Source organism: Capra hircus, chromosome 6, assembly GCF_001704415.2.
Source record: "Capra hircus breed San Clemente chromosome 6, ASM170441v1, whole genome shotgun sequence".
NCBI lineage: Eukaryota > Metazoa > Chordata > Mammalia > Artiodactyla > Bovidae > Capra > Capra hircus.
In genome coordinates, this window is record NC_030813.1 from 71,792,683 (window position 1) to 72,890,874 (window position 1,098,192).

At 40.5% G+C, this 1,098,192-nt stretch overlaps 14 protein-coding genes, 2 long non-coding RNA genes and 5 pseudogenes across 38 annotated transcripts; 11 read left to right on the plus strand and 10 right to left on the minus strand.

Annotated features, from left to right (window-relative positions):
- On the plus strand, window positions 6,461-22,363 carry LOC102181939 (exocyst complex component 1-like). Its single transcript, XM_005681703.3, has 3 exons — window positions 6,461-6,607; window positions 15,729-15,859; window positions 22,035-22,363. Exons 1-3 carry the CDS (start codon window positions 6,487-6,489, stop codon window positions 22,299-22,301), a joined length of 519 nt encoding a protein of 172 aa, XP_005681760.1. The 5' UTR covers window positions 6,461-6,486; the 3' UTR covers window positions 22,302-22,363.
- On the plus strand, window positions 49,221-103,496 carry EXOC1 (exocyst complex component 1). 7 transcript variants are annotated; one of them, XM_018049472.1, is made up of 21 exons: window positions 49,222-49,374; window positions 54,390-54,523; window positions 57,951-58,081; window positions 62,063-62,222; window positions 65,290-65,310; window positions 66,805-66,992; window positions 69,180-69,407; window positions 69,605-69,737; window positions 70,345-70,454; window positions 71,232-71,285; window positions 75,084-75,233; window positions 81,717-81,822; window positions 85,867-85,911; window positions 87,182-87,345; window positions 87,913-88,020; window positions 89,376-89,452; window positions 89,968-90,196; window positions 93,710-93,893; window positions 97,718-97,917; window positions 100,325-100,519; window positions 102,686-103,496. In XM_018049472.1, exons 2-21 carry the CDS (start codon window positions 54,400-54,402, stop codon window positions 102,836-102,838), a joined length of 2,760 nt encoding a protein of 919 aa, XP_017904961.1. In that variant the 5' UTR covers window positions 49,222-49,374; window positions 54,390-54,399; the 3' UTR covers window positions 102,839-103,496. The 7 variants fall into 7 exon arrangements, with proteins under 7 accessions (XP_017904966.1, XP_017904961.1, XP_017904963.1 ...); XM_018049474.1 differs by lacking the exon at window positions 85,867-85,911; XM_018049475.1 differs by lacking the exon at window positions 71,232-71,285.
- Window positions 103,856-107,134, plus strand: LOC102176027 (annotated as a pseudogene). Its single transcript, XR_001295798.2, has one exon. The product of XR_001295798.2 is annotated as a zinc finger CCCH domain-containing protein 14 pseudogene (transcript).
- CEP135 (centrosomal protein 135) lies at window positions 136,949-211,465 on the plus strand. Of its 2 annotated transcripts, XM_018049480.1 has the most exons (26): window positions 136,949-137,206; window positions 140,481-140,637; window positions 142,138-142,328; window positions 143,555-143,722; window positions 146,084-146,225; window positions 148,253-148,337; window positions 151,611-151,739; window positions 153,865-154,080; window positions 157,099-157,164; window positions 159,565-159,703; window positions 163,528-163,751; window positions 169,103-169,255; window positions 170,128-170,280; window positions 175,260-175,337; window positions 184,754-184,905; window positions 188,173-188,288; window positions 188,362-188,516; window positions 188,988-189,043; window positions 191,314-191,482; window positions 192,325-192,435; window positions 192,718-192,903; window positions 200,087-200,296; window positions 201,147-201,349; window positions 202,600-202,704; window positions 205,624-205,734; window positions 209,756-211,465. In XM_018049480.1, the coding sequence occupies exons 2-25, from the start codon at window positions 140,525-140,527 to the stop codon at window positions 205,721-205,723; spliced, it is 3,420 nt and encodes a 1,139-aa protein (XP_017904969.1). In that variant the 5' UTR covers window positions 136,949-137,206; window positions 140,481-140,524; the 3' UTR covers window positions 205,724-205,734; window positions 209,756-211,465. The 2 variants fall into 2 exon arrangements, with proteins under 2 accessions (XP_017904969.1, XP_013820095.1); XM_013964641.2 differs by lacking the exons at window positions 136,949-137,206; window positions 140,481-140,637; window positions 142,138-142,328; window positions 143,555-143,722 and adding an exon at window positions 144,068-145,319.
- On the plus strand, window positions 232,873-526,162 carry KIAA1211 (KIAA1211 ortholog). Of its 2 annotated transcripts, XM_018049481.1 has the most exons (11): window positions 232,873-233,063; window positions 388,044-388,188; window positions 467,844-468,015; window positions 491,783-491,918; window positions 499,274-499,438; window positions 502,568-502,636; window positions 505,082-505,264; window positions 505,869-508,764; window positions 518,284-518,474; window positions 519,173-519,335; window positions 523,228-526,162. In XM_018049481.1, exons 4-11 carry the CDS (start codon window positions 491,799-491,801, stop codon window positions 523,386-523,388), a joined length of 3,948 nt encoding a protein of 1,315 aa, XP_017904970.1. In that variant the 5' UTR covers window positions 232,873-233,063; window positions 388,044-388,188; window positions 467,844-468,015; window positions 491,783-491,798; the 3' UTR covers window positions 523,389-526,162. The 2 variants fall into 2 exon arrangements, with proteins under 2 accessions (XP_017904970.1, XP_017904971.1); XM_018049482.1 differs by lacking the exons at window positions 232,873-233,063; window positions 388,044-388,188; window positions 467,844-468,015 and adding an exon at window positions 493,917-493,938 and having other exon boundaries at window positions 491,843-491,918.
- AASDH (aminoadipate-semialdehyde dehydrogenase) lies at window positions 536,526-564,802 on the minus strand. 4 transcript variants are annotated; one of them, XM_005681635.3, is made up of 15 exons: window positions 564,385-564,802; window positions 562,146-562,420; window positions 561,934-562,054; window positions 557,792-558,108; window positions 554,746-554,938; window positions 549,652-549,893; window positions 549,225-549,331; window positions 548,517-548,689; window positions 547,896-548,088; window positions 547,168-547,283; window positions 545,188-545,983; window positions 541,216-541,379; window positions 539,896-540,018; window positions 539,235-539,366; window positions 536,583-537,215 (listed from the first exon to the last, which is right to left on the minus strand). In XM_005681635.3, exons 2-15 carry the CDS (start codon window positions 562,373-562,375, stop codon window positions 536,802-536,804), a joined length of 3,321 nt encoding a protein of 1,106 aa, XP_005681692.2. In that variant the 5' UTR covers window positions 562,376-562,420; window positions 564,385-564,802; the 3' UTR covers window positions 536,583-536,801. The 4 variants fall into 4 exon arrangements, with proteins under 4 accessions (XP_017904973.1, XP_013820098.2, XP_005681692.2 ...); XM_018049484.1 differs by lacking the exon at window positions 539,896-540,018 and having other exon boundaries at window positions 536,526-537,215; XM_018049485.1 differs by lacking the exon at window positions 562,146-562,420 and having other exon boundaries at window positions 536,728-537,215.
- LOC102182773 (multifunctional protein ADE2) lies at window positions 566,312-629,853 on the plus strand. 5 transcript variants are annotated; one of them, XM_018049488.1, is made up of 15 exons: window positions 566,312-566,421; window positions 593,446-593,532; window positions 595,025-595,456; window positions 603,729-603,800; window positions 605,233-605,298; window positions 607,788-607,924; window positions 612,416-612,482; window positions 617,000-617,197; window positions 622,296-622,474; window positions 623,592-623,771; window positions 623,870-623,983; window positions 625,388-625,471; window positions 626,329-626,509; window positions 627,962-628,120; window positions 629,532-629,853. In XM_018049488.1, the coding sequence occupies exons 1-15, from the start codon at window positions 566,418-566,420 to the stop codon at window positions 629,696-629,698; spliced, it is 2,127 nt and encodes a 708-aa protein (XP_017904977.1). In that variant the 5' UTR covers window positions 566,312-566,417; the 3' UTR covers window positions 629,699-629,853. The 5 variants fall into 5 exon arrangements, with proteins under 5 accessions (XP_017904977.1, XP_017904975.1, XP_017904976.1 ...); XM_018049486.1 differs by lacking the exon at window positions 566,312-566,421 and adding an exon at window positions 588,770-589,166; XM_018049487.1 differs by lacking the exons at window positions 566,312-566,421; window positions 605,233-605,298 and adding an exon at window positions 588,770-589,166.
- Window positions 574,908-611,779, minus strand: PPAT (phosphoribosyl pyrophosphate amidotransferase). Its single transcript, XM_018049489.1, has 11 exons — window positions 611,465-611,779; window positions 587,115-587,181; window positions 583,379-583,585; window positions 582,064-582,176; window positions 581,815-581,960; window positions 581,085-581,157; window positions 580,185-580,336; window positions 579,378-579,505; window positions 578,318-578,539; window positions 576,892-577,012; window positions 574,908-575,655 (listed from the first exon to the last, which is right to left on the minus strand). Exons 1-11 carry the CDS (start codon window positions 611,590-611,592, stop codon window positions 575,390-575,392), a joined length of 1,623 nt encoding a protein of 540 aa, XP_017904978.1. The 5' UTR covers window positions 611,593-611,779; the 3' UTR covers window positions 574,908-575,389.
- On the plus strand, window positions 635,500-662,355 carry SRP72 (signal recognition particle 72). The gene is made up of 19 exons (XM_005681637.3): window positions 635,500-635,646; window positions 637,477-637,597; window positions 639,542-639,665; window positions 640,943-641,086; window positions 641,166-641,277; window positions 642,771-642,802; window positions 643,318-643,442; window positions 643,533-643,590; window positions 648,590-648,721; window positions 649,573-649,701; window positions 650,600-650,672; window positions 652,495-652,559; window positions 653,809-653,904; window positions 654,769-654,872; window positions 655,011-655,088; window positions 655,878-656,015; window positions 658,249-658,286; window positions 659,630-659,789; window positions 660,494-662,355. The coding sequence occupies exons 1-19, from the start codon at window positions 635,538-635,540 to the stop codon at window positions 660,669-660,671; spliced, it is 2,016 nt and encodes a 671-aa protein (XP_005681694.1). The 5' UTR covers window positions 635,500-635,537; the 3' UTR covers window positions 660,672-662,355.
- ARL9 (ADP ribosylation factor like GTPase 9) lies at window positions 669,267-679,822 on the plus strand. Its single transcript, XM_005681639.3, has 3 exons — window positions 669,267-669,425; window positions 672,476-672,651; window positions 679,481-679,822. Exons 1-3 carry the CDS (start codon window positions 669,410-669,412, stop codon window positions 679,667-679,669), a joined length of 381 nt encoding a protein of 126 aa, XP_005681696.1. The 5' UTR covers window positions 669,267-669,409; the 3' UTR covers window positions 679,670-679,822.
- THEGL (theg spermatid protein-like) lies at window positions 686,118-732,189 on the plus strand. The gene is made up of 9 exons (XM_013964519.1): window positions 686,118-686,589; window positions 699,382-699,403; window positions 700,945-700,998; window positions 703,129-703,257; window positions 704,433-704,570; window positions 720,967-721,081; window positions 728,038-728,169; window positions 730,375-730,550; window positions 732,075-732,189. The coding sequence occupies exons 1-9, from the start codon at window positions 686,118-686,120 to the stop codon at window positions 732,187-732,189; spliced, it is 1,353 nt and encodes a 450-aa protein (XP_013819973.1).
- On the minus strand, window positions 691,712-692,174 carry LOC102178156 (annotated as a pseudogene).
- Window positions 707,060-710,520, minus strand: LOC108636278 (endogenous retrovirus group K member 18 Pol protein-like). The gene is given in 2 exon segments (XM_018049946.1): window positions 707,060-709,656; window positions 709,659-710,520. Coding segments are annotated over 2 exon segments (3,459 nt in total).
- Window positions 759,959-760,432, minus strand: LOC102178436 (annotated as a pseudogene).
- HOPX (HOP homeobox) lies at window positions 772,452-804,119 on the minus strand. Of its 4 annotated transcripts, none has more exons than XM_005681640.3 (3): window positions 803,548-804,119; window positions 780,856-781,015; window positions 772,452-773,264 (listed from the first exon to the last, which is right to left on the minus strand). In XM_005681640.3, exons 2-3 carry the CDS (start codon window positions 780,997-780,999, stop codon window positions 773,187-773,189), a joined length of 222 nt encoding a protein of 73 aa, XP_005681697.1. In that variant the 5' UTR covers window positions 781,000-781,015; window positions 803,548-804,119; the 3' UTR covers window positions 772,452-773,186. The 4 variants fall into 4 exon arrangements, with proteins under 4 accessions (XP_005681697.1, XP_005681698.1, XP_017904980.1 ...); XM_005681641.3 differs by having other exon boundaries at window positions 780,856-781,012; window positions 803,548-803,918; XM_018049491.1 differs by lacking the exon at window positions 803,548-804,119 and adding an exon at window positions 781,468-781,974 and having other exon boundaries at window positions 780,856-781,012.
- On the minus strand, window positions 891,795-899,304 carry LOC102179554 (serine protease inhibitor Kazal-type 2). Its single transcript, XM_005681644.2, has 4 exons — window positions 899,202-899,304; window positions 898,353-898,396; window positions 893,508-893,617; window positions 891,795-892,120 (listed from the first exon to the last, which is right to left on the minus strand). The coding sequence occupies exons 1-4, from the start codon at window positions 899,296-899,298 to the stop codon at window positions 892,075-892,077; spliced, it is 297 nt and encodes a 98-aa protein (XP_005681701.2). The 5' UTR covers window positions 899,299-899,304; the 3' UTR covers window positions 891,795-892,074.
- On the plus strand, window positions 970,531-995,640 carry LOC102180114 (RE1-silencing transcription factor-like). Of its 3 annotated transcripts, XM_018049492.1 has the most exons (5): window positions 970,764-970,874; window positions 971,771-971,886; window positions 977,024-977,927; window positions 983,680-983,763; window positions 990,021-995,640. In XM_018049492.1, exons 3-5 carry the CDS (start codon window positions 977,033-977,035, stop codon window positions 992,036-992,038), a joined length of 2,997 nt encoding a protein of 998 aa, XP_017904981.1. In that variant the 5' UTR covers window positions 970,764-970,874; window positions 971,771-971,886; window positions 977,024-977,032; the 3' UTR covers window positions 992,039-995,640. The 3 variants fall into 3 exon arrangements, with proteins under 3 accessions (XP_017904982.1, XP_017904981.1, XP_013820103.2); XM_018049493.1 differs by lacking the exon at window positions 971,771-971,886 and having other exon boundaries at window positions 970,531-970,874; XM_013964649.2 differs by lacking the exon at window positions 970,764-970,874 and having other exon boundaries at window positions 971,099-971,886.
- LOC102179841 lies at window positions 975,142-975,952 on the minus strand (annotated as a pseudogene).
- LOC102183308 lies at window positions 1,009,615-1,012,260 on the minus strand (annotated as a pseudogene).
- Window positions 1,012,699-1,030,108, plus strand: LOC102180384. 2 transcript variants are annotated; one of them, XR_310081.3, is made up of 3 exons: window positions 1,012,699-1,012,820; window positions 1,025,193-1,025,304; window positions 1,029,076-1,030,108. It is a non-coding gene; the product is annotated as an uncharacterized LOC102180384 (long non-coding RNA). The 2 variants fall into 2 exon arrangements; XR_001918195.1 differs by lacking the exon at window positions 1,029,076-1,030,108 and adding an exon at window positions 1,026,340-1,026,459.
- LOC102183584 lies at window positions 1,051,850-1,076,441 on the minus strand. The gene is made up of 5 exons (XR_001918196.1): window positions 1,076,277-1,076,441; window positions 1,074,851-1,074,894; window positions 1,063,273-1,063,382; window positions 1,056,726-1,056,875; window positions 1,051,850-1,052,152 (listed from the first exon to the last, which is right to left on the minus strand). It is a non-coding gene; the product is annotated as a serine protease inhibitor Kazal-type 2 (long non-coding RNA).

Genomic DNA, 1,098,192 nt, shown 5'->3' on the forward strand with positions numbered 1-1,098,192 from the left:
GCTGGCTTGATTACTTACAGCAGGCGTTGGGGCTAGCAGCTATTCCTGGTGGATCAGATGGTAAAGAATCTGCCTGCAGTGTAGAAGACCTGGGTTTGATCCCTGGGTGAAGAAGATCCCCTGAAGAAGGAAATGGCAACCCATCCCAGTATTCTCACCTGAAGAATTCCATGGACAGAGGAGCCTGGCGGGCTAGTCCATGGGGTCACCGTTGGACACAACTGAGTGACTAACACTGACAGCTATCCCTAGATGTCTGATACATGGCCTCAAACGATTATGCCAGGTGGCCCAGAGTATGAGAACCTGATGAGGAAGGTGATAGGGGTGTGACCCTTCTAGGGTCAGCAAGGCCGCAGATGTCACACCAAAAGAATACAGAAAATAAAGCACATGGTTAATACAGTCTCCTTTAAAATGTGGGAGTTTATTTAGTTTTGTGTCTCTAACATCCACCATGAGCCTTCGTACATAATATGGAGAGATGCGGGGGACTGCCCGTGAAGGGTTAAGTCTTGGGAGCTGCTCGGCGTTATGCAGAGCCCTAGGACATGTTCCTAAGCTCCCTGTCCCGCCCCCCTGAAGAATTTATTACCCTTAAGGCTCCAGGACGTTTGGTTCTTGCAACATTTCATAGAAGATAGATTAGCTTATTGATAGAAGATAGATTATCTATTTGTGATGTACACAACGGTAAGGGTCTTGTGATTGTATTTGGAGATTAAGAACAATCTTGTGAATGTCAGAAGTCACGTACTTTATCCTATATATACTGCAGCACAATAAAGGAAGGCATCAGCCATTTTGGTCTGATCCTCTCAACCCCATCTTTTGTCTCTCTCTTATTTTTCTTAGCGGGGATGCTCCGTTCTCTCCCTGTGCAGGTGCGACTCTTGCTAGTGCTGGCCGCGGCAGAGAGATACTATAAAGGTTTGTTAACACATCCCCTCTTTTGACTCTTAAACTGTTGGAGTTGGACAACTCCAATATATGATGTGTGTCATTTGTGGTGGTCACTGTGGAAGGTTCTCAGACTAAGGTAGGTGTCCCTGAGATGGACACTGCAATGCATGCCCCAGTCCCCCTTCAGTGAAGAAGGGCTCACAGCAGACACCTTCTGAGTCTGCCTTTGCGAGACTGTGAACAAGAGTTAAATGAGTGATCCTTTTAAAAATTAAAGATACTGTTAAAACCAAAAAATGAATGAATGAGTGCTTACTTCCTAAGTGGTAAAACTACTTTCTAACATAATTAGTGTTCTTTCAATTTCAAGAGACATAAATCTAACTCAAACTTGCTTAAGAAAAATAAAGGGAATTTGCTGATAATATGACTGGAAACCTGTCTTCAGGCAAGGCTGGTTCTAAGGAATCGAATGACTTCATCAGAATTCTCTCCATCTTCGTTTGTCTCTCACATATATTTATCTCTATGCATGACCTCATTTTTGTGTTTGTGTGTGTGTGTTTTTCTTAACTCAAAATAGCTTCTCTGTGTTTGGGAACCATGGCCTCAAGCTTATTTTATGCTTGCAGCTCTCAATTCTGTAAGGAGAGAATGACGTTTTTTCTCTAGAATCCCTATGTAAAATTTCAGAGAGGAAACTGATGGACCTTTTCATCAGTCAGCATCCAGTCTGGAGACAGAAACCACACTGGCTATTTGAACAGAGAACAGTTACAAAACAGCAGTTATTAACTTTAGATTAAGGATGGCTGAACAGTAAAAGTCTAAGAATTACGGGAATTCCCTGGCAGTCCAGTGGTTAGGGGGAGAAAGCAATGGCACCCCACTCCAGTGTTCTTGCCTGGAAAATCCCATGGACGGGGAAGCCTGGTAGGCTATAGTCCATGGGGTCTAGAAGACGGACACGGCTGAGCGACTTCACTTTCACTTTTCACTTTCATGCATTAGAGAAGGAAATGGCAACCCACTCCAGTATTCTTGCCTGGAGAATCCCAGGAATAGAGGAGCCTGGTGGGCTGCCATCTCTGGGGGTCACACAGAGTCAGACACGACAGAAGTGACTTAGCAGCAGCAGCAACAGCCAGTGGTTAGGACTGACGCTTTCATTGTCAGGGGTGCAGTTCAATCCCTGATCAGGGAACTAAGATCCCAAAAGTCTACCAGGCTCCTCTGTCCATGGGACTCTCCAGGCAAGAACACTGGCCTGGATTGCCATGCCCTCCTCCAGAGTATCTTCCTGACCCAGGGATCGAACCCAAGTCTCCTGTGGCTCCTGCATTGCAGGCAGGTTCTTTACCACTGAGCCACCAGAGATCCTGCATTCTAATTCATTTAAGAGACATTTATTAAGCACCTACTATGAGAGGAGCTCATCCTTACTAGTACTAACATCTTTGTGGACACAGGCTAAATTAAAAGGTCTAAAAATGAAAAGGCAGCTGGAAAAAAGGCTGAGACAAGAAAATGATACCTTATTTATAGATTTAATGTCCTAAAAGATAGATCTACACCTTTGTAGCAAAGTTTTAATACTACTCATGGTCAAATCAGAACAAGGCAGCATGACCCTATGGTTCAGAGGATGAATCTTGAGCACAATTGTAGCCATTCAAATCTAGTCTCATTAAAATGTGACATGAGGCAGGTAAGCAGTTACTTGTATGAATGCTTTCTTAAATGTAAAATTTGAATAACAGTAATACTTACCTCGTAGGACTGGTGGGAAGATTACATAAACTAACATCTGTAAAGCTCTTAGAATAGATCCTGACACTGAACAAATAATCAATATGCATGTGTGCTAAGTCGCTTCAGTTGTGTCCAACTCTTTGGGACCCTATGGACCGTAGCCCACCAGGCTTCTCTGTCCCTGGAATTCTCCAGCCAAGAATACTGGAGTGAGTTGGCATGTCCTCCTTCAGGGGATCTTCCCAACCCAGGGATCAAAACTGCATCTCTTTTGTCTTCTGCACTGGCAGGCAGGTTCCTTACCACCAGCCCCACCTGGGAAGCCCTAGTAATCCCTATATGTTAGCTCTTACTATGAAGTTGCTATTCCTAGTTGGATATCAAGTAAATGCGACTTTCTCTCTGTTAACTACTTTGAAATTCCTTTATCTCCAAAATTTAAAAAAAAAAAACACTTCTTTGGAAGCATCTAACTGCTATATTTATTTTAGCACTCACAAAAGAGGCCATTCTATAAAAAATAAGTTTATTATATTCATTACCTCTGACATTAAAGTAGTCTTTTTATGAACATAAATCATGTATTCCATGGAACCAAACTTAAGCAAAACAAAAACTGGTTCCTCATGTTATTCTATAGCCTATGGAAGAAAATACAAACCTTCCCTTTTTCTTCTTTCTTTAAACGTTTGTGAAATTATATGAAAATACAAACTCTTTCCTGAAAATGGAACTGTATGCATATTTTATCAAAAGAAAATTTTTTTCACAGAGTACTTTTAGAATTTCTTTTTCACTTCTAAAAGCAAACTGCCTCTGTAAATCCAATGCTTTATAAAATGACACTAGAGTATTCCGAGCAAGAAATGTACTCCCTCTCTGGCTGAGTCAGAGAAGCCCTTTCCTAATGAGCACTCTGGCACTGATTGTGAACTGCCGAAGCCTTCCTATTCTAACACATTCTGCAATATTAGTGATAAACCAAAGTCCAAGGTACGGAGACCCTCAGAGAGTCCTCATCGCAGAATGTTAAGAGGTCAGGGAAGAGCGGGCATGAAAAGAAGGAACTCTATTTCTCTTCCTCTCAGGGACAGGGCTGTGCTCTCTAGTAACTCTTACAATAGTCAGAGTTAGGGGACTATATGGAGCATCTATAACCAGAAAAAAGCAAATAGAAACAAAAGAAAATATCTTACAAAGCACATCCATTTAGAATCTATCCTAAGTCATCAAAGCATGTACACACACACACAGATACACACACACACTCATTCACTCACTTAGCCTGTGCAAGCTGCCATAACAATACCACAGATTGAATGGCTTAAACAACAGAAATTTATTTCTCATAGTTCTGGAGGCTGGGAAGTTTAAGTTCAAGCCAACAGATTCAGTTTCTGGTGAGGAATTGCTTCCCGGTTCTTTTCCTTCATCCTCCTCACAGAAGGGGCAAGGGAGCCCTCTGAGGTCTCTTTTTTAAGGACACTAATCACATTCATGAGAGCTCTACTCTCACGACTGAATCACCTCCCGAAGACCTCACTTCCTAATTCCTAGTACCTCCTAGTACCATCACACGGAGGGTTAGAGTTTCAACATATGAATCTGGGGACATAATAAACATTCAGTCCATTGTACAAACTCATGTACACACACATGCACACACACATACAATATTCCTAAACTAGAATTACCAAGCAATTCCTTGATTAAAGAGCAAATATTTGCTGGATTAAATAAAATATGATATAGTATAGTAATAAAGTTTTGTGTATAAAAAGGTTAAATATTTTAGTACCAACATGGTCCTCATTCCTTCAAATAAAAGTTTAAGAAACATAAAAGATTGGCATTTTCCGATCTGATATATAATCACACACAGGAAGGTATTAAGTTCAGGGTCTATGAATGGATATTTAGTTGCAATAACACTTACTACTAAAGATATTCTTACCAAAGATAGAAGCAATAAATATGAGACAGAGATGCATCATCTTCCTCATCAAGCTTTGAGGAGGGCTACCATGCTTCCACAGAGTACTCTGCTTCCAAAGAGGAAAACATGGGGACAATCACACGTCTCTCTTAGTTTTCTTGAAAGGTTAGATGACATATATTGCAAAAGCCAACACACAGAGTCTGGCATTTGTTCCTGCCAATTAACAGTATCTTGTCTCCTCTCCTGAAGGCTACTCCAAGACCTACTTGTATGAGGATGGACAAAACCATGACATTTTGCTGAAGCGAAAGGGCTTTGGGACGTGAATCTGATGAAGACGCAGAGTTAGGGCCCCGCCTGTATTCACAGTGTTTACCACTACCTCCTCCGGCGCCCACAGAGCAGCCCTGAGAAGAGCAGAACTTTGGTCAGTATTCTCCCAACTAGTTCAGGCCCGTAATTCCAGAAACCAATGAGTTACCTTAGCCCTGAGCTCTGTGGAGACCTACCCTCCTGTAACGTGCCAAAGGGAAAAGTCCTGATATCATTTGAACATTGTGATCCTGCTACTTATGGACAGATAGGCACTGACTCCCTGATTTCTTCAGCAGATAAATAATTCTGTGGTTGCAAGAGAATGTAAAAAATTTAATGACTGTGTTGGGAAGTGATTGAAGCAAGATTCCAAAACTGAAAATTAAAAGGAAAAGACTTCCTTGGTCTATGAAAAAGAATCATAAGAATAAAATAGATCTGGATATTTCATAGACTTAGAAATCAGAGTCTTGTGGGTCTTTTAGAATCCAAGCTACAGTTCCTCAGTTAACACAAAAGTTCATTAATCTATGAGTCTTATAGGCAAGGAAGTCTTTTCTTCCGAGTAATTCGTCTCCCTGTGTACCCGCAGGGTTGTATCTACATGGACACAGCTTCACAACATTCTTTCCACAGAATATGTTCCTCCATTTAAATACTTTCCTCTCCAGATCTTCTACCCACAGCACTCTCTGATATTCTCCAGGTACAAATATCTTCTCTATATTCATTTTCCTCTTGTGCCATTTATCACTTTTACATATTTACAATTATTTGGTGTGCCTGTCTCTTACTAAATTACAAGCTTCTAAAGGATAGGAAATTCAGCCTCCCAAGAAACAGATACCATGTTTTGCCCCAGTAGACACCTAGGGAATTCTTTGGGAGTAATGAAATGAATAACATTACAGGGAGCCCATTTTAAAAATAATTTGGACCCAGGAATTCATGGTGACTCTCCTGAAACAAAGGTCTAGAAGAATTGCAAAAGGGGAAAGAGAGGAGGGAAAAAGACTTGTTGGAAGTGTCAAGAGCAAGCACAGAGGCTTTTTCTCTCACGAATGACAGCAAATTTCTTAATGGAAGATGATCCCAATCAATAGAGCCAGACAGCTGATTTATATAATGGAATCACGCTGAAGGAGTGGTCTTCCCCTGCAGAGCCATCTGAAAGGGGAAAAGGGTTACTAGGCTAGGGAGACCAGGGGACTCCACAAGTGTATCTGCTGGTGTTCATAAATATGTTCCCCATCAACAAACCACAGGAGAGCTCCAGAGAGCAGCCTCCTTGAGCCTGGATGCTGGAGAGTGACGGTGGGGCTGGTGCTGCTGATGTATTTTGGCTGCCGCTGCTGCTGCCGCTGCTGCCACTGGGCAGATACCGCAGTGAGGGGTCTGACCGCGCTGAGTGCTCTCAAGAGCCTGGGTCTGGCCAGGAGCGAGAAGTTGAGAGTGAGGGTTGGGAGGTGGGCAGGACTCACCGAGGAGCTGCAAACCAAAATAAGAAATCTAGGGAACAGAAGGAGGAAAGAGAGTGAGCTGGAGCCAAGACCTCAGGCCAAGTGGAACTGGAGGAAATGTCATCATTGGTAAAGGAGGACTTGGAGAAGAAACTGTTTAAGCCACTCTCGCAGAATCTGTACGAGTTTATTGAAATAGAGTTCTCGGTCCAGGACAGGTATTACCTCTGTGTGTCAGGTAATCTGTTCTTTCTGTTATCATTTCAAAATGTAAATAACCCTGAGAGGCTTAGGTGATAGAGGGGAATTTGAGGGTGTTTACTTTTCTACACAGTAACAGCACATGTATCTTCTTGTGATAGAATTTAACTATGCCAAGATAAAGAATTTGGATTTTACAGCATTTTTGTAAGTGCTAAAATGGAAAGCAAAATGTATTGTATTAGTATTTTGGTTAATTGTTCAGAAATGAAACTGGATATGTGCTTTTTCTGATCTGATTAGTCTCCAATCTTTTATTCAATTCACTTGCATGGCAAACAGTTTTATTTGTGTATGAGCTCATTTTAAAAAATTCAACAGAAAGCTCTCTGCATATTTTTAAACATATTGGATAACTGAGTTATACAGCTCTATTTCCAACCAGTCTGTAAACTAGCGTTCTCTCTTTTCATGCTGGGACAGAAAAAAAAAAGACCTAAGATTTTCTTCTGAGGTTTATTTAGACTTCCTGGTGGCTTATTTTGAAAAGAGAAATGATCTTTTAAAAATTCTTTCTCACAGTATGCTCACAGAAACAGTATTTTAATGGTAGAAATTAGTTCATGAAGATGGAACTTTAAGGCAATATTCTCTAAACTATTCAACTAAAATATTTGTCCTCATGTTTTAAACATTCGTGCAAATTGTTCAAAGGTAGGTATAAGCTTTTTCACTTATATATGATTTACCTAACCTGCAATTATTGTGCTGAACTTAGACAAAAATGTTTGTGCCACTATCGAATTTAATATGCAGCATTTTCTTTTCTAATCCATGATTTTTAATAGTTTTCAGGGGCTTAAGGAAACAGGTTAGAAAATCTAACTTTCATTGTACACTTTGCTTTTTAAGGCACACTGTTCAACATTTTCAGAAAGTCTATTATACTTCCCTTCCTGATACTTTGCTTAAAAGAACTTGCAAAAGTTGTCAAGAGGGAGTACTGTAAGACAAGTAGAACATCTTTAAAGAAAGTGCTAAGAACGCTTTAAAATCCTATCATTTCTAACAGGTATACTAATATTTGCTTAATAATAAGAATAATAAGATTTGTCTTATGCTTTACCTAGTATATTTTGCCAAATAAAATGTGTGAGGCTTGGCATATCAGCTAGGTACAAAACTTCCTCAGTCCAGGAAAAAGTCAAATTATGGAAAAAGATCAAATGAAAACATTTTAGAAACTGCATTATATTCAAACCATCAGATCACTCTATCTTAAAATATTTTGACTTAATGTATTAGAGAAAATGCTTATTCCAGCATTCAAATTTAATAGCTAATTTTATTCCTATTGAAATTCTTTATAAAGCTAATTACTCATCATGTAACATTATAGTATATACACATTGTTTTAAATCCTATGAAAATAAAGCAATCATAATAATGTTTATGTATTTACCAGAAATGATATAAATCTAATTTACTAGATGTATCTTAATGCCCCCCTCCAACAATATAATTAACTAAACTTGTTCTATCTGGCATGAGGAAAAAAACACTCCTAGAATTAAATTTTTGGAAATGGATGTAATTTTTCTCCCCAATATTCTCAAGTTCTGAGAGACACTGTCGGCTGGGGTCACCTGCTGTCTTTTTTTCATAAATAACATGAATCCTTTTAATTAAGATTGGTTAAAAGGTGTTGGCATTGTTAACATGTGCGAAGGAAACCTCTTTAGGGGTCAAAGTTTTCACCTGATAAATGATCAAATAAAGTAAGTGATCACTTTCATTAGTAAAATTCAATGATTCTCTTATGTAAGAAGTAAGGGGAAAACAAGATTGTCTCAGAGGTGAAGAGGAGATGGTACTGTGATATTCCTGGTAAACGTTAACATTAAAATTAATTTTCATTTACCTGTTTCATGACTCTCCTCTGTATCATGTCCATCAATTTGAGAGCACTTTTCCAAATGTAGCATCTCTTTACGACCATCTCAAATGCATTTAGACAGAACAGTAATTTAAAATAAAGTCAGAGCGATGCTTGCTACTTCTAAACCCTTGGCTGTGCTTTACTCAGAAAATAACTCCATTGAGAGAAATCAAACAGGCCATATCTCAATTGTGGAGGCAGATAACTCCAGATTTTGAAAGTTGGCCACCTTCTGGGAGTAGAGAGACACATAGTTATGATTTCCCCTTTATAGCTTCTAATCCAGCAGTTCTAAACTTGTGAGAGCCAAGAGTTAGGGTAGTTAAATCCCATTATACATTTCTCAGATTAAAGAAGGTATATTTAAATAAGTTACACTTTCTGTTTATCTGATCTGAGTCTGTCTTTTGCAGGGGGGGGGGGTCTCCCAACCAGGTGATTTCAATTTACTGTTACCTGGATACTTTACTTCATCAAGGTCAAAAAACAAACATTACAAATTCCTCTCCCTCTCTGTAGTTTGCTAGTACTTTCCTTGGGAATTTCATGGCACCTCAGGGTTTACACGGTCATTTTCCCTTGGAATTGGCTTCACCTAACCCAGAATGTTATTATCCTTGGAGTTAAAAGCAGCATTTTCTTATGAAGGTAGGAGGGGCTCTATCATGTGCGGGAACAAAAAGAGACAGGTTACTTGTGCAATGATGAGAATGCAAATGAGTTAAGGAAATTCTGAAAGACTTGAAACTGCATAGAAAGCATTAGCCATAATTGGACGGGAAGTAGCATTGCATGGAGGGATAGACATTGGAATGCTAGGAGTCAGACCGAGCTGGAGTTAAATGACTGAACTTTGCCCACCTGCCAGCTATGAAATAGGGGGCAACACTATTACTTATTCAATCTAATATTCAGTTAATATTCGATAACACCTACATTTGCACATGGACTTTCCTGGTAGCTCAGTGGTATAGAACCCACCTGCCAATGTAGATGGGTTCGATCCCTGGGTTGGGAAGATCCCCTGAAGAAGGAAATGGCAACTCACTCCAGTATTCTTGGGAAAATCCATGGACAGGCAAGACTGGCAGGCTGCATTTCACAGGGCTGCAAAAGAATTGGACACAACTTAACAATTAAACAACAACATTTGCACACAGTGTTCTCTCTTTTTAAAAAATTTATTTTTAATTGGAGGGTAATTACTTTACAATGTTGTGTTGGTTTCTGCTGTACAACAATGTGAATCAGCCATAAGTATACATGTATCCCCTCCCTGGTGAACCTCCCTCCCACCCCCCTATTCCACCCCTCTAGGTCCTCACAGAGCACAGAGCTGATGCTCTCTTCTTAAATCCTAACTAGGAAAAAAGCAAACTTGATAAATTATATTCCAAATAAATAAAAGCTAGGGTTATATTGTTAAAATATATAGAAAAAAATGTATTGTGAAAACATATGCCGAGATGTAGAAATATAGTATATACTGTAAATAAATATTTACAATAAAAATAAAATATACAGTAAATGCATAGATGTATATTTATGTTATATAGTTTATAAATTATATACGTATTGCAATACAGATTATTTTTTAAGTATTCACATATATTTTGAAAAATATTCTCCATAGATAATTTGAAAATAAACAGTATTTGTTAGAATTATGAAAATAGTATGCATAAATTCTCCATACATATTACATTTTGATGCCAAAAAAGAACTTCTCTGTGCATCAGAGAATTGAATAATTTTGTCAAATCATTTATAGTATTAACAATAAGAGTGTCAAATAAGAATGTTAACAGGAAAAATAAACAAAATGCTAGAGACTAGGTGTTTTATGAAGCACAAACATTAATTTCTCATATTCCTGGAGGCTGGGAAATCCAAGAACATGGTGCTTGCAGATTCAGTGTCTGGTGAGGACCTTTGTCCTCAGAGACCACTGTTTTCTCCCTGTGACCCTGTAGGGCAGGAAGGGCAAGAGAGCTCTCTGGGGTCTTTTTATAAGGGTATTAATCCCAATAATACCTTCCAAAGACCCCACCTCCTAATACCATAGACTTGACTTGAGGGTTAGATTTCAACATAGGAATTAGAGGGAACAAACATTAAATCTGTAGTACCCAGTTATTGCCCCCAAATCAATCTGATTAAAATATTTCTAGATAATTTATTTGAAAGCTACCTTTTGATTAAATCAATAATAACATTCTCAACAATCCCAAGACAAAACTAATACATTAAAACATTTTCAGTGAGGCTTCTTGTCTTTAATATCTCACTGTAATTTCCCCCTATTACTTAATTTCAATGATGAAAGCAGTCATATAACTCTAGGATTATGAAATGATGGTCATTTATGTGTTTAAAATATTTCTGTGCAGCTTACTTACAAGCTGCTTTTTTTTCCTCTTATCTGCCAAATTATATTGGATCATTGGCCAATTTCTTTCCACTTAGCCTCCTGAATGACACTTTTACCATGAGTGACTATTTTACTATGATAATAGAGGCGATTATTAACAACAATGTTTATTACAAAATTAAAAGTGAAAATCAATGGTTGGCATGAAGTTAAGATGGTTATTCTGAAAATGCTAACTAAAATAATAATATTGGAGTAGGTTCATTCTGAAATTACCTGGGTCTATAGATATCACCAAATCATAATTGCGCAGTAATATATCTGATGTCACTAAAACCAACCGTGCAACATTCTAACTACACAAACACATTTCTGTTTTAAGACCATGTGATAAGTTGCCACTTTGCCACTGCATTAATGTGGATATGGCCACTTAATTTTAGCTGGCAGCAGAGCTCAAGCATGGAGATAAGGGGTTGGGTCCACTCCAGCCTGAGCAGACTTCTTCAACTCTTGGCTAAAGACAATTCTTGAAACCTCCTTGACTACAGAGGAGATTGTTTTGCCAAATCAAGGAGGATATACTGTCTCTGTGCTGCATCATTGTATCAAAAAGTTAAATTTTAAAGCATGATTGCTGTTTTCTTAGTTTGTAGTTAGTGGGATAGTGATCACTAATGTAAGAAAACTTGATAACTAGTAGATCCTACCTTCTTATCTCTTTCTTCACTCCCTCCCTTAGACCCATCTTTGCAGCGGTCCCCAACCTTTTTGCCACCAGGAATCATTTTGTGGAAGACAATTTTTCCATGGACCAGAGCAAAAGAGGGATGGTTTAGGGATGATTCAAGCACTTTATATTTATTGTGCATGTTATTTCTTATTATGACATCAGATCCAACCTCACATCATCAGGCATTAGATCCCAGGGGTTGGGGACCCTTGCTTTATAGAACTGCTGAAGAAAATTTTCTAAAATATAAAGTTCAGCTTGGCTGTTTACTTAAAGTCCTTCAGTGAGAACACAACCCTCTGTAAATCTCCCGACATATATAACTTTCAGGATGATATTTGAACTCCTTAGCCTAGCATTCTAGACCATTCAGGAACCAGGTCCTGCCTTCCCCGTTTCCTATCACCTAGTCCCCCTACACGTCATGCCAACAGTGGTAAATGCCTGTGAGGACTAGAAGATTCAAGGATCTTATGCTTTTGCGCACACGCCATTTCAGCACTCCCTGTACCCCTTTATTCATTCTGCTGACTCCCGCGGCCCTTTACAACTCAGAAAACCTGTCAAGAAGCTCTCTCAGACCTCCAGTGGGATGCAGATACCCCTTCCCCATGGCCCTGTAAGACCTGTTCATTCCTCGTTCACAGGACTATAGTCATGCGTTTTCTTTCTGAAGCCCCACACTCTGTAATCTCAGTGGGAACATGAATGGTGCCGCAGAGGAATACATTTTTTCAGTTCCTAGCCCAGGACTTTGTACAAAAGGGGAACTCAGATATCAAATTAATGAAAAAACCCAGTGGGTCTGCACTTAATGAGCTGGTTATCCTAACGGGTCGATGAGACCATGAATTTGCTTCAGATGACATTTTTATACAGTATCCAGTTATTTCTCCCCATCCCCATCCTCTCCCACTTCCTAAGTAGCCAGTGAGACAGCTAGTTAGAACAAGAGTGTCATCATTTGATTCTGAGTAGAGCCTTTGTCTGGACAGACAACTGCCTTCTAGTGGAAGCAACCGCCTCTGAAAGCTTGTCCTTAGCAAGTATGACAGAGGCTACTGTGCTTCCACGTCAACTCACCAACCAAATGGCTTCTTTTCTTCTCTCTTCCTTTCCTCTTCCCAAAGCAAACATCTAGACTGGTGGAAGTAGATCTTTTTAGGGCTGGAAAAGTATACACGAGCAGAAATCCACCAAGTTTTGCATACTATTTCAGGAGACTCGCAGACTCTGAGTCAGTTTTCCTGCTGCTGCTGCTAAGTCGCTTCAGTCGTGTCCGACTCTGTGTGACCCCATAGACGGCAGCCCACCAGGCTCCCCCGTTCCTGGGATTCTCCAGGCAAGAACACTGGAGTGTTCCTTCTCCAATGCATGAAAGTGAAAAGTGAAAGTGAAGAGGCTCAGTCGTGTCCGACCCTCAGTGACCCCATGGACTGCAGCCTTCCAGGCTCCTCCATCCATGGGATTTTCCAGGCAAGAGTACTGGAGTGGGGTGCCATTGCTTCTCTTACCCAGGATTAAAACCTTTCACTTAAAACCTTCCACTCTAGGTCCCCTCAGGACATGCCCCTCAATCATTCCTTTGTCCTCAAAATATGCAGTCCCTCCTCTTCCAAACTCTTGGAATACGTGCTCTAAATCATAGTCTTTATTCTCTTCCTATTTCTTGTTCTAAACCCTACATAACATAGAAACTGGTACACAGTAGGCATTCAGTGTTAGCCAGTCCATGAAGGAGGCTTCTGCAAGCTGTCTTCTACACTCTCTGTTATAGAGGAATTGCCCTCAGGGAGGAAATCAATGATCTTCCCCAAGTCAGACTGAGTGGCAGGACTGAACTCTGCTTTTTACCCAACAAAGTAACTTCATGGGATTGTCTCCAAATCTTTGAAATTCTCTGCCCTTTTCATTTCTGTAACATCACACTGTTGGGATTGTCTCTTTTATGATGGCTCCTTCTTAGACCTCTCTGCTGGCACCGTTTTTTTTTTTTTTTTTTTTCTCTACTCCATCTCACCTTTTCCCTCTGCTTTTTTCCCTATAAACCTAGTCTTGGAAAACTGTCTACACAGAAAAGTCCTAAGTCCATATCTCCATTCCTAACTATCTCTATCTCATTGTCCTTCCAGAAACTTTATGGATCTCACCTGTATGTCAAAAACTAAACTCACTATTGCTGCCCAACCAGTCCACCCTCCATACTCTTGTGTTTTGGTTTCCATCCAGTGTTATTTCCATCAAGTGTTGTCAATGCCTCATTTAAAATCTTATTTAGATTTGCTACTTCTATTTTTACTGCTCACGTCTTCCAACAACCTCATAAAACAAAACAAAGACAAAAACAATTACTATAAACTATTCACTATCCTACTCCATTTACATACTTTAATCTTTACACCCCGTGAGTTTGTATCACTCTGATGTCCACTTTACAGCATGAGACAGCTGAGGTTTAATCTCTCTATGATTAAGTAACATGCTCAGACCACAGTGCAAGAAATGATAACTAATCTCGTCACCAGCCCCAACTCTAGAGCCCCCAGGGTCCAGGCCAGACTCCCATCCTTCCCACCAGAGGGAGGGCTCAACACACAAGTCCACAGTGGTTTCTGTCACTTTTCAAAACTTTTTCACAATCTGGTTAACCTTATCCTGCATCACGTCCTAACACCAATCAGTCTATACAATCCACTGTCTCTAATTCTACCTGGTGAAGTTCAGGGTCAATTGTCCTCTCAGTCTGTCATACTGTCCTTCACCTGGAAATGCCTTCAGCATCATCCCTGCCTTTCTGAAACTGGACTAATTTAAAAGCTCTATCTCCAACTCTATTTCTTCCATGATTCTTTCCTTAACTTTTCCAATCCTCTTTCTTCTAAGAGCTCCTGTTGAGCATATAGTCTGTTCCAAATTGCTGATCTATTACTGTGACTATATTGTAATACATTGTTTTCATCTTAACTAGGAAGCCATGCCAAAGTGATATTTCTAGAACCAAAAGACAGTCTCCCTCAAAGACAAATTCCAGTCTCACTCTGAGGAGGCAGAACCAGCCTGCAACACTCCAAGGGACATCAACCATCTTGAAAGCTTAAGCTATTCAATTCCCACTGCCACTCCTCTATGATATAATTGTGTACCTTCATAATACAGGTTTTATATGACATGTCTGTTAGCCTTTTCTCTTCAACAAAACCAGAAGTTACCAGAGGGCAGGCAATCATTTACCCCCACTGGCAATCATAACAGTTCTATCCAGCAAATTGTGGATATCTAGGAAATACTCCCTTGATAATTCATTAAGAACTTTCAATTCAAGAGTTCTAACATCAAGTGCTGATTCTTCTGGTGTGTTCATATGAGACCAAACTCAATGATTTTAAGGCCAGAAAATTATTTCCCTTATGTTGTCACATAAAATAAGCAATGCTTTTCCCCACACCCTTCAAAGTATAGTAGTAAAGTTTTTGTCTCAATGGCGCATTTCAAACACTAGAAGTTTAGATACACTCTGGAGAAGATTAAAAACCTCAAAAAATACCAAATAGGTTAGTAAAAGCTGTGTTGCAAGCTGTCCTACATCCAAAATCTCAGAGCAACTTTAAAAGAAAGCGTGCATGATATTATTTGCATGCTCTCTCTTCCACAGTTGGTTGCTGGGTGAGCAGAATGATTTACTTTCCTGACCTCATTTTCTTATATTGTCATAAATTAAAATTCCAACTTGTTCTGGTAAACACTTTGGCACTGACTGTATGCTCACGCTAAGCCTCTTATTTCCTGCCCTGAGTTGAACTCCATCCTCCACCACAAAGCTCAGAGCTGAAAGCATAGAGCTCGGTGTTCTATCTGGCAGACATTACCGCAGCTGTATGTGACCACAACTATAGCAAAAATAAAGTTAACACACTGATAGAAGAACAGTGAGCAAATTTGAGGGAACATTCATGAAGCTTAAGATACCTCAGAGTTTACAATTAGGGTGCAGATATAATGTATGTTCAGGTTCATTATATGAAAAGGAGATACATAAATACAGAAAACTATGACTTGGTGAATAATTTATTACCTTGCAAGAGTCTATGTAAACGAAGTCTTTTTCTGTCCTACAGTGACCAAAAATGAAGAAGTAAAAATAATTATGGTGAAACACTACAGAATAGGTTTAGATGAAAAATATGAAGTCACCAAAAAGTGGTCTTTGAATGATCTGCAGATGATCGATGGAAAAGAAGCAGATACAGTAAGTGTTATGTTTTGTAAGGGAGCTATGGAATCAGTATGCTGGAGATCTTAATGGTCAATATCCTACTTCATACATTTTTGACATATACTGAGTGTTAAGATGACATATTGTTCTTTAGTAGTACGGTTTAATCTACTGGGATGATCTACTGGTTTGTTTTTTCTGTTTCTATGAGTTTAAATTTGAATTTTGTCTATTAGATTTAAAAGCGTCTTTCCCAAGTGCTTCCTAATAGGTAAAACAAAATCTTCTGTCTGTTTTGAAACTTTAAATATCTGACACTTTCACACCACTCTCTCCCCATCCCAACTTCCTCCACAAGTTGTGGGAATTCCTTTCCTCACCTTCTTCAGATTTTACTGCCAGTTAGCCAGTTGATCCTCCAGAAGGACTGATAACTCTAGGAAATCCTACAGCCTCGGTGTTGAAAGTAGAGAGTGTGTAATCTCTCATGTGACCACTTGAAAGTGGGTCTCCCAGTCTCTCCTTAAATCCTGCTGATGGAAAACTCATTACCACATGAAGAAGTCCATTCTATTTCTGAATTGCCATCCTTTATCTTTACATGTCCTACTTATGTTTTATTATTTGTTTATATTTATGTGGCTGTGCCAGGTCTTAGTTGCAGCATGTGGGATCTAGCTCCCTAACCAGGGATGGAACCCGGGCCCCCTGTGTTGGGAGGATGGAGTCTTAGCCAGTGGACCACCAGGGAAGAAGCCCCTCCTACTTATATCTAACCCAAATCTGCTTCACTATGACATCTACCCATCAGTTCTAGTTTTTCCATTTGGTACAACCAGAACAAACCAAACCCTGCTTTCACATAGCAGCCTTTTCAATATTTGAAGACAACTATAAGGTTCCCTCAAGTTTTCTCTTTTCTGGGTTAAATGTAACCATTCGTTCTTTAAATGATGTTCATATGAAAATTAAATAAGATAATATGACAGGACCATACAAACACTAAGCGGGAATAGCACTGTTGTTATTTTATGCAATGACATTGCTACACCACCTTCCGCTATGCTATTTTCTCTCCTCTGAAATGCTTGTTTCTCCAGAATTAAATACAATACTTTGGAGTTAGTGTGACCTGTTTATAATTCCTTTGATCTGAATTCTTGTTTCTATTAAACACTCAACTGAGCCCTCAGATCTTTTGGGCATGAATTGCCTTTTAACCTGATCCGTCCATGGGGTCGCTAAGAGTTGGACATGACTGAGCGACTTCACTTTCACTTTTCACTTTCATGCATTGGAGAAGGAAATGGCAACCCACTCCAGTGTTCTTGCCTGGTGAATCCCAGGGACGGGGGAGCCTGGTGGGCTGCCGTCTATGGGGTCGCACGGAGTCAGACACGACTGAAGCGACTTAGCAGCAGCAGCAGCAGCAGCCATACCCTCTATGTACCTAGGATAAAATGTAAATAAAGGCCCTTGATCATCTGGCTTCTTTATCTCTGGTTATTCTCCCTAAAACTTTATACAGTGAAAGTACTTGACTACTGACTCTCGGGGCTTAGAATGCCAGTCAGCTCTATCCCTCACCCCATTCTTAAATTCTCCTTGAAGTAAAGTACTACTCATGTCCCCCAGCCCTACAACCCCATTGCATTATGGATGTAAATAATCCAACAAACTGCAGTTGTTGGCTTACTCTGTCTCCCCTCTGAATAAAAACCTGCAACCCTTACTTTTCATCTTTTATTATAGCCTTCTGTCTAACAGATATTAGGGACTCAAATGCTTCTGTTATCGTTGGATGAATTAGAGTTTAAGCTCACTTATTCTTCATCCTATTCAATGCCATACTCTTAGTTTGGTCTATTATTCCCACCTATCAAATCTCCTAATATTTTGATTCATTAACATTCACTGTAGTATGGTGCAAATTTAATTTGAACAGCATTTAGCACTTCATTCAAGTCAATAATAAAAATGGTGAAGCAGGCAGACCTAAGTATACCTTTGGGTAACTGATAGGTTATCATGACTACTACTATTATTACCATTACTACTAGTACTGCTACATGCTACCCTCTCACACTTAGTAAACAGTTATCAGATGACAAGGACCAAAAGAGCTCTTTCCAGACATAATTTCATATAATTGTCACAACCCATGAATTAGATTCTAGTATTACTCCTAATTTACAGATGAGGAACATGAGACATAAAGAGACTAACTGACTTGCCCAAGGTCAAATACTTTAGTGATGGAGGTAGATTTTACCTCCAAATCTATTAATTCATCTTCTTTGGACTTGTTTACCATTTATACAAATTTTTATATTTGTTCATTCACTGAGAATTTATGGTATATTAGGTCTTGCTAGGCTCTGATGATAAGTGGTAAGTTAGATGGACACAAGCACTTAATTCTGCCTCACTTATCTAGTCTGAACATCTAAATTTTACCCTTAAGATCTTTACTGAAATAAATATGTTATTTACTGTTATCTTCCAGGAATCCTGTTTTTTAAAATTTGGTATATTTGACAGGACTTCTTGGTGAAAGTATGCTGGATTTCATTACTTTCTTTCCTAAGTAATCACATAGCATTTTTTTCTGGCAAGACATTCTACCTAAACATTCAACACTTTAGGAAATATTTTTGGCATGTCAACATGCTGGAACATTACATGGCCATTAAAACTCATGTTTCCAAAAGAATACCTCAGAACACAATTGTTCATCATTTAATACATTTTGTAAAAGTCATCTGATACAAAACTTTTCTGTAGTATTATCTTATTTCACATATTTAATCTATCATAGTATCAAACACTTGAAAGCTGAACCTCAAATTTTAACACAAAAATATATAGATGTATGTATATGCATATATGAAGCTAACCAGTACTTTAGCAATAACTATCTCTGTGTGATAAGATTATTATAATTTTTAAATTATCTTCTTTCTACTTTTATATATGTGCCAAAAGTTCTGTGTTGCATTGAATTTTATCAGAAATTAATGTCAACTTCATTAATATGTAGTTTTAGAAATTAACCATTCCCATTTCTTTTTTTTTTTTTTTTTTGACCATTTTCTTTTGTTGTAAGTTCTCAAATATTTACTGATGTCACAGTTATTTTCTACAAGCTTGGTCAGTGCCCAGGAATGTATTAATCAAGCCTGTCAACTCAGATACACTGGAAGCAGCTAACTCTGCTCTACTTTATCCTCACCTGTCTAGCATTTAATTTCATCTCTATGTTGTTGATTCTTCCCTTTCACATTTGAAGATCATTATCTTTCATAGTGAACTAGATAGATACAAAAGAGGAGTTGAGTATTTCTAATTTTCTCATCTCTTCAGGACCTAAAATATTAAACTGTCAGAAGAAAATCTATAATATCCAAAGTGTAGTTCTTTTAAATATTTCTTCCCTGTGGATGAGGTAAAAATATTTCAATTGTTCTGGGAATTTCCACTTCTCTTCCCTCTTGTAATCGAATCCTCAGGAGTCAGCATTTATTATATTTTTCTCAATAGCAGTGATACAGTTTTAAAGAGAGCTATTTCAAGCCAGAAAGTTGTCAACTTTAATATGGAATGGAATTGAAACTGAAGCCAATTTATATTGCAGAAATCAAAATAATGGGGGACTTGGAGACTGTTGTGGTGCAACAGGAGAGAGGATGATGTAGCAAGAAATGGGGCTGGGCTGATTGAGAGCTTGGTTCTCATCTTGGCTCTGCCAATAACTACGTGTGACCTGGGCTTTAACCCTCTGGAAACTATCATTCACAATTACAGTATATTATATTATAATCTATTATAAACAAGAGATTACAGAATGAACTATGAGATTCCCTTTTAGCTCTATCAAAAGAAAGAAAGAGAGAAAGAAGAAGAGGGAGAGATGAAGGAAGGAAGGAAGCAGGGAAGAAGAGGGAGGGATGGACAGATGTGTATTCTATGTTCATGCCTGCTTAGGCTTCAATTATTAGGCTAATGGAAAAACTTAATCCTCTCCAAGTATTTCAAAAATATAAAGCATATTTTCTACATGACAAGGAGCAAATGGTTCTGTGAGAAAACCACATAAGTGTGATTAGTATCTGGTGATGGAATGGGTGTGATTTCCTTTCATTGAGATTCCCTACACAAGTATCTTTCAACTGGCAATTATGACAGTTAGGAAACATTTTGCATGGTGTGAGTTGGGAAAATGCACTTAAAATCATATCGCTCTTGTACACTTTTTAAATATTGCTTTGTTTCTTAAAAATTGTAATAGTGCAAAGCAAGGTGGTATTACCACCAGTATCGTAATCTCTGGCGGCAGATCTGGGAAATGAAACTATCATTCATTAAGCTCATTAAGCTCCATCCTAGTGTCACAGTTTATATGATTAACCTCATGTAAACTTCATAGCAACCCTATCTAAAAGTGAAGGCCAAATCTGATAAGGATCTTGCCCATGGTTATATCAGTGTCAAAACAGTGGTCTAACTTCAAAACCCTTGCTCTTTTTCCTGCCTGCTGCAAGAATCTTCCTATTTTTTAAAAAAATTGCAGTATATAAGTTGTTTATAAACTTTACACACTATACAGTAACAAATTATTAATACTGTTGTTTGGTTTTGTCTCTCTCTGCCTCCTTACCATTTAGGACAATGTTCACCTCCACTTCTCTTTTTCCCTTGTGGCTCAATTAGTAAAGAATTTGCCTGCAATGCACAAGACCTGGATTCAATCCCCAGGTTGGGAAGATACCCTAGAGAAGGGAATGGCTACCCAATCCCGTATTCTGGCCTGGAGAATTCCATGAAATGTATAGCCCATGGGGTCCCAAAGAGTCGGACATGGCTGAGACAACTTCACTTTCACTTCACTTTCAGCTCAGTTCAACACGTGTTTGTTGAGATGGATAAGCATGGATAAGCACCAGGAACACAAAAGATAAATGATTCAAAACCTCTGCCTTCAAGGAGAGTTAGAAGTTAGGCAGATAACAAATTTGAAAGCATTTTGTAAATTGAAAAAGCTCTTCATAAATGCAAGGCATTGTTGTTACTACTATTAGTGACAGTAGCAGTTATTATTTGGAGAAGGAAATGGCACCCTACTCCAGTACTCTTGCCTGGAAAATCCCATGGATGGAGGAGCCTGGTAGGCTACAGTCCATGGTGTCGGGAGGAGTTGGACACGACTAAGTGACTTCACTTTCACTTTTCACTTTCATGCATTGGAAAAGGAAATGGCAACCCACTCCAGTGTTCTTGCCTGGAGAATCCCAGGGACAGAGGAGCCTGGTGAGCTGCTGTCTATGGGGCCACACAGAGTCAGACACGACTGACGGGACTTAGCAGCAGTAGCAGCGGCAGCAGTTATTATTATTTTACCATGTAGACCTAGATCAGATTTGATGCCTACTTTTTCCCAAAACATCTCCCCTAGAAGTACAGAGCCTAACTCAATCCAATGAGTCAGTGTCAAATTGTCAGTTTTAGTCAAATGATTTAATGATCCTTGTCATTAACTTTAAAAGCAATTCCTTGCTATTAACTTCAAAGCCAGCAAGTTGGTGACCTGCCTACCTGCTGCCTTCCTGCTAAGTCGCTCCAGTTGTTTCCGACTCTGTGCAACCTTATGGACTGTAGCCTGCTAGGCTCCTCTGTCCATGGGATTCTCCAGGCAAGAGTACTGGAGTGGGTTGCCATTTCCTGCTCCAGAGAATCTTCCTGACCCAGGGATCGAATCGCGTCTCTTGCATCTCCTGAATTCACAGGTGGGCTCTTTACCACTAGCACCACCTGGAAAGTTAGAGACTTAGCAAATATGCATGCAGGTATGCCAAATGCTGACTCTGTATTTCCCCCTTCTACCACTGAAATAGCAAAAAGGACCAACATGCTAGTTGAGAAAAGGTTTCTCCTTTTCTCTCCTGTGGAAATCTGCTAAATGGGTTTATTCTCCATCCCCTCCAACCTCTCCAATTCACTACCCTAGAAAGACTTGATAACTACACATTCTAACATATGTTTTATTAAGCAATATGTTTGAACCAGGTAGCTTTGGAAAGCTCATTTCTAGAGTCTTTGAAATATGTTTGAAATCTTACAATCAATACGCATACAAAAGAATATGAGAGAATCCAGGAAATCTAGCTACTTTCTAGCTACAAACAAAACCTTGGCTCTCTTTTTCTTCTAGGACAATCCATTCTTTGATCTGCACTTCAAGAAAGTGTACAGTTTGGAAGCATATAGTTGTGCTTCAAAATACGCCTTTGCCCGGACTGTAAACAAGCTGAATCATGCATACCTCAAGAAGGACTTGCAGATCGTGAACTTTGATTCTACTTACATTAATGATGATTCCATTTGGTCCTCCAACAACAAGGATTGCTTGGTCCTTATGAGAATATGCTTTTATGCCTTCAATTTAGTGTGCTTGTCCCTGTGTCCTTTGCCACTCTGAATACATATACTACGTTCCTTCATCAGCGTTCTATGAAAATGGTTCCCTAAGTAAATATCGATAGTCATGATTTTGTTTCTTCCCTTTATCGGTGACTATTATTTATATGAAAATAAAGTGATGCTTTGTGAATTGCCGTGAAATGTGCTTTAATGCAGTCATTCAATATTTGGGACTCTTGCCTATGTGTTCTTTGGTAACTTTGGGAGGAGTTAGATGGTTTTGCCTAAATTAGTATTCTACGAAGGGGTATCAAGAAGTATCTTGAAAGACCAAAATAAGTAGAAATGCATTCCATGTTCCTGGATAAGAAGATTTAACATTTTCAAGATGTCAATACGACCCAAAGCAACCTGCAGATCAGTATAATCCCTATCAAAATTCCAATGATTTTTTTTTTTTTTTGCAGAAATGGAAAAGTCAATCCTCAAATTCATATGGAGTTACAAGGGGCCCAACATATCCAAACAATCTTGAGAAAGAAGTACAAAGTTAGAGGACTTACCTCTCCCAGTTTCAAAACTTGCTACAAAGGTACAGTGATCAAAGCAATCTCCTTACTGGCATAAGAACAGATATAGACCAATGGAGTAGAACTGAGAGTTCAGAAAAACTCTTACATCCATGGTCAACCGAATTTTGACTAGGGTATCAAGTTCATTCAAAGAGGAAAAAAAAATCTCTTCAACAAATGGTGCTAGGGGAAAAGTGGATATCTACATGCAAAAGAAAGAAACTAAACGCCTATCTTACACTTTAAACATCCCTAAAATGGATTAAAGATTTGACTGTAAAACATGAGAGCATAAAACTTCTAGCAGAAAACATAGGAGTAAAACTTTAGAACCGTGGATCTGGCAATGGATTTTATGACATCAAAATGAACAACAAAAGAAAACAGACAAATTGGACTTCAAAAGAGTTCCTTTTGCATTAAAGAACATTATTAAGAAAGTGAAAAACAAACCTACAGAATGAAAGAAAATATTTACAAGTTATTTATCTGATAAGGATCTAATACAAAGAACTCCTACAACTCAGTAACAAAAAGACAAATAACCTAATTTTAAAATAGACAGGAAACTCGAATAGATATTTCTGCAAAGAGGTTGTACAATAAGCACAAGAAAAAAAACCTCAGCATTATTATTCATTAGAGAAATATAAATAAAAACCAAAATGAGATACCACTTCACCACTACTAGAATGGCTATTTATTTAAAAATACAGAAAACAAGAAGTGTTGGGAAAGGTGTGAAGCTGAAATTCTCTTATATTGCTTGTGGGAATGTTAAATGCTATAGCCGTGGTGGAAAACAATTTACCTATTCCTCAAAAATCAAAACACATAATTACTAAACAACTCAACAATTTTCCTCCTAGGTATATGCCCAGAGGAATTGAAAGCAGGGATTTGAATAGATGTCTCTACACCAATGTTCACTGCAGCATTATTCACAGTAGCCAAAAGATGAAAACAACCCAAGTATCTATGAACAAATGAATGGATAAACAAAATGTGGTATATTCATACAGTGGAATATTATTTTGCCATGCAACATGGATGAATACTGAAAATATATGAAGTGAAATAAGCCAGTCACAAAATGACGTATATTGCGTGATTCTACTTATATGAAATACCTAGAATAGGCAAAATTAGAGAAAGAAATTAGATTAGAGATTGCCAGGGGCTGGGAGAAGAAGGAATGGGATGTTACTGCTGAACAGTTATAGTGTTTCTTTTTTTGATGATGAAAAAGTTTTGGAGATAGATGGTGGTAATGATTACACAATATTGTAAATGTAGTTAATGTTGCTGAATTATACATTTAAAAATGGTTAAAATGGCTAATTCAGTGTTATAAATATACTTTAATTTTTAAAAATAACAATGTAATATGCTAAAAAAATCCAGTTTTTTACTTTAAATGGGTGGGTTGTATGGTGTGTGAATTACACATCAATAAAACTGTTAGAAAAAAAGAGCTACTTTAAGTCTACTAGAAGAAAACATGGGTGAATTTTTTTTATAAACTAACAATAGGGAAAACTCCTAGCTATCAGTCAAATTCAGGAAAAAATAGAAAAAGAAAAAAATGATTAACCACATAAATCAAAACCACAATGAGATGTCACTTCCCACCAGTTAGGATGACTACCAAAAAGACAAGAAATAGCAAGTGTTGAGGAGGATGTGAAGAAAAGGTAACCCTCATGCACTGTTGGTGGGAATGTAAATTGGTGCCAACATTATGGAAGTTTCTCAAACAGCTATAAATATAACCAACATATGATCCAGCAATTCCACTTCTGGACATTTAAATACCCAGAAAGTGAAAACATGATCACAAAAAGATATATATACTCCCATGTTCACTGCAGCACTATTTACAAAAGTCAAGATATGAAAACAACTACCAATAAATGAATGGATAAAGAAACTGTGACATACGTGCACGCAAACACACATGCAAATGGAATATTATTCACGTAAAAAAAGAGATGAAATCTTCCCGTTTGCTACAACATGGATGGTTCTCAAGGGCATTATTCTAACTGAAATAAATCAGACACAGAAAGACAGATACCAGATGATCTCTGTTATATGCAGAATCTTAAAAAAGGAAGAAAGAAGAACAAATAACAGACTTATGGTTGCCAGTGGTATAGAGTGGCTGGTAGTGGGAGAAATGGGTGAAGGGGGTCAAAGGTAAAAAGAAAACATAATTACAATAAAGCAAATAAAAATGAAAAGTTTATAAAATAAGATCAGCTTCCTGAGTTAGGTAAAGGGAAGGAGAACAAAGGGAAAAAATTTAAGGTATGTATGAAAGTGAAAGTGTTAGTTGCTGCTCATTTGTGTCTGACTCTTTTGAGACCCCGTTTGTACAATTTCTTGCCTTAATTGACTTTTTAATTATCTGGAGAGCTGTGAGGAGAGAATCTATTCCAGGCACCTCTCTTTGGCTTGTTGATAGCTGTCTTCTCCTGGTGTCTTCACATGATTGTCCCTCTTTGCAAGTAACTCCATCCAAATTTCCTCTTTTTATGAAGATAACAGTCATATTGGGTTACAGCCCACATTAATGACCTCATTTTAATTTGATTACCTCTATGAAGAGTTTGGGCTTCCCTGGTGGCTCAGATGGTAAAGCATCTGCCAGCAATGCCAGAAACCCGGGTTTGATCCCTGGGTTGGAAGATCCTCTGGAGAAGGGAATGGCAATCCACTCCAGTATTCTTGCCTGGAAAATCCCATGGACAGAGGACCCTGGTAGGCTACAGTCCATGGGGTCGCAAAGAGTCGGACAAGACTGAGCGACTTATGAAGAGTTTATCTTTTAAGTCACTTTCTGAGATACTGGGGGTTAGAACTTCAACACGTGAATTGGAGAAGGTGGGGGGAGTCTGGGTCACGATTTAACCCGTAACACTGAGGAGATGACTGGAATACACCTGAAGGAACATGACAACCAAATGCAGTGTGGGGTCCTGGATTGGAAACTGCAACAGAAAAAGGGTATTGGTGGGAAAACGGAAGAAATCTAAATCAGATCTGTAATTTAGTTAGTGATATTATACTAAAGTACATGTCTTAGTCTGATAATTGGCCATGGTTATGCAAGATATTACCTTTGGGAAAAAGTGGGAAATGAGTATATGTGAGTTCTCTCTACTATCTTTGCCATTGCTCCATAAGAGTAAATTTAAAAAAAAAAAATCAAGACGTATTTGAGTTGCTTTCTGTGAAATAACTAAAAGATAAAGTCATCATACAGAGACAGTACCAAACTGGGGGAAAATGAGTTAGCTGCATCTCACTCCCTGAAACCAACTCACCTGTTTAGTTGTGTTTAAATGGAAAATGACCTATAATTAGGACAACAGGTAAAAATGCCTTTTATCAAAGTAGGCAGTTCAAAAAAAAAAGAAGAAAGAAAAAAAAATTAAAAAATTAAAAAAAAAAAAAAGTAGGCAGTTCAAATGATAATATGCTTGAAAAATCTCCATCCTATGCCAAGTCTTGCTTTGCCCTCTCCAACTAACAAAAAACTATTCATGTAGCTCATGTCTTTGCTTCTCAGGTAAAAAGTTCAGAATGTAGTCAACAAAAGTGATCACTTCCCATATTAGAATGATCTCTTTAAAGAGAGACTAAAATTGGTCTTATATTTGGATTATACACTGGAAGCACTAAAGATTTGTGTATTTATTTTCTTGACATGTTATTCTTACTAAAGAAATCACACTTTTTAGGTTCAGTTCAGTTCAGTTTCAGTTCAGTTGCTCAGTTGTGTCCAACTCTTCATGACTCCATGGACCACACCGCACCAGGTCCTCTTGTCCATCACCAACTCCCAAAGCCTGCTCAAACTCATCTCCATTGAGTCAGTGATGCCATCCAACCATCACATCCTCTGTCATCCCCTTCTCCTCCTGCCCTCAATCTTTCCCAGCAACAGGGTCTTTTCAAATGAGTCAGCTCTTCACATCATGTGGCCAAAGTATTGGAGTTTCAGCTTCAGCATCAGTCCTTCCAATGAACACTCAGGACTGACCTCCTTTAAGATGTACTGGTTGGATCTCCTTGCAGTCCAAGGGACTCTCAAGAGTCTTCTCCAACACCACAGTTCAAAAGCATCACTTATTCGGCGCTCAGCTTTCTTCACAGTCCGACTCTCACATCCATACATGACCACTGGAAAAATCATAGCCTTGATGAGATGGATCTTTGTTGACAAAGCAATGTCTCTGCTTTTGAATATGCTATCTAGGTTGGTCATAACTTTCCTCCCAAGGAGTAAGCGTCTTTTAATTTCATGGCTGCAATCACCATCTGCAGTGAATTTGGAGCCCCCAAAAATAAAGTCCGACACTGTTTCCACTGTTTCCCCATCTATTTGCCAGGAAGTGATGGGACCAGATGCCATGATCTTCGTTTTCTGAATGTTCAGCTTTAAGCCACCTTTTTCTCTCTCCTCTTTCGCTTTCATCAAGAGGCTCTTTAGTTCTTCTTCACTTTCTGCCATAAGGGTGGTATCATCTGCATTTTAGCTTGTGCTTCATCCAGCCCAGCGTTTCTCATGATGTACTCTGCATATAAGTTAAATAAGCAAGATGACAATATACAGCCTTGATATACTCCTCTTCCTATTTGGAACCAGTCTGTTGTTCCATGTCCAGTTCTAACTGTTGCTTCCTGACCTGCATACAGGCTTCTCAAGAGGCAGGTCAGGTGGTCTGGTATTCCCATGTCTTTCAGGATTTTCCACAGTTTATTGTGATCCACACAGTCAAAGGCTTTGGCATAGTCAATAAAGCAGAAATAGAGGTTTTCCTGGAACTCTCTTGCTTCTTCAATGATCCAGTGAATCTTGGCAATTTGATCTCTGGTTCCTCTGCCTTTTCTAAAACCAGCTTGAACATCTGGAAGTTCACAGTTCACATATTGCTGAAGCCTGGCTTCGAGAATTTTGAGCATTGCTTTACTAGCCTGTAAGATGAGTGCAATTGTGTGGTAGTTTGGGTATTCTTTGGCATTGCCTTTCTTTGGGATTGAAATGAAAACTGACCTTTTCCAGTCCTGTGGCCACTGTGGAGTTTTCCAAATTTGCTGGCATATTGAGTGCAGCACGTTCACAGCATCATCTTTCAGGATTTGAAACAGCTCAACTGAAATTCCATCACCTCTACTAGTTTTGTTCATAGTGATGCTTCCTAAGGCCCACTTGACTTCACATTCCAGGATGTTGGGCTCTAGGTGAGTGATCACACCATCGTGATTAACTGGGTTGTGAAGATCTTTCTGTACCATTCTTCTGTGTATTCTTGCCACCTCCTCTTAATATCTTCTGCTTCGGTTAGGTCCATACCATTTCTGTCCTTTCTTGAGCCCATCTTTGCATGAATGTTCCCTTGGTATCTCTAATTTTCTTGAAGAGATCTCTAGTCTTTCCCATTCTATTGTTTTCCTCTATTTCTTTGCACTGATCACTGAGGAAGGCTTTCTTATCTCTCCTTGCTGTTCTTTGGAACTCTGCATTCAAATGGGAATATCTTTCTTTTTCTCCTTTGCTTTTTGCTTCTCTTCTTTTCACAGCTATCTGTAAGGCCTCCCCAGACAGCCATTTTGCTTTTTTGCATTTCTTTTTCTTGGGGATGGTCTTGATCCCTTGTCTCCTGTACAATGTCACAAACCTCTGCCCATAGTTCATCAGGCACTCTGTCTATCAGATCTAGTCCCTTAAACCTATTTCTCATTTCCACTGTATAATCATAAGGGGTTTGATTTAGGTCATACCTGAATGGACTAGTGGTTTTCCCTGCTTTCTTCATTTTAAGTCTGAATTTGGCAGTAAGGAGTTCATGATCTGAGCCACAGTCAGCTCCCAGTCTTGTTTTTGATGACTGTATAGAGCTTCTCCATCTTTGGTTGCAAAGAATATAATCTCTCTGATTTCTGTGTTGGCCATCTGGTGATGTCCATGTGTAGAGTCTTCTCTTGTGTTGTTCAAAGAGGGTGTTTGCTGTGACCAGTGTGTTCTCTTGGTAAAACTCTGTTAGCCTTTGCCCTGCTTCATTCCATACTCCAAGGCCAAATTTGCCTGTTACTCCAGGTGTTTCTTGACTTCCTACTTTTGCATTCCAGTCCCCTGTACTGAAAAGGACATCTTTTTTGGGTGTTAGTTCTCAAAGTTCTTGTAGGTCTTCATAGAACCATTCAATTTCAGCTTCTTTAGCATTACTGGTCGGGACATAGACTTGGATTAGCATGATATTGAATGGTTTGCCTTGGAAACGAACAGAGATCATTCTGTCAACTTAGAGACTGCATCCAAGTACTGCATTTTGGACTCTTTTGTTAACTATGATGGCCACTCCATTTCTTCTAAGGGATTCTTGCCCACAGTAGTAGCTATAATGATCATCTGAATCAAATTCACCCATTCCAGTCCATTTTAGTTCACTGATTCCTAGAATGTTGACTTTCACTCTTGCCATCTCGTTTGACCACTTCCAATTTGCCTTGATTCATGGACCTAACATTCCAGGTTCCTATGCAATGTTGCTCTTTACAGCATCGGACCTTGCTTCTATCATCAGTCACATCCACAACTGGGTATTGTTTTTGCTTTGGCTCCATCTCTTCATTTTTTCTGGATTTATTTCTCTACTGATCTCCAGTAGCATATTGGACACCTACCGACCTGGCGAGTTCATCTCAGTGTCCTATCTTTTTACCTTTTCATACTGTTCATGGGGTTCTCAAGGCAAAAATATTGAAGTGGTTTGCCATTCCCTTTTCCAGTGGACCACATTTTGTCAGAACTCTCCACCAAGACCCATCTATCTTGGGTGGCCCTGCACAGCATGGCTTAGTTTCATTGAGTTAGAGAAGGCTGTGATCCATGTGATTAGATTGGTAAGTTTTCTATGACTGTGGTTTCAGTCTGTCTGCCTTCTGATGCCCTCTCTCAGTGCCTACCATCTTACTGGGGTTTCTCTCACCTTGGACGTGGGGTGTCTCTTCATAGCTGCTATAGCAAAGTGCAGCCGTTGCCCCTTACCTTGGACATGGGGCATTGTCTCGAGGCTGCCACTACTGACCTTGGATATAGGGTATCTCCTCTGGGCTGCTCTCCGCTCCAGTGCAGCACAGCAGCCTTTTTAGGTACTTACTGAAAATTGGATCACATTACCATTATGTTATGTTTCTTCTCTCTTTGCCTTTGCCTTCTATTTTTTTCCCCTATTCTTTTAAAGTTTAATTCATCTTCAAGCCAAAATGTCTTTAATTCTCTAGACTCTGTCTTGTATTTTTTCTTTATTCCTCTTTTACCTAAGCTACTGCAGTTTGACATTCCTAGCACCTAGTTGCCAATACTAGCAGAATCATGCATCCAGGCATTCAGGTTGCATACCACACAAAACGATCGCATCTAAAATATAAACCTTGAAAAACTTAATTGAGATGACAATTTACAGGTGAAATCCATAATCTGAGGCCATTCAGTTGTGGAATGACTGGGGAGAGCTCCCTTCTTCATGATCTCCTGTCTGCACTCATGGAGAGTACCAATGAACTAGCATACACTCTAACAAATGTCCACACTCTCACTTGACTACAGTCTGAGCATTTCTTTGTATCAGCTGCCTATTTTCACAAAATGACATGTAACAAACAACTCTGAGTGGCTTAAAAACAACAAGCTTTTAGCTCTTGCTCATGTATCTTTGGAGAAGGCAATGGCAACCGACTCCAGTACTCTTGCCTAGCAAATCCCAGGGACGGAGGAGCCTGGTAGGCTGCAGTCCATGGGGTCGCTAGGAGTCAGACACGACTGAAGTGACTAAGCAGCAGCAGCAGCAGCAGCAGCATGCATGCATCTTTAGGTTTGCTGGAATATGGTTGATCGAGGCTGAGCTGACCTGGGCTGGACTAGGCTGGGCTAGGCTCCAAGCTTCAGGTTGAATTCAGGTTTGCTCCACATCTCTCTTCCACCTTTAACCAGTTACTACTCAAATTCATCATTCTTATGGCCAAATACGGGAAAACAAAGGGCAAATCCAACCATGCAAGCATATTTCAAACATCTGCCCACATCATGTTCACTAACAACCCACTGGTCAAAGTAAGTCACTGCGTCAAGTCCAAAGGCAAAGTACAGGGAAGTAGATTCCATGCACCATGAGGTCTTATCAAGGAAGTGAATGTGTAATAGGAACACAAGGGAATGATAGAGACCAACAACTCAGTCTGTTAACAACAACTCCTCATGCTGTTTTTCTTGCTCCACTGCCACTCTCAGAAGTCTGAGCCCTCTGACTTTGTCTCCTCCCCTAGATGGAGCTGGGAGTTTGGCTGTCTGCCTGGGCTCTGGAAATCTCCCTTAGGGGGAGTTATTCAGGTTGTGTAATAACATACTACCAACTTTTTTTTAACTTTAAAAAGGCATGCTTCTTTAAAATTCATATCAAGGTATTGCATACACAAGGAATTGACAGCCCCACAGAGGGGATATGTCCAGTCACCAGCTTTCATTCCAATGTCCTCAATTGTATATTTATTAGTCAACCACCATAAAAGAGAATGAAATATTGCCATTTGCAGTAACATTGATGGACCTAGAGAATACTATTGTAAGTAAATTAGAAAAAGAAGGACAAATACTATATCATTTGTATGTGGAATCTAAAAAAATAATACAAATGAATCTATGTATAAAACAGAAACAAACTCAGACATAGAAAAAATTTACGGTTACCAAAGGGAAAAGGGAGAAGGGGAGGAATAAATCAGAAGTATGGGATTAACAGAAACAAACTACTATACATAAAAATAGATTACAACAAGGATTTACTGTATAGCACAGGGGACTATGCTCAAAATCTTGCAATAAACTACAAAGGGAAATAATCTAAAGAGATACACACACACACATATATATATGAAAAAAATTTTCATCTTTCAGTTCCTTGTAGCACATAGTATAGTACCTGCCCTAATAGATATCTTATACATATAAAAATGAGATGTTTAGTAGACCAGATTTTTTTTGTAACAAAGAGAACTTTTAAGCAAGTAACAAATGTGTCTATGATCCATAAGCCCACTGATTCGTTGACCATGAAGTCTGGCTGTGGGAGAAACTTGCAAGCTTTCAACCTGGGGATAAGCAGAGCCCAGTACTGACAAAGGAGAACTGATGGAACACAGACTACTATTTTTCCACAACCTCGGAGAAAAGCTTATTCATGAGCCAAGAGCAACCATTTGTCCCTTCTTGGGGAAATTTGAGCCAAGAAATTATAAATTCATTATTTCACAGATACTATAGGGATGCTTAAAAACAATTTTTAAAAATCTTACGTAATATCTTTTAATCATCTCATTCTCTACCCCTAAAATCCTATTTAAAGAAAACTTCACTGCTGGTAGCGTGGTGATTGTCAGAGACTGGGAGCGGGGAAATGAGGATTTATTGTTGAACGAGTTTCAGTTTTGCAAGTTGTAATATTTTGCCTGAAGATTCTAGGGAAAAACAGGTAACAGGCCTATTGCAGAAGTACCAGAGTTAATGCACAATTCTAGGGGGAAAAACAGTCTTGGGGACTCTCCTAGAAAGCCCTTGACCCTCAAGGGCCTTCATCAGTGGTACAAATTACTTATCTATACTGCTTGTCACTAAGTAACAATAACACCAACAAAACCTTATCTTTGTACAGTCTAAACGCCACTTATCAGAAAGTTACTTACTGACTGGTGTTTAAACATTGATTTTCCATAAAAACAAACACAGCAAGGTATTTAGTATTTATCTTGATTTGCTTACACTTGTAGGGTGCATGTTTAGGCTTGCCAACAGCATTGCTCCTAAATTCCTCAAGTGCAAAGAGGAGGAAAATATTGGGTCCAGGACCCGACCTGACCTGGACTTCGTATTAACGAAGTCACCCTGAGAACCATTAACCTTTATTTCAAGCCAAAACGTGTATTTTTGTCCATCAGTCAGTCAGTCAGTTCAGTCACTCAGTCGTGTCCAGCTCTTTGCGACCCTATGATTTGCAGCACGCCAGGCCTCCCTGTCCATCATCAACTCCTGGAGTTCACTCAGACTCACGTCCATTGAGTCAGTGATCCCATCCAGCCATCTCATCCTCTGTCATCCCCTTCTCCTCCTGCCCCCAATCCCTCCCAGCATCAGAGTCTTTTCCAATGAGACAACTCTTCGCATGAGGTGGCCAAAGTACTGGAGTTTCAGCTTCAGCATCTTTCCTTCCAAAGAAATCCCAGGGCTGATCTCCTTCAGAATGGACTGGTTGGATCTCCTTGCAGTCCAAGGGACTCTCAAGAGTCTTCTCCAACACCACAGTTCAAAAGCATCAATTCTTTGGCGCTCAGTCTTCTTCACAGTCCAACTCTCACATCCATACATGACCACAGGAAAAACCATAGCCTTGACTAGACAGACCTTAGTCAGCAAAGTAATATTTCTGCTTTTGAATATGCTATCTAGGTTGGTCATAACTTTTCTTCCAAGGAGTAAGCGTCTTTTAATTTCATGGCTGCAATAAAAGTGGTCAATTCCCAGAAGAGATTCCAAATTAAGTGAGAGACATCTCTGCACATCTGAGAGAATCTCTGCGAATGTAAATAGGGAGCTTAGCCCTGTGTCTTTTATTATAATATCACCCTGTAATACATACATTGAATAAGGCAACTGCATAAAACAAGCTTGAGGATACAATGTGATTCTGCAAGCCAACTTCTGCCTTCCTTCTGGTATTTGTCTGTCTTTTTTATTATTTTTCTATCTTGTTCAAATGTGCACCTATATCTGGTTAATACCTATTTTTAGTATTTATTTAATGAATAGTAATACAGATACTTACCATCCTCCTTTAGTGTCTACCTGACTTCCTTCTACAAGGCTGTAAAGAAATGGAAAGTATCCTGTGGGGATATTTACATCTGTTTCTAATAAAAAAAAACAAGCACTGACTGCTTCTTGTGTATTACAGCAGAAGCTCTTCTCTCATGCTGTCACTGTTGAGGCCATTTATAAAGAAAGAATCTGGAAAGTGGAGCACTATAATCCTCATTGCCCCAAAATAATTTTCTTGGTGTTCTTTGTGTTAATACCAATGGTCTGACATCTCTGAAAAATTGTTCTTCCTTCATTAGGTAGGTATGTGCATAATGAGCTATAAGAAAACAAAGCTAAGAAATAGAAAAGAGCAATATCAAAGTAACTGACATAATAAAAAGTCCCCAAAATTAGGAATAAGAAAAAAATGAGACTACATAAACCCATATGATTTCTTCAAATGTATAAAGACTCCTTGACCTAATACCCAAAGTCAATAACTCAAATTAAGGGTCAGTTAGGACTGCAAAAGTGGAATATCCCTCAATCTGCTTCTGTGAGATCTATGGAGTTTTCCACCAAAGGCCACAAAACCCACCCATTTGTACTTCACCAGGCAGAGTCCTGGGTTTAGCAGATGTCTTTCCTTCTTCCTTAGGGCTTTCAACCTGAGAAAAAGAGTCTCCCTCTCTCCCACCAAAATGGGTGAAACGAGTGCAGGTTACTCTGAGGGCTCTGAAATCAAGTCTCCACAAGCTTCATACCTCCGCTTTATTGGTGCAGATATTGAGAGTGATTCCTCTGAGGAAAAAATTTTCTGCCAATATTATTAGGTAATTTTGCCTATATTGTTCAAATGTCAATATTCACTTTCCTCAGATACTTCCGTGGTAGTGCAGTAGCCAAGACTCCGTGCTCCTAACGGAGGGGGCCCACGTTCCATCCCTGGTCAGGGAACTAGAACCTGGATGCTACAACAGAGATCGAAGTTCCTGCATGCTATATCTAAGACCAGGTGCCGCCAAATAAATAACTACTTTTTAGAAACAGAAAATGAACTTATAAAAAATAGTTGCTATTCTTGGTCATTTATAACAAACTTTTTCCTTGGAACTCATTAACAATGAAAAGTTTATTTCATGCTATCCAAATACAAGATTGCATCCTACATGAGGATGTTAATATACGTGGCCTTCGGCCTATGAGAGGGAAGCAGGACCTCAGAGCCCGAGGGACTATTTTTCATCTTTTGAGAACATAAATCCACCCAATTTAATTTTCTGAACAACCTGTATGTAAATAATAGCTGCCATTTATTATGTGCTAAGTAAAGTGCAAGAGCTTTACATGAAATATATCTCAGCAAATTGTAGGACAATCCCAAAAGATGGTGATTATTATCTCAAACTTACAGATAGTAAACTAAAGCTCAGAAGAGTTATTTGCCTGTTGTCACTGAGCTAATAAAGACCGATTGGAACCCAGGTCTGCATGACCCCCATGACCATGTACTTTCCACTATCTTATACTGCTTCCCAAGTCTACGTTATGCAGAGGACTATAGTAATACGAAGAGACATTCACTGAAATATTGCTATGCATCCTTGGACTAAATAATTAATCTTTGTCTTCATTTTCTAATCTTTAAAATAAGGATAATGAAGATTTATACCTCATTAGTTATTAGCCATTATTACATGTAAAGGGAGACGAGTGCAATTGTGCTGTAGTTTGAGGATTATTTGGCATTGCCTTTCTTTGGGACTGGAATGAAAACTGACCTTTTCCAGTCCTGTGGCCACTGCTAAGTTTTCCAAATTTGCTGGCATATTGAGTGCAGCACATTCACAGCATCATCTTTTAGGATTTGAAATAGCTCAACTGGAATTCCATCACCTCCACTAGCTTTCTTCGTAGTGATGCTTCCTAAGGACCACTTGACTTCACATTCAAAGATGTCTGGCTCTAGGTGAGTGATCACACCATTGTGATTATCTGGGTCATGAAGATCTTTTTTGTATAGTTCTTTTGTGTATTCTTGCCACCTCCTTTTAACATCTTCTGCTTCAGTTAGGTCCATACCATTTCTGTCCTTTATTGAGCCCAACTTTGCATGAAATATTCCCTTGGTATCTCTAATTTTCTTGAAAGGATCTCTAGTCTTTCCCATTCTATTGTTTTCCTCTATTTCTTTGCACTCATCACTGAGGAAGGCTTTCTTATCTCTCCTTGCTATTCTTTGCAACTCTGCATTCAAATGGGAATATCTTTCCTTTCCTCCTTTGCTTTTCACTTCTCCTCTTTCACAGCTATTTGAAAGGCCTCCTCAGACAGCCATTTTGCTTTTTTGCATTTCTTTTTCTAGGGGATGGTCTTGATCCCTGTCTCTTGTACAATGTCACAAACCTCTGCCCATAGTTCATCATGCACTCTATCAGATCTAGTTCCTTAAATCTATTTCTAACTTCTACTGTATAATCATAAGGGATTTGATTAAGGTCATACTTAAATGGACGAGTGGTTTTCCCTGCTTTCTTCAATTTAAGTCTGAATTTGGCAATAAGGAGTTTCTGATCTGAGCCACAGTCAGCTCCCAGACTTGTTTTTTGCTGACTGTATAGAGCTTCTCCATTTTTGGCTGAAAGAATTTAATCATTCTGATTTCAGTGTTGGCCATCTGGTGATGTCCAGGTAGAGAGTATTCTCCTGTGTTTTTGGAAGAGGGTGTTTGTTATGACCAGTGAGTTCTCTTGCACTTAACTCACATGCTAGTAAAGCAATGCTCAAAATTCTCCAAGCCAGGCTTCAGCAATATGTGAACCGTGAACTTCCAGATGTTCAAGCTGGTTTTAGTAAAGGAGGAGGAACCAGAGACCAAATTGCCAACATCTGCTGAATCATCGAAAAAGCAAGAGAATTCCAGAAAAACATCTGTTTTTGCTTTATTGACTATGCCAAAGCCGTTGACTGTGTGGATCACAATAAACTGTGGAAAATTCTTTGAGAGTTGGGAATACCAGACCACCTGACCTGCCTTTTGAGAAATCTGTGTGCAGGTCAGGAAGCAACAGTTAGAACTGGACATGGAACAACAGACTGGTTCCAAATAGGAAGAGGAGTACATCAAGGCTGTATATTGTCACCCTGCTTATTTAATTTATTTCCAGAGTACATCATGAAAAACACTGGGCTGGAGGTAGCACAAGCTGGAATCAAGATTGCCGGGAGAAATATCAATAGCCTCAGATATGCAGATGACACCACCCTTATGGAAGAAAATAAAGAAGAACTAAAGGGCCTCTTGATGAAAGTGAAAAAGGAGAGTGAAAAAAGTGGCTTAAAGCTTAACATTCAGAAAACTAAGATCATGGCATCCGGTCCCATCACTTCATGGCAGATAGATGGCAAAACAGTGGAAACAGTGGCTGATTTTATTGGGAGGCTCCAAAATCACTGTAGATGGTGATTGCAGCCATGAAATTAAAAGACATTTACTCCTTGGAAGGAAACTTATGACCAACCTAGACAGTATATTAAAAAGCAGAGACATCACTTTATCAACAAAAGTCCATCTAGTCAAGGCTATGGTTTTTCCAGTGGCCATGTATGGATGTGAAAGTTGAACAATAAAGAAAGCTAAGCACCGAAGAATTGATGCTTTTGAACTGTGGTGTTGGAGAAGACTCTTGAGAGTCCCTTGGACTGCAAGGAGATCCAACCAGTCCATCCTAAAGGAGATCAGTCCTGGGGGTTCATGGGAAGGACTGATGCTGAAGCTGAAACTCCAATACTTTGGCCAACTGATGTGAAGAGTTGACTCATTTGAAAAGACCCTGATTTGGGGAAAGATTGAAAGCAGGAGGAGAAGAGGATGACAGAGAATAAGATGGTTGGATGGCATCACTGACTAAATGGACATGAGTTTAATAAACTCCAGAAGTTTGTGATAGAGAAGGAAGCCTGGTGTGCTGCAGTCCATGGAATCACAAAGAGTATGACATGACTGAGTGAGTGAACTGAACCGAATTTAACATGTAAAGTACGTATAATACTACATAGAACATAATAAGTGAGTTGATATGAGTACTAGGAACTGGAAATATATCAGCAAATGAGACATAAGTCCTTGTCTTCATAAAATTTCATTCTGGAGAAAGGGAAAGAAAAAGTAGACAAATTAGCAAATAATGCATATATCAGTTCAGTTCAGTTGCTCAGTCGTGTCCGATTCTTTGCGACCCCATGAACTGCAGCACGCCAGGCCTCCCTGTCCATCACCAACTCCCAGAGTCCACTCAAACTCATGTCCATCGAGTTGATGATGCCATCCAACCATTTCATCTTCTGTTGTCCCCTTCTCCTCCTGCCCTCAATCTTTCCTAGCATCAGGGTCTTTTCCAATGAGTCAGCTCTTCGCATCAGGTGGCCAAGTATTGGAGTTTCAGCCTCAACATCATTCCTTCCAATGAACACCCAGGACTGATCTCCTTTAGGATGGACTGGTTGGATTTCCTTGCAGTCCAAGGGAATCTCAAGAAGTCTTCTCCAACATCGCAATTCAAAAGCATCAATTCTTTGGTGCTCAGCCTTCTTCATAGTCCAACTCTCACATCCATACATGACCACTGGAAAAACCATAGCCTTGACTAGATGGACCTTTGTTGGCATGTAATGTGTCTGCTTTTTAATACGCTGTCTAGGCTGGTCATAACTTTCCTTCCAAGGAGTAAGCGTCTTTTAATTTCATTGCTGCAATCACCATCTGCAGTGATTTTGGAGCCCAGAAAAATAAAGTCAGCCATTGTTTCCACTGTTTCCCCATCTATCTGCCATGAAGTGATGGGACTGGATGCCATGATCTTAGTTTTCTGAATGTTGAGCTTTAAGCCAACTTTAAGCCAACTGTCCTCTTTCACTTTCGTCAAGAGGCTCTTTAGTTCTTCTTCACTCTCTGTCATAAGGGTGGTGTCATCTGCATATCTGAGGTTACTGTTATTTCTCCTGGCAATCTTGATTCCAGCTTGTGCTTCCTCCAGCCCAGCGTTTCTCATGATATACTCTGCATATAAGTTAAATAAGCAGGGTGACAATATACAGCCTTGATGTACTCCTTTTCCTATTTGGAACCAGTCTGTTGTTCCATGTCCAGTTCTAACTGTTGCTTCCTGACATGCATACAGATTTCTCAAGAGGCAGGTCAGGTGGTCTGATATTCCCATCTCTTTCAGAATTTTCCACTGTTTATTGTGATCCACACAGTCAGAGGCTTTGGCATAGTCAATAAAGCAGAAATAGATGCATATACCTGGTGTAATGCTGTAGTATTTCAGGATGTAATAAACACGAAGAAATACAAAGGAAAAATGGGAGCAAAGAATGCTAGATTAGGGTGCTCTTTTAAATAGGGCCTTCATGGAAGGCTTCATTGAGGTAACCTTAAGCAGTGACATGAAATGGATACAGTAGTGAGCCATGCATATATTTAATGGTAAAATTTCCAAGCAAGGGAAAAGCAAGAACAAAGGATCAGTTTGCCTGAAACTTTTTTTAACTTTTTATTTTATTTATTCTTAAAAATTTTTATTTTGTATTGGGGTATTGCTGAATAACAATGTTTTGATAGTTTCAGATGAACAGCAAATGGATTCAGCCATACATATACATGTATCCACTTTCCCAAACTCCCCTCCCATTGCCTGGACTTTTCAAGGAACAACAAGGAGGTCTAAGGAACTAGAGTAGAGTGACCAAGGAGAGTGGTAGAAGATGAAGTCCTGGTGAGCGGGGAAAGGGGGAGATTGTGCAGGATTTCATAGGTCATTGTAAGAAATTTGAGGGTTCTGAGCAAGGGGTAACATTATATGGCTCATGTTTTTAAAAGGATCCCTCTGGCAGCTGTGTTAGGAATCCATGGTAGAGAGAGCAGCAGTAATTCAGGAGAGACAAGATCTTGGCAATAATCAAGGAAAGAGTAGCAATGGAGATGGTAAGCAGTGGTCAAATTCTGGAAATACTCTAAATGTAGAACCCCGAAGATTTCTTGAGAGATCAGATGTAGAATGTGAGTGGAAGACAGGAGTCAAGGACTGGCCTGAGCAGCTGAGATGACAGAGATAACATTAACTCAAACGGAGAAAACTCAGGGAGAAACCATGTTTAGAAATCTGCATATCATTTTAAATACTTTCAGCCTCACCATAGTCCAGGTGCTGCTGCAGTGATCAATTTTGTGCAAGCATCAATCTGAAGATTATCTCTCAAGAGCAATATTCCATCCAGCATCTTCCCTCCCTCCCTTCCTGCCTCTAACGTGGGATACTGCAGAAACTAGCCCTCCATACACATGTGCAGTTAGAAGCATGTGGTGGTTCTGACCAATGGCAGACAGGAGCCAATGGATAAATGCTTCTTCTTTGTTCTTCTTCAGTTTAGTAGAGAATATACGACACATTTCATGAGGATTCTCAGAAAGTTCCACAGTATCAATCAACACATGGCATTTGTTAACTCAATAATGCATCCTTGTATTGCCTTTTGTGACTTTGTTATTTTGTTTCCCCTGAGCCCCTTATTCTATTCCCTGAACTCATATTCTCAAACCAACCACCAGCACATAAGCCTTTGTTGGGCTCTGCTTTCAAGGGAGGGCTTCTCTTGTGGCTCAGCTGGTCAAGAATCCACCTGCAATGCGGGACACCTGGATTTGATCCCTGGATTGGGAAGATCCCCTGGAGAAGGGAAAGGGTACCCACTCCAGTATTCTGGCCTGGAGAATTCTATGGATTGTATAGTCCTTGGGGTTGCAAAGAGTCAGACACGACTGAGAGACTTTCACTTTCACTTTCAGGGGAACTCTGGGCATCAAAAGTGACTCCAAAAAGCAAAGCCTCAGTAAGAGATTTTGGAGGCAGTTCTTACAACACTGATAACAAGACAATAAGGACCCCTGCTGGTGGTTAAGTGGTTGTTGATAAATTGCAAGTGGTGACAACTCCTGCATACAGTAGTAGCAAAGCTAATTGTCAAGACTTCAGTAGATTAGAATGAAGAGCAGACAGAATATGAAGCATTGAATTACATGGTGGTTATGGTACTTGAGCATTGTGGAAGCAATGATACCGTGGGCTAACAATGATAGGGCTGCTGGGGCTACTGCTGCTAAATCGCTTCAGTCGTGTCTGCTAATAATCATCCAATCATGGCCCATTGTGAAAGCCAGAAGCCTCTAGGGCACAGTAACCACGGAACAGACTATGCTAAAAATCAGCTTCAGTATATAATCATAAGGGTGGCAGGGTTGCAAAGCAGTCTAAATGCACAGCCTTGAAATATCACCCTCATCAAAACTACAGCCCTAGTAGGAAAACAATGAAATCTTGAGATCTAGAATGGGGATATTTGTGTGCCCATGTCTTATAATCTTAAATGCTCAGATTTTTTTGTCATCCTCTCTGTCAACAGTCTTTCTTTTGATAAAGGAAAGCAGCCTCTCCTTGTCAGGAAATACTGCAAAGAGTATATCTGAGGCAAGTGCCTTATTTATGACCTTATTTCCCCCAATATCCTCCCAACTGCCACTGCTTCAAGCCTGTAACCAGCGTCAGTTCTCAGCCCAGTCTACATGGGGATTGCAATCCCTGCTCCAGGGAGAATCAGACCAGAATTATTCAATCTCAGTACTAGTGACATTTGGGGCTGGGAAGAAAAGTTATGACCAACCTAGATAGCATATTGAAAAGCAGAGACATTACTTTACCAACAAAGGTCTGTCTAGCCAAGGCTATGGTTTTTCCAGTGGTCATGTATGGATGTGAGAGTTGGACTGTGAAGAAGACTGAGCGCCAAAGAATTGATGCTTTTGAACTGTGGTGTTGGAGAAGACTCCTGAGAGTCCCCTGGACTGCAAGGAGATCCAACCAATCCATTCTAAAGATCAGCCCTGGGATTTCTTTGGAAGGAATGATGCTAAAGCTGAAACTCCAGTACTTTGGCCACTTCATGCGAAGAGTTGACTCATTGGAAAAGACTCTGATGCTGGGAGGGATTGGGGGCAGGAGGAGAAGGGGACGACCGAGGATGAGATGGCTGGATGAGTGAACTCCAGGAGTTGGTGATGGACAGGGAGGCCTGGCGTGCTGCAATTCATGGGGTTGCAAACAGTCGGACACGACTGAGCGACTGAACTGAACTGAACTGAATTCTTTGTTGCGGAGGCTGTCCTGTGTATTGTAGGTGTTTAGCCGCATCCCTGGCCTCTACTCATTACACGTTAGTAGAACTCTCTCAGTAATGACAATCAAAAATGTTCCTGCTGCTGCTGCTGCTAAGTTGCTTCAGTCGTGTCCGACTCTGTGCCACCCCATAGATGGCAGCCCATCAGGCTCCTCTAGACAGTACCAAATGTCTCTTGGGCATCAAAATCACCCATGGAGAATAAGTGACCTATAGATAAAGAGCTGCAAAACTGTATAACATAACCAATAGAAACCAGGGGATTACATGCATGAGTAAATATTTAGAGTGTTAAAACACAGGAATGAAGTTGTAAGGCTAGGCAGGAAAGAAATACAAACCCTTCATGCCTCGTTAAAGCTTGACTATGCTGATGGCCTGTGCTAAATGAGATGTTAGAACAACTCTGAATGAGTATTGAGAAAGGAATCAGAAGACTCAGGGGAGCAGGAGTGTTAGAATGAATTTATTATGTGAGACAAAAGAACCACCAGCATATGTTTCCCAGAAGTAAAGATGTTGAAACAAACTTATTGTAAAACTGAAGTACCTATCAGCTGGCTATGTGGCCCAGAAGGGCCATGATGCACGTTGCCTAATGTTCAGACTATTTGTTCCTGCAGATCTAATGGTACTTGAGGGATCGGTGATGGATAAGAGCCCTGTGTGAAATTTCTGGAGAGCTCCCAGTAAGAGAGTTGCAGCACAGATCCTGAGTATTCTGCAAGGCCATGTCTGAGCCAAAAAACTATTCTCCACTGGGAACACTAGAGATATCTATCATGAGCTGGATGTTATTGGATCCACTAAGTCATAAGTGCATGAGGACAGCAGCAATCACTTGAAGAATATAAACAGTGTAGGGCTGAGCCTGAACAGGTCCAGAAGACACAAGTAAATGACATGAAAGGGTGACTCAGACTTCTGTGGAACTTCCATAGCACTGGCAGCTCTTCCTCAACTCACTCCTTTGTCCTCCTGGGGCTCCCTACAACTACCCATCTCAGAATAAAAAGCTTAAGTGTGGTTCACAGATGTGTTGGTGTGTAGGAAAAACTGAACGGTGGCTGTGCAAAGCCCCACTCAGGGATGGCTTTAAAGAACAAAGGTGAAGGGACATCTTGACAGTTGGCAGAGCTTGGGGCAGTATTCTTCATTGCATGTTTTTAGAGAGAAGTGGCCTAATGTACAAATATCCAGAGACTCCTAGGTTTGTCTTTCTTGCCTGAGGTGACTCTGCCAACATCACCAGAATTATACCATTCCCGACTGTTACCCTGACCGAGGAATATATTTAATAGCCGAAACAAAACGTGACAATACACACATGATCATAGACTCCACTGATATGGTCGTATCCCCCATCACTCAGAATCAGCCAGCTTCTGATGTGGTACATGCTTCCAATCAACAAATAAAGACATAGCTAAAGACATAGCTCTGGAAAGCCCCGAATGGGAGCAGGATTGGCCCATTTTATCATCACTCCCAGTGACTCTCAGAATTTGTGTTTCCTGCCTCTCAAATCCAGGCATTGCTGGATTATAATAATTAGCTCTCCAGGGGTTGGGTGGGGGCTTCCCTGGTGGCTCAGTGGTAAAGAATTCTCCTGCCAATGCAGGAGACGTGCGTTTGATCCCTGGGTCGGTAATATACCCTGGAGAAGGAAATGTCAACTCGCTCTAGTATTCTTGCCAGGGGAATCCCACGAACAGAGGAGCCTGGTGGGCTACAGTTTGCAAAAGAGTCACAAAACAGTTGCACACGACTTAGCAATTGAACACCAACATAAGCACGAGGGCTTGGGTGGAGGAGGCTTCACTGAACTTGAAACTCCCTCACTATAATTTGGTTGCTTTGAGTTTCTCATGATAGTAGTCCAGCCAGCAAAGGGAGGAGTGACTGCACTGGTGGGAGTAATCAACCGCGATTAGCAAGTTCAGTTCAGTCAGTCGCTCAGTCGTGTCCGACTCTTTGTAACCCCATGAATCGCAGCACACCAGGCCTCCCTGTCCATCACCAACTCCCGGAGTTCACTCAGACTCAGACTCACGTCCATCGAGTCAGTGATGCCATCCAGCCATCTCATCCTCTGTCGTCCCCGTCTCCTTCTGCCCCTAGTTCCTCCCAGCATCAGAGTCTTTTCCAATGAGTCAACTCTTCGCATAAGGTGGCCAAAGTACTGGATTTTCAGCTTTGGCATCATTCCTTCCAAAGAAATCCCAAGGCTGATCTCCTTCAGAATGGACTGGTTGGATCTCCTTGCAGTCCAGGGGACTCTCAAGAGTCTTCTCCAACACCACAGTTCAAAAGCATCAATTCTTCGGTGCTCAGCTTTCTTCACAGTCCAACTCTCACATCCATACATGACCACTGGAAAAACCACAGCCTTGACTAGACAGACCTTTGTTGGCAAAGTAATGTCTCCACTTTTCAATACGCTATCTAGGTTGGTCATAACTTTTCTTCCAAGGAGTAAGTGTCTTTTAATTTCATGGCTGCAGTTACCATCTCCAGTGATTTTGGAGCCCCCAAAATAAAGTCTGACTCTGTTTCCACTGTTTCCCCATCTATTTCCCATGAAGTGATGGGACCAGATGCCGTGATCTTCGTTTTCTGAACATTGAGCTTTAAGCCAACTTTTTCACTCTCCACTTTCACTTTAATCAAGAGGCTTTTTAGTTCCTCTTCACTTTCTGCCATATGGGTAGTGTTATGTGCATATCTGAGGTTATTGATATTTCTCCCAGCAATCTTGATTCCAACTTGTGCTTCTTCCAGCCCAGCGTTTCTCATGATGTACTCTGCATATAAGTTAAATAAGCAGGGTGACAACATACAGCCTTGACGTACTCCTTTTCCTATTTAGAACCAGTCTGTTGTTCCATGTCCAGTTCTAACTGTTGCCTCCTGACCTGCATACAAATTTCTCAAGAGGCAGGTCATTAGCAAAGGATGATTAGCAAAGGATCTGGGATTGTTGCTATACAATAGCAATGGAGGGGGGGGGGTTAAATCTAGAATCCAAAGAATTCAACAGAGGCTTATCTTGGGATAAGTTGAACAGGCAGTCACACAATCATGGCCCAATGAGAGGGAGGGAAACAAAAGCTGAAGGTTCCAGTTGCCTCACTGAGCCAACAACCTAGATCAGGTGATGTGCTGGCCAAGGGTGAAGGGAGGTAAGGGTGGGGAGTACAGCGGGGAGCTCATAAGAACAAGCACAGTCTTGGCATCAGTGTAGCAGCAAGGACTGAAGCTGTCCAGTCCTTGAGTTATTGCATCAACTTTCTTATATTAAGTCTTTGCAGAGATTGCAGGTGTCCATCACCTTGAAGGGGACTGTAAAGGACTAGACTTAAATGGCCAAGCAGGTATGAGTGGTACAAAGACTGGACTGATGGACACCATCTGTATATCTTCTGTCACCATTTTAAATCCTTCAGCCACTTATTCCAACCACTGCTGCAGCAACCTGTTCTAAACAGTCCCATGAACTGTGAGCAACTACAATATGGCAGTGCCTTTCCTCTTCCTTCCTGCCTCAGGACTTCTCTGATGCGGGAGTCAGCTTGGCATTCATGACTGTGCATTTGGGAAGTGTGGAGTAGTTAATGGCTTGGGGCCTTAACGTTTGATCAAAGGTAGACTGGAGCTGACAGATAAATGCTTCTCCCACTCTTGGTTTCAGTGGACAGTTTTGACACTCACCTCATGACCTTTCCAGAAGGTACTAAGGGATCAAGAAAACAGACATGGTGGCAACCAACCGAACAACACATCCCTATACTGCCTCTCTCTCTTCCTCCTTTTACTTCCCCCCCCTCATCTCTCACTCTTGCTGCCTGGGATCAAAACCCCAGATAGAATCCTGTGCCTCCACTTTGAGAGGAATCCAGGAGAGGAAGTGAAAAACGGCAATTCACTTCTCAACTCTGAAGAGGGCTGTAAACATACAAGATAAAATAATAGTAATAATATGACAAAATAGCATGTGCAATTGTCATATAAAGAGTGACTACAGTAAGTGTTCTGGGACTGAACAGGAAGGACCCAAGAGGCCTTTTTAAAGATCAGATCAGATCCTGCTCTTAAAAGGGAAGTCATTCAATGAAACTGAAAAGCATTTCAAGTAGTATTGACCAGAGTATATTGATCTCAGTAGCAAACAGGTCCCTACTATTTCTGCAGATTTTTCTACCAAATTATATCTTCAGATACACACTGAAAGATACTTTGCATATCTCATTTTGTCCCTTTCTCAGTGAACCCATCTTGAAAGAGTGAGTTACACACTCTTTTGCATTTCCATGGTGTTTCATCTCTTTTTTTCTACTTTTATTGTTTGATTCACCACACTAGACTGTAATTTATCCATCTATTTAATTCCGTCTCTCCAATGACAGTGGGAGAGACAGACCCCCTTCTCAGTGGGATCCCCGTCTTTGTATCTCAAGTCCCTGGCACTTAGGTGGCTCTGTTTCTCAAATAAACAAATGCTTGCACCAAAGGGTTCCTGCAGAACCCTTGCAAAGGATAGTATTGAGCTGAAGTAAAGAAATCACTCCTTTGAAATACCAACACATTTATCTGGCCTGTAACTCTTCTTGGTCATTTATTTTGTCTTATTTTATATGTATTTATATGTATATCTTATTTGGCCCTACCATACTATGAACTTCTTCAGGGTAAGAGTCATATCAAATCACCTCCACACCTCCATCAAAGTATCTGGCATAAAATAGGTGCTAGGAATATGGACTAAATAAATCACTTGCCTTGCAACCAACAACATTGCCATTATCTATGCTTCCTAAACTTACACCTGCATGGATGTCATCCTGTTAAGACACAGATTACCATTCAGTAGATCTGAAGTAAGCCTGAGAGTTGCATTTTCTAAAGAACTTTCAGATGATCCTCAAGAAGCTGCTCTCAGTTCAGTTCAGTTCAGTTCAGTCACTCAGTCGTGTCCAACTCTTTGCGACCCCATGAATCACAGCATGCCAGGCCTCCCTGTCCATCACCAGCTCCCGGAGTTCACCCAGACTCACGTCCATCGAGTCCGTGATGCCATCCAGCCATCTCATCCTGGGTCGTCCCCTTCTCCTCCTGCCCCCAATCTCTCCCAGCATCAGAGTCTTTTCCAATGAGTCAACTCTTCGCATGAGGTGGCCAAAGTACTGGAGTTTCAGCTTTAGCATCATTCCTTCCAAAGAAATCCCAGGGCTGATCTCCTTCAGAATGGACTGGTTGGATCTCCTTGCAGTCCAAGGGACCGTCAAGAGTCTTCTCCAACACCACAGTTCAAACGCATCAATTCTTCGGCGCTCACCCTTCTTCATAGTCCAACTCTCACATCCGTACATGACCACTGGAAAAACCATAGCCTTGACTAGACGGACCTCAGTCGGCAAAGTAATATCTCTGCTTTTGAATATACTATCTAGGTTGGTCATAACTTTTCTTCCAAGGAGTAAGCGTCTTTTAATTTCATGGCTGCAGTCATCATCTGCAGTGATTTTGGAGCCCAAAAAAATAAAGTCTGACACTGTGTCTAGAAGCTGCTCTACAGAACAATTTTTAAATGTCAATGTCACTACATCAGTGGACCTCTACAGCACATGAGACTCTTCCTGGAAGATATTAAATGTGCTGGTGGGGGCTTCCCTGGTGGTCCAGTGGTTAAGACCCCATGCTTCCACTCCTGGGGGTACAGGTTCCTACCCTGATTAGAGAAGGAAGATCCTGCATACTGTGGGGCCTAAAAAAAATTAAGAAAGAAAGAAGAAGAAAAAAGCGCTGTTATCTTGGCTCCAGCAAGATACCTCCTGCCCCCTCCCCCATTCTGATTTAACTCATTTAAACTCTCCATGCTATAACCTGCAAGTATCTAGATTTAGATTTAAAGCAAGAGAGTTTGAGAAAAACATCTACTTCTGCTTTATTGACTACACCAAAGCCTTTGACTGTGTGGATCACAAAAAACTGTGGAAAATTCTTCGAGAGATGGGAATACCACACCATGTTACCTGACACCTGAGAAATCTGTATACAGGTCAAGAAGCAACAGTTAGAACTGGACACAGAACAGACTGGTTCCAAATTGGGAAAGGAGTATGTCAAGGCTGTATCTCGTCACCCAGCTTATTTAACTTATATGCAGAGTATATCATGTGAAATGCCAGGCTGGATGAAGCACAAGCTGGAATCAAGAGGTCTGGGAGAAATATCAGTAACCTTAGATATGCAGATGACACCATCCTTATGGCAGAAAGCAAAGAGGAACTAAAGAGCCTCTTGATGAAAGTGAAAGAGAATGAAAAAGCTGGCTTAAAGCTCAACATTCAGAAAATGAAGATCATGGCATTCGGTCCCATCATTTCATGGCAAATAGATGGGGAGACAGTGGAAACAGTGGCTGACTTTATTTTGAGGGGTTCCAAAATCACTGCAGATGGTGACTGTAGCCATGAAATTAAAAGATGCTTACTCCTTGGAAGAAAAGTTATGACCAACCTAGACAGCATATTTAAAAGCAGAGACATAACTTTGCCAACAAATGTCCATCTAGTCAAGGCTATGGTTTTTCCAGTGGTCATGTATGGATGTGAGAGTTGGGCTATAAATAAAACTGAGCAGCCAAGAATTGATGCTTTTGAACTGTGGTGTTGGAGAAGACTCTCGAGAGTCACTTGGACTGCAAGGAGATCGCACCAGTCAATCCTAAAGGAAATCAGTGCTGAATGTTCAGTGGAAAGACTGATGTTGAAGCGGAAACTCCAATACTTTGGCACCTGCTACGAAGAACTGACTCACTGGAAAAGACCCTGAGGCTGGGAAAGATTGAAGGCCGGAGGAGAAGGGGATGAGAGAGGATGGGATGGTTGGATGGCATCATCGACTGGAAGGACATGCGTTTGAGCAAGCTCATGGGAGTTGGTGATGGACAGGGAAGCCCGGCAAGCTGTAGTCCATGGGGTCTCAAAGTCCATAGGGACACGACTGAGCGACTGAACTGAACTGAACTGGTCTGATTTAGATTTAACTGAACTTTAGGTGTGCAAAAAAGAAAACATTTGATTAGATCTCTTCTTAAGTGAACTGTTGAAAATAGCTGAATAAATAAGTCTTCTAGAGAAAGGAATACGCACACCAAATCCCCCAGGTCCGGAGTCAGTCTCCAGCGACACGGCCCGCTCCTGCCTGTCCTAGACACGCCCCTCCGGAGAGACCTGACCCCACCCCCTTACCAAGGCCAAAGCCGCGACTGCTTCCTTCTCAACCCAACCGACTTCCGGCAGGGAGGTGTGTCACGTGCCCGGATATAGGAAGTGGTGGCCGGACGGCTGCTTCCAGTTCACTGCTTAATTGGGGGTTCATCCTAGTAACGGTGGCCGCCCCAGTCCTGTCCGGTCTCCGTCTTGGAGGACCCGCCTCGGCACAGCCGGGCTCGGTCCGGCCTTGCGGTAAGCCTTCGGCCGCGGCTGCCGGGCAGTCCTGGCGGCGGCGGACAAATGAACGGAGGGGTGGACGCCAAGGTCTGAGGCGGCTCCTCAGTCCCTGTGCTGGTCTAGCGCCGGGGGCTGGGTACTGCTCCCTCCGCCGTCAAAGCCCCCTTCTCTTTCCCAGCCCTTCTGGGTAAGGCGGAGAGGCCGGTGGGAGGATCCCGTTACCCCCTTGTTATCCTGGGGGCTGGGAGGGCAGCCCAGACGTCCTTTTCCGGTTCCGCCCATGAAAATCAGATTTCATCGTAAAAAACGGTCTTGAACAGTTTGTTCTTTGGCTTGGACCAGGAGGGGAGGGCGTGGCAGTACCTTCCCCTTCTTTGTCCAAATCTTCATTTTCTTCTTCCCTGGTAGCTCAGATGGTAAAGTGTGTGCCTGCAATACGGGAGACCCGGGTTCAATCCCTGGGTCGGGAGGATCCCGGGTTCAATCCCTGCGCCAGGAAGATCTCCTGGAGAAGGAAATGGCAACTCACTCCAGTATTCTTGCCTGGAAAATCCCATGGATGGAGGAACCTGATAGGCTACAGTCCATGGGGTCGCAAAGAGTCGGACACGACTGAGCGACTTCACTTTCTTTCTTTCTTTCATTTTCTTCTAAATCTCATAAGTGCATTTCCCTGTTGCCATGCTGTGGCGTGTTATCTTCACTGCTCCATGTACTAAGGTGTCTGGATAGCAGACAGGGTACTTACCCACACGCACTCACTCTCATGACAGTACTGCTTACAAGTTATCTGCAACATCCTGTAGTGATCCGGCTGGATTTAAGGAAACAAGGACCGACATAGAGTATTGTGGCTGACTGTCTCTGGAACGTGGTCAGACATGGGTTCTTATACCTGGATAATAGTTTTAAAGAACTTTTAATGATTTATTCACTGACTTACCAAAAAAGTATTATAAACACTGGAGAGTTACTCACGCCATCTTTATAAAGTAGATGCCGTTGGAGGCAAGAATCTTCCTGTCTTCGTGGATGAAGAAGTGAAGTGAAGTTGCTCAGTCGTGTCCGACTCTTTGCGACCCCATGGACTGTAGCCTACCAGGCTCCTCTGTCCATGGGATTTTCCAGGCAGTAGTACTGGAGTGGATTGCCATTTCCTTCTCTAGGGGTTCTTCCCAACCCAGGGATTGAACCCGGGTCTCCCGCATTGTAGACAGACGCTCTACCATCTGAACCACCAGGGAAGTCTTCCTGGATATGTCTGTCATATTCACCATGGTACCTAGGATTTTGCCTCACACTTAGTAGGCATCAGTGTTTGCTGAATGTGTAGTGCTTTTCATTCTGCCTAACTCCTTTATCAACTGTGCCGAGTTCCTCTCTTGTTTTTACCACTTAACCATATTGTCAGTCCTTGCTTTTGACCAAAGAGGGATTGGGTGATAGATGCTGACCACTAATAGTCATTTATTCATTTAACCAGTTTTTATAATTCAGCTCAGATTTCCTCAAGAGGTATTTGTTTAGCACTTACAAAGAACATGAAACTGCTAAAACACCTCCTCCCCCAGCCATCCCCCCGTCCCTTGAAGAGAGTTCTTGAGATCCAGGAACTTGTGACTTTATGAACCAGTTGGACAGCAAGTGTTGTATGTTTAACAAATGCAATAAGTGGTATAGCAGTTGAGAGGAGAGATCAATTTGGATTAAGGTCTGTATTGAATCAGTTCAGTTTATTTGCTCAGTCATGTCCGACTCTGTGACCCCCATGGACTGCAGCGTGCCAGGATTCCATGTCCATCACCAACTCCCAGAGCTTGCTCAAACTTATCTCCATCAAGTCAGTGATGCCATCCAACCATCTCATCCTTTGTCATCTGCTTCTTCCTTCAACCTTTCCCAGCATCAGGGTCTTTTTCAAGGAGTCAGTTTGTTGCATCAGATGGCCAAAGTATTGGAGTTTTAGCTTCAGCATCAGCCCTTTCACTGAACATTCAGGACTGATTTCCTTTAGGATTGACTGTGTTGAATCAAGTTCATGTAAATTATGGAATGTTGTTAGGATTTGGGTAGATGATACCCTCTGCATGGAAAATATCCTAAGCAAAGATTTAAAGGCTAGAATGATCAGAGGGCTTGGAGTGAAAGGTTTGTCTTTGGGAGCATTAGAAAAGTGTTGAGCAAGGGCATATTATGATGAAAGGAATGTTTTAATATTATTTGTTGAGAGTTTTGGGGTTATGGAAGCTTGCAGAGAGGTAACCAGATGCTGTGGTGTTAAATAGATGTAGTTGGTGTGAACCTCGGTTGTACTTTGGCAGTACGACCAGAAAGGATAAATTATGTGTAGATGAAGGAAAATTAGGAAAATGCTTTTAGCTGTCAGGTTATTTGCTATGTTCATTTTGTTGAATTTATTTACTGTCTGCTATGTCTTTGCCAAGTTCTGGGAATATAAGGATGAATAAGACACAGGCCTTGCCTGCTAGGAAATACTCTTAATGGGGAAAAGAATACAACTAGCTGGACAATATGGTTTGTAAGTGCTGTGTTAACAGAGTAGAGGGGAAATGTTAGAGAAGTAGGAAAGGATTTTTTTTTTTTTTCCTTTGGCGTGTGTGACTATTTCACAAAAGAGGTCTTATTTTAGCAGGATGAATTGGAATTTTCCAGGGAGAAAAGAATTTGAGAAAAAAGAAATTGCATGAACAAGAGCCTGGAGTTAGAAAAGCAAACTGGCCAGTATCCAGGGTGGCTTCAGCAAAGGACAGAGTTGAGCTTTTAGCATATGTGTAGGATCTAGAACATATGAAGAGATAGTAACATAGACAGTTTATAATGGGTGGAATGGAGGTTAAATTGGAATGTAGCAAGATGAAGAAGTGTTGAGCAAGGGCATATTATGATGAAAGATACGTTTTAATATTATTTGTTGAGAGTTTTGGGGTTATGGAAGCTTGCAAAGAGGTAACCAGATGCTATGGTGTTAAATAGATGGTGAAGGGTAGATGGTGAAGTCATTTGCAGAGAGGGAGTAGACTGACAGAATTAGGGGTTGAAGGAGAGAAGTAAGGATTTGCACCACCGATGGAGTAGGAAGAGGGATCATCAAAGGAAGTGTTAAGGAATTGCTGAGCAACATTGAAAGTTTAGCATCGATTGAATTTAAAAGTTGTAATGAGTACAATGGACAGGGATATGAGGCCTTCTTAAGTGCCATATGGTAGCCCAGGAGAAGGAGAGAAAAAAAGACAGTTGATGGAGATTGATGAGCAGGGTGAACTGGTCTACAAATGGAGCAAGATCATTGAAAGGAATGGTGTGGGTGTATGGAAATAAACACTGCCTCCAGGCTACACTGGGAAAGAAATTAAGCTTGGAGAGGCCAGATGTTCTAAGAGAACAGGATGGAAGGGGAGATCAGAAGACTGGAGGCTGAGATGAGGGGGAATAGGGATGGAAGTGGGAAGATGTGGTTTTTCTGAGAAAAGCAATTTTTTTTTAGTTGGAGCAGAGATAGAAATGTTACAAATTGAGTAAAATAGAGGAGTTTTCAAAAGAGTCATTGTATTATAAAAATACATTCAAAGTCATTTATTTAAAACTCATAATTTCTTCATTTTCCCATAGAAACAGTGTTAGGAGTAGAAGTTAATTTTGTAAGCCAGCTCACATGTATTAAATACTATACACCTGCATTGGAAATAGTAATACATACACACACACACACACACACACACACAAATATGTATTCAGTATATTTAACAAATAAAATTGAAAAGAGATGTTAAAAAATATTTAAGTTGATATTTGAAAAAAGGACGTTGAATTAGATGAGAAAAGGAAGATGAGTAGAAAACTATTCTCTAACAACAGCTTTTTTGAGATATAATTAATATACCATAAAATTCACCCTTTTCGAGTATATAATTCAGTGGTTTTCAGTATATTCACAGGGTTATACACCCATCAATACTGTCTAATTGAAGGACATATTCATCACCCCCAAAAGAAGCCCCATACACATTAGCAGTCATGCCTGCTTGCCCCCTACCCCTAGCAACCAGAAATCAGTTTGTCTGTGTGGATTTGCCTACTCTGGACATTTCGTATACATGGAATCATGAAATATGTGGCCCTTTGCAACTGACTTCTTTCAGTTAACATAATGTCTTTAGGATTCATCTGTGTGTCAGTAGTATGTATCAGTACTTTGCTCCTTTTTATGGCCAAATACTATGCCACTGTATGGATATGTTTCATTTTGTTGTTCCCCAGGACATTTGAGATGTTTCCACTTTTGGCTATTGTGAATAATGCTGCAGTGGACATTTATGGGCATGTTTTTGTGTGGACATACATTTTCAGTTCTCTTAAGTATATACCTAGGAGTGGAATTGCTGGGTCATGTGGTAAATTCACATTTAACTATTTGAGGAACCACCAAATTATTTTCCAGAGCAGCTGCAGTATTTTACAATCATCAGGAGTATATGAGAGTTCCCTTACCAACACTTGTCTTTCTAATTTTAGCCATCCTAGCAGGTGTAAAGTGGTAGGTATCTCATTGTTTTAATTTATGATTCCCTAATGGCTAATGATGTTGAGCATCTTTCCATGTCATTTTTAACCATTCATATGTCTTCTTCCTTGGAGAGATGTCTCCCAAACCCTTTGCTCAATTTTTAATTGGGTTATTTATTTTTTTGTTGTTGAATTGTAAAAGTTATTTATATAGGAAATTTATATTTAAATATTGGGAATGGGCCTTTTAATTTTTCTTAAATCTTTTAAAAAAATATTTAGTATTTGGTGAGCACATCAAAAGATCTTAGAGTTTGATAATACTGGTTCTCTAATTTCTTTTCCAAACACACAGCTTTTTATCTTTATGATGTAGGTGTACAAATGTGTGAAATTATTTCCCCATGCTTATTAACCATAAATAAGGTCTTTTCCTAATCCTAAATGGAACAATATAAGAAGAATGATTTTGACAAATGTAATAATCTATACTCTGAATTTTTCAGCTGAATAAAGATGACAGCAATCAAGCATGCATTACAAAGAGACATTTTTACTCCAAATGACGAACGCCTGCTGAGTATTGTCAATGTCTGCAAGGCAGGAAAAAAGAAAAAGAATTGTTTTTTGTGTGCCACAGGTGAGTGTTTAATAAGGAAGGATTTCTTTTATTCCTTGGAGACATTTCCTGGTTGTTTATAAAATATTCTCATTGTCTCTGTGATTGGAAAAACTGTTGGGCCAGCAAACTCATTTTTTTCAGTTGTCTTTAATTAAATCTTAAAAAGATACAAAAGCGCTTCCGTAACATATAAAGGTAGGAACACTTGTGTAGCCACCACCCAGAATAAAAGGAATATTACCGTTGCCTTTGAAGTCTCTTGTGTGCCCTGCCCTGCTCCCATTCCCTTCCCTCCCTCATTAAGAGGTGACGAGTATCCTGAGTTTTGATTTACTATTTCCTTGCTTTTCTATATCATTTTGCCATATATGTTTGTAATCTCAAATAATACATTGTTAGATTTGCTTTAAACTGAGCATAAATTGCATTTTAACGCACGTATTCATGTGTGACTTCCACTCATCAGTAGGTTCATGTTAGTGAGTGTTACCTGTTTTTCTCCCATGGCTGGTAAGTGTTTTATTTCCACTGCTATGTAGTGTTCTCTTCTGAGAGTACAACTGTTTACTTACCCATCCTACTAGGGATAACCAGGAGATTTGTCTCCAGGTTTTTCTATTTAGGCAACAAAACATGTTTGTCCTTGTCTGCCAGTGTACAGGCAGGAATTTTCTGGGGTAGATAGCTAAGTGTGAGATTGCTGGGTCACAGGCATGTGAATGTTCAACACTATAATCACAAATTATTTTCAAAAGTAGTTGTACTGATTGCACTCGCACAGGCAGTGTGTATTTTGGGTTCTCCACATCTTAGTCTAAACTTGGTTTTGACACTGGGTTTTGACACAGTTGTTTCCAATCTGGCGAGTGTGAAATAGAATCTCATTGTGGTTTTAAACTGTATTTCCCTAAGTAAAAGTGAAATTAAGTCTCTGTTCATGAATTTATTAGCCATTTATTGCCTAAATTTGCCTGTTTAAGCCTTCTGTTCATTTTTCTACTGTGTTGGTTGTCCTTTTTGGTTGATTGATTCTTTGAGGTCTTTATGTAATGTGGGTGCTAATTTGTTGGTTACATGCATCCTGGTTTGTGGCTTGTGGTTTCACTTTTTATGATGCCTTTTGATGACATTTATAATTTTAATGAAATCAGATTAATCAATCTGATCATTTATGTGACCATTTATGGGCTTTTTGTCTCTTGTTTAAGATGTCGTTCCCTACCCTGTCATGTGTCATGTCGTGTATGAGTTGCTCAGTCATGCCTCACTCTTTGTGACCCCATGCATTGTAGCTCACTAGGCTCCTCTGTCCAAGGAATTCTCCAGAATACTGGAGTGGGTTGCCATTCCCTTCTCCAATGGATCTTCCCTACCGAGGGATGAAACCCAGGTCACCTGCATTGCAGGCGGATTCTTTACCGTCTAAGCCACCAGGGAAGCCCTTAAAAGTATTCTGTATTACCATCTACAAGTTTTATAATTTTACCTTTCATATTTCAGTTTTTGATTTACCTGTGTCCACGTTTGTAGTGATGAGTGTTTGTTTTTTTCTGGGCACTTTCTTATACCTGGTTTTTATGTTGTCTTGTGGGTATTTTGTTGTTTTATCTAAATTTTATAATCAACCTGTCATGTTCCAAATTTTGTTAGGATTTTTATTGGAATTGTTTTGAATCTATAGTTCACTTTAGAGAGAACGTGCATTTTTATATAAAATCTTGTTCATGCATATGGTGTGGTTCTCTTGGTCTTCTTTAATACCTTTCAACAAGGATTATAGTTTTAAAGGCTTTCCATAAAGGCTTTTGCACATGTGTTGTATTTACTCCTAGGCATTTATTTATTCCTAGATTTTTTATACCCTCATAAATGATCATTCTTATTAGCATTAATACATTTTAAGACTTTATTATTTTTTTAGAGCAGTTTTAGGTTTATAAGAATATTGAGAGGAAAGTACAGAGAATTCCCATATACACCTTTACCCTTACATGCATAGCCTTTCTCTACCACTCATCACAATGGTACATTTGTTACCAAGAATAAACCTACATTAACAAATTATAATCACCTGAAGTCCATAATTTACCTTAGGGTTCAATCTTGGTGTTGGTTTAGACAAATGGATAATGACATATATCTATCATTATAATGTCATACAGTATTGTCACTGCCCTAAAAATTCTCTGCTCTGCATGTTCATCTCTTCCCCAGTTCCTGGTGACCACCTATCTTTTTACTGTCCTCATAGTTTTGCCTTTTGCAGAAGACCAAATAGTAATTGGAATCAAATAGTATGTAGCCTTCTCAGATTGGTTTCTTTCATTTAGTAATATGCATTTAAGTTACCTCCACTGGTTTTCATGGCTTACAGCTTTCTTGTTTTTAGCACTACATAACATTCCATTGTCCAGATATACCACGATTTATTTATCCGTTCACCTACTGAAGGACATCTTGGTTGCTTCCAAGTTGTCAGTTTTGAATATAGCAGCTATAAACATCTGTGTGCAGGTTTTTGTGTGGGCATGTTTTCAGATTCTTTTAGTAAATACTATGGAACATGATTGCTAGACTGTATGGTATGAGTTATATTTAATTTTGTTAGGAAATTGCCAAACTGTCTTCCAAAGTGACTATACCATTTTTAGTTCCCACCATCAGTGAATGACAGTACATGTTGCTGTACATCCTCACAAGTGTTTGGTATTGTCAATGCTCTGGATTTTGGCCATTCTAAGAAGGAAATGACCACCCACTCCAGTATTCTGGGAAATCCCATGGACAGAGGAGCCTGGCAGGCTACAGGCTATGGAGTCACAAAAGAGTCAGACACAACTTAGTGACTAAGCAACAGTAGGTGTGTAGTGGAATCTCACTATTGTTTTAATTTGCACTTTCCCCATGAGAAATGATGTGGAGCACCTTTTCATATGTTTATGTACCATTTGTATATTTTCTTTGGTTGGATGTCTGTCAAGGTGTTTGGCCCATTTTTTAATCAAAATATTTTATCTTATTGTTGAGTTTCAAGAGTTTTACTAATGAAGGGATCTGCCTCTGACCCTCTAGTCTGATTTCGATTCTTCTTTTAGTAATCTGTGCATTCCTCAGTCACAGCATCTGTTATGAAATGCTATCCTGCTTCAGTATCGTGTGGTGGCAGTAAAGAATCTGCCTGCCAGTACAGGAGACACGGATTCAGTCCTGCATCAGGAAGGTCCCCTGGAGAAAGAAATGGCAGCCCACTCAAGTATTCTTGCCCAGGACGTCCCATGGACAGAGGAGCCTGGCAGGCTACAGTCCAGGAGAGTCAGAAACCGCTAAAAGGGTCAGAGTCCGCTTAGCAACTAAACAACAGTAGGCATCTGACAGCTATTTGCAATGAATGAAGAATGAGGAAATGAATAATGTCTCTATTGAAAGTGTATGTTTTATTCAACAGTGACAACTGAACGCCCTGTACAGGTGAAGGTGGTCAAAGTCAAGAAATCTGATAAAGGAGATTTCTACAAAAGACAGATTGCTTGGGCCCTTCGAGACCTGGCTGTGGTAGATGCCAAGGATGCTATTAAAGTATGTTTTCCTTTTTTTATTTGACGTGTCTTTCATTTTATAACATAGTATGTTGACTTCTAAGATGATCTAAACTTATTTTGTGACCCAGTGGTTCACCACCTAACGTTGAATTAGTCTACAGTGTATTGTCCAGCCTTCCATTCTCCCACTTCTCAGTCTCAGGCTACTAAAAATAAGTAAATATGTAAGCTTGTTTCATTGTTGGTGGGTTTTTTTGAGCTGCAATTATGTTTGTTCACAAGCTACATAATTAGAGCAAAATAACCTTGACTGTTGGACTGCAAGGAGATCCAACCAGTCCATTCTAAAGGAGATCAATCCTGGGTGTTCTTTGGAAGAAATGATGCTAAAGCTGAAACTCCAGTACTTTGGCCACCTCATGCGAAGAGTTGACTCATTGGAAAAGACTCTGATGCTGGTAGGGATTGGGGGCAGGAGGAAAAGGGGATGACAGAGGATGAGATGGCTGGATGGCATCACCGACTTGATGGACATGAGTTTGAGTGAACTCCGGGAGTTGGTGATGGACAGGGAGGCCTGGTGTGCTGCAATTCATGAGGTCGCAAAGAGTCGGACACGGCTGAGCAACTGAACTGAATTGAACCTTGACTGTACATTTCTTTGTTTAAATTAGGTATACTTAGTATAGAATCCATGAATTAGTATGAATTTTAAGGTGGTTTGTAGTGTGAGTTTTTTTTTTTTTAATCATTGTTTTGGTAAATCCTCATTCAAAATCACGTAAAATATAATCAAAGTGAATCTTCCTCAGGTAGCCCTCACAAATTAATGCAGAATCATCAGCTGAGGCAGCTGAGCTGGCCCTGTGAAGCCATGATTTGAATATTGTGGCTCAAGTGATAGCACTGAGTTACACCCCTTATTCTAAGGACTTTAAAGGATATGATTGTTGTTACGTCACTAAGTCGTGCCCAACTCTTCTGCAACCCCACAAGCTGTAGCCCACCAGGCTCCTCTATCCGTGGGATTTTCCAGGCAACAATACTGAACTGGGCTGCCATTTCCTACTCCAGAAAGAATAAAATATATTAAAGAATAAGATATCACACCTTTCACTTAAGTCACTCTCAAATTCCAAGAAGGTTGAATAATATGATAATCATGATAAAGGAGCACCTTTATTCCTGACAGTTCAAGGCTTTTCACAGCAGTATCCCTTAAATTAAAAAAAAGAAATCAAGTATAGCTCTTCAGGTTAAAGCATGTGCTTCGTCCTCCTCAGCCTCTCTAACCCTGCCCTCATCTTCCTCCGCAGCCCAGGGGCCCTTCCAGAGCTCTCAGGGGTGCTTTGCAGCATGTCCTTTGTGCTGTGGATGGGGCTGTAAGCAAGGCTTATAGTATTGCAACTGCAGGTGCCCTTTCAGTGAGTTCTTCAAGTCTTGACATTGATTCAAAAGGCACAGAGAAGTGAAAACTACCTTTGTAGAGCAGTCTGATAAAATAAAAGTCTGGTTTAGGCTGACCCTGATTCAGACCTCTGAGAATCTAAAAGCTGGACAGAATGACAAGCAGTTGAGTCAGGTGCAAACAGAAATTTTTTAAAGAAACAAAAACAAGTCTAGGAGAGTCCTGCATATCTGTAGAGTTGTGATTTCTTTCAAAGTGGAGAGAATGCCTTTTCTTTAAGTTATTTTAGGGAAAACTGGGCCTTTGTTGATTCCTTCAAAGCACCCAATTTTTAGAAAAATGTGGAATGTAGAAAACGGGGTCTGACAGGTGCTTTGAGTGTGGGTGCATGTGTATATGTTTGAAAAGAACACAAAAATGAGATTTTAAAAAACACCTTGCATTATAAAATAATTTGTTATTATGGGAAGGATCAAGAGGAAAGATTTTCTGTTTAAGACAAAATACTTAAAGGGCTTTTTAGAAACTCACCTTTATTAAAAAGCTTTCTTCTCTTCAGTAGTTTTACATTTCATAAGCCCATTGACTTGTATAATTCACTAACATTGCTAAATGCTTATTTGAATGCGTTCCTCAGCTGACACCTCATTGCTGACTTGCTTAATGGATTTTTTTTTTCATTTTATGCAAGCACCTTGGTGTATGTATGCTATATATGGATATAAAACATAAAATTTTTATACATAGCCTAACAGCCATTTAGCATCACACATTGATTTGTGTGAGTGTTGCTGCTGGAGCACTCAGCTTCTTTTATGGCATTATGGGAAATATTCCCAGGAAAGAGATCATTTCCCATCAAGTTTCATGTCGGTTGCCAAGACTATTAGATTTCTTTATAGATACTAATGCAATTACCTTTTTTTTAAAGTGTATTTTACTGAAGTACAGTTGATTTACAGTGTTGTGTTAATTTCTGCTGTACAGCAAAGGGATTCAGTTAGACATATACGTACATTCTTTTTCATATTTTTTCCATTATAGTTTATCACAGGATATTGAATATAGTTCCCTGTGCTATACAGTTGGACCTTGTTTATTCATTCTCTCTCTCTATATATATATAGTTTGCATCTGCTAATCCCAGACTCCCAACGTATCCCTCCCCTACCTTTCCTCCCCCTTGGCAACCCCAAGTTTGTTCTCTGTGTCTGTGAGTCTGTTTCTCTTTTGCAGATAAGTTCATTTGTGTCATGTTTTATATTCCATATATAACTGATATATGGTATTTGTCCTTCTCTGACTTTCTTCACTTAGTATGATAATCTCTAGTTGCATCCATTTGTTGTAAATAGCATTATTTCATTCTATTTTATGGCTGAGTAGTATTTCAATGTATATATATACCATATCATCTTTATCCATTCATTTGTTGGTGGACATCTGGTTGTTTCTATGTCTTGGCTATTGTAAATAGTGCTGCAGTAGACATTGGGGTGCATGTATCTTTTCAGATTATAGTTTTGTCCAACACATGCCCAGGAATGGGATTGCTAAATCGTATAGCAACTCTGTTTTTAAGTCTTTTGAGGAGACTCCATACTGTTTTTCATAGTGACTGCAACAATTTAATGCAATTACTCTTTCATTGTAAATGAAAGTTTTTAATCTCTTGTCATTTTAGTTCTGTTTATTGAGCTATAAACTAATTAATACAACCATCCTACTATAATATGTCAAGTCTTAATCCTTAAATTATCTCAGATCTTCATAATAAATGTCTGGTATCACTTTTCTTCCATGTTTGTGGTCTTTATTTACATTTTATCCCCCTAAACAACACTTTAAACTAATTGAATGTATGATTAGCCTTCTATAGAACATTAAAAACATTTGAGACTGTTTTTTAATTCCATAGATGTAAAGAAAAGTATGCATCTATATGTTTTCATTTTTTATATAGTAATCAAGTAGTTCTGCATTCAAGGGAGAATATCAAGGCATGAAATTATGTCTGTAATTTGACTTAAAAGACATATAGAGAGCATACTGCAGTTCTCTCACATCAGTTGAACTTTTTTTTCATTAAAATAAGGCCACCAGTATTTTTTACTTTTGAAACACTCTTAATTATTCTGTGTTTTCGGAATTGAAAACAGGAGCAGTCCCTGCTTTCCACCTCATGTGTTCTTGGAAACCACACTCGGGTATATATTGTATTTTTTCTCATATGTTGTAAGGAATTAGTGTCAAATCACAGTTATGAATAATAGCACATTATTAAAGAAAAAGTGTAACTCTGAAACCCCCAAAGGCAATTTAAAAAGAAAAATCAAAACTCAAGACCATTGTCATCTTATAAATTAGGAAGCTGAGACACATGCCGTTAAGTAGACATCCTGTACTTTCACATATAGACCTAATGGATATAGAAGGGAAATTGCCAACTATGTTGTTTTTAATCCAGCTTCTTTTGGGAGGCAAATACATTTTTGCTATAAATTGAATTTTCTGAACCATTTTCTACAAGTCACTTAGTTGATTTTTAATGGTGATTTTAGCTTTCTGTTTTATTGAAATATAGATATCTATTATGTATTTTTATTGCAGGAAAATCCTGAATTTGATTTACATTTTGAAAAAATATATAAATGGGTTGCCAGCAGCACTGCTGAAAAGAATGCATTTATTTCATGCATTTGGAAATTGAATCAGCGATATCTTCGGAAGAAAATTGATTTTGTCAATGTCAGTTCACAGCTTTTGGAAGGTAAAGTTAAATAAAAATGTATATGTAAAATAAAGTATATCTAAGTGAATATATAATTTGGCATTCTTCAAGGTAATTAAAACTCTGAAAGATCTTTTTTAAAAAATAATTTTCCTTATTGCAGAAGTGATGCTTATTTGTTATAGAAAATTGATTCAGTCACTTAATAAACTTAATCCTGAAATATAACTACTGTTAACGTTTTGTTAGATGTTCTCATGGTCTTTTTTTCTATGCATATTTAAATACCTGTTTTTAAATAAGTTTATGTTGTTACCTCCCGTTCTTTTTCATATAATGTATCGTGAACATTTTCCTTATTAAATATTTACTCAACAGTATTTTTAATGGCACCATAAAATTCCATTGTATTGGATATTTTTTAACTAGTCACTTTTTTAAAGTTTTCCAATCTTTCCTTATTTTAAACAACTCTGAGATGAATATCTTTATAGCTGTATTTTTGTGTAGCGTATCGGTGTAGTATTTAAGAATATAAGTCTGGAGTCAGACTGCCTGGATTTAAATCTTGCTTTTGTCCCTTACTATAGTTTTGTGACCTTGGTTTACTCTTTGTTTCAATTTCTCTTGTCTCAGAAACAGAGATAATAGTATCAACTCCATAAGATTATTGTAAGGATTAAATTACTTAATATATGAACATGATGAGAACAATGCCAAAGCTGTAGTAAGTACTCAGTTGTATATTAGCGATTATTATTCTTTTATCCAGGGTAAAGTCCTTAGACATGAAGTAAATTAAGGTATTTTAGATCATACATCTTCAGGAATATTACTAGGGATTATTTTGTGTTATAAAACAAAAAATCTGCTGTTATTGAAAATGTGCAATGAGTTTTTTTTTTAAACTTTAAAATTTCTTTTAGAAGGGCACACATGTTGTGAGAAGATGCTTCTTTGTGTCTTGCAGATACAATTTGTTGTATTCCTCATCTCAAAGAAAGTAATTGAAGTAGCAGCAGGTGGACAGAGTTGTAGCCCCTCTTTACTAAGGGGAAAAAATAAGTAGATTTGTCCTAAGTTGTATATTAGTATTTAAAAATAGAAGCTTCTGTTCTGTCAAGTTGAAATATCTGAAATTGCCAATATTCAACCGTTTTGACCTATAAAAATGTCAACTTCAGGTGCTTCAGACTGTTCTTTGGCTTAGCTACTGGCCTCTGTCCTTTCTCCATTTTGTTTTACTTAATTCCTTTGCTGTCCGGCCACCTGTCTTTCTCTCCTTAAATGTAGTATTCTTGTCCATCACTTACTAATTAGTGAGCTCGTTACTGGTTTCAGGCTTGATGCTTGGAACTGGCAGGGGCATCTCTCAGGCCCTGTGCTCCTCCCTACAGTGGGGCTGGCCTTGTGTCTGAGGCCTCAGGGCTGCCATCTCGCCAACATTAGCCTCTGATGATCTTTAAGAAATTTATGGTAATTTTCCGTGCCTTGAATAATAGCTTAATGTGCTCTGAGTGAAAGTGAAAGTCATTTAGTTGTGTCCAACTCTTTGGAACCCCATGGACTATACAGTCCATGGAATTCTGCAGGCCAGAATACTGGAGTGGTTAGCCGTTCCCTTCTCCAGGGGATCTTCCCAACTCAGGGATTGAACCCAGGTCTCCCGCATTGTAGGCAGATTCTTTACTAGCTGAGCCACCAAGAAAGCCCAAGAATACAGAAATGGGTAGCCTATCCCTTCTCCAGCAGATCTTGCTGACCCAGGAATCAAAACAGAGTCTCTGACATTACAGGCAGATTCTTTACCAGCTGAGCTATTTAATTTTTTTTTTTCCCAACATTTCAGGATTGAACATTCTGGTCAGTGAATGATTCATAAGCTTTCTGTTCCGTTTTCAAATATTATATATTTCAAGAAGTTACTTATTGCCTAAAATGTATTTTAAATCAATATATTTTGTTCAGTCAACAATATGGGAAAATACATACCCTACCTGTATTTATCTCATTGAGGAATAGCACCAATATCAATAAGAAGAGTATTGCTGTTTATTGAGAATAAAGTGACTAGCTTTAAAAAAAGAAAAGACATTTAGTTTTTCAGAGCCTTAAGCAAAGGTGTAGACATTTTTATAAACATTAACCTAATTGAGATCAATTTTAAGAATACTAAGATCCTTAAGGATCTCATTTTGAAAATCACTTTCTATAAATTAGTAAACATTGCTTTGATTTAATGGAGTTTATATAGTAGCTTTATTAATGACTATAAAGTAGTTTAATGTCTTACTGGACTTTAAAATCATGGCCACTAATTTTTTTTTTTTAAGTCTCTAAGCTTTGGGTTATGTTAGAAAACAAATGAGAAATTATCACCATTTCCTTTTAAGAGCTAAATAATCATTCAAGTAAGACTGTTCATTGCAGTAACAGCTTTAGTAGTTTTCCTTGGTGACAACTGAATGTTCATGCTAGTAACTGGGGCTTCTTGGTAGAATAATATTTTTAAAACAGGGCTTTGTTAACAGGTTAAGTTGGAAAATTTTGTTTGGCCTTTTCTTTTTCATTCTTACAGCTTGATTTTTTTATTTAATCTTTGACTTGAATTCTTAAAAGCCACCTTGAACTGATATCTTGTGTGTTTTTTAAATTGCTTCCATCTTGTCCTTTCTAACAGTGTTTTATGACTAATCCATTGTGAGGGAGTGTCTGGGTAAAGGTTTTGGGTCTTGAGTGAAAATAACTAGACTAAATGCATGAGTCACAACTGACCTAAAAATAATCCCCAGGAAGTAATCTGTTTTCCAGTTTTCTTCTCCAAGGTCTGAGCAGTACTGTATGTTACTAAGAGAAAATAGAAAGATAAATGTATTTTAGTCACTGTCAGAAAATGAATAAGAAAAATGAACTCTGGAAATTCAGCTTCTTATGAATATTTCCAGTTGGTAGTTGTATTTGACATTGTCTTTTAAGCTTTAATTTAGCATGAAGTTCAAATGAGATGTGGGTAGTATTTTTAATATTTAAACCTGTGTACATTTCTACCCAGCTAATATTCTTTGCTTACTTTCCTCTGCTTTTTTCATACCTTTTTATTCTCCAGAACTGCCTAAAGTTACAGAAGGTGCGTAACACCTTTTCTTCTTATTCTATTCCATATATTTTTATTACTTGCCATTGTTCTTTACTATTGGTTGCATATTTTATGAAATTGTATGCAGGGAAAAATGTATTACAACAAAATCAATATGGTAATAAAAATTAATGATAGTATTCATTATTGACTTCCAAAGAACTTTTATGGAAGAGAAAATACTTCTGAAATAATTATGATCATTTAAAATATTTGTTTATTTTAAATATTTACTTGTGTAAAGAGTGTACAGAATGATTTGGGCATTCCCTGCCCCCTAGTGGCTAAAAAGCTGCACACATGACACTTTACCATTTCCAGAGGGACTGTTTCGAAGGACTAGGAGCTTGGTGATGCTACTCTAAGGAACTTATATTTGTATACTGCAATCTGTAATTGCCTGTACCAAAAGTTTTAGCCCCTCCCTTTTTTCTGGTATGTTATCTAAACCTGCCTAATTAACATTCTTAAGAGTAAATCATTTGTTACTTTGAATTGTGTGTTTTGTTCAAGGACAAGTTAACATATGTCAAGTCATGCTGAATGTAGATTCTCATTTTCATACAAAATAATGAATATTTAAAACACTTGGAATTTGTGTTTTAAATCATGTCCCATGAATTATTGAAAATCAGTAACTTTGTTTCGAGGTTTATTTAAGGGTAAAATTATTTTTTTCATTTTATCTCTCTTAACTTCAAGATTTATATAAAATCCCATATGCTGAGTGTATTCTTTCCAGAAAGTGAACTGAGACATTTATCTAGAAAGCATCTCAGTTCTGACCTCATGGTCTTTTGTTTTGAAGCAGGAAGACAGTTGAAATTTTTGTAGTTTTACACAGCCATGTTGTTGTTCTTACTATACAGATATTGAGGAAGTTTCTATTAGCTGATCCTTAGAAATTTTATAAACGCATGTGAAAATTTTTTAAAGAAAGAAATGGAAAGTTCAGTTAATATTTTCATTGCCCAAAATAAATTATGAATTGTAGATGTGCTTTTAAAATTTCAATTGAAAGTTATTTGGAGGAAAACACAAAACATAACAAAGACAAAAAGAACAAAAATAACAGAAGATGTTACCTAGAAAAAAAAGGAAAGCAAATTGTTTCTCATGAATCTTGAATTAGAGCAACAGTTACCTCAGGTAGGAAAAAAAAAGGCTAGGCTTGTGCATGTGTTTCATTTCTGGTTTTATATTTGTTTTGTAGTTTAATTATGTTTTGGGAAAGTGTGACTAAGGCCTGTTTTAACACAAGTCAATAAATTAGACTGCATGCTTTTGTTATAATAGACATTATGTTAACATAAGCGGTTCTTCATAAAAATAAGGCTTTTTTTCCATATAGTTTGAATCATTTTTTTCCTATTTTTCAGCCACTAAATGTGACCTGTGCTTATAACTGACCTTACCTATAAGTACAGTGCCGTTATCCTTCCTAGTTTTTTACTACTTTGTTTTTAATTTTTACCCTCTTTTAAGAATCTGTTCCAAGTGGAGAAAATCAGAGTGTGACAGGAGGTGACGAAGAGGCAGTGGATGAATACCAAGAGTTAAATGCAAGAGAAGAGCAGGATATTGAGATAATGATGGAAGGCTGTGAATATGCAATTTCCAATGCTGAGGCCTTTGCAGAAAGGTTGTCCAGAGAACTGCAGGTGCTAGATGGGGTAAGCCTTTCTTGTAGTGTGTGACTAGTGATGTGCGGTAAACTGAGGAGACTGGTGATGTTCATATTCTACGGCCTCTGCACTTAAGCCTGGATAGTGTGATTATTGCTGTATTTCCCTAAAAGTGCATTACCAGCTGCCCTCCCTCCGTCTTTCATTGTTCTTGTTCCAAAGACAGAATCATTCCTATTAGGCCAGTGAAGGCAGTTGGCTGAGGTTCTGGATTTGGGGAGGTTCTTGATATGAAGTGATGGAAGTAGAAAGTAGCCAACCTGAAACCACCCTGGGGGTTGATTCTCCCAGCCTCTGAAACACTTCAGAATAGTTCAGGGCAAGAGAATAACGTTTTTGTGGTTTGCGGGAAAAAAATAGGTACAGGTTAGAAAGAGAGAGTGAGCTGAAAGAAGTGAATCCTTTACCCAGAGAGAGCAAAATAGTGTAGTGAAAACAGGAGAACCAGAGCAAGAGGATGTTTGACTCCTCCTCTGAACTGTGGTGTTGGAAAAGACTCTTGAGAGTCCCTTGGACTGCAAGGAGATCCAACCAGTCCATTCTGAAGGAGATCAGCCCTGGGATTTCTTTGGAAGGAATGATGCTAAAGCTGAAACTCCAGTACTTTGGCCACCTCATGAGAAAAGTTGACTCATTGGAAAAGACTCTGATGCTGGGAGGGATTGGGGACAGGAGGAGAAGTGGACGACAGAGGATGAGATGGCTGGATGGCATCACCGACTCGATTGACATGAGTCTGAGTGAACTGCAGGAGTTGGTGATGGACAGGGAGGCCTGGCGTGCTGCGATTCATGGGGTTGCAAAGAGTCAGACACGGCTGAGTGACTGAACTGAACTGAACTGAACTGAACTGACCTGCTTTGGAATAGATCCTGTTTATTTGTGTGCACATATCTGAGCTGGTATCTAAATGTACATCTTTAGGAAGTAAAAAGCTACAAGTAGTACCTCTCTTGTGAGAAAAATCTAAAACGAGAATATTTTGGTAGGGGGTGGGGTGTTGTTTTGTTAGGCAAAGTATGCATTTAAGAAAAACTCTCAGAGAATAAAGAATGTTTTAAAGACTTAAAACAGTGTTGGCATGTTATACATGAAAGGTACAGAAGTTGTAAGGTTGAACTGAGGTTCAGAGATTACACCAATAGTCCAAGCTTACAAATTTGTAAAACTCTCAGGAAGTAAAGCCTAGAAGAGACTTCAAGATGTTGAAGTGAAAATTGTCCTGAATCAGTTCAAGTCCCAGCTCTGCTGCTTAAGATGTCAGTGGGTCTGAGATCTGCTGCCTTTACAGTTGGGCTGCACTTACAAGTGAGTTATTATGAATAGTATATAAAATAACATGTGCAATTTTAGCATCACTCATACAATGATATTATTGTAATTCTTTATCCAGATTTTTTCCTCATATCATGTTATCTGCCTTCTTAATGTGGCTTTGTGGTTTGTGTTTTCTAGTTAATGTTGCATCTGTGTTCTAAGTCATCATGTTACTTTGCAGTTTAATTTTGGATTTGAAAGCTTCCATTTTTCAGGGAATTCAGAATCAATGTCAGAATCTTTAGGAAATACTAATAAGGGGTTGGTGGTTTGTTGCTACTTTGGGGAAAAAAAGTAGTTGCAAATGAAAGAGAAAAGAAAGAATACTGTGGAAGGAGCTATCTTATGGCAATAGGGTCTTCCACATCCTATTAGTACAAATCATGCTACAGTTATAAATTAGTTCTATGTATCCGTTAAAGACTGGCATGCTACTGCTATCCTCTTAACTAAGGTATTAACATAGATGATTATTATGTTTTGTTTAGGGTTTTATGTAAATATTGCAGATTATAGAAAATGTTTATAGTTGATAGAGCTGAAAGAAGTGTCAGAGATGATATAACCTAATGCCAGTTAGTTTACAGAAATGAGAGTACACCATTACTGATGATACATCATGGGGGATACCCTAAATATGCAGTATTGAGGTCTGGTCCCTAACCTCCATATAAGGGAAAGTGTGCTTCCCTGAAATACTGTGTAAAAAAGTGGAATGTAAACACAAAGTAGCAAATTAAAATAGATGTGTATGTCAACCTTTGTTGCTGCTGCTGCTAAGTCACTCTGCTGTGAAAGAGATTTATGGATATTTCATTTAAAGCATATGAAGTATTACTTCTCTTTTTAACTTTGTAGGCCAACATCCAGTCAATCATGGCCTCCGAAAAACAAGTCAACATCTTAATGAAGTTACTGGATGAGGCTCTCAAGGAGGTGGATCAGATTGAATTGAAACTGAGCAGTTACGAGGAAATGCTCCAAAGTGTAAAAGAACAAATGGATCAGATCTCTGAAAGCAACCACCTAATTCATCTTAGTAACACTAACAATGTAAAACTCCTATCTGAGATAGAGTTCCTTGTGGTAAGCGTGATTATAAACTATTAGCAGCAATTTTCAAAAAATCTAATGATCTCTAAAGCCCATTTGTAAATATTGTCTAATTTCCTTAGGAGAGCAAGATTTAAAAACAGTGAAGTTTCAAAGACCCAGTAATAGGATTGAGTAGCATCTTACCTGTACACTTCCTGAGACAAATGGTGTGTTTATTTACATTCCAGAACCACATGGACCTGGCCAAAGGTCATATAAAGGCGCTTCAGGAAGGAGACCTTTCTTCTTCCAGGGGCATTGAGGCCTGCACCAACGCCGCAGATGCCCTGCTGCAGTGCATGAATGTGGCTCTTCGACCAGGTATGACCATGAAATCTGCCCAAGAACCTGGGACTAAGCTTCTGACTTAGGGTAAAGCTTTTGACAAGAAGTCCACCAGGCAAGTGGTTTAGGGTTAGATTATTAGCTATTGAAACAATGTTCACTTACTATCAAACATAATTTATATTGGGACGAAGAAATTTTTTGTTTCAGTACCTTCTGATTGACTGTGGTGACTCTAAGTTAACACCAGGATTTTTCTTCAGTGCTGTTCACAGGACCTAGCACAAAGTAGATGCCATAAGGCTTTGCTAGACCAGGTTCTAAAATTTGAGCTTGTATCAGGATCACCTAGAGGGCTTTTTAAAACACAAATTACCAGGTGCCACCACAGAATCAGTAGGTCTGGTCTGAGGCCTTAGAATCTTATGTCTCTGACTGTTCCCAGGTGATGCTGAGGTAAGACCGCAGTGTGAGGATTGCTGAGTTATACTGTTTGTTCCCCCCTTACCTTTCTTTTATAAACGCACGAATAAACCAGTAAAACTTTGAGTTCTTCAAAACTGAAATACGGCTTCCATTATAAATGTACTCATTAGACATCCAGGAGCTCTTTTACCCATTAAATAAGTTGTTACAATTTCAGGCCATGACATGCTTCTGGCAGTTGAACAGCAGCAGCAGCGTTTCAGTGATTTGCGAGAGAATTTTGCCCGGAGACTAGCTAGTCACCTCAACAATGTTTTTGTTCAACAGGTAATTTTATTTTATTATAATACTGTCATGTTCCTGTAGCTTGAAATGAAATTGTCACAGAAAAAATTTTGATGTATTTAATTGGGAGCACAGTATGTTCCTTTATATATTTATTTGATTTTAATATTTTTAGATATGTGTATATTTGCTCATAGATGTATTTGGAGCCTCAGTGGTCTTCTATGAAGACAGTTCCTTTTACCTAAAATTCCCTAAGTTTTAAATAATTAGGCTTCATATTGCATATACCCCATTTAGACAATCTTGTTTATAAAAATAAGTCCAAACTTGTTACATGTTTAATGTTTGGCCTGTTTTACTTTGCAGTATTTTCAAGTGAGAACTAGGACTTGATTCCATGTTTTAAGTGTTTCATTCACTCCATGTACTTATAAGTATGAGAAAAATGGCTAACTCAAGTGTAAATTCTAGTTGGTTTAATCTTATATGAAACTTTTGTCTCTTTTTCTGTGGAAAGGGTGTTATAATTAAGGTTGTGGCAATGATATAAATGTTACTATTAAGTATACCTTAGAGGGATTTGAATAGAAGGTGTTTTATTTAGTAAATAATAAACAATATTTATCAAATAAATTAGGTATAATAAATTAGATTTTATGTATTTATCATCTCTTTAATAGGGATTTGGGGCAAAAAAAAAAGTTGGGTGATATTTTGTTCATCAAGAAATTCTGTCTGAAATTCTAGGTTCTTATTTTGTTTTCACTTTGTAGTATTCTGAAACAATTGTGTTTACTCTATTTTATTTCTGATTAGTTTACTCAGGCCCTCCTTCAACTCTATAACAGGTCCTACTTTCTTTCGGTGCCTGTGAGTACATCAACTTTGGCTCCAGCTTCTCTGATTTTTTTTTTTTTTTTTCCTGTAAAGTTTACTAAGCTTAATAGCAGCAGAATCTTTATAGTTATAATTTACTGATTTAAGCTACCTGTTAACCATATTTGTAACAGTTTATTTAGATCCAAAAGGCATTTAATCTCATTCTGCTTGCCTTTCTTTGTCATTCTTTCACTCACTCACTTATTCCTTTATTTAGAAGTCATTTGCCAAGTGATTAAAGATGCATTCCAGACATTGCATTGGAATAGATGAGAGGCTGACTGTTTCCTCTAGTTGCTCACAGTCTAGAGAAGGGACGCAAGCAGACTGAGGGAGGGTATATGTTATGGTGGTACCATGGGAGCATAAAGGAAGATCAGCTAGCTAAGCATGCACGGGGGAAACAGTGGAAGACGCTCTTAACATTCCACTTGACTTAAAAAGCATCAGGAAGAAAGTAAACCTAGGAATCACACAGGAAATACTAATGCACATTTTTCTTACACTATTATTTCAATAATACCTATTTCTACACAGTTCCCTAGTTTTTTAAAATAATCCTGTTGGCAGGGTTGTAGTCCACATTTGTAGATGGTACTGAAAATACCAGTCAGTAAGTGATAATCCTTTCTCTACCCGTAATTGTTTGCTATAACATGCTATTATTTGTGATTTTGCTTCTTTGCCTTATAAACTAATGGCTTTGTTTAAAATGAATGCTTCCCAGTTCTGAAAATCTAATATGCGTTGTTACATGTGAATAATGGATGTTAAAAACCAGAATGTTGCAACAACCTGGAATGTGCTGAAGAAGATGAAAGATGATGTCCCAAGTACAGAAAAGAGATTTTCTTTGTGTTAAATTTAATGTTTTGTGTCACCTAGCAAAGAGTTGGGAAACAAGAGTGTTTCTGTTCCTGGTTGTGGGACACACTGTCTGGGAAGATTTGATTACTGCATTGTGTTACATGTCTTTGTCTGTCATCAAATTTTGATTGTGCATCTGACTTGTGTGTCACATTGTGTGACAGTACTCACTGTCCTCCATATGTAAGAATAAGAAATGGCTCCTATCCTCAAGATGCTTGTGAGGATGTGTTAAAAGTAATGTACTTAAAACTCTACAGCAGTGTATACGGGATGCCTTGGAGACACCACGATAAACTGAATGTGTCAGTAAAGCAAGTCACACAAATTTTTTGGTTTCCCAATGCATAGAAGAGTTATGTTTACACAGTATTGTAGCCTACTGTGTACAATATCATTATGTCTAATGAAAGAATGTACACACTTACTTAAAAAATACTTTATTACTAAAAATTGCTAACCACCATCTGAGCCTACCATCCGAGTCACAATCTTTTTGCTGGTGGAGGGTCTTTCCTCAGTGTTGATGGTGCTGGGAGACCAAGGCACTGATTACTGAAGATTGGGGTGGCTATGGCAGTTTTTTAAAATAAGACAACAGTGAAGTTTGCTGCAATGATCAACTTTTCCTTTCTCAGACAATTTCTCCATAGCATGCAATGCTGTTTGATAGCAATTTACCCACAGTAGAACTTTCAGAATTGGAGTCAGTTTTCTCAAATCCTGCCACTTGGTTTATCAACTAAGTTTATATATTAATTACAGTCTAAATCCTTTGTTGTCATTTCAGTAGCCTTCACAGCATCTTCACCAGGAGTAGATTCTATTTCAAGAGACCAGTTTCTTTGTTCATCCGTAAGAAACAGTTTCTCATCCATTAAAAAATCTTTTAAATGAGATTATAACAGTTCAGTCACGTCTTTAGACTCCACTTCTAATTCTGGTTCTCCTGCTTTCTACCACATCTATAGTTACTTCCTGTACTGAAGTCTTAAACCCCTCAAAGTCATTCATGAGGGCTGGAATCAGCTTCTTCCAAAACTTCTGTTAATGTTGATATTTTGACCGCTTCTCATGAATCACAGTGTTCTTAATGGCATCTAGAATGGCCAGTCCTTTTCAAAAGGTTTTCAGTTATCGTTACTAACTTATTTATCTGTAATAAGAAACTTTAAACAATGTCTTAATTTTTAAAGTATATAAAGAGTCAAATTCTTAGCACAATTGAGTTCTAGATATGATAGTTATCTATATTATTGATTGAATGAAGCAATTTAAGTATTTGATTTTCCTCCTTCCTATATATATTTTGGAACCAGTTTCTCTAAAATCTTTCTGTTAACACTAACAATATTTAATATATCTTAACAGTCTGAAGGTAATGATGTTCTTTATATCAGTGAATTTTCAGATGACGGTGATCTGAAACTGCTACTTGCAGTAGAAAGCTTTGAATAATAATAGATGTAAAAGAGCTTTGTAAACTGTGAAATTCTCTATAAATGTTGATTCTTCCATTTTGCAGAAGAGATGAAGGTTTTTAATTGAAGAGCTTTCCTGACATTAAATTAAATAATATAACTTAACATTCAGTGACCTGAGTAAACAGCTATTGAAGAGCATAAACCATGATTTTGAGTCTTGAATCATTGAAAAAATTAATTGGGAAGAGTGAGATAATGGAAATATATCTAATATTATTATTAATAAGGGCAGAATATTTGAAAAACATTTATCAGCAATAATAAGTTTGTCAAATACTCCTTCCTTTTAGTCAGCGTAACTTAGTTAAGACACAATTTGCAGACATTAGCAAACTTAAAACTAATCTCTATCTGTGTACAGTATCTGATATCTGTGGTTCAGTGGAATCTCAGTCATCCTGATGTGGCAAACATTTCTGAAATGTAATGTTTGTATTGACCTTCAGCAATTTTTGAGTCTGGTTAAAATTATTTTGTTTGGCATGTTTTTAAAAGAAAACAGAAGTGAGACTCACGTGACTAAGGTTCAGATTCTAGCCTTCCTCCTGTGTGACCTGTGTAAATCACTTAACCCTTTGAATTGCAGTTTGTTCTACTGGATCAACTGATCTGCTGGATCCATATACTCTAAAACAAAGTCAGGATGCATCGTCTGTCTCAGGCTGTTTGAAAACTTACTAATTTATATAAGTCATGTCAAGGATTAAAAACAAAATTATATAGTTGCTTGTTTAGCAAATTAATGGAAAAATTAAAATTACATTATTATTAGGGATTATTAGGGCTTCCTGGGTGGCTCAGTGGTAAAGAATCCACCTGCAGTGCAGGAGACATAGGTTCAGTTCCTGGGTGGGGAAGATCCCCTGGAGGAGGAAATGGCAACCTACACCAGTATTCTTGCTGGGAAATCCCATGGACAGAGGAGCCTGGCAGGCTTACAGTCTATAGGGTTCACAAAATAGGACATTACCCAGCAACTGAACACCAAGCGCTGTCCTGGAAAGCCCAGGAAATAGTCATCTGTAGTCCTTCCTAGTTCTGAAATTCTGTATCCTGTGTATTTTCATCTGCTTGAATGACTTCCCCTGTTTGGTGGGTGTTTCTTAGCAACAGTTTATATCATGATATTTATTTGCTTAGTAAATTGTAAAATGATAGGGGAGAGGTAAACTTGATTAAAACATTCATTCTCAGCTACTTTAAAAGATAAAATGAGTCGATTTATCAGAGAGTCATTCTTGTGTGTTTATGACTATTTTATGGTGGTGGTGTTCAGTTTGTATACACGCATGACAAAGACAAGTAAGTACTCAGTTCTTATATTTCTATGTTCTGTTGTTTTTGCTTGGCCATGCTTGATCATTATTAAGGATATTTAGTTACAACAATGTTTCTTTATACTGTCAGTGATATTTATGTACTTATTTATTCACTCTAGGGTCATGATCAGAGTTCAACTCTTGCTCAGCACTCTATTGAACTGACTTTACCTAATCATCATCCATTTCATAGAGACTTACTCCGATATGCCAAGCTGATGGAGTGGCTAAAGAGTACTGATTATCGGAAATATGAGGGACTAACAAAGGTATGGATTTGACATCAGTTACTCACTGAGTATAGAGCCTTATCTTTTAGAATCGAGAGGTCATGTGTTCCATTCCGCAAGTGACATTTGAAACACTCTTGTATGTCTTAGAAAAGCAGCAAGTAGTTGAATTTCTGGGAGAACATTTATTTTATTTACTTGGATGGAGGCATAGCTATATTTTGAACTTCAATATAGTATTGGGCTGTACTGCAGCTTGAAGCATCATTCAGTTAAGTTATTATTTTCTGAGTTTCTTTATGTGCCGTATAAAAACTAGAGAGTATGAAGATATTTTCAGTGAGGCATTTGCTTTCTTAGAATCTGTAATCTGCTCTTTTAAGCACATGCAGTATGCCTCTTTATTAAACAAACATTCCACTGTTCCAGGCACATAGAAACATAGATATTTCTGTTCTTGATTGTGGAAAACACTAGCTGGAAAAATTGGATTATCATATTATGGTACATCTGTTTGTCAGTTATCAGATTTTCACTGTGTGCCTCTTTTGTACTCACTGTAATCCATATGTAAGAATAAGAAGTGGCTCCCACATATGCTCCTACTTCCAGAGAGCATCAGGTCTGCCGGGGAAGAGCAATTATACTTAAAACAGCCGGCCATGGTTAAGTGCTAAACTGGAAATGAGTTTAGATGTATAGCAGGTTAGAGAAAGGAAATTCATGACCTGAAGCCACAGGAGAAAACTTCATAGAAAACACTGGATTTGCCCCTTTTCCCGGGATTTTAAGAAGGCCAGGCTGACTGAAGCTGAAATTCCATATTCTAGAAGAGTAAGAAGTTAGGTTAAAAAATCTGAGCTGTGAGTCCTAACAGCATTCTTCACACATAGGAAAAGACTTGATAGGGGGAACTAATTAAGAACCTAATATAATAATGAACTGAAATGAAATCTTGAACGAGGAAGATGATAGTAGGAATAGAGATTATAAATCACAAGAGAGAATTCGAAAACAAGGGACAGGATGGTGCCAGACTTGTGAGACGTAGAGCTTAGAACAGTGATAAATACCACTTGGGCTTCCCAAGTGGTGCAATGATAAAAAAAAATCCACTTTTCAATGTAGGAGATGCAGGTTTGATCCCTGGGTTGGAAAGATCCCCTGGAGAAGGAAATGGCAACCAACTCCAATATTCTTGCCTGGAGAATCCCATGGACAGAGGAGCCTGGTGGCCACAGTCCATTGGATCACAAAGAGTTGGACATGACTGAGTGACTGAGCACACACATACACATAGATGTCCGCAGTTGGACAAGAGAAGAGTCATTCATACATTCACCGAGCAAATGAATTGAGCATCTGTTGTGTGCTAACACTGTTTTATGTGCTAAAGATAACAGCACTGAAGAAAATAGGCGAACACTTGACTATTCAGAGTACATATTCTAGTGGAGAAGGAGCAACACAAAAGTCAATTTCGTAGTCTGCTAGAAGGTACTGCTGAGAGCTCTAGAGAAATAAAGTAGGGAATGCTAGGACATCAGAAAGGTTACAGTTTCAAAAAGGATGGTCAGAGAAGGCAACATTTGAGCACAAATTTTAAAGGTAAGTAGGGGTGAGCAGTGGGAATTTCCGGGGAAAACTCTCCCAGCGCAGCACATTTGCCCCAAGGCAAGAGCAACCTGGAGCACTGGAGGAGCAACCCGGAGGCAGTTGTGGTGGGAGCACAGTGAGCCAGGTTCAGGATGAGAAGGGCAGGTGTGAGAGGTGAGGTGAGGTGGGGCAGGGCAGATCTGGAAGGGGCTGTGCACCATTGTTAAGAATTTGGTTTTTGCTTCCAGAGAGATGAGGGATGGGTGTTGATGGGCTTTGAGTAGCAGAATGACATGATCTCACTCATTTAATAAATGCTGATTGTAGCAGGAGCCCATGGGTTCAGTACTCTATTGTTGTGTTGTATTCTGATTTGTTTTGAGTCAGCAGAATTCTGATTTGGAGATAGCTTCAGTTCAGTTCAGTTCAGTTCAGTTCAGTTCAGTCGCTCAGTCGTGTCTGACTCTATAACTTACAGAATAATATTTGTGTGACTGGAATCTTTGCCTTCTGAAGTTTTAAGAGGATTAAAACTGTATTTTGAATAATTAAATATTGTTACATCTTCAGAGTTTTGTGCCAACAAATGCTTTGTCCCCTAGTGAATATTCAAATGAGTAAAATAATCAATAAGCTTTTTGCCTGATTGTGTTCTCAGTGAGTATTATTGCCCTATCTTCATATATATGTATCATTCATGAATATAATTTAAAGTGAAGAAGCGAGACAGTAGCCAGTCTAGCACTGAATTATGGGCTCATTCTCTGCTCACAGTATATTTTCAATTGACAATATTGATGTGCTTTTTTAAATGAAATTATCTTATTTCCAAGGAATCTTACTTCATCTTGTGTTTGAACTTGTGACAGACCATGCAGTTTTATGCCTGATAATCTAATTTGGTTGCTCAAGTGTTTTCAAAAATAGGAATTTTATTAATATGACAAAGAAAGGAATGAAAGGAAATGGAAAGAAAGGAATGAAAAAAAAAGAACCTGGCAAATCAGTGTTTCTTTGGTAAGAAATAATAATTAAATCCAGATACTATTTATACTTCATACTTCGCAGGTAGTGTGTGGTAAAGAACTCACCTGCCAATGCAGGAGACGTAGGAGATTCAGGTTCAGTCCTTGGTTCGGGAAGGTCCCCTGGAGAAGGAAATGGCAACCCACTCCAATATTCTTGCCTGGAGAATTCCATGGACAGAGGAGCCTGGTGAGCTATATAGTCCGTAGGGTTGCAGAGAGTTGAACCCAATTGAAGTGACTTAGCACTCACTTTTGTACTTGGTTAGTTGTACCCAGCTCACACTTTTTGGCAGGACCAGGAAAAGGTTGTCTTCATTTCTTTAGGGATAAGAATAACTAGGCTCTGCCCCAACTCTACTTATGGCTGAATCTAAGCAAACCCCTGATTTGGGGTATATGTAATTAGAGCCTAAGGAAAATAGAGGTGCGTGGGACATGTAATGAGCTCGGCTGCCCAGAATCCCTTCTCCCTAGCTGGGGCTCTGAATTAGGCATGGAGAGTGGTTGATCAGGAAGATGGTCTGTCCATGTTTAGGTAGGAACCATCTTTCCTCTCCTAATAGTCCCCTGAGGCTGACAGTCTTGAAGACTGCTCAGACATCGTCTCTCAGCCTCAGTCCCATATTTGTAAATATAGAAAATAAAACATGGTGTTATCTGTAAAACTCTACAGTGAGCACAAAATAAAGTTGGAAATACTGCCCGAGATAACAGTAGTTAAACTCAAGATAGTTGGATTTTAAGTTAGGTGCTGTATACAGGGTGCTAAGAAAAATACGTACTGTGAAAAACATCTTTCTGAATTTAGTAAATGAATGAACTGAGAGTCACACCTGACTGTGGCCTTTCCCACCCCTGAGTTTGTTGAGAACCTGGGGGAAGGTATTGAGTCATTTGAATTGTATTGAAAAAGAAGGTGATTTTCGGTAGTCTGCTCAAATCACTGTTTTCAAAATAGCAAAATAGCTGTTTTGAGACTGTTTAAATTGCCTGGGTAATAGTGTGCACTTAATTTGGGTATTGGAATGCAGTTTGTTATATTGAGTGAGTTGAGTAGAAATCTAATGAAGATTTTATGAATTATAAGTTGGTCAGTCATTTACATTGATTTCCAGTGATCAGTGTTTTTGTGAGAATTTAAAATTCAAAGAATGAGATGCTGAAAAAGTGAAATAGCTCAATGAAATAGGAATAATTTTAGGGTCTGTTTAACTTTAGATTTGCTTTTAAAGTTACACACAAAGAACACAGGAAAAAAAATTTCCTATTTAACTTTCCTTACGGAGAATCTGTGGGAAATGTATGTGGCATACAAATTGGAATAAGCAGGCTCTATATTATGTTTCATCCACAAATTTTTTATGAAGACATATCTATTTATAAAATATCTAAATATACCTTATAGCTAATATATACTTTATATATTTATAAAATATCTTTAAAAAATCAATAATGAACTATAAGTCAGTATACAAATAATTTAAATGATATACCTTTGAAAGTTACATCTGATGTTTAAAGCAAAGTAAACTGTTATAAAACTGAATGTGTTTGAAATTGAAGTGTAGATTCCGTGATAAATTTAAAAGAATAACTAGGCATAGGAGTTTTTCTGCTGTGGATTTATTTAAATTTAGTGAAACTCTACATAAGGCATTTAACATAGGATTTGGAAAAATACATGGCCTCCCGCTGTTAAATCTTTCATAAGGGTATAAAATATTTTTGTATGACAGTAAGCATATATGATGAGGGAATGAGTTTGCCTGTTAAATAATAGATGTTTTCACTTGAACTAAAATAAATTTTGTTTTTTAAAACTAAATTATTTGATTATGAAAACTGTAAGATGTAGTAATTAAATTCTTATGAAGTGAAGTCGCTCAGTCGTGTCCAACTCTTTGCAATCCTATGGACTGTAGCCTACCAGGCTTCTCCGTCCATGGGATTCTCCAGGCAAGAATACTGGAGTGGGTTACCATTTCCTTCTCCAGGGGATCTTCCTGACCCAGGGGTTGAACCTGAGTGTCCCGCATTGCAGGCAGATGCTTTAACCTCTGAGCCACCAGGGAAGCCCTAAATTCTTACGAAAGTAACCTATTTTGGGTTAATTTAATGCCCCATGCTGGCAAGGTATGGTAAAACTCAGTGTACTGCTTCAATGTCATTGATACTGTCTATTGGTATAATAATTTTTAAAACAGCATGGCAATATGGAGGAAAAGTTAAAAGATTCCCTTACTCTTTGGCACTGTAATTTTACCCTTAGGAAATTAATCCAAGGAAGCAGTTCATTAGAGATGAAAAGCTTATTGTAACATTGTCTATCACAACAAAACATCAAAACCACTTAAGTAGTCTATGTTAAGAGGATGGTTTACTAAATTGTGAACATCAACAGAGTGTAATACTGTGCAGTCATTAGCGTATGACACTGGAAAAGCCTGATTGTGCTGACCCAAACACCCTATATAGTATGAATGCAGCTATATTTAAAATACATGAAAGTTAATGTGTAAATTACCATTGGATCATTGAAAAAGCAAGAGAGTTCCAGAAAAACATCTACTGCTGCTTTATTGACTACGCCAAAGCCTTTGACTGTGTGGATCACCATAAACTGTGGAAAATTCTTCAAGAGATAGGAATAGCAGACCACCTTATTTGCCTCCTGAGAAATCTGTATGCAGGTCAAGAAGCAACAGTTAGAACTGGACATGGAACAACAGACTGGTTCCAAATCAGGAAAGGAGTATGTCAAGGTTGTATATTGTCACCCTGCTTATTTAACTTATATGCAGAGTACATCATGTGAAATGCTGGGCTGGATGAAGCACAAGCTAAAATCAGGATTGCTGGGAGAAATATCAGTAACCTCAGATACGCAGATGACACCATCCTTATGGCAGAAAGCAAAGAACTAAAGAGCCTCTTGATGAAAGTGAAAGAGGAGAGTGAAAAAGTTGGCTTAAAACTCAACATTCAGAAAACTAAGATATGGCATCCAGTCCCATCACTTTATGGCAAATAGATGGGGAGACAACAGAAACAGTGAGAGACTTTATTTTTGGGAGGCTCCAAAATCACTGCAGATGGTAACTGCAGCCATGAAATTAAAAGAGGCTTGCTCCTTGGGAGAAAAGCTATGACCAACCTAGACAGCATATTAAAAAACTGAGACATTACTTTGCCAACAAAGGTCCATCTAGTCAAAGCTATGGTTTTTCCAGTAGTCATGTACGGATGTGAGAGTTGGACTATAAAGAAAGCTGAGCACCAAAGAATTGATGCTTTTGAGCTGTGGTGTTGGAGAAGACTCTTGAGAGTCCCTTGGACAGCAAGGAGATCCAACCAGTCAATCCTAAAGGAAATCAGTCCTGAATATTCATTGGAAGGACTGATGCTGAAACTGAAACTCCAATATTTTGGCCACCTGATGTAAAGAGGTGACTCATTGGAAAAGACCCTGATGCTGGGAAAGATTGAAGGCAGGAGGAGAAGGGGACGACGGAAGATGAGATGGCTGGATGGCGTCACCAACTCAATGGACATGTTTGAGCAGACTGTGGGAGTTGGTGATGGACAGGGAAGCCTGGCGTGCTACAGTCCATGGGGTTGCAAAGAGTCGGACATGACTGAGCGATTGACCTGAATTGAATGTATAAAAGTGAAAATGTGAGTGTGATGATTCAACTTCATATTTTTATAAATTGTTAATATTATGATGCCAGTTCAGTTTTTTTAAAAGACGGAAAATAGCCTTCTTGTGTCCTATGAAATGCATCAAATATTTTAAGACCACAAAATTCAAAACAAGCACAAAGGATATGGGGGGATTGAGAAATGGAAATTGCTGTATTTGTTTTATTAATGAGTATGTGTTGTTTTTACTTTTAAGAATTACATGGATTATTTGTCACGACTCTATGAGAGAGAAATTAAAGATTTCTTTGAAGTTGCAAAGATCAAGATGACTGGCACAACTAAAGAAAGCAAGAAGTTTGGTAAGCTTAGGCACCTCAGTCCCCTTATTTTCTTTCTATTCTATTAAAAACTGTTTTATTTGTGACAAATAATTTTAAGACTTTTTAGGCAATGTGGAAGGAGATACAATAGAATTAGTAAAAGAATAAATTTAATGCATTGGTTTGATTTATAGGTTTTTCATGGAACAAGTATGTCTCTAAATACTTTCACCAATTAAAATTCTACAGCATGTGAATTTGACAGCAATAAATACATGTCATGTCTAATAAAAGTACAGTGCACCTCATATCCGCAGATGCGGAACCCATAAATATGGAGGACCAACTATGAGACTTGAGCATCCATGGATTTTGATGTCCACGACAGGTGCTGGAACCAACCCTGCACAGATACCGGGGACAACTGTATATAGTCATAGAATAAGCAGTTGGCCAGAAAATGAAGTGCAGCTGGTAGAGAAAGTACTAGATTAAGAGACACATGTTAGAAGTTCAGTTTCTGATTTCCTAAAAGACCTTTTATAACAGTTGGAGGCAAGTCTGTGATCTCTTAAGTCATTGCACTCCACAGGGAGGTAAAAGTGATTCCTAGCTTCTTACTTCTCACTGGCTATTTTGAATCAGAAAGAAAGTTTCTAAGTGTTTTCTCCCCTGTGAAGGGGCTATAAAAATGTCACCAAAATTTCTCCTGTAATTATACTTTATTTTTGTGAAGAGTTATTTTTGAAATAAGAGACTTTTTTGTTGCTTCTAAATATGTTAAATAAACAAAAAACTTGATTTAAAAGGATAACCAGTGAAAGTATCAAGTTGCAAGGAAATGATTTGCCGAGGCCACATTCTGCTCTTGCATGTACCCATCTCTGGACTTCTTTTTGGATGGAGTTCTGTGCCTATTGGAGTCAAAACCTGGCCTTAAATGGCTACAGTGTGTCCTCTGTGTCTGCATAGTTCCCCTTTAGAACCATGAGTTTAGCATTTACTTGTTGAAAGGAGCCTGTGCCCTGATTGAAATTGATAGCTCATCTTTCCATTCTTTTCTTTAGGACAAAGAAGACTATCTTTAGTAGTGGGTAATTATTTTGTGATTCACTGGTTTGTGGTTTTTTGTTTTTTTTTTAATACAACACTAATATATTGGTGATACTAGTTCAGATTTTTTAAATGGTTTGAATCTGTGTATTACACTTCGATAAAGATACTGATAAAAATACTGGGACAATAGGCTTTTGGAAACAGAAATGCTAACTCATCCTAAAGGTTAATTGTTCTTAAACAGTGTGTTTATATCCTTGTTAATGTTTCACCATGGATATGTTAAATCAATTTTTCTTTTTAGTAAACAACATATTAATACAGTTACATGTTTAATGTTTTCATTTGGTATATTTGTCATCACTTGTTACTGCAGTAAAACGGAAGTCTTTCTAAAACGACCTCCTTGGGAGGTTATTAATGCCATTATCATAATATTAATTTATCAAGCCTAAGATTCTCACTGAGATAAATGACATAATTGAAATATAATTTAAATCAAGTATAATAGTATCTTAATGGTATCATTGCATTAACCTAAAACCTTGATTTTTTTTCTTATCCCTTGAAGTTCTTAAATTATCTTGTTAAAAAATTTTTAATTAACCTAAGACAAGTTTAGAAGATACTTTTAAAACAGGGTTAAAATTACATCTTTCATATGTATCTATTATACATAATAAGGAATAGGAGAGTAACCAAAAAATTATAGTTTCTATTACTTTGATGTTATCAGTTACAAGAAAAGAAAACCTAAATAATAAACAGAATTTAGAGGTTAAAAACTATTTTGTTCATCTTTGAAAATGTAACTTGTTGGTCAACTTTTAAAAATAAATTTCAAGTTAAATACAAATGACTTCAGAAGTTCTAAATAGGTAGAATGTAAACTTTTTAAAGATACTTTTTCAAGGATTCAAACTATGTTTAAATCAGTTCTTAATAGTAATTACAATTAAAAGAGAAACCTAAAATTTGGGGAAGATAACTTTTCAATGGATCAAAATTAAGTAATTATGAGTAAAATTTAAATTTGTTTTCCCTTGCTCTGAAAATGCTGCATTGTAGATACTAATAAGAACAAAGTCAGATTGAATGTATTTTACAAAAGGAAATTGTGTAGACAAAATATAGTCGTAGAGATTCAGGGGAATTCTCTCTTTTTGAACCATTCTTTACTCAAGTCTTTAACATCTACTTAGTTCAGATAATTTAAAATAATGTTAAAATGCCAGTAAACTACTTTTTCTTTGTGGTAAGGTTTTTATAAAGTCTTTGCCTTTTTTAGATCAGAAGGTTTACCCTGGCATCTTCAGAGGTGTGGAATTGTCCCCCCAAGATTATTTGTTTTGTTTTTCTTTTGTGTTCCTCAGATGTACTTAATGAAAAGACAGGCAAAAGATATTTAGTAATAATTTTTTAAATCGCTCATTTTTTTCTTTCTACTACTAAGATAAGACACACATGTATTAGTTGAGCCTATTTACATAATAACTCCCTTATCTTTATTAATCCAAAACTTAAAAAATTATATGCCAAAAACATTTTTTTCAGTGTTTCTCCACTAAATTAAGAAACGTTGTTGACTCCCAAGGGAGTCTTGAACACAAGACTAAATTCAGTCCTGACTGGAAGATTCATTCAGTAAATGTTTATTAATTACCTATTATATGATAAGCACTGCCCAGTACTGAGAATGCAGCAATGAGCAAAGACCCTACCCTCTTGATGCTTATACTCTAGCAGAAATTGTTTAAGGATATTTAAAATTTACCGGAATATTGTTACTTCTTGCTGGTAAATAATACAGACTTTTTATGAGCCCAAATAGGGCACTGGTAGTGTATATTAACTGCTTTAAAAAAAGAAAAATATATGCAGCATTAGGCCTTGCTCTGAAACTGGTGAACTTAGTAGAGTGACACCTTAAGGCCACCAGAAGGTACTGTTCAGATCAGCCAGCTAGTGACTCCAGCGCATCCCTCCCTACTGGTCGCTATAATGTCCAGCCTTATCATTTCATATTCCTTTAAACTTCAGGCAGACAAGGCTGGGAAGATTTACATGTTTTTGCTGTGGCAAATTAGTAGTTTATACTCAAGCTTTTGCCTGGCGATAGCAGCTATCACTATCCCTGTTTGGCAGGAGTTGACACATTGTTTTCTATTTCTTAAATATTTCTAGAGTTATATTCATTAATTTTCTCTTTTATTCTGTAATTTCTTTCTTTGCCTTTCAAATTAGCTTCTCATTGGGATTGAGAATGTTTCACAAGACGATCTCTACAATTGATCTAACAAATACTAAAGAGAGGTTTTAGATAAAGGAAATACCAGATGCCCTGAAAGAGCTCCAGTTCCCAATTAGACCTCTTCCCTCAGCTTTACCCTTCTACCTACCCATCTCCCAATAATTAGTATTTTGATACATATGTTTTATTTTCAGTATTCACAGAGCCTATTAAGTTACTAAATAGTTTAGCTGATTATTCTAAAAGGGTTTTAAAACCCCACCCATAATTTTTTATCAGAGGGAGTATAAAATTATTTAGTACAGTGGAGATTCCTTCCAAGAGCTTTCAGTGAATACAGGATTGTTAATGCATTTATGTTTAAATGTGCAACTTCATTCTATTAAATTTTCACTGTATTAAATTATTTACTTGAACTCTGTTTTCTTCAGAAATCAGAACTTGCAAATATAGTCTTTAAATTTAAGTACATCAGCTTAGGAGACTTAAAACATCATTTAAAAGTGTGGGGGAGGTTTACAAATATAGATATTTTTACCTGAATATTTGCATAAAATAGTACATTAAAAGACTAGTAAAGTCTTTTCTCTCATGTAATTTCTCAAGCAGTAGCTGACCAACTAAACATACGTTGCATCTCTCGTTACTTGATGCTCATGGTTCTTTGCATGTGTCTTTTAAACTAGAGCTTTAACTTCCTCTTGTGCATGGTTTGTGCAAATTGCAGTTTATTAACTTGTCTTTGTCTTTGATGCTTGCAACCTAATCCATCACAGCTACACTGCCTCGAAAAGAAAGTGCTGTCAAACAGGAAACAGAGAGTGAGTATGCTTAGTGTATTAGTAGGTATTCTCAATGCATGTTTGTTTAATGTCTAGAAATTAGTTATTTATCTTGAAAAAAGTTACACCAGAAATATTGATTGCTCTGGGTTGCCAGGTATTGATGAAAGAAAACCAACAGAAGGGAAGTGGTATGACTACATCCAAGAAATATGTAATATGGTTAAACATGTATGGTGGGTAGTCAGAAATTTATAAAAAGTCTTAACCATTATACTTTTTTTTTCAGGCTGTGTTTAGAAACTATAAAATTTCTTATATGTGTGGTCAGATTTTGCATAATGAAACCAAAGTTTGTCCCTAGCTAACTATATATCATATTTTTTATTACTCATTTTATTATTTGTCCCTTCTGACCATCAGCGAATAATACAGATTAGCTAAGAAATAGTCAAGAAGAATAAAAATGCTTTACTGTTTAAATTTAATTCTGAATAAAAATATCACATTTTCTTGTAAAAATAGAATCCTTTAATTATTTGATATATGTAGGGTTTGTCCAGACATATTGTTCTCATTTTTTCTCATGGCTATGATAGATACCTGTGTTTATACCTAAACTCAGATGTCCCATATTAATATAGTTAATAATGTATGTGTTATATTTTAGTTGTATTTTAAATACAACAAATATTCAGGGTTTTTTTTTTTCTCTTTTCATTTTGTTTAGTTTTTTAAAGAACTTTAATCAGTTTACTTGCTGAAAAAACAAGAGTGAGTTCAGGAATGTATTGAGTTATGTGTAATTGACATTTTTAGTAGGGCAAGAATAATTGAGTGTTGGTAGTTTCACATGGTTCAGCCTAATGTATTGAGTTAATGTAGAGGCAAATAATATTGAATATGTCAGTTTTTTTCTAGAAATACAACCATCATGTTAGCTAGTATTCTAGGGGGTCAGTGACTTTCATCCATAGTCACGTCTTCTGAGTGGAAAAGAAATCCTCATCTACTTTAGAAAAATCATCAGGCAACTGTGATGAGACTGGGCAGGGCACAATGTGATCTTTAAGATCCCTTTCAATCTTATTCTGTGATTCTCTATGGTTTTACCTATCATTACATATGCTCAGAAGTAGAATACAAATCTTAATGAAAGAGAAAGACTGTACATCCTTTTCATATGGTAGAGTTGTGCCCTAACTAATATGAGCCCCAGAAGACCAGGACAGTAGAAAAGAGCCCTGATTTATGCCATGGATCTTTTATTCATGAAGGTCACAACTTTTAAAGTTTTATCATTTCTTAGGTCTTCATGGAAGTTCCGGGAAATTAACTGGATCTACTTCTAGTCTAAATAAACTCAGTGTTCAGAGTTCAGGGAATCGCAGATCTCAGTCATCTTCCTTGTTGGATATGGGAAACATGTCGGCCTCTGATCTCGATGTCGCAGACAGAACCAAATTTGATAAGGTAAAATAAAATAAAACATGTTTCTTAAACATTACTGTCAGTTTTCTAGCAACAGTTTGTTATTGCTTTCATTGTGTTCAAAGATTTGGGCTCTATTGACTCTTTTAATTAACCATATCTTACTTTCCATTTCTGAATCTAAAAAAACAAAATACCGGTCAAATGGCAACTGAAATGTGATTCATCAATTAAATGACATAACAGCTTTATTAAAATTTGTTATAAATCATAAAGAGCTTGCATTGTCAATCCAGTTATTTGAGTGACTACAAAGAGGAAACAACTTTTATGAAGCTAAATTGTTTAAATAAAAAGTCTTATCGCTATGTTCCTTTTTCCAGATTCCAAGTGAATAATTGTTGTCAGTTTTGTTTTAGGTATGTTCTGACCCTGTTATGCCTCGTTAATACTGCATTGTCCTGTCAATCTTGGAAGTATTTGTTTGGGGGATTCCATTAAGATTATAGATAAAGCTTCCCTGGTTGCTGCAAAAAAGTGATTAAATGTGGAATGTTATTTTTAAGTGTTTTGTTCAGTTCTTTGTAGGATCATTTTGGTTTTCTTCAGATCTTTGAACAGGTACTGAGTGAACTGGAGCCCCTGTGTCTGGCAGAACAAGACTTCATAAGTAAATTTTTCAAACTACAGCAACATCAGAGTATGCCTGGAACTGTGGTATGGGTGACATTTATTTATTAGCTCATATTTAGGATCTATATCATAATTAGCCTAATCAGTATGTTGTCATAATTTCAGTATCAGAACAGAAAAAATTTACATTGTAAGGATTTTTAAAATAATTTTTATCATACAAGATAATAAAGGGATAGGGTTTGGACATCTAATCTAATATTCTAGACTATCTTAGGCCTAAACATTCTCCAAATTGATGAGTGAGGGAAATGTCTGAGTTTACTTGGCAAAAAATATTTTTAAAAAGCAAATGTATTGTTTTAGTCATCAAGAAAAATAGAATTTAAAAAATTTTAAAATTATGTTTTAATGTATATTTGTTGTTATTTAGTCACTAAGTCGTGTCCCACTCTTTGCGACCCCGTGGACTGTAGGCCACCAGGTTTCTCTATCCATGGGATTTCCTAGGCAAGAATACTAGAGTGGATTGCCAGTTCCTTCACCAGGGGATCTTCCCAACCCAGAAATTGAACCCGTGGCTCCTGCATTGGCAGGCAGATTTCTTTACTGCTAAGCCACCAGGGAAGCCCCTGTGGTCTTAAAAAATAAATGAAAGCAAGAAAGAAAAAAATCATGAGGCCTCAAATCAGAATCTTTCTTATGGCTTTCTTACTATGAGACCTTAAACTAATTATTTAATCCCTATTTTTCCTCATCTGTGTAATGGGTATAATAATGCCTATTGAACATGACTCTCTGGTGGCATAAATTTAAGAAAATAAAATGAGACATTTGCTAGAGTATTTTAAAGAACTTAAAAGCACAATGCAAATCAAATGGCTTTTTTAAAATTGAGATGATCTTTAAAAGAACCGACATATACAAACAGTCCTCAAATGACTGAGAAATTAAATCTTTCAAATGGTTAGAGGATTTGTTCCTGTAGATAGTATTGCTAGTAAATTTGTTAGTTTCTATAAGAACTTCGGACAGCATTTTTTATGCTTGAGTTTTATTAGAATGATTTTAATATTCAAAATTCTCCCTTGAACATGTTCCTAGATGTGTTCAGCTTTTTATTAAGTTGCCCTCTCATTCCTACACTCCCCCTGAGTCTCCTCTACCTTTCTCTCTCGCCCCACCCTGCCAAATGTCCTCACACACAAACACAACTTCTCATTCTCGGATAAAATCTAGAAACAAAGCTTTTCGTAAACATTCTGAAACAACATATTAAATTATATAATTGCATTGATAATACTACCTTTAAAAATCGTTATTTCTCATAATATATTCTCTCCTAAGAATTTTAAGACTGAGCAGGGTATTGCTATATAAACTAAACTAGTCAATTTGTTAGTCTTTTATTATGTAAAGTACCTGAATAATTTTTGCAGACGGAAGCAGAGGACACAGATGGAGGAACTTTGTCACGGCAACATAATGCTGGCACACCACTTCCTGTTTCATCTGAGTATGTGTTTGTTACTATCTGTTGTTTATTGTGAAAAAAAATAAACTTTCAATTGAGCAAAAAGGAATACTGCCCAGTGAGGAGTCCAGATTCCTGACCATAACTGACAACACTCAGAGCACCTATCTGTGTGCCCAGTCTTACGGAACATCTCAGTGAAGTAAAATTGGTGCTGTTTATGGCTGTTCGGCTTTTCTTTGCTCTTGTAAACGCACAAGTGCAGTCAATTTTGACGTTTGCTGGTAGGAAGTAGCATTTGAATTGTAGTGTATTTCTCAGAAATCACAAAGCACATTTCAGGACCCAGTTCTACAAAGGACAATGTTATTTTGAGTGATAAAATGCAACCTCAAAAAATATGTTTATATTGGAAACCATTCTAGAATAATTAACTATTTGGACAGTGTTAGTTGAAATATCAAATTTTAGTCATTTGTGTATACTGAGGGGATTAAAGTTAAAGGTGAATACACCTGAAGCTAGTAATAACTTTTCTGTTTTGTATTTCTGAACAGGAAGGATATGATCCGCCAAATGATGATTAAAATATTTCGCTGCATTGAGCCAGAATTGAACAACTTGATTGCATTAGGAGACAAAATTGATAGCTTTAACTCCCTTTACATGCTAGTCAAAATGAGTCATCATGTGTGGACTGCACAAAACGTGGACCCTGCTTCTTTTCTGAGTACTACATTGGGAAATGTTTTGGTGACTATCAAAAGGAACTTTGACAAATGTATTGTAAGTTGGGTTTTTTTTTTTTCCCCAATAACTTAGAACTCTTAACCATTGCAAAATATCTGTGTGTGTGTGTGTGTGTGTGTGTGTGTATTTAAAATATTTCCAGCTTTCCACCAGGGGATCTACTATTCATATCCCCCAAGCCTTGAAGCAAGGTATTGGCTGCAATATACAGGAGCAGGGTTAGCTGGATGGTGCTGTGCCAAGTAGAGTCCCATCTACAGTGAATCATGGCAAGTTCGGAAGTAGCTGACATAGAGGCAACAGTTATTACACTTGAGATCCTCTAAGTAACTGAAGTCCCAGTTGACTGATTAGTGACCAGAGATTTAATGAAACAACTGAAACTTGAATTTATTGTTTCTTTTCTTTTAACATATTATAATAGGATAATTAATATTTGGATTATTTTAATTGATTAAAGTATTTTTTTAGTTTAATAGCTTTAATCATATTACCTTAAGAATAAATTGTTCTTATGAGAACTTTTGGCAGTTATCATTTTTCTCCTTCTAACAGGAAAAAAATCATTAACTTTATTTTTTCTGTTAGGTTTTGGTAAGCTCATAGATATGAACAGGATTGGACCAGGTTCTCAAAAGAGTTTCATTTTATTAATGTATTTAGTATTAATATGTAAAAGTAGATATTTATCATCTGAATTATTCTACTGTGTAACCTCTAAGTTAAATCCAGTGCTTGAATAGCCATAGAATAATGAGTGAGTGAAAGTCGCTCAGTCATGTTTGAGTCTTTGTGACCCCATGGTCAGTAGCTTGCCAGACTCCTCTGGCCATGGAATTATCCAGGTAAGAATACTGGAGTAGGTAGCCATTCCCTCCAGGGGATCTTCCCAACCCAGGGATCGAACCCAGGTCTCTCGCTTTGCAGGCAGATTCTTTACCGGCTGACCCACCAGGAAAGCGCATAGAATAATGAGAGAATAATAAAAATATTAAGGGTAATTAAAATCTACATCATCTTTTATACTTTTTAAAAATAATATTTACTGATTTCTGAAAGTTTAAAAGCCATCCGTAGAAACTTAAATGTCACCTCAACAGACTTGTTAACCCTCCTTCCCCACCAAATGACTGCACTGGCACTTGAAATATTATGAAATTTGGCCACTTATCCTCTTCCCTGCCCAGCTTTCTTCATAAGTGATGATAAACCTGTAAGGTCTGATTGTAAGCTGATAGCCAAAAGGAAAATAAAGAATTACTAAAGTCTAAGATAATGAGTCCCATGTGACATAGAATAAGAATAGCTAGAACACTAATCATGAGAACACTATACATTTTTAGAATATGAAGATTTTGTTGCTCTTATCAGTAAAATAAAACTATTATATAAAACTTTAATATAATACCTCTCAATCCAGTTGAATGTAATTATTAAAAGTATAAGATGTAATAGTATCAGGTAGATGTAGGCATGGGTTCAAATGAAGTGCTTAGCACATTGCCTGGTACAGAATCACTTGTAATGGTGATAATGACAGTAATGAAAGTGAAAGTGAAGTCTCTCAGTCACGTCCAACTCTTTGCGACCCCATGGGCTGTAGCCTACCACGCTCCTCCGTCCATGGGATTTTCCAGGCAAGAGTACTGGAGTGGGTTGCCATTTCCTTCTCCAGAGGATCATCCTGACCTAGGGATTGAACCCGAGTTTCCCGCATTGTAGGCAGATGCTTTACCATCTGAGTCACCAGGGAATAACAGTAGTAATTAATAATAGTTTGCTGAAGAATGTTCATGTTACTCTCAAAACTGGGAAGTGAAGAAATTTAGTAAAATTTACCTAGACAAAGGTATAAAGTCATGTTTTTTCCTAAATTGCATGTATTTCTAAAAGCTTTACCTTTTGTCACTAAAGGGAGAAGGATGGTTCTTTCTGTTGGTTGTCATCAATGTTTCTTATTTTAACTCAAGTCTTTTCACAGTGTCTAGTCAGTTGTGCATGCTCAGTTAAGTGTTACATGTTTTGGTACTTGGGACAAGATCTGGACCTAAGGCATACCTTGAAAAAGTAGTGAATGGTTCTGTGTATATTGAACCAAAGAATGAATGTCAGACGACTGCAGAAAGTGAAATAGATAGCATCTGAGTTTAGTACTTTCATCTGGTGGCCAAGCCCAAAGTGTTCTTCAAGGAACAGGGCTAAAAAGATTAGCCTACCAAGAACTAGAGATAAAATTAGAAACATATCAAGTACTACCAAGCTGGACACTGCACTCCAGTACATTTCTTACCTGAATTTACTTTGCTTTTCAGAATTCCTCACACTATAGTGATGTGGTTTTGTACTCTTTAACCTTTGAAAATGATATGATTTGGGTGCCTCTTCCTCATTGTATATTCTTGCCTTCTTTGTCATAGATTAATTAAACATATAAGGATGGGTTTATTTCTGGGTACTTTGTTCCATTGATCTACATGTCTGTTTTTGTACCAGTACCATATTGTTTGATGACTATAACTTTGTAGTATAGTTTGAAATCAGGGAGCATAATACCTCTGATTTTGTTCTTTCTTGAGCTTACTTTGGCTATTATGATCTTTTGTGTTTCCATACAGGTTTTAGAATTATTTGTCCAATTTGGATTGCTTTTATTTATTTTTCCTGTCTGATTGCTATGTCTAGAACTTCCAATACCATATTGAACAAAAGAACAATTACTTTTCTAATCTCTACATGTCATATGGTTTTCAGGTTATATCCCCAAAATCTCAGCATAATGACGTTTTAGGTAGGAGTTGAAAATGATTCAACACTTGGGTAATGTACTTCTTACTGGGAATAGAACTAGATCCCCTGGAAGTACACAGAATCATAATTGATTATTTTGAACCAAAGTATCTATATTCTGTCTATATGTCTATTTGTACTTTGTATCCATCTTACACAAGTACTTTACTATACAGATTTAGAGTAAATAACTAATAGATACATGGAAAACTATATAATGCAAATCCACAGTAGAAATACCTGATCTCCTTCTCTGTTCTCATACCCCCAAAATATAGAACTTCTCTATCCAAACAAATTTTAGGCTGTTGAGATTTAGAAATGGTTGTGATTCTCAACTTGACTATATAGCCACCAAACAGAAATAATTGTGAGAGATCCTGTGTGTGCTCTGGTATCTGCTCTGCCCCAAAATTGGCAATCACTATATACTTACCTTTTATAAATGATAGAAGTGTTCATTAGTTGTTTTTACTTTAAACAAAGACCTGAGGTTCACAAGCTTTGAGTGCATTTTGTTTTGGATAATTTGGATTTTTTTCCTTGATTTTAGTTTCTTAAATATTATATATGTACTTTTTAATCTCTAGAAATAGTTTTTCTTGGTTATCCATATTGTATTACTCTTTGGTTAGTAAATGTCCAAAATGTTCTAGGTATTAAATTACGTCATGCCTTTGTGGTATATATATTTGCTTTTAATTGTATGTTGTTTCTAAGTTGCTTAGCTATTTTTCTCCCTTGCTTTCTGCCTAACTTTAGAGTAACCAAATAAGGCAAATGGAAGAAGTAAAGATCTCAAAGAAGAGTAAAGTAGGAATTCTCCCATTTGTTGCTGAATTTGAAGAATTTGCTGGACTCGCAGAATCAATCTTTAAAAATGCCGAGCGTCGTGGAGATCTAGATAAAGCATATACTAAACTTATCAGAGGGGTATTTGTTAATGGTAAGCTTTTGTTACATTATGAAGAAGTTTTTGGTGGTGGTTTTCCTTATTTCTGGTATTTTCGGTCAGTTTTCATTATTTCTGATTAAGTTAGAAGTTGGGGTACAGATCTGTTCATTATTTTCCATAGTCTATAGTCTTTTTTAAGTTTTCTGAAAGTAAAGATTTCTTAAATTTGAAAAACAAACAGTACGTAAAACCCATTTGTATTTACCAGGAACTACTTATGTTTTAGGGTTCATATGGGCTATCACTATGTAAAATTGAAATTCATTTTTAAACACAAAAATGACCTTGTGGATTACATTTGCATTTTAGCAAGAGTCTTCTCGAGATGATCAACAGTGATGTCTGTACGTGTGTGTGCTTAGTCACTCAATCATGTCCAACTCTATGCAACACCATGGACTGTAGCTCACCAGGCTCCTCTGTCCATGGGATTCTCGAGGCAAGAATACTGGAATGGGTTGCCATTCAGTCTGCCAGGGGATCTTCCCAACCCCGGGATCAAACCCAGGTCCCCCATATTGTAGTTGGATTCTTTACCATCTGAGCCACCAGGGAAGCTCAAAAATACTGGAATGGGTAGCCTATCTCTTCTCCAGGGGATCTTCCCGAGCCAGTAATTGAATCTGGGTCTCCTGCATTGCAGGCCAATTCTTTACCAGCAGAGCTACCAGGGAAGCCCCAATTAATGCTAAAATAGTATAATTCATCATCTTCCTATGTCACATCACACAGTTAAGTTACAGAAACAGTGTGGATGTGTTTAATTTGAAATAAACGATCTGACTGCATCAATTCAGGAACTTTTAAAGCTAAAAAAATGACAAAAGTAGAATTATCTCAACAGTTACAGATAATACATTTTTGGTGGAAACAGATTTAGGGGAAAGATGATAAATTATATGATTGAATGTTTATATGGTTGATACTTCTTTTAAAATTCAAAGTAGCTTTGCTTTGTCCGATTGTAAAGTAGTATATGCTCATTACATACGCCCCAAAATCAGCAAACTGACTTTAAAAATCAAAGAAGAAAGTAATTTGTAATCTCATCATACAAAAGTAACATTTAATTTTTACCTGTCTAAACTTTTCAATATATCTCTCTCCCTGGTATATAAGCACATATTGTGTGTTCTCTAATTTAAAAATGTTTTATCATACCTTACACACTGTTTTGGAACCTGCTAGACTCTATGATTCTAGTGTCTTTCCTTGTCTACTAATATCAGTTCAGTTCAGTTCAGTCGTGTCCGACTCTTTACAACCCCATCAATCACAGCATGCCAGGCCTCCCTGTCCATCACCAACTCCCGGAGTTTACTCAAACTCATGTCCATCTGAATGCTGAGTTCCAAAGAATAGCAAAGAGAGATAAGAAAGCCCTCCTCAGTGATCAGTGCAGAGAAATAGAGGAAAACAACAGAATGGGAAAGACTAGAGATCTCTTCAAGAAAATTAGAGATACCAAGGGAACATTTCATGCAAAGATGGGCTCAGTAAAGGACAGAAATGGTATGGACCTAACCGAAGCAGAAGATATTAAGAAGAGGTGGCAAGAACACACAGAAGAACTGTACAAAAAAGATCTTCACAACCCAGATAATCACGATGGTGTGATCACTCAGCTAGAGCCAGACATCCTGGAATGTGAAGTCAAGTGAGCCTTAGAAAGCCGAACAAAGCTAGTGGGGGTGATGGAATTCCAGTTGAGCTATTTCAAATCCTGAAAGATGATGCTGTGAAAGTGCTGCACTCAATATGCCAACAAATTTGGAAAACTCAGCAGTGGCCACAGGACTGGAAAAGGTCAGTTTTCATTTCAATCCCAAAGAAAGGCAATGCCAAAGAATGCTCAAACTACTGCACAATTGCACTCATCTCACATGCTAGTAAAGTAACGCTCAAAATTCTCCAAGCCAGGCTTCAGCAATACGTGAACCGTGAACTTCCTGAAGTTCAAGCTGGTTTTAGAAAAGGCAGAGGAACCAGAGATCAAATTGCCAACATCAGCTGGATCATCAAAAAAGCAAGAGAGTTCCAGAAAAACATCTATTTCTGTTTTATTGACTATGCCAAAGCCTTTGACTGTGTGGATCACAATAAACTGGAAAATTCTGAAAGAGATGGGAATACCAGGCCACCTGACTTGCCTCTTGAGAAACCTGTATGCAGGTCAGGAAGCAACAGTTAGAACTGGACATGAAACAACAGACTGGTTCCAAATAGGAAACAGAGTATGTCAAGGCAATATATTGTCACCCTGCTTATTTAACCTATATGCAGAGTACATCATGGGAAATGCTGGGCTGGAAGAAGCACAACCTGGAATCAAGATTGCCAGGAGAAATATCAATAACCTCAGATATACAGATGACACCACCCTTATGTCAGAAAGTGAAGAAGAACTAATGAGCCTTTTGATGAAAGTGAAAGAGGAGAGTGAAAAAGTTGGCTTAAAGCTCAACATTCAGAAAACGAAGATCATGGCATCTGGTCCCATCACTTCATGGCAAATAGATGGGGAAACAGTGGAAACAGTGTCAGACTTTATTTTGGGGGGCCTCCAAAATCACTGCAGATGGTGATTGCAGCCATGAAATTAAAAGACCCTTACTTCTTGGAAGGAAAGTTATGACCAACCTAGACAGTATATTCAAAAGCAGAGACATGATTTTGCCAACAAAGGTCTGTCTAGTCAAGGCCCTGGTTTTTCCAGTGGTCGCATATGGATGTGAGAGTTGGACTGTGAAGAAAGCTGAGTGCCAAAGAATTGATGCTTTTGAACTGTGGTGTTGGAGAAGACTCTTGAGAGTCCCTTGGACTGCAAGGAGATCCAACCAGTCCATTCTAAAGGAGGTCAGTCCTGGGTGTTCATTGGAAGGACTGATGCTAAAGCTGAAACTCCAGTACTTTGGCCACCTCATACGAAGAGTTGACTCATTGGAAAAGACCCTGATGCTGGGAGTGATTGAAGGCAGGAGGAGAAGGGGACAACAGAAGATGAGATGGCTGGATGGCATCACCAACTCGATAACCATAATCACTTTTAATGATTACATAGAGTTCCATCTATCATTATTTACTTAGCAGATCTTCTGTTAACAGGCATTTGGTTCATTTTCTGTTTTCTGTATATTTCTGTATATTGTCTAATAATTTCCCTAGGATCAATTATTGGAAATAATTACTGAGTCAAAAGTTTTGTGTCTGTTGAGTTTCTGCCAAATAACCACACAGAAGGATTATACCTGTTTAGTCCTTTGAGCGTCTGGTGAAAGTTTCTATCACATCTGCCTTGATACCCAGTATTTCTCAGTATTATCAGTCTTGTTATCCTTTGTTAACCTAGAAGGATATAAATCAGTTGTGCTTATGGTATGTTTTACTGTGTAAGAGCTTCCAAATTATATGTCAAGTTTATTCATCTTTCTCTTTATGACTTCTAAGTTTTGGGCCATTCTTAGAAAGTTCATACTCTCACAGAATTATTTCTTTAACTAGGTTTATTTTTCTTAGTATTTATGATTGCATTCATTTATTTGCTTTTAACATTTTAAGCACTTGAACAATTTAGAATTTGGCTAAAAGATGTGAAATAGGAATCCAAATTTATACATATATATATATATATGACTATTTTAGAATGAATTTTTATTTAGGTTTGGATAGATCCTTCAGTACATTATGTTTTATTTGATTAAGTCCAGAAATGTGCTTACTTCTTAAACTTATAAATGAAAAAAAAATTTTTTCCATAGCTAAATGTGGTCATATTCATACAAGGGCATTGTTATATTTCTTCCGTTTTTGTTTAGTGGAGAAAGTAGCAAACGAAAGCCAGAAGACCCCCAGGGATGTAGTCATGATGGAAAACTTCCACCATATTTTTGCAACACTTTCTCGTTTGAAAATCTCATGTCTAGAAGCTGAAAAAAAAGAAGCCAAACAAAAATACACAGATCACCTTCAGTCTTATGTCATATACTCTTTAGGACAACCTCTTGAAAAACTAAATGTAAGCATATTTTCATTCAGTATATTTTTTCTGGTTTTGGACCTGTGTTTACATGTGAGTAACACAACAGACATTTATTTTTAAGGTTGCTCATTCATTGGTGCTGGAGGATAAGGAAGGATGGACTGAGATACTGAAGCTGCTCAGACACTGCTAGATGTTTTATATACATTATTTCTTTTAATTCTTGTAAACCATGATGTGGGGTAAGAGAGCATTATCCTTGTTTTACAAATGAAGAAACTGAAAGTAAATAAAAACTTATAATAATTGACAGGTAGCAAAGCAGGGTGATTAACCATAGATTTAGCCTTTTCCATTATACCAGTCTTCCATTTCTTACCTCATAAATGGCTAACCTTTATCCCTAGCTCAGATGAAGATTTTGAAAACTCTATCAAGATAAAAAGAAAAAAAAATTGTTTTATTCATTGCCTTTTCTTTATCCTTCCTTTCTTGACTTGTCCTTCCCCAGAGCAAATCTGATCTTTAAACATGAGAAATGGTAGTTTTAGAGAACTTCACAACATAGTAGAAGCTTAAATGGACCCTTCTAACAAATTATGTCCACAATGTGGTTAGTCATCTTCTATGTTTTGAAATTAGAGTCAAATAAAAATTGTCTATCTGTTGTCAGCAATTCAAATGCAGAACCAGTGTCTTATAAACTGAAGAACAGACAGATATTCCTTTAGGGTAAAGGGTCTGTCTCAGACCTAAAGCCTGCATGATATGTAACTGAAACATAAAGGAACTTCCTTTGAAATCAAATTTAAAGCAGAAACATTGATAAATCCTTTCACATTGTTATAGAAGCTCTAGCCAATGCAGTAAGACCGAAACATAAAGATATATAAAAAGAATCATACTGGAGTGGACTGCCATTTCCTCCTCCAGGGAATCTTACCAGCCCAGGGATCAAATCCGTGTCTCTTGTGTCTCCCGCGTCGGCAGGCGGAGTCTTTGTGACTGCGCCACCTGGGAAGCCCTCAGGGTTATAATTACCTGTATATAATATGTTGAGGTTATTTTATCTGGTAAAGTAATATAGGTTTTTTAACCTAGTCAAGATATATATATATATATAGATCAAAAAACAATTTGTTTCCTATATGTTATAATAACCAATTAAAAATCTGTGTAGAAAAATAAATAAAAAATAAAAATCTGTGTAGAAAAAAAGTTTTAAATACCCAGAACAGATTTGTCTAAAAAATTATTATTTAAAAATGTAATAATTTAATGAGGAATAAATAAATAATTGCTAAGAAAATTTTAGAGAATAGTAGTGAGGGGATTTGACTTGTCAATATTAAATCGTGTTGTGCTCAAGTAAAGACTTGCCAATCAGTATGCATGTTAAAAAAACAATTACACTTAAAAGGCAAACTGAGAAGAATACTTATAACAGCACAACAGTCAGTATACTTAATATAAAAGATCTTTTTAAAATCAATCAGGAAAGCACTAAGATCCCAATATATAAATGGGTAAGGGTTCTGAATGTACTTACTGAGCATATGAAAAGCAGTTAAATTTCATTTCTAGCTGAAGAATATTGAAATAAAATGACAAATAAACCTTTCTTACTTTCTTTTGGCTATACCACTTGGCGTGTGGGATCTTAGTTCCCCCTTCCCATCCCTCCACCAGGGATCCAACCCATGCCATCTGCATTGGAAGGGCAGAGTCTTAACCACTGGACTGCCAGGAAAGTCCCCCTTTTTCACTTTTCAAAATGACAAAGATTTTTTTTTTTAATTATGATAATGCTGATGATAGTATGATAAGATAAAATAGTCTCGTATGAGAGAAATATAAAGTGATTGAACTTTTCTGGGAAGCAATTTGTGTATATGAAGAATCTTCAGAATACTTAACAATTATATTCCTCAACTGAGGAATTATAGTCCTAGAAATTTATGCTGGACGGTCATCAATAATGTGGGTAAATATCTATGTATAAAAGTTATTTATAACTATATTTATAATAGATTTTGTTTTTGATGAATAGATTTTGTCAACTTCAAGAAAAAAAGTAAAAAATATTAAATACTTAATGCTGGAGAAATGAATAAACATAGTATAGTCATTGGATGGAACATGATGCAGCCATTAAAATTTATACTTTGGGAAAAACATATAAAATATTAAATGAAAAATATAGCATACAAAAGTATAACCTCATTTTCATACTCACATGTCAAAAGACTAGAGGGAAATCTAGTCTTTTGACAGTGCTTATCTCTGAGTAGTGTGATAGCAGCTGATTATTATTTTATCCTTTATATTTTCACACACTGATTTTTACACAGTGGATATATACTATTTTATAATCAGATTTTTTTTTTATTTAAGTGGTAATGAGAGCCGTTCTTAGCCATTGTTTCTTTTCATTTCCTTGAAGCATTTCTTTGAAGGTGTTGAAGCTCGGGTAGCACAGGGTATAAGAGAGGAGGAAGTGAGCTACCAACTTGCGTTTAACAAACAAGAACTCCGAAAAGTTATTAAAGAGTATCCTGGAAAAGAAGTGAAAAAAGGTCTCGATAACCTCTACAAGAAGGTTGATAAACATTTATGTGAAGAGGAGAACTTACTTCAGGTATGCTTTAGTTCTTTTAACCTACCTAAATTGCACATCCTTATATATATCTATTTCCCCCAAAATATTCCTCTAGAAATGCTATACGTTTTCTAATTTTAGTGCAGGAGGAAAGCGCCATATAAAATGCAGACAAGAGTGGTAAATTGTGAGGAAGAAAGGAATATTTATGCAAGTTTATATGGCTATCTCTGTGTATTTTATATTTCTGTTGTATCGTTTTGAGACATTAAGTTGTTTTGCTTTTGTTTGGGGATGGGTTTTTCATTACCTTTTTGTGTTTTGTTTTAGTTTGGAGGGTAGTAAGGGAATGGAATGGTGTATGGTACAGTGGAGTGATTCTGAGAATAGGAGCCTGGATATGGATTCATAATCTGCCTCCAGGTAAAGCTGTCTGGTTTGGAGCAAGTTAGTTAACCTCTCTGAGCCTCAGTTTCCTTATTTGAAAAGCAGAAATAATACGTCTGCTCTGTAGGTGGGCACTAATATTATTGCCATTGCCATTTTATACATGTGAAAATCAGAGCTTAGAGAGGTAGAGTAATGTGACCATGATCCCATACTTAATGTATGATAGAGTCAGATTTAAACCTCAGCTAGAGATGAGAATTACTCTGATTTTAGCATCATGGAAGGCTTCATGAAGGAAAGCATTTATGTCAATCTCTGAAAGTCAGATACTAACTTAACAGATAAAGTAGAAGTGGCTTCCCAGTGGAAGAAATACTGTGAGCTAAAAGAAGAGAAGCAAAAAGTGTAAGTAAAGCTGTTTAGTAAAATAGTCTTATGCTGACTATTAGGAATTTAAGATTTGTGACATTTAGGATTTACAAGGAAAAATCCTAGAAGGCACTCTTTGAACTGGCAGATAGGAATGGTGTTCGTTCATAGTACCCACCCTCACCAGGTTGTCATGAGACTTAAATAGAATAATACATACATAAAGCACTTTGTACTGTGCTGATATGAAATAAGTTGAATAAATATAACCTATTGATATTACTAATATGTCAGTGTGTGTGTGTCAAATTCTGTCTTGATAGTTGTCTAAAATTTATTTATTTATTTTATTATTACTATTTTTAAATTTTTTGTTATTTTTTTATAAAAGTTATTTTTTTATAAAATTCATTTTTTTATGGGACTGTTCATTTGTTTACTTTTTTTTGACTGAAATATAGTTGATTTACAGTGTTGTGTTGATTTCGGCATTTTAGTTTCCACTTCCAGATTATAGAATCCTTTGATTGCTCATGATTAGTCTGACTTATCTTGGTATCCTCCATGTCATGACGAGGTGTTATGCATCGTTAATTTTAGATAAAGAAATTAAACTTTCATCTGATGTGAAATTTCATGTAATCCTCAGTCTTATTTCATACATAGTTGTGCATAGCCACATCTGTGTTGGATACTGGAACAGATATAATAACAGCTAAAATGTAATAAACATTACTGAGTCGAATACTGTTCTGAGCACTTTGCATACATTCACTCATTTAATCTCATTTGAACCTGTGAGGAAGGTATTATTATCACCACCCAGTTTATAGATAAGGGGCTTGAGGCACAGAAGAGTAGTGTAACATACTCAGGGTCACTTGAGGAGTTAGGAATCTCGTTTCAGAATGTACATTCTTAACTGTTGTTGTTCAGTCGCTCAGTCCTGACTCTGTGACCCTATGGACTGCAGCACACCAAGCTTCCCTGTCCTTCGTTCTCTCCCAGTTCAATTCAGTCGCTCAGTTGTGTCCAGCTCTTTGCGACCCCTTGGACTGCCCAGAGTTTGCTCAGATTCATGTCCTTTGAGTCGATGATGTTACCTAACCATCTCTTCTTCTGCCACCATCTTCTCTTCCCACCCTTAATCTTTGCCAGCATCAGGGTCTTCTCCAGTGAGTTGGCTCTTCGCATCAGGTGGCCAAAATATTGGAGCTTCAGTATCAATCCTTCCAATGAATATTCAGGGTTAATTTCCTTTAGGACTGACTGGTTGGATCTCCTTGCAACCAGTGGATCTCCTTGTGGATGGCTGCAGTCACCATCCACAGTGATTAACTATTATGCTATCCTAAATGCTTAGAATATGTCTTGACAATATTTCTACATTCTCGTTTACGTATTATTTCCATTTGTAATTTAGTGACTCATTTTCATTTTTTATAGGTGGTGTGGCACTCCATGCAGGATGAATTTATTCGCCAGTACAAGCATTTTGAAGGTTTGATAGCTCGCTGTTATCCTGGATCTGGTGTTACAATGGAATTCACTATTCAGGACATTCTGGACTATTGCTCCAGCATTGCACAGTCCCACTAAACCTTATAAAAGAAGAAAAGATAAACAATAAGAAACATTCTGAGTACACCAGACACTATTCAGAAATACCGAGCAACCATTTAGAGAACTCAGACTTGAAGTTTTAGGTATCACTTAATGTCAAATAAATGGGTAACGCATGCATGCTCAGTTGTGTCTGACTCTTTGCAACCCCATGGACTGTAGCCCACCAGGTTCCTCTGTTCATGGAATTTTCCAGGCAAGAATACTGGAGTAGGTTGCCATTTTCTTCTCCAAAATGGGTAATACCATACCATGTATATTCAAGAGCAAAACTACCAACCTATGTAGCAGTTTTATTCACCCAGTAGGTTGTATACTAACTTAAAGCATTTATCTCATCATAAATGCCTTTATCATTTTTCTACAACTGAACAGAAAATTTTCCTTTGTTGTCTCACTTCTTGTATTTGGGAGTGGTCATCCTATATGTAATTCATTGAGAGTTTGTCAGCTTTCAGTAATTCAGTATTGGTTACAAATCATGTAACTACTAAAATACTGTATCGAATTTTTCCTTCTGAATAACTAATGTGTATATGGATAAGGCTCTTGTGAAGACCAGTTGTAAACTTGAATTTTGAGGATCATGTGATTCTGTGTAACAGTCTGAAATACATTTTCCAAAAAGTTGAAATGTGGTAATATTATTCTTAAATTTATCATGTGCTTCATTTGTATGAAAGCAAGTCCTTATAAAATCAATATATAAGAATTATTACATGTCATTTACCATAAAACATAGTGGTACTCAGGACTGAGAATCAGTGCCATAAAGAGACTCGTATCCTTAATGTATAAACACAAAGACCCTATCAGTACAGTGGCTTCATTTTTTTTTAACATTTATTTTATTTTTGGTTACATCAGGATCTTCACTGTAGCCTGTGGGCTTCTCTCTAGTTATGGCGCTCAGGCTTAGTTGTCCCGTGGCACATGGGATCCCAATTCCTGGACCAGGGATCAACCCACATTCCCTGCATTGGAAGGGGGATTCTTAACCACTGGGCCACTAGGAAAGTCCCTTAGTACAGTTTTAATAGCAAAAATTTGCAAATAATCCAACTTTCCATTAATAGTAGATGGATAAATTAAGGTATAGTCATTATTTGCCAATACAGTGGTGAAAATTAGTAAATTTTATCTACAAAAAATAGTGCAGATAAATACCAGGAAAATTATGTCAGGTTTAAAAAATAGAAGTCAATCACGGTATATATACCATATGATTCTATTAATATAAAAGTTTAAAATAAACAGTATTTAGAGTTACAAGTGTGGTATAACTGAGAAAAAGCAAGGAAATGATCATAAAATTCTGGAGTGATTAGGGAGCAGGAAGGGAAGATTATGGTATCTAGCCGGGGCAGGATTTTAAAGGTATGTTATTTTACTTAAACTGGGCAGTGGCTACATGGATTTCATTGCACTATGATACTTTATACCTTACACATACCTTATAAATCTTATTTTATATTAGCTCAACATTTAATTTAAAAACAAAATCAAACTCATATATGTGTGTATATATTCTTTATTGACATAGGAAAAAACCTTAACATTCGTAGATGATCTGGAGCCAAATAAGATCCAAGGTGGGTTGGATTGCTCAAGGTTCAAGCCGGGTATTATCAGAGCTGATATTCCACACAACAGTGGCCTCTTTCCCAAGAATGTTACAGATATAAATATATTTAAACATCTAAAGACCAAACACTGTCTAATATTTCTGTTAACAGGCCAAGGTTAATTTTGCTTGAGGTGGTATGGCTCTTATTTAAAGAAAAGGCAGAGGCGCGCGGCAGGGCTCGAGCCTGTGGGGGCGGGTCACGCAGGGCACGTGGCCGGGAGCAGCGGTGGCGGTCTGGCTGCGGGCGAGGAAGCCGGCGCCGGGCCCCTGGTCCGCGGGACGCCGTGCAGTGCCCGCCGCTTCCCGCCGCGGAGCCATGGAGATCGGCATGGAGATCAGCCAGTGCCATTAAGGGGAAATTGCAATAATTAGGAGCGTACGTCGATGAAGAACTTCCTGATTACATTATGGTGATGGTGGCCAAAAGAAAAGTCAGGACCAAATGACAAAGGACCTGTCCCTGTTTGTAGGGAACAACACAATTCGATTCACCATATGGCTTCACGGTGTATTAGATAAACTTCGTTCTGTAACAGCCGACCCCTCTAGTCTAAAGTCTTCTGATACCAACCTCTTTGATGGTAACTACCTTCAAACAAGAGCAGTTTCAGTCGAGGAGATGAGAGAAGGCACGAAGCTGCAGTGCCACCTCTTGCAGTTTCTAGCACTAGACCTGAAAAAAGAGTCCAGAGTTTCTACAAGTTCACAGGAGCAGAAAGCCACTAATGTCAGACAGACTTAACGATGATGGAGCTGCAACCCGACTAATGTCCACACTGAAACCTTTGAGGGAGCTAGCACCCTCTGAAGATGTGATTGATATTAAGCCAGAACCAGATGATCTCATTGATGAAGACCTCAATTTTGTGCAGGAGAATCCCTTATCTCAGAAAAAAACTACAGTGACACTTACATACGGTTCTTCTCACCCTTCTATTGAAATCTATCGACCACCTGCAACTCGAAACACAGACGGTGGTGCTCATCTAAACAGGCTGCAGTTTCAGCAGCAGCGAAACAGTGTTCATGTGCCAAGCAGCTTGATGTTCAGAGCAGCCGGGTATATGAAACAGGACGCTTGTGTGAGCCAGAAGTGCTTAACAGTTTAGAAGAGACGTACGGTCCCTTCTTCAGAAGCAACGCAGAAAAGAGGAGTATTGAGGAAGAAAAGTTTCGGAAGAGAAAGTTGCCTGTGGTAAGTTCAGTTGTTAAAAAGTTCAGTCACGACGGAGAAGAGGAGGAGGGAGATGACGATTGTGGGTCCCGTACAGGAAGCATCTCCAGCAGTGTGTCAGTGCCAGCGAAGCCTGAACAGAGACCTTAACTTCCACCTTCTAAACAAGGTAACAAGAATCTAATTTTGAAAGCTGCTTCTGAAGCTCAAGAATCTGTAACAAAAACAACTAACTATTCCACAGTCTCACAGAAACAGACACTTCCAGTTGCTCCCAGAACTCGAACTTCTCAGAAAGAATTGCTAGCAGAAAATGGTCCAGGGACAAGGCAGAGTCCCCAGGATAAGTTCTCCTATTAAAGAAGAGGCAGCAAAAGGAGATAATATAGACAAAAGTCAAGGAACTCAACAGAGGCAGTTGTTATCCCAATTGCAAATTGATCCCATAATGGCAGAAACTCTGCAGATCAGTCAAGACATGAGATCATTTATTCTGAAGAAGCCAAAGCTGTCTGAGGAGCTAGTAGTGGCAGCAAACCAGGAGTCAAGGATGATGATGGCAGATGCCCTTTGGGCCCTTTCAGGACACCTTGTGCAGACACGAGATCTTGTACAACCAGATAAACCTGCGAGTCCCAAGTTTATAGTGACGCTGGATGGTGTCCCCAGCCTCCCAGGATACATGTCAGATCAAGAGGAGGACATGTGCTCTGAAGGAATGAGACCCGCACAGCACCCTGCAGCCTCACACGGGGGACTTGCAACCCAGCAGTTGCACGTGCTGAGCAGGCAGCTCGAGGACCCAGATGGTAGCTTTGCAAACGCTGAGCTGAGCGAGCTGAGCATGGCACAGAAGCTGGAGAAGCTGCTGGAGCGCTGCAAGTACTGGCCTGCTTGCAAGAACGGGGATGAGTGCGCTTACCATCACCCCGTGTTGCCTTGCAAAGCCTTTCCCAATTGTAAATTTGCTGAGAAGTGTCTGTTTGTTCATCCAAATTGTAAATATGATGCAAAATGTACTAAACCAGACTGTCCCATCACTCACATGAGCCGAGGAACCTCAGGACTGCCTCCAAAACCAGTCACAGCAGCAGCACCGCCTTCCAGTAGTCAGCTGTGCCGCTACTTCCCAGCTTGTAAGAAAATGGAGTGTCCCTTCTATCATCCGAAACACTGTAGATTTAACACTCAGTGTACACGGCCTGACTGCACGTTCTATCATCCCACCATTACTGTGCCACCACGACATGCCTTGAAATGGATTCGACCTCAGACCAGTGAGTGACACCCAGTCCTACCTGACAGAAGACTGTGCCATTTGAGAGTTTCTGTCTACTGATGAAAGACGCTCTGCAGAATCTGTCAGATCTTTGAAACTTGGAATATATTACTTTCCTAATATGAAGTTTATTGCCTACCTGAAGTGTCTAATTTTTCAAGTTTGTAAGTTTATTAAGTGATTTTAACATTGGGTCTTTTTTTGTTGTTTTGTTTTGACTGTGGAAAGACAGTTTAAGGAAAAGCTGAAATCTATTAAAATACTTGAGGCATGTTTGTACAAAAAAAATTAAAAACAAAGAAAGGGCAGACAGCAAAATACTTCTTAGAAAAGAATCCAAAAAAGTAAGCACCTCAAATAACAAAATTATCTAAATAACTAGATAGAAATTTTAAGAAAATAAGATGTACATGATTCCTATTAAAGATATACATTGGTTAATTAATATGTCTCAGTTTATATTTGTGTTAGTATCTGTTTATTCTAAGGAATTAGAAACTAAAAAAGTTTAATGTATACAGCTTTTCAAAATTAAAGAATAAGATATTTTGAATGAAAAAAGAAAAGGCAGTGGATGACTCTCATCAGCTACAATTTTCTAGATCTTAGAGATCTGTAATATTGTATGCTACAGATGGGATAGGAGAAGAGCAACATATGATAACTTAGAGAATATAAAGAAATGAAAAAGTGCTGGGAAAGCAAAAATGGCTATGCCAAGAAGGTTAAATATACAGTGGTGTCTAAGAAGTAAGATTGTTAATTCTCATAACCCTGATGCTGGGAAAGATTGCGGGCAGGAGGAGAAGGGGATGACGGAGGATGAGATGGTTGGATGGCATTACCAACTCGATGGACATGGGTTTGGGTGGACTCCGGGAGTTGGTGATGGACAGGGAGGCCTGGCGTGCTGTGGTTCATGGAGTTGCAAAGAGTTGGATATGTCTGAGTGACTGAACTGGACTGAACTCTATTCTATGTTCTGGGATCCTCTGCATCTGCAAGTCCCCAACTTTAATGTACATATGAAACAACCAAGAATCTTGTTGAAATACAGGTTTTGTGTGATCTAAGACTCTGCATTTTTAGCAAGATACCAGGTAATATCAATGCTACAGGTCTATAACTCACAGCTGAAGTTACAAAGTTTTACAGTGGTGTCAGTTCAATTCAGTCACTCAGTCGTGTCCGACTTTTTGTGACCCCGTGGACTGCAGCACATCAGGCCTCCCTGTCCATCTCCAACTCCTGGAGTTTACTCAAACTCATGTCCATTGAGCCGGTGATGCCATCCAACCATCTCATCCTCTGCATACAGATTTCTCAAGAGGCAGGTCAGGTGGTCTGGTATTCCCATCTCTTGAAGAATTTTCCACAGTTTATTGTTATCCACACAGTCAAAGGCTTTGGCATAGTCAGTTACAATGGTGTAGGCTGCTTCATTCATACCTCTGAACCAATTAGTATGATTTGGGGTGGTTTTTTTTTGTTTGTTTGTTTTGGTCCTTTGGAAGATAGCTCACATGTGTGCTTTTGGTTTTAAGAGTTCTCAGTTTTTAATATTTGGCAGCACCATGATATGGTATGCTGGTATGTGTAGGTGCTTAGTCATGTCCATCTCTTTGCAACCTCATGGGTTGTAGCCTACCAGGCTTCTCTGTCCATGGGCTTTTCCAGGCAAGAATTCTAGAGTGGGTTTCCATTTCCTTCTCCAAGCATGGTATAATGCTAACTTAATTTCTGAGTGAGTATAGTACTAAGTGCATTTAGGAGTAATTCATATTTTGAAAAGAGGAAGACAAAAGACAGTGGGGCAGATGGAAAGGGGGAGAGGAATATATGAAAAAAAGGAAAATCAGGTCATAAGAAACAATGGAGAATAGAGCAAGCAAGACAAGGAAACATCAGTCTATGAGCACATGTCTTGCCCAAAAATCTTGAGAAAGCAGCTTCTCTGAGATAATGTCTCTATCAATTTCACTTGCAAGATGGTAAGTCTTTCAAGAAGTTCCAGCGTAATTAGCTAGAGAAGGTAGTGGAAAAGAAATTAAGAAATTGAAGGAATGTGCTTTAATCTGAATTTCATATTTGTCTCCATCTCACTTTAAACAATTAGCCTTTCTGGATCGCCTTTCATTTCAATTATATTGCCCTGTAACTCTCTCATAAGAGCCTATTCTTTTCCTTCATGGCACTTAGTATAATATGAAATATGTTTGTCTTTCTACTTCTTTAGTATATCTCCCCTATCTCTAAGCCTGCAGTCTTTATGACTAGAATTATTTTGTTTAACAGTATCTGTCTAGAACATGTACGTACTTAACAAATACTGAGTTTAAAAAGTAGATAGTGAACAGGCAGACTTGAATTGTTAAGTTGTGGAAGGAGGAAACCATCACATGTATTTCTTTACAATTCTCTTCAATGTTTAGAGCACAACCGTATTCTTGAAAGTAAGTTGCATTAGGGCAGAGGCTCTTGTTCTCTGCTTGAACCTAGCACCTAATGTAACTAGATGTGGATCTCATTCTAGGTGCTGAGTGAAGGTTGTTACAAGGAAATTGGACTTATAAGATAAAGTGTGCTCTACTCCCAGTTTTTACCTTATACATATACAGGGTCTTCACAGTGGTATACATTCTATAAAGACTGACGAATTAAATTCATGGAGGGCCTAAATGAACAATGTCTTCTGTAGATTTCAGATATGCTGTCTTAGGGAGGTGGGTTTACTTAATCTACTGTCAGTTCCTCTGGCAGACACTGTGAGCTATGGGGTCTGCCTGCTCCTCCTTGCTAACAGAGCTCTGCTTTTTACAGAGTCGGAACAGGCCAGACAAAAGTGAAAAAGCTGGCCATAGACCCTTGGATCCCGACCTGCTGCATATTAGAGTTGTTGGGAAATGTTTAAAAACCCTGATATCTGCACCCTACTCTAGCCAAGTAAACATGAATCTCTGAAGATGGGGCCAGGTTTTTACAAGCCTCCCAAATCATAACGGGCACCGTGCTTGCCCTGGCCTCAGCTGGCCATGACAGTCCAGCTCTCCTTTGCCTATGTTTGACTGAGGAGTACATGTTTGTGTAAACCCAGCTCTAGTCAGTGAGATCTAGGAGGAAGTCTGCTAAGAGATCCCCAAAGAGATTGTCCATCCTGAAAAAAACAGAAGGTTCCTAAGGCATACAAGGTATTTAGCCTCTATATCTTCTTCCTTCTTGGTATGTTGTGATAGGAGATAGTGAAAACCATGGCTGCTGTATCATGAAGTAGGAGGATTACCTAAGCCATCAAAGAAAAAAGTAAAACATGGAATGATATTTGTGTATTAAAACATGCAAACATGTCAAAAAATAATATGTATATAAACAGAGTAGGTGCAATTGTATGAAAATTTAGGGTATTGAATAATTTCTTTAATGATTATCCATATGTTACTATTAATCTTTAGAGGTTTCTATTTAATTTTCATTACACAATCATGATCAGTATAGTTTTGCAGATGATTTAAAAATATGTGCAGAAAGGTCTGAGAGTTGCTTGGCAGAAATTTTATATTGTTTTGTTAGATATAACATATCCTGCTTTTGCTATAGTTTAAAAGAACCCTTTATCTTGGGTTGTTTTTCTGGACCAACAGCTCTTATCTTGCCTCCCAATCTTTGCCAAGCTATAATTAAGCCAACATTGATCCTCTGCAACTACTTTGAGGTCAGGTTGACCAGTCAATACTGTAGCACTTAGGGAAAGAGAACTTTCTAAAAGGATTTCTAAGTAGTGGAATAATACAAAATTTAATCCAAAACACCACCTGCTTTCCTAAGACAGTTCGTAGGCCCTAAATTTAATTTGAAAAAAAAAATCTTGAAGTGGTATGTATTAAAATTCACTCACTATAATTTTACTTAGTTTTTTTAAAGCCAAGTTTATTTAACTATAGCTATAAATGAAATGAACTACATATAACTTGTGTTCATAAAAATTCATTTCCATATTTGTTTATTCAGGAGGAGTAATCTGCTGTAAGATTGTTCAGACCATAAAGTTTATCACAGGGAGCAGTTCTCTAAGTAGAGGAGAGCAGAGGAACAGCTAAGAGAGTGCAAGAGATGAATACTTTAACTTTTGCTGATGGAGGCTGAAATTATGTACCTCTTCCCAGGGCATCATCATTCAAAGAATTGTGATTTCTCTGCTTATTCTCTGGGTCCCTTGTCTTAATAATGTCCTGCCTCTTAGCCTTATCTTGTACCATAGATTGTCTTTTCTGCCTGAAAAATTATAATATTGCATCAGGGGAAATAAAATTAATCACAATAATCTGGACATGGATTGTGTCTCTTCCTGTATCACAGTAGGATCATTTGGCTCCTGTAAAATTATCCATCACAGTCCCCATGCTCTACAAAGATTAGGCAGATGATTGGACGAGCTGGGCTAATCAGACTCTCCATCTCTGCCAGCAGTGTGAATCTGGGGCAGGTGACACAGCTTGAATGAAGATATTTAGAGTTAAATCATTCCTGTTTCACACCAAAAGAGAACACCCATAAATGTCTTCTATAAAGATCTCCGAAGTTACCCTTGTTTTTGATCTTCCCAAGATCAAGTGGTTCTCTTCTAATTCTGTGAATCACCCAATATTCTTCCCACATTGCAGATGGGGAGTAGTAGGGAGCCCTTAAGTTAGTTAAAGTTAGTTTCTATACCTTGCCACCGAAGATCCCCAGTTAATGCAGACAATAAACTGTGGAAAATTCTGAAAGAGATGGGAATACCAGACCACCTGACCTGCCTCTTGAGAAACCTGTATGCAGGTCAGGAAACAACAGTTAGAACTGGACATGAAACAACAGACTGGTTCCAAATAGGAAAAGGAGTACATCAAGGCTGTATATTGTCACTGTGCTTATTTAACTTATATGCAGAGTACATCATGAGAAACGCTGGGCTGGAAGAAGCACAAGCTGAAATCAAGATTGCTGGGAGAAATATCAATAACCTCAGCTATGCAGATGACACCACCCTTATGTCAGAAAGTGAAGAAGAACTAAAAACCTTCTTGATGAAAGTGAAAGAAGAGAGCGAAAAAGTTGGCTTAAGCTCAACATTCAGAAAACGAAGATCATGGCATCCAGTCCTATCACTTCATGGGAAATAGATGGGGAAACAATGGAAACAGTGTCAGACTTTTATTTTGGGGGGCTCCAAAATCACTGCAGATGGTGATTGCAACCATGAAATTACAAGATGCTTACTCCTTGGAAGGAAAGCTATGACCAACCTAGACAGCATATTCAAAAGCAGAGACATTACTTTGCCAACAAAGGTCTGTCTAGTCAAGGCTATGGTTTTTCCAGTGGTCATGTATGGATGTGAGAGTTGGACTATAAACAAAGGTGAGCGCCGAAGAATTGATGCTTTTGAACTGTGGTGTTGGAGAAGACTCTCGAGAGTCCCTTGGACTGCAAGGAGATCCAACCAGTCCATCCTAAAGGGGATAAGTCCTGGGTGTTCATTGGAAGGACTGATGCTGAAGCTGAAACTCCAGTACTTTGGCCATCTCATGCGAAGAGTTGACTCATTGGAAAAGACCTGGATAGTGGGAGGGGTTGGGGGCAGGGGGAGAAGGGGACAAGAGAAGATGAGATGGCTGGATGGCATCACCGACTTGATGGACCTGAGTTTGGGTAAACTCCAGGAGTTGGTGATGGACAGGGTGTACTGGTGTGCTGTGATTCATGGGGTCACAAAGAGGAAGTCTATCAAGGCCTTTGTCTGTGAAGCCATTACCCACAAAGTCCTTAGTAACTTGCTAATGTTGTTTCATTAGCCTTTCAAAATCCTATGAGGCAAAGCAGAGAAGAAGGCTTCTGGCCTCAACCAGCCTTCTAAGAAATGTTAATAAGGTTAATATCTTAGACGTTATCAACAAATTCTGCTAAATGACCTGGGAAAGAACCTCATTCACTGATCCTGGAAACTAGATATAAACTGGGTCCTGTTTCTTACTCATAACACCAGTAATCTATTCGCTAGATTGGTATGTCTCTTCCTTCATTTTAATCAGACTGCCAAAGTTATGTCTTTTCAAATTTAGAATTGTATTACTACTTTTTAAAACATTGACAAATCCAAATGATCAATCACCACAGTTCATTTTATTTAAGCATATTAGATAACAGAGTATGTATTGGCTATGCTTTATAACACATCAAAAATAAAATAAGCCATGAAAGCTCTGGGCATTACTCCTACAAGATCAGATAGTCACATAAAAACATAAAAGCCTTAATGAAATGCCTTGTCATCATCCAAACTTCTCATTCTATTACTTAGTATAAGGTTCCTGAAGCATCATGGAAGCATTTAAAAGAATGTTGTAGACAAAGCATCATAATTAAATCACTGTTGTATTTGATTCACATGTAATCCTATGAAGAAAGTCCAAAAAGTAACTGAAGTAGCATCTTAACAAGTTTACATAACAATACATTTTAAAGATATTTCATTTACTTATATTATTTGATAATTCATTATTCAATCATTTATTCATTCATCAAACACTAACGACCTGTAGGGCTACAAAGACAAGATCAAAAACCCATAGTGTAATGGTAGAGATAGGCAAGTAAAAATATCCAACCAAAATCCTTACAGTCATTGTTTTTAGAGAAAAGTGTAAAATAGCAGAACAGAACAAATGAAATTTTAAAATTTTATTGGGACTTTAGATTTGTAATTTCCTATACATTTTTAATTCCTCTACAAGCATATACTAGTTGATAATTTTGAAATATGGTAAAATGAAACTAAAAAGCCTCTTGATGAAAGTGAAAGAGGAGAGTGAAAAAGTTGGCTTAAAGCTCAACATTCAGAAAACGAAGATCATGGCATCCAGTCCCATCACTTCATGGGAAATAGATGGGGAAACAGTGGAAACAGTGTCAGACTTTATTTTTCTGGGCTCCAAAATCACTGCAGATGGTGACCCCAGCCATGAAATTAAAAGATGCTTACTCCTTGGAAGAAAAGTTATGACCAACCTAGATAGCATATTCAAAAGCAGAGACATTACTTTGCCAACTAAGGTCTGTCTAGTCAAGGCTATGGTTTTTCCTGTGGTCATGTATGGATGTGAGAGTTGGACTGTGAAGAAGACTGAGCGCTGAAGAATTGATGCTTTTGAGCTGTGGTGTTGGTGAAGACTCTTGAGAGCCCCTTGGACTGCAAGGAGATCCAACCAGTCCATTCTGAAGCAGATCAGCCCTGGGATTTCTTTGGAAGGAATGATGCTAAAGCTGAAACTCCAGTACTTTGGCCACCTCATGCGAAGAGTTGACTCATTGGAAAAGACTTTGATGCTGGGAGGGATTGGGGGCAGGAGGAGAAGGGGATGACAGAGGATGAGATGGCTGGATGGCATCACTGACTCAATGGACATGAATCTGAGTGAACTCTGGGAGTTGGTGATGGACAGGGAGGCCTGGCGTGCTGCAATTCATGGGGTCCCAAAGAGTCGGACACGACTGAGCGACTGAACTGAACTGAAAATGAAATGTTAATAAGGTTAATATATTAGACATTATCAACATGATTTTTCTCTTTTGCTTTTCCTAGCACATATTCTTCTACGTGTTAGTCAAAGACATCAACCAGTCTCAGGATACTAAAAGATCTTTTACAAAATGAGACTATTGATTGCTTACCAGGCACCAGGCACTGCTCTAAGCAATCTACATGTAATGCAAAGAGAAAGACATAATTAACACTCAGTTTCTGACCTTAAGGGGAGTCCCACATGGCACTAGTGATAAAGAACCCACCAGCCACTGCAGGAGACATAAGAGATGCATGTTCGATGCCTGCGTCAGGAAGATCCCCTGGAGAAGGATATGGCAACCCACTCCAATATTCTTGCCTGGAGAATCCCACGGACAGAGAAGCACAGGGTTGCAAAGAGTCGGACACAACTGAAGCCACTTAGCATGCATGCACAACCTTCAAAATAAGATTGTACAGCTAAACAATAGTTTAAAAGCCAGGCTATTATATTGGAAAGGGATTTTCTAAATTCTTTTATCTGCCTTCATCCTCCATTCATTTGATAGCCTAGATGACATGGCTCAGTCGTTTCTCTCCTGGAGTGGAACTGAGGTGTGTTACAGAAGAACAGAGAAGGAAGCCATTACTCTTCAGCCCCAGGAGTGTGGGAAGAAAAGAGCAACAGAGGAACAGAGCTGCCAGACACAGCCCAGGCACGTGATATGAAATTGGGGAAGACATCTAAGGTGGAAGGAAGTCCCCATTTGAGACTCTGAGAAGAGGCCTCATTTCAGGCTGCTTCATATCAACCCTGGAGGGTCCAGCATGACCAGATAGAGGGAGGTCATAAGGTTTAACTTTAGAATTGGCTATACTCTTTTCACTGGGTCCTGTGACTGAGACTCGCTGAGAATCTGGTGGGGATCCCCAGTGCCAGTGAGGTAGGTAAGGGCCTGCAGGATGGGCTGGGATGACGTGGGAGTCACAGCCGGAAGTCAGAAGAACAGGTTGTTTTGGGAGAAGCCCTGAGGAGGCAGAGAGAGTCAGAGAAGGCCAACTAGGAACAGAAGGAGACCCAGACATCACACCTGACACAGGCATCAGCTGCAATGCCAGAGACACCAAGAACAACCAGGCAGACCTAGCAGAGGTTCCCATGGACCACAGTCTTCCTCAGCTGCGAGGTCAGGCAGCCTTCCACCCCCACATGCACACAACCTGTTCACATCTTAGAGCCCAGAGGGTGAGAAATCTGACCGACTGTGCTCTTATCTTCCTAGACATTCTAACATCCCTCATGAAATGTATTTCAATTACTCAGTTAGATTTTGTTAATTGTTTTTACTCCTTACCAGCAGGTAGGGATGGGGGAAGAAGGCTGGACTAGTTAACAAAGGACCACACTTGCTCCAAACTTCTGAGAGTTTGTAAGCTGAGAGGTGTAAGTTAAATTCACAGTCCTGCTAAGTAAGTCTAAAAATCAATTATGATTCAGCTCCCTATGGGAGCTCTGTGCACAGAAATAATTAATGTATCAGATCAGACCCACAGAATATCCCCCCAGGATTTGGTCCTCCCAGTGAAATCAATGCACGTGTGCTGAGGGGCTGAGAGAGAGAGCATGGTTGATTTTGAAATGACTGGGCATGTCATCAACTGGAAACTTAAGGGTATTCCTTAAAATATCACTGGTTTGGCCTCCAGTGATTTCTAAAACTCTCCTTGAGCACTTTTTCCCTTGAACATTTTTATACATCAAAAGAAATCTGAGCACTGAAGAACTAATGCTTTCAAACTGTGGCGCTAAAGAAGACTCTTGAGAGTCCCTTGGATGGTAAGGAGATCCAGCCAATCCTAAAGGAAATCAACCCTGAATATTCATTGGAAAGACTGATGCTGAAGCTGAAACTCCAATATTTTGGCCACCTAATGTGAAGAACCAACTCACTGGAAAAGACCTTGATGCTGAGAAAGAATGAGGACAGGAGGAGAAGGGGGCAAAGAGGATGAGATGGTTGGATGGCATCATTAACTCAATGGACATGAACGTGAAAGTGAAAGTCACTCATTTGTGTCTGATTCTTTGCGACCCTGTGGACTATACAGTCCACGGGATTCTCCAGGTCAGAATACTGGAGTGGATAGCCATTCCCCTCTCTAGGGGATCTTCCCAACCCAGGGCTCAAACCCAGACCTCCAGCATTGCAGGTGGATTCTTTTCCATCTGAGCCCCCAGGGAAGCCCAAGGTTACTGGAGTGGGTAGCTTATCCCTCTCCAGAGGATCTTCCCGACCCAAGAATTGAACTACGGTCTCCTGCATTGCAAGCGGATTCTTTATCATCTGAGCTGCCAGGGAGCCCATGAGTTTGAGTAAACTCCAAGAGGTAGTGAAGGACAGGAAAGCCTGGCATGCTGCAGTCCATGGGGCCTCAAAGAGTTAGACAGGACTTAGCAACTGAACAACAACTGTAACACTTCTTTGAGACCCTAAATCTCTGTAGAGGCTATTCCTGAAAATTCTGTTCTCTATCACCCAATTTCGGTGAGTTAGGAAGAGTGAGGTAAGGCAGGTTTCCTGTGTATCAGAAACTTCCTCTTCATGTGATTTTTCCTGACTTTGAGAAAAAAAAAGCCAAAAGAAGTCACCATGCTTATTTATATCAGAGGTTTAGATAAGAAGTATATAGTTTACTTAGAAGGGCTCAAAATATAAGTTTTATTTCCTCACATCCAGTTCTTCTTGGCCCTGGATAATAACTGAGGCAGAACCCATGATTTTTTTTGGTGTCTGTGAAGTGGAATAAGTCTTTGGTCCGTCACTGAAATGCCTATGGCAGTTCCCTGTCATAAGCAGAACTTGAAACATGGCTCAGTAGTCAATATTCTCACCCTTTGCCAGCTTGGGCCCAACCTGGGCAGAGAAAGAAGTGGAAGTGACCCTTGCTTTCTCTTTCCCCAGGCCCACTTCAGTTCCTCCTCTATCCAAACTGCTAAAGGAGGGAGAGGAGGGAAGAGGCTGGGAAGTTCTTACTTGACCAGCATTTCTGGGCACCAGCTTCTGCTCTCAGGTGTTTAAACCTGACTCTTTCTTCATTGTTTCGAATGCTTTAGAGACACTCCTTCCTTCCCTGAGTGTCTGTCACCTGCAGCTCCCCTGCCAGGAGTCAGTGCATCTCATTGGTCTCTTACTCCTTCCTCTGGCCCAGGACTGGCAGCAGCTCCAGCTTCCCTTAGCACAAGACTCCTAGTCTTCCTGCAGACCTTCCTAGACAGGACCTTTTTCTGTTAGGGTTTAGTTGTAGGCCAGGGAAATCCCTCTAGATCCCATTTCAATGGAAATGGACTTAAAACCAGGTTGTAAGACACTTACAAAATTTTATGCAAAGGTTGGAAGAACAGCCTCTAGGAAACGCTTCTAGAAACAGCTCCCACTCCCAAGATCACACCTCCTTTGTGGTCAGGCAGTCCTAAAGGAAATCAATCCTGAATATTCATTGGAAGGGCTGATGCTGAAGCTGAATCTCCAATACTTTGGCCACCTGATGCAAACAGCTGACTCATTGGTAAAGGCCCTGATGCTGGGAAAGATCGAAGACAGGAGGAGAAGGGGATGACATGGTTGGATGGCATCACCAACCAATGGACATGAGTTAGAGCAAACTCCAGGAGATGCTGAAGGGCAGGGAAGCTCGGAGTTCTGCAGTGCATGGGGTCACACAGAGTTGAACATGACTGAGCTACTGAACAACAGGGCTGCCAGCAGTGCCTGAAGCTGCCTGCTGCACCACCCATGCAGCCAAGTGGATGCCTCCATCCCACACTTTCCCTCCTCCATCTGGTTCCTAAGGCGAGTCTCACATAGCTGCAGGTGACGGTGGGACCTCTGCTGAAGGCAGTCTGGGAAACACAACCCTCAGCTTTCTAGCCTCTCAGACATGTCAGAAGCCTGGAGTGGATGCCAAGCAACCCAATCCACAGGATCTGGTACAGGAACCAAGATCTCACATCTTGTGTGGAAAAAGTACCACAAAGTTTGAAAGGGCACCCTTAACTGGCGGTTCTCTCCTTTGTTCAGGGGGGCACAAATTTATGTCTCGGCTCTCTTGATTTGAGATGAGGAAAGAATTTCTCCAAAAATTCATGGATCACTTCAAACACTTGTTAATAGAACCCTAGCTTGGTGTGAGACCACGTCAGAACCGATTCACGTTTCAGTGGCCAATGACCGCTTTAGGGTTGGGCCTGGAACCTGGTTCTGGCCCATAAAGGAAACTCCACCAGTTGCTGCTGGGAGACATTTCTCTTTGATGAGAAAGAGGCCTATGAGGAAAAAACCTTGTCATCAAATCCCTGTTGCCTGCCGTCACTTCTTGTTTTGGGTGCTGATACATGCAGGCCCATTTCTTAGACTTGTGGCAGCTATCTTGTGACCATAGGCAAAAGGTCCGAGGATGAAATTCACCTACTGAGAAGAAAGAGTGGAAGCAGGGCAGCTGTCAGGTCCTTGATGGCTCCACTGAATGCAAACCAAAGCAGGACTGGCTACTGTGTTAAACTGTACTTGCTACTGTACAAAGTACTGTAGGTATTTTGTTGAGTGGGCTTCCCTGGTGGCACAGACTGTAAAGCGTCTGTCTACAATGCAGGAGACCTGGGTTTGATCCCTGGGTCGGGAAGATCCCCTGGAGAAGGAAATGGCAACCCACTCCAGTACTCTTGCCTGGAAAATTCCATGGACAGAGGAGCCTTGTAGGCTACAGTCCATGGGGTCACAAAGAGTTGGACACGACTAAGCGACTTCACTTCACTTCTTCATTTTGTCAAGTGAGACCACAAAATGCTTTTATTACCTAACCACTTCTTAGTCACGCATTCTGATGCTTAGTCAAATGCATGTTGACTGGTGAAAAGTAAAAGTGTTGGTCACTCAGTTGTGTTTGACTCTTTGTGACCCTACAAACTAATAGCCCGCCAGTATTCCCTTTCCATGGAATTTCCCAGGCAAGAATCCTAGAGTGGGTTGCCATTCCATTCTCCAGGAGATCTTCCTAACCCTGGTCCCCTGCATTGAAGGCAGATTCTTTACTGTCTGAGCCACCGGGGAAGCCCGTATTGATTGGTACTCAGGCTGAATCCCTGGAAACCATGAGAAGTGAGAGAATGACAAAGAGACAGAGAGAGAGACAGATTTGGAGCCCAAGTCAGCAAGTGAGTATGTTCATGTTTCTACACAGGACTTTCCAAGCAAGTTTTACCAGAACCTGGCTTAACAAGCATTGGAAGTTAAATTATGACTATGACAGAATAGATAGTGAGACGACTCTGGAAAGATTTACCTCCCTGGAGGTATGTGTTTACATTTGAAATGGGGAAAAAATCTGGAATCAAGACCTGTAAACCAGAGAGGCTTCACTTGTCTTCATTCCCCCAGAAACATCTATTTATAATCCAGAAGGTAAGAGTACCGGACCTTTCCCTTATCTTCCCAAGGAAAATTAGTGTTAATTAGGCAGAAGAGCTTTCCCTCCCTTTCTCTCCCTTTCCTCTCATCCCTGAGATTCTTACTGGGGTAGGGGATTACTCTCCTGCAGTACAGAGTCAAGTACATACAAGGGAGCATCTGACTCCATTCATCTTACCCTGGGCAAAGATAGTAATTGATGTTATAAAAACTGATCTCTGCTCCAGAAACCCCATATTTGCATTCAGGATAATATAAATAAATACAGATATTAAAAACTGATCAGCTATAGAAAGAGGCTCATGCATGGTTCTTCAGTGGAGAATGTGACTCAGTGATACTAGGACACATTGGAATAGGTTGAAAGTACTGTGCAGATATAGCAAAGGAAACAGATATACCTCTGGCCTCAGTCCTAATCTGATTCAATCATTTCTGGGTACATTTCAATGAGAAAACCGAGAAACTAGAGTATTGCTAATCTAAAGGAGATAGCTGGAGAAGTGATGGGCTTGGAAACCATATCATGTGAGCAAAGGTGGAAGAATCTGAGTACTCTGGTAGGTCATCCCACAGATAAGGGGAAAGATTCACTTTCTTTTGATTTCTCACATACAAGAAGAGGCATATTTTAGCATCGTATAAATAAGACTTTTTCTAACAGAGATTTCAGCAACACAATGAGCTGCTTTGAAAAGTAGTGCGTCCTCTCGTCATTGGAAATAGTCAGGTGGCAGCTGCGATGGCCATCTGTTGGCGGATTTGCAGAAGAAATTTGCATTTGATTTAGAAAGTTGGTCTGTTTGAGATTTTAGGACCCTGACAATTCTAAATCTCCACCAAGTTTAACTGATCATCATCTGAATATTCTCTTTCTAGCCATTATCCTGTAGAGTTCTCTTCCTTGATAGTCTGCCAAATTCAGAGTTGTTTTAACTTCTGGAGTTGAAGTCAAGACTTTATCACTTACATTGTGATTTCTAGTAAATTATTTAATCTTGTCTGTAAAAGGTGGATATCAATACTTCCTATTTAATTGGGTTATTATAGTGATTAAATGAAATAATACCTGTAAAGCATGCATAGCACTTAGAACAGAACCTAGCAAGCACTCAGTACCCAATGGCTATCATTAGTTTATTAGCCTCTTCACTTGTCTTACTCCATCTTTCATTTGGCTACCTACTCATCCTTTACATGTCTGTTGTTTAATTTATATCTCTTACTTTCAGTGAGTTTCTCGTCACATGATTAAAGAACCACTTGAGCAATTGAATTTTCATACCTTTCCCATTTAAAAATTGTTTTCCTGATATATTTTATCCTGTTAGTCATTTTACTATCAATTTATAGGAGTTTTTTATATATTAGATCTATGGAAATAGTTGTAACATTTTCCCCAGCTTATCCTTTGTCTTTTGGCCATAGATCTATTGAAGGTTCTTTTGAAAGTTAGAGCATGTAGAATATTTTCAAAATATATAATGTTTATCAATCTTTTTATTCATGCAGAGCCCCCACTCTTATCCTTCCTCTTACTGACTCCAAAAGGGAATTTTAAAAAATATATATATTTTTTTATTGATGTATAGTTGACTTACAATATTTCAGGTGCAGAGCAAGGTGATTCAGTTATACAAATACACATTTATTATTTTTAAAATTATTTTCCATCATAGGTTATTATAAGACATTGACTATAGTTCCCTGTGCTATACAGTAAACCTTTGTTGCTTGATGCATATCTACAAAAGGGGATTAAGAGAAGTAGCTCCCTGCATTAACATTATGAAATGAGCAGTCTGATGTCTTACGAAATAAAGTATTCCATCATCAAGATGCTTTGGCATTGTGCTTTTAAAAGGGGCTCTCCCTTTTTGACAGTAATTTTCCCAGTGTCTCTGCTGCTAAAGAACAGCTTTTCTTAACATTTTGTAGCTAAGTCACTACAGAGGCTCACTGCAAGTCTCCAGACAGACTGGAACTATTGTAACCATTATCCTTCAGTTCAGTTCAGTTGTTCAGTCGTGTCTGACTCTTTATAATCCCATGGACTGCAGAACCCAAGGCCTTCCTGTCCATCACCAACTCCTGGAGTTTACTCAAACTCATATCCATCGAGTTGGTGATGCCATCCAACCATCTCATCCTCTGTTGCACTTCTCCTCCTGGCTTCAGTCTTTCCCAGCTTTAGGGTCTTTTCTAACGAGTCAGTTCTTTGCATCAGGTGGCCAAAATACTGGAGCTTCAGCATCAGTCCTTCCAATGAATATTCAGGACTGATTTCCTTTAGGATTGACTGGTTTAATCTTCTTGGAGTCCAAGGAACTCTCAAGAATCTTCTCCAACACCACAGTTCAAAAACATCAGTTCTTCAGCACTCAGCTTTCTTTATGGTCCATCACTCACATCCATACATGTCTACTGGAAAAACCATAGCTTTGACTGTATGGACCTTTGTCAGCAAAGTAATATCTCTGCTTTTTAATATGCTGTCTAGATTGGTCAAAGCTTTCCTCCCAAGGAGCAAGTGTCTTTTAATTTTATGGCTGCAATCACCATCTGCAGTGATTTTGGAGCCCAGAAAAATAAAGTCTCTCACTGTTTCCATTGTTTCCCCATCTATTTGCCATGAAGTGATGGGACCAGATGCCATGATCTTTACTTTTTGAATGCTGAGTTTTAAGCAGCTTTTTCACTCTCCTCTTTCACCTTCATTAGTTCCTCTTTGCTTTTTGCCGTAAGGGTGGTATCATCTCCATATCTGAGGTTATTGACATTTCTTGTTAAGTACCATTATCCTTAACTGCCAGTAAATAATCAGATTGCCAGCCAGACCTACACTTGTGGCAACAGGAAATTAAGTCCCTGCTGCTTAAACAAAAGGACCTGAATTAGTTGGCAGTAATGCTGATGTTTTTTAGGTCCATCTTCAGGCCAGTCACTGAAAGGAGGCAGCTGTGCTATATGCTGGACTTGTATGGAGGCCAGGTTCACCCAGTTCCATTCAGTTCTGTTCAATTCAATTCATACTTCCTGATCTCTCATTAAGTGCCAGACACTCTGCCTGAGTTATGGACGCAAAGAAGAACCCGTTAGTCTTCTGTATACTGTCAGGAGCTCACAGTCTAAAAGGGGAAACAAAATAATCCGTGACAACATTAGAGTCAGCAACATCCAGATATATAGAATATGTTTCAAAAATAAAGAGCAGAAACCTGAAAGAGAAGCCTCAGTTTACTTCTAGATTTCTCCTTAATGTTACCTGCATACAGCCAACTCTTTCCTGGTGAGTTATCTTTACTCACAACATTTTAAACACCAAATGAGACTTTGTTGTTGTTGTTGTTGTTTTCTCCTCCTAACATTCAAATACATGGTATCTTTTCCAAAACCACATCTCCAACTCTCTGAACACCAGTTGGTCCAAAACTCCATGTCAATTGTGACATTAACTACTTGGAGTTAGTACAGACCCCATAGGTTAAGGGCTCAGTCCCACAGGACAGTCCTACTTCTGATGCCTGTCACAAGTTCTGGGGCCTGCATACCTCTCACTGACCAGCTATAAACTGGGGGTTCCCATTCTGAAGGAGATCAGCCCTGGCATTTCTTTGGAAGGAATGATGCTAAAGCTGAAGCTCCAGTACTTTGGCCACCTCATGTGAAGAGTTGACTCATTGGAAAAGACTTTGATGCTGGGAGGGATTGGGGGCAGGAGGAGAAGGGGATGACCAAGGATGAGATGGCTGGATGGCATCACGGACTTGATGGACGTGAGTCTGAGTGAACTCCGGGAGATGGTGATGGACAGGGAGGCCTGGCGTGCTGCGATTCATGGGGTCGCAAAGAGTCGGACACGACTGAGCAACTGAACTGAACGGAACTGAATAACCCCCTATCAGGTTAGATAATTTATTAGAACAAAACTCAGGAAGACACATTCCTACTATACCAGTTTACTAGCAAGCATACACTTCAGGAACGGCCAAAATGGGAAAGATGAACAGGGCGAGGAAGCAGGGAAGGGGCAGGGAGAGCCCAGGCCCTCTTGAGGAACTCCGCCCTTCCTGTTCCTGATGTGTTCACCAACCTAGAGGCTTTCTGATTCCCGAAGTGTTGGGTTGTTATAGATTTCAGTAGACAGGCATGACTGCTTAAATCATTGGCTCTTGGTGGTTAACTCACTCTCCAGCCCCTCTCTCACTTTTAGAGACTAGGGGTGGGGCTGAAAATTCCAAGCTTCTAATCAAGGCTTGGCCTTTCTGGTGGCCAGCCCCATCCTGCAGCGATGGAGAGTCCTGCTGGAGTCATCTCATTCGAACAAAGTTGCTCCTCTTACCCTGTCACTCAAGAAGTTCTAAGAACTTCAGATGCCTTGTTCCAGGACTGAGGAAAAAGACCGAACATCTTTCTTATTGTGCCATGCCAGGACATTTTTCGCACTACATTGAGCCTCTTACCTCCCAGACCACACTTACCATCCACCTCTTACCCCTTTCCTGCCCCAATACATTTCTTTTTCTTTTTCTAAAAGATTGATTGATATTATTATTATTATTATGGCTGTGGTAGGTCTTTGCTGCATGAGAACTTTCTCTAGTTGAGGCGAGTCAGGGCTACTCTTCATTGCAATTTCTCATTGCAACGCCTTCTCTTGTAGCAGCTCACGGGCTCAGTAGTTCTGGCGCACAGGCCTTGTTTTGTTGCCCCACGGCATTTGGGATCTTCCCAGACCAGGGAATCTAAACTGTGTCCCTTGCATTGCAAGGCAGATTCTTAACCACTAGACCACCAAAGAAGCCCCCCATCACATTTCAAGGTGGCCTCCTGACTCTATACCCAGGGGGCTCCATGACAGCACATTCTTCAGTTTCTGAAACTCAAAACCTTAACATTTGCCTGGATTCCTTCCACTACTTCTCTTCGAGAGGCTGACCCCTCACTGTGCCCTGCCCACTCTTTCTTTGTAGTATTTCTCACTTTTCCCTCAGACCTTAATCTCATCGTTAAAATAACCTCTTGTCCTAGATAATATTGTCCTCTGCACCATTCGCCCTTCCATTCGTCTACTACTCAGATTCACTTTCCCCAGGCTAATTTCATCTCGCAATTTTCAGTTTAAAACATGTTGAATAATTCTCCACTGTATATTGGGTAAAATTCAAGCTCTGAAATCCACCCACAACAGTGAAATGGACAGGAAGGGTAGGGGAAATTCCATATGGATGGAGAGGAAGGGAAGCCTAAGAAAAGTACTGGCAGTCTCTGCTTTTCCACTCAGAATGGATGGAACTGGGCCACTGGTGGCACTAAGACAGGAAAGGGTGTTTAAAATATGTGTAATAGTGAAAAAATGCTTATAATGGACACCTGAATATATATGTCCTCCAGGCTCTGTAGGACATCCTCATGGTTGATCCCTAGGGGAGCAGAGGATGGCCTCACCCAGGTGGGAAGAGATGGGCTCCATCTCAGGTAAAGAGCACTGAGCCCCAGTCCTCAGTGACCTGGTCACAGGTGGCTCACCGCACAGCTCGCCCCTTATTCTCTACAGCATCCTACCACTCATCTGGTTTTACATGAAAATCACCCTTGGAGTGAGCTTCCAGTTTTTGCTTTGCTTTGTTTTAACATTAAGATAGAGAGTATTTGGGGGTGCACTGGAGCAAGAATGGATATTCTGTGCTAAATTCACCGGATTCTCTAATTTTGAAGTGTCCAGGGATTTTGGTTTTAAGCACTGGCAAGCACTCTCTTTGGGCATTTCAGTGTGGCCAAATGACTCCAGCATTACAGCAGCTCTCTGCCAACCTCCCACTCAGAAAGGAGGCAGGGTGAGAGCTTCGCTTTGCCTTGTTTTAATGGAAATATAGTTGATTTACAATATTTTGTTAGCTTCAGGTGTACACCAAAGTTATCTGTTTATATATATATGTGAATCCACATTTTCCTAATTCTTTTGCATTATAGTTTATTACAAGATATTGAATATAGTTCCCTGTGCTACACAATAAACCCTGCTATTTATTTTATATATAGTAGTTAGCATCTACCAATCCTGTGCTCCCAATTTATCCCCCCTCCCCCACCTTTCCTCTTTGGTAACCATAAGTTTCCTTTCTATGTCTGTGAGTCTGTTTCTGTTTTGTAAATAAATTCATTTTTACTATTTTTTAGGTTCTACATGTAAGTGATATTAGGTAGTGTTTGTCTCTGACTTACTTCACTTAGTATAATCTCTAGGTCCATCCATGTTGCTGAAAATGGCATTATTTCATTCTTTTTTATGGCTGAGTCAGGATGAGAGTTTAAATACGCCAGAAAATGTGTTTCAACTTGGTAACATTTTCCATGGGACATTCATACAGAATAGTTTGGCGGGGATGCACCACAGACTGTCTGAATCGAGACTCAAAAGACTCCTAAATCTAAGCTGTGTCAAAAGAGATCCATCTCCAAAACCAGCCCAGAGGAAGGAATTTAAACCCCCGAGTTTGGGGAAGTGACGTGAATGATTATTTGAAAAACCAAGAATGTGTCAGTCATCCTCAGAGTCTTCAGTAAGAAGTGTCTGTGAGAGAGACTGCTTCAAGGAACTCCAATACTAGATGGAGAAGCTGGAACTAGAACTGGAAATGCCCCCAGGGTAGAAGCATTCTGAAGAACCATGACCCAACAGCTTCAAGATCTGATTTTATCTTTTATTAAAAAGTGCGAGGTAAAGGAGGGGGCGTATAATCATGCTCCCTTCAAAATCCAGATAGAAATTACCCTCTTAAGAAACAACGCTTCTTTAAAAAAATATATTTATTTATTTGGCTGTGCCAGGTCTTCATCGCAGCATGTAGCCTGTGAACTCTTAGTTTCAGCAGGAAGCCGCACGTGGAATCTAGTTCTCTGACCAGGAACTGAATGCTGGCCCCTGCACTGGGAGCGCAAAGTCTTAGCCAATGGACCACCAGGGAAGTCCCTTAAATTTTGTGTTTTTCAATTTTTTGGCCTCAATGTGCAGCATATGGGATCTTTAGTTTCCTGACCAGGAATCCAACCCATACCCTCTGCGTTGAAAGGACAGAGTCTTAACCACTGGATCATGAATGCTTCCTTGTAATACTTCATTTATTATCAAAGTATAGTTGAACCACAATGTATTAATTACTGCTGTACAGCAAAGTAACTCACACACACACACACACACACACACACACACACACACACACATATTCTTTTTCATATTTTTTTCCATTATGGTTTATCACAGAATATTGAATATAGTTCCCTGTGCTATACAGTAGGGCTCTATTGTCCATTCATTCTATATTTACCAGTTCTCATCTTCTAATCCCAAACTCCTACTTTTACCCTCTCCCGCCCACTTCCTCCTTGGAAACCACCAATCTATTCTCTATGTCCTTGACTCTGCTTCTGTTTCACAGACAGATTCATTTGGATCATATTTTAGATTGTCTATATAAGTGACATCCTAGGGTATTTGTCTTTCTCTTTCTGACTTACTTCAAAACAATCCTTCTTTAAAACAAACGCTAGCCTCTCCCAGTGGGTAAGTGATTAGGTTTCACAGATGAATAAGTAGCTATGCATATACATGCAGTCCAGAAATGTGCCAGGAAGGGGAAGTTCCAAACCAGACAGAGAAAGGCAGGGGACCTTTTCTCTGAAAGGGAATGCAAACAGCCAAGACTCTTGATACCCAATGAAGCATCAGAGATGGGGAGAATGGAAAAAGATTTTCTTTCTGGGGTTCGCTGCAAACACAGTGAGCCCCTGACACCAGCTGCTTTGATTCAAAGCAGACATTCATTCTGCACTAGCTGAACTATGGACTTTGAGGGGAAGCCCCCAGAGCTAGCAGCCCGTTTTCTAACGGAAATGTTTGAACTGGGACAGTAAATTCTGAGAGTCCCCAAAAGCTGATACCCAAAACAGCAAAAATAGAAAGACTATCTATTCATTTGAAACTGCTTAAAGATGAGTTCCTGACTTGTGGAAGTTACTCTTCTTTCTTCTTTTTTTCAAAAATAAGCTGCTTCAGCAGCAGTGTTTCTTATTCAAGTATTTTCTAAAGCAAGCAAGAATATAGATAAGGCTACTATGGTAGAACAGGCAGAGCATCAATCCAAACAGAAGCATACATCTTTGGGATGTCTGAAATCTCTACAAACTTGGTTGGTCATGGGAACCAGAAATATAGGAGACATACACTAAGAATGTGTTGAAATGACAGGCCTCATCTAAGTTTCTCTTGAGAGTGAAGAACATATTTTCCACAGGAAGCCCAAGGCAAGGAGGACCCACAGAGTTAACCTGAATACTAGATTTAAAGAAGTAATCAAGCACAGACAGTCATTTCTAATTCCCAGATGTTCCCTACTTTTTTGAGAAGTGGTTTCCCAGATGGGAGCACTGGCTCAAGATTGTTTAAGCTAGTGTGGCTGGAGGGACCAAGTACCCAGCATTGATTCTGGTGGGGATCTGAATTCCAGATACTCTCATCTATTTCACCCAGAATCTGAACTGTGAACTCTTCTTCAGCCCAGTAACCTAATATCTAATTCACATTTTCTCCCTTTGCTTAACAATCCTCAGTTCAGTTCAATTCAGTCGCTCAGTCGTGTCCGACTCTTTGCGAACCCATGAATCGCAGCACGCCAGGCCTCCCTGTCCATCACCAACTCCCGGAGTTCACTCAGAGTCATGTCCATCGAGTCAGTGATACCTTCCAGCCATCTCATCCTCTGTTATCCCCTTTTCCTCCTGCCCCCAATCCCTCCCAGCATCAGAGTCTTTTCCAATGAGTCAACTCTTCGCATGAGGTGGCCAAAGTACTGGAGTTTCCACTTTAGCATCATTCCTTCCAAAGAAATCCCAGGGCTGATCTCCTTTAGAATGGACTGGTCGGATCTCCTTGCAGTCCAAGGGACTCTCAAGAGTCTTCACCAACACCACAGCTCAAAAGCATCAATTCTTCGGTGCTCAGCCTTCTTCACAGTCCAACTCTCACATCCATACATGACTACTGGAAAAACCATAGCCTTGACTAGACAGACCTTAGTTGGCAAAGTAATGTCTCTGCTTTTGAATATACTATCTAGGTTGGTCATAACTTTTCTTCCAAGGAGTAAGCGTCTTTTAATTTCATAGCTGCAGTCACCATTTGCAGTGATTTTGGAGCCCCCCAAAATAAAGTCTGACCCTGTTTCCACTGTTTCCCCATCTATTTCCCATGAAGTGATGGGACCGGATGCCATGATCTTCGTTTTCTGAATGTTGAGCTTTAAACCAACTTTTTCACTCTCCTCTTTCACTTTCATCAAGAGGCTTTTTAGCTCCTCTTCACTTTCTGCCATAAGGGTAGTGTTATCTGCATATCTGAGATTATTGCTATTTCTCCTGGCAATCTTGACTCCAGCTTGTGTTTCTTCCAGCCCAGCGTTTCTCCTGATGTACTCTGCATAGAAGTTAAATAAGCAGGGTGACAATATACAGCCTTGACGTACTCCTTTCCCTATTTGGAACCAGTCTGTTGTCCCATGTCCAGTTCTAACTGTTGCTTCCTGACCTGCACACAGATTTCTCAAGAGGCAGATCAGGTGATCTGGTATTCCCAGCTCTTTCAGAATTTTCCACAGTTTATTGTGATCCACACAGTCAAAGGCTTTAGCATAGTCAATAAAGCAGAAATAGATGTTTTTCTGGAACTCTCTTGCTTTTTCCATGATCCAGCTGATGTTGGCAAATTGATCTCTGGTTCCTCTGCCTTTTCTAAAACCAGCTTGAACATCAGGAAGTTCATGGTTCATATATTGCTGAAGCCTGGCTTGGAGAATTTTGAGCATTACTTTACTAGCGTGTGAGATGAGTGCAATTGTGCGGTAGTTTGAGCATTCTTTGGCATTGCCTTTCTTTGGAATTGGAATGAACACTAACCTTATCCAGTCCTGTGGCCACTGTTGAGTTTCCCAATTTGCTGGCATATTGAGTGCAGCACTTTCAAAGCACCATCTTTCAGGACTTGAAATAGCTCAACTGGAATTCCATCACCTCCACTAGCTTTGTTTGTCAATCCTGACTCCAGTTATATCAGCTTTAGTGGTTCAGGTGTGGTGGTGCTGGTGCTCAGTCACTCAGTCATGTCCCGGTCTTTGTAAACCCATTGACTGTAACCCACCAGGCTCCTCTGTCCATGGGATTTCCCAGGCAAGAATGCTGGAGTGGGTTGCCATGCTCTTCTCCAGGGGATCTCCCTGACCCAGGGATTCAGCCCATGCCTCCAGCGTTTCCTGCATTGACAGGTGGATTCTTCACCACTGAACTACCAGGAAAGCCTGCTTCTGTGCCTTCATGTTGTCTTTTCTCTGCATGTGTCTATTTCTCTTCACATAGTGTGTTCTTTTTACCAGTACATCAGGCATACTGGATTAGGGGTGCATTCTATACCAGTGTGACTTCATCTTAATCAGTGACACCTGCAATGACTCTATTTCCAAATAAGATCACACTCTGAGGGGCTAGGACTTCAACATATGAATTTCAGGGAGGACATAATTCAACCCTTAACACTATATAGAGTTCTATCACAAAGCACTCATTTAAATTCATTGAAATGCTCTCAGCCAAGAACTATAAAAATAAGAAGAAAGGAAAAACACAATTGGAATAATCTGGGCAGTTTTGCCCACTACTTTACAATACTTTATGCTATCCGGGGAGACTGAGAGGGAAGATGAGTCTCTGCTGTTCACTCAGTCAGATGCAATTTCCTTTTACCTCTTGGGAACTCAGCATGAAGTCACTCAGAATATGATCTAGTGTTAGAAAATATGTATTTGATAATATGTGATATTTTCCCTAGAGGCTGGCTTTATTATTTCACTTTTGATGAGAGGCTATTTCGTATTTTGCTGGGCTGCTCTAGTTCGCTCTACAGGGATGGTAGGAAAATGCTTTTACACTTCATTGAATTCTTTCACTTTTACCTAGACTGCCTCCTCCATCCCTCTCTCACCTCAGTCATAACTAAACAAATAAGTCAAGGTGGAAAGCTTTCAGCTTTTCAGTGAAACAAAGAGGGAGTGAAGGAGGAAAAAAAAGAAGGAAACAAAAAATGAAAAACCTCTATGCAAGTGTAAGGCTCTATAGGCTATTTGATACAGTCTTTTGTCTTCCTGCTCACCCAGACTAAATAAAAATGTCAAAAACTAGGAGGATATGGTGGTGTGAATGGTAGCCCCCCCAAGAGATAAGTCCATGTCCTAATCCCCAGAACAAGTAAATGTTACCTTATTTGGAAAAAGGATCTTAGTAGATGTAATTAAGTTAAGGACCTTGAGGTGAAGAGATTACCTGCATTATCTGGGTGGGTCCTAGATCCAATGATTAGTGTCTTTATAAACACCACCCTTATGGCAGAAAGCAAAGAAGAACTCAAGAGCCTCTTGATGAAAGTGAAAGGTAAAAAAAAACTGATTTAAAAGTCAACACTCAAAAAATGAAGATCATGGCATCTGGTCCCATCACTTCATGGCAAATAGATGGGGAAACAATGGAAACAGTGAGAGACTTTATTTTTCTGGGCTCCAAAATCACTGCAGATGGTGATTGCAGCCATGAAATTAAAAGACACTTGCCCCTTGGAAGAAAGGCTATGATCAACCTAGACAGCATATTAAAAAGCAGAGACATTACTTTGCCAACAAAGGTCCATCTAGTCAAAGCGATGGTTTCTCCAGTAGTCATGTATGGAAATGAGATTTGGACTGTAGAGAATTGATGCTTTTGAACTGTGGTGTTGGAGAAGACCCTTGAGAGTCCCTTGGACTGCAAGGAGATCCAACCAGTCAATCCTAAAAGAAATCAGTCTTGAATATTCATTGGAAGGACTGATGCTGAAGCTGAAACTCCAAAGCTGAAACTTTGGTCACCTGATGTGAAGAACTGATCCATGGGAAAAGACCCTGATGCTGGGAAAGACTGAAGGCAGGAGAAGGGGATGGCAGAGGATGAGATGGTTGGATGGCATCACTGACTTGATGGACATGAGTTTGAGCAAGCTCATGGGAGTTGGTGATGGACAGGGAAGCCTGTCCTGCTGCAGTCCATGGGGTTGCAAAGAGTTAGACATGACTGAGAGACTAAACTAACTAACAGAGGATTTCTCTGATGGTCCAGTGGTTAAAACTGAGCCTTCCAATGCAGAGAGTGCAGGTTCAAGCCCTGGTTGGGGAACCAAGATCCCACATGCCTCAGGGCCAAAACACCAAAGCAGAAAACAGAAATAATAGTGTAACAAATTCAATAAAGACTTTAAAAATGGTACCCATCAAAAATATTAACATCTTAAAAAAAAAAAGACGTGGGAGATTCAAAGATACAGAGGAGAATAAAAGGTGGAGGCAGAAATGGGAGTGATGTTGTCACAAACTAAGGAAGCCAGAGAATGCCAACAGCCACCATGAGCTGGACAAGGGAGGAAGGACACCCCTCCGGAACTTCTAGAGGGAGCACAGCCATGACAACACTTTGATTTCAGACATCTGGTCTCCAGACCCCTGAGAGGATACATTTCTGTTGTGGTAAGCCACCTAGTTTGTGATCATGTAGAAGGGCAGCCATGGGCTTCCCAGGTGGTGCTGATGCTAAAGAACCCACCTGCCAATGCAGGAGACATAGGAGACGTGGGTTCGCTCCCTGGCTAGGGAAGATCCCCTGGAGGAGAGCATGGCAACTCATCCAGTATTCTTGTCTGGAGAATCCCATGGGCAGAGGAGCCTGGCGGGCTACAATCCACAGAGTTGCAAAAAGTCAGACACGACTGAAGTGACTTAGCATGCTCGCATGCACATAACGGCAGCTGAGGAAGCTAAAACAGGGAGTAAAAGTATGGAAGGGACAAAATGGACTTAATAGAATCAGTGTCAAAGCCCAGAGTCTAGGAAATCCCTATCTTCCACACCCCACACACCAAGCAAGCAAGAGCCATACACACCAAGCGTGTGTACTACCATGTCTAGAAGCTTTCTCAGCCATCTTTCTCCTTACTATTTGGAGAGGCTCACACATTGAGAGCAGTCAGTAAATAACTTGCTGATGCCCAGTATGAATAACGCCTGTTTGTTTTACCCACAGAGTTTGCTTAGCCTGCCACTGATCCATCCTGCTGCGGACCTGTAATGAAGTAACAAAAGTCAGGAGGCCAAGCATCTACTCCTGGAGAAGGCGAAACCACACAAAACCAGCTCCAGACTGTCTACGGAGCAAGACAGCAGGAAGCATTCTACCAAAACCAGCTGTGCTGCTGTTGGCTCCAGCAGGGCTACCTGGTGCCCCCAGTCCCCAGGCCTTTGAGGTCTCTGCAGAATAGTTAGGTGGCTTCTTCACTTTCCCCACTGCTGGTTGGGAGTCAAATTTTTCAAGCCTGAGAAGTCAGTTTCCTGCTGACAACTGCTTGCCAGCCCCGAAATTTTATTGATCTCGTCTCCACTGCTATTCTCTTTGTTCTAAAGCCTTTTAAGACGTATCTTTAAAATTCCTTTATCATCATTCTAGAAGGATGAAGGAGGGAGGGATGGAGAGAAGGAAGCAATGAGGGAGGGAGGAAGGGAGAGAGGCTAAAGTTAACGTATATGTTTAATCTGCCATCTTTAACTAGAATGATGCAAATTTTCCATCTGAAGATTTGTACCTTGATTCAGTTCTGGAAAATTCTTAGCTATTATCTCTTCAAATCTTGCTTCTCTGCTGAGTCGTTTTTTCTTTTCCTACAGTAACAAGTCACCATGAACATAGCAACTTAAGACAACACAAATTTATTATCTCATAGTTCTGTAGGTCAGAAGTCCAAGTGGGCTCTGCTGTCAAAATCAAGGTGTCAGCAGTCTGAGTTTTTACCTGGAAGTAAGAAAATAGAGGAAGAAATCTGCTTCCTTGTCCATTCCAGTTGTTGGCAGGCACTCAGTTCCCTGTTCCTGGGGCTGAGGTTCATGAGTCCCTGCAGGCTGTTAGCCTCCAGCTCTCCTAGGATCCCTGCACTCATCACATGCATCCACCATCTTCAGACCCCCAGCATCTGTCAAGTCCTGCTCACACTTGTTTGCTTTTAAGGGTTTGTGCAAATACATTGGGCCCACCTGAAAAATTCAGGACAATCTGCCTATTTTTAGGCGTTTAACAACCTTAATCACATCTGTAAAGTCCCTCTTGCCAAGTAATATAACATATTCATAGGTTCCAGAAATTTGGGTGTGGATATCTTTGGTGGGGAGGTCTGCTTGCCATAGCTGCTATTCCCTCAAGTGCCTCTTTTGAATCTCTCAAGCTAGTATTTATATTTCTTAATTGTGTTCTAAATATATTTGTCTGCAAAGAAATGGGTTCTTGGTAAATTCTCTGATTCTTTTAACTTAATCTACATTTCATTCCACTTAATAATGTGAAGTTTTTGATGACTATAATTTTAATTTCCAGATTTCTGACTGGTTCCCTCTCATATGCATCTGTTCTTGTTTCATTTAACAATTCTTGCTCTTTCTAATGGCAGTTACTTCTTCCATCTAGCTAGACCAGTAATTCTTAACCAGGAGTGGTTTTGCCTCCCAAGGGACAGTCGGCAATATCTGGAGAGATTTTTGGTTGTCACAACTTGGTGGATGGTACTGGCATCTAGTGGATAGAAGCCAGGAATGCTACTCGACATTCTACAATACACAGGACAGGCCCTGTGAAACAAAGAATTATTCAGCCCAAAATGTCCAAAATGCGTTGAAAAACTTTGATCCAGATCACTTTAAATATATGCATTTTAAAATTTCATCAGCCTGTTTGATCTAGAGAGAATTCATGGGTTTTAACATTTTTATTTATTTATTTACTGTTGGCTGTGCTGGGTCTTTGTTGCTGTGCAGACTTTTCTCTAGTTGTGGCGAGTGAGGGCTGCTCTCTAGTCGCTGTTTGGGCTCTCACTGAGGTGGCTTCTCCTGCTGGGGAGCACGGGCTTGAGGACAGGCGGGCTTCAACAGCTGGGGCACACGGGCTCAGCAGCTGCATCTCCCAGGCTCTAGAAGACAGGCTCAGCAGTTGCCGCGCATGGACTTAGTTGCTCTGAGGTATGAGGAATCTTCCTGGATCAGGGATTAAATCATGTCTCCTGCACTGGCAGGCAGATTCTTGGCCACTGAGCCACCAGGGAAGCCCAAGAATCCATGTTTTGAGGTTTTATTTTGTTGGCTTATGTTAGCATCAGATTTCTTGATTGTTTTTGGTTTGCAAGCTCATTTTCAGAGAAAGGTTCTTTTTGTCTGGGGCTTCCCTCGTAGCTCAGCTGGTAAAGAATCCACCTGCAATGCAGGAAACCCCCTTTGGATTCCTGGGTCAGGAAGTTCCCCCAGAGAAGGGATAGGCTACCTACTCCAGTACTCATGGGCTTCCCTGGTGGCTCAGATGGTAAAGAATCTGCCTGCAATTCGGGAGACCTAGGTCTAATCTGGCTCTACCTCCTTCTGATTATCAATTTTGAGGGTAGGCCTACCAGGATTGACCCCCAATTCAGGACTCCTGTCCCCTGGTGATTTGGGGAGAGCCCAGAGCAAGCTCAGTTTCTACTTCTTTCTGCTTCCCTAGCCCTGATCCTAAAGCCTAGGACCTGGGTGGTGAGGAGCAACAACTTTAGATGTGCACCAGGGACACTGACCCCAGGCCTTGCAGTCCAACAGTGAACTTGCTCTGGTCTCCCATGTTACCTGGAGCAAAACTGGTCTATAACTTCAGTATCCCACTTACCTTTCAAAATTTCTTTGACTTTGGTTCTTACATTTTCTAACTGCTGTGCATTTGGGACAAAGAGTTATCTGGACTGGATGGCCACTGCGTAGTCATGTTGCTGTGATTTTAAAAAAGATATTTGTTGTTCAGGAAAAAAATGTATTTAAATGTACATCTTCAAGACTACAAAAGCCATCTACAGAGCTTAACTCACTTCCTCTTAGAAATTCCACAAAGCAACTTTTTTTAAAGCATGCTGGAAGGCAGACAAGACACAACAGAAACGGTTAAAACAATGGGTACAAAGTATTCACAACCCACAGAGCAATTAGGTAACATGCGAAGAGCTGACTCATTGAAAAAGACTGGTGCTGGGAGGGATTGGGGGCAGGAGGAGAAGGGAACGAACGATAGAGGATGAGATGGCTGGATGGTGTCACCGACTCGATGCACATGAGTTTGGGTGAACTCCGGGAGTAGGTGATGGACAGGGAGGCCTGGCGTGCTGCAGTTCATGGGGTTACAAAGAGTCGGACACGACTGAGCAACTGAACTGAATATGCAAAGACAATACATTTTCAGAATGAAAGTCCTACTTGCCAGAGCAGTAATCAGAAAGGAGGAAATGAGCTGTCTCTGATCATCCAGAAGTTTTCACGCGAGAAACAGAATTCTACAATTTGACCATGTGTTTTCTGTTTATGAACAAGCTCTGTAAAACTAGTTGATTTGAATTTAATTCCATTCACAAATGTTTATTGCGGTTAGTGCTAGAGAAACATAGCTGAGTAAAATAATCTCTTACTCCAGGAATTCACAATTGGGGACGGCAGGAAGAGACATACAAATAATTACGTTTTGAAGGGATGAGTTATAACTGACGCGATCGAAACATCATGATGTTATATCATCATAGCGGGTTGAGTATATTATAAGGGTCTACACATCTGGGCATGGGTGTGGGAGCAACAGTTAATTGTGTTGCGTGGCTGACAGGGAAAGTTGCAATTGTGCCTGTCGTTGGAGTTTAGGTGAAGGCGTCCCCCTAACGGGTGAAGGCTGATCCGCGGTAGGGACCAGGGCCGGGCAGGATTTTAACCCCGCGCCAGGAAGGTCAAGCGAGGCACGCGATCGACTCGGAGGAGTCCTATCGCCGGCACCCGCTGAGGTTAGGGGTTCGCCGGCCGCCAGGGGGCGCCGCGGCCTCGCGCCGTGCGGGCCGTTGCGTTTCCGGGCACCGGGGCCTAGCGCCGCCATCCCGGTCGGGCTCGTCCCCGCTGCGCGCGGCGAAACGTCGGCCGCTCCCGTTACCGAGGCAACCGCGGCACCTCCTCCGCGCCGGCTCCGATCGTCTCTCCGCGCCATTTTCAAACTGTCCTAGCGCTGAAGCCGGTGTCTGGGCGGAAGGAGCCAGCGAGGGAGGCGAGGCGCGAGGGAAGATGCGACCGCAGGCAGAGGGAGCGGCGGCCGGGGCTGCGGGTGAGCGCGGCGCGGGGCGGGAGGGCTGGGCTGGGCCCGGCGGCGCCTCCGCCTCCCGGGCGGTCCCCGCGGGCCTGGCCCGGGCGCTGCCGGGAGGGAGGCCGCGCGGCCTCGGGAGGAAGTGGGCCCCGGGCGGGCGGCCGGGGCGCGGAGTTCGTGTCGCCTCGCTGCGGACACCTCCTTCCCTTCAACACCCGACAGCGGAACTGCGGCCCGGAGGTCGGCCTGGGGTTGCCCGGGCTCCTGCTTCCTCCGGCCGCGATCGCGGCGGGTCTGTGCGGTTCCAGCAGATCCGCCTCCTACAGACTGATGGGTTGATTTAAAAGTTAAAATACCCTTTCGTATAAGAATCATACAGGCTCTTTGTAAAACAAAAGTGCCCCAAAGCCTAGGACGAGTCATTTATTAACCTTTGTCCAGCACCTTAGTTTAAACATCCCCTCTTCCACTCTTTACTGTTTTTAGTTCAGTGAGGGAGGACTCACGAGATAACCTAGTTAATGTTGGTTTGGGGTGTTTTGTTTTTCTAGCCCTTGTGCATATATATTATATACATAGGAGATTACACACACACACACACACGCACACAAGCACAGGATACTTTTGTAAAAATAAGGTGCACTGGCTTTCAGACGTAAACTCCCCGGAGTTAAGCAAGCGGGTAGTTCCAAAAACGTTTGCTTGGAGGACCTCCAAACCTTACCTTTTATGTGGTTCTGCTGGAAACCTTTCGGTATGGCCGCAGTGTTGGGATGATGTAGATGGGCGTATTGTGTTGGTGGTGAAGGACAGCAGCCCATGCATGGGTGGGGAAAGCCTAATACATGTTTTTTTGTCCTTCCTGGGAGGATTTTAATCTTTTTCATCTGTCGTATCTGTTGATTTTTTTTTTTTAATACTTACTCATATTGTCTCTCAGAAGGATGTGAGGGTGTATTTGGGGTAACCAAAGTTGGCACCAGACAAAAAAAGAGACATGTTTGAATTGTGAGGCCCTGCTAGTTCTTCGGAGAAGGCAATGGCACCCCACTCCAGTACTCTTGCCTGGAAAATCCCATGGATGGAGGAGCCTGGAAGGCTGCAGTCCATGGGGTCGCGAAGCGACTTCACTTTCACTTTTCACTTTCAGGCATTGGAGAAGGAAATGGCAACCCACTCCAGTGTTCTTGCCTGGAGAACCCCAGGGACAGGGGAGCCTGGTGGGCTGCCGTCTCTGGCGTCGCACAGAGTCGGACGCGACTGAAGCGACTTAGCAGCAGCAGCAGCAGCAGCTAGTTCTTGGTCGGACAGCTGCCCTTCTGACTTCTTCAGGACTTTTTCTAGAACACCCTGCATCAGTCAGGCCCTTCTTGTGGAAGGAACCTAGAAAGAACCTAGTATGGAATGGGAACGTCATTCAGAGAAAAGGCAAACAAGAATGTGGAGGAGAGATTTGTAGGAAGGAGTTATCAAGGAGTGGTACTAAGTTGAGCTGGCATAATACAGAAACCTGAGTAGTGGGTCAGGACTCGGGAGACCTGACTGCCCACCTTCGTAGTGGCCTTGTGATTTGGAAAAAGTTACTCTCTCTAGGCAGCCTTTCCTCATCTTTGAATGTGGAGGGTGTCCTTGACCCTTTTCCCCTCACAGTAGTTGTGAGGATCAAATTTTGCATATATTCATATCCATGCATGTTTTATATAAATTGTGAAGAGCAATACCGATGTAAAACAAAGTTCTTGTTTGATTTAGAAATATGAGTACTATGACCATATTAACCTGGCAAAGTTAGAAAAGAGCATTTTTTTTAAAGAAGGGATCTTTGGATAACTCCATTTTAGGGTGCATTGATAGATGATATATTCATAGATATTTAAAAAGATGAGGGTAAAAAGATGTCCAGAGACACTTACATGTTGGGGTCTTTCTTTTTTAATGTAAGTAAAATTTACATATGCTATCTGAAAAGCTTTGATAAATGTATACATTGATGTGGTGTCTGTCCCCATTACCACAGCATTTTCATTACCCACGAAAGCTCCCTCATGCCCTTCCAGTCAGGCTCCAACTACCCCCATGGCCCTGGGTGACAGCTGTTCTAATTTCTATGTACATAGTTTAATTTTGCCTGTTCTTGAACTTCATATAATCATGGCTTCTCATGCTCAGATAGTGTTTTTAAAGTCATCCATGCTGTTGACATGTGCCAGTTCTGTTTTATTCTTGAGTGATATTACATTGTTTAAGTATAGTGTACTTATCCTTCTTCTGTATAGGTTTCCAGTTTGGAGCTATTATGAATAAAGATGCTTCAGATATTCTTGTAGAGTCTCTTTGTAGATGTTTATTTTCATTTTCTTGAGTAAATACCTTGGACTAGAATTACACAGTCATAGACTAGAGGTATGTTTAACTTTATAAGAAAGTGCCACACTTTAAAATTTATTTTTAATTGGAGGATAATTGCTTTACAGTGTTGTGTTGGGTTTTGCTGTACAACAACGTGAATCAGTTATGAGTACTTATATATCCTGTCCCTCTTGAGCCTCCCTCCCACAGACTTTTTCCACAGTGATTTCACACTCCTGTAGCAATGTGAAAATTCCTGTTACTCCAAGTCCTTGAAGACATTTAGTATTGTACCTTTAATTTTAGCCATTCTAGTATGGACAAAATTATATTTCATTGTGGTTTAATTTGTATTTCTCTGATGTCTAGTGGTATTAAGCACCTTTTCATATAATTATTCTCATTCAGATATCTTTTGCAAATCTTAGCCTTGCATTTCTTATTGGGTTGTCTTTATTGTTGAATTGTAAGGGTTCTTTCTGTATTTTATATACAAATTCTTTGTTAGATATTATGAATATGTTTCTCCTACTCTTTTAAGTTTTTATTTTGTCAAATAAAAGGATATATTTTGATGAGCAGACATTTTTAATTTGAAGAAATCCAATTTATCAAGTTTCTCTTTTATATTTAAAAGAAAAACTTAAAAGAGGCTTCTCTAAGTATTCTCTGCCTGTCTCAGGCTTGGAAAAATATTCTTCTTTCTTTTTTCTAGAGGTTTTATAAATGTTTTAACTTCTGCATATTAAGTTTATGAGGGGATGTTTATTTTAATGCAGCAACATGGATATCATTAGCATTGGATTTAAATCAATCTAAATATTCTAGAGGGCTGTCTGCCTGAAAAGAAACAAAAAAATAATTGCTTCATATTAAAATAATATTTTTTAAAAACAAATAATAATAATAACTGATAATAGAATGATGTTTCACTCTTTTCTTATAGGATTTTAATTTTTGGAAGTGAATAAACCTAGTTTGGAACACAAGATGACTACAGCTGCAGAAAGAAAGTATCTTAATATTAGGAAAAGATTGGATCAGTTGGGATACCGCCAGACTCTGACAGTGGACTGTATACCTTTGGTAGAAAAACTTTTCAGGTAAAGATGAAAAGACTGTTGCAAACCTGTGTGACCCTGAATCCCATTTATCTAGTTTCTGATTGAGCTTCATGCTTTAGTTACAGAAATGGGTAGACTTTTTAAAAGTCCTTAAATCATCTGAAGCTTCTCTCTTCTCCATGTTGCAAAACCCTAGGGTCACCATTCACACTATACTATTTACAGTAAATGTTTCTGAGAGTTTTGTCTGTGAGTAAAAGTACAATTTTTAATGTAATTTTCTGATCTAGTTAGGAGTTCTGTAGCTGCTTTATTCACTGGTTTTTATTTTATTGAAATGCCGTTGACATGATATTATGTTAGTCACTGGTCTTTAATTGCTACACATTTATAATGCTTCTCTAAGGTGGTTGATCATGACTTTAGCTGTTAACATGTTAATTTAACTGAAAGATTCTATGTCATTTTTATTCTTTTCCACATAAATCCTAGTACTGTGATTTGAGGCTAACTAGAGCAGAGAAATGGTCTAGGAAGTTTTTGCAGTAGGACTATAAGTGATAATGATGAAAAGAAGCGAATGGATGAAAGATACTTTGTGGTCTCTAGTATGGCCTCCAGAAGCCTTCTTTATCTAGTTCTTGGTCAGCAATTCAGAATTATAGGGTGGAAGTATGTTTAACTTTCCTAGAAACTGACAAGCATTTTCCCCAGTGATTTCACACTCCTTCACCTTCCCTGTGCGAACCACCTGAAGCTCCTGAACACGTGTTCACTCTCACCCTTGGTCTCTCCGTATGCTGTTCTATCTGCCTGTAAAGTCTCTTTCTCCTCTCCTTCCTGCTTTGTCTTTATGCTCAGTTAGCTGTATGGCCTGCAGCTCTCTGTCACATATGCTGCACGTTACCTTAGCTGTTATTATTGTTAGAAATTTGTTTTACCTTCCCATTAGAATGCAAACTCCAAGAAACTAGAAACTGACTGTTTCACTGCCATACCTAGGACAAGCTGAACACATGGTCAGCACTAAAATATTTATTGAGTTTATCACATAGTGCTATAACTTCTGACAAATTGTTAGTAGGATATAAGCTCCATGTCAGTGGGTTCTTTACCATGTTCCCTACCCAGTAAATGTTGATGTAGTGAATATTGTGTTCATCTGTGTTCTTAGAGGTAGGGAACTGATCTGTGTTTGTTGCGTCCCTGACACTTAGCATGTAGCAGGCATTCAGTAAATGTTAAATGACCAAATAAGGTTCACAGATTCCACAAGTGACTAATTAAACATGGGGGATGAGTGAGACCAGGTTGAAAGATGATTCTGCCTATGTGTGTATGCTTTATAACTTAATTATGCCGGGAAAGTTTTGAGACCTTCCTAGTACCTTGAAAGACCTCTCATGTTTGTTTTTGTATGTCTGATTTTTGATTTGATCTCACTTAGTATTAATATTTAAGTCCTTTTAGAAATCTGTTTTTAGTTATTAAAAGTTAATAGAATGTTTTCTTGTATTTGCATTTTCCATTTAATATTAGTGATCTAGTTCATACAACAGAAAGTCTTCGGAAATCAAAATTATCTGCTGTGAAAGCAGAAAAAGAGAGTGCCAATTTTGATTTTGTATTGGAACCTTATAAACTTGAAAATGCAAGATTGAATAAGGAAAATAATGAATTATACCTGGAATTAATGAAACTGAGAGAACAATCAGGTCAACATATTAAAGGTAAATTTTTGTGACTTTTGGAATTTTTGCCCTTTTCATTTTATATGTGGGAAATCCTAGTCTACCTTTGAAACTACTGGTTAGAAAATGTGATAGTCTTCCTACTGACAGTTTCTGAAGTATTATAGGGTATGTTGCGGAGAAGGCAATGGCACCCCACTCCAGTACTCTTGCCTGGAAAATCCCATGGACGGAGGAGCCTGGAAGGCTGCAGTCCATGGGGTCGCTGAGGGTTGGATACTACTGAGCGACTTCACTTTCACTTTTCACTTTCATGCATTGGAGAAGGAAATGGCAACCCACTCCAGTGTTCTTGCCTGGAGAATCCCAGGGATCGGGGAGCCTGGTGGGCTGCTGTCTTTAGGGTCGGACAGTCAGACACGACTGAAGTGACTTAGCAGTAGCAGTAGCATAGGGTATGTTGAAGAGTTTCCAAAAGAAAAATAAATTTGCATTCCACAATTTATATTCATCTTCACTGAATGTGGATTAAATTTTTAGAATTAAAATTGCTATAATGGTGGTGGTGTGCGCTCAGTTGTGTTTGGCTCTTTGTGACCCTGTGAACTGCAGCCCACCAGTTTTCTGTGTCCATGGAATTTTCCAGGCAAGAATACTGGAGTGGGTTGCCTTTTACTTCACCAGGGGATCTTCCCAACCCAGGGATTAAACCCATGTCTCTTGTGTCTCCTGTGTTGGCAGGCAGATTCTTTACCAACTGTGGCACCTGGGAAGCCCAAAAGTTGCTGTAGAAAATATTAAATGCTGGTACTGAAGAGAAATGTTCTTGTAACAACTTCTGTGTTTCTGAGAAAAAGCTGTATATCTATTGTTCTGATTCTTTTATACCCTGTTTTTGATCTGGAAGATAGAATGATTTTAGAGGTACTAGGCAAAGGCTAAATTATATGGCTAACTTTAATCTTCTTGTATTTAGTAGAAAGCCCTGGCTAATACTTGGCATGAATTGATAATCCCTTAGTTTTGTATCCAATTTACTGGATCAAAAGCTCATATTAGGCTCACCACAGAAGAAAAATATAATTCCTTTTTGTGCTTAGTGACTTATTTGCAGTTTTGTTAATGATGGTAGAAAAGTTATAACCTTCTAACAAAGCATATAAGAATCAGGTGGAGCCTTTCAAATTATTGTGACTTTTTTCGTTTTATGGAATGGAAGAACTTCTTGATGTATAAAATACTCTTTAAATCTTTTTCATTTTAAGAGTTGAAAACCACATTGAAAAAGTGTGCACGTGAAACAGCTGATCTGAAATTTCTAAATAATCAATATGTTCATAAACTCAAACTTATGGAGAAAGAAAGCAAAGCTAAGAATGAGAAAATTCAGCAGCTTCAAGAAAAGAATTTGCAAGCTGTAGTTCAAACTCCAGGTGAATCTGTTCCCTGTCAAAACAAATCATATACATCTAATGTTTTAAAGATGTTAAAACTGTTGACTAAAATGGGACTTTGGGTACTCATGCTTTAGACTTTATATTTGAAAAGATATATTTGGATAGTCACAAAACCTTTAAAATTTATTTCTGAAGACCCAGCTTATATTCTGTACATGTGCTTAGAAACTTACATAACAGTAAACTTCTTAGGTATAAGTTGTCTAACCTCAGTGCCTAGGGTTTTATTTCCTTTATTATTAGTTTGAATTCTTTTTTCTATTATTATCTTAATAATTTTCTATTATTATCTTATTTCTATCATCATTATTAATTGTAAAAATACTTCATACTCTAAAGACTTTGAAAATGATACACCTGTTATTTCTTAGTTTTACTCTTCTTAGCCTTATGCTCAGTAGCTCTCAAGGAAGAAAACAGAAATGATGGGTCATATGCAGAGTTAGTGGTTCTCCAGGCTCAGAATTGATGGAAGAATCTCCTGATCGCGGAGGTGTCTAAACCGTGAGACTAAGGTTATGGAAGCAAAGGAGGTGAAGGCAGGTGCTGAACTATGAGACTTGGTAGAGACTGAGGGATTAAAGAACATGGTGAGGACCAGTAGTAATTTGGTCAGAATGAAGATTGCCATCAGAAGAGAGTTGAAGATATGGAAGCTGGCTCAGTTCTATCTGGTGACACAGTCCAGGCTTAATCATGTTACTGTGTGCCTGTAGCTGAGTGAAGAGGAGACTCTGAGAATTGAAGAATGGCAAGCTGGGAGGCCAGGATCAGGGAGGAATCTGTGGGACTTGAAATGGCAGAAAATAAGCTGGGAGAGGGAGGAGCGTGAGCCAAAGGCAGAAAAGCTGGGGAAATGAGGGAGAGAATCTCAGAAGTAACTAGAAGATTAAGAAAACCAAAAAAGGAGGATAATTAGATTTTCTGAGAAAAGAATAAGCCTAAATCAAGAGTGATTTAGAAGGTGTAATCTCTAAAATTTAATGATGGATAAATTTAGTAAACTTGGGATGTAGAGGAATTTCCAAATTTGTTTGAAGTGAATGAGTGGATGAATGAGGATATTAATATTATTTCTCTCTTTCTTTTTTTTGGCTGCACCATGGGGCATGTGGGATGTTAGTTCCTTAACCAGGGATCAAACCTGAGCCCCTAGTCTTAACCACGAGACCACCAAGGATGCCCTGGTACTATTTCTTAAGATAGGGAATATAGAAAACAGAAGTCCACTGTTTACAAAGGGTTTGTTGAGTATGTTATATCCACGGGACATTCACATTGAAACTCCTAGTATGCCGTGAAATATGTAGATCTATCCTTAGAAATATGGTCCTAGATGGAGATTCACATTTGGAAATCATTGGAATATCCTGAGAATGGAAGCTTTGAATGTGGTAGGAGTTACTAGTGAGATTATGTAGATTGGAAAGAGAGGAGAACCAAAGACAGACCCTAGGAAACTGTCTTTTAAGGCACAGATGGAAGAAGAGGGTCTTTGAAAGAAACTGAGAAGGAGCAACCAAGGAGGAAAACCAGGAGATAAGGGAAGAAGAAAGTGGTTTACCTTGTTCAGGTGTGTAACTACAAGCAGGTCATTTAAATACTTCTGACCTAGTTTCTTCATCCTCAAAACAAGAGGCGAAGAGTATGAAAAAACTTGTTAGGATTCTAAGGAAGACAGAGTTGTGGGTTGATTGTTCTTTGTGAGGGTCAGTTAGTTTTCAAGTACATGTCTAATCTGGGCCAGGTACTGCAAAAGGTAAATTATCCTTGTGGTTTGGGCCAAGATGGGATATATCTAGTCATCAAAAGAAATTACGCCTGCTGGTTTTAAGGATAATTAAGAAAATTCCCCATTAATTCAGGATACATATTCTGCTACAAACTAATTTTGATTCCTAAAGTTTCAGTTATCTGCTCCTTTGGCCTTACTTAATAAACATGTTTATTTTAGTTATTATTGCCTTCAGCTTCTCATTTGACAGTTTTCTGCTGTTGATGACTTCTTGAGCTCTGTTATGTACCACAAGGCACACTCAGCTTTTAATCTTGCCAGAGTTTGCTCCCCATCTCATGAAGGAAAAGATTAAATCTGGGCATGTATACCAAGCATGCAGAAAATGAAGCTTGCTTTCTAACCATGTCTTGTTGAGGTTTTCAGAAATGAGTCGTTTAGTTAAGATCAGGTGGGTGTTTATATATAAGGGAGAAAGCATTTGACTTGGCTCTTATGTAATAAGAGCTAGAGACATACTTTATAACAAAAAGGCTTCTAAAGTATTTAAGACAGTGTTTTGTTTTCAATTTTTTGAAATACACCTTTGCTTTTTTTTTTAGGTGGCAAGAAAAGAAATATTGCTTTCAGGCGCCAGCGGATGCAGATTGATGAACCAGTCCCTCCCTCTGAAATCAGTTCATATCCGGTTCCTCAGCCAGATGACCCTTACATTGCAGACCTCCTGCATGTGGCTGATAACAGGTACATTAAAGAATTCTCTGTTGGCTTTAGTTAACCGATCACTTGGTTAGCCCTAAGTTTCTTGATAGTAGGGTTTTGTCTTCTTAACTAGCCTATCTCTGGTGTGTAGCACAGAACTTTGCACAAGCATTCAGTAAACGCTTTCTGAATATATTCTGAATATAGAAAGTTTTCACTTGTTTTGAAATTTGATTTCAAGTAAATCATATATCTGAGGTTTCTGTCTATATTTGCTTGAAAACAATTTAGTGCCACCTAGAGCCTATTCCAGTAGAGTTGCTTTGACACTCAGCTTTATCACCCAAGTAAATCTTCTACAGACTGTCTATTACTTCAGATTTTTCTCAAATGCCAGTAGCATGAGTAGACTTGTAACTGGCTTTGAAATTTTTGCTTCATGATTCTCTAGCTTTGTATGTTGGTGTTTCCTTAACTTGGAATCAGATGTAAATTCTATTTTAATTATAACTTCAGTAAACTCTTTGGAAAAGGCTAGGTAAGTGTTCTCGGGATGTAAAGATGCAACTTTTGAGAAGCTTACAACCCGGTAAGAAGATGAGACAAGGGGAAATGCACAGAATGCCACGGAGAACATCTTAAACGGTACAGAGGAGTGAGAGAGACTAGTGACAGCCTCTCTGGTCACGGCTGCAGAAACAGTGTAAAGTACAGAATACGCTCGTGGGAATGGTTAGTGCAGCTAGCTTTTTACTTTGTAGATTATGTAGACAATATGAGAGAGTTTTCTACTTTATTTTTAATCTCTATAGCAGTTAGAAAGACATTGGTTGGGGGACTAATTAGGGTCTTTAGCTCAGTTATTCTCACACAATATTTTGTACCTCTATTTATACACTTACTTGACTTTACCCATGAAATATTTTGTGTCTTGTTTTTCTGGTACTTATAAACTAGGACTTAGACAATATGTTAGTATTATTTACCGAGTTTTAGAGGGCCCTGTATGTATTCGATTCAATGGACATGAACTTGGGCAAATTCTGGGAGATGGTGAGAAACAGTGAGGCCTGGGATGCTGCAATCCATGGGGTCGCAAAGAGCTGCGCACGACAGTGACTGAACAACAACATGTGTGTCATTTTCTGTCTTTTTCTTTGCCTTAATATTCTTCTTTTCTATCAAGCCATCATAGGTAGCATTAGTCTCTTGATTATCTTATTTGTTGAATTTGCACATGCACATTTAACTGTATTTAGAGTCATTCACACATATATGAGTGTGGTTGCACACATACTCCTCTCCTACTCCTAGGTTAGTGGGTAATGTTGGTTCTAGCGATACTAATAGCAGGTACAAGCAGTGTTCAGCCGTACTCTATCTACCCTATGGAAAAGCTCTCTTAAAATTAAACCTGGCTTCAGGCTTTATTTTTCCAGTATGAAAGTGATTGTGACTTGTTTTGTTAATGCTTGGCAAAGTGTGATGTAGTACAGAACATTTAGGATTCATATAATTCAGATGATTTAGACAAATCTTAATTCTCTTGGAATTAACAAGTTCCAGGAAAGAGTAGGGTTTTTTTGTTTGTTTTTTTTTTTTTTGCTGTAGTTACCTGGAAAATTGGTATTTCTCAGTATTTTTCTTCTCTCTAAGGTTGTAAGATAGTTCCTTAGAAAATACAGGGCCATGTGGGGTCAGAAAACATGTAGTCCCTTATTTCACTGAATAGTATTGTGAGTTTGGGACTCGATGCTTAGTTCCCTGAACCTAAGAATTGGCAACAGTACCCAGAAGAATTTGTTCTAAGGATCAGAATGCAGTAGGAGACATAATGTATCAGAGTTTCAGATTATTTACCACTCAGTTTTGTATCTGTTCTTATTGAATTAAATCTCTAAGATGATGCACTCTGTGCTGTGGCCTGGGAACCCTTTGGCACAGCACCTCCTGCCTCACTGAGAAACAAAAAGTTGAGGGTTTTAAAAGAAGGCATCTAATTTCACTTTTGTTATTTTGTATTTCTTATCAAAAATATGTTGACATTACTTACAATTTATATGTTTCAGAATTCAAGAACTTCAACAAGAAGTCTGCCAGTTACAAGAGAAGTTAGCAATGATGGAAAGTGAATTGAGAGATTATAACAAGCAGGTAGGATTTTTTTATTTGCCTAGTTGGGATTGAGGTGAGTGTGCTGTGACTGTAAATAGAATTGGGTAATGTTTAATATTTCTGAGTTTTTAATACAGCTTTTCTTTTTAGTAAATTCATTAATAGAATTTATAGATGGAATTGCTTAGATGACTTCAGAACCTTCAGTCCATTACCTGCATTATGCATTGAGGTGAATAGTAGTTATTTTTTTTTTTAAGGTGAATCATACATCTCCCCAAATATTATAACCATATTAACTGTTTTCCATCTCAAGAGGTATTTTATTTGAAGTGTATTATGCTTTATAATAGTATTTTTAAAAACTTTTTTTACCCTTTCTGTAGATTTTATCGTTTTGAATATGTCTTTGAAAGTTACTCTTCCGAGTTACCATGCTTGTTGAATGTTTTCTCTGTAAGCACTAGTACCCCATACAACAGTTTTCTAAAGAAGCAAGGGAATGAATAGATTCAGGAACAAGCTTTGTTCTTTTATGCTTTCTTTTGGTGTCTTGGCTAAATTCTGATTTGGGTAATTACAGGCTTTCTTTCTTAATATGCTTACTGAAGTTTAAATCAGGTAACATGTTTTCCATATTTTGCACATAACTACGTTTTTTGGAGTAAAGAAATCTGCACATACCAGTATAGGTGTAACCTATGTATTGGTATAAATGCTAAGTTTATGAAGTCCTTTGACGATCACTTGGATAAAATGGAGTTAAAAGGAATTGTAGTAATGTCACCCCAAAAATTTACTTTATGGAGAGATGTTGAACATATCAAATATGCATATGAAATGAACATTAATTTATATTTTTCAGTTTATATTCAGTCATTCTTTCATCACATTTTTTTCTAAGTACTTTATGAACATAAACTGACCAGACTCTATTGTCTCCATGAGGTGGCTGAGGTGTTTGAAGAAAATAGCCTAACCATTCTGATTGAAATCACCAGTTTAAGTGGTTATCAATCTTGATTGAGTCTACTCTATTCTCTATCAGTTGTTTTTTTTTTTTTTTTTGTGGGAGTTTGTTCTGTTCTTCTCAGCATATATTCCAGATTTTACTGTTCTCTTCAAGCTCTTTCCATGGCCTGTAACACCCTCCTTCTCAGGATATCATCTTCTTTTTCAGTTTCCTATCTCTGCCTTTAAAATGAGCAGTATTCACAGGTTCTCCTTAAGACTTAATGGGTAGGATGATATTCTTCCTGTTTAAGGTTTTGTGCACTTGGCCCCATTCCCTCTCTTCTCCTTAGGATATTGCTTTAATCAGTTATTCTTTAACAAACTTATATGGCCATTTTAATGGCTATAAATTTTTTTCAGTCTTCATAACAGTACTGTGAGGAGATGCTTTTATCATCATCGCTAATACCCCTTAAAAAATCTTTGAATTACCTTTCCCCTCTTGCTAACTAAGGCCTTCTTCTCCCTGATGCATACTTCTCTAAAGGGTGTCTTACTCTTCTTTCTCTACTTCTTCACATCGTGTTCACTTCTTAACCTTCTGTTGGCTTCTGTCCCCCACTGTGTAAGTTGGTCTAGTTACTGTTACCGTTGACATTAATTGCTGCATCCAGAAGGATGCTTGTAAGTCTTCATTTTCCTGACTCACTCTGCAGTATTTGACATTATTGATCATTTCTCTTTGAAACTCTACTGTGGCTTCATTTTCTTTTGGTTTTCCTTTTCTTGCCTCTTTTTTTAGCCTCTTATAATATCATCTTTGCTCTTTTGTCTGCCTGCTCCCTAAAATATCACCGATCCCCAAGGTTCTTTGACTTCTCCTCTCCATGTTTTCTCAGATAGTCTCGTCTACTCTCTTAGTTTATTACCTGAATGTTAATGACTCCCCAGTCTCTCAGGCTGACACTTCTCTGCTGAGTTCCATTCTGATATGCCCAGCTTGACACTGGCATTTCCACTTGGATGAATGGTGTCTGTACACATATGCCTAGTGCTGAACTTTCCAGCTTCTGTCTCACATTTGTTTCTCCTCCTGTATCCTCAACTTTGATTGGAAGCTTCAGTATCCACCCAAGCCAGCATTCTGTAGTCTTTATATATCTCATTCTCTGCCTGTCACATACCACTCACCATGTTCTATCAGTTCTTAAACTTACGTATTCTGTTCTGTCCCGTCCCACTGTTTTTTAGGCTCTAATCATCTCTTGTACGTTCCTACAGTAGGTCTCCTTGCTTCTGGTCCTATTCTTATCACATTCACCCTTTAGTCCTGAATAATATTTCTCCCTAGTGAAGTATACAGTGCTTACCCTAGTTAGTTCCTGCCTAATTCTTTGGACTCATCTCCAGCTGTTAATTTCCCTTGCATGTTATAATTCAGTCATACCGAGTCATTTCTGCTCCCTTAAACATACAGTGTTGCCTTGTGCTTCCCTGTCACTGCCTGGAATATCCCTCCTTTCTTCTCTGCCTAGCATATTTTATAACTATGGGCTTCTTTATTCCCTTGACTACTTTGGTACTGTATACCTGTTTCTATTATTGTATCATTGAACAACATATTAAAGCAGTTATTGGCTTACTTTCTTGCTTTTCCTGTAAAGCTGTGTGTTCCTGAAAGTAAGGGATCATGTTTTGTTCATCTTTGTATATTTAGAACTGTGCTCAATAATTGTTTGTTAAATTGAATACTTTGTTTTTGTTTTCATTTTTTTTTTTGAAAAGAAAACCAAAGTTTGAAAGTGTGTGTGTTTTTCTAGATTCTTGCGTGGGAATTCATGGTTGGTAGTGATGTTTTTGGTTGTATATCTTTTTTTCTACATAATAGATAGTAAAGCAAATTCATTCTGGCCTCATATCCTTTTTAATACTGAGTTTCAGTAGCAAATCACTTCCTTTTTGTTTTATATTCATTTGTTTATCTCCCATTTATTTCACCAGGCACTGAAGTAGTTCAGACTCAGTTCCAGGACTTAGTTTCTTTTTGTATAAACATTGCCTAATCTTAGAGGAGAGAAGAAACAAAACATAAAATTGGAAAGAATCGCTTCAATAAAAATACTTATGAAACCTGTGTTGACAATTCTTAGGTTGAGATTTTGTGTATATTTTTGCTCTGTATAAATGGATCTCATAATACCATTTATGTGTCAGTAACATATATGAGTGTTCATCTTTTGTATACATCGTGGGCCATAAGAAAAATGGAAGTATATTCAAATAAACATTTGTCCAGTGTTAATCATTTCAGTTCAAAACCATATCTTTGAAAATGATAGCACAGCTTTATGCTTTCAGATTGAACTTAGAGAACGAGAGATAGAACGACTGTCGATTGCACTGGATGGGGGTCGCTCCTCTGATATCCTTTCTCTGGAGACTAGAAATAAAGCCAACGAAAAGCTTATTGCTCACTTAAATATTCAGGTAATGACTTATAATTATTTCACTGAGCATATAAAGTTGTAAGTGTTTTTAATGGTCTTTGGGTTTATAAAGGTGAAAGGGTGGTTTAGTTGGGTGTTATCTACAGCAGAAAAAATTTCATAGAGTCAGAGTATCCAAAATTGGGTACAGCTGTTGAAAAATCTTGTTTTTATATTTAATGAGGTGTAGGCATTGATATACCACAGTGTTACGTGTTTAAAAGAAGAGAATAAACTATAGGTAAAAAGTAATCCTCAATTTGCTTTAAAAATTGTGTATATGCATTCAGAGAGAGAAAACACTAGAAGAAACTATGCCAAAATACACTAATAAAGGTTTATCTTTGTGTGGTGACATAGTCTTCTCTATGATTTTCTCAAAAATTTTCAGAATTTTTTCAAAATTTGTATTTATAATATAAAAAATATTATTTTAAAAATAAATATAAAAATTAAACCTAGAGTTTCTATTTAACTCTGTAGTAGTTTGCCTTGCCATGCATTTGACCTAAGAATGAAAGAGCAAGGGACTTCTGTGAAACATGACAAATGACCTTTAGAAAATTTTTTTTAAACCGAAGTATAGTTGAGTTACAGTGTGTGTTAGTTTCTGGTACGCAGCAAAGTGATTCAGTTATCCATATTATGTGTGTAATATTTTCCATATTCTTTTTCATTGTGTTTTTTGTTTGTTTTTGACTGCACCGGGTCTTCTGTGCTGCACGTGGGCTTTGGTTTCGATGGTCGGGGCTGCTCTCTAGTGGCAGCGTGCAGGCTTCTTGTTGAGGTGGCTTCTCTTCTTGCCAAGCTTGAGCTCTAGGGCACACAGCCTTTAGTAGTTACAGCAGGTGGGCTCACTAGTTGCATTTTTCAGGCTCAGTTGCCCCATGGCATTGTGGGATCCTAGTTTCTGGATGAGGGGTTGAACTAGTGTCCCCTGCTTTGGCAAGTGGATTCTTAACTACTGGACCACTAGGAAAGTCCTTCCATTGTGTTTTATTACATGTTATTGAATATAGTTCCCTGTGCTATATGGTAGGACCTTGTTTATTTTATACACAATAGTTTGTATCTGCTAATCTCAAACTCCTAATTTATCCCTCCCCAATCCCCTCTCCCCTTTGGTACCCATAAGTTTGTTTTCTGTGTCTTTGAGTCTGTTTCTGTTTTGTAAATAAGCTCATTTGTATTTTTTTTATTCCATATATAAGTGATATCATATGGTGTTTGTCTTCTTTCTGACTTCATTTAGTATGATAATCTCTAGGTCCACCCATGTGTCTATAAATGGCATTATTCCATTCTTTTTATGGCTGAATAATATTCTATTGTACACACACACGCGCGCACGCGCGCGCGCACACACACACACACACACTACATCATCTTTATCCATTCATCTGTCATGGACATTAGGTTGTTTCCATATGATCTTTAGAAATTTAGATATCACTGCTGCCTGGACTGCAGCCAGAGTAGATTAAGTCCCAAATATTAGCAAAGCTCTTGAGCAGTGCTGTTCAGTAGAAATAGGATATGAGCCACATATGTCATTTAAAATTTCCTAGTAGTCTGATTAAAAAAAGTAAAAACAAAACAAGTGAAATTAATTTAATAATGTATCTACTTAAATATATCCAAAATGTTATCGTTTCAACATGTAGTCGATGTTGTCAAATATCATTGGCGTATTGTACTATTTTTTTGTACTAAGTCTTTGGACTCCTCTTTGTACTTACAGCACACCTCTGGACTAGCCATATTTTAAGTGCTTAGTAGCCATATGCAGATGCTAGTGGCTACTGTATGGTACAGCACTCCAGACTAATATTATCATCATAATGGTAATCTTGTCATATATTTGAACTCTATGTTGGCTAAAGGTTAACACAAATTTCTTACTTATCCTTTCCTTCCTTGCTTTAAAACTGAAGACTTATATATATTTTTACTAAACCACACATCAGCAGTTTTGCAAATCAAGACAATATAAATTTGAAAATGTAAAATAGCTGGAGTTTTAACTTTCAGTATTTTAAAAAAACACAGTATTTTGTAATATTTTGAAAGTTCAGTATTTGATAATTTTCCAATTTGTTAATTTATGAATTACAAATTCAATTTAGGTTGACTTTCTTCAGCAAGCTAATAAAGACCTGGAAAAGCATATACAAGAGCTTATGGAAACCAAGGAAACAGTAACATCTGAAGTTGTTAATTTAAGTAACAAAAATGAAAAACTCTGCCAGGAATTAACTGAAATAGACCAGCTAGCGCAGCAGTTGGAAAGACATAAAGAAGAAGTGCTCAAGACTGCTGACAAAGAACTTGAGGAAGCAAAGGTACATCTAGGCTATGGGGGTGCTTGTTAATTCTCCTAGAGAGGAGTGAGCTCGAGTTCTTTTGATATCCTATCCAGGTCTTTTGGTTTGTTTTGTAATTCAGGTTTTTTTAAGTGTTATTTACATGCTCTAAATGTTTGCACTTTGTCCAGTTGTTCGCGTGTCTTTCTGAAGCACATCTATTCTCATGGCAGTTCTCCAGATTCCTTCCTCTTTTCATTCAAGATTTTCATCTGTCCTTTCTCTGCATTATGAGCAGGCTTCTGAAGTTTGTCCTCTAGGTCATTATATGCTCACGAACCCTTTAAAGGTATTTTTTGAAACTATGTATGTCCTTGCACATTTTTAAGTTGGAAGCTAACATTTTTCATCTTTAAATAGATGCAAAGGATATAATTTCTAATCAGTTGTAAAGATTGATTTCTTAAAATAAGATTGTCATATTGTTCGTATAAATATAGCCAGTAGAATCCGTATGACCCTTCTTGAAATCCCCACAAAATTTTATCTAATAAGATAATACATATTTTTTATCTTATTGTAACGTATTTTATGCTTGAATATCTTTTTATGATAACTATCAAATGTCTCTGCAATTAAAAACATACATGAATTGAAATTTTTTTAATTTAAAAATATCCTGTGACTATAAGGTTCAGAATGTTAGCATTTTCCTGTAAAACGTGTTATTATAATTATTAGTAGTCAGTGGATCAAAGTGACAGATGTAGCACAAATGTCGGTAAATACTTATCAAATAAAAAAGTAAAATTGTACTGAAAATACATCTTTTAGAAAGATACAGTGGGAGAAAATAGCATCTTAATTAAAGGCTTTGACCAGCCCCAACATTTCAGGTGTTGTCTGGTACTTCAGGAATTTTTTTATATGTAGAGATAGAGTATGAAATTAGAAGCTTGCCTTTCTTTTGAAAAATGGGCAAAAGGCAATTGTGGAAGGGTAGGTGGGAAAGAAGAATTCACATAATACCTAGACCACAGGTTTTCAGGTAGATAATTTTTAAGAAGGATATTTGCAAATTAAGAATCCAGATATGGATTTCATAAAACTGTATGTATATGATAGTTTTGCATAATATTGAATAATCTTTATATTATCCCAAGCATGAGTATAACCTATTAATAATTTTAAGATCACTACTTTACATCAACTAAATAAAATAAATTAATCTTATACAGTGTCATCTCCATTAATTAGTAGAATAGAAAGAAACTACCTCAACATAATAAAAGCCATATGTGAAAAGCCCACTGCTGCCGCCGCTAAGTCACTTCAGTCGTGTCCGACTCTGTGAGACCCCATAGCCGGCAGCCCGCCAGGCTCCCCCGTCCCTGGGATTCTCCAGGCAAGAATACTGGAGTGGGTTGCCATTTCCTTCTCCAGTGCATGAAAGTGAAAAGTGAAAGTGAAGTCGCTCAGTCGTCCGACAGCTAACATCATACCCAGTGATGAAAGACTGAAACCTTTTCCTTTAAGATTAGAAACAAGACTAGGATGTCCATTCTCCCTACTTCTGTTCAACATAGTACTGGAAGTCTTGGCCAGAGGAATTAGGCAAGAAAAAGAAGTAAAAGGCATTCAAATGGGAAATAAAGAAGTAAAGTTTTGTTTCCAGATGAGGTGATATGTGTAGAAAACCCTAAAGATGCCAGTAAAAAAACAACTAATAAATTCAGCAAACTTGCAGGATACAAAATCATTGCGTAAGAATCTGGGTGCATTGCTATATTAAAATCCAAAAAGAAAATTAAGAAAAGAATCCTGTTTACAATAGTGTCAAAAAGAATAAAGATCTCAGGGATAAACTTAACCAAGGAGGCAGAAGACTTGTATACTGAAAACTATAAAACATTACTGAAAGAATTTAGAGACAGAAATAAATGGAAAGATACCCTGTGTTCATGGATTGGAAGACTTTATTGTTTGAATGTCCCTACTACCCAAAACAATCTACAGATTCAGTGTGATCCCTCTCCAGATCCCAGTGATATTTTTTTTTACAGAAATAGGAAAAAAAAAATCCTAAAATTCATATGAATCTCAAAGGACCCAGAATAGCCAAAACGACCTTGAAAATGAAGAAAACATAATTAGTGCAATTTTCTTAAATTGTTTATTTTACCAGGTCTTAGTTGTGGCATGTGGGATCAAGTTCCCTGACCAGGGATCAAACCTGGGCCCCCTGCATTGGGAGCATGGAGTCTTAGCCATTGGGCCACCAGGGAAGTCTCAGTTAGTGGTTTTAATTTTGCTTTTGTGACTTTAGTTTCTTTGCAGTATTTCTGTATCTCATTGCTTTCCTTTTCTACTTTCTTTTGCATATTCTGTCATGTGTGCACAACATACTGAACACAGTTTCACATGTCACATTGGCAGTAGTCAAGAATGACAACTTGTCTCAGTAAAAGATTCCTGTTAGGTCATAATATTGTAATCCTGGCATTCAGCACTCTTAGTTGCCATTCAGAGGATCCAGGTGGATCGTCTCCTGGATGAGGGCATGGCAACCCTCTCCAATATTCTTGCCTGGAGAATTCCATGGACAGAGGAGCGTGGTGGGCTACAGTCCATGGGGTAGCCAAGAGTTGGACACAACTGAGTGACTAAGCACAGCACAGGTTGATAGTAGTGGGTGGTGAAAGAGCAAATAGGACAGGAAAGTCAGGAAATGGCAGGGCCGTAAGAAGAATCCTAAAAATCAAGGCTCAGGAAAAGTCCTACAAGTATACAGACAGAAGAAGATTTTCAAGGGGCTCTCTTATTGCACATGTCACAGATAGGTCCCTATAAGCATTCAGGATACCAGAAATTGAAGAGAAACCTAAACTTTGCCTCCTCTTCATTGAAGCTGAGGCATAGAGCTGGCTTAAGCTTTAGCTCTCACTGATGACAGGGAACATAAATTACTCAAAAATGACTTGGCCTCATTTTCACTGTCACTTAGTGTTAAGTATTCTTGACTTTTAGGTATGTACCTAATAAGCTTTTTATTCCTAGAAAGAGATTAAAAAAAAACTTTCTGAAATGCGGAATCTTGAAGAAACGATGGGAAAACTTCAACTGGTGAGTAGGTTTTGTATTGAATTGCCAGAATTTTCATTAAGGAAAATTTTATGTTTTATTTTACATTTTTTTACTAATTATAATTTACCTATCATAATATTTACTGTTTTAAGTGTACAGTCCAGCAGTTTTGGTATAGATACAAAGTAGTGCAGCCATCACTACTAATTCCAGAACATTTTAATCACTCCAAAAAGAAACCTCATACCCATTAGCAGTCACTCCTCATTTTCCTCTGCTCAACCTCTGACAACCACTAATCTGCTTTCTGTCTCTGTCATCTACAGTTTGCCTAGTCTAGATATTCTGTGTAAATGAAATTATATAATATGTAACCTTTTATGTGTGACCTCCTCTTAACCCATTGTTTTCAAGGTTCATGGGTATCATAGCATGTGTCATTACTTCTTTTTTATGGCTAGTAATGTCCCATTGTATTACATATATGGTTACATTTATATTTTATAATTCTTTTTTTGTATTTCTAGAAATTAAAAAAAATTTATTGTAATAGAATTGATTTACAATGTTGTGTTAGTTTCAGATGTACAGCAGAGTGAGTTAGTTATAACATACATATATCCACTCTTTTTTATAGATTCTTTTATATATATAGGCCATTACAGAGTACTCAGTAGAGTTCCTTGTACTATACAGTAGGTCCTTATTAATTTTCTATTTTATATATAGTAGTGTATATATGTCACTCCCAATCTCCCAATTTAGCCCTCTCCTTGCCTACCCCCGGCTAACTGTTAGTTTGTTTGCTACAGCTATACCTGTATATCTGTTTCGTAGATAAATTCATTTGTACCCATTTTTTAGATTCCATATATAAGCAATTCCATATGATATTTGTCTTTCTCTCACTTATTTCAGTCAGTATGTATATTTGTATATTTCTTTAATCTTATATAGAATAGGTAGCAAGTTACACTCAAATTTGGAAAGCCTGTTAGGAATTTTATATTATTTAAAATGACTTCATGACTCATCAGTTTACTAATATTAAAACTAAAAACTGATAATTACTTGATAAAATGGTTGACCTTTATTTTTAAAAAACTCAATTTTCTTTTAATTATTTTGCTTGGCAGTACAAACCATTTTACTAGTCATATTGTTCATTCTGGTGGTCTTCAAATGAGAAAACTAGTAAGCATCCCAGCATAAACCTGGATGTAGCCTAACCTAGATATAATCTTATAGTCTAGAACTGGCAGAAAGAATGTCTTGCGTACAAGTAGAAATTCCTAGGTGGTCACCTGATAGATTATTGATAATTTTTTAATAGCTTGTTAAATTGGATGAGTCTCCATTAGTATTGGAAACAAAGACTAGTACTAACTTCCAAGTTTTCTCATTAATTATACTCTTTACAGTGTAGTATTCTGGTGGCAGTCATGAGGCAAATTAAAAAGTGAAGCCTTTTGTGATACACTGGCTCACAGTAGGTGTTCAGATACTTAACTGGTTTTTGTATGTTCACTATGAACAGTGTATCACAATGACTTTCTGTTTTATCCAACTACTTTATCAGATAGTCCATTCAGCTGAACACTGAATAATTAGCTAAACCTGCTAGATACTGTCCACTCTTGAGTTTCATAGATACATAAAATTGTCCCATGAAGTCATGAAATGTAAAGTAGATGTTTTGATGATGTTTTCACTATAGTGTAAGCTCCGTGAGGACAGGAATTTTTGCTGTTTGTTCACTGCTGTTTGTAATGCACACTGTTTGCAGTTGTATGTGATTTATAATATTGTCTCTGAACTGTGACCAAGTTTCAATATTGTTGCCTGACAGCAAGATGTAGTTACTTTCTGACCTTTCTTATTTTTTCCATTGGTATTACATTTTATGTATTTTTAAGATAAATGCTGACAATATTATTAACTAACAGTTATTAAGTACTTGCCATGTGCTAGACACTGTACAGAGTGTTTCACATTCATAGAATCAGCCATAGATGAATCATTCATAGATGAACCCTCAGTGTCCAGGTGCTGGTTTTATCCCCATTGTGCGGGTGAGACTGAGAATAACCCTGTACTTATGTATACCTGTGGTAGTCTTAGAACACCGTCTTTACTTTTGCTTTTCTTTAAACATAAAAACGGTTAAAAATTTTTTATTGAACAAGTCGTATTCACTTTTTTGAAAGACAATGTGCTAAACAAAAGAAAATAAAATCCAATAATTCTACTACTTTAGAAAGGAACACTGTTGAGTTTGGGTTTTATGATGCTTTTAGCCTCAATTGAGAATTAACTTTAATTGAAATGATATATATTTGACTGACTAAAAGTATGTGTATGTGAATTACTCTTAAATAAATGTGTTTTCGTGTTTTGTAAAGTTGCTAGAAATCTTAATTTTAGTATTAAAATTTTCAGGAATTAAGCTTATGTCATAAAGAAAAGGAGAGACTGAGTGATGAACTCCTTATAAAATCAGACCTGGAAACTGTTGTTCATCAGCTTGAACAGGAAAAGCAAAGACTTAACAAAAAAATTGAAAGTTTTGCAGTTACAGGTAAAATATAAAATGTTAATAACTTAAAAAGTATGATTTCCTCTTAATGTTTTATTTTTAGTAGTAGATGATATTTCTTTTTTATTTATTCATTCAATAAATATTTGTTGAGTGTTTGCTGTGTATCAGAAACCAGACCTAGGCACTGAGATATAGTAGAAAATCTCTCTCCCTCAAGGACCTTACCTTTTATATTCTGACTAGTTGGTACAGGGAACCCCGATTGAATATTTTCCAGTGTAAATTTATCTTTCTTTGAGACACATGGTAATAGAATCAAGTCTATGAGGAACACCGTTATGAAATAGTGGGAAATTGAAGTACAGAATCTTTTTAAGTAAATGCAGTTTTATCACCTTCAGGTACACACACACTCTTACACACTTGAAATAGGCTAACTTTCTGCCAGGTACCTTATCCTAAATGAATTGGTTTAAGGAACATGTAAGAATTCATTCATTCATTTGACAAATGTTTATGAGCCTGTAGTGCTGAGATACATAAGGTAAATAAGATACACAGGCCCACTGCTCTTGTGGAGGCTTTAATCTAGTTAGGGAGACAAACTGGTAGCACATAAGTGAACAAATTAATTTCAGTTGGTAAAGGCATTAAATAAAATGGGAGGGTATGCTACAGATCAGCTGATCAAAGGGCTTAGTGATGGAAACCAAGCCATATGACAATCTGGGGCAATTTTCCAGGCAGAGGGGATGGCAAGTGCAGAATCCTGGTGCCATCAAACTCCATGTGTCTGAGGAAGTGAAGGAAAGCCAGTATGCTATTTTAAGAAGATGCTGTATCCTAGGCTCTTTAGCATCTATGGGATTAATCTATCTGACCCCTTCTCTGCTTAACCAGCTGTATGACTTGAGCATGTTACTCAACGTTGCTTCAGTTTCCCTATCTGTGTGGTTAAGATGGCACCTAACCCAAAAAAGATTGTTACGAGGATTAAATGAGTTCATATATTATTAAAGTGCTTAGGGGATGCTGGGAGGGGTTGGGGGCAGGAGGAGAGGGGACGATAGAGGATGAGATGGCTGGATGGCATCACCAACTCAATGGACGTGAGTTTGAGTGAACTCCAGGAGCTGGCGATGGACAGGGAGGCCTGGCGTGCTGCAATTCATGGGGTCACAGAGTCGGACACGACTGAGCGACTGAAATGAACTGAACTGAACTGAGGCCTACATTAGAAGGTTTGCAATTTTACTTCCTTTCATGCTATCTCTATCCTGCCATTTCAGCATAATCTTTCAGATACCTGAAACTCCCTTGTTTCTTTGTTTTGAATGCATCCTCCTACCCACAATCCAGCCATGGATCAACTAAAACATTTACTCGTGAGCAGCTAAGCACTGCTTGCATGTGCCCCAGTTGAGTTCAGTTCAGTCACTCAGTCGTATCCGACTCTTTAAGACCCCATGGACTGCAGCACACCAGGCCTCCTTGTCCATCACCAACTCCTGGAGTTTACTCAAACTCAGTTCCATTGAGTTGGTGATGCCATCCAACCATTTCATCCTCTGTCGTCCCCTTCTTCTCCTGCCTTCAGTCTTTCCCAGTATCAGGGTCTTTTCCAGTTATTCAGCTCTGCACATCAGGTGGCCAAAGTAGGGGTTTCAGCTTCAGCATCAGTCATTCCAGTGAATATTCAGGACTGATTTCCTTTAGGATGGACTGGTTGGATCTCCTTGTAGTCCAAGGGACTCTCAAGAGTCTTCTCCAACACCACAGTTCAAAAGCATCAATTCTTCGGCGCTCAGCCTTCACAGTCCAACTCTCATACCCACACATGACCACTGGAAAAACCATACCTTTGACTAGACGAACCTTTGTTGGCAAAGTAATGTCTCTGCTTTTTAATATGCTATCTGCTAAGTCGCTTCAGTCGTGTCCAACTCTATGCGACCCCATAGACGGCAGCCCACCAGGTTCCTCTGTCCCTGGGATTCTCCAGGCAAGAATACTGGAGTGGGTTGCCATTTCCTTCTCCAATGTGTGAAAGTGAAAAGTGAAAGTAAAGTCACTCAGTTGTGCCCGACGCTTAGCGACCCCATGGACTACAGCCTACCAGGTTCCTCCGTCCATGGGATTTTCCAGGCAAGAGTACTGGAGTCGGGTGCCATTGCCTTCTCCGAATATGCTATCTAGGTTGGTCATAACTTTTCTTCCAAGGAGCAAGCGTGTGCCCCAGACAGTAGCAATAGCATTGGAAGTTACATGGTCCCGAACCACAGTGCCCCTTTCAGTGAGATATGGAGATCTTACTCTATATTCCTTACTGTTTGATCTCCCACTCTGCAGGGAACATATAAACCCATTCTGAGTAGATGATCTTACCTCAGTTTTCCTAAAAGAACAAGCTGTCAGGGAGGCATTCCATGTTTCCTGTCCCCAGATCTTGAACCTGTCCACCCTTATCTTCCCTGTTAGAGCAGAGCCATTTGGCTTTTATGAAAGGCCACTGCCTCCATCTGTTCTCTAGGCAAGAGATTCTCCAGGCAAGAATACTGGAGTGGGTTGCCATTTCCTTCTCCGTTTAACACCTCAGTCCACTCCAGTTCGCTTCTCTCCTCTACTTCACCAATAAAACTGCTCTCGTTAAGGTCACCTGTCACCTCCATTATGCTAAATACAGTGAATACTTCTCATTCATCAGTTTATTTGACTTACTGTTTAAGGCGTTTGCCCATTCCTTCAGCTCTCTTGCTTTCTTAACCTCTCTGGTCACTCCTTAGAATGAATTCTGCTATTCATCCTCTGGATTGTATTGCATGCTGTTCTTTTGTGACTCTTGTCCTGCTACAGTTAGAATAATTGTTTGACCTTGGGCATGTTTTTCATACTTGTATTCTTAGCTCATGCTGGACATACAGTAAATGCTCAGTAATTATCTGTCAAATGAATGAAAGAAGATTGTAAGTGAATCTGAATATGTCTTGAAAATCACTTCATGCTTTTGAATTGTAAGGAACATCAGTTAAATTAGAGTGAGCTGTACAAAATTGCCAATATTAGGCAACTTTTGGCTTCCCAGGTGGTCCTACAGGTGAAGTACCTGCCCGCCAGTGCAGGAGACATGAAAGATGGGGGTTCCATCCCTGGGTTGGTAAGATCCCCTGGAGGAGGGCATGGCTACCCACTCCGATATTCTTGCCTGGAGAATCCCGTGGACAGAGGAGCCTGGTGGGCTACAGTCCATGGGGTTGCCAGGAGTCAGACACGACTGAAGCGACTTAGCATGCGTGCACATGCACAGGCGACTTTTGACTCCTGAAAAGGTAATTTCTATGGTAAACGTGAGTAATTCCGCTTGTTTGAGGAAAGACTAGTTGTTTTGTGTATACTATGTTAAATTTAAGCTTAATGTTAAAGTCACACATATTATAACCAGTTTTAACAGGTAAATTTTCTTATAGTGCATTTTCAGGTCACCAGAGAGTAAGTGCCATGTGATAATTTATTGTTCACTGTGTAGTACTAAATAGTACTCAGACTGTATATGAAAAAGCAGCACTTGACTTACTGGATTTATTTAAACTTTTAATACCATTTTTGGGTTTTTTTTCCCTCTTTCAGCATTTACCTCTTTGATATTTGGCAGTTGTAGGTGATATGCAAAACAGCTAATGATTTTTAGTAGCTTTCATTGTAAAAATTATTGATATAATTTATTTGGCTGATTGATATAATTTATTTGGCTAATCAACAAAAATGTTGATTAGTTTAATCAACTTATTAAGTAGAACTAAGTGGATAAGTGTCTCAATACTTTTATATGCAACATTGTTTTAAGATTTTATTACTTTAATTTGCAGAAAGAGAACTCACTGTGGAAGTTGAGAGGATGAGACTAGAACACGGAATAAAACGACGAGACAAGTCACCTTCTCGTTTAGATACATTTCTGAAAGGTATAGAAGATGAACGAGATTTTTATAAGAAAGAACTAGAAAAACTCCAACATATAATACAGCGAAGATCTTGCTCTAGAAGTCATTCTACATGTGAAAAAATGCCAGTATTTAAAACGCTAGAAAAGGTAATACCTCTTTGTGAGTGTTTGATAAGGCAAGAAAGATCTTTATGAGCAAACTTTTGATTTATTATTGTAATAATGTAATGTTACTCATACTTATTTTTAAGAAGTCTTTCTTAATTTTCAATTTTGTAGTCTTCTGTGACCTTCTGTGACTTAAGGAACACTGCATTAATTAGGAAAACTACTTAAAAACAAAGTATAACGTACTGATTCCTGGAAATTAAGGGAGATTAAGTAGCTAATTATATATATGGGAAGAGTGCAGGGGCATCTGAGCTTCCAGAAACTGGATCCAGGAACTCCTGCTACTGGACACTTCCTCTCTTTCTAATCTTTACTTTTGGTATCAGCTGCATTTTCTCTCTCTGAGTAGAGTGGCTAGGTCTATATGGCAGGCTACGTGGCTTCATGCCATTCCCAGCCTTGAACCCGTCAGAAAGGCAGGCCACATTTTCCAGACCAGGCATCTTCCATGATAACTGTGCAACAGGAAAGGGTAAATGATGGCAGTGAGCACTGGACAGATCATCCCCTTTGTCCACCACAACCACATTTGCAACTTGATGGTCTAAAGATGTATTAAGTTAACGATGATGCGTAAGAGAGTAAAGGAGAAGGCAATGGCACCCCACTCCAGTACTCTTGCCTGGAAAATCCCATGGACAGAGGAGCCTGGTGGGCTGCAGTCCATGGGGTCGCTAGGAGTCGGACACGACTGAGCGACTTCACTTTCACTTTCATGCATTGGAGAAGGAAATGGCAAGCCACTCCAGTGTTCTTGCCTGGAGAATCCCAGGGACAGGGGAGCCTGGTCGGACATGACTGAAGTGACTTAGCAGCATAAGAGAGTAAAAACATGTCCTCATTTTATGTCTTAATTATTTTCAACATTTTATGACTATCATTTGGGTTCTTTAGATTTTTCTTTCTTTTAAACGTTGGAATTAGAGTATTCCTGGAGGCTTCTATGACCCTAACATTATCTATATACTGGATAAAATTAGAGAAGTTGGAAGTACAGTCATTAAAACTCAGGACATTTGATTTTAGACTTGGCTGCATTTCCCAACTCTGTCATATTTTTCCTGAAGATCTTCTGCCTACTGCCAAGTGGTTTTGAGACATTTTCTGATTAGACTGCTTTTTAACCTCATTGGCTCGTTACTGAATTTGATTTAGAGTGTTAGTTTAAACACTGTGCTTTGTTATCTGTTAAGAGCACAATGAATTGGTGGGAACATACAGTGTAAGTTAATTTATATATACTGAGGGTTTTTTTAAGCTCCATGTATACTTAGGAATCAAGAAAAATAAATCACTGAATTGATCACCTTCATTGTGTAGAACAGTCTTCTTCAAAAATGTTGATTAGTTTAATCAACTTATTAAGTAGAGCTAAGTGGATAAGTGTCTCAATACTTTTAAATATTGGATTTGTTTGCTTGGTTGAAAGAGAAGTTGAGATACAGGTTAGGTACAGGTAAAATCAGGAGAGGCCTTACCCCCTTCATCTTATTTAGTTTCTTGAAAGTTCTAATGATACCTGACATAATTCATTTTGTAAAGTTTAGAAAGTTGGGACTTTGGTAGCATTTTAGAGTCCCAGTAGTAAATTTCAGGCGTGGTAGGGAATAATGGGTGATGTACATGAGTGAAATGGGTGGAGTGAATGGGTGTGAGTGCTGTGAACTAAGGAGTAAATTCTGGCCTAAAACTGGATGTTTTAAACATGCTTAGAAACAGTCGTTGGCAGACAGCATAAACCTCTAAAGCTAGATTTGGTACAGGCTGAGTTTTCAACCCCTGCTTTTTATAGCAGATTGTTGGGCAGAGTTTCCTGGGATTGCTGCAACTCAGAAAAAATATTGACATTTTTCATATCAGTGATTTTTGTCAACAAGATACCCAATGGTTCTGTGTTATCTGTGTAGGGACAGCACTGGTCTCTTTGACCTTATACTCACCAGACTTCCAGATGTGAATTTTGAGTATAGTATAATGGGAAATGCTTTGGAGTTGGAAACCTTATAGAAGCTTCAGCTCCACACACTGGCTTTATGACCTTAGACAAGTTACCTAACTCATGGAGCCCTGGCTTCCTCATTTGCAAAGTAAGGAATGTGTCTACAACCTCTAATGAAGATTACATGACATAATTATGTATAAGGGTCCGACATAATTATGTATAAGGGTCCAACATAACACCTAGTTCCTAGTAAGTGTTTTATTTCTTTATTATTTGCTGGTTCAAAGCACGTCTGCTGTTGCTATCGCTTCAGTTGTGTCCGACTCTGCGACCCCATAGACAGCAGCCCACCAGGCTCCTCTGTCCCTGGGATTCTCCAGGCAAGAACACTGGAGTGGGTTGCCATTTCCTTCTCCAAAGCACATCAGGGGTAGGTAGAAAGTTAGGTTTAATTCAGTAGATGTATACTGAGAGCATGCTATGAATGTGGCATCCGGGATACAAGATAAAGAAGACCTATTTCCTATTCTCTTTCTAGCATTGTGGGTATGTGTGCATGAGTTTGGGTGTGTGTGTGTCTGTGTTTAGGAAAAACGGAGTGATAAAAGGGAATTATTAACACAAATACATACATACAAGACATATTTAGAGAAGTGGGGAATTCATTCATTTTACTGAATTACATGCTAAGCTCCGAAGATGTGGTGAGAAGGACCTACTGTGTCTCTGAGAGCATTTGCATTTTAGTGGTGGTGGTGGTGGTTCAGTCCATAAGTCACATCTGACTCTTTGTGACCCCCATGGACTGTAGCACACCAGGCTTCCCTGTCCTTCACCATCTTCTTGAGCTTTCTCAAACTCATGTCCATTGAGTCAGTGATGCCATCCAACCATCTCGTCTTCTGTCATCCCCTTCTCCTCCTGCCTTCTGTCTTTCCTGGCATCAGGGTCTTTTCCAGTGAGTTTGCTCTTCACACCAGGTGGCCAGAGTATTGGAGCTTCAGCTTTAGCATAAGTCCTTCCAGTGAATATTCAGGGTTGATTTCCGTTAGAATTGAGTGGTTGGATCTCCTCGCTGTCCAAGGGATTCTCAAGAGTCTTCTCCAGCATCACAATTCGAAAACATCAATTCCTGAGCTCTCAGCCTTCTTTACGGTTCAACTCTCACATCTGTACGTGACTACTGGAAAACTAGCCTTGACTATACGGACCTTTGTCAGTGAAGTGATATCTCTCTTTTTAATACCCTGTCTAGGTTTGTCATAGCTTCTTCCAAGGAGCAAGCATCTTTTGATTTCATGGCTGCAGTCACCATCCACAGTGATTTTGGAGCCCAAGAAAATAAAATCTGTCACTCTTTCCACTTTCTCTGCACCTATTTGCCATGGAGTGATGGGACCAGATGCCATGATCTTAGTTTATTGAATGTTGAATTTTAAGCTAGCTTTTTCACTTTCTTCTTTCACCGTCCTAAAGAGACTCTTTAGTTCCTCTTCACTCTCTGTCATTAGGTCAGTAACATCTGCATGTTTGAGATTGTTGATATTTCTCCTGGCAGTCTTTTTTTTTTTTCTCCTGGCAGTCTTGACTACAGTTTGCGAGTCATCCATCCTGGCATTTTGCATGATGTACTCTGCATATAAGTTAAATAAGCAGGGTGATAATATACAAACTTGATGTACTCCTTTCCCAATTTTGAACCAATCCGTTGTTCCATGTCCGGTTCTAACTATTACTTCTTTACCTGCATACAGGTTTCTCAGGAGACAGGTAAGGTGCTCTGGAACTCCCATCTCTTTAAGAATTTTCCACAGTTTGTTGTGCTCCATATGATCCATACAGTCAAAGGCTTTAGCATAGTCAGTGAAGCAGGTTTGTTTTTTTTTTAATTCTCTTGCTTTTCCTATGACCCAGTGAATGTTAGCAGTTTGATCTCTGGTTTTAGTGATAAAGACACATTAACACCCAGTTGTGTAAATAACTTTATAATCTCATTTATAGTAAGTGTTAATGAGGAAAGAATACGGGAAATATTCAGAATGCTATGAGGTATATGGAGGGAGATCTAAATTAGATTGGAGAATCTGGAAGGACTCCTTACAGAGTGGCATTTAAGCTGAGACCGAGACAATAATGAAAACAGACTGTCAAATCCTTATTCATTGAGCTCTTCTTTTCTAAAATCTAGGCATACCACCTCCTTTCTGTAAAAATATTTTTATTTAAATATGGTTAAGTTATAGGTTTTCTTTTATCGTTATTTGTTAATTAAGTCCTCACCCTAATTGCTTTTATCCTGTAATACAGATACATTTTGTCCTTCAGGGTGTCCAGATAGCTATTCTCATTCATTTTCCCTTGACTTTTCTTGCTTAACCAAGAGGATAACTTATTTCCAAGTGGCAGGTGAAGGATACTTCACGGATATTTACCATTTACCAAGTGTCTTTGGACATGGCATGTGCATAGTAGATATTAACATAGATCAGGATGCTTTCCAATGTAGCAGAATACCAGATTGTTACTATCTGGGGCTTCTGCATATAGTACTTGAACATTAGTATACCATAGACCCCAAGTATACATTTACCATATTTATTTTCTACAGTAGCTAGGAAGTTAATGGTTTTGTTTTTTTTTTAAAGTTGTAATGGAATAATAGGCATAATCTTGTTTTAGGAATGTTGGAAGTACTTGCTTATTTAGTGAATATCCTAATGTACACCGTCTGGTAGAAATATTTATATTTATCTGATTGCAGAAAAATAGACCTCACATAGGTTTGGTGCTGGGACAGTTGGGGGATGGTATGCCTGAGAAATTGATCTTGGATTTAGTCTCAGAAAACACTGAGGAATGCACTAGTCTGTTAGAGTTGCTTGTACTGGGTGAGTGGAGAGGGTTATAAACTAGTGATTCCCAACTCCAAATGAATCAGAATCACCTGGAGGGCTTGAAAAACCAGTTACTGGGCCCTGTCCCCGAAGTTTCTGATTGGGTAGGTCTGGGATATACCTCAAAATTTGCATGCCTTGCACGTCCCCAGATACTGCATGCTTCCGATCTGGGGATTATACTTTAGTTACAACACCAGTATAAACAACTGGGGGAGAATGACAGCTGAAGCATCTGCTGGGATCCAACCAAGTAGGATCAGTGGCAGCTGGGTCTCTTGCCAGGAACTTGAAGGCCTGCCCCAGTATTGCCAGCATTCTCTCTCCTGCTCTCCTTATAGATTAATAATTGTGTTCCTTAATTACATTAAAGGAAGTTGTTCTTTTTGTCTGTTCGCATCTTTCAGTCAGTCTCGTCATCAGCATCCTTGTGGCAACCATGTGGTGATAATTACAACAAATGATAACTTCTGTCTTGAATTATGTTTCAGGGTGATTACGACTCGGATATCGATCTCATCACAAGAGAAAGAGACGAACTTCAGCGTATGCTAGAAAGATTTGAAAAGCACATGGTGGATATACAGTCCAATGTTAAATTATTGACAGCAGAAAGAGATAAACTAAGTGTCTTATATAATGAAGTAAGATATTGATTGTGTAACACCAGTTAACTATAATGGAACCAGTGTATATCCTTTATATTACTGTGGTGTATGGATCTTAGGGATATTCCTTCATAGTTAGTAGTTTCTACTATCATCCTATTCCCAAAGCAGAGATTTCTATTTTTCTTTTTTTCCTCTTTTCTAGTGTATCTATGGGTCAGGTCACTTTGGGATAATTCCCTATTTCTCAAACTACTGAATGGGTCTCAGCCTGACTCTGAGTCAAGTGTTTCCTTGGGATTCAGTCATGTTGGGTTATATGTATCTTACAGTGGGTAGCACTAACTAATTGGATACATTGGATATTAAGGACTTAGCTTTGAGGGATAGGGAGGGGAAATTCACTATAGGTTGGACCAGTTACAAGCCTCAGTTGTCAGAAGGCAAGGTGAATCTGAGCAAAGCATGGTGTTTATCACCAAAATTTGTTCTCATACCAATCTCCCATGAAATCCTATTGCTATTTTGAGAGGAAGAGAAAGATATATGAGTTAAAAGGCCAAGCTGAAGAAGCTTTTTTTACTTTTGGAGTTTTTTTGGGATTCTGCGGTACAAATTGATTTACTTTCTGGGCTTTTCCTGCAGTTGGCTTAGATTTCAGCTTTCTTGGGTCTGCTTACTTAATTAGTAGTTGTCCATCTGCTATTTGGCTTTCAAAATTTTATGGTTGGCACTTTTCTCCATCTTCTTGTCTTTTTGTTTTAATTATTACTATTAGTACTCGAATCCATTTACTCTCATTTTGGTGGCATTTGGGAAGAGAGCAAAAGTAGCATATGTTTAGTTTTCCTTTTTTTAACTGGGAGCATATCCAGTGTTTTTTAATTTATATCTTTTACTACTTTAAGGCTCAGGAAGAATTATCTGCACTAAGACAAGACTCTACCCAAACTACAGTCTCACATAATACTGTTAGTCTTATAGAAAAGGAAAAAGAACTTGCATTATCTGACTTAAGAAGGATTATGGCAGAAAAGGAAGCTTTAAAAGACAAGTTAAAAGTAAGTAATTAGATTGACTTATTTTTAAAAGGTAATTTATTGAGAAAAAGGGAGGTATTTTTTTATGTTTTCCTGTGATATGACTATTTTGAATCTAGATCAGGAGTTGGCAAACCATGGCCCATCAGCCAAATCCAGAACACTGTTTTTATATGGCCAATGTACTAATGGTTTTTACATTTTGAAATCATTGAAAAAATCTAAAGAAGAACATTTCATGACGCATGAAAATTGTGAAATTCAGATTTCATTGTTGATAATACTTACTAGTGTGAATACTCATTCATTTACGTGTTGCAGTGGCAGAGTTGAGTAATTGCAGTAAAAATTGTATGATCCACAAAGCCTAAAACATTTATTATCTGTTTCTTTATAGAAAATAACCAACTCTGATCTCGATAGGAATTCCCTCATATGGAGGGAGGTTATCTTTTTTTCTTTTTCCTTAAAAAAAGCTTCATTGAGATATTCACATACCATAGAATTTACCCATTTAAAGTGTATAATTCATTAGTTTTTAGTATATCCACAGACTTGTTTTTTTGTTTTTTGTTTTTTTTTTTAAGAATTGCAAACAATTTTATTTTATTTTTGTTTTTGTTTTTTGTGTTTTTTTGGGGGGTATTATTTTTTTTTAATTTTATTTATTTTTTTAATTTTAAAATCTTTAATTCTTATCCACAGACTTGTTCAGCTATCCCCACAGTCACTTTTAGAACATGTTCATTACCTCAAAAAGAAACTCTTGTACTGGTTAGCAGTCACTCTTAACATCTCCCAGCCTCCTCAGGCCTAGACAACCACTACATTCTGTCTCTAGATTTACCCACTCTGGACGTTTCATGTAAATTGAACCATTCAGTATGTGGTTTTTTTTTGTTTTTGTCTGGCTTCTCTAACTTAGCATAATGTTTTCAAGGTCCATGTGTTAGGTCATATGTATCAGTACTTTATTACTTCATATTATGGGGTAATATTCCATTGTATGGATAGACAACATTTTCTTTATCATTGGGGTGGTTTCTGCTCTTCGGCTGTTACGAATAATGGTGCTGTGAACATTTGTATACAACTTTTTGTGTGGGTATGTTTTCCTTTGTCTTAGATGTATACCTAGAGTCATACCGATAACTTTAATCATTTGAACAACTGCCAAGCTGTTTTTCCAAAGTGTTTGTGCTATTTTTAGTCCCACTGGCAGGGGTTAGAGTTCTAATTTCTCTACATCCTTACCAGTATTTGTTACTATCTATCTTTTTTGTTATCATCATGCTGGTGAGTGTGAAGCAGTATCCTTTTTAATTTTGATTGCATTTCCCCGATGACTAAAGTGCTTATTTTTATACGTTTATTTGGCCTCTTGTATATCTTCTTTAGGGAAATGTCTGTTCAGATCCATTGCTCATTTTTTTGGAATTGGATTATCTTACTGAGTTGTAAGAATACTTTATATATTCTCAATACAATCCCCTTATCAGATAAATGATTTGCAGATATTTTCCCTCCCTCATTCTGTGGGTAGTCTTCTCATTTTTTTAGTACCGTTATTTGAAGCACAGATATTTTAAAATTTTGATGAAGTCCAATTTAATTTTTTTCTTTTGTTTGTGCTTTTGGTGTCATATCTAGGGGCAGTATTTTATTTCATAATCTCTCCAAAATGTTAACATACATAAAGCACTTAACAGTACTCAGTACATTAAAAGAACTCAATGTTAACTATTAGTGTTACTATTATGGAGTCCATAGTTTACTTCCAATAAATATTATTGATGTTTAGAAATTAGTACCTAAAGTTAAGAATAAGAACTTTTAAGTATTATAAAGGTCTTTATGTCATAGATTTTCAGTTAAAGTTTTGCCCCAACAGAGTACTTTTCATTTGAATCTTCTGGAAAATTGCCTTCCAGAAAGTGCTTTTTTTATAAAAATAAGTGGTGCAGTTACCAAATGGAAAACTTCTGTGCAGTATGGCAACTTTTAGTACAAGCTACTGACTTATCCTTCATATCTGTTGAAATGACTAAGGAATGTAAAAGTAGGTTAAAAAAGTACAGTACTACCAAAAACTCAGAAAAGGTGACACTCATTACCAGACTCTCTGGAGTACAGGAGGCAGGATTTATGAGTTTACAACAGATTTTTTAATGTAAAAACTCAACTAATCCTCTCAGTCATTAAGTCTCCTCTACTAGTTTCCTGTATTTCACTGCCCAGGCATTATCACCGAGTCCTCTCTCCCTGAAAACTCCTATCTCTCATTTAATCACAGAATCCTACTGAGCTACCTCTAATAATACGTAACATGTGTTATGCCCTTTCCATGTGGGAAACTCCGTTCTCAGTGCGTTTTACAAGGGCTTTGTCAGTAAATCTTCACAGTTGCCTTTTCAGTAGGCAGTGCTTACAGATGCAGTATCTAAGTTCCAGTGAGTTTAAATAATTTGCTGAACCAACAGACACGTGAAAAGATGCTCAACATCGCTGATCATCAGAGAAATGAAACTCAAAACCACAATGAGGTATCACCTTTATAACTTGTCAGAGTGGCTGTTGTCAAAAAGACCACAAAGAGCAAATGTTGACAGGGATGTAGAGAAAAGGGAATGCTTGTATACTGTTGATATTGTAAATTCATGTAGCTACTGTGGAAAACAGTTTGAAGATTCCTCAAAAACCTAAAAATAGATCTATAATAATATATGATCCAGCAATTCTACTCCTGGGTATATGCCTGAAGAAAATAAAAACAGTAATTTGAAAGATATATGTTCATAGCAGCATTATTTATAGTTCCCAAGATATGAAAGCAACTGAAGTGTCCATCAGTGAATGAATAAGGACGCTGTAGTATGTATATTCAATGGAGTACCACTTGGCCATAAAAAAGAACTAAATTTTGCCATTTGCAACAACATGGGTGGACTTGGAAGGCATTATGCTTAGTGAGATAAGTCAGAGGAAAACAAATACTTTATGTTATCACTTACATGTGGAATCTAAAAAAAATGAAACAAGCTAGTCTGAAAGACTCAGACTCACAGATACAGAAAACAAACTAGTGGTTACTGGTGGGGAGGGGGTGGGGGGAGGGGCAAGATGGGGTAGGGAATTAGATTTCCCTGGTTGTCCAGTGGTTAAGACTGCACTTTCAAAACAGTAGATGTGGATTTGATCCCTGGTCTGGGAACTAGGATTCTATATGCTGTGATGTGGGCAAATACAAAATTTTTAAAAAAAAAGTTAAAAAAGGTACTAATGAGTTTGTATAAAATAAACAAGCTACAAGAATATATTGTACAGCACAGCAAATATAGCTGGTATTTTATAATCATAAATGGAGTAAATCTTTAAAAACTGTGAACTATTATGTTGTATACCTAAGACCTATGTAATATTGTGAATTAACTATACCTTAATAAAAAAATAGTAATAATGATTTGCCCAAGATTACCCAGCTAATGAAGTCACAAAGACTCTGGCTCCTGAGCTCACAATGGTTTCTCTTGCATCACTTTGCTTGTTTCTGTTCCCCTGCTACCATCCTGTTCTGGCCATTATTCTCTCAGCTGCACTAGTGTACCAGTGGCCTCTTAAATCCATATTTTACACTGAAGTCAGAGTCATTGTTCAAAGATATAAATCTGCTTACTTCACTTCCTGTTTTAAAATCCATTAACTGTTCTCAGGGACTTTCGTGATTGGCCCTTGCTATATCATGGTCAAGCTCAGCCCTCCCTACTCCTCACCCCTCATTTTCTCAACTCCAGGCTTAATGGACTTTCTCATGCCCCTGTCTTTAACATAGGCTATTGAAAACTCCTTTATCCCTTTCAGTCTCCTCACCTGGCTGATTTCTATTCATCCTTTAGAGCCAGGTTAGTCATTTCCTTGCATAGAAAGTGAACTCTGGATCTCTAATTCCCTTCCAATATGTTGCCTTCAAGTTCCTTTTCCTAGCAAAATATTCATGAATTTTATTTTAATATATAGTTTGAGGTTTATCTTTACTAGACTATAATGTCTATGACATCAGAGACTTTATCTGTTTTACTGTATCCCTCATACGTTACTTGGTGCTTGGTATATAACATGTACTCAGTACTGGCTGAATGATTTAGTAAATAAAAAAAGGCCTACAGCAGAGTGACTTTTTCAATGAAATATATAATCCAAACATCAGATGTCTTAACTTATTTTTAATAAATAGTAGTCAAAGTGTCAGTTGTGTTCAACTCTTTGTGACCCCATGGACTGGAGCCCGCCAGCCTCCTCTGTCCATGTAATTCTCCTGGCAAAGATACTGGAGTGGATTGTCATTTCCTTCCCCAGGGGTCTTCCCGATCCAGGGATCTGGTTCTCTTGCATTGTAGGCAGATAGATTCTTTACCATTTGAGCCACAAGGGAAGCCCATTTTTAATGAATAACACGGATGGAAGTAAGAATTGGCGTGAAAAATTCTCGCAGAGCACCAGCATTATTATTTGTCCTGGACTTAGCATCAACAAGTCAGATAAGTTAATATAACCAAAAATAACAACACTGGTGTTTATATTATTGACCAGCTCACTCTTGAAACTTTGAACTCTTGCGTCACCCTCTAGTATTCTGTTTTTTGTGTCTTCCTGATCCCATCTGTTGTTCCTTTATAGTCTGTTCCTCTTACGTCTCCTCTCACGAGGGCATACCTCTGGGCTTACTTAATCTGCTGGGTTTTTCCCTTTATGGTTGTGCTAATGGATTGATCCGTATAAATCTTTATAAATGAACCCATATCAGTCTGTGTCTTCTGTCATGGTCACACATGGAGGTAGAGTGTAAAAGATGAAGAACTCTTGTTTTTGTTTTCAACCGAAAGCATCATTTTTGTAAAATTTCTAGTGATTTTCTTTCTAAAGCATTTCTGTGTTATAAAAAGACAAAATAGTGCTGTAGAATTGCATTGCTTATGAACATCTTCTATAAAATTCTCTTACAGCATCTCCAAGAAATGAGTATTTTTGGAAAATCAGAATTAGAGAAAACTATTGAGCATTTGACATGTGTTAATCACCAGGTAATTTGTCGAACTGAATTTGGGGTATATTTTATTGTATAAATGACTTTCAATTTTATTTTAATGTACTATATGTTTTTAAAATTACAAGATAATATTTTAGAGAAGCTGTGATTGGTGACTGACTAGGAGTATGTACTCTGAAGATTGACTACATGGGTTCATATTGATACATCTCTGTCATCTGTTTTCTGTAGGCAAATTTCTTAAACTTTTTATCTGTTAATTTCTTTGTAAGATAGAAATGGTACTCAAACTTATTTCTTAGAGTTTTTGTGAAAATTAAATGAATTAATACACATCAAAAACCTAGAATATTCACTGCCATATCATAAGCATTCATTAAGTGTTAGCTCTGATAGTTGTTTGCTCTTTTGTGTTTTTAAACAAAAAAATCATGTAATATAGGCTTAGAGTAAAAGTGAAATTCCTTTTCATTCCTTATTGCTCTCACTAGAGATAGGGTTTTTAACAAATTGTTAAGAGTTTTGATAGTTGTTTTTTTTTATTCTCACTGTGTTTTCTTTTGGCTAGTTTCCTTTTCCATGTCTTCACTGTTTTTATTTATCTACTAATTCTATCATCTGTTTCAATCAATCCTGGGCCAGTTGATTTTTTACCTCTTTCACTTAGGTTGTTATTTTCCTGCTTCTTTGCATTCCCAGTAATTTTAGATTGGATGTCAGACATTGTCTGTTTTATTTTTTTGGTTGCTGGAGAGCTTATATTCCTAGAAACACTCTTGAAGTTTGTTCTATGATACAGTTAGGTCAGATGGAAGTAGCTCGATCCTTTTTGGTTTTGCTTTTAAGCTTAATTAGGTGGGACTAGAGGAGCATTTAGTTTTGGACTAATTTTGTTTTACTATTGAGACCAAATCTTTTTGGGTACACTTGCTACCAGTTGCCCCATGAATTATGAGGTTTTCAAATGACTGATGGGAAAGAAACTATTCCTGACTTGGCACGAGCCCTCAGTGCAATTCCCTCTAGTTCTTTGATGGCTCTTTCCCTGGCCTTGGGTAGCTTTTTGTGGGCTGAGCTTCTGCTCAGCTGAAGATTCAGGGGCACACTTTGTAGATCTCTGGAGCTCTAACCCTGTGCTCTTACTCCTCTAGTATCTGCCCTATAAATTCTAACTGCTCTGGCCTCCCTTGACTCTAAATTCAGTCCTGTAGTCTGAATTTAGGGGAACCACCAAGTCCAGCTGGGTTCCTTTTCCTGTGCCACAGCCTAGAAATTCTTCCATCAATAAGCTGGAACAGTGAGTGATAGGGCTCATCTCATTTATTTCATGTCTCTTCAGTTCAGTTCATTTCAGTTCAGTCGCTCAGTTGTGTCCAACTCTTTGCGACCTCATGAATTGCAGCATGCCAAGCCTCCCTGTCCATTACAAACTCCTGGAGTTCACCCAAACTCATGTGCAGTGAGTCAGTGATGCCATCCAGCCGTCTTCCTCTGTCGTCCCCTTCTCCTGCCCCCAATCTCTCCCAGCATCAGGGTCTTTTCCCAAGAGTCAACTCTTCCCATGAGGTGGCCAAAGTATTGGAGTTTCAGCCTCAGCATCAGTCCTTCCAGTGAACACCCAGGACTGATCTCCTTTAAGATGGACTGGTTGGATCTCCTTGCAGTCCAAGGGACTCTCGAGTCTTCTCCAACACAACAGTTCAAAAGCGTCAATTCTTCGGCGCTCAGCTTTCTTTATAATCCAACTCTCACATCCATACATGACCACTGGAAAAACCATAGCCTTGACTAGACGGACCTTTGTTGGCAAAGTAATGTCTCTGCTTTTTAATATGCTGTCTAGGTTGGTCGTAACTTTCCTTCCAAGGAGTAAGTGTCTTTTAATTTCATGGCTGCAGTCACCATCTGCAGTGATTTTGGGGTCCCCCAAAATAAAAGTCTGACACAGTTTCCCCATCTATTTCTCATGAAGTGAGGGACCAGATGCAGTGATCTTCGTTTTCTGAAAGTTGAGCTTTAAGCCAACTTTTTCACTCTCCACTTTAACTTTCATCAAGAGACTTTTTAGTTCCTCTTCACTTTCTGCCATAAAGGTGGTGTCATCTGCATATCTGAGGTTATTGACATTTCTCCCGGCAATCTTGATTCCAGCTTGTGCTTCTTCCAACCCAGCGTTTCTCATGATATACTCTGCATATAAGTTATAAAGCAGAGTGACAATATACAGCCTTGACGTACTCCTTTTCCTATTTGGAATCAGTCTGTTGTTCCATGTCCAGTTCTAACTGTTGCTTCCTGACCTGCATATAGGTTTCTCAAGAGGCAGGTCAGGCGATCTGGTAATCTCATCTCTTTCAGAATTTTCCACAGTTTATTGTGATCCACACAGTCAAAGGCTTTGGCATAGTGAAGAAAGCAGAAATAGATGTTTTTCTGGAACTCTCTTGCTTTTTCCATGATCCAGCAGATGTTGGCAATTTGATCTCTGGTTCCTCTGCCTTTTCTAAAACCAGCTTGAACGTCTGGAAGTTCACGGTTCACGTATTCATGTCTCTTAAGGGTCACTATACATCATTGCCTGATGCCCAGTGTCTTTTAAAACCATTGTTCCATGTATTTTGCCTAAATTTTTAGTTATTAAGGGTGCCTATCACTCTAGCCTGCCCAGAATCTGAAAGCATGACTTAATAAACTGGAAAATATATCTGAAGTACTAGAAATCATTGAAAAGAGAGTTCAGTTCAGTTGCTCAGTCGTGTCCGACTCTTTGCAACCCCATGAATCGCAGCACACCAGGCCTCCCTGTCCATCACCAACTCCCAGAGTTCACTCAGACTCACGTCCATCGAGTCAGTGATGCCATCCAGCCATCTCATACTCTGTCGTCCCCTTCTCCTCCTGCCCTCAATCCCTCCCAGCATCAGAGTCTTTTCCAATGAGTCAAGTCTTCGCATGAGGTGGCCAAAGTGAAAAGATAGTAGGAGATAGAAAATATAAAATAAGTTTAAAGCCTTAGAGAATAAAGTGAGTGTCCAACATTTATTTAGTCAGAATTCTAGGAGATTATAATAGAATATATTCTATGGGAGAGGCTGTATTTCATGACATAATAACTGATACTTTTCTAGGTATTATGGGAAATACAGAAATCCTCTGATTCAGAATGCACAGTGAATTACAGTGGCATGACAAATCAATATAGATGAAAAGAAAATCCATACCATTTTTATAGCAAGAAATAGTACAAGATACCTGTGTATAATTTTGAAGGATCTTAATAGAAAACATTTTATAACATTATTAAGACATTAAGGAAGATCTAAATAAATGGAGTGCTGTATCAGGTTTAGTAAAAAGGTGACAGTTTATTAAAAAGGTAACAGATACCATGTTTGTAAAAAAATGTAAATCCTCCCCAAATTCATCTGTAGAGTTGATGTAGTTTCATCTGAAATCCCAAGAGCCTGATGTATGTGTGTGTGTGTGTAAAAACTGACAATAGATTTAAAAATTTACATGGAAGCAGAGAGTCAGGAATCACAAAGAAATTTTGAAGAAAAATACACTGTGGAACTTGTCCTGCTAGATATGAAGGCTTTAGAGTCAGTATTTAAGATAGGGTGGTAGCGCTCAGGGATTAAGAGTGATAAGACCAGTAGAAAGCAAACCCACAAATTATGGAAATTTGACATATAAAGGACTCAGATCAACAGGATAAGAGAATCATTCAGTAACAGTGTTTCTGGGATGGGCTTCCTTGGTGGCTCAGCTGGTAAAGAATCCACCTGCAGTGTGGGAGACCTGGGTTCGATCCCTGGGTTCAGAGGATCCCTTGGAGAGGGGATGGCTACCCAGTCCAGTATTCTGGCCTGGAAGATTCCATAGACTTGCAAAGAGTCAAGACACGCTTGAGCCACTTTCACTTCACTTCACTTGTTTTTGGAACAATTGACTTCATATATACGTATGTAAAAAAGGAATTGGATCCTACCTAAAATATATACCAAACTCAAAAATCAGTTCAGGGTTCCTTGCATCCTTGTGTTCAAGAATTAACTCCAAATTTTAAAGGAAAATACAAGAGAAAATCTTTACCTTAGCAGAATAATAATAGCAGTCATTTATATAGCATTTACGGTGTGTCAGGTAGTTTTCTCAACATTTTATATATATTCATACACATATAATTTTAATTCTCGCAACAACTATAAGCAGTAAGTGCTAATATTATCCTTATTTCACAGATAAGGAAAGTGAGGCAGAGGGGAAGCTTGCCCAAGATCATACAGCTAGCAGGTATCTGATTCCAGAGTGTTTGCTCCTAAACAAGACACAAACAAGTTTACTCCTTTAAAGAAAACATGAATAGGACCACATTGACAGGAATGTCTTTATCAGTTCATTTCCTTTCTTTCGCTCAGTTGTGTCCGACTCTTTGCAACCCCATGAATCGCAGCACGCCAGGCCTCCCTGTCTATCACCAACTCCCGGAGTTTGCCCAAACTCATGTCCATGAAGTCGGTGATGCCATCCAGCCATCTCATCCTCTGTCATCCCCTTCTCCTTCTGCCCCCAATCTGTCCCAGAATCAGGGTCTTTTCCAATGAGTTAACTCTTCGCATGAGGTGGCCAAAGTATTGGAGTTTCAGCTTCAGCATCAGTCCTTCCAAAGAACACCCAGGACTGATCTCCTTTAGGATGGACTGGTTGGATCTCCCTGCAGTCCAAGGCACTCTGAAGAGTCTTCTCCAACACCACAGTTCAAAAGCCGTCAATTCTTCGGCTGTCAGCAATATCTTTATCAAACAGCTGTAAATTGAAAAGACAGCCGCTAATTGAGAGAACAACTTGCTGTACATTTAATCTAAAAAAATGCAACAGAAGTTGTGAATTGACACTTCATGGTAGAAGAAATTATAAATGGTTAATATAAAAAGATGTTCTACCTCAAAAATAGAGGAAATGCCAATTAAAATAAAAATAAAATCATTTCACATCTTTCAGGTCATCATAAATTAACAAGGTATAGCTAGTTTTATTAGTGAGTATGTGAAGCTTCTGAGCATGCCAGCTGGTACCGTTTTGAAGAATAATTTGACACTGTTCTAGGTTGGCCAATAGATTACTCTTATTAGTCAACAAATCGATTGAACCCTGAATCAAAGTCAATAATCTATGGCCCCTAGACTAATCTGGCCTCCAGTCTATTTTTGCAGTAAAGCTTTTATTGGAACACAGCCGTGCTCATTTGTTAATACATTGTCTACAGCTGTTTTTGTGTTAGAGTAGAGTAGTGGCAATGGACCATAAGGCTCACGAAACCTAAAATGCTTGCCCACTGACAGAAAATAGAAAACAATCTAGATGTCAGTTGTGAGGAAAATAGATAGAGTGGTAAGTCATACAGTGGAGTGTTACAGAGCAGCAAAAAGGAAAAACAGTAGGCACAACCATCAGCATGCGTGAATCTTACAAATACGTTGAAGAGAGCATGCAGGGGCCTCCTTGGTGGCTCAGTGGTAAAGAATCCACCTGCCATTGCAGGAGATATGGGTTTGATTTCTGATCTGGGAAGATCACACATGCTGCAGAGCAGCTAAACCTGAGTGCCGCAAGTATTTGAGCCTGTGCTCTAGAGCCCAGGAACCACAACTGCTGAGCCCATGTGCTGCAGCTGCTAAACCCTGTGGTGCCCTAGAGCCCGTGGTCTGTAGCAAGAGAAGCCACTGCAATGAGAAGCCCGAGCACCTCAGCTAGAGAGTAGCCCCTGCTCTCCACAACTAGAGGAAAGCCCACACAGCAACAAAGACCCGATACAGCCCAAACAAATTATTTTTCAAAAGAAGAAGAAAGAAAACATGCAGTATGATTCCAAAACATGCTCACATAAACTGTATGTTGTTTGGAGGTTCATACAGATGTGGTGTGCTAAGACAAGCAAGAAATGAGAAACTCAAGACTCAAGATAGTTATTGTGGGCAGGGATTAGGGGATGTGATTGGAGACTGCTCACAGTAGTTTCAAAGGTTCACGTAGTGTTTTTTAAGCCAGGTGATTCATGTTTTTAATCTTTATACCGTGCATGTACTTTTGTTTGTAGTATAAGAATTCTGGAATTTTTAGTGCAATTTTATTTTTTCCTTCTCACTTCCCTATCCCACAGATTACCATCCACAGCTGTTTCACTTCTTTTCCTGGTGTTTACCTCCCTGTTTCTAAATAACTGATTGTGCTATTTACGGATTTAAGATTATTGAGTGAGTCTCCAGGATGGTAGTTGATCGCTTAGCACTCCCCTTTTCTTCCCCCATTACATTAACATAGTTTAATTAGATGTTTTCCTCTCTTTAATAGTTACTGTTTATATTGCTAAGACTTCTCATGGTTTATGACTCAGCCAAGTGGGACAATATTACTCTTGCCTTTTTTCTTGTAGACCACTTTGCTAGAGTTATTCATTGCTTTGTTTTGTTTCATTTTGTGTTTTAATCAAGGACTTTATTTCTGCCACGTGCCTTTCAATATTTTTTGTTTTCAAACCTATCAGTTCTGGTCCTTTCCCCCCTAAAGACCTTCCTTCTTGAGCTTTCTATCTTCTTGCTTCATTATGGACTATGTCTCTCCATAGCTGTCCTCATAAGACTTTCCCTGTCTGCCCCGCCTATGTTGAACCTCATGTTTCCTTCTTTCTTGGTTTGTTCCTTCTTCTGGCATAGTACCTTCTCCAGCAGTTTCCTGAAAAAGAATACATGGGAGGAAATTTTGTTACTAGTCTATTTGTTTGAAAATGTCTTTATTCAACTTTCAAATTTATGATTTGGCTTCGGCATATGGCAGTCTGAATTGGAAAATTATTTTCACTAAAAGTTTTAAATATTGTCCTTCATTTGTCTTTCAGCTTTCTTTGAGATGTCTGATGCTGTTCTGTTACCGAGTCCTTTGTACATGACATGTCTTTCTTTCTGAAAAGTTTTACAGTTTTCTTTCTTTATCTCCTGTTTTCATTTCTTTGGTAATTTACTATATTCTATTTTCTCTCTCTGAAACTATTATTAGTTGGTTTTAGACTTCCTAAAAAGATCTGATGTTCTTATCCCTTCTTCTTTATTTTCTCTTTGACTTTCTCACTCTCTGGGAGATTGACTCAGCTTTATCTTTTAGCCCTTCTTTTGATTTTTTATGTATTTTTGATTTCCAAGAGAACTTTCTAGAAGAGATAACTGATAGAGGAATAAAGAAGATGTGGTACACATATACGGTGGAATATTACTCAGCCGTTTAAAAGAATGAACTAATGCCATTTGCAACAACACGGATGGACCTAGAGAGTGTCATACTGAGTACCTGGAATGCTCATATGCACATCCCAGTTATAGACTTGCAGCCAGTCTCCTTGTTCAGTTTTCCTTGTGACCCTCCCCCACCACTTCATGGCTTCCTGTGTTCAGCTTCAGTGTAAGTCAGCTGACCTCTTACTGGTATTCCTGACCGTAGTCATTGCAGGTCAGTGATTATCAAGTGGGGTTAGTTCTGCCTCCTAAGAGATATGTGGCAATATCTGGAGAATTTTGTCTGTCACAATTAAGGGGGAAAAGTGCTTCTTGAATCTAGTAAGCAGAGGGCAGAGATAACTGTTAAACAACCTGCAATACACAGGACAGCCCCCCCACAACAGAAAATTATTTAGTGTCAACATCATTAGTTGACACTAAATAATCTAACTGCTTTAGATTGTATTTTTTTCCCACTCTGAACCACTATTCTATCTACTCTTTGTCTTTCGCAAGTTTTTTTTTTTCTTCAGACTTTAAATTTTTTATTTTGTATTCAGGTATACCTGATTAACAATGTTGTAGTAGTTTCAGGTGAACAGGGAAAGGACTCAGTCATGTATTTACACGTGTCCATTCTCTCCCAAATCCCCCTCCCATCCAGGCTGGCACATAACATTGAGGAGAGTTCCATGTCTATACAATAGGTCCTTGTTGGTTATCCATTTTGAGTATAGCAATATATACATGACCTTCCCAAACTCCCTAACTGTCCCTTCACCCTGGCAACCCTAAGTTTGTTTTCTAAGTCTAGGAGTCTCTTTCTGTTTTGTAAGTAAATTCATTTGTATCATTTCTTCTTAGGTTCCAGGTATAAGGGATGACATACAGTGTTTCTCCTTCTCTGTCTGACTTACTCAGTATGACACTCTCTAGGTCCATCCGTGTTGTTGCAAATGGCATTAGTTCGTTCTTTTAAACGGCTGAGTAATAATCCACTGTATATGTGTACCACCTCTTCTTTATTCCTCTATCAGTGGGAATGTAGGTTGCTTCCCTGTCTTGGCTATTGTAAAAGTGCTGCAGTGAACATTCCTACAAGTTACTGCAGTCACCAGTTCACCCTTATTTTCTTTCTTGCTCTCTTTGTCCTTAAGAGTATAATATTATTAACCTTGTTTACTGTCATTTTAGCACTGTTTCTAGAGGAAGAGGAGATGAAAACATGTGTGGTCAGTCTGCCATCTTCACTGGAAGACTTAAATTTATCACTAGTATTTCTTGGTTTTGAGTTTTATAGATAGATCCTTATTACATCTAGAATTTATTTTTGTATATGAAATGAAATAGAAATCTATCTTATTTTTTGTCTCCAATGAGTGGCTGTCCCAACTCTAGTTTTTAAAGAGTTTATTCTTTTCCACTTTCTTAAAATGCTACCTTTTTAAAATTTACATCAGGGATATGTTTGCTTGTCCACATGTGAAATTCATATTGTTTTAATTACAGTAGTTTTTTAATTTATTTTGATATCTCATAAAACAAGTCTAGCTGCGTTCTTTTTCTCTTCAGTTCTTACTGTTTTTTTTCTTAACTTTCTTTTCCCCTAAATAAATTTTAGAATGAAATCTTAAGTCACTTATCTAGTTTAAAAAGATATTGTTAAGATTCTTACTGAAATTTCATGGAATTTACAGTTATTTTAGGAAATTTTAATCCATTTCCAATACTGTGTTCCCCTTCCGAAACATGGTGTGTCTACATTGTCAGGTTGTGTTTTGTGCTCTTGAGGAAAATGTTCACTTTATGTAAGTCTTGTCCATTTTGTGTTGAGTTATCGTATTTTCTGTCCTGATTTTTCTTCCATTCAGTACTATCTACTTTTTTTAGAAATTTTTTTCTGCTGGTGTTTTCCCTTCCTGTTTCATTGCTGTTACGGACATATTCTTTTCTTTTCTTGCCTTTCCTTTTTTCTTTGATTTCAGTGATATTGAAGAGGAGAGATAAATTTGTTTACCTGCTCTTACATTTAGAACCTAAAGTATAAATACATTAAAACATGATTTTTAATGTATTTTAAAATCTAATTTATTTCCTTAGTTTTCACCCAGAAATATTATTAAAGAGTGCTTAAGGAAAAGAAACTGAGACATATCCCTATTAATTTTTAAAATTATAGCTTGAAAACGAAAAATGTGAATTAAAGTCTAAAATATTTATAATGAAAGAAACAATGGAGTCTTTAGAGAAAAAAGCAAAATTCCAAGCTCAAAAACTTAGCCATGTGGCTGGTGACTCATCTCATCAGAAAACAGAGATGAACTCTCTTAGGTAAGTTTACTGAAGTTTTATTTCACTTCTGAGAATTAGCTTGTGACTATTTATGGTTCGTAACAGTGGTGTTTTGGGCCAAGTCTTTGAAAAGCAGTAGTTCTCAAAGCTGCCCTTACAACAGAATCACTGGGGGAGCCTTTGTAAAGTATGTATTGAGGGACTGATCTCGGGAGGTTTTTATTTACTGTGTGAATCTGGGTAGGTTTTGAGTACCTGTACTTTTAAAGACTCGTAGATTGATATGGTTATAGGCAAATTTTTGTATCTGCCTCCTTCAGATATCTCCCTAATAGATACAGGCATACTTTGTCTTACTGTGCTTTAATTTGTTGCTCTTTACCGATGTTGTGTTTTTTACAAATTGAAGGTTTTTGGTAGTCCTGTGTCAAGCCAGTTTATTGGTGACATATTTCCAACAGCATTTGGTCACTTTGTGTTTCTGTGTCGCATTTTGGTAATTCTTTCAATATTTCAAACTCATTATATTTGTTATGATGATCTGTCTTCAGTGAGCTTTGACTATTATAGCAATTAACTGAAGGCCCAGACCATGGTTAGTATTTTTTAGAAATAAAGTTTTTTTTAATTAAGGTATGTGCATTGATTTTTCAGATGTAATGCACACTTAACAGACTACAGTATAATCTAAACACAGCTTTTTAAAAATTTACTTATTTTTTAATGGCTTTGAATTTTAATTTTATTTCCTACTGAAGTATAGTTGATTTACAATGCTGTGTTAGTTTCTGGTATACAGCAAAGTGATTCAGTGTACAGTAAATTGATTTAGTATATATATATTTATATATATACACATATATATTTCATATTCCTTTCTGTTATGGTTTATTATAAGATATTGAATATAGTTCTCTGTGCTATAGGACCTTGTTGTTTATCTGTTTTTTACATACTAGTTTGTAGGGCCTTGTTGTTTATCTATTTTAAATATACTAGTTTTTATCTGCTAATCCCAGACTCCTAATTTACCCCTCCCCCTTTTCCTTTGGTAGCTATAGTTTTGTTTTCTATGTTTGTGAGTCTTAAACATAACTTTTATATGCCCTGAGAAACCAAAAATCCACGTGACTCACTTTATTGCCATATTCTCTTTACTTGGGTGGTCTGGAGCCAAATCTATATTGGGTTGGACAAAAAGTTCCTTGGGGTTTTTCTGTGATATCTTATGAAAAACCCTCACCGTTTTGGTCAACCCAGTATTTGTTCTCCATAGTGTAGAACTGCTAAAATTTTGCTAACTGTATCATTGTTATTCTCATTCTTCTTTCAAAGAAATCTAAAATCAGAATATTTATTACAGAGTCTAAAAGGTGATGTATCTAAAAAATGGTAAGGAGGTCAGTATGGCCCAGGTAGACGGTATCTACAGGTTGGACTCAGGTTATAAAGAACATACTATGATAACTAAGAGTGAATGGATTTTACCGTATAAACGTGGAGAATAAACAGAAAATTTTTAACCAAGGGAGTGACATGAGTAACATGCCTGTTAGGAAGTGAACTATGGCAAAAATAGGGAAGGTGGATTTGGAGACTTAAGAGACTGATGGAGAACAGTGGAGACAATGTACCAGGAGTCAAAGAGTGGCAACGAGCTTGGAGAACAGTGGCCAGATTTAGGAAACACTTGTTACACAAAATCAGAACAAAAAGTGTAATAAGACCAAGAACTTGCTATGTTTGTTTAATTAAGAAATACTATTTAGGAAGAACTAAGATGGAAACTTCTTTCTCCCCCTCTTGTTTCCTTGCAAGGCACTATGTACATCCTAAGATGGAAAGCAGCCTAAATGGAATGGCCTCTCTTATTCTGGTTCGTGTCTGTATTCAGAAGTTGTTGTTGCTCAGTTGTGTCCAACTCTTTGCAGCCCCATGGACTGCATCACGCCAGTCTTCCCTGTCCTTCACTATCTCCCAGAGTTTACTCATGTCCATTGATTCGGTGATGCTATCCAACCATCTCATTCTCTGTTGCCCCCTTCTCCTCCTGCCCTCAATCTTTCCTAGCATCAGGGTCTTTTCCCGTGAGTCAGCTCTTCACATCAGGTGGCCGAAATACTGGAGCTTCAGCTTCAACAGCAGTCATTCTAATGAATATTCAAGGTTGTTTTCCTTAAGAATTGACTGGTTGGATCTCCTTGCTGTCCAAAGGACTCTCAAAAGTCTTCTCCAACAGTTCAAAAGCATCAGTTCCTGGGCGCTTAGCCCTCTTTATGGTCCAGTTCTCACATCTGTACATGACTACTGGAAAAACCATAGCTTTGATGCTGCAGGCCTTTGTCAGCAAAGTGAAGTCTCTGCTTTTTAATACACTGTCTAGGTTTGTCATAGCTTTTCTTCCAGGGATCAAGTGTCTTTTAATTTCATGGCTGCAGTCACCATTTACAGTGATTTTTGGAGCCCAAGAAGAGTCTCTCACTGTTTTCCATTGTTGCCTCATCTATTTGCCATGAAGTGATGGGACTGAATGCCATGATCTTCTTTTTTGAATGTCAAGTTTTAAGCCAACTTTTTTACTCTGTTCTTTCACCTTTGTCAAGAGTCTCTTTAGTTCCTCTTCACTTTCTGCCATTAGGATGGTATCATCTGCATATCTGAGGTTGTTGATATTTCTCCTGGCAATCTTGATTCCAGCTTGTGAGTCATCTAGCCCAGCATTTCACATAACGTACTCTTCCTTTAAGTTAAATAAGTAGAGTGACAATATACAGCTTTGATGCACTCCTTTCCCAATTTTGAACCAACCTCTTGTTCCATGTCCGGTTCTAACTGTTGCTTCTTGACCTGCCTACACATTTCTCAGAAGACAGGTAAGATGGTCTGGTATTCAGAATATTCAGAATAGGAAGCAGAATTAAAAGCTCACTGGTCAGGATGGTCAGAATCTTGAAGTATGAGGCCATTCTATAAAAACAGGACTTTGCCTTGACTGTTGGAAATAAGTTTTAAGAGAAAGAGAGTTGATGATAGAAAACTGAGAAAAGCTTTAAAACTACAAGGAAACCTCTAGAAAAAGTACAATTAATTTTATTTTTACACTATATTATTTTTTAGGAAGATGGAATATTTTGAAGACTAATATATATAATGTAATGCCATTGATTATACTGAAAGAGCTTTAAAATGAGAAATTAAAGACGCTTTTAAAATAAGCAAACTATTTTGTAAGATCTTTCATTTTTTTAAATGTTATTCCCACCAGAAATAAAGAATCCCATTTGTTTTTATCCACTGACTCTTTAGGCTACTAAATGAGCAACTACAGCGGTCAGTTGAGGATTATCAGCACCGACTTAACATGAAAAGAAGTGAACTTGAATCAGCCCAAGCACAAGTTAAAATACTGGAGGAAAAAATAGGTAAGTGTTCTTAAATTTTGTTTTTGCTAATCCTAATTTACTTTGTCTAAGAAACATTTCTTTTCATTTATAGGTAAACTACACCTCAGGATGACTTCACAGAATGAAGAGGCTCATGTAATGAAGAAGACCATTGGTGTTATTGATAAAGAAAAAGACATCCTTCAGGAGACTGTGGATGAGAAGACAGAAAAGATTGCAAACTTACATGAAAACCTAGCTAGTAAAGTATGGGACTATTAAGTAATATTATGTGCTCTCTGAACAGAAAATCTTTTTCTGTTTCATATATGCAGTTTTTTTTTTTAATTGAAGGATAATTGCTTTACAAGGTATACGGTTCTTATTTCATAAGAACCATGCCTGAGTTCACAAGACCCAGAGCCATCTCTTCTAATATGTTTAAATTTCATTTTATCCCAATAATTTGAATTTTTAACAGTTCTATTTCTAGAATACAATTTTATCATATATGATTACAGCAAACTCAAGGAACAATTCAGATTCTTAGAGGGGGTAGAAATATGCCAATATGTGAAATATAATTGTTACATGGAAATATCTTTACTTAGAGCCTTCTTTTATAACATGTTATATGATTGAATTTAAACTATATAAATGTGATAAATTTTAGAATTCAACTGGAGATACTTCTACATGAATGGTTTAGAATCTGATATATTTTTATAATTTCTGTAGGAAAAAACTATTACGCAGATGAAGATAACAGTCTCAGAGTATGAATCCTCTCTGAAGTAAGTAATTGATGGAATGGCATCCAGCTTTTTAAGAAATTTTCAGTGAATGCAGCATTATCTATTTGGGTAGCAGTCTGGCAATAGGAAAATTTCTTTTTTTCACTTTTCCTATTTTGCCAGTGGCAATTATCATTTTCTCAATCTCCTACATAGAAATTGTTATCCTCTAACTTTCTCCCTTCCTCTGTCATCGACATCTAAACAGTTATGTCTTATTAATTTTTCCTTTACATACCTACTTACTCCTTATTTCTACGGCAGTTATCCTGTGCAAGCCCTAATCATCAAAACAGATTACCTCAGCAGCTAGTACTGAATTTATTCCACATCTAAACCTTTTTAAGTACGGTTACAAGATTTTACATTTTGTGTCTAGTCTCGCTACTTCAAGAAAAAAAGCACTAATTGCATTTTTTTAATATACTCTTACATATTATTTTGGCCTCCCTCATGGCTCAGCGGTAAAGAATCTGCCTGCAATGCAGGAGACACAGGTTCAATCCACCGGTCGGGAAGATGCCTTAGAGAAGTAAATGGCATCCCACTTCAGTATTCTTGCCTGGAGAATCCCATGGACAGAGGAGCCTGGCAGGCTATAGTCCCTAGGGTCACAAAGAGTCAGACATGACTCAGCAACATATTATATAATAGTAGGGACCTAAAACATTTAAGTAAGTATTTACCGATTGAATCATTTATGTTCTACTAACACTTGAAAATCTTCTGTTTTTACTTTAATTTTATAATAATAAATGTATTTTAAGACTTTTTTCACATAATGATTGGTGGAGATCTAAAATGTCTTCTTCACCTAATTAGTGTCTTAATTCAGTAGTTGTCATTTCTTTTTCTGTTTTATTGAAGTATAGTTGATTTACAGTGTTGTGTTAATTTCTGCTGTACAGGAAAGTGATTCAGTTATATGTATATATTCTTTATCATATTCTTTTCCATTATGGTTTACTATAGGATATTGAATATAGTTCCCTGTGTTACCCGGTAGGATCTTGTTGTTTATCCATTCTCGATACATTCATTTGCAACTGTTAATCCCAAACTCCCAGTCCTTCCCTTCCCAACCTCCTCCCACTTAGCGACTACAAGTGTGTGCTCCATGTCTGTGAGTCTGTTTCTGTTTCACAAATATGTTCATTTGTCTCATACTTTAGATTCCACATGGAGGTGATATCATATGGTATTTGTCTTTTTCTTTCTGACTTATTTCACTTAGCTTCTCATAATCTCCAGGTCCATCCATGTTGCTGCAAATGGCATTATTTCATTTTTTAAATTGCTGAGTAATATTCTATTGTGTGTGTGTGTGTATACCACATGTTTTTTATCTGTTCATCTGTCTGTGGACAGTTAGGTTGCTTCCATGTCTTGGCTATTGTAAATAGTACTGCTTTGAACATAGAGATGCATGTATCTTTTCAAATTATAGTTTTGTCTGGGTATATGCCCAGGAGTAAGATTGCTGGATTATATGATAACTCTTTAGTTTTTTTGAGGAACCTCCATACTGTTTTCAGTAGTGGTTGCACCAGTTTACATTCCCAACAACAGTGTAAGAGAATTCCCTTTTCTCCACACACTCTCCACTTTTATTATTTGTAGACTTTTTAATGATGGCCAATTCTGACTGGTATGAAGTGGTACTTCATTTTAGTTTTGATTTGCATTTCTCTAATAGTTAGTGATGTTGAGCCTCTTTTCATGTGCCTGTTGGTCAGCTGTACTTCTTTGGAAATGTCTGTTTAGGTTTTCTGCCCATTTTTCAATTGGATTGCTTGAGTTTTTTTGTTGTTGTTATTGAGTTGTATGAGCTGTTTGTAGATTTTGGAAATTATGTGCGTATCAGTACTCTTGCCTAGAAAATCCCATGGATGGAGGAGCCTGGTAGGCTGCAGTCCATGGGGTCGCTATGAGTCTGATGCGACTGAGCGACTTCACTTTCACTTTTCACTTTCACACAATGGAGAAGGAGATGGCAAACCACTCCAGTGTTCTTGCCTAGAGAATCCCAGGGATGGCAGAGCCTGGTGGGCTGCCGTCTGTGGGGTCGCACAGAGTTGGACACGACTGAAGTGACTTAGCAGCAGCAGCAGTTGTATTATTTGCAAATATTTTATCCCAATCCATAGGTTGCATAGTTGTAATTTCTTGCATTCTTAGTATATTTAATTCAGAGTAAAATAGTTTCCTTTTAAATGAACTAAATTTTCCAAAAAGCTTTCTTTATTATTGCTACCCCACTCGTGTAACAGCCACCTAAAGGAAACATTGATTAATCGGGACCATGAGATAAGCAGCCTCCGGCGCCAGCTTGATGCAGCTCACAAAGAACTTGATGAAGTAGGAAGATCTAAAGAAATGTCTTTTAAGGAAAACAGAAGATTACAGGATGATCTGGCTACAATGGCAAGAGAAAACCAGGTATGAGCACAGTACATAAACTTTGATAGTTTCATAATACACAGTTTTACAGTATATTCAATGTTTGCTAAATTTTAAAACTCTAAATATTCTGTCTTCTAAATTTTAATTATATAAATATGAGCAACAAAAGAAATAACTCTTTAAGGAGAATACTGTTTATAAAGGTATTTTAAAATGTGGCTTAGAATACTGCTGTATATTATACCAGTAAAAAACCATCAGATACCATTGTAGGCTTTGTTGCAAGGAATCCTGAATCTGGGAGCGTGGTGGTCTCTATGGCAGAAGTCATTGTCAGTCTACTGCATGAGGACCTCAGTATCACTCCCAAGGCAAAGTTGCTGTGTTTTAAAGACCCATGGTAGATTTTAATTATTTGTACTTACTTCCAGTGGCTTAGAGATTACCTACCTATAAGCTAATTAATGAATATTTTAGAATGGCAAATACTGAAAGGTGTTGGCTTTGTTTGTACTAGTTTTTTTAAAGGATCATACCAAGAAAACCAGTGATTTTCTTATTTTAAATATTTTACATTTTTAAAATTACTCATTATATAGAGCACATTGCTGATATATAAATTTTTAAAAATATTAATCCCTGAGCTCTTAGTTTAAGTACCAGATATGTGGTCAGTTATATTGTGGGAGGTACATGGTAATAATTGGTTAAAAAGTCAAGATCAGTCAAAAAAAACATGTGAAAATAATACTTAAGAACAGTTTTCCTTTTTTCTTACTCTCTCTTAGTCCCCAAATTCAGAAAGAGCTGTTTGAACATAGTAGAACTCATTAGGTGCTACATTCATTTTATATTGTCTTCAATTTTCTGATATATAGCAAATTTCATTGGAATTAGAAGCAGCAGTGCAAGAAAAAGAAGAAATGAAGAGTAGAGTTCATAATTACATAACTGAAGTGTCACGATGGGAGAGCTTAATGGCTGCTAAGGTGAAAAAAACATTGTTTAGGTTGACTTTAAGACTGATTTTGTTTTAACTTTTTCATGTTTATTCTGTCTCATATTAATATTAGATATTAACATATGAAAGTGGAGATTTTGCCTGTTGTCCTTGTATATTTCCTTACATGTCTTATTTAGTATAGTATCTGCACAGATGGCTTATGCTTCCTAAATTAAAGCAAAATCCCAATGTGTGCTATGTTTATGACATGGGTTTTCAGTGAGTGACCATTACTAATTTAGAAACAATTTAACTGTGATTAAACCAGGAAAAAGAAAATCAAGATTTGTTAGATAGATTTCAGATGCTTCATAACCGTGCTGAAGACTGGGAAGTCAAAGCTCATCAAGCCGAGGGAGAAAGCAGCTCAGTTCGACTGGAACTTCTTTCTATAGACACAGAGAGGAGACACCTTCGAGAGAGAGTGGAGCTGCTAGAAAAAGAAATTCAGGAGGTAATATATATATAATATTTTTCTTGTACAGACATAATTTAGTAAAACAGAAAACATTCAGAGGCACTTAATCAAAATGAGGTTTAAACATTGTTAAAATCAAATTGAATGGTAATCTTTCGTCATTAATTCTGATAATTTGCTTAAGAGAGCTCCATTACTTTTCTATTGTAGTAAAATACACATAACATCAAATTTACTATTTTAAGTGTACCACCATCCTTCTTCAGAATGCTTTCAAAACAAACAAACAAACAAAAAAAGAATGTTTTCACCTTCTCCACCTAAAACTCTGTACCCATGGAATACTAACTTCCACTCATTTCCCCCAGCCTCTGACAACCACCATTCTACTTTCCTGTGAATTTGGCTATTTCATTTAGCCTTAAGGTTCACCCATGTTGTGGCATGTGTCAGAGTTTCATTTCTTTTTAAGGCTGAATAATATCCTATTTTTTGTATATACCACATTTTGTTTATCCATTTATTTGTCAATGAACGTTTGGTTTATTTCCATCTTTGGCTATTGAGAATAATGCTGCCAAACATGGGCATACAGTGTCTATTCAGGTCTTTGGTTCCTGTTCTGTAAGATATACCTAGACGTTGAATTACTAGATCATATTATGATTTTGTGCTTGATTTTTTGTGTGTAACTGCCATACAGCTTTTCACAGGGTCTATACCATTTTACATTTGTACCTGCAATGTTAGGGTTCTAGTTTCTCCACATCTTTACCAGTGCTTGTTTTTTCTGTTGGTGTGTGTGTGGTTTGTTTGTTTTTAATAATAGCCTTCCCACTGGGAGTGAAGTAGTATTTCAGTTTGGTTTTGACTTGTATTTTCTTAATGATTAGTGATGTTGAGCATATTTTTTGTGTTAATTGGCCATTTGTATGTTTTTTTTGAAGAAATATCTATTTAAATCCTTTGCCTGTTTTTTAAAATCAAGTTGTTTTTTGTTGTTGTTGAGTTTTAGGAGTTGTTTTTATATTCTAAATATTTCTTCTTTATTAGATATGTGACTTGTGAATATTTTCTCCCATCTAGTGGCTTACCTTGTCACTCAATCTTATCCTTAATGCAGAGAAGTTTTAAATTTTGATGAAGTCCAATTTATTTGTTTCTTTTTGCCTGTATTTTTGGTGTCATATCTGAGAAATCATAGCTAAATCCAATATCACAAAGCTTTTCCCTTTTTTTTCCTATGAGTTTTATAGTTTCAGCTCTTATGTTAAGGTCTTTGGTCCATTTTGAGTTAATTTTTATATATGAAATAAGATAAGGTTCCAATTTGATTCTTTAGCATGTGGATTTAAACAAACTTTTCCCATAAAGAGAGTCTAATAAAAATCTCTTAATAAAATTTTGAGTTAAGTTAAAATATAGGAATCGTTAGTAAGTTAGATTGATGTAGAACTGTTGGTTATTGGTTCTCCTTTCAGTTTGTTGGTGGAGTAGTGTAGTTGGTCTTCATTTTTTAGAAGAAACTTGATTACTCGTAGTGTGTAGAATTATGTACCACGCCCCCCCAACCCCGCCCAATGCCAAATATATTTAGGTCCTAGCTCTGAGAACCTGTGAGTGTGACTTCTGTTTGGAAATAGTGTCTGTGCAGATATAATCAAGTTAAAATGAGATCCTGCTGGGTAGGGTGGACCCTAAACTGGTAACTGGTGTCCTTATAAAATAAGGGTGATTCAGACACAAAAGGCCCAGGGGAGAATGCCACATGAAGACAGAGGCAGAGATTGAAATGAAATTTCTACCAACACAAGGAACCCCGCAGATTGCCAGCAATCACCATAGCTGGAGAGAGGCATGGAACAGGGTCTCCCACAGAACCTGTAGAAGGAACCAATCCTGCTGACACCTGGATTTCAGACATGAGGCCCCAGAACTGGGAGGGAACGCGTTTCTGTGTTGTAAGCTAGCTAGTTTGTGGTAATTTGTTATGGCAGCATTAGGAAACAAATACAGACGTTGGTACCAGGAAGTGGGATGCTGCTGTAACAAACTAAAAGGGTCTTTGGAATTGGGTAACAGTTACATTCTGGAAGGGTTTTGAGTGACTGATAGAAAAGACTTGATTACCTTAAAAAGACTGTTGGTAGAAAGGTAGACATTAAAGGTGAGGACTCAGAAAAACAAGAAAGCTATAGAGATAACTTCTATTATTTACAAAATACGTAAATCATTATGAATGGAAGTTGTCCAGACATAAGAATGTTTCTCCCACTGCGGTCTCAGATGCAGTTGAGGAACATGTTTTTGGATGCTGGAGGAAAGGTGATTCTTAGAAAATGGCAGAGTACTTGGCTGAAGTATGGTCTGCTCTTAGGAAAGTAGAACTTAAAAGTGATGAACTTGGATATTTAGTTGAGGAAATTTCCAAGCAAAGTATGAAAGGTGCAGGCTGAGTTTTCCTGCTGTTTATAGTAATATGTGAAGGAAAGAGACAGATTGAGGAAGGAATTGCTAAGCAAGAGAGGAGCCAGGACTCAATGATTTGGAAAAGTTCTAACCTGTACAGATAGGGTGTTTTGGAGGCAGGGCTGAGACTGTGGCTGGACAACCTCTTGATGAAGCAATTAGGTGAGTGACCCATAGATCCAGCCAGTCATCTCAGCAGAAACACTGTCAGCCTGGGCTGAAAGGGACAGAAATAGGATGATTGAAAGGAAGGCTGAACTCCTTGGATCTTACAAGCAGAAAACAGGTCAGTAGACTTCCAAAAAATAGCAAGGAGAGATAAAAAAGCCTTCCTCAGTGATCAGTGCAAAGAAATGGAGGAAAACAATAGAATGGGAAAGACTAGAGATCTCTTCAAGAAAATTAGAGATACCAAGGGAACATTTCATGCAAAGATGGGCTCAATAAAAAACAGAAATGGTATGGACCTAACAGAAGCAGAAGATATTAAGAAGAGGTGGCAAGAACACACAGAAGAACTGTACAAAAAAGATCTTCACGACCCAGATAGTCACATGGTGTGATCACTCACCTAGAGCCAGACATCCTGGAATGTGAAGTCAAGTGAACCTTAGGGAGCATCACTATGAACAAAGCTAGTGGAGGTGATGGAATTCTAGTTGAGCTCTTTCAAATCCTAAAAGATGATGCTGTGAACATGCTGCATTCAATATGGCAGAAAAATTTGGAAAACTCGGCAGTGGCCGCAGGACTGGAAAAGGTCAGTTTTCGTTCCAGTCCCAAAGAAAGGCAATTCCAAAGAATGCTCAAACTACGGCACAATTGCATTCATCTCACGTGCTCCAAGCCAGGCTTCAGCAGTACGTGAACCATGAACTTCAGATGTCCAAGCTGGTTTTAGAAAAGGCAGCGGAACCAGAGATCAAATTGCCAACATCCACTGGATCATCTAAAAAGTAAGAGAGTTCCAGAAAAACATCTATTTCTGCTTTATTGACTATGCCAAAGCCTTTGACTGTGTGGATCACAATAAACTGAAAATTCTTCAAGAGATGGGAATACCAGACCACCTGACTTGCCTCTGAGAAATCTGCATGCTGGTCAAGAAACAACAATTAGAACTGGACATGGAACAACAGACTGGTTCCAAGTAGGAACAGGAGTATGTCAAGGCTGTATATTGTCACCGTGCTTATTTAACTGATATGCAGAGTACATCATGAGAAATGCTGTGCTGGATGAAGCACAGGCTGGAATCAAGATTGCTGGGAGGAATATCAATAACCTCATACAGATGACACCACCCTTATGGCAGAAGTGTAGAAGAACTAAGAGGCTCTTGATGAAAGTGAAAGAGGAGAGTGAAAAAGTTGGCTTAAAGCTGAACATTCAGAAAACTAAGATCATGGCATCTGGTCCCATCACTTCATGGGAAATAGATGCAGAAACAGTGGCAGACTGTTTTTTTGGGCTCTAAAATCACTGCAGATGATGACTGCAGCCACAAAATTAAAAGATGCTTACTCCTTGGAAGGAAAGTTATGACCAACCTAGACAGCATATTGAAAAGCAGAGACATTACTTTGCCAACAGAGGTCCCTCTAGTCAAGGGTATGGTTTTTCTAGTGGTCGTATATGGATGTGAGAGTTGGACTGTGAAGAAAGCTGAGCGCCGAAGAATTGATGCTTTTGAACTGTGGTGTTGGAGACTATTGAGAGTCCCTTGGACTGCAGGGAGATCCAACCAGTACATCCTAAAGGAGATCAGTCCTGGGCGTTCATTGGAAGGACTGATGTTGAAGCTGAAACTCCAATAATTTGGCCACGTGATGCAAAGAGCTAACTCATTTGAAAAGACCCTGATGCTGGGAAAGATTGAAGGCATGAGGAGAAGGGGTCAACAGAGGATGAAATGGTTGGATGGCATCACCAACTCAATGGACATGAGTTTGGGTAAACTCTGGGAGTTGATGATGGACCTGGAGGCCTGGCATGCTGCAGTCCATGGGATCCCAAAGAGCCAGACATGACTGAGCAACTGAACTGAACTGAGAGTTACAAACCTCTGTTCTTCAGGAAAAGGGAAGAATAACTCTGAGAGTGACTGGGAGACCAGCAGGGCTGCTCAAAAGCTTGTGGGGCTGTTGCATTACCACAGGCCCAGACAGCATAGGCCCAGGGGACTGGACTGTTTCCTCCTTGACTCCATAAGGCAGCACCACTGCCCCTGTGGCCAAGAGGTGGCTGCCCTCGCAGGCCCAAAGGACAGAGCATCAGGATAGAGATCATTACTTTTAGACCCTTGAAATCTAATGAAATTTGCCCTGCTTGAGTGCAGACTTACTCTGGACCTACTTACTCCTTCAATTCCTTCTGTGTTCTCCCTTTGAGAATAAGACTATTCTATTTCTTCTCCACCGTTGTATTTTAAAGGGAGGTAGTTTGTTTTCTAGTGTCACAGATCATGGAGGGAGAGGAATTTTGCCCCATGATGGACCATTCCCAGAATCTTATCGTTCTGATTTACATCAGATTTTGGACTTAAGAGTTGATGCTAGAAATGTTGGTGGGATAGAATGAATGTATTTTGCACATGGGAAGGACTTGTGAATTTGGGAGAGCCAGAGACTTGCTAGAGTTATGTCCCCCCCAAATATATTAAAATCCTAACCACCAGTACCTGTGAAGGTGACCTTTTTGGAAATAGGGCCTTTGCAGGTGTAGTCAATTCGAGATGAGGCCATACTGGACTAGGTCAGGCCATAACCCAATGACTGGTGTCCTTACGAGACGAGAGAAGTCTGGACACAGAATACACGAGGGAGAGTGCCAATTGAAGATGAAGGCAGAGATCAGAGTGGTGTGTCTGCAAGGCAAGGAACACTGAGGATTGCCAGCAGTCATAGGAGTTTGGAGAGAGGCTTGGAACAGATTGTTCCTCAGAACCTCCAGAAGAAGCCAATTCTGCCGACATCTGAATTTCAGACTTGTACCCTCCAAAATTGTGTGGGAATAAATTTGTGTTGTTTTAAGCCGTTCAGTAATTTGCAGCAGTTTGTTACAGCAGTCCTAGGAATCTAATACACTATTTCTGTGTTTTTCTGTTATGAGTATGTAACTAAAGGAATGTTTCTCAACCTCCTAATTCTCAGAAGTTATTCTTTAGCTCTTCTGTTCTTTGTCATTGTTATGTCTTATGTGGTATATGAAATTGTCGTATGTATATTTGGGGAAATTTTGACTACTTCATTAATATTTGGAAAATCCAAATATTTTTCTGCAACTGTTGAAATGTATTAAATCTTCACATCACTGCATTAAACTTTTAATGTTGATGATTTCAGTAAATCCTGTGTAATAATTTAATTTTCAAATGTGGAATTCTTCCTAAACTCTAGAAGTAGAGCTTTATATTTATTTTTATTTATTACTCATTTATTGTAATAATTACTAATTTATTTATTTATTATTCCATTTTAAAAAGGATCATTCTAGGAAAAAGGGTCTTACAAGTATTTCAAATTTTGCTCATTATTTCAGTTATTAAACTCATAAAATTGTATACTATTATTAGTTTAAATTTAATTATGACTTTAGGTATATAATTTTAAAGCAAACTCCATTTTTGAGTTAAATTCAAAATTTAACTCAAGGCAGTTGACAAGTGGTAAGTATATATGTTATTGATCTGTTCAGTTCAGTCACTCAGTCGTGTCCGACTCTTTGCGACCCCATGGACTGCAGCACGCCAGGCCTCCCTGTCCATCACCAACTCCCAGAGCCTACTCAAACTCATGTCCATTGAGTCAGTGATGCATTCCAACCATCTCATCCTCTGTCGTCCCCTTTTCCTCCTTCCTTCAATCTTTCCCAGCATCAGGGGCTTTTCAGATGAGTCGTTTTTTTTGCATCAGGTAGCCAAAGTTATGAAGTTTCAGCTTCAGCATCAGTCTTTCCAATGAATATTCAGGATTGATCTCCTTTAGGATGGACTGGTTGGATCTCCTTGCAGTCCAAGGGACTCACAGGAGTCTCCTCCAACACCACAGTTCAAAAGTATGAATTCTTCGGGGCTCAGCTTTCTTTAGAGTCCAACTCTCACATCCATACATGACTCCTGGAAAAACCGTAGCTTTGACTAGAGGGACCTTTGTTGGCAAAGTAATGTCTCTGCTTTTGAATATGCTGTCTAGATTGGTCATAACTTTTCTTCCAAGGAGCAAGCATCTTTTAATTTCATGGCTGCAGTCACCATCTGCAGTGAATTTGGAGCCCAAAAAATAAAGTCTGTCACAGTTTCCATTGTTTCCCCATCTATTTGCCATGAAGTGATGGGACCAGATGCCATGATTTTAGTTTTCTGAATGTTAAGTTTTAAGCCATCTTTTCCACTCTCCTCTTTTACTTTCATCATTGTTTTAACAAAGAGAATTTATAGAGGAAAAATTTCACTTAAGAGATCCCTATGTTCACAATCCTAAAACAATAATTTTCATCTTTGCATCTTCTTCATATATATGAGATAGTTACCATGATTAATAATTATGCATGATTTATTTTGTAAGCTCTATATAGGCTATCTTTAAATAGCAGAGAACTTCTTGAGTGTATCTTAAAATTGTAAAATTTTTTTAAATTGCAAAAATTGGCTCTTATAGTTTTATAAAGTGACATTGTAGCCATACAGATTCAAACCTTTAAAATTATTGGGTTACTTTAATTTTGTACTTACTTCTTTTTCTATTTTCAGCACATGAATGCACATCATGCTTATGAATCTCAGATCTCATCAATGGCAAAAGCTATTTCTAGATTAGAAGAAGAGCTGAGACACCAAGAAGATGAGAAAGCAGCAGTGCTAAATGATTTGTCATCTCTTAGGGAACTTTGCATTAAGCTTGATTCAGGCAAAGATATTATGACCCAACAATTGAATTCCAAAAATCTTGAATTTGAGAGGGTGAGAACTTAAAAAGATTGTCTTGTAGCATACTATTTTATTTAGCCCTACTCTAATTGTTTTACTTTACCATTCACTACCCAATATATTTGTTCCCCTTTAGAGCAGTGACTTCTGACTACAGGATTTTGACAACTAGATTTGACTATTAGATTCATTGCCAAGATTTCTTTGGCAAATATAATAATGAAGTTAGGTGCTATTTTGAAGCAGATGGGTACTTAGAACATGAGTCTTCTAATTATAGAACAGGAACATATCCCACTGTATTTTCTCTGTTTAAGACTTATGTGAAGAATTGAGCAGCTTATTCCTCCCTAAGTGGAATATTTTTCCTGGTAAAAATTTTACTCTGATTTGAAAGTTGAGTAAGCTGGAACTTTGCATTCCTAAACTGAAGCACATTACTTTAAACAACCCAATGAGTATTCTTAAACATGAGTGTTTCTAGTTTTCACTCATTTAGTAGTAACTTTATTTTCAGAGACAGAGAAGCTTCAAAACTGGTTTGGCTGTGTAATGAGAATATATATATTTAATAAACCAGAAGGGCCTCCTGGCTGATAAAGCGGTCACGTTTTAGAGTTTTATGTTAATTACTCTTTCTTGACAAAATAATGCAAAAGAAAATTATATGAGGGTTGGAATAAGTCTTATGGTCAAAATGAATCCTAACTAAAAATAACAAAGATTATTGTGAAAATAAAATGTTGTTATTATACTTAAAAAAGTATTTTAGAATCTTTAGTCAGTACACAGAATAAAGCAACTGGTGTTTGTATAGCTCTCCAGATAATATTTCAGAATAAGTCTAAAATTGTACTGAAGTAATCTTACTTTGTTCTTGTAGGTTACAATGGAATTAGAAAATATAAAATCAGAGTCAGAGCTGTTAAAAAAACAACTGTTGAGTGAGAGACATACAATTAAAAACCTTGAATCATTGTTGGCTACAAATAGAGATAAAGAATTTCATTCCCATTTAACTTCCCATGAGAAGGATACAGAAATTCAGCTACTTAAAGAGAAGTTGACCCTTTCAGAAAGCAAACTGTAAGTGTCATAATTCAACTTATGTGAGGGAAATAGTCTGTCACAAATAATTTTTCAATGTGAATAGTTTTTTATAGACTTGTAACATAAAGAAAATGATAGAAAAATACTGGAGGAACAAAAAAAAATTTTTTTTTTTTTTTTTTCAATTTTTGGGGAGAGGAGGATGGGAGTTGGAACAGTGGTAACAAACCAAAATATTTTGCTTATGTAGCAGCTCCTGTTGGAAATCCAGAAGAGACATCATGTTTGGAGATGTAATTTGTGTATGTTCACTACAGAAATGGTACCCATGAAAGTGAATGAGTGACCTTTCAAAAAATGTCTACAGTTGAGGAACAAAGAGGAAAATCAGAGACAGGGAGAACATTTCAGAATGGGGAGAGTTGGCTGTTTCATGCTATGGATTAGGGAAATAACTTTGAAAAGCATGAAATTTGACCCTCATAAATATATGGATTACTTTTTAGGAGATTGATGATGGTGCCTTTTTAGGATGGAGAAGTTGGGACATATTTTTGGAAGAGGGAGTGAAACCCAGAATAGACAGTATAAGTAGAATAATTAATTTTATTTATTTATTTTTGGCTGTGCTGAGTCTTCAATACTTCTGTGCAGGCTTTCTCTTAATTGTGGCCAGCAGGGGCTGCGGCTCATTGCAGTGGCTGGGCTTACTGCAGTGTTTCTCTTGCAGAGCGCAGGCTCTAGGCGCGCGGGCTTCATTAGCTGTAGCATGTGGGCTCTGGAGCGTCGGCTCAGTAGTTGTGGCACACAGGCTTAGTTGCTCCGTGACATGTGGGATCTTCCTGGGCCAGGGACTGAACCCATGTCTCCTGCATTAGCAGACAGATTCGTAGCCACTGCACCACCAAAGTCCCAATAATTAACTTTTAAAAGGAGTGAGAAATATTATTCTTCCTGAGGTAGGAGTAAAGAAAGAGCCAATAAAAATACTCTACATTTCAGTGTTACAATTCATGTCTTCTCAAATTTGCATCTCCAGCATTGCTGGAGTGCGTAGCACATACTGGAAGCTCAGTAAATGTTTGTTAAATAAATGAGATGAATGAAAAAGAAAACTCTCTGATGGAAATCCAGACGATTATTAAATTATTGTTGAAAAGTCTTCTTTTATCCTTATATGTCACCTCCATTTGTTTTATTAATAACAAAAACAAAATTCCATAGTACTTGACTCTATAAAACAGAGTATATGTTACTTACTTGACTTTTTTTTATTTGTTTTTAAGAAATAGTCAAAGCCGGGAAAACACCATGCTCCGGGCCAAAATGGCACAATTACAAACAGATCTTGATGTTCTGAAAAGGCAGATTTCAACTGAAAGATATGAACGGTAAGAAAATATTTTTAACATTGGACAGTGTTTTTATTTATTCCCTATATTCTACTCCAGAAAGGCTTTTATATGGCTTACAAATAGCAAACTTTTCTTGGCATTAATATGGAAGATAAAGTCCTTTGGTAATTTTTTCTAAAATGGCAATACATGTTGCATAAGATATTATCCCCATAATAAAATAGCAGAGTAGCAAGTATTCCTCAGGGCAAAATCAGGACATTATTTCAAAGGATTTAGTTAGGGAATCAACAAAGTAGTAAGGATTCTACAAGAGGCAAAACTTTATGATCCAACAGGAAATTCCAAATACAAATTATTATGTAAATGATGATCATAGGGCAGTTAAAAAATACATATCATATACTATGCATGTATTCTATTAACTATCTAGTATTGTGCCTATATTATCATTAGAAGCTAATGTCACACAAATAGTAAATAGCAGAGCCAAGACTAAAATCTGTCTAACTATAAACCCTGTGTTCTTAATCTTTACAATATATTCCTTTAGTTCAGTTCAGTTCAGTTCAGTCACTCAGTCGTGTCCGACTCTTTGCGACCCCATGAATCACAGGACAGCAGGCCTCCCTGTCCATCACCAACTCCCGGAGTTCACTCAGACTCATGTCCATTGAGTCAGTGATGCCATCCAGCCATCTCATCCTCTGTTGTCCCCTTCTCCTCCTGCCCCCAATCCCTCCCAGCATCAGAGTCTTTTCCAATGAGTCAACTCTTCACATGAGGTGGCCAAAGTACTGGAGTTTCAGCTTTAGCATCATTCCTTCCAAAGAACATCCAGGGCTGATCTGCTTCAGAATGGACTGGTTGCAGGCTAGTAATTTTCACACTCATATGTCAGTTCATTAGCTTTATTATGTTGAAAAACTTAATCTCCAAGTGTTACAAATAGAAATGAGACCTGGTTTAACAGTTAAAATCCAAATCTAATTTGCGAATCAATTTGTCAAGTTAACTTTTCTTCCATTATTCTTTCCTACCGTATTAATACCATAGACATCAACATATCTAAGATTTCAATCTTAAGTAGTGGTCAGATTGCTTATTTAGATCAACTTTTTGGGTTCTCTAATCTTACTCTTACCCATTTACATCAAAAACTTTTAAATAATATGTAGTTTAGATGATAGATGAAATTTGCTAGGAAATGAATATTTATGATTTCAAAGAGAGATGAAGCCTGAGATTGAATCTTTGTCATGAAAGCAATGTTAATTTCTTGTACTTTAAAAGATCCAGTTTCTGAGCATGCTAAACTGAATGTGTATGATGATTTTCATTTATTAATGACAGTTGAAATTCTCTTCAATTCAAGGGTCCTAAACCAAGCTCTTTATTTCCTTGGGTTAGAGACTCCCCCTTAATTCCTCTCCTTTTTCTTGCCCATGGTCCCCAAAGAAACGTCTACCCATGTAGCTGTGTCTTTCCTTCTCTTTACCATCCAGCTAAACCATGGGTTCTTAAAGAAAAAATATCATTGCCACAGGGGACAGTATGGGTTCTTGGGGGAAGAGAGAATGGCAAAAAAAACCTTAGGTGTTAACCGTGATTTGTGGCCCTCCGAAGGACCACAGTACATTAACAGTGTATCTGTGTATTAAAATTTGATGGAGGGTAAGACATCTAAGGAGACATCTAAAAATAAATTTCAGGGGATTATAAGGAAAAAAAGTTTCAGTTCAGTTCAGTCGCTTAGTTGTGTCCGACTCTTTGCAACTCCATGAATTGCAGCACACCAGACCACCCTGTCTATCACCAACTCCTGGAGTTCACTCAGAGTCACGTCCATCGAGTCCGTGATGCCATCCAGCCATCTCATCCTCTGTCGTCCCCTTCTTCTCCTGCCCCCCAATCCCTCCCAGCATCACAGTCTTTTCCAATGAGTCAACTCTTCGCATGAGGTGGCCCAAGTACTGGAGTTTCAGCTTTAGCATCATTCCTTCCAAAGATATCCCAGGGCTGATCTCCTTCAGAATGGACTGGTTGGATCTCCTTGCAGTCCAAGGGACTCTCAAGAGTCTCCTCCAACACCACAGTTCAAAAGCATCAATTCTTCGGCACTCAGCTTTCTTCACAGTCCAACTCTCTCATCCATACATGACCACTGGAAAAACCATACCCTTGACTAGACAGGCCTTTGTTGGCAAAGTAATGTCTCTGTTTTTCAATATGCTGTCTAGGTTGGTCATAAATTTTCTTCTAAGGAGTAAGCGTCTTTTAATTTCATGGCTGCAGTTACCATCTGCAGTGATTTTGGAGCCCCCAAAAATAAAGTCTGACACTGTTTCCACTGTTTCCCCATCTATTTCCCATGAAGTGATGGGACCAGATGCCATGATCTTTGTTTTCTGAATGTTGAGCTCTAAGCCAGCTTTTTCACTCTCCACTTTCACTTTCATCGAGAGACTTTTTAGTTCCTCTTCACGTAGAAATCCTAGATATTGAAAAGTTCAAGTCAGAAAGTCTAGTCCAGGCACTCTGAACAGCCCACAGTAGAGTTGGCAACATAGTCACTATGCTTTGTGGGACAGACCCAGACATGGGGAAGGAAAGCATAAAAGAAAACAGATGATTTCTAACACTTGGGCATTTTGACACAGGAAGAAGGAAGAGAGCTAGATTTATGTGTAAGAAGTGGGAGAACTAGGAGCAGAGAGGGGAGCCATTCAGCTTTGAAAAATCTGTATTCAGAGGAGCTTTGAACAGTCTCTTAAAGTACATCTTCCTTTATTTGAAATCTTTTATCCACAACTTAAAAATTATATAAAGACATGATTTAAATTTAGTAGAAATACTAATTAATTGAATAGAAATTATGTAACCAATAACAATAACAGAGCCTTTTATTTGTATACCACTTTTTGGTGTAATCTCTTATTTTGTCTTTTCTGACAGAGAACGAGCAATTCAAGAGATGCGTCGGCATGGTCTTCGCACGCCACCCCTTAGTTCTACTATGAGGTCTCCTTTACATTCTCCTGAACATATAAACTGATTATCAGAAAGGTATCTATATAGCACGAAGTACAAGCAAAACTACTAATAATCTCTGGTTAAAAAAATTGCAAGAGTTGTGTTCTGAGTCAGTGGGGAAAAGTAGTCTCGACTAGAAAGGTAGTTGAGAACTTTTGGAAGTAATGGAATGTGCTGTATTGTGGTGGTGATGGTTACATGAGTATATATCAGTGTAAAATCTCATTGAACTGAACATTTATAATCCATGCGTCTTATTGTATGTAAATTATACTTTAATTTAAAAATTAAAGGACAATATGAAATCTCACAGTGTAATATTTGATAGAGTCCCAGACTCAAGGTACAAATAACAGATAGTGAAAGTATAGACAAAGACAGAAAATATTATTTAATATTGAAAGCTAAAGTAAATTATACATACAGAAATACATATAGAAAAGTGCTGTATCATAGTATATATAGCTGAGTGAATTTTTACAGATTGAACACCTATGCAACCTGCACTCAGAACAAGAAACAAAGCATAACCTCTCTTTCGGGCTTCCTTCTGGTCATACTTGGCTCAGACAGTAAACAGTCTGTGCCTGCAGTGCAGGAGACCTGGGTTTGGTCCCTGGGTTGGGAAGATCCCCTGGAGAAGGGAATGGCTGCCCACTCCACTCCAGTATTTGGGCCTGGAGAATTTCATGGACTCTCCATGGGGTCACAAAGAGTCAGACATGACTGAGCAACTTGCACTTCACTTCTGGTTGTAATCCCTGCTCTGAAAGTAGCTGTTTTGGTTATTCGGAGCATAAATGCCTTTTCTGTGTTCCTGGACATTTTATGAATGAAATATATTTCTGACTTTTCTTCCTCAACAGTACCTTTGTGAGATTCATTTATACTGCTGTGTACTTGTAGATGGTTCAGTCTTGTTGTATTATGTTCCATTGTGTGAACTTAACCACAGTCCATTTACTCGTTCTGTTTTTGATGAGCGTTTGATCATTTCCAGTTTGGGCTATTATAGACAAACATGATAAGCATTCTAGCACCTTATAGATACCGTACATTTCTTTGGGGTATACTCTTAGGCATGAAATTGTTAAGTCACACTGGGCACACATATGTTCAGGCTTGAGTAGTTTTGGCAAGTCAGTTTTCCTAAGTGATTGCAAAGAGCTGGAGTATATTTGAAGAAGAGTAAAAGTGACGTGCTCATACATTGGACATGGGAATGAATGGGTCAGACCCAGAGTTTGAAAGGTAGGTGAAAGGTAGGTAGTCAAGTCTTATCGTGAAGAAGTAGTAAAGTCAATCCTCAGTTCTTTTAAAAATTATATTTTTTGGCCTCTTTCAGTAGAAATAGATAGAAAATAATTGTTTCCTTAGTGACTCAGGATCCTCATAAGAACATTAGTTATGTTCTGTTCTTTAATATACTGATGTCCAGGTCTATTAGTATTTGTAAGGCCTTCGTTTAAATGATTTCAGATTGCTGTGCTTTTGCGTTTATTTATTTGATTAAAGCATGTGTTTTCTTCTTTCATTTTGAGGACCACTTCCCAGTGCTGGCTGCAATCACTGTGTCCTTACAACTTCTAAGCTGCTGCATTAATTTGAATGTGATTAGATGGAGCTTCAGCTTTTCATTATAAAGCCTCTTGGCAGTTGTGTCACAAACATTTTTTTGTGCTTGAATCACAGCTGCATTTTAGATCAAGGGTTGGTAAACTAGGGCCTAGGGGCCAAATCCACCCCACTGCCTGTTCTTGTAAATTAAGCTTTATTGGACCATAGCCACACCCAATTGTTTGCATATTGTCTAAGATTGCTATTCTGCAGTGGCAGAATTGAGTAGTTGTGACAGAGACCCTGGGGCCCAGCGATCTGAAATATTTACTAACTCGCCTTTCACATCATGTCACCTCTGGAAAACTTATCTTTACATTCATGAGATTATAAGAGTGAAAAAGCAGGTAATTCCCTAGTTTTAAGAAAAGAGGCTTGACTCCAGGGATCTCCACACTATATTTAGAACCACTGATCTAGAACATAGTGGATACCAGCAATCTCTAAACCTGGGATGAATTAGAAAACTTTTTTTTAACTTATGATAAAATATAAATAACATGAACTTTGCCTTCTTCACTATTTTGTAAAGTGTACAACTCAGTGGCATTAAATTCACAATGTTGTACAATCATCAGCACTATTTACAAAAATTTTTTATCACCCCAAATAGAAACTATTGATTAAGCAGTAACTCTCCAGTCTCATCTTCACTTCCCCTGCCCCTGATAACTTCTAATCTACTTTCTATCTCTAAAAATTAGCCTATTCCAGATTTTCATCCAAGTGAATTTATACAGTATTTATCTTTTGCATCGGTCTTATTTCATTTAGGGTAATGTCTTCAGGGTTCATCTGTGTTGTAGCGTGTATCAGAACTTCATTCCTTTCATCCCTAAATAATACTCATTTGTGTTTATTCTGCATTTTGTTTTTCCATTCATCAGTTGATGGACTCATAGGTTGTTTTTACCTCTTAGCTATTCTGAATAATGCTACTGTGAGCATTTGTGTACAAGAGTCTGTTTTAGTCTGTTTTCATATCTTTGGGAGTACCTGGGTTTGCTGGGTCATAAGGTAGCTCTATGTTTAACTTTTTGAATACCTGCCATACTTTTTCCATTTTCTGTTCTAGTAGATGTAGTTCAGAAAACATCTGCAACCATTAACAAATTCCCAAAGCATCCTAGTGATGTTGTTAATTGCTAACACATTTCCATTCATATTTTCTAATGTTGTCACCAAAGCTAATTTTAAGGGGTTTCCCCATAAATACACATAAATGAATAGAAATATTCATATTAAGCCATATTTATAATTTCTTTAATAAATTATATAATCCAGTTTTGCTTTTGCTGTTTTGATTATTATGTCTAAAAAAAATGCTCACTGAGAAAACATATAAAAGTATAAAGAAGAAAACCAAAATCACTTTCTTTTTACATTTTTTTATTGAAATAAATGTACATAAGATCAAATTTATCATTTTGACCATTTTTAAGTATATATTTCTCTGGCAGTTAGTACATTGACACTCTTGTACAAAAATCAACTCCACCATCAATCTCCAGAACTTTTTTTTATCTTTCCCAAGTGAAACTGTACTCATTAAATGACCCCTCAGTCTTCCCTTCCCCCAGCCTCTGGCAACTACTGTTACAATTTCTGTCTCTGAGTTTGACTACTGTTTGTACCTTATGTCAGCAGAATCATGCTGTATGTTTCTTTTTGTGACTGACTTATTTCACTTACTATATAATGTTTTCAAATTTAATCCAAGTTGGGAGTATGTTTTAGAATTCCCTTCCTTTGAGGCTGAATAGTATTCCACTCTCTCTATATAGCACACTTTACCCGCTCATCACTTGGGTTGCTCCTGCCTTCTGGCTGTTGTGAAAATGCTGCTGTGAACCCAGATGTACATGTTTAATACTATAACTCAGAGAAAATAAGCAATTAGCGTTTTGGTATATACTTCTTTCTTATGTTTGATTTGTAATACATATGCACACATGCATAGTCATACGTATATAATCCTTATAGAAATTATCATCAAAATAAGTTTTTATCAGTTTTTTTGTTTTGTTCTGGGGGGAAATTCTAAGATACTTGTAAAAATATTTGATTCTTCCTAAAACATGCTATTTTAAGACTCGGACAACATAATTTACAATGCTTGTTTGTAATTTTAAACCTAGACATCATATTAGCTCTTGTTTTGAGTGAGTTTTCTCAATTAACATTCTCTATTACCCCATTCTTTTCACTGCATATCATTCTTTTAGTACTCATGCTTTGACATACTTTTGTAATTTAAGAAGAATATCTTTTAAAATAGAGAACAATACTTCTTAACTTTTAAATATAACTTGATTGTGGGCAAGTTTTTATTAGAGACTGTAATTCCAGTTAAAACATTACTGAATTTGTTTTTCATGAATGTACTAATTTTATCATTTTTTTCTTTAACCCATCTTTCCTCTCCCCCCTTTTTCAGAATGTTGGCTTTCCGTGAGTTGGAAAGGACAAACAGTAATGAAATATTTGAATTACTTGTTCCTGAAAATCATGAACATTGACACAGATTCTACCTCTGTCAACTTTTATTTAAATCAGTGAATATTTTTGTAAAAAATTTGGTTTAAAAGAGCTGTACTATGTGTAAATTTTTATACGTATGACAGAACAGAATATATATTCATAGTGCTAACTGATGTTATATCTGTATTTTTATTATTCCTAACTTAAATTACTCCTCAGAGTGTGTTTATACTGTGAATTAATTTATTGTTCACATTATGTTTTAATAATTTTTTTCTTAGCCATAATATGTGTATGTAAATATTCTTACAGTGCTTGTTTTTAAAGTGTATTTGGTTTCTGTGTCTGTGTTTATAACCCATATTTTTAATGCATTCACAAAGGATGATCAACTTTGATGCTAGGCTGTCATGTTTAACTCTTTTCTTCTAAATGTGAAATCAATTATTTGCCAATTTGCTGTCTGCCATTGAGGGGATTATATTCAGGTCTATTCTTATAATAGCAGAGGTCTTGATAAAATAATGGTTATCATATATAATTTGTTATTACCAACTAGAACTATGATGGCAAAAATACATTCATATATTACATACAATATTATACTGTTTTGGCTATCACATGAACTCTTCATATAACACAAATGCTATCAAAATTAAACTAAAAGCTGTATTTAGAATTTTATATAACAATAGAACAGAAATTTGGGATATTTTTCAGTAAATAAAATTCCTCACTGTACTAACCTAAAACTTTGAGTGCAAAAGGATATGGGGTAAATACAGTAAAACATTTTGTTAAGATTCCAATATACATTCAATAGTACTCAGTTTTCTGCTTCTAAATCTGTGTGTTGTAATTTATCAGTCTTCCAGAATAGTATGTAAACACTGACCTATTGTGGCATATTAAATAGAAAGCAGCTTTTTACAATCAATTTCAAAGTTGTAACTTTATATATATATATACAGATATTAACATAAGAACATAAGTAAAAAGATTGTCATACAAAAATGAATCGTGTTTGAACCATACACATTTGAAGAAAATCCTATTCTTAATAGATTTCATTATGATTTAAAAAGAACTTAAAAACTAACATAAAATGGAAGACCAATTATTTATGATACATTTTATTTCTTCCTCTGGTTTAATAAAGTGAAGTTTGTAAATGTTTGTGTGTACCTAGGGGTGAGCAGTGCTCTTTTTCTGAAATTAATATTCTCTATATGTTTGGATTATGCCCTTTGCAATAATTCAGTATGTATTGGAGAGTGATGTGGCTTTTCCACCATCTGTGTAATTTTATGTATTCTATCTCCTGTGTGTGAATTCATGTATTACACCAAACTACCATAGAAATGGGACTACTTACAATGTCATAAGAAAAATCTTTTAATAAATATATGTAAATAATATTTAAATATTTGTCCCGTTTCCCCCAAAACAATAGCAAGGTATATTTTGTTGAATATTTTATTTTTAATATTTTCTATAATTAAAAATGTATAGCTTGCCATAATTGTTATTTTCATAACCATGATATTACAGTTTTTTAAGTAGTTTTATCTTAAAATACTGAATGTATTTTACAGATGTTTTTAATTTGTTTTTAAAAATTTTAAATTATGGAGCTTGACATAGATTTTCCAATAAACTTTCCAGTCAATTTATTTTCTCTTTCTTACAAATAATTTTTTATAATGATAGCAATATTCCTAATTCTAAAGTTAAGTACAATTTATTTATTCAAATCAAATTTTATCATGTTGGGATTTGGAGAAATTTCTGAACTCAGATTGCAGGCCCTTTGTTTTAGCTGACTTACATTTATTTCCACTTAGTTCAAAATATAAGAAATGAAGTCAAAGTTTGTTTGAAATCCACCTGCAAAATGGTTGAACAGGCTTTGTGTGTGTGTGTACAGTTTTCTCTCTTGTAAATACTGTTTGTTGACTACATTAATTATCATTGAATATGCCACCTGCTACCTCACCTTATTACAACTTATCAGACATCTGATCTCATACCCCTCTCTTTTTTCATCTTAGAAAATTTTAGTTCCTGGCTTACGGTCTAAACTCCATTACTTCTACCCTCGGTCTTTATGTCAGTATCTTCTTGGAACAGTGGTTATTAACCAGGCTTGCATATTGGAGTTACCTGACGTTTTCTAATAAAAAACTAATTTCTGAATCCTGCATCAGCCCAAGTAAATCAGAATCTCTGTAACTGAGGTGTTGAGCTCTTTTTTTAAGCTTTAGTTTCTCTAGATGACTCTTATATGGGGCCTGGATTTTAAAGGGCCAATTGAAAACTGACCCACCATATTGACTTCATGACTCATTAATGGGACTCAACCTATAGTTTGAAAACACAGCTCTAGATCTTGTCATTCATTACCTCCAAAACTCTTGTTAACTATTAGCATCCTACTTCTTCCTCTTTCTAGGTAACTCTGTTTATTATGTCTATCCTGACAATTCTTTGACTCTTAACAGGATCTTGTGACAGTTGATTCTGTCAGCTATCCCCCATCTACAAGTCCATCGCTCACTTTCCTCTTTGTATAGCATAGACATTATTTTCCTTGCATATTCTCTCAATTCCCTTGTCCCTGTGAACTGAAAACTCAAATCTTGTGCATATGAAATTACTTTAACTACTCTGCAACTGTACCTAAGTTGCTGAAAATACCTGGAGAAAAAAACAATGATGCTGACTCTTTTCACTTGAAATATGGCCCTGAAAATCAAGGCCCACAACACCCTGTAAGAATAGTTAAAACATTTTCCTGATCAATTCACACTTTTCCCCCAAGTATTTCAGACCTTCTATCCTCCTTCTGTCTCACTCTCAGCTTGTTTCTTTTTTCACTGTGTCCATAAAACTCCCTTCTCTTGTGTTATATCCGTGAACCATCTCAATCCTCACGCTATTCCATCTAGTTGTGACCAGTGTTCATTCCTTCTACTACTCGAAAGACTCCTGCAATTAAGCCCTCATTCCCAGTCATTTTTGCTCTATTGCCTTGTTCGCACTTGTATACATATCTCTCATTTTTAATCTCTCATTTTAAATCCCTTGCAAACCCTACCATTCCATTTTTTGTACTCTGCAGCAGAAATTCCTTGAAAAGAGTCTTCTGTTATAATTTCATCCCACTTTTCCTTCTTGAACTATTCTAATCACTTTATTCCCATTGCTCCAGTCAAACCGTTCTTGTCAAGGTGCCAACAATCCCCATGTTTTCTTTATTTCACTATGACCTTTTTCATACCTAATATTTCCATTAGTGCTTTTTTGTTAGGTTTTGATATCTGATACTACTACTATTTTTCTTTGAGGAAGGATTGGGCATAAATAAAGCTTTAAAATAGTGCACTTGAAGATAAGATTGAGGATTCTTCCAGAAGGTATCAGAAAAAGAGATCAACAATGTAAAAAGACCATTATGGAGGGTATGTACAGGAGTGCCAACATACAGGTAATAAGGAGCCTTAGAAATGAAAAATAGTAGAAAGAAATGTAGAAAACAAATTATTTTACATTATTTTGAACCCCTAAGAAATAATGGAGATAAATGTCCCCAAATTAGGAAAACAGTTTGAGGTCTTCAAAGAGCTCAGAGAAAGCCAAGTAGAGAAGGGAAACGCACATTTAGATACAATACTGAAGACAAAATAATTTTGAAAGTTTCAGAGAAAAACACAAGTCACCTAAAAAGGATTAAGATCAGATTTACATCTGTTATGGACCAAACATATCCCCTGGAATTCCTGTGTGGAAACCCTATTCCTTAATGTGATGATAGTAGGGGAGGGGGGCCTTTGGGAGGTAATTAGGTCATGAGGATAGGGCCTTCATGAATGGGATTAGTGCCCTCTTAAAAGGAATCCCTAAAAGCTCTCTTGCCTCTATGCCACATGAGGACACAACATGTCAGTCAGTTGTCTATAACCAGAAAAGAGCTCTCACCAGAACCTAACCATGCTGGCACCCTTATCTTGGACTTCTGCCTCCAGAACTGTGAGAAATTTCTATTGTTTACCAATGATAAATTACTGGTAAATTATTTTAGCAATTCAAACAGACTGAGATAACATCAAACTTCTCAGTAACTACCCTGGAAACAAGCAACATAGTATTTTTAGAATATATAAAGAAATGAATTGTGAACCTATTATTTTACAGCTAACTGTGCTACCATTCAAATCTGAAGGTGTAATAAAGATGTTCTTAGTCATATAAAGTCTCAGAAGTTTTGTCAAGTGAAGATCAACATTGAAAAACTTTTGGAGGAAGTAATGAATTAGAGAAGTATGTATGGAATATGCTGCGAGAGATGTGAGAATTAAAGATAATCAAATAACTTGGTAAAGTCTTATTATACTAATAAAAGGAAGAGAGACAAAGAAAAGAAAATATATAAAAATTAAGGCTAAAAATTTTAGAATGTATAACACCAATGTTCTGGATAGGAGACAGAAGAAGAGAACATGAGGCAAAATACTTGGTAGGAGAAAATGCAAATCTCGGTATTTCAGAAATCAGCAAGAAAGGATAACACAAATACATTTCTTAAGAGGAACTATCCACAAAAACAGAAATATAGACCAATGGAACAAGATAGAAAGCCCAGAAATAAATACGTGCACCTATGGATATCTTATTTTTTACAAAGAAGTCAAGAATATACAATGGGGAAAGACAGCCTCTTCAACAAATGATGCTGGGGAAACGGGACAGCTACATGGAAAAGAATGAAATTAGAACGCTTCCTAACACCATACACAAAGATAAACTCAAAATGGATTAAAGACCTAAATGTAAGACCAGAAACTATAAAACTCTTAGAGGAAAACATAGGCAGAACACTCAATGACATAAAGCAAGATCCTCTATGACCCACCTCTTAGAGTAATGGAAATAAAAAGTAAACAAGTGGGACCTGATAAAACTTAAAAGCTTTTTCACAGCAAAGGGAACTATATGCCATCCTCAGAATAGGAGAAAATAATAGCAAATGAAACAACTGACAAAGGATTAATTTCCAAAATATACAAGCAGCTCATGCAACTCAATGCCAGAAAAACAACCCAATCAAAAAGTGGGAAAAAGACTTAGACATTTCTCCAAAGAAGACATACAGATGGCTAACACATGAAAAGATACTCAACATTGCTCATTATTAGAGAAACACAAAACCCCAATGAGATGTCACCTTACACTGGTCAGAATGGCCATCATCAAAAAGCCTACAAACAATAAATGCTGGAGAGGGTGTGGAGAAAAGAGAATGCTCTTGCACTGTTGGTGGGAATGTAAATTGATACAGCCACTATGGAAGACGGTGTGGCGAGTCCTTAAAAAACTAGGAATAAAATCATATGAGCCAGCAATCCCACTCCTAGGCATATACCCTGAGGAAATAAAAAATGAAACACATGTATCCCATTGTTCATTGCAACAGTGTTTACAATAGCTAGAACATGGAAGCAAGCTAGATGTCCATGACAGATGAATGGATAAAGAAGTTGTGGTACATATACACAATGGAATATTACTCAGCCATAAAAAGGAACACATTTGAGTCAGTTCTGATGAGGTGGATGAACCTAGAACCTATTATACAGTGAAGTGAGTCAGAAAGAGAAAGATAAATATCATATTCTAATGCATATATTCAAAATCCAGAAACAGGTACTGAAGAAATTATTTTCAGGACAACAATGGAGAAATAGATGTAGAGAATAGACTTAATGGACCTGGGGAGAGGGGAGGAGAGGGTAAGATGTATGGAAAGAGTAACATGGAAACTTACATCACCATATGTAAAATAGATAGCCAATGGGAATTTGCTGTATGGCTCAGGAAACTCAAACAGGGCCTTTGTATCAATCTAAAGGAGTGGGATGGGGCAGGAGATGAGAGGGAGATTCAACAAGGAGGGAATATATGTACACCTATGGCTGACTCATGTTGAGGTTTGACAGAAAACAACAAAATTCTCTAAAGCAATTATCCTTCAATAAATAAATTTTAAAAAGCAACTATCAACATGATTAATACACACTTATATAGAACTTTATTTTTACCACGTAAGAGTTTTACATATATTAAATCATTTAATTCCCACAACCACCATATACTTTTTATTCTCATTTATTCTTTTATTCTCATTATAATTTAAGTATCCATGGGCAAGTCTTGCCTGTGCTATAACAATTTAGACTGATAATCATGTAATAAACCACTAAAAAATGTGGGACACAGCTAAAGTATGAGTAATTAGAGGAAGACCTGTTATTTTAATTGTGTTGATCAGGAAATAAAATTGTTCACAAATAAGCAAGCATTTAACTCAAGGAAATTTTAAATGCTGAAATTTGGGGCAAGAATATAGAACTCAATGAGAACAACGTGTTAAAGATATTGATGAACAGTCAAATACTATGTAAAGGTCGGGATTTTATTTTACCTTAGTTGCAAGTGAATGTGTGTGTGTGTGTGTGTGTGTGTGTGTGTGTGTGTGTGTCGCTCAGTCATGTCCGACTCTTTGTGGCCCAATGGACTGTAGCCCGCCAGACTCTGTTCATGGAGTTTCCAGGCAAGAATACTGGAGTGGGTAGCCATTCCCTTCTCTATGGGATCTTCCCAACCCAGGGAACAAACCCAGGTCTCCTGCATTGCAGGCAGATTTTTTACCATCTGAGCCTTCAGGGAAGCCTCAGTTGCAAGCTAATAAGTTAACCTATTAGTGTTTCCTAGACACAGAAATTGCCAAAGAATGCTCAAACTACCGCACAATTGCACTCATCTCACATGCTAGCAAAGTAATGCTCAAAATTCTCCAAGCCAGGGTTCAGTGATACGTGAACTGTGAACTTGCAGGTGTTCAAGCTGGTTTTAGAAAAGGCAGAGGAACCAGAGATCAAATTACCAACATCTGCTGGATCATCGAAAAAGCAAGAATCCAGAAAAACATCTATTTCTGCTTTATTGACTATACCAAAGTGTTTGACTGTGTGGATTACAATAAACTGTGGAAAATTCTGAAAGAGATGGGAATACCAGACCACCTGACCTACCTCTGAGAAATCTTTATGCTGGTCAAGAAGCAACAGTTAAAACTGGACATGGAATAACAGACTGGTTCCAAATAGGAAAAGGAGTATGTCAAGGCTGTATATTGTCACCATGCTTATTTAACTTCTATGCAGAATACATCATGAGAAATGCTGGGCTGGATGAAGCACAAGCTGGAATCAAGATTGCTGGGAAATATATCAATAACCTCAGATATGCAGATGACACAACCCTTCTGGCAGAAAGTGAAGAAGAACTAAAAGAGCCTCTTGATAAAAGGGAAAGAGAAGAGTGAAAAAGTTGGCTTAAAACTCAACATTCAGAAAACTAAGATCATGGCATCTGGTCCCATCATTTCATGGCAAATAGATGGGGAAACAGTGGAAACAGTGGCAGACTTTATTTTGGGGGGCTCCAAAATCACTGCAGATGGTGACTGCAGCCATGAAGTTAAAAGACGCTTACTCCTTGGGAGGAAAGTTACAACCAACCTAGACAGCATATTAAAAAGCAGAGACAGGTGTGGAGAAAAGGGAACCCTCTTACACTGTTGGTGGGAATGCAAACTAGTACAGCCACTATGGAGAGGAGTGTGGAGATTCCTGAAAAAACTGGAAATAGAACTGCCTTATGACCCAGCAATCCTACTGCTGGGCATACACACCGAGGAAACCAGAATTGAAAGAGACACGTGTACCCCAATGTTCATCGCAGCACTGTTTATAATAGCCAGGACATGGAAGCAACCTAGATGTCCATCAGCAGACAAATGGATAAGAAAGCTGGGGTACATATACACAACGGAGTATTACTCAGCCATTAAAAAGAATACATTTGAGTCAGTTCTAATGAGATGGGTGAAACTGGAGCCTATTATACAGAGTGAAGTAAGTCAGAAAGAAAAACACCAATACAGTATACTAACACATATATATGGAATTTAGAAAGATGGTAATGATAATCCTGTATGCGAGACAGCAAAAGAGACACAGATGTATAGAACAGTCTTTTGGACTCTGTGGGAGAGGGAGAGGGTGGGATGATTTGGGAGAATGGCACTGAAACATGTATAATATCATATATGAAACGAATCGCCAGTCCAGGTTTGGTGCATGATACTGAATGCTTGGGGCTGGTGCACTGGGATGAACCAGAGGGATGGTACGGGGAGGGAGGAGGGAGGGGGATTCAGGATGGGGAACACGTGTATACCTGTGACGGATTTATGTTGATGTATGGGAAAACCAATACAATATTGTAAAGTAATTAACCTCCAATTAAAATAAATTTATATTAAAAAAATAAAAAGCAGAGACATTACTTTGTCAACAAAGGTCCATCTAGTCAAGGCTATGGCATTTCCAATAGTCATGTATGGATATAAGAGTTGGGCTATAAAGAAAGCTGAGCACCAAAGAATTGATGCTTTTGAATTGTGGTGTTGGAGAAGACTCTTGAGAGTCTCTTGGACTGCAGGGAGATCCAACAAGTCCATCCTAAAGGAGATCAGTCCTTGGGTGTTCATTGGAAGGACTGATGTTGAAGCTGAAACTCCAATACTTTGGCCACCTGATGCGAAGAGCTGACTCATTTGAAAAGATCCTGATGCTGGGAAAGATTGAAGGTGAGAGGAGAAGGGGACGACCGAGGATGAGATGGTTGGATGGCATCACTGACTCAATGGACACGAGTTTGAGTAAACTCTGGGAGTTGGTGATGGACAGGGAGGCCTGGCGTGTTGCAGTCCATGGGGTCGCAAAGAGTCGGACACGACTTCGTGACTGAACTGAACTGAACTGAACTGAGACACAGAAATAAAATAGGAGACTCTTGGATCAGAAACAAAGGCCTTTATTACTCTTGCAGCAAGCAGCATAAGCATCGTGTTTTCAGTTTCTCCTTACCACCCCAAGTCTCATGAGGTAAACATGGAGGGGCTCAGATGAGTGCTAAGCATGCAGTTTGGGAACTCTGAACTTAACCTATCTCTTTTATAGGAGTGGGATACCAAGGAACACTTAGGAACGTGCTGAACTTAGTTAACCAGTCTCTTTTATAGCAAGCAATTGGTAAGCCTGTTCTTTGTTCCAGAAAGATACATCACTTCATCCCCCAGGGTTGCTGTAAACACAGTGCTGAGAAATGGCCTGGGTGAAGATCAATCAAAGCCACCCTCAATAAGAATGAAAGGGACACACAGGGGTCCATGGCAAGTTTCCTCTCCCAGGTTATTCTATCCCTTCACCCCATATATTCTTGGCCAAACTTGAGTATGCCAATCCATTGACCACCTGCTTAAACTGCCCAAAAGACCCTGGGACCAAACCTGTTCAATGTGCTTCAGATAGCATTAATTAAGGCTAATATCAATAAGATTCCAAAAGTGGAAGAAAGAGGCTAACCAGCAGTACTGACCTCAATCATACCTCCCAGGATCCCAGACACAACTAACTGTTAACTACTACAGGGAGCAGAGGGTGTTATTTAAGACACGGAGGATGTGGTCTAAAGTCATTCTATTATCCATTATGAATCATGCAGTTTTGACTGGCTTATCTCTAGTGTCATTGCCAATGGGCAATTGAAGAGCAAAAAACCAACCTTCATCCACAATGGAGAATGCATGGCTATCTCTCCCCTACATACAAACAGCCCAAAGATCACAAGTCACTCCCATGTGGGGATTGTTATTAACCTTGATTTGGATCACATTTGCTTGGTTGAGAACCATGGGCTCTGTCACTGGGTTGTGGTAGACTTGAGAGTTGTACATGGCGTAACCCAAGGCCGCTCAGCTGCCAGGAGAAGCATATGAGTTTGTATCGATCTCATTTTTAAAAGATTGTGCTCGTCTGTGTGTTCATACATGTACAAGGCAGAGTCCCTGCCTGGGAGCTGCCATCAACGCATAGCAAAATAAATGGTTCAGGAGTGGGTGAGTTTTTCTGTTTTCATAGCACGTGGACAGGGATGACAGGCACAGCAACAGGTCAGATTGCCAGCCACTGCAGTTTCTTGATGCAGGCAGACCATATGATTTTTGTTGCCAGGCTGCAATGTAGGCTCTTTGTAAGGGACAAAGAGAGCATTCATTGCTATTGGTTTGGGCCTCACTCAAAAAATGCTGATTTGTGGGTTAGCTGATATAAAGGACCAAATAGAATGCCCAAGTGAAGCACATACTATCTCTAGCTCCCCCAAAATCCAAGAAGTGAAATCTCCTTTTTGGCTGCAGGGAGTGGGGAAGTGGAGCAGACACACAGCACTTTTTCCTGGGGTGCCAGAAAAATAGAGGGTTGTGAATCTGCGCATTTAAGTCCAAGAAACTTCACTTAGAAAGCAAGTCTCTGAATTTATCAGCCACCTCCTGGGGTGTATGATAGTCAGTTCAGTTCGGTTCAGTTGCTCAGTCGTGTCCGACTCTTCAAGACCCCATGAATCGCAGCATGCCAGGCCTCCCTGTCCATCACCAACTCCCGGAGTCACTCAAACTCATGTCCATTGAATCAGTGATGCCTTCCAGCCATCTCATCCTCTGTCGTCCCCTTCTCCTCCTGCCGCCAATCCCTCCCAGCATCAGGGTCTTTTCCAATGAGTCAACTCTTCACATGAGGTGGCCCAAGTACTGGAGTTTCAGCTTTAGCATCAGTCCTTCCAAAGAATACCCAGGGCTGATCTCCTTTAGGATGGACTGGTTGGATCTCCTTGCAGTCCATGGGACTCTCAAGAGTCTTCTCCAACACCACAGTTCAAAAGCATTAATTCTTTGGTGCTCAGCTTTCTTCACAGTCCAACTCTCACATCCATACATGACCAGTGGAAAAACCATAGCCTTGACTAGATGGACCTTTGTTGGCAAAGTAACGTCTCTGCTTTTGAATATGCCATCTAGGTTGGTCATAACTTTCCTTCCAAGGAGTAAGTGTCTTTTAATTTCATGGCTGCAATCACCATCTGCAGTGATTTTGGAGCCCCCCAAAATAAAGTCTGACACTGTTTCCACTGTTTCCCCATCTATTTCCCATGAAGTGATGGGACCAGATGCCATGATCTTAGTCAGGGATCTTAAAACAAAGCCTTCTGACTTGCCAACCAACAGGGCTTCACCTGTTGGGTGAAAACTTTGAAATCAGAGGGTAAAGGCACCCATGCTAAATCCTGGCTCACCTACGTGTGACAAATGATAGGGAACTCATATCATAAGCATGTCTTTATTTTCTGCACTTTTGTGACTGGATAATCTCCAAGGACCCTTACAAGTGAAAGTGTTAGTCACTCAATCATGTCCAACTCTTTGCGACCCTGTGGGCTATAGCCCGCCAAGCTCCTCTGTCCATGGAATTCTCCAGGCCAGAATACTGGAGTGGATAGCCATTCCCTTCTCCAGGAGATCTTCCCAACCCAGGGATAGAACCCAAGTCTCCCGCACTGCAGGCGGATTCTTTACCGTCTGAGCCACCAGGGAAGCCCTTGACACTTATAGGTTGGCAGTATAAGCATATAGTGTCTCAATTCTTACTATTCATTCATATGTACAAGCAACAGCAGAACACTGAATTAGTTCCACTCATAAGGTCAAATTAGCTTCTCTTCCCCAAATGAGATCCTGGCTCAAATCCCATCAGTTAAATCTGAGCATCACTGGACCAGATAGGATGGTGACTTGGGTGCCTATATTCAAAGAAGCTAGAGAAATGTGAGTCTCTTCACTCCTTGAAGTTCCTGGGTATATTTACGCAGAGTGTGTAGGGCCTTCAATCCTTCTTGGGGACCATAGACTGTGACTCAATAATTTGGTTTCTTAGAGTATCAGGACTTTCCTGAGGTCAGGAAAAAGGGCAGGGTCAGGGCACGGTGGGATCAGAGGCCGCAGAGGGAGAGAGCAGCTCCTCCCTGTGGACCAGGAATGTCACGTGCCCCATGACAGTAAGCAAAGGATGTTGTGGCCATCAAGCCATCTGCCACTGTAGTCGCCCTGGACTGCGCACCCTGAGGGGATTCAGGATGGACAAAAGCAGGATGCTGGCCCTAGAGAGCTAAGATGTATATCAAAGGAATAATTTCAGTGAGCCCAGTCTCCTGCATCTCCCCATGCACAGAAAAGCACTAAATCCATTCACTTATGTCAGGTTTTCTTAAATTAATAGGAATCTACTGATGTTCCAACTACCTGCTTTTTGTTGCAAAAACTTATATATTGTGGCACTTCTCTTACCTCTGTGGAGCAATCCCTATGAGTTAAGAGGCTGTCTTCTGGGTAAGTCCTCAGCTTTGTCCATTAAATAAAACATAATTCCCAACTTTTAGGTTGTACTTTTTTTTTTCCAGTTGATATCCCCCGTAGGTGAAGCTTTGCACTGACTTCTGACTTCAAGTGGCTGAACCAAAGCTCTGTGTTCTCACCACTAACAGCATTTACTCCAGCAGCTATAACGTACTGCCTTTTGAGTGGGCCACAGGGCTTGCCCACCCGTTGTCACAAAGACATCTCTTTCTTGTCCCAACTGAGGATGAGAATACCGTCCCACATCTTGTTTCAATCCCACCAATCACTGTGCAGCTTCTAAGTATTAATAGGTAAGGGCAAGCCAGGACTCCCATTTCCTCCCCTTTACCCAGCGCTTGGGGCTTCCCTTGTGGCTCAGCTGGTAAAGAAAATTCGCCTGCAATGTGGGAGACCTGGGTTCGATCCCTGGGTTGGAAAGATCCCCTGGAGGAGGGAAAGGCTACTCAGTCCAGTATTGTGGCCTAGAGAAATCCAAGAACTGTATAGTCCATGGGGTTGCAAGGAGTCGGACACGACTGAGCGACTTTCACTCACTCACTCACTCACCCAACACTTGGGTGAGAGCATTCCCTTTGATCAGTTCCTGTGCCATCTCGCCTGTCCGCTAACTTCACCCTTTCTCTTCAGAGAGCCAAGTCTGCCAGCTATCCTTTTTAAAATTTTTTTCTCTTTTGGCTGCACTGCCAGCATGTGGGATCTTTGTTCCCCAACAAACCCGCATCCCCTGCATTGGATAGCGGATTTTTCCAATGGGTCACCAGGGAATCCCAGCTCCCATCCATCTGTTGCCCAAACTGGAGCACTGTGAGCAGTCTGAGACTCTGTCCTGCTCACAGCCTGGTATGTGGCCTACCACAAGTTCTCTGAGTGTCAAAGGGCATGAGACTCCTGGGTCAGGGACAAAGGTCTTTATTACTGCACAGCAGGCAGCGTGAGTTTTATGCCAAACCCTCATGTTCCCCAAACCCCCAGGAAGCATGCAGGCAGACCCAGATGGATATTGCATGTGCAGTGGACAATAAAGCCCAGCTGAGAAATGGGGATTTAGGAAGCCTCTTCTATTAAAGGGCTTCAAGCAAACCTGTAAACCTTTGTCCTGGAAGATGTCACCTTCCTCATGTAGTTGTTTAGTTGCTCAGTCTTTTGCAAACCCATGGACTATTTCCACTAGGCTCCTCTGACCGTAGGATTTCCCAGACAAGAATACTGGAGTGGATTGCCATTCCCTTCTCCAGGGGATCTTCCTGACCTGAGGATCAAACATATGTCTCCAGCATGGGCAGACAGGTTCTTTACCACTGAGTCACCAGGGAAGCCCTGTCTTCCTCATATTGGATGGAAAACAAAGCTGCCCTGTGCTCTGGGGTGACACTGTTTCTACCATTCAGCCTATGCAAGCATCCTTGAAAAGACTGTTCAGAACAAAAATTGTCTGTGCCTCAGTGATAAAAGACATGCAGAAATGACAGCTCTATATAGAATTGTCTCCAACACTTGTAATCCTATTTTTTTTTTAATTCTGGTAAGATATACAGGAAATGTACCATAGTAACAATTTTGAAGTGTATAGTTCAGAGGCATTAAGTACAGTCACAATGTTGTAGACCTATCACCACCATCCATTTCCAGAACTGTAACATTACTTTTAATGCACTGCTGGTCTTAATTTTCTAGTATTAAATTTGGATTTTTTATCTGGCTTTTAGTCATCTTTTGTGTGAAAGCAGCAATGTCTGGCTCTGATGTTATAGTTTTTCTAGCTTCCTAGAAGGGGTAGTGAAATTGCCTTCTTCCCATGCCCTGGAAATTTTTGGATTACACGGCATTGTTGGCTCCCTGAAAATTTGTTAGAACTGACTCATGAAATCACCTGGGTAGGTGTCTTTTTTAGAAGAAAACATTCAGTTCAGTTCAGTTGTTCAGTTGTGTCCAACTCTTTGTGACCCCTTGGACTGCAGTACACCAGGCCTCCCTGTCTATCACCAACTCCTGCAGTTTACCCAAACTCATGTCCGTTGAGTCAGTAATGTCATCCACCCATCTTATCCTCTGTCGTCCCCTGCTCCTCCTGCCTTCAATCTTTCCCAGCATCAGGATCTTTTCAAATGAGTCAGTTCTTTGCATCAGGTGGCCAAAGTATTGGAGTTTCAGCTTCAGCATCAGTCCTTCCAATGAACATTCAGGACTGATTTCCTTTATTTATTTATTTATTTTTATTTTTACTTTATTTTGCCTTACAATACTGTATTTTTTTTTAATTTTTATTTTTACTTTATTTTACTTTACAATACTGTATTGGTTTTGCCATACATTGACATGAATCAGCCACGGGTGTACATGAGTTCCCAATCCTGAACCCCCCTCCCACCTCCCACACCATATCATCTCTCTGGATCTTCCCCGTGCACCAGCCCCAAGCATCCTGTATCCTGCATCGAACATAGACTGGCGATTCATTTCTTACATGATAGTATACATGTTTCAATGCCATTCTCCCAAATCATCCCACCCTCTCCCTCTCCCTCAGAGTCCAAAACTCCGTTCTATACATCTATGTCTCTTTTGCTATCTCGCATACAGGGTTATCATTACCATCTTTCTAAATTCCATATATATGTGTTAGTATACTGCATTGGTGTTTTTCTTTCTGGCTTACTTCACTCTGTATAATAGGCTCCAGTGATTTCCTTTAGGATGGACTGGTTGGATCTCCTTGCAGTCCAAGGGACTCTCAAGAGTCTTCTCCAACACCACAGTTCAAAAGCATCAATTCTTTGGGGCTCAGTTTTTTTTAGAGTCCAACTCTCACATCCATACATGACTAAGGGAAAAACCATAGCTTTGACTAGATGGACCTTTGTTGGCAAAGTAATGTCTCTGCTTTTTAATATGTTATCTAGGTTGGTCATAGCTTTTCTTTCAAGGAATATGCATCTTTTAATTTCATGGCTGCACTCACCACCTGCAGTGATTTTGAAGCCCCCAAAATAAAGTCTGTCACTGTTTCCATTGTTTCCCCATCTATTTCCCATGGAGTGATGGGACCAGATGCCATGATCTTAGTTTTCTGAATGTTGAGCTTTAAGCCAATTTTTTCACTCTCCTGTTTCACTTTCATCAAGAGGCTCTTTAGTTTTCTTTCACTTTCTACCATAAGGGTGGTGTCATCTGCACATCTGAGGTTACTGATATTTCTCCTGGCAATCTTGATTCCAGACTGTGCTTCATCCAGTCCAGAAAACATTGGACCACATTTTAAATTTCTCCTACAAATATTCATCTATTAAAAAAAATTATTCAGCTATCCTGATTTTCTCCCCTTCTCAAATCAGCTTTGGAAATTCAGATTTTTTATGGAAAATCTCATATATGTTTTTAAAAATCCATACTGTAATTATTTCTCTTTTTTTGTGAAATGGCTATTTTTTGTGTATCTCTTCACTGACTGACCTTTTCCTAAGAATCAATTTTTTTTTTTTTTTTTTGCTGATCAAATCTACTGTTTGACTTGTTTTTCATTCATTAACTCTTGCTTTCACACCTTCCATCTTTCTGCTTTCTTTGCTTTTATTTGTTTTTCAGCCTGGAGTTATATACTTCAGTTCAGTTCAGTTCAGTTCAGTTCAGTTCAGTCGCTCAGTCATGTCTGACTCTTTGCGACCCCTTGAATCGCAGCACGCCAGGTCTCCCTGTCCATTACCATCTCCCGGAGTTCACTCAGACTTGTGTCCATCGAGTCAGTGATGCCATCCAGCCATCTCATCCTCTGTCGTCCCCTTCTCCTCCTGCCCCCAATCCCTCCCAGCATCAGAGTCTTTTCCAATGAGTTAACTCTTCTCACGAGGTGGCCAAAGTACTGGAGTTTCAGCTTCAGCATCATTCCCTCCAAAGAAATCCCAGGGCTGATCTCCTTCAGAATGGACTGGTTGGATCTCCTTGCAGTCCAGGGGACTCTCAAGAGTCTTTTCCAACACCATAGTTCAAAAGCATCAATTCTTTGTCACTCAGCTTTGTTCTTTCCAACTTCACATCCATATATGACCACTGGAAAAACCATAGCCTTGACTAGACGGACCTTTGTTGGCAAAGTAATGTCTCTGCTTTTCAATATGCTGTCTAGGTTGGTCATAGTGTACTTTTAATCTTTCTTAAATTTCTTCTAAGAACGCTGGGCTATACCCTCCAAGGTATTTTGTCATTGCTTTTTGTTATTACTTTCTAAATAGACTCCAAATTCAGTTAAGGATTATTCATTAACTGTGATTATTATATAATTCACCATCCAAATTGGGATACTTTTAGAGTGAAATATACATATTATGTCCAGACAGTAAATGTAAACTAGGACTGTTTTGGGTAAACCAGAAAGCATGATCACTCTATTTTTAACATGAATTATTTAAAAGGAAGTTTGAAAATTTTCACGTTGGATTTTGTTACAGATTGCTAATTTATTGAATTTTAATCACAGAATGTGGCCTACGTGGATTTCAGTTTTTGAAATTTATTGAGATTTTGTGAGGCAGTGCTAAAACTGGGTACATTTTTGTGGCTGTGCCAAATGGTTTTGCACAGAAAGCATATTTTCTGTTTGTTGGATACACCTTTCTTGATATATTTTATATCAAGCTTGCTAGGTGGCACTAGTGATAAAGGAGCCACCTGCCCATGCAGCAGACAGAAGAGGTGTAGGTTCGGTCCCTGGGTCAGGAAGATCCCGTGGAGAAGGGTCTGGCAACCCATTCCAGTACTCTTGTCTGGAGAATCCCATGGACAGGGGAGCCTGGCAGGCTACAGTCCATAGGGCCACACAGAGTTGGACATGACTGAAGTGACTTACCACACACACATCTTTGTCTATGTGATATGTCAATTTCTAAGAAAGGTTTAAAGCTCTCCCACTATTGCTGTAGATTATTAACTTTTCCTTTTCTTTTTCAGTTTTTAGATTAAATAATTCAAAATTTCTATTGTTAGATACATAAATTTTCAAGAGTGTTATTTTCTGTTGTTTGCTTGTACCTTATAACATTCGATACTTGTCACCTTATAATCTCTTTTGTCATATATTAATGTTAGTTACTCTTGCTTCTCTTTTTGAACAGCTTTATTGAGATATAATTTATATATCTCCATAAAGTACACCTATTTAAATTGTATGATTTGATGATTTTTGGTATACTCACAGCATTGTACAGTCATTACCACCATTAATTTTAGAAACATCACATCTATTGAGTGACTCTCCATTCTCCCCTCTCATTCCCCACCAACCATGATCTACTACTGTCCCTATAGATTTGTGTCTGGATGGACATTTGATATAAATGGAATCATAGTATGTGGTCTTTTACACCTAGCTTCTTTCATTTAGCATGATTTCAAGGTTTATCTGTGTAGTAGAATGTATTCGTACTTCATTCATTTTTATTGCCAAATATTCCTTTGTATGGCTAATAACACCTTTCGTTTAATCCATTCATTAGTTGACAGACATTTCGATCATTTCCACTTTTGGCTACTGTAAGTAATACTACTATAAACATTCATGTTTTGAGTGGCTATATACTTTCATTTCCTTCGGTGTGTACCTGGGAGTGGAATTTCTGGGTCACAGGCAACCTCCACATTTAACATATTTCAGAACTGCCAACTATTTCCCAAACCATTTTATATTACACCAGTGATGTCTGACGGTTCCAGTGTTTCTACATCCTCACCAGCAATTGTTATTATCTCTCTTTTTTATTATTGCTATCCTGGTGGTATAAAGTGGTATTTTATCGTGGTTTTGATTTGCATTTCCCTGATGGTTAACAGCATTGAACATCTTTTCATGTGCTTATTGGCTGTTTGCTTATATTTTTGTCAGAGAATTGTCTGAGGTCCCTTACCCACTTAAAAATTGAGATATTTATCTTTTAAACTATTGAATTGTACAAGTTCTTTATATATTCTGCATACAGGTCCCTTATGTGATACATATATAATTTGCAAATACATGTATCCCCTGATTTTCAAGTTTGATTTATGCCACTTCATTGTATCAGTACTTGCTTTTGGTGACTGAAAGAAATCCAAAGACGATATTCACCTTTACCAAAAAAAAGGCAAAGATAAAAATAACGTTCAGCGTTTTTGTATAGCTAGCTGTTACGGAAAAGATGTGCATTCCAAGCAGCGCGAATGGCACTGCCAAGATCCTTCCCCAGCAACTACACGCCGTACCTTGGCATCAAGCTGCATTAGTTTGAACTGTGTCTGTGATTATCTGTGCTTTATCTTTTTCATTGAAGTATAGTTGATTTACAATGTGTTAATTACTGCTGTACAGAAAAGTGTTGTTATACATGTTAATATATATACATTCTTTTTTAATATACTCTCCCATTATGGCTTATCATAGGATATTGAATAAAGGTTTCTGTGCTATACAGTAGGACTTTGTTGTTTAACTCCTTTATCTTGATTTATCTTGTGCATCCGTTAGCAAGATGTGTCCTAAGGTATGTGCTGCTTTGCTTTACACCACTGTGGCATATGAAAGTTTTATAGGAATGCTCTGCTTTCAGACGCAGAGGAAGTCTTTTTTTTTTTTTTTTTTTGCTACCTTAAGGGCCATATTTTCACTCTCTTGATATTATTTGCTTCAAAAAAATTTTAAAAAGCTTTACATTTTGATGCAGTCTAGTTTTATTTTTCCTTTTTGCCTGTGCTATTGGTGTTTTATCTAAGAAACCATTCTCTAACCCAGGGAGGTGAAGATTACTCCCTATGCTTTGTTTGAGCAGCTTTATCCTTTTGTTTCTTACTTTTAGATCTATATTTTGAATTAATTTTTGTATATGGTGAGACATAGTGGTCTAGCTTCACTGTTTTGCTGGAACATTGTTTTGCTAGAAGTATTAATATTCAGTTGTCTTCATGTGCTTTCTTTTTATTAGTATTTGCCTATTATACTTTGTCATTAGTTTTTGAGATCATTATAACTTTGTAATTTACTTTTTATTTTATTGAGATATACTTAGTTCCCCAACCAGGGATCAAACCCCTGGACCCTACACTGGCAGTGCAGTCTTAACTGCTGGACCACCAGAGAAGTCTCTGAAATATACCTGATTTACAATGTTGTGTTGATTTTTGTTCTATAGCAAAGCGATTCAGTCATACACATATATATATATATATATATATATATATACACACACACATTCTTTTTCACAGTCTTTTAAAAATATTTATTTATTTGGCTGCTCTGGATCTTAGTTGTGGTATCCAGGATCTTTAGGTGTGGCATGTGAACTCTTAGTTGGGGCATGTGAGATTGAGTTCCCTGATCAGGGATTGAACCGGGGCTCCCTGCATTGGAATTGAAGAGCCTTAGCCATTGGCACTAGGGAAGGCCTCTTTTTCATATTTTTTTCCATTAAGGTTTATCACAGGAATAACTTTGTAATTGATGGAAGATATGTAACATGCAACAATTCTCCTCAGTTTTACAGACTTGTGGTAAAGTCTGAAATTAAGTGAATTACTCACAAACTCATGCACAGAACAGAAAGTCAGTACTATAACAAAGAGTTGGACACGACTTAGCAACTGAAAAACTATTGATAGGATAAGCATTTTCTAAGTCTCATCCCATCCCAAGTCACTGCCTGCCCTTTGAGTCATTTAAATACGCCCCCCTCATTCACCTTGAACTCTGAATAGTCACAATAGCCCTTGACTTGGAGTGGTCAGGAGGGAATTACTAACCTTATGGTTGACTAATGGAAACTTTCAGAACAATGGGTTGTTGGGAAGATGACAAGGTTCTGAAGAAGTTGCCAGGGATGATCAAGACACTGTCTACACCACAATATTTCTACTAGTTTAGCTTCTTCCTACCTTTATTTGTTACCTGTATAAATTTTATTTGCACAATTATTCTCCTATTTATTTCATTGGTCTCCTCTTAGTGAAAGATTTGACTATTGTACTCATTTCCTGAGCATTAAGAAAATTCCATGTTAAAAAAAAAAAAGAAAATTCCATGTAAATACACAGGAATAGGGAGGCTAACACAGAAATGATGGAATATGAAATCTTGAGGCTCTGGAAGCCCATGGTCTACCTCAGGGTTTTCAACCTTGGCGCTACTGACATTTCACCAGAGAACTCTTGGTTGTGGAAGGTTGTTCTGTGCCTTGTAGGATGTTTAGAAGCATCTCTGGCATCTAACCACTAGGTGCCAGTAGTAGCACCTGTGAGCCGGTTGTGACAACCATAAAGTGTCTCCAGAAACTGCCTGATGTTTCCCAGAGGAAAAATTACCCATAACTAAGAACTACAGTGGTGTGGTGTTGGAGAAAACTCTTGAGAGTCCCTTGGACTACAAGAAGAGCCAACCAATCCATCCTAAAGGAAATCAGTCCTGAATATACATTGGAAGGACTGATGCTGAAGCTGAAACTCCAATACTTTGGCCACCTGATGCAAAGAACTGACTCCTTGGAAAACAAGCATCTTTCCTGATGCTGGGAAAGATGGCAGGCAGGAGGTGAAGAGAACAGCAGAGGATGAAATGGTTGGATGGCATCACCGACTCGATGGACATGAGTTTGAGCAAGCTCTGGGAGTTGGTGATGGACAGGGAGGCCTGGTGTGCTGTAGTCCATGTGTTTGCAAAGAGTTGGACACGGCTGAGCAGCTTAACTGAACTGAGAACTATGGGCTTAACTATATAATTTCATTCTCATATTCTTGAATCTATAATCTCTAATATAGCAGTTAAATAAATGGTTAAGTATTTTTAAAATTCTTACTGTTCTGCACCTTTAGTTTGTATTGCAGTATGGTCTCTGAAAATCCACGTGTTACATGTCAAAAGTGGAACAGCAGGCTGATAACCCTGTTTGATGTACCACTCTGTTACTATAGCCCTGAATGTAGTAATTAGGAAGCAGTGTGTTTGAAAAGTGAGGGGAAAAAACAGCACCCATCAAAAGTGGTGCCTGATAGCTTCTGATTTCTGAGGCCCATGAGACACAAAATCCATTAGAGCTAGGAATGCTCTAATATTAGTATAGATTCTCTAGAACTCTTTCAATAATTTATGAATGTATAATCTGGTGTTCCTTGCTCTGCAAAATTAAAATACTTTAGACTGACACTTGATTTATGTAAATTTGAATTTTTATAGCATGTGTATTCATGTCCTTGGCAAGATTATAATATGTCAAGAAAAAGACCTCAGTTATATGTTCTACACAGACTTGGTTTTTGGCTTCTAGTGCTACTAGATCAAATCAAGGAGAACCTGCTCAAGCCTTCACAAAACTCCTCCTTGTGCTTATTTGGAATAAAGCAGACATCATTTGGGAGAAGGAAGCGGCCACTCACTCCAGTATTCTTGCCTGGAGAATCGACATAGGATGGTGGTGGGCTGCCGTCTATGGCGTGCACAGAGTCGGACACGACTGATGTGACTTAGCTGCTGCTGCTAAGTCACTTCAGTCGTGTCCGACTCTGTGCGACCCCACAGACGGCAGTCCACCAGGCTCCACCATCCCTGGGATTCTCCAGGCAAGAACGCAGCAGCAGACATCATTTAGAATATGCAAATACTGAACAATGATCTATATTTACAAAAATATACAACCATATTCTGGTAGTTAATTAAAATGTTCATCTAGAACAATCCATTTGGATGAGGCAGTATGCACTAGATTTTTCCACTGTCAAAGCTGCTCCTTTAAGTCAGGCACCCATATTAAAATTAGCAGTCCTGTTTTTGGCACTGGGACATCTGACTCAAGATTGAGCACCTGTTCGCATTACCCCTCATCTTATGCATCTTTTGTCACAGAGGACTTATTTTTTGCTTTGTTTTCAATTTCTTTATTAATAGTGATACAAAATTGTTTTTAGCATCTGTGCATGCATTGTGAAGGAAAGGATCACCAGAAACGGATTTCCAAGTTCCATCGAAATAGTCATAGCAAAACATACGGGAAAAAAAAAAAAAAGTCTTATTAGTGCTTCCAGTTAAGCCACAAAAGGAAAACACAGTTTTCTTAAAATATCAAAGTCAATGTTTAATTTCTTTCTGGCTGGGAACAATAACGCCCAATGTCAGCGTCCCTCTGTTCAGATGTACAGCCACTCCGCAAAGCAATTTCGAGCCTTTCTACTTTTGTGTGGCATCTTGCAACTTGTTTGACTTTCAGGAGTCCCCATGCCATTCTTATGGTCGGGGCTCTGCAGGGGGAAACTCCCTAGGGAGTCCAGGTCGCTCCCCTAGTCTCTCGCTCATCCCGGTACCGGGGGCCGGATTTGCACCCCGTGGAGGGTGATAACTGATGGTCCCGAGTTCCTATCCCACGTAAGCCTCCCTGTGAGCCCATCACAGTAACCTCAGACCCCACAGGTCAGCCGGGCCATCCCCGGCAGTGGTGGAGAGGACACTGACCAATCCCATGCCCTTGCCTGTGATCAGCTCCGATTTCTGGGCACCACCACCCCCAGGGGAAGGGAGCCGTGCCGCGGCTTCTTTCCTGGAGGGCTCGAAAGGAAACCGGGCTCTCCAGTCCCCGTGGCAGGGCCCGGCGGTTCAGGGGCGAAGCCGGGCGGGGCCGCGGCGGGCGCGGGTCCGAGCGCCCGAGGCGCGGGCGGAGCATGTGACCACGCCGCGCGGGGCCGGGCTCGCAGTGCCGCGCGGCGGCGGCGGCGGGGAGAGCAATGGAGGCCGTGGCCGCCTGAGAGGCGGGTGCGCTGCCGGTGCTGCTGCGGAGGCTGCTGGTGCCGCGGGAGCGCCGCGGACATTGCACTGGCGCCCGCCGCCCGCGCGGGATCGCCACCGCCATCTAGCCACTTTCCCAGCCCCGGCTCCCGGCCGGGACGTCAGGTGAGCGCTCTCCCGGCCCGCGGCCGGAGCCAGACAATGGGTGCAGCGGGCGGGCTTCTCCCTTTCCCTGGCGACCCCCGGCCCAGGCCCCCGCGGCGGCCCGGGATTCCCGACCTTGCCCATGCCCTGGGTTAGTGGGCTCGGCTGGGCGGGTCGTGGACTCCGGGGCGGTGTCCCCGCGCGTGCGGCGCGGACCCTCCCCGAGGCACCAGGCGCGTGGTGTGCGCGGCTCTGGATCCCACGCGAGGAACCTGCGGACGGGCTGCGCCCCCGGTAACTTGCCGAAAGCGTGGGACCTTTAAATTCCTTCTGTCCTTCCCGCGCCGCGGCATCCGGTCCTGGGGTCTCCGGCTCGGGTCCCGGCTGTGGCGGGGGTCAAAGCGAGACCTCGCCGTTTGGGATCTCGGGCGCTGACCGGGGCTCAGCCCTGCCTCCCACCGCCACCACCCCCCGCAACTGCATTGCTTTGTTTAACCTCTGCCGAGCCATTTCGCACAAACTCTTGTTGCTCCAATTCTGATGAGCCACCAGTTTGATGGCTGAGGCAAGACAAAGGTTTCCCCTGTTTACAAGGGCTGCAGCCGGGACACTGCACGCTGCCAGTGATGTAAAAATGTGTTTTCCTTATCTTCTCCCCCGGGTTCTTGCGATGGTTTTCCTGGTTCTATAACCGTTCTTTCTTGCAGAGCTCTGTAGTGGCGAGATTGGACCTCCTAACCCTACCGAGACGGTGGGTGGGGAATGGCTTTTATTCCTGCTTATCAGTAAACAGAAGGGCAGAGGGTTACATTTGAGGTATTCTCAGAATAGAGGCATCGTAATTCTACATTTTAAGAGACAATACAAAAAAAAATGTTTAAAAGACACATGGATTCAGTGGATGGGCGGGGTGGCAGGGGGCAGAAAACCTAATAACTGTGAACATGTGTTGTGAAATTTTAATATGGTTTTAAGAAGAATGGCCCGGAAACTGATCTGGTGTAGGTGAGGGAGTGCGTGTGTGAGGAGGGGTGGTGTTGATGGAGAGGGAGTGGTTAGAATACAAAGAATAAGGCAATTTCAGTAAAAGGTTCTTAGTCAATATCCTGTAGCAAATTTTCAGTTCATCAAGTTGTCATTAAATCATCATTCTTCTGTAAAAATCACCTGTAGTAGTTGTTGAATTATATATAAAATGGCTAACAATTATTTGGTATTGTAATGTGACTCAGGAATCTGAAAACAACAGTCAATTTTGAGTAATTTTAAAAAATCAACAAAGGAAAGATGCTTCCACCACTCCCTCCTTTATTCTCTGAGAAAACTGAATCCTGGTTGAATATATTCAACAAACAATTAACCTGTAAGAAAACAAAATGTCAAAAGCAGGTTTTTTTTAAGAAACATTTTTGAAAAATGCATCTTACATAAGTGATATGGATGGTTTCATTACTTCAACTCAAATATGTGAAGGGAAGAAAATCAAGGCTACTAGATTGCCCTTTTCCAATATTAAAACGTAGTTTCTTCCAAACCCCTATATTTACAGTCACCTCTGAAATGGAGAAACTTTCACTCTAAAGACTTAGCAGTCACTTAGCACTGAATTTGGAGTTGGGAAGATAATACTGACTTGACATACTTAGGCAGTTGGCTTGAGAAACAAAAGCTTCCACTGAGGGAGGGGATGTAAGTATACTTAACGGCAGGTTCACCATCGTTGTACAGCAGAAAACAACATGACTTGTAAAGCAATTATCCTCCAATTAAAAATAAAATTTTAAAAAGTAAAAAAGAAAGCTTTCACATAGTTCTTTGCAAGCTATAAAGCACCGTAATAAATGTAAGTTATTATTATTGCTAGATGAGGAAGTTGTATTTTACAATTTTCCCTTACACAGTTTCAGGAAAATTAATTGAAATTAATATGAAATCCTCCAGGGTAGGGGACTTCCCTGGTGGTCCAGTGGTTAAGACTTGGTGCTTCCACAGCAGGGGCACAAGTTCAGTCCCTTGCTGGGGAACTCGAGATTCTGAAAGCAGTGCGCCATGGCCCAAAAAAGAAAAAATTCTCCATGGTAAGGGATGGTCTGGTACATACTAGGTGTTCAATAAATAGTTGAAGAAAGAATGAATTAATGAAAAATAAAATGCAAATGGATAAAATATGCATACAGATTGAGTTGGTTTACTTCTTTTAGTTTAATGAACATTTACTGAAGGCCTGTTGTGTGCCAAGAACTGTATGGACTGTTTGCACATACAGTTTATAAAAGCCTGGTGACTTTCCTGTTTTGATTATGTGTGATGTATGTTTCTATGAAGACCGGGGCCCCTTGGGTCATGTTAATGATCATCTCATATAACTGAATAGCACAGTAGAACATTTCACTTGTTATACCTACAAATACTTTCTCACAATGGCCTGTGGGGAGGCAGGACAGATACTATCATTCCTGTTTTGTAGGTGAGGAAATCCAGACACAGCGAGATTAAATGACTTGCCAGCTCCTCACCACGGAAGCAATAGTGCCAGGGACAGAAGGGGACCTCATGCCTGGTGCTTTCATCTCTGAATCACATTGTCTTCTCCCCAATATGCTGCACCTCCACAAAATCTCCCTTGAATTAGACCTCATGAAAAAGTCTACCTTTTGAATAACTTTTACATAAGGAAAAGTTATATCTTAACCACCTGCTAAGCGGAATGGTTGATTGGGAAAGTTCTGGAGACAGGTGACTAAATTTGAACTCTGGGTTTACCACTTGTTAGCTCTGCATCTTTGGCAAGTGACTTAATATGTCTAAATCTCAGTTTTCTCATCTGTAAAATAGTGTAACTACCTACTTGCCTTATAGGATTTGAGGCAGGATCAAATTAAATAATGTGCTTAGCATAAAGCTTAGCATAATGCTTAGCACAGTGTCTAGTAGAAACTAAGCATTCAGTGTCAGCTGATTATTTTTATTCTCATTATTGTAATGAAGCAGTGGCTTTTAAACTTTTTTTTTCGCACAATAAAATGTTTTACTTTGCCATCTGATATACAGATACATTACAGATGTGTTTAGGTAAAAAAGTTAGGTTTAGGTAAAAAATGCTTAGGCTTCCTATGTGTGCAATGCATTTGTATATCTTTCATTCTGTTTTATTTAGAAATGCTGGTTGAAATACACTAAATGATTTCACATCCCATTAATGCACCAGGACCTGCAGTTTGAAAAGCACTAGTGTTAAGGATAATCAGGTTAATGAGTGCATTAAAGACAAGTCTTTTTTTGAACCTTTATATTTTTCCTTCTAATTATTTACAACATCTTCTGAAATTTGAATGTTAAATTACACTGAAAACAGATTCTTAAACATTTCTTAGTAATTATAACCGTATATTGAGTATTTATTACTGTCTAGATACTGTGCTAAGCAGACTATTTTTGTACGTTATCTAATTTAGTGCTTGTAACAGCCTTGTAAGAAGGTCTTCTGTTTCCATTTGATAATTGAAATTAAGACTCAAAGAGGTTTTATGAACTTGCCCAAGGTCATAAAGTTAGTGAGAGATGAAGCAAGAGTTCAGGGTTCTTTTTGACCCCAAAGCTCTCTGCTCTTCCAGCCCCAACCCTCTGTTCTCAGGTTCTCCCAGTGATTTCTGAAGATGTAGTATTCCTTCTCTTAGATAAATTTGAATGGCAATATTGAGAACTTACCTGTTGTGGTACATCTTTTGCAGTTTCCTTTGAAATGACTCATTTGAAGAAAATTTTCAAGTTAGTAAGTAAGAAAGCATACTGCATAGACCAGTATTTCATTTTGACTTTGGCTGGTCTTTGATGTAAACATTTTGAAATAGCTTCTCAGGTTTTTATGATAGAGTCAATTAATTGGTCAGTTTTATTGAGCACCCAAAGGTTTAATATATCTTTGGAAGAGACATGAAATAGCCGTGTAACTATAAAAAGACTTCATTACAAATGAATGTCGGCTTTTGTTAAGGCACAAAATGAAGACTTAAGAGCTACAAAGAGTACTTTATAGTATATTGATTTGTTTCAAACTCACCAGGCAGTTGAAGTACTTATTTTGTAAAGTGCTTGTAAGAAACCACCACTAACTGTACTATTAATTTTTTTGTTTTTGTATTTCAGTTCCTTGCAAATGTTTCTTAAAATTTTAGTACTATTTTAATTTTTTTGGTGGTCCTGGAACTTTTCTCCTCTTTTAAAAATATTGTGAGAAAGAATTAAGGAAATATATTTTATAAATAGTACTTAGAAACATGTGACAATGGAAAGGCAGATATCATTGTTTCTTTCCCCTTTATGTCTGACAGATTCCGGCTCTTTTGTTGTCTGATTGGATGCATAGGGTTGTAACTTATAAATAAGATAATTACAGGGGCTTAAAGATATATAAATACACGCTTGCTTTTGCAAAATGGCTTCCACATGCATGGAGCTTTAAACTTTCACTGGTATGTTTAACTAGTTTACTTGTTGAATTAAGGTTGGTGTTTTCAAAACTGACAGGTTTTTAAAATCAGTTTGTATAGATCATGATGATATTTTGGACAAAGAACAGCAGTTTCGTGGTTTTGTGAAACCGCATATTTTCCTCAACCATCATTTTCTATTAAGATTAAAGTGAGTATATTGTTTCAGTTATTGTTGGACATCAGATTTTATCCATAGACGAACCCTCAAAAATTCCTTTTGCTTCTAATGAAATTGTGTATAATTGTCATAAGTGTATATTTTATGCTTATTTTATTAATTTATTCCTTTTGTGTAACTCTTGATTCTTAGTGGATTGGCATAGTTTTTATTCTAGTTATTGAATGGTCACTGATTTTTTTATGTTCAGGCAGGCAAATTGGGTTCTCATTACATTTTGTACTACTTTTATTCTTGATGTGAACATTCTTAGAGATAAAAAGAGGAACATCAATTTAGATGTGAACTTGCGCTAGTGCCTTCGAGGCAGATACATATGCAAATTTGTATCTACATATATGTATGATTTCCAGTTACATGAGAAGTGCATGGTTACAAACTCTTAATCCATAAATTATAAAATAATCTTAAGTAACTTTGTGGAAATGAAAAAACTGAGTAAAAACCTTTGAGATGTTGAATGCTGTGTGTGTGTGTGTGTGTGTGTGTGTGTGTGTGTGTGCGCGCGCGCGCGCGCGCGCGCATGCGTGCGTGTGTGCGTGTGTGCGTGCGTGTGTGTGTGTGTGTGTCTGCTCCATTGGGTCCGACTCTTCGAGACCTCACGGGATGTAGTCCACCAGGCTCCTCTTTCCATGGGATTTTCCAGGGAAGAATACTGTAGTGGGTTGCCATTTCCTTCTCCAGGGGATCGTCCTGATTCAGGGATTGAACCTGCATCTCCTGTGTCTCCTGCATTGACAGGTGGATTCTTTACCACTGAACCATCTGGGAAGCGCGTTGAATGCTTTGGTCACATGTTATCAGAAATATTTAAGAAAGCAAATAGAACATCCATATATAAAGCTTTTATGTTGAGTTTGCATGTGGAAAGGTGATTCTGTATAAACTGTCAAAAATGAAGTGCAGAAATAATTTCAATCCGATTTTAAAATCTTCATCAGCTCTTCCAGATGTTTGTAGAGTTTTTGAAACAGTATACTTTGAAGTTTGTGTGGAAATTTTAATAAAGTTGCTTCCGAAGCTGGTACTATTTTAAAAGTGTGTCTTTGAGGAAAAGATACAGAACCCACATTCCCGAAACACTTTGGGGAATATTTAAATTGGAAGTAAGCACTCAGCTCACTAGGGACAGGTTGTTAGAATTTAGAGTAGATACCAGCTGCTAAGAAGTATTCTCAGTAACAAGAAAGGAGGGAACACTTGCAAAAACAAAAAGGCTTTTTACTAGGGAGGGTAGGAATACCCCACCCAGAGATCCACTGGCCTCGCCCCACTCCCTTGGAGAGGGGTTGGCTGGCACTAACGGGGGAGAAGGGGAGCATGTGGGATCGCGGCGGGCAACAGAGATACTCAGTTATTGTTTAAATCTGAGATAAGCTGGATTCAATAAATAATCTGTGAAAATTCTTATATGTAATTGTTAACCCACAGCTTCCCCCCCCCCCGGGGAGAAATAAAAAGGAAAGCCCATGGCCCCAAGACCACTGTTGTTGGAAGAGGAAGCATGAGGACCCCGTTGTCAAAGCCAGTTGTGGTCTCTGGCCAGGGCCACAGCTGATACTCTTAGGGAAGCTTGTGATGAATTCAGCTGAGCTGATCAGACACTGCTGATGAATTCCAGCTGCCCTCAATGACTGCATTTTGTCTTTTCTTCATTTTGAAAAGTTCTTAATAAATGTAGAGTGACTTTTTCTCTACCACAGTATCATTGTGACAGATGCTGTGGGCTCGCTTGGCACTCATTAAGATGCAGCTGCCCGGGCATGTTTGTGATGGGTTAACTGTTTTCTAGAGTTAATGAGGTCAGGGTCACAGGTTCAATTCCTGGGAAGGCCAGTTAGCTTTGCTTTGTTCTCTGATCTCATATTGTGCTCTTAACCCGGACTAGCCATCTGGCGAAGGCAGATCGTTGATCACAAAGGGACTAATAAGCAGGACGGTGTGGGAGGAGCAGCACGGATCTTCCTCAGTGGATTTTGAGTAATTAAGAGAATCAACTACAAAAGCATGCATACTTTTGTGTTTCCTAGCATTGTCTTAATATGTGTAAGATAACGAGGTGGTCACATCATTTTCTTTGTCACTTCTGTTGAACTCCCATTTTTAACAGTTGTTTTTTCTAGTTCTGGGGCTTTGGAAATCTCATTTCAGTCGGCAGGTTTATGTTGTCTTGAATGTTCTTAGCTTCCTTGTACGTTTGTAGGCCAGTGACTCAGTGAGAAAAGGGTAAGGCTAACAGTGGAACAGACCACCTACTCAGTCGTTTGCAGATCTGACCCCATTTGAGTTAAAAATAAAAGTTAAAAAAGCAAAACACCCTTTTGAATGGGAATGAATAGACTGAGAATATCCAGGAAAATACTTTATAGTTTTTCTAAGCATACTTTATCTATAAATCTCTTATGCCCTTTATTAAAATTACATCTAGTGTCAAGTGAAATATCTGAGATCATCTAGACGAGTGCTGTCTCGTACAGTCCCTGGTCCCATGGGCATTTGAAATGTGGCCTCTCCAAATTGGGAGGAGCCCTAAGTATAAAATACACACCAGATTTCAAACACTTGGTATGAAAAAAAGGGCAATATGTCATTGATATTTTAAAAATAGTTTAACATGTTGAAATAATGTTTTAACTATATCAGATTAACTTAAGCATTATTAAAGTTAATTTTACCTTTTTTTTTTTTTTTACTGTTTTGAAAATGTGTTTACTAGAAAATTTTGTGTTTTGTGTTGACTATAAAAGCTACAGATGTGGCTTGCATTATATTTCTGTTGGGTGGTGGTGTTCTAGACCAGCCCTTCATTTTACAAATGAGAAGCCCAAGTTCAGAGGTTAAGTAACTGAGCTGAGTTCTTTCCATTGCCTGTAACCTCTCCCTGCTAATAGGTTAGGTGTTCAGGAAGATGGGAACTCTTTGAACCATTAGAAGACCATTTAGTGCCTGACAGTTATCAAATGTTGCAAGGTCTATGCCTGAGTCATTGCATATTTAGGTATTATGCCAGGTGTGTGTGTGTGTAGGAGGGGGGCTTTGTTTTGTTTATAATGCTGATATTTAGGCTTTATTTTACCTTCCCATATAGGTCAGAGGCCATATAGCTTTATTTAGTTCTGAGAAAAACACATTAAATTAGACATTAACAGTTGTAACTCTGGGATAAATAAGATATGGTGATCAGTCAAATGGGTACTTTATTGTGAAGATTTAGATAGTTTGAATGACCCTTGAGGACAAAGCAGCAAGCTTTTAGGGCTGTATTCCTTTTGTGTTCCGAAGGACGAACTTACAGGCTGTTAGTTTCCCTCTCTTAATTATGGATGTGCCTGATAACTCCAATCGAAAAAGAAATAGCCAGGATTGGGTGGTGTTAAGGTTGTGGCCTCCTGTTGGGGCTTTCTGTCAGTTTTATGACATAATAGTCTTTAATTGGCAAAGATAGAAAGGAAGAAAACTGGGGGAAAATTGGAAGACTGAGATTGCTATATACACACTATTATATATAAAATATATCACTAATAAGGACCTACTTAACACAGGGAACTCTCCTCAATACTCTGTAATGGCCTATCGGGGAAAAGAATCTTAAAAAAGAGTGGGTATCTGTGTTTGTATAACAGATTCACTTTGCTGTACACCTGAAACTCATGCAGCATTGTAAACCAATATACCCCAATTAAAAAAAAAAAAAAACAACAAAACCTCAGGACCCAATTTGTTACTTCTAGTTGAGATTTGTATTTTCCTAATCAACATAGGCAGCTCAGATTACCATCTTAAAGAAGTTTACATTATGTAGCTTCAGATCTATTCTCCCCCACCCCGCCCCAGCCCGCCCAGAGGTGTAAGTCACTATCAGTTTGTTATCAGTGACAACTTGTGAACAACAACTTTGTCAGGCCACCTCTGACACTTCGATTACTCTGATCATCCATACTAGGTAGTAATGTGCGTGAGCTTACCCTTCTTATAGGGGCATTCTGGAGTTTGAGAGAAGATACACAATTACTTCCAGAAGGGTGGTTTATAAAAGTAATTCCAGATTATCATTTTTCTGTGCTTTTTGTCTGTTACAAACAACCCAGGTAGAGGATAAGTACTAGAATCAAAACAGGATAGCGATCTTTGAATGGTTACCTTGGAGTAGACCAAAAATAAATAACAATGTCCTGCAGTATGAAGTTTAATGAAAAGCCCCATAACCACCAATGTTCTGTGCAGCCTGAGTCACTGTACAAACTCAGTTGATCTCACGTCAGCAGATGTGTGTTGAGTGTTGTGCCCCGTGGGCTGGGCACTGTGGACTAGGCACCGTGGACATAACAGGAAAAGAACAAAGGTTGAGCGAATACAGGTCACGTGAATGAGAACTTTTGTTGTAGTTTCTAGCTTGAGAAAAGAATGTAGCATTTTAACATTGCTGCAGAATGAATGAACACATGATGATGTTCTACAAGTCACTAGTTGATTTCACGTGTCGTGTTTGATGTCATGTCCCGTTTCTAGCAGTAACTGATTTTTTTCTAAAATTTGGGTCATTGGGACAGTCGTTTAGTATGCCAGAAGGCTTGTGGTCATGTTGACAGTCATACTGAACATGGAAGGGTAGTACATGTCCCCTGTGTTCTTTTTTCTTTCCCTGACCCAGCTGTTCATACCAGGTCCTGTGGAGATGCTAGTGAATATAAATGTAAAGAATTTAGTCTAGCAGAGAAGAAAGACAAGAATGTAAAATGTGGTGTGAGAGAACGTCCCAGTGTTATGGGGACTCAGATGAAGGGGTGACTATTCACAGAATGAAGAAAGACAAGGAGGTAGCTTACAGAGGAGGTGATATTGGAGCTGGGTCTTGAAGGAGGGGTAGAATTTTGACAGATGGAGAGGGAGTGGAAGGTTATTCCAGAGGTAGGGAACAGAATGAACAAAGATACAGCAAGCATGAAGCCATGACATGGAGGTGGCAGGAGCATTCAGGCACGGAAGGGAATGGCAGGAGGCCAGACCAGACATGTGGATCAGGCAACATTTGGAGAGATTTGAAAGGCCAGAGAGTACTGACACTTTTTAAGCATCGGGGAGCTATCAAAAGCAGGGAGTGGCATAATTGCATCTACTTTGGAAGAATGACTGGGAGTTAAGCTTGGTTCTAAAGCCAACTTTCCCTCTAGCCTAGTGACCACAGGCGAGTCACTTTACTCCTCTGAGCCTCAAATAATCTCGTGTAATACTTTGGCTACCTGATGCAAAGAGCCGACTCTGGAAAAGACCCTGACGCTGGGAAACATTAAAGGCAGGAGGAGAAGGGAGCAACAGAGAATGAGATGGTTGGATGGCATCACCACCTCAATGGACATGAGTTTGAACAAACTCTGGGAGATGGTGAAGGACAGGGAAGCCTGGCGTGCATGGGGTCTCAAAGAGTCAGATACAACTTAGCAGCTGAACAACAACAAATAAAAGCGTAGAGCAAGAGTTCTCCAGTCAAACAGTAAACAAAGACAATGCTTCCAAGGGTTTGGTCTGTGCCAGGTCCTGTTGTTGGTGCTGGAATATGAGAGCAAACCTACAGGCAGGGCCCCTGAACTGCAGAGACATTCTGGTGGGAGAGAGGGACAAGAAGCAGTATGCAAATATGTATATAACAGTGTCAGGTTGCGATAAGTGCTAAAAGAAAGTCATGCTGAGTGAGTGGAGTGAGAAGTTTCTCGACAGAGAAACCTAGAGAACTTTGAATGAAGTGGAAGAAGCCTTGGAACAACATGGCATTTCTTCCAGAGCTCAAATCATCAGTATAATTAAGTGAAAAGTTAGCTCTTTAACATTGATTAAAGTCAGTTTCCAAATAGATGTTGTTCTTACAGTTTCATTTAGGTCCACCAGTATGGCTCTTGATCGGAAGACTCTTTAGCATTGCATCTTTGAAAAAGCTTGACTAAGCACAGCATAATCTCATTTTAGGAAACCGTTTTCTTCATATTCTGGAAAAAAGCCCGTTGTGTGGGTGGGTAATCCCAAATGTTATCCCTCAGCCCTTTATCCATCTCCAAGCTTGTGGCAAGGGAAGATGCTTGGCATTTAAGCCACTCGATTTAGGATGGCTGTTCAATATATCGAATGACTCTTCTATTTTAATATAAATTAAAATTAAGTGAGAGCCCTGGGAAAGCTCTGTTTTAATTAGAGTTGGAATGCATCTTAGGAGACCATTTCTGCCAGTTATAATCATAACAGTGGCGTTATGATTTTTTTTTTAAAGAAGGCTTACTTAATAAGCTGGGTCTTTCCTGAGGTCTTCAGGTTTATTTTATAGATGATTTTTGTTGAATCACGTGAAAGGCAGAAGAATGCAAACGTTCTTCTTGGACCCTAAACCTTTTTCTTGGAGATGTGAAACAGCTGAGCAATAATCTGCAGACGAGGGTGCTTACGACTGGCTTGTTCTTGAACATGAACCATGAGGTTGGGAAATCTGGATTTACCATTTATGGAGGACCATTCACATAGAGGTTTTTTTTTTTTTAAATTTTACTCGAGTATAGTTGCTTTACAATATTGTGTTAATTTCTACTGTACAGCAAAGTGAATCAGCTATGCAAATATATACATATCCCCTCTTCTTTTGGATTTCCCTCCCATTTAGGATACCACAGAGTATTCATAGAGTTCCCTATGCTATAATGTAGGTATTCATTAGTTATCTATATTATACATGTCATCAATAGTGTATATATGTCAATCACAGTCTCTCAGTTCATCCCATCCCCCTCCCTTTCCCCTGTGGTCACATAGAGTTTTGAACTGATTTCCCACAAATTGTGTCTACAGAGTTGGGAAGCTGGAGTGATAAACTGTGCCTTCAGAGATGGTGTAAGATGTGATCCCGGGCCTTCTGCTGGCATGGAATCCAGGGTGTTGCTTGTCTCCTTGCCTCATGGTTCACAGCCAGTGAGACTGGCCCCACCTGAATTATTTAACTCATCTTATCCTTAAGATAATTGTAAAGAGTTGTTCTAGAACTAAACGACTTACAAATTTGGGGCTTGCACATTTTTGTCTTTTCCTCATTTTCTTTTACTGAAGATAGAAATACCTCCTGGTCTTTGGTTCTGCCTGCTGATTGTTTATAATCCCTGCTCTGGATTACCTCATTCTGCCAGTCCCTTACAATATGATTTATCTTTTTAAAATTAAATTCTCATTATACTTCCCTATGAATCTTTCTTCCTTAGAATGGCTAGTTGTTTGGTATAGCTGAAGAAAGAGGAAGGAAGGAAAGGAGGGAAAGAAGAAAGGAAATTCTATGTGGACACTGTACTAAAAAGTCATGTATATATTTGATTTGCTCATTATATTACATTAATTTTCAATATTCCATTTTTTCCCTCAAATGTTAAAAATATTTTTATTTGGTAAAATATTTACAACACAATTTACCGTTTTTAGATGTACAGTTTATTAGCATTAAGTACATTCAGAATGTTGGCAACCATTACCATTATCCCCATCCAGAACTTTTTCACATTCCAAACAGAAACTGTCTCTGTTAAACAATAACTCCGCATCCCCCCTGTCTCCTGGGAACCTCTATTTTACTTTCTGTCTCTGAACTCTCTGTGAATTCCGGGTACCTCACAGAAGTGGAATCATACAATGTTTGTCCTTTCATGGCTGACTGACTTCACTTAGAATAATATTTTCAAGGTTCATTATGTTGTAGTATATATCAGATCTTCATTCCTTTTTATGGCTAAAGAAGATTCCACTATGTGTGTGTGTGTGTGTGTGTGTATAAAATGTATGCAAAATTTATTCATCTGTTGATGGACGTTTGGGTTGTTTCCACCTTTTGGTTACTGTGAATAATGCTTTTATGAACATGTTACATAAGTATCTGGTTGAGTCCCTGCTCTCTTTTCTTTTGGATATGTAGGTAGGAGTGGAATTGCTGGATTGTATGGTAATTCATTGTTTAAGTTTTTGAGGACCTGCCAAATTGTTTTTCATGGGGACTATAACATTTTATTTTTTATTTTTTGGAATATTGTTGATTGACATTGTTGCATTCCTGGTGGCTCAGATGGTAAACAATCTGCCTGCAGTACAGGAGACCTGGATTTGATCCCTGGATTGGGAAGGTCCACTGGAGAAGGAAATGGCAACCCACTCCAGTATTCTTGCCTGGGAAATCCCATGGAGAGAGGAGCCTGGAGGGCTACAGTCCATGGGGTCACAAAGAGTCGGACGTGACTGAAGCGACTAACACTTCCTTACTTACTAACTATACCATTTTATTTTATTTTTAGTTAATTTTTATTGGCGTGTAGTTGGTCTATAGTGTTGTATTTGTTTCTGCTGTATAGCAAAGTGAATTAGTTATACATATACATATATCCGCTCTTTAGATTCTGTTCCCATATAGGTCATTACAGAGTACTGATTAGAGTTCCCAGTGCTATACAGTAGGTTCTTATTGGTTATCTATTTTATATATAGTAGTGGGAGAAGGCAATGGCACCCCACTCCAGTACTCTTGCTTGGAAAATCCCATGGACGGAGGAACCTGGTAGGCTGCAGTCCATGGGGTCCCTAGGAGTCAGACACGACTGAGCGACTTCACTTTCACTTTCATGCATTGGAGAAGGAAATGGCAACCCACTCCAGTATTCTTGCCTGGAGAATCCCAGAGATGGAGGAGCCTGGTGGGCTACCGTCTCTGGGGTCGCACAGAGTCGGACATGACTGAAGCAACTTAGCAGCAGTAGCAGCAGCAGTGTGTGTATGTCAGCCTGAATTGCTCAGTTTATCCTCCCCCCATTTCTTCTTGGTAATAACCCTGTTTGTTTTCTCCATCTGTGACTCTATCCCTGTTTTGTAAATATATTCATTTGTACTCATTTTTTTAGATTCCACATATAAACGATACTGTATGATATAAACGATACTGCATGATATTTATCTTTCTCTAACTATACCATTTTAATGTTAGAACTATAACATATACAAGTTCCCACCAGCAATGTATGAGGGTTTCAATTTCTCCACGGCTTCGCTGGTGATTGCTTGTTGTAACAATTAATATGCTGTTGTATATGTATGCCACATTTTGTTTATTCATTTGTCAATGAAAACTTGGGTTCGTTCCATGTTTTAGCTATTGTAAATAATCCTGCTGTAAGCATGGGTATATAAATACCTCTTTGAGAACTTACTTTGAATTCTTTCAGGTATATACTCAGAAATGAACTGCTGGATCACATGGTAATTCTATTTTTAAATTTTTTGAGAAATAATTTTATTGTTTTCCACTGTGGCTATGCCATTTTACATCCCTACCTATAGTGAACAAGGGTTCTAATTTCTCTACATCCTCACCAATACCTGTTGTCTTTTATTTTTTTATAATAGCCATTCTGACAGGTATAAAGTGATACCTCATTGTGGATTTGATTTGCATTTCCCTAATGATTAGTTATGTTGAACACTTTCAGTTCAGTTCAGTCGCTCAGTCGTGTCCGACTCTTTGCGACCCCATGAATTGCAGCACGCCAGGCCTCCCTGTCCATCTCCACCTCCCGGAGTTAACTCAAACTCACGTCCATCGAGTCGGTGATGCCATCCAGGCGTCTCATCCTCTGTCGTCCCCTCTTCCTTCTGAAGACTTTATCAAGTGCTTATGGCCATTCCTGTTATCTTCTTTGGAAAAATATTTTTTTCAAGTCTTTTGCCCACTCTTGATGCTTGCTCCTTGGAAGAAAAGCTATGATCAACCTAGACAGCATATTAAAAAGCAGAGACATTACTTTGCCAACAAAGGTTCGTCTAGTCAAAGCTGTAGTTTTTCCAGTAGTCGTGTATGGATGTGAGAGTTGGACTAAAAGAAAGCTGAGCCCTGAAGAATTGATAATTTTGAACTGTGGTGCTGGAGAAGACTCTTAAGTGTCCTTTGGACAGCAAGGAGATCCAGCCAGTCCATCCTAAAGGAAATCAGTCCTGAATATTCATTGGAAGGACTGATACTAAAGCTGAAACTCCAATACTTGGCCATCATTGGAAGGACTGACTCATTTGAAAAGACCCCAATGCTGGGAAAGATTGAAGATGGGAGGAGAAGGGGATGACAGAGGATGAGATGGTTGGATATCACCGACTCAATGGACATGAGTTTGAGTAAACTCCGGGAGTTGGTGATGGACAGGGAGGCCTGGCCTGCTGTAGTCCGTGGGGTCGCAAAGAGTCGGACACGACTGAGTGACTGAACTGAACTGAACTTGCCCACTTTTTGAATCAGATTGTTTGCTTTTTCGTTGTTGAGTTTTGGGAGTTCTCTGTATATTCTGACTATCAGTCCCTTATCAGATACATGATTTGCAAATATTTTCTTCCATTCCATGGTTGCCTGTTACTGAGCAGATAGTGTCTTTTGATGCACAAAATTTAAAACATTTTCGTGCAGTCTAATTTGTCTATTTTTTCTCTTCTTACCTATGTCATTGGTGTCACATCCAAGAAATCCCTGCCAAATCCAATGTTGTGAAGCTCTTCTCTTATGTTTTCTTCTAAGAGTTTTATTGTTTTATGTCTTAACATTTTGTCCCATGATTAACTTTGAGTTAATTTTTGTGTATGGTGTTAGGAAAGGGTCCAACTTCATTTTTCTACATATGGGTATCAAGTTTTCCCAACAGTCTTCTGTTCTTTTCGCATTGAATGTTCTTAGTGCTCTTGTCAAAAATCACTTGCCCCTATATACAAGAGTTTATTTCTGGGCTCTCTATTGTATTCCATTGGTCTGTCTGTCTGTTTTTATGTCAATACTACACTTTTTGGACTACTCTAACTTTGTAGTAAATTTTGAAATCAAGAATTGTGAATCTCCCAGTTTTGTTCTTCTTTTTCAAGATCTTTTTAGCTATTTGGAGCTCCTAGACACATGAATTTTGGTATGAATTTTCTATGTCTGCCAAAAAATGCTGTTGGAATTTTGATAGAAGTTGCATTGAATCTGTAGATGACTTTGAGTAGTATTGACATCTTAACAATATCAAGTCTTCTTATCCATGAACATGGGATGTGTTTCCATTTATTTGTATCTTTACTTTCTTTCAGAAGTGTTTTATAGTTTTCATGGTACAAGTCTACACCTCCTTAGTTAATTTTATCATATTCTTTTTGATGCTATTATAAGTGGAGTTGTTTTTGTATTCATATTGTTCACTATATGTGTATAGAAATACAACTGATTTTTGTGTTCTGACTTTGTATCCTATGACTTTGCTGAATTCACTTATTAGTTCTGGTAGCTTTTAGGGTGGGATTTTAAAGGGTCTTCTACATCTAAGGTCATATCATTTGCAAAAAGAGATAATTAAAAGAATATTTTTATTTATTTATTTGGCTATAGCAGGTCTTAGTTGCAGCACACAGGATCTTGTAGTTGCAGTGTGTGAACTCTTACTTGTGGCTTGTGAGATCTAGTTTCCTAACCAGGGATTGAACCTGGGCCCCATTCATTGGGAGCTTGGAGTCTTAACCACTGGCCTACCAGAGAAGTCCCCCGAAGAGATAGTTTTACATCTTTTTTTCCAATTTGGATGCCTTTTTTTTTTTCTTGCCTCATACTCTGGCTAGAAGTTCTAGTAGAATGAGAGGTGAATAGAAGTGAATCCAGTTGAATAGAAATGCTAAGAGCAGACATCCTTGCCTTGTTGCTAATATTAGGGGGAAAATTTTCAGTCTTCACCTTTGAGTGTGATGTTTGATGTGAGTTTTTAATATAAAACTTTTATTATGTTTAGATGGTTTTCTTCTCTTCTACTTTTATTTTTTTTTTTGTTTTGTTTTTTTTTTTAATCATGAAAGGGTGTTGGATTTAGTCAAGTATTTTTTTTCTCCTTCAACTGAGATGATCTCATAGTGTTTTCCTTTCTTCTTCTATTTTTGATATGGCATGTTACATTGATTAAGCCTCATATGTTGAATCATCCTTGAATTCTAGAAATAGATCCCACTTGGTCATAGTGTACAGTCCTTTTAATATGCTACTGAATTCTGTCTGCTGGTATTTTGTTGAGGATTTTTGCATCAATGTTCCTAAGAGTTACTGGTCTATAGTTTTCTTTTCTTGTAGAGTCTTTTTCTGGCTTTGGTATGGGTTATATTGACCTCACAGAATGAATTAGAGAAGTGATCCCTCCCTTTAAATTTTTTGGAAAAGTTTGAGAAGGATTGGCATTGGTTCTTCTCTATATATTTGATACCTGCTACCCTCTTCTCCCTTTGCCTTCAGTCTTTCCCAGCATTAGGGTCTTTTCCAATGAGGTGGCTGTTCAGGTAGCCAAAGTATTGGAGCTTCAGCATCAGTGAAGCTATCAGATACAGGACATTTTATTTGTTGGGAAATTCTTGATTACTGATTCAGAAAAAACTTTTTGGCTTACCCAATAGAAATCAAACAAAAAGTATAGTTACAAACCACTGTTACAATAATACTAGATTTTATAATTGCCTATGTGGTGACCTTTATTGAGATATTTATTTCTCCATATGGCTTTAAGTTACTGTCTAGTGTCCTTTGATTTCACCTTGTAGGACTCTTTTAAGCATTTCTTGCAGGTTGGGTCTAGTGGTCATGAACTCCCTCAACTTTTATTTATTTAGGAATGTCTTAATTTCTCCCTCACTTCTGAAGGACAGTTTTGGTGGATATTGGATTCCTGGTTGAAGTGTTTTTATTTTAGCGTATTGAATATACCAGTCCACTGCTTCTGGCCTCCAAAAGTTTCCCATGAGAAGTCTGCTGGAAATTTTATTGAGGATCCCATGTATGTGATCCCTTGCTTCTCTCTTGATACTTCAGTGTTTCTCTGTTTGTCTTTTGAAAGTTTGATTATAATACGTCTCTGAGCTCGTCTTCTTGTTGTTCAGTCACTGGGTTGGGTCCAACTCTTTGCAACCCTGTGGACTGCAGTATGTCAGGCTTCCCTGTCCCTCACTATCTCCAGGAGTTTGTCCAAGTTGATATTCTCCAGCCTTCTTATCCTCCGCTACCCTCTTCTCCCTTTGCCTTCAGTCTTTCCTAGCATTAGGGTCTTTTCCAATGAGTTGGCTGTTCAGGTAGCCAAAGTATTGGGGCTTCAGCATCAGTTCTTCCAATAAGTATTCAGGGTTGTTTTCCTTTAGGATTGACTGGTTTGATCTCCTTGCAGTCCAAGGGACTCTCAAGAGTCTTGTCTAGCACCACAATTTGAAAGCATCAATTCTTGAGCACTCAGCTTTCTTTTCAACTCTCATGTCCATACGTGACTACTGGAAAGGCTATAGCTTTGAGTATCAAAACAATGTTTTTGCTTTTTAATACATTGTCTAGGTTTATCAGAGTTCAACTTACTTCAAATTCATTGAACCTTTTAGATTTTTATATTGATGTCTTTTATCATATTCATATTCTTCATCAGATTTGGGTAGTTTCAGCCTTTGTTTCTTCAAATGTTCTTTCTGTCCCTTTGTTTTATCACTCTAGGATTTCCATGATGCATATTTATTGATATTTCCATTTTGTTGATGCATCATTTTCTTGACTTTCTCTACATCTTCCTTTAGTTCCTTGAGCATCTTTAAGTTGGTTTTAAAGTCTTTGTCTGGTATATCTGCCATTAGGTCTTTTTCAGGGACAGTTACTATGCTAGTGATTTATTTTTTCCTCTGGATGGACGTAAGCCATATTTTTTGCTGAGTGTTGGACATTTGAATCCAACTCTGGAAATCAGATTCTCCCCCTTCTCCAGGATTTTCTATTTTCTGTTGTTTTGTTGTTGTTTTGATAATGTTGAGGCTGTCCCTGTGCTGAAAATTAGCCTGAAGTGTAAACTCAGTATCTTCTGAGGTCTTTTCTGAACCTTTCCCAGAGTATATATGGCCACTTTCTTATTTTGCCTGTATATGCAGTTGCTTTTGAATGTTGTAGTAGTCTTCAATATCTGGCTCCCCAGAGGAGAAAATGTGAAAAATGGCAGGGGAGTGAGGGAAAGGGCACTGGCCTTATAAACTCCCATAATTTCACTTTAGCCTCAGGGAGAGGGCCTTACAACAATGGGAAGAGATACAACACTGACTTCCGGCTCCTTTGCACTTCTGTGATCAGGAGCAGCTGTCAGCCGTTATAGCACAACTCGTGTTATAGCACAACTCGTGAGTATTTGGAGGACAGAGTCTTTTTTGCTCACCGTGGCTCTCAGGTTGTGTACAAGCTGCTCCAGAAACCATACACAGCTATCTGCCATGTGGCTGGGGGGAATGATAACTGCCATAGTGCTCAGAGCTGAAATTGACTTAAATTAACCATAATTTACAGTTTAGGTCTTCCCCTGGAAATTGCAAGCCTTCAACAGACTCTAGAATTCCAGATATTTATGTCTCACAGATTCTGGCAGTGCAGTTGTTTTCTAGATGGGGAGACCAATTCTCTGCCATCTTCCCCAGAACCCCTCTTACTTTTGCCCATTAAGTTTTATTTATTTATATAGGCCATGCCATGTGGCTTGCAAGGTCTTAATTCCTCAACCAGAGATCAAACCTGTGCCCTTTACAGGGGAAGTGCTGAATCTTAACTGCTGGACTGGCAGGGAAGTCCCTCATTTGCCCATTTTTGAATTGAGACGTTTGCTTTAATTTATTGTTGAGTTTAGGAATTCTTTATATATTCTGGATATCAATCACTTATCAGATACAACATTTTGTAACTATTTTCTCTTATTCTAAGGGTTGTTTTTTCACTTTCTTGATGGTGTTTGCATGTTTTCTTAATTGTAAAAGTTAATACGTGGATGTGAAAGAGGATTAAAAAGCAAACAGCAGACACAAACTCAGCTATTCAAGTCGATGGTAATATTGATGCTGTTTGATGAAGGCTTCCAGGAGAAAACAAGATGAAGTCTCTGCCTTATAGTGTGTGTTCAGGTTCCCTGAGAGTTTGGGAACCAGTTTTCTGTTCTTCTGGAAAGTCAGTGACCAAAGTCATGAGTGAATACTGAGGAATGTAGGCTTCTTACAGCCAGGGCATTTGACACAGAGTGGAGTTGGCTATTGGTCATTCATATATTTTTCCTCCATGTTTCTTCCCAAACCTTTGCTGGTAACCCCATGTTCCGGTTTTCTTACATATTTTCATCCACTTTGATTCAGCAGTAATATTCTGACCATGGTGTTCACCTGCTTTTCCCTGTAATGTCTCCTTCTGTGCTGTTAGGTTGGTAGAGAAGTAACTGCAGTTTTGAACTGTGATTTTTAAATCATTATAACTAGGCTCAAACACATCTTTATTAATCAAAATAGGAACCCTTACACTCAACACATTTTTGCCAATGAGAAATAAGTTTGTTAATTTGTGTAGCATAAAAATTCTTGCTTTAGGACTCAACAGATTCTTGGAAAGCATTGTCTGCCTCCTGCTAATTGTGCAAGTGTTTTCCCTGCAAAAAGTTGTCGAGATGCTTGAAGAAGTGGTAGTCGGTTGGCAAGAGGTCAGGTGAATATGGTGGATGAGGTGGAACTTTGTAGCTCAATTCGTTCAACTTTTGAAGTATTGGTTGTGCAATGTGAAGTTGGGCATTGTTGCGGAGAATTGGGCCCTTTCTGTTGACCATGCCAGCTGCAGGTGCTGCGGTTGGCAGTGCATCTCATCGATTTGCTGAGCATACTTCTCATATGTAATGGTTTCCCTGAGATTCAGAAAGCTGTGGTGGATCAGACCACAGCAGTGACTGTGACCTTTTTTTGGTGCAAGCTTGGCTTTGGGAAGTGCTGTGGAGCTGCTTCTTTGTGCAACCCCTGAGCAAAGTCATTAGCAAAAAAAGAGAGTGAGAGGTGTGCGTTAAAATGATGTATAACATAATCACATTTATTTAGAATGTATTCCAATATCAAATGGCAAATTTCAGCAATGCAGAAACCATAGTTATTTTTGTACCAAATCTAGTAACTGTATATTTGTCTAGTGTCTCATGTTGGTGAGAGAAAATCTCCTCCCAGTTCAGTGAGTTAACCAGAAATAATCCTGGTTATTTCTTTTGGAGATTGGTTTATCCATTACCTTTCCACTTACAAGATTTTTTAAATTATAAATCTGTTTGCAACTGCTGTCTTCAACTTTCTCAAGCAATCAGCCTTTTTGACTGGAACTGTCATTGTTTGTTTACCACCTGAAGCTTACAGTGGTAACGTTTATGGTTTTCATTGTTAAAATGAAGAAAATTGCCTTTATCACTCTCCCCAAACTCATTCTTAGGACAAGGAGAAGAAAACACAATTGTGTCCTTATTGATTATCTCAGTCTGGCAAAGACTTTGGGGTGTTATGTGAGGCTGAGTAGGTAACAAAAAACTTGCAATACATATTTTCAGGACGTTGTCCTTACAGTGTGATAGATGGAGAAACAGCATGAGGAGACGGCATAAGTTTTCAGTATGTGATCCTGTCTTTAAGTCTCGTAAGTAAAATCAAAATAAAACAAATAGTTTGGTTATTAAGTTTAGAATTAGTGATGTTTCCTTATATGTCTCTGTGGTGAGGCACAGATGCTAACCATTAATAGTTCCATCTTTAATTGATAAGAGGGGTGCACAGAAGAAGCCACTTTTATTCATGAAATCAACTCCAGGTATAGAATTAGCATTGACATATAGGTTAATATCAAAGCAGGAATAGATATATCTGTATATCAAATAATTGTGTCATCTTTCCACTCCCAAGGTGCTGCCTGAGTTCTCAAGAATTTCATATCCCCAGTACTGCACAGATAATTTCACCAGTATGGAATTGGGGGGTGCCACTTTTGTCTTTTTGTAAGATTACAAGAGTTGTTCTTAGATGCATTTGAACCCTTATTTTTTTAAAAAGTTTTATGAAACATCATAAAGCTGCTTTGCTAGAATAATTTGAGGGTTATTGAAATTTTTATATGTATAAATGTGTTTGTACCTTTATATGTATGACTTTGTTTTTATGCAGTCTTATTTATAAATAGTTTCTCCAAGTAGAGTATTTGTTTTTGATTGGTTAGAGAGCCAGTATCATTAAAAAGGTAATAAGGAAACAACTATTTCCTTAGAGGATATTCGGGAGTTTTACTGCGTCGAGTAATGTTTCGATGTAAAAGAAATGAGCCATTTCAGTCCCTAGCCTCAGGTTATAGAATCTTGAAGTATTTTTTGGCCTCCTTCCTTAGGTTGCAGTAATGTATTAGTATCTGTCCCAGAGCTAAGAATAATTTAACAAAAATTCCAAACCACCCACCAACTTGCAACAAGAGAAGAAGTAAATAAGGACTTGCTCATTCTGAGTAGATTGAAACTTTCGGACGCTGGCCTTAGTGGATCTTATTTTGTGTACGTCTACATATCTTTGTGCTATTTAAAGGGCAGAGACACCTGGGACTCAGGATTGAGCATTGAGCTCATCCTCTTGTAGGGTTCTGAGCACTTGTTGCTCCGAACCTCGTGGATGAAACCTCTTCTCTGACCATAATCTTCTCACCTTTCAGTCCCATTATTTCCCCTGAGTGGTAATCTTTCTTTATTGCCGTCATTCTGAGATTTTCCTCTTTTTAACCCTGTTGCAATTGTCCTGTGCATTGGTCTCCTAGTTTTACCCCCTTTCGTGCCCAGCCTGGCCTCCGTGGACAAGCATGTCATTATGCACTGGTACTCCCCTCCTGGGACCTGAAAAGACCCCTAGCACCAGCTGTTGCACTCCTGGAGTACTTCTGTCTGCCTCCAGCCCTCTTCTCTGTTCTGTAACACATTCATATTGTCAGCCTTGACTGACCATCATTGTTTGTCAGAGACATTACTTTGCCAACAAAGATTCATCCAAGTCAAAGCTTTGGTTTTTCCAGTAGTCATGTGTGGATGTGAGAGTTGGACTCTAGAGAAAGCTGAGTGCTGAAGAATTGATGCTTTTGAACTGTGGTGTTGGAGAAGACCTTTGAGAGTCCTTTGGACTGCAAGGAGATCCTACCAATCCATCCGAAAGGATATCAGTCCTAAAGATTCATTGGAAGGACTGATGCTGAAGTTGAAAGTCCAATAATTTGGCCATCTGATGTGAAGAACTGACTCATTTGAAAAGCCCCTGATGCTGGGAAAGATTGAAGGTGGGGGGAGAAGGGGATGACAGAGGATTGAGATGGTTGGATGGCATCACCGACTCGATGGACATGAGTTTGAGTAAACTCTGGGAGTTCATGATGGACAGGGAGGCCTGGTGTGTTGTCAGGTTTCAAAGAATTGGACATGACTGAGCAACTGAACTGAACTGGACTGAACTGAAAAGGTTTCCAATAAAATAATAATTAAAAACTTCAGTCACTTATTTTATTGCCCTTGACTACTTTACGTATTTTTAAAGCAGTTATTGCAAACCTTTTCTGTACATATCAAAGTGAAAGTGAAAGTCCTTCAGTCATTTCCCACTCTGCAACCCCATGGATCGTAGCCCGCTAGACTCCTCTGTCCATGAAATTTTCCAAGCCAGAATACTGGAGTGGGTTGCCATTCCCTTCTCTAGGGGATCTTCCCAACCCAGGAAATGAACCCAGGTCTCTAGCATTGCCGGTGGATTCTTTACCATCTTAGCCACCAGGGAAGCCCAATGCCTTCCATTTTGGATGACTTAACCTCATGCTTTTCTCAGGAAATTCAGCATGAACTTAATTTTCCTCTCTTTTTCTAAACATTTCAAAACCTGTAACTATCTCACTAAGTTTTCCTGTAGATCTGCTATTTTAAAAAAATATTTATTTGGCGTGTTGGGTCTTTCTTAGTTGCATAATTCAGGGTCTCTGTTGAGGGGCACAGATTCTCTGGTTGTGGCGTGTGGGCTCCAGAGAGTGCAGTCTCCAGTAGCTGAGGCACACAGGCTCTCTAGTTGTCTGGATCCCAGGGGCTCAGTAGTTATGGTTCACAGGCTTAGTTGCCCTATGGCATGTGGGATCTTCCCAGACCAGGGATCAAACCCAAGTCCCCTGCATTGCAAGGTGAATTCTTAACCACTAGATCATCAGGGAAGTGCCTAGATCTCAGTTATTTTAACAGACTTTTTGGTGTGTTTTTGTTTGTTTTTTAACAAACATGTTTTGAATGGCTGCTCTGTTGGCATTTGGTGAAAACTATGACCAACCTAGATAGCATATTCAAAAGCAGAGACATTACTTTGCCAACTAAGGTCCGTCTAGTCAAGGCTATGGTTTTCCAGTAGTCATGTATGGATGTGAGAGTTGGACTATGAAGAAGGCTGAGCGCCGAAGAATTGATGCTTTTGAACTGTGGTGTTGGAGAAGACTCTTGAGAGTCCCTTGGACTGCCAGGAGATCCAACCAGTCCATTCTGAAGGAGATTAGCCCTGGGATTTCTTTGGAAGGAATGATGCTAAAGCTGAATGAAACTCCAGTACTTTGGCCACCTCATGCGAAGAGTTGACTCATTGGAAAAGACTCTGATGCTGGGAGGGATTGAGGGCAGGAGGAGAAGGGGACGACAGAGGATGAGATGGCTGGATGGCATCACCGACTCTATGGATGTGAGTCTGAGTGAACTCTGGGAGTTGGTGATGGACAGGGAGGCCTGGCGTGCTGCGATTCATGGGGTCTCAAAGAGTCGGACACGACTAAGCGACTGAACTGAACTGGACACCAGTGGTAAAGAACCCGCCTGACAGTGCAGGAAACGTTAAGAGATGTGGCTTCAGTCCCTCGGTTGGGAATATCCTCTGGAGAAGGACATGGCAACCCACTCCAGTATCTTGCCTGGAGAATCCCGTGGACAAAAGAGCCTGGAGAGATAACAGGGTTTGCTAAGAGCTGGCCACGACTGAAGTGACTGAGCATTCGCATTCTAATAACTAATGTTAAAAGGGTCAGTACACAGCACAAGGTGCCTGCATACATGTCATCTCCCTGAATCATTACCCAGGCTCGTCTTCCTTAGTGTTCTGGAAGAAAAACTTGCCTTTTTCCAAAGGCAAGCTTTGTGTTTGTTCTCTTGACCTTATTACCTCCATCTTCTCAGAAACTTTGGTTTCAGATTATCTCCTTTTCCTCACTGATTCTTTCCCTACTTAATATAATATCCTTAGGTCCGACTTACAATGTGAAACAGTGTTTTAAAACCAGATGCTCGAGACTTACCTCCTCTTTGAGATGCCGTTCTATCTTTATTTCTTCACTCACTCACAGGTTTTCCATAAGTACAGCCTCAAGTCTCCACTTTTACTTTCAGATTTTCCACAAATTCCTTATCTCATGCATTCTGACTTCTTACTCTCATCTTGAATGGAAACTCCATTCTACATATTCACCAAAAGTTTAAATTACAGCCAAAAAATTGCAGTGCCCTTTTTTCTGCCATCTGTGTCTGGTCACAGACGTCGGAAGTGATTCTTCATCCTTGAAGGCAACTGAAGTCATCGAGGGCTGCCATCGAGGCTGGGGGCGACCTGCTGTGGTTGTCGGGCCACGGGTGGAGGACACGAGGTGGACACAGCAGGCTCCCCAGAGCTCCAGGTGACTGCCTCTGGAGCCTCTCGACACGAGCCTTTATGGTCATGCTGGTGACTGGGATCTGTTACTTTCTATGATGCTTAAGATGGAGAGCCTTTGGTTTGGAGATGATGCTTAAGTCATGAGCATGGATGAAATGGGAGCAGGACCTTGTGGTCTTTGCCCCCAGCCTCGTCCTCTGCCTGCCTTGTCTGTGGAAAACTTTAGTCAAAGAATAAGTTTAATGAGAGAAGTGAGAAATGTGGAAATGAGGGAAACCAGTCAAAGGAGACTCAGTGATAGTAATGTAGTCGTTGAGCATAGTTAACGACCTTTAGTTCTTTCTCAAGGACTATAGGTAATATTCTGAGCCGTATCCTCTGAGCTGTCCTAGAGCCATACCCTGTGAAACCCCAGGTGGAAAAATTTAACTGCATGATGACCAGCCTGTGCCCGTGACATAAGCTGCCGCAGTTCTGAGAGCTGGTCTCTAAGAAATGGGAACGAGTGGACCCGGGAGTGAAGATGAACTGTACGTAAAACAAACAAGATAGCGCTGGTCACCCCATCGATGATCATTTAGAAGGTGACTGTCAGAGCTGACTGTGCTGTTTCTGCATGTAGCTCCCTCCATCTGTCTGTAAAACCTCTTGCCCTACTGGTTGCCCGGGGCGGGGCCGGCGGAGGGAGAGTGGGCCTTTGGACAGACGTCCACCACCCTCCCCACACCCAGTTGCTGACATCTGAAATAAACTTTCCTTTCCACCAAGCTGGCCTGTTTATTGGCTTTTGAGCGGGAAGCATCTGGACACCACCACCATTTGGTAACATGGGAGAAATGCCCAGGAAGAATCTGTCAGGAGAAGAGTCCATGGACCAAGTCCCAGGGCTCTCCTATGTGCAGAGCTTGGCTATGAGGGAGATTTAGGATGATCAACTAGTAAGCTCTTTTCTGATTGTGGTCTGGGAAGGAAGCCCTGTATCTTTCTCTGTTTCTGAGTATCAAGGGGAAAAATGGTGCATTGACTTAGAGACCCCCTACGATCAACGTGCTCATTAGCTTTTGTTCTGTTCTGCTGCTGCTGAGTCACTTCAGTTGTGTCCGACTCTGTGTGACCCCCTAGACGGCAGTTCACCAGGCTCCCCCATCCCTGGGATCCTCCAGGCAAGAACACTGGAGTGGGTTGCCATTTCCTTCTCCAATGCACGAAAGTAAAAAGTCAAAGTGAAGTCGCTCAGTCGTGTCCGACCCTCAGCGACCCCATGGACTGCAGCCCAGCAGGCTCCTCCATCCATGGGATTTTCCAGGCAAGAGTACTGGAGTAGGGTACCATTGCCTTCTCTGTTTGTTCTCTTGTAACCTCAGATATCTTCCACCAGGGAACACTTTATGTCAGAGGAGGAATATTGGATGGGGGACCCTTTACCCTGATAACGAATGAGCCTGTGTAGAAAATGGCCAGAATACAACTGGAGCAACAAAGAGGCTGTGTCTTCTGTTTTCTCCTCTCCTACTCCAAAGAGAGAATATACCAGAATATAAAGAGAGAATATACCTCCTAATATCAAAGGAGGAATTAGAATCAATTAGAGAGGCAGACTCTTTCAAAGAGTCACAGCAGGTTGAGACTAGAAGGGGCTTAATTAACGTGATGGTGTGTGTACAAGTGCAGCACACAGCTCTACATATAATGGGTGAGCGACTTATGCTAATTATTATTAGTTAATAGCTGCTTTCTAATCCTAAACTGTCACTTTATAGATAAAGAAATTGAAACTCGGATGTTCAGGAACTAACAGTGATTCCCTTAAGCTACACAAAAAGAGAAATCAGTGAAAAGTCACTAGCTCGGCACCTAAGGCTCTCTGCTTTCTGGCTGCAGCTCCATTTCCATTCCAGGTCCTTCCCCAGTACTTTCACTCTCCTGTTGGGCCCTCCGCTCAGTCTCCAGTCACCCCCTTTGTGCCGCCACTGGTTCCTGTCCGTGCCATGCTTTCTACACGTGTGCTCTGCCTGTAGCCCCTTCCACTTCCTCTCTCCTTGTCCAGGTCCTGGCCCATTTTCACGGTCTAACAACACCTGTGAATTCCTTCCTGACCTGTCTAGTCACATTACTCTCTTCCTCTTTGAAATTCTCTAGCATGATTCCCAAGACAATATCTGGGTGCTGCGGTTATGGTGGTGGTGGTGATGGGGGGGTAGAGTGCTATTAGCTTCCAGTGCCCTGTCCCTCATCTGCACATGTTTATTGCCTCTGTTGCAGAGCAGAACCTGCTGGATAAATACAGAGGAGAGCAGCCTAGGGGCTGTACGGATGTGTGTGTGTGTGTATGTGTGTGTGTGTGCATGAGCACACATGCGTGAGTGCATGTGTGCAAGGCACCCCCGTGGGCAGGTGTCCCTTTGAGCTCCCAGGGAGAGGAGAACCATCTTTTTTGCTTGGCAGTTTCCCTGATGAGTCCCTGTTCACAGAAGTTGTATGCTTTGTCTGATGTGGCCTGTGTGACATTGTGTCAGTCTTTATTACCTTGTAAAAAGACCTCGTAAGGTTTTAACGTTGGATCCCTCTCGTGTTAATGTCTGGATTAAAATAGCTAGCTAAATAACCCTATTTGTACTGACAGTTTCTAAGAATCATGTAACTTCCTTGGTAAGACTTCTATTCCCCAAAAGTTTTTGCACTAGAATAAACTTAGGATAACCCAGGAAAAGTGAAAACTGATTCTTTGTAAGAAAGATATTGATGACAGTGATGTGTGCCCACTCTGACTGGTATCTTTTCAGATAGACAGTTTCTTGCTTCAAGGTCTGAGAAATACTAGAGTTTCCCTGGTAACAGTAATGAAGGGTCAGTCCTCTTGTATTTACCTTAGCTCTTCTGTCTAAAATTGTATTTACCTTGTCAATAGAAGACCTAGGTTGTTTTTCTCTACCTTAATATGTTATGATGGTAACAATTACTATTAGTGGAGGTTGTATTTACGTATTTCTTTAATTCATATAAAAGTTTCAAAATTGGAATATCTGGGTCGACATAAAGTATGAACTCTGGCTAAGGTTCATAGTATGTTGTTTAGTTGCTAAGTCCTGTCCGACTCTTTGCAGCCCTGTGGACTGTAGCCCACCAGGCTGCTCTGTCCATGGGATTTCCCAGGCAAGGATACTGGAGTGGATTGTCATTTCCTTCTCCAGGAGATCTTCCCAACCCAGGGATTGAACCTGCCTCTCCTGCATTGGCAGGCCGATTCTTTACCACAGAGCCACCTGGAAAGCTCAAGAGACATAAATTATGCTTCTGTTTATACTTTCATTTTCATAAATATATACGTTTATATATATATATATGTTTTTCTATTGGGTAAATAATTTATATTATACTTTGTATATAATGAACATTGTGTGCAGGTTTTTGAGTGGATATATGTTTTCAATCTCTTGGATGTATTTCTAGGAGTAGAATTGCCAGATCATGTGGTCATTCACGTGTAATATTTTGAGGAATGGCCAGGCTTTTCCAAGGTGTTGTACCAGTTTACATCCCCGCCAGCAGTGTATGAGGGTTCTAGTTTCTCTGTGTCCTTGCAACATTTATATTGTTTTGAGTGTTCTGGATTATAACTGTCCTAGGGCTATGAAGTAGTATCTCAGTATGATTTGGATTTGCATTTCCCTGATGCCTAATGAGGTAGAGCTTCTTTTTGTATGTTTATGCACCATTTGTATATGTTCTTTGGAACAATGTCTGTTGAGATTCTTCGCCAAGTTTATGTTGGGTTGGTTTTCTAAAAATTATTTTGTAAGAGTTCTTTATATATTCCAGATATATGATTTGCAAATATTTTCTTGTTCTGTTGGTGGTCTTCTCTCTTTTTTTCTTCTCACTTTCTTGATAGTGTCCTTTGAACCACAAAAGTTTTACATTGTGACATAGTTCAGTTTATTTTTTGTTTTCTATTTGTGCTTTTTATATTAAATATAAGAAACTATTGCCTAATAAGTGATCATGAAGATTTGGTCCTGTAGTTTCTTCTAAGAGCTTTGTGGTTTTAGCCCTTATATTTTAAGCCTTGGATCCAGTTTAGTCAATTTTTGTGTAAGGTGGGACTCTAACTTCATTCTTTTGCATGTGGATGTGGAACTGTCCTTTCTTTCTCCCGTTGGGTTGTCTTCACACCCTTGTTGAAAGTTCACTGACCATAAATGTGAGGGTTTACCTCTGGGCTGTCGATTCTGTTCCCTTGTACAGTATGTCTGTCTCTCGTATGTCAGTGTCACCCTGTCTTGATTAATATAGCTTTACTCTTCTCCTTTTAATCCTCACATAGTAAGAGGGGCATTTAAGTTGTATACAGTGGCATCATCTCTTATTGGATAAGGTAATAAAGCCAGTGGGAGAGGCACCGAACAAACACAGGAGCAGTTACCTTAGGAAGGTGCAGCATTGGAGGTCAAATACTATTTTTCATTGGTTCATTGCAGCCGTATTTTTACTCGTTTTTTTTAGTTCAGCACCAGCTAGAATCAGCTTCCATTTAGGGGCTCTGCTATTTGCAAAATACTGACCTTTAAGCATTAGAATTTCAGTGCAAATTCACATTTCCTTGCCCCATGCCTCACAGTACAGATGCTCATTGACTGGGGAGCTGGCAGAATTTTTTACACTGTTCATTCCAAGTGTCCCTCCCTTCTCTGCCACCCTTCCTCTGGCTTCTTCCTCTTTTCTGCCTGGCTCTCCTCTTCCCTCCTTTTTTCCCATCTCCTTCTCTCTTTCTTTCGGTACCCCCATCGCCTCCCAGCATTCCTTGCTGAATTTCTGTATCTTCATGTGGCTGTGATATGACTTACAGCCCTGAAATTAAATGTATAAGAAATGAACCAACCTCTGTCTCTTACAGTTTTTGTGTGTTTTTAATTTTTTGGCCACACTGCACGGCAGGTGGAATCATCGTTTCCTGACCAGGGATTGCCCCCTGCAGTGGAAGTATAGTCTTAACCATTGGATCTCCAGGGAAGTCTCCTCTAACAGTTTTGATTACAGCAAGGTGAAATTAACCTTGTGGCAAGCACTCAGAGGACAGCCTGTCCTAGATACTTCTGAGGGTCTCTGCTGCAGGTGGCCTGGTAGTGAAGGAGACGTTTTAATCCTCTGATGCTGTTAAAGAAATAAACCCTCAGACTTGTATTTGCACAATGAGCTGGAAAGGGGTTGCCCTTCTTCAGTACTGGCCCCATGTCCCCTCGCCTACTTGTTGAGGCCTTCTTTCACAGTTAATGTCCTTGTTCATTTGTCTTGATTTCCCTCGGATGAGGCTCTTTTGAGGGGGTGGGGGCAGGGCGGGAGACCTTTGTCCACACAGCTGTTACAAACAGCTAGAAAGCAGTTGCCATGCTTGAACAGCGTTCTAGAGTTCCGATTTGCTCTGTTGACGTTTATTGTGCCACATAAGATTACTAAGATCTTTGGGAAGATCACTGGCTAGTGGGAGATGAGTGAACAGTTTCATAATAAGGAGAGTTTGCTTGGTTTCCTGATCAAAGAGACTGTGACATAATCGTAAGAAATGTATGAAACTCAGAACTAAGTATTAACAAAAAAAGTAAAAATCATTCATGTAGCCACATTGAGGTCACAAGTTATTTTAGTTCAGAATTACCATCTCGTGCTCTTTAGCTGGACATTGATCTGGTTGTTTTTAAGGAGGAGTATGAATTCTCAATAGGGAGGATATTGCCTTCAAGGGCACAAAAATTGGTTCTTGGAGAGGCTAAAATCTTGGAGATAACAGTGGTGTGTGCCCTTCCAAAGGGCCAGAGTATATAAACATGTATTTACATATCGTGAGTGAGGTGAGTAATTAGGGAAGAAGATGTCTTAAAAGGTTCCTTGGAGGGTGCTGCTCCTTCAAATTGACGTGTTGAAGTTCTAATCCCTTGTACCTCAGAACGTGACTAGTTTGGAGATAGCGCTTTGTAGCGGTAATTAAGGTAAAATGAATTCATTAGGATGGGCTCTAATCCAACATGACTGGTGTCCTTATAAGAAGAAGAGATTAGGACAAAGTCGAGCGTAGAGGAAGGACTGTGAGAAGACAAACGGAGATGATGGCCATCTCCAGGCCAGGGAGGGAAGCCTCAGAAGAATACCCTGCTGACACCTTGATCTGGGACTTCTAGCCTACAGAACTGTGAGAAAATAAATTTCTGTTGTTTAAGTCATTCAGTCTGCGCTTTGTTTTGGCAGCCCTGGCAGGCTAATAAAGGGAGGGAGGTGATAATGACAAAAGGTTTGAGACATACCAGTGTAGAACAACCTACTCTATTTTATGTTCTTTTAAATTTAGATCTATTGTTTCCAATTCTCTATGTTACTGAAAAATTGCAACATCGCAATTTTATAATCTCATTAATAGATACCATTCACAAAGGAATTTATCCTTCCACATCAATATCTAATTTGAACCTCGAAATTGCTCTGTGCAGGGCTTAGGTATTCAGATTCCTGTTTTATAGATGCCTCTGGGCATTTATACATCTCGTTCCTGCTTCCCGGAAAGACACTTCCCTGCCCACTGCGTACCTCCCCGCCTCTTTCCTCTGCTAAATTCTTTCAGGACTTAGCTTCCCTCAGGAGACTTTTCTCTGACCCGCTAACATGCTTCTTAGCACTGTTTCCCCACCATGGTGCCAGTCACCTGAACTGTGTTGCCTGTTTGTCGTCTGTTTCCTTTACCAGACTGGCAGCCCTATGAATGGGAACTCTGTCTCTCATCACTGAATTTCCAGCATCTAGCAGTATTCTTGCCTGGAGAATCCCAGGGACCAGGGAGCCTGGTGGGCTGCTGTCTATGGGCTCACACGGAGTTGGACACGACTGAAGTGACTTAGCAGCAGCAGCAGAGTGCCAGGATATTTTATTTATGGATGTATCAGATCATATTGCTAATAATTTGGACTTAGTTTTCTAGCATCTAAATTCAGCTCTTTCTCAATGATATCATGCTACTTCTTTAAGGATGCATCTGAATTATGTGTTACAATGGGTGTGGTTTTGTCTCTAAGTACAAAAGAATGCAAGTGGGGTCTGCTCTGCATGTGCTGTGGGCCCCTTTCACAGCCTGCCAGTGTGGCATGTATGTGTGCGTCTGTGTGTGTGTATAATGGACTCAGCCTTGGCTTGTTCCCAGAGCATTTCATGCTACCTATCACATCAAAAGAGGCTCTTTTGTCCTTTTATAGTTTCCTGGTAACTTCTTGGGGAAGACCCTGATACCAGGAAAGATTGAGGGCAGGAGGAGAAGGGAGCAACAAAGGATGAGGTTGGATGGCATCACCGACTCAAAGGACATGAGTCTGAGCAAACTCCAGGAAGTAGTGAAAGACCCGGTAGTCCGTGGGGTCACAAAGAGTCAGACACGACTGAGTGACTGAACAACAAAGTAGCTTCTTATTGGAGATTGTGATACAACCAGTTTCCTTCTTCCTTTCAGCTGCTGCTTCTGCTAAGTCGCTTCAGTCATGTCCGACTCTGTGCGACCCCATAGACGGCAGCCCACCAGGCTCCCCCGTCCCTGGGATTCACCAGGAAAGAACACTGGAGTGGGTTGCCATTTCCTTCTCCAATGCATGAAAGTGAAAAGTGAAAGTGAAGTCGCTCAGTTGTGTCCGATTCTTACTGACCCCATGGACTGCAGCCTACTCCTCCATCCATGGGATTTTCCAGGCAAGAGTACTGGAGTGGGTTGCCATTGCCTTCTCCACCAGCTGTTGCTAGAGATGGCTATTGGGTAATATTTATGATACAGCATGAAGCTGACAGAGCTGAATCCAGCTTATATGTACAACATGATTGCAATTGTTTTGTTCCTTCTTTTCACATACAACCTGCAAGTGGCAGGCTAGGTCCTGGGATATGAAGGTGACTAAGGGAAGCCTTAGTCATGAAAACAGTTGGATTCTACAGGGATAGATGAATTCAGCAGGGACAGTGCTTCAGCAGAGATAGGAGGAGGATGCTGTGAGGTCTGACGAGCCCAGAGGATCCTTTGCCTGAAGATATTTTGGGAGGATGTTGTACGTGAGCTAGGTTTGAAGGGGGAAGAGTGGGAATTTGCCAGATGAAAAGTGGGTAGGAAGTACACAAAGGCATCAACCTATGGAAAGGTCTGGTCCAAAAATGAATGTGTATATTGCAAAAAATTGAAAAGGAATAGTTGGTGTTTCATGGTTGTGGAATTATTGGTAGGTTTCTTTTCTCCTTTTTTAGAATTTCCCTTAATATTTTTGCTCTTTTCTTTTCATAACTCAAAATAAAATGGGAGAAAAGCCTGTGATGATTGTATCAGACCATTAGAGTGAATTACTTTGTCATTGTCTGTATTTGTACTTAATTTAACATCCAGATTAAAAACCTAGTATTGCCCATTTGACTAAATTGTTATTGTTTTTTGTTGTTGTTGTTACTGGTTTCTTTAGGAGAGAACACAGACAAGGATACCATTTGGTTCCTTTTTTTGATAACAGACCCTAAGTTTCTTTTTCCCTGAGTGTTCATTGTCTGACTCTCATCTGGGCCACGAGGATTGACCTGGAGGGGGTTATTTGCTGAAGTACATGGGAAAAAGATGTCTTTTAGCTTAGTTGGCAGAGAGAGTTGACCCTGGATGCAATTAATGGAATGCATTCAACCAGGAAGGTGAGACAGCAGGGTGGCTGAAAGGAACCTGGAAGAGACTGGGTAATTTTAGTTACAGGGGAAGAATCCACAGATGGAACTCTCAGAGGCACAGCAGGTCCAGGGAATGGAGCAAAAAACACTAGGCAGGTGAAGTCAGGCTGTACAGGAAACGAAGTCTGCAGACACTTGGCTGGTGGTAGAAGGCTCCTTTTACGTGGAGTCCAGCGTGTCTTGCCAGGGCAGGGGAAGCCATTTAAAGGCACCATGCCGGCCTAGTCACTAGGCGCTGGAGCTTTTCCCAACAACTTCAGAGCGAGGCTGAATAGACTTTTCAGTGCACAGAGTATGCTGAAGGTTACCATCGACTCTGACGGTCTATACGCAGAGACGTCTCCTTTCTGATTTTATTTGTGGAAGGAAGACTTACAAAAAAGATTTTTGATTACTTCATATTTGAACTATCACACTGTCCCCCCCCCCCCACCTTTCAGAGGAAGTAGGAATAGACATGGCTTATTAGGTAGGTGCTTAAGACTTTTTTTTTGGTCTAATAATTGTTGATTGTGTCTGGGTCCAAACCAAACTTATTTCTCAGGTGCTCCTAATAGCTTTTTCTTTCAATTCTCTTTCTCCTCTTTAAAAAATGAAAAAGCCTTCACTTTGTGCAGTAGCAGATTTGTCTTTTCCCCAGTGACATAAGGCAAGACAGAAGTTGGTTTACCATTTGAACAGTTAAATAATTTGAATGATTAGAACCTGAACACTGGAAGAATGAAATGAATGGGGATATACGAGACAGGATAAGGAAAACTACCACTCAGAAGCACTGTTTTCTCATGGCTCTTGTCTTATTAGCTGAGTATTGAATATTTTAAATCACCTTTTGAAACGATGTTGAAAGATATGGTGGTAAAAAAAACTGGAAATTATTTCATAATAGTAGCATTTGCTGGATATATGATCATGGGTTCTCACCCATAAAATACTATATATATATTTTCAGAGGTGGCTTAAACAATTCAAAGTTTGATTTCCACAAATCATCTTACATTATATGTAAGCAACCACGTGTGCTAGATCAGATATTAAATTGCACCAGATTTTCCCTGGTCTTCAGGGCCTGTCATGGCATGCGTCCAGAGATCAGATGTCACCTCTGCCTAAGAAGTCCTATATACATTTTCAATTTTTTACAGTAATATTATAACATGCATGCATGGTACTGCATGGGTGATTACAGAAGTCTTGTTTGTCAGGTAATCCCTGCTTATAAACTAAAGTGTGGCTCCCAGTTTTATGGAACCTCCTTTGAGCTGGAGTATGGCACATGCTGTGGTAGATGGTGGTAGCTTGCCAACTCATTAGTAAGGTCAGTTTTCTAGAAGATATGGTTACAAAATAAAGGCCCCTTTCTCATCAACAGATAGTTTCAGTGGCAAAGTCAAGGTGATAAGACTTAAAATATTTATTACCTTTAAAGGCATCCACCCTTTTATGAGCAGCAACCAGGATACCAGACCTTTATTAACAAAGATAAATGATATGTTCAGAGCAGCAACGCCTTGTCTCTAAAAACAAAATTCCGAAAATGTCTCGTTTCTCAAGCTGTATTAGATCTGTACACTTGTTTTCTCTTGCTCCAGTTATCTTGTTATCATAGATCAAATTAAACACCTGCATGATGTCTTCTGCTCAAATTCTTTCATATCAGCACCACTTAATACTTAGTACTATTTTGCTGAAGACCCATCTGGATGGTGTATGGAGAATGTATCACATATAGTTTTATTTTTAATGATCTGAGCACCTGTACAGCAGGACTGCCAGAAATCCAAAGATCTCCTTGTGGTAGAATGCTCAGGCAAAAGGGCTAATTAATTTTCTGACCAAAGTAATTTTTGTTTCCTGCCTCTATTCATTCAACTAGAGGAGGTACATATTTAATATTTAAGTTAATTAATATTTGTGGTTGATAATGGTGACATCATGAAAAGTTAAATAATGTGTTAGTTGAAGACATAAGAGATGCAGCAAAACACGAAGAGTCAAATGAATGCTCTGAAGTCATAAAGGAAAAATATCATTTTAGGCTAGAGTGGTAAGAGAGGACTTTGGGAGGACTGTGAATTTTTGTTCATTCATTCAGTAAGTGATACTGGGAAAACTGGACAACTACATGTAAAAGAATGAAATTAGAACATTCTCTAACACCATATACAAAAATAAACTCAAAATGGATTAAAGACCTAAATGTAAGATTGGATACTGTATAATTCCTAAGAGGAAAACACGAGCAGAATACTCTGACACAAATGCAGCAAAGTTTTTTTGGAACCGTCTCCCAAAGTAAAGGGAATAAAAGCAAGAATAAACAAATGGGACCTAATTAAACTTAAAAGCTTTTGTACAGCAAAGGAAACCATAAACAAGATGAAAAGGCAGCCTACTGAAGGGGAGAACATATTTGTAAATGATATGACAGATAAGGAGTTAATATCCAATGTATATAAATAACTCATACAACTCAACATCAAAAACCAAACAGCTCAATTAAAAAATGGGCTGAAGACCTGAATAGGCATTTTTTTTGCAGAGAGGAAATGCAGATGGCCAACAGGCACACGAAAGGATACACATCATTGCTAATCGTCAGGGAGTCGAAGGTCAAAACCACGAGATAGCACCTCACAACCTGGGTTGGGCCATCTTCAAAAAGAATGCAAGTAACAAATGTTGGCGAGAATGTGGAGAAAAGGGTACTCTTCTACATTGTTAGTGGGAATGCAAATTGATGCAGCCACTGTAGAAAACAGTAGAGAGGTTTCACACACACACCAAAAACACCAAAATAGATTGCCACGTGATCTAGCAGTTCCACCCTGGGTATATATCTGAAAGAAACAAAGCACTGATTTGAAAAGATGCGTGCACTGGTGTTCGTGAGTGAGTGAGTGAAGGTAAGTCAGCCAGTCATGTCTGACTCTTCGCGACCGCATGGACTATACAGACCAGAATATGGAGTGGCTAGCCTTTCCCTTCTCCAGGGGATCTTCCCAAGCCAGGGATTGAATCTGGGTCTCCCACACTGCAGGCAGATTCTTTACCAACTGAGCTTCATAGCAGCACTGTTTATAGTAACCAAGATACAGAAGCAACCTAAGTGTACACCAACAGATGAATGGATAAAGAGGATGTGACAGGCACACACCTACTCACAAACACAATGAAATACGACTCAGCCACAGAAGAGAACAAAATTTTGCCATTTGTAGCAACATGCATGGACTTGGGCATTATGCCAAGTGAAACAAGTCAGAGGAAAACAAATACTGTATGATAGCACTTATGTGTGGATTCTAAAAAGTATAACAAACTAGTGAATATAGCAGAAAAGAAGTGAACTGACAGATACAGAGAACAAACTACTGGTTTTCGGTTGAGGTTGCAATATAGCGGTTGGGGGTGGGAAACTGTGGGGTGTAAGATAAGATTCAAGAATGTATTGTACAACATGGGGAATATTGCCAATATTTTGTAATAACTAAATGGAAAGTAACCTTTAAAAATTGTATACAAATATAGAAAAGTTGAAAAAAAGAAGGTTTATTGAGATCTTACTAAGTTCCTGGAACCTCTGTAGGTATTAGGCATACAGTGGTGGACAAGATCGGAGAAGGTAATGGCAACCCACTCCAGTACTCTTGCCTGGAAAATCCCATGGACGTAGGAGCCTGGTGGGCTGCAGTCCATGGGGTCGCTAAGAGTCGGGTACGACTGAGAGTCTTTCTTCACTTTCATGCGTTGGAGAAGGAAGTGGCAACCCACTCCAGTGTTCTTGCCTGGAGAATCCCAGGGACGGGGGAGCCTCGTGGGCTGCTGTTTATGGGGTCACACAGAGTCGGACACGATTGAAGCGACTTAGCAGCAGCAGCAGGAGTGGACAAGATTGACCAGTTCTCTGCTCTTAAAATGCTTCAATTCTGGTGGAAGAACAAGGCAAAAAATCTATTTAACAAGAAATATTTGATAATGGTTCTACAGAAATTTAATGTAAGGTGGTATGATAGAACATATTGGCAGATTGTTTTAGATTGTTGGTCTGTAGGCTGCTTGAAGTGGTGGTTTTAGCTGAGACCTGAATGACAAGAAGGAAGCAGCCATGTGACATCTGGGCCCTCTAGTCAGAGGGGCAGCCCGTGCCCAGGCCCTCGGGCAGCAAGGAGCTTGATTTGTTTGAGCAACAAGATGATGAGATAAGAAGAGTTGGTAGGGGTCCTAGATCACATGGACTTGTGGGGTTTTTGATAGTTTTGGATTGAATGCTAATTGCAGTGGTAAACAGGAGGAGGCTTTTGAGCAAAGGAGGGCCACGAGCTTGTTTCTGTTGAAGAATTTCATTGTGGACACTGTGAAGAATGAATTTGTGGAAGGCAGGAGCAAAAGCAGAGACACTAACTAGGAGGCGACTGTAGAAATCCAAGTGAGAGACTGTGGTGTCTACTACCAGAGGGTGGTGAGGGCATGGAGTGAGGTGGATAGATTCGGGGTGTGTTTTAGGTATAGAGGCTGCAGGATCTGCTGATAGATTTAAAATGGGATGTGAGGCACTACTATATAGAAAATGAATACACAACAAGGACCTTCTGTATAGTGCATGGAACTGTATTCTATATTTGATAATAACCTATATGGGAAAAGAATCTGAAAAAGAATATATATATATAATATTAATATATATATATTAACCAAATCACTTTGCTGTATACCTGAAACAAACACCATATTGTAAATCAACTATATATCAACTTAAAAAATGAAATTAAATGTGAGGAAAATAGTAATCAAAGATGTCTTATAGGTTTCTGGCTTAAGCAACTGGATAAATGATGATGAACTTTGAAGAAAGGATGGATGGAATTTGGAGGAAAAGAGTCAAGAGTTTCAAACATAGAGATAGGAATAGATAGAGCTTATGGGGTAGGCTTTTATGATTTGATAAAAACCAGTTTTTCTCAGTGCTTCCGAGAATAGAGACATCATATTCTATTCAGTATATTTGGGAAAAATTATAAATGTATTGTTTTTTTTATGTGATGGCCTGTCAGCAGAAGTGGAACAGGAAGTTTGGGGGAAAAGAAGAGTAGAAAATGGTAACAAGAGGAATAAGCAAGTCGGAGAAAGACACAAGGATGGAAAGATACAGAAAAAAAATTACAGATAAAAGACAGATGCTCAAAATTAGAGACGCAAAGGACACGCAATCCCACACAGATTCTGCATTCTGCACTTAAAGCCAAAGATGGATGCTGGAGGCAGTTATAAGGAGGTCAGAACATTTTTTCTTTCTTGTAATTAACTGTGGAAGTGGTACCGAGTTACCGACCAAAGGCAAATGAGACCAAATCTTTTTCAGAAGTGGAAGAGATTCCTTTCTTCCATTCTTTGTTATGAGAAAGGAACTTATACCCTGAAGTGTTTCCAGGATGAAAATGTTTTTTACAGTTTGTTATGAATATAACCTGAAAAATAAATCAGTTGCAATGCACAATTATTCGTTTTGTAAAGAAAAGAGGCTCTCCAAAGGAGTTCTTTCTCCTTAGTGGACAAAGTGAGAAATTAGCTATCAATTAACAGGCTAAGCTGAGCTGGGGGGATAAACACATAAACAAACAGTAAACTCATGCATGCCATGGCGTACTCTAAACGCACCTGCATTTAATTTAGTAAATAGGCTCCATTTAGAATAGAAAACCAATTTGAGATTTTTCTGTTTCATTATTGTAAGGGGGATCTATAGCCACCCCTAGATTCATTATTGATTTTCTTAAAAATTGGTTATTGATTAAAAATGTGCTTACTAGAATCCATAAGGACCTGTGAATGAATCTAGTCAACAGGGAGATAAGAGAAGAGGGTTTTAGATAGGTATGTAAATAGAAGACCAAGAAACTTGCTATGTGCACTGTAAAAATACATGTTATTGGGACCTTGGGTTTGCTTCATCTGCAAAGACCAGTGAAATTATCACAAATAGTAAAAATACTTCAGAATTTAAAAGCCATGGAACTACATTGGACTGAAAAGTTATGAACTACACTGGGCTGAGGATTTTTCTTTGTATCCCGCCTACTCATTCCTTCTTCCCTCCCTTTGTCTTTCCTTCTTTTTTTTTTTTCAAATTTTTAATATTTTCTTAAGAGGATATGGAAGGAGCACTCAGTTAAGATATTATATAATATTTGGATTCTGTTATTTCTGATTATGACCTAGTATCTTTGTGAAAAAAAAAAAAACTGGACTAGATTTCTAGAATCTACTTTTACACTCGGAAACAATACTCAGTATGAAATTTGCATTTATCCTCTTGTTCTGGCTTCTTGCCTTTTGGGATATTTATGATGATGTTCATAATATCGTTACCATCAGGGTCAGCTCTGCTCAGCTCCAGGACAGAAGGAGGCCACAGGCACTGAGAAATGCCTGATGAGATGACTGGGGATGTGTTTTGATTTAGAAAGACAGATAAATTATCACCATCCTTTCTCAGTGAATGATATTAAATATCTGCCCCCAAGAGGAGTTGTTTATGAATGGCCATTCAGGACAGAGAAGTAGGCCAGAAAATAGTCTGGTTAGTAAGAAAGATTTATTCCGGGGTTGTTACCATGTGAATTTTTCTTGGACGTTTCAAGATGAGTTTTAATCATTACACATAACTTCATCAAAGGTTAGGTAAATGGATTACATAGGAAACCATTTTATATGTTAAAAGAGAGTCATGTTGACCTGAATTAACACTTAAGCCATGCGTAAATCTCTTGGGGCACAGCCTTCACTGAAGGCAATGTGATTGTCACAAAGCTTCACAGTTTGGGTTTATGGGCAAGTGTGGGTGGGTCTGAGTGGAAAGCTGGTGCTTGCCCAAGAGCAAATCCTACTTCCTGGCATAGCTTCTCTACAGACGTTCTTATCCAGGTGACAGAGATTAGATTTCAGGAGGAAAAGGTGAGTGCAGAAGGGGAAAGTCTGAGGGATGTGTGTTGCCCCTCACTAAATAGTTCCCACCACTTTCACATCCCTCAACCCGGAGTTTTTAAAAAATAGTAGTGGAATCTTGATTTTAACATTTATTTATGTGGTTCTCTTGGAAACCTTAATGTCGCCCCTTTTTATTTTCAAGTGGGAATTACTCAAGTCTGTGTTTGGCTGACAGTCGTATCAGCTCTAGTGTGTGGTGGTTGGGAGAGTGCCTGGGACTTGGAGCCAGGGTTTCTTGTGGAAATTCCCCTGCTGAACAGCTGTGTGACTCCAGGAATGTCTGCTCTGCTGGGCACTGGAGTCTACAACTGTACCTGGGGGACAACCTTTTCCTGGAATGGAGCAGAAAGTAAATATTTTAGGTTTCCCAGGCCACATGTGGTCTCTGTTAAATATTCTACTTTGGTTTTGTTTGTTAGAACCGTTAAAAAATATAAAAAAACATTCTTAGCTCCTGGGCCACATGTAAGCAAGCCATGGGCTAAACTTGGCTCCTTTGCTTTAGTTTGCCCACCACCATGTAAATAGAATAGAAAAGGAGCGGGGAGAAGTAAAAGGAGTTTGAACTGGCAGTTTTTAGATATAAGACTGAGTGAGGTACAGTGCTAAAGCATAGATTCTGGAGGCAAGGGTTTTTCTTTTATTTTAAATATTATATATTTATTTCATGATTTAGTTTCCCTTTTGTTTGTACTTTTCTCAGTTTTAAACGTGATTTCATTCCTAAGTCCTAATCTTCATCTTTCCAAGCATATTACTGTTTACCCTTGGTAGCTCTCTGCAAATTTATTATTTGCTCAGAGAAGCAATCTAGTTAGAGGAATGGCTTTCTTTGCAGATGCAGATGTGACCTTTCACTTACAAAAAGGAAGCAGCCATTTTTTTGCCCCTGGAAGCCTAAGAAAAGAAGTATTAAATAGGCCTGACCCTAGCCTATGAACTTTGGGAGGGAGCGGCTGGCAGGGAGCAAAGGATGGGGGAGGGGTGGGGGGGTGGGCAGTGCTGGTGGTGGGGAGGGGTGGGACAGCGTGGATGGTGGTGAGTGTTAAAAAATACCCCAATTCTTCTTTTTCTGATGGAGTTGCATCCTGTTGCTCACACGTAACCGACAGTCCAGAATTCTATGTATAAAGACCCCTTAGCCCATACTGGGATGTACTGGTGTTTCTGTTTCCTGAAGGACAAGACTCAGAAGAGGGCGCTATGGACCACACACTCCAGTACCCCTGTGAACCCCAGTCCAGTACCCCTCTCGTTTCTTTCTCTTCTCAGACTGCCTGGTTCAGTTCAGGAACTGTCCGGCCACAGCACTCGCCTGTCACGGCCCAGTGAGTTCTGACTTTCTCCACTGTTGTTATTGGTGGCACAGTGGGTGAATTGGCCTAGCCTCCTTCATGCCATGGGGCCTGGGTATCTTTGGGGTTTTGATTCCAGAACCACTCTGAGAACGTACCTTCTGTCCTCAGGCAGGCACATTTGAAGGAGCAGCCTACTATACTCTAATCTTTCACCTTCTTGCTAATAGCTCCCCCTGCTCCACAGAAATGCCCTGTCTCATTTTTTTCTTTTGGAAGAATGACTAGCAATTTGGGCATTGATCCTTTTCATGGACTTCAGCTCATATTCGATCCCTGTCATTATTATTATTGAAGTAATTTGTTAGTATCTGTGTCTTACTTATGGACTGTTCACTCTTCTAAGAGAAAAGAATCCTGTTTGTTCCTCAGTGAATCTAAGGGCTTCCTTCTCAACAGTTATGATAACCCTGTGCAGTTGACATTATTGTACCCATTCTAATGGATGAGGAAGCTAAAGCTCCAAAGAAGCTAAATAACTATCTTGCTCAATGTCATAATGCCAGTGTAGCAGGGGAGTTGGGATTTTGTTAGCATTTGTACATGCTGGTTATACATCCCAAATGAAAGAATAGTTTGCAGTTGTAAATTTAAGAAATACTCACTTTACCAAAATTTACCTGTGATTTTTGAGGCAGTAGAAATAGTGGCATGAGGGAAGGGGGAATAGGATGCAGGCAGATAAAAGTACAATCGCCGGTTGTAAGATAATACATACTAGGGATATGCTCTACAGCATGATAAATACATACTAACTAACACTTTGTATATTATATGTGAAAGTTAAGACAGTAAATCCTGAGTTCTCAACATAAAGAAAAAATTATTAAAAAAATTTTTTGTGTGTTGCATCTGTATGAGATGATGAATGTTCACTAAACTTACTGCAGTAAACATTTCATGATATCCGTAAATCAAATCTTTTTTATACTGTGCACCTTAAACTTAGACAGTGCTGTATGTCAATTGTATCTCAATAAAACTGGAAGGAAAAAAAAAAAAGAACAATGGATTTAATATCAAAGGCCTCGGCCGAAGTATTGTTTTAGTGATTTTTAGCCAAACCGATTTACGCCAAGTTATTTTTTCCCTCCAAGCCTTTGCTCAAACCATATATGGCATGTGGAAGTGCTCCATGAGGGTTATGCAAATAAGACTTGTTACTTAGTTTTTCACTGGAGGTTACTTATGTGGATAAATCTCAGAGACCAAATTCTGGAGAGTTATTTTTATTGTTTTGGAGGAGTATACCTCAGCCTCTTTACAAATTAGAGATATTCTCCTTTGGTTTTGAGTAGTACATGAATTAATACTTAGTATCACCGGTAAAGTACATCATTTAGAATGCCCTACCAAGTGTGCGTGTCTTGAAGTGTTCACACCTTCATGCTGAAGTAGGATTTTGTGTGCCAGCTAAATTGGGTCACTTTCTAAGTGAAAGGAGCTTGTATTGCTCCAGACACTGGGCTGCTTATCCTTCGTTTTGTGAAGCTGTAAACACGATGCTTCCCTCTCCCTCACTGTTCTCTTGCTGCTTTTGTTACCTGAGGGTTCACTTTGCAGATTTTTTTCCCTGAGCCCTATCACTTTTCTTGATAGAATATCTACTGTTAAGTTGCTGCCTATGGGCACTACTTCCTGTAGGGAGGCTACCTAGTGTGTGTGCAGGAGTCATTCAGACAAGAGTGGTTTTGGTGAGGGTATTAAAGGCTTTTATGGTCTCCAACACTGGATTCCCAATCGAATTGCTCCAGGTGTCTGTTTATAAGGGAGGAGGATTTATTTCATGGGCTGATTGAGTTCCAGTCTATGATTAATTTGTATGAAAAGTTCCTCATTTGCTACGTGTCTTCACCTTAAAATTTCATTTTAAAATAGTTTAATTTATTTAGCAGAAATATATTGGAGGATATCTATGTGCCAGAAACTACTCTTGGTGAAGAGATAGAGACCAAGAATGTACTCACATATTCCACATTCTTTGGGCTAATAGCATAACCTGAAAGGTAAATGTTAAATCAATAGTTATACTTAGGTATGATGAGTATATGAATGGGGAAATGCAGGATTTAGAGAAGCTGTAATGGACTGCAGTGGGTTTGATGCCTGGCACTCCTTTTCTAGGAGTCACTCTTTATACTCAACCATCCACATGGTTATTAAAGTTGAACCAATGCTGTTGTCACTGTTGATTGTTTCAAAGATGAGCACCTTTCAAATTGGGCCAGGACCTTTTCTTACCCAGGAACTTTGGAAATGGATCAGAGGCAAGAAGACCAAGGAATTTCTGGATGTCTAAGCAGGAATATGAAAGCCTGGTAGCTTTTAGGGTCACCATAGGACCTGAATGTCTCCCTTCCCTGGTGGCTCAGAGGTTAAAGCTTCCGCCTCTAATGAAGGAGACCTGGGTTCGATCCCGGGGTTGGGAAGATCCCCTGGAGAAGGAAATGGCAACCCACTCCAGGATTCTTGCCTGGAGAATCCCATGGACGGAGGAGCCTGGTGGGCTACAGTCCATGGGTTGCAAAGAGTCGGACACGACTGAGCAACTTTTCACTTTCACTTTCACATAAGACCTGAATGAGGGGAGGAAGCCCTAGGAAGAGAATGGGAGGAAATGAATCTGATACTCAGAGGTGTGGGTACCAGAGATGGGGAGAATTATCTTGCAGTGTTTAGGTTTCTGGTTAGAGTTCTCCATGAGAATCTTTATATTAAATGTCCCTTCTTTGCTTAAGGTAGTTTGGGTTGCATTTCTGTTTGATGACACCAGAGCAGTCTTTTCTAATAGAGACATGTATAGCACAAGGACCTTATCCAAACCAAGGGATTGGGAAAGCCACTTACAACGTACTTTTTACACAGTGTTGTAATTGTTGGTTGGACTTCCAGGATAACATACCCATGATGATGTAACCCATAGTGTAGTTGAAAGTGATTTCTGTTTCTCCTTAGAATGGATTCATTCATTCGTATTGAAGGCCCGATGTGTCCCATGGAACTTACTAGGACCTGGGGAAGTAAAGTGCACTAGACGTTGGAGGAGCTCTTGCTTTTCACTAAACCACTTGCTGGCATTGTCATGGGCACTGTTATTTTCTGCTAGGTTTGGGTTACATTATGGGTTAAGTAGACTTTGGTGGGCTAGTCTGGGAAACTGACTTCCATATGACATTGTTTCTCTGGTAAATGTATTACCTAGTTGGTAGAAGGAGAATTTGTACCTTTTGGCTATAGCAATTGAAGAGTGCACCAAAAAGTTTTCGAATATTTCCTATGTGTCGGGCACTGCTCCCAGCTCTGGAAACAGTGATGGACGATGTGGAAAAGGCTCTGCCGTCACGGAGCTTAAATTTTCATGTAGGGAGATGGGCAATAAACAGTGAACAAATACATGAACAGACAGTTTAGTTAGTAATCTGTGCCATGAATGGAAAATAAAGATGATATGGTGAAGGAGGGTGACTGGGGTAGGATGGAGTGTGACTTTGGGGTCAGGAAAGGAATCACTAAAGAGGAAAGTTTTCAGATGAGAGGCACCTGACCCAGGGAAAGAAGGGAACATGGTGTCTGCAGGGACATGGCCCTCCGTACCACCAGCTGTGAGGCAGAGAGCACTTGTCAGTCCTGGGCCCTGAGGAACAGTCCCTCTGTGTATGGGAATCAGTGTGGTGTAGAGCTGGGCTGTCCCAGCACGATGACTGCTAGCCACAGGCAACTCTTGAGCACTAAATGTGGCCAGTCTGAACCAAAATGTTCTATAAGTGTAAAGTACACTGAATTCCAAAGACTTAGTATGAAAAAAAAAAAAAGCAAACATTTCCATTATTTTTTATATTGATTACACAATGAATTGATACTATTTTAACATCCTGGCTTTATAAAATATGTGATTAAAATAAATTTTTACTTTTTTTAATGCAACTGCTAGAAGATTGGAATTCCCTCATGGCTCTGTCAGTAAGGAATCTGTCTGCAGTGCAGGAGACCTGGGTTCAGTTCCTGGGTCAGGAAGATCCCCTGGAGAAGGAAATGGCAACCACTCCAGTGTTCTTGCCTGGGCAATCCTATGTACAGAGGAACCTGGCAGGCTGCAGTCCATGGGGTTGCAAGCGTCAGACACAACTTAGCCACTAAACCACCACTAGAAGATTAAAAATTGTATACAAATGAACTTGTTTACAAAACAGAAAAGAGACTCACAGGCGTAGAAAACAAACTTATGGTTACCAAAGGGGAAAGGGGTTGGGGAGGGATAAATTAGGATTAACATATATTATAGCAGAGAAGGCAATGGCACCCCACTCCAGTACTCTTGCCTAGAAAATCCCATGGACAGAGGAGCGGGGGCTGCAGTCCATGAGGTCACTAAGAGTTGGATACGACTGTGTGACTTCACTTTCACTTTTCACTTTTATGCATTGGAGAAAGAAATGGCAACCCACTCCAGGTTCTTGCCTGGAGCATCCCAGGGATGGCGGAGCCTGGTAGACTGCCGTCTCTGGGGTCGCACAGAGTCGGACACGACTGAAGCGACTTAGCAGCAGCAGCAGCAGCAAGGGAAAAGAATCTGAAAAAGAATATATGTTTATATGTATGTGTGTATGTGAAAGTGTTAGATGCTCAGTTGTGTCCAACTCTTTGTGACCTCATGAACTGTAGCCTGCCAGGCTCCTCTGTCCTTGAAATTCTCTAGGCAACAATACTGGAGTGGATAGCCATTCCCTCCTCCAGGGGAATCTTCCTGACCCAGGGATCAAACCCAGGTCTCCTGCCTTGCAGGCAAATTCTTTACCATCTGAGCCACCTGAATCACTGTGCTCTATGCCTGAAATTAATATGACACTGTAAATCGTCTATACTTCAATAAAAATATATATAAATTAAATATATATATATAATTAAAAATACATTAAAAAAAGAAAGTAGACCCAAATATAAACAATGTGTCTGTTGCTCATATTGTTTCTGGTGGACAGCACTGGTATTGATGAATTAGCTAGTGTTTTGGATTCAGACTGACGGGGTTTGAGTACGTAAGAATTTTGTTATAGTTTCTATTATTTGTTTGTTTTACTATGGACAGTTTATTTGATTTTCTTCGTCCTTTTTCATCTTTCAGATGTGGCTATAATACTACTTTGTAGTGTTAAATCAGCTTTGGTAGAGTGTCTACTGTGTATCAGGCACTGGGAGATAGTTCTAGCCTCTAATTTTATATAAATGTTCATTCCTTCCCTTACTTTATGATGTGACATAAGTTAGTCATACCTGCCTGTGGGTATTTGAGAATATGTTTGGAACTCAGCGAGTGACTATGTTGAGAAAGTGCTGTGCAGGTTCATGACACTATTTTAGTTTACATTTTTGTCTTATTATTTTCACATGAAGTTTCTGAGGTCTTTCTCTTGTAATGAAAATAATTATTCCATTTTACAAATAAAAGAGATTGTTATATCCAGAGTGGTCCTCTAGAGTACCTTAGACATAAAGAACCTGGCCTCGGGTGTCCTGCAGCCAGGCCACCTTCCCTTCCCTTCCCTTAAATGTGGTTTCTTTCTCCATAAGGAAGCTGAGTCCTTCCCCTGGAAGCCCTGAATAGGAATTCTGGCCCCATGTTTCATGCCAAAGTGATGCCTTATCTTTTGAGTGTTTTTGATACTCTTGTTCTACCAAAGTGACCATATCAGAATCCTGAAGACCTTGTTTATGCTTCAGGAGGTTAGGTAACCAGAGGCCCTCTGTCCCAACGCCATTTTAGATAGTGATTGGTTGGAAGAAAATGCCGATGCCCTTTTTTTTTTTTTTCCTGGTGGAAACACTAAGATCTTTCCTTCCCAGGTGGCCTCTATTTCCCTGCCAGTAATGTATGAACTATGGCTGGCAGTTCCTAGGCCTCAAATTGGGACACTGGCTGTCATAATAATTTAATTTGAATAAAGACGGCTTGAAACTATATCATTTGGAAGACTGAATTTGACTCCTTATAAGGTGAAATTGATTGCATAGCATGAAAAGGTTTGCTTAAATTTTAGTTGAATTCAAGTAGTAATTACTGAGTCCAGGTTGGAAAAATAGCTTGCGGTTTTACTAAATATCTGAGGGATTTTGAAATTGTGTTTGAAAGAAAACTGTTTGAAATGCATTGAAAGCTGGATTGGTTTACATACACCTTTTCTTCCAATAACTGCTTGTTTCTTTTGAATCTCTGAGTCTCAAGGAGCTTTCTCTTTCTTCCCTAACAAGTCATAATAATGTGTATGACTTGACTCCATTGGCTATTGCAGTCTTTTAGTTGGAAATGTAAGCATAGGAAAATGTAGAAAGAATTTATATAGTGACTTTATATGTATTCATTTATGTGTATTCCACAACTCCATGTACATTTATCTATATTTAGTTCGCAGAATTATCTACCAGAAACCTTAAAAATTACATTTCTTATAATAAAAGAAAAGAAATATAATTTATTTTGTGTTTGAATATATACATCCACTGGAAAAACAAGAAGAGTTGTGATTTATCTACATCTTTACCACCACTTACTGTTGGCAGATAACTCAGTTTTTACTAATTTCAGGAATATAAAATGGTATTTCATGGAGACTTTCCTTGCAGTCCAGTGGTTAAGACTTTGCTTTCCAATGCAGGGAGTATTATGAGTTCAATCCCTAGTCAAAGAGCTAAGATCCACATGCCTTACAGAAGCAATATTGTGACAAATTCAATAAAGACTTAAAAAAAATGATCCCCATCAAAAAAATTATTAAAAAACAGCATTTCATGGCTGTTTCAGTCTGCATTTTCTGATCAGCAGTTTGGCTGAGCATCTTAGGATTATTGACCTGTCAAGCCTCCTTTCTGTGAATTAGCTCATCATTAGTGTAGTCCATATTTCAGTGTTTTGTTTTTTTTTATTTGCAGCTTTAAGGAAGTCTGTGTATTTTGGATCTTCTTTCCGTCTGTCTCTTAGCTTTATTTATGTTGTCTTTAGTCAGGAAAAAGTAAAGCAGCTTGCCAATTCTCTGCTTTATGATCCATACTGTTTCCTTTTAAAGAAATGGCATAAAATTATATTTGATTTCCAAATAAGACATTAAAATGTATGGATAATAAAGAATATTGATAAATTAGACTATATCAAAATTAAAAACATAATATATAGTTTAAATCAGATAATATGTTCATTCATTCCTTTGCTCACTCAGTAAATACCCTATAATATGCCAGGAGCTCTTCCACACTCTGAGGGTATAACTGTGTACAAGAATCTCTGCTCTTCTGCACTTACATTTTAGTGAAAGAAACAGATAATAAACTAAAAATCAAGAACAGGTACTTTATCAGTACTGTCAGTACTGCAATGGTGAAATGGCCTCCATAGAGAAAAATCAGGGAAAGAGAATAGAGAGTGCTGTAATCATTAAGCAGAATTGTTAGGGAGGTCTCACTCAGAAGGTGACTTTTGAGCTAAAACCTGAAGAAATTGAGGTGGTAGTGTGCGGTTATAAGGGGAAAGAATGAACCAAGCTGAGGACGGGGCGTGTGGTGAGGCTCTGAGGTGGGAGTGTGCCTGCCATGTTCAGGGAACAAGACCCTGTGACTGGAATGGAATAAGTTAGGGGAAGAGTAGTGGGAGAGGAAGTAGCCCATACCCTCATGCCTGCTGCCTTGTGGCTCACTGCAGAGGCTTTTGCTTTGACCTCAGAGGGGTGGAAGGTCATTGATGGGTTCTGGCAGACGGCTAGAACTGACTTCCCAGGTCACTCTGGCATTTGTGCAGTGAGGGGACAGGGAGACCAGGTGAGACTCTCGTTCATCTTGGGGGTATGATGGTGATAGCAATGCAGCAGTGAGAGGTGGGCATGTTTTAAATATATTTTTATATACTTCATACTTTTCAAAGGTAGAGGGAACAGGATAAATGATGTATTGGATGTGGGAGGTGAAAGAGAAGAGTCAAGGGTAACCCCAGGGTTTTCCATGTGAGCCGTTGGAAGGGCAGAGTTGCTGTTTATTGAGATGAGAAAGGCTGTAGAAGGAGCATTTTTGGAGGGGAAGACCAAAGGCTCAGTTTTTGACAAACTAAGAGGAAGACTTGAGACTTGCATTCAGGGGAGAGATCTGGGTGGAAATACACATCTGGGAAGCACCAGTGTATAGCTGGTATTTAAGCTATGAGGCTGGATGAAGTAAGCCAGAAAATGAGTATAAATCACAAAAGAAGAGGTTCAAGGACTGAGCTCTCAAGCACTTTAATATTTTAAGGCTTGGGATATGAGGAGTTCTCAATGGAGACTGAGAAAGTCTCCAGTGAGATAGTGATGCTGGAGTTCTGAAGTCTAGAGGAGACACTGTTTTAAGAAAGGAGGAAACGACCCGCTGTCTCCAATGCTGCTGAGAGGTCAAGGATGATGAGGTTTGCGAATTGACCATTGGGTTTAGTGATCTGAAGCTCTGAAGGCTGTTGGTGACACTGACGAGCAGCTTGGTGGAATGGTGATTGCGACATTGTTTGGAATAGGTTTAAGAGGAAAAAGGAGTTGAACTGAAGACAGCAAATAGAGGCAACTTTTTGCGTTTACTCTCATGTGGAACAGAGAAATGGAACCAAAGCCATAAAGGAAAACAAGAGTCAAGAAAGCTATTTAAGGTGGAAAATACAGTGTGTTTGTTTACATGCTCCCGTATGTGCCAGTGGATGTCCAAGTAAAGTGGAAATTTAATGGTGTAGGAAAACAGGGAGAACTGCCTCCCAGTGGGTGGATGAGAGCAGAGGAGTTCTAGAGCGCAGAGTGGAGGGCTTGGTCTTAGGTAAATGGACATGTTGTCCATAATAATAGGAAGGAAGAGAGAATACAATACGCAGGCTCAGCTCCAGGCAGGTAAGTTGGTGCAGTGGGGAGAGCTTGTGGAAGTTCTCCTCTGATGCCTCAGTTCCGTGAGCTGAGGGTGATGGTGTGGGGAGACCCTGTTGGAGTTGGAGCAGGTGGGGAAGATATGGAATGGTTGCCCCAGACAGTGGAAGAGTGGAAGGTATGGTACGAGGTTTGGATTGTCTGACCACACTGGGAACTCTGCTGCTTGAGGTTCCTGACCGTGAATTGAAAGTTTGACCAGTCTTTCTAGTTGACTGTATTTCTCTACTGCTAAGTCGCTTCAGTCGTGTCTGACTCTGTGTGAGCCTATAGACGGCAGCCTACCAGGCTGCTCCATCCTTGTATTTCTCTAGCCATGTTCAAAAGCACTGGGACAGTTATGGAAGAGGTGAGGATTGGGTTTCGCTGGGTTCGGTGTTTCGACAGATGAATAGGATGAAATGAGAAAAGGGGCTAGAGAGGTGAAGATGTATGCAAGGATGGTTATGCTAGACCACGGATCAAAACTGACCTAGAGGAATCTGAGGACAAGAAAAGAGCGAATGATGGTGAAAAAGGTATTCAATGGGCTGTGAATGCAGAGAGGTCAGAAATTGTTGGAGATGTTTGGAGGTAAAAAATGAAGTGACAGAGAATTGGATGGAGGGGTTGCTGTTATTAATTTTATTTTTTTATTTTTAAATTTTATTTATTTTTTTATTTTTTAAATTTTTAAAATCTTTAATTCTTACATGCATAGTAGAGTTTTCATTTTTGGTCTGATTTTTAGTTGGCAGTTTAAAGAATTATCTGTTTGACCTAATCTCCCCTCATTTGTTAGCATTCTATAAACGAATACTTTTAAATTTCTCCTCAAGAGCCCTAAAATGAAAAAAATCCAAAAGAAGAATTCTAAAATGAAAACATTTTTATGTATGTTCAGTTTTTAAAAAGAAGTTTTTTAAACCGTAAGGGCCTTGCTGGTTTTTGCTGCTTCTTTAAAATATTTTCAAAATGCCCTTTTGCAAATCCAGTGAATTTAGACTTTCTGGTTTAAAGTTCTGGTGCTTAAGCTAGCTTTGCACATTTACTTGACAAACGTTTTACTGCAGCATATGTGGAGTGCATAGTACAGTTTCTTTGAAATTGAAGTAAAATTACCTGGCATCTACAACCTAATGTGAAAAACAGTAAGGGCTCAAGGCTTTTCTCTGGTGGAGCGGTGTGATAGATTTTGCTATGGACAGGTTGTAAAATCTGCCTGATTTTTCATATTTTCATATATGAAACTTTGAAAACTTTTTGAAGGTTTTTATTTTCACATATGATGATGTATTCAGTGGTGTTAACTCTTTATGTATGCATATGCTTATACTGCTTTGGTAACACTGTAAGTAAATATTATTATGGTCTTGTAGAGTTGTACAAAATGTGATCAGCTTTAAAAACAATATTAATTACTGAGGCCTATTCTGACCCACTTTAAGAATAATTTCAGTTGTCACAGGTTTAGAGCACTGTTGCTTCATTTTTAATATCTGGTATAATTAACACTTCTTCCACTTAACAGCAGTGAGAACGTAAGGTGTCAATAGGATAATTCCCAGGGGTCAACAACTTGTTTCCCCGGCGACCTCCACATTTAAACTTGATGCTGCCACCATTAGCTATTCTTTACCAAGGTAAATAGCGTGAACTCTCTGCTGAAATTTCCGCCCTGTTAATTACATTAGAAACAGGATTTGTATAGATCTGGTGACCATTCATTGAGGAACAGGTCTAGCTGTTTAGTTTCACATGACCATATAGGTAGCTGTGGGCCTCTGTCTGAATCATCAAAGTCTGTTTTGAGAACTTGGGCCTTCATCTTTCACGAGTACTATAGGTACCGTTATTGTCACATGGAAGACTTTGGGTCTGTTGGACTTCTATCGTCTACTAGTGACTACCTTATTCAAGTATCATTTTTAGGACCAGAATCTGACATTAATTGATGTTCTCTGTTTCCTCTGGCTCCTTATTTTTCCAAATGAAGTTGGATCTTTCACATATCTGCTCTTGGAGAACATGTTTTGATGATGTACTCACCTGTCTTTGATGTAAGCTATGACTTGGCCAAAACCACAGTTTCCCCAGATGAAAAATAGACATGTCTGTGGCTTAAGGAATAGTGTCCTTCAGCTGCCCACACTGGCCATTTAAGGTTTTGGCATATCAACTGTTGTGAAATGGCCAGTTTCCATGACTCCCATGGTGTCCTTTGATGGTCTCACCCTAATGAGACCTGGCTCTCTTTCCTGTGACTACAGGCTCAAGAAAGGAAGGCTCTATGTGGGTTAGCAGACATTGAGACTTCTGCAGGCCAAGCCAGCAGAGTTCAATTTGTCACTCACTGGGCTAAATTAAGTGAGCAGGGCGCTGGAAGTGGGACAAACTGGCCAACTGCATATCATATAAAGCCGTATGTGGTGCTGTGGCCTAACTATGAAGTGGTCACGTCTCTCCATTAGAAGAGCCTGTTGAAATAATACACTGGAGAAATCATATGTGTATGTCATTTCTGGCACCAGGTGTTAGTTCTTGGAAACCAGTTGGGTGATGTTTTTCCAACCAAATTATTTCTAGAAAATGAATGAGTTTTTCTTAAAAGACATAGTTTTTTTTTCTTCTTCTTCTTTTTGGCCACCATATAGTATATGGGATCTTAGTTCCCTGACCAGGGATCGAACCCTTGCGCTCTGCATTGAAAGTATAGAGTCTTAACCTCTGAACTGCCAGGGAAGTCCCCAAAGATAGAGTTTTTCAATTTTAATGTCAGAACTAACCTTGCCTGCATATCACAAATAGCTAAATCTCATAATTGATTTTCTCAATTATGAGCCAGAGGAGTCCTATGTAAAAATTGTCTCCAGGTTAATTTATGAAAATGTGTGACATTTTAGTAACAAGAAGTAAACAGTTGTAGTTATACCAGTTAATAGTAGCTAGCAAATTTAAATTAGTGGCAAGTTAGTAAATTTTTGCTGCTTCTTTCCACAAATCTATCATTAGGAAGATTTACATCTTTCTTGTTGTTATGGGCTGAGTTATGTCCCTCACTGTATTCATAATGTTGAAGTCCTGACCTCTAGTATCTCAGAATGTGACTGTTTGGAGATAAAGTCTTTAAAGAGATAATTAAGCTGAAATGAGGGTGGGCCCTAATCCAGTATGATTCAGTTCAGTTCAGTTGCTCAGTTGTGTCCGACTTTTTGCGACCCCATGGACTGCAGCACGCCAGCTTTCCCTGCCCTTCACCAACTCCCAGAGCTTGCTCAAACTCATGTCCATCGAGTTGGTGATGCCATCCAGCCATCTCATCCTCTGTCGTCCCCTTCTCCTCCTGCCTTCAATCTTTCTCAGCATCAGGGTCTTTTCAAATGAGTCAGTTCTTCACATCAGGTGGCCAAAGTATTGGAGTTTCAGCTTCAGCATCAGTAATTCCAATGAATATTCAGGACTGATTTCCTTTAGGAGTAACTGATTTGATCTCTGCAGTCCAAGGGACTCTCAAGAGTCTTCTCCAAAACCACAGTTCAAAGGCATCAATTCTTCGGCGCTCAACTTTCTTTGTGGTCCAACTCTCACATCCATACATGACTCCTGGGAAAACCATAGCTTTTACTAGATGGACCTTTGTCAGCAAAGTAATGATTGGTATCCTTCTAGGAAGGATAGACAAAGTCGGACACAGATACACTCAGAAACAATGAAGACACAGGGAAAAGGCAGCCGTCTATAAGCCAAAGGGAGAGAGCTTCAGAAGCAACCAGCCCTGTTTTGATCTTGGGCTTCTAGTCTCCAAAACTATGAGAAAATAAATTTTCGTTTTTCAAGCCACCCAGTCTGTAGTACTCTGTTTCAGCAGCTCTGTCTGACTCATACACATATCAGGTGTGAGCAAGGGAATAAAAATGTATGACTTTATAGATAAATAAGTAAATGCAAGTTTTAAAACCTTAATTTAGAGTACAGATGATCTGAGTGGGGGAAAATCAGGATTGCCAGAGCCCCCGTTGAGATGGGGGAGAAGGAGGGGAGTATGGTAGAAAGCCATGAGATTTTAGATCTAGAAAGGAAGGACCTTAGGCATCATCGGTTGCAGCCTCCTTTTTTCCAGATGAGGCAACTACCACCTGTAGTGCTTCGAGGATGTACCCAGGGGAGCATGGTTAGCTGTGCGCACCTCCATGCCCAAGTCTCTCACTTCCTGGTTCAAAGCTGAGCCCAACTCCTTTTCTTCTCAAGGCTGTGTCTGTATATATGTAATCAGGTTCTGCTGTTTTGACACATTTGATTTAGAAAATAAGTTTTTCTTCCTCCCTTGTTTTTTCCTTATGTTGTTGTTAAACATATTTTCTGTACACAAAAAGGCATAAAGATAACATAATACTGAGTCATGTACATATGAACGAGTTCCGTTCTGAAAGCACGTTTATAAGTCCAAATTGTATGTAACTCCAACAAAGTTAGCGTAGGTACCCAACTAACACAATCGACTATATAGTACTGACTGCACTGTAATAGGTTTATAATACCTTTCACACAAATAATATATTAAGAACAACACAAAAGAGAAAACATTTTTAATCTTACCGTACAGTACCTTGGAAAGTACAGCAGTACAGTACAGCAGCTGGCATACAGGGGCATGTTTGCCTCTTTGAAAGTTCATAACTTGAAGGTTTATATGTAGGCCCACTAGGCTCCTCTGTCCATGGAATTCCCCAGACAAGAATACTGGAGTGGGTAGCCACTCCCTTCTCCGGGGGATCTTCCTGACCCAGGAGTTGAACCCACATTGCAGGTGAATTCTTTACCAGTGAGCCACTAGGGAAGCCTGTATGTAGGGAATTTACTGTAATTATCTTATGTATCCACCACCCACTTGAAGCTGTTAAAATAATACAAAAGGACTTAGAGCTCTTTCCATGATCATATTTCCCTCCCTTCTCCAAAGGTGACTTGTTTTTCCGTGTAATTTTGTACTTTTATCAAAAATGAATATACTACTATATAATTGTAAACAGTATTTAGTATCATTATATATATATTAAGCATTATATAAAGATCTCATGTCATCTGTATCCTTTTCAGTTTGTTTTTATTCCACTCGGTTTTGTTGATGAGATTTATCCTTGTTAGTGTAAATTGAATGTGTTTCTCCACCTCATTCATGTCCACTGCTATAGAGTTTTCCTGTTTGTGAATATACTGCATCTCTCTAGCTGAGATTTAGGCTCTTTCTACTTTTTTAGAGAATGATACTGCTATAACTACTCTTATATATATTTCCTTGTGCATGACTTTCCACGTGTGAAAGTTTATTTAGGGCTGGTGTCTGTGGGTGGAATCGCTGAGGCATGGGCTGTGTACATTTTCAGTCTTTTCCAGATACCGCCGAATTTGTTCCAAGTGGTTGTACCAATTTACACTCCGATTTAATAGTATAAGTTCCTGTTGTTCCACATCCTTGCCAGCAATGATTTTGTGCCAATCGAACACAGTTTAATGTCTCTAATTGTGTATTTGTATTAGCATCCTTTTCACGTTTACTGGCCACTTGAGATTTTTTAAATGTATCTTTTTTTTTCTCCTTTTTCTAATCAGAGTGCCAGACCAGAATGGACTGGTTAGTACAGTGCCCACCTCTTCATTAAAAAAGGCATGAACAAAGGGACATCCTAGAGAAATGTAGTGTCTAGTTCATTGTCCTCAGACAAAACTCCTAGTTGACTGTTCTTTCTATCATACCAAGCAGTCACATCATGTATTTGGATGGATGACCTTTTTGGTGGTGTTGTGAACAGAGTCCAGAGCTGAAGTTTAATTGGTGAGTATGAGTATGTGAGGATTGTATGTGGGATTTTGTTGGATCTGAATTTTCTGCAAACCCGAGTCATCACATCCTGTTGAAAACCCTCTTGGTTTCCCATTGCTTGCTGGAAGGTCCCAGCCATTTAGCTCAGTCTGTTGGGTTGGGCCCCTCCTGCCTTTTCCAGTTCTCCTGGATCCTTCATTGTCTTTCCTCCAGCCACGGGTCTTGCTTTCGGCTTCACACGTGCCCAGCGAGCCCGTTCCTCAGCAGGGCTCTCGGTTCCCTCTGCCTGCAGCCCTCGGCTCCAGCCATCACTTCCTCAGGCAACCCTTCCGGAACATTCCTACTAGAACACATTTCTCCTTTATGCTCTCAAGGCTTGTGCCTCTCATAGCACTCACCACAGTTGCAGATTTACGTCTACGTGGTTGACTGTTGATGAAGGTCTTTTTTCCCTGTCTGTTCTTTAGTGTCATGATGTCAGGCCCTGCGTGTGTTTCTGCTCACTCACCGCCATTCTATCCCTTGCTTTTAGCAGGGAGCGAACTGATGTTTGGAACTCAGTAACTATTTGTGGAATAGGTGGATGATTAAAAGGTCAGAGTCTTAAAGAAGTTCATCTTACCTAACTCCCCGGAGGCAAAACTGTATCTAATTGGACTCCTCCATCTGCTTCTCAGCCTAGCCCTGCATTGCATTGGTGAGGAAGAGAGCAATACCGGATGGACTGTATTAAAGATATACATTCATGGCTTAAAGGATACGGTGATGGAATAAGCAGAAGAGTAGAAAAAGATTAAAAAAAACCAAAAACCCGAATTTGCCATTGAGAGGAGGAACACTAGATCACTGAGTACCTAATCAGGCAGCCCCTAGCATGGGGCACTTGAGGCATGCTTGAGGGTTTCCAGCACAGCTGGCTGGCTGGCTAAACTCAAACCCAAGAGGGTCTGGACCACAATAGGATGGCCCACTTGTTGTCTAGAAGCAGGTGTTAACTAACTTACAGTGGGAGACCTCTGAGTAGATCTTAACTGGGCCTTTCCTTCCCAGATTCTGGTTTGAAGAACTCAAAATGAGGGTACATTATAAGAAGAAGAAGCAGTTTTGTGTTCCTGTCCCCCTAAATGATTGCTTTTACGTGCACAAGACAAATACGGGTTCTGCATGTGACTAATCATTTCATTACATTAATCCTTAAAGAACAACAGAACTGCTGGCAAAGTCTGAGTTGTGAGCTTCCATGTTCAAGTAGAAATCTTGCTTTTAGATTTTTTATTCTTTGTCTTTTTAAACTCAGCATTGCCTAAGCTAGAAGAAAAGAAGAGACATCTCTACCATTTTGTAGCCTTGTCCATAATTCTTATAACAATCTGTAGCTGTAATTCTTCTATGTTATCCTTAATTCACTGTCAGAAGAAAGAAGAAATCCTTTTTGGATTGTTCTCTTAGCAATTGGGATTTTTCACTTTGCTCACAGCCTTGGTAACTTAGGGTTCTCAGTGGAATGCACTCCTTGAGTTCTGTGTTTTCACTAAAAGCAGATAGCAACAATGATGTTGCAAGAATGCAGAGAGTAAGAACATTGAAACTAACTAAATAAAACTACCTGTTCCCAAGTTATGTCTTTTGCTATAAAATAGAAGATATTTGCCTGGAGTATTATTGATCTTTCAAAGGACTCTTTAAGGTAGTTATTATGAGCATCTAGTTATTTTGACTTTTGATAAAGTAAAAATAACTGTAACAGTGAGCCTGAATTGTTTCATGTGCTAGGAGCAAAGTACATAATTAAATCTGTTCTGATATTATTTCAAATATTATTTCTGATATTATTAATAGAACAATTAAATCTGTTCTATTATTTTCTGATAAAATAATAGGACCTACTAAACTGTCATTAAAGGACCTACCTCATATGGTTGTGTGAGTGTTACGTGGGTAATAGAAGTGAGTTTATAGGTTTAGAGCTTGCCTCCAACATAAGAAACTTTATGTGAAGTGTTGGTTATTAATTATTTATTATTATAACTATCATCTGATACCTTTCATACAGCAAACCTAGGCTGTGAAGAGACAGCATCCTTTCTGACCATTAGTTCATTTGTCTTCTATCCAAGTTTATTGAGTCTGAATATTAGCTAGAATCCCATTCTAAATGTGGAGTATCTATGATGTCTGTTGGATGTATATTACATCTGATCCTATTCTCTTCTTTCCACTCCTGACACTCTGCAAATCCATCCCCGGAAAATCTAATTCTTTCTTCCTGAGCTTTGGGCAAGTGCTTCTAAGTAATCCTTCTTGTGACATCTGACTTCCTTCAGAATCTTTTTTCAATCCCCAAGCTCTTGTCCTCATTAAAACCCTGGAAAGTTGCTGGGTGTATGTGGAAGATATTATGGTAGACCTTGGTCTCTCTTGAATGATTTGCAGGCTGGGGTGAAATGGCATTTAGGATGTTTTTCTCAGTAGCGTCCTTTCTGGTCTCCCAGTTGGGAGCCTGGATGCAGCGACTGACTGTTCCTGCAAGTCTGGCTTCTTGTCTTTTTAAAGCTCTATCTCATCTCATTTGTCCCCAGGCCAAACCCTTAGAAATCACACATCTTCAAGCCAAACGCTTTCTGTCCTTTAGACTCCTGCAAGACTTAGGAAAGGCCCATAGGATCCTCAGAATTATAAACCATAAACAGCCAAAAGCACAGTGAGAGGAGATGTGAAGTTCATGCCCCAAGAGTGAATCCTACTGTACAGAATTATAAGACAGAACTCTGGAGACTTCTGGTATTTAAAAGCACCTATTCTCATCGAGGGAGATCTATACTTTCTCGACCTTTCTGACACTGTCAAGCTGAATAGTGTATTTGGAAAGTTCCTAGACTGGCAGGATTGATTGATTTATTCCAATCGGCAAACCTTTTCAGTGTTAGCTGTGTGGGAATTTTCTCATCAGCCATAAGAGAGCTGTTTTATAGTCAGAGCAGGTCAGATAGTTTCCTAAACCAAATAGCAGGCTGGCTTATCAATACAGTAAGAGAAATCATTATTCTTTTTTCCTCCTTCTTGGTTCCTCTATAATAGCTTGGTCTTTAATAATCAGATCTCATTTGGGCTGTGCAAGAACCTGAGAATATTTAATGGACACCACTGAGCTGTGGTGGTTGTCCTTGTGGGAAAGCACAAATACTATATTTGCTGGAAAAGCACAGGGCATATTTAAGACCAAGCTCTGTTTTCTCACTCAGGCTATGCGACTTAAGAGAATAGTGCCTTGGATGGCACCAGAGACAATTGGTGAAACTTGCCAACCATGGAGGCAACAGACATAATATTTAAAGAGCATTGGGCATCCCTGGTGGCTCAGTGGTAAAGAATCCAGCTGCCAGCACAGGAGACATGGGTTCAGTCCCTGATCCAGGAAGATCCCACATACCTCGGGCAGCTAAGCCTGTGCGCCACAACTGCTGAGCTTGTGTAGAGCCTGGGAGCTGCAGCTACTGAGCCTGTGCCTCCTAGAGTCCATGCTCCAGAAAAAGACAAGCCACTACAATGAGAAGCCAGAACACCATAGCTAGAGAGTAGCCCCCACTCTCCACAACTAGAGAAAAGCCTGCACATTCAGCAACGAAGACCCAGAACAGCAAAAAAAAAAAAAAGTGACACCATTAAAACTGCAGTGTATCAGTATCCTTAGTATAGTGCACTTTGAAGGACACAACATCACTTCCTATTTTTGCCCAAAATGCATACCCTTGATCCAATCATAAGAAAATATTAAACTCGAATTGAGAGGTTATGCAAAATACTATTGACTAATACTCACCCCAAGTGTCAAAATCATGAAAGACAAGGAAAGACTGAGGCCCTGTCACAGATGAGAGGAGTCAAGTAGCTATAATGTGGGATCCCGGATTGGATCCTGGAACAGAGAAGATTCATTAGGGGAAAGACTGTGAAACTTGAATGAGGTCAGTGGTTTAGTTGATGCCAATGTTAATTTTCTGATTTTGCTAATTGTACTGTGTAGGTATACATTTGGACATTAGGGAAAGCTGAGTGAAAGGTATGTATGAACTCTAAAATTTTTCAACTCATATAAATTTAAAATTAAGTATTTCAAAATTAAATATGAAAAATACAAAATTAAAATGCTATAGGTAAATTTTTAAATATAATTAAAAGGTTTGAAAGATAAAATTGAAGGAAGCTCCCAGAAAGTAGAGAAAAAAGACAGATAGAAAATAAAGAATATCGGTACTGGAGGCCCAACATCCCAATCACAGGAAATCCACAAAGAGAGAGAAATGGAAGAGAGAGTGTCATCAAAGAAATATTTCAGAACAGTTACCCAGACAGTACTGGAGGCCATGAGTTTTCATACTGGAAGGCCTATTGAGCACTCAGCACTATAGATGCTGGTCAGCCCACCCTGAAGCCTCCTGGGGTGACATTACAAAATACTGGAGATAAAGAGAAAATCTTAAACAGGTGAATAAAAGGAAAGTAACACCCCCAAATGTAAGTTATTTTAAAAGTTTAAAATATTCAGTTTGTCCTAAGAAGTGAATTTTTTATGGTTCTGAACGTCAACCTTAACACAAGAGTGATAAAAAGCAGCTGGAGAATTTATATTTGGAGGAGACACTGACGCTGTGTACCTGACAATTTGCCAATTGTCCTGCTTTCCTAAACCTTCTTCAGAACTTTTTGTTTTCTTCCAGAAAAAAAGACACTCATGAGCTCACAGAACTTGCATCTAAACCATATTGCTTGAAATTTGTGTTTGACACAATTCTTATTCTCTCTACTGGAGAAGGAAATAACAAGCAACTCTGGTATTCTTACCTGAAAAATCCCATGGGCAGAGGAGCCTAGCAGGCTGCTGTCCATGGGATTGGCAAGGAATTGGACATGACTGAGTGACTGAACACAACACCTGCTTTCTCTCACACCCATTTCTTCTGACTGGCTAGGGATTAGGCATAGTGTTTATTTGTATTGAGTTACTGTTTTTTTAGGTTAGTTTCCGTCTCAGTAATTAGACTCAATTACTAATTTTGAAAATGTGTGAGTAAAGGTGTTGGGTCTAAGACCAAAAAAAAAAAAAAAAATCCCAGATAGACTTCAGCAGGTCTATCTGTCTACTAGTTTCGAGTCTGATTGCAATATTGAAACCATGGTATTGAGGTCACTGAGATCTTAATGTGGACTTTGCTCTAATAGCTTGATTTAATTCAGTAAGTCACTGTAGTAATAAAAATCCTCGTTTGTAGTATGTATTGTTTCAAGTTTTTATCTTTATCTTTTTTATTTGACAACATTTATGGTCTCACTGTTCTGGTCAGTCTGCTGTCTATTGTTCTGGTGAGTGATGATGAATAAAAATATCAGTTATCTTTGGTTGTTGACCCTTTCAAAGTGCTGAAATAGAACATTGGACAGCCACAATGGCACCAGTTTAAATGACAAATGCAAAATAAGTGTGATGTGAGATGACAGGCAGCAAGCCTTTTTCCTAGTTTACGAAAAACTATTTGGAGATTTAATTGAAAAAAAAAAAAAATGAAGGTCTTTTCCATGGGACATTTTTAGGGAAGGGTTTCACTGGAGACCATGGGAAGATATTTCTCTGCATTATTCCATCACAAATAATCCTTTTCAATGCATTTTTAGAGAAGGAGGAGAAAAGTTGCTAAGACACTTGAGCAAAATTTGCTGGTTTTTATGTCTGTGACACTTTGAAAGGCACATGAACCCTTTCTGTCTCATCTTGGTGCCCTCCCAGGGCCCTGGTAGCACCTTCACAGCATTTATCTCATAATATTGTACAGACCTGTTATCTCTTTGCTTCTTGCACCACATTGTAAGCTTCTTAGAGTTCTGTTCTTTGTGGTATGTTCAGTAACGGGTACTGTGCCTAGGGATGAAATTAATACACAATCTAAATTTTTACAAAACAAAATTCTTTTCTATGAACTGATCACTGTCAGCATTTTCCATACTGGAGATCTCCAAAGCCTTACTTATATAAATAAAATGTTGGAGGCCCTCCATAAAAAGATACTCTTCTCTTTAAAAAAAAAAAACAACTTACCTCCTATGGAAGGTCATTGAGGCCAGAAAGGTTTATTGAGTATAGGATCATTTTGGAATATGTTGAACTGTAAATAACCAAAATCCTAACAGTGGCTTAAGCAAGTAAGGATGTTATTCATCTCACGTGATAAAATGCTTGCAGTGGACACTCTGTGGTTGATCTGATGGTTTGGTGATATCACAGTGGACTTGGGTTCCATTTCTTCCACTCCTTGTAGTCTTGTTCTTGCGCCTATGGGTAGGTACCCATCACACCTCCATGTGTTATCTTCACATTTGAGACAAGAAAAAGGAGAAGAAGGACTGAGGGGCATGGCAGGAGAATCTGGCGCCTTTTAAAAACGTTCGTAAAGGCACTCCAGTGACCATGTGTACACTTCATTTACCAAAAGTGGGTCATGGCTGTGCATAGCTGCATGGGAGCCTGGGAAGATAAGTATTTAGCTTTTCAGCATCGATAGGAAGGCAAGAAATAAATTGTGAATGGCTTTTGGATATTCATTCACTAAAATGGATCTTCCTTTAAACATTTTTTCTTTTTCAATAACTCTCCTAGAGCACTAATTTTCAAACTGTAGGGTGAGATTCATTAGAGTTTCATAAATAGTTTCATAACATAGTCAGTTGCTACCATTATTAGAAAGAATGAAATAAACTAAAATAGAAAAGAATAGAGAATATCAGAATATATCTTAACTTCATTAGGGCAAGTCTGTGAAACACTTGTTTAATTTATATACAAGAATAGCAGGAGAGATAAGAAAGGCTTCCTCAGCGATCAATGCAAAGAAATAGAGGAAAACAATAGAATGGGAAAGACTAGAGATCTCTTCAAGAAAATTAGGGATACCAAGGGAACGTTTCATGCAAAGATGGGCTCAATAAAGGACAGAAATGGTATGGACGTAACAGAAGCAGAAGATATTAAGAAGAGGTGGCAAGAATACACAGAACTGTACAAAAAAGATCTTCATGTCCAAGATAATCATGATGGTGTGATCACTCACCTAGAGCCAGACATCCTGGAATGTGAAGTCAAGTGGGCCTTAGGAAGCATCACTATGAACAAAGCTAGTGGAGGTGATGAAATTCCAGTTGAGCTATTTCAAATCCTAAAAGATGATGCTGTGAAAGTGCTGCACTCAGTATGCCAGCAAATTTGGAAAACTCAGCAGTGGCCGCAGGACTGGAAAAGGTCAGTTTTCATTCCAATCCCAAAGAAGGGCAATGCCAAAGAATGCTCAAACTACTGCACAATTGTACTCATCTCACACACTAGTAAAGTAATGCACAAAATTCTCCAAGCCAGGCTTCAGCAATACGTGAACCGTGAACTTCCAGATGTTCAAGCTGGTTTTCGAAAAGGCAGAGGAACCAGAGATCAAATTGCCAACATCTGCTGGACCATTGAAAAAGCAAGGGAATTCCAGAAAAACATCTATTTCTGCTCTATTGACTATGCCAAAGCCTCTGACTGTGTGGATCACAATAAACTGTGGAAAATTCTGAAAGAGATGGGAATACCAGACCACCTGACCTGCCTCTTGAGAAATCTGTATGCAGGTCAGGAAGCAACAGTTAGAACTGGACATGGAACAGCAGAGTGGTTCCAAATAGGAAAAGGACTATGTCAAGCCTGTATATTGTCATCCTGCTTATTTAACTTCTATGCAGAGTACATCATGAGAAATGCTGGGCTGGAAGAAGCATAAGCTGGAATCAAGACTGCCAGGAGAAATATCAATAACCTCAGATATGCAGATGACACCACCCTTATGGCAGAAAGTAAAGAAGAACTGAAGAGCCTCTTGATGAAAGTGAAAGAGGAGAGTGAAAAAGTTGGCTTAAAGCTCAACATTCAGAAAAGGAAGATCATGGCATCTGGTCCCGTCACTTCATGGCAAATAGATGGGGAAACAGTGTCAGACTTTATTTTTTGGGGCTCCAAAATCACTGCAGATGGTGATTGCAGCCATGAAATTGAAAGATGCTTACTCCTTGGAAGGAAAGTTATGACCAACCTAGACAGCGTATTAAAAAGCAGAGATACTTCTTTGCCAACAAAGGTCCATTTGGTCAAGGCTATGGTTTTTCCAGTGGTCATATATGGATGTGAGAGTTGGATTATAAAGAAAGCTGAGCACCAAGGAATTGATGCTTTTGAACTGTGGTGCTGGAGAAGACTCTTGAGAGTCCCTTGGATTGCAAGGAGATCCAGCCAGTCCATCCTAAAGGAGATCAGTCCTGGGTGTTCGTTGGGAGGACTGATGCTGAAGCTGAAACTCCAATACTTTGGCCACCTGATGTGAAGAGCTGACTCGTTTGAAAAGACCCTGATGTTGGGGAAGATTGTGGGCAGGAGGAGATGGGAATGACAGAGGATGAGATGGTTGTATGGCATCACTGACTCAATGCACATGAGTTTGGTTAAACTCTGGGAGTTGGCGATGGACAGGGAAGCTTGGAGTGCTGCGGTTCATGGGCTCGCAAAGAGTTGGATACGACTGAGCGACTGAACTGAGCTGAACTGGGTCACAATGTGAAATATTTCTGTACATTCTATTAATAGTTAAAAAAACATCGAGAGCCATTTTTCTGGAGAATCATTGATTTTACAAGTGTTTATTATTAAAGGCAATATGATGAACTTAAAGGAGACAAAACGAGCATTTGTAATCCAGGAAGAAAGCTGTATGTGCTATAAAAGTTACTGATAAAAAGTGCTGTGGAAGGTCAGTGGAGTTTGATCTACAGTTATTCTAATGGGGAAGGGTGGGATGAGCAGAGGTCCTGAAAGGTCTTTGAAGGGAGAGTGGCATTTGAATTGAGGCTTGATGCATCAGAGGGTTCTATTCTTTGCCTGCCTTGTAATACACTGGACATTGTTCACATCTATGTCAGAGGTGATAGGGCCCATTTCATAACCAAATGTTTTAGAGTTACAAGACATTTAAGAATACCTCTATTTCACTGTTTAACCCTGGACCTACTCGTTTTGCCTTTTAAAAAATGACTGCATTTCTAAATCCCAGAATAATTAGGGCGGCTTTTGGACAAGTCATCTTAACTCTAGGTCTTAGTTAATAATTGCTGTTCTCATCTTATTGGAAAAAATAGGGTCATATATGTGCTCCTGTATTTTTTCAGTGAGATAATGGTAAAGCTAGAAATATAAGATTAAATTAAAATATAATTGAATATAGTTTAAATTAAAAATAAATTCTAGAAATATAAGATTGATGTTGCCAATAAAATAAAACTAAAGTTTGTGTACAAATTGAAGCCCTCCTAAACTTGGCATTTTAGTGTTGGAGGATCCTTCAGAGGTAGGTGGCCCAACCTCATCTAACTAATATTGAGGAAATAAAGATTCAAAGAAGTTAAAGTAATGAGCCATAAACCAGGAATCCAACCCAGGTCACTGACTTCCTAGCCTGTTGCTGTATGTTACTATCACCAGTTAGTAATTTTAAGAGGGATGAGGAAGTGAGAACTCAGGAGAATACTCTTTCGGGACCTTCCATACTTGCTAGACACAAAATGATTTCACACTTTGTAAATTATGTGATACTAATGTAGACAGAACCACCAAAGTCCATTGTTCTCCTCCCCACTGCTCTGTTCTCTGCTCAGCATTCTCTGTGTCACCGACTGAGTTCTGCAGTCATTAGAATTCCGAGGTTACTGCTGGGGATACAGTGACCCATTTTCAGAATCAAAAACAGCTAATCTGTCTCCTTGCCAGCCAGTGTTAGGTGTTGGCTGCTCCTTGTTTCTGCCGCCTGCACTCCTGAATAATTGCTTTAACCAACAAGCTTAGTCATCTTCTCTGGTGCAGAAGGTGATAAGTTGTACCCTTTCTGTCCTATCAGAAATTTTCATAAATTTTCTTTCTCCTGTGGTATATAGATCTCATCCAGTTACATGAATGACATGACTTCTGCTCTTTGACTCAGAAAGACTGGCACTGATGTTCTGGTTTCATAATAGTATATGGAAAAAGGGACTTTTGTAAGAAGAAAATAAATGGAAGCAATTTTATCTAGAGCCTAGACGTGACAGGATAGACCCTGTAGACAACCAGTGTGAGCGTCATTGTCTTCATATCTATGGGGCAGACATTCTTGTCATCATTTTACAAGGTCAGAATAAGTAATGGAGCTGTAATTCAATCCCAGGTCCTTTGAATTCCACTCTGTGCTGCCCAGTGGTGATATAGGACATAGGAAGGATTCTTTGCTTTAGAGTAGATTTCTTAAAAGGCCAGGATATTTGCAGGCTCTGCTGCAGCAATTTTAGTCTTCATCACCAAGTTTGTCAAAGCTCTGCCCTGTCTTTTTTTAGCCTCCTTATTGTAAGGAAATGTAAGCAATTAATGTACCATAACACTGTTTTTTTAGGCTTTCTGCAAGTGACTGGGTTTTTTATTTTTAAATTTGTTTTTTCATAAAAACAGCAACAACTAGAACAAAGCCTGTCTTCTGTATCATTTGTTTCTATTCAACTGACAGATTTTCATCATCAATGACAGTGGACATATGAAATGCCATTATTAAAAAGACCCTTCAACCATAGGCTTATCATCAGCTGGACCAGAAGGGACTGCAGAGACCATCTGGCCCTGCCTCCTTATTTGTACAGTCCAGGTTATCCTTTCTGCCATCCTGCATGCTCCTGATTTCTTTTGTTTGTTCATTCGTGTATTCATTCATTCAGAACACTACTGCATGCTAAATATTGATTTGGGTCCTAAGATACAGTAATGAAAACAACACGTTTTGACTTCAAGGTGCCTACAAATCTATGGGGAAGAAACATACTCACATATGACTAACTGTGGTACAGTTTAGAGTAATGGAGCCATAAACTGTGGAAGTTTTAAAGATACCTTGTTTATTTCTGCCCTAACATTTTCATCCTTTATTGTAGTGGATGATTAGGAAGCTTAGGGTTTTGTTTTATTTTTGTTCATGGATTCTTGAGATGTTTAAAGTTGGAAAGGATCAGAGACAGCAGGTTCTTATTAATACTAACAGGGAAAGATATAAGAATGCAGTTTCTTTAAATGCAGTAACTTCTCAAATAAGTTCTTTAAATAATTGTATGCATATAATTATACAGTCTCTCTCTCTATACATTTTAATTGAAATATAGTCGGTTTGCAATGTGCTAATTTCTGGTGTACAGCAAAGTGATTCAGATACATATATATGTATATATATATATATTCTTTTTCTTATTCTTTTCCGTTATGGTTTATTACAGAATACTGAATATAGTTCCCTATGGTCACTCAGTCTATATTTTTATTATATAGTGAATTATGCTTTACTCAAATCAACAAAATACTCTTTATATGAGCGATTCATTGAGAAATTAAAATAGATGTTAAAAACATAGAACAGTACAGCCAGTATTTATTAAGTTCCTGTCATATGGCCAGAGTTGTTGTAAGTTCTGTGGAGGATTCATCATGGCCACTATTATAGTAGCTAACATATATTGAGTACTTCCTCCGTGCCAGACCCTAAGCGAAACACTTTACATGCGTGATCTCGTCTGATTCTCACAAAAGCCATGATGGTGGTTACAATGATATCCCTATTATACAGATAAGGAAACTGAGGCCCAGGGAGATTATGAAACTTGCCCATGATCTCTGAGCTCCTAGTGGCAGAGTTAGGCCTGTCTGTCTGAGAACTTATGCTCTTTTTTTTTTAAATCTAATTTTATTCATTTTTGAAAATTGAAGGATAATTGGTTTATAGAATTTTGTTGTTTTCTGCTCTTAACAACTACTCTGGATAAACGGAGTAAAAGATAGCGACCTGTAGTTTAGGAAAGTTTACGCTTTTTCATGACTAAGTAAAATTGTAAGGAATAATGTGAAACCATATATAATCAAGTTCCATGATTAGTCTTTTCCATGTATACATACTCCCTGTAGCCAGTCTCATCCAGCCTGGTGATTGTAATTCCCATCTCCCAACTGATGACTTCTGAACCTGTATCAGCAAGCCCCGCCTCTCATATGACTCCAGACCTGCTTTTACAACTTCTGCTGGACTTTTGCGTTTTGTTGTCCCATGGGCATCTCAAACTCATTATGTCTGAAAATAAACTTGTGAGCTGCTCATCCATATCTGCTCATTCTGTTCCAGAATTTGTTACTGGCATTGCTGTCTGTGCCCTTCTCCAAAGCACAGGCATCCAGACAATGCCCTGTTTTTGTTATCCTATAGCTGACTCCACTTTAATCTGCCGTTTTCATTGTGCCCATTTGTCTAAAACATTCTGATTTCAGAATGTTGTGATGAATTAATTAAGTAGACGTTGCTTATTAAATGGGATTCATGAAGATGAAACTATTCAGCATTTTCACACTGCTTGAATGTGAAGAAAAAGTCCATGCAAAATCAATTTTCACAGTTATATATCTACATATCAGAATTCTGTCTTGATATCAATATTTCAAAGTAGTTGAGCTTTAGAACTTACTATGAGCTAATTCTTTTTGCCCCTGTAGCACTTTGTATGTATCTCTATACTGTCTGAAGGCAATGGCACCCCATTCCAGTACTCTTGCCTGGAAAATCCCATGGATGGAGGAGCCTGGTAGGCTGCAGTCCATGGGGTCGCTGAGGGTCGGACATGACTGAGCGACTTCACTTTCACTTTTCACTTTCATGCATTGGAGAAGGAAATGGCAACCCACTCCAGTGTTCTTGCCTGGAGAATCCCAGGTATGGCGGAGCCTGGTGGGCTGCCGTCTATGGGGTCGCACAGAGTCAGACATGACTGAAGTGACTTAGCAGCTTAGCAGCTACTGTCTCACTGGTCACATTGTCATAATCAGTTGTTTATATTTACCATTCTGTTGGATAGCAGAGACTCTGGTTCTATATGTTTTTGAAACGTAACCACCACCAGCAAGCACAGTGCCAGACACAGAACAAATGTTTAAATAATATTTGCTGTTTGAAGGACTGATTGGCAATAATTTTAAGACCAAAAAATTAACCACAAGTAAGGTAGGAAAGCATAATTTAATCATCTAAGAAGTTATCAAATTGTTCTATAAGCAGTCAATCAAATAGAAAATCTTAGCCTTCTTCACATTAATTCATATGGTACAACGGGTTAAATCTCATAATATACAATGTCACTGCTTAAAAATCTTGAGTAGCTGCTCATTATCTACTAATCTAGTATCCTTTAAACTCTGATTATAAAGCTTCAGCCTCTCATTTCTTCCCTGAAGGATCTTAAAATCTGATGTGAAAATAAGGTAGATAGTATGCCACAGTAACCAGAATGGTTATAAATATTCATGTGTGAGTCATGATTCAGTCATTAATGCCAGCAATTAGTAGTTTGGGTCTTATTTCATATTTCTTTTATGAAAGACAGTTATTTATCTGATTTGAGTTGTCCTGCCCTTTTAAAAAACATTTATAGGGCTTCCCTGGTGGCTTGGTGGCAAAGAACCTGCCTGCCAAAGCAGGAGATATGAGTTCAATCCCTGATCTGGGAGGATCCCACGCAGCTAAGCCCATGCACCACAACTGTTGAACCTGTGTGCTACAACTGCTGAGCCCACATGTCATAACTGCTGAAGCCCGAGTGCCCAGAGTCTGTGCTCCACAAGAGATGCCACCACAAGGAGAAGCCCGTGCACAGCAACTGCAGAATAACCCCTGCTCGCCGCAGATAGAGAAAATTCTATGCAGCAGTGAAGACCCAGTGCAGCCAAAATTAACTAGATAAATAATTTAAAAAAAATTATATGTGAGAATGTCACAAAATAATAGAGATTTGTCTGTTTTTTTGCATTGACAGCTAGAACATGACCTGTCAGCACTGCTAGTTCTGATACTTATCCTCAAGGTCTTGGGTTTTTTAATACTTCTGAGTGATTAATCATAGAAAAGACTATCAAAGACAGTAGTATGCTGACTTTATTTAACCTAGGACACATCAATTTTTAATTTAATCCATATGGCATAATTATTTTTGTTAACCAGTTAATATCAGAGATAGTCATTATATTCTATAAAATAATTGTTGTGATATCAGTAAATAATCATTTCATTAAACACATGTATACCTATGGCCGATTCTTATTGATATATGGCAGAAACCATGACAGTATTGTAAAGTAATTATCCTCCTGATTAAAATAAATAAATGAATTTTTAAAAGAATTACTGTATTCTTTAATTTTATAAAATGGATTAAAGATCTAAATGTAAGATCAGAAACTATAAAACTCCTAGAGGAGAACATAGGCAAAACACTCTCCGACATAAATCACAGCAGGATCCTCTATGATCCACCTCCCAGAATACTGGAAATAAAAGTAAAAATAAACAAATGGGATCTAATTAAAATTAAAAGCTTCTGCACAACAAAGGAAACTATAAGCAAGGTGAAAAGACAGCCTTCTGAATGGGGGAAAATAATAGCAAATGAAGTAACTGACAAACAACTTATCTCAAAAATATACAAGCAACTTATGCAGCTCAAGTCCAGAAAAATAAATGACCCAATCAAAAAATGGGCCAAAGAACTAAATAGACATTTCTCCAAAGAAGATATACGGATGGCTAACAAACACATGAAAAGATGCTCAACATCACTCATTATCAGAGAAATGCAAATCAAAACCGCAATGAAGTACCATGTCACACCAGTCGGAATGACAGTGATCCAGAAGTCTATAAGCAATAAATGCTGGAGAGGGTGTGGAGTAAAGGGAACCCTCTTACACTGTTGGTGGGAATGCAAACTAGTACAGCCACTATGGAGAACAGTGTGGAGATTCCTTAAAAAATTGAAAATAGAACTGCCTTATGACCCAGCAATCCCACTGCTGGGCATACACACTGAGGAAACCAGAATTGAAAGAGACGCGTGTACCCTAATGTTCATCGCAGCACTGTTTATAATAGCCAGGACATGGAAGCAACCTAGATGTCCATCAGCAGATGAATGGATAAGAAAGCTGTGGTACATATACACAATGGAGTATTACTCAGCCATTAAAAAGAATACATTTGAATCAGTTCTAATGAGGTGGATGAAACTGGAGCCTATTATACAGAGTGAAGTAAGTCAGAAAGAAAAACACCAATACAGTATACTAACACATTATATGGAATTTAGAAAGATGGTAATGATGACTCTGTATGCGAGACAGCAAAAGAGACACAGATGTATAGAACAGTCTTTTGGACTCTGTGGGAGAGGGAAAGGGTGGGATGATTTGGGAGAATGGCATTGAAACATGTATACTATCATGTAAGAAACGAATCGCCAGTCTATGTTCAATACAGGATACAGGATGCTTGGGGCTGGTGCACAATGAGGATCCAGAGAGATGATATGGGGTGGGAGGTGGGAGGGGGGTTCAGGATTGGGAACTCATGTACACCCGTGGCTGATTCATGTCAGTGTATGGCAAAACCAATACAGTATTGTAAAGCAAAATAAAGTAAAAATTAAAATTAAAAAAAATAAATATTAAAATGTAGATCCTGAATTTTTTAAAAAAGTAAAAATAAAAATTAAAAAAATTAAAATAAAATTGATGTATTAACTTGGCACCCTTTCAGGCATGCAATAAATGACCCACAAAATGCTAAAAAAAAAAAACAAACCATTTTTAAACTGTAATAAATTCCAATTATAAAGATATTATTTATATTCATTAAAATGTTTTCTATATAAAATAAACTTTGTATGCTTAGTCACTCAGTCCTGTCTGACTCTGCAGCCTCCTGCACTGTAGCCCGCCAGGCTCCTCTGTCCATGGAATTTTCCAGGCAAGAATACTGGAGTGTGTTTCCATTTCCTACTGCAGGGTATCTTACTGACCTAGGGATCGAACGTCCATCTCCTACATTGGCAGGCGGATTCTTTACCACTGTGCCACCTGGGAAGCCCAACCTTTATGCATACCAAACAGAAATTTTGCATTTTTCAAGTCTCACTGTTTTAAATGCAAACTAAAAATGTCAAATGGCCACCTAAATGACATATGAAGAAAATAAAATTCTGTTTCTTCGTATGACAGTCACTGGACTATTGTTTTTTTGAATCTGCCATTTCAGTGCAGAAATATGTGACATGACAGGGGTTATTACATAAACTGTGAAGCCAGACTGAACAATTCTGAACCATTGCAAATTATTCCAAAAATGAAACTTTGTAGCTGAATCTGTTTCCTCGGGTATATATAAATGGGCATTCGCCTACCATGGAGAATAAATGTTTAAGTTACAAAATTAGAAATGTGCTAATTTGAAGCCTACAGATGTATTATTAAAACTTGACAGTGACTGCAGTAGTAATTTAGAATTTAGACTAACAAAGAATTTTGGCAGAGGACTTCCCTGATAGTCTAGTGGTTAAGAATCCACCTGCCAATGCAGGAAATGCAGGTTCCATCCCTGGTCTGGGAGGATCTCATATGCTATGGGACAAGTAAGCCCATGTGCCACAACTACTGAGCTCCCTTGTCCTAGAGCCCACGCTCTGCAACAAGAGAAGCCACCACAAGGAGAAGCCCAAGCACCCCAACTAGAGAGTAGTCCCTGCTCGCTGCAACTGGAGAAAGCCCGAGCGCAGTGGTGAAGCCCAGCACAGCCAAAATAAATAAATAACGTTTTAAAAGTATATCCTTAAAAAAAAACAGATTTTGGCGGGGAGGACTGTTTTGTCACTAACACTGTTTAAATCTCCAGCGCATGATGATAATAAAACTCACACTGAGTTTAGTCAGTTTATCCATGTTTTTAAATTCTCTACGGACATCATATACCCTTACTATCTGTACTGGAGCAGACCACTCCTAGTGCCCTGAGCTTTGGATACCCGTTAATCAGAGTCTTAGGTTGTTTTGATTTCTCTTGTGTGTTTCCATTTATCGTGACCCACACTAATGGCTCAGATGGTAAAGAATTTGTCTGCAATGCAGGGGACCTGGGTTCAATCCCTGGGCTGGGAAGATCCCCTGGAGAAGAGAATGGCTACCCACCCCAGTATTCTTACCCAGAGAATCCCATGGACAGAGGAGCCTGGTGGGCTACAGTCTGGGGTCGCAAAGTCGGACATGACTGAGTGATTAACACTTTCACTTTCACATTGATGAACGTGAATTACATATTCGCTTCAGGTGGAGCCTGACCTCTGTCCTAAATTCACTTGTATCCCACTGCCTGCAGTATCTCCCGCCATCTGCCCTCCCCATCTTCGTCCCTCATTTCCAGTAACATCAGCAGTTTCACCAAACGCTCCCTGTCAGGCAAGAGGCAGGAGGTCGTCCCTTTTTATTAAGCTTTAGCTTTATTATATTTCAGAATTTCAGCAGTAGGAAATGTTATTGGTGAATCAACTCGACTTGCATTTTCCAACCCTGCTTATGTTGTTCTGACCTCGTATCCGCAGAGGAATATCAGTGATGTATTGCCTGAGGACAAAATGTGTTTCCAAATAAATTGGTTCACAGAAGGGTAGCTGGAGTGACTTCTCGCTATTCTGCATCTTGATTTTTTGTTGTTGTTAATTAATATGAAGGAACATAATGCTCCCTCAAACTGTTATAAGCATAGATGTATTACCACCAAATGCCAAATCCACTAAATATTAGGAAATCTGAAGTGGTATGAAAGTTCTTAATAGCTATCAAAGTAAGACTGGTTTTTTTTTTTAATATACATATATATTTTATTTTTATTTTTTACTCTACAATATTGTATTGGTTTTGCCATACATAAATATGAATCCGCCACAGGTGTACACGTGTTCCCAATCCTGAATCCCCTTCCCACCTCCCTCCCCAAGACAGTGTTTTATATGAGATTTTCAATGGTGGTAGAGTTAGAAGTTATAGATTTGCTTTTTAAAATATGATTTTAAAAAATTAGGTATTTATTTATTTATGGATTTTTGCCTGCATTGGGTCTTTGTCGCTGCACGTGGGCTTTCTCTAGTTGCAGTGAGTGGGGCTACTCTCTAGTTGAGGTGGTTTTGTTATTTCAGAGCACAGGCTCTAGGCTGTAGGGCTTAGATGCCCCATGGCATGTGAGATCCTCTTGGACCAGGAATGGAACCTGTGTCCCCTACATTGGTAGGCAGATTCTTAACCACTGGACCACAGGAAAGTCCTAGATTTACTTTTAATATGATCAGCTGATGAATGTTAATAATAGTTACTATTTGTTGAGTGCTTACTATGTGTGAGGCACTGTTCTAAGTACTTCATATGGGTTTTGCTGAAGTAGGTGCTCTTATTGTTGGTGTTGTTCAGTCACTAAGTCATGCCTGACTCTTTGCAACCCCGTGGACTATAGCACGCCAGGCTTCCCTGTCCTTCACCGTCTCCCAGAGCTTGTTCAGATTCATGTCCATTGAGTCTGAAATGTCATCCAGCCGTCCTCTGTTGCCCTTTCTCCTCCTGCCCTCAATCTTTTTCAGCATCAGGGTCTTTTCCAGTGAGTCTGCTCTTCACATCAGGTGGCCACAGTATTGGAGCTTTAGCTTTGGCATCAGTCCTTTCAGTGAATATTCAGGGTTGATTTCCTTTAGGATTGACTGGTTTCATCTACTTGTAGTCCAAGGGACTCTCAAGAGTCCTCCAGCACCACAGTTCGGTGATCAGCCTTCTTTATGGTCCAACTCTTATGTCACAACTATAGCTTTGACTATGCAGACGGTTGTCAGCAAAGTGATGTCTCTACTTTTTAATGTGCTGTCTAGATTTGTCATTGCTTTCCTTTCAAGGAGTAAGCATCTTTTAATTTCATGGCTACAGTCACCATCCGCTGTGACTTTGGAGCCCAAGAAAATAAAATTTTTCACTGCTTCCATGAAGTGATAGGACCATATAGCATGATCTTAGTTTTTTTTTTAATATTGAGTTTTAAGCCAGCTTTTCCACTCTCCTCTTTTACCCTTATCAAGAGACTCTTTAGTTCCTCTACACTTTCTGCCGTTAGAGAGTTATCGTTTGCATATCTGAGGTTGTTGATATTTCTCCCTGCAGTCTTGATTCCAGCTTGTGAGTCATCCAGCCTGGCATTTCACATAATATGATCTGCATATAAGTTAAATAAACAAGGTGACAATATACAACCTTGACGTACTCATTTCCCAGTTTGGAACCAGTCTGTTGTTCCATGTCTGGTTCTAACTGTTGCTTCTTGACCTGCATACATGTTTCTCAGGAGATAGGTAAGGTGGTCTGGTATTCCCATCTCTTTAAGAATATTCCACAGTTTGTTGTTATCCACATAGTTAAAGGATTTACCATAGTCAATGAGACAGAAGTAGATATAGCCACTCTTATTATTTCCATTGCATACACGAGAGAACTGAGGCTTGGTGAAAGTGAAAGTCGCTCAGTTGTGTCCGACTCTTTGTGACTCCATGGAGTGTAGCCCACCAGGCTGCCCTGTTCATGGAATTCTCCAGGAAGAGTACTGGAGTGGGTTGTCATTTCCTTCTCAAGGGGATCGTCCCCATCCAGGGATTGAACCCAGGTCTTCTGCGTTGCAGGCAGATTCTTTACCATCTGAGACACCAGGGAGGCTGTTGTTATTCCCATTTTATAAACTGAGGCATGGAGAGATTTAAGCAATCTTCTCCATGTTACACAGTTAGTAGGTAGAAGGCCTGGAATTCTAGTCTGGGCCATTTGACTTCAGATACCACACTATTAACCACTGCAATCCTCAGTAGTACTTAAAAGAACCATTGGGTATCACTTAGTTCTAGAAATGCCAGAACCTGACGAACATTCAGTAAATGGTTACTGAAATAAAATCAAACTTCCCTAATGGCTCTGTTGGTAAAGAATCCACCTGCAATGCAGGAGACTCAGGTTCCATCCCTGGGTGGGGAAGATCCCATGGAGAAGGGAATGGCAACCCATTCTAGTATTATTGCCTGGAAAATCCCATGGACAGAGGAACCTGGTGGGCTACAGTCTATTGAATTGCAAAGCGTGGACATGACTGAGCAACTAAACCACCATACCGTTAATCCAGAATCTGAACACGTCCAAACTAAAGACATTTTGTTCATTGTTGTTATTGTTCAGTGGCTCAGTCGTGTCTGACTCTTTGCAACCCTATGGACTCTAGCAATCTAGGCCTCTCTGTCCTTCATCTATAACTAGTAGGGCTTCCTTACTTAAAAAAAAAAAATTGTTAATGATGGAAATCTCCAAACATATGCAAAAGTAGAGGGGATGATGGTACAGTGAACCCATGCAAACCCATCTCCCAGATTAGACATTTATCAACACGTGACCACTCTTGTTTCCTCTATATCTGCCCCCTACCACCCTCACTGGGATAATTTAAAGCAGATTTCAGGCAAGTTTTTCAATATGTATTGAAACAGTATACAAGCCCCTGTGTCCCCGTCTTTTGAAGTAAATTTCTGACTAACTTTTAACAGTTGGAAAATGTGAAGGTGTAGAAACACAGAATAGCTGTTGGGTTGGGGATCTGCTAACAATTTAGACTGTAATTCCCACATTGCAGAATCACCAAACCTCCAGTTCCCTGAAAGGTATAGATAAAGGCCTGACACACATTCCTGAGTTGTGAGTTGTTTTTATGGGAAGCAGGCCCCCTCCAGATGAAAACTGTGACCACAAGAATATAGACCCTAGACTGCTTGAAACCAGAAGGCTGATGAAGCTTGAAACTCCACCTTGATGCCAACCAATCCAAGAATTGTCCATGAACTGATCATGCCCTGCTCCTTGAACACTATAAAGCACCTCACTACCCCCTGCAGGGTGAGTCACACAGTCTTAAGGGCATTAGCCCACTTGTGGCCCCCTTTGCCTGGCAAAGCAATAAAAGCTACTCTTTTCTACTTCTCCCAAACTCTTTTCTCCACATTTCTTTTCATCCCTGATGTACAGAGGCCAAGTTCTAGTAACAGTATTATCCAAAAAGGACTCTGTTAAAAATCACATTAAAATTAATTAATTTGATATCCAATAGCTGCTGCTGCTGCTGCTGCTGCTGCTGAGTCGCTTCAGTCGTGTCCGACTCTGTGTGACCCCATAGACGGCAGCCCACCAGGCTCCCCCATCCCTGGGATTCTCCAGGCAAGAACACTGGAGTGGGTTGCCATTTCCTTCTCCAATGCAGAAAAGTGAAAAGTGAAAGTGAAGTCACTGAGTCGTGTCCAACTCTCAGCGACCCCATGGACTGCAGCCCACCAGGCTCCTCCATCCATGGGAATTTCCAGGCAAGAGTACTGGAGTGGGGTGCCATTGCCTTCTCCAATCCAATAGCTAGCAGTGTTCAAATTTTCCTATTTCATAAATGTATTTTATTTTATTATTTGTTTTTGTCTTCGTTGCTACGCTTGGGCTTTCTCTAGTTGCAGTGAGCGGGGACTACTTTTTGTTGGGCACAGGCTTCTCATTGTGACTTGTTGTGGAGCATGGGCTCTAGGCACACCGCTTTCAGCAGTTGAGTGTGGGCTCAGTAGCTGTGGCGCACAGGCTCTTCTGGGACCAGGGATTGAACCCATGTCCGCTCACTGGCAGGCAGATTCCCACCCACTGTACCACCAAGCAAGTCCCATAAATGGATTTTATAGTTGGTTTGTTTGAGTTAGGATCCAAATAAGAGTCTTGTGTTGCATTTGGTTGATATATTTCTTGAGTCTCTTAATCCATCAACATTCCCTCTCTTCCTTTTGTTTTCCCTCTTAACCACTTGTTGATGAAACATGGTCGTTTGTTCTGTAGAATTGTCTGTGTTGTCTTGCTCTACCTTGGAGTGAGAAAGAGTTACTTTTCATTTCTGTAAAGTGTAGAAGAGGATAGGAGAACAGTTGTGGACTGTGTTATCCCTAAGTGGAACCAATGGCTACTGGAAGGCAGTACAGGACAGCAGCCGCCTTGACAATCCCAGTGTGTTCTTGGGGACCTCTGTCTGAGCAGTGATCCTTTTATCTTTTATATTCATACTGATAATAAAGAGGCACAGAAAGATACAGGAATGCCTTCTGAATTCTCAAATAATTATCAAATGATACTGATTATGTGTTAATTGATTCATTCTAATTCTTTGAAAACTGATAAATTCACAGATGTTTGATAAAATTAATTTCATTAACTGGGATACAATTTTAGAATATGCAATGCTGTATTTATTCTTACAATCTAGAATTAGGAAATGGAAACCTTTGTGTTAAGGAGTACATTGGGTCGTACTTTGAGAACATGTGAATATCTAATTACCCAGTGATTTTTACATTCATTGATGATCCTTGCCTAAATCAGTTATTACATGAGAGTTGCAAAATGGTGATTTTTCCAATTTTATTGTCTTTTCTCTACATTTGTTAGTTGGCATTCTTCTGTAAAGAAAAGCTTTCCTTATTTTTCTCTTTGATGTGCTCTGATTACACATCCTGTTTTTATTTCATCATTTTATGCTCATGAAATTAAAATTTTTAATGTTTATAATCTTTTACTGTCACTGTTTGGATGTTCATATTGCTCAGATTTGGCCAGTGAGATCCCCTTTACACCAAGTTTTATCAGCTTTTATTAATAACGTGATCCATTAGTCTCTCAGCCCTTCCTTGCCCTACAAGACATCTCAGGACGGCTTCATACTTTCCCAGACTAGAACTCAGCCATTTCTTCAAGGGGTCCTCCCTCTGTAGTGAAGGAATGGTATTTAAAAACCAAGATCTGGGACTTGTTGTCCTCATTGTTTCTTTCTATGCCCAGTTTGACTCAGCCCCAAGTCTTCTGCTGAGGATGGAGAGGAGATACCTGGCTCTTCAAACCCACTGAGACAACCCCTTCATCTTGCTCAGATCCCTTAGTATCGTCAACAGACAATGAGCACTGTTTCTAGTTTTTCCACTTTCTAAGGATGAAAATTTGTAGTCTGTTTCCTGAATGACTTGCTTCTCTTCCAGTTTTACCTGCTCTGTTATAGAAGAATCATGGGATTGCAGACTTCAGTTTACAATATTTTACTTAGAAACTGTCTTAACCAGTGATTCTTTGCCAATTTCAAGTCTCAGACTGTTTTGAAAATCTGATGAAAGTGGATACTAGCCCTGGAAAAATGCTCAAACACAAACATTTTTATATACAATTTTATCGGGTTCTTGACCTTGTAAAGCTGAGTTATCTCTATGAAACACCCCTTATATAAGATCCTAGGTTGTGCTCTATCTCTGCCATACTATGTATGTACAGGGAAGCCTGGGATGTGGGCAGGTTTAGGTGACTTCCTAAAGGCTACACAGTAGCAGAAACAAACTAGAGTCTAAGGGTTTTTGGTTTTTATTCTCATGAAGAACAACTGGTTTGCCCCCACTTACATCACAAAAAGTTCTGCAAGATAGTGAGAATAAGAACTTCAAATAAGAAGAATGACTTTGCAGAGTGAAGACACCCTAGGAGTGGATTTTTACTTTTAGAACACGAGTCCATAGAAGCTGGGCATCTGAATTTTCCAATTTCAAAAGAATAGAATTCTTTTTTTTTTTTAACTGAAATTATGTTTTCTGTAATTCCTTTTTCTTACTTTCTTCACCCTAATATTTAATGTGAAAAGTGGTTGATGTATTTGGAGGCAGGAGCCAGCACAGTATTTTGGGAAATGAACGGATGATGGAACGTTTCTCTTGTGAACAGGCGCTTTCTCTCTTGAATAGCACCTACTACCATAGGGTCTTGATAGATAGGTATCTGGGTGTGACTGGCTGGTTTTACGAAGTACTCTCATTGCTCATTGGGCGTCTTCTGTTAGTATCTCTCAGTTGTCTCTGAGCCATGTGCAGTTTTTTAGGATTAATGTAGTTTTTAAGGATTTCTGCAGAAACCTTATTATTCAACACACCCTTGTGACCTTCAATCTGGAAAGCCTCAGTGCATCTCAGCCTTGCTCCAGAGAGCCAAAGCCGGCTCCAAGGCAGCACAGATTGTAGCTGTCTGTAGGCTTTGTTTGCACAAAGGGACACTTCTATTACAGGCTCCTTGGTATTGCAGTGGTGGAAGAGGGAAATGTTAACTGCTTTCTCTCTGGTGTTTTCTTGTAGTGGAAGAGTGACTGAATACAGGCAGTCAGGAGAATTTGAGCAAAATGAGATGGTTCTCATGATGTCTCATCTTATCAATATCTTCTGGTGTGTGTGTATGTGTGTGTGTGTGTGTCTGTGTGTCTGTGTGTGTGTGTAGGCAGGTGTGGTGTAATGCTGGAAAAATATAGGCTTCTTAAACTGTAGACAAATCAAGGAATGATTTTAACTCAAACAGGCTAGACTGAGAGTCTGTAAAATAATAAAGACTTTTCATAGAGTATAAAATAGTCCACAAAACATGACCTGCAGACCCCTGAGAACACTGATGACAGAGCTTTTATCACGATACAGCAGACTTCCTGTTTCTCTCTCCTTGTGTGTAAAAGAAATCCTTAGTCACTGCTGGTTCTGGAATTCTTCAGTGGCATAGAATTGGTGCCTGGTATTGTAATTAATTTGTTTACTGGGCAGATCTTTCATCCCGTCCCCGTAAATGCTTCTTGACAAGGTTGACTGGATTGTTTTCTGCTGTTGGGAGATGCAAACAAACTGGAAAGGCAATGACGAAGATGTTTCAACTTTTATTTGTATGAAATAGATGGATAAAAGCAATAGTTCAAATAAGATTTAAGTAAAAATATTTCTTAAGTTCCTGAACCTTCCATGTAAAATGTTCTCTTTTATGTTAAAAAAAAATCAAAGACCATATTCTGTGATAATTGGACAAGTGCTAAAGATACTTTAAAATAAATAATAAACTTGGCTATATTGACTAATGTTATTTGAGTCAAGAGTATTTCAGAGTTTTACTTCTTCTTTTCCAATTTGGATTCCTTTTATTTCTTTTTCTGCTTTGATTGCTGTGGCCAAAACTTCCAGAACTATGTTGAATAGTAGCGGTGAAAGTGGACACCCTTGTCTTGTTCCTGACTTTAGGGGAAATGCTTTCAATTTTTCACCATTGAGGATAATGTTTGCTGTGGGTTTGTCATATATAGCTTTTATTATGTTGAGGTATGTTCCTTCTATTCCTGCTTTCTGGAGAGTTTTTATCATAAATGGATGTTGAATTTTGTCAAAGGCCTTCTCTGCATCTATTGAGATAATCATATGGTTTTTATTTTTCAATTTGTTAATGTGGTGAATTACATTGATTGATTTGCGGATATTGAAGAATCCTTGCATCCCTGGGATAAAGCCCACTTGGTCATGGTGTATGATCTTTTTAATGTGTTGTTGGATTCTGATTGCTAGAATTTTGTTGAGGATTTTTGCATCTATGTTCATCAGTGATATTGGCCTGTAGTTTTCCTTTTTTGTGACATCTTTGTCAGGTTTTGGTATTAGGGTGATGGTGGCCTCATAGAATGAGTTTGGAAGTTTACCTTCCTCTGCAATTTTCTGGAAGAGTTTGAGGAGGATAGGTGTTAGGTCTTCTCGAAATTTTTGGTAAATAAACGACCCAATCAAAAAATGGGCCAAAGAACTAAATAGACATTTCTCCAAAGAAGACATACGGATGGCTAACAAACACATGAAAAGATGCTCAACATCACTCATTATTAGAGAAATGCAAATCAAAACCACAATGAGGTACCACTTCACACCAGTCAGAATGGCTGCGATCCAAAAATCTACAAGCAATAAATGCTGGAGAGGGTGTGGAGAAAAGGGAACCCTCCTACACTGTTGGTGGGAATGCAAACTAGTACAGCCACTATGGAGAACAGTGTGGAGATTCCTTAAAAAATTGCAAATAGAACTACCTTATGACCCAGCAATCCCACTTCTGGGCATACACACCGAGGAAACCAGAATTGAAAGAGACACATGTACCCCAATGTTCATCGCAGCACTGTTTATAATAGCCAGGACATGGAAACAACCTAGATGTCCATCAGCAGATGAATGGATAAGAAAGCTGTGGTACATATACACAATGGAGTATTACTCATCCGTTAAAAAGAATTCATTTGAATCAGTTCTGATGAGATGGATGAAACTGGAGCCAATTATACAGAGTGAAGTAAGCCAGAAAGAAAAACACCAATACAGTATACTAACACATATATATGGAATTTAGGAAGATGGCAATGACGACCCTGTATGCAAGACAGGAAAAAAGACACAGATGTGTATACCGGACTTTTGGACTCAGAGGGAGAGGGAGAGGGTGGGATGATTTGGGAGAATGGGAATTCTAACATGTATACTGTCATGTAAGAATTGAATCGCCAGTCCATGTCTGACGTAGGGTGCAGCTTGCTTGGGGCTGGTGCATGGGGATGACCCAGAGAGATGTTGTGGGGAGGGAGGTGGGAGGGGGGTTCATGTTTGGGAACGCATGTAAGAATTAAAGATTTTAAAATTTAAAAAATAAAAAAAATTAAAAAATTAAAAAAAAATAAAAGCAAAAAAAATAAAAAAATAAAAAATTTAAAAAAAAAAAGAAAAAAAAAGAGTATTTCAGAGATAAAATTTTTTGAACTAGCATTTATTTTTCAGTAAAAGATATACCAAGCATAGTTATTTTAGGAATCTGTTAAAAAAATTCTAGCAGTACTGTTGAATTATTTTACTTAACTTGTAAAATTTTTTCTTACGATGTTCATCGCAAGTACCTCATTGATTTTGAGAAAACAGATAAGCATTAAAACATTTTATGAACTGGCCTTTTGTTGTATGGATTTATTAGATATTTAGGTGGGGGAAGAGGTGGAAAGAAAGTGGGGAATTTGGAGCATATGTAGGTTTACTGTTATTTTATAGATTTTTTTAAAAAATTATTTTAAATTAGAGGATAATTACTTTACAATATTGTAATTTTTTTTCATACATCAACATGAATCAGCCATAGGTAGACATACGTCCGCTCCCTCTTGAACCCCCTTCCCACCTCCCTCCTCATCCCACCCCTCTAGTTTGTGACAGAGCACTGGCTTTGGGTTGCTGATGTTTTAGGCTTGTCGGAATAATTCTCCATAACTGTTTACTTCCTCCCTGCTCTGCTGCACTGTGGGGCTGCTGCCACCAGGTGGATGCTGGTGCCTAGGCATGGCTCCACGGTCCAAACTGAAAGGCAGTGATTCAGCAATTTAACAAGTGTTTATTGAACACTATGCATCAGGCGCTGTGCTAGGTGTTGGGGATACAAGGGTGAATAAGACAGAATCCCTGTCAGAGTTAGACAAAACCAGTAAAGTGATAGAATTACATGTACTGTGCTCCAGAAGGACAAAGAGAAAACAAACAAGTAACCTTGATGTTTATGGAAGATGCTCTGAAGGGATCACCATGGAGCTGCACCTTGAGGGTGACTGTGAATTTAAAGTGGGGATGGTCCTGTAGACAAGTGATTCCAAGAGGACATATATAAGTTGTGTTTTTCGGGGAAAATTATGATCATAAACTCATTTAAAACCCTCAATCTTCAATGACTAAAAATAATAATATATTGTTGTTGTTCAGTCACCTGAACTCTTCACAACCCCATGGACTGCAGCACACCAGGCTTCCCTGTCCCTCACCATCTCCCGGAGTTTGCCCAAGTTCATGTCCACTGAATTGGTGATGCCATCCAACCATTTCATCCTCTGTCACCCTTTTCTTCTACCTTCAGTTTTTCCCGGCATCAGGGCCTTTTCCATTGAGCTGTTCACATCAGGTAACCCAAATATTGTAGCTTCATCCTCAGTCAGTCCCTCCAATGAATATTCAGGGTTGATTTTCTTTACAATTGACTGATTTGATCTCTTTGCAGTCCAAGGGACTCTCAAGGGTCTTTTCCAGCACCACAGTTCGAAAGTATCAGTTCTTCGGTACTCAGCCTTCTTTATGGTCCCACTCTCACACCCATACATGACTACTGGAATGACCATGGCCTTGAATATATGGACTTTTGTCCACAAAGTGATGTCTTTGCTTCTTAACACACTGTCCAGGTTTGTCATAGCTTTCCTGCCAAGAGGCAGTCGTCTTCTAATGTCACGTCTGCAGTCACCATCCGCAGGGATTCTAGAGCCCAAGAAGAGGAAATGTGTCACTGCTTCCATTTTTCCCACTTCTGTTTGCTGTGAAGTGGCAATTATATAATACATGTAAGAAAATTATTTAGAACAAAATTTTAAAAAATATGGATGTCTTTATATTTAATTATCATTTGGTTAATCTCCCATTGTTAACAACCAGGATTGGATTTATTCTGATCTTGGTTTAAAATCATCTTAAAATTATCCTAAATTAAAAAAAAACTGCCCTAAATTTTTTAAGATCAAAACTCAGTGGATCCAGACAACCCAATCAAAAAATGGACAGAAGACACTTCTCCAAAATAGACATATAGCTGGCAAATAAGCACGTGTAAAGATGCTCATCATCACTAATTATTAGAGAAATGCAAATGAACTTTAATGAGATACCACCTCACACCAGTCAGAATAACTATCATTTAAAAGTCTACAGATAACAAATACTGAAGAAGGTGTGGAGAAAAGGGAACCTCCCTTTTATACTATTGGTGGAAATGTAAATTGGTAAAGCCATTATGGAGAACAGTATGGCGGTTCCGTAAAAAACTAAAAATAGAACTATCATATGATCCCAGTAGTCCCACTTCTGGGCATATATCCAGAAGATACCTGCACCACAATGTTTATAGAAGCACCATTTATAATAACCAAGACATGGAAGCAGCCTAAGTGTCCACTGACAGATGAATGGGTAAAGAAGACGTGGTACACACACACACACACACACACACAACAATACACGCACAATGGAATACTACTCAGCCATAAAAAAGAATGAAATAATGCCATTTGCAGCAATGTGGATGGACCTACAGATTATCATACTAAGTGAAGTCAGAAAGAGAAAGACAAATACCATATGATATTACGTATATGTGGAAACTAAAATATGACACAGATGAGCCTATCTAAGAAACAGACTCATAAACATAGAGAACAGACTTGTGTTTGCCAAGGGGCAGGGGGTAAGAGAGGGGTGGATTGGGAGTTTGGGATTAACAGATGCACACTAACTCTTATGTATAGAATGGATAAACAACAGGGACCCTACTGTCGTGTACAGGGAACTATATTCAATATCCTATAATAAGCCATAATGGAAAAGAAAAAAGCGTCAGTCAATCCTCCCTTTTCTAGCTCTCTGTATCTATTTTATTTAATCTATCTATATCTATCTTATCATCCATCAGAATTAAGGACTTCAAGGTAGCTTGGAGTTAAAAGAAGACTTTGTATTCTATTTAATTTTTGCATCCACTAGTTGGTTAGTGTATAATATTCAACAATTGCACAGTGCTTGTCTTTTTGTCTTTCTGAGACAAAATTGACTTTCAGCCAGCTTGACTTGCACCCCACCCTCTTGAAGCTGGCTTAGTCAGGTCACCATCTCCTTGTTACTAAATCTCATAGACACTTCTCAGTGTACATGTTTCTTGAAAAGATTATGTCACTTCTCTGCTTAGAACCATTTGTGACCTCACTGCTTTTAGGATGAAGTTCCAACTCTTTAATATGGCCACATCTGACCCTGCTCCTGCTTCCAGAGCTTCATCTCTTACCATGCTTCTCCGCTCACTGTTATGATCCCAAACAACTGACCTTCTTTCAGTGTTTTGAATGCACTCTGTCTCCCTCACCTCCAGGAATTGCTCTTTCCTCTGTCCTCTTTCAACACCTCTGCTGCCCACTCCTGTTCATCCCTTTAGTCTGAGTTCAGACTTATGCTTTCCTTTTAAAGAAACTAAACCCCAGTCATGTCCAAATAATCCATCCTGTTTCTCCAGTCTCAATTCCAGCCCCTCTTAATCTCAACAATCATTATTCTGGACTATCCTAAAAACTCCCTAATTGGTGTTTCTACTTCTGCTCTTCCCATCTGCGTAATCCATTCTCTACATATTCATAAGAATCATCTTTTAAAAATATAACTGGGATCGTGTCACTTTTATTTAAAACTCTCCAGAGGCTTAGCATGTAATTCAACTCAGGTGAGATCAGGGTACCTTAACACTTTGTAGGCACAAACTTCACTCTCACCCTTGGTTGCATGCTCAGTTATCAAATAGGCATCCAGGTGATTCAGTATGTACTTACCTAATTTTAAAGAATGTTATTAGAGTAAAAATACAAAGCTAAAAATTTCTTGCAGAAAATGTTCAGACTTTGGCAGCACCTTCCCTCTTTGAAAAAACACACTAGCTCAAGCCTTCCTCTGGCACCTCTGCCCACCTCACCAGTCTGAATGATGAACCTCTCTTCCATACCTCTTTCCATAGGACTCATTTCCAATGATGTCTTTAAGTTCTGGTCTTCTTACTCTAATTCCATCTCTGACCTCTAGTGCTGTGCTTATTAGCTCAGTAAGTATTTTTTCAGTTGACTAGTTGAAATCTGACACTTTCCCACACTTGGCTCTGGTTCTCTCCCCTGGAAGACCTGGCATCTCTACTGTTATCATGTACAGTGTTCTGTCATTATCACACTTTCTGTCATTTTATAATGTTATTCTAAATAATTCTGTCATAAGAGTAGTAACATGTTCATTTGGAACATTTTTAAGGTTTCAAAAAATGGTGAAATTTAAGGTTTCAAATGAAAACGAACTATATTCTTGCTAATGACATGTATGTCCCTGGCATATGTTATATACTAGTACTAGGGTTGAACTGAAGGAGCTAAGTGGATAACTGCCTTTATTACCTTTTAATATTTTTCTATTGTTCTTATCTTATAACTATACTGTTTATACTATTTAGAATTCTTTTTAAAAACATAGTAAGTATTGGCCAGTGTTTCACAAATATAACTTTTCATGGCTGCCTGATACTATCTTCATGGACTAATTACCATATTATGCATAATTGATTTGGAAAATTTTACTGTCTACCATGTGCCATGAGTGTCCAGTGGTGAATAAGACATAACCCTTTACCTAGAGGCACTTCTGGACTAGCACATAGGGAGGAAGAAAGTGAAGAGACAGTTACATCCCCATATTTTAGATGTTAGGTTATTTCCAAAATTTCAATATGAGTCTTGACGTATGCTTGACAAAATGCATTCTAGGTATTATGGCAACGACCTTCCCACCACTGAAAAAGACCTAGAATTCAGAGCGCAGAATAGGGTTGGAATATTCCACATCTAGCTGTGTCTGAGCCTGTTAGTTCCTCTTAACTGCGAGGATTAATGAGATCATCCTAAGTTCCTGTCACAGTTTAGACTTGTGCCGTTCAGTATGGTAACCACTAGTCACGTGTGGCTACGGAACACGTGAGCTGTGCTGTCAGTGTAAAATCCGCACTGGATTTGAAAGATTTACTGCAAAGAAGGAATGGTAGACTATCTCAGTAATAATTTTTATGCTGGTTATATGTTAAAATGTTGGTATTTTGAATATACATTTTAGCCTCATCTGTTTTATTTCAGTGTGGCTACTAGGTGATTTCAGATTACATATGTGACTCACATCATGTTTCTCCTGGGCAGTGCTGTTACAGATCTTCAGTAAATGTTGGGTGAATATCAGCGTCACATACTTAGCTCCTCCTTCTGGACCTTTACCTCCTGCATGTGTTTTTTTCTTTCCCCCTCCGTCTCTCCCTCCCTGTCTGTCTCTTTCTCCCCCTTTCCACCTCTACTTTCAGGAAAGAGATTAGTCATTTGTCAGTTTCTGAGCCTCATTTCCTCCTATGTAAAATGGAGATGGTAATGCTTGTCTAACTGCCCCATAGGTTTCTTTCTTATAGCGATAAAATAAAGCGGTGCATAAAAAGTGCTTTGTGAGTCATAAAGCAGTGTGCAAATGAAATGCATCATCATGCCTTTGTGTCTGCACTTTAGTTTGAATTTAAACCCCACCATGAATTTAAACTCATAAGTTAAATCTGGTAATAGAATGAAAGATTTTATCTCCTGCTTGGGCTTCCACATTGTGTAACCTTAGTAGACGGGTCCAACTTCCTGGTCCGGCCTGATAGACTGGTCCAAGTTACTTACCCTCTCCAAGCCTTAGTTTCCTCATCTTAAAATAGGTGCTCTAATGTTTTGCAAAGTTATTTAATGAGTTGACCTAATGTGTTACAGAACACTTGCCTGACATATTGCAGATGATTAATAAATTGTCCCTCCCTTCCCTCATGCCTGGGCTTCCCTGGTGGCTCAGAGGGTAAAGTGTCTGCCTGCAGTGCGGGAGGCCTAGGTTTGATCCCTGGGTCAGGAAGATCCCCTGGAGAAGGAAATGGCAACCCATTCCAGTTCTCTTGCCTGGAAAATCCCATGGACAGAGAAGCCTGGTAGGCTACAGTCCATAGGGTCGCAAAGAGTCTGACACGACTTTGCGACTTCACTTTCCCTTTCCCTCATGCCTGTTTCTAGAGAGAGCCAGAGGTTGTCTGGGGATCTAAGAGTCATCTAAAAATGGTCCTGAAATCATACTTAGGCATGAGTGGTGGCTTATTTGGCCCGGTTTACTCTCCACCCCAAACGTAGTGACAGACATGAAACTGGATATAACAAAGATTTCAGTGCAGTCCTTTGAGTTCGAGTTGTATTTCTGTAGAGTGGAGTTTTCTGCAGAGTCTACTTCTGTGAGCAGGAGATTATGAATTTAATAAATTCAGGAAGATACTCTTCCAAACTTTTTCAAGCAGGACTCCTTACTGTATTGAATAATACAATCTTTTAAAATATTTAGTGCTTTTTCATATTACAAATGGAGAAAGCAATGGCAACTCACTTCAGTACTCTTGCCTGGAAAATCCCATGGATGGAGGAGTCTGGTAGGCTGCAGTCCATGGGGTCGCTAAGAGTCGGGCACAACTGAGTGACTTCACTTTCACTTTTCACTTTCCTGCATTGGAGAAGGAAATGGCAACCCACTCCAGTGTTCTTGCCTGGAGAATCCCAGGGACGGGGGAGCCTGGTGGGCTGCCGTCTATGGGGTTGCACAGAGTCGGACACGACTGAGGTGACTTAGCAGCAGCAGAAGCAGCATATTATAAAAATAATACATTCTCATTAAAATGCAGAAACTCTTAGACAGTAAAAACACACCTATAAATTCCATCTCCCAAAACCAACTCCGTGGTAGCTCAGCTGGTAAAAAAATCTGCTTGCAGTGCAGGAGACCTGGGTTCGATCCCTGGGTCTGGAAGACCCCCTGGAAAAGGAAATGGCAACCCATTCCAGGATTCTTGCCTGGAAGATCCTGTGGACAGATGAGCCTGGCAGGCTACAGTCCATGGGGTTGCAAGAGTTATACATAACTTAACAACTAAACCACCACCAAAAGTTAACACTGTAGTTTATATTTTCTAAAATTGTCTATGGACATGTACCTTCATTAACATATGTTAAAGTAGTATATATAGTAAATATTTCTTTTACAAAATTTGTATATATATGTATATATAGATAATTAGATAGTTACTCTGCCTTTCTGACTTAGCTCATTTTGGACCTTTTTCCATGTAAGTATGTGGAAAACTTCTTTAACATTCAACAACTTTTAGTAATCTTAGATGATACAGTGAATAAACTGGCTATGAATTTAGTTATATTTTAAAATATATTTTAAAAATTAAAGACGAGTAATTGTATATATCGGAAACATGGCAATATCTTTGTGTGAAACAGTCTGTGTGATGTTTGGAAAATGGTGTTCAGAGCATGAACTTGGTGTTCACATGAATTTACTGGAATCCTTGGAATGATTCCATATCTTTCACAAATTAGAAACCACTTCATACGAACGGGCTTAGCTGTAGATAATCTATATGGACTAGTCACCCAAGGGAACCTGGTTTACCTGTAGTTGACATCTTCCAGAAAAGCTTCAGAAAAATAGTAATCATCTGATGGTCAAAATAAATGCTCTGTTCAGTTCAGTTCAGTCACTCAGTCGTGTCCAACTCTTTGCGACCCCATGAATTGCAGCATACCAGGTCTCCCTGTCCATCACCAATTCCTGGAGTTCACTCAAACTCACATCCATTGAGTTGGTGATGCCATCCAGCCACCTCATCCTCTGTCGTCCCCTTCTCCTCCTGCCCCCAATCCCTCCCAGCATCAGAGTCTTTTCCAATAAGTCAACTCCGCATAAAGTGGCTGAAGTACTGGAGTTTCGGCTTTAGCATCATTCCTTCCAAAGAACACCCAGGACTGATCTCCTTTAGGATGGACTGGTTGGATCTCCTTGCAGTCCAAGGGACTCTCAAGAGTCTTCTCCAACACCACAGTTCAAAAGCATCAATTCAAGCATCAATTCTTCAGCACTCAGCTTTCTTCACAGTCCAACTCTCACATCCATATATAACCACTGGAAAAACCATACCCTTGACTAGATGGACCTTTGTTGGCAAAGTAATGTCTCTGCTTTTGAATATGCTATCTAGGTTGGTCATAACTTTCCTTCCAAGGAGTAAGCATCTTTTAATTTCATGGCTGCAGTCACCATCTGCAGTGATTTTGGAGCCCCCCAAAATAAAGTCTGACACTGTTTTCACTGTTTCCCCGTCTATCTCCCATGAAGTGATGGGACCAGATGCCATGATTTTAGTTTTCTGTTAGGTATGTATAAACTGTGGGGTACCCTTTTCCTGGCCGTAGTGATTGCAGCAATTTCAGGGGCTTTTCTAAAACGGGGACCCACTCAGAAGCTGCTCAGGAGAGTCTTAATCAGGTTTGATTTTTGTAACCCAGATCTGTCAATGACTGTTACCTGCTCTGAGCAGGATCAGCTTCAGCGTGGACTTTTGAAAGTATTCTCCTTGCAAGTAGTGTGTAACTTTGGGGATTTACCTCCTTTTCTGCATTCACCTCTACCCGTTTAAATCCCACTTTTCTTTCAAGACTCAACTTATCAACGAAACACCCCTCTTAACTTCTCCTCTGTTCTGATTGGCTGTACCATGGTTGCTCACACTTCCTTATAGTCTACTTCATATATAGTGTTGTGAAGTTATATAATGGCTTCTGCATAAGTCAACTATCCTATGGGCTTCTAGAGGACAGACATTTTCTTCCCAGAGAACCCAACACAAGACTGGATGGTCAGTAGTCACTTACTAAGTACACGCTGCTGCTGCTAAGTTGCTTCAGTCGTGCCCAACTCTGTGCGACCCCACAGACGGCAGCCCAGCAGGTTCGCCCGTCCCTGGGATTCTCCAGGCAAGAACACTGGAGTGGGTTGCCATTTCCTTCTCCGATGCACGAAAGTGAAAAGTAAAATTGAAGTCGCTCAGTCGTGTCCGACTCCTAGCGACCCCATGGACTGCAGCCTACCAGGCTCTTCTGTCCATGGGATTTTCCAGGCAAGAGTACTGGAGTGGGTTGCCATTGCCTTCTCCAACTAAGTACATACTTCTAAGTTATTAGGCACTTAATTGAGTTTTATTTTCTCTCTTCCCTTTTTTAATCAATTAGCTAATACATCTAAATTTGAGCATCTTAACATCTAAATAAATGCTTAACATCTAAAATAAAATCTATAGTGTTACTGAGCTATTGGAGAAAAACCAAGGGACCTCTGTATGTCCAAGAGGCACCAATATCCATTGGTTGTGGATAGTAGAGAGCTCTAGTACTGAACAATTTTACAGTAGCAACACAGCAGAAAGCTATTGGAGGTCTGATTGCCCTTGTAGCTTGCACTCTTTTGCTGAGTCACTATTTCAGAACTCTGTTAGATTGGCTGGATTCTGTTTCTGACATTTTCTTATACCTGCAATGTGAAAACTCTTTATTTCATTAAATACTGATCATTTATAGAGGAGAGCAGCCAGCGATGAGGCAAGGATTTTACCTTTTCATTGAGTACTTGTAACAGGTTAGTGATTTATAGGTATGAAAACTCCAAAGCACAGTGTGTGGTGTGGGCAAAGGGATAATTTTCATCATTTTAATACTATCTTCAAAGGAAGTGCATGTTTGTTGTTGATATTTTGGTTTTATTTGTTCTGAAATTTTAAAAGATGACACTTTGATTTTAGATTCATCAATCTCATCTCACCCCCTCCCCCATAAAATAATCAACCTTTCAGTCAACAAATATTTATTAGGCATGATTATAAACATGTGAGAGAAAATTAAGTTAATTCAACAAATATTTACAGAGCAGTGCCAGTGGAAGAGATACAGCAGTTAACAAGAATTGATTGTCTGCCTCCCTCTTTGAATTTACAATCTGTCTGAAAACTAACAGTAAACAGGTAATTACAAAGGTGATCCAGATTAAATATGTATAAAATTAAACTGAATTGATACAAATATAAATATGATTTAGCCCCCTTTCTGAAGGAGCTTATATCTCAAGTGTTGAAAGAGATGTGTACAACTTACTAGAATGCCAGGCAAAATAAGTCTTGTAGTAGGAGCATAAAAATAGTACTTTGGGGCAAAGATTCAGTTCAGTTCAGTTCAGTCGCTCAGTCGTGTCCAACTCTTTGTGACCCTATGAATCGTAACATGCCAGGCCTCCCTGTCCATCACCAACTCCCAGAGTTCACTCAGACTCACGTCCATCGAGTCAGTGATGCCATCCAGCCATCTCATCTTCTGTTGTCCCCTTCTCCTCCTGTCCCCAATCTCTCCCAGCATCAGTCTTTTCCGGTGAGTCAACTCTTTACATGAGGTGGCCAAAGTACTGGAGTTTCGGCTTTAGCATCATTCTTTCCAAAGAAATCCCAGGGCTGATTAGGAAATGATTAATTGGGACCCCAGGAATTATTACAAAAAACTCCGTGAATAAGAAGTCAGCCTAGAAGGGTAGACATTTTGACAGTCAAATAAAGGGAGGAAAGGCATTTTAGACGGTGGTGCTGCTAATTAGTCATACCTCTTATCCACTCCTGTTGGTGATGGGAGTTAAAATATTTCATCAGCTGAACTGCTCATCAAACTGGATGAGGAATATGCATGGGACCCATGGGGCCTACAGCATTTCTCCCTCCTCCCCAGTTTCGTGTGTCTACTTCATTCAGAGGCGCAACAGCTGGGAAACTTCGTGCTGCCTTCCGGAGGAGGATGTGCTCTGCTTATGTACAAGAGACTCTGAGAAAGGGACCAGCCAGAAGTGTCATGCCTGAGCATTGCCCTTCTCCCCAATCAGATGGTTTATGTCTCTTGAGGGGAGGAAATATGAGAAATGGTGAAATGAAAACTTCCGCCTCATTACTTTCCTAAGAGAGCAGAACTAAGGGCAGACGTTCCAATAGTATAAGCAAAGCTGGAAACTGGAGGAGAAGAATAGAAGTCCCTCTATACTAGGTAAGAAAATGGACAGCCGCACGTGATAAACTGCATGACACAAACAAAGAATTCTTTAGAAGGGGTGTCAGCGGGTCCCAGAATGGTCAGGGAAGGCTGACTGCATGAAGACAGTAGAACTTGAACTCTCTCTGTGATTCAGATAGAAAGAACAGATTCACACAGGTGTTTTTTTTTTTTTTTTTGTAATTTATTATTTAACATGAAATGAGTTTCTGTTACCACCTTCTACCTTTCTTTTGAGAGGCAAGTGGGATGAAGGAGAGGGGCTTTCTTCATTGGAAAGTGGACTTCTGTTTTGAGATGTGATGAAGCAGTCAGTGTTGATTCTGACCGTGACTTCCATAGCTTGCAGATTTTTATTAACTTCTCACTCAGAATACCTTAGTTTTATCCAAGCGTTAATTTTACACTCTCAGTTCTCCTTGATCATTTTGATTGCTATTTTCTAGATATTTTCCTTAAAGCCATTCTTTAAAAAAATATATATATTTATAGACTCGTCACAGGTTTTTCTTTTGTTCCTTTTTTTTTGATATAGCACATGTCACATCAACAGAACACAAGCTGAGTTACGTTTTTGCTAAAAAACCATGTGGCCCTTCAAGCAGTTTCTTAGAACGGTGTGTTATTTGGCAAAGGACAACAGGTCAACTTTGAGAGCTCCAGAGCAATTCCAGATCAGGGAGCCTCAGGTGGATGAAAAGGAACAAGAAAATAACCAGTGTCCATTGGCAGCACTGCTCCACTCTCCCCGTTAGTGTTGATCAGGTGTCTGCTCTATTATCTCCTGACCCCTTCACTTTCTGGTAAAGAAAAACAGGGTCTTATTTAAATAGTATTGCCATGGTCATTGCCATTTAAAAAGGTATTGATTGGGTTGGGATTGAGGAAATGTGAAATTGTTTGTTGAAGGAACAGTGCACAGTTGAATGCTCAGGGTATTTGTGTTTTAACAGTTTTATTGAGGTGAGATTGGCATAAGATAAATGGCGCATATTTAAAGTGTGCAATTTCGGAACTTCCCTGGTGGTCCAGTGGTTAGGAATCTGCCTGCCAATGCAGGGGGTGCGAGTTCGATCCCTGGTAGGGGAACTAAGATTCCACATGCTGCGGGCCTACCAAGCCCACGTGCCACAGTGAAAAATCCCATGTGCTGCAACTGAAACCTAATGTAGCCAAATAAATAAATTTAAAAAATAAAGTGTGCAATTTCATATTTAAAATGTGCACTTTGATGAGATTTGACATATGAATTCATCTGAACTGTATTCTTCTCTCAGGGAACCTATGGGGAAACTGTCACCACAACCAGGAATATTTCATCGTGCAAAGAATATTCATGCTCCCCTGAAACTCATCCTTCCTTTCATCTCTGTTCCAGACAACTTACATGCTTTCTGTCATGATGAATTAATTTGAATTTTATGTAAATCAAATTATACAATATATACCCCCCTGTTTTTGGTCTGACTTTTTTTCTCTCAACATAATAATTTAGATTCATCCATGTTGTGTATATTAATAGTTTGTTTCTTTTTGTTGCTGAGTAGTATTCTCTGTGTGTGCGTGTGTTCTAAGTCACTTCAGTTGTGTCTGACTCTTTGTGACCCTATGGACTGTAGCTCGCCAGGCTCCTTTGTCCATGGGATTCTTCAGCCAAGAATACTGGAGTGGATTGCCATGCTCTTCTCCAGGGGATCTTCCTGATCCAGGGATCGAATCTTCATCTCTTACTTCTGCTGCATTGGCAGGTGGGTTCTTTACCACTAGTGCTGCCTAGGAAGCCCAGTATTCTCTAGTATGGGTGTACAATTGTGTGTTTCCACTGGTGGAAATTTAAAATAAAGCTGCCATGAACATTCACATGCCAGTCTTTGTTTGGATGTATGCTTTCATTTCTCGTGGATAAAAATGTGTAGGAATGACATGGCTGGATTGTATTGTACATGTATGTCTAAGCTTGTAAGCTGATAAGCTGTTTTGTGAAGTGGCTGTACCGTTCTGCATTCTCACTGGCAGTAGTTGAGCAGTCCAGTTGCTCCACATCCTCAGCAATAGTTGCTATTGTCAGTCTTTCTAATTTTAGCTGTTCTAGTGTATATAGTATCTATTTGCGGTTCTAATTTGCATTTGACTTATGACTTTGAGCATTGAACAGTGAATGATGTTTCATGTGCTTATTTGCCATCTGTATATCCTCTTTGGTAAAGTATCTATTCAAATCGTTGGCCTGTTTTCTTATTGGAGACTTTCCTGTTGTTGAGTTATGAGAGTGTATTCTGGATATAAGTATTTCATTGGATAGATATTTTACATTTTCTCCCACTTTATGGCTTGCCTTTTCATCTTCTTAAATGTCTTTCGAAGAGCGGAAGTTTTGTTTTGATGAAGCCCCCTGTGTTGTTTGACAGCTTGTGCTTGTGTCCTGTTGAGAAATATGTGCCGAATCCAAAATATTTTCTTCTAGAGGTTTTAGTTTTAGATTCTACATTTAGGTCTGTCATCCATTTCATGTTAACTTTAGTTTATGATGTGAGATGAGGATTGAGCAAGGTTGTTTTTTTTTTTCTTATGCATATACTCCCTGAGTTGCCCTCATACTTCTGTTGAAATCAGTTGGCATATATATATGTGTTTACTGATGATTCTCTATTCTGTTACATTCTTTGTTAGTCTGTTTTTACACCATTATTACTCTGTTGTGACTAGTGTAGCTTTATAATAAATCTTGAAAACACAGTTCCAACTTTGTTCTTTTTCAAAAGTATTTTTTTGCTCTTCTGAGTCCCCTATTTCTATAGACATTTTAGAATCTGTTTCTCTTTTCTACCAAAAAAAAAAAAATTGTTTGCAAGAATTTGAGGTTATGATTGGGGTTATGTTAAATCACTAAATCAATTTAAGCAAAAATCGACATTTTACCAATATTGAGTCTTCCAGTCCATAAGCATGAATAAATACTGTATTTGGTTAGGTCATCTTTAATTTCTCTCAGTAGTGTTTTAGAGCTTTCAGTGTATATCTTGTGTATCTCTGTCACATTTCCCCATTTTCATATTCTTTTAATACTGTTAACGGTATTGATTTTCAAATTGTAGGTTGCTAATATCTAGAAACATAGTTTTTCTGTATTTTTAAAATTTCACTTATTCATTCATTTTTGGCTGTGCTAGGTCATCACTGCTGCTTGGGCTTTTCTCTAGTTGCTGTGAGCTGAGGCTACTTTTTGTTACAGTGTGTGGGCTTCTCATTACAGTGGCTTCTCTTCTTGTGGAGTACAGACTCTAGGGAACAGGGAGCTCAAGTAACTGTACTTCTGGGCTCTGGAGCATAGCCTCAGTAGTTGTGACACGTGGGCTTAGTTGCTCTGTGGCATGTGGGATCTTCTCAGACCAAGGATTGAACCCATGTCTCCCACACTGGCAGGCAGATTCTTTACCACTGAGCCCCCAAGGAAGCCCTGATTTTTTTCTGCGTTGATTTTGCATCATGTAATATTACTATGTGTACTTATTAGTGCTATAGTTTTTAATGTATTTCTTATGATTTTCTATGGATACAATGTCATCTACAAATAAAGACAATCTTACTGTTCCTTTTCAAACTGTATGCCATTTCTCTTGCTTGCTTTATTGAACTGGCTGTTATTTACTTGATAGTGTTCTATAGAACTGGTGAGAGCAGACATCCTTGCTTTGTTCATGATCTTAGGGGGAGAAAATTCTGTCTTTCACCATTAGGTATGTTGTTAGCTGTAGATATTTCATAATTGTTCTTTATTCTGCTGTTTCCAGTATGCTGAAAGCTTTTATCATGGGTGAATGTAGATTTTGTTAACTATTTTATCTATATTGAAATTGTCATGTATTTTTTCTATTACAGTCTGATGATATGGTAAAATAAATTGATTTTTGATTGTTGAAGCAGCTTTGGATTCCTGAAGTGAAAACCACTTGGTCTTTGTATTTACCTGTTTGTATATTGTTAGATTTTATTGGACAAGTATTTTTGTGCATACATTCATGAAGGGGATAGGTAGATAGGGTGTTTTTGCTTGTTTTTGTTTCTTGCTTTTAGTGTCTTTGGTTTTGGGGTCAGTGCAATGTTGGCCTCATGGAATGAATTGGGGAGTGTTCTTTCATCTTTTATTTTCTGAAAAAGTCTTGTAGATTAGTATTATGTCTTCTTTAAATGATAGGTGGAATTAATAAGTGTTAAGTTGCTAAAAGAGTAGATCCTAAAAGCTCATCATAAGAAAAAAATCTTTTTAAATTTTTCTTTCTTTTTCTATTTTTTTTTTTGCATTTAAGTAAGATGATAGTTGTTGGTTAAAACTATTGTAATAAATCATCTGATAATATAAGTCAAATCATTATATTCCATACCTTGAACTTATGCAATGCTATATGTCAGTTATATATATTGCAATAAAACTGAAAGAAAAAGAATAAGTGAAGGCAGCTGAGTCTACAATTATTTTTGTGGAAATGGCTTTAAATTTCAGTTTCTTTAATAGCTATTGGGATTTTCAAGTTATCTATTTATTTCCAAAAAAGTTATTATAGCTTATATCTTTATGGAATTCATCCATTTTATTGAATTTTTCCTTGCCATCTATTAATGCTTTTTAAGCTATGTAGTGATGTCTCTTTTCTCATTCCTCATCTCGATAATTTATGTCTTCTGTCTGGTTTTTATCTCATCAATCTGGGTAGAGATTTACCAATTTCATTGCTTTACGTTCCCACGGTGTAGTAGAGTTCTCTTTTTCTCCACACTTCTCCAGCGTTTATAATATGTAGACCTTTTGATGATAGCCATTCTGATCATTGTGAGGTGATACCTCACTATGGTTTAGAATTAGTGATGCTGAGCATCTTTTCATGAGCCTATTGGCCATCTGTATCTATTCTTTGGAGAAATATATATTTAGGTCTTGTGCACATTTTTGATTGGGTTGTTTGGTTTTCTGATACTGAATTGTATGAGATTTTTATATATTTTGGATGTTAACCCCTTGGTCACATCTTTTGCAAATATTTTCTCCCGTTCCCTAGGTTGTTTTTTCATTTCACTGATGATTTCTTTTGCTCAGCAAAAGCTTTTGATTGTGATTAGGTTCCATTTGTCTATTTTGCGTTTATTTCTTTTGCCTTGGGAGACTAAAGAACATATTGCTGTGATTTATGTCAGAGAATGTTTTGTCTATGTTCTCTTCTAGGAGTTTTATGGTGTCATGCCTTATATTTAAATCTTTAAAGTATTTTGAGTTTGTTTTTTTAAATGTTATGAGGGAGTGTCCTAATTTTGTCGCTTTACATGTAGCCATCCAGTTTTCCCAACACCACTTACGAAAGAGACTATCTTTTTTCCATTGTATATTCTTGCCTCCTTTGTCATACATTAATTGATCACAGGTGTGTGGGTTTGTTTTTGCACTTTATATTCTGCTCCATTGATATTTTATATATATGTATATTTGTGCCAATACTCTGCTGTCTTGATTACTGTAAATAAAGCTACTGTAAAACTATCTACTTGTTTTTCATTTGTCTCATTTGTTCTTTGCCCTCATTTCTTCTTTTCCTGCCTTTTTTTTAGCCTTAAGTTTTTTTGGTTTTTGGCAGGATTAAGTATTTTTATGATTCTAATTACCTTTACTTATCGGCTTATCAGTTATATTTTTGTGGTTACTCTAGGATTTATTGTGTATCCAAGTAATAATATATCACCTCACATATACTGTAAGAATCTTACAACAGTATGCTTCTATTTCCCCCTACGTACCCTTGTATATTGTTATCATACATTTTACTTCAACACTGTTTGCTGTTCTAAGCCCTGTAATTTATTGTTATTTTTACTTTAAGCATTTACTTATCTTTTAAAAATACTTTAACTTTGAGAAAAACAAATATTTGTGTTTACTCCCATATTTACTGTTTTTGGTACTTTTTATGTTTCTGTGTACATTCAAGATTTTCATCTGGTATCACTTTTCTTCTACCTAAGCTTTCCTGTAGTGCTGTTCTGCTGGTGAGGCATTTTATTTCACCTTTATTTTTGAAAGATATTTTCACTGGATATAGACTCCTACATTCAGTTCAGTTCAGTGGCTCAGTCGTGTCCGACTCTTTGCAACCCCATGGACTGCAGCATGCCAGGCTTCCCTGTCCATCACCCGCAGCTTGCTCAAACTCATGTCCATCGAGTTGGTGATGCCATCCAACGATCTCATCCTCTGTTGTACCCTTCTCCTCTTGCCTTCAATCTTTCCCATCATCAGGGTCTTTTCCAATGAGTCAGTTCTTTGCATCAAGTGGCCAAAGTATTGGCCAAAGTAATTCTACATTAGCAGGGTGTTTTTTTTTTCCTTCAGACTTTACAAATATAATATTATTCTTAACTAGCCTCTGTTGAAATCCATTATCATTCTTTATTCTTTTGTGTGTGTGTGCGCTCCCGTGTTCAGTCATATCTCACTCTTTGCGATCCTGTGGACTGTAGCTTGCCCGCCCACCAGGCTCCTCCGTCTATGGAATTTTCCAGGTAAGAATGCTGGAGTGGGTTGCCATTTCCTGCGTCCGGGGATCTTCCAGACCCAGGGATTGAATATGCGTCTCTTGCATCTCCTACATTGGCAGGCAAATTCTTTACCACTACCACCACCACATAGATTCAAGGGGTTAGATCTGATAGACAGAGTGCCTGAAAAACTATGGATGAAGATTCAGGACATTGTATAGGAGACAGGGATCAAGACCATTCCCAAGAATAAGAAATGCAGAAAAGCAAAATGGCTGTCTCAGGAGGCCTTACAAATAGATGTGAAAAGAATAGAAGTGAAAAGCAAAGGAGAAAAGGAAAGATATACCCTTTTGATGCAGAGTTCCAAAGAATACCACGAGAGATAAGGAAGGCTTCGTCAGTGATAAGTGCAAAGAAATAGAAGAAAACAATAGAATGGGAAAGACTAGAGATCTCTTCAAGAAAATTAGAGATACCAAGGGAACATTTCATCCAAAGATGGGCACAATAAAGGACAGAAATTGTAGGGACCTAATAGAAGAATTCAAAAAACGAAGATCATGGCATCTGGTCCCATCACTTCATGGGAAATAGGTGGGGAAACAGTGGAAACAGTGTCAGACTTTATTTTGGGGGGCTCCAAAATCACTGCAGATGGTGATTGCAGCCATGAAATTAAAAGATGCTTACTCCTTGGAAGGAAAGTTATGACCAACCTAGATAGCATATTCAAAAGCAGAGACATTACTTGACCAACAAAGGTCTGTCTAGTTAAGGCTATGGTTTTTCCAGTGGTCATGTATGGATGTGAGAGTTGGACTGTGAAGAAAGCTGAGTGCGAAGAATTGATGCTTGAACTGATGCTTTTGAACTGTGGTGTTGGAGAAGACTCTTGAGAGTCCCTTGGACTGCCAGGAGATCCAACCAGTCCATTCTGAGGGAGATTAGCCCTGGGATTTCTTTGGAAGGAATGATGCTAAAGCTGAATGAAACTCCAGTACTTTGGCCACCTCATGTGAAGAGTTGACTCATTGGAAAAGACTCTGATGCTGGGAGGGATTGAGGGCAGGAGGAGAAGGGGACGACGGAGGATGAGGTGGCTGGATGGCATCACTGACTCGATGGATGTGAGTTTGAGTGAACTCCGGGAGTTGGTGATGGACAGGGAGGGCTGGCATGCTGCAATTCATGGGGTCGCAAAGAGTGGGACATGACTGAGCGACTGAACTGAACTGAACTGAATAGAAGCAGAAGATACTAAGAAGAGGTGGCAAGAACACACAAAAGAACTATACAAAAAAGATCTTCATGACCCAGATAATCACAATGGTATAATCACTCACCTAGAGCAAGACATCCTGGAATGTGAAGTCAAGTGAGCCTTAGGAAGCATCACTACGAACGAAGCTAGTGAAGGTGATGGAATTCCACTTGAGCTATTTCAAATTCTAAAAGATGATGCTATTTCAGTCCTAAAAGATTGAATGTGAAAGTGCTGCATTCAGTATGCCAGCAAATTTGGAAAGCTCAGTAGTGGCCACAGGACTGGAAAAGGTCAGTTTTCATTCCAGTCCCTGCCGGGGTCCAGCCCTGGTGGATCCAGGGTGATTCGAAGGTGGGGGGACGGAATCGGCGTCCTTGGAAAAATACATATTTAATCACAGATATATAAAGAGATTAGAAACAGATAGTGTAGTAGGAAGATTAGTGGAGAAAAGGGGCTGAATAACTTGGTCTACGTGGAATAGCATCTATGCTCCAGATGGGAATTCAGCCAGAAAAGCAGGAGTAAGAAGGAAGCAACATGGGGGTATCAGTCTTTCTGGAAACTGATCTGATTTCTTTATTTTGGAGTTTGCTTATATACCTTTTGTTACACATAGGGATGAATACAGAGTCACGTGGGGGTCAGCAGTCCTGACCTTTATCAAAATCAGGTGCTTCACATAAATGTATAAAAAAAGGTCTTAGGGATATTACATCATTTTCTGGCCATGAGTGAGACCTGCTGACATTTTATGATCCTTTCTTTCTGATAGCCAAAAAACTTATTTCTTCCAAGGGTGTTTTTTCTTAAACCAGGCACCACCCTCCAAATAGAGTTACATTCCTATAGGGTGAGGGTGTAGTGAGTTACAATCAAGAAAGGAATTTATTTAACCCAAGGTTAACATGATTAATCTTAAGGGTTAATACTTATTTCTCCTATGTGCTTAAAGGTTAATGCTTATTTCTCCTATATGCTAGTTATATTCGTTATAAAGGCAGGGAACATGGAGATTTAGCAGCAAACATCAGCCCAACAAATGAAAATCCTTTCACCAATGTTCCCGTAAGATCTATTTAGTCTTAAGATAGTGATAAAGTTACATTTTTACATAGCAAGGACACAGTGATTTATAACAAAGCACAGTGATCTATTACAAAAGAGAAAATCCGTTAACTTAAAAAGTCTAGTATTGCTAACCTCAAAAACTACTATATTTCCTTTTCTATAGTCCAAATACATTGATTAATATATTCCAAGGTGCCTAAGGATATGGAGGCCTGGCGGCAATCATTGACTCAACAAGAAGAAAAAGCCCTATGCTAATTAAGACTTTCAAAATACTCCAAAACTCTCTGTGCTGTTTATGGTTGAGAGGTAGTAAACAATCATGTGCGTAGTGGCAGGAGTATGGATAATCCTGTCACACAAGCTAGTCTGTCAGCAGAGAGGTTTGACCTGAGACATCCTTGTCCCCAGAGCAGGGAATTAGCAGCAATTATTGGCACAACAAATGAAAAACCCTTCACCAATATAATTCCTAACCAACCCACTATACTAATAATTTCTAACTCCCCAAAAGAATTTGCCTTTAAGTGTAAAACATCTCGTGCCTCTCAGGTTGGGAGGCTGTAAACAATCACATGTGGACTGCAAAGAGATCCAAACAGTCCATCCTAAAGGAAATCAGTCCTGGATATTCATTGGAAGGACTGATGTTGAAGCTGAAACTATAATATTTTGGCCACTTGATGTGAAGAACTGACTCATTTGAAAAGACCCTGATACTGGGAAACATTGAAGGTGAGAGGAGAAGGGGACGACAGAGGATGAGATGGTTGGATGGCATCACCGACTCAATGGACATGAGTTTGAGTAAACTCCGGGAGTTGGTGACAGACAGGGAGGCCTTGTCTATTATTGATCCCATTCAGTGTATTTTTCATCTGTAGAAATTTGATTTGGTCTTCTTTATATATTTTATTTCTTTTCATCATGCTCATACATGACTGTATCTTCTTGAACATATTGAGTGTATGTTCAAGATTCAGATATATTCAGCCTCAGATAAATAAACCCTCAGGCTGCTAACATGTTAACACCCTTGACTATTCAGTTTCTTGTCCATGTCATTTCTGGGTCTGTTTCTCTTGATTGATTTTTTGTCTTATTGTCGGTCATCTTTTTTTGCTTCATCCTAGGTCTGGAAATTTTTATTGGATGCTGGACATTGTGATTTTTATCTTGTTGGGTGTTGGCCTTTTTAATTCCTTAGAATAGTTTTGGACTTCGTACTAAACTTAGGATGCAGCTAACTGGGGAACAATTTGATCTTCTGAGAAATAGCTCATCTGTTCAGATCTTCATATTGGCCTTTGTTAAGTGAGCTCATAGCAGCCTTTATTCTTGGGCTCAGTTGTCCCCACTACTCGGGCAGTACCCTTCTGAGGACTGTACTCCTGCCCATCTGTCAGAAGTCTTTCCATTCTGGCTGGGGGCAACATGAGCTATTCATGTTCTGTGTGAACTCCACTTACTGTGCCCCCCTAATCGTGGTTTAGGTAGTTTGTTCACATGCATGTGCCAATCGATACTCAGCTACAAACTCAGGGTAATCCGCACATCTCTAGACTTCTCTCTCTCTAGCCCTCTCCTGATCAATACCCTGTCCCTGAATTCTAGGTGACTTGGTTTTCTAACTCTCAACTCTTATTTCCTCAACTCAGAGAGATCACTGGGCTGCTCCTGGTCACTTTCCTCCTGCACTATGGGCTGTAAGTTCTCTCCAATCAGTAAATTAGGGCAATTGGAGGGCTTACCTCTCATTTCTCTTCTTCTGGGGATTGCTGTCCTGTGCTGACTGTTATCTCATGTCTGAAAAACATTGCCTCATGTATTTTGTCCAATTCTTAGCTGTTTTAAGCTGAGAAGAAAAATCTAGTCCCTTATACCTCATCATGGGCACAGTTCAGATAACACTTTAAACAGTGAGAAAAGTGGAATGTGGATTTAAAGTGTTGTTTCAGATATATGTATACATATACATGACTGTCTCTGATATTATGATTATGGCAGAAAGTGAAGAGGAACTAAAAAGCCTCTTGATGAAAGTGAAAGAGGAGAGTGAAAAAGTTGGCTTAAAGCTCAACATGCAGAAAACTAGGATCATGGCATCTGGTCCCATCACTTCATGGGAAATAAATGGGGAAACAGTGGAAGCAGTGTCAGACTTTATTTTGGGGGTCTCCAAAATCACTGCAGATGGTGATTGCAGCCATGAAATTAAAAGATGCTTACTCCTTGGAAGGAAAGTTATGACCAACCTAGATAACATATTGAAAAGCAGAGACATTACTTTGCCAACAAAGGTCCATCTAGTCAAGGGTATGGTTTTCCCAGTGGTTATGTATGGATGTGAGAGTTGGACTGTGAAGAAAGCTGAGTGATGAAGAGTTGATGCTTTTGAACTGTGGTGTTGGAGAAGACTCTTGAGAGTCCCTTGGACTGCAAGGAGATCCAACCAGTCCATCCTAAAGGAGATCAGCCCTGGGTGTTCATTGGAAGGACTGATGCTAAAGCTCCAACTCCAGTACTTTGGCCACCTCATGTGAAGAGTTGACTTATTGGAAAAGACCCTGATGCTGGGAGGGATTGGGGGCAGGAGGAGAAGGGGATGAGGGAGGATGAGATGGCTGGATGGCATCACTAACTTGATGGACATGAATTTGGGTGGACTCCGGGAGTTGGTGATGGACAGAGAGGCCTGGCGTGCTGCGATTCATGGTGTCGCAGAGTCGGACACAACTGAGTGACTGAACTGAACTGGTGATCTAAAGGTTTAAATCATTGATTTTGGAGATAGATTGATGAAAGAGTGATATTAAATCACTAACACTTCAGTTTCTGTTTCTGAATTCAGACTTTATCTATTAACTATCCTGTACCATGTGATTGCACTTCAACTCCCTGTTTGTAAAGGACAGTTTATCATCCATTATCAGAGGAGTCTGAAACATGAGATTTGAAAAGATTTGACCCTATTGAAGACTAGAAGAAAGTCCTCTTCTAATTTCAAGCCCTTTGACTTAGAAAACTGAAAGTAATTTGTCTCTCTTTCAATCAACAGAGGAAATACTTTTGATGATTTCTGATTCTCATCCTTTCCTGAAGATCGCTTCTTTTTTTCTCAGCAGATTTCAAAAAGCTCTGATTATTAGTGCTCCAGTAATAAGCATAGTTTTAGTGGACTTCAAAATTAGGGCAGTATATATAATTAATCTTCTCTGAAAGGTCTACTGATGACTTGAAGAAAATTGCTAATTAAATTGTCAATGGCATCTATTTATCAGTGGGTCCAAATTAAGCCAGAAAAGTCATTTTGAAGTTTGTTTTCACTATGGATTCTTCCATATAGTCAATTACAAATACCTTTAAGTGATAAAATCTCTTTTCCTTTTGATACTTGATTTATGAAATAGGCAAACACATAAATAAATGACATTGAAAGTAAAAGTCTCAGCAGTCCTATGCCTTGGGGAAAACAACTCCTGATTCTTTAAGATTTTTTTCCTTCATGTTTTAAAATTTTTTTGTTTATTTTTAATTGGAGGATTATTGCTTTACAATATTGTGTTGATCTTTCCATACTAATTTAAAAGTCCATATGTAGCCTTATTGAGTTCCAGTGATTTTTAGATCTATTTATATACTTTCCAGCTTGGTCCTGATTGTTTTTTGCTATTCCTGTTTTGGTATCACATTATTTAAATTTCAGCATTGTATTTCATTTTACCATCTAATAAGCAGGCCCTTTTTCACTGAATTTCTTTTTCACAATTTTGTTTACATATTATCAATCACTTATTTTATTAAAAGAATTTTAGATTATAGTATCCAATTCCAGGCATAAAGATTTCATTGACTTGGTTGGACTTAAGTTAATAAATAAGGAATTCGTTTGGAGAATTTTTCTTCATTTAAATTTTGTACTTTTTTTGTTAAGTATATTCTCAGGAATATTACTTTTTTGTTGTTGCTCTCATGATGGTAACTTTTTCCTCCTTCATTATGCTTTCTAATTAGCCAGTGTGGGAAAATTAGGTCCACCTAGTCAAGGCTATGGTTTTTCCCCTGGTCATGTATGGATGTGAGAGTTGGACTGTGAAGAAGGCTGAGCGCCGAAGAATTGATGCTTTTGAACTGTGGTGTTGGAGAAGACTCTTGAGGGTCCCTTAGACAGCAAGGAGATCCAACCAGTCCATTCTGAAGGAGATCAACTTGGGATTTCTTTGGAAGGAATGATGCTAAAGCTGAAACTGCAGTACTTTGGCCACCTCATGCGAAGAGTTGACTCATTGGAAAAGACTCTGATGCTGGGAGGGATTGGGGGCAGGAGGAGAAGGGGATGACAGAGGATGAGATGGCTGGATGGCATCACGGACTCGGTGGACGTGAGTCTGAGTGAACTCTGGGAGATGGTGATGGACAGGGAGGCCTGGCGTGCTGTGATTCATGGGGTCACAAAGGGTCGGGCACGACTGAGCGACTGAACTGAACTGAACTGGAAAATGTATTAAAATTTCCAATTAGTTCTCAATAGTACGAAAGTAGATAGTCATAAACTGAAATAATGATAATTGTCTCTATTCAGTATTTTAATTGTGTCTTTCTTTTTTGTCTTTCTCCCTTTCAGCAACAGTGTTCAAAACAATAATATCAGTTTTCACAGACCTCCAGTTGTAGTCATTTTTGTCTCCATTGACTTAGCATTAAGATTGAATTTCTATTCTCTTATAATAAATGCTTTATATAAAATTAAATATCTATTTTAAATTACCAAATGGTCATCATAATGAATTTTGATATGTACCAAATATCTGTATTATCTATCCGAAGGATTATGTCATTTTTCTTCTTAGGTTTCGTAATGTTGAATCATCCTTGTAGTCTTAGAGTAAATGCATCTTGACCATGATATAATATTCTTTTGTTAGACTGCTGGATTTGACTTGATAATGCTTTATTTCAGATTTTCATCTCTATTCATAGATGAACTGGACTTACAGTTTCCTTATGAATGTTATTTTTCTCATCTTTGGTATCAATGTTCAATTTCATTCTCTCAATGAATTTGTATTGAATTTCTATTATGTGTCTGGAATGTTGTTAGGTCCTGGGGATTAAGTGTTGAACAAGATGATAAAATCTCTGCTGTCTTCGAGCTTTGTAGTCTGTTGGGAAATAGGGTTAAGAAAACAAGGTATTAAAGCACAGTGTTATAAATGCTATAGTAAGGATAAGGGGAAAATAGGAGTAGCTTCTACCCCATATTTGGGGAAATGGGAAAACACTTTCTAGAGAGAGTAACATTTAAACTGACATTTAAGTAAGACTGTCCATTCTAAAGAGTAGTGGAGTGGAGAGGAGAATGTCCTTGAGAGGTGGAGGGGCCTGTGGGAAGACCTGAAGATGAGGAAGAACACGGTGCTTCTGAAAAAAAAGGAAAAATGTTCAGTAGGATTTGAGCAAAAGTGGAGGAAGAGGAGAGCTGAGACATAAGGCTAGAATGCTTCCCGGAGATCAGAACTGACAGAACTTTGTAGAATATGTTCAGAACTTTAGATTCTTGTCCCAAGATGAATGAGGAGTTTTTAAAGGATTTTAAGCCGAGAAGTGGTATAATCAGTTCAGTTCAGTCATTCAGTCGTGTCCAACTCTTTGCAACCCCATGAACTGCAGCATGCCAGACCTCCCTGTCCATCACCAACTCCCGGAGTCCACCCAAACCCGTGTCCATTGAGTCGGTGATGCCATCCAACCATCTCATCCTCTGTCGTCCCCTTCTCCTCCTACCCTTAATCTTTCCCAGCATCAGGGTCTTTTCCAATGAGTCAGGTCTTCACATCAGGTGGCCAAAGTATTGGAGTTTCAGCTTCAACATCAGTCCTTCCAATGAATACCCAGGACTGATTTTCTTTAGGATGGACTGGTTGGATCTCTTTGCAGTCCAAGGGACTCTCAAGAGTCTTCTCCAACATCACAGTTCAAAGGCATCAATTCTTTGGTGCTCAGCTTTCTTTATAGTCCAACTCTCACGTCCATACATGACCACTGAAAAAACCATATCCTTGACTAGATGGACCTTTATTGGCAAAGTAATGTCTCTGCTTTTGAATATGCTGTCTAGGTTGGTTATAAATATTCTTCCAAGGAGTAAGCGTCTTTTAATCAGATTTCTTGATTGGTGAAAATCTCGGCTATCAGATATAGAGAGAGGATTCCACTTGAAAAGCTGCTGTGGTGATCCTGGGAAGGGAAGATGGTAATGAAAACCAGGGTTTTAACTGTATGCTAGAGCATTAGGAAGCTCCTCTGTTCCAAGAAGAATTAGTGATTTTGATTGTACTTGTGGTGTTTAATCTGTATTTCTTTCATGGTTGTTAAATTATTCGTTGTTCTATCTCTTTTTCAATAAACTTTGGTAATACATATTTTTCTTAAAAATTGTCCATTTTGTGTATATTTGCAACATTTTAAGTATAAAGCTTATAGGCAGTTCTCTTATTTTTAATCTCTTCCATTTCGACGTTTCACCCTCATCAAGAGGCTATTTAGTTCCTCTTCACTTTCTGCCCTTATAGTGATATCATCTGCATATCTGAAGTTGTTGATATTTTCTCAGCAATCTTGATTCTAGCTTGTGATTGATCCAGTCTGATATTTCCCATGATGTACTCTGCATGAAAGTTAAATAAGCAGAGTGACAATATACAACCTCGTCATACTCCTTTCCCAATGTTGAACCAGTCAGTTGTTCCATGCAAGGTTCTAATTGTTGCTTCTTGATCCTCATACAGGATTCTCAGGAGAATCCTGGTCTGATATTCTCATCTCTTTAAGAATTTTCCACAGTTTGTTGTGATCCACACAGTAAAAGGCTCTAGCATAGTCAATGAAGCAGAAGTAGGTGTTTTTCTGGAATTGCCTTGCTTTCTCTGTGACTCAGTGAATGATGGCAATTTGATCTCTTGTTCCTCTGCCTTTTCTAAACCCAGCTTGTACATCTGGAATTTCTCAGTTCACGTACTGCTGAGGCCTAGCTGAAAGGATTTTGAGCATAACCTTACTAGCAAGCGAAATGAGCACAGTTGTATGGTAGTCTGAACATTCTTTGGTGTTGCCCTTTGGGATTTTAATGAAACTGACCTTTTCCAGTCCTGTGGCCACTGCTAAGTTTTCCAAATTTGCTGACCTATTGAGTGCAGCACTTTCACAGCATCATCTTTTAAGATTTGAAATAGCTCAGCTGGAATTCCATCACCTCTACCAGCTTTGTTTGTAGTAATGCTTCTTAAGATCTACTTGACTTCACACTTCAGGATGTCTGGATCTAAGTGAGTGACCACAGCATTGTTGTTATCTGGGTCATTGAGATCTGCCTTGTATAGTTCTGTGTATTCTTGCCACCTCTTCTTAATGTCTTCTGCTTCTGTTAGGTTTTTACTGTTTCTGTCCTTTACTGTGCCCAACTTTGCATGAAATGTCCTCTTGATCTCTCTAGTTTTCTTGAAGAGATCTCTGGTTTTTCCCATTCTATTGTTTTCCTCTACTTCTTTACATTGTTCATTGAAGAAGGCCTTCTTATCCCTGTAACTTGCTATTCTCTGGAACTCTGCATTCAGTTGTATTTATCTTTCCTTTTCTCCTTTGCTTTTCACTTCTCTTATTTCCTCAGCTATTTGTAAAGCCTCCTCAGACAACCACTGTCTCTTCCTGCATTTCTTTCTCTTTGGGATGATTTTGGTCACCACCTCCTGTACAATGTTATGAACCTCTGTCCATAGTTCTTCAGACAGTCTGTTTATCAGATCTAATCACTTGAATCTGTTTGTCACTTACACTGTATAATCATAAGGATTTTGATTTAGGTCAAACATGAATGGCCCAGTGGTTTTTCCCTAGTTTCTTCATTTTAAGCCTGAATTTTACAATAAGGAGTTGATGAGCTGAGCCACAGTCAGCTCCAGGTCTAGTTTTTGCTGACTCTATAGAACTTCTGCATCTTCGACTGCAAAGAATATAATCAGTCTGATTTTGATATTGACCATTTGGTGATATCCATGTGTAGAGTTGTGTGTTATGTTGGAAAAAGGGTGTTTGCTGTGACCAGTGCATTCTCTTGACAAAACTGTGCTAACCCTAGGCAACCACTAATCCACCTTCTGTCTCTATTATAGATTTGCCTATTCTGGACATTTTATATAAATGAGATCATGTAATTTGAGGGCTTTTGTCACTGAGTCCTTTTAGCATAATATTTTCAAAGTTCATCTGTGTTGTAATATGTGTCAATAATTCATTCCTTTTTTTATTCTCAAATAATATTCCACTGTGTGGATATTTCACATTTTATTTATCTATTCATCAGTTGGTAAGCATGTGGTTGTTTCCTTTGGGCTATTATAATGATAGTGCTATGAATTCATGTGCAAGTTGTTGTGTGTCTATATGCCTTCATTTTGAGTATATGCTGGGACCAGAGTTGCTGGATAATATGGTAACCCTGTGTTTAAGCTTTTGAAAACCTAACCGACTGTTTTCCAAAGTGGTTACACCATTTTACACTCCCATCGGCAGTGTTTACAGGTTATAGTTTCTCCACCAACTCTTACTTCTGACTTTTTGATTATAGACAACTGCTGTGTACTTAATTATGGCTTCCCTGCTGGCTCAGAGGTTAAAGCATATGCCTCTAATGCGGGAGACCTGGGTTCGATCCCTGGGTCGGGAAGATCCGCTGGAGAAGGAAATGGAAACCCACTCCAGGATTCTTGCCTGGAGAATTCCATGGACAGAGGAGCCTGTTGGGCTACGGTCCATGGGATTGCAAAGAGTCGGACTCGACTGAGCGACTTAACTTATGTACTTAATTGCCTTCTTTCCCCCTGCCATTTGTGCATTGGCCCCTATGCCCCCACAGTGACTGTGTTAACGATACAGCTTTTAAAGGGGTAATTAAGGTTAAATGAGGTCTTAAGGGTGTGATCCTAATCCAATAGCATTGATGTCCTTATAAGAAGAGAAAGGGATACCAGGATACCATGAACAAACACAGAGAAAAGGCTATGTAAGGACACAGGGAGTTGGCCATTTGCAATCGAAAGGAGACCTCAGGAGAACCTAAACCTGCTGACGCCTTGATCTTGGACTTTAGGTTCCACAGCTATGAGAAAATAGATCTCTGTTGTTTAAACTCTGCAGTCTGTGGTATGTTAAGGCAGCCCTAGCAAACTAATACAACATTCTAATTCTAATTGGTGTGAAGTGTTATCTCACTGCACTTTTGGTTTGCATTTCCCTAATGGCTAATGATACTGAGCATCTTTTATATTTGTTTTTATCCATTGCATTTTTAATGTCTTCTATTTATTATGATTTCATGTTTTCCTTTAATTTTCTTTATCTTTTGCTGAGTTAACTTTAATAAGTTAAAATTTTTATTTCAACTGAAATAACATTTATCCTTGGATTTTTATAAATGAATTAAACACATATTTTCTATCCATGATAAGAATGAAGTACGAGACCCATAGCAATCTTTTTCTTCTCTTCTCCAATTTTATGACTGTCAACTCTCCTTCCCATCCCCTGCCACCACATGGTGTTTTCTGCCATCTTAAAACTGATTAGAGTCACACAGAGATAAAGTATATTGCTGGACTGAACTGCAGATTCAGTACAAAGTTCTTGCCTTTTAAAAAGAAAGATACAGTTCTTAAACCTCTTGAATTCTACAGCTTGCGATTGGTAACTCTTTCAAATAGAGAAAAAAAAGATTCCTTCCTGAGCTTTGCCTTTTAAAGTTTCATTTAGATGTTCTATATTTGTTTATTTGTAAATTTTACACTTGGAAATGTAACTAACCCCTGAAAAGTATGTGGGATAATGCTTCAGCAAAACAAAATGGGGAGTTTGTTAGGGAGAAAGACATTACATAAATCCCGAACCAGTAAAGAAAATAAAAATATGATTTCTTTTCAAAATGTAATATAGTGAAATTGGCTCAGTAGAACTTTGTCCAGTAAAACACTGGTTTTCAGAGTGAGTTTGAATTTTTATGGTTACACATAATTCCTTCAAATGAGCTATGTATGGAATCCTGTCTCAAGCCTACTGGTCTCTTTGAAAGTGAAGTAATGTACTTACATGCATTCTTGCTGTCAAAATCATGTCAAAAGCCTTTTGCTTTAGTATAAATGCTTTTCTAGTTTAAATAAGGTTTTAAAGACTTCTACTTTTTATTTTAAAGCTCAGGCTCTCAGCATTGATGGAAGGACTAAACAATATTTCAGCACATTACACAATAGTTATAGATCTATTAGAAATAACAAATTGCTCAGCTAGTCAACAGTCCTTAATCAAGCCTCAGTTTTAAAGCACTGTTCTAAATACTGTGAAAACTTACAGAGATATCCCTCATGAACCCAAATTCTAAGAACATATATCAAAAAATAGAGAAAAATCACAGCAGTGCTTGAAAGCACAACTTAGTGGTTAAATTTGCAAGCTCCAAGTCAGCCTTATGTCCGTGTTTGTTAGTGCTGATGTTGGATAACTCACTAAGCTTCAGTTTGAACATATGTAGAATGATGAGGATAGTAATAGTACCTACCTTATAGACTGCTACTGCTGCTGCTAAGTCACTTCAGTCGTGTCCGACTCTGTGCGAAAGTTTAAATAGGATAAAACGTGTAAATGTGCTCAATATAGTAGCTGACACATAGTAAGCATTCACTAAATGTAAGCAATTGTTTTTAACGATTTTTAAATTATTAAATATTATATATATCCAGAAAGGGAGCAAATCATACATATATACATTTAACAAATCATAATAGAATGAGCTCCAATGGAATCACCACGCCAATGGCGAGAAATGGAACATTGCCAACGTATAGAAACTGACTCTTCATCTTCCCCATCACAGCTTATTCCCTCCTTGCTTCTACTCTTTTGACATGTGTTACAATCGTTTTCTTATGTTTTACTGCCTAAGCAATATAGGTTAGTTTTGTCTATTTTGGACTATTAAAAATGGCTGTATTTTTCTCTTTCTTTTAACACTATGAGAATAATCCTTGTTGATGAGTGTTGCTCTAATTCATTTCTTTTTTTGTTGTTGTTCTTTTTTTAAAAAATATAAATTTATTTGTTTTAATTGGAGGCTAATTAGTTTACAATATTGTATTGGTTTTGCCATACATCAACATGAATCTGCCACAGGTATACACATGTTCCCCATCCTGAATCCCCCTCCCTCCTCCCTCCCTGTACCATCCCTCTGGGTCATCTCAGTGTACCAGCCCCAAGCATCCAGTATCATGCATCGAACCTGGACTGGCGATTCATTTCATATATGATATTATACATGTTTCAATGCCATTCTCCCAAATCATCCCACCCTCTCCCTCTCCCACAGAGTCCAAAAGAACTGTTCTGTACATCTGTGTCTCTTTTGCTGTCTCGCATACAGGGTCATCATTACCACCTTTCTAAATTCCATATATATGCGTTAGTATATTGTATTGGTGTTTTTCTTTCTGGCTCACTTCACTCATTGCTGTATGGTATTGTACTATATAAGTATATAAATAACTTATTGATCTATTTTATTGTGGTGGATATTTAAGTTATTTTCAGTTTTCAAGTTTTAAAAACAGTGCCATCATTAACATTGTGGTGTTCATATTCAAGAAATTCTCTAGCAATGCAGTTGCTGAGTCATATAGGATATATATCTTCAGTTTTTTGAAATGAAACAGTTTTCTCAAATTGGTCTTCCAGTTTTCACTGTCATTAGCTCTGAATGAGGGTTCCTGTTACTTCATATTCTCACAAATACCTGGTATTGGTAAGACTTTTAATGTGTACACTCTGGTATGTAGATAAATTATTAGAACTTGTTTTAAAAAAATCTCAAACTTATAGGAAACTTGCAGGTACAGTACAAATAACCATTTTTTCTTGAAGCATTTGAGAATAATTTGCCAACATGGTACCCTAATGTCCCAGAATATTTTGGTTTATGTCTTCTACAAAGAAGGATATTCTTTTATGCATCCATAATATAGCCAATAAAACCAGGAAATTTACTCAATTACATTATGACCATCCAATCTACAAACCCCATAAACGGTTTCACTAATTGTCAGATGCATGTCCTTTAGACTTCCCTGGTGGTTCAGACAGTAAAGAATCTTCCTGCAATGTGGGGGACCTGGGTCTGATCCCTGGGTGAAGATCCCCTGGAGAAGGAAGTGGCAACCCACTCCTGTATTCTTGTCTGGAATATCTCATGGACAGAGGAGCCTGGTGGGCTACAATGCATGGGTTCCCAAAGAGTCAACATGACTGAGCAACTAATGCTGTCCTTTGTGATGAAAGGATCCATATTAGAGCATGTACAGTAGATAGTAGGTATATTCCTCTGGTCTGTAGTCTGGAACCATTCCTCAGTCTCTCCTTGACTCTTACAGCCTTAATACTTCTGCAAATAACAGGCAAATAATTTTGTTGACTATCTCTCAGTTTATGATTGTCCGTTATTTTCTCATGATTAGATTCAATTAGGTATCTTTCCAGGAGCATCGCAGAAGATGGTCTGCTCTGTTCTTCTCATTGCATCCTATCCAGTGACAGATTATTTTAATTTGTCTTATTAATGCTACCACTGCTGAATGCTTGATTAAGGTGGTGACTGCTGAAGTTCTACATCATACAGTTAATCTTTTCTTCTTGTAATAAATAAGAAATTTTTGGCAAGTGAGAATCACTGCAAGCTGGCTTCTATCTTTTTCCCAGGTTACCCTCTTTTACTACTTCTTTACTTTCTGGCATAGTCTCCCCAGCCGAGGCCACCCTTCCATGGGAATGCCCTCCTTGCTTATAGGTCACCCTTCCCAGATTTATTGCTTGCTCAGATCTTCATTCTTGAGTTTCATCATCCCTGTCTGTCCAGTGGTCTATCTGGCATTTCTAGTTGGGTATTTTAACAGGCATCTTAAATTTTATTTTAAGTTTAGAATGTAATTCTCGACTTCCATAGGACATAAACCAAATAGCTTCCTCCCCTAGGCATCTCCATCTCATTCAGTTGCGTTGCCATCTTCTTCCTTCCTCAGGCGGAGAAACACAGATCTCAACCTTTGGGCTTTGCTGTTTTCCCCATCATACGCAGCTTCAGGCTGTCAGCAAATTTTGTACATTACCTCCTCAATATGCGTCTTGTCTTCCCTCTTCTTTCCAGTCCCTCTGGGCTCACTCTCTCCTTCCTCTTGGATGTTTACAGCAGCCTCTCCATTGGTTTCTCCATTCTCGCTCTTGCTTCACTCAAATACTTTCCCACACACCTTTTATCTGTGCAAATCAGACCAGGTCACTTCTTTGCTTGAAACCCTGCAATGTCTTCTCATTCTTTCAAAATAAAAGCCAGACTCGTGAAGCTCTGCAGGCTCTGGCTTCTGCTTTGTTTTTCAGCTCTATCTCATGTTCCTCTTTCTCCTGCTGAAATGTGGACAGCAAGGGAAACACCCCCTTCTTTTCAGTTTCTTAAACCTTGAAAGCTCTTTTCTACCTTAAGGCCTTGCCTGAACACGTGTCTTCGTGCCCTTCACACAGCTAGACTTTTCTTAGCCTTCAGGTCTCATCTTAGTGGTCCCCTCCTGAGATGGGTCTTCCTGGATTATCACAAAGTTCATCTCACCCCACACGTCACTGCACTATTAAAACACCCTCATTTCTTCATAGCACTTTACATGATCTGAAGGTGTTTGCTTCTTTTTTTCCTAAGGTTTTTTTTTTTTTTAAATATGGACCATTTTTTAAGTCTCTATTGAATTTGTTACAGTATTTCTGTTTTATGTTTTGTGTTTTTGACCACCAAGTATGTAGGATCTTAGCTCCCTGCCTAGGGATTGAATCCACACCCCCTGCTTTGGGAAGCGAAGTCCCAGCCATTGGACCTCCAAGGAAGTCTCCATTGCTTCTTTACTTGCTTGTTGTCTTCTTTACCCCATTAGATTCCAGGCTTAGGAAAATAGTAGCTTGTGCCCAAGCGCAGCATTGTGTTAGAAGAAAGTAACAGTGGTTCATTACTCAAGGCCACCAGAAATGAATGCAGTGTGATTGCCTAAAAGAGGAAATGCATCCTTTTTGAGGTATGTAGAAGAACATTAAGTGCCACTGTTAATATAAGAGAATAAAATGATTTTTAGGAGCTTAATTTTTCCAAAACTACAAATGGCCAAGACGGGAAAATCAGTGAAAATCTGTGAATACACCATGATGAAATCTGCATCAGGGAGTTCTCTTACCTTTAAAACCAAAAAACCACGTTGTTCTCCAAGGCCACAGAGCTTATAAGAGAGGCCTTTGAAAGCCAGTCTTCCAGCTTCCATTGTGTAACTCATAGCTCCCAAGAAAGATGTCCTGCAGTGTATGTAGAATAGTAAACCGAACTCAGCAGAGATGCTTATCATTATCCATAAGATTTGGTCGGGGGACATAGTTAGTAGGTAAAGGGACAACAAGCCATGGGAAAGAACAGGAACCCAGTCACTCACTTTCCTGAGATTTTTGTAACAATTAGACCCATTCAGATCTGTTGTAAAGATTCAGGATTTTTATGTATTGATTTTTTTAAGTTTTTCAAAGCTAATTTTTTTAAGTTAACATAGAAATTTAATCCAATAATAATGATGACTGTTTTAGTCAGCAGTTCTTTGGTAACAGCCCCAAATTTCAGTGGTCTTCAAGAACAGAGGGTTATTTCTTGCCAACATTATGTGTCTTTGGCAGATGGGCACTGAACCTACTCCTGGTCCCTGTGTCTTTTCATCCTGTGGTCCAGGCCGAAGGAGCAGCCTCTCTCTGGGACATGATGTGCTTATGGCAGAAGGAAAAGAGCCGGTGGAAATGTGCATTGCCCATTAAAAGTTCTGATCAGGCATTATCTGTGTTGTGTCTACTAACAGGCTTGTGGCCAAGGCAAGCCACATGGACAAGCCCTTTGTCGGTGGGTTGGGGATAAAAATCCTCTTAAAGGATCCTGCGAACCACATGGAACCAATGGAGATAACAGGGTACATCCCGTGAATACCTGAGGAACCAGGGAACTGAGTATTTGGAAACAATAGTGCAATATACCACGTTGGCAAATATTTACTGAAGCTATTTGCCAGTTACTTATCCATATTAACTCATTAGTCCCTATAATTATCCTATCAGATGGCTTTTATTAATTACTCCTGTTTTACAGATGTGGAAATTGAGGCGCAGGTCCACATAGCTGGCAGGTATAAGCCAGGCTTCAAACCTGGGCATCTAGTTTTTAAGGCATTCTCATTCTAGGAAATTTGAGAATGAGCACAAGTTGTATTGAAATGTTTGGTGTGTTCTTTTTGAGAACAGTGCTGCATAATAATTAATGTTACATTATACTGGTAGTTATTCTCCTAAGTAGAGTATATTTCCAAGGAACTATAAGGCTTCCCCCATGGCTTAGTGGGTAAAGAATCTGCCTGCAATGCAGGAGACACAGGAAACGTGGGCTCAATCCCTGAGTCGGAACGATCCCCTGGAGAAGGAAATGGCAACCCACTTCAGTATTCTTGCCTGGAAAATCCCATGGACAGAGGAGCCTGGCAGGCTACAGTTGGCTAAAGAGTCGGACGCAGCTGAGCGACTAAACACATAAACACAATTCAAAAGGATGTTAACTGTGATAACTAGATGGACCAGTCCATTGATCTCTAAGGACCTGAGAATTCTCTCCATTCCAAGTTGCCTTTCATATCAGCATTCTGATTTGTGAACCTATAGAAATAAATATATTTGGCTTATATATTTATTGAGTTCTTACTATTTGCCTGGCAAACCAAAGTATGACATTAAAATCCTACTGGTTCACTTAAAGGCACAGCTCAACACCTCTTGCCTTGGGAAGCTTTCCTTGGCATTTCAAGCTAAGTTTGCCACTCCTGCCTCTGATGTGCATTAGAAAAAACCCAGGAGACCTGGTGTTGCCATTTAGCAACCATGTGACCTGGGGGCAGGCTCTGTCTTCTCTGAGTAAAGAGGATCCGGATACACATCTCACAGAACGGTCCTGAAGCTTCAGTAATGTTTCATTTGAAAGTACTTTGCGACCGTTAAGGTTTTCTGCAAAAATGTAAGGATATGATTAATCTTTATAACATTCTTCCTGACTTCTTCCCTGACCTTTCTGTCCTCTTCTCGTCTGTTGATTCACCCAACAGATATTTCCTGGACCCTGCTGTTAGGGACAGTCACTGCAGTGCTTAGGGACATGGACTCTGCGGACGACTGGTGGTTTAGTTGCTAAGTCGTGTCCAGCTCTTGCAATCCCATGGACTGTAGCCTGTCAGGTTCCTCCTCCAGGCAAGAATACTGGAGTGGGTTGCCATTTTCTTCTCCAGGGGATCTTCCCGATCCAGGAATCAAACCCGGGTCTCCTGCATTGCAAGCAGATGCTTTACCAACTGAGCTATGAGGGGACCCGACTACTTGAGTTTAAATCCCTGCTCTACTGTGCATTCCTGTATCAGCTTCGTATTTCACCTTCAGTTCAGTTCAGTTCAGTTCAGTCACTCAGTCGTGTCCGACTCTTTGTGACCCCATGAATTGCAGCATGCCAGGCTTCCCTGTCCATCACCAACCCCTGGAATTCACTCAAACTCATGTCCATCTAGTCGGTGATGCCATCCAGCCATCTCATCCTCTGTCATCCCCTTCTCCTCCTGCCCCCAATCCCTCCCAGGATCAGAGTCTTTTCCAATGAGCCAACTCTTCGCATGAGGTAGCCAAAGTACTGAAGTTTCAGCTTTAGCATCATTCCTTCCAAAGAACACCCAGGACTGATCTCCTTTAGTATTTAACCTTACCCTGCCTTAATTTTCTAATCTGTAAAATGGAAGTAGTAATAATATCTTAATCTCTTGGCTTATTGTGGGGAACTTTGCCTGATGTATATCATTATCTGCTGGAATATATACTCTCCATGGGACTTTGCTGGCAGTCCAGTGGTTAAAACTCTACCTTCCAATGGAGGGGCACAGGTTCGATCCCTAGTTGGGGAACTAGGATTTCACATGCCACAGAGTGTGGCCAAATATATTTTTTTAAATGTATGCTCTCTTAAAGGAAATGAACCTTGAATATTCATTGGAAGGACTGATGCTGAAGCTGAAGTTCCAGTACTTTGGCTACCTTATGTGAAGAGCTGACTCACTGGAAAAGACCCTGATGCTGGGGACAGTTGAGGAGTAGGGGGTGACAGAGGATGAGATGGTTGGATGGCATCACTGACTCAATGGACATGAGTTTGAGCAAACTCAGGGAGATAATGATAGAGAAGCCCGGTGTGCGTGTAGTTCATGGGGTCCCAAAGAGTCAGACACGACTTAGCTATTGAACAACAAAACACTGTCCATGTGGGTTTCCCTCGTGGCTCAGACAGTAAAAAAAAATCTGCCTGCAGTGCGGGAGACCTGAGTTCAATTCCTGGGTCAGGAAGATCCCCTGGAGAAGGGAATGACTACCCACTCCAATTTTCTTGCCTGGATGATTCCATGGACAAAGAAGCCTTGCGGGCTGTAGTCCATGAGGTCACAAGAGTCAGACATGACTAAGCACACACACACACATACATACTCTCCATAAGGGCAGTGATTTCACAGCCATGATTGAGTGCCAAGAATAGTGCCTAGACACAATAAATTCTTAATAAATATCTGTTGAATGAATGAGTGAACATTATAAGCCTTGTGGAGAAAAAAATAAAAGATAATGTGAAATCGTATGTAGTAAGTGCTTTTTAAAAATCATTGCTCTTATTTTAATCTTTGAATATTTGGAGATTAAATTTTAGCTGATTAGTAAATACACTTATTGGCATATAATGATTAGTCATCACTATTATTGAATCAAAACATCCTATTTAAAAAATTAATTCTATGAGATTCCTGTAGGAAAATAGTATGTTAATGTTTTTAAAATAAACTATCAACACTGTATCCTTTAACCTTAAATTAAGCTACAGGTTCTCTGATTCTTTCATTACACTTTGACGAGATGTCTATTTGCATTGCCTTGAAATTATGTGGGGTTATTTTTTTTTAATGCTTTCAGTATACTGTTCTATGTATCATCCTTTCCAAGTTGCCATGAAGAGTTATAAGCAAAACTTGTGGAGAATAAGGTCTCTGACAAAAAATACATATATATTTTTGGAAATCAGAATTTACCAAACCATGAGTTCTTCAAGAATTGAGGATGTGTCTTACTGTGCCTTTGAATCCACACAATTAGCTTGATTTTCAGCATCTTGGAGAAGCTTACAAAATGAATGGACAAATGAATGGATGGAAAAGTGTATTCTCTGAAAGATTGATATGAAGAAATGTCATCCATCTACTTTTTTTTGAACTCCTGACTCTTGTCATTCATTCTGCTAGCAAATAACACTGCTGAGCAAAATCACCTTAGTCACTTAAAAAATTCCCTTCACAGAGCTGAGTTTTACTGTTTTGTGCTGTGTTTATTTTTAATCAAAGGATGATACAAGGAAGTAAATAAAATTAGTTACTCCATTTATTGCAGAAGTTTTGAGGGCAGTGTCTGTTGTCTCAATTCACTCCCCACCCCCACCCCCCGACAAACCTCCCCAAAGAGGATTCCATTTGAGAATTTCCTTTTATAATTTCATGCTAGGAAAATTTTGCTTTCCTGAAGTGTTGTCTCCTTCCTTCTTTCTGCTTGTGAAAATGATGTGACTAATTGTGCCTCTTCTTTCATTTTGACTCCCTAGAGTCCCAGAGTCAAACTTGGAGTATAATTATAGAATGTATATTTGTGTCTTTCATTTCAGAGGTCTGGAATTTCTGCTCTCACTTAGGTTCTCCCTGTCTGGATTTTAAAATGTCTATTAATATTTTACTGTTACTTGGGTACACATGTACTTGCTGAAAGCCACCCCAAATCCCTATGGAATGAGGTAAATTATAAATAAATACACACACATGCATTCTTACAGTACCAAAGCAACTATATATACAAAGGCCTCTAAATTGGATTGCTTACACGTAGTAGCAAGAATCTCATTTCCACAGATGAAATAGAAGCCCAATGTGCTCTTTCTCTGTGTTGTCTCTGTGGTTCCTACAGTATAAATAAGTTCTTCAAAAGCTATGGATCAGGTATAGCTTTCTGAGAAGGCAGCATACTCTTGGGTTCTTTGAGTTTGCTAAAGTAGTGCTTTTGCCTGAAAGTCACTTGGCCCATCCTATAAATAAATGAAAAAAATTTTTTTAACTCTTCAAAGGAAAGACCAAAGATCATCCAGTAAGTTCTTGCCTTCTTGGGTAAAGGTAGACCATGTTTGTGCTCTGTCTGTTAAATTCTCAAAAAAAGGACATTTGAGGAGTTGTAATCATTTCATGGACGGAGGTTCCTGACATTGTACAGGAGACAGGGATCAAGACCACCCACAAGAAAAAGAAATGCAAGAAAGCAAAATGGCTGTCTGAGGAGGCCTTACAAATAGCTGTGAAAAGAAGAGAAGCGAAAAGCAAAGGAGGAAAGGAAAGATATACCCGTTTGAATGCAGAGTTCCAAAGAATAGCAAGGAGAAACAAGAAAGCCTTCCTCAGAGATCAATGCAAAGAAATAGAGGAAAACAGTAGAATGGGAAAGACTAGAGATCTCTTCAAGAAAATTAGAGATACCAAGGGAACATTTCATGCAAAGATGGGCTCAATAAAGGACAGAAATCGTATGGACCTAACAGAAGCAGAAGATATTAAGAAAGGTGGCAAGAATACACAGAAGAACTATAAAAAAAGATCTTCATGATCCAGATAATCATGGTGGTGTGATCAGTCACACTCAGCTGGAGCCAGACATCCTGGAATGTGAAGTCAAAAGGGCCTTAGGAGGCATCACTACAAACAAAGCTGGTGGAGGTGATGGAATTCCAGTGGAGCTATTTCAAATCCTGAAAGATGATGCTGTGAACGTGCTGTGCTCAATATGCCAGCAAATTTGGAAAACTCAGCAGTGCCCACAGGACTGAAAAAGGTCAGTTTTCATTTCAGTCCCGAAGAAGGGCAATGCCAAAGAATGCTCAAACTACCGCACAATTGCACTCATCTCACATGCTAGTAAAGTAATGCACAAAATTCTCCAAGCCAGGCTTCAACAATATGTGAACTGTGAACTTCCTGATGTTCAAGCTGGTTTTCGAAAAGGCAGAGGAACCAGAGATCAAATTGCCAGCATCCACTGGATCATGGAAAAAGCAAGAGAGTTCCAGAAAAACATCTATTTCTGCTTTCTTGACTGTGCCAAAGCTTTTGACTGTGTGGATCACAATAAACTGTGGAAGATTCTGAGAGAGATGGGAATACCAGACCACCTGACCTGCCTCTTGAGAAATCTGTATGCAGGTCAGGAAGCAACAGTTAGAACTGGGCATGGAAAAACAGACAGGTTCCAAATAGGAAAAGGAGTATATCAAGGCTGTATATTGTCACCCTGCTTATTTAACTTATATGCAGAGTACATCATGAGAAATGCTGGACTGGAACAAGCACAAGCTGGAATCAAGATTGCCAGGAGAAATATCGATAACCTCAGGTATGCAGATGACACCACCCTTATGGCAGAAAGTGAAGAGGAACTGAAGAGCCTCTTGATGAAAGTGAAAGAGGAGAGTGAAAAAGTTGGCTTAAAGCTCAACATTCAGAAAACTAAGATCATGGCATCTGGTCCCATCACTTCATGGGAAATTGATGGGGAAACAGTGTCAGACTTTATTTTGGGGGGCTCCAAAATCACTGCAGATGGTGATTGCAGCCATGAAATTAAAAGACGTTTACTCCTTGGAAGGAAAGTTATAACCAACCTAGACAACATATTAAAAAGCAGAGACATTACTTTGTCAGCAAAGGTCTGTCTAGTCAAGGCTATGGTTTTTCCAGTAGTCTTGTATGGATGTGAGAGTTGGACTGTGAAGCTGAGTGCCGAAGAATTGATGCTTTTGAGCTGTGGTTTTCTAGAAGACTCTTGTGAGTCCCTTGGATGGCAAGGAGATCCAACCAGTCCATCCTAAAGGAGATCAGTTCTGGGTGTTCATTGGAAGGACTGATGTTGAAGCTGAAACTCCAGTACTTTGGCCACCTTATGTGAAGAACTGACTCATTTGAAAAGACCCCGATGCTGGGAAAGATTGAGGGCAGGAGGAGAAGGGGATGACAGAGGATGAGGTGGTTGGATGGCATCACTGACTCAATGGACATGGGTTTGGGTGGACTCCGGCAGTTGGTGATGAACAGGGAGGCCTGGCGTGCTGTGATTCATGGGGTGGCAAAGAGTCAGACACGACTGAGCAACTGAACTGAACTGAATCATTTCGGGTCAGTTGGCAATTGTTTTATTAGTGGTTTGTAGAAAAGGATAAAGCTCTTCAGAAGACCTACAACTTGTCTATTTGGTATTTAACAGGAAACAGTGACAGGTGACAGCAGAGGGCCACGTCCACCAGGGTTTCTCTGAGCTGGCACCGCCATCAATCAGCTTTTTAAGGGTTCTAGCTGAATTCTAAATTCACATATTGATGAAAAGTAGAGAACTATTTCAGGACAGATTTTATTTTATTTTTAAAAACTTTTTATTTTGGGGTATAGCTGATCAGGATAGATTTTAGAGCACAACTTCTTTTTCAGTAATGTCATTTGAATTCTAGAGTATATAAGCTTGTACCCTGTTCCTCTGAACTTTTAAATGCTCTTTTCTCTTCTCCTTTCTTGTTTTCCCAGCAGGTAAAAATCTGACTCTTCACATTCAGCCCAAGGTCCTTTCTCTGTAGACCACTGCTCACCTTCAGTATGCAGAAGTAGTTGCATGTTGTATGTTACATGATAGCAGTTACTATAACACTTTCTTGCGTTGTGGTAGCTCACCATTCTGGGGAAGAGTTACTCTTAAAGTCCTATTATGGAATTATCATGAAAAAATAAGGAAAATTGTCATTAATACTCACAGAGGAGAAAAAAGATTCTAGCATTTATTCTGTCACTCGTATATTTTCTCCTAGTTCTTGGAAGAGCATTTCTTTAGTAAAGCTATACAAAATCCTCCTAAATGTAGTCACACTGTCCAAATGCTGTCATCACCAATGGTAACTAACTCCAGCCTCTTGGGTGAACTGCTCCATACTACCTGTGCTCTTATCTTGACTTAAAAAGATAGTAGACTATTAAAACTAATTTTAATTGGAATTTACCTTTGCATAAATATTAAGGCTTGTTTATTATAGAAAATCTAGCAAAGGCAGCCACACGAGAAAACTCACAGCTAAGTCACCTCGGGTTTTGATATTTTTAACCATCCCATATTTTGAATTGGGAAAAGTTTCATACTATTTTGCTACCTGCTTTTTAAACCAGGTTACTTATATAAAGTTTGTATTAATATGAGCAAACTCTATAGAAAATATGTCCCCTTTCTGTAGAAGACAAGTGCTGTGTGATAGATCATTAAGGACATCAAATAGAAACTGCACTGAATCCAGGTCTGAATTCTGCTTCTGCTCTTTGTCAGCTGTGTGACTTTGGGCAAGCTACTTAAACCTTGGGAGCCTTCTTTTTTTTTTCCTTGAGTAAAATAAGGACAGTTATTGCCTACCTTTTCCAGGCACCATAAAAATGAAATGATTTGATGTGCATACACACACCTGGTACATAATCTTTTTAGTCTGTTCACCTCTACCTACCTGTGGAGCTTTATTGTCACTGACCTTTGCTCCGTGTGTTTCTGCCATTTGATCTTCCTGCAGTTCATCAACTAGACCAGCGTATCTTGTGCAGATATACTCATGACTCATTACATTCCCTCTGCAATGTGTTCACTATTGCAGAGGGAAGATGTAGAGGAAGATAAAGGACTGGAGATGAAGGCTTTACCTGGAGGTTCTGGATAGAGGAAGATAACTACAGACACAGTCCTTACTAAAATCCTAAATAAGATCTGTAGTCTAAAAAAAATTAATGTGTATCAAGAAAATAACTAGCTGAGAAGTGTTCCTTATTCCTGATATTTGTAATAACTAGTTCTCAGTCTTTGGATTTGCAGGGCTAACAGCATGAGATGTTTGTTTTTATAGGAAGATCACTTAATGAAAGTGATTCTAACAGGAAGGACTAAAATAGCACTTTGCATTTGCATACATTTGCATGTTTAAGCAATGTGTAAGCCTTTCTGTTTTCCTCTGGCATTTGTGGATAAAAAAAAGAGAGCCACACAGATTGATGTGATTTGGGGTCCAAGACTGACTTTATCACGTATGCCCACCAGATTCTTCCCATTTCCGGCAACTGAAATCTCTTCCTTTTTGAACTATTGATACTTTGTGTTTTGATACATTTCTGCTTATGCATTCTTTTGGCTGATATTAACCATACCCTAACTGGGGCAGGTGAAACTACAGATAACCTACTTTATTGAAAAGCACAGTTAGGGATCAGAGTTGTATAGGTTTTATTTTTTTTTATTTTTGTGATGGAATTGCCAAATTGAATGCATCATATAAATAATAATTATTGTTATAAATTTATAAACTCCACTTCCTGCAGCAATCATCTCTGCTGCATGTAACTTTCCCATGCTTTGGATTATTTCCTAAAGTCACAAAACTGAAAACCTGATTGAGAGAAATGAATATGGTTCAAAATGCAAACTGTCTTCCAAACTGTATTAATTTACATTTCTATTAACAATGCATTCATCTTAGCTGTCTCCATGTGAACTCATTGCTTGTTAATTTAATAAGCAAAATATATATTTTTCTTTTTTGGCCACATGGCATGTGGGATCTTAATTTCCTGACCAGGGATCAAATGTGCCTTGGAAGCACAGAGTCTCAATCACTGAACTGCCAGGGAAGTCTCCTAAGCAAAATGTTAAATTTCATTTAATTGCTTTATTTCTTTGATTGTAAGGTTATCATTTTTCTCTATATATGTTAATTACCCTTTCATTTTTTGGTAAATTGTCTGTTAGTGACATTTGACCTTTTGTCTCATGAGGTAACACTGTTTCTCTATAAGTGGGAAAGTTTTGATGTTTATCAATATTTCATAAGGCATCTAGCACTGACATTCTGGAACCCTCTAAGGACAACATTTCTGCTGACTGTCCACCACTCAGAGAGAGGCAGTGTAGCTACTAAGGGCATGGACTTAGGGAGTGAGTCCGCCTGGGTTTCACCCCAGATTCTGCCACCTTCTAGGTGCGCATCTTTGGACAAGTTACTTGGCTTGCAGGGCTTCAGGCTCCTAAATTTTAAATGAACATGCTAATAATTGCCTCTGCGCTCCATAGTTGTATGAATTCAAGGTCAGCCCCTGTGGCACCCGGCACACAGCAAGCACTTAATACATGTGTGCTGTTTGAAAAACAAAATAAAACGTGTGCTGTTTGCCCTCCTTCAGAACCTAAGCTCCAGGACAGCAGGGCCTTTGGTCTTGTTTGCTGTTATGTCGCGTGCTTGGGAGATATCCTCATGGGTGCTCCTTCAGTACCTAGTCCTAGAAACATCACTGAGAGCAGTGATATGACTGTCCAAGTGTCTGCAGTTGGCACTTTTCTTTTTCCTGGGCAGTTTGAGATGAACATAAGGGTCGGCCGGAACACAGCAGGAAGTGATATGATTTACCTCAGCTTCCTTAACACAGCGGATCAAGAACTTCTCAGGAGTCTGTGAAAAATGGACAGAAACTGCCATCTGGGTCAGGACCTTCCAGATGCCCAAGCTGTTTCTCCTTCCTCCCATTTGCTTTCAGAGATTGGCTTGGCCCTGAGTTGCCCCCTGAACAGTCTTTGAGAGGAAACAAATGAAGTGCTTCTGACCAAAATCACAGTATTAGATCGCAGTATTAGCTCCTGTTCAGAATTTAACTTGAAGAACAATTTATTGGAACCTTTTAGACCTAGTCCCCATTTATCTTTGCCCGCGGAACTCTCCGTAGCAGTTTTGTACAGGTTTATTGAGGTCTAGTTTATATACAGTGAACTTCAGCCTTTTTCAGGTGCACTTTGAACAGTGTGACCATATCACAATCAGTAGAGAACATTCCCATTACTCCAAAAAGGCCCCTCTTGTCCCTTTTCATTAGTCCCCTCCTCTTGTTTCAAACCTGGCAACCACTGATCTGAAATATGTCTGTATTGTCTTGCCCTTTCCCATGTCATGTAAGGGGGATCATATTGGGTTGGCCAAAAAGTTTGTTTGGGGTTTTCTGTACCATCTTATAGAAAAACCCAAATGAGATCTTGCTCAACTCATTTAGCTTTTGAGTTCAGTTCCTTTTGCTCAGCCTAATGCTCTTGAGATTCATCCACATTCTTAGTATTTCCTCCCTTTTTATTTCTGAGTGTATGCTTTTTTTGACCAATTTAGAAATGATCTTCTTTACCCCTAAGAGTAAGTGGCTGACTCTTTTTGCCTGTTTTACAGGCAAAAAACTTTGACTTTTTTTGCCTTCTTTTACAGAAGCTCCTTGAGTGTCAGAATGCCTGTGAAGTACACACAAAGGACTTTTATGACTCAGAAAATCTGAGTAACAGGAGGATATTGTGGATGTGTAACTTGCTGAGTACATAGCAAAGTGTTTCTGAATTACACTGATATTTTTGTTTCTGTTCTTTTCCATTGTGCTAAGAAATAAAAGTTTAAAAACTATTTGGTCCCAGTAGAAAATTATATATATTATAAACTTTAAAAGTGCATCCTAAAAATAAAATGTAGCAATTCAACTAGACAAAATTGCTAGTTTGCTCACATAAGGGGACTCCTTCCTATGTGAGCAAAGGATAGATTGGTTTATTACTCTTCTCCTTTTAGACTGCTAAAGAGCGCGAATCAATTTAACATAAGAAAAAGTCATTCAGTTGAGCAAATCGGACAATGTAAACTGTCTCATCAGTCTTACAACATCTGTGTTGTACGAGGAAATACTATCAATGTTTCTATTTTAAAATGGAGTCATTGATGGACGTGAAAGTGAAAGCTAGCCACACAGGTGTGTCCAACTCTTTGCTAGCCCATGGACTGTGGCTCGACAGGCTCCTCTGTCCTTGGAATCCTCCAGGCAAGAGTACTGGAGTGGGTTGCCATTTCGGTCTCTAGGGGATCTTCCGACCCCAGTATTGGACCCAGGTCTCCTGCATCACAGGCAGATTCTTTACCAACTGAACTAGTAGGGAAGCCCATTGACAGAGGTTAAATGTTTTACTCAAAGTTACATGATCTTTCTCTCATCTTGGAGCTTTTGGAGGACAGAGATTCATCTTATTTAGTTTGCAGCCTTGTGTGTGGCTGCATTTATCTCACACGGAGAAGATGCACAATATATCAGACTGGCTGCATGAGGGAGTGCAATAGGCTATCTGTCCTAAAGCAGGAGCCTGTTTTTGGCCCGTTAAATTATTGGAACACAGACACTCCCATTCATTAAAGTGTCTGCTGTGGATGCCTTGTCTCTAAAACAGCCAAGTTGAGTACTTACATTGGGGACCATCTGGCCCCAGAGCCTAAAACATGTACTTTTCCTTTACAGAAAATGTTTGGCAGTTCCTGCCTTAGAGTCATACTTTCCAGGCTCACATCTCAATTCTCCCACTCACAGCGTGATGCTGAGTAAGCTGCGTGATTATTCTAAGCTGGAGTTTCTTCCTCTGCAAAATATAGATAATAAGAGTAGCTACCTTGGAGGATACTTTTCATCATAGGGGACTGGAATGCAAAAGTAGGACATCAAGAGATATCTGCAGTAACAGGCAAGTTTGGCCTTGGAGTACAAAATAATGCAGGGCAAAGGCTAATAGAGTTTTGCCAAGAGAATGCACTGGTCATAGCAAACACCCTCTTCCAACAACACAAGAGACAACTCTACGCATGGACATAACCAGATGGTCAATACCAAAATCAGATCGATCATATTCTTTGCAGCTGAAGATGGAGAAGCTCTATACAGTTAGCAAAAACAAGACCTGGAGCTGACTGTGGCTCAGATCAAGAACTAACTCCTTATTGCAAAATTCACACTTAAATTGAAGGAAGTAGGGAAAACCACTAGACCATTCACGTATGACATAAATCAAATCCCTTATGATTATACAGTGGAAGTGACAAATAGATTCAAGGGATTAGATCTGATAGAGTGAAGAACTATGGACTGAGGTTCACGACATTGTACAAGAGGCAGTGATCAAAACCATCCCCAAGAAAAAGTAATGCAAAAAAGCAAAATGGTTGTCTGAGGAGGGCTTACAAATAGCTGAGAAAAGAAGAGAAGCTAAAGGCAAAGGAGAAAAGGAAAGTTATATCTATCTGAATGCAGAGTTCCAAAGAATAGCAAGGAGAGAGAAAAAAGCCTTCCTAAGTGATCAGTGCAAAGAAAAGAGGAAAACAGTAGAATGGTAAAGACTAGAGATCTCTTCAAGAAAATTAGAGCTACCAAGGGAACACTTCATGCAAGAATGGGTACAATAAGGGACGGAAATGGTATGGACCTAACAGAAGGAGAAGATATTAAAAAGAGGTGGCAAGAATACACAGAACTATACGAAAAAGATCTTAATGACCCAGATAACCACGATGGTGTGGTCATTCGCCTAGAGCAAGACATCCTGGAATGCGAAGTCAAGTGGGCCTGAGGAAGCATCACTACAAACCTAGTGGAGGTGATGGAATTCCAGTTGAGCTATTTCAAACCCTAAAAGACGATGCTGTGAATGTGCTGCACTCAATATGCCGGCAAATTTGGAAAACTGAGCAGTGGCCACAGGACTGCAAAAGGTCAGTTTTCATTCCAATTCGAAAGAAAGGCAATGACAAAAAATGTTCAAACTACAGCACAATTGCACTCATCTCACATGCTAGTAAAGTAATGCTCAAAATTCTCCAAGCCAGGCTTCAATAGTACATGAACCGTGTTCTTCCAGATGTTCAAGCTGGGCTTAGAAAAGGTAGAGGAATAGAGATCAAATTGCCAACTTCCGTTGGATCATGGAAAAAGCAAGAGAATTCCAGAAAAACATCAATTTCTGCTTTATTGACTATGCCAAAGCCTTTGACTGTGTGGATCACAACAAACTGTGGAAAATTCTTAAAGAGATGGGAATACCAGACCACCTTACCTGCTTCCTAAGAAGCAACAGTTAGAACTGGACTTGGAACAATGGACTGGTTCAACGTTGAGAAAGGAGTACGACAAGGCCGTATATTGTCACCTGCTTATTTAACTTTCATGCAGAGTACATCATACGAAATGCTGGGTTGGATAAAGCAGAGGCTGGAATCAAGATTTCTGGGAGAAATATCAATAGCTTCAGATATGCAGATGATACCACCCTTATGGCAGAAAGCAAAGAGGAACTGAAGAGCCTTTTGATGAAAGTGAAAGAGAAGAGTGGAAAAGCTGGCTTAAAACTCACCATTCAAAAAACAAAGATCATGGCATCCAGTTGGATCACTTCATGGCAAATAGATGGGGAAACAATGGAAAAAGTGACAGATTTCTTTTTCTTGGGCTTCAAAATCACTGCACATGGTGACTGCAGCCATGAAATTAAAAGACACTTACTCCTTGGAAGAAAAGCTATGACAAATCTAGACAGTATATTAAAAAGCAGAGATATTAGTTAGCTGACAAAGGTCCATCTAGTCAAATCTATGGTTTTTCCAGTGGTCATGTATAGATGTGAGAGTTGGACTATAAAGAAAGCTGAGTGCCAAATAATTGATGCTTTTAAACTGTGGTGTTGGAGAAGACTCTTGAGAGTCCCTTGGACTGCAGGGAGAACAAGCCAGTCCATCCTAAAGGAAATCAATGAATATTCATTGGAAGGACTGATGCTGAAGCTGAAACTCCAATACTTTGGTCACCTGCTGTGAAGAACTGACTCCTTAGAAAAGACCTGATGCTGGAAAAGATTGAAAGCAAGAGGAGAAGGAGACGATAGAGGAGGAGATGGTTGGACGACATCACCGACTCAATGGACATGACTTTGAGTAAGCTGTGGGTGTTGGTGATGGACAGGGAAGCCTGGCGTGCTGCAGTCCATGGAGTCATAAAGAGTCAGACATTAATTACTGAGTGACTGAAGTGAACTGAACTGACCTTGGAGACATTAAAACTGCCATCTGGGTCAGAACATTCCAACTGCCTCAAGAATTTCTCTTGCCTCCCTGGACTGTCAAATTAAGTAGAAACTTTGCCTGATTATTTTCCGATTGTAAACTTTCTAGAAGATTTTAATCTCCTTAACAGGTAGTTAAAATTTTTTTTTAAGGCAGAGCAAAGGTCTTCAAATTTTCAAGCTTAAACTGTAAATCTTGCAGTGCTAAGGCCCCATGCTCCCAAAGTCTAACAAGTGTGGGATGGGACCCGGAAATCTGCCTATTTGCCAGGCACCAAGGTAATTCTGATATGAACAATCCATCCAGACTTTAAAAACACTATCTTAAAAGAACTAAACCAACATAGCTTAGTGGGATTGTGGATAATTTTTTAATGTCTTGATTTATGTTTTGTGGTGTAATTTCAGATTTATTTTATTTTATTTATTATTAATACCTTTATAAATTATTTTAATTTTTAAGTAAGCCATATTGTATCCATAAAGCTACTAAAAATAAACACACCTGTCTACATGGTACTGATGCAATAGCCTCAGTTGTTAAGGGAAAATAGAAACCTGTAAGACAGTGTGTGTTATATCTAATTTTTGTGTTAAGAGAAAGAAAGAGGAAAAGAGTTGAGGATATACACATATGTGTGATAAATACAAAGATTCCTTGGAAAGACATAGAAGAAGCTGGAACCATCCTTACCCACCTTCCTTTAGATCAAGGGGATTTAGGAACACAGAACTTGAGATCCCTCTGACACTACTGCAGTGATGTGGATAATTAATCACAAGAACCAGCCTGAGAGCCTAACACCAATTTATCATATGGTTTTTATAAGAAAAGACCATCAACATTTCCACAGCGGGCTTTTATAAGCCTACATATAAAACCAACATATAGAACAGAGACTGATTTTACAAAGCAGTGTATAAAATCATATTTTGGGGGGTTAAATACTACCTGTGTTAATGCCACAATAAAGTCATTACTGAAGCTGGTGAGACTCATCAGGGCAGGAGTGTGGGTGGATCAGTGGAAGTCTATTCCTGTTACTGGAGAGCAAACTAACTGGAGAAAGTTGCTTTGTAGCTAAATCAGGGAAGATTCTCTACTGTGTTCTCAAATCTCATCAAAGGAAACAAGTTGAGTCAAAAAGTACTTTACAAGATGAAAGGAGGTAAAGTAGGAAAATTGGCAATTCTGGAGAGCCTTCAAGAAGGATACACACTTGATTGTTGTTTTAGAATTATGTCTAAAGTCTAAATCATTTTTATCATCTGGTAAGGAACCACAGCTGCTTAGCATTAGCTTAAGCAGTGCTACATAGTCTCAGAAGGGTCATTGACCATCTCTCTCAGAACTCTACCTTTGATACCTGGTGAACAGGTGAACCAATTCTTGCTGCTGCTGCTGCTGCTAAGTTGCTTCAGTCGTGTCCGACTCTGTGCAGCCCCATAGATGGCAGCCCACCAGGCTCTGCCGTCCCTGGGAATCTCCAGGCAAGAACACTGGAGTGGGTTGCCATTTCCTTCTCCAATGCATGAAAGTGAAAAGTGAAAGTGAAGTTGCTCAGTCGCGACCCCATGGACTGCAGCCCACCAGGCTCCTGCGTCCATGGGATTTTCCAGGCAAGAGTACTGGAGTGGGTTGCCATTGCCTTCTCCAAACCAGTTATTGATCCCATACTAAGTCTATCCTCTCATGCCTGAACCCTAAAATTTCCTTTAAGAATATAGGAAATAAAGAGCCATTTATTCTCCAACCAAATATCAGAGAGATGCAGTTTATTCCCTAAGATGTGCTTTTGAACACTTACCGTTTAGAAGCTGCAAATAAAGAAATAGATTAGTTTACTCATCTGTATTTCAAACAATCAATAGAGGTATTTATTTGGTGAGGTACTTCCCTGCAAAGAATTAAATGAATTCAGAGTGTGATGCTCAGATTCTGTTTGTACTGTCACCGAGTAGCAGAACAGAGCACCTTCCTTTTCTCTGTTCTTCCTCCTCCCCCTTCTAATAGAATAAGCTCCTTTCGCCAGCTTTGCAGACACAGAAGACTTCATCACTTGGCTTGCCACTCCCTGTCACATGCATTCTGATTTGCGTGAACTGATACTTCGTGGTAGACTCCAGTTAGCCTTGCAGATGGTTGGCTCCTTGTTGGGGGATATATGTGTGCTCTAGCTCTGTTGGAAATGGTGATCATGAGTCACAGTGGTAGAGGGAATGTAAGATGGAAGTCCAGGGAAAACAAAGGGTTTTTCCTCTGATGCTCGTTGAAACTAGGGGAGGCTTAGAGTTGAGACTCATCCTGGATGTTTGTGGGATGAAGGAACATTAATTTGTCCAGAGCAGGCAATTTGTGATGGGAGTTGGTAGATGTTAGGTAATAGAAACTGGAATGGATAGGTTAAGTGGGCCCAGGTTTTGGGGTGAGGGGTCTTGAATGCCAGACTCAGCTAGAAATTTATTCTGAAATAAATAATAGGGAGTCATTGCATGTTTTATAGAAAGGGAGTAGCAATGCAAGCACATTTTCCTGAATTCATCTGACAGTAATGTTTAGAGCAGAACAGAGAAAGACTCAATAATGGGATATTGAGCAAATCAGGCATGAGTAGATGACAGCCTGGATTAATGGAGAACAGATTAAAGAGGCATCAGGGAAGGAAACAAATAAGATTTAAAAAGAAAACTAATCAGGCATGGAGAATGACAGAAATGAAAAAGTAAAATTACAGGTGTTAGAAAAACTGTGTAATATTTTCTTCCCTTTGAAGATTTATCAGTGGAAGGGGAAGAGTATGTAGAGGATTAAAATCAATCGGGAAGACAGTTTTCAAGGAGCCTAAAGAAACAGACAAATTCAAATAGTGGTGTCCAGTTGGCAGCATCATATACTAGCAGCTGTGGATGGGAGGGTGGTGAGTGTTGAGACGCGTGTGAATTGAGCACAGACTTGTTTGGGACTTAGGGGTCACTGTGCAGTTTGAGTAGAACGGTGAGATCAGGAGTGGTTTTGGGGGGTTAAGAAAACAATGCTGAGATAAATAAAGGATACAGACCACTTGCCTCTGAAGTTAACAGTGAAAGGAAGACTATTAATTAAAGTTAATAGTAACAGCAACCTTACAGGTCACCAAAACGTGTAGTTTAGCCACCTGTTTTCTGTGCAGAGGAATTCAAGAATTATAAGATCTGGGAGGGAAAAAAGGTGGATTCCAACCCTTGAGCCTGATTCTTTTGAGCAGAGCATCTGTGACAATGTTTTCACGTGCTGATGGCTTTAGATTGTCCTTATTTATACCACACAGCTTTACTTACGTGTAGCTTTTGTACCTGTGAATTCCCAGAAGTTCTGTTGGGTAAGGCGAGAGATGAAGGAGCAGAATTTCTATTCTCCTGCTACTGCATGGAGATGGAGGAGAAAGGGAAGGAGGTCACTGAAACCCTTTGTTTGAACTTCACAATATAATTTCATATCTAGTGAAGACTGAATTGTGGCTCTCCTGGCCTGAAGTTCAGATTATTCCTACTGCCCCGTGCTGTCAGGGTGGGGGCCTTACAGGAGCAAAAGGGAGGATATCACTACTCAGGACCTGCTGTGTGCTGAGAGCCGCCAAAACCGGTGTCACGGCTTTTCTTGCTAGTTGCTGTTGATAATGGGCTGAGAAGACACTGCTCCAGGTGACTGTGTTGCATCTGCCTGCAAAGCTGAAGCCACTCAGACAAACCTAATTCTACCTGGCCAGGACCAGCGGGGTTCCTGGGCTTCCCTGGTGGCTTAGAGGTTAAAGTGTCTGCCTCCAATGCGGGAGACCCGGGTTCAATCCCTGGGTCGGGAAGATCCCCTGGAGAAGGAAATGGCAGTCCACTCCAGTATTCTTGCCTGGAGAATCCCATGGACAGAGAAGCCTAGTAGGTTATAGTCCACGGGGTCACAAAGAGTCGGACACGACTGAGCGACTTCACCTCAGGACCAGCGGCACTGTTACCAGTCTGGGCAGAAACCTTCCAAGATATTCATTCAGCTGCTGTTTCTGTTATAATCTGCTCTCAAGTGGCAGGTCATAGGCATCGTGACTTGAAGAAGTAAATGAATCCTGGAGTTGTTGTGTAAATGAATCCTGGTTCTCCAAGGTTCCCCCTGAGGATGTGAGAAAGGAAGTGAATAGAGGTGGGTTGAGGGTTGAAACCTACTGGTTAAGACTCCTCACTTCACTGCACTAGGTATAGGTTTGATTCCTGGGGATTGACACCCTGCCGTACTGACTGCTGGATAGCTTGAAATGCAGGAAAGTGATTCTTAGCACTTGTTTTTTAGGGGATAGACCCCACAGCCAGTTAGGGGCTGTGAAACATTCTATGCATGGCCTGGAAGAAGGAAAATTTCCACTTTTCAGTTTGTTCAAAGAGTTTATCTGGAGATACATACTCTGGGTCCAGTGAAGGATCACAGGCAGTCCCTGGAGTATGGTATCAAACATACACGGCCTCGTTATTGCTGATTTTGTTCTTGTGTCTGAAAACACCCAGGTGTAGGAATTTGCAAACTGGTCACATTTCATGGGTTCTCCAAGGTTCCCCCTGAGGATGTAAGAAAGGAAGTGAATAGAGGTGGGTTGAGGGTTAAAACCTAAATTTTCAACTTGGGATGAAAGATGAGTTGTAGGGACTTACCTGGCGGTCCACTGGTTAAGACTCCTCACTTCCGCTGCACTAGGTATAGGTTCGATTCCTGGTCAGGAAAGATCTTGCATGCCATGGCCAAAACCCCCCCCCCAAAATGTAAATTTCTATCTCCACAGTAAGTGAGCTTCCATGAAACTAGTTCCAGTCAGTTAAAACCTTGCTTGGGGATCATGAAATTTACTTGGAGCTTCACCAAACCCGTTTTGTCTAAATGGGAAGAAGTTTAAGAGAGGAAAACCAGATATCAGACTTGAAACCATACATGCAGTCAGTTCTCATTGTTCTTGGATTCTCTATTTGACAGTTTGCCTACAAGTCTGATGCTGGGAGGGATGGGGGGCAAGAGGAGAAGGGGATGACAGAGGATAAGATGGCTGGATCGCATCACCAACTCGATGGACATGAGTTTGAGTGAACTCCGAGAGTTGGTGATGGACAGGGAGGCCTGCTGCTGCTGCTGCTAAGTCACCTCAGTCGTGTCCAACTCTGTGGGACCCCAGAAACGGCAGCCCACCAGGCTCCCCCATCCCTGAGATTCTCCAGGCAAGAACACTGGAGTGGGCTGCCATTTCCTTCTCCAGTGCACGAAAGTGAAAAGTGAAAGTGAAGTTGCTCAGTCGTGTCCGACTCTTAGCGACCCCATGGACTGCAGCCTACCCAGCGTGCTGCAATTCGTGGGGTCGCAAAGAGTCGGACATGACTGAGTGACTGAACTGAACTGAACTACAAGTTAAAATTTATTTATAAACTTAAATGAGTACTCGTGACACTTTAGTCGTCCTTTGCAGACATATACAGAGTGGCAAAAAAATTTCAGTTGTCCAACATACACATTCCCAGCCAAGGTCAAACAAGGCAGTGTTCGGCCTTATTGTTCCTGCCCTCATTGTGTAAACAAGTGTCCTTTTCGCAGTCTGTCTATTGCTGTGTTTTCTCATATTTGTGGGGTTTTTGTTGTTGGTGGAGGTGATTTTGCTACTTAACCCAGCATGATGCCAGTATGCTATATTTAGTATTACTGAAATGCAGGAAGACTGTAATGTGCTTTATGGAGAAATGTGTGTGTAGGGTAAACTCAAGTCAGTCATGAGTTGTAGGCTGTTGGCCTGAGTTTAATGTTAATAAATCAATATATACTGAATAGGGTATCTTTAAACAGAAACCCACCTAAAATGATACACATGTATTGATTGCTGAACATGTTATGAACAGGGCTCTCAGGAACCTAATCCTATATTTCCGCTAGGAGCAGTGGTTTAGTGTTCATTAATTTAGTGTCCATGTTAAGTTTATAGAAAACGCCTACTCTGAGAAGCAGCTATACATAAAGTGAGTGCCTCCTTTAGAATGAGCAACATTTTACTCGTAATGTTGGGTTAATGTTGTATAGTAAGGAGCAGGGGTTGCCTTTGCTGGTCAACGCTTGGATCCTTGCACGCCGGAAGAAGGCGGGGATTCTTTAAGAGAGAAGATGAGCTCATTTCAGCATTTGGTGGTTTATGAGAGGCCTTCTAGACAGTACTGCTCAGTGATTATTTAAACCTAGCTCTCAGTTATCACTAATAGAAGGATAAAAAGTTAAGAGCAAAAATTTTTAAGGACTGTCTTTTTTGCTGCTATCCTCTACTTTCACTGTTTTCCTGGGGAAATCGATATTAATAATTATTCTTGATCCCTGTCGCCCAGAAGATGGCTTTGCAAGTTAACTGGTGTGTATGTGTTTGTATGTATGTTTGCTTTTAGACTGTGACTGAGAAAGATGTGTTTGTTTTTTAGTCTTGTTGTAGCAAACTTGAACCAAAATTTAAAGAAAGGGATAAATATTTGAATTTATTAGAATTTATTTTCTTTTTATTTGAATTTATTTTAGAACATTAAATACTGTGAACCATTTGATGTGAGGTGGTGAGGTGAAGTCGCTCAGTCGTGTGTGACTCTTTGCGACCCCGTGGACTGTAACCTACTAGGCTTCCCTGTCCATGGGATTCTCCATGGCAATCCACTCCAGTATTCTTGCCATTTCCTTCCCGACCCAGGGATTGAACCCCGGTCTCTACATTGGAGGCAGATGCATTAACCTCTAAGCCACCAGGGAATTACTTACAACCTGTTGATGTCCTGCTAATTTTGAAAGCAAAGATTCTGGATACTTTGTTTCTGTCCTTTTGTGATAATGGTGTTGGGCAGACTGACTTCCAGGATACTTTAGAAAAGCATTCAGTTCAGTTCAGTTCAGTCACTCAGTCATGTCCGACTCTTTGCAACCCCATGAAGTGCAGCATGCCAGGCCTTCCTGTCCATCACCAACTCCTGGAGTTCACCCAAACTCATGGCCATCGAGTCGGTGATGCCATCCAGCCGTCTCATCCTCTGTCGTCCCCTTCTCCCCCTGCCCCGAATCCCACCCAGCATCAGGGTCTTTTCCAATGAGTCAACTCTTCACATGAGGTGGCCAAAATATCAGAGTTTCAGCTTTAGCATCATTCCTTCCAGTGAACACCCAGGACTGATCTTCAGAATGGACTGGTTGGATCTCCTTGCAGTCCAAGGGACTCTTGAGAGTCTTCTGCAACACCACAGTTCAAAAGCATCAATTCTTCAGCACTCAGCTTTCTTCACAGTCCAACTCTCACATCCATACATGACCACTGGAAAAAACATAGCCTTGACTAGACGGACCTTTGTTGGCAAAGTATTGTCTCTGCTTTTGAATATGCTGTCTAGTTTGGTCACAACTTTCCTTCCAAGAAGTAAGCGTCTTTTAATTTCATGGCTGCAATCACCATCTGCAGTGATTTTGGAGCCCCCAAAAATAAAGTCTGACACTGTTTCCACTCTTTCCCCATCTATTTCCCATGAAGTGATGGGACCAGATGCCATGATCTTTGTTTTCTGAATGTTGAGCTTTAAGCCAGCTTTTTCACTCTCCTCTTTCACTTTCATCAAGAGGCTCTTTAGTTCTTCATTTTCTGCCATATGGGTTGTGTCATCTGCATATCTGAGGTTATTGATATTTCTCCTGGCAATCTTGATTCCAGCTTGTGCTTCCAGCCCAGCATTTCTCATGATGTACTCTGCATAGAAGTTAAATAAGCAGGGTGACAGTATACAGCCTTGACGCACTCCTTTTCCTATCTGGAACTATCTGTTGTTCCATGTCCAGTTTTAACTGTTGCTTCCTGACCTGTATACAGATTTCTCAAGAGGCAGGTCAGGTGGTCTGGTATTCCCATCTCTTTCAAAATTTTCCACAGTTTATTGTGATCCACACAGTCAAAGGCTTTGGCATAGTCAAGAAAGCAGAAAGAGATGTTTTTCTGGAACTCTCTTGCTTTTTCCATGATCCAGCGGATGTTGGCAATTTGATCTCTGGTTATACAGTAACAAAGACCCCAGTCTTTAGGTGCCTTACCTCTTCCTTAAATCCAGGAAAGCATTACCTTCTTGATTGTGAGAGTGGAGACTGAGAGAAGAACATGCACCATGTGATGGTGGGTGGTGGAGGGGGTGGGGGTCATGGTAGTAGGTGGTGATGGGAAGAATGATGGTGGTGGATATGAGTGTTTTGTGTAGCCCGCATGTGGATGTATGTGCCAGGTGCCCTTTTGTGGTACTTGCCCAAATATCAGTACCTTCAATTCCTTATTCTTTGTGAATTACAAATCCCTGGCCTCCGTTCTCCAGGAATGACTCCCTGGCACCCATTTTTACACACTGTAACTCTGTCTTTCAGATTGTAGCAAATTATACTGGATCCCAGTTGGTCCCAATCAGACTCCACTGGAATTAAGAGGTTTTAACCTTAATCTGGGCTGTACTATTAAACAGATGGAGAAGGAAATGGCAACCCACTCCAGTGTTCTTGCCTGGAGAATCCCAGGGACAGAGGAGCCTGGTGGGCTGCCGTCTGTGGGGTCACACAGAGTTGGACATGACTGAAGTGACTTAGCAGGAGCAGCAGCACTGTTAAACAGAGGAGATCTAAAGTGTGTGGCATGACCCGTCTTCTGCCTTTGGTATAGACACAATACCAGGAAAAAAATGACCTGTAGAGAGAAAATCAGATAGTAGAAACAAAGAGAGAATGAGATATGAGACATGGTCTGTAGGTTCAAGTTTTAAACTTTTATCTGCAGCCAGTCTGTATACTTATTCTAAAAATTCTGTGTAAATTTGTAAGTATAATTATAATAGATTTTAATTATAATAATTACCGTTTTTTTGCTCAAGCTTGCCTAAGTCGGTTTCTGTTACATGCAACTAAATGAATCATGACAAATACAATATGATACTATATTATCTTAAAGTTCCTCCCAGTACTTTTATTCTAAAAAATTGTAGATGAAGATCTCCTCCAAGATTATTAATATTAGATTGCTACCAGTGTTTTATGCTGTTAAGAGTTTAGACACAGTAAGAAAAGAAAGTGGAAGACAAGGATTATCTCAAGCATTAACTTTCTGGAAAAGCATTTCCAATTCAGCCTGAGTTAGGTGCCCGCATTGTGGGTTTCCATGGCACAGGGTTGCCAGATAAAATGCAGCAGACCTCAATATTGCATGGGACATACCTATACTAAAAGTTATTTATTGTTTATCTGAAGTTCAAATTTAACTGTGCATCCTGCATTTTAGGAGAAGCAATGACACCCCACTCCAGTACTCTTGCCTGGAAAATCCCATAGATGGAGGAGCCTGGTGGGCTGCAGTCCACGGGGTCACTGAGAGTTGGACACGACTCAGCGACTTCACTTTCACTTTTCACTTTCATGCTTTGGAGAAGGAAATGGCAACCCACTCCAGTGTTCTTGCCTGGAGAATCCCAGGGGTGGAGGAGCCTGGTGGGCTGCCGTCTATGGGTTCGCACAGAGTCGGACACGACTGAAGCGACTTAGCAGCTTAGCACCTGCATTTTACCTGGCAGCCCTAGATCCATGCAGAGGGGTCCAGAATCAGGAGTTGTGCACGAGGAATTACAGAGATTAGATGTTGACGGAATATAAACCGTGTAGAGTTGGAATCATCTTGGTGGTAGTGAGAGCCAAAGGTATAAAGGAGGACGGAGACCAAGTCTTTCTTGTTCAGTCACTAAGTTGTGTCCAATTCTTTATGACCCCATGGACTACAGCATGCCAGGCTCCTCTGTCCTCCATTAACTCCTGGAGTTGGCTCAAATTCATGTCCATTGAGTCAGTGATGCTGTCGAACCATCTCATCCTCTGCTGCCCCCTTCTTCTTTTGCCTTCAGTCTTTCCCAGCATCAAGGTCTTTTCCAGTGAGTCTACTGTTCGCATCAGGTGGCAAAAGTATTGGAACTTCAGTTTCACCATCAGTCCATCCAATGAATATTCAGGGTCAATTTCCTTCAGGATTGACTGGTTTGATCTCCTTGCTGTCCAAGGGACTCTCAAGAGTCTTCTCCAACATCATAGTTTGAAAGCATCAGTTCTTTGGTGCTTAGCCTTGTTATGGTCCAACTCTCACATCTGTACCTGACTACTGGAAAAACCATAGCTTTGACTATACGGACCTTGTTGGCAAAGTAATGTCTCTGCTTTTTAATACACTGTCTAGGTTTGTCATAGCTTTCCTTTGAAGGAGAAAATGTCTTCTAACTTTATGACTGCAGTTAGCATCCACAGTGATTTTTGGAGCCCAGGAAAATAAACCTATCACTGTTTCCACTTTTCCCCATCTATTTGCTGTGAAGTGCTGGGACCAGATGCTGTGATCTTAGTTTTTGAATGTTGAGTTTCAAGCCAGCTTTTTCACTCTCCTCTTTCACCCTTATCAAGAGGCTCTTTAGTTCCTCTTTGCTTTCTACCATGAGGGTGGGATTATCTACATATTTGAGATTATTGGTATTTTTCCCAGCAATCTTGATTTCAGCTTGTACTTTATGCAGCCTGACATTTCACATGACGTACTCTGTATATAAGTTAAATAAGCAAGGTGACAATATACAGCCTTGACCTACTCTTCCCAGTTTTGAACCAGTCTGTTGCTCTGTGTCTGATTCTAAATATTGCTTCTTGACCTGCATACAGGTTTCTCAAAGGCAGGTAAGGTGGTCTGGTATTCCCATCTTTTGAAGAATTTTCCACAGTTTGTTGTGATCCATACATTCGTAGGCTTTCATGTAGTCAGTGAAGCAGATGTTTTATTGATTACCATTTCAGAAAAATTCCCTTTGCTTTGTGAGAGCACAGTAATTGAATATATATCATTTTTTGCTTTGTTTTGATGTAACACTGTGTAATACATTTAATGGTGTGGTTGTAAGTTCATTTTATTTTGATAATTGAGTTTTAATAGCCAAAAAAGGTAATTCATAAAGGGGAATTGATGCAAATAGAAGAATGACATCATTGGCTGCACTTAGTAAATCAAAAAATATATTTTTTCAATTGTATTCACCAACAATGCCAAAGTTTTTGTTTCAGTTCAGCTAGTAATTGTTATTTTTCCCATGTTATTTTTCCCACTCAATTATCCTTATAAAGCATATTACATTTTTATATTTCTAAGGAAGAGTTCAAAATTCATTAAAATTCATTCAGACGATTTAGAAAATGCTGTTTCCAAGTTTTTTAAGTGTGCAGATATGAAGATTTCTATAAACTCCTTGTTCTTTCTGCATTAGGTATTCAAGTATTGTTGCTAGGCATTGTTACAGTCCTTGGAGCTAGAACACTGAACACAAAACAGACAGAATTCCTTCCCTCATTCAGTGAGAAAGGGAGATGGACAATAACAGATAAGCGCGTGTAATTAAAATTTGTTAGATGATAAACGTTAAAGAAAAAGCAAAGCAATGAAAGGGAATGTGAAGTGTTGGGAATAGTTACTGTTTTAGATGGGGACCAGGGAAGGCCACATGGGAAAGTGATATTTCAGTAGAAATCTGAAGAAGGTAAGGGAGGATATCTGGGGAAATATTCCAGGCAAAGGGAGCAGCCAGCGCAAAACCTGAGGTCACGTGTGCCTGGCCTCTTTGAGGCATAGGTCCATCGAGGCTAGAGGTGGGTGTGATGGTCCAATCATGTAGGGAGTTTGTAGACCATTCTAGGGAATTTGGCTTTTAGTCAGAGACATGTGAGAAACCGTGAGACGGTTTTGAGCAGAAGAGTGAGGGTGACTCTAGCTGCTGGGGGCAGTGGTGTAGTGAAGGAACTGGGGAAGTATATACAGGCAGGTCAACAGGAAGGTGGTACTGTAATCTAGGAGTGAGATGATAGTAGTCAGGACTAGCCTGGGAGCATCATAGCTGATAAGAGTGGTTGTGGTCTTGATGTATTTTAAAGTGTTACCAGTTAGTTGTCAGAAGAGAAAAATTAGGTTTGGAACAACTGTGGGAGGTGTTAGAGGATTCAACAGTGACTCCTAAAGGTGATGACTTCCATCATTTTCATTAACAACAAAAATCACCTGATGGAAAACTCTCCAAACACCCATTTTCAAAATATTCTTTTCAGAGTCAGTTTCCTTGAAAAGTAATTATTTACCACTCATTATTAAAGCTTCAACTGTGTCAGAAAAGTAAATGACAACTAGCTTATAACCTGGATCACTGTTTAGAAAAATTTTTGGAAAAAAAAAAGAATAAGCATGTTGTCTTTTTGTTTTTTCACCAAAAACATCTCTTTTGAAGCAAACAGTTGACAGTTGCTTTCACTGGAGCAGTCAGGATATTTTAGATCACATGTTTACTTGTAAAAGAACAAGTATAAGATTGATATTTGACAAGTTTTGGTGTGGTGGTGTGAAATAACCAAGGAACCACTGTGTAGTATAAAAGATTTTCATGCTCAGTTCCATGTTATGATAAGATTTCACAATGATTCTACTAAATTAACTATGCTGGTGACATTCTGTAGCACTTGGTGCTTTTCTGGAGTCAACTTCTTTTCTGTAATACCTTCCTTGCCTCTGAACCATGCAATGAATGCCTTTCACAGCTGGTGTTATCTTTTCCTGGACTCCTTTCTTTACTCCTTCAATTGGTAGAGGCTTTTCATAAAACAATTGTTTTTTTTAATTAAAGAAGTCATTTATTATACAGTTCAGTTCAGTCGCTCAGTCGTGTCCTACTCTTTGCGACCCCATGAATTGCAGCACGCCAGGCCTCTCTGTCCATCACCAACTCCTGGAGTTCACTCAAACTCATGTCCATTGAGTTGGTGATGCCATCAGCCTTCTCATCCTCTGTCGTCCCCTTCTCCTCCTGCCCCCAATCCCACCCAGCATCAGGGTCTTTTCCAATGAGTCAACTCTTCACATGAGGTGGCCAAAATATCAGAGTTTCAGCTTTAGCATCAGTCCTTCCAGTAAACACCCAGGACTGATCTCCTTTAGAATGGACTGGTTGGATCTCCTTGCAGTCCAAGGGACTCTCAAGAGTCTTCTCCAACACCACAGTTCAAAAGCATCAATTCTTCAGCGCTCAGCTTTCTTCACAGTCCAACTCTCACATCCATACATGACCACTGGAAAAACCATAGCCTTGACTAGACGGACCTTTGCTGGCAAAGTAATGTCTCTACTTTTGAATATGCTATCTAGGTTGGTCATAACTTTCCTACCAAGGAGTAAGCGTCTTTTAATTTCATGGCTGCAATCACCATCTGCAGTGATTTTTGAGCCCCCAAAATAAAGCCTGACACTGTTTCCACTCTTTCCCTGTCTATCTCCCATGAAGTGATGGGACCAGATGCCATGATCTTAGTTTTCTGAATGTTGAGCTGTAAGCCAACTTTTTCACTCTCCTCTTTCACTTTCATCAAGAGGCTTTTTAGTTCCTCTTCACTTTGTGCCATAAGGGTGGTGTCATCTGCATATCTGAGGTGATTGATATTTATATCGGCAATCTTGATTCCAGCTTGTGCTTCTTCCAGCCCAGCATACTGGGCTGTACTCTGCATAGAAGTTAAATAAGCAGGGTGACAATATACAGCCTTGACTTACTCCTTTTCCTATTTGGAACCAGTCTGTTGTTCCATGTCCAGTTCTAACTGTTCCTTCTTGACCAGCGTACAGATTTCTCAAGAGGCAGGTCAGGTGGTCTGGTATTCCCATCTCTTTCAGAATTTTCCACAGTTCATTGTGATCCATACAGTCAAAGGCTTTGACATAGTCAACAAAGCAGAAATAGATGTTTTTCTGGAACTCTTTTGCTTTTTCCATGATCCAGCAGATGATGCCAATTTGATCTCTGGTTCCTCTGCCTTTTCGAAAACCAGCTTGAACATCTGGAAGTTCACGGTTCACGTATTGCTGAAGCCTGGCTAGAGAATTTTGAGCATTACTTTACTAGCATGTGAGATGAGTGCAATTGTGTGGTAGTTTGAGCATTCTTTGGCATTGCCCTTCTTTGGGATTGGAATGAAAACTGACCTTTTTCAGTCCTGTGGCCACTGCTGAGTTTTCCAAATTTGCTGACATACTGAGTGCAGCACTTTCACAGCATCAGCTTTTAGGATTTGAACTAGCTCAACTGGAATTCCATCACCTCCACTAGCTTTGTTCATAGTGATGCTTCCTCAGACCCACTTGACTTCACATTCCATGATGTCTGACCCAAATAATCACACCATTGTGATTATTTGGGTCATGAAGATCTTTTTGTACCGTTCTTCTGTGTATTCTTGCCACCTCTTTTAATATCTTCTGCTTCTGTTAGGTGCATACCATTTCTGTCCTTTATTGAGCCCATGTTTGCATGAAGTGTTCCCTTGGTACCTCTAATTTTCTTGAAGAGATCTCTATAGTCTTTCCCATTCTATTGTTTTCTTCTATTTCTTTGCATTGATCGCTGAGGAAGGCTTTCTTATCTCTCCTTGCTATTCTTTGAAACTCTGCATTCAGATGCTTATATCTTTCCTTTTCTCCTTTGCTTTTCGCTTCTCTTCTTTTCACAGCTATTGGTAAATAGTATGTATTTTTTGCTGCCTTTCTTTCTTTAGTGGCTCACTAAAACGTAGTTCTTTATAGATTTCATTATTGAGACAGTATTTTCTGTATTTTCATCAATATTATGATCCATTTTGCATCTCAAGTAATTTTTAAATATTTCCTCAAATTTTCACCAACATTTTAACTATTGACTAAGGAATGAATTTGTTTTATTGCCAGTTTTTCATCTGTGAATTATTTAATTATCAGAAAGTTATTAATACTATTGGTTGATTTTTGTGTATCATTTATAAAATCATTTTATATAGAGGGAGGGAGAACACAAATATTTCACAGATGCTGTGTGACTTATCTTTTGTTTGAACATAATTATTGCTAATATTATATTGAGTATCATAGTGCCTTAGTATCAGGGAAAAATAGATTTGTATTCACATTTTATAGACTTAATTGTAAAATGTCTTGCTAATCACACTGGCTTTATATTATTGTTCATTGCTTTTTTAAGGCACTTAGAATGAAGTTCATTCTTAATGATCATGGATATAAAGCAGTGTTTCAAATACTCGTATTGTCGGTTTCACATCTTGGAAGCTGAGGTTTCTTCAGGACACTGTTGTTTTAACTTCACAGAGTTGCTGACAGAGAGCTCATCTTAGAAATTCTGGAACCTCCTTGTGTTTATTTCTGTTTTTCTCTATTTGTTTCTCTGTAGGGAATGAACACAGAAGTCTTACAGGCAAAATAGACCCTATAACTTTGGGACCAACAATAGGGAAATAAGACTGAATCTGTGTGAAATCAGCATAGTAGGGAGAAGATTTTTTGGTCATAGGGTGGGGGTGAAAGGCTTTGACTCTGCTTTTTGAGGACCAGCTGAAGGTTTAGTGTTACTAATCTTTTTCAAAGAACCAACGTTTTTGCCTGTGTTCATTTTTCTCTACTCTTAATTGTTTTCTGTCTAGTTCGTTAATTTTTTTCTTACTGTTAATTTCCTCTTTCCTTGGATTTATTTCTTTGTTCTTTTTCTAAGAACATATTCATATCTTTGATATGGATATATAAATGATTGTTTTCTAACCTTCTTTTAAAATATAGCTTATCTTCACTAGTTTTTATTTGTCATCATTTTTTATTACTTTAGTTACATTTTTTCTAATTACTCTTGTGATTTCTTCTTTGACCTGTGCTATTTAGATGTGTACTGCTTCATTTTCAAACATTTGTGAATTCTCTGGTTAACATTTTTGCGTTGATTTCTAGCTTAATTGAAAACATGCTATTGTTGTTCAGTAGCTCAGTCATGTCCAACTCTTTGCAACGCCATGGACTGCAGCACTCCAGGCTTCCCTGTCCTTCACCATCTCATGGAGCTTGCTAAAACTCATGTCCATTGAGTCAGTGATGCCATCCACCATCTCTTCCTCTGTTGTCCCCTTCTCCTCCTTCCTTCAATCTTTCCTACATCAGGATCTTTTCTAGAGTCAGCTCTTTGCATCAGGTAGCCAAAGTATTGGAGCTTCAGCTTCAGCATTGGTCCTTCCAATGAATATTCAGAATTTATTTCCTTTAGGATTGACTAAAGAAAACATGAAACATTGAAAACATGCTGTAATATATGTCAGGCTTCCCGGGTAGTTCAAATGGTAAAGAATCTGCCTGCGATGGGGAGACCTGGGTTTGATCCCCTGGAGAAGGGCATGGCAACCCATGCCAGTATTCTTGCCTGGAGAATTCCATGGACAAAGGAGCCTGGTGGGATCCACTCCACGGTGTCACAAAGAGTCGGACATGCATGACTGAGTGACTACTACTTTCACTTTAATATATGTCAATTAATCTTCAAGGAATGTTTTATGACAGTTTAATGAGAAAAGGAAAGTCTTTTCAACAAATGTTGTGGGAATAAGTTGGGGGAAAGTGAACAACATACTCCTTCCTTAGACCACAAATAAAAATTATTTTGAGATAGGTCATAGGCATAAACATAAAGCTAAAACTGTAAAACTTCTTGGGAAAAAAGTAGGTGAATATCTTCTAGACTTTGAAGCAGGGAAAGATTTCTTAAAGGATGCCAAAAGCACTAATGTAAAGAAAAAAAAGATAAATTAGGATTTATCAGCATTAAAAACTTGTGCTCATCAAAAGACTGTTAGAAATTGAAAAGGGAAACCACAGGCTCAGAGAAAATATAAACATATTTTTACAGAAAATATATGTCTGAAAAAAGACCGGCATCAATACAAAATGAACTCATATAAGTAATTTTTAAAAATCAAATTTGAAAATAATGGACTAAAGACTTGAACAGACACTGTGCAGAAAGATATGCAGACAGCTATGATGAGCCACCAAAGAAGTGCATATCACAACCTCACACTGGAATGGCACAAACTAAAAGTCTGCCAACACCAAATGTTGATGACTCTGTGTAAACTGGAACTCTCATGTGTTACTGATGGGAGTATAAAATGATACAGCTATTTGGGGAAAATGTTTGGCAGTTTCTTATAAGGTTACATTCACCAATTCTATAACCTAGCATGTCCACTCCTAGATATTTACCCAACAGGAATGAAAATATTTATTCATAAAGAGACATATAAGAATATAATAGCTTTAGTCATAGTAGCCCCAGAATGAAAACAGCCAAATACCTATTTATGAGGGAATATATTAAAAAGTTATATTTTCATACAGTGGTCTTATTGCTTAGCAATAAAGAAGGGTGAACTATTGATACACTCAACAGTGTAGATGAATCTCAAGACATTATGCTGAGTAAATAAAGCCAGTACATACTATATGGTTTTCTGGAACTCTCTTGCTTTTTTGATGATCCAGTGGATGATGCCAATTTGATCTCTGGTTCCTCAGCCTTTTCTGAAACCAGCTTGAACATCTGGAAGTTCACAGTTCACGTATTGATGAAGCCTGGCTAGAGAATTTTGAGCATTACTTTACTAGCATGTGAGATGAGTACAATTGTGCAGTAGTTTGAGCATTCTTTGGCATTGCCCTTCTTTGGGATTGGAATGAAAACTGGCCTTTTCCAGTCCTGTGGCCACTGCTGAGTTTTCCAAATTTGCTGATATACTGTGAGTGCAGCACTTTCACAGCGTCATCTTTTAGAATTTGAACTAGCTCAACTGGAATTCCATCACCTCCACTAGCTTTGTTCATAGTGATGCTTCCTAAGGCCCACTTGACTTCACATTCCATGATGTCTGACTCTAGGTGAGTGATCACACCATTGTGATTATTTGGGTTGTGAAGATCTTTTTTGTACAGTTCTTCTGTGTATTCTTGCCACCTCTTAATATCTTCTGCTTCTGTTAGGTGCATACCATTTCTGTCCTTTATTGAGCCCATGTTTGCATGAAGTGTTCCCTTGGTATCTCTAATTTTCTTGAAGAGATCTCTATAGTCTTTCCCATTCTATTGTTTTCCTCTATTTCTTTGCATTGATCGCTGAGGAAGGCTTTCTTATCTCTCCTTGCTATTCTTTGAAACTCTGCATTCAGATGCTTATATCTTTCCTTTTCTCCTTTGCTTTTCGCTTCTCGTCTTTTCACAGCTATTTGTAAGCCCTCCTCAGACAGCCATTTTGCCTTTTTGCATTTCTTTTTCTTGGGGATGGTCTTGATCCCTGTCTCCTGTGCAGTGTCATGAACCTCCGTCCATAGTTCGTCAGGCACTCTATCAGATCTAGTCCCTTAAATCTATTTCTCACTTTCACTGTATAATCATAAGGGATTTGATTTAGGTCATACTTCAATGGTCTAGTGGTTTTCCCCACTTTATTCCATTTAAGTCTGAATTTGCCAGTAAGGAGTTCATGATCTGAGCCACAGTCAGCTCCTGGTCTTGTTTTGGCTGACTGTAGAGAGCTCCATCTTTGGCTGCAAGGAATATAATCAATCTGATTTTGGTGTTGGCCATCTGGTGATGTCCATGTGTAGAGTCTTCTCTTGTGTGTTGGAAGAGGGTGTTTGCTCTGACCAGTGCATTCTCTTGACAAAACTCTATTTACCTTTACCCTGCTTCATTCTGTACTCCAAGGCCAAATTTGCCTGTTACTCTAGGTGTTTCTTGACTTTCTACTTTGTATTCCAGTCCCCAATAATGAAAAGGACATCTTTTTTGCTTTATTGACTATGCTAAAGCCTTTGACTGTGTGGATCACAATAAACTGTGGAAAATTCTGAAAGAGATGGGAATACCAGACCACCTGACCTGCCTCTTGAAAAACCTGTATGCAGGTCAGGAAGCGACTAGAACTGGACATGGAACAACAGACTGGTTCCAAATAGGAAAAGAAGTACATCAAGGCTGCTTATTGTCACCCTGCGTATTTAACTTCTATGCAGAGTACATCATGAGAAATGCTGGGCTGGAAGAAGCACAAGCTGGAGTCAAGGTTGCCAGGAAAAATATCAATAACCTCAGATATGCAGATGACACCACCCTTATGGCAGAAAATGAAGAACTAAAGAGCCTCTTGATGAAAGTGAAAGAGGAGAGTGAAAAAGTTGGCTTAAAGCTCAACATTCAGAAAACAAAGATCATGGCATCTGGTCCCATCACTTCATGGGAAATAGATGGGGAAAGAGTGGAAACAGTGTCAGACTTTATTTTGGGGGGCTCCAAAATCACTGCAGATGGTGATTGCAGCTATGAAATTAAAAGATGCTTACTCCTTGGAAGGAAAGTTATGACCAACCTAGATAGCATATTAAAATGCAGAGACATCACTTTGTCAAAAAGGTCCATCTAGTCAAGGCTATGGTTTTTCCAGTAGTCATGTATGGATGTGAGAGTTGGACTATAAAGAAAGCTGAGCGCCCAGGAATTGATGCTTTTGAACTGTGGTGTTGGAGAAGACTCCTGAGAGTCCCTTGGACTGCAAGGAGATCCAACCAGTCCATCCTAAAGGAGATCAGTCGTGGGTGTTCATTGGAAGGACTGATGTTGAAGCTGAAACTCCAATACTTTGGCCACCTGATGTGAAGAGCTGACTCATTGGAAAAGATCCTGATGGTGGGAAAGATTGAGGGTAAGAGGAAAAGGGGAGAACAGAGGATGAGATGGTTGGATGGTATCACCGACTCAATGGACATGAGTTTGGGTGAACTCTGGAAGTTGGTGATGGACAGGGAGGCCTGGCATGCTGCAATTCATGGAGTCACAAAGAGTCGGACACGACTGAGTGACTGAACTGACTGACCAACTCTCGTACTGTACGAGCCCATTTTTTTAAAAAAGCTCTAAAACAGGCAAAACTAATCTCTGGTAATAGCAATGAGAACAGTGCTTGCCTTTGTGATATGGAGATTGATTAAAAGGCACCTGAGGGAACTTTCTGGAATGATGGAAAGCTTCTGTATTTTTATTTTGTTGGTTATTGCACAATTGTATTTCTTTATCAAAATGTATCAAACTATACACTTAAAACCAATGTTTTACTGAATGTAAATTTTACTTAAAAAATGATGTTTTTGTAATTTCCTGTGAATCTATTTTACTTCAAAATAATAGGTTCAGAAAAGTACTCTTATCATTTCCATTTGTTGAAATTTCTTGCTACTTTTGTGTTCCACATGTGGTTAATTTCCATAAACATTAATGTGTGTTCTTTAAGCACTATGTAATCACAGTTGTTGAGTGCAGTTTTCACTGTCTCTTCTTTTCTTGAAAGAGAAATTGTTGCCTAGTAATTGTTGAATGAATGTAGGACTTTATGTATAAGCTTCCCTGATACATAATGGCTCAGCGGGTAAAGAATCCACCTGCAATGCAGAAGACACAGGAGACTCTGGTTCGATCCCTGGGTGGGGAAGATCCCCTCGAGGAGGAAATGGCAATCCACTCCAGTATTCTTGCCTGGAGAATTCCATGGACGGAGGAGCATGGTAGGCTACAGTCCATAGGGTTGCAAAGAGTCAGACATGACTGAGTGACTAAGTACACACATGTATAAAAAGTCATAGATGCTATGGATGATGTTATCTTTCTCAAGAGGCTTACATTTGCTTCTGATAGGCAGTTGGAGTAACACAGACCTCTTTAATCTAATGAGGGAGTGAACTGATTGAAGGCTTCAGTTGTACTTTTAAGGCCTTCATTCTAGGATGTAGGCTTTTGCTGCTGCTGCTACTGCTAAGTTGCTTCAGTCGTGTCCAACTCAGTGCAACCCCATAGACGGCAGTCCACCAGGCTCCTCCATCTATGGGATTCTCCAGGCAAGAGCACTGGAGTGGGGTTCTATTGCCCTCTCCAAGGATATAGCCCTTTAAGGCATCCTAACTGAAAGCGTGGGATATTTACCTGGGCTTTTCCTTTATCAGTGGGCCCTGAACTCTACTTTTCATTCCTCCAGCATCATCGAACTATCAAATGCACTGTTTAACTCCCCAGCCTCTTAGCTGCTGTTTTCTGCTTGGTTTACATTGTCTATCAATGAGCAAATGCTTAGAGAGACAGAATGTGGAGCTTGCTTCTCGGGACTTCCCTTTACTTTGGGTTCTCCTCAACCTTGTCAGCCTATTAAAAGGTCTCCTCACTTCATGTTGTCTATAAGCAGCTGCTTGGCTTCTCAGCAGTTTTTTCCTCTGCCTCTTAAAGATCAGTAGATTTCAGGGGCTTCTCTGGTGGCTCAGTGGTAAAGAATCCTCCAGCCAAAGCAGAAGACACAGGTTTGATCCCTGATCCAGGAATATCCCACATGCTCCAGGGCAGCTAAGCTCATGTGCCACAACTCTAGAACCCAGGAGCCTCAACTGTTGAGCCATGTGCTGCAACTACTGATGTCCACATGCTCTAACTACTGATGTCCGCATGCTCCAGAGCCTGTGCTCTGCAACAGGAGTAGCCCTTGCTCACTGCAACTAGAGAGATAGCCAGCAATGAAGACCCAGCACAAAATAATAAGTAAAACAAATAAATTTAAAAAAAAATCAGTAGGTTTCTTGAGAGGAAAAGAAGTACTATGACTTCCCTCACTTTTATTTCCCTTCTCCCTAAGTTTTTGGCCTCTCATATCCTGTCTGCCTTGATAGTACTCCAGTACCTTCCAATAGCCTTTAAAAATAATTCTGTCTAGCTTTTCTAGCTGTTTCAGTGAAAGTTGGTCTGATACAAGCTTTCCCTCTTAGCCATAACTGGGAGTCCTTCTCTAAGCCCACATTGTGAACTCCTCCCAGTGGCCATGGTCATCCTGAGAACTGAAGTGATTTCCTTCTGTTGTCGTTGCCCCAGAATGTTGTCTTCTTTTCCTGGGATTTGTGAAGGGCATATATGAATCTGGAGTTGTTCCTGGACATTTCCCACCTCCTTTCCAGTTAACATCTCCAGTCATTAAGTCATTTCCCTTCCAGTGTATTTAAAGAGGTTGTGTGTGCCCTACCCACAGGGAGCCCATTAACCTAGTCAACCCTGCAGTTGGTACTTGAATAAAAAGATGCCCTCATTATTTCTAGGGAAGGAAATAGTCTAATGATTACTGCCTTCACGAGACTGAATTTGTGTCTTCTAGCTCCTTGAATTTTAGCTGAATTACCATGAAAAATAAACAAGAGAATTCTGTGTATAAGAAGGATGGAAGCCTCATTATTCATGAACATGATCCTTTCAGCCTCTTCAAAAGTGGAAACAGTTTATAATAAGTGCTTTTAAGGCCCTAGAATAAATTTAAGCTGAAGAATGCAAATTTAATATCACTAAACCTAATTGGAAACCTCAAGGAATAAAACAAGCAATAAAAAAACCTCTTTTGTAATGACTTCTGCCAGGGAATGGAAAAGAGATTCATATTAAAGATGTCTTCAGAGAGAACTGAAGATATAAAGCTCATGATTTCTTTTTTTTCTCAACAGTTCACAAGAGCAGTGATTCCCAGGCTTTCTCAACAATGTACCCTATTTTGGGGCGCACTTACCACTGAGGATAAATTCTTTTTACAAGAAGAAAATTTTGGAGAAGAGCTATATACAAGGAAAGGACGTATAGCTATTCAGAGAGGTAAGTCATTTGTTTAGAGGATGGGGAAAGAAGTAGCTCACAAAGAAAATACTAAAGAATATTTCATTTATTGTGAGTGGGACTTGACATGGATGATATGCATTTCACTAAATATCAAGTTAAAAGATCCTTGTGATTGATGGTCTTCTAATTCTTGATTTAATTCTCAGTTCTTTTACTCACCATCTGTGTAAATTTGGACAAGTCATTTAAATTCTCAGAGCTCCAGTTCTTTTATCTGTAAGAAAAAATTTCATATGAAAATGCTTTGCCAATGGGAGAGTATAATATAAAAATAAAACTTATTGTTTATTGTTAATTACTATTATTTGCTGCTATTATAAAATTCTGTGGAATAAGTTAGCGGCCATGTGTCTCATGGTGCGTTTGGTCTGTTGAGCTTGGTTTTTTGTATTTCCATACAAATTGTGAAATTATTTGTTCTACCTCTGTGAAAAATACCACTGGTAGCTTGATAGGGATTGCATTGAATCTGTAGATTGCTTTGGGTAGTATACTCATTTTCACTATCTTGATTCTTCCCATCCATGAACATGGTATATTTCTCCATCTATTAGTGTCCTCCATACTGTTCTTTCAACTGCAGGTATCTGTCACCTACTTTTTGAAACTTGGAGGAAAGGGTGGAAGTTAAAGACAAGATCAAAGATGAGAAAATAACTACCTGTATTATTTGTTAACAATAAGCATTATATTCATGTTGTTTAATGCACACACCAAGCTTTGGAAAGTGAGTTGAGTGTTATACCTACCATGACATTTTTTCTCAAGAGACAGGATTCCTTAGGGAATCGCTTAAAAACAGAAAAAAAACATTTTTTTTTATCATGATTTGGGAAATATTGGATGGAAGGAACTTGAAGTTCTTAATTTTTTCTAATGTTTTTGATGACATGTACAGTTTCTATAATGATAAAGTGCCTAATTAAAAATAAATAATGGATTAACAAAATCTTTGTTGAGCACCTCTTATGAATTAGGTACTATTCTAGATGCTAATTCTCATCATGAATGAAACAGGTGAAGATCCCTGCCCTCATGGAGCCTATTCTAGCATGGAGAGAAACAAATAATAAATAATGTACACAATAGAGAAATAAATTAAGAGTAATCAGAATATCAGAAGCCAGTAAGAATATGGAAAAAAGAAAAAGCAGAGCCAGGTAAGGGGAAGTGGAAATATGCTGGGTGGGTGGGAAGATAGATTTCAGCGTTAAGTGAGGTGGCAGGGTCTGCCTTATTTAGGAAAGACAGGAATTCTGGGGTTAGCCCTGGTGTGTTCCAAGCGGAGAAGGAGCTAATACAAACCTCCTAACAAGGGAACATGGTGATGTCCCAGACACAGCCAGGAGGCCTGTGAGCTAGAGTAGAGTGGGTGGGAGAGAGAGTAGCAATGTCAGCTCTAGAGGAAATAATGTCATTTCCTTGGTTTAGATACATAAGTAAAGTTACCTTGTCTTCTTGTCTCTCTGGTTTATTCTAAGTGTCTTTCCCCTGCAATTAAAATACACACATACACAATAAGTAAACTATACCTCCACCACTGTATTAGTTTCTGAGTGTTGCTATAACAAAAGACCACAAACTGGGTGGCTTAAAACAACAGAAATTTATTGTCTTGCAGTTCTGCCAAAGTCCCAAATGAAGGTAGGGTCATGCTCCCTCCCATGGGATGGGAAGGTGTCATGGTGGTGGCAGTCATTGGCTGGCGTTCCTTGGCCCGAACTGCATCATTCCACTCTCTGCCTCTGTAGTCATGTGGCATACTCCCTAAATGTTTGTATCTTCCTTTAGTGGTCCTTTCTTTTTAAGGAATCCAGACATATTACATTGAGTCTAACCCAGGAGTCCACCGTCTCTGGGATCCAACGCCTGATAATCTGAGGTAGAGCTGATATAATAATAATACTAGAAATAAAATGCACAATAAAAGTAATGTGCTTGAATCAATCCTGAAACCATCCTCCCCACCCACCATGGTTCATGGAAAAATTGTCTTCTACGAAACCAGTCCCTAGTGCCAAAAAGACTGGGTACTGCTCTAGCATGACGCCATCTTAACTATGACATCAACAATCACCCTATTTCCAAATAAGTTCACATTCTGAAGTGCTGGGGGTTAGGAATTCAATACATCCTTTGGGGGGACACATTCAACCATAATAGCACCTTAAATAATATGTAATAGTCATTATTCTTCCCATCTTGCAAGTAGAGAAGCAGGCTCAGAACGCTTAAATGACTGGCCAAGGTCAGAGCCAGGAAGCAGCAGAGCCTGGCCAGTGCTGTTTTTATCGTGGACACGTCGGTGCTTTTGTCAGTGCGATTTTGCCAGGCTGTGACAGTGACGTAAGGATGGAGCTGCAGAGCACTGCGCAGGTCGAGGGCAGGAATCGCACACATACACACGTGTGGCCCTCATCCATACTGCTTACCCCTAAGATAGCTCACATTAATACTCTACCTCAGCATTCCTGGCAACGGGGAAATAGGTGCCCCTCCATAGCCCACTCCCTGTTTTGCGTTTCATTCCATAGCATGCTAAACATAGGAAACAGATGCTTTTTCCTCCAGGATTTTTTCCCAGGAAAATATTGCTACAATTTCTGTGGCATGTAGAACATTTTGTGACAGGACTGTATGTTTTTTTTTCTCACACATAGGGGGAAAAAAAAATACGACTCTCTGAGTCAGTTGGCATATTGCAATAACATTAGGGGAGTTTGAAAGCATTTAATATATTTTGTTTTCTCATTATATTTAAGCATTTCTTCTTGACATAAAGCTTACCTAGCCATTGGTAAGCCTGAAATCAACTCTGCTGCTGGTGCTAAGTCGCTTCAGTTGTGTCTGCCTGTGCGACCCCATAGACGGCAGCCCACCAGGCTCCCCCGTCCCTGGGGTTCTCCAGGCAAGAACACTGGAGTGGGTTGCCATTTCCTTCTCCAGAAATCAACTCTAGAACCTTGTTTATGCTCAGTCTTAAGACTAAGGGAAACACCAAGAAAAAGAAGGATACAGCAAAACTGAACTGAACGCTTTTCCATGGTGAGCAGTCACAGTGAGCAGTGACATTGCTGTGGAACCAAACTTGGGTCCACTCACCCTTGTGCAGTAGAGCAAATCTCCTCACACTAGGGTCTCATGAAGGGAAGTACAGCATTTATTGTAGGGCACCAAGCAAGGAGAACAGGCAGCTCATGGTCGAAAGACCCGAACTCCCTGGCAGCTTTTCAGAAGGGATTTTAAAAGCAGCGTGAAGGAGGGGACCCCAGGGTATGTGATCAGCACACAATTCTCGGATTGGTTGGCATCAAGGTGGAGTTTGATTGGTTGGCATCAAGCTTCATTAGCCTTTTGATTTCAACAGGTCTGGGGTCTATGTTCTTGTGGTCAATTTTCATCTGGAGCTTCCTGTAAAAACAACCTAGGAACGTGTATCAGGCCTTTATCTGTATCTTTCAGGGAACCTTCAGTTTGATGAGTCTGCAATGTGTCAGATTTATATTCTAAATTAGCAGCAATTTCCTGGCCCAACAGCTCTTCTTTGTTTCTATATCTTCACATTTCCTTATCATTAACTCTTGAGTCAGCCTTTAGAGGCTCAAGGGAGGCCTGGAAGACTAAAGCAAAAGCCTTTTACTTCAACGTGCAGGTACACGGGGGCTTTCTTAGGGTTTCCCCTTTTCTTTGATACTCCTCGATCTTGAGGGGAACAGATTCAGGAAAAGAAAGGAAGCAAAGTTTTGGATAAAGGGGTTAATCATAAACTCAGCAGAGAAACTCAGTTTTGGGGGACTTGGTTTCAACATCCCCTGGCCAGGCTGAATACATGAAGTCCTCAGAAGCAGGGGTCCCAGAGGAATGTCTGAACTGTGGTCTAGGAAATCATATGTTCAAGGGTAAGCAGTAAGTTTAGGAGATGAGACCAAGCCGTGGTTGAAAAAAAGAAGTCATAAGGTCAAAAGTGGAAAGATCAGAGCTATATCAACAAGTCTAGTGGGAGACTAACTGAGTGGTTTAGAAAATTGATTGGGTGAGTGTTTGGGAGGCCTGATATTCTATGGTGCTAACTGCACGGGGTGAGGCCCCAAGAAGGAAGGTGTTGGGTAAGTTCCATACCTGCTTTTCCCAAATATGATCAGTAGCTGTTTTGCTGTTGTTACATAGGCTGCAAGTTTCTTTTCAAATTCCCTTCTTTTTACCTCAACTCAGTATTTTTATTCCCCCTACATTCTGGGACTTTTCTTTCCACTTAACAGCTGACTGCTTTGGATCTGTGTGTGGAAGCATATGTTCTTCTTAGTATCAGAAAGAAGTGGGGAAAAACTGCCTTTCTTCCAAAGATGCTTCTACTCTTTGTTAACATTGATTATCTGTGATCCTGAAAGTGTGTGGAAAGAACAGTGTCTTCATATTTTAATACTACACGAAAATGGCCCCTGGTCTTTGATGTCACCACCACAGAAGGCCACTCCCCAGAGCACTGCTTGGTCACACCGTTCTGGCAGGGGGCAGAGGGGCTCATTAACACAGGGGCACCCGGTCCACTTGTGATTCTCCAGCCACACAGGTAACTGCAGGTGAACAGTTGCTGCTCTTCCTGCTGTTGCTGCTGACGGTGATGATGATGAAGGACCAAGCAAATTAGGGGTCAATGATTAAAATTACTTCCCTGAAACAGACATTATGGCAAAACACTGGAGTTTCTATAAGAAAGACTAAAGGGTGACAAACATTAGAAATGACTCTTTGCAACCCCCTGGACTGAAGACCGCCAGGCTCCTCTATCCATGGGATTTTCCAGGCAAGAATACTGGAGTTGGTAGGCATTCCCTTCTCTAGGGGATCTTCCCAATGTGGGGATTGAACCCAGGTCTCCTGCATTGCAGGCAGATTCTTTATCATCTGAGCCACTAGGTTCTAGGGGTTTACCTGTTGTAGCTATTTCATATAAAGGGAATCATGCAATATTCTTTCTGTGTCTGGTGAAACATTTGTTTTCTGTTACAAGTCATTTATTTCTTTCAGTCTGCTCCTAGCATTGCCCTTGGATAGCTGAAATGCTCTGGGAAAATTAAAATCTCTAATTAGGACCTAAGAAGACCTCTTTGGGAATATCTACTTCACCTTGGTTGCTGGTGAGCTTATGAGACAAGTAACAGTTGAGAATGAAGTTACTGACTTTGCAAGAATATGAAGAATTGGACTTTACCTTATTCACGTCTATCTTGAGGCTCAGTCCCTTCCAGCAGCATCTCCAGTTTATGTCTTGTGTAGTGGTCTGGGCACCAATTTATCCCATTATCCAAATGAACCTGTAATTGATATTTTGGCATCAGGATACTAGAGATTATATTGCTGGCCTGAACAACAAAGCATAGTTTCCCCTCAGGGAGTAAAATGATACTAGCTGTTGAAGACGAAAATTTGAGAAATACTTTACACTCTCCTCTCTTAGGGAGGCTGCTCATCCTCCCTCCTCCCTTCCCTCCCTGATGAAATAGAGGCTGCCCAAGAGGGCTTTGGGATGCAGACAGCAGAAGCTTGAAATAAGATGCCTCTCTCCATCTGCCGGACGTAATCCAAGATGAGCTGCACAGATGAAGCTGGCAGAGAAATGGGGAACCGGATGGCAGACAAGGTTCTAAGGGGACGAAAATCCTAGCTAAATCCTTTTGTGGGAGCAAAAGAGCCTGTTGGTCTAATAATGCAGATCCAAAAAAGAAATTAATGTAGTGCTAGTGGTTTAGCGAATGAAAGTTTCTTTTCTGTAGACCCCCTGGGGGTGTTACTAATGTCTTCTGTGGGATGACAGTTAAATATGGGACAAATGATGACTTGTCTGCACCAAGTGGTGATTATCATTTACTGTTTTATGTGCTAGGTGAGATTGAGTCATTGACTGCCTGCTCTGAAATATCTCTTCTGGGAGCCTGAAAATTCCACTTTAGAGTAGCTGATGGATTTGATAGGGTCCAGCAATGACAGGGATGGGGTGGAGCATTTTTGTTGATTCCTGCTCCCTTCTCTCCTTCCCTCCCTCCCTCTTTCCTTCTCTCCTTTCTCTCCATCTCCCTCCCTTCATTAACCTGTAAGGAACTTGTTACGCTCCAGACCTTGTGCTGAGGGCTTTTGTTGTTTTTCTTCGGTCCAACTCTTCGTGACCCTGTGGACTGCAGCACGCCAGGCTTCCCTGTTCTTCACCATCTCCCGGAGCTTTCTCAAACTCATGTCCATTGAGTTGATGATGCCATCCAACCGTCTCATCCTCTGTCACCCTCTTCTCCTGCCCTCAGTCTTCCCCAGCATCAGGGTCTTTTTCAATAAGTGGGCTCTTTGCATCAAGTGGCCAAAGTTTTGGAGCTTCAGCTTCAGCATATGTCCTTCTAATGAATATTCAGAGTTGATGTCCTTTTGGATTGGCTGGTTTGATCTCTTTGCTGTCTAGGGGACTCTCAAGAGTCTTTTCTAGCACCACAATTCGAAAGCATCAATTCTTTGGCGGTGCGCCTTCTTTACGGTCCAACTCTCGTATCCGTACATGACTACTGGAAAAGCCATAGCTTTGACTATATGAACCTTTGTTGGCAAAGTGATGTCTCTGCTTTTTAATATGCTGTCTAGGTTTGTCATAGCTTTCTTCCAAGGAGCAAGCATATTTTAAGGGCTAAGGATGTGAAATAAAACCCTGCCACCCAGGAGTTCCTGGTTACTCCCTTTTTGTTTTCTCTCTTTTGCTTCCTGTTCTACTGTTACAGAGAACTGTAAGCAGCTGTGTATTTGTCCATCTCTCATAGTAGGAAGTAGCTTCCAAAGGCCAGAGTCCTTCCTGCCTTTGAGCCTTTGAATCTATTGATAGCATTGCCCTAGCAGAAATTTATTGAATTCAGATATGTAAACAGATAACTGGATAAAATACAGTTAGTGATATTTGAGCGAATTTTGCACAAAGTGCTTGGAAGCAGATGGGGCAGTCAACAACTGCCAAAGGCAGCCAGCGGGCCTCCCTAAGGTGTCACTGGAACTGTCTTGAAAGATGAGAAGGTGTTTGCCAGACAAACAAGGGGGGTGCCCAGTCTCCTGAGGTCACACCTGTGTGAATGTTTCTTGGAAGGTGATCCTCTAATCCTGCCCTTTTCTTCCTTTAATGAAATTTCAAAGTAAGTGATTCTGCTTGATTTGCCAGTAGCTTTGGCTCAAGTCCTGGATTAAGTATGGGTTTCCCTGGTGTCTCAGTGGTAAAGAAAACACCTGCCAAGAGACATGAGTTCAGTCCCTAGGTCGGGAAGATCCCCTGGAGATGGAAATGGCAAATCACTCCTGTATTCTTGTCTGGAGAATTCCATGGACAGAAGAGCCTCTCGGGCTATAGTCCATGTGGTCACAAAGCGTCGGACGTGGCTGAGTGACTAAACAACAACTGGAACAGTACAGGTGCCTTTCCAGAAGGTGACAAAGCTGGTTTCTTCTAGGGCCTAAAGCCCCTCTCCCACCAAAAAAGAGAAAGTCTGTTGATTTCCTCGCCCCTAAAATGCGACCTGCTTTCACCTTCCTTTTCCTTATTGAAATATTAAATATTCAAAATTTCATTTCCTAAGTGAGCTTGAGTTGGAGCCAAGATTTCACTCCAATGATCCTTTCACCATCGCAGCAAACACACCCAGAGAATGCCTGCACTGCTCTGGAGTGGAGACTTACAGGGACCCAACAGGGAGAGACTTTCTGCTCCTAAAGAGCCTAATGCCGTGCTGTGCTTAGTCACTCAGTCGTGTCCGACTCTTTGCAACCCCATGGACTATAGCCCGCTAGGCTCCTCTGTCCATGGGTTTCTCCAAGCAAGAATACTGAAGTGGGTTGTCATGCCCTCCTCCAGGGGATCTTCCCAACCCAGGGATTGAACCCAGATCTCCCACATTGCAGGTGGATTCTTCACTGTCTGAACCACCAGGGAAGCCCAGAATCCACACCAAGCAAGAAGCGAACATCAGCACAGAAATGCTCCTCTTCTGCCCTTTACTATTAAAGCAGAGTCTTCCTTGCACACAGAGTTGACATTGACACTTTTTGACATAGCTGACTCTAATCCTAAAGTTTGTAAAATTAATTTTTTTTTTTGCTACACTACATAGCTTGTGGGATCTTATTTCCCTGACCAGGGATCAAACCCAGGCCCTTAACAGCGAGAGGGCAGTCTTAAACACTGGACTACCAGGGACATCCCTGAACTGAAATTTAGAAGTTTCAAGGCCCAGGAAACAGTGAAGAAAGCCATACTCACCACCAGAAGATTTACCAGAAGAGCATCTTTAGTCTAAACTTGACTGGCATATATTTTAAGAAACCTCGGAAAGTCCTTTCTACGCCGAAAAATACCCCCAAAAAGGAGTGTCTACCCAAAAGGAGCATTTATTATTTGGTTATATATATTCATGTATTTTAAGAGCTTCTATCATGTTATTTTCATTTATCTATGACAAATTTCAGTGTTTTGTGGAACCTAAGAATTTTCCCAGGACTAGACCCCAATATATAATTCTGATGATTACACAGATGAGGATGTCACTTAGCAAAGCTCCTCTTGTCTTCCCCATGTAGTTCCTTTTTAAAAATATTTATTTATCTTTGGTTGCACTGGGTCTTTGTTGCTGTGTGTGCGCTTTCTCTAGTTGCTGTGTAAGTTCACTGTGGTGGCTTCTCGAATGTTGCCGAGCGCAGATTCTAGAGCAAGGGCTCAGTAGTTACAGCACGCATGGGCTTAGTTGTCCTGCGGCATGTGGGATCTTCCTGGACCAAAACTCTGTTCCCTACACTGGAAGGCAGATTCTTTACCGCTGGACCACCAGGAAAGTCCCTTATGTAATTCTTGAGTTGGGCAGCACTTGCTATAGGTAAAGTTGCTCACCCAAACTTCCCTCTTCTCTCCTGCTTTTCCAGTCATCAGCCTCGCTGTGCTTCAGTTCAGTTCAGTTCAGTTCAGTCGCTCAGTCGTGTCTGACTCTTTGTAACCCCATGAATCGCAGCATGCCAGGCCTCCCTGTCCATCACCAACTCCCAGAGTTTACTCAAACTCATGTGCATCGAGTCGGTGATGCCATCCAGCCATCTCATCCTCTGTCGTCCCCTTCTCCTCCTGCCCCCAATCCCTCCCAGCATCAGGGTCTTTTCTAGTGAGTCAGCTCTTCACATGAGATGGCTGAAGTATTGGAGTTTCAGCTTTAGCATCAGTCCTTCCAATGAACACCCAGGACTGATCTCCTTTAGGATGGACTGGTTGGATCTCCTTATAGTCCAAGGGACTCTCAAGAGTCTTCTCCAGCACCACAGTTCAAAAGATCAATTCTTCGGCACTCAGCTTTCTTCACAGTCCAACTCTCACATCCATATATGACCACTGGAAAAACCATAGCCTTGACTAGACGGACTTTTGTTGGCAGATAATGTCTGCTTTTTAGTATGCTGTCTAGTTTGGTCATAACTTTCCTTCCAAGGAGTAAGCATCTTTTAATTTCATGGCTGCAGTCACCATCTGCAAAGGACTTCATATCCAAATGCCAGGTCTTTCATAATTCATTCTCTGACACCTCTCACTCTTCCCAGAAGTAGTTTTTTTTCTTCCTCCTAACATCCACAGCACTATGGTCCCTTCATCCACCCATACACACTCAAAACCTAACATTTTCTACCTGGTTTATAATTTTTTGGTAAATATCTCATACCTCCTACTAAATAATATTTCCCGTGGAGTCAGTGATATTTTCCTTATGTCTTTATATATATCTCATCTCCTCATCCCTCATCATTCCCTCTTCTCTCATCCTAATAGCTGCCTCAACATAAAGCCATCATAGATACTTGGTAATAATTCACTAAATGGAGTCAGTGGATGGAATTTCCATCTCGATAAATGTATCCAAGAATGTCTACATCCTTTCCAGATACTGTAATCCATAGCATAAATCCTTATACCAGTGTTTCCCAAAGTATGTTTCATGAACAACTATTCTAAAGAATACTTAAAAAAGAATTCTTAAAATGTCTATGGTTAAAAACTTTTGGGAAATTCTAAACAAAGTTTTAAACAGGATTCTTACTGTGGGACTTCTCACGTTGTATGCATTGAGGAGTTTTAGTTTCAGAGTCTAAAATGAGGCAGTAAGGCTATGTTTCTTCTGTAAGCTTGAGGGGAGAATCCCTTTCCTTGCCTTTTCTAGCTTTTAGAGATATCTGCCTTCCTTGTCTCATGGCCCCTTCTTCCATCTTCAAAGCTGGCAGTGTAGTATAAGGATGGAAAGTTTTTTGTTTTTCCCTTCTAGATTCTTTGGCTAATCTAATAATTAAATTGCCATATGAAAGACTGTTGTTGTTTAGTCACTCAGTCATGTTCGACTGTTTACGACCCCATGAATTGTAGCCCACCAAGCTCCTCAGTCCATGGGATTTCTCAGGCAAGAACGCTGGAGTGGGTTGCCATTTCCTTCTCCAGGGAATCTTCCCAAACCAGGAACTGAACCTGCGTCTCTTCTGTCTCCTGAATTGGCACGTGGGTTCTTCACCACCAGCACCACCTGGGAAGCTATGCTAGATTAACAGAAGAAAAGCAAACTTAATTTGTATATATGGGGGTCCCGTAAAAATATGAAACTCAAAGAAATCACCAAAGTAGGCAGTTTTTAATACCTCTTAGACAAAGGAACAATAAATTTGTGTAGCACGGACAAAACAAAGAGGTTTGGGCTTGGGATAATAAATTAGTGAAGAAATAACAAGTTTTCTTTGCACAGCCTTCTTGGTCCTGAATTCTCCATGTCTGGTGAGAAGGATGCCTTCTGTCCCCCAGGGAGGATACCTTTCACATGGGAGACTTATTTCCCATTTTTAAGGGCAACACATGAAGGTAAAAGTGTCCTTTTTGCACTGGCTCTTTCCCAAGTAACTTTAACTCAAAACGATCAGGGTGCCCAGATGGCATATTTTAGGGTGGCATATTCTGCTTGCCTTCGGTGTTATGTTCTAGTCTCTCTCCCTCTCTGACCTCTGCTTCTGTCATCACGTCTCTTCCTGTGACCCCTATAAAGGTACTTGTGTTTGCATTGGGCCCACCTGGAAAATCCTTCCCATGGGATACTCTTCCCATCACAATGCCCTGAATTTAATCACCTCTGCAAAGTTCCAGTGCACAGAAGGTAGCACATTGACAGGTTCTAGAGATTAAAAGGTCACCATCTCTGGGATTCCTGTGTCTGTAGCAGTTAGGAGAATAAACCTTTCATTCCTTGATGGTGGACTGGATGGAATACCCACCACCACCTATACCATTATTTCTAATGGAAAGTGTATTCTGAGTTGTGGTACAAAACAAGTTCACATCTGCAATACACAATCATGGATTAACTGTGAACTCTTTGTATAGTAACCTCAGCAGCTATGACAGTAAAAATCACTAACAGCCATCCTACACCCAAATCTTCCTAAACTCTTCTCTCACAGTCCCAGGTATATAGCCCTTGTTGTCACAGTACATCAGACAAATTTTATGATAGAACTGTCCACTAGGATTATTTTTCCCTTGAGAGTTTTTCATGACCTTTTAAACTGTTTACAAATGTGAACCTATTATACATCATTTTGCAATGAGTTTATTCTCTGTACAGGAAGCTATACTCTTCTGGTAGTCTTGTTTTTAGCCATGTTTTACCCACTGCGCCATAGACTTCAGTAACATCTATCCAGTGTTATAGTCACTAAGTAGGGGCGTGATGCAAATGGTAAACTAGAAACATGGTACATGAGAAGCTTAATAAGGTTTGAAGACTTGTGGGAAGAGGTTGACTATGAGGAAGAATAGAAATATACAATGGAATATTACTCAGCCATAAAAAGGAATGAAATTGTGCCATTTGCAAAGATGTAAATGGACCTCAAGACTGTAATACAAAGTGAAGTAAGTCAGAAAGAGAAAAGCAAATATATATTAATGTATATATGTAGAATTTAGAAAACTGGTACAGATGAACCTGTTTGCAAAGTAGACAGAGACACAGATGTAGAGAAGAAACTTATGGACACCAACAAGGGGAAAATGGAGCTGAGATGAATTGGGAGATTAACATATATACATGTTGATACTGTATATAAAATAGATAGCTAATGAGAACCTACCATATAGCACAGGGAACTCTACTCAGTGCTTTATGGTTTCTATGGTGACCTAAATTGGAAGGAAATCCAAAAAGGAGGGGATATAGGTAAACATACAGCTGATTCACTTTGCTGTGCAGCAGAAACTAATACAGCATTGTAAGGCAACTATACCCCAGGCAGATGTTTTTAAAAATCAAACTAGAGATTAAAAAAAAAAGCGGACCAAGGGATAGAATTATGAATTGAAGTCTAAAATGTGTCATGTTTTAAAAGACTTTGTGGGGAGTAAACCCGTAAACATTGTCCTGTGCAAAGGAAATCAAGTTACCTAAGGAAGCTACTTGATTTCACATAACTAGAATGAGAATACTTTTCCCTAGTGTCAAAAAGTTGGACTTTCCTTACAAAATACAGGCATGAAAGATCTTTGAAACTCCATACAGAATTACATTATCAGGCATTAAGAGGGAGCAGTGTAAAAATATCAGCCTCTCTTCAGCCCACACAGACAACATTGTCTCATAAGACACGAAGTTCCTCCAAGGCAAGGACATTGTCTCATTAATCTTTGAGTCCCCAGCCCTCACAAGTAATTTGGCATATTGTCATAGTGTATAATTTGGCATATTATCATAATGTTTGTTGATCACCAAGTAAAATGGTTGCAAAGTCAGTCCCTTCCTGTGTGATGATTCATTTTGAGGAAATTATGTTTGAAAAAGCTGACAAGGGAGGGGTATATGAGAAGAGAGAGTGTGGTATGTTGAGATTTTCAAAGGAGATGTCTACAGATTTTCTTAATTCCCAAAGTGTTCATTTTACTATAGTTATACTAAAGTATTCCGTGAAAAAAAAAAATGCACTATCAATAGAGAACAACAAAAGTATATTGAGATTCTGATGTTGATATTAAGTTATGAGAATCATTCTTCAACTAAATTGCATATGTTACTTGTTGTATATCCACTGTTGCATACATAATCTTAAGGAATCACTTGCAAATAATCAAATTGGCAATTACTAAATCAAAGAATTCTCACAGGCTACTGTGTTTTACTTAGAAGATTAGGAAGACAAGTTTTATCATTTTTGTATTCCAGTTGGAGCATTTTCTATCCTGCCTCTGTTGAGATTATCAATTTTCTGAGGAGAGAATATGACTTATGCCTCTTTTCTCTCCCCAGTTTATGTAGTTCAATTTTGTGGGCTTCATGGGCATTCAGTAAATAAGTAGTAGAGGACTTGGATTAAATGGAAAAATATACCATTGTTCAGTTCAGTTCAGTTCAGTCGCTCAGTCGTGTCCGACTCTTTTGCGACCCCGTGAATCGCAGCACGCCAGGCCTCCCTGTCCATCACCAACTCCCGGAGTTCACTCAGATTCACGTCCATCGAGTCAGTGATGCCATCCAGCCATCTCATCCTCTGTCGTCCCCTTCTCCTCCTGCCTCCTATCCCTCCCAGCATCACAGTCTTTTCCAATGAGTCAACTCTTCGCATGAGGTGGCCAAAGTACTGGAGTTTCAGCATTAGCATCATTCCTTCCAAAGAAATCCCAGGGCTAATCTCCTTCAGAATGGACTGGTTGGATCTCCTTGAAGTCCAAGGGGCTCTCAAGAGTCTTCTCCAACACCACAGTTCAAAAGCATCAATTCTTTGGCACTCAGCCTTCTTCACAGTCCAACTCTCACATCCATACATGACCACAGGAAAAACCATAGCCTTGACTAGACAGACCTTAGTCGGCAAAGTAATGTCTCTACTTTTGAATATGCTGTCTAGGTTGATCATAACTTTTCTTCCAAGGAGTAAGCGTCTTTTAATTTCATGGCTGCAGTCACCATCTGCAGTGATTTTGGAGCCCCCCCAAAATAAAGTCTGACACTGTTTCCACTGTTTCCCCATCTATTTGCCATGAAGTGATGGGACCAGATGCCATGATCTTTGTTTTCTGAATGTTGAGCTTTAAGCCAACTTTTTCACTCTCCTCTTTCACTTTCATCAAGAGGCTTTTTAGTTCCTCTTCACTTTCTGCCATAAGGGTGGTGTCATCTGCATATCTGAGGTTATTGATATTTCTCCCAGCAATCTTGATTCCAGCTTGTGTTTCTTCCAGTCCAGCATTTCTCTCAGTGTGGGTAGGCATAACAGATCAGAAACACATTTGCATGTATCAACTATATTGATACATTTTCCCAACCCTGTCCTAACATTTCACATAGGTTGGGTAGATTATGCTTCACAGTATCCCAATACAGTCTGTGAAAGAAAACATGTATCAGATTCCAGGTCGATCTAACAGAGGACTTTTGTAAGTCAGCCTTAGAAAATTGCATTCAAAAGCAATATTGTGTCCTTTATAACAATATCACAGTGGTACCAAAGAAAAAAAGTAGTGAAGCTTCAGAATATCCAGTTGTTCAGTGATGATGGAATTTAAGGTTACCTTGAACACAGTTGTGAAGCTAAGGAAGCAGCTAAGAGGTGCATAAAAGGAATCAAAATTGAATAAAGAACTGTAAATATTATAGCTTATGTTTTAAAGATAATCAAAATGAAAAGTAAAACCATGGGGGATAGAAGTAGTCCTCTGAAAGTGGCTTGACCTCCTCCTGTTGTTTGACCAGCTTGGATACATCTGGACTAGTCTAAGTAGAGAGATGACATTTAAGTTGAGATTGATTGTCTTATCAATAAATTCAGTAACTATAGAGAGGGATGGAAGTAATAAGTTTAGAGATTCGTTGTAATGTTGAGGAAAGGTGTATGAAAAACATTCAGTTTCATCTTTCTACCTGAGATTTTTTGTGAGCAACATGGGTCATGAAAAGTGTATTTTGGGTTTAAGAAAACACTTCATACTGGGATGTAAAAGTAGGGAGGATATTTAACTTGTTTAACACAGCCACGGTGATATGGGAGTTTCAAGGCATAGAAGTGGGTGTAATCACAACATGGCTTTAATATGCAGGGAAAAGATATACAAATGCTTCATGACAAAATGTTATAAGAAACAGCTGATAAAAACTATACAAATTACAAAGATACAAAGCTAGAATTTTATGGAAGCACAGAGGAATGAATGCTTCAAAAATGTGATTGGAATTTGAAAAAGTTTAATAAAGGTAAAAAGATATAAATGACATTATGATACTAAGACAATTTAGGTGATTACTTGGGCTTCCCAAGTGGCTCAGTGGGTAAAGAATCCGCTCGCAATTCAGGAGACGCAGAAGACGCGGGTTTGATAAGATGCGGGTTCGATCCCTGGGTTGGGAAGATCCCCTGGAGGAGGGCATGGCAGCCCACTCCAGTATTTTGTCTGGAGAATACCATGGAGAGACGAGCCTGGTGGGCTACAGTCTATGGGGTCTCAAAGAGTCGGACGCGACTGAAATGACTGAGAACATACATAGGTAATTACTTATACCAAGTAGAGAGATAGTTGCCAAAGGAACCTGTGGGCATAAGCTAGAAAAACTTATGGAACTTAATTTTTCTAAAGAAACAGAACTTAAAATGGAAATGTGTTATAGCTGGGAAAGTAGGAGGATAAAAATTGACCTTATATAAATGCAAACATTTCAAAAAGTGATTCTTGCCTCAGTTTGTCAAGCCAGGAAAATTTTTTCTCTAATAATCTCTGCAAGGTAAACACTTTTGAATTACTTGAGAAATAATATAGGAATAAAAGAAGACATTGATGGTGATGATGTTTTTTAAACCTATTCTCTTATCCTAAAAATATTATGAGAAATTAGACTTATAATAACAGAATACAAATCTTGGGTATTCATGAGCTTTTGAAATAGAAGAGATGAGATGTGAGAAAGTTGTATATTTGGCAAGATATATTTTTCTTATGCATAGTTTGAAAATTATGTCGTTTTACTCAGAATAAGCATTGACTTTATTACTACTAAAAGAGAAAGCATCCCTGAGCTAATTCTGCCTTTCCTTTTCAGGTATGAGGAATACAGTAAATTTCTCCCAAGGGGCAGGGGTCAGCAATTTGATGGAGACTGTAATTCACTGAACGTGCAGTTTTGTGGACTGTGAAATGCAATAATAATTTCAGGGTTTTATTACAGGTATTACTTTGTCTCCTCCATCTCTTTCATTTTATTACATATCATATTCATCAACATGATGAAAGGTAATGTGTTTTCTTTCACTGAAGTGGAAGACATAGAACAGAATTGGTAATATAAGTGTGGCCCACTGTTTTTTTCCAGTGTCATAAGCTTTGTGCTCATAGTCTGTATGCTATACTTCTTATTTCAGTAACATTTAACAAAATCTTGGCCATGGAGGAGCTTAAACTTACACAGAATGTCCATACTGAGTCTCTGAGTGCTGATGTTTCAGGTATGGTACGAAGTGGCTACTCTGAGTTGCAAATTAAAGAGACAGAAGCCATCTCTTCCCTATTGTTTCTGGTGGATTTAACTACAAATCCGTACAATAACCTCAACTGTGTAGGACACAGTGACACACCCGGATGCAAGTGAAAAAAGCAAAGGCAGCAAAACAGGAGCCATTCATCCTCTAAACTCCTGGGGGACCTTCCTAGTCTTTCCCTCAGCACCTAGTGATTCTCTCTGCATACAATCTTATCATGCTAGATGATCTAATTTCCTATCTCACAGGCACAAGAAGCCATAAATTAGAAAGGAGAAGGAATCATGAGGATTAAGATTCACCAGCCTAATAAGAGGGCTTCCCTGATGGTGCTAGTGGTAAAGAACCCATCTGCCAGTGCAGGAGACATAAGAGACGTGAGTTCGATCCCTGTGTCAGGAAGATCCCCTGGAGGAGGGCGTGGCAAGCCACTCCAGTATTCTTGCCTAAGAAATCCAATGGACAAAGGAGCCTGGCGGGCTACAGCCCATGGGGCTGCAACGATTTGGACACAACTGAGTGACTAACACACACAACCTAATAAGAAGAGACAGTTAAGCACGTGAAAGAAGGAGGCAGAAAACTTACTTTGAAATAGGCACAAAAATGTTTTAAGGCAGAAGAGCCACTGATAGAGACAGACCATCCTGTCTACTTTAGTTTCTCTTCAAGTTATTGCATCTGAGGTTAATAGTAATAGCCCTGAGACATCAAGACATTAATTTATACTCTATACAATGTATTGTTTATTAAAGAAAAATTTTCTGTTCAAAATGCTTTAATTTTAAAAAATTTTGATACTGATAGGGATAACATATACTTAACCTCTTCCTTCAGTCTGCTTTCCTCAGCTTAGTCGCTAAGTCATGCCTGACTCTTTGGGACCCCATGGGCTGTAGCCTGCCAGGCTCCTCTGTCCATGGGATTTTCCAGGCAATAATACCGGAATGGGTTGCCACTTCCTAGTCCAGGGGATCCTCCTGACCCAGGGATTGAACCTATACCTCTTGTGTCTCCTGCGTTGGCAGGCAGATTCTTTACAACTAGTGCCACCTAGGAGGCATTATAATATAGTGCATTGAACGAACCCTAAAATACATCTGTTTTTGTTACTAGTAATCAGAACATTTTGATTTTCAGCTTCCATTTCCTCTCTTTTTTTCCCCTCAAAATTCCTTCAAATGAATTACATGGAAACTACCGACAATTGGATTTACCCTACCTTCCTTGGCAGAGATAAAAATGATATGTGTATACTAGTTCATTCTTGCTGGTTCATGTCCTGGGTGTTCAATGTTTTCATTTTATTTTATCCAGAGCAGTTTTCTCTCCCTTTAAAAAAATTAGTTAGGTTGAAAATAGCATATTTAGATGTTTATTTATTGTTCTCTTTGAGAAAATAGAAATCTAAACCAGGGCAAGCGAGAACTTTGGAAAACATTCTGCATGATGCCTGCACTAAACGTCCCTTCCTTTTCCTCCTCAACACACACCCTTGGGCCAACATGGCTTTATAGTGTGTTTGTGAAACCCTGTCCTGAGAGTACCTTTCTGTGACTCAGACTGTGAAGCTTTTACTACATCTCTAGGTAAATACAAAGTCTATGAGATCTCCCTATTTCTTTATTGTATAGGGTAAAAAAAATTTTTTTAGGACATGTATTTTATTTTTCTTGATTAGGTGACTCAGCTGACAACATTTTTCTTATATTTCATCACTAGAAATCACAATTTCACTTTGCTGTGTGATTCATCTACACAGTTGTACAGTTATTTGTTGTTATCTGGAATATAAAAGGGGCTTCCCTGTGTGGCTCAGATGGTAAAGAATCCACCTATAATGCAGGAGACTCACTCAGGTTCGATCCCCGAGTAGGAAAGATCCCAAAAGCATTAGTTTCTCAAGTTTCTGTTATCTTAACCACAAATAAACCAGGTTCTATTTTTGGATTAGAAAAAAAAAAGCATATATACAACCATATACATAATGGCAGTATACCTCCTTTCTGTTTTAAGCTATCATTTCTTTGACATATGAGAAACTGTGCAGCCCATTGGCCATGAACCTCAATAGAAAGATGAGAGAAGGCAATTTCTCCTTAGGGAATTTATACTATTTTTGGTCTTTGACTCTAGCCTTTAATCGGGAAAGAAACAAACCTGTAATGATCTCATTCTACAATTCTGTAATACAGCAAGATATTTCTGTCTGTTCATGGACAACGTATGGGTAGTATTTAATACAGGAATGGTAGTGGTGTAGTCGCTAAGTCGTGTCCAATTCTTGTGACCCCATGGACTGTAGCCTTCCAGGCTCCTCTGTCCATGGGATTCTCCAGGCAAGAATACTGGAGTGGGCTGCCATTTCCTTCTCCAGGGGATCTTCCTGACCCAGGGATTGAACCTGGGCCTCTGTATTGCGAGCAGATTCATGGCCATGAGGGAAGCCCAATACAAGAATAGGAGGGAGAAAAAAAGAAAGTATTTGTTGAATTGCTCAGTACCTGTGAAAAAGCAGATATGTGAAACCGTCATAAAAAGAGCTCTTACTCTGTTCTTATTGGAGTTGTTTTGATTACCTACTGTGTGCCAGGCACTGTGCTCTATGTTACTTCACAAGTATCATTTTTTTTTCTTGGAGCCATAGCTTTATTGTCCACAGGATGGAAAGAGACCATTTGTCTATTTCCCATGCTGATTTAAAAAAAAAAGGCAGAATGGAAGACTGTTGTCTTTGAAGTTGAAGGGGAAAATAAGTGGCATAGGGAAAATAATGTACTTTAAAATGAGGCCAAAGAGTTACCTTAGGTTGCTAATTTTCATGCTGCTGATTGCCAATTCAAATGTAGAAAAACCTGAGCAGGCATAGATCACTTTCAGTTCACTTCAGTCACTCAGTCGTGTCTGACTCTTTGCAACCCCATGGACTGACTACAGCACACCAGGCTTCCCTGTTCATCACTCCCAGAGCTTACTCAAAGCTCATATCCATCGAGTCGGTGATGTCATTCAACCACCTCATCTTCTGTCTTCACCTTCTCCTCCCACCTTCAATCTTTCCCAGCATCAGGGTCTTTTCTAAAGAGTCAGCTCTTTGCATCAGGTGGCCAAGTATTGGAGTTTCAGCTTCAGCATCAATCCTTTCAATGAATATTCAGGACTAATTTCCTTTAGAATTGACTGGTTGGATCTCCTTGCAGTCCAAGAGACTCTCAAGAGTCTTCTCCAACACCACAGTTCAAAAGCATCAATTCTTCAGCACTCACCTTTCTTTATAGTCCAATTCTCACATCCATACATGACTACTGGAAAAACCATAGCCTTGACTAGATGGACCTTTGTTGGCAAAGTAATGTCTCTACTTTTGAATATGCTATCTAGGTTGGTCATAACTTTTCTTCCAAGGAGTAAGCGTCTTTTAATTTCATGGCTGCAATCACCATCTGCAGTGATTTTGGAGCCCCCCAAAATAAAGTCTGCCACTGTTTCCATTGTTTCCCCATGTTTGCCATGAAGTGATGGGACTGGATGCCATGATCTTAGTTTTCTGAATGTTGAGCTTTAAGCCAACTTTTTCACTCTCCTCTTTCACTTTCATCAAGAGGCTCTTTAGTTCTTCTTCACTTTCTGCCATTAGTGGTGTCATCTGTATATCTGAGGTTATTGATATTTCTCCCGGCGATCTTGATTCCAGCTTGTGCTTCATCCAGCCCGGTATTTCGCATGATGTACTCTGCATATACCAGCCTTGATGTACTCCTTTCCTGATTTGGATTGGGAATAGATCACTTAGGTTTAGTCAAAAGTTTCCTACATTTTTCACTCATCAAGTGGATTCCCTTGTACTTTATCAGCTTCCAGGTTTTTGTGTGTTTTTTGGTGGGCTCCTTCTCAGCTCTTCCAAAGCAGAATGGCATTTTGGGGAGGGCAGCCCCCACAGTGAGAGGCATAGCAGACAAGACAGATCCTAAAGGAAGTGATCTCTAGATGTAGATGCTTCGCCTAAGATACACTGTCTTGGGAAGATGATCTGAAAAAACAGCCTTGGAATAAGGTACTTCCCACAGAAATGTTGGAAAGGTGGCAAACTGAAAGTAGAAGAAATGCTGAATTTCTGTGGCAAACACCATTTAAATCTTTTTTCATACTTTTGGTGGTATATTTATTTGAAAATGAGGGACAGGCTTGGTTAGAGAGAACCTAACATTTCCTTCTGCCCTTAGTTTGAAGTGTAACCAATACTGGTGGGATTTATCCCTTGTTCCCTAAGAACTTCTCAAGTTTCCTTCCAGAAAGAAGTATTCTCTCCCCTGAACTTCCAAGAACAGATTTCAAGTCACTGAAAGCTAATTGAAGTTTCTAACTTTTAGACTCCCAAGATGGGGGTAGTGACTCTTTCTGGAGACCAGTCAACCATAACACAGAAATATTCTTTTGTTCCCATGCTCGTTCTGGGAATAAAAATGGATTTTATTTTTATTATTTCCTTTCAAAAAGTAGAAACTTTAAAACATGCAGAAGTCTATTGTTATCAAGTTCATTAGAATGAAACAGTTTCACTTGTATCTTGATGATGACTCCAGCTTCTTGAGTAGCATCCTGGATGCAATATTTGTTGCAGGTTCTCCTTTCTTTCTGGCTTAGCATTCATTGGTGGTGGTGGTTTAGTTGCTCAGTTGTGTCCAACACTTGTGACCCCATGGACTGTTGTAGCCTGCCAGGCTCCTCTGTCTATGGGATTCTCCAGCAAGAATACTGGAGTGGATTGCCATTTCCTTCTCCAGGGGATCTTCCCGACCCAGGAATCAAAGCCAGGTCTCCTGAACTGCAGGCAGTTTCCTTATTGACTGAGCTACACAGTCATCTAGTACATTCTAAAAGAATAGCCATTCCCCAGAGTGCTTTCATTCATTACATTATGCTAGTGATAAATGGAATTAATTTATTTTCTTCTGCTTTTTAATTAACTTAATACTTATGTTTTTTTCCTATGAAATATTTCTACACAGTGAAATTTTCACTAATCATCAGCTGGTACCCTAGAAGGTCAGCCAGAATAGAAAGAGAAGGAATGGCTCTCTCTCTCTCAATGTTTTTGAGGGTAGGGGTGAAATAGAATAGTTTTATTGCTTTGCCAGGCAAAGGGGGCCCCAAGGGCTAATGCCTTTAAGACTCTGTGAGCCTTTCTTCCAGTATTAACACTGTTAACTTCTAATAAGCATAATGGGAGCATGGGTCACTCTATGCAGAATCTATAAGTTGCCTTGGGATAAAAGTTACCCAGATGTTTTTGAATATGCTGACAATCTTCTCACTGATTGTGTAAGAGGCCACTCCACTTGATCATCAGATATTATTATAAAGAACAAGGGGTTACAAAGAGACCTATCACACTGTAGCTTTTATGTATCCTACCGTCTTCTAGAATTCTCAATGTAAAATTAATGAGAACACAGAGTACTCAAGGTTTTTTTGTTTTTAATATATATTTTATAGAGCAGTTTTAGATTCACAGCAATGTGATATTTTAACTTTAAAATTCTACTTATACAAAAATAACTTCATTGAGATATTATACACATAAAATTTACCTTGTAACTTGTACAATTCTGTGTTTTTCAGTATATTCATGGAGTTGTGTAACCATCACCACTCTAAGTTCAGAATTAAGATTTACTTTTAAATGATGAAATTAAAATGCTATTTAAAAATTTTAAAGAAAAGGAGAATAATATCCTTCAGACTCCCCCTTCTAACCAAATTCTTGTCATTCTTGGTGCATTTTATTTTAGATTTTTTAGACATTGAGATATTTTTATGACTAATGATGAGAGTGTTCTATGTCATTATTTAAAAATTTGAGAGTAGATGGCTTTGTCTCTTTAAGCTGCTCCCAGTGTGATGAAGTGTGCTGTGATTCTTACTGTGGTGTGTGGACATGAAATTATTCAACTGAAGAAATAACTTCATGGCTGTGTATCCTGTGGTGTGATGCTGTTTCTCTTGGTATTTGAGCATTTCCAGTGCACTGTTAAGCTTTAGACTTTTGATCACTAAATGTGAATGGGTGTCTTTTATTCCTTTGTTCTACGGTATGAAAACGTTAGAAGCTGCAACGTCCTTAGATGATGGTGTCTCCTTAAACTCAGGGCAGATTTGGTATTGGGTATTGTAAAGGAGTGATTTCAGCAAGCATCAAAGAGAGGGCTGGACAGTAAGTATGTAAGAGTGAACAATAGGAAAAAGACAGTAAAACATTCATCAACAGTGGATTTAAACACGTTTAAAGAAGTTACAGAAATGGCCAAAAATATGTGAAAAGGTGCTCTGGGGTTATGAATGGAAACCTTTTTTCTGGAATCAGATTAAGAACAATTGAAAAAAATGGATAACTATAAATGGAAAGGAAGTACTTATACTATGAGAGTATAATCATTCAACCTTTTAAGAGGCTAATTTGATAGCATTTATTAAGATTTAGAATAACTCATCTTTAATTGGAAAATAGCACTCTTAAGAATTTTGCAGAAGTAATATCACTATATATAAAAATACATGTATATAGATGTTCATTGAAGCCATAATTCAATAACAAGAAATTGGAAAGAACCTGTTACTTGGCAATAGGAAAATTGGCTAAATAATTTATGGTTCAGATAGCCAAAAAAAAGGACAAGGTACATATATATGTATTGCCCAGTGCAGATGTGTATGTGAAAAAGTAGAAATATGATAATCCCTCTTTTATTTTTTAAAAGGTGTGATTGTAGGTAAGTCTGTTTATGTGTAGGAAAACAGGGATGGGGGAATATTTTACTTTTTGTTGTGTATGCTGTTTTTTCAATTGATTGGATTGTGAGTGATTTTTACTTTCTTGCCCATGTTTACTTTCTTCCCCTTTACCACCCCATGTTTCTCAAATCCAGAGTTTGGAAAATTAAGTGACATTCTTATAAGGCTCTTGCAAAGAATGCAATAATTTGAACCAAGCTGTCAAAATATTGCCAAGTAGAATTCCTTAAGGAACCAGCTTTAATGAATAGCTAACCGATTTCTAATTAGGATATTAGCAGTTTATATGGAAAAAGATGTTTCTAAAGTAGGTGGAAATAGTTTTCACTTAGGTTAAATCTTGTGAAGTAATTTTTATTTTTCTAATCATAAAAGTAAAATGTCATTAGAAAACACTTTGAAAAAAATTTTTAAAAGATAATAAAAATTACCTGTAATTCTTTCATCTAGAGATAATAGGCTAAGTCTTAAAACCTCATCTGTGCCATCAATTTGAAAATTCAAAAATATTTTATTTTCACAATGAGAGTATGCTTCACCTTAATCACCTTGTCTAATTGCTGAATTAGAGGGGGGACCCATACAATCTTATTGAAGTTTCCTGAAATGTTTCCTATAGAAAATTAGCTTTGGTAATATTCCACGTTATAAACAGAGTTAAAAGAGAAGGGTAGAAATGATGAAAGGTGAAAAAGAAGGGAGCTGGAAAGATAGACAAGTGTGGCAAGCAAATCCTATAGTTTCACGTAATTAAAGAAGGGAGTAGAAGTGTCTGTGATCAAACCAGCCAGGAAAGAAATTTCCCTTTGTTTCTCCCCTCCTGCTGCTGGTGCTGGCAGACAACCAACCATCGCCGAGGAGCTAGCGAGAAGGGAAAGGACCATCAGTGAGGAGTACTCGCATTATTTGGTGCGTGTGTGTGTGCTCAGTTGTGTCCAACTCGTGCAACGCCATGGACTGTAGCCCTCCAGGCTCCTCTGTCCATGGGATTATCCTGGCAAGAGTAGTGCAGTGGGTTGCCATTTCCTCCTCCAGGGGATCGTCCCAATCCAGGGATCAAACCTGTGTCTCCTGCATCTCCTGCATTGGCAGGCAGATACTTCACCACTACGCCACCTGGGAAGCCCTGTGTTATTTGGTACCTGGAGGGTAATTGTCTGAGGGACTCGAGTCCTCAGGATATACTCATACTTGTTGGGGGAGAGACTGGATAACAGAGTTAACCACCCTAAGCGTCTCACCCCCGGTACTACTCCTGAAGTCTCCTCTTTGCCATGACAGACCCCGATCCCTCCCTGATAATTAGCCCATACATCACAGGCAGGTCTGGTCAGTGGCTTCTTGCACTCCCTTCGTCCCGTCACTCCCAAGGCCAGAATCACGTGTTGTGCTGTGCTACCAGAGGCTAGAGCCTTGAGTTCTTTCTAACTCCTCAGCACTTTTACGAGGCCATCCTCACTTTAAGGATGGCCCATAAATTTTGTTGTCCAATGCAAAACAAAAATGTGGGTCCCTTGTTCAAAAACTAAGAATTTTACGTCAAAGCATTAGAACAAGTGGGGGCCTTTTGGAACTGCAGGGTGCAGCCCCACGAGGCTGGCTCTGCTCACCTTAGCCCCATCTCCTGAACAGAGATCTCCTATTACCGAGAGAGGGCACATAGATTGTACCCCCATTCTGGCTCCTTTCCTTTTCTGAGTTCATTTTAGTACTTACTATCCACATCTTTTTGGGGGTGTTAGTTCTAAACGGTCTTGTAGATCTTCATAGAACCATTCAACTTCAGCTTCTTCAGAGTTACTGGTTGGGGCATAGACTTGGATTACTGTGATATTGAGTGGTTTGCCTTGGAAACGAACAGAGATCATTCTGTCGTTTTTGAGATTGCATCCAAGTACTGCATTTCGGACTCTTTTGTTGACCATGATGGCTATTTCAACAATAGATTTCAGGAATCCATTTCTTCTAAGGGATTCCTGCCTGCAGTAGTAGATATAATGGTCATCTGAGTTAAATTCACCCATTCCAGTCCATTTTAGTTCTCTGATTCCTAGAATGTCGACATTCACTATGCCATCTCCTGTTTGACGACTTCCAATTTGCCTTGATTCATGGACCTAATATTCCAGGTTCCTATGCAATATTGCTCTTTACATCATCAGACCTTGCTTCTATCACCAGTCACATCCACAGCTGGGTATTGTTTTTGCTTTGGCTCCATTTCTCCATTCTTTCTGGAGTTATTTCTCCACTGATCTCCAGTAGCATATTGGGCACCTACCGACCTGGGGAGTTCCTCTTTCAGTATCCTATCATTTTGCCTTTTCATACTGTTTATGGGGTTCCAAAAAGGAAAAGGAGTACGTCAAGGCTGTATATTGTCAAGATTGCTGGGAGAAATATCAATCACCTCAGATATGCAGATGACACCACCCTTATGGCAGAGAGTGAAGAGGAGCTAAAAAGCCTCTTGATGAAGGTGAAAGAGGAAAGAGAAAAAGTTGGCTTAAAGCTCAACATTCAGAAAACGAAGATCATGGCATCCAGTCCCATCACTTCATGGGAAATAGATGGGGAAACAGTAGAAATAGTGTCAGACTTTATTTTTTGGGGCTCCAAAATCACTGCAGATGGTGATTGCAGCCATGAAATTAAAAGATGCTTACTCCTTGGAAGAAAAGTTGTGACCAACCTAGATAGCATATTCAAAACCAGAGACATTACTTTGCCGACTAAGGTCTGTCTAGTCAAGGCTATGGTTTTTCCTGTGGTCATGTATGGATGTGAGAGTTGGACTGTGAAGAAGGCTGAGTGCCAAAGAATTGATGCTTTTGAACTGTGGTGTTGGAGAAGACTCCTGAGAGTCCCTTGGACTGCAAGGAGATCCAACCAGTCCATTCTGAAGGAGATCAGCCCTGGGATTTCTTTGGAAGGAATGATGCTAAAGCTGAAGCTCCAGTACTTTGGCCACCTTATGCGAAGAGTTGACTCATTGGAAAAGACTCTGATACTGGGAGGGATTGGGGGCAGGAGGAGAAGGGGACGACCAAGGATGAGATGGCTGGATGGCATCACGGACTCGATGGACGTGAGTCTGAGTGAACTCCGGAAGATGGTGCTGGACAGGGAGGCCTGGCGTGCTATGATTCATGGGTTTGCAAAGAGTTGGACATGACTGAGCAACTGAACTGATGGGGTTCTTAAGGCAAGAATACTAAAAATGGTTTGCCATTCCCTTTTCCAGTGGACCACGTTCTATCAGACCTCTCCACCATGACCTGCCCGTCTTGGGTGGCCCCACACGGCATAGCTGTGATCCTAGTGTGATTAGATTGACTAGTTTTCTGTGATTATGGTTTCAGTGTGTCTGCCCTCTGATGCCCTCTTCCAACACCTACCATCTTACTTGGGTTTCTCTTACCTTGGACGTGGCATTTTGCCAAGAGAACTGATCATAGCAAACACCTTGTTCCAACAACACAAGAGAAGACTCTACACATGGACATCACCAGATGGGCAACACCAAAATCAGATTGATTATATTCTTTGCAGCCAAAGATGGGGAAGCTCTATACAGTCAGCAAAAACAAGACCAGGAGCTGGCTGTGGCTCAGATCATGAGCTCCATATTGCCAAATTCAGACTGAAATTGAAGAAAGTAGGGAAAACCACTAGACTATTCAGGTATGACCTAAATCAAATCCCTTATGATTATACAGTGGAAGTGAGAAATAGATTTAAGGGACTAGATCTGATAGATAGAGTGCCTGATGAACTATGGAGTGAGATTCGTGTCATTGTACAGGAGACAGGAATCAAGACCATCTGCATAGAAAGGAAATGCAAAAAAGCAAAATGGCTGTCTGGGGAGGCTTTAGAAATAGCTGTGAAAAGAAAAGAAGCAAAAAGGAAAGGAATAAAGGAAAGACATAAGCATCTGAATGCAGAGTTCCAAAGAATAGCAAGAAGAGATAAGAAAGCCTTCCTCAGTGATCAATGCAAAGAAATAGAGGAAAAAACAGAATGGGAACAACTAGAGATCTCTTCAAGAAAATTAGAGGTACCAAGGGAACATTTCATGCAAAGATGGGCTCAATAAAGGACAGAAATGGTGTGGATCTAACAGAAGCAGAAGATAGTAAGAAGAGGTGGCAAAAGTATGCAGAAGAACTGTACAAAAAAGATCTTCACAACCAAGATAATCATGATGGTGTGATCACTCACCTAGAGCCAGACATCATGGAATGTGAAGTCAAGTGGGCCTTAGAAAGCATCACTAGAAACAAAGCTAGTGGAGGTGATGGAATTCCAGTTGAGCTAGTTCAAATCCTAAAAGATGATGCTGTGAAAGTGCTGCACTCAATATGCCAGCAAATTTGGAAAACTCAGCAGTGGCCACAGGACTGGAAAAGATGTTTTCATTCCAATCCCAAAGAAAGGCAGTGCCAAAGAATGCTCAAACTACCGCACAATTGCACTCATCTCACATGCTAGTAAAGTAATGCTCAAAATTCTCCAAGCCAGGATTCAGCAATACGTGAACTGTGAACTTCCTTGATGTTCAAGCTGGTTTTCGAAAAGGCAGAGGAACCAGAGATCAAATTGCCAACATCCGCTGGATCATGGAAAAAGCAAGAGAGTTCCAGAAAAACATCTCTTTCTGCTTTCTTGACTATGCCAAAGCCTTTGACTGTATGGATCACAATAAACTGTGGAAAATTCTAAAAGAGATGGGAATACCAGACCACCTGACCTGCCTCTTGAGAAATCTGTATGCAGGTCAGGAAGCAACAGTTAGAACCGGACATGGAACAACAGACTGGTTCCAAATAGGAAAAGGAGTACGTCAAGGCTGTATATTGTCACCCTGTTTATTTAACTTCTATGCAGAGTACATCATGAGAAACGCGGGGCTGCAAGAAGCACAAGCTGGAATCAAGATTGCTGGGAGAAATATCAATCACCTCAGATATGCAGATGACACCACCCTTATGGCAGAAAGTGAAGAGGAACTAAAAAGCTTCTTGATGAAAGTGAAAGAGGAGCGTGAAAAAGTTGGCTTAAAGCTCAACATTCAGAAAAACGAAGATCATGGCATCTGGTCCCATCACTTCATGGGAAATAGATGGGGAAACAGTGGAAACAGTGTCAGACTTTATTTTTTTGGGCTCCAAAATCACTGCAGATGGTGACTGCAGCAATGAAATTAAAAGACGCTTACTCCTTGGAAGAAAAGTTGTGACCAACCTAGATAGCATATTCAAAACCAGAGACATTACTTTGCTAACAAATGTCCGTCCGGTCAAGGCTTATGGTTTTTCCTGTGGTCATGTATGGATGTGAGAGTTGGACTGTGAAGAAGGCTGAGCCCCAAAGAATTGATGCTTTTGAACTGTGGTGTTGGAGAAGACTCTTGAAAATCCCTTGGACTGCGAGAAGACCCAAGCAGTCCATCCTAAAGGAGATCAGTCCTGGATGTTCTTTGGAAGGAATAATGCTGAAGCTCAAACTCCAATACTTTGGCCACCTCACGCGAAGAGTTGACTCATTGGAAAAGACTGTGATGCTGGGAGGGATTGGGAGCAGGAGGAGAAGGGGACAACAGAGGATAAAATGGCTGGATGGCATCACTGGCTCGATGGATGTGAGTTTGAGTGAATTCCGGGAGTTGGTGAAGGACAGGGAGGCCTGGCGTGCTGTGATTCATGGGGTCGCAAAGAGCAGACACAACTGAGTGACTGAACTGAACTGAACTGATCTACATGGGGCTATGAGTATGCTGATCCTTGGGACAAACCTGTTCTTTGAAAAGAACAGGTATTGTAGGGGAGGAAAAACATTCTTTTTCCTACTGCCCTCTTTTGATTCTCTTTTGATTCTCTCTTGGGACCCTGTAGATTGTACTAACAAGGACATATTAACAAGGGGAAGAGAAACAAACATTTATTAACATCTGCAGAACACTTACACATGGGCATACCCAGAGATGGATAGCTCCAAAGAATGGTTAGAGCTTGGGCTTACATAGCATCTTAGCAAGGGAACAATACATTTTTAGAGAAGTGATGAGACAAAGGACTTTGAGTTTCAAGGGGCAGTAAATTGATAGAAAGCAAATATATGGGTAACTAAAGGATAACGAGTAAGAACTAGTTAGTAAGAGTTGTTGTGTAGAATCTTCTGGAGCCATCTCTGGGTGGACACAGGTCTAAAGTCTCTGGAGGTTACCCTTGTTCTTCATGGTAGCGAGTTAGAGGGAGGACACCTTTGTACATTTATGTTCTGCTTTAGGCAAATAGAGGGGCTTCCCTGGTGGCCTAGATGGTGAAGAATTTGCCTGCCATGTTTGAGTCCCAGATTCGATCCCCAGGGTTGGGAAGATCCCTTGGAGGAGGGCATGGCAACCCACTCCAGTATTCTTGCCTAGAGAGGCCCACGGACAGAGCAGCCTGGGGTTTCGAAGAGTCGGACATGATTGAGTGACTAACACTTTCACTTTCAGCAAATAGGAGGAAGACAGAGAGCTTTCTTCTATCTGCTTCTTCTCAGTTGCCTTCAGCTCAATATAATCCTTGTGGTGAAGTGGCATACATTGGGGTGACATTTTCTGCTGCCTTGTAGTGTCCTTCCTCGGCAGATGGAACCCCTTCTGACACCTTGAGTATATTTCAAAAAAGACTGCCCTTCCCTGCAGCCACAACCCTGTGCTGGGGCACCTAGCTCAGCATTCGGTGAGTAGGGTGCAAGCTGGATTTCCTTCACCTCCAGCATGCTTGACTGGACATCCTCATGCAGGGAACAGCCTGCATAATCCTATACAACCATTTGCTGCTGCTGCTGCTAAGTCGCTTCAATCGTGTCTGACTCTGTGCAACCCCATAGACGGCAGCCCACCAGGCTCCCCCGTCCCTGGGATTCTCCAGGCAAGAACACTGGGGTGGGTTGCCATTTCCTTCTCCAATGCATGAAAGTGAAAAGTGAAAGTGCAGTAGCTCAGTCGTGTCCGACTCTTGCCCAGGGCTAAATGTCCTTTCTCCTTAATTGTTCCTGTGTGTTTGCGTGCTCAGTTGTGTTCCGCTCTGTGCGATCCCATGGACTGCAGCCCTCTAGGCTCCTCTGTTTGTGGGATTTCCCAGACAAGAATACTGGAGTGAATTGCCATTTCCTCCTCCAAGACATCTTCCTGACCCAAGGGTCGAACTCATGTCCCCTGTGTCTCCTGCATTGGCAGGAGCATTCTTTACCACTAGCACCACCTGGGAAGCCCCACATAAAGATCCAAATCCCTTAACTTGAGTACTTCAGCTTCTTGGATTTGTACTCTAGGATATAACTTTTTGCCCTTTTTGCTAGTTGGTTTTGCTCACTTATTTTCAAAATTCTTCTTCTTACGGATAAAAGTCATCCATTATTGGGATCCATCTACTAAGGATAGGTAAACAGATCCATTAGACTCTTTTTGTTCTAAGTTGGAGGGGCTAGCCTCCAACTCTTAAGATGATGGTATATGTTTAAACAAAGAAAAGAAATGAATGAAATATAAAAAGAGAAAGGTGAATTGTTACACTCTCTATAGTCTTTTATAATTTATGGCTAGATTGGCTTGAGAGTAAGCCGGGGAAGGGTGAGGACTGAGGTGAGAGAAGAGAAGAATAAATGAAGCCGTGTTCTTGAGAGGGTTGGTTTTTTTCAATTTTTTATTTATTATTTGTTTATCTGTACCAGGTCTTCGTTGCAGCATGTATGAGCTTTAGTTGTGCAGAAATTGTAGTTTGGCATGTGAACTCTTAGTTGCAACATGTAGGATCTAGTTCCCTGACCAGGTATGGAACCTGGGGCCCCTACATGGGGAGTATGGAGTCTTAATCACTGCTCCATCATGAAAGTCCCTTGAGAGGGTTTTTTTAAACTGGATTTTGACACGTTAAAAGGATGTTAGTTTCCCTTCATTTTCCCGCCCACCAAAAATAGATAATGCATATACCAGAGTTATAGAAGTTGGGATCTATTTATATTGGCCTTTTAAAACCCTGCATATGTTCCTCCCATGAGTTCATAATAGAGCAGCAGAAGGGCTGTGCTGAGTTACTGCCAGACCATCCAGCCTGGTATTCAGATTGTAGTCATACCCAGGAATGGGACAGGGGAAAATCATCTAAAACACACTAAGCCTCCATGAACTTTTCTAAGCATTTTTATAACCTGTGTAAACATTATGACTTCCGGATGCTGTGTATGTGTATGAGTGTGAGCATGTGTGTGTGTGAGCATGCATGTGTGAATGTGTTAAAGAGAGGACTGGAAACTAAAACTCTGGTACTCATTAAATAAAATAAAATAAAAATACTGTATTTGCTTGCTTAGATCCTTAGATCTATTTCTGATTTGTCTGCCATTTCTGATGGCAGAAATTCAGGCTCTATGATTTTGGAACAGATTTTGGTACTCCTTTGGCTTGGTATTGTACTTATGAACTTAGAGATATTGTATATGAACAGATTTATAAACAAAGATTTGCCAGCAAAGATCTGTCTAGTCAAAGCTATGGTTTTTCCAGTAGTCATGTATGGATGTGAGAGTTGGACTGTAAAGAAAGCTGAGTGCTGAAGCATTGATGCTTTTGAACTGTGGTGTTGGAGAAGACTCTTGAGAGTCCCTTGGACTGCAAGGAGATCCAACCAGTCAATCCTAAAGGAAATCAGTCCTGGATATTCATTGGAAGGACTGATGTTGAAGCTGAAACTCCAATACTTTGGCTACCTGATGCGAAGAACTGACTCATTGGAAAAGACCTTGATGCTGGGAAAGGTTGAAGGCAGGAGGAGAAGGGGATAACAGGATGAGATGGTTGGATGGCATCACCAACTCTATGGACATGAGTTTGAGTAAGCTCTGGGGGTGAGTGATAGACAGGGAAGCCTGACGTGCTACAGTCCATGGGGTCACAAACAGTCAGACATGACTGAGCGACTGAACTGACTGATAAACAAAAATGTATAATATGTGTACATAGGTTCTTGCTCATCTTTTCTCTAGGCAAATTCAGAATTTATAGGAATATGCTGTTCCTGCCATAAAAGTTTGTAAGGCAGACTAGAAGAATATTTTCTTTGATTTTTATTTGAAAGCAGAACTTCTTTTTACTCTTCCATATTGTTTTGTTTTCTGATAAAGAAATTGGATCACTAGGTTAATGTGAATTGATATGTGCTTATTCTACCAGTTAGGATGTGAACTTGACCATGAAGACCAAGACACCAAATAACAGAAATATGATGGGAACATATTTCTTTCTCTTGTAACAGCTCAGGGGTAGATGGCCCAGGACAGTATGGTGGCCCTGCTCCATAAGGACATCTGGGACCTAGTTCCCTTGTTACTTGGCCATCCTTAGTGTGTGTTCCTCACCAAGGTGGTCCAGGATCGTTTCCCACCATGTACACTTTCTTGGCACCAGAGTGGAGGAAGGGGAGGAAAACGGCCTGTGCCTTCCTTTTAGCACACATCCTGGGAGTTTCCTACATCCCATGAGCCATACCTTAGCCATAAACTTCATAATGGATGGCTAGACACTTCACTGAAAATCGTGGAGTTTGAACTTGTTGAAGGAAGGAAGAGTAGAAACTGGGGGACAGCTATAGCTGTCAGCCTCCATCTCACTCATCTCTGAGATCATTCTGCCCATTACGTATTAAAACCAGAGCTCTAAATGTTATGTGACATAATTAGCTCATTAAGAAGTTAGACACAAAATCTGAGATGAATTACAAATGGTTTCCATATCGGCAGTCAATTTTGATCATATGCCAGTGGCTGCCTGTGGCATGTTAAGAACTGTGGTTCTGTATTTGCGCTGAAAAGGAAAATAATTACATGATCAATAAGTAAGAAGTTTTTCTCCTATCCTGGGCCTAAGATAGGATGATACGTTCATATGTTTGCTGTCATCTTAATTCAGAGAAGAACTCTTGTAAAGTCATAGATTCTTTTGTCAATAGCTCTGTTAGAGATGTTTTCTCTTTTCCCCAGTGAGTCATTTCACTGCCACCAAGCAAGCATTTAAGTTGGAGGATGGGGCTGGGGTTTTATATGTAATGGAAATACCACTGACTAGTGGAAAAGCAGGGTCTGTTGAGTGACTGATTGAAATAAAATTTTAAAACACAGAAGAAAACCCGAAGGTACTAAGAAAGGCCACCATTGTGTGATTATATTCAGAAAAAAGTGAGAAACAGATTGGTAAGAATCAGTTAACTTTCTCCTTGCTCTGAACTTGTTTATATGACTGAGTTTGTAGTTTTCAAATTCTGTGTGTGTACTGCCTTGTTTTGCTTTATCTATGTGTCTTCTCTCAACTAACCATGAGGTCCTGAGAAACAAGTCTACATGCAAGGTCTTACAGAGAGAGCGAGAGATATTTGTTCATTGCAGGATTGAAACCATGCACGGCGTTCTAGTGTGCAGTGCTTTTGTGTATTCAAGGAGTTTGCTCACTGCATAAGCATTGCTACCTCTGTTTGTCTTCCGGATGCTGAGGTTGATGGTGACTAAGTGAATTGTACCATTCTTCCGATGGTTCTGAATGCGTTATTGATTAGTAGCAGAATTGACTAGCATAAATGGCAGCTGAGGGTTTTCTTCCTCTCTTCTACCTTGTGCTGTTGTGGCAAGAGAAGTGAAAGGCAATTTTCAAGGCTCTCCAAGCTGCATGATAAATAATTGTTGGATAAATTAATATCCTCCTCTAGATGAGCGCAAAGCAAGGGGTCAGGTCCGGCTGCCCTGATTGTGATTTCCCTGTGCAGCCCACTGGTGGGAGTCGCCTACCGTTTCGTTCAGGTCCCAGCTCCTCCCTTACTTGTCTGTAATGGGGTGAGTCATGGCAACCTTGCTGCCTTCCTTTTTCCAATTGTTAAAGAGAGATGCCTTTGCCACCAGATGTCTTAGATTGCCTCCGACTCCTGGAACGAAGCCCCTCTGGAAGCAGGAAGCATTGTTGTCGCAGTAAATGGGCTCTTTGCATGATAACTGCCTCGTCTTCCCCTCTCCCCTCACCCAGATTTCCTGCTGAGGTAAGGACTGTGGAATGGGTTTGTGTGTTTCTCTTCAGCTTTTAGTTCCTTTTGTGTATGTCTGGCCTTGTAAATGTAGTGAATAAATACTATAATTATAACCCTTTTTGACAGCTCTGTAATTTAATTGTAATTCACTCTGAGCGTCTTTTAAAGACAGTGATGTGTATTGAAGATGCAGCTGTTCCGATCTCATCTGCTAAACTGACAGGAATTGTTGGAATCATTGTCCCAGCAACTGTGGAAACTTCCAATCTATTCAAGGCCAAATATAGGAATATACTGTGTGTGTATGTGTGAGTGTGTGTGTGTGTGTGTGTGTGTGTGTGAGTGAGACCACTTTCTGTACTCTAGTTTGGCAAAAGTAGCTGTGTGATATTTACAGAGAAGTATTAGTTAAAATTTGCCTTTGCATAAATATGTGAGTTACATATTATAAAGTAGAAAAACCCTTGGATTTATTTTGTGCAATAAGCTGAGTGGTATACCTCTGTTAACATTCCTCTACCAACCTGAAGTTGATTCCTGCCAGCATTGGCAGGTGGTCATTGGAAACCTTGTTGTTTTTAATCGCTCACTCACGTCCAGCTGTTTGTGACCCCTTGAACAGTAGCACACCAGGCTTCCCTGTCCTTCACCGTCTCCCAGAGCTTGCTCGGATTCATATCCATTGAGTCGATGATGCCATCCAACCATCTCTTCCTCTCTTGTCCCCTTCTCCTCCTGCCCTCAATCATTCCCAGCATCAAGGTCTTTTCCAATGAGTTGGCTCTTCACATCAGGTGGCCAAAGTATTGGAGCTTCAGATTCAGCGTCAGTCCTTCCAATGAATGTTCAGGGTTGATTTCCTTTAGGATTGACTGGTTTGATCTTCTTGCAGTCCAAGGGACTCTCAAGAATCTTCTCCAGTACCACAGTTTGAAAGCATCAATTTGTCGGCACTCGGCCTTGGTCATAAAATGTTGTATTATTTCCTAGGGCTGCCATAACAAATTATCATTGACTGGCTGGCTTAAATAGCAGAAATTGATTGTTCTGTTCTCTGTGTCCTGGAGGCTAGAAGTCCAAAATCAATGTGTTGGCAGAGTGCTGTCAGAGAGGATACGTTTATTCCTCTCTTGAAGCTTCTGGTGCTTTAGGTATTCCCTGGCTTGTGCGTGATGTTCTCTCTGCATCTTCACACCATCTTTCCTCTACGTGCATCTCTGTTCAAACCTTCCCTGTTTATAAGGACACCAGTCATAGAATGAGGGCCCACCCCACAGATCTCACTTTAACTTGATTACTTCTGTAAAGACCTTCTCTCTAAATAAGGTCACATTCTAAGGTACTAGGGGTTAGGATTCAACATAGCTTTTCTGGAGGGGACACCATTCAGCTGATAACAGGTGTCTACTTGAATATGCAAAAATTTTCTTCTGACAATAGCTATGAATAATTTGTGCCCTGAAGACTTTTGGATGATTGCATGAAGCCTCTCAAAAGTATTATTTATTTTATATTGATATTGTTCCTTTTATTTATTTTGGGCTGTGTGTGTATGCTCAGTCACTGCAGTCTTGTCTGACTCTTTGTGACCCTATGGACTATAGCCCTACAGGCTCCTCTGTCCATGGAATTTACCTGGCACGGATACTGGCATGGGTTGCCATGCCTTCCTCCAGGAGATCATCCTGATCCAGGGATTGAACTCGCATCTCCTGTGTCTCCAGCATTGCAGGCGGATTCTTTACCACTGAGCCACTGGGGAAGTCCCTTGGGCTATACTACAGGGCATTTAAATCTACCATCTTCCATTGGGAAAGACACTGATGCTGGGAAAGGCAGGAGGGGAAGGGTATGACAGAGGACAAGATGGTTGGATGGCATCACCAAGTCAATGGAGATATGTTTGAGCAAGCTCTGGGAGATGGTGAAGATCAGGGAAACCTGGCGTGTTGCAGTCTACGGGGTCGCAAAGAGATGGACATGACTGAGTGACTGAACAACAACCTACTGTTTGGCCAAGTAGTTGCAGTGGAGCCTGCCTGCCTTTTGACTTTCATTGCCCTGAATACAATTTATGAATACAAGATATTGTGAAAGAATTGATAATATCAGATCGTGTCAGCACCTTCTCACTGGTAGGAGAATTGAAGATGGGTTCCTCCAATTAAAGCTGAATAACATGGGTCTTTCCCCAACCCTAGTTCTCTTCTTGCCCACCACTTCTACTTTCTGTTACAGAGGTATTTGAATATAATTCAGGAAGATGTTTCTAGTATCAGGAGACTCCTTCATTTGAAGATTCTGGTGGGCTTGATCACAGTTTGTTATGAAACAGAAATTTGAATATAATATCTAAGATTAAGGAAATAAAATGGAACAGATGAAGATAGCTTGATGTGATAGAAATAATGGTCATCTGGGTATTAGGAGACCAGATTATGGTCAAGATTCTGCCGTTAGCTAATGTGACCTTGGAGGAGCAAATTCACCTGTTTACTGACTGTACACTGTGGGCCTTAGGTCATTAGGTGACCTTCCGGCTCAAGTCCTGTGATTTCAGGGGGCCACTGCTGCGTAAGTAAATGCAGGTAGATAGTAATGATTTCCAAACGTGGTGCTTGGCAAGACCTTAAAAGGTGTTGTTAGAGATTCCACATGATTTGTGAAACATAAATGATTATCAGGTGTGCTGAGGCTTACACTGCAAGGAGGTAAAATAAGGAAATGAACTGGGGAAATTCGGTTGTAAGAAATATGAGAAAGGAGATCAAAGGATTCTATTTGAGTGAAAGCTTTCAGAAGCCTTCCCTTGGCTGTGGTTGGCAGGCACCTGTCAGAAGGGCCTCCTCAACTCTAGCAGCCACACCTGTGTCTTTATTACCACTCAGGTGTATTTCTGAAGCCAAATATTTACTTTCTCCGAATCTCAAATATCCTGAACATGCTAGAGAAAAGTACTCAGATTGCAGGCTTTCTTTGGTTTCTAGGAGATTAGCTCAAGAGTCTCATTAGGACAACTTGTGATTGCTAGTCTGCTCTTGTGACCAATTTTTGGCTCTCATCCAAACGAGCTCTTTGGACTTCACTTTGCTACGTAAGAAATGAGACAGTAGGGTTTTAGTTTTTGTGCCTAAGGGAAACTTGCCTTTCTTTGAAGGAGTACATTGTCTGCCGGAGCCTGTTGGAGGAGGGACCCAAGCCTCACTTCAGTTCTTGGTATGCTGTATGAATAATACAGGATGTTGATTTCAAGACCATCTGCAATGAGGATAGGCTAATAAATTCATTTTGGGGGCCTAGTCATTTTTTTTTTTTGCAAGCGTGGCTTTTGATTTTTTTAAAAAAATTTTGTTCTTTGAGCTTATGACCCTTGAAGAAGGAGTTGGATTGCCTGTAAGGCATGATTATTCATTTATTAAATACTGACTAGAAGAAACAATAATTATGGCATGCTGTGACACATGCTGTATTAGAGGTTTGAACAAAGGACTCTGTGAGCCTAGTGAAAGGGGGAAATTAGTGGAAAGGGAACTCCTGCTTGGAGAAAGGGAAGGCAGGCTTCTTAAAGGATGTAGCATTTTAGCTGGGTTTCAGAGAAGGCAATGGCACCCCACTCCAGTACTCTTGCCTGGAAAATCCCATGGACAGAGGAGCCTGGAAGGCTGCAGTCCATGGGGTCGCTGAGGGTCGGACACGACTGAGTGACTTCACTTTCACTTTTCACTTTCATGCATTGGAGAAGGAAATGGTAACCCACTCCAGTGTTCTTGCCTGGAGAATCCCAGGGACGGGGGAGCCTGGTGGGCTGCCGTCTGTGGCGTCGCACAGAGTCAGACACGACTGAAGTGACTTAGCAGTATCAAAGGATGAATAGAAAGTAAATAATACCCAGAAGGAAAGGCAGATTGGTAACCATGACCAAGAAAAATGTGCTTGATGTGTTTAGAATCTAGTCAGTAATCCAGTGTGCTTCTGTTGAGGGTCTGCAGTGAGGAAGGATGGGGCAGACCTCTGGAAAGGGAGTAGGTTAAGGCTAGATTGTGAAAGATGTCAATGTTGTGCCATGCTTGGGAGCTAAACTTGATCCTATAGGGTAAGAGAGATACTGAAAGATTTTAAACATGATCAGATCCACATTTTAGAAGATCATTCTGACAGCCACATGTGGCATGGACTGGAAGGCCCAAAATCAGTTAGGAAAATGAATTTGGAAACTATTGCAATACCTCATTGAGAAAAGCAAGGCACAGTCCCTTGGTTCAGATGTTTATTTTTTCTTGTCTGCTGTTAACTGCTACAAGGGCTTCTACTCAGGAATTTTTATCATGATCATTACATGGTTAAGAGCTAAGGCTTTTTCTTTTTTTAAAAGTTCATTGAGTTTTTTAATTTCTTTTAATTTTAAAATAGGTAATGAATTTACATGTCGAAAACACCAAAGTTTAAAAACTAGAAAGTGAATTCTTCTTCCCATCCCATTTTTCATGTCATTTTCTCCCTCCCCAAGGTGTCTCTGTTTTTAGTTTTATGTGACTCTCTCTAGAGATTTTTTAGTGTATCTACAAGAAGATTCTATTCTATATTCTTTTATACCTTGTAACGAACATGGTTGCCAGGCACACGATTCTTACTGTTTTCACTGGAGTTTTTCCCCATAAGTATCCTGGAGAGTCTCCCACAGTCTGGCTTTGCTGATTGCATCCCTGCAGTGGAGTTTATATGTTCCTCTGTCCTCTATGTTTTTTGTAAATTAGTGGTTTGATCAAAGCGCTATCAGATTTATATTAGATTTTTTTTTCCAAGACTGTTTCATAGGTGGTGTGTTCTTCCAACAGAAGCAGACAATACCAGGTTGTCTCTTTTTTTGTTGTTTTTACTGTTTCATTTTTTAATATTTTAATCTTTGCCCCATTTGGAGTTTTTTTTTAGTGAATAGTGTGTATATGGTTCCAGCTTTATCCTTTTCCAGTTGGCTATCCAGTAATTCCAACAACATTTACAGAATAAGCTATCTTTCTCCTCTGATTTAAGATGCCGCATGTATTATATATTGAATTCCCAAATGTATTTGGGTCTATTTTATGCGTTTCTATTCTGATCTATTGATCTATGTATTTATGCAATCTTTTTGTTTTTTAAAGTTTTTTTTTTCCTATGTGGACCATGTTAAAAGACTTTATTAAATTTGTCCCAATACTGCTTCTGTTTTATGTTCCAGTTTTTTGGCCACGAGGAGTGTGCGATCTTAGCTTCCCATCCAAAGGGCAAACCTATACCCTTTGTATTGGAAGGTGAAGTCTTAACTACTGGACCTCCAAGGAAGTCCCCATGCAGTCATTTCATACTGTCTTAATTATTCTTGTTGTTCAGTTGCTAAGTCATGTCCTCATGGACTGTAGCATGCCAAACTCCTCTGTCCTCCACTGTCTCCCAGAGTTTGCTCAAATTCATATTCATCAAGTCATTGATGCTATCTAACCATCTCATCCTCTGCCACCCCCTTCTCCTTTTGCCTTCGATCTTTCCCAGCATCAGGGTCTTTTCCAGTGAGTCAGCTCTTTGCATCAGGTGGCCCAAGTATTGTAGTTTCAGCTTCAGCATCAGTCCTTCCAGTGAATATTCAGGGTTGATTTCCTTCAGTATTGACTGGTTTGATCTCCTTGCAGTTGGAGAGACTCTCAAAAATCTTCTCCAGCACCACAATATGAAAGCATTAATTCTTCGGTGCTCAGCCTTCCTTACAGGCCAGCGCTCATATCCATACATGACTACTGGAAAAACCATAACTTGGACCCCTATCAGGGTCCAAGTGATGTTTCTGCTTTACGATACACTGTCTAGGTTTGTCATAGCTTTCCTTCCAAGGAGCAAGCATCTTTTAATTTCATGGCTGCAGTCACCATCTGCAGTGACTTAGGAGCCCAAGAAAATAAAATCTGTCACTGCTTCTACTTTTTCCTCTTCTACGTGCCATGAAGTGATGGGACCAGATGCCATGATCTTATAGTTTCTTGAGTGTTGAGTTTCAAGCCAGCTTTTTCATTCCCCTCTTTTACCCTCATCAAGAGGCTGTTTAGTGTTAGTGTTAGTTCCTCTACACTTTGTGCTCTTAGAGTGGTGTCATCTGCATATTTGAGGTTGTTGATATTTCTCCAGCAATCTTGATTCCTGCTTGTGATTAATCCCAGCCTGGTATTTGCATGCTGTGCTCTGCATACTTAATTATTGAAGGTCTATGCTGCTGCTGCTGCTAAGTTGCTTCAGTTGTGTCCAACTCTGTGCGACCCCAGAGATGGCAGCCCACCAGGCTCCCTCATCCCTGGGATTCTCCAGGCAGGAACACTGGAGTGGGTTGCTGTTGCCTTCTCTAATGCATGAAAGTGAAAAGAGAAAGTGAAGTCGCTCAGTCGTGTCCAACTCCTAGCGACCCATGGACTGCAGCCCACCAGGCTCCTCCGTCCATGGGATTTTCCAGGCAAGAACACTGGAGTGGGTTGCCATTGCCTTCTCCGATTGAAGGTCTATAAAGCATCTTATTGTCTGGTAGAGCTAGTTTCCCCTTGTTAGTCTTCTTTCTCAGAGCATTGCTCATTATTCTTTCTTATTGGGATTGCCTTTGACTTGTAGGTTAAGTTCAGGAGAATGGTATCTTCATGATGTCAGGTTTTCTTGCCCATGAGCATGGTATGCCTTTCCGTTTGATCACTTTGTCTGGCCCTTGGAAACGTCTTGATATTTTCCTTTTTCAATCCCTTCACATCCTTATTAAATTTATTTTGTTGTTTTGACTGTCATTATAATTGTCATTATTATAATCTGCTCTGTGTTCTCATTGATCCTTACTCCATCAGACCTAGAAATTCTCTTCTGTTTTAGTAGTTTTCGGTTGCTTTTCTTGGGTTTTTCATCATATCGTCTGTAAATAATGTGATTTAACTTATTCTATTCCAGTCTTTTATTTATCCAACTCCTTTCTGTTGTGTTGGCTAAGCCTTTCACTTATTTAGCTGCTAGTGCTGTTTCACTGCAAATTTGCTTTGGATTAAATCCCACTTTTCTAGCACTACCTGGCAGCAGGTGACACAACTGCCTCCTTTGCCTGGAGCTGGGTGCCAGGTCCGATCAACTGGTATCAGATCTAGGGAGAGTTGGGTGTCAGAGGATGCAAGCACTAGGCCGTGTCTCTCTGTCTAAACAGTAGGCTCTTCACACCCGCTTTTTTTTTTTTAAGGGAAATAGGTAAATAGCTCTTCATTTGTGATCTTCTCTCCACATTGTAATTTTTTCAGTAGACCTCTTGATTGAATCTTCCCCTTCTATACTAGATTGCCTTTTCTTCTGCCTCCATTTCTCTCTGCCTGTGTGTGTGTGCTAACTTGCTTCAGGTTGTGTCTGACTCTTTGCAACCCTATCAGCTGTAGCCCGCCAAGCTCCTCTGTCCATGGGGATTCTCTAGACAAGAATGCTGGAGTGGGTTGCCATGCCCTTCTCCAGGGGATCTTCCTGACCCAGGGATCGAACCCATGTCTCTTAGGTCTCCTGCATTACAGGCAGATTCTTTACCAATAGCGCAATATGGGAAGCCCCTTCCCTCTGCTTCCCTGGACCCTTTTCTTCTTACCTCTCTTTTATTTCTCTCTTCTATTTTCCTCTTTCCCCAGTTCCCCATTATTCTCTGTATTATATTTGATTTTTGAGTCTTGGGGTAGTTAAATTCTTCTTATAAAGAAAAAATCATATAGCTAGACTTAGCATGCTTTATTGGATACCAATATTTAGGACTTTTATCTTTGTCATTGTGAAGCTGAGTCAGGATGACAGGTTAGAGCGGCAGGAGCCTCGTGTTGGAGATTCCCTAATGTCTCTTGGATCTTTAGGAAGTGATTCAAGATTGTTTTAAAATGATTCTTTGAGATATTACTGTGTATTACAGAGAAACCTCCATTTTTGAGATAAAATCTATTCTTGGAAATACATCTTAAAGCTCTTGTTGTGAGTTAAAATCCTGACCGTGAAAAGCGAGTGTTCTGACTGCTCCTGAAGTTTCTCAGTATCCAGGTAGACATGGGTGTATAAGGAGCAGCATGTCAGCCTTGCTGCTGGGCTACTCTCACTGTGTACTTAGTTTCAGGGTCGGGTCCCTACCCTGGAGCCCTCCTGGCACTCTGGCTCGCCTAAGACTGACATTCTGCCTTGTCCTCTAACCCCAGTCACTGCAGTGATGGTGTCCTCCTACAACATTAGTCACTTTATTGAAACAAAACCAAGATAATCACCTTTTGTTGCTGAGTGCCCATCCTGTGCTAGACACTGGTACACGTCCATGAATCAAAGCATATGCTGCCTCCCTTTGTTGCCAAAGTGCTGTGCTGTGTGTGGATTACCAATGGAGAAACAGCTCACGCCCAATTTTAAGAATCCACAGTAAGACTTTATTGAACCTGTACCCTGATGCTTCTTTGTTAATACAAATGCCACCTCCTGGTCATTATTATAAACTTCAGTTCTAAAAGAATGGTATGCTATTTTCTAAATAAAGAGAAGCTTGCCCTTTCATAAACTCAGCTAGGGAAAGGCATGTGCCAGAATTCTGGAGCTCCTTGTCACTCCATTGCTTCTTTGGATATCTCTGCTGTGTGCTTTCTCTCCAGCTGTGTTATTCCCTCTCTCCAGTACTCAGTTCCTTTATTGATAGAAAAGCAAGAGACAGGATAAAACTTGGAGCCAATGTAGTAATAAAAATTAATATAGCAATGACAATATTCCTTGGACAACAAAGAAAGGCATGCCCTCGTGTTTGCCCCTGCACTGTGGAGCTTACTGCTTATTATTTCTTTGTGTCTTTTATCTTCCTTTTAAAGCTGAAAATAGTCCGCTTCCCTTCCCATCTGTTCACCACATTAATTGCTCTGGGCTGTAGGAGTTTCTTCAATATAGGTCTTCTTCCTGCTGTTGATTTTAAGTCCATTACATAACCCCAGCTGATTTATTGTTTAACTTCTTAATCTTCCTCTTATTGGTGTTGGGAAATGTCCTTGGTGCCACTGAACAGATTAGGTTTGGAGACGGAAATGGTCCCTAGTTTCTTTATAAAAAGCATGTGTAAACTTTTTGTATATGTTTCACCTTGGGTGGTGATCTGGCCTTTTCCAATTGAATAGTAAGTGTGTATCAATTGTTTGATTAGAAAAGGTATTCTGAGTACTGCCGTCTGTCTGTGCTGGCCTGGATGGGAGACATGGAGATGTAAGACATTGCTTCTATAGTTGGAGAGTATAGACTCCACTTGAAATGCAATCTAAAGTTGCTCAGTTGTGTCCAACTCTTTGTCACCTCAGGGACTATACAGTCTATGAAATTCTCCAGGCCAGAATACTGGAGTCGGTAACCTTTCCCTTCTCCAGGGGATCTTCCCAACCCAGGGGTCAAAACCAGGTCTTCATGTTGCAGGCGAATTCTTTACCAACTTGAGCCACCAGGGAAGCCCAAAAATACTGGAGTGGGTAGCCTATCCCTTCTCCAGTGGATCTCCCAACCTAGGAATTGAACCAGGGTTTCTTGCATTGGAGGTAGATTCTTTATCAGCTGAGCTACCAGGGAAGTCCATGGTGGGTTGCAAAAGATTTAGACTCCCAAGTCAAAATATCTACAGCTATCTTGTTTTATGGCCTTGTTTTGGCTTTTTTTTTTTTTTTTCCTCTAGAAAATGAATGGATTGAATTGAAGACGCTTAGGACCATCTTACCTTAGAGAGCTAAGCAAGTGGGCTCTGGTTCCCAAGGCTTCTACCAAATGCTCAAAGTCCCTCACTTTTATGTATTAGCTTTCCATATAAAATGTTTTTTTAAAAAAGGCTTGAAGAGCTAAAAGTATTTGAAAACACCTCTTCTAATTTTGATTTTTTTTTGTGAGTCCAAGACTTTGCAACAAAATATAAGAACATTTACAAAGCATATGCTAAGTGTGTGACATAGAATTCTCTGTTAATCATTCAGCTTTCACTAGGTTCCTTGCAGATTGGAGACTGTTGTAGCTTCTGAACACCATACTGTCTTCAGTTAGGTATGCTGTGGACTCAGATCAAAACTTATGTGAAATTTTATATGGCTGGTAGTCCTAGAAAATAAAAAAAGTAGAAAAAATTGTTAATAGATCTTCCACTTAATAAAGACAATTATTCTTATGTTGCTGACTTATTTTTCTTCCAGGTTGTTTTCCTGTATACCATGATATTTTAACATAGTTCTGAATATATTATGTATATATTTATATATATATTTATATATATTTATATACATACACAAGCACACAGTTTTATATTCTGTGTGTGTATACATATATATATATGTATACACACACACACACAGTTTTATATTCTGGCTTTTTATTTAATCTTATAGCAGAAATGTTTTCCTGAGACCTATGAGGCCAAAGCCAGAAAAAAACAATGCCTGGCTAACAGGATGTGCACAACAAATAGCAACTAATCAAATTACTTGTTAAGTTAATTCCAAGCAAATCTGAAAGTTCTATTTCTGCCTATTCTGTGATATTAAAAGCTCCTGTTGCCTATTTCTAAAACTGAATGTATACACACTGTAGGATCCACCAGCTCCAGTCCTAAGTGAATATTGAATAGAAATGCATACATATATTAACTAGAAGATATGTTTTAGAATGTCATAGGAGCAATGCTAATAATAGCCCTAACCTAAAAATTACCCAACAGTCTGTAAACATATGTTGAGATAAATCTGTGGATTCACACAGGGACTGCAAAACAGCGGTGCTAATGTGCAATCCACAACTAGACACAGAGCCAGACACAGAAGAATTCGTGCTACATGATTTCGTGTAAAAGTTCAGGAAAAACCAATCTATTCTGTTAGAAGCCCGTGTAGGGAGCATGGAGAAGATTTCTGGATGCTGGCCCTGTTTGATTTCTTCTTCTGGGGGCTGATTACATGATTGTATCAGTTTGCCAAGGCTCATCATGCTGTATGCTTAAGATATGAGTGCTTTCTGTATGTTTATTATACTTAAATATAATTTAATTTTGAAAGAACCTATTGTTTTCTAAATTACAGATGATCCAATATAATAATAAAGCGCTATTAAGTACTTTAAGGATTTCATAATATATTCATTAAAAGGTAGAATGGACTCTCTTATGCATCTATTTATCAAGGTACCCCTTGGACATATTCTGATGTCAGTTTATAGTTCCCTGTATATACCAGGGTATAGCACATACCAGACTATATTTTAATTGTCTATTTTTCTCTTCTCCACAGTAGACCTTAACTTTTCTGGGGTCAGGAACATTGTCTGCTTTGATCACTCTCATATCATCAGCACCCAGTAGGACTTAAGAACTTACTGAGTGGATGGAATGAATAGGCCACACGAGGAAGATCTGTGAATAGGGGCACTGTCCTGGGTTCCTGGTGGTCATTCTGGTGTCTTATTTATGATGTTCTGCAAAGTTTATGTCCTTATCCTGAGTTTGCACACATTTTGTACAGGAGAAAACTGCAGTTAAAGGAATGAGCTCTAAATCCCTTAAAAATAATGCTTCAGAACCATAGTTGGAATCATATCAGACCAACACTCTATTCTGTCCTTTGACAATCTTTTATGGTTTGACTCAGATCACCCACTAATTACATATAACTAAGTTATATAACCTTCCTTTACATTGGTGTTAGTGTTAGTCGCTCAGTCGTGCCCGACTCTTTGTGACCCCATGGACTGCAGCCCACCAGGCTCCTCTGTCCATGAGATTTTCCAGGCAAGGATACTGGAGTGGGGTGCCATTTCCTTCTCCATCCTTTACATTGGTAATATATAATTAATATGGTCCCTATATCAGTTAGGGGGCTTCCCTGGTAGCTCAGTGGTAAAGAATCCTCTTGCAATGAGGGAGACACAGGAGACATGGGTTTGATCCCTGGGTTGGGAAAAACCCCTGGAGGAGGAGATGGCAATCCACTGCAGTATTCTTGCCTGGAAAACCCCATGGACACAGAGGCCTGGCAGGCTATGGTCCATGGGGTCGCTAAGAGTCAGACATAAGTAAAGTGACTGAGCACTGAGCGCTATATCAGTTAATTTTAAATCTACATAAAATATATTCATATGAAAGTAAAGAAAAAATAAAAGTATGTTCTATATACACATGGGAAAAACAATTAGTGAATAGTAATATTGCATGCTGGGATTATAAGGCCAACAGCAGCAACTTAATAAGAGGCCCTGTCAAGCCTCTACATAAGCTACACAAAGACAATATCAACATATATACCTACATTGTATGGTAAGGTGACAAAATGCCGAATTATTCAATACAAATAGAAATGTATATTAGAGTGTTAATTGTGTGCTATACTTGGTGCAAAAAGAGCTAGAAGAAGGAGTGAAAATGGCTAATAAGCAAATAAACAATAAAAAAGTCAAATTCATTGATAGATTATAGTTGTTGTTCAGTTACTAAGTTGTGTCTGACTCTTTGTGACCCCATGGACTGCAGCATGCCCGGCTTCCCTGTCCATCACCAACTCCCAGAGCTTGCTCAACTCATGTCTGTGGAGTCAGTGATGCCATCCAACCATCTCATCCTCTGTCGTCCCCTTCTCCTTTTGCCCTCAAACTTTACCAGCGTCAGGCTCTTTTCCAATAAGTCGGCTCTTCACATCAGGTGGTCAAAGTATTGGAGCTTCAGCTTCAGTCTTTCCAATGAATATTCAGGCTTGATTTTCTTTAGGATTGACTGGTTTGATCTTGCTGTCCAGTCTTGAAGAGTTTTCTTGAAGAGTCTTCTCTAGCACCATAGTTCGAAAGCATCAGTTCTCTGGCGCTCAGCCTTCTTTATGGTCCAACTCTCACATCCATACATGGCTACTGGAAAAACTATAGCTTTGACTAGATAGACCTTTGTCAGCGAAGTGATGTGTCTGCTTTTTAATACACTGAATAGATTTGTCATAGTTTTTCTTTCAAGGAGCATCTTTTAATTTCATGGCTGCAGTCACAATCGGCAGTGATTTTGGAGCCCAAGAAAAGTCTCTCACTGTTTCCATTGTTCCCTCATCTATTTGCCATGAAGTGATGGGACCAGATGCTATGATCTTAGTTTTTTGAATGTTGAGTTTTAAGCCAACTTTTTCACTCTCCTCTTTCAACTTCCTCAAGAGGCTCTTTAGTTCCTCTTCACTTTCTTCCATAAGGGTGGTGTCATCTGCATATCTGAGGTAATTGACGTTTCTCCTGGCAATCTTGATTTCAGCTTGAGCTTCATCCAGCCCAGCATTTCACATGATGTACTCTGCATGTAAGTTAAATAAGCAGGGTGACAATATACAACCTTGGCTTACTCTTTTCCTAGCTTTGAACCAATCTGTTGTTCCCTGTCTAGTTCTTGCTGTTGCTTCTTGCCCTGCATACAGGACAATAGAAAAATAATTGCATATTAAAAAGAAGACTGAACATTTTCATCAACAGATCAGTAGTAGTTATGTATGGATAAATTATGGTGGAAAAAAATAAATATAAACCCAGTTAACATTTGGCATCTTTTAAAAATTTGCCACTGTATAAAAATTGTTAAAACCTGGCTGTTCTTTGACCCAGCAATTTAGTTTTTCAGACTTTACATTCAGGCAGCTATACATTTAATCCTCCAGTGATTAATTCACTAAAGAACATTTATTGAATATATACTTCGCATCATAAAAGAACAATACAGGTGAATAATGCTATTTTGGCATTTTTGATAAGTTTGATAATTTTTGATAATGTTTATGGCAGTTTTGGTATGTTTACAAATATGGACAAAAATGAAAACAACCCATCTCCAACAGCGGGGACATAACCCCTTCCTCCATCCCCATTCCTGTTCCCCTACCCCCACCCTAGGTAACCACTAATCTGCTTTCTGTCATATTGTATTAGTTTACATTTTTAAGAGTTTTATATAATGGAATCATACAGTATGTTTGTTCTCTGTCTGACTTTTAAACTCAGCATAATTAATTTGAATAACTCAGATTCATCTGCGTATAGCATATATAAATGGTTCATTCCTTTTCATTGCCCAGTAGTATTGCTTTGTATGGCTATGTCACAGTTTGTTTATCCATTCATCTACTGATGGACATTTAGGTTGTTTCCCATTTGGGGCTTCCATGAACGAGTATTCTAGTATAATAGAATACTCTTTTGTATATTTTCATTCTCTTTGGTATGTTTTCATTTCTCTTGGGGAAATTCCCAGGAGTGAAGTGGCTGATTGTATGATAGATGTATGGTTAACTTTTAAAGAAAACGCTGCTGCTGCTGCTAAGTTACTTCAGTCATGTCCAACTCTGTGCGACCCCAGAGACGGCAGCCCACCAGGCTCCCCTGTCCCTGGGATTCTTCAGGCAAGAACACTGGAGTGGGTTGCCATTTCCTTCTCCAGTGCAGGAAAGTGAAAAGTGAAAGGGAAGTCGCTCAGTCATGTCTGACTCTTAGCGACTCCATGGACTGCAGCCTACTAGGCTCTGCCATCCATGGGATTTTCCAGGCAAGAGTACTGGAGTGGGGTGCCATTGCCGTCTCCATTAAAGAAACTGCCGAAGTATTTTTCTGAAGTTGCATTCCCACTAGCAGTTTATGAATTACATTTCCTCCACATCCTTGTCAGTAATCCATGCGTTCAGTCCTTATGATTTTAGCAAATGTTAATAGATGGGTAGTGGCTTAAAATGGGTTTTCCCTGATAACTCAGTGGTAAAGAACCCATCTACCAGTGCAGAAGATGCGGGTTTGATCCCTGAGTCGGAAGATCCCCTGGTTCATGGCAACCCACGCCAGTATTCTTGCCTAGGAAATCCCATGAACAGAGGAGCCTGGCAGACTGCAGTCCATGGGGCTGCAAAAGAGTCAGACACAACTCAAAGTCTAAACAACAATAATAATATTTTACTACAATAGAAGGGAGTAGATGTTTAGTCAGTGTTTATTGAATGACTAAATGGTTAAATAGTCAATGGGATTTGATTGGGTAAACCAAAGGGCAAAGGTGACTGCAGGATTTCAAGTATCGGTGGTACCACTGACAGAAGTTGGGAAATGGTAGGTTGATTTGGTTTTACTTGACTTCATTGTATATGACATGACAAGTGGAAAAGTTTTGGTAGACAATTAGAACTTGGGTGGACGATTATGACTGAAAATATAGACTCAGAAATGACCATAGTAGTACAGTTAAAGCCGAGGGAGCTCTCTGATTTTCCCCAAGCATCAATAGGGAATTAAGCACATACCGCCCTCTGCCCCACCTTCCTATCTTATTCAGAGGATAACATCTTATTTTGTTTTAGATCATGTTTTCAACAATTCATTAACATTTGTAGACTTATAATAAAATTGAATTTTAAGGTGTCTTCATGCTGTGGATTTTAAAAGAATTAAAATGCCTCACACTATTTTCACTGTAAAACACAAGATTATGTCCTTCAAGAAATACAATGGGAGTAGGGGAAGAATTATAAAATCTCATGAACTCACATCTGGCCAGATGCCATAAAGCAATACATCTTAGGGTATTTGTCAAGTCAAGGCTTTCATCAGAAGCAGATAAGACATCTAAAGCTGGAGCTGCCTGGATTTGCATAAACCACTGAAAGATTCTGTTTAGGAAAAATTGTAGAACTTAGAAACTTGCATTTTATAAAATGCCTATGGAAAGATTATTTTGAAGGTTATTTTTATTTCCTTGGAAGAACAAGAAATATATTAGCATGTTTCATATGCTATAAGCACATTAAATACCAGCTCACATCCCATCAGTAAAGCTTAGTTCATTGAGGAATGGAATTGCTCTTTTTTGAACAAAAGTATCAGACATACCACTTGTCTAGAACCCAGGATCACAGAAGTATAGGCTCCCTGAACAGTGGCAGCAAAGTATTAACTGAAGGTCAGACTTCAGTGCCCAGTGTAGAAAGGACAGTCCTGTCCAGATGAGTCTATTCAGTGGCTCTGGCACTTGCTAATGCTAATCATTAACAGTGTCTTTAGCTCTTAAAACAAAGGTCTAAGCAACTATAAAGGAAAAGATTGAGAGATTTGACCATATAAAATCTGACGATATTATAACATCTGTGCTACAAAACATGCCATGAAAACAGTTTAAAAACAGACAGAAAAAATATTTGCAACATATGACAAGAAGCTTATATCCTAGATATATAAAAAATGGGACTGTTTTCTACCCATCAGAGAGAGAGAAGGAGAGAGAGGGAGGGAGGGAGGGTTAGTTGCTGGTGAGGGTGCATGCAAATATCCTTTAATATCTTTGTATGAATAAAAAAATTTTTTAAGAGCCAGGCATGAGCTACTGATGAATATGATTAATCTAGTTTTTTACACCCAAGGTTCATTTATTTGCACGTAAGTTCCTATAAAAAACTGGTAAGAAAAATGGACTTTAGGCACAAAGAATTTGATTAATTGTAGTTTTTGATTCATGACTCACTATCTTGTCGGCAACTGCAGCTTCATATTATCACCTTTTTGTTGGCTACTTAGTAACTGATCATATGAATATAGAGAAATATATTTAATCATTTGCCTATTGCCGAACATTTTAGATTGCTTCAAAATATTTCATTTTATGAAAAATGCTACAGAGTCATTTTTGCACAGTTTCTAAGTATTTTCTTAACATAAATTCTTAGAATTGAAATTGCTAGGTTAAAAGATATCTATATGTATACACCTATATATAGATAGGGACTTCCCTGGTGGCTCAGACGGTAAAGCCTCTGTCTACAATGCGGGAAATCTGGGTTCGAGCCCTGGGTTGGGAAGATTCCCTGGAGAAATGGGAATCCACTCCAGTACTATTGCCTGGAAAATCCCATAGACAGAGGAGCCTGGCAGGCTGCAGTCTATGGGGTTGCAAAGAGTCGGACACGACTGAGCGACTTCACTTCACTTCATATATAGATAGATAGACTGATATGTAAATACAGGTGTATAAATTATATAGCTATCTTTAAATGCAGTAATACATATTATAGTATATATTAGCATATATATAATATATAGTGTTCTAGTTATCTAGTACTATATAACTACTTCAGAACTCTATCTATATATCATATATGTATGAATACATATATCTTTTAACCTAGTAATATATATAATGTTTTAATTATTTAGTGCTATATAACAAACTACCCAAAACTTAGTACTTCAAATGTCATTAATTTTACTCATGAATCTCCAGTCTGGACAGGGTTCAGTTAGGGTGGCTTATTTCTGTTCCATTTGACATTAGCCGGGAGGCTGGACTCTTCTGAAGGCATTTACTCAGCTCTGTGGTGCTGGGTGAGGATGAGTTTCATACCTGGGGTGGGAACAGCTGGAACGCCCCAGCATTTTTCTCCATCTGTGTGTCATCTCTTTAGCCTGTCACTTCAGGATAGCTAGGCTTCTCACATGGCAGCTTAGGGCTCCAAAGGCTTGTGTGCCACTAGAGCACTGGAAGCAATGTGGTCTTTTCTAACTTGGCCTTGGAATCCATGCGGCATCACTTCCACTGTAGAGGCCCATGCAGGTTGGGGAAGACACGTAGACTCCCACCTCTCAGCAGAGCAGCATCAGGACCACATTGTGGGAAGAGCGTAATGGGATAAGGGGCTATGTTGCTGTGGCCATCTTTGGAAAATATAATCTGCCACCCTGATGCTGGTAGAGATTGAAGGCAGGAGGAGAAGGGGATGACAGAGGACGAGATGGTTGGATGGCATCACCAACTCGATGGACATGAGTTTGCTCAAGCTCTGGGAGATGGTGAACGACAGGAAAGCCTGGCGTGCTGCAGTCCATGGGGTTGCAAAGAGTTGGACATGACTGAGCAACTGAACAATAACTTATGTTTTTAAGACATTTTGTACATAGTGCCAGATAGCCACTTCAAATATTGTACAGTGATGAAAATTATTTTTTTTGAAAAAGGAAGTGCTACACAAGAGTCTTATTATTTTTCACTTTGGCCAATCTGATCAGCAAAGATGGTGCTTCACTTTTTTAAATTAACTTTTTTGGTTACTCGTGGCCATTTTAATTTATCTTGTGAGCTGCCTGTTCTCATGTTTTCCAGAAGTAATAAGATAGTCATAATATCTTCTTTATAAGTCTGATTTTTAATTAGAATTTCAGAGGGCAGTTTCTTCAAACCCACTCCTTTTACTGATAGGAAAACTGAGTCACAAAGAGCCCCAAGTTCAGAGTTCCATGAACTCATGCAAAGCTTATGTCAGGTAATCCAGCACTTCAAACTAAAACTAAACACTGGTTAAATGTGGCTGTGATTGAAAATAATTCATCGTATGGAACTGTGGTGGGTTGAAAATAATGTCTTGGTAGAAATTTTGTGAAAAGGAACCCTTCTCTATGAAGGTTCTTCCTATAGATGATAAATATAATATAGCTCTTAAGAAAGATTTCAGTACTACTCCAGAGGACATCCCCAACAAAAGCGTGGGTGCTTAACAAACACCTTGTTGCTTTCAACTTACTTAACAGGGCTTGCCTGCTGGCTCAGTATGTGAAGAATCCACCTGCAGTGCAGGAGACCTGGGTTCGATCCCCAGGTTGGGAAGATCCCCTGGAGGAGGTCATGGCAACCCACTCCAGTATTCTTGTCTGGAGAATCCCCATGGACAGAGGAGCCTGGCGGGATACAGTCCATGGGGTCACAAAGAATTAGACACGACTGAGTGACTAAGCACACACTTAACAATGAGTCAAGCAGTATATTGGGTCCTGGCTACACAGTGGTTGGTAAAACAGATTCTCTGCCCTCAGGAGCTTTTCCTCTGCAGGTAACAGTGGACATGAAACAAATATAAAATTGTAAGTTGCTATGGATGTTGTGAAGGGAAAGTGCAGGGTGCATGAAACACCAAGCAAGAGGTCTGCTGAAGTGCTGTTGAGGCAGTGGACAGTTCAGCTGAAACTGAAAGAGGAGTAGGAGATGCTGAGGCAAGAGTTAGGGGAAGAGTGTTCACTGAGGAGGCAAAGACCCAAAGAAAGGAGGAGGCCGAAAGGAATTATCAGTGTGCCCCGAGGGGAGTGAGCAAAAATGCATCTAGAGAGGCAAGCAAGGCCGTAGCTGGTGAGCCAGCAGTACAGATTCTGGCCCTTATCTGACCTACTTTGTTAAAAGATCCTCTGGCTACTGTGAAAGTATGAAAGGGCTGGAGTCGGTGAGCATGTAAATGGATTGCAGTCATTCAAGCAAGAATGAGAGTGACTTAGACAAGGTGTTGATGGTGGATAGGCAAAATGTGACAAGTATTTTAGGCAGGGCTAACTGGAATTCTGCTTCACACGTCAGTGCTGTCTTTGATTCATTCTGTGTCCTGGGATCCTGGAGGGCTCAGCCTTTATTGACCATGGCCTTTTCTGAATCCATCTCTAACGTGTCAGAGTGACTTCACTGTGGCCCCATGGTGCCAGAGCTGTCCAGAGGGAACCGTGGGTTTCTGATTTGATGCTCCAGCAGGCAAGGGAAGAAAAGACAGCTTTTGACATGCTTTCTGACTCCCCCTTTGGCTTCCCCTCACCTCCTGAAGCAGAGGAGAAATGGCATGATGAAGGCCTTGGGTTTCTCAGCAGAAGAGAACTGAGTGGGGTTGGAGCAACTGGAGCAGCTTAGAGGAAGCAGGGAATAGCATCCAGATCCTCAGTTTTTCAAACTTTTCGTTCCCCACTATTTCATCAAAACTTTCTGTTTTCTCTCTGGCAATCCTCTGAGAAGGAAATACTTTATAAGAAAAGTTGCCTTCCATGAGGGAAAAAAAAAGAAAAAGTAGCATCTTTGGACTTGAATTCTTATTTAATTAAATTGATTCAGATCCATAAACATGGACCATGAACCTGCAGTGTCCTAAGGCAGGCACTGTAGTGAACTGACATCAACTTACTTATCCCTTCACTGTGGCCTTGGGAGAAGGATGTCCCTGTGCTCAATTTACAGAAATGGAAATGGACCTCTATGTAAAACATCAACATCAAAGAACTGTCAAAATCTCCCTTTTCTCCAAGTTTAGCTGAAACGAGTAATGACCTACATGCCATCTAGATGCATTTAAGCAGAACTAAACCTGCAGCAAATTCAGGTCATCTTTGCACCTGGAAAAAAAAAGTGTCTAAATCTAGAAATAGGATGGTTATTGTCAGCTTAAATCGACCGTTGTGAAAACAAAATCAGCCACCATCAGAGTCGATTAGTGCTCAGCTTTGTTATGAACCCTACCGAGACTCCCTGCACTAGTCTCCTCTGTATTTGAGGACTGACCATAATAAAGTTTTGTCTTATAAGTACCTCCAAATTTACAGACTTCTGGAAGATGAACAGATGGATATCTGCCCTGCTGATATTAATGTGTGAAATCAGATGGAAGTATTAAATCTATATAGAACTTTTAAAAAGCAATTAATTTCCAGATGTTTTCATTTCATTCCTGATTTTTAAAATTGCTCATTGTTCTAACATGACCCAGGTGTATACTAGGCTCCAAGATTACAGAGCTTATGGCATAATATTCATTTATTAAAAGTATCCCCTTAGGGGGAGGGAGGCTCAAGAGAGGAGGAATACATATATAATTATGACTGACTCAGGTTGATGTACGGCAGAGACCACCACAACATTGTAAAGCAATTATCCTCCAATTTAAAAAAAGTATACCCTTGTTCATACCAAAAGATATGGTATTATCCCAAACCTCAAGAAGTGGGGAAGATTGACAAGGATGCAGATGATAAATATCCTGGGAGAGATATGCCAGAGATCTCCCAAAGCACAGGGTAGCTGGGGAGGGAGCACCTATACAGACTGAAGTCGGGGGGGGGGGGGGCAACCCCTGAGAAAGAGTCCCTGGAGGAGTAAATAAACTGCACAGAAGTCAGCACAGTCTCGCTGAGTATATGTGCTTTACACTTGCTCAGTTTGCCTCTCTCCTGGCTTGCTTGGTCCTGGGAGACCAACCACGACTTGAAGCAGGGGGTCGGAGGTTAGGCTTAGTCACAGAGGTGCTCTTGCATTTAGCTAGGTGCACGCCTGATCTTTGGTCTTCACCGGTAGCTCAGACAGTAAAGAGTCTGCCTGCAATGTGGGAGACCCAGGTGTGATCCCTTGGCTGGGAAGATCCCCTGGAGAAGGAAATGGCCACACACTCTAGTATTCTTCCCTGGGAAATCCCACAGACAGAGTAACCTGGCAGGCTGCAGTCCATGGAGTCTCAGAGTCGGAGACGACTGAAGCGACTAATACTATATCTGAGCCTTTAAAAGAAGAGTCATAGGTTGTGTCTGCTATTCCTCCAGCCCGTTCCTGTCCACCTCAGGAACTTATTCTGATGTAGCCCTTTCCCCACCGCGAGTCCCATCAGTGCAGCTGTGAGTCCGCCTGCACATCCCCCGTGAGTTGGGAGACATCCCGCATGACGGATGGGCCCATGTCACGGCAGCCACAGTGGATGAAGGCAGTAGAGAAGCTCAAACCTCGCAGTCAGCTGTTCAGCCTAGAAGTCAAGATCCACACTAGGGCAGTTGCTGTTTTCTTCTATGTATCTAGTTGACATATGGAAGAGGGAGGACTATAACCTAAGTCTGCTTGGGTTTTATTTCTGCTCATGAAATTTTCCTGTCCTCTACGGCTCTTCTCTCTAGTATGGCTGCACATTATAGGGCTTCTGTGTTTTCTGAGTCCATAAATCCCCCCCACTTTAACCTGCCCATTGCAGGCAAAGGGGCTTGACTAAGACAGATACTCAGAGCCTACATTTATGCATTGTTGTATCTGATCAGCAATCCAGTGGCTTAATTCTCCAAGATAAGTTTCTCTTTCTAAAATGTCATTGAATTGAGTCTTACAGAAGATGTTTTCTATGCTTGGCTCAGATAATACTGAGCCATTGAGGGAATGAGTGAATGGAAGTAACCAAAGTGAATGATCCCTCCTGATTCCTCTGCCCTTTATTTCACTGAGGGACTTTTATTACAGTTAGAAGCCAGGATTTCTTTTATTCCTTCAATAAGTGAATATATAACCAGCAAGTGCTATGTTCCAGGCATGGTTTATAGGCGCTCGGAATGTGAAGATTAAATAAGATACGGACCTTGTCCTCCAGAAGCTCACAGTTTAGTGGAGGAAAATGACAAATAAACCAGGGATTACAATATGGTAAATGCTATTTAGGGAAGCACTGAGTGATACAGAAACACAGGGGCAGCACTTGATCAGCCTTTGGAAGAGCTCTGGGAGGCAGTCAAGACAGGCTTCTTGTAGGAGCTGACACCTGAAATGAGTCTCGAAGAATGAGCACGAGTTAGCCAGAGAAAGAAATTGCAGAGGGTGTACTGTGTACATAATCTAACATAGCGAAAGTAGGAAAGCAAAAGACATGCTAAATTATAAAGTTTTTATATAAAATTTTGTTCCTCAAAATTATCTTTCAGGCTAAAGAGAGTTGCCTTATATTAAGGTCTTTAAAACCTTTTATGTCGTAGGGCACTCTGTCAATTACTTTATTTTGAGCCACAAAGAACTGTTTAGGAAAGACGCAATAGCCCAGAACTACCTATGTCACTGCTGGTTTGTATGCTTATAGAGGTCATTTGACCAAGGAAGCAAAGAAATTCAATATAGATTTAATAAGTATTTGGGGGCAGGGATGGGGAATGACTTTTCAACTGCAAGTCTTGGATATCATTGCAAATAAGCCTTTTAAAGATCACTTCAAAATGAAATACAATTAGTGGTTACTCTGTGGAGATCATGAGTGTACACCCACAGGATGAATGGAAAAATAAAACTCTTCTTATTTTAAGCAAATGGATATTTGTGGCTTAGGATAAAATTTCCAGTGATAATATCATGTACAAATGAAAAAACTATTTCCAGTTTCAAGATGGAGAAGGAAAGCCATTTTCACATCTTTCCCCTTTTTCAGTTCCCTAAAATAATAAAGTGAACAAGAAACAGGAATTCAGACTTCACTTTTGATGATACTAGGAGAGATATATGTAACTTTGAACTAGAATTTTTAAAGACTGAAAAGTGTCAGAGGGATGGTAAGAATGGTAAGGAAAGTCAGACAAGTTCCTGCAATACCGGCATTCAAAGAACACCGGAAAAAATAAAGGCATTGGGGACCACAGGAGAGGGGTGGGGTAGAAGGCTGAGAAGTAGGGGATTTAGAAGAAAGTCTGTCCAAGGGGTCATTGCACCCCAGATCGCCATCCCCATTCCCCTCAGACAGGAAACCAGGCCTCCACTCCTTCCTCTCCTCACATAAAACAAGAAGTTTATCCCCTGAAAGAAGTAAACCAAAAGACTGCCAGACTCAGGCATAAGGCACAGAGGAGGTGGGCACGAGGAACACTCGAGAGTGAATGCCAACAGGCTGGATATTGCAAGGGAGGAGGTTGGACGATCCACTTCTAGTGAGATCCTGTCATTTGGGAGTTCATAATTTGGAGCAGGCTCTAATGCCCCCGCCCGTCTCTTTTCCCTTCTACCCTTTTTACTAATAGAATACCTGCAAGTTTTGGCAAGGAGCATGGCTGTCTAGGCTGCCGCTACGTTTCCCAGGCGCCCTTGCGGTGAGGTGTGACCGCTGACTAAACTTTTCCGAGCCCGGTGAGGAGCCTCGACTTCTTTCTCCCCTTTCCCTCAGTCCCTTCTAGGGTGGGATGTGGTTGTGGTGCTGATAAGGGAAGGACGACCCTGGGAGACAGCGGAGCAGCAGAATAGAATAGAAAGAGCAGCAGCAGCAGCCTGGACCAGCCATCGACTATGAAATGTTAAGAGAGAAGGAAGTGAACTCTTAACTTGTGTGAGCCACTGTATTTGGGGACCTCTTTGTTGAAACAACTTAGCTTATAACCTAACTAATACACTGCGTAGTAAAAAAAAAAATTAACCTGACTTTTTCCTGAAATACTTTATCGTGAAGTCTACCAGTTCATATGCTAGCTTCAAAATAGCTTTTTCATGCTTCATTATTAAATATAAGTAGATAGCTAAGAAACACTCAACCTTTGATTAAAGTATCTGGCATGAAAGACGGAGACCAGAGCGAAGAAACAGGAAAAGAGAACTCAAAAGACATCAGAGCAATGCAGGGAGCAGAAGAAAACTTCAAAGAAAACAGTTAAATCCTCAAAGATATAAGAGAAAGACACAGCCTATGTGAAAAAAAGAGTAGGAACCTATTCATTCAGAGAATAAGAAAGAACTCTTGGAAATTAATCATTTATGAAGTAGGTCATTCAGTAAAAGGTTTGGAAGATGAAGCTGCAGAAATTTCCAGAAAGATAAAGGAGGAGCAGTGGTGAGAAAAAAAAATTTAAGAAAACTGGAGACTATTCCAGTAAGACCAACATATTACTAATATGAATTTCAGAAACAGTGGGAAGAGACATAGTGAGAATTCTTAAAGAAAAATTATCAAAAGCAATTTATTATTGATTTATAAAATGTCAGAGTTGAATAACAGAGTATTTCCAGATTAATATATTACTTAATTTAATATAGGCACAATTAAACTAATGTATTTGAAGATCATGTTTGACTATATTTCAACTGTATCCCTAAAATGTTATATAAGGTGATCAGAAAGTCAGGGGATAGGAAGATAGTCTTACAGGGAAAATGCCTGTGATTCAGGACTACCTTATGTTTGATATGTTCTGGAAATTTTAGAAGGTCCTGGAGGCAGACATACAGTGTGAGAGAGAGAGTAGCCCTGGCTCCCATCAAAATTCACATAATGATGGTTCATCCGAACTAGGAAGGTGGTTCATGTGCTGACAATGATGTTCTAGGCCTGGTAATGATTCCCACATCGTGGCATGAGTGCCTGAGGAGTTTATGACGCCATTCTCTTAAGTGATCATAAGATGTTACATGTTTAGGAAAGAATACGACGGGGTTTGTGTTAGACCTGCTGAGTTTGAGGTATCTATGGGATACCCAAGTAGAGATCCAGTCCACAGATCTGAAAAACAGAAGCTTCAGTAAGCCTGAGGCATGTATTTATTTATTTGTCTTTCTCTTATTTATTTCTCTCTCTCTTATTTATTTGTTGAACCTTAGAACTGAAATTCAGCTAGCATACATGGGTCTGGTTGTATTAGTTGCAAGGTTATGAAATACCCTGTGCTCATTGGTAAATGGTCGCCTCTTTCACAGTCCCCAGTGCCACTTCTCCCCACACACTAGCTTCCTAACTCTTCCCATCAATCCATTCAATCCTTTACAGCAGCGAAAGGGCCCAGAAGTGGGCTGTCCCAGCCCTGTAGCTGTCCTGCCTGCTGTAATTGTTAAAGTTTTTATTTAACTCCTGCTTACAGCTTGTGAAGGCTGAACCCATTTCCCACATATCCACATGTTTAGTCTGTGTCATGACCTTCCACGAATCTGCTCTGCAAGTCTGGTAGCTCTCCTCTCTACATCTCCTCTGCCTCTGACTACCTGAATTACTATTCACTGCTGCTGGACTCCATCCACTTTCTCACCTCATCTCTGTGCTCATTATTCATAAAAACTTCTCCCTGATTTCTGAACATTCCACATTTTTATTCAGCCTTTAAGATCAGTTCATTATCCCTACCAGAAAACCTTCCTTATCTAGAAATGATCATTCCCACCTTAAAATAACCATCTCCTTCCCATGTAGCATACCATTTTCTGTCTTATGCTGGTGATACTTTAATCCTTGCTGTAGAGAATTTTTCATAGTGGATAGGCAATAGTAATTGCTGGGTGGATTAGGATATGAATCTAATTTAAGAAATCTAAATTTGGTAGAGTTATCACTGGTATATAGTGGCTAGCAGTTTAATCATTTCTTTTGAATATTCATATAGTATAATTTCAGCTTCTCCCCGGATCTCCTTGGGCCTGATTTCTATAATATTATATTTCATAACATGCCAAAAAACAAAATAAGACGAAACAGCAACAACCACAAACAGATGCAGAAATGTTTGCTGATTTTCTGAACTATCAAGTTGTGTTGTGGTCATCCCACTTTCATGTGAAAGGGTGGTGGTGTTTTTCCGTTTTCTGCACTGAATTTAATTAATCTTTCTGAAATGCTAGAGCGGAGCTTTTCTTCTAAGGAGCGTTTGCTCTGTTTGCTCTGCTGCAGCAAATCAGGCTCCTATTGTGACATTGGCAGCGGCAGATGAGTCATTGCTTTGGCTGGGACGAAGTGTATCCTGAAGTCAGATACAAGAGCAGAAAAACTAATGGTACCTCGCTACCTGTAATCTCTCTCACTCACTCACTCTCGTATTGCCCTGTGTAGAAGTGAAGTAAAAATCAAACTTCCAATGTTTGGTTGAGGTAGCAAGTAATTTGTACTTAAGGTCATTGGTATATTAGCATACATGTAATTTCCTTTTTTCCCTCTCTTCTTTTAAATAAGATTCAGGCAAAAGATAGACTCTGATGTGTTTCTCACATGACGCCTCAGTCTGTTTTGCTCAGAGGCCATGTCTGGTATTTGCTCTAGGTAGATGTGATGGAGAGGAGGATTGGCAGAGACCTGCGGGTAGATACGGCTGCGATGTCCAGCCCCTGCGCCTGGCCGCATCTCATGTCTGCAGAGCTCAGAAAATCTTTATTTTGCCAGACACAGGGGAAATGAGGAGAAGGCGATGGCACCCCACTCCAGTACTCTTGCCTGGAAAATCCCACGGACAGAGGAGTCTGGTAGGCTGCAGTCCATGGGGTCGCTAAGAGTCGGACACGACTGAGCGACTTCACTTTCCCTTTTCACTTTCATGCACTGGAGAAGGAAATGGCAACCAACTCCAGTGTTCTTGCCTGGAGAATCCCAGGGACGGGGGAGCCTGGTAGGCTGCCATCTATGGGGTCACCCAGAGTTGGACATGACTGAAGCGACTTAGCAGCAGCAGCAGCAGCGGGGGAAATGAAAACTTCCTCGATATCCATTTTCCTGTCTTCTAACACTAGGAAATGCTGAATGGAACCAAAATATCTAATCTCTTCCCTCTCAACTCCCTTACTTTATGTGATTTATTTTATTTTTGGCCACGCTGTGAGATCTGTGTTCCCTGACCAAGGGTCAAACCTGCACCCCCTGCTTTGGGAGCACGGAGTATTACTGCTGGACTGCCAGGGAAGTCCTCAACTCCCTTATTTTAATGAAAAGATATACCCCCCTTTCTTGGGGGCCATGCATGGGAGTGAATCTAAGTGAAGTTAGTTGTTGTAGAAATAACTAACGTGGACACAGTAGCATGGAGGACAGTTCTGCTGTTTCACACAGGGTTTCTTGGAGTAACTGTCAGGGGCAGAATCCTGAGTTGAATACTCCATCGGCAGTTTTCTCCTTACTGGAATTAGAACCATCTCAGAAGCCACCCCAAAGGTACCTGGACCTAACCTGAGTCGAGCTGTGGAAGGTCTTATCCTAACACACCATGCACCCCCCTCATATTGCAGTGTCTCTGACTGGAATAACTTGCTGGCTGGGAGAGTCTCATTTGTTTGATTGGGAAACTGCTGGCTTTAGTTAGTCCAGAAGGTAAGTGTGTGGAATGTGAAGAAAAGGCCCTGGACTTGCCCTCTGAAATTGGGAAATGGGGGAAAAAAATAGGCAACCAGTGTCAATCCTGACTGGCATCAGAGCGTGGCCTCCATGGCGGCAGTTTTCCACAGTGATGTATCCCCTAAGCACTCTGTGATTTTTATAAGGGACCTGAGTTCTCGAAAGAGTTCAAGTGCATTCCTGGTTAGCCCTCTGCAAATCATCCTACTTGCCTTCATTTTAATAAACTTTGTTGCATGTGAGAGAACAGGATGCATTATCGCTAGGTCAGGTCGTTACTCATAATCCAGGCTTTGTGCTCTGTGACCATCGCCTGCCATGGGGCTTGTGGGAAAGGCTGAAAACCACTGTGACTTGAGACCATTTTTCAACCTAGTCCTCTCTTTCCATCTCAGTAGCTGAGAGTCGAGACCCAGATGGAGTCAGTATCTTCTGCCACTCCCAAGTCTCCCTTGCTGGATTCATACTGTATGATGAAGCACTGTCCTTGTGGCCTTGGCTCACCTGGCTTTATTTCTGTGTTGGCAAGCGAGCAATAATGTATCGGCCACTTTTCCAGCTGTGTGATCTGGTAGGTGTTGAGTGGGAGATGATGGTAACTCAGACATTTAAAGAAAAGGGCATTTTAGTTTTCCAGAGTTACATATGGAGAAGGCAATGGCACCCCACTCCAGTACTCTTGCCTAGAAGATCCCATGGACGGAGGAGCCTGGTAGGCTGCAGTCCATGGGATCGCTAAGAGTCGGACAAGGCTGAGCAACTTGACTTTCACTGTTCACTTTCCTGCATTGGAGAAGGAAATGGCAACCCACTCCAGTGTTCTTGCCTGGAGAATCCCAGGAATGGGGAAGCCTGGTGGGCTGCCATCTATGGGGTCGCACAGAGTTGGACAAGACTGAAGTGACTTAGCAGCGGCAGCAGCAGAGTTACATAATGGATCTCAGCTTCTCTCCTCTCTCTCCGGAGTTGGGAGCCTTCCAGTTCCTAACTGGGAGAGGAACTCACCAGAGAGTTCTGTTGTGAAATTCGGGAGGGGATTTCGCATCAGATGTCTCACACTTATAGCATCCCACAGTATTTTCTCATGATAATAAAATGGGGGAGTGGATTCTGTGAGGCTAATTCTGTAGGTACCCCTCCAAGTAACTAAGTAAATGAATAAAACATCCCAGTAGCCCCAGATGTGGAATTAATCTTCCAAGTGACAGCAGGGCTGTGGGATCACATTAGAGAATACTCAGCTGGTGGTCCTCATGCAGCCTCTTGTTGCATACAGACCAGGAACATGATTGTTTCTCACTCAAAAGTCAGAAGCATCGCAGAGGGCAGTCCAGTGCAATTTGTTTTCAGAGAGCTTCTTTCACTCAGGTTATTAGAAAAATATTTATTGAAATAATTCATCCTGAGAGCTGATGCCTTACTAGGCAAAATGCACATTTAAGGGACCTGGTGTTGTTCATACATGAAAGACTCTGTTTTAAAATTTGGATAATTCATCTGCTCTGTTTCAGGGAGCTAGAAGTACAGCTCAGCCAGGAAATATTTATTAAGTGCCTCATTCTTCCACCACCATTAGGTGCAAGGAAGCAGAGGGCCCTGCTCTCATGAAGCTTGCAGTCTGTTTGGAGAGAGAACAACAGCATGGATTTTTAAAATTAAAATGTAGTCAAGGCTCAGTGCATTATTTAGAGACACTAAATTTTGTCAAAAGCACCAGGTCCCTACCTTGACAGTTGTCTTTCAGAGTCTGCTAATGCCTCCATTTCCACAAAGTCCTCTTGGATTGTGTTGGAGGGAGGAGGAGGAGGATTCCTCTTGGAACGTGTCTATTTGCCTTTTACCCCAGAGCCTGGCAACATCCTGGAGTTAGTGTAATTATTAGGATGTAGGTTGGTTTCTCGGAAGAGGAAATGGCAACCCACTCCAGTATTCTTGCCTAGAGAATCCTGTGGACAGAGAACCCTGGTGGGCTGCTGTCTATGGGGTTGCACAGAGTCGGACACGACTGAAGCAATTTAGTAGCAGCAGCACCAACAGGTTGGTTTCTAGCCCTCCTTGAAAAAAAGAGAATGCCTCGTGTCGTGGTTATTTGAACTCTAATTTTAAATTGTGCATGTGTCTGTTATTGCCTCTGTTGCTGATATATTACAAACATTACTTGTTTATATGTTTATCTAGAACTGTAGGCAACTGGAAAGAGGGTTAGCATTACTTTTTGCTATCTGGAACACGGCCATGTGCCAGTGAGATTAAATATGTTCTGGGATTGGAGTGAGATAGGATCAACAAGCCTTATTTACATCCTCTGAATAAGTCTGAATTACTCTGAAAAATATCTAAAATTAAATTTTTTTCTCATTAAATACATCCTTACATTCCCTTTTCCTCTTTATCTTCTTCTTTCTCCCATTTTGCACCTCTGTTTCCCACTCTTCTCCTTTCTCTTCCTCATCTCTTTTTTTAGTAGCAACTAAGAAATGGTACTTAAAGGTCATAATATATCCATTCATCAGTTCATTGAATTTCTTAATACTATAATTCCTAATTTTTTTGAATACTTACTATATGTTCACATTCTGCTAAATGATTTATATGCAGTATTTAACTCTTAAAAATCAGTAAGCTTCATCTAACATGCCTCATATGTACTGGCCTCCAGTATTACTGTTATTCGTGGTTTATAGACAAGAGAACAGAAACTTAGGAGACTGGGGAACTTGCCCAGAGTCTTATTTCTAGTGAGTAAGTGAATTGAGACTCAAACTCGGGATCTTACTTCAGAGCTCATCTGCCTCCTGTAGCGGGAGTGTTCAGTCAAGAAGCATCACCAAGACGCACATTTGGAATGCAGCAACAATGGTTGATTCAGACCATTTGGTCTGAATCTCAGCACTGCCGCTGATTAGCCATGTAACCCTGGAAAAATCATTTCACCTCTCTGAGCCTCAGTTTCCTCACCTATAAATGTGAAAAATAATAACTTACTTTGTGGTTGTGAGATATTACATGTAAAACTTCAAGCCTGGCACATAGCCAAAGTTTAACAAAGTTTGCAAGTTTTATTCTTTGTGGTAAAAAAAAAATACCATTTACCCCTCTGCTAGCAACTTCATTTCCTTACAATCATATTTTGAAATATTCTTTTAAGGGTCCTCTGTAATCACTGGGAATTTAGCATTAAGAGTATCTAAAGATTCCTTGAATCCATTGATATCTGCACCTGTGTGATTCTAGGGGTTAGTGACAAGTTCTGAAATTTCCCACATGACTTGTGAAGGAGTCTAATACAGTACTTCTATTCAGCAGTTCCAGAATGATCTCCTTCATTCTTTTGCCTAATATCCTAGTGCTTCATCAATACTTTGGATATCAGTCTAGGAGAGGAATCCTGGGAAAAGTGATGGAGAGGAGCAGGATATTCCTCAGTGGTCCATCTTCTGATCAGAGTGCCTCCCTGGCTAGATGGCTGGACATCAGGCTCAGAGGCAAGAGACCTGATTTCTTCACTCACTTGGCATCTGACCTTATTCAGCTAACTTCTCAAGTAGTGACTTAATTGTCACTCCCAGCTCCTTGAAATTGTTCTGAGAAGGGAATTTGAAAAATAAAGTGATGTGATTCAGCAGAAATGAATCTTGTGCTAGCAGACTGGATTTCCTGCATGAAATTTTATATTGAGGATAAAGAAGGTACAAAAGGTGAAACATAATACCTTTTTAAAAGTTGTTTCCCAAATTAGGAGTTTTTAAGTTATGCTCCAAAACCGAGCTCAGCAGCCACAAAGGCGCAAGTTTAATGAAGCTTTCTTCCTTTTTTAATTCAGCAGTGGAAGATTTTATAGAATGATCAAAGCCAAAGTAGAGTGTAGTATGAATATCAGCTTTGGCTTTGGCAGTGTCAGGGAGCTTATTTAATTGCTTCGGCAGCTCTTAGCTTGTTTTTGAATGTATTACTTTCTCTCATTTAGCCAGCGTGCCTACCACATATGCAATGGCTTGTGTTGATAAACAGTTGTTGACTCTTGCGTTGAAATGCATGCCTGGTTTACTGGAAAGTGTGTTAATTTTTTTATTAGCATTTCTCAAGTATTTTTGACTTGATCTGGAGCAAGAAACACATCTTATATCAGAACATATCTGTGCACAAAGTTGTGTATACCCACAGACATAAACACACGTATATAAATTAGAGATAAGAGTTTTCTGAAATCGTACTCATCCTGTTTTGTATTTTATTCCATTTTCTTCTCTTCTTTTCTACTTAGTTTTAAAGGATTCTGAATTCTACTAAACTGAATTTGGAGTCTCCTACTAAGTGGGCTATCACTCACTATGTACAGGACACTGGCCTTAGGATTCCCTTCATCCAAATTTCCCTAGCATTACCAGCCCCTGAGGGAAGACTTTGTATCTTCTTTTCAGCTGACCCATGGTACACACATACCACCATCACCACTGTCAATAAAACCTTTGGACCATCAAGTAGGGTAGTGTTAGTCGCTCAATCATTTCTGACTCTTTGCAACCCCATGGACAGTGGCCCACCAGGTTCCTCTGTCCATGGAATTTTCCAGGCAAGAATACTTGAGTGGGTTGCCATTCCCTTCTCCAGGGATCTTCCCGACCCAAGGATCAACCTTGGGTCTCCTGCATTGTAGGCAGATTCATTACCATCTGAGCCACCAGGGAAGCTCAGTAGAGAGAGTCCTACAAACCGTTACCAGGATGTTTTCTTCTAGCAAGTCTCTACCATTTTTCTCATAGGAGACCAGAATCTTGAAAACTTCTTGAGTTTTGAAAAACAACTTATTCTCCTCCTAAATTTTGAGTTCCTATTAGCTGGTGTCAGGAACTCAAGAATTCCTATGGTATGCCAGTGCCAGCTCGGTGCTCTGTACCCAGTAGGACTGCAGTCAATGTGGTTGATCAGTCAGTGTCCCAGATCTGCACTCATCACCATGGAAAAGGGACTCTTGCAGAGGTAGCAAGGACCTGTGCTAGACAGAATAACACTGCTTCTCTATAGATGGGCTGAGTTGGTAGACAGGACATAAAGTTGTAGTATTCTTAAGTGCAGTAAGAATCCAGATAGGGCATGCTTTCCTTAATATACAGCTAAGAAAAGCAGACAGGCAAACGCAAGTCTAGCAGAATCTGAATATTGTTCAGTTGCTCAGTGGTGTCCAACTCTTTGTGACCCCATGGACTGCAGCATGCCAGGCTTCCCTGTCCTTCACCATCTCCCAGAGTTTGCTCAAATTCACGTCCATTGAGTTGGTGATGCCATCCAACCTTCTCATCCTCTGTCGCCTCCTTCTCCTCCTGCTCTCAGTCTTTCCCAGCATCAGGGTCTTTTCCAATATACTGGGGTAGAATTGGTCAGCAACTAGAGCTGTCTCCATTTGTATCTTTGGCCCATAAATCTGAGGTTGTCTGGGACCCATTTGACTTTGTCCTTCAGAACTTAACAGGAACCCTGAGTGCCTAATAGAATCCCTGAAATCTCAGAAGTGTGTCTGAAGGTAGGTCCCCATGTTTTGCCCAGAGTTGAGGCTCACATTAGTCACTTTTCTGAGAAAACCTCACTAAGTCAGACCCAGGATGGCAGTGGGATGATGGGGTTGGGGATTCAGGATTGTGACACTGTTTCTTCTCCATCAGCATTGGCATTCCTAGGAATGGGAACCTGGATTCTGACACAAAGAAATGGAATGACTTGGCTCTCTTTTTGCCGACTTGCAGACTATGTTATTGCTTCTTCCAAACCCTGAAGGTCCTTAATTTTGCAAAATAAGTATGATGGTAACAAAACCAGTGTAATTAGGAGACAAACCAGGAATGGAGAAAATATAATGAATATAATTAACAGATAACTTACGAAAAGAGAGGTTTCATGAGCCAGAATATATTCTAACTTCACCAACATTTTTTTAAAAAAAGATTTATTTGTTTATTTTCAGCTGTGCTAGGTCTTCACTGCTACATGTGGGCTTTCTATAGTTATGTGTGGGGGCTGCTCTTTGTTGTGGTGAATGGGCTTCTCATCGTGGTAGCTTCTGTTGCAGAGTGCAGGCTCTGGAGCATGGACTCAGCAGTTAGGGCACATGGGCTTAGTTGCTCTGCAGCATGTAATGTCTTTCCAGACCAGGGATCGAACTGGTGTCCCTTGCATTGAAAGGCAGAGTCTTAACCACTGGACCACCAGGGAAGCCCCTGAAGTTCACTAACATTTTAAAGAAATGATTGTTAGAGTTTTAAAACAGGGAGGGACCCTCGTATAGAGCTTAGGTGCTTCATTTTGCAGATGTGGAAACTGAGGTCCCAAGAAGCTAGAAAATGGCAGCGGTGACCAAATAAACCCAGATCTTCAAGATTGGGGGGCTTGTTTCCCCGCATTTACATAACCTCTTGAGATGAAGAGCATCTCTCCTTATTATTGAGAAACAGTAGGCACAAAAATCACAGGTTTAGCCACTGTTAGACTTGGTGATGCTAAAACAAACAAACCAAAAAGCAGCAGTATTTGCCCAGAGGGCTGTGTTTAGGTAATAAAATCAAAGCCATAACGTTTTTGGTTCAGGAGTGACTTTTGTGTTCACAGTAGAGCTCCTGTGACTCTCCTGGAAGGCTGTGCACAGTGAGTTATGTGAGAAACATTTGCATTCTCTCTAACTTCCACATCACATGAACCGAGGAGTTATTAATCAAAAAGATAATACATCCCAGACACTGGAGGAAATTTAAATCACCTTCCCTTGAACTCTCAGGATTGGGCTGTCGTTTATTCTACCAGTATCTGGTGCACGAACTAATGGAAAGTTTCTATAATACATAGTGGTTGTGTCTTTTTTGTCTCTCCAGAATAGGACATTGCCAGAGTGAATCTATTACCTGTCTGAGCTATTGTCCAAGGTTTAGTCTAGGTATGAGAAACCTGCTGGGAGGGCAGTGATTCTCAAAGGACCGCCTCATCCCTACAAAATGCTCTCCAGGGAGAACATAATAGAATCAAAAGAAATAAACGTGGTATTGGTGCAAAGGAAGGGGTTCAGATCAAAGAAGAATAGCCTGACAGGACTCTCTGACACAATCTGGACCACTGACACAGACTATATAATTCCATTTGAAAATCTTTTAAAACAGAATTTTTTTCTGTTTCCAAAATTCTACCCATAGATGCTTCCCTTGTGGCTCAGCTGGTAAAGAATCTGCCTGCAATGTGAGAGACATGGGTTCAGTCCCTGGGTTGGGAAGATTCCCTGGAGAAGGGAAAAGCGACCCACTCCAGTATTCTGGCCTGGAGAATTCCATGGGGTCACAAAGAGTCAGACATGACTGAGTGACTTTCACTTTCACTACCCATAGGTAGGCACAGAGGACCTGCTTCCATCATGCAAAGAGCAGCACTTTATTCTTACTAGAGCAGACATTCTGGAAAAAGATCTGCCTTCTTTGCCTGTGGTGCTTCTGTCAAAACTATCATTCATGCATCTTATCTTCTATTATGGTAGTTTGGGGCTTCTCTCGTGGCTCAGATGGTAAAGAATCCTCCTGCAATGTGGAAGACCTGAGTTCAGTCCCTGGGTTGGGAAGATCCCCTGGAGGAGGGCATGGCAACCCACTGCAGTATTCTTGCCTGGAGGATCCCCATGGACAGAAGAGCCTGGCGGGCTACAACCCACAACATCATTTTTAATCAAGGAACTTGAGAGGCCCTGGCTTGTGGAGTTCACTGCTCCCCATTATCCTGTAGCAGTTGGTTTGATATCATACTGCAGTGGCCTTTGAAGACTCAATTATATAGTGCTAGTGACATAGCCAGAGAAGCCAATGGCACTCCACTCCAGTACTCTTGCCTGGAAAATCCCATGGATGGAGGAGCCTGGTAGGCTGCAGTCCACGGGGTCGAGAAGAGTCGGACACGACTGAGTGACTTCCCTTTCACTTTTCACTTTCCTGCATTGGAGAAGGAAATGACAACCCACTCCAGTGTTCTTGCCAGGAGAATCCCAGGGACAGGGGAGCCTGGTGGGCTGCCGTCTATGGGGTTGCACAGAGTCGGACACGACTAAAGCGACTTAGCAGCAGCAGCAGCAGTGACATAGAGATACCTTGTGGGGCGGGGACAGTGTCATCTAGGTTATGGTATATGTTCTATGTCAGTGTCCAATATGTAGTAATGTCTGTCTCATAGCCAGGCTTCATTGGTCTAGGAATCAGTGGGTGGAAATGGGAGTGGCTTCATTTTCTGTGATCCACTAGGAAAATTTTTCTTCCTGTTCCCTTGACCTTAGTTTCTGTTTGTCTAGAGTTCTTAGTTACAGTAGGAGGATTATTTCCACCAGTAGACACAGCAGTGATTCCAGGAGACAACATAGTGAATTGTTGAGATTCACGTGATCCCTGTGGGTTCCTCCTGCTTCTCATTCAATGGGCAAGGAAAAGAGACTGAATGGGATGCAGTGATTGACTCTGATTATCAAGGGAAAATTGATGCTACTATATAATGGAAGCAAGGAAGAGTATGTCTGGACTCCTGGAGATCCCTTAGGCCATATTAGTATTCCCACATCCTGTGGGGTAATCAAAAACTACAACAGCCCAGTTTGGGACAGCTAATGGACCAGGTGTTTCAGGTGTGAATCAACTCACCAGGCAAAGAACCACAACCAGCTGAGGTCCTTGCTGAGGGCAAAAGCAATGGGTAGTGGAAGAAGATAGCTATGATCAAACCAATATTGTAAACCAATCATCAATCAATTAAAAATAAATATTAAAAAGAAGATAGCTCTGAAGACCACATGACTTTGCAGAAACAACCCATACTAGTAATGGGTACTTCTTCCTTATTTTGTTATGAATATGTTTCTCTGTATAGTAAAAAAAATATGTTTTCCTATCTCATCATTGAACATAAGATGTTTTAATAATAACTTTGTATTTCAGTGGGGCTTCCCTGTTGGCTAAAACAGTAAAGAGTCTGCCTGCAATGCAGGAGACCCAGGTTCGATCCCTGGGTCAGGAAGATCCCCTGGAGAAGGGAATGGCAACCCACCCCAGTGTTCTTGCCTGGAGAATTCCATAGATGGAGGAGCTTAGCAGGCTGCAGTCCATGGGGCTGTGAAGAGTTAGACACAACTGAGCAGCGGACACTTTGACTTTTCACTTTATATCTCAGTATATAAGTTATCGGCAAAGTGTGAACATTGCCCAAGGACTTTGAACTTCTGCAGAATGGGTGTTTTCAGATGTACGTAGGATAGTTGTATCATGTCAGTGAAAGTATGACTTTGTTATTGGCTTTATTTGGAAATGAAGTGTGGTGTGAGTGTGCATGAGAGCCAAGTTGAGAGGGTGGAGTTGATGATCATTTTGTTGCTGTGTCAACTTGGCTAGGGTATACTCCCCAGTTATTTAATCAAGCATAAATGTTGTTTAATTAAACTGTTGCTGTGAAGATATTTTGTATGTAATTAAAGTCCATAATCAGTTGACTTTAAGCAAGGGAGATTATTCAGTATAATCTGGGTGGGCCTGATTCTATACATTGAAAGACCTTAAAAAGAGCTGAGGCTTCTCTGAGAAAAGAAATTCCACCTGTGAACCAGCAGCAGACTCGAGCCTGCCCTTCCTAAGGAGTTGCCCTGTGGGTTCAGATTTGCTTAGCCAGCCCCCACCTGGCATAAGCCAGTTTTTTGCAATAAATCTCTTAATGGATCTTACATGCACACACACACGTACACATGCACACAGTCATACATGCCTGTGTAAAAACACCTCCTGCTGGTTCTGTTTCTCTGTTGAACCCTGACTGATACAGCCTTAGATGTCCCGAAAACTTTCTTTACTCATTAGTGCTGCCAGCTGGGCCCCATGCACATCCTGCAGGTGCTGGGTGTTTAGTTAACATGTGTTGAATTGAAATGAATTTAAGGTGTTCAGCCCTTGGGTAGCGGTATCCTTTGCTGAGGTAGTTTGCTCCTGCACTAAATTGCAGAGCAAGGTAGCAGGCAGCTACCCTCACCAGTATTTCCCTCTCAGAGTTGGGTGTTGATTCACAGCACCCTCTGAAACTCAAGTGACAGAAATTGGCAGTGAAAAGAACCACCACCCACACATCTTCTAGTATGTGGGAGAAATGTGGCCAAACACTGAGGCTTCACATTAAAAATGATGTCTGCCTCTGTAACTGTTTCTCAGTATTATTTAGTTTCTCTTGTGAATTATTGTGAAATCTGTAAAAGGAGGTTCTGAGAGTCATGGGAAAAACTGGGAAAATTAAAAATTGGTTTTGAGAAACAAAGGACCCAAGAAGCAGCCAAGAAGTTACGTTTTCTTTGGTTGGTCCTTGCATCCATCTAATAAGTACAGTACAAACCTATTTCAGTATGTTTTCCTTAGTATGTACAGTGAGTTCTACTATCACGTGACATATGTGTTGCTAAAAATCAATGAGCTATACTGAATCACAAAGGGAGAACCAGGGACCCGTTGGAAAATGGGAGAGCAGCACAACACAAAAAAATATCCGTGCCATATTTAAAAGGATAGGCACTAATAAAAAAAAAAAGGTAGCACAGTTTTACACATGTTAAATGGTCATGAAATAGACCACTACTGTAATGTATATGGTATTCTACCTTGAAAACGACCTAGAGTTTTCTTGTGGATTGGAGTGTTGGAGGGCTGCACCTTGGAAGTTGCTGTGAGGCTGTGGAAGGGAGGCAGAAAGCCGCAACACCACGTGTGCATGGTTTATCTCAAAGCACAGGTGGCCATCTGGGGAACTGGTAGATGTTTGAGGTATGTGTGGGTGGAGGTTTTGTGTGTTCCTACACATCTCATTTCAGCAGAGTGCAAGCAATTTTCCAAGCACTCACTTGCCGCTGGTCATGGATGAGACAGCACGTGTCAGTCACATTGGAACAAATTTGCATTTTCAAAACAAGTGTGATTGTGAGACTGACTGTACTGCCTAAAGAGATCATCACCTCCTATCTGTACTTTCAAACTCCCAAAGGTTCTTTATCAGTTTGGTGCAAAATTCATTTATTAACACTAAGATGAATATAAATGTTTTCCAGAAACACTGCATTTGATTGTAAAGTACTGTCACACACACCCGTAGGGTTTTAACATGCCTCTATACAATCTGAGGAGCCTGGTAGGCTGCAGTCCATGGGGTCACTGGGAGTTGGACACAACTGAGTGACTTCACTTTCACTTTTCACTTTCATGCATTGGAGAAGGAAATGGCAACCCACTCCAGTGTTCTTGTCTGGAGAATCTCAGGGACGGGGGAGCCTAGTGGGCTGCTGTCTATGGGGTCGCACAATCAGACACGACTAAAGTGACTTAGCAGCAGCATACAGTCTGAAAACTTCTGATTTCTAAAGCACATCTGACTCTAATGGAGCAGTTGATCTGTATACCGAGTGTCTGTTTTGTGTCAGGCATTGTGTTTTGTGTCAGGCATTGTGTTAGGACACAGTACACAGCAATTGCCTGAATCCTGTAATTTTTCTAACTTAAAAGGAATCCTGCAGTGCTTCTCTTAATTCTGGAACATCAGAATACTTTAGAGAAGAAGCTATAATAGTTAAAAAAAAAAAAAAAAGACCACTAGAGCTACACTCTAGTAAACTCCTGTTTACTGAGCAGTGTGCTCTGGAATTTAGGGGAGAAATTTAGAGTGTATAAGAGTATGGGACCTAAAGAAACTACAAGACATTTGATAGAGAGAATGAAGACATTGTTTCCCAGTGCATTCAGAGGAGCGCCAGTCATGATGGATGTTCAGAAAGTCAAGTTTGGGCAGCACTGCATATTTGCTGCTCTTCTGGAGCACAATACTTAGTATCAGCATATTAAAAACCCTGAAAGGTCCCATAGTGAAGAAACAAGTTTAACTTTGTTTTACATGGATTCTCAAGTGGACTGGTCTTTGAATAAGAACTTGGTACTGACCCACAGAGCACAATCTGAGAAACTCCAGACTAAGACACAATGTTCTAAATGAACTAGGAGAGGAAACTCTGTTTCTCATTTGGAAGGGTGTTATATAAATCTAATGCAGAGAAATTGTATGCTTTTATTATTTTAGGTTTAGAAATGAAAATGTAAGAGTTGCATCCTCATGACAAATGGAAAAATGAATCAGATTTTCTTGACTTGCCCAGTGGTTTTTAATTTTTAGAGTCTTCTGTATAAACTAGTAATTATACTGATGTAGCCATCAAATGGTATGTAATTATATCCATGAAATAATAGATAGTGAGCACTTTTTTGAATGAAAAAAAAATCCCCTCAAGTAATTATTAAATGATGAGAGTAAATTAATTCAATTCAGTACTTAAAGAATGAAAATTATTGTGATCCCTGAAGCAGTGTATATGCAGATATAGGTTCTTTCATGTGAAAAATTATGGCAGAAAAATGCTGAAATATTAAGAAAATGTGATACCCACTGGTTTTTCTCCTATAAACTCAGTCTTACCATTTTAAGATGGTAATATCCACAGAGGCTGGTAAGCAGATGTTTCATAGCTAGCAAGACATGGGATCAGGATTCAGGCCAACTATATGCAGTCTCATCTCTGGGGCCCACACACTTAACCCCTAACTAGAGCCGCAGTCAGTAAGAAAAAACAAATTTAGTAGAAATGATACTTATTTCTTCTCCTTTCTCTCCTTTCCCCACTGCCCTAACCACCCAACAAGGGTAAATTTCTGTGGTAAAGCTATAAAATGCCATCCTAAATATTCTAATGTTAGAGAATATTTTGCTATGTCCTACTCCTTCTGTATGACTGTCGTATTTTGGGAGTATTTCATAGTAGCATTGCAGAAGTTGTCTGTTTTGCCACATTGTGAAAACTGCTTTGATTTTTTAGGCCCATCTGTACAAAATATTCACAATAACAATTGGCATTATTTGTCAAGAAAAGAGCTGCTAGTGATGACCACTCACTTCATCCAATTAATTCTGTGGTGGAGACAGACTGTTGATACAGCTGCCAAATCATAACTTGATCATAAAAAAGTTTAATGAAGGATATGTACAGACGTATGCTCAGGTTTTCATGAAGGTTGTTGTGGTATAGAATTGCAAATGCTTCATAAAATGTAGGTACTTGCCTTTTTGATATGGAAGATCTTAGACCTGAACATTGAGAATAAAACTGGGGAGTCAAGTAAATAAGAGTATAACTCCTTACCTGATTTATAAAATTTTATTCCCTATTAAGATTGCTTTTTCATACTGTTCACACCTAGACAGCGTATTAAAAGCAGAGGCATTACTTTGCTGACAAAGTCCATATAGTCAAAACTGTGGTTTTTCTAGTAGTTTCATGTATGGATGTGAGAGTTGGACTATAAAGAAGGCTGAGTGCCGAAGAATTGATGCTTTTGGTTTTTTTGTTGTTGTTGTTTTTGTTTTTGAATTGATGCTTTTGAACCATGGTGTTAGAGAAGACTCTTGAGAGTTCCTTAGCCTGCAAGGAGATCAAATCAGTCAATCCTAAAGGAAATCAGTCCTGAATATTCATTGGAAGGACTGATGGTGAAACTGAAGCTCCAATACTTTGGCCACCTGATGCAAAGAGCCAACTCATTAGAAAAGACCCTGATGCTGGGAAAGATTGAAGGCAGGAGGAGAAGGGGATGACAGAGGATGAGATGGTTGGATGGCATCACCAACTCAACGGACATGAGTTTGAGCAAGCTCCAGGAGATGGTGAAGGACAGGGAAGCCTGGCATGCTGCAGTCCATGGGGTTGCAAAGAGTCAGATACCACTGAGTGACTGAACAACAACATTAAGGTTGCTTGGTCATAGTCTGCTGTCTGAATACTGGGTGGGCCTAACTGCTAGTTGCAATTACTAAGTTTTCTTTCTAAAGTTAATCTTGGAAAATTAGTTAACTGCCGCAGTCAATAATAAGATAATCATAAAAGTAAACTTTTGGATTTTATTTAAAATGTAAAGATATTTCCAACAGGAACATTAATTAATTGTGGAAATGGAGATGGGGGAAATTTTGTTTAATAATTGAGATGTCACTAAACACTAAGACTTTGAAGCAGACTTCTAATGAGAGCTTCTGTATTATGATTCCTCCTCGGAAGAAAGATTGGTGTTCCTAGGATTTAGAGTCTATTTTTTTTTTTTTTTTTTCGCGGTAAGAGGAATGGTTATTGGTTGCAGAGTTCAGGTGGGTTTTACTGTTCCTTTACCTTTCTGGTAGTAAGGAAGGCATTGATGAAATAGCCTTTGCTGAGTAATTCAGGAGAAGGGTGCTATCTGACATCTGGACTTTGATATGTCTTTCACGATGATGTGTGTGGACTCATGCCAAGTGATTACCCATATAACATGCAGCACGAAGTGCTAGGCTGATTGGTTTACAAACAGTCCTTAAATAGCCAGCTCTGTAGAACAAGTCACCCGAAGGGGGCCTTTCTGTGTTTGCATGAAGGCCACCAAGTTTTCTGAGCTAAGGCTGCCATAGCCTGGTGTCCTCTCCCAGACTGTTCGCTTTCTGTCCTCCCCATCAATATGAACAATGCAGCCAATATTTTATATGGTGGCTGCCACCATTCAAGACACTGAGGCATTACCAAAGCCCTCATCAGCCTTCTTGCCTGACCATGTAGGCCAAGTCACCCATCAATTAAATAACCATTCAAGAAACTGTCATTTAATTTGCCTTTAATTATAGATAACTCCCTTGGTTCCAGCTCAATTGAACCCCATCAAATCCACCTTAACTTCGGAGCAAGGGATGACTTTTTTCCTATCAGTAAATTCTAAAAATCTTAAATTCTCTACTTAGCTTAAAAGCTTTATTTGTGGACCCAGGCTGGGGGTAATAATGTCATCATAACTGATATTTTTAGAACTCTACTATGGTCTTTTAGAAATGGCAACCTACTCCAGTATTCTTGCCTAGAGAATCCCAGGGATGGGGGAGCCTGGTGGGCTGCCGTCTCCGGGGTCGCATAGAGTCGGACACGACTGAAGTGACTTAGCAGCATGGTCTTTTAGAATATTTCCAATTAGAAAACTTGAGGTTAGGTATTTCTACAGTGGGAAGAGAAGCAATTGATATAAAAGGAGAATTTTACCTCGCAAATAAATGAAATATAGCATAAATTGCTGTTTGACCATTTACTAATGCAGTCGACCTAGAAATTAGATGTGATGTCAGTTACATATTTTGAACCGTGGACAGTCATGGAGAAAGTACTGTACTCATTTATTTCATCAGGCAGTGCCAAAGACCAGTTATATAGTAATGTAATAATACTTGTGGCACCTTACAGAATGTTATTAGCTTAAATTTTTAAATTGACTCATTTTATATAGAGTCAATTCTTTTTAAAAAAAAAAAAGTTTATTTTTGGCTTCCTTGGGTCCTAATTGTGGCACACGGGATCTTTTGTTGGGTCTCAAGTTTCTCTCCAGTTGCAGTATATGGTCTTAGTTGTCCAGCGGCATGTGGGATCTCAGTTCCCTAACAAGGGATCCCCCCCAGAATCCCCTGCATTGGAAGGTGGATTCTTAACCACCGAGGAAAACACATGAAGTCACTTCTTCTAACACTTACCTAATGTTCTGTGATGGTCTTCAAAATCTACTGATTATAATTTTTTAAATTAGCCATTGGAGACTTTACTGATGGAAACCAAAAGTAGGTTTGTGAAAATCTCTGACCTATATGCCTGAATAAATAATCACTGAAAACATTTTGAAATTAAACCCTCCCATTTTTTTTTGTTTTTACCATTTGTAAATAATGTTATCTCAGTTATATTGCACATTTCCTTGTCTTTTAAACAGTTTAACTCTTTTTGAGGACTACATGCCTAACAGTGCTTTATTTACTATGTTATCAATCTCCTTTCCTTTTAAGGGGGATACAATATGTTATTTCAGGGATCGATGAAGTTTGAAGGTGTGTTTGCAACTATACTAAGGATCCCAGACTGTTATCTTTTTGTAATTGGTAATTATTCTTTATGCTTCCTCACTTTCTCTCACCACTGCTTAGGGCAAAGTAGTTTAAACCACTTCTTCCTCACATCAGATTTTCTGTGAGCTCTTAGTAAGGCCAGAACTGCAGATCACGAGAGGAAATGAGATGACCATCTTGAACATCATTAGCCTTGTTTTGGGACACAGATCTCTGGACAGCAGAGGTCTGGGGACTTGACACCCAGATGAGGGCTCAGTCCTGTGTGCATTGTGCAGGTACTTTTCCATACGTAGAACGTTCATCTCTCCTTTCCCCTCAAAGCTCCTGACTCCAGCTTTCAAGATATGTTTCCCATGACACAGACAAGTAATTTCGTCTCTCTGGGCTCAGGTTTCTCATCCAGAAAACAGAGATGTTTGCAGTATCTACTTCCCAGGTAGTTTTGAGGATAACTGAGGTAATATCTGTTAAGTCCTTACAGCAGTCATACGTGTGTCAAATACGTGCACGCTCATTCAGTCATGTCCGACTCTTTGCGACCCCATGGACTATAGCCCACCAGACTCCTCTGTTCATGGAATTCTCCAGGCAAGAATACTGGAGTGGTTGCCACTTCTCTAGGGGATCTTCCCAACCCAGAGATCGAACCTGCATCTCCTGTGTCTCCCGCATTGCAGGCTGATTCTTTACCTGCTGAGCCAGCAGTCATACACAGAGAGGGCTAAATAATTTAAAAAAAAAAGAAAAAGATTGGCCTCTGGATAAATGACTCTTTAAGCTTTTGAAAGGAAAGATCTGAGAGGAAGCTTCTGCTAGTAGAGGTTGATTTACACTTTCTCTTCTGGGGTGTAGGAGTGGAGAAATTTAGAGGAATTTGTATATGAAGGAGCAGAACTGAAAGGTATTACCTAAAATATCTGTAGAAAGTGCTGGCAGTAAGACTGGGTCCTGACTGGATCTAATAATATATGGAAAGATGTTCATAACAGCTCCTCTGGGGCTCTTCATAGTATGTCTTAAAAGGAGACAAGAGGAATAAACTGCAAATATATGGGGATGGAGGGAATTGGGGGCAAAGCTTATGCCAAGAGTTAGCAGTTATCTTCTATTACCTAATAAAGGCTGAAAGAGAGTGATTCTCAGGGAAGATTGTGTGTGTGTGTGTGTGTGTGTGTGTGTGTGTGTGTGTGTATAAATATATATATATATCAAGTTATATGTGTATCTATCTTATCTATCTATATATAAAACCTTTTAACCACCTGTCTAACTTAGGTGTTTTTCTCAGCATCTCCCACGGAAAGGGGCCCCAGCCATCTGCTTTGTTAAAGAAAGCAGCCACTGGCGTCATGTAGCACACAGGGGATGCCCTGCTGGCCAGCAAGAAGCTTGGAAGCCCTTGGTGGTGCCCGTGGGGCAGAAGACCCTGCCCAGGGGCGCGTTGCCCCGGCAGCTGTGTGGCCCCGCTGCCTGAGGACCGTGCTGGCGCCGGGCCAGGTGGCTGTTGGCTCCGTCGGCCGCCCTTTGCCCCGGCTCGCAGCCCCGGTCATAATTCGCTCTAGGCTCAGAGGTGCAGCCTTGTCCAGCTGCAGCGTGTTTATCTTGTAATCCACAGACAAGAAGAAAGGAGGCAAATTCCAGCCTTTTAAGAAGTTGTTCGGCAAAAGGAAAAAGAAAGGCACGTCGGTATCCCAGGAGGCGTCTGCGGGGCGCAAGTGTTGCTCTCCCCAAAGTGTCAGCAATGGAGCCTTCTCTTCCGACGAGGAGACCCTGGAGAGCAGTCTGAGGTAATCACTCACACTTTTTACCCCCAGACCCGCAGAGTTCCAGGGTGGGGAGTGGAGTCCCAAGGGAGGCAGGGCCACCTCGCCCGGGTTCCACCTCTGGGAAGGTGGAGGAGTGGGGTGCATGGGGGGCTTGCTCTACGCAGACGCCTCGGGGAGCTGGCACTTGGGTCTCACTTGCCAGGAGAGCACCAGAGTCTAAGGCTCCTTCTTGCTGCCCTTGCCCTGAGGAAAGTGGCAGCTCACTGCCTTAGCTCAACAAGCTTTCTTGGATTGAAGGAGACTGTGTCCCCTGTCCCACTGCCTGGCAAACAGAAAGGTTTCACACCCATGTTGAGTACACAGACTGCTGGGGCACAGGATGTCACCCTCATACCCCTGGCCATCTCTTGCAACTTCCAGAACCTGCCTCCCATGAGCTTTCAGTTTCTGCTCCTTGTTCTCTCTCCACCTGTCTCCCCTCTTCTCTGCTCTCCTCCATCCCTTCTCCCTCTCCTCCTCCTCTCTCTCCCCCTGTCTCTGCTCTCTCCTCCTCCTCTCTCCCTCCCCATCTCTACTCTCTGCTCTCTCTCCCCCTGTCTCTGCTCTCTCCTCCTCCTCTCTCCCTCCCCATCTCTACTCTCTCCTCTCTCTCCCTCCCCATCTCTACTCTCTCCTCTCTCTCCCTCCCCATCTCTACTCTCTCCTCTCTCTCCCTCCCCATCTCTACTCTCTGCTCTCTCTCCCCCTGTCTCTGCTCTCTCCTCTCTCTCCCTCCCCATCTCTACTCTCTCCTCTCTCTCCCCCTGTCTCTGCTCTCTCCTCCTCCTCTCTCTCCCCCTGTCTCTGCTCTCTCCTCCTCCTCTCTCTCCCCCTGTCTCTGCTCTCTCCTCCTCCTCTCTCTCTCCCCATCTCTACTCTCTCCTCCTCTCTCTCTCCCCATCTCTACTCTCTCCTCTCTCTCCCTCCCCATCTCTACTCTCTGCTCTCTCTCCCCCTGTCTCTGCTCTCTCCTCTCTCTCCCTCCCCATCTCTACTCTCTCCTCTCTCTCCCCCTGTCTCTGCTCTCTTCTCTCTCCCTCCCCATCTCTACTCTCTGCTCTCTCTCCCCCTGTCTCTGCTCTCTCCTCCTCCTCTCTCTCCCCCTGTCTCTTCTCTCTCCTCCTCCTCTCTCTCCCCCTGTCTCTGCTCTCTCCTCTCTCTCCCTCCCCATCTCTACTCTCTCCTCTCTCTCCCCCTGTCTCTGCTCTCTTCTCTCTCCCTCCCTATCTCTACTCTCTGCTCTCTCTCCCCCTGTCTCTGCTCTCTCCTCCTCCTCTCTCCCTCCCCATCTCTACTCTCTCCTCTCTCTCCCTCCCCATCTCTACTCTCTCCTCTCTCTCCCCCGTCTCTGCTCTCTCCTCCTTCTCTCTCCCTTTCTCCTCCTCTTAGAGCACAGACACTATGTCTGGCTGTGACAGTGTCAAGAACCTAGACAAGCAGGGTCAGGCAGTACTTTCTCACCGGAGTGCTGGGAATTGAAGTCAGAGTCAGAGATGCTTAAGCTCTGCTCCTGACAGCTCTGAGGTCAGCTCCTCTGAGAAGCCCTTTCCCACTACCAGTTCTGGTTTGTTTGCCCTTGACAGCATTCCTCCAGCATCGGGAGCCTGGCTCCAGCAAAGAGCTTGTCGCCTTCTCTGGATGTTATTGATGGGCTTGTCTGTCTCTCTCACTCACCTGTCAGTTCTGTGAAGTCAGGGACTTGGTTTTATTCAGCCTCATCTTGGGCTCTCAGAAAGTGTTTCCTGTGAATGCTTGGCAATGCATAAGTACGTGTTGATGGCATAGATGATGTAATCTGTGATATTCTTATTGTGTTTCAAGGACAAAAACAAAAACATCCTCAGTGGTCTATCTGTGGGTATAGTGTTGTCAACTGCAGTTGAGCCCAGATTACAGAATCCTCAAGCAAGCCATCCACATAAGCTTTACAGTGCCCACAACATCTGTTAGTTCCGAGTAACGCCAACTCCTTTTCTCCACAGGCCCCTTATTTGTTTGCCATTGTCTTTAGTAAGGAAACTACTGACCAAAGGAAACGATCTCACTGAAAGAGAACACAGCTATCGCCAAACTAAACCCAATTGTTGGAATGTCAGTACTGATGTAGAATTGAGTATTGTTCAGCATGAATCAGTTTTGATTTTACTTCAGTTTCTTCCTTTGCAAAGAAAGACTGTGAAACTTTTTGCTTCACACATCAGAATGAGGTACAGATGCTAAAATATGACCGACTAGCGGTTTAATGCAAAATCTGAGCTCAGGTCTGGAAAGTTCTCCTATAGAAGGACTGTCCTATGAAAGCACAACTTATCCTTTTTATAGCTCTGTCAAGTCTCTGATTTCTTGTTGAACTAAATTAGACTCAGAAGACCCTAGACTCTGGTTCTCATCCCACTTAATTGGTATTCCAATTACCCTTTAGGTTTTTCCTTAAGGTTTAAAGTTTTACAAAGCCTTGGGGAAATCTACATTGAAGCTAACAGCTGCATTTCCATTAAATATATGTAATGTTACCTGTTCTTATTAATAAATCTATATTTATGAAACATATGCTGTATTTTAATTGTTTAACACATTTGTATAATACAGGAAGCTAGAAGGATAAACTTGGGCCAGTGAGTTTTAAAATGGCTCATTAAATATCTTTAAAATTTAAAAAATAGGAAAATAGAAGTTCCTTAAAATATATGTGTTCCTGTTTTCATCTCAGAAATTATTTTTTAATTATTAAATTATTTATATATTTATTGCTGCTTTGGATCGTCATTGCTGCAGGCAGGCTTTTTCTAGCTGTGGCCAGCAGGGGCTGCTCTTTGTTGCGGTGCCCAGGTTTCTCATTGAGGTGACTTATCTTGCTGCAAAGCACAAGCTGTAGGTGCTCGGGCTTCAGTAGGTGTAGGCGCTTGGGCTTAGTTGCTCCAGGGCATGTAGAATCTTCCCAGACCAGGGACTGACCTCACCCCTGTGTTGGGAGGCATATTCTTATCCATTGTACTACCAGGGAAGTCCCAGAAATTTCCAATTGAAAAATAATTCCACCCATGAAGTAAATATTACATGCATCATTTACAGTATAGCTGAACTTCTGATTATCTGCCCTATTTACAGAAGGAGAAGATGAAAATGCTGCTTCTAACAATTCTTATTTTCAGTTCACTGCTCAATTAACAGATACGTTGTGTAGGATTCAAAAAGTATATATATACGTAGTGTATTTTATTTGTTAATCTCCAAAACGGGCAGCTAGTACTAAAATACAAAGCTCAAAATTCTGTGAATGTGATCTCAGGTGGAGGCTCCAAGGAGGCAGACTTCAGCCCAGTGTGAAGGAGAACTTCATAATTACTAGAGCTGTTTAAAAATGGAGAGGCTGGGTGTATGCCAGGGGGATTGGAACTGATGAAGGGCAATTTCTGCACCGGGTAGGAATTTAAAGGAGCTGAACTTTAACATGCTGTCAAACTCCAAGAATCTGTAATTCTAGAAATGTCTCCATGGCCAAAAATAGCTCATTATTGATCTGTTCCTTCTGCCTGAAATTTCTCATTTCCTTTGGCTCTTAAAGCATTCTGTTCTTTCTCTAGGTTAGAAGCCTTTATTTCTCCTAGGCTGCTACTTTTAAATTATACATGCCAGTGGGAAAAGCAAAACAGTAAAACATGATCAGTTTTTAACAGTTTAATATGACTTCCTTTATTAACTAAAGACAGCTAATACGGTGTTTCCCAAAGTGTGCTAAATAGATTTTAAATTTCAAAAGAGGGAGAGAGTCATTTTGACAAACGGCTCTGGGAAATCCTGGACCGAAACGAATTAAACAGAATTCTTTACATAGGTAAAGAATTTTTACCTATGTAAAAAGCTTTTACCAGGAGCTTTTACTCGGAGCTTTTACTATGCCATTGGGCCCTGGGAATTTCCAAGAAGAGAGCTGTCGTTTGCAGCATTTCCAAGATTCCTTTAACCACAATTTTTTCCCCCTCAGAGAATATCCATTGGTGCATATTAAAGTTACCACGTGTTACACTTAATACAAATGTGTTTTATGTAGGTGAATTCATGTAATATTTACCATGACTCTCTGAGATTGACATTATTCCTCCCATTTCAAAGATGAGAAAACTAGAGCTAGAGAATGACTTGCTGGTAAGTCACTGAGGCACTGTGCAGAGAGTAGTGAGTGCATGCGGAACCATCCATTGCTCTGCCGGTCACTGGTAAGTCACTGAGGCACCGTGCAAACAGTAGTGAGTGCACGCGGAACCGTCCATTGCTCTGCCTCTGTCCTGCTGCAGCTGTGCTAGGAGCTAGTCACGTGGCCCCAGGTTGTCCTGCTGGCCCTGGGTCACTAAGCTCGGGTATCCTTTGGCCCTCGGCTGCCTGACGGAGGTTCTGCTGCTTACGGGGACAGCACTTGTCCTACTTCCAGTTTCTGCTTAACACGTGGCATTGACTATATCACACACAGCTACAGCACTTTACAGTAAGTGCCAGCTGTAAGCATGTTAAGAGCTGAAGGGGCTCCCTGGAGGGTGAGCTCACCCTGGGGCTGGAGCAGGACAGGAATGGGCTCAGGCCTTGAGCTGTCATCTCCCAACAAGTGATAGGACTTGAAGTGGCTGAGAGACAAGGCATGGATGTTTCCAGTCAGAAATGGTATAAGCAGAGGCTTCCACTTGAGAACGAATGTGGCAAATAGGAGGAAACTTTCTAGCTCATTCTGTGAGGCCACTGTTACCTTAATACCAAAACCAGGCAAAGACATCGCAGAAAAAGAAAATTACAGACCAGTATCTCTAAGGAATCAAGACATAAAAATCCAAAACAAAATACTAGCAAACTGAACCTTAACAACATATAGAAAGGATAATACGGCATGACTTAATGGAATTTAAGCCAGAAATACAAAGTTAGTTTTAGGTCCAAATCAATCAATATAATACACTATATTAAAATAAAGGACACAAACCACAACATCTCAGCTGATGGAGCTGAAAGTAACAAAATCCAATACCCTTACACGATAAAAAAATACTCAAAATTGGGAGTGGAAAGGAATTTCTTCAACTTAATAAAGGACAGTGATGAAAATCCATAGCCCTGGGATTTCTTTGGAGGGAATGATGCTGAAGCTGAAACTCCAGTACTTTGCCCACCTCATGGGAAGAGTTGACTCATTGGAAAAGACTCTGATGCTGGGAGGGATTGGAGGCAGGAGGAGAAGGGGACAACAGAGGATGAGATGGCTGGATGGCATCACTGACTCAATGAACCTGAGTCCGAGTGAACTCTGGGAGCTGGTGATGGACAGGGAGGCCTGGCGTGCTGCGATTCATGGGGTCGCAAAGAGTCAGACACGACTGAGTGACTGAACTGAACTGACTGAACTGAACTGAATATTTTGCTTAATGGTGAAAAAATGTGTTTCCCTTGAGATCAGGAAAAAGACAAGAATGGCTTTTTAACACTGTACTTATTGTAGGTTATAACTAGGACAGGTAGGCAAGAAATAGAAGCTTTAATTTTGGAAAGGAAGAAATAAAGCTATCTATCTGTAGCTGCCATGATCTTATATATAGAAAATCCCAAGGAATCCACAAGAAAACCGTTCAGCTAATAAAGTTGAGCAAGATTGCAGAATACAAAATTCAGGTTTTCTAAATGTCCATTGACAGAGGAATAGACACAGAAGATGTGGTGCAGATATACAGTGGAATATTACTCAGCCATTCAAAAGAATGAGATAATGCAATTTGCAACCTCTCTCTGTTTGGACCTAGAGAGTATCATTCTGAGTGAAGTAAGTTAGATAGAGAAGGGAAAATATCATATGACATCCCTGATATGTGGGATCTAAAAAATGATACAAATGAACTTACTTACAAAACAGAAAGAGATTCACAGACTTAGAAAACAAATTTATGGTTGTGGGGGTGGGGTTGGAGGGGGCTTGGGGGAAGGGATAGTTGGGTAGTTTGGGAAGGGCATGTACACACTGCTATATTTAAAATGGATAACCAACAAAGACCTAGGTATAGCACATGGAACTCTGCTCGGTGTTGCGTGCCAGCCTGGATGGGAGGGAGTATAGAGGGAGAATGTATACGTGAATGGCTGAGTCCCTTCACTGTTCACCTGAAACTACCATAACATTGGCAATTGGCTAAACCCCAATACAAAATAAAACATTTAAAGTTTGGGGAAAAGAAGAAAAAAGATTAGGGTGTTATATTTCAGTGTGCCCACTACTCCTAAGAAAAATGTCCAGGCTTCCCAAAGCCCTCCTGTTAGTCCCTCTGACTGGCCCTCCAACCAGCCACCGGGGCTCGTCTTCCCTGCATTGGACCCCAGGACTGGGGTACCCAGGATGTGGCTTGAACCCCTCACTGCCTAGGCAGGATCTCTGCCCAGATAGTCTCCATTTCCTTCTGAGTCCTCTTCCTGGGGCACAGGTTCTGACCTGATCACTTCACATCCATTAGGAAGACTGTAGTAAAAAAGACAGAGAATAGTAAGCTTTGATAAGGATGTGAGAAAATGGAACCCTCCTACTTGCTGATAATGTAAAATGACGCAGCCACTTTGGAAAGCACTTGGACAGCTCCTCCAAACTGTTAAACACAGACTTACCATATGACTCCAACTCAGCTGGTTTTGCACATGGTGATTCTTTTGTCTGGAAGACCCCACCCCTCACCTCTACCTCCTTCCTCATCTAATTCCTCTTCATTCTGCAGTTTTCTGCACAAATGCATCTTCCTCCAGGGAGCAAGCTTTCTCTGACCCCCTGAGCCTAGATCAGCACCCCCCACCCTTGTTCTCACAACTTTCTTTACTTTTCCATAAAAGTAGGCCTGCACACCTTACCTTTCATCCGATTTCGAGCCTCTAGCACTGTGCCTAGCACTTATCAGGCATTCAGTAATTATTCATTGAATGAATGAATACATGAATCCTCCCCTTTTTACCATACTGACTCTTCCCACTCACTGTACCAGTCAGTATTCTTGTAATTCATCCTTCGGTTTCCCACCATGGTGAAGAGGATCTCTGTCCCTTTGACCTGCTGGAAAAGGAAAATTATACGGTTGGTGTAGTGAGACAGCATGTCACCAATGAAATTACAGTGAAGCTCAGGCTCTCTGATTACCGTGTGTGCTTCGGTTCCTTGGCCTTACTGCTTTTCAACAGATGAAGTCAGAAAAGACTATTTTACTTGATCATTTATCCTCTATCCATGAGAACCTGGGATGTGCTAAAATTGAACAGAGAGTAGAGAAGAGGTGCAAAAAGCATTAAATGCATGAAAATTAGGACGAAGCAGGAGAACTCATAGGCCTGGGCTGAATAAGTCTAGGAGAAAGAAGGTTGATGATCAGTTTCAGTAATTATTAGAGATACAAAATGTGGAAGGGCAGTAGATTGGAAGCCAGGATCCTCTTGTGAATCCAGGTGTTTTCAGAGCTGTGTGACCTTAACCAAGCCAGCCTCTTGATCTGTTAAATGGATAGGCTGTCTTCCGGGATAATTATGAGGATAAAAAAATGCATGTGGGGGCTTCCCGTGTGGCTCAGTGGTAAAGAATGTGCCTGCCAATGCAGGAGACATGGGTTTGATCCCTGGTCTGGGAAGAACACACTTGCCGCTGAGCAATGAAGCCTGTGAGCTGCAGCTACTGAGCCCGTGCACAGCAATTGCTGAAGCCCATGTGCCTAGACCCTGTGCTCCACAACAGGAGAAGCCACTGCAGTGAGAAGCCTGAGCACCACAACAAAGAGTAGCCCTTGCTCACTGCAACTAGAGAAAAGCCCAAGCAGCAATGAAGACTCAGCACAGCTGAAAATAAATCAATCAAATAAAATTATTGTAAAAATGCATGGGACCTGACACTATTTGCTATAAAAAAGTACTTTCCAAATGCAGGGTAATATTACTACTGAGATGAAGAGGATGTTGATAACTAGTTTTCTATTTCCAAAGCATAGACCAAGACTAAACTGACTCCCACGGTGGCTAGAGAGGTTTATGAAAAGACCTTACTCCAGGTGGGGCACCTGAAGAGTAGAACAGGTAGCGTGGAAGGCTGAGGAGTCCCTGCAGAATGTTAGAGGCAGGCTGGATGGTTGATCGTCCTACATAGACTGGGGACTGAGCCTAGAGGCTGGGGTAGATAGTCCTTTGACTTCCAGTTCTCAGTGTCTGTGTTTTAAGACTCCAAACTTTCTTCCTCTTCCTTGATTTTTTTTTATGACGTACCCTGTTGCTCCTGTAATTATTGGTGATTCGGTACCCTTTAGCCTATTGAGAACTGTGTATTTTCATAGAATGTCAGAGTCCAGGATGAGTCTCCAAGATGTCACACAAAATGTAATCTGACTTCAGTCTCTTCCAGCAACTCTAGTTTGTTTGATGATGATAGTTAATTGCTCTTCAGCATTTCATTTAAATGAGACTCACGGCTCTGTTTAGGAAGAAAAGTGCTGATCAATTACAATTGCCCCTGTTGTCATGGAAACAAGCTGCAATTGGACTATAATTATATTTCCTTATTCCTGAAGTGAATCCCTAATCATTGCCATGGTAATTACCCAATATCTATGGTCCCAAATTACATGATGCTTGTCCAAAAAAGACAAAGGAGAAGGAGTAGGAGGGCTGGCCTGAGACATGTGTTAACTGTGCAGCTGCAGAGAGCCTTCTCCTTTTTTGGGTGGGGAGAATTTCCCTCTGTAGGCTCTTACTCCAAGGTTAGATGATGTCAGTAAGTCTTAGATGTGCCCAGAGTTTAGAGTAGTGGCTAGAAGACTGTATCAGGCATTATGAGTTAACAGAAAACACATCTGCTGGTATCTTTCTGCAATGGTAATGAAGTATATTATCTGATTCCTGATAGTCTAGACAACTTTCCATGTTCCAAGGCCCATTGATGCAGCAACCTAGCAACATAATCAAGATCCAGTCTGATTGCTTTTCTTCTCTGGCATTTTCAGGGAGTATGGCTATCCCCAGGCTTGTTTCCTCATGGCTCCAATATGGCTGCCTCTGTTCCAGCTATCACATGCAGATGACACAAACCAGGAACAAAAAAAGAGATCATCCCTGTCTTGTGTCACATTTTATTCACAAGGAGACTTTTCCCCCAAACACCTCCACCAGCAAACTTTCTCTCCCTTTTCATTGTTCCTTTCACGCCAGACCCCGCTGGAAGCGGTAGTTCCAGACAACACAGCTTAAAATGGAGATGGCTCTGCTTGAGTGCTCCCTGTGCTGCTTAGCACTCACTGCCCAGTGGGTGAGGGATGCAGTGGTATGTCTAAGGGATGACTGTTTTATTTTCCTTCTCACCTCCTATCTCTCCTGTCCCTTTCTAGGGCCTAAGCCACAGGCCCATCACGCACCCTCTATCTGATCTGTGCCACTTCTGCAGTTAGGCATGGGCATAGGGCACTGGAGCTAGGTGTGGACATCCACGAGCATGGGGTGTGGCATCCTTTGCTCTCAAGTCACAGCATGGGCCACCAAGAAGAAAGTCAGCCTCTTGGAGGACAAGTGGAATCTGAACACCAGAGAGCTAGCTGTTCAAATGACTGGTCTGTGTGGATGGGCTGAATGGGAGATGAGAATCAAAAGGGGATCCCAAAGCATAGTGTGGTGGCTGGTTTGGGTCATTCAGCTATTAGCTTCTGGTTCTCCTTCTCCACAGGCCCCAAGTTTCCTTTCAGGGAATCAGTTTTGCTGTGTGCCCTTCTGACAGAACTTGGTGCCTGCTTCCTAGGACAGAAGCCAAAAGGCCTGGATCTTCTAATTGCCCTCCTGCTGAAGCCTGGCCTGAACATGTGATCCAGCCTGGCCAATCAGCCTTTGTCTCCTAGGGCTTTGACTGGGCAGGTGGATCCAGGAAGTAAAGACGCAACCAGGAGAACAGGCTGTAACTGGGCTCTTCGAGCGCTGTGTGACAGCTGCTGTGGTTCCTGATGCCTTGACCTCTAGAGCTCTCTTCACCCCTTTCTCCAGGCTTTCACTCTAACTTTCGTTGTCCTTTGAGCCCTCACTGTTCATCTAGTAGCTTTTCTTTTCTTTTCCTAATTAATTTATTTATTATCATTATTATTTTAATTTCTGGCTGCACTAGGTCTTCGTTCCTGCGGGCAGAGGCTATTCTCTCTTGTGGAGCATGGGCTCTAGAACTCTGAACTTTGGACAATGAGTTTAAAAATGGCTCTTTAAATATTTTTAAAATTGAAAAAATAGGAAAATAGAAGTTGTTTAAAATATATATTCCCCCTTTCATCTCAGAAATTTCTTGTTAAAATTATTTATGTATCTATGGCTGCACCCTCATGGCTGCGCACAGGCTTTCTCTAGTTATGGCAGGCGGGGGCTACTCTTCATTTGGTTCATGGGCTTCTCATCGCAGTGACTTCTCTTGTTGCATAGTACAGGCTCTAGGCACTAAGGCTTTGGTAGTTGTGGCACTTGGGCTTAGTTGCCCCCATGGCATATAGAATCTTCCCCATCCAGGGATCAAACCCATGTCCCCTGAATTGGCAGGTGGGATCCTAACCATTGGACCACGAGGGAAATCCTAGCAGCTTTTCTCTTGGTTGAGTGAGACAAAGTTGGTTTCTCTTACTTGCAGCTAAGAACTGTAAACTGACACAGAATGAAACCTGGAAAACTTGGTGAGAGAGAGATGGGAAACAAAGCCAGATGCAGTTTGCTGGTTTGAGTTGAGAAGGAGGCCTAGAAGGAACCTTTGAAAATGCTGATCATCCTAACTTGCCCACTTTTTGCCTTCTCAGGACTTTCACTCCCTCAGTGACCTCTCCATTGAAAACCCATCTGACGAACTCCGGTACACTGTTAATCCTTTACTCATCCACTGAAAACAACTCACAGCTTTTATTTTGTAAAGTGCTATGGGAGAAACTGGGCTTCCACTTCCTTGGTATGGGCTTCCCTGGTGGGTCAGATGGTAAAGAGTCCGCCTGCAGTGCAGGAGACCCAGGTTTGATCCCTGGGTCAGGAAGATCCCCTGGAGAAGGGAATGGCTACCCACTCCAGTATTCTTGCCTGGAGAATTCCATGGATAGAGGGCTATAGTCCATGGGGTCACAAAGATTCTGACACGACTAAGCGGCTAACACTTTCACACTTTCATGGGAGAAACAAAGATAACAGTTATGATCCCTGCCCTCATGCAATGCCCAAGTGCTCTAGTGAAAATATAATGATGCATTTTACAATGTGAAAGCACTTTTGTTTTCCTTCTCATTTAAGGCATGATTTTAGTAATCATAACATAAACATATATGTAACGAGAAGTGCATGCATAGGACTTTCTGAGGGAGAAAAGATCCCCTTCTTCCAGCAAAACAGGCAAGGCTGTGTGGGATTGATAAGGTGTCAGTTGGACTTTGAAGGATAAGTAGGACCTGCACTGAGAGATTGGCACTGGGCAGTCAGTCATGGGGAGGAAGAGCCCATGCAGCAATGGAGCCAAGAGAGGGTATTTGGGGGACTGAATGGTTGGCTTTGCGTTTCTGGATGTTTGAAGTGGGGTAACACTTGATAATAATAGGTAATATTTATATAAACACATCACTCCAAGGTTTTTACCAATGGAGGCTCAGTTAATCCTAAATAAGCTCCACGTGCTGTGCTTTGTCTCTCAGTCATGTCTGACTCTTTGTGAACTCATGGACTGTAGCCCTCCAGACTCCTCTGTCCATGGAATTCTCCAGGCAAGAATACTGGAGTGGGTAGCCTTTCCCTTCTCCAGAGGATCTTCCCAACCCAGGGATTGAACCTAGGTCTCCTGCATTGCAGGCAGATTCTTTACCATCTAAACCACCAGGGAAGCCCTAGGCTGCATGAGGTAGGTCGTGTTATCATCCTCATTTACAGATAAGGAAACCGATGACCCTGGAGGTTTAGTGACATGCCCAAGGCCACACAGCTGTAAGTGGCAGAACCAGGTTTCTTAGAGAGGCACACTGGCTTCAGTCTGAGTACTAAATCCCTGCATTGCAGGGCCTCTGCTTCAGAAATCCAGAGTGCTTTAGGGTCCCTAAATGCAATCATGAAGAGCCTTAAGTGCCAGGCAGCCATTGCAGCTTCATCTGGTAGAATTTGGCAAAAAAGGAACCACTAGAGGTTTCTGAGCTGGCAAATTAACTGCTTAAAGATGAATGTCAGGTTTGAGAGGAAGTGGAATTGGAGGAGACTTCAGCTGGAGATCATTTACAGATGTCAGTCGTATTACAGGAAATAAGCAGAGGATCTGCTAAGGGCACTTGAAGGGCTAGTGAACATTATTGTCACTGTCCCTCCTGGTTTCAGTTCTTTTTAAAAAAGAAATGTATTTGGCTGCGATGCATCTTAGTTGCAGCACATAGGATCTTTGATGTTTCTTGCAGCATTTGGGTTCTTGTAATTGTAGCACGTGGAATCTAGTTCCCTGACCAGAGTCAAATCCAGACCCCCTGTGTTGGGAGCATGGAGTTCTAGCCACTGGACCACCAGGGAAGTCCTTCAGTTCTGTCTTGATAAAGCCTCTCTGTTTACCTTTGGGGCCTCAGCTTCTTTGTCCAAAAGGACAAATCATGCCTTGGTGATCACAGAGTCAGCAGAGACTGCTGGCTGGCAAGAACTGCTGCCGCCCTGGGTTCGCAGCTCTCTCTCCTGGTGCTGGTTTCCATTAGGGACCCACTGGAGATGGGGCACGGAGCTCTCCAGGACTCCAGGCACAGCCGTGGAGGACTGTGGCAAGCAGAATCCAGTGCAGGTTTAAATGGGTCCCGGAGCTCAGGATTTGCAGTCTTACTCATTGATTTCAATATTGTTTTTGAAGGATTTCTACCTGTGAAAGGGCAGATAATGTTACTCATTAAGGCCTTTGGTACAATAACTTGCCCCTAACCTGGATCTGACTTCACTTACAAAGTATTATGGCACAGAACCTAAGGGATGATAGTAACAAAGAAATAGGAAAGATTGGAATTTTGTGGGAAACGCCTAAGTTTGCTTTCGTTTGTATCAAATTTGTAGAGACAATGGGCTAGCCAAGTGGTAGGGTCCACTGTAGTATTAGTCCAAGTAGTAAGCTTCCCTGGTGGCTCAGTGGTAAAGAATCCGCCTGCCAGTGCGAGAAACGCCAGTTCAATCCCTGGGTCAAGAAGATCCCCCTGGAGAAGGAAATGACAACCCACTCCAGTATTCTTGCCTGGGAAGTCCCAGGGACAGAGGAGCCTGGTGGGCTACAGTCCATAGGGTTGCAAGAGTCTGACACAACTTAGCGACTAAACAGCAACAGTGGGGTCCACTAGTGTAGCTGGAGACAGGTGGGTAGAAGAGAGTGTAGTATTGGAGTTAGTTATTATAAGTGATTATTGGGACTTCCCTGGTATTTCAGTGTATGAAAATTTGCCTTGCAATGCAGGGGACATGAGTTTGATGCCCAGTTGGAGAGCTAAGATCCCACATGCCAACAACTAAGCCTGCACGCCGCAACTACTGAAATCCTCATGTGCTGCAACTGGAGAGTCTGTTTGCTGGAAAGAACCTGCATGATTCAGCTAACCTGACAAAGCCAAATAGATGAATAAATAGTGTTTTAAAAAACTGATCGTTAAGGCCCAAAGAGTAGTCCCAGGCCATTCTACTGTCTCTGCCTTTGGAAGGATAACCAAAGGAGTCAGTAAGACGTTGAGGGGAAAGATGAACAGTGGTCTCCATGAGCTGATTAGAAGCTTCTGATAGATGTTTGGAATCCCAGTCTCTCTGCGAATAACAGTATTATCAATGACAACAACAACAAAAAAAAAACCAGAACAGAAATCTAGAGATGAAATTTGCAAGCCCCTTCTTTTTCTATAAGGCCCCAGGAACTTCTCTGCTCTTTGGACCTCTGAGTCCAAAGGGACCATTTTTGTGGCATCTGTATAAGTCACGGCTCAGTGATTCTTCTCTAAGCTTATGAAAACGGTTCCTCAGGGCCCAGTGTTGTTCTCAATTTCCCAAGTGGGCCTCTCTTCCTGTCTTTCTAGAGTTTGCTTTTCCCCCATGCGCTTTACATTTGACTTCAGATCTTGCTTAAATTAAGATGACTGTTAAATGACTGTATTGATAATCTTTCAGTTAGAAGTTAAAAATCTGGGGAGTTTTAGACATCTTTATACATCTCACAGTTGATTAAGAGAATTCTAGGTATTCTAAGCATCACAAGAGAAGATTGCCACAGCAGGTCCCATTTCTTCCATTTGAACAGATACTCTGAGGGTAAGTTGCAGCACAGAGGCACAGAGACTCCTCGCCTCTTGGCTCACTCTTAATAAACAGAAGGGGGAGAACTGGCCTACTTTGCAATCAGTCCTGAAAGATCTGTAAATGTCAAGAATAAAGAAGTCCAGATGAACTTGGCTAAGGTGCAATTTGTGGTAAATTGCCCCTCCACCTCCTAATCACGTAATTCATAGTTCCCAGCTGGTTAAGGACAAAGATCCCACCAAGCTCTTTGTTCATTAGAACATAGTTTCAAGCTGAGATCTCTGCACGTGGGCTATTCAGTTTCCAGTCCAGCCCTGTCTCAAAATCTGGAACTTTGGACAACATTCTTACCCACTCTTTGTGTCAGCTTCCTCTTCAGAGAAAAGAAAATAATCTGCATTGTAGAGTTGTTTGGAGACAAAATTGGTAACCATGATTACCAAAGAGCTAAAGTTACACAAATTGCCAAGGATGTAATGTTAAACTCACGTTATGTAAAGCGAATTATCTAGAAGAGAGTGTTCGTTAATGTTACTAATAAATCAGTGACCTCTGCCGTTCTCCTCTGCCGTTTTTTCTCGGGGCTTTGAAAAAGGCATAAAAACAGATATGAGAGAAAGGTACGAATGTTTTTCTTCACTTTGAAGAGTAGGTATTGTCTTCCTGCCTGTGTTCTGGGAGGCTGGATACCCGCACTGGAGGACTCAGGGCATTGCCAAGTGACTCTTTCCTTTTATGTCACAGCTGCTTCTGTGTTTATCCTCAAGTTAAATTTTTGGAATTTTCATACTAAAGGGCAAAATAAACTAATTTGTGTAACAGAAAAAGTAAAGTAATTCTCATAACAGCAGTGGCCATATCAAAAAATAGATTCTGACATGTGTAGAAACTTAATAAATATTAAAAAAAAATAGTTCTTTCACTTTTGGCTGTGATGAAGTAGCTTATAACAAATCAGTCCTCTCACCAAGAACAACTGAAAATACGCATAACATATTCTAACAGGGATGTCTGTTTGAAGGTGTCAGATTGCTGCTGGGGCACCAGACTTGGGCAGTGAGAGCCTGGAGAGAAGGGAGATCCACTGAGTTGAGCCATACTTTCTGCATATTGCTTCTTCCCAGTGGGCATTAGTTGACTCTTGAGTACAGGCCAAGAGACCAAAAATGTTCAGGGTGGCCACCAAGAGGAGGAGAAGGCAGAAGAGCTGGAAGCAAACTCATGGGGCTGGAACACAAAAATTAGAGTTTGAGACTGCCAGGACAGCCAGGACTTGAGGGACTAAATTCCCCAAGAGGAGAGAAGCCCAGAATGAAATCTAAATCGAAGTAACAGTTTTCCTTTTGAGGCATTTGTTGGTAAAGCTGCACAAGAATGAAGGCTGAAAAACAGCAGAATTTTTGGCAATCTTTGGTGCTGGAAAGACAAAAATTGTAGCTTGAGATTGTTGCCAAAACTCAGCTTCTGTTCACTGGTGCCACATAGAAACATGGAGACAGAGTTTTGGGTGATGTAGAAAAGAGCTTTTATTGCTTTGCCAAGCAGAGGGGGCCACAGTGGGCTAATGCCCTTAAGACTGTTTAACCACCCTGGAGCGGGTAGTGAGGAGTTTTATAGTGTTCAAGGAGCAGGGCATGATCAGTTCTTGGACAATTCTGGGATTGGTTGGCATCAAGGTGGAGTTTCAAGCTTCATCAGCCTTCTGGTTTCAACCAGTGTAGGGTCTGTGTTCTTGTGGTCAGCAGTTTTCATCTGGAGGGGGTCTGCTTCCCATAAAAAACAGCTTAGGAATGTGTGTCAGACCTTTATCTGTATCTTTCAAGGAACTGTAAGTTCGATGATTCTGCTATGTGGCAGAATTTTAGTCTAAATTGTTATCAGTTTCCTAGTCCAACAGCTGTTCTTTGTTTCTACGTCTTCACACATCCCAGTCGTTAACTCTTTTTTAATATAATTTTACTCAATTTTTTCTTTCTTTGTAAAATAATTTTTATTATTTATTTTTATTTTTGGCTGCAGTGGGTCTTTGTTGATTTGCGGAGCCTTCCTTTAATTGCAGTGAGCGGGGGCTGCTCTTCGTTGAGGTGCGTGGGCTTCTCGCTGCCCTGGCTTCTCCGCTGCTGTGCACAGGCTCTAGGCGTGGGCTTCAGTAGTCGCAGCACGTGGCCTCAGTGGTTGCCACTTGCGGGTGCTGAAGTTTGGGCTTAGTAGTTGTGATCCAAGGGCTTAGTTGCTCTGTGATGTGTGGAATCTTCCTGGACCAGGGATCGAAACTTTGTCTCCTGCATTGGCAAGTGGATTCTTGTCCACTGTGCCACCAGGAAAAGTCTCCAGTCATTAACTCTTGAATCAGCATTTTACTTCAAAAGACAAGGACACGGGTTTGTACACAATTTCAAGACTCACCAACCTACCAAGGAGAAGGACTTTTAGGAAATAACCCATGTGGTTTTTTTTTAATTAATTTATTTTAATTGAAGGATAATTACTTTACAATATTGTGGTGGTTTTTGCCATACATCAGCATGAATCAGCCATGTGTGTACATGTGTTCCCCTATCCTGAACCCCCCTCCCATCTCCCTTCCCACCCCCTCCCTCTGGGTTGTCCCAGAGCACCGGCTGGCTTTGAGTGCCCTGCTTCATGCATTGAACTTACACTGGTCATCTATTTTACATATAATAACCCACGTTTTTATTTGAGACTCCAGGAGGCCTATATGCTAGAAGCAAGGACAAAGCAGAGATAGCCTGAGCCTTACAAAGGTTGCTAATCACTGTGATCATCCTGATTGGATTGATGTGATCTACTCCTTTACTGCTTGCTAGAGGAACCAGCAAATCCTCTCTAGAAGGAGAGGACCCAGCCATTTACAATTTTTCATGCAAATATGTTGAATTCAATAAAAAACTACCAGGCATTTAAGAAACAGACTATGAGGAAAACAAGATAATAGAAATAGACCCAAGCCAAAAAATAAAAATAAATATTTTTTCTTAAAAAGGGACTTTTTTGGTGGTCCAGTGGTTAGGACACTGCTTCTACCTCAGAGGGCCCAGGTTTGATTCCTGGTCTGGTAACTAAGATCTTGCATGCTGTGCAGCAAAAAAAAAAAAAAAAAAAAAAGACCCAAAGGGACTAAAATATTGCTTTTTCAGACAGAGCTTTTCAAATAATTGTAATTACTATATTCAATAAAATAGTTGACAAGATGGATAATTTCATGAGACAACTGGAATCTATTAAAAAAAGAATCAAATGGAAATTCTAGGTCTGGAAAATGCTACTGATAGTAAGAACTCAGTAGGTAGTTTTAACAGCAGACTGGACACCACTAAAGAGAACATTAATGAGCTGAAAGTTAGGTCAGTAGAAAAATCCAGACTGAATCATATTGATTAAAAAGAATGATGAATACAGAAAAGACCATGAAAGATGTGACTTATATTGTAAAGGTCTAACATTGCAGGATCAGAGGAGGAATGGGGAAAAATGGGGCAGAAGCAGTATTTGAGGAAACAATGGCTGAGAATTGCCCCACACTGATGAAAGACATCAAGCCATGGGTTTGAGGAGTATTATGTACCCTGAGCTAGATAAAGCAGAAGAAATTCACACCTAGCCACGACAGACAATAACTGGGAAAACCAAAGACAAAGGAAAATCTTAAAATCAGTTGTAAGAGACAGATTGCCTATCTTTTCAAAGAAACAGTAATATAACAGAAATTCTATAGCTAAATCACTTCAGTCATATCTGACTCCTTGCTACCCAATGGACCATAGCACACCAGCTTCTCTGTCCACGGGGATTCTCCAGGCAAGGACACTGGAGTGGGTTGCCATGCCCTCCTCCAAGGGGTCTTCCCAATCCAGGGATCAAACCCACGTCTCTTATGTCTCCTGCATTGGCAGGTGGGTTCTTTACCACTGGCGCCATCTGAGAATCCTAGCGAACATCATAATTTATGGAAAAATATTGAACGCTTTTTTGGTCAGTTTGGGAACGTGACAAAGTCTACCATCACCGCTTCTGTTTAAGTTCCTGAGAAGATCCTAGCTAATTGCAGTATGGAAGGAAGGAAGGGAGAGGGAGATTGAAAAATGAACAAATAGGGTCTTCCCTGGTGGCTCAGATGGTAAAGCGTCTGCCTGCAATGCGGGAGACGTGGGTTCAATCCGTGGGTCGGGAAGATCTCCTGGAGAAGGAAACAGCAACCCACTCCAGTACTCTTCCCTGGAAAATCCTATGGACGGAGGAGCCTGGTAGGCTACAGTCCATGGGGTCGCAAAGAGTCGGACACGACTGAGCAACTTCACTTTCACTTTCACTTTCACTTTCCCTCATGGTCCAGTGGTGGACTCTGTGCTTCCACAGTAGGGGGCCCAGGTTTAATCCCCAGTCAGAGAACAAGGCTCCCACAAACCATAGTGCAGCCAAAAAAGAAGAAAGAAAGAAAATGAACAAATAAAGCTGTCTTTTGTCACAGAAAAAATGATTGTATACATAGAAAATCCAAAAGAATCAACAATCACATTATTATAATTAATAAATAAATTTAGTTAAGCCTAATTATTATGTCAGTAATCAATAACCAAGTGATACTTTAATACTCTTCCAATAAACAATTAGAAAAATAAACATTTTAACCTATACTATTTATAATAGATTCAGAAACATCAAATATGTAGGACTAAATCTATGAAAATATGTAAAAGACCCTCTATACAGAAAACTACAAAACTTTATTGAGAGAAAGTAACGAAGATCTTAGTTTTCTGAATGTTGAGCTTTATGCCAACTTTTTCACTGTCTTTCATTTTCATCAAGAGGCCTTTTAGTTCCTCTTCATTTTCTGCCGTAAAGGTGGTGTCATCTGCATATCTGAGGTTATTGACATTTCTCCCGGCAATCTTGATTCCAGCTTGTGCTTCTTCCAGCCCAGCGTTTCTCATGATGTTCTCTGCATAAAAGTTGAATAAGCAGGGTGACAATATACAGCCTTGATGTACTCCTTTTCCTATTTGGAACCAGTCTGTTGTTCCATGTCTAATTCTAACTGTTGCTTTCTGACCTGCATATAGGTTTGTCAAGAGGCAGATCAGGCGGTCTGGTATTCCCATCTCTTTCAGAATTTTCCACAGTTTATTGTGATCCACACAGCCAAAGGCTTTGGCGTAGTCAAGAAAGCAGAAATAGATGTTTTTCTGGAACTCTCTTGCTTTTTCGATGATCCAGCAGATATTGACAATTTGATCTCTGGTTCCTCTGCCTTTTCTAAAACCAGCTTGAACATCTGGAAGTTCATGGTTCACGTATTGCTGAATCCTGGCTTGGAGAATTTTGAGCATTACTTTACTAGCATGTGAGATGACTGCAATTGTGTGGTAGTTAGATGGGGAAACAGTGTACACAGTGTCAGACTTTATTTTTTGGGGCTCCAGAATCACTGCAGATGGTGATTGCAGCCATGAAATTAAAAGACGCTTACTCCTTGGAAGAAAAGTTATGACCAACCTAGATAGTATATTCAAAAGCAGAGACAGTACTTTGCCAACAAAGGTCCGTCTAGTCAAGGCTACGGTTTTTCCAGTGGTCATGTATGGATGTGAGAGTTGGACTGTGAAGAAAGCTGAGTGCCAAAGAATTGATGCTTCTGAACTGTGGTGTTGGAAAAGACTCTTGAGAGTCCCTTTGACTGCAAGGAGATCCAACCAGTCCATTCTGAAGGAGATCAGCCCTGGGTGTTCTTTGGAAGAAATGATGCTAAAGCTGAAACTCCAGTACTTTGGCCACCTCATGCGAAGAGTTGACTCATTGGAAAAGACTTTGATGCTGGGAGGGATTGAGGGCAAGAAAAGAAGGGGACGACAGAGGATGAGATGGCTGGATGGTATCACCAACTAGATGGACGTGAATTTGAGTGAACTCTGGGAGTTGGTGATGGACAAGGAGGCCTGGCGTGCTGCAATTCGTGGGGTCACAAAGAGTCGGACACGACTGAGCGACTGAACTGAACTGAAAGTGGATCTAAATAAATGAAGGGATATCCAGTGTTCATGGATGAAAAGAATGACTGTTGTAAAGATATAGTTATCCTCAGAGTTCATTTACAGATCCAGTAAATAAATCAGTTTATTTACAGATGCCATCACAGAAGCAATCCTAGGAGTGTTGAGTGTGTGTGTGAGTGTGTGTGTGTGTCTTTGTATATGTAAGTTTATGTAGAAATGCAGAGATAAATATAGCCACCTGGGAAAAAAAGCTGGAGAACATAAAATTGCTAGATACCAAGACTCATAAAACAGCTATAAGGCTTCCGTGATGTTTCAGTGTAAGAATCCACCTGCCAGTACAGGAGACACTGGTTCAGCCGCTGGTCTGGGAAGATGGCAAATGCTGTAGAGCAACTAAGCCCTTTTGTGCCACAGCTGCTGAAACCCACGTGCCCTGGAGCCCTTGGGAGAAGCCACTGAAGTGAGAAGCCTGCACACGGCAATGAAGAGTAGTGTCTGCTCACCGTAACTAGAGAAAGCCCACACACCGCAATGAAGACCCAGAGCAACCAAAAATAAATAAATAAATAATTTGGCAGGAGGGGGAGAAAAAAGCTATAGTAACTAAGACAGCATGGGACTATTGCTATAAAAACAGACAAATAGACCAGTAGAACACAGGCCAGAAACAGGTTCACACATATACAGTCATTTAATTTATGGCAAGTCGCTCACTGTCTTCAAGCCTCAGTTTCCTCATCTATAAATGGGCTTCATAATAGTTCCTATCACATAAGGTTTAAACAGCATATCACAAGGATTGAGATGTTATATTAAAGAAGTTATCACATATGGAGGGGACATAGCAAGTGCCCAATAAAATTTAGCCAGTATTAATATTACTGCTTTGACTACACTAGTATAATTATTACTGCTACTCCTATTACTGTTCATTTTCTCTATTTTGCAATAAGATCATCTAGAAGTGGGGAATGTGGGGACGTTGAATCCTGGCTAGCAGCAAGGAACATTTGGGATAAACGCAGAAGAGCAGGAAACTGTTGGTTCTTAGTTTTTCTGGAAAAAAAGAATGGGAGCTGAGAGTTAAACTTCCTGATTCAAGGACTTCCCTGGCTGCCCAGTGGTGAAGACTTGCCCTCCAATGGAGGGAGTGTGTGTTCATCCCTGGTCAGGGGCTAAGAACCCACGTGCCTCAAGGCCGAAAAACCAAAACATTAAACAGAAGCAATATTGTAACAAATTCAATAAAGACTTTAAAAATGGTCCGCATTAAAAAAAAAAGAAAAATGTCATGATTCAGCCAGACGATTGACTTGGAAATTGGAAGAGAACTTGGCCTTCCAGTGTCAGCCTATTATGTGCATACAACTGTGAGACACTATAAACGTTTATTAAGCATCTAAGTTGGACTTGTGCATATATGTGTTTATGAGAATCTCTGAGAGCCTATGTGTATACATAAGCCATTTGTAAAAACACTGTGTAGAAAATGAAGTTAGTTACCTCTTCTTTCATCTGAATCCTAGCCAGGGAATCTGAGGAAAAAAATTTAGACAGGATATTAAAAGGTTTGATTCCATAACTTTGAATGAAATTTTAATTCCTAGCATCTTTGGGTGAATTTGGAAGTTCATTTTGTAGCATAGGTCACAAAGTTTCTGAGGAACGAGGACATAATGACACATTTAATTTCCCCTTATATTCATATGCTAAAACAGTGCCTCATATTTCATAACGTGGGTTGCTACTCCACAGTGTCTTGTGCTATGTAGCCGAAGGCTTACCGATTATTCCAGCTATTTAGTATCTCCAGCCTTCCCATATTCCAGCCCACATGACACTGGCATCCTGTATTCCTCTCCCACTGCTCCGCCCAAGGGAAGGACTACTAAAGACCTTCTACCACTTTAAAACACTTCAGCTGGCCTGGGATTGTGTTCAGCTGTTCTGAATCCTGTTTCTCATGCTACAGCTTCTATTTAGGTGACTTTGCCTACTTATGTACTAAGTCACTTCAGTCGTGTCCAAATCTTTGTGACTCCATGAACTGTAGCCCACCAGGCTCCTCTGTCCTTGGGATTCTCCAGGTAAAAATACCAGAGTGGGTTGCCATTTCCTACTCCAGGGGATCTTCCTGACCCAGGGATCGAACCTGCGTCTCTTGTGTCTCCAGCAGTGCCAGCCAGATTCTTTACCGCTAGCACTACGATATAAGGCTATTTACCCCCTGAGTTTTATTTGCAACGATAAGTTGGTGATGAGATCACTAAAGTAAAGCTTTCAGCACAGTGTTTTCATCAAAGTCGCAATTGGTAGTTATTACTGTTTTTATTATCACACAGCCAGGAGGTTTATGTCCAAGTCTTTTGTCTCTAAACTTCATATGCTTTGTTACCATACTGCTGGTAATTTAGCCAATTTGATGATATAATTTGGTACTCAGTCTTCCCAAGAAACTTGGTCGGGACCCTGCCTGCAGCATTTCTGTAATTCAGCTCAGAGGTACCAGCCAGAGACCCCTTTCCCCCAGTACTGGCTCTTCTTTCCTGCCCTTGATCACTGATAAAACCTCCCGATGGGACCCCTTTCTGTGGGGGAGGGGGGAGGGAGAAGTAGAGCTCTCAGCTCTGGGATAGCTGCCTGTGTGCCTGGCATCGTGGAAGTGTGCCTGTCTTGCCTTACAGAGTGTGTGATTCTGTCCCTGTGTATTCCTTCCCAGAAATAGCTTAATTTCCCAGATCAAGTGAGGATCAGTTGGCATCTGCTGCCCCGTCTTCCTGCAGTTCACCCAACCTATACCTATAGTCAGGTTAGAAGTCTAGAATTCCTCTGAAGTCCAGCCTTTCAACTGAAGCGTTCTTATTGTTAGGAACCTACCACTGTCAAGCTGCCCAATGCATGACGCCCATTTAGAGTCTCCTTAGCACATGTGCCCCCACCCCTCTGAATTCCTGAGGAGTCTCGACAGAGAGACTCTTTATTCCAATAATGCCCATCAGCAGTTCCAGTCCTCATCAAGTCTTTTAGATGTATGTATTTTTCTTCCCAATGTGATTATGAGAGAGAGAAATTCTTGCCTCATACTTCGAGATCTTCACGTTGCTTAGAAAGGACTGCTTGACATACTTGACAGCTCATCAGGAGGAGGGCTCCTGCAGCTAAAATTTCTGCAGTGCTTTCTGTCCTGGGTCCTCCACAAACAGGTAGCAAGCACGTGGAGTTCTCCCAGTGAGTGACTCTAAAACATGCTGTGTAGGAGACAGGCTCTTTTATTCCCGAGGGACACTTCTGTCTGCCCAGCTACTTGGCTGACCCCTCGCAGAAGAGGACAGCGGGCTGGAAGCACTTTCTGAGTGAGATTGGGGATGTGGGTGGAGTCCCCTGAATCAGGAGGAACAGGAGATGGAATTGCCAAAAGAAGTCTTATCATCCTAATAAAATGAAGCACATGATTTGCATTCCAGGTCCTTCAACTATTCTATGGGAACCCGGGCATTTTCCCATGACAGTATTTTTATCCCTGATGGGGGAGCAGAAAGTGAGCAGACAGTTCAAGCAATGTCACAGGACAACATCCTGGGCAAAGTCAAAACTCTTCAGGTAAGACAGCTTGAAGGTCAGAGGCATAGGAAGGGGGAGGGGGGCGGCCATGGAGGGAAGTGGGAAAGGTCCCTGGCTTGGCCTTGAGTCATGGATTGGGAAGTCCAGGGGTAACTCCCGGTGAGAATGTTTGCTTTCTCAAACCTGGCTTAGTTCTCTGGAAGCTTCTGTGCACCCGTGAGAGGTACACTGTCATGTTGTACCCACCTTCAGAACACCCCCTCTCCTTTTCTCTTAAGTTGGTCCCTCGTTTTTAACTGGACTTAATGAAGACAGATACCCTAGAGAAGCTGCAGAAGTTGGGTGCGAGGAGAGCACTCCTTACCACTGAGTGTTGGCCATAATCCCTGAGCACAGGGTTCACAGTCAGCTGAAGGCATGCACAGCAGGCTCACCCTCTCTGAGTCTCTGTACTTGGACAGTGAATGGCTGTCACGGGTTCTGTTGTGTTTCTGACCCTGGCTTCCCCGAGCCACCCTGTCCCAGAGGGAATCTGTGAAGCTCTTCCGCATCCCTCCTGTTTGCGCTGCAGAGGTGGGCACTTTTCCTCCATAAAACTGATTCAGGTGGTAACTCCTTTAATAATGAAGATAAAATAATTCTTCACCAAATGAGATTGAAATAATGGGAAATCCAGGAAAAGCAAGGGCAGCGAAGACCCCTGGGATCCGACAACGTAGGTTTGCCCGAGTGCTCAGTAGAACTCACTCACCCGGCAGAAGTGCCTAAGCAAGCACTTCTCTGAGCTTGGGCTGCTTGGAGGCGATCCAGACTGTGTACAGGGGACTCTGGTGTGCTGGTTTCCATCTGTTTGTAAGTCTGCAACAGTGAATGAACAAATTAATGAATGAACCAAGCAAAAAAATAATAAAGGAGACAGCTGGCTTGAGTAGCTATTGACATGATGAAGCACGGTACTCAGAGTTTTCTACTTGCTTGAAATATTCTTGTTTCTACTGAATATTAAGCTATGTATTTTGTGACCTGTGTTTGGTTACATATTCCACATGTACTCAGCTAAATATAGCATATGGCAACTGGGAAATAGCCAACACCCTGGAACCACACCCAGACTTGCCTAGATCTTTATACCTACCAGGTCACTGCCCAAGGCCATAGTCCTGCCCTCAGAACTAACCTAGGCACTTCCTTCAGATTCCAGCACGTCTTGACTAGCTCCCATTCTTGGTTCTTGCTGGCCGTACTGCTACAGATTTTATGGACTCAGAAAGGAAAGTTAGCCTTAGTCGCTTCTCTTCAGTTGGAGAAGAGGAAAGGGCAGTGATGGCCGAAGAAAACCTTAACCTCTCCCCCCTCACCTTTCCTTCTTGAAGTTTCTGGCTCCTGGATATTATTCCTAAGAAGCAATGAACCCTCATAATATTCCCTTTCTAAGGGGAGTGACCTGCAGGTCTCGGTCTACAAACCAACTGTATTTCACAAGGGCTTTCAAGGAGTTCTTTAAAGATTAGGTAATAGTCTGTTGTCTTAAACGGTAGCACCTGTGTTACACCACACCACATGCCAGCACCACTCCATGAAGTGGATTTGGAGTTGTAAAAAATAGATAATTCTGCAATATTGAAAATGTAGAAACTCCGTAGAAATATGTGAATGCCTGTTGTTTGTGTTAATGACGTAAGGCCTAAGTTTAAAGAATCTGATTTCATAATTAATAAAATGTCAAACAACTAACTTCTCCGAAGCAACAGTTCTGTTAATGCAGGAGGAGAAATGTGCGGGAAACAGAATAGCTGTCTAATTGAACGCTCTCCTCTGGATGACATGTACTCACAGGAGGTCTGCCTAATTTTGCTTCCGCTGCATGGATATGCATAAGCTTCCTTACAGCTCTAATGCTATGTTTTGAAACAATATAATAAGAGACTTCTGCTTTTCAAGGAGGGAAATGGGGACCCTTATCATAGCAAATGTGATTTTTAGAGTGCCATAAGATATCACTGTATCACCCCCAAAAGACTGTGCTTTATTTTTCAGTCGACTAAGCAGTATGTTCCTGGTAAGTCATAGAAATAGTAGTTAACTTATTAACTTGCATGAATGCTTTGCATTTTTCCATAAAAACGTTATGCTGGTATTGATGCTTAGTAAGCAGCATAAAAGACCACCCCTTCGTAGACTCCAGCATGGAATGAGGGTGTTTATTTATGTCAGACGCATGTATGTTTTTTATGTCTGGAGTTGTCTTTGTGTATGTATGTATGTTTATTTTAAAAAGAGAGAAGTAGTGGATAACACCTATTGACAGTAAATGTCCTAGCAAGCTAATTTGCCACCATTATTAAGACATTCTTTTGAAATGAGATTTCTACTGGAATGCCATTTAAAAACAAAACAAAAGTGTTTGTTTTTTTTCTGGCTCAAGAAACTTTCCAGCCCATGGAAACCAGAGCTGCGCCTGTAATGACTGCGTTTGGAAAGGTTGCCCCCTAGTGTCCACATGTAGTCATCTCAGCCAGAACTGTCCTAGGTTGTACCAGTGATGGTTAGTATCCGTCCGCTGAGCACAGAATGATTGAATAGAGCATAAATAAGCCTACTCTTTCCTGAACAGTGTGAATCTACCACCTGCCAAAATTTCTGTAGCACGCGATTGAACCTTTAGAAGAAAAATTGCCTTTTTTTCCCTGAGTATAAAGATAATGCATGTGCATAGAACAGATTTGAATATACAGGATGGTTATAAAGGACAGAAATAACAGTAGTGTCCTTTTTAAGGACCCTATACATAACAGTCAGTTGTTCTGTGGCCAGTAAGTGAAATAAAAAAATGCCTGACAGGCCTCTGCCATCACCCGGCTTTGTGGCCTCAGGGCAAATCATTAAAGCTCTCTGACCCTCATATTCCTCATCTGAAAAACAAAGAAGATGCATGTGATGGCTGATCTGAAGAGCCCCTCCAGTTCTTAAAATCTGCCATTTATGGAAAATCACTGTTCATCTGCTAGAGCACGGAGTGGCTTTGTAAGCTTTGCACTGCAATGCATTGGACTACAGTGACCTTGATGTTCCCCGAGCACATATCAGGGAGGTGCCTATTTATTTCAGAGCAAACCAGGCTGTGAAGTATGTATGCACCTACTGATGATAGGAATCAGGAATATCACAGACCAAGCCCGCAGGTGATTTTTAGAATAATACCAGAGCTTTGTCAGAAAAGGCTCAGTCTATTAGTCCATGGACTGTTTAGCTCAGGAGGAAGAACCTCTGTCTTCAGTAGCTGCTGTCTCCTGCCGGGCTGGATTTCACTTTAAAATGCCAAAGTGTCTTACCTTTGAGGATTTGAGCACCTCATGCAGCTGTCAAGGACACAAAGAATAAATACCTGCTCTTCACCACTTCTGCACAGAGCAGATGTCTTTAAATCTGTGTGTGTTTGATTTTGCTCATTCTCTTAAATTCATTTTAACTATGGGAGTATCTGGAGTTCGCTCGAGAAGACAGCAATTTTATTTTCTCTCTGCCTTGTTCTTATAGTCGTAGCATGAAGGATGGCTATGAAAAATCTGGGGAAATCTAAATTGGCAGTGTGAGAGCTACAGAATATGATGTGCTTGGAATTTCTACACCATAGGAAAAGAGCCTCATAAATATAGATGTGCATTCCTATAATATCATTCTCCAGCATTCCATTTTACAGCCAAATGGCCAAATTTGAATGAATAAAATATCGCCCCTTTAGCTCACATTCCAGTCTAACAGTAACTCCATTCATTGCCATAAGTAACACGGACTCAGTTTAGGCACAGAGGTTCCACTCTCCCCTCCGGTTATTATCTCAGTGGACATGTAAAAATATACATATCTATTAAAATACATCTGTCTATAGATGGAAGGAGTGGTAATAGTTTATTTCCCTGGAAGCTTAAGGGCAAGCTCATCTTAATGGTCTGGTTTTGAGTGACTGCTTGTGTCACAGTTCTTCCCAGGACAATGCCTGAGTAGTGGGCAGAAAAAAAGTCACCAAAAAGCCATATTTATCCCTGTATTCAATTCATTCGACATCTGAGATGGCAGATAGGTTTGGACAGTCATCTTTTAGTTGTCAATAAATCAGACGAAGTGTCCAGCAGCCCCGTCCCCTCTGAGTCAGCTGAGGGAAAGATTTGGAGCGGGAACCACAGATCAGGTACAAGAGCCTTGCCCTTGAGAGCCTGGGGCTCAGTCACCATGGCCTTGGCCCTGCAGCCCTGCCCTGGCCTGTGACCACTGCAGGGTGTGTCTGCGAGGACAGGCCTTTGTCTGGACAGAGAGGCTGCCTTCCTGTCCCTGGATGGTGGCCGTCACTTTTTGCATGACCTGGGTCCTCCCCTCCTCCTTCCCTCGCCCTCCTCCCAAGCTCCCTAACCAGCAGCCTGAATTTGGTTTCTCCGGAGGAATTTTAAATCAGCTGCTTTATGGAGATGCTCATTGTCATTCTCAAAGGCAACAGCATTGTGTTTCTTGTGCCAGGATGAACGTATCCGTGGCATAAATCAACCCTCAGATACACACACATTCTCATTCCCTCCCTCTCCCTCTCCCTCCTTTCCAATCTCCTCCATCCTGCCCCCATCAGCTGTTGTACCTGCCATCAGGGCTGCAGATTCTCCTCCCTGGGCCTCCTGTCTGCCCCCTTCACCCTCCTCTCAATTTTCCACTTTAACTCTCAACTTTGTTTCTTAACGTCATGCTCTCCATTTCCCCAGCTTTGTCCCGCGTACCTTATTTCACCTGTTCTTATCACATCTAATATTTTTCCCATTTTCTCTTTCATTTTCCTTTGGTAGCCACGATAACCATCCCATCTTTGGAGTTTATTTCAATATAAGTAATGTGAACTTGACATCCATGTTCTAAAAAGGACTCTAACAAAAACAAACAGAAAAATCAGCACATTCATTCTTTTTGTGATGGTGGCCAAAATCCTAAAGAAAGAGCATTAATGTATTAAGCTTAGTCTCCTTGGGAACTCATTAAAGAATTATTCTTTCCATTCTGAGTAGAAGTAATACCCTCATTTTAGATATTCAAGAACATTGGTAAATGGCAGACCCTGACACAGGAGGTCTCATTCTAGGGTGATTGGATAAAAGTTTTTAGCTCTTTACCAGCACACTTAGAGAAGAGATAACTGGTCAACCAAAGGCTGGGCTGGGAGTTGCAGAGGGAGCCCCTGCGCAGACTGTGACTAGGATGCGGGAGCTCTTCCTGCCCTTCCTGCCCAGGCCCCCATGCATCTCCCACAGGGCAGCAAGAGTGCCACAGGGCCTGTGGCTTTGTTACACCATGTCCTCTTGTCTAACACCATCGGCTGTTCTAACTGTGCCTGCTTATTGATCTGCTTAGAGTAGACACTAACTGCCGCTTCCTGCTAAACTCATTTTAGAAGACACCCTATTGCAGCCTTCTCCTCCCTGAAACCCCTTTAGGCTGTTCAAGCTGTACTTCACTGGCTGAACTTGGGCTTTGGATGTGTGTTCCCTCCCCGTGGTGTCAGGGGGAGCCGGGTTCAGGCTGAGATACAGCAGATCGAATCCGAGTCCTTGTCTCTCTGTGCCCCTGACTTGGCATGCTGGGGTGCCCGGGGTGTGGGGAGGGGACCTGGGGCTCATCTCTTTCATGTCTCTGCAATTTCACCATCCGCCATGTAAAGCTGAGGGGGAGTTGGGTGAAGGTGGATTTGATACTCTTGAGTTCAGAGAGAGAAGGGGCATTTTCCTCAAGGGAGGCCACCTTCAGTAAGGTGGTAAAAATGCCGGATCCTCTCTTTCTATCCCAGTAAGAGGAGGGAAGTGCAGTGTAAATTTATGAGAACCAGTGGAGCACAATGAAAACAGCACTGAATATGTTTTAGAAGATATGGATTCAGGTCCCTTTGGTACCACTCATTCATTCCATAAGCTTGGGCCAGTCATTGGACCTTGACTTTTTTTTGTAAAACGAGGGGTTCAGATAATGTGATTGCTAAGGCTTTTTGCAGCTTTGTGGGATTAAATATTAGCCACATTAAAGATAAAGATCAGATGATGTATTCTGGTTTTTTTTTTTTTTTTTCTTTTGAATCCTAAAAGACCTAGGTGTAGAGCAGTAGTTCTCAGCCAGAGGCGATCTTCCCCACGAGGGGACATTGGACAACACCTGGAGGCATTTTTTTGGTTGTCCAGACCGAAGTGAACGGGTTGCTGGTATTGTCTGGTGAGGGGTGATGCTAAACATCCTATGATGTGCAGGAGAGCTCCCCACAACAAAGAATTATCTGGCCTCAAATGTCAATCGTGCCAAGCTTGAGAATCCCCGATGTAGATAAAGGCAGTAATTTCTACAATATATTCGATTCATTACAGTCTTCTTTCAGATGACCACAGCTTACCTCTTTTTCTTCCTCAATGTCATTCATTTTCTATTAAATATTTTATATCTAATTTATCAAGCCCATTAAATATTTTGCCTTATATTTAAAACTATTGTGTTTATATATTTTAAAATAATTCCCTTTTTAATCCAGTTTGTCTTTAATTCTAAATACTATTTTTCTTCCTAATTTCTGTCCTTACCCTCCTGCCACCGTCCATTCAGCTCCCTCCCACCAGCGATCAGTCTCTCTCTGGCCCTTACTCCAGCCTCCTTCTCTGACCCCACTGTGTTCCTTCTGGCCTGTGGGTCACAGCGGGTAGCTGCGGCAAGGCAAAGAGGACATCCTAGTGGCAGAACAAGATTGCTTTCATCTTTTCTGTGTGTTTAGCATCAATCATGGAAAGACTTACTGGCCTGGGCCTTCTTCCCTCTGGCCGTGGTACCCACTGTAACCCAAATAGGAAGTTCAAGTTAGGGGCTGGTGAAGAAGGTAGATGAAATAAATATTCAAGGGGAATGTGTCCAAAAGGGGCTGGAGGGTTCCTTTGTTTGTGCAGCCACAACAGTCTTGATTTCCCGCAGTGGTTCTTGCAGCTCATGAAACTATTTTCTATATAATTTTTGTACCTTTCAAGTACTTTTGTGCCTTTGAAAGACTTTTGATTTTTTGACAAAAATAAAAAAATTTCTGTCATACCCAGCTTTTTTGATCAGAAATATGATCTCTCTACCCCCCTTGGAAATGTTGGCATCTCCATGAAAGAGGTGACTGGATGAAAAGGCTCATGGCTCGAAGGTGGGAAAAAAAAAAAGAAATACTGGGAAGGAGACTCAGTAATTACAGGACTGCATCAGGGCTTTCTGGCTTGGTGTCTGGTCTAGAAACCAGTCATGTAGAGAATATGCCTCAGTGCCTGCTAGCTATGCTGGGGAACCTGACCGTGGTTATTGTGAACTGCTTCACCGCTTCAGAACGTCCTCCTTTTGTTTCTCTCCAGCGACAGTTGGGCAAGAACATCAAGTTTGGGCAGCCACCACCCAACGCCATTCCCATGAAGAAGGCAGACAGTGGCGAGGCTCGCTTCGAAGAGGACCCATTCCTCACCAGTCCTGTGGAAGTTGTGACTCAGCAAGACCTCATCCTCTCAGACACCGAGAACAAAGTAAAGCTCCTCCAGGGAATGACTTGATTGCTCACAAGGCCGGGAGGAGGCTGGGCAGTGGGAGGGGGCGTCAGTAACCCCGGGGTCTGCAGGGTGGGGAGTAAGGTGGAAGAAGCTTTCCTGATGAGTAGCCCAGCACCTCCATTACCCCTTGAGCTGCAGGGGGGCCAGCCGGGAAGAGGGGGAGGTGAGGGAGACGCGCCCTTTGCACCCCCTCTTCCCAGAGTCTTCCGCTTAACTCTTTGGAGACTCGGGCTGCCCTCACCCCCGAGCTGCACTGTCCCCTCTCTGCCGTCAGTGTGCATCCTGAGTGTTTCTTACGTGTCTGCTCTGCATCTGTGACCATATAACTGTTTGTTCTCCATCTCCAAACTGTTGAGCTCCTTGAGGACAGACTGGATCTTACACATCTGTATGCCCAGGATAGCATCACTGCCTGCTTAGGAGCTCTGAATAATTACTTGTGGAACTGGACTGACTTGAAATGAGGAAAGAATGAAGTAGGTGCTGCACAAGCATAGAATATTCAAACCGACCAGCTTGAAGTTTACTTAGTGTGGAAAGTCACATTGATCCAGCACTATCCTATCTAAATTTTGTCTCTCTCTCTTTTTTTTTAAGTTTAGTTATGGTTGTGCTAGGTCTTTGTTGCCATGCATGGGCTTTCTCTAATAGTGGCGAGCAGGGGCTACTCTTCGTTGCAGTGCGAGGGCCTCTCACTGTGGTGGCTTCTCTTGTTGTGGAGCATGGGCTGTAGGCACACAGTCTTCAGTACTTGCAGCACGAAGGCTCAGTAGTTGTGGATTGTGGGCACTAAGGCTCGGACTCAGTGGTTGCGGTGTACCGGCTTAGGCCACAGCATATGGGATCTTCCCAGAGCAGGGATCAAACTCATGTCCCCTGTATTGGTGGGCAGATTCCTATACACTGTACCCCCAGAGAAGTCTGTTCTTTTGACACTTTGAAAGAGACACTCTGAGCAGATCCTGAAATAAAAGTCCCTTTAGCAGCAAGGCAATGGCACCCCACTCCAGTACTCTTGCCTGGAAAATCCCATGGATGGAGGAGCCTGTTAGGCTGAAGTCCATGGGGTCGCTAAGAGTTGGACACGACTGAGTGACTTCACTTTCATGCATTGGAGAAGGAAATGGCAGCCCACTCCAGTGTTCTTGCCTGGAGAATCCCAGGGATGGGGGAGCCTGGTGGGCTGCCGTCTATGGGGTCGCACAGAGTCGGACACGACTGAAGCGACTTAGCAGCAGCAGCAGGAGTGCCTTCGGGCCTCTTATGGGAAAAGGAGAAACAGTCCTACTGGTAGGTAGATAGGCGGTTCTTAGCTGAGGCTCAGTCTTCCCATGCTTACAAGAAAGCATTCTCTGTGCTATGCCTACCATGGTGCCTGAAATGATGTTGGGTGTTACTAAAGTGCCCCTGGAAAAAGTCATACTTATTATCAGCTAATGCATCGTAAGAATAGTAAGAAAGATAAGTGCTCTCCAAGTTGTAGAGCAAAAGAAGGAAGGAGATAAAAGACGACAATCTCCTTTGTTGTCTGTCTCTGCCTGGGCCCAGCCCTGATGCCTCCTGATGCCCATGCCTATGGGTGGTAGGTGAAGCAGGCACAGGGAGGGCCCCTCTCTCTTGGCTGATCCAACAGTCCTCATCTCCAGTCTCTTGAGTGCTGGGCAGGAACATTAGCCATTGGCCTTGATTCAGGGATTCCTATGGACCAGAGCAACTATCTTCCCTGTCACTGAAGATCTGATAAGCACAGGGCACAGTGGTCTGGGGGACAAGGTGGGTTGTTCATTCAGTAGGTGCTCAGCTGAGGGATCACAGTGTAAACACAGGACTGCCTTAGTGCAGTTTACATTCTAATGGAGTGTCACACAACAAGCAACTCAGCAAATAGGTATCATAATTTCGGATTAATAAAAATGCTGCCTAGAAAATGAAACGGTGACACAAAAGTGAGCAATGTGGTTGGAGAGGGCTTTGCTTCTTTAGATAAGGAAGTCAGATGGCGTGAGAAGGCGTGGAGGGTGTTCTTGGCGCAAGGAAGAACAAGTACGGACACCCAGAGACGGAACTCAGTGTGTCCTGAAGGAGGCACAGAAAGCAGGCTAGTGTGGATGAGGGCGAAGGGTGGCTGTGGATCACAGTGTAGACACTGGGTCATTTAGACCACGGGAGAAGGGGCGAATTGTTTGGAAAGTGATTGGAAACTGCTGAGAAATTTTTGAATTTATTTTTTATTATTTTTACCTTAGTATCTTATTTTCCTTTTTGACCGTGCCATGAGGCATGTAGAATCTTAGTTCCCTGACCAGGGATTGAACCCTCGCGCCCCCGCATTCAAAGTGTGTAGTCTTAACCACTGGACCGCCAGGGAAGTTCCCCTCTGAGTAGTTTTCAGCAGGGCAGTGATACAATCTGACTTATGTTTTCTAAAGATGCTTCTAAACGTGGTGCAGAAAATGGGCTGAGGTAGGGCAAGATGATGTTCTGGATCCGGAAGGGGCAATGAGACCCTTTTGTAAACTCAGGTGACAGGAGGCAGAAGGTATACCTGGCGCACGTGACGTGATATGCATGTACCCAGGACCTGCAAGGTGACTGGGATGTGAATTGTTAGCCTTTTTCTTCCTCCTTTTCCTCTTTTCCTCTCTCCCTCCCTCCCTTCCTCCAGAGTTTTCTCGCCTCCTCTGGTCACCTACCTCCTCAGCCCAGGCCTGTGTGTGCCACTGGAAGGGCCCCCTTTCTTTCTCATGGAGAAGAGGTCTGGCAGGTGAAGGGGGTGGAAGGCAGCCAGCGAGGCTGAAAGCTGTGAGGTCAGAGTTCTGCCTGGCTGGCGACAGGGCAGTCCCCGATTCTCTCAGCAGTGGGGAAACACATCAGGGACTGAGGCTGGAGCCCACCCAGATGGGGAATGAGTTGAACTCTAGGGAGAGGAGAGTGAATACTGAGCCTCCGGAGCCCTGGTGGAATCTGGACACAGCAGAGTCTCCACCGTGAACCTGCCAGCGCTCTCTGCTCAGGGAGGGGGTGGCCCTCCGCACAGATGCTGGCTGCATTTGCCCAGGACTTCCTGTGCTCCGTTTGACTTGAGCACTCTCTCTGCCGTTCCAGTCCAGTGAGACGCCAAGTTCTCCAAGTCCTCTGAATCTGCCCGGAGCCAGAAGTGAGATGGAAGAGAAGGTAACGTGATTTGAACTTGTGTTTGTCGCTTCCTTACTCTTTAACTTCTGTTTTTCTTTTTGTTGGGTGAGCTGCTGCCTCATTTTTCCATTCATAAATGCTGCCTTCATCTATTACTTTAAATCCCTTCAAAATGCAACCAGTGGTAGATGTTGGCATCTGTTTCCATGGCGATGCAATGGCTGGAACTAAACCCTGCTCTGAAAAACTGCCACGCTCTCACCAAGTCTGTTTGGAGTCTCAGATGTCGGTAGTTTTCCTAAAAACATCATGTATTAATACTTCAAGACACGGGTAAGCCATTGAAAAAGACATTCAAGAATACCTGAAGGTGAAGAGTCTGTAAGGAAAAGAGTATCCTTCTATTTGGTGTTGTTTAGTAGCTAAAGTGAAAGTGAAGTCGCTCAGTCGTGTCCGACTCTTTGCGACCCCATGGACTGTAGCCTACCAGGCTCCTCCATCCATGGGATTTTCCAGGCAGTAGTACTGTAGTGGGTTGCCATTTCCTTCTCCAAGTCGTGTCCAACTCTTGCGAGCCCATGGGCTGTAGTCCGCCAGGCTCCTCTGTCCATGAGATTTCCTAGGAAAGAATGCTGGAGGGGGTTGCCATTTCCTCCTCTCGGGGATCTTCCCAGCCAGGGGATGGAATCCACGTCTCCTGCAGTGGCAGGCGATTCTTTACCAATGAGCCACCTGGGAAGCCCCTCCTCCTATTTATAGATGCCCAGGAAAGATCATAGCATTTCTTCATTTATGTGTATTTCTGGTTTTTAACTTTTCTGCATTCCACTGAAACCTGGGATATTGCCTAAGGAGCCCTGTGGCGATCACGGGCATCTCTTCAACAGGGGAGTATCCCCAGGTCAGGGGGTGGCTCAAGACAGTCCCACCACCCAGATGCAGAGGCCCAGCCTGAATAACGAGACATGAAACACTGCATTTAAATCTCAGCTTCAAATGCTTCATCTGTGTCTTCGGTCTATCACATTTGTCTCTAACTCCCTTTATTCATGCATTCATTAGGGGATAGAAATGTTTAATTCCTGTCTCTTCAACAGAGGTTTAGAATTTGACACCTATCATAAAGATAACCATAAATAAATAAAGTCTTAGGAGACCAATGACTGGAATTATTTTTCCTTACTTCCATGCTTCTTGTAATAAATTATTATTTACTGAGCATTTACTTTGCTCTTGGAGCTAGCTATGTCTTTTATCTTTGTGCATAAATATGAAGGGTAATTGCAAAAAACAAAGCCATTGGCTAAACCCACCGACTTTGCACTTAACAGCACAAACAGTCAAACAGGTGAACCCTGGCCTCCACGGATGCTGCGGAGGAGAAACGTAGGGCCGTGCGCGCCCCCTGCTGCCCGCTGTGGCCAGGAGCCCTTGCCTCCCTGCCTGCCTGTGAATTCTCTGAAGTTACGGGCCTGGTTTTGGCTCAGCCTGGCTTCTGAGCCTGGGTCTCTCTGACCTACGTAAATGTTTACGATTGGTCTCAGGTTGTGGTTTTTAAGTGACCATACCTGTGTTAACAGAGCTGCAAGCGGTTCTGCCGTTCATCCTTTGAAGAACTGCCCTTCACGTTCTCACCTGGGGGCCTCCTCCTTTTCCCTTTCAGTGCACCAGTGCCCCGCGACTCTGGTGTGATTGTGCCAGAGCGTTTTTGCCGATAACACATCTGATGACCTAGGTGGAGGACTTATTGTTCCTTCTCTCAATAAATATTTATTGACCACTTAACAAGTGAGATTTGCTACTTGGGCATAAAGAGGATTGACACAAAGGTGAAAAAAAAGATGCTATGCTATGCTAAGTCACTTCAGTCGTGTCCGACTCTGTGTTACCCCATAGACGGCAGCCCACCAGGCTCCCCTGTCCCTGTACGTCCCCTCTAAAGTAAGAGCTGAGGCGTGTACACGTCTGTGGCAACGGAAGGCGCTCAGAGTTACAATGTTCTTAGCATAGCGATGAGCTTGTCCAGGGCTTAGCAAACTACTGCTAATTTTAGGCCCTGTGGCCATAAAGTTGCAACTACCAGACTCTCCTTTGTTCTGCTCTTCCTTTGTAGTACAAAAGCAGCCACAGGCAATGGTGTTGCTGTGTACCAGCAAGACTTTACCCAGACAGGACCCCTGACTATGTCTTACTGACCCCCGATCTAATCTAACCCACATATCATTCACAGTAGGAAAATTAGTCCCTGAGAGATTAAATGGCCTTTACCAGTTAATACGGATATCACTGGTGAAACAAACGCTCAGTGTCTTTTGGTTCCAAAAGCAGTGCTCACTTCACTATGCCCATGAAGCCCCTGCGCTTGGCAGCATCTCCTGGGCCAGGCTGGGCCAGGAGCAAACTCTAACAAGGGCCGCCATGCTAGATTCCCTGCAAGCTCTTCTCTCAGCTGGACTGACTTCGTATTTTCAATCTCCACTGCAGGTTGCTCCAGTTAAACCGTCCCGGCCCAAGAGGCACCTTTCTTCTGCTGGCACCATCGAAAGTGTCAACCTGGATGCCATCCCCCTGGCCATCGCTCGACTGGATAACAGTGCCGCCAAGCACAAACTGTCCATTAAGCCAAAAAACAAGAGGGTGTCAAGGAAGCACAGGCGACTTGTCGGGGTATGTATGGCCTGGCAGACATCCTGATGCTGCCTAGTGGGGTGGTGCTGTGAGGGGCCTATGGAAGGAACTTGGTCTCTCCCTGTCGGGGATATGGCTCTGTTGCTGGCACAAGAGTGAATGGGCCCATTTCCCTTCCACCACCCTTTCTGACCTGTTGCCCCCCATCAGTGGCTGGTAGACCTCAGAGAGAGAGGCTCCTTCTCGAGGGGCTCCAGACATTTTGCTTTGCAGCAGACAGATGGCTCCCTTTCCTCTGCCATAGCCTGAGTCAAAGGTTCTTCAGTTTGATTAGACTTCTGAGTCATAAGTTTCAGGGGACATTGATGACATGCTCATCTTATTTTTCCTCACCTTACTAATGCTGGGCTACTGGTTTTCCTATGATTACACATGTGTATTAAGAAAAAAGAATTTGAGGATGACATATAGAGAGGAAACCCAACGGTTGAAGTTCTTCCCTGCCTGCGGTGACCTGTGTCTGTGGTGGGAACGTGGTCCCTCTTTCACGATGAGGAGGGCCACCCACATCGGTGAATGAGATTGTAAATAAAGGTGGCCTGGGCACAGGGAAAGCTAATTCTGTTTCCCTTACCCACGTTAGGATCGACAGAACGAGCACGGTGGCCTTCTGCATCAGCTGTCCCTGGACCAGAACGGACACCCTGGAGAAGACAAGCCAATCTGGCATGAAGGAGAGCCGGAGCCGCGGGACTCAGAGGAAGAGAAGCGACGCCAGGAAGAATACTGGCGGGACCTTGAGGCCAAGTGCAAACGGCAGAAGGCCGAAGCTGCGGAGAGGCGACGCCTGGAAGAGCAGAGGCTCCAGGCTCTGGAGCGGAGGCTTTGGGAGGAGAATAGAAGGCAGGAACTCTTGGAGGAAGAGGAGGAGGAGGAGGAGGAAGAGGAGGGAGAGGAAAGAGAAATACAGCTAGAGGCAAAGAAGAGGCAGTGCGAAGAAGAGACACGGAGCCTGGAAGAGCCGGGTTCCCAGGGCCCAGAGCAGAGGGAGGAAGAGGAAGGAGGACCTCTGGGAGGCCTCCCAGAGGCCGAGGAGCCCGTGTGCCCGGAGGAAGAGGCGCAGCACCTGGGGAGATGTTTGGTGCAGGAGGAGATGGAGGCTCAGAGCCGGCAGGAGGCCGAGAACCTGCGACAGGAGGAGGAGGAAAGAGAGTTGGAGGAACTCCGAAGACTGGAGGAGCTGGAGGAGCAGGGGCGGAGGGCAGCCGAGAGGCAGCGGCTGGAAGAGGAGGAGAGGCAGCGGGAGCTGGAGGAGGAAAAACGGATGGAGGAGCTCAGGAGGCAGGAGGAGCTCAGGAGGCAGGAGGAGCTCAGGAGGCAGGAGGAGCTCAGGAGGCAGGAGGAGCTCAGGAGGCAGGAGGAGCTCAGGAGGCAGGAGGAACTGGAGGCCCAGAGATGGCGGGAGGAGGAGGAGGTGAGGAAGAGGGAAGAACTGAAGAAGAGAGAAGACTTGGAGGCCAAGAAGAGGCAGGAAGTGGAGAAGAAGCTTCAGGAAGCACCGAGAGTGGAAGAGGAGAATCAGCCGCAGCTGGACTACAAAAGCGGCTTGAGGAGCCCATTTCAGAGCGACTTAGCAGAGAAAGCAGAAGACCAAGATCACCCAAAACTTGGAAAGCTGAGAGAAAACTCCGAGAAACCGAGTATTTGGGTGAAGCAGAGCCAAGAGGCCACTGAGACATCGGGGGAGCAGCCCAGAAAGCCGGAGGAAGTTCCTGGGGATCGTGGTTGTGGACGGCAGGAAATGAGGGAAGAAACCAACATGCAGCCTCCCCAGAAGCAAGAGGCCCAGGTGGAAGAGATGCTGGCGCCAGGAGAGAAGAAGGAAGCTGCCACTCCAGAAACAGACAGAAAGGTGGAGGAACTCAGATGGCAGGAGGTGGAGGAGAGGCAGACCATGCCCAGACCGTACACTTTCCAGGTGTCATCAGGAGGGAAACAAATTCTTTTCCCCAAAGTCAATCTGAGCCCGGTGAAGCCCATGAAAGATGAGGGGCTCACCTCAGCTCCCCAAGAGCCCAAGGCCCCCAAAGCCAGCCCAGCCTCCCACGCCCTGCCCTCGACCCTGAGCATCCCCCACACGGCCATCCTGGTCACCGGAGCCCAGCTCTGCGGCCCGGCTGTCAACCTGAGCCAGATCAAGGACACTGCGTGCAAGTCTCTCCTGGGCTTGTCGGAAGAAAAGAAGCTGGTGGATGTCCCAGCCCTGGAAAACCCACCCCGAGCCCTGGGGGAACCCCGGGCAGGCAGTGCAAAGACCAGGCCCCCACCAGAGTCTCCAAGCAGCACAGCCGCGCTCGCTGAATGGGCTTCCATTCGATCCCGAATCCTAAAGAGCTCGGAGAGTGACCAGCGTGGTGAGAGAGAGCAGTCTCGGGCTGGGGATGAGCACACGCCCAGGGGCCGGTGTGATTCCCGTGGAAACCTCCGGAGGACCCCGCCCGTAAATGCCAAATTCTCCATTAAACCTGCCTGGCAAAAGTTCTCTGATGGCGGCGGGGAGGGCTCCAGACCCAGCACGGAAGGGGAGAGCATCAGGAAAAGATCCGGGCCGGGACCCAGTGAAGAGGCCGTGCCCCAGCCCCCTGCTGCTGATACTAAAGAGGCCCTGAAAGATGCAGAGAAACCCAGGGCGCACCAGGAGCCAACGGACACCACAGAGGGGTGCAAATTTGCCAAAGACCTTCCATCTTTCCTCGTCCCAGGCCTCCCTTACCCTCCACAGAAAGCAGTGGCCCCGGTGGAGCCCGTGACCACTTCAGATGGCCAGACCACAGATGGAGCAGGAAAGTCAGAATCCATGACGCCAGGTGGGGAGGATAAAGCTTCCCTTTTCGGAATAAAATTGAGAAGGACCAACTACTCCCTGCGCTTCCACTGCGACCAACAGACAGAACAGAAGAAGAAGAAAAGGCACAGCAGCGCAGGGGACAGTATCGATGGGGCGCCGTCGGCCCCAGGGAGCGCTCGTGGAGAGCCAGAGATGGAGGCTGCAGCCCCCAAGCCTGGCCCCTTGCTCCCTGCAGAGAGGAAGCCAGCCCCAGCCCCCTGGAAGGACTCCTCTGAAAGCCCTCCCAGCCTCTCTCCTCCTGCGGCCCAGCCCAGGCCCCCACTGGCCGGCAGCCAGCCCCCGGCTCTGGAGCAGGACAAGGTGGCCAACAGGTTGCCCCTGGCCCAGAAGCCAGCCCTGGCTCCCAAGCCCGCAGGCCAGACCCCACCACCCTCCCCGCTCTCCAAGGTGAGCAGGCCCTACTTGGTGGAGTTGCTGACTCGCCGGGTGGGGAAGCCCGAGCCGGAGCCCAGCGAGCCGTGCAAGGAGGGCCGGGACAGAGGCTGGCCGCCCTCGCCCCCACCGCCTGAAGAGAGAAAGGAGCAGAAGCGGGATAAAGAGGAAGAGGTGGAAACTGAGAGGAAACCCGCTTCCCCGGTGCCATCTGCTGGGCAAGAGAAGCCTGCCCCAACGCCCGAGGCGGGGAGGAAAGGTGCGTAGTTGTAGATCGCAAAGCTCTGCCCCTGTCCAGCCTCCTGAGTCACAGCTAAAGGCACAACTGCCCAGGGCTGGAGGTAGCCCCTGGAGCTGTTGTTGGAGCACTTCCCTGGTGCCCCGTTCCCCAAGGGCCGTGACTCCTGAGTCAGAGTGAGGCTTTGTACTTTTCTTTACAGTTTTGGAAATGTGGACTGACTTGTGTGTCTGCAGCTCACACCCATTAGTGATCCTTGCTTACACAAGTAGTAAATTAGAGGTCTGCACAGACTGATATACTTTAGGTTGACAGTGAAATTGTTAGTCGTGTCCAACTCTATGGGACCCCATGGACTGTAGCCCACCAGGCTTCTCTGTCTATGGGATTCTCCAGGCAAGAATACTGGAGTTGATAGCCGTACACGTCTCCAGGGGATCTTCCCAACCCAGGGATCCAACCTGGGTCTCTGCATTACTGGCCAGTTCTTTACTGTCTGAGCCACTAGGAAGAAGGTGTCATTAATCTTTAGGAGGGGCCTGTACAGTGACGATAAAGACTGGTTTCTTACCCCAGTGTGTGCGCTCTGCTTCTGGGCAGTAGCGACAGAAACTGAGGAGGTGGGACCTCAGGGGACTTTTAACTAGCCCGCAAGGAGCCGCAGTGTGCATTATCAACTCTGTCTGTTTATGCACAAGGCCCTGGGCCCTGGGCCCTGGCCCCACCAGCTTGCTACTGTGAAGCCCTCTGGTAAGGAAATTTTAGGGCAACCCTTATTCCTGGATGCCCCTCGTGTTTCTTCATACTGGATGTTTGGGGCAGTGTGGTGATCACTTGGTTTGACTTTGGGGCCCCAAAAACCTTCATCTGATACTTTTTGGTTTTGCAGAGTAGGTGGTCAGGTGTGGGTCATAGCCCAAAATTTGCTCTTCACGTTTCTGTAGGGAAAGTTTAGGTAGTTGTTTAGATTTGGGGTGGGTTTTGCAGAGATAAGAACTCCCTCAGGGACACTGGTTTGGCTACTTGCCTTACAGAAGACCCTGTCGTCCTTTTTAAGCAGGCTTTCCTTGGCTCCCTGGCCTGGCGCATTGATCAGCAGCACCAGATCCTATCTCCCTATTGGTTTCTGTTTGTCCTCCCAAAGAGGAGCCCATCTTCAGGTGGTGGTGGTTTTTACCTGTGCGCTGGGCTCTAGGCATTAACTGCAGTCAGTCCCCACAAGCCTGTTAAGAGCTGTGCCTTAGATTGCCTAGGGTCTGTGGACATAAGCCCCATTGGCTTTCAGAACTAGGTGTTTTGGGGGCTGGTCACTGAGGTAGAAGTCTTAAACGCTGAGGTCCAGAGGTGGGGGTCCAAATCCTTTGCTTCTCAGAGAGAGAGAGGGCGTTGCGCTGAGTTCCCTCCTGGTTGTGGATCACTGTGCCTGGGGATGGGGTTTATGGTGAGATTGTGTCTCAGCCTCTCCTACCCACTTCCATGTATGGTTTTTTGTTTCTGTTCCTCTGATGTGCTAGAGTCAGTCAGCTAGGTACTGAGGCTGAGGGATAGAACCAGCATCTCTCACATCTTCTGATCGGCAGGTGGGTTCTTTACCACTAGCGCCACCTGGGAAGCCTGTGTATACGTGTGTGTGTGTGTGTGTGTGGTGTGTGTGGTGTGTGTGGTGTGTGTGGTGTGTGTGTGTGTGTGTGTGTGGTGTGTGGTGTGTGGTGTGTGTGTGTGTGTGTGTGTGTGTTGTGTGAGCCCATATATAAACATACAATATATACACACTCCACATCTTCCTAAGTCAGTTATCTGTTGACAGGCACTTAGGTTGCTCCCACATCTGGACTATTATAAATAATGCTTCTATGAACATTGAGGTGCCTGTATCTTTTTTAATTAGTTTTCATTTTTTCCACATATATACCCAGGAGTGGAATTGCTGGATCATGTGGTCGTTCTATTTTTAGTTTTTTAAAGAACTTCCATCAGTTCAGTTCAGTTCAGTCGCTCAGTTGTGTCCGACTCTTTGCAACCCCATGAATCACAGCACGCCAAGCCTCCCTGTCCATCACCAACTCCCGGAGTTCACTCAGACTCGCGTCCATCGAGTCAGTGATGCCATCCAGCCATCTCATCCTCTGTCATCCCCTTCTTCTCCTGCCCCCAATCCCTCCCAGCATCAAAATTTTTTCCAGTGAGTCAACTCTTCGCATGAGGTGGCCAAAGTACTGGAGTTTCCGCTTTAGCATCATTCCTTCCAAAGAAATCCCAGGGCTGATCTCCTTCAGAATGGACTGGTTGGATCTCCTTACAGTCCAAGGGACTCTCAAGAGTCTTCTCCAACACCACAGTTCAAAAGCATCAATTCTTCGGCGCTCTGCCTTCTTCACAGTCCAACTCTCACATCCATACATGACTACTGGAAAAACCATAGCCTTGACTAGACGGACCTTAGTCGGCAAAGTAATGTCTCTGCTTTTGAATATGCTATCTAGGTTGGTCATAACTTTCCTTTCAAGGAGTAAGCATCTTTTAATTTCATGGCTACAATCACCATCTGCAGTGATTTGGGAGCCCAAAAAATAAAGTCTGACACTGTTTCCACTGTTTCTCCCTCTATTTCCCATGGAGTGATGGGACCGGATGCCATGATCTTTGTTTTCTGAATGTTGAGCTTTAAGCCAACTTTTTCACTCTCCTCTTTCACTTTCATCAAGAGGCTTTTTAGTTCCTCTTCACTTTCTGCCATAAAGGTAATATTAAGGGAACATTTCATACAAAGATGGGCTTGATAAAGGACAGAAATGGTATGGACCTAACAGAAGCAGAAGATATTAAGAGGTGGCAAGAATATACAGAAGAACTGTACGAAAAGGATCTTCACGACCCAGATAATCACAACGGTGTGATCACTCATCTAGAACCAGACATCTTGGAATGTGAAGTCAAGTGGGCCTTAGAAAGCATCACTATGAACAAAACAAAGAACCTTCATAGTGGTTGTTTATAAAGTTCTCCACAATGATTATACCAATTTACATTTCCACCAACAGTGTAGGAGGGTTCCTCTTTTTCCATATCATCTCCGATATTATCTATAGACTTTTTGATGACAACCATTCTGACCTGTGTGAGGTGGTGTCTCATTGTGGTTTTGATTTGCATTTCACTAATAATTAGCAATGTTGAACCTCTTTTCATGTGCCTGTTAGTGACTTGTGTATCTTCTTTGGGAAAATATCTATGTAGGTCCATTTTTAAAAAAAATTCATTTGTGGCCACGCTGGGTCTTTGCTGCTGCATGTGGGCTTTCTCTAGTTGTGGTGAGCAGGGTCTGCTTTTGATTGCTGCTGGCAGGCTTCTCACTGCGGTGGCTTCTTTTGTTACCGAACATAGGCTGTAGGTGTGTGGGCTTCAGTAGTTTCGGCTCGGGGGCTCTAGAGCTCGGACTCGGTACTTGTGGTGTGTGGACTTAGTTGCTCCACAGCGCGAGGATTTTCCCGGACCAGGAATCAAACCCATGTCCTTTGCATTGGCAGGTGGATTCTCAACCACTGGACCATCAAGAAAGTTCTTAGGTCCATTTTTTAATTGGGTTGTCCTTTTTTTCCCCCTATTTTTTTGGCCATGCTTCATGTCATGCAGAATCTTAGTTCCCTGATGAGGGATCAAACCCGTGCCCCCTGTAATGAAAGCATTAGTCCTTTGACATTTAACATAAAGTAATTATTGATAAGTATGTACTTATTACCATTTTAATCTTTGTTTTCCAGTAATTTTTATAGTTCTTTGTTCATTTCTTTTTGTTTTTCCTTTCATGGTTTGATGCTTTTCTTTTGTAACATGCTTCAGTTTTTATTTTTGGTTTCTGTGAATCTATTATATGTTTTTGATTTGTGGTTTTGATGGAGTTCATGTATGTTGACCCATGACTATATCTGCTTGCTTTAAACTGATAGTCATTCAAATACATTTTAAAAGATGTAGTTTTATGCTCTCCTCCCTCATGTTTTGTGATTTTGCTGTCCTATTTTACATCTTCATGCTTATCCTTTTACTATTTATTATGGTTATAATTGCTTTTACATTTTCTTGTTTGTTTTTTGATCTAAGTACTGGATTATTTGGGGGGCATCCCTGATGCCTCAGTGTTAAAGAATCCACTTGCAATGAAGGAAATACAAGAGACTCGGGTTTGATCTCTGGGTCGGAAAATCCCTGGGGGCAGAAATGGCAACCTGCTCCAGTATTCTTGCCTGGGAAATCCCATGGACAGAGGAGCCTGGTGGGCTCCAAAGGGTCACAAAGAGTCGGACACAACTGAGCACACACACTGAATTATTTAGGTGATCTTCAGTTCTTATTATAGGTTTGCCTTTCCTATCATGATTTTCCCTTTCCTAGAAATTCTTCTTTTCTATTCAGAGAAGAAACTTCAGTATTTCTGTTAGAGTAAATTTATTATTGCTGAATTCTTTTTAGTTTTTGCTTGTTTGAGAAATTCTCTCTCCTTCTATTCTAAACGATCATTTTATTGGGTAGAGTATTCTCAGTTTCAGGTTTTGACCTTTCAAGACTTTAAATGTATCACTCCACTCCCTTCTGGTGTCCAAAGTTTCTGCAGAGAAATCAGCTGATGACCTTACTGGAATTCCCTTGTAAATAACTGTTTTTCTCTTGTTGCCTTTAGAATTCTCTCTTTAACTTTTGCCATTTTAATTATAATATGTCTTGTTGTGGTTCTGTTTGGATTCATTTTTTTTGGGACCCCCCCCCCAAGCTTCTTGTACCTGGATTCCTGTTTCCTTCTTTAGCTTTGGGAAGTTTCCAGCCACCGTTTTTTCAAATACATTTTCAATCTTTCTCTTTTCTCCGTCGTAGAACCCCTATTATACACAGGCTTGCAAGTTTTATATATACCATAGATCTTGTATGTTGCTTTCATTTTCTTTTTGTTTTTCTGTCTTGTGTTTGATTGGGTGGTTTTCATTATTCTATCTTCCAGGTTGCTTATTCTTTGTCTTTTAGCTGGCTATTCATTGCTCTTAGATTGCTTTTTTTTTTTTTTAATCTTGGCAGTTGAGTTATCTATTTTTGATTGGTTCATCTTTACAGTTTCTAGTTCCTTGTTACAGTGACCTGAATTTCTATTAGTAATCTGTCTTAATTCAGTTAGCATTTTTACTATCACTGTTTTGAACTGGGGTTGGGTAGACTGGTGAGCTCTGTTTCATTATTTCAGGGAATTTCTCTTGCTTTTTAAATTGGGAGTAGTTCCTCTGCCTTTTCATTTTATTTTATGAATTTAGGAGAAACATTATCTGTTGTGGTCTTGGAGTATTTTTACATGGGTGCATCCCTGTATGGATTATGTGTGCCCAGTGCCTTTGGTATGAGGGCTGGGTTGATACGGATGCCAGCCATGTTTTCCCTCAAGTTGTGCTGGCCGTTATCACCTTGAGGAGGGGCTGTGTAGGGGGATCTAGAGCCTATGTGGGGTGTGAGATGGGACTTCTCCTCTGCTCTGTGGCTGTTGCCACACTTTCAGCAGGGCGCTGTGATCCCCAGTCGTTAGAGTAGCCTTGTGGGTCAGGCTTGACCAGGCTCTGTTCTCCTTGAGTGCATGCCCCGCTCCAAAGGAGGGGATTGCCGAAGCAAGTGAAGCCTGTGCATTCACAGAGGACCCACACACCTGTGTAGGTGCACTGCTCATACTCAGCCCAGGGTTCTGTCCCTTCCTCGTTGTGTTCATCCCAGATCTAGTGTGTGGCTGTGGAGTGGAGAGACTGTGGCTGCAGGAATTGAGATGGCCATGCTGCCACCAGAAATCTGGCTGCCTCTGTGGCATTTTTCTCCCAGGGTGGTCTGCTCCAGGACCAGCACTGAACTGCAGTGAGGAGTGGGTGGGGCTTTCTTGCTTGGCCGGGAGACAAAACTGGGGCAGGCTTCTGGGGGGCCACCCAGCCACATGCTGACAATGGCAACCACCCCATCCAGATCACATCTGAGGGCTCCCAGTCTGTCTCTGAGTAGCTAGACCAAGTCTTTTCCCAGGGGACAGTTGGCCCAGGTCACACGCCACTGTGGTGTAGAGTAAGGCTGAGGAGTTCACCCAGCTCAGACTGGAGAGTGCAGCAGGCTGGCAGCCACCAGGGCAGAGCTCTCTCCACATTGATTGTTGACAAGCCAATACATGCACCATTCTCATGAGTAGGTCTCTGCTTCTCCAGCCCTCTGTCCCAGAGGTTCTCCCAGCAGCCAAGGGGACTTGTCTCCTCCACAAAAGATACTAGGACTGGGGTGCCCAGTCTGTGGCTCAATCTGTTAGCTCCCCAGGGTGAGGGTCCCTGAATAGGGATCGCCCTCTGCAGTGGAAGTGTAGAGCCCTAACCACTGGATCACCAGAGAATTCCCAAGAACACTTACTTTTGTAGAGCAGTTCAGTTCAGTTAGTCGCTCAGTCGTGTCCGACTCTTTGCGACCCCATGAATTGCAGCACGCCAGGCCTCCCTGTCCATCACCAACTCCCTGAGTTCACTCAAACTCATGTCCATCGAATTGGTGATGCCATCCAGCCATCTCATCCTGTCATCCCCTTCTCCTCCTGCCCCCAGTCTCTCCCAGGGCATCAGAGTCTTTTCCATTGAGTCAACTCTTCACATGAGGTGGCCAGAGTACTATACTTTCAGCTTTAGCATCATTCCTTCCAAAGAACACCCAGGGATGATCTCCTTTAGAATGGACTGGTTGGATCTCCTTGCAGTCCAAGGGACTCTCAAGAGTCTTCTCCAACACCACAGTTCAAAAGCATCAATTCTTCGGTGCTCAGCTTTCTTCACAGTCCAACTCTCACATCCATACATGACTACTGAAAAAACCATAGCCTTGACTAGACGGACCTTTGTTGGCAAAGTAATGTCTCTGCTTTTGAATATACTGTCTAGGTTGGTCATAACTTTCCTTCCAAGGAGTAAGCGTCTTTTAATTTCATGGCTGCAATCACCATCTGCAGTGATTTTGGAGCCCTCCCCAAAATAAAGTCTGCCACTGTTTCTACTGTTTCCCCATCTATTTCCCATGAAGTGATGGGACCAGATGCCATGATCTTCGTTTTCTGAATGTTGAGCTTTAAGCCAACTTTTGCACTCTCTTCTTTCACTTTCATCAAGAGGCGTTTTAGTTCCTCTTCACTTTCTGCCATAAGGGTGGCGTCATCGCATATCTGAGGTTATTGATAATTCTCCTGGCAATCTTGATTCCAGCTTGTGCTTCTTCCAGTCCAGCATTTCTCATGATGTACTCTGCATATAAGTTAAATAAGCAGGGTGACAATATACAGCCTTGACGTACTCCTTTTCCTATTTGGAACCAGTCTGTGGTTCCATGTCCAATTCTAACTGTTGCTTCCTGGCCTGCATACAGATTTCTCAAGAGGCAGGTCAGGTGGTCTGGTATTGCCATCTCTTTCAGAATTCTCCAGTTCCACACTGGAGAATTAAAGGCTTTGGCATAGTCAATAAAGCAGAAATAGATGTTTTTCTGGAACTCTCTTGCTTTTTCCATGATCCAGCAGATGTTGGCAATTTGATCTCTGGTTCCTCTGCCTTTTCTAAAACCCAGCTTGAACATCTGGAAGTTCATGGTTCATGTATTGCTGAAGCCTGGCTTGGAGAATTTTAAGCATTACTTTACTAGTGTGTGAGATGAGTGTTACTATATGCCAAACACAGTTCTAAAGGTTTTCACAACCAACACCCCTTTTAATCTTCACATTAGCCTGATGAGGCCTGTGCCATTATTGACTCTAGTTTATGGATTAGAAAATGAAAGCTTGGAGAGATTAAGTAGCTTTTCTGGTGTCACATAAAGTCAAACTCAGTTCTGCTCAATTCCAGAGCCCAGTTACTCAACCTCTGATCCTCTCCACCTGGGAAGCTTGTTGCCCCAACTTGCACAGACAAGACAGTCCACCATGGTAGGAGCGCAGACTGGAAGTCAGAAGTCCTCGGCTCAGGCTTCAGCTGTGCACTAAATGACCATGGTCACTGCCCTTGACGGCTTTGGACTCAAGTACTCACATCTATCAAATGAGGGCAATGGGCCAAAACCACCGTTTCTCACTGTCTTCCTCCAAGTCCTGGTGCCCTTAGCAGCCCCACTAAGGAGAGCAGTGCCCCCTTTTCCTCTTTTATACGTTTGGTCCACTTGTTTCGTCAGGGGACAGTGTGGGGTTGGGGCAGGGGGAGGAGGAAGTTCCATTGAAAAAATCAATTTTAGAAAGCAATAAAAAAAAGGACAATCAAATAACTACCTGGGTCCTCTGTAGGCCAGATGTTTTTTGACAGTGGAGACGATTTTTTCTTCCATTTTGAGGAAAGAGAAATGCTCCTGTTTTTTTCCTTTGAAGATGCTACTTTCCCACCCAGGGTAGTCACTCAGGCATTGGCACATTGTGTGTCAGAAAGGGATAGCTGACTGTTTCTTGGGCTGATTAATATGTCACAGTTTTAGGGGATGAGGGACTGAGATGAGTGAGCAGTTAGTTTCAGGGCAAACCTGCTTTTTGTCTTGACTGATTCTGTTGCGGGGTGGTGGGGTGTGGGTCCCACATAGCCAAGCTGGTGTCAGTTCAACTCAGTTCTGATTCTCTACTGGAGACTAATTCATTAGAGTCCACAGGTTATGAGCTCAGTCCTACCAGACTGCCCCCAAACTGGATGCCAATTGCAAATCCATGTTGTTCAGTTAGTTTGCTAGAGGATCTCACGTAACTCAGGGAAACATTTTACTTACTAGGTTATTGGCTTAAAGTTTATATGTGTGCTGTGCTTAGTCATTTCTGATTCTCTGTGACCCTTTGGATGGTAGCCCACCAGGCTCCACTGTCCATGGGATTTTTCAAGCAAGAATACTGGAGTGGGTTGCCATTTCCTTCTCCAGATGTTCCTGACCCAGGGATCAAACCTGCATCTCGTGTGTCTCCTGCATTGGTAGGCAGATTCTTCACCTGCTGAGCCATCAGGGAAGCCTGTGTGTATTCACACACACACGCACGCACACATACATAAAAGTTTATATATATATATATAAAGAATATAACTCAGATGGAAGAGATGAAGAGGGCAAGGTATGGGAAACGGGCATAGAGCTTCGATACTTTCTGAGCTAGTCACTCTCCAGCACCTCTGTGTGTTCTCAGCTCAGAAGCCCTCCAGACTAGTCCTTTTGGGTTTTTATAGATGCTTCATTACAAGTTGTGATCAATTAAGTCATCAGCCATTGATGACTGAACTCAGCCTCTACCCCCTTGCCCCTCCCTAGAGCTTGAGGGTGGGACTCAAAGTTCTAACCCTCTGATCAGGTGGATACTGCCAACCAGACTCCATCTTTACATGCTTCCCAGGAATCACCTCATTTAGCAGAACAAGAGAGACCTTTATGCTCTCATCAGTTAGGAAATTGCAAGGGTTTTAGGAATTCAGTGCCAGAAACAGGGACAAAGATCAAATATGTATTTCTTATATCACAATATCAGTCTTTTTTTCCCCGTAGAAAAGCCAATGCTTCAGAGCAGACACTCCTTAGATGGCTCCAAACTTGTGGAGAAGGTTGAGACCGCGCAGCCACTGTGGATAACGCTGGCGCTGCAGAAACAGAAGGGGTTTCGGGAGCAGCAGGCAACTCGGGAAGAGAGGAAGCAGGCCAGGGAGGCCAAACAGGCAGAGAAGCTCTCCAGAGAACATGTAAGTAGCTTGGTCTTCGGCTTTAACTCTGAGCTTGGCTCGCTGTCTCTTTTATTTTTCGAGCACCACAAAGACTCGTGGGGTCTTAGTTCCCTAACCAGGGATTGAACCCAGGCCCTGGCCGTGAAAGTGCCAAGTCCTAACCACTAGACAGCCAGGGAACTCCCAAGCTTGGCTTTCTTTTAGTTCACAGGATTTAAAACAACAGTAATGAGAAAAGGCTGGCTGGGAATGGTGGAAAATACTTAGAGTAGAGCAGTAAATCAGTTGACCACTGTTAAGCCAAAGAGGTATTTTCAGTTAGAAATTTGATTTGGTTTCCTTATGCTCTTGGGTTAACCTGATTTGGCAGAATCCTCGCACACAACAATTATATGAAAAATACGAAAATAACTTTATTTCAAGCAGTGGGTTGAGAGGAAATTAGGAGTCTTGCTCTGTGGCTCTGATTGTATAGTTTGATGGGACTCTTCTGGGAAAGCATGTAGCATCCCCTCTTTGGGACATTTGACTGAGCTTCTCCTTGGCTGGGGGCCAGGGTTGAGCACACACTGCTCCCTGTGCAGTCTGGCTCCTCCTCTGGGAGCAGAAGATGGGGGCCAGCTGGTGGAAACCTCCAAGCAGCTTTGCCTTGCATGGTCAGTCCTTGTCTGCCTTTAGGATGGATACATGCTTTCCCTGACTTTCTGTCCTTGCAGGTCAGTGTCACCCCACAGCCTGGAAGCAGCAGCGTCAGCAGAGCTGGTTCCCTGCACAAGCCCACCACTCAGCCAGAAGAGAAGAAGCCAGAGACACCAGTGTCCAGGCTTGAGCGCAGAGAACAACTCAAAAAGGCCAACACTCTTCCTACATCAGTGACAGGTAAGAGAGAACAGGTCCATTTCTACTTATGTGTACTTAAAGGTTTTTTTCCCTTAAATCATGTTTTATTTCCTCCAGTGTAAAAACTAGCACAGCATTTTAGGCATTTCAGAGCACAAGCTGGCTTGCCACCCTATTCATAAACTTTGACATGGATAAATATCAGAAACATACCCACTATCAGTGGGGTAATGATACACATTTAACAGTCAGGTCTTCAGGGATTGGAGATACCTGTGATTTGTAGTATTTGTCCTTTTCTGTGGTGTAAATACTCCCAGCCATGGCTAATTTCAAACTACCAATGTGATATAAAGTGGCTTGTTAAATTCCTGAGCCTTTAACAAGGTGATATGAGCCTTCTCCACCTCCACTGCCTGTGGTCCAACAAGATGAGGTTTTTTGACTTCCTGTAGCAAGAAAGACTGCATACCACAAGAACCATCTAAACAAGAGACAAGATTATATTAGGATGTGGGGAAAGGGTGAATTTTAGGTAGAATTTAAATGGAGCCAGTGTTTTTTGATAGTCTCAAAGCCAAGTAGTTGACATCAAGCCTGAGCTGAAAAGCAGATTCAGGAGCCTGTTTCCTTTGATGCCACATATTTAAGACCAGTGTGAGAAATCCCCTACCTGGAGCTCTGCCCTGGCTGGAAGTGGAAACTGCTTCTCTGAATCATGGTGATCCAAGTGGCTCAGATGCTCCAGGCAAAAGTGGGCTGGCCCCTTCTTACCGATGTGATTTCAGATAGCTAACTTCTGACCCAGGTGTGACATTAGAGAGCACAGTTGTTCTGCTCTAAGTCCCTGATGTTAATGAACAACAGCAGTGTTTATACAAATTCATGACATGTAAGAGATACGGGCAAGTTTAAAAAAAGTCTTTATCCTGTTAAAAGATAAAATGATCCAGTAATGTTTATGACTTTCCTTATTGCAAGTCACTTGGAGGATGGAGAGTTTGAAAGAGCTTCCTCTCGGGGGCTGTTCAGTCAGTCAGTTCAGTTGCTCAGTCGTGTCCGACTCTTTGCAACCCCATGAATCCCAGCACGCCAGGCGTCCCTGTCCATCACCAATTCCCAGAGTCCACTAAGACTCATGTCCATCGAGTCGGTGATGCCATCCAGCCATCTTATCCTCTGTCGTCCCCTTCTCCTCCTGCCCCCAATCCCTCCCAGCATCAGAGTCTTTTCCAATGAGTCAACTCTTCACATTAGGTGGCCAAAGTACTGCAGTTTCATCTTTAGCATCGTTCCTTCCAAAGAAATCCCAGGGCTAATCTCCTTCAGAATGGACTGGTTAGATCTCCTTGCAATCCAAGGGACTCTCAAGAGTCTTCTCCAACACCACAGTTCAAAAGCATCAATTCTTCGGCGCTCAGCCTTCTTCACAGTCCAACTCTCATATCCATACATGACTACTGGAAAAACCATAGCCTTGACTAGACGGACCTTAGTCGGCAAAGTAATGTCTCTGCTTTTGAATATACTATCTAGGTTGGTCATAACTTTTCTTCCAAGGAGTAAGCATCTTTTAATTTCATGGCTGCAATCACCATCTGCAGTGATTTTGGAGCCCCCCCAAAATAAAGTCTGATACTGTTTCCACTGTTTCCCCATCTATTTCCCATGAAGTGATGGGACTGGATGCCATGATCTTTGTTTTCTGAATGTTGAGCTTTAAGCCAACTTTTGCACTCTCCTCTTTCACTTTCATCAAGAGGCTTTTTAGTTCCTCTTCACTTTCTGCCATAAGGGTGGTGTCATCTGCATATCTGAGGTTATTGATATTTCTCTTGGCAGTCTTGATTCCAGCTTGTTCTTCTTCCAGTCCAGCGTTTCTCATGATGTACTCTGCATGTAAGTTAAATAAGCAGGGTGACAATATACAGCCTTGACGTACTCCTTTTCCTATTTGAAACCAGTCTGTTGTTCCATGTCCTGTTCTAACTGTTGCTTCCTGGCCTGCATACAGATTTCTCAAGAGGCAGGTCAGGTGGTCTGGTATTCCCATCTCTTTCAGAATTTTCCACAGTTTATTGTGATCCACACAGTCAAAGGCTTTGGCATAGTCTATAAAGCAGAAATAGATGTTTTTCTGGAACTCTCTTGTGGGGACTGTTAGGGTCCCTGTTTTCCCCAGTAGGCAGCCCTGTCTGTTCCTCAGAGGACACCCACCTTCTAGACACAAGATTTTTTTTTATGCCTTAAGAAATACCTGCTAACCGAGGTCTGGAAATGTAAAGAGGTCTCACGAGGAAAGCTATATTTACTATTTGGTGTGGAGGAAAAAAACTTTACATTTGAAAACCACTTTGGAAGATTTTCTCAAGGACTTCCAAGGGACTTACTTCATTTGATCTTATACCCAGGAATTAAGGATTCTAAACATCGTATTGATAAGGGTCAAGAGAGAATTCTTTCAGAATTCTCCAAAGTCAACAACGAGATCAACCTTTGCCTGCCTGATTTCTTAGAGACACCAAAGGGTAAATGCAGTTCAGAGTTGGCTCCACCTTAATAAAACAAGCCTTCTTCTGAAGTTTTGTCTGTTTATTATTTCCAGAGTTCTGCATAACTGTAAGGCCACTGCCATAGGCACTACATATGACCCGAAGATAAGATGGGAGCCCTCACCATACCAAGCCTCTGAGGTCTGATAAATAGTGATAGGAGGCAAAGGAATTTGTTAGACAAGTCTGAGTCATAAGAGCAGGCAGGATCCATAGGGTTTGGAGGGAGGAGGGACGCAGGGCATGCTTGGTGGAGGAAGTAGCTTTTAACCTTACCAGCTAACAAGTTCAAACTTCAAACTGAAAGGTTGTTGTTGAATTACGACGCCAGGATTCTTGGCCTCCGGAGGAAAAGAATTCAATCCGGGGCCAGAGACAAAGCTTGCTCGCTCAGAGCTTTTGTGTAACAAAGTTTTATTAAAGTATAAAGGAGATAGAGAAAGCTTCTGACATAGGCATCAGAAGGGGGCAGAAAGAGTACCCCCCTGCTAGTCTTTAGCTGGATGTTATATAGTCACCAGCAGTCTATTAATGAAAGAAAGGAATGTCTCAAAACTTAGAATGGCACCAGGCCCCTCACCCATAAGATGTATTTTGGGATAATCTTGGCTCCAAATGGTTCATCTTGGGCCATAAAAGGATTAACTTGAATCTTGAAGAAGGGCAGAGCACCATACAAATAGTGTTATTTACGTAGATTAGAGGAACAATATCAGAGTATAACATACTGGTTTATCAAGTAAGTTCTGAGCCAAAAGGCAGAACTGACTTGAAGGCAGAGTTTGGGGTACATGCATAGTACATTAGCATAGCTTAAGATAAACATTTCCATAAGAAAAAGGCATTGGTTAACTTCAGGTGGAACCAGGTGTCAGGGCAACACAGAATTTTAAGAGAAACCTCCTTTTAAATTTGTATAGAGAAGGAAAAAAATATCGGTAGTTTGTTTCTTCCTGCCACTTAAGGGAGATAAAAATGTCTGACACTTGCAGGCTATTTCCTCCATTTGGAGACCCCTGGCCTTCCTGCCTGTTACCCTCTCAAAACTACTGGTTTAATCTTTTTCTTCATCAAATTGACTAGTTGTATGACTTAGAATCACAAATTTACCTATTATTACTATTATTGTGCAGGTATAGCTTCTGTGCACAGAGAAAACTGGGTTTCTAGAAATTCTTTGAAATTAAAATTGACTGCACTGTGATCACTGTAATTCTGTATGCAGCCGTTAGGATCACATAGGTTTCTTTCCCTAATTTCTTCTTGCCACAGATGCTCAGTACTTCAGTGGGTTTTGCTTTCTTAATCTCATACTTGTGATAAATCAAAAAAATGTGGCTCTGACTTACATTCTTTTCTCCTTTTCCTTCAAAATCTAGTGGAGATCTCGGATTCAGCTCCCCCAGCACCACTGGTGAAAGAAGTCACAAAGAGGTTTTCCAACCCAGATGCTGCCCCCGTGTCAACAGAGCCAGCCTGGCTGGCTTTGGCCAAAAGGAAAGCCAAGGCCTGGAGCGACTGTCCGCAGATTATTAAGTAAAGAGTGACTCTTATCCATTCTTATTGCAGTCATTGGCTCTTCTCTTGCCCTTTTTATTTATTTATTTTTTATATGAGGTAAAGAAAACCAAACTGGGAAAAAGAAGCATGTTTTATAGGCTCTAAAATAATGTTTAGAAACTGAACTGGTGGTGTTCCTTGTAAAGAGTGTATTTGCACAACCCTAGGTCCTGGTGCCTTGAGCTCCTCCTAGTTTTGAAGAGAAAATTCCGTCCGAGGGACCACATGAAGTAAAATCTCTCGACTAAGACCTCACAAGAGCCTGCCATGGCCCTTCCACACACACACACCCGCACACCATTCAGAACATGCCCTTTTGCCAGCCTTTGTAATATTAATGGTTTTCTTGATTCTTTACTCCAGTTTCTTTTCTCTGAACCATTTATTTACCATGTGCTTGGGGATTTCTACCCTTTTCTAAAGTCTTAGTGAAAGGACAAGGATGCCTATTCTCCTGAATGCAGCCACTGGGAACAGCAAGGTAAAAGTCTGTGTTCCAACTCTGTGCCCGTCTCTGCTTCTCATGATTTTGCCCCGGCTGGAAACTAACACAGCGAGTCCGTTCACTCTTCTGCTGTGCTGTTGAGCTACGGGCCCTGTTAGACGAGAACTCTCCTTAGGGACATGTTAACCATTTGGCCCAGCTGGCTCCTAGGGAACATTTTTATTTAAATGTTTAAATAATAAATGATTAAAAAAAAAAAAAAAAAAAAAACTACAAATTCTCTGTCTCTGAGAATCCCCATTTAGTATAGTTGTTCTTAACAAGTTCAGACTCTATCCCAGACCTACTCAGAGAGCCTGTAAGGATGGGGCCAGATTGTATATATTCTGGTAAGAACTCTTCAGCTAACTTCTGATAGATCACAAAGGGTGAGAAGTGTTGGGTACCCTGCTTCTAGTGCTACCTACTTTTTAAAACTCGGAAGGGGAGGCTCACTTCACCCAAAGCAGCAAAAGTGAGACAAGAAAAATAATAAAACAACCTCCAAACCATCCATTTATTACGGAGTGTAAGAGCCTACAACATTACATGTCTGAAAATCTCTGAAGTCACTAGGGAAAGTTAACAGTAAGACAAGATTTGAAGCCTTTTGTACTAAGGACTTGCTGTGGGGAACTTCTTTCTTTACCATAGCCAAGTAATTCATATTTAGAGTCAAATGTTCAGTAGCACTAAAACATCTCAAGAGTTTTAAGTGGCCTTGTTATTATATACATGAGAATTTTTTTTTTAAAGGTGTGGGGGGGCTTGGCAATTTAAAAGCCACATATATTCACTTTAATTTCCCTAAATTTGCTTTACATGAAACACAGAGCAAACCCACACATTGCTAGTACTTAACTTACATTTCATGATGTTGACATATTCCCTTTTTCTTCAATTCTGACTTCAAAATCTAAATACAAATCCTTTGCTTAGTGCAGCAGGGGAAGGAATTACACCCATTTTTTTTCTCCTAAAAAACCACATTTTATTAGTATTTTATTAGTATCATTTTCCTTTATGTTTATGCAATGACAATGTGCTGTTATTCTACTATGTATCTTAAAGGATGAGTGCAAAAATATTTACTGTATACAAGGCATTTTCTTTCTGGAAACAATGGCTCAGCCTTATGGTAGTACCTGGTATGTGTGGTGAAGTGGATAGTTGTACTTTTGCAAGCTGGAGTTAACATATATAGTGGACCTTCAAACTGTTAAGAATCAATGGGACGTTAATTTTTTTAATGGCTATGAGACGCAATTAATATTCCACCGCACGTTTTCCACACTGTTCATTTCTAAATCAAATATGTAGGCATTTGTTACCTTCGATGATTTCCTCACAAATATAACACTTTCTTAGTAAGAATCTTTCCACTTAGAGCCCTAGAATTATAGTGCTACATTAATTCTTCTGCATTGACTTTTTCTTTCATGCTGTCAGCTTTGAATAACAATCACAGTAATGGCAGAGAACAGGTGAAGAAATCAGGTCATTGACGAAGAATGGTAGATAAGTCAAGTCTGTACTGGCTTACCACTGAGCCGATGCAAAGGAGGAGAAATACCTCAGTTAAAAATTTTCCATCAAAATCTTTAAAAGAAGAGTATACTGAGGAAAAGACAGTCATAGCACTTACTTCCAACAACTTCTAAAGGCTACATGTTTAATACTTCATGTAAAAATTACTCCAAATTTGCACTAAATACCAATGAAGTGTTATTTTTCTTTATTGTGTTGCAGTCTTTTCTGATCAACAAACTATGGGGGAAATTCTGTAAAGCATATAAGAATTCAAGACTTTTAAAAGAAATGAATGATTGCTAGTTACATTCACAAGCTTTTTTTTTTTTCTTTTTTAATTTAAACAAACATACACTTCTGGCAAGGTTATAGATGATTAACCTCTGTTCATAAGACTTAAATATACAAAACTAGAGGGTTTTTTTGTTTACTTTTTTTCAAGTGCAATTGTTTCTTATACATGTTACTATTAAATTATCATTTTAGCCAGTTATTAGCAAATTGTAGTATGTATTGTCTCTTCTTGTGACGTTTAGTTTTAATTGCTTATTTTAAAGCAGAAACATTAGAATTACAAGTGTCTGGCAATATTTTTATCAACAATAAAATGAAGTAGACTTAACAATGAAAATACCTTAGTGTGATTTTAATATTATTTTGAGATTTTGGTTGTATAAAGTTTTAATGTAAAATGTCCATTATTGAAGGAAAAAGACCTTTCAATAAAAAATACCCACAAGAACTTCGGCACTGATGGAATTTCCTTTTCAAGGTGAAGTTTTTACTGATTTCAGTGACCATCTACAGAGAGCTCATATTTACATAGCTTTTGTTAAGAAAGATAAATTTCAAGGCATTTTATAGGGTACCTTATTAATTTTTAATTAGATATTTTTGGAGAAAAATAATGAGTAGGGGACAAATAAAATGGGCTTCCCTGGTGGCTCAGATGGTAAAAAAAGAATTCACCTGCAATGCCAGAGACCCAGGTTTGATCCCTGAGTTGGGAAGATCCCCTGGAGGCGGGAATGGCTACCCACTCCAGTATTCTTGCCTGGAGAATTCCATGGACAGAAGAGCCTGGTAGGCTGCAGTCCATGGGGTCACAAAGAGTCAGACACAGTTGAGCGACTAACACTTCCACTTTTTCACTTCAATGAGTAGGGAACAAATGTTTATCTGAATCCTAAATTTCAATTGGTCTATGTCTCAGACACCAAAAATGTACTTATCTTCATCCCATACGTTCTGCATCGACTTCACAGAGGCTGAAACACACACTGATATGGGAATGGCAAAACGCTAACAGGCTTGCACTTGTGTGAAAAACACCAAGTTGAACTACTTCCCGACAGCCCAAGCCTCTTAGGAGATGGCCACTTTTGCAGCAGAGGCAGTTGCTAGTCACAGTGTATGTTCTAGGAATGAGTTTTTGCCCTTCATGATATAAAGGTGTTATACCTGTGTGACCACATGGTAATGTTTGATGTTGAAATGAGTAGACCTTTATCTTACCTCACAGGATTCTTTGGAGGGTTAAATTAGACCAGTATATAAAGTGCCACTCACCACATTTACACAGAGAAGGCAATGGCACCCCACTCCAGTACTCTTGCCTGGAAAATCCCATGGACAGAGGAGCCTGGTGGGCTGCAGTCTATGGGGTCCCTAGAGTCGGACACGACTGAGCGACTTCACTTTCACTTTTCACTTTCATGCACTGGAGAAGGAAATGGCAACCCACTCCAGTGTTCTTGCCTGGAGAATCCCAGGGATGGGGGGAACCTGGTGGGCTGCTGTTTATGGGGTCGCACAGAGTCGGACACAAGTAAAGCGACTTAGCAGCAGTAGCAGCAGCAGCAGTGTCTCAGACAAAATGATCTTACAACCTCTTTACTCAAAGTATGGGCCATGGAACAGCAGCATGGGCACAGCTGAGAGCATGTGAGAAACACAGCTTAGGGCCCCAGACCAGACCTACTGACTCACAGGGCCAGACGAGGGCAAATGGAGTGATGTGCGCAAGGCACTTGCCTTGGGTGCCAAAAAAGTAATCGAGAAGTGCTATTTTAATGCAATATTTTTTTAAACGATTAATAGAAATTCTATGATAAGCGAGTATCAAATTTTTAAATAAATACAGGGTCAGTATTACTCATTTTCCCTTTTGCCTTAGGTCCCAGTGTGGCTCAACTGAGCCCCTTCCTCTCAGCTGGACTAGGCATTTAGCAACAGCTCCAGGTGGTGAATACAGTAAAGGTGAAGCAGCATGGATCTAAAACCTGGCAGAAGTTATGTTCTTTTGGGCTGACCATGCCCTCAATGCCCTTTCTATGTTTGGGGAAGTCTCCATCTTGTGGGTCTTGGTAGAGGGCAGCACTCACCTCCTTCTACTGCTACTGCTAAGTCACTTCAGTCGTGTCTGACTCTGTGCGACCCCATAGACGGCAGCCCACCAGGCTCCCCTGTCCCTGAGATTCTCCAAGCAAGAACACTGGGAGTGGGGTGCCACTGCCTTCTCCAATGCGTGAAAATGAAAAGTGAAAGTGAAGTCGCTCAGTCATGTCCAACTCTTGGCGACCCCATGGACTGCAACCTACCAGGCTCCTCCATCCGTGGGATTTTCCAGGCAAGAGTACTGGAGTGGGGTGCCATCGCCTTCTCCTGTAGTTGAAATGCCTGTCGGGTGCTTTCCTGTACTCTGGTGGGCATGACAACATGTGTCATCTCAAATTGGAAGAGACTGTGGATTAGGAGCAAATGACGGAAAGTCAGGGGAACTGTGAGGAAGTCTGGTAGTGATAGGGAACAGTGTCTGGTGTTAGTGGGGTCAGCCATAAAGTAAGCATTTAGTTTCAAGGACAGCAGCTGTCTTCCGCCCAAAATGATATGATGATTTTATGGCATTCCTTATTTCTGGCTGTATAGCTCTAGCCCTCTATAATTCTGCAAGGGACTTAATATTCTTTTAAAAATTCACTCTGGAGGAGACTGACCAAGATGGCAGTCAGTCATCTTGAAAGACCCTGAGCTTATCTCCTTTCATAGGCACACCAAAATCACAACGATTTCCAGAACAACACTTGATGATAACAACTGGAACCTACCAAAAGATCTTACACAGCTTAAGCATAATGAACCACAACAAAATGGATAAATGGTAATATTCAAGATATGGTAAAGTCCTATATCTTCGGAAAAAAGACCCACAAATGGGAGAATAATTATATCGGAAAGGTTCTCCCAAAGGACTATGAGGTCTGAGCCTCAACACTGGGCTCCCCAGACCAGGGGTCCTGCACCAGGAAGATAAACCCCCAGAGTATTTAGCTTTGAAGGTCAGTGAGGTTTACTTTCTGGACTCCCAGAGAGCCAGGGGAAATAGAGAATTCATCTTAAAGGGCACACGTAAAATCTCACATGCTCTGGGACTCAGGGCATAAGAGATAATTTGACAGAAGCCTAGGTCAGACCTACCTGCTGATGGTGGAGTCTTTCAGAGGCAGGAGGCAGCTGCAGCTCACCCTGGGGACGCAGACACTGGCACCAGCCATCCTTGGGAGTTCCTTCTACCACATATGCACTGGTAGTGGCAAGGGCCACTGTGGAATCTTCCTTTTAGTTTTTAGCCCCAAGATGTAGCCCTGCCTGGCTCTACTGTTCAGGGAGCCAGCTCCAACCTCTGGACCGGCCTTACCCAGACCAGACACCACATGCAAGATAGCCACAATCCTGTAGCCTGAAGTCCCACCAGCAGCCCAGGCCATGTCCTGGGATGACATGGGCCTGGGTGCTTGCCTTGCCCACTAGCAACCCAAGAAAAGCTTTGGGATATCTGAGACCCTGTACCCAACTGTGTCAGGAACAGCCCCTCCCCTACCCCTCCTTCCCAGCAGTGATCTGAAAACAGTCAGGACCCCCGGCCTTGCACCTGGACTCCAGGACCTGTCTCTGCTTGTCAGTAGACCAGCACTAACTCAGGACTTGACCTCACCCACCATAGAGTGGGCAATAGTCTGGGAGTCTTCTAGACCCTGACTACCCACCAATGAACCAGCACTAGCCTTGGGCCCCCTGGGGTTCTACAGTCAGCTACCCTGTGACCTGGTCCTACCAACCAGGGGCCAGTAGCCTCTGCACAGGGCAGGGCTTAGCAACTAACCTGACCAGTAGCCAACCAAGCCTACCAGACAGCCCACATAATTTGCTCAGTACAACAGAAGGACCCACACAGCAGGGAGCCATCAGAGCATACAGCCTGGGTGACGAGAGGGGAGTGCGCTGCTGGGACATTAGGAGGTCTCCTACAGAAGACCACTTCTCTAAGGCTGGAACACATAACCAACCTACCAGAAACATAAAATACAAACAGCAACTTAGGCAAAACGAGGCAAAGAGGAACATGTTCTAGATGAACGAACAAGATAAAACCCCACAAGAAGAACTAAGTGAAGTGCAGAAAGGCAAATACCTAAGAAAGAGTTCATAGTGATCATAAAGATTAGAGAATCTGGGGGAAAAATGGGTACACAGAGTGAAAGTTAAAGGTTTTTAGCAAAGAGTTGGAAAATATAATGGATAAGGAAATGGCAACCCACTCCAGTATTCTTGCCTGGAGAATTCCATGGACAGAGGAGCCTGGCAGGCTCCAGTCCTGGGGCCGTAGAGTCAGACATGACCGAGTGACTATCACTCATCACTAGAAAATATACATAATATCCAGACAAAGATGAAAAATAATTGAAATTAAAAACATACTAAAAAGAATCAACGTAAACTAAATGGTACAGACACAGTAATGGTACAGACACAGACACTGTTGCTGAAAAGGAAAAAAGAAAAAGAAATGAGGACTGTATAAGAGACTTCTGGGACAACATCAAATGCACTAATATTCACATTACAGGGCAGAAGAGAGAGAGAAAGGGGCTGAGAACATATTTGAGCCATAATAGTTGAAAACTTTCCTAACCTGGGAAAGGAAACAGACATCCAAGTCCAGGAAAGTGCAGAGTCCCATACAGGATTAACCCAAAGAAGAACACACTAAAATACTGTAATTAAATGTTAAAAATTAGAGAATATTAAAACCAGCAAAGGAGAAACAACAAATAACACAGAAAGGAACTCATAAAGGGCTATCAGTTGACTTTTCATCAGAAACTATGTAGGCCAGAAGGGCAACATATTTAAAGTGATGAAAGGAAAGCCTACAACCAAGAATACCCTACCCAGCAAGGCTCTCATTCAGATATTATGGAAAGATCAAAATCTTTTCAGACAAGCAAGAGCTAAAAGAGTTCAGCGCTATCAAACCAGCTTTACAAGAAATATTAAAGGAATTTCTCTTAGTAAAAAAGGCCACAACTAGAAAAATGAAAATGACAAAATGAAAAAGCTCATTGGTAAAAGCAAACATTCAGTAAAGGTAGGAAATCACCCACGCACAAAGCTAGTAGGCAGGTTAAAAAACAAGAATATGGATGTATGGACCTAAGAGTTGGACCATAAAGAAGGCTGAGTGCTGAAGAATTGATGCTTTCATACTGCGGTGCTAGAGAAGAGTCCCTTGAGAGTCCCTTGGACAGCAAGATCAAACCAGTCAATCCTAAAGGAAATCAACCCTGAATATTCACTGGAAGGACTGGTGCTGAAGCTGAAGCTCCAATACTTCGGCCACCTAAAGCAAGATCTGACTCACTGGAAAAGACCCTGATGCTGAGACAGATTGAGGGCAAGAGGAGATGGGGACATAAGAGGATGAGATGGTTGGATGGCATCAGTGACTCAATGGACATGAGTTTGAACAAGCACTGGGAGATGGTAAAGAACAGGGAAGCCTGGTGTCCTGCAGTTCATGGGGTGGCAGAGAGTTGGACACAACTTAGAAACTGAACGACAAAAAAAAGATATCAAAAACAGTAATTGTGACGGGAGGAAAGTACAAATGCAGGATTCTTAAAATGCATTTGAAATTAAGAGGTCAAGAACTTAAAACAATCTTGTATAAATAGATTGTTATATAAATACCTCATGGTAATTACAAGCCAAACATCTATAATAGATACACAAAAGAAAAGGAATCCAAACATTAAAGATAGTCATCAAACAACAAAAGAAGACAGGAACAACAAAGAACCTACAAACACTACCCCAAAACAATTAACAAAATGGCAATAAGAATATGCATAGCAATAATTACTTCAAATGTAAATGGATTAAATGCTCCAAAAGACATCAAGTGGCTGAAGGCAAAAAAAAAAAAAAGGAATCCTGCCTATAGGAGACTCAGATTTAAAGACACACATATATTGAAAGTGAAGGGATGCAAAAGGTATTGAATGCAAATAGAGATAATAAGAAAGCCAGAGTAGCAATACTTATACCTGATAAAACAGATGTTAAAATAGAGATTGTTGGAGGAGTCAAAGGACACTACAAGATGGAGGCTAAACAATATGCTACTAAAAAAAAAAAAAAAAAACCAATGGATTACTGAAGAAGTCAAAGAGGAAATTAAAAAAGAATACCCAGAAACAAATGAAAATGAAAAACAATGATCCAAAATCTATGGGGCACAGCAAAAGCAGTTCTAAGAGGGAAGTTTATGGTGATACAAGACCTCAGGAAATGAGGAAAATCTCAAACCACCTAATGTTACACCTAAACCATAAAAAGAGCAAACAAAACCCAGAGTTAGTATAAGGAAACGTATCATAAAGACTAGAGCATAAATAAACTTTAAAAACAAAATTAGCAATGAAACTAAAAAATGCTTCTTTGAAAAGATTTAAAAAATTGATAAACCTTTAGTTTGAACTCATCAAGAAAAGAGAGCACAAATCAACAAAATCAGAAATGAAAAAGGAGAAGTTACAAACACCACCACAGAAATATGAAACATCAGATTACTACAGAAAACTATATGCCGATAAAAGGGACAACTTAGAAGAAAGGGACAAATTCCTAGAAATGTACAGTCTGCCAAGACTGAACCAGGAAGAAATAGAAAATATGAATAGATCAGTTACCAGTAATGAAACTAAATCAGCAATTTAATAACTCCCAATAGAAGTCCAGGATCAGATGGCTTCACAAGTAAATTCAACCAAACATTTAGAGAAGAATTAACACCTATCTTTCTCAAACTAGTCCCCAAAAATTGCAGAAGAAGGAATGCATCTGAACTCATTCTAGGAAGGTAGCATCACTGTGATACTAAAACCAAAGATACTACAGAAAAAAAGAAAAAGAAAATTATAGGCCAATATCGCTAATTAAGATAGGTGCAGAAATTCCTCAACAAAATACTAGTAAACTGGATCCAACAATACATTAAATGGGTTGTAAAACACGATTAATAGGGATTTATCCCAAAGATGCAAGGACTTCGGTATCTGCAAATCAATCAGTATAACACTACATTAACAAACTGAAGAATAGAAACTGTATTATCACCTCAACAGATGCAGAAAAGCTTCTGACAATATTCAACATCCATTTATGATAAAAACTCCCCAGAAGGTGTGTATAAAGGGAACATACCTCAATAATAAAGGCCATATATGACAAACACACAGTTAACATCATACTCAAAGGTGAAAAGCTGAAAGTGTTTCCTCTAAGATCAAGAACAAGACAAGGATGCCCACTCAAGGTACGTTTAATCAACACAGTATTGGATGTCCTAGTCACAACAATTGGACAAGAAAAGTAAGATGGTTGGATGGTATCACTGATTCAATGGACATGAATTTGAGCAAACTCTGGGAGATAGTGAAGGACAGGCAAGCCTGGCATGCTGCAGTCCCAGAGGTCACAGAGTTGGACACAACTGAGCAACTGAACAACAACAACAAACTGGAAAGGAAGAAGTAAGACTGTCACTGTTTGCAGATGACATACTACACACAAAGTATCCTAGACACCATCAGAATACTCCTAGAGCTCATCAATGAATTTAGTAAAGTTGTAGGATACAAATTAACATACAGAATTGGTTCCATGTCTATCTACTAAAAATGAGTAATCAGAAAGAGGAATTAAGTATATAATCCCATTTACCATTGCATTAACATGATTAAAACATCTAGGTATAAACCTCCTTAGGGGCAAAACACCTGTATTGGGGAAACCATAAGGCACTGATGAAGGAAACTGAAGACAATACAAACAGATGGGAAAATGTACCATATTCAGAGACTGGAAGAATTAATACCAAGGAAATCTACAGATTCAATGCAGTCTCTATCAAAATACCAAGGGCATTTTTCACAGATAATTTTAAAATTTGTGTGGAAACACAAAAGACCCTAAGCAGCTAAAATATCCCAAGAAAGAACAGATCTAGACAAATCAAGCTCCCTGACTTCAAACTACACTGATGCTGCTGCTGCTGCCGCCGCCAAGTCGCTTCAGTCATGTACGATTCTGTGCAACCCCAGAGACGCCAGCCCACCAGGCTCCCCCGTCCCTGGGATTCTCCAGGCAAGAACACTGGAGTGGGTTGCCATTTCCTTCTACAATGCATGAAAGTGAAAAGTGAAAGTGAATTTGCTCAGTAGTGTCTGACTCCTAGCGACCCCATGGACTGCAGCCCACCAGGCTCCTCTGTCCTTGGGATTTTCCAGGCAAGAGTACGGGAGTGGGGTGCCACTGCATTCTCTGTCAAACTATACTACAAAGCTACAATAATCAACAGTGTGGCACTGGCAGAAAACATCAACAGAACAGAACAGAGAGCCCAGAAATAAACCCACACATTTACAGTCAATTAATCTATGACAAAGGAGGCAAGTATATTAAATGGAGGGGGAAAATCTCTTCAATAATTGGTGTTGCAAAAACCAGACAGCTACATGTGAAAGAATGAAATTAGAACCTATATACACAAATTAATTCAAGATGGATTAAAGACATAAATATAAGACTGGAAACCATAAAACTCCTAGAGAAAAACAGGAACACTCTGACACATACTGTAGTAATATTGTTTTGAATCTGTCTCCTAAAACAAAGGAAATAAAAGCAAAAATAAACAAATGGGAACTAATTAAGCTTAAAAACTATGTACAGCAAAGGAAATCATCAACAAAATGAAAAGACAACCTACTGAATGGGAGAAAATATTTGCAAATGATATGACCAACTTGGGGTCATAGCCAACATATATAAATAACTCATACAACTCAACATCAAAAGAAAAAAACCTGATTAAAAACTGGGCAGAAGACCTGAACAGATATTTTTCCCAGAAAGGAAATGCAGATGATCAACAGGCTCATGGAAAGATCAACATCACTAATCACCAGGGAAGTACAAATACAAACTACAATGAGATATCATGACTCAATGATATCATGATATCAGTGATATCATGACAGGTCAGGATGGTTATCATCAAAAAGACACAAACAACAAATGATGGTGAGGAAGTGGAGAAAAGGGGAATCCCCTGTTGAGGAGAAACGTAGATTGGTGTAGCCACTGTGGAAAACAGTATGGAAGTATCTAAAAAAAGCTAAAAATAGAACTACCATATGACTCAGCAATTCCACAACTCTTGGATATATATATCTGAAAACAAAAACAACAACAAAAACACTAGTTCAAAAAAATATATGCATCCCCATGTTCATAGCAGTATTATTTATAACTGCCAAGATATGAAAGCAATTTAAGTGTCCATCAACAGATGAACAGATTAAAAGGATATGGTGTATGTATACAATGGAATACTACTCAGCCATAAAAAGAACAAAATTCTGCCATTTGCAAAACATGGATAAACTTGGAGGGTGATTACGCTAAACGAAACGAGTCAGAGAAAGATAAATATTTTGTATGATACCACTTTTACATGGAATCTAAAAAAAAAAGAACAAGCTAGTAAATCTAACATAAAAGAATCAGATTCACAAATATAGAGCACAAACTAGTGGTTACCAGCAGGGAAAGGGAAGGGAGGAAGGGCAAAACAGTGGTAAGGGATTAAGAGGTACAAACTATTGTGTATAGAATAAATGAGCTACAAGGATATATTGTATAACACAGGGAATATAGCCAATGTTTTAAAGTCATATAACATTTAAAAACTGAATTTCTATGTAATACTTATATAATATTGTATATCAATTATACTTCAATCAAAATAAATAAATACTTTCTACTTAAAATAGCCCAAATTTAGCTTCTATTGCTTGCCACCAAGAACTCTGGCATGTTCGATATTTGAGATTCTATTTGAATGAATGAACAAATGAAATGATACTACAGTTGTCTGCAGAATTAGGGGAAAGGTCATCGACACAGCGTATAGCTGGAGTTGGCTGGAATGCTGGGGGCCATACACTGTCAGTGTTCACTGGCTCCCTTGGTTCTTCTCAGTGTAGTCTTAGCTCATGGCTCCCTCATTACATGTCTTCTCCAGTAGACAGCCAGACTGATGTGGCTGCTCAGGGCTCCCATGGCTATAAAAGCAGGAGCTACCCAACTTCTTAACATTTAGGCTCAGAAAGTGGCATAATACCACCATCACTGCATTCTCTAGGTTAAAGCAAATCACAGGCTTAGCCAGGCATAAGAGAAGGGGGAAGCATAAAGGGCAGGGCTTCCAGAGAGTATACAGTTCACTGGGGGCAACTTAGCACCAGGCAAATGGAGTCTGTATAAGCAAAGTGCTATGGGACTGAAAGAGCAGCATTAAGTGTTATGAGAATTCCTGACACTTAAAAGTGTAAGAGGTTTTCTTCTTTCCTGGTTTTTGCTGTACTCCCTACCTTCAAACTACTGACAACAAAATCAGCTGTTACAGTAGTAAAATCTAATAAATTGAAAAATATAGGTATAAAAATATTAGTCAATGTTCATATATCAAAAATTGATAAAACAAGGTATATCAACTTGAAACAATACAGAGTAGAAATATATATATATATATATATAATTCTACATTGGTACTGTGTTCATTTAAAAATACTAAATTAAGGAAACTAATTTAATAAGTAGATCCTATCTTTGACATTTTGTTATGATTCTCAGTATAAATGAGTGAATGGTGTTAATGTTAATTACATCACAGACTAAGTTTTTAACCCAAGTATATTTTGATCTTTTTTCCCAGAGGTCTTTTATTAAAAAACCACAAGTAGGACATCTACAGAAATTAGAAGAACATCGATATTCCTTTAATCAATAATTATAACAGGCATTAGGATGTGTTTTGTTCTATAATTCCTTGTAAAAGCATCTGTTGCTCCTATAGGAAGTAAAGTATGGCTGTTTTCCAATAAAGTGTAATAGACAAGTTTCTTAAACAAAATATAATCTTTAATATAAGACTACCCACAAGCTCAGTAATATAAAATATTTTCAAATATCTCATGTATATTCTAAGGACTGCACTTCATTACCTTTGCCACCCAATAAATCCAGACAATAAACATAATTATTTCTACACCCAATAATAAGCATTGATTCCCAGACCACAGGAGAAGAGAAAACTTCTCCAGGAAGCTCATACACACTTTGCAACTGTCCACTCTTAGATTCCAAGATCCACAGTTTGCCATCAGTAGATGCTGCTGCCAGTAACATTTCATTGTTATGGTTGTGGTTACGGAAAACAAAAGGTGTTGAATACACTCTTGCAGTAGTTTCAAATTTCCACCGGAGGTGACCTTTCATACTACAACAGTAGATAAAGCAGTCATGAGAACCAAAAAATATTTCTTGCTCTGATGCTGAGGTACATGGGGATGAAAAGATTGGTTCATTGGTAGAGAATTGCCAGACCTGAAGGGGGATAAAGGCAAAAACAATTCATTCATCTCATTTCAACAATTCTGTAGACTAAAGCTTTATGAAATTCTTAATAAAATGTGAGAGATGTAGGCCGCTGAATGGTAAATATAGAGAAAATAATACCTTTCTTTGAAAAGTAGCACCCTCAGATTAGACCTCTGTCCCAGTGGTAAAATCTTAACAAAAAACATCAGTGCACTTATACATAAATCACCACTATGCATAATATAAATTCATTTCAAACCTCATCCAAAAGTTATTACTAGTATGTTCAGAGACAATGATTTCTAAGATAAAAATGCACTGAGTTTCCAGTGTATCTTATTAAAAATTATATCTTACTCTAGTCTCCTGATATAGGAAGGAGGAAGTTAGCTGAAAAGAAAAGTTTATGTGCACGAAGTTGAACTAAAGCTTTAATCAAAGAGCTATGAGTTGTGTGTCTACACTGTAGATACATACTATTTGCTTATTTCAAAGCTACTATAGATTACCCTGTCAACCAATATTTTAAAACACACAGGAAGAAGAAGCCTAAGTCTAAGGTAATGTTCACAAATCCATATTGACATTGACATTGAAGTCGCTCAGTCGTGTCCGACTCTTTGCGACCCCGTGGACTGTAGCCTACCAAGCTCCTCAGTCCATGGAATTTTCCAGGCAAGAGTACTGGAGTGGGTTGCCATTTCCTTCTCCAGGAGATCTTCCCAACCCAGGGATCGAACCCGGATCTCCCGCATTGTAGGCAGACGCTTTACCGTCTGAGCCACCAGGGAAGTCCATAGTAGCAGAAAAATAAAAAAAGTGGGTATATTCATGATACATGGTGTGTAATCTCAATTTTCTTCCTGACTTGGAGAAAATTACTTTAATCTTTCTTTGGCTTATTCAGAGAAGAAAAAAAAAAGGAGTAAGAACCTTTGCCTCTTCTAACTATTTAGAAATCCAAAGGTGAGAATATATACAAATTACTTTCTAAATAAAAAATATTAAGTGAACTTAATAAAAGATTTCATCACAGGACTTCGCTGGTGGTACAGCGGACGAGATTCTGCCTGTCAATGCAGGCGACATGGACTCGGATCCCTGATCTGGGAATATTCCACATGTTGCAGGCAACTAAAGTCCATGCGCCACAACTACTGAGGCCATTCTCTAAAGCCCTCAAATCACAACTATTGAGCCCCTGTGCTGCAACTACTGAAGCCTGAGTGCCCTACAGTCTGTGCTCCTGAAGAAGAGAAGCCACTACAATGGGAAGCTTGTGCACTGCAACAAAGAACAGTCCCGCTCACCACAACTAGGGAAAGCCTGCACATAGAAAGGAAGACCCAACATAACCGAAAACTTAAAACAATTTTAAAAGTTAAAAAAAAGACTTAAAAAAAAAAAAAGATTTCATCACAAAATAACTGTCACACACAACAAAAGAAACTGCTACTGTATAAGGGGCGAAAACAGAATAAAATGCCCCCAGAAGCAACCATAGCCGTCAATGGGCTCACTTATGCTGGAGCTAGTACACTCAAGTCCACAGAATAATCCCTCAAATCAAAAACACAGAAGTTGTGCCATAGTCACTTGTGGGTGAAGAAGTAGAGATTATTATCCTAACGGAAGATCAGGAGCCTACCCTGCTACCCTGATCACTACCCTGATCATGAAGTTGAAGACAGAACCTTCATACAAAGTAAATTGGGTTCTGTAACAGATTTTGGTTTTCATAGAAAAAGCAGGGGTTTATTTCAATGTTCACAACCTGAATAGAGGTTATAATTAAGTTGGCTAAAAAATGGACAAGGAGGATGGCAAAATTAAAACAATGTTTGGATAGAATCTTTTAAATCTATTACAGCATCATTCAAAAATTTAAAAATCCACAGGCTAACAATAAAAACAGAACTAGCTTTCAACACGATGGGTCAAAAAATGTATAAAATTTTACTTTAGTCATCACCGACTACTACGCTTTTGACAAAGATAAGTAAAACAGAACTAGACATTTTTTACCTGTTCTCCAAAGTGAGTAAAGCAGAGTAAATTTCCATCTACACAGCCAATAAAAATATACTGTAGGCAACACCGTGGAGAAGAAAAGAGTGGCTTTCCACAGGAATGTTTCCAAACTCTGTCCCCAGTGGCCTGGCATGGGCAAAACGTAATTCATAGCATTTAAATCATTCTACTCATCAATTACTTCTATAAAACAAATTCATAAACCTCCCAGAGGTAACATCAGAAAATGCTACAGTAGCATGCTGACTATTATAAGTGAAGCTTATATATTAGCTTGATTATAAATGAAGCTAGTGTACATATACACAGCTATAGAATTAATGAGTGTTATTTATGAGAACTGAGCTAAAAACCTGCAATAAATCCAGGAAAGAAATAACTAGCACATAAACTCTATCCTTAGAATGGACACAAAGTTCTTGATAGAACTGAGAACATTCTGCCAATTTAAAAAATTGATAAAGGATATAACACAGAACTTAGATTTTTCTCATCACTCTAGACTTCATGTCAATCATTTTAGTGAATTCTGATCCAGTACTGTGTGGACTGTATCTAGTTGAGATCTACTTTGAATTTTCAGAATTCTAAGCAAAAGTAAAAAATATTAAAGAAAAACAGGTAATAAAATCAACAAATATTATTTTATGCCTACAGGATTTATAGCCAGTAAAAGTCCTCCCAGTGTAGCAAAATACAAGTGAGATGGAATCAGGCTCAAACAAGGAGAAGAAAAAACAGTTCCTCCACATTTCAACTTCCAAACACACTTCTTTTTCTGTAAATAAGAATGCAAAATTTTAAAAGAGCAAAAAAGAAAGCAAATTAATTGGTTTCTGAGGGTGATTCACAAAATCATATCCTGTCCCTTTTAAAGTTACATGTGTCTAGTTAATATAATTTTTATTTTTAGTATAAAAGTAATACATACTTACTGTGGAGAATCAAGTTAGTATAAAAAGAAGGCAAAAGGCAATACCCAGAGATTACTACGAACATTTTAGCATTTTTGCCTTGTGATCTTTTTGGCACACACACACACACATACAGTTTAATATACCTGAGATCATTCTGAATATCATACACTTTGTATATAATTTAGTTCACTTATTCTGTAAAACTTGTTAAATATTACATTAATGGATTATATCCCATATGAACATAAAATATTCTCTCTCTACCCTATTTGTAATTAATTTCTTGGTAGTATAAATAACTTGGAAATAAGATATTCTGGTGCTTACAATTTGTCCATGTTTCTGATTATTTTGCCATGATAGATTCCTAGAATTTTACTGAGTCAAAGGATATGAAACTGTTACCTATTCAAATTGTCAAACTGTCTTCCTTAAAAGCTTACCTCCCACAACTCTCATCAGCATTTAATGCTACCCTCTAAGCTAATAACATTTGCTTCTCTATCTTTAAAGTCTTAAATTTTCATTCCTTTGATTCTTATATAAATTTATAAACATTTATTAGCGATTTCTTCTTAAGGGTCCTCTCAATTTATATCCTTTGTTGAATATTTTTCTATCTGGACCTTTACATTTTTCTTACAGATTTATATTTGCTCTTCATTTCATTTATACTTATGAGCTTTAACTATGTCATATTTGTTTCAAAAATTTTTCCCAACTTAATTCTTTTTTATAATTCTTAAATTTTAAAATTTTATGTAATCGAGTTCTTATATAAAATATCTTATTGATATTTTTGTGATTCTCTTCTTTCTATTGTCAATGGTAAATTCTAAGTTCTTTATATTTCAAAACTCTGAGCAGCAAATTTGTGAAAATTTGGTAAGGAAGTTAAAAATATCTTAAGAGATTAAGGCTGTTAATTAATCCCTTAATCTTCCCAGATCACAAACTTGGAAAATGGTTAATACCTGCTCCCCTAGTCAACACCACCTGATAATTTCACGCTCTTCCATTTATGCTTATGGTGTAAAGCTGACAAACTGAATTCTTACATATATATCCAAAGCGTATGCATGCTGGTCATGAGATCCAATGTAAAGAAGTCCTGTGGTAGGATCCAAGGTTGCTGAGCTTTTGACAGCATTCTCAGTACTAAACATCCAGTATTTTTCTCCACTATTACTTTTCAGAACATAAACTAACCCATTATAACAGCCTGTTGGCAAACAAAATATTAAAGATGAGATTTAGACATGTCACTGGAAAATAATTCTTTGGCTTAAATCATGACAACATGTATTTGATGCTCTTCATGTGTACTTAGGCTCTATGTTTGGCTCCGATTTATATTTCAGCAAAACAGACATGAACAGTAACCACTTAAAACCTTTTCAGTAAGGACATTTTCAAGGAACTAAGAAGTGCTTCACTACCAAGAAAACAATGGACATGAGTAAGCTGCAGCAGAAGAGGCTGTGACAGACCTGGATTCAGATCTCGTCATGGCCGTCCTTTGGGCTAATCATCTAGCACTGCTGGGCCTCAGATTATTCTTCTGCTGAATGTGGCTACAACTACATCCAGGGTTATTGTGATAATCAGGATCAATGCCCAGTACATAAAAGTGTTCAATAAATGCTAACATTGGGACTTCCCTGGCAGTCTAGCCAAAAGAAAAAGAAATGCTGGGTTCTCTGGTGGTCTAGTGGTTAAGAATCTGCTTGCCAATGCAGGGGACACAGGTTCCATACCAGGTTGGGGAGGATCTCAATACCACAGAGTAGCTAAGCCCATGAGACACAACTACTGAGCCTGTGCTCTAGAGCCTGGGAACTGCAACTACAGAAGACCGTGTGCCCAAGAGCCAGTGCTCCACAAGAGAAGCCACTGCAATGAGAAGCCTGCACACCTCAATTAAGAGTAGGCCCCGCTCACTGCAACTAGAGAAAGCTTGTGTGCAGCAATGAAGACTCAGTGCAGCCAAATAAATCAATAAATCTTAAAAAGAAATGCTAATATTAACAATATGAATATTCACTGGAAGGATTGATGCTGAAGCTGAAGCTCCAATACTCTAGCCACCTAATGTGAAGACCCGACTCACTGGAAAAGACCCTGATGCTGGGAAAGATTGAAGGCAAAAGGAGAAAAGAATAGCAGAGGATGAAATGGTTAGATGGCATCACCAACTGCACAGACGTGAGTCTGAGCAAACTCCAAGCGATAGGGAAGGACAGGGAAGCCTGGCGTGCTACAGTCCATGGGGGTCACAAAGAGTTGACCACCACTCAGGAACTTAATGACAAATGTTTATGACCTTTTATCTTATGGTGAGTACTACTGTTAGAATTTTATTCCTATTAACTCATGTAATCCTCACAGTGAAGTGTGACTATATGAACATTTTATAGAGGACAAAATTGAAGCACAGAGAGTTAAGTTATAGGAGAGTTATGGGCAAAACTACTCAGGCAGTTAAGTGGCAGAGCAAGGATTTGAATTCAAGAAGTCAAGCTCCAGAGCCTATTGTCTTGACAATTATAGGAGACTGATTTTTCCAAACTGCTGCTTGGATGAGAAGACAGAGCAGGAGTCTCTGACTTGCTGTGGCCAAAAACACCCTCCAACTGGAAGTGGGAGTGGTCAAAACCTATAAAGTAAAGATCACTCAAGTTTCTGGAGTGCACATAAGTCAGGGGAAGTGAAATCTAGGCATTGGCCCAACACTTTGGGTGGTTCCACCTATGATTATAACCACTGCTGCCCACTTGAGGCTCAATTTCCAGAGTATCTGCTGTGCTTTCTTCTGGCAGTAACTGCTCAGAAGGGAAAGGACAGCCTACTTAGTGAAGATGAAGAGAAATGTCCTATATAGCGGAGTACACCAGGAACAGCTGGGTAATGAGAACGTTCTTTCAGTTTGGCTCCAGAAGAAAATGTTTTGTGACCTTATGTTAGGCAAAGATCTCCTGGATATGACATCAAAAGCAGGATCCCTAAAAGAAATTATAAAGTAGACTTCATTGAAATTAAGAACTTCTCTTCGAAAGACACTGTTAAGGGACTTCCCTCACGGTCCAGTGGTTAAGACTTTGGGCTTCCATTGTAGGGGGCATGGGTTTGATCCCTGGTCAGAGAACTAAGATCCTGCAAGCAGGGACAAAAAGCAGATCAGTGGCTGGTGGGAGGGATAGGAAGAGGAATGACTATAAAGTGAAACACAAATTTTCTGGAGCAATGGACTCGTAATTGTGGTAGTGGTTACATGATAGCATGCATCTGTCAAAATACAGAACTGTGTACCACTGTATATAAACCATACATTAATAAAAAAATAAAGTACTAAGGGATAGTTACCAACACTGAATTGGATATTTGAAAATTGCTGAGAGTGAATCTTAAAAGTTCTCATCCCAGGAAAAGAAAACGGTAACTGTGTCAGGTGATGCAGGCTAACTAGACTTACTGTGGTAAGCATTTTGCAATATACACACACATCAAATCATTATATTGTATACCTTAAACTAATAAAACATCATATGTCAATTACATCTCAATAAACCTGGGAATTTTTTAAAAAGAAAAAAAAGGACTAAGTGACCACCATGTGCCACAAGCTTTGGGTAGACACTTGGGATGCAAACAATAACCTCAATGAGCTGACTTTCATGGACTAGGGATTACTCATAGTCATATGTGTAACTGAAAGTTTCTTGTAGCAAAATTCTCAAAATATAGGTTTTCAATAGGAAAGGATCAAACTTAGACTCAAGAAGATCCTAGCCAGGATAACTTAAGTAGGGAGATATATTCCTAAGTATTTAGACTGAAAAGCTTTGGTAAACAGATTCCATGAGCACTAAAGTAAAACTTAGTATAGTTTGGGGAGGGGTAAAAAGAAAGTGATAGTCAAGGAGACATTATACTTGAACCCCCATATCTTTGTAAAGTAAAAGTCACCTGCACCTTAAGGAAACAGAGTAGCAGGTAATAGCTAACACTCAATGAGCACTTAGTCTGTCCCTGAAAAAGAAAGTAAAAGTGTTAGCCGCTCAATCTTTTTCAATACCATGGACTCTAGCCCACCAGGCTCCTGTATCCATGGAATTCTCCAGGCAATAGTGGAGTGGGTCAGCATTCCCTTCTCCAGATCTTTCCAACCCAGGGATTGAACCCAGGTCCCTTGCATTACAGGGAGATTCTTTACTGTCTGATCCACCAGGTATGTACTAAAGGATTCACAAGCAATCATCACATTTAATCCTCTCAGAAGCTCTATAATCATTGTGGTAGTTTTAAAATATATCCACATATTCTTTGATACTCTTCCTTTCAAGAGGTGGAGCCAATTCCCCTCCTTTTGAGTGTGGGCCAGACTTAATGATGTGCTTCTAATAACAGAAGAAAGCACAAATGATGAATTACAACTATAGACACTAAAAGTACTGCATTTTTCCTCACTCATTCTCTTGGGTCACTCAGAGAGAAGCCCATGGGGCAAGAAACTGAAGCTTCCTGTCAAAACTCAGCAAAGAACTAGTCTTGTTTAGCCGCACTGTAAGCCATCTTGGAAGCAGATTTCGCCAGCTCAAGTCAAGCCTTCACATGGTTGCAGCCACAGGAGAAACGCTGAGCCAGAACTTTCAGCTAAGCTCCTTCTAAATTCCTGATCCACACAAACTGTGAAATAATAAATGTTTATTGCTCTAAACCATTAAAGTTTGGGAATAATTAGTGATGTAGCACCATGTTTTATTTATTATGCCCATATACTCATGAGAAAACTGAGTTCCAGGGAGTTCCACAACTTGTTGAAGGTCACAGAGCGGGTTAATAGCCTTAGAGCTAGGTTCAAACCGAGAAACTCTGACCCAAGGCCCACACTGTGAATCAGCATGTAATTATTATTCTTTGACAGAAACCAAACCCACTATATACACGTTTTTTAAATTTAACTAGGCTCTACTGGTATTTTCATATGGTAATTCCAGTTAACTCTATTAACCTCAAATTCAGAAACTTACCCACTACAATAAAGTTTCCACACTTAGATACACATGCTGAGGATTCAATGCGATCTCCTAAAATCTGTTCCCATTTCACCTTTCCAGAGTAAAGATCAACTGCTATCATTCTATGAGAATGGGAGCCAATGTACACAGTTGCAGATGACTTATCAAGAGCTGGTATTACAAGCAGAGGTGAAGCATCCACACATTTGCCTGTGTCTGACCTCCACCTCACACGAAACTCCATTTTCTCAGCCCTAATCACAGGTGTGTCCTCTTCAGAAACTTCTACAACACAGGATGGATCTTCTGACTCCCCAATAAGAGGTGGAGTACTTAGGCTTTCTCTATTTTGAATGTCAGTCTGTGAATTTAAATCAGAAGAATAGGTTGAAGGGCAATGTCCCAACTTAGTTAAATACCTATCAGTATTCAAAGACAAAATCTGGTTCCCTCTGCTCAGTGCAATAAAAGCATTGCTCTCATTGTCACAATTTAAAGGCACGACAGCTTCCTGATGTAAAGATTTTCCGCTGGCTTCCTCTCGAGTAGCATCGCTGAATTTTCTTTTCATGGCATGATTCTTGCTAAGTGTCAGGTCTTTATCTGAAAACACTGTTTGAAGGATGTGATTGTAAATCTCTAAAATAGAACTGCTGAGAAGAATTTCCAGAAGCCCAGGTACTGATGTGCCAACAAGGTTTTCAATCTCATTGAGGAGCCGTATGGATTTCAAGGAATCTCCACCACTATTTAAGAAGAGTGACTCATCAGGAATCTTCAAAGCATCTTCTGAGAGACTCAGAACAGACTACAGATTGGAGAAGGGAGAAATATATTGATGTTCAAGGCCTAAAATCAGCATTTACAGTAATATAAGTGACAGTACATACATTAATGAGATGAACACAAAACACACAAAATAAATTTTAACATAATTTTCTATATAGTAAAGGAGACCCTCATCATCCTACCAACGGTGTGACAAGCCTACCCTAAGACTGCAAATTATACTTCCCTTAAGAGCAGTTTTCCTACCCACACAATAAGAAATGACATTATAAAAACATCTGATTTACTAATTATAAAACCCACAAGATAATAACATCTGATATTTCTATAATATAGGGATAGTTATTTTCATTAGCTTCACATATATATATATATGAATTATTTTCCACGAATCTAAAAATGAAGTAGAGAATACTTTTATTTAGATACCCTCTATTTTTCAGATAAGACTATACAAAAACATCCTTCTTTAAGAAAACTCCATATTTTAAGAAAAATTATACTGACCTATAAATCAAAGGTAAATATATATATTTCAAAAAAGTTTTTGTTTTATACATATATATGTGTGTGTGTATATATATATATTTATACATGTGTGTGTGTATATATTATATATATATAAAATATAAATTCCCTTAAGCAAAAACATATACATCATTGAAACTTCTGGAATAATGATGTTAAAAGCCTTTATACCACAGGCTGTGGTACAGCAAGATTGGGCTATTTTTTCTACTCTGACAAGTGTAACTGTATTCAACTACCTTGCTTAGGGAAAACTTACGGCAAGAGAAGTTTTGTCTATTTGCGCCTTTTATGACTATTACCTCACTTCCTCACTCACTGGAGAAGGAAATGGCAGCCCACTCCAGTACTCTTGCTTGGAGAATCCCATGGAGGGAGGAGCCTGGTGGGCTACAGTCCATGGGGTGGCAAAGAGTCGGACATGACTGAGCGACTTCACTCACTTACCCACCTCACTTCCAATAAATCTCTATATGGGGAGCTTAATCTAATCTTGCATTACAGAACCTAACTTTTATTTTAATACAAATTGAATGAACAAAGCTATGCTACTTAACATCTGGACAGCAGTTAACATTCTTAGAAAATTTTATCAGACTTATTAGGATGCTACATTCCCTGAAGATATACAATGACTTCTTTATAACAACACATTTTGTATCTTAAAAGTTGTACCTTCCACAAATGGTGTAATTTTTCCCAAAGTTCCTCTTTTCCACTGAGCTTAGACTCAGACTTCAAGTCTCTGTAGTTTAAATATATCTTATTTAGCTCAGAAACATCAATTTTGCCTTAATATAAAAGGAAAAAACAACTTTTAAATTTCAGCTTGAACCCTTCATATCTTCATTAGTCACAACAGACACATTTTTCATTGTTAAGGTTAGAAATCCCACAGAATAGTTTGTCATAGATAATCAATAATAAAGAAAGCAGCCCCATGCTATCCAGAATGTAGTATCAGATAAGAAGAAAGGAGGGGCTAATGTTCATCTCATTTAAAGAGTTAAAGAAATAGTACTATTTACTAAGCAATTACCACATTTTGAAATAAATATTAAAGATGAAATTGGGAAAGTAATAGAATTTGGTGATTAAGAGTACATGTTTTGAAGTCAAACAGTTCTCAATAGAATTTCAACTCTAACTAGCAATGTGATTTTGGGAAAATTACTTAATCTCTTAAGACTTATTTTTCACATCAGTAAATGGGAATAATACCACCTACTCACAGGATTTTCTGAGATAAAATGAATTACTTTTACAAAGTATTTAACAGAGGGTCTATCACAATATTTATTAGTATTACTTATAACGATAATGATTTAAGTGGTCTTTAAACTAGTTAGGAACACAATTACAATCATTTGGCACCGAAACAAAGCAGCTTCAAATTATTTTACCATGAGACGTAAATGGCAGAGAATTAATTAACACAAGCTCATCTGGGATGGCATGACTTGGAAGATGTTTCTGCAGTTCTTCAAAGATGTAATCCTTTACTAAATCATTTTTAGTCACCATGAACAAAATCAATTTTTCCTGGTTATACCATGTAACTGCACAAGACTCCACTTGTTGAAGACCTTCAGCAATCTATGAGAGAGATTATACAAATCCGCCAATGAGGACATTTAAAAATAAACTTCCTAAATGCTCTGACATCAACAAATTAAATTCTGGAATTCCCTAGAGATTTTTAAAAAACTGTTTCCTACCATCACTATTACCAGCACACAGGGTTCTTAATGTTTTCCAAAAACGATTGCACCCAGAGCCAAATAAATTTACTTTCACAGTTATAAAAATCCATTTTGTCTTATTAAAAAAAAAAAAAAAAACTCTCTTCAACCTGAGAGGAAAGCGCACAATGAATTATCCATGTCTTCTATTGTAATTCATTATTAATACAAAGTCTTAAGTCTAAATAATACCGATAGAGAACCCTGGCAAAGCAAATTAGTTATGGTGGCCTCTAATACCTATGTATGTTAATAGATATTTTAATATTGGAACATTTCTACCTGTTGTACAAGTTCTACGTTAAGACGTTTGCCATGACGTTTGATCTGACTGTCCTTTCGTCCCAAGAAAAATATCTCTCCATCTTTTATAGTTACAAAGTCTCCTGTGGCTCTCATTGTGCCAAGTGGTACCGTCATTTCGCCATCAAGAAAACATACTCTATTTCTGCCACCTTCATAAGATATAAACACCAATGTAGTAAAAATATTTAGAGAAAATTAAAACCATGAAATCAGAACATTTTCAAAAGCTCCATTACTAAGTTTGAAAGTGTTAATATATATATAAAATTGGGGACTCACTTTTAAATGTTATCTGATAGAATTATATACAATAACAATCTTAGTAAAATAAGCAAAGTGATAAAATTTATTTCTAAAAATATATACGTGATTAAGAACATTTAAAAAATAATTTTAAAAATTTAAATATTCTAATTAAATAAAATTCAGGCTATAAACAGAAATACAAACAACCAAGTTACAGTTCCCAAATTGCTTTTCTATCTTCCCTTAGAGTATTAGACCCAGTTATCTAAAATAATCATGTAACTTATTAAATGTTTCATTGACTGTGATGATGAGATTAAAAATTACCATCACTGAAAAGAATACTAGATTTAAGAAAAACTGAGGAAAGAATAAAATTAACAGACTTTTTTTCTTGGAAAAAAAAAAATCATTCCCGATCAATAAATGTAGAACAACCTAAAAATACTTGGCCATTGCCTTCTTGAATTGTGAAACCATTAGTATCTCTGACTTCAACTACTGTTCCAAGCAGTGGAAATCCCAGTTGTACAGGCAATTCACATCTATGAAAACACAACAATCCACACCAAATTTTAAAATTTTCACTTGAATAAAATATTCACCAATATATTTAAATCACATTGTACCAAATGAAGAAAAAAAGTTTCTGTTATAATTCAAAGACTGCCACGTGGAAAAGTTATCTGTTTAGTTACAAAACACTTTAGCAGAATCTGTAGTATCAGTTTTCTGAATTCCCAGCATAGAATTCTAGATAAAATAGTGTTTCTAAAATAATGACTCCAGTGCCTATCAAAAACACTATTTGTGTTTAGATACTGGAAAAATACCCTCTACTCTTCGTAGTAACTGAAACCCGTACTTCAAAGTAGAGTTAAGAATCTTCTCTGGAATCCTGTAGAAAGTCGCCCAACTTGATACCTCTGTGATGCCATAAATATTAAATATTTGTGTTTTATTGCCTACTCCTCTCCAGCTTTTGAGAACAGTTAATGATGGAAATGCTTCACCACCAAGGGCCAATATGCGAAGAGAAGTATTGGTGGATAAAACAGTTGATTTGATGAGCTGAGATCCAAATCTTCTAAGCAATGTCGGCGTTGCCTGTAAATACATCAAAAATAAACTATTTTTTCCCCCTTCACTTCTTTAAAAAATAAATTGTAGTAATTAGTTCAAAGTTTAACATTGGGAGCTCACATGGAAATTAAGACTGTGTTTACTAAATGGCAAATCGTATTCGGAAACCTACTGAAGCACCATTACCCTTTTAATGTTGATATAAGTTTTGCTTTAGTAAAAAACTTAAGCACAGTATTGTTTCATTATGCAATTTATAGACAAAAAGGTTTAAAGATAAAAACAACAAAATCTATAAAATCAATTTACATTTCCTTTCATTATTTCTATGTAGAAAAAGTATATAGTTTTTAAAATGTGCTTAAGCAGCACAGTGAGTAAAGACTTTAAAAAAGAACTTTATTAAGATAATACTGACATAAATTATACATGTTTAAAGTGTACAAATTTTGAGATATATTGTTGGTGAAACTGTCACCACAATCCAGATAATGAAAATATCCTTCAGCCCTAAAATTACCTGCTGCTGCTGCTGCTAAGTCGCGTCAGTCGTGTCCGACTCTATGCGACCCCAGAGACGGCAGCCCACCAGGTTCCCCCGTCCCTGGGATTCTCCAGGCAAGAACACGGGAGTGGGTTGCCATTTCCTTCTCCAATGCATGAAAGTGGAAAGTGAAAGTGAAGTCACTCTATGTACCATTATAATTCTACCCTCCAACTGGACCCCTCCTCCAGCCAACTGCTGATCTATTTTTTGTCACTTACAGTCAGTTGACATTTTTTAGAGTTTCATAAAATGGAATCATACAACAAGTATTATTATAACCTGGCTTCTTTCATTCTGTACTGAGTGCAAAGGCCTTGTGATTCATGATATATGTATCGATAGTTCATTCTTTTTTGTCTCAGTCTATTCAGGGTGCTATGACAAAATACTATAGACTGGGTAGGATATAAACAACAGAAATGACCCACTGACTTGTCTTATACATGCAGATGTGCACTATGTAAACTACCAATATGTCACTTCAATGTATAACTTTTTGTCTCAAAAATGTATCTAACTGTGCTTTGACTTCTAACAGGCAGAATAGTTCTCAGATCTTTCTGAAATTGTCTCCTGGACTATAATCCTCAAGCTGGCTCAAATAAAATTCTCTGTTTCTTTCTTAGATTGACTAATTTTTCATCAATACATTTTATATTTCCTGAGACATCTTTCACTGCCTAGCATACACTCTATCCTAGGAAATGTTTAATTTACATGAAAAGAATGTGTACTCTGAATTTGGTGGATAGTGCTCTGCATATGGAATTTGGCTGAGAATGTTCAAGTCTTCTTTATTATATATGCACTGATTTCTGTCTAGTTTTTCATTTAATTACTGAAAGTAGGGTATTAAAATTTCAAACCATTGAGTCAATTTGTTTTTCCTTTTAGTTCTGTCCATTTTTGCTTCATGTATCTGGAACCTCTAATTTTAGGCAAACATCATCTTGTTTATATAACAATGTACTTCTTGATGTACTGACCACTTTTTATTGTTATGAAATGTTTTGTTGTGGATTTTTTGTTTGCTTGTTTGTAACTTGCCAGGCTAAATGTGAATTCTGTCTTCCTTGTGATATGTGGCCACTAATGTTGCTGCTTAGATGACTTTTAAAATATATATTCAGGAATTCCCTGGAGGTCCTGTGGTTAGGACTCAGTGCTTTCACTGCTGTGACCCAGATTCAATCCCTGGGGGGGAAACTAAGATTCCACAAACTGTGCAGTACAGCCAAAAAATAAATAATAAAATAAATATTCTTATTTTCAAGTCTTACTTCCTTAGGGTCACCTTGTGTCTATATAGCTCAGAAGGCAATTGGACAGATCGTCCATACAGATGAATGTGGGAATGGACTGATGTTGGTATTCAGTCTCCAAGTTGTGTCCGACTCTTTGTGAACTGCGGAAAGCCAGGGTTCCCTGTCCCTCACCATCTCCTGGAGTTTTCCCAAGTTCAAGTCCATTGAGTTGGTGACACCATCCAACCATCTCATCCTCTGTTGCCCCCTTCTCCTCTTGCCCTCAATCTGTCCCAGCATCAGGGTCTTTTCCAATGAGTCGGCTCTTCACATCAGGTGGTCAAAGTATTGGAGCTTCCAGCTTCAGTATTGGTCCTTTCAATGAGTATTCAGAGTTGATTTCCATTAGGATTGACTGGTTTGATCTCCTTGCTGTCCAAAAGACTCTCAAGATTTCCAAGTGTGGAAATGGCTATTTGCATCAATTTTCTCCAGCTTTATAGTTGCTTTTTGGGGGAGAAGATTTGCCAGTCTCCTCACCTGGCCCTGGTTACAGGTTCCATGTGAGTATTTTTAAATGGCTTCTTTCAATAAAAGCTAAAAGGACAGCCTGAATTTTAACTCAGGGAGGTTATTTAAGGTTATGGCATGTCAAAATATTTAAGTAGTAGGTTGACCCTACATCCCAGCATGTACTTATTGTTAAGTCAAGTTCTTAACTGTCCCACCAAGAGTCTTATCATAAGGAAAATCTCCTGTCAAAATGATGGCTGAGGGCTTCCCTGGTGGCTCAGTGCTAAAGAATCTGCCTGCCAATGCAGGAGACCTGGGTTCAACCCATGACCCAGGAATATCTTACATGCTGCAAGGCAACTAAGCCCATGTGCCACAACTCTTGGGCCTGTGCTCTACAGCCTGGGAGCCACAACTACTGAAGCCCACATACCCCACAGCCCATGCTCCGCAACAAAGGAAGCCACTGCAATGAGAAGCCCACACACGGCAACTAGAGTAGCCCCACTTGCCACAACTAGAGGAAAGTCTGGCAGCAATGAAGACTCAGAACAGCCAAAAATAAAATCCTAAAAGAAAAAGATGGTCAAATGGTTCTGTTCTCCATTTTCAATAAGGTGAATCTGAAATATTCTGGCCTAACTTCTAGTGTTAAGTATAATGTCAACTTTGAACTCTATAAATAAATGCACAACTATCAATATTTAGCAAGGTAAAAGCACAATAACACTTTTCAAATACTCATATAAACGGAAATTATGAATTTAGTGGCACAATACAATTCGATATCCTTTGCAACCAATCGTCATAGGCATAAGAAAACAGGACTTAGCAAATGACAGGGGGGAAAAGCAATTAGAAAATGTTACAGTTTCTTCTAAATTGTCTAAGTAGAAATTCATGTAAAAATGAAAAACACTTATAGTGACAATTTGGTAGCTAGAAATCTAAGATTCTGCTCTAACTAAAATGTTTCACTTTTAAAAGGCATCAAATTTAAATAATGTAACATTGTTACCCAGAGTATGCAAAAAATGCCCAAATATACTTTAGGTTTGTGAGAAACCAAATACTGAGCCTTTCTTCACAAGAGAAAACTCCTTACTCCTGAAATAAAGAGGTTCTCAATTTCCTCAAACACTCAGTCCATCTCACTTTAGGGCCTTTCTCCCCCACAATAATTCAAGATATTTTATTTTTTCAAATTTTTAAAACTTTAATAGCATATATTCTCTTTGAAAGCTTTTAAGACCCTTGCTTAGTATTCAACTAGATTTGGACAAGGTTATTAGTAAATAAAATCTGTACAAGGAGCCCTTACAAAGTCAAATGTGATCTGCTAATAATATTTCAAGTAAATATATACTGTGAGTTATATCAAATCACAATGAAGTTATATGTGAAAACTGCTGTATTTTGGGAACAGAGTTAGTAAGTATGTATCCATTTCTCAGAAGGATCTATGATCCCAAAAAGGTTACAAACCAATGCTAAAGTAAATTTATCTGAGATTGTGCTAAAACATTAAGCATGGGGATCAGATTTAAAGAGGCATAACACACTGACGACATACAAGGGAAGTTTCCTTTCTCTAAGTAACTATCACTCAAATCTATTAAGGAAATAATTATATTTTTTATGTCCCTTGAATTTTATAGGAAAATAAAAGCTATATTAAAATCTTGCCCAGGTTCACAGAATAATTCACCAACAGATGAGAAAATTTATATCACTGATACCCAGCAAGCCACATTCCTAAAATGATTTCATTTATGTATCTATATCTATACTTATATACATAAGATTTTTTTTAATAGGATGAAAAACACATTGCCCAAAAAGAAAGTCAGCATCAAATTTTGTCTCTGGGGAAGAAATTTAATGTCCTCTCAAGTCTCATTTTTGAAATTTTTTATTTATCATGATCTGCATATAATTCTATTAATTAACCACTTACAATGAAATAACTTAAGGCTAGTGTACCAGTCACATGAAGTGAAGTGAAGTCGCTCAGTCATGTCCGACTCTTTGTGACCCCATGGACTGTAGCCTATCAGGCTCCTCCATCCATGGGATTTTCCAGGCAAGAGTGCTGGAGTGGATTGCCATTTACTTTCAGATATATTTTTAAAATCTTTAAAAATGACAAATTTAAAAAATATTTGTTTTTTTAGGTTAATATAAATATACTGAGGTAAAAATCAGAAAATCTAAATTTCTAAGTCAATTATAATATAACTTACTTAAACCAATTTTTAGTGGGAAACAAAATAAATTCAAAACTTTAAGAAAGAAGAGGCATATCTCAACAGGTTTGAGTAAAAGTCGAGTTCCTTTAGTTATTATAATATGTACAAATTGCATAGTAAAAGAATTTTCTACTAAATAAACAGAACTGATTTTTTTTTCATTCTCAAACAAAAAGTGACATCATCAGGTGACAGCCCTTGATAATCTAACTAGATTACCATGAATCCACTGTAAAGAGCTATAGAAACACAAAATATATTCTAACATACTTACAATATTGAACAATGATAGACAAAACATTTTATTTGCTCATAAAATGTACCTGTAAAATAGTCACTCTGTGATGGGAAAACAGAACAGCAGCTAATTTTGATGGGACCATTTTGACAGAAGTTGGCACAATAAGCAAAGAGGCACCACTTGACAAAGCAACAAAGATTTCCACCACAGAAGGATCAAAGGTCAGAGGTGAAGCCAGAAACAAAACATCTTCATGAGTGATTTCAAAAAGCACCCTAAGGGAAGACAGAATGTAATTACAAGAAATGCCTAACATTTAGTAAACATATATCCTAAAAAAGTATTTATGATCATTAAGTTTCCAGATAATAGCCAGATTTATTTTTCTCTCTTAAACAAAATGGTGCTATTAATTCTAGAACTCTCCTTTATAAATGTAAGGGTTAAAAGCCATTTTAAGCAATATCTACTTTTTACCATAACATATTTTATGCACTTAGGCACTACTTGAAGGGATTTTGTAGATATGATTAAGGTTCCTAATCATGTGACTTTATTCAAAAGGGAGGTTATCCTGGATTGGCTGGCTTTTCTCAGTTGGAAGGCCTTTAAGAGAGTGATTAGGGGACTCCCCTAGAAGTCTAGCAGTTAAGACTTTGCGCTCCCAGTGCAGAGGGCGTGAGTTCAATCCCTGGTCAGGGAACTAAGATCCTGCATGCCACATGGCATGGCCAAAAAAAGAGTGAGTGAGTGTGTTTAGGCTTTCTCTGAGAAAGAGACTCCCTAGAGCAGCTGCGTCAGCAATTATTCTCCCTTTCCCCTGGATGCTTTCCTGACTTGCCTGTGGACAAGCACATGCCCACTGGGTTCAGTCTATTCACAATCACCCTTTCTAACTGTCTACCCAATGGACTTCAGTCTTGATAGCCAGCCTCTACAAGTATAAGCAAACTCCTTCTAAGAGATCCCTGACAAATCCTCCTGGTTCTGCTTTTCTGGTAGAATCTTGACTTACTCTATACTACATCTTCAGTGATGATCAATAGAGCCCTCTGATTTCCTTTTCTCATTATTTGGCATTTTTTCTCAGTATCTCAACAAAGAGCAGAACAAAATATATGTGGTAAGGATATTACTGAGCATGGATGGTCAGTGATGAGACGAAGACACTGCTTGAATTTAAAGACAAAAAACTGGCAATTCTCTGGCAGTCCAGAGGTTAGGACTCGGTGCTTTCCCTGCTGTGGTTGGGTTCAATCCCTGATGGAAAACTAAGATCCTGTAAGTCACTTGGCACAGCCAAGAAAAAAAAAAATTAGCAACAAAAAACTCACTCTATCTAGAATTAGGAATTACCTTCAAAATATTACCTTCAATTAATTTCAATATATCTTAAAGTATGGTATTTGTGGGGACCCACTTGGAACCCCAGAGTTGGTATAAAAATTATTTCAAGCTGAAGACATTTTAGCTTCAACAGATGCAGAAAGAAGCCTTCTTAGAACTTTCCTTATCTGACTGACAGCAGAAACCTCTGAGGAATGAGACTGCTATAAATTCCATCTTCAGGGTGACTTTTACTCCCAGAAAGTGCATCAAGAATAAAGCTACCATAAACCCCCTGTACCCTCTACAGGGGACTTTTATGGCCCCGAAGATGATGAAAACTATTCTCATGTGCACAGGTCAACATTACCACAGTTTATCTCCTTTTGTCTTTCCTAAAGAAACCGATTTGTATTTCCCATAGAAGCCTTTTCTTCCCCTCCCTTTCCCCTACTGTTAGTAGATAAGCTCCAATTTTAACCATTTCTAAAGAAGATGTATATCCACCCAGTACTTTAAATATCATCTCTTCCTATCTCATAGCATCTTACTCCTTTACCATATTTCTTCTACTTGATTATCCAAACCAATCCTCTCCACCAATTCTTTAGGTCCAGCCTACAGCTCTCCCATCTAAAAGCAAAGGGAAAAAAAACAACACTTTCCCATAATTCTTTCATTTCTATTAAAAACAGTTTCTAGAAAATAACACCTTATTTTTGCTGTTTCCATATCTTTATCCCTCATTTTCTTACCTCTAGCCTGTACAGTCTTCAGCTCTGGACATTAGAAGCAAAAACTCTTTAAAGACCAGAACTGTCAATTACAGCGGACACCTCTGCAGCATTTAACCATTCCTTCCTTTTAGATCTGTGCATAGAATATGGTAGCCACTAAATACCTGTGCCTACTGAGCACTAATAATGTAGCTGCTCCATACAGAGATATGTAAAGTGTAAAATACACTCTAGAACTTGAAAATAACTGGTGTACAAAAAAGAATGTAAAATACCTCACTAATAATTTTTATACTGATTACATATTAAAATGATAATATTTGGGGTATATTGAATAATATTGTTAAAATTAATTTCACTTTTTACTTTTTAAATGTGGTTGCTAAAAACTTTTTAATTACCTAAAACTCACAATGACATAAAATTACATATGTGTTTCATGAGGTTTCTAGTTCTACTTCTGTTTCCTCCTTCGATTTCCTAAGACTACTTCTCTCTGATCTGGTTCCCTTCCCCCTCTATTTTCTTCTTTCTTCAAAAGTTGAGAATCTCAACTTTATAGAGATCACTCATCTCCCAGCCATAACAGTAAAACCAACTCCACAATGCTACAGGAGTAAACTTAATGAAATGCAAACTTTTTAATGGTTCCTTGTTACCTTTCGGATTAAGTTCCAACTTCTCCAACAGAGGATATCAGGCTCCTGCCCCTCAGGTCATAGGTCTCCTACTCTTCAGCTCAGACCCAATACACTCTAGCAAGTCAAACTCCTCCTTTCTCCCATACCCCTGCCAGTACCTCTGCTAGGAATGTTTCCTCTCTTCTTATTAATAATTAAGAAGCAAATTTTCCAAACATATCATTTGCTATTTGGCTCCAGGTCTGGATCAAACGGGTAAAGCCCTACTCTGCAGAGAACTGAAGTTCAGATATAGCTGAAACAAGAGACCCAGGTTACTTAGGACTGTCTATAGGAACAAGAGTTATAAAGAACAGATGGTTCAAAACTCATTTTTTCCTTTAAATTACAAGTTCTGAAGAAGGATTCTAGGAACAGAACTTACCGAAAATGCTGGATGTTTGGCACTATACATGCATGAGGGACTCTGACAGTCTTAGGTATCCCTGTAGTGCCTGACGTATGGAGAACATAGGCCAAGCAGTGCTTTAGCACATCCATGTGCTCTTCAGACTTTTCTTCACTGCTGCTCTCAGAAGGCATACTCTTTGTCATCGTTCCTTTTTCATATTTCTCTTTTCTATCGTTTGGCACCAGGCTCACCTCAACATTTTTCCAGTGAAGTCTGAAGAGTACTAGGTCATTATGTTCTACTGTAAGCATATCATAGTTCAATAATGCTTCATAGGAAGACTTGAATTTCTGTATTAAATGGGGAACAAAGTTTATTATTACATAGTTTAATATTATATAGAAGATTAATATTATATAGAATACTTAGTATTCATTTACTGATTTAGCAGCACTTTTTTTTTTTTTTTTTTAAGTATAACTGACCTTTGAACATGGGTTTGAACTGCACTGGTCCACTTATATGTGGGTTTTTTCCAGTAAATACGTATTACTCCATCTGAGTTAGGTGAATCTAGGGATGTGGAATTACAACTGTAAAGTTATAGGCAGATTTTCCACTGAACAGGATTCGGCACCCCTAATCCCCAATTTGTTCAAGGGTTAACTGCACTTGCACTTTATCCAGGAATAAAAAGTAAAATGAGAAATCTCCAAGAGTAAAGTGCTACCCTTACTTTAAAACTCACCTTTACCATAGAGACACAAAAGCACACATCTGCAGTGCAATGTGATGTGGTAATGAAACATACTTCAAATGTGAATGAAAACAGAGAAGACTGAACTTAACTTGCTTGGAAGGGCAGAGATTGATTCTTGGTATGTAATGTCTGTGTTATAAGTAGCTATTCTCCAAATAAAGAAAAGGGGTATTTAGATAATCAATAAACAGTACCTGACCTGACAATGTTGGTGTTAGAACAGTAAGCATTCCAATAAGCTGCAGAATTGGGGGAGAGAGAGAAGATGAGTAGTGCTGTTGACCAGAGATGAGCTGCTAATCCTTAATAACTATATCCTCAAAACCAAGGAGTTTAGATCGTAATCTGTGATAGGATCCAACTGAAAGTGGCAATAGCATAGACTAGACTTTGCTTCTCAAGAAGAGAATGATATGCAATTCTATAAGTGAGTGCCTTTAATGAACTTCCATAACAATTCAGATATGCTTACTCCTTGGAAGGAAAGTTATGACCAACCTAGACAGTGTATTAAAAAGCAGAGACATTACTTTGCCAATAAAGGTCCGTCTGGTCAAGGTTATGGTTTTTCTAGTAGTCATGTATGGATGTGAGAGTTGGACTATAAAGAAAGCTGAGCACTGAAGTATTGATGCTTTTGAACTGTAGTGTTGGAGAAGACTCTTTAGAGTCCCTTGGACTGCAAGGAGATCCAACCAGTCCATTCTAAAGGAGATCTGTCCTGGGTGTTCATTGGAAGGACTGATGCTAAAGCTGAAACTCCAATACTTTGGCCACCTAATGCGAAGAGCTGACTCATTTGAAAAAACCCTGATGCTAGGAAAGATTGAAGGCAGGAGAAGAAGGGGACGACAGAGGATGAGACGGCTGGATGGCATCACCGACTTAATGGACACGAGTTTGGGTGAACTCCAGGAGTTGGTTATGGACAGGGAACCTTGGCATGCTGCAGTTCATGGGGTCGCAAAGAGCCAGACACGACTGAGCAACTCAACTGAATATCTGCCTGAAGAGTCTGCTGCAGCAGAAATGAATGGAAAGGGCCTATGAACAAAGAATCAATAGAGCTTGGTGACTTTCTAGACAGGGAGTGAGCCTAAGATTGCTGAATTTCTGGCTCAGTTATCTGGTAGATGGAAACAGATTAAAACAGAAGTTTCCCTTGAGTATATCTTTTTAGGTTGATAAATAGCAGCTTAATGAAGCATAACAAGTTTTCACAATAAAGAAATTAACATAAATGAGAGGAAAAGGTCACAACTCAGGAGCCAGCAGTGTTTTATGTTTGTACTTGTTTTGTGTTTATTAGGTAGAGTGTAGTATGTTCTATAATGTAAAAAAAAAAATTTAAGGCCCACATGTTCTTAAGACCAAGCTCAAACACTGTTCTCCATTAAAACTGTCCTATCTCTACTAGGTTATGTATACTTCGCTTAGGGTGATATCATACTATGTAGACCTTGGAAGTACTAATCTTTTCTCTGCAACTATAAAAGCAACTGCCAGGCAGGAATCCTGTCTTAGGTTACTTTCAGATACTAATAATATCCTTCCAAACACCCTGTTCTAGTGCAGGCTTTCTCAGTCTCAACATTACTGACATTTTGGACCAGATAAACCTTTGTTGGGGTTGTAAACTGTTGGACGTTGAGCAGAATCCCTGACCTCTACCCATTAGATGCCAGTACCATCCCCTTTCCATCATGATCATAAAAAATATCTCGACCTGCCAGAATGTTTCCTGGCATGTAAAATCACGGCCAGCTGAGAACCACCACTCTAGGAGATCCTAGGCATACAGCAGATGCTCAATAAATACTTCTGATTGCTCTTGTGTTAAGTGACGGAACACCACTTACACCATCACGAAAATTATGGAAGAGGAAGCAAGGTACTTTTTACGGGGTTTGCTATGTCTCCAACTCCTTCCCATATGCAGTTATAAAGACTAACTTGATATTGACAATTAATTCTTCCACCCAACCACCCCATCTACAAACCTTTCACCAAGGCTGTTTAAACAACTGAACCTCACACTCTCATTTTAGTTTTGCTTGTGTGTGCGTGCGTGCTCAGTTGCATCTGTCATGTCTGACTCTTTGTGACGCTATGGACTGTAGCTCCTCTGTCCATGGAATTCTCCAGGCAAGAATACAGGAGCGGGTAGCCATTTCCTTCTCCAGAGGAATCTTCCCAGACCCAGGGATTGAACCTGGGTCTCCTGCACTGCAGGTACATTCTTTGCCGCTGAGCTACCAGGGAAACCCTTAGTTTTGCTTATCAACAAATAACCAATTTGAGGAACAGAAAACTGTGGTCAGACAACCATACATGTATATTCAGAAAATATTTATTTACCAAATTAATACTCACTGTCTCTTTCTGGAGGCCCTACTCTAATACCTATTATTCTATAGGAAAACCCCCATATACCTGAAGCTCTTGAATTGTCTTACTGATGTATGTTACAGATACAGATGTATATATACACAAATAGGTGAAACGCATTTAAGTTACTCTCAAATATAAAATGATTCATATAGGAAATGGTAGTAATAGGCTAAATTGAATATATTTTCTATAATTTTTTTCCATGGTAAAACAATATTTTATAAACAAAAAATGAAGAAATAATAATAAAACATGGGCTGCCCCTTGCTTAACATATAATACCAATTTTGCACCTACGGCAGTGTTTCTTGACTAGAAGTGACTCTGGCTGGCAGTCACTTAAAAATTTTAAAAATAATGTATTTGGTTTCCCAGAAAGATCTGGCCGAAGTGCCAATCTCTTTCTCAAAATCTAAGCTTGGATACAGTTCTTTAATGCTGCTGACTCCTGTAAGTTGGCATAAAGATACAAAGATAAAAGTATCAAGCACTGGGACTTCCCTGGCAGTACAGTGACTCCATGCTTCCAGTGCAGGAGGTATGGGTTTAATCTCTGGTCAGGGAACTAAGATCCCACATGCCACATGGCCAAAAAAACATATCAAGTCTTATAAAAGCTTCCTTTGGAAACTCTGGAAAGAGAAAGTAAATTCAAGGCAATCACAATTCATTATTATGAGGGTAGAAGATATGTTCATGTCATTGAGCAGTGGTTCTCAATGGAGCATGGATGGTGGAGGGTACCTCCAGGAGACATTTGGCAAAGTCCGAAGAAAATTTTGGTTGTTACAATTGAGGGGTGCTACTGACACCTGTTAGGTGAGGCCATGGGGTTACTAAACATCTTATAATGTAAAGGACACTCCTCACAACAAACAATTACCCAACCCAAAATGTCAACAGTGCTGAGACTGAGAAACTTTGCTGAGTTAGTGAATTTAGAAATCAAGATGGGGATGGGACTCCCTTCAACTGAAAAGTAAATAAAACACATTAAAAAAAAAACTTAAATAGCCAAACTTACACTTATATGCACTTTTTCAACAAGGATATACTTCAGATTACATTTTTTCATAAAATGAATTGATAATGCTGGCGGTGAATCTGGATCAACAGGTGCATAAGCAGCAGGGACTTGGAGAATTCTAAAGAAACAAAGGACAGCGTCAGCACAGGATATCTGTTGAAAATAATCTTACTTTAAGATATCAAATTTTCAGTTCTAAAAAATCTTACCCTAAAATCCAAGAGGGTAAGTTTATTGTAGGATGGCAGTAGAGACCAATTTCCCGAATTCCTTGAAAGTCACAGTGTAACAGCAGAAAATCCGATAATGCTGAAGCAGCATTAATCACAGTCTTGTAGGTATAGTAAACTGGAGGCTGGTTGTTACATTCATCAAAACACACAGCTATTTTATCTGAATAAAGGGAGGCAGCCTGATGCACCAATTCCTGAAGAGTCATCTCACTGACGCTTATCTGAACATCACTGGTAGCAGAGAACTCTACCTATATCAAGAAATGTTAGGGGAACAAGGAGTTTCACGGAGTTTGTTGCTGGAGGCGGAGGGGAATCTTTGGAGAAAAAATTCTATACAATCACTCCTCATAAAAATGACTATATCAAAGTCACAATTTGCTGAACTATGAACTGTCTATGGTAACTTTGCTGAGAACAACAGGGTTGAAATTTTGATACAGTCAACCTAATTCCCTGTCAGAACCGGAAGCAAATATGAGAGGGCAATGGTATATACACAGATGAGGATGAAACAAGCAGAAATGCAGAATTCTCTCAAAACAGACCACAAAGTAGAAAAGAAATAATAATAAGTAAATTATTACCCAGTAAAACCAAATTCAAAGTACCATATGCTTAGTTTTTTCATTTTTCTTGTTACAGGTTGATTAAAATCATTAAAATCCTGTAGAGTAACTTTGAAAAAGCTAATTCAAGTGAGGTCTGCTTTTAGGAACCGAATGAAGGTGAAAACAAAATCAATCTCTGACAGAAAAAAGAGAAAAAAAACCCTTACATTTATCTAATTTTAGTCCTCTCTATATAAACTGTGCTTATTATTATTATTAATATGTAACACTTTTCAAAGGTCACAGCAAGTCACTTTTATAACTGTTAAGAACTAAGCTCTTCATACTCTAGTTTGAAATATATATAACATATATACTACACACACACGCACGCACGCACACACACACACACACACACACACACTCTGCAGGATCTTAGTTCCCCAACCAAGGATCCAACCCAGGGCCCCAGAAGTGAAAGCACAGAATCCCAACTACTGGGCAGCCAGGGAATAGCCTCTAATTTAATTTTTAAATTGCCAATAAATTAATTTAAATTTAGACTCTAAAATATTACAACTCAATAAAGTATTGTATCAATACAATGTTCTTTGCGATTCTCAATGCACGTCACATAAAAAGAAAATGTGAAGCTATATTTCATTAAAAAAAAAAACCTTAGGCATGATTGAATAAAAACAAAAACCTCACAACTGTCAGTATTTGAACTTATTTCCCTACTGATTAATCCACATCATTTAATCAATATCAATTAGAGAAAATAAAACATTCCTAAAGAGAGCAGGGGACTTCCTTTGTGGTTCAGCTAGTAAAGAATCTGCCCGCAATGCCGGAGACCTGGGTTTGATCCCTGGGTTGAGAAGATCCCCTGGAGAAGGGAAAGGGTACCCACTCCACTATTCTGGCCTGGAGAATTCCAGAGTCAGACAGGACTGAACAACTTTTACTTCACTTCAAAGAGAGCAAAATGAATAACTGGTGACATCGATAAGGTTTGGAAATACTCTGATTTCTAAACACAAACTTTTAAATATAAAATAACTTTCGTATTTGCAGTATTTTTAATAAGCTTTTCTACAAATACTTGCTCTTTCTCTGATGCACAAGATAAAATGAATTTTTTAAAAGCCATTTTTATGACAAATTACAACATTCCCTATACATATCTATACAATTAATATGTTTTTTAAACTTTCAATTGCCAATTTTCTCTTTAAGAGAATTAAGCCCAAATCTATTCTTGTTGTCTAAGGTTTTCGTTTTCATTAACTGAATCATAAATACATTTGTTTCAATAGAGAATACTAAATGGATGTCCAAACATTTCTGGGACCACATAAGGGGGAAAAAAATGGAAAATCTGGTAAATAGATTATATATGTAACGCGATCATTAAGTTTTAAGATACTTGCAACTTTATATCAATAGAGGCTGCTATTGAGTCATGAGAGGTGTTAGGCACTCTTCCTAGGTTACTGGTTATTTTAAATACTGATAAATAACCTAAAAACTTTATTTTCCCGTATCCACCGGCTTCTTAACGTTCATGAAGCGACTACGATTAATAACAATGCACTTTTTACCCTTCAACACGTTTTTCCAATTGCTTTTCGAAATCATGCTATTAAGAAAAGCTAACTTACATTTGAAATAAGGTGCAGAGTCTAATGCAGGGTGAGTGGAGAGAGCACACGTCAAGTTTAATCTTTGCACCACTCCATCCCGCCAGACACCACTAATTCAAATCCGAGGCCAACTGGTGGCTAGCCCGGAAGCTAAGCAAACCTGTGTGCAGGCAGCCCCAGATGTCGCCGTACTTCTCCTCCCTCACACATGTCCCCACTGGATACCGCTTCCTGTCGAGACCCACTCAGAAGGCTTAGAGGTGAGAGGGTAGCGGGGAGGTCTGAGCCTATCCGGACCTTCTCCCGCCAGCCCAACCCCAAGGCGTCACACACAGCGAATAAATCAATAACTCCCAAGGTTTAAATCCAGCCTAGCCTTCCGAGATCTGAATGACGCTGGTTCACCCGTAAACTTCCGCGTCGCCTTGCTGACGTCACATGAGCGACCCGGCTCAGATAGCGTCACTCTGCTCCGCCCCGCCCCTTCTCCGAGCTTCGGAGGCCACTGCTAAAAAGAATTGGCGTTTTGCTGATTGTTCTCATTTCAAATCTCCACTCCAGTCACGTTGGATTTTGGACAGAGTTTGCGAGGACTTTGGAGTTGACCCCCTTGGAGTCGTACCCTTTCATACTTGCCAAGAAACTCTGAGCGAGAAACTTAATTCGAAGCAACTGGCTCCTCGTTTAACATACGGCTGGCTAGAAAGAGATCGCTTGGAGTTGATGCTGCTGCTGCTAAGTCGCTTCAGTCGTGTCCGACTCTGTGTGACCCGACAGACGGCAGCTCAGCAGGCTCCCGTCCCTGGGATTCTCCAGGCAAGAACACTGGAGTGGGTTGCCATTTCCTTCTCCAATGCAAGAAAGTGAAAAGTGAAAGTGAAGTCGCTCAGTCGTGTCCCAACTCCTAGCGACCCCATGGACTGCAGCTTACCAGGCTCCTCCATCCATGGCATTCTCCAGGCAAGAGTACTGGAGTGGGGTGCCATTGCCCTCTCCAATCTTGGGCTAACTGAATACTAATCAACCAGTCAGGTGACTGTGTGTGTGAAGTTGCTCAGTCGTGTCCAACTCTTTGCTATCCCGTCGACTGTAGCCTACCAGGCTCCTCCATCCGTGGAATTTTCCAGGCAAGAGTACTGGAGTGGCTTGCCATTTCCTTCTCCAGGGGAATCTTCCTGACCCAGGGATTGAACCCAGGGATGGAACCCAAATCTCCCCCATTGCAGGCAGACGTTTTACCATCTGATCCACTAAGGAATGCTATTTTTGACAACATCATTAATGTACTAAAATTGCTGTTGCAGATATATATATATATATACTTATACATATACATATATAATGTAGGTAGGTATATCATCAATAATATACAAATTCAGGTTGTTTCTCCAGGACAAGATGAGCTCACAGACCTGTATCACCGGGCCAGAGAATTGTAAACTGCAGACAACCTGACTCACAAAACCAGATTAAGAAATGGTGGGGCTTCCCTAGTGTCTAGTGGTTGAGAATCTGTCTGCAGTGGAGGGGAGGTGGGTTCTATCCCTGGTCAGGGAAGTAAGAGCCCACATGCCATGTAGCAACTAAGCCTGTGTGCCACAACTATAGAGTCTGTGCGCAGTGAAAGATCTCGCCTGCCGCAACTAAGACCCAATGCAGCCAAATAAATAAGTAAATATATTTTAAAAGTTAAAAGATGGTGATTCATCCCAATTTCTTTGTTCTTACCCTTTAAAACATCCCTAACTTAAAGACCAAGATGGGGTACATCTGACACCTGTCTCCCATGCCCTTGCTTGGCACCCTGCAAATAAATCCTTAACTTGGCTACAAACATCTGCTGTCAAAGAGTTTGGCTTTCTGAAGCACTTTCCCAGTTACAAAATGATCGGGGTTTTGGTTTTGTTTTGTCTAGGGGAAGGACTGAGGAAGCAGCCTGGCATCAACAAATGATGATATAAAGGAATGAGAACACAGTGCTCTTGTGTCCTTAGGCATTGGTGGCAAGAAACTGTAGCAGTAATTGAAGGAAGAGATACCTCCACTTGCCCATGAGTATGTACCACTGGTCTTTTATTTGGTGTGTGTGTGTTGGGGGGTGGGGAACAGTGTCAGATGTGTATCTTTGCTTCTATATTTGGCACTGACACCATTATCCACCCAGTGAGTCGGGGAGAAAAAGCCTAGATACCCACCCCCACCCAATTCTTTTTACCCTGCTGTATGCAGTTAGATCCTCTGTCCTGCTGTCCCGTCTCTAGACCACTGCCCAGCTGGCCATATAACACATTCCAGATTCTTGAATCTCCATTCCAAGAGGTTCTGAATTCGTCATCCAGTGAGGAAGGGGCCTACAATCTGTATTCCTCCCCTGCCTGCCATCTGCATTTTTAAAATGCTAACTTCTGCTCTCTTATTTCAGGTGCTCTTGTTCAGCTTTTCCCTTAAGCCCTTACAGTCTTGCGTGGCTACAGTAGGACAACTTAATTATCCTACTGCTACCTACCAGGGTAATTTAATTCTGATATTAGTGATAGCTTGTTTGAGTTTTTCTTCCCCTTTCAGTCTCTATTTCTTCTGTTGCTTTTGGACTCTTATGTTAGAGGCTTCCACAGGTGTCTGGTAATAATGATTACTTAAAAGTGGGACATTTAAAAGCTGATTGAAAGTTCGGAGTCCGTGGGATGTTTTTTGAAAACCAAATGAGAGAAAAGGGCTGCAGAGGTTGGGAGGAGGTCTCAGAATTCAGTATAAAAATTTCCAAGTGCTTGATGTCCTCTAATACAAGGACTCTCTGTTTTACTCTCTCTCAAATAAAAGGGCTTTCAGAGTTAGGCTTTTAGGTTGATGGGTGGTATCATAAGGGTATAATTCATTCCCAAGGGAATTGCCAATCCTTCTAGTTACCCTCTTTATCCTTACTTCCAGAAGCCAGTTTCTCAGATTTTTAGGGCCCTGATGTCTCAGTGGTAGGGAAGAAAAAAAAAAAATCCACCTGCCAATGCAGGGAGGGTTCAATCCCTGGGTGAGAAAGATCCCCTGGAGAAGGAAATGGCAACCCACTGCATTTACTTGCCTGGTAAATCCCATGGACAGAGGAACCTGGCAGGCTACAGTCCATGGGGTCCCAAGAGTTGGACACAACCTAGCAAAACAAAATGATGTAAATAGTATTGCTTACTGGCTTTGCTCCCTGCTGGTTTAGTCTTTCAGTTCAGTTCAGTCGCTTAGTCATGTCCAACTCTTTGCGACCCCATGGACTGCAGCACGCCAGGCCTTCCTGTCCATCACCAACTCCTGGAGTTCACCCAAACGCATGTCCATTAAGTCGGTGATGCCAACCAACCATCTCATCCTCTGTCGTCCCCTTCTCCTGCCCTCAATCTTTCCCAGCATCAGGGTCTTTCCCAATGAGTCAGCTCTTCACATCAGGTGGCCAAAGTATTGGAGTTTCAGCTTCAACATCAGTCCTTCCAATGAACACCCAGGACTGATCTCCTTAGGATGGACTGGTTGGATCTCCTTGCAGTCCAAGGGACTCTCAAGAGCCTTCTCCAACACCATAGTTCAAAAGCATCAATTCTTTGGCGCTCAACTTTCTTTAGAGTCCAACTCTCACATCCATGCGTGACTACTGGAAAAACCATAGCCTTGACTAGACAGACCTTTGTTGGCAAAGTTATGTCTCTGTTTTTTAATATGCTGTCTAGTTTGGTCATAACTTTGCTTCCAAGGAGTCAGCGTCTTTTAATTCATGGCTGCAGTCACCATCTGCAGTGATTTTGGAGCCCCCCAAAATAAAGTCTGCCACTGTTTCCCCTTCTATTTCCCACGAAGTGATGGGACCAGATGCCATGATCTTAGTTTTCTGAATGTTGAGCTTTATGCCAACTTTCTTCTTTCACTTTCATCAAGAGGCTCTTTAGTTCCTCTTCACTTTCTGCCATAAGAGTGGTGTCATCTGCATATCTGAGCTTTTCCAAATCATCTGAGCCCTTTGCTTTTGGTTTCAGAATTTTGTTATCACTTTCTATCCTTGAGTTTGTGACCCTAAAAAATCCTTTTACTGTCATTTTCAGGGGGTCTAAGAGGAAGCAAATGTAGAAGACTATGTTTAAGATACCGTTTTACCTGGTAATCTAGACTGATCATTCTAAAACATCCATCAGAGCAGCCACAGCATTCTTAAGAAGCTTCAGTGGTCTCACTGCCTACATGGCATTCAGACTCTAGTAAGGCAAGTGAGATAGTTCATTATCTTTCTAGCCTAACCTCTCACAATTAACCACTGCTTCCTCAGCCCACACTGCACAGTCCCCACACCTGGTACTGTCAGATCCAGCTATAATACGACCCTAGATCTGGGAGAAGGCAATGGTAACCCACTCCAGTACCCTTGCCTGGCAAATCCCATGGACGGAGGAGCCTGGTAGGCTGCAGTCCATGGTGTCGCTAGGAGTTGGGACACGACTGAGCGACTTCACTTTCACTTTTCACTTTCCTGCATTGGAGAAGGAAATGGCAACCCACCCCAGTGTTCTTGCCTGGAGAATCCCAGGGACGGGGGAGCCTGGTGGGCTGCCGTCTCTGGGGTCGCACAGAGTCAGACACGACTGAAGCGACTCAGCAGCAGCAGCAGCATAAGTCTTCTGGGCCTGCCAAACCCTTATCAAGTTTCCACACCTGTGCTTCGGCTGGGTCACAGGCTAAAAACCCTTTCTCTCTCCACACTGGCTCGATGAACAGTTACTCCTCTTATGGAAACACAGCTTCAACATCGCTTTTCTTCAAACTTTGTTTGAGAATTTAGCTGTCCTCCTCCAACCCCCATCCCATGAACCTAGCATACTGCTGGGAGCAATTGGCCATGGACCCTGAAAGCAATTGGCCATGGACCCTGAGTGTCCCCGCAAATTCTTACTAAGTATGCAAAGAATACAAGGTACTGACTGCTTAGAGTGATCTATCTTCAGAGCTGAGGTAATGTCTTCCCCAAGTAGCAGGCTTGCTTCCACTTACTGTAAAAAGAATGAATCCCCCCAAACTTAATACTCTTTTCCTGTAACACTACCCAGTTTGTGTGCAGACATCCATTTGTGTCTACCTCGGTCACCCAGGGGGATTTTGGAGGCTTGGAGAGCCATCAAACAGGATGCTCTGGCCACGAGTAATGAAATTCTCAAGTCTTTAACCCAGGAACCTCATGTGCACTGCCATGAAACAGTAACAGGTTACCTTATTAGCTTTTAAATAGGGCCCAAGCCTAGACCCTTCCCAAACTGTGACTTAACACTTGTGTGACTTAACACTTGTCGTAGAATCTACAGCAGCTGCATTGTTTCGAAGTCTGACCTAATTTAATCCCTCTTGACAGCAGTGACTCATGTGTTTTGCACCTGTTTCCTGAGTATCTTTTTATTCTTCTCCATCTACTACATGGTTCCCATTCCCGATAATCAAATACATACCCCAGTATTTTGCAGATCCTTTGCACATTTATTGGTACATTCTCATTTCACTGTTTCTCTTCACCTACTTCCCAACTCTTCTCTCAGTTGTCAATGTGATTGTTTCTTCTGAAAATAAAAATTATTTCAAAACTAACTTTCAAAGTCCTTGATCCTACCCTGAGACAAGGTTAGGTTACAGGGCTATAACCTGTAGCATCATAGCCCATAACACGGTTGGGACTGTGTTGTATGATTTATTCTGAGGGAGCTCAGCTGCCCAGTTGAAGGCAGAGGAAAGAGTGACGGGTGGTTGAGTTCATTCAGGCTCGGCACATTTCCCTGGCAACTGAAAAAACTGGGAGAATAAGGGAAGTCAGGCTGTCTGCAAGAGTGAGCCCACTAGAGTTCTCTAGAGAAACAGAACCAGAGGAATAAATGGAGCTTAAGAAACTGGCTCAAAGAATTGTGGGGGCTGGCAAGTTTGCAACCTAGGGCAGACCCAGAGGCCAGAAATTCAGGTTAAGAGTTGATGCTGCAGCACTGAAACAGCTTGGAAACTGGCAGGGTTTCTAGGGTGCAGGCCCAAGAATTCTAATTCAGGAAACTACAGTCTGTTCTTAAGGCCTCAACTGACTGGATGAGGCCTACCCACACTCTGGAGGGCAATCTGCTTTACTCAGTTTACTGATTTAAATGTTTATTACATCTAAAAAATACCTAGACAGGTGTTTCAACAACAACTTGGCACCAGAGCCTAACCTAACTGAAACATAAAATTAACCATCACATCTAACATAACCATCAGTGAAGCCAAACAAGCAATTTTCAATGATTGAGGAAGGGTGCAAGGACCAACCCGGGTCTCTTTGTGTCATCGTTTTCTGTTTGACATAGTGCAGTGAGAAATTCCAAAACAGTTAATTGATTCCTGCCATCCAACCACTGAGCTACATAAGAAGACAATTTCTGCACACAAAAACAAGCTTACATTGCATGCTGCTGTTTACTCTGAAGTGTCTGTGCAGTTCTACTGTTGAGGGGTCTGGATTCTCTCTTTGATCAACATGAGGGCTGTTTTCCTTAGAGAAGTTGACTATACCTACTTGAAACTCAACGAAAGGCATGAGAAACTCACCTGATGCTCTAGGGCAAGATTCTGAGAGGCAATGATATTAATATGATTAAGTGGATTAAGTTTGTCAAAGCACACTTGGCTAGATTCCAGGGAAGTAGAGATAATATCTCTTGCCTGGAGAATCCCAGGGACGGGGGAGTCTGGTGGGTTGCCGTCTATGGGGTCGCACAGAGTCGGACACTACTGAAGCGACTTAGCAGTAGCAGAGATAATATCTAAAATTGGTACAGTAAGTACTATGAACTAATTATTTAAAACATACAGAGATTAATGACAGAAAAAATATTTAAAATGTGGATGCACTATAGAAGCCTGGAGATGGCCTCTGCTTTCTTCACTTTAACTATATGCATCTATTTTTATTGTTTTTGTTTTTTAGAGGTAGGACCCTGGTGTCTTTATTTTGTGATTTTTTTTTTTCTTTTTTGGCCATGCTGTAAGGAATGCAGGATCATATTTCCTGACCAGGGATTAAACCTGTGCCTGCTGCAGTGGGAGCTCGGAGTCTTAACCACTGAAGACTGATAAGTCCCCTGGTATCTTTATTTTTGAACAGACTGTTTTTAAAGCAGTTTTAGGTTCACAGCAAAACTGAGCAGAAGGTACAGAGTTCCCATATGCCCTCTGTGCTGGGCTGTGCTTAGTCATATCCAGCTCTTTGCAACTCCATGGGCTGTAGCCCACCAGGTTCCTCTGTCTATAGGGATTCTCCATGCGAGAATACTGGAGTGGATTGCCATACCCTCCTCTAGGGGATCCTTCCAGGGATCGAACCCAGGGGTCTCCTGCATTGCAGGTGGATTCTTTACCAGCTGAGCTACCAGGGAAGCCCCCCATATGCCCCCTACCCCCACATATAATAACCTCCATTGTTATCAATCCCCCCCCACCCTGAGTGGTCCATTTGTTACATCTGATGAACCTACACTGACACATCATTATCACCCAAATTTTCTAGTCTACATTAGGGATCATTCTTGGTGTCATATGCTCTATTCAGTTCAGTTCAGTCGCTCAGTCGTGTCAGACTCTTTGAGACCCCATGGACTACAACACGCCAGGCCTCCCTGTCCATCACCAACTCCCAGAGTTTACCCAAACTCATGTGCATTGAGTTGGTAATGCCATCCAACCATCTCATCCTCTGTCGTCCCCTTCTCCTGCCATCAATCTTTCCCAGCATCAGGGTCTTCTCCAATGAGTCAGTTCTTCACATCAGGTGGCCAAAGTATTGGGAGTTTCAGCTTCAGCATCAGTCCTTCCAATGAACACTCAGGACTGATTTCCTTTAGGACTGACTGGTTGGATCTCCTTGTAGTCCAAGGGACTCTTAAGAATCTTCTCCAACACCACAGTTCAAAAGCATCAGTTCTTCGGTGCTCAGCTTTCTTTATAGTCCAACTCTCACATCCACACATGTCTACTGGAAAAACCATAGCTTGGACTTGATGGACTTTGTTGGCAAAGTAAAGTAATATACAAGAACCCGATATATTCTATAGGTTTGGACAAATATATAATGACATTTATTCACCATCATAGTAATATAGAAAATAGTTTGACTATCCTAAAAATTTCCCCTGTGCTTCACCTATTCAACCCTCTCTCCCCACCAAGGCCTGGCAACCACTGATCTTTTTATTGTCTCCATAGTTTTGCCTTTTCGAGAATGTCATATAGTTGGACTCATACAGTATGTACTCTTTCAGACAAGCATCTTTCACTTAGTCATAGCCATTTAAGTTCACTCCATGTCTTTTCATGGCTTGACAGCTCATTTCTTTTTAGGATCAAATAATATTCTATTGCCTGGATGTACCACAGTTTATTCATTTATCTACTTGATTTTTATTTTAAAGAGTACTCCATTCCAGCCATGCACACAGTTTGAAAATCTAAGCCTCCTCTTCGGTGACACCTTCCCTGTTCTTGCTAGTGTTTCCCAGAACTTGGCCACTATCACAGTGCTTACTCAGCACTGCATTTCGAATTACTGTATTCACCCCTCCTACTCCATCAGCAGTTTGCCTGGTTCATAAGAGATGTCCTATTATTGAAATGCCTGAATCAGAGAAGTAAGATATAGGTGAAGCCAAGAACGAATCCTGAGTATGACTGTCACTGTGCTGTTCACCATGATGCACTACCTAAAAATCTCCATTTAGAAAAAGTACACCCACACTTTTAAATGTACTCATTACATGTATTTGTCACCAATGCATCACAAGGAATTCACAAAAAGTAGGCTTAGTTTGGTTCACAGTACAGATTCTGTGAAAACATATTTCTCATTTTCTCTGCAGTTTACCATACCTATATAAATTTAAAGCAGCTAAACAACATTTGAGATTACACTGATATAAAACTGTAATTCACAGTTCAGAAACTTGTGAAATAAAAGGTCATGGTAGAGAAAGAGTCAGAAATCTGTAAAAGTACTAAAGTGTCACAGTACCATTTTCTTTTCTAAAAACACCTCAATAAAACAAAAAACTATGGAAAACACAAAAGTCAAGTCAGAGATTTTGGTTTAGTACTTTCCCTGAGTCTCTTGTTTTATTTTAAAAAATCAAATGTAAAAAATGTAAGTAAGGCTAGTTTAAAAGCGACACAAAGGTCTCGCCGCCTCCATGGTGCCACAAAGAATACATTTAAGACCAGAAGCTACACATACAATGGTCCCAGGGCGTCATTCAAATGCCAGTGTGCTTGTGTTCCCACCACAGGGTTATGTGGCCACTGCTGCCTGCCACATATGGGCTTAAAGAGCTGTCAGCAGTTTCTCGTGCCTGCCATGACACAACATATGAAACTACTGAACAAAGAGAAAAAGACTATGGTTATTAATAAATATTATAATTCTGGGTGGATTTGGACACTATGTACACCATATCAAAGTAATGCACCTAAAAAAACACTTTCATGTTTTAAAAATCTTACATAAGCAAGGGCTGAGGGTAAGTCACCTCAGATGTTAACAGTTAAAAAAAAAACTTAAAAAAATGCAATTATTTAGATCTCAGTAAAGTAGAACAAGTGTTTAATGCTTGGAATTAGATGAGTACACTAACTGGAAAAAGTTGTTGTCTCCTTGTTCCTTAAAATTGGCCCCTACGATGTTTCTACTTGATCATCTCATTGCATACACATGTTTGCAAGTGATCAAGTACTTCATTAAAAGGCATATAATCCAATGAAGGATAAAACGTGTGTTAGGATCTAAAAAAAATGTATCTTTTACTTCAAATGTACTAGGTTACTTCCTGTGCTTCTACCATAAGGGCACTAAATAGTATGGATCATATTAATACTTTCTGGTCAAATGTAGGAAAATTTTTTGCACAGACATCTTTTTACAATCAGGGCATTTCAAAGCCAGGTGGCAAACTATGTCTCCCTTTTGAAATCTTTACTGCAGACCAACAGCCAACATTTCAGGCGGATATTTTACCAGCTGAGCCACAAGGAAAGCCCTAGCCAACATTTCAAAAGCTAATTTACTGTCTTAACATAGGGAGGTGGAATGATGGCTCTAACCACCAAAATAACTGCTAGTTATTGAATTTAATAATATAAACACCTCATCGCACAGGTGAGGAAAGTGAGGCACAAAAGGTATTTTTTTTTTTTAAGAGAACTCTAGATGATAGATAACTTTGGGGTATAATGGATTCAAGTTTAATTGAATCTGATGTATTGAATTGTATGATATATAATGAACAATGAACTCACAGGTCCTGTTTGCATCATAACACCTTAGTCTAACCTCTTGCAAACTCTTTAAAGCATGGACCTGGCTTCATTAACCACTTGTCTTTTGACCATTAACCACTTGTCTTCTCTAACCAAGCTAGCTAATGCTTGAGTGAAAAAAAAAAAATAAAACACATACTGTTGTATTAAATGCAATTAAGCTAAGCTAAGTCACTTCAGTCGTGTCCAACTGTGCGACCCCATAGACGGCAGCCCACCAGGCTCCCCCGTCCCTGGGATTCTCCAGGCAAGAACACTGGAGTGGGTTGCCATTTCCTTCTCCATGAAAATATTCCATAAATGAATTTCAGTAACTCTTAAACATTCCACAAAATTTCCTAACAACCTGTGAGAGTATAATACCTGGCAATCCTCTCTAAAACAGAAATTCACCTATCTGCTACATTACTGCTGATGATCTGAAATGTACATGATCTCTAAAAAATAACAGTACTGAATAAAACTGAAAGGATCATCCAAGTTCCTATGTAATACCAAAGTATTTATCCAGGATTACTGAATAAATCATAGCAATTTGGTATCCTTTTCAGAAAAAAAAATCTCAGAACTTACAAGCATGTGGCATTTCACACTGTACCAACTGAGTAACAGTAAATGAAGGTATAACCACTACAACTTCTTCACCAGCTTTTGTGTCCTGAAATATGATGTCTGCCCCTGGCAGCTACCATTCCAATTCCACAGGGTATTTTCCAGTCAGACAAGCTGTACAATGATCATTCTTTTCAAAACATTCCAGACCATTCCCATTTTCTTGAATCATAATATCTTCCTTTGTACAATGACCATTGTTTTCAAAACATTCCAGACCATTCCCATTTTCTTGAACCATAATGTCTTGCTTTTTCACTCTCTGTTTTTTCAGTGTTATTCCTTCTTGTACAGATGAAACCAGTCCTTCTACTGACAGATATACAACACTGTTTGCTCCTAAAGGGGGAAAGAGGGGAAAAGGTCATGACACTTCCTTTGGAAAGGAAGAACTGCCTAACAGAAAATAGTTACAAACAGAAAAACATAAGCCAGAATAAAAATGTCTCCTTTAGCCTTTCTTTTTTTTTTTAATTTATTTTTTAAAAATTTAAATTATTTACTTATTTATTGGCCACGTGGCTTCTGGGATCTTAGTTCCTCTACCAGGGACTGAACCTGGGCCCTCAGCAGTAAGAGCTCATAGTCCTAGCCACTAGACTGCTAGGGAATTCTCTGCTTTAGCCTCTCTTTTTTAAAAAAAAAAAGGAGGGTGGTGGTGGTGGCTGGAGCATCAATAAAACACAGGGTCTTTATAATTTTTTTAAGTTTTAAATTGGAATTTAAGGGATAACATAATTTAAAATAGCACTGGAGAATTTGTGTCTAAAATGGATTCAAAAGGCTTCAGGAGTCAGTTTTCTTGAATAAGAGATTTTGAAGTCAGGAAGATCTGGGTTCTCATTTAAGCTCAAGGTCATTTACTTTTCCCAGGTCTATATTTTTCATCTATCAGATAAGGGAAATACTAACTATACCATTTTCATAATATCATTACAATAATATAGATGTGGTCCTGGCAAAGAGTGAGTGTTCACAATGTATCAGTGGGGTAATGTTCAAAATACTTAACTGGTAAGGTACAGACACAACCAGGCATGACCAGTCAAGAGAAACACCAGCCGTAAACAGTGAATGTGGTGGACATACCACACATGGATGAACATGTAGATGATATTTATAGTTTATACCTCACCTGAATTTGAAAGGTAAATGTCTTCCCAGGCTGACCTCCACCTGCAAGTCTTCTGACCTCATTGTTAATGATGAGTCTACACAAGCTTTTCACTTTGATTTGTACTCACATCCAAATTGTTTTATTAGAAATCTGTGGTTAAAGTACTTGTTTTTCTTCTGATCTGAGCTTCGGGAGATGTGAACTGATAACACAGCTCTCTGCTGTGAAAGCCCTTCTTCCTTCTCCTCCAAGCTCACCTGGCCTAGCTCTCTTATCACAGCACTCACTATGGTGTCCATCTACACCAGGCACTCCCACTGTTTGTCTGCTCAACATACATAACATCTTTTAACAAATACTGAACACTGTTTTTCATTAAAAGTGTAAAGATTGATAAGCTTGGATTTTCTGTTAAAAAATGAATAAAGATCAAAGTTTACAGAAATTTTGATACCTACCTAGATAATCTGAAATATGCTCAAATTCTGGTTTATTGGCAATAAGCTCTTCTTTCGTTGGTATGTTTATTCCCATGAAGCATGGATGTCTAATTGGTGGTGAAGCTACGCGAATATGTACCTTGGAAGGAAATCAGGGCATGCGTTCATTAGTTCGACATTCACTGGAAGAACAACTATGCAAAATTCTGTCACTGGCAAATGCAACATAAAATTGTTTTACAGAATGTTTTAAAAACATATGGGCAGCAAAGCACACTACAAAATTTCTTTCGAAATAATAGGTAGAAAAAAATCATGTGATATACACACAGACCTCCAAGTGTTCAGTCAGAATTACTTTTAGAATTAACTTAAAGAACAACCAAGAATCCTACAGGAGCAGCCCTGTTCTAGACCCTAAAGTGACCTGGGCACGAATTTTGAAATGTTAGCCACTTGTAAAGGGTTCTTTATACAGAGCTGTCCATTGTTTCTTTCTGTCACCTACTGACAAGGATATTTCTTTCTTCTGATCTCTCATTTCTCATTTATTACATTCCTAGGACCATCTTCATTTTTCTCTTCTAACACTTGAAAGGAACTTTTGCCTACCTCTTATTTTACCATTTTATTAGTAAAAAGAAAATAACACCTACCAGGATATAATTTAAAAAAAGAAAGCCTTACTATTACAAAGAACTATGTTTGTCTACTTTTTTTAATCTATCATTATTTTCTGACTTTTGTCAGGAAAATTTACAAAGCTATAATCAGTGTCCACATTTACTTTTTACCTTTCTTATAACAGCAAAGATCTCCCCATGTTTAGTAGTCTTTATAGTTTTTAATGGTTGCATTGTATTTCATCATACTGATGTATCAATTTACCAAATAATTTCCTGCTGGTAGATATATAAGCTATTTCCAGTTTTTGTATTTATTTGTGTCTTATTCTATTTTTACTATAGTATGGGTGCTGAACTAACTTTACACTTCTTTGTCTTCATTACATGACTTTCACTGAATTCCAAAGAATATCATAATCATAACTAGTCATTAAAAAAGGCTAGAAATCTTAAGCATAATTATCTTAGACTGTCATACTGCTTTCTATATCATTTTCTTCACAGTGGATTTTATTTCTAAATCTGATCAACTATTAGTAAATGACACATCTCATTTAGTAATATGAATTACTGAAGTATTTAGTTAGAATAAGCTTTGTGATTTGATAATATAACCCACTGTGTCAAATTATTATAGTAGGACTGCTTCTACATCTTCATAAAAAAAGTAATCAATATCCTACAAATTTAAAAGTATTCTATTTTGTGATTTGCTAGTTTTAAATTAGGTTTATAAAAATTTTAACATAAACTTTTACCGATTTTTATCATATTATAAATTATTGGTGCTTTAGGATAGGTGTTTTAATATTACTTACCTCTTTTGCACCAGATTCTTTGAGTAACTTGATTATGGGTGAGATGGTATTGCCTCTCACAATTGAATCATCTACAAGAACAATTCTTTTTCCTTTAAAGTTGTCTGACAGTACTCCAAATTTTTTCGCAACACCAAGTTGTCTTAACCTCATGTTTGGCTGAATGAATGTTCTTCCTACATACCGGTTTTTACATAGCACCTCCACGTATGGAAGCCCACACTAACAGAGAAGGAATAAAAGGACAATGAGCAGCACATATATGGAGAACTCAAGGGCCCTGTTTTCTCTGGGTCATGCTTCCATTAGAACATGTATGCAAAAATTTTAAATGCAGTTATAATTTTGAGCTCTCCATCGTCAGAGTACAATTTTCTGTCACTATCTAAACTGTCGGGAAGACAAGGCAAAAGAAAAATTATCAAAAGTCTTCTACTTAGTGGGGAAACAATTCATTTTACTAGAATTTGTAATGTTTCTTACGTATTGTTATTTATCTTAGAAGGAAATGCTAAGAATGTGAACACATGACAAAGAATAAATCACTATGAGAAAAATCCACATATTGTATGCATATTATTTCTTTAAAAAGTTCATAAACTGAACTTCCCAACACAATGAATGTTGGGTATTAAACCCCAGAATCACTATAATTATATAATCTACTCAGTTATGAAAAATGCAGTTAAGCATAGTACTAAGAACATTATATAAAATTTTTAAAAATAGCTTTATTACTAACCACACTCAGCAAGAAACAATACACCAGTGGCTTATGAGGGTACTTTATAGTAAGTAAATATTACCACTAAACTCAGTATATAGTATGATGTTATCTTCCTAAAATGAGGGGATCATTCTCCTACTCTTTGGGTGAATTTTTTGTGGATCTACTAAAAAACAGTGCCACTGAATGAAAAGGCTGAAAAATAAGTAACTCTTATAAAGAAACACTGTCTTTCTCCTTACTCATAAATTGATGAGTTTCTCTTTATATACATGAATTTCTAATCCCAGTGCTAAATAAGCAATTCACTGTGTGTTAATGAAGAGAAAATACCTTTGTTGCATAACCAAGAGCAGCAGGTGTAGCAGATTCTGGGACAGTGCTAACCAAATCTGCATCCACAGGGGCTTCAATGGCTAGCTGCTGACCACAACGATATCTTACTGTGTAAACCATCTGGTCTAGAATATTTGGAAAAGGAAATAGATTTTTACTTAGTATAATATAGCCCAGCATATCATTATTGGAAGAAACTAGCTTGTTAGAACTCTATTAGAATTTAGTACCAAAAGAAAAGCAAAACCAAAAAACATTAAAGTGGAAACTCATAAATCAGGGGGAATTCACTCTAAAAAAAAAAAAAATTAACCTTGGGATTTCCCTAGTGGTCCAGTGGTTAATAATTCAACTTGCAATTCAGGGGACAATGGTTCAATCGCTGGTCAGGGACCTAAGACCCCACATGCTGCAGAGCATCTAAGACCGGGCGCTCTGCAACCTTCATGCCACAACTAGAGAGCCAGGTTGCTGCAACTACTGAAGCTGGTGCGCTACCCCTAGAGAGTCCATGCACCACCACAAAAGATCCCACGTGACATAATGAAGATCCGAGGGGCCACAACTAGGACCCGAAGCAGCCACATAAATATAAGTAAGTTAATCAGTTAATTTAAAAAATTAACCTTAATACATAGCTAAAAATCATAATCTTACTCCAAAAAGGAAAAAAATCTGACAGTCAGAGGAACTGTGATCTTTTTACAACATGTAACTGTGCCTTCAAAGCCTTTGGGCCCAAGCACTTTCTTGTTTTAATGAGATAACAGATTTATATCAATAGTTAAGAGATATTTTACTTACCTTCAAATATACTATCTGGTCTTGCAAAATAAACATATTCAAAGATACAGAAAGCCATTGCGTTTCCTTCAGACCTTGGTATAATGTCAAGAGTTTGGACTTTATGTCTGGATATTTCCACAATTTCTCCAGGCAAGACTTCACGATAATATCTTGGGAAACAATGTTAAAGGAGACTTTAAACCAGTCCTTAAGGCTAATTATCTACTATAAAGTGCACAGAGTCCCTTTCCTTATAAAGGAAAAAGGGTTCAGTTTAATATAAAGTCTATTGGCTTTAAAAAAAAAAAGTATTTCTCCAACAGTAATTTCTATAAATCTGCTACCCTACACTTGAATTTAGAATTTTAAAAAATAAAAGTCCTGCATTTTATTGATTTGCAGCAGAATGAAGGTTAAAGAGAACATTTTTATTCTGGCTTAAATTTTTTTGCTCATAACTATTCCTTGTTGAGGAGGTTCTTCCTTTCTAAAATAAGTCTCACGGTATTTTGAAAACAAGATCCGAGTTCCAGGATGAGAAGGTACTACTGGCACGTTAGGGTTTCCCTAGTGCTTCTGTGGTAAAGAATCTGCCTGTCAATGCAAGAGACATAGATTAGATCTCTGGGTTAGGAAGATGCCCTGGAGAAGGAAATGGCAATCCCCTCCAGGATTCTTGTCTGGGAAATCCCAAGGACATAGAAGCCTAGTGGGCTACAGTCCATGGGTTCACAGAAGTCAGACATGACTTAGCAACTAAACCAAGACATTAGTGTTAGTGCAACTGCTGAGCACAATGTACAAAAGAAACTGCATTTAAAAGCATGTGTTCCTGCCGACATCAGAAGCAAAACTTTTATGTAAAAATTTTTTTAATTGACATGGAAAAGTTGTTACGTTGAATGATACAAAATTTACCTTGCACCGATAGATAAAAAGCTGCAAGATTCTGAAGACACCACCCATCCTTCCGTTTCTGATGTTTTTTTTTCTGTAAATCACAAGACAATCAATTAATTCAGTTATTGAATTCAAGAAATTTAAAAGGGGCTACCTATTTCAGGAGAACAGTTAAACACCAATTTTATAAACAAAAGAACTCATACACTATCCATGACTATGACCTTAAGAACTCTTCATTTGACTAGTACCAAAAATAAGATCGCAAGCTTCCTTCAAACAAAATGATTTCATGGCTTGAATAAGACATCTGACAAGTCAAAAAGAAAATCACTGAAATCATACTACACAAATGAAAAGCTGGGCAAAGGATATGAATAGGCCGTTCAGGCAGAACCAAACAGGAATGCCCATTAAATATATTAAAAGTGGCTCATCCTCAGAAATATTCAAGGAAATGTACTTTAAAAACTAAGTGCCAAGACTTCCCTGGCAGTCCAGTGGTTTAAAAGTCGGTGCTTCCAATTCAAGGAGTACGAGTTCGATTACTGATCAGGGAACTAAGATCCCACGTCCTACCTGGAGTGGCTAAAAAAGAGGAAAAAACTAAGGGCCACTTTTTTCTTTTTTACCTAGCCTTTTTATTCAATAAGTTCCTAATACCTAAAGATTTCAGGGTGTGCCAATAGTAGGACAATGACTTGGAAAAGCATTATGAGATTATTGTATTTCTTTTGAAGTTCATTACCTTTATCATTTATATCAGAAATAGGAATAAGACGACCAATGCATAGAGGACGATTTCCATAGGGATCTCGGACTGCATAAATCACATCTTTGTGCATTATAAGCAGAGAGTATGCTGTGGGTGCTTCCTTCATTAAATTTTTAATCCTGGAATCAATTAAATAATTCAATGAATAATTTTCATTATAAACACATGCAAGACAAAGGTCTCATTATCACATCTGCAAGCTCAGTCTACTTTTACAATTACCTTGCTACCCAGTCTGGGGTGTCATCTTGTTCCTGAGGAGGGGTATAAGCCAGTAGCTGGGTGATCATTTCACTATCAGAACTTGTTGACAGACCAATACCATGACGCAGAAGCTATTTAGAAAGGAGAAAAGTCATAACCATTAGAGGGGAAGCTCCAACTCAACCTTCACCCAATAGCCTGCCATCACAGAAAGAGATCAGATATTGTGTGGATGCTGTTATGAAATCCTGCATTCTACCAAAGGTGAAAGAAAGTGAAAAGTGAAAGTTAAGTCATTCAGTCGTGTCCGACTTCCATGGGATTCTCCAGGCAAGAGTACTCGAGTGGGTTGCCACTTCCTTCTCCAGGGGATCTTCCCGACCCAGGGATCGAACCCAGGTCTCCTGCATTCCAGGCAGACGCTTTAACCTCTGAGCCACCAGGGAAGCCCACCAATGGCAGGTATATATATCTAATAATATACTAATAATAGACTGTATATCTACTGCTGGAGGCAATGGGAAGTCTCTGAAGCTTTTCAAACAGGAAAAAAAAAGTGCTTTAGGAGGTATATAGGAAAGCCTTTGAAAACTAGGTCTGAAGGAATGTAGACCTGCAGTAGGTAGGTGGGGAGGCAGCTGGAGACAGCATGAGGGTTTGGGATTGTGGTTCTAACTTTTTCAGTCCACTCCTGACAAACAGGACACATTCCCATAAAAGTGGCACACTGCAGCAGGGACTTTTAACCCAGGTTTGCTGGTGGTGGTGATGGTGGCTACCTACCATCAGCCCTGATGCAGTGAAATGTGCTGAGATGAAGCTGAGTACCTGCGTAAGGGGTTAGGTCTAGAAATAATGTACAAGGTATTGTTTGTAATTGAACTTTTGCTGGTGATCTCTAAATAGTGAGTTTTAAAATAATTTTTACTTCATACTTATATTTTTGATTGAATAAAATATTTGTTTTCATTTGGTAGCAAAAAACTGTATTATTACAATGACAATGCCAGAGCCTAAGAAGAGGGTAGGACAAAGTTCTGGGAATAATTAAATCAATTTTCCAAATCACTATTCCAAAATAATGCATCAGAATCACCTCAGGAGCATATTACACTGCAGATTAAGCCACCTCATTCCCACCTCAGGCTCTGGGGAGAATATCTTAGAATTTGTAATGAGAAACAAGTACTCCAGGTAATTCTGTTATAGTTGTTCTTTGCAATTAGGTAACAGGTGGCAACAACAAGACAATACACTTTACCAAGATCCGCCATACTTCTTTTCAATAATTTATCACAATCATGAAAAAAGCATTAAAAAAAAAAAAACTTACCTTTTTCCTTAAGCGTGCAGCATTAACTAATTCGCCATTATGTGCCACAGCTATTTTTCCATGAAGTGTTTCAACAACAAAGGGCTGGCAATTTTCTAATTCACAGTTTCCTGTAGTGGCATACCTTGTGTGTCCAATTCCAAGATTTGAAGTATATAATTTCTTCAAATTGTCTTCAGTAAATACATGATTTACAAGACCCATTCCCTTGCAAAGTCAAAATAAAAGCTCATCTTAGGGAAAAAAACACTAGTAGCACTTTTATAAGCTTCTGCTCAGACAATTCCAAATTAGAAAATGAAGTTCACTTAATTCCCCTGTGCTTCAGAATTCTAATCTTAAAAAAAAAAAAAGACTAACCTAATTGTAAGAACTGTGAAGCACTAAAATATATATCTGAGGTGGAATTCATATAACAAAATTAATCATGCTTGTTTCGTAAGATTGTTGTTTAGTCACTAAGTTGTGTCTGACTCTTTTGCCACCTCATGAACTATAGCCCTCCAGGCTCCTCTGTCCATGGAATTCTCCAGGCAAGAATACTAGAATGGGTAGCCAACCCCTTCTCCAGTGGATCTTTCTAACCCAGGAATTGAACCCGAGTCTCCTGCACTGCAGGCAGATTCTTTGCCTACTGAGTCACCTGTTTCATAGGATACTTCTTGATAAAACATTGAAGAACAGATGTACTAAGAGGTAACATTTGTCAACTATGATCAACTAAATTATAATTTAAAATTCAAAATGTGTTAAAGTATTCAAATAAAGGATAACTTATCTGAGTCAATCTAGCAAATTATCACTGGGAGAGAAATGCACCGTAGAAGAACAAATAAAAACGTTGACCCTTGAACAAAACAGGCTGGGACTGCACAGGTCCACTTATTCATGGATTTTTTTTTTCCAATAAATATATCAGAAAAAAATTTTTGGAGATTAAAAATGATATAAAAATACAGTAAGCCATGTAGCCTACAGTAAAAAATTTAAGAAACTGAGTATGTCATGGATGCATAAAATATTTGTAGATACTAATCTATTTTATCATTTATTACCATAAAAATATACAGAAACCTATTATAAAATGTTAACATTTATCAAAGCTTATGCACACAAAAAACACAAACCATAACTGGTGCTATTTGCTTTTTCAAGAAATGTAAACAAGCATAAGGGTGCAGTCTTAAGTAACTGCATAAAATGAACCGTAGTCCATACTGCACTACTGAAATTATTTTGGAGCCACCTCCTGTTAATACTGTGGGGAATTCAAGTGTTCCAAGTATCCACTTGAATGCAAGTATGCCATCTGATGTTAATCACCTCTGGGTGAGCCACTCATCTCTACATCAGGTTGCTTATTGCAGTGAAAAGTCTCCTCTCCCAGTTATTGAGTATTTTTCTTCGTGTTTAGCGCAATACTGTAAACCTTGAGTAACACCATGGGACTCATACAAAGTGACACCAGTGACACTGAAAGTGCTCTCAAGAAGTAAAGCCATGACTTTACAAGAAAAAGTTGAATTGCTTGAGGTCTACTGTAGATTGTGGCCTACAGCTGTGGCAGCCCTGCCATTTCAAGATAAATGAATCCAGCATAATGACCATTGTAAAAAAAAAAAAAAAAAAAAGAAAGGGAAACACATGAAACCATTGTTGTAGCTATACTAGCTGGCACAAACACTATGTACTTTTTGTGAAACGCTCTTTTATCTCATATTGAAAATGCAGCTCTTAGGTGGGTTCAGGATTGCTATAAGAAAGGCATATGTATTTAATAAGATTTGAGAAAAAGTGTAGTTATTTAAATGATGACAATGCAAAAGGAAGGTGAAGGATCTAAAGCTGGAGAATTAAATGTCAGTGAAGGATGGCTGGAGATTTTTAGGGAGAGGTTTGGGTTAAAAAATATCAAGATTTAAGGCCAGAAAGGATGGACTAACTCTCTGGTTTTATGCAAATGCAGTAGTGTTTATAATTAGGACTGCCCTTATCTACAGGTTTTGAACCCCTGAACCTTGAAGGGAGAGGATAAACAGCAGCTGCTAGTCTTCTAACTCATGACTGAACCATAAAGCCTGCACAACATGAACTCTTTTTCTGGATTGGTACCATTCATTGATGCTTTATTCCTGAAACCAGGAAGTACCCTGCCAGTAAAGCACTGCTTTTTAACGTTCTTTTGATATTGGGCAATGCCCTTGGCTACTCAGAACCCCATAAGTTCGACAGTGTTGAAGCCAAGTGGTTGAAGCGATCTGCTTGTTCCCAAACACGACATCTCTAATTCAGCCTCGATGTCAGAGGATCATAAGGACTTTCAAGGCTCATTACACATGGTACTCTACGGAACGGACTGTCAGTGCCATGGAAGACAACCCCAACACAAAGAACAGCCTGAAAGTCTGAAAGAATTACACCACTGAAGATGCCATTGTTGTTACTGAAAAAGCTGTAAAAGCCATCAAGCCGGAGACAATAAATCCATGCCAGAGAAAACCGTGTCCAGAGGTTGTGCATGACGTCACAGGATTTACGATAGAACTAATCAAGGAAATCACGAAAGGGATTCTGGATATGGCAAAAATTTAAAAATATCTGATGGAGACGAGTGCTTTCGAACCAGTGCCAGGTGATGAGGAAGAAAACATGAAGAAAGCAGTGCCAGAAAACAAACTGACATCAGACAGTCCAGCAGAAGGGTTCTGATTGTTTAAGACTGCTTTTGACTTATTTTACGATATAGGCCTTTCTATGGGCACTAAGCTAAAGCAAAGGGTAGAAGGATGGTGGTGTACAGAAACATGTTTAGAGAAGTAAAAAAGCAAGTGAGTGAGACAGAAATTATGACTTATCCAGCAAATTACACCCAGGGTGCCTGCCTCTCCTGCCTCCCCTCCCACCTCCACCATCTCCTTCCACACCCGAGACAGCAAAACCAACCTCTCCTCAGCCTACTCATTATGAAGGGTGACTACTAGGATGAAGAACTTTATGATGACCCACTTCAATTTAATGAACAGTGATTAATCATCGTATTATACAGTTAATAAAGTTATCTTATTGTGGATGTGTGAGAGGCTTTGTGTGAAAATCTAATGACTACATGGTGAAAACCATATGGACATTTCTGTGTCAGTACCATTACTGTCACCTAGGCAGTCGATGTGTAGAACATTATGTGCAAGACTGGTGTTAAAGTGGATAGCCCATCCTTACACTGGCATAAAGTAATGATATTTTATAACAATTCACTTATTAGTATATAGGCTAGGCAACCAAAAAGCAATCATATTGCTATTTCTTTGTTATCAATGCATGAACTGTTATACCCTAAACAGGAATTTTTTCACATTATCTTTTCATTTTCGAGGTCTATGTTAGCAATACGGGTACCATCTACAGTGTTCTGTACCAACTTAAGACTATACTAACATAGATACTGACAACTTACATTATAAAAAGTCAACATAAGCTTATTGTGTCAACAAAGACAGTACTGTACTATAATTTCTATTCCTTATGATTTTAATATTTTCTTTTCTCCAGCTTACTTTATTGTAGAACACTATATATAATACATATGACACACAAAATATGTTCCTATACTGTTAAAGGATCAACTATGCTTCTACATACAAATTATTTTTATTCAAAGTCCCCCCCCCACCATATACTAGCTGTCTTCTGACTATTGTTACTTTTATCATCAACGCTTGTCAATGTTTAAATATACCTTGTGTGTTTTGAATGTGGGTATCGAATTTCCATCACTGGTCACAATACCAGCACTCTCCTGACCCCTGTGAATATAAAAAGGTGTCAAACTGTTAAATTTACCCCATTGATACATTTCTTAATGAATCTTATGGAACATACTTTTCTCAATAACATCCACGAACTCAAGTCTGACAACACATTAAATGCTACTTCTGCTCATGATGATGACAATGATTAGAAGAGCAGATCAGACTGAGTTATGACTAATAAGCCAGGCACTGTCTTAAGCATGCATATGAATGATCCAATTTATTAGGCTTTCAAAACAGTCCAACGGAATTAGTAACTATGATTACTATTCACATTTTATAGATAAGGACAACACTAGAGAAACAAAGTTAACTCATCCAGTATCACACAGAGAATGGCAGCATGGCCAAGTTTAGGACACAGACAACCTGACTTCAGACCTTGTGCTTGTAACCTCTGTAATAGGTGACCTCTAAATAAGGTTGAGTATGTAGATATAAATTAAAAGCCCCAAATAAAATAGCAGGTAAAATGTTTGTGGGTACTGGAATCATAAAATTTTTTTGTTTGTTTTGCTTTTTTGCACTTCCCAAATTTCTTCTGACATATAACTATCTCTTTTTTCATCAGAAAACAAATGCTGCTTCAAAAAGCCCTAAGCTGATCAGGCACTCTGTATCTCATTTCCTGACTTAGTGCTATTAGGTGAGGATACAGAGAAAGCCAGAAGCTAGGTTTCTAGCTCAGTAGGGTAACACACTGGTAAGACTTTAAAGGATCTGCACCACAGTGGAGTATAAACTCAAAAGATAAACTAAAAGCTCCACTGCTTAACAATTTTTAGTAGTTCTGAACAAGTGCAGTAAATACTAGATGTTTGTTAACAAATTTTTGTTCCAAAAAACATGTATCAGTGTAGAAATAAAAAATAAATCTCTACTATATATGTATATATATACATTAACAATTACTAACATGATTTATTTGGTAGAAAGCATCTTTTCTAAAATTATAATAGACATTTTAATGACAAGAGAAACTACAACATTAAATGCATTTGCAACGTAAAAATCTAGAAAATTAAAAGTGAAGTAATTTTGCTAAATTACCAATGCATTAAATACTATGAACTATTATGCTGAAAACAGACATACATAATACTATACATCCTATACAACTGAATAATTTGTGACTTAAGATTAATTTATTTGGTGAAATCATGTGGTCTTCGGTTAACCAAAGTCAGAAGAACTAAGTGATTCATATCAGAGGGGAAAAAATAACCTTAGTCACAAACCTTTGTGGCAGAAAGAACCTCTGCCAACCATTTCCAAAACAAGCAAGCAAAAAAATCAACAATCGTATAGTAAATTAGAAATAAACAAACACAAAAAAGGTTTTCTTTCCCTTTTGTCTCAAGGGTAATTTGTTCTTTAAAGCTGAAATGAGTAACCTTAGGGATCTTTTAGGTCCAGGCTTCTTTAATCAGGAAGCCTGCTTATTTGGCAGTTTCTCAAGTTACTCCCCTAGGGCAGCTTGAACCAGTTAAACTAGATCCTTTCAGCGCTTCACAGCTTATTGACAACCAGCCGTCTGGTTTCCTAGGAAACAAAACCTTGGCTAGAAATAGTGAATCATTTCCAGGTCACTTTCAACATGGAGAGTGGAGCAGGAAAGCACTGGACTGAGGAAGAGGTTAAAGCTTTGCTAAGTGTCTGGGCAGAAAAAAATATACGAAAACAACTTTATGGAACACTGAGAAATAAAGGAATATTTATTTACATTGCTAAAAGGCTGCGAGCACTAGGAGTATACAGAGATTGGAAACAGTGCCGGGCAAAGTACAAAAATCTCAAATATGAATACAGAACAGTTAAATATGCCCACAACTCTGGAGACAGCTCTAAAACTATGAAGTTCTTCCATGATTTGGATGCCATCCTGCAGTATGAACCTGCCACACCATTAACAGAGGAAGATGCAAATGACAGGTGCCTGGCAACGCTGAGCCCAAGTACAGCCCCAGTGACCACCGAAGGTAAAAAGAAAAAGTACCATTCTTTTGTTTTTACCTAACAAACCGTAAGAGAACCAGACTTCTGAGTCCATATGATAAATATAACCTGAAATAGCAAGGTTGAGAAAAACAACTGACCTGTATGTATATGCTATTTTGCACAAGGTAAAAATTAATTTTAAAAAATAATTGAAATAATGCCACCATTCAAAAGATCTGTAAAATAAAAACAAACACATTAAAATGGTACCAACTGTTAATGCCAACTGCTCCTTACTCATGTCTGATATGGTTTTTGGAAAATGGATTGGGTTCTGAAAGTATTTTTAATCTTAATTTTATGAGTACTGAAAAAAATATGTATGTATTGCTCAACTGTTGTTTTCCCAGCGCCAAAATAAGACAGAACTTTCTGCTCTATATTAATGTTCCCACTTTCCTAAATTTATAAACAAAAGCACTAAATACTAGTAACTGATAAAAATGTCATTAGTAGTTTGGAACATCTCCGTTTTAACAGAAAGTAAAACAAATAGATTTGATAGGTTAAATTATTTATGCTTAAATGATTTAAATACTGACATACCTTGAGGATTTTGTGTATTGGGTTCTAGATCTCTGCAATAAAGCAAATATCCCAACAAAGCCAAGTCATACAAACTTTTTGGACAGGGAAGCCTGGCGTACTGCAGTCCATGGGGTTGCAAAGAGTCGGACATGACTGAGAGATTGAACTGAACTGAGTGCATCTAAAATTTATATTACACTATATGTAGTCTAAAAAATTGTACATACCTTAATTAAAAAATACTTCAATGCTACAAAACACTAACCATCATTTGAGCTAAACAGTGAGTTGTAGTAGTTTTCATTAAAAAAAAATTTATTCATTTATTTTGGCTGCACCAGGTCTTATTTGCTGCACTCATTATCTTTGATAGCTGCAGCATGTGAACTCTTAGTTTCGGCAGATGGGATCTAGTTCTCTGACCTGGGGTAGAACTCAGTCCCCCAGTCACTGGACCACCAGGAAGTCCCAGAGTTGCTATTTTTAAGGGCAGAGTTGTTCAGTTCAGAATCTGTGCTGTTGTGTGTGCTGAATTGTTCAGTTGTGTCAAAATCTGTGCTATCTACTGTCATTTCCCTCTTATATATGGTATAATCTACTACCTCTTCCCTGCTGCACAGCTTGTGGGGTCTTAGTTCCCGAACCAGGGACTGAACCCAGGCCCCAGCAGTGAAAGAGCCAAGGCCTAACCACTGGGACACCAGGGAATTTCCTACAACCAAGTATCTTTTACCCAATTTAAAATTATCCCAGTAGGACAGACTATCAGAAGTTCAATTTCTGGTCAACATGTGGGGTATGATTACTCTGAAACATATTACTAAAGTAACTTCTTTCCAAAAGAACTGTACTTTAACAATGAAACTGTCCCTTTTGTAGAACGGGGGATGGGAGGGGGAGACTTTGCTGATTTAATAAATAATGGAGTATGCTAATCTGGGGCTTCCCTGGTGGCTCAGTGGTAAAGAATCTGCCTGCAATGCAGGAGACAGGGTTCGATCCCTAATCGGGAAGATCCCTTGGAGAAGAGAATGGCAACCCACTCCAGTATTCTTGCCTGGAGAATTCCATGGACAGAGGAGCCTGGTGGGCTATAGTCCATGGGGTCACAAAGAGTTGGACACAACTGAGCAACTAACACTTATTTACTTACTACGCTAATCTAATAAATACAGTCACATATAACAGTGTATGCAATCAATAACTGTTTATTTTGCATTTGTTTAATTAAAAGTGCTGTGGAACATTTTTTATATATTTATTCAACTTTATGAACTGACAGTTTATGTCAGTTAAGGTCTTAGAAAAATTTGCATGACGACCTTTCACCTTAAAATTTTGGCTGATTTTTATTTAACCCACAAAAGTCAAAAGTTTTAACACAGTCAAACAGCTTCTTTTCTAAGGCTTTAAGTGAAGTGAAGTGAAACTCCCTCAGTCATGTCGGACTCTTCGTGACCCCATGGACTATACAGTCCGTGGAATTCTTTAGGCCAGAATACTGGAGTGGGTAGCCTTTCCCTTCTCCAGGGAATCTTCCCAACCCAGGGATCAAACCCAGGTCTCCCACGTTGCAGGTGGATTCTTTACCAGCTGAGCCACAAGGGAAGCCCTTCTAAGGCTTAGAGAGCCCTTCTTTCTCCAATTCTGATTCATTTATGACATCTTCTGGTTTTTCTAAGGTGGAACCAGCAGAATTTTTATTGATGTATGGTAAAAAGAAGGCAAGGAAGTGAATGTGTATCTTCTACTGTTGGGATCAACCTGTTTCATGCAAGGGGTCCTCTTTCAAGGACAGAGGATCTGGTCCCTTTCGTTAGGCAGCAGGTAGCCTGACTAAGCCTTGGGAAAGGACTCTAAGAGGCTTCATCTTCTAAAAACTACAATCATCCTCAATCTCAGAATACCTTTGGCCTACTGCTGCTGTATCACATTCCTTCAGTGACCAATTTCCACTCTTTCCCTTTTCTTACTGTATACACATGCATTAAGAATAATGATTTAAGGGTTTCGATCGAAAATCTCCACCATGTGGGTCCCCTGCGTACAATTTTGGGATTCTTGCTAGGAATGATCAACCTGAGGGAAAAAGATTTCCTGAAGAAAGTGGAGAGAGAGATTTCTTTTTTGCCCCCACCTGTATGTGCAGCTCTAAGACCTTTTCAATAAACAGAAGCAGGCCCTAAAGCAGATAAAAGAATAGTAAGCCCTACCTTTCCTTGCTGTTCTCATCAAGCTCAGCCGATAAATTACCTGAGGATGTCAGTATCTTTTCTTCTTCTCTCTAAAGAGAGTTCTTATGTAATTTAAGATTTTTATTTTCCATATTCCCAACTAAATCAAAAACATTCCCTAACTGCAACTTAGCCTCAAATAATTGTGAAACTCAATTTTAAAATGACAATTTTTAAAATTATGTGTATGTGCTTTGTGCTAAGTCGCTTCAGTCATGTCTGACTCTGTGTGACTCCATGTACTGTAGCCCACCAGGCTCCCCTGCCAAATGGGATTCTCAGGGCAAGAATACTGGAGTGGGTTGCCATGCCCTCCTCCAGGGGATCTTCCCAACCCAGAGATTGAATCCATGTTTCTTATTGTCTCCTGTACTGGCAGGTGAGTTCTTTACCACTAATGCCACCTGGGAAGCCCTTTTAAATTTATGTAACTATGCCACTTTAATTGAATTATGGGCTTTCTTTGTAGCTCAGTCGGTAAAGAATCTGCCTGCAATGCAGGAGACCTGGGTTTGATTCCTGGGTCGGGAAAATTCCCCAGAGAAGGAAATGGCAACCCACTCCAGGATTCTTTCCAGGAGAATCCCATGGACAGAGGAGCCTGGTAGGTTCCCAGTTCATGGGGTTGCAAAAGTGGGACACAATTTAGCGACTAAACCACCATGCCACTTGAAATCATTGAGACTTCCCTTATTTTTCACTTTTCTCTTTTAATATAAGAATCCCCAATATAATCTGTAAGATGATAAACAGTATTCCTTTTCTTATTCTTTAGTGGAATACCTTGTAATTATAATGGTAAAGTGATTTTAAATGAATGTTTATGATATTAAAATCATACCTAACATTTGATCTCATTCATGTAAAATATAATGCTAATTCTGTTACTCAGTAAACAGCATTAGAAAAACATGGGAGAAGGCAATGGCACCCCACTCCAGTATTCTTGCCTGGATAAGCCCGTGGACGGAGGAGACTGGCGGGCTGCAGTCCATGGGGTCGCTAAGAGTCGGACATGACTGAAGCAACTTAGCAGCAGCAGCAGAAAAACATGTGAAAATGATATAATCAAGGAGGGACATCTTTATCTTTTAAGGTTGGCAGGGTTCTTTTATTTTATCACATTGCAGGATTTCTCTTTCACATTACTAGTATCACTTAAAGGGCCTACTATGTTGAGGCACCTAAAATAGAAAAATGAAAAAATATCTCACTTTAAAGACATAGTTTAACTTGAAAACTAACTGCGACCATCCTCAGAAACTTCAATGCTAGGGGATGCTCAAAATGTCAGGACAGAATGGAGGAAGTTAGATTTCTCTTTATATACATAGATACTTAAACCATATTATACCACTATTTTAAAAAACATCTATCATAAATCTATGATCCTTCATGAATATGATCATATTCAACTAAAACTATTAGCGTTATCAGTTGTTAATCCAATTTTAATTTTCCTTGGCACTTATTTCTAAAAGGAATTCTCTCTTTTCAGGCAAAATGTCAGTTACATCAGAAGACAAGGAAGACATCTCCGGAAATCCTTTACTTCTGGTTTCTCAAGTCAGACCAATGGAACTAGGTAGGCATGGTATAGGCTGCTCAAAAATATAATGAAAATGATCTACATCAAATTGGAAAGTAAGACTGATATCAAATCTGAGAAAATGGGTGATTTTTTCCTGGTAGAAATACTTTGGAAATATTAGCTTCAAATCCCCAGTCTTTACGCTTTAAATATAGTAAGGAATCTGATGGCCAAAATTACACATAGTAAGTGTGGTACTTAATATTTAGTGAGCATATGACTTCAGCTATCCTGGAGGCTAAGAAAAGTAGAACTTTACATTTGAAAGTAAATACAAAATCCATAATGAAGTCAAGGATGATTTTATTCAACAAAAAGTCAACATAAGTCCCATTCTTGCTTATAAATTCTTACTGAAAGTTAATGCAAGTGAGGAAAAGTGCTCACTTGATTTAAGATGAAAAAATCTTAAATTTAAAACTTTAAAAAATTTTTAAATAAGAACATCTTAAAATTAAATTAATATTTAAGATGAAAACCATCTTAAAACAAAGACATTAAATACAGCACAAAATAAAACACCTCTGTACCCAGGTAAATACTATGGTATATTTTTTTAATGACTAATGTTATAGATACTGAGGTCCAAACCACCTTTTTATTAAACATGAAATCTGAGTAAAATAATATGGTTGTGAAATATCCAATATAATGTCAAGAAATGACATTATCGTAAAATGAGTTGCAAAACTGTGCAGAGATCTAACACAAAGTTATTAAAGGATTTATAACTAAGTGGATACATTCTGCCTAATGCATTATGAAATTTCTGGCACATTTCTTTTCATTAAAAGGATATAATACTTCACTTAAAATGGCACTTGGTCTTTAACCAATGGGACATCTTTTATTTTCACAAAGAGTTAAGAAGCACCAATTATTAATGTGCTTCTTCTAAACCCTTCATTCATGAATAGTCTTGGCTCTCAATCGTGAATTGCACACTAGAATCACAATCTGGGGATAAAGGATGGGGGCAGTGGTTTATAAAGGCTTCCCCAGGAGATTCTGACATGGAGCAAATGGAAATCATTAGATACAGAAAAGGCATGGGGAGGAGATAAATTGCTCACACTTATGGAAAAATTGTCTTCAACAAGCTGTTTTATATATAATTATATTGCTTTAAAGAAGTAAATATTACAAAATTATATATTCAACTTTCACTATACACTATATAATGTGGGACATTAATCCCACATACTAAAGGAGCAGAATGGAAGAGAAAGAAATGCTAAAGAAGAAAGATGATCAAGATGTAACTAATTAAAAACACAACTTTATTAAAGTCAGTCACCATCACAATAAGGAACAGATTCACGTTCTGTACTTTGATTTCCCAACTAGTTTAAGACAAAAGCTATATTACAATTTGCATTCCATCTCCCATAGAGAAAACTACTGTCTTTAGTAATACTGCATCCAATTATTTATCTTGTCTGGTATATGTAACCCATATATCTCTTTCCCTCCCCACCCAATACAGGTGACTCTACAGCAATAATGGAACCCCCTAATAATCCAACTGTCATTCCAACTGTAGCAAATGAAGGAGGAAAACACTGGACTGTACCAGAAGTCAGGGCTCTAATAGGCATCTGGTCTGATCAAGGAATACAACAACAACTAGAGGGAACAATGAGAAATAAAAGGATATTTGAACAAATTGCTGCCAAGCTTCAGAAACTTGGAATTGAGAGAGATTGGAAGCAGTGCCGAACGAAGTACAAAAACTTAAAGCATGAATACAAGATTGTAAGAACGGCTAGAGACCTAGGCATGGCTAAAAGCATGAAATTTTTTACTGAGTTGGATGCTATTCTGGGAGACAAGAAAACAGAAAACTCACAACAGGAATCCCAAGATGAAGAACAAGCCACAGGATGTGCCCATGTAAAGATGGAAGAGGATCAGACAGGTAGGAAAGCAAAGAAATCTTAACATCATGCCACCATATAAAAAAATGTCAATAACCTGAATATAGTCTAAGGTAAATGGCAACTCACTCCAGTACTCTGGCCTGGAAAATCCCATGGACGGAGGAGCCTGGTGGGCTGCAGTCCATGGGGTCGCTAAGAGTCGGACACGACTTCACTTTCACTTTTCACTTTCATGCATTGGAGAAGGAAATGGCAACCCACTCTAGTACTCTTGCCTGGAAAATCCCATGGATGGAGGAGCCTGGTGGGCTACCATCTATGGGGTCGCACAGAGTCAGACACAACTGAAGTGACTTAGCAGCAGCAGTCTAAGGTAAATAGGTTTTACTAAATGAGACTCAACAAGCTAACTGCTCAATTTATCATGAAACATATTTCATGCAAATTTGATCAGAACACAGAATGGTACAGAGTTATATAAAACAAGGAAAGAAAATTGGATTTCTAGAAATTTTAAAAGACCAATTTTACAGAAGCAAAAATAAAATTCTTGATGGCAGAAATTTTTTTAAAAATTTCATATCTGTTGTGGTAAAATTGTGAGTAAACAGAAAAAATGCATTGAAAAACTCAGAAAAATACAAAACCTGTGAGAATGTGAGTTCTCCTACGACACATCATAAAATTCTTCAAAATGAGTTTAATCTAAAGAATTGAGATGCAATATACACAAAGACATGACTGCATGAAATAAACTGCATGAGTTCTAGGCCAGGAGTGAGGAAATACAAGTTCTACCTCAGTCTCCGTGGAACTCTGAACTCAGGAGTACCTCCTTCAGACTTGCTATGTAAAATGGTGCAATGGAAGAGATGTCATTAAAGACCTCGAGTGGTCACAATGTTTCTAGATCTTAATATCAGCCTTAAATGATACAGTCTTAATTCTTTTTATTTGTATTCTTAATTGGCGGATAATTACTTTACAATATGATGACAGTTTCTGCCATACATCAACATGAATGAAGTCCCAATTCCTAAAAGAATGAGTGGGAAAAGAGGGAAATGACAAAGAGTTAGGATTGGGAAATGGTGGTGAGAAGTCCTAAAATGTTTCACTAGTAGACAAGGAAAGAAACTTGTCTCCTGGAGAACTATATATCTCCCCCACTGAAATTAAAATGTAAAATAACTAGTGATCAAGTAGCCCAAAAGCAATGGCATGACTGTGTTCATACAGTCACTACTGGAGATGCAGGTGAACATAACCTTGTTAGTCTTATGTCAACACCTAGCTAGAGACTTATAACACCAGATGTTTAGTGACCTAAGACTAAAATATGTTTAAGGATGGGCAATCTAACTACAGAAAAATAAACAACCACAGTTTTTAGTATCAAGTTCACTCTAAAAGGGAAAATACTATATTAGAGCTTAAAATATAGTTCTAAAAATAAAAAAACACACCACCATATATCCCACTGTATTTATACAGTTATTGCTGGAGATGCAGCTGAAGATGACTTGGTCAGTAATATGTCAGAAGACCTAAGAGAGACAGTTATGAGACAAAACCCTTGCACAGGTAAAACAATATTCTTGTTTTTATGTGTGTGTGTATGTAATGAAACACGTTATTATAAGATGCTGCTACAGACTCAACTGTGTCACTCCCAAGCTCATATGTTGAAACCCTAATCCCCACTGTTACTACATTTGGAGATGGGGCCTTTGGGAGAAAATTAGGTTTAGATGAGGTCATAAGGGTGAGGCCTGCAGTATTATGATGGTTTAATATACTTATATACATTCGGCTTCCCAGGTGGCTAAGTGGTAAAGAAACCGCCTGCCAGTACAGCAGAGGCAAAAGACGTCGGTTTGATCCCTAGGTCAAGAAGATTCCCTGGAGGAGGGCAGGGAAACTGACTCCAGTATTCTTGCCTGGAAAAATCTCAGTCAGAGGAGCCTGGCGGGCTACAGTCCATAGTGTTGTAAAGAGTTGGACATGACTGAACGCACACACACCCATTACATACATTATATAATAGCCACACATCTAACATTGTTATTATAAGAACATATACAAGTATGTTATAACATTATACAGTATTGTTGGATAATATGCACATTTCCAAAATGCAGAAATGGAAGGTGGAAATTATTAATGACAGTGAAGTTCCCTGTGGCTGCTGTTCGTAGTAGCATCGGCATCACCTAGGACTCATTCAAAATGCAAATTCTTGGGCCCCCTCCAAAACCAGAAATGTGGGGTGAGTTCCAGCAGTCCAATATGTATTTAAGGTGATTCTGATACATGCTGAAGTTTGAGAACCACTGCCCTGTGGTATAGGGCACTTAGGGAATGCAGAGTGTGCTTCCTCTCTGATAGTTTGCCTTTTAGACAAAACTGAGGGAAGAGGGATGACCAAGCTCCTAAGCAGAAGCCTAGCCATCATAGGCCTTGTACTAGTCTTTCAGTCCAAAGCTTCATGCAGCACTGAAAAGTTTAAAAACCAATTCTGATCCAAAAACCAGGTCCCCCACAGTCTTGGCAAACTTCACATTAAAAAGCTCCATGGAAGGAAAGGAAAGCGGCTAGAACACTCAGTGACAGGTGAAAATGGAGAGAAATTAAGGAGACTAACCAGACAGGAACGTGCAGCTGACTAGTGGGACAAAAAAGGTAAACAAAACTCTGTGCTCCTAAGGATTCTAAAGGAATAACTGCAATGACCCTTTGTCACTGGAAATTAAAATCAGATTACCACATACAGTGTTTAATAAGAAAGAAAGATTTCCATGAACAAAAGTTTTAAAACTTTAGAATATTTTTTATGATTTTTAAATCTTAAAAAAATTTTAAAGATTTTTCAAAAAAATTCAGAAGATTAAAGCTCATTAGTCCTCTGGAGAACTCACTTAAATATACAACACCTCAGGATAACTTCTTTTATGTAAAAGGAAAATATTAAACCAGATGTAAACAGACAGGTTTTAAAAAATGGTACGTTTACATGTTAGTATGGAATATATCTAGAAAATATGAAACAGGATGTTTACAGTCATTTTAGAAATAATGGTATTTTAAACTTTCAAATGAATATAAAAGTAAAGGTATAAACCCACATAGATCCCAGCAGCTAAATATGTAAGAAAATACTTTATATATACTTCATGGTGCATAAGTTGCTAGTCCACTACTTGGAAGACTGCTATGTTAAGCTTAAAGACATGGATATCTATCTTTAGGAAAAAATCAGGTCAATAGGTAGAGGTCGGCTCATTTTGTTTTTATGTGCTTAGTTGCTCAGTCATGTCTGACTCTTTGTGACCCCATGGACTGTAGCCTGCCAGGCTCCTCTGTCCATGAGGATTCTCTAGGCAAGAATACTAGAGTGGGTTGCCATGCCCTCCTCCAGGGGATCTTCCCAACCCAGGGATCGAATCCAGGTCTCTCTCATTGCAGATGGATTCTTTACCATCTGAGCCACCAGGGAAGCCCATTTTGTTTTTACAGATTTTACTAATAAATATTGTTATCGGAATTGTCATTGCTCCATATTGTTAACATTCACACTTGGTCATAAAACTGATCTCCCCAAAAGTAACACTTTACTATCTTAAAAGTATACTAAGCTGTTGCTTCTTTTTTTTGTTGTTATTTCAAGTAAAAATCCAGCTAGAGCTGTGGACCCCCACATTCCGGATAACTAATTAGTTTCCAACTTAGAACCCCTGACTAATTAGTTTCCAACTTAGAACCCCTGGAGATTTTGGTTTCGTATTATGCTGTAGAGTGGATTCAAGCTCCTGTATTTTTAGAGAAGATCATCAAGCATAGTCAAAGTGTCATGATTTTAGAGAATAAGACCAGCAGAGGGCTGAAAAGAGTAACACATTAGATTCAGTTTGATTCCAGTCGGGAGAAAATTAGCTACTTCGAGTAAATTATCACTTAAAAAATGTATGACCAATGAAATATGAAGAAGCTAATCACTGGGAATTATCATAGAACACTTAGGCTCTATTATAATAAGTAAAAGGAAACGATATCTTGGTATCTCTGACTTTCTTGAAGAGATCTCTAGTCTTTCTCATTCAATTGTTTTCCTCCGTTTCTTTGCAAAGTGAAGGCTTTCTTATCTCTCCTTGCTTTTCTTTGGAACTGTCCATTCAGATGGGCATATCTTTCCCTTTCTCCTCTGCCTTTCTCTTCTTTTCTCAGCTATTTGTAAGGTCTCCTCAGACTACCATTTTGCCTTCTTGCAAATTTCTTTTTATTTGGAAAGGTTTGATCCCAGCCTCCTGTACAATGTTAGAAACCTCCATCCATTGTTCTTGAGGCACTCTGGCTATCAGATGTAATCCCTTGAATCTATTTGTCACTTCCACTGTATAATCATAAGGGATATGACTTACGTCATACCCAAATGGCCTAGTGCGTTTCCCTACTTTCTTCAATTTAAGTCTGAATTTTGCAATAAGCAGCACATAATCTGAGCCACAGTCAATTCCTGGTCTTGTTTTTGCTGACTGTATAGAGCTTCTCCATCTTTGGCTGCAAATATAATCAATCTGATTTCAGTGTTGACCATCCAGTAATGTCCACATGTAGAGCCATCTCTTGTGTTGTTGGAAGAATGTGTTTGCTACAATCAGTGAGTTCTCTTGGCAAAACTCTATTAGCCTTTGCCCTGCTTCAATCTGTACTCCAAGGCCAAACTTGCCTGTTACTCCAGGTATTTCTTGACTTCCTACTTTTGCATTCCAATCCTCCATGATGAAAAGGACATCTTTTTTTGGTGTTAGTTCTAGAAAGTCTTGTAGGTCTTCAAAGAACCATTCGATTTCAGCTTTTTCAGCTTTAGTGGCTGGGGCATAGACTTGGACTTCTGTGATGTTGAATAGCTTGCGCTGGAAATGAACTGAGATCATTCTGTCATTTTTGTGATTGCACCCAGGTACTGCATTTTGAACTCTTTCACTAACTATGAGGACTAACCCATTTCTTCTAAGGGATTCTTGCCCACAGTAGTAGACATAATGGTTATCTGAATTAAATTTGCCCATTTGTTCACTGATTTTTCAATTCCTAATTGATTCCTAAAATCTATTCCTAAAATGATTTAAATGAGGTAGAATACTTCAATACTTTGGTAATCAGGCCAAAGTCACTGCTTTCTAGTATGACAGTCACAGGTAGATCAACTCTGGCTCAAAGCGGTGGTTTGTTGTTCAGTCACTGTCATGTCTGACTCTTTGCGACCCCAGAGATGGGCACATATATTCTATTAGAGGCCACCCTTATCATCAGTCCAAAAATCCTATGTGAAAGGCTACATGGCTCTTCTAAGAATAATCAAAAGGAAAAGAGTTTTATTTTCCTTTTGGCTGTAGTAAAATATATTTCCAAAATGAAAATATTCACTATCCTGGCAGTTTAACTAAAATTAGCAACATGATGGCCAGCAGAGGGCATTCAAGTATCTATTGTTAGTATCTCAGGTGTGCCAAGCATCTTGTTTTCTCCAATTCTAATTTATTTCTTTTAATAGACTGAAGATTCATCTGTAGTTTTCTTTAAAATGGAATATTTAATTACTTCTGTGTATTTTGCATACATTTGAATAATCTTAGGAGTAAAACTGTGCCCACTTCGCAACCCCATGGACTGTGGCCCGCCAAGCTACTCTGTCTATGGGGTTTTCCAGGCAAAAACACTGGAGTGGGTTGCCATTTCCTCCTCCAGGGGATCTTCCTGACCCAGGGACTGAACCTGCGTCTCCTGCATGGCAGGAGATTCTTTACCACTGAGTCACCCAGGATGCCCAGCAATAAAATTATTATACAAATTAATGTACCTTAGTCATATGAAACAACGTTGAGAACTTTTAAAAAATTAAAAACCTCAGACATAGGTAAGCTGATAAATTTAAACAGTCTACTTGTTAATTTAAAAAGTATAATTTCTATAATTCTTACTGTTTATACTTTAATAATCTTTAAAAAAGCTGTGACAAAATAAAGCTTATGGCTGGTCTTTGCCCCTAGCTCCTGGCACAGAGTTTCAAAAACCTTTGGAATTTCTAGTGGTAGAAGTGTCTTTTTGTTTTTTGTCTTAACAATAGAACTTAGTACATACTGCAAGTGCACACACACACATTCATAGATGAGTACAAACAAGATTCCTAAATCATAGTGGGGGATTGTACCAATGTATCTTTGGATTAACAGAATATTATGGTTTATAAAATGTTGTTGTTTAGTCACTAAGTCATGTCCAACTCTTTGCAACCCCATGGACTGTAACAAGACTCCTCTGTCCATGGGATTTTCCAGGCAAGAATACTGTAGTTCGTTGCCATTTCCTTCTCCAGGGATTGAGCCCATGTCTCCTGCACTGGCAGATGGATTCTTTACCACTGAGCCATCAAGGAAGGCAAAGTGTAGAAGGGATCGTTATTATTTCTTACAATTCTATGTTAATCTATAATTATCTCAATAAAAATTTCAATTAAAAGACCACCAGTAGATTAGGGAGCCCCCAGTTGATGAAGCACAAGCTGGAATCAGGATTGCCGGGAGAAATATCAATAATCTCAGCTACGCAGATGACACCACCCTTAAGGCAGAAAGTGAAGAACTGAAGAGCCTCTTGATGAAAGTGAAAGAGGAGAGTGAAAAAGTTGACTTAAAACTCAACATTCAGAAAACTAAGATCATGGCATCTGGTCCCATCACTTCATGGCAAATAGATGGGGAAACAATGGAAACAGTGACAGACTTTATTTTTCTGGCCTCCAAAAATCACTGCAGATGGTGACTGCAGCCATGAAATTAAAACACACTTGCTCCTTGGAAGAAAAGCTATGACAAACCTAGACAGCATATTAAAAAGCAGAGGTATTGCTTTGCCAACAAAGGTCCATCTAGTCAAAGCTATGGTTTTTCCAGCAGTCATGTATGGATGTGAGTTGGACTATAAAGAAAAGCTGAGCACCGAAGAATTAGTGCTTTTGAACTGTGGTATTGAAAACTCTTGAGAGTCCCTTGGACTGCAAGGAGATTCAACCAGTCCATCCTAGAAGAAATCAGTCCTGAAAATTCACTGGAAGGACTAATGCTGAAGCTGAAACTCCAATACTTTGGCCACCTGATGGGAAGAACGGACTTATTTGAAAAGACCCTGATGCTGGGAAAGATTGAAGGCAGGAAAAGTGGACGACAGAGGATGAGATGGTTGGATGGCATCACCAACTCAATGGACAAGAGTTTGAGCAAGCTCCGGGAGTTGGTGATAGACAGGGAAGCCTGGCGTGCTGCAGTCCATGGGGTTGCAAAGAGTCGGACACAACTGAGCTACTGAACTGAACTGAACTGATATGGCTCTAGACCACAACCTGTCATTTGAAGTCTTGATATTGCTAGAAGCTAAACTTCGTCCTAGTCTCCTGGTCCAAACATGTCCTCCATAAGAAGATGAGGTCCTACCCTGATGTACATCTTCACACACCCACTGCGGCAATATGCTTATAGCCCTCTGTCTATACTTTTGCCTCAAGGTTATTAATATAAACCATTGTCTAATTATAGAATAATCATTGCAAGTAACTATATAGACACCTATACTTAATAACATAGAATTCTTTTTAAAAACTTTTCCAGTGTATAGGGAAGTACAGCTGAGACAAAAGAACACTACCATAATATTGTGATACTTCAACATAGCAATCCAACATACATATATGAGGAGGAGCTTTCCCCAAATTACCAACAGCGGGGTTGTAAACATCCTGAACATATATGGGTCCACCAGGACAAATTCCTGTTACATTTACCATGTTAAGCATTTTAAGTTCCTTAAAATGTTAATCACTGTCTGCTCAATATGAAGACTGCTAAAACCACTTTAGAGTCTTTTATTCTTTTACATGTATTGCAATAAGGATTATTCTGAGTTACAATGAGGACTGAATGAAAAAAACAGCTGTAATAGCTCTTTGCCAAGCATTAAAATGTAACAGTGAAAGCTGTTAAGCAAATTAGGTCACAAAGCACTTTCATACTTTCAAACCAAGCTTCCTGCCTTGTGGCTTTTAAGGCAGACTACTTTCCAACATTGTGTTGGTGGTGAATCCTCTAAGGCCACCTTCACATCTGGTTCAAGATGGCAAATGTTCTTGGCTTTGAGGTTACACTTTTGATGCTGGGATCCAGACTTACTACGTTTTCAGTGCAGTCTTCACCTGCCGAAGTGCATTAGGGTTCTGTGAACAACACTGAAATTACTGCTCTCTTTGTTTTCTGACAGAGGAAGACACTGCAAGTAATGCCTCAGATGAGGTGGGCGGCCCCACAGCACCTCATGGTATCCCTGGGTCAGGTAAGAGATCTAAATTGTTGAATTTTAAATGTACTTTTGATTTTTAAAGTCTGATATATATACCAGTTGAAGTAGTTATAGGGAAGATGTCTACTATAGATGATCCCAAATGCCTCATTATATTGAATACCTGAGTTGGTAGAGTATATGGTAGGGGAGTAAAGAAATGTCTATTCCTACTTCTTACTAAAAAAAAAATCTGTAAATACTGAGACACTCTGTATTCATAAATATGCAGTCAAGGATACCTGTTGATGAAAAGCAGCTAAATTATTCTCACTAATATTGGGGGTTAATCTGTCTTATTTTAAAATATTTGAATATGAATGTATGAAAAAAATTTTGATCCTCACATTGAAATTCTCAATGCTTTATGTCAGTCCAGTTTGCTTTAAATGAATGATACTGAAATATAGGATGTATCTAAGTTTGAATAATTATGAATCATATTGATTCATAGGAAATCACATTCCTTTAGAAGATGTTAAAAGTCATTTACAGATTATAATAGTGAGTGACACAAGCTGGAAAACACTGGTGTGACAAGGAGGTCAGAGCACTTATAAACATAAGGTCTCACGAAAAAATTAAGCAAATGCTTGAAGGGGCCACAAGAAACAAAGAAATATTTGAGGAAATTGCCAGAAGATGAATGCAGTTTGGAATAGACAAAGAGACTGGAAACAATGTCATACCAAATACAAAAATTTTTAATTATGAATATAGAGTTTTACAAAAGAAAAATGTCAACCCTCAAAAGAAAAATGAGATTTTATGAAGTGGATGGCCTCCTAAGACAACCATCTCTCAGAACTGCCGGAATTAGACTTTTTAAAGTAAAAATTCTGTAAACTTTCCTCTTTGCATTTAACTTAGCAAAAAATTCAATAATAAATTCCTAATACTATTTTATGTTCAAATGGTTCCCTAAATTATTATAAACCACATACCTATTAAGTCAAGAATTTCAATTTCTTTTCAAGTCTTTCCTAAAGATTTAGTGAAGATTAGGACCAAAATCTACCCACTCCAGTGTTCTTGCCTGGAGAATCTCAGGGACGGGGGAGCCTGGTGGGCTGCTGTCTATGGGGTCGCGCAGAGTCGGACACGACTGAAGCGACTTAGCAGCAGCAGCAGCAGCAGTACCAAAGTCTGGAGAAGGCAATGGCAACCCACTCCAGTGTTCTTGCCTTGAGAATCCCAGGGACAGGGGAGCCTGGTGGGCTGCTGTCTATGGGGTCGCACAGAGTCGTACACGACTGAAGCGACTTAGCAGCAGCAGCAGCAATACCCAAATATTCCTAATTCTTAAACTCTTTCATCTGTCCAATCACTTAAATATTCTAACTGTAGTATATTGGAATGCGTGAAAACTAATGCACTTTTAGACGATGTCATATAATGACTCTTTTCCTATGTTCTCTTGTTTAAGAATTATTTGAAAATCATACCAAAAACCCAAGAACTTTGAGCATCAAGAGAAAAGCACTTGAAGATGGTAAGAGTCTGAGATATGCCAACTTTTCCCACATTGATTAAAACTTCTGTAGCTTTTTCCTGATAGATGTTTATTCTTGTCCTTGACAAATCAAGACTATTGTCTATGAGCTGTGTGAGAGCAAAAAATGCTGAAAAATTATTTCTTTCATAGCTTATTAAGAGTGAAAGTAACAAAGTAAACAGAAACTTTCCCACCTCAAATTTCTACACTTTTCTGTGATTGCCATTAGAATACTAGGATGTAAAAGGAAAACCCCCACAAACTAGTAAGTTCTGAATTTTGCTTTTCTCCAAAGGTAACTAACAATGGCCATAACTTTTTAGTAATTCTACAAAAACTGAGAAGCCAGCTAATTATGAAGCTGTCATTCCAAACTGACCTATTATAAGTAACAGAAAAGGTTACTTATAATGTGGGTGCATGCTAAGTGTCTTCAGTCATGTCTGACTCTGTGTGACCCTATGGACTGTAGCCCACCAGGCTCCTCTGTCCATGGGATTCTCCAGCCAAGAATACTGGAGTGGATTGCCATGCTCTCCTTCAGGGGATCTTCCTAACCCAGGGATCAAACCTGTGTCTCTTACATCTCCTACATTGGCAGGCAATTTCTTTACCACTAGCACCACCTGGGAAGCCCAACCTAATATAATATAGCATAAAGAAAAACACAGAATATAAGAAAAGGCACTGGTCTGAGATACAGAAAACCTAATTTTTCTAGTTTCTCTTTACCCTTAAAATTCAACATGGAGCAAATGACTGCATCTCTCTAGATCGCTAAGATAATCCAACTTTAGCATTTTCTAGATTTATAATTGATCTAACTGTCTTGAGTTCACATAAATAGTTGAAGACGTCAGTTTTTACAAAGTGAAGACACCTGTGCACCTACCACTCAAATCAAGATATAAAACACTACCAGCACCGTAAATACCCCCCCCACTTCATTAATTATCCTGTTAGCCCCCATGCGTCCATGCTAAGTCGCTTCAGTTGTGTCTGACTCTATGTGACCCTATCGACTGCAGCCTGCCAGGCTCCTCTGTCCATGGAATTCTCCAGGCAAGAATACTGGAGTGGGTTTCCATGCCCTCCTCCAGGGGATCTTCCCAACTCAGGCACCGAACCTGCATCTCTTACATCTCCTGCATTGACAGGTGGGTTCTTTACCACTAGCAGCACCTGGGAAGCCTGTGAGCCCTCGGAAAAGTTATCAGTGTTCATTACCATAGGCTAGTTTTATTAATAGAATCGTACAATTGTCTTTTCCTTTAGTATGTATTTTGTAATGTCAAGTTTCTTTCACACAGCATTGTTTGAGAGTCATCCATGATTTTCCTTGCAGCAGGGGTTTGTTCCTTTTTACTGCAATAGAATATTCCATAATAGGAACATACATCCCTCTACCTTCTCTATCCAATGTTCCCAGATTGGGGCTACTAAGAATAATGTTGCTATACAAATTCCTGTGCATGTCTCCCAATAAACATATGTATGCATCTCTGTTGAGTACACACCCAGGAGTAGGATGCAGGGTCACAGGGTATGCATATATCCAGGTAGTGTTCTAAGCAGGTTATATATTAATACATTTAATCCCTACTATAACTCTATGAGGTAAGTGATACCATTATCCCCATTTACAGAGGAGGGAATAGAGGCATGAACAAGTCTGCTCTGTTGAACCAGTTGCTCTACTTGCCTCTCTGTGGGGGCAGGGACCATCAGCCTTGTGTAGTACAGTATTCCTAGTGTCAACCACAGGGCCTTGCATACACACAGGAAGAGCTCAACAAATATTTTTCAAATAATGTATTAGAAAATAGCAGGACTCCACTGTTCCCCAACCCTGCCCAACAACACTTATATCTCATGAAAGCTGAAAATTTTATTCTCCATTTTTTGACATAAATTACAAATCAGATGAGTTGCCTCATGTTTTCCTTCTCTCAGTGCCCTTTAATGGATGTGTGACTGAAAAGGGAAACTGCTAAGGATTAACCACACGAAAGTATCATTCCCAATGCACTGAATTTGTGCACCGGACCTTTAAAATATACAAGTCTAGCCCAACAGGTGAGAAACAGAGTCAGAAATTGGGAGACTTTCCCAAGATCAAACTATTACTAGGAAACCTGGTAGACTTCAAGTCTTATGTTAAAGAGGCTGTTCCCAACACTCGCCAGAACGACAAATCAGTAATACCTTAAGATCCTTTGGGGGATGTCACTTTTCCAACTAAGGGAATGTAAAACACTAGAGGAATGTAACATGTTTGGCTATTATTTCTAAGAGATAAAAATCAAAAAAGTTAAACCCAGCCTTAATATGGCAATTCAAAGCAAGTTCTCTGATAATCTACTCCTGGGTTTCCCAACAAACTAAATGAAAACAACTGGGAACAAATTCCATAGGTTTGTCTGAGTGCATCCCTCCCCTCTACCTCCCAAGTGCCTTTCTAGTGATACATTGTATACTTTTTACAGAACCAGCATCTGTATCTCTTAAGAAAACTGCTTCTCAGAAGGCTGCAAATCAGTTTCCTCAAAGAACAACAGAGCCAAAAGATTCTTCAGAATATTTTTGCAGTCAGGAGACTCCCTACGTGACCCAACTTCATCAGGTAAATGTCATAAATTTTTAGAAAAGATATGAAAATGTTTACCAGTTATAGGGTTCAATTCCTAGCACAGCAAAATGATAATTCACTTGAAGGGCATTTTCATCCCCTAACTAACTAAGGAAAGGCTAACTAGCTGACCTATGTGGTAAATGTCTGAAATTTTAGTAATTCCTTCTATGGAATCTTCAAATATGTCCATGTCATTCTAGTCTCCATTAACTGTGAGAGATCTTTAAAGATAAAGATCTCTGATCTACAATGGGGTATATGGTTTGTCCCAACTCTGCAAACCTCATTGATGTTTTCAGGCCCGAAAAAGTACTTGATTATATTTATCTGGCATGAACAAGCACACACAGCTTTTTAGCTGAAGAGGACAACCAATTAGCTTAACACTGAAAATTCCCCCTGACAGAAAGCAGAGCTATGGTATAAATCTGCAAATAGCCAAACTACTAAAAAAGGACTTCTGGATGAACCCATCTGGATTAAGCATCCAGTGCATGACTATCTGGTAATTGATATTCCATTTGTTTTTATATATAAAATACATAACACCACAACATTCAGGGGTTCTGTCATCCCTGACACTAAATATCTATGCCTAAGAGAGAACCAAAAACCATGCAAAAGTGATAAGACATTTCAGTTTCAAGAGCCTTCTGCAATAGACCACCACCTGCCAATGTACACTGTGTATAACTAATTCTATACTAAATTATAACAACCCATCTAGGCTTCAAATTTTGACATTCTTTGATTTACTGTCGAATGAAAACATTTTTTGAAAATTTATTTTATTGAAGTACAGTTGACTTACAATGTTAATTTCTGCTGTATAGCAAAGTGATTCAGCTATATTTATAACAAACATTCTTTTTCATATTCTTTTCCATTATGGTATCACAAGATATGTAACATAGTGTCCTGTGCTATACAGGAGGACCATGTTGTTATCCATTCTATTAAAAACATTCTTTCTTAATCTTTCACCCCTACAGCAGCAGATTTCATCTTCTAGACATAAAGAAGTTTCATATTCTTAGAATCAGTTCCCCTAATGTATGAGGACCTTTGCTAATTTAAAATTGTGAATTGGATAGGATTATGGGCAAGAACCAGTGCTCTCAAAGAATCTTAATGATTCTATGCCTGCTGCTGCTGCTGCTGCTGCTGCTAAGTAACTTCAGTCGTGTCCGACTCTGTGCGACCCCAGAGACGGCAGCCCACGAGGCTCCCCCGTCCCTGGGATTCTCCAGGCAAGAACACTGGAGTGCGTTGCCATTTCCTTCTCCATGCATGAAAGTAAAAAGTGAAAGCGAAGTCGCTCAGTCGTGTCTGACTCTTAGTGACCCCATGGACTGCAGCCTACCAAGCTCCTCCATCCATGGGATTTTCCAGGCCAGAGTACTAGAGTGGGGTGCCATTGCCTTTTCCGGATCCTATGCCTACACAAGGCAAATTTAAATGGTTTTCCACTAATACCTTTCTTCTCCAGAAGCTATTGAGTTTTTTGCCACTATTACTGAAAGTATCACAAGGTCAATCTTCACCACCACAGTTTAGCAAATACTTGCTCTGTCAAATAAGCAGCCTGATAGAATCCATTTAGTTTTCTCTATCATCATGTAGTAATCACATTTTTATTGCCCTTCAGTTCAGTTCAGTTCAGTCGCTCAGTTGTGTCCAACTCTGTGACCCCATGAACCGCAGCAGGCCAGGCCGCCCTGTCCATCACCACTCCCGGAGTCCACCCAAACCCATGTCCATTGTGTCGGTGATGCCATCCAACCACCTCATCTTCCGTCGTCCCCTTCTCCTGCCCTCAATCTTTCCCAGCATCAGGGTCTTTTCAAATGAGTCAGCTCTCCACATCAGGTGGCCAAATGATCTCCACATCATTATTGCCCTTAGCTTGTATCAATATTATCTAATTTCATTAATTCTTTCAATTAAAAGCAACTGTAGAAAAGTGCATATAATTAGGAATAAAGTTATTCATAAAAAAATTACCCTCCTTTTCTTTATACACACATTTAAATAGGAGATCTTGGGGATGAACTTTCTGAGTTAACTAAAAAAGTAAATAGTTAAAAAAAAAACTCAAGGTCAGTTTCATATCTTCCTCACAGACCACCAGGCAACTCTAAAGATCCCTTGTGCTTGTACACCTCTTCCCATGACAAGATATCCAAAATAACTTCTCTGAAGAATGTTATAAACTCATGGTGTTATAGAGTACCATATGAATAGCTTTTAGTTTTTCCTTGGATTATATATATATAATCCTTAAATAACATAAATGTATTTTAAAATAAGATTTCTATTATGATCAACCCACAATTATCCAAAATTAATTCAAATTAAAAATATTCTTTTTGATTCATCCTAGAATTCTAAATTACTCTCAGCTTTTAGTAAACAAGGAATATACAAGATGTGAAACTCAAACCCAACTATTCTGGATCCTGAAAAGAGCAAAAAGCCTACTTCTACTTTAAGTTTGGTGGAGGGAAAGCTAATCATTTGGAATGCATTTATACATATTTCTCCCATATTGCTGATAAGTGCTTATCACCAAGTTCCTTAACTGTTGTAGAAGTTGTTGCTGAGGTATCCTCTTATAGAAACTGTAATACTTTCAGTGATGTCAGACTTAGGTTTATATTTCTTACCCTTAAGAAAACTGTTTATATTAAAACTTAGTTCAGTTAGTAGGAAATGGAAAGATCACAGAAGCAAAGTTATTTTTTAACTCAAAGGATCTATCAGTTTTTCAAAGTCAGTGTGTATCTTGTCATACAGGTTCTCTCCCTCTTTTAAAGAAGGGAATTGTTTTGGCATTTCCTTACTACTAATCTTTTCATTCATTATCTAAAATGTTTACCGAAGAATTTTTTGCACATTCACTATTCCTCCGTGATTGGATTATTATCTGTTGGAATTCATGAGATCTAGAACCGGTAGTTCCTTTTGAACATCAACCGATTCAGCTTCCCCGGGTTTGAATCCTTACGTTCCCATAGCTATGACTTCGTTCAAATACACCATCTGCCCAATAGCTCTGCTCTTGCAAACAAAAGCTTGTGATGGTTGCAAGCTCCCCGCGAAACCTCAAAGTGTATTGTAGGTCCAGGACTAGCAAACACCCCACACAGTTCTATCACAAGAACAGTTTCAGGCTCTGGGAGATCAAAACGCGCAAGCAAACAAGGAAAAACTCCTATTGGGCTAGTCCTGCCGACTGGAGCCTTACAATCTGGTCAGATCTAGGAAGGGTGCACTACTCCGCGAGCGCGGAAAGCCCCTAAAGACCGTTAAGGGTGGCGGGGGACAGGCTGAAGTCCAGGGAGACAAGAGAGCCCCGGCGCACGCCTTGGCAATCTGGTGGATGCCACAGGAAGGTACCAGTCCAGGTAAGAGAGAGGTCCGGCCCCTGGTTCTCAGGCGCCCGCGAGATCGCCAACTCCCGCCGCGAGAAGCGGATCGGGCAGATGGAGAATACGAGCCGCCATCCCCACCCCTCACCCAGTCGCTCACCGGTGCTGCAGCCCCACGAGTCCCAGAGTGATCACATGTGGCACGTCTAGCTGCGTGGGCCACTCTCCTGAGGCGATGCACCCGAACACGCCACATTCCTCTCGGATCCCTAACTCCTCCAGCTCCATGTCGCCGCCGAAAGCACGTGGTGGGACCCGCCGCCGCGGCAGGGGTCTAAGCACCAACCAGTAGACTGTTCGGCCTGCAAGCCTCCGAAGCTCCGGCCGGAGACAGCGGCTTCCTTCGCAGCAGCTCGACCCTCGCTACTGCGGCGGCGCGTGCTTTCCCCTAAGTGAGAGGGATGTGTTGCCCCCCGCCCCCGCCACTCTGCCCCGCCCCTCCGGGCCCGCCAATGAGCGAGGACGGAGGGCGAGGCCCCGCGGTTGAGGGGAGGAGTCACCGGCCCTGTGGGGGTGGAGCTAGCCCTCCCCCTGAGTCCTGAGGGAGGGTAATTTTTCCGCAAGTGCAACTCTCCGTTATTTTCTAGCACCCAAGACGGAGGTAATGGAACTAACGGGGTTAATGTCATTTCTCTCCCAGAGGATATATACTTTGTATGTCCCTCCTCATATGCTTTCCCCTGAACCGTCACTACTTGGTATGCTCCAACTTCTGAGCCGCTCTCTCTGGCGAGGAGGGGGCCCGGTCAGCGAGCGGCAGTAAAGTGGGGAAGGGCCGCCAGTGCGCGCCATTTTCCTTCTTTCCAGGAACTGCGCCCGCGCGGGGCGGGGCGAGGGCCCGCGTCGTTGCGCCTGCGCGGCGGGAAGCCTTGCTCCGGGGTCCAAATTTCTCTGGGTAGGTTAGGGACCCCTGAAGTTCCGTGGCCGCAGCGATGTTCGAAGAGACCCGGAGGGGGCGCTATGGGTCACGCGGCCCTGCCAGGGGCGTGTCTGTGGGCGGTGCCTCGCTCCCGCGCCCCGTGAGCCTCTCTGATCTCTCTTCTTTTTCCAGAGTCCTGCGTCTCTTCCCAACGCGGCCGAAACCCCCAGACCACTCCGGACAATGGCGGCAGTCGAAGGTGAGTTAATTGGCGTCCGTAGGAGTTGGGACTCCACGGTCTTCCCGCCTCTCTCACGCTGGCCTGTGCGCTCTCCCTGGCTCCCCACGGCATCCTTCCCCGGACTGTGCCCAGTCTCCCTGCACCCGCTTCTCTAGGCTACTGCGCGGGCACGTGGTCCTGACGCTGCAGAGCAGTGCGTTGGAAACAAAGCGCTCCGGGGCCTCCGAACTTTTTGTAATATCCAGAACTTCTCTTGGAATGAGGAAAAGGCGCAAAGGGTCATTGGAACGAGAGATGGCCAGAAGCTAGAGAGATACCTGCAAATTACGTTTGCAATCAATAGGTATTGCAAAACAAACGCAGGAACATCTAATGTTGATTCCCGAAACCAAAGTCTTGCTTTTCCCTTTAGGTTAATAATAACCTGTTTCAGAAAGTTAATAACTGAACCTTCTGAAAAATTTTCTATTTCCTGTCGAGACTTTGTTTGTTTTTAGCCATTTTATGCCAATGACAGTTTCAAAGTGAAGTGAAAGTGAAGCCGCACAGTCGTGTCCGACTCTTTTCAAAACCAGGCAAAAAAAGTTTCTTGCTTCACTTTGCATTTATCATGTTACATATTTATAATCGTATTTTTCATGCGTAATGAGGATCCTCAGGAAAGATAGTTTGTGCTATTTTTACTGATAAACTATATCCAAAGTAGTACCATTTCAACGCATAATCAATATAAAAATTCTGATTTTTGCGAGTTTTTAAAAAAATATTGAAATCCACTGTGTATTTTACACTTACATCATCTCAATATGGAGTAGCCACATTTCAGATGTTTCATAGGCACCTGTGGCTAGTGACTGTCCTTTATTGGACGGCGCCATCCTAGATGGTGCACCATCTTATCTCTTGGAGGAAGTTCTGTAGTTTTCAGTACTCTAAAATTTCAATTCCATGAATTATTCTCAGTCCTCATCAGCCTCTTCTGAATTCATCTATGAATTTATAGCAAGCATTTTGGCACTGGTAGCAATTGTCTTCTATGATGTTATTTCTATTAATGGATAGAAAAGCAATTAGGTAATAAATAATGATTCAGGGGATTCCCTGATTGCCCAGTGGTTAGAACTCCATGCTTCCATTGCAGGTGGCAGTTTGGCAAACTAAGATTCCACAAGCCACAGTGGTATGGCCATAAATAAATAAATGCTGATTCAACTAAATTGAGAGGGAATAGCATTGGGTACAGACTTCTAACCTAGGCACCATCCTTAACTTTCCATATTTCCCATATTGAATCAAATGTCATTAAAACTTTTACCTTTTAAATAGCTTGAGTCTGATCCCACTTCTTTTTACTTTAGCCCAGGTTATTTGTCACCTGGCTTGCTGCTGCAGCATCCTAACTGGCCTGTTATTCGGTAGTTTTCTTCCACCCACCCCTGCCTCATCTCATTCTCCACACAGCAGCCATAATGGTCTTTGTAACAGACATTTGCCATTTTACTGCTGTGGTTAAGCTTTATGGTTGTTCTTAGGATAAGGTCTAAACTCAGCCAGCATGGCTTGTGAGACCTGAAGGATGAGTAGTGGAATGGAAGGGCAGGAAACAGTGTTTGGGGCCTTTGGAGGAGCATGTCAGAAGCCTGAGAGGAGGATTTAGAGATTACAGGAAGTTAGGGTTCTCAGTTCAGTTCAGTCACTCAGTAGTGTCCAACTCTTTGCAACCCCATGGACTGCAGCATGCCAGGCCTCCCCGTCCATCTCCAATGCCTGGAGTTTACTCAAACTCATGTCCATTGAGTCAGTGATGCCATCCAGCCATCTCATCTTCTGTCGTCCCCTTCTCTTCGCACCTTCAATCTTTCCCAGCATCAGGGTCTTTTCCAATGAGTCAACTCTTCACATCAGATGGCCAAAGTATTGGAGTTTCAGCATCAGTCCTTCCAATGAATATTCAGGACTGATTTCCCTTAGGATGGACTGATTGGATCTCCTTGCAGTCCAAAGGACTCTCAAGAGTCTACTCCAACACCACAGTTCAAAAGCATCGATTATTCCGTGCTCAGCTTTCTTTATAGTCCAACTCTCACATCCATACATGACCACTGGAAAAAAATCACGGCTTTGACTAGACTGACCTTTGTTGGCAAAGTAACATCTCTGTTTTTTAACATGCTGTCTAGGTTGGTCATAACTTTTCTTCCAGGGAGCAAGTGTCTTTTAATTTCAAGGCTGCAGTCACCATCTGCAGTGATTTTGGAGCCCAGAAAAATAAAGTCTGACACTGTTCCCACTGTTTCCCCGTCTATTTCCCATGAAGTGATGCGACCAGATGCCATGATCTTCGTTTTTTGAATGTTGAGTTTAAAGCCAACTTTTTCACTCTCATCAAGAGGCTCTTTAGTTCCTCTTCACTTTCTGCCATAAGGATGGTGTCATCTGCATATATGAGGTTATTGATATTTCTCCTGGCAGTCTTGATTTTAGCTTGTGCTTCATCCATCCCAGTGTTTCTTATGATGTACTCTACATATAAGTTATATAAGCAGTGTGACAATATACAGCCTTGACATACTCCTTTCTTGATTTGGAACCAGTCTGTTGTTCCATGTCCAGTTCTAACTGTTGCTTCCTGACCTGCATATAGGTTTCTCAAGAGGCAGGTCAGATGGTCTGGTATTCTCATCTCTTTCAGAATTTTCCACAGTTTATTGTGATCCACACAGTCAAAGGCTTTGGCATAGTCAATAAAGCAGAATTGATGTTTTTCCGGAACTCTCTTTCTTTTTCAATGATCCAGCGGATGTGCGCAGTTTTGATCTCTGGTTCCTCAGCCCTTTCTAAATCCACCTTGAACATCTGGAATTTTCACAGTTCATGTACTGTTGAAGCCTGGGTTGGAGAATTTTGAGCATTACTTTACTAGCATGTGAGATGAGTAATCGTGTGGTAACTTGAGCATTGTTTGGCATTGCCTTTCTTTGGGATTGGAATGAAAACTGACCTTTTCCAGTCCTGTGGCCATTGCTGAGTTTTCTAAATTTGCTGGCATATTGAATGCAGTTAGGGTTCTAGGAAGGGAATAAAGAAATCTGAATTTGGAGCACTAAGCTAGTGTTACATCTTGGAAGGACCTTTTAAACCTTGTCAGTGAATCAAGACATCACAATAAGAGGATGGGGATTCATCCTCTGAATTATGTACCCTGCAGATGCAGCCATTGAACTGAGCTGTAACTGTTTGATTTAATGGTTATCTTCAATCCCTGTTGATGTGACCTCTGCCCCTTCTTCAGGTTTTTCTTCTGCCTTTCCTTTCGACTTCTCAGCTGCTGCCCCCAGCCCCTTCTCTGCCTGGCAGGAGTGTACACACATGCATTGTTGCAAACTTGCTGAAGTTCTGCCATGCACTCTCACCCCCTGGTCTTCATTCACTGCCACTCCCTACCCCTTGACCGTTCCTCAGATCTCAGCCTAACCCTCACTTTGTTCTAAGTGACAGAGGTTAGGCTAAGTGGTCCTGCTGTGAACCTGTGATCCTATAGTCTGTGTATTTCTCACATTATACTTATTATGATGGTTAATTTCAGCTTCTCTCAGACTCTGGCCTCTTGAGAACAGGAACGTGGTTTACTGGTACATCCTTGGTACCTGGCACATGGACACTGAAAAATTGCAGATGCTGAGAATGAGTCAGTGTTTTGGAAGAATGAGGGGTGGTGATTTCTCCTCTTGGAAATTTTAAGTCCTTAAACTTCCATTATCCCTGATCTTCATCAAAATCATTCTTTCTAATGACCAACGTCTAATGACCTGCATCAATTGGATGCTCTTGTCCTTACTTCTCACAGTTTTCTATAACTGTTAGTGAGGAGAGGGGTTCAAGGGTGGGGGGTAGGGAAGCAGGGAAGCGGGATTAGAAAAATAGAGGTGCTTCCAGGTCGGTTGACTGCAGTGGATGGAGATGGCTCCTCTCGCACATTGACTTGAAATCAAGAAGACCACCTGGCTGAACTTGCCCATTTTGCTTGCCATGGAAAACAGAAGTCGGGAAAAATACAGCATTTTTCCTCCTGCAAGCTATTTTAGTTAATTGTATTATGAGTATATATATGAAATTACTAGTGTTGTCACATTAATTTTAATGTATCTTAACTAATTCTACTTCAGTTCTACTGTGAGAGACAAATTGACAGTAGAAAGACCACAACATACCATTAGATATCAGAAGACTTAAGGTTTTTTCTGGCTCTGCCATTTCTTAACTGTGTGGCATCTACCTTTTTGGTACTTAGTTTCCTAATCTGTATGATAATTTGCATAATTGTAATTCTTGACAAAATTGTGTGGATGAAGTGTGATGGTGCATTGAAAATACTTTGTAGGGTATCAGGATCTATGCAGATAAGTTAATTTTTTATTAAAATTATTTGATTGCTCTGTATGCATACCGATTCATCATTCTAGATAATTTAATCTTCTCGATTATCTTTTACACGACATTTCCTGAAATCTGATGTTTCCATTTTATTTCCACAGTACTGAAGATTGGTAAGAAACTCTATGAGGGTAAAACAAAAGAAGTCTATGAATTGCTGGATAGTCCAGGAAGAGTCCTCCTGCAGTCCAAGGACCAGATTACAGCAGGAAACGCAGCCAGAAAGAATCACCTTGAAGGAAAAGCTGCAATCTCAAATAAAATTACCAGCTGTATTTTTCAGTTGTTACAGGAAGCAGGTAAGTGGCTCTTCCCAGTAGCCTCCCTCTTTGTGGTCTCTCTCACATATACTTACTGGTCCTTTTTATTGGGAAATAACATTATTTGGGCTAATAAGACGTTGATTACCAGTAGATTTTTTTTTTTTTCCGGTTGTTTTAGGAAGCGGGTAAGTGACTCACCGGAAAAGGCAATGGCACCCCACTCCAGTACTCTTGCCTGGAAAATCCCATGGATGGAGGAGCCTGGTAGGCTGCAGTCCATGGGGTCTCTAGGAGTTGGACACAACTGAGAGCGACTTCCTTTTCACTTTAAACTTTCATACATTGGAGAAGGAAATGGCAACCCACTCCTGTGTTCTTGCCTGGAGAATCCCAGGGACGGGGGAGCCTGGTGGGCTGCCATCTCTGGGGTCGCACAGAGTCGGACACGACTGAAGCGACTTAGCAGCAGCAGCAGCAAGTGACTCACCTCTCACACACACCACTCCAATCTCTTTAAGGAGGTTATTTGGATTAACAACGTGTTTGGGGATGCCTCACATGCTACACTTATTTAAATTAAACCAGAAATTTAAATACCACTGTAACACTTCACTTGGTTTGGAATTACTAAGTAGTATCATTTAGTTGAGAGGAATTTGAACAGTTTGCTACAGTTTTTGTCTGGAATGTATATCTTCTCTGCAGCTTTCCTCTCCTAGGACATCTTAGGAAAGGCTTACCTATGAAGGAACTTGAGTAACCTGTGAAAGAAGCATATTGTGGTGTTTGGCAGCTCTGATTGGTGAATTTAATCCCTAAAATTCTGTGTGCATAAATTTGCTCTGCCCCTTGGAGATAATACAGAATTTCAAATCCCTCTTCCACTTGAAGGGGCTTCCCTGGTGGCTCAGAGGTTAAAGCATCTGCCTCCAATGCGGGAGACCTGGGTTTGATCCCTGGGTCAGGAAGATCCCCTGGAGAAGGAAATGGCAATCCACTCCAGTATTCTTGCCTGGAGAATCCCACGGACAGAGAAGTCTAGTAGGTTACAGTCCACGGGGTCGCAAAGAGTCGGACACGACTGAGCGACTTCACCTTCACCTCACCTCTTCCACTTGAAAGCCCTGAAAAGTAATTGAAGACTACAACCACACCTTCTCATCCTGCCATTCCCCACGTGAGGGATTTGGACTAGATCAAGATCTCCAGGGTTACCTCCTACCCTAAAACTGAGTAAAGACTGTTTCCAATAGTGAAATCTATTCGAAAGATGAAATTCAGAACAAAACATTCTGTGGAGGGCAATTGGAGTGAAAGAAACAAGTTAAATACTTTCCATCAGCATGGAATAGGTTCTTGAGTACTTTTGCCTTTTCCAAAGTACCCCGTTTCCCCATTTTTAATTACTGTGACAAAAAAATATGTTTAATTGCCAACCTAAATTATCATCCATATCATAAATCGCTCTATACGTTGAAGGTAAAAATATTGCATAATTTTAAAGCACTTCCTTCAGTTCTTAAATAATGTAACCCACGATTTTTACTTCAAGGTTTCCTTGAGTGGTGGTTTTCCAGTAATTGAGTAGATTTCGAGAGAGCATCAGACTAGTGTTGGGTTCCTCTTGCAGTACAGATAAGTGATCCTTTGATCTTTTTTTAACCTCACAATTTTTTATAGTTGCTTAATGCTATAAGTTGTTAACAATATAACTAGCTTCTGTGTCCCCATAGTAGTATGTAGCTATGGGATTAAAACAGTGGAAGATATGTACAGGCCCGAGTTCTTTTATTTGCTTATTTAATAGGACACCATTCAGTGTACTTGCTGGGGCTTCAGGAGGGTGAATTAAGGTGATGCAGTTCGAGTCTGAAAGGCCTGCATCCAGCTGGGCAAGTTGGTCACACAAATGAAGCACTCCAGCAATTATCTACTAGCACACTGAACATACCTACAGGTTACTTGGTTCACAGAAAGTGTGGAAAGGTGCTTTCCAGGTTTTATATACTGTGAAATTAAGGCAAATCTAAAAGTTTTTAAAATTCATAACAGATTGTTAGTTTTAGGGTACAGATTAAGAGTTCTTTTAAGCCTTATTTATGCAATTTTTACTTGCTAATAGTTAAATGCTATGTCTAGTTGACCATCAGTGGTCTGTTTAAAACTGCTTTCTTTATAACCATGGATATGTTCCAAATTAAGGTATTTCTGGATACCTGAATGAGAAAAGCACCAAAATGAGAATCAGTACATCAGGATTCTACTTTTCTCTTTGTCACTCATGAGCAAACTGTAAAAGATTACACAAATAATAGGTATAGATATAGGAAATAACACTGTACACGCTATATAGTGAAATAACACTTATACAGGAATGTTGAAGTTCCTAGATTTAGTCTCTGTACTTTAAAATTAAAATTTAACCTTTTATGTTTCAGTTCCTTCTTGCACAGAAACCCACTGTGGTTACATTTAGATGTGATAGTAGTGATATGACTAATAGTCTCACAGTTGTTAAACCACAATTGGGAAGCTTGGAACCTTAATACAGAGATGGTTTCGGGATTAGCTGGGCTGATTAGCTGTCGTACTTGGATGTTGTAATTCATAATGTGAAGTGACGTTTACATTTTCTTAGTAGTCTTGATAGGAGTTTTGAATTTTGTAAACAACTGAGACTAATGGGGGAAGTTCTTTTGTGTATGTGTTAGAAGCAATCATTATACCATCCAAACTGAATCCCTTTTTGTTAGAAGCAGGTTTTTTTTGTATGACTACCATTAGTTGATTCTATGTAGTTTTGATTCCCTTAGATACAGGGGAGGACTTTTTTCTGCGTAACGGTAACTATTGTTTATATTTAAGCAATAGATTTGGATACTAGTCTGTAAAGCTTGATAGACAATGAGTAAATATGACTACTGCGTAAAAAGAGCTCTTAGACCTAGTTATGTAGTTACCACCTGAAGTCAAGAATTGGTTTAAATTCCTGACTGCCCATGAGCCCAATCATTTGTTAAAGGTTAAAGTGGCCTAAGTATTTTACATACACTTTTAACATTCTTTCCCAGAGTTCCTGTCTACATAATATACAACAGTTTATACTTTTCCCTATTTAATTGAATCTTCCTGGTCAAACCCAGAGGGAATACAAAGAAAACCATACAGGTTTAAGAACTGCACAGTGCATTTTAGGTCCAGGCTCCGTTACTTACTAGCAGCATGACCTCGCTATTAAATTATTTCTGTGAGCCTCTACTTCTTTCACTGTAAAATGTGAATGATAGTAGCTAGTTCAAAAATTTTATGTATGGTTAAATGAGATAACATGTAAAAAACACTTAGCATGATGCAGGGTTTCCATAAATGTAGGTTCCCTTCACCTGTGGATACTCAACATACATATGTAAGATCAAAGATCTTCAATCCTTTGATGATAACAATTTGATCTTATTAGAGGTTTAAATTGGGATTGGAGGTACTAATATTATAGCCTAAAGATGAGCATAATTATGTTAAACCCATGCAGGTTTCCCGGAGATATTTTAATTCACATTAGTGTGATGATATAATAACACCTCTAGGAGAGTATAGCATAAAGCAGCCTACAGAGAGCCTACATAACTACTGTGTCTCAGTGTTACCGTTTCTTGGGAAGATCATCACACCTTATCAGGTGTTATGAGGATTAAGCAAAAAGAAACTGAATTTATAGTGCCTGACCTAAGATAGGTCGTGCAAACTGTGGTAAAATATACACACATAAAATTTACCATGTTAACTGTTTTTAAGTGTACAATTCACTGATGTTTAAGTATGTTGACAGTGTTGTGCAACCCATTGCCACTATCAATTTCCAGAACTTTTTCGTCATTCCAAACTGAGACTCTGATCCATTAAACAATAATCTCCCCAGGTAACCTCTGTCCTACTTGCTGTCTCTATGAATTTGCCTACTTTAGGTATCTCCTCTAAGTAGAATTACAGTTTTGACCTTTGCTTAACTTAGCATAATGTTTTCATGAATCATCCATGTTGTAGCATGTATCAGAAAGTCCTCCTTTTTGTAACTGAGTAGTAATTCATTGTGTGTAAACTACATTTCGTCTGTCCACTCCACTTATCTCTTGTTGGACACTCTGGTCCTTTCCTCCCTTCTGGTTACTGTTAATACCCAAAACATCCTGAACATAGTGAACAGTGGTGTTCAGATACCTGCTTGAATCCCTGCTTTCAGTCCTTTTGTGTATATGTGGAATTGCTGCAACATACAGCTTATGATATATTGTAACTGTTATTAGAGAAGTTATTTTTTCAAGGCCACCACATAAAGTAGCCCCAGTCCCAAACATCACAAGGCAGCTGTTTATCTTAGTTTCCCAGTAACAGTTTGAGAAAGAGAGAGGAGAGGAAGGACAAATATTTTCTTTGCTCTTAGCCAGATTGGTCACTGTGTTCCTGCTGGTATCTGTTGAATGCCTTTTTCAAGGATTATTTGCTTTAAATATTAAGAGAAAAATGCTGTCCAAAATTTAGGGCTGTATCTGATTGTGATAAATTAGTATTTTACAAGGCCCATATAATACTGGGCCAATGAATGTGACAGTCCTGCCACCAGATCTGATTTAGAGATAATTCAGTGCCATTTAGGTATTTACATGCCTTGTGCAGTTAGGTGCACAGTGGTAGAGAAGACACTAAATATTTTTTGAAAGAATGAATGAAGAGACACTGGAACTCAGATTTTTAGAATCAGTATATAATTTGCCTTGCAACATAAAATGAAATATTCCTGAATATTTTGATAGTAGAAAGCCATATTAAAATTGTTTTCCTACTTCTGCCTGTTTTTAAAAAATTATATTTATTTTTGATAGTGCCATTTAAGGGTAATGCATTTGGCTATGCAGGGTTTCTTTTTTTTAACTGGAGGATAATTGCTTTACAATATTGCATTGGTTTCTGCCATGTATCAACATGACTCAGCCATTGGTATTGGTATGTCCCCTCTCTCTTGAACCTCCCTACAGTTTTTTTTTTCTTTTTTATAAAGGGTAGAGTTTTATTATGCCTCAGATCTAACTTTTTAACTGTAATTTAATGCTTTTTTTTTCTTTTTGTCATCAATATGTAGGTATCAAAACTGCTTTCACCAGAAAATGTGGGGAGACAGCTTTCATTGCACCTAAGTGTGAAATGATTCCAATTGAATGGGTTTGTAGAAGAATAGCAACTGGTTCTTTTCTCAAAAGAAATCCTGGTGTTAAGGAAGGATATAAGTTCTACCCACCTAAAGTGGAGATGTTTTTTAAGGTAATTATTTTATACCTCCCTGTCTTACTGTAACTGAGCAACAAGTTTATCACAGAGTCAAAAGATTTAAATACTATTTAAGCTTTGTTTTTTTCTATTTAAGTTTTTGATACTAAAATTATCATTCCAGAAATATTTGTGGAGAATGTACACTTTAGTTAGTAATGATAATTCAAAAATTTAGGAGAAAATGTCTTTGAAAATCTGTTTATCTTACATTGGAACAAGACAACGAATAAAAAGAACAAATTGAAATTAGCAGTTAGGAAGTAGAGAAAAGGAACAACTCAGTAAATTTTAAAATCTGTTGAAGACTAATATGAGGGATCTTTTTATAGTCTAATACAGAAAATTGTTGTTAATGTGTCTTATAAGCAGAATCATACAACAAAAGATGTTGTATGAGTCAACAGTTATGAATTTGTATTGGTTTTCTTTACTGAAACTGCTTTTCTCTTTTCATCTCTTTTCATGCTTTTAAGACTATTTCTTCTGTTTCAGAAGCGGTGTCATTGTGCATCAGTGAACTGCACAGTTTAACGCATTTGTCTTATGATTATAATTATACAAATCAAGAATCCATAAAAGAAATACTTCATGTACAGTTGGGACACTACTTAGAATAAAATGAAAGTATTTTATTTTTTTACCAATCTCTCTGTATTGTATGAAGTCTCTTGAATTATCAAGTAACATTCTTGAAGACTTATAGTCTTGTATAAATTCTTACCAAAAGTAAAGTCAGGGGATTATGAAAGTTGCATTCTGGAAGGATTTTGTTCGAGTAGGATGTGTTTTGGTCTTCTTACCATCTCTCTTGACTGATTGAGAAAAAATAAAAATCATAAATTTCTATTTATTTATATAGAGAAAACAAATTCTTTAAAATTACTTTATGACTTAGAATAAGTTATTCCAAAATACTGAATTTTAAAGTAGCTATTAAAAACAGAAAAGTTTAAAATGATTGTTGTGAATTAAAGGGTATTTTAAACAAAATTAAATCTTTAGCGAAAATGAATGTTTCTGAGGAATTCATCATGCTCAGTCTATCTGAAAATTTCAAATATTTTATATTTATATTTAAGTTTCTTGTACTCCTATACTTTTTCCTCAGGATGATGCCAATAATGATCCGCAGTGGTCTGAGGAACAGCTAATTGCTGCAAATTTTTGCTTTGCTGGACTTGTTATAGGACAAACTGAAGTAGATATCATGCGTCATGCTACACAGGCTATTTTTGAAATACTGGAGAAATCCTGGTTGCCCCAGAACTGTACACTAGTTGATATGAAGGTACAAATAAAATGGAGATTTGAAAGTAAAGATTATAACTGAGAAATGTCTTTAGTAGTATAGTTTTGAAGAACTCTTTGTTGAAATGCTGTTTCTAGATTGAATTTGGTGTTGATGTAACCACCAGAGAAATCGTTCTTGCTGATGTTATTGATAATGATTCCTGGAGACTCTGGCCATCAGGAGATCGAAGCCAGCAAAAAGACAAACAGGTAGGTAATACTTCAGGCTTTCTTTAATCCTTTGCAAGATCAGGCTGGGATAGAAGAGAAAGGGAAGATGCGAGGAAAAGGAAGGGCAGTTATTGTTTCTGACAACATGAGCCCTAGTTGTTGATTGCTCTTTATTTTTAAAGATAAATATCTTCCATGTTTCATATATCCTGGAGAAAAGGATAGGAATAATACTTTACATTTATGAAGCAGATTTATCATTTATTATCTCAGAGCAAATATTATCCTTTTTTGATTAATTGAAAACTAAGGCTCTAAGATGATAGATATTTTCACAATTAACAAGAGTAAGTGACAAGGCTTTTCTGATAAATGGCCTGACCTGAGGTGACCTCTAAAAATGGTTTGCTATTTACTTGAGCCAGAGAACTCTACAAAATCATGCAAATCAAGGGGTTTAAATCTTCATGTTAAGAACACTCATGAAAATGCCCAGGGTATGCATATTTGAAAAGCCATCAGTCTGAAAGATGTCCCTTTATGGAAGCTATCTGTGTCATCCATCATTACAGTGGTAGAGTTGGTAGGTCTGCCGAGGCCAAATAGTGGGGCTGAACGCAGGGTCAGTGGCCCAAAAAGAGTGCTGAATTTTTGCTGCACATGCTCCAAAATGCAGAGGGTAATGCTGAACTTAAGAGCTTAGGTGTGGATTCTCTGGTCATTGAGCACATCCAAGTGAGCACAGCAGTCAGATCATCCCATACATGAGCTCTCCCTGCCACACTGAGATGATCCTTCCTGAAAAAGAACAGATTGTTCCTAAACCAGAAGAGGAGGTTGCACTGAATAATTGCTGCCCCCCCCCGCCCCCCAAAAAAGACAAATAAAAGGTTTTAAAAACGAGCAAGTGGCAGATGTGGAACTCTATCCCAGGTCTTAGAGATCTTACCAAACTCCAATTCTGTTCTTTTCTATTAAAAAAAAAAAATTAGGGCAAGATCTTCTGTATACTTAATATGTAAGAATTATCAGGGCAGCTAATTTTAATTGCTCGTGTAGGAAGCAGTTATCTTTGAATGAAACTGCAAGAATTCATCACTATCTGAACTTTCTGTAGTCTAATTCAAGAAATTAGTTTGTAGGTTCAGATATATTTTTCAGATATATCTTTTGCTATGCAAACTTCATAATCTATACCCTAAACTCAGAAACCAAGTCATTTCAGATAGGAAGAATATTACTAGTAGAATACTTTACCCAATCTCCTTTTCAGTCACACTCTGACTCTCTGAACTGACTTGGGTGTGGGAATTGGGTGTGAGGTCATGAGTCTCTATAATGGTGGCTCAAATCAACCCTGTTTGCCGGATGTAGTTGCTGGGTGTTTGGGGTTGGGTCTCATGCATGTCTGGTATTTATGTTCTAAGCTTTCTTATTTTCTAGTCATATCGTGATCTCAAGGAAGTAACTCCTGAAGGGCTACAGATGGTAAAGAAAAATTTTGAGTGGGTTGCAGAAAGAATAGAGGTAAGCCTTTCATTGTCTTCTGTATTTTTCTCCAAGAAAATTGTGCTTCAGAAAGAAACAAAAATGAGAGGGTGCAGTGCTTTTCTTTTTTTCCAATGACTTTTAACAAAAGGAGCACTTAAAAAAAATGTCCCAGCTGAACTATCCTCACTGGGACACTGGAACCCCCTGCAGTGAAACTGGCCAATCTGCTTCTCCCAAATACTACTGGGAAACCTGGAATCCTTTCCTCCTTGCCCCCTGCAGGGGAACCTTACATTTCCTACTCACCTTTCTGTTGCTACTCGGAGTCCCTAGCAAGAGTATAGAATTGGAACTCCATGTGACATTAAAATGTCACTTTATAAAGTTTATGTTTTTATTATTGCTATAATTCCATGGAAAATGAATGGGGTTTATGGTTATCCAAGGGTAATAACTACTTTTTAGAACATCATTTCCATGGGAACGTGCATTTTGAATTCCATACAACTAACTTACAAAGATTTATAACATGACTTCTGTCTTGGCTGATTATGTCTTAAAACGTGTTAAACAGAATGTACTAAAACTCTTCGATGAACTGTTTTACAGCTTCCTGAATATTGTTTTTTATTATAATAGTAAACATAATTTATCTGACTAAAAATCTTACTCATTAGGTCTTAATTAGGAAGGCCCTCTTTCTTTTATATAGAGAGGTTATTTTGAAAAATAAATGCTCTATCATTTTGTTCTGCTTGTCTTAAATTCGGTTTCTTAAGGAAATACTGTGTCAAGTTGTAATTTTACTGTAAACTGTTCTTACAGTACTCATTCCCATATTTATCCATTTTTATCTTTGCCTTCTTTTGCATATTCATATTTTTCTTTTCTAGTTGCTTCTGAAACCAGAAAGTCAGTGCAGGGTTATAGTATTGATGGGCTCAACCTCTGATCTTAGTCACTGTGAAAAAATTAAGAAGGCTTGTGGAACTTTTGGCATTCCATGTGAACTTAGGGTCACCTCTGCCCATAAAGGACCAGATGAAACTCTGAGGATTAAAGCTGAGTATGAAGGTAAATGTTGAATAAATAGAGCATTTCAGGAAGTCCTCCTGATTCTGCCCCAAAATTTTATGTTTAGACTAATAATGCTGAAAAATAATTTTCTACATTTCCAAGGGAAAAAATTTTAAACTTTGATGATGTTTGCCTCCAGAATTTTTAAGGTGCTCTAGGAGCTTATAATGGAGAAGGCAGGAGCTTATAAAAGAATGGATCAGGGAGAAAAAATTGAAAATGCAAGCATGGGAGGAAAATGAAGACTAGAGTTAGTCCTTACCTAATCCCCTCAAGCGCTGTTTCTGGTACCCTGTAACAGAAAATAGACCCCACACCAATTACAGAAGAAAGGGCGAGGTTGAAGCCACAGGTCCTCTCAGGTATCTCTAATGGTCGGCCTTTCCTGGGAGACAGTCAGACATGAAATGAAGGAACAATTTCAGAATATAGTATATAAAAGTAATGTCTGGATGGGATAGCATCTAAAATAAGGAGCCCTATAGACTGGAATGATTCTCAACTGGAGAAAATATTGGTTGTATATTCCTTCTAAAGGTAGTTGGTATAAGAGTATAGTTTTTGAATTTTTAAGAGCTTTTTTGGAGGGGGGGTGGAAGTCAGACCCCTACGATAAGCTAATAAAAACCAGATCTCTTTGTCTCCAGAAAAATGCAAACATAACATTTTGGATTCCAAGTAGACTGCTGTAGGAAACAGAAATAACTTATGAGTTAATGAAAGAATAAGATGTTTATGAGATGTGATAAAAAAAATTTATTGAAGAGTGTTAAATATTTGGGTACTCTATTATTGAATTTAATTCCTCAAGAAGTGTCACTCAACCTCTAGTCTCTATTTTGTGCATCTCCCATACCCTGCTGGTTGAAGGACAGCAAGATAGATGCTGGTTCAGGTGGTGTCATTCTTTGTTTCAGTGAGCCAAAGCAGCAATAGTAGAAGGGGCCTTTGAATATTCCCACTCTCATAGAGTGAAAGTGAAGTCGCTCAGTCATGTCCGACTCTGCGACCCCATGGACTGTAGCCTGCCAGTCAGTCTCCTCTGTCCATGGGATTTTCCAGGCAATAGTACTGAAGTGGATTGCCATTTCCTTCTCCAGGGGATCTTCCTGACCCAGGGATCAAACCCAGGTCTCCTGCATTGTAGACAGACGCTTTACCGTCTGAGCCATCAGGGAAGTCCATACCCGTGTGTTAACACCTCCTTAATGCTACGGATCTCAAAGATGGTCAAAACTATTCTTGCTACTTCATTACTTGACATCCAGTAAGTGGCAGGATGAACCTTGTATTTTGAGTATATTTAATAATAGTAACTTAATATAGTGTTTTTCTAGAGATTACTATTAAAGGAACTCAGGGAGTTACTATACAGGGACCCCTTTTTAAAAAATTACCTTGAAATCTGTTTTGAGTGCTTAGTGTAATTATAATTTGTCATTTACCTAGGGGATGGCATTCCTACTGTATTTGTGACAGTGGCAGGCAGAAGCAATGGTTTAGGGCCGGTGTTGTCTGGTAACACTGCATATCCAGTTATCAGCTGTCCTCCTCTCACTCCAGACTGGGGAGCTCAGGATGTGTGGTCTTCTCTTCGATTACCCAGTGGTAAGATAACTGAATCTTCTAAAAACTTTTATTCACAAGCTTCAAATATGCACAATGGTAGAGAGAATAACATAATGAAATTTTACATACCCGTCAGCCAGCTTCAGAAATTCACATCTTGTTGCATCTGTAGCCCTCTCCTGCTGCGTGATGTAAAGCATATCTGAGACATGATGGCATTTTATACCTAAATACTTATTTTCTAAGTGATAAAGACTAATTTTAAAATCATAACCATGATATCACATTCATAACTGTCCTCTGACATGTTCCCGTAGGGACTGACTTTTCCTAATTTGGCTGATATTAGTTATGTAGTAAATAGTGGATCTATATAAATTGAGTTATTAATACAAATTAAATATCCTTGTGATTTATACTTGATTCTTACTGGAGATCATGAGAATCAAAGAGCCTGATGAATTCCAAGAGTATCTAGGGAAACTGGAGCTTTTGGATCTATAACCTGTCTTTAGTCCTTGACTCTAATGACATAATAGTCCCACCTCAAGAAACTCTGCCTGAAGAACTTGCTTGGTTACCAAGGAGAGAAGAGGGGTATGGGATGAGTTGGGAGGTTAAGATTGACATATATACACTACTATGTATAAAATAGATAACTAATGAGAACCTACTATATAGCACAAGAAACTCTACTCAGTGATCTGTGGTGACCTAAATGGGAGGGAAATCTTAAAAAAGGAGATACATGTGTATGTATGACTGATTCACTCTGCTGTACAGCAGAGACTTACAGTACATTGCAAAGCAACTGTACTCCAAAAAAAGGGGGGGGGGGCCACCATGGCTTTAGCTGAAAAAACCGAAACTCTGCCTGAGCAGTGTGTGGCCCCCTAAGAAGTTACTTACTCTACTGTCTTATAGAGCTATTAAATGAGTGTTGAATGTATAACCTAGTATTTCTTAAAATTATTTTGTGGATTTGACTTTTATCACTTCTTAAAACTGTTAGAATGATTCAAGTGCAAAGACAAAAGGAATAGCTAGAAAATTACCAAAACAACAAACCTCGAGTTTGTCTAAGAACAGATGATTCTACCCAATTAACCTCACGCCTTATTTTATTGTTTCTGTTGGCCTTTTACCAGGGAGTTAAAGGGATAGTATATATGAAAAGAACTTTGCAAAAGGTAAATTTCTTTGCAAGTAGATTCAATGAGAAGAGTGATAGTTGTATATAAAATACCTGTTCCTAGCTGATGAATATTATTTATCACTCCAGATAGTAAAGATGGAAACTCCATCCACAGATCCTACTTTAGAAAAGGATAATATAGTAGCTTTATTGTCTGTGGCTGGTGGGGCTTCTGAGAGTATAGAATAGTTTGCTAGGTGGTATTTTCATTTTATTAATTTACAGCTCAATTTTCCATCTTTTCTGAACCAATAGGTCTTGGCTGTTCGACCATCCTTTCTCCAGAAGGATCAGCTCAGTTTGCTGCTCAGATATTTGGATTAAATAACCATTTGATCTGGGCCCGACTGCGAGCAAGTGTATTAAATACATGGATTTCCTTGAAGCAGGCTGACAAGAAAATCAGAGAGGCCAATTTATAAGAAAGAATATCACTGCATTTTTTTAGGAGGAAAACTATAATTTTCTAGTTTACCTGCCCCCCCACACAATCAAGATGAAAAGATTTTAAATCATTGAGAGAAAAATAAAATTTGTAAGTGAATAAATGCTTTTCTCAATTCATGGAGTAGTAAAATGTGTACATATTTATTAATGTCTCTTTATAAGTAGTGAAATTACATTCAAAATTAATCTCTTACCCACATATGGTCATTATTAGGTAGACAGTATAATTAATTATATTTATTAAATGCTAATAATGTCCTATTACAGAGTTCTCTAGTTATTACTTGACTTTCTACATCTCAGCCCATCAGTTTTAGAAATGTAAAATGGTTGTATCTTAGGGTGGTTAAGCACAATATAGGCCTTTTTCACAGTCTGATCTTAACAAAATTCTAAGGGCATGGTTTTTTATTTGCAGTCACTATGTCAGAAAATGGTGTTGTATTTAGCTATAGATAGAGATGAAGTTTGGGTTTGATATTGCCTTTTTTTTGACAAAAGCCAAGATTGTTGCTAGGGCTAAGAAAGACAAGATGAAGGGGCACTGAGTACGCCATATAGAGAACTTCTCTGTTAAGTGTTAAGGCAGTTTCCAATGGGAAAAAAAGTAGTTACCTTTGCCATTGCAAATGAAAGATTTAGTAAATCTTACTTGGCTCTACTGCTACTGCTACTGCTAAGTCACTTTAGTCGTGTCCTGCCCCATAGACGGCAGCCCACCAAGCTCCCCTGTCCCTGGGATTCTCCAGGCAAGAACACTGGAGTGGGTTGCCATATCCTCCTCCAATGCAAGAAAGCGAAAAGTGAAAGGGAAGTCTCTCAGTCGTGTCCGACTCTTCACGACCCCATGGACTGCAGCCTACCAAGCTCCTCTGTCCATGGGATTTTCCAGGCAAGAGTACTGGAGTGGGATGCCATCGCCTTTCTTTTCATTCTAATATATATTGTAGTCAGACTAACAATTCCCAACCTACCATCATTTTCAGAAATTGGAATCTCCCAGTTAATGACCATAACTAGTTTCTTTCTTGTTAATAGTATTAAGCCTGGGCAGTATACCCAGCAAAATGTACCTCTAAAGGAAGTCGTTACTGAGAAGTATTGCAGTTCATCATGAGTCTATAAACCGTATTTGGAAGTCAGTATTATATTATGCAGCCTTGGGAATTTTACAGATGGTTTAAAGTTTTATCCAAGTGTCCACACAGCCCTTAAGCTTGCATGTAAAAATTTATGTATATGTTCACTTGGAAAAGAGGGCAGTTTTTACCAATTAATCTGTGTCCCTCCATCCCTTCCCACCCACCCCACCCCCCAACCCCCAATACTGAGTCTCTGCTACAGATGAAATCCTGAAGACTTGCCGCTGGCCTACACTGTCTGCGCTTTTTCACCTTCCTGTCAACTGTTAACAAGCTAGCATCTTATCACTTTAACATGATCTCTTTAGGGTATAATTGACCTGATTATTCCTTTCCTTGGGCTAGACACCAAATTGTTCCAACCTCAGTCTTGATCATTCCTCTTTCACTTAATTATTGGTTTTTCCTGCTGTTCAGTCCATTGTTTACAAGTAGTGCTAGAACAATCATCTTTATAGTGAATGTCTATAGACTTGTATTTTCAGCTTTCCATTTCCCTCTGAGTGCTCCAAACTTAACCCATCTTCCAAGCCTATAGCTGGCTATACTCACTGTCCCAAATCAGACGCTTAATTTTATCCCTGATAGTTCTCTCTGGGAGAAGGAAATGGCAACACACTCCAGTGTTCTTGCCTGGAGAATCCCAGGGACAGGGGAGCCTGGTGGGCTGCCATCTATAGGCTTGCACAGAGTCAGACACGACTGAAGCGATTTAGCAGCAGCAGCAGTTTTTTAACTCATCACCAAGTCTTGAATTTACCATTTACCCATCCTCTACAAAAATCTCAAGCAAGGGTCAAATTCTGTTACTAGCCTGGTCTAGATCTTCATTCTCAACCTTTTTGAAGATTGTCCAAGGACTTAGAACATAAACTCTTAAATAAGCTTCTTTTGCAACAGACTCCTTTGAAAATAAGAACACTACTGATCCTCTGTCTAGAAAATTGCACAGAATTTTTCAGTGTGTTCCACTGGTTCCTGGGTTCCCTTGAAATCTGTCCATAGTCTGTAGGTTAAGAATCACTGATGTAACCTATCAAGGGAACTTGCTTTTCCCATAGTTTTCAGACTTAGAATGCCCTCGTGTTATTAAAATCGTGTTACTAGGGCTTCATTTTCACTGTCTCCATTAAACCTTCCCTAATAAACCTTCCTCTAGCAACAATGACTACAAGTACTTTCTCTGTTGGATTGTAAGTTCCCAAAGAGGAGAAAATAGAGTTTTACAGTTTATTTGCCGTATGCTCTGATGTGCTGTGCCTAGCTATCTGCTAGAAATGGGGGGAATTGTAAAAATCATATCCTGCTTAGTTTTCTATCTTAAGTTAGATCACATTAGATCACAAGAACAATTAAAAAGATTTGATCTTAACATCTTTGAACTTGGGATTCTTAAGGTCTCTGAATAGTTGTTATAGTTGTTGGCTGCTATTTCAGCTCTTCTCTCCCCACCTAGCAAAAGCTCTGACTGTTTTTGTGCAGTACATAAAAATGTCAAACATTGAGACTGGTGGGCAGGACTGACCTTTATTAATGGTCGTCATAATTTTCACCATTAGTTTCTTAATAGAGTACATATATCCTCAATAGTATAGGTCATCAATGCTAGAGTAAATACTTGTTTAAAACTATTTTAACTGTGTTCTAATAAGTAACTTACACAAACCTACCTGGTTTGCCATCTTTGGATGTTTATACTTTGTGGGCTTATAGTTAAAAAGAGGAAGAAAAATTGTGTCCAAATAACTCACTAGTTTATATCATAAAGCCACACTTAAAATTGCTTTGCTTTAATGCCTTCTGAAATGTAAAGAATGCAGCCAAATAAAAGACAAAGATAAGCTCTTGTGTGAAGCTTTATTCATTTATCCACGTGTGAAATACATGTTTTGCCTGATTTTATTCTAGGTCCTAGGAAAGTAACAGAGACGAGGCCTTCAAGCTCACAAAATTTACATTTTATTTGGGATAACCATAAAAGATAAAGCAGATAGGTTCGAGGAAGTATAAGTGCACATGAAGAATAACCAAAGTGAGAGGACAGTGATTGGGTAGGAATGTTTTTGAGGCAAGCAGGGCAGGATGTAAAGAGCAAGCCATGCAAAGATACGGGGAAGTAGTTTCCCAGACTAAGGGAACAGAAAGTAAAATAGCTTTGCCTTTTGGAGGACCTCCAAACATGCCAATACTGCTGGAGCCCTGTGAGCAAGGGAAGGGTTAAGAGTGGAAGGAAATGTTGATGGAAACAAAAACTAGATCTCAAGGTCTATGGGCTACCCTGAAGTGTGACAGGAAAAGCTATCGGTAGGTTTGAGCAGGAGCTGACATAATGTATTCAACAGGTTTCAAAGCATTCTCTGCTTTTGTGTGGACTAGAGATTGGTTAAGAAGTTAACTGTATCCAGTTATCCAGTTGAGAAGATGTGACTTTCAACAAGTTAAATTTTGTGCCTCTATTTCCTCATGTGTAAAGTGGGACTAATACTACCTATCTCAAGTGACTATGTGAATTAAATGAATCAATATATGTAAAGTACGTCCTAGCACATGAATGCATCATATAGAAATTCCATTTGGCTGACTGTAGAGGATAAAATAACTGGAACTGGTTCCATGAAAATTACCTTGAATTTGATATCCCTTCAGCTGATTTAATCTCTTGAAAATAGGAAAATAAGCACAGAGCATGATGTGACTTAAATAAAACATGACATGCCATCGAACATTCACAATTTCTCCCTGCCATCTTCTGCCCAGCAGTCCTCAGAAAGCCAATGAAAACTTACTTTCAGTGAGCTTTTTGCATTTAACTTCTCACAACTTCAAACAGTTGAGGAAGAGTTGTTAACCTAGCATGGTGGTACAGTAAAGATAGCAGTGGCCATGAGCTGGACATAGTTTCTGTTCACAGGGAACTCAGATCAGGGGAGAAATAAGCAAAAACTCATTCAGATAAAAAGTTGAGTACCAACTATATGCCAGGATGTGGGCTAGATACTAGGGATGCTACAGTAAACAAGGCAAATATAGTCCATCTGGAGAGAGGTCTTAAACAATGAGCAGTGCTCAGAAATAGAGAACTCTTTTAGAGCCTGTAATGAGGAACCTTGCATAGTCTGCAAAGACAAAAGAGGTAACTTTTAACCTAGGACCGGATAAGATCCCAAAGGATGAAAAAGAATGAGCTAGATTGCTGGCAAAGAGAGGGCAGGGGAGTGGCAGGAACTGATAGAATCAGGGCAAGAAATGAGTGCAGACTAGGCGTTCAATAAAATGTTCAGTCATTCTCATCAAGAGTACCCAACAAGGACTTCCCTGGTGATCCAGTGACAGACTGGATGCTCCCAATGCAGGGGCCTGGGTTTGATCCTGGTCATGGAACTAGATCCCATACACCCGCAACGGAAACACCGGACACCCCCACCCCTACCCCGCCACAACTAAGACCTGCCAAGTTCTTACATGAATAAACAAATGTTTAAAAAATAGCAAATATTAAAATATTCAATAGTATTCTGTCCTGACATTCAGTACTGTTGCCTGGAAAATCCATGGATGGAGGAGCCTGGTAGGCTGCAGTCCATGGGGTCACTAAGAGTCGGGCATGATTGAGCGACCTCACTTTCACTTTTCACTCTCATGCGTTGGAAAAGGAAATGGCAACCCACTCCAGCGTTCTTGCCTGGAGAATTAGTGGGACGGGGGAGCCTGGTCGGCTGCTGTCTATGGGGTCGCACAGAGTCGGACACGACTGAAGCGACTTAGCAGCAATAGCAGCAGCCTGACATTCAAACACATCTTTAAGTCCTACAAAAACTTCACCCCGCCCCGATGTCTACTTGAGTGCTTACTATGCCAGGAGGCATGAAGTATCCTTTATCTCTGAAACAATGATATATTATCCCTATTTTTACAGCCGGGAAAACTGGGACTCTAATAATATGGTCACAAGCCAAACATCTAGCGAGTCACAAAGCCAGGAACTGAACCTGGGTATTCTCACCTCAAAACAACTTTTTCTTACTGCTAACTGCTCTCGAAATGCAAAACAAAGGATAGACAAAGGGTTTTCACCAAACTGTTTTGCACTTGATTCTTTTCTTCCGTGCGTCTCCTCATATTCGCTTCTCTGCGTGAACTTGACCCAGAACTAACCCGTTTTCCTAATCACCTTTCAAGATCCCCTTCAAATACCAATACCTCTATGAAGTATGCCCGAGCAGCAAGAAGCCGTCTGTCTCTTTCTCCCCTTCTCTCCTACTCTTTCAAATGGCTCCCTACAGTTTGTAGTTGGTATTTTATCATGCCATAGACCTTTCTTTCATTTCATCTTCCACAGACTTCGTCTTGCTCCGCCTTTAGGACACTTCTCCGCCCCCAGCGGTCGCCCCGGAAACGCACGCTACTTTTAGCTGAATCTGTTCGGTGAATCCTTTTCAACCTCCTCCTGGGGTCCGACGCCTCATTCCCCCAGACCCGCTTCATATAAGGTGTACCAACTCTATCTCCGCAAATTTCTAGCTACTAGAACTAAGACCGCTGTCTTTAACGCTGACTCCGGGATGGGGACGCTTCGGACGCCGAAACGCTTAGCAACCACCGGCTTCCGTCTTCTCTTGCCCACCTCCGAGATCCTCTTCCGGGGCAGAGGTCGGCTCCCCTCTCCTCCAAGATGGCGAGCGGCGGCAGTGGGGGGGTTTCGGTGCCTGCGCTTTGGAGTGAAGTGAACCGTTATGGCCAGAACGGTGACTTCACGCGCGCTCTCAAAACCGTCAACAAGAGTAAGTGTCCGCATAGCGCCGGGCGGGTGGGAGGATGCAGCCCCCTTGCGACGCGCGCGACCGTCTCCGAGCAGATGCGGGGAGAGGAGACCCCAGCCGCCCGCTAGGGCCGGAACGTCAGCCGGCGGGGGTCGCCGTCCATTTGTTCAACCCGGCCAGCTCTGGGTCCTGGGTGGCTTAGAGCCACGTGTACTTCCCTCTTTAGCTCCCCCCAGCGAGAAGCGAGGGAGGGATTTAAAGAGACCGCAGCTCCCAATGTCTTCTGTAAACTGTTTTTATTTTACTCCGTTGATTTCACGCCTTATTTCGCAAATACTCCACGTTGCCTTCTTTTCGCTTTTCTTGTAGTGGAGTGATCAAGACAGTATTGCTAAGGGAGCTTTTTCTTTTGGGCCGCAGCGCGGGGGAGGAACCTGCCTAGGACACGTAATTTGGAAGCTAGTGCTGACGAAGTGGAAGCTGTACAGACTCATGGTAGAGGAAAGGGCTGGATCTGGATGTTAGGCCTGTCATTCCCACAGATAGAATCCCTCCAGCGTCCTGGACAAGAAAATGTGTGTGTGAAAGCACTAACATTTGAAATAATGTTGCAAAAAAGAAAGGTGTATTGTTTTTTGTCCAGTAACTGCTCGTTTTTCGAGTAAACTGTCTTCGATGTGACGTTCAATTCATTATATTCTTTTATCATTTACTACCTAACTGTAATATAGCCATGCTTTTTAATGCTCTCTGTCGTGCTAAATTATTTACTGAAGATATTGCCTATATTTGTTCGGTTTGGAAATGTAATTACCTGGACAGGATTTGACTGTTCAAAGCAGTAATAACACACAAGATGTTTCTGTAACATAGAAGTATGGATTTTCAATAACCTATTGCTGAGTTAATGTGAAAAGAAGTGATTATGCCCACAATGCACTTTTTGTGATTTCACACATTGAGGAAAATAGCTACTAATGAGCATTGTTTGATTCTTAAACTTGTTTTGAATTAACTTTGGCCTTTGGCTAGGCCTGCAACCAATATTAATCAGCTCTGTAGTATTTTGCAGACATTCTTTAATCAGCAAGGACTGTCAGTTTGTTCTCCAGTATATATTTTCTTAATTGATAGAAAATACTCTGATTCTTAGACTGGGAGTTGAATTCCTATAGTTGCCCAAAAGCACGAGGAGTGATCCTAGTCATTTTGACACTGAACAGCTGTTTAGCATTGACACTTGGCCAACTGAATTCTTCCTTGTATTTCTGGTTTAGTTATATTAGCCGAAAAGGGAAATTTTGAATGATGCTTGGAAATATTGCCAGCAAAATAAATTGTATATTTTACAGTATACAAACTATTTATACAGAGTATTCTCATGTAATTTTCTTAATAACCTTGTAAAATAGGTAGTGCTTTCATATTCATTTTGCAACCAGAAAGTTGACATTTGGCAGTCAAATGACTTGCCCAATACCTCAAGGCAGTTAGTGACAAACTTATAATCAAACCTGTCATTTGCTGCTAAGTTCTATGTGAACTTTTTTCTTTCCCTGTGAAGTAATGAAATGTGTAGGATATACCATGCGTCCCAAGAGGAAAAAGCAATAGAAAATAGCTTCATTCTTTATTTCACTGTACTTTTTTTTACATGCATCTTGAGAAGCTATCTCACTGGAAAGGCTAACTAGCTCTTCTTATTGTCACTTCTTAACTTAAAGATCAGCCATTTTAAAAATATTTTGACCATTCATTTCTGCTGCAGTAAAATTGGTGTTGTAGCTTCCTTAGGTGGAAATGTGCAAAGCGAATGGATCTAAAAATTGCTTCCCTAAAATTGCTCTCTAGTACTGCAGATCAACAAAGATGATGTTACTGCCCTGCACTGTAAAGTGGTATGCCTTATCCAGAATGGAAGTTTCAAGGAAGCCTTGAATGTCATCAACACTCACACCAAAGTGTTTGCCAAGTAAGTGATTTAATTAGTTGTTTGTGCACATTTACCACAGCTATAACCATTTCCATGTTTTCCCCCCATTATTCAGTGATTTTTTTTTACCTTTTTCCTTCCTTTCCTCTTTTTTCCTCTTGCTTCCCAGTGCTGTTTCTGAAACTGGAAAGAGCAGTAGTAACCTCTGTTCTGTCATGCCTTAAGGAGCCTTTTCTTTACACCTATCTTCCCTTTGAAGGGAAGGGAAGAAAAAGGGAAACTCTGGAGGAGCATGGGCCATACATAAGAGTCACAAGAGTTCTTGAAGGATGTAGGGAGAGCAATTCAGCAGAAGTTTAAGTAGGGTAGGGATGTGTAAGTCAAAGTCTCTAGGATGGTTTGGCAGTCTTAGCCTGACCTCTGTGCCTGTCTCCTTTGAGAACTGTTTAGGTGAGTATGATATTAGGCCAAGATCTTTCAGAGTTCTTTAGCAGTCTTTAGAATATATAGTCATTTTTAATTTATTACTGTTTATTATTATTTGGGGGTTGCGCTGGATCTTTGTTGCTGTGCAGGCTTTCTCTAGTTGCAGCCAACAGTGACTACTCTGTTGCAGCGTGTGGGCTTTTCCTTGTGGTGCCTGCTCTTTTTGCAGAGCACGGGTTGTAGGCACACAGACTTCAGTAGTTGCAGCGTGCAGGCTCCAGGATGTGTGGGCTTCAGTAGTTGCAGCGCATGTGGGATCTCAGTTACAGGACTCGGGATCGATGAAACCTGTGTCCTCCTGCATTGGCAGGTGGATTCTTATGCACTGTACCACCAGGGAAGTCCAGCAGTTTTTTATTGTTATTTCATTTTTCATTTCATGAAATGTGAACCTAAATTCTGAATTGTTACTGTAATTTCATTTTTCGTTAGTTATGCCTAAGCCCCAAATGAAGTGTGTATTGAAATGCAGGTTGTATCATATTTATTCTTTAATGTCTATAAGGTACACAACAGTGTATTGTATACTTCCTTTTGTATAAGGATATAAGAATTTCTATGTGTATTTTTTTGTATTTGCAAAGACAAACACTTGATGCAGAAGCAATAAATAAAAATAGTCACTTGTAGGAGGTGAGGGGAGCATAGTAGATTTGAATAACAGTGGAAGTAAAACCTTTCAGTGCATACCTTTTTGTTTTTTTACTGGGGCCAACTGCATGTATTATAGATTTTAAAAAAATTTAGACTTTATTAAAAATAAAAGGGTTATCAAAGGAAGCCCCAATAAAAGGTATCCTGTTTTTCTCTAATAAACATGTGTATACTAAAATTCCGTGTTTTGATTTTGGGTGATTTTGTGAGGGGGGGAAGTTTTCAAATAGTATTTTGTTAAGTCTAGTGAGTAAAGGATATTGCCATTTGCTTGATATTGGTTTTTTCCTCATATGGTTGAAACTTCAAAATGAGTTTCATGTGTGACATTCATGTGGATGAATTCTTAAGTCTATGTGCATAAGTAGTGTTCTGTGTAGTTGTGTGTTTACCAGTTGTTTAGTTACAAGTGCTGTGCTCTTTTAAGATTTCTAGTTACTTTTTCTTTGCTAATTACTCTTTAACAAGTTAAAACAGCACTTTATGGCTTATTATTTGATTAATAGATTTAAGAAACTTGTATAACAACACATTTAAAACAATGTTGAGATTGTCTTTATATCTAGAACAGTTTTTAGCTAATTCAGAATTTTATTCTTCTATATTTGTTTCAAAAGGCCAGTAATTCTAGTAAGAATATCCATGAAAACAAGAGAGCCTAGGGAAATGAATGTAGTATTTTCTATCACTTTTAAGCTGTCTGATTTTAGACAAATCACTAGCATTTGTCATCTTATTAATGATTAAATAACTTAATATGTATCAAGTGTGCTTAGAGCAGTATCTGGCTTATAGTGGGTGCTCTGCTAGCTAATAATCACATATTGGTTTTTGCTTTTTCAGTAACTCTCTTTCCTTTGAGAAGGCATACTGTGAGTATAGGCTGAACAGAATTGAGAATGCCTTGAAGACAATAGAAAGTGCCAACCAGCAGACAGACAAACTAAAGGAGCTTTATGGACAAGTGGTAATTACTGCTTTAAAATCCCTGTTTGACAGTCATCCTAAGTGAACGAGATTCTGCCTAGAGCAGGGAGTGGGGATGAGGAACCCCAGCCCATCCTGATGCTCCATTAAACTTGCCACCAAACCAATTCAACATATTCCCTCTTCTTGATCTTCGTATGAGCAACTGCCTGTATGGTATTCTATGAACAAATGACTTCCTCGGGGTAGTTGGGAAATTAAGAACTATCCTATGAAATTTGAACATCGTAGTTGGAAAGATGAAGGCCAGTAGGTTTATATACTATAGTTTTGAAGTAGTCTTTATAGTTTTTAACTGGTATTTTATTCTAAGTGTAAAATGAAGAAAATCATGATGAATAAGAATTTGGATGAATTCAGATGGTTCATGAAATCTCTGGAAATACCTTGTTTTCAAAGAGTTTTGAGACATACAAATAAGCCTATAAGGTTATTTATGATAACAAAACAGAAATGTTTTACTAGAACTAGCAAAACCCTCTTAAAATTTTTTAAAATGTCAGTTTAGGGCAAATAATGTTGTATTGAATTATATATTGTCCCTAAAAGGTGGTGTTAGTTTAACAAAGAAAAATTTGGGCACATTTATGGATTATAGGTCCATAAAACACATTTCATGTAAGCTGGGTTAGTTTAGGGTGAATGCCTGCATTTTGGTATTGATAAAGGGTACCCGTCTTTGCATACATGGTAGACTAATTGACCCAGAGTGGCAGTTCTCACTGCCCTTTGAGAACAACTTGAATGGAATAAGCAAGAATTATGTTGTGTACACTTGATACTACCCAGTACAATAGTTGGTTCCTGGGAAGGGTTAATGAAGATGAAGTATAATGAAGCCCTAGAAATAGTAAGCCCTTGTGTTAATATCTAATTTTGTTCCTGTTTACTAGGGCTTAGTAATCTGGGAAATTTTTTTTTATTGTTGAGTCAGACTTAGGTAGCAAGGTTGATTTCTACAGAATGATTTTCTTTTACAATCCACTTAGACACTTACCTAACCTCAAAATGGGAGTTGATACAATGGCTTTTCTCACTGAATCATGCCTACAAATATGCAGTATAGTAGAGATTCATTGCAAGTAACTTTTGGGAAGTATTAGTAGCATGCAGAACTAATTGAAAAATTGTAAAGGAAAAACAGTTAATTTCCCACATTATGTTGAATTAACAGTTCCAAAAAGGGTTTATATGGGGTTAGGGATATAACACAATACTTGTCTTCTCTGATTTTTGATCTGCTATTTATCTCTTCAGTTATACCGGTTAGAACGCTATGATGAATGCCTGGCTGTATATAGAGATCTTGTCCGAAACTCCCAAGATGATTATGATGAGGAGAGAAAAACAAATCTTTCAGCAGTTGTTGCAGCTCAAAGCAACTGGGAAAAAGTGGTTCCAGTGAGTATCTCTGTATGTGCATACAGCCATGAAACGTTGCTCCTGTCTGGTGTTTGACTGGTGTTTTGCTCTGTGGCAGGAGAACTTGGGTCTCCAAGAAGGCACACATGAGCTATGCTACAATACGGCATGTGCTCTTATAGGACAAGGCCAGCTGAGCCAGGCGATGAGAATTCTGCAAAAAGCTGAAGGTTAGACACTTGTTAAAATTATATGTAAACGTAACATGCATATAACTTTGCAAAGTATTTCCAAAACCTACATTTGGTTTCTGGGACGTTTTTAAGTGGAAATTATTGAGGCAGTGGAAATTTCTCAGAATCCATCTAGCCTTCACTTGGTATTCTGACTGTCTCTCTCTCTTGGTTTCTTATCCTTAAACCAATCTACTTGTCCATATTCAACCACGCCAAAACCTAAGTTTGATTAGTAGGTTTCTGAACAAGTTGCTGTGAATTTTAAATGCAAGTTAACAGAGTTAATAAACATTTGGTAAATGTTATAATTATTATTGGTATTAAGTACACAAGTACAGTGTGTGCCTGTATGTGTGCCTGAGTATACACTATATTTGTGCATTGATAACACTATTCAAGCACATTTTCACTCCACTTAGTATGTTTCCATATATAGTACCTATATACTTGAAAGCTGTTACTAGAAAAAGAAAATAATTTATTAGAGAACTTAATGACTGGTCTCAACTCCTGAAATATTTCAACTTGCTTCTGCATACATATTCCTTGGAAGCTATGAAAGTGGTGATGTAGAACTGCAGTGAATGATAGGAAGGAAAAAAAGATGAAATAGGCTCTGGTTTATTAATACTGATGGTTAAAACAAGGGCCAAGGTTAGAGCACCATGAGGCGAAAACTGTGTGTAAGAATTATGATTTCTGGATCATACCTAGCATTGAAGTGGTGTGGAGGACACCCTCATACATAGTTTGAGGTTTGAATATAAAAGTAGTAGAGGCTTTGCAGTGGGCAGTTTGAGGCAGTGTAGCAGAATTTGAAATTTGCATACCCTTTGATCTAAGAATTTCATTTCTAGAAATTTAAGGAAAAACTGGATACATTCATATATATATATATGTATGAATGTTCATAAGAACAAAAATTAAGAAACATGCGTTTCTGTCCTATTAGAGGACTAGGTAGTTTCATTATAACCATAGAATAGATTACCATGTGGTCATTAACAGTATTCATGTTAAAAATAATAATGTAGATGTATCTGTGTTATAAAGATGTCCATAGTATATTAATGGGGGAAGGGAGGTTTCAAAATAGTAGAATATCCCACTTTCGTTTAAAAATGCAACTGTGCATTTACATTAAAAATAATAACTGAAATGCTAAAGAGTAGTTATTTCTGGGCGGCAGGAGTATTGTCTTTATACTTTTCTATAACTGATTTTTTGCAGTCAACGTTTGTTGCATTTATAGATTTTTAATTCCCTTAAAAAATTTTTAACAGGGATTACAAGTAAAAGAAAATGCCAAAGAGCAAGAATAATCAAGGATTGGTATTTATGTAATGTGTTTGATGCTAATGATAAATCTCAAATTTGCTTGTTATCAAAATTATCTTCTGCCTAAGAATTTTGTTTTTGCTCATTGGAACATGAAAGAAATGAGAGTTACCCAGCAATGTTAATTTTAAAAACATTTTTTCCTATAGATCTCTGCCGCCGTTCATTTTCAGAAGACTCTGTAAGTATTCCACTGTGGTTAAGCCCAGATATTATGCTGTAGCTAATATAAATTTGTAGTAGACTTCTTTGTAGTAGTTATTGACTTTTTGAAATGACGCTGATTCGTTAAATAGGAATCACAGAAACCCTCTGGAATCTTATTTGATGGAATAAGATCAACAAAAACCCTTATTTGATGGAGTCTCTTAGGGTGAGAAATTATAATACAAAAATTTTATATGCCTTATGCATTTCATTTTAAAGTCATATAAATATAAATTAATTCTTAAGTTTTAAAGAAGAAATGATCAGTGAATAATATTCCTGAACTTGTTACCATGTTCTTCCAGAATCTTTCTTTTTGCCATTCTCATTTAAGCTTCCCTGTTTTGATGGCAATTCCTAAATTTAACAAAACTGACTCTATAGGAAAATTCCTGAAAATTATATATTTTCTTTCTGTTCATATAGTCTTTTGTATACGTGGATCAATTTGGAGAACATACGGAGAAAAAAAAATTTTTTTTTGCTTAGGATGGGACTGAAGAAGACCCCCAGGCAGAACTGGCCATCATTCATGGGCAGATGGCCTATATTCTGCAGCTTCAGGGTCGTACAGAGGAGGCTTTGCAACTTTACAACCAGATAATAAAATTAAAGTAAGTGAGTTATAAAAATGTGTCTTTTATAGGGGATAAGGTTTCTTTTTAACGGTCTCTTCCTTTTTGACTGTTACTTTTTGTTCACAGACCAACAGATGTGGCATTGCTAGCTGTGATTGCAAATAACATCATTACAATTAACAAGGTATGGACTATCCATGGTTTCCCTACACTTACATCTTAACACTAGAAGCATATCACCCCAGCCTTGTTCTGGGATAGGCTTTTCCATGACAAAGTCCAGTTGCAGCAAAATCACAATGAGTGAGTGAGTGAAAGTTGCTCAGTCATGTCCTACTCTTTGTGACCCCGTGGACTGTACAGTCCATGGAATTCTCCAGGCCAGAATACTGGAGTGGGTAGCCTTTCCCTTGTCCACGGGATCTTCCCAATGCAGGGATCGAACCCAGGTCTCCCGCATTGCAGGTGGATTTTTTACCAGCTGAGCCACAAGGGAAGCCCAGTAATACTGGAGTGGGTAGCCTGTCCCTTCTCCAGTGGATCTTCCCGACCCAGGAATCGAACTGGGATCTCCTGCATTGCAGGTGGATTCTTTACCAACTGAGCTATCTGGGAACCCCAAAAATCACAGTGGAGAGTGTTATTTAACTCTCATAATGATTCTGCAAGGTATGTTCAAATAATAGAACTATTTTGTAGCTATATATACTGGACTTTAAAATCTTACCCTTTTCCCATTATTTATTAGAATTATCATATTCTATATGATTATATTATTATTAATATAGCTATAATAATATTTCCCATTATTAACATTATATGTTGAATATTTGTTAGAGAAGTAAATTGCTTAGACTTTGATTTCTTCATCTAGTAAGTCTGAATGCAAATTTTCTGTTTATAGTTTTTGTCTTTCCAGTGGTTTTTGTTTTGAGGGAGAAGAGCCATGGGCAGGTTTTCCCTCTTTCTCCATCACCCTCCTCAATCCAAGCCCTGAGTAAAATATTACAAGCATGTATATAAACAATCCTAGTGAGTACTGTGTGAGTCAACACCTTTTGGAACATTGTTTTAATGAGCAGATATTTCAAGTTCAGATTTGAAATTCAAGTCAATAGAGAATTAGAAAATTAACAGTTGGTTTCTTTTCATAGGCTGTGTGATTTTCCAAGCGCCAGCTTATTTCATCCTCACAGTTATCTTTTTAGGTGACAGTACTTGTCTCCAATTTATAGAAGTATAATCTGAGGCTAAAAGGAGGTAAATGATTTGTATAAGATCACAGCCAATAAGAGGTAGAACTTGGAGTCAGATTCTAGTCTCTGACTCCAAAGTGCTCTCCTTCTAGCCATGTATGGTATCTCTCACTTCATTTGGCAAAGATTCAGAGGGTTCACATATGTAGGATAGTGGCATTGAAAGGTAATAATTACAGGGTGTTGCAGGCCATTGTCATGGTATAGGTTTCCAGAAATTGATGCTGGCATTTGATTCTTAGCAGCAAGATCTACCTGCTTACGTTCATGAACAATTTGAAATGCTGCTGCTGCTAAGTCGCTTCAGTCATGTCCGACTCTGTGTGAACCCATAGACGGCAGCTCAACAGGCTCCTCTGTCCCTGGGATTCTCCAGGCAAGAAAACTGGAGCAGTTTGCCATTTCCTTCTCCAATACATGAAAGTGAAAAGTGAAAGGGAAGACGGTCAGTTGTGCCCGACTCTTAGCAACCCCATGGACTGCAGCCTACCAGGCTCCTCCGTCCATGGAATGCTAGTGAGGACAAATTGTTTTTAACTGATATATAAATAGTGAGGAGGAGTGTGTGTGAAGTACTAAATATCTCAATTCATTAGATAAGTGCAAAAGTAATTACGGTTTCAGACCCTGAATTTTAAATCCTTGTAACTAGGCTCAAACACATCTGTATTAATAGGAACCATTACAGTCAACACAATTTTGCCATCGAGAAATAAGTTTGTTTATTCCTATAGCATAAAAATTCATGCTCTGGGATTTGATGAATTCTTGGAAAGCTTTCTGCATCTTGCTTGCTGGTTGTGGAAGTGTTTTCCTGCAAAAAGTAGTCGAGATTGTTGAAGAAGTGGTAGTCAGCTGGCAAGAGGTCAGATGAATATGATGGATGAGGCAAAACTTTGTAGCCCAGTTCGTTCAACTTTTGAAGCATTGGTTATACAATGTGTGGTCAGGCATTAACACGGAGAAGAATTGAGCCCTTCCTGTTGACCAATGCTGCCTGCAGACGTTGCAGGTTTCTATGCATCTCATCAATTTGCTGAGCATACTTCTGAGATGTAATGGTTTCACCTGGATTCAGAGAGCTGTAGTGGATCAGACCAGAAGCAAACCACCAAACAGTGACTATGGCCCTTTTTTGGGTGTAAGTTTGACTTTGGGAAGTGCTTGGTGCTTCTTGGTCCAACCACTGAGCTGGTCATTGCTGGCTGGTGTATAAAATCCACTTTTCGTTATATGTCACAATCCAATAGAGAAATAGTTCGTTGTTGTGTAGAATAAGAAAATAACACTTAAAAGCAACAATTTTTTTGATTTTCAGTCAGCTCATGAGGCCCCCACTTATTGAGCTTTTCCATCTTTCCAATTTGCTTCAAATGTCAAATAACCATAGCATGGTGGGCACTGAGTTCTTGGGCAACTTCTCGTGCAGTTGTAAGTGAATCAGCTTCAATGATCCTCCCAATTGGTCATTGTCAACTTCCAGTGGCTGGGCACTGTGCTTCTCATCTTCAAGGCTCTTGTCTCCTTTGCAAAACTTCTTGAACCACCACTGCACTGGATGTTTATTAGCGGTTCCTGGGCCAAATGTGTTGTTGCTGTAGTGAGTTGTCTCTGTTGCTTTATGACTCAATTTGAACTTGAATAAGAAAATTGCTCAAATTTGCTTTTTGTCTACCATCATTTCCATAGTCTAAAGTACATATGAAATAAACAGCAAGTAATAATTCATTAGCAAAAACTATAAAGCAAGAAATGTGCATTAAAATGATATATAACATAACTGCATTTATTTAAGAATGTATTCAGTATCAAATAGCAAAGTTCAATAATATGAAACCAAAATTACTTTTGCACCAACCTAATAAATAGATACTGAATTTTTCTTCACTCAACATTCCTGAATTTTTCTTTAGTGTATTGCTGAATCCATTCAGTTCAGTTCAGTTGCTCAGTCATGTCTGACTCTTTGTGACCCCATGAATCACAGCACGTCAGGCCTCCCTGTCCATCACCACCTCCTGGAGTCTACCCAAACCCATGTCCATTGAGTTGGTGATGCCATCCAGCCATCTCATCCTCTGTCGTCCCCTTCTCCTGCCCCCAATCCCTCCCAGCATCAGGGTCTTTTCAAATGAGTAAACCCTTTGCATCAGGTGGCCAAAGTATTGGAGTTTCAGCTTCAACATCAGTCCTTCCGATGAACACCCAGGACTGATCTCCTTTAGGATGGACTGCTTGGATCTCCTTGCAGTCCAAGGGACTCTCAAGAGTCTTCTCCAACACCACAGTTCAAAAGCATCAATTCTTCGGCACTGAGCTTTCTTTATGGTCCAATTCTCACATCCATACATGACCACTGGAAAAACCATAGCTTTGACTAGATGGACCTTTGTTGACAGAGTAATGTCTCTGCTTTTTAATATGCTGAATCCATTAGGTAATGCAAAATAAATATGAAACATGGTCTTAATCATTATGTAATATTAAAAATCTCATTCTAGTGTTCAAAAAAATCGTGCACATTTAAATATCTAGTCAGATACTTCGTAACTGCGGTTTTTGGTGAGGAAAAAAAGATCTCTGAGTTGGCTAATTTGAGCAGAGCCTTGCAGGAGGGATAGGATTTGAAGGTTAAGCATTTTCCATGCCTAAGCATATGCAAATGACTTCTGAGGGGACAGTGAGAGCAAAAGATATATACACGCTAGCTAGTTTCAAAAAGGTTTCGATTTATTGATGATCAAGGTGTGGGAGTCCTCAGAAAATGTAAAATTTTATTAAGTGCCATGATGGCAAAGTTTAAGAGAAATCTGGCAGTGGCATGCATGGTGAATTTAAGTATTAAAATAGTGAGATAAGAGTACCAACTAGAAATAGTTTCTTAAAGATTTATATGTTTCTTACTGTATGTTTAAAATAATTTCACATTGGATTGAAGCTTCACCCTCAGAAAGTAAAATTCATTTTAGATTTCTTCTTTGCCTCCTTTTAGTCTTTAGTAGAAAACCTGGTTTTAAAAGCACAGTGGTAACACATATTTGCAAATATTTAACAAAGCTAGAATGCTATGCTCGTAGACACTCAGAGATCTGATTGTCCTTTTCAGGGTGCAGCATGACTTAGTCCCTTCCGTTCTTCAGTTCACTTCAGTCGCTCAGTCATGTCCGACTCTTTGCGACCCCATGAATCGCAGCACGCCAGGCCTCCCTGTCCATCACCATCTCCCGGAGTTTACTCAGACTCATGTCCATCAAGTCGGTGATGCCATCCAGCCATCTCATCCTCTGTCGTCCCCTTCTCCTCCTGCCCCCAATCCCTCCCAGCATCAGAGTCTTTTCCAATGAGTCAGCTGTTCGCATGAGGTGCCCAAAGTACTGGAGTTTCAGCTTCAGCATCATTCCTTCCAAAGAACACCCAGGGCTGATCTCCTTCAGAATAGACTGGTTGGATCTCCTTGCAGTCCAAGGAACTCTCAAGAGTCTTCTCCAACACCACAGTTCAAAAGCGTCAGTTCTTTGGTGCTCAACCTTCTTCACAGTCCAGCTCTCGCATCCATCCATTCCATTTGTTTATGTATGACAGTATGTCAGAGAGGAGTAAATTACGTTACTCATCGGTCACCTAAATTCTTGAGATAGTTTGTAGAAATTACAAATTTAGGTAATTTGTAGTCCTGATTTTCACTGTAAGATTTGTGCAGTCCCTCTGTACTTTTAATCAAAATGCTAAAAACAGGCCATTATTAGTGGAAAGATAAAATCAAGAACTGAAGCCAAATTTATATGCATCATAGTAGCATAGGCACCCCAACCAAGCATATTATCTTCCAAGCTCTCTTGTTGTGTTAATGTAAAATAATGCCTTGGAGTGTTGAAAGAGTTGAAGTCTAAGATTGTTGTTAATGATGAGTGATCTTTTCTTTGTCAGGACCAAAATGTCTTTGACTCCAAGAAGAAGGTGAAGTTAACCAATGCAGAAGGAGTGGAGTTTAAGCTTTCTAAGAAACAACTGCAAGCTATAGAATTTAACAAAGCTTTACTTGCTATGTACACAAATCAGGTAGGTAACAGAGCTCTAGTCCCCCTGACTAAACCTTTTGGAGTATGGTACATGATCCATAATGGTTGTATCAGTCCAGTCTGTATTTTCATTTTTTGTCTTTAATTCATGCATACTTCAGAATGTCATGTATCAAATTTTAACTGTTAAAAAAGTAATTTGCCCAATTCTTTGTACAGGTGTGCAGTTGGTGGCTTCTAAGAAGAAGACACTGTTCACAGCTGTAAATGAGATAATTTTCTCATTACCTTATTTCTAATTTCTCTAAATTAAGGAAAAAATCAAAGGTGCTGGTCATGAGTATAGATTTAAGAGCCATCTTTCATTATAGTTTGTGCATAATCACCTCAAGCTATAAATGAGGTCGATTCTAACTCTCGTGTGTAAATTCTAATTAAGTTATGATTTTGTACTCTTCTAGAGCAGGAGTTTTCAGTGGGCTGAGAGGCAGTAACGTTTTCATTGTTTAGAGCTGAGTCATATTGTTCTTAAATACTTTAGCAAGAAATACCTTTGTTGCTTTGAAGCAAAGGGTGACACTTGATATGTGTGTGTGTTTAAACAATATTCTGGAATTAAAGCATCCAAATGAATATTTAGGACTTATTCTTCCTAAATGCTTTTGGAACCTATAGTTTATATTCATTAAATGGAAATCTTTTTTTTTTTATAAGAAAAAATTGAGGCTACTATAAACCACCTCCCTCGACCTAAGTGGTTCTTCACCTACGATTTTGTTTCAGCTGATTTCCTTCCACCTCCCCTATGCTTTTCCCTTTGGTCATTCACTTAATGTTTGATTTAATTAACCAGCTTATGGATGGGGTGGGGTGTGAAATATTGTTTTTTAGGCAGAACAGTGTCGCAAAATATCTGCCAGTTTGCAGTCACAAAGTCCTGAGCGTCTCCTTCCTGTGTTGATCCAAGCTGCCCAGCTCTGCCGTGAAAAGCAGCACACAAAAGCAATAGAGCTGCTTCAGGTAAAAGAATTTTGAGTTTTTCATGAGCTGTCAGACGGCTGCAGCCTTGTTTCATTTTCATTATGTTATAATAATGGAAGCCTTATAAATTTCATGGGAAAATGAATAAGTATTGATAATATACCACTAGATACATGCCAGATCACTTCAATTAATTCTTGGGCTGCAGCTTTCTTTATATAAGTTATTTGAAGATCAATTTAACAGTAGTTAATGATTTGTTAATGGAGAAGGAAATGGTAACCCACTCCAATATTCTTGCCTGGAGAATCCCGTGGACAAAGGAGCCTGGTGGGCTACAGTCCATGGGGTCGCAAAGAGTCGGACACAACTGAGTGACTAACACATACACACACACACAATGGTTTGTTTTAGATTTAAAATACCAATAATGTATTCTCTAATTAAAGTCCTGATCCAAAACATCAGTTACAGAAATACTGACTTGATTTTTAATTAACCAGAGTGAAGTGATAAATCACATTGAATTCCCTGAGAGTAGACCACATTGGAAAATTGGATAGTGTAAAATTAGGACCATCTTCAGGGGAAATGTTCCTGAACAGGGATAAGGAGTTAAGAGTCATAATTTTTTTTTTTTTTAGTATCTTAAAAATAAAATCTGCATAGTAATCTTAATTATTATTTTTCTGCTGGTGACTTCTTAGAAACTTGATGTTATTGCACTTACTTAATAATTTTGAAGTCAAGAGCATAATTTTGAAGCCAAGTGGGTATCAAATAAAATTTTTTCAAATTTAAACATTTGTTCTGAAACAAGAGATTTAATATTTTAAAGCTAGATTTAAAATTTAATAAGGCTGAAATAAGCAGTTAGAATATGTACACTTAGTTGTGTAAATTAAATGTGATTTCCCCCCCTCCCCCAACTATTTAGGACTATTCAGATCAGCATCCAGAAAACGCTGCTGAAATTAAGCTGACCATGGCACAGCTGAAAATTTCCCAAGGTAGTCATGATTATTTCATCATGATCAAAATAATCATGTTAACGGAAATATATGGTTGGAATGATTCTGAAGTATTTGTAGACAATGTGATTTTTTAAATTTTTGCATCATAGTGAAGCATAATGCTGTTCCATATACGAAGCTAGATTGTACGAGCTCCAACAGATGTAGTAGTGAGTTTAGTAGGCCTTTTCTTGGGTTAATTCCTAAATTGTTAGAATGATTCTCAAGCTATGCCTTGAAAGTCTGTAGAAGCAAAGAATTCATCTGTTCTCTACTTAAATTTCCTGAATATGGATGTCTGGTATAGAAATGCTTATGTCTGTCATGTGGTAGTGTTTGCATGAAATAAGTGTGACTTTGCATCCTAGTTTTCAAAATTTCTTATTTAGTCCTTTATTCTTCTTTTATACTTCATAACCCATATCTTTGGTAGAAAAGAGGCCAAGAAGTTTAATGAGAACTTAACGTTTTTGAATCTTAAAAGAAAACTAGTAGTTTTTTTGTTTATGGTTTTGAACCATACAGTGTGGAGTGAGTGTCTAGAGCTGTGTTGTCTCTATTTGGTAGCCACTATCCATGTTTAAGTTTAAATTAAATGCTTATGTCTGTCATGTGGTAGTGTTTGCATGAAATAAGTGTGACTTTGCATCCTAGTTTTCAAAATTTCTTATTTAGTCCTTTATTCTTCTTTTATACTTCATAACCCATATCTTTGGTAGAAAAGAGGCCAAGAAGTTTAATGAGAACTTAACGTTTTTGAATCTTAAAAGAAAACTAGTAGTTTTTTTGTTTATGGTTTTGAACCAAACAGTGTGGAGTGAGTGTCTAGAGCTGTGTTGTCTCTATTTGGTAGCCACTATCCATGTTTAAGTTTAAATTAAAATTAGACAATGTTTAAAATTCAGTTCCTCAGTTGTGTTGACCACATTGCATCAGTTTTGTACCCACATGTGGCTGGTTGGACTGCACAGATGGAGGATGTTTCCATCATCACAGAAAATTCTGACAGACTGCTGTCAGACAGCTCTGGTGTTGGCCATAAACCAGGAGGTGTATTCTCAAGGCGGGGGATGATTGGTTTGGTGGGAGCAGAGGATTGAAAAAATCTTTTGGATATTATGATGGCTAGAATGAAAATTTTATGGGTAGAAGGGAGGGGAGTTGGTAATTAGGGGGAAAAAATGTCTAAAAAGTCTTCTTATTGAGGCCAGCTTCCCTTTTCTCAAATTTCTTATGTTAATCTTTTGTTTCTTTTTCCTTTTCCCACCTCTCATTTTTCTTTTTCTTGCTTTCCCCTTTAATCTTCTTTTCTCACCCAGTTTTCAGTTTATTTTTGTAAAGATAATTTATCGTACTAATTACTGAGAGTGAATGTGTCATGGTTTTTGTTTTGTGGAAAGTGTAACTTACTGAGGTTTGCAATGAATAGAAAACTAGCGTTTCAACATTGTAGGACTACTGTCCAGCGCACTTATACCTACAGTAACAGTTTCAAGGCCTTTAAGGAAGGATTCCTACCTTTAAGTTACCCTCTGCAAAGAGAGAAATGGAATTCAACAGGTTGAGAGTTGGGAGACTTTTCAGATAGCAGTTCTGTCATTAACTTTGTGGGCACGAGCAAAGTATGTTGTTTCTTTAGGATTTAATTTCCTTTGTTGGCAAACTGAGTAAATATTGATAGAATACATTATTTCCGAGGCCCCAAAGCTTGAGTATTTAGAGATGTTCTGAAATAAGACTCTTAAATTTTCTGTTTTCTTTTTTTCTCCATGAGATGCTTTCTTCAATGTGATGCTGATTTTGTTTTTGTTCTCTTAAGGTAATATTTCCAAAGCATGTTTGATATTGAGAAGCATAGAGGAGTTAAAGCATAAACCAGGCATGGTGAGTTTATAACTAAAATAGTTTAAGAGTGAAAAAGTAATGGCATTAATATAAGTTCACGGTGTATCTGATATTTCTTTGTTTTCACTTTAGTTTCTGCCTTTTTTATATATATTCATAATATAGAAGTAGTATTTAAAATAATAGCTTTCTGGTATAAATTTAATTTCATTTTATGCTCTGCTTTGCTTTGACTTATTAAATCAAATGTGTCAGGAACTATTTAGGCCTTGTATTACCACTGAAAGCCAGCCTTAAATAATCTAAGACCATATATAGGAATTTCTTAGCCTATTTATCATGTCTTCACTTTTGATTTCTTTTGAGTTAAAACAATTTGGTAATAGTGACCAACAAATTTAGGTTTTAGTTCTCTGATTATTCAAGCATCACAGGTTTAGATCACTAGTATAGCTGTGAACACATCTGTCTCAAAGTAAAGATTAATTCTGTAGTGGTGGTATGTACATTTATTGTACAGGGACTGTTTCATTCTACAGCACAGCTTGTTTACAGATAGCACTCAGTAAATGTATAATAGTATTATAGTAGTGTTTTCTCTTGAAGAATCTTACTTTAAGACTGGACTGTGATTACTTTATGTTGGAATCAAATATAATATGTGGCTGAAAATAATCTGTAATATCTGCAGGATATTTTGTTTGTTATCTTTTTTTCTAATTAGTCTAGCCAGAGGTTTATTGATTTTATTGGTTTTTCCTAATGATACAGCTTTTTGTTTCTGCTTCCTTTTTGTCCTCATCTCCTATTGTTGCTTCCCCTTCACTCCACTCCAGCTTCACAAGCCTCCTTGCTGTCCCCCCAGCACACTAGGCAAGCTTTCACTGGTTTTATACGGCTTATCATGGGAGTTTAACCATGCTAGTGCGTTTATTTCCATGATCATGTCTTGAATGTCTTGGCAATGTCTTATACTATATAAACTAATTTTCTAAGTGCTTATTATCAACTTCTGTATTTACCTTGTTGTGGACTGGTAACAAACCATTTGTCAACTAGTCTTAGAGGAGGTATTTTTTTTCATAGGTAACCACCTTTGTATTTGGAAAGCCCCATTGTTCTTGATGTTTCTAGTTACGTGCTAGCAATTTTTACAATGGATTAGGTACTAGCAGAGAGCCTACCAACCTTTATTTGCCCTTTCTTTAATGTTAACTCGTTTTCAAAAAGTGTATTCTGAGAGAGACAGAGGAATCCTGTTCACTCACTTATACCTTTGGCTGGGTAGGTGTCTGCATTAGTGACGATGTACAGCCATGAGGAAGATATTGACAGTGCCATTGAAGTCTTTACACAAGCCATCCAGTGGTATCAGAACCATCAGGTAAATAAATGGAGTAAAATGTTACGAGGGTACATTTTTGTATAAGAATAAAAAGCTATAGTAATGATTTCATACTTAAGGCAAATTGAAACATTTCAACTCACTGTTTAAAAAGTGGAATGCTATTAGACTATCATTCAGTTTTTAAGTATACCAGGTCCAAATAAAGTTATTAAAAGTAAGAAATGGCTGCAAAATAAATTTTTTTTTTAAAAGCACAGTTATATTTTCTGAAGCGCCTTCCTGAGTGTGTGTACGTGTGTTTGTGTCTGTAATCTCAAGAAATAAGAATAGTAATTGTACATGACTACATATAAGAGAGTTCATCACTAGTGGCTGTCTAGAGTAGAGCCCATGGGTGGTAGTAATGGATAGAACAGCGGTACATGAATGATTGTGTGTCTCTAATAGGACATCTTTGTTTTTTCCAGTATGGGTCTCTGCATAGCAATATCTAATACACACAGGTGTACATACACACAGGTGACATGAATACTGTTAGCAGTGAAGAGAGATCAGTGTTCTAGGAAATATTATGTTAAATTAATGTTTGAGAACTATAGTGAAAAACTTTTAAGATTTGATTATACAGTAATACTTCAAGTTGTAGACAGTTTAGATGGAGATGGATTGTATCCCAAATTCTTAAATTGCTCTTCACTTGTACTCATTTATCTGTCCCACTGTGTGTGTGTGTGTGTGTGTGTGTGTGTGTGTGTATGTATGTTATTTTGTGCATTCAATAAAACTTAAGATGAGAAATCTAATGGATAGGTCCATTTTAAAGCTCTAGTGAATAAAAACTTCATTGCCTTGCTAGATATGTAGTTTAAACTTTTTCTTCTTTCTTTATTGAACCTATAGCCCAAATCTCCTGCTCATTTGTCCTTGATAAGGGAAGCTGCAAACTTCAAACTCAAATATGGGCGGAAGAAGGAGGCAATTAGTGACCTAGAACAGCTATGGAAGTAAGCTTTGAAGGGTGGAAGTGTAGAAATCCAAGTTTTATTGCTCTTATTTGACATGTGGGAGTTACTTTGCTTGTTTATATTACTTTCTCCAGTTTTATAGACTGTTTAGTGACTTTTTCTTATTTCTTCTTTTAGACAAAATCCGAAAGATATTCATACCCTGGCGCAGCTTATTTCTGCTTACTCACTTGTAGATCCTGAGAAGGCAAAAGCGTATCCTTTTGATTGTTCCAGACCTCTCTCAAGTAGTGCACTGGATCTCTTCCCTTACCTGTTGTGACCAGGGTCTTTTTGTTATAATTTTCAACAAACAAAACCCCTCCTCTAACTAGTAAAAGCAAAAATGAGAATTTATTGATCACTGTGACCTAAAAATACAGTAATATTCATATGGGATACAGTTTGAGTCATAAGCAAAAATGCAGTCAGCAAGATGCAGCTTATATATCTCCAGGTTCAAGTAGAGTAGAAAAAAAAAAAGAAAAAGCATATTTTATTGGGTGGTTGCATATGATTCTGAGGTAGCATTCTGATTAATGCTCTTAGGTCACTTGCCCATCTCAGTTACTGATGTAAGAGAGGGTTTAGTGCCCTGATTGGCTGAGTTTGGACCCTGTGTGTTACTCCAGTATGGGTGATCCCAAAACCAACGTGGGGATGGTGGATGCTAACCAGCCACAAGTCTAAACTTTGCAGTGAGCAGATCTGTTTTATAAGCATGATAACTGTTTTGGAATAGAGTTTTTATTAAGCTACCACTTTGAAGTACATTACCAAGTTAAGGAATAAATGATTATGACTCCTTTCTCAAGTTTTCCTTTCACAATATAGTATCTATAATTGACCTTATGATCTGCTGACTTTATTCTATAGAAGACTTAATATTTTTTTGATGAAGGGAACCCAAAAAAAGACTGTTTTCCTACTGGTATAGATACATTGGCAAAATATAAATGTATATATATATATTGTCTTCCTGAACAAACTCTTGTTCTGTCGTAGTCTTAGTAAACACTTGCCCTCATCGGATAGTATGTCTCTAAAAGTAGATGTTGAGGCTCTTGAAAATTCTCCTGGTGCTACATATGTTCGGAAGAAGGGTGGAAAAGTTACTGGAGACAATCAACCAAAGGAGCAAGGGTAATGTGTTTTATTATTATAATATTCACTAATGCCAACTTTAAGTTATATAAGGGATAAATAAATGCATTCTTATAAAAATTCCATGTGAATAAAGTTAAAGTCCCTTTAGTTTCTTTTCTCCTTTGCTGTGCCCAGCTTTTTGTCCTTGTTACCCATCCCCCTTCCCCACCCAGCATTTACCTCTAGTACTAATTTAGTATGTATATATCCAGATCTTTTTCTTTGTGTTTACACATGAAAGTGATCTTGGAATACTTTTCTTAGATTGGATTCTTTTCTGTTTTTTTATAGAAACTGGATTATATTGTATTTAACTGTTTTTGAACTTTCTTTAATAAGTCTTAGAGATTTTTCCATATTATCAATGTAGACATATTTTATTCTTTTTGTGCATAGTACTGGGGCTTCCCTGGTGGCTCAGATGGTAAAGAATTTGCTTGCAGTGCAGGAGAACCAGGTTCAGTCCTTGGGTTGAGATGATCCCCTGAAGAAGGGGATGGCTACACACTCCAGTATTCTTGCCTGGAGAATTCCATGGACAGAGCCTGGCGAGTCACAAAGAGTCAGACATGACTGAGCGACTAACACATGCATAGTGTTCCATAGGCTAGATGTGCCCGACTTAACATTTATTTACCTGTGGGTTATTGATGTACATTTAGTATATTATTTAGAATTCGAAGCCAAAGTTCAGATGAGGTTTATTTTGCTGATTTGGAGGAAACATTAGCCAGCTTCAGTAACTTATAAGAAGTCAAATTCTGATTTTTTACTTGTTCCCATACATTGTCATCTCAAAAATAGCAGAGGCCTACTAAACAAAATGTTCCCTTAAGATTCTGTTTTTGACTCAGGATAAATAGAGAATGAAAGAGATACACCACTTTCCCGATTTTGTGACTTTCATAAATTTTCAGTATTTTCTCTTTTGAATGACTTAAAATATAATTTTTCATAACTTAAAAAAACATGTATCAGCAACAGTATATGAGTGACCTCATCATGAGCCCTGTACTTGTTCCTTTTTTTTTTGGTTGTTCCTTTTTAACTTTAAAGTTAAGTAAGGAATTGGCGTCTCAGTGATAATATTGTTTCAGATTTCGTTGAATCATTGTCCCAATTTCAAGCCTTATCAAGAACTCCAAAATAATAAATTCAAACCATATCTTGCGGAATTTGCATATAATGCCTTTTAAAATATTTTCAGGGTGTTTTTTGTTTGTTTTTTCTTTTTCAAAACAGGGCTGGGTAATTAATAAGGACATACAGTTCTTTTCTAATCCTTTAATCTTCTTTGTATTTTCCCTTACACAGTTACTAAGATGTTCATTGACTCAGTTTCAGCACAGTATTTTCATTAGGCATTATTAATGCTTTTTTTTTAACTTTATGTTGACTTTTTGATAAAAAGGATTAATTTCTTTTGAAGTTATATTGTGTTGCTGACAGAAAATAAATCATTGTCCTTGCCCTCAAAAGAACTTCAGTCTAGAAGAAAGAAATAAGCAGCAATTGAAAATAAAGGTTGCATGTGCTATCATTGTGCAGGCTAGAGCAGTACACCAGAGGAAATAGTCAGTCCTTCCTGGGAACAATGGGAGTTTAAGAAAGGCTTTCTGGAGGAGGTGACTGTGTTGACTCTAGAGGAAGATGAGGATGAGATAGGCAAAATGTGAGCAATAGCAGAGAAGTAAGACATGCAGAGACTCTTTGGGAAATCGCAGATGCGGTTGTGGAGTGTAATTTGTACAGAGACAAATCCCTGTCTGCCCTTTTCCCACCCAAGGCCACAGCTGATGTTAACTTACCTTGCATATCCTCCCAGAAATATTCTTTGCCTGTATGATACTTGTGCATATTCTCCTGGCAAAGATTTTAGATTACGTATTTACTAGTTTTGCCAAATATAAAGTGATTTACCACAGAACTGTAGATATTTGTGCTTGTACAAATTTCTTTTTGCATAGATTTAATATGTGCTAGTGTAAATTGTATTTCTTCTGTGAAAACAGTTGTCACCCATTTTCTAAAGCACCTTCCAAAAACTACAGTATTTGACGCTTGATTAAATTTAACCTGAATAAATATCCAAACTGTTTCATTAGCTTTGGTGTGGTGACACCACATCTTAAACTTCTTCATGATAAAGTACCTAGCTCAGTCTTTTGCACATGCTTAATGCTCTGTAATTATTTTATCACAGTGATAATGATTTTTCTTCTCTTTGTAGACAGGGAGATTTGAAAAAAAAGAAGAAAAAAAAGAAGGGTAAGGCTTTTTTTTTAATCTTTAGATTTCTTTCTATAAAATAAAAGCTTAAGGTTAGCCTTACATAGAAATCTTCAGAGATAAACTTGTCCTCGCATATCTTTGAAATTGAGTTTTGATTTGACTGTGGCTAACATTTATTTTAAATTTCTAACTTTTAAAGAGTCCAGTTCTAAAGTTTGCCTGAATTCAAATTGTTGCTCTAGTAACATTGCTCTTTTGCTGTGACTGTGAACAGGTTCTTAACATACCTTCCTGAGTTTTTCATCTGTAAGATGAAATATGATACTACATATAAAAAGCTCTTAGAACAGTGCCTGACACACAGTAAGCTCTTACACAGTAGAATGCCTTTGGCCACAAGTACCGTAGAAGTCCATCGAACTGGTGTAAGACAATTGACTGTTTATGAAACCGACAGTGTAGAGGAAGGTTAGCATTGAGGTTGGTTTATCCAGTAGTCGCTACCTTTCTGTTCTCCTCTACTGTACATAAAACTGAATCCCGTTAGAGTAATCAGATGTTTATTGGAAATAGGGCCACATTCTTGTTATCCAGAAGGACAAAGGGAGCCTCCCTGAATTTGGCAAGTCTTTCCCGTTAACCTGACTGAGGCAACATAGGTCCGCGTCCAGCCCTGGTACTGCCACTTAAATTGCTTTGTACAAGGACTGTACCAGTACCAGTATACACCTTCTGCCAGTTTTGTTTCCCACAGTCTCATCAACACTGGATATTCTTCTTCTTAGAATATTTTATCCTTTAAAATTTTTTCTCTTTTTTTTGGCTGTACTGCACAGCTTATGGGATCTCACTCAGTTCCCTGAACATGACCCGGGCCGTGGCTGTGAAAGCCAAGAGTCCTAACCACACCAGAGAACTCCTGTGTCCTTTTTATTTTTAATCAGTGAGGTCAAGCATCTTTTCACATGGTTAATGACTTATTTCTCCAGGCTTACTCTAATTACAGCTATGCCCATTTTCTATATATGATTTACCTACTGATTATCAAAAACTAATTCTATATTAAGACTGTTAATTCAGTTACATAGTATTCAAATGTTTTCTTGTTTTGTTTCTTTTGAAAAGTATCTTTTACTAAATGAGAATTAAAATTTTTTATACGGATACACCTATGAAATATTATTAGGGCTTCTGAATTTTGTGTTATGGTTAGAAATAAGGCCTCTTCTGCTGCTAGATTATATAAATAAAACTTTTCTCAGATAAATCTATTTCAGTTTTAATGTTTAGTCCCAAATTTGGATACAGTGTTTAAACAAACTGTCTTGAAAACATTATGCACAAATCTCTCATTTCTTTATCAATTAATTGTTACACAGGAAAACTGCCTAAGAATTACGACCCAAAAGTAACCCCAGATCCAGAAAGATGGTTACCAATGCGTGAACGTTCCTACTACCGAGGAAGAAAGAAGGGTAAAAAGAAGGATCAGATTGGAAAAGGGACCCAGGGAGCAACTGCAGGAGCTTCCTCTGAACTGTAAGTCACTGTTCCCCAGTTGAGCATAGGTTACTTCTTTCTGAGATCGACTCAAGGTCATTAGTAATAAATTTTCAAAATATATTTTCAGTATGAGAGTTATAGTCCAATAGCCTTTAATAAATGTTTTGTAATATGGTTATGTAAAGGAAAGAAAATGGATTGTTTCTGGTTTGGTTGTATTGTAAATACTAGAATTGTAGGATTGTATTGCAAATATTGGGATTATATTACCTTCAAAAAGAAACTAAATACACTGAGTAATTCAACTTACTAAATATCTAGATAAATAATTTGACTAGAAAGCAGAATTTAAAATGTTACTAAATGAGTTTATTTCTACATAGGATTATAGATTATTAAAAGTTTTTTTTTTCTAATCTTTCTAAAATTTGACATGTACCGTCTATTACATTTTAAAATTAAAAAGCAGTAAAAATTGTATTCAAGGAAAAATGGACAGGGAGTTGAGGAACACACCTTAAAAGAAAATGTGTGTGGGGACTTGCCCCATGGTCCAGCAGTTAAGGCTCCACACTTCCACTGCAAGGAGCGTGGGCTCGATCCCTGAGCAGGGAAGCAAGATCTCGCATGCCGGGTGGCACAGCCAAAAGAAAACAAAAATACGTATGGGAGACTGTGAGCGGTAGTTTCCTTTGTTGAGTGTATGAATGACCAACACTTTCCTGATCTGATGATTTCAGGGATGCCAGTAAAACTGTGAGCAGCCCACCCACTTCGCCAAGACCTGGCAGTGCAGCCACAGCGTCTACATCTACAAGTAATATCATACCCCCACGACACCAGAAACCCGCTGGGGCTCCAGCAACAAAAAAGAAACAGCAACAGAAAAAGAAGAAAGGTGGGAAAGGGGGCTGGTGATTAGAACAGTCTTGTTGCCATTTTTAAACTAGCCTCAGTGACACAAGGAACGTAAATAAAGGTAACAGCAAGAAGCACAGAGCTGCTCCCTCTCCCCTCCCTACATTTTCATGAATTTATTTTGTTGTGCATCAAACAGAAAAGCATCTTCCTTCAAACTCTGCCTAGTCAGACTTGGCCTACTTGTACCACCTTGCTTCGCACAAATGATGAGGACGCAGAACAGTTGGGCATTTACCCATCTTGATATCCATTACATCCTTTCTCTTTGTGTGCTGATCTGGTGTTATTTTCAGTTTCAGAAACAAGGCATGTTATCCAACGTTTCCTAGGATATAAACAGAAACTACTTCTGTTTCAACTGGAGTCCAAAGATACTTGTTCCTTCAAGTCCCATTTTATGTCTTAGGAAGCCTTAGGAGACTGAAAGTGGAGTCTTCTGAGCATTCCAAATATCCGCTTAGAAATAGCATGTAATAAAAGGGACCTTATTAATATACTGGTGTTTTCACTTCACTACATGAGTGGCCACAAGAAGACTAAATTAAATGTCTTGATTATTCATGAAATTCTGTCATGTGATAGTGAAATATGGGCTACTAAATATATGTGGTAATGAAAAGTATGTGTATGTATATACATATATACACACAGAGATATAAAGTAGGACTTCTTTGTGCCCCCATGTCATTTTCAAATTATGATAACATTATGCTAATTTAGCACTGTCAAAGATATCAAGAGAAATACATCAATGTTGCAAGAAGTTGACACTTAGACGCAACGTTCTGAGGTCAGACTGATTTGGACCCTCTTGGTCAGAAAGATTTAAATGGCCCTTACCAAGCATGAACATTGACTTCCAGCAGAGAGAGGCAGTCAGTGCCAGAGTTGAGGAGTCGGCAGTATTAAACCTTAAAAGAACTGTTTGGCCCAATTAATAGATCTCAAATGACTCCTCTTTCTAGTTGCGGGGCATGACCATTCATTACCTTCTCAAAGTAATGAAAGTCAGTCCGTGATACCGGTGTCACTTTGTTCTTGCCTTGCTTACAGGTCACTTTCTTCTTAAACAGGTGTGAGGCAGACACACTGGCATGCCTACCCAAGTTAGTGTTCATTTTATGCTGCCCAAGATAGCATTCAGTTTAGACTTACAAGTATTTCTTGTGATCATATTGCTCTGTCCTTGTTAATGAAGTGCTGCTGTGTTTAAACATACCTGCTAAAACTTCACAGGGTTTTTTGAAAGCTTTTCCTCTACCAGAGTAAGAAATGTGGTGCTGCCTTTCTCTTTAACATAATCTGTGGTGGCATCTAAACAAGAGACCCTCTTCTATGAATGATTTATTATGGCATTATACTTTTTGAACTCTCAGAATAGTCTTTTGGTAAGAGTGACAGTTGTTTATTCCTTCTGAATATAAATCCCACTACAAAAATAATTGTTAGTAAATTTATGGTTTTAGGATTCTGTTAAATTTCTATAGTGAAGGATAATCAATTCTTAGGTTACAGAATTTTGGTGAAATTTATCCATCAATGAAAATTTTGACCCAAGGCACAACAAGAGAAATTTCCAGTTCTCTATTTAGTCATTGTAATTGCTAGTTGTTATCATCAATCAGTACTAAGCAACTGAAACCTCAGTTCAAATAAATAGTCATTGTCAATGAAGTGTAAACACCTATGTTAACTTCCTAGTAATTTCTTCTTCTTTTGGACGGGTCTTTAACTCATGACATATATACTTTGTGTATATATGCATGTGTGTGTGTGTGTACATTTATAACAAACCAATATGGATACATCCATTCACTGTGGCACATTTTAAAATAAAAGAATCTAGCAGTGAGTATGGATTAGATTAAGATGTTTGGGGGTATTGGCATTTTGCAGAGGCATCCTGCTAGTACATCTAAGAATTTTTTAAACTGAGCATCTAAAATTACCTCTTGCCCCTTCCTGCAAAGCCAGAAAGTTAAACTAAGGTATTGAGAGAACAAATTTTTCACTGAAAATTCATCATGTAGATACCTGTACATAACCAAATTGAAGAGTGAACATTTTTTAAGTTTTGGCTTTTGAGGAAAAAAAAGCTGACACCTTTATTGCCTTTGAAGAAGGGGATCACTCAGGAGCTCTGTTGTGCAGGCTTCGCACTGCGCAAATGGCATTGGCTTAGCAGATGGCACTTCCAAGACTACTTCGGAAACTGCTAACCTTAAAAACAAGCTCTCTGAAACCTGTTCATTCATTTCTTTTAAACCTGTTCGAAACTTGGATCTGATGAAGGAAAGTCGGCTTACCACATTAAGATAGTTTTATTAGATTGTGGACCATACTAAAGAGTGCTGCTGCTGCTGCTAAGTCGCGTCAGTCATGTCAGACTCTGTGCAACCCCATAGATGGCAGCCCAACAGGCTCTTTTGTCCCTGGGACTCTCCAGGCAAGAATACTGGAATGGGTTGCCGTTTCCTTCTCCAATGCATGAAAGTGAGGTCACTCAGTCATGTCCGACTCTTAGCGACCCCATGGACTGTAGCCTACCAGGCTCCTCCATCCATGGGATTCTCCAGGCAACAATACTGGAGTGGGTCGCCATTGCCTTCACTAAAGAGTGCAGTTGAACGAAACAATAAAAAGGACCGTCCGTATACTTCTCACACCACCTTTGCAGAGCCCCATGGGTATCTGATTTACTATGCATTTGATCATTGGGAACAACAGTTTTGTTTCAGTTCAATTCAGTCGCTCAGTCATGTCTGACTCTTTGCGACCCCATGAATTGCAGCACACCAGGCCTCCCTGTCTATCACCAACTGCTGGAGTTCACTCAAACTCATGTCCATTAAGTCGGTGATGCCATCTAGCCATCTTATCCTCTGTTGTCCCCTTCTCCTCCTGCCCCCAATCCCTCCCAGCAGCAGAGTCTCCAAATGAGTCAACTCTTCACATGAGGTGGCCAAAGTATTGGAGTTACAGCTTCAGCGTCAGTCCTTCCAGTGAAGACCCAGGACTGATCTCCTTTAGGATGGACTGCTTGGATCTCCTTGCAGTCCAAGGGACTCTCAAGAGTCTCCTCCAACACCACAGTTCAAAAGCATCAATTCTTCAGCACTCAGCTTTCTTCACAGTCTAACTTCCATATCCATACATGACCACTGGAAAAACCATAGCCTTGACTAGACGGACCTTTGTTGGAAAAATAATGTCTCTGCTTTTCAATATGCTGTCTAGGTTGGTCATAACTTTTCTTCCAAGGAGTAAGCGTCTTTTAATTTCATGGCTGCAATAACCATCTGCAGTGATTCTGGAGCCCAAAAAATAAAGTCTGACACTGTTTCCACTGTTTCCCCATCTATTTCCCATGAAGCGATGGGACCAGATGCCATGATCTTAAGTTTTCTGAATGTTGAGCTTTAAGCCAACTTTTGCACTCTCCTCTTTCACTTTCATCAAGAGGCTTTTTAGTTCCTCTTCACTTTCTGCCATAAGGGTGGTGTCATCTGCATATCTGAGGTGATATTTCTCCCAGAAATCTTGATTCCAGCTTGTGCTTCTTCCAGCCCAGCGTTTCTTATGATGTACTCTGTATATATACAGCCTTGATGTACTCCTTTTCCTATTTGGAACCAGTCTGTTGTTCCATGTCCAGTTCTAACTGTTGCTTCCTGACCTGCATATAGGTTTCTCAAGAGGCAGGTCAGGTGGTCTGGTATTCCCATCTCTTGCAGGATTTCCCACAGTTTATTGTGATCCACACAAAGGCTTTGGCATAGTCAATAAAACAGTAATAGATGTTTTTCTGGAACTCTCTTCCTTTTTCCTTGATTTAGTTATGGTTTTAATGCCTGGTTTTAACAGTAGCTGTGATCCTGGCAGACTAATCTCCAGAGCGATTTTTTAAGCGAAATGTAACGTTTAAAATAAGGGAACCAGTCACATTCCTTTTTTCCTTAAGCCTCCTGGATAGCGGCTTTAGACGCTGCTGGTGGACTTAAACAGGACCGGTGAGGAGGGGAGAGAGATCCAACTTCACCCTCCAGACTTGTTACTAACGAGGGGGAGGCAGGAAAGCCTGGGGCTCTCAGGACTCGGGCGCCTTCTCCAGCGTTCTGGTCGGAGACACACGGGCTGGCAGGAGGCCGGGGAAGTGAGACGCTGAGATGGGCGGACGAGAAAGGCCTTTCTGAGACACCCTACCCAGTCTAAGCGCATCTCGCCGTGGCGCGCGCTTCCAAGGAAGCGACACCTAGGGACGCTTTTCCTGTTGCTCCGGTCTTTCCCAGCTCCCGCGGCCGGGTCTCCCGTGTCCCCTGGCCTGGCCTCGCCCCTTCTCTAGCTCCCACGTCTTACTCTCGGTTCGGCGAATCTGCTGCGCGCAACCCGCTGACTGGCGAGCGAGCGCAAAATGCCCAAGGGGCAGCCCGGGGCCCTGGGGTGGGGAGGGGCTGGCGGTCACCGCGGGGGCGCTGTACGCCACGTGGACCTACGTCTCCCCCGGCGCTGCCCCCACAGCGGCGACCACTCCGGCCGGGATCCCGCCCCGCAGCTCCGGCGCGCGGGCGCGCGGGAGGAGGGAAGCAAACCCGGGTGGTGGGGATGGAGAGAGGGAAAGTAAAGAGGGAGAAGGGCAAGGAGCCGGAGAAAGGGAAAATTCAGCAAAAAGGAGAGGAGAAAAACAAAAAGGTGGAGAAGGAGAAAATTAAGGAGAAAGAAAAGGGGAAGGAGGAGAAAAATAAGGAAAAGAACGGGAAGGAGAAAACTGAGAAGGGGAAGGAGGAGAAAATTAAGGCGAAAGAAAAGGGGAAGGAGGAGAAAATTAAGGAAAAGGAGAACGGGAAGGAGAAAAAAAGGGGGAAGGAGGAGAAAATTAAAGAAAAGGAAAACGGGAAGGAGGAGAAAAGTAAGAGAAATGAGGATGAAAAGAGGCAAGAGCGGGAGACAGAGAAAGAGAAGGAGCAATTCAAGGAAAAAGAGAAAGAGGACAACAGCGCGTTGATAAAATTCCCGCTGGCGCCGCTGGTAAGAGACCGCTGCCTCGGACCCTCACCCGAGGCCACTGTCCAGTGTTTCGCCGGCTCTGTTACGCGCGAGACCCCCGGTGGGCTCGCGCCGGAAGGAATCCGGTCTTGTTTGCTGGCTTTGTATCCGCGGATGGAATCGGAATGTGTCAAGCTTCGAACAACCCATCGCTAGCCCCTTCTCCCCAGCCGCTCGCCCACTCACCCCTAACCCCGACCCTGTGTCCAGGTCTAGTGTTGAAGAAGACACCTTGCTGATGTTCACAGCGGTGCTGGGAATAGCCTTTTTTCCAGCCCCATCTCTGCCCAGCGCCGAACACTAGCCCCCATACCCTCACCACACATGCTCTCTCTGTTCCAGTCTTTTCTGTTTAGTGTGGGGGGGCGAGGGGGAGGGGAAGGTGTAGGTTTCTTGAATTTATGCAGGTTGTGTTTGGGGACTGCCTGGACCTTTTCTGTGGGCGCTCTGGTTACTATTATTTATATTGTTTTCAGATCACCAGCACCCAGAAAAGAGGGTCACAAAGGTTTAACTGAGAGGCCTCAGAAACCAAACTTTTAGTCATAAAAGGACAGATACGTATGATTCTACTTAGATGGTTTACCTAGTGTATTCAAACTCGGAGTCAAAGAGCAGAATGTAGGGGGATGGTGGGGTGAGGAGTTTAATGAGTACAGTTTGTTTTACAAGATGAATAGTTGTGGGAAGTGGTGATGGTTGCACGGTATTATGAATGGAGTCGATATTACTCTGGGTTTGAAAATGGTTAAGATGGTAAATTTTGTGTTGTGTATGACTGTATGTGACCCGTGGATGGTGTTCCGCCAGGCTCCTCTATTCTCCAGGCAAGAATACTGGAGTGGATTGCCATGCTTTTCAAAACCAGGGCATCTTCCCGACCCAGGGATGGAACCCACATCTCTTATATCTCCTACATTGGCAGGTGGGTCCGTTATTACTAGCGCCACCTGGGAAGCCCTTTATGTTGTGTACTTTGCCACAATTTAAAAATTGGGGGAGAAGGAAAAAAAACAAGCATTATTTGGCTCAACTTAGTGAGCTCTGTACTCCTGGAGTTCCTGAGCTCAGAGCTGCTTTCTGGTTCTAAATAATATGAATTATTAACAGAGATTTGATCTCTGGTAAAATAGCCAAAGAACTGATGCTTTCAAACTGTGATGTTGGAGACGACTTTTAATTAAGAGTCCCTTGGACTGCAAGATCAAACCAGTCAATCCTAAAGGAAATCAACCCTGAATATTCATTGGAAGGATTGATGCTGAAGCTGAAGCTCCATTACTTTAGCCACCTGATGTGAAGAGCCGACTCATCGAAAAGACCCTGATGCTGGGAAAGATTGAAGGCAAAAGAAGTCAGCAGAGGATGAAATGGTTACATAGCATCACCAACTCAATGGAAGTGTTAGAGCAAACTCGGAGATAGGACAGGGAAGTCTGGTGTGCTACAGTCCATGGGATTGCAAAGAGTTGGACACAACTTTGAGACTGAACACACGAAACAGGCTATATAGATTCACTTATAGTTAAAGGAATAACTTTTAACAAGGAACAGTGGTGTTGAATCATATTTCATGTCTGAACTCTTGGTTTACAGTAACCCCAGCTTTTCTTAAGAGATTATAAATGTGAGGAAGCTTGAGTTTTAGACTAAAAAGTAAGCTAAATGTAAAGCATCAGTGACTACAAAATTTCTAAATAGGGTCAGGTTAGTGGCATCGATGTGATTGGAAAGGGAGTAGGGAATGGATTTTATTCACAAAATTCATAAGATCCAAGATGCTATTATTTTAGGTACCACAGAGAAAGGAAAAAAAATGCTTCCAGCCAAAATATGACATACTATAGATCATAAAGCCCTCATTTCAGAGATGTTAAAATGTGGAAAAAGAAATCTTGAAACTGATAAAATATGTTGGAGTAGCCCAAGTGTGGGGCCATTGGTGGAGATAAAGAGGGGACACAGTCTACATCTTGCAGCCATTTCTTGGTCACCATTGCTTTAAAGCATTCAATTAAAACCATCCAATGACATCCCCTTAGAGCAGCATCTAGTCCCTTTTCCTTACCGTGACTCTCTGAGAATGACACTATAACATTTAGATGCAGATGTAAGAGAATGGGGAGGAAGTGAGGATGGATATAGGAAACACCTATGGAAGTACCATTTGCTTTAAGAGCCATCAAGAATTCATTCCAGTAACAAACATTTACTTTAAAAAATTCTGTTATTCACTAGGCAGGTTTCATAAATGATTCCCCATACATAAGTCTCTATTACAGTAGACCTTAAAATATCTTATTTTTACAGATCTTCTATATTACAGACAGGAGGGACAGGGATAGATGTATAGTGCTGTTAAGGATCACTTTTTTTTTTTAACAGAAATCTAGTCTAAGTCTAAGGCTTCTCTGGTGGCTCAGATGGTAAAGAATCTACCTCCAGTGTGGGAGACCTGGGTTCGCTCCCTGGGTCAGGAAGATCCCTTGGAGAAAGAAATGGCAACCTACTCCAGGATGCTTGTCTGGAGAATCTCATGGACAGAGGAGCCTGGCGAGCTACAGTCCATAGGGTCACAGAGTCAGACGTGACTGAAGTGACTTAGCATGCAGTCTGTGTCCAATGTCAACATTTACTGTTCAAGCAGAAATGTATAGGATTATTATTTTTAAACCAATGGCCTTGAATATGTGTACAAGTTTTTTTTTTCCCCATATATGAGAAACCTCTTTGGTAAGCTGTTTGAGAAATAGAATTCCTATGAACAGTCTAACTGGGTTGCTCATTTATTACTGTTTACATTGAAGTTTGTATGCTAAAAGCCACCTTTCTGAGCACTCTGAACTTTCTGTTTCTCTCTTCATACCAGTCTGCCCTTCTTGTCCCTCAAACACTTGTCATAAAAATTTCTAAGGTGGGTATGCTGGTAGAATACTTCTTCCTAAAGTTTACAGTTCTAGTTCATCAGGTTTTAGCATGAGAGTTTAACTAGTTTAACAATTTTTATAGTCTTTGCCTTTTCATTTAATAATATTTATATTAAAAAGTACAGAAGAGAGTAACCTTGCCCTAAGAACTTTTAATCTATGATTCAATTTGGGGAGACAAGACAGATTAATAATATGAGACCTTAGATGCTTACATGCCAAGTGGCAGAGTCAATACATAGACCAAGAAAGTCCCAAGATCCCAAACAACAAACTGAATTCTCGTGCAGTCTCCAATGGACATCAACTAGGGAAGCCAAGTGAAGTGTGAAAACTGGCACTGAAAATATGGCACCTCCTATAAATCCTGATATATATAAAGTATTTATTTGATAAATTGACATAGGAGTTGGAAGATGGAGAGAGGGTATGCAGTTAATATCACATAAGTAATGACTGATTATATAAAATACAAACTGAGTAGTACAGTTTGTTCTAGACCTATTAAATTTTTTTGCAAAGTTTTATACAATTTCACAAATATTGGCAAGCGCACTTTCCAGAGCCAAGAAAACAAGGCCCTGATAGCATATTATTGCCTTATCTTTTGTTTCACAGGAGAAAAATAAGCAGATCCTAGTGCTGGGCCTGGATGGGGCAGGAAAGACCAGTATTCTCCACTTTCTAGCTTTAAACCGAGTCCAGCGCAGTGTGGCCCCCACCCAAGGTTTCAATGCAGTGTGCATCAGCACTGGGGACCACCAGATGGAGTTCCTGGAGAGTAAGCGCTCTTTCTCAGTGGTTCTGGGGGTAGCTAATAGCTTATATAGCCACATGATTGTCAAACCTTAAGCCAGATGTGATGTTGTCAACATCACATGGGTCCTTGTGAAATGAATGATAAAATGAATACGAAATGGATGATAGGTCTTTATGAAATGAAACACTGGGTCAAATTTTCCTAAACTTTTAAAATGCATATGTAGATGAATGCTAGGGTGCAATGTGGGTAAAATCACTTTCTGTTCTTTTTATTTTCTCCTTTTTCCAGTGGTGGTGATAAAAGGGAGTTGAGAGGAAGGCTTTAGCACCCTCTCCTTTAACAGCCCCCCTCCTCCTTACTACCCCTCCATAAAAATCCAATCTAAGTAAATATAGTGTGCTTCCTTCTCGAAAATGCAAATATTCACAAACCTCTTATGACCAGATCACAACATATATACTCTTGTAATCAGATCACAACCCAGAAGCCCCTACTCTATAGTAATTCTGGAGTCACTGCCTCTCAGAATATTACTGTTTCCCAAAGTTGTATCAGATCCTCTTGTCTTCTCTTTACACTCTCCCAAATTTATCTATCCAGCCAAACATACCCGAATGACACCTGACATCTCTACTTGGCTGTCTCATCGGCCTCTCAAACCTAACATTGTCCAAGCAAATGCTTGATATAGCTCCACATCTGTTCCTGTCCCTGTAATCCACTGATCAGTAAATGTCTCCTCACCCATCAAGATGCTCAAGCCAGAGGACCGCGCATTTTCTGTACCCCCACCTCCAGTATGCAAGGAAAATTCTATGAATTTTTGCTTTCATCCAGTTGTAAAGAGAAAATGGTGGGCAGAGAAACTGTTAAACCTGTAGGCAAATCTTTCTGATAAAAGTATTATTAGGAATAGAGATTTCAATTTTCTCAGAAGCTATAGAAGAAATAATATTTTTAATGAAATAGATGGCTAGGAAAAGAGTCTCAGAATATAAAAAGTGAAAAAGGACGGGTGTGGGGGGCGGTGGGAAGGAAAGGAGAGAGAAAAGAAAGGAAGATAGGAAGAAAAAAGATTCCAATTAAGGGGGAAAATGGACAGATCTGTTGGAGTGAGGAGTTTCAACATATATTTGTCAATTATTAATGGAATCAAGGAGAAAAAAACTGCAGAGAGTATATAATGTTTGAACACAGTCAACCAATTTGATCTAATGAACAATATAAAATTGTCTAATTCTTCTCAAATACCCATGGAACAGTAAACAAACACGGACCACTTCCTCGGCCATACAGCAAGTCTTAATGGCGTTTTCAAAGAAGCACCATATAAACTGTGTTCTCTAACTATTTCACCATTAAATTAGAGGTTAATATCTAGGGACTTCCCTGGTGGTCCAGTGGTTAGGAATTTACCTTCCAATACAGGAGATATGGGTTTGATCCCTGGTCGGGGAAGTAAGATCCCACATGCCACGGGACAACAGAGCCCATGCGCCACGACTACTAAGCCCAGGCTCTGGGGCCCTCACTCCACCGCTGGAGTGTCGCCTGCACGACACAATGGCGATCCCCCCAGCACAACTAAGACCTGATGCAGCCAACAATAAGTAAACGGATAATTTTTTTCCAGTCCTGCGCCCTCCCCAACTAATATTTTTTTTAAAAAAGAAGTTAATAACTAAAAGATAACAATTCCTATTATAGAGGAAATGTCGTGGTGTTGGCAAAAAAAATGGAAATGCCTGTTTAAGCTCGTATGTTAAAGGATATGAATTACTTAGATTACATTCTTTTAAAAAATTAAAACACAAAATACTTCGAAGAATGACCAGCCTGGCTCTCTGTACAAAGGAAAACAAAGGAAAGGCAAATAAAGACCCTTTCCTATTAGTTTTTGAAATGTTTTTGTTAAGTGCCCATAACAGTGGTCTGCATCCCTTTCCTGCAAAGGGCTCGAGAGTAGATAACATAGACTTTGTGGCTACATGATCTCTGTGCTGCTACTCAATACTGCGAAAGCAACCCAGAGACCATGTGTGAACAAACCTGCATGTCTGTGTTGTCACACAACTTTGCTTGTACTGAAATCCAACTGTAATATAATGTTCATGTGTTACAAAATGGTATTCTTTTTTTTCTCCAAATGTTTAAAAATGTAAAATCCATTTTTTGTTCACGGGCTGTACAAAAACAGTGAGCCAGGTTTAGACTGTGGGCCATCGTTTGTGAATTTCTGTCCCAGGAGAAAAATAAAAACTGAATTCATTGTGTCTGGGAAACTTTCTTCTGTGAAGCACCAGCAGAATGAAATAACCCAAAGACATTTTTTTTCTGAGGCAAGTATTCTTGAATACCCACAGGACCATATTAACTTTTAGTGCAAGATTAAAGAAAGGAAATTAGATTTGGGGTTTTGACAAAGGAAAAAAGTTGTGCAAGAGAGGCTAGCCAATGACATTTAAATCAGTCCATCTAAGACATTTTAGAGAAACGTGCTTTAACCCACCACCCTGAATTCTTTCAGTAGACCGCTCCTGTTTGCTGATCCATACTCGATAGACTTGCACTGCTGGCATGACTGCTCTGCATAACAGATGCAGAGGCATCCACGGTGGTACACGTTTGCCATGTAGGGCACCTGAGTTTGATCCCTGCCTGGGTTGGAAAGATCCCCTGGAGAAGGAAATGGCAACCCACTTCAGTATTCTTGCTTGGGAAATCCCATGGACAGAGGAGCCTGGCAGTCTGTGGGGTCGCAAGAGTTGGACCCGACTTACTGACTAAACTACCACCATGCTGGTCCTTTGTGTTCCAGAACTTAATGAACCACTTGTGGAGGGTAAATATCCCCACCAATCCTTTCCCCAGAAACATCACTCTGCTTGTTCTCAGAATTGGGTCTAGTCTCACAGTGGTCTTTTATCAGAAGACCTGCCAGTGTTCAGAAATTATCAAAATGTGCCTTACCTGGCTGCCTCGATGGACTCTTCTGAGATGTGTGTGTGTGTGTGTGTGTGTGTGTGTGTGTGTGTGTGTGTGTGTTCTTCCTTTGCTTTTCTTTGTAGTTGGCGGCAGCGAACCTTTCCGTTCCTATTGGGAAATGTACCTGTCCAAGGGCTTGCTGTTGGTATTTGTGGTGGATTCAGCAGATCACAAAAGATTACCTGAAGCCAAGAAATACCTTCATCAGCTAATTGGAACAAACCCAGTCCTTCCTCTGGTTGTGTTTGCAAACAAACAGGTAAAAATCTGTGCAAATATAAAGTGTACTCAATATTTTTTTTATTAATGCAGTAAACAGAAATGTTTACTTTTTGAATTTGATCTTTTAAATTTATTTTTAAAATTTGATTTTTTAAAATTGGAGTGTAATTGTTTTACCATGTTGTGTTAGTTTCTGCTAACAGAAGTGAATCAGTCCTAATACACAGATACCGCCTCCCTCTCCTGGACCTCCCTCCCAATCCCTATCCCACCCCTCTAGGTCATCACAGAGCGCTGAGTTGAGCTTCCTGTGCTTTATAGCAGGTTCCCATTAGCTATCTATTTTGCACATAGTAGTGTAAATTTGTTGTTGTTCTCTAGTCACTAAATCGTGTCTTACTTTTGTGCTACGCCATGGACTGTTGTAGCCTGCCAGACTCCTCTGAAGGGATTTCCTAGGCAAGACTACTGGAGCAGGTTGCCATTTCCTTCTCCAGGGGATCTTACCCACCCAGGGACTGAACCCGCGTTTCCTGCATTGGCAGGTAGATTCTTTACCAATGAGCCACTTGGGAAGCCTGGTAATGTATATATGTTAGTCCTAATCACCCAATTCATCCCACGCTCCCCTTTCCCCTCTATGTCCACAAGTCCATTTTCTCCCTCTGAGTCTCTATTCCTGCCTTGGAAATAGATTCATCTGTACCATTTTTTCAGATTCCACATGTATGTGTTAATATACGATGTTTTTCTCTTTCTGGCTTATTTACTCTGTATGACAGACTCTAGGTCCAACCACATATCTGCAGATGACCCAAAGAAACATCTGCTTTTAAGAGCTAAATATTCAATAATATGCTGTATGTTCATTTCAATTTATACTATTAGGTCTACTGGAGTATACAATCAGCCCTCCTTATCTGTGATTCAACCAGCCGTGGATCGGGGAAAAAAAAATTCCATAAAGTTCCAAAAAGTAAAACTCATGTTTGCCACATGTGAGCAACTATTTTCATAGCGTTTACCTTGTATTAGATATTATAAGTAGTCTAGAGATGATTAAAGTATATGGGAGGTTATTTGTAGAAATGACACCATTTTATATAAGGGGCTTCAGCAGATTCTGATGTCTTCTGATGTCTTCTAGGGTCCTGCAACCAATCCCCCCACAGATACCAAGTAAGAGTGAAAGTGTTAGTCACTCAGTTGTGTCTGAACGCTTTTCAACCCCATAGACTGTAGCCTGCCAAGCTCCTATGTCCATGGAATTCTCCAGGCAAGAACACTGGAGTGGATTGCCATTCCGTTCTCCAGGGGATCTTCCCAAGCCAGGGATGGAACCCAGGTCTCCCTCATTATAGGCAGATTCTTTACTGTCCGAGCCACCAGGAAAGCCCACAGCTATAAATTCGTTCAGAACAGAGACTGTCATTCACCTTTGTGTCCCATGTAAAACCTAGTATACCATGTTGTATATAGTAGGAATTCAATAAATATCTGTTAAGTTTAATTAAACATTTACAGACTGTTGAATTGATTTCAACAAAATCTTTAAGTGCTTACTATGTATCATGGACTTTCCTGGTGGCTCAGATGGTAAAGAACCTGAGACACCTGGGTTTGATCCCTGGATTAGGAAGATCCCCTGGAGAAAGGAATGGCAACCCATTCCAGTACTCTTGTCTGAAGAATCCCATGGATAGAGGAGCCTGGCAGGCTACAGTCCATGGGGTCGCAAAGAGTCAGACATGACTAAGTGACTAACACACACACACACACACACACACACACACACACACACACACACACTATGTGTCAGTATACAGAAGTAGTTTTAGATTAGCTGGCCTGACCTGAATTTCACACACATGCATTAAAGTATTAAACACTCGAAGAAATGGAAACCTTGTGCAGTGTTGGTGGGGATGTCAAATGGTCCAGCTGCTATGAAAAACAGTATGGCAGTTCCCTACGTAATTAAAAATAGAATTTTCATATAGTCCAGCAGTTCCACTTCTGGGTATATTACCAATAGAATTGAAGGCAGGAACTCAAACAGATGTTTGCACACCCGTGCTCATAGCAGAATTATTCCCAGTAGCCAAAAGGTAGAAGAAACTCAAGTACCCATCCACGCATGAACGGATAAACAAAATGTGGTGTATACATACAGTGGATATTATTCAGCCTTAAATGTGTCAGGAAATTCTGACACGTGCTACACCATGGATGAACTTTAAGGACAGTATGCTAAGTGAAATAAGCCAGTCACAAAAGGACAAATAATGTATGATTACACTTTTATGAGGTCCCCTAGAGCAGTTAAGGGCTTCCCTCGTGACTCAGATGGTTAAAGAATCCACCTGCAATGTGGGAGACCTGGGTTCAGTCCCTGGGTTGGGAAGATCCCCTGGAGGAGGGCATGGTAACCCAGTCCAATATTCTTGCCTGGAGAATCCCCATGGACAGAGGAGCCTGGCAGGCTACAGTCCATGGGGTCGCAGAGTCGGACACGACTGAGCGACTAAGCACAGAGCACTTAAAATCAGAGAGACAAAAAAATAGTAGTTGCCAAGGGCTGAGGGAGGGAGAAATGGGAAGCTATTGTTTAATGGATACAGAGTGTCAGTTTTACAAGTTGAAGAGTTCTGAAGATGGTTTACAATAATGTGAATTCACTTAACTGTACACCAAACTGTACACTTCAAAATGGCTAATATGAAAAATTTTGTTATGTGTATCTTACTACAGTAAAAGAAATTTAAAAGAACATTAAACATCTATAGCATTGTGCAGGCATACCTAATTTTATCGCACTTCACTTTGTTGTGCTTTGCAGATATTGTGATTTTTACAAAGTGAAGGTTTGTGGCATCCCTGCATGAAGCAAGTCTATAAGCACCATTTTCCCAACTGCTTTTTCTCACTTTATGTCTCTGTGTTGCCCTTTGGTGATTCTTGCAATATTTCCAGCTTTTAGAATTATTATATTTGTTATGATGATCTCTGATCAGCAACCTTTGATGTTACTATTATAAAAAGATTATGACTTGCTGAAGGCTCAGATGATGGTTAGCATTTTTTTTAGCAATAAGGTATTTTTAAATTAAGGTATGTACATATTTTTAGACATAATGCTATCACACACTTAATAGATTACAGTAGTGTTAAAGTAACTTTCTATGTACCAGGAGACAAAAAAAAAATTCATGTGACTCGTTTTATTGCAGTATTCACTTTATCACAGTAGTCTGGAACCAAATTTGCAGTATCTCTGAAGTGTGCTTGTAATGCTGTAGCCTCTCTCTCAATTGCCAGGCTTACCAGTCATAAGAGAGCTCAGTTCCTACCCTTTCTCCCACTCCTATGAGTGAGTGTTTATGGAAGTAAAATAAATCATTGTAATGATGATCTAAAAGTAGGAGCCTATATTAAAGTCCAGCATAGCTGGAGCTGCTAGTCCAGCAGCTGCTAAGTCGCTTCAGTCGTGTCCGACTCTGTGCGACCCCAGAGACGGCAGCCCACCAGGCTCCCCCATCCCTGGGATTCTCCAGTCAAGAACACTGGAGTGGGTTACCATTTCCTTCTCCAGTGCATGAAAGTGAAAAGTGAAAGTGAAGTCGGTCAGTCATGTCCGACTCTGTGTGACCCCATGGACTGCAGCCTACCAGGCTCCTCCGCCCATGGGATTTTCCAGGCAAGAGTACTGGAGTGGGGTGCCATTGCCTTCTCCAGCAGATTATTTTTTTTTAAAGGCCGGAGGTTTTTGGGTTTTTTTTTTTTTAGTGAGCATCTTAAGTACCACAAACTATGACGATTTAGAAGATCATGGTAAATGTAAGTGAGCTGTATAGTATCGCATTGCATGAATATACCACCACTTTACCATTTTCTTGTTGGGCATTTGGGTTATTTCCAATTTTTCATTGTTGTAAAGAATTCTATAGTGAATCTTCATGTATGTGTCTTTTAATAAATGTGTACCAACAGTTCTCTAGTGCGTGAGGAATTGCTGGGTTTGGGGATTTGTACCTTGTGGCTCAGCTGGTAAAGAATCCGCCTGTAATGCAGGAGACCTGGGTTCGATCCCTGGGTTGGGAAGAGCCCCTGGAGAAGGGAAAGGCTACCCACTCCAGTACTCTGGCCTGAAGAATTCCAAGGACTGTATAGTCCCTGGGGTCACAAAGAATCAGACACGACTGAGTGCCTTTCACTTTTCTTTCACATATTCAGTCTTACTAGATATTACCAAGTTGCTTTCCAAAGATATTGAACTGGTTTATTCTTCCTACCAGCAGTATATGACAGTTTTTATAGCTTTACACCCTTGTCAATACTTGGTTTGTCAAACTTTCATTTTTGCCAGTCTCATGAGAATGAAATTTTATCTTATTATTCTAATTTGCATTTCCTTAATTACTAGTGAGCCTGGACATTTTTTTCAGATGTTCACTGGTTATTAGTTTCAAATTAGTTTCATTCTTTGAAGCAAATTTCCATATCTGTGAATTAACTTTTAATATCTTTCCCCAAATTCCTATTGGGATGTTTATCTTTTCACATTTGAGTTGTAGGAGTCTTTCATATCTTTTGGAAAAATCATCCTATTTCTGTTTCATGCATTACAAATATCTTCTCTAGCAACCTGTTGCAGAGAAGGCAATGGCACCCGACTCCAGTACCCTTGCCTGGAAAATTCTAGGATCGGGGGAGCCTGGTGGGCTGCCATCTCTGGGGTCGCACAGAGTCGGACACGACTGAAGGGACTTAGCAGGAGCAGCAGCAACCTATTGTTAACATTTTACTTTGCTATGGTTCTCTTTTTAATACACAGGTTTTCATTTTTAATAGTCCAATTTATCGATACTTTCCTTTGTGGTTTATATCTCTTCATCAAATTGAATAAATAGGACCATTTGGTGTCAGATTTATAACTTTTACTGGAGTTTAATAATAAAATGTTTGGATATTCTCAGACAGTAAAGAGTCTGCCTGCAGTGCAGGAGACCTGGGTTCAATCCCTGGGTCCGGAAGATCCCCTGGAGAAGGGAGTAGCAACCCACTCCAGTATTCTTGCCTGGAGAATTCCATGGACAGAGGAACCTGGTGGGACACAGTCCCTGGGGTCACAAAGACTTGGACTCAGCTGAGCAGCTAACACACATTCTAGTTTAAGGTCATGTTGGTTATTACTCCTTGATCAAAGTAACTTAAGCTTTTAGATGACTCATTGTTTCAAGTTATTACATAAATATTTTTTAAAAGTCATCTTACTATCGTTATTCTTTGAGTGATGACATCTATTAGGGCACAATTATGTGAGTGTGGAATACACCTGATATTTATCCCTGATGTTCTTTTATCATTACAAGGAGCCCCTCCTCCCTTCCAACACCCTTTTATTTTCTTCCTCTCCAATTCCATTGGTGGCATTTCTTTTAACTTGAGACATCGTCCACATGTTACTAGATTCATTAAAACAATTGCAAAATTCACTACACGCTCTAAGACTAAGTGAATTCAGGTTTCAGACAGGCAATAAAGTGGAAGAACCAGAAAAGGTAATGATACCACATGAAGAAAACCTCACAGACTTACAAGAATTTGATAGGTTCATATTGGTACAAGAAAAAATGACAATATTGTACTATTTTAAAACTTTGGGAGAACACCGTGAAACAAAAAGCCAATTACAAATTCAATGTTAAGAGTGAAAATGCTTAAACTTTTGCAGAAGACTTAAAAACTGTAACTGAATCTGCATATGTATTTAGGAGAGGGAATATCAGAGGTTATTTGCCATTAATAATTCTTGATGTGTGAGAGGCAAAGAAATATGTTTCGATCTTAGCATGCAGCATAAACACATGCTTTTTGTCTCCTCATTTTAATCTCTCCCCTCTCTGCTTCTTCGGATGGGTTTTCCTCCTTTAAGCCTTCCCCACTTCTCCATCTCATCTTGTTTCCCTCCACCTGTCCCTTGCCTCTCAGCCTTCTTCACCTACTATGCCATTTTCTAAACTTATTCTGTCCCTGATCCCTTCTCTACCTCCCTCCATCCCCCCAAATTTGATGTAAAACTTTTTGTTCAGTAGAAATAATTTTTGCAAAAGAAAACTTAACATTTGGCAAATGTTATAATCAATAAAATATTATATGGACAAAAACCAATTAATGAATCAAGCTTCTATTGTAAAGACAAATTAAAAATAATCTTGGAGGGCTTCCCTGATTCTTCAGTGGAAAAGAATCTGCCTTCCAATGCAGGAGACACAGGTTCGATCTCTGATCCGGCAAGATCCCACATGTCGCAGAGCCATTCAGCCACAAGTGTTGAACCTGGGCTCTAGAGTCAGGGAGCTGCAATTGCTGAGCCCTTGCGCTGCAACTACTGAAGCCCAAGCTCTACAGCCTGTGTTCTGCAATAAAAGAAGCCACCACGATGAGAAGCCCAAGCACCACAACTAGAGAAAAGCCCGTGCAGCAACAAAGACCCAGCACAGCCAACAATAAATAAATCATTAATTAAGTTATTTTTAAAAATTAAAAAAATAAGTCTTGGGAAAATTCAGACAAAATTGGAAAAACAAAACTAGAAGCAGATCGCACTGGTTAGGAAATTGATTAAGGTATTATATTGGCTTAACTTTGTTCCAGAAAATACTCTTTTGATAATAACTCATAAATGCTGATATAATTCCGATGAAAATCTTTATGTTCAAACGGCCTTTAGGGTCCTAGTAATGGGATTTCAGTATCCTCGATATTATAATGGAGGTGCAGTCATTGAGAGTAATAAAGGTATCTATCCAAAAATGTTGCAAAATAACCAACTTTTTCTCAATTCTTTTTCCATTCTTGTGAAGGATCTTGAAGCAGCCTATCACATTACAGATATCCATGAAGCTTTGGCATTATCTGAGGTGGGAAATGACAGGAAGATGTTCCTGTTCGGAACCCAGGTGACTGAGAATGGCTCAGAGATACCTTCCATCATACAAGATGCCAGAGACCTAATTGCACACCTGGCTGCAGACATGAGTGATCAGGCATAGCCCACTGCGAGACTCAATTTGGATGTCACCAGGGAACGTGGCGTGGCAGGCTGGAAGCCAAAATTTCCACTTTCAAATAAAAAATAAGCCATTTCCTATTTTCTCAATGCACGGCACATATACACATATAAGATAATGTTAATTGATTAAAAGGATCGCTATTTAGATTTTGAACTTTAAAAGTATTGGTAAACAATGTGTTTGGAGGGATTTGGATTTTTAATCAACAAAATTAAAGTGAAAATTAGTAAGCATTCATCCCGTTTGTAGTTTCTTGGTGAAATGAGATTTACATTAAAATATTCTAACTTCCCTCTTTTCAAGTAAATCCTGGTGTCTTTCCTTTAAGTGGATCCATTTAACAATGTGGAAAAAGAAATCAGGATAGGGCAATAAGAAAAGTAAACACTATCAAAGTCAAATAGAAATACAAATTAACAGCATTCAGAAAGATTTAGGAACGGCTTCTTTCTAAGAAACTACCAGTAACAGAACACCGTAGGGATTTGTGTTTCAATTTCTTGATTTTTTTTTATATATATAGATAAGCTTTATCTTTCCTAGAAATATTTAAGAGTGATAACTCTGCTTACCTACAGATATGATACAAATCCAACTTTTAACCTTAGTGTCTTCTCCTGATTTCTTTTTTTAAAAAGACTTCCAGCTTCCAGTCCAGCATGTAAGAAGCTTGGAAGCCATGAGCCCGTTCTAACAAGTAAAAAGCTGAACAGACTGAAAAATCAGCATTGGAGAGACTAACGGAATACAGAGAATAACAGTTTACCAGAGCAGAGACTCATAATGGGAAACTCCCCATGGGAACCAGTGCCTGCCTGTTAGTCACTCAATTGTGTCCAACTCTTGGCCACCCATGGGCTGTAGCCCGCCAGGCTCCTCTGTCCATGGGATTCTCCAGGCAAGGATACTAAAGTGAGTTACCATTCCCTTCTACAGGGGATCTTCCCAACCCGGAATTGAACCTGAGTCTTCTGCATTGCAGGCAGATTCTTTACCACTGAGGTACCAGGGAAGCCCCACTGGGAACTGGTGCCAGCATAGAAAAACCAGAACTATAATTGATGAATTGCTGGTTGCTCAGACTACTCTGAAAATTAAAAAATTCTAGGGGAACCCAGTCATAGGAAGGCCTCCAATTTTTTGAGATTTACCTCTAAGACCTTGACCAGATTCCCCCAATAAATATTAGAGAAAAATCCCTTGGTGCTTCCAAGGGAGGGGAAAAAACCCTTTTGAAATATGCCAGAGCATTCTGTTGTTCTTAATGAGGTCTGCCCTCAGGGGAAACTAGTTAACCAGTGCCTAGCCTGGAGTCGGACACTGAAGCGACTTAGCAGCTGCAGCAGCCTGCTGGAGTATTGCTGTGTTCATGTGTGCTTGCTCGTGTCCTTGCAGCCCCATGGACTGTAGCCCAGCTGGCTCCTCTGTCCATGGGATTTCCCAGGCAAGAGTACTGGAGTGGGTTGCCAGTTCCTTCTCCAGGGGATTTTCCTAACCGAGGGATCGAACCTGCTCCTTCTGCATTGGCATGCAGATTCTTTACCACTGAGCCGCCTGGGAATCCCACTCTGGTATTACCAGAGAATAACCAGAGCCTAACTGACCTGGAGGAAAGGAAATACCCAACTCTAGTCCACTCCAGTCATTCTGTTCCACCTAAGAGGGCAGAAAACTAAGACTTAAGTCTGCAGTCCAGAGGCACAGAGTCTCTAAAAGGCTAAGACCTCATCATAAGACTATAGAATATTCTCCCTTCCCCTACCCCCACCTCACCAACACATTGCTAAAGGCCTGTTTACAGAAATTCCTTTTACCCAATACGTCATGCCTGGCTATCAGGAAAAGCTACAAGACATACTAAAAGGAAAAAAACACAGAAAAGACACAGCATGCACTGTACAGAAATGAAGAATGTTTGATGGGATTGTTAAAAGACTAGACACAGCTGAGGAAAGAATCTCTGAGCTTGAGGATATCTCAATAGAAACTTCCAAAACTGAAAATCTAAGAGAGCAAGGACTAGAAAAACAGAACAGAATATGTAAGGACTGTGGGACAACTATAAAAGTTGCAATATGTTTAATGGGAAACCAGAAAGAGGAAAGAAAGGAACAATAAATATTTGAAACAGTGACTGAGAATTTCTCCAAATTAATGTCAGACACCAAACCAGAGATCTCAGAAGTGCGGAGAACATCAAGTAGGATAAATACCCCTAAAAAACAATACATAGGCATATCACTTTTAAGCTGCAGAAAATCAAAGACAAAAAAAATTTAAAAACCCAGAAAAGAGTCAGAGGGAAAAACACCTTATCATGAAGGATCAAAGATAAGAAATACATTAGACTTCTTAGAAACTATGGAAACAGGGAGCGTGAAATAAATATAGCATTGAGAGAAAGAACAATCAGCCTAGAATTTTGTACCCTGTGAATTCCTTCAAAGGTGAAAGGGCTTCCCTGGTGGCTCAGTGGTAAAGAACCCTCCTGCTAACGTAGGAGACATGGGTTCTATTCCTGATCCAGGAAGATCCCACAGGCCACGGAGCAGCTAAACCCGTGTGCCACAACTACTGAGCCTGTGCTCCCCAGGAGCCGCAACTGCTGAAGCCTGGGTGCCCTCGAGCCCGCAACTAGAGAAGCCACCACAATGAGGAGCCTGCACAATGCAACCATAGTGTAGTCCCCACTCACTGCAACTGGAGAAAACCCCACACAGCCACAAAGAGCCAGTATAGCCAAAAATAAAAATTAATTAATTAAAAAAATTCTAAAGAAAAAAGAATCTCTGAGACAAAAATTGAGGGAATTTGTGGACAGTACTTCTGCATTGCAAGAATGATTAAAAGAGAAGAAAAATAATAGAGTTCAGAAATTTGAATCTATATAAAAGAAGAACACTGGAAAAAGAATAAGTGAGGATAAAATTAAAACTTATTTTTCTTATTCTTAATTGATCTAAGAGATTACAGTTTCTTCAAAATAATCACAGCAACCACTATATTTGACCATGTATGTTTATGTGTGTATAAATGTTATGATGGCAGTGATAGAAGGAAAGAGAGGAAGGAATTAGGATTTAGTCATCATAACGTTTTCACACTGCTTGTGAAATGGTATAGTGTTATTTAAAGTAGACTTGGATTTGTTGTTAATATATATTGCAAACTAAGACAACCACTGAAAAAATAAAGAAAGTTATAACTGATATGCCAAAAAAAGAGAGAAAATGATATCAAGTAAAATGCACAAAACCACAAAAAGGAGAAAAAAAGTGGAAGGCAAAAAGAGAAACAATGAACAAGGACAAATAGAAAACAATAAAAAATATGGTATATATTAATCCAACTAAATCAGTAATTACTTTGTAGGTCTAGGGTCTAAATGCACCATTGAAAGACAGAAATTGTCAGGGTGGATTTAAAAACAAGATCCAGCCATATGTTGCCTATGAGAAACTTAAAGTATAAAAAGACATATGGATTAAAATTAAATGAATGGAGAAAGATATAACACTAATCAAAAGAAAGCAGTAATAGCTATATTAATTTCAGATAAAGAAGACTTAAGAGTAATGAAAGTTACCAGGGATAAAGAGGGCAATTATATGTAAAGCACAAAGAACATCAAACTAAAAAGCCTCTACATAGCAAAAGAAACCATCAACAAAATAACAGCCAATGGACTGGGGAAAATATTTGTAAACCACATATCTGATAAAGGGTTAATATTAAAAATATATAAAGAACTCATACACTCCATTACAGAAAAATATAAAGGACAAAGGACCTGAACAGACTTTTTTTTTCCCCAAAGAAGTTCTTTTATAAATAACAAGTACATGAAAATATACTCAACATCACTCATCATTAGGGAGATATCAATTAAGCAATGAGATATCCCCTCAAACCTAGTAGAATGGCCATCATCAAAAAGATGAGATAACAAGTGCTGCCTTGGATGTAGAGCAAAGAGAATCTTTGGTATTGTTGGTGGGACTGTAAACTGGTACAGCCACTGTGAAAAACAGTATGGAGGCTTCTCAAAAAATTAAAATAGACATGGGAAATAGATGGGGAAACAGTGTCAGACTTTATTTTGGGGGGCTCCAGAATCACTACAGATGGTGACTGCAGCCATGAAATTAAAAGATGCTTACTCCTTGGAAGAAAAGTTATGACCAACCTATGACCAAAAGCAGAGACATTACTTTGCTGACTAAGCTCTGTCTAGTCAAGGCTATGGTTTTTCCAGTGGTCATGTATGGATGTGAGAGTTGGACTGTAAAGAAGGCTGAGTGCTGAAGAATTGATGCTTTTGAACTGTGGTGTTGGAGAAGACTCTTGAGAGTCCCTTGGACTGCCAGGAGATCCAACCAGTCCATTCTGAAGGAGATCAGCCCTGGGATTTCTTTGGAAGGAATGATGCTAAAGCTGAAACTCCAGTACTTTGGCCACCTTATGCGAAGAGTTGACTCACTGGAAAAGACTCTGATGCTGGGAGGGATTGGGGGCAGGAGGAGAAGGGGACGACAGAGGATGAGATGGCTGGATGGCATCACTGGTTGGATGGCATCACTGACTCGATGGACATGAGTCTGAGTGAACTCTGGGAGTTGGTGATGGACAGGGAGGCCTGGTGTGCTGTGATTCATGAGGTCGCAAAGAGTCGGACACGACTGAGTGACTGAACTGAACTGAACTGACCATATAATTCAGCAACACCACTTCTGAGGCTATAACCAAAGGAAATGAAAATACTAACTCAAAAAGATAACTGCACCACATTGTTCCTAGCAGCATTATTTACAATAGCAAAGACATAGAAACAACCTAAGTGTCTGCTGATGGGCAAATGGATAAAAGAATCTATAGTGTATGCGTATGTATTATACATACATACATACATACATACATACATACATATGGTGGAGTATTATTTAGACGTAAAAAAGGAAATTCTATCATTTGCAACACAGATGGACCACGAAGCATTATGCTAAACGAAATAAGACAAGCAGAGAAAAGCAAATATTATATGATTTCACTGATATGTGGAATTAAAACAAAACAAACACAGATTCCTAAAAAGAAATCAGATTTGTGGTTACATGGATGGAGGGGTGTGGCCCGGGGCAGGGTGGGTCAAGGAAGGTGGACAAAAGATACAAACTTCCAGTTATAAGTTAGTACCAGGGATAGAATGTACAATATGATGATTATATAGTTTACACTGCTGTATGATATACAGAGAACAGGGAGGCCTGGCATGTTGCAGTCCATGGGGTGGTAAAGAGTTGGATACAACTTGGCAACTGAACAACAACAATAATATACAGAAAACTTGTCAAGTGAGTAGATCCCCTTAAGTCTAGTAGAATGGCCATCATCAAAAAGATGAGATAACAAATACTGCTTGGGATATAGAGCAAAGGGAATCTTTGGTACTGTTGGTGGGATTGTAAATTGGTACAAAATTTTCAACACAAGGAAAATTTTTTTCTATTTATCAATATGAGATGATGGATGTTAACTAAATCTATTGTAATCATTTCATGATACGTGCAAATCAAACCATCATGCTGTACACTTTAAATTTATACAGGGATGTTTGCCAATTATTTCTCAATAAAACTGGAAAAATAATAGTTAATAATAATAAATAAAATATAGGTTTTTTTTAAAGAGAGGGATTACATGGTAAAGAGGTTAACTCTCTAAGCAGATATAATGATCCTAAACGCAAGTGTATGTGCTTTGAACAGACTTCAGTTCAGTTCAGTCGCTCAGTCGTATCTGCGACCCCATGGACTGCAGCACGCCAGGCTTCCTGTCCATCACAAACTCCCAGAGCTTGCTCAAACTCATATCCATCCAGTCGGTGATGCCATTCAACCATCTTATCCTCTCTCGTCCCCTTCTCCTCTTGCCTTCAATCTTTCCCAGCATCAGGGTCTTTTCCAATGAGTCAGTTCTTCGCGTCAGGTGGCCGAAGTATTGGAGCTTCAGCTTCAGCATCAGTCCTTCCAATGAATAGTCAAAACTGATTTCCTCTAGAATTGACTGGTTTGCTCTTCTTGTAGTCCAAGGGACTCTCAAGAGTCTTTCAACACCACAGTTCTGACTTAACACCACAGAAACAGACTTCAAGGAGGCAAAAACAGCAGATTAGGAGCCCGCCCCTCTTCTCCTTTTCAACTGCTTCTCATTTCTCCCGGGAGGAGCCCAGGTGGGCTCCAGCAGCTTGGAGTGTCCCCTAGCAACCGGAGAACGCGCAGATAGGGGCCCAGGGGGCGGGGCTTGTCGGGCGGCGGCCGCAAGCGGGTTGGGCTCGCTGGGGCTGGGCGCGGGCCGCCTGCATCCTCTTCTACCTTCTGGAAGGAGACTGGCGTCCGGCAGTCAACCAGCGGGAGCTTCTGGGCCCCCAATGGAGAGCCAAGAGTTTTCGGGTCCTTCTGGGCTGTCCGCTGGGCAACACACGGCAGAAACATCCGCTCGCTCCGAAGCCCTCCAGAAGCCCGTTGTCAGGATATTCGACAGGAACAAGCAGCTAGAGGAGTCTGAGGAGGCGGGGTTTTCCGAGGAGACCGACGAGCAAGACCAGCGAGGCGAGTCCGAGGAGCATGCAGAGTCCGATGAGATCCCCAATCACTCCAAGCCCTATGAGCTCTACCAATCCTATGAGTCCCACAAGCCTCTCAAACCCCATGCACCCTACGAGCCCCATGCGCCCCATGAGGTCCGCAAGCCCCGCGAGCCCCGAAAGCCCCAGGGGCCCCCTGTTCCCCGCAAGCCCCACAAGTCTCAAGAAATCGAGTTGCTTCCTAGAGCCAGCGTGATGGTCTCCCCATCTCTGCTGATGAGACTCCCGCCACAGTTTGCACCGTCTTCCCTGAGCGGTAGGTGTTTCGGTCTCTCGGGGCACTGAGCAACCCAACCCCATCTAGACCTGGGGGCTCTAATGAGAAGGTTTGTCTGCAAGGGCCCATTTTGATTTAAAGGAAAGTGATACTTATGTCATTTGCCTACTGCTTTTCAGTGCCCTGTCTTTGGACCTAAAGAAGCCCTGATAGGAAATTGAGACTCTTGTTAATGAAACAATCTCTTCTTTCTGCCCTCTCTCCACCTGGTGACTTCCTAGCAAAGGGTACATTCACTAAGTGTTTACTATATGCTCAGTCTTTACCAGGTTCACAAAATAACAGGGCTGATGGGATTTTTGGATATAAACATCCAGCTCACTTACGGCCTCTCATTGATGACTCTACCCAGAACAATTCCTTATCCATGCTGGGCTTCCAGTCCCTTGGCTGACCATGTTTTATCTCATGTTCTCCTTGACTTTTCTTTATCAGTCTTGATTCTATGGTCTGTCATTTCAGTTGCTTACAACATCTTCCACCACCCCACTGGCTCACGGGCCATTTACCGTACTTCTCCTGGGAAAACCTCAACCTTGGTTAAGCCTGAGCAGTTGACTCTTCCTGTAGAAAATCACACAGCCCTACTGACTGCTTTTATTTCAGTTTCATGACCACAGATCTCAGCTGGTCACTTGGCACCGCCTAGCAAGCCCATTTTATTCACCCAGCAAATTAGTTCCCCTAATCTGTGAGATGTCTAAATGTCTTCTTTACATCTCCTCCAGCCTTCACGTCTTTGACTCCAAACAGCTGAAGACTTTGCTTCGCACTTGAGAAAATAGAAGCAATGTGTTAACTCCCTTATTTTCTTACCACTAATCTATTGCCTTACTTGAATCTGCGTCCGTGGATTCTGTCTCTTCTCATACTGCAGGGAAGAGCCACACCTCTTTCTATGAGAAGCAAATCTTCCACATGTGCTTTGGAGTCCACTCTTGTCTCCTGAAGAACTTTGTTCCAGCAGTTATTCCCTTCTCTCCTACAGGATCAGTTTCTCCCTTTCTAATGAATCAGACCCATGAGCATACACATACACTCTAGAATCTTCTGTCTTGAAGTAACCATTAACCTCAGGTCTTCTTCAGACCTTCCTCCTTCAATCAGCTCCATTTTTCTGCATTTTTCTGCAAGTCATTGCAGAGCTTGTCGAAAGAGTTGTCTGTACTCACTGACTCCTTTTTCTTGCCTGTAATTCTTTACTCAACCCACGTAGTCAGGCATCTTACCCACTCCACTGAAACTGCTCTAGTTGACTGCCTTTCTGTCTACTGCCAACCCTGTTGTCATGCATGGAGATTTCAGTATCCATATAGGTGATCGACTTGGCTTCATAGTTCTTTAACCTCTTCACCTTGAATGACTGGATCTTTCACCCCATTTTAGACATCCACTGCACTGGCCTTTGATAATGTCAATTGCTGTACCATTTCCAAAATATCTATTTCAAGCACTCTAATCACTTCCTATTTTTCCAGTTCACTTACTCTTCCTTGTACCCTCTCAATTCTTCAGCTTCAAAGGGACCTCTAATCCACTGATGCTATCAACTGTTCATTATATATCACTCACTACCCTATGTCTTTTTGTCTCTCCTTTCTCACTTTATAGTCCATGATCTACCAATGAAATCACTTCCTTGCAAGTATTGGCTTCATTGTCTCTCCTTCTGTCTTTCTTGCTTGTTTAAATCCAGTTCTTGTCTGCACTTGAAAAGATGAATAAAAAGAGAGAGAGAGAAAACAAACAACTATGTTGACTGATCTTTAAATCCGTGACTGTAAACTTCAAGTGTGCTTTCAGTGCTGCTTGGCAATCATACTACATTTCCCTAATCAATTCATTATCTAACATGGAACCTATCAAACTACCAGGTTCTATGTATATACTCTAGCTTTTCGTTTATTAATAATAGACAAACTGTCTTTGTTCTTACCAGAGGCCATTCTCTCAACCTTTATGTTAGATCCTATCCCGTCTAACTCTAAGCTCTTTGCTCCTCTCTTTCCTGTATCATTTTATTTCACTCTCAACTGGATCATTCCTATCAGCACATGAACTTGCAGCAATAACTCCTAGCTTGAAGAAAACAAACCTCCCCTTAGCCTTGTGTATCCTTCCTGGTACCACTCCTATTCTCTACTCTTTTTTAGAGAAAAAAGATCCTCAAAATAGTTGTTTATGAGTCATTATTTCCATGTTCTCTCTTCCCATTCTCTTAAGAACCTACTTAAGCTTTTATCCCCTCTATTTAGCTGAAGTTGCTCTAGTTGAGGTCACAATGACCTCTGCTTGCCAAATTCAACCACTGATTCTTCATCCTCAGCTTACTTGTTTGATGTCTTCCTTTTTTCTTGGAGATCTTTCTTTATTTGACTGCTGGATACTCCTGCCTTCATCATTATCCTACCTCATCGATTGTTCCTGACTCAGTTTCGTTTGCTGGATCATCTGTCTCTTCCCAGCCTCTCAGTTGAAGTGGGTGATGGCTCGGTGGTCTCAGATTCTTTAGATTTCCCTTGTTCCCTGGGCAGTGTCATCCGTTCTAGCTTTAATTGTATGCTGATGACTTCCCAAATTATCTCCAGCCTCAATTTCTTTCTTTCCAGAATTTTATAACCAGTTGTCTTTTAACATTCCTACTTGAATATCTAGTAGGAATGTAAAATTTAACATATCCATAACTGAACTCTTACTTTTACCCCCAAACTTGATCTTCCTCCATTTCAGCAAATGACACCACCATCCATTCATCCAGGTGCTCAGGTGAAAAACCTGGAGTCATTCTCAACACCTGATTCCTTTACACGTTGCCTCCAAGCCATTAGCAAACCCTGTTTTTGAAATATGCCATGACAATATCCATTCTTAACATCCAGACCTTCACCACCTTTGCAAACCACTGTCATCTCTTGCTTGATCTGCTGCAGTAGCTTCCGCTCTTGCCCCATTCACTCATCCCCCACTCTATTCCCACCAATTCATGCTTCATGTAGCAGTCACAGGGATCCCTAAGAACATAAATTATATGCAAATTTTCTGCTCCCAGCTCTCCAGAGAGGTTCTCATGTCACAGAGTTTGTAGATGAAAATCCTAAGCAGGCCTACAAGGCCTGATCTGACTGTCTCTCCAGGCTCCTGTCCCACCACTCTCCCCACTGTCTCTGCTCTCCAGCCTCATGGGCCTCCTTGCTCCTAACCCAATCGTTTCACTTGCTTTTTCCTCTGTCAGTTTGCTCTTCTCTTAGGTATTTGTCACCTCCTTATAAATAAGTACCAGATCACTCTGTCAAAAATGTTCTCCTTGAATCACTATGAATGACCCAGTTTCATTCCTTTTTATGGCTGAGTAATAATCCATTGTATGTATGTACCACATCTTCCTTAGCCGTTCAGCTGTCAGTGGACATTTAGGTTGCTTCCATGTCCTGTCTATTATAAATAGTGCTGCAATGAATATTGGATACATGTGTCTTTTTAAATTCTATAAATCCAACTGTCTCAGTGCTTACTCAGTTGCTAATGCTATCTTAACATAGATAAAATCAGGTGAAATGAAGCATATATTTGAAAAACAGAGAAAAAAGCCACGAAAGTACAGACTGAGGGGTATGAGAGGAGACATAGCTTCATAGGTAGCTTGGGGAGGTGATATTTTTGAGCTCTAGTTTGCATGGAGGTCCCAGTTTTTGTTGTTGTTACATCAGACAGAAGAGCTTGGCCTCTTCTTCTGCCTTCTCACTGGCAACCAAAAGCCTTTCCCATACTCTCCCATTTCTTGCCCACATGACCCAGAGCTGAGGCAGCGGGGAGCACAGTGCAAGGGAGCTGTGCCTGAGAGAAGATCAAAGAAGAATGAATAGTAGTAATAATTATACGGCTTAACCTGTCATGTCAAAGAACAACCCAATGTCTGTTTACATGGTCATACCCAGCATAGAACTCGACTACTTTAAGACCTAAAACAAGCACAAATTTTAGTTCGGAAAGCTCTGAGAAGTAACGTAGGTTTTACTGGAGTATCTTCCAGGGAATTATACCATCTCATACAGAGCAAAGCAGGCTAAAATGTTCTTGAGACACATCTCTTCCCAAGTCCCTGCCACCATGACAGCGCTTCCCCACAGACACCTTTCCTCTTCCTCTCAAGCGCCAGCTTGCCTCTCTCTTGCCCCCTAGATCTGTTCTGAGAGGTGCTCCCTGACTTTCCTTGATAGATCAGCGGTGTCCCGGTCACACCTGAAAGCTGAGCAGCTCAAACATGGGCTCCTTAAGAAAACGGGGTAGAGGGCAAGGTGGAGAATAGTTATACTTTGGTACCTCATCCTTTTCATGTTAGAAAGCTTACTGCTACACGCGGAAGGAATCCGGTGTAAGGAGTGCCCCAGCCCCCATCAGGGAACAGCCTTGATCGTGTTTCCTCCCAGCAGATGGCAGCCTTCCCCAGAAGATAGTTTGGAGCACAAGCCAGCTTGTTCCACTTGCTGGCTTGGTGGCAACGTGAGCAGTGTAGTTTGTGTGCTGTGGAATAAAATACAGATATCTAAAGGGCATAGTACAGCAATACGTTCTGATTATCTCTTAAAGGGAGATGCTTTTCACCATCCTGCTCAGAATCCTTTCGGGGCTTCTTCCTGTCAGCCTTAGAATAAGAGGTTCCTCCAGGGCCCATCGTGATCTGACAGTGAAAGGTAGTCGCTCAGTCGTGTCCAACTCTTTGCAAGTCTTTGGACTGTAACCCACCAGGGTCCTCTGTCCATGGAGTTTTCCAGGCAAGCGTACTGGAGTGGGTTGCCATTTCCTTCTCCAGGGATCTTCCCAATGCAGAGATCAAACCCACACCTCCTGTGTCTCCTGCATTGCAGGCAGATTCTTAACCTGCTGAGCTAACATTGCTGCATGCAAGCTCTTTAGTTGCCGCATGTGGAATCTGGTTCCCTGACCAGGGATCGAACCCTGGCCCCTTGCATTGAGAGCACGGAGTCTTAGCTACTGGGCCACCAGGAAAGTCCTTGTATCACTCTGTAAAGTACTTTTTTTTTTCCTTCCTGATTGGGAAAATAACTTTATTTTGTTTGGAGTAGTAGGCAGGGGTCCAGTCTTAGAACTTCTGAAATTGCATCTTGGTGCCAGCAGCCTTGGCGACCTCCACGTTGAAGCACACTGTCTTGCTCAGAGGCCAGCACTCACCCATTGTGGCAGTGTTGAGGATCTTGACATCCCTAAAGCAGGAGGAAAGGTGCATGGACATATTCTCATGGTACAAAGCAGTGCTTTTGGATAGTGGAGGTAGTCTCAGTGATGCCAGTGGTCCTCTGCATCTTCATCTTAGCCACTAAACAGGATCCACGCTTGGATGGAGATGATACCATTGAAAAAGAAAGGGCATTTCTTCTCCATATAAGTGCCCCCCGGGCCTCCTTTGGTGCGTTGAAGACCAGACCAATGTTCTTGTTGTATCGTGGGACAGTCTCCTTGCCAGTTTCTCTAAGCAGGACCCTCTTCTTATTTTGGAAAATGATCGGTTCTGTTTTGTAGGCATGCCCAGTCTGAATGTCTGCCATCTTCCTGGCCACTTGAAAAAAGGCTCCGCAAAGCATTTTTGTTCTCATCTTACAGATGAGGAATCTGAGACTAGGTAGTTTGTCTGTGGGTGTATAGTGGTGGGACCAGCGTTCAAAGCTCTGTTGGTTTGATCCAAAGCCTGGAATATCTCAGTGGCTAGACTGGAGTGAGAGTGGGAATCACTGGGAGAGAAGAATGGGGGAAAAAAGTACTGTTGTTAATCTCTAGGAAAAAGGAGCTGGGAAATATTTTAGGGAGTGTTACTAGAGTCGTGCTCAGGAAGGTCTGCCCCAAGGATGGATTGGATGTGTACAGTCCTGCCCTCGCCCCCAAAGAAATATGGCTGCTTGAACCCTGCTATGCCCGAACCATGGCGCCAACCACATTCTGGGGATTTCAATGCAAGCACATACTTAGTAGAAGAGGGAGCTTGATGCTACTGGAAAGAGCACTAAACTAGGAGGTAAGAGACTTGGAAGTTACTGTTGGTCTTGTCATAGATGCGTGTTTCCTCTCTAGTGAAATTGAGATGCGTGAACTAAGCACTCTCTACAGACACTTGTAAATGCTGAGAATCTGGATGTTAATACAACTGCTTAATTTGATACAGCAAGGTGTTGCCAAAGTGAGATTACTATAGATTCTTGAATATAAGGAAAGAAAAAATTCTGGCCAATTTGAATAAGTAATCTTTTAGGGAGAAAGACAGAATAGACAAAACGTTTGTTTAGAATTGTGTTAACTTCGCTATACCTATAAAATTAAAATAACATTAAATCAATGATATAATTTAGAAAAAAGTTATTTCTAATGTCATATTTCATAGAAAAACAGTTTTATTCAACTTTTTCACTTGCATGCTTAATACCACTATGGTTACCTCTTGACTAATTTAACAGTTTTTCCAGAAAAATCATTTTTATCTCTACAGCTTTATTATAGAAATATTCAAATGCACCCAAAATAGAGAATGTTATAATACACCCCCATCTAGTTTTAGTATTTATCATTTTGCTAACTGTTTCACCTAGGCGTTCTCCTGCCAACCCTTCCTACTATACACACATGCATGAGCACGTGCGCACACACCCACACACATTTTGGGGCCTCCTGTAGGACAAATTGTTTTAAAGAAAATACTAGACAGCATGTCATTTTGCCCATTATATCTTGTATGCCTTTCTAATGACTAAGGACTTTTTAAAGAAACATATCATGTCAGACTTCCCTGGTGGCACAGATGGTAAAGCGTCTGTCTACAATGCGGGAGACCTGGGTTTGATCCCTGGGTTGGGAAGATCCCCTGGAAAAGGAAATGGCAATCCACTTCAGGGCTATTGCCTGGAAAATCCCATGGACAGAGGAGCCTGGTAGGCTACAGTCCACGGGGTCACAAAGAGTCGGACACGACTGAGAGACTTCACTGTATTCACTATATAAGTATCATGTCATTATTTGCACTTCAAATCTACAATTATTATTTATTACCATCTAATACCTGTTAAATATTTAAACTTCCTTAATTGTCTCTGCCTGCAATGCAGGAGACCTAGGTTTGATCCCTAGGTGGGGAAGATCCCCTGGAGAAGGAAATGGCAACCCACTCCAGTATAGTTGCCTGGAGAATCCCATGGACAGAGGATCCTGGTGGGCTACAGTCCAGGGGGTCACAGAGAGTTGGAACAACTGAACAACTAATTTTCAGTTTTAGTTGTCTCAAAACTGTATTTTTACAGCTGGTTCATTCTAATTAGGCCTCAAACAAGGGTCACATGGCTCTTCTCTGTCACTCTTTAACACTAACTCTAATCCTCTCTCCCTTGTTAAAACACACTTGTTAGAAAAATTGGGTAAAATATCCCATATTCTGAATTTAATTTGTTTTTTGTTATGTCTTTAACTTGTTCTTTTAGCTCCTCTGTTTCTTGCAAAGCATATAGATTGAGAGACTTGCTTAGACTGAAACTAAATTGTTTTGAGCAAGAATTTTTCATAGGTGGTGCTATACTTGGGGACACACAGTGTCAGGCTCTCCCATTTGTGGTGATTCTCAGGTTGACAAGTGAGTTCAGATGAGGTTGGCTCCATCCCTCTTTGATAAAGCTCCTATCCACATTTCATCAGCCAGTTTCAGTTTTTGCCTAGATTCCATCATAGCATTAGGGATCTGTGTTTGATGCTATTCCCGGCTATTGTTAGGAACCCATTCATGTAATATAACAGAACTCTTAAAAAATTCATTCTGTAGCTGTGCTTTTATCTTCACAATACAATCACCTCATTCTTTGTGTTTTGTCTCTCTTTTTGCTTTTTAAAATGATGTTTGTTTAAAGCAATATCCAATGCTTAAGATTATAAAATTATATCACCAAAATATTATTAAATCTGTTTTCAATTTCTTTACCTCTTCCCTCTTTTGTAAAATACAGATTTAAACTTAATTGTATGGAGAGCTCTATAATTATTCCATTCTAGCATTAACTGAAATTATTTCAGGCTGCTGTGTTTTTGTTTGCCATTTCTTTGTTGGGAAAGTAATTGAGGAAGTGCTTCCTAAGATGAGTTCTTACAAGGACTTGCATGTAAGGTAACCTCTTTTCTGAGAAATAATTTTTGGGAATAAAATCTAGCCTTATATTCAGTTATTATGATACTTTACTGAAAACTTCTTATTTTTTTAAATTTATCTTGGTTTCATGTAATACATATATCAAAAATAAAATTTGAAGAAGGAAAAATCTAAGAAAATAAGATTTTCTTCATCTTTTCATTATCAAGTCTTATAATTTATTTAATGTGTATGTGTATAAAACCATTGAGAGACCTCACGAGAGGAGTTTCAGATTTCATATTAGGAAAAGTTTATGGCTTTTGCTCTCAGTGGTAAAATGTTCAGATGTAATGGTACATGACTTTATTTTACATTCTTCATTTTGTATTTTTATTTCCCTTCTCTGTCCACCTTTTTTTCTACCTGTTTTCCTGAATTTTTCATCTTAGTAATATCCTGTTATGTGTTTATGTAAGCAATTTCAAGTCCTTTTAGAAATGAAGGGGAGGGTATACAGGCATAAAGAAATCAGTGAAAATACACGTGAATACATGTTCACAATTAGGTTCTCATTGCATTAATATTACTTTTCATAGTTGGAACCCTTAACAGTAAATTACTTAAACTTTACAATTACTCAAACTTAATAGTTACTTAAATTTTTTCTTTACTTATAGAAAGTTAAGCAGAATCCTAATTTAAAAATTTTTAACATTCCTCTGGGTCATCCCAGTACACCAGCCCTGAGCATCCTGTATCATGCATCGAATCCAGACTGGCGATTCGTTTCACATATGATATTATGCATGTTTCAACAGAGGGATGGAATGGGGAGGGAGGTGGGAGAGGGGTTCAGGATGGGGAACACGTGTGCACCCGTGACAGATTCATGTTGATATATGGCAAAACCAATACAATATTGTAAAGTAATTAGCCTCTAATTAAAATAAATAAATTTATATTTAAAAAAAGAAAAGAAAAAAATTTTTAGCATTAATTATTTAATTTGCCCAAGATTGAACAGTTGAGTAAGTAACAAAACTGGGGTTTGAGCCATGTCTGTCTGATGTCAGAGCACACCCACTTTCATTTACCCTGAACACTCCAAACAGTAGAAAATGTTATTTCAGAGCTCCAAGATATGGTTAGAAACTCCCCAGGAGAAACTGGAACAATTTGTCCTAAAGAAGCCTACTGTAATAGGCCTTAGGATAAGGCCTATATTTGCCCACATTAAAAAAGAACTTCTAAACATGAGTTAATTTGCTTCCATTTCATCTGTTTTGGATAATACAGGAGTATCCAGCTTTTTACTGCTGAAGATACCACCATTAACATTTTTGTGCATAAGTCTTTGCCCACACTTGTAGTTACTTCTTTAGAGGACTAAAGAAAGTACTCTGAAGTACTTTGAAAGTACTCTGAAGTACTTCTATTTTAGAAGTAGAATTAGGTTAAGAAAGATAAGTATTGCTGACTCATTCACCAAATTATTTTTCATAAAATGAACTAATTTAAATATCCACCAGCAGCATGGAAGTACTTCATCTGATCCTTCCAGCGTTGTTATTCTTTGTAAAAACTTTTTGCTAATGTGATAGTTTTTTAAAAAGTCTCATTCTTTATTTGCATTGTTTTGATTACGAGCAAGTTTGAACTTTTTATGTTTATTAGCCCTTCATATATCTTCCTCTTCTTTGAACTCCTCTTCTTTGTCTATTTAACTTTTGAAACTTTTTTAGTGTTTTTCTTATTCATCTGTACTTTTATACTCTTCAGATATTAATACTTTATCATTTTGTTACTACATGTTTCTCCCAATTTGTTTTCTAAGGTTTATTTTTTGACACACATTTTAAGTTTTAAATATTTTAATCCATATGTTTCCTCTCTATCTTTCATCACTTTTAATGCAGATTAAAATCCAGTCATATTCTCTTATTTTTACTCTAATTCAATTTTTTTTTTAATTTAACTATTTGATTTACTTGTGGTTGACTTTGGCAAGATGTGCTGTGCGTAGTCTCTCAGTCATGCCTGACGCTTGCGACCCCATGGACTGCAGCCTGTCAGGCTGCTCTGTCCATGGGATTCTCCAGGCAAGACGACTGGAGTGGTTGCCATGCCTTTCTCCGGGGATCTTCCCAACCCAGGAATCGAACCCAGGTCTCCTGCATTGCAGATGGATTCTTTACTGTCTGAGCCACTTTGGCCTTTCCCCCAAATAGTTATTTTTCCTAGTCCCTTTGTTTATTGATTTGTAATGGCTATTTTTATCATATCTTTTATTTTTAAAAAACTTATTTATTTGGCTGCCATAGGTCTTAGTTGCAGCTTGGGAATCTTCAGTCTTCTTTGCAGCATGCTGGTCGTTTTTAGCTGTGGCATGTGGAATCTTTTAGTTGTGGTGTGCGGGAATATCTTTGATTCTTATTGAATCTTATTTTTGCTTTTCCTTTTCCTTTTGCAGATCCTGGTCCTTGTGACTTTGTAAGGAAACGGTAAGAGTATATATAGCACTATTTTCTCAGACTTTACCAGCTGAAAGAGGCACTCAATCTGGGGCATTTGAAGCGAAAGCCTATCTTGGGGGTTTTGAGAAGATTCCTGTTCTTTCCCTTTGTCATAAGGCCCTTTTCTAGGGGCAATTCCCTTGGGAAAAGGAAAGAAGAGGGATAAAGTGGTTAAGATAGAGATGTAGGAGAATTCTTGCTCAGTGTTTACTTGTCACTCAGTGCTGTGTGTGTCACTTAATAGGGCTGAAACTAAAGGTTAAGTCCCTAAAGGCACTTGGGATTCTGCACTGACCATCTCATGTCACAGATTTTGTGAAGCTCCATGTTAGTGTATCTCAGTCTCCTCTTGCCTCTTATTCAAAATTCAGTAGCTAATGAAATTTCAAGAAAGTGCCCTCTATGAAGAAAAAGAAATGTGTGAAAAATGTTTAAAAAAAATAATAATTAAAAAAAAATACTTAAACTTGAATAAAATAACCTATTCTTTCCATATGTCTCTATAATAAAATTGATTCCTCAGTTAAAAATGAATAAAAAAGAGAATGAAAGTAAAATAAAGCATGATAGAGCAATCTTGGGGGGGTAAAAAAAGAAATGTGTGTGTGTGTGTGTATATGCAATGTATAAACTAGATGTCTCCTGAAAATAGATGCTTATTCTTGATTTGATTAAGATATATTTAGAAAAGGTAATAGAATAAAATCATTCAAGAGAAAATACCAAAGGTTCATATCAATGGCTCATATAGATGAGAAGTAAATAATACCAGATTTGATTTTTTCACTCTTTTAATAAGTGAGTTGAAATTATTCCTGTTGTTATTGTTTACCATCTACATTTATTGTCATTGGTTGGACTTAGTTTGCGTTTTCTAAGTGCTATATTTTCTAGTTGTTTTTTTCTCACCTCTTTTAGGCATTAAATACTACTGCCTTATTTTTATGCACTACTTTGCTGTTTAAAGTTTATTTTCTCACAGGAATCCTGAGAAGTTGATAGAGTGGATATAATCAACTAGATTTTCTGAGAGAAAGTGAAATTCAGAGTAATCATGTCACTTTTGTAAGATGACTAGGCCGCAAATCCGGAGAAGGCGATGGCACCCCACTCCAGTACTCTTGCCTGGAAAATCCCATGGATGGAGGAGCCTGGCCGGCTGCAGTCCATGGGGTCGCTAGGAGTCGGACACGACTGAGCGACTTCCCTTTCACTTTTCACTTTCATGCGTTGGAGAAGGAAATGGCAACCCACTCCAGTGTTCTTGCCTCAAGAATCCCAGGGACGGCGGAGCCTGGTGGGCTGCCGTCTATGGGGTCACACAGAGTCGGACACGACTGAAGTGACTTAGCAGCAGTAGCAGTAGCAGGCAGCAAATCTGGTAGAACTAACCTTTACTGCATATTCCTGAATATCCACTTAAAATACCAAGTTACTTCAAATAAATGCATGCCAAGTGAGCAGACTCTCCTATTACTAAATAGACAGTGAAATCATTTACATCTGGAAAGTTTTTATACTTAAAAAAAGACTATGAAGAGTGTTTCTTTCAGTGTTTTTGTTTTTGTTGTTATATTATTTCTTGCTTTCATTTGATTGGTTAATTTGGTTTGACTCTGTGAGAAAATTTTGTTTTGTGCCTGTCCCAGTTCTCTAAATAATCTTGTTAAACAAATGTGCTATACCTAATGGTTTTAAAAGAAATATTTAGTATAAGCAAAATATACATGGGTGTTCAGTCACTCAGTCATGTCCAACTCTTTGCAACCCCATGGACTATAGCCTGCCAGGCACCTCTATCCATGGAATTTTCCAGGCAAGAATACTGGAGTGGGTTGCCATTTCCTACTCTAGGATAAGGAAAATTGTCAAGTGTAAAAGAGCATTCTGACCGAAAGAAAGAATTATTTGAATTACCCCATCAATTCAGACATGAAATTGTTTCCTAATTGTTGCTATATAAACATATATTTATTGCTCTGCTCCTAAGGTAAGAATTTCCATAATTTTTGTTAGCTATTGGCAAACTACAGGAGATTAATTATCAATGAAAATATGGAACAGCAAAATAATCCTCATTAAAAAAGAAATCTGCCTTCAGGAGTTCAGATCCTTCCACCACATTCTTTTGTTTCTGCACAGGATCACGAGTAGATGTTGTAAGGTAATGTAATATTTGAGAGAGAAGGCAAGCCTGCGTTAAGATGAAGAGATGTAGGTTGAAATTGTAGCTATGGTGACACAATGCACAATAAGTAAATGAAAAGGAGAGATTAGTCAGACCTTCACACAGGATTAGCAGGTGTTAATGAGATCATTTCCAATTAAAGTAACAATACAGTTTAACCATCTATATAAATAAATGGAGAAACTGTCAGTAGTCTTATATATAAAGTGATGCATTAAAATAATATTATTTAGGTGGTGAAGAAAAGATAGAAAGGGAAAACCTGGCTTAGAGGTGATGATGGAGCCAGGAGCTAAATTGCCTGCAAAGATTCATATATAAGATGTTTTGTCTGCACTATAGTTTGCTTTTTCCTCCGCCTAGCTACCCTCTCTGGAAAGTTGGTTCAGGCCATCATAGCAGGGTTCGAACAGTATTTGCATAGCAAAATCATTTTGTTTTTAATTGAGTAAGGTTGTAGTTATTTTTTCCCTGGCAGTGGACAGTATCTTCATTATTTCTAGACAATAGCAGACATGGCTTGGGGCAGGGTGCATTTTATCAATTACGTATGTGTGTGTTCAGTCACTCAGTTGTGTTCAGTGACTCAGTCATGTCCAACTCTTTGTGACACCATGGACTGTAGCCCACCAGACTCCTCTGTCCATGAGATTTTTCAGGCAGGGATACTGGAGTGGATTTCCTTTTCCTTCTCCAGAGGGAGATCTTTCCCACAGAGGGACTGAACCTGTGTCTCCAGCATCTCCTGCCTTGGCAGATGGACTCTTTACCACTGAGCCACCTAGGAAGTCCATCAATTACATATCAGACCTCAAACATTTAACTGCTAAAGAATCTTTTGGTTATCTCAAATCACCATCACAATCTCATGTTTGAAAAGATTTGTTATTAATGTTCGGTAACTTCGGCTGAGGATAGACATAATTAGTCACATAGCTTCAAACAGCTGCAAAGGAGTCTGGAAACTGTAAAGGAACACGTGGATACGTGGGGACCACAAACTGTCTGCTATAGGTGGATTCAGGAGAGTCAGGGAAGTCCAAGGGAGCAGAATAGAGCAGGATGGAGGTTGAGTGGTACCCAAAGTGTATTTTGCCTATTTCATAGTTTACCTGAAGCCACAAATTCTGTCTGAAATTTTCCTGTACAGTCTCTTCAACATCCAGTGCTTTCAAGCATTTACAAACTTACTTTCAATGAAAATTAAGGGGTTTTGCCATTAAGTGTACATTTTACTTGGATTCTGCTGGAGACAGTACAGTCTTGGTTATATTGTGTATTTATTGTCTTTGTTTTATTGTATAGTATATTTTTAATGATTTTAATAGTAAGAATTTGGGGTTCACAATATTTGTGAATACTTTTAGCTTTTTTAGCACTCTTCAAATCCTATATAATAGAACCTTGGTTTTTATTTTTCCCTCAGATGAGATTTGTTTGATTACATCTAATGTAAACATATTTGTTAAGCATCCTCATTGAATTAATCTGCTGGTATTTGTTAGTTCTTTTTCTAGGAAGAGGATTCAAGATCTTTCTAGGCCTAAGAAACAATGGGGAGCCCCAGATAGGTAAGGTGATATTATGTAGTCTTGTTTGTGATAATTGTTCCTTACATTCAATGAGTATGATTTTTACCTGTCCGCTTACTCCGCCTCCTAGCACCTCTGTGCTCAACTGGAGCCACTGAATCAGCATTGTCACCTCAGCTGAGTCAGCACATGGAAAGCGAACCTTAGGTCAGTAGTTCGCAAATTTGTCTGCACACTGGAGTCATCTGGAAAATTTAAAAGCTGACTGATTCTTGTGTTCCATCCCCAGAAATCTTGACTCACTTGGCCTGGGGCACAGTCTAGACTTTAGGAGTGTTAAAGACTTCCCAGATGATCCTAACAGGCAGACAGGTTTGAGAATCACTGTCTCAGGGCATTATTCTACACACATGTGACACACTTGCGTCCATCCTCCGAGTTCGGGTTTGCCGCTTCTGACATCTGGTCCTGTGTCTCTAAGCCTCTGCCGAGAGCATACCTGTTCTCTGGGGTCTACAGCAGGCTGGACCCACTGGCTTTCCATTCCTGGTCACAGGACGTCCCCTTTTCTCTTTTGGTTCGTGAACAAAGCCTGATTTTTTTCACTAATCCATTGCTCTTTTATTTTCTAAATTAATGGATTTTATTTTTTAAAGCAGTTTTAGACTTACAGAAAAACTAAAGTACAGAGAAGGTTTCTGTATTACCACCCCTCCCCTGGTTCCCCCTATTATTAACATTATTAACTTGCATTGAAAAGTGACAGTTCAGTCGCTTAGTCGTGTCCGACTCTTTGCGACCCCATGGATTGTAGGCTACCAGGCTCCTCTGTCCACAGGATTTTCCAGGAAGAATACTGGAGCGGGTTGCCATTTCCTTCTCCAGAGAATCTTCCAGACCCATATTATTTTAGAGAATAGTTTCACTGCCCTAAAAATTACCTGTGCTCCACCTATTGATCCCTCTCCCTCTTTCCCTTCTCTCCAAACCCCTTGCAACCACTGATCTTTTAACTGTATCTACAGGTTTACCTTTTCTGGGATGTTACGTAGTGTCAGAATGATACAATATGTAAATTTTCAGACAGCCTTCTTTCACTTAGCAAAATGCCTTTAGTGTTCTTCCATGGCTTTTCATTAATAGTACATTTCTTTTTAGCATTGAGTAATATTCCATAGTCTGGATTTACCATAGTGTATTCACTTACTGAAGGACATGTTGGTTGCCTCTGACTTGGTGCAATTATGAGTAAACCTGCTGTAAATAGTCATATGCAGGTTTTTGTGTAGATAAAGGTTTTCAGCTCATTTGGGTAAAGACCTTGGAGTACGATGACTGGATCATATGGTAAGACTATGATCTTGGCTTTGTGAGAAACTGCAAAACTGTCTTCCAAAGTATCTGTACCCTTCCTACCACCAATGAATGAAAGTTCCCGCTGCTTCACATCTTCACCAGCATTGGTGTTATCAGTGCTTTGTATTTTAGCCCTTTTAATAAATGTGCAGAGGTACCCCATTATTTTAATTTGCAGTTCCCTAAAGACATGATGTTGAGCATATTACATATGCTTATTTGCCATCTGTGTATCATCTTCTTTAAAATATGTATTCACATCTTTTGTCCACTTTTTAATTGGGTTGTTTGTTTTTTATGGTTGAATTTTTAAGAGTTCTTTGTATTTTTGAATGCCAGTACTTTATCAGATGATATAGACTGAATGTTTGTGTCCCCTCAAATTTTACATGTTGAAATCCCGAGCCCCAGTGGGATGGTATCTGGAGGTGGGGTCTGTGGGAGTTAATTAGATCTGACCACCTGGCACAGTGCTTCACCAAGGTGAGGTCACAGTGTGGATAAGTGGTGTGCCCATTTTATGATGATCTTACTGTAATTACAGCATCCATTACATGATGACAGAAGCAGAACTGTCTCTAATAGATTCGTTTTTGGTCATCACCTTTTAAGACAGTAGATAAAACAGCCTTGTTCTTGTTTTAACTTCCATAAGTAGTTTATCAGCTCCTGATGCCTGGAAATTGTAAAATTTTATAATAGAGATAGTTCTTGAAGTGAAGTAAAATCAATAGAGAAGCCACCAAGAGCCATTTCTAAGATGTCAATTATCAGTGAATTTTCTTACCATTTTTTTTTTCTGCTTTTTAACAGAAAACTGTTTTGGGGAAATCAAGATCCTATTCGCCCTGTTTCCCGGAGTGCTATGAAGGCTCAAATGACCCAAAGATTAGAGAGCCTTGCCCAGCCTAAGGAAGTCTCCCACAGATATGTACCTAACAGGTTAGTATTTGTGTATTACCAGGTTGTATGTTTTCAGAAACACAAAATTTACTAAAGATTAGGGATTCTATATCCATTTCCAATCTGATGCTACAGTAAAACTTTTCCAGAGCAACATCTAATATTTAGCTACTACAGACTTGTATTATATCTTACAGTTTCTTGGCTTATCATGATTTTGATTTTTTTAATAAAATGAGGGTGTTATGCAAGGATATGTACCATAGATGGGCTTCCCAGGTGGTGCTAGTGGTAAAGAACCCAACTGCCAGTGCAGGAGACAGATGAGGGTTCGATCCCTGGATCGAGAAGATCTCCTGAAGGGCATGGCAACCCACTCCAGTATTCTTGCCTGGAGAATCTCTTGGACAGAGCAGCCTGACGGGCTACAGTTCATAAAGTCGCAAAGAGCTGGGCATGACGGAAGCGACAGCACACACACAAGTACAATATATAACACTATTGTGTTATATACTATATACTATATATAGTACAATATATAACACTTATTTTATTCATGAAACTATGAATTTTGTATAGCACCTATGGGCTTGGTTATAATGAGTTAATTAGGGCATCTAAAAGTAATAATGTTGTTAAGACTTTTGATGCCCTTTGCAAATTTGTTTTCATTGGATGTTTGTTGAATGACTGGACTTTCCTAGTTGGCGCTTTGAGGAAAGATGATAAGGTGTGGGGAGGATGGGTACAGGCATGAGGGAAGTTAAAGTAAAGAAAAAAGGGAAGATAACCATTATGTGAAGTTTGGTTTATATGATAACTGAGGTAGCCACTTCTCTACCTCCTTCAATATACAATTTAGTTAAAAGTCAGCAAACTTTTTCTGGAAGGGGCCAGATGTAAAGTTGGCCATAAATTGTCTGCTGCAACTCTGAGAAAGTACCTATAGACATATGTAAACAATTGTGCCTGTGTTCCAATAAAACCTTAGAATCTTTGCATCTATATTTGTAAGATATTAATCTGTAGTTTTCTTCTAATGTCTTTTTTTTTGTAGTGTCTTTGTTTATGGTAATGCTGTCTTCATAGAATCAGTTGGAAAATGTATAGAATTTATTACTTCTTTGTGGGCTCCTATTACACTATTAGACTGCTTGGATTTGATCATTCAAATTCATGCCTGTTTCGCTCACTTTCTCTTCTACAACTTGCAGGGTTCAATATTATTATAGCTGCGGTAGAGAGTCTGTAATCTGGGAGATCCCCTCTCCTGCACTGTTTTGCCACCCTTCCAAAAGGATCCAGAAGCTGGCACAGCCCAACAGATTCAAGAGAGGGTACCTAACAGACAGGTAGAGTACCTTGAGAATCTCTATAAATTCTCATCTGATTTGGTGACTGTCACAATATTGTTGTTCTTATTTGAGTATATGCAATTTCACAAAATAGAAGTCCACTTGGTTTTCAAAGGATCAGAGTGAAAAATCAAAAGTTTGCAGGAATTTTAGGTAATCAAAAGATCATCATCAATAATTATATTTGACTCAAATTGTAGTGAAGCTAAAATTCACACCATACTCACCATTGTCAGCCAGTTCAAAAATATTCAAATGAAACATTACAGGTTTTTGCAATTCATATTCTCTTATGCCCCTGTGACTATAAATGCTCTTCCTTTTGCTTTAAATGCTGGATTTCTACTTGTGCCGCGGCCAGCACAAGCAAGAGTCACACCTGCATAGGGAGAAAACGGAGCGTCCCCGCTAAGAAAAATAAGAGATAGAGACAAAAGATGGGGTTGAGAGGATCAGACCAAAATGGCTAATGCCTTCCTTTATTGTGCTGCAGTATATATAGGATAAAGTACGTGACTTCTGACATTCACAGGATTGTATATTAATCTCCAGATACAATCACAAGACCCTTACCATTGTGTGCAGATCACAAATAGATAATCTATCTTCTATCAATAAGCTAATCTATCTTCTATGAAATGTTGCAAGACCGGAGCCTTAAGGGTAGTAAATTCTTCAGGGGGGCGGGACAGGGAGCTTAGGGACGTGCCTAAGGCTCTGCATAACGCCGAGCAGCTCCCAAGACTTAACCCTTCACGGGCAGTCCCCCGCAGCTCCCCTCTCTTTATTTTTTTAAAAGCTCCATAAGATGTCGGTGTTGCAACATGTTTTTATGTATCAGAACTCTCATATGTAAAAATTCTTTAACAATGCTACGAATAAGGCAAGGAGCTAAACAAATCAATATAAGCACAACAGTCAGAACCGCGCCCACAGCAATTATGCTACGCCACCGTGAATGAAGGCTAGGGAAGTTAGAAAATAAATTTTGTAAAAAATTATCAACAGTATCAGCTATGTTCAAAGTAGCTTTTGGAGAATTTTCAATATTAAGAATTTCATTATGCAACTGCAATAGATCTAGAGACACATTAGTATTAAACCATATTCCTTGTAGATGTTTTTTCACCTTATCCCACGGAAAATCAGATGCATTATAAGCCTTTTTTGTAACACAAATCCACTTATAATTAGCATGACATTGGATTTTCATGCGGAAACTAATGCTCTGAACTTGTTCTCCTAGAACTCTAACCACATCATATAAAGCTGATAGTCTATCTTCTATTTTTCTATCTATATCTTCTTGTGTTCCCATTACTTTAGTAACATTATATGACAAGGAATCTACAGTATGAGCAGCTTGAATGGATTGTGCTAAAGATACAGAAGCGGTGACAGCATTTGCTATCAGGGTGATTAAAGATACTATATCCAGAACAATCAGGCTCACACTTCTTTCAGGGCAGCTAAGAGCCGTGTTAATGCGTTGTAGCAATTCTAAAGCAGTCTCGTCATACTAAGCTTCAGTTATTTCAACAGGTAACATTACAAAAGCAGGTTGTTTTACTATTATAACTTGTTCTCCTTTAGCAACACCTCTTATGCAATTGGTAAGTATGCAATTAGAACAATTTAAATGATAAATATTCAATGACAGTGTTATTTCCACATGGCCTTGTATCAGCATGAATGGATAAGGGACACAAGCTCTGGGATATAAAAACCCTGTAACTCCTACATTACCATATTTACTCCCACTAATATTGGATTGTAAATATAGACTATTGCCATGACCAAAAGCAGCCAAGAGTTTCCACAGTTCTGTTTGATATACTTGAGCAGTGTTTACAGAGAAAATGGGTGGATGCTGTCCTCGATTTTCAGGGAAATCAGGTGTTCCCCCAGGTGCCCAATCCCATAAAAGGGTGGCATCGGCGTTGTTGATGTTGTACACTGACGCAACCCGGGCTCGACATAAAGTCCAAGGAGTGTCTATTCCTATGCCGATGCTTAGATGTTTGTCGCAAAACGGAATGTCGAGAGGTCCGGTTCCGTCACGGTACGATCTTTTTCCGGTTTTTTCATCAATGCCAGAAATAGTCACTTGAGGATAAGATATATCAGCTGACACCTGTATACAGTGGGGATGTTGTGATTGATAAGAAAAGCACATAGGATATTGTGTAGTAAGACCATAAAAAGAGATATTAGCTTGCTGGGGAGAAATATGAATATCTGATTTTCCTCCCAAAAGACTTGTATCATTGACATAGACAGGTACTACTTCTTTATCCCATCCTAATGATTGAATCGTAGGTGGATCGGGAATGTATGCCCAAAAAGCCGCAGCCGCCCCGTTTTGTATCCGCTGTAATAATAATAATAACATGATCAGTATATTGGTAGGCGTCACCGGAGGTTGTACATGAGCCTCATTCTGAGCATATCGCATCAACGCCTCAATCTGCCTTTGGGTAGGCAGCTCACTCGTGGGCTCGCTCAGTGTCATGTGGTGCATTTGATGTGTCAGGGAGTTCCTCCGCCGCGCGTACCAGCCTCTCCGGGATCCAGCGCGGCGCTTCGGCATCCTGTGGAAAAACACAAACATGCCCGCGTCCCCATATTAATACAGGGTCTGGCCCATACCACAGATTGGTAAGTGGATCTTTCCATCGTACGAGTGGTTTTTTGCATGAGGACTGTTCTCCCCAAAAACGTTGGGCTGCTGAATTGCCTTCTGCGTCTAGAGTTAAAAAATTTAAAACATAAAGAGCATGATTCAAGGCATTATGCGGTGAGGGGCTATACAAGTCATTCCCCTTTTTTTGTTTTAATAGTTGATGTTTGAGACGCTGATGGGCTCGTTCCACAATACCTTGTCCCTGTGGGTTATAGGGAATTCCTGTTTTATGATGGATTTGGAAGGAAAGACAAAAACGTTGAAAAGAGCGGCTAGTATAACCGGGTCCATTATCTGTTTTAAGGGTGTGTGGAATTCCTGAAATAGAGAAGCAAAAGAGCAAATGTTGAATACAATGACGAGTTGATTCTCCAGTATGAAGGGAGGCCATGAGAAAATGAGAAAAGGTGTCGATGGAGACATGAACATATTTAAGACGTCCAAATTGAGGAATGTGAGTGACATCTGTTTGCCAGAGATGATTAGGGCGTAAACCTCGAGGGTTAATACCATATTGAGGGAGAACAAAGAATTGAGGACAGGTAGAGCAAGATTTTACGATTTGTCGTGCAGCTTCGCGGGAAATCTTAAATTGTAACCGTAAAGAATGACTATTTTGATGATGTAAGTTGTGAGATTTTTGGGCTGCATCAATAGCTGATTGAAAAAACACTTGTTTAGTAAGAACGTCCGCAGTGTGATTGCCTTGTACTAAGGCACCAGGAAGGGTGGAATGCGCACGAATATGCCCAAAGAAACACGGGTATTGACGACGGTGGAGGGCCTGTTGAATTAATTTAAATAAGTTAAGAACTTCAGGAGAGGTTGTGCCGATAATTGGAACAGTTTCAATCATCTGTAGGGCACCGACCACATAAGAGCTGTCTGTAAATAAATTGAAGGAAGTGGATACAGTTAGCAATGCTTGATGGACTGCAAATAATTCCACAACCTGGGCAGAAGAGAAACTGGTATGTGCATAATAAGTTTGATGGTTAATAATTAAAGCTGCAGTACCATTAGAAGATCCATCTGTAAATATAAGTGTCGCTTTAGGAATGGGTTGTCGGCGAACTATTTTTGGAAAAATAAAGTCATGAAAGCTAGCAAATTGTAACAATTTATCAGAAGGATAATGATGAGTAATCCGTCCTGGGTAGTTTGCAAAAGCTATAGACCAATTATCTGAAAATTGAAAAAGCCAATCTTGTTGTTCTAAAGCATAAGGAATACAAATGAAAGGGGGTTCTATACCAAAATATTGGATGGCCTCATGACGTCCTTTTGCTACAATTTTTGCAACAAGCTCATAGTAAGGGAGCAGATGTTTAGTTGGAGTAGCAGATAGATATATCCATCGCAAAGGTTTATCTTGATAAAGAACTCCTGTAGGTGCTCGAGGGGTAGGAAGTATATACAAACCCCATGGCCGTTGGTAATCACAATAAGTAATCTGTTGTTGTCTAATAGCTTCTTCTATTGATTGTAAGGCTGATCGTCCTTCTGAAGAAAGTGTTCGGGGTGACGCAGGGTCAGAGTCACCTTTAAGGATATCAAATAAAGGCTGCAAGGTATAAGTGGGTAGTTTTAAATAAGGGCGTATCCAATTAATGTCTCCTAGAAGTTTTTGAAAATCATTTAGAGTTTTTAACTGGTCAGTCTGTAATTTTACTAATTGGGTATTATAAACGCGAGGATATAAGGAGAAACCCAAATAATTATAGGGAAAATGAGTTTGAATTTTTTCATCAGCTATGACAAGACCATTAAGACTCAAGTGTTTCTTTAGAATAGAAAAAGCTTGATACAATAGATGTTCGTCAGCATGAGCTAGTAATATATCATCCATATAATGAACTAAATATAACTGAGGAAAACGTTGACGAACGGGAGCTAATGCTGTAGCAACAAATTTTTGACATAACGTAGGGCTATTAGTCATTCCTTGTGGAAGGACTCTCCATTGATAGCGTTGCATAGGTTCTTTAAAATTAACAGAGGGCAAACTAAAGGCAAATCTTTTACAATCTTGAGGTGCAAGAGGAATAGTGTAAAAACAATCTTTTAAATCTATAATAATGATATAGGATTTGTCAGGTATAGCGGAAGGAGTGGGCAACCCAGGTTGTAGGGCTCCCATATGCATCATTGTTTCATTTACCTTACGAAGGTCTTGTAGCAATCTCCATTTTCCCGACTTCTTTTTAATAACAAAAATTGGGGAATTCCACGCAGAGGTAGAGGGTTCAATATGCCCAAGTCTCAGCTGTTCCTGCACCAGCTGTTGTGCGGCAGAAAGTTTCTCTTGTGTTAGGGGCCACTGATCGACCCATACCGGTTCCTCAGATTTCCAATCAATAGGATCGGCATGTGTCACAGGAGAATCAGAGGTCCCTAGGGAAAACACCCCAAGCCCTTTCGACTTTGATTAGATTTTAAATCAAGGGGTAAAATGATGCCTTGATGTTGTTTACCCAAACCTTGGTTTGGGAGTAAGCCCTGATCCAACATTAATTCTGTTACGGTGGGTGAAGGACTATATAAATAAACACCCATTTTGTTTAATATATCACGCTCCCATAGATTAACTGGAAGATGGGGCAGAATATAAGGCTCAAATTGGCCTGTATGGCCATCTTTATCCCTCCAAGTAAGAAGGGACGAACTTTGTTCTGGATTGGTAGTTTGGCCAATACCCTGAAGAGTGGAAATAGCTATTTGTTTAGGCCATGTAGTAGGCCAGTATTTTTCAGAAATAACGCTAATATCGGCCCCTGTATCAAGCACTCCGCGGAAAAGCTTACCATCAATGCGTAGCTCAAGTTCTGGTCGTGCCTCGGTAACATTTTGCACCCAATAGGCGTCAGAGGACCCGAAGCCTCTTTCTTGACGATCTCGGTTAATTGTTTTTCCTTGTATAACTAATGGAACTAAAAGAAGTTGAGCTATACGTTGTCCTGCATTAATCACAATAATTTTGTTAGGAGCGGAGGCTAATATTTTTATCTCTCCTGTATAATCAGAGTCAATCACACCAGGATGAATAAGTATTCCTTTTAAAGACGCACTGCTGCGCCCTAAAAGCAATCCAGCAGTTCCTGGAGGTAAAGGCCCAAACACTCCTGTGGCAAGGGTTTGAACCCCCATCTCGGGTGTTAATACTGTGTAGGAGGTGGCACAGAGGTCCAATCCTGCGCTGCCTCTTGTGGCTCGACAGAGGTCTGCAATGGTTCTTTTGGAACCTGCAGTGTTGCCCCATAACATTGTTTTGGGGCCAGGGGCTGGCCCCTCACCCAGTTTCCCGAAACCGGGGGTAAAGAATTACCTTGAACATCCGTTTTGGAACGACAGTCTCGGGCCCAATGCTTCCCCTTTTTACATCGTGGGCATAAATTAGGAGTATTAGCAGGGATTTGTTGTTTTTGAGGGCACACTGCAGCCCGATGGCCAGGTTGACCACAAACAAAGCAACCCGAATTACCTGACTTTTGATATCCTTTCTTGTTCTTGGCTTGTTGCTGAAAAAGTACCTCTTTAATGCTTTTTCCTTGTAATGCCGCTGCCATAGCAATACCTTGCATGTAGGAGGGTCCAATATCAGCACAAATGCGAATAAAATCAGACAGATCTCCCTTTTTTCTATAAGGTCATAAAGCAGCTTGACAGGCAGAATTAGCGTTTTCAAAAGCCAATTGTTTTGCAAATACCATCCCAGCCTTTTCATCTGACATTATCTTACCTATAGCATCTAAGAGCCGTGCTACGAAGTCCTGATAAGGCTCATCAGGTCCCTGTCGGACTTTTGAGAGATCTTCTGTCTTAATACTAGAGTTAGGAAGTTTTTTCCATGCCTGTCGAGCCGCATTTGATATTTGTGGATATGCACCAGGTAAAAAGTTAAGTTGAGTATTAGTAGCCTGGAAAGCACCTTCACCAGCCAACATTTCGTAGGAAGTTTGTATACCTTGTTGCTGATTGACATCGGCTATACGAGCACACTGTTCAGCATATTCAGATTTCCATAGTAAATAATCTCCCCCCGAAAGACAGGCCCTAGCTATTTGTTTCCAATCATTTGGGGGTAGATTTTGAGTACCCAAACTTTCTATCATAGCAATAGTGAATGGAGCGGTAGGACCGTATTGTGAGCAAGCAATCTTTAACTCTTTTAATTGTTTAAAAGGCAGCGCTTCATAAAAACGCTGGTTGTTATTTTCAAAGACAGGAAAAGCAAAAGAAAAGTCGGAGACGACCTCACCAAGTCGTTGTGCTTGTTTCAATGCCTTTTGCAGCGGAGACACAATCTCAGATGGAGGAGGAGGAGGAGGAGGAGCCCCCGGAGGGGGATCGAGACCTGCTATAATGGAAGGAGCATAGGCAGGGGGCAGAGGCGGAGCAGAAGGAGATTTAGAGTTGCTAATGGGAAGCTTAATTCCTGAACTCTGTAAAGCAACAGTGAGGTTTTTTAAACATTCAATCAAATCATCTTTAGATGTTGATGCCCCCTTTTCTTGTGCTAAAAAACCCCAATCTTCTTGATGGTATTTAGCAGCTTCTTCGTCTAATTCCGCCTCATCTGTGGATGAAAGTGAATCATCATTATCTGAAGGACGCGATAATTTAGAAAACGGAGGGTCGCCTTCAACTCCCTTGGGAACAGCATACCTGGGTTCCGGATCAGGAACATGTAGAGGATTTTCTTCCTGTTTCAATAAATTTTCTAAACGTTTTAATTCATCATTATCAAAGTCCAGACAATCACGAATTAGTGTCCAAAAGGATAAAGTTTCAACAGGCACCTTTTCAGGGCCATGTAGAGTATAATGAGCCCGAATTTGTTCCCCTACCTTTTTCCATGTTTCTAAATTTACTGTGCCTTCTCTGGGGAACCAAGGGCAAACTTCCTCAATAAATGAAAGAAAATTGATTAATTTAGGTTTGGAAACAGTAATTCCCCGATGTTTCAACATTACAGATAACATATGTACAAACAATTGACGACTATGCGTCTGTCCCATATTTATACTCTCAACTATATACCTTACTACTCCTCCTCAATTTAAATTCACTTGTATACGTACATACTCACTCTTTTTAGCTAATAAGAGTAGTGGCGAGGAAAACTGTCGAAATCGAGCCCCACGTTGGGCGCCACCTGCCGCGGCCAGCACAAGCAAGAGTCACACCTGCATAGGGAGAAAACGGAGCGTCCCCGCTAAGAAAAATAAGAGATAGAGACAAAAGATGGGGTTGAGAGGATCAGACCAAAATGGCTGATGCCTTCCTTTATTGTGCTGCAGTATATATAGGATAAAGTACGTGACTTCTGACATTCACAGGATTGTATATTAATCTCCAGATACAATCACAAGACCCTTACCATTGTGTGCAGATCACAAATAGATAATCTATCTTCTATCAATAAGCTAATCTATCTTCTATGAAATGTTGCAAGACCGGAGCCTTAAGGGTAGTAAATTCTTCAGGGGGGCGGGACAGGGAGCTTAGGGACGTGCCTAAGGCTCTGCATAACGCCGAGCAGCTCCCAAGACTTAACCCTTCACGGGCAGTCCCCCGCAACTTGTCTTTAAAAGATCTCTGGGTTGGGAAGATCCCCTGGAGAAGGGAACAGCTATCCACTCTGGTATTGTGGCCTGGAGAATCCCATAGACAGAGGACCCTGGCAGGCTACAGTCCATGGGGGTCACAAAAAGTCAGTCACAACTGAGCGACTTTCACTTTAAAAGACAGCTTAGGTGATACCTTCCACATGAGAACTATGATTGCAATGAGGTTATTGGGGAAAATGTTAGGTTGTATTAGTGGAATATGTACAAGGTTCACATACAGGAGTGTGATACTACTACTGTGCACTACTTTAGTCAGCGCACATTGGGTGTGTATGTCCACTCATGGATGTTATACCTTAAGAAACTGATAATAAATCTGAGACTATTCAGATGGGAATGAATAAGATGTTGAGTCTTCTAGAAAGTGTTATATGAATAACAGTTAGGATAAATAATATGATTAACTTAGAGAATACACCAAAGAAACAGTGATAACTGTGTTTAAAAGGTGATAGCTGTGTTTAAAAGGTCAGCGTCTGAAAGGGGAAGGGAATATCAAATTAAAGTTACTTAATGTTGATTCTAGAACTTGAAGTAGAACAAGGAATTTATAGAGCAGCCAGCGTCACCTAAGTGTACAGAAATCTTTCTGATAGCTATTCAGTAGGGAAAGTGTTTATCTGGAGAAATCAACTGCTATCTCCACCTTCCCTGAAAATGTTCAAGCACAAACAGGGATGATGACTTTCAGTTCAGTTCAGTTCAGTCGCTCAGTCATGTCTGACTCTTTGCGACCCCATGAATCACAGCACGCCAGGCCTCCCTGTCCATCACCAACTCCCGGAGTTCACTCAAACTCATGTCCATCAAGTCGGTGATGCCATCCAGCCATCTCATCCTCTGTCATCCCCTTTTCCTCCTGCCCCCAATCCCTACCAGCATCAGAGTCTTTTCCAATGAGTCAACTCTTCGCATGAGGTGGCCAAAGTACTGGAGTTTCAGCTTTAGCATCATTCCTTCCAAAGAACACCCAGGGCTGATCTCCTTTAGAATGGACTGGTTGGATCTCCTTGCTGTCCAAGGGACTCTCAAGAGTCTTCTCCAACATCACAGTTCAAAAGCATCAATTCTTCGGCACTCAGCTTTCTTCACAGTCCAACTCTCACATCCATACATAACCACTGGAAAAGCCATAGCCTTGACTAGACAGACCTTTGTTGGCAAAGTAATGTTTCTGCTTTTCAATATGCTATCTAGGTTGGTCATAACTTTCCTTCCAAGGAATAAGCGTCTTTTAATTTCATGGCTGCAATCACCATCTGCAGTGATTTTGGAGCCCCCCAAAATAAAGTCTGACACTGTTTCCACTGTTTCCCCATCTATTTGCCATGAAGTGATGGGACCAGATGCCATGATCTTCATTTTCTGAATGTTGAGCTTTCAGCCAACTTTTTCACTCTCCTCTTTTATTTTCATCAAGAGGCTTTTGAGTTCCTCTTCACTTTCTGCCATAAGGGTGGTGTCATCTGCATATCTGAGGTTATTGACATTTCTCCCAGCAATCTTGATTCCAGCTGGTGTTTCTTCCAGTCCAGCGTTTCACATCATGTACTCTGCATGTAAGTTAAATAAGCAGGGTGACAATATACAGCCTTGACGTACTCCTTTTCCTATTTGGAACCAGTCTGTTGTTCCATGTCCAGTTCTAACTGTTGCTTCCTGACCTGCATATAGATTTCTCAAGAGGCAGGTCAGGTGGTCTGGTATTCCTATCTCTTGAATTTTCCAGTTTATTGTGATCCACACAGTCAAAGGCTTTGGCATAGTCAATAAAGCAGAAATAGATGTTTTTTTCTGGAACTCTCTTGCTTTTTCCATGATCCAGTGGATGTTGGCAATTTGATCTCTGGTTCCTCTGCCTTTTCTAAAACCAGCTTGAACATCTGGAAGTTCATGGTTCACATATTGCTGAAGCCTGGCTTGGAGAATTTTGAGCATTACTATGTGGATTTTAAAAAATATTCCTGCATTCAAGGAGTGGTTGAACTGGAAAACCTGAGTCTTTTTCCATCATAAAATCCAGCAAAAGTGGCCCAGTTCGTCCACAAAATTTGCTTATTTATCAATTTATTCAATAAAATCCATTAATTTAGTTAAAATATACATGTAAATTTGGTAGTTATAGATTTCAATCTATAAGCTAAAAGAATACTTGTTTGTCACCAATTTTTGAGACATTTTTGATATTTCATATTAACCTTCAATACCTAACTGACATTTATAAGACAGTATACCCGATAACAGCAGAACACACATTCTTCTCAACTGTACATGAAATATTCTTTAGGATAGATCATATATTAGGTCATGAAACAAATGTCAATAATTTGAGAAGAGTTGAATTCATATAAAATCAGTTCTCTGACCACAGTAAAATGAAATTAGGAACCAACAGCAGAAGGGAAATTTTAAATATGTGACATTAAATACCTTTCTAAACAAAAACAATGGGTCAAAGAATGAATCACTTTGATATTAATAAAAATGAAAACATAATATACCACAACTTATAGCTAAAATAGTGATTAGCGGGAAATTTTAGCTATAAATGCCTATATTAAAAAATAAAAGATTGAAAACCATAATTTAACCTTCCATCTTAAGAAATTACAAACGAAAATCAAGCTAATTCAAAAGTAGCAGATAGAAGGAAATAATAAAGATCAGAGTAGAAACAAATAGGAACTAGGGAAATGGAGAAAAATCAACAAAGTCGAACATTGGCTCTTTGAAAAGATCATCAGCAATGACAAAAACACTTTGGCTAGACTTAACAAGACAAAAAGATTCAAGTTACTAAAATCATGAAAGAAAGGAGCTTCCCTGGTGGCTCAGTTGGCAAAGAATCCACCTGCAATGCAGGAGATCTGAGTTCAATCCCTGGGTGGGGAAGATCCCCTGGAGAAGGAAATGGCAACCCACTCTAGTATTCTTGCTTGAAAAATCCCAAGGACAGAGGAGCCTGGTGGGCTATGGTCCACGGGGTTGCAAAGAGTCAGACACAACTTAGCAACTAAACCACCATGAGAGAAAGAAAGGGCCTTTCTAAGGAATAATATGCAAAAGAAGAGTTACTACTATTGACCTTATAGAGATAAAAAAGGATTATAAGGGATTACTCTGAGCAATTATAAGGTCAACAGATTAGATAACATAAATGAAATGGACAAATTCCTAGGAAGACAAACTACTGAAACTTACTGAGTAATAGAAAATCTCAAAAGACTCATAATAAATAAAGAGATTTAATTAATAATTTTTAAAAACTTCCTATGAACAGCTCAGGAACAGATGCCTTCAATGATAAACTTAGTGATATGTGTAGAGAAGAACTAACACCAATCCTTCAGTTTCCTCCAAAATCTAGGTCATGGGATCCATATTATTCCTGACACCAAAACCAGGAAAGGTCATTACAAGAGAACAAAAAGACAGACGATATCTCTTTTGAGTATGTATGTAACAGTTCATACCAGAATACTACCAAACCAAGTCAAAATATACATGCAGCAGTCCATACCAGAATACTGAGAAAACAAATCTAACATATAAAAACAATTATACACCATGACAAAGTTGGATTTATTCCAGGAATACAAGAATATATTGAGTTCAGCATTCTGAAATCAGTGTAGTACACCAAATAGAACAAAAACCTTCTTCAGGAGATGGGAATACCAGACCATTTATCTGCCTCCTAAGAAATCTGTATGCAGGCCAAGAACCAGACATGGAACAGACTGGTTCCAAATTGTGAAAGGAGTACATCAAGGTTGCATATTTTTATTTAACTTATATGCAGAATACGTCATGCAGAATGCTGGGCTGGATGAAGCATAAGCTGGAATCAAGATTGCTGGGAGAAATATCAATAATTTCAAATATACAGATGATACCACGCTAATGGCATAAAGTGAAGAGGATCTAAAGAACCTCCTGATGAAAGTGAAAGAGGAGAGTGAAAAAGCTGGCCTAAAACTCAACATTCAAAAAACTAAGATCATGGCATCTAGTCCCATCACTTCATGGCAAATAGATGAGGAAACAATGGAAACTGACACTTTCTTTTCTTGGGCTCCAAAATCACCACAGATGGTGACTGCAGCCTTGAAATTTAAAGACGCTTGCTCCTTGGAAGAAAAGCTATGACCAACCTAGACAGCATATCAAAAAGCAGAGACATTACTTTGCCAACAAAGGTCCATCTAGTCAAAGCTATGGTTTTTCCAGTAGTCATGTATGGATGTGAGAACTAGACTATAAAGAAAGCTGAATGCTGAAGAATTGATGTTTTTGAACTGTGATGTTGGAGAGGTCCCTTGAGAGTCCCTTGGACTACATGGAGATCAAACCAGTCAATCCTAAAGGAAATCAGTCCTGAATATTCATTGGAAGAACTGATGTTGAAGCTGAAACTCCAATACTTTGGCCACCTGATGGGAGGAACTGACTAATTGGAAAAGATCCTGATGCTAGGAAAGATTAAAGGCAGGAGGAGAAGGGGACGACAGAAGATGAGATGATTGGATGGCATCACCGCCTTGATGGACATGAGTTTGAGCAAGCTCCGGTAATGTACAAGGAGCCTGGCATGCTGCAGTCCATCGCAGAGTCGGACATGACTGAGCGACTGAACTGAACTGAATTGAACTGAGCGTGATTACCTGAATAGACTCAAAAAAAGAACTTAAAATTTAACACACATCATACTCAACAAACTAGGTATCAAAGTGAATTTCTTCAACTTGATAAAGGGCATCTACAAAAACCCACAGCTAACATCATAATTAATGGTGAAAGACTGAATGCTTTCACCCTGAGATCAGGAGTAAGACAAGAACATCAGCTCTTACCATTTTTATTCAACATCACGTGCACATGCTCAGTCACTAAGTTGTGTCTGACTCTTTTGCAACGCCATGGACTGTAGCCTGCTAGGACTCATCTGGCCCTGGGATTTACCAAGCAAGAATACTGGAGTGGGTTGACATTTCCTACTCCAGGGTATCTTCCCAATCTAGGGATTGAACCCGTGACTCTTGGATTGGCACGTGGGTTCTTTACCACTGAGTCACCAGGAAAGCTGCCGTTCAACATCATACTACAGATTGAAGTCAGAGCAATGAGGCAAGAAAAAGAAATAAAAGGTATTCAGGTTGGAAAGGAAGAAGTAAAACTCTCTCTTCTCATACCTATTAAAATTCTAGCTATCTTTTTCGACCCCATGGACTGTAGGAGCCTACCATGCTCCTCATGGGATTTTCCAGGCAAGAGTACTGGAGTGGGTTGCCATTTCCTTCTCCAGACTATCTTCCCAACCAATGGATTGAACCTGGGTCTCCCACATTCTAGGCAGATGCTTTACCATCTGAGCCACCAGGGAAGTCCTAGAAATTGACAAGGTGATTGTAAAATTCATATACAAATGCAAGAAACCTAGAGTAGCAAATAAATAGTCTTGAAAAAGAAGAGCAAAGTTGTAAGACTTATAGCTTCTGATTTGAAAACTTGCTAAAAATCTGCAATACTCAAAACAGTGTGTTACTGGCATAAAGATATAGATCAATGGAAAGATCAAAAGACATACAGATCAATGGAAAAGAATTGAAAGTCCAGAAATAAACCTTTATGTTTATGTCAATTGATTTTTGACAAGGATGCCAGGAAAATTTAATTGAAGAACAATAGTCGTTTAAACAAATGGTGCTATGATAACTGATTTTTTTTTAAGTCGCTCAGTCGTGTCTGACTCTTTGCAACACCATGGACTATACAGTCTGGAATTTTCTAGGCCATAATACTGGAGTGGGTAGCCTTTCCCTTCTCCAGGGGATCTTCCCAACCCAGGGATTGACCCCAGGTCTCCCACATTGCAGGTGGATTCTTTATTAGCTAAGCCACAAGGGAAGTCCAGGAATATCGGAGTGGGTAGCCTATCCCTTCTCCAGGGGATCTTCACAACCCAGGAATTGAACTGGGGTCTCCTTCATTGCAGGATTCTTTACCAACTGAGCTATCAGGGAGGCCCATGATAACTGGGCTTTTCATTCCTTGTATGTTTGGTGTGAAGTAGGGGTCCAAATTCATTCTTTTGCAAATGACCCCTACTTCACACCAAGCATAAAAATTAATTCAAAATGAATCACAGACCTAAATATAAGAGCAAAAATTGTAAAACTCTTAGAAGAAAACGTAGGCATATATCTCTGTAACTAAGCAGTGGCTTCTTAGATATGACCCCAGAAACACACGTGACAAAAAAAGTACAATAAATTGGACTTCATCAAAAGTAAATACTTTCTTTGCATCAAAGGGCACTCTCAAGGGAATGAGAAGACAACTCATACATTGGGAGAAAATATTTGCAGATTGTATAAGGGACTAGTATTCAGAATATATATATAAATAATTCTTAAAATTGTATGAAAAAGACAACCCAATTTAAAAAATAGGCAAGGGACTTGAATAGACATTTCTCCAGAGAAAATATACAATAAACCAAAATGCATACGAGAAATGCTAAATATCATTAATCATCTTGGAAATGCACATGAAAACCATGAGATTCTACTTCACACCCTAGAGTGTCAATAATAAATATACATAAAATAACTTGTATTGGAGAAATTGAAACCCTCATACATTGCTGGTGGGAATGTGAAATGGTGAAGCTTGGGTGGAAAATAGTTTTCCAGGTCCTCAAAATGTTAAACATAGAATTATCATATGATCAGCTACTCTTAGGCATGCACCGAAGAGAACTGAAAACATGGTCACACAAAAACTTGTACGTGGTTATTCACAGCAGCATTCCAAAATAGCCAAAAAGTGGAAGCAACTCAAATGTTCATCAGTGGATGCATGAATAAACAAAATATGACAAGTCCATATAATGTGATATTATTCAGCCCTAAAAGAAACGACAATTGATACATGATTTTTGAAAATATGCCGAGTAGAGTAAGCCACACACAATAAGCAACATATTTGTATGATTTCATTTATTTGAAATTTCTAGAATAGGCAAATCCATAGAGACAGAAAGTAGATTACTAGTTCTAGGGATGATCAATGAAGTAATGGGGAAGGACTGTTAATAGCTATGGGATTTCTCTTTAGAGCATTGGAAACATCCTGGATTTAGATAGTGGTGATGATTGCACAATTTTGTGAATGTTCCAGAAAGCATTGAATTGTACATTTCAAAAGGGTAAATTCTATGATATGCTAACAATATTTCAGCTTTTAAATCTAACAGACTAATCCTAGAGGGTAATCGTATTTGAGAAAAACTTTTTCCATACTATGTTTGTAGGTTTGTTGCTTGACAGATCTCTGTTCTGGAAGAGGCATACATAGGGAAACCACTATGATAATCGACCAGGTTGGTGGGAGTTATGGCCAGTACTCTCAGACTGCACTGCGGAGGAGCGTACCACAGAAGGTTCTTGATAGTGACTGGAATTTTTATCTCAGGGTTTTAATATGAGGTTTTGGTAGACAGTGAAGTGTTTTTTAAACTGCAAGTCTCAACCCATCAGTGGATCATGAAATCAATTCCAATTATTTTCTTAATGAAATCAAATGAAATTTTAAAAATCAGAATATATTGCCTAGGGAAAGCATCATTTCATAATCATTTAGCTTCAGATATGCAAATTTACATATACTATGTCATAAAATCTTCCCTGGTGGCTCAGAGGTTAAAGCGTCTACCTCCAATGTGGCAGACCCAGGTTCGATCCCTGGGTCGGGAAGACCCCCTGGAGAAGGAAATGGTAACCCACTCCAGTATTCTTGCCTGGAGAATCCCATGGACGGAGAAGCCTGGTAGGCTACAGTCCACGGGGTCACAAAGAGTCAGACACGACTGAGTGACTTCACTTACTTAGTACTGTGGGTCATAGTAAAACAACTTTGAGAAACACCAATCTAATAGAAAGAGCATGAATGATTTGGGGAAAAGATGCTCCTGAGATAGAAACAATATATATATAATTGATTGGAGGTTAATTATAGCAATGAAGAATGGAGTTTTGGTTCTTCCAGTGATTATATTTCATGTTCCATTTGCCTATAGACCCTTCAGTGATTACTTAATAAGAGATTCTCTTCAATTCTCTGATCCTTCTCCTCGGATATTACGACTCTCAGTAGCCAAAGCCACAAATCCAAACTATGTTCCTCCAAAAAGTGTAAGTGGGTCTATATGTGAAAGAGACAGTCCTATAGACTTTGTAACCTGACTGTAACTGTAATGTCTTCCCTCTTATTTCTAGGTGAGTGTTTTTCTTTTCTTCCTGTTTATTTTCCCCTCTCATCAAATGAACTTTTCTGTCTCCGCTGTGCCTAATATATCAGTCAGGATTTGATGTGAGATTCACGATGAGTATTATGTTAAATTAACCTTAAGAAATTATGGGAGCTGGTGAGAAGTCTATGGAAGACTGTCATAGCAGCTGGGACTTGGGTCTGGTCATAGACCTAGGAGAAATGAGAGAGAGTAGGGGCAAATCAGAAGTTCCCTGGAAAATGCTTCAGTGGCCATTTCAGGTTCTTCAGTCCAGGAGAGTCTCGCCTCTTCAGACAAGGGAGGAAGGCTCAGGATACTCAAGGGTACCCAGCTTCACTGGAATGTGCCCTTATGTTTCAATTCCAATTTTCAAGGTCCAATTCCTTCTCAGTCTTAACTTTAATTCCTTAACTTTAATATAGGAAACAATATAAGTTTGGGAATTCAATTTGCACTGAACTATGCCTATTCACTGGAGAAGGCAACAGCACCCCTCTCCAGTACTCTCGCCTGGAAAATCCCATGGACGGAGGAGCCTGGCAGGCTGCAGTCCATGGGGTCGCTAGGAGTCGGACACTACTGAGCAACTTCACTTTTACTTTTCACTTTCATGCATTGGAGAAGGAAATGGCAACCGACTCCAGTGTTCTTGCCTGGAGAATCCCAGGGACTGGGGAGCCTGGTGGGCTGCCGTCTCTGGGGTCGCACAGAGTCGGACACGACTGAGGCGACTTAGCAGCAGCAGCACGGCACCTATTCACAGAAGTAGATTTTGAGTTTGGTTTTCAGTATTTTCAGTCCTGTGACCATAGGAGATAAGGATTTATGAAGTCACAAAAATTTTTCCAGTCTCTTAACTACACGTTCAAGTGAGAATTTAAAGCCCTGAGCTAATAATTCTTTTCTCAATTTCTCCAGTGCACTTAGAGGCAATAAACCAACCCCATATACTTCTTTATTTCATTTGGTTACCCAAATGTTGCTTTCTGTTTTGTCAATGGATGCCATGGACTACCAGTGTCTTTTTTTTTTTTTTTTTGATCCCTGGCAATAGAATCATTAATAGCTTTAAATCTAATCTGCTCAGAGAACAAATTCCAGATAGTCTAGAACTAATATAGATAGGTATGCTGCTGCTGCTGCTAAGTCACTTCAGTCATGTCCGACTCTGTGCGACCGCATAGACGGCAGCCCACCAGGCTCCACCATCCCTGGGATTCTCCAGGCAAGAACCCTGGAGTGGGTTGCCATTTCCTTCTCCAATGCATGAAAGTGAAAAGCGAAAGTGAAGTCGCTCAGTTGTGTCTGACTCTTAGTGACTCCATGGACTGTAGCCCACCAGGCTCCTCCATCCATGGGATTTTCCAGGCAAGAGTACTAGAGTGGGGTGCTATTGCCTTCTCCGAATATAGGTATACTTCAGAGATATTTTGGGTTCAGTTCTAGACCACGCCAATAATGCAAATATTGCAATAAGCCAAGTCCCATGAATATTTTTGTTTCCCAGAGCATATAAATTTATGTTTATACTACTGTAGTCTATTAAGTGTGCAATAGCATTATATCTAAAAACCCAATGTATATACTTTCATTAAAAAATATTTTACTGCTAAAAATTCTTAACCATAATCTGAGCCTTCAGTGAGTCATAATCTTTTTGCAATAGTAAAGTCAAAGATCACTGATCACAGATCAGCATAATATAACAGTAATGAAAAAATTTGAAATGTTATGAGAATTACCCAAATATGACACATAGATTCAAAGTGAGTAGACGCTGTTGGGGGAATGGTACCTATAAACTTGCTTGATGCAGAGTTGCCACAAAACTTTAATTAAAAAAAAAAAAAGACAATATTTGCAAAGTGCCACAAAACACAGTATGCCTGAACAGAGGACGCATCCCTAAGTTCTGATCTGGTTATCTGTTGCTTTATACCAAACCACACCCAAACATAGTGATGTAAAACAGCAGTTATTTTGTTACGCTCAAGGATTTAAAATAAAATTTTTTTAATTTATTTATTTTTGGCTGTGCTGGGTCTTTGTTGCTGCTCAGGCTTTTTCTAGTTGCAGAGTTGTGTCCTATGTTGGCAGGCGGATTCTTTACCCCTGAGTCACCAGGGAAGCCCATTCTGCTCAAGGATTTTATGAGTCAGCAGCTCTGATAGGGAAGCAGGTATGACGTGTCTCTGCTCCATGATGTCTGGAGCCTCAGCTGGAAGATTTCTAATGGCTTGGGTGTCCCAAATGGTAGGGAGCTGAAATCAACTGAAAGCTCCATACCTGCCTTGGTTGGCCTGCTGTTAACAAAATACCATAGACTGGGTGGCTTAAATAACAGACATTTCTTACAATTCTGGAAGCTGAGTAATCCAAGTCAAGGTGCCCTTAGATTCTTTTCTTAATGAGGACCCTCTTCTGGGTTGTAACAGCCATCCTCCTGATATGTGTCCCATGACCTATGCTTTGTATGTAAGCAGAGAGAGTTCTGATCTCCCTCCCTTTTCTCATAAGCACACTAATCTCTTTATGGAGGTTCCACCCTCACGACCTCATCTAAACCTAATTATCAAAGCCCTCACCTCTAGTGCCATTGCATTGGGGGTTAGGATTTTAACATAGGAATTTGGCTGGAGGTTGGAGGGGTGCTGAGGGAGTGGATATAAACATTCAGTCCATTGTGGTTATTCAGTCGCTAGGTCATGTCCAGCTCTTTGTGACCCCATGGACTGCAGTAAAACAGACACCTCTGTCCTCTGCTATCTCCTGGAGTTTGCTCAGATTCATGTCCATTGAGTCAGTGATGCTATCTGACCATCCCATCCTCTACTGCCCCCTTCTGCTTTTGCCTTCAGTCTTTCCCGGCATCAGGATCTTTTCCAATGAGTTGGCTCTTTGCATGAGGTGGCCAAAGTATTTAGAACTTCAGCATCAGTCCTTTCAATGAATATTCAGAGTTGATTTCCTTTAGGGTTGACTGGTTTGATCTTGAAGTCCAAGGGACTCTCAAGTCTTCTCCAGCACCACAATTTGAAAACATCAATGCTTCAGCACTCAGCCTTGTTTATGGTCCAGCTCTCACAGCTGGAAAAACCATAGCTTTGACTAGATGGACCTTTGTTGGCAAAGTAACATCTCTGCTTTTTGATATGCTGTCTAGGTTTGTTGTAACTTTTCTTCCAAGGAGCAAGTGCCTTTTAATTTCATGGCTACAGTCACCATCTGCAGTTATTGTGGAGCCCAAGAAAATGAAATGTGACATTGTTTCCACTTTTTCTCCATCTATTTGCCATGAAGTGATAGGACCAGATGCCATGATCTTCATTTTTGAAATGTTAGCCTTTAAGCTATTTCTTTCACTCTCCCCTTTTACCTTCATCAAGAAGCTCTTTAGTTCCCCTTCACTTTCTCCCTTTAGAGTGGTCTCATCTGCATATCTAAGGGTGTTGATACTTCTCCTAGCAATCTTGATTCCAGCTTAGGATTCATCCAGCCAGGCATTTCACATGATATACCCTGTACAGAAGTTAAATAAGCTGGGTAACAATATACAGCTGGTAACAATATACAGTCATACTCCTTTCCCAATTATGAACCAGTTAGTTGTTCCATGTCCAGTTCTTGACCCACATACAGGTTTCTCAGGGACAGGTAAGGTGGTCTGGTATTCCTATCTCTTAAAGAATTGTCCACAGTTTAATGTGATGCACACAGTCAACGGCTTTAGTGTAGTCAATAAAGCAGATGTTTTTCTGGAACTCCCTTGCTTTCTCCATGAAATGATAGCTTGCAATTTGATCTCTGATTCAGTCCATTACAAAAACTATTTGTAGTGCCCCCAACTGGAATAACTTGAAGGTTAAACTTAGCTGGGACTATTTACAGGGTCACCTTTGTATGGCCTTTCTATGTGGCTTAGACCTCTCTCATCATGACAGCTGTATTCTGAAAAGGAATATCCTAAATTATAATGTTCCAAGGGTGAGCCTTCAAGGAGAATCAGGTAGAAGCTCCATGTTTTTCTTATGATTTGACCTTGGAAGTCACATTATGTCCCTGCAGGCATACTCTGTTGATTGATAAAGGTACAAGTCTGGCCAAATTCAAGGGGGCAGGGCCGCAAACCCCACCTCTCCATGAGAGAAGTGGCAAAGAATTTATAGGCACTTAAGAAAAAACTTCCACACCCAGTGATGTTAGTCTTTTGGTATCCTTGAGCATGATTTTTGTATGAAGAAAAAACTGTGCAAAGGTATGCTCTTAAGTAATTAATAGCCAATTTTTTAAATTTCAAATTAGAAGATCTATTTATTAGACTTTTAAGTTTAGTTTGGTAGTTTTATTATTCTATTTATAATTCTAGAAGTTTTTGACAGCAACTTTTAAGAGTCCTAAGTAATATTTGATATACAAACTTAATTAAATTCATTCAAATAGTTTAAACTATATTTATACATGCTTACTTGCTCAGTCGTATCTGATTCTTTGCAACCCCATGGACTGCAGCCCACCAGGCTCCTCTGTCCATGGAATTTTCCAGGTAAGAATACTGGAATGGGTTGCCATTTCCTTCTCCAGGGGATCTTCCTGGCCCAGGGATTGAACTTGCATCTCTTGTGTCTCCTGCATTGGCAGGCAGATTCTTTACCACTGCACCACCTGGGAAGCCTAAATATTTTAAATTTAATTTCTTTTTAGGTTACTTTATGTCAACCATCTACATTAATAAAACCTCAAGTATTAAATAGTTATTTGAAAATATAATACATTAAACTTATAAATACAGTGAACCTGAAGTTTTGTGGTTTTTTTTCTGAAGTTTTTTAATGTTGTAAGAATTGATACTGGCCCAGGTTCTTGGACTCTTTAATCAACAGATTGATAAGAGGCCAGATGAAAAATTCAGGCAAGGCTTCATCGGAATTCATGCTGCAGCAGGGGGGAGGGAAAACAAGTAAGAGGTGCCCTTGCTTGCTTCCTGAGAGGGGGGTAAGCTGCTCCCTTAAACAGGGGGAGGGTAGGGACAGATGGCTAGGTGGCTCGGTGGTAAAGAATCTGCCTGCCAGTGTGGGAGAGGCAGGTTTGATCCCTGGGTTGGGAAGATCCCCTGGAGGAGGAAACGGCAACCCATTCCAGTATCCTTGCCTGAAGAATCCCATGGACAGAGGAGCCTGGTGGGCTACAGACCATGGGACTGCAAAGAGTTGGACTCAGCTGAGCCACTGAAGGGTGGCTTAGGTGGTCTGCCAACTCCCTTGGTGGTGCTGTGTGCAGGGATCATGATTTTGCTTCTGGTATCTCAAAGTGGCAGCTGAGTTTTGGCCTTTTTGTATCTTCTACTTATTCATAATTTGCCCCGGCTGTGCACATACACAGTTCTTTTTAGTCCCCTTATAGTTTCTTTGTATTCTGTTGCTCCAGGAGGCATTTGTCAAGGTGCAGGCACTGCAATAAAAGGCCCCAGGTCCCAGCTTGTTTCAGAATGACATAAAGTGAAGATTTCAGCTGAATGTCATCCTTCCAAGTCAGTTTACTCCCTGATACACTGCAAACTGCAGTTGTCATGTTATCATTCTTAAAGGCCAAATTCTCTTAAAACGTGTGCCTACTTTTATGTTAATATACACTTATTTTTTGTTTTTTAGTAATTTCAAATTTATTGACAATCTACAAAAATTAAAGTCCATTGGCTTTGTCATTCTCTCTCCTCTGTGTAGGGTGTGTGTGTGTGTATTTAATTTTTTCCCTGAATCACTTTTCGGTTCATATGTTTTTCTTTTTTGGCCACCCTGCACAGCTTTTGTGATCTCAGTTCCCTGACCAGGGATCATACCTGGGCCACGGCACTGAAGGTGCCAGATCCTAACTAGATCATCAGAGAACTCCCTCCCTGAATCATTTTTGAAAGTTAGTTACAGACATCGTATACCCCTTTTACTCAGTGCTTTATTGTGTTTCCTAACAATAGGCTATTATCTTTTAGAACTACAGTACTGTTACCAAGATCAGGAAATTTAACATTGATATAGTACCACATCTATTCTATGGTCCCTGTTCAAATTTCATCAATTTTTGCACATACTTATACTGAAGACATGGAGAAGTCAATGGCAACCCACTCCAGTACTCTTGCCTTAAAAGTCCCATGGACGGAGGAGCCTGGTAGGCTGCAGTCCATGGGGTCGCTAAGAGTTGGACACGACTGAGTGACTTCACTTTCACTTTTCACTTTCATGCATTGGAGAAGGCAGTGGCAACCACTCCAGTGTTCTTGCCTGGAGAATCCCAGGGATGGGGGAGCCTGGTGGGCTGCCGTCTATGGGGTCGCACAGAGTCAGACACGACTGAAGCGGCTTAGCAGCAGCATACTGAAGACAAAGTGTTATTTCTATGAGTTTTATTTTCTTAGCTATTTGACAGTTAATTCTAAATCTTCTAAGAGTTTAAAAATAACACATGCCCACAAAAGAGGTCAAGTTACTATTACAAGTGCCTGAGGTTACTTGCCACCAGAGACTTCTGATGGATACACTGTAGGAAGGCCTTTTACCTCTATGAATGTCATACTAAGTCTCTTTTAATAGTAACTGTTAGGACTGTTGTGGTTCAGTTCTTCCCCATCTTTAGTTTAAAAGTAAGTTCCAAAACAGCTGAGTTTGAATCTATACAACCTAGTTTCAGAAGGATGGAAATTGATCCTTTTGGCTATAATCATGGGTTACTACAATATTCTCATCTCTTCTGTTGAATTTACTGAGAAGTCTGGTCTAGCAATCAGACACTACTTTGTAACTATGATCTAGATAGTATTTAGTGTTTGATGCTTATAATTACTATTTTCTTTTTCTCCCCTAGATTGAAACCAAGATTTTGTCGTCTACCCTGACTGCTATTGCAGCTCCTAGAATTGTAGACCTTGCCCATCCACGGATTAAGATAGAGGGTCTGTGCTTTGAAAGAGAAAGAAGTGAAAAGCCCATTCGTCCTGTAAGCCGTCACTACCTTGGCATCCTTCAGCTCACTTTCTGCTCATTCCAAGGTGTTACTTTGCCTCTGTAGGGCATAGACCAAAGTCATTGGATGAGAAAACCTTGAAAGGGTAGTCTGTAGCAGGAAGGAAGTTCTAGCTGCAAGATACGGAGAGAGGTTGAGGGTGAAGAGCATCATGGATTTGGGAATCAATAAGAGCTGGGTTCAGATTCCTGCCTCACTACTGCTAGTTCTATGATGTTGTGATAACCTTCTTGAGCCTTATTCATTCAATAAGGATTTGAATCTCTACTGCATGCCAGATACCATGCCCAGTGAACACAATGGAGGGAGACCAAAAAAAAAAGTAAACAGATAAGATGATGTCAAGTAGTGGTAAGTGCTATGAAGCAAATGGGAAAGGAGTGACTATGGCTGAGGGTAGAGAACACGCTTCTTGTGTATAGTAATCAGGGAAAGATACTCAAAGGAAAGACTATTTGAGCTGAATGAGAAGGGGTCAGCTAAGTGAATGAGAAGAGAAGAGAATGTTCTAGTAAAGGGAAGAGCACATGCCAAAGTCCCAAAGTTGTGATGGCATTGTGAGCAAGGGGATTGTCAAGATAATAGTTCCAAGTTTCAGGACTATGGTGACTTGTGGTGTCAAAAGGCAAGTGTTTAGCCCAGAGCCTAACACCTTCAGTGGTTTCCCTCACTCTTCCTCCCTGACACTCCCCTCCATTCATTTCAGTGGCTACTTGACTTCTAATCCCAACTGAGTTTTCAATAAATACCTAATGATAATGTTGCCAAAGGAAGTCACACCAATTTCATCATTGTAGGAATCTGAGGATTAGATGTGGAATTCTGTTAGGAAATTCCCTAGGGAATCAATAAAACCTTGCGAGAGTGACTTGAGTTTGCTAAAATGAATTGTGATTTTTGGGCAAATCAAAACTTGATTCTCGGTTTTCTTGGTATGTGATTATAGCCATCTTTAATTGCTAGAATTGTCTGGGGGTTTAAAAAAATCTTTAAAAAAAATGATTCCACTGTAGATGAGGCTTCCCAGGTGGCTCAGTGGTAAAGAATCCACTTGCCAATGTAGGAGACCCAGGAGATGAGGGTTCGATCCCTGGGTCAGGAAGATCCCCTGGAGAAGGAAATGGCAACCTACTCCAGTATTCTTGCCTGGAAAGTTCCATGGACAGAGTAGCCTGGTGGGCTGTAGTCCATGGGGTCACAAAGAGGCAGACATGACTGAGCAACTGAACATGCACTACTGCAGATAATCATACTCTTCAGAGGGAGAGAATAGTAGCTACATGTCATCTTTCCTATTTTACCAATAAAGCAACATAATAGAAAGGCCTCCTGGCAGATGTGGTTTCCAAAGTAAGACCAAAATCAGTCAATGAGTCAGTCAGTCAGCCTATCTTTATTCAGCAATAATTATGCACCAGAATCTAGTCTAGCTTTGGGCAAACAGGTACATCTCTCAAGCAGCTTATATTCTGGTGGGGAGAAACAGACAATAAACACCCCAATAATAAAATAAATGGTGTTAGTGAGTTCTGTGAAGAAGATAAAATAGGGTAATTAGAATGGCTGGTATACCTTGGATGGTCAGGGAAGAGCTTCTTGAGGATGTGATGTTTGAGTCTAGAGACTTGAATGATGAAGAGGAGGCATGACAAGAATGGGGAAAGAGAGTTTCAAGCAGAACTGGCAGGTGCAAAGGTCTTGAGATGGAAAGAGCTGGGCCAGAGGGGCCTGTGTGGCTGGGGTCTTAGTTTTCAAGGGAGAGATGGAAGGAAGGTGAGGTCATGGAGGATAGCAGGCAGATCATGTAGGGCCTTCTTGACCACAGTAAGGAGCCTAATTCTTAGCAAAATGGAAAGCTGCTGGAAGGTTTAAACCCTGAGAGTGACATGATTTGACTTGGGCCTTGGAAAGTACATTCCTCATCAAGTTATTATGGTGATTGCATGGGAATGATACAGGCAAATCACTGAGAACACTCTCTGGCTCATGGAATACATTTGTTAAAATGCACCTTCTCGCCCTCAGTAACTGCTGTATGAAGGCTGGATTGTATGGGGCAAGAAGGGAAGCAGAGAGGCCAGGCAGAGAGTAATCAGGAGAGAAATAATGGTGACTCGATAAATGCTATACCTGGAAAGAGAGATGTGAAATTTTTGTGTCATTTTGTTTCCACTATAGATCTCCCACGCTGCCTTGCTGGCCCACCCTAGCCCTCGAATAGTAGCTCTAGCTAAGGCCAAGCCTCTTCATAAAGATTATTTACCTCCCCGCGATGCCCTCTGGCCAGTATCTTATGCTGCTATCCATTCCAAGATATCTCCCAGAATTCAAGAACTAGCTAACCCAAATACAAGGTATGTCAATTAAAGGCTAAGATGGGACAGGAAAGCCTGGGGATACTAAGGAGAGGGAAAAGGTGATCTGGTAAGGTCAGTGAAATGAATTGCTGGAAAACAATACATTTTTAAAATCATCTCACTTGTTACATTTATTGTGGCAAATCTATGGTCTTCTTACCATGAATTGTTGATAAGATTACAATTAAATAGTGGACTAGCTTTAGACCTAGGATACAACTAGCTTTGAGCTTTAGACCTAGGATACAACTCTGTTTTTATGGATATGGGATTATTTATCTATATTATTAAGGGAATAATCTATCTCTATTGTTGGGACTTCACTAGTGGCTCAGGTGATAAAGAATGTGGCTGCAATGCAGGAGACCTGGGGTTCATCCCTGGGTCAGGAGGATCTCCTGGAGAAGGGAATAGTTACCTACTCCAGTATTCTTGCCTGGAGAATTCCATGGACAGAGGAGCCTGTTGGGCTACAGTCCGTGGGGTGGCAATGAATGGGACAGGACTGAGCGACTAACACACATCTATACTCATATTGTTAAGGAAAACAAATTATAGAACAGAAACATAATTGTTACAGTTTCCTACATTGCAGGCAGATTCTTTAAGGGCTGAGCCATGGGAGAAGCCCCACTTATATTATCTCAGAGTACATAAGAAGCTGGTAACAATGGTTACTTTGGAGGCCTAGGGAGCTAGGATGGGAGGAAGACTTATTTTTCCCTAAATAGACTTTTGTAATTTTTCAATGTTTTTGTCTCATGTGCATGTATGAACTATTTCAAATAAATCAGAAAAAATATTCAACAAAGAAAAACTTGCCTCTAATTCCTGTTCATTTTTCAGAAGACTTCTCAACTTGCCTGAACCTCAATTCATTTCGTTACCTTCTGGGGATAATACTTGATCCCCTTTTTCTAGCACCATCAAGAAAACATAATTGAAAAAGTTGTAGTAGTCTTGAGCTCAGGGAATAGGAAATATATTCAATCTTATACAATAAAATATTTTAAAATTTTGCAACAAGTTTTTCTTTAAAAAAAAAAAAAAAAGTTAAACATCAAGTGAAATGACAGTCATTCTCTGTACACTGACCAAGGAAAGGGAAGAGTAAGATCAGGTACTCAAGATTCTGTCCTGGTAGCAAAATTCTTACTTGGTGGTTAAGGATGGAAACTTCAAAAAAAACATAATTTCTTCAAGTTCACTAGTGAACTGTCTGGCTTTGTTTTAACACTGCCAAATTATTGAGGAATTTCCAGCATTTGTTTTCTATGGAAAGAGGAAAGGCTTTGGAATCTGACACAAATCTAGATTTGACCACAGGTCATTCTTACGACTTGCCTGAACCTTCATCTCCTTATCTGTATAGTAGAAGTCAATAATACCTGTTTTATGAGATGCTTATGAAAATCAAAATGGGATAATATCACAGTGCCCAACATATAGTGGATGCCTGAGGAGTGTTAGTTCTCTTTCCCTTTCATCCTATTTCAAGTTGAATCTTTTTTTCCATTTCAGGACTCCTATGCATATTGTCTATTATGATCCAGAAGTCTTTAAAGTCAAGCCAGCTGCCTTGAAAACACAGTGTTCTCCGAGGATCCAGGAGTTGGCAGAACCTATTACTCATTAAAAACAGAAAGCCACAGTTCCCTAGTCTGTTGCTGTCAGTTTGCAGCCTCCACCCCCTCAATACACCCTGGACCTCTAGGGAACACCACTGCTGCTGTTACCTGCAATCGTGTCTTCAGCAGGTCCGGGGATTCTAGCATGCTTTAAAGAGAAAATGAATGCCCGCCTTACTATCCTTACTTCTCTCCCCATGCATATCTCAGCGGTCTCATTGCTCTGGCGGACCTGAAAAATCAAAACCTCCATGTATTTGCTGGTTTTGCTTTTCTTTTCCCAGTGCGATCAATGTTCTCCAGTAGCTGATCACATCTCACTGTCTTCTCAAATAAATCCTGAAGACTGAAATCATTCTCCGTGTTACTTTTCCATTGCCCCCTCTTTACTGAGAAGTAACACTGAAAAACGGTGAAGCCTTTGTGGATAAGTCAAAATGCATTCTATAATCTGTAGATGAAATTTAGGAAACAGGTCACTATATTTTTTTTAATGAGTAAATGAACATTTATTAAATATTTTTGTGACAAGTGCTACACTAGATACATATCAAAGGAAATACAGTAACCTTATGAGATAATTATTATCATCTTCAGTTTACAAGCAAGAACATTGAGATCCAGAGTTTATATGCCTAGATTGTATTGCCATAGAGTTATAAATCAAATTGTAACTTTCAGCTCCAAATCGAAGTATAATTTTATTAAAAATATAGTTACATATTAAAATCAAATTATTGATAAACTTGGTAATTTCTGCTTACTCTGGCTCAGAATTTTTTAACCTAGAGTCTGAAGACAGCCTTTGCAGGGTCCATAAATCTTCTATGAGTTCATGTACAATTGCATGCATGTCAGTTTGCTGGGAATAGCACCCATGCTTCTTTCTTTAGCTGTGCTGGGTCTTCTTGCTGCTTGTGGTCTTTCTCTAGCCGCAGCGCTCCGGCTCTGTAATTGTGCTCTGTGGGCTTAGTTTCTCTGGCAGCACGTGAAATCTTCTCAGACTAGGGAATGAACCATGTCACCTGCATTGGTCATTGGACTCTTTATCACCAAACCACCAGTGAAGTCCACATCCATGGTTCTTATCATAGTCTGAAAATAATTCATGACCTGAAAAAGGTTATGAAGCAGTGTTCTAGATGATAGCTTTTCATTTCTCAAAATATTTGATTAAACTAGTAGACTTTATGTTTTACTACTATTTATTTATCATCACAACTGGAAGCAGAAGGGAGCCTTGGGTAGCTTTTGTAGCTCAAAAGAGGACTGAGTCTTCTGGAGAATAAGGTGATGGAGTCTTTTGGTTCCTCTTGGGGTTGCTGCAGTGGAGTGTTTTGGTCTCCATTTTGCAGAAGCATAAATGTCATGCCGGAGAAGGCGATGGCAGCCCACTCTAGTACTCTTGCCTGGAAAACCCCATGGACAGAGGAGCTTGGCAGGCTGCAGTCCATGGGGTCACTACTAGTCGGACACGACTGAGTGACTTCACTTTCACTTTTCACTTTCATGCATTGGAGAAGGAAATGGCAACCCACTCCAGTGTTCTTGCCTGGAGAATCCCAGGGATGGGGGAGCCTGGTGGGCTGCCGTCTATGGAGTCACACAGAGTCAGACAGGACTGAAGCGACTTAGCAGCAGCAGCAGCAGCAAATGTCATGCAGCCAATGGTGAAGGCAGTGCTGCCCCCCTCAAAATAGTGCTGCCTCATGTTTCCATAGGAAATGGATTACTTTAAATAATTCCGTCTCCACCAGCCTCTTCCTTTTCTCACGCTCAATGTCATTTATCATGAGTGACAGAAACTAGGCATTTGGTAACTGCTATAATGCTTTGTCAAATTGCATCCACCCAGAATTTTTTTAATTTGTTTTATTATCTCCATGGTTTAGTATTTTATGGAGTAAACTAACTTTCATGGCTTATCTAGATTTGCATGAAAATTAGCTTGTTTGGAAACCAGTTTTACAGATGATTGAGCTCTATCTCTAAAGCCTTTATGTTAAGCTAATAACTAGTGTCATGGAGAGGTAATACCATGTAGTAGTTTTGGTTGTTTTTTGTTTTGGTTTGATTTGGGGGGTTTTTGTTTGTTTGTTTTTGTTTTTTTTTTTAGATAGAAGGAAAAGAAAGCTAGGTTTATTGGTTTAAATGAAATATGGGGAATTCCCTGGTGGTTCAGTGGCTAAGACTTCATGCTCCCAATGCAAGGGGACTGGGTTCCATCCCTGGTCAGGGAACTAGATCCCACATGCTGCAACTAAAGAGTTTGAATGCCTCAGTGAAGATGGAAGATCCTGCAAGCCACAACTAAGACCGGGCACAGCCAAATAAAACAAAAATTAGACAAACAGCAAATAAAGAAACATCTATTCAAGGATATCTATGAACATTCAGTAAGAAAGGTGAGAGTCTGTGACATTCAAACTCCTTTTTGGCAGATTGTATCTTGCCACAAATTCCAGTTCTGTCTTTAAATCCCTAAGTTTTCACTTTTTACCTGTTTCCTCCTTCGACTTGCACACAACAATCTTAGAGCTTAATGAATGTAATGTTCAAATGTGGCGAGCCCCCTCAGCAAATAAAATTCCTGGCATCATGCCTAATCATAGCAGGAAACCAAAAAATAACAGCTGCTACTGTCATCACCTCCACCACTACCCCAGGAGATTGACAGCTTGTCTGTGCGCTCTTCTGCTTGGTTTCTGATATCAGTACTTTAATCTGAATTTGTTTTTACTTGCTCCCTGGAGTGGATATGTGTGTGTATGTTCATATGTATGTGTGCCTGTCTTTATTATGTGTTTGTGTATAAGCTGAAAGTTTCCTAAATCCTTTAAAGAAGTAGTTATTAAATAAGATCATTGAGGAATTATACAGAGGCTTATGATTAACTACCAAAAGTTATAATAATTTCGCTAAGAAGCTCAAATGTCTTCTCACCCCTCTTAGCTGTCAAGTGTAATAGCTGCAAATGGTCACCTCTCTGCAGCTTTTATTCCCAGCTGGTTGTATTAACTGTCTCTGTTAAGCCTTGGAGTGATTTTCAGCTCCTTATTAGCAGAAAGGTAGAGAATATAATTATTAGATTTGTGAAATTTGGGTAAGTTAATATTGTCCATTTTGGAAAATGGCATCAATGAGACTATTTATAGTCTACCAAAACTATCAAAGAACTTTTTTTTTTAAGCCACTAGTTCAGAAAGGTCTGAAATTTCTCAGGACACAGGATAAAGGTTAAAACTGTTTTATTCTACCTCTGATGATAGTCCGTCTTTCACTCCTCTGGTTTTAAGATGAAAGCTTAATTGAAAGTTCTCATTAGGTAAACTTAGTTAAACCATATTAAAATTATATTTTATGACTATTAAAATAAAGATGAATATATCAGTATTTTATATTAAGACTTTTTTTTAAACTAGAAGTTCATTTTTTTTCCTTTTCATATAAAAAGGGCTAAACCCACCTGTGGTGGATTCATGTCAATGTATGGCAAAACCAATACAGTATTGTAAAGTAAAATAAAGTAAAAATAAAAATTTTAAATAAAATAAAATATCTCAATAGGGAATTCCCTGGCAGTCCAGTGGTTAGGACCCTGTACTTCCACTGCAGGGGGAATGGGTTCCATCTCTGGTCGGGGAACTAAGATACCTCATGCCACGTGGTCAAAAAAAAAGGGCTAAACCATCTTTGTAAGTTCCTAAAAGTATTAGGGGCTGTAGGTACTGAGCCTGCTGTGCCGGGTGGGGCAGTGCACCATGTTCAGGTAGGTAGTCCTTGGGTCTGTGTGGCAGCGTAGAGACCTGACAGCTCCCAGAGATACACATGTGCAGGTCATCTCAGTTACCTGTGGTTGGGACTGGGGGTTGGTGAGAGGTAGGACCAGGAAATGAGGAATCCTGCTTTGGTACTTGCTGGTATTGCAGAAGTGCTGTTGATTATGTTTAGGAGGGTATAAAATGGTGATTATGCTTTTAAAAGCTTTTTTAAAAATATTATTTTTTAGCTGTGCTGGGTCTTTGTTGCTGCTTGTGGTCTTTCTCTAGTTGTGGTGAGTAGGGGCTACTCTCGAGTTGTGGTGTGGAGGCTTCTCACTGTGATGGCTTCTCTCATTGCGGAGCATGGGCTCTAGGGCCCGTGGGCTTCAGTAGTTACAGTGCATAAACTTTAGTTGCTCTGAGGCAGATGGAATTTCCCCGAACCAGGGCTTGAACCTGTGTTCCCTGCATTGGCAGGCAGATTCTTAATCACTAGGCCACCAGGGCAGTTCTGGTCACGCTTTTAAAAGCAGTTCTTTTAGAGATGAAAGCTGAGACATTTGTGAATAAAGTGATATCTAGAGTTTGTGTGTGTGTGCTAGGTTGATTCAGTCGTGTTCAATTCCTTGCAACCCTATGGACTGTAGCCTGCTAGGCTCCTCTGTCCATGGGATTCTCCAGGCAAGAATACTGGAGTGAGTTTCCATGCCCTTCTCCAGGGGATCTTCCCGAACCAGGGATCAAACCCGCATCTCTTATGTCTCCTGCACTAGCAGGCGGGTTCTTTACCACTAGTGCCACTTGGGAAGCCCTATCTAGAGTTTGCTTTGCAATAATCCCAATGGGAGTGGATGAGAGTATAGATGAAACAACTCTTGGTTGTGAGTTGGTGATTGTTGAAATTAAGTGATGGAAGCCTAGGGTTCATTGTAATAGTCTCTCTTCTATTAGACATGCTTGAAGTTTTACATAATAAAGTGGAAAGTCCAAGGGGAGCAGGGATGGACAGGTCTCAGCAGGTCTCAACAGAGGCTTGAGAGGCCTGAGCAGCACAAAACTCCCCCAACACTGCACGCCACCAGCCTGATCTGCTTGCCTCCCACACAGTTGGTGTTAGGGCTATTTAAGTGGGGAAGTCAAGGTAATTTGTCTGTATTCCATGGCTGGTGTAGGGGAGAAGTAGCACACACAAGATGGTAAAATATTTTATAATTTGGTGGAAATAGGATGGCGGAGTAACAACCCACTAGAAATAAATGAGATAAACTGGTGTTCCTACCCCACATCCAGGGGAATGAGCGAGACTTAGAACTTTCACAACACTTCTGGTGGGAAAGGGTTTCGAGTCAACTCTAATTGAATTTTCCAAGGTCAGGATGCCTCTGTTGACCTCTGGGTTGCAACGGCTTGACTCTCAAGAAGTGACGAACAAGTGGGAACAGAGAAGAAGTTGACTTTTGTTTGTTAACCTGGATTTGGTTGAAGGAAGGAAAATTGGAGCATTAACGTTACATGGCTTCCTGCAATCTAGGAGAGAGGGGTTGAAGGCAGTGCTGTTTCTGTTCAAGGTTGTTGGCTCCGGAGTGAGGCTTCACAGAGTATTAGCTGTGCAACCTTGTACAAATTACTTCTCAATGAAAAGCAGCTAATAGTGTGTGCTGTTGAGATTTGACAGTCTCCAATAAATTATACCTGTCCTTTCCTTGCCTTAGTTCAGAAACAATTGAGAAACCCAGACAAATGGAGTTCAATATAACTCCTTTACAACCGATAAAGCTGTTTGGAGAATGTGATTTTAGTGAACCAACTGGATTTCTAAATACCCCTCCTCCAGGCACACCTGCCCCCAGAGCAGACAGCACACTCTGCTTATGGCTCTGAGATCTCAGGGAAGAAGAAATGTACTCCTTCTTCTAGGTTCACCAGCAGAGGAGTCACTGCTCCCATAGGGAGGAGGAAATAGCGATGGGTGAGGGCAAAAGTGAGGGAATTCTTCTCTGGGGAATTCTCCTTCTCCGCATGGAAACAGGAGCATTGGGAGATAATGTTTATCACTGGGTTCTTGTGAAGTGCTTAGCACAGTATCCAGTACATGGTAAGTAGGCTTTGTCTGCTTAGTCATTATTAATAGTGAATATTAAGAAGCTTCCCACATCTTTGTGGATAATGGAGTCACTTCCTCGTTGTACCCCCAGTGAAAACACAATACCCCTATCAAGAAGTGTAGTCCACCCCCTCACGCCTTGAGTCTAGGGTCCCTGTGACTTGCTTAGACTGACAGAAGGTGGCAGAAGTGACACTGAAGGACTTCCAAGGCCCCAGGGAACCTTGTAGCTTCTGCTCTTGTCTTCTTAGATCACTGCTCTGGAACAGCGTGAAGAGAAACCCTTGAGAGACCTCCTGGAAAGAGAGGTCCCATCCCGGCTGCCAGCTCGCCCTCTGCTGAATGCATTCACATGATCGATCCCGCAAGACAAACAGAAAGACTCCTCAGCCAATTCACAGAATTGTCAGAAAACAAAATGGTTATTGTTTAAAGTTCCTGTTTGGGGTTGATTTGTTATTCAGCAATAGTGAGCAAACAGCTAATAAGCCGGTGGAGCAAGAGACTGAAGCTGCGGTGGGTAGGGAGGGCCACAGGGGTTGCTGATTGCAGTGGGCTAATTTCCAGTTTGTGAGCAAGTCCTTGGTTCGGGTCTGCTAAATGAGTGAGCACACACTTCTACCTCAACTAGCTGTTGTAAGTCCCTTCGCTGACATGTGATCTAACCTGTAGCAGGCCTGAACTTAAGTGGCTCCTGGTGGGTCGGTAAACAGCTGCATGAATTGAGGCAGAGGAGTGTACTGGTCACTGACAAAGCTGAGCCCTCCACCTTACCTAATTTCCCCCAGAGAATTTTGCTTCCTAAGGACCTGAGGAGGTCCTGGCCTGTGACCACTCTTAACAGCAGAGACGTGGCCCAGGCAGTAAGGAGAGGGAGCCTGAAGGTACACGTTCTTCCCCAGCTTGTGTTGGGTTTTCATCTCCATCTGGGAGGTGCCGACAGATCGGAAAGCTTCCCCACCCATTGCTGCAGGCGTCTGCCTGCCTGCTGTCTGTTGCCAAGGCGTGGTCTGCTGGAATTTCCAGGACGTTAGACTTCCTAGTTTGCATTGCAAGACAGGGCTGGCAGTAGGCTGGAGACAGAGAAAGTGGACTGTGTGGTGGGGGAGCAGAAAGAAGCTGCTGGTCTTCACTGTGAAGTGGGAAGTTAGTTCACCCTAGGACGCCAGGGACACGATGGCAGTGGGCGGGCAGTGCTCTGTGAATGGGCAAGGGTGGCTGAGGCTCGGGCAGATGGGCATCAAAGGAAAGCAGTAATAGACTCTAGGTAACACACTGCCTTTTCTGTAATGTCTCAGCAGGCAGGAGTGTCCTGGGGCTTGTATAGTTTAAAAGCACCACAGTCCTGGCTTCAGCAGAGCTTAAAGCATGGCGTACGTCAGACAGCCATCCATTTTAATTTCTGGCTCCCCTGCGATTTTTAAGTGACCCATGATTGGCAGGTTGGAGCTTCCCAGATGGCACAGTGGTAAAGAATCCTCCTGCCAATGCAGGAGATGCAGGAGACGTGGGTTTGATGCCTGATCAGGAAGATCCGCTGGAGAAGGAAATGGCAACCTACTCCAGTATTCTTGCCTGGGAAATCCCATGGACAGAGGAGCCTGAGCATGGTGCTGTCAAATGCTGCTCCACGGGGCACCACCAAGGAACTGGTGGGCAAAGCAAAGCTGAGTTTATAACTCACTGAGATCAGGGCGATCCCTTCCTCAACAGAGTCTTAGCAGCATCTCGTGAAGAGAGGGCAGTGGTGGGATATTTATAGGTTTGGGGCTTGTTTAGGATTGAGCAAGGGCTTAACAGACACAGCAGGGCGAGGGTTTCTAAAGGAACATTTGAGAATTGATGAGACCCGCAGAGTACTTTCAGGACAGTAGCAAAAATTGTGTGTAACTTCATCTCCCTGGGCAAGAGTTTTCTAAAGCATATTACTGGAGGCAGTGGTGAAAGTAATGTTAATACAGACAGTGAACTGTGTGGGTACAGACGGTTTAGGTTCAAGTTCTCCCGATTTACTTCCAGTATTGTTATGAGGATTAAATGAGACAATGGATGAGGTGCTCGACGTATAGTCTTGAGAGTGCTAAGTCATTTCAGTCGTGTCCAACTCTTTGCGACCCCATGGACTATAGCCAACCAGGCTTCTCTGTCCATGGGATTCTCCAGGCAAGAACACTGGAGTGAATTGTCAAGCCCGTCCCCAGGGAATCTTCCTAACCCAGGGATTGAACTCACATCTTTTACATCTCCTGCATTGGCTGGCAGAAATACTCAATAATTAGTTACCATTAGTAGCATTATTTTCCAGTCCAGCCCGCATTTCTCCTGCCAGTTTGCTAGCACATAAAGTGATTTCACCTCCAGAATTGTTTTCTCATGACCTAAAGACTTTATCCCTTTTTAAAATGCAAACACAGGAAGAAAGGGCTCACCAAATCTAATCAGGTATTTACACCTTGGAGTTTATAAAATCCTAAGCAGGAATCCTGGAAGCTTAGAATATAAGCTTTACTAAGCCCTCAGAGAAATGGCCCCGTACATCCTTAAGCTGTTCTGAAGGACCCTTGCACATCCCCAGTCCGTGTAAGACTGAGGACAATAACACTAGGTCCAGAACCCCTGAATTTCCCCCTTTCAATCTGGTGTCAGGCTGGTCCCATCTAGTAAGATGCTGTTACCTCCTTGGTGTTTGTGCTTGTCCAAATTTCTCCAGGGAAACAGAAACAGAAAGAAATCTTTCTTTCTTCCTTTCTTTGTTCCTTCCTTCCTTCTTCTTTCTTCATATCTATCTATCTAAACGGAGTTTATCACAAGGAATTGGCTTACAAGGTTATGAAGGCTGAGAAGACCCACGATCTGCTATCTGCAAGCTGGAGACCCAGCCAAGTTGGTGGAGTAATTCAGTTGGAGTCTGAAGGCCTGAGATCCAGGGGAGCTGAGGATATAAATCTCAGTCTGGGGACTTGAGATGATGAGTTGAGATGTCTGAGCTCTAGCAACTAGGCAAGGGGAAAAGGGGCAAATTCCACCCATTTCTGCTTTTTTTCTACTCAGACCCCCAGTGGATCGGATGAAGCTCAACCACATGGAGGAGGGCCATCTACTGAGTTCACCAATTCAAATGGTTAATCTCATCTGGAAACATCCTCACAGACACACCTAGAAATAATGTTTGGTCTGGACACCTCCGTCAAGTTGATACATTAAACTAACCATCTCACCAAGTCATGGAGAGGAACTGAGGATTTGCAGGTAGAAGAGGGATGGGTCATCATTTCTAGTCTTGCTCTTGAAATCACACTACTGATGAGGCCTCTTATGTTAGGAGGTTAGTAAGCTGCCTCAGTTTACCCAAAGTACCTACACTCAGTCGTCTCCTCTGCAGGTTTCCAAACCATGACAACAGGCTCTAGACCTGGGGAGCTCAGCCCAGGCTGTCCCTTAGAGTCAACAGGGCAGCTTTAGAAAACATCTAAACCGGGTCTGCCCTTGCAGCTGCTGCCCTTTCGACCCTCAACCAGCTGAACCAGAACGTTATGGTGAGGCCCAGGCACTGCTCTTTTACCACAGTTGCCCAGGTGATGGCTAGTGCACAACTTGAGAAACACGACTCCAGATCAGCGCTACTTAAACTTCAGCTGCACAGGTATCACTTGGAGGACTTACTAAAACACAGATTCAGGGTTTCACTCCCCAGAGATCCTGATTCGGCATGTCTGAGTTGGGGCTTGAAAATGAGTACTTCTAAAATGCTCCCAGGTGATGTTACTGCTACGTATTCGTTTCTGAGGGCTGCCATAACAAAGGATCACAGACCTGGAGACTTAAACAACAGAAATTTATTTTCTCACAGTTCTGGAGTCTAGAAGTCCAAGATCAAGGTATCAACAGGGTTGGTTTCTTCTGAGGCCTCACTCCTTGCCTTACAGACAGCAGCCTTCTTTCTCCCTGTACCTTCACAAGTCTCCCCTCTGTGCACGTGTGTCCAAACTCCTTCTTAAAAGGACACCAGTCATATAGGATTAGGGCCTACACTAATGACCTCATTTTAATGTATCTCTTTAAAGACCCTACCCCCAAATATGGTCACATTCTAAGGTCTTGGCAGGGGGTAGACACAATTTAGCCCCTCACATGCTATCTACTGAGTGTGTGAACCCCACCACTTTCAGTAGCAAGGCTCTAAATTAAAATCACAGAAATAGTATGGGTTCACCAGGTAATATAAGGTATAAGTGTTAGTAGCTCAGTCATGTCCGACTCTTTGTGACCCCATGGACTGTAGCCTTCCAGGCATGAATTTTCATTCCAAAAAGATAAAACAAAAATAAACAAGTGGGACTAGCTCAGCCTCAAATGCTTCTGCGCAGCAAAAGAAACAATCAGCTGTGTAAAAAGGCAACCTAGAGAACGGAAGAAAATATTTGTAAACTGTGTATCTGAAAAGGGGTTAATCTGGTAAGGGGTTAATCTCTAAAATATGTTTAAAAACTCCTACAACTTCATTGCTTTAAAAAAAAAAAAACTCGTCTCCATAGGTTTGATACACATGGAGTGGTTCTTTTTTTTTTTTCCCCCAACTTTTTACTCTGTATTGGGGTATAGCTGATTAACAATATTGTGATGGTTTTAGGCAGCACCTCAGAGTCACAGAAAAGGCTGGCAGGCTGGGGTTCTTCAGCATCCTCATTACTGAAACAAATGTAAGAAGTTAGCTGAAAAAAGGCTGTTTCAAAGCCTCTTCCTGCAGCAGCAAGTTGTAAGAACTGCATGGGAAATGGCAGACCACAGCTACAGCTCGCCTCCTATTTCTGCAAAGTAACTCTTAAGGAAAAGAAAATCATAGCCCAGGTATCAGACTGATTTTTACATAGCCAGAACAAAGCTTCTTTAAATCAGTTGCTGTTGTTTAGCTCCATGGAAGTTTTTCATGTTGAAAAGAAGAAAATCCTTGGATGTTAAGTAGACATATTGTGGTGATCATTTTGCAGTATATACAAATATCAAATAATTATATGTGCTCTTGAAACTAATAGGCTTAGTCAAAGCTATGGTTTTTCCAGTAGTCATGTACGGATGTGAGAGCCGGACCACAAAGAAGGCTGAACGCCAAAGAATTAATGCTTTTGAGCTGCGATGTTGGAGAAAACTCTTGAGAGTCCCTTGGACTGCAAGGAGATCAAACCAGTCAATCCTAAGGCAAATCAATCCTGAATATTCATTGGAAGGATTGTTGCTGAAGCTGAAGCTCCAAAACTTTGGCTACCTGGTGCGAAAAGGTGACTCACTGGAAAAGACCTTGATGGTGGGAAAGACTGAAGGCAAAAGGAGAAGAGGGCAGCAGAGGATGAGATGGTTAGATAACATCATCAACTCAATGGACATGAATTTGAGCAAACTCCAGGAGGTAGTGGAGGACAGAGGTGCCTGGTGTGTTGCAGTCCATGAAGTCAGAAAGAATGGGACAGAACTTAATGAACAACAACCTGAAACTAGTATAATGTAAATTTTCTTAAAAAAAAAAAAAACAAACTCAATTTTCTTAAAAAAATTAAAAAGATTACATTCCACATGCACAAAAAAGTGGTTTTTTGATAATCAGATAAAATGAGTTGCAGCTTGAAGGGAACAAAACAAACTCCTAATGTTTTTAAGGCATATATGAAATTCAGTGCGGAAGGCTGAGGGCTGCATTCAGCTGTGGAAATGCATGGTAAGCAAATTTGATTCTTGTGAATCTAAAATGTTAGGAAGGAAAAACTTCTTTATTCTGTGAGGTTAGGTGTCTGTGAGCCTATGAATTACGTGACACAAGAGAGATTAACAAGAGAAAAAGGTTTATTTGTATGCATATAAAAACCAACGAAAGAAGCAGTCGGTTCTTTAAACGGTTTAAGCTAGAGGTTTATAGACTTAGCAGGGGAAAAAGGAGGGAGGAAAAAGGCCTTATGAGAAGACAAATAGGTTTCTTTAGGAAAGACATGGATTTTTAGGAGAACAAATGGGATAAGACGTTTGTAATGTTTGTTTATGCAGGTGCAGCAGTCTTTCTGCCTTCAGAGCCTCAAAGGGGATTTATGGCAGCCTCATTTCCCAGAAGCTACTGCTTTTAGTCAGATAAGGGAAACTCTGAGAAGGTTTCTTTCCACATCTGCTGAATCTCAAAGGTCTTCAGTTTAAAAAAATCTTTGTATCAACTCTAGGTCCCAACAATGGTAGTACGATACAAATACTGTCTTGCTGCCTGAGGAAGTGACTTGTAAACTGTTCTCTCTTGCTGCCTGGCAGCTGGCAGAGTCCTTTCAGCTGGCAAGCTGTAGTCCTCTTCATGTTCAGCGTCAGCAGAACTATGGTTATTTGAAGACATCTGGAATTCTATTTGTAATTTTAGCATGAATTACATTGTTATTCTGACATGTCTGCGTGCTCAGTTGCTCAGCTGTGTCTGACTCTTTGAGACTATTCTGACATACACTATTTCTATAATTTGAAAGGTTTATAAATCCTATAAAATACTATTCAAGTCAGGATATTGCTAAAACTAAGCCTTTAAAAACACAGCTATAAGTCAAAAACTGCAGAATGAAAGTTATATATGATAAAATGGTGTTTATAAGGCCATCAACCAAATTAATACTATGCTATTAAGGCTTCCCAGGCAGCGCTAGTGGCAAAGAACCGTCCTGCCAATGCAGAAGACATAAGAGACGTGGGTTTGATCCCTGGGTCGGAAAGATCCCCTAGCGGAGAGCATGGGAACCCACTCCAGTATCCTTGACTGGAGAATCCCATGGACAGGGGAGCTTGGCGGGCTACAGTCCATAGGGTTGCAAAGAGTCAGACATGACTGAAGCGACTTAGCACACATTAAGAGATAGCCCTTTGGGAAAATTTTTAAATATTGCTTAAAAATTAAAAGGAGCATTAAAGTAAAAATGTGCTGCAATAGGTACAGATTTTTATACTCTAGGAATGAACTCCTCATGACCTATGAGAGAACTACAAAAGCTTGTTCCTTGAGTAAAATATGGACAAAAACTAAGACATCATTTAGTTCATGAGAAAAGAATCGAACTGTGATTCAATGGCAAGTGTTTATGTAGAAGAGCTAGAAATTGAACAAACATCTGAAAACTGTAGGGCAGTTAATCCTGTGAAATCACGGCAACGATGAAGTAATTCATCTTTAAAATTATGGCAAGATTAGAGATGATAAGTATGTGAACTCTAGTTATACATGGAAATAGACCTCTGAAATAATGTTGACTGAAAACAATTAGAATTCAAAATAGTACAGTTATTTCAACTATGGACAAAATACAAGCTTGACTGCTGGCAAAGATGGGGACTTAATTTAAACCTATGTAAATAGTGCTTATATTTACAAGGTCCTTATTTTCTCCAGAGTTGTGTTAATGATGAAAGTCAATTGGAGAGGTAGACAGTTTTGGGAGGGGAAGGGAGGAAGGATGAACTGATGGAGCACAGGGGATTTTTAGGGGAATGAAACTATTCTGCATGATATTGTAACAGTGGATGTGTGTTATTATATATTTGTCAGAATCCGTAGGCTACACAACACAAAGAGAGAACCCTAATTTAAACAATGGACTTTACTTAATAATAATGTATCAGTATTGGCTCATCAATTGCAACAATTGTACCACATTAACACAAGATACTGGGCTTCCCTGGTGACTCAGACAGTAAACAATCTGCCTGCAATGCAGGAGACCTGGGTTCGATCCCTGGGTCAGGAAGATCCCCTGGAGAAGGGAATGGCTACCCACGCCAGTATTCTTGCCTAGAGAATTCCATAGACAGAGGAGCCTGGCAGGCTACAGTGCTTGGGTTGCAAAGAGTTGGACATGACTGAGCTTAGCAGAAGAAATTGTGGGGTGGGGAGCAGCGGTGAGGAGGTATATGGGAACTCTGCACTTTCTGCTCAATTCATCTGAAAAACGCAAAACTGACCCCCTGTTAAAGTATGCTAATTAAAGAAAAGAGGTAAATTGGTGGATAAAGAGATTTCTGAGTCTTGGGGAAATCTTGAATCATCAAGGCTAAAATATGCTTTCAGTTCTTTGTTTACTTTGCCTAAAGGTGCACTATTTTGCAAGGGCATAAGGATTAAGAACAAAATGAGAGCAATAGAATGTCTTGCTCCCATTGCCAAAAGAAGTTTTCTCATTTGAGTGACTATTATGAACATTGAATCAATCTATTCAGAGGAACAAATTTTACCCTTTATAGGATAAGTTCCAAATCTTCTTCAGTTGATTTGGTAAGAAAACACTGTATCTTAGCAATTCTCACTACAGGATTCACCATATCAGCAAACATATTTGAAGGTGTTTAACAAAGTGTTTTTCTGTTAGTATCTTGTTGATCAGCAATCTCACTTCATCAGAACACAGCTTTTGCTCAGGGGAGAACCAGTTCTGTAATCTCTCTGTAGTGCAAACTCCATAATGTTGGAGAATTCAAACTCATTCTCACAATGAGACCTCAGTCTCCTCCAGCCCTGGAGCCACTTACCCACTCCCCGCTCTGGCCACTCACCACCTTCTCTGCCTTGAATCCTGGGCATAAACTCAGGTCTATGAAACAAACAAAACCCCAGGTCTTTATTCAACTCCGCTTGCTTTCTGACCTCAAGCCTTACTACGCTGAGCTGGTGGAAAAACAGCCTCCCATCTTTCTAGGGTTCCAGGAACCTCTGAATGCCAAGACGCTGAGTGACGGGGATGGGGTGAGGTGGGGAGGATCCTCTGGGCCTTGGCCCATGCAGGTTACTGCTTAGACATGTCATCTCTCTCCACAAGTTCCTTACAGGTCTTCCCGCTTTCTGCTGGTTTCCCTTGTGACTGGCGTGTGGGAGTCTTTGGCAGGGCTGCCTTTGATCCTATCTGTCTCGACACAGCCATCTTCTCTCTGGGATTGTTTGCGTGAGTAGTGACTGGGCTGCAAAGTCATGACTAACACACAGTAGTGCTGCGTGCGAAGTAGCTTCAGTCGTGTCCGACTCTTTGCGACCCTATAGATGGTAGCCCACTAGTCTCCTCTACCCATGGGATTCTCCAAGCATCTCCTCCAGGGGATCTTCCTGACTCGGGGATGGAAGCCGTGTTTCCTGCAGTGGCAGACAGATTCTTTACCACTAGCACCACCTGGGAAGCCTGCTGCAAAGGCAGGCACAGATCTTTTCTGCTCCTGGAATCCACCACCTCTCATTTTTCCCTCTTGACTCCTACCTGTTAAAAACACCTTCCAGTCTGGGGATGACATGGATTCTCTTCCTTTAATTTTTTCTGCAACGCGCCCCCCCCGCCTCCACCCAGCCCCCAGGATTCCCTAAACGATTACATTTTTGGAACAAGAAGCAAAAATACTTTCTAACTATACGTTTTCTCCCATGAACAACCCTTCCTCAAGGTAATGAGGCCAGAGCCCACTGTGATGGAAGGAAGGGAAAGGAGCCCTACAGAGAGAAAAGGAAGAAATCCGTATTTGAAAAGATTATTTGGCCACATATTTTGTTTGCATGGAGGCTCATCTCTGTTAATCTGTTTTAGGCTGTCTGATAGTGTGACTGGTTTTCCTATGCCCTCCCCAGCACCTGTGGAGTGAGAAGGTGTGCTCCTGACGACCTCTGGTTGCTCTTCCTTTGACCTTGCCCAGCTTTGAAGTGAGCTCTGAAGTGCTTCTGTGGGGCAGTCACGGTCACATCCTGGCCCCTAAATCCTGGGATTTCCCTTCCTAGTCATTGCCAACAATTACATTTTTGGCCACCTTTGGAGACACTGGATACCTCTGAACACAGTTCACCAGATCAGGTGGATTTTTAAAACTGTTTTTCAGCAAATGGAAAGGCTTGAGTCCAAATCATTAAGAGAATGGTGAATGCAACAACCATATTACTATGGCGGCAAGGGGAGGGAAGGGGTGGAAACCTTACTACGTCGCATTTCCTACCCCTAAATGCCACAGTTCTTCCCCAGCAACCTCACATCGAATACTCTTCTAAGCTGAGGCATCAGAGGCCTGTCTTAAAACGTAAATGTGCTCTTTGCTGATGCTCTTAGATGACGTCTGTCTGATACTCGGCAGAGAGGAAACCCTGAAGGAATGAGAAACTGGACAAGTAAGTTTTGATGGAAGAAAGTGAGAAGGAGGAAGGAAAAGGCCACAGCACCCCACCCCATCCCCGTCCCCACCATGGGAAACTAGGACAAGAAATGGAATGGGAAAGGGTCTCAGAAACCAGCCCAGAGGTTTGTAACTTTGTCCAGGATTGGTAGGCCCTGCATCTGCGGAAAGGGCATCGTGTGAATCCATCAGCTTTCTTTTCTGTGAGTTGTCCGATGACAGCTTTATTCATTTTCTGATTAACTCCTTAGGGAGCCTGCTGCTATGTGTGAAAGTGAAAGTCACTCAGTCATATCTGACTCTTTGCAATCCCATGGACTATAGCCCACCAGGCCCCTCTGTCCATGTAATTCTCCAGGCAAGAATACTTGAGTGGGTTGCCATTCCCTTCTCCAGGGGATCTTCCTGACCCAGGAATTGAACCCTGGTCTCTTACATTGCAGGCAGATTCTTTACCATCTGAGTCACCAGGGAAGCCCCTGCTGCTGTGCATATTGAGTGGTATTCAGCTCCCCAGCGTTTTGGCTGTGCGGGCTGGAGTCTCATGCCCCTGGGTGGCTCCCTCTGGGAGGTACCGTGAAGATAGAGAAAGGGGAAAAAGCTCTTCTCTGCTCCAATCACTTCTCCTCTCCTGGTTCCACCACCTAGGGCTGATGGAATTCTCCATGCCCCACTGCCTCTCGAAACCCTGAAACTTGTCAAGGCCATTAACTTTTTTTTCAACTATATCAATTTAAGAATTTTTTATTGAGATGTAACTGACATCTAAAGTTATATTAGTTTCAGTTGTACAACATGATGATTCGTTATTTGTATGAAACGTGGAGGCTGGGTGCTGAGCAGCCTGTCTAGTGAGAGTGGTCCAGGCCTCATTTATCCCTACACCCCCATGCCCAGCCCTGTGTCTGCCACCTGGGGGCCATCCCCTCAATATTTACTGTATTGAAATGAGCTGCATTTAGTCCTTGTTTGTGGAATTTGGGTGTACCTCACCAAGCCTTTTAATATCCTAATAAGTCACAGATTCTAAAAAAGATAAATTAATTTTACTGAGTGACTCAGATGGTTCTAATTTCTTGTCTTTGCTTTGCTAATTGCTCTCCATGCTCCTCAAGCATCAAGGAGTGCAATGGACAAAGGAGCAGAAAGTGAAGGAAAAGACCCCTTATTATCTTCAGACCAGACAGTCATGCGCTTTTATGGAATAAGTATTTTATACCAAGACTAGACAACAAAGTGGACTCCTGATGAGAAAAGATGAAAGGAATGACCGAGTTGGCCAGGGCAGGAATACCAAAGGCTCTCTTTCCTCCGGCCAGCTGCTCAGCTCCTGGAAGCAAAACAGCCCTTCTGTCTGGGATTTGTGTTAGACCTGACCCTGCCGTGGCTTTTCTCCCTGTGTGTAAGGCAAGTTCCCTGCTTAATATCTTTGTTTAGGCTCAGTTAAATTCATAAACAGGAACTCTTAGGTTGCTGCTATTTTGAAACTTTCTGGGCTTTTGAAGATGATCTATTAATGGGACTTCCCTGGTGGGCCAGTGGCTAAAACTTTGTGCTCCCTCTGTAGGGTGCTGGGGTTCAATCCCTAGTCAGGGAACTAGATCCCGCGTGCAGCAGCTAAAGACTCTGCATGCCGCAGCTTAGACCAGGGAAAGCCAAAATGGAAAAAAAGAAAATCAGATGGTCTATGACTGATTTATTAATTACCAAACCTCTGTTCTTGTTTCATTAACTCAACCCTCATAGCTCCCAACTATCGGTGCAAACAGAGTAACTTAGTTGAGATGCAATGGAATTATTTAAACTTGCAATAGATTTTAAATGGTTGCTGTTTGACCTTGTGGTATATATGTGGCAAACTGTTTTCTTAACGTGACTAACGTGATAAAGGAGATTTGAAATCAAGACTGTCTTGGGAATGCATTGTATGGTCACTTTATTTATATTGCATATTACTTGGATAATGAAGTTATTTGCCTAACCTTATTTTGTTTAGACAGATACTATAACTACTTGTATTCTGTAACCTCATACCAATTTGAAGGTACTGCAAAGAGTTGTGGGTAAGAGGAAGAAGGGAAGAGATAAACTGGTTGAGCGCTTTGAATGAGTGTTTCAGAAATATGGGTACTATTGATCTAAAATTAGTTACTTATATTTTATTTTTATTACATAGCATATATTAATATGTAAATCTATTTACATGTTGTATTAAATTTAATGTATTATATTAGTATACAGTATGTTAATATATTGTGAACATATGCTTAATTTATTAACAAATACATTACATTTACTATATTAATATACAATATAACATATGATGAATGTCATATTCAGGGCTTCCCAGGTGGCTCAGTGGTAAGGAATCTATGTGCCAATACGGAAAGCACAGGTTTGATCCCTGGGTTGGGAAGATCCCCTGGAGGAGGAAATGGCAACCCACTCAAGTATTCTTGCCTGGCAGGCTACAGTCCATGAGGGTCACAAAGAGCTAGACATGACTGAGTGACTGAGCATGTTACATTAAATATAAATTTTATATATATATATGTGTGTGTGTATATATTTGGCTGAAAAACCCTTTAGTAAATAAAACAACTTGTGCTGTGATGGCTCAATGTCTACCATTTGCTTAAGCACCGGAATTCCAGTTGCCAGGTTGTGCTAGTGGTAAAGAACCCTCCTGCCAATGCAAGAGATACAGCAGAAGTGGGTTCCACCCCAGGGTTGGGAAGATGCACCAGAGTAGGAAATGGCAACCCACTCTGGCATTTTTGCCTGGAGAATCCCACGGACAGAGGAGCCTGGCGAGCTGTAGTCCATAGGGTCACAAAGAATGTGACTGGAGCAACTGAGCCCTTCAGAGGCAGGAGTACTTTGCTGCCAGGGCTTTAGATCATTTTTCCTGGTTTTGCCTTTGCAGAAAGTCAAATTATGAGTTATCTATTGCTGTGTAATAAACTACCCTACAACTCAATGCCTTCAAATAGTAAGTGTTTATTATCTCAGTTTCTGTGGGTCTGGAATCTGGGTGCAGCTTAGGTGGGTGCTGTAGCTCCAGGCTGGCTGTTTACTGGAAACTTCCCTCAGTTCTTGGCATGTGGGCCTCTCCACAAGGCAACAGGATCACTCAGAGTGAGTACGAGTGAGCAAAAGAGAACAAGCAGCAGTCTCTCTGTCACCCAATCTTGGAAGTGACACCCCATCACTTTTGTTGTGAGGTCTAACCCAGTCAGGGGTAGGGGATTCCACAAGAGCATGAATCTCAGGTGTAGGGATCTGGAGCCATCTCAGATGCTGCCTGCCTCAGCTAAAGAGAAAAAAAATGACTGTATTTATCAAAATTAGTGTCATTTAGATATGATATGAAACACACAAGTAATCAAAGAAAAATAGATAAATTGGACTTTATTGAAAAACTTTTATGCATCGGAGGACACTATTGAGAAAGTGAAAAGACAATCCATAGAGTGGGAGAAAATATTTCTAAAACCATGTATGGAATAAAGATCCAATAGCCAAAATATATAAAAAGCTCTTACAGCTCAACAATTAGAAAACAAAACCAAATAACCCATTTTAAAAACAGGCAAAGGATTTAAATAGACATTTCTCTAAAGAAGGTATTCAAATGACCAATAAGTGTATGAAAAATGCTCAGCAAGTTATTCACCAGGAAAATGCAAATCAAATCACAATGAGTACCACTTCATAGGCACTATATGTTCCTTTAAATGGAGAACAATGAATGTTGACAGCAATATGGAGAAACTGGAATCCTCACATGCTGAAGTATAAAATGGTGCAGCCGCTGTGGACACAGTTTGGCAGTTCCTCCAAAAGGTGAACACAGAATCACCGTATGACTCAGTCATGCCATGTCTAGGTGCGCATTCACCCATGAGAAATGAAAATATACATTCACACACACTCACACAAAACTTGTACATGAATGATCGTAGCAGCAACATTCATAATAATTGGAAATAATGTACGTGTCCATCAACTGATGAATATAAACCCATGGAATGTTATTCAGTCATAAAAAGCAATGAAGCACTGATGATCATAGCAGCAACATTCATAATAATTGGAAATAATGTACATGTCCATCAACTGATGAATGTATACCCATGGAATGTTATTCAGTCAAAAAAAGCAATGAAGCACCGATACATGCAACAACATGAAAGAACCTTGACGGCATTATACTAACTGCAAAAGCCTGACACCAAGGCCACATACTGTGTGATTCCATTTATATGGAATGTCCAGAATAGGTAGATCTACAAAGAGAAAAAACAGATTAAATGGTTGCCAGGGGCTTGGAGGAAGGGGGAATAGGGGCTGTCTGTTAATAGATACAGGGTCTACAGTGATGAAAATGTTCTAAAATTATATAATAGTGCTGGTCACAAAACTCTGTGAGTATACTAAAATCCAGTGAATTATATACTTTAAAATGGTGACTGTTGATATATGGCAGAAACCAACACAATATTGTAAAGCATTATCCTCCAATTAAAAATAAATGAATTTTTTTTAAATGGTGAATGTTATGTTATATGAATTTTATAATGGTAACAAGTATTTACTGAATGTTTGGTAGCCTAAGTTCCTGCTGGGTTCTGGAGCTTAGGTCAGTGGTTTTCAACCTTGGTGGCACATTGAAATCACGCGCGAGATTTTAAAAATCTTGATGCCCAGGCCACGGCCCAGACCAAGTCAATCAGAATCTCTAGGGTAGAATCCAGGCCTCAGTGGTTTTTAGGGCACCACATGAAATCCCAACGTGCAGCCAAGGTTGAGAACCACCAGCCTAGAGCATCACACACGCATGCATGTTCTGTCACTGAGTCGTATCCGACTCTTTGTGACCCCCTGGACTGTAACCAGTCAGGCTCCTCTGTCCATGGGATTTCCTAGGCAAGAATACTGGAGTAGGTTGCCATGTCCTCCTCCAGGGGATCTTTCCGACCCAGAGATCAAACCAGTGTCTCCAATGTCTCCTGCATTGGAAGGCAGACTCTTTTCCACTGAGCCACTTAAGAAGCCCAGAGCATTGTGACTTCTTAGCAAGTAGGGTTCCTTCGAGAAGTGACCACTCTTGTGCCCTATCTTCTTTCCATTAACAGTAATCAGCAAAGACAGCTGCTTGTCCTCAAGGACAGACTCCTCCCCCAAGTCAAGAAGGTCACTTGGTTTCTCCTAATTCACCATTAGTTTCCTTTCTGTGGATGACTCAGAATGTTCAGTAATTTAAAAAGGGATATTTGATGCTTCCAAGTTTTTTCTTAGTTTGGATCAGCTTGGTATGACTCAACTGTGGGCAGAGAATCATTTGTTCCCTTTGGAAGAAAAGTTGAATTCTGTCCAAATGGGTTGGCACTTTTGCCCTGAAAAACCTGAATTTTATAGTTAGTGAAGTTCTGAGCAAACAGCTAAGATGAAAGGAGCTAGAAATGTGAGGACTTTCATGGGCCTATGTGCTCTGTTTTGTATTTCTTATCTAACTGTGATAGTTTATTTAACCATCTTCATCTTGGCTTCCCAGAGCCTTAGCCTTTAGCGTCCTAAACCCTCTGTTGCCAGCAGCTCGCCAAGCTGCTTTTGTATAGCATTCATTCTGTTTGGCAAACCTATGTGGACTTGTGTCTCAAACCACAAGTGGTCCTGGTTAAATCCCCCAGTCAAGGTACTAGAAGCTGAAGCCAATTTGTGAAAAAGATGGAAGTGGGCAAAAAAGAAATTAGAAGATCTCAAAGAGCCATAAAGAAAGGATCAGCAACAGCTACATTTGGCTACAAAAGGGCAATGAGGTTTTAGCTAGTAATCCACCTGGTGGTAGGTGATGGGGGTAAACATAGTCAGACCTCTGAACCCCAGGGTTCCACATCCACTGAACCAGTAAACCACAGAAACAACAAACCATGGATCAAAAGATATTTGAGAAAAAATTCCAGAGTTCCAAAAAGCAAAACTTGTATTTGCCATTTGTAAGCACCTGTTTATGTATCATTTACATTGTATTTGCAACAATCTATACAGTATTTATGGGGCTTCCCAGGTGGCACTAGAGGTAAAGAACTTTCCCACCAGTGCAGGAGATGTAAGAGACATGGGTTCTATCCCTGGGTCAGGAAGATCCCCTGGAGGAGGGCATGGCAACCTACTCCAGTATTCTTGCCTGGAGAATTTCATAGACAGAGAAGCCTGGTAGGCTACCGTCCATGGGATTGCAAAGAGTTGCACACTACTGAGTAACAGAGCACACACACATACCAGCACCGTAAGTAATCTAGAGATGATGTAAAGTCTATAGGAGGAAGTACACAGACTGTTTGCAAATACTATGCTATTTAACATGAGGGACTTAAGCAGCCAAGCATCTGGTATCTGTTGAATATCCTGGAACCAATCACCCAAGGACCCCAAGGGACAATTGTACAAAGGATCAAGTGTACACAGGATCAGGTGTTCACAGGACAATTGGACTCAGGATCAAGTGTACATGGGACAATTGTACACAGGATCAGCTCTGGCACCACTTGCGGCAACAAGAGAAAACTCTAAAAGGGAGATTGAACAGAGACTGGCAACTGCCGAAAACTTCCAGTAAGAACAAATGAAACCGCAGAGGCCTCTGGAGTGGAGGAAACCCAGAAAAGAAAGGACAGGAAAGTTGCAAACAGAGGCATGTGGATTTGCCCCTAGAAGGTAGTAGAAACCAGCCATATTTCTATTAAGTGAAGTAGAATGCTCAAGTCTTAAATATTTAGCTTGATGAATTTTTACATATATACACCTATAAAACCACCAGCAAAATCAATACTTAGAACATTTCCAACTTCCCAGAAAATTCTCTCATACTCCCTCCAGCTCATTAGCCCTCTCTCCTCACCCAGAAGTGGCCTGTAATTTTATTCATATCACTGTAAATTAGTTTTGCCTTTTCTTGGTAATTCATATGAATGGAATCATACAGCATATATTCATTTGTGTATGGCTTCTTTTGCATGGCCTAATGTTTTGGGGATCCATCCATATTGTTGTTTTTATCAATTGTTTGTTCTTATTATTACTGTATAGTATTTTATGATATAAATATGTCATAAAACTTATCCATTCCTCTGTTTATGGACATTTGGGTTATTTAAAGTTTGGCATCATTCAGAATAAAGCTGTTATGAACACTGGGGTAAATGCCTTTTCATAGACATACACATTCATTTTTCTTGAGGATATATCTAGGAGAGGAGTTTCTGGGTCAGAAGATAGGTTTAATTATCTTTAGTTAAACAGAAGATATGTTTTAACTTTAGTGGATACTATCAAACAGTTTTTCAGAGGTAGCTGTATCATTTGACACATTCACTAACATTGAGAACTCCAGTTTTGGAGATGAAAAGAAAATCAGTAAATACCTTAACCTGAGTCAAGTTCCTGTCTGCATAAAATTTGCCATGACCTGTGGGATATGAACTGGCCATGCTTTGCAGTTGAGTGATGAAAGAAAAATAATATACAGGCCATGGAGGGCACCTGTAACTCCCACCCCAAACAATGCAGCAGGAAGAAAACCTGCAGATATTTTGGGGTGGTTTCCTAGCAGGGACATTCAGTTCAGTTCAGTTCAGTTCAGTTCAGTTCAGTTCAGTCGCTCAGTCATGTCCAACTCTTTGCGACCCCATGAATCGCAGCACGCCAGGCCTCCCTGTCCATCACCAACTCCCGGAGTTCACTCAGACTCACGTCCATTGAGTCAGTGATGCCATCCAGCCATCTCATCCTCTGTCATCCCCTTCTCCTCCTGCCCCCAATCCCTCCCAGCATCAGAGTCTTTTCCAGTGAGTCAACTCTTCGCATAAGGTGGCCAAAGTACTGGAGTTTCAGCTTTAGCATCATTCCTTCCAAAGAACACCCAGGGCTGATCTCCTTCAGAATGGACTGGTTGGATGTCTTGCAGTTCAAGGGACTCTCAAGAGTCTTCTCCAACACCACAGTCCAAAAGCATCAATTCTTCGGCGCTCAGCCTTCTTCACAGTCCAACTCTCACATCCATACATGACTACTGGAAAAGCCATAGCCTTGACTAGATGGACCTTAGTCGGCAAAGTAATGTCTCTGCTTTTGAATATGCTATCTAGCAGGGACATTAGCTAGTTATTAATAAAAGGGAAAGTGATTTGACAGAATGGGAGATGCTAAAGTTGTTTCCAATTTGCCTGTTGAAAATGGGTGATTAAAAAAAAAAAAAAAAACAGGCTAAGTAACAATGTCCCTCTAACTTTACTGGGAGGAAAGCTAGTTAAAAATTTGGAATCTGCAATTTTATAGAGATACCCCAGGGATTTCCCTGGTGGTCCAGTGGCTAAGACTTGTGCTCCCCATGCAGGGTGCATGGGTTCAATCCCTGGTCAGGGAACTAGATCCCACATGCTGCAACTAAGAGTTCGCATGCTGCAACGAAGATTGAAGAGCCTGTGTGCCACAGCTAAGACCAGGCATGGCCAAATAAACAAATTTTTTTTTTTTAAGATATCCCCCAGGTGATATCACTGGTGTTTCAAATCCTACTCCAAAACATTGGTTAGAGGTTCAGCAATACTTGAATGTAATGTGTCCTGGGGATAATAGCAAGAATATTTCCGACTCATTTTACATCAGAGCACCTTGTTGACACTGATCTTTTGATCCTTAAATGTTTTGTTGAGTATTCTTTTTAAACACATAAAAATTGGGGGACAGCTTGTGCCTTTCATTTTGCCCCCTGGGTGTCATCTTCTTAGCAATGCAGAGTTTACATACGAGAGTCAGCTTCTTTCCTCCCTTCCTCGATGCCAAGGAGGACAATCAACATAGGTGATCCCAGTCCTCTTTTAAAAGGATTTACTGTTAGCTTCAGTGTTGAGCTGTGAGGAGATATCAAGAATTACTGATACATCATTGCAAAGTTAAAGCTATTTTGGCACATAGTAGGTATTTGACGCTTCCCTGGTGGCTCAAATGGTAAAGAATCTGCCTACAATGCAGGAGATCTAGGTTCAGTTCCTGGCTTGGGAAGATCCCCTGGAGGAGGGTATGGTGACCCGCTTCAGTATTCTTGTCTGGAGAACTGCATGGACCGAGGAGCCTGGCAGACTACAGTCCGTGGGGTCACAAAGAGTTGGACACAACTGACTGACTAACACTCACTCAGGTACTTGACATATGTTGAGACAGTTACATTTATTTCATTAGAAGAAATGTTTAAGATTTTGATGGAGGAGCAAGAAATAGAATGGGGTGTTGGGGGCAGACAAACAGCAGGAAAAAAAATTCAGCCACCTGTCACTGCTGCCTCTGTGAGGTAAAAAGCTGCTATTGAAGGAATTCCTTGATGTGGCCACGATTAAACCAGGGAGGGTCAGAGAGATGGTTATTTCAAAGAACAAAGGAAGAGGCCAAAGAGTAAAATATTTCCCAGTACAGTGAAAAAAAATGCTTTAAGTGCCTGTTGTGTGATGGGCACTATACTAAAGCAAGGAATACCTGGTGGAAAAGAGAGAGGAAATTTTTATTTTCAAGAGGTTTTCATTCTAATGTGGAACTGTGTTAGTCAGGGTGGGATAACTTCGCTAACAAAAATACACAAACAAATAGCTAATTCTTAGTGGCTTAGCACACATGAAACAAACAAACAAACGGATTCTTCAAGCATGAAGACAGGTGTTTTGCTCCATGCAGTCTTTCTGAGTCCAAGGCTCTTTCCACATTCTTTTAGGTCTACAGAATCCTCTCCATTCAGCCAGCAGATCAGAAAGAGAGTTTATGAGCCTGCGTGGGTAGTTTTCATGATAAGGCCAAACCTGGAAGTGGCAAACATCACTTCACCCGCGCTGCATTGACCAGACTGAGTCATATGGTCACACCTAACTGCAGAGGAGGTTGGGAAACATAGCTGAGTGCACAAAGAGAAAGGAAAGAGCTTAGTGAACACACACAGTCTCTACAGCAGGGGTCGACAGTGAAGCACAATCTGGTGTGGCAAGTGCTATACTATGGGGAGGTAAAGAGTACTTTTGATAATACACGGAAAGACGCCTAACCCAGACTGGGTCTGGGCAGAGAATACCTTGAAGAAACTGATGTCTCAGCTGGGAATAAAAAAGTTCATTTCTCTCTAGAACATGGTAACTTCTCCCCTGATAAGATACTACTCCCTTCCATGAACAATTTGTTTAAATCCAAAGAACGTTTTTTTCCTAGAGTAACCATTAGAGAATAATAAGCTCTTTCTTGGGTTACTCTCTTCCTCTGCTTTAAGAAGAAATGGTGTGGGAATTCCCTGGTGGACCAGTAGTTAGGACCTGGCACTTTCACTGCCAGGGTCCTGAGTTCAATCCTTGATAGAGAAACTAAGATCCCACAAGCCACTCAATTTGACCAAAAAAAAAAAAAAAAAAGAAGAAGAAGAAAGAAAGAAAGAAAGAACTTGGACTTCCCTGGTGGCACAGTGAATGAGAATGTGCATGTCAGTGCAGGGGACATGGATTCAATTCCCGGTCTGGGAAGATTCCACATGCCACAGAACAACGAGACCCACGTGCCACAGCTACGGAGCCCGTCCTCTAGAGCCTGTGAGCCGCAATTACTGAGCTTGCGTGCTGCAGCTACTGCAGATCGAGCACCTGGATCCTGTGCTCCACAACAGGAGAAGCCACCTCAATGAGAAGCCCGAGCACAACGGTGAAGAGTAGCCGCAACTCCCTGCAACTAGAGAAAGCCTGTACAAAGCAAGGAAGATCCAGCACAGCCAAGAAATAATTAGTTAAACAAAAAACAAATGGTTTAATGTGGCATATGCTGTTTGCTGACTGCTCAAAATCCATTCCTCCTTCTTCCTTTTTTAAAAAAATAATTTTATTTATTTATTTTTGGCTGTGCTGGGTCTTCATTGCTGCACAGGCTTTCTCTAGTTGTGGCTAGTGGAGCCTACTCTATTAATAGTTGCTGTGCCCGGGTTTCTCATTGCAGAGTCTTCTCTTCTTATGGAGCACAGGCTCTGGGCTGCAGGCTCAGTAGTTGCGGCATGTGGGCTCAGTGGTTATGGCGAATGGGCTTAGTTGCTCTGAGGCATGTGGGATCTTCCCAGACCAGGAATTGAACCCATGGCCCCTCATTGGCAGGTGGGTTCTTTACCACTAAGCCACTAGATGAGCCCCTTCCTTCTTCTTTGATAAGAAAATACAAATTTTCTTCAGCCACCAAGCAATGTGTTCTAGGAAAATGAATTCTAGAAAACAGACTGTAATTAGTCTAAGGCAACCTTGGCAGTCCAATTCACCTTTCATTTATTTGGTAAATGGTAAATGAGCTCCTGCTATGCACCAGTCTCCTCTAAGTGCTGATTATCTTTGCCAGTTATAAGCGTGGAGTGGGCATGTGGTGCAAATTCCAGACAATAAGGGTAAAGGGGAAGACTGCTGGGCTTCTGGGGAAGGCTTTTTCTCTCTAGAAGAGTAAAATGAGAGCTACTTGAAGAGAAAGCCAAGGCTTTCCCTTCCTGTGTCTGGATAGTGTTATGTGAGAGGTGATGCTTGGAACTGAAACAGTAATCTTGCAACCATGAGGAGAAAGAGAAGAGAAATTCAGAGAGGAGGACACAGTGCTCTGGCCTAGTTAGGTGGTTGAATTAGCCAAACCTAGAGTCACCTACTTTTTTTTCTTTTTGGACTGGGAAAATCAATATTTTGTTTGAAGCAGTGGGCAGGGGGTCCAGTGTCAGAACTTCTGGAACTGCTTCTTGGTGTCGGCAGCCTTGGTGACCTTGAGCACATGGAAGGGTACTGTCTTGCTTGAGGACCAGCAGTTACCCACTGTGAAAATGCCCCCAATCTGGATGTCCCTAAAACAGGGCAAAAGATGCACAGACATGTTCCTGGGGCCCTTCTCAAAGCAGTTATACTTTCAGATGAAGAGGAGGTAGTCTGAGTGGATGAGAGAGTGGTCCTCTCCATCTTCATTTTGGTCACTAGACAGAATCTGCCCTTGGATGGACACATTACCAGTAAAAGGGCATTTCTTGTCAATGTAGTTACCCTCAATGGCTTCCTTGGGTGTCTTGAAGCCCAGAACGATGTATTTGTGGTATCGTAGGAACTTCTCCTTGCCAGTTTCTCTAAGCAGGACTCTCTTTTTATTTTGAAAGATGGTTGGTTGCTTTTGGCATGCATGCTCAGTCTGAATGTCTGCCATCTTCCCCGTTTCCTGAAAAAAGGAAGGCCTACCTTTCTTATATAAGACAATAGAAAGCCTGATAAGACACTTTCAGTTGGATATTCATTCACATGTAGCCAAAAACATCCTGGCAAAATATGCATGATTTGGTTGGTGTTATTTGTTTTGTATTAGAATAAGTGCATATTTGCTGGAGCAGCCGTGAAGAGATACCCCACGTCCAAGGTAAGAGAAACCCAAGTAAGACGGTAGGTGTTGTGAGAGGGCATCAGACAGCAGACACACTGAAACTATAATCACAGAAAACTAGTCAATCTAATCACATGGACCACAGCCTCGTCTAACTCAATGAAACTGAGTGGGGCCACCCAAGATGGGTGGGCATGGTGGAGAGGTCTGACAGAATGTGGTCTACTGGAGAAGGGAATTGCAAACCACTTCACTATTCTTGCCTTGAGAACTCCATGAACAGTATGAAAAGGCAAAATGATAGGATACTGAATGAGGAACTCCCCAGGTCAGTAGGTGCCCAATATGCTACTGGAGATCAGTGGAGAAATAACTCTGGAAAGAATGGAGGGATGGAGCCAAAGCAAAAACAATACCCAGTTGTGGATGTGACTGGTGATAGAAGCAAGGTCCAATGCTGTAAAGAGCAATATTGCATAGGAACCTGGAATGTCAGGTGCGTGAATCAAGGCAAATTGGAAGTGGTCAAACAAGAGATGGCAAGAGTGAACGTCGACATTCTAGGAATCAGCGAACTAAAATGGACTGGAATGGGTGAATTTAAATCAGATGACCATTATATCTACTACTGCACGCAGGAATCCCTCAGAAGAAATGGAGTAGCCATCATGGTCAACAAAAGAGTCCAAAATGCAGTACTTGGATGCAGTCTCACAAACGACAGAATGATCTCTGTTTGTTTCCAAGGCAAACCATTCAATATCACAGTAATCCAAGTCTACACCACAACCAGTAACGCTGAAGAAGCTGAAGTTGAACGGTTCTATGAAGACCTACAAGACCTTTCAGAATTAACACCCAAAAAGATGTCCTTTTCATTATAGGGGGCTGGAATGCAAAAGTAGGAAGTCAAGAAACACCTGGGGTAACAGGCAAATTTGGCCTTGGAATACAGAATGAAGCAGGGCAAAGGCTAATAAACAAAGCTAGTGGAGGTGATGGAATTCCAGTGGAGCTATTTCAAATCCTGAAAGATGATGCTGTGAAAGTGCTGCACTGAATATACCAGAAAATTTGGAAAACTCACCAGTGGCCACAGGACTGGAAAAGATCAGTTTTCATTCCAATCCCAAAGAAAGGCAATGCCAAAGAATGCTCAAACTACTGCACAATTGCACTCATCTCACACACTAGTAAAGTAATGCTCCAAGCCAGGCTTCAGCAATACATGAACCATGAACTTCCAGATGTTCAAGCTGGTTTTAGAAAAGGCAGAGGAACCAGAGATCAAATTGCCAACATCTGCTGGATCATGGAAAAAGCAAGAGAGTTCCAGAAAAACATCTATCTCTGCTTTATTGACTATACCAAAGCCTTTGTCTGTGTGGATCACAATACACTGTGGAAAATTCTGAAAGAGATGGGAATACCAGACCACCTGACCTGCCTCTTGAGAAATCTGTATGCAGGTCAGGAAGCAACAGTTAGAACTGGACATGGAACAACAGACTGGTTCCAAATAGGAAAAGAAGTACATCACGGCTGTATATTGTCACCTTGATTATTTAACTTATATGCAGAGTACATCATGAGAAACGCTGGGCTAGAAGAAGCACAAGCTGGAACCAAGACTGTCAGGAGAAACACCAATAACCTCAGATATGCAGGTGACACCACCCTTATGGCAGAAAGTGAAGAGGAACTAAAAAGCCTCTTGCTGAAAGTGAAAGAGGAGAGTGCAAAAGTTGGCTGAAAGCTCAACATTCAGAAAACGAAGATCATGGCATCTGGTCCCATCATTTCATGAGAAATAGATGGGGAAAGAGTGGAAACAGTGTCAGACTTTATTTTTCTGGGCTCCAAAATCACTGCAGATGGTGGCTGCAGGCATGAAATTAAAAGATGCTTACTCCTTGGAAGGAAAGTTATGAGCAACCTAGACAGGATATTGAAAAGGAAACTATAAGCAAGGTGAAAAGACAGCCTTCAGAATGGGAGAAAATAATAGCAAATGAAGCAACTGACAAACAACTAATCTCAAAAATATACAAGCAACTCCTGCAGCTCAATTCCAGAAAAATAAATGACCCAATCTAAAAATGGGTCAAAGAACCAAGTAGGCATTTCTCCTAAGAAGACATACAGATGGCTAACAAACACATGAAAAGATGCTCAACATCACTTATTATCAGAGAAATGCAAATCAAAACCACAATGTGGTACCATTTCACGCCAGTCAGAATGGCTGAGATCCAAAAGTCTACAAGCAATAAATGCTGGAGAGGGTGTGGAGAAAAGGGAACCCTCTTACACTGTTGGTGGGAATGCAACTAGTACAGCCACTATGGAGAACAGTGTGGAGATGCCTTAAAAAACTGGAAATAGAATTGCCTTATGACCCAGCAATCCCACTGCTGGGCATACACACTGAGGAAACCAGAATTGAAAGAGACACGTGTACCCCAATGTTCATCACAGCACTGTTTATAATAGCCAGGACATGGAAGCACCTAGATGTCCATCAGCAGATGAATGGATAAGAAAGCTGTGGTACATGGAATATTACTCAGCCATTAAAAAGAATACATTTGAGTCAGTTCTAATGAGGTGGATGAAACTGGAGCCGATTATACAGAGTGAAGTAAGCCAGAAAGAAAAACACCAGTACAGTATACTAACGCATATATATGGAATTTAGAAAGATGGTAATGATAACCCTGTATGCAAGTCAGCAAAAGAGACACAGATGTATAGAATAGTCTTTTGGACTCTGTGGGAGAAGGAGAGGGTGGGATGATTTGGGAGAATGGCATTGAAACATGTATAATATCATATATGAAACGAATCGTCAGTCCAGGTTCGATGCATGATACTGGATGCTTGGGGCTGGTGCTGGGGATGACCCGGAGGGGTGGTACAGGGAGAGGGGAGGGAGGGGGGTTCAGGATGGGGAACATGTGTATACCTGTGGCGGATTCATGTTGATGTATGGCAGAACCAATACAGTATTGTGAAGTAATTAACCTCCAATTAAAATAAATAAATTAAAAAAAAAAAAAAAGCAGAGACATTACTTTGCCGACTAAGGTCCGTCTAGTCAAGGCTATGGCTTTTCCAGTGGTCATGTATGGATGTGAAAGTTGGACTGTGAAGAAAGCTGAGCACTGTAGAATTGATGCTTTTGAACTGTGGTATTGGAGAAGACTCTTGAGAGTCCCTTGGACTGCAAGGAGATCCAACCAGTCCATTCTGAAGGAGATCAGTCCTGGGTGTTCTTTGGAAGGAATGATGCTGAAGCTGAAACTCCAAAACTTTGGCCACCTCATGTGAAGAGTTGACTCATTGGAAAAGACTCTGATGCTGGGAGGGATTGGGGGCAGTAGGAGCAGGGGACAACAGAGGATGAGATGGCTGGATGGCATCAGTGACTCGCTGGACATGAGTTTGAGTGAACTTCGGGAGTTGGTGATGGACAGGGAGGCCTGGCGTGCTGCGATTCATGGGGTCGCAAAGAGTTGGACAAGACTGAGCGACTGAACTGAACCGAAGTGAATGTTTTAATAAATGGATGAAGACTCATATTTTTCATTTTCTTCTCAACTGTGTTGTTTGATCTTAGAGGAATTTAAATCCCAGACATCTTTATGTGTGAAAGTCATTTCCCTTGATCTGTCTCTTCCTTCAGCCATTGCAGATCCCTCCACAGGAAGCTGACGTGTCTGGCAGCAAAGCTGCATTCTCTTCTGGGTCCCCTAGCTGTTGGGCCTTTGGAAGCACTCCAAATTGAGGGTATTTTGGTTTTTTAATGTGGAAGAGGCAGCTCCTTGTTTGAAGAATCACCTTTCTTACTATGAATTTGATAGGCAGTTTCATTCCTTCCTGCCTCCCTCTCTCCGTAAACTTCCTTCTTCTCTTCCCCCACCCCAGCACTCTCTCTCACACACACTCTCTCTCATTCACTATTTTTTTTTCTTTCTTTCTTTTACCCCAGATGAGTGAGGCTGTGAGCTGTACTCTTTGTAACCTGTGAAATTTTTGGAGGCTCCTTGAATCTTGTTCAAAGAGAAACCGGGCAAATTCCATGTTCTAATTCAAAGCTTCCTGGCTGAACTCAGTGGAACTCCAGCTAAGGAATTAAGTTGGTAAGCCAGGGATATTTGAAATGAATAATGGAGATATTTGGGGATAAGCTTTAATTTTGGAATAAGTATGTCAAATAGCTTTTGCTGGAACAATTTTAGTGTAAAGTTGCAAGTATTTAAGATGCCACTTGGCTTCTCACCATCTTGATGATGCCAGTAGAGGGGATAGATTTCCTGTGCACTCTGAGATCTGGGTACTAATCCCTGTTTGCTCTTTTATTACATTGTTGATTTGGAACATCATCACCATCCTTCTGAGATTTTCACATCTGCCCATTTCTTATGTCATTGCTTATTTTGACTAACAGCTATAAGTCCAGGGAGGAGTGTTGTATTGGTTTGGGTACTGACAGGAAAGAGATATCAGAAGTAATTAAGAGAAAGACATGAGTTTGAGCAAGCTCTGGGAGTTGATGATGGACAGGGAAACCTGGTGTGCTGCAGTCCATGGGGTTGCAAAGAGTCAGACACGACAAGCTACTGAACTGAACTAAATGAAAGGCCTCTACAGGGATGTAAGGGAACCAACAAGGAAGTGAAATATGCCAGCTGATAGCAGTTATTACCTCTTGGATTAGAATGGGTCAAGGAAAGGAAGAGGTTACTGGAAGCTGAAGAGACTTATAGCTGTGAAAGGACTTCCTGCCAGAAGCCATGGCCTTGACTAAAATATAGATCCATTCATTAATCTATATGCCTTTATTGCTCAGGATAAAAGCTAAGCTCTATAATAAGAGATCCCCAACACTGTGACTTAATCAATATGTAAGTTTATTTCTCTACCAGTTATCATCCTGCATAGAAGTCCAGGGTTGATGTAATGACTTGGTATACTTGAGTACTTTGGTGATTGTTAGTTTTATGAAACAGTGTTTCCAGTCGTCTTCCTCTGGGAATAAGGAAGGAATGTGCTTCTCTGCCTGCTTGGGGTTAGTTGTGGTCATGCAGCTTGCTTTGGCCAGTGAAATGTGACAGAGAACGAGATGTTTGGATGGCATCATCAACTCAGTGGACATGAGTTTGCGCAAACTCTGGGAGATGGTGATGGACAGGGAAGCCTATCGTGCTGCAGTCCATAGGGTCACAAAGAGTCGGACACAGCTTAGCTACTGAACAACAGCAACAATGTGAGTGAGTGTGAGGTGTGTCACCGAAGCATTTAGATGCCAACGCGAGGCTCTCGTGCTTGTTTTCCCTTTCCCTGAAATTTGTGGGTGAACTATTGACATGAAGGACAGCCATCCTGAAGAGTTTCTCTTCGGAAACTCTTGCAGAAGAGAACTGTATCATATTTGCAGATGTGAGAAACACAGCATTACTCTCAGGCCTCTGAGATCAGAGGTTGTTAGCACAGCTAAACCTGGCATTTCTTGACTAATCCTGAGACCCAGGGTCTTTCTCTTCTGTTGCCCTCCTGAGCCTAAGGGGTTGCAGTCATCTGCATATCTGAGACAGCTCACTACCTTGTGTGGATGGCACTCAGTTGTGTCTGACTCTGTGTGATGCCATGGACTGTAGCCCCCCAGGCTCCTCGGTCCATGGGATTCTCCAGGCAAGGATACTGGAATGGGTTGCTGTTTCCTACTCGAGAAGATCTTCCTGACCCAGGGATTGAAACGCGTGTCTTTTGCATCTCCTGCTGGCAGGTGGATTCTTTACCACTGGGCCACGTGGGCTTCCTGCTTACTAAGATACTCACATCCTTGATCATGGGAAGTGGGAAAGAGTAACAAGAGAGCGCACTTACGCTTTTTAGGAGCATTACCTGGAAGTGGCACACATCACTTCATTGGTCACATCCAGTGCTTTAGTTATCTATTGCTGCATAACAAATATCCCCAAGCTTACCAGACTAAAACAACAGACCTTTATTCTATCAAACCATTCCAAGAGCAGCTTAGCTGGGTGGTTGTGGTTCTGAGGTTGCAGTTATGTAAAGGCTAGACAGGGGCCTGAGGATGCACTTTCAAGCCTACTCATAGGGTTCTTGGCAGACCTCTATCCTCATTGGCTGTTTTCAGGGGTCTCAGTTCCACATGGCAGCTGCCTTTCTCCAGAGCAACTAATCCAAGAAGCAGGGGGAGAGAGAGAGAGAAAGAGAGAGAGAAGCTGCAGTATCTTTTAGAAAATAATCTCAGAAGTGACACATCGTTTTTGTTTTTGTTTTTGTTTTTCTGGTCACACAGACCAGCCCTGGTTCAGTGTGGGAAGGGCCTATGCAAATATGTGAATACCAGGAAGCAGAGCTCGTTGGAGGCTGGCTAAAAAAATCTATCTACATGGGAAATGAGACTATTTAGTCTTTAGCTGGACAGCCGTTCTCCTCAGATAAAATTACAGGAAGAAAGAGAGAAGCGCTAGTGTACACACAACCAGCTAAACAAAAACCCAACAGCAAGCACTCTTGAAGAGAGAGAGAGAGAAGGCCTAAGGGGACAACCAGCGTTCTCTGCCTCAGCTCTCCCCCTGGAGAAAGGGGACATAAATATACGTGCTCACACCTCTCCTGGTTCATGAACACACATTCTGTATCTTGAAAAGACTCTGTGCTTCTGTACTATGGTTCCTATGCTGTGCCTTGAGGATTCTCATCCTCAGCGTCACTATCCCCAGAAACTTGCCTTCTTCGCTCCTGGGCAGTGTCGAACTCCAAGGTACAAGGTTTTTTGTTTGTTTGTTTGTTTTTGTTTTTGTTTTTTTTTTAATGCAGGAGGAGAGGGAGCTTGCATCTGGAAGAAAGAGAAAGAAAATCCTTCTGCATTTCTCATCTGGAACTCCAAGGATGAGTCACATGAACTGTGAGTCAGTGAGTCATGAGTATTTCGGTAGTTGGATGCGTTACATAAATTGAGATTCAAGTCCAATGTTTCTCATATTTTTCTAAGTTTAGGTGGAAAACTCTTATAAGAAGTCACATGGAAACTTATCTTTATAGGAGTACATCCCCAGGGGAGCAGTGCTCAAATATTTGTAAGATGACAGCTGATGGTGAAGCTGAAGGGAGACTCTCTCTAAAACCTTCACTTCTTCATGCCTATAATTGTTCACGGAGACCACACCATCAAAGCCCCGGGCTTCATAAAACCAAGAAATCTTATTCTCCTGCCTTGTCAATATAAGCACTGCTCATGTTCCGTATCCTTGCCTGACTTCTGTGCACTCCACTACCGTCTCCTAGTACTTCCATCATGGGAAGAGAATATGAAGTTTTTTAAATTATTTATTTATGTATCTTTTGGTTGCACTGGGTCCTTGTAGCTGCAAGCAGGCTTTCTTTAGTTGCAGCGCACACGCTTCTCATCGTAGGGGCTTCTTGTCGTGGAGCGTGGGCTCTCGGCAGACGAGCTTCAGTAGTTGCAGCGCATGGACCAGTAGTTGAGGTGCATAGGCTTAGTTGCTCCAAGGCATGTGCGATCTTTCCGGATCAGGCAAATTCTTATCCACTGTACCACCAGGGAAATCTGAGAATATGACATTTAAAAATGACTTTTCTTCTTACCGTTGTTATTGCTAGTTACTCTGGCATTGAGGTTGGGCAGGGGTACGTTTGAAACAGTTTGTTGTTTTCAAATGACCCTTTAGTCGAAAGTGGAATATGTGGAACAAGATTGCTGCATGGAGATGGCCAGGGTTGAGGGAGAGCAGCCAAATGTCCACAAGAAAGTAACAAAATCCTATCTATCAAACATTTGCACTTAATTACAAAAAGTATGTATTTAATGTCCATAAATTACCTACCTGTCAGTGGTCATCTTTTCCTTTAATATGCAAAAATAACTTTTTTCTCAAGTCCCCATCAACTGAGAATTGTCTGGTGTTCTGTCTGGTTCTGTTTAGGGTTTGTTGGCCTATGTATTCCTGGCTTTCTTTTACTCTGAATTCCTGCTTCTTCTGGATTCATAGTTACACTAGTGGCCAGGATTCCTCTTTCTGTGCACTCCTCTCTTCCTTTTTTCACTCTCCCATTAGTTAGGATTCTTTTTGCTGCCAATGGCAGATACACACCAAGAAGGGGAGTCACTAGTTCACAGATCTAGGAAGGCAGGGATGGAAGCGCGAACGTAGTGCTCTCTCACTCTCTGTGTCTCTCTCTTTCTAACTTTCATCACTGTCTGGCTTCATTCTCTCTCATGACATTCCCTCCCTAGCTGGGTCTATGGCTGCCTGCAACCCCAGGTCTCCACCCTCACAACTCTCTAAGCACGAGGACAGTAAATAACTACCCCTACCATTCCAGTTGGGAAAACTCTGGTGAGGGACTTTAATTGGCCCAGCTTAGGTCCAAAGCCCGTATCTTGGTTCAGTCCCCAAGTGTGAAGGGCCGTGGCGTTGTGACTGTCTGGCCTGGGTCGTGTGTCTAACTCTGAGTAGGGCAGGGAAACGGGGATGCTATGATTAACCGCTCTACCGCATGAAGTGGGAGGTGCTCCCCAGATGTAAAGGGGTGTTATTACCCCTTCACGGGAAGACAGCCGACAGAAACAAGTGCTTCTACTGCCCACTCTGGGCCACAGACATGGCCCAAGCGGCTCTGCCCTCTCCACCCTGCAAAGCATCGCCAAGGCAAGGCCATTTTGTGTAATATCGCCATCGTCAAGGTGATGGATAACAAAGAGCAGTGGAGGAATGGTAGCCACTGTGCAGTGTTAATATAAAATGGCATTTAGAAGTCCCTGAGCCAACCCACCAGCCTTCTGGGCCAGCAGGCAGGTTGCTGGAGCTTGCGCTCTGTCCCAGATCATGCTCCTCTGTCTCTCCCCTCAGTGCCTGAGGGCCCCAGCTAGCTGCCCACCTGAGCATCCATGGGACACAGTCCTAAGTTTCTGCTACTTTCTTGTGCACAGCCACTGAATTCTTCATTTTCTTCCTTTCTAGGCTTATGTTTTATGGCCCCCCAAACTCATCAAGGTGTTTTCATAAACAAAAGAGCAAATTCTCCCTTAGGAAGAATCTTTCTAAGGATATTGTGATCTTATGATTATTAATAAGTAATATATATGTTTGCTCTTCATCTTGCTCCTGGCACACAGTTCCCCAAACCCTTGTAATTTCCTAAGTGATGAGAGCAATGGGAACGTCTTACTATTTTTTTTTAATAGTATTTGGTCTTTTGCCCTCAAATAGCTCCAGTTCCTGAAGTAGCTCCAGAGAGAGAAAGGCAAAAGAAACCTCTTGTCATGAATAACAAGGACTTCCCTGGTGGCTCAGATGGTAAAGAATCTGCCTGCAATGCAGGAGACCCAGGTTCAATCTCTAGGTTAGGAAGATCCCCTGGAGAAGGAAATGGCAACCCACTCCAGTATTCTCGCTCTAGTAAGCCAATGGACAGAGTAGTCTGGCAGGCTACAGTCCATGGAGTCGCAGAGTCGGACACGGCTGAGTGAATTTCACTTCACTTTCAACCACACCTGAGTTTGTGTTATGGAGGTGATTTTTGGAAAGCCCTTAGATAACCACAGGACTGGGGACTGGTCACCAGGGGAACCAAGCAGGTGGTTAGAGAGCTGGAACTTTCAGCCCCCTCCCACCCTCGCACTGCTGACCTCCAGGGAGGGGATCAGGGCTGGGGATTGAGTTTAATCATGATTAGCCAATGATTTAATCAATCACACCTACATAATGAAATCTCTGTAAAAAGCCCCTAAAGTGCAAGGTTCAGAGAGCTCCTGGCTTGGTAAAGAGGAGAAGGTGCTGGGAGAGTGGCGCCCAGAGCCAGCCTGGGAGCTCCACATTCTTCCCCCAAGTCTTGCCCTCTGCATCTCTTCCATCTGACTGTTGCTGAGTTACAGCCTTTATAATAAACTGGTAATCTAGGGAGTAAACTTTTCCTGAGTTCTGTGAGCTGCTCTGGAAAATCAATCCACCCCGAGGAGAAGATCATGAAACCTCCAATTTACAGCCAGTCCATCAGAAGCACAGACCAGACTTGCTCCGCTTGCTGAACACTAAATCAGCCTTAAGGCTGATGACATCAAGAAACGAGGGCAGTGGGTAGACCGCTGAAACACTGACAGAGAGAAAAACGTGGCATAGCGGTTGGTTGCTGTTGTGTGGTGGTTAAGGACTATGACAACAATATCGTCAAGGAATACTTAAAATGCAAGAAATGAACAAACAATGATCCTGACCCTAGTTAGATACATATATTAATTGAATAATTAATTTGTTAAAGGATACTCTATCTTCATTCCCTTCCAGCACCTGCCATTTGAGGATTCAACTCTTGGGCCAGATAAACACAGGAAGTGATCCTCTATCATAAACATGCTTCTCAACTCCAAGCCAAAGGCGCACTTTCTGCTCAGCTGGTTAACTCTTCTTGTTCTGGATGGCTTGTTCTTGAATCATTTCTCTGGTGTGTTGGATAGACTTCTGAGCTGGGGCTTAGACCTGGTTTAGCATCTCTCTCATTGCCTGACATGGGCTCATCTCCATGCTCTGTCTGGGTTTGCTTCGCCTCCTGTAATATTAACAGTGCATTTTTTCCCTGTTAGACCGTGACTATGAAAGTGCTTTGAACAGTAAAGAATGCTCTCTCTATGCAGGTGTTTATGAAGTGCACACATTCCTGTGCATCTCCCTTCTTTCCTTCCAGAACATGATGTCAGCACCGAGCCACGTGCTGACAGATGCTCCGACTACCGCCGACTGGGCTGCAGAGGAGTATGCCAGACGAGGCTGTTCTGCTCAGATGCTGGTTCACTGTGTGTTGTTTAGAGAAGAAATGTTTTAAGGTAAAGGAGGAGAAAGCTTGCCGCAGATGTTTAATGGGATCTTGTAAATATTTGTATTCCAAATAACTGTTACTGTTTCTTATTCTGAGCTCTTTATAAAGAACTGAAAAGACCGTGCCTGCATAAGAGTTCAGAAGTGCACACCAGCCTCATTCTGGGCTGGGTTGGCAGATACTGCTAGTGGCCTTTCCAATATCCATCCTCCCCTTTCTTCTTCCTTACCAAGAGAACCCTAATTTTTCTTAAGGCAGTATGATGCCCAATTACATATGCTCACCTTCCCAGACTCCCTTGCAATTGGGAGTGACCATGTGACCCAACTCTGGCCAATGAGATGTAGGTGCAAGTCCCTAGGTAGGGGCCTCCAGAAACGTTTAAAGGGAAGAGTCTTACCTAGCATTTGCCCTTTGTTTTTTCCTTTTTTATTTAAAATGCACCCATCTTGTCTCCATGAACACAAGAGCCACATGCTAAAGATAGGAAAGTAGGAAAATAAAATGACTGCAGTTCCTTGTCACCCTCAGCTGCTGATGTCTTATGTAAAAACAGTCAATTAAACAAACATATAGAAAGCCTATTTGGTTAATCCATTGTAATTAAGTTACTGTTCATGCACTCAAATATAGACCCCGCTAAGCTGTTTCATGTGCTGTGTATAATAGAAAATGGATGCAAATCGACCGTAGAGTTTTCAGATCAGTGTTGCTCAAGCTTTCGTGTGCATGTACATCACCTGGAGAGCTTGTTGAAAATGCAGATTCTGATTCAATAGATCTGGACTGGAGTTGAGATTCTGCACTTTTCTTTCTCACAAGCTTGCAGCTAATGCTGATGATGCCAGTCCTGGACCACACTTTGAATAGCAAGGATTAGAAAATGACAGCTCTTTTGTCAGGCTGCTCTTATGCTGAGCTATTCTGCTTTCCTTTGATATGCTTATTATTCAGTTAAAAATCTGCAGAGGACTCAGTGCATTTTCACAAAATGTTAAGGTTTTATTTAGAACATCATTACAGAGACAAAAAGCAGTTCATTTTGTTTAGCAAAATAAATTGACAAATGTATTTAAATAAGGGAAATTTAAGACTTTTGTGGATTTTTCCCCTTAGTTATTTGATTTTTGCCAGTTGGGATTTCTGACTTCCAGCCTGAGCACTTTCCAAGTTAATTCAGCTATAATCCAAGGAACTGCTTTATGAAATCCACATGACTCAAAGTCCCTCTGTATTCTCACTCAATGTATTAAATGAAACACAAGGAAAATGAATTAGGGAAGTGGAATTAGAAGGAGATACGTCTTTCTCTTGGTCATGTTATCTTTTCAACAGAAGCCTTGACCATTCTGAAATGGATGTTGACAGTAAATTGTTATTGGGAGGTGATGGTCAAAAGGAAACTTAGGTGGTTTTTAACACCATCTGTTATCATGACTCAAAAGGAAATGCCAGCCACACCATTTGCAGCCACACCTCTGCTTTACACAGAAGCTGCTGCACATAGCTTCCTATGTGCTTGCACACAGAAAGATTGTTATTATCTTCTTTAGTTATGTACATTAAAAAAAAATACAACATTGTGTTAAATAGCAGGACAGCTAACAGTGGGACATAACAACACTACACTGAAAAACCAAAATAGCTTAATGAAGCTGAGAAGAGAAATAGCAGATGGTCTTCATGAAGGGGAGTGCCAATGCCCACCATCTCCTCAGTCTGTGACGGATCTACACTCAGAGGGTAGGCCTTCAGACCGCCGCCACTGGGCCAGGCGCTGCTTGAACCATTTCTGGAGGAGGAAAATGTGCAAAGTTACTTGTCACATATTGAAAAATATCCATTCCCTTTCTCAAAGTAGCTTCTGTGACCCAGTTGTAAAAAAGGAAAGTAAGAACTGAGCCCATGGGGCTGGTTCTTCTCTCTGTGATACTTACTTACCTTTCTGCCTCAAGACCTTTGCACATACTATTTCCTATGCTTAAATAAAACCTTCTCACTGAAGCCTCTCCTGACCATTTTATCTAAAGTAGATTCTCTATCCCTCTCCTTAGTCTCTATTTTAATACTTGGTTACCTTCCCAGAACGTTGAATATCTGTAATGAATTCATTAACTTGTGCATTCACTTGCTTTTAGTCTACGTTTCCTTCTAAAAGATAAGAGCCGTGAAAGCAGAGTCTGCATCCGTCTTATCACTATTAGCCCCTAGCATAAGGGCTTAACAGAGATTAATCGATGTTTGTTGAATGATAAAAGAAATCAAAGCATCTCCTTGTTGCCCCAGATAAATCTATATAACTGTTTTACCTCATCAGTGTGGGGTGATCCCAAGGGCCTTGGTCATCCACAGTGCTTCATTAGAATTTGTTGAATAAAATGAATGAAAAACTAAGCACTGGACAGCCTTGGGGCTCTTCTTTTGGGGGAATCTATGGAGTAGTCTGGCCCAATCTTTCTTGCTCCAGGGCCACTGAGCAGTGAGAAAAGATAGAGTAGAATTCCCAGTTTACTTAAAATCTTCTAGATTTGCGTGACCCAAATATTCATACCTCACAAAACTAACCATGGATTTAGAAAAGCCCCAGATGGGATAGTTCTAGCCATGGTCCTATGTGAAGGCTAAAACATTCTTCATATGTTGTAGAATTGCCTTACAACATATCAGTCAGTTCAGTTCAGTCACTCAGTTGCTTCTGTCTCTTTTTGACCCCATGGACGGCAGCACGCCAGGCTTCCCTGTCCATCACCAACTTCTGGAGCTTACTCAAACTCAGGTCCATCGAGTCAGTGATGCCATCCGACCAACTCATCCTCTGTCGTCCCCTTCTCCTTCCACCTTCAATCTTTCCCAGCATCAGGGTCTTTTCTGATGAGTCAGTTTTTCACGTCAGGTGGCCAACGAATATTCAGGACTAATTTCATTTAGGATTGACTGGTTTGATCTCCTTGCAGTCCAAGAGACTGTCAAAAGTCTTCTCCAACACCACAGTTCAAAAGCATCAAGTACAACATAATTACACCATTGAGATTATACCATTGGAGAAAGAAATGGCAACTCATTCCAATATTCTTGCCTGGAAAATTCCACGGACAGAGGAGCCTGGAGGGGCTATAGCCCATGGGGTCACAAAGAGTCAGACACGACTGAACATGCTTGTATATTTATACCACTGAGGGGTGGGAATTCTGCAAAGGGGAAATGAGGAGATCCATGCTGGGGAAGAGTCTGGGGTATGAAGCAGGTTGGCCAGGAGGGATCTGGATTTTTCAGAAAACAACATTGAAGAGAGAAGAGTGAAGGCATAGAAGCAGCGAGCATTGATCTACACGGGAGACGAAGAGTAGAAGGCTCTATGGGCGGGACGGAACCTCTAGGCTTTATTCTCCTGTGCTTCCCAACCTTCCACATAACATGGCATACTTTCTCTACCTCAACGCTTGAGTAGGTGAGCACTGGCAGCTCTGTAGTCCTGGGCCCTGCCAACAAGAAGCTCTATTCTAATCAACTGGCTCTGAGAACTTGAGGACATTAGAGCACCAGTCAGCTCAACTATAAGTGAAGAGGGAAGCTTAGGGAGTTTCTATTGTCCTGGTTAGGGTTTCTAACATTTACCTATCCTAGAACTTCCCTGGGAGTCTGGTGGCTAAGAATCCACCTTGCAATGCATGGCGTGCAGATTCAATCCCTGGTCAGGGAACTAAGATCCCTCATGCCTGGGAGCAACTGAGCCCAGGCACGGCAACTAGAGGGTCTGTGCATTGCAACTAAGCCCCAATACAGCCAAATAAATGAGCAAATATTAAAAGATAAAATAAACTTTCAATGTACCTATTCTAGGGGCCAATAGATGAGGGGACAGAAAGGAAGCAGAGAGAAAGAACACAGCTGTGGGATGGATGCCAGACCTGGGATGTGCTGATGGAGATGGTGTGGAGATTGTGTGGTGACACCTAGACGTCTCTGACTTAGCACAGCCTCCCAACAAACAGGGTGGGCTCCAGGGCCACGCTGGGGAAGACCTCATCTCTACAGAGATCTAGGGAATCAAAGGGCACTTCAGCATACACCCCAGATGAGAAGAAAGAGCAAGGACCACAGGGGAAGGAGTGCTTCTGTGTCTCAAGGCCTGAGAGCTAGGAAGCGAGGAAACAGGATGGTCTAGGGTCTGCACCAAGGCTCAGCTGGCTGAACAGCAAGGGACCACGCCTATACTTCGCACTAACTGTTCAACAGAGTTTACACATTAAAGTCCATTACACAGCCACTGAGATCAGTGGTCTTATACACCTTTGTACTGTTGATGTGGCAGCAGAGAAAAGAATTGAAAACCAGTGGCAGCAGATTGCTCTTAGGGAAACCTTCTCTTAGAGGTTGCTTTCTGGATGCAGTATTTCGCTCTGAGGGGTCTCCCTCCTTAAGGAGAATAGAGAACTCACGTGTTTTTGGTAGCTTTAACCAATGTTCTGGGCTTCCCTGGTGGCACAGATGGTAAAGAACCTGCCTGCAGTGCTGGAGACCCGGGTTCAATCCCTGGGTAGGGAAGATCCCCTAGAGAAGGCAATGGCTATACACTCCAGTACTCTTGCCTGGAAAACTCCATGGGCAGAGAAGCTTGGTGGGCTGCAGTCCACAGGTTCAAAAGGAGTCAGACACAGTTGAGTGACTAACACTTCACACTTCAGCCAATGTTCTACTGCTAAAGATGGGCATATTTGCTTCGGGGATCCATGTGTGTATTTAGCTAACTCTGGAATCTGGTGTGAGAGCAGCATGGTTCCAGTTTCATTAATGAGGTGCCTCTGCAGGGATTTTGAGGCTACAAGGTCTGATTCAACAGAATTTCCAGTTACTAGAGCTGAATAAGCAGCAGAGTTTTACAGACCAACTAATTAAAACTTGGAGGGAGAAAGGCTCATTTTCTATCAGGATTCATTTAGGACAAAATGATTGAGCTGGACTCATTCAGAAGAGCCAATTCTTACATGAGTAATGAAGCAGAATATTAATATACAGTTACTGAAAATAACTTCAGCAATGACCACATTTGTGAATCGGTGAGTTGGCATCCGAATGCTTAATAAATTGAACCCTAGCATTGGGGAATGCGGGGAGGCTTAAGAAAAGCTCAGCTATTTTTTGAGCGACTGAACTGAACTGAACTGATTTTCTGAAGATATACATTTTAAATCACACACATGTATAATAATTTAGCAAACCAGCTGCTCTCCAACAAAAACCGTTAAACACCTTGCTTGCTTTTTTTCACCTTCAGAGCAGAATCTTATCACATCTCACTCATGTCGAGACTAATTTTCCACCTGGCTTTTCTCCTTCTCTTCTTTGTTTTGGTCGGTCATCCCCTGGGAAAGACATTCATCCCTTTCTTAGTTATAAATGGATGCCCTCATTAGCCTCACCCATTGATGGAGATTTATTTACTCCAAGGGGACAGATGATAATTAGACCCTGTGATGCGGAGGGGTTGAGGCAAAATAACACTGTTCTTGTCCTTTTCTCCAGTAACTAACATTTCATTCTTTTTAGGAAGAGACCTTTAGAGGTCTTTTTCCACTGATGAAACATCTAACAACTAAAACCAGGGTTCTGGGAAGAATCCCAGGATATTAAGAGGAGATAAAAATTCTGGAAACCAATCTAAGAACCAATGCCAACTACACGGGGGTTGAATCAGTGATAATAGAAAACGGCAGATCATCCTAACCTCCCAAGGGGCTGATGAGAGCTTTCCCAGCCCCTTCTCACACTGACTTCAAAATAATAAAAGACACAGGGGTTGAGACTCTGTAAAGTTTATCTAATTTAAATATAAGGGAAATCTAATTACTGTCATGAGAAAAAAATCCATTCTGGGACTGAAGCTGAAGCTCCAATACTTTGGCATTCTGATGCAAAGAACTGACCCATTAGAAAAGACCCTGATGTTGGGAAAGATTGAAGGCAGAAGGAGAAGGGCACAGCAGAGGATGAGATGGTTGGACAGCATCATGGACTCAATGGACAGGAGTTTGCTCAAACTTTGGGACCTAGTGAAGGACAGGGAAGCCTGGTGTGCTGCAGTGCACGGGATCGCAAAGAGTTAGACACAGCTGGATAACAAGGATCCCAGCAAATGCACCTTAAAAAGTAATTTACATTAGAGCATCCTTCACCTCATGCTGGGTTCCTGTTGGCATCCCCTGCAAGTAGAGAACACTGTCCTACAGTGGGACAGTTACAAAGGGGTCAAAGTCCCCAGTCAGGGAACAGTTTAACCTTTTAGTCCCTCTTACTTTTGCCAAAGTATCAGCAGTGTGAATCAGCTTGAGTAAACTGTTAATATCTCACAGTAGCATAGCATGCTTATTTTTCTTTTCCTAGTATTCCTTGTTCCAGGAAAAAGAATATGAATCCAATTCTGGAGGTGGGTGGTATTAGGCATAAAGAGAGCAAGCATGTGAAATAAATATTATCTTGGCTTTGACAACCTTTTCTTATGGAAAAAGATAACATTAATAAAGAAAAGAAACAGAGAAAGCATTGATAGGAGACACTGCTTATATGCAGGCTGGGCACACCCTGGTCTCCAGCAGTTATTTACAGGGTCCCTCCAGGGAAACCGTTCCCACCCACCAGTCCACATTGGGGGTGGGACGGCTGGCAAGGGGTTAAGGGGATGGCGGGTTGGTGGGGAGGATGGGAAGTTGGAAGATGAGATCCAATATGATAAGAGAGGACAGAGGGTCACCTAGGAAGCCTCTTCCTCTGAAATTGCTCAATTTCTCCTCTCTCTGAGCTCTGGGGTCTCAGATGCTTCCTTGTGGTTGGTGCTGGAAGACAGAGGGGTAAAGCCAAGCTGTGGCAATGTCGGGGAGGAAGAAGGTGTTGGCCTTGTGGCAGGAAAAGGAAGCAAAGGGCCCTGCTATGAGGCTGACTCATCCCCGCGAAGGCTCACTTCAGAGCTGGGTCGACCATTTGCCCATTTGAGGGTGGGAGAAGAGGTGAGATGGGAGAAGGGATGCCTGAGAGGGTGGAGGAAACTGCTGTGCAGGGGTCTGAACTGGCTGACCTTGATTACAGAAGGGTGCTCTCTCTTTCTTCCTGCCTCAAACCTGATTTCAGTGCAATTCTCTCATATAAGGTGTATCCTGAGGAAAGACTGAATGTGGCCTGAGATGACTGTCATTTATGGTATAGTTTTTTTTTTTTTTAGGAAGAAAGAGAACATAAATTGAATCTTCAGTCCTTTCCTCCCATCCCATCCAGTTGTTTCCATTTCTTTTCTGTGGAGACAAAACAGCACGGTGTTTAAGCATCCGGGCCAGGGGGCCAGACTGCCAGGGCACAGATCCCAGCTCTGCCACCTCCTAGCTGTGGCCTTAAGCAAATTATTTAACCTTTCTGTAAATCAATTCCCTTATCTGTGCAATGGGGCCAAAAGCACCTACTTCACAGCATTGTTGTGGAAAATAAAGGATTTAATACTTGGAGAATACCTGGAACAATAGGTGGCAAGTATCATCTCTCATAAAGGTCAACGTAATCATTCTGCTTTACCGGTAAGGGAATGACAGTAACTTGCCAAGGGAGAATCTGACTCAGATGATAAAGAATCTGCCTGTAATGTGGGAGACTCAGGTTCAATCCCTGGGTGGGGAAGATCCCCTGGAGAAGGGAATGGTGACCCACTCCAGTATTCTTGTCTGGAAAATCCCACAAACAGAGCAGCTTGGACATAACTGAGTGACTAACACTTTCACAGAGCCCACAGTGAATCCACAGCTTTCTTTTTAAGAAGTTGAGTTACTGTCTCTGTGATCACTCCTCTTTTCTAAATATAGCGTGGGACTTTAAATGACAGAAGTTCAGCAGGCTGCCTCCTGGGGAAAGAGGGGGTGGTTCACAGAAACTTGAGCTGTTAGACTTGGGTTACACTAAATCACTAAATTACCTTCTATTAAGTTCTGGTTCTGGTTAGCCAGACAGCTGTTTCCTTCTCTAAAAAGATATGTTTGACGTTCTGTTTGACCTAGAAATGGGAGGATCTCCTACAGGCAAATTCTTCAAAAGTGTTAGTCGCTCAGTCGTGTCCGACTCTTTGCAACCCCATGGACTATAGCCCACCACGTTCAAAGGCTTAGTTAGTAAAAATCATTTTGGACTTGGGATCCAAGATGTATCTTGGGGTCTTGATTCTAGGATCCATTGAAGCACCCATTATAAGCTCTTAAGCTTCATCTAAGAATGATTCATGGTGAGGAGAGAACAAAATGTCTGATGCCCTGGTCTATAAAATGGGAAGATTAAGAAAGTCTCTGCTTTAGACTTGTGATGAGTGGTGTGAAGTGCTTTGGGTTCCCATGGGAGAGATGCTAGAGGAGTTCCAAGTGATATTATCAGGCATAACTAATTGTCTTTCCATGACCAAAGGGAAAATAGAAGTCAGAGTTTAGGCAGGGATTAAAAAAAAAAAGTCGGTTGAAGGAGCCAGTACTCCTTCAAGCCAGCTCCTAGTGGTTAAAATCCTGGGCAGTGTTACATTCTCTGTCCTAAACGATTTTCAGGATAATACAGAAGCTTTTAAAATAGATAAATAAATCAACGCACTTACAGTGACATCTTTCTTCACTCCCTTCAGTTGTAATGTTAGATGTCTACCTTGTCAGAAAACTCCAGAAAAAGAAGATCCTAGATCTCCTAGGGCCGCGGAATTTTTAAAAATCGGAACCACATCTCCCTGACTCCCTTCAATTTTAGCTCTGCAGCTGAGCGGAAGCTGCAGCGAGATGTGGTGGAAAGAGGATGCATAACGACCTGGGCCATCATGACAATTCCCTCCCTCTGAACCTGTTTCCTCGTTTACCAACCCCGAGGACTAAATTTATAGCTTATCACTAGGATCTCGTCCAGCTCTGACATTCCCACTGGGAACAGATTTGTGGACGCTGGGCTCAGTGGGCGCACACCGCACCTCTCCGGAAGATTTCGCTCAGAGCCCAAAGGGGAAACTGAACCCGGGAAAGCGAGACAAAAGTGGGCCCATTGACGCGGCTCCCAGCCCGGCGGGAGGAGAGAGTGCTTTCTCTGGCTGTAGGGGAGAGAGGAAAATCAAACAGACAGGAAGGCGGGCGTGGGAGCAGCTCCTGCGGGAGCCACTCGGCTGGGGTGCAGGGCAGACCCGGCGCGGGTGGAGCCGAGAAGCAGGGATGCTGCGGTGGAAGCGATGCAGGTCTGGGCTCCCGGGGTGCGGGCAGAAACGCGGATAGATCCGGGGGAAGAGGGCCAGGCGGGAGCCGAGGGTGAGGGAGGCCCTCACCTTCTCGAGATCGAGGCTGTCCCGAGGGGCGGGAGTGTGGGCGCGCGGGGCGCGCGCCGGGGCTTACCTGGGTCTCCTCCTCTGAAAGGCCTGCCTCCGCCGCGATCAGGCACAGCGTGGTGGGGTCCGGGTGCTTGTTGACCTTGTTGAAGTTGTACTCCAGGATCTCCACCTGGTCCTCAGTGGGGCCGCTCGCGGTCTCGGTCGACATGGTCCCGGCACGGCTGCTGGAGAGGGAGAAGCGGCGGTGATGAGCGAGGCCGTGGGCAGAGCGCAGGGAGGAACGGCGATCCGGGCGCCCTCAGCCCGCCGGGCTGCCCCCGCCCGCGGTGGCACGGCGCGCGGGTGTCCCGCGCTGCAGGCTGTGCCGGGAGCCTGCGCGGGGCCCTTCCGGGGGCCCGCCTAGGGGATCCCCCCGTAGACCTGCGCGTCCTTGGGCCTCCCTCCTGACCCCAATTTTTACAACAGGTTTCCCCGGGCGCCTTGCTCTAAGGCAGTGGGAGGAGGAGGCGGCCGCGCCCTCCCGGCCTTGAGGCTCTAAGGAAGGAGTGGAGGAAGAGCGGCGGTGATTTTGGAAAAACCGCCTTCAAACGCTTCCTCCGGGCAGAGGGAGCTGCCCTGGGGACAGTCCTGACGGATCGCTGGGCTGGCAGCCCGGTTCCACGGCGGGACGCCTCACCCTTGCAAGCCCTGCTGCCTCTAAAGCGGTTTAGCACTTTGCAGCCTCTCCAGGGAGGGCGGTACACCCCACACCTCCTTCAGAGAAATGACCCAGAGGACAGAAGTTACTTTTCATAGTCGGGGAAATGGGGGCGGCGCTTTTAATCTCTGCCTTTTACAGAGGTGGAGATAGGTCCGCAGCGCTTCACCCTGCACTTCCCAGGGCCAGGGACTGAGAAGCAGGAGAAATTTCCACCTGAGGGCTTGTGTGAGTCACCCTGCAATCTGCAACCTCCTTCATCCCTCTACCCCAGGTTTTTCGAACTAAAGCTGTGAGTAGGAATCTTCCTGTCAACCGGCTCTTCATGGCCCAGCGTGGCCTGGACATGGTTCCGGCAGGGTGCAGTAGAGTCCACTTCACTATGAGCCTCTCTAGATGAGGATTTCCAAGACAGAGCCCAAATCCAGCTGAGAAGGATCTACAGCAACTGTCTTTTTAATCCGACATCCCCTGTGATTGCATTAAAAATAACTGCAAAATCAAGAGAACATGTCTTTGACCAGCTTCAAGGTCGTTTATATTTCCTTACTTTAGAGCCAAACCGTGCTCTAGCAGGGGCTTCTCAGGTGACGTTAATGGTGAAGAACCACCTGCCAATACCGGAGACATAGAGATGGCGGTTCAATCCCTGGTTCAGGGAAGATCCCCTGGAGGAGGGCATGGCAACCCACTCAAGTATTCTTGTCTGGAGAATCCCAGGGTCAGAGGAGCCTGGTAGGCTGCAGTCCATGCGGTCACAAAGTCGGACACAACTGCAGCAATAGCAGTATGGATTGTTCTAGCAAATTTGAGGCAACATGACTTCCTGCTGCATATCTCATACCTAAGTAGCCTCTGAAATGGGGCTAAAAAATGGCAGATGTGCACCCATCCCCTTCCCCCAGTTTAAAATGTATTGAGATTTAGGAAGTCAGAGTGTTCAAGTTCTTGGCTGAGGACTTGGGACAGACAGGTCAGGACTTGCCATCTCTGACAGTAAAAGATAAGCACATGTGTGGGAAACACCTTGGTTTGTTTTAACAAACAATTGCAAAATCAGCCAGCACAATCCTGAGTGGATTTTGATGTAGTTTGTACCTGGGGTGAGCCACACTCCACTGACCTGCCTGCATAATGTCCCCGAGGCTGTGATAAACTTTTATATTGTGACCTGCATCCTGGGCTCCCTAAATGTTTTTCGCTCTCCTCTTGGTCACTTGAAGAGGGTTTCTGGTGAGACAAGAAATCATTCTACTGTGAGAGAGCCTGGGGTCAAACCAGTTGTTGGGTCATAGTGAAATCTCGGTGTTTTTAGGCAGTTCTGTGCTCCCCAACTTTAAAATCTGTCCCAGTGATGCCTGTCCCAGTGGTGAGGCAGGATGAGGTTAAGCCAGGTCGTAAATGCCTCTTCTCCTGTTGGTACCTGTCCCTCTCTTTCTTTGACACAAAGCTTCAAAGCTGGAAAGAACCTTGATGCCCAGCATCCTAGAATGGAAAGCCTTTGCTTCTGTTTCAGTACTGTGCTCTTCTAGACCCTTCTCAACAGGCCATCCTGTCTTTAGTTTGGCAGAAAAAATCAGGCAGGGGCTTGTTGCTATTTTGAATGGGCACTGACTGACCTCATAGGATACCAACTCCAGCCAAACCTGACCACTGGAAACACCCACCACTGCTCATTTTGCCTGGAAAATAAAAAGAAAAAAGAAAACACAGGCAAGAGGAAACTCCTGCCTCTGATTTTATTCCTTGCCCTAGAAAGAGCCCAACTATTTCCAGTGACACAGTTACGGTGGCTCTTCCAGGAAAATTTTTGCTGCTTCTTTGTAGAATCCCCAGTCTTTCAGAAGTGTTCATCAAATGCACACATTTATAAACTGAACTCAGATTCAAGGACTGTTCCTCTTGTACTTCTTTCCCTCTTTTTGTTTCTTAACCATTATTACATGATTCAAAGGTGACACATTCTTAATCAGGTGCATTTTCTCTGATAATTTTGTGGCTCCCTGTTACAGGACTTCATATGAAGTTTTATGGATAGGTCCACTTGGCTTTAAAGTTCTCCTTGAGTTATTTGACTAAGGGCATTGGACTTGGTTGCTTGCTATGGGAGGACCATTAGAAAGTACCTACTTCTCTAACATACACCAAACAAACTTGATTTCTAGAAACGAGGATAGAAGATCTAACCACAACAGAGATATCTACCTTTTATTTCTCCACAAAACTCAGTCTCTGTTGCTTCAGTTATCTTTGGTTAACATGTGTTTGCTGCTGCTCCTCCATTTCTTCTTTCCCTCTCTTTCTTTCAAAGCAAATTTATAAATCACATCACCCTAGTAACCTTGGCCTTATAAAACTTCTCAACTCTTTCCAGTAAGGAAACTGTTGAAAAACATCTCTGAAGGTAGTCTAAACAATGTCAGATGAAAGGAACTAAAAATATTTTAAAGCTTCTTAAACTTTACTCTGAGCACAAGTTGTATCATTGTTGTGGTTATTAATATCTTATGAAACATTCAAAGAGTCCTGTGGTTGTGTTTTCTTTTGTGGTTGCAAGAAGACAATGCATAAACTTTTTCAAGAGGTTAAATGAAAACTGCTGGCTCTTTTGTAAATGTCAATGCCTGGATAGACATTTGTGCCAATCTTATAGCTTTACCTTTGTCCCTTAATCCTATTGCTATTGCTAAGTCACTTCAGTCGTGTCTGACTCTGTGCGACCCCATAGATGGCAGCCCACCAGGCTCCCCTGTCCCTGGGATTCTCCAGGCAAGAACACGGGAGTAGGCTGCCATTTCCTTCTCCAATGCATGAAAGAGAAAAGTGAAAGTGAAGTCGCTCAGTCGTGTCCGACTCTTAGCGACCCCTTGGACTGCAGCCTACCAGGCTCCTCCATCCATGGGATTTTCCAGGCAAGAGTACTGGAGTGGAGTGCCATTGCCTTCTCCACCCTTAATCCTATAGTCATTTATTTTATTTTATTTTTTTGAAAGCATCTACCTATATGAACCACCTCATGGAAGGTGCTACTAGCTGGGACCTGCAGAAATCTCTCTGGGCTCACATTTACCATCTTCTCCTCCCCCTCCCAGCCATTCTGATATCTCTGTAATGCCGAAAATACCAAACTAAGAGAAAAAGGTTATCAGTGGCATGGGAGGGACTTCCTGGACTTTTCTGGTGGTCCAGTGGCAGAGAATCCTTGCTCCCAATGCAAGGGCCCTGGGTTCAATTCCTGGTCGGGGAACTAGATCCCATAAGCCACAACGAAGACCCAGTACAGTCAAATAAATACATTTAAAAAACAAAAGTGATCAGCGGCAGATACTCTCAATAAACCATCCCATGGTGAACTGATGAAACAAAGAAAGCAGATGGATCATTCTTTAGGGTCATCTCCCAATTTACTTTAGCTTGTGTCTCCTTTATGTTCACTGTGGACTTTCTGGAAGCAACGAGCTCTTGAACCATTCTGTATTTTCTTAAGTGAAAAAAATAACATGCCACCATTTCTCCAAGGAAGGTGCTGGGTCTTTGGAAGCAGAGCTTTCTCCCTCATCACTTACTGAGCTACTCTGGATGGAGTGTCAGGGGGAATCACCCAGGCTGTCAGTGTCTCTCAGAAATTGACACATAGGAGTAGAATATTGATCTGCTTCCTCAGGCTAACACAAGGCTATGTTAAAGGAAAGGACTTTTTTTGTTTTTGTTTGTTCTTCAAATATGAACCTGGTGGTTAATGTCTTTAAGCTTAGAACAGTAGTTCTCATGCCTGCTGGGCCTTATAATCACCTGTAGAAATGTCCAGGACCACTACAGACCTCCTGAACCAAAACCACACTGTAGGAAGCCAGCATGGTAGAAACACAAAGAATATTTTGGCTCTCACAAGATTTTACAACTTAATTGTTAAAATCAACTATAAACAGTTAGGACCTCTTATTTCTTATACTCGGAGAAGGCGATGGCACCCCACTCCAGTACTCTTGCCTGGAAAATCCCATGGGCGGAGGAGCCTGGTGGGCTGCAGTCCATGGGGTCACTTAAAGTCGGACACAACTGAGCGACTTCACTTTCACTTTTCACTTTCATGCATTGGAGAAGGAAATGGCAACCCACTCCACTGTTCTTGCCTGGAGAATCCCAGGGACGGGAGAGCCTCGTGGGCTGCCATCTATGGGGTCACACAGAGTCGGACACAACTGAAGCGACTTAGCAGCATTTCTTATACTGTAAAGATGCTTTAAAGTATCTTCTAACTCTGCTGCTGTATATCATCTCAACACTTAAGCAGACAGTAGGTTGAGGTAGTTTTAAAGGAATAAACTTCTAAAAATATACATTGGAGAAGAAATTTAGACATTACACTATTTACCTTTCATATATATGGTCAGGAATGTGGAAAATGTCTTTAATATTATGAATTATTAAGAGAAATTTCACTATGCTTTGAAAAATTCAGAAATAATATAAAACCCTTTAAAAATCTTTTTCAAATAGAACATATTCTTGGGCTTCCCTGGTGATTCAGTGGTTAAGAATCGGAGATCCCACGTGCCGAGGAGCAACTAAGCCCGTGCGCCACAACTACTGAGCCCGTGCAGCAAGACAAGCCACCGCGATGAAAAGACAAGCCACCGAAATGAGAAGTCAGAGCACACAATGAAGGGTGGCCCCTGCTCACCTCGACTGAGAAAGCCTTCATGCAGCAGCAAAAAACCCACCGCAGTCCAAAAATAAAATAAATCTTAAAAAAAATTCTGTTTTCTTTGAAGTTTTTTCTTTTTTTAAATTGGAGTGCAATTGCTCTACAATGTTGTGTTAACTTTCTGCTGCATGACTAAGTTTATGCATATATCCCCTCGCTCGTAGAAAAACACATTCTTGTGTTGAGATTAGAATTTTTTTTTTAATTTATTTTTGGCTGTGCTGGGTCTTCTTTGCCTTGCACGGGCTTTCTCTAGCTGTGGTGAACACGAGCTACTCTTTGTTGCGGAGCACGGGCTTCTCCTTGCAGTGGTTTCACTTGTTCCGGAGCACAGGCTCTAGAGCCCGGACTCAGGAGTTGTGGCCCATGGGGTTAGCTGCTCCACGGCGTGTAGAATCTTCCCAGACCAGGGATCCAATCTGTGTCCCCTGCATCGGCAGGCAGATTCTTAACCACTGTGACACCAGGGAACTCCAAGATTAGAATGTAAGAAAGCAGAGCATCATAAGGAAAATTCCTTCTACCTTATGACCATACAAATTTCCATAATTGATTTAGAAACCAAAGATTACAGTGGAAGAGATTTGCCAACCTTGACAAACGATTCTATACATTTTTGAATTTTCCAATGCAGGAAATGCTCAAGTTTAAGTTATTATTTATATAGACAATTTATAGAATACAACTTAAAACTGAACATTAGGTTATGAATACACCTACACACATAGCATCATTGCTGTCTTCAGATAAACAAGGTTCCAAATCTAAAGAGGAAAAGACTTTTTAATGCTATATTGATTACAATTTTACTTGTTAAAAAAAAACAGAGGAAAATACAACAAAATATTAACAGTGTTTATATCTAGACTGTGGGAAACAGATGACCTAAATTTTTTCTTTTTTATATTTTTCTCTTTTTTAATATTTATTACCTTGAAATTAGATTTAGTATTTTTCTTTAAAAATTAGTCTTTTATTTTTATTTATTTTTAATTTTTAAAATTAATTTACTTATTTTAATTTGAGGCTAATTACTTTACAATATTGTGGAAAAATTAGTTCTATCACATGTGTATGCATCCCTAAAAGAGCTTTCTGAAAGTTTTTATGTTTTTGAGATCTATAAAAACAATATCACACTATATATAATTCTTCCGTAGATTGCTTTATCCATCAACATGTTTTCAAGATTCATTCATATCTCAACATGTAGAGAAGTTTATTTATATTCAGTTGTTTCCATTTAGTGAACATACTACAATGTATTTATGTCTTTTCCTGTTGGTGGATATTTGGGTTGTCTCCAGTGTTTTGCTATTATGAACACTGTGTCTCTGAACACTTTTGTATATATCCTCTGAAGCACTTTTAGGAAGATTTTTCTAGGAGTGGAACTGGTCGTAAGGCATGTGACTAGTAGCTTTACAGCATTATACCAACTTCTTTTCCAAAATTGTTAAACAAAACTATACTATACTCCTCATACATACACTATTGATATTGTGTATAAAATAGATAACTACAAGAACAGGGGACTAATATAGCACAGGGGACTCAATGCTCTCTGGTAACCTAAATGGGAAGAAAATCCCCAAAAGAGGGGGAGATATATATGTATAGCTGACTCACTTTGTTGTACAGTAGAAACTAACAACATTATAAAGGAGCAACACTCCAATAAAGATTAGTTTTAAAAAACTGCAAATGGAAAAAAGAAAAACTGTACTACTACCAGCAATGAATAGCATTTCCTTTTCTCTACATTCTCATCAAGACTTGTACTGTCAAACTTTTTTTTTCCAAAATGGTTAGATTTTTTTTTTCATCCATGAATAATATCTAAACCTTCTTGAAGCTGTTTATGTTTCCATCCTGCTTAACTTCTTGACGCTAAAAGTTTCCATACATTTACTATTTAGTGTGTAAAAGAGTGTTTCCTGCTGGAGCTCAGAAGGAGATTTGAGGTATTTTTGGAGAGTTTAGACTGTCTGCAGGCTAGCTCGTTATTTCCACTGGTCACCAAGAACAATAGGAAAGATGGATGGAAAACTAATTACAGCAGACCTTTTGTCTGTATAATGCTAAAAATGTTTCTATCTTCCCTTCTACAGAGCTCCCGGGAGTCAGGACTTGACTCTGCACTTAAAAAATGCGTTAGCTGTATCAATTTATTTTTCCCTCACCCTTAAAGCAAATATCAAAGTCTCCAGATCAAAAGGACAGAGATGGACTTAAAACAACTGAATAAGGAAGAAGAAAGGATGTAGGGATAGGAAGGAAGAATGAAAGGGATTATTTGGCTGTGGGCTTAAAATAAGACATAAACATGTGAGACCAACTAATGTGCTCAGTGTTTGAACCGCAATACCGTGATCATGGGGGTACTGCCTTCCAGTTTAAAAGCGGGTTAGTATTAGCTCTTTCAGTTTTGCTCACAATCCTCTTAGAAATAGAATGGAATTGATCCTGTTTTGTGATCAAGAAAGGTTAACTAACTTATCTACAGTGTCAGAGGAAGACTCAGAATTCTCTTTTTTGTTCTGGCCACAGCTGTAACGTCAGCTCTTGATGTCATGAGCAAGATTGATGCCTACTTCCAAAATGCAGTCTCCTTGCACTCTTTTGATGTCATAGGAACTCTAAGGTATGATTAAATCACCTACTTGGATCTTCGAGCTCCAGTTTTGGTCATGGTCTTTCCCTTTAGTGAAGAGCTGGAACTGGGGCAGCCAGGCCATTTCTGACTGACTTGTCTCTCCAGCCTCATTCCCTTAGTGGCTGCCACAGCCCAACCCTCTTGTAGAATTCTTCACCTCTCCTGGGAAACCCCTAGTATCTACTTGACACCAAGGCAACAGAGAGAATGAAATCATCCCCTTTCAAGTTTTGTTCTGACTCCACACTTTGAAGTACATTTTGGGGAAACGTTCAAGTCTGTCTGGTAAGATCTGAACCCTTAACTTCTGATCCAGTGTAACAGCTATGGGCACACACGGAACCACCTGCCAGCTCACAATGACAAGCACACTCTATTCTCCCCAAACATGCTGCACTTGACCTCATGGGGCAGGAAGGCTTAGTGCTTGAATTCATTCCTTCCTACTGGTCACCAGCAATGCTACCACCCCAAGTACCTCTCATTTCTCAAAGTTTTGTTAGGTGAAGGTATCATCAGATTTAGTTTTCAGTGTTTCAGCCCTGCTCTGGGGTTGCGTATCTCTTAGGAGTTAAGCCAAGACTTAAACATATGAAATGCTGCCTTGCTATATTCTAAGTTCTGTATATCCTGTGTACACTTTTATATGTGTTCGGTGTATTTGCTAATTCAGCTTAGTACTTTCCAGGTCCTCCTCTTTAGATTTGCTTTCCTCTTGCCTTAGAAGCTCCTCTATTTCAGGAAACTCAGCAGCATTAAAAGCAAACTGAAACTTGAGTTAATGTAGTCAAAAGGTCAAATAATTAGAAATCTTGAGCACTAATCGTTTGAAATATCACTTTGCTGAGCCTCCGTTTCTTTCATGGAAAGAAGGGGTATAATAATACACACCTGAGTCTAGTTCACAGCTCTGTTGTAAAGTTCATATGATATCGTTGTAAGGAAAGTGTTTCTAAACTGTAAAGTGTTTGCTTATGGAAAATACTATTTTTTAAAGTAACTAACTTATTTGGCAGTGCCAGGTCTTCCTTATGGCATGTGGGATTTTAGTTGCAACATGTGGGATCTAGTTCCCTGACTAGGGATGGAACCCAGGTCCTCTGCTTTGGGAGTGCAGAGTCCTACCCACTGAATCACCAGGGAAATCCTTATGCGTGCGTTCATGCTAAGTCACTTCAGTCGTGTCCGACTCTTTGCCACCCTATGGACTATAGCCTGCCAGGCTCCTCTGTCCATGGGATTTCCCAGGCAAGAATACTGAGTGGGTTGTCATCCTCTCCTCCAGGGGATCTTCCCTGACCCAGGGATAGAACCCACGTCTCTTATGTCTCCTGCATTGGCAGGAGGGTTCTTCACCACTAGAGCTACCTAGGAAGCCCCAGTCCTGTACTATTGTTTTTTAAAAACCATAGTTCCGTAGGGCATCTTCTGGGTAGCAAACTGGTAAGAATTTTAAGTTTCATTCTTTCTGAGTTTCAATCCCTTTTTTAATCTTTCTGGAATGGTAATGCACAATGGTTGAAATCAGAACCTTTTTTTGAAAAAAAAAAAAAATCAAATGCTGTATATATTGCTCCATCTTTAGAGATATTCCTAGATGGAACTTCTCAGTACTAACCAGATGAGGGTGGCAGGTTTTCTCATTAGCAGTTCTACACATTGTATATTGATTTGAACTTAGCTATTGATATCTTCCATAAAATATTAGTTTCTTTGCTCATTCCTCACCACCACTCCCTAACTTCTACTTTCATCTACTAATGAGAAAGCATTACTAGGACAGAAGTTGAGTAGTGAGGAAGTTAATAAGCAGGAACAATTATTCCATGAATTGGTGAGTAGAGTTTTTGAGGCTGTCTTGGCCTACGAGAATAATGACCAAATGGAAGTCATTTTGAAATAATTTGTTCATGGGCTTGTCTTCCCCACCAAATTATAGGCTTTCCTTGGTGTTTATGTCATCTCGTACAGATTTCCATTTCTTCAGCATTCATTAGGCGTGTCTACCACTTAATACGTGCTCATTGTGTGTCTTTTGAACTGAATGTAGCCAATGGCATCTGACATGGCTTGATTTAGGACAAAAGTTAGGAAGACAGTGCTCTGTGTTTTCAACAATCAGGACCTGCCATGTTCAAAACCAAAACATAATACTGGAAAAAATAACATTCTAGCCTCCTAATAATGCCCTTTGGTTCTCACTGCCCCAAACAACACAGAGCTGATTCCTATTTTTGAATCAGATACAGAAACCTCACAACAACATATGTATTGAGTAATTATTATGTGCCAGGCACAGTCCTAAATGTCTTAGACATATTGACTCCTTTAAGTGTTAGAAGAACAATAACACTATGTGATAGACACTCTTATTGTCTCCACTTAATACATGTGTAAACTGATGGAAATTATACACTTTCCCCCAAGGCAATGTGTATAACTTTCTCCAAGTCACAAATCAAGTGAGTGGCAGAGCAGGCATTAAAACCCAGAAAGTGTAATTTCTGCATCCATGTTTTTAACCATCACACAGCCTTTCCTCTGTGTACCAAGTATCTAGGTAGATAGAAGCACCCTGATAGGTGGTTGCGGGAAGGGGGGCAGTAAGTAGTGCTCCTGGGACAGGAGTGGGCTGTGTCCCCTGTCTGCTCTAGCTTCTGTGGGGTGGGGCTGGTCTGAGAGCAGCGCTTCCTCCCTGTGACATGTTTCTCAACCCTGGTGACCAGACATGACTCTGACCCAGCTAAATGGATTAGTTGTGATTTCAGTTAATAGCAGCAGCACCACCAGTCAGGCTAGCTTCTTTCCCCCCCACACATACTCTTCTTTAATTAGTACAGATGTACTTGAAAGATGACATTCTATGAATAATATAGTATACAAATGAGAAAGAGTTACAGCATCTGACAGAATGGGTCAGATGGGTTGGCTCCAACCAGATCAGCTGGATCTTAGTGAGTATTGCTGCTATTTTAACCCCTACATGTATGCAGTTTCGTTGACTTGATTAAGGAACTTCCTAAGACTATTGTTGGAACAAATCCTTCAGCAGTCCAGACCTTCTATAGCCATTTGCAGAAAATAGCAAGATATTGTGAAAAACTGTTGGGAGTGAATGACTTCCAGCAGTGAATTAATCATTAATTAACTTTGGACATAAAATTCTTTGCCTGAACACTGAGTTCTTTCCACTGATAGCCCAACTCATGTTCTAATCCAAAGATTTGTATGTGGAAACATGGGAAAACAGTGAAAATCAATAATAAAACCTTAGACTCCTTTTGTGAAATAAGTGGAGTACTCAGTCTATACCTCCTTAGAAATAGATGGGCAAATGAAAGAGGGCAATCCCATTTCCACAATCATCCTAGAGGAGATCTCCATTTTGTAAGCAGGTTGCTTTTCAAAGGTTCATTTCCACTATGATTGTTATGAATTCAGAAATTTTTCTCTAGAAATAACACTATAAACTATAGTATTATAATTATAGTAGATAGAATCCCAGGCTAACCCACAAAGGGGAATGTAACTGAAATGCTATATAATTCATAACTGGAAAAGAATAGAAAATAATCCTGATAAATTATCCTAGTGAAATTTAATAAGAAATCATTTCTTTATTTTGAAAGCAATGCTTAAGAAAAAGGAATGTTAATTAAAATTTGACTTGAGAGAGACGAGGTTTTGGTGCAGATATGAAAGGGGTTTGGCAGGGAAAGTTTTGAGAATATTAGATGCTTATAGCACAACTTTGATGCATGTGAAGTATGCAGAATAGTCCCTGACACTTTGCTGGGTGTGTATGAAGGCTTATGATCAAACACATGTTGATCGAACTTTATTTTCAAAAATCATGGCTTATCTTTGTCTTGATATGAAGGCATAGTAATTAGAACTGCATTTTGTCTGTGTGTCCTAGATGAACTAAGGAGGGGGAAAGAGGAAGAAGAAGAAAAGGGGAATGTTGAGAAGGATTGATGTGAAAAGCAGGTCATCTGAGATACGATTAATGATGTGAATGGTAAAGAAAAAGCCAGAGGTTACTTTGCATGGTCCTCTCCTCCGCATCCTTTTAGCCAGTCCCTAAGTGGCGCTGTCAGACAAGAACAGTTTAGTTGCTGGCCAGAGCTCTTTGTAGGTGGGAAGGGAAAGAGAAGCAGAAATAAAGTTCTCTTGAAAGAGAGAATGTTTGTGTTTCTTTAACAGATGAATTATATGTAGGGGATACATGTTAAATCCTCATTAATGAGTGAAAATACTAAACTCGTATTGAATAATGGAAAGATCATTGAGCAAGAAGTCAGAGCTGATTTTGACTTTAATGCCTCTATCTTGGCTGAGGTTTGTTTTTTTCAGTTTGGGGATTTCTTCTTTTTTAACTTATTTGAAATTTAGTTCTCTTCTCTGTAAAATGTGAATAAAAACTTCCCTTCCTGCCTATTTACTCTGGTTGTGATCCAGTGAAATTGCTGAATGTTATGTTCATGAGACAACTTAGAAAGCTGTAAAATAACATACACATTTCTAAGAGTGTTATGATTATTTCTTCAGCCAGAAAAAGTGAAGTTATTGGGTCAGATGACCTCTGAGATCGTTTCTCTTTTTAAATTCTGATGATGAGAATGGCCTGGGTTTTGAATTTTCATGTTATTCTTCATCAGCAGTTTAATGATGTCATGGACCTGAGAAAGGGGAATACAGTGTCCCCCTAGAGCATGTCCATGATCTACTCAGCACTTTGTACCTAGTTTGTACTTCAAAGGACAACTGAGGGACCCAAGAAACATTTTGAGCCACAGTGCCTTTTTAAATATTCAGTCTACCTGTTAAATTAACATGGCCATATAATTTGAGTGGTGACATTTAAGTGTAAAAGGGATACTTGAATAATTACACCAGAACCACAGGCATATATGAAAAATGCCCAGGCATGTAAAACGTTAAATTTCTCATTTTGGTGTGGGATAGTAAAAATTCTCCTTTGAATTTAGGGATCTGAGCTACTGTTACATATTAGCAAGATGCAGGCCTTATTAGGATCTTGAGGATAGACCACATATACCTACCCAAAGTATTGAATAGGAGGCTGCTTTTTGCTCTCAAGAAAGCATACTCTTGCAGCTCTATGGTTAAAAGGTAAGAGGATACACTACAGCTTCAAATTTTCTAACTTTCATTTTCATTTCAGTTTGAATACACAGAATAGAATTTATCTCAAAGGGTGAATGATGCTTGGGCTTCTGCCTGCTTTGGATATTGTTAGCAGAGTTGTACTAGAGCTTAGTAAGTGTGAATACCTATTACATATCAAACAGAGATTGGTCCTATGATCAAACATAAATAAAACGAAAATAGCTTGTACTAGAGATTTCCATGAATCAGAGCCAAGCCTTTTCAAACCAGATAAAACAGGAGGCATGAGACTTGTGAAGAAAACTGAATCATCAAACCTTCTGTTTGAAAAATGTCTGATGCTCTAACACACGAAGAAATTAGACTTCTGTTATGGTATTTCTAAAGAGAACCATTAACCATAAAGACAAATTTGCAGAATCAAGTAACAAAAGATCAACTTTCTAAAGTTTGTGGAGAAAAAAAATGGCACAAACAAGTCAAAAGGGCAGATTAACATTCTTTTTATGTTTTGGAGTATATTTTTAATATTAGTTTTTATGTCACCCATTAAGCTTCCTAATTATGTTTTATCTAGAACATTAATTATATAAAGTCAGTATTGAGGTGCACGTGTTTGTTGCATAGAAAAGGAAGGATGCTCACAAACTTAAAAGTTAGGACTTCCCTAGTGGTCCAGTGGTTAAGACTCTGCCCTCCCAATGCAAGGGGTCTGGGTTCCATCCCTGGTCATAGAACTAGATTCCCCATACTGCAACTATGATCCCTCATAAGACCTAGCACAGCCAAATAAAAAATAAAAATAAACTTTAAATTCTGATAATGGAAATCAATCTGGTATTTTAAAAATGTGGTCCCTCTAAACCATGCATAGATAATTGAGATTAAAGTAGAATTGTCATATTTCTCTGTCATCATCCTGTCACTTTAGAATGTTAAAAAATTAGTTTCTTTCTGAAAATGTTCTCACTCCTGTGCCTGACTCTGAAGAGGGCTGTTCATTTGTAAATCTGGGGACATGTCATCATGATTTATTGTTTTTAAAATGTATGCTGGGTTATATAGTATTTTTGCCTGAGTCCTAATTACCTAGTAAGGAACAGTAGTTGGGCACCTTCATGGGACTACACATGCATGATAAGTAGATGTTCAGGCTGCTGGCTCATAGGCTGTTGAAACCTGCCCAGTGCAAGCAGGCGTAACTTCCTCCGGTTGTTTGTGCATTTGCTGGAAAGGTTCTTTGATAGAACGGAATTATCTCTTTGCACAAATACACTTGAATCAATTATTATTTTTTATGGTCCAACTATCATTCTTATTTTATGACTGTACTTTAAGTAATGGATAAAATGACACACACCTGGTTTCTTTGTAGAGCTCCAAATTATGCCAAAGTCCAACCATGCATGCTGCTTGTTGCCATGATACTCAGTTATATGGGCCTTATTTTTTTCCCCCATTGAGTGGTTTTTATGAACAGGTGTTCAGCTAATGGGATAAACAGAGAGCGTGCAGCTCTAGCCTAACAATTAACATCACAAAATAATTAGAAAGGACAGATATACCAGAAAGCTAGCTCTGAACCTACAGTAGATCTTTTCTCTGAGCATCAGATATAATTTTGCAGAAAGAGCCTGGATGGAGCATCAGAAGACCTGCATGCTCCTTCCAACAGTAGCACTTAAGTCTCCAAGTGACTTTGGACAACTCACTTAATTGTTTTGAACCTCCATTTCTTCATCTATAATTGAAACTATAATCCTACTCCACTTGTCTCAGAGGGTTGTTGTAGGATTCAGTGAGACAGATTAAATTGATGAATATCACTATAGATTATAAACATGGTATAGATATAAGATACCATTGTTAAGGTTCTAATCCAGCTTTCAGTGGTTCAGGATACAACATTGGGCAACTGATAACATCAGGTTTTGAGATCATTTATCTGACAAAACACCATAAAAACTTTACTCTGCTTTATTCCTAATAAGATTTCTTAAAATATTTCATTTGCTTTGTCCAGTAATCAGTCAGCAATACAAAGAAATGAAATGCTTCTAAAACTGCCAACTCAAGTTTAAGAAAATAACATTTTGATCATGCTCTTTAAGTTCTAGAAAATTATTTCAATCAGTTTTTAAAGTCTTATAAAAGAAACTTAGTGAAGCTTCTAAATGTTTGAAATACTAGACTGCTGCTGCCGCTAAGTCACTTCAGTCGTGTCCAACTCTGCGACCCCATAGCTGGCAGCCCACCAGGCTCCTCTGTCCCTGGGATTCTCCAGTCAAGAACACTGGAGTGGTTGCCATTTCCTTCTCCAATGCATGCATGCATGCCAAGTCACTTCAGTTGTATCCAACTCTGTGCGACCCCATGGACAGCAGCCCACCAGGCTCCTCCATCGGCAGGAGTCTCCAGGCAAGAATATTGGAGTGGGATGCCATTTCCTTCTCCGTGAAATACTAGACTAGAACTTACAATATCAGGCATCTCCATTTTGTATGGGCGATTCAATATTCCATATTGCTTAGAAAAAACACAGGCCAGCTAGCCCACTCCACTCCATTCCCCTGTCTTCCACCAACCAGATCTAAATGGTGGTTGAATATACCTGTGAGGGTATTCATTATAGCAACATTTGCGAGAATTGTAGGCAGAAGAAATGTCTAAAACTAGAGGATTAGATAAACCAATGGATTAAGTAGCAGACTATTAAAATGGAGTTAGAAATAATGCATTGGAAATATTAGAAATATAACTGGCAACATAGGTAGACCACAAAAATGTGGTGTACTATGAATTAAGGAATGTGTTAATTCAACATGAGCCTAAAGACAAAAAAGAGACTTTGAAGATGAAAATACTGTTGGACTGCCCCATCTTTCAGAGCTTGCCTGTATAATTCTTTCCAATGCATTTGCTGCATAATGAGGGAATATATTACAGCTTACCTCATACCCTTCACGCTGCAGACTACCTGGGCTGGCTTTTTTTCCTGAAGGGCAAGGTGAATAGCTGGTCATTGACCTCCATGTCCACATACTCCATGCTTTTCAGTGCCATCATCAAATGACTCTCTAGCCGTCTCTCACCCAATTGAAACAGCATAGGGTCCTTTGCCACTTCTCATAGACGTGTTTCTCTTGAGCTAGTTGGAAAGACTCTCTTTCCTTTTAAACTGTGGAACCCTAAACTGGGCACCAGGCTAATGAAGGCAGGAGAAGACCTCCCTCTTTCTTCACACATGCTTCATAAACCTCAGTTCTAGTCATCTCCAAAGGATGCTATTCTACTATTCACAAAGAGCGTGAAGAACACATAATAAAGTGATAGACACGTACAGGCATAAATTATTGAATTAAAGATTTTTAAAAAACAGATTTCACTCCTGGACCAGTAGACTAGAAATTTGGAAAGGAGGGAGGGAATATAAGCACCAGGGAAAGTCGTTTATGTAAATTTCCTCAGGGAGCAAGCACACAGGAAGGAAACAAAAATACATCAACAAAAACTAGACTGTCTAACCAGATCTGTCATGCTCTTAAGAATTACAGGAAGCTTCCTTCATGATCCATCTAGGTCTAATAGCTGGAATGACGGCCATTGGTTTCCTGCCCAGTGTACACAGAGAGATTAGAGTGGATCGGTATCTGCCTTATGTTGTACATGACTTTGTTTTTGTTTTAACATGTAAAGATAGAATAGTTCATTCACGAATGATCTGATTGGATTTTTATGTTTGATCACTTTTTATCAAAACCACCAGAAGTAAGTTACAAGAAATTATATGAGGATAGGTAAAAGTAATGTGCGTGCTAAGTCTCTTCAGTTGTGTCCGACTCTTTGCAACCTTGTGGAATGTAGCCCTCCAGGCTCATCTGTCCATGGGATTCTCCAGGCAAGAATACTAGTGGGTTGCCATGTCCTTCTCCAGGGGATCTTCCCAACCTAGGAAACGAAACTGAGTCTCTTAAGTCTCCTGCATTGGCAGGTGGGTTCTTTACCACTAGTGCCACCTGAAAAGCTTAACTTCTCTACTTTCAAAAGACCTTCTATCATGTCCTAAACATGGCCATGTGCTAACAAGAGCCTAAAGCAAATATCAGAGTAACTTGACGTTGTGATTTGTTGATCACAAGTTTCCTTGAACCCCTAGCATTCATTTTGAACTTCTTTTTGGTGTGCCAATATAAATAAACCAGCTCTCTGGCCGGGCAGGACGGATACAGTGCTTCCCACAGGGAACCTGAGTCATTGGGGAGTGAGTAACTTGGCAGAGAGGCCAGAATGAAGAGTGAGGAGGCCTGGGTTCACAGTCAGCTCAGCCTCCAACTAACCCAAGATAGAGGGCAACTCACCCTACTCTCTTGTACCTTCATATACTGTAGTCACAGGTGACCAAATAATATATTGCTCAAGGTCAGGTATTTTTTAGAATGAAAGGAGGCACTAGTAGTAATCCACTGGAACAACTGATGTTTTAAGATTTTCCTTCCCACTTAAAATTCCATAATAGCTGAAGTAGAGCTGAAAATATAACGGGTTCCTGACCACCAGACTCCTGCTCTGCTTCCCAGGCTAGGCTGTCTGCACTGTGAGGACCTGTCTACCTTGGAGATCTGTGGAGGAGTGTTTCCTGTATCACCTAAAGATCAAGGCACTTCCCCAGCCATTAAAAAGGATAGCCTGATCTGCACCTGCTTGGTCAGGCACTCATATGACCCAGACCCTGCCTGTGTTCAGAATATACAGCACTGGAACCCTAAAGCCACATCAAGGTCACTGGCAGGCAGGGGAGGCTAAGGGAGCCGGGCCAGGAAGAGGGCAGATGCAGGCAACCCCTGTGTGGGGACAGGCCCTTTTCTTTGCAGCCTCAAGCCTGTTCTCCACTGGCCCAAGGCCTGTGGACAGGACAGGTGTGCTCCAGGGGCTGCCTTGGGATCCTCAGTTGTTGGGTTTTTTTATGGGGGGGTGGGGGTGGGGGGTACGGCATCACATGGAATTCAGGATCTTAGTTCCTGACCAGTGATTTAATCTGTGCCTCCTGCATGGAAGCACAGAGTCCCTCCTCAGGTGTTGGTTTTTAATAGGCAGGTTGCTGCTGCTGCTGCTGCTGCTAAGTCACTTCAGTCATGTCCAACTCTGTGTGACCCCATAGACAGCAGCCCACCAGGCTCCCCCATTCCTGGGATTCTCCAGGCAAGATCACAGGTTAGTTCTTCATAAATCACTCCAGGCCACAGGCCACCCCTCTAACAATTTCATCATTGCATAGCCCTGTTCACCTGGCTTTTTCAATTTGGGGGAAACCATCAACAAAATCCAAAAACTGATCTGGGTGACAGATCATGACAAAGCCTTAAAATATATATGTATAGCCAAGAAAAGTAAGCCATTCCACACTGAAAGAATTTAGAAACAAAGATAAAGGGAAAATATTCAGACATGTCATACCAAGAAGGTAGAAATTCTGTCATTGTTTTATAATCCTATTTCATCAGTGGTGCAAACCTGTCACTTACTTAAAAAAAAAATTTTTTTTTTTTTTTGGTGAAACTCTGAATGGTAAGAAGAAGAAACATTTGGCTTCATCTGCAGCATTAAACCAAATTTGAGGGTGCTACCCTGGTGACAACAGTCTAATTCTTTACCCCAGAGCTTGGGTCTGCTGTCTCCTGGTCCCCAGAGGCCCAGGACAATGCTCACCTTTCCCCTCCTCGCTCACGGTTGTTCTCACCAGTCAGGACTCTGTGCCGTGTGGCTCCTGTATCCAGCAGACTCTGCTTCCCCAGAGAGAGGTTCAGAACACCCCGACCACACCCCTCTTCAGAGGCTGGCCCTACCTAGTATAGGGCCACTTGCCAACAAGAACTGCAGCAATCTGAGCTTTCCAAATGGAAGCAAGTCTGTCAGAGTCACAGGAACTAAGGGGACACCTTGCCCCAGGCTGCAGGACTGGGTCCCCAAGGGAGGAGGCCCCTTGTCACTAAGCCTGGGCAAGTTGCTCTGCCAGTGCCAGCCTTCTGCCCTGAGAAGGAAGAAGGTAATATTTATAGAGCCCTGGGAGCAGAATTTATTGACTTCTTAATCTCTGCTATAGTAACCTGACGGTGACTTTCCATTTCTCAGAAAGATACATGAAAGGCAGCCCTCTCTGAGGAGGATGAATGCATTTAACAAAGAATAGACTCATTCAGAAAAAGAAATCTCTTAGGGCCCACAATGTGTAGGAAGGTCCATAGGGGAAGTGACTGTAGGACTTCTATTGAAAACTCCCAATCTTGGTATAATTTCCCCCAGCAAGTTGCCTGGGATTCTGAGTAATAGGCATTATGGTGATGGTAATGGTTTAGTCGCCAAGTCATATCCAACTCTTTTGTGACCCCATGGACTGTAGCCTGGCAGGCTCCTCCGTCCATGGGATTTCCTGGGCAAGAATACTGGAGTGGGTTGCCATTCCCTTCTCCAGGGGATCTTCCTAACCCAGGGATTGAACCCACGTCTCCTGCACAGCACATTTTGCCTAAAACTTTGATTCTGCTGATTACTCCCAATGGTAATTATATTCAAAGAACTCCCAGATGTGTTATCTTGCTGGAACCTATGTAATATACCAGGGAGGGACATAACTCATTAAACAATCATTGTCTATTAACATTATAACTTTAATTAGTTTTCCAGAGCTGGGTAAGCAAAGCCCTATGGGGATGAGACCCTAGAAATTATTGGACTTGGAGGAGAAATGGAAGAAACCACCTAAAATACGGCAGGTGGCCCAGGCAGAGCAGGTGAGGCTCTGTGGCCCCAAGGGCAGCCCCACACCCACCCCTGCATGGACTCAGGTGCCAAGGCAAGGGCCCCACAGGAAGAGCAGAAACCACAAACTCCACTCCGCTCATGTTTCTGCCCGAGCTGCCCTGGGAATCATGATGAAAAGACCCGTGGTGCCAAATAGACTCATCCCAATGCTGAGAACCTGGGCTAACTCCCAAAAGACCAACTTGGCTGTCCCCCAGAGCAGAGCGCCTGGTGCATCCGCCCTGATTCTTTTCAATAATTATAATCCCCTGGCTTAGATTAGATATTATGTAGGAAACAAAAGGAAGCTTTAGTTTTGAAACATCCCTTCTCACACGTTAGCACAATCCTTAAATAATGCACCTTTGAGGCTCTGACTAATTCGTCACGCCTGCCACCGGGAACATGTCTGGGTTCCAAGAATTTGCTGGAAATGCGCCGGATACCCTTCCCTAGCTACAGTTGGAAGTGTGGTGCTGAGGACTCAGAAGCAGTGGTCTTGGGGGTCCCTCATCCTCTGAGGTCCTATCACTATCCAACTCGGTCCCTGGGACACGATGGTTGAGGGGTTTGGGGGGTCATGTGGCCAAGGGCAGGCCCTGCCCTGTCCATGTGTCTCGTGAGTGATTTGGGTTTCACTGGTTCCCATCCCCAGCTGCACATTAGAATCACCTGCGGAGCTTTAAAAAGTAATACTGGAACCACCCATTCTTGGGTTCTGATTTAATAGGTTGGGGCGAGGCTCAATCCCAGGTATTTTTCTCCAGGTGCACAACCACTGCCTGAGATGATCTCTGGGACCCTTCCAGTTCTATAAAAGTCCACAATTCTGATGGTTTGAGCCTTCACTTTATTTACTGAGTTAATTTTTCCCCAAAATACTAGTTTTTCATTTTCATTATGCTGCATAGGCAGATTCTTAGAAATGCTTTTAGTTATCTAAAAACAGGTGAATTGTTAAATTATTGCTTGTTGAATATAACTGGCTTCTAACACTGCACGTTTAAAGTGTGCGATCTGATCAGTTTTCACAAGTGAGAAATGGTTGCCTAATCATGATAGTGAACACACCCATCGTCCCCAAATCCTCCTAATCTGCGTAACTGTCTTTCCAGTTCCCCTGTCTCAGGTAGCCACTGAGCTGCTTGCTGTTACTATAGAGTAGTTTGAATATTTTATCATTTTGTGCCATGCAGTATGTACTACTTTTGGCTTGGCTTCTTATATCCTTGTGCTTGAGATTTCAAACTCTGTAAGAACAGAAGCCACCTTATATTTCTTTTCTCCTCCTCTCGGCCCCCAACTAACCTTTGCTCAGAGAAGCCCCTTAATCATTATTTGCTCGACGGAAATCAGACCTTTATGACCTTACAACTGAGCTTCGGTTTGGTGGCAAGAAGTGCCTGCTGTGTTAATGATCTTGACTCCCCACTACTTCTCTGTAGGTTCCTAGTCAGCAGCTTCAGCTCAGTTAAAAAATTATGCACTTTCTTAAATCTGAGTCTTTATTTAGGGTCATGGACTGCTAGGGATCCAGAAAATGAGCGTCCAGATTAGTACTGGGGGCAGAGGGCAGGGGAACTACATGGAAAAAGCTCTTGGATTTCCCCAGATTCTTAATCACCAGACTCTTGATCCAAAAGGAGGAATTATGGAATTCCGGGTTTGATCCCTGGGTCGGGAAGATCCCCCTGGAGAAGGGAATGGCAACCCACTACAGTATTCTTGCCTGGAGAATTCCATGGACAGAGGAGTCTGATGGGCTACAGTCCATGGGGTCGCACAGAGTTGGACACGACTGAGGTACTAACACACACACATGGAATTCACATCATGTTTCATTCCTTATTCTAGTCCTAGGCATTTATGAACATGATGTCTAATTATAACCCCCCTACTATCTGCTCCCCCTACTTTTTCCTTCCCCAATCCCCAGTACCTGTGTTTTGTTTTCTGGACTCTGGTTATTCTTAACCCTACTGAACTAAACACGCTCCAGGGCCCTGTTGATTGTCAGTGCTACCTCATGGAAATTTTTTTGCATTCCTAGTCTAAGATCTTCTCACCTAAGCTTTGTGGTATGTTGTGCCTTTTAATTCTTATTCCACTTTTACTTAACAATCTGCCTAGATACCTAGTGCTCAAATATCACACAGTTACATTTCTGCAAAGCCCCAGAGCATATTTATTTTCATCTTAAACAAGATCAATGTTTTCATTGTTATAACTGATAAAGATTATGAGAACCAGAAGTAACAACAAACAGCATGGCAGATTCTCAGCGGAGCCACCTCTAATCAACCCAGAGACAACTTCCCTTTGAGAAATTTTGACTCCTTTTGGGTCAAAAAATATTTTAAAATGATACTACATCTGATTTTAGACTAAGGTGTAGAATAACAATATCGACTTCTAAAGGATAGAAATTCATATGCATTGAGCACAATCCTACAAGCGCTGCTTTCACTGTGTCTTTCAGAGATAGGAGAGAAAAAGAAAAACATCTCACCTGCTAGTCAAAAGGTCAACACAGACTCCCCCTGGCTCCAAATCCCCCTCCACCCCCAGGCAGGGTTGCAAACGTCTAATGCCTCACACCCCTCAGCGTTCTCTGGCTCCCTGCTTGGGGCCGGCTCTTTAATTCTCCCTTTTGCCTCTACCTTTTCCTATCAGAATAGCAAACACGGTCACGACAGCATTTCAGTCCAGTCTCTACACAAGTTCATTCCTCTGCCCGAAAGGCAAACCTCTGAAAGTTACTTACGTGGAAGCGGCAAAGGCAAGCCCTGGATTTGGATGCTGAGTTAGCTGATGCCAGCCTGCTTAAATAGCTGGGTTGGCTGACGCAGGCTGTGGATAGCACGTTTATTTACGCCTGTGAGTGCACGCTCAAGCAGGGGCCTGAAAAACCTGCAGCGTGGGCAGGCGGAGAACAGCCGAGAGTTCCATCCCTCCTGGTAATTCAGGTTTGGTATTCAGGCGGTGACTTCTGACAGTCTCGTGGAACTTTCTCGGCACTGCCTTCTTATCCCTGATCTCTTTCTTGGCAGAGGAGAACTCTTCACCAAGATCGCATGAGAGAGGTGCAGCTGAGAGAAAAAGGAACAAATGCAGGACCCTGGACCCTTGGGCTGAGCTCCTTATTTTGAATGGACTTCCAGTAAATGTTGCCTCATTTCAAAGCATAGGCTTGGTGAGGTTGATTTTGCAGCTCCGTGGACAGGATGACAAACTAAAAGCCTGGGCAACAGCCCAATCAATGAAAAGTGTTGTTTTTTTTTTTTTTCTTCAGGCACGGAATGTACAAATAACAGTTATAAGGGAGGATCAGGCTAGGATGATACAATGTGAGGTCCCTTTTGAAAGAGATTTTAATTTCTTTCCCTCTGCATCTAGACTGTCCTCCCAGTTGTCCCTCCTCTTCCTTTGTTAATGAAATTCCTAGCTGAGAGTTGCAGGATTCCCCATGAGAGCTCAAATAAATAACCAGTGTGTGAGCAAGGCTGTGGGAAGATGCTCTCTCAGGGTACATGTTCAATGGTTTGTGTGGCCATCAGAGGAAAGCTTCCTAAGGGTGAGGGTATGTGTGTGGGTGTGGGGACCCAGGTAGTCAGTGTTTATCTGGATTTTACAGCTAGATACAGGAGTTAATAGTCAACTGCATGACACTAAACACATTAAGTGGGTTTGATTTTAAGAGGATGAAGGGAGACAGGGTTTGGTGAGATCATTTATGAGAGCATCTGTGTATATTTGCTGGTACGTAGCCCATACTGGTAAGTACCATCCAGATAAACACAACCTATATTTTTTACTTCACTGGAGAAAGAAAAGGCCCACTTGATTCTCTTGGGAACAGCGGCTGTAGGTGAAAGAAGAGCAGCAATCATTCAGAATATTTCTTTCTCTCTTGGAAAAGGGGACAATGGTCATAAAACATGTGTGGGAGAAAAGCGGAGACAGGGAGCCTAGCCCACCCTATCCCTGGTTACCAGAGGAATTCTTTTGTTTCTCCTAATTCATTGGCTAACTTCTGACTGTTCTGTGGCCAAATCTGGATTCTCGCCTCCCAGGTTTCTTGAATACAAGGTCTATGTCTTGTTCATCTTTTGACACCCACAGTGCCTGGCACAAACTCTTGTGACAATGAAGGTGATTGTCATCATCTAGGATCTAGAGAAACTGACTACGTGCCAGCATCTGGGCAAAATCGTTTATAGAGAGTTGCTTGCTTATTTAATCCTCACAATTCTATGAGTTAGTTTTTTTTTAATATCATCCCTTCACAGATAAGGGAACTGATAGTCAGAAAAAATTAAATGACTTTCCTAAGGTCACAGCAAGTGGTAGAGGTAGAATTTGAATCCCTACCTCTGGTTCCAGCGTCTGATGATACTCAGGATTGATTTGAAGCAATATTTTGAAAGTTGCCTAAGAATGTTTTCACCTATTCTTATTTGTTTACTTGTTTATCATTAGTCTCCCAGAATGTGATTTCCTTGACCTTAATGACCTTGCCTGCTTGTCCAATCCTGTAAACCCAGCACCCAGCACAGTGTACAGTACAAAGCAGGTGCTTGCTCAGTAAGTATATGCTACTTGTTCAGTTTCTAAATTCCTTTGAAGGCTGTGTATCCCAAGAGACAGAGTCTGACATCAACAGTCTTATCTTGCTCCAGACGCATTTCTTTCGCTCTTGTATAATGCACTGGTTTCAAGCTGTTTCTCTTTATCCAGTGTATCATGGAGATGAAACTAAAAGTGGCTGAAACCACAGAGCAGTTTTACGTCAATTAAGAACTCTGCGAGTATGTGGTTTCAGTTTGTCCAGTGGTGCAATGAGGTCCTCAAGACCCAGACTTTTTCTATTTTTCATTCTGTAGCCTTCAGAGTGGCAGTGTTACCACCCCTCATGGTGGCAAGGTTGCTGCAGTAGTTGGGTACATTTCATTCTTAGATGAAGCTGAAGCTCCAGTACTTTAGACACCTGATGTGAAGAGCTGCCTCACTGGAAAAGACCCTGATGCTGGGAAAGACTGTGGGCAGGAGGATAAGGAGGCAACAGAGAATGAAATGGTTGGATGGCATCACTGACTTAATAGACATGAATTTGAGCAAACTCTGGAAGATGGTGAAGGACAGGGAAGCCTAGCGTGCTGCAATCCATGGGGTCGCAAAGAGTCTGATATGACTTAGCAACTGAACAACAACAAGACAGGTAGGAGGTAATGTGGGCTTTCTCCTTAGTATCTCTCTTTGTCAGAGAGAAAAATCTATCCAGAAACCATCAGCAAATTTCCAGTTATGTCTTCTTGCTGAGAAGTGGATCATATGAATACCACATTGGCTAAATCCATCATCTGCAGGGAGGAAATGAATCACACTGATCAAAGTTTATCTCATGAGCCCAGAGGAAAAGTTCCATATTCCTCAGACAAGTTTCCCTGTTATCTAAACAAAATCAGGGTTCAGTGAATAGAGAGGTAGTACAGAAGTGCTACCAACAGTTCTGTCGATCTAAGAAGTCCTTTGAAGTATGACAACCTCAATGGCTTTAGTGCTTAGGCACCATCCAGGCCTCAAAAATTGGGTTTTCAATTTGTGTAGGTGTGTTTTAAGTGGGAGCTTCCCAGGTGGTGCTAGTGGTAAAGAACTCACCTGCCAATGCAGGAGACAAAAGAGATACAGGTTCAATCCCTGGTTGGAAAGATCCCCTGGAGGAGCGCATGGCAACCCGCTTCAGTATTCTTGCCTGGAGAATCCCCACGGACAGAGGAGCTTGTCGGGCTACAGTCCATAGCATTGCAAAGAGTTAGACACAACTGAAGCAACTTAGCATGCATGCATGCATGCACCTGTTTTAAATGAGAAAAGGTTGCTTTGGCTCTCAGCAGAATTAAAACAATTTCATCAAGCCATAATTAAGAGAAGTAGCTGACCACAGTGGTTTTTTTCTATAGATTTAGAACCTAGGTCTTTATATGACCACTGATTTTCTGCATATCCAAGGAATAGCATATAATCTGTTAGCCTCTCATCTTCTCCTATGTCAAATGGGGTTGATGGAGCTGTTGACTTCTTAGAAACATCAAGTCCAATAATGCAACTAATTATAAAAAGGATTACAAAACAAGGTATGGGGGTTTAAGGCTCAGTTTCCTGCTCCTCCTCTTGTTTATTATTTTTTGGTGAACAACATAATCCCACATGCATCTGCCTCTGCCTGAGGGCTTCAGCTATTGCCTGGGATGTGTGAATTAGAAATATATGGTTGATACAGTAATTCTCACATGTGTTTTTTTTTTTCTCCTGGTGGTTAACACACTTCAAATTGACACCTGCAGAGGGGTAATTACTTTCCCTTGCTTTGCTGTTCTAGACCTCTTCCCTGTGGTGAGCTTCAGGAATTATCTGTTGTCACCATCAAGAGAATTAGGATGGCTCTCAGCCTTAGCGCCATCTTTTGAGAAACAGCAGAATGAAGTGGAGGAAAGAAGTGAAAGTGCAGGCTAAAGCGCAAAAGAAGAAAGACGAGGCGGAGGTCCAAGTAAACTTGTACCCCATGGAAGCCACCAAAGCAGAAACAAGAGAAGCCAGAGGCCAGGGACGGTGGTACAAATTGTTGAATTGCCTACTATCTAGAACTTGTCTCAGTGGATCTGGAATGTCTATGGCCATTCTGATCCCCTCCACCACCTTTGGGAGATTCACCTTGTTCACATCAAAGCCCTCCCTTTTGGTCCTTTGCCCTGGACCTGTGACATTCTGGGCTAGTTCTCTTCCCAGCTGTGGCTGAATGTAACGTGTACAATAAATCATCTCTTTTGCTGTCTTACCAGAAGAAAAAAGAGAGAGAGAATTAGGATAAGGGATGAAGTGAGCTAGTTGTTACGCTCTACAAGGAAGGAACAATGTCTGGGAATTGGTAAAAAAAAAAAAAAAGTTTTTGCCAAGCGACTGGAAAAATGGTAGAAAGGAAAGTGTATGGGCTCCTGAATCATACAGACTTGGATTTAAGCCCCATCTCTGCCACTTTCCATCCATGTGACCCACAGAAAGTTGTGTAACTTCTCTCAGACTTAGTTTCCTCAGCTGTAAAATGGGAATAATGATGCTTATCTCACAGGTTTGCCATAAAGACCAGATATAATACAGGTAAATTGTAGTATAGTGCCTAGAACATGGTATATGACCAACAATTAGTAGCTACTGCTAATACTTAAAACAGGACCCCAGATTTTCCTTGGTCTTCTTTGTGGAACCCACACATGGTGGGCATAAAGTATTTGAGCCTAAAACCCCCAAGTACTACAATAAACAAAGGTGTTTGGTAGAGTCACATAGATGGCAGTGATATCTGAATAACTATTGTCTTCCTGTCCAAAGCTAGACATCACTGGGTGCATCCCCATATGAATGGGGAACACGTGCAACAGGGCACTAGTGCAGAGAGAGAAGTCATTCCTTGGGAGTCAGGAAACTATCAAAAGCATTTAAGAAAATTCACTGTGAAGGATACAAACCTCCCAAAGGCCCAAATCTGACTTGTACAGAAGCAGATGGGGAAGAGTGGGTAACTAAAATGCAGAAGCATACTTGCTGGACGTTCTGCCCCCAAGGTATGAACCTGTAGACAGAGAGACTGAGAATTCTCTACAGTTGATGTGGAAGTTCTGACTCCTGCATGCCCTTCCTGGTCCAGCCTGTCCGGGGTGCAGAACAGAACAGCGTGGGAGGCAGAAAAGGATCTGCAGAAGACAGAGAGCCTGGATCCAGAAGAGGAGGCCAGTTGGCCTGGGTAGGAGGCGTCTCCCTTGGCTGCCCCCATCAGTGGGTGTCACAGTTTCCCTGGTGAAGTAGGGCTGGCGGTTACGACATAACCACACTCTGTTCGTTGTAGTTTGTTGTACACCTAGCAGTGATTAGGTCATTCTCTCGGTGAACCATAGGCATTCCATCCTCAGTGTGGAATCCATCATCTTACCTAATCCATCTGTTATCCGTACAGAGTTCTGAGTCAGCGGATGACTGGGGGTGAGAATGCTGCTGCCTGTAAGCAGTCCCCATTAACAAAGTGGCCTGGGTAAGGCTGTTCCATCTGGTGTGACCTGCGCTGCCTTTTCTTCCCATTCCATTTAGTTTCATCCAGAGTCTAATGAATGGGGAGGGCAGGGGCCTTGTTTTCCTTTGAAGTTCCATTCAGCTAATGGTCAGAGGAGGGAAAGGCCCTTGGTAATGAGGAGCATCACCCTATCTGTGAAATGAGGATGGAGGGGGGCATCTCTTCAGCCCAGATGCCTTGCTTCACCCCTGCCTCCCTCAGCATGAGGACCTACCATCTCTGACATGAGCTGCAAGAGAGGCAGCATGGCGACTTTCTCAGGGTAGAGCCTCACCGGAGAGGCTTTCTGGTCCATGAATAATGGGAAGATGTTGCAGTTTGGGGCCACCTCAGCCTGCTTGTAATCCCCTAACACATGGGGTGAGGAAAGAGTCCCCACACCCACTACTGAAATTTCAGGGATGGGCCCCATGCGTTTAGAAAGCAGGTGGTGGAGAGTGGAGTAAAGAAAAACAAAACCCTTAGGTAAAAACTTGCTTGACCAGGTGTCCAACCCAGGTACAGTCCACATTCCTGACCACTGCGTGGGAGGATCTTTACAGCCATTTCTCTTTTTTAGATAAATAAGTCTATTTATTTTTTGATGGTTGCTACTGGGCCTTTTCTCTAGTTGCAGTGAGCCCGTGAGCCACAGCTATTGAGCCAGTGTGCCTCAACTACTGAAGCCCACACGCCCCAGAGCCGAACCCCAAGAAGGAGAGGAAAAGCGGCCCCTCCTCCTCCCCCCTGATCCCCCCAGCTCTGAGCTCCGTCTGTTTAAGACACTTGACTTCCGTGAATGATTGGAGTTGGGAACAGAGAGGAAGAAGAAAGGACAGAGCTAATAAAAATATGATGTTTTAAGACAAAACAAACAGAGAGATTTGTATATTTTATATAGTGGAGGAAAAAGGGTTGAAAATAGTTCAGGCTAAAACTGTGGATCAGCAGAAGGGAGAGGAGAGTTTTGATCAGAAGCTACAGACCTTCTTCCTCCTGCCTCCTCCTCTCCACCCCAGCGGCGCCCGTGGACTCCCGGGCTGGCCGTGTTGCCAGCTCTCAGCTCCTCCCCTGCCTCAGCCCTGTGTGAGGAGGGAGTCCAGCTAGATGATCTCTTCGAAGCCCTTTCTATTTTAATCTTCTGTCCTCCAAGAAGACAGAGTCGGGCACGGGTGGGTGGAGAGGAGGGACCCCCAGCAGCTAGGGTAGAAGGATGGCTCCCCCACTTAGGGCTGAGAGGAGACTCAATACCCAGGCCCAGCTTTACCACTTGTTATAACATTGAAACCCTCCACTCCCTTATCATTGGTAAGTATCCACTCCCTGGTCCTCCCCCTCAATAACCTGGGAACCCCTACCCTCCTAGGATCCAGCAATGAGAGGGTAACACCTGACTCAGTGTGTGTGTGAGTGTGTGTGTGTAGGGGGACCACCCACTCAGGACTGGGCTCCAGCAACAGCACTTCTACCACGTGTTTAGCCAATCACTGTTTAGTCTGCTGTCATCCAGGGAGACATCTTGAAAGAGAAAGCCGGGGGGTGAGGGTGCGGGGAGAAAAGAGAGAAGGGACTGTAGATCATCCCTGAAAAAAATATGCTGTGGTCTGATTTTGTAAACTAATTCAGCTCAATCCTGCTCTGTGCATTTCAGCAAAAGCCTGACTCCTCCGTGGCCTTCTCTGAGGTTTCTGTAATGAGGCCCTGGCAGTGCAGTGGGCAGTGATTTGAGGTCTCCCGTAAGTGTCTCATGATGTGGGGAATTGCATAAGTGCTGGTGCGTGCCCTTGTGTCTGGCTTTCACCTCTCTGCAGAGGGAGCTCCCAGACTCATCATCCCAGTGATTCTGAGGAGCCTGCAACTGGGTGAACCGAGCTGATCTCCCAAATCCGACGGCCCTGACTTTGTTCTCTGACTCAAAGGGAAATGAACTGTGCATTTTGCATGGTGTCCTGACTGTTCCAAGCTCAGAACTCAGGCTGAGGATGATTCAGGGTTCGGGGGAAAGGCTCTAGAGACCTGGTTCAACCTTTGGGGAAACAATCTTCCTGCCTTTCCCAGCATTGTCCTGGTTTTAGCTCTCAAAGTTCCTTGTCCCAGAAAATCCTCTAGTCTGTCTGGTATGGTCACTTGACCCTAGTTCTCTCACTTCATCAAAAGTGTCAAAATATTAGTCTGCTCAGTTGTGTCTGACTTTGAGACCCCATGGACTCTAGCCGACCAGGCTCCTCTGTCTAAAGGAGGCAAGAATACTGGAGTGGGTTGCCCTTCCCTTCTTCAGGAGATCTTCCGACCCAGGGATCGAACCTGGGTCTGCCCCATTGCATGCAGATTCTTTACCGCCTGAACCACCAGGGAAGCTGGTAATTTAACCTCTTTGAACATTTGTTTCTCCATGTGTGAAATGAGGATAATTATAACAACCTTATATGGTATTTGAGAGCTGGGGTTGATATCCACCCAGAGATTGTTCAGGAAGAAAAGAGGATTGGGTGAGAAAAATTATATCTTTCTTCCTCTGGTCCCAGAAGGAGTGGATGTCTCATCTCCCCAGGCGTTTTTCCTTTTCCAGGTGTAGGCGTGAGGACAGCACTTGAAGATTCTGGAACAGTCTGCAGAAAGTCTTGCAGGCCCTGGCTAATGCGAAAGGGCAGATTAAGGGCTCTCCCAGCTCTATGATTATCTGATTAAGTGTAAATGGCAGAAGCAGATGCCTGTTTGCAGAAGTCACTTTTAGCAGTTACCACTTGGGAGGCACAAATAAGGGATTATGAAGCCTTTTCAATTTCTTTGCTGCCCCTTAGCTATTGTCTGCAGAGTGTCTTACCTAATAGCCATGTTCCGAATATCTCCTGGTAACTACTGCTTCAGGGCTGAAAAAGGAAAAGAAGTCAATGTTTTCAAAAGACTCCTTTGCAAGGCATTTGCAGCAGAAGGGTGGATTTCACAAGCATCTTAATCCCTGGCAGTGACAGCTGAGGGCTGTCTTGGAGACCAGAAGCATCAGGCAAGAACTTGGATGACAAAAGAGAGGCGGGGTGGTGGGGGTGGGGGGTGGGGATTGTGTATTCAAATGCCCTGATAGAAGAAGGCCTTAATCAAAGACGCTATTATAGAAAACAACCCACAGGCTGATAGGGAGTATTTGGAACATGAAGGTGTAAAAGGGATCCAGGCTTTCTCTGAAAGGAAGGAAATGATTGGAGCAGAGTTCTGTCAGTGCTAAGGACAGGAGGAGGCCCTATTTAGGAAGATCCCAAGGCCGGGAGATTATTTAAAGTACAAACATCATCACCACCCTAGCCCTCTCACCCTGACTGCAAATGAAATAAGAATCCTTACAATTAGTGCCAGGGTCTAACTGAAAATAGAAGTCTTCAAAAATTGGAAAATTCAGCATGCAAGACTCTGGCACAATAATAACTAACTAGCTTGTGTCCAAGGCAAGTGTTAGTCACTCAGTTAGTCGTGTCCGACTCTGTGACCCCATGGATGGCAGCCCGCCAGGCTCCTCTGTCCATGGGATTCTCCAGGCAGGAAAACTGGAGTGGCTAGTCATTCCTTTCTCCAGGTTATCTTCCCAACCTGAGGATCAAACCTGGGTCTCCTGAACTGTAGGTAGGTTCTTTACTGTCTGAGCCACGAGGGAAGTTCAAGGCAACTGATGGAATAATTTTGCATAGTTAGGACGCCTTTGGGAGTAGAAAGGAAAAAGAACTCTGCAATGAGGAATTTACTGATTTACACAAATGAGAGTATAACCGGAGGTGCCGAAGCCAGCCTACAGTACCTCCTTTACATTTTCGTTCTCAACTTCCTTCACGTTTCATTCTCTAACAAAGGGGAAGCATGTCAAGGACAGCAACTGTGCTGGCTTTAGGGAATATACAAAACTGCCCCCAGATTCTGGGGAAATCTGAGAAGTAGATGTTTCTAGGTTACCAGATCATCTTTTCTCCTATGTGCCCTACTCTTTTCTAAAGACAATTAAAATCTAGAATAATTAGTTTAAAAGTCAAGAAATTTGATTATCAAGAGTAGCATGTTAAGCCACACCCATTAGCAGCATAGTGCTCAAAGGACAAAGAATCTGACTACAATGCAGGAGACCCAGGGCTGATCCCTGGGTCAGGAAGATCCCCTGGAGAAGGAAATGGCAACCTACCCCAGTGTTCTTACATCTCCTAAAACCTTCTTTAAATTTTAAGGAAAGGTTTTCATTAAGGCTGTTAATGCCATTAGAATATTTTAGGATTAAATGTCCTTTTTGTTAAAATGTAATGATCAAATGTTGTCTATGGGATTTCATTCCCCCCCCGCCAAATTTTCTATCATCCTAATGCCCCTAGTTATGTAACTTCACATGGCATAGAATTTTTCACGGCTTTCAGTTCAGTTCAGTTAAGTCGCTCAGTCGTGTCCGACTGTTTTCGACCCCATGAACCGCAGCAAGCCAGGCCTCCCTGGTCCATCACCAACTCCCAGAGTTTACCCAAACTCATGTCCATCGAGTCGGTGACGCCATCCAGCCATCTCATCCTCTGTCATCCCCTTCTCCTCCTGCCCCAATCCCTCCCAGCATCAGAGTCTTTTCCAATGAGTCAACTCTTCGCATGAGGTGGCCAAAGTTCTGGAGCTTCAGCTTTAGCATCATTCCTTCCAAAGAAATCCCAGGACTGATCTCCTTCAGAATGGACTGGTTGGATCTCCTTGCAGTCCAAGGGACTCTCAAGAGTCTTCTCCAACACCACAGTTCAAAAGCATCAATTCTTCGGCACTCAGCCTTCTTCACAGTCCAACTCTCACATCCATACATGACCACTGGAAAAACCATAGCCTTGATTAGACGGACCTTTGTTGGCCAGGTAATGTCTCTGCTTTTGAATATGCTATCTAGGTTGGTCATAGCTTTCCTGCCAAGGAGTAAGTGTCTTTTAATTTCATGGCTGCAGTCACCATCTGCAGTGATTTTGGAGCCCAAAAAAATAAAGTCTGCCACTGTTTCCACTGTTTCCCCATCTATTTGCCATGAAGTGATGGGACTAGATGCCATGATCTTCATTTTCTGAATGTTGAGCTTTAAGCCAACTTTCGCACTCTCCTCTTTCACTTTTCATCAAGAGGCTTTTTAGTTCTTCTTTACTTTCTGCCAAAAGGGTACTGTCATCTGCATATCTGAGGTTATTGATATTTCTCCCGGCAATCTTGATTCCAGCTTGTGCTTCTTCCAGCCCAGCATTTCTCATGATGTACTCTGCACATAAGTTAAATAAGCAGGGTGACAATATACAGCCTTGACATACTCCTTTTCCTATTTGGAACCAGTCTGTTGTTCCATGTCCAGTTCTAACTGTTGCTTCCTGACCTGCATATAGGTTTCTCAAGAGGCAGGTCAAGTGGTCTGGTATTCCCATCTCTTTCAGAATTCTCCACAATTTATTGTGATCCACACAGTTAAAGGCTTTGGCATAGTCAATAGAGCAGAAGTAGATGTTTTTCTGGAACTCTCTTGCTTTTTCCATGATCCAAGGATATTGGCAATTTGATCTCTGGTTCCTCTGCCTTTTCTAAAACCAGCTTGAACACCAGGGAGTTCATGGTTCACATATTGCTGAAGCCTGGCTTGGAGAATTTTGAGCATTAATTTACTAGCGTGTGAGATGAGTGCAATTGTGCGGTAGTTTGAGCATTCTTTGGTATTGCCTTTCTTTGGGATTGGAATGAAAACTGACCTTTTCCAGTCCTGTGGCCACTGCTGAGTTTTCCAAATTTGCTGGCATATTGAGTGCAATACTTTCACAGCATCGTCTTTCAGGATCTGAAATAGCTCAACTGGAATTCCATCACCTCCACTAGCTTTGTTCATAGTGATGCTTTCTAAGGCCCACTTGACTTCACATTCCAGGATGTCTGGCTCTAGATGAGTGATCACACCATCGTGATTATCTGGGTTGTGAATATCTTTTTTGTACAGTTCTTCTGTGTATTCTTGCCACCTCTTCTTAATATCTTCTGCTTCTGTTAGGTGCACACCATTTCTGTCCTTTATTGAGCCCATCTTTGCATGAAATGTTCCCTTGGTATCTCATTTTCTTGAAGAGATCTCTAGTCTTTCCCATTCTGTTGTTTTCTTTTATTTCTTTGCATTGATCGCTGAGGAAGGCTTTCTTATCTCTCCTTGCTATTCTTTGGAACTCTGCATTCAAATGCTTATATCTTTCCTTTTCTCCTTTGCTTTTCACTTCTTTTCTTTTCACAGCTATTTGTAAAGCCTCCCCAGACGGCCATTTTGCTTTTTTGCATTTCTTTTCCATGATGGTCTTGATCCCTGTCTCCTGTACAATGTCACAAACCTCCATCCATAGTTCATCAGGCACTCTATCAGATCTAGTCCCTTAAATCTATTTCTCACTTCTACTGTATAATCATAAGGGATTTGATTTAGGTCATACCTGAATGGTCTAGTGGTTTTCCCTACTTTCTTCAATTTAAGTCTGAATTTGGCAATAAGGAGTTCATGATCTGAGCCACAGTCAGCTCCCGGCCTTGTTTTTGCTGACTGTATAGAGCTTCTCCATCTTTGGCTGCAAAGAATATAATCAATCTGATTTCGGTGTTGACCATCTGGTCTCCTTATAACCTGCAGCAACCTAATTCATTTAAGGAGGTTTAAATAATCGAATGGAGAAGGCAATGGCACCCCACTCCAGTACTCTTGCCTGGAGAATCCCAGGGATAGGGGAGCCTGGTGGGCTGCCGTCTATGAGGTCACATAGAGTCGGACATGACTGAAGTGACTTAGCAGCAGCAAACAATTGGATGCCATCACCAACTTGATGGACATGAGTTTGAACACGCACCAGGAGTTGCCGATGGACAGGGAAGCCTGGCGCACAGCAGTCCATGGGGTCACAGAGTCAGACATGACTGAGCAACTGAACTGACTGAAAGAATAATCTATTGATTTGGGGGATTTGATATTGGTCTCTCTCAATATTATACACACATTTTAAATTTTATTTTCTTTGTGTGTCTAAAGCAAAAAGCAAAAAAACAAACAAACAAACAAAAAAAGGCTCATCTCACTGTCTCATTAGGGAAGCCACAAGTCTTTGGCTTTCCTGACCTAGCACTTACCTTGCACTTGTTGTTTTCAAAATACCATCCAATCATTAAATAGCCAGTTCCCACTACATCTTTGTAAAATGTGAACATTCTTGCCATTTTTAGTAAAGGAAATTGAAGTCAAGGCACCAAGGTGACCTGTGCAAGGTGATATAACAAATCAGGAGTAGATGCAGAGGTCTGCCATTCCATTAACTAAAGCTATGTTCAGGGCAAGCCCAGGGACAGATTCTCATGGCCATATCCTTATCTTCTCTTCCCAGAAGCCACATGCCCACTTTTCCCCTTGCTCTGCAGTCATTAGAGGGGCAGCAGGAAAGGCAGATTTTAGCCAATGCCCAGCAAACAAGGAGGATGACTAGCAGATACCCCCTGGGAGTAGGCTTGTTATTAGTGTCCGTAAAACTTCCCCTGTAAGTCCCAGAAATCTTAAGGAAAGATTTTGGAATATGAGTCAGCAGGTGGGCATCCCAGTGCAATTTCTTCGGTACTTACTGAGTAGTGCGATCTGGGAACTTCAGGCCGTATGATAATAACACTGCTAAAGACACGGAATGTGTTCCTTCTAGTCCTATAACACTGTCATCGTCTTGATCACAGACTTTATTAGAAATAAGCCCCGCCCCCAGTACTTTGGTCTTGTGTTATGCCAAAAACAATAACAACAACCTTTATTCGTAATTCAAGGAAGTTTCTACAAGAAAGAGTTCCAGACATCGTATGTGGCAGCCTTTCCCTGAAGACTGGTAGGCACCACAATGCCCTGTAGTATTTGCAAAGGTCTCTGTTATTTCCCTGGTGAGGAAAGATTGCGTGTAATTGGCTGGTCTTACACTTGAGTGAAGGGAAACCAATGGCATGCACATTATCCTGTTTAAGATAATTCAAGATGCCACTCAGACCAGCATATTCCTCTTAGGCAGACCATTGAAGCAAAATTACATTTACCAAACTGCATTCTCCTCTCCCAAGGTATCAAACATACCTTTTCCTTGCTTTTTTCTTTAGTCATTTACTTTAAAACTGTGCCTGGCTTTTTACTAGGCAGAAGTATATTTAGTAAGGTATGCTTCACTTTAATTATATGATACTTTGATTATATGATACTAAGGTAGAATTCTTTATGAGCAAGAATATAAACTGAGGTATCTCATATTCATATCAAGATACCATCTTTATGTCTTGCACACAAATCCTAAGCATATGGATATAATCTTTTAGGCCTATTTTCATAATCACTACTAGGAAATTCATCCTCTTTCTCATTTCACATTGGCTGCTGAGAAACTCAGAGCCCAATTTAGTGGTCAGCTTCATTAGAGTCTCAGTTTAGGTTTTCAGTTATAAAATCTTCACAATGTTTTGTGTGCATGCTAAGTCACTTCAGTCGTGTTCAACTGTTTGCAGCCCTATGGACTGTAGCCCACCAAGCTCCTCTGTCCATGGAATTCTCCAGACAAAAACACTGGAGTGGGTTGCCATTTCCTACTCCAGAGGATCTTCCTGACCCAAGGACTGAAACTGCCAGCATTGGCAGGCAGATTCTTTACCACTGCACCAACTGGGTTGCTTTGTGTTATTGAAACCCCCTGAAACGCTATCAAGTGTGTGTTATCATCCTTAACTTAAAAGAACTGAATCTCAGGGAAATGAAGAAATGTGTCCAAGGTGACAGAAACGTGCCATAAGAAATGTGCCCCTGCTGGTAACAATCGGGGAAGATTTAAATTCCTATCTTTGACCTTAAATCCATGCTTTCCTAGTTCCCTAGATTCTTCTCTGGAGGAAGTGGGACTTTGCAGCAAAGAAGAAAGAGAAGACAACTGGCTGGTCCAGGTACCTTGATAGAGACCTCTCAGAGGATGGCACACAGGGTTCCCCTCTGACTACGAGAGTCAGAGCTTCTGTCTATGACAGTATTCTCCCATCACACACCCTTAAAAACTGGCAGTCATTCCCAACGCCTCCTGTTCCCTCGCTCCCAGCTCCAGTCACCAGTCACCCCATTTCTGCTCTAGCGATGCCTCTCATGTCCTTTCCATTCCACCCATACCTTATGCTAACACTTCAAGTTCACATTACCTCATGTCCAGACCATTTCAAGGGCCTCTTAGCCCGTCTCCCAAGCTCCATGTCACCCCTCCCACCACCACATTATTCCTCAAGAAACTGCTTCCATCATGTGATTTCACTGTTCAAAACCCCCTAATGACTACCCAGTGTCTACTGAATACAGCTCAGCTTTCTAGAAAAACATTCAGGTTTCTTTTTAATCTAATTCCAATCTTCATTTCCAAGTGCTTTCCTCAGGACTCCTCTGTAAGAATCCTATGATTTAGCCAGGACTGTTTCCTTGTTATTCCTCAAACATGCTATTTCCTTCCTCCAAGCCTTTGGTGGTGCGTTCTCTGTCGTGTCCAACTCTTTGTGACCCCACGGACTGTAACCCTCCAGACTCCTCTGTCCATGGAATTTTCCAAGCAAGAATACTGGAGTGGGTTGCCATTTCTTTCTCCAGGAGATCTTCCCAACCTAGGGATTGAAACTGCATCTCTTGAATCTCCTCATTGCAGAAAGGTTCTTTACTGCTGAGCCACCTGGGAATCCAAGCCTTTACCCACTCCAGTCCCCACACCTGGCTCACCCTCCTCCAGCTGTCACGGCCCAGCTCAGCCCCTCCCCGCTGTGATGCCTTCCCTGAGCACTCCAGGGAACGGAGTCTCTCCCTGTTCGAATCATACCGCACATTCAGCACTGAGCCCTACTGCCTCATATTCCCAATAAGCCCTTAGCATATGCTTTACTTTCCCTGTTGTGACTGTCTTACAGCCAGAGGACCAAGGGAGAGGGGTGGTGGGAGGCCTATGACATGGGCTACAGTGGTGCAGATGGCTGGTTATGCTCTTGGGCTCAGAAATCACACAAGCTGGGTTTGCCTCTCAGCTCTGCACTAACTAAAGACACAGTCTTATTAAGACACCTAATCTTGGGCTCCAAAATCACTGCAGACAGTTACTGCAGCCATGAAATTAAAAGAACTTGCTCCTTGGAAGAAAAGCTATGACTAACTCGATGGACATAAGTTTGAGCAAACTCCAGGAAACAGTGAAGGACAGGGAAGACTGGGATGCTGCAGTCCACGTGGTCACAGAGTCAGACACGACTTAGCAACTGAACAACAACAAATCTCTCAGTGTCCTCATCTGTAAGATGAGGATAATGACAATCCTTTCCTTATAGTGGTGTTGTGAGGATTAAATGAGTGAATATGTAAAGAGCTCTTACCCAGGACTGACACATATTCATAGATGAAGCTCAGTTAATATTAGTTACCTTTATTTTCATTATCAAACAAAAGAAGTTTTATGATGTGTCAATACTAGACACTGTATAAATGACCTTATTTAATCTGAACGTCTACCCTATGAAGTAAGAGGATCATGCCCTAACTAGCCCTACTATGGAACCCTCTGACTAGCCCTGAAATGCTAAATCAGGACTTTTACATGAGACAAAAATACACACCAGTCATATTTAAGCCATGTTTAACATCCCTGTTGCAGCTGAACTTAATTCTAACAGTCACGATTCCTGTAACTCTAGTGCTTGCACGCAGCTAACGTCTCTCTGGTGGCCATGAGAAATTTTAGGATTTTGCAAACATTCTATTAAGAGGAAATGATCCAGTTTAACTGTTCAGCTCTCTCTTTGAGTGAGCAGGAAGATATCTGATTGAGGAATAAAAGAGAAGCATAGGTTGTTTCTAAATGGGTGGGGAAAAGTAGGACTAAAATTTGGGACTCTAGGCTGCCATCATCCATGACACCATGGGGACCCTGGGTCTCAGTGTTGGTACAGTCTCTTCAGGGAACCAGTAGCGGCACCAGAAATGGATGTTTTGCCCAGTGTGAATGTAAACCCAGCCTTAGATCAGGAACGTGACTGGAGCTGGCTTTGGGTCATGGTTTAGCAATTTGTGTTGTCATGACCTTGATTTGTTCTTCGTGCATCCACACCTTAGGGATAAAGACAAGTAAAATATAAAAACAATAAGTAGATGGTCAAATTAGAGGCACTACACCCCTTTCCCCAACCTCATTCTGACTGTTGGAGGTGCTTGTCCTTTGGTAGAGCTGTGAATTGTAGCTACTCACATCCTCAGATTCTCCTGCAGCATAAGGCACAGACATGAGATCCAATTTAGTACAACTGACCTGACATCTGCTGAGAGCCTTATGGGAAACTTCTTCTCTGCTGAATATATTCTTGTTGACACGTGGTGCCTGGAACTGCTGCAGCCCTCTTGTTAGTAGGAGGGAGACGTGGTTGAGATACCCAGGAAGGCAGAGCCAAGAGATGGGAAATATCTAGATCCATGAAGACATCATTGATCCAGTCCTTTAAAGTTGGACTGAATCTAGGTTTATTGCTATGTGAAAGAATAAATGTCCTTATGTTTAATTAATTTTGGTTAGATATTCTGTATGTGCATGCTAAGTCACTTCAGTCGTATCTGACTCTTTTCGACCCTGTGGGCTGTAGCCCGCCAGGCTCCTCTGTCCGTGGTACTCTCCAGGTAAGAATACAGGGGTGGTTGCCATGCCCTACTCCAGGGGATCTCCAGTCCCAGGGATCAAACCCAAATCTCTTAAGTTTCCTGCAGGGGTGGGTGGGTTCTTTGCCACTAGCACCACCTGGGAAGCCCCATAGATATTCTGTTATTTGTAAAGTAACTTGCTGATAGAGTAGCCAAAACCATTTTACCTTCTAAGCTGTTATGCTACATCTTTATAGTCCACCGTGCGTCTTTATATATATGCAATACTGCATAGGAACTGTATGGATGTGAGAGTTGGACTGTGAAGAAGACTGAGAGCCGAAGAATTGATGCTTTTGAACTGTGGTGTTGGAGAAGACTCTTGAGAGTCTTCAGTCCATTCTGAAGGAGATCAACCCTGGGATTTCTTTGGAGGGAATGATGCTGAAGCTGAAACTCCAGTACTTTGGCCACCTCAGGCGAAGAGTTGACTCATTGGAAAAGACTCTGATGCTGGGAGGGATTGGGGGCAGGAGGAGAAGGGGACGACCGAGGATGAGATGGCTGGATGGCATCACGGACTCGATGGACATGAGTCTGAGTGAACTCCGGGAGTTGGTGATGGACAGGGAGGCCTGGCGTGCTGCGATTCATGGGGTCGCAAAGAGTCGGACACGACTGAGCGACTGAACTGAACTGAACTGTGTCTTACCCTTTCTGGCATGTTGTTTCCTTATTTTCTGATGAAAAGCTAGGGAAATATGTTATATCCACTGAATGGAAGATTATGTAGGTAGGTGATCTGTGTTCAAAGCCTGACTTTACCCTCGTGACCTTGGGAGAACTACTTTTTTGTGCCTTGGCTTCCTCATCCATTAAATGGCGACAAGAATGATCTTGCCTCATAGGACTGTACTGAAGATCAAGTGAGCTAATACATAAACAATACTTAGAAGAATGCCTGGCCCATAGCAAGCCATCAGTCAATTTACACTAGCTTTGTCTTCATCCTCCCCAGCAGTGGCCGCTTCTGCATGTTTCTGAGGCGTTTTGCTGTCACACTTCCCATCCTCATTTTCCTTTGCCAAGCACCACTGAAAGAGCTGGAAAGATGTGGGACAGACATGGTCAGCTCAGTCCTTGTGCTAGCTTGCATTGCCAGGATCATCGGAAAAGAAGCTTCACAAACAGAAAGGAAGAAATATTTTGTCTGGAAACACCATATAGAAGCCAAAATTCCCTATGCTCCCCAGATCCCACGCTCTGGATGTCCTTCACCCCGTGCACTGTGACAGAGAAGACAGGGACTCCTGGGGCTGGTTTCCCACAAGCCCCTGGGCTGTGCCCTCACCGAGTGTGTCCTTCATACATATAAAGCCCTAGAGACTAGAAACTGGAAAACCCCACAGATCCTCTTACATTACTTGCAGTCCCCTCTCCTCAGCTTTTTGCTGGGTTGAGAATTCTTCTAGTCTTCTTTTGGGAGATTCCCTTCCCATCCTTGCCTGGCTAACACCCCCTGCCCCTCACCCCTCCAGAGACCATAGAGGCCATTTCAGTTTCTTGTGTCTGCATTAGGCTTGTCAATCTAAGTCAGTTTTCAGCCAAGACTTCTGTATATCTCATCTGTAGAGCCCTTGGCAGCTTCCAAGTCGTCAAGCCCTTGGCCCAAGTTGTCTAATCTTCATGAAAATCTTGTACGGTGCATGTTTTTACCCCAAACCAGACTCCTTGGGGCTTTCCCCCTTTCCTGTAGAGATCAAGGGCAGAGGGAAGTAGGACAAATATACTTCACTTTCTTTGCAGCACAGACCTGAGCGATTAGGATCTCATCCAATTTTCCCTTAGCAATGAGTCTTTCAGATGGAGAGGAAGCAATGACCCTGCAGAAATCACTCAAAGTGCACCTGAAACCTGAGTACTTGGCTTTTTAAAAAATATTTATTTATTTGGCTACATTGGGTCTCAGTGGCGGCACACAGGATCTTCTGTTGATGGGCATGGACTCTCTAGTTGTGATGCATGGGCTTAGGTACTCCAAAACATTTAGGATCTTAGTTCCCTGACCAGGGATCAAACCCACGTCCCCTGCATTGGAAGGTGGATTCTTAACCATTAGACCACCAGAGAAGTCCCAGACTTGGCTTTTTTAGGAAAAACAAACACCTGATACTTTTCTGGGTCAAAGGATCTGCTCCTGATTTCTCACTGCAGGTCCAGTACAGATAGAGAGAGAGGGAGGAAGAAGGTTCTGGAAACTAGCTGGTTTAAAAAAGTGCCTCCTGGCATGAAATCATTGGCTGTTTATCTGAGACTGAAGAAGCATAGTATCTGACCCCTTCAGATGAAAGATGCTCTATTGATTTATTTACCTGTGTGTGTGTGTGTGTGTGTGTGTGTGTGTGTGTGTATACTCAGTCACTCATTCGTCTCTGACTCTTTGTGCCCCCCCATGGACTATAGCCCTCCAGGTTCCTCTATCCCTGGAATTCTCCGGGCAAGAATACTGGAGTGGGTTGGCATTTCCTTCTCCAGAGGGTCTTCCCAACCCAGGGATTGAACCTGTGTCTTCCGAGTCTCCTGCATTGGCAGGCAGGTCCTTTACTAATGTGCCACATAGGAAGTCCATTGACTTATTTACTGGAGAACCCCTTAAACGTTTATATTGGCAACGACTGGGCTAGAAACTGAGGAATCCACTGCAGACCCACAGGGGTGGAGGTTTCCATTCTCTGTGAACAGCTGATGTGCTGGTGAGGCTGGGGGAAACAGGACTGCCAGTTTGCTGGTTGCGTTCTGGAAGGTAGAAGAAATGGAGGTCTTGGTGTGTGGGCTGGTAGCTCACAGCTCTGCCGCCTCAGTGTCTCTCTGAGCAGCCAGACTTATGGGAGCGCCCCTTTCATTTCTTCAGTTTTGTTCAGTGCCAGGTTGGGATCAGAGGCCCCGCCGCTGTGTTCACCAGAGCAGAACGAGTGACAAACAAATGCTGTGCTTTCCTTTTTCCCTTTTTCCTTTCTGCCTTCCAGGAAGATTTTTTTAAAAAACAAAATAAAAAACCCAGGTCACTTTCTGCTTTCAAGCACACCCTGTTCCTTCACAGGAAAAAGAAGCCCAAAGCGCAGCATGTACTCATAAAGTCTCTATTCAGCCCTCCTGGCTTGTTTTTGGCTCAGGGGTTAGCTAACTTGTTCCCACACAGTGCACACCAGCGGGGGAGGTAGGGTTCACAGCAGGGGACATTGAAAAGATCTGCTCTTCCAGAGTCAGGATAAAACCCCACTATCTCTGGATGAGTGGCGGGAAACACAGGGGGTCTCTAGTCCCTATTTTCCCCTTGGATTGAAGCCTGCCCACCTCAAGGCTGGCCAGGCTCTCCTGCCCATTCCTGCCTGTGACTCCCTCTCTCAAAAAGGGCTTCCTCGGGAGGAAATGGGGCATCTTCTTTCATGTCGTTTGAATGAGCTCCTTTGGATTATTTGCATAATTGATTGATTCCTACCTTAGAAAGAGACTAGTGAGCCACTTTCTAGCTGCTCAGGGTAAAAATTTTGGAATCATCCTTGACTCCTTTCTTCCTCACATTCCACTTCCAGCCCACCAGCATATCCTGTCAGCTCCACGTTAGAAATTTTTTCATATTTAAAACAACCTAAATCACAAAAGGTATTCAATATCTGTATCTATATATATATGGTTCAACAACAGAAACAGACCCAGTAGTTGTATTGCCAGGAACTGGCTTAAATGATTGTAGAGCTGGTTAGATGAGTCTGAAATCTGTGGCGTGGGCCATGAGGAAGGGCAGGAGAAGATGCTTGGGCATGAGCCAAAGGTGCTGTCCACAGGCAGAACTTCTTCATCAAGGAAACCTTAGTTCCACTCACAAGGCTTTCCAGCTGATTGAATCAGGCCCACCCTGAATCTAGGATGATTTCCCCAAGTTAAAGTCAGCTAAAAGCTTGCTCCTTGGAAGAAAAGCTATGACTAACCTAGACAGTGTATTGAAAAGCAGAGACATCATTTTTCTGACAAAGGTCCAAATAGTCAAAGCTATGGTTTTTCCAATAGTCATGTATGGATGTGAGAGTTGGACCATAAAGAAGGCTGAGTGTCAAAGAACTGATGCTTTTGAACTGTGGCATTAGAGAAGACTCTTGAGAGTCCTTTGGACTACAGGGAGATCAAACCAGTCAATCCTAAAAGAAATCAACCCTGAATAGTCATTGCAAAGACTGATGCTGAAGCTGAAGCTCCAATATTTTGGCCGCCTGATTTGAAGAACTGACTCATTGGAAAATATCCTGATGCTTGCAAAGATAGAAGGCAGGAGGAGAAGGGGACAACAGAGGATGAGATGATTGGATGGCATCACCTACTTAATGGACATGAGTTTGAGCAAACTCTGGCAGATGGTGAAGGACAGGGAAGCCTGGTACAGTCCATGAGGTCACAAAGAGTCAGACATGGCTTAGCAACAAAACAAGAATTAGAAACTTAATCACATCAACACAGTTACACCCAGATCAGTGGGTTTTCTAAAATAATTTTTAAAAATTAAATGAATCTATTTCGGCTGCGCTGGTCTTGTTTACTGCTCTCGGTCTTCCTCTAGTTGCTGGAGTGGGCGCTGTTCTCTAGCGGCAGTGCGTGGGCTTCTCATTGTGGAGCACGGGCTCTGGAGTGCGCGGGCTTCAGTAGTCGTGGCACATGGGCTTAGTTGTCCCATGGCACATGGGATCTTCCTGGGCTGGGGACTGAACCTGTGTCCCCTGCACTGGCAAGCAGATTGTTAACCCCTGGACCATGAGGGAAGTTCCCCAGATCAATGTTTGATTGAATAACTGGGGACTGTAGCCTAGTCAAGTTGACACATAAAACCTACCATCACCTATCCAACCTCAACTCCCTCCTCCACAGCCTCTCCCCTGATCCTGGCACCAGCATTTCTCTGCTGAATTATTGCTTTAGCCTCTTTACCAGTTTCCCTGTTTTCTTTCTTGGCCTCCCTACCCCTTCCCACAACTGTTTTCAACAGAGCAGCTAGAGTGATCATTACTCCATTGCTCAAAGCCCTCATGATAGTCAGAATCATGGTTCCCCAAAGATGTTCAAAAAACTAAAAGCTGTTTGAGCAGACTTGGAGAACCACAGCCAGAATTGTACAGTGCTTTCCACTGGAATTAAAGTGTGGGTTTTCATGCTTTTAATATATGAAAGAAAAATGGGTTTCAACTAAATACAGTATCTTAGATTGGTTCCTGGCTTCCCAGGTGGCTCTAATGGTAAAGAACCGGCCTGCCGACACAGGAGACATGCCATGCAGTTTAGATCTGTAGGCTGGGAAGATCCCTTGCAGGAGGGCACAGCAACCCACTGCAGTACTCTTGCCTGGAGAATCTCCATGGACAGAGGAGCCTGGCAGGCTATGGTCTGTAAGGTCACAAAGTCAGACATGACTGACATGACTTAGCATGCACACATGCAGATTGGTTCCTAGAACAGAAAAAGATTATTGGTGAGAAAACTGGTGAAATCTGAATAAAGTCTGGAGTTTGGTTAATAATAATAATACCAATTCCTTAACTTTGAAAAAGTTAAGTTTGAAAGATGTTAACATTTAGGGTAAACTGGAGAAGACTATACACAATTCTCTATACTATCTTTGAAACTCTTCTATAGTTCTAAAATTATTCCAGAATAAAAAGTGTATTTTAAAAACAGTCTTCAGTTCCTAGATAGATCAGTTCAGTTCAGTTCAGTCGCTCAGTCGTGTCTGACTGTTCACGACCCCATGAACCACAGCATGCCAGGCCTTCCTGTCCATCAGCATCACCAACTCCCGGAGTCCACCCAAACCCATGTCCATCTCCTTTAGGATGGACTGGTTGGATCTCCTTGCAGTCTAAGGGACTCTCAAGAGGCTTCTCCAACACTACAGTTCAAAAGCATCAATTCTTTGGCACTCAGCTTTCTTCACAGTCCAACTCTCACATCCATACATGACCACTGGAAAAACCATAGCCTTGACTAGATGGACCTTTGTTGGCAAAGTAATGTCTCTGCTTTTGAATATGCTATCTAAGTTGATCATAACTTTCCTTCCAAGGAGTAAGCGTCTTTTAATTTCATGGCTGCAGTCACCATCTGCAGTGATTTTGGAGCCCCCAAAAATAAAGTCTGCCACTGTTTCCACTGTTTCCCCATCTATTTCCCATGAAGTGATGGGACTAGATGCCATGATCTTCGTCTTCTGAATGTTGAGCTTTAAGCCAACTTTTTCACTCTCCTCTTTTACTTTCATCAAGAGGCTTTTCAGTTCTTCTTCACTTTCTGCCATAAGGGTGGTGTCATCTGCATATCTGAGGTTATTGATATTTCTCCCGGCAATCTTGATTCCAGCTTGTGCTTCTTCCAGTCCGGCGTTTCTCATGATGTACTCTGAATATAAGTTAAATAAGCAGGGTGACAATATACAGCCTTGACGTACTCCTTTTCCTATTTGGAACCAATCTGTTGTTCCATGTCCAGTTCTAACTGTTGCTTCCTGACAGGCATACCGGTTTCTCAAGGAAGTAGAATAATGAAATGGAAATAGAAACCTTAATAGAAGTCAGAAAAACTAGGGTCAGATCTAGAGGACCCTGGATTTAAGTCCATGCTTGGCTTCTTCCCAGCCGTGCTGCCTTGGCCCAAACACTTTACCTCTCTGATCCCTAGTTCCCTTTTGATCTAATGGTGCTGTCTGGGGAGACAAGCAATGACACCAGCAATGATAGCCCGGCATGATGCGGCAGGGTGGTAGAGCAGGAAGGAGAGGGAGCTGGTCCTGTGTGGACACCTGAACTGTATACGAATGACTTCACTCCTCAGCTCATGATCGATACTTACTTTTCTGGACTTTGACAAATAAAAGAAAAGATCACCACCATGCATATCATGATTACAGCCTCTTCAGAGATGCATGTACACGGAAGATCACAAATCACTGTGCACATGCATTCACCTTTCAGGTAACATTATCTCATTAGCATTTTTAATGTTTGTAATTGTCTTCATAAATATTTTAACTGCAAATATATATGTATGTATATACACATATTTATGTATACCACATACTCGTCAAGACCATGTCTACAGAGTCAGGCTCCTGGTTTGAATCCTAATCCCACCACTGGGTGATGGCCATCCTCTCCTGTCTGTCACATTCCTCAGGTGGAGAAAACATAGCACCTGCTTAAAAGACAACTGAGGTAATAGCTGAATAAGGTAATGTATGCAAATAACAGAGACTCCCCCCATTTAGGGTTTTTGTATTTTTCTCATCCATCAGTGTGGACTCGGTATGGATACTTCATATTAAAAATAGTAGTCCTGGGACTTCCCTGGTGGCTAAGACTCTGAGCTCCCAGTGCAGGGGAACTGGATTCAATTGCTAGGAAAGGAGCTAGATCCCACTTGCTGCAGCTAAGTGTTGGCATACCATAACTAAAGATCCTGCCTGCCATAACTAAGACCCAGTGAAGCCAAATAAATAAATGAAAATAAATATTAAAAAAAATAGTAATCCATTGTTTTCTTCCTATTTGCTGGATATTTCCCCTAATCTATGTTTCATTTTTTATTTTTGGCTTGGAGGTCATCTGGAGGTTTGATAAATATGATTTCATAGCCCATGTAAACTATATTTCTGCCCATTTCCAGGCTGACTTTCTTTCCTTAAAGAAGTTCAGAGGGAGTGTGTGTATAGTATCAATACTTGGAAGTGAAGGGCCAGAATACTGGGCTCTCCGTATCACAGTCCATCATAGCAGCACCTTCTCAGGTCCCCTTGTTCCCATCTGGTCATCGGTGTGGGTCCATGCAGGCCCCATCCCTGAGGCCTCCTCAGGTTCATCATCATCAGTTTGCACTCTTCATGTCTGGGACCCTCCTGAGAAGACAGTGATCCCTTACTGTTCTGGCAGAAGCTCAGACCCGTGGGAAGTGAGAGACTCAGGCTTTCTCAGCCAACACAGGTCGAGTGTCACTTCTTCCCTATGATCCTGCACTAGGCTGAGCTTCAGGGGCTCTAGGAGCCCCTCCAGGCTCCTTCCATTGCTCAGTTTTCAGATGTGTCTTCCCAGGAGGTGGCAAGACCCATTGGAGCCTTTATTTAGGGAGATGGATGTTTGAGTGCAAGAAGCTAGAAAGGCATGGGAACGGGGAAACCCTGGGGAACAGCAGCTATGTTCAGGCTGAGGCAGAGATTGAACTGGGGGTGCTACAGATGCCCCCACCAGTTCCTCAGGAAACTTGGACATGGAGTGTCCTCGAAGAGTTATTCTAAGTTGAAGCAAGAGGACTGGACCTTTGTTCATCCACACAGAAGAATCTCTGGTTGTCTCTAGGGAGGGGGCACACTCTGGGCAAAGCGGCCTTCTGTACACCTGGGGAGGGACTCAGATGTGAGCCATCAGTGGTCAGCACTCCAGCAAGCTGGGGGAAGGGGGCATTCCGTCCTGAAGCGGGGTGTGGGCAGCCTCCATAGCACCACTCTCCCCAGACTGGCTCTGAGCTCTCTGTGTGCCGCTGGCTGCTCTCTCTTTGCACTCTTCATTGTCTAGTCTGCAGAGGTAGCTTGGCTTGTTTTCATTTTTCCTAATTTATTGCGTTTACTCTCTGGCCTGCGATTTTGAAACCCCAAAGCCTAAAATGAGCCTCTTTTGTTATCCACATTCTGCTGTGTCACCTCTTCCCTGGGACAACAAAACAAAATGCCTAGCTGCCTGAATGTGGGGCAGGGGAGGGGTCAACAGGAAATACCAGGTCAAAAGATCAATATATGACACAGATGAGGACACAGAGAAGATGGAGGGATTCTCAAAACGTACCCAAGCACAGCTTGCTAGGGAACACATTTCAGAATCTCCAGGACATGCAGTGAGAAGGGATGAGAGAGATCTTTCCATTAGCTGAAGGAAGTGTGGATTTATTTATAAATACAAGAACACTGCAAAAGAGTATGAGCTTTTCAGAGGCTAGAAGAGATGGGATCCAAAGACCAGAATGATTCTTGGCAGAATTCCTTTTAACTGGAAGGAAGAGAAACAGTGAGGTGTGGAGGAGGAATAGCAGGGTACTCGGGAGTTGCCTTTGAGAGATGTCCTTTTCATTGACAAGTTACCAGCGGGGTCATTTGATGTGAGTGGAGGAGATCCTCTTGTGGAGTGAATTTTAAGAAGAGAACTTCGAAGCAGCCCCATGGGGAGCAAGAGAAAGCCCTTCCCCATGGACATGTGAAGGGATTGGTGGGCAGCACAAGGGCTCTGCAGAGATGAGGCACTCATGGCTGAGGTTGGCAGGTTTTCTCCAGCAGCACTGAACAGCACAGGTGTGGGCTCAGATAAGGAAGACAGATGCTTTAATTACTTTCCTTTCTTCTTCTTCTTCTTCTTTTTTTTTTTTTTTTTTACATTTTTCTAAATTGATTTTTATTTTTGGCTGATCTAGGTCTTCCTTGCTGATCCTAGGCTTTCTCTAGTTATGGTGAGTTGGCTTCTCATTGCAATGACTTCTCTTGTGGTGGGGTACAGGCTCTAGGGTGTACAGGCTTCAGTAGTTTCAGTTCTTGAGCTCAGTAGTTGTGGCACTTGGGCTTGGTTGCTCCTCAGCCTATGGGACCTTCCCCAATAAGGGATCAAACCCTTGTCCCCTCCATTGCAAGGTCGATTCTTAACCACTGGACCACCAGGGAAGCCCCTCTTTTTTAACTTTAATTGAAGTGTATTCAATTTAGTTGAATAGGAAAAGGAGTACGTCAAGGCTGTATATTGTCACCCTGCTTACTTAACGTATATGAAGAGTGCATCATGAGAAATGCTGGGCTGGAAGAAGCACAAGCTGGAATCAAGATTGCCGGGAGAAATATCAATAACCTCAGATATGCAGATGACACCACCCTTGTGGCAGAAAGTGAAGAAGAACTAAAGAGCCTCTTGATGAAAGTGAAAGAGGAGAGTGAAAAAGTTGACTTAAAGCTCAGCATTCAGAAAATGAAGATCATGGCATCTGGTCCCATCACTTCATGGCAAATAGATGGGTAAACAATGTCAGACTTTATTTTTCTGGGCTCCAAAATCACTGCAGATGGTGATTGCAGCCATGAAATTAAAAGATGCTTACTCCTTGGAAGGAAAGTTGTGACCAACTTAGATAGCATATTCAAAAGCAGAGACATTACGTTGTCAACAAAGGTCCGTCTAGTCAAGGCTATGGTTTTTCCAGTGGTCATGTATGGATGTGAGAGTTGAACTATAAAGAAAGCTGAGCAGCAAAGAATTGGTGCTTTTGAACTGTGGTGTTGGAGAAGAGTCTTGAGAGTCCCTTGGACTGCAAGGAGATCCAACCAGTCCATCCTAAAGGAGATCAGTCCTGGCTGTTCATTGATAGGACTGATGTTGAAGCTGAAACTCCAATACTTTGGCTACCTGATGTGAAAAGCTGACTCATTGGAAAAGACCCTGATGCTGAGAAAGATTGAAGGCGAGAAAAGAAGGGGACAACAGAGGATGAGATGGTTGGATGGCATCACTGACTCAATGAACATGAGTTTGAGTGAACTCTGGGAGTTGGTGATGGATAGGGTGACCTGGCATGCTGCAGTCCATGGGGTTGCAAAGAGTCGGACACGACTGAGTGACTGAACTGAACTGAAAATCCAAGATGTAATCATGAAGGAGTGAGGCAAAGATGGTCTGATACTGCTGCCCCTCCCTAGGGCTCTGCAAACCACTGAGGCCTTAAATTGGAATTTTCCAATAGGCTCTTGCATCTCCAAACTTTTCCTCACCTTAAGTTGACAAAGTTCCACAGACTGCTGACTGAGAACAGTTAGTGCTCCCCAGATTTTCCATGAGCTCTTGTCTTAGTTTGAGCTCACCCCAGATCAGAGTCTGATAGCAGGACTTGGCCTAGGTTTTTTACTGAGGAGGGACCCCTGAAACCTGATGTTGAAGCTGAAACTCCAATCCTTTGACCACCTGATGGGAAGAACTGACCCATTTGAAAAGACCCTGATGCTGGGAAAGACTGAAGGCAGGAGAAAGGGACAACAGAGGATGAGATGGTTGGATGGCATCACCGACTTGATGGACATGTGTTTGAGCAAGATCTGGGAGTTAGTGATGGATGGGGAGCCTGGTGTGCTGCAGTCCATGGGCTTGCAAAGAGTTGGACATGACTGAGGAGTGTGATGTCAAGAAAGAAAGTGTGTTATCAAGAAGAGAACAGTACAGAAGTTCTCCTACAGCCACTCACCTAATGGTGAGAGAATTTATCTACCAGCTTCTGCCCTTCAGTGGTTGGAAGTTGTCAAGAGGGACATTAACACCTTTGTAATTTGGGGTACTATTACCTGTAGGCTAAGCAGGGTCCCAGGGTGTTGGAGAAGGCCCAGGGGGAAGAACACTGAAGGACAAGACCTCATACAGGAAGAGGGATGGTGTCAGAGAGAACAGCATCTGGGGTCCCATAGGATGGCTGTGCACTGTAGCTGTGGCTGAGATTAGAGGTGGCCGGGGGTGGGGGGGTGATTGTTGTTTTTGTTGTTTTTGTTCAGTTGCTAAGTCGTGTCTCACTCTGTGATCCCATGGACTGTAGCCAGCCAGGCTCTTCTGTCCATAGGATTTCCCAAGCAAAAAAAACTGGAGTGGGTTGCCATCTTCTTCTCTAGGAATAGAATGTGATGAGGGCCACTAAGTCAGACTCTTACAGTGCCCAGCCTCTCTTGCAGCTAGAATGTGGTCATGTGACCCTTGAGTCTGTACAGAAGATATCTGACAAAGGCAGAACCATACTCTTTCTACTCATTTCCACTTCACCAGGGAGGCAACAACTTCCAGGCAAGTGAGGGATGGATATAGAAGGGAGCTGTTTCTCAGAGTCAGGCAACAGTTTCAGTAAGGGGACTTGGAGGATTAGAAGTTCTGTTGTTGTTGTTGTTCTTTTCCTTCTGAGGAGCTAGATCTAACAACAGGTAATTAACATGTGTCCATAGAACCTCTCACTTTCTTATAAACGTACACATAAGCTTAGGATTAACTTTCAAGTTATGAGTTTGAATCACTGTTCAGTCACTCAGTCATGTCCAACTCTTTGCGACCCCATGGACTGCAGCACACCAGGCTCCCCTGTCCATCACCAACTCCCAGATCTTGCTCAAACACATGTCCATCAATTTGGTGATGCCATCCAACCATCTCATGCTCTGTTGTCCCTTTCTCCTGCCTTCAGTCTTTCCCAGCATCAGGGTCTTTTCAAATGGGTCAGTTTTTCCGATCAGGTGGCCAAAGGAATGGAGTTTCAGCTTCAACATCAGTCCTTCCAGTGAACACCCAGGACTGATCTCCTTTAGGATTGACTGGTTTGATCTCCTTGCAGTCCAAGGGACTCTCAAGACTCTTCTCCAAAAAAAAAGAAAAAAGACTCTTCTCCAACACCACAGTTCAAAAGCATCAATTCTTCACTGCTCAGAATTCTTTATAGTCCAACTCTCACATCCATACATGACTACTGGAAAAACCATAGCATTGACTAGACAGACCTTTGCTGGCAAAGTAATGTCTCTGCTTTTTAATATGCTGTCTAGGTTGGTCATAGCTTTTCTTCCAAGGAGCAAGCATCTTTTAATTTCATGGCTGCAGTCACCATCTGCAGTAATTTGGAGCCCAAAAGAATAAAGTCTGTCACTATTTCTGTTGTGTCCCCATCTATTTGCCATGAAGTGATGGGACCAAATGCCATGATCTTGGTTTTTTGGATGTTGAGTTTTAAGCCAACTTTTTCACTCTCTTCTTTCACTTTCATCAAGAGGCTCTTTAGTTCTTCTTCACTTTCTGCCATAAGGGTGGTGTCTTATCTTGCATAGGAACCTGGAACAATATTGCATAGGAACCTAGAATGTTAAGTCCATGAATCAAGGTAAATTGGAAGTGGTCAAACAGGAGATGGCAAATGTGAGCATCGACTTTTTAGGAATGAGTGAACTAAAATGGACTCGAATGGGTGAATTTAATTCAGATGACTGTTATATCTACTACTGTGGACAAGAATTCCTTAGAAGAAATGGAGTAACACTTATAGTCAACAAGAGTCCAAAATGAAGTACTTGGGTGCAATCTCAAAAATTACAGAATGATCTCTGTCCATTTCCAAGGCAAACCATTCAATATCACAGTAATCCAAGTCTATGTCCCAACCAGTAACACTGAAGAAGCTGAAGTTGAACAGTTCTATGAAGACATACAAGACCTTCTATAACTGACACCCAAAAGACTGCAATGCAAAAGTAGGAAGTTAGATTCCTGAAGTAAATGGCAAAGTTGGCCTTGGAGTACAAAGTGAAGCAGGGCAAAGGCTAACAGAGTTTTGTCAAGAGAATGCACTGATCATAGCAAACACTGTCTTCCAACAACACAAGAGAAGACTCTACACATGGATATCACCAGATGGTCAATACCAAAATCAGATTGATTATATTCTTTGCAGCCAAAGATAGAGAAACTCTATACAGTCAGCTAAAACAGGACTGGGAGATGACTGTGGCTCAGATCATGAACTCCTTATTGCCAAATTCAGACTTAAATTGAAGACGTAGGGAAAACCACTAGACCATTCAGGTATGACCTAAATCAAATCCCTCATGATTATACAGTGGAAGTGAATCTCATTACTTTGGTTTAAATCACATGTCCATCTCTGAACCAAATACTGTGACCAAGGTGTGAAAAATTCTGATTGACCAGTCCTGGATCAAGTGACATTTATATGTGCCTTGTCTACATCTCCTGAAGGTAAAGGTCAGTGGTAAGTCAGGTTTAAATTACTTTAATAAAAGGATTTTTAAAAAATGCTGGATAGCAAAAGCAAGAGCTATTCATAACCTACTCTTTTTTCAGGAAAATTGTATATTGATTTATGACTTGAAGACAATGAAATGTACCAATCTTAAATATGTACCAAAATATAGCTTGATAACTCTTTGCAGGTACACTTGGGCAATCATCATCCAAATCAATATTTAAATATTTTCAGAACTCTCAAACTTTCCCTTGTGTCACTTTCCAGTCATAATTCTGCAAAGATAATTCTGTGAAAGAGGTATAGACAATATAAATTATCTTTCCTGTGCTTGACCGTCATATAAGTGGAATCATGCAGTGTATGTTCTTTTATGTTTGGCTTCTTTCACTCAATATTACGTCTATGAGATTCACCCATTTCATTACATATAGCAGAAGTTTATTTATTTCATTGCTGTGTAATATTCTATTGTATAAAATACTATCTGACGTACTATTGATAGATATTTGAATTGTCTCCAGTTTTTTTGTTTCTGCGGATAAAGCTGGCATAAACATGCTTGTACATGTCTTTAGGTGGACATAAGCACTTTTTTCCCTTCGGTGTGTACCCAAGAATGGAGTTGCTGGGTCAAAGTATATATAAATATTTAGTTTTAATAGATATTGCCAAACAGTTTTCCCTCCTGCTGGCAGTGTGTTAGAGTTTCAGTTGCTACACAGTCTTGCCAACACTGGGTTTTTTCAGTCATTCTAATTACCTATTCTTGATTTGTCAAATAACCTTTTACAAAGAGATACAGATATTAACTAGCAGGCTAAAACTCCCAGGCACAGGGAAGGTTCCATACACCAACAGTTAAAGACTGAACTCAAGTACTTGGTCCTGACCCTAAGGGCAACAGGAACTCAGGAATGGAAGAAGTCAGCATGGACACAAAGAGACCAGCACTTTGGAGAGGGTGAAATGTGCAGGGCCTTGACCTGTTGGTAACATTGGAGGATGGGGAACAAGAAAGGCATCTTGTCAGAATGCACAGCTTGGGCAGACAGAGCTTGGAGCAGCGATCAGGAGGAAAGCTGACCTCCCCTGAGCCGAGGGTGGCTCTGGAGAAGAGCAAGGCCTCTGGTGACTTGGTAAGAAGTCAGACGTAGGCAGAGGGGTGAAGTTGAGAAGTGGGCTTGGGGGATGGGTGACTGCAGTAGGGGACGAGGTGATTCTTACCAAGGACACACATCTCTGAGTAGAATGAGATCTATTAGGTGAGAGTTGGCTGGTCTGGTTCAGTTTCCTCCTTCTCCTCCTTGTCATAGTAAAGAGCATCTCACCATGATGAATGTGGTAAGCATTTGTCTTTCAACAGTGCCCCTGGATGTGAGCCAACTACTTCATTTTGGTTCTCAGATAAAGAAGTGATCTGTTCCTATGCCAGAGAGAAACCCAGATGAACCAAGTTGAGAAAGGCTCTGTGCACACATCCTGCACTCTAGAAGCATTTTAAAAGGTCCTCAAGGGGCTAATTTTGACTTTATGCGATTTATACCTGTGGACTGACTTCATTAAAGAAGAAGACTTGTGGCAGATGTGTCTGTATAAAGTGATGCACACAAGCCTGGGGTACAGGCCCTGAGAATGGAAAGGAATAGCTCTACCTCCCTCACTCTCCTACTAGAACTCCCCACATCTGGGCCTGATTATCTCCCCATATCCAAACAAAACCCTGCACTGACCAGCTGCTTCATGTATTCATTCACTTATTTATTCAGCAGGCTTTCACTGGATGCCCAGTAAAGGCCAAGTACTGAGACTGAAGATGAAAACACAGGGGTTCACAAACAAGCAGGAAACACTGATATACAGCAACTGAACATGAATAAGATGTGCAAAGAGTTCATTCCAGTCCCAAAGAAAGGCAGCGCCAAAAAATGCTCAAACTACCGCACAATTGCACTCATCTCACATGCTAGTAAAGTAATGCTCAAAATTCTCAAAGCCAGGCTGCAGCAATACTTGAATAGTGAACTTCCAGATGTTCAAGCTGGTTTTAGAAAAGGCAGAGGAACCAGAGATCAAACTGCCAACATCCGCTGGATCATCAAAAAAGCAAGAGAGTTCCAGAAAAACATATACTTCTGCTTTATTGACTATGCCAAAGCCTTTAACTGTGTGGATCACAATAAACTGTGGAAAATTCTGAAAGAGATGGGAATACCAGACCACCTGACCTGCCTCTTGAGAAACCTATATGCAGGTCAGGAAGCATCAGTTAGAACTGGACATGGAACAATAGACTGTTCCAAATAGGAAAAGGAGTATGTCAAGGCTGTATATTGTCACCCTACTTATTTAAATTATATGCAGAGTACATCATGAGAAACGCTGGGCTGGAAAAAGCACAAGCTGGAATCAAGATTGCTGGGAGAAATATCAAGAGCCTCAGATATGCAGATGACACCACCCTTATGGCAGAAAGTGAAGAAGAACTAAAGAATCTCTTGATGAAAGTGAAAGAAGAGAGTGAAAAAGTTGGCTTAAAGCTCAACATTCATAAAACGAAGATCATGGCATCTGGTCCCATCACCTCATGGCAAATAGATGGGGAAACAATGGAAATGGTGGCTGACTTTATTTTTCTGGGCTCCAAAATCACTATCAGTTCAGTTCAGTCACTCAGCCGTGTCCGACTCTTTGCGACCCCATGAATCACAGCATGCCAGGCCTCCCTGTCCATCACCATCTCCCGGAGTTCACTCAGACTCACGTCCATCGAGTCCGTGATGCCACGCAGCCATCTCATCCTCTGTCGTCCCCTCCTCCTCCTGCCCCCAGTCCCTCCCAGAAGCATAGTCTTTTCCAATGAGTCAACTCTTCACATGAGGTGGCCAAAGTACTGGAGCTTCAGCTTTAGCATCATTCCTTCCAAAGAAATCCCAGGGTTGATATCCTTCAGAATGGACTGGTTGGATCTCCTTGCAGTCCAAGGGACTCTCAAGAGTCTTCTCCAACACCACAGTTTAAACGCATCAATTATTCGGCGCTCAGCCTTCTTCATAGTCCAACTCTCACATCCATACATGACCACTGGAAAAACCATAGCCTTGATTAGACAGACCTTAGTCGGCAAAGTAATGTCTCTGCTTTTGAATATACTATCTAGGTTGGTCATAACTTTCCTTCCAAGGAGTAAGTGTCTTTATTTTCATGGCTGCAGTCACCATCTGCAGTGACTTTTGAGCCCAAAAAAATAAAGTCTGACACTGTTTCTACTGTTTCCCCATGTATTTCCCATGAAGTGATGGGACCAGATGCCATAATCTTCATTTCTGAATGTTGAGCTTTAAGCCAACTTTTTCACTCTCCTCTTTCAATATAGATGGTGATTATAGCCATGAAATTAAAAGATGCTTACTCCTTGGAGGGAAAGTTATGATCAACCTAGACAGCATATTCAAAAGCAGAGACATTACTTTGTCAACAAAGGTCCGTCTAGTCAAGGTTATGGTTTTTCCAGTGGTCATGTATGAATGTGAGAGTTGGACTATAAAGAAAGCTGAGCGCCAAAGAATTGACGCTTTTGAACTGTGGTGTTGGAGAAGACTCTTGAGAGTCCCTTGGACTGCCAGGAAATCCAACCAGTCCATCCTAAAGGAGATCAGTCTTGAGTGTTCATTGGAAGGACTAATGTTGAAGTTGAAGCTCCAGTACTTTGGCCACCTGATGCGAAGAGCTGACTCATTTGAAAAGACCCTGATGCTGGGAAAGATTGAAGGCAGGAGTAGAAGGGGACGACAGAGGATGAGATGGCTGGATGGCATCACCAACTCAATGGACATGGGTTTGGGTGGACTCCAGGACTTGGTGATGGACAGGAAAGCCAGGTGTGCTGCACTTCATGGAGCTGCAAAGATTCGGACATGACTGAACGACTGAACTGAACTGAACTGAACGCAAAGGAGGCAATCCAGGAGATGCGAGTTTGATCCCTGAGTCAGGAAGATCCCTGGAGGAGGCAATGGCAACGCACTCCTGGAGTCTTGCCTAGGAAATTCCATGGACAGAGGAGTCTGGTGGGCTACGGCCCATGGGGTTGCAAAGAGTCGAACACAACTGAGCAGCTGAACGTGCAAACATCCAGAGAACAGCAGGGGACATCAGTCTCACTTGAGGAAGTCAAAGAAATGTTTGCAACTGAGTCTTAAAGGATGACTTGGAGTTCATCTGGTAGACAAGATTTGGGGAGGGCCTTTCATGCAAAAGTGAACAAGCCACAACATGGCAGGAAGCCTGTAGGGGCATCCATTGTAGGCTGTGAGCCAGAATTATAGAGCCCAGCAAATTTTTTTTTTTTTTTCTTTTTGGCCAAACATGTGGCTTGCAGGATCTTACTTTCCTGACTAGGGATCGAATCTGAGTCCTGGCAGTAAAAGCACCAAGTTCTAATCACTGGACCACCAAGGAATTCCCTGTAGTCCAGCAATTAGAAACATCATATGGGCACCAGTGTGAAGCACAGAGCAGAGGGATGAGAAGAGGGACAGGAAAATTGGTGTAAGGTTTACTACATCAGACGTGGTTAAAAAACAGACACAAGCTTAAAATGGGCCCACGAGATGAAGAGTGGGAAAAGAGTTATTTAAGAAATAGAATCGCCAAGTCTTAGGGAGATTAGAGGAGAAAAGAAGAGGCTAGGAGAAAAGAATTTGGATGCCTCCTCTATTCTCTTTGGGCAGATGATGATGCTGTCATTTAGGAGAGGAAATGCTGGAGAAAGGGAAGGTTTGGGCAGGACAAGAGAGAGGAGGGGTAGAGGAAATGAGTTTCATTTTGGCCGTTTTGAGCTTGAAGTGTCTGTGGAATATTCAGTTCAGTTCAGTTGTTCAATCGTGTCCGACTCTTTGCGACCCCATGAACCGCAGCAAGCCAGGCCTCCTTGTCCATCACCAACTCCCAGAGTTTACCCAAACTCATGTCCATCGAGTTGGTGATGCCATCCAGCCATCTCATCCTCTGTCGTCCCCTTCCCCTCCTGCCCCCAATCCCTCCCAGCATCAGGGTTTTTTCCAATGAGTCAGCTCTTTGCATCAGGTGGCCAAAGTACTGGAGTTTCAGCTTCAGCATCAGTCCTTCCAATGAACACCCAGGACTGATCTCCTTCAGAATGGACTGGTTGGATCTCCTTGCTGTCCAAGGGACTCTCAAGAGTCTTCTCCAACACCACAGTTCAAAAGCATCAATTCTTCGGCACTCAGCCTTCTTCACAGTCCAACTCTCACATCCATACATGACTACAGGAAAAACCATAGCCTTGACTAGACGGACGTTGGCAAAGTAATGTCTCTGCTTTTGAATATGCTGTCTAGGTTGGTCATAACTTTCCTTCCAAGGAGTAAGCGTCTTTTAATATTTTGGCTGCAATCACCATCTACAGTGATTTTGGAGCCCAGAAAAATAAAGTCTGCCACTGTTTCTACTGTTTCCCCTCTATTTCCCATGAAATGATGGGACCAGATGCCATGATCTTCATTTTCTGAATGTTGAGCTTTAAGCCAACTTTTTCACTCTCCTCTTTCACTTTCATCAAGAGGCTTTTTGTTCCTCTTAACTTCCTGCCTAGAGATGTCCATTTAGGATATCAGTGCACAGGTGATAGATACAGACGGGAGTCATTCAGGGGGGACGTGTAGTTGAAAAGAAAAGAGGGACAGGACAGTGTCATGGAGAACATTAGGTTTTAAGGGCTATATGAGCAAAAGCCACCCCACACAAGGAGACAGAGGATAAAATGATAAAGCCAGAGGAAATTTCAACTGTGTGAAGGCCATTTCTCTTTGTTCATAATGTATCCATATTGCATAGAAATGTGCAGCTCATAGCCTGAGAGATTAAACAAATGAATGGAGCAGTGTCCTAAAGATAAGGAGGCATTTCCAGAAGAACACACACTCAAGTGCTGCAAAGAGGTCAGTGATGCAAGATGAGAACTAGGTGTTCCCAGGCTGATGGGCACTTGAACAGGAAGGACTGGGACAACCTCAGCCACCTCATCCTGAAGGGCTGGCCTGAGCTGCTTTCCTCCCCACCTAGACCAGGCTGTGATTACTTCAGTGTGACCACAGATGCTTCTCCTATGATGACTCTCCTCCTCAAGCCCTCCCTAGCTGCCACCCTTCTGTCCTACAGCTGGGTCTCTGCTTTTAATTTGGTCCCCAAGTTCCTGATACATTGATAAAATTAGTTGTTTATTGTTGTGTATCAGACGACTCTAACATGTAATGGTTTAAAGCAACACATTTTAATTATCTCACAATTTCTAGGCTTAGAATCCAAACATGGCTTAACTGGGGTCTACCTCTGCTTGAGTCTCTCCGAAAGCTACAGTCAAGTTTCAGCTGAGGCAGGATCTATTTCCAGCTCACTCAGTGGTTATTGGCAGCTCTTTATGGGCTATTGGAAAAAGGGTCTTAATTCTTTACAGGCTGCTTGGCCCACAGTCTTCACTCAGTTCTTTTCCATAAAGGCCTTTCCACCAAGGCAGCTTGCATCATCCAAGCCAGCAAAGGAATCTACCAGGAAGACTGAAGTCACAACCTTTGTAATGTAATCACAAGAGTGACAGCCTACCACCACCGCCACATTCTGTGAGTTACAGGCAAGTCACCAGGTCCAGCCTACACTCAAGGGGAGTGGATTACACAAGGGTATGAAAACCCAGTGGCAGGAATCTTTGGGGTTCCTTTTAGAAATCTGCCTGTTACAACTGCCTAGAAACTGCACTCTTTCCTCAAAGTTAAGATCTGTTTTACTGAGAATAATTCTTCTCTGACAGTCACCTACACCATCTTGGTTGAGCTAAGGCAGAAAAATCTCATGACCACAAATTTTCCTGTACTAATAATAACTAATGCTTATATAGTGCTGACTACATGCCAGGCTTTACGAATAACTTATTTAATGCTCACAATAGCTCTCTGAAGTAGACTCTCTTGTTAAGTCATTTTACAAATAAAGCAATTGAGTCACAGATAATGAAGTATCCTGTCAAAGTTCTCACAGCTATTGTGGTAGAAATAGTATTTGAGATCCAAGGTTTTGGTTCCAGAATTTCTGTTAACCATGCTATTCTATAACCTGAGTATAAGCTGGAATACAATGTTAACTAGTTTAAGCATGGTATGACATGTATGTCATGTATGGTATTTCATGTATGACATGAAAACAAAACATTAAAAACACACTTGACCACCCAGACCCCAAATTCCAACATGATAGCATTAAAAGAGATTCAATCCAGGACTTCCCTGGTGGTCAAGTGGTTGACTCCATGCTCCCAATGCATGGGGTGGTGGGTGTGACCCCTAGGGGGGAAGATTCTGCACGCTATGTGGTAAAAAAAAAAAAAAGAGAGAGAGAGAGAGAGATTTGTACTATACAGCAATATATTTTCTAAGTCTTTTGTTTATCAAGTCTCCCCTACAAATGTTTCCTGAAACCCACCTCAAACTGCTTTTTATTTTCTTTTCTCCCTACTTTTCTCTTGCTGTGTGCGAAGTCTCTTCAGTTGTGTCCAACTCTTTGTGATCTCATGGACTGTAGCCCTCCAGGCTCCTCTGTTCATGGGATTCTCCAGGCAAGAATACTGGAGTGAGTTATCATGCCCTCCTCACTTCTCTCTTAGGTCCTTATAATATGGGTTGACTTGATCTTCTGGCTTCATTCTTTAGTATCAAGTCCATTTAGCCCATGACATGAATTTTACAGGCAAATGGTAACCTCAGAATGGACCAAGTCATCAAGAATTTTACCCCTTTTCCCAACTGTCCAATCTAGTTTCTCTCCCCCTAATTCTTTTTCTTAAGTTTTATCTTCTGGCCCAGTGATGCAGCACGTGGAATCTTAGTTCTGCAACCAGAGATTGAACTTGTGCCCCCTGCATAGAAAGGCAGGGTCTTAACCACTGGACCACTGGGGAAGTGCCTCTCTCTCCCTATTTCTGTATCACAAGAAAAATGGAATCAGTAGACAGAATTCTCCTTAGAAAGTAAGAAAGAGAGAGAAGCTAAGCAATAGAGAGAAAATTCTCTTTAGTTGGTGGAGAGTGAGGAGGGGAGAAAGGACAGTAGGCTAGGAATACATATGCTAATAATCTTGTCATTATCACATTCCACAGATGCACATCCCTACTGCCACAAACAACATTGCCAGGCCTCATCTTGTGATGCAAGTCTGTCCCAGCAGAACTGAGAGCCTGGTGGGAGGAGAGGGAGAGTGGACGGAGAAGCTTCCTTCTCATAGCTCAACCTTCTAGCTGTTTGCTCCAAGGCTGGGTAAAGCACATGGAGAACCAGGGAGAATAAGAGATGCTTCCAGCTCTCCAAGCCCCTCTGCCAACCAAGGTCCACACTTTGCTTCTGGGAGCTTGTGAGAGCTGGATTGGGAAAGATGAAGCACCCAAACTTCATTTTCTCTCAAAGTAAAACAAGGAAACTGACTCTTAAATCCTGTAGCAGCTCTCTCAGCAAAGCCTTTCTAATAGGTCCCTCCTGTCCACTCCTGCAGCCAACATCTCATTTGTAACTTCTTCTCAGACCCACTTCAACTGCTCCCTAAGTCATCCCCCACTTCCTGTCTTTCTCCACCTCAATCCCTTTCACATAACACTTTCAGTTTAATTTTCCCCTTTACCAGTCTGATCATTACCACTTCCCTACTCAAAAATCTCTCAGTTGTTCTCCTTTCTCCTTCATCTGAACCTCAAGGCCCTCTTTATGGACATATTCTTCTATGCGTACTCTACAGTCCACCTAAAATAGATGACTCACTGATTGCCAAGCATCTACACCGTTCTGCTTCTCTCATTACCTGTCTCTAATCGACTTTCCTCCCCTGCCCCATGGTACTAAATCCAAAGACCATCTGAAAAGTTAACTCCCTTGAGAAGCATAGCCAGATAATTACAACTGAATGTAATGTCTGCCTTCTTTCGTTTCCCATATCATTCATTGGATCCTGTTTATGACATGTTTCTCATACTAGCATAGGTATACACTACCCATTTATTAGAAAGTACGTGCTTCGAGAGAAGAGGTGTTTTCTTGCTAACTTGCTAACTTTCAAACACCCAACTCTTTGCCCAGCAAAGACTCATAAATGTTAAACATTCAATAAACAGTAGCTGCATTGAAATGAACTTTTCAGGGCTGATCTCTCTCCTGTCCTAGTTTATTGTCCAATTTATTATTTTACATTTTTCACTGGAACAAACCAAATGCATTCCTTTGAAGAGGGCGGGCATGATGGAAAGCACAGTAGAGGCCCTTGACCTGGGTCACGTATGTTTCATAGCTTGAATTTCATAAAACTCCATGAGCATCTAGTCTCTGGGTGTTACCTCATGAGCAACGCCTTTAACTAGCCTGACCTCATGTTTTGCAACCTTGTCACCCATCAGTGTCAGAGGGAGTATGGCACAGGGCATGACAAATAGGAAAGGATTTATGTCAACTCAAATCTGCAAATACCCATTCATACCTACCATTAGCAGCACTCTGCTAAGTGCTGGGGACAGAAGGATGAACACGAAAGTCATGGTATGGAACCTCCAAAGTATAATTCCCAGAAAAGTAGCAACCATGTATTGATAGCCTGCTCTTCCAGGCCCTGGACTTGCATTGTCTCACTTCATCCTCACAACAGTCCCTAGCATCATCCTCATTTATAGCCCAAAAATGGAGGCTTAAAGAGGTTCAGTATTCTGCTCTGGCTTAACAGATAGTGAAGCTGGGATGTAAAACTTGGGTTTATGACTTACGTTCATTCCTGGAAACACTACCTCTGCTTCCTCAATAGGCTTTTGTTCTGCTCAAAATAGGTTCTTTCTTTATTCTTTGTGTCTTGCAATGTAGTTTGGGGTGAAAGAATGTATAATATAAACAATCTTCTCATCCTTCTGCTCTGGAGATTCCACATGTTCATTGAGCAATGTCCTTCTGGATTTCTCTGATACTCCTTCACCTACAATGCTCAGACTGAAAGAGCTGGTGGGCAGAGGCAGTGTCTACACATAAATCCTAAAAGTATCACTCCCACCTTTCTCTGCCCTGATACTCTTGGCTATGTATTTTATTCCTTTCTATTATATGGGCTTTTGAAAATCTCCTCAACTCTTTTGTGGAACAGGCACATGCGTGTGTGCTCAGGTATGTCTGATTCTTTGCAAACCCTATGGACTGTAGGCCACCAGGCTCTTCTGGCCATGGGATTCCCCAAGCAAGAATACTGGAGTGAGTTTCCATGCCCTCCTCCAGGGGATCTTTCCAACCCAGGGATCGAACCCATAGTCTCCTGCTTCTCCTTCATTGCAGGTGGATTCTTAACCCACTGAGCCACCTGTGGAACAGACAATGTATAAGTAAATCAAATATGCCTTATGCTTATTGGCTGCTCAATGTGTCACGTGAATGTAGACTAACTGATGCTTGACAAGTGAAGGAGCCTCAGAGAACGTTTTATTTAGTTTTCATTTCATTCTACAGAGATGCTTTTGGGGTTCTTGGGCTCCTCCCTCCCAGTGCTTCTGGAGCATGCCACTCTAATGTCTTTTGCATATAGAACATCCTGGAATATTTCCGTGGAAAAATGGATTCTCTGTCTAATAAAAGTTCAATTTTTTGCTGGCATTCTTGTGCATCACTAATGGGAATGTAAAATGGTACAGCCACTTTGGAAAACAGTTTGGTGGTTCCTCAAAAAATTAAACATAGAATTATCATACGACTGAGCAATTCCACTTCTGAGTACTTAGCCAAAAGAAGTGAAAGAAAGGACGCAAAGAAATACTTGTACATCCATGTTCACAGCAGTATTATTAGAAATATCCAAAAAGCAGAAGCAACCCAATCAATGGATAAATGGATAAGCAAAACATGGTCTATACATGCAGCAGAATATTATTTAGACTTAAAAGAAAATTCTAACACATGCTGCAACATGTGACCCTTGAATATAGATGAACCTTGAAGATACTATGCTGAGTGAAATGTCAGTCACAAAGGAACAAATACTGCATGATTCCACTTATATGAGGTACCTAGAATAGGCAAATAAGACAGAATTCCCTGGGGGCTCAGCTGGTAAAGAATCAGCCTGCAACGTGGGAGACCTGGGTTCAATCCCTGGGTTGGGAAGATCCCCTGGAGAAGGGAACAGCTTCTTCTTCTTCTACATCTTCTCCACTCCAGTATTCTGGCCTGGAGAATTCTATGGACTGTATAGCCCATGGGTTGCAAAGAGTCAGACATGACTGAGTGACTTTCACTTTCACTTTTTCTTTCATAAAGACAGAAAGTAGAATGGTGAGTATCAGGGGATAAGGAGAAGGAGGAATGACCTACTGTCTAACTGGTATGAATTTCAATTGGGAAGATGAAAATTTTCTAGAGATGTATGGCAATGATGTTTGCACAATAACATGGCTATATTTAATGCCACTGAACTATATACACTTAAAAATGGTTAAAGTGGTACATGTCATGTTATGTATATCATCACATTTTTTTTAAAGTTCAATTTTTGAGACTTTCCTAGTGGTCCAGTGGTTAAGATTTGGTGCTGCCAATGCAGGGGGCATGGGTTCCATACCTGGTCAAGGAACTAGGATTCCACGAGCTTCGCAGAAAGGCCAAATATTTTCTTTTTAAAAATGTTAAATTTCTCATAGGTCAGACAGAGAAAGATAAATACTGTATGTAATCACTTATATGTGAAGCCTAAAAAAAAAAAAAAGAAAAAAACTAGTGAATATCACAAAAAAGAAACAGACTCACACATATAGAGAAGAAACTAGTGATTACTAGTGGGGAGAGAGAAGCAGAAGGGTCAAGGTTGAGGTATGGAATTAAGAGGAATAAGCTGTGATGTATAAAATAAGATACAAGGATACAACACAGGAAATACAGCCAAGATTTTATAACAACTATAAATGGAGTATAGTCTTTAAAAATCACTATGTTGAATCACTTAAAACTATAACATTATAAATCAACTATACTTCAATTTTTTTAAAAGTTCAATTTAATAGAAGAACCTGAGTTTCAAGGTGAAGTGACTTGTCCAAGGTCACTAGACAAAGCAGGGAGCACAGCTGGGAATAGTAGAAGAGGGGCTGCTGGGCATCAGGCCACAACCCTCCTTGCTGTGATGCACTCCCTTCTCCCAGAGTGGGGAAAAAGTGGAAACAGTGATAGGTTTTATTTTCTTGGGCTCCAAAATCACTACATATGGTGACCCCAGCCACAAAATTAAAAGACGTTTGCTCCTTGGAAGAAAAGCTATGACAAACCTAGACAGCTTATTAAAAAGCAGAGATATCATTTTACCAACAAAGCTGCATATAGTCAAAGCTATGGTTTTTCCAGTAGTCGTGTATGAATGTGAGAGTTGGACCATAAAGGAAGCTGAGAGCAGAGAATTGATGCTTTAAAACTGTGGTACTGGAGAAGACTCTTCAGAGTTCTTTGGACAGCAAGGAGATCAAACCAGTCAATCCTAAAGGAAATCGACTCTTAATATTCATTGGAAGGACTGATGCTGAAGCTGAAGCTCCAATACTTTGGCCACCTGATGCTGGGAAAGATTGAGGGCAAGAGGAGAAGGAGATGACAGAGAATGAGATGATTGAATGGCATCACTGACTCAATGCACAAGAGTTTGAGCAAACTCCAGGAGGTAGTGAAGGATCAGGAAGCCTGGTGTGCTGCAGTCCATGTGGTCACAAAGAGTCGGACACGATTGAGCAACTGAACAACAACCTGGGGACAAGAGACCCAAAGGAGACCCCAGGGAGACTCCAGAGATCATCCCCCTCCGGAGTCAGGCAGTGCTTCCATAGCCGTGCTTCTCACTTGCCCATGGCTTTGCTATCTTCATTCCACTCTCCTCTCCCTTTTCTACCTGAACTGAATGTTCTTGATGGTTGACGCAATCAAGGTCCTCATAGCAAGGCCCCGAGAAGCAAACACAAATGGAATGGCTCCAATGGAAAATGTATGTGTCAGTGGGAATTTTCCTATTTTTTCCCCCACTCTCTTGGATCTTAACTATTGGGATTCCATTCAAAGTGGACCCTCCAGCCCTAGATTGGCTCCCAAGGCAAGACATTTGCTTTTCCACGTGCATCTTCTAAGCTTGCTCATCATCTCCCATGGATGCTCCCCACTTCCTTGCTAATGGAGTTCAGTTGAGCTTGAACAGTGCCTGCATTGCTGGAGGAGCATGCCCTGGCAAGCTTGAAGGGCACATCCCATCCGCCTGAGAGAGGACACACCCTTGGGAAACAGGTTGTTTCACTCACTGTGAAAACATCTGCTACCTTAGAGCACTGAGTGTACCAGGGAGAGACCTCAGAGAGACCCAGGCCAAGACTCCATTTGGTCTTCAGGTGGATGAAAGCCTTAGCCCAGGGCAGGAAGGCAACAAAATGTGTTGAGAGTTCAAAAACCACTCTGAGAGCTAAGATGAACCTTCCACCAACAGAACAACTAGTGCCCTGAAGGGAAACAATTCTTTCAATCTTTGGTCAACTAATATATACTGGGTACCACCCATGGACTGGACACTGTGTTGGCAGCGGAGATTTGCTGGTGAGTGAGAGAAATAAGTCCCCTGCCCCCATGGAGCTTACAGTCTAGTGGAGGAAGCAGAAGATAAGTAAGGAAACAACTAAATAAACGAGACCATTATAGAGAATTCCCTAGCAGTCTGGTGGTTGGAACTCGGTGCTTTCTCAGCACTTTCACTGCTTGGGCCTCGGGTCCAATCCCTGGTCAGGGAACTGGGATCTCACAAGCCAGATGACATGGCCAAGAAAAAAAAAAAAAAGAACATTATAGATTAAGAAGCACCAGGCGGGGGAGAAACAGTGTAGGGTTGGCAGGAGGGGGCAGCTATGCTGCTACTTTAGATGAGGTGGTTTGAAAAGGCCACACTGAGAGTGACTCTAAGCTGACACTGGAAGCGTAATAAGAAGCCAAATCTGTGAAAAGCCAGAGAAACAACATATGCAAAAGCTACAATACAGAAAAGGAATGACATGTGTGAGGACCAGAAGGGACATCAGTGTGGCTTGAAGACGGGGAGTAGAGGAAAGATACAAGGCTAGGACATTAAGTCCTGTGGGCTACGTTATGGAGTCTGGTTTTTATTCCATCGGGAGTAAGGAAGCCTTTGAAAGCTTAAATGCAGATGGAAATAGTTCTGGACAGACCTCACCTCCTTGGCTGAGACCTCCCTATCCTGGCGATTCAACTCTCCAAAATACCAGGTCCCAGTTTTAAATTAACCCTTCTCTGTCTTCCTGCTAAAGGGTAGGAACTGGACTCTTGAGACCCACGAGAAGGAAAGGTCTGGACCATGTTGAACATCAACAAAGTTGACGTAAATCAACTTCCGTAAGTTTTCATTCTTTTGTCTGCTTTGGAGGTGTTAGAATTCAGCATTAAAAGCCTCCTCCTGTCTGAGGTCTAGCAAAGCAGAAGAGAAGCACAGAGGAGGGATCACCAGGCTCACTACATCTGGAACAGAGATCAAGCCAGCTGCTCTTGAAATTCAAAGTGTCGATTTCCTTTCTTGCCTCCTCTCGATTAACAGCGAAAGTTAAGCAATCAGGAACTGGACTGGTGAATGACACATTCATCAAAAATCTATCTGGGCACATTTTCCTTATTTGCTAAAACTATAATTAACCCTAATTAAAAGCTCACCCATCTGCTCCCCCTTACCCCACCCCTACCCACCCCCACCCACAGAGGAAAACCCAACCCTCTCCCCCACCTGTAACCCAGAAAAATAGAAACTGCTTTATGAGAGCATGTGGACCCAGAGCCCTTTACGGAGTAATCATGTGTGTTTTGTTCCCTATAACACTGGCCTGGACCGCGGGCCGTGGAAAACAGGTTGACATCTGGAAGAGATGTAGGAAATTTATCAGTCCCAGCTGGAAAGGTGGGATCCTGGCCCAGTTTCCTTCCTACCAAAGATTGTCTTTCTTCGGTTGCTCCAAGGATTCCTGGCTCTTGCTTGACTTCTTTATTTTCTTTCATTTGTTCCATGAATATTTATTGAGCAGTTAATGTGTGTCATGCAAACATGTCTTGCCTAAGTTCTTTCTAGAATGACACAGTAAAAAGGAGGTGCAGGAGATGCAGATTGGATCCCTGGGTCAGGAAGATCCCTGGGTCAGGAAGATCCCTTAGAGGAGGAAATGGCAACCCACTCCAGTATTCTGGCCTGGGAAATCCCATGGACAGAGGAACCTGGCAGGCTTACAGTCCATGGGGTCACAAAGAATTGGACTTGACTGAGTGACTGCGAACACGCACACATAACAGAAAAAGCATGAATTCTGAAGTTTAAAGACCTCTGTATTGAGTCCAAGAGATTTTACTTGCCTGGAGCAAAACACTTTACTTTCCAGAGATTTGATATTGGTTTTGGCAACCTAAAGGCTGCTCTGAGGATCAAATATAGTGATGAATATTAAAGTTCTGTAAATTACATTAATAAAGTGATTCAAACTGATAGTTGGGTTTTGATGATATTGCATTTTTAACATGGAGCGCTTAATGGTCACTCATAACCTCTAGCCAGGAGAAGTTCATGGAGGTTAAGTTTCACTGGTACATGCCCATCCAAAACCCACTGAGCAGCCCTAACAGTGTATTCCAGTAGTCTCATGTCTTTGTAAAGTTTAGAAAATAGGATATTTTAACAGCAGTGGTTTAAGACCACTATGTCTTTCCTCTCTGACTTTCTCACAATCAATCTTTTCCTACTGGATAATTCTGAGTGACAGTAGGCATTTTCGGTATCTGGCTAAAGAGAAGTTTTGATGAGAATACATGAAGTTTGGATTGACTGGCATGTATTTCTGTGATTTGTAGTCACTTCCATGTTTGGTGATGTTCTTACCAAGCCTCCTGGTATAGAAATGACTTCTAGGAATACTGATCCTACCATGACAACTCATCTGGCCTATAACATAAAAGTACAGGGACTTCCCTGGAGGTCCAGTGGTTAAAACTGCGATTCCAATGAACAGGGTGAGGGTTCGATCCCTAGTTGGGGAATAAGGTCCCACACTTCATGAGGCATAGCCAAAAGATTTTTTTAAATGCAGAGCCAAGGGACTTCTCTGGTGGTCCAGGGGTTAAGAATCTGCCTTGAATGCAGAGGCTCACAGGTTCGATCCCTGGCTGGAGAACTAAGATCCCACATGCAGTGGAACAACTAAACCCATGTCACAACTAGAGTCCGTGTGCAACAAAGGAAGATCCTGTGTGCTGCAACTAAGACTCGAACCAACCAAATAAACAAATTTAAAAAAAATTTAAAAAAATAAAATAAAATAAAATGCAGAGCCAAAGGCAAAATGGTGGTATGAATATGAATATGTCTCAAGGTACCTCACACCAGAAGTAGATGTAATGGAGGAGAAATAAGATTTAGAAAATAGGGGACCAAAAAGTTCATTGGAAAGTTCTTCCAGTCATCAGATGTGTACAGTTTTAAGTGGAAGGCTCAGTTCTCATTGAAACCTACTTAAAAGTTTGCTGCTTCAGAAATATACTTGATGATGCAGTATGCACAATTATTAATGAATCATATATTTTTTATTCTTGATAGGAATCTCATAAAACAGAATTGAGTACAACTCCTCGGTTTATAGGGCATATACCTGCAGCAGTATTATCAATGGCAAGTACATCTGTGTATGAAGACTCATGCTTAATGCATCAGATCTGATCATCTCTTAGACTATCTGATGCTTCTTGTGCTGACAAGATCTCTCGGTTGATGAAAACAAACAGAACGTTGCCACAGACACAGCAAAATGTCCTGAAGAAACAAGCACTGCTGTATTAAAAGTCCCTTACTAAGTCAATGTAAATAATACAAAAATAATTTGACTATTTATTTATGGAGATCAGTACAAGAAGCAATTTTAAATTGCTCTTCTGTGTACCCTAATTTGGGCTTCCTAAGTGGTGAAGTGGTAAAGAATCCACCTGCCTGTGCAGGAGATGCAAGTTTGATCCCTGGGTCAGGAAGATCCTCTGGAGTAGGAAGTGGCAACCCACTTCAGCATTCTTGCCTGGAAAACTCCGTGGACAGTGGAGCCTGGTGGGCTACAGTTCATGGGGTTGCAAATAGTTGCAAATAGTTGAACATGACTGAGCAACTGAGCACACATGCATACCTTAATTTCAGATTAATTTTGTGTATTTTTTAGAATTACTGAGATATAGAAATGATCCCAAAATATTATAAAGGCACTTCGGGTGGTTAATGAATAAAAATAATATTTTGCCTTTTTCAATTTGATGTTTGTAGTGTTTTCCAGGTTCTTTACATTTGAACATTTCTTAGATTGCTTTCCTCATTCTAAATAGATATTTATTTTGTGTTCTTGATACATACTTAATTTTATATTCTTTTTTTTAAAAGAGGGCCCCCAAATTGTGTACGCTTCAAAGCCTGCGTCTACCCTGCCTGCTGCTGCTACTGCTGCTAAGTCGCTTCAGTTGTGTCTGATTCTGTGCGACCCCATAGACGGCAGCCCACCAGGCTTTCCTGTCCCTGGGATTCTCCAAGCAAGAACACTGGTGGTTTGCCGTTTCCTTCTCCAATGCATGAAAGTGAAAAGTGAAAGTGAATTTGCTCAGTCATGTCCGACTCTTCACAACCCCATGCACTGCAGCCTATGAGGCTCCTCCATCCATGGGATTTTCCGGGCAAGAATACTGCAGTGGGGTGCCATCACCTTCTCTGTCTACCCTGCCTAATCAGTGCAAAATGTGGCTCCTCCACCATGAGGTAAATGCGAGTGTCACTTCGCCACTCACTGCTCCTCCTTCACCAAGAGCTCCAAGCCCAGCCATAGTAGTAGTGTAGTGTTAGTTGTTCAGTCATGTAAAACTCTTTGCAACCCCATGAACTGTAGCCTGCCAGGCTCCTCTGTCCATGGGATTCTCCAGGCAAGAATACTGGAGTGGGTTGCCATTTTCTTCTCCAGAGGATCTTCCCAACCCAGGGATTGAACCCAGGTCTCCTGCCTTGTAGGCAGATTCTTTACCGTCTGAGCTAAAGAGAAGTCTGGTAATTCATCAAGACCCTCACATTTATTGAGTATTTCCTGTATACCAGGTACTACATGTTGCCAATTCTAGGACCTTCTACCTAGGACAAGAAGCAGAGCGTCTCAGAGTCTGCCAATGAAAAGATTCTCATTAGTGAGGTTCTGAAAGGAAGGAAGGAAGGAAGAAATCTGCAGAGATAATCAAGGCAAATGCCTCTCAGATAAAAGCCATATAGAGCCAGCTCACAGTGAAGATATTAAAAGATTGTTTGCACATCTCAATCTCATCCTGCATGACTATTTCTAACAACCATAACCATAGGGAAATATCTATGTAGCAAGGAATGCTAGTTGTCTGCCAAAAATCCATCCCCCCGCCCCACCTCTTCCATAGACATAGATTTTAGACCAACCATAAGAACACCTGTATAGAGATTCCACTTCCCAGCCTCCATTGCAGCTGGCCTTATGGCTAGGTTCACCAACGGAACAGGAGCTGGAGAGATGTGTGTAACTCATGCCTGGTTCACTTTTTTAAAAAAATTGCTTCCTTGGACTTTCTTCTATCCCCTCCCTGCCAGCTGGAAAGTGACAGGTCTCACCTTTACACATGTGGATGAGAACAATGCCCTGAGCCCGAAGTTCCCAGACTTTCCAGTTCATAGCACTCTTAGTGTCTCAGTAATTTTGTTATGGTGCCCCGGGCCAAAAGAAAGAGCTAATAGTTCTGTTTTTTTTAGTTGTTTTGTCCAAACAACCGAATAAGTACTTGTGGGCTGGCCACTTAGTGTCAAGAGCTATCAAGGGTCTGAGATTTTATCCTATTTGTAAACTAACAAGTTAGCCAGCGACACTTTCATGGACGATGGCAGAAGATGTGAGACGCTTGGGTCAGAGACCAAGGAATGTGGCAGCAATAGTCAGCATGTCACCCCTGGCTCTGATTTCCCGAGCCCCAGTTCCTACGGGGCTACGTGCAGAGGGCAGTGAGACATCTGCACAGGCAGCAGGTTGTGTTACAGGAGAGGTAACCTGAATCTTAGGTTACCAAGCTTTGGCAACTTGACTCTTTTATAATGGGTATTAAGCCTGCCTGATCTTTGCCCTAAAGGGAGATGTTATTTCTATTATACTAGACAGTAAGTAGGCCCACTCTTTGTTCCAGAAAGAGTAACTTTCTCTGTCTTACAAGCCTATTAGTTATACAAGCATTCTTGAAAAGATAGTCTGGATCAAAGGCAATCACTGCCTCTGCTTACAATGTATGCAAAACCATGAGAGATTCATGGCAAATTGTCTCCCAACATTTAGTTGACATTTGTAAGAAGTAATATGCATACATTGAAAGACAAATATATTACTTTAACAATTGCAGTCATGTGGTGTTAGACTATGTACACCTACAGGTCCTGTGTACACCTATGTAGACCTGCACAACTCTTCAAACCTTGGAATCAGATTGGACACCACTACCCCATCTTCTGCTCCACACTGATTTTCTCAGAGTTCCTGTTTTTTATTATAGCAACCACCAAAAACCTAGATTCAACGTTATCTCATGTTATCAGAAGGAAAGAGTGCTACCTGATATTGAAATTATGAATCTCGAGCTAGTGGTTTATGTGGTGTACATTACATGCTGAGGGTGACCGTGTTTTCCTCAAAATGTTGACGCATCCTCTGAGCTCACTGAGGCTCTTTGGGACAACTTGGGGACCGTAGTCTTCAGCAGTGGTGGAAGAAGCGTTGGTTCTGAATGACCTCACAGACTACTGCTGTCTTGGTAGTGTAGACAAAATGGTTGTTGTATCAGAGAGAAATAACCTTCTATCCTCTTTCAGCCAGATTTGTGGAAGTCCTGGTTACAGTGGCAGAGTCTTTATCCTAACTAGTACAGTCTCCTAATAAATGTGACTGTGTCTCATAGTGTAGTATTTGATGACATGTTCTTACATAGTAAGAAGCAGTATTCACTGTGTATTTCTTTTGTCTTTCCAACCTCAGTCATTACCTCAGTCCACATGTTTTGAGCCCATGCTGTGCCCTGGCACTGGGCCAAGCATCCTCTCAAGTTCAAGTACACTCCTGTGTTCCTCAGTCCCCTCAGCTGCAGACCAGCTGCTCTTGACCATTTAGACACACCTAAGCAAGTCCATCCCCAACCAGCAACTGAGGTTTGGTAATTGCATTGGTGCTTTACTCCCAGGAGTAACTGGTTTGCCTTCATTGCTGGCTGGGCTTGGACCTGGAACTCAGTGAGAAGAACCTAGGTGATCTGGGGACTTCCCTGATGGTCCAGTGGATAAGCCTTTATGCTCCAAATGCAAGGGTCTTGCTTTTGATCCCTGATTGAGAAACTAAGATCCCACACATTGCAACTATGCCCATGTGCTGCAACAAAGACTCAAACACAGCCAAAATAAATAATAATAGTTAAAAAAAAAAAAAAAAAACTTGGGTGATCTGAACTGAAAAGCATGGATCAGTCTGGTTAAGACTAAGAAACTTCAGACCGAAAGCCAATCTGACATATCCAGCAGGCATGTTGGGTAAAATTTGCATCAGGTCAAAGTGAATCTTGAAAATTTCTTATCACTCAGAAAATACTGCGTACATATAGTCAGGTATATACTCTCTTACAGTAATATGTATGTTTCAATGTGAAACATACACCTTGCATATATGTTAAAAGTTACAAATAAGAAGGGTATTTCAGGATGTTTACATAACAGAGGGCAAAGGAGAAAAAGGCAAGTGTTGTTGAATTTACATAAGTTAATTGTGTGCAGAATATAGTGCCCTTTTTTTGTACTTTACCCGATTTAATTTCATACTTTCAGCAACACTGAAAGGTGATCACCATCAGCCTCATTTTGTAGAAAAGTTACAGGCTCAGAAAAGTTAAGTGATGTTCCCAAAGTCATACAGCAAGTAAGCACTGGAGATAGGAACCTAGACTTTCCTGGCACTAAAGCCAATTTTTTCTCCCTCAGCACAGTGCCCTGCTTCTTGATCTCTGCCCGAACAAAGCTCAGGAGCCCCTCAATTTATGAACATCATGATTTTGCCCTAAATCGCTCTAGATTTGCCCTGGTCTTGTCTATGTGAACTGAACTGAACTGTCTATGTGAATGTTAAATATGTATGTTTAACATGAATGTTTAAATGATATGTAACAGATAACCTCATGTTGTTATTTATAGGGAGACAGAGTGAGCAACAGCCTCTCCAACAAACCCAAATTCACATATCACTTCAAAATTAACGTTTAAAAGCAAAATAAAGCCCTTTTAAATATTCCTTTTGAGTTGACTGTTTCTTATTACTTTTTATCCAAAACATGGATGGATTTCAGGCTCAGTTATAAACTCTAGAAACTAGGTTGCGGACAGAAAATGTGATGACTTTTCCCCATGTTGAGTAGGGGAACTGGATTTTAGCCTCTGAATAAACCTTGGAATGTTAAAGAACAGCTCTCTCCATAAATCACGCCCTAGAAAATTCTTCCCACTGGTCTGGGAAAGCAGATGTGGCAACTTATCTTCTGTCTATGACTCTGAGTGTTAGAAATATATATTTTTGTGAGAAATCAAAGTCCAAGACCTGGGCTTTATACCTCCTATGTACTGCAGGAACTCTAGGCATATAGGGTAATAAATTAGTATAAAAACTGGTCAGGACCATTGAAACTCTCTGAGGTCTGGCCAAATCAAATAGGAAATTGCTCAGTAAAGACATTTCCATTATCCAGGGCTCATGAGAAATTCACAGTAAAAATAATTTTTGCCTGAAGATGAGTTTACAACCAAAACCTCACATCACATTCATGTGATTTTCAGCACTCATAGGAAGAGTTGGCAGCTACAACAAACAGGAGACTCAGTATCTCAGAATTAGAAATAGTCTGAACGATGGTAAGAATTTGATTATTGCTTTTACATAGAATTTTATTATAGCCTCTTTATGGAGCTAACATATCAGCTAACTGGGTTTCAGTTACTTGTGGAGATCTACTGAGTTTAGCTAAGTGCAGAAAGAACTCACAGCCCAACTTTCCAAACAGGGGCACTGGAGCCCTGAATCTGACACGGCCAGGATAATTTGACTCACATACTTGGAGAGTAGAATTAAGGGTTTATTGAAACCCAGGAATTCTCTTAGAGTCAGAAGCCTGGGTCTCAACCTTTTGGCTACATCATCATCACTTGCTCCAAGCAAATGTGAGGATTATGAGTAGGAAGGAGACAGGAACGGAAGATTTTTCTCTCCAGGTTTCTATGCTCTATCAAAGGGAGAGTGAAAGTGTATTTCCCAAATTCATTTTTATTTGATAAAATGAATTAAATTGCAAACAATTTTTCTTTTTTCATAATTTATTTTATTTATTTATTTTTGGTTGCACTGGGTCTTCGTTGCTGTTTTCTCCAGTTGAAACGAGCAGGGCTACTCTCCCTTGTGGCACGCGGGCTTCTTCTGTCGCCGAGCACAGGCTCTAGGCGTGCAAGCCTCAGTAGTTTTGCTGCTCGGGCTTAGCTGCTTCAGGGCATGTGGCATCTTCCTGCACCAGGGATCAAACCCATGTCCTCTGGATCGGCAGGCGAATTCTCATCCACTGTACCACCAGGGAAGCCCCACAAACCATATTTCTAAGGATTGGAAAGAGAAAGACTCTTTGAACTAGGGCTTATTTTTATGTATAAAAGTTAATTTTAATCAAGCTATGAATGTGTGACCTGAAAAAGTTTTTAAAAACACATTCATTGTCAATTAATTTGAAGAGCAAGTACTTTGAGAGCAACTGACAACCTAATTCAGAAATGAACATTTTATTACACGATAATTCTTTGCAGTCAAAGCATAAGCTCGTTATTAAATTATCCAGTTGTTTCCCACACAGACATCAAAGGATTAGAATATGTTATCAGCATTACCTGGGACAATTACACTTCATATTCTTGCTGAAATATTTATGACCCAACTACAGAAGAAGAATTCTGACTTTTATTCATTAGCTGGAGTTAGCTTAAACGAATTTCTCTATTCCTAGTTTTTCAATGACAGAACTTGAAAACCATTAGACTTGGCTGGCAGAGCAAATGGCTTTGGAATTTGTCCCGGATAATGGTTCAGTCGTGGGATCAGGAGGACTAACTTGTTTTTCAGGCTCTACACCACCTCTTCCACCCACTTGTCCCCCTATCATATGGGTCATTCACCCTGCTTCTCTGCCCTCACAGCCTCCACCTATGGGGCATTTGCTAAATCTGGTTTCTCTATAAAACAAATACATTTATTATTATAAGTCAATATATTTTTTAAAGATAAAATTTTTAAAAACATATTTTTTCTTTAGAAATTATTTCTCTAATATACTCAGAGTCTTATGAAATTAGTCATTGTTTTACTAGAAGCAAGTATTACTTTTTTATAGAAACTTCTTGGTTTGATACTATTTCTTTTTATTTTATTTATTTATTTGCAGCACATGGGATCTTCACTGTATTATGCAGGATCTCCACAGCATGCAGGCTCAGTAGTTGTGATATCAGGGCTTAGTTGCTCCTTGGCATGCGGGATCCTCGTTCCCAGACCAGGGATCAAAGTTGTATCCCCTGTATTGCAAGGCTAATTTTTCACCATTGTATTTCACCATATGTATTAATCTTAAATATGAATTGTTGCTAAATGTCTACATTAGGGGACAAGTAAAAAGCAAGTTGTTAGTTACTAATACACAAAGAAAGAATAAGGGCACTCACTATATGGATACAAAAATTTCTCAGAGATATACTGTAAACAAAACAAAAGCAAGTAAACACTGTGTGTAACAACAGAATATCAATTAAACATCAGTGAGAATGACTAAATTATAACTATATTTGTTGATATGGAAGAATCTCACAAACATAATGTTGAAAGAATCTAGGCACAATTATTCATATTGAATAATTTTATTTATATAAGGTATACAGATTGCAAAAGTAACCTGTGTTGTTAAAAGCCAAGGTTGCCTTATTTGTATAAAGTATGAAGATAGCAAAACTATACAGTTAAAAATCAAAACAGTGGAATCTTGAAGGATGCAGTGATTGGAAAGGACATTGAGGGGGCCGTGAGATTCAGATGGTGATGTTCTTGAACTCAGTTCTGGTAACATAAATATGCCCAGTGTATGAAAACTGAGGTGTGCACAATTCTTTATGTCAAAGGATAAATTAAGTTGAAATAAAATAAATTCAATTAAAGAGTTTTTTTAAGTGTTTGTAGAATGCTGCCATTTGTGCAGAAAACATCTCTGGAAGTATAATAAGAAACAAACTGCCCCTCTGTTTCCTATGAACAAGCTAACAGTATAATAAGGAGAGAGACTGGGTAATTAGAGGGCAGAAACAAGAAGAAATTTTTATGTTTACACTCTTTTATACTTTTTCACTTGACTATATCACCTATTCAAAGACAACTTTTTCTGACAGTTTATCATTATTATTATTATTATTATTATTATTAAGAGTAAATTTACACTGGCTTGGTGCTCAACATAATCATATTGCTCTGGGAATTCCCTGGTGGTCCAGTGGTTAGGACTCAGTGCTTTCACTGCTGGGCCCAGGCTCAATCCTTGGTTGGAAAACTAAGATCCAGCAGGTTCATGGCGCAGTCAAAACAAAACAAAACGAAAAATTATGTTTTAATTTTTTGAAGTATAGTTGAAGTATAATTGATTTACAATGATGTGCTGGTTTCAGGTATGCAGCCTAGTGATTCAGTGATGTGTGTATTCTTTATATATAAATATTCTTTTTCAGATTTTTTTTCCATTATAGGTTATTACTAGGCATTGAATATTGTTCCCTGTGTTATACAGTAAGACCCTGCTGTTTATCTATTTTAAATATTGTGTGTATATGTTAATCCCAAGCTTTTAAAATCACCACCACTTTCCATTTTGGTAACCATAAATTTGTTTTCTATGTCTATGAGTCTGTTTCTGTTTTGTAAATAAATTCATTTGCATCATCTTTTAGCTTTAAGTAATATCATACAATACTTGTCTTTCTCTAACTTATTTCACCTAGCATGATAATCTCCAGATCCATTCATGTTGCTACAGATGGCATTATTTCATTCTTTTTGATGGCTGAATAATATTCTGTTTTGTGTGTGTGCATGTGTGTGTGTGTGTGTGTGTGTAGGCAATATGCAATATACACCATGTCTTTTTAAAAATCTGTTACTTTTCCCATATGATTTTTTAGTTGATATATTGTATTTTCATTTTTATTCTTTTTTTTTTTTTTTTTTTTTGACCACATAGCATGTGAGATCTTGGTTCCTTGACCAGGGATTGAACCTGCAGTGAAAGCATGAAATCTTAACCACTGAACCATCAGGGGAGTCCCCCACACTTTCTCTATCCATTCATCTGACAGTGGAGACTTAAGTTGTTTCTGTATCTTGGCTACTGTAAATAGTGCTAGTGTGAACATTGGGGTGCATGTATCTTTTCAAATTAGAGTTTTCATTTTTCCTGGGTATATGCCCAAGAGTAAGATTGCTTGACCATATGGCAACTCTATTTTTAGTTTTTTAAAGAACCTCCTTTCTGTTCTCCATAGAGGCTGCACCAACTTACATTCCCTCAACGGTATTTGAGGGTTGCTTTTTCTCCACACCCTCTCTAGCATTTTTTTATTTGTAGACTTTTTGATGATGGCCACTCTGACTGTGAGGTAATACATCACTGTAGTTTTGATTTGCATTTCTCTAATAATTAGCAATCTTTTCATGTACCTGTTGGTCCTCTGAGTATCTTCTTTGAAGAAGTGTCTATTAGGTCTTCTGCCCATGTTTTGATTGGGTTGTTTGGTTTTTTTGGTATTGAGCTGTATGAGCTGTTTGTGTATTTTGGAAATTAAGCCCTTGTCAATCACATAGCTTGCTAGTATTTTTTTCCCATTCTGTGGATTGTCTTTTCATTTCGTTTATGGTTTCCTTTGCTGTGCAAAAGCTTATAAGTTTGATTAGGTCCCGTTTGTTTATTTTTGCTTTTATTTCTTTTGCCTTGGGAGACTGACTTAAGAAAACATTGGTACAATTTATGTCAGAGAATGTTTTGCTTAGGGTCTCCTCTAGGAGTTGTGTGGTGTCATGTCTTACATTTAAGTCTTTAAACCACTTTGAGTTTATCTTTGTGAATGCTGTGAGGGAGGGTTCTAACTTCATTGATTTATGTGTGGCTGTCCAGCTTTCCCAATACCACTTGCTGAAGAGACTGTCTTTTCTCTATTGTATATTCTTACTTCCTTTGTTGAGGATTAATTGACCATAGGTTTGTGGTTTTATTTCTAGGCTCTCTATTCTGTTCCATTGATCCTATCATGTTGTTTTAAATGCAGTCTTTTATTTAGGAATTTTCTGCAGCACCCGAAATTACATCATCATAAACGGTAGCCCAAGGTACCATTATTTTAAAATTGCTGCATTCTGAGATAATTGCTTTTCCAGGTGAAGAATATATTGCAATACAAATTGTCAATAGAAAAAAGATTTTCACAAGGTCTTCAGATCTTGTTGAAGAGAATGTTTTAGACAAAGAAGACTGTTTCAAGAAGCTGAAGAGCAATTGGGAGGCAGTGTATTATGGGATTTCATCTTATGGTCTCTAAAAAGACAAGCTTGCCCTGCTCTCTCTGTTCATTTGAATCTGTTAGGAACCCTGGCAGACAAGTTGTTTACATTGTGTGTATGTAAGCCTGTGGATCCATGTTTTTTCCAGTTTGGGTTCAGTCTCTGATCATCATGAGGATCTTCACACGCCATCCATATCAGTTGTTGGGGTGGTCCATCCGACATCTCCATGCCTGCATGAGGGCTGAGGAACCCCTTGAAGAGGACTCCTCCTAAAGGAACAAGGAAGCAGACAGAACAAGTTTGTGCAGAAGAGAGCCATGATGTCAAGTCGAGTTTGATGACTGCCACTCAGTTTGGTGTCTTGCCCAGGATTTCTATGTCTGAGAGCAATGGGAGCAACAGCTGAAAGTGCTTTCAGCTAAACAACACTCACCTAATTAAATGAAAATCAAAAGCTCTATGGGATAGTGACAAAATACAAGCAAGACTATTGGTCATAATGCTTCCTGAGGCTGCTGCTAAAACTATCATTTCTGGGTAGATGAACACAAGACAAATTTCTTGTGTCATAGTTCTGGAAGCCAGAAGTCTGAAATCAAGATGTCAGCAGGACTGCACTCCCACCCAAGACCTTGGGGGCCCATCCATTCCTGCCTCTTCCATTCTTCTGATGGCTGCCCTAGCATCTCTGGACTTGCGGCCTATTCATTCCAAATCTGTCTTCATGACCCCTCTCCTCTGTATGTCTATCTCTTCTCCTCTGTGTGTTTATTTTATAAGGATGCATGCAGAAGTGCTAAGTCACTTGTGTCTGACTCTTTTGTGACTCTGTGGACTGTAGCCCTCCAGGCTCCACTGTCCATGGGATTCTCCAGGCAAGAATACTGGAGTGGGTTGCCATGCCTTCCTCCAGGGGATCTTCCCATCCCAGGAACTGAACCTGGGTCTCCTGCGTATACTGCATTGGCAAGTGTATTCTTTACCACTAGCACCACTTAGGAAGCCCCATATGGTTGCAGTTAGGGCCCACTAGGATGAACACCCCTTCTCAAAATTCTTAATTTAATCACATCCTCAAAGACCTTTTTTATCCCCAATAAGAAAACATTCACAGATTCCAGAGATTTAATGTGGATATCTTTGGGGGGCTACTTTTTGGCTTACTCCATCACTCTTAAATACTCTAAAAACAGAGTAAAATTTAAAGTGGAAGAGGAGGTACTCTCCCCCTGCTTTGCCCTGCACTTCAGTAGTGCAGGGGACAGTGCAGGATCCTGGCATCAAAGTCCAGGGGCATACACTGTAATTGAGCTGACTTAATCTTAAGGACCCAAGAGAAGCTCCCAGTAGGCCTCCAGAATTATTTAAGATGAGGAGGGGGCAGAACTTTGCACAGGGCCAAGATCCTGCATTAGCAAGAAAGGCAAGAACTCCCTACGACTTTACTATTTGAAAAGATTTGTATGTAACAAGGCCAGTACATAAAGCCTGGGGCTGCCTTGGAGGAGGTACAGAAAAGGCCCCCTGCACCCCCGCCTTTGAAGCTGTTGATTCAACTGGTCAACCTCTTGAAAGATACTCAACTCCTGGCTTCTAGGCCTGCAGCATGCTCTGCCTCTGGGGAAAGAGCCAATTTGGTGCTTGTCAAGGCTTTACTGCCCAACCCCAGGCAGCTTGATCCTTCAGGCCAGTCCTGGGGTCTGGATGGTGTGTTTCAGACCCAGCCTGGGGTGAGTTACAAAGGTCTCCCCTGCAGCATTTCAAATCAGCTTGGGCTCTGGGGGATGTAGGATGAAAATGGCCAAAGACTCAGGCCAGAGGGAGACTGCTGGCAGTTTGGAGGCACATGCAGTGGGAATACACTAAGACATAGTCTAGTGGGGTCCTCTGTACCCAGGCCTGCAGGCACCACCAGCATATCAAACAGTCTGAAAGCTATGGGCAGAAAGGGGAAATTGGTAAGGCTAGTTGGGCTTGACATTGTTGAACACTTAGCTGAGTATCTGGGAAGTTTGGGGATCTCTGAGCAGAACCTGAGCTTTATTTTTATTTTGCTTTTAAGAAAGAACAAGTACAATCATGTTACTGTCTTTTTTTCCTGCTGGCCTGTTTGCCGGCCTGTTACTTGAGAAATTCAGTGCATCTGCCCCAAACACTCAAGTAGCTGAGGAGTGTCCTGGCCGCCAAGCATTCTGTTCCACCCTGATAGTGTGAAGCCCCTTGTCAGGCCATCAAGGAGGAGGGACGCAGGTTGAAATCTCTCATCCTTGGAGCTTTGTGTTTGGTCCTGAAGCAGGGAAGACTGTTGCAGTGAAAAGCCCAGGTACTAAGTGCCAGGGCTTGACTTTCAGTGATAAGATTTGGAGGGGGGTGGATTTAGTGCAAAGAACTGAGTTTTACTTGCTAGGAGCCTGTTCAGCTCTTCAAAGGCTAAACCTAGGTGCTTTTTTTTTTTTTTTTTTTAATATGGTTGTTTGTTTTGATCTCCAGCTTCCTGCAGTATCAGTTTCTGTCAGACCAGTTTGTTAAAAAAGCACTTTGAGTAAATACCAAGGGCCAGGATGAAAGTCAAATAGGGAGTCAAAAGTGTTTTGTTTTCATATAACTTGAATTTAATTCTCACTCAGGGTTAAACAAACTTCACTTCAGAATAAAGAATGCCCATTGGCTTGGGCAAAGTTTCGGAGTTGGGGAAGAAACAGTGATAGCCCTGGAGTTGAGACCCACCCTATGGTACTGGAGGCATTCGGTTCCAACTGTGGGCTTTAAAACACCAAGCAGGGAGTTCCCTGGTGGTCCAGTGCTTAGGACTTCATGTTTCCAATGCAGGGGGCACAGGTTCGATCTTGGTTGAGGAACTAAGATCTCATGTGCCACGTGGCATGACCAAGAAAAAAAAATGAGTCATACCTTTTTTGTAAACTATGTTCCTGAAAAGTTTTTAAACTGATTTATATTCACAACGTAATAGATGAGCTCTCCAAAGAAGTTTCAGCAGAAAGTTTCGTAAAGCAAGGTGCCAGCAGGGCCAGGGTTAGAGTGAAGTAATGAAGAGGTAGCCCCAAAACTCAGCAATCAATATCAATAATATGCTAATGCAATATTCTAACAAATCAAAATTAATGCAAAAAAATCCATGATGAACAAAATTGGCAAAATTTTAAATGAAAACAGGTCCTGTCTATGACTTTTTTTTTTCCAGCAAGTTAAAAAGATTTCTTACCTTTTCTGGTTTCATATGAAGTCCAGAAGCCAGGGCTTGTCAAGGGCAATTACGTTGTGTCCATGACGCTTTCTTCTATGAGGTTTCAAGCACCTGCAACTGCTTCAGGTGGAGATAAGATTACTTCTTCTCTGATTGAAAGATAGAGAAAAATGTTCAGGTGTCAACTCCCATGATACCCTCATCACTCACTACCTTGATAAAAGTGAACCCATTCTTTTGCCTCCACTGAATGCAAATACCTTAACAACTGTTTATGTATTCAATGACTGTGCCTATGCATTTATCACATGTTCTTAGTATGTCTACGTCTGTTGCTGGATTAATTTGAAAGCCCCCCTGGGACAGACTTTCAACTGAAGTCTACAGTGGACAGTTAGACATATAGACTGGACGACAGTGATGATGATTTGCAACACACTAGTAACCACCAGTAATAGAGTAGAATTGTTTCATGAAACCTACATGAGGACCACTATGTGATGAGCAGTGTAGAGACCCAGGTGGGTGCAGAGGCAGAAAATAAAATAGGGTTTAAATCCACTTTGACCATATGTGGGAGCCTGGGCTGACATTCTCAAGAAAGTACTACTGGTAATCACTTTTTTCTTTGTTTCCTTTTGCCCAGTGGGTAGAAAGTCCTCTCCGTGGGCAGAGACCTATTGTGCAGTGATGAATGGAAGGGTGGTGTGCTGGACATTTTCCATGCTTTTCTACCAGATGCACTTTCTGTCCCACTCTGTGCTTTAGCTCGGTAGTCTTTATGAACTTTATCCACAAGTATCCCTGGTGCTCTGTCTTCGAGTTGGGTTAGGAGAATGGAAGGCAGCAGCACAAGATAGAGGAGGGAGAAGAGAAACGTTGGGGTGTTTAGTCCCCTGGCTCTCTTCTTGCTGGCCTTCAGATTGGCTGCATTTCTCTACTGAAAGACACCGTTCAGTTCCTCTTCTCAGTTGTTCTCTTTGAGTTTTGTCCTCCTATCTCTTTAGACCTGGGATGGGGGTGATCTAGCCCTGAAAGGTGTCAGCATCCCTTGTTGGTTTTCTTCACCCCACCCACACCTTTTTAAACAGCCTTATATTAAACCCCCTTCCTCCACTGACCTTTGTTGGTGTGGCCTCTGTCAGTGGCAGGACACTGACTGATGCAAGTCGTAGGTGCCTATCACCCAGCAAAGGGGGGACACAGTCCAGGCCTCAGGACCCTCAGCTCTGGCAGTGGCCTTTCCCCTTAGAGAATAAAGCAGCCCTATCTGGCATTTCCTGGTTTTAGATCCTGTGCACAGTCAAGTGTACCTGTGAATGAGTGAGCTGTTGGAAGATTAAAGAACAGAGAATCCCCATTAGCATCATCTCTACATCCTTGAATTTAAAATACTTATTCAGGAATGAAAAGCTTAACCCGATTCCCAAGAATGATATCCAATCACCTGCCAGTGACCGGGGAAAGCCCTTAGTCAGCATAAATAAATACAGATCCAGCAACTGTGTCACTAGTAAGTTTTCTGCCATGTTCCAAAGTTGACGTTCCAGGTCCCAGACAAGATGCTCTGTATCTACACAGCTGTGAAGATGACAAGTGATACCAAAGGATCAGGGGACTATTCTGTGCTCACTGAGGTACCATCTGTGCCCTCCTGCATGTTTAACTTGATGCTTCATACCTAATGGGTCCCAGGACACCCCCCCAACCTCTTTTGCGCCACCTCTCTCTCCAGGTATGCCTCAACAAGGAAGCACTGTAGCCCTGATGACTTGGGCAGGTAACTTACCACTCTAAGGAAAATCCACCTTAGGATGAAACTAAGGGCAATGGACTGAATGAGTGGAAAGAGCCTGAATTCTTGAGGATGTCATCCACACTGTACTGGAGCCCATCCTTACTCATGACTTACGCTGCAGTGACACAGTGACATCCGTTATGGTTTCATCAATTTAGTTAGAGTGTCTTGTTTCTTTCAGTCAAAAGCTATGTAACTCAAGGACATTTACAAAAAGTTCACAGCTAACATCATATTGATTTATTTACTTTTAATTATTTCTGGCTGCACTGGGTCTTCATTGTTGCAAGCAGCCTTTCTCTAGTTGCAATGCATGGGCTTCACCTTGTGGTGGCTTCTCTTGTTGAGGCTTTTGGGCTCTAGAGCTTGGGCTCAGTACCTGTGGTGCACAGACTCAACTGTTCTGCAGTATATGGGATCCTCCCAGACCAGGGACTGAACCCATGTCCCATGCATGGCAAGGCAGATTCTTAACCACTGGACCACCAGGGAAGCCCAACATCATATTTAATGATGAAAGCTTTCCCTATAAGATCAGGAACAAGGATGTTTAGTTTCACTACTTCTGTTTAGTGCAACACGTACACACACAAATAGTACTATTAACATCTCCCTTGCCATAACTAAGACCTGACACAACCAAATAAATAAATATATATTTTAAAAATCCCTGTCTCAAAATGCTCCTTATGTGGGTGCTGCAATGCACACCCTGAGTCTCCTTCTGGAATGAAGGACTTGCCCCTGGCGCTGGAAATGTGACCAAAAGACAGCTCCTAGCTGCCAGCCCTTTTTGAGGATTGCCTCTCAGGATAAAAACTGCCTTGCTAAGCCAATCTCTTTCCAGAAGTAGGTCACATACAATAAATGATTAACAAAGGGGTATAAAATACCAACCCTTGACTCAGACTTGGGGCACCTCTGCAGAACCATTTTGGACCTGAACCTTCCTGTGGGGTTGGTTAAAGCCCTTTGTTGGGTCTGCAGCATAACTCAGCTTCTCCCTTTGTCCAGCCCTGCTTCCTCTTCTTCCCTTTCAAGGGTGATGGTTTCAAGAGCACTGTGATGCCCTATCCAAACATACACACACACACCCCACACACACACAAACACACACTTTAATATGATGCTCCTCATCCTTGTTGCAAAACATCAAGGGCAAGGCTTCCCTAATGGATTAGTGGTAAAGAATCTGCCTGTCAGTGCAGAAGACATGGGACCAGATCTTCCTGGTCCGGGAAGATCCCACATGCCTTGGAACAACTAAGCCCATTGACCACAATGCTGAGTCTGCGCTCTAGAGCCCGGGAGCTGCAACTACATAGGCCAGCTACTGAAGACCACGCACTTAGAGCCCGTATTCCACAAAAGAAGTCACTGCAACGAAGGGCCCGTACACCGCCGCTGGAGAGTAACCCTCAGACTAGAGAAAAGCCTGCGCAGCAACAAAGACCCAGCACAGCCAAAATAAATTAATTAATTAATTTTAAAAGAAGCATTAAGGGGTTGGGACCTGGGGCTCTAGATTCTTAAGTCAGTGAGACCTATGTTCTTCTTATAGGATTGACTTTCAGTAATTCACCAGTGTGAGCCACATACACACTGGTTTCTTTACAAATAAATACATTAAATTAAACAAATAAAATGTGCATGCATACTAGAAAAAGGACATATTCAACAATTCTCCTCACCCAGGTTCTCATTTTCTTGGAGGGTACACTTTCCTTATTCTTTGGGAAAGAGTTCTTTCCTCATCTGTAAGAGGGAACAAATAACTTCTTCAAACAGTTGAAGATTCAATGAGTGAGTGTATGTGCTCAGCATGCTGTGAGTGCTATGCCAGAACAGCAAAGAAATGAGAGTACTTCTGAAGAGCAGGTCCCTTTGTTATTCCAGGACTCTCAGACTTAATGTTTAAGGTTCTGAGGTTTCTCTCTGTGGGAGGAGGGTTGTCACTTCGGTCATCTTCACTTGAGACATTTACCTACATGTGTGGGAGAGGCTCTTTCCTATAAATTTGCCTCATGAGAATGTATATTACGTTCCCCACAGGACCCACGGCAACATCATCACAGAGGTATGTACCTTATGAATCTTGAAAGGGGTGATTGCGGTACGTGATGTTTCTTAGGCGTATTTGTCCATGAAATCCACCCCCTCCCTTGATTTTTGAGTCATACCTAGCAACTAAATAGTTTCCAGCAGAACACATTTCTGGAAACTCTTATCTCTTCCATCTGATTCTATTAATTTAGGAGAATATTTTCCCCAAATAACTGTAGGCTAGCTGCTACATAGAGCTTACTGAACATAGAGTTTGCAGTCACAATGCTAATTGGTAGTCACAGCTACTCTTTGTTGAGCACCTAACTTTGTCCTGAGAGCTTTACAGGCGTCACCTCTTTCAACTCTCTCAATAGTCATTTTAGAGATGGCTCTGGAAAGTCCTACAGTAGAGATGAGAAAACTGAGGAGCAAGAAGGTTAAACAGCTTGTCACACGGCAAGTAGTGAAGTCAAGATTCAAATCCAGGTCTATCTGACTCGAAAGCCCATAAATTTCAATTTCTGGTTTGAACTATACATAGTGGTATAGAAGTAGCATCTCTCTTCCTCTCTTCATTGAAATCAGCTAAAAGCAACTGAGCTAGAGAAACAAAGACAAAATTCCTTTTCTTAGCAATGTTAATATGTTTCACTATGATTATATTTTTTCTTTTCCCTATTTCTTCTGATTTTTGCTTTATGTATCTTTGTTTCTTTGTTTTTTGGTGTCTAATGGTTTATGATGTCTATCTTCTTTGTGAATTGTACCTTTTATCATTAAAAAATTCATCTTTGTTTCATTTTAAAATAAATAAATTTAATTTAAAAATTCTTTTTCTTAGAAAGTAGAAGATACATAAAACCTCAGGTCCCCAATTAGTTGGAAGGGCTGCCAAAACCACTGAAGGCCAAGGGCACATGTGGGAACAAGAAGAGAAAAAGACCTATAGTAAGGGGACAGAGTGGCTGTGTATCTCAAAAAGAGCTGGATGCTCTTCTCCAAATCAAGGAGCAAAACCTAACCCTCTTGTTTGCAATTTTGGGCCAAACATGTCTGATGGTACCAAGAATTTCCCTGCACCCTGCTTGGTACCAAAATGAGCTTTCCAAAGAACAGAGACTAGTCACATTTTCGAGAAGCTCTGTCTCTGTGGCAGCAGAGAAGGGTCCTTGAGTCATTAAAACTTCACAGCTGCTCATCTTTGCGTAGGAGAAACAAAAGCTAAACAAACTCACTTAAAACCCCAAATCAAGAAAAATTCCAGCTAGCCTGACCCTTCTCCTTCACAAACCTTCTGCAAACAGCTCATCCAGGAAAAATTCATATCCTGCAAGGACGAATAACATTAAAAAAAAAAAAAAAACCTAGCACAGAAACCTACACAAAAATACTATAAGAGAAAAAAAAAAGGTAGAAAAGAGCAGGAAACCAGACAGGAGGCAAAGAATACACCCTGTATGTCACTATGAAACAGATAATAGTTGTGATCAAATATTTCATCGTGAATTTTTCAAACTTAATGAAGCAATTGCCTGTATGAAACCAGAACACAAAGCAAACAGTGCTAAAGATCAGGAAGGAAACAGTGGGACTGATGGGATGAAATGAACTGGCAGAGTTCAGATGTCAGCACAAGCCCAGAAACAAAGCTCACCCATTTTTCTACATGCAGCACTACTACGGCACAAAAAAGGATGATGATAGCAAATGGAAACAGGGGAGTTTTCTCTTGTGACCAGAGCATGACTCGGACTAGATGAGCTCACCAAAAGAAATCCAAGATGGTCTGCTATTGATTTCAGTTCAGCTTCAGGACTCTTGCTACAACTTTCATCAGATATGACCACTTCATGGAGCTGTAAGGTAGAAACAAGTAGATGGTGTCAAAATCTCTCCTGGCTGTCTATTGTTGCATGGGGAATTTAGTTTAAAAGAATCATGCCGGGGAACTAGATCCCCCATGACCCAACTGAGTTCGCATGCTACAACTAAAAATTCTACTTGCTGTAACTAAGACCCAGCACAGCTAAATAAATAAATGAATATTTTTTTTAAAAGAGCTGTAACTTTAAAAAGGAAAAAATAAATTCACAGGAGAAAAAAGTTGTGAAACTGTATTTATTTCAAATGTTAGGACCAGTTTATATAGTTAAGGTTTGAGCTCAAAATAACATCACCTTTTATCCCCTTAGCAGACTCAGTGTAAACCTGTAATTATGGTCCAGATTCTCCTTCCTCTTTCCATGCTTAACTCCAAAGGTCATGGCCTTTCTCCATTATAGTGAGTTAGTTCAATTAAACAACCTGCTTATGAAAGAGCATGTGTGTGTGTATGTGTGTGTGTGTTAAATTGCTTCAGTCTTGTACAACTTTTGGCGACCCCATGGGCTGCCAGGCTCCTCTATCCATGGGATTTTCCAGGCAAGAATACTGGAGTGGGTTGCCATTTCCTCATCCAGGGGATCTTCCCAATCCAGGGATCAAACATGCACTGGCAGGTGGGTTCTTTACCACTACCACCAACTGGGATGCTACATTACATTACATTAAACTTCTGCAAGTATGAAAAAGAAAGATAAGAAACACATACGTATACATATATTGAAAATATTAAGCTAGAGCTATAGAACTGAAATGACAGGTAAATGTACTAGAATGAGGCATGTTTAGATTTAAATTAAAATGTTGTTCTAATATATATTTACATGGCATTTGGTATAAGACAAGTCCATTTTGGCCAATGCCTAGAGGAATTACTGAGGCAATTGTTACACTGTGTGGCCATGTTATCTAAAGTATGTCCTTGCAACAGAGATCAAGAGGATAGTATTTTATCTCCACTAACCCAATGGCCAATTCGTAATTATCCAAAAGTAATATCCAGCAATTTTCCAAAAATAATATATGTTGCTAACAAGTGATCTTGCGTTTTACAAAGGGTTTCCCAGGTGGCACTGGTGGTAAAGAATTGGCCTGCCAATGCAGGAGATGCAAGAAACATGGGCTGGATCCCTGGGTGGGGAAGATCCCCCGGAGAAGGAAATGGCAGCCCACTCCAGTACTCTCGCTTGGAAAATTCCATGGACAGAGGAGCTCAGTGGGCTACAGTCCACGGGGTCCCAAAGAGCCAGAGACAACTAAGCGACAGCCTGCATGCACGGTCTTGCGTCAGTTAGCTCCCTCTCATCATTCCCAAGTCCATTATCCTTATCTTCAGAATGGCCTTCTCCGCCTGGCCCACAATTCACAAGGCCTATAAGAAGACAATTTGTGTCTATTCATTCCATCATCCATTCATTTAATAAATGCTCAGTACATACTTGGGCTTCCCAAGTGGCTCAGTGGTAAAGAATTTGCCTGCCAATGCAGAAGACACAAGAAACACGGGTTTGATCCCTGGGTTGGGAAGAGACCCTGGAGTAGGAAATGGCAATTCACTTCACTATTCTTGCCTGGAAAATTTCATGGACAGAGGTGCATGGTGGGCTACAGTCCCCGGAATTGCAAGGAGTCGGACACAACTGAGAACACACACAATGAGAACTTACTATAGGGTAGATATTCTTCAAACCACTCAAAACAGGGTAAAAACTCAATTCTAGCTTCCTATCACTGCTGCAACATTACAGAATATTCTGTTTCACAAAGTGTTTCCAAATTACTTCTTGTGCTTGTGAAATTTGTCACCAAACACTTTAACCTCTCAAAATGAGGCTAATTCCACCCACCCATCTCTAGGTTCACAGGATTTTTTTTCTCCCTAACTTCAGTACCATTTAATGAGGGTTACTGAGGCCCTAAATTTTCCTAAACATAAGGAATAATAGTGATAGCTCTACACAGAAAGGCCTAATAGAAACTTATCGATAAGTGGTTGTAAATGTAGGTGATGATGCCATTGTAAAATCACCATTTATAAATAATACAATGCACTTGAAAACTAAGTGCATCTCTGAATAGCATATGATGCAAACTGACACAGAGAAACAAACGACCAGTGAGTTATGATAATAAGTGCTTTATAAATACCTACTTACATCGTATTAAACTTGGGTAGAAAATGGGGTTGGGGGAAGCTATACTTACATGTATCTCTCTTTCTCTTGTTCCTGAATATTTCTCAGGCTTGTCCTTACAAGGTAGGCATTTGGTTTTAAACTCCATGTATTAGAACAATGGCCAAATTTCCTTAGATGGACCTGAAACGTTATTGAATAAACTCAAGTAAATGATAATATAAACACTTTATTAAAAGCAAGAAGAACATTTTGAACATGTAGCAACATTTTCTAAAAATAGATGATTCCTAGAAGCTTAAGGCTAAAAACAAAAACTATTCAAATGATAGTGTGAATTTCTCAGATTTTAAATGTAGACATTAGCCTTATATTTGCTAAAATTTTATTGTTTGGTTTAATATGAAAAAATAATTTGAACACATTTGATATGGGTGGCTGAATGATAGTGGTTATTTGAAACTTGTTTCTCAGAGGCCATATCTAGAGGTTAAGAAATTTAAGATCTAGTTTTGTTTTTCAGTACAGAATGAAGGTAACAAATGTTAAAAGCTATTAATTTTACAGATGATGAAAATATAATGAGAAAGAAAAATGTAATACTCTGTTTCCTTATGACTTCAAAGAATGCTATAGACATAACTTCATTCATCTAAGAAAACAACCCTGCTAATTACATTATATGTAATTATATTATTATATATAATAAGCTAATTTCATAGTTGCCTGTTTTATAGAAAGAGAATTCAGGCCTTGGGAGAAAAGTTGGGCAAAAGTGGAAAAACAAGAAGCCCCTAGATATTCCAGCTCTTTGGCCCAGAGTAACCCTCCTTGTACACAGAGATGCATTTTCCTTTTGATTTAACTGATCCAGTGGATTGTGAACCCCTCCGTGGTGGGAATGTATCTTCTTCCTCTCCCTGGTTTCCATGTCACCTCTCACTCACCTCAATTCTCTTCCTATCTCTCCAGCCACTTTCCAGTCTTTTGTAGGTTTGTCTTCTACTATGTACCTCCTACATCTTGCAGCAATTGGTCCTTCCTTGGCCCTTTTTCCTTTTGGATGCTATTCATTCTCCCTGGGTAAATTTTCTTTCCCAGGTCTTCAACTACCAACCATATGCAGATGGGTTTCAGCTTGAATTTCCAATACCAGCTTCTCCTAACTTCCAAGCCTATGTGTCCAACTGTCTAGTGAATGTTTCCTGGGGTTCAGCATATTCAAAGCTAAGATCCTCGCCTTCCCCTGAAGACGTGCTCTTCATTTCTCCCAGTCTCAATGGATGTCACACATCTACTCAAACATTGAAACCAGAGAACTAGGGATCATCCAAGATTCCCTTTTCCCAACAGCATGTGTGTGCTAAGTGACCCTGTGGACTGTAGCCTGCTGGGCTCTTCTGTCCATGGGATTCTCCAGGCAAGAATCCTGGAGTGCCACCTGGGAAGCCCTCTCCCGCAGACCCTGCATCAAACAATCAAGTCCTGATCATCAGCTCTTGAAATCTTTCTCAGACTTACCTTTCCCTGTCTGTTCTTTTTTTTTTTAATATAAATTTATTTATTTTAATTGGAGGCTAATTACCTTACAATTCCCTGTCTGTTCCTATAGTTTCTGCCCTTTTTACCCCCCAGATTTTCGTCATTTCTCTCCTGGATGAACACTATCCTCCTTTACTGGTCTCCCTGACTTCAGACCCAGTTCCTGCCCCCACTCACCATGTACCACAGTGCCTCCAAAGCAGCTCTAGATATTAATTCTCTGCTAACTTTCAATGGATCTTCATCTAGGACAATATAACAGAGTCCTTCTCTACCTGAACTTCCTTGTCTTATACCAACTTCATACTTTCATAAGTCCTTCCTTGCTGTATTTGATGCTCTAAGAGCGTCAAACTCTTTGTAACTCCTCAAATGTGCTAGCCCTTCCTGCCTTGGCATGTTCTTTTCTCTCTGCCCCATCCCGATGTGTAGCTGGCAACACCCAGACGCCCTTCATGTCCTGGTTCAAGCATTTCCTCCTCTGTGAAAGGCTTCCCTCACTCTCCAAGGCAGATTTTATCCTTCCTTCTACAATTAAGAGGTAGGTGGAGAAGAGAGTAACAGGTACCTGGAGATTGGGATAGGGACTCCATGCATAGGGAAAAAAAATAGAGACGCCTAGGGTGCAGGTTCTTTGTGGGATTTGCCTCGGGCCTACTGTACTTGTGCATGAATAGGATTCAGTTCTGGACCTGGGAAGGCTGTGACAAGAGGATAGAGATGTTTTCCCCTCCTCCCACATCCTCACAGTAGTCATTGACACTATGGGAATTATCCTGGCCTGCTTGGCAGCAGTTTTCTGTCTAGGATTATTTGGTGCTTTTCTAAGTAAGAAGAGAGCTGAATTGGACAACAATAGAAGTAAACCCTGGGGCATGTGTCAACTCACCAAATTGTTTCCTGGACTTGTGATGCAGAGGACTATGTAATTATGAGACTGTCATACACATATATGTTGGCTTGAAGAAATTAGACATAGACACCCAATTGCCAACAGCAATGAAAAGAGAGACTTGGTGGAACCGAGTGAATGGTGTGGTTTCCAAAGAAACTTGGAGGCCTGGGTTTTCTGATGAGAAGATACTGCTGAATTAAATCTAATTACCACAGGAAGTAGCCCCCACTTTTCAGAGCAAAGAGGTAGTAATGGCGTTGGCAAGGTTATGAAGGTGTGTCCCAAGATTTCCTAAAAAGATTGACTGCCAGAGCAGCCCATCATTCTCCTATTTCATTGGGTCTTCTCAAATGGGGTGAAGAAGATCCATTTCTCTCCAAATTCACCTCAGTTGTGCTTCTGCCCTAGTTATTGAACAAGTGATGTACCCCTTGCTGTAGCTTAGAAACAATGCTACAGTCATTGATTGTAACTTCAGTGTTTTTGGAAACTCAGCATCTCTTTGCTCTTCACCTTTCTTGCCAATGGCTCTGTCAATTTCCCAACCTAACTAGGATCATGGCATCCGGTCCCATCACTTCATGGCAAATAGATGGAGAAAAAGTAGAAACAGTGGCAGATTTTATTATCTTGGACTCCAAAATCCCTGCAGATGGTGACTGCAGCCATGTAATACAAAGACACTTGATCCTTGGAAGAGAAGCTATGAAAAACCTACACAGCATATTAAAAAACAGAGACATGTGTTGTATGAAAGGAAAGAAGGTTAACACTACTCTTGACGAGGATGTAAGAGGCTCTCAGGCCTGACAACATGCATATGATTAAGGCATTGTCTACCTACTTTGTGGCATCTAACCAAATTTTTTTGTGCTTTCCTGAAGTAGGGGGATGTATTTTAAAGGATGATTTATCTTGTGAAAAATAAACATTAAATTTGAAAAATAAAAATTTTTTTTAAAAAGCAAAGACATCACTTCGCCAACAAAAGCCTGTATAGTCAAAGCTATGGTTTTTCCATAGCTGGACCATAAAGAAGGCTGAACACCAAAGAACTGATCCTGGAGAAGACTCTTTAGAGTCCCTTGGACAGCAAGATCAAACGAGTCAATCCTAAAGGAAATCAGTCTTGAATACTCATTGGAAGGACTGATGCTGAAGCTGAAGCTCCAATACTTTGGCCACCTGATACCAAGAGCCAACTCACTGGTGGCTCAGTCTTTCCTGATGCTGGGAAAGACTGAGGGCAGCAGGAGAAGGGAAAGACAGAGGATGAGATGGTTGGATGGCATCAATGGACATGAGTTTAAGCAAATTCTAGGAGATGGTAAAGGACAGGGAAGCCTGTCCAGGGGGTCGAAAAGAGTCAGACATGACTTAGAGACTGAACAACAAAGTTTTCGCCAAGAGCCAAGGAAATGCTTGTTGACTCTATATCAAGAAAACAAGGCAATCACTTGTTCATCTCAGTATAGAGTTGGTGGTGGTTTAGTTGCTAAGTTGTGTCTGACTCCTGCGACACCATGGACTATGGCCCACGAGGCTCCTCTGTTCATGGGATTTCCCAGGCAAGAATACCAGAGTATTCTCGGGTTGCCATTTCCTTCTGCACAGTATAGCATTAGCAGGACCTTAGTGCTAAAGCTTGAAATGCAATGGGTACGTAGACACCCAGGGACTTCTTTTGCAGGTTTCACAGGGGAAGAAAAAAAATGGGGGGTGAAATGTCCCAACTCTGTGCTCGAGAGATAATTGCAGGTACAGGAATAAATAGGTGTGTAAGAATAAATCCACACTAATGTCTAGACAGAAAAAAGTATCGAAAAGAAATCAAGAGAAATTTGCCTTGCTGGGATTAGCATCTTAGAACCAGGACAATGAAAACATCAGCAATTGCTCCCAAAGATCACTGTATTAGTCAAAGTTCTCCAGAGACCGAACAAATAAGATAGAGGTAAAGACAGAGTCAGAGCCAGAGATAGAGGCAGAGGTACAGATAGATTCGTGGAGATTTCTTGTGAGGGATTGGCTCATGTGATTATGAAGGCTAAAAATGCTGAGAAGATTTGCTGTCTGTAAGCTGGAGACCCAGGAAAGCTAGCAGTGTAATTTAGTGATATTCCCCAAAACACCGAAGTTACGATCAATGACTGTTCATTTGTTTCTAAGCTACAGCAAGGGGTACATCACTTGTTCAATAACTGGGACTGAAGCTCAGCTGAGATGAACTTGGAGAGAGTTTTTCTTGTTATTTATTTTTTAGTTTAGCACTTTGAAGTGTTTCCTTCTTCACTTGGGTTTATGTGGTGAATACAAAATATTCATCAAAAATTTGTTATCTTTAAATTTGGATTTACTTGACAAACATTTTCATTGAAAAAGAACACTGGGGATATTTTTCAGTTGATGGCAAGGAAGAAAATGATGTGAAGGAAACCCTCCTCCCCCTTACTTGTAGTTTATATTCACAAGGTGTCTATCCCTACCCATTTCCTACACTTCCCTTGTTTTTACAGTTATCCCAAGATGAGGTGGCCATATTCCCTCTAGGGTGACAGCACATTTATAGGGAATCTCCCTTGTCATTATTTTGTATTATCACAGTTCCTAAGGAAGTAGATGCAGACGAGATGGAGCTGAGCCAGCTTCCTCTCTCCAGCCTTCCTGTTTCCTTGCCTCTTGTCCCTGCATCGGGGCCCCCAGAGAGCAAGCTGTCTCTGCCACAGGTGACAGAGGTAGCTGGGTGTCTACCCATGGCCATTTCCCCTGATTCCCCACTGGTGAACATTTTTTTTTTACTGCAAACGTCAGTATGGTCAGTTTAGTAAGGGTGGTCGATTACTTTTCCCAGCCTCTCAAGTTTTCAGGAGCGAGTGGTTCTGGCTGACGAGTTGGGAGCAGGAGTTGTTGAGCAGGGTATCTGCAAAGCTGCTCAAAGGTGGGAAACAGGGACTTCCCAGGTAGCCCAATAGCTAAGACTCTGCGCTCCCAGTGCAGGGGGCCCAGGTTAGATCTCCTGTCAGAGGACTAGATCCCACATGCGGCAACTAAAAGAGATTCCACATGCTGGAACTAAGACCCAGTTCAATCAAATGAATAAATAAATAAATAAGGGGGAAGACGCTTAACTGGGTCCCCTTTCTTCCACAAACATACAACGCTCCATCTAGTACAAGGAGGTATGTATATTCAACAGAATATCCATCACATAGGAGTGGAATGCCTGCAGGGGGCAGGCAGTCGGATGAGTGGCTGGTGTGAATGGAGGGAAGCAAATTTTACAAAAGAGGAGGGCTCTGTACAGTCTGCCCATGTGAAGGCATTCTGAGATCAGTGCTTATTCACCTTAACTCTGCACCTGATGTCTCAAAGGAAACAGATTGGGGGTGGGGTGGGGAGGGGAGAGGAGAAAGATAAAGGATAGCAGTGCAGAGAGTGATTGTCAATAATCCTATGAAACTGCAGGATGGTACAAGGATAAAGTTCATTTGGCGTCAACAGACCCAGGAATCCAGGACACCTCTCCTAGGCTCAAATCTTCTCCGTCTTGCCAGGAGTCTGACTTCACCTGGGGAGCTCTTGGATTTCCGGCAGTCGGGGCAGCCAGCGCGCTGCGGATGACTCGGGGGAATTCTCTGCCTGCGGTACCTCTCCTTGCAGATGTGAACCAGAACCCCACGGCGCTCCTGCAGCAAGCACACGGGCTGCTGGCCAGCCCTAACGTCTAAATCCAAACCCTGGATTCCCTTTCCAGATCCTCTGTCCTGGGCTTGAGCCCCCACCCAGCCTTAGGGCCTGGGTCAGTCTTTATACAGCTGTCCCTTTTAAGATTCAGCAGACCTAACTTCCTGTTTAGGTTCTGTTCTCCGAGAAAACAGACGGTTGGCTGCCTTCTTCCTATAAGTAGAGGCGCATACAATTAGATGTTAGGTAAAACTTCCTGGTTAAAAGAGAGATCTGACAGAAGAGCCTTGAAATAAAAGCCTCAGGAGGAGCCCGGTAGCCTGCCATGATGGTAGCCCGCCATATTGGTAGCCCGCCATGTGGGTAGGCCCAGAGGAGACAGGCCTCTGGCATTCGCGTCCCATGTAGACCACTGTTCTTGATTCTCAGGGGCTCTGTGGCCTGTTTTAACCCAAAGGATGAGGCAGAAATGGTGATGAGTAGGTTTGGGGCCTGGAACTTATGAAGGCCTGGGAACTTCCGGCTGTCTGTGCTCTGGGGCAGCCTGCTGCTAAGGAGGAAGGTGGAATCCCCTGAGGCCATCAGGCTGGGAGGCAGCCCAGGACAGGTTTTAGAGAGCTTTGTCCCCAACACTCACTAACCAAACCAAAGAGCTAAGACAGCCATTGTATTTAGGGTTTAAACATAGACTTTGGAAATCTTTCTACAGAAAATATAATGGAAAGATTTAGGAGGAAAGGTAGTATTTCTTCACTCAAGGGAAAGAGAGTGGTCTTTTGACAAATGGTCTTCCAACCCAAGCTTAAGAGAGTGCGTGCTTCTGCAGAGCTTTGCGTGAGTATGTGTTAAGGCTAACTGCATGCCACCTCTCCTTCAGCCCCTCTAAAGACGCTGTTGCCTGTCCCCTGGACTTGCCTAATGCTGCTCCCACTCCTGTGTTGTACCAACACTGGTATAGGCTCCTCCCATCACTCAGTTCAGTTCAGTTCAGTCGCTTAGTCGTGTCCGGTTCTTTGTGACCCTGTGGACTGCAGCACACCAGGCCTCCCTGTCCATCACCAACTCCTGGAGTTTACCCAAACTCATGATTATTGAGTCGGTGACACCATCCAACCATCTCATCCTCTGTCATCCCCTTTTCCTCCTTGCCCTCAATCTTTCCCAGCATCAGGGTCTTTTCAAATGAGTCAGTTCTTCACATCAGGTGGCCAAAGTTTTGGAGTTTCAGCTTCAGCATCAGTCCTTCAAATGAATATTCAGGACTGATTTCCTTTAGGATGGACTGGTTGGATCTCCTTGCAGTCCAAGGGACTCTCAAGAGTCTTCTCCACACCACTGCTATGATTCAAAATCCCACCAGTTCTTGTGAACCACCATGAAGTAGGGCCACTTTATAACTGTTTCCCAGTGAGAGCTCTTCCTTTCCTCTGAGCTCCATTCCCATAGCAACTCTAAAATGGAAAATTGATGGGCTGTTAACCATTTTGCATCATCATTTCTCTTATCTTGAATGGACATGTAACTATATTTTGATTTAACTCTATACTGGTTTATTTCTTGTTCCTTACATCAGATTGCAGCTTATTAATGACGGGAACATGTTCATCTCCCCTCAATAGAAAGTCAGTAAATATTTGTTGATGTCTACTACGCTTTTCAGCTATCCCCAATCCAGAGGATGCACTAGCTGCATTTTCTTTTTTTTTGGTATGAAACTTGAGATAGTGCTTTTGCAACATGCCGGTTTTAATTTATTTTTGAAATTGAGATATAATTGACATATAACATTGTGTTTTTAATTGAAGTATAGTTGATTTACAATGTTGTATTAGTTTGTAGTATACAGCAAAGTGATTCAGCTATATATATGTATATAGACACATGTACATATATGAAAAATATGTATGTGTATGTATATACATATGTGTATATACATAAATACACATATGTATGTATACAAATATGTAAATACACATATGTATATATCCTTTCTCATATTTTTTTATAATTTTTTGATATTGAATATAGTTCTCTATGCTATACAGTAGGACCTTGTTATCTATTTTATGTACCACATTGAGCTGGCCAAAATGTTCGTTCAGGTTTTTCCATAATATCTCTGAATGTTTTGGCCAACCCAATAGTTTGTATCTGCTAATCCCAAATTACAAATTTATCCCTCCTTCACTCTCTTTCCCCTTTGATAAGCATGTTTGTTTTCTATGTCTGTGAGTCTGCCTCTGTTTCATAACTAAGTTCATTCTTACCATATTTTAGATTACACATAGAAGTGATATCACATGGTATTTCTCTTCCTCTATCTAGCTTACTTCCCTTAGAATGATGATTTCTAGGCCTATCAATGTTGCTGCAAATGACATCATTTCATTCTTTTTTATGGCTAATATCCCATTGTAACATTATAGTAGTTTTCTATTTTCTTTTTAAAGTTTCAAGTTCCTATTAAAATGGTTGTAATGAGGATTCCCTGGTGGCTCAAGAATCCACTTGCTAATGCAGAAGATACAGGTTTGATCCTTGACCTGGGAAGATCCCACATGCATCAGAGCAACTAAGCCCATGTGCCACAATTGCTGAGTCAGTACTCTAGAACCCTCAAGCTGCAATAAGGGAAACCACTGCAATGAGAAGCCGTGTACTGCAGTGAAGCGTAGCCCCCACTCGCTGCAACTGGAGAAAAAGCCCACATAGCAAGAAAAACCCAGCACAGCCAAAAATAAATTTGAAAATAAAAATTTTATTTCAAATATGGTTGTAATGATTTTAACCTCTTGCGTGAGACTGAGGGGGTTCCTGGGAAGTGGGACCTTCACCATTAAAACTGGCAAGGTCTCTTGCACACCAAGATGAGCTGTCTACCCTCCTTCTACAAGTTACTGCCACACCTAATTCACTTGGTGCCCCACCCGAGTTTCAACTGCAGAAACTGCAGAACAGGTGCCTAATCCTATTTTCACTAAAACTGCCTTTGCACACTATAAAGTCCAAGCAAGTGGTCTCCTAAAGGAGTTTCAACATCATTTACATTTGATAGGAAGGTTTCTTTGAAAACTACTTGTGGTAATTAAATATGTTAGCATAATGATGGTTGTTTTCATAGCAGCACTTATAAAAAGGAAGATTAAAAACTTGCTGGATTTTCTCCAGCATGGTTCTAGAGAGGGAAGTGATATGGCAAGCACATTCAGTCCAGAGCCCAGAGAGTTTACTCTAGTCCATTTGGCAGCAAAAAAAGGCCAGCACGTCACTCATACCTTCATTATAGCATTTATTACATCACATTGTATTCATTTCTTAACATGTCACTCTTTATGCCCTAGGACTATGAGCTTCTTAAGACACAGGTGTATTTATGACAGTTTATAAAAAATGTATATAATATACCAAATAATGTTCTCTGCTTTTTACAAATGTTAACTCATTTAATCTGCATATCTCTCATCAGATAGATGCCATTTTTATTCTCATTTTATGGATGAGGAAACTGAGTAGTTAAGTAACTTGCCAAGCTAGTAAGTGACAGAGTTGGGATTTGAATCCAGGCAGTCTGGCTCCAAAATGTGCTTCAGCCATGGCACAAGCCTGTCTAGCTGTTATTTATTGTTGTATCCACAGCGCCTAGACCCACCCCTGACCTAAGACTCAATGAATATGTATTAGAGAATGAATAAATGAACAACAATCATATGTAAGACAATCATAAGTCCAGGATATTATTGGAGAGTTCTAATTTTAAACGTTCTGCCATATTTTCAAAACATGTACTTGGACCATGAATCAGACGATGTATCTAGATTTAGGGGTCAGAAACTGCGGCACAGTTTCCATAATATTATGAATTCCATTTATTCTAAGTTCAAATTGATATTCTTAGTCCAAAAAATTATGATGCCAGGAATGAGGTGCCCTGGATAACAAGTTTCAAATCCCAGATATTGGAAAAATATCAAGTGTTCTTTGTTCTTATTTACTGTGATCAAGCTTGAAGTTGAAATAGTAATGAAAATATCCATTCTATATGATTTTGTAAGGATTTCGGTCAAAGAATTTGAGAGAAGATATAAGAAGGCATCTTCTTAGATCTGTTATTATTAGATGTAAAAACCCTTGGAAAATCTTAGAAGGGTTGCCTGGCCAAGAATGTACTTTGTTAAGAAAAGGGCTGCTATCTCATGTTTCAGTGTGGTCTCCAGAATATTTTCAGCTAAGGACTACCAGGTCCAGAAAATTATCTCCAGCAATGATTCTTAAAGTATGCTCCCTAACCAACAGAACCTCCAAAGAACTTGCTAGAAGCAAATTCTAGACCCCACTCTAGACCTAAAGAATCAGAAATTCTGGGGTGGGGTGCAGCAACCTGTTTTAACAACAAGCCCTCCAGGTGATTCCAATGCCAGCCAAAGTTTAAGAATTACAGATCTACAGTAACTAAACTTGGTTTGTTTTTAACTTAATTCTTTAAAAAACAAAGATGATTTGAGAATAAGTGAACCAGTCTTTGAGGTGAACTAAACACAAAATTGTTGAGTTAGAAATGTAAACAAACATATATATTCACACTTGTTGTATGTGACAGTGTGACCCAAGTTCGAAAGTCCACAAAGGGCTGAGAGGTGTGTTCATCTCACATTTAATCAGAGCCTGCAGCAAAAGCCTTCCATCTGTCTCAATGGGTCCTATTATTTCATATCATCCCACCAAGAGGAAAAGGTTTCCTAAGACTGAACTGGTGGCTCCTGGTACATGGTTCTTTCTTTTCTTTCCTTTATACCATGGCCCCCTCTTCCCAGGCGCAGATTTTGTCCCTGAAGGAGCTGGAAGCCAAGGTGCTTAAAATCGGCCACCCCTAGAACATTGCTCAAGTCCCAGTTATCAATCCAGCTGGCTCTACAGAAGGTCCTACTGTCTCCCTTCTCAGTCTGTTCTTCTAGGCTCATAGTCATACATCCAATTTCTACATGTCTGAACTGCAGCTCTACTGGATTCCATCTCTTTCTCACAGGGTTTCTGGATCCCATGTAAAATGAGAGGTGTGTTAACACACCCCTCATTGGAGGGGATATATGTTCATCTGTATCCCTGAGTGTGGCAAAATAGTTTAAAAGCTCTCAGAAATATCTACATAATTCTACCTGGGTACAGTGTGAACCCCCCAACCCCCCACCCCCACTTTTTTGTCGATGTAGTCTAAATTTTTTGCTTGTACTCTTCAGTGGCTACATCATTCTTTTTTGGGAGGAACAATGTAAGACTTCTATGCTGGCCACTGAACATTTGGTCTCAGGTCAAATATCAGGCCGAGAACAGAACTGAAAGGACCTTCACAGCCTTCACTCCTGTTGCTATTATTTCTTATAAGCTTCCTTCATTTCCAAGGTGCTTTCTGCAATGTGCCAGCTGCACCTGCTACTCTCTTAAAAGGACTTCTCTCTCTATGATTGTCGCTCTGTTTTTATATGACAGGGGTCACAGGGACTGGCTTTTGGTAGGAAGAGAACAAATTCAAGTTGTTCAAGCAACACCACAACACGTAGAACATCTCCCCCAGTGTGCAGGAGACATTGACCTCATTGTTTTTTTCTGAGTGACACTATCAAACATTTTCCATTTAACAATTTCAGGCCCACTATGTGTGGACTTCACTTGGCTTAGGAATAGAAAAATATCTGTGTGCAAGGCTTGATGAATGAACTGTTGGGAGATGGATGGTTACCCATTTAGGAAGGTCTGACAAATATCCTACTGTTGTAAAGTAAATGTTCCCTAAAGTTTTATTATGTAGATCAGCCACCCCAATGTCATATTTCTCCTACTAAAAATAGTATTGAGCAAAGAGCCTGGGGTGAAGTTGTGATGTAGGATAAGCTTGACCTTAATACCTCCTCTCATACCCATATAAACCAGTTTTCCTGCTTCTAGAGCCTACCAAGCAGATATTGTATTATCAACCCACTTGATTTACATTGCTAGAACAAGGATGCCAAATAGGTTTCAGCTCATGTGCCAACTTCGATAGGCCTGGGTAGGCTGCCAGGTGCAATGTGTTGAGGATTTAACTCCAGACTCCCCAAGAAAGCATGCACGTCTGCCATAGACTAGGAATGTGCCAGATTTGCCTAGAATTAGCCATCCCTGTGTTCAGTTCAGTTCAGTCGCTCAGTCGTGTCTGACTCTTTGCGACCCCATGAACCGCAGCACGCCAGGCCTCCCTGTCCATCACCATCTCCCGGAGTTCACTCAGACTCACGTCCATCGAGTCCGTGATGCCATCCAGCCATCTCATCCTCGGTCATCCCCTTCTCCTCCTGCCCCCAATCCCTCCCAGCAGCAGAGTCTTTTCCAATGAGTCAACTCTTCGCATGAGGTGGCCAAAGTACTGGAGTTTCAGCTTTAGCATCATTCCTTCCAAAGAAATCCCAGGGCTGATCTCCTTCAGAATGGACTGGTTGGATCTCCTTGCAGTCCAAGGGACTCTCAAGAGTCTTCTCCAACACCGCAGTTCAAAAGCATCAATTCTTCGGCGCTCAGCCTTCTTCACAGTCCAACTCTCACATCTATACATGACCACAGGAAAAACCATAGCCTTGACTAGACGGACCTTAGTCGGCAAAGTAATGTCTCTGCTCTTGAATATGCTATCTAGACTGGTCATAACTTTTCTTCCAAGGAGTAAGCGTCTTTCTATTTCATGGCTGCAGTCACCATCTGCAGTGATTTTGGAGCCCCCCAAAATAAAGTCTGACCCTGTTTCCACTGTTTCCCCATCTATTTCCCATGACGTGATGGGACCGGATGCCATGATCTTTGTTTTCTGAATGTTGAGCTTTAAGCCAACTTTTTCACTCTCCTCTTTCACTTTCATCAAGAGGCTTTTTAGCTCCTCTTCACTTTCTGCCATAAGGGTGGTGTCATCTGCATATCTGAGGTGATTGATATTTCTCCCGGCAATCTTGATTCCAGCTTGTGTTTCTTCCAGTCCAGCATTTTTCATGATGTACTCTGCATATCAGTTAAATAAGCAATGGGATATCTACACATTAAAAGAAGAAAGTGAAAGAGAGCAGTTTATTATGTCCAATAATAAGTGGATGTTCAGGCATTTGTTGAAGGCCAGTGCGATATGTATTTTGGGGAATCCTTAAAAAGAGAGCAGAAGAAAGTGAAAGGGAGATTTGTTGCAAAAGAGAGTCAGTTTGAAAAGATGCAGACAAGTTGCGAATCCTAGCCTTGCAAACTACCATTTTATAGACTTATAATTAACTCTAATATTTTGGTTAAGAGTATAAAATGTATACAAGGTGTTTTGATTTGCTTTGCTTGTAATATGGTTTCTATTTAACAGCAACAACTTTCCAAGATTTACATTACCCTCTTTGGTCTATTGTTTGTCTTAGTCTCATGAGCCAAGTGACATGAGTCAAGGAGCCTGAGAAGGTGGTTTATGGGCTGTACCATATGGCACAGACTGTACCAAATGTCATTTTCCTACTGGACCAAGCACAGGCTTGGTGCTCAACAAATAATAAACTACTCAAGTGCTGCCACCTACTCTGTTGTTCTTGATTAGTTTGTAAGTCGTGTATGGCTCTTTTGCAACCCCACTGACTGTAGCCCACCAGGCTCCTCTGTCCATGGGATTTCCCAGACAAGAATACTGGAATGGGTTGCCATTTCCTTCTCCAAGGGATCTTCCCGATCCAGGAATAGAACTCAGGTCTCCTGCATAGCAGGTGGATTCTTTACTGTTGAGCCACCAGCAGAGCCCCTATTTAGAGATCAACTTTTTTCCAAACAGGGTCTAGATAAAAAGCTCCTCATTCATCAGCACTGAAAATATCAAGTGCTTTTTGAGCCTTTGTTTTTTATGTTCAAAAATGGAAAACAGTAGCCACCAAATCCACTGCAGAAATACGAAGCAAAAGTGGTCTGGTGATAGCATTTTCTTAACAGAGTGTGTAATTTTCAGAGCACAATGATTAAAAAAAGAATCCCAAATTTAGAGTCAAAAGATGTGCTGTGCCCTTTAGCTGACCATGACATTTAACCTGTTTGATTTTCTCCTAAACCATAAGCATAGAAACACAACAACCTCTAAGTTTCAATCAAATCATTCCTGGTTGACTATCAAAAGAGAAGACATCATGAATCGACCTCTCATTTCCTATAATCACAATGCTATTTCCTGTCACAAAAATTATAAAACTGATAGAAAAATAGGAAAAAACCTCCAAACATATGTGCATTGATTAAGTAGGTAAAACCACACAACCGTAAAAACTAGCAAATGCTTCTTTTGTGACATTCTGCGTGGCTTAGACTTGTTGCAGTTTATCAAGATACATAGTTTAGGAGACAAGTTTTCCTAATAAATCAACCCTATGGCAAACAAAGGATTTCTTCACTCCTCCAAAGACTAACACACCACATTGTAAGTTAGGGTGATCTGTCTCACGAATATTCATTGCCAATTTCATATGCATGCGTGCCCATGGAAAGTCTTTGAGTGGCAAATGCTTCTACAGAGTTGCCCTGCCCTTCCCTTCCTCTTCAGAAAGGAATTCATTCCTGAGCTTCATAAACCAGATTCTGACACTTCCATTCTGCCCACATCACACCCTTTACCCTGCAGCTTGATCTGTAGGGTAAATGCGATGCAATGAGCTTGGCATTTGGTCCCCAGACTTTAATTTCTTGGTAATACCTTTGGTCAGTATGATGGAGTCTATCTCCAGTGATAAAGTTCACTGAAGTGGGGAGTGAAAAGTCAAATCATTTCAAATGGAGTAAAATCATTTCAATGGTATGTGAAAAACATACTTGAAAGTGTTTTATAAAGTATGAAAGACTTTTGAAACTGTAAATAGCTAAGCTGATATTGGATATTATGGATTTTTCTGACTTAATTAATATACTTACTAGGGCAGAAGTTTTAGTCAAGATAAAAGACATTGAACCAGATGGGGACAGGGAAGCAGAAAACCTAGAGAAGAAAGGTTGGTGGCTTCTTCATAAACCTGCCCACCACAGAAAAGCAGTCTTCTCTGAGGCCTGTCGGGTCAGAGTTTTTTGTTCAAGTCAGATAAGCTTGCAGCCTCATCCTCTGAAGCTTTTCAAATTCCAGCTTTTCCAGCCACAGTCTGAGAGCATTTGCCTAACTCCTATTCAGAGGGTAAAATTGTTTTTATTTGTCATCATTTCACCTAGGTCCTTGACTCCACATTAGCTCCAACTGGACCATTCATTGTTAGTCACAGAAATAGTGTCTTCAAAGAATCAAAGCATTGTTGTAAAGCAATTATCCTCCATCAAAAATAAATTTAAAAAATTAAAAGTATGAGTCTTTAAAACTGGTTTGCAAGTTAAATATGACTCCCAGGCCAGTGGCAATGCTCTAGAGAGACATCACTCAGCTGGTTTCAGGCTGAGTGGCAGGATTTGCTGAAAGTGGAAGTTCCCAGGGAGCCACCGCCCCCTTGTGTCTCAGCGCTGGCCAGGAATTGTTCCATGGCAGGGAGAACACTTGGCAAAAGTCTGTAAAAGATTATTGGTGGGCTATTTCTGGCTCTTAATTTGTTGATTCAATTAAGGTTTCCTTTCTTCTCATGGTTTGTTAAACTATAATCTTTCTTTTAAAAAATGAATTTTTAAAAGGCATATTTATCATAATTATCAAAGTAGTATATATTCCTTGAAGGTAAATGTGTATAATTGTTTAATTTTGTTAAGCTTTTGATGTATCTCTTCCTTGTTTTTTTAGATCCTTTTCCATTTAAGGAAAACTAATTTTGCTTGGGGACAGAAAAAAAGCCACAGAACCATCGAATCTAATTTTATCACAAATGTTTTGTAAACATGATCTCGCTCCACAAGAAGAAAAGAGACTTTTGAATATGCTAGAGTACTAAGACACACAATTTCCCTTTTTTTCTTACAAAATTTAAAAATTAAACTTAGGGACTTCCCTGGTAGTTCAGTGGCTAAGATTCCATGCTCTCAATGCAGGGGGCCCAAGTTTGATCCCTGGTCAGGGAACTAGATTCCACATGCTGCAACTAAGATCCAGTGCAGCCAAATAAATAAATATTTTTTTAAAAAACTTAAAATGTAAAGGGTAGCCCGTTAGCTCATAAAACCTCATATATTTCGCCTGTCATTTCAATTCTATGGAGTAAGAATACTATGAAAGTGGAAAGTGAAAGTTGCTCAGTCCAACTATGTGACCCCATGGACTGGAGTCCGCCAGGCTCCACTGTCCATGGGATTTCCCAGGCAAGAATCCTGGAGTGGGTAGCCATTCCCTTCTCCAGGGGATCTTCCCGACCCAGGGATCAAACCCAAGTCTCCACATTGCAGGCAGATTCTTTACCATCTGAGCCACCAGGGAAGCCCTAAGAATTCTGTATTAAATGCAACTATTAGACCCATTGAATATTATCTCATTTTCAAAACAGGAAAATAAAACTTCTTGCTCTAAAGATGAACTGTGGGAGCTATGGTAATTTGGCAGTCTAAATGATCCAGTCATTGGCAAATGCATCAGGTATGATTTCAGATGTGTTTTCACATGGGATTGGTCACATTTCTATATGTCATAGAGAGATGCTGCTTCTCCCCAACTATGAAGAATGAAGAAACAAAGGCATTATGGGAAGAGCTAAGAATGAGTCATCTATGCCTCCAAACACTTTTCCTTCTATATCTTGTTTGTTGTCTGTGCCATCTAGATGTGTATACCGCACAACATAAATATGGGCAGCAGTGTCAGAGACAGTCTGGACAAGATCTAGAATGAGTTGGGAGGAAGTTGACTGTATCTTTAGCTGCTTTATCTGATCCTTTATTTTCTCAAGAGTTAATCTTTTTGGACTTCCCTGCTGGTCCACAGGTTAAGAATCTTCCTGGCAATGTAGGGGACATAGGTTTGATTCTTGGTCCAGGAAAATTCCATGCGCCACAGGGCAACTGAGCCCATGTGCCACAGCTACTGAAGCCCACATGCCTAGAGACTGTGCTCAGTAACAAGAGAAGCCACCGCAAAAAAAAAAGAATTCTCAAATTTTTTGATTTGTGAAAAGTGAAAGTGAAATCACTCAGTCGTGTCTGACTCTTTGAGACCCCATGGACTGTAGCCCACCAGGCTCCTCCATCCATGGAATTTTCTAGGCAAGAATACTGAAGTGGGTTGCCATTTCCTCCTCCAGGGGATCTTCCCGACCCAGGGATTGAACCCGGGATTGAACCCGGGTCTCCCGCACTGCGGGCAGACGCTTTACCGTCCGACCCACCATAGGAAAAATGTCCCACAGTCCACCTACTTCTTGTATATTACTTAAAAATTGTATATGAATTGATTACTCCTTTCAACATAGAAAAATAAAACTTCCTAAAAATAAACAAAAACTTCCTTCTGTAAAGTCAGCCTATGTGAATTATGTAATTTGTTCATTTAAACAATCCATTTATTAGCAATTGCAAATGGCTATCATTATGCATACATAACAAAATAATGCTGTATAAAAAAACTTTAACAAAAAGTCTATTGAATATCAAGCTATTAATTATAGCACCTCAAAATTTCTTATCATTGTTATGACACATTTCTACAGGTTAACATGTAGATAATCTGTGCCCTATTCTTGGTACTCGTATTTCTTTTTTTTTTTTTTTGTACTCTTATTTCTAAATCCACTTTTATTCTTTGAAACATCAAATTCAAATCCAGATCTAGATGGTAGAAACTATCTATCCCGTGTATTTGAGTGGGATTTGCACTTTAAACCAGTCTATGAAGATGATCTGAAGGGTCCAGGGAGATCTACCTGACCAGTCTTTTATAAACATAGTTACACAGAGTGCTCTACTCTAGGGCACGCGACGGCAGAGTAAAAGATGAGGTCCACATTTCTCAAGATGCATGTTTGAGCAGGCCACTCAAGATGGCTGTTCTCTTGCTCTCTGTACATCCTCTGCTCAGCCAGTCCTGCCCTGCTTCACTCACAGGACTATCCAATCCTAATTACAGGGTTCAGTCTGTAACTACCTGTGTGGCCCCAGCTGCTCGTTGCCCCTGTAGCCTGACATCAATTCCCCCTATAAATGGCAGCCTCCCTCTCCCTGGTGCAGTGGAGGTTGCTGCCATGTCCTGCCTGCGGGTCTGCTCTCAACAGTGACATGTCACCCCAAGACCCTTTAGCTTCTTGACATTTAAGTTCCCCCACATACTTAGGAAGACTGTGTTCCAAAAGGTTGATATTGGTCACCTCTAGAGGCTAGTATGGGCAAGACTTCCATTTTTAAAATATATTTCAGTGTATTTTTAACTTTCTGAAAACCATATACTACTTTTATAAAACTTTTAAGCCAAAAATAACTACAGACATAATGTAGTTGTGGCACATTTATATTATACAACTTCCCACTTTATTGCCTCTATTCCACATAAGAACAGAGGTCTGGGAATTTAGAGACCAGGCTTCTAGTCCACACTGCTTCATAACCTTGGGCAAATTGGTTTGCCTCTGTGGGCCTCAGTTTCTGCCTCCTAAGAGGAACACTTGAACTAACTGTAGCTACTATTTCAGTAGTTTCCATGGACCAAGTGCAGTGCTAAGCAGTTTCCTCACAGCAGTTCCATGACTTGAGCATGATCCCTCTTTTCCAGATAAAAAAAAAAAAAACAGAAGCCCAAGTAAGTGTTGAAATCAGAATTTAAATTCATATTTAGTTCACTTGCCAAAGCCAGGTTTTTTCTACATACTCTCATCACCTCTTGCCTCTTGTCTCACAGTCTCCTGACCCTAGAATGTACTTAAACCTAGGACTTGACTCAAAATCCTCTGCCTGAACAATATCTTTCTAAATCAACCTTTGGTCACTTTTATTATTGCAACATCTATTTATGTTGCATCCGACTCTTAAGACAGAACATCTCAACCTCAGCACTATTGATGTTTTGGACCGAAAATTTCTTGGTTGTTGGGAGGTGTCCTGCTCACTGTAGAATGTCTGGTAGCATCCCTGGCTTCTACCTGCTAGAAGTCAGGAGCACCCACCCTACAAATTGTGATCCCCAAAATGCCTCCCAACATAGCCCCAGCATCATCTAGGGTTCAGAACCTCAGCTCTAGAAGAAGGAAAAGGGCAAGTTCCTGCATTAACTTGAAAGAAAAACTGCATTGGAAGGAATTCTAAAATCTTGTATTTTTATTGCATATTTTTTTGACTCTACCTGTTCAGGCTAGAGTCAATTTCAGCATCTCACATTATTTGCTCTGTGCACAACACTGTACCAATTACCATACACTCTATATCAAAGATTCAGGAAAATGGGAAGGAGAATAAACCTTGACCTCTCAAAAATGACTCTACTTCTCCTTTAGTGAAATTCACCTCCGTCTGAGAGGAAAAGAGCCCTGTGAGGCTGAATGAGAATAGGGAACAGTGGTAACTGAACACAATGCTGATTTTATTCCAACTAAATAAAGCAATATATAAGTAATCTGGGCGATAAGCTTAACTCAAGGGGCAAATGCCAAGAAACAAGGACTTTTGTTTGTTTGCTTTAATTATCAATCACTGTCCATGGCTCTCTTCCACATCTCATCTCAGAAAATGTGGGTTAACAAGTCTCACACAAAGAAACACAGGAAAAGAGAAATGGGGAAAATAAAATACATCTAGTATGCGGGGATGTTTCTCCAATTTCTCTTCTGTGAACTGCTCCATCAGCAGGGTCCACTTCGGATTATTTTAATATCACGACCATCTTCCCTGAAAATTGACCAATCATAAAAACACATTTATTGAAACTGTCCCACAATTTGTATTAAAAAGACCCATGTCATTATACATTATATTCTTTCCCGGTTGACATTCATTTTTAAAGCTAAATCTAGGGCCTTCCCTGGTGGCTCAGTGGTAAAGAATCTGCCTGCCAATGTAGGAGACATGGGTTCTATCACTGATCCAGAAATATCCCATGTGCTGTGGAGAACTGAGTCTGTGCACCACAGCTACTGAGCCTGTGCTCTAAGTTCAGGAACCACAACTAACGAAGCCCTTGCACCTTGGAGCCCAGGCTCCGCAACAAGAGAAGCCTCTACAATGAGAAGCCTGCACACTGCAATTAGGTAAAGCCCAAGCAGCAAAGAAGACCCAGCACAGCCTAAAATCATTAAATATATATATATTTTTAAAGCTAAATCTAGGAAACAATGAAGGTGAAAAACCCAACTCTGCCATTTTTTCCCAAACCTTAGGGCACATGTAACTACTCCCTACAAATCACTCTGAGAAGACCTGGTAATTTACTGAAGACTAAGTTCAGAGTCTGAACCCCTGAAATACAAAGCAGTGTATCTGGAGGTGGAGTCATGGTCACCTAAGCTGGCCAGGTGTCTTACACAGAGGGCATCAGTATAATACACTTATTAGTGAGCATTCTAACAGGCAGAGTTACTAAGACCGGTTTTCTGACCAGTAGTGCAAGGTGTGTAGATCATCTGTACGTGGCTCCTGAATTCAACAGAATTTTCACTATTCCACAGAGTTTAACTACTAAATATATTCTTTTCTTTTCTTTTTTTTTTTTTGGCTGCTCTGGGCCTCTCTAGTTGCAGAGAGCGGGGACTGCTCTACAGTTGTGGTGCTTGGGCTTCTCACTGGGGTGACTTCTCTTATTGTGGGGCACAGGCTCTAAGCACACGAGCTTCAGTAGTTGCAGCACGTGGGCTCAGCAGCTGTGACTCTTGGGCTCTAGAGCGTGGGCTCAGTAGCTGTGGTGCACAAGCTTAGTTGCTCCTCAGTATGTGGGATCTTCCTGGACCAGGGATTGAACTCTTATCCCTGGCACTGGCAGGTGGATTTTTAACCACTGGTCCACCAGGGAAGTCGTAAATATGTTTTTAATTTTGGGAAACTACCCATCCCTGGGTAGTAACATCACTTAATTATCTGGTCTATAATCGATTAATCACACACCTCTTTTTCTAACCTTGACCTAGAAAATTCACTGATTCTGTGTCTTTTTAAATATGCCTTAAAACAGAGCTACTTATGTCACATTTGATTATGTCCAAGAGCCACAACTTCCTAAGTAATCAAAATGCAAAAGAAGAACTAAAGAATATGTGCCTAGTTTATACTGAAAAATTGCTACCTGATTTTCATGCACAGAGTACACTCATTGGGATAAGTGGACAAATCACTTCCACACACGGGGTTGAAGTCCCGGGGACATCCTGGTAATGTATAGTGATGGCAGTTTGGCTAGAAAAGAGAAAGGAAGACAGAAATTGATGAATAACTTGAGACGTTTTTAACATAAGAGGAGAGCAAAGTTCCACCATTAGTCACTCAGTCGTGTCCGACTCTTTGGGAACTCATGGACTGTAGCCACCAGGCTCCTCTGTCCATGGGATTCTCCAGGCAAGAATACTGGAGTTGGTAGCTAGTCCCTTCTCTGGTGGATCTTCCAGACCCAAGGATTGAACTCAGGTCTCCTGCACTGTAGATAGATTCCTCACCATCTGAGCTACCAGAGAATTCAAGCAAAGTCCCAAGTTTCCCTATATTTTCTAGAAATTTCCTATAGAAAAATTTCTATTTTACACACACACACACACATACAGACACACAGTTTTTTTTAAGCATCAGATGTAGTGTTGAAGCAATGAGTCAATACCTGCTATCTAAGATAAGGACCTCAGCAGAAGGTTTATGTTGGCTGATTTTTAACTAAAAGTCCAAGATATGCCACCAATGTACTTTACTATCTTCCAGCTTCATAATCTGTTCTTCAGAGCAACTCCATGAGAATGTCCTGTTACATTCCACCTAATTCCGTGGCATAATGCCCAGACACACTCGGAAATGTAATCTTTTGTCTGGACTTGTAAGATACTAGCATTTAAGCAGTAGGAAAACAATAGGTTCAGAATTAGACCTCAGGGCTTGTTATGGGCTTAACTGCATCCACCCAGAAAGATATGTTAAAGTTCTAACTCTTAGCACTTCAGGATATGACCACCTTATGTGGGATTAGTAGGGTCTTCATATAGGAAATTATCTTAAAGTAAAAAGTTTAGGAGAATAGGCCTTAATCCAATATGACTGGTGTGGTTATAAAAAGGGAAAATGGGGGCACTACCCTGGTGGTGAACTTCCCATTCAGGAATTCTTCCCTGGTGGCTCAGATAGTAAAGAACCCAGCTGCAATACAGGAGACCTGGGTTCGACCCCTGGTTCGGGAAGATCCCCTGGAGAAGGGAATGGCAACCCACTCCAGTATTCTTGCCTGGAGAATCCCATGGACAGAGGAGCCTGGTGGGCTACAGTCCACGGGGTCACAAAGAGTCAGACACGACTGAGGTAGCTAACACTTTTCTTCTCACTCTGGTGGTGCAGCAGATTAGAATTCACCTGCTAATGCAGGGGACAGGTTTGATCCCTGGTCTGGGAAGATTCCACATGCTGCAGGGCAACTAAGCCCATGAGCCGCAACTACTGAGCCCGAGCACTGCAGCTCTGAAGCCCATGTGCCCAGAGCCTGTGCTCTGTAATGAGAAGCCCAAGCACCAAAAGGAAGAGCAGCCCCTGCTCGCTACAACTAGAGAAAGCCTGTGCAAAAAATAAATAAATATTTTTTTAAAACAAAAGGAAAGTTTGGACACAGAGTCACACACAGAGGCAAGATCATGGGAAGACACCAAGAGAATGCCATTTACAAGCCAAGAAATGCCTGAGGCTATGAGACACTAGGAGAGAGGATTGGAACAGATTCTTTCTCACAGCATTCGGAAGGAACCAACCCTGCCGACACCTTGAGTTTGAACATCCAGCCTTGAGAACTGTGAGACAATCCATCTGTGTTGTTTAAGTCACTCAGTTTGTGGCTTTATTACAGCAGCCCTAACAAACTGATATTGGATCATGGAACTCAACTCTCAGATTCGACGGAATTGAGGCCAGAGTGGTAATATGTCTTGCTCATAGCTTCTAGTCTCCAGCAGAACCAGGACTAGAACTGGTCACAGTGGTCACACCATAGCGTGCAGAGGCTCACTCTAATAACAGGTTGAATATATGACCTGCTGTATTTGTTTTGTTTTAGTAATAGTAATCATCTTTCCTCACTTCAGAACAAGTGTTTAGTACTCTGAATAAATGAAATATACCTCTTCCTTCATATCATGTGGATTCATAGAGACCTAAGTAGGACAGAGCATTGGCCAAACTCTGAACTAAAGAGAAACTTTTGACCCTTTCCATCCTTCGTTCAGGCTTCTATCTCCATTTAGGAGCCTGATGTGTTCTTCCTGCTCTAGGCTCACTAAGATGATGGCTTCCAGGACGGCTTCCACAGGAGACTAGATAGTCTCTTTCCAATGAGATTGGGACAACTAGTAATTGGTCATTTAAATGAAAAAGTTGATTAAAGTAGGGAAACAATAACAAAAATTATAACATACCCTAAACATTTTCTCTTAAAACATATCAGTTCAGTTCAGTTCAGTCGCTCAGTCGTGTCTGACTCTTTGCGACCCCATGAATCGCAGCACGCCAGGCCTCCCTGTCCATCACCAACTCCCGCAGTTCACTCAGATTCACGTCCATCGAGTCAGTGATGCCATCCAGCCATCTCATCCTCGGTCGTCCCCTTCTCCTCCTGCCCCCAATCCCTCCCAGCAGCAGAGTCTTTTCCAACGAGTCAACTCTTCGCATGAGGTGGCCAAAGTACTGGAGCTTTAGCATCGTTCCCTCCAAAGAAATCCCAGGGCTGATCTCCTTCAGAATGGACTGGTTGGATCTCCTTGCAGTCCAAGGGACTCTCAAGAGTCTTCTCCAACACCACAGTTCAAAAGCATCAATTCTTTGGCGTTCAGCCTTCTTCACAGTCCAACTCTCACATCCATACATGACCACTGGAAAAACCATAGCCTTGACTAGACGGACCTTAGTCGGCAAAGTAATGTCTCTGCTTTTGAATATGCTATCTAGGTTGCTCATAACCTTTTTTCCAAGGAGTAAGCGTCTTTTAATTTCATGGCTGCAGTCACCATCTGCAGTGATTTTGGAGCCCCCCAAAATAAAGTCTGACCCTGTTTCCACTGTTTCCCCATCTCTTTCCCATGAAGTGATGGGACCGGATGCCAAATAAAAACAAAATTGCCCATCTTTTGATGGAAAGACAATGAGTCACATGGCCAGTTGTAATGCTACCTACACTAAGACAACCTCCTTGCAGCTAGGTATGAGCACACGATCAAGGGCAGGCCAATGGGATGCAAGTGGAATTACTGTGCGCAGTTGCTTCTATGTTTGTGTTAGTCATTCAGTTGTTCCAACTCTTTTCAACCCCATGGACTATAGCTCACCAGGCTCCTCTGTCCATGGAATTCTCCAGGCAAGAATACTGGAGTGGGATGCCACTCTCCAGATAATCCAGGCTGGGGAGTCTCCCTTTAATTCTCCACCCAGGGATTGAACCTGGGTCTCCTGCATTGCAAGCTGATTCTTTACCACCTGCTAGGAACCTTCTTTAAAAGAAAGTTGGGGTTTGTCCTCTGCCTCCCCCAATTTTTATTTTGCCCATTCCTCCATCCTGCTTCTGGAATAGGAACTCTACGCTTTACAGACCAGGATGACAAAGTCCACATCCTAGGATGACAGTTCTGTGAGCTGTTATTTTGAGTCCTTGTTTTCTGCAGCTGAATCTAATCCTGACACGACATAAGACTTTTCCTACGAAATGTTTCAACTAATTAGAGTGCTGTGTGCTGTCACTGCAAAAATCATACCCATAATAAATCATCCATGATTTCTTCTTTTGTTTTAAATGGGATTTCTCAACTGCATTTGTATTTTGGACCAGCTAATTATTTGTTGTATGAGGCTGTCTCATGCATGGTAGGGTGTTTAGTAACATCATTGTTCTCTATCCACTAGATGCTAGTTACAACTTCCTGGTCATGATAATCAAAATGACAATCTGTCTCCTGAGGGGTAAACCTGCCCACTTTTTAAAATATGGTGAGAATTTAAAGACATTGGTACAGCAAGGTAATATACAGTTAAAAAATAATTCCCCAATTATTTACTGTTGTTTTACTATACCTAAGTCAATTTTTTAGAATTTGTCTTTTAGCAAGTTTTTCAAAAGCATCTGACACATTTTCCATATAAACATTTTCATTTATTTACCCTCATGTTCATGCTGTCTCTACATTTTTTTATAAATTAAGACTGTGGCTGGCATAATAGATTTGTGAACACAGATACTTGAGTCTTGGTAAGAATACAGCTCCACTCAAGGGACACAAACTGTATGATTTACAGGAGAGTAGTTAAACAAGAGGGTGGTCTGTCTCTAACCAGTGAGTAATTGACATGCTGTGGGAATGGTTAGAGAGAAAGCAGAGAATCATATGCGAGTTGCTTAAATAGAGAGTGGCTGATCCAAATATGCCCTCCTATCCATTCACAGAGGACACCTGCCTTTAGTTCCCACCTCCAGCCTCCCCATGCCAACAGCCTCAATCAGGGCACACCTGATGCCTTCCCTTTTCCCCGTTACAAAGCTTTCCCACTCCTCTGCTTTTGAGTCTCAGCTAAAACACAAGTGACATGGCTGACTCACTTGCTACATTAAGGAGTGAATAACTAGGTTTTGCTTGCTTTCATCTGGTTGGTCTTTGTTTGCTTCCACAACTTAATCTGAGAATATACATAAAATATCTAGTACAACATGTAACTTCTGGGCATAGACCTTCTAAATCATCAAAGGAGATATTAAAAGGAAACAAAGCCCTGAGGCCTTCAAGGCCTGAGCAATTTTTAACCAAAATTTATACTGTGATCTGTATCAAAAAGCCTGCCTAAGAATCTGGCTTCTAAAGAAGCAGTCAACTGTCTCAAAAGTGGCAGACCTGAAAACCAGCCCCCACCCAAACCACTGTGAGCTTCATTGTATTAGTAGAAACAATACAAGTGGTTTCCTACTTACTGTACTGTATTCTGAAGGCTGACCAAACTGAGCATTGGAAGAGGCTACAAAAAGGAAACAGACATTTTAAAGGACATGCTTATTCATAAGGGCTTTTTTTTTTTTTAATTCAGCTTGTGATTTAGACAGACTACGTGTCTCCCTCTCCCTCACATGTCCAGCTTCTTTGACTCCTTCCTAAAAAGTCAATCCAACTGTGTTCTGGCACCTCTCCTAGCAGGCACACAGGAAACACTTGGAACCAGTTCTATATCTGACCACCCTAATAGGATTGCTTGGGAAACTTTGGAGCTACCGAATAAAGGTTAGAGAAGTAACTCAATAGTTCACGATGTTGTTTTCCTCTGTGGTCGAGATAACACGTACAAAATTTGACACTGAGTGTTATCACTTTAACTCCACTTTAAACAGACATCAAGTCTGGCTGGGCTAAAGCCGCCTTCTCACAAGCCCCACGGTGCTTGGCGCACTTCGCATTCACAATTTCTGATTCCTGCACATCTGCTGCTGAGGTTCTGCAAGGAAGGCCCCGGGTATATAAAAACCTGACTCCTAACCTTGGATTCCAGAAAACCCACTTTAAGGGAGAAAGGGCAGCCTGGGAAGAAGCCCAAGCAGGAACTAAAGACTGTTGCTGGCTCCACAATGCCACCCCTCAACCCCGAACACGAACATCCCCAAGTTCGTGTCCCTAGGCAACTGCGGGGCGGGCCGGAATCGCCAGTAACGGGTGCGTGGAGGGACACAAAGGACCCCCAGGCCTCGGGGAGGGATAGTAGCGGGCAAGACCCCCTTCTCGGTAACTCCTTGGCTGGTCCTCCGGGGACCAGAGAGACTGGTGAGCGTTACCGGCCGAGTCCCACCAGACCAGGAACAAAACCAAACGCAGCGCCTTGAGCGCCATCATGCCTCCGCGGCCGGCCGTCGGGTCCCTGCGCTCCAGCATCCGCGCGACCAGGACGGCTCCCACGCGACAGGGCGGGATGAAGGGGGGCAGGGGAGGTGGCAGGGAGGAAGGATGAGCAGGAAGCGGCGGGGGCGGGGCAAGAAAGGGCGCGTGGCCGTCGGAGAGGAAGTGGGGAGGGGAAGACAGAAGAAGGATGGTTGCTAGTCCCCGACTCCTCGCTCTGCCTAGAATGAGAGCAAGCGATTGAAGAAGCCATCTCTCCCTGCAGCAGACAAGGACCTCGTAAGAGCCCTGGATAATCTCGTGGGCTGTCAGTCATCCTCAGTTTCTTCAGCATCTGCTCTCTACCAGGCAGTGTGTGGGGCTGAAAACAAAGGAGGTGCCTGCTCTCTGGAAGCTTTCTGGTGTACGTGTTGGAGATGAGGCTACACATGGAACTCTACAACAGATGAATACAGTAATTTCTGAAAGTGCTAGAGAGTGGTGGGGGTAGGGGAGGACTTTGGGAGATCAGGAAAGGCCTCACCGAGGTGACATTTAAGCTGAAAGCTGAAGGATGAGAAAAAAGCCTAGTGAAGACCGTGAGGACAAATATTCCGGGCTCAAGGAAAAGCAAGTGCAGAGACCTGGAGACTGGAGCCAACTCAGTGTGCTCAGCTGGACCCTAGGTGAGGGAGGGGGCCAGAGAGGGAGTTGGAACCACAAGGCCTTGAACACAGGTGGTGATGTAGGCCCCTGATAAGGGATTTGGATTTGTTCTGATTGCAGTGGAGGATTTTAGGCAAGGTCATGGCCCTGACATGACTTATCTTTTAAGATAATGGATGAAGAATGAAGGGAATAGGTAAGAGTGGAGGCAGGGAGAGAAATCAGGCAGCTTGTGCAGTAATCTGGGCAAGGGATGATGACAACTGGAGTTAGTGGGTAACAGGGGCCTGCTGAGAAGTGATCAGATTCAGGGTTTCGTTTGGAGGCGGAACCAACTGGAATAAAGATAAGAACCAAGGATGCGTTTTGTCCTGAACAGGTGATGCCATTTCTGTGGGGAAGATCTCGTGGAGAAGATGCCTATTAGAACTCCAAGTGGACACATGGACTGGGCATTTGGAATTACAAATTTGGAGCTAGAGATATAAACTCAGAAGTCATCAGCATATCGACAGTATTGAAAACAGTGGACCCAAAGCCCAGGGAAAGAGTACAGCAGAGGTCAGAGGTAAGAGTTCTGGGGCACAAGCCTGTGAAGGAGGAAGAAAACCAGGCTAGAGTCAGGGATTGCTGAATCTCGGAGCAGAGCTGCAACCATGTCAGTTGCTGCTGTGAGGTTGGGAAGTAGGAGGACTGAGCATTGCTACAAACTTTGACGAGGTATAGTCCCTGATGATCTTGATAAGAGCTTTTGCAGAGAAGTGATGGCATCCAGAGCCCAGATGGTCTGGGTTGAAGGAATGAGGTGAGAAAGTGGTGACAGGATGTTGACGGCTCTCATGAGTTTGGCTATGAGAGTGAAGCCAGATGTGGGCAATAAATGGCCCATGAAACCTGCATGTCTTCTGGGGATCATGTCAAAAACCCTCCAAAATCTTCCCATCTCCAGTGTCTTAGGAAGAGAAACCAAATTTCTTGCTATGGCCTCCAAGGCCTCTGCTGGTCTCTTACTGCTTTCCCCTGACTCACTCTTCCCCAACCCCAGTGGCCTTCCTGCTCCACCCGAGCACTTTGCACTTCCCTTTCCCTCTGCCTTGTTGTTGTTCAGTCGCTCAGTCATGTCCAACTCTTTGCAGACCCCATGGACTACAGTATGCCAGGTTTCCCTGTCCTTCACAATCTCCTGGAGCTTGCTCAAACTCATGTCCATTGAGTCGGCGATACCATCCAACCATCTCGTCTTCTGTCATCCCCTTCTCCTCCTGCCTTCAATCTTTCCCAGCATCAGGGTCTTTTCCAATGAGTTGGCCCTTTACATCAGGTGGCCAAAGTATTGGAGCTTTAGCAACAGTCCTTCCAATGAATATTCAAGACTAAGTTCCTTTATAATTGACTGGTTTGATCTCCTTGCAGTCCAAGGGACTCTCAAGAGGCTTCTCCAGTACCACAGTTCAAAAGCATCAATTCTTCAGTGCTTTTCTTCCAAGGATCAAGTGTCATTTAATTTCATGGCTGCAGTCACCATCTGTAGTGATTTTGGAGCCCAAGAAAATAAAATCTGTCACTGTCTCCATTGTTTCCCCATCTATTTGCCATGAAGTGATGCGCCCAGATGCCATGATCTTAAGTTTTTTGACTGTTGAGTTTAAGCTAGCTTTTTACTCTCCTTTTTCACCTTCTTCAAGAGACTATTTAGTTACTCTTTGCTTTCTGCCATAAAGGTAGTATCACTGCATAGCTGAGGTTATTGATATTTCTCCCAGCAATCTTGATTCCAGCTTGTGATTCACCCAGCCTGGCATTTTGCATGATGTACTCTGCATGTAAGTTAAATAAGCAGGGTGACAATACACAGCTTTGATGTACTGCTTTCCCAATTTTGAACTAGTACATTGTTCCATGTCCAGTTCTAACTGTTGCTTCTTGACCTGCATACAGGTTTCACAGGAGACAGGTAAGGTGGTCCCATCTCTTTAAGAATTTTCCACAGTTTGTTGTGATCCACATAGTCAAAGCCTTGTGAAGTCAATAAGCAGAAGTAGATGTTTTTATGGAATTCTCTTGTTTTTTCTATGATCCAATGAATGTTGGCAATTTGATCTCTGGTTCCTCTGCCTTTTCTAAATCCAACTTGAACATCTGAAAGTCCTTGGTTCACATACTGTTGAAGCCTAGCTTGAAGGATTTTGAGCATGATCTTGCTAGCGTGTGAAATGAATGCAGTTGTGTGATAGTTTGAACATTCTTTGGCATTGCCCTTCTTTGAGATTGACCTTTTCCAGTCCTGTGGCAACTGCTGTTTTCCAAATTTGCTGGTGTATTGAATGCAGCACTTTTACAGCATCATCTTTTAGGATTTTAAATAGCTCAGTTGGAATTCCATCACGTCCACTATCTTTGTTTGCAGTGATGCTTCCTAAGGCCCACTTGACTTTGCACTCCAGGATGTCTGGCTCTAGGTGAGTGATCACACCACTGTGGTTATTGGAGTCATTAATACCTTTGCTCTCTGCCTACATGTCTTCTTCCCTTTCTTCTGTTGTAGCTCAAATTTCCCCGTATCAGAAATGCCTTCCCTGACCATCCTATAAAACCATAGTACCTCTCTTTTCTCTTCTCCTGGGCCTGCCTTGTTTTCCTTCTCCCATAGGATTTATCTCAACTTGACTTTTTTAAAAAATTTATTTCTGACACTCTCATGTCAGTTCCTATAGGGGAGTAATTCTTTTTTGATTCATGCTATATTTCCAGCACCTAGAAGAATGCATCTCAACAAATATTTGTTAAATGAATAAATGAATTTCTAGGGGGTCAAGACGTTGCTGCTGCTGCTGCTGCTAAGTCGCTTCAGTCGTGTCCAACTCTGTGCGACCCCATAGATGGCAGCCCAAGTATGGTCCACAGAATAAAACAAACCGCTAATATGCCTGAACAAAATGATGGAGACTTCCATGGCAGTTCAGTGATCAAGACTCATAGTTTCCTGACCAGGAGTGGAACCCGCACTCCCTGCAGTGGAAGCACAGAGTCTTAACCAAGTACCTGTCCTGAGCTCATATCACACTGGCCATTGTGTTGTTACAGAGCTGGACATCATCAGCCTAGAAGCAGTGATGTTTTCTATTCCTCTTCTGTATTCCTAGTGCCTAGCACTGTGCCTGACACAAGCTCAATATGTTTGCTGACTTTCCTGGTGGTGCAGTGTAAGACTCCATGCTCCTGATGCAGAAGGCACAGGTTCAATTCCTGGTCAGGATATTAAGATCCCACATGCCAAATGGTGTTGCCAAAAAAAAGAAAAGTTTGCTGAATAAGTAAATGTTTGAAATGTTAAACTGACATTACAGCAAGAAAGTAGACCAAGAAGGGGAAGAGGATGACATAGAATCCAGAAAACAGAAATTCCAACCCAAGGGAGAAGCAAAGAGAATTAGTAGGCAGCAGTATGACAGTCCTAGGGTTCAGCCAATCCAGAATGGAACAAGCAAGAGGCCCCTGGAGGCAGATTCCAGAGGATGACACAGATAGAATAAGATATGTGTCTTATTTAATTGAGATGTGTCTCTTAATTGAGATGAGATTGACATCAAAGGGGTAAAGTTTAGAGATTGAGGTACAACCAGTACATAGAAAACAAAACAAATAAAAAAAAATAATAATTGGCTTCTGGAAAAACAAAACTGTTCAATAATGTAAATATCAATCATTGATCTCACCAAAATTATGATTCACTATTTTGGGAGAATGGGGAGAGAGGAAGTCTATATAGGTGATGGGAGGTGAGAAAGAGGTACATCTTTCATAGTAAAAATCAAAGGATCGGGACTTCCCTGGTGGTCCAGCAGTTGAGAATCCGCCTGCCAATGCAGGGGACCCTGGTTCCATCCCTGATCATGGAAGCTCGTACATGCCTCGGAGCAACAGAGTCCGTGACCACAACTACTGAGCCCAAACTCTAAGGCCCACGGGCCACAACGACTTAAGTCCAAGCTCCACAAGAGAAGCCGCTGCAGTGGGAAGTCTGAGCCCCACAATGAGGAGTAGACTCCGCTCACCACAACTAGGGAAAGTGCAGGAGCAGCCAAGTGAAAGGTTGTTGTTGAATCACGCAAAGACGTCGGGATTCTTGGCCTCCGGAGGAGAAGAATTCAATCCGGGGCCAGAGACGAGGCTTGATCACTCAGAGCTTTTGTGTAATAAAGTTTTATTAAAGTATAAAGGAGACAGAGAAAGCTTCTGACCTAGGCATCAGAAGGGGGCAGAAAGAGTACCCCCCTGCTAGTCTTCAGTTGGATGTTATATAGTCACTAGCAGTCTGTTAATGAAAGAAAGGAATGTCTTAAAACTCAGAGTGGCACCAGGCCCCTCACCCATAAGATGCATTTTGGGATAATCTTGGCTCCAAATGGTTCATCCTGGGCCATAAAATGATTAACTTGAATCTTGAAGAAGGGCAGATCACCATACAAATAGTTTCATTTACATAAATTAGAGGAACAATATCTGAGTACTGGTTTGTCAAACAGGTTCTGAGCCAAAAGGCGGAACCAACTTGAAGACAGAGTTTGGGGTAAACGCATAGTACATTAGCATAGCTTAAGATAAACATTTCCATAAGAAAAAGGCATTGGTTATCTCTAGGTTTGAGAATAGTTAACTTCAGGTGAAACAAGGTGTCATTATGGCAACACAGAATTTTAAGAGAAACCTCCTTTTAAATTTATATAGAGAAGGAAAAAATATCGCTAGTTTGTTCCCTCCTGCCGCTTAAGAGAGATAAAAATGTCTGACACTTGCAGGCTATTTCCTCCGTTTGGAGACCCCTGGCCTTCCTGCCTGTTACCCTCTCAAAAGAAGACCCAGATCAGCCAAAGATAAATAAATAAAAATTTTTTTTTTAATCAACGGATGCAGTCTAAACCTGAAAAAGCAATGAGGTATTATATACATGTTACTTATAGGTGTGAGGTTAACTACTCAAATAATTAGCTAAAAGAGTATAAATTGGAGGACTTCCCTGGTGGTCCAGTGGCTAAGACTCTGCAATCCCAGTGCAGGGGACCGGATTTCAATCCCTGGTCAGGGAACTAGATCCCCTCATGCCTCAGCTAAAGAACTTGCATGCCACAACTAAGACTCCTGTGCAGCCAAATAAATACTTAAAAAAAAAAAAGTACAGGTTGGATTCTTCCAGAAATTGGAAAATGAAGCAGGAGGGATGGAGTAGGAGTAGCCCACTGCTATTCTTAACAAACTGTGCCCGTGTTATGGGCTGAATTGGGTCCTCCCCACCCAACGTTACATACCTCGGTATGTAACATCGGAACCTCAGAATGCGACCACATTTTGAGATGTAATTAAGTTAAAATAGGGTCACTGAGTGGATTCCCAAGATGACCGATGTCCTTATAAAAAGATATTAGGACACAGACAACACAGAAAGATAACCATGCGAGGACACAGAAAGAAGATGGCCTGAAAGACAAGGACAGAGGCATCAGAAGAAAAGAGACCTTGACCTTGGACATCTAGCCTCTGGGACTGTGAAAAAATATGGTTCTGTTGTGTAAGTCACCTGGTCTGTGGTATTTTATTAGGGCAGCCCCAGCAAATGAATACAATATGTACAAGTGTTAAAAGATTTTAAATGTCATTTTTTTTATTAAAAGAAGAAAATTTTAAGAAATCTAACAAATAAAAGAAAGGTTACTCTGAGGCACAGCCATCAATGACCTCTAACAGTACCTCATCTAGTATGAGGACATTTATTTACTGATTTTTTATTCCCTTGAGAAACTTTGACATTCTGACTGATTCTACATACAAATTTTGATAGTACTTCATCAAAACTTGATGAAAGGTTTAGAGAAGAGAAATAATTTGGCCAAAGAGGCAAAAGCCAGCACATTGGCAAATCTGTTTCTTCCTCATATCTGTGTGTTGATCTGTTGATCTGTGACACACTCTCCGGTTCAGTCTGGGTCTAGTCTTGAAAACACAGTCTACATCCAACAAAAAGATTCCTGAGCCCAAGTACGGAATTCACTCATTTGAAACAATATATGTTATGCTTTCCAGTCCCGTTCCTGCATCATCACAGAAGTGGGATGAGGCCAAGTAAGTGTGCAAAGGAAAGTGTCTTTTTCTCCCTCAGCTCTTTGTTTAGGTGAGCTCAGCTGCATTTGGTGATGTCTACTGCCATCTAGTGAAAACGAATTGAACTACCGCTTCATTTTTAGGGTACTTCAGTTTTCAAGGCGGAAAAGGCAATGGCACCCACTTCAGTACGCTTGCCTGGAAAATCCCATGGAGCCTGGTAGGCTGCAGTCCATGGAGTTGCTAAGAGTCGGACACGACTGCGCGACTTCACTTTCATGCATTGGAGAAGGAAATGGCAACCCACTCCAGTGTTCTTGCCTGGAGAATCCCAGGGACGGGGAGCCTGGTGGGCTGCCGTCTATGGGGTCTCACAGAGTCGGACATGACTGAAGCGACTTAGCAGCAGTTTTCAAAGGGCTCTCCTTTTATCTTCACAGCAATCTATAAAGCAGACATTGCTGCCCCAGTTTGTGTTAACTTTTTAGAAATAATATTATTGAGCTTATTGTGATCCAGGCACTATACACAAATGATCTTATGTACTCCCCTTATCAATTTTGTGTGATCTGTGCATATTGCCTGTATTGTTATTCCATTTACAGATGAGAAAACTAAGGCTTAGAGAATTTAAGAAACATGTCCAAATCCCAACAGCTAATCAGGGTCCAAACCCAGGGAGGCAGTGATCACTAACACAAACCTTATCTCCCTTCTCCTCCTCCCCCTCCTCCTTCATCTTCATTATCAAACCATTGTGATCATGTGCCAGGCATTTTCCTAGCTATTATATAATTTAATCCTCGTGACAGCTCTTTTTTTTATTTTCAAAACTCTTATCAGTTAAGTATAATTACTATTCCCATTTCTTAGATGAGGCAATCTAGGCACAGAGCAGTTTAGAAAGTTATCCAAGATCATAAGCTAGGGAAAGCATAGCCAGAATCAGAATCCAGAGAATTTGTGGGTTTGCTCTAGTATTTTTAAAGATTTAGATAAAATTTGCTTCTCTGAAATCTGTGAAGTGAATCTTCTCTTCCTCATATCTTACTCTTTGTTTTCCAGATTTATTAGGTAACATTGACTTATAGCATTGTACAAGTTTAAGTATACAATACAATGATTTGATACACACAGAGTATGTGAAAGGATTACCACAATAAAGTTAGTTAACACATCCATCACCTCATGTAATCACAAATAATATGTGTGATGAGAGCATTTAAAATTTATTCTCTTAGCAACTTTCAAGTACAAAATATAGTATTGTTAATTATAGTCACCATGCTGTACATTAGATCCCCAGAACTTGTTCATCTTAAATATAACTGGAAGTTTGTACCCTATGATCAATATTTCCTGATTTCCACACAGCACCTGGCAGCATTCAAACTTTTTCTCTATTTCTATGAGGTTTTTTTTTTAAGATTCCACATGTAAGTGAGATCATGTAGCCTGTCTTTCTCTGGTTTATTTCACTCACCACAGTGCCCTCAGGGGAACCCAGGGAGTATTATTCCAGGCCCCATGCTCTCAACTAGTTCAACTAGTATGCAGTTTGAGAAACAGTTCATTTTGTTCTCATTACAAAATCAACACATATTTAGAAAAGCAGAAAGAAAAAAATCACTGTCTCCCCAAAAATATTCTGTCTCTCAAACATAATCAAAATTAATATTTGCTTCCTTACTTCTAGCTATAATTTTAAGCTACTTTGATTTAAATATGTGTGATCATATTATAAAAAACCATTTTGTGTTGTTTCTTTTATTTAATATTTTAATACAGGCATTTTTTATATCACCCAACTATTCATAACTGTTACTGTGAATAGGTCCTTTACTGACATTATAACTTGTGGACAGTAATGCCTATAATGGATCAGGTATTGGTGTAAGGAATTTCCATGTATTTCTTCTTTTAATCTCTACAACATACAACATAGGATGGAGAGCATTTTTAGCCCTATTTTATTGAGGAAACTGTAAATGACAGAGCCCAGATACGAATCTCCACAGTTGCCTGGTTCACAAGATGAGGAAAGAAAGCCAGAGAGGGATAATTTGCCCAAGACCACAACACCGATAAGTACTGAAGCAGTTTGCCACAGATTTTTTCACTGTAACCTTAAGATCTCATCTGCACGCTAAGCTCTAGAGCTGCCTTTTCTAAAACTGTAGCCACTGTCCTGTGGCTACTGAACACTTGAAATGTGACTGGTGCGATGTGAGATGTGCTGTAAAGGTAAAATACACACTGAATTTCAAACACTAACCTAACGAATGAGTAAAAGTATTTCGATGATTTTTATATGGGTTACACATTAAAATTATAACAGTTTGTATTTATTGAGTTCAATGACACTATATGATGACAATTAATTTCACATGTTTCTTTTCATGTTTTTTAATGTGGCTACAAGAAATTTCAAAATACACGTGGTGTGCATTGTATTTCTCTTGCTTAGTGCTGCCATCGGAGAAGGCAATGGCACCCCACTCCAGTACTTTTGCCCAGAAAATCCCATGGATGGAGGAGCCTGGTAGGCTGCAGTCCATGGGGTCGCGAAGAGTCAGACACGATTGAACGACTTCACTTTCACTTTTCACTTTCATACATTGGAGAAGGAAATAGCAACCCACTCCAGTGTCCTTGCCTGGAGAATTCCAGGGACGGGAGAGCCTGGTGGGCTGCCGTCTACAGGGTCGCACAGAGTCGGACACGACTGAAGCGACTTAGCAGCAGCAGCAGCAGTGCTGCCGTAGGTCAGCACCTCTTAAATCTTCATGTGCAGATGAATCACTCGGGGATCTGAATTAAAATGCAGCTTCTGATACAGGAAGTCCAGGGTAGACCTAAGAGTCTGCATTTCTAACAGGCTCTCAAGGAAGCCAATCCTACTTGTCCAGAAAGACCACATTGAGGAGCAAGGTTCTAGATGGAAGGGAGGCAGTGGGATCAGCATTAGAACACTTAGCAACTCCTATGTTTGGGGGACTTAAAGGAGGCTCTGACATGGGGAAGGGGTTTAGTGGTCTGAGAAGCTCCTTGCCAAACCAGGACAGAGTGCTGTTGGGGAGGCTTAGATGGCAGCATGTCAAGGTGAAATAATCAACAGCCGTGCCTGTGAAGAGACTCTACGGGGCCCAGCTGCTTTCTCAATGAAGAGGCTACTGATGAATGCAGCAAGGACGGTTTCTATGAGTGATGAAGACTGAAAGCAGACTTCATAATGTTGGGGAACAGGAGAGATGGGCTGGATCACTGTCTTTTTTCCTAGAAAGAGAAAAACAGAGGCTAAGGCTGATGTTAGGGGAAAGTGAGCAAAAGTGGGATGAGGAGCGGAGTGGATTATGGGAACACTTGTTTGCTTTGGTTTTGCAGAGGGAGATTTATGCACGTCTATGATTTGTGCAGAAAGGGAAAGTTGTGAGGGGGAAGGTGGCCCAGAGAACATGGGCAACTTCCCTCCTCAGTAAAGCAACATGCTCACTGAATATCAGCTGTCAGGCTGCTTGAGGAGTAAATACGACACAGCCTCTAGGTTCAAGGATCTCAGAGTCATAGTGTCATGGTCTGTGCGCAGGTTGGAAAATAATTTCCAGACAGGAGGCAGAATGAAAGGAGAATCAAGTTTATTAGATTGGAGGAGGGGGTTGTCTGCCACTATAGTGAGTGGGACAACGAGCAGGGTAGGTCTGGAGAGTCATTTGCTGATTGAATACGTATGTATACTGAGCTGGAGAAGAGCAAGGCAAACATCTTTTCCTTATATGGGGTGAGAGGGGAGATAGGCAGTACTACTCAGGAGGACTCAAAAATTCCACAAGGGTTACAACATGTTGGGGAAGGGTATTGAGGGTCGGATTTTTTCTGTTCCTATATTCCAAGACCATTTTTGTTCACCTTGTTCTTTCATCCTTGGGGCACCACACTGCGTACTAAGAAAGCTGTGTGCCTCTTGGTGTAACCTGAGAAGGCAGTACAAGCTGGCATGGATGAGGCCCATCTTTTCCACATGAGGCCCAACTCAAGAAAGATGTATATGATCCCCAATTTCCTCACAGTTATATTTAAACATTCTGCTATCCAAGATGGCTGCTCTCTTGCTCCCTATACATCCGCCACACATGCCACCCCGCCCCCGCCAACTTGATCAGGGCCTGTTTCCCCTACACCTTACTCATATGACTGACCTTCATACATACTTGCCCCAGGCCCCTTGTTGTTATCTAAGGGGTCCCCTCTTCTGGTTTCCCTGGTAACTGATGAGTCAGCCTGATGTATGTGCCCCCATAACTGGTAATCTCTCTCTGCTCCTGGGAGTGAAACCCCTGCCAGGTCCTGCCTGCTGTCTGCCAAACACCATGGGGTGTTGCTCCAAGACTTTGCTTCAGAGGCATAAGCCTCCTCGTTCATTAAACCACTGAGTCTCTGTCCCTGACTCCAGGCTCTTCCTTTGGTCCAGAAGCTGGGCAAGCACGGGGCTTGTAGGCCTGCAGGCTGCAGCCCAACATTCTTCATCAAAACAAAATGAAGGTTTCTATTTGTATGCTAAACTTTCACAAACAGCTTTACTAGTAGCACGTACCGCAGTGACGTAGGTGACAACACCACCTCTTTGAAGAGGTGCTGAGTGAGCGGACACCATGTGGGCTTGGTGAGGAGGTTACAACAGACTCAGGAAAAATATTTGGCTTCAGTATACAATCACAGACTAGGAACAACCGAAAACCTCTGGCCCCTCAGAAAAGTCTACATTTGGTGGCAACTGTGGTTGGGGGAGGTTCTGTCCTTTCAGTGAGAGCACATGGGGAGTGGAGAGTAAGGTGGAGTGTGCAGAGGGAGCAGAAGGGGATGCCAGTACAGGTGCAAAGGAGAAGCCTCACCCTCCCTTATCTCATCAGCCTGGAGAAGGCGATGGCACCCCACTCCAGTACTATTGCCTGGAGAATCCCATGAATGGAGGAGCCTGGTAGGCTGCAGTCCATGGGGTCGCTGAGAGTTGGACACGACTGAGCAACTTCACTTGCACTTTTCACTTTCATGCATTGGAGAAGGAAATGGCAACCCACTCCAGTGTTCTTGCCTGGAGAATCCTAGGGACGGGGGAGCCTGGTGGGCAGCCGTCTATGGGGTCGCACATAGTCGGACACGCCTGAAGCGACGTAGCAGCAGCAGCAGCATCTCATCAACCTAAAAACCTCAGCCTCAAAGAGTAACCCATATCAGGCCCCACCCAGCCCATCTTCTGACTAAGATCTGCTGTCCATTCAGTGGCCTTTGAGATTCCCAGATGAGTTAAAGGTCAATCCTTCAATTCTGGAAATCAGCCCACCTGGGGAATCACATTCTTATGCGAATATTCTGAAGCTAAGAAATCAAAGAACCAGCCCCGGGGAGTAAACAAGCTCTAAACATACAAATGAAGATGCCATCACACACTTCCCTTTCTTTATTTAAGAGGGCCTGCAAGAGCACCCTTTGGCCACCTGATGCGAAGATCAGACCCATCATAAAAGACCCTGATGCTGGGAAAGACTGAGGGCAGGAGGAGAAGGGGGCGACAGAGGATGAAATGGTTGGATGGCATCATCGACTCAATGGGCGTGAGTTTGAGCAAACTGTAGGAGATAGTGAAGGACTGGGAAGTCTGGCGTGCTGTAATTCCACGGGGTCACAAAAAGTCAGACATGACTGAGTGACTGAACAAGAACATAAAATCCTGGAACTCTTTGGAGATTCACCTCGAGCATCTTGGCTTCCTGGGGGTTCAATTGCCTCCTAGCCTTGGGCCAACCCTTCTCTGCCAGCTCTCTGGGTCCTTCTTTCTCCACTAGACAGTCTGAGCCACTTTAAAGCAGTCTGGCTCAAATAAAGGAGAGCCATTCCAGTTCTTTCCCTCAAGGATGAGTGTTTTTGCACAGGCAGAGACGGTGCCTTTAGAAGTGGCTCGTTTAACACATCTCTGGACAATGATCTTCTATTTCTGTAACGACTAGCCCAATACATCAAAGAAATCTAGCCACTTCCACACCTTCAACAGTTTTCTGACACCTTAATAACTAAGATCCATGCACTTCACCAAGGTGGTTAAAAAAAAGCAAAAAACTTCCTGTTTTCTTGAAACTTCCCTATTTAAAGCCACTGTCTCTCACCCTGGTTAAGCTTCCTCCTTTCAGCCTTCTCCCCAGCCTCCTAAGCACACCATCTGCAAAAACCAGCCTCCAGTGCCAGCATGTAAAAGCCTTGCCAAGCTTTGACCCTTGCATGAAGCATGTCTGAAATTTCAACATTCTCCAAAAGGCACACCTCACCCTCATGAATGACTTCTTTCTCTTCACTCCTGTGGTTATTTTGTAAAATGTCCTCACTCACACTGGTTAATTCAGAAAATATTTATAAAGGCTTACTGCATGCCAGGAGTTTTTTAAGTTCCACTAACAATTCTAAGATGTATAGAGTAGGCAATGCAATTCATTTCAGTATTCTTGCCTGGGAAATCCCATGGATAGATGAGCCTAGTGGGCTACAGTCCATGGGGTCGCAAAAGAGTTGGACACGACTGAGCGACTAAACAACAACATAGAGTAGGCAGCCCTATTCCCGAGGAGCTTGAAGCTCAGTGAGGGAGCACGCCACCTACTGCATAGTGGTGCCATGTTTGGGATATTCCCCAAGTACCAAGAAAAACCATCTCAGACTCGGGGACCCTAAGAAGGCTTTCTGGAAAAAGAAATGGGGAAGAGCACCCCAAGCAGTAAGTAGGCAGGCAAAAGTCCAGACACTGGGCCAGCTAGGCCGGAGCGCAAGTTCGGGCAGGGCAAGGGGAGGTGGGAGGAGACGGGAGTGGAGCCCAGGGTCTAAAGCATGAAGAATCTTTTCAGTCACTCTCAGAAGGTTGGTCTTGATCCCTGAGGCAGATGGGCCATTTAAGAAAATTGCTTTGTGGTGAGCTGAACGCATTGGATGGGGTGAGGGAGCTGCAAGAGTGAAGCTATGGCATGCGGGATCTGATCCACATAGGAACCAGATGAGGGTTTCTTCCTTGAGGAGACAACTGGAAGGCTTCAAGTTACCCAGATGAGAGGGGACTAAGGCCTGAGTTCAGCAGAAGACTGTCGTCCCAGTATTTACTTCTCCATTCCTGTGTGTATGCACGTCTCCTTCCTTGGAATGGAAGCCCTGCGTTGGCAGCAAGAGAAGCCACCGCACTGAGAAGCCCAAGCGCCACAACTGAAGAAAGCCTGCACACAGCAACAAAGACCCGGCCCAGCCATCAAGAAAGAAATATTTTAAAAGAAAGAATTTCTCCTGAAGTTTCTCTAAAGGAGAAAAAACATGTGATGGGTGAGCTTTACTTGGGCATGAGTTAAAGTGCTGTTGAACATCAGTTCAGTGTTAATCAACCAAAAATGTGTTAAGTAAGGTGTTTTAAACATAAACAGCCATAAAACAAAGTTATTTATTCACTGTTTGACAAAAAATATTGTGACAGAGCGTCATAGGAAGCTAACCCTGTATTTTCTCTAGAACGATGGTTCAGTATTCACTAATGGTGTGTTTATGGCCACTTTATAGAATATACTGTAACTAATGTGAATTGGCTATGTGAGTGTTTAAGACTATGATTTTCTTCTGAGCTGGGTTTTTCATGCAGCTCAGAATTCCGCTATGTGGAGTGTGCCTGTTACTAAACTTATATCTGTCAAATCGATCCCAGAAAGAATTGCTTTCCAAATACCTTGGGTCCTGTGTGTTTGTTGTTTTGAAACCTTGCTGAGCTTTCTGATGGTGAGACTCGAACTCTACGGCCTACACACTGCGTCAGCCGGCTGCTGGTAGGTTCTTCCAGTAGGGGGCACTGTGTGTTAGTCGCTCAGTTGTGTCCCACTCTGCGACCCCATGGACTGTAGCCCGCCAGGCTTCTCTATCCATGGAATTCTCCAGGCAAGAAACTGGAGTGGGTTGCCATTCTCTTCTCCAGGGGATCTTCTTGACTCAGGGATCAAATCCACACCTCTTACGTCTCCTGCATTGACAGGTGGGTTCTTTACCACCTGAGCTACCAGGGAAGCCCAGGGGCGCTAGCAGGAGACTTTAAGGCAGGAGGAGGAAGGACGGACTTTGGCTCACAGTGCCCCCTTTATCTTTGCCTGCAGAATCCCTTGGACAGAGGAGCCTAGCGGGCTACCTTACATAGGGTCACACGACTGAAGAGTCGTAGGACGCATGCACGCCCCTTTACCCTGACAGTAGTAGCAGCTGATTTCAGACTTTTTTTCCAGCTCCCTGAACTACTGTAGCCCTCAGAGGTCTGAGTCTCAGCTCTGTGGAGCCCCTCCTAGAACATGGCACATGCTGCTGCTGCTGCTGCTAAGTTGCTTCAGTCGTGTCCGGCTCTGTGCGACCCCAGAGACAGCAGCCCACCAGGCTCCCCCGTCCCTGGGATTCTCCAGGCGAGAACACAGGAGTGGGTTGCCATTTCCTTCTCCAGTGCGTGAAAGTGAAAGTGAAATCGCTCCGTCGTGTCTCACTCTTAGCGACCCCATGGACTGCAGCCTACCAGGCTCCTCTGTCCAGGGGATTTTCCAAGCACGAGTACTGGAGTGAGGTGCCATTGTCTTCTCCGTGGCACATGCTACCTTCAGGCTTTACCTCAGTTACCTCAGTGTCCCTTTGCTTTTTTCAGACCTTTAACATCTGTATAACTAATTTAATTTCCAAGTTAAATTCTCTCTGCTGAGCTACTTACTATAGTTTCTATAGAGGTTTCTTTAACTTTTTATTAAAAATAATTTTATACTTACAGAAAATACAGAATAATACAGAAATGCAGAATACAGAAAAATTCTAGACACTCTTTATACCTTCACTCAAATCCATTATATATTTTTTTCCACTGAGGTAAAACTCACATAATATAAAATTAACTATTTTAAAGTGAACAATCAGTAGCAATCAGTACATTACAATGAATCTATCAACTTTTATCATTTTCCCACATTTGTTTCATAATTCACTATCTCTGTAAATACATATATGTGGATGATTTATTATGCATAATATTAAATATTTTTCCTGAACTATTTGTAGATTACATACATCATACTCCTTTACCTCTTAGTACAATTATATGTATTGTAGAATATATTTGAATATAACCATTGGTTGAGCTTCATTGGTGACTCAGACAGTAAAGAATATGCCTGCAATGGAAGAGACATGAGTTCGATCCCTGAGTCGAAAAGATCCCCTAAAGAAAGAGATAGTTTCCCACTCCAGTATTCCTTCTTGGAGAATTCCACAGACAGAAGAGCCTGGTGGGATCATAAAGAGTCAGACATGACTGAGCGATTAACACACTCACTTCACTTTCACTTTGAATTATAACCATTGGTACATTACTTTAATCTTTGATCCATATTCCACTTTTGCAAAAAGATTCCACAGAGAATGTATCAATTTACAGGGAATACATTTTAGCACTGTTGTTTCTTTATCTTGTTTGTATTCTATGTAATGGCTGTAAGAAAGATAATTTGAAAATAGTGTTAACCCAAGTAGATTCGAAAGATGTGGCTTTTTCAAAAATGATACACTCAATATTGCTAAATATAATTCTTAGGATTCAAAAAACTTACCTTACATAGTTGAGATTGGAATTTTAGTTTAATTCTTGTAAAGTACAAGTATTTTCTTGTCTCTCCCACTCTGAAGTCTTGCTATTTGGCTTTATTTTTAATTTTACGATGAGCATATTTACAGGTCTGCTATAAACAGCTGAGTAAAAACTCAGGAAAGTAGCAAACAGTTCATCTGTTTTACAGACATGGACCCTGGCAGAGGAGAAGAGGAAAAACAGCCCTCAGCCTGATTCTCCTGCACATTTTACTGTCCTTGAGGCATTTTCACTGCCCAAAGGAGAAGGAAAATTGTTTTCCAGCCTTAGGTCTAGTGCCAAAGTTATTCTTGGAATTACTCCCTTAATCTGTCAGTTTCATCTTTCCCATGGAGATGTGATCAAGACGGCCATACCTTCCCAGTCAAGAGCTAGGTTGGAACTTGACTGCTCCCATAGACAACTGGTTTGGAAAAAAAAAACCAAAAACCCTGCAGAGGGATTTCAGTAAGTTACCAGAAACATCAGAGAGCTGGTACTAAGATCTGAAGCTCACCTTACATGTGAGTTCAGTCTTTCTACAGAGCTAGTGGCTAACAGATACAAAGGAATTAAGCACCTCTGTGGAAACTTCCTGGTGGCCTAGTGGTTAAGTCTGTACTTCTACAGCAGGGGCAAAGGTGTGATCCCTGGTCAGGGAACTAAGATCAACTTGATCCCTAGATTGGGAAGAAGATCCCCTGAAGGAGGACATGGCAACCCACTCCAGTATTCTTGCCTGGAAAATCCCATGGACAGAGGAGACTGGTGGGCTCCTGTCCATAGGGTCGTAAAGAGTCGGATGTAACTTAGCGGCTAAACAACAGGGAGCTAAGATCCCAAGTGCTATGAGGGGCGGTCAAACAAATCACCTCCAGGGATTTCCTAGGAAAGAAAAGACTGAGGAATCAAATTTCAAAGCTCCTTAGTGTTGGTCTCTAGCTCGTTTCCCAAGTTCTTCATTTTCATTCTCTTTTCCAGTCTGCTCTATTCAAGAATCTGGGTTTTGGTGCCAGATAGACCTCAGCTCACATCCAAGCTTTGTCCTTTCCTGGCTTGGGACCATAGGTGAGTTAGTTAGCCTCCCAGAGACAAAGGATCCTCACTGAAAAAACTGGGCTCACTACCTTCCTTGCAGTGTTGATGTGAGGATTAAAGGAAGCAAAATGTGTGGGCATAGTGCCTCACACAGTCCTGACAAATAAGCCTCAGCAAATGCTAGTTTTTTCCTATTATCACTTTTCTATCTTTCTTACCAATGGACTGAAACTCATTCTTCTGGAGCTTATAGTTTTAAGCAGTATTAAATTAGAAAAGAAACATATGGTAAGACAATCTGAATGAAAATTCCAGGCTTTACCCGGGCCTAACTTAGAATTTAGAAATTTTAGAAATATCCATTCCTTTCTAGAAGGTAAGATTTCAAACCCTCAGAAATGCATTTTGCAGTGTTTATAGCCACACTATTAGAAAAACCATACCTTTGAATGGAATTCTGGCAGGTTTTATAATCAAGTCAAAACTATAATTTATATGTAAATATTTCACAGTCTTGTAAAGCAATTCAGATACAAATGGAATTTTTATAAAAATCAAGTTTCTCCTTTCTTTCCTCTCCTGAGAGAATATATAAAAGGCAGCTCTCAAGTATACAGAATGGTTTTTATCATAGACAGAGACTTTGGAAATTTTCTGAAATAAGTGGTTTCCAGATTTTATGAACACAGATATGCAGTAATGAATGATTTTACTCTGAATTCTTTATTCATAGATATCTAACACAGACTAACTTATTTAACCACGGTTGTAGAGATTAGCTAGCTGTTTACCAAACCCGCTTCCTTCTCCACCTAGGCACACACCTGAACTATATTTCCAAACCTTCCTTGTCCTTAGGTATGCCTAGTGGTATGCAGTCAAAGCGGTCTTCCCAGGTGGTGCTCGAGAGGAGAGTGAAAAAGCTGGCTTAAAACTCAACATTCAAAAAAACTAAGATCATGGCATCTGGTCCCATCACTTCATGGCAATAGATGGGGAAAAAATAAAAACAGTGACAGACTTTATTTTCTTGGGCTCCAAAATCACTGTAGGTTGTGACTGCAGCCATGAAATTAAAAGATGCTTGCCCCTTGGAAGAAAAGCGATGACAAATCTAGACACTGTTTTAAAAAGCAGAGACATCCCTTTGCTGACAAAGGTCCTTATAGTCAAAATTATGGTTTTTCCAATAGTCATATATGGATGTGAGGGTTGGACCATAAATTCTTTGGCTGAGCGCTAAAGAATTGATGCTTTTGAATTGCAGTGCTGGAGATGACTCTTGAGAGTCCCTTGGACAACAAGGAGATAAAACTAGTTAATCCTAAAGGAACTCAAAAGATGTTTTTTCCAAAAATGATACATTCAATATTGCAAAATATAATTCCTAGGATTCAAAAAACTTATACTTTATAGTTGAGGTTGGAATTTTAGTTCAGTTCTTATAAAGTACAAATGTTTTCATGTTTCTCAACATTGCTCTAAAAATGTTGGGTTTTAAGCCAGCTTTTTCATTCCCCTCTCCAGCACCATCTGGGAAGACCCCTTTGGCCCCATCCACTAAGCATACCTAAGGACAAGAAGGTTTAGAAATATGGTTCAGGTGTGTGTGTAGGTGGAGAAGGAAGCGGGTTTGTTAAACAGCTAGCTAATCTCTGCTGCTGAGGTTGAATAAGTTAGTCTGTGTTAGATATCTATGAATAAAGAGTTCAGAGTAAAATCATTCATTACTATATATTTGTATTCATAAAATCTGGAAACAACCCTGAATATTCATTGGAAGGACTGATGCTGAAGCTGAATACTTTGGCCACCTGATGCAAAGAGCCAACTCATTGCAGAAGTCCCTCATGTTGGGAAAGACTGAAAGCAGGAGGAGAAGGGGATGATAGAAGATGAGATGGTGGGATGGCATCACCGACGTGATGAACGGTGAGTTTGAGCAAGTTCCTGGGGATGATGAAGGATAGGTAAGCCTTGCATGCTGCAGTCCGTGGGGGTCGAAAAAGTTGAGCATGACTTAGCGCCTGAGCAAACAACAGTAAGGTGGCGCTAATGGTAAAGAATCCGCCTAATGCAGGAGACGCAGGAGACTAGGGTTCCCTGGGTGGGGAAGATCCCCTGGAGTAGGAGTGACAACTCACTTTGCCTGGAGAATTCTATGGACAGAGGAGCCTGGCAGGCTACAGTCTGTGAGGTTGGATGCAACTGAGTGTATACACGCACACACACACACACACACACACGGTCAAAAGTAATATGTAGTACTTCCAAGACTTCCAAGTACTTCCATTAAACATCTCTGCATCGTCCTCCACGCCCTTGGACCCTCCCAGCTGACAGGAAGGGAGATAACCCCCAGGACAACCTTGGGAGACATCTTCGGAATGTGGGAGGAGCCATATATAGAAGGAGCCTGGATCCCAACTAGAAACATCTGCATTAGACTATTTTTGTGAGTGGGAAATAAGCTTTTCGTGTCAAGCTACTGAGATTTGAGGAGGTTTATCTCTATAGCAGCTAGTATTACAATACAGTCTTAATCACCAAATACCATTTCAGAGTCCTCAAATGTCTTTATAGCAGTCCCTCCCTGCCTCCCTCCCTTCCTTCCTTCCTCCCCCAGTATTATCAATAGCTGAGCATCCACTACATTCCTTCCAGGCACTATGCTAGGCACTGGGGGTTTGGATGAACAAAGCAGATGAATCTTTGTCCTTGAGAAGCTCACATTATAGTGGAGGAGATAGGAAATAGATAAGTAAATAATATGGTTTTAAGTATTGAAAATTGCTTGAATGAAAACTAAAAAAGAATTTAAAAAAGAAAAGAGAAAGAGAGTGACTAGGAGGATCTTTGAGACAAGGTGGTTAGGACAGGGCTTTGTGAGGAGATAGCATTTGACCAGAGACCTGAACAATACAAAGAAGCTAGTCAAGCAAAGATCTAAAAGGGCAAAGAGCTCAATTCTTTCTCTAAAAACAGTGACCTGTAGGAGAAAAGCAAACACGATAATATAAAAGGAAAAACTGAAGTGACTCAACTCAGTCAAAGATGAGTCAAAGAGAAATGAAACTCAAACCCCAGATTTATGTGTTCTGAACCCAACTTTGCCCTTGGCCAAGGCTCTTTAGCAGTGTCAGTAAGCTCTTCCTCTTATTTTTGGCTGACTACTTCCATCCCTCCCAGTCTTCAATGTGAAGTTTGCCCATGTATTTAGGCAACTCAAAAAATACAGTAATATGGCAGACTTCATTCTTAGATATTTATAAATACTGAGAACTCCAACAGGTTGTTTAACTTCTTCAGTTCTTAATTCCCTCTCCTTTAAAAATAGAAAGAATCCCAGTAACTAAGTTACTTCATAGGTTTGTTCTGATGATAGATAAGGTTGTACACATAAAATGCTAACACAGAATAAGTACTAAAGAATGTTTTTAGTAAGGTTAACCTAACCTGCTGCATATTGTCAAATATTTGAGTCCATCTTCTTAAAAAACCAAGATATTTCTGCCTTCTTTTGGGTCTCATTCCACTTCAATCCTGGTCTGAAAGAAAAGGATAGTCTTGCCTGGAGGCTTTGTCAGAAGCGGCGGCCTGCAGCTGGTTGTGGTATGCAGGAAGCTGTATGTTAAGGATGCTTATTCCTTATTCCCAAACAGCTGATCTGAGATACCCATCTGACTGTCTGAGGCAAAATCACCTCCAGCCACTGTCCCATGCAGTCCCAACCGTGAGCTGTAATCTGTTTGCGTGCTGAGAGATCAATCTGTGGATCATGATGGAATCTTTTAAAATGTTATTGAAGTATAAAATAAAAGTGAACACACGAAAAAATGTTGAACTTCGGGGACTTCCTTGGCCGTCCAGTGGTTACTATTCTATGCTTCCGCTGCAGGGGCCCCAGGTTCAATCCCTGGTCAGGGAACTAAGATCCCATATGCAGCGTGGTGTGGCCAAAAAAAAAATTTTTTTTTAAGTGTCGAACTTCAGAAAAAAAGGAAATGTTGAACTCAGGAATTAACTAAGACCTCACAAGCCACATAGCATGATCAAAAAATAAAAATAAAATTTTAAAAACTGTTGAATTCAATAAATGTTTACAGAATGGACACACCAGTATAGCCAGCCTGACATGAAGAAACAGAAACCCTCCTCACGCGCCCTCCCAGTCACTTCCTGTCTCCAAAGGTAACCACTAGCCTGCTTTCTAGCACTAAGCGTAACATTCTGCTTCTTGAAGTTTCATTGAAATAAAATCTTATGGTGTGTGTTCTTTTGTATGGTGCTTCTTTTGCTCAGCATTGTATTTGTGAAACTCATGCATGTAGTTGTGTGTGTCAGGAGTTCTCATTCCCATAGAGTATTTCACTATAGGAATATGCTGCAACTTATCTATTCAACTGTTAATGAACATCTGCGTTGTTTTCAGTTTGGGGCCATTACAGATAATGATGTAAAAGAATGGCCATTTTATCATGCTCAAAGATTCTACGAGTTAGGGATTTGTAAAGGGTTCTGTAGGGATGGCTGATCTCTGCTCCAGTGAAGTCTGGGCCTTCAGCTGAAAAGACTCAGTGGTTGTGAGTGAGTTGGCCGTGGCACCAGTATATATATGGCACCTGGGCTAAAAGGACTCTAAGACTGACTACTGCCATTTGCGTCACTTCTGTGTGAACTCTACTGGTAGTGTGACTTCCTCATAGCTTGGTGGCCTCAGGGCAGATGGACTTCTTACACAAAGACTCAGAAGTCCAAACAAAAGTGTTCCCAGGAACAAGGCAGAAGCTCCGTGGCTTTTTCTACTGTAAGACAGGATAACTGATTTGCCTCTACCCATCTTAGGTTCATTGGTTCTGTGTGTATGCGCTCAGTTGTGTCCGACTCTGCAATCCCATGGACTGTAGCTGGCCACGCTCCTCTGTCCATGGGATTCTGCAGGCACGAATATTGATTGGAGTGGGTTGCAATTTCCTACTCCAGGGAATCTTCCCAACCCAGGGATCAAACCCTCATCTTTTGTGTCTCCTGCACTAGCAGGTGGATTCTTTACCACTGCCCCACACACTGTGTGTGTGTGCACTCAGTCGTGTCCGACTCTTTGCGGTCCCGTAGACTGTAGCCTGCCAGGCTCCTCTGCAGTTTTCCAGGTAAGAATACTGTAGTGGGTTGCCATTTCTATAAATTAGACTCTCACACACACACAAAAACAGGTAAACAGAGAAAAACAAAAGTTTATTAACCTATGCTTCTCATACACATGGGAACTCTCCATGATGAGTAACACAAAGAGCAGTGAGAACTTGGGCTTATATAGTGCCTTAACCAAAAAACAATAAATTTTCAGGGAAGTGACAAGACAAATGAAAAGAATTTTAAGTTTCTAGGACAGCAAATTGTGGGAAGGTAAATATATGCGGGAACTAGTGGAAGATAAGGGCTGGACTTATGAGTCTACTATTGTCTCTGATGATTAACTTCTGTTCTTCCTGGTAGAGCAGAGAGAAGGGGCCTTATTATAAATTTATGTCGTACAAAGTAGGAGGAAGGCAGAGAGCTTTTCTTATATTTGCTTTTTTCTCAATTGCCTTCAGCTCAAAGAATCCTAATGCCAAGTGGCACACTGTTGGGGAGCATATTCTTCTACCCTCCATTGGCTTAACTTCGGAAGTCACATGGCATCACCTCCACACCATTCTATCATTCCAAATGAACCACAAGCCTGCCTAGGTTCAAAGAAAAGAGGCATAGATCCTACCTCTCCTAGTGAAGAGTCTCTGGGTTACATTATAGGCAAGCATGTGTGACAGAAAAGTTTTTACAGCCGTCTTTGGAAAGTATGAATTGCCTCAGCTCTATGAACATTCTGGGACATTTTTTCATGACCACATGTACATTTCTGTCCAGTATGTATTATACCTTGGAGCTCAATTGCTGAGTTGAAGTGTGTATGTTTGCTAAACTTTAGTAGATAATGCTAAATAGTTGTTTTTGGCTTGTGCCAATTTATACTCCCATAATATGTGAAAATTACAGTTCTTCCATATCTTTGCTAACAATTGGCATTGTTTTCCTCAGTTTAGCCACTTGGCAGGATATACAGTGGCACTGCAGGCTTCCCAGGTGGTGCTACTGGTAAAGAAGCTGCTTACCAATGCAAGAGACATAAGAACCAGGGATTCAGTCCCTTGGCTGGGAAGATCCCCTGGAGGAGGGCATGGCAGTCCACTCCAGTATTCTTGCCTGGACAATCCCATGGACAGAGGAGCCTGTTGGGCTGCAGTCTATAGGGTGGCATAGAGTTGGGCATGATTGAACAACACCACGTGCACGCACATAGTGTTATTGCGTTGTGGTTTTAAATTTGCATTTCTCTGATAACTAATGAAGTTGAGAACTTTTTCATCTGTTTATTGGCCATTTAAATATCTTCTTTTGTGAAGTGCTAGTTCAGAGGGCCTTATGGCAGAAAGTGAAGAAGAACTAAAGAGCCTCATGAAGAAAGTGAAGAGGAGAGTGAAAAAGTTGGCTTAAAGCTCAACATTCAGAAAACAAAGATCATGACATCCAGTCCACAATTCAAGGCAAATAGATAGAGAAACAATGGAAACAGTGGCAGACTTTATTTTGGGGGGCTCCAAGATCACTGCAGATGGTGATTGCAGCCAAGAAATTAAAAGACGCTTACTCCTTGGAAGAAAAGTTATGACCAACCTAGACAACATATTAAAAAGCAGAGACATTACTTTTCCAACAAGGGTCCATCTAGTCAAGGCTATGGTTTTTCCAGTAGTCATGTATGGATGTGAGAGTTGGACCATAAAGAGGGCTGAGCACTGAAGAATTGATGCTTTTGAACTGTGGTGTTGGAGAAGACTCTTGAGAGTCCCTTGGACAGCAAGGAGATCCAACCAGTCTATCCTAAAGGAAATCAGTCCTGAATATTCATTGGAAGGACTGATGCTGAAGCTGAAACTCCAATACTTTGGCCACCTGATGCAAAGAACTGACTCATTTGAAAAGACCCTGATGCTGGGAAAGATTGAAGGTGGGAAGAGAAGGGGACAACAGAGGATGAGCTGATTGGATGGCATCACTGACTCAATGGACATAAATTTAAGTAAGCTCGAGAGCTGGTGATGGACAGGGAGGCCTGGTGTGCTGCTCTCCATGGGGTCGTAAAGAGTCGGACACAACTGAGCGACTGAACTAGAGGGCCAGTACATTTTTTAATGGATTAGATTAGAAAATATCAGAATATACCATTCATGGCAAGAGTAGATATTTTTTCCTGAAACATTGTTTTAGTTTTATATATTGTAGTAGTTGCTGTGGGGTATTCCTCAGATTCTTTCATTTACGATTAAGCACACACTCCTCAGTTCCTAAGAATGTTGCCTGCTGCTGACTAATGGCTCAAAATCTAACCCTTCCCCAGAAATTGCCCTTGGCAGGTTTATAGGTGACTCAGCGGTAAAGAATCCTCCTGCCAATGCAGCAGACATGGGTTCAATCCCTGGATCAGAGAGATCCCCTTCAGTAGGAAATGGCAACTCACTTCAGCATTCTTGCCTAGAAAACTTCCATGGACAGAGGAGCCTAGCCAGCTGCAGTCCATGCAGTTTCAAACAGTCGGACATGACTGAACCACTGAGCACGGACACTGAGGGAACTGAGTCATGCAGGCTTAAGGCCCCTCCCTAAGGAAAGCCCGAATCCAGTGACTGGTCAGCTTGGGAGGTAGGTGCAAAGGTCCAATCCTCCCAGAAGTATTCTGGCTTGCCTGGAACTTTAAACCTGAATGTCCTTTGTCCTTGGAGACCTCTCAATCCTGGGTAAATTGGAAATGTTGGTCAACCCACTCTTGCCACGATTTGAGATGCTATCGATAAATCAACTTCAGAACTCTTTGTATAATCAACTGAAGCTTCACTTAGATTGCAGGAGCATCAGTCACTAAGTTCTACTTTTTCCTCTGCCCAATTCTGTGTCCTTTGTACTTTCAAAAGTACTGATCCTAGAGAACGCCCCAAGAAAGGAGCTGCATCAACTCTCCATCCAGAATCTGCTTCCCAGGGAACCCAAAGTATTACATACATGTGTGTGCTAAGTCACTTCAGTCATGTCTGACTCTGTGCTACCCTCTGTCCATGGGATTCTCCAGTGATAAAATGGAGAATCCCTCTGTCCATGGAATTCTCCAATGATAAAATGCCTTTTCTTGCTGGCTCAAAAAGATATGGAAGCCACTATTAGAGTAGTTATTACTGTTTTGCCCACCCAGTGCTCCTCTCTTCCTTTAGGGACAGCACCCTGCTTCTTCAGGGGAGATTGTACTCCTCTCACTCAAGTCAGAGGTTTTTGTGGGTATATCCAATTTAAATGCCCCCATCCTCTGTCAACTCTCAAGCATCGTCGGAGTGGGTCTGTGACTCAACTCAGGCCAATCAGAATCCCTTCCTAGAATTATTCTATTCAGCGTTAGAGAAAAAAAGTCCTTTCTGGGCCAGCCTCCCCACTATCATTGAACCAGAGGCCATATAACCCATATACAGACAGACAAGTAGGGGAAGTGTGGAGAAAGGGATTCCTGTGACGTTACACTTTGGTTCCAAGGCAGCCTGAGACCCATGTGAACCTCTACCTTCCCCTGGCTCTCCTCCCCTTGGGCTTCTGCCATTTTCAGTGAGAAGGATTCTAATTAGTGCACAGGCCTTTGAGAAGGGCACGTTATGATAAATCATCAGGAAAATAATCAATAGCTGTCCTGCTGCTTCTATCTAATTTTTTCAATGTCTTCTATTTATCTTTCTTCCTTTCCTTCATCTTGTTTTCCCTACTTAATCAAATTAAATCCCTCCATGATTTGTTCAGATGCCCCCTGCCTATCAAACTTTCCTGACACTCCCCAGTTTACATGCACACAGCCCACAAACATTTTTGAGCTCCTGCTACTCTTATATTTAAAGTGCTGTTGTTGCAGAGGAGGGGCTCAAGAGGGAGAGAATACACGTATACTTATGACTGATTCATGTTGGTGTACGGCAGAAACCAATACAACATTGTAAAGCAATTATCGTCCAATTAAAAAATTTGAGGCCAAAGATGGAACAGTGCACAGCCCAGGCCTACAGGTGCTTTGGTATCATGGTGGAGGGAGCCAACTAATAGACAGTTACCCTATGAGGTGTCAAGTGCAATGACAGAGATATTAGAGAGCCTGTAGGAGGGGAAGTGTGTGGCAGCTAGCCTTCAGAATGGTCCTCAATGATCTCTGCCTCCTGGTGTTCACACTCTGTATAGTCCCCCAGCATCTTATCAGGGTTTGTCTCTGTAACCAATAGAATACCAGGGAAATAATGGTGTATGACTTCTAAGGCTAGGTCAAAGGTTGACCGACTTTTTTCCTAAAAGGTAGTAAATATCGTAAATATTTTAAACTGTACAGGCTATATGGTTTCTATTGTAACCACTCGATGCTGTCACTATAGCAAGAATGCAACCAGTAAGTAAATGATGACCGTAGCTGTGATCTAAAAGAACTTTATTTACAAAGAAGGTAGCAGGGTAGCTTTATCGGTCACTTATAGTTTGCCAATTCCTGGTCTAGGTCATAAAACACATTGCAGTTTTGACTTGTTCTTTTGGGTCACTTGCTCTGGGGGAAGTCAATTGCCATGTCATAAGGACACTTGAGTAAGTAAGGAATCAATGCCTCTGCCAGCAACCAGCACCAAGTGGCCAGTCATATGAGCGGCCCATCTTCTAAGCGAATTCTTTAGCCTTATCAAACCTTCAGATGACATTGCAGCCCAGTGGACATTTTGACCATAACTTCATGAGAGATCTCAAGCCAGAAGCACCAAGTAAAGTTCTCCCAAATTCCTGAAATTGTCTGAGCTAGTTAGCATTTATTGTTTTTTAAGTTTTGACCTAGTGCAGAAATAGAGAACTAATGCCAAAGCTTTGTTTTCCTGCTGACCTATGAGATAGCTGTTAAGAAATAGTAAGCTGGGACTTCCCTGGTGGTCCATTTGTTAAGACTTCGAGCTTCCAATGCAAGGGGTGAGGTTTCAATCCCTGGTCAGGGAACTAAGATACCATATGGTGTGTGGTGTGGCAAAAAAAAACAAGAAACAGTGGCTGTTGGCACATTATGAATCAACTACATTTCAATTAAAAAAGAATAAAGAAACAGTAGGCTTGCTGTAGCCTAGGTTCTTTAGTTAATTCATTTATTTGAATTACAAATACATAAATACAAACTCGTGGTGAAAAGATTCAGATAATACAGAAGTACAGAAATCAAATAAGAACAGCCTCCTGTATCAACTCCCAACTGTAGATGAAGAATTTCACCTGTTATATCAGTAAACAAAGGATGTTGGGGCTGTCAAACCATCAGTCACTGTAGCCATTTCCCTTAGGGGGTTCAGGATCAAGTAAAGCAGGATGCTGGCCCTGGTATATATCAAAGGGATGATTTCAATGAGCCTATACTCTTGCATCTTCTCATACAAAAGTGCTAAACTTATTGAGATGTCAGGTTTTCCTTTTGTTGTTGTTCAGTGGCTAAGTCATGTCCCAATTCTGCAACTGCATGAACTGCAGCACACCAGGCTCCTCTGTCCTCCACTATCTCCTGGAGTTTGCATGGATTCATATTCATTGGTGATGCTATCTAACCATCTTATAATTTTCTTTAATTAACAGTAATCTCTTAAGACTTCTCTGGCCTTCCAGTGGTTAAAGTTCCACACTTCCACCGCACAGGGTGTGGGTTATATCCCTGGTCAAGTAACTAGGATCTCACATGCCTTGTGAGGCATGACCAAACTAAGATTAAAACAAACTAACTAACAAAAAAAAAGAATAATCTTTTGATGTTCCAATTACTTGGGGTTTTTGTTTGTTTGTTTGGCTTTTGGTTTTTTGCAAAAATTTCTTTATGTCCTGGCTTCTCCCTTACCTCTTCAGAACAGTCCCTCAGAGCTATCTGACAAGCTGTCTCCTGGGCTTAATTCCTAAGCAAGTTCACTGAGTAAACCATATTTCTCAACTTTTATTAGGTTGTGCTTTTTATTTTTTCCAGTCGACACTATCCTCTTTGTCCCAACACTGCCCTTAGAGGAGGTGTTGGCATGTTTGTGTATCATCTTTTGGCCCCCTTTCTGTAGCATGGGTGCCTACTGGCTTCTTCCTTTCTTATTTCCTCAGCACCTTGTGAGGAAAATAAAATAAACTCAAGAGTTTATTTTGCTCTATTTTGTCGTAATGATTTGTAATGATTTGAAGAGCCCAAACTTGATTTCAGGCTCTGTTGTCACGATATTGAAATTCTCATAACTATTCTTTAAAATTCTTAAACATAGTTTAATGAGGAGCCTCACATTTTGCTTTTATGCTGTGCATGGTTTTCATGTTTATCTTCCCTGAGATTACAAAGACGGGAGCCCCGGGCAGTGATCTTGTGATGGACTTCTTTGAATTCCTCACAGCATCTTGAGAATACCCACAGTAAATGTTTGCTAATATGGAGGGAAATTTTCTTATCTCTGAAGGACTTTTTTCTTACTTTTTTGTTTTGTGAAGCCATGCATAGATGTCCTTGATGACAATCAACAAACATAGAATCATCCAGAGTTCTTATTATCCCAGTGGAGTCCCACTTTCTGTCTGGTTTTTGCATGCTGCTCTGAGCTTCATTTGTTCCAGGCAAAGAACAAAGAAGAATGCCGTTCTCTGTTTCTCATTTAGAGAGATCCATAAACACATTCTCAAGAAGCAAGAACTTCAGCCCCTTGCAGCCTGTAAGCTCCATGTTTCCACAAGACCTATACTCAAAGAAGGATTGTGAGCCAGGCATAATGAAGCTCATGTTTCCAGGCAAGCAGTGAGCAGGAGTTAGTGCATAAGTAAAGGAGCCTATATCTATGATGCTTAATTTCTTTCATCTGTCTATACTTCAGTTAATGACCTTTCTAGTCATTTCAAGTGTTCGATGTTCCTTGAATTTCAGTCATTAGGAAGATTTACCATAATTTCCTGAAAAAAAAAAAAAGTTAGATTTCAGGTTGTTCTGGTTAACTTTTTAGAGCAGCTATGTAAATTCAAATTCTCTACTTTTTCAAATTTATATTCAGGTATTTCTTTAAACCATGTTCTTCAAGTGTGAAAATAATTTTTCTCCAATTTTTATTACTTAAATATTTTATGCTTTTGAGAGCGTATCTTCTACATATGCCATGTTTTATTTATTTATTTTTTGGCCATGCTGTGCAGCATGTGGGATTGTAGTTCTGCAACCAGGGATTGAACCCATGCCCCCTACTGTGGAAGCACAGAGTCCCTAACCACTGGATCACCGGGGAATTCTCCATGTTTTTTAAAAATGGAGTAAACTGCACATTCAGAAAAGTAAAATGGTGAAAATTTAATTCAAGTAGTTTTAACATTTAAAGTGAAATTTTTGTTGTTCATTCAGTCATTCATTTAACAAATATCTATGAAGTTCCTTCTATGTGCCAGGCAGTGTTTCAGTCCTGGGGACCAGCCAAGTTCTCTGCATGCATTATGGTGGAAGAACATAACAGAAATAAAGACAGGCTGGATAAGTAACATAATAGAACGTTTCATTTTAGCTACTGATATGTAGCAGGGCTTCCCTGGTGGCTCAGATGGTAAGGAGTCCACCTGCAATGCAAAATAACCAAGTTCGATCCATATGTATTTGGATATTGATTTGAAAAGATCTTTAGAGTGTAGTTGACCCTTGAACAACACAGGTTTAAAGAACGTGTATATGTGGATTTTTCAATGAATTTGCAGTACAGTACTACATGTTTTGTGATTGGTTGAATCTGTGGGCATGGAACCCTGGATACAGACCCATCTTTAAGTTATGTCGGATTTTGATGGCACAGAAGGTCAGTACCGCTCATCTGCACATTATTCAAGGGTCAACTGTATATTGTTAAATGAAAAATGGGAGTTGCAAAATAATAAGATATAGGGATCTCAACTTTATAGGGATCTCGTAGTTGCCTAACCAGAAAAAGAAAGCATATACACTAACATATAAGTATGTAAGATGCTAAAAAAAAAAAAGAGAGAGAGAGAGACCTTTTGAATTAGGGATATCCCAATATTAAGAACAAAGAAAATAAAAGTTGCTGAATTCTCTGGGAACTTCAAAATATCTATCAGATTTTATGGCCACCTAGAGAGGAATTTTTCCTGATGGCATGGAGCCATACTGACGAAAATAATTGTCAGCATGATAATTAATGTAAGACCTCTGTTTGCATTGATATGCTCCACCTCTGTGGTCAAATTGTCACATTATCTGAAATGCTTTGCAGGTAGTAGGTGCTACATAAGTATTTGCCACAAGCTGGCAGGAAGGAATGTATGAACTCAACTGTGGAATGAAAAACAGATGTCACTACTTTGGAAATGTAATCAAACCTCTTTTGAGGTACCAGGAAGAAGCATATTTGCAAATCAGGAAATACTCAACCTCAAGAAGCAGATGCTAATACGCTTTTGGTCAAAACATCTTTTTCATAGAAAGCCCTGGGTCACATTTTTACTTTGGTGACATTCAAAATGTTTAATCTGTCTAGGGAATTTATTTCCAAAATGACATTCTGAGTGACTGCTTCCACTCCCAGCAAGCTGAGTTTTGCAATAATTGTCTTTGATGTCTGTTCTGTGGCTTTTCTCTTTTTCCTCAACCCTGTTGCTGGATATTACTGTGCGAGGCTGCCCATAACAATGGAGTCTATGGCCTCAGTAAAGGCAGAGGCTGCAGGCACTGCCAAAGGTTATACTGAGAGCAAAGGGAACTTCCAAGGGTTTCCTTACACTGAACTATATCATTTTCCTTCCTAATATGTATGCTCATGACAATCATGTCACATGATTTTGGGTTGCAGTTTCATCTCAACTCTTCTTTGGCTTCCCAAGCTGTGGGCAAAGTGATTTTTAGTATTGCAAGGCTGCATCTGCAGTATTCAGAGGGCAGATAGAGAAAAGAGATCACTTAGGGTGATAATAGTGCCCTAGGGGCTGTTTTTCATAAACCATTTCAGCCTTCCACACCCAGCAATCTTTCTTGAAGGATTAAGATATTTTATGCTCTGCCAGAGAAAGGAACTAACATTTACTGAGTAATGATTATGGGCTGTTGGCTGTATATGGATCAGTCTTAATTTTCCCTTATTTATGAGGTATTATCAGTCTGGGGCTTTCCAGGTGGTAAAGAATCTGCCTGCCAATGCAGGAGACACAAGAGACATGGGTTTGATCCCTGGGTCAAGAAGATCCCCTGGAGAAGGAAATGGCAACCCACTCCAGTATTCTTCCTGGAGAATCCCATGGACAGAGGAGCCTGGCAAGCTACCGTCCATGGGGTCACAAAGACTCAGACATGACTGAGCACACAAATATACACACACATCAGCCCACCTCACAAATGAGAAAAATGAGCCTTCCTTAGGTTCTATACTAAGATTTCTTGATTCTAAAATTCATGTTCTTGATACTACAAGGAGAGAGGGGAATAGGAGTCAAGATTACTGGCTTCTTTGGTATAGCATGCTCAGTAAATGACACCAGAACGGTACTTCACAAGGATGAGCATAAAATAACCTAGTTATACCAGAACAAAACACTTACCTTTAATGTATCCTGATATGGGAAAAATAACTGAAATTTTAAGACAATTGAAAGTGCCTCACTATAAAATTTTTAATAGCTTTAATAGGTGTCCTGATCCCTAGCCCATCACACCTCAACAATTATCAAGGACTGGGGGCTCCTTTTTCAGATCCTAACTCTCCAGGTTTGCACTGTTGGCCACTTCCCAGTAAGATAAAGGAAGATGCCAGCTATAATGGATAGAGCTGTACTTTGAGCTCCCACTACTTTTCATAGTTCATCACATTCCAAATATGCTCAAGCACCAGAAGTTACACTCACAATGATGAACTTCTCAACATCTTTCTGAGCCCACCCCTAAAATTGTTTAAAACTGACATATTGTTTCCTATAAATGAAATTGAAATGTACTTGCAAACCTGACAGAGTTGCAGGTAGCAATGGATACAAAGAATTCTTTGAAACCAAGATGTTGTAAAAAGCAGAGACATTACTTTGCCGACAAAGGTCTGTAGGTCCGTTTAGTCAAAGCTACGGTTTTTCCAGTAGTCACGTATGGAAGTGAGACTTGGACCGTAAAGAATGCTGAGCACTGAAGAATTGATGCTTTTGAACTGTGGTGTTGGAGAAGACTCTTGAGATTCCCTTGGACTGCAAGGAGATCTAACTAGTCCATCCTAAAGGAAATCAGTCCTGAATATTCATTGGAAGGACTGATACTGAAGCTGAAACTCTAATACTTTGACCACCTGATGCAAAGAACTAACTCATTAGCAAAGACCCTGGTGCTGGGAAAGATTGAAGACAGGAGGAGAAGGGGACAACAGAGGATGAGATGGTTGGATGGCATCACCAACTTGATGCACATGAGTTTGAGTAGGCTCTGGGAGTTGGTGATGGACAGGAAAGCCTGGTGTGCTGCTGTCCATGGGGTTGCAAAGAGTCAGACATGACTGAGCAACTGAACTGAACTGAAGATGTAGAAAGGTAAATTATCAAACTCTTGATTGTGTAGAATAGTACAAGAACAAATACTCCTAGAAAATGTTCAATTGTCTACAAGCAGAGAAAGATGAGTTTTTTAGAAATAGAAAAAAGATGTTTTTAAGTGGCTACCATTGATTCTGGGAGGAAAAAAAGAAGATATGGCAAGAGAAGCCATTTGACTTCTATTTGACTCATGTTCTTGTAGATGACTTTGTCCCATGATAAAGTCTAAAATAATGTTTCCCTTCCATTGTCATTAAATCCTATTTATCAATATGAAAGGCCAGCTCTCTGAAAAAAGCTGAATACTTAAAAAGGAGCTTAAACTCTGTAGCAAGTCACTAGTATGAGTATACCAAATGTCACAAATTATATTTTGAACTTATTGATTTTGAAAAATATCTGCTTTTGGAAAACATTTCCATGGTAGATTTAGTTTTAATTTGCTCTGCTTCTATGCAAAATACCTCGGAGTTTTTGCACAGAAAAATTCTCCTGAAGTTCTCCTAAGTTCCTTTTACCTCTTTTGTACCAGCACCTCTTAAATTTTAATGTGCAGAGACAGCTTGTCAAAATGCAATTTCTGATTCAGTAGGTCTGGGTTGGGCTTCAGATTCTGCATTTTTAACAAGCTCTCAGGTGATAACTGCATTGCTGGCCCATAAACTATGTTCTGTATGAGACTTAAGATCACAGAATTCTTAAAACTCAGTGGGACCATGTTTCAAAAGAAGAGACTAAATGAAGACTTTTCATAAGGGGACATTTAAGAGTGAAAAAAATTAGTAGAACTTATCTTAAGCCAGGACTTGTTGAGGGCTTTACTGTGGAGAAACACTGATAGGTTTTAAGCAAGGAGGAACTTGATTAGACTGGTTTACTATCATTCCTTTCTTGTTAAGGTAGGAATCTATAGTAACAACACACAAACAACCACTGGGGAAAGCAGGCAGAAAACTGCAACAAGGCCGTATCAAAGTCTTTATCTCTGTCTCTCTCCCTCATGGCAGTTAAGTGCAAGTTAAGAAATTTCATCAAGTATTGAAGAAAAGATACAGTCTTTGCTCAAGATATATATTAATATGATCTCAAAGCTACAAACTCCCAGGCCTTTACAGTTTTTTAAAATACAAGAAAAATTATTTAAGAAAGATTTCTGGATTCCATAATAAACTGCAGTATCTTTTCTCTGATTCTTTTTAAGCCTTGATATCTTTGCAGTATATCCTCATAGGATCATCATGAGAAAAAAAAAAAAAATATATATATATATATATAGTCTAGACAGAGATCAAGAATCATGGCAATGGGGATCTTTCTTGGGCCCTTACTAGCCCAAGCGACATCTGAGCTCTCATAACCCCAATGCCTGCTTTGATCATGACATTTAATACTTTGTATTTATAAATCTTTTTTAACTATTGGAAAACGTAATAATAAAGGTGGCAACCCCCTCCAGTATTCTTGCCTGGGAAATCCCATAGACAGAGGAGTCTGACGGGCTATAGTCCATGGGGTTGCAAAAGAGTCAGACATAACTTAGCAACTAAACAACAACAAACATTTATTCAGTACTTACCATGTGCAGGCTTATTCTAAATACTTTTTATCATTACAACAGTCTAATGAAGTAGATGCTACATTCCACGCCCATTTATAGACAAGGAAACTGAGATTCAGAGTTGTGGTAATTGCCCAAGGTCCTTGAGCTAGTTAGTGAAAGGGCTGGGATTGGAACGCAGGTGGTCAGGACCTAGAACCCACATTCCACTTGAGTTGATGCTTCCTCAAGCATTGCTCTCAATAATTCTATAGCATAGCATAGTGGGGTGTGTAACAGGCATCCATTTTTGTTGGATTTCACATTGGTGAAATCATCAGGATTTTGCTAGGGATGTAATTAAGGTTTGTAGAGTCTAAATCATTTCCAGAAGTCTCAAGTAGCCTTCCTTTTTTTTGGGGGGGGGTGGGGTGGGCTATGACACACAGCATACAGGATCTTAGTTCCCAATCCAGAGATCAAACCTGTGTCCCCTGCAAAGGAAGCATAAAGCCCTAACCACTGGACTGCCAGGAAATCCCTGCTGTTGTGTCTTTAACTTCTGTTCAACCCATTCAAATCCAGCCAGACTTCTGTCTTCATCTCTCCGCACTGTGATGTCTTTAAAGTCATGGCTGTCTCCCATTTTGCCATATCTAATACATGCATTCTACTCCTTATCTGGAAAGAGATCCAACTAGTCAGTCCTAAAGGAAATTAGTCCAATGTTCATTCATTGGAAGGACTGATGCTGAAGTTGAAATTCCAATCCTTTGGCCACCTGATGTGAAGAACTGACTCATTAGCAAAGACCCTGATGCTGGGAAAGATTGAGGACAGGAGGAGAAGGGAACAACAGAGGATGAGAGGGTTGGATGGCATCACCGGCTTGATGGACATGAGTTTGAGCAAACTCCAGAAGTTGGTGATGGACAGGGAAGCCTGGCATGCTGCAGTCCATGGGGCTGCAGAGTCGGACACGACTGAGCAACTGAACTGACTCCTTATCTGACACAGCCTCTCAGCAGCATTTGACCCAGCCCTCTGGTTTCTCTGACACTGTACTGTTTTGTTCTCTGATATCTCTGTTCCCTCTCCAGTCTCCTTTGCTACCTCTTCATCCTCTGTGGGTCTCTAAATACTGGAGTTCCAATTTGATACTGTATCACATCAACTATTCTGTGTTGGTCTTTATTCCTTCTCTCATTCTTTTCCCCACTCCTTTATCCCTGTTTATCCTCATGACTTTAAATATCTTCTTGATGATGCATATGACTCCCAAACTTATATTGTCAGCCCAGGCCTCTTTGCTGAACCTAAGCTTAGAACTTTCTTGACTTCTCTACTGGCATGTTTCATGAGCATTTAAAACTCCTTTGTTTGGGACTTTCCTGGTGACCCAGGAGCTAAGATTCCACACTCCCAATGCAGGGGCCCTGGGTCTGATTCCTGTGTCAGGGAACTAGATCCCGCATGCTGCAACTAAAGATCTTGCATATGTCAAAGATCAAAGACATCATGTGCCTTAGCTAAGACCCGGTGTAGCCAAATAAGTAAGTAAATAAAATAAAGTTCATATGTTCAATATTAAAGTTTATTGTAAGGTATAAGCAGAAAAAATAAACCCCATAAGCTGTGGAAACTGAGCAAATCTTTTGTCAAAGAAAATGTCTTTTCCCACATGACGCTGACTACAAAGAAGAAACCAGCAAGTAAGGAAAATATTTATTAGCTACTTGCCCAAAGTTAAAATATGGCTCCCAGATATGTGTGTGTGAGAGAGATTTGTTTAACTTACCAGTAAGGGAACTGGTGGGTCAGGAAGATCCCTGGAGAAGGAAATGGCAACCCACTCCAGTATTCTTGCCTGGAGAATCCCATGGGCAGAGGAGCCTGGTGGGCTACAGTCCATGGGGTCACAAAGCATTGGACGTGACTGAGCGACTGAACAACAGCAAAGGGAACTGGCAGACAGTAAAGCTGTTCCAAAGACCCTTTGAAGAATGGAGATTTATAAAGTCATCCAGGAAAGACAGTTGCTTCTTGACAGGAAAGCTATGACAAACCTAGACAGTGTGTTAAAAAGCAAAGACAAACTTTGCCAAAAAATGTTCATATAGTCAAGGCATGGTCTTTCCAAGTAGTCATGTATAGATGTGAGAGCAGGACCATATAAAAGGCAGAGTGCAGAAGAATTGGTGCTTTCGAACTGTGGTGCTGGAGAAGAGTCTTGAGAGTCCTTTGGACTTTAAGGAGATCAAACCAGTCAATCCTAAAGGAAATCAACCCTGAATACTCACTGGAATGACTGATGCTGAAGCTCCAATACTTTGACCACCTGATGCAAAGAGCTGACTCACTGGAAAAAAATAACCCTGATGATAGGAGACATTGAGGGCAGGAGAAGTAAGAGACAGAGGATAAGATGGTTGGATGACATTATCGATTCGGTGGACATGAACTTGGGCAAATTCTGGGAGATGATAAAGGATAAGGAAGCCTGGTGTGCTGCAATCCATGAGGTTGCAAAGAGTCAGACACGACTTGGTGACTGAACAACAACAACCAGGAAAGACATGCTAAATAAATTTGCAAGGTGAAAGACACAACTAGTTAATGTCCTACAGGGCAATAAGACTAGCCATTTGGAGATACCATTTTTGCTGGAGAGGAATCATTTATCTATCAGACAAAAATCTACAAGTTTACATGTAATTTCCCAGAGTCTCCCAAAAGCGATCATTTCTCTAGAGAATTAAATCATCCTTGGGCAGGCCTGTAAGATAGACCTGAAGTGTGATATTGGAAAGATATACAGCCTTCTTCTTGCCTTATTTCCATGTTTTGGATAATTTTTATTAAGTGTGAGAATCTTTACAAACTTTTTTCTTAAGCATACAGTTTATAATGAATAAACAGAATTGGGATTTTTATTCCAAAGCTCATATTTCTTCTACCATATACCACTGACATATGGCTTCTATTTAGGAGAGGTGCTATAGAGATTTTCAGGCTCTAGGGCAGACAACTGAATATCCATTACCAGAACAGAATGCTCTTAGAACTCTGAAGGTTGAGCCTTGTCTCTGGATTTTTTTTCAAAGCCTGCTCTCTTGAGTCCCATTCAGTTTTCTGCTCCCAGAGACCTAGTAAAAATTTCAGATTTATATCATTCATTTTCCAGGTTACACAATGTTTTATTTATTGATGTTTAGTTTTATGTACCTGTCTAGTCTTCTCGAGGAGACTGTAAGTCTCTCAAAAGGAGGTTTTCTTTCTTAATACATTACTGTAGTTACAGCTCCTCGTATATGCTCTACAATGATCAGTAAGGATTAGCAGTACTGAGGCCATACACAGGTGAAAATGAAAGCTAAACAAGTTGAGAAAAATAAAAGACATATTGTAGGGACATCCCTGGTGATCCAGTGTTTAGGACTCCTTGCTTCTACTGCAGGGGGTGTGGGTTTGATACTTGGTCAGAGAACTAAAGTACTACATGCTGCATGACAGTAAATAAATAAAAGACATATTGTCAAGTAAAATAATTTTGTTGTTGTTCAGTCTCTAAGTCCTGTCCAACTCTTTGTGACCCCATGGATTGCAACATGCCTGTCTCCTGTGTCCTTCACTATCTTCTGGAGTTTGCTCAAATTCATGTCCACTGAGTCCCATCACTTCATGGCAAATAGATGGGGAAAAAAATGGAAACAGTGTCAGACTTTCTTTTCTTGGGCTCCAAAATCACTGTAGATGGTCACTGCAGGCATGAAATTAGAAGACACTTGCCCCTTGGAAGAAAAGCTATGACAAACCTAAACAGCATATTAAGAAGCAGAGACATTACTTTGCCAACAAAGATTCGTCTAGTCAAAGCTATGGTTTTTCCAGTAGTCATGTATGGATGTGAGAGTTGGATCATACAGAAAGACGAGCACCAAAGAATTAATGCTTTTGAACTGTGGTGTTGGAGAAGACTCTTGAAAGACCCCTGGACTGCAAAGAGATCCAACCAGTCCATCCTAAAGGAAATCAGTCCTGAATATTCATTGGAAGGACTAATGCTGAAGCTGAAATGCCAATACTCTGGCCACCTGATGCGAAGAACTGACTCATTTGAAAAAAGACCCTGATGCTGGGAAAGATTGAAGGTGGGAAGAGAAGGGGACAACAGAGGATGAGATGGTTGGATGGCATCACCAGCTTGATGGACACGAGTTTGAGCAAGCTCCAGAAGTTGGTGGTGGACAGGGAAGCCTGGCGTGCTGCAGTCCATGGGGTTGCAAAGAGTTGGACACGATGGAGCGACTGAACTGAACTAAACTGAAACGAGTTGGTGATGCCGCCTAACCATCTCATTCTCTGTCACCTCCTTCTCCTTTTGCCTTCAATCTTTCCCAGTATCAGGGTCTTTTCCAGTGTGTCAGCTCTTTGCATCTGGTGGCCAAAGGATTGGAGCTTTAGCATCATTCTTTCCAATGAATATTCAGGGTTGATTTCCTTTAGGATAGACTGGTTTGATCCTCAGTATATACTCAGTATAGCACATTAGCAAGCTAAATGACATCCAGAGGCACCATGACAGTTCCCAGGCCAACCATGAAAGACCAAAAAGTGGGTGGTGGCCCAATTTCTATAAGTCTCCAACCCTTCCTCAAAATAGTTGGAATAATCCTCCCACTCATTAGCCTATAAAATTTTTTTTTTCAGTTCTACCAGTTTATTGCTACCAACCCATCACCCTCCACCCTCATGCACACATGCTCAGTCATGTAACCCCATGGACTGCAGCCCGCCAGGCTTCTCTGTCCACGGACTTTTCCAGGCAAGAATACTGGATTGGGTTGCCATTGAAATTTGTTCTTGTTGTTTAGTCACTAAGTTGTGTTCAACTTTTGCGACCCCATGGTCTATAGCCCACCAGGTTCCTCTGTCCATGGAGTTTTGCAGGCAAGAATATTGGAGTGGGTTGTGACTTCTTTCTCCAGGGGATCTCCCCAACCCAGGAACTGAACCAGAGTCTCCTGCATTGACAAATGGATTCTTTACCACAGAGCCACCAGGAAAGTCCCCTATGAAATTAGCCAGCTCATAAAAGCTAACCATGCCACATTTTGAGGCTACACTCGCCCTCTGCGATGGCCCACACGCTGTCTGTAGTATGTGTTCCTCTCTAAATAAATCCACTTCTTACCTTCCACTTTGTCTCTCACTGAATTGTTTCTGAGACAAGACATCAATAACCTGGGTTTCATTAGGTCCTGAACCAAGTGTCTGATTTCAATTGGAAGACTGTGGGTTTGGTCCTGGTTCAAGTCCCAGCACGTGAGTTCAATTCCCAGCCTGCGTTGAATGGTTTCAGTTTCACAAACAAATGGATTCATTCAGCAATTTATACTGAGTACCTCCTATGTATTAGCCACTGGACACAGCTATAAGTCAGACATGGGTGTAAACTTGATTACAGTGTACTGGGAAAGACTAATACTAATTTCACAAAGAGGATTAAATTACTATTAAGAAATTATACTTAAAAATAAGGACTTCCTTGGTGGTCCAGCAGTTAAGACTCTGGGATTCCTGTGCAGGGTGTGTGGGTTCATTGCCTGGTTGGGGAACTAAGATCCCACATGCTGAGCAGTGTGGCCAAAAAGTAAAACAAACAAGCAAACAAAAACAATGCAATATGTTGGGGCCAGGACACCTGAAAACATCAAAGATAAAGAAAGTCTGAGAAACTGTCATCACTTTAGAAAACATGACAGTGAATAAATGTAATATGGTATCTTGGATGAGATTCTAAAACAGAAAAAGGACATGAGGTAAAAACTAAGGACATCTGAAGAAACTATGTGATTTAATTAATATTAATGTACTGAAAGTAACAAATGTGTCTTGGTTCATTAGCTGTAATAAATGTGCCCTTTTAATATAAGATATAAGGGAAAATTGTTGGGATGAAAATATATGGGAACTCAGTACTACCTATTCAATTTTTTCTGTAAACCTTAAACTAGTCCAAAAAAGTAAAATCTCAAACAATTTAAATGCTTGCATTGTAAATAAAACAAAAATTATTTATGATAAACAATAAGAAGGCAAAAAACTGGATGTTTGTTTTTAGTGTCCCTAAAGGTGGCAAGAAACGCGTCTTGGGAAATCATGTAAGAGCTGAGACTTGAAATTTGCTAAAGCTGAAACTCCAGTACTTTGGACACGTCATGAGAAGAGTTGGCTCATTGGAAAAGACTCTGATGCTGGGAGGGATTGGGGGCAGGAGGAGAAGGGGATGACAGAGGATGAGATGGTTGGATGGCATCAGTGACTCGATGGATGTGAGTCTGAGTGAACTCCGGGAGTTGGTGATGGACAGGGAGGCCTGGCGTGCTGTGATTCATGGGGTCGGAAAGAGTCGGACACAACTGAGCAACTGAACTGAACTGAACTGGCCGAGAAAAAGGACATTAAGGTTCTTCTAGGCAGAGATTACAGGGAATTCTAAGACTGAGAAAATCAAAGCAAGTTCAGTGAGGTCACAGCAAGATCCCTGGGCAAAGAATAAGATGAGGCTGTGACTGCCGCAGATAGGCCTTGGAGACCAGTCTAAGAATTTTTCAATTTATATTAAAACCAAAAAACCATTCACTCAGTTACCAGTATGATCAGCATATCTATGTGCAGCTCTGCTAAGCCATATCTAACTTTTTGTGACTCTGTGCACTGTAGCTTGCCAGGTTCCTCTGTCCATGGGTTTTCCAAGGCAAAAATGCTGGAGTGGGTTGTCGTTTCCTTCTCCAGGGTATCTTCCCAACCCAGGGATCAAACCTGTGTCTCCTGCATTGCAGGAGGATTCTTTACCACTTCACCCCCTGGGAAGCCCACTGGCCCCATCAGTTCAGTTCAGTCACTCAGTCGTGTCCTACTCTTTGTGACCCCATGAATCGCAGCAAGCCAGGCCTCCCTGTCCATCACCATCTCCCGGAGTTCACTCAGACTCATGTCCATCGAGTCAGTGATGACATCCAACCATCTCATCCTCTGTCATCCCCTTCTCCTCCTGCCCCCAATCCCTCCCAGCATCAGAGTCTTTTCCAATGAGTCAACTCTTCTCATGAGGTGGCCAAAGTACTGGAGCTTAGCTTTAGCATCATTCCTACCAAAGAGATCCCAGGGCTGATCTCCTTCAGAATGGACTGGTTGGATCTCCTTGCAGTCCAAGGGACTCTCAAGAGTCTTCTCCAACACCATAGTTCAAAAGCATCAATTCTTCGGCGCTCAGCATTCTTCACAGTCCAACTCTCACATCCATACATGACCACTGAAAAACCATAGCCTTGATTAGACAGACCTTAGTCGGCAAAGTAATGTCTCTGCTTTTGCATATACTATCTAGGTTGGTCATAACTTTTCTTCCAAGGAGTAAGCATCTTTTAATTTCATGGCTGCAGTCACCATCTGCAGGGATTTTGGAGCCCCCCAAAATAAAGTCTGACACTGTTTCCACTGTTTCCCCATCTATTTCCCATGAAGTGATGGGACCAGATGCCATGATCTTCGTTTTCTAAATGTTGAGCTTGAAGCCAACTTTTTCACTCTCCTCTTTCACTTTCATCAAGAGGCTTTTGAGTTCCTCTTCACTTTCTGCCATAAGGGTGGTGTCACCTGCATAGCTGAGGTTATTGATATTTCTCCCGGCAATCTTGATTCCAGCTTGTGTTTCTTCCAGCCCAGCGTTTCTCATGATGTACTCTGCATAGAAGTTAAATAAGCAGTGTGACAATATACAGCCTTGACATACTCCTTTTCCTATTTGGAACCAGTCTGTTGTTCCATGTCCAGCTCTAACTGTTGCTTCCTGACCTGCATACAGATTTCTCAAGAGGCAGGTCAGGTGGTCTGGTATTCCCATTTCTTTCAGAATTTTCCACAGTTTATTGTGATCCACACAAAGGCTTTGGCATAGTCAATACAGCAGAAGTAGATATTTTTCTGGAACTCTCTTGCTTTTTCCATGATCCAGCGGATGTTGGCAATTTGATCTCTGGTTCCTCTGCCGTTTCTAAAACCAGCTTGAACATCAGGAAGTTCATGTTCACGTACTGCTGAAGCCTGGCTTGGAGAACTTTGAGCATTACTTCACTAGCATGTGAGATGAGTGCAATTGTGCAGTAGTTTGAGCATTCTTTGGCATTGCCTTTCTTTGGGATTGGAATGAAAACTGACCTTTTCCAGTCCTCTGGCCACTGCCGAGTTTTCCAAATTTGCTGGCATATTGAGTGCAACACTTTCACAGCATCATCTTTCAGGATTTGAAACAGCTCAACTGGAATTCCATCACCTCCACTAGCTTTGTTCGTAGTGATGCTTTCTAAGGCCCATTTGACTTCACATTCCAGGATGTCTGGCTCTAGATGAGTGATCACATCATCATGACTATCTGGGTCGTGAAGATCTTTTTTGTACAGTTCTTCTGTGTATTCTTGCCACCTCTTCTTAATATCTTCTGCTTCTGTTAGGTCCATACCATTTCTGTTCTTTACTGAGCCCGTCTTTGCATGAAATGTTCCCTTGGTATCTCTCATTTTCTCGAAGAGATCTCTAGTCTTTCCCATTCTGCTGTTTTCCTCTATTTCTTTGCATTGATCGCTGAAGAAGGCTTTCTTACCTCTTCTTGCTATTCTTTGGAACTCTGCATTCAGATGCTTATATCTTTCCTTTTCTCCTTTGCTTTTCACTTCTCTTCTTTTCACAGCTATTTGTAAGGCCTCCCCAGACAGCCATTTTGCTTTTTTGCATTTCTTTTCCATGGGGATGGTCTTGATCCCTGTCTCCTGTACAATGTCATGAACCTCAATCCATAGTTCATCAGGTACTCTATCTATCAGATCTAGGCCCTTAAATCTATTTCTCACTTCCACTGTATAATCATAAGGGATTTTATATAGGTCATACCTGAATGGTCTAGCGGTTTTCCCTATTTTCTTCAATTTGAGTCTGAATTTGGTAATAAGGAGTTCATGATCGTAGCCATAGTCAGCTCCTGGTCTTGTTTTTCTTGACTGTATAGAGCTTCTCCATCTTTGGCTGCAAAGAATATAATAAATCTGATTTCGGTGTTGACCATTTGGTGATGTCCATAGCAATGAACAAAACAATAAAACTCCTGCCTAGTAAAGACCTCAAGGACAGGGCGGGAGATGCTGGAGGGAAGAAGATGGGGAAATGGACTGAGCACTGAAGGGGCTTTGGTTTTACTCTGAGATGAAGGCTTTTGAATCAAAGAGTGATTTGACCTCCTTGTGCATTATCTATGAAACCTCATTTAGGCCGCTACTCTTCCCAAAATCAACTCCCCATTTCAGCCACAATGACCTTTTGCAAACAGACTTAGTCATTCTCCCGCTCCTGCTTTAAAGCCCTATTTTTGTCTCCTTGCAGAGACATAAGAATCCAAACTCCTAAAAGCTTAAAGAAACCCCTAAACACTTAAGACATTTCTGCAAAATACGTTGATCTGAAAAGAAAATGTGATTATTTTTTCAAATAAGTTTTTATTTATAGTGGTTAAAAGGGGAAAAATTTCCTCTCCAGATCAAACCAGGTCCCAGAGGAATCTTGAAGGCCGTTCTGAAACCAACTGCACATACAAACAAATGTCTTTTAGTTTATTCTATCAAACCCTCATTTCAGTATTTTTCTGATGACTCAGTGGATAATAGTCCTACCTACAAATGCAGGGGACAAGGGTTCAATGCCTGATCAGGGAAGATTTCCACATGCTGTGGAGCAACTAAACCCATGGGCCACAACTGCTGATCCTGTGTACCACAATTACTGAAGCCTGCATACCTAGTCACTCTGCTCTGCAACAAGAGAAGCCACCACAATGAGAAGCCTGTGTACTTCAAGGAAGAGTAGCCCCCACTCCCTGCAACTAGAGAAAGCCTGCACACAGCAATGAAGATTTTCTATGAGAACTCTACTTTGAGGAGATTTTCTCCAAGAAATTCAATTTGATTTTTTAATGTATAACCATATTTGGTGGGTTGCATTTCTGAGCAAATTTGCTGGAAACTTCCTAGGAGATGCAACTGAATAAAAGTGATAAATAAGTACATTTCATTTCTATAACATGATGAGACAATTTCAGCTCAGTATGCAAATTTTAATTTGGGGGGAATGCTATAGAATTTTAATAAATGGAATACTGAGAAGTTATTAAAAAGAGCCAGACATTTGAATATAATAAGTTTAAGATATTAAAGGAAAATTTTATATGTGTATTATAGCTAAAATTATTTCCTTCTATCCTCAAATTTTCCTTTAATATACATATTGTAAATGTATATTATATATGTATTATTTTATATATAATATAAAAGGTTATATTATATTGAGGTTGGGAAAAAACCTCAAGTGTATGACTATTGATACTACTTATTCTTGAGTATGAGTAATACATGAACTCCTTATTGCCAAATTCAGACTTAAATTGAAGAAAGTAAGGAAAACCGCTAGACCATTCAGGTATGACCTATATCAAATCCCTTATGATTACACAGTGGAAGTGAGAAATAGATTTAAGGGACTAGATCTGATAGATAGAGTGCCTGATGAACTATGGAATGAGGTTCATGACATTGTACAGGAGACAGGGATCAAGACCATCCCCATGGAAAAGAAATGCAAAAAAGCAAAATGGTTGTCTGGGGAGGCCATGAATAGCTGTGAAAAGAAGAGAAGCAAAAAGCAAAGGAGAAAAGGAAAGATATAAGCATCTGAATGCAGAGTTCCAAAGAATAGCAAGAAGAGATAAGAAAGCCTTCTTCAGCAATCAAGGCAAAGAAATAGAGGAAAACAACAGAATGGGAAAGACTAGAGATCTCTTCAAGAAAATGAGAGATACCAAGGGAACATTTCATGCAAAGATGGGCTCAATAAAGGACAGAAATGGTATGGACCTAACAAAACCAGAAATATTAAGAAGAGGTGGCAAGAATACACAGAAGACCTGTACAAAAAAGATTTTCACGACCCGGATAATCATGATGGTGTGATCACTCATCTAGAGCCAGACATCCTGGAATGTGAAGTCAAATGGGCCTTAGGAAGCATCACTATGAACAAAGCTAGTGGAGGTGATGGAATTCCAGTTGAGCTATTTCAAATCCTGAAAGATGATGCTGTGAAAGTGCTACACTCAATATACCAGCAAATTTGGAAAACTCAGCAGGGGCCACAGGACTGGAAAAGGTCAGTTTTCATTCCAATTCCAAAGAAAGGCAATGCCAAAGAATGCTCAAACTACTGCACAATTGCACTCATCTCACATGCTAGTGAAGTAATGCTCAAAATTCTCCAAGCCAGGCTTCAGCAATATGTGATCCGTGAACTTCCTGATGTTCAAGCTGGTTTTAGAAAAGGCAGAGGAACCAGAGATCAAATTGTCAACATCCTTGGATCATGGAAAAAGCAAGAGAGTTCCAGAAAAACATCTACTTCTGCTGTATTGACTATGCCAAAGCCTTTGACTGTGTGGATCACAATAAACTGTGGAAAATTCTGAAAGAGATGGGAATACCAGACCACCTGACCTGCCTCTTGAGAAATCTGTATGCAGGTCAGGAAGCAACAGTTAGAACTGGACATGGAACAACAGACTGGTTCCAAATAGGAAAAGGAGTACGTCAAGGCTGTATATTGTCACACTGCTTATTTAACTTCTATGCAGAGTACATCATGAGAAACGCTGGGCTGGAAGAAACACAAGCTGGAATCAAGATTGCCGGGAGAAATATCAATCACCTCAGATACGCAGATGACACCACCCTTATGGCAGAAAGTGAAGAGGAACTCAAAAGCCTCTTGATGAAAGTGAAAGAGGAGAGTGAAAAAGTTGGCTTCAAGCTCAACATTCAGAAAATAAAGATCATGGCATCCGGTCTCATCACTTCATGGGAAATAGATGGGGAAACAGTGGAAACAGTGTCAGACTTTATTTTGGGGGGCTCCAAAATCCCTGCAGATGGTGACTGCAGCCATGAAATTAAAAGATGCTTACTCCTTGGAAGAAAAGTTATGACCAACCTAGATAGTATATGCAAAAGCAGAGACATTACTTTGCCGACTAAGGTCTGTCTAATCAAGGCTATGGTTTTTCAGTGGTCATGTATGGATGTGAGAGTTGGACTGTGAAGAATGCTGAGCGCCGAAGAATTGATGCTTTTGAACTGTGGTGTTGGAGAAGACTCTTGAGAGTCCCTTGGTCTGTAAGGAGATCCAACCAGTCCATTCTGAAGGAGATCAGCCCTGGGATCTCTTTGGAAGGAATGATGCTAAAGCTAAGCTCCAGTACTTTGGCCACCTCATGAGAAGAGTTGACTCATTAGAAAAGACTCTGATGCTGGGAGGGATTGGGGGCAGGAGGAGAAGGGGACGACCGAGGATGAGTTGGCTGGATGGCATCAGGGACTCGATGGACGTGAGTCTGAGTGAACTCCGGGAGATGGTGAGGGACAGGAAGGCCTGGCGTGCTGCGATTCATGGGGTTGCAAAGAGTTGGACACGACTGAGCAACTGAACTGAACTGAACTGAACTTAGTTTTCAGGTTGTATGTTACTGAAATATTTGACACTTTCTTCAAATTTGTTTCTGGTTAGTTGTAAATAACACAAAATAATTAGAATCTAATATTTATAAAGTGGCTTCCCAATGGCTCAGCAGTACAGAATCTGCCTGCCAGTGCAAGAGATGCAGGAGATGTGGGTTCAATCCTTGGGTCAGGAACATCCCTGGAGGAGGAAATGGAAACCCACTCTAGTATTCTTGCCAGGGTAATTCCATGGACAGTGGAGCCTGGTGGGCTACAGTCCATAGAGTCACAAAGAGTCAGATATGTCTGAGCATGCATGCAGACACACATGATTTATAAAGTATATAATACTTTAGTAATTAAATCCATATTTATAGGAACTAATAAAATGGAACTAAATTAGACATAATCATAAAATGACAGCCAATGATTATACTAAAACTTCTCTCTTGGTGTGAATGACACATTTTATTCGGACTTCTATTTCAAGATGACCTATACTTGTTGACAAATTATCAGTGATTATTCTCAAAAAGAAAAAAGGTTATGCCTTCATTCTGGACCTTAAATTAAGAAGCTTATCTTAACTATAATTCCCACTACCCTATTTTTAAAAAATGGCTTATCCGGTTCCTACCCATTCCCAAACCAGCCCAATTTAGAACTGACCCATAGTTGCTTTGCTCATCATCCATTCTATGAGTGTGAAAAGAGAGGACACTTGCCTACAGGCTAAATTAGTCTAAGGGAATCAACTGGAAAGGTCATCATCTGAATATTCCAAAGGGTCACTGAGAAAGTTCCCTCCTGCTACTCATCCCTCCCCACTTATAGGACTCTATAGGAGGCTTGTGGAATGTATTTCCCCTACAAAGTCACTGTCCCCTTCAGTAAGCCTATCTTGACCCAGACTGGATTAGATGCTCCTTAAACAGGCCTGGTTTGCTGCTACGCACTCTTCATCCATCTTAACACTTCTAGAAATGCATTGTCATTTTTCCATGAAATTTTCCCTTGCCACTAAGTTATGAGCTTCTTTTATCCCTAAAACTTAGCGACCCAGGGATTGAACCTGGGTCTCCGGCATTACAGGCAGACTCTTTATCATCTGAGCCATGAAACCCAGACCTAAAACTTAGCAGGGATTAGTCATTTGGCCACAGATACTAATTTGAAGGCCTATTCTGTACCAGGTGCTGTGCTAAGTGCTGGATTTATGAAGATGACCAAAATAGTAAAACTGACATGGAATTTAGAGTCTGGTGAGGGAAATCAGTTTTTTAGATTAATATACAAGAAACTAATCAATTAAAATAGTGTTTAGAGCCACAACATCCAAGTAACAGGTGGTAAGAGAGCACACAGAGGCTTAGTAGGACTTGATGCAGTTCAGGTGAAGACTTCCTGGAAGATGTGACATTTTAGGGGGTTCCTAAAATGAGAACAAGTTGCCCAAGCAGAGTGGGTCTGTGTTGGAGTGGGGGTAGGTACTGAGGCCCAGAAGAACCATCCAGGTAGTTGAAACAGCATGTGGAAATAGTCTGAGACTAGAAATGGCCAGTGTGGGAGTTGATGGCAGGAGAGATAGCAGCCCAGGTCAGGCAGCTCCCTATTGAACTTGTTAAGCAGCTAAACATTGCCCTAAAGAAATTAGAAAGCTGGGAGGAGTTTTTTGCACAGGAATGACGTGATCAGATGATCTGACTTGAATTTGATCTCAGCTGAATTTCTGAGGCCTCCAGATGAAGAATGGAATGTAGAAGAGCAGGAATGGGCAAAGGGATTTTAGCTAAGGCAAGAGATAATGGTGTAAGAATTAAAGATTTTAAAATTAAAAAAAAATAAAAAAGAAAAAAAAAGAGATAATGGTGGCTTAATGAATGTAGATAGCGGAACTTTAGAATCGACGTATAAGACACAAGGCCTGGAGAGTCCCCACACGTACCTTTCAGGTTCCAGGTTTTATGTCTCAGTGAACAAGGCACCATGAATTATTCAATACTGGTTTATTCATAGCAGAGCTGGGACTACAAGAAAATTGTGCATTTTTCTCTTGCTACCTTTATTCATGGACCTCATGACTCAGCAAATTTTTTAATTTTAAAAAAGCAGTACCTTACTAAATGATGGATATATGAACTTCATTACCCTATTCTCTCTACTTTGAGATGTTTGAAAATATTGATAATAAGTGGTTTTATGAAACAATACTTTAAAACCTTGGGGGCATAGATGTTATTTGAGATCAGTTTAGCAATGGAAACTAGTCCAGAGCTTCCTGGGGCTCCCATACTCACATGGTGCCCTCTGGGTTCCAGCCTGGTAGACTCAGACAGGTGGTATCTGGACTGAATGCCATAGTCATAGATACTGCCAGATTTCTGGACTCCATGGCACTTACCTTGGGCAAGACATGGAACCTCCCTTTGAATCTTCTGCACAAGTGAGAGTCCATACTGTCAAATGACAACAATAATACAGTTTAGTCATGAACTTGATGTCCCTTATCCATGGCAAAACCATCCATGGATCGAGGAGTACACTGCCTTATAGACAGACAATAGAGCACTCTTCCAGAGGGAGTCTGAACAACAAGAAGTTTATAGAGTTTCAAAGAGTAAACAGGAAACAGGGCAAGATAGCCTAGGATGTCAGCCATTTCCTTATAAGCTTAGCAGGTCCTATTTTCCAGGGTAAGGTGAGCTAGCTGAAGCTGAGCTAGGGGATTGTAATGGGTATATTTTGACAGTGGGGCATTTCCTGGAGGTGCAGGCTGGCTTAGGTTTAGATGTGTGACCTGGGTTGGGCTGCTGGTGTTATGCATAAAACCCCCAAGAGTGACTATACAGTTTCCTATTTATGATTTAAATTACATGTTAGAATAACTTTGAAGAGTTCTGGATTTGTTTTATTTAAGCTAGGGACTGTTACTCATTTAATAGTTTTGGAATACAGAAAGCAAAGAGAAGTGTTTATATTTACTAAAACAACTATATGGAAGGTAGGCTGTGATCATATAGTGGTTAGTACTTTGCACTGTGGAGAGTGGGTGTGTGGTGAGATAATGCTATTGACTTTCAGCCTGAAATCTCTGGATCTTGGAGAGTAGGGGTTGACAGTTAAAGGCATTAGCTTTAGCTATTAGTTTCTTTTAAAGTGACTGTTGTGGCAGGCATTCCTTGGGCTTGGGATCAAAGAACTCTTGAAATAGCACCATCTATTTTATCTTCTACCCAGTCTTTCTACACCATGTGATTTCTTTGGTACCCAGAAACCATTCAGTCAGTCATCTCCGTATTTTCTCTCCTTATTAAAATTATTTTTTCACCCTAGTTTTACATTAGCAAGGGAAGATTCAAAAGAGCAAACCTGATATACTATAAGTACCAACTTACTGTTAGTGAATGAAGCAATTTACAAGCAAATTGGAACCTTGTAATTTGAATATAACATTATAAGCTGCATAATATAGAAATGCATACTAGAAGGTGAAAATTTCCACTCACATGCACACTGTACAAAATAATCCTGGCTAATATTTTGACTACTAGTTTTACTAAAAACACTGGACTGGGCATTCTTGTATATCTCTATGTGCTGTAGGAGGTTATGTCGGGTCAAAAGGTTTCTGTGTGTGTGTGTATTTTGGTAGTGTCAACTTACTCTCCAAAAGGTTGTAATAATTTTGACTCCCCTAAACATAGTGTTATACAATCGTCCATGATTATTTTTCTTTAAAAATTCTTGTTTTCTAAATTATAAAAGTACATATGCTTTTGAGAAGAGTGGGAACAATTTGGGAACATTTAAAGTACAAAATTGAGGTATTTCCTATCCCCTATCCAGTTTCTGAGATTATTTTGCAACAAGATGACAATGTGGTCAATTTGATTTTTGTGGTCAAAATTCAATTTAAGATTTTTTTCTTCTTTTCCCTCTAGCGCATGTAAACAATATATGCCACTCCTAAGAAATTCTGGGAAAGATTTGCCTAGGCCTCTGAGTCCTCAGACATGACTGTATTTTGAAAAGCAAGGCTTTACCTTGCTACCAATCATCTTTAAATGCATCTATATCAAATACATATTAAACAAAAAAGTAATAATTTAGCATTTTTTTCTCTTAAAAATACTCAACTATAAGTCACTTTTTGCCTTTTCATACTGTAAAAAGTAAACAATGGAAACAGTGACAGATTTTGTTTTTTGGATTCTAATATCACTGCAGATGGTAACTGCAGCCATGAAATTAAAAGACACTTGCTTCTTGGAAGAAAAGCTATGGCCAACCTAGACAGCATGTTAAAAAGCAAAGACATTACTGTGCCAACAAAGATCTGTCTAGTCAAAGCCATGGTTTTTCCAGTAGTCATGGATGGATGTGAGAGTTGGACTATAAAGAAGGCTGAGCACCAAAGAATTGATGCTTTTGAACTGTAGTGTTAGAGAAGACTCTTGAGAGTCCCTTGAACTGTAAGGAGATCCAACTAGTCCATCCTAAAGGAAATCAGTCCTGAATATCCATTAGAAGGACTGATGCTGAAGCTGAAACTCCAATACTTTGGCCACCTGACGGGAAGAACTGACTCATTTGAAAAGATCCTGAGGCTGGGAAAGATTGAAGGCGGGAGGAGAAGGGGATGACAGCGGATGAGATGGTTGGATGGCATCACCGACTCTATGGACATGAGTTTGAGTAAGCTCTGAGAGTTGGTGATGGACAGGGAAGCCTGGCGTACTGCAGTCCATGGGGTCGCAAACAGTCGGACATGGCTGATTGAACTGAACTGATTTATAGTCTTTGAATTCAATAATTGTCAATTTGTCTTCCAATTCATTTTTCAAGCTTGGAGCATAAGCTTTTGTAGGGGTGGCTGATCTGGCTTCGAAATGGAGAGGTTTATTCTCTCACAATTCTAGAGTTTAGAAGTCTACAATCAAGGTGTCAGCAGAGCCATGATACCTCTGAATGGCTTCTAGGGGAAGATCCATTCCAGGTCTCTTCCAGTTTCTGGTGGTTGCCCACTTCCTTTCCTTGCGGCCATATCACTACAATTTCTCTCCATCTTTATATTGCTAACTCTGTTTTCTCCTCTGTGTGTCTCTTATAAGGACATCTGTCTGTGGATTTAGGACACAATCAGATAATCCAGAATAATCTCCTCATTTCAAGATCCTTAATTTAAGTACATCTGCAAAGGCCTTCAGATAACACTATTCCAGGCATGTGTGCCTGGAACCGAGTGAGTGAGGTCAAGAAAAGGAAGAGATACAGTAGGAGATGTTAGGGGAAAGTAGGAGGAAGTGATGCAAAACTTAGATTACTAGTTGTTAAATGGCTTCACTGTCACTTGAAATCAAAGTATAGATAGTACATATAATGAGGTGTTGAGTTACTTTGTGAGCATGGACTTAATGTCAGGAGAGATAATCTTCACACCTACTCTGAGTCAAAAAATCCAAGTGAATATCCTTGTCCTAAACTTATGTGATACATCTCTACCTGTCCAATTCTATGTCTCAATGTTCTGTGCACAGTGTAAGGTAAACAGTGCCAAATTTTCCCCCTTTGTTTTTCTCTTTTCCAGATTACATGCAGACTAGTTTCTTAGGGAAACATTCTATTTTCTGAGCACAACACAGGAATTTACATATCATTTTTGCCCAAATCAGTATACTGAGTTGGTTAAAGTTTCATGGTGTGACCTTCACTACTGTGATTGGATTATAGTGGTCTGATTTTGTTTCTCGGGGAGACTTTATCAGTGCTTATCTAAGACTTCCTTGTGAAAAGTGAAAGTGTCAGTTGATCAATCATGTTCAGCTCTTTGCAACCCCCTGAACTGTAGCATGCCAGATTCCTCTGTTCATAGAATTCTCTAGGCAAGAATACTGGAGTGGGTTGCCATTCCCTTCTCCAGGGGATCTTTCTGACCCAGGGATCAAACCTGGATGTCCCGCATTTCAGGCAGTTTCTTTACCATCTGAGCCTCCAGGAAAGCTCTAAGACTTCCTTGGAACAAGCCAAATTTATGCTTAAAATGGTGTCTGTTCTAGACTAATGCCACGCACTTTATCTTCAGTCTCAATTTGCTCCAGTCCCAGCTGGCTTGCCACTCTGGTTTCTTGACTTTACTGCATCCCTTCTTCTGCCTCCTCATCTTTCAACAGAGGACCAGTCTTCCCTCCTCTTGGATGATATATTAGGAACGACCTTAAGGTAACTGATCTCTAGACAGGAATTTCTGTATATAAACTGTGCCCATGAGTGGCTTACTTTCCTCAAAAATACTCCTCCTCTTCCCTGAAGCTTCAGTTCAATTCAGTTCAGTTCAATGCTGCTCAGTCGTGTCCGACTCTTTGCGACCCCATGAATTGCAGCACACCAGGCCTCCCTGTCCCTCACTAACTCTCGGAGTTCACCCAAACTCATGTTCATCGAGTCAGTGATGCCATCCAGCCATTTCATCCTCTGTCGTCCCCTTCTCCACCTGCCCCCCAATCCCTCCCAGCATCAGAGTCTTTTCCAATGAGTCAACTCTTCGAATGAGGTGGCCAAAGTACTGGAGTTTCAGCTTTAGCATCAGTCCTTCCAAAGAACACCCAGGACTGATCTCCTTTAGGATGGACTGGTTGGATCTCCTTGCAGTCCAAGGGACTGTCAAGAGTCTTCTCCAACATCACAGTTCAAAAGCATCAATTCTTCTGTGCTCAGCTTTCTTATGGTCCAACTCTCACATTCATACACGACCAGTGGAAAAACCATAGCCTTGACTAGACGAATCTTTGTTGGCAAACTAGTGTCTCTGCTTTTCAATATGCTGTCTAGGTTGGTCATAACTTTTCTTCCAAGGAGTAAGCATCTTTTAATTTCATGGCTGCAGTCACCATCTGCAGTGATTTTGGACCCCCCCCCACCCCCCTGCAAAGAAGTCTGACACCGTTTCCACTGTTTCCCTATCTATTTCCCATGAGGTGATGGGACCAGATGCCATGATCTTAGTTTTCTGAATGTTGAGTTTTAAGCCAACTTTTTCACTCTCCTCTTTTACTTTCATCAAGAGGCTCTTTAGTTCTTCTTCTCTTTCTGCCACAAGGGTGGTGTTATCTGCATATCTGAGGGATTGATAGTTCTCCCAGCAATCTTGATTCCAGCTTGTGCTTCTTCCAGCCCAGCGTTTCTCATCATGTACTCTGCATAGAAGTTAAATAAGCAGGGTGACAATATACAGCCTTGATGTACTCCTTTCCCTATTTGGAACCAGTCTGTTGTTCCATGTCCAGTTCTAACTGTTGCTTCCTGACCTGCATACAGATTTCTAAGGAGGCAGGTGAGGTGGTCTGGTATTCCCATCTCTTTCAGAATTTTCCACAGTTTATTGTGATCCACACAGTCAAAGGCTTTGGCATAGTCAATAAAGCAGAAGTAGATGTTTTTCTGGAGCTCTCCTGCTTTTTCCATGATACAGCAGATGTTGGCAATTTGATCTCTCATTCCTCTGCTTTTTCAAAATCCTGGTTGAACATTTGGAAGTTCACGGTTCATGTACTGTTGAAGCCTGGCTTGGAGAATTTTGAGCATTACTTTACTAGTGTGTGAGATGAGTGCAATTATGCAGTAGTTTGAGCATTCCTTGGCATTGCCTTTCTTTGGGATTGGAATGAAAACTGACCTTTTCCAGTCCTGTGGCCACTGCTGAGTTTTCCAAATTTGCTGGTATATTGAGTGTAGCACTTTCACAGCATCATCTTTCAGGATTTGAAAGAGCTCAACTGGAATTCCATCCCCTTCACTAGCTTTGTTTGTAGTGATGCTTCCTAAGAATTGCTTGACTTCGCATTCCAGGATGTCTGGCTCTAGGCTGGTGATCACACCATTGTGATTATCTGGGTTGTGAAGATCTTTTTTGTATAGTTTTTCCACCCTACTCCAGTACTCTTGCCTGCAAAATCCCATGGACAGAGGAGCCTGGTGGGCTACAGTCCATGGGGTCGCTAAGAGTCAGACACGACTGAGCAACTTCTCTTTCACTTTCTATGTATTATTGCCACCTCTTCTTAATATCTTCTGGTTCTGTTAGGTCTATACCATTTCTGTCCTTTATTGTGCCCATCTTTGCATGAAATGTTCCCTTGGTATCTCTAATTTTCTTGAAGAGATCCCTAGTCTTTCCCATTCTGTTGTTTTCCTCTATTTCTTTGCATTGATTGCTGAGGAAGGCTTTCTTATCTCTCTTTGCTATTCTTTGGAACTCTGCATTCAAATGGGTACATCTTTCCTTTTCTCCTTCACCTTTAGCTTCTCTTCTATTCACAGCTATATGTAAGGCCTCCTCAGACAACCATTTTGCCTTTTTGCATTTCTTTTCCTTGGGGATGGTCTTGATCCCTGCCTCCTGTACAATGTCCCGAACCTGAGTCCATAGTTCTTCAGGCACTCTGTCTATCAAATCTAATCCCTTGAATCTATCTATCACTTCCACTATATAATTGTAAGGGATTTGACTTAGGTCATACCTGAATGGTCTAGTGGTTTTCCCTACTTTCTTCAATTTAAGTCTGAATTTGGCAATAAGGAGTTCATGGTCTGTGCCACAGTCAGCTCCTGGTCTCGTTCTTGCTGACTGTATAGAACTTCTTCATCTTTGGCTGCAAAGAACCTATAATCAATCTGATTTCAGTGTTGACCATCTGGTGATGTCCATGTGTAGAGTCTTCTCTTGTGTTTTTGGAAGAGGGTGTTTGCTAGGAGCAGTGTGTTCTTTTGGCAAAACTCTATTAGCCTTTGCCCTGCTTCATTCCGCACTCCAATGCCAAGTTTGTCTGTTACTCCAGGTGTTTCTTGACTTCCTACTTTTGCATTCCAGTCCCCTATAATGAAAAGGACATCTTTTCATCTATAGCCTTTCCCAAAATGCTGTATAAATGGAATCATAAGGAAAGTGGCCTTTTGTATCTGGCTTCTTTCACTTAGCATAATGCTTTTGAGAATCGTCTGTGTAGATGCCTATATTAGTAGCTAGTTCCTTTTCATCTTTATTGAAAATTATTTTTAGCAGAAGACATTTGAATTCCTGAAATTACTCATCTTCCTAAATGCAGAAGTAAGAAGAATTCAATGATCACAAATCCCTTCCCCTAGAGGCCATCTGTGGGATCCACCAAGGATGACAGGCTTATCATGGGAAATGAGAAGTCTCCACACTATATGTAAACATACATCGTCCCAGAACTATCATATCTCCCATCTATTCTCCTCAGGTCCATCTATCTTTCCAAAAAGTCAATTTGTTTCCCCTTTCTTCCTCCCCTTCCCTCACTGAGAACTCACTTGTTTTCCCTTAAGTATCTTTCTCTCCCCCTCCTTCCCCTATTAAGATGATATAAAAAAAGTGTTAGTTGCTCAGTCATGTTCTACTCTTTGTGACCCCGTGGACTGTAGCCCACCAGGCTCCTCTGTCCAAGGAATTCTCCAGGCAAGAATACTGGAGTGGGTAGCCTTTCCCTTCTCCTGGGGATCTTCCCTACTCGGGCGCTGAACCCAGGTCTCTGACTTTGCAGGCAGATTCTTTACTGCCTGAGCCACCAGGGAAGCTCATTAAGATGGCATATAAGCCCCAAATTCTAATTGGCCCTTGAGTCACACATTTCTCTGCACGCATACCTTAACAAAAATATGGCAATTAATTGTTATATTTTGCTAACCTGTCTTCTATCAGTTGAATTGGAAAGATCCCAATCACTGAAGGGGGCTTCCCTGGTGTCTCAGCTGGTAAAGAATCTGCCTGCAATGTGGAGCCCTGGGTTCAATCCCTGGGTTGGGAAGATCCCCTGGAGAAGAGAAAGGCTACCCACTCCAATATTCTGGCCTGGAAAATTCCATGGACTGTATAGTCTATGGGGTTGCAAAGAGTCCAACATGACTGAGCAACTGTCACTTTCAATCACTAAAGTAAGTACAGGAAAAGTTTTAATTCCCTGACACTTTATTTCATTGTATGGGTGTATTAAAAGTATTTATCTATTCACCAGCTGGACATTTGGGCTGTTCCCAGTTTTTGGACACTTCCCTATCAGTTCTTTGTATAACATAAAATTTCAGTTCTGTTCTGGAACAGGATATCCAGATCATATACTTCAAGTCTCTATAGGAAACTTCAAGACTGTTTTCCAAAATGGTTGTATGGCCAATTTGCATTGCCATCATTAATATATGAAGCTCCAGTGGCTCAGCATTTTCATCAGCACTTTATATTGCCTGCTGTTTTACTTTTAGCCATTCTGGAAGGTTAAGTGTTAATTTGAAGACAAACAAGGAAAAATACAGATTATTCATCAAAGAAATACTTATTGATAAAACCAGTGCCTGGTTTTAGCTTCAGTTGAGTTCAACATTCTGTCAGATGTTTGATTTCGTTGACTGTCAGGAGTAAGATCATGTGAAGAACATATGATACAGTACCTTATCTCACAGCCCTCATGGTTAGCTCAAAGGAACACACGAAAGAAACGTATGCACCCAAGTAAACTTGCTATGGCACGTCAGGAGCATAGAGTAGAAGCTTTCTACCTCTTTCTCAAAGGGAGAGAAAGGCTTCAAGAAGTTGTATATTTGAGTTAAATCCCTTTCCCCTAAACTAATGAATAGCCTTGTACTTTAAAATGTCAGTCCTATATCTTCACTATTTTAGAAGCTATAGAAGTCAACAAGGCCTCTCCTAACCAAAAGACAAATAATTTTAGCATAAAAGTATACTGAAGAGTTAAGGAAAGGTGGTTTGAAGAGACATCTTACCTCAAATACCCTGTCTGTAGGGCCACTGAACAAAGTAGCTCATCAGGCCCAGAGGAATTTTCATAAAAGGATGTTCCTGGGGCCAGAAACAAACAGAGGAAGACTGGAGAGTTTGAGACAGATCAGTGGCCCAGTTGGAAATCTGTGTCCTTGGATCTCAGTTCCAGCTGTGCTCCAACTAGGTAAGCAAACCTAGACAAGCCAAATTCTTGCAGGCCTGTCTTTCCATCTATAAAACAAGGCTTAGATCCCTGAGATCTCTTTCAGTTGTGACATTTTGTGGTTTGCATATCACATGGAGGGAGAATTCTCAAAAAAAGGACAATGGGGAGGGCCAGGGCAGAGAAATGAAATGAGGGGAGGGGCAGGGCTATGCAGGGAGAGAGATGTGGCTTGTATGTAAACAGAGGTGAATGGAGTCACCCCTAAGGCTCAAACAGACTCTTAAATTCCACCAAGGCAACGTGTGAAACTAGGAGTATGCTGGGAATACAATATGCAAAAGAGCAGGAACTGCTTTTGCTGCATCCCATAGGTTTCGAGTTGTTGTGTTTTCATTGTCATTTGTTTCCAGAAATTTTTTGATTTCCCTTTTGATTTCTTCAGTAACCTGTTGGTTATTTAGAAATGTGTTGTTTAATCTCCATATGTTTGTGTTTCTTACACTTTTTTTCTTGTAATCGATATCTGGTCTCAAAGCATTGTGGTTGGAGAAGATGCTTGATACAATTTCAATTTTCTTAAATTTACTGAGGTTTGATTTGTGGCCCAAGATGTGGTCTATCCTGGAGAATGTTCCATGTGCACTTGAGAAGAAGGTGTATTCTTCTGCATTTGGATGGAATGTCTTAAAGATATCAATGAGATCCATCTCATCTAATGTATCATTTAAGACTTGTGTTTCCACATATGGCACCTTATCTTTGACAAAGGAGGCAAGAATATACAATGGAGTAAAGACAATCTCTTTAACAAGTGGTGCTGGGAAAACTGGTCAACCACTTGTAAAAGAATGAAACTAGATCACTTTCTAACACCACACACAAAAATAAACTCAAAATGGATTAAAGATCTAAATGTAAGACCAGAAACTATAAAACTCCTAGAGGAGAACATAGGCAAAACACTCTCCGACAGAAATCACAGCAGGATCCTCTATGATCCACCTCCCAGAATTCTGGAAATAAAAGCAAAAATAAACAAATGGGATCTAATTAAAATTAAAAGCTTCTGCACAACAAAGGAAAATATAAGCAAGGTGAAAATACAGCCTTCTGAATGGGAGAAAATAATAGCAAATGAAACAACTGACAAACAACTAATCTCAAAAATATACAAGCAACTTATGCAGCTCAATTCCAGAAAAATAAACGACCCAATCAAAAAATGGGCCAAAGAACTAAATAGACATTTCTCCAAAGAAGACATATGGATGGCTAACAAACACATGAAAAGATGCTCAACATCACTCATTATTAGAGAAATGCAAACCAAAAGCACAATGAGGTACCACTTCACACCAGTCAGAATGTCTGCAATCCAAAAATCTGCAAGCAATAAATGCTGGAGAGGGTGTGGAGAAAAGGGAACCCTCCTACACTGTTGGTGGGAATGCAAACTAGTACAACCACTATGGAAAACAGTGTGGCGATTACTTAAAAAATTGCAAATAGAACTGCCATATGACCCAGCAATCCCACTGCTGGGCATACACACCGAGGAAACCAGAATTGAAAGGACACATGTACCCCAATGTTCATCGCAGCACTGTTTATAATAGCCAGGACATGGAAACAACCTAGATGTCCATCAGCAGATGAATGGATAAGAAAGCTTTGGTACATATACACAATGGAGTATTACTCAGCCATTAAAAAGAATACATCTGAATCAGTTCTGATGAGATGGATGAAACTGGAGCTGATTATACAGAGTGAAGTAAGCCAGAAAGAAAAACACCAATACAGTATACTAACACATATATATATGGAATTTAGAAAGATGGCAATGATGACCCTGTATGCAAGACAGCAAAAAAGACACAGATGTGTATAGCGGACTTTTGGACTCAGAGGGAGAGGGAGGGGGTGGGATGACTTGGGAGAATGGCATTGAAACATGTATACTATCATGTAAGAATCGAATCACCAGTCTGTGTCCAACGCAGGATACAGCATGCTTGGGGCTGGTGCAGGGGGATGACCCAGAGGGATGTTGTGGGGAGGGAGGTGGGAGGGGGGTTCATGTTTGGGATCGCATGTACACCCGTGGTGGATTCATGTCAATGTATGGCAAAACCAATACAGTATTGTAAAGTAAAATAAAGTAAAAATAAAAATTAAAAAAAAAAAGACTTGTGTTTCCTTAATAATTTTCTGTTTGATGATCTGTTCATTAATGTGAGTGGGGTGTTAAAGTCTCCTACTATTATTGTGTTCCTGTCAATTTCTCCTTTTATGTCTGTTAGTGTTTGTCTTATTGGAGAAGGAAATGGCAACCCACTCCAGTGTTCTTGCCTGGAGAATCCCAGGGATGGTGGGAGCCTGGTGGACTGCCATCTATGGGGTCGCACAGAGTCGGACATGACTGAAGCGACTTAGCAGCAGCAGCAGTGTTTGTCTTATGTATTGAGGTGCTTCTATGTTGGGTATATGCTTCCCTGGTGGCTCAGATGGTAAAGCGTCTGCCTGCAACGTGGGAGACCCAGGTTTGATCCCTGGGTTAGGAAGATCCCCTGGAGAAGGAAATGGCAATCTACTGTAGTACTCTTGCCTGGAAAATTCCATGGACGGAGGAATCTGGTGGGCTACAGTCCATGGTGTCACAAAGAGCCAGACATGACTGAGCAACTTCACTTTCTATGTTGGGTGCATAGATATTTACAATTATTATGTCTTCCTCTTAGACTGATCCCTTGATCATTATGTAGTGTCCTTCCTTATCTCTTGTAAGAATTTTAAGGTCTATTTTGTCTGATATGAGATTGTTACTCCAACTTTCTTTTGCTTCCTATTTGCATGGAATGTATTTTTCCATCTTCTCACTTTCAGTCTATATGTGTCTTGAGGCCTGAAGTGGGTTTCTTGTAGATAGCATATATATGAGTCTTGTTTTTGTATCCATTCTGCCAGTCTGTGTCTTTTGGTTGGAGCATTTAATCCATTTACATTTAAAGTAATTATTGATAATATGTTACTATTGCCATTTCTTAATTGTTTGGGGTTGATTTTGTAGATCTTTTTTCTTCTGTTATATTTCTTGACCATATAAGTCCCTTTAACATTTGTTGTAAAGCGGGTTTGGTGGTACTGAATTCTCTTAACTTTTGCTTGTCTGAAAAGCTTTTTATTTCTCCATCAATTGTGAATGAGGTCCTTGCTGGGTACTGTAATCTTGGCTGTAGATTTTTCCCTTTCAGTACTTTAAATATATCCTGTCATTCCCTTGTGGCCTGCAGAGTTTCTGATGAAAGATCAGCTGTTAAGCATATGGAGTTTCCCTTGTATGTTTCTTGTTGCTTCTCCCTTGCAGCTTTTAATATTCTTTCTTTGTGTTTAGTCTTTGTTAGCTTGATTAGTATGTGTCTTGGTGTGTTTCTCCTTGAGTTTATCTTATATGGAACTCTCTGTGCCTCTTGGACTTCGTTGACTATTTCTTTTTCCATGTTGTGGAAATTTTCAACTATAATCTCTTCAAAAAATTTCTCATACCTTTTCCTTTTCTCTTCTTCTGAGACCCCTATAATTTGAATGTTGGTGCATTTGATATGGTACCAGAGATCTCTGAGACTGTCCTCAGCTCTTTTCATTCTTTTTACTTTATTCTGTTCTTCAGAAGTTATTTCCACCATTTTGTCTTCCAGCTCACTCATTCATTCTTCTGCTTCAGATATTCTGCTATTGATTCCTTCTAGAGTATTTTTAATTTCAGTAATTGTGTTGTTTGTTTCTGTATGTCGCTCAGTCGTGTCCAACTCTTTGCGATCCCATGGACTGTAGTCTACCAGGCTTCTCTGTCCATGTGATTTTCCAGGCAAGAGTACTGGAGTGGGTTACCATTTCCTTCTGCGGGGGATCTTCCTGACCCAGAGATCGAACCCAGGTCTCCTGCATTGCAGGCAGATGATTAACCTCTGAGCCACCAGGGAAGCCCATTTGTCCCTGTATGCTTGTCCTTTAATTCTTCTAGGTCTTTGTTAATTGATTCTTGCATTTTCTCCATTTTGTTTTTTTTCAAGGTTTTTTTATCATCTTTACTATCATTATTCTGAATTCTTTTTCAAGTAGTTTTCCTATTTCCTCTTCATTTATTTGGACTTCTGTGTTTCTAGTTTGTTCCTTCATTTGTGCAGTATTTCTCTGCCTTTTCATTATTATTTTTTAAGTTATTGTGTTTGAGGTCTCCTTTCCCAGGCTTCAAGGAAAGTTGAATTCTTTCCTTGAAGAAGGTTGAATTCTTTCTTCCTTTTGATTTCTGCCCTCCGTGGTAACACTTTGGGCTTCCCTGATGGCTCAGATGGAAAAGGGTCTGTCTGCAAAGTAGGAGACCCGGGTTCGATCCCTGGGTTGGGAAGATCCCCTGGAGAAAGAAATGGCAGCCCTCTCCAGTATCCTTGCCTGGAAAATCCCATGGACAGTGGAGCCTGGTAGGCTACTGTCCATGGGGTTGCAGGGTCGGACACAGCTGAGAGACTTCACTTTACTTCAAGATTGGCAAAGTGGTTTGTGTGAGCTTCCTATAGGGTGAGATTTGTGCTGAGTTTTTGCTTGTTTGTTTCTCCTCTGATGGGCAAGGCTGAGTGAGGTGGTAATCCTGTCTGCTGATCATTGGATTTGTATTTTTGCTTTATTGTTTAGATGATGTGTCGTGCACAGGGTGCTACTGGTGGTTGGGTGATGCAGGGTTTTGTATTCAAGTGATTTCCTTTGTGTGAGTTCTCATTATTTGATACTCCTTAGGGTTAGTTCTCCGGTAGTCTAAGGTCTTGGAGTCAATGCTCCTACTCCAAAGGCCCAGGGCTTGATCTCATTGTTAGGCTTTGATAATGGTTTGTACTTGATGTATTTTTTACACGACATTCAAGAACTTCTTTACAACACTGACATACTCCATCATGAATTTTTTGCATTAATTTTTCACATGACTCCTCACAGAGGTCAAAGGACATCCTCAGGCCCCTCAGTGCCAGCAAGGCTCTTTTAAAGAGGCCCAGTCTCAATCCTTTCCCCTTCACAAAGCTTCTCTCTCTCAAACCTGGCATAAAAACACACACACACACACACACAAAATTTTAGCTAACAGAATTCAGCAACACATCAAAAAGCTCATACACTATGATCAAGTTGGGTTTATTCCAGGGATGCAAGGACTCTTCAATATACACAAATCAATCAAAGTGATACACCAATATTAACAAACTGAAAGATAAAAATCACATGATAATTTCAATAGATGCAGAGAAAACCTTTGACAAAATTCAGCACCCATTTGTGAGTAAAACTCTTCAAACAAATGGGCATAGAAGGAACCTACCTCAACATAGTAAAGGCCATATATGATAAGCCTATAGCAAACATTATTCTCAATGGTGAAAAACTGAAAGCATTCCTCCTAAGATCATGAACAAGAAAAGGGTGTCCATTTTCACCACTATTAGTCAACATAGTTCTGGGAATCCTAGCTACAGCAAACAGAGAAGAAAAGAAATAAAAGGAATCCAGATCAGAAAAGAAGAAGTAAATCTCTCATTGTTTGCAGATGACATGATACTGTATATAGGAAACCCTGAAGATAGTATCAGAAAATTACTAGAGCTAATCAGTGAATTTAGCAGTTTCAGGATACAAAATCAATACACAGAAATCACTTGCATTTCTATATACTAACAATGAAAAATCAGAAAGACAAATTAAGGAATCAGTCCCATTCATCACTGCAACAAAAACAATTAAATATCTAGGAATAAACCTACTTAAGGAGACAAAAGAACTGTACACAGAAAATTATAAGACACTAATGAAAGAAATCAAAGATGACATAAACAGATGGAGAGATATTCCATGTTCCTGGGTAGGAAGAATCAATATTGTGAAAATGACTATAGTACCAAAAGCAATCTACAGATTTAATGTGATCCCTATTAAATTACCATTTGATAGGCATTTTTCACAGAACTGGAACAAAAAATTTCACAATTCATATGGAAACACAAAAGACCCCGAATAGCCAAAGCAGTTTTGAGAAAGAAGAATGGAGCTGGAGGAATCAACCTTCCTGATTTCAGATCATACTACAAAGCTACAGTCATCAAGACAGTATGGTACTGGCACAAAAACAGAAATATAGACCAATGGAACAAGATAGAAAGCCCAGAAATAAACCCATGCACCTATGGGTACCTTATTTTTGACAAACAAAGCAAGAATATACAATGGGGCAAAGACAGCCTCTTCAATAAATGGTGCTGGGAAAACTGGACAGGTATATGTAAAAGAATGAGAACGCTTCCTAACACCATACGCAAAGGTAAACTCAAAATGGATGAAAGACCTAAATGTAAGACCGGAAACTATAAAACTCTTAGAGGAAAATACAGGCAGAACACTAGATGACATAAATCAAAGCAAGATCCTCTATGACCCACCTTTTAGAGTAATGGAAATAAAAACAAAAGCAAACAAGTGGGACTTGACTAATCTTAAAATTTTGCACAGCAAAGGAAACATTAAACAAGGTGAAAAGACAACCCTCAGAATGGGAGAAAATAATAGCAAATGAAACAACTGACAAAGGATTAATTTCCAGAATATACAAGCAGCTCATACAACTCAATTCGAGAAAAACAAACAACCCAGTCAAAAAGTGGGAAAAAGACCTAAACAGACATTTCTCCAAAAAAGACATACAGATGGCTAACAAACACATGAAAAGATGCCCAACACTGCTCATTATTAGAAAAATGCAAATAAAAACTACAATGAGATATCCCCTCACACCAATCAGAACGGCCCTCATCAAAAAGTCTGCAAACAGTAAATGCTGGAGAGGATGTGGAGAAAAGGGAATGCTCTTTCACTGTTGGTGGGAATGTAAACTGATATAGCCACTATGGAAGACAGTATGGAGATTTCTTAAAAAACTAGGAATAAAACCACCATATGACCCAGCAATCCCACTCGTAGGCATATACCCGGAGGAAACCATAACTGAAAGAGACACATATATCCCATTGTTCATTGCACTAGCACTATTTACAATAGCTAGAACACGGAAGCAACCTAGATGCCCATTGACAGATGAATGGATAAAGAAGTTGTGGTACATTTACACAGTGGAATATTACTCAGCCATAAAAAGAAAAGCATTTGAGTCAGTTATAATGAGGGGGATGAACCTAGAATCTATTATACAGAGTGAAGTGAGTTAGAAAGAGAAAGACAAATACAGTATTCTAACACATATATATGGAATCTAGAAAAATGGTACTGAAGAATTTATTTACAGGACAACAATGGAGAAACAGACATAGAAAATAGACTTATGGACATGGGAAGAGGGGAGGAGAGGGTGAGATATATGGAAAGAGTAACATGGAAACTTACATTAACATATGTAAAATATACCCAATGGGAATTTGCTGTATGGCTCAGGAAACTCAAATGGGGACTCTGTATCAGCCTAAAGGGCTGGGATGGGGAATGAGATGGGAGGGAGTTTAAAAAAATTTTTTTCTCTGCTCTTCTGGACTTTGGTTCTAGTAAGGAAAGATAAACAATAAAATGGTAAATAAAATTTTAAAATAACATACAAGGTGTGTTTGTTAGTGATAAACGCTAATAGCAGAGAAGGACAATAGGATTGGGTGCAAAGGGGAGGGGCTGTAATTCTAAAGAGTGCGGCTGCTGAGACGATGTCATCTGACTCAGGAGTGGAAGGAATGAGCTTCCACAGACAGAGAGGTACTGGACAGTCTTTCAGAAAAAGAACAGCAATTTCAAGTAGCCAGGATTCAAGGAAGCCAGGGATTTGAGTGGAAGAGAAACAGGGGAGAGTAATGCAAAATGTGGTCTGGGCTCCCTGAGGAGCAGGAGGAGCTTGGCTCCTTCTGGAGCTCCCTGGCTCACCTCCGTCACTCTCTCAGCATTTAGGGAATACCTCTGTGACTCAAGCTGCAGATACTATCATGGATGAGACCCTGTGTTCTGGTTACCAGAACCAGAATAAGACGTTAGGGCCCAACTGGCAGCAAGGGTACTGTCAACAATACTTGCTGCTGCTGATGCTGCTAAGCCACTTAAGTCGTGTCCGACTCTGTGCGACCCCAGAGACGGCAGCCCACCAGGCTCCCCCATCCCTGGGATTCTCCAGGCAAGAACACTGGAGTGGGTTGCCATTTCCTTCTCCAATGCATGAAAGTGAAGTCGCTCAGTCGTGTTAGACTCCTAGCGACCCCATGGACTACAGCCTACTTGAGCAGGACTTAAATCTCTGTCTTCAGTTTTGAAGGCTTAATGGTGGGTCTCCTTACAGAGGACAAATGAAGCTACAGAGAAGAAACTAGGGTATATTGAACTAAAAAAAAAGCATATAGTTTTTCTAGAAAATATCTGCAGGAGATTCAAAATTTAACAAAATAAAAAGCACCTTAGATTTCTAAACTGTGAGAATTTTAGATCTCACCAGTGCAACTTCTTCCTTTTATAGACAAAACTCAAGAGAAATGATTTCTTTTTTAAAAAATGTTATTGAAGTATAGTTGATTTATAATTTCTACTGAACAACGACTCATTTATACATATATATGTATTCTTTTTCATGTTCTTTTACATTATATTATTTATCTCAGATATTGAATATAGCTGCCTGTGCTATACAGTAGGACTTTACTGATTATCCATCCTAAGAGAAGTGATTTCTCAAAGTAACAGAGGGAAGGAGAAACAGTTCTCTAGCCTATTTGGCCAGTGCAGTGATTAATTTATCACAACTTTTTTTTTTTTTTAACCTTCACCAAAGTTTCAGAATAAGGTTGTAGAGAGCAAAAAGCAATATTTTAAAAATAATTATATTTATTTATTTTTGGCTGTGCTGGGTCTTTGTTGCTGTGCGGGCTGTTCTCTAATTGCAGTGAGCAGGGGCTACTCTGCATTTGTGGTGTGCAGGCTTCTCATTGCACTGGCTTGTCTTATTGCGGAGCATAGGCTCTAGGCACACAGGCTTCAGTAGTTGTGGATTATTTGTGGAATCTTCCACATACAACCAGCACGTGGAATCTTCCTGAACCAGGATCTAACCCGTGTCTCCTGCATTGGTTGGCATGTTATTTACCACTGAACCTCCAGGGAAGCCCTAGAGCAATATTTCAAGTTATGTTGTAAGTTCACTGTGAACTAAATGAGAAAGAGAAATTGTGCTGACCCAGACAGCAAAAATTTCAGTGTCAGAGTTTTGATCCCTACAGGATCAGTTATATCAGGAGAAGATTCCTGGAGATGCAAGCAGTGACAGGCACTATTGGAAATGTAGGGAAAATGGGAGAAAAACCCCCAAACATAAGTCCCTGACAGACCAAAGCCATCTCTTTGGCTAGTGACATCAAGAATAGACTTGAAACCCAGTAATATCAGGATGGAGATGTTACACCCAAATTTTTAAACAATGACAACTTTAAAATGCAACATTTAAAACAGATTATTGTAATTCAGTGTAACATTAACTGTAAGTTCAGTCAAATTAAGCTCTTTTCTAAAGAAAAAAATGAAACATGGTTAGGAATAAAAAGCACATGGAAACTCAAAAACAATATTAAATCAAGCTTGTGAAATAAATCTCTAGAGAAAAATATTACTCAGAACATAGAATCATTGTGAAGCAACTATAATCAAAATTAATTTTCAAAAGATAATGATAATTAAAATTTTAAATGATGAATTAAATATATGGTAAAGAATTCATAGTCTCAAAATGAGAAAAACAGAACTCATTCACCTTTCAAGGTCTTTATTTTGCGAAAGATCTTAAATTTTGGATGCTGCAAAATAAAATACAGCCTCTTGGAAAAGAATTCCAGTTCACAGCACAGTTTCTCCTAAGGAGAGTTCCTATTGATTTTTAACTTGGCCTTGAATTTGACCTGTGGCCTTCATGTCATGATGATTTGGGTCACTCTGATTATGACATCTCTGGAACAAGGGCCTCTGCTAATTTTAAATGAATGCAGCTGTCGATTGCCATTCATTTATTTGCATCACAATATATGGGAATAAATTTGCAATTAAAAAACATTTCCAGTAAGCAGTCAGATTGAGGAAATGAAGGACATTTAAGTTTAAAAAGAGATGTTTCATTTTTGCCCTTTTGGGCATGAAAAAAGGAAAGAAAGTTTATGTCTTTGAAGTGTTGATTGAGGCCAGATTTATTCCCTGGGCTACAGCATCAAAAAAAGCCATGCAATCCAAGTTAGATTTTAGTTTAAACTTAAGAAAAGAATAAATGTTGAAAATTTCATACCACACCCACAAAAGATTTTTTCTTCCCTTTTTCCTCCTTCTTTGCTTCCTTGCTTCCTTTCTTCTTCTCTCTAATTTTTCTTTCTCTTTTTCTATTCTTTCCACATTTTTTTCTTTCTTCTGTTTGAGTCGATGAAAATGAATACTTCTTAAGTTTGATTTATAGAGAGGGCTTGCATTTAATATTAAAAATCAAAACCTTTGATAATTACATTAAAGCTTTCATGCCATCTTACATCTGACACTGCAAAAATAATAACATATCGTCCAGATTTAGGGAAACAGGTCTATGAGGAGTACACCAGGAGAGAAAAGAGTCTGGAGGCTTTCTCATAAACTAGACCAGTGAAGGGGCTTGAAAGAGAAGGAATTGAGGGAGCTCTAGAAAGACTTAGGAGGCCTCATACATAGCTTTTGAGGCATGCTGTTTTTACCATGTATAATGTCACTTCCATTATCTTCCATTCGTTGAAATTCTAATTCTCCAAAACCCAACTGTATAAACCACCTACCGTGAGAAGTTCTAGATATTCTTGACTGTGTGGATAACAACAAACTGTGGAAAACTGTTAAAGACATGGGAGTACCAGACCACCTTACCTATCTCCCGAGAAACCTGAATGTGAGTCAAAACGCAACAGTTAGAATTGGACTAGAACAACTGACTGGTTCCAAGTTGGGAAAGGAGTACAACAAGGCTGTATATTGTCACCTTGCTTATTTAACTTATATACAGAATACATCATGTGAAATGCTGGCCTGAATGACTCACAAGGGGGAATCAAGATTGTAGGGAGAAATACCAATAACTTCAGATATGCAGACGATGCCACTCTGATGGCAGAAAGTGGAGAGGAACTGAAAAATCTCTTCGTGAGGGTGAAAGAGGAGAGTGAAAAAGCTGACTCGAAACTCAACATTCAAAAAACTAAGATCATGGCATCTGGTCCCACATTTCATGGTAAATAGACGGGGAAAAAGTGGAAGTAGTCACCGACTTTGTTTTCTTGGGCTCCAAAATCACTATGGATGGTGATTTTGCAGCCATGAAATCAAGATGCTTGCTTCTTAGAAGGAAAGCTATGACAAACCTAGACATGAACTTCCCTGTAGCTCATACAGTAAAGAATCTGCTTGCAATTCAGAAGACCCAGGTTCGATCCCTGGGTCGGGAAGATTCTCTAGAGAAGGGAATGACAACCCAACTCCAGTATTCTTGCCTGGAGAATCTGATGGACAGAGGAGCCTGGTGGGCTATACAGTTCATGGGTTTGCAAAGAACTGGACACGACTGAGTGACTAAGCACACACACAGACAGCATATTAAAAAGCAGAGACATCACTTTGCCAACAAAGGTCCATATAGTCCAGACTATGATTTTTCCAGTAGTCATGTATGGAAGTGAGAGTTGAACCATAAAGAAGGCTGAGCACTGAAGAACTGATGCTTTTGAATTGTGGTACTAGAGAAGACTCTTGAGAGTTCCTTAGACTGCAAGGGGACCAAACCAGTTAAGCCTAAAGGAGATCAACCCTGAATATTCAGAATGGACTGTTGCTGAAGTTAAAGCTCCAATACTTTGGCCACGTGATGTGAAAAGCCAACTCACTGGAAAAAAACCCTGATGGTGGGAAAGATTGAAGGCAAAAGAGAAGGGTTGGCAGAGGATAAGATGCTTAGATGGCATTACTTACTCAGTGAACAAGAATTTGAGCAAACTCTGGGAGATAGTGGAGGACAGAGAAGCCTGGTGTGCTACAGTCCATGGGGCTGCAAAGAATCATATAGGACTTAGCGACTGAACAACTCTGAAGCTCCGTAGCACTTGCTGCTCTCTTTACTGTAATACTAGTGATAGTCCAACTTATCTAGATCTCGTTGACCAGGGCCTTGAATTCCATACTAAGGGGCTTAAAGAGGGCCACTAGGTTTCAAGGCAAACTAATAAGGTGTTTCTGGTGAAAACAAAGAAGAAGCGGGTGCAGAAACTATTCTCTCTCTAGCATATTGCTATGTGTCAGGTATCATGCATGGCTACCCTAGTTTAAAAAAGTGGAAGCAGGTTACTCTCCAAAACTTGCTCACTAAGCAGCCTCCACATCCTCACCACCTTCTCTACCCTCTGTAATGCTATACCGAAATAGTACTTTGAAGGTTCAGCAATGACCTGCTTACTCTCCATGTCTAGGGATTTGTCCCCACTGTCCCCATTCTCACAGTTTAAGTCCATGATCTTTCAGAAACATTTTCTTCTTAGAACTCACTAACAGATCGAGGTTTTTGTGGTTTTTTTTTTCTGTTTATATATATATGTAATTCCCACCCCCCTCAAGAAGTTTAATACGAAGCTTAATTGGTTAAGGGTGGCTATGGATGGAGTCCTCAAGAAATTCTGAAAGGTAATTTTGAGCGTTTTAGACTTGAAAGGGCGGGTAACAATGCTTCTAAAGTGAAGGGTCAAAGCCTGTAGACTTTTTTTTAACAGCGCTCCAGGGCTGGGAGATAACTTTCTGTTGTTAGTTTATGAAGGAAATCAACAAATGAAGATGGGCTCGGGTCTTTTTTTACCTAAGAGCCAAAGTGAGAGACTGGGAGAACCAGGCGCGGTTAACCCTGGACGCGCCCTCAGCGCAGCCGGAGCTCACAACTTACTTCCCCCAGGGGCGGGGCGCGCCAGGCGGCTACGCGCGAGGGCAGCGGCGGGGGCGTGTCCGGCGGGCGCGCGCGGGCGGTGAGGGGGCGTGTCCCGGGAGTGGCGGCGGCGGCGCGGGTCGGGTGCGCGGCGCAGCCTCCTGTGTTGGAATGTGCGGCTCCCGCGAGCTCAGGGCGCAGGAGCAGAGTAAGCGCCGCCGAGGCCTGGGGCCCCAGAGCCCGCTGTGGGTGGCGGCGGCGGCCCGGACCGCAGGGCGAGAGCCAGTGGCTTGAACACTCTGTGCAGCCCCACTGGGTCTTCGCGGGCCTCGACGGGCCCAGCGTCCAACTTTTCCACCCTTACCCTCCCCTCCCCCGAAACTCCTGCAACAAAGAAAAAGTAGTCCGTGAAGGAGCGGCGACGCGGGTCGTCGCCCCTCCTCGCCCAGGAAGGCCGGTAAGCGCGGCGCGGTCTGAGGCACGGTCGGGTGGGGGCGGCGGGCCGGCCGGGCGGCGGTGGCCGCTAGAAGGGGAGGGCGCGGAAGGACGCGGAGCGAGGCGCTGTCCAGGGCTGATTTGCAGATACTGTGGCTCGGGCGGCGGCGACCGCCGCGTCGGGCGGGGGCGGGCGGCCGGGCGGGATCGGGTTACATCGTCGCCGCCGGGGGGCTGGGCCGGGGGCGTCGGTGAGGGGCGGCGCGGCGCCTGGACCCCCTCCCCAGTCGAGGCCGGGCCGCCGCGCGGGCGCAGGCGCCGGGGATGTCTTGTCCTGAGGCCAGGAGCGGAGCTGCTTGGGGCCCTAGTCCTGAAACTAACTTCCTCTCGTGCTCCTCCTGCTCCGGGTCCCGCCGCAGCCCCTCGCCTGCCGGCGGCCCTCGCGTCTTCCTCCCTCCCCGGCCTCTCCCTTTCGCCGGAAGGCGCCGTTGAGTGCGGCCGGGCTGGTTGAGTCAGCCCGGGACCCGGGCGGTTCCGCCAATGGGGCTGGACAGCGATTTCTGCGCTCGGGCCGCCAGGCCGCCCAGGCCCTGCGTGCGGGGTCGTCTGGCCGCCGGAGTCGGCGGGGCCGGGGCGCGCGTCCCGCGGGGCGCCGTGGGGGAGTGAGCCTCAGACTTCCGGGGCGCAGGGGGCCCCCTCTGGCGCTCGGGGCCGGGCGCCTCGGGAGGGCGCGCGGAGGCTCCCGGCCCCCTGCGGAGGGCGAGCCCTGGGCGGGCGAGGAGCGGGGACGACGACGACGCGGCAACTTTGCTCACTCTTCCCGGACTGGGGCGCGCGGGCCGGGAGGGGGCACCCTGGACTGGGAAGACTCGGTCTGGCCCAACGGCGCCCCGAATTTGCCCGTCTCTCCGTCTTCAGTGGTGGGGAGCCCAGGAAACGCTTCAGGACGACTTGGTGTGTCGGTGGTGCAGTGAGCGGGCCGAGGCGAGGGGAAGCGAGGGCGCCGGAGTTTGCGAAGAGCTGCTTTGTGTTTGGTACGTATTTTGAGAAAATGGCCGAATGCCTATGTCAGTCAGGAATGCCGCGGCCGAGGCCGGCGCTGGTGAAGGCAGCACGTAGGATCCGAGCGGCACTTTGGGCTTTCGGGCTGTGCGCGGACGGCCTTCCTGAGCAACGTGGGAAATGCCTGTGGGGATGGTAGTTAGGGTTTGGGGAGAATTAAGAATTACGAATCGCCTGGACTGTTTCGTTAAGGCTTCGGACAGCCTTTGCTTTGTGTGATGGCATTTGATTCCGACTTTCGTTGGTACCTATGACTCAACGAGTTTGTGTTTACGCACTTGGGTGAAACGGATTTACTGTTTGTATTTTGGGTTTAGCATTCTTTTTTTTCAGTCTTTGCCACCTGTTTTGCTTTTTCTGATTTGTAAGAGAACACCTGATTCGTGAATAACACCTTTCAGATTGGAAACTAAAATGTGAAGATCGTATATGAAAACCTCAAGGTTTCAAGGTGATCTTGTAATGGCTCCGCTTTGCAAGTGGGCCAAGTCAACCACAGTGCAAGAAAGTTGCTGATTGTGAAAATGAGTTGACTTATATTTTATATGGGGATTTGAAAGTTTCTTTACTTTGATTTGTGAAGTCTTAAATACACCAAACATATCTTCTCACAGGAGAAAAAGTGATTACTTTTTGTTTGTTTTTTACTTTTTTACAGATCAAATAATCAAAAAAAGTAAGTAGTACTTTTTCACAATATAGTTGATCCTTGATGTTTGAATTGTGGGGGTCCACTTATACATGGATTTTTTTTCAAGGAATAAATTGTAAAGTTTTTGAGCTTTGCAGTATTTTGAAAAGATTAACAAATCAACCATGCAGCCTAGTAATATCAAAAAATTAGGGGAAAGATGTTATGAATATGTAAAATATATGTAAATACTAATCTGCTGTTATTTACTACTGACAAATCTAATAGAATTTTGAAATTTATCAAGACTTTTGCACTCAACCGCCTAAGCCACCGCACTAGTGCCATTCATAGAAATGTAAATTGAGATTCATTATTAAATCATAATTGTGTAAAAGTAACCCTAGTACATACAGTACTAATGTCATAATTTTGTGGCCACCTCTTTTTAATTTTGTTGAGCTCGAGTGTTGCAAGTGTCTGCTGAAAATGCTAGGTGAGGCTAATCAGCCCTCTGTCCAGTAAATTGTGTTTTCAGTAAAAAGTCACTACTTGCAGTTTTAGCATATTTTTCATCCTGTTTAGTGCAATACCAGAAACCTTGAATAATGTCATGGACCCATACATAGTACGACTTGTGGTACTAGAAGTCCTCCCCAGAAGCAAAGTTGTGTTACAAGAAAAAGTTGAATTGCTTGATGTGTACTGGTGTAGATTGATTTCTGCACTTGAGGTTGTCCACCATCTCAAAATAAATGAATCCATACTAATTTTTTTAAATTAAAGAAAAAAGGATATTCGTGAAATCATTACTGCAGCTAAACCAGCAGGCCTGAAAACCTTGCATGTTTTGGGAAATACCTTTTTATGTCAAATTGAAATTTCACTTAAAAATTGTGTTTACTTATTTATTTTTGGCTGTGCTGGGTCTTTGTTGCTGTGCGGGCTTTTCTCTAGTTGTAGAGAGCAGGGGCTGTTGTTGTCACTAAGTCGTGTCCTACTCTTCTGTGACCCTTGGGATTGTAGCCCGCCAGCTACATGAGATTTCCCAGGCAAGAATACTGGAGTGCTCTTTAAAGTAGTGTTGCTTTGAACAGTGCTCCTGGCCACCCAGAACCGCACAAATTCAACATTAATTATGCTGAAGTGGCCTACTTTCCCTGAGAAAGAACTGTCTCTCATTCTGCCTCTAGATCAGGGAGTCTTTAAGCTCAATAGACATGATACTCTGAAAAAGATGGGAAAGGTTGTCAGTCCTATGGGAGAAGAACCCTGATAGAACATCATGAAAATCTGAAAGGATTACACCATTGAAGATGCTGTTTTTATAGGAAAAGCTGTGAAGACCATCAAGCACCAGATAGTAAATTCCTGTTGGAGAAAACTGTCCAGATGTTGTGCATGACTTAACAGGATTTACAGCAGAGCCAATCAAGGAAATTAAGAATGAGATTCTGGATCTCACAGCAAAAAAAAAAAAGTAGGATGAAGAGTTTTAAGACAGGGGTCTTGGAGAAATTCAAATCAGAAGAATTAAGATAATTTGATGGAGATGAGTGCTTTTTTACAACATGGAGCATTCTATGATACAGACAGTGAAACTAAAGCAAACCGTGTAAGGATTGATACCATATAGGAACATTTTGGGAGAAAGGAAAAAGGAAAAAGTCAAACAAAATTGGGGTTCATTTCCATCAAGCTGCATGAATCTGACTCTCCTGCCTTCTCCACTTGCTCCTCCACCTCTTTCACTCCTTAGCGGAAACCAACACTTCCTTCCTCTCAGACTGCTCAATGTGAATGAAGACTAATAGGTTGAAAACCTTTGTGATGCTCCACTTCCACTTAATGAACAGTAAATAATCATCATGTGGTACAGTTAATAAACTTATCAGTAGTGTATGTCTTGTGAAAAATCTAGTAACTTTATGGCAAGAGTCCTGAGATGTTACTGTGTCATCATCTTAATCACCTAAGTGTTCATTCTGTAGGACATAGTGTGCAAGACTCGTATTGAAGTGGATAGCCTACCCTTATATTAATATAAAGTGATTGATATTTAATATAAAATTAACTATCTGTTTTCCTGCTACTTTTTTAACTGTGCTTTCAAAAAATTACACCACCACATAGTATGCCTTTCTCCTAACTGGCAAAACTGTGTATCAGCCTGTTGTCACAGGTAAGTAGTTTTTTTTTTAAATGTGACATTTCCAATACTGTGGAACGAATATGATTGTAGTACTTTATGCCATAACATTTTTATAAAGCTTCTTTCATTCGCACATGTGCTAGACTATGAGGATGCAATCATATTGATCACATTAAATTATCATAAAGCAGTCATATTGTTGCTTCTTTGTTATCAGTGTATAAATGTTATACCCATAAATATAAATTTCATACTGTCTTTTTATTTTTGATGTCTAGCATTAGTAATGTTTAACAACATTTTTAATTGTATAAGACAATATGGGTATCTTATGGTATCATAAGTTTATAAATACATTACTGTAAATCATAAATACATTACTGTAAATATATTTTTTCTTACAATTTCCCTTTTTTTGATGCTGGAAAATTTTTACTGTTTCTGTCATCTCACAAGACATCTTTTGTTGACATTCTGCAAGTGATAACATTCAATAATATCCCAAGAGTGTATCTTTTTGATTTCTGTAATATTTATTTCAAGGAGATTTTTTAGAGAAAATTGATGACTTTCTGTCTGAGATATTACATCTTCCTGATTTATATGTTTTTCTCCCTCTTCAATAAAAGCAGTTAGAATTGAAGTGTCATTTGCTGTGATACCAAAATTTTTCAAGGCCTGTGAAGTACTGTTATTTGGGGAGAGATTGAAAATAATTGCAGTAGGTAAAGTGCTTGTTTTCATTTTTCCCATTGGAGAGGTGTTTGCTGCCACAAGTATCTGAAATGGATTGACAGTCACTGTTCAGTTCAGTTCAGTTGCTCAGTCGTGTCTAACTCTTTGTGACCCCATGAATCGCAGCACACCAGGCCTCCCTGTCCATCACAAACTCCCGGAGTTCACCCAAACTCATGTCCATCGAGTCAGTGATGCCATCCAGCCATCTCATCCTCTATCGTCCCCTTCTCCTGCCCCCAATCCCTCCCAGCATCAGGGTCTTTTCCAATGAGTCAACTCTTCGCATGAGGTGGCCAAAGTATTGGAGTTTCAGCTTCAACATTAGTCCTTCCAATGAACACCCAGGACTGATCTCCTTTAGGATGGACTGGTTGACAGTCACTGTAGGGTTTATTAACTAGCCATCAGTGGTACCTTAGGGCTTTTTTTTCTCAAGTCTCAATTTTTTACATATGTAAATAACAGAAGGGTCATCTTGTATTTGGGGAAATAGGTCCTGCTGAGGTGTTAACTGCATTTCATAGATAAGCAGGATTCAGTACTCCCAGAACCTCAAGACTAGCTCCCTGTTCTTGCCAGCTCCTTTGTCACAATTTTGGTGAGTTTGGGCTTACCAGGATGATGTATAGCCACTAGACTGTTAGCCTACAAAGACAGAGAGTGAGCTGATCATTGCGGGGCTGCATCCCAAGGCCTGGCCTTGGGAGATGCTCCATAAAAAAAGGTGCAGAGAGTCTCAAGTATCACCTGGAAGATCACAGTCATGGGTGTCAGGGTTGGGTCTCCTGTTCTTGCCGAGCCCCACCTGGCCTGGCCCTCCTTATGATTTTATTAACATCTTCTTTTCTCTAGCTTACTATATTGTAATAATACAGTATATACTATATATAACATACCAAGTATGTGTTAATCAACTGTCATCAGTAGGCTTCTGGTCAACATTAGGCCATTGGTAGTTAAGTTTTTGTGAAGTCAGAAGTTTCACTCCGATTTTAGATTACACCAGGGAGTTAGTGCTCCTAGCCCCTTGTTGTTCAAGGGCCAATGGTAGTTTATTCTTTTGAAGATAGTTGAGTTCATATGAGATTTAATTCTTGGAGCAATTATTACAGGCTTCTACTTTGCAGACCATACTTTAATCTATGCACAGTTGGCTTTTGGATTTTTTTCCCCCTTCTGATTTAGACCAGTAAACTGTTGAAGGGGGAGTTAGGAGGATAGCAGTTTACTATTCATGTATAGAATTTAAAATATACTTTTAAGTAGCTCTAAAAATGAAGGTAAATTAATTTTTCCACCAGAAAGTAAAAGTGCTTGAGGGAAGACATGCCATGTGTCAAACACTTGATAGAATTTCCTATAGGGGTCATAGAAGTTTCTTTGATGACTGCAGTAAAGAGAATTTGAGATTACAAAGCTATTTTAAAGACATTTTCAATAGTTAATGAAGCTGATTGGGTTTAAAGATTATATGGGGAAATGTATTTTTTTAAGTTACAAAGAATTACAGTGATGTTTTGTTTTAGACCAGTAAAAGTTGTGCTTAAAATGGTGCTTTTATGTTTTTTTTGTTTTGTTTTGAATGCAGAGCACAGATATGGCCACCCAGGTAATGGGGCAGTCTTCCGGAGGAGGAGGGCTGTTCACCGGCAGTGGCACCATGGGCATGGCCTTGCCAAATGACATGTATGACTTGCCTGATCTCTCTCGAGCTGAACTGGCTGCACCTCAGCTCATCATGTTGGCAAACGTGGCCTTAACTGGGGAGGTAAATGGCAGCTGCTGTGATTACCTGGTTGGTGAAGAAAGACAGATGGCAGAATTGATGCCTGTTGGGGATAGCAACTTCTCAGATAGTGATGGAGAAGGACTTGAGGAGTCTCCTGAGGTGAAAGGCGAACCCAATGGGCTGGAGAACATGGAACTGGAAAGTTTGGAACTCAACGTTGTGCAGCCACGGCCTGTGTTGGAGGTAGCAGCTGCCTCAGAAACGTACAGCTCAAATAAAGACCTTCCTCAGGAAACACCGGTAGCAGAGGACAAGTGCAAGAACTTGAAGACCAAACCCTTCCGCTGTAAACCATGCCAGTATGAAGCAGAATCTGAAGAGCAGTTTGTGCATCACATCCGAGTTCATAGCGCCAAGAAATTTTTTGTGGAAGAAAGTGCAGAGAAGCAAGCAAAAGCCAGGGAATCCGGCTCTTCTACTGGGGAAGAGGGCGATTTCTCCAAGGGCCCCATCCGCTGTGACCGCTGTGGCTACAATACCAATCGCTATGATCACTATACTGCTCACCTGAAACATCACACCCGAGCCGGGGACAATGAGCGAGTCTACAAGTGTATCATATGCACGTACACCACAGTGAGTGAATATCACTGGAGGAAACACCTGAGAAACCATTTTCCAAGGAAAGTTTACACATGTGGGAAATGCAACTATTTTTCAGACAGAAAAAACAATTACGTTCAGCATGTTCGAACTCATACAGGTAAGAGTACCTTTCTCATTAAGTGTACTGTACACCCCAAAACGGAAAATGTGAAAAATTTCAAACATCTCAGAAGTAAAGAGAATGCCTCACTGCACGCACAGGTACCCATCACCTCTATGTAACAGTTACAAATTATTTTATCACATTTGGCAGTCATACCTCCTGTATCAACTCGTACCTCAAATAACAGCTTTATTAAGATATACTCCACTTCGACACAATTCATCCATTTACTGTTAAAATGCATTGGCTTTAGTATGTTCACAGAATTGTGCAGCCAACACCACAGTTAATTTTAGTACATCTTCACCCCAAAAGGAATCCCTTCTCAGTGATTGCTGGCCATTTCTCCCCAATACCCCTTAATCACTTTTAAATTGACTCAAATCTGTGTAATTAAAGGGTCTTATTTTTTAAAAGCAATGTTTGTAACTATTGATAATTGCATTACATTTTCTTGATGTGACTTGGTACCTTTGAGGACTAATTACTGGTCTGAACAACATAGAGAAGGTAACCTAGTACTCTGCTCCTCCCATCAGCAGAGAAAAGGGCTGGGGAATGCTGTTTGCATCAGATCCCATTTGCAGTAGTTGTCACTCTGTAGGACTGAACCCCGTGCTAAAAGTGAGTCTTAGTGAGGAGAGGAATTGATGTTGCAGTGGTAGGCATAAACAAGAAAGCTTGCAGATGAAATTCCATTACGAGAAATACATTTGCAGCAAGATTTTTAAGCTCCAACAGATGGCTTCTGTGTAATTTAAAATCTGGTCTAGACTACTTCGCAGTCTCCTTGGAATTTGTTTTAATTTGTAATTAATTGTCTCCAGGCTTTAAAACCATTTTGTTTCAAAAGTGAAAAAAAAAGTACAAACATTTCAAAATTACATGGCATAGGAAAGGAGAGTTTCTTGGGAATCCTACACCATTAATCACTTAACTGTTTTAATTAAACAAACTATTAGACTAAACTAACGGAGAAGGCAATGGCACCCCACTCCAATACTTTTGCCTGGAAAATCCCATGGACGGAGGAGCCTGGTGGGCTGCAGTCCATGGGGTCGCTAGAGTCGGACACACACGACTGAGCGCCTTCACTTTCACTTTTCACTTTCATGCATTGGAGAAGGAAATGGCAACCCACTCCAGTGTTCTTGCCTGGAGAATCCCAGGGACGGGGAAGCCTGATGGGCTACCGTCTATGGGGTTGCACAGAGTTGGACACGACTGAAGCGACTTAACAGCAGTAGCAGCCACCTCACCAACAGTATCATAAAACAAGTTCCAGATACCAAATATACTTGTCATAAATACTTCATGTTCCTTTAATAGTTTTGTGAAACGTTGGGGCCTAATTTAGGATTGGCCTTAATGTGTAGAACTTTCAGGTAGTAACTGACATATGGCAAAATGCATGAGTTTTACATGTACACATTTATGAATTTTTTTAAAACGGTGTTATTGACCATGGTGAATATTTACAAATCTATACTCATAACCAGGCTTCCCAGGTGGTGCCAGTGGTAAAGAGCCCACCTGCCGGCACAGGAGACATAAGAGACCCAGGTTCGATCCCTGAGTCAATAAGATACCCTGGAGGGGGGCATGGTAACCCACTCCAACATTCTTACCTGGAGAATCCTATGGACAGAGGAGCCTGGCAGGCTAGAGTCAGACTCAATTGAAGTGATTTAGCACTTACCTAACCACCATATGTCATCATAAAGAATATTACCAGTGTCTTTGTCGTACTAAATTTTGATTTTATTAGTGTCAGTTATATTTTAATACTTTCAAAATTGTTGAGTCACTGAACAATTTAAAAAATTTCCCCCAAATCTAAAAATGTTTTCAACGATACTAAGTTAGTTGATTTAAGAACATTTTAAATGTTCTTAACATTTAAAAAGAAAGATGCAGAGATCTGGAAAAATTTTACTTTTAGTATAAATTTCCAACTTTTTATGTGAATTTTTTGAAACAAAAAAAGTTATTTATTTGTTTCTGGCTGCTCTGGGTTCTCCTTGCTGTGCTGGAGCTTTAGGGGCTACTCTGTAGTTGCAGATTTCTCACTGTAATGGCTTCTCTGTTGACAGAGCACGGGCTCTTGGCTCATGGGCTTCAGTTGTGGTATGGGGGCTTAATTGCCTGGTGATAGTGGGATCTTCCAGACCAGGGATCAGACTTGTGTCCCCTGCGTTGACAGGTGGCTTCTTAACCACTGGACCACCAGAAGAGTTCAAACCTTTTTTGTTACAGTGGTTTTTTTTGTCATTTAATTATAGTCTAGGTGCCTAATTTTTTTAATATTTTGAAATTTTTTTTTGTTATAATTAGCATACAGTATTTTAGAGACAACTACAACATAGTGATTTAACATTGTTGCATATCATGAAATGATTAGGTGACTAATTTCAATGGCTGTATTTTATATACTTCATCATCTATTGAATAACTTTCCCTCACCTTAAGGTAAGGTTGATATTTCCACAATAATATTATGACTTCCATAGGTACGCATATCTCATTTTGCATTTTTAGTGTTAAACTTAGTATGTCTTAGTACTTTTAAAAAGCTTCCTTCCCCACCACCCCCCATTATGTTTATTTGTGGTGTTTAAAAAAAAAATTTCAGAATAATTTATTGGTGTATAAATACAATACTGTTTTGATTATGTAAATTCTGAGGGTACCTCTGGTTTTAAATGCATGCATGAAAATTATATTTATGGAAAAATTAATTTATCTAGTGCTAATGAGCAGAAATATAGAAATGATCCACAGGAATCACTTGTTACTTATTTCTCACTTAGGGAACCTTTTCAGGTTTACTTAGTGGGTCTACTGAGTGCTAAGGGTAAGGTGCTTTTACTCTGCTAATCTTCAGAAAAATTTGCTGAGGAAGCAGGGTGTTTAATTACCAAAGGCCTGAAGAGATGTTCCCAGGGTCACATGCAGCTAAGATTCAAAGTTCTGAATCTCTTTTTATAGGTAATTATCATGGTAAGCGGCTGAGGATTTTTATTTGAATCTTCACTTAAAAGATTTTTCATTTTGTGGGTTTGATATTTAGCTAGTTCACAATTTCTACTTTTTTTAAAACTAATTTTTATTGAAGTACACAAATTCTACTTTGAAAGATTACATTTTTGCCTTATGTATGACTGAAAAAGTCCTAGCATTTGTAGAGTATTTATGCCTGGTTTGGTGAGTGACACAGTTGGAAGCAATCTATTTGTTACGAAGAATTTTAAAAGTGAATTATCCTTAGTTGATCCTTCATGTAAATCTGAAAGGGTATTAAATTTTTCTTCCATTCACTTTTTTTGGTAACAGCTTTACTAATATACAGTTGATAAACCATACAAATCACCGTGGATTGAACTATTCTGAGTATTTCATATAAATGGAATCATGTGTGATCTTTGGTGGCTACCTTCTTTCACTTAGTGTATTTTCAAGGTTTATTCATGTCATACGTACAGTACTTGTCTTCCTTTTATTGCCAAATAATACTCTGTTGTATGGATAAGTAATATTTTATTCATCCATTCATCAGTTAATGAATATTTGGGTTATTTCCAGGTTTTGGCTGTTACGAGTAATGCTGTTATGAATATCTATGTTTTTGTGTAGATGTAGTATTTTTATTTCTCTTGGTTAAGTATACACCTAGGAAAGAAATTGCTAGACCATATGGTAATTATGTTTAATCATTTGAGTAACTGACAAATTGTTTTCCAAAGTGGCTGCACTGTTTTACAGTCCCACCCGTACTGTACTGAGGTTCTGAATTCTCCACAAATAATTCTCCTAACAAATATATTTTAACATCTGTCATTTTGATTGTAGCCATCCTTTGGGTGTGCTGTCTTCATGTCTGTGGTTTTGATCTGAATTTTTCTAGTGACTAATGATATTGTGCATCTTTTCATGTTTTTATTGGCCATTTATATGTTTTCTTTACAGAAATATATCAAACATTTTTTAAGCTGTCTTAAAATTCTTCCATGTCAAAGTATGCATTTTGTTGCTATGATGTATTCACAACAAATCTATAGCTACTGACTAATAACAACTGAATAGTTATTAAAAATACATTTAACACTCATCAATGCTTTCTGTTTTTTTTGTACTTGTCTTTTCCTTATCCCATTTTTTTAGACACATCTATTACTGTAACTTGGAGAAGACAATGGCACCCCACTCCAGTACTCTTGCCTGGAAAATCCCATGGACGGAGGAGCCTGATGGGCTGCAGTCCATGGGGTTGCTGAGAGTTGGACTCAGTGACTTCGCTTTCACTTTTCATTTTCATGCATTGGAGAAGGAAATGGCAACCCACTCCAGTGTTCTTGCCTGGAGAATCCCAGGGTCGGCAGAGCCTGGTAGGCTGCCGTCTGTGGGGTCGCACAAAGTCTGATACAACTGAAGTGACTTAGCAGCATCAGCAGCATTACTGTAACTTACAAAATAACAACTGACGTTTATTGAGGGCTTTGTGTGTTAGGCACTGCATTAAATGCTCTGCGTATATTTTCTTGATTTAAATTGTGGCTCAGAGGTTAAAGCGTTGGCCTCCAATGTGGGAGACCCGGGTTCCATCCCTGGGTTGGGAAGATCCCCTGGAGAAGGAAATGGCAACCCACGCCAGTATTCTTGCCTGGAGAATCCCATGAATGGAGGAAGCCTGGTAGGCCACAGTCCACAGGGTCGCAAAGAGTCAGACAAGACTGAGCGACTTCACTTTCAAAGATACTTTTACAGAAAAAGAAGCTTGTCCAGAGTCATAATTACTATCTTGTGGCCAAAGAACAGGTGAAAACAAATTATCAAGCCTTTTTTTTTAATGTAATGTTCCATTGTGTGAGAGACAGCTGCTTTTATTTTTATTTATTTTTTAATTTTTCTGGCTGCACCCTGTGGCATATAGCATCTTTGTTCCCCATCCAGGGATCCAAACCGTGCCCTCTGCATTGGTGGTGCAGAGTCCTAACCACTCGACTGCCAGGGAAGTCCCTATCAAGCTTTTTTAAAAAAATATGTTTTGTGGTTGACAGTGTGTGTCCTAAAAATACGTATTTCCTGCCTTTGAGTCTTTTAATTCTTTAGTAAATTACTGGCCTGTCATCTTCAGTTACTCTCATCCCTGTCGGTTAATGATTATAATTGCTTTAACACTGACCTGACTATTTTATAAATGTTCTGGCTACCACTTGAAAATTTTAGCTTGAAACAATAGCTTTCTCACTCAAAAATGTTATTGCTTGAAGCTAACAATTTCAAATAGTAGTTTTATTATTTATAAAGACCAAAAAAATTACCCCAAATTACTCAAGTCATAGCATCAGAAAATTTGGGTAGATTTTTAAAAGAATATCATTGAAATATAGTTGATTTACAATGTAGTGAATTTTTTTAAGGATAATTCTGTTTTTAAAATGTTGCTGATAACCTGATCCAAGATAGTTTTTCAGTTCTTAATATTTAATGTAATAACATGTAGCATTACTGTGAAAATTAAAAGGGCTATGAGAATTCAGAAAGCCAATGATACTTTTTATTAGCAAAGCTGAAATAATGTAGTTATGTGTGTTTTAAATGATCTTTCTAATACATGATAAAAATTGATCATTTTGCCAGGAACAGGGAAAAAAATCTTCAATACTGCATGATGTGTATATGGTTGATAAGAATGGTATTTGCATTATTTTATCATATTTGAACACTAATCATTATATTTTTGTAGGTGAACGTCCGTATAAATGTGAACTTTGTCCTTACTCAAGTTCTCAGAAGACTCATTTAACCAGACATATGCGTACTCATTCAGGTTGGTAAGAAATGGGAACTTAAAAGTGTTTTTTATTGTAGTGCTTTACAATGTTGTGTTAGTTTCCACTGTACAGCAAAGTGAATCAGTTATACAGTATACATATCTATCCTTTTTAGACTTTTTTCCCATCTAGGTCACCACAGATCATTGAATAGAGTTCCCTGTGCTATAAACAGTAGGTTCTCATTAGTTATCTATTTTATCATAGTAATTCATATATATATGTCAGTCCCAATCTTCCATCTATCGTTTTTAGGAAAGTGCCACTATAAGAAAGTTCTTCTAGACTTGGAACTAGATCCTAAATGTTTATTTATAGCATAATTCTGAAATTAGAATTAAAAATTAGTGGTCTACTAGGGTAGAGCTGTATTAAATGGAGATTCCTAACCAGGGAGTCCATAGGTGGAATGTCTAAAACCGAATGTAGATGTATGTGTGTACTTTGTCCAGGCGGAGGGTCCTTAGTTGTTATCAAAACTTCCAAGTTCCATGATGTAATAAAAGTTGAACATAGACCAAGGCTGGTTAATCCTTTTTGAACTGCCTCTGCTTTCTCATACTCCCACCCAGCTGCCCTTGCCTCCCTTAGCCTCCAACAGGGCATAACACCAAGTTTCATACTGTGTGGTTACCAGGTTCCAGGGATTCCTTCTTAGCTGCTGAGTTTCTGAAATTTGGATTTGTTCTCTTGGGAGTTGATAGGGCTTCTGAGGGCTGATTTATAAAGAGCCAAACTTTAAAGAATAGTAGATAACCAGGATTCCAATTATTAACTTACAATAGATAAAATATAGGACCATAGCAAGTTGAAGATTTATATCCCCTCCAGTGACTGAAATTATCAAGAGCACCAACCAGAATTGGTCTCCATTATTAAAAACGTAGATAGATGGCAAAGTTAGGTCAATATTAGCATAGTGGTCTTGAATGGATAATTCGTTTTAGTCACACTGGCCCTTGGTGAACACGCACATCTGATCAGCGTATTCTCCTAAATTTAGAGTATATAGCCCCGTGGGGGAATTCTGCTAAAATTTTGCTGTGTACCAAAGTGTATATAGACCCAAATCCCTTACCTTAGGATAATAGTTTGTGCTGTTTAATTGGATAGCCACTATCCATATGTGGTTACTGAGTTTGTGAAATGTGGCTGGTTTGAATTGAGATGCAGACCTGAATTTAAACAATATGAAGAAAATTATATAAAATCTTTTTAAAATATTGATTACATTTTGGCATGATGCTGAATATAGTGGGTTCAGTAAGTAAAATTATTGTTACTTGGTTTTTTGGGTTTTTTTTTTTTAGCCTTTGTAATGTGACTGCTAGACAACTTAAAGTTGCCTCTGTTTTTATTTTATTTCTGTTGGGTATTGCTTTTTTAAGTCAGTGATTAAGACTCGATTACAGTATGAATTCTAATTTGAACAGCTGTGAGGGATCACAGCATGTTTACTGGCCCTTCTTGACCTTACATGCTTGTCAAGTTTTATACTTTGAATGCTCCTTCTCAATCTTCTTGACTGTTGAATTGAGTCACATAACCAGAAACCTGTTTTTAGTATTACTTTTGGGTGCTTCATGGTTTCACTTTCTGCGGGTAACATGGATGCTTTGTTGAGGATAGGCCATCATATCCTACTAATATTTGTGCTGTAGCCTTTAAATAAGAGTTTTTCATGACTTAGATCATTTCCATTTTCATAACTGTCTTGTGATAGTGTGTGTGTGTGTGTGTGTGTGTGTGTGTGTGTGTGTGTGTGTGTGTGTGTGTGTGTGTGTGTGTGTGTTGCTTAGTCGGGTCCGACTCTTTGCAACCCTATAGACTGCAGCCCACCAGGCCCCTCTGTCCATGGAATTCTCCAGCAAGAACACAGGAGTGGGTTGCCATTTCCTTCTCCAAAAGGAACTATAGAAAGAAAGAAAGGGAAGTCATTCAGTCGTGTCCGACTCTTAGCAACCCCATGGACTGTATAGCCCACCAGGCTTCTCCATCCATGGAATCTCCAGGCAAGAGTACCGGAATGGGTTGCCATTTCCTTCTCCACTTGTGATAATAAGTTCTGTTATTGTCCCCATTAAAGCCTTGAAGAAATACAACCATTTTTTCTGTGGAATGTCCTCTCTTCTGGATTTGTCTTTAGCTTTCTTGTGGTATCTTTAGTTTTTCCTAGTTCCCTGTGCCTTGTATAACATGTACACTGGTAATTAAGTCTAAATGCTTGAATTGTAAGTGTCTCAGTTGAAATATCTGGTCAACCTTATATTAGTGTCACTGGATCAGAATGACAACACACTTGTATGTTTTTCATTGAATCTGTAATACTATTGTCACTGTATAAATGTTTTTCTCTGTTTTACACCAAACAATAATAATTGCCTGAATGATTTTGTATTGATTACTGTTATCTTTTGTTATATTTTAAAGTTGATTTTTACTAGTTGCCATTGTAATATAACAAATTTTTTTAAAGTGTTAACAATGAGTAGCGGTTACTATTTATTGTATGCATGCTGGGTACTAAAAAATTGAAACTTGTTATCTCAAATCTTAGTACCTCTAGAATACTTAAATCCCAGTTTATAGATTAGGACACTGGTTTTGAGAAGATAAATGTTTTATCTAAGGTTAATTTGTCATTCCTCCAATTTAGAAGAGCTAGGGTTTGGCTTCAGATTTTCACACCCTCATTTTTAGTCATCAGCAGTGTTTACAGAGTATTATGGCTCAGCAAATGGCTCAGGAAGCTACAGGATAACGAAATTGGAAACACAAAGTATGGAAATAGCAAAGCCACCATCTTTTATTGGATGCCAATAATTTGTGAGTCACTAACAGGAAACAAACATAGCTAGTTTGTTTTGTGTATAAGTGTGCTGAATTATTTCCAGTGGATCCTGTATTACAAATCATTGAGGCTAAATGTCAAATTGGGAAGGTAGCCTTCCTAACTGGGTTGCATGGAGTGAACATCTTGGGTGCTTTCTCTGTGGTCTGGAGTCTGATTTTTACAGGTCAGCTTGGGTATTCACTTCCCTGTTCATCTTTTAGGGAAGAGAAGTGTGTGCTTAGATTAATTTCTGGAAGAGATTAGGCTCTGTTGAGTTGGTACATTTTAGCTAAAATGACAAATTAGTTAATAAAACAAAACCACATTGGTTATTTCCTTGGAGCAGTTCCATTCAGGTAGGTCTTCTGAGGCCAAAGTAAGAAGGGATCAGAGTAATGGTGTGGTGAAATATATAGACACACTAACCTAATCAGCTGTTATTCTGTGTTTTATTTGTGTTTGCAAGTAATGGTTTTGAAGCCTCCTCACTTAAATAGTTTAGAGATCCTGATACATTCAGTTTATGTTTGCCATTATATTTTTGTATGTATCACCCTGGATAGTTCCCCCATTCTCCTAGCGTAGGAGTTCATTTCGAAAATTTTTAAACAGTATTTTATTAAGTCTAATTTACACACATGAAAATGCACACATCTTAGGTTTACAGGTCAGTGACTTTATATATGTTTTCTTTTATTTGACTGCCATCTAGGTGAAGACACCAGCTGTTTCTACTACCCTTAGAAAAGTTCCCTCTTTATTCTTTCCAGTCAGTACTCCCCTATTTCCCCTCAACTGATAACTCTGATTTCTGTTAATTTTTTTTTACTTCTGTAAAATGTTTTTGAGATTCATTCCATGCTGCATTATCTGAACTTTTTGTTTATTGCTGAGTAGTATGCCCCTATTACTGTTTAATTAGAAATTCCCTTTATACTCTTCCTGGGCTCTTTTTGATAAGAATGTGCCTTACATCTGTAATTTATTTAGGAAGAATAAAATAGACATATGACACATTCATAAAAGTAAAATTAAAAATGAGTGAATATTCCTAGAATTGGAAAAGGGAATTAAGTTAAAACTGTTGGTACAGGGCAAAAGAATGTTCATTCAGCTAGGTATTAATAAACTGAACTTGATGAACTGATTTTTCAATACAATAAAGATTTAATGACAATAAAGCAAAAATGGGGGTGGAGTGAAGGAAGTGGTTAAATGATATCATCATAGTTTTAAGCAGAATCCTAGGAACTCCCATTCCCTGACTGTTTCACACGTGGAGGCTTACACCTTACTTGATGCGGGCTGTGTAAATACCCTCATTCATTAGGGCTTATAAAATGACATTTATTTATTTATGGCTATGCTGGGTCTTCATTGCTGTGCAGGCTTTGCTCAGGTTGCGGTGAGCCGGGGCTTCTCTTGGGGTGCTCCCTGGCATGGTGTCTCTTGTTGGGGAGCACAGGTTCTCGGGGGCACAAGCTTCCACAGTTGTGGCAGATAGGCTCAGTAGTTGAGCCTCTCAGGCCCTAGAGCACAGGCCCAGCAGTTGTGGCACACAGGCTTAGTTGCTTCTCAACATGTGGAATCTTCCTGAATCAGGGATCAAATCTGTGTCTCCTGCATTGGCAGGCAGATTCTTTACCACTGAGCCACCATGGAAATCCAAAAAAAGACATTTTCATTATAATTCTTTAATGAACTCAAATATTTTCCTAAAGTGATACTCCATTCAGCTACTCTTTGTATACTCAAAGGCAGAGTTTATATATATAGTAAGGCAAGATAAGCGCATGAAATCTTCCCTTTTGTTTAGTCATTCTATAACTTAGACCAGTTTATTCCAAAAGTCATGAATTACGGGTAATGTATATTGACTGTTTGGCCATCTGTCCTATACTAAGTGCTCGGAATGGATTGGATTATTTATAGTTTACAACACTTAAGAGTACTTTACAAATGAGGAAATTGAGCCTTAGAGAGTTTTCAGTACTTTGCTGAAGACCCCACGATAAGTTGCAGAGCCCCATATTTGATCCCTCCAGGTATTCTTATTGTAGAACAAGTTCTTAACAGTTACGTCACGTTTCTTTTCCCCATTCTGTGTCTATATATGTTAAGTAGATGTTTGTCTCCATTTAAGTCATTTAATGGAAAGGACAAGATAGGACCAAGTAGAGAGTAATGCATTGTGTTGTTAGAAATCTGTTGGTAGACTAATATGTGGTCACTGACAAAGGGAACGTAGTCGTAAACTGCATTTTCAGTCTGCCATACCTGAACAAGTTTTTGTGATCTGTCGTCAGACATCTTTTTAATCAGGTAAAGCTTAGCATCTTTGTGGTTTTATCAATGTCTGAATAGTTTTGCTTTATGAAAAAAGATTTGGTGTGAATTTGAGAATGTTCGAGAGATGAATTTTCATAAATGTCAATTTCCATTTTTCTGCTATGCATTCGATTGGACCAGTGGGGTTTGGATACCGTTTGGTAATATTTGCTAGACTGTGATCTAGATGGGTATGTATTCAGGTAGAATGAGTTAAATCTTATGCCTTTCATTTGGGGGTGGGTGGGAGGCTTCGGGTCTTGTATGTGCCTGTTGTTATGACTTCTTGTTCTTATTTAATATGCCATATCTATTTGTATGCCCCTTTTCATTTACCTAGTTCCTTTGCCCAGTCTAGAAGAAGGTGGGAGAAAATCAAGAAAAGATGTTTAGCTTGTTAAACTTTTTCTGTAGAACAGCAACTCTGGCACTGGAAAAGTTTGACTCAGCTCTTGCCATAAAGGACAAAGGGTTAAATTGAAAGAAAACATGTTTTGCTCCCTGAGGCCAAGGCATTGTTTTAAAACTTTCACATGGAAGGTCTGGGAGTGTGGCAGAGAGTGTAAAATACTTGAAATTCCATGGTTCATCTTAAATGAATGTATGGGAATTTTATGTTCTATTCCATTATATGTTTAACTAAAGATAAAAACTTTAAAATTACCTTATCTCTTTGAGTGCCCTTGTCCTAGAATTAACATTAAGAACCCAAGCCCGAAGGGGTAGCCTCCAAAAAAGCCAGGATTAGTTTGCCAGTAATTGTTGTATACTTCTTGATGAATCTGTGTTCTTTACTAGTGATTAAAAGCATTAGTTAATGAATTTTTGAAATATGATTAATTGAGATAATTATTTTTCCATTTGATATGAGAATCAGTCAAAGGATAGAGCAAAGATATACAAATAAATATGGTAAATATAAGTTGCATGATAAAGTCTTCATGAAATAGTTCTGGTGGTTTTATTTTATATATATATATATATATATATATATATCTATATATCTCTCCACTTCTTGATGAACGTATTTGAATAAATCTTGAATTCATTTCTTAATGTGTGCCTTCTGTAACATCTCTTGTCTACCTTCAGGTGAGAAGCCATTTAAGTGTGACCAGTGCAGTTATGTGGCCTCTAATCAACATGAAGTGACCCGCCACGCGAGACAGGTTCACAATGGGCCTAAACCTCTAAACTGCCCACACTGTGACTACAAAACAGCAGACAGAAGTAACTTCAAAAAACACGTGGAGCTACATGTTAATCCGCGGCAGTTCAACTGCCCTGTATGTGACTATGCAGCTTCCAAGAAGTGTAATCTGCAGTATCATTTCAAATCTAAGCATCCTACTTGTCCTAATAAAACCATGGATGTCTCAAAGGTGAAACTAAAGAAAACCAAGAAGCGAGAGGCTGACTTGCCCGATAACAAAATCACCAGTGAGAAAACAGAAACAGAGCAGACAAAAGTAAAGGGGGATGTGACAGGGAAGAAAAACGAGAGGCCTGTAAAAGTGGAGAAGAAAGAGAATGTTTCAAAAGAGAAGAAGCCTTGTAGTAATGCCTCAAGCCAAGTGACCACCAGAACGCGCAAATCTGCCATGGAAGGTAAGGAAGTGGATGTGTCCCCGGGAAACAATTCAGAAAAAAGCTGCAAAAGCAAGAAAAGCAAAAGGAAGGTGGAAGCTGAAGCCCATTCCTTACAAGAGCCTGTTAATGATGAGGAACCTGTGACAAAAAAGAAAAAGAAGGCAGAAAGCAAATCGAGAAATAGTCAGGAAGTGCCAAAGGGTGACAGCAAAGTAGAGGAGAATAAAAAGCAAAACATTTGCGTGAAAAACAGTACAAAGAAGAAAACTGTGAGAAGTAAATCCTGTAAGAAAAGCAGCCAGCCTGCTCAGAGGAGGCCCACTCAGATGGAGTCTGCTCAGGTGGGGTGTGTGCAGACGGAGCCGCTGCCGTCTCCTTCTCCTCCCTCTCCCCCTCCCATGGGGTGTGGTGAGGTCGAGGCTGTCCAGAAGGGGCCTGTTCACATGGAGCCATCTCCTCCCATGGAGCCTGTTCAGATGACCCCTGTTCAGATGGAGCCTTCTCCTCCTCTTCCTCCTCCTCCCCCAGAGCCTGCTCAGGTGGGGTCTGTTCAGATAGAGCCTCCTCCGCCCCTTCCCCCTGTGGGGGATGCTGAGATCGAGGTTGTTCAGAAGGAGCCTGTTCAGACAGAGCCGCCTCCTCCCACAGAGCCCATCCCCAGAAGGTCTCCTCGAAAAGATAACAGAAAGGAAAAGTCCAGCATGCTGAGTGAAATGGCACGGAAGGAGCAAGTGCTTATTGAGGTTGGCTTAGTGCCTGTTAAAGACAAGCAGCTTCTAGAAGAAAGTGCGAGTGCACAGGATCTCTTCGCACCATCACCACCCCTGCCAAAGGAAAAGTTAAAAGGGGAAGAATCGGAAAACCAAAATGTGTTCCCTGCAGGCGAAGGAAATAAAGAAGCCCCTCTTGGAAAAGTGGGAGCAGAAGAGGCAGATAAGAGTCTGGCTGGTGTTGCTGCTGTTATCAAGGAATCTGCCAACACTTCATCCTCTGAACAAAACTTGAATATGCCAGAGGGTGAAACTTCAGAGGATAAACCTCAGGCTGAAGCTATGCTGTGTGCAATGGAGACGGACACTGATGAGAAGCAAGCAGAGAATTTCCCCAGCAGAGACTCGGCAGTTGAAGAACCAGTTTCACCACCACTGCCTTCTCTACCGCTAGAAAAACATGAAGCCGTGTCCACAACTGCTGTGGCATCACCTCCTGTCACCGTGGCAGTAAATGAGCCTCAGGAAATGGATGAAGACGAAGGCATCCACAGTCATGATGGAAGTGACCTAAGTGACAACACGTCAGAGGATAGTGATGATTCTGGATTGAACGGGGCTCGGCCAGTTCCACAGGAGACCAGTGGGAAAGATGGAAAGGATGCCTTGGCTGTCAAAGTGGCCGAAGGAGATTTCGTTTGTATCTTCTGTGATCGTTCTTTTCGAAAGGAAAAAGATTACAGCAAGCACCTCAATCGCCATTTGGTCAATGTATACTTCCTTGAAAAGGCAGCTCAAGGGCAGGAGTAATGAAACTCTGGTCAAGGCTTCAGTTCTTAGTGTATAAGGTCTCTGACATTTTATATTCATTTGGAGTAGTAGACAGCCTTTTGTTTTTAAAATTAATTACTGTCCAATCTTGATTTTTAAGTGGCACCCTTTTTCTTAGGACTCCGTGTACCTATTGATGTACACATTTTAGTAAATCCAAGGGAGTTAGCATACTAAACCAGCAGTCATCTAAACCTGTTAGCTTTTTAAAAATATTTTTATCTTTTGCCTTTAACTGAACCAAGGATGCCAAGGTGGTATTAGAGCATTCTATCACTTTGTTCAGCAATAACTTGTCGGTTTTTTCCTCATGTCTATCTTCCTGTTCACTTTAGTTTATTCTTCATTCCTTGTTTAGCCCTATAAAAATTGGCTTAAATAGCAAATTACTTGAAGAATTTGCCTGCTTTATTTAAAGTTAGCACTTTAAAATTGTGTTAAAGATGAGAAAATACATTGAATTTGAAGAGAAATTCTGCCAACAGTAGATCAGTTCAGGTATTTACTTCCTGAGTTTTGATCAATAGGTATTTCTTACTTGTGTCTATGTTAATTGTCATAAAAAACACTGATTTTGGTGTGTTTTTTTTGTTTTGGTGCTTTAATGGCTTAAGGTTGCACTTTTAAAATCTATGCAGTTACATTTTTTTTTCCCTAGAACTAGCATTTTTGTTGAACAGTAATACTTTATACATATATTTGCATTTTATGTTTTCCTCTTTGGAGGGATGCTTTTAATCTTGTTTGCAAAAGGGCAGGTTTTTTTTTTCCCCTCTTTGCTGCAATTGTCTTGCAGAATATTATTGTGTGCAAATTTCTGAGCAAATGAAATATGTAGGTTCAATTCATATATATGCCAGAGTCTGCATTTCAAATGTTATTTATTTTAAATGGATGTAGTGAAATCATAGCTCTCAGTTTGAGCTTTACAATAAATAAACCACTAGGTCCATATTGAATGGATATTTATCTCAAGTATCAACCATAAGTAAACTTTTGACGTGTCTTAGTACATCTACTTCCTAAAAGTGCAGTGTTAAATTGTTATCTTAGAGGAAAACTTCATTCGTAGATGATTGTTGCTTATGTCTACTCCGCTGAATAAAGGGCTGTAATTTTTATTTGGAAACTGCAAATCTGGAACTAGGAGGGCTAAGTACTCCTTCTAGTTACACACAATATGAGTTTGTGAGATTCCAAAGCCATAGCTGTTATACAGAAAACCTAGGATGAGAAAGGTAGTATGAGTGCTGGTAGACCAGCTGCCACTTCCTGTGAATACAGTAGAAAAGGCTGGTGAAACTGAAGTTCAGTCCAGATTTAAAAAATCACGCTTTCTCAGGGATTTCCACCAACTAGTGGGTGTCCTGGCTGTTGCTGTGACTTCCTTTTTCTATATGTGAGGCCTCAAATGAGTTGTAGCTATTCTGGTGTTCCTATGAGGGTACTTTGTATGGAAGAGTATATACTCCCAAACTTTGTTGGTAGATTCTTTGGCCAGTCACCGAAGAGCATGAAAGAATCCAGCAAAGGATTTTTCTTACTGATAGCAGTTACTCATTGTAGTCCGGTAAAGTATGATCCCGATAGGGAGCCTTGAGTAATTTCAACCCTCCCATATTCTTTTCTGAAATTACCACTTTATATTTCATTTATTTTCTTTTGTCTGATGATGTCTGAGAAAGGTTTCAGAGTTCGACAGTGCAACGTGAAAGATTAGGAAAGGTATTGAAGTATTGGTGGGAAACTTGATAAAAAATCATAGATGGAAGTTTGTTAAAAGACATTTGAACTTGGAATTGACTGGGAGGCCAAAGATACAAAGAAGCAGAAGACTCTCTCAAGACATGAGTAAGTTGTGTGTTACTGGTGTGTGTTTTGTGTGCATGATGGGGATTTGTAAATGATGTTGAATTCTAAGCTCCGACAATCACTGTCAACGGAAGATCAAGCTGCAAATATTTATGTTTTAAATTATAAGGCTAGTTAAACCTTTCTAACAACTATTTTTAATGTTCATGGGTACATTTTGTATGTTATCTTTTAACAGTATATGTGAAAAAATTCATATTAAGTACAAATTGCCAACTGGGAATCAGTTTGGTAAAGAGGTTTTGTGGATTCTTTGATACTTCAAAAAAAAGTTTTGACTTCTGGGGAATTTGGTTAATTTTCTTATCTAGATTTTAAGGCTAGAATGCCAAAAGCGAACATATGAAGGAAATTAAAACCCTTTATTAAAGTGATCTGTGAAAACATTGTTACTGGAAATTGAGTGGACTTGAGGCCTTTCTTCCAGAAAACAAGGACTTGATTGTCAGGCCTATATTAGGTTCTGAAACTTAATGCCATGTATTTGTACTTATAAAAAATTGTTTCAATGAAAAGTATATTAGTAATAAGAACTTCTGGTCTAGTTGGGAGTTCTTCCATTTAAAAAAATGTGATATTTACGTGGAACTGTTTTGAGTCTTTTTGTTTTCTCAGTTTCCCCTCCACTGGATAGGACTGAAGCTAGAATTTTTCTCTTTTAATAAAGGAATGAAAGGTGAACATGTTATTTGTAAGTTGATATTTAGTCCTAGAGCAAAAGTTGAAAGACTAGAATATGTTATAAGCCTAATCCTAGGTAGCCTTATAAAAATATCTCTTTTAACTATCTTCTGAACCTATATTCACATTGGTTTTTAAGATATATTAATTTATATATTTTTTCTCTTCAGAGCTGCTTCTGTGGGGCTGTCCCCCTCTTTTTTTTTTTTTTAAATTGAGGTGTCATTCACAAAGGGCTGCATTTTTTGAAAGATTTCTTATAACTATGGCTGGGTGTTTTACTCTAGTCTTCCAAGAAGGGCCATTCTGACTTTATTGTGACTTTCAAAGTGACTTCTGAAGTCACTTTGAAAGTCAATTCTGAAGTCAAGTGGTCTTTAACTTTGGGGACTATTTTGCATGTAAGTGCTAATTCAGATTTAAGCTTGAGTCATCGCATATCATCCCATGAATATTGACAATGGACAGAATACTTTTCCTATAGTTTCAGTTCTAGACTGAAAAGCTTGGGAAGAAAGTTCATTTTCTTTTTTGCACATATCAGAAAAATAGCTACTGTGCAGAGTTTCCTTGTTGACCTCAGCAGGTGAACTGGACTGCTAGTTTTAATTCAGACTAGATTGGATGGCATTTATATTTTCACGTGTATACATAGGCTCTCCCCATTTTCATCAGCATCCATTAGTTTTTGAACTTTATGAACTGGCATTGAGACATGACAACAATGTTTTGTTGCACCAACTTTTATTAATTTTTACAGTGCAATACATGTTATTTTTCAGAAACAAACCAAAGTTTAATTTCTCAAGGTTCATGCTGTTTACTTCAGCAGCATTTGATGGAAGATCTTTTATATACATTTGTAATAGATGAAAAATAAACCAGACTGCAAATCCTTCTTTCTTTTTAAAGCAAACCATGTACCAAGTTTTTTGGTTCAAATTGTATAGGATAAGTTAAATTGCATTCTGTTAACCAATATGCATATTTCTGTAAGTATAGTTATGTTGAAATAAAGTTTTAAAACATTTTATGGCTTTGTTTATTATTGGTATATCAAGTCAAATTTATTTGGCTGAAATTATGTGTATTAGTGATTTTCAAAATCTTTTACCCACGGTAACAATAACTCACGGTAAGTAGAAAGATTGTGGCAGACATTGTCCTTTGGGCTAACAGTCCCAGTGGGTAGTACTTTCAAGCCTTTCTTTCTGTAATTTGTTTTCTGGGAGGTGGAGCTGAAGGTCGGGGAGGAAAAAACCTGCAGACGATGTATAGGAGGTTTTCTGTAGTAATTTCTTTCTAAGTACAGGTCCCTTTTATTGTTTTCATGTACAGGCCCCATCATAGTTGCAAGCCTGATACTAATTTTGACTCATAATTGGGAAAAGATGTACTGAAGAGAAAATTAGAAGTTACATTGAATGTTCACTAGTTTAAGGATTTTACTGTATTCAATGGAAATCAGAAGAATATGAAACCCATGAGAAACTGATACGCCATATTCTAGTAAGATTCTGTTTCCTTTGTTCGTGGAAATATACAGTTGTGCTGTATGTTGAAGGCTTAGATATTTCTGTGGCCTTTAGAGAAGAGGGAGAACAAGTTGGAGAAACATCAGAACAACTGGATTGCATTTTTTCTTGATGCATCAAGTGACCTATAAGATCGTGAATCAGAAAAGAATGGATTTTTCTTGGTGAATTGATGAGCAATTCACCTTTCTCCTCCTGTAAGACTCTCAGCAAAAAGAAAAATGAATTTTCAAGCATGTATTTTATTGGCATGGTTGAATCAATAACAGGAAGTACAAAAGTTTTCTGCGTGATGCAAGGATATATGGGGAATTTATCATGAATATATAAATGTTACTGATGGGTGACTTAGTTTGTTACCTTTAAGTTATCAGTATTTGGTTACAAGTATGTTTCTCCTGTCCTTTGTTACTCCTTTCTCAGAGGTTCACCTGTTATAATTTTTTACTTGTATCATTTGTTTGTCCTTAACCTCTTGCCATTCTTGGATTCTACCCATGGTCTCACTAAGGGCTTGACCCTAGTTTGTAGGTAGAGTTAATGGTACAGTATTACGAGCTCCCCTCCAGTGTTACCTCACAGCTCTTATCTTCAGCTCCATAAAGGCAGGTTGGCAAAGATGCTATTAATAATAGTAGTAAGAACAATGTACTGATCTTTAGTAATCGGGAAGTTTCAGTGTTATGAAATTGCCCTTTCTTTTAAAATCAGAGGATAATTGCTTTTTAATGTTAGTGTCTGCTGTACAACCATGTGAATCAGCTATATGTATACATACGTCCCCTCCTTGACCGTCCCTCCCATGCCCCCCATCCCGCCCCTCTAGCTGAGCGCCCTGTGCTGTACAGCACCTTCCCACTAGTTACCCAAAACTGCCTTTTAAAAGGATTTTGATGTTCACTGTATTAAGTGCTCTGTGGCCCTTGTTAGAGTTGTGTTCACAATAAGCCTCTCTTATGATTGTAATTGGGTAAATTTTTAACTTTATTAAACCTGTTTCTTCATCCTGGAAATGGGGTAATATGGTCCTTGTATCCATAGAGTGGGTTTGAATCTTCAATACTTACTGAACACTTAGTCTAGTGCTTGGGATATAGTTTTAGTGTTAAGACTTTTCCCACTAGATAAGAGAGTAAATATCCTTACATATATAAAGTCCTTCCTTTATTTGACATGAGTAAGTTATATAATCCACCTACTTGTCTTATGTGTCTTGTAAAATAGTAGAGTTTTAATGTTAAAGTGGTATGTGGGCTTTTGTGTCCACTACTTTACTCAGTGACTTAGTGATTGAACAACCATAGCCACAACTTTACTCAACTGTATTGTAGTGTCCATAAGAATGCTTTTGTGTTCATTGCTTTGCTCAAGCACCTAAAATAGTATCTGGCCCTTATTGCCCAGGCCAAGAATAATTGTGTGGGTGATGTTTTGTGGTTTGTATGTGTACATTTCCTTGATTTCATCTAATTAATATTCAGTAGTAGTTGTAATTTTAAGGTTTTGATAATGCAGAAATCTCTGTTCATAGAGTAGGATATTTTTCTGAATCCATTAAAAAGTCAATGTAGCAGGAAATAGCAAGTTTTGAGAAAGATTTTGTTAAGAAACTGTAGCTCGAGAGAAGTTCAGACTTACAAAGAAATTGCAAGAATGGTATACCGTGAAATCTTGTGTACCCCTTTGGGATCCACCACTCATACTTCCTTTCTAGTATGTACGCATTATGTAGTGGAACCTGAGAAATTAAGTTGAAAGCATACCTCTTCATTTCTGAATAATTTGTATCTCTTAAAGATTAGGGCATTCTCTTACACAGTTACATTATAATGATGAAATTCAGGACTATAAACATTGTGAAGTCACTCAGTCATGTCCAACTTTTTGTGACCCATGGATTGTAGCCTGCCAGGCTCTTCCACGTAAGAATACGGGAGTGGGTTGTCATTTCCTTCTCTAGGATCAAACCCAGGTCTCCCACATTGCAGGCAGACTGCCATTTGAACTACCAGGTAATTCCTTCTTTAAAGATTAGTGTAGTCTTTAATCCACAGTCTGTGTTCAAAGTGTGCCACATGAAATACTAACCTTTAACAGCCTCCCTGCTCCTATTCTCATCACCTTTGGTTGTCAGTTTTCTTTAATTGGAAACAAGTCCATAGCTTTTGTCCTTTACAACATTAAGAGTTTGAGGAGTACATGCCAGCTGTTTAAAGAATGTTCCTTATTTGGAGTATTGTAATTGTTTCCTCATGCTTCAGATCAGGTCATGCATCTTGGCAGGAATAGTAAGTACTGGTACATTACATCAGAAGACACATGATGCTGCTGCTCGCATTTTCACTTCTGTTAATTTGATTAAGGTGTTGTCCATCATATTTCTCCACTGCAAAGTTATTTTTTCCCTTTATAATTCTGTGGAATGATATAGTGAAACTATCTTATTCTTCAACATACCCGTTGATTTTAGTATCTACTGATTTTTGCTTAAATCAGTTACATAAGTTGTAACTGGTATTCTCTATCAAGAACAGCTTTTTCACCCCCATAGACCTAGGTTCTTGTTTCATGTACTGAGTTACTCACTTTACCCTATTCGGTAGTGGGGGATACCCTTCTAAGCTAAGTGAATTCTCCAGGCCAGAATACTGGACTGGGTAGCATTCCCCTTCTCCAGGGGATCTTCCCAACCCAGGAATGGAACCCGGGTCTCCCACATTGCAGGCGGATTCTTTATCAGCTGAGCCACAAGGAAAGCCTAGGAATACGGGAGTGGGTAGCCTGTCCCTTCTCCAGCTGATCTTCCCAACCCAGGAATCGAATCAGGGTTTCCTGCATTGCAGGCAGATTCTTGACCGAGCTATCAGCTGCAAATTAAGATAGAGGTCCCTGCTTGAGCATGAGCTACAATAGTAGCTGGAATTTTGCCGTTTCTGGTGCACTAGTGTGGGGATGCCAGCAGGATTTTTATCTGCATGGAAGAACAAAGGTTTTTCTGATGTGATACAGCACATTTTACATACATGGAGAGTAAGGCAGACAAGTTTACCTAGTAGCAAGCATGGGGCCTTGCAGTTAACAGGAGCAGAGGCAGCTATAGTGACTGCATTACCCAGGGACTGGAGGGAGCCAAGGGCAGGAATCTGCACTGCTGTGTTAGTACTGAGATAGCCTCTTTGGTGGAGGTAGTAACGAACATGGTTTTTCTGCAGGTTAGTCGTGGCAGCAGTGGAGTGGTGAGACTTGCATGTTAATGCTCTGTGGTCTGTGTGCAGGAGTATGAAATTACACTAAAGGGAGCTGTTGTTGGAGAGGAAGGGACTGGCTGACTTAACATATGAGTAAGCTAGCCTTATTCATGATCCATGTGAGCCACCCTTGGGGATACCCGGAAATAATTGGGAAACATTTTGCATGGAACTGGAGATCTCACATGAACATGGCAGGAGTAATCCTTTTCTAAGTATCAAGCACTCTTCTGAGCACATTGCATTAACTCTTAATCTTCTCAACATTCCCAAGAAGTAAGTTGGTATTCCCACTTTGCTTCCTGCAGACAAGCAAATTGCCTAGTGTCACACAGTGTGGCAGATCTGTGCCACACTGCTTTTCTGATGAAGTGAAGAATAGCTGGGGAGATGGATGCTGTGGTAAATGGAGCAACTAGGAGGGGTGGTGAAAAGGATTTCAGCCTAATCTGAAGGTTCTCAATTTATAATTTTATTTATATTAACATGATAAAGAGGGTACTCTAAGCAGCCTTCCCTCTATCATAATATCTAACCAGAAGCTAAACATAGCTTTTATATGCCCAGCAGACTTTCTCTCCTATGTTTCTGTTCTTGTGTCAGTACCATACTGTTTTATTTACTGTAGCATGGACATGGAACAACAGACTGGTTCCAGATAGGAAAAGGAGTACGTCAAGGCTGCATATTGTCACCCTGCTTATTTAGCTTAAATGCAGAGTACATCATGAGAAATGCTGGACTGGATGAAGCACAAGCTGGAATCAAGATTGCTGGGAGAAATATCAATAACCTTAGATAATCAGATGACACCACCCTTATGGCAGAAAGCGAAGAACTAAAGACCCTGTTGATGAAAGTGAAAGAGGGGAGTGAAAAAGTTGGCTTAATACTCAACATTCAGAAAAAAAAAAGATCATGGCATCCAGTTCCATCACTTCATGGCAAATAGATGGGGAAACAATAGAAACAGTGGCAGACTATCTTGTGGGCTCCAAAATCACTGCAGATGGTGACTGCAGCCATGAAATTAAAAGATGCAAGACACATTGTTATATTCACTAAGACAAAGCAATGTGGGAAAAAATGTTTGTCCTCTCATTGAGAGCCCCAGACCCCTTTCTCCTCCTCAGGGACCCTGGACTTATCAACCTACCTAGTAATTGACTCTCAGCATGTTATACTGCATTTTCCTCAAGGTGGTGAACATGCTGAAACCTTGTGGATGAAAATGGCTACAGATTCTTGGCAGCCCTTCCCGTCAACTTGAGTCTCTGCTGCCACTGCAGCTTGCTTTGACCAGTAGAATACAGCAGCGTGACATTGTGCGATTGTGAGCTTCAGCCTGCAGAGGCCTTGTAACTTCTACTCATGCTGTTTTTGAACACCATCACCTGTGAACGAGCCTGAACTGGCCTACTTCAGGATGAGATCCTAGGTAGAGTGAACCATGGGAAAAGACCCAGGTTTCCCAGATGCTAACAGCCATCCCAGCTGAAGTTCCTGACATGGGAGTGAGGTCTGCAAATGCATGACCTGTAGAGCGTAAGAACCACTGATCTGAGGCCAGATTAAACTGCCAGACCAAAGAATTGGAACAAAGCTTGTTTCAAGTCACTAAATTTTGGGGTGGTTAGTCACTCAGCAATGGATATGGATGAGATGGTTGGATGGCATCACCGACTCAATGGACAGTCATTTGAGCAAACTCCAGGAGATAATAGGGAAGCCTGGCAGGCTGCAGTTCATGGAGTTGCAAAGAGACACAACTTAGTGATTGAACAACAACGAAGAATCAGAGCAAACTTGTTTAAAGTCATTGCTTTGGGGTGGTTAGTTACTCAGCAACAAATGTAGATACAAGCCTAATTATGCCCTCAATGTAGTTTGAAAAGCATTTCCAGTTGACAAATGAGCAACTGTACCTAGAACTTTCTGAACCCATGCTGAATTAGTGAGTTAGTGAGTAAATGGGACTGTTAAGCATTGTTTTCCTTTGTTGGGCAATCTCATCCAAGTTCCCCGTGCTATAGATTTTGTGCTTCTTGGAATTAATTTACATAATAGTTTTTTCATCCAATGAAAAAGACGTTTTCCTTAAGCAAGTATTTCAACAAAATATACTATCTGGTATTTAAAGAAAGTAGTCACCATTTCTCTAATTTTTCTTCCTGTTGAATATTTAACCTTAAAGTGAACGATAGAAAGTGATAAATCTCTTCCAGCTAGATGTTAAATGTTGAGAAAACTGGAGATAATAAAAGGCTTCTAGTTGTGCCACTAAGATCCCCTTTTAGTGAAAGTCAGTAAGATATGAAAAGGAATAGGAAACAAGATGAGTGCTCAAGGAGAAAAGCAAGGCCATTTTTTAACAATTTTAAGGCCAAATTAATTTTTTAAATAATTGTTTTTGAAGCTATTTGATATATGAATAAATAGAGACCACTAATTTTTTAAAATGTTTCTTTTTTAGGATAGTTTACTGGTGTATTTCTTTGTATATTTGCATTCCAAATTTCCTGTGTGTGTAATTTCCTGTTAATCAGAATTGTGGGTCAGGATCACCACTCATGCTGTGATCTGTCCGTGGTACTTGGCAAAGCTCACTAGCAATGTGTAAAGATTCCTAGCCAGTCATGAAAGCACTTTTGATTTAAAACTATCTGAGATGGTAAGACAGCACAGAATTCACAGTGGGACACAGTTTGGACAACACTGCTGAAGTTAGCAAAGGTGCAGCCCATCTCACACTCATGCTAGCTCTGAGGAATATTCTTAGGCTGGAATTGTATATGGGAGGATTCAAAGGAAGCTTAAAGAGAGAACTAAGTGGTAGTAACAGAATTTCCTTGGAAATTCTGTCACTACCTTTGAGATCTTCAAAATGGGTTGCTTTTCTGAGATGTGCCCCTCCTAAGGTTGAAAAGTTCTCGCCTTTAGATTTGAGATGGATTCTAGTATATACAGGGACTGTTGTGTGGTGATTATAAAACTGGGCACTGTTAGAACTGTTATGTATTTTGATTATAGTGGTTAATGAGCTTATACATATATTAAAATTGAGAACTGTACATCAAAAGGGGAAAAGGTGAAGTTTTACTGTATAATTAAACCCACAAGGTGCTGGAGCACAACTGTGTAGGTTTGTTTGGAATCACAGATCGATCACTCCTTAATTCTGGGCTAATTACATGAACCTTAGCTTGCAATCTCTAAATAACAATACCTCCAACATGGGGTTGTTGTAAGGATTCAGTTAATGTAAAGTGCTTAAAAGTGCCAGGCTCATTGTACATGTTTAAATAAGATCTATTAGTAGTATTAAAAGACTATAAAGAAATAGGCACTCTGTGGGTTATTATGTGATCATAGTAACTATGAATAGCCTCAAATACAACTGTCCTGAGGTTCTCTCTTTAGGCAAGATAGGAAGAAACACTAGAAAAGTATTGGTGCTACTAAGCAAATTTAATTCTGCTGTCTTGCTATTTTTTAGGGAAGGCAAAACCAACTACCAAAACAAAAAAGTTCTCTCTTTTTCCTAATTCATTCATTCATGCTGGCTGCTTTCCAGGGACTTACTGAAAACTTAGGAAGGATTTTGATAATCTCATGTTCAAAATCATCTGATGATGTGGTCTCTAGCACGTGTGTGTGTGTGTGGCCTCAAGTTTTCTCAGCTCTACCAATGTTCCTGGCCAGAGGTACTGACAGTATCTGTGATTAAGCATCATCTTATACCTACCAGTGAGAATACCACAGCCAAATGCTTCCACCAGGTTAAATAGCCAGAAGGTCAATTCTGAGAATTGTTTGAGAAGCAAAAGGAAGCTTCTGAAAAACAGGAACCTGCGGCTCCAAGACATGGGTTTTTAAAGGATGGTCTAGACCTAAAAATATTCACATCATTAAACTTCTGTTCTAAATGAGAAAATATTGATGGTCTTTGACATGAAGGGACAAAGTGAAGCATCGTTCCTATATGATGTTAAAATACTAATCGAGCCATTCCCACCCACTACCAGGCATCAGTGGGACAGACAACACAACAGAGACAGTAAGAGCAGGCAGAGGTGCTATCTGTTTGGTTCACATGAGCCCGAAGTCTGTTTTTATTGTTTAAGTGTCACTCTTTGACATTTGAGAGAAAACAATCCCTTGGGGAGAGCAGCCAAGAGAAAATGGAGCAGTCTGAGAAAGAATGGAAATGATTGTTGCTCCACAAGACACAGCCAGGTGGGAGGGAAGCCAGGGTAAATGATCAGAGGCCATCTACAAAACAGCTCGCCTCAGCTGGAGCATGGGGTGCCTACTCTGTGAGGCAGTAAGAGGTCTGCCATGTCTGGCGCCACCAAGTTAGTCATCTGCAGGAAACCAGCCTTGATTTCCATTTAGCAGAGAGTGTCTGATCAAGAAGCACACACAGGATTGCATCTGTGCTGCTCTTCTCGATTGTCATAGGAAGTGTTGCAAGTAACAGAGACAAATTAAGACACTGGGGAACTACACGGTAAAGCCCCATTGATTGGTAGGGCTTGCTGGTTATGGTGATGAAAAGCACAAAATGTGTTAAAACATCACTTTGTCTCAGAAACTGAAGAAAATGCTGAGTTTTACAGAAGGGAGGAAAGATATGGAACTTTAAAAAGATAAAACTGCATTTAATAATCACAGAAGTAAAAAAGCTCTTTGATGGCACATTTTTTACTTCTAAGGTGTCATGAATACACAAGAGGTGACATGCTGAACACAAGTCTGCAGAACCAAGTGAACGAACTAGTATAAAATTTGCTTAACCAAAAAAAAAATTTGCTTAATCATTTTCTAGTCCCTCAAAACAACCCGTTCTGTGGACATGAGGGGGCTGTCCTGACACCTTGCCATTAATATCTACTCTCCTGATTGCTGGGTGCTGCCACAGTATAAATGATTAGAGATAGGAAGTCATTCTTCATCCTGAGATCAGTGGATTAGAAAGTATCAGTTAGCTGGCTGATGCTCAGAAGCCAACACAGTAAGAGAACTTTCTTAAAGCAAATCCACACTGGATCAATTGGATAGAGCAACTGGGCTATCATTCTGGGCTGCACTAGGTTGACTGAATGTGTTATAAATTAATAGCAAATCCTAGCACCGTCTCCACTGTCTATGCTCAGAGGGCCTTTTTCATCTGAGGTCTTGTAACCAACCTTTCTTGGCTTTCCTGTCTGCTTTTGCTGAGAATCATAAAAAGGACTGAGAAATATTTAGTGTCAATCCCTCATTTTATAGATGAGAAAATGAAGACCCAAAGAGATTAACACAACCAGTAAAACGGAAATTTACCTAGTAAATTTTACTGTTTGAAACTTAGCAAGATATCTTGGAACACTTAGATATGCCTCAATCTAACCATAACCATTGAATATTAGAAATAAGAGAAATCTGAGGATATCAACTCTGAACATTTAAAAATGGAATCTTTGTCAAGATGTCTAAAAGCCTGTAAGTTTTCAGGTAAATAACATCATTAGTTTTTGGGTTCTGTATTTTTCTAAAATGCACATTTACCATATTATCTTCTTGTCTAGATTCAGGACTAAGCTACAAACTATGAACAGTACATAGAAATATAATGGTCACAATTTTAACTTGTAAAGTTAACAGTATTTCATTCTCTCCAAAATAAACTAGAAATCAACTACCAATCATTTTATCAACTTGGGAAGCTACCACCCTCTAGAGGGTGGGTCTGGAAACGCCAGTGGGGTTCTCCAATGTCACAGTGAGTAATAAGGCAGGGCATTTATGCTACATGCTAGTGGCATTTAGTATCTAGGGATGAAGGATGCACATATAGTACCACCTTCCCCAATATGCCAATAATATTCACTTTGAAACATGATGAAAATGACATCTATGAAGTTTGTTTTTTTTACTAGTTTCATTTTAAAATACCATTTATCCAACAATGACTGACTCAGTGAGAAGGGGGCTAGAGTGTACCTGTTGACAGAGAACCTGGACTGTTAAGTTCATGGTAAACCTGAGGCTACAGGAAGTTCATGGGTCTGCATTTCAGGCCAGCCTACTCCACAAGCATTTATCTCAACACTGGGACCTGGGACTTGCCTCACCAATTCACTGTCCACAGCTCTAGTGCCACTTACTCAACTAAGAATACATAAAGGTACAGACTTCTGACCGGTGTAGTGTTTTATGTACAATGTTTACAGGCAAATGCTGAGAAAATAATTGAAGTGCTCTTATCCTTACAGAATAGGCCTCAGATACCAAAAAGATACAAATCATTTTTAAGATGTTCGGGTACTTTTAGATTATGTAAGAGAAACTTCTACTTGTTTTCCAGATTTCTTTCACTGTTTCTTCCCTTAAGTAATAAAAATCTGACTCTGCATTTCCCTCTACATCCTCCAGCTTCCCCATGGGGGGTTGTGGCCATGGAACTGTTGCCACTGGACACTGTGATGTGGGCAACTTCCAGCTTTTCCCTTTTTTTCAGTAAGGTAGCTGCATGCTCTTCACTCTCTTCTCATTGCTGTGTAAGGATGACAATCTTAGCAACCACCTTAGAGCCAGAGATGGAAGCCATGGTGTGTTCCCCAGTTGGGGAATCACAGATACACACATGTACATACCCTACTAAAGAAAAATGTGTTTATAAACTGAATTCATTAAAAAAGAGGCATGGTCCTTGGTAGTTTAAAAAGGGTGAGGGGGCTTTATTATAGTGATATTTAATAAAATGCAATGTTATGTACACAGTATATTCTACATAGTTCATCTTCAATGTGAACAGGTCAGCTTCACACAGCTGTTTTGTTTTTTTTTTTTCCTGCAGATTGTACAGTGTCAGAACTGTCCCTTGAGGTGTATAGCATCAGAGGTGCAGTCCTTAAACTTTGGCCTTACTGCTACCCAACCTATGTAGGCATACGACAGAATACAGATGGTGTTAGCAACCATCCTATTAAAAACACCAAACACAGCTCCAGATGGAGACCCAAGGGAAGCTACTGCTGTCTCACTCCGTTGTTTTTTTTTTAAAGCATACAATGCATTTGTGAAAATGTACAGATTCATTTTCAGAGTAGGTTGCATCTTATGAATAATCTAGCATGTATTTCTTAAAATTTTCAGTTAATGTCGGTTAAGGCAATATATATATACATATTTTTATGCATAAAATAGATATTTTTATACATGACTATAAAAATATGCTAAACATCAGTGTGTATGTGATAGTTGCTCAGTCGTGTCCAACTCTTTGGGACCACGTAGACTGTAACCCACCAGGCTCCTCTGTCCATGGGATCCTCCAGGCAAGAATACTGGAAGGGGTTGCCAGTTCCTTCTCCAGGGGATCTTCCTGAACCAGGGATGGACCCAGGTCTCCCACACTGCTGCAGGCAGTTTCTTTACCATCTGAGCCACTAGGGAAGCCCAAAACATCAGTAAGGCTACATTATTCCCCTTTTGAAAAGTGCTTGGTGTAAAATTACCTGCAGAGGAGAACTTGATGTCAGCTACTGCTTCAGATTCCTCGAATCCTTCATCTAATGTGATGTCTTAAGCAACAAGAGGAGGAAATCCCACCATTCTTTCTTCTCCACCCACTGGAACCTTCCACTGGGAGGAGATGAAGTTATTTGGAAATTCAAATGAAACCCCTGATAACTCTAATATTAAGTAAGGCAATGATACGATAATACTGTACAGGTTTCAATAATAAAACCCTTTTAAACATTAAACTATTGAAAAAGACCCTCAATCACTTCTAGATCAAATGAAAAGCCCAGGAGCTCTGTGACAGGATGAAGCCTATGGATCCCAGTGACAAGGGCCCCATGGCATCCATCTTGGTGGTCACCTCCAGACAGCAGAATCTTGTTTTATTAGCTTATACTGTTTTGACAGCCCTCCATAAGGCTTTAGACATAGTAACTGGGCAATTAAGGCAACAACCTTCCAAACACCTTAGTTCTTACAGGCCTAGCTAGACAGAAGTTACTCCCTGCATCATTAGAATTGAAGGGTACATGGCAAATGGGTAAGATTCAGCTCTGTGTTTACAAGTGTTTCCATGTATTGGAAGTATTAATAGATCTCTGTGTTTAGCACTAAGGACACAAAGATGTTACAATATGGTCCCTGATCCCACAGGAAATCAGAAGGTGGAAGTAGCAAGTAAATCATTTATAGGGTAAGAAAAGTGATGAGAGTCATCTGTCAAGTACTATGGTTGTGAATAGAGTAATTAATGTGATTTGGTCAAGGAAAACGAGCAGAATTTTGAAAAATAGATTACTCAGTGCAAAGGTATTGTGGGTTAGAATCATGTACAGACAAAAATACTGGAAAAAGGATGATGAGTTCAGAGAACTGTAGTTTAACTGTGTAGAGTATGTTAGGTGTACGTGTGTGTGTGTAATAGTGATGAAGCTATCAGTTGAGATTTCTCTTAGTAATGTGGAACTAACAAGGAATTATATGCAGGAAAGAGAAAAGAATAAAAAATAATACTTGACCTGCTTTGTATTTTGGAAAAATTTGTGTAGTGCAGGGTTTGTCAACCTCAGCACTATTGACCTTTTAGGCTGAATAAATTTTTGGAGGAGGAGGCTGTCCTGTGTACTGCATGACTTTTAGCAGCCTCTACTCAGTGTCCCTCAGGTTGTGAAAACCAAAACTGTCTCCAGGCTTTGCCAAATGTTGCCTTGTGGTAAGAGTCAAGCCTGGTTGAGAACTACAGCTGTAGTGCGGTGGGGGTGGGAGGAGACAGTAAAACTGGAGTCTAGATTATACCTCATAATCTCAGAAAGCAGGCTACAGTTTGGACTGTGAGGCTGGTCTCAGTGATGATTAGGAGGCAGGATTGACTTTGACTTGGGAGATGAATGAAAACCAGAAGGCAAGGCAGAGGCACAGAGCAGCCCAAGAAACTGTCTGTATGATGAGGGGAGAGAAGCCTGGGTGTCGCTTTGAGAAGTATCAGTGAGTCCACCCTGAAGACTACACAGATACATGAAAGTGGAGCCTCCCCTCAAATCCTACATGTATCTGGAGCGTCAACTTTAGGCCCGTTATTTCAGTGGAGTCTTAATTTCACTCTGGCTTTTTTAGGAAGTCCAGAGAGAAAGAAGCATTTGCTTTTGAAGTCAGGTTGGTTTTATCCTGGTTGAAAGGCAGATGTGCATTTTGACTTATTTTTAGTTGTCTGAGCATTCATTAATGTAAATCACATCTGCATTGGATACACCTGGTATTTTTGCAGGAGCTATGTCTCAACCCCCTCCTCATCACGACAAACACTTACACAGCAGTGACAGCGGTGTCCTGGCACTGGATCTTCACAACCTCATGGTGTGGTCACAACAGACAGAAGTAAAGGAAACTTGCCTAAAGTCACACAGCTTCACTACGTGGTGGAGCAGAGAGGGATTTGAACCCAGCCTAGCTCCAGTGATCTTAACCATCATACACTACATGCTAGCCAATAGTGTGTACACAAGTCTGGTTAAAGAGCTGTAAACAGGCCCCAGTCTCTGGTGAACATGGAACAATTTCAGTGGCACAGAAAGGGCACAGCAGGGACTGCAGAGGATGGGAGGTGAGGAGCAGGAATCAGCTTGATTGTAAAGAAGAGGAAGGAGTGGGACACTGAGTTTTGTTTTGTTTCTGAAAGATCAGAGAAATTTTCACACACTGCTTAACAAATCGAGGGAAGGATCAAGTAAGCAGGAGAGAAAACGTACAATAGTCTCTAAGTGTCTGTGATTAAGAACCTGGGAGGAGAGCTTTTCTACCCAGACAAGGGCTTCTAAGCTCAGCACTACTCACACGAGAACCAGATAATTCCCTGTTGTGAGGGGCTTTCCTGTACATGCATTCTGTTTAGCATGATCTCTGGCCTCCATCCACTACATGCCAGTAGCATCACCCAATTGTTAGAAAATCCAGTGTCTCCTCACTCACATTATCCAGCGCAACTTTTTGAAATGATGTGACCCCTGGGCAGTTGAAAAGTGGCTAGTGTAAGTAAAGAACTAAATTTTTTTTTTTTTTTTTTTTTTTTAAGAACTAAATTTTAAAGTTTATTTAATTTTAATGAACTTATTGAAATAGCCACATGTTGGCTATTTAGCCACATAAGGCTACCATATTGGACAGTGTCACCTAGAGAAAGCCCAGCTCTGTCAGTATCCTGGGATCAGTCCAATCCAACATCCCTTTTCTTATCAGAGCCATCTCACTTTATAGCCAAAATCCTCAAGGTGAACAAGGTCAGGGAGAGCTAGCTGATGGTGTAACAAAGACGGTTCTGTCCAACAAAGGCTTTTTATCAGGGCTGTGGGACTACCAGGGTGTTATTAACCTAACTATGCAACCATCAAAGCGTGTTGCCTCACCTTCAGTAGCGTATGACCTGTGTGCTTCTTCTGATATATAGTATCCACATTGTCCAACAAAACAGGAAGAAAGTTGGAAGCCACAACTGTAAACCAAGCTGACTGGTTTCCCTTAAGAAAGAAAGAAGAAACGTATTTTATACAACGAAAATCTACTAACCAATATAAAACTGGAATAAAAACAGGGTCTTAGAAGCACCTATTTTGCAATTATTACAGATGTTTCTTAAAGCCACATATTTGACGTTTTTCTGAACAAAGCCACAAATCATATTGCATTAGTGAAGAATTCAAATGTTAAATCTGTATAGTAGGGACTTCCCTGGTGGTACAATGGATAAAATCCACCTGCCAATTCAGGGGACATGGATTCCATCCCCCATCGGGGAAGATTTCACATGCTGTGGAGCAACTAAGCCTGTGCGCCACAACTACTGAGCCAGTGCTCTAGAGCCTGGGAGGGGTGACTACTGAGGCCCATGTACCCTAGAGCCTGTGATCAACAAGAGAAGCCCCTGCACTGCAATGAAGAGCAGTCCCCATTGGCTGCAACTAGAGAAAGCCCACACACAGCAACAAAGACCAGTACAACCCGAAATAAGTAAATAATAACAATAATAATAAAATCTGTATAGTATTCTCATGAGTAAACTCAAGATATAAAGAGGAAGACAGGAGTGGAGGAGGTGTAGAAAGTAAAAGAAGGATTTTCCGGAGAAACAAAGGACTAAAGCTACAAGGGAAACCTCCAAGACAGCAGACACTGCTTTGTCCCCTGGTTCAGTGTTTAGAACTGTGGCTTGAACATTAGAGTATTCTAATTATTTCTACTGAAAAGTTACTACAACCTATACTGAATTTACAAGCACTGAGCTGATATGGAAGAGAAATGTGACCGAAGTAGGGAGAGAATTTTTTAAAAGGGAAGCATCCCACCATCCCCTGCTGGACATTGAAGGATACAGAATTAGGTGCCTGAAACATGATCAGACTTACAACTTTTCTGAAGACGAAGGAGATGGGTGCCCCAAGGCTAACGAGGCCAAGGGGAGATGGTGGCCCTGTCGATAGCTTCAGCGCCCTTGGCGATCCGGTAATCGGACTCCAGAAGCTTATTGAAAAGAGTGGACTTGCCAGCGTCGGTGGCACCAACCAGGTAGACATCGCCGCGGTAGCGCCAGGAGCGCTGGAGCGCGGAGATCAGCTCCTCAACTCCATAACAGTCTTGGCGCTGATGAGCCGCACGTCTCTGAGCACTGTGCGCATCTTGGACGGAATATTCGCATTCTCCTCCCCATCCAGTGGCCGGTCCCCGCTAAGATGTTGTGGCCTTCGGTAGCCACGGGGCGGCAGGAGCCCGGCGCCGATAGTCATCCCACAGTCGCTCCTGGAGTCGCTGCTGGTAGTCGGGAGTGTCCTGAGGCATAAAGTCCACCTTGCTTCCCAGCACGATCAGCTGCTTGGGGCCCACCGGGCCGGGCAGGTGCAGCAGTAGGACGTCGGGCAGATCCAGCAGCTCCACCTTGTACAGCACCAGGGCGGGCTCCGGCCGCCGCAGAGCGGCGCTCACCACCTCCAGGAACTGTTCCTGGCTCACCTGAAGGCGCAGGGTGCGCCAGTGATGCACCAGCACTAAGCAGTATTGGCATACGGTCCGGGAGCACCTGCTGCCGCCTCTCCTCCCGTAGCCGCTGCGGCTGTCGCTCCTCTCCCTCCCGCCGCCGCTGCGGCTCCCAAAGCTAGTCTTGGAGGGTCGGTTCCGGCTCCGAATCCTGGACGCATTCGGGGAACAGAAAACTCTCCTCCAGGTCAGCCCCTCCTGGGTTACCTACCCCCAGTCGCCGTCGCGCCACGGGGAAGGCCACGTCCCAGACCCGCTGGGTGCCGGGAGGAGGAGTCGGCCGCGCATCTCCTCTCGAGGAGCGTCTCCCGGACGTCGTGGCGCACTACAGTGCGAGTGGGTCACCGCAGGAAGCCGCAGAGCAGTCCGCAAGCAAGGCGCGCGGGCAGCATAATTAATGCTGGAGAGGGCAAAGGGGCGGAGCCACCTGGGGCCGGAGCACTGTGGCTGGTGAAACAACAGGGACAGGCCGGGAGTACCTGAGAACTGTCATTCGTCAGCGTCGCTCTGAAGCTACTTCTCCCGCGTCGAATTGCGTGAGTTCTCTCGATGAAGGCTCTATGGCCCAAGAACCCATGTGAAGCGGAGATAAAGATATCGGGGACTTAAGACTAGAGTGGGTTGGAATAGGCTTGCCAGTGAGGGTCTGTTCATTTTCAGGCTTTTTCAGCGCGCCGCCGCTGGCACTACCCGCTGGTAAAAAATCTTATTTTTAAAATCTTGTTTTTTGTCTTTGGAACTAGGAGGAAAAAAAAAAGTTGACAATCGAATGCCGCAGACTTATAGCCACAATAGAAACCTTTTATTAATACATCTTCTTGGCTTTTTCTCCCATGTGTCATTATGCGTGCTTGCTCAGTCGCTTCAGTCGTGTCTGACTCTTTGCGACCCCAGGCTTCACTGTCCATGGGATTCTCCAGGCAAGAATACTGGAGTGGGAGTCATTTCCTTCTCCACGGGATCTTCCCGACCCAGGGATCAAACCAGCGTATCCTGCATGGTAGGCGGATTCTGTATGGCTGAGCCACCAAGGAACCTTGTGTAATTATGTAACAGCACTAAAAAGCAATAACTTTTCATTGGCTATATCCGAGGCCAAGCGTGTAGGAGCGATCCTCCCGGTATATAAACAGCTTGAAGCGTCCGCCTACAATTTGCGCGTGTGCAGAATTTCTAGCCGTTAGGAAATCTTAACCTACGCTTTGCGCAGGCGCAGAATTTATATTCCCTCCCCCGCCCCTCCCGCCCCCAGCGTAAAAAGCAGAGTATTCTGGGAATGCCGGAGGCAGAGGTGCTTTCGTCTGACACCGCTTGTGTGTGTTGCTGCTCGGCCATTCTGTCCGTGATTTTAAGAGTGTTGTGAACCGTTAATCAGTCTGTGTGACACACACAAGGGTACGTGAACATTCAGAACACTCCGCGGCGAGCCATCTAAGGGGGGGAACATGGGGGTCTGAACGAATGAAGGATTTGTGGCCTCCTTCCGGATCCAGGGTAGTTGGGTTCGATCCCTGGGTCAGGAAGATCCCCTGCAGGAGGAAATGGCAACCCACTCCAGTACTCTTGCCTAGAAAATCCCATGGATGGAGGAGCCTGGTGCAGGCTACAGTCTGTGGGATCGCAAAGAGTTGGACACGACCGAGCGACTTCACTTTCACTTTCCCGATCCAGGGTACCTTTTGGACTTGCCTGGTGGCTCAGGCGATAAAGAATCTACCTTCAATGCAGGAGACTCAGGTTGGATTCCCGGTTGAGGAAGATCCTCTGGAGGAGGGTATGGCTACCCACTCCAGTATTCCAGAGAATTGCCTGGAGAATTCCATGGACAGAGGAGCCTGGCAGGCTACAGTCCTTGCGGTCGGAGGCGACTGAGCGACCAACATTCTTTCATTTTACCGGGCCAGTCGGACCACCTCCCCAGTCGTTTACTCACATTCTCCAGGCTGGGAAGGAGTCCGGGATTTTGAGAGGTGGAGGGTTCGGGAAACTCAGTCTTTATGACTTGGTCGGAGGGACTCTTTCCGTTGTATGCTTCTCGGTAACTCCCTTCGCGTATTGAAAATAGAGTACAGAAACAGGACAAATTCCGTTGTTCTGACTTTGATGCAAAGGGCTACTTTCTTGATTTCCCTTAAGGCCAAAGTAATGGATTTATTGAATTGTTGAATTTTTGATGGTCAGCCTGTGCCAGGCACTGTGCTAGGCTCTGGAAATACACCAGGGACAAAGAATGGGGCGGGCGGTGGGGATCAGGGATTGATCTGGTTTGGCATTTCTTCATGATGTCCTGTGCCTATGTAAATTATCCTAAAAGATGACTTTTACATATCCTCTTTCCACAAGATGACACAGTTCTAGGTGGCACATATTTTACTGAACACGGTCAGTGTATCTTTTTTTTTCTTTTAATACGTAGAATTTTTAGTCATCTAGTGTATTTTCAAAGCTCCCAATTTCATTCTCTACAGCTTCTGTTTCAAAGCGTCGTTTTCGTCTAGCTCCTTATACCGTTTTCAACCCTTTCATTTCTCCTTATTCTCTCATTTGGTTCACGGAGAAAATAGATGAAGAAGCTTCAGTTCAGTTCAGTTCAGTCGCTCAGTCGTGTCCGACTCTTTGCGACCCCATGAGCTGCAGCACACCAGGCCTCCCTGTCCATCACCAACTCCCCGAGTTCACTCAGACTCACGTCCATCGAGTCAGTGATGCCATCCAGCCATCTCATCCTCTGTCGTCCCCTTCTCCTCTTGCCCCCAATCCCTCCCAGCTATCAGAGTCTTTTTTCCAATGAGTCAACTCTTTGCATGATGTGGCCAAAGTATTGGAGTTTCAGCTTTAGCATCATTAATTCCAAAGAACACCCAGGGCTGATCTTCAGAATGGACTGGTTGCAGTCCAAGGGACTCTCAAGAGTATTCTCCAACATCACAGTTCAAAAGCATCAGTTCTTCGGTGCTCAGCTTTCTTCCCAGTCCAACTCTCACATCCATACATGACCACTGGGAAAACCATAGCTTTGACTAGATGGACCTTTGTTGGCAAAGTAATGTCTCTGCTTTTGAATATGCTATCTAGGTTGGTCATAACTTTCCTTCCAAGGAGTAAGTGTCTTTTAATTTCATGGCTGCAGTCACCATCTGCAGTGGTTTTAAGTTAAGTCGCTCAGTCGTGTCCGACTCTTTGCAACCCCATGGACTGTAGCCCACCAGGCTCCTCCGTTCATGGGATTCTCCAGGCAAGAATACTGGAGTGGGTTAAAGTCTGCCACTGTTTCCACTGTTTCCCCATCTATTTCCCATGAAGTGATGGGAAATAGAAGAAGCTTAACTCTACTATTTATTTCTGTCACCTTTTAATCTTGAGTCTAGAAATCATTACATTCAAAGTTGAAACTGTTTTTTAGCTCAGTTTTCAAAATTGAAACTTTTTTAGCTCAATTTTTGAGTTGGTCATATAGTCTCGTGGTTCATAAACCATGAAAATGTTAACTGTAAGATCTTATTCTTTTCCACCATCCTGTTCTGTTCACCATCTGTTTCTCTGTAGGTAACCACTGCTCTAGATTCTTAGCTCTCCAGATGCTTCATTTGTATTCAAGGAAATACAAATAATATTCTATTTTTCCTGCTTTTACAGACCAAAAGTAACTTCATACTTTTCTGTACTTTTATTTTTTGCTTTATATATCTATATCCAAAAGAGTTTCATATCAGTACATAGAGAATATCCTAATTTTTTTTCACAGATACGTAGTTTGTATTGATGGACTATAAGGTTGTGTCTTGATGTATAGTTAGGTTATTTCCAGCCTTTTTCTGCTTCAGACAGTGCTGTAATGAGTAATCTTGTACATATCATTTTGTTCAATACAAGTATATTCTGTAGGATAAATTTTTAGGTATAAAATTTCAGGTTAGAATATGGACACTTGTTACACAAATTATTAACATTTTGCTAAATGATTCCAAGCGACCACTGTAGTTGATTGTGTTAATTAATATTCTCATTAGCAATGTATAATAATCTTGTGGAAAAATAGTTAACGTTAGATCGGTGATCACATTTGCTCTAGCACTGAGTCTTCATTAAATTCCTGCTTGTGTCCTTTGATATCATTATTAGATATGCTCTCATCAGACACTTGTTTTTCAACTGGCTTCTTTTTATGTGAAATATTAGCTCTCTCTTGTCCTTGGGAAAACATGTTGAATATTTCCTTTTTCTTTAAGTATTTTAAGAAAATGATAAATGATTGATAAATCAAATGGACGTTTTTAAAACCTTATGTAAACCCTTTGGTAGTCAACACTGTTGATGACTTTTCCGTGAAAACTCCTTCCTTCCATCTGCTACATCCCTCTCACTTAATTCTCACCTGTGTGACTTTTTTTCTCATTCTTTTCTGCTGTTCACATTATTCCTGGATGACTTCATTCATTCTCTGTAGCTTCGGTTACCATGTATTAGTGGATGACTTCTAAGTACAGTTGGCCCTCCATATGGGTGGGTTCAGCATCTGGAGATTTAACTAAATTTGGATGGAGAATATTTGGGAAGAAGGTTCCAGAAAGGAAAGTTCCAGGAAGGAAAATTTGAATTTACCTTGGGCTGACAAGTATTTATAGGCATGCTTTTAAAAATTTTGCTCCTCTTTATGTGCTTCACAATATTACATTCTTTATAGATTTAGCTTTATGACAACCCTGCATTGAGCAAGTCTATTGATGCCATTTACTAGACTGCATTTGTTCACTTCATGTTTCTGTGTCACATTTTGGCAATTCTTGCAATATTTCAGACTTTTTCATTATTATGTTTTTTATGGTGATCTCTGATCAGTGATCTTTGATTTTACTACTGTGAGTGGCTGAAGGGTCAGATAATGATTAGCATTTTTTCACAAAAAATGTATTTTTAAGTTAAGGTGAGTGCATTGATTTTTATTTTTAAAATTTTATTTATTTTTGGCTGTGCTGGGTCTTCATTGCTGTACAGGCTTTTCTCTAGTTGCACAGAGCAAGGACTACTGTCTAGTGGTATTTAGTGGCTTTGTAGTCTCATTGTAGTCGCTTCTGTTGTTACAGAGCATGGGCTCTAGGGTGTGTGAGTGGCAGCGTGTGGGCTCAGTAGTTGCAGCCCCTGGACTCTAGAACACAGGCTCTGTAGTTGTGGTGCACAGGTTTAGTTGCTTCATGTCATGTGGGATCTTCCCAGATCAGGAATTGAACCCATATCTCCTGTGTTGGTAGGCAGATTTTTTACCACTGAGCCCCCAGGGAAGCCCCTACATTTTTTTTTTTAGACATAATGCTTAGTAGACTATGGTGTAGTGTAAACATAGCTTTTATATGCCCAGCAGGCTTCCTTTCCTGTTCTGTTTCTATTTTTGTCCCAGTACCATACTGTTTTGATTATTGTAGCTTTGTACTATAGTCTGAAGTCAGGGAGCTAGACTCCTCCAGCTCCATTTTCTTTCTCATGATTGCTTTGACTCATCTGGTTTATTTGTGTGTGTGTGTGTGTATGTGTTTCCATACAAATTTAAATTTTTTTTCTAATTTTCTGAAAAATACCATTGGTAATGTGATAGAGATTTCATTGAATCTGTAAATATCCTTGGGAAGTTCCAATCCAAGAACAGGGGTTTTCTTGGATTGGAAATATTTGTGTCATCTTCCATTTCTTTTGTCACGTTTTATAGTTTTGGGGATATAAATCTTTTGCCTTCTTAGATACGTTTATTCCTTTGTTTTACTCTTTTTGATGTGATGGTAAATGGGATTGTTTCTTGAATTTCTCTTTCTGATCTTTTGTTGTTAGTGTATAGAAAAGCAAGAGATTTCTGTGTATGAATTTTGTATACTACAACGTTACCATTGATGAGCTCTAGTAGTTTTCTGGTAGTATCTGTAGGATTTTCTATGTATAGAATCATCTGCAAACAGTAACAGTTTTTCTTTTCCAATTTGGATTCCTTTTATTTCTTTCTCTACTCTGATTGCTGTGGCTAGGACTTCTAAAACTGTGTTCAATAAAAGTGGCAACAGTGGACATCCTTGTCTTGTTTCTGATCATAGAAGAAATGCTTTCAGTTTTTCACTGTTCAGTATGATGTTAGCTATAGGTTTGTCATTTACCTTTGTTGTGTTGAGGTAGGTTCCCTCTAAGCCCACTTCTGGGGGTTTATTACCATAAGTGGGTGTTGAATTTTGTCAAAAGCTTTTTCTGCATCTGTTGAGATGATCATTTGGTTGTTGTTAATCTTCTTCAACTTATAATAATGTGGTGAATCACACTGATTGATTTGTGGATATTGAAAAATCCTTACATCCGTGGGATAAATCCCACTTAATCGTGGTGTATGATCCTTTTAATATATTGTTGGATTTGGTTTACTAGTATTTTGTTCAGGATTTTCAATGTTCATCAGTTATATTGGCTTGTAATTTTCTTTTTTTTTTTGTGGTATCTTTCTCTGATTTGGGTATCAAGTAGATGGTGGCCTCATAGAATCAGTTTGGAGTGTTCCTTCCTCTGAAATATTTTGGAATAGTTTCAGAAGGATAGGTGTTAACTATTCTCTAAATGTTTGGTAGAATTCACCTGTGAAGCTGTATGTTCCTGGACTTTTGTTTGTTGGAAGTTTTAAAATACTTGTTATTGGTGTATTCATATTTTTTATTTCTTCCTGGTTCAGTCTCAGAAGATTGTACCTTTCTAAGAAATTGCTCATGTATTCAAAGTTGCCCATTTTATTGGTTTATAGTTGCTTGTAGTAATCTCTTATGATCCTTTATATTTATGTGGTGTGCCTTGTAACTTCTCCTTTTTCATTTCTGATTTTATTGATTTGAGTCCTCTTCCTTTTTTCTTGATGAATCTGGCAATAAGTTTATCAGTTTCCTTTATCTTTTCAAAAAACTGGATTTTAGTTTTATTGATTTTTGCTATTTTTTGTCTCTATTTCATTTATTTCTGCTCTGATCTTTTAAAAAGAAACTTTTTATTTTATATTAAAGTATAGCATATTAACAATGTTGTGATAGATTCAGGTGAACAGTGAAGGGACTCAGCCATACATATACATTTATCCATTTTCCCCAAACTCCATTCCCATCCAGACTGTGACATAAAATTGAGTTTCTGCTCTGATCTTTGTGATTTCTTTCCTTCTACTAAGTTTGGGTTTTGTTTATTCTTCTTTCTCTAGTGACTTTAGGTGTAAGGTTAGGTTCTTCATTTGAAATTTTCCTTATATCCTGAAGTTAAGATTGTATTAAAAGCAGAGACGTTACTTTGCTGATTAAGGTCCATATAGTCACAGCTATGGTTTTTTCAGTAGTCATTAATGGGATGTGAGAGTTGGACCATAAAGAAGCCTGAACACCGAAGAATTGATGCTTTTGAGCTGTGGTGTTGGAGAAGACTCTTGAGAGTCTCTTGGACTGCAAGGAGATCAAGCCAGTCAATCATAAAGGAAATCAACCCCGAATACTCATTGGAAGGACTGATGCTGGAGCTGAAACTCTAATACTATGGCCACCTGATGCGAAGAACTGACTCATTGGAGAAGACCCTGATGCTGGGAAAGATTGAAGGTAGGAGGCGAAGGGGACGACAGAGGTTGAGATAGTTGGATGGCATCACTGACTCAATGAATATGGGTTTGAGCAAGCTCTGGGAGATGATGATGGACAGCGAAGCCTGGCACGCTGGAGTCCATGGGGTTGCAAAGTCAGACACAACTGAGTGAGTGAATGACAACAACCAGATTGTGTTCAACAACAAGACTGTGTTACTATAAACTTCCCTTTTAGAACTGTCTTTGCTGTATCCCATGGGTTTTGGATCCTTGTGTTTTCGTTTTCATTCATTTTGATTTTATTTCTTCTTTGATTTGTTCAGTGATACATTGATTGTTTAGTAACATATGGTTTGGTCTCCATAAGTTTGTGTTTTTTACAGTTTTTTCTTGTAGTTGACTTTTAATCTCATAGCATTGTGGTCAGAGAAGATGCTTGATATTATTTCAGTTTTCTTAAATTTACTTAGGCTGGCCTAGTGGCCCAACTTGTGATCTATCCTGGAGAATGTTCCATGTGTACTTGAGAAGAATGTGTATTCTGCTGCTTTCAGATGTAATGTACTATAAATATCAACTAAGCTCAATGGTCTAATATGTCTATTAAGACCTTTGTTTCCTTATTGATTTTCTGGCCATTGATGTAAAGGGATTGTTAAAAGCCCCCCACTATTATTGTATTACTGTTGCTTTCAGCTTTTATGACTGTTAGGATTTGCTTTCTATGTTGAGGTGCTTTTATGCTGGGTGCATATATATTTAGAAAGCTGAGACCTGGTGGCTTAGTCAGTAAAGAATCCTCCTGCAGTGCAGGATACCTAGGTTCAATCCCTGGGTTGGGAAGATCCCCTGGAGAAGGAAATGGCAACACACTTCAATATTCTTGCCTGGGAAATCCCATGGACAAAGGAGCCTGGCAGGCTACAGTCCATGGGGTTCATATTTACAATTATAATGTCTCCTTGGCTTGATCCCTTGATTATTATGTAGTATCCATCACTGTCTCTTATAACAGTCTTTATTTTATTTATTTTAAAAACTATTTGTTTATTTATTTGACTGCATCAAGTCCTCGTTGCAGCACTTGGGATTTTCGTTTCATCATGCATTATCTTTTGCTGTGGTGCATGGACTCTCTAGTTGCAGCAAACGGGCTCAGTAGTTGCAGTGTGGGGGCTTAGTTGCTCTGTAGCATGTGGGGTCCTAGTTCCCCAACCAGGCTTTGAACCCACATCCCCTGGATTGCAGATGGATTCTTAAACACTGGACCACCAGCAAAGTCCTGGCATACGTATAGTTTTTATTTACTTGTGGTATATTAATTCTATTTTTGCCTCTGTTTTAAGAAAGTGATGAATTATAAAACTTAATGTCTATGGAATATGGCTTTTAACTCTGAAGAGTATCCATATTAGCAAAGTGGATTAATTTAGCCAATTTATATACCATCTTCTACTTAAAATGTCAATTTTGGTTTAAATGGAATCATCCAAACTTTTATGGAAAAATATTATTTGCCTTCTTTATGTTCTTTGGTTTAATTTTAGCCAAGATGTTTGCTGAAGTTTGAATAAATTTACCTCTCCAAACCTACCCATCGGGAAAGAGATGGTGCTACTTCACCAGTGATGCCTCATGAAGCCAGGTTAAGAAATCTCATGTAAGAAAGAGTTATTTCAGCAGCTGATACCAAAATAAAATAAAAAATGTAATTTTAGTCAGTTGAGAGTTTTAGCAATTACCTTACTATTAGTTTGTGATCTACTTTTATTTTCTGGTCCTCTTCATGTTGATATTATAGAAATAGTCATTAAGGAAGGTAAAGAACAACTTCAGGTGCAGCATCAGAACACTTTCACGGTAAAACTCCAGTTATGTTGTATTTAATATACTGCCTATTCAATGGCTTAGTAGATCATGATCTTTGTGAATTAAATGGATGCCCCTTGGATCCTGATGGCTCTTTCATTCTTAATGGATTAGAAAAGTATAGTAGCCTTATGTTAAAAAAAAATTACACAATTAGTATTAGATTTATATTATGAAAGTTGAAATTAAAGTATAAGCCTTTATATAGATTAATCTGAAAGTGGCATTTGAATTATTTAGGAGGGTGACAGCTGAATTTACATAACAAGGTTTTATTCAACTGCATATACTATGCACTAGAAATTTGGTTAGTTGTATGTTTCTGTGGAGCAGTTTTGCAAAATGGAGTTTATAAAGTTCAATAGTTGATGTTTCAGCGAGCCTATGTGATGACATTAAATTAAGATGCAGCTTTCACTGTTCTTTCTACTTCAAGGACCTTGTGGATTTTATGGCTGTAACTCTTATTGTCCATGTAGGTTGTGATTGCTCAAGAGAAAATGGCAACACAGTCTGTGTGTTTGCCAAAAAGGATTCTAAATATATCTACACAGGATAGTGTGGATCATGTCTAGAGATGTGGAAGTATCTCCGCAGAGGAGTGGGCCTGATTCCCTAGGGCCACGTTACCACACCTGTTTGTTCGTTAAGCTGTTCGAGGAGTCTTACTGGATTGTCTGGTTTCCCTTAGAGGCCCACCTACCCATGAATGCTCCCACCAAGGCCCTACAGTCATCTTGATGCTGCTGCTAAATCGCTTCAGTCGTGTCTGGCTCTGTGCGACCCCATAGATCGCAGCCCACTAGGCTCCCCCGTTCCTGGGATTCTCCAGACAAGAACGCTGGAGTGGGTTGCCATTTCCTTCTCCAGTGCATGAAAGTGAAAAGTGAAAGTGAAGTCGCTCATTCGTGTCCTACTCTTAGCGACCCCATGGACTGCAGCCCACCAGGCTCCTCCGTCCATGGCATTCTCCTGGCAAGAGTACTGGAGTGGAGTGCCACTGCCTTCTCCATCACTGCCTACACTCATCTTGGTTCTCCTCAACTCCTTGCCTTTTTCCTGTAAGGCATAGTCCTTACAGAAACTTATAAACTAGTGACACTAGTTTATAATAAACTCTTAAGAGAATATTATAAATGCAAAAGGACTTCCCAGGTGGCACAGTAGAATCTGCCTGCCAGTGTAGGAGACAGGATTGGATCTCTGGGTCAGGAAGATCCCCTGGAGTAGAAAATGGCAGCCCACTGCAGTATTCTTGCCTTGGAAATTCCATGGACAGAGGAGCCTGGTGGGATACATGGGGTTCCAAACAGTCCTGAGATGACTGAGCAACACATATAAATGCAAAAAAAAAAAAGAATCTTCCCTTGTTTTTATCTTGAATGTTTTGAAACACTGAAATTTTTGGAAAGGATAGACTTTTTTTTTGTAGACTATCCTTCAATTTGGATTTTTATAAAATTTCTTCGTGATTATATACAATTTATACCATTTCTTGGCAGAACAAATCTAGAGGTCATATTGTGTGCTTCCCAGGACATCATATCAGGAGTCACATGATGTCATTATGTCCCATCATTGGTAATGTTAACTTCACAGTGGCAGCTATTAGGTTCTTCCACTGTAAAGTTACTATCTTTGTGGAAAGTTTTATTGACTCTAGATAAATATGCATTTCCTTATCAGTCTTTTCCATTGATGATCTTTGTCTAAGGCGTAATTGATATTCATCAATGGAAAATATTGATGAGAAAATGCATATTTATCTAGACTCAAAGCTGGGCTGGATGAAGCACAAGCTGGAATCAAGATTGCTGGGAGAAATATCAGTAACCTCAGATATTCAGATGAAACCACCCTTATGGCAGAAAGTGAAGAAGAACTAAAGAGCTCCTGATGAAAGTGAAAGAGGAGAGTGAAAAAGTGGGCTTAAAGCTCAACATTCAGAAAACTAAGATTATGACATCTAGTCCCATCACTTCATGCAACTAAATGGGAAAACAATGGAAACAGTGACAGACTTTATTTTCTTGGACTCCAAAAGCACTCTAGATGGTGAATGCAGCCGTGAAATTAAAAGATGCTTGCTCCTTGGAAGAAAAGCTATGACCAACCTAGATAGCATATTAAAAAGCAGAAACATTGCTTTACAGAAAGGTCCTTATGGTCAAAGCTGTGGTTTTTCCAGTAGTTATGTATGAATGTGAGAGTTAGACCATAAAGAAAGCTGAGCACCAAAGAATTGATGCTTTTGAACTGTGGTGTTGGAGAAGACTCTTGAGAGTCCCTTGGACTGCAAAGAGATCCAACCAGTCCATCCTAGAGGAGATCAGTCCTGGGTGTTCATTAGAAGGACTGATGTTGAAGTTCAGTTCAGGTCAGTTTAGTTCAGTCGCTCAGTCGTGTCCGACTCTTTGTGACCCCATGAATCGCAGCATGCCAGGCCTCCCTGTCCATCACCATCTCCCGGAGTTCACTCATACTCACATACATCGAGTCAGTGATGCCATCCAGCCATCTCATCCTCTGTCATCCCCTTCTCCTCCTGCCCCCAATCCCTCCCAGCATCAGAGTCTTTTCCAATGAGTCAACTCTTCTCATGAGGTGGCCAAAGTACTGGAGCTTCAGCTTTAGCATCATTCCTTCCAAAGAAATCCCAGGGTTGATCTCCTTCCGAATGAACTGGTTGGATCTCCTTGCAGTCCAAGGGACCCTCAAGAGTCTTCTCCAACACCACAGTTCAAAAGCATCAATTCTTCGGCGCTCAGCCTTCTTCACAGTCCAACTCTCACATCCATACATGACCACAGGAAAAACCATAGCCTTGACTAGACGGACCTTAGTCGACTAAGTAATGTCTCTGCTGTTGAATATACTATCTAGGTTGGTCACAACTTTTCTTCCAAGGAGTAAGTGTCTTTTAATTTCATGGCTGCAATCACCATCTGCAGTGATTTTGGAGCCCAAAAACATAAAGTCTGACACTGTTTCCACTGTTTCCCCATCTATTTCCCATGAAGTGATGGGACCAGATGCCATGATCTTCGTTTTCTGAATGTTGAGCTTTAAGCCAACTTTCTCGCTCTCCTCTTTCACTTTCATCAAGAGGCTTTTTAGTTCCTCTTCACTTTCTGCCATAAGGGTGGTGTCATCTGCATATCTGAGGTGATTGATATTTCTCCCGGCAATCTTGATTCCAGCCTTTGCTTCTTCCAGTCCAGCATTTCTCATGATGTACTCTGCATATAAGTTAAATAAGCAGGGTGACAATACAGCCTTGATGTACTTCTTTTCCTATTTGGAACCAGTCTGTCGTTCCATGTCCACTTCTAACTGTTGCTTCCTGACCTGCATACAGATTTCTCAAGAGGCAGGTGAGGTGGTCTGGTATTCCCATCTCTGTAGGGGACCTAGGGCAGCAGAGAGGGTGAGGCCAGGCCCTTCACCTGCCTGGGGGAGGGGATGAGAACACCTGGGGTTAGAGCTGGGAGTAGGTCCCTAGGGGGTTAGAAGCAGCCTCAGGAAGCCTAAGAAAGTGAGTCTTGTTGGCACCTGAGGCGCTCAGACCTGTCCATCCCTCTCAGGCCTTCCCAGCTCCTCATACACACCTCTTGTTCTCTGGCCCAAGCAAATGGCTGATGCCGCCTCCTCTCTGTGGTCCACTGGAGAAGGGAATGGCAAGCCACTTCAGTATTCTTGCCTTGAGAACCCCATGAACAGTATGAAAAGGAAAAATGATAGGATACCAAAAGAGGAACTCCCCAGGTCATTAGGTGCCCAATATGCTACTGGAAATCAGTGGAGAAATAACTCCAGAAAGAATGAAGGGATGGAGCCAAAGCAAAAACAATACCCAGTTGTGGATGTTGAAGTTGAAACTCCAATATTTTGGCCTGATGCGAAGAGCTGACTCATTTGAAAGGTCCCTGATGCCGGGAAAGATTGAGAGCAGGAGGAGAAGAGGACAACAGAGGATGAGATGGTTGGATGACATCACCGACTCAATGGACATGAGTTTGGGTAAACTCCAGGAGTTGGTGATGGACAGGGAGGCCTGACGTGTTGTGGTCCATGGGGTCACAATGAGTCAGACACAATTGAGCAACTGAACTGAACTGAACTGAACTGAATAAAACTTTGCACAAAAGTAGTAACTTTATTTTACAGTGGAGGAACTGAACAGCTGCCACTGTGAGGAAATCTCTCCTCTCCCTATGGCTGTGTATGTATAGATGCAAAAAAAATTTACTGTTAATCTTTAGTTATAGCTTATTATAAAGTTACTAAGTAACAAATGCTTTGGTTTTACATTTTAGTGAAATCAAGACTTTTGTTAATGGCTGCTGAACTGGAATACATAAACATCTTGAACAGCATATGAACACTCTGTGGAAATTATGGTATCGGATGGACATCACTGTGTCTTAAGTAAGAGTCTTTAATTAACTAAGATCTGTGGGATTTCCAAACACAGCATAAGACTAGTGAAAATTATCTTTGTATTTGTATCTTTCTTAAACTGGTTTCCTTTGAACTGTAAAATATAGTTAAAAGTTTAAGTGATATTTTGAGCTAAATTTAATTATAAGATATCGCTTGCTTTATTGCTTGAGATTTATGCATCTAAATTTTTGACATGTAATTTGTTATTAAATTATATTTTAGAACTCAAATTATATTTTAAAGTAAAAAATTCTTTTGAGAATCGTTTTGTAAAGCTGAAAACAATATTTTTAAAAAAGGAATGAGGAACTTCCCTGGTAATCCAGTGGTTAAGAATCTGCAGAGGGTGCAGGTTCAATCCCTGGTCGAGCAATTGAGATCCTGCATGCAGCACAGCTTAACCAAAAAATTTTTAAAAAGAGAGAGAAACAGAGAAAAATGGATTAGCATTCTATGATTTCCCCTTTGTCTTATTCCAGAGATTCATTCATGAAATATGATACACCTCTAGATTTTCTCATGTTTAGATAGCTGTTAAAGTACCCTGGGATTAGGGTGAATTTTTTTTAATCATTAAAATAGAATATGAGTTCTATTCCTTTCCAAAATAGGGCTTTTGCTTTTAGCATACTATATTGAGGGATAGGGCTCAGGCTTTTGATTCTTTCAAATACGCATCTTAGAGTCTGTTTTGGTGAAAATGGGTTTAGAGAGAAACTGTAACACACTTTAGCCAGAGCTGGTCTTCTGTCTATGTAGCAAAGCAGAGAATTGAGATTTGGCTGCTCCAGGTCTTGCTCCAGTGGATGATAGACCCTGAGTTTTGACCTGAGTGTTTTCATAGCTTGAAGTTCAGGAGCAGCATGCTTCACTTGCAGGGATAAGGGAAAGCCTGATAACCAACATTGGCTGTGTTTTTATGACCGAGAACTTACTGTTAATGTGTGTATTTCTGAAGAGAACTGCCTTCAGCTTTTCTGTGTTCTCTAGGGTAAAATTAAGTTCTTCATATTGTTTTAGGCCTCTTTACCTTTCCATGGACAAATTCCTTCAACCTGGAATGCTTGTGCAACCTATTTCCCATGCCTCCTCAAAAATGGGTAATAGGAAGAGGGGTGCTTATTACTTTTTTCAGGTAAATCTCACTAATTCTGCAAAACTTTAGTATTGACTCTTGTCTTCTTCAGTATACTTTACCTGACCCCCCAGTTTGATTTATATCAGAGATGGGCAGACATTTTCTGTGAAGGGTCAGATATTAAATATTTTAGTCTTTGTTTACCTTACAGTGTCTGTTGTGTATTCAGCCCTGCCATTGTAGTGAAAAGCAGCCATAGACAATACAGAAACCAATTAAACTTTATTTACAGCAGTAGGTGGCAAATGAAGGCAGATTTGGCCTGCAGGCTATTCTCTGAGCCCCTGATTTAGACCTATCTCTGTGACTGTATATGACATCTTTTCCTTAAATAATTTCTGACAGAATGTGTACACCAGATGGTAATTATTGGTATATATGCCTACTTCACTCACTATACTATTCACTTCTCGGAGGCAGAGAATGTGTCTTAATAGGACTTTGTATTTTCAGCTCTGAGCATGGTGCCTGACACGTAGTGTCTGACAGCAAGTGTTTGTTGAACCTATAAATGGACCCTGTGTCCTTGGACTGGGCTCTTTAATCTCCTGTTGAAGAGCGTTAGGAGACTCTGAGTAGGAATATTGTGTTTATTTTTCATGAGTCTAGTACTTTTCTCCTCCTTCATATTTTCTGATAACCAGAGGTCCTCATTTTGCTGGTTTCTGATAGACTTTCCTGTCAATAGTCCTTTCTAGACCTACTGAAACTCATATATTTCCTTTGGAGCACATGATACTGTTTAGTCTTCAAGGCGAACACAGCTCACTTTATTTCTTCCTGTTAAGACAACAGTTATATTCTATTAGCTCTATTGTAATATAATATTCTACGTTCTATTCTGAGTTCTCCAAGGATTCAAAGCAGGCATTTGAGAATGCCACTCATGCTGTTTTGGCTCCCAGTGTTTCATCTTAGGTTGTTTTCTATGGACAGCAAGGGGGCTAAGAATGTAGCACATTTTCTGTTTCTTGACTTTGGACTCTGGGAGAATTTGATGTTTTTGCTCAAGCTTTTATGATTTACTGTTGTTTTTACACTTACTAATCCAAGTCTGTTCCTAATAAACCTGATCTTTTTAAAATAAAAGTGTCCAGATGTGATTTTACTTTTTTAAAGTACTATTGTGGAAAAATGCTATTTTTCCATTTTCCAACTAACTGGCAGTTCATTTCTTAGTTGACTTCCAAGATTATATATTAGATATGAATAATTCACTGGAAATTCTTATTTGTTTCCTTTTTGACTTGTATCTTTATGTATGCATGCATTCGTGCTAAGTCGCTTCAGTCGTGTCTGACTCTTTGCAACCCTATGGACTTTTAGCCCTCCAGCCTCCTCTATCCATGGAATTCTTCTGGCAAGAATACTGGAGCGGATTGTCATGCTTTCCTCCAGGAAATCTTCCCGATCCAGGGATCAAATTGGTATCTCTTAAGTCTCCTGCTTTGGCAGGCAGGTTCTTTACCACTAGTACCGCCTGGGAAGCCCATCTTGATATACAGATACTTCAAAATCTGAAATGCTCTTAATAATTATTATGTCCTCTATTGCATATTTTCATGGAATATATTTTCTAGTGCTTCCTAGTAGAAATAAAGTATAAGTTATATAAGCAATTAAAATTTTTCTAGTTAGCCATACTAAACTAAAAAAGAGATAGATGAAAATAATTTTAATAATATTTTTATTTGACATGATAATCCAGAATATTTTAATTTCAACATATAATCAGTATAAAAATTATTGAGATTTTATATATTTTGTGTGTATGTGATATATCTTTGAAGTTCAGTGTATAGTTTATACCAACAACATAATTCACTTCAGAATGGCCATATTTCAGGTGCCCAGTGATGACCTGTGGCTAGTGACTGCTCTGTTAGACAGCTTGACTGTAGACCATTTGTCTGATAGGTGATTGTGACTGGGAGTTAAGTTATAGGCTTATAACTGGGAAAGCCTGATCAAGGCAGAGTGATATAGGGCTGGCTGTTGAAAGATTACAGAGTGAAGTACGTATAATTTTCAAAGAGGCAAAATAAGAAATTGTCATATACCGTTGACCCTTAAGCGACACAGGTTTAAATTACATGGTTTCACTTATATGTGGATTTTTTTTTTTCTTTTGCTACACCACGTGGCATATGAGATCTGACCAGGGATTGAACCTGTGCCCCCTGGAGTGGCAGTGTGGTCTTAATCATTGGACTGCCAGGGAAATCCCATATGTGGATTATTCTCAATAAACACATTAGAAAATTATTTGGAGATTTGGAACCATTTGAAAAACATCACAGACTAGCCATGTAACCTAGAAATATTGAAAAAATAAGAAAGATATGTCATGAATGTATAAAATATATTTAGATACTAGTTTATTTGATCATTTTCTACCATAAAATATACAGTAATCTATTATAAGAAGGTAAAATTTACCAAAATGAGTGCAACAACTTATAAACAGTACATGAGCCATTTACCATCAAGTAAAATGTAAACATGTAAAGATGCAATATTGAATCATAACTGTATAAAATTAAATGTCATGTACTATTATATTAATCTTTTAATATTGTGGTAAGCTCAAGTGTGTTTTGTTGTTTGTTGCTTTTTAGTTGCTAAGTCATGTTCAACTCTTTTGCAACCCATGGACTGCACCCAGGAGGCTCCTCTGTCCATGGGATTCTTCAGGCAAGAATACTGGAGTGGGTTGCCATTTCTTCCTCTGGGGATATCCGCTGAAAATGCCATGAGACACTAATCATTTCCACGTGAGCACTTCATCTTTTCAGTAAATCGCATATCACAGTAAAAAGTGATCTCTTGCAGTTCTTGTATATTTTTCTTTGTGTTTAATGCAACACTGTAAACCTTGAATAACACCATGAGACCAATATGAAGTGCCACTAGTGATTCTAGAAATGCTCCCATGAAGCAGAGAAAAGTCATGACATTTCAAGGAAGAGCTGAATTGCTTGATGTATACTGTAGATTGAGGTCTGCAGCTGCAGTTGCCGGCCATTTCAAGATAAATTAATCCAGCATAAAGACCATTGTAAACAAAAAAAAGAAAGGAAATATGTGAAAACATCATTACACCTATGCCAGCATGCATGCAAATGTACCTTTTTTGAAATAACTTTTTATCTTATATCAAAAATGCAGCTTTTATGTGGGTGTAGAATTACTATAAGAAAAGCATACCTACTAATATGATTTGAGAAAAAGCAGTCATTATTATATGATGACTTAAATGGAAAGTGAAGGATCTTAATGCCACCAAGGGTTGATTTGATCATTTTAGAAAGGGGTTTGACTTAAAACATGTCAAGATAACAGGAGCAGCAGCTTCTGCTGACCAAAAAGCAGCAGATAAGTTCCCAGGCACCATTAAGAAAATCATTGAGGAGGAACAATAACAGGCTAAACAGCTTTTTAATGTAGACAAAAAGAGCCCTCTTCTCGGTGGAGGGGGGTCGGGGGGAAGTGCCACAAAGGACATTTACCAGTAAGGAAGGGAAGCGAATACTAGTTTTAATTCAGGAAGGGATAGGCTAACTCCCCTGTTATGCACAAATGCAGTGGGGTTTAGGATAAGGACTGCCCTTATCTATAAGATCCCTGGGTCAGGAAGATCCTCTGGAGAAGGAAATGACAACCCACTCCAGTACTCTTGCCTAGAAAATCCCATGGACAGAGGAACGTGGTAGGCTACAGTCCATGGGGTCGCAAAGAGTTGGACACAACTGAGCGACTTCACTTTACCTATAAAGCTGCTGACCCACAAGCCTTGAAGGGAAAAGATAAAATACCTGCTGGCAGTGTTTTGGTTGTACTGCAACAAGGAAGCCTGGATAATGAGAACCCTTTTCTTAGATTGGTTCTACTGATGCTTTGTCCTGGAAGTCAGTAATTACATTGCAAGTAAAGAACTGCCTTTTAAAGGTTTATTTTTATTGGACAGTACCCCTGGCCATGCAGAACCCCATGAATTCAACACTGAAGGTATTGAAGTGGTCTTGCTGCCTCCAAATACAACATCTCTAATTCATTCCTATGATCAGGAAGTCATAGGGACCATTATGGCTCATTACAAGTAGTACTCTATGTAAAGGATTATCAGTGCTATGGGAGAGAACTCCATGGAAAGATCATGGAAGTCTGGAAGGACTTACACGATTGAAGATGCCATCATCATAGGAAAAGCTATGAAGACCATCAAGCCCAAAAACTGTGTCCAGATGTTGCGTATGACTTCACAGGATATGCAACAGAACCAGTCAAGGAAACCATGAAGGACATTTTGGATAATGGCAAAAAAGCTGGGGGTGAAGGGTTTCAAGATAGGGATCTTAGAGAAATTCAAGAGCTAATAGGCACGATACAAGAGGAATTAGCAAGAGATGACTTGGACAGAGTGCTTCCGAACCAGTGCCACGTGATGAGGAGAAAGACACGGAAGAAGGAAGAAGCAGTGCCAGGAAACAAACTGACATTAGACTAACTAGGAAGAGAGTTCTCATCATTAAAAACTGCTTTTGACTTCTTTTACAGCATGGACCTTTCTATGCTACTGGTGCTGGAACTAAAGCACACAGTGGAAGAAGGATTCGTACTTTATAGAAACATTTATAGAAAAATAAAAAAGCAAAAAAGTCAGAAATTAGGGTGTATTTCCATCAAGTTAAACCCAGTGTGCCTGCCTCTCCTGCTTCCCCTCCCATACCTGGGACAGCAAAACCAATCCCTCCTCACTCCTCCTCAGCCTAGTCAATATGAATCAAAGACACCTAGGATAAAGACCTTTGTGATGATCCACTTCCACCTAATGAACAGTAGATAGTCATCATGTCCTACAGTTAATCAACCTATCTGTTATGTATGTTTGTGAGTTCTTGTTTGAAAGTCTAATAACTACTACAAGAACTGTATGAGATGTGTCGTCGCTATCATCATCACATAAGGATTTACCATATAGAACATCATGTGCAAGACTTGTGTTGAAGTGATAGCCTACCTTATATAGGAGTAAGGTAAGTGGCATTTAATACTAATAATGTGTTAGTTTTCCTACTGCTTCATAAATTTGCTTCCAAAGAATTACATTATCATACAGTATGCGTTTCTCTCCCTTCCAATTGGAGAACCTGTATATCAGCCTGTTGTCATAGGTAGGTGGATTTTTTTTTTTAATGTTTAACAGTGTTTCCAATACTGTATTATGAGTATGACTGCAATACTGTATACCATAAAAGTTTTATAAGGATTCATTCACTGTGTCTAAGCTAGACCACTGTGAAGCCATTATATCAATTACACTAAGCTTACCATAAAGTAATCATATTGCTGCTGCTTCATTATCAGTGCATGAGTCTTTATATCTGTGAATATATAATATATAAATGTGAATGTGTTCTTCATGTTGTCTTTTCATTTGTAATGTCTAGAATTAGTAATTCATGTTGTATCTACAGTGCTTTATCTCATATGCATAGTATGGATATAGGTGCTGATAGATAAGTAATCTTGTAAACAGATGACACTAACTTGTGGTATCAGTATTGATAGTCTCTAGTTTACTAAAAGAGTACAATCAGTCAGTTCAGTCACTAAGTCATGTCCAAATCTGCGACCCCATGGACTGCAGCATGCCAGCCTTCCCTGTCCATCACCAACTTCCAGAGTTTGCTCAAACTCATGTCCATCGAGTCGGTGATGCCATCCAACCATCTCATCTTCTGTTGTCCCCTTCTCCTCCTACCTTAAATCTTTCCCAGCATCAGAGTCTTTTCCAATGAGTCAGTTCTTTGCATCAGGTGGCAAAACTATTGGAACTTCAGCTTCAGCATTAATCCTTCCAATGAATATTCAGTACCGATTTCCTTTAGATTTGACTAGTTAGATCTCCTTGCAGTCCACGGGACTCTCGAGTCTTCTCCAGTACCAAAGTTCAAAAGCATCAATTCTTCGGCGCTCAGCTTTCTGTATGGTCTAACTCTCACATTCATACATGACTACTGGAAAAACCACAGCTTTGACTATATGGACCTCTCTGTAAAGTAATGTCTCTGCCTTTTAATATGCTGTTTAGGTTGGTCATAGCTTTTCTTCCAAGGAGCAAGCATCTTTTAATTTCATGGCTGCAGTCACCATCTGCAGTGATTTTAGAGTCCAAGAAAATAAAGTCTGTCACTGTTCCCATTGTTTCCCCATCTATTTGCCACGAAGTGATGGGATTGGATACCATGATCTCAGTTGTTTGCATTGTTGAGTTTTAAGCCAGCTTTTTCACTCTCCTCTTTCACTTTCATCAAGAGGCTCTTTAGTTCCTCTTCGCTTTCTGCCATAAGGGTGGTGTCATCTGCATATCTGAGGTTATTGATATTTCGCCCGCAATCTTGATCCCAGCTATTCTTCATCCAGTCCAGTATTTTGCATGATGTACTTTGCATATAAGTTAAATAAGCAGGGTGACAATATACAGCCTTGACATACTCCTTTCCCAATTTGGAACCACTCAGTTGTTCCATGTCCAGTTCTAGCTGTTGCTTCTTGACCTGCATACAGATTTCTCAGGAGGCAGAAAAGATGGTCTGGTATTCCAATATCTTGAGGAATTTTCCACAGTTTGTTGTGAACCACACAGTCAAAGGCTTTATGTAGTCAATGAAACAGAAGTAGATGTTTTTCTGGAATTCTCTTGCTTTTTCTAGGATCCAACACATATTGGCAATTAGATTGCTGATTCCTCTGCCTTTTCTAAATCCAGCTTGAACATCTGGAAGTTCTCAGTTCATGTGCTGTTGAAGCCTAGCTTGGAGAATTTTGAGCGTTACTTTGCTAGCGTGTGAGATGAGTGCAATTGTGTGGTAATTTGAGCATTCTTTGGCATTGCCTTTCTTTGGGATTGGAATGAAAACTGACCTTTTACAGTCCTTTAGCCACTGCTGAGTTTTCCAAATTTGCTGGCATATTGAGTGCAGCAGTTTCACAGCATCATCTTTTAGGATTTTAAATAGCTCAACTGGAATTCCATAACCTCCACTAGCTTCTTTTGTAGTGATTCTTCCTAAGGCCCACCTGACTTCGCACTCCAGGATGTCTGGCTCTAGGTGAGTGATCACACCACTGTGGTTATCTGAGTCATTAAGATCTTTTCATATAGTTCTGTGTATTCTTCCCACCTCTTCTTAATATCTTCTGCTTCTGTTAGGTTCATACCATTTCTGTCCTTTATCAAGCCCATCTTTGCATGAAATGTTCCTTTGGTATCTAATTTTCTTGCAGAGATCTCTAGTCTTCCCCATTCTGTTGTTTTCCTCTATTTCTTTGCATCAATCACTTAGGAAAGCTTTCTTGTCTCTCCTTGCTTTTCTTTGGAACTCTATTCAGATGGATATATCTTTCCTTTTTTCCTTTGCCTTTCACTTCTCTTGCTTTCTCAAACATTTGTAAGGCCTCCTCAGACAACCATTTTGCCTTTTTGCATTTCTTCTTGGTGATGGTTTTGATCACTGCCTCCTATACAGTGTTAGAAACCTCCTTCCATAGTTCTTCAGGTACTCTATCAAATCTAATCCCTTGAATCTGTTTGTCACTTCCACTGCATAATCATAAGGGATTTGATTTAGATCATACCTGAATGGTCTAGTGGTTTTCCCTACTTTCTTCAATTTAAGTGTGAATTTTGCAATAGGAATTCATGGTCTGATCAGAAACTATAAAACTCCTAGAGGAAAACATAGGCAAAACACTCTCTGACATAAATCACAGCAGGATCCTCTATCACTCACCTCCCAGAGTAATGGAAATAAAAACAAAAATAAACTAATGGGACCTAATTAAACTTAAAAGCTTTTGCACAACGAAGAAACTATAAGCAAGGTGAAAGACAGCCTTCAGAATGGGAGAAAATAATAGCAAACAAAGCAACTGACAATCTCAAAAATATACAAGCAGCTAGCTCCTGCAGCTCAACTCCAGAAAAATAAACAACCCAATAAAAAAATGGGCCTAAGAACTAAACAGACATTTCTCCAAAGAAGACATACAGATGGCTAACAAACACATGAAAAAAATGCTCAACATCACTCATTATCAGAGAAATGCAAATCAAGACCACAATGAGGTACCATCTCATGCTAGTCAGAATGGCTGCTATCAAAAAGTCTACAAACAAAAAATGATGGAGAGAGTGTGGAGAAAAGGGAACCCTCTTACACTGTTGGTGGGAATGCAAACTAGTACAGCCACTATGGAGAACAGTGTGGTCAGTTCAGTTCAGTCGCTCAGTCGTGTCCAACTCTTTGTGACCCCATGATTGTAGCACACCAGGCCTCCCTGTCCATCACCAACTCCTGGAGCTCACTCAAACTCATGTCTATTGAGTCCGTGATGCCATCCAGCCATCTCATCCTCTGTCGTCCCCTTCTCCTCCTGCCCCCACTCCTTCCCAGCATCAGAGTCTTCCAATGAGTCAACTCTTTGCATGAGGTGGCTAAAGTACTGGAGCTTCAGCATAAGCATCATTCCCTCCAAAGAAATCCCAGGGCTGATCTCCTTTAGAATGGACTGCTTGGGTCTCCTTGCAGTCCAAGGGACTTTCAAGCGTCTTCTCCAATACCACAGTTCAAAAGCATCAATTCTTCGGTGCTCAGCCTTCTTCACAGTCCAACTCTCACATCCATACATGACCACTGGAAAAACCATAGCCTTGACTAGATGGACCTTTGTTGGCAAAGTAATGTCTCTGCTTTTGAATATGCTATCTAGTTGGTCATAACTTTCCTTCCAAGGAGTGTCTTTTAATTTCATGGCTGCAATCACCATCTGCAGTGATTTTGGAGCCCCAAAAATAAAGTCTGACACTGTTTCCACTGTTTCCCCATCTATTTCCCATGAAGTGATGGGACCAGATGCCATGATCTTCGTTTTCTGAATGTTGAGCTTGAAGCCAACTTTTTCACTCTCCTCTTTCACTCTCATCAAGAGGCTTTTTAGTTCCTCTTCGCTTTCTGCCATATGGGTGGTATCATCTGCATATCTGAGGTTATTGATATTTCTCCCAACAATCTTGATTCCAGCTTGTGCTTCTTCCAGCCCAGCGTTTCTCATGATGTACTCTGCATAGAAGTTAAATAAGCAGGGTGACAATATACAGCCTTGACGTACTCCTTTTCCTATTTGGAATCAGTCTGTTGTTCCATGTCCAGTTCTAACTGTTGCTTCCTGACCTGCATACAGGTTTCTCAAGAAGCAGGTGAGGTGGTCTGGTATTCCCATCTCTTTCAGAATTTTCCACAGTTTTATTGTGATCCACACAGTCAAAGGCTTTGGCATAGTCAATAAAGCAGAAATAGATGTTTTTCTGGAACTCTCTTGCTTTCTCCATGATCCAGCGGATGTTGGCAATTTGATCTCTGGTTCCTCTGCCTTTTCTAAAACCAGCTTGAATATCTGGAAGTTCATGGTTCACGTATTGCTGAAGTCTGGCTTGGAGAATTTTGAGCATTACTTTACTAGCGTGTGAGGTGAGTGCAATTGTGCGGTAGTTTGAGCATTCTTTGGCATTGCCTTTCTTTGGGATTGGAATGAAAACTGACCTTTTCCAGTCCTGTGGCCACTGCTGAGTTTTCCAAATTTGCTGGCATATTGAATGCAGCACTTTCACAGCATCATCTTTCAGGATTTGAAACAGCTCAACTGGAATTCCATCACCTCCACTAGCTTTGTTCATAGTGATGCTTCCTAAGGCCCACTTGACTTCACATTCCAGGATGTCTGGCTCTAGGTGAGTGATCACACCATCATGATTATCTGGGTTGTGAAGATCTTTTTTGTACAGTTCTTCTGTGTATTCTTGCCACCTCTTCTTAATATCTTCTGGTTCTGTTAGGTCCATACCATTTCTGTCCTTTATCAAGCCCATCTTTGCATGAAATGTTCCCTTGGTATCTCTAATTTTCTTGAAGAAATCTCTAGTCTTTCCCATTCTGTTGTTTTCCTCTATTTCTCTGCATTGATCACTGAGGAAGGCTTTCTTATCTTTCCTTGCTATTCTTTGGAACTCTGCATTCAGATGCTTATATCTTTCCTTTCTCCTTTGCTTTTTGCTTCTCTTCTTTTCACAGCTATTTGTAAGGCCTCCCCAGGCAGTCATTTTGCTTTTCTGCATTTCTTTTCCATGAGGATGGTCTTGATCCCTGTCTCCTGTACAGTGTCACAAACCTCTGTCCATAGTTCATCAGGCACTCTATCTATCAGATCTAGTCCCTTAAATCTATTTCTCACTTCCACTGTATAATCATAAGGGATTTGATTTAGGTCACACCTGAATGGTCTAGCGGTTTTCCCTACTTTCTTCAATTTAAGTCTGAATTTGGCAACAAGGGGTTCATGATCTGAGCCACAGTCAGCTCCCGGTCTTGTTTTTGTTGACTACATAGAGCTTCTCCATCTTTAGCTGTAAAGAATATAATCAATCTGATTTTGGTGTTGCCCATCTAGTGATGTCCATGTGTAGAGTCTTCTCTTGTGTTGTTGGAAGAGGGTGTTTGCTATGACCAGTGTGTTCTCTTGGCAAAACTCTATTAGCCTTTGCCCTGCTTTTTCCGCATTCCAAGGCCAAATTTGCCTGTTACTCCAGGTGTTTCTTGACTTCCTACTTTTGCATTCCAGTCCCCTATAATGAAAAGGACATCTTTTTTGGGTGTTAGTTCTAAAAGGTCTTGTAAGTCTTCATAGAACCGTTCAACTTCAGCTTCTTCAGCATTACTGGTTGGGGCACAGACTTGGATTACTGTGATATTTAATGGTTTGCCTTGGAAACAAATAGAGATCATTCTGTCATTCTTGAGATTGCATCCAAGTACTGCATTGTGGACTCTTCTGTTGACCATGATGGCTACTCCATTTCTTCTAAGGGATTCCTGCCTGCTGTAGTAGATAGAATGGTCATCTGAGTTAAATTCACCCATTCCAGTCCATTTTAGTTCGCTGATTCCTAGATGTCAACATTCACCCTTGCCATCTCCTGTTTGACCACTTCCAATTTGCCTTGATTCATGGACCTAACATGCCAGGTTCCTATGCAATATTGCTCTTTACAGCATCAGACCTTGCTTCCATCACCTGTCACATCTGCAATTGGGTATTGTTTTTGCTTTGGCTCCATCCCTTCATTCTTTCTGGAGTTATTTCTCCACTGATCTCCAGCAGCATATTGGGCATCTACCAACCTGGGGAGTTCCTCTTTCAGTATCCTATCATTTTATGTTTTCATACTGTTCATGGGGTTCTCAAGGCAAGAATACTGAAGTGGCTTGCCATTCCCTTCTCCAGTGGACCACATTCTGTCAGACCTCTCCACCATGACCCTCCCGACTTGGGTGGCCCCACACGGCATGGCTTAGTTTCATTGAGTTAGACAAGGCTGTGGTCTGTGTGATTAGATTGACTAGTTTTCTGTGATTATGGTTTCAGTGTGTCTGCTGTCTGATGCCCTCTCGCAACACCTACTGTCTTACTTGGGTTTCTCTTACCTTGGATGAGGGGTATCTCCTCACCGCCGCCCCTCCTGAACTTGGACATGGAGTAGCTCCTCTCGGCCACTGCCCCTGACCTCGAGTGTGGGGTAGCGGTGTGGAGAGTCCTTAAAAAACTGGAAATATAACTGCCATACAACCCAGCAATCTCACTGCTGGGCATATACACTGAGGAAACCAGAATTGAAAGAGACATGTGTACCCCAGTGTTCATGCAGCACTGTTTACAATAGCCAGGACATGGAAGCAACCTAGATGTCCATCAGCAGATGAATGGATAAGAAAGCTGTGGTACATATACACAATGGAATATTACTTGGCCATTAAAAAGAATGCATTTGAATCAGTTCTAATGAGGTGGATGAACTGGAGCCTATTATAGAGTGAAGTAAGTTAGAAAGAAGAACACCAGTATAATATACTAATGCATATATATATATATATGAAATTTAGAAAGATGGTAACAATGACCCTATAAGCAAGACAGCAAAAGAGACACAGATGTAAAGAACAGTCTTTTGGACTCGGTGGGAGAAGGCGAGGGTGGGATGATTTCAGAGGGTAGCATTGAAACATGTATATTATCATATGTGAAGTGGATTGCCGGTCCAGTTTCGATGCATGAGACAGGGTGCTTAGGGCTGGTGCACTGGGATGACCCTGGGGGATGGGATGGGGAGGGAAAAGGGAGGGGGGTTCTGGATGGAGAACACCTGTGCACCCGTGGCTGATTCATGTCAATGTTTGGCAAAAACCACTACAATATTGTAAAGTAATTAGCCTCCAATTAAAATAAATAAATACATTAAAAAAAAAAAAGAATTCATGGTCTGAGCCACAGTCAGCTCCTGGTCTTGTTTTTACTGATGGTATAGAACTTCTCCATCTTTGGCTGCAAAGAATATATTGATCTAATTTCAAGAGTACAATAATATAGTGTATATATAGTTTACATGTGTTTTGTGTAATAATGCTATTATAATAGTATTATACTATTATATTAATAGTATATATGTAGTAAATAATACATATAAAATATGTCTTACTTGACTGTATATATTATCTTTATGGCTCTCATCTATAGTAGCCTATTGGTTGTTAAGTTTTGGAGGAGTCAAAAATTCACTTGTAATTTTTGACTCCATTGGTGTTGGCACCCCTAACCCCCGTGTTTTCAAGGGCTGCCTATACAAGCATCTTAGAAAAGATAGTCTGGATCAAAGCCAGTCACTGCCTTTGTTTACAGTATATGCAAAACCATGAGATTCATGGAGAATTGTCTCCCAACATTCAGTTGTTATTTGTAACAAGTAATATGCATACATTGAAAGATAAATATTTTACTTTAACAAGTGCAGTCACTTGGTGGTGATAGAATATGTATACCTACAGGGCACTGCACAACTCCTCAAACCTTCAAATCAGATTGGACAGCACTACCCCATTCCTTCTTGCATATTGATTTTCTCAGAGTTCCAGCTTTTTATCGTGGCACCCACCGAAAACCTAGATTCAGAGATATCTCATATTATCAAGAGGAGGCAGTGCTCTCTGATGTTGAAATTGTGAACCTTGAGCTAGTAGTTTATATGGTGTATATTAGATTCTGAGGGTCACCGGGTTTTCCTCAAAATGTTGATACATCTGTGAGCTTACTGAAGCTCTTTGGGATAACTTGGGAACCATAGTGCTAAGCAGTGGTGGAAGAAGGACTGATTGTGAATGACCTCTCAGACTAGTGCTGTCTTGGTAGTGTAGACTAAACGGTTGTTATATCAGAGAGAAATAAACTTCTATCCTCTTTCAGCCAGATTTGTGGAAGTCCTGGTTGCAGTGGCAGTGTTTATCCTAACTAGTATAATCTCCTAATAAATGTGACTGTGTCTCATAGTGTGGTATTTGATAACATGTTCTCTGAGCCACCAGAGAAGATGGCTTCTTACATGGTGAGAAACATATTCACTGTGTGTTTCTTTTGTCTTTCCAACCTCAGTCATCACTTCAGTCCACATGTATTGAGCCCCTACTATGCCCTTGCACTGGGCCAAGCATCCTCTCAAGTTCAAGTCCACTTCTATGTTCCTCAGTCCCCTCAGCTACAGACCAACTGCTCTTGACCATTTAGCCACATCTGAGCAAGTCCCTCCCCATTTAGCTAGTAGGGTCTGTAAGGTACATTGATGCTTTACTCCCAGGAGTAGCTAGTATGCCTTCATTGCTGGCTGAGCTTGGGCTGGGAACTCAATGAGAAGAACTGGAGTGATCTGAACTGAAACACATGGATCAGCTCTTTTTGGCCTGTCTGGTTAGGACTAAGAAACATCAGACCAAAAGCCAATCTGACACATCCAGCAAGACAGAATGTGTCCAGGAAGATGCCTGCAGGGAGCAAGATAGAAGGTACTTGTTTTCACTGCCTACTGCTGAGCTGGATTGCTGCTGGGGTAGTGAGCACTGTGTGTATCTATAAAAAGGAAGCAGAAAGGAGAACAGACTCTGGCCCATCAGTGATTGAAAGGAGAGAAATGAGGGATGGCTGGGCTGGCCTTGAGTATTGGTAGAAGCAGACCCTGTGTCTACTCACTTAGGCTTAGAATTGTTGCTATTTATCAAAATACATAGTTTAGGAGACACGTTTTCCTAATAACTCAACCCTATGGCAAACAAAGGATTTCTTCACTCCTCCAAAGACTAACATACCACTTTGCAAGTTAGGGTCATCTGTCTCACAAATAGTCACTGCCAATTTCATATGCATGGGTGCCTCTGAAAGTCTTTGCGTGGCAAATGCTTATACAGAGCTGCCCTACCCTTCCCTTTCTCTTAAGAAAGAAATTTGTCCCTGAACACCATAATCCAGATTCTGACACTTCCGTTCTGCCCACATTACACCCTTTACCCTGCAGCTTGGTCTGTGTTGCCAAACCAATGCAATGTCCTTGGCACTGGGTCCCCAACCTCTCATTGGTTTTTATTATTATTATTAATTTATTTATTTGACTGATGGATCTTAGTTGCAGCCAAGGAATCTTCATTGTTGGTTGCGGCATGTGGATTCCAGTTCCCTGACCAGCCTGGCCCCCCTGCATTGAGAGCACAGTCTTAGCCACTGGACTACCAGAAAAGTACTTCACTGATTTTTTATATTAGCTTTGGTCAGTATGATGGAATCTACTTCCAGTTAAAAAAAAAATAAAAGAGTCAAAAGTCAAAGTGTTTCAAATGGCAAGTGAAAAACATACATGAAAGTGCTATACAGAGATTTCCCTGGTGGTCCAGTAATTAAGACCTTGCCTTCCAGTGAAGGGGACACAGGTTCAATCCCTGGTCGGAAAACTGAGATCCTAACGTGCCTTGCAACCAAAAGATAAAATATTTTAAGAAAGCATAAAGTATGAAAGAGTTTGGAAACTGTAACTGGCCAGGCTAATATTTGATATTATGGATTTTCTGAATTAATGAATATGTTCACCCAGGCAGAATTTTAGTTATGATGAAAATCACTGAACCAAAGTGGGACAGGGAGGCAGAAAACCTAGAAAAGAAAAGTTGGTGGCTTTATTATAACCCTGCCCACCACAGAAAAGCAGTCTCCTCTTAGGCCTGTCAGGTCAGAGCTTTCTGCTCAGGTCAAACAAGCTTGTAGCCTCCTCCTCTGGCAGCTTTGCAAATTCCAGCTTTTCCAGCCATGATCTGAAAGCATGTGTTTAACTTCTACTCCAGATGGTAAACTTGTTTTTATTTGTCATTGTTTTTATTTCACCTAGGTCCTTGACCCCAATTAGCTCCAACTGGACCATTCATTCAGTGTTAATCACAGAAACAGTGTCTTCAAAGAATCAAAGCATTATTGTAAAGCAATTATCCTCCAATTAAAAATAAATTTTAAAAAATCAAAGCTTGAGTCTTTAAGAGCAGTTTACAAGTCAAGTGTGACTCTCCCAGGCTAGTGGCAATGCTCTAGAGAGACATCACTCAGCTGGTTTCAGGCTGAGCGGCAGGATTTGCTGAAGTGGCAGTTTCCGGGGAGCCACTGCCCTCTTGTGTCTCAGTGCTGGCCAGGAATTATGCCATGACAGGGAGAACACTTGGCAAAAGTCTGTAAAAGATTATTGGTGGGCTATTTCTGGCTCTTAATTTGTTGCTTCAATTAAGATTTCCTGTCATCTTATGGCTTTTTATTTTTATTTATTTATTTTTTGCTCTTTATTTTTAATTTTTTTTACTTTACAATACTGTATTGGTTTTGCCATAAATTGACATGAATCTGCCACGGTGGCTTTTTAAATTGTAATCGTCCTTCTTTTGAAACAGCAAATTTTTAAAAGGCATATTTATTATAATTAAGGACTGCCCAGGTGGCGCTAGTGGTAAAGCACTTGCCTGCCAAATGCAGGAGACATAAGAGATGCGGGTTCAATCCTTGGGTCAGAAAGATCCTTTGGAGAAGGAAATAGCAACCCACTCTTAGTATTCTTGCCTGGAAAATCCCATGGACAGAGGAGTTTGGTGGGCTAGTCCATGGTCACAAAGAGTTGGACACAACTGAAGTGACTTAGCATAGTACATTATAATTATAAATATTCTCCTTGAAGAAAGATTTGTGTAAAATTTTTTTGCTAAATTTTGATGTATTTCCTCTGTATTTTTTTCCTCCATGTAAAAATACCTAATTTTACTTGGAGACAGAAAAAAAAAAAAAAAGCCACTGAACCACTGAATCTAATTTGATCATAAGTGTTATATAAATATGATCTCTTATCCACAATAAGAAAATCTACTTTTGGATATGCCAGAGTATTAACAGTTGCCTCTTTTTTTTCTTACAAAATTTAAAATGTAAAGGATAGCATTTTTTTCAAGTTTGTTTTTTTGGTCACACTTGGCATGCAAGATCTTAGTTCTCTGACAAGGGATCAAACCTGTGCCCCTGGCAATGGTAGCACAAAGTCTTAACCACTGGGACCACCGGGAAGTCCCAGGGGCATCCATTTTATATTTGGGCTTCACAGACAAAGTGTTTGGTTTAGTTAAGAAGAAGAAGAAGAAAAGTATGTCAAAATAAGTGTATCCCTTAAAAAAAAAAAGATGAATAAAACAAAGTACTTCCTTAATATTGTTGGGATTTCCATGGTGGTCCAGTAGTTAAGAATCTGCCTTGCAACACAGGGTACGTGAGTATGATCCCTGGTCTGGGAACTAAGATTCCACGTGCTGCAGAGCTACTAAGCACGCTTGCTGCAATTACTGAAGCCTCATGCTCCAGAGCCCTCACCCCACAGCTAGAGAACCTGCATGCCCCAACTAGAGAGAATCTGTGCAACGTATGCCACACCTAAGATCACTAGAAGCCAACTAATTGATTAAAAGTACATACTGTTGATCAACTATTCTGATAAATTAGGATGCCTACATCAAGGCTCATGGCCAGATGAGTTACCTCCAGCTCCTGGTGAGGAAGTGGCAGTCCCTGAAGGTTGAATGGGGGTGATTTGTGTCTGACCTGCTTTAATGCCTGAATTTCAGATTCTGCTGCTGTTCAAGATACTCTTACCTTCCTAAATCTGGCCATAGAATAGAGAAGCCAACAGAACGGAACTAATATAAAGTAGCCAGCCCACAAGTATGTACCAAACACTTACTGTGTGCCAAGTTAGGAAGATAGTAAAAAACATGACAAGTAAGGGTAGTAGCCTCATGGAATTTACAGTCTATAGCAGATACCAGGTTTTCAGTTTCCAGAAGTAAGAGTTGTTTACTTTTCAGAGAAACTTAAGAGTATGATCCTGTAGGCTCTGCATGAACAGGGACGTGCTTCATTCATCACTGTATAGTCAGTGCTCAGCACATGTAATAGATATCTGCAAATATGAATGGCATAATCGAGAGAATGATCAGATATAAACTGGATCGTTAACAAAAAACCTAAATCAAGTTTGAGGTATGCTCTAAGAATTGTTCAAGATAATCTGGACATTCAGTCTCATTCCCACTTTTTAGAGTAATGAAGGAAAACACTGAAATTTATTGTTGGCCAAGAATCAAAACTTTGTTTCCTCTGTAGCATGTGGGTTGTGTATTTGCCTGTTTAGGTGGAAGGAAGGAATTCAGGGAGGTTAGTGATTTTGTTGTCATTATTTTGTGAGGGCTTCTAGGCTGTTTTTTTTTTTCCTTCCTTTAATCAATAAATATGGACTGTGGGCTTCCCTGGTGGCTCAGCTGGTAAAGAATCTGCCTGCCAATGCAGGAGACACAGATTCAATCCCTGGTCTAGGAAGATCCCACATACCGTGAAGCAGTTGGGACCGTGAGCCACACCTATTGAGCCTGTGCTCTAGAGCCTGGGAGCCACAACTACTGAGTCCACGTGCCACAGCTACTGAAGCCTGCACACTCCAGAGCCTGTGTCTGCAACAAGAGAAGCCGCTGCAATGAGAAGCCCGAGCAGTGCAACTGGAGACTAGCCCCCGCTCCCCACAGAGAAAAGCCTGCACAGCAGTGAAGACCCAGCACAGCCAGAAATATGGAAATAAATACACACTGTGCTAGGCACTGTCCCAGGCACTGAAGATAACATGATGAGTAAGACTGGCAAGATCTTTGTACCCCAGCAGCTTCTATTTCAGAACTTTCCATGGATCAGTGGGCTACTTTTTTCTAAACTTATTTTGGGTGATTATAATCACTACATATCACTTTTATAATGAGAACATTTTTAAGAAGGTATAAAAATAGACTTCTTTAACAGGATGGATACAAATCTGAGTTTCCAGGACAACTCTGAGCATATTTGGGCAGCACTGCTTCCATTGCACAAAATGAAAAGAAGACCAGGCACTTATTTACCACAGAGAATATGTAGATAAGCACACCTTTTCAGTCCCTTTCAACATTTAAAATTTATTTTCTAACCAAGTGATTCGTTTTTAAAATTTATCCTACAGAGTGCTTGCATCAATAAAAAAGGACATATACATGTGTGCACCATTATCTGTGATGGTAGAAAATGAAAAGTAATTGAAATGTTCGTCACTCGAGAATTGCATAAATATGTCATTGTATGTTCATATAATAGAATATAATACTGTTCTCTTTAAAATGAAGTAGATCTAAATGTACTAACTTGGGAAAACATCCATGATAAATTGTTACAGGATCAGGGATAGGGCCAAAAATCAGGTTACTGGTTTTACTCTTTCCTTAAAGGTATAGTTTTGTATAATAGCCAACATTTTCAAGCGTTCTGAGCTCCTTATGTGTTTGATCTTATTTACTCTTCACAGCAGCCCTGTGAGGTAAGTACCGTTACTATTCTCACTTTACAGATGAGGAAACTGACAAATTTGTAACTTGCTTAATGAACACAGATACCTGACTTTGCACTCATGTGCTAAGTCCCTGTGCTATATCCAGGAACCAATTACATAATTCTATCTAGCTTAGACTAGTTTCAGTTGGAATTTTCAACTTTCAATCAAGAGAATTCTCAGAAACAATCCAAATAGAGATCAACATAGACTGGATAAATTATGAGACAACAATATAATGGAATACTATGCAGCTCTTAAAAAGAAGGAACTACATATACAGACATGAAAACAAACATAAAGGAGAAAAGCAACTTTATAGAATACGTGTGTTTTATAACAATAGACGTTTGTACAGAAAAGCACAGAAGTAGTGATAGTTCAGTGTCATAAAAACAATACTTTCACAAAACCCTTATAACACATATTTATACATTTGAGTTTCTTTTTGAAATATATTATCAGTTTTTTTCCTGAATATAAGTCTTCCATGGTCATTGTTGTGGGAAATAATTGTTTAGTTTACTCAGAAGAGGAGAATGGGACTAAAACAGGGAAACTCTTTCACTTCACACACTTCTGAATTGTTTGAATTTATTAGCTGAGTAATTTTATATGATGACAACCCAACTCCAACTGCTGTAAGCAAAAAGAAAAAGTGTTGGAGGCAATATTGAACGGACAGCAGGCCAGCTCACAAAATCAAAGTAAAAGCTGACCAACTAAGTATAAGCCGTGGCAAAGTAGAAAACCGAGGTGACCCAAGGACCCTGAGGCCTCAAACCAGAATGCTGAGCTCCACTAAGACTCTGTGGGATGCCGGGAGCCAGCGTGAGGAACTCCGCCCATGGCAAAGGTCATGAGGAAGGAGGCTTGGCATATGCAAAGGCGTGATCAAGCCTCAGGAAACCCCCTGTTCCCGAGCATCTAACCCCAATACCAGAGTCTGTTTTATGCTCTCCTCCATAACCGTTTTTCTTGGAGAAGGAGTAAACGTGCAGCTCCAAGGCAATAAAAATTCTTGGGCGTGACAAGAGTGTTTCAGCTTACGGACTGCTCTGAAGGTTATCTAGCCTGCCTGTATAGGTTCATCCGGCCACATGTGATTGTTTACAGCCTCCAAATCTGAGAGGCACGAGATGTTTTAGACTTACTAAAGGCAAATTCTTTTGGGGAGTTAGAAATTATTAGTATAGTGGGTTGGTTAGGAATTATATTGGTGAAGGGTTTTTGATTTGTTGTGTCAATAATTGCTGCTAATTCCCTGCTCTGGGGACAAGGATGTCTCAGGTCAAACCTCTCTGCTGACAGACTAGCTTGTGTGACAGGATTATCCATACTCCTGCCACTACGCACATGATTGTTTACCACCTCTTAACCATAAACAGCACAGAGTTTTGGAGTATTTTGAGTCTTAATTAGCATAGGGCTTTTTCTTCTTGTTGAGTCAATGATTGCCACCAGGCCTCCATATCCTTAGGCACCTGGGAATATATTAATCAATGTATTTGGAATATAGAAAAGGAAATACAGTAGTTTTTGATGTTAGCAATACTAGACTTTTTGAGTTAATGGATTTTCTCTTTTGTAATAGATCTCTGTGCTTTGTTATAAATCACTGTGTCCTTGTTATGTAAAAATGTAACTTTATCACTATCTTAAGACTAAATAGATCTTTTTTTTTTTCTTTTTTTTTTTCTCTTTTTTTAAGACTAAATAGATCTTAAGGGGAACATTGGTGAAAGGATTTTCATTTGTTGGGCTGATGTTTGCTGCTAAATCTCCATGTTCCCTACCCTTATAATGAATATGACTAACATATAGGAGAAATAAGTATTAACCTTTAAGACTAATCATGTTAACCTTGGGTTAAATAAATTCCTTTCTTGATTGTAACTCACTACACCCTCACCCTATAGGAATGTAACTTTATTTGGAGGGTGGTGCCTGGTTTAAGAAAAAACACCCTTGGAAGAAATGTTTTTTGGTTATCAGAAAGAAAGGATCATAAAATGTCAGCAGGTCTCACTCATGGCCAGAAGATGATGTACCTTTTTTATACATTTATCTAAAGCACCTGATTTTGATAAAGGTCAGGACTGCTGACTCCCGCGTGACTCTGTATTCATCCCTATGTGTAACAAAAGGTATATAAGCAAACCCAAAAATAAAGAAATCGGATCAGTTTCTGGAAAGACTGATTCCCCCATGTCGCTTCTTTCTTGCTCCCGTTTCTCTGGCTGAATTCGCATCTGGAGCATGGATACTATTCCGCGTAACCCAAGTTCTTCAGCCTCTTTTTCTCCACTAATCTTCCTACTACACTATCTGTTTCTAATCTCTCTATATATCTGTAATTAAATATGTATTTTTCCAAAGACGCCGACTCCGTCCCCCCACCTTCGAATCACCCTGGATCCACCAGGGCTGGACCCTGGCAGTGGGCCTTTGGTCTCTGTTCCCCATGGCATGTTGGCCTCGTTGCTCTCCTACCACAGTCTTTTTTTGTAGTGAGAGATCATGGCTTCCAGCAGCTTCCAGTGACAGACTGTTGACCCTACCAAAAAAGGAAAAGGCTGTTCTCTAAGGAAGGACTCTGAATGGTCAAAAACATACTGCAGACCAACCTCTGTGACCAGGGTAGTGGGAATTACTACTGGTCCTGATTGGTTTGATTTGAACTAGGTGCTCACCCTTCAGCCTATCACCAGGGACAGGATATGGTATTGACTAAGAAGGCAGTTGTTCCATTCAACCAGAAGTTAGGAGTGGACTGGAAAAGGACAGTTGAAGCTAGAAAAAAATGCTTTTTTGGAGCAGAAGAAGGGAGAATTGCTGGGCAAACCAAATGATTATGCTACATGAGCATAAATGTCCACTAAGCATTTTTTAAAGCTATTTTCATCGTGTATATGTGTATTCAAGTGCCAAGAATGTGTTAAGAAGGATATTTTCTGAAACAGTTTTATTATCATTAAAAATTGTAATAGTACAGGTAAACACTTATAGTTAAAATCTACTGATTTTTTTCTTCTTGAATTTTTCCCTGTTTTTCCTCTGGGAACATTGCAGTCTCTCATCTCAGCTGAACCAATCATATATCACCTTATTTCCTGTGACCACAGTTGGGCCTAAATGGTGGGTGTGTGATCAACATGAACCAATCAGGGTCTTGGCCCAGAAAAGGCTTTTGATTCTTATTTTTTTAAAGTAATAAGGCTGTGGGGCTGTGACTCCAGCAGCCTTTTTCACCTGGAGTTGTTACAAAAGACTCATTTCCTGTCGGGTTAGGAAGTTGCTGGGATATGATCTAGAGCTGTCAATTTTGCCTCCAACTCAGGGGGGTAAAGCTAGTCTATGAATGAAGTTGTTTATGCTGAAATAAGCAAAAATGAACATGAAGAGACAAGGAGTCTTAATGCATTAGAGTCCCTGGTCCTAGGCACCCTCTGAGGCTAATGCAAATATGACTAAATGGGACAACTTCCTCTTTACCTAAGGCTAGCTTGAGTTGGGATTCCTCCAATTTCAGCCACAAGACTCCTAATAATTTAGATACAGATAAATAGAGCTGGGTAACTTATGGCATAATGATAAAATTCTAGGTAGCTTTTAAAAGAACAAACTACATATATTGATGTTAAAAAACCAAATATAAGGAGAAAAGTAAGTTTACAGACAGTGTGTATTTCTGTATGTATGTGATTTTATATATACCTACATATGTAGGGAGACTGTGTTCCAAAATGTTATTGGTCACCTCTGGAGGATGGTATGGGCAAGACTTTCATCTTTAAATATACTTCTATGTATTTTTAGCTTTCCTAAAATTTTATACTTTGTTTTCTATTATACTTTTATAAAACTTTTAAGCCAAAAATAACTACAGACATAATGTAGTTGTGGCACATTTATGTTATACAACTTCCTACTTTATTGCCTCTATTTGATTAAGAACAGAGGTCTGGATATTTGGAGACAAGGCTTCAAGGCCACTGTTTTGCATGTATTCTATAAACTTTGGCAAGTTGGCTTGCCTCTGTGGGCCTCAGTTTCTTCCTTCATAAGAGGGGTACTTGAAGTAACAGTAGCTACTATTGCAGTAGTTTCCATGGACCCAGTGCTGTACTAAGCAGTTTCCTGACAGGAGCTCCATGAATTGAGCATGATCCCTCTTTTCCAGATAAGAAACAGAAGCCCAAGTAAGTATTGGAATCCAAATTCAAATTCAAGTTAAGCCCACTCCCCAAAGCAATGTTCTTTTTACTACATACTCTCCCAGCCACCTTCTGCCTCACGTCTCAATTTCTTGGCCCCAGAATTCAGTTAAACCCAAGACTCAACTTAAAATCCTCTACCTGGACAACACTCTTTCTAAATTAATGTGTGGTCACTTTTATTATTGCTACAGCTGTATGTATGTTGTATCATACTTGAAGACAGGATGTCTCTACCTCAGCACTATTGTACAGGAGCCAGTGACCAGAACCGTCTTAATGACCTGGATAACTATGATAGTGTGATCACTCACCTACAGCCAGACATCCTGGAGTATTGAAATCAAGTGGGCCTTAGGAAGCATCAATACAAACAAAGCTAGTGGAGGTGATGGAATTCCAGTTGAGCTATTTCAAATCCTAAAAGATGATACTGTGAAAGTGCTGCACTCAGTCTGCCAGCAAATTTGGAAAATTCAGCAGTCACCACAGGACTGGAAAAGGTCAATCCCAAAAAAGGGCAATGCCAAAGAATGTTCAAACTACCACACAATTGCACTTATTTCACATGCTAGTAAGATCATGCTCAAAATCCTTCAAGCTAGGCTTCAACAGTATGTGAACCAAGAACTTCCAGATGTTCAAGCTGGATTTAGAAAAGGCAGAAGAACCAGAGATCAAATCGCCAACACCCGCTGGATCATGGAAGCAGCAAGAGAATTTCAGAAAAACATCTACTTCTGCTTATTGACTACACTAAAGCCTTTGACTGTGTGGATCACAACAAACTGGAAAATTCTTCAAGAGATGGGAGTACGGGACCACCTTACCTGCCTCCTGAGAATCTGTATGCAGGTCAAGAAGCAACAGTTAAAACTGGACATGGAACAACTGAGTGGTTCCAAATTGGGAAAGGAGTATGTCAAGGCTGTATACTGTCACCCTGCTTATTTAACTTATATGCAAAGTACATCATGCAAAATGCTGGACTGGATGAAGCACAAGCTGGAATCAGCATTTCAAGGAGAAATACCAAACCTCAGATATGCAGATGACACCACCCTTATGGCAGAAAGTGAAGAGGAACTAAAGAGCCTCTTGATGAAGGTGAAAGAGGAGAGCAAAAAAGCTGGCTTAAATCTCAGCATTCAAAAAACTAAGATGATGGCATCTGGTCCCATCACTTCATGGCAAATAGATGGGGAAACAATGGAAACAGACAGACTTTATCTTCTTAGGCTCTAAAATCACTGCAGATGGTGACTGCAGCCATGAAATTAAAAGACACTTGCTCCTTGGAAGAAAAGCTATGACAAACCTAGACAACATATTGAAAAGCAGAGATATTATTTTACTGACAAAGATCCCTCTAGCCAAAGCTATGGTTTTTCCAGTAGTCATATATGGATGTGAGAATTGGACCATAAAGAAAGCTGAATGCCAAAGAATTGATGCTTTCGAATTGTGGTGCTGGAGAAGACTCTTGAGAGTCCCCTGGACAACAAGGAGATCAAACCAGTCAATCCTAAAGGAAATCAACCGTGAATACTCACTGGAAAGACTAATGCTGAAGCTGAATTTCCAATACTTTGGTCAACTGACATGAAGAGCCAACTCATTGGAAAGGGCCTGATACTGGGAAAGATCGAAGGCCAGAGAAGGGGACGACAAAGGATGAGATGGTTGGATGGCATCACCGATTCAATGGGCATGAGTTTGAGCAAACCCTGGGAGATAAGGACAGAGAAGCCTGGTGTGCTGCAGTCCATGGGGTTGCAAAGAGTCAGCCATAAGTTAGCAACTGAACAACTGACATTTTGGATGGAAAATTTCTTTGTTGTGTGAGCTGGATGTGTTTGGCAGCATCCCTGGCTTCTGCCCACTAGATGTCAGGATCATCTACCATTCAAGTTGTGACACCCAAAATGCCTGTATAGTTCCAAAGGTCCTCTGGGGAAAATTCACCAGGGTTGAGAATCAATGCTTTCAAAGAAGGGAAAAAGCAATTTCCTGCATTAATCCTGAAGGAAAATTGTACTGAAAGGAGATGATCTTTTTGTATTTTGTATCTTGTGATGATTCTTTGACTTTACCAACTCTGGCTAAAGTCAGCTCCAGTATATCATATTATTTGTTCTGTGCAGAATGCTGTACCAGCTACACATACATTGTACTTTCAAGATTTAGAAGAATGAAGAAGAATAAACCTTGCCCTCTCGAAAATGACTCCACTTCTCCCTTAGTGAAATTCACCCTTGCTTGAGAGGAAAAGATCCACATGAGGATGCTGAGTGAGAATGGATAGTCGATAGCGAACAGTGGTGATTAAATACAGTGCTGATTTTATTCCAACTAAATAAAGCAATGTGTAGGTCATCTGGGGCAATAAAGTAAACTAAAAGGACAAAAGCCAAAAATGAGGATTTTGTAATTGTTTTATCAGTCACTGCCCTCTTACACAACTCATCTCAGAAAATCTCATGCAAAGAAATACAGGAAAAGGGAAAAGCGGGAAATGAAGTTCATTTAGTGTGCAGTGGAAGGTGGTTTCTCCAATTCCTCTTCTGTGAACTGCTCCATCAGCATGGTCCACTTCGGATTATTTTAATATCATGACCATCATCCCTGCAAATTGAACAACCATAAAAACACATTTATTATTAAATCCCTCCCTGCAACTGTCCTGAGTTCTTGTGGCTGGAATAAAAATAAAATGAACCCAAGACAGATTCCCAGGAAGAAAAGCAATTTTAATTCTTGTGCATGGAGGTCTCATAGAAATGAGACTTAATAAGTGACCACAGCAGACAGCTTTTATAGTTTTTACTTTTTAGACAAACAATACATTTGTGAGGAATTAAAGAGGACAAATAAACTTAGGCTTTGGCTGCTTAAAACTAGTAAAGAATCTGTAACAGTTTCTGCTCACGGTAGTAAATAACAAAAACCTCAAAGACCATGAACAGAACTAAAATCTGTTTTATAGTGTGTATTATAGTTCCTGCTGAAAGATTCTTTTCTTTCTACAATTATTACCAAAGATGGCCAAATCAGACTAATTTTTTCATAAAATAAATCTAGATCCAATAAACTTGGCCTGGTTGTTTACATAAGTACAGCAAGAATAGTGATTGACCACATAGACTCTTAAATCTGCTTTACTGGAACCTTTTATGAGGAACCTCAGATTGAATTTTTAATAGCCTCTCAAGGATAAGAAGCCAAGCCAAGCATTCAGCAACAGACTTTGTCTGCAATAGATATAGATTCGGGTGAATTCCTCTCTTTACACAAGACTCCAAAGCACACTGTTTCCTAAAGGTCCCAGGAAATGACCTTCCTTACCTGGTAAGGCTGCTGGGAAACCTGAAAGTAAGATTCTAGGCTGTTTTTCCAAAGGGCTCTGTTGGCTCCATAAAGTCAACCTTAGTTCCTCAAAGCTATCTGGTCATATCTGAGTCTATGCATATCTCTCACCAATATGACATTCCAGTCAAAGCTCTGATACTATGATCAATGTTTCCAATTGTGTTATAAGAAAAGCAGATTCTTACTGAACTTATGCAGATAACTATATTGCCAAGAAAAAAGAATCCTCACTGAGAGTTATCTGACTTCTGAAATGTTTCAGTGCTGCTTACAAATGTATAGTGGACCAAATTGCTCTGTCATAGTTAGCTTAAGAGAAAAGACAAAAAGATTTCCTTAAATCTGGAGAAAACATTTTTAAAACTCAGCAATGTTTCATTTTAATAAATAATAAAAAATTATAATTATCTTCCTCAGTTTATTTAGTCTCATAGTGAATTCTTGTTCCACTTGATCTTCTGTTAAAATATTTTTGAAGCCATCAATTTCTCCATTAGGGTTCTGTAAATTCTTACCCAGGTATGATTTGAAAGTCATCAGACACCTATATTCTAGAATATTTGTTAGATTTCTTCTCATGAATTTCCCTGAAAATAAAACACATTTGCAGAAAGCCTTTGTAGAAGCATCTGAGTAAAAGAGTAACTGTGTGTAAATGACAAATGACTTTAAAATGTCCACTATTGAAGATCTGATTCATTATAATGGAATTGATAAGAAAATTTGGTTATCTCTAAGACCTATCATTTTAAGATAATAACTAGAATTATGGCTAACATATAATGACATATCCAAAGTTTAGGGATTTCATTTATTTTCTAGAACATTTATGTTAATAACATTTATCCATATAATACAACCTAAGAGGGTTTATCATTTACTTGATAAATGCTTCCTTTGTAATTTAACATAAAAAAGAAGCCTAATTAGTTTAATAGCTCTTTTATAAGTACAGAAAATAAATTTTTGATGTATCCAGGGGCCCTGTGGAAAACCCCAAAGTCATTTCCAGTTCAATAAGAGTTCATTTGGAATTTTGCAGTTTGTCAAACATATCAAACATTTTTGAAACACTTGGTCAAACAGGATCATTGGTCACTGTGAAACAATATTTAGCTATCCATATAATCAGTGATAAACATGTCCCTGGCAAATACAGAAAGCTAAATAGTTGTAAAAGGCTTTAGTTCTTTTAATATTGAAAAGACTTAGGAGTTTTTTTGTGGGTGTCTTCTAAGTGGTCAAAAACCTGATAAAGACAAAGTATAGAATCTGGTTTTCTAGACAGATATATTAAAGGTAAAGAAAACTTTTTCCTTTTATAATTTCTTATTAAGACTAGACCAACAAGAGAACTTTGTACTTTTGAACAAGAAAACTTTTTAACAGAGATAAACACCAGATTTTAATTTTGTACCAGTTTACTTTTGATATTCCTTAATTAAACTCATTCTAGTCTTAGTCCTGATCACACAAAAAATTCCTTAAGATTATTTTTTCATAAGCTTTTTGCAATTTTCTATGTTCATTTTATTTGTCCCTTGTTTTCTTTCACATTTAGAAATAGCCAGCTTTAGGACAAAATCTCTTTAAAACAAAGGCACCTCTTTACCTTTTCTTAGCCCAAAACACTTAATACTTTTTTTTCATTTCTAGAAACTTTAACTGCATATATTAATTAGAATTATTAATCCTTTGAAATCTAAATTTGGGGGGGGGAATAATGAAGTAAACAACTGTGAACCATACTTTGTGACTTGGCAAACATAAGTATATTTCATAATTTTTAGAAATAAACCCCACTTCATGGCACAATTTTTCAATAAAGCACAAGAGGGACCTCCCTGGTGGTCCAGTGGTTAAGAATCCTCCTTGCAATGCAGGGGACATAGGTTCAACCCCTGGTTGGGGAACTAAGATCCCACAGGCCACAGAGTGACTAAGCCCACAGCTACTGAGCCTGCATACTCTAGAGTCCAAACACCACAATTCGAGAGTCCGTGTGCCACAGCTGGAGAGTTTGTGCACTGCAACGAAAGATCGCATGGTGCAACGAAGATCCCACATGCTCCAACATTTCCTTTTTGGAAATGATACAGATATCCAATGACCACCCATCATTTAACTTACCGCACTCTAAGGGTATATATTAAATTACCGAAGAATTTAGAAAATGAAGTTTACTCACAGAGATGGCTAACATCTTTTATTATTTGTGAGGACTTAAGCTCTGTATTTGCCCTTGACAAGCAGTTGTAGAGGGGTGTGATTTACTCGAATTTGGGCAAAGAGATCCTTTCAGCAGTTTGTGTTTTAAAAGGCATCTTTCCTTCTTTATCTTTTTCGGTTTCAGATTCTACCAATTCAGCCAATCGAAGATTAGTCTCAGGCAAGGTGGGCTGTGTTTACATTTCAAAGATATGACAATATAACCTTTAAAGCCAAAGAAAGGCTTTTTAAGTTCAGTTTTCTCGTAGGAGTTTTGGATTATATTTATCTATTATTACAAGCCTTAGGGTAATTATTATTTTAAAATAATTTTTAAAGTACAGGACAGTTTTGCTCCAATATTGTGATCTTCTATAATATCTAGAAGGCATTTTAAGAGGAACAGGTAAGCTTTTGGGAATCGTAAAAACAAGTGGGTCTTGATTTGTTTCTACAGTTGCATTTCTAACTTTGTAGTTTTGCAAGACAAAAAAAAAACTGTTTCTATTAGCCTTTGATAATTGTTTGTATTAAGCTTCCAGCTAATCTACTTCCTGGTTATTCCTAGGAGGGCCTGAGGAATTGTAGAGGAGGTGGGCAATTTTTTTTAAAGGGGAATTAATGTGGGATCTTACTTTTAAGTCTAATTTCTGTTTTTTCATCTTAATAAAGGACTCTCGAAGGCTCACCATTATAGTTTATTTTTCCTTTCAATTTGTTCCTCTCATAAGTACCAAGAACAGTTACTTACGATGAGAGCTTTCAAAATTTTTTCCTCTTAAATACAACCTATTAAAGGATCTTTTGACCTATGGCTGATTAATGTTGATGTATGGCAGAGACCAACATAATACTGTAAAGCAATTATCCTCCAATTAAAAATAAATTATTTTTTTTAAAAAAAGGATCCTTGTCCATTGATGATTAGGATTTTATATTAATTTCAAATACAGACTCAAACCAGTAAGCCTTTTTTATGGCTTAACAAAAGATAAAAAGGTGTTTCCAAGGATATAGCTCTCACATGATTAGAAAGTTCACTCGCATTGTTAGTGTAAGAAAATAAGGCAATGAAAGTTGAGACGACAACAACAGCCCATTATGGATAGGGACCCCATGACAAAGTCCCCTGAGAGCTGGTATGGCCAGACAAAGAGAGTACTGACTTTGTGTCTCAGAACTTAAGTCTAGTCAACTGGCCACCAGATACACCTTTCAAATGGCAGAGCTCTCAGAACATAAAACAAGATGGAAGAACACATCTCATCTGGTTTTATATGGAAGACCCACAGGAAGGTTGTTTTAAGTAGATGCAGGTCTGGTGAGAACCATTAACTCACCAGTCTGTGAGGCCAGCTCAAACAACAGGCATATAGGGCCTGTGCCTGCATGCTGCCCTATGGTTCTTCCTCCTCATGGCAAACAACAGAGACAAAAAGCAGTGACCATCTCTGAGAAGTAAAGAATTTCCAAGAGTTACTAAATACAAGGAGCTAACTCGACAAATATTTTCTCCTGCTAATCTAAATTTAGAGAGGAAATAAGGAACTCTCGCCAACTTCCCCTTCCACCAGACCTTGCAGGGAGAGATCCAGGAAGCTGAGGTGGTAAGAAATCTTACCTTCTGCTGGTCTTTATCAGAGGGCCCAGGATCTCTCAGCTGCAGTAGCCTCAGGGCGGGAAGTGAGTTCCAACCAGGCTCCTCCTGGCTCACCAACTGTCAGGGTAGAAGAAATTTCTCCCTCTACCCTCTTGAGTTCTTGTGGCTAGACTAGTAATAAAATGGACACAAGACAGATTAACAGGAGAAAAAGAAAAATTTTTATTCAGGGTGCACAGAGCTCTCATGGAAATGGGACCTAATAAGTGACCAAAACAGGCAGCTTTTATTCTTTTTAGACAAAGAAGCAATACATTCGTGAGGAATTGATAAGACAAAGAAACTTAGGCTTTGGGTACTTAATAAGTGAAGAATCTGTACACAGTTTTGGCTTGGGATAGTAAATTTAAAAAGTAACAAAGCTTGTTTATACAGGCTTTTTAGCTTTAAATTTCCAATCTCTGATATAAGAGTGTCCTTCAGAGGCAGGAAGTGCATCTTTCACATGACATTAATTTCCTGCTTTCAGGGAGAGAGAAGGGTCAAAGCGTCCCTCATGCACTGGCTCTTTCTTAAGCAACTTTAATACACAATACTTAATATGCTATTGTGGCACATTTTGGGGTAGCCTGCCCGGGGCCACCACATTGAAACATTATCTGTCATATTGAAACTGCCCCACTATTTGTATTAAAAAGACCCATGTCATTATACATTATATTCTCTCCAGGGTGACAGTCATTTTTAAAGCTAAATCTAGGAAACAATGAGGGTGAAAGCCCAACGCTGCTGTTTTTCTCCTAACCCAAGGGCACAGAGAACTGTTAACATTTCCAAGAAATCACTCTTGAGAAGACCTAGGTAACTCACTTAAGACTGAGGTCAAAGAATGGACCCCTAAAATTCAAACCAGCATACCTGGAGGAGAAGTTATGGTCACATGAGCTGGTCAGGTGTTCTACAATAAGGGAATCAGATGTAATATATTTATTACTAAGCATTCTACCAGATAGAGTTATTAAGACCTATTTTCCAGCTAATAGTGCAGGGTGTGTAGGTTGCCTGTACATACCTTCTGACTTTAAAAAACAATATTCTGCCACAGAGTTTAACTACTCTTGTATATTGTTTTATTTAATTTTTATTTTATATTGGCGTATAACTGATTTACAATGTTGTTTTAGTCTCAGGTGTACAGCAAAGTGATTATTTTTCTTTTTAGGTTATTATAAAATAATACCTATACATATATCCATTCTTTTTTAGATTATTTATTACAGAATACTGAGTGAAGTTCCCTGTGCTGTACAGTGAAAGTGAAGTCGCTCAGTTGTGTCCGACTCTTTGCGACCCCATGGACTGTACCTCCCAGGCTCCTCTTGTCCGTGAGCTTTTCCAGGCAATAGTACTGGAGTGGGTTGCCATTTCCTTCTACAGGGGATCTTCCCAACCCAGGGATCGAACCCGGGTCTCTTGCATTGTAGGCAGACGCTTTACCGCCTGAGCCACCAGTGCTGTACAGAAGGTCTTGTTAATTATCTATTTTATATATGTTGCTGCTACTGCTAAGTCACTTCAGTCATGTCTGACTCTGTGCGACCCAACAGACGGCCTCCTACCAGGCTCCTCTGTCCCTGGGATTCTCCAGACAAGAACACTGGAGTGGGTTGCCATTTCCTTCTCTAATGCATGAAAGTGAAAAGTGAAAGTGAAATCGCTCAGTCGTGTCTGACTCTTAGCGACCCCATGGACTGCAGCCTACCAGGCTCCTCCGTCCATGGGATTTTCTAGGCAAGATTACAGGAGTGGGGTGCCATTTTATGTATAGTGGTGTGCATATGTTAATCCCAAACTCCTAATTTATCCCTCCTCCCACCTTTCCCTTTTGGTAACCATAAGTTTGTTTTTCAAGTCCATAAGTCTGTTTCTGTTTCATAGATAAGTTCATTTGTATCATTTTTAAGACTGTACATATAAGTGATATCATGGTATTTGTTTTTCTGTGTCTCTTGGTCCATCCATGTTGCTGCAAATGGCATTATTTCATTCTTTTTTATGGCTGAGTAGTATTGAATATATACCACATTTTTTCTTTATCCATTCCTCTGTTGATGGGCTATTTAGGCTGCTTCCATGTCTTGACTATTGCTGCTGTGAACACAGGGGTACATGTATCTTTTCAAATTATGGTTTTCTCCAAATATATGCCCAGGAATGGGATTACTGGATCATATGGTAGTTCTATTTTTTTGAGGACACTCCATAGTGGCTGTATCAATTTACATTTCCACCAACAGTGTTCAGTTCAGTTCAGCTCAGTCACTCAGTCGTGTCCAACTCTTTGCGACCCCACGAATCGCAGCATGCCAGGCCTCCCTGTCCATCACCGTCTCCCGGAGTTCACTCAGACTCACGTCCATCGAGTCCGTGATACCGTCCAGCCATCTCATCCTCAGTCGTCCCCTTCTCCTCCTGCCCCCAATCCCTCCCAGCATCAGAGTCTTTTCCAATGAGTCAACTCTTCGCATGAGGTGGCCAAAGTACTGGAGCTTCAGCTTTAGCATCATTCCTTCCAAAGAAATCCCAGGGTTGATCTCCTTCAGAATGGACTGGTTGGATCTCCTTGCAGTCCAAGGGACTCTCAAGAGTCTTCTCCAACACCACAGTTCAAAAGCATCACAGGCTCAAAAAAGGACAGAAGTGGTATGGACCTAACAGAAGCACAAGATATTAAGAAGAGGTGGCAAGAATAAATGGAAGAACTGTACAAAAAAGATCTTCACGACCCAGATAATCATGATGATGTAATCACTAATCTAGAGCCAGACATCTTGGAATGTGAAGTCAAGTGGGCCTTAGAAAGCATCACTACAAACAAAGCTAGTGGAGGTGATGAATTCCAGTTGAGCTGTTTCAAATCCTGAAAGATGATGCGGTGAAAGTGCTGCACTCAATATGCCAGCAAATTTGGAAAACTCAGCAGTAGCCACAGGACTGGAAAAGGTCAGTGTTCATTCCTATTCAAAGAAAGGCAATGCTAAAGAATGCTCAAACTACCGCACAATTGTACTCATTTCACATGCTAGTAAAGTAATGCTCAAAATTCTCCAAGCCAGGCTTCAGCAGTACGTGAACCGTGAACCAACAGTGTAGGTGGAACTTTTCTCCAACTCCCTTTTCTCCTTTTATGGCTGTAAGCATTTGCTTTATATATTGAGATGCTCTTATGTTGGATACATATATATTTACAGTTGTTATATCTTCTTGGATTGATCCCTTGATCATTATGTAGTGTCCTTCTTTGTCTCTTTGAACAGTCTTTATTTCACAGTCTATTTTGTCTTACATAAGTACTGCTACTCTAGCTTTCCTTTGCTTCCCATTTGTATGAAATACCTTTTTCCATACCCTCCCTTACAGTCTGTATGTGTTCTTGTATCTGAAGTGAGTCTCTAGTAGACAGCAAGTATATGGCACTTTTTTTTTAATCCATTCCACCAGTCTATGTCTTATGGTTGGAGCATTTAATCCATTTACATTTAAGCTAATTATCTATCAGTTCAGTTCAGCCACTCAGTCATGTCCGACTTTTTATGACCCCATGGACTGCAGCATGCTAGGCCTCCCTGTCCATCATCAGCTCCCAGAGCTTGCTCAAACTCATGTCCTTTGAGTCAGTGATGCGATCCAACCATCTCATCCTCTGTTGTTCCCTTCTCCCCCCACCTTCAATCTTTCCCAGCATCAGGGTCTTTTCCAATGAGTCAGTTCTTTGCATCAGGTGGGCAGTTATCTATATGTATGGTCTTACTGCCATTTTGTTAATTGTTTTGGGTTTGTTTTTGTTGGTCTTTTTTCTTCCCTTCCTCTTTTGTTCTCTTTAGAGTTGTATTTGGATTCCTTTTTTCTGTGCGTGTATCTGTTGTAGATTTTTGGTTTGTGCTTATATGAGGTTTTATATCAGTCTATATAGATAAATAGATAGATAAAGATATATACAGGATTGTTTTAAGGTGCTGGTCACTTAATTTCAAATACATTTCCAGTACCCTGCATTTGTACTCTCCTCTTCTCACAGTTGCTGTTTTGACTTCACGTTTTTGTATAGATGATTTCCTACCTTTACTGTGAGTTTGCCTTTACCAGTGAGCTTTGCCATTGGTAATTTTCTTGTTTCTAGTTGTGGCCTTTTCCTTCTCATCTAGAGAAGTTCCTTTAGTATTTCTTGTAAAACTGGTTTGGTGGCACTGAATTATCTTAGCTTTTGCTTACCTATAAAGCTTTTGATCTCTCTGTCAGATCTGAATAAGAGCTTTGCTGGGTAGAATATTCTTGGTCCTAGGTTTTCTCCTTTCATCACTTTGAAATACACACTCCCTTCTGGCCTGCATAGTTTTTGCTGAAAAAAATCAACTGATAATCTTATGGGGATACTCTTATATGTCATTTGTTGCTTTTCTCCTTTCGTTTATTCTTTTTATTCCTTTATTTCCTCTGTCTTTAATTTTTATCAGTTTGATTTATATGTGTCTTGGCATATTCCCCCTTGTGTTTATCCAGTATGGGGCTCTCTGCACTTCCTTGACTTAAATGAGTGTTTCCTTTCCCGTGTTAGGGAAAATTCTGGTTATTATCTCTTCAAGTATTTTCTCAGGCCCTTTCTCTCTCTCTTCTCCTTCTAGGACCCCTATAATGCAAAATATTGATGCATTTAATATTGTCACAGAGGTCTCTTAGACTATCTCATTCTTTTCATTCTTTATTTTGTTCTGCAGCAGTGTTTTCTACCAGTATGTCTTCCAGCTCATTTATTTGTTCTTCTGCCTTATTCTGCTATTGATTCCTTCTAGTGTATTTTTCATTTCACTTATTGTATCGTTCATCTCTGTTTGTTTGTTCTTTAAATCTTCTAGCTCTCTGTTAAACATTTCTTATGTCTTCTCATCCATGCTTTCATTCTTTTTCTGAGATCTTGGATCATCTTTATTATTATTATTCTGAATCCCTTTTTAGGCAGATTGCCTCTCTCTACCTTTCACTTAGTTGTTTCTCTGGGGTTTCATCTGGTTTCTGCATCTGAAACCTATTCCTCTCCTATTTTATTTTGTCTAACTACCCATATTTGTGGTCTCTATTCCTCAGGTTGCAGAACTGGAGTTCTTGCTTCTGATGTCTGTCCCCTGGCAGATGAGGTTGATCCAGGGGCTTGTGCAGACTTTCTAGTGCGAGGAACCGGCACCTACCCACTGGTGGGTGGAGTTGGGTCTTGTCCCTCTGGTACACAGGCTGTGTCAAGGGATGTATTTATAGGCAGATGTTGGTGCAGGACAACTTTAAGCACCTTGTCTGCTGATGGGCGGGGCTGCCAGCTATTGGGTGGGGCCAGGAATCTTTGCAAAATGGTGACTTCTAGGAGAGCTCATGCCAATGAATGTCCCACGAAGTCTCTGCCACCAGTGTCCTTGTTCCCCAGTGAGCCACAGCTGATCCCTGCCTCCCCAGGAGACCATCCCAGACCCAGAGGTATGTCAGCTCAGGCTCCTATGGACTTATTGCTTTGCCCTAAGACTCAATATATGTGAAACCTTGTGTGTTCTCTCCAAGAGTGGAGTCTCTGTTCCTCCAGTCCTGTGGAGCTCCTCCATGCAAGCCTTGCTGATCTTCAAAGCCAGATGCTCTTGAATCTCCTCGTCTTGATGCTGGACTCCCGAGGCTGCAAAGCCTGACATGAGGCTCAAACTCTCACTCCTGTGGGAGAACCTCTGCAATATAACTATTTTCCAGTTTGCGGATCATCCATTTGGAGGGCATGAGATTTAATTATATCATGAAAGCATGCCTGCTACTATTTTGTTGTGGCTTCTTCTTTATCTTTCAATGTAGAATATCTTTTTTGGTTGGCTCCAGTTTTTTCTGTCAGTGGTTGTTCAGCAGTTAGTTGTGATTTTGGTGTTTTCATGAGAGGACATGCGCTACCACTTTGCCATCCTGTCTCCTGAGGGACAAAGCATTCTTGATGGTCTGGGACATCCCTGCTCCCCTTCCTGCTATGCCAGGATGGGTGGAACTGATAATGGGCTAGGGTTTTCTACACAGCAGCGCCTCAGTTCCATGATCTGCCTCAAAACCCAGAAATAGCTATCATTCCTTCCCTTGTTTTCTTTCATTCCTCTGAAAACACACTGAATCATAACCCTGGAACTGTCCATAGACACTGCATGACAGATCCAGGTCTTCTTTCTTGGTGCTCAGCACAGACTTGAATGATGGGGCTGCAAGCAGCACCACTGCTACAATCCTAAATAAATTTTGGGAAACTACCCATCCCTGGATAGCACATTACTTAATTATCTCATCTATAATTGATTAATCACACACTTCTTTTTCTAACCTTGACCTAGAAAATACACTGAAAGATTCTGGGTCTTTTTAAATGTCAGTCTTAAAACAGAGCTACTTATATCACATTTGATTCTTATGTCCAAGAAGAGTCACAACTTGCTAAGTAATCAAAATGCAAGAGAAGAACTGAAGAAAATGTGCCTAGTTTATATTATAAAATTGTTACCTGATTTTCATGCACAGAATACACTCATTGGGATAAGTGGACATGTCGCTTCCACACACAGGGCTAAAGTCCCTGGGACATCCTGGTAATTTATACTGATCGCAGTTTGGCTAGAAAAGAGAAAGGAAGACAGAAATTGGAGAATAACTTGAGATATTCTCATCATACAGCAGTTTAGAGGAGGACAAAGCCCTAAGTCTTCCTAGATTTCCTGGAAATATCCTACAAAAAGATTGTTTTTTTCCACACAAAAATATGTTTTTTCTAATACAAAAATCAGATGCCGTGTTGAAGCAATGGATCAATATCTGCTATGTAAGAAAAGGACCTCAAAGGAAGGTTCAATGTAGCTGATTTTTAAAATGAAAGTCCAAGACTTGCCACCAAACCTACTTAACTATCTATCCTCCAGCTTCATAACTTGCTCTTCACTACACCTACATGAGAATGGCCTGTTTCATTGCACCTAATCCCTTGGCATAACACCGAGACATGCTCATGAATCTAATCTTTTTCTCTGGACTTTTAATATACTGGCATTTGAACAACATCATTAAAGAAAGTAATACATTCAGAATTAGCCTTCGGGGTTGTTACGGGTTTAACTGTGTCCACTCAGAGAGATGTGTTAAAGTCCTAACCCCTAGCACCTCAGAATGTGACCTTATATGGAATTAGGGTCTTTATATAGGAAATTATGTTAAAATAAGTTTAGGAGAGTGGGTTCTAATCTAATATGACTGGTGTTCTTATAAAAGGGAAAGTTTGGAAACAGTCACACCCACAGAGAAAATCATGTGAAGACACCAAGAGAATGCCATTTACAAGACAAGGAATGCCTGAGACTACCAGATACTGGGAGAGAGGAATGGAACAGATTCTCCTTCCCAGCCCTTAGAAGGAACAAACCCTGCTGACACCCTGAGTTTGGACATTCAGCCTTGAGAACTGTGAGACAACCCATTTCTGTTGTTCAAGTTACCCAGTCTGTGACTTTATTACAGCAGCCCTTACAAACTGATATTGAATCATGGAACTCAACCCTCAGGTTCAATGGAATTGAGGCCAGAGAGGTAATATGTCTTGCTCATAAACCTCTAGTCTCCAGCAGGACCAAGACTAGAACTGGTCACAGTGGTCACACCATAGCGTGCAGAGGCTCACTCTAATAACAGGTTGAATATATGACCTGCTGTATTTGTTTTGTTTTAGTAATAGTGATCATCTTTCCTCACTTCAGAACAAGTGTTTAGTATTCTGAGTAAATGAAATATACCTTTTTCTTCATATTATATGGATTCGTAGAGACCTAAGTAGGACAGGGCATTGGCCAAACTCTGAACTAAAGAAAAACTTTTAACCCTTTCCATCCTCTGTTCAGCCTTCTATCTCCTTCTAGGAGACTGATGTGCTCTTCCTGCTCTAGGCTCACTAAGATGATGGCTTCCAGGACAGCTTCCACAGGAGACTAGATACCCTTTTTCCAATGAGATTAGGACGACTTGTAATTGGTCATTTTATTGAAAAAGTCAATTAAAGCAGGAAAACAATAAGAAAAAATACATACCCTAAGCATTTTCTCTTAAAACATAAAAGAAAATAGGATTGCCAATCTTTTTGATGTAAGACAATGACAAGGCACAGGGCCAGGGGTAATACCACTTACACTAAGAGAACCTCCCTTGCAGCTAGGTATGACCACATGATCAAGATTAGGCTGACCAGATACAAATGGGATTATTGTATAGTAGCTTATGAGGACCTCCTTTAAAGGAAAATTGAGCCTGTCCTCTGCTTCCCCTAATTTTTTGTCTCCTTTGTCCATTCCTCTATCCTGTTCTTGGGTGCATGAAACCCTTCCCTTTATAGACCAGGACGACAAAGGCCACATCCTAAGATGGCAGCTCTGTGAGCTGTTATTTTGAATCCATGTTACTTGCAGCTGAATCTAATCCTACCTGACACCAGACCTAAGACTTTTCCTATTAATGTTTCAACTAATTGAGTTCTATGTACTATCACTGCAAAAATCATACCCATAATAAATCACCTATGATTTCTTGTTTTGTTTTGTTTAGAAAGGATCTCTCAACTGCACTCATATTTTGGACCAGATAATTCTTTGCTGTGTGAGGTTGTCCTGTACATTGTAGGATGTTTTAGTATTGTCTTTGTTCTTTATCTACCAGATGCCAGCAACAACTCCCTGGTTATGACAATCAAAATGAAGTCTACATATCTCCTGGGGGTAAAACTACTCACTTTTAAATATGGCAAGAATTTAGAGACATTGTTACAACAAGGCAATGTACAATTAAAATACAATTCCCTAATTATTTACTATTGTTTTCAGTTCAGTCAGTTCAGTCCAGCCCAGTCACTCAGTTGTGTTCGACTCTTTGTGACCCCATGAATTGCAGCACACAAGGCCTCCCGGTCCATCACAAACTCCCGAAGTTCACTCAAACTCATGTCCATCGAGTCGGTGATGCCATCCAGCCATCTCACCCTCTGTTGTCCCCTTCTCCTCCTGCCCCCAATCCCTCCCAGAATCAGAGTTTTTTCCAATGAGTCAACTCTTCGCATGAGGTGGCCAAAGTACTGGAGTTTCAGCTTTAGCATCATTCCTTCCAAAGAACACCCAGGACTTATCTCCTTCAGAATGGACTGGTTGGATCTCCTTGCAGTCCAAGGGACTCTCAAGAGTCTTCTCCAACACCACAGTTCAAAAGCATCAATTCTTCGGCGTTCAGCCTTCTTCACAGTCCAACTCTCACATCCATACATGACTACTGGAAAAACCGTAGCCTTCACTAGACGGACCTTTGCTGGCAAAGTAATATCTCTGCTTTTGAATATGCTATCTAGGTTGGTCATAACTTTCCTTCCAAGGTTTTACCTACATCTAGTTCAAGAGCAAATATTTTGTTTTAGAATTTGTCTTTTAGTAAGCCTCAAAAGTATTTGAACAGTTCTCATATAAATGGCTTTATTTCTATATACTCACGAGCAACCTGAGGAGTGGTGGCTGCACAGGAGCAGGAGGGCCTAGAGGAGCTATCCCACGTTGAAGATCAGGAATGGTGGCAGTAAGGAGATACCCCTCGTCCAAGGTAAGGAGCAGTGGCTGTGCTTTGCTGGAGCAGCCGTGAAGAGATACCCCACGCCAAGGTAAGAGAAACCCAAGTAAGATGGTAAGTGTTGCAACAGGGCATCAGAGGGCAGACACACTGAAACCATACTCACAAAAAACTAGTCAATCTAATCACACTAGGACCACAGCCTTGTCTAACTCAATGAAACTAAGCCATGCCTGCAGGGCAACCCAAGAAGGGCGGGTCATGGTGCAGAGGCCTGACAGAATGTGGTCCACTGGAGAAGGGAATGGCAAGCCACTTCAGTATTCTTGCCTTGAGAACCCCATGAACAGTATGAAAAGGCAAAATGATAGGATACCAAAAGAGGAACTCCCCAGGCCATTAGGTGCCCAATATGCTACTGGAGATCAGTGGAAAAATAACTCGAGAAAGAATGAAGGGATGGAGCCAAAGCAAAAACAATACCCAATTGCAGATGTGACAGGTGATGGAAGCAAGGTCTGATGCTGTAAAGAGCAATATTGCATAGGAACCTGGAATGTCAGGTCCATGAATCAAGGCAAATTGGAAGCGGTCAAACAAGAGATGGCAAGGGTGAACGTTGACATTCTAGGAATCAGCGAACTAAAATGGACTGGAATGGGTGAATTTAACTCAGATGACCATTACATCTACTACTGCGGGCAGGAATCCCTCAGAAGAAATGGAGTAGCTATCATGGTCAACAAAAGAGTCCAAACTGCAGTACTTGGATGCAATCTCAAAAACAACAGAATGATCTCTGTTCGTCTCCAAGGCAAACCATTCAGTATCACAGTTATCCAAGTCTATGCCCCAACCAGTAATACTGAAGAAACTGAAGTGGAACGGTTCTATGAAGACCTACAAGATCTTTTAGAACTAACACCCAAAAAAGATGTCCTTTCATTATAAGGGACTGGAATGCAAAAGGAGAAGTCAAGAAACACCTGGAGTAACAGGCAAATTTGGCCTTGGAATGCGGAATGAAGGCAAAAACTAATAGGTTTTGCCAAGAAAATGCACTGGTCATAGCAAACACCCTCTTCCAACAACACAAGAGAAGACTCTACACATGGACATCACCAGATGGTCAACACCGAAATCAGATTGATTATATTCTTTGCAGCCAAAGATGGAGAAGCTCTATGCAGTCAGCAAAAACAAGACTGGGAGCTGACTGTGGCTCAGATCATGAACTCCTTATTGCCAAATTCAGACTTAAATTGAAGAAAGTAGAGAAAACCGCTAGACCATTCAGGTATGACCTAAATCAAATCCCTTATGATTATACAGTGGAAGTGAGAAATAGATTTAAGGGCCTAGATCTGATAGATAAGAGTGCCTGAAGAACTATGGACTGAGGTTTGTGACACTGTACAGGAGACAGGGATCAAGAACATCCCCATGGAAAAGAAATGAAAAAAGCACAATGGCTGTCTGGGGAGGCCTTACAAATAGCTGTGAAAAGAAGAGAGGCAAAAAGCAAAGAAGAAAAGGAAAGATATAAGCATCTGAATGCAGAGTTTCAAAGAATAGCAAGAAGAGATAAGAAAGCCTTCTTCAGCGATCAATGCAAAGAAATAGAGGAAAACAATAGAATGGGAAAGACTAGAGATCTCTTCAAGAAAATTAGAGATACCAAGGGAACATTTCATGCAAAGGTGGGCTCGATAAAGGACAGAAATGGTCTGGACCTAACAGAAGCACAAGATATTAAGAAGAGGTGGCAAGAATACACGGAAGAAATGTACAAAAAAGATCTTCATGACCCAGATAATCATGATGATGTGATCACTAATCTAGAGCCAGACATCTTGGAATGTGAAGTCAAGTGGGCCTTAGAAAGCATCACTACGAACAAAGCTAGTGGAGGTGATGGAATTCCAGTTGAGCTGTTTCAAATCCTGAAAGATGATGCTGTGAAAGTGCTGCACTCAATATGCCAGCAAGTTTGGAAAACTCAGCAGTGGCCACAGGACTGGAAAAGGTCAGTTTTCATTCCAATTCCAAAGAAAGGAAATGCCAAAGAATGCTCAAACTACCGCACACTCATCTCACATGCTAGTAAAGTAATGCTCAAAATTCTCCAAGCCAGACTTCAGCAATACGTGAACTGTGAACTCCCTAATGTTCAAGCTGGTTTTAGAAACGGCAGAAGAACCAGAGATCAAATTGCCAACATCCACTGGATCATGGAAAAAGCAAGAGAGTTCCAGAAAAACATCTGTTTCTGCTTTATTGACTATGCCAAAGCCTTTGACTGTGTGGATCACAATAAACTATGGAAAATTCTGAAAGAGATGGGAATACCAGACCACCTGATCTGCCTCTTGAGAAATCTGTATGCAGGTCAGGAAGCAACAATTAGAACTGGACATGGAACAACAGACTGGTTCCAAATAGGAAAAGGAGTACTGGATTGGGGGCAGGAGGAGAAGGGGACGACCCAGGATGAGATGGCTGGATGGCATCATGGACTCGATGGTCGTCAGTCTGAGTGAACTCTGAGAGATGGTGATGGACAGGGAGGCCTGGCGTGCTGTGATTCATGGGGTCGCAAAGAGTCGGACACGACTGAGCGACTGAACTGAACTGATACTGTCTTTACATTTTTAATTAAAATAAGACTGGAAACTCTCACAAGGGGCTTGTGAACATAGCCACTTGAGTCTTGGTGAAAATATAACTCCATTGATGGGAAATAGTCCACTTTATAGGAGAGGAGTCATACAAGATAGTAACCTACAACCAGTGATCAGTCTCCTGTGGAAATTATTCACAGAGAAAGGACAGGGTCATTTGTGAGTTGCTTAAATGGAGGATTGCAGAGTGAATTTTCACTGTTATTATCCCCATTTTCTGAAAGAAATTCAAACCCAAGAAAAACTGAGTCATCTGAGCAAAAATATTATTGGGTACCTGTTGAGGTACTTTAGTGGACCAGAATCTGTGGTCCGGAGTTGATGATAAGAAAGTAAAAGAGAGAGAGAAAGAGGCTGATATTCCTTGGTTTACACAGAAAACCAGTAAAGCCCTTGACACAGAGCTTGCACTGCTTCATGCAGGCACAGGGCGCCCTCTCAACAAGAGTCTTGCAAGCCCAGGCAAGAAAGTGAGCTCAGAGGGCTTCTGCACTCCAAAGAATTAGCCAGAAAGAAAAAGAAAGAAAGACAAGGGGACCCAAGCTCTGATGGAACAAGGGTGTTTTATTCAACATAGTGTGGGTATATATACTGTTTTACAAGGTGGCTTGTTCAGCAAAGATAAAGATCAAAAGTCCAGACTTACAAATTATCAAGGAAACATAAGGCAATCCATATCAAAGAGAGAGGGTTGTAAATAATCACTTTTACTGTATGGTTCATAAAAAGGAAGAGGGTCGTAAATAGTTACTTATCACCTATGGAAAAACTAACAAGGAAATGCATGCATTCCTCAGCCCCAGGAGTGGTTTGCCACTCCTCTTAATTCCTGAATATTCAGGAATTAATGAGGAACAGAGGATTCATGACAGATCCAAAACAGCACACAAGAAGCCTCCTGTTAAATGCTTCCTGGCAGGTACCCATTAAGTGCTGAAAATCTGGCACCAAACAATAAGACATCACAAAATATACAGTTTACTAGGGAGAGACAGACAATTACAATCCATTGCTATGATGGGGTAATTAAAAGCACTGGATCTGGAGTCAGATGCATAGATTGGAACTACAGTTTCACCATTTCCATGTGACCTTGGCCAGAGAGATAAGAATGGTACCCACTGTTAGTGCTGTAAAAGATTGAGTGATTCTATATAAAGAATTTAGAACACTGATTGGTATCCTTTACTGTTGAAAGAAACTCAGGCTATGTCACCCCAAAATATGGCTCCTTGACATAGACATTACTTGGAGCTAAAGGCAGTCAACATGAAGTTTTGACTTCCCCTTTTCTGCCTAAAGGCAGAATATAAATTCTCATTTACTAGAAATGATTCTGGTTTCTTATCAGCCCAGAAATGGCACCTAAAGAACCTGCAAACAAACTTTATTCCATTAGTTTCCTCCCATTATTTATCTTCCTACTGTTTGCCACTCTTGGAAGCCTAAAACAATTTTCCTTTGTCCTGTCATTTATCTACAAACATTGTTATTCAGTCCCTAAATTATGTCCAACTCTTTGCAACCTCATGGACTATAGCGTGCCAGTCTCCTCTGTCCTTCCCTGTCTCCCAGAGCTTGCTTAAAATCATGTCCATTGAGTCGAAGATGCTATCTAACCATCTCACCCTCTGCTGCTTCCTTCTCCTTTTGCCTTCAATCTTTCTCAGCATCAAGGTCTTTTGCAATGAGTCAGCTCTTTGCATCATGTGGCCAAAATATTGGAACTTCAGGTTCAGCAACAGTCCTTCCAGTGAATATTCAGAGTTGATTTCCTTTAGGATTTACTGCTTTGATCTCCTTGTTGTCCAAGGGACTCTCAAGAGTCTTCTCCAGCACTACAATTTGAAAGCATCAATTCTTTGGCACTCAGCTTTCTTTATGATCTGACTCTCACATCTGTACACGACTACTGGAAAAACCATAGGTTTGACTATATGGACCTTTGTTGGCAAAGTGATGTCTCTGCTTTTAACACACTGGCTAGATCTGTCATAACTTTTCTTCCAAGGAACAAGCATCTTTTGATTTCATGGCTGCAGTCCCCACCCATAGTGATTTTGGAGCCCAAGAAAATAAAACCTGTCACTGCTTCCACTTTTTCCCCTTCTATTTGTCATGAAGAGATGGGACCAGATGCCATGATCTTAGTTTTTTGAATGTTGAGTTTTAAGCTAGCTTTTTTACTTTCCTCTCTCACCCTCATCAAAAGGCTCTTTAGTTTCTCTTCACATTGGAGTGGTATCATCTCATATCTGAGGTTGCTGATATTTGCCCAGCAATCTTGATTACAGTTTGTGAGTCATCCAGCCCAGCATTTCACATGATATACTCTGCATATAAATTAAATTAGCAGGGTAACAATATACAGCCTTTATGTACTCCTTTCCCAATTTGGAACCAGTCAGTTGTTCCATTTCCAGTTCTAACTTTTGCTTCTTGACCCATATACAAGTTTCTCAGGAGACAGGTAAGGTGGCCTGGAACTCCTATCTCTAAGAATTTTCCTTGGTTTGTTGTGATCCACACAGTCAAAGGCTTTAGTGTAGTCAATGAGGCAGAAGTTTTTTTGAAACTCCCTTGCTTTCTTCATGAGCCAACAAATGTTGGCAATTTGAACTCTGGTTCCTCTACCTTTTCTAAACCCAACTTGTACATCTGGAAGTTCTTGGTTCATGTACTGTTGAAGCCAATCTTGAAGGATTTTGAGCATTACCTTGTTAGCATCTGAAATAAGTGCAGTTGTACAGTGTTGGAATATTCTTTGGTATTGCCCTTCTTTGGGATTGGAATGAAAACTGACCTTTTCCAGTCCTGTGGAAACACTGTGGCCAAGACTGGGTATTCCAAATTTGCTGACCTAATGAGTGCAGCACTTTAACAGCATCATAGTTTAGGACAGCTGGAATTCCATCACCTCCACTAGCTTTGTTCATAGTAGTGCTTCCTAAGGCCCACTTGACCTCACTCACACTCTAGTCTGGCTCTAGGTGAGTGATCACACCATTGTGGTTATCTGGCTCATTAAAATTTTTTGGTATAGTTCTTCTGTGTATTTTTGCTACCTTTTCTTAATCTCGTCTGCTTGTTAGGTCCTTACCATTTCTGCTTTATCATCCCCATCCTTGAATCAAAATATTTCCTTGATAGCTCCAATTTTCTTGAAGAAATCTCTAGTCTTACCTATTCTTTTTTTTCCCTTTATTTCTTTGGATTGCTCATTTTTAGAAGGCCTTTTTATCTCTCCTTGCTATTCTCTGGAACTCTGCAATCAGTTGGGTGTATCTTTCACAAATTTATTGCTTTCTGTTAAATATGCAAGATAAGGCAGGTTTCTAAGCCCCCTCTTTGAGTTACACATTTCTGAGTACTCCCATGTGTATGCACAATACACTTGTTAATAAACATTTGTTTATTTTTCTCTGGTTAATCTCTCCTTTGTTGTATAGGTCCCAGCTAAAAACTTAGAAGGGCAGAGGGAAGATTTTTTCCCTCCCCTACACTAGTATGGTAATGATGATGATGCAGTATAGTTTGAATGGAAACAAAGAGAAAGTGCATTTATGTCTACTTTGGAGGAAGAAAACAGGGTGGGAAGGTTTCCTGGAAACCTTCATGTCTACACTGACATGAATACTCAGTTACCTTACCCACTGAGGTCAATATCCATGTATGTAAAATAATCATTTCTATTTATTTTACAAGGTCATTGTGAGAACAGAGATTGCATGTAAAAATGGACAGTGTCAGACCAGATATTAAAATAGAACCTAGATAGCATATTCAAAAGCAGAGACATTACTTAGCCGACTAAGGTCCGTCTAGTCAAGGCTATGGTTTTTCCTGTGGTCATGTATGGATGTGAGAGTTGGACTGTGAAGAAGGCTGAACACCGAAGAATTGATGCTTTTGAACTGTGGTGTTGGAGAAGACTCTTGAGAGTCCCTTGGACTGCAAGGAGATCCAACCAGTCCATTCTGAAGGAGATCAACCCTGGGATTTCTTTGGGGAATGATGCTAAAGCTGAAACTCCAGTACTTTGGCCACCTCATGCGAAGAGTTGACTCATTGGAAAAGACTCTGATGCTGGGAGGGATTGGGGGCAGGAGGAGAAGGGGATGACCGAGGATGAGATGGCTGGATGGCATCACTGACTCGATGTATGTGAGTCTGAGTGAACTCCAGGAGTTGGTGATGGACAGGGAGGCCTGGTGTGCTGCAATTCATGGGGTCACAAACAGTCAGACACGACTGAGCGACTGAACTGAACTGATGACCCAAAACCTTAGCAAGCTAGCCAGGAAACCAACCCATTATTTCGAATAACCAGTCCAGGAAGCCAACATGCTGTGAATCAGACTTGTAAGAAATCAGATAGCTATCTCTAGCGACATCCAGGTAGTCAAACAGTAAGCTATGTAACAGTTGGCCCAAAATGGCCAAGACTTAATTAACAACTGATATTTTCCCTAAATTTTACCCCTGCTTCCAATTCAGGCCCAATTAGAAAAATCCAAATATGCCCTCTGAATCATTCACATACTATGCCTGCCTTTAGTTTCCCACCTCCAGCCTCCCCATGCCAACAGCCTCAATCAAGGCACACGTGATGCCTTCCCTTTTTCCCATTATAAAGCTTTACCACTCCTCTGCCTTTGAGTCTCAGCTAAAACACAAGTGACATGACTGACTCACTTGCTACATCAAGCTCTGAATAACTAGCTCTTTAAAATTAACTTTTTAAGATAATTGACATATAGTTATTTACAATGTTATGTTAGTTTCAGTGTATAGCAAAGTGATTCTTTCCTAGATTCTTTTCCATTACAGATCACTAATAGACATTGAATATAGCTCCCCATGCTATACAGCAGGTCCTTCTTGTTTATCTGTTATATATATATATAGGAGTGTGTATATGTTAATCCCAAACTCCTAATTTATCCTCCCCTCCCCTCCCACTTGGCAACCACAAGCCTGTTCTCCATATCTGAGTCTGTTTCTGTTTCATTGATAGGTTAATTTGTGTCATAGTTTAGATTCACATTTAAATGATATCACATGATATTTGTCTTTCTCTGACTTACTTCACTTAATATGATAATCTCTATGTCTATCCATATTGCTGCAAATGGCATTATTTTATTCTTTTTTATGGCTGAGCAATATTCCTCTGTGTTTGTGTGTGTGTAATCTTATTTTTTCACTCATCTGTCCATGGACATTTAGATTGCTTCCATGTCTTAGCTGTTGTAAATAGTGCTGCAATGAACACTGGGGTACATGTTGAATAACTCCTTTTTCTTGTTCTCATTTGGTTGGTCTTCCTTTACTTTCACACAATCTAATTTATTAATATACATAAAATGTTTTGTACAGCATATAATTATTAGGCCCAGGACCTTCTGAATCATCAAAGGAAACAAAGCCCTGAGGCTCCCAAGGTCTGAGCTGTCTCCTTTCTTTTTAAAAATTATTTATTTATTTGGTTGTGCCAGGTTGCGGCATGTGGGATCTTGTTTATGACATGCAACCTCTTAGTTACGGCACGCGTTTCCCTGACCAGGAATCAAACCCTGGCCCCCTGCATTGGGAGCTCTAAGTCTTAGCTACTGGACCACCAGGGAAGTCCCAAAGACCGAGCCTTTTTCAACCAAAATTTACACTGTATCAAAAAGCCTTTCTGATAATCTGATTTCTAAAGATTCAGTCAACTGTTTCCAAAGTGGCAGGTCAGACCTGAAAACCAGTCTCCAACTCCAACCTTTGTGGGCTTCACTGTATTAGTAGAAACAGTAAAAGTGGTTTCTTACTTACTGTTCTATGTTCTGAATGTTGACTAAATTGAGCATTCAAAGAGGCTGCAAGAAGAAAACAGACATTTTAAAGGATATGATTAAGGTCAATTCTTCTTCATAAGGGGTTTTCAAAATCCAGCTTGTAATGTATACAAGCTACACCTTCTCCCTTTCTCTCCCATGTCCAGCTTTTGAAGAACTTCTAGAAAGTATATTCAGTTGTATTCTGACACCTCTCTTAACAGGCACACAGAAAATGTTTGGTACCAGTTCTATAACTGACCACTCTAATAGGTCTGCTTGAGAGAAGACTTTGGAGCTACATAACAAAAGTCAGAAAAGAGGCTCTCATGCCTTCCTCAGGGTTGGTGATCCTCTCCCCTCACCCTACCAGCCACTTCCTGAGGAGCCAGTGGACGTTTAGAGATCAGAGAGAACCTTCCCTGAGCCTCAGTGGGAGAATGCTTACCCAACCCTTGGAACAACAGCAGAAGAGGCCATGTCCCATGGTCCACCTACTGTTCCTTGAGGGGGGCTTCCAAGAGGAATAGGATGGCGCTTCAGCTGCGACAGAACTTAGTGCCACTTTAGTCCCCGCAGAATGGGTCCCTGGATGCAGCAGGACACTCAGAGCCAGCGGAAGATGAACCCACAGCCCGTACTGACCGACACCTACCTCAGAGGCATGCCAGCCAAGAGATGTGAGCACCAGCTAATTCAGAAAAATGGCTGCAGGAAGACCCTAACTACTGCCCCCAGGGCTTCCCTAATGCCTCAGGATCCCTCCACAGCCCTCCACCATCAGGGACCATTTCCCCTCTCTTCTGTCACAGTATTTAAGAAACAAAAAATCAATTTTCCTGGCTAAAGGAACCCAAAAGTCAGAGACATAACTCAAAAATTCACGATATTGCTTTCTTTTGTTGCTCAGGATAATAAATACAAAGTTTACCACTAGATGTTACCATTTTAACTTCATTTTTAAAGTGGGTGTCAAGTCTGGCTGGCCTGAGGCCCTTTTCTCATGAGCCCGAGTGCCTGGCACACTTGGCATTCACAATTCCTGACTCCTGTACATCTCCTGCCAAGGTTCTGTAGGGCCCCGGGTACATAAAAACCTGACTCCTGATCCTGGACTCCAGAAAATCTGCTTTAAGGGAGAAAGCGCAGGCAGCAGGGTCACTAGAAACGCCCAAGCAACAACACTGTGGCTCCACAATGTCACCGGCGCACACCCCCAGGTTCGTGTCCTTAGACAACCGCGCGGCGGGCCTGCAACCGCCAGTAACGGGTGCTGGGAGGGGCAGTCGTTAGCGAGACCCCCCTCTACACTTGATCTCAATCAAAAGGCCGAGAAGCGATGAGACCCCCCTTCCCTCCCACCCCCGCCCCCCCAGGTAACTCTTCCGCTTCCCTTGGCTGCCAAGCCCACTGGTGACCATTACCTGCCGAGTCCCCAACCAAGAATAACAGCACCAAGGGCAGCCCCACGAGCGCCATCCTCCCGCCTCGCCGGCGGTGGGGTCCCTGTGCGCTCCAGCGCCTGCGCGCGCGACGCTAACTGCGCCCTCGGGTTGGACACGTGACCGAGGGCTGTGAAGGAAGGGCCGGTAGGAGGACGGAGGGCGGGCAGGGGAAGAGGAGGAACAGAGCAGGTTGGAGGAGGGAGGAGGGCCAGGAAAGGATGGGCGCGAGGAGAGGGTGTGGAGGAAGTGGGGAAAGTAAGGTAGAGGAGGGTGGTTACTGGCGTCCCACTTCCCTACCCCCCACCTGCCCCGCCCCCAACCCTTCTGTAGGAGAAAGCGCCCCGTCCCTGCAGCAAAAAAGAATGTTGTAAGAGCCCTGGATAACCTTGTGAGTGTCAGCCAACCCCAGGTTCTTCAGCGTCTTCTATGTCCCAGAAACTGTCTGGGGGCTGAACTTAACAAAGGAGGTCAGGGCTCTCTAGAAGCTTTTCTAGTGTAGGTGTTTGGGAATGGGGTTACATAGGGAACTCCAGAACAAGTGAATACAGTAATTTCTAAAATTAAGCTGGAGACTGGAACCAGCTGCCACTGCCAGTGAAGGGCCAAAGCTGGGGCACCACTAAAAGAAACAGTGAGTCCCTCCTCTGTCACCCTGACTTGCGGTGTCTCCCATACACATCCTATTGACACAAGAAGCCAGCTAGCAAAGCAGATGGGAGGTCTGCAGAATTCTGTCATCACAGAGTCTAAAAGGCTGGGTGTAGAGCTTGTGGTGGTTGTTCACTTGCTCAGTCATGTCTGACTCTTTGTGACCCCATGGACTGCAGCATGCCAGGCTTTTCTGTCCTTCACCATCTGGAGCTTGCTCAGACTCATGTCCATTGAGTCAGTGATGCCATCCTCTGTCGTCCCCTTCTCCCCCTTCAATCTTTCCCAGCATCAGGGTCTTTCTAAAGAGTCAGTTCTTCAAATCAGGTGGCCAGAGTACTGGAGCTTCAGCTTCAGCATCAGTCCTTCTAGAGATGACATACCACAGTCTAATGATTGGTACCATCACATGCCCACCCCTTGATGTCAGCGACCTCAGGTACTGGGACGAGAAGACACTGTGCACCAGGCACCATGCTCGGCTAAAGTTCTGGCTAGTGTCCTGTTGAGGCCAGAGCGTAAATTTGAAATGTGTTTATACTTTTCTGAGATATATAATGTAAATTCTTTGGACAATGGTCTTAAAATGACTTATTTTGGTCATAAATATGTTTTTTTGCTTTCATACCAAAATATTTTCTCAACTTTGTGGGTTTTCTGTTACCAGATATTAATAACATAGACACTTGCTTATGAACATCTTCATCTTTGATGTTCAGGAACACAAACTGGTATCTGAGCACAGACTCAGGAACAATGCTTAGAGTTGTGTTAGGAGGAATTTCAGTTTCAAAAAGAAAACCGTTTACCTCTCAAGGTAGATTTCTTATAAATTGATGCTGCTGCCTTTTTGTTATTTTGTTCCGAACAGTTGATATCACACCTTAGAAATATTTCATACCAGGGTGCTTTTCACATAACCGTATCAGCATTTGTCAGCCAAGAATAAGAATAACAAAAATTTTTCTGTAAAGGACCTGAGAATAAGTACTTTAGACTTTGAGTCATGCAGTCTGTCACAACTGATCACCTCTACCATTGTAGTGCAAAAGCAGGCAGATTATGAGTGAGTCAGCAAATGGACGTGGCTGTGTTCCAGCAAAACTTTATAAAAACAGGCAGCAAGCCATGTTTAGACTGTGGGCTGTAGTTTACTGACCGCTGGACAAACATGCCAAATAAAAATGGTCAGTGCAGCCATTGGCGTGTTAGTAACACCAAGAGCAGGCTAGGAGATGTGTTCTGGAATTAATCCTTGTGGCTTTGTTTTCAGTTCTCCTTTAGTTGCTCACTACTCCTTAGATCTCCACAGCTCCAAATGAATGAACATTTCATAAAGTGTCTAGGCAATTTTGGCAAAATAAAATTTTTTTCTAGTCCTACTGTATGGTCACTTCATTTAAATACATTTTTCATTTATCCTGAATCACCTGGTTGATTATGCCTCTAGGAAGTCTGACTTTTAACTTTAGTGTTCTGTTACTTACTGCTGGTCTGCCTTGATTATGGGTACTGCTGAATCTTCTCAAATTATGCAATATAAAGGTACTTTTACTGTTTCTCATGCTACAACCAAACAAGAGATCTTATATACAAACCCTATCATAGGAAATTATCCAGTCCATATTTAACTATTGGCTTTTAAAAGGCATCCATATGCACGGGGATGAGCCAGAGAGATAATATGGGTGGGAGGTAGGAGGGGGGCTCATGTTTGGGAACTCATGTACACCCGTGGTGGAGTCATGTCAATGTATGGCAAAACCAATACAGTATTGTAAAGTAAAATAAAGTAAAAATAAAAATTAAATAAATAATAAAAAGACAGTGAAAAAAAATAAAAGGCATCCATAACTTAGAAAAAGGAAGTCTTGTTACACTAAAATTAACTCAAAATGGAATGTGAATTTAAATGTAAAAGTGAAACTTTAAAATTTTAGAGATATGTAGAAAATCTTCAGAACCTAAGCAAGGAGTTCATAGACTTGACACAAAGGTATAGTTCATGAAAAGACAAACATAAATTGGACTTCATCAAAGGTAAAAAATTTTGCTCTGCAAAAAACCTTGTAAAGGGAATGAAAAGACAAACTACAGATTGGCCAAAAATATTTGCAAACCACGTATCCAACAAAGGACTTGTATCTAGAATATGTAAAGAGATCTCAAAAATCACAGATGCTTCTAGTTAGCTGGAAAACAGAGAGATATAGGGGTCAAAACAGAATTTATTGAAAACATTTTTGCTAGCTTATTACGTGCATGGTTCTCAGAATTTTTAAAAACTATCAGTAAATGTAAATTGTACATCTTTGAAAAGAATTCTCAAGCACTTATGACTCTTACCACAAAGGTGTTTTTAGAGTCCCTACCCCAACCTTTTTAAAAGTAGATACTCTGCATAATCACATTTGGAAATTACAAAAAAGAAAAATTTAAGATAAATAATTACTTTTGAATGAAACCATCCCTACTATCCAGAAGGAAGTACAGTCCTAGAAATATCACATTAATTTCATTCATTCATTCATTCCACAAATATTTACAAAATGTTTACATGTGTACTGTCCTAGGAACCAGATTTAGCAGTGAATAAAACATACATCAGAATCAATACCCCTACCCTCAAGGAGCTTACATTATAATGATTTTACTGTGATAAAAAGCCCAGTTAAAACAGCAACAAACTGTTCAAATACTGTTCACAATCAATGTATGCTGCTGCTGCTAAGTCGCTTCAGTCGTGTCTGACTCTGCGCGGCCCCATAGATGGCAGCCCACCAGGCTCCCCTGTCCCTGGAATTCTCCAGGCAAGAACACTGGAGTGGGTTGCCATTTCCTTCTCCAATGCATGAAAGTGAAAAGTGAAAGTGAAGTCACTCAGTCGTGTCTGACTCCTAGCGACCCCATGGACTGCAGCCCATCAGGCTCCTCCGTCCATGGGATTTGTCAGGTAAGAGTATTGGAGTGGGTTGCCATTGCCTTCTCCCAATCAATGTATACCTACTCTTAATCGATTACACAAGACCTATGGATCAGAGAACTCTTTTTTCTTTTAACTTTTTGGACATTTCCTATAGCATGTGGGATCCTAGTTCCCTGACCAGGGATTGAACCTGCAACCCTCTGAATTGGAAGGTGGAGCCTTAATCATGGGACTACAGGGGAAGTCCCCTAGAGAATTAAAAAAAAATTTTTTTAATTTAATGAGGGACTTCTTTGGTGGTCTAGTGCCTAAGATTCTGCATTACCAATTCAGGGGGCCCAGGTTAAAGCCCTTGTCAGGTAACTAGATCCCACTTGCTGCAACTAGAAATCATGTAGGCTACCGATAAGAGCTGGCACAGCCAAATAAACATTTTTTAAAAACATGAAGTAAAAATAAAAATTTAATCGGTGTAGTAAATCAGGCAATATAAATACCAAAATGTATATGATCACTCCTAGGCCCCTCTTGGACCACCATGTTATCAAATCTCATCTAAACAGAAGTTGCAGAAGCACCAAAGGCACTGTGGAAAACTTTAACTGGCTCCCCCTGAATCAAATCCAAACCTTTGTGGGGTTTTGGAATATGTAGTTCCTTTTCACAAAAATTTTGTTGTCTATATTAAATAATGAATATTATTATTCTAAATGAGTTAATAAATATTTTCTAAATTCCTTAGTTTAATGCTAATAACATTAAATATTGATAGCCATAACAGGAAACACTCTTTAGGATCTTCAATAATTTTTTAAAATGTTAAAAATGTATTTGGACTCCAAGACCAAATTTTGAAGATCAATTGCCAAATGAAATAAATGCTATTCCCAGTTTATATTTAATGGAAGTAGGGCCAAAATGGTCAGGAAGATGTAAAGGATAAGGCTAATTTGATCTTGTTTTCCTTTCTATTCAGCTCTAGAATGTAATAGATATTCATTTCATACTCTGAAGCTAACATAAGTAGAATTCTACTGTATAAGTGAACTTTGGCAACCTAGCATGTATATTCCTATTGCCTCTGTTGTTCAGTCAGTAAGTCGTGTCTGACTCTTTGGGACCCTGTGGCCTGCAGCACGCCAGGCTTCCCTGTCCTTCACTATCTCCTAGAGTTTGCTCAATCTCATGTCCATTGAGTTGGCGATGCCATCCAACCAGTTCATCCTCGGTTGCCCCCTTCTCCTGCCCTCAATCTTTCCCAGCATCAGCCTCTTTTTTAATAAGTTGGCTCTTCGAATCAAGTGGCCAAAGTATTGGAGCTTCAGCTTCGGCATCAGTCCTTCCAATGAATATTCACTGTTCATTTCCTTTAGGACTGACTAGTTTGATCTCCTTGGATCCAAGAACTTAAGAGTTTTCTCCAGCACTATCAAATTTAAACTTTTAAGAAAAATTATCCCAAATTTGGAAATAAAGCAAAATATTACTATCTGCTTTTGGTAAAGTCATACTAGAGCATTCTCTAAGAAGCCTGAAGGGGATCATCAAATTCTAGGGGCTGTCATCTTATATGGCTTATTATTTACCCAGTAGAGCCTAGAGTCTGTAAAATTAGATCTTAACTTGTAGAAGATCAGTTATAAATGACTTTGTCAAGTAGGAAAGATTATGCTAAATGTTATTGTGTTCCTAATGTGTCAACAGTTAGTAGCAATAGTAGTGTCAATAGGGATTCCCTGGTAGCTCAGCTGGTAAAGAATCTGCCTGCAATGCAGGAGACCCTGGTTCGACTCCTGGGTCAGGAAGATCCCCTGGAGAAGAAATAGGCTATCCACTCCAGTATTCTTGGGCTTCCTTGGTGGCTCAGATGGTAAAGAATCTGTCTGCAATGCAGAAGACCTGTGTTTGATCTCTGGATTGGGAAGATCCCCTGGAGGAGGACATGACAACTCATTCCAGTATTCTTGCCTGGAGAATCCCCATGGACAGAGGAGCCTGGTGGGCTACAGTCCATGGGGTCACAAAGAGCTGGACATGACTGAGTGACTAAGCACAATGTGTCAATAAAATACAGTGTTGTATTTAATTTTCAATCTTACTCCAGCAATCTTTTTTCCATAGACTGTGTTTACCAGTCTCCTCTATCCTCCTTGAACTGGACTTACCATCTTGCTGGTTTCCCTCACTAACTAATTATATAAGAAGACTAAATAAGACTCCAGGTTTCCTAGCATATGGGGAAGAGGGTCTTTCCCACTGGGGAAGACCAGCATGTGCAAAGGCTTCATGACTCGTTTAGGGAATTTTAAGAAGTTCAATGTGGCTAGAACTATGCTTCTCAGACTTTGATATGCATGCAAATCACTTAGATACAATAAGTCAAGCTAAGGCCTAAGAGTCTACAATTCTACAGGCTTCCAGCTGAAGCTCTTGCTGCTGATGCACTAACCACAAGGGACTAGGCCAGAGCACAGGAGTATGTGAGAATCTCCAGAGCTGAAGATGGAAACTGAAGATGCAAGTGGATCTAGAATAGGTGCTCTAATAAAAAATAATCTTTTTTTTTTTTTTACAATCTACATCAAACAAAAGATTCCTAAGGCCAAATAGGAAGTTCACTCATTTGAAATAATATATGTGCTCCAGCCCCATTTCAGTATAATTACAGAAGTGGGACTAGGCCTAGTGAGTAACTGCATGAAAACTGTCCTATTTTTTTTGTTTTTTGCTTTTTGTTTTGGCCACTCAACTTGTGGGCTCTTATCCTACTCCCGATAGAGAGTTGAGCCTAGCCTGTGGCAGTGAAGCGAAGTGAAAATCACTTAGTTGCTCAGCCGTGTCCAACTCTTTGTGACCCCCATGGACTAGGATCGAACCCTGGTCTCCCGCATTGCAGGTGGATTCTTTACTAGCTGAGCCACAAGGGAAGCCCAACTATTGGACCACAAGGAATTCACAACTCCCTTAGCTCTTTGTTGAGTTGAGCTCAGCTGTATTTGCTGATGTCTACTGCCATCCTGGAAGGAAAGTTATGACCAACCTAGATAGCATATTAAAAAGCAGAGATATTACTTTGCCGACAAAGGTCCTTCTAGTCAAGGCTATGGTTTTTCCAGTGGTCATGTATGGATGTGATAGTTGGACTGTGAAGAAAGCTGAGCACTGAAGAACTGATGCTTTTGAACTGTGGTGTTGGAGAAGACTCTTGAGAGTCCCCTGGACTGCAAGCAGATCCAACCAGTCCATCCTAAAGGAGATCAGTCCTGAATGTTCCTTCCCTGGGTGTTCATTGGAAGGACTGATACTGAAACTCCAATACTTTGGCCACCTCATGCGAAGAGTTGACTCATTGGAAAAGACCCTGATGCTGGGAGGGATTGAGGGCAGGGGGAGAAGGGGACGACGGAGGATGAGATGGCTGGATGGCATCACCGACTCGATGGACATGAGTTTGAGTGAACTCCAGGAGTTGGTGATGGACAGGGAGGCCTGGCATGCTGCAATTCATGGGGTCACAAGAAGTCGGACATGACTGAGTGACTGAACTGAACTGAATTGACTGCCATCTAGGGATTCCCTGGTAGCTCAGCTGGTAAAGAATCCACCTGCAATGCAGGAAACCCTGGTTCGATTCCTGGGTTGGGAAGATCCCCTCGAGAATGGAAGGGCTACCCACTCCAGTATTCTGGCCTCCGGGTTGTAAAGAGTCAGCCACGACTGAGTGACTTTCAATAAGCAACTGCCATCTAGTGGAAATGAATTGGCATTTTAACTATGCTGTGCTGTGCTCAGTCGTGTCCCACTCTTTGCCACCCCATGGACTGTAGCCCGCCAGTCTCCTCTGTCCATAGGGATTCTCCAGGCAAGAATACTGCAGTAGATAGCTGTTCCCTTCTCTAGGGGATCTTCCCAACCCTGGGATTGAACCCAGGTCTCCCACATTGCAGGTAGATTCTTTACTGACTGAGCCACCAGGGAAGCCAGACATTTTTTTTTTTTTTTTTTTGGCTGTGCACATAGGGTGCTTTGTTCTCCTCAGAGTGATACGCGCTAAGGTGGGTTGGGTTTGGGCCGATGTTCCCATATGTACGGAACCTGATAAAGTGAGTCCCTGAGAAGTCGGATTTGCCTTGATGTGGAGGGGAGCCAGGGAGGATGAAGGTGGATGTGACCACCAGAATGTGTTCAGTCCTGTGCTGTTCCATCCCTGCCTGGAATGCAGGGAGGTAAGGCAGCTCTCAGCGTAGTCACTTCTAGGCAGGGGTGGCCTGCCGGGCTTGGAGGGCCTTCTGTACCACATCTTCCCACTGGGCATCTGATATCTCATGAGCCCAGGCCTGAACCCCTGGTGCAGGCAGGCGTAAGCCAGCCATCGTCCTTTTCACCAGCTCTGCGTGTTCTGGGTCCATGGGAACAGAGCTATGGCTGTTCCGTGCGGCAGCTCCCTCCTCATCTTCATCCTCACTTTCTAATGGTGGGTCTGGCAAATGAAGCCCCAGGGCCTGGGTTTGATCCCAGGTGAGGAAACTAGATCCCACATGCCGCAGCTAAAAACCCAGCACAGCCAAATGAATAAATATTTTTTTTTAAAAAAGAAGAATTCAAACCCAGGAGAGGCAGTCATCATTGACACAAACTTTCTCCTCCTTCTCACCCTCCCCTTCCTCCTCCCTCACCATCATCCTCATTATCACAAACCATTATGATTATCTGCCAGGCATTTTCCTAAGCCCTTTACAGGTATTATATAATTGAATTCTCACAACTGCCGTGAGTTAAATATAATTATTATTCCTGTTTCATAGATGAAGAAATCAAGGCCCAGAGCAGTTAAGCAACTTATCCAAAGTCATTAACTAGGGAAAGCATAGCCAGGATTGGGACTTGGAGAATTTTGGGTTTTGTTTTAATATTTTTAAAAATTTAAATTAAAATTTGTGTCTTTGAAGTCTATGAAGTGAATTTTTTTCTCATTTCTTATTTTGTTCTCCAGATTTATTGAGGTATTGCTGACATGTAACATTGTTAAAGTTTAAGTATACTATATGATGATTTAATACATAAAATATATGTAAAATTATTACCACAATAAGACTAATTAACATATTCATCACCTCATGTAATCATAAATTGTGTATGTGTAGGATGAAAATATTTAAAATCTACTCTCTCAGCAATTTAAAAATATATAATACAGCATTATAGTCAGCATGCTGTTCCCCAGAACTTGCTGGTGGAGCTAAAAAAAAAAAAAAAAGGTTTGTATATAATGGACTACTACTCAGGCCTAAAAAGAATGAAATAATGCCATTTGCAGCAACATGGATAGATTTAGAGATTATCAATGCTAAGTGAAGTAAGTCAGAAAGAAAGATACAAGTACCATATGATAGCACTTATGTGTGATATCTAAAATACGACACAAATGAACTTATTTATGAAACAGACTCAGAGACATAGAAAACAAACTTTGGTTACCAAGAGGGAAAGGGGATGGGGGAGGGATAAATTAGAATTCGGGATTAGCAGATACAAACTGCTATATATAAAATAGATAAGCCACAGGGTCCTACTGTATAGCACAGGGAACTATATTCTATGTCCTGTAAAAATCAGTGATGGAAAAATATGAAAAAGAATGTATATATATATAACTGAATCACTTTGCTGTACACCAGAAACTACACAACATTGTAAATCAACTATAATGTTTTTAAAGGTGTATAATTCTTTTCATGTATTGTTGAATTTGGTTAGCTAATATTTTGTTGAGGATTTTTGCACTTATATTCATCAATGACATTAGCCTGTTATTTTCTTTTTTTGTGTTGGTTTTGTCTGATTTTGATATCAGGGTCATGCTGGCCTTATAGGATGATTTCAAGAGGTTTTTTGGGTTTCTTTTTCCGCCTTCATTTTTTGGAATAGCTTGAGAAGGATAGATGTTAACTGTTCTTTAGATGTTTCGTAGAATACACTTATGAAGCTGTCTGGCAATGGACTTTCGCTTGTTGGGAGTTTTTTAAATTACTGATTCAGTTTCATTACAGGTAATAAGTCTGTTCACATTTTGAATTTCTGACTGAATCTTAGACAATTGTACATTTCTAGGAATTTACTCATTTCTTCTAGGTTATCCATTTGATTGATTCTAATTGTTTATGCTGCTGCTAAGTCGCGTCAGTCGTGTCTGACTCTATGCGACCCCAGAGACGGCAGCCCACCAGGCTCCCCCGTCCCTGGGATTCTCCAGGCAAGAATACTGAAGTGGGTTGCCATTTCCTTCTCCAATGCATGAAAGTGAAAAGTGAAAGTGAAGTCGCTCAGTCGTGTCCGACTCTTAGCGACCCCATGGACTGCAGCCCACCAGGCTCCTCCATCCATGGGATTTTCCAGGCAAGAGTACTGGAGTGGGGTGCCATTGCCTTCTCCGTAATTGTTCATAGTAACCATTTATGTATCTGTAATGTTGATTATAACTTCTCTCATTTGGGATTTTATTTATTTGGGCCCACTCTTTTTTGCTTAATGAACATTGCTAAAAGCTTTATCAATTTTGTCTAGTTTTCAAAGAACCCACATCTCCTGCATTGGCAGGCAGATTCTTTACCACTGAGCCTCCAGGGAAGCTCTATAATAAGGTATAGGGATCTCAATTTTAGGCATATGTAGGAGTACTACCAAAAAAAAGAAGTTGAGAAGTATATACAAGAAAATATAAGCATATAAAATACTAAAAACAATGTGGGATCTATTCCCCAATATTAAGATAAGGAAAATAAGGGGAGCTGAATTTTCTGGGGGTCTTCAAAACATTAGATTTATCAGATTTTATAGCCACCTGGAGAGGAAGTTTTCCTGGTGGCCTGGAGCCATTATTGGCAAAAATAATTGACAGGGTGATAATTTGTGTAAGATCTCTGGTTTGAATTAATGTGCCCATCTGCCCACCGCTATGGTCAAATTGTCATTTACCTGAAGCAATGCCTTGCACATAGTAGGTACTGCATAACTATTTGCTGCAAGCAAGAGAGGAGTATAGGAACTCACTGTGGAATGGAAAACAGATGTCACCACCTTGGAAATCTAATCAAACAGCTTCTGAGGTACGGGGGAGGCATGCATTTGCAAATCAGGAAATATTCAACCCCAGGAAGCAGATGTGGTCAAAACTCCAGGGTCATATGTTTACTCTAGTGACTATCAAAACATTTAATCTGCCCAGGGAATTCATTTCCAAATGACATTCTGAGTGACTGCTTCCATTCACTACAAGCTGGGTTTTGCAATAATTGCCTTTGATGTCTGTTTTGTAGTCTTCCTTCCTCTCCTAACCCCTGCCACTGTCAATTACTCTGGGAGGCTGCCCACAACAATGGAGACTGTTGCCTCAGTAAAGGTAGTGTCCATAGTGCCAGAGGTTACAGGCTCTGCTGAAAGCTATACTGAGAGCAAAGGGAACTTCTAAGGGTTTGTTTTTACTGATATATATTATTTTCCTTTCTAAAATGTATGCCATCATCACATGGGCAAAACGTGCCATTTGCGGCAGCAGTTTCATCTCAGATCTTCACTGGATTTACCGCCTCTGCTGTGGGCAAAGTGATTCTTAACATTGCAAGACTGTAGCTGGGGAATTCTGAGGGCAGGTAGAGAAAACAGGAGATGCTTTCTAGGCCAATAACAGTACCTTAGTGCCCTAAGGGCTTCCATAAACTATTTCTACCTTCTACACCCAGCATTCTTGAAGGATTAAGACATTTCAGGCAGTGCCAGAGAAAGGAACTAACATTTATTGGTTCATGATTATAGGTGAAAGTTTGTACAGATCCATCGTAGTCCTAGAGTATTATCAGACCCAATTTACAGATGAGGAAAAATGAAGCTTGGGATCTAAACTCAGATCCCTAGACTCTAAAATCATGTTCTTTCTCATACAGGGAAAGAGGGGAATGGGAGTGGGAGTCAAGATTACTGGCTTGTTTGGGACAGTATCTCAGTAAATACACCAGGACAGTGGCGTTCACAGGAATGGGCATAAAATAGTCTCATCCAATATATTACTTTAGTTATATTGGAACAAAATGCTCACCTTTAATTCATCCTGATTTGGGGGAAATAACTGAAAATTTAAGACTATTTAAAGTACCTGATTATAAATTTTTTTAAGTTTAATAGGTCCTGATCCCCAGCCCATCATACCACAATAGCTAATCAAGGACCAGAGGCTCCTTTTTCAGATCCTAACTCTCCAGGTTTCCGCTGTTGGCCATTTCCCAGTCTAGATGCCTGTCATACTGGATAAAGTTGTACTTTGGGTTCCCACTGCCTTCCACAATTCATTACATTTCAAATATGCCCAAGTAATATAAGCTACACTCATCATAAAATTTGTAATGTCTTTTTGAGCTCACTCTTAACATTATTTAAAATTGACAATCTATACTTGCAAACATGGTGACTAGAGTTGCAAGTAGATGTGTTTAAAAAAAATCTTTGAAACTAAGAAGTTCACAGAAAGGAAATTTTAAAATTATCAAATTCTTATGTGGAATAATACAAGAAACAAATTGTCATAGAAAATGCCGGGTTGTCTATAAGCAGTAAAATTTGAGTCCTTTAGAAATAGGAAAAGAAGATTTTTTAAAGTGGCTACCATTGACTCTGGAAGGGGAAAATAAAAAAGAAGCTATGGCAAAGAAACCCATTTGACCTCTTCTATTTGACTTATGTTCTTAGAGATGACTTTGTCCCAGGGCCAAGTCTAAAATAATGTGCCCTTTCTCTTGTCATTATTTAAGTCCTACTTATCAATAAGAAAGGCCAACTCTCAAAAAAGTTGAATACTTAACTTAAAAAGGAGTTTAAACATTCAGGTGTGGCAAGTCACTGGAATGAGTAGACAAAATGTCACAAGTCTTATTCTGAACTTGTACACCTGATTTTTGAAAACATTTACATGGTAGGTTTAGTTTTAATTTGTCCTACTTCAGTGCAAAAATTCTTGGATCCTGGAAGTCTTCCTAAGTTCCTTTTACCTCCTTTGTAACAGTGCCTCTTAAACTTTAATGTGCACAGACTGCTTGTCAAAATGCAAATTCTGATTCACTAGGTCTGGGTTGGGCTTCAGATTCTGCACTTTTACTAAGCTCTCAGGTGATGACAGTATTTCTGATTGATGGGCTACACTCTGTGAACCAAGACTTTAGATCAGAGAATTCTTAAAACTCAGTGGAATGATATCTCAAAAGCAGGAACTAAATTGTTGTTGTTTAGTCACTAAGTCATGTCTGACTTTTTTGCAACCTCACGGACTATAGCCCACCAGGCTCCTCGGTCCATGGGATTTCCCAGGTAAGAATACTGGAATGGGTTGCTGCTCCAGATCTTCTGGACCCAGGGATCAAACCCAAGTCTCCTGCGTTGGCCAGTGGGTTCTTTACCACAGAGGCACCAGGGAAGCCCAAATGGATTAACAGAGGAAGAGTTTTTCTAAGGGGACATTTAAGAGTGAAAAGAATATGAATAGGACTTCCCTGGTGGTCCAGTGGTTAAGAATCCACCTGCCAGTGTAGGGGACACGGGTTCAATCCCTGGTCCAGGAATATTCCACATGCCACAGGGCAACTAAACCCATGTGCCGCAACTGCTAAGCCTGCATGCCTAGAGCCTGTACTCCGCAACAAGAGAAGACATCACAATGAGAGTAGCCCCGAGTTCACTGCAACTCGAGAAAGCCCACAAGCAGCAATGAAGACCCAGCATAGCCAAAAATTAAATTAAATTAAATTTGAAAAAAGAATATGAATAGAAACTATCTTAAACCAGACATGCTTTACTATGGAGAGATACTGGTAGATTTAAAACAAAAAGGAACTTGATCAGATTGACTTATTATTAAATATCACTCCTTTCTTCCTAAGTAGGGATCTATCAGCAAGAGATAGACAACACACAAGCCACTACTGAGGAAAATAGCTAGATAATTGCAACAAAGCCCTAGCCAAGTCTTTATCTTATCTCGACCTCCCTCTATCCTTCATGGCAGTTATGTGCAAGTTGAGAGATTTTAAGTTTAGGATGACAGACATGGTCTTTATTTAAGATATTATCTCTATAAAGGAGTCATGAACCAGCGTCTACTAACTACCCTTTTTTTACAGATGAGGAAACCAAGACTCAGAGTTGTGGTAATTGCGGAACGTCATTGAGCTAGTTAGTGAAATAGCTGGAATTGGAGCCCAGGTGGTCAGGGTCTAGAATCCACATTTGAAACTTCCTCAGAATTGCTCTCAGTATTTCAATATTGTAGCACGGTAGGGTGTGTACTAGGCATCCAAACTTGTAGGTGAAATCATCAGGATTCCTCTAGGAATGTAATTAATGTTTATAGAGTATAAATCTCTTCCAGAAGTCTCAGGTGCTGCTAAGTCGCTTCAGTCGTGTCCGACTCTGTGCGACCCCAGAGATGGCAGCCCACCAGGCTCCTCCGTCCCTGGGATTCTCCAGGCAAGAACACTGGAGTGGGTTGCCATTTCCTTCTCCAATGCATGAAAGTGAAAAGCGAAAATGAAGTTGCTCAGTTGTGTCTGACTGTAGCGACCCCATGGACTGCAGCCTACCAGGCTCCCCTGCCCATGGGGTTTTCCAGGCAAGAGGTACTGGAGTGGGTTGCCATTGCCTTCTCCGAAGTCTCAGGTACATCTGCATTATAAGTTTTCTACTTTTACTATCTCCACATCTTTAACTTTCATTTACCCTTCAACCCATTCAGATTCAACCAGGCATCTGACTTCATCACTCACATGAAGTGACTTTTATTGGGGCTGCAACATGCAGCATGCAGAATCTTACTTGCTGGGCCAGGGATCCAAGCCATGTTCCCTGCAGTGGAAGCACCGATTCCTAACCATTGGATCACAAAGTAAGTCCCCTAAGTGACCTTTTTAAAGCCCTGGCTGTCTCCTATGTTGCCAAATCTAATATATGCCTTCCACTCCTAATCTGTCACTGCCTCTCAACAGCATTTGACCCAGCCCTCTGGTTTCTCTGACACTGTACCATTTTGTTCTCTGATATCTCTGTTCCCTCTCCAGTCTCCTTTTGCTACCTCTTCATCCTCCATTCCAACTTGATGTTGTATCACAACAAACTGTGGAAAATTCTTAAAGAGCTAGGAATACCAGACTACCTTACCTGTCTGCAAAGAAACCTGAAAGCAGGTCAAGAAGCAATAGAACCGGACATGAAACAATGAACTGGTTCAAAATTGGGAAAGGAGTACATCAAGGCTGTATATTGTCACCCTGCTTATTTAACTTCTGTGCAGAGTACATCATGTGAAACGCCAGGCTGAATGAATCACAAGCTGGAATCAAGATGCTGGGAGAAATATCAATAACCTCAGATATGAAAATGATACCACTCTAATAGCAGAAAGTGAAGAGGAACCAAAGAGCTTCTTGATGAGGATGAAAGAGGAGAGTGAAAAACCTGGCTTAAAACTCAGCATTCAAGAAACTAAGATCATAGCACCCAGTCCCATCACTTCATGGCGAATAGATGGGGAAAAAGCTGAAACAGTAACAGACTTTATTTTCCTGGTCTCCAAAATGACTATGGACAGGGACTGCAGCCATGAAATTAAAAGACACTTGTTCCTTGAAAGAAAAGCTATGACAAACCCAGACAGAGTAATAAAAAAGCAGAGACACTGCTTTGTGGACAAAGGTCCATATGTCAAAGTAATGGTAGTCATGTCTGTAGTCATGTCTGATCATTGGAGAAGGCAATGGCAACCCACTCCAGTACTCTTGCCTGGAAAATCCCATGGTCAGAGGAGCCTGGTAGGCTGCAGTCCATGGGATCACAAAGAGTCGGACAGGATTGGGTGACTTCACTTTCACTTTTCACTTCCATGCATTGGAGAAGGAAATGGCAACCCACTCTAGTGTTCTTGCCTGGAGAATCCCAGGGACAGAAGAGCCTGGTAGGCTGCCGTCTATGGGATTGCACAGAGTCAGACATGACTGAAGCTACTTAGCAGCAGCAGCAGCAGCAGCAGCATGTCCGGCTGTGAGAGTTGGATCGTAAAGAAGGCTTAGGGCTGAAGAATTGATATTTTCGAACTGAGGTACTAGGGAAGACTCTTGAGAGTCCCTTGGACTGCAAAGATATCAAACCAGTCAATCCTAAAGGAAATCAACCCTAAATATTATTGGAAGGACTGATGCTGAAGCTCCAATACTTTGGCCACCTGATGCAAAGAGCCAACTCATTGGAAAAGATCCTGATGCTGGGAAAGATTGCAAGCAGGAGAAGGAGGCGACAGAAGATGAGATGGTTGGATGGCATCACTGATTCAATGGACATGAGTTTGAGCAAACTCCGGGATACAGTGAAGAACAGGGAAGCCTGGCGTGCTGCAGTCCAATGCGGTCACAAAGAGTCGGACATGACTTAGGGAATGATCAACAACAGGTCAATTAATCTCTGTTGGTCTTTATTTCTTCTCTCATCTTTTCCCTTCCTTCATCCCTCCCTGTTTATCCTCATGACTTTAAATATCTTCTTAATGATGCAAATGACTCCCAAATTTGCGTTGTCAGCCCAGGTCTCTTCCCTTAACTCTGAACATAGAACTTTTACTTTGACTTCTCCACTGCCTTGTTTTGTGGGCATTTAAACTTACATTCAAAGCTAAGTGTTTAGCAGAGCTTCACATAGGCATGGTGATCATACTGGTTATTGAGTACATGGTTCTTTGGTTTCAGGATAAATTTAAAAATTCTTAACCTGTTATCCAAGGCTAATTTGGGGCAGTCTTTGCCCAGGGATCTTTCTGTGGTCATGCTAGGATTTCCCTGTTGGTCTAGTGGTTAAGACTCCATGATTCCAATGCAGGGGGTACAGGTTTGATTCCTGGCCAAGGAACTAAGACTCTACATGCTGCATGATTCGGTCAAAACGAAAAAAAAAGGCTTACCCAGTTCCTACTCATTTGCTAATTCAGCCTAACTTGGTACTGATCAATAGTTGCTCTGCTTACCGCTCATTCTATGAGTGAGAAAAATGGATGGTACCTGACCACAGGGTAAGTTAGTCTGGCAGGCTATCAATGTCAGTATCTGAATATTCCTGAAGGGTCATTGAGACAGTTCCCCTCCCTCAGTGAACCCCTTCCCACATATAAAACTGTGTGAGGCTTGTTGGATGGATTTCCTCCACAAAGTTGTTACCCAGAAACTGGGTTTGCCTTTTGGTGGCTGTCCAGCCAAAAGATTCAACCAAGCCAAAGATTGGAAGAAGTAAGGATTTGTGAAATAAAAGTTATATTTTTGTGGTAAAACAGGAGAAGTTTAAACAAGAAATCTTTTCAGCCCTTTGGACTCCTCTCTCCCTGCACTGTGCATTGCGTATCTGCATTATACATTACCAAACCTCCTCTCCTCCCTGTCTCTGTGAAGAGGGGAGGAGTACCTGCTCAACCTTAGAGAGCAACTTCTTCTAGCATCACAAAGAAGACTCCTTAAAAGATAACATTCTTTCTCGATGTTGTAAGGGGTCATATGACCTACTACAGTGACTCATTCAATATCCAGCCCTCTGTCTCAAAAAAGCTTATATAACTATGCCTTTACTTCTAAAGGATGTAATAATTCTTGGAGCTGAGATGCTCTTCCCAGGTTGTAATCCTCCAATTTGGCTCAGATAACATTTTCCATTTCTTTCTTAGATTAACTGATTAATTTTCCATCAACAACTTTATTACTTGTAGCAAGTAAGGAGAACACCAGAGAGCCTTCCCAAAGCAGTGTCTCCCCAGACAGCAAAATGTGGAAGTTTTAAGTGAAGGGTACATGCATACTCATGAAAGGGCTTGGGCGGTATGTGTATATTCATGAAGGGAGAATTGAGTAAGAGAGATTTCAGCCTAAAATTGGTGCAAAATCGACAGAGTCCAAACTTTAGTGGAATGAAGTTGGAAAAGGTTGACATCATCATTTGATCCTCCACCTGGGTGGGGGCGTTAGTTCCTGCAGAACTCAAAGATATGTATCAGATTGCTATGAATACTCCCTGAGGAGGAACTAGAGTTCTGTTTTATTGCAGAACTGTTGTTTCCTGACTGCTTTTCCTTTGTTCCTTCATTCACTCACTTCCCTTAAAACCATTAATTACTGAGACCCATTCAAGGGCAGTTATTGTGGCCAGGCTTAGATCACAAAATGGCTTATACCAAAGATGACTTCTCTTATGTCAAGAAAACCATGCCTGGTTCTCTTTGGGGATCCCCGCCCTTATCTGTTTACAGAGTCACTGTCTCCTTCAGTTACTCTGTCCTGGTCCAGACTAGGTTACACATATCATTAATGGATGTCATTGGCTGCCATGCATAATTAAATAAATGGTGCTTACGACCACGACATCCAAGTACCAGGTGCTAACAGAGCTCATAGAGGCGTAGTAAGACTTGATGTAATTCAGGTAAAGTTTTTCTGGAAGACATGACATCTAAGCAAATTCCTGAAATGAGATCAAGCTACCCAAGTCAAGTGGGTCCCTGATGGAATGCGGATAGGTTCCCAGAAGTACCATCCAGGTAGTTGGAACAGCATGTGGAGATGGTTTGAGACTGGAAATGGCCAATGTGGAGGAGCTGGTGGCAGGAGAGGTAGCAGCCTAGGCCAGGCATCTCCTTCCTGAACTTGTTAAGCAGCTCAAACATTGCCCTAAAAGAAATGAGAAGGCTCGGAGGGGATTTTAGCACAGGAATGATGTGATCAGATGATCTGATTTGCATTTTTTAAAGTTGACCTTATAAGTCTTCTAGGTGAAGAATGGAATGTAGAGGAGCAGGAATGGGCAAGGGACGTTAATGAAGGCAAGAGATAATGGTGGCTTAATGCTTGTATATGGGCTTCCCTGGTGGCTCAGATGGAAAAAGAATCTGCCTGCAATGCAGGAGACCTGGGTTTGACCCCTGGGTCGGGGAGATCCCCTAGAGAAGAAAAAGGCAACCCACTCCAGTATTTGTGCCTGGAGAATCCTATGGACAGAGGAGCCTGGTGGGCTAGAGTCCATGGAGTTGCAGAGAGTCGGACGCAACTGAGCAACGAACACACCAATGCTTGTATACACAGTGAATGACAGAACTTTCTAATCAAAGAATAGGATACAAAGTCTGGAAAGTCCCCACACGTATCTTTCAGGTTCCAGGTTTTATGTCTCAGTGAACAAGTCATCATGATTTTTTCAATACTAGCTTATTCATCCTAGCTTGCTCATTCAATACTAGCTTGCTCAAAATCCTCCTAGCCAGACTTCAACAGTATGTGAACCGTGAACTTCCAGATGTTCAAACTGGATTTAGAAAAGGCAGAGGAACCAGAGTTCAAATTGCCAACATCCGTTGGATCATGGAAAAAGCAAGAGAGTTCCAGAAAAACATCTACTTCTGCTTTATTGACTATGCCAAAGCATTTGACTGTGTGGATCACAATAAACTGTGGAAAATTTTTAAAGATATGGGAATACCAGACCACATTACCTGCCTCCTGAGAAATCTGTATGGAGGTCAGGAAGCAACAGTTAGAACTGGACATGGAACAACAGAATGGTTTCAAATTGGGAAAGGAGTATGTCAAGGCTGTATATTGTCACCCTGCTTATTTAACTTATATGCAGAGTACATCATGAGAAATGCCGGGCTGGATGAAGCACAAGCTAGAATCAAGATTGCTGGGAGAAATATCGATAACCTCAGATATGCAGATGACACTAGCCTTATGGCAGAAAACAAAGAAGAACTAAAGAGCTTCTTGATGAAAGTGAAAGAGGAGAGTGAAAAAGTTGGCTTAAAGCTCAATGTTCAGAAAACTAAGATCATGGCCTCTGGTCCCATCACTTCATGGCAAATAGAAGGGGAAACAATGGAAACAGTGAGAGACTTTATTTTTGGGGCTCCAAAATCACTGCAGATGGTGACTGCAGCCATGAAATTAAAGGACACTGATTCTTTGAAGAAAAGCTATGACCAACCTAGATAGCATATTAAAAAAGCAGAGACATTACTTTGCCAACAAAGGTCTGTCTAGTCAAAGCTGTAGTTTTTCCAGTAGTCATGTATGGATGTGAGAGTTAGACTATAAAGAAAGTTGAGTGCTGAAGAATTGATGCTTTTGAACTGTGGTGTTGGAGAAGACTCTTGAGAGTCCCTTGGACTGCAAAGAGATCAAACCAGTCCATCCTAAAGGAAATCAGTCCTGAATATTCATTGGAAGGACTGACGCTGAAGCTGAAACTCCAATCCTTTGGCCACCTGATGTGAAGAACTGACTCATTGGAGAAGACCCTGATGATGAAGACCTTGAAAGGTGGGAGGAGATGGGTACAACAGAGGATTAGATGGTTGGATGGCATCACAGACTCAATGGACATGAGTTTGAGTAAGCTCCGGGAGTTGGTGATGGACAGGGAGGCCTGGTGTGCTGCAGTCCACGAGGTCACAAATAGTTGGACCAACTGAGTGACTGAACTGAACTGAACTGAGCTTATTTATAGCAGAGCTAGGACTATAAACCAATTGTGTATTTTTCTCTTGCTACCTTTTATCATGGACCTCCTCATATGACTCAGTGAGTTTTCAAATTTTAAAAAAGTTGTGCCATACTAAATTACAGATATAGTCTCTCTACTTTGAGGTGTTTGAGAATGTTATAATAGACAGTTTTATTTAAACAGTGCTTTAAAACTGTTGGCATACAGGTATGAATTCAAGGCCTTTGAAATCAATTTAGCTATGGAAACCTGTCCAGAGCTTCCTGGGGTTCTCATACTCACATGACACCCTCTGGGTCCCAGCCTGGTAGACTCAGCAGGGTGGTATCTGGACTGATTGCTATAGTCATAGATAATGTCAGATTTCTGGATTCCATAGCATTTACCAGGGGCAAGATATGGAACCTCCCTTTGAATCTTTTGTAAATTGGGAGTCCATACTGTCAAATGACAAAAATAATACAATTTAGTCATGAGCTTGACGTCCCTTATCCATGAGAAAACCATCCACGGATTGAGGAGTACACTGCCTCATAGACAATAGAGCACTCTTCCTGAGGGAGTCTGGGCAAGAGCAAGTTTATAGACCTTCAAAGAGGAAACAGAAAAGAGGGCAAGATGACCTAGGAGGTCAGCCATTTCCTTGTAAGCTTGTTTTTGTTGTTCAGTTGTTAAGTCGTGTCTGACTCTTTTGTGACCCTGTGGACTGCAGCATGCCAGGTTTCCCTGTCCTTCACCATCTCCCAGAGTTTGCTCAAACTCATGTCCATTGAGTCAGTGATGCCATCCAACCATCTCGGCCTCTGCCGTCCCCTGCTCCTCCTGCCCTCAGTCTTTCCAAGCACATCAGGGTTTTTTCCAATGAGTCGGCTCTTGGCATCAGGTGGCCACAGTATTGGAGCTTCAGCTTGTAAGCTTAGCAGGTCCTGTTTTCCAGGGTGAGGTGAGCTGGCTAAAGCTGCGCTAGGGGATTGTGATGGGTGTAGGTTAGTTTTCCTCTACAGTGCGGCATTTTCTGGAAGTGCAGCCTGGCTTAGGTTTAGATTTGTGACCTTGGGCCGGCTGCTGCAGTGGCCTCCATTTTCTGGGTCCCCATATATGAATTATATTTATCTATCTAGTCAAGGCTATGGTTTTTCCAGTGGTCATGTATGGATGTGAGAGTTCGACTGTGAAGAAGGCTGAGCGCCGACCAATTGATGCTTTTGAACTGTGGTGTTGGAGAAGACTCTTGAGAGTTCCTTGGAAGGAGATCCAACTGCAAGGAGATCCAACCAGTCCATTCTGAAGGAGATCAGCCCCGGGATTTCTTTGGAAGGAATGATGCTAAAGCTGAAACTCCAGTACTTTGGCCACCTCATGAGAAGAGTTGACTCATTGGAAAAGACTGATGCTGGGAGGGATTGGGGGCAGGAGGAAAAGGGCACGACAGAGGATGAGATGGCTGGATGGCATCACTGACTCGATGGATGTGAGTCTGAGTGAACTTCGGGAGGTGGTGATGGACAAGGAGGCCTGGTGTGCTGCGATTCATGGGGTCGCAAAGAGTTGGACACGACTGAACGACTGAACTGAACTGAACTGATGCTTTTTATACAGGGGATGTTGTGAGAACAAAGTGAGTCTATTTGGTCCCACATTCCTGATCACTGATTGTTTCTTTTTTTTCTTAACTCTTACTTGACATTGAGTCATCAATGTCACCACAGCTGTCTACATAAACTACCGAGTGGCCATATAGTGACCTATTTATGGTTTATA

What these genes read in the sequence shown, in the direction of transcription:
- LOC102182773 (XM_018049486.1), top strand. Translation starts at nt 588,785, where the DNA reads ATGGAGAGTGGAGCAGGAAAGCACTGGACTGAGGAAGAGGTTAAAGCT. An exon ending in TCATGGTATCCCTGGGTCAG is followed by an intron (nt 603,801 to 605,232) that starts GTAAGAGATCTA and finishes CTCTTGTTTAAG; the next exon opens with AATTATTTGAAAATCATACC. An exon ending in TTCTCTTCGATTACCCAGTG is followed by an intron (nt 628,121 to 629,531) that starts GTAAGATAACTG and finishes CTGAACCAATAG; the next exon opens with GTCTTGGCTGTTCGACCATC.
- AASDH (XM_005681635.3), bottom strand. Translation starts at nt 562,375, where the DNA reads ATGACTCTTCAGGAATTGGTGCATCAGGCTGCCTCCCTTTATTCAGAT. An exon ending in CCAAACATCCAGCATTTTCG is followed by an intron (nt 554,939 to 557,791) that starts GTAAGTTCTGTT and finishes GTCTTCCCTTAG; the next exon opens with GGTGCTTTTTGAAATCACTC. An exon ending in CATACGCTTTGGATATATAT is followed by an intron (nt 540,019 to 541,215) that starts GTAAGAATTCAG and finishes TCTTATTTACAG; the next exon opens with AAAAAGAAGTGTGTTTGGAA.
- EXOC1 (XM_018049472.1), top strand. Translation starts at nt 54,400, where the DNA reads ATGACAGCAATCAAGCATGCATTACAAAGAGACATTTTTACTCCAAAT. An exon ending in TAAAGAAAGCAAGAAGTTTG is followed by an intron (nt 81,823 to 85,866) that starts GTAAGCTTAGGC and finishes AATCCATCACAG; the next exon opens with CTACACTGCCTCGAAAAGAA. An exon ending in CAGAGGGGTATTTGTTAATG is followed by an intron (nt 93,894 to 97,717) that starts GTAAGCTTTTGT and finishes GTTTTTGTTTAG; the next exon opens with TGGAGAAAGTAGCAAACGAA.
- CEP135 (XM_018049480.1), top strand. Translation starts at nt 140,525, where the DNA reads ATGACTACAGCTGCAGAAAGAAAGTATCTTAATATTAGGAAAAGATTG. An exon ending in TGACATGTGTTAATCACCAG is followed by an intron (nt 175,338 to 184,753) that starts GTAATTTGTCGA and finishes TTAAAATTATAG; the next exon opens with CTTGAAAACGAAAAATGTGA. An exon ending in AATACTGGAGGAAAAAATAG is followed by an intron (nt 188,289 to 188,361) that starts GTAAGTGTTCTT and finishes TTTCATTTATAG; the next exon opens with GTAAACTACACCTCAGGATG.
- LOC102179554 (XM_005681644.2), bottom strand. Translation starts at nt 899,298, where the DNA reads ATGCTGGAGCGCAGGGACCCGACGGCCGGCCGCGGAGGCATGATGGCG. An exon ending in AGCCTTCAGAATACAGTACA is followed by an intron (nt 893,618 to 898,352) that starts GTAAGTAGGAAA and finishes TCTCTTTTCTAG; the next exon opens with CCAAACTGCCATCACTATAC. An exon ending in ACTCTGTGCATGAAAATCAG is followed by an intron (nt 892,121 to 893,507) that starts GTAGCAATTTTT and finishes GTCAATTTTCAG; the next exon opens with GGAAGATGGTCGTGATATTA.
- SRP72 (XM_005681637.3), top strand. Translation starts at nt 635,538, where the DNA reads ATGGCGAGCGGCGGCAGTGGGGGGGTTTCGGTGCCTGCGCTTTGGAGT. An exon ending in CACACCAAAGTGTTTGCCAA is followed by an intron (nt 637,598 to 639,541) that starts GTAAGTGATTTA and finishes TTGCTTTTTCAG; the next exon opens with TAACTCTCTTTCCTTTGAGA. An exon ending in ACTGGGAAAAAGTGGTTCCA is followed by an intron (nt 641,087 to 641,165) that starts GTGAGTATCTCT and finishes GCTCTGTGGCAG; the next exon opens with GAGAACTTGGGTCTCCAAGA.
- ARL9 (XM_005681639.3), top strand. An exon ending in TTGTGTTTGCAAACAAACAG is followed by an intron (nt 672,652 to 679,480) that starts GTAAAAATCTGT and finishes ATTCTTGTGAAG; the next exon opens with GATCTTGAAGCAGCCTATCA.
- PPAT (XM_018049489.1), bottom strand. Translation starts at nt 611,592, where the DNA reads ATGGAGCTGGAGGAGTTAGGGATCCGAGAGGAATGTGGCGTGTTCGGG. An exon ending in CTGCACGCTTAAGGAAAAAG is followed by an intron (nt 582,177 to 583,378) that starts GTAAGTTTTTTT and finishes CTTTCTAAATAG; the next exon opens with CTTCTGCGTCATGGTATTGG. An exon ending in ACCAGATAGTATATTTGAAG is followed by an intron (nt 579,506 to 580,184) that starts GTAAGTAAAATA and finishes CAAATATTCTAG; the next exon opens with ACCAGATGGTTTACACAGTA.
- LOC102181939 (XM_005681703.3), top strand. Translation starts at nt 6,487, where the DNA reads ATGTCATCATTGGTAAAGGAGGACTTGGAGAAGAAACTGTTTAAGCCA. An exon ending in GTATTACCTCTGTGTGTCAG is followed by an intron (nt 6,608 to 15,728) that starts GTAATCTGTTCT and finishes TCTGTCCTACAG; the next exon opens with TGACCAAAAATGAAGAAGTA. An exon ending in ATGGAAAAGAAGCAGATACA is followed by an intron (nt 15,860 to 22,034) that starts GTAAGTGTTATG and finishes TTTTTCTTCTAG; the next exon opens with GACAATCCATTCTTTGATCT.
- HOPX (XM_005681640.3), bottom strand. Translation starts at nt 780,999, where the DNA reads ATGTCGACCGAGACCGCGAGCGGCCCCACTGAGGACCAGGTGGAGATC. An exon ending in TTTCAGAGGAGGAGACCCAG is followed by an intron (nt 773,265 to 780,855) that starts GTAAGCCCCGGC and finishes TTCCTCCTCCAG; the next exon opens with AAATGGTTCAAGCAGCGCCT.
- THEGL (XM_013964519.1), top strand. Translation starts at nt 686,118, where the DNA reads ATGGAGAGCCAAGAGTTTTCGGGTCCTTCTGGGCTGTCCGCTGGGCAA. An exon ending in TCACGAGTAGATGTTGTAAG is followed by an intron (nt 699,404 to 700,944) that starts GTAATGTAATAT and finishes TTCTTTTTCTAG; the next exon opens with GAAGAGGATTCAAGATCTTT. An exon ending in GTGAAAAGCCCATTCGTCCT is followed by an intron (nt 728,170 to 730,374) that starts GTAAGCCGTCAC and finishes TTTCCACTATAG; the next exon opens with ATCTCCCACGCTGCCTTGCT.
- LOC102180114 (XM_018049493.1), top strand. Translation starts at nt 977,033, where the DNA reads ATGGCCACCCAGGTAATGGGGCAGTCTTCCGGAGGAGGAGGGCTGTTC. An exon ending in GCATGTTCGAACTCATACAG is followed by an intron (nt 977,928 to 983,679) that starts GTAAGAGTACCT and finishes ATATTTTTGTAG; the next exon opens with GTGAACGTCCGTATAAATGT. An exon ending in ACATATGCGTACTCATTCAG is followed by an intron (nt 983,764 to 990,020) that starts GTTGGTAAGAAA and finishes GTCTACCTTCAG; the next exon opens with GTGAGAAGCCATTTAAGTGT.
- KIAA1211 (XM_018049481.1), top strand. Translation starts at nt 491,799, where the DNA reads ATGGGAACCCGGGCATTTTCCCATGACAGTATTTTTATCCCTGATGGG. An exon ending in GCCCGAGGCGGGGAGGAAAG is followed by an intron (nt 508,765 to 518,283) that starts GTGCGTAGTTGT and finishes TTTTCCCCGTAG; the next exon opens with AAAAGCCAATGCTTCAGAGC. An exon ending in TCTTCCTACATCAGTGACAG is followed by an intron (nt 519,336 to 523,227) that starts GTAAGAGAGAAC and finishes TTCAAAATCTAG; the next exon opens with TGGAGATCTCGGATTCAGCT.